The 1,123,015-nt window shown below is 46.1% G+C and overlaps 2 protein-coding genes across 2 annotated transcripts; both read right to left on the bottom strand.

Annotated features, from left to right (window-relative positions):
• Positions 1-301,477: 301,477 nt before the first annotated feature.
• Positions 301,478-357,833, bottom strand: ZNF281 (zinc finger protein 281). The gene is made up of 6 exons (XM_078645021.1): positions 357,053-357,833; positions 330,976-331,098; positions 320,701-320,827; positions 318,189-318,272; positions 317,263-317,381; positions 301,478-304,457 (listed from the first exon to the last, which is right to left on the bottom strand). Exons 1-6 carry the CDS (start codon positions 357,533-357,535, stop codon positions 302,811-302,813), a joined length of 2,583 nt encoding a protein of 860 aa, XP_078501147.1. The 5' UTR covers positions 357,536-357,833; the 3' UTR covers positions 301,478-302,810.
• A 192,176-nt stretch (positions 357,834-550,009) lies between these two features.
• LOC144755781 (uncharacterized) lies at positions 550,010-1,098,441 on the bottom strand. The gene is made up of 12 exons (XM_078645019.1): positions 1,097,770-1,098,441; positions 892,779-894,140; positions 891,227-891,307; positions 825,928-826,037; positions 791,504-791,562; positions 741,565-741,707; positions 733,081-733,209; positions 713,878-713,920; positions 654,162-654,199; positions 623,291-623,378; positions 614,596-614,761; positions 550,010-553,098 (listed from the first exon to the last, which is right to left on the bottom strand). The coding sequence occupies exons 1-12, from the start codon at positions 1,097,846-1,097,848 to the stop codon at positions 552,976-552,978; spliced, it is 2,421 nt and encodes an 806-aa protein (XP_078501145.1). The 5' UTR covers positions 1,097,849-1,098,441; the 3' UTR covers positions 550,010-552,975.
• Between the last annotated feature and the right edge of the window lie 24,574 nt (positions 1,098,442-1,123,015).

Here is a 1,123,015-nt window from a genome sequence, read left to right as displayed (position 1 = left end):
CAAGTCCCTTCGGCAGGACAGTGCTAAAGGTACATATTATTTGTCTGGTGGTGCTGTTTGGGGCACACTTTCACACATATATTAGTAAAGTATAATTCCACTTACAGGAGAGCACACTGCAAAGTGCAATGAATCAAAAATATCCTAGGCTCAGATTTACTATGATTTTGTGTCGATAGGCACCCTTTTACAATGGTGCAAGGGTGCCTGCGTTGCCACTAGGAAGCACACAGTGCACCAGCGCAAACAGAGATCAGAAATGCTCCACATCTTGGTAACTGGGGAAAATGTTTGATCTCCCCCTTTCACACAACACAGAGCTGCAAGTTCCCTTGTCGTGCATTGCATGAAATAGTAGTAAATGTGCCCCTGTGTGTCCAATTAAAGTTCTTCTTTATTCTTCATCAAATATCCAAAGGACACAGCAGCCAGTTTTATTCCTTTGTTCCTTTTAACACTATGGAACCTGCTTATTGCAAAAATCGTTATTGTTTGGAATGCGACTGACATCAGGCCAGAAACACAGTGATATTACAATCAATCAATCAATCATAGCATTTGTATAGCGCACTACTCACCCGGAGGGTCTCAAGGCGCTTTGGGGGGGGGGGGTCCGCTACTGCTCGAACAGCCAGGTCTTGAGATGCTTCCTGAAGGCGAGGTGGTCTTGGGTCAGGCGGAGGTGGGTCGGGAGGGAGTTCCAAGTCTTGGCGGCCAGGTGGGAGAAGGATCTTCCTCCTGTTGTGGCTCTTCGGATGCGGGGGACGGCGGCGAGGGCGTGGCTGGTTGATCGAAGGTGGCGTGTGGGAGTGTAGAAGTTGAGGCGGCTGTTGAGGTAACTCGGGCCTTGGTTGTGCAGGGCTTTGTGTGCGTGGGTGAGGAGGCGGAAGGTGATTCTCTTGTTGACCGGGAGCCAGTGCAGGTCTCTCAGGTGTCTGGAGATGTGGCTTCGTCTGGGGATGTCGAGGATGAGTCTTGCTGAGGCGTTCTGGATTCGCTGGAGTCTCTTCTGGAGCTTGGCGGTGGTTCCGGCGTAGAGGGCGTTGCCGTAGTCCAGACGGCTGGTGACGAGGGCCTGGGTGACCGTCTTCCTGGTCTCGGTGGGGATCCACCGGAAGATCTTACGTAGCATGCGCAGGATGTTGAAACAAGACGAGGAGACGGCGTTGACTTGTCTGGTTATGGAGAGGGAGGAGTCCAGGATGAAGCCCAGGTTGCGTGCGTGGTCTGTTGGTTTGGGTGCGGAGCCCAGGGCGGGTGGCCACCAGGAGTCGTCCCAGGCGGAGGGCGAGGAGCCCAGGATGAGAACTTCCGTCTTGTCTGAGTTCAGTTTCAGGCGGCTAGTCATCATCCATTCGGCTACGTGTTTCATCCCTTTGTGTAGGTCGGCTCTGGCGGTGGCGGGGTCGTTGGTCAGGGAGAGGATCAGCTGTGTGTCATCGGCGTAGGAGATGATGTTGAGGTTGTGTTGGCGTGCGATGGCCGCAAGGGGACTCATGTAGACATTGAAGAGGGTGGGGCTGAGCGAGGAGCCTTGAGGAACGCCGCAGATGACTTCGGTGGCCTCTGACCTGAACGGGCGTAGGCAGACTCTCTGTGTTCCTCCAGCGAGGAAGGAGATGATCCATTCCAGTGCCTTCTCCTGGATTCCGACGTTCCCGAGGCATTGCACTAGGGTGCGGTGGCAGACAGTGTCGAATGCCGCGGAGAGGTCTAGGAGGATGAGGGCCGCTGTTTCTCCGTTGTCAAGCAGGGCACGGATGTCATCGGTGGCAGCGATGAGGGCGGTCTCGGTGCTGTGGTTGGCCCTGAAGCCCGACTGTGAGGGGTCGAGGGATCCATTTGTCTCGAGGAAGGCGGCCAGCTGCTTGTTGACTGTCTTCTCAATGACTTTGGCTGGAAACGGGAGGAGCGAGATGGGGCGGTAGTTCTTGAGTTCGGTGGGGTCTGCTGTTGGTTTCTTTAGTAGAGCGCTGAGTTCGGCGTGCTTCCAGCTCTCAGGGAAGGTTGCGGTGTCGAAGGAGGCGTTGATGATGTCCCGTAGCTGGGGTGCGATGGCGGCGTCGGCTTTGTTGAAGACGTGGTGAGGGCAGGGGTCGGTTGGAGATCCGGAGTGGATGGAGTTCATTGTGCGGATGGTGTCTTTGGTGTTGATAGGGGTCCAGGCGCTGAGGGTGGTGGTGGGGGGCGTTGGTGCGGTCGTGGGGAGCGTTGGTTGTGTGCTGAAGCTGTTGTGTATGTCAGCGATCTTGTTGTGGAAGTAGGAGGTGAGGGAGTTGCAGAGGTCTTGTGATGGGGTGATGTCGTTGATTCCGGCGTTGGGGTTGGAGAGCTCTTTCACGATGTTGAAGAGTTCCTTGCTGTTGTGTGCGTTGTTGTCCAGTCTTTCCTTGAATGCTGTTTTCTTGGTGGCGTGAATCAGTTGATGGTGTTTTCGAGTGGCGAGCTTGAGGGTGGTCATGTTGTCCGGTGTTGGGTCTCTTCTCCATGCTTTCTCGAGAGCTCGGCAGTTCTTCTTGGAGCTCTTGAGTTCGTCGGTGAACCAGGATGCTTTCTTGCTGCTGGGTCTGCTGGGCGGGGTCCTCGGTGGGGCGAGGTCATCTGCGCATTTGCTGATCCACTTCGTGAGGTTGTCGGCGGCCTGGCTGGGGTTCGCGGAGCTGGCGGGAGGGTGCTGGTTCAGGGCTGCGGTGAGCTGGTCGGCCGTGATCTTATTCCAGCTTCTTCGTGCAACCTGTTGCTGGTGGTGGTGGATCGTGGTCCTTCTGAAGCTGAAGTGGACGCAGCTGTGGTCCGTCCAGTGGAGTCCGGTGGCGTGGCTGAAGGCGATGTCTTTGCTGGATGAGAAGACGGCATCGAGTGTGTGTCCGGCGAGGTGGGTGGGGGTGGTCACCAGCTTGTGACAGACTTCCCAAATTATGATGGTAAAGGAATCATAGGATGGATAACTGAATTTACCTTGGAGAAATACAAGTTATTTTTGCCCTGAAGCAGTTTCATAGTTTAAAAAAAAATAAAAGATGTTCTCTACTATGTGCTTTTGATATTTGTTAAAACAGAAAAAACATTTTAATTGTACACTTGAATTTCTGTCAGTCATTGTAGTTTGCAGTGTGCTCTCTTCTAATTGGATTTATGGATGTATTCTGCACGTTTGTAGTGATGCCAGTGGCAACTGAATACCAGAAGGAGGAGAACCTGTACATGAACTTATGAGAAGAACTAATGAGGGGTGTGCTGGGTTTTTGATTTGCCAGAGCTGCTTGCATTGTCTATTTATAATACTAAAGTATAGTGTCCCCGTAGCCAGCCCATGCTCCATCGCGGTTGGCCTGAATTTGTGACTTTGTCATGGTTCGGCACGGCCACAGCTGGTGCAATTTGCCCTAAAAACTTTACATTTCAATATCTCCAGCTTCACTGTTTTACTGTATCAAGTGTTGTACAAATACTTAAAGCATTGGCTCTAAAGCCCAACTGCTCGGTGCCAATCTACCAGGGGGTTGAGCACAGGTTAATTTGGGGTTTGCTTGTGACTTACCCTGACTAGGATTGTGATTGCTACTGACCAGGGGGTCACACCCAAGTCAACCAGCAACCCTATTCCTAACATTGGTGGCAGTGGTAGGATAAGACTTGTGCTTGTGCAGTACCAAACAGTGATTTGGTGTGCACTACCATCCCATATAAAAGACCAATTTGAGTTTTAAACTCTCCCACATAGGCATTTTTGTTTTTTCTAAATTCACCCTAACTCTACCTAACTGATTGTGTCTGTGGCGTCACCTGCAAAGATGGATTTTGAGCTTGCCAACCTGGAGGGTTACTGAAGGAAGCTGGCTCTGTATATACTATACCAAAGTAAGGTGCACAGAGTCCAGTGGGTCCCCAGAGGTATAGCAGAGGCTAAATTATGTAATAATGCGGATGAGCAGTTAGGCTTATCCAGATGGTGTGTTAAGCATTTATTGTACTCACTAATCAAGGACTGATTATACACACTCAGAGACAGAATCCAGATCAATTAGGTAAGTATAAAAAAGGTATACCTGTTTTCTTTTTAGAACCAAGCAGGAATTGGCACATGTAAGTAAAATACACTCTCAAATGCATGACTTTACAAGGAAATACAGTTGTGGTTTAATCTGCAATCGTTACAGGTTGGTATCGGTTCAAAAAGAAGGTTAAACTATGCAGAAATGTATTTTTGGAATACTTTTGGAATCATTTTGGACTACATCGACTACTCGGGCAGTATGCCTAGATACCACGCTGGGGATCTCACAATACAAGATAAGTAGGACTTCTTAAGGTTTGCAGTTTAGTTACTTTTTCTTTCATACAAAGTACAGTTCAACACAGAACATTTTCAGGAACAAAACTTGCAACAAGAGTTCCTATAGAAAAAGAGTGTTAGCGGTTTCTCAGGTAAGTAAACGACTTACGAGTGGGAGTTTTAGGGGTTAGGACCAAGGTTCCCCAAGGTCTAGGGAGGCACTACAATTGCACCACCACCAGGTGCAGAGTGCAGGAGCCCAACGTTTGCTAATTAGGCTAAGGGGGCCTTCGGTCAGAGACTGCTTACGAGCAGGCCACTCAGTTGTGGGAGCAAAGCTACTGGGGTTAAGGCCAGCACTGCAGGGGCCAACAATCAGCACAGGAGCAGCACCACCAGCGGCACAGGGGTGGCCATGTGCAGTGTGCCAAGGAGACATCGGGGACACCGTGAATTCTAATAAAGACCTCTAGCTCAGCAAAGAGGCTGCAGGCTCAGCCAGGCAGACTTCCTGAAGGAGAGCACTGGCTGGAGAGGTATGTTGGTATCTTGGGGGATGCCTGTACACTGTCTGTTGGGCCTCCCAAGGCAGTGCGGCTGATGGTGTAGGGGTGTCTTCTGGCATTGGGTTTTCTCATGAGCTCCGTTTGCAGTCGGGGAGACCCTTGAGGTTGAGGCTGCAAGCATTGTCCTGAAGCTTGAAGAAGGACGGGGATCACCAGATCCCAGGTCAGGATCACTGAGGAGCCCTCCTTGTAGTGTTTGGGACACTCGGGCCATGGGAGTCAGGTGCAGAGTGGTGCAGAACAGCGAGCCGCCTTGATTCTAGTCTTTGGATCTTTGTTGCACAAATCCAGTGCTCACGAGTGGCAGAGTCTGTAAGGTGAGTGCAGGGTAGGTCCTCCAGGCTCTCTGGGCTGCTGGCTGCTGGACACGCCAGTTTCTTCGCTGTAGACATGTCAGTGTTGGGACAGGCCTGTAGGGCTGGGGTCTAAGCAGCAGCTGCCCTCTTCTTCCTGGGTCAGCACGGCTCTTTGGTTTTCCTTCTTTCTTCCTTAAATCTGAGGAGGCAAGGTTCAGGATCGCCTCTAAATATTACATTTAAAGGCCTTATAGGGGTGTGAAGGTCGGCACTAATGGGTCCCTTTCTTGGGGTGAGTACACCCCCTATTATGCCACACTCCAGTGGGAGGGGGACACAAGCCTCTTCCTAATTGGTTGGGTCCTATCATCTATAAGATGGAAGTTACTGAGCTATGTTTTCCACTTTGCTTCCCCCACCTGAGGGGTGAGGTTGGCAAAGGTGGGAAAATCTCTCCTCCTAGCTCAGTTTTCCTGCTGAATCTCCCGCATAAAGTAGGGATGAGAACCGGTGGGAGCCAGTTGCTGGGAGCAGCAAATGGCAGGGACAATGTACAAATGTGGCAGGCCTTTAAAGCTTCCCCTTTCGTGGACCCAACCCATCCTGGGAGAGGAGGTGCGACACCTCTGTCCAGGATGGGCTTTGTCTCTGAATCCAGAGAGCGGAGGCTCTCTACCCACGGGTCCAGAAACCTGTCTGGTGGTGGCAAATGGCAGGCAGCCATTCAGGAACAACACCAGGGCTGGTCGTTTTTCAGGGGGCATCTCTAATATGCCCTCTGTGTGCGTTTTACATTAAATCCCACACTGGCATCAGTGTGGGTTTAATGTGCTGAGAAGTTTGCTTCCAAACTTCCCAGTTTTTAGTAAAGCAATTTTGGAGCTGTGGAGTTCGTAATTACCAACTCCCATACCATATACTCTTTATGGCTTTACTGCACTTACAATGTCTAAGAATTGACTTGGACACTATAGGGGTACAGGACTCATGCCACTGCACCCTCACCTGAGGGCTAGGCATCCTGCTAGAGGGGTGGTGTACCTAGGCTTCAGTCAGTGAGTTGTTGGCATGGGACACAGGGATGTGTGCCATGTCGACTCTTCACTTTTCTCTGCACCAAAACATGCACCCGTCAACGTCAGTGTTTGCGTGTTAAGGTACAGGGCCTCTAAGGGTGGCACATTAGGTGCTGCACCCTTAAAGGACTTCTCTGGTCACAGTATCTATGGCCAGAGATGTGCAAATTGTGGGTACAGTTTTGTGAAAGGACACAGGCCATGGGAACCTGATTGGCAGGGACCGGGGACACATCAAGTCAAGTGGCTGCCTCTCACAAAGCTGTTGCCACCTCCTGTGGTGAACCTGGCCTGAGCCAGGCTGAACTGTTTTGTGTGCCAGAGGAACTTCGTTTGTGGCAACTTCAAAGGAAAATGTGGCATAAATATTGGGGCCCTGACCCCAGAACTTTAGATTACTGCTGGACCAAGGAACCTGCCAGGAAGAAGAGCTGGAAGAGCTGCCAGGAGGAGTATTTCCTCTTTGATGTTGCTTTGTTGGTTTGGCCTGCAGTTGCTGCTTCTGTCTTGAGCAGAGAAAGGACTGGACTGTTAAACAAAAAATGTACTTCTTGATGTATGAAAAATCCAAGTCACAAATGGAAATGTCACATATACACAATAGCCACTGATGACAACCTTTTTAGATATATAGTAAATGCACACACATAAGGTGGTCGCATGAAGATATTTTTGACCCACTCGTACCAACCATTGAGCACCCTTTGGCAGTGGAAACCAGGCGTGGGGTTATTCTCAACATGAATAAATCCTAGGACCGCTTAGGACCGTGCAAGATATAAATGGTCAGATACTTTTCAACACTGAATTATGACTATAAGATTGTTCAAAATTATGTACCAAGTGTAATTATGATTTTATATAAGACTACAACAGGAAGGGAGCGCAATCGCACTTAACTTATATAGCGCTCGTGCTATACAGCCCTCACCTTGAGTGTAGTTTGTACTTAATAAACAAATGGACCAGTTCCAAAATGGCCGCTGTTATTAGGCGAGTCTAGAAGAGGTGACTAACTGAGGAGACACCGTTTTAGTGTACACATTATATAGATTAAGGACATCGTCTGTCCTACTAAACAGGGGTTGGTATATTATCTTATATTTTCCCTCAGTTGTTTTTTTCTAATTTAACCACTGAACCACACGTTTTTTTAATAAAATACAGTTTTTTTTAAATACAATTAACCACAAATGGACTACAAACTAAATATTAATTTTGTAGAATGTGCCCTTTTACGAAATACCCATAGTGAATATATAAACTAGGACTTTCCAATATGGAGAACTTTTGCCGACCACAAACATGATCAGCTACTGGGGACACGATCACGTGACCCACACGGGGGAAGATAGCGAGATGTCGGGAAACATGCCGGCACATTTGGAGTCTGGCGTGAGGCGGAGAAGTCGCGTATCTGCGGCATTTCTTTGAAAACGACAGGTAAAGACAACAAGAGGGTTTGTCCTAGTGTCACTGCGGTAGAGCGCGGAGGCGTTGTAGAAAATAGAAACCTTCTTAGGGGTCCCACTGATACTTGGTCCTTTTAAACCAACAAAGAAGAAATTGGCACAGAAGCTAAAATATAAAAGTAGCATCTTTATTAACCTCAAATGAGGGAGACTACGTCACACAGAAGCCTTAGCAACTGAATGAGGCAGTCTAAGGAGTGCAGAAAACAGAGGCCTTATATATGCTTAGGGTTACATAGTCAGCATAAGACCAAGGGGCAGTCCTGGCACATGTAAGCATGCATAATGACTAATATGGACATTCAAGATCTGCCTGCTCAACAAAGTGGGAGGAGCTAACAGTTGCTAATTCTGGTGAACACATCCTGACATTTACAGACAAGGAACAGTTGCAAGGACAGCTGCAAGTTCAACTGAGCATGTGCAAACGTGGAAGATGCTAAATATAGTTTGTTTCTGGGCAGATTACAAGAGCAGTCAACACTGAGGGAAGACAGAGCACATGGCGAGCACGTGGCAGCACATGGCAAACAAGATGGCTCCCAGAAATACAAAATGGCTTTCAGCTCATACTAACAAATACCTGCAATATTTAACAGATAGTCCTTTTAGCATGAGCTAAAGACATTCCTATGACCCAGTAGGATATCAGAAAATATTTGCACATTCATTTTCGTACATTTATCAATATCCTAATTCATTGCTAGGTGGGCATTTTCCATTCTAAACATTTCATTAAGCAGGATTTTAAGGTATAAGCAGGAATACAAAGGGAACAAAGCATCGGGTCATAATTAACATTCAGATTGCAGGAGAAAGTAATGACCACTATTACAAACAGAATTATCATTTTTCTGGTCCTAAGTAAAAGCAAATCCTAAAACCATCTAGTAAAAACATTTTCAGGGCTCCTATGCATTTCAGTGACTATTAATTTCAGTTTCAGAATAGCTAATAGCACATATCTAATAAAAACATTTTTAGTAAACTTTTACAGTGTTCCCTTTATGAGGGCTAGAACATCAATTATTTGGGACCAGGAGTAACATACAGAGCCATACGATTTAGAACAAAGAGCAGCAAAGGGCTGCTCCTCCTTAAAAATGGAACATCCAAAGGGGTACATTATTAACAAGAAAAAGAAGAAGTCCTTGGGGAAATTGAAGTCGCAGTACAACCAACCAGAGGGGAGTCTTCTCCCTGGGTCCGTTTGAGCCTCACATGCAGGCTCTTGTTTCCACGGTGGAGCTGCACAACTCGCAACTCAAGAATCACAGCCCAGTTTCAAGGAAAAAGTCTCTTCTTTCAGGATAGGTCAGTCACCCGCAGTGCAAATGCTCTTAGTGATCCTGTCCATTGTCTCAGGCAGTGCACCAGTTTTCTTCACTTCAATCTAACAGGCACCAGAGACACAGCACCTGTACCCTGAACTCAAGTCCTTCCCTAACTCATGTATTGGTCTGCTGATGCACTGCTCATTCGTTGGGGCCACACATTGCATCCAGTGTGCTCAGGTATCTCTTGACCAAGAAACAAAGAAGCAAACTTGTATTCACTTTAAGACCAGGATTCAGAGGCCTGATGCTAGGATCTCTGAAGCAATCCTTGTGTCAAAAGGGGTCACCTCAAGCAAAGCTTCCTCGCCATTCTGGTCGGTCTGTGACTCTCAGCTGGGCATCAAACTTAATCCACAATTTCTCCTTTCTGATGTGTGACCCCGTCTTTCGCCCAAGACAGTGGCAGGGGTGCACAATTTATCTCAGGGCTTCCGCCTTCACTGAGGTTCTAGTTGCCAGCAATGCCTGTGCTGGTTATCTTCACTTTGGCTTCAAGCTGGTCTGGTGCTGACGCTGACTCCCCAGGCTGAATCTGATGTCCGGGCCCCTTTGGCAATGGTTTTAAGACAGCAAATATCTATTGGTGGACAGAACAAAAGGTCTTTAGACAAGGCACAGAAACAGTCTATCAACAGAGAGGATAGTGTCAGAATACTTTCTAATCTTGGGACACCCCATATATTAGCAAGGCACCCAAAAACCACTTCCATCTATCTATGTGAGAGTAAAAAAAACAACATCCTGGACCTACTGGCAAGTGTAAAAGGAACTCTTTGATGAACTGACAAGAGTAATACATCACCCAATCCCAAGCAGCCAAGGAAGTCTGTGCTCATTTACTAAATTGTGAGGAAAAGAGAAAAACAACACAAACATACCCTAAATCCTTATATTGGTGTATTCCTGTATACCAATCTGAAAACCCTCAAAAAAAGAGGAAATGTTCTACACTTTTGCTCATAAACTTTACATTACTTGTATAGGACTGCAGACACTTCTAAAATGATTCTTCTTAATATAAGCACCTACATTGTATGCTTAGGACCATGCTCTCGTGTTATAGGAGCAACCAGAAAATCTAAAACTGCTAAGTTATCAGGGTTTCTTATCTATAAAACAATATTTCCTTCAAAAATGTCTGCTAAGGATCACATGGGCATCTTCCCTGCGTTCTACTTTTCATGATCCAAACTATGCAACATCAGCTCTAATAAGGACTGTCAGTTTATTCACACAGACTAGCTAATAAAAAAAAACTAGCAATGCCCTTGCAAAACTATGTAGCATGGAATAACATACAATAATGGTGTTATCACCTTAAGACTTGTAGAACAAAAACAACCCACATCTATTTCCCCTTAAAGATCAAAATAAGGGAACAACAATCTAGACTACTGATTCTGTCATAATTTCATCAAACAGGATGGGCAGTAACATAACATATATACTGATTCATGGTATTAATGCTAACAATGTTTAATATAGTATTACTGAATAGCCAATTAAATGTCTCATTGCTATTTCACAGACAGCTTAGACAGGCTAAAAAAAATGAGAAAAAGAGAGAGCAACTTACATATTACCCAGCCTTAATTTGTAGAGGAGCTAGCCTCCTTCCCCATTTTGATTTTTGACAGTAGGAAACCTGAAACAGGTTTCACTTCTGTCAACACTATCAACCCCTATTTGTAGCAACTGGCCATAAACAAAGTTATAGGAGGTACATAGTACTTTTGAGAGAACCAAAAAAACACATGAATACCCAAACCCCAATCCCTTTTAGCAAATGTACAAGTGAAACATGAGGGCACATGAAGTCAAATACATTTAATTGCCTCAGCTTTTAAGCATTAGTGCTGTATAAATATGGCAAAGCTCATCTGTTAATCAAAGTTCACATATACCATTATATCGTTTTCTATCATATGAGTACATAAAGTGCCTGCTTTTGCCAAAAAAGTAAAACTTCTCCTTCTCTCCCCTGTCGTCTTTCAAAAAGTTTGAGAGGTCAAAATGTCAAAGCAGACCTTCCTCTGGGAGCCATGCTAGGCCTCTAAATATAGAACTGACTTTTAACTCTGCCCAGCTGTCCTATTCTGTGTGCGAATGCAGCCCCATTCCCCTGTTTGTCAGTTTAGAGTTAAGAAAATAACTTCTGCTAATTTTTGATACATATTTTCAATTATAAGCAGTGTGCAGTATACTTGTCTAAGAATATAGAAGTCAGCTATTTGTATTATACCTACATGTATGCATTTACTGAGGCCTAAGGCAAGTTAAAAGCTGCTCTGAATGTAGAATTTCTTTTTAAATTAGTGAATTTTGCCCCGTTTCGACTTTGATATTTGGGGACTTAAAAATTAATATCCTATAATTATTTTGCATAATAGTCATCCTCAGAAGGTACTCTAGATAGCCCAGGAGTGAGAAATCAAAAATACATCATATATACTGTTATAAAAATGGGTTTATTACGCCTGCGCAGAGTGATATTTGATATGCAAATATCCTCACTATGCGGTACAACACAACTTAAATTTGATTTTAATGCTAGTAGGTCACAGTATGAGTATTAAGCTTTATAAATATAAAAAAAACAAATTTAAAAGCACTTATTTTTTAAATAATTTTTTAATAATTAATTTTTTTTAAATAAAACTAATCATTTTGATAATTCCACATAGGAAAAGCAAGCTTCATTCCTTGCCTATCATATTTAGACACATTCATTCATAAGCCTAAGCAAGCCTAACTTGAAACATGAAAAGTTTTGCACGGTGGCAGTCTATTTAAATCTGAGGCATTTCAATGCATGTTCTATAATATGTGTTTTAGTTCAACAACATCCAATTCACTCAGATGATGTGTTTGCCTGTTTATATCTAACACAATGTACCTAAGGAAAATGTTGTAACATTTTATAATTGTTTTTTTATTGCAAAAGCACACAATTTCGTTTTAGGCCTATTTTATTCCTATTCAATGTGAATTCTAATTTTATCTTTTAAGCATTAGCAGTTTGTACATGTGCATAGTTGCTTACTCTATAAATGTAATAGTAACATGTAGCTATTTAGCATATCATATGGTTAATTTCTGGATTTTTATTTAATTTTTATTTAATATTAATTAAATGACATTTTGCATAACAGACTGATGACAGCAAAAAAACAAACACAAACAAACACATTGAGCTCATTCCAGACATATACAGAAGGGGGGTCAAACACTCAGAACACATGATACAGCGCCCTTAAGTGCCATTATTTCACAAATAGCGCAATCGTTATTTACTTACAGAAGTATCACTAATGTGAAACCACAAACCACATAGACATTTAAACACATGATTAACCCGCAGATCAACACTTATGACAGAAACAAAGGACAGCCCACAGACTGTACTTAATCCAAACCATTTGTAAATACTAGTTGTAAATTATATTTACAAGAAGCGCTTCTCAATAGTTTTCCAAAAGACTGCAAAAAAAACAGCCCAACAGACTGTTTTATTTCCAAGAAGCCAAAATACACTCAATTCACTAGCTTTATCTGGCAGAACACCAAAAATTGCTCTGCATATCTCCTTTTAAAAGAGTGCGCAGAAAAGGATCCTTGTTTGTATTATTGTCATATTTTAATTCCCTGGGGATACAGAATCACCAAGGAAGAAATATGTTTTTATACCTAAATCTGTTTAGGTGTTCCCTCAGGGGATCCGGCTAATTCACTTCACATCTCACTATGGTACCTCCAAAAAGCAATACATTCTCCGATGTGTGCTTGAAACAGGCATGCCAAAAATATTGCAAAATATGCAAATATTATAATCATAGTAGCGCTTAAGGTACTCTTAGTACGTTGCGACGTTCAAACAAATTCAAACAGAGATTACCTACCTACATAAATTGCAATTTACATATTACATACATACAAATACAAATATTGGCCAATCATACTAATCCAAAGCCACAGTAAGCTTTACTAAACTACCTTACCAATCCAAGGCATCAAAAACAAAAAGCAAGTGTTGCAACAAAACAACCCTTACCAATCACTTGGTGTCCAAATTCTAACTGCCAAGTTCTGAATGACCTAACGGTTGTTTTTAGAATACTCACGCAAAAAAGGTTCTCACTCAGGAGTGACATCATATGGAGGATCACAATCAGGAAGATCAGAAATATACTGGGCTGCACAGACAGAGAATCCCCAGAATCTCCGTGCACAGAGTTCCTCCTTAGTAAAGCCCTGTCCTGTTCTCCACAGTAGATTTCTGTCTCCTGACAAGATCACTCCTTAGATAGTCACTTCTCTAAAGAGGTCCATGTTGGAGCGCCATTTGTAGAAAATAGAAACCTTTTTAGGGGTCCCACTGATACTTGGTCCTTTTAAACCAACAAAGAAGAAATTGGCACAGAGGCTGAAATATAAAAGTAACATCTTTATTAACCTCAAATGATGGAGACTACGTCACACTGTAGTGTAGTTCCTATTATCCCAATAGGCTCTGCGCATTGGAATAATACCTACAGCAGTAAAGGCCTAGGCCAGACGTTAACTAGGTCTACTACTGTCGATACTAGACTTAATTTTTGGGTTTGCCAGCTAAGCTCAGAGTTCGCTAGAAACTTTCTCGAATGTTCAGGAAAGAATTAACTCCCCTGATTAGACAAGAAGGGATTTAGTTTCTGACAACCATAGAACATGACAACTTTGCTCTCCCCTAATCAAGAGTCAATCTCGAGAGTCGTGTGAGCACAAGGCAATTATTTTACTCAGTCAGTACGTGCATTCTTAGTCTCATCAGAATGTAGAGAAAAGGAAGAGACGGGCGTGTTCAATAAAAAGATGTTATTTATTGATCAGTCTCTTTTCTCGTACAAGAGAAATGGATCGATATTATTGCAATACTTATAGTTAAGTAAAGTGCATACATTAAAAGCAATAGTATAAAATAATACTGTAAAAACATTGATATGGTTTCTGAGCCATATGATGTTTAAAATGATTAAAATATATTTACATACACATATACATTTGACTAAACGTACTCAACTGGTGTTTCTAGATACGCCTACCCTGTGTACCTGACCTAGGTCTAATGCGTGGGCGGGAATAGAAAGTTACAGTTTAAGTTAAGTTTGTTTTTGCCAAGTGAATAACTAAAGAATTCTCTGTGAGGGGTTATTCAGTTCTGTACCTGGAAGTTAGGATGAATGAGGAATGGTATCTCTTTCTCTGCTCTCGATATTCCAGGCTGCCTGCGAGGGCTGCCCAGAAACGCCGGTGCTGGGTCTCTCGGCTTGAGATAGCAGCGCGTCTCTCAGCGCGTCAGGAAGGCGGGGCTGCTGCCTGCGGGGTCTGCTTCTGCTCTCGGCTTCGGCAAGTATGGCTGCTCCGTCTTGTCACCACGCGTGTGTTTGCATAGGGCAAGGTCGGCAATATTTATACCTTAAAGGTGCCGAGATTGACGTAAGGATGGACATAGGTACGTCAATAAAGATGTCATACGACTTGCTCGTTAGCACATTCTTTTGCAAAGTTCTCTGTGAAATCAAAACAATGGCCGCACGGATTATCCAGGTTGTCATAGGTTTGATTTGTTATGAGAACGTCGTATGCCTTATCAGGGGCTGGAGGAATGTCGCTTGTCTAATTAGATCTCAAGCGTTATTACCTAATCAGATAACACGTTCCTGTGCCGTAGTGTGACTGCGTCAGATAACGGTATCTGCATCATGGGGGCTGTGATTGCCTCATGGGCTGACTGTTAGTTAACTAGCTAGGTAGTTTAACCAGAATAGGGTCAGGAATAGGGGGACTGATTCAGAACCTATAGAAATACACGACACCCACTCCACGCTAACTATGGTCATATCTACTAATCTATGCATAGTATAACATAGTACAACATACTATAGAGTATAGTGTATACCTTACCACCCCAAAATACATAAATGCATTTTGAAATTTTCAAATATACTGAAAAATTGCAGTCATATATATTGTATGCACTTAAGCTATGAATTAAATGCAAAAGTAAACACGCATTTTAATGCATTATTGCTTTTTGGTATATGAGAAATACACATGAAATGGCTCTTAATATGGCTATACAGAAAGGAAGTTCGAGACCATTTCATCACATAATAAAATATTTGTGAACATCCCAGCGGGCAGCTAAAGTCTATAAAGTCTATAAAGTATCTAAAAATAGAAATCTTAGTTCTCTAGGAATAGTTTCTTACTTTAAGCAGAAGATCAGTGTCCCGGGGAAAAAATATGTAGAAAAATATTTTAAGGGGCATGCTGAAAAAATTGCTGTCCGTGAACTGGATTGTAATTGTTCATGTGACTTTATTTTTAAAGTTGAAGGCCGAATTCAGGGAACGCCGTGTGCGAGTTTACTCAAAAGTCTCTATTTCTGTTCTGGAGAGAACATCATATCATTCAGGCTTTCGAAAAAACTATCAACAGCTTCATGGGAAAGTTCCACTAAGTCGGAAATAGGTGTAACCATGCATTCATGCGCATGATTGTCTCCATTGACATTCTGATTTGCATTGCTGACAGAAGGTCGTACCTGTTCAATGCTGCTTTCATCTTGAACTTCACTACTCTTCAATCGTAGTGGTGAAGATTCCAGGAATGCCGTCATCAGAATTGGCAGCCTTTGAGGGCAGCACAGTGCGTGAACCTTGGTAGGAACCAACAGTGTATCTGCATCCACCGGCGCATCCGATTGTAGCGTCAGACAGGTGTCTAACACGCATTCTTCTCCGCATAGCAGACATCTCAGTACAGGTAAAACACATCTTTGCCACATTGGTCGAAATGATAGAAACCAAGTCATGTTCAGGTCTCTAAGCCGGGATAGTCCCAGGATTTTTGATATCCGGTCCCAGTATCCAATGGCTAGGATCGTATCTTCCATTGTCGCGAGAGTTTGCTCTGTGACATGGGTTGCCATAACGAAAAATAAGGACTAATAATAGGATTCCAGCAATTAGTCCCAGTATCAGGGGAAGTCCGCCAAAAATCGAATGGATGAAATCTGGAAAAATACCCAGTATGGCTTTGAATGGTGTTAATGCCATCGAAAATACTGTCTTAAATACCCCTGAGATCCCATTGGTATCAAAAATATTTAAGATTTCGCTCAGGATTTCCGCGAAATGTACGGGGGAATTAGTTGATAATAATGTATGTATCTCTGCAGTCGTCCTTGCGACTTGTAGATCATACGTTTCTTTTGATGACGTGAGCCTTGTAGGCGTCTGAAGAAGCACTGTTTTCATTCTGCTTAAAGTATCTATTCGAATAGAAGTAATTTTCAAACTGGGCCATGCCCTCGCCTCCCTGTCTGGAAAGGAGCTGGGGAACAAAGAACGTCCACAGCACTTGACCTTCGCCGTCGTGGTGACGAGATAAGGAGTCCCGGGCATAAGACTACAACATTTGCGGTCTACAATAAGAATGTAACTCCCATTATAGAGTCTTTGAAAGAATGGTTCTATTTCAGTTGCAGGTGCGCCTTGCTGGTGACATGAAAGGTTGTACGAATTCCCTTCACAGGCTCCGTGCAAACTAATACCGTTACACAGAAGCGTGCCGCTTAGTGACATAGCACAATTGTTGCCACTAAGAAACACTTTCTGTCCTTTATTACTGACACATGCATGTGAATAGGGCAGGTTCCAAGTTGTTTTAAGGTACCCCTTTCCCAATTTCTCGTACATGCCAGCCTGTATATATTTTTGGCAGTATTGAAACCTGAAGGTTGAGATTGGAATATTTATGATTCCGTGGATTATCCATTCACTGACAGGTCGTTCTGACATTGTCATTGGTAATCTTTCTAGTTTTTCAATGCTCAAGATTGTATAATCAGCACCCTTTTGCGCCATACCGATTTGTCTATCAGTAAGGTTAAAGATTTGGAATAGTGACGTTGTGTTGATTAAACGCCAAGGCACATAGCCTGAACGCAGATTTTGTAACGTCCAGCCAAGCTGTACAATAGAACGCAATTGTGACTGACCATGTTGTAATAACAGTAAGTCTTGCGATAATATATCGATTGCTGAAGACACAATGCTGTCCAATGAAAAAATTCTGGAGGACAGAGTCATTAACCCATTGTCCACTACAGAAAGTGATTTTTCCAAATTAATACGGTCAATTTCACGTATTCTCTCTGCTGTTTCAATTTGAGTAACCTTCCAGGCCTCATTGTATGCTGCATATACAGAGGCTGCTATGAAACGTTTTTGACGCTGTTTGCGTGGTCCCATTATGAAATCACGCAAGTCAGCACCATCAGTAAGTAAAGTTAGGTGTTGCTTAATTTCAGGCAGTGTGGAAGTTTGTAGCCACTGAAGGCATAATTTGCCCACACTGTAGGTTGTTATTATCCCTGGGTGATGTCTTTGGGGATATCTAGGGTCTGGCCTGGTCATTCTAAAACCCTGTGTTTTATTCAGGAATCTATCTTGACAGTTATTTGTATCTGTGGGCCAGATCAACCATTGTTTCCAATCAGGATGTGTTCTGTTTTGGTTTAATATATGGTTTACGTCTATCTCTTCATCTGTATCAGAGTTATTGCTAAACATTATTGGCTTTGGAATAGACGGTTTATTTAAATCTTTGATTTTGGCTAAGCCAAGACAGGTGGTTTGTTGAACAGTGTCATTTAAAAATATCATTTGTTCTGGGATCATGCAGGCTCTAAACAAAGCTTCTATACCCTGTACTTGCCATTCTTTCGTACCCCAAACACTTTTCAAATCAACATTTTTGTCCCAATAATCAAATCCAAAAGTATTCATTTTTTCGAAGAATGAATCTGAATATATCAATTTTGTGTTGGTTATCATGGTTTTCATCCCTGTCTTGTTTGACAATTTATAATAAAATGTTTCAGCATTACTTAAGTTAAAACCTGAAAAGTATGAATATTTGTCATATACTGTTCTAGAGCTCCCTTTTGGAGGTGTAGCACAATGTTCCCATTGATTATAATTTAAAACATTTCTAGGTTGTGCAGATTTATGCAAAAAATGATTACCATAGTGGTTATAGCAATACATACTATCATAATTTGTAGAACCTTGCAAATAATCATGTTTTGTAAATTTAGCAGACATTACTAAGTCAGACATCATATTGTTTATGCTTTCGAAGTCCCAATCATCAGCAAATGAGTTTGGTTTTGCAAAGTCACTCAAGGAGATCTTGATTTGGTGTGGATATTTTAGGATCTCGACCGGACCATAAATTTCATAGTCAGTGATGTCCCAGGCTACCCCACCAGGTATTGGATTGGCTGTGAAGTTGGCTGAAGAAAGTTCTGGAGAAAGTTCTCTTTTCTCGACGTGTGAAGATGTGTGTGGTTTGAGGACCAAGTTGATGTTCTGGCTTGCTGTGTCCATTTTAGCATATTTTCCCTCAACGAAGCGTCCCAAAGTAAATACCATGATGAGCCAAAGTATGAGGATAAATGCACCAAAACCCACCCAAAATTCAATCCATGGAGAAACCAGATATGTTTCTTTCAGATGTTTCAAAAGTTCCTTAGTTTTGTCTTTAAAGGATTTTGATGATGGCTGTGTCTTTGATTCACTGAAGCCGTCAGAGGAATCCTCGAAGTTGATAAAGTAACCGGATGCAGTTCTGTCAATTGTTCCAATTGGTTCAGGTTTTTTGTTTCTTGCATTGTCACTTGGCACTTCAGTATAGATTGGTGTGTCTCTGCTAAATGTCTTTATTTGGGTTTTCAGAGGTCTGAGTTCTATTGCATTGTTGCATAGTCCTTCTTGTTCTTCTTTAGGCGTTTCGAATGTGATGAGCCTTTTTGTTAGGACCTCTGTACTGGTAGCAAACCTTGGTGTTCTGCTACTTATTGGGAGTCCACTTGGCCTACTGTTTGTTATCGGCCACATGTTGTGGTTTTACCAGGTCGATGGATACAACTCGCTTCTCCTTTTTACCAGCAAGTGGCGGTAGTACAACTGATCTTGTCCCGTTGACAGACAAGACAGGAACTGCTTTTCTGTAAGAAGGTCCAAATTCCTTCTTTACCGCGATCTTCTCCCTGACTAGATCCCCGACTTTTGGAATCCAGACAGGTCTTGCTGGGACAGGTGGTGATTCTTCAGTGGTCGTTGGCTGTTGTTTCAACTGTATGTTGCTCAGGTCTTTTCTTGTTTTGTTTAAGTCCTGCAAAATAGCCAAACGGTCTTTGACATCAAAGCTTTTTTCTTTAACCACTGAAGTTTGACTATCAAGGTCAGAGATCAACATCCTAGTTCCGAATAATAATTCGTACGGACTGAATCCCTTCAGAGAATTTCTTGGCAAGTTATTTAGACTACGTTGGACACTTATTAGATGTTTGACCCACCCAGCTCCCGAACCTAATATCCTTTCCATTATAGATTGCTTTCTGCCTTGGTTTTTTCTTTACACCATCCCGTACCCTCAGGAAGGAAGTGAGAAGATTCCCGCTGGACTGTGCTCATTTGGCCATGTTTCCCCCCCAGGCTGGATTGCCTGAGTTAAAACAATGGTCGAACGTAGCATGCTCTTAGCGTATATGCCATTTAGACTCGCAAATCTTGTATAATAGTCCGGACGTCAGCCGAGTGCTGGTGATCTACATTATAAGTGGAAACTAGCCTGTATATGTTAATCGCAAGCCATTCTTTTTGCTGATAATATTATCTGCCTTGATCCGACGAGGTATTAAACTGCTTCTCTCCCCACTGCGATCTCTGTTGCAGTTTGGGCAGTTTTTTACAAACATGGTGTAGTGCAGGCTCATGCCTGGCCACCAGTACCGTGATTGTAATTCTTCCAGAGAATCTTTTAATTTAAGGTGTCTGAGACCCTCGCCCATGTGTGCGTCTGCGATTAACAAGCTTCTCCTGTCCATGTTTGGAATCACTCTATCCCCCACTCCAGGGATTCGAGCAAAAGGAACGGAGTTTGCATCGATTATGTATGTATAATTGAGTGGATAGTTGATCGGTAACGCTGAGCAGTCGCCTTTTGATGACGTTTTTACTGCCAGCATTGTTTCACCGTCAATGTATTTTAATGTACGCTTTTTTCGATCCACGGGAGCCGGTTTAGTGGCTGCCGCTGCGGCTGTTTCAGCCAATGAATTCCCTACAACGTGAACGCCATCACGTTGATGACTCAGTGAGTGAGTCACGTGAGTCTTTGGTAGTTCTTTTTGTAAAAGAGCTATTTGTTCCCAGAGCAGTCTCTGCTTTATTGGTGCATCTGTGTCATCTTTGTAACCGTTCTGAATCCATGTCTGCAAATCCTTATTATATGCTTTGACGCAGTAATATGAATCTGACACTATAAGTGTCGGGAATTCGCGATCTGCATTATCTAGCGCCATTTTCAAAGCTATTATTTCAGTTTGTAGTTCTGAATTAGTTTCTACTGAGTGTGATTTTGTTAATAGAGGTCTTAGTTTACCTCCGCGCCACACTTCTTTTGTAATCTCACATGTGGGATTGTATGCATGTTCTCCCCAAACGGAGGGTTGAGCATGTCCGTCTGTATAGATTACACAGGCGTAATGTCGTAGAGGCAGAATGTCGATTGGCAGAGGATACGTCTTTTCATATTTTAGATTTTTTAATTCTTCTAGTTCTGGATCAAAGTAGTAGGATACTTTGTCCGTTGTGATTAAATTCACCCATTGTATCCATTCCGGATCCAATATTGTTGATGGTAAATTACACGGTGTTGTTAATGCCTCAAAGGCTGATTCAGCTGTTCTGACTGTGATATGTCTACCGTCAGCTATGTCTTTTTCTCTAGCTATTGCGGTTTGAACTGCTTGAACAATTTTTCCTTTGTTGCTGAATCTCTGTTCAGCTTCTGTGTACAGGTGTGATTTGAATGCAATTGGTACCTTTTCTCCTTCATTAGAAGTCAGGTATGTGAATCCGCATCTCCCTGGGATGACTCGAATCACAAGATTGCGTGTGTTATCACGTGTTTTTAATTTTGTTTTAATTAGCATGTCTGTTTGTAAGGATCTCAAAATTTCTGTGTGTGTTTGAGTCCAATTGGATCTTTTAAAGTCTGGTTTAATTAGATCATAAAGGGGTTTGACCCTTTCTGCGTAATTTGCAATGTATGTTCTTCCGAAATTTAGGAAGCCTAAAATTGACTGTAGGTTTTTTAGTGTTTTAGGAGCTTGGATTACGGCACATTTCTCTAGGAAATTGTCTGCCAGGCTTTTACCTTCACTTGATAACTCATATCCTAAGAATAGGACTGTCAGATGGGCAATTCTGGATTTTTTGAAGTTAAATTTGTAGCCCTCTGCAGCGAACCCAAGTATTATGGTGTTCACTCTTTTCAAGTGAGTCTCCAAGTCATCATCTGTTAAGTAAATGTCATCGACATAAGATAATGCTTCATCATCATATAGTTGTAGTAATTCTGTTACTCTCGCTGAGAATACCCCCGGGCTGTTCTTGTACCCCTGGGCTAACCGACAGAATTGCTTTTGAGTGCCATTTACTGAGAATGCAGTTAAATATCTGCTCTCTGGTGCTATGTTTTGACAAAAGAATCCATTGGAAATGTCCAAGGTTGTTTTGTACTTTTTGCGCACTATGTTATTCATTAGTGCAGCACTGTGTGAGTTTTGCACTGCAAAGGTTTTGCAACATGTGTTAAGGTGTCGGTAATCCAAAACTAGACGATATGAATTGTCTGGTTTGGAGACCGGAAACAAAGGATTGTTCATTTGTGAGGTGCAAGTTTCAATCACCCCCTGGTATTCTAGCTGATCTAGTATTTCATTTACTTGTTTTTTAGCTTCTTGCTTAATTGGGTACTGCCTTTGTGCAGTAGGTTGTGATTTTAACTGGATTTTGTGAGGAGGGGAGTCCTCATCCCATCCTACATGATTTTTATATAAAGCAGGTGCTAAGGCCACTGCCCACTTTCTAGCAAGTGTGTATTTTTTATGAATCGGGATTTGATTCGAGAAGGCAGGCATAATTACTTCTTCGCCATGAGGGCACTCCCTGACAAACTCTGGTGGCCAGTCTTTTTCAGCTAGAAGGATGTCATAACCCTTTGAGAGGTTATCCCAAAATAGTCCCCTTATTTTCCTAGTCTTATCTCCCTCTATACGTAATGTTATCTCGTATATCTTGTGGGGCTTGCTAACTCTGGTGTCTGCAGTTTCCACTTGAAGGTATTCATTCGTGTCCACTGTCTCCAGATGATTCATAAGGACTTTGCGAGCTATGCTCACCTCTGCTGCGCTGTCTAGCATTGTCTGAGCCCACTCTCCGTTTTTCAGTTGTGTCCTCAGTATTCTCGGCATTGTTAACTACCTTGATACTGGCTACCTTCTTTTTTGGAAATTGTAATTTCTTTTTTTATTGAGCGGGTTCCTTGTCTTTGGACTTGGCGTGCTCTTCTGATCGTCCTCTTCTTTCCGATTTCTGCGAGGAAGTCTGAAAAGATTGAGAGGGACGTGTATCAATATCTTGATATCTATCAGGTTTTTTAATATTATCCCTATTTCTAAGGTTATATCTATTCCCTGAGGGGTCACTCTGCGGTGACCTCTGTCTTCGGTTTGGAGATTTTTCTCTTCGCCTAGGAGACCTTCCTCGGGACTGGAATTTCTTTTCTTTAGGATTGGATTGTTTGTTTCCATCCCAGTTCTTTTTTGGTGAATTATTATTAAGAAATATTTTTTCTGGACTTGTAGTCAGTTGCGGTTTTACTGGTATTTCACCTAGACTATCTCTGCCTAGTTCTTCATAGGATTTTCCTATGATTCTGGCTATTTCAGCTGGTTGGTCTGCTATATCTGTCTCTTTTAACCTCTGGCGGATCGCCACGTTTGCTGCTTCACCTTTTATGTTGGCTAATAATATAGCCGAGACCTGCTTGAAGTCTTTTAGTAATTTCATACCAAGAGTTAAAGCTGGTTCTGGACCGTATTCATCTTGAATTTGTTTTAGCACATCTGGTATTACCGAAATGGATGGAACACCGTGCGTTTTTGTGTAGATTGAAGCAAAGACTGTACCCCAAGTGTCACAGTCCTCTATGTGTGGTGCGATTCCCATTGGGAGACATATAGTCAGAATCCTGTGTTTTTCTAGCGGGGTGGTGTCAGGAAACACCGCCTCTATTTGGGTGATTTTCTGTGCCAACCAGAATGGTATCTGTTCCCGTTTAGCTGGAACTTTACCTAGGCAGGATTGGATGTTCTGTGGTGTAATTTTATTTGTGTTCCCCTGGTGAGGGGTCAGCTGTGGAAGTTTAATCGCTGGCTGAATTGTTGAAGTCCGCATTACATACTGAACTAATTGTCTATGAATTTTTAGTAATTGTTTTAGCTGTATTAACAGCTCAGCTGCAGGCATCCTATCGATGTCTGGATGTGGTGTGTATCCGGCTAAGACCGGCCACGTTGCTCCTGGTCTACCTAAAGGACCGAGCCTTGTAATGTGATTGTTATGTATTAGGGCGCCATCAAATAAGAGCAAATGCTCTTGGAATTTGAGTGGTACTTCCACCTCCTCGAAAGGAGTATACTCATTAGGAGGTTCCTCTACTTTGTAATAGTGGAAGTACTTTGTTACAGCATTTGCTGCTGGAAAATGTATCCATGAATAGTATACCTCTGTCTGCCGATATTCGTGTGCCTCGATTACGAATATGACTGTGCCACCTCTAGGTGTCAGTCCATTTTCTATAAGTTTTAAGGTTATAGATTTCCTTTTGATGACCGGGATGAGTATTATATCCTGGTCTGCTGCTTGCATGGTAGCATCAGCATCTGCGAGTTCAGTAGCTAATCTAACTGTCTCTCTTTCTTCATCACTCTCTGTCATTTTACAGACAGGATGGTATTATGTTTATTTGCAGATCAGGTTTCTTTATGGAACAAAGATTAGATGCACAATATTTTGGAACTGTTTATCCTTCAACGTTGACTTGACCAAGAACCATACATAGGAGTTCCCTCCTGCGAGGTTTTGGAGGATATAATAACCTTTCACCCACTCCAGACGTCTTTGGAGTATTTGGGAAAAGGGGTCTGAGTGAGAAAGCACGACTGAGTTACTCTAAATGTCTTACGTTAGTTTTATCGCCCTTTCCAAACGCGTTGGGCGCCATGTAGTGTAGTTCCTATTATCCCAATAGGCTCTGCGCATTGGAATAATACCTACAGCAGTAAAGGCCTAGGCCAGACGTTAACTAGGTCTACTACTGTCGATACTAGACTTAATTTTTGGGTTTGCCAGCTAAGCTCAGAGTTCGCTAGAAACTTTCTCGAATGTTCAGGAAAGAATTAACTCCCCTGATTAGACAAGAAGGGATTTAGTTTCTGACAACCATAGAACATGACAACTTTGCTCTCCCCTAATCAAGAGTCAATCTCGAGAGTCGTGTGAGCACAAGGCAATTATTTTACTCAGTCAGTACGTGCATTCTTAGTCTCATCAGAATGTAGAGAAAAGGAAGAGACGGGCGTGTTCAATAAAAAGATGTTATTTATTGATCAGTCTCTTTTCTCGTACAAGAGAAATGGATCGATATTATTGCAATACTTATAGTTAAGTAAAGTGCATACATTAAAAGCAATAGTATAAAATAATACTGTAAAAACATTGATATGGTTTCTGAGCCATATGATGTTTAAAATGATTAAAATATATTTACATACACATATACATTTGACTAAACGTACTCAACTGGTGTTTCTAGATACGCCTACCCTGTGTACCTGACCTAGGTCTAATGCGTGGGCGGGAATAGAAAGTTACAGTTTAAGTTAAGTTTGTTTTTGCCAAGTGAATAACTAAAGAATTCTCTGTGAGGGGTTATTCAGTTCTGTACCTGGAAGTTAGGATGAATGAGGAATGGTATCTCTTTCTCTGCTCTCGATATTCCAGGCTGCCTGCGAGGGCTGCCCAGAAACGCCGGTGCTGGGTCTCTCGGCTTGAGATAGCAGCGCGTCTCTCAGCGCGTCAGGAAGGCGGGGCTGCTGCCTGCGGGGTCTGCTTCTGCTCTCGGCTTCGGCAAGTATGGCTGCTCCGTCTTGTCACCACGCGTGTGTTTGCATAGGGCAAGGTCGGCAATATTTATACCTTAAAGGTGCCGAGATTGACGTAAGGATGGACATAGGTACGTCAATAAAGATGTCATACGACTTGCTCGTTAGCACATTCTTTTGCAAAGTTCTCTGTGAAATCAAAACAATGGCCGCACGGATTATCCAGGTTGTCATAGGTTTGATTTGTTATGAGAACGTCGTATGCCTTATCAGGGGCTGGAGGAATGTCGCTTGTCTAATTAGATCTCAAGCGTTATTACCTAATCAGATAACACGTTCCTGTGCCGTAGTGTGACTGCGTCAGATAACGGTATCTGCATCATGGGGGCTGTGATTGCCTCATGGGCTGACTGTTAGTTAACTAGCTAGGTAGTTTAACCAGAATAGGGTCAGGAATAGGGGGACTGATTCAGAACCTATAGAAATACACGACAACACAGAAGCTTTAGCAACTGAATGAGGCAGTCTAATGAGTACAGAAAACAGAGGCATTATATATGCTTAGGGGTACATAGTCAGCATAAGACCAAGGGGCAGTCCTGGCACATGTAAGCATGCAAAATGACTAATATGGACATGCAAGATCTGCTTACTCAACAAATTGGGAGGAGCTAACAGTTGCTAATTCTGGTGAACACATCCTGACATTTACAGACTAGGAACAGTTGCAAGGACAGCTGAAAGCTCAACTGAGCATGTGCGAAGGTGGAAGATGCTAAATATAGTTTGTTTCTAGGCAGATTACAAGAGCAGTCAACACTGAGGGAGGACAGAGCACATGGCGAGCACGTGGCAGCATATTGCAAACAAGATGGCTGCCAGAAATACAAAATGGCTTTCAGCTCATGCTAACAAATCCATGCAATATTTAACAGCGTGGGTCTTTTGATTTTGCTAGCGGGCTGGTGTTAGATCAACAACCCCTTCCTTACACTAAAGCGAGACCGTTTGTTCTTGTGTATCTCCCTTTCAAAACAGAATTTTGGATACCTACATTGTGATTAAATGGATGTTTTTGTTGGTAAATTTGCCCAGCAGTCCATAATAGGATTTCCCCTCACGCCACAAGAATAGTGTGGCCTGGACTTATCGCCACACTTAAAGTAGATATTAAGCTGAACATTTAGAAGGCTGTTGTCTGCTGCACAGCTATTAGTTTTTATTCTTGGACAATACAGAGAATTATCCAGAGTGTAATTTTTACACTTGTGTTCCTCTTTGTCATGCTCTCTTCGCAGATATCAATAAAGTGATTTTTTTCAGGTTAGTAGGTCTAATAGTTATGTTATTAGCCCCACTGAGATTACTATTAGCGATCTCAATTCATGAAAATAAGGTGATGTTTTTAAGTTTGGTCAGTGGGTGACTTACTCTGGCTTTGCCAAAAAATGTTGGTGCCACGACTTATACAAGTTATAATTCCCATCATATAATGTACCATTTTCAAGTGCACTGTTCACTTTCTAAACACAACTAATGTATATGTATAACTATCTACACACCGTGTGAAGATTCGCAGAAAATTGATTTTGGAATGCCACTTTTTGCACTATATGCATGGACAAACACTAGAATGCAAGGTGCTAACATTTGATTAGTACCGCGTCACTTGGAATTCCCCTGGGAGCACATTTGTTTCGAGATTAACAAATGTTTGCAAATTATGAGTAATGTAAAACATCGTATCATTCTCTACCTAGACGTGAACAAGTCGCATGTACAACCATACAGAGGTGAGGAAACACGTGTTGGCTTGGGAACTGTTCACTCAAGGAAAACATGAACACCTATTAAAAAGAAAAGGAAAAAAGGAGAACATATGGATTGATTTTTTTTTGTTTTGTGTATCAATAAAATCCAAAAATACCTGTTGAATTTGACGTGTTTTTGGGTTTTTGTTTTATGATGTCTTGTTGCTTTTGCCATAGAACCTAGGGAGGCGGGTGGTTCTCTCTAACCCTAGAGCACCGTCACTAATAAGGCCTTGTTTTCTGAATATCTGGGGTCAATACCTATAGGTGCCTATAACCTATTACCTATACCACCGAACCTAACTAAACTATCATTGTTAGGGTTCTCTTTAATAATAAGAATTGTTTTCTACCCAAATGTACCCTTTTGGCAAGATTAGGATAATGAAAGACTGGGCACAAAAATATAGCTCTAACATATACATTGCAGTTTGCATGCAGCTCTTTGATGACAGCTAATAGCACAATGGTCTATATTAGGTTTTTTACTTATAAACGACAAGCAACAAAAGGACGTCTCTTGCAGAAGTAGTAACCCACTGATCTATTTACATTATATGCACTTTCACTTTGTTATCTGCATTGTACATGTTCTTAGTAGCAGTCATCTTAACCATCGGCACTACCTTAGGATGAGTCAAAACTTCCACTAGACAAACCTCTGGTCTCTTTCCAGGAAGACGATTAATCACCGGTGGTATATCGACATTTTATTTGATGCCTGAAAATTGCTGGAGGCCTGGAACGCAGCAGCAGGTGCTTTTAAAATGATAATATGCTTTCAAAAATTACCCCCCACCCCAAGTGAGGGCCCGGTGCGGTGGCACCGATTGCACCGCCCTAGAGCCGGCCCTGCATATACACTAGGGGAGGGTGGAACTCATGGAGTTTTGCTCCACGGAATTCCGTGGAGTTACATAAACAGTTGCAAAATTCCACAGAGGTCAGCCCAGCCCTAGTTTTAAACTTATTTATTGTTGCAGTGTTTAATAAATTAATATTTTAAAGTTCAAATTTTCTTTGCCATGATTTTGTAGAAAATTGAGTGTACTGCAAAACATTTTGGGAAAACTGTAATACTCAACATGAATCTTCGGATAACAACGCTGCGCCGGAGTCAGAAAATATGTGCATAGAATATGCATACATTCAAAATTGAGTGGGATTACTGCACGGCATGAAAATACTTAGTTAAAGTACATCTCTATATTTCAGTATTTAAAATAAATGTACTCCAAATATAATGGCATGACAACGTGGTGTAATTCATATGAAAACTAAGTTACTATTGGACTGAAAATTGTGAGTTAACTCCCCCTAATGAGCAGAATGCCGCATTGCACCATAGTTTACAGAATAATGAATTCAAGATCCTTTTTCTGTGTTTTTATTAGGACTCGCCTATGCAGCGCACAAGCGCTGCTTAGGAGCGACCTCTTGAAATCGCTCTGGGCTTTTGTGGAAACTCGTGCATGTTCTGTACTGTTTCCAATGGGCATGTGCGCCGTTTGCCTTGCGGGAGCGAGCAGCAGTGCCATCTGTTGGCAATTATCGCGCCTGCTGCTGTTCACTCCCGTAAGGTAAACGCTTGTCTTTCAGCGCTTGTTGATGTTATCTGAGGGGGCATGCCTGATGTCTTCAACCAGCGCTTGTTTAGGACTTGTGCCCTGCGCCTATGTATATGTCGGGCAGGGCATCAGGGTCGATTTCCAGCTGTGAAGAAAGCAGACCCACGATTTCGCGTTGTGAAGATCCCTCCCCGTCATTTCAGGGAAAGAGATTCCATGTCTAGTCTGTATTATGGTTATACTGGCCTCCTCGGCTTACTGTTTGGCTATGCAGTCACTTGATGGCGCTGTCGCAAACACGTTTGAAGTTGCTGTTCGAGGAAGTGAAGGCGACGTGGATGTGTGAGCGAAGATGAGAGAAGCGTTTGTTTCCCCTGTTAACACCCATCCACGGATGGGTGTAATGTCGTGATCCGCTGGAGAGGTCAGTAGGGGGACATCTGCCGGCTATTAGGGGCTGGATCAAGGTTTGCTCTCAATTGGCTGCACATGACATGTTTGTGTTCTTCTTCTCGTTTCTTTATCCGCTGCTGCGATCACATTATTCTAGCGTTTCACTGGTTGCGCTTTACTGTGTTGTGTCTGTCTCTGGTATCCCGAAATTCTGTGTGCCTGATACATGAGTCTGTGGTTGTCTTCTGAAGCCCCCCTGAATGCAGATTGTCAGGCTCTGTTGGAGACGGCGTCAGGGTGCGAGTAGCAGTGGTCCAGTGCTGTGTGATTGCTTTTGTTTTTGACAGACACCAAACCCTCAGGGCTTTTCTTCGTGTCTGCTTTGTTTCAGTTCCACATACCTACTGCTGGCCTGTGCATCCCTTCTGGGATAACTCTGTATTCCTGAGATAGGGCCAGTCAACAGTACACAATGGACTGGAGCAGGCAAGCTATGCTCTGGGCAAGCTGGACAGGTTGCTGGCTGAATGGAAGACATAGATGAATCGATAAATGAAACAAATGGCGAACAAGTTCATAGATGAATTAGCAGGTAGATTTAATTTATTTAACTGGGTGCCTGAGGTGAACAAGGGAGCTGTCACGTTCAGGATTCATGTTGCTTTGGAGGGTAGTGAGGCTGTGGTGGCTGAAACCTGGCACTGACGTCACTTGAGAGGACCACGTCACTATCCACCACACATGTGTTCACAGTATGACTTGAAAGTTGGCAGAGTGCTTGGATTTTAACTTGTGATTTTCTTAATGAATGTGCATTAGGGCTCCTCCTCCCCTGTTGACAGTGAGGTTCTTCATTATTTTCACAGATGGTGAATTTAGGCCTCCTTACTGTAAAAACGTATGCGGGAAAGGGATGGTAGGAGCAAGCAGCAGCCACAGGACATGCCCAGTTTCACTTTTAAGCAGCAGTTCATATTGAGGGCCCTGTTGCCAAGTAGCTTCAATGGTAGACAATGAATCTGAGCCTGAGGGAGAGGTAGTGACCTGCCCACTGCCCAGGATCACACATCTTGTTAAGAAGGGAAACATGGGAATAGAGCTGGATGCCTGCTCCCTCCCCTCCTCCCTTCGCTCTACTGTCATGTAACAAAACTCATAGTGAGAAAACTCAACATACATTTTCCAGTTAATTCCGGGTCTTCATGAGGCCAGCGAGTGACACCCCGGCCACATCTGAGAAAGTCGAGACACAAAATGCAAACCAAGGCACGGAATATCATGGAAATTCCAGGAATTCAGACAGGCACTGCACACCGAAAGCACAGTGAATGTGACATCAGAAAGAGGGCAGTGAACAGCCAAGCATGTGACCCATTATTCACTCAACTTCATTTCCACATTTAAATTATTTCATTAACCGCTATACTGCAATCATTTTGCCCATCAAAACGTTCCTGTGATTATGTTTGACACCATCCTGTTCTTTAACAAGTAGTACCACCTTTGATTAAATTGCTTAAGAGGTAGTGGTAGTCTTTTCTTCTTGTGCCATTTGTAGGTGTCTTTTTTCATGATCCATTCATCGGTAGGCCATTGGTGAACAGTATATTTAGAAAGTTAAGAACAAATATGGGTACTAGAAATGCATGCCTGTTGTGTTGGCCTCTGCTTAGGGAGTTCTTTATGTGATATTCATTCCTTGCGCTCCTGTGTGATACTTCAGATGATTTGGAGGCAGTCACAGTGCTGATGGCATACTTCGGGTTCGCATCAATAGTGACTTTAGGTGGTTCAACCTGTGTGGGTCCCATCAGAGGAAGGACAAGCTTTCAGATGCCTTTCATGCCTGACTATGCCACCCTGCCAACACTGCGACCTGTCTGATTGAGTATTGTTTCAATACCTGCCCCTGACGCTTCAGTGCTTCATAACCCTGCTACGTCCCAAGCTAACTTTGACCAGACATAATTTTATGTTGTCACTTTTTCAACCTACATCTGTGCACTTTTGTTTTGATTTATAATGTACGCATTACTGATGCTCTGCAGCTGTGACAGATTATGACGATTGTACTGCTTTGCTACGCTCATCTACTGTAAACTGTCTAGCCCTGCTTAATACAGGTCTACTGTTCCCTAATCCTCTTTCTACTCCTGAAGCTACCTGTACACTTGCTGACATTGTAACTTAGAAATACACTTTTTTTAATTCTGAACAAACTTCCTCATATTTTTATTAAATAGCACTGAACCCTTTCCTTGTGTGTGGCCATTCACCAGTGGCATGTGAAGTAACTGTGGATGTTGTAGTACCCAGGATAATGTGCTGCATGGTTAATTGCTTAAAAGGTCCCAAAAGGCAAGACCTATTGGCTATGCCAATGCTGTTTTTTTTATGTTGCAAAACCTAATGGGTCTAGAGATGGGTATGCACTGCCACATCCAAGCACAAAATGTATGCGTCTGAGTGTCTAGGTCTCACAGTTTGTGGTTTGTATGAGTGCATGTGTGAGAGGGTGAATAGGAAGTTATTTTATGCCTGTTTGTGCTTGCATTTGATTGTGTGTGCGCGTATACGCCTGTGAGATTGATGTAAGTACATACGAGACTGCTTGTGCAGAGTTTCAATGTCATTTTGTGTTTGGATGGTGTGCATTTGTGCATCTGAATGTCCGTGTTTACTTTGCGCTGATGTATGTTTGAGAGAGGATGTGTGGAAGAGAGTGGTGTTGCCTTTGTATGTGCTACTGTGAATGTATGTGTGCGCATGCCAGCAACAACAATGGGATGCACAAGATAACTTTAAAGGACCAGGTGGCTGAAAACATCCGCTCCCTGCACCGTCCGATTTGGGGGGCTGATCAGACAGGGAAAACTTTGAAAAATAGTGTATATAGCACAAAAAAGAGGGACACACCAAATCAAATCTCCAGAACCCACCAAAATATTCGCACGCAAGAGGTGGAGTAAAGTACTCGGATGAGAACGCGCGGTGGGTCCTTGGTAGCCTTTAATTCCTATGGAGGACACAAACCCCATCCACTCTGCAGGTTAGTGCTGAATAATTCCACCAGCGGGGAGGAGCGGTGGAATTCATTAGTAAATCCATGTTACAAGAAAAATGTGGAATTACTAAATTCCTCCAATTCCGCTGGTGGAATTCAAAATTCTGCCCTCCCCTAATATGCACCTGGATTATTCCATCTGTGAGTCGAACCTGCCAAGTGGTGCCATCCCAGTCCTGGACCCATGGAAGTGTGCCTAAGGTGCTCTGCCATATTGTGGAACTGGGAAATCTACTCATTTCCTCTACTGTCCGGCGGAACCCTGAGCAGAACCAAAGCATCTCAACTGCTAAGGGAGTTGTACTAATCGCAAGGACTTGCATCACTGCCACAGCCCACATCACCTTCGCCTTCTTTAAAAAAATATTCTGGTATTAGTTGGTTGTAAAAGAGAGAAATACCCAAAAGATACAAAATTCAGAGTACAACTTTGAGCGCCCATACCTACTACTATTGACTACTAAAGATAGAGGACCTCATTATGAGTGGCCCTAATAATTGATATATGTGAAGTAACTCCTGTCACCGCAAGTATCACAATTAGGGGTTTAGTGGCTAACACTGAACTTCTGGAGTTTTACCCCAACAAATAGTGGCAGACCAAACCTGCTGAAATTTATCAATGGAAAAATGCCTGAGAATTATGAAGACAGTCAGCTGGGTGTTTACCATTCTCTCTGTGACTTTGGCCGCGAAGGGGAGGAGAGAGATGGTTTGGTATTTTTTCAGGTCCGTAGGGTAAGCCATTGGGTAATTGAGGAGGGGTTTTACCTCTGCCTGTTTCCAGTCATCTGGGCAGATGCCTGATCTGAGGGAGGCGTTGATGGTTCGTCCTAGTTCGGGTGCAAAGACGGTGGAATATGTGTAGTGGGCAGGGGTCCGTTGGGGCTCCTGAGTGGGTTTTCTTCATGGCCACAGTGATGAGTTCGGCGGTAGCGGGATCCCAGGACCTTAGGGCCTTATTAAGACTTTGGAGGTCTTCAGCTGGGAACAAAACCACCGCATTCCCAGAAAGATCGCCAAGGCCATAGTGAGCCCTGCCACCAAATTACAAGTATAATCCTGGGCGGGCGGGTGGTGCTACAGCAGTCTCAGGGCAGCAGTATGTAAGGTTCATAGGAGAGCCTACACACCATAGTGCCACTGTGACAGCACTGACTGCTCATCCGTGCACAGTGTGGCATACACCATGTGGTGCATGCCAAACAGTCCATGCATGATCATGCACTTGTGGGAGGGCATGTCAAGTGTCCTCCAGCACCCACCCCTATGGGCAGTTTTGCCCAAGGGCCCTGTCAGAGGCCCCCTTCTTGCGCTTCTGCCAGCCTTTTCATGGCAGGATCAGCGCCATGAAAAGGCTTGTGGAAGGATCAGCACCACCTCCATTCCTCCCCACTTCACACACCACCAGCACTGCGGGATCCAGGATCCTGGTGATGCCTGTGGTGACGTAGCAGGCTGCTGGCAGTCTGACCATTGAAATTGTAATACGGCAGGTGGACTGAAGTGGTCGGACCATCACCCCGAGTGCAGCTGTTCCAGGACTGCCATACTCATGATAAGGCTCTAACTCTCACCCTTACACATCATAGAAGTGCAAATATCTATGTACACCAAATATTATATTCTCTGTGTGCCTTAATCCTATTAACATGTATGACTAATTTAAATGCATTTACTGAGATACGTTCACTGTAGAAACATAGGGCCTGTTAGACCTGGCACCATTGGCGTGGGTCTCCCTTCCATTTTTTGCTGTTGCCTCATGTTTTTTTCTGGTGTTAGATGCTTTGGGCACTGTGCCACTGCTGTCCAGTGCCACAATGTGAGTGCTCCCTACTGTAAAATGATGTATTGATTAGTGGTTCCATGATTGGATATTTGGTTTACTTGTCAGACCCTAGTACAGTGCACTGAGTGTGCCCAGGGCGTGTAAACCCAAATGCTGCTAGTGGACTTGCAGCACTGGTTTTGCCACCCACAGAAGCGGCCTTGTAAAATGTGTCTAAGGTCTGCCATTGCAGAGCCTGCATGCAGTCTCGCACTGTCATGCTGACTGGGCAAGTGCACCCATTTGTCAGTCCCTAAACCTTCCCTTTTCTTCATATTAGTCACCCCTATGGTAGGCCCAAGGGCAGGGTGCATTGTAAGTATAAGGTAGGACAAGCCCTGATGTGTGTGGCATGTCCTAATAGTGAATTACAGCCATTTTCATTTTTCACTATTGCAAGGCTACCTGTTCTCTATAGGCTAGAATGGGTGGCTGGATTGTTACATGTTTATGATCCCAGCAGACCCAAATTTAGTATGCCTGGACTCAGAGTAATAAAATACATATTTTAGTAAAGTTTATTTTAATATTCTATGTTTGCAAATACCACTTTTAGAAAGTAGGTATTTGCTTGCCTAACCATTTGAGCCCGCCTCTGCTAGGTTGTGTATTCCTTGTCTGGGTTTGTGTGTGACAGGACTGGGGAATTCCCGGAGACAGGCTGGGGCTGCCCGGTGGTGAATAGGGAGATCTGCATCTAAGATGGGAGGGAGGAGTTTCACCTGGGACCTGAATAGGGCTGGGCCTTCCCTCTACAATGCTGGCTCCACCCCTTGTGGTGTGTCTGATGTATCTGCCCTGCACACTGAAAGAAGAGAAGGAAGACTGTCAAACAAAGTGCTCCTGGACTGTACTTGCCTTCCACAATGCTGGTTCCACCTCCTGTGGGGCGTCTGATGTGCCTGCCCTGTGCTGTGAAAGGAAAGGAGAAGTCTGGTAAACAGAGTGCTTCAGAACTGTCTCGAACTGGGCACAGGCCCCTCTCCACTCAGAGAACAAAGGATTTTGGGGTATAAGTATTGGGACCCTGAGCCCATGAAATTAGATCATTTCTGGAACTGACACGACAAAACCTCTGCTGAGGAGAAGGAACCTGAAGAAACTGAAGTGCTGCTTGGGGGATTGGCCTGCAGGGGTTGCCTGAACTGCCTAGAGAGGAGGAAAGACTTTGTGGACTTTACCTTTATTTTCAACTTGTGAAAAAGATCTCCAAGGGCTTGGAAGAGAGCTTGCCCCCGGACCGAAGTCCCAGGACCAGTGTGTGAGAAGTTGGCCTGATATATAGTGCTCACTATTCTAGTGATCACTTTGTATCATACCAAACAACCCTTATTGATGATTGGTTGTAAGTCAACCTTATTAGACCAGCTATCCTAGTAGCGTGGACAAGAGCAGTCTTTAGGCTAAACTCTAGAGGGCGTGTTAAGCCAGCTGTTTTACCATCACATATACCCCTTGAACACCAAGTGAAAGGACACCACACAAGTTGTTATAAAAATATAGGATATTTATTAATAACAAGTCTACCCTGAACTCTTTATGAGTCAGGGAGCTAAGCACAATACAAAACTCTTACGAAAATACTATAAGTTGCACAATTTACACAAATGCCCAAGGGGCATGAAAAACCATATACTCTAAAAGTGGAATGCGAAATACTAGCAGGTAAGTAACACGATCCAGAGGCTTCAGGACCGCTAGGACTACCTTACTGAACCCTCAGGTTAGGAGCAGGAGGCCTAGGGAACCCGGGTGCACAGTGGGAACTCTTACGCGGGATGCGGGACAAAGTCTATGGATGCTAGCAGTTCTTAAAGTTACTGTTTCCGGACGAATCCGACTAGGTAGACTAAAAACGAAAAAGGATCTGGACACTAGGAGAGTGAACCTGTGCTGGAGCACCGAAATGCTCGAGTTACCTAGCCCAGGGGCTGCGGCTGCATAGGGTTCAAATGACGTCGGGAATCCTCGTTGTAGTCTATGGAGCCTGAAAGAAGATGTTGCTGGCAGGCGACCAGTGAAGAAGTTCGGTGTGATCCAAGGCTGGATCAGTGAAGGAGACGACCTGAAAGCAGAGGGGACTTAGTTCTTAATCACTAGCCGGTGATTATGTGGGCACCAGGATGGCACCGGATGAAGTCACCTCGACCAGGTGAGTGGGCGACGCTGGACTCTGCAGTCACACGGGCCAGGAGGCGTTGTCGGCGTCCAGGCTGGAGGTGCGAGCTGTCCCACGAGGCTGTCGGCTGTCGGCGATGCTGGACTCAAGATTTGAGCAACAAACCTTGGCAAAGGCAAGCCCACGCGGTGGAGTCAAGATGGCGTCTGGAGTGGACCAGGAGGGTCCAGGGCACTTCTTGTTGGGCAAGAAGCAAGGGCCAGTCTAGGGGACCTAGACCAGTGGTGAAAACGTCGTGGTACGCCGTCAAGAGGGTCACTAGCCAACGGGCAAGTGACCGGACAACGTGGCAAGCAGCAAAGAAGCAGAAGGCCCCCACGCAGACCTCGTGGATGCTGGGGGGCTGGACTTCGGTGTTGGAGCTGCTTAGGGTTAGGGCTTCTCAAACCCCAGTGCACTTACTCGAGGGTCTCTCGGGGGTCGTGCTGGTGAAGCGTCGTGCAGGTCTTGAAGATGGCCGGTCCCACGGGTCTCGTCACACCCACGAATCTCAGCTGGGCTGGATGATGTAGGTAGAGGTCAGAGATGGCAGGGAATCCGGGTCTCGTCGAGCTGGGCAGTCTTGATCCGGAGGATGGGCGTGCAGCAAACCGCAAGAGCTTCGGTGGTGCCTGCTGGTGCAGGGTGGCTACTCCTTAGCCACAAGGGAGAGTCTTCAGAGATGACAAGAGTTCCTTTCGTGGAAAGTAATTCAAGTTTCAAGATGATCTAATTTGGGAAGGGGGCCTGCTCCTATCTTTATCCAAAGAAAAGGGGCTGGCACGCGACTAGGTCCTGCCCTATGGGTGGGACCAGGAGGGGGGTGGTTACACCCCTCTCCTTTGTCCGGTCTCTCCCCAGCTCAGGGGCTGGGGTGCCCCAGGAACTGGCTTGAGCCGGCATATGCACAGTGAGCACCGGGGTGCCACTTGCAGTCACCTTCCTTTCAGCCCTGCCTACCTGGGATACACAAAATCCTGTCTGGGATGGTGCTAGCACCGCCCCTGACAGGAAACCCTTTGTCCAGGCCTCCGTTGCTGGAAGGACTCCCAGCAGCAGGAGGGCAGACTTGTGTCTCGGTGGCAGCATCCATTTTGTGGAGCTGAGGCTGTGTCTGACTTTAACCGGGGTTCACAGTTACATACATGTCGTGTCCCTCTAGAAGGGTGGAATGCTAACCCCGTCGCCAGAATTGGCGAGGGGTTAGTATTCCAATTCGTATGACACCTTACTCGACATGTTTTGATAATGCTATACCAAAGTTAGTATTTAACCGCGAGGATTATAATGCACTTAAGAGTATATGGTATAGCGTTATCATGGAACAGCTATTTGGACTTGGTTCCGCAAGCTGCAAACGGGCTTAGCTCATGCCAGAGCACCATCTCACATAATTCCAAGCACTCTGCCTTCAGGATCGATAAGGCCTGCCATAGGAGTGACTGACAGGAATATATGTGTCCATTTTAGGTTTAGATATAGGTATACTATATCTAAAGCAAAGGGTGATTACACCACCTTGCCCCAGCTGTCGTGCAGCCAGTTGTGTCTGTTTGGGTGGCCAGCCAGGGGTGGCATAATACATGCTTCAGCCCCTGGTAGGCCCTGGGTACACCTGTGCCCTGGATACCTACGGTATGCTGTACAGGGACTGATAAGGTGGCCCAGTACCAATTGGTAAAATGCTCCTAAGGTACATGGTTGTAATTTAGAGAGAGAACAGCTAGGCTGTGGGTCTGATTAGCAGGCCCACAGCCAGGGAAAGTCGTAAACCAGTGAAGCAAAAAGCAAAAATCTGGGGTGGCCATGGGATTGCAGACCCCACTCTCCTACACAGTGGACTTCCCCAGCCTTTATGAATTGCTGCTGGAAACAAGTGGCTACAGAGGCAGGGAGCTGTGACCGACTCTCACGACCGGTCTGGTGTCCTGTTGACACCGCACTGAGCAACGTCCGCCTCGAACAACGCAAGCTCTGCGCTCACCACCGCCGCCAACGAGCCGTGGCCTGCACCGCGACTGGAAGGACACCGCAACGTTCAATGCCTCGCTACACCGAATGGTCTGACCGACACATCACTACTGCTGACTTCGAGTCCTGTGACCGCACTGGAGTTGGGTACTGCCTCGCACGCTTTGTGACGCACCGCCCAATTCGCACCGCTGTCCGGACTGATCGACGCCAGCTCCCGAACTCCGGCTCGAACGCCGCACCGTAAAGCTGGAAGCACCGCAATGAGCAACGTCCACCCCGAACAACGCAAGCTCTGAGTTCACCGATGCCGTCAACGAGCCGTAGCCTGCACCCCGACGGAAGGCACACCGTGACCTGCAACGTTTTCTTTTTGTACACTGCCACGATCTCCGGAACTGGCTCGCACATCTGTGCCGGCCGCCCCAAGGAAAAGGTACTATGTTTGAGTCTGTCGACATTTGAGTGGGCCCGGACCGCTACGTTCTGCTGGATTTGTTAGACTCTGTTCTTTCAGCACGCTGTAGCCGGACAAGGCTACCGACTCGCACAGAACTTTGATTTACACCTTTTTAACCAGAACTCTTGAAGTTTAATAGTACTGTGGATTCTTTTTGTCATTTATTGGTCTTGTGATAATTCTATATAAAGTATACGTATTTTTTATATAAAACCTTGTGTGGTGTCCATTTGTAGTGTTGTCACTGGGTTACTGTATGTGGTCACAACTGCTTAACTTACATCGCCTCTAAAATAAGCCTTGACTGCTCACGCCATGCAACCTAGAGGGTCAGCAAGGGTTATTTTAAGAGGGTAATTCCCTTGCCCTGACTAGAAGAGAGGGTCCCTGCTTGTCACAAGTACCTACCTGTGCCAACCAGAGACCCCCGAGTCTAACAGGGCCCAATTCACAGAACGAACTTACTACAAAATACTAAACTTACTAACATTTTGGTATTCACAGAATGCACTTACTCGCACTTACTCATTGATGAGTAAGTGCCTTCTGTGAATACCAAAATGGTAGTAAGCTTAGGATTTTGTAGTAAATTAGTTCTGTGAATCGGGCCCCTGGAGAATTATAAACATGTGCACTAACATAACTTGAAAAATGTATTCTTCATTCACATTTTGCATTCACACTTCGTGTTATAATTGTATATGAACCATGCATTCTTTACTCATGTTTTGCAGTTTATTAAAGGTTAAACGTCAGCATGTATAACCATGAAATCGAAATATAGATTGAATGGTCAGTTAAAATTAGCCTGACTAAATGAAGGCCTTAATTTTGGAATGGATTTTGCTTGGAAAACGTGTTCTTTCTCTTGCAGATACTTTTTAAAGGCTTCGTCAGCTTGAGAAAAGGAGTTTTGTTGTCTGTATTAGATTCTTGATAGTAAGGCCTGAAAAGATGAATCTTGGCAAGAAGGTGGATACCCAATGAACAGATGAAGCCTCCTAATCATCGTGCATCAGGACCTAAGGGATGTTCAAGGTTAAATAAACTGTTCAAGTTCTGTGGGATGGGAAAATCTGGTAATGTTGCAATTGTGCAACGTTAGAGCATTGGTCCCTGGAGGGATGGGGAGAGATATGCCTGATTTTGGAGTTTCTGTATGTTTTAATTATTGTTGACACTGTTAGGAGTTAGAGCAGATTTCCTTGGACTTTGAGGGGTACAGACCTCTCTGCTTCCCTTATTCTTGCAAGTGAAAAGCTTTAGCCTAAACCCTTATTCCAATTCTAGGAGACTTTTACTGGAGTCTTCACGAGGCTGACACTTTTACACATTTCCAAACTCCTTTAGAACCCCATTCTAGAACCCATCCTTATTTTGAACCTAGAATCTCGAACTAGATGACTTTGGAGCTCATTCATATTTAGGAAGATATACTAGAGTTTCTTTATGGAACACCATTTTCAATTCCTTGAACTCTCTATTTTCGTGGCTGTGATTATTTCAGATCTTAATCTTATGAGATTGAACCTTCTGCATGATCTCAGTTTATCAACTGCAATTATTTATTTATTTATTCATTTATTGTAGAGTTTTGTATGGTGCTAGCCAGACCTGAAGGTATCGGAGCGCTTCACAGCATGGGTTAAAGCAACATATTTAGGCGGTCGTACACACATTGATTCAAGGCGTATTGGAAGTCCTGAGTGATTGAATATTTATTACAGGGAAGGAAGACACAGTAATGAGTACATGCAAAGAGGGGAAGAGGTATAAGTCTTGGTGAGGCAGTAATTCTGTACTGCAAAGTGCAGGTTTAGGCTTTTTGGCAGCAGTTATCCATTCGGGAGAGAACGGTTAAGGAAGTGGTCTTTGAGCTGTCTTTTGAATTGCAAGAAGGAGGGGGTAGTTCTGATATGAACTGGGATGGAGTTCCAGATTTTGGGGGCATTTCCAGAGAAGAATCGTGAAGCGTTATTTTGTTTGCGGATTTTCGGCAGGATGAGGAGTAGAGTGTTGGAGCTTCTGAGGCTTCTTGTCTGACGGGCCTTCTTGAGTTTGACGGCCAGGTAAGCTGCTTTCCCTGTGTGAAGGGCTTTGTGTGTGAGGCAGGCCGTTCTGAAATTGGCACGCATTTCAATTGGGAGCCATTTTAGCTATCTGAGTGAGGGCGAGATGTGATCAAACTTCTCCACTCCGGTGACCATTCTAGCTGCTGCGTTGAGTGTAGATCTGAGAGGGGGTAGGTGGGATTTTGTTGTACCTGTGAGGGAAGCATTCCCGTAGTCTAGTCTTGAAAGCACCAGGGATTGAGTGGTTTGTTTGAGGTCGTTAGTTGGGATGAAGGGTTTAATTTTGTTAAGAAGCTTCAGGTTAAGGAAGGCGCTCTTGGCGGTGTTCTTAATGTGTTTGGTCATGTCAAGTTTGGGGTCATGCGTGATTCCGAGCGATATTACGGAATCCGCCAGGGTGAGATTGATGTTTAGGGCGTCGATTGCTTTTAGCCATTCTGCAATTTGGGGGTTCTCCTCTTTGTTGGAGATGAGGAGGATTTCCATTTTGTCTTTATTGAGTTTAAAGTGGTTTTGTGATAGCCAGTGTTGGACTACTCTAAGAGTGTGTAACAAAGAAGGGGTAGAGAAATGAGATCAAGAGATGATCCTAAGGCTCAATTTACCATTCCAAGAAATTAGAATGGAAGGTCCAACATGAGTCGGAGCCCCAAATAGCAATGATAAACAAGAAGGGGACTCAGTTGTTCCTAGACGAAGAAAAATAGTAATACGGTCAAGAGGGGAGGAAAATTGATGGGGGGGTAGTGCTCAGTGGAGTGCTCCCCTGGGCATCCCATTAGTTGGAATGAATGGCCTCACACACTCTTGCGAGTGTCATGCTTCATCATCGGCCGTTGCTCCTCGTTGGGCAGGCGGTGCAATGTCCAACGGGCTCACCTCTAGGAGGGGCTCTTTATCGGAGATCTTTTTTCCAACAGCCTGTGGGTGAAGTGCAAGTGAGGGGCCAGGTAGGAAGTGGATAGTGTAGGTGGGTGTGTTAAAATATAGCAAGGGATACCGGAGAGCAATTTATTCTGGTGGTTCCCCTACTATAAGTAAAACCAGTGGGTGGCCTATGATCGCCAGAAAGTTAGGTTCTGTATCACGATCTAGGACTACACAGCGTTACGTGAGGTCGACATGTTTCTCGCTTCTGCGATTATGCTGCGATTCTTCAGGACCTTATTTAAATTCTACATCTATCACAACTGGAAGACCTGAAAGTGTCAACCTATAAACATCAATTTGTAACCGTTGTACTACCTGTGTATAACCGCTCTTGCCTATAGGTCAAGGAGTACAGGTGTCAACAGTACCCGGTAGGTGTGACTTCAAGGGAGAGAGCCAATAGGGGTTTAATGGTTCTCAGAGCCTCGGTCAGTGCTCTTTCGCCTACCCATCACTACCGGGATCCACTTCCTACCTGGCCCCTCACTTGCACTTCACCCACAGGCTGTTGGAAAAAAGATCTCCGATAAAGAGCCCCTCCTAGAGGTGAGCCCGTTGGACATTGCACCGCCTGCCCAACGAGGAGCAACGGCCGATGATGAAGCATGACACTCGCAAGAGTGTGTGAGGCCATTCATTCCAACTAATGGGATGCCCAGGGGAGCACTCCACTGAGCACTACCCCCCCATCAATTTTCCTCCCCTCTTGACCGTATTACTATTTTTCTTCGTCTAGGAACAACTGAGTCCCCTTCTTGTTTATCACTACTCTAAGAGTGTCGTTGAGTATGTGAATATCATCAACGGAGTATGTTTCAAGGTAGATCTGGGTGTCGTCCGCATAGAAGTGGAAGGGGATGTTCGACTTTTTGAGTATGGTGGTGAGGGGTTCCATGTAGATGTTGAACAGTTGAGGGGATAGAACTGATCTCTGGGGGACACCTCTGCTGATGGGGTGAAGGTCTGATGAAAAGCTTCTAATCTTTATTCTTTGGCTGCGGTTCTGGAAAAAGGAGGAGAACCACTTGAGGACCACCTCTTCTGCCCCTAACCTATCATGGAGTGTCTTGATGAGTAGGTTATGGTCTACCGTGTCAAAGTCAGCCGATAATCCAGGAGAATGAGTAGGGAGCAGTGGCCTTCATCGAGTGATTTGTGTAAGTCGCCGATGACATTGAGGATCGCTGTCTCTGTGCTCCAACCTTTTCTGAAGCATGATTGGGGGTGTCTAAGAGGATGGTGCTGTCTGTGTGTTGAGTCAATTTGAGGAGAATGCAATTTTCCAGGATTTTGGTTATGAGAGGAACATTGGAGACGGGTCTGAAGTTGTTCAAGTCGTTAGTGTCTAAACCCGATTTTCAGTAGAGGCGTGACTTGGCCGACTTTGAGGCAGTCCGGTATGACTCCAGTAGTAAGGGAGCTATTAATGATCTTGGTCCAGAGCGGGGCTAGGGAGAGATTGAGCTTTTTGGCTAAATGGGCTGGTATAAGATCGGAGACATGAAAGGAGGATTTGGTGATGGAGATCATTTTGGCTATCTCTGCTTCGGAGATGGGGTTGAAGACTCTCCAGTGTATTGGTGGGAGCTTTTGAATGGTAGGTCATGTCCCTAGGGACGCACTCTTGTATGGGGGACTGCGATTGACATCAAGGGAGAGCTCAATCTTTGAGATTTTGTCGTTGAAGAAGTTAGCGAAGTTCTCACACATGTCTTTGGCGACCAGAACTGAGGGTGCAGGAGGTTTGGGAGTTTGTTGGCGAATGAGCTTGAAGAGCTGCTTAGGCCCGTTTTAGCATTGTCTAAAGCGTTGCAAAAGAAAGAAGTCTTTTCATTCTTGATGTGTTTTTTGTACATCCCACGTATTGTTTTGTGTTGGTCTCAGAGGATTGGGGACGGTTTGTTCCGCCAGAGTCTTTCAGCGGCTCTTAGTTGCCTTCTTTTAGAGTTTATGTCTGTGTTAAACCAGGATCTAGATGGGGTGTTTCTGACTTTTTAATTTCAGAGGTGCTATTTCGTCTAGAATGTCAGTCATAGTTGAGTTGTAGTGGGCGGTGAGATCTGTTGTGGTAAGATCCTCTGTGGGGATGGGAAGGAGAAAGCTTATCCTGACTTCCAAGTCCGCCAGGGGGATCTGAGTTAGATTTCTCACCCATTGAGGGGGATCCTGCGTGGGGGGCTGGCCTAGGAGCACTTGGTTGATATTGAATAAGATGATGTGGTGGTCAGACCAGTCAACGGGCAGGATGTGGTCGATCGTGACTGAGTCAGGTTGGGCAATAATGGCATCAGGGGTTGATCCTCCATTGTGGGTTTCCTCTCCGCAGTGTTGGGTGAGGTTGTTGTTGTGTAGAAGCTCATTCAGGGTTTGGATCAGCAGGTTAGTTTCGTTATTCCAGTGAAGGTTGAGGTCACCTAGAATTAAGTTGGTGTTGTCACAAAGTGAGCAGTGGGCTTTCAGGTCGGATAAATGTTCTCTGAATGGGGGCGGTGTGGCCAGGCGGGTGGTAGAGGAGGTGGCAGAGTAGTGGTTTGTTATCTCTTGTCTTGATGTTAGCGGTTAGACATTCAAAGGTGTTGTAGTTGAAGATGTCGGTTTCCGTCTCAGAGATGCTGGTCTTTTGTATGATAGCTACACCCCTACCTCACTGGTCTTTTCTGTCTTTATTGATGATCGCAAAGCCTGGGGGTACAATTAAGTCCATGAATGGGGAGGAGTACTCATTAATCCAAGATTCGGTGATGAAGGTGATATCAATGTCATGAGTAAGGATGGTTTCTGCCAGCTCTGTTGCATGTTTGATAGCTGATCTGCAATTTATGAGCATATACTTGGTGGAAGACAGCCCATTTTTTAGTTTCTTCATTAAGGGTGCCCTGGGGATGATCGTGAGGAAGGATGGGGGTCTTGGGTCTCTGGGAGGGGAGTGGTCTCTTCTAAATCCTGTGATGACTTGGATCTTAGCTTTAGGGGAGAGAGAGGAAGCAGTGTCATACGAGGAGGCAAGCTCCATCGCTTCACTCGTGGACATTGTGGGTCTAGATCTTTTGGGTCTCTGAGTCTGGCTAGAGAGAGGGGTTGAGTTCAGATTGCACCCCTGCACTTTAGCGGATCTTTGATGCTTAGAGCTGGAGAAAGTCTGAGACGGATGCGGGCGCAGGTTGCACTCTCGAAGTGTATTGAGGTTCAGTAGGATATCTTGGAGGCCCAGGATTACAGTTTCTAGTTGGCTTTCTAATAGAGTGAGATGCTGAGTCGTCTTCCCAGGGGGGGACTGGGCAGGGTGGTCCCGGTAGGGGGAGAGCTTGTCCGAGTTGGGCTTTTTTATGGTGTCGGTGATGTCCATGTTACCACTGTGGGTAGCCATGGGAGGGGGAGGTGAGGAATCGCGCTGTGGTGTTGATGTTCTCTTGCGTGTGGGTGAAGGGAGGGTGCAGGGCTTTGTATCTAGTGGGATAGGGTCGGTGGTTACTGGTTGGGGGTGGCATTGTGAGGGGGAGGGGTAGGCAATGGACGATCTGGGGTTGGAGAACCTCCGAAGTATACTGGCTGGTATAAAGGTGGGGTAAGAACTGTGCGTGTTGGGAGCGAGGGGGAAGGGGTGGGGGCAGGTGTCGAGGGAAGGGAGGATGTTGTTATAGGCGCCAGGCATGGGATTGGAATCTGGAATCCCATTGCAGTTCGATGTGTCCAAGGCTAGGTAGTGAGTCAGTCGGGGGAGGCGAGCATGAGAGTGGGTGTTGCGTAGCGAGGGGAGGAGGGAGTCGAATGCCTCTAGGTTGTCGTTATTGGCTTGGATTAAGACTGTGCTGTTAGGGTAGATGGTCACTGAGGTGTTGCCGCTGCGCAAAGGGTGATTGGGGGATGAAAACATCAGTTTGCAGCTGTGGGGGGTGTTGGTGGTTTTGGAAATGTGGAGATGCGATCTGAGAATGGAGTTCTAATTTTCCGGTCTGTCCGTGTGGAAAATTAGATCCATTTTCAGCTGGCCTCTGGAGGAGCAGTGGTAAATGTCCGCACATAGTGTGTCTGGGTGTTGTTTGATAAATTTGTGTTTTAAGTTTCTTCTGGCTTTTGGGGAGAGGTTAGAGGGGAAAATGATGGCAAAGGAGTTCGGGCCATGAGGTTTGAGGAGGTTGAGAGCAGGGGAGCTAAAAGTGGTTGGTGTGGTAGAAGGCATTATGTCTGCTTGGGGGGTAGCTCCTTCGAGTTCAGCTCCACCTGTTTGGGTGTAAATAAGACAGGCTATTCTGTTCTGATCTGGGAGAATGAGTTCGGCAATTTGGAAGGACTGATTTGACTGTGAGGATGGGCTGGGGAGGCAGTTGAGTGCAGTCTAGGGATGGGCATCACGCTAGTGACAAGAGGCGGAGTTGGGATTGCAACGATTGAGTCAGTAGAAGCTAGGATTTAAATCCTCGGAAAGGGTAAGATGGGAGATGAGGGAGTAATGGGTGCTCAGTCACTGATTCAACATGGTTGTAGGGTCGATCTGGGAGATCTTGGGGAGGTTGCTTTGCAACAGGAATTATTGCGATCTCATGGAGGGGGTAGGGAGGAGAATTAAAGCTAAGAGGGGGTCATCATCCTGGGTACAGGAATCAGGAATATGGGGGGATAACGAATGCTGTGTTGCATGACTGTGCGGATTTGATATCGGGATCAGGGAGACACAATGGAGGGGTAGGAGGATGTGAAGGAGATTGATCAGTGTTATTAACCGAGTAGGCATAGGTTGAGAACTGCCATTTTAGGGTCAGGTATCGCAGTCACAGGACATGAAACTCTTTATCCAGGGACAGCGTTTCTAAAGGGACTGTTTCAGGAGCAAGGAACCAGTGAGTAGACCCTACCACTGGAGTTGCCTCGGGTACTCAACAGAATTGCCGAAATTGCTTGCTGGATGATGCGATTGGGCCGCCGCCATTGTGAGTCAGGCAGTAGATCCTCCGTGATAGCTGCCTGTTGACTTCTAATTGCGTCTGAGGCTGATGGGCAGCCGGAGTTTGCCAGGATACAGTGAGGTGCTGTGGGGGAAATGTGGATGGGCCAAGCGTGGCAGAAAGTGATCGTCAGATGGACGGCTTAAATTAATTGCTCAGCGATATGGAGGTTAATAGGAGCAGGGCTCCTCCATTTTGGAGACAGGCAGAGAATCCTATGTGATTGCTGTGCAATTGGAGCTACTGTCTGGAGCTGCTGGGCTTCCCAAGTTCCGAAAATTTGACAGGAGTCGGAGGGACGGTGAGCGGATGGAAAAGGCTCCAGTGGACGCGGTTACTCGGCGAATGTGGGGTTTAGTGGGAGGAGGAGGCCTCCATTTTTAGCTCAGGCAGTGCACTTGCAAGCCATGTGTCTCCCGTCAGAGATTCACCAGTTCTCACTTTAGGGATTATAGCTGAGTCTGGGGGCAGTTTGCACGGCCGGTGATGGCAGGTGTCTTAGGTTACAACGGCAGTATCGGGTGGAAATAACTCGGACCTGATGCTACGGAGTCAGCCGGCTGGTCAAACCCTTCTCCTGAGGAGGAAGCGTGGAGGGTATCAGCGGTGTCGGCGGAGGATCCGGAGCGCGGTTCCAAAATACCCATTTAGCAGCTTAAGAACAGGTGAGTCTTATTGGTCGAAGCTTTGAGGTGGAACGAGGGGGGTCCTAGGAATTGTATGAGATAGTGTTCCCGTACACTGGAGCTCGTTGTCATACCTCTGCCCCCGCGGCCAGCTTCCATGAGTTGTACCTTTTTAACATTCTTTTGATATTCATATTGGTTGGATTGATTGTTAATTTGAAATAAACTACTTAACTTTAATCATTGATTCCTGGTCTTCATTGTGTGGCCAAACGGCTTTCACAGAGAATTAACTGTTTTATTATTGCTAATTCCCTTATTGTCTCAGTCAACTTCGAAAGATCCATCAGACGTGAAATTTAAACTATGCTCCTGTGTGCTCTCACCACCAAGATCTGGAGAAAAAGCCTGGAACCCTCACGTGACATGCTTTAAATCACTTTGATAGATGTTAAAAGTGATGGGAGCAAGGACATGGCCTTGTCAGGGGTGGTGCTAGGTGTGGGGAGCATGGGCAGCTGTTCAGGACTCCGTGATTAGTAACACCAACATGGAGCCTCTTGTCATGCTCAGCAACACCAACATGAAGTCTCGCACCAGAGTCTCCCTTATCTAGGACGTGCACCTATGCTGCAGCACTGCAAAGCCACAGGGAGTGACTACTCTCTCCTGGGCCTCGCAGGCATGTGCATCTGACAGGAATAGAGGAAGGGGCCCTTTAAAAGGACAGGCAACCCTCACTCTTTCAGCCCTTGATGAGCTGTGAAAGAGATGCTTCTCAGTGTCTGCAACAGAAGGGTTCTGCACCTTTAACCTTTCTTACCACCTTTCAAGAGAAATATACCAGCCATTTGTTGCTGTTTTAAGACTCTGCAAAGACCGGGACAGACACTAAATAGGACTTAAAAGAAAATCCTGAATTAGTTTGTAACACAACTTTTCTGCCTTTGTTACTTCAATTATTTGTCAGGGATTGTTAAAACATTTAGAAATTTTTTCTGTTCATATTTGCTGTTTAAAGAATGTACAGATAAAGTCTAATAATACCGGCTTTAGGTGATTTGGCTTACTTTTCTACCGGCCGAAACATTTTCAATACCAGTGCTGCAGGTAGAAAAGCTGCCAGGTGGCAACCCTCAATAAATAACGTTACAATGCCAACAAATGCAACTCATACTTTTACAACGCAACTTTTACAACGTAAGTGAATTTACATCGCACATTTTTACAACACATACCAAAACAAAGAAAATATAGTATAATACATTGAATGATCCGTTACAATGCATATTACAACAGTGCACACTTTTACAATATAATATATATTTGTATAATAAACTCCTGTAGCAGGATGCAAGGAAAATATGGGTTTTGGGTGGGGAAGTGTATTAAAAAATGGATATTGGAAATTAATACATAGGTATTAAAAGTAATACTCGAGTGCTAAAATTAATACTCAAATACAAAAACAATCAATTATAAAATATTAATTAGATACATTTATTTAAAATATTGCTACAAAATATAATATTTTATTACACAATATTTAATAAAATTGCCACTTCTAAAAAAATAATACTCCCCCAATAATTCTTTTTCAATATTTGTACATTACTAAAATATATAAAACACATATAAAATAAATATCAAACTGAAAGTTACAATGAATAATTTATGTAGGATATTTTAACATAATATACATTTAACCAACATTCTAATAAATTTATGATATAAACACAAAACAAATAAACAAACATTAATGCATGTAATAAAACAAAACGAACTTCCATTAGTAAATCTTAAAAATCCACATGACAAAAACACTATAACACAACTTCTATCAACACAAAAAAGATAACTTCTGTTTTTAAATTACGAAAACAAAAGTCCTACAACTCTTTCAATGAAATTACTTTGACCCGGAAATACTCAAAAGGAATGTTATAACATACAAAAAAAATTACGAAAACTAACATAACAAAATAATTATTTACATTCTCACACCGTTAAAAAGACAAAGAAAAATTGTACACAAAACGTATTTTCAAATTACGTGCATCACAACAAATTGTATAAAAGAAGCCGACCCTCCATTTTAAAAACTGTAGTTACCTGATTACCAGAGATTGCACTCGTATTTCACTCCTGAGCATGAAAAACCTCAAAGCAAGCATTCTAAAACACAAAGTAAGTACAAACTCTAAAAAGGTTTAACTACTTAACAATTTCCAGATAAGCAAACAAACAAAAACAAAGTATATTAACTTTTTTCAGCTTATTTGAAAGCTTTCAAAATCCAACAAAACATTGCAAAATACTCTATTTTGGACATTATATATAAAGTAAGTGACAAAAACTATATATATATATTTTTTTTACCATGTTTAAATAAATGTATAATAATGGGTATATAAAAACAAAAATCTGAAATTAAAGTGTACTATTCTAAATAAAACATATTCTTGCTTAAAGCAAAGTGCAGGATAGTGAAACATTAAAACAACTAATCTTACTCCAAATACTGGTTCCGTCCTATAAAAAGCTACATAGTGGTGTATTTAAAATTACTATTCCAAATCCCTCTCAAAAAATGCAAATGAATGATAAGTTTAAAATTACTATTACAACTCCAAAATATACTATCCTTAGGAAAGAAGCAAGATAGTGATATGTTACAATTACTATTATGATACCATAATATGCTTGCCTCTGAAATGATGCAAAATATGAATAGTGCAGTATAGTGATATATTACAATTACTATTCCCACTTCAAAGGATGCTTTAAATCACAGAAAAGGTGGATAGTAAAGGGGTTAAAAATACTATTCCAAATCCAAAAGGTGCTTCATTCTGAAAAAGTACAGGATAGTGGTATGTTTAAGTCACTATTCCTACTCCAAACCGTGTATGTCTCCTATAAAATACTGGATAGTGGTTCATCTAAAATTACTATTCCAACCCCAAAACATGCTTATCTCAGGAAAAACGCTGGATAGTGGTGGGGTTTAAATTACTATTCCAACTCCAAAAGTTGCTTGCTTCAAGAAAGGTGCAGGATAGTGGTATGTTAAAATTACTATTCCTACTCCAAAGGGTGTTTGCCTCCTGTAAAATGCTGAATAGTGTTGTGCATAAAATTACTATTCCAACTCCAAAAGGTGCTTGCCTCAGAAAAAAGATGGATTGTGACGGGCTTTAAATTACTATTCCAACTCCAAAAGGTGCTTGCTTCAGCAAAGGTGCAGGATAGTGAGATGTTAAAATTACTATTCCTACTCCAAAGGGTGCTTAACTCCGAGACAAAGCTGGATAGTGGTGTGGTTTACCTTTATATTCCTACACTAAAACATGCACAACTCAATAATAATACTGAATAAAGATTAAGATACAACTATTATTTCTAATATAAAGGATTTCTAACTTTGTAAAAATACTGTTTATTGTTTAAAAATAAATTGCTACTACGACTAAAACATCAACTTACTCGGTAAAACATTATGTTGTATATTGAACTACATGAAAAATGTTTTCACAACTAAATATATTTATACTTATTTTTTTATATATCAACAGGTTTCTACTTCATCCAAAAACAAAATACCCAGAACATTTTCAAGAGAATACATATTGAAATATCCACAAAAAGTTGAGAAAAGCATATGGCAAGGTAATTTCCTTTTATATAAACAACAAAAAAGCAAATGAACAAATTAAACAGTATACAAACACAAATGAGACTAATTTAAAAACATCATCATAACAAATTATGAAAAATTTCCAAATATTTTTTCAGCTTTCAAAACTTTCGACGACCATTTAAAAGAAAAACATAACAAGGTGATTTACACGTCATTTAATTATTATATTAAAAATTGTACTTCTATTATTATAATTAAATAGTTTTTCTTCTTCCACAGAAAAAGACATAGAACAGTTAAATAGATAGTTTAAACTTGATTAAATAAATGTACACAAATAAGCACAAAAGTATTTCTGCAATGAAAAATGAAAAACTGTTTTCCAATCATGAAAGCTGAAACTGTTGTTCCTTAACCAAAATTATATTATTATATTTCAGACAAATAATTTAAAAATACTTTCAATATACTAACAATAAATATATTTCTCCTTTTTCAGAACACAACTCAACTAAAATTGACTCACAAAGTCAAGAAACAACTTAAACAATATTATAAAGGTAAGATTTCCGAAACAAAAACAAATTAGAAAATATTAACTATATTTCTCTCCCTAGGAAACTTTACAATAAACAATATATATATAATAAAATCCATAAAAATATTTCATTTCAGAAACATCAAATAAAATCAATACATTTAAAAAAGGAAAAAGAATCAAACCACAGCTAATTCAAAGGTAAGAAAAATTAAACTATTTTTCTATACAACAAAATCATGTTTTTTTCTCCCAATAAAGCAGGAATATTTATGTAATAAACCAACTAAGTTAGAAAAAGAACAAACATAAAACGTTGATCAGAACATGAAAATGCATGAATTGTAAACTACCAAATGTATTATATAAAATATACACTTATTTTCCCTATAAACAGGTATACACAAATAAATATTAAATATAATAACATTAAAAAAAAGTCTTCTCTTTTCAGAAAATATAATGACTACCCCATCCAAAGAAGCACAATACCTGACATCAAAAAGAGGGAACAAACTACTAAACCATAGTGGGTATGTTTATTGTAAGGAGAGGCTATACGAACCCAGGTGCCATTGGAGGAGTGTGCAATATTATTCAACCCATTGCATAGGCAGAGCGGTTACTCTTGGTGACACTGTTTTAAAAACCACAGAACATAACCACTCTGCCTCTGCAATGGAGCTTAAAGTTAGAGAAAGGATTAATGAAATAAAAGATATTGCATCCACCCCCAATGAAACCTGTGGTGCAGTTTTAAGGAAGGTATCCCAACACATTCCCCCACATGTTGCAAGTAGTATGCTCACCATACCAAATTTGCGAAGAATTATTCAACGTCAAAAACAGACAAGTAACTCACAAAGAGTCACTCCTCAAACCTACTCTGACATAATAATTCCACCTAAACTCTCTGTTACTTATTCTAATGAACCTTTCTTGTTGCATGACAACGAAAACCATCAAAAGAGAATAATAATCTTTAGCACACCCCATAACCTAGTAAGATTGAAAAACAGTGATATTTGGATGATGGATGGAATGTTTAAAAGCACACCCCATCCATTTACCCAAATATACACACATATATACATTACCAATACTGTAGTTCCCTTAATATACACTTTACTCCCTGATAAACAATCCTCAACATATACTGAATTATTATCAGTGATAAAATCCAAAACATCCAACAAAAGTCCTAGAAAAGTAATAATTGACTTTGAATTAACTGTGAATAATACAATAACAAAAACACACCCAGATACCCAAATTCAAGGATGTTTCTTTCACTTTTCTCAGGCTTATTGGCGTAAACTACAAAAAAACATCCTTAATTGAGGATTATATATCAGATAGCAAACTTCAGTTTGAACTTACAAACTAACTGCCCTTTGCTTTGTTCCTCCTGAAAGTGTAGACGAGTACTACACTTCAATTACAGAATCAGAATATTTTACAACAAATGAATAAAAATTGGCACCCATACTAAATTATTTTGAAGACACATGGATTAGCCATCTAAGCAGGTTGGGTCACAGGAGGAGACCACGTTTCCAAGTGGAGTGGTGGAACTGTTACTCGACCTGCTTAGAGGGAGGAGCAAAAACAAACAATGCCATAGAGGGATGGCACCACTCCTTCAACAAATCAATTTGCAACCTCATCCTAACTTCTATCCTTTGTTGGAAATTTTGAAGAAGGAGCAAAGTTTCCAAGAAATGAGAATGTTGCAATCGTTATCAGGTAGTCTGAACGCTCGTATTTCTACCAGAACTAAGGAAATGTCAGAAAGACTATTGGCCTTAGTTTAACAGTTTATGTTGACAGTGGCTTCCGACTACCTTGATAATCTAGCTCACATCCTACATTTCTAACACACAAAAAAATTGTACTTGTCTGTTTTGCCCTAAAACAACTCCCAGTAATTCAATTGATTTTTCCCCAAAAATATTTAAATTAATAATAAACGTTGGGTCTCCTTACCGTAAGATGTTTTCTTTCTTCAACTCTTAGACTGACATTCCATTCACTGCTTCACCAAGAGTCCTTTACTGTTTTTTATAATCCACAGTAAATAACAGAAAATCCATTTGAAAAATCCATAGTCCAATGAAAACGATGAAATATGCACACTAAAAACTGTGCATATAAAAATACTGTACCCAATAATGAAAACCCGAAAAATAAACATATGGCTTCAAAAAACACAACAAATTCCAACGTTGCAATCCAAATTCTGATCGAAATCCAATACCATTTCTAAATCCAAAAATCCAATATGAAGCGACCCAATTAAAAAAAAAAATCTTTTTTCTCTGAAAAAATGCAACAAATTCCAAAAATTCAATCTATCGAGCCCAAAAATCCTGTAGAAAAATACTGATAAACACATCCAAAAGATATAACTTTCACTAACATTGTAAAAACATGTAACCGTGAAAAAGATAAAAATATATTTTTCAATTTAAATCATGTGGCTAAACTAAACAAGCACACCTTTCAAAACACGTTTGTTTCATAAAGTGTTTAATATATATACCATTAACCACTTTATGAAACAAACAGTTTCTTTTAAAAAAGAGACCCGACGTGGTCCTTCTACTGCAACATATAATGGCAGAAATTGGGGGCCTATTAGGATGGCGGTCACATCCCATATATTTTACATTGCGGTGGGTGCTGCTTTAAGCAGCACCCGCCGCAACGTAAAATATGCATATGTAGCCTTGGCATGCACAACTTGGCAGGCACCGCGTGGTGCCTGCCACCCTGTGCATGCCAAAGCAGGGGGGTACCATAGGTACCCCCCATATGCACCCCCCAGCCCCCAACACCCTGGGGGCTCACAGCGGGCCCCCAAACACCAAAGACAACATGCTTTTCCACGGTGGAAAAGCCGCCGCGGAAAAGCATGTTTTCTGCCCCATCCTAATATGGCTGGCGATGTCTGATAGACACCGCCACCATATTAGAGCTTTTCCGCCAAGGTCGGAAGGCGACCGCGGTGGAAAAGCGGTGGACGCCGATGACCCCCCAGCCATCCTAATCTGGCGGGGGGTCTTTGAAGGCACCGCAGCGGTGAATCCGCATCCTCCGGGCCGGCGGTGGCTTCCGCCGGCCCAGAGGATGCGGATTCACCGCAATCCTAATCGGCCCCTTTGTTTTGTAAACCCACATCAAACCTACGTAAAACACATGTGTTACATCTATCTACCTCCCTCGACTCTCCTTACAATAAACATTACCACTACACTATGTATTTTAATAATGTAAATTTGTCTTACCTTAACACAGCTCTCCCTTGCTTCTGTACTCTCCAGCGACGATCTCCGTAATGATGAAACTCACGATAACGCGCCAACGTCATATCATTCTGTAAAGATGAACAAAGGACAATTTCTCCCATTTAAATCAATGGAAAAGCATGAGAAAGTTGGACATAGTAAAATAAAAAAATCTTTTTTTAATAAAATATCTATATTTGTACTGTATTTTTTTATATATTTTTTTATTTTTTCAATAATTATAAATATGAAAAATAATTGTTAAAATAGTTATAATTACATTACATGTGTTGTATTTGTTTATCCATTTTATTTATAGCCCCATAAATTTAAAATTGCTAAATAATTCTTTTTTTAATTACACATAGAAATGTAATATATTATATTTTTAAACATAAAGAATTATAAAATTAAATCTACTTTACATTAATATTTTTTTCCCATTAAATTATTATTTTTTTACAAATCTTTTTTATTATTAACAGTGCTCATACGACCATACAATACAATACCATAGCACATTGTGGAACAGTGCAGACATAATTTGGGAATTACACATCAGGGAAACACAAGTGTCTTTCATTAATACAAATTGACTACTCCTCCAAGAGGGCACCTGCCACTCTATATTTGCGCCCGGGCGCCCATATTTTCTTCTGTTTTTTCGTGCACCCCCTCCTTTTGCATACTGTTTCTTCCGTTCTTTGGCAAAAGTCGATGTCCCGCTGCCAATCCTCCCATAGAGGGGGCGCCCGCACCCCCCAGACCCTAGCAATATTCTGTTTCGCTACCCCTGCAGCCAGGGCCAGCCAAAGGTCCACATATGTCGACCAGTCATTTTCCCCTTTGATCAACAAGAGAAGCAACTTCGGGTCCATCGGGACTGGCATCCCCGCTACCCCAGACATTATATCCGTAACTTTCACCCAGAATGAACTGATCACCAGACACTCCCAAATGATATGGAAGAAGGAGCCCTCTTGTTGACAACCCCGCAGACAAGGCGCCAACTGAAACCTTCCCCATATATATAGGTGGGTGCGAGGATAGTATGTGCGATGGAGGATTTTGAGCTGTACAAGCCTAAACCTAGAGCTGATAGCGATCTCCCTGGCCCCTGGAGCGCATCCTGCCAGTCCTCCTCGTCGAGGCTCCCAAGGTCCCGGGCCGCTCTGACCCTGCTTAAGGGCCGGGTCGCTCCCCTGCCGCCAAACAGCACCACCTGTGTGCGGCCACCCTGCTGCTGCCGCTCTTAGTGTGGGTTCGATCCTCCTGTGCCCAGGATCACCGTTCTGACTGTGGTTTGATTTTCTGTTTTTCTCCCTCTTGCCTGTTTGTATTTTGTTATCAGTCTGCTCCTGTATTTTATGGTTTGTAGCCCACCTGCCCCCCCACCCCTCCCCTTTTGCTCTCTGTGACTCGCTGTTTCCCGCCGCTGTCCCCCGCGGCCACGCCACCCCACTCCCGCCTCCCAGCTGCTCCTCCCTCCCTCCACGTCTCATAAGGCGGCCGTTGCCCGACGGTAGGGGTGACCTCTGACCCTGCTTAAGGGCCGGGTCGCTCCCCTGCCGCCGAACAGCACCACCTGTGCACGGCCACCCCGCTGCTGCTGCTCTTAGTGTGGGTTCGATCCTCCTGTGCCCAGGATCACTGTTCTGACTGTGGTTTGATTTTCTGTTTTTCTCCCTTCTGCCTGTTTGTATTTTGTTTTCAGTCTGCTCCTGTATTTTACCGTTTGTAGCCCACCTGCCCCCACCCCCTCCTTTTGCTCTGTGACTCGTTGTTTCCCGCTGCTGTACCCCACCGGCACGCCCCCTTGCTGTCCCGCTCCCGCCTCCCAGCTGCTCCTCCCTCTACGCCTTATATGGCGGCCGCTGCCCGGACGTGCAGCGGGCACACCGCTTGCGTGCCGATGGCGCACCAAAGGCAAGCCCGTCTGCGCCCATCCGTGCCTGGACTGCGCCCAGCGCCAAAACACCTGGACCCCACACACACAACAACGTCAGAATCGGATACGACGCCAACACGCTCCACGCTCTCAACACCGCCCGAGACCACCGCTGCTTCCCGGCCGCCCCAGGCCTCCTGCCACACCTACAACTTCACTTGCGATAGACGAGCTTTTGGACCTGCTAAACACCACCGCCCCAGACGTTGCCTTCCTGACCAAGACCTAGTGGAACAACTCCTCGGCACCTGACATCACCATAGCCATCCTGGACGGCTACAAGATCTCCCGCAGAGACCGCACTAACGGGATGGGAGGAGGAATAGCCATCGTCCACAAGTCCACCCTCCAGGTCCACACCCTCGCAGACGACTCCCTCAACTCCACCGAACCACTTCACTTCCGGATCCACACGGACCCCAACACCACCCTCAGAGGGACACTCATCTACAGCCCCCCCGGAACCCAGGCTCAGTTCAGCAAGTCCACCGCCGACCTTGCCAGCACCCACGCACTCGCCTCCACAGACTACATCCTCCTCGGGGACTTGACCTTCCACCTCGAAAGCAAGACTACGCCAACTCCACCACCCTGATCGACAACCTCGGCCTCCGACAACTCGTCACCGAACCCACCCATGCCGCCGGCAACACGCTCAACCCCGTTTTCTCCACAAGCACCCACGTCACCTTCAACGACACCACCGAACTCCACTGGACTGACCACGATGCATCCACTTCACCTTCAAGAAACCAACCATGCACCACTGCACCCAACAGCTGCCTCGCCGCTGCTGGAGCAAAGTTACTGAAGACCAGCTGACCTCCACCCTCACCCAGAACCCACCCACCGACACAGACGCCGCCGCCCGAAACTTCAGACAGTGGATCAACGTCTGCGCCAACACCCTCGCCCCGATCAAGAAACCCTCCATCAACCACCACAGCAGGAAAGCCACCTGGTTCACCGAAGAACTCCAGATCTCCAAACGAACATGCCGGAAGCTGGAGAAGAAATGGCTCCACGACCGCGCACCAGACAGCCAAGCAGCCCACAAGGACGCCATCCGCAGACATCACCACCTCATCAGAACAGTCAAGAGATCGTCCTTCAAAGCCCGACTGGATAACAATGCACACAACAGCAAAGAACTTTTCAACATAGTGAAGGAACACTCCAACCCCAGCGCCAACACCAACGATATTCTGCCCTCGCAGGAGCTGTGCGACTTACTGGCCACCTTCTTCCACCGCAAGATCGCCGACATCCACGACAGCTTCAACTCCTCATCCGCCTGACCGCAACAGACCACACCCCGAACGCCACCTGAACCAACCAGCTGACCTCCTGGTCCCACGTCAACGACAAAGAGACACGCAAGGTCATGAACTCCATCCACTCAGGATCTCCATCAGACCCCTGCCCACACCATGTTTTCAACAAAGCTGACGCAACCATTGCACCTCATCTGCGAAAGATCATCAACATCTCCTTCGACACAGCGACATTCCCGGAAAGCTGGAAGCACGCCGAAATCAACGCCCTCCTCAAGAAACCCAAGGCGGACCCCAAAGACCTCAAGAACTTCCGCCCCATCTCCCTGCTCCCCTTCCCGGCGAAGGTCATCGAGAAAATCGCCAACATGCAGCTGACCCTCCACCTCGAGGACAACAGCATCCTAGACCCATCCCAGTCCGGATTCAGACACAACCACAGCACAGAGACTGCCCTTATTGCCGCCACTGACGACATCAGGCGCCAGCCAGACAACGGCGAAACCTCAGCCCTCATCCTCCTGGACCTGTCAGCTGCTTTCGACACGGTCTGCCACCACACACTAAGAACACGCCTCCAAGAATCCAGAAGAAGGCCCTGGACTGGACCACGTCCTTCCTCTCCGGCAGAACCCAGAGAGTCCGCCTCCCGCCCTTCTGATCCGAAGCCACCGACTTCATCTGCGGCGTACCCCAGGGCTCATCCCTCAGCCCAACCCTGTTCAATGTCTACTTGGCCCCCCTCGCACAAGTGGCCCGCCAGCACAACCTTAACATCATCTCCTATGCCGACGACACCCAGCTCATCCTCTCCCTCACCAAGGACCCACACACCGCCAAAACCAACCTCCACAAGGGAATGAAGGCCGTCGCCGAGTGGATGAGGAACAGCCGTCTGAAACTGAACTCGGACAAGACAGAGGTCCTCATCCTAGGTTCCACCCCCTCTGCATGGGACGACTCCTGGTGGCCGACCGCACTGGGAGCAGCTCCAACACCCACAAACCACGCACGCAACCTAGGATTCATCCTCGACTCCTCCCTCTCCATGTCGAAGCAGGTCAACGCCATCTCCTCCTCCTGCTACAACACCCTCCGCATGCTTCGCAGGATCTACGAGTGGATTCGGACTGAAACAAAAAGAACAGTGACCCAAGCCCTCGTCAGCAGCAGGCTAGACTACGGCAACGCACTCTACGCAGGAATCCCGGCCAAACACCTGCAACGACTACAACGCATTCAGAACGCCTCAGCCAGACTGATCCTCAACGTCCCCCGCCGCAGCCACATCTCCCCCCACCTCAGAGACCTGCATTGGCTCTCCATCAACAAGAGGATCACCTTCAAACTCCACACCCACGCACACAAAGCACTCCACAACACAGGACCAGCATACCTGAACGACAGACTCAACTTCTACACCCCCGCCGGCCAGCTCCGCTCCGCCATCCTCGCCCTTGCGCCGTCCCGCGCATCCAACGAACGACCTCCGGCTGCAGATCCTTCTCCTTCCTCGCTGCAAAAACCTGGAACACCCTCCCCACCCACCTACGGCAGACTCAGTACCTGCTCACCTTCAGAAGGCTCCTCAAGACCTAGCTCTTCGAGCAGTAGCAGCACCCCCCCCCCCCTCAGCGCCTTGAGACCCACACGGGTAAGTAGCGCGCTTTACAAATTCACTGATTGATTGATTGATTGAGACTAACCAAGGGATCGGGCATATTGTTTATTAGTTTCCGGTAAATTGTGGATGTGGGTTTCTCCGCAATGGGATCAAGTAACAAACGAACTTTCATCTGGGAGTACTCAGGGATTACTGTGCCACTTGGTATGTGGGAGCGTGGGGCATGCTGGAGGCGTATGTACTGATATCTCTGTGAGGTATGTAAGCTGTACTCCTTCTGGAGATATTACAAAGTACGGAAGGCATCCCCCTTCCAGACATCCCCCAAATAATCAATACCTATTTGCTGCCTTCCCTTAAACCCTGTTAAGGTCGCCACTTCACTCAACAGGTCCCCCTGCCAGAGTGGAGTTCTCCCGGTTTACTTGCCAGCCCAGCCCAGGAGCAATTCGCCTCCTGCCAGCGGTGGAAGACTACCCTAGTGTGGTCCAGCCATACATTCTGAGGTCTACGGGCATATAAGAGAGTTTCACAAGTGCCCCGTGGCATGGCCATTCTGTCAACCCTGTAGGCGGGTTCATCCCTTTCAGTGTACACCCAATCATTGACTATCTGCAACTGTGCCTCCGAGTAGTATAATTTAACATCAGGAACCACCAACCCCCGTCGTACATCCCCCTGTGTAATTTGTGTAGCGCTACCCTGGGGGACCGTCCGTCCCATAACAAGGTCCGCACCGCCTGTGAGATCCGTTTAAAGATACTTGTAGGTATTGGATATGGGGTGTTCTGCAGAACATACACTAGCCTCTGCAGCATGAGCATCTTAAACATAGCCGCCCCACCCATAAGAGAGAATGGGAGAGTGCGCCAGTCTGCCACATCGGCTTGCAGGCGAGTCAGCTGGGGCTCGAGATTCCTCTTGAAGAACTCCTGTCTATTACGCATTATATACACCCCAAAATACTTGAATCCCTCCAGGACCACCGGTGCAGAACACCTAGATAGGACTCGAGGGGGAGAACCCGACAAGGGGAAAATTACAGACTTCGACCAATTAATGGTATAGCCAGAGTAGCAACTGAACAACTTGAGTAAGTGAACTACTTGGGCAATCGAGTGGTATGGCCTTGCCAAATAGAGGATGATGTCATTGGCATATAGAGATATACACTCCTCCCATTCGTCCATTGCCGCTAGTCCCAATATCGAGGGTCCCTCCTGATCCAATGTGCCAAGGGCTCCAGTGCCAGGGCAAAGAGGAGAGAGGCCAGAGGGCACCCCTGCCTTGTCCACCTCTGCATGGAAAAGGCCCTACATACAGCCCCGTTAACCCGCACCCGAGCCGTCGGTCGATCATATAGGAGCCGAACCCAGCCACAGAAGATCGGTCCAAAGCCCAACCGCTGAAGTAACATAAACAAGTAGGGTCAGTCTATGCTGTTGAAGGCCATCGATGCGTCCAGTGCTATCAATGCCGTCTCTGTGTCCCCAACATCCTCAGTCATATACAGAACCCTATAGGGAAGCCAAAGGTTATGATGAGTACTTCTGCGGGACATAAAGCCGGAATGATCAACATGGACCAAGTCTGTAACCACCGATAGGATACAATCCGCCAGGACCTTGGCAAGAGCCTTCACTGCCACATTAAGCAAAGAGATTGGCCGGTATGAGGCACATTGGTCTGTTGGTTTCCCAGCCTTGTGGATCACCACAATCATGGCCTCTCTCTGGTCAGGGGGTAGGTACCCATGCTCACGCTCCTCCTTAAGCATCTCGAGCATAGGAGCTGCACAATCGAGGCGTGTCTTTTATAAATTTCGATTTGAAGCTCATTTGCACCAGATGCTTTGCCTGACTGCAGGGAGTTAAGCGACTTACTGAGCTCCTCTACCGTGACGTCCGCCTCCAGACATTCACACATCTCCTCAGTTAGCGTGGGGAGCGTGAAGTCCCTTAAGAAATCCTCGAAATCCTCCTCAGTTCTAGTGCATACAGGTGAGTACACTCTTTCAAAATGAGCCGCAAAGGCCTCTGCTATATCTGTGCTGGACGAGCATAGTTTGCCCACTTTGTCCCGTACCGCAGCTACCCACGAACGCTCCCCGTCACGGTGCTCCAACCACGCCAACAATTTTAGTGCCTTATCGCCCACATCGTAAATCCGGTGCTGCATGGCCAGTGCATAGGCATGGGCCTTGCTCTCTGCCAAGGCCCTAAGATCCTTTTGTTTCAGCTTTAGCCTATGGCAAAGATCCACGGAAGGGGTAGCAGCTGGGTCCCCCTCCAGCTGATGTATTTCACTCTCCAGGAGCAGAATCTGGAGTGACTCCTCTTTCTTTTGCGCCCCAATAGGTGACTGAGCCAGGCCCCTCAGCACCGTCTTGTATGCTTCCCATACGATAATCTGGGAATCCACTGACCCCTGGTTTTCCTTAAAATACAACTCGGACCCATCCCTAAGCTTGTCGCCAACTTCAGGGTCCCGGAGGCGCCATGGGTCTATTCTCGGAAAGACCGATCGGTTTACGACAGGGCCCCTAAAGTTGGTACAAACAGGGAAATGATCCGAGATCCCCTGATCCATATGTGTAGTGGTGCCAAATTCCCCCATCTGATCTGAACGAGTAAAGAAATGGTCGATCCTTGAGAAGGACCCATGCCTTGCCGAGTGAAATGTATATTGACTAAGTGTGGAGTTCTGTGCCCGCCACAGATCTCCCATCCCCATGGCAGTAACAAAGTCTGAAAGGCCCCTCTCCCCATGCCTACCTCTTGGGGCATTAGACCGGTTAATCTCTGGGCACATGACAGCATTAGTATTGCCACCAAGAAGTAGCGTTCCTGTAGGGAGGTTTATCAGAAACGCGCTCAGCTTGGGAAAGCACCCAGAATGGAGGCCAGGGGGTGTATAGCAAGAGAAAAACACCAATGTGAGTCCCTCCCATCTACCCCCCACTGTGGTGAAACAGGCCGCCTCATCCACCCAGGTGCCTGAAATAACAAAAGGTAGGGTATTATGTACTAAGATACCCACACCACGTGACCTAGATATGAACCCAGAGTGTATGACCATTTTGTAGTCGAACCGATCAAGGGCTTTACATCTATTCCCCTTCAGATGCGATTCCTGAAGAAGGACCACATCCAGGGAGTGCCTCTTTACATGTTGTAGCACCGATGTACGCTTGATTTTTTTGCCCAGCCTATTAACATTCCAGGTCCAAACCTTTACCATAGCTGAGTCACCCATGATATCAAAAACCCGTCCACCCCCTCGGAGGAACTACTGTCCCAGATGTGACCCCCAGAACAGTCCCCAGTGCGTGATGAATGTGATGGACTTGAGCAAACTCCCCATCCCCCCTATTCCCTCGGACCCCCTAAACCCAGCCCCCCAACACCCAAACACCCCCCTCTCTGCCGCCCTGCCAAGTGAGTCCCAAACCTCCCACCAAGAAAATTTGCAGAGTGCCTGTCGCCCTAATAACACAGCTAGAAACATTTATGAGGAAACGTAAGCTTACAGACATAAGGAAGAGGTACACAACTGTGTCGAATCATACACCCCCATACTATAAACGGCAAGTCAGCCCACATACAGTATTGCGCCCTCCCCCAGCCCAACCCAGAGTCCAATAAAGAACAGAGACTGTCCATGTCGCATACACTGTCCCATTCAAGGATCAGGCCAAGAGCCCCAGACCTTGAACCCCATCCACCGTGGAGCCAAACCACCCTCCATCCCACACCTCTAGACTCAAAGGCAAACTTTATGCAGGGCCTACCGCCTGACACAATGGTGCCAGAGTCATCTCAAAGTCACGCAGCCGTCTGCTGCTTGCTGCCACAGGTAGATCGCCCTTCACCCAGGTCCGCAGCTCGATCGCCCCAGTGCATTGCAGAGCCTGGGCGCCTCCCGTGCTGACCAACAGTTCGCCAGCCTTCTATCCAGTCACTGGCATCCGCCGGTGTATCGAAAAAGTAAGCCTTCTCTCCATCCAGGATTTTGAGTCTGGCGGGAAGGGCATCATGTACTTCACACCCTGGTCTCAAAGGGGCTTTTTCACCCCATCAAAGGAGCGCCGCTGTCGTTGAACCTGAGGCGTGAAATCCAGGAAGAAACGGATGGGGTGTTGTTGCGCTGAGTGTGTGCTGCCTGTAGTATGGCGTCTCTGTCTCTGAAATTAGGGATGCGGGAGATGATCGTGCGGGGTGGAGCCCCAGATTTGGGCTTACCTCCCAGGGCCCTGTGTGCCCACTCAACAGAAAAAAAAATTGACAGACTGTAAAGATATCTCCAGCACAAGAAATAGGTTGTTGGTAATCTTTATTGGTAGTAGAAAGGTAACAAGACCTCCAGCTACTTCTCCAGCTCCAATGTCTATCTGCCCACTTCAAAGAACAACATTCTATAACCTAGCAACAGCTTAACATTCTACTATCAGTAAATCCCCACATATCTCCCCCCTTACATAGAATATTGGTGGAAACATAACAAAGAAAAGATAATTTTCAGATTGCATGCGGAAACACTAAATATGAAAGAACTTAAAGAGCATGGCATTTAGAAACATTACCACAACTCCAAGCAGAGCCATCCGTTATGATGAGAACATTTTTCTTTACACTTTTTACTTGTATAGGTTGAGTAAACTTACTCTCTCCCTTAGTAACAATTCCTCCTCTTCTAACCACAACCCAATCCCCCTCTTTTATATCCGATTCCTTAACTCCCTTTCTTAGGTTGTAGTGACTTGTGGCAACTCTCTTTTGTTTCTTCACGCCATCTTCTACTGCAGCACGATCCACCCACACACATTCTTTATTCTTTAACCATCCTGGGACCTCTTTCACACCCAGCTCAGGCCCCTTTAGAGAAACAAACGGGGAAACCCCAGTTATAGAATTTGGTGTAACTCTATATGACCACACTAATTTTTTAGGTTCCTCGGACCATGCCAATCCATTCGCTAATGAAAGTTGAATATTGTCCATTAACAGACGGTTGATCCTTTCAACCAAACCATTAGCTTGCGGCCTAAACAAAGCAACTCTCTCATGATTAATTCCCATTTTACATAAAAAATCCTTCATTCTTCTAGAAAACAACTGAACCCCATTGTCTGACACTGTTTTCAGTATCCCTTCTTTCACGAACACTCTTCATGAAACCAATCACCTTTTCTGTTTCAATGCAATCAGTGGACTCCACTACAAACCATTTTGAATGATAATCCACATGAACCATCAAAAACTTGCTTAGAGATCCCAACTTGGAAATGGGACCAAGAAAGTCAATTGCTACCTTTTCCCATAGACGTTAGGGAAATTCCATACAAGCAAGAGGAGGTTGTCTAACAACCTTTGTTTTGTTACTCCTAGCACACGCATAACATTCCTTAACAAGTTCCTCAATATCATTGTCCATTTCTGGCCACCAGAATGATTGCCGAATTCGCCTCTTTGTCATATTCCTACCTAAATGTCCTTCGTGTGCTATATTCATAATCTTACTCCTCAATTTAGTCGGTGGTACCAATTTGTTCCTTCTCCAAAACTTTCCTTCATTTACACTCAACTCAGCCTCAACGTGATAAAAGCTTCTAAAACGAACATCATCACAATATTTCTTAGCCCATCCATCTGATACACAGCTCATGACATGATTCATCAACTCATCATCCGGCATAGCATTGTCCCATTCATCTTTATCAAACGCTTGTTCCTCATTGCATCTAATCACATCCACTCCGTCCTCTAGATCTTCCCTGGGAACATCCACTGGCATTCTAGATAAATAATCTGCTACCACATTTTTCAAATCTTTCATATATTCCATCTCAAAATTTTATTCAAGTATAGACAAAATCCACCTAGAAATTCTAGGGGTCACATTGCCTTCCAATCCTCTTCCACCTTTAAACAAGTGTACAAGTGGTTTGTGATCAGTGCGAACCCTGAATGGCAAACCCCAAAGAAAATATCAAAAATGCTTAATGCGGCGGAGGGAAAACTAACTGGAGCAAGATCAGACACGGCCCTCTTGATGAGCGCAATTCAAGTGTCTTGTGATGCCATACAAGAGTCTCGTGAGGCCCTGGGGAAAAAAATTGGAGAAGTGGGAGCGGGGGTGACGCTCCTGCGGCAGTACCTCCGCAACTTAGCTGGAAGAGTAACGGACGCGGAGACCAGGATTGGAGAGGCGGAAGATAATGTGCAGGAATTGAAAAAGGGCCTGGTGGAGCAACAAGCCTCACATAAACAACTTTTGTGGAAGGTGGATGACGCAGAAAATAGAGCGAGACGCAATAACCTCCGCTTCGTAGGCTTTAGAGAAGGACTGGAGGATGCAAACATGGCAGAGTTCCTCCACTCCTGGCTTCTCCGCACTTTCCCAAAAGACAAATTCTCCACTTGCTTCGTCATTGAGAGGGCGCATAGAGCACTGCTGGCGAGACCTCCGGAAGGGGCGCGACTGCGGCCGGTCATTGCCCGTTTCTTGAACTTTTTAGATCGAGATATGATCCTCCGGGAGGCTAGGAAGCTCGGGGACTTCCGGCACGAAAATGCACACATAATGATTTTCCCGAACTACAGCCAGGAGGTGCAGAAGCAACGGCGCTCCTTTGACTCGGTCAAAGCTAAGCTGAGAGCCCTCCAAATACAATACATGCTGTTATTCCCTGCAAAGCTGAAAGTGATATACAAGGAGAAAACCTATTTCTTTCAATCCCCGGAGGGAGCCTGGCAATGGCTGGAGGAACGCCCTCTTAATGGACGGCAGCCGATGGGGGAGCAGAGACCAGTGGGGCGGGACCGCCCTGGAGGAAGCCCACTAAGATCACCTAAGCCGCGGAGAATGGGACAGCGGCGTGTCCACCGCGACATAGTGACAACCCCATACCCCGTATCTGGAGAGCGGCGGGGGAGACGGAGAAGTACAGCCTCCCTGGAATCAATTCGCCAGACGGGCTCTCGGTTTCGATGCCTGGCGGAGAAGACTCGGTCGGAGGAGGAGGTCGACCCTGGCGATACCACGTCGGAGGGAGACGAGACGGAGGGGCGGAGTTTCTGGGGTGAACCAGTTGGGGGGTTGGGGAGGGGAGGGGGGAGCTCAGCCGGTAATAGACTGGGGAGGTCATGGTTCTGGTTATCTTTTTTAAGCATGTTGCAGAGGGAATGGTACACTACACCTGTGCATCCTACACCCGGACCCTACCGGGGCATGCCCTAACCCAGTTTGATGTCCCCTGAAGAGGCGGGCGGCCATGGGGGGGAGGCGCTAGATGCTGGACCTGTCAAAATTCTTACATGGAATATGAACGGCCTGGGCACTAAGATAAAACTGGGATTGGTGCTGGCCTTTGTCAAGAGGATGGCCCCGGACATAGTGCTACTCCAAGAAACACATCTGCGTGGGACAAGGTGTGGTTTTTTGGCTAGGGGGGCGTACAGGGTGTTAGCCCATGCGGGATACACAGCGGACTCCAGGGGGGTGGCCATCCTGGTTAGGAAATCTCCCCCCTTCACAGTCGCAGACACATGGATGGATACACAGGGTACATACGTTGGGGTAACGGGGACATGGAGGCGTCAAAAAATTACAGTCCTGTCTGTGTGCGCACCCCCTAGGCTACAGGCTAGAACTCTCACAGGGGTAGCGGATATTATTTTGAACACGCCGGACACTCTGCACGTGGTGGGTGGGGACTTTAATGATGTTGTGTATTCCCCTTTGGACAGGTCAGGGGTGTGATCGGACCCCCCCGCTGCAGTCCCCTCTAGCACGCTTTCTAGACACGGTGGGGCTAACGGACACATGGAGATGGCTCCATCCGGAGGCTAAGATGTACTCTTATTTCTCTGGGGTGCACAGAGTGTACTTCAGACTGGACTATGTCTTCCTACCCCGCCGAGTGTTGGATGTGGCCAACCAAGCAGAGTATCTGGCGCGAGGCATCTCGGACCACTCGCCGCTGTTGGTGACATTGGAAGCGAGACTAGGGGCGAGGGGTAAGAGCTGGAGACTGGCTGCCTGGTATCTCCAGAACAAAGACTTGTTGAGGGGATTTAGGGCGGATGTGAAGGTGTACCTGGCAGACAACCTGGAATCGGTACAATCTGGGGTGACGATCTGGGAGGCTTTGAAGGCTGTCATGCGTGATAGAATACAGAACAGGGTAGCGGAGGATAAGAGGAGACTGCAGGGGGACCTCTACGACCTTGAGGCACACATTTTAGAGCTTGAACGGCAACATGTCACGGAAGGGGGACCACGTTTACTATGACAAGTGCAGGATGCCCAACAGCAATACAAGGCCTTAACGAGTAATGACGCCAATACTCAGGCAAAGGCAACTTTGCACCGGCTATACGATATGGGGGACGAATCCGGGAAACTCTTGGCATGGCTGAGTCGTAGGGAACAGGAGGCGAGATGGGTAGAACAGGTGGTGGACGCAGAAGGCAGACCCAGTAGAACGGATGTGCAGATAGCGCAAACGTTCGCAGCTTATTATGAGCGGCTTTATGAGGCTAGAGACCTAGGTTCAACGGACGAGATTGGTCAATACTTGGACACAGTTGAGACCCCCAGTTTAGAAGTGGAAGCGGGGGGAGCTTGGAGGCAGAGATCGCAGTAGAGGAGGTGAGGGAGGCAATAGCTAAACTACGCCCGGGGAAATCTCCTGGGTCTAATGGGTTCCCCGCGGAATTCTTTAAAAAGACAGCAGACCTCCTTACTACTCATGTACTTGCCCTGTTCAATGGGGTGTTGGAGGAGGGAACGCTCCCTCCGGCTCTCCGTATGGCCACAATAGTGCCTATATATAAACAGGGTAAACCGCCAGGGGAGTGTGCATCATACCGCCCCATATCATTGTTGAACGTGGAGGTGAAACTCCTAAATACGATTCTGGCATTGCGCCTGAGAAAGGTGATAACAGAACTGATTCACCTGGATCAAAAGGGCTTCCTGCCAGATAGGGCAACTTGGCACAACTTGAGGAGAACACATAGCTGGTTGATGGAAGTAGGTGATCGTCAGGATCCCCATGTTTTTCTCTCCATAGACACTGAAAAGGCAATTGACGCTGTGCACTGGCCCTTTTTAGATGGAGTGTTGTTATAGTTTGGTTTCGGAAAAACACACTCTATTGCAGGGCTAGAGGGATGTTTAGAGACCAAGCCTAAGTGTTATCCCCCATAAGAAACAACAATCAACAACAAACTTAGGGGTCTAGTTAGGAATCCAAGAGTGATCCTCTACTCATAGTAACTTTGTCAATAGTACAAGGGTACAATGATAGTAACACTAACAAACCAGATCACAAGATGTGAAGAACCAGTAACGTAAGTCACCCCTGGTTGAGGATTCCCATCAAAGGTCTTGTATGAATCAATATTATCATTTGGTAATCCTTATCGGGTATTGTGTCTCTAGATCATTGAGACCAGCATACCCAGATAGCCAGATTCGGGGTAGCGACCCACAATCACTCGGTACTACCACATGATGTTGATGTGATGGGAAGTGCAGTGTAAAATAAAAATAAGTGGTGATCTAAAAAAGGATAGGGAGCTCAACCAGAAATAATTTTAATAATTGTTGGCCCCTTCCCTATTAAAAACAAGAACAGTGTAGTATCGTCATCGCAGTACACACAAATAGCTGCGAGGAGACCAACATGTTTCAGCCACTAAAGGTTAACTCCTCAGGCTTTCGTCAGGGTCTCTGTTCTGTAAATATACTACTGCTTATAAGTGAAAAAAGTGTGAAAAAAATGTATACAAAAAAACACACAAGTGAGAACCAGTAAAGGATATAGTGTTCCTTCAACTGTATCAACTCCTCTCTTCGGCACCTGGTTGGATAAATACTGTATAAGGAGGACAAACGTACAAGAAGATCACAATCAGCTACCCTGGTCCGTAGTAAACATAATGCAACTTATTTACTCACCCAGAGTGTCCGGGGAGTGGACCTCACTTCTTCCTGGACCTGGCTCAGGATATGTGAGACCCCGCTCTACAATAACAGAAACCGACTCCGTAAATATCAAAGACCGAGAGGTCAGACATTGATCTACTCTGGCTATGTGCATACTACGTAATCTAAGGTCTTCTGTGTATGGAGCTCATTAACAAACATCAAGAGATTCACTAGTACACCCTCTGTCCACTTCACTGTCAACTAAAGGCTAAACAAACAGTAGTACTCTAAACTACTTAAAGCCAGCAATCAGCTAGCAACATGAAAAAATGCCTGGTGTAAGGCTAATAAAAACGGTAGAACTATGTTCCTACCTGTCCGTCGTTGTCTCAAGCAGTGACTGAGTCAGGGGGAGGCACAGACACTCCTATAGTCTGACTACTTCACTGATCTGGTAAGGGAAAGCCACCCAATCGGTATCTGTGGAGGAGGGGCTGACCCAGTCGCCGCCTGTGCGAAAAAGGCTGTACAGATCTGCCTGGGTGACTTCTATAAAGCTGTCACCTTCAGTAATCACCACCGCTACAGTCAGGACTTGTTTCATGCCCGGTGTTTGCTAGAAATCGTTCCATGTCTCAATGCCGGCCTCGCGCTCGTAATCTCGCGAGACTCGCCGGTATGGAACTACAACGTGACGTCACGTCACCCGTTTGTGTAGTTTCTTCATATTCACTTCCGCCTATCGATATTTGCCGGGTTCCTTGGCAAAGAATAGCAACTCCTAGATGACGCAAGCCTGCGTCGATCGATAGTTATAACGGGATGTAGCCCGCCCACGCAATAAGACTGTCTCAACCAGTTCCCAAAATAAATACCGACCCTAGTCTAAGGTCAATTATTGCCGGGACTAGATAAGGTTTGTTGTTTATTTCTAAGACCCAACTAAAAAATACTGTTTGTACCGCCCCTCTCACAGGATGGTAGGGCTCAGATTAATAGCGAGCCTCGGGGCAATAAGAGTATCTGAAAGTTACCCTGACCTAAGATCATAGGGAATAGATAATTCTGCTTATATTCTTCAGACCAAAATCAAAAGTCCAATCTAAACAGCCATTACATGGTGGGCTTAGGATAATAGCGAGACTGCAGAAAACTAGTGTGCTTACCGAATGTGCATAGTGGAGATAATACTTCTATGTACAAGGTCCAGTCATGACCAATAATTAACTCTTTCAAGTATACATCACATGAATGACCCCACACTCACACCTGTATTTCAATTTATATCAAGACAAGGCGAACCACGGAATGTCATCGTTCAACCCTTGTCTGTCTGTCCCCAATTTGAACACCCACTTTTGTTCACGAATGAACAAGTATCTAGACACATCACTCACATGTGGTGGAATGTATGGTTTCTCTAAAACGTGCCACTTGAAGTCTGTTTCAGCATGATTATGTGTGATGAAGTGCTTAGTGAGTTTCGAGATGTCTTTCTTGCAGCGAAAAGTACTTTTATGCTCCTGCATCCTCACACGTACCTTCCTCGTGGTCATGCCCACATATCGTTCGTTGCACGTGCAAGTGATGAGGTAGATCAAATTGGTACTATTGCAGTTTGTAAACTGCCGCAGTTCCCATGGCCTATCTGTACCAATGTCCACACTAGTGATTTTAGTAGTTAGAGGGCAAATAGAGCAGCCTCCACACGGATGGTGACCTACCACCGGAGGGAGATCCCATAGCGTGCCTATCTCTCTCCTGGGTGTAACTTTAGGTCGAGTGTGTACCAGACGATCCCTCAAGTTTGTGGAGCGTTTGAAAGCAAAGAGTGGGAAGGCAATTTTTTCTTTACCACTGTTCAGAATTTTCCAATGTTTTTTGATCACTTTCTGAACATAGTTCGATTTAGTGTTGAATGTACTCACTAATGTTAATCGATCCAATGGTGGTTTCTCTACACATGGTTCAAGTAGAGCAGCACGATGGTTATTTGCTGCTCGTTTATATGAGCGCTGGACCAATTTTTTAGGGTAATGTCTCTCCCTCAACTGCTTGGATAGATCATCTGCATGGCGTTTAAAAGTTGCTGGGGTAGAGCAGTTCCGATGAACTCGAAGAAACTGTCCAAAGGGCAGATTATCCCTCAGTGACTTGGGGTGTTGACTTTCGTACAGGAGAAGGGAGTTCCTTGCCATCGGCTTTCTGTATAGTTCACTCTCCAAACCGCTCGTGGTGCTGTAAATCGAGAGGTCCAAGAATGGAAGTCTCTCTGATTCACTAGTCCCTCTCCACACCATCTGATGGTGTGGAGAGGGACTAGTGAATCAGTCCTACTGTTTCATCAATGGCTTAACAGTCAGAATAACTATCTCCGCTTTACTATTGAAATGAGCAAAGAGAGACTTCCATTCTTGGACCTCTCGATTTACAGCACCACGAGCGGTTTGGAGAGTGAACTATACAGAAAGCCGATGGCAAGGAACTCCCTTCTCCTGTACGAAAGTCAACACCCCAAGTCACTGAGGGATAATCTGCCCTTTGGACAGTTTCTTCGAGTTCATCGGAACTGCTCTACCCCAGCAACTTTTAAACGCCATGCAGATGATCTATCCAAGCAGTTGAGGGAGAGACATTACCCTAAAAAATTGGTCCAGCGCTCATATAAACGAGCAGCAAATAACCATCGTGCTGCTCTACTTGAACCATGTGTAGAGAAACCACCATTGGATCGATTAACATTAGTGAGTACATTCAACACTAAATCGAACTATGTTCAGAAAGTGATCAAAAAACATTGGAAAATTCTGAACAGTGGTAAAGAAAAAATTGCCTTCCCACTCTTTGCTTTCAAACGCTCCACAAACTTGAGGGATCGTCTGGTACACACTCGACCTAAAGTTACACCCAGGAGAGAGATAGGCACGCTATGGGATCTCCCTCCGGTGGTAGGTCACCATCCGTGTGGAGGCTGCTCTATTTGCCCTCTAACTACTAAAATCACTAGTGTGGACATTGGTACAGATAGGCCATGGGAACTGCGGCAGTTTACAAACTGCAATAGTACCAATTTGATCTACCTCATCACTTGCACGTGCAACGAACGATATGTGGGCATGACCACGAGGAAGGTACGTGTGAGGATGCAGGAGCATAAAAGTACTTTTCGCTGCAAGAAAGACATCTCGAAACTCACTAAGCACTTCATCACACATAATCATGCTGAAACAGACTTCAAGTGGCACGTTTTAGAGAAACCATACATTCCACCACATGTGAGTGATGTGTCTAGATACTTGTTCATTCGTGAACAAAAGTGGGTGTTCAAATTGGGGACAGACAGACAAGGGTTGAACGATGACATTCCGTGGTTCGCCTTGTCTTGATATAAATTGAAATACAGGTGTGAGTGTGGGGTCATTCATGTGATGTATACTTGAAAGAGTTAATTATTGGTCATGACTGGACCTTGTACATAGAAGTATTATCTCCACTATGCACATTCGGTAAGCACACTAGTTTTCTGCAGTCTCGCTATTATCCTAAGCCCACCATGTAATGGCTGTTTAGATTGGACTTTTGATTTTGGTCTGAAGAATATAAGCAGAATTATCTATTCCCTATGATCTTAGGTCAGGGTAATTTTCAGATACTCTTATTGCCCCGAGGCTCGCTATTAATCTGAGCCCTACCATCCTGTGAGAGGGGCGGTACAAACAGTATTTTTTAGTTGGGTCTTAGAAATAAACAACAAACCTTATCTAGTCCCGGCAATAATTGACCTTAGACTAGGGTCGGTATTTATTTTGGGAACTGGTTGAGACAGTCTTATTGCGTGGGCGGGCTACATCCCGTTATAACTATCGATCGACGCAGGCTTGCGTCATCTGGGAGTTGCTATTCTTTGCCAAGGAACCCGGCAAATATCGATAGGCGGAAGTGAATATGAAGAAACTACACAAACGGGTGACGTGACGTCACGTTGTAGTTCCATACCGGCGAGTCTCGCGAGATTACGAGCGCGAGGCCGGCATTGAGACATGGAACGATTTCTAGCAAACACCGGGCATGAAACAAGTCCTGACTGTAGCGGTGGTGATTACTGAAGGTGACAGCTTTATAGAAGTCACCCAGGCAGATCTGTACAGCCTTTTTCGCACAGGCGGCGACTGGGTCAGCCCCTCCTCCACAGATACCGATTGGGTGGCTTTCCCTTACCAGATCAGTGAAGTAGTCAGACTATAGGAGTGTCTGTGCCTCCCCCTGACTCAGTCACTGCTTGAGACAACGACGGACAGGTAGGAACATAGTTCTACCGTTTTTATTAGCCTTACACCAGGCATTTTTTCATGTTGCTAGCTGATTGCTGGCTTTAAGTAGTTTAGAGTACTACTGTTTGTTTAGCCTTTAGTTGACAGTGAAGTGGACAGAGGGTGTACTAGTGAATCTCTTGATGTTTGTTAATGAGCTCCATACACAGAAGACCTTAGATTACGTAGTATGCACATAGCCAGAGTAGATTAATGTCTGACCTCTCGGTCTTTGATATTTACGGAGTCAGTTTCTGTTATTGTAGAGCGGGGTCTCACATATCCTGAGCCAGGTCCAGGAAGAGGTGAGGTCCACTCCCCGGACACTCTGGGTGAGTAAATAAGTTGCTTAATTTTTGTGAAACAATGCATTATGTTTACTACGGACCAGGGTAGCTGATTGTGATCTTCTTGTACGTTTGTCCTCCTTATACAGTATTTATCCAACCAGGTGCCGAAGAGAGGAGTTGATACAGTTGAAGGAACACTATATCCTTTACTGGTTCTCACTTGTGTGTTTTTTTGTATAAATTTTTTTCACACTTTTTTCACTTATAAGCAGTAGTATATTTACAGAACAGAGACCCTGACGAAAGCCTGAGGAGTTAACCTTTAGTGGCTGAAACATGTTGGTCTCCTCGCAGCTATTTGTGTGTACTGCGATGACGATACTACACTGTTCTTGTTTTTAATAGGGAAGGGGCCAACAATTATTAAAATAATTTCTGGTTGAGCTCCCTATCCTTTTTTAGATCACCACTTATTTTTATTTTACACTGCACTTCCCATCACATCAACATCATGTGGTAGTACCGAGTGATTGTGGGTCGCTACCCCGAATCTGGCTATCTGGGTATGCTGGTCTCAATGATCTAGAGACACAATACCCGATAAGGATTACCAAATGATAATATTGATTCATACAAGACCTTTGATGGGAATCCTCAACCAGGGGTGACTTACGTTACTGGTTCTTCACATCTTGTGATCTGGTTTGTTAGTGTTACTATCATTGTACCCTTGTACTATTGACAAAGTTACTATGAGTAGAGGATCACTCTTGGATTCCTAACTAGACCCCTAAGTTTGTTGTTGATTATAGTTTGGTTTCGGCCCGAACGTTTGGAACTGGGTTGCCCTTCTATATATGGACCCGCGAGCGAGGGTCAAGGTTAATGGAGTGCTATCTGGGGACTCCCCTATAAGGAGAGGGACCCGTCAGGGATGCCCCCTGTCCCCGCTATTGTTCGCCCTCACCATAGAAGTAGTGGCATGCGAAATATGGCAAGATAGACAGATAACGGGCTTTAAAATTGACCAAAATGATGATTCCGAGGAGAAAATTTCGCTTTACGCGGATGACATCTTGTTGTATATCACAACTCCGGGGGTATCGATACCACGCTTGTTTAATTTGCTGGGCCACTATGGGTCACGCTCAGGCTATACTATAAATTGGCACAAGTCGGTCTTGTACAGCCCCGGAGGTGGGAGTTTGGGGTCGGCCCCACCAGCGGTGCTAAGAGTGACCGTACTATCTCATATACGAAAAATATTCAGCGAGTTCTCCCAAATGTTGAGGGGGACGCGCTTAGATGAAAGACCCTCCCCCTCACAAAACTAGGACGGGCGGCAATGTATAAAATGATCACCCTGCCAAGGTTCCTCTATGCATTGCCAAATGAGTACTTCCCCCCTGCCCCGACAGGTCTTTAAAGAGATAGACGAAGGGCTTAGAACGTTGCTTTGGTTGGGGAAACAGCCTAGGATAGCCCTGGAGACCTTACAGAGGAAACAATATAATGGGGGAATTTCCCTACCCAATATTGAGGCATACTACTGAGCAGAACATCTGGCACCAATAAATGATTGGCTACACGCCCCGGCTGATCACCCCTCTTATAGACTGGAAAGGAGGAAACTGGAACGTCGTACGTGTCTACACTACATATATGGTGGTAGGGGGAAAGAAGCGCTACTATTCGCCACGGGGGTGACTGTGGAGTTGTGGGCCAGGGCAACGAGACGGATAGGATGGCAGCACAAACCATCAAGACAAATCCCAATATGGCACTGTGCATGGCTACTACAAATCCCAATATGGCACTGTGCATGGCTACGGGAACTGCATAAACTGAGAGGGTTCAAAAGGTGGGACGACATAGGCATCTCGGTATTGGGTGACCTCCAGAAGCGGGGTGCTCTGAAGTCCTTCCAGATGCTAAGGGCAGAATACGGTTTGCATCCCACTCAGTTTTTGAAGTATGCGCAGGTACGCCATGCTTGGCAGGCGGAAGAGGCGCTTTCGGGCCCCTTGCCGGAGTATGCCCCACTAGAGGGTCGCCTGCTCCAGGACCAGGTTCCGGCCCAGTTAGTTTCTTTGACATACAAAACCTTGATTAACAATATGCCGGACGGACTAGTGAAACTAAGAAGTGTATGGGAATCAAACCTGGGGAGATGGATACGTTTGACTGGGAGACTGCCTTGATGCATCCCAGGAAAGTGGCGATAAAATCCCGACTCAGACTCATCCAATAAAAAATTCTCCATAGAGTTTACTACGATAGATATCGACTGCATAGGATGGGGAGGGCCAGTGATCCCAATTGTCTGCGGTGTGGGCATATCGAAGGAAACTTTTACTATACCATTTGGGAATGCGAGGTCCTCCGGAGCTACTGGGCCAAGGTACTGAGGGAACTTGGTGAAATACTTGAAACAACCCTCCCATTGGAGCCTAAACTGGTTTTACTGGGAATAATGAGTGAAGTGGATATGCCCCGACCTCATATAATTTTCCTAACACTGGCATTAGTGGTGGCCAAGAGGGATGTGGCTCGGGCCTCGGGTGTCCCGAACCCCCCGAGCCTGGACGAATGGAGGAGGGGTGTTGATATTTATATGGCAGCCGAAAGGGTTACCTATAAAGCTAGAGGTTGCCCGAAGACGTTTACTAGAGTGTGGAGGAACTGGCAACGATACCATGGCCTGGATGTGGGGCTTTGAGGAGGGGGTGACTGCCTTGCTTACAGCCCTGGCGTTCAGAGGAGGGACTTGGAAGCACCTATGTGTTTTAAAACGGCCGGCATGTTCATGTATACAGATGTAGTGATATGTATTGTGCAATGCTGGAGGTGGTGGGCGGTGGGTGGGGGGAGGTCAGGATACGGTGGGCACTTTTCTGTGACATGCTTGTTGTGTTTATATGGTTCAAAAATGCAAATAAAAATATTTAAAAAAAAAAAGAAAATGCTGAATGCCCCAACTACACGCTAGAGCTTCTCTCTCAATCACAGAATATGAGGTTTCTGCTCCCTGAAGTCTTCTAGACGCAAAACCGATAATTTTTTCCACTCCATCATGAACTCGAGACAATACAGCCCCACTTCCCACTGCACTAGCATCGGTAGTGACAAAAGTTTTAGCCTTGACATTGAAATGTCCAAGGGCAGGTGCATGTGAAATGCCACTCTTCACACAATTGAACGCTCTTTCACACACTTCATTCCACTCAAACGCAACTCCATTTTTCATTAATAACCTCAAAGGTTCCACTATTTCTGAGAACTCACTGATGAATTTAGAACAGTACTCGCAAGTCCTAGGAAGGGCTTCAACTGATCCTTGTTGAGAGGAGTTGGGGCATCAGTAATTGCCGAGACAATACTTTTCTTTGGTTTTATTCCTAACCCTGATATTTCGTGTCCTAAATAGGTCACACAATCTCTTTTGAGTTGACTTTTTTGTTTTATAGTCAACCCATGACTCTCCATACGTTTCAAAACTTCAGTTAAAATCTTATCGTGATGGTCACAATTCTTTCCTACAATTAGTACATCGTCTTGAAAACACAAGACATTGCTCATCAATAGACATTGCTCATCAATAGAATGAAGAAAAACTGACTAAATTCTAATGTAACCTGAAAGGAAAACAATGTTAAAGAAAATAATTAATTAAAATGATACATTACTGTCATGAAGAGTTCCTTGAAGTTCCTTGAAAAACCACCAGTATTATGAATTGATGATCCTTCTTTCAGAATACTTCGAAATTCACTTCAAAAACGTCAACTTGAAATTACAGTATGGAAAAGCATTCTTCAAATTTGCTGAGCATGTCGACGACGTTGTTATGGCAGCCGTCACGGTATAAAAACAGATCTTTTCAAATTCGCCGATCTCGTTTCAGTAGAAGTAGTATTGCGGTCTATTTTGTGAGGAAATTGATGTGACTGCCTCCCGACCAATCAAAATGGCTGCCTAGCACAGGTCGCGTCCTTGACCTCACGCACGGTGTGCACGCAGCGTCGCTTTTAGCAGGCAATTGGCCTCACGCACGTTGTACATGCAGCGTTGCTTTCAGCAGGCGTTTGGACACAGCATGTAGAGGGTTGCCAGGATACCGCGGGATTTGGAAGCTGCAAGTTTCGTTCGTTACGATTTTTACAAGATGCGGCGTAACGGTAAATACTTGATTTTCTTCAAACGTTTCCAACCTGCACACAAGTAGGAATTAAGGGGCACATTATGATGGAGGATTTTCCGCATCCTCCGGGCCGGCGGAAGCTACCACCGGCCTGGCGGATGCGGAAAATCCTCTGCGGACCCACCAAAGACCCGCAGAGGAGGCGGTCACATCCTAATTGGACAGGAGGGAACTCCGCAGGCCATGTAGAGGTTCCCTCCTCCTCTATGGTCGCGGACGGACTCAAGTCCGTCCGCGATCATAATGGGCCCCTTACTGCGATTCTAATAGTTCGCTTCACAACATATGAAGTTTGTTTCGTTTGTTTCCTTAGTTTTCTTCGTGCGCACAAGACTATTTTCTCATGATGCACGAGGTTCTCTTTTAAAGTGCACAAAACAAGTTATTTACACCGCAGTATGAGGAAGTTAGCACATCATTCCACAAAAGAGTGATTAAAAGTCAATGTATATCAAATCCAAAGGAAGAATTTATATGAGATCGATGTCCAAAACAAATGTAGAAGTAAAATTTCTTCTAGTTGCACGATAATTCTTTCAAGATAATGGTAGAATAAAATAAATGAATATCCATTAGATACAAAGTACATACCAGTGACGAAGTATCTTGTAATATTCTTGAAATTCTTGAAATTCTTGAAAACTTGAAATGTATACCAAATCCAGGTATCATCCAGGGGTGGAGGTTCTTGATGTCTTTCCCCTGCACAGACTGTGACCCTCGTCGCCAATGTAAAGATGTCTCCAGCACAAGAAATAGGTTGTTGGTAATCTTCATTGGTAGTACAAAGGTAACAAGACCTCCAGCTACTTCTCCAGCTCCAATGTCTATCTGGCCACTACAAAGAACAACATTCTATTTACCTAACAACAGCTTAACATTCTACTATGAGTAAATCCCCACACAGACGTTTAGGTTTTAGGTGATTTAGCATCAGATCTTCTACAAACCAGTCCGTCGATGGCCCCTCAGTCCTTCCGGCACGGCAACGATACGAATATTCTTTCATTGAGCCCGGCCTTCCTGGTACTCAAAGCGAACATGGATGTCGGCCGGATTCTTTGTGAGAGCGGCAACCTGTTCCTCCAGCCTCTTCATCTTCGACTGAAGGTCCCCAATTCTAGTTTCCGCAGCTGAGAACTTTTCTGACATCTTCCGGAAGTCTATTCACCCGTAAGAGATTCACTTCTTCTGTCACATAGTCCAGTTTAGGCTCCAAGGTACCACAGAAATCTCTAATAGCCCTTACGATATCTTTCAGAGAGAGGTCCGGGCCGCTGTCCTCTGGGTCATCGTGCTGGCCCCCGCACGTCACGCCTTCCTCCCGGTTCACAGCGACAGTATATTTATCGATCTGATTAGTTTGGCCCAGTGGCCTGTTGCGACCCATGGTGGACCAAGGAGAAGGATACAGCTGAGCACCAGCACTCCGGGGAGCCTCGCCAGGACCTGCACTCATGACGGATGTCCCCTTCTAACACTGTCTCAGGGCAACCTACTTATTACCAGGATCGGGTGGACTCGTCACTCACCATGGGCCGCATGAACACCGACCGCGCTCAAATCTGGGGATGTCCATTGAGCATACCAGAGCCAGAAGTCTGTTGCTTTACCTGCACCCTGCAGGAACTCGCACCAGCACGTGGGAGGCAGTCCCGAAAATGCAGTCCAGGCCACTGCAGAATGTAGCGCTTGTCTCTGTATGTTGGTTCTCAGGCCATATTCAGAGGGCTCGGTCACTCTTCCGGCACGTCTAGAGACGCACGCCCACAACCACCACCAAAGCCAGATCAATGGGGGAGGGGCCACTCACCAGTCCCACTGCCCTCGTGGCCTTGTGTATCCCAAGGCTCCCAGCCGGCACCACTAGCTGCCCGTGGCCCCAAAATGTCGTAGTCCAAACGGGGTAAAGCCTCCGGCCTCTCCAGGCTCCTCCTCACCTCCGCAGTAAATGATGGTGAATAGCGGCCACAGTAGCACCCGCTCGCCGCCCTGGCCGCCTGCTCTTCCCTTCGCCCTCTGGGCCTGTGTCACTGCAGGAATGCGACATGCCACCACTAAGGAGAGGCTTGCCAAACCCTGCCGACGTGCTTCAGACGAAACAGGGACAGAGGGCAGCCTCCGCTCACAGGTCCTGGGCAGGCGCTATTTTCTGTTGACGCAGGCTCTGGTCAGCGTACAATGTCACTACATTCATGGGCACCCAAAACTGCTGCCAGACACCGTGGCCGCGTCAGTGCACGGATTATGCCGGATTGCTAGGGGAAATCTCAGTCTGCTAGCGCAGCTCGCGAACTAAGCCACCATCTTCAGTGGCTTCAAGCCACGCCCCCCATTAAAAATGTAACCATCTTAATAATAAAATATTCCAATACCTATATTTTCATAACGAATTATATCATATTTAAAATATTTGTAAAAAATTATAACTAAACAAAAGTTGCTATTCATTTTTACCTGACAAATAACTACTTACAATTAATATTAATTCCTTAATATTAACTTTCCAAAAAGTATACCAAATCCATGAAATAATTATTAGCATTAGTTTCATAAATAAAAACTATTTAATAACCAAATTAATACCTGGGTATTCATCTTTTTCCTAAAATAACACTAATATTTTTTAACACATTTTACCTAATTATTAATAGGGTAGTCTTAATAGTAATACCCGAGTATTAATTTACCAAACTATGGGGGTCATTAGGATAGCGGGCGGAAAACCACCCCGACCGACATGGAGGCGGAAACCAACTGCCCACCTGCACCGCAGATACACCGGCGGCCACATTAGGATCAACCGCCACTAAAGACCGACCGCGGCGGTAGCGGGCCAAGCAAAGCCATCCGACGCGGGCGGTGATGGCCAAAAACCGACCGCGGCGGTCGGAAAAGCTGCGGAAAAGCAACAACCTGCTGCAAGGACAGCGGACACACTGCACGGAAAATTAGTATATCCCCGAGGGTGTCGCGGTCGGAATCGCTGTTACCGACCGCCGCGGACGTACACAGGAGTGAATGGGAGAAATAGCGGAAGAGCTGCAGCATAGCCACCACAGCAGACGGGACATGAAAAACATGGCGGACGATGCCAAAACACCGCAGTGATGCCAAACATTGCACAAATAAAAGTAGCCATGCCCCCCAAATACATAACACACATACAAATAAAACAAATAAATGCAAATAAAAATAAAACAGCACAGGACAACTCCCAAAACACACCTGACACCCAAATTCCAGTTGGACACACCCACGCAGCTAAGTATGAAGCCACCCCCTTCACTAACCACAATCCTTTGCAACACTGAAGAGAAGGCCATACACCACATCTAACAGGAGAGGCATAAGAGCACAGCACACACACACACATCCATCACTACCAGCACCACCACCATTACACCAGCACAAACAATCCCACAGCACATAACACACCTCACACCTCAACACCACACCCCTGCACCCACAAACACCTCACCTACCACACACCATGACATCACAAAAAATGCCCAAATTCACCAAGAGTGAGTTGACAGTCATGGTCAATGAGATTGTGAGAGTAGAGCCACAACTGTTTGGTAGCCTGGTCCAACAGACACCATTAGCCATGAGGACACAAATGTGGGAAAGGATAGTCCAAAGGGTAAATGCAGTAGGGACCACCCCAAGATCCAAGAAGGAGATCATGAAGCGTGGCATGATCTCAAGAGGGTTGTCAAGGAGAGGAGGAGTAAGAACTTTTACGCTGGCGAACGTGACTGGCAGTGGCCCTCCCATCCCACCGAAAACATTCACACCATGGGAGGAGAAGGTGCTTGCCATACTGCTTCCTGAGAGTCTCACAGGAGTAGCCGGGGGAGCGGAGGCTGGTAAGTACAAACAAATGCCAAACAACACACTGAGAAGTACTTCCTTGCAATACCTAAACACCATTTCACTGTCCACCCTCGCCCAACAGGTAACTAGCCATCTTGCTTAGGAGGCCAGTATGGGGGAGGGAGGGAGGCCTGCACTACCACTCCCAGCATGCCCCCTGGCCCACAGCTGAGCAGGATACAGGCCTCCCCCACCCAGGAGCAAGTGTCAGCCATTGCACTCTTCACCCTCACCTAACAGGTAGGTAGCTATCTTGCTTGTTATTTCTGTCTGTTGGAGGGAGGCCTGCACTACCACTCCCACCATGCTCCCTGGCCCACAGCTGAGCAGGATACAGGCCTCCCCCACCCAGGAGCAAGTGTCAGCCATTGCACAGTTCAACAAACAGACTTACAGGTAGGTAGGCATTTTGTATTGGAGCACGGTTTGGGTTTGGGAGGCCTGTATCACTACTCCCAGCATGTCCCGTGGCCCACACTCCAGCAGCATGGAGGCCTCCCCCAGCCAGGAGCATGTGTCAGCCATTGCACAGTTCAATAAACAGACTTACAGGTAGGTAGCCATATTGTATTGGAGCACTGTTTGGGTTTGGGAGGCCTGTATCACTACTCTCAGCATGTCCCCTGGCCTACACTCCAGCAGCATGGAGGCCTCCCCCACCCAGAAGCATGTGTCAGGCATTACACAGTTTAAGAAACAGACTTACAGGTAGGTAGCCATCTTGTATTGGAGCACTGTTTGGGTTTGGGAGGCCTGTATCACTACTCCCAGCATGTCCCCTGGCCCACACTTCAGCAGCATGGAGGCCTCCCCCACCCAGGAGCATGTGTCAGCCATTGCACAGTTCAACAAACAGACTTACAGGTAGGTAGCCATCTTGTATTGGAGCACTGTTTGGGTTTGGGAGGCCTGTATCACTACTCCCAGCATGTCCCCTGGCCCACACTCCAGCAGCATGGAGGCCTCCCCCACCCAGGAGCATGTGTCAGCCATTGCACTCTTCACCCTCACCTAACAGGTAGGTAGCTATCTTGCTTGTGATGTCTGTCTGTTGGAGGGAGGCCTGCACTACCACTCCCACCATGCCCCCTGGCCCACAGCTGAGCAGGGTACAGGCCTCCCCCACCCAGGAGCAAGTGTCAGCAATTGCACTCTTCACCCTCACCTAACAGGTAGGTAGCTATCTTAACTCTTCCTGATGTGTGTGTGTGTTGTAAATCTGCATCCCTAAACGCAACAACAATTGCATGCAATGCATTGACATTCAACATGTATGAGTAAATTATGTTCCTCTGCACCATGATATTACACACAATGTTGCATGAATTGTACTACTGGTGACTTCATAATTGTGTAGTGTACAGACAGTCGATGGTACGCAGATGATACAATGCTTGCACAGTGCCCAACACTGACCATTCCCCATCTACTCCACAGGTGATGAAGAACTCACTGCTGAGGATCACCCCAACGACCAGCAGAGCCAGTCTCCACCCCCAGCACATGGACTCTCAGATGTGGACTCCCAGGACAGTTTGGACGATGAGCTCCGGCCCGGCCTATCTGGTGTGCCACAGACCCAGAGGTCCCAGGCCCCCATCCTCCCCACCACCACGTCTGCTGCAACAACAGCACAGCAGACCCCTGCTGTCACGGCCTCTGCCTCCACCGCAGCCACCGCCACTAGTACCACCAGTGCCACCTGCAGCACCCTCCCTGTCCCAGGGGATGACCAGCCCACAGAAACAACTGTGGAGGGCAGGGAGAGAGTGCGTGGACCCACAGTGGGGAGACAAGAGGTCCGTGGCAGCAGAGCAGGTGGGAGGGCCAGGGTCACCACCAGACCTCGGAAGGAGTGGACACCATCCCTGGACCACTTCACCAGAGTTGTGCAGGCATACCAAGAGGTCCAGGGACAAAGTGGCCGGTCGGCTGAACTATTAAGGCGCTCATCCTGCTGATGAGGTCCATCGACAACCGCCTTGGACTGATGGTGGACCTCATGGGCCAGCAAGTGTTGTTGCAGAGGGACAGGCCTGTGTCCCAACCACCACCTCCGTCCCCTCCTGTTATGCCGTTGGATGACAGTGCACCATCCTCCCCTGCGCCAACAAAGAGGGGCGAGTCCTCTGACGCTGCTGGCCATTCAGCAGGCCCCCCACCGCCAAAAAGATCTAGGGGGCGTCCGAAGAAGAGCCTGGGAGTCTCCATAGGCAAAGCACCTGCCACACGCCAGTCACGGAGCCAGCTGTGATGACAACACTCTTCCTCACTGCATTAACTGTTTGTACTGTCTTTCCCCACATTTCCTTGGCAATGGCACCTGTCTGTTGGACTGGGTCACCACATCCATGTGGTGTCTACTCTTGCATCTCATCGAACAGGACTGTCAACTCACTGCTCATTCCCCACCTTCATGTAAATATTCCCGCACAATTCACATGTCCACTTTCAAAATAAAATACCTGACGCACCTGATTTTGTGCATTTTCTTTTTAGTGCAATATTTACAGTGTTGACAATGTCCATGATGTGTCCAAATGATGTACAGTGTGTAGGGCAGTATTCTTCTGTAGCACCTTGGGAGACACAACAGAACAACAGTCACTGGTCTCATTGTGGCATCACAGGCAGAACACTACACAAAAAATACACAAGACACAACAGGCATACTAGACAATGAGATGCAGGTGTGAACAAATGGAGTCCAACATACGTCCCCATATGGAACGTCAATGTCACATTTACCACACACAGGTGACTGAACGTGTGCCTGCCGGTTACATTCCTGCATAGCCCTTCACAACAACAGCAACCACACCAGACGTTGTACCTCGTCACTCACCTTCAAGTAAAGTAGTGGTCAATGAGCTGCTGGCGCAGGTCTACTCCTTCCTCCTCTCCACTGTCCTCATCACTGGACTCAGGTCCTTGAGCAGGTGGTGGCTTTGGTTCCTCACCATCTTCCAGGAGCAGGGGGACCCCCTTGTGGATGGCCAGGTTGTGCAGCATACAGCATGCCACAACGATCTTGCACACCTTCCCAGGCGAGTATGCCAGTGCATCTCCGGTCCTGTCAAGGCAGCGGAATCTTGACTTCAGCAGGCCAAAAGTCCGTTCGATTACCCGCCGGGTCCTGCCATGGGCCTCATTGTAGCGGATGTCAGCCGGGGTCCTGGGATTCCTGAGGGGGCTCAACAGCCATGGCCTACTGGGATATGCTGTGAATGACAGACACCCATTGCAATGTTGCACAGCCAGAGTGCATCAGGTAACACACAGCACGCCATATCAGTAGGCATACTCACTCACAATCCAAGCACGCTCGGGATCCAGATTCTCCATCATCTGTGGCACCATGCTGTTCCTCATGATGTACGAATTATGAGCCAAGCCAGGATACTTTGCACATACATGAGACATGGTCATGTCCGCAAGGCACACCACCTGCACATTGATGGAATGATAATGTTTGCGGTTCCTATAAATGTGCTCCGTTGCCTGTGGTGCCACCAGACCTACATGGGTGCAATCGATGGCACCAACAACATGTGGGATGCGCCCATGGGGATAGAAGTCCCCCTTCACAGCAGCCTATTCTCCTCCCCTAGGGAAATGGATGTAGCGATTCCGATACAGCATCATGGCTGCAAGAACATCCCTCAGCACCATGCTGAACATGGGCTGCGACATCCCTCCAGCGCTAGCCACGGTCTCCTGGAAGGAACCTGTCGCAAAAAAGTGGAGTGCTGCCTTCACCTTGTATGTGGGTGTGAATGCCGTTGGATAGTGACGGCGAGGCTGCAGGTGGGGCTCCAATAGATCACACAGGATCTTCAGTATTGGTCTATCCAGGCGGAATTTCCGTATTATTGCCTCATTCTCCATGTCCTCCAGCACTGTCAGGTGACGTAGGAGATTTGGCCTCCTCCTAGTTGAGATGTAAAATTGAAAATGTCAGTGACAACCATCATGAGATGGCCACAGCACATACCATCAATGATGTCATGGAAAAACATCGACTGCCTGAGAGATGCATGGCACACCAGGTTACATGGCTGGCCTTTGATACACACAGAGGGCACAACTCTCCACTGACAATACACACGTGCCACAAACACATCGGGGAATGTGAATGCGCACATACTGGAGAACACAATTCACATGTGCAGGCAAGGTGCTGCAACATCCGCCAATGTTTTGGAAATTACCATGTCTGTATCATACCCATCTGCTGTACCTGTGACCCCTCAATCCATCATGTAAACTCTGAACGTTTTCCTGATACTGTGATCATTGTGTTGATGGATGTGTGCAGTTGTGTGCATGAGCTGTTGTGAATGCACCAGTCTGATACGATACAATGCAGTGACACAAGCCTTGTCAAGGTCATCACTGACCCACAACAAATGGATTTGTACTACATCATGAACACCAGCTCAAGAATGTCAAGCATCATCAGCCATTAAATGCATAACTAACATGGCAGGGACCACAGACCAAAGTGTGTCACACTGAACGTTCGTCCACCTGTGGATGACATGGAAGTATGGCATTGTCTGTACAATGATGTGCCTTTCACCATGTTGCTGCTGTGTACTGATACAGTGTTCAGGATTGACATAGCCATTAATGGTTATGAAAATAGCGGTACCTACCGCCTGTCCCCGGCGGTGTGACGCCAGCACCACCCCCTTCACAAGTGCGCTAGCCATTGGCATATGGACATGTGTACATGGCGGTGGGCATGCTCCGCCGCATGCATCGCGGTACCTACCGCCTGTCCCCAGCGGTGTGACGCCAGCACCACCCCCTTCACAAGTGCGCTAGCCATTGGCATATGGACATGTGTACATGGCGGTGGGCATGTTCCGCCGCATGCATCGCAGTACCTGCCGCCTGTCCCCGGCGGTGTGACGCCAGCACCACCCCCTTCACAAGTGCGCTAGCCATTGGCATATGGACATGTGTACATGGCGGTGGGCTGGCGGAGGCGGTCATTGCATGCATTTGAATGATGCACCATCGCGGTAGCGCAACCCGGGCACCCGCGGTGCATCACCGCCATGGAGCATAGCCTACAGCCAATGGGAGCGATGATCGCGGTGGCATGATGCAGATTTGAAAGTCACGGAAGGTGTGCTCCGCCAACGCGGAGGCGGTCATTGGATACTTTTGAAAGAGGTAGACCTGGACAACCAATTGTTGCTGCTTTGCAGCTTCCAAACGACCCCAGGGGGCTATAAATCTGTGGGAGTGAGCCTCACATTTCCACTGCTCACAGAGCCTGCTGCCTGGGACCCTCTCCTGCTGCTGCCAGAAGTGCCTGCTTCCTGGGACCCTCTCCTGCTGCTGCCTGGGACCCTCTCCTGCTGCTGCCAGAAGTGCCTGCTGCCTGGGACCCTCTCCTGCTGCTGCCTGAAGAGCCTACTGTCTGGGACCCCTCACCACTCACTTCCACCACAGGTGTTACATGTCCACAGGGATGGCAAGGACAGAGAAGATCCGTGCAAGTCGATTCACAAGTGAGGAGCTGGAGGTCCTTGTGGACGAGGTGCTGGCACAGTACCCAAGGCTGTTTGGTGGTCCCAATGTAGTGGTAAGTCACCATGAAGGTAGATGGAGGGCAGGGGGGTGTCAGACGTGTAGTTGCGCAGCTGGAGTATATGCCTGGTGGTGTGGTGTTGTGTGAAACACTGACAGACAAGCTGTCTCCAGGGCAAGGGAGTGCATGTGTCACAATGTCACTCTTTAATATGCCTGGACTTGTGTGTGTGTGGTGTGTGTTACGTTGTCAGACATACAGAGCCAACGGTTGATAGCCAGGTAGGTGCCAGGACAGTATTTGCATGTGTGAATATTTCTGTGTGCACCTATAGTCTGAGTCAGTGTGACCCAGAGAGTAGATTCAGGGCCTGCCCACCAAAACGATTATACATCACCAGACTTACATGCACCTTGCTCCAGTTCCTTCACACTGAATAGTAGATATGCCCCAGCTATGCCCTGGATTACTGCAGACCTACACAACTCTGTCGATGCATATTGTGTTGAGGCATCATGCATTTGTGGGAATATCATGGAGCATATACGCCCCAATGTGTGCATGCAATCACAAATGTCTGGGCCATGCATAGTGCCCTTGTGAGGGGGCCCCCAGTTTTGGAGGGAGGGAGGTTACAATTAGTCATGAGTCTGTGTCTTGCTACTGTTCTGATAGATGTTGGTATCTGACATTGTGTAACTGTACATTTACCCTTATTTTCTCTCATACCTGCAGCTCAAGGTACCCAACCGTAAGGTCTTGTGGAGGGCCATTGCAGAAAAGGTGCGAGCCCTGGGGTTTCCAACAGACGACACACCCACTGTCACAAGAGATGGGACGACATCAGCCGGCTGGCAAAGCAAGTGGCAGAGATGACCTTGGGGTTGCTACCACACACAGGGTGTTTGGCACGGCGCAGCATGACTACACTGATGGGCCGCATCTTGGCAGTGACTCATCCAGACCTGGATGCACGTCTGAGGGAGCATCAGCAGCAAGGCAGGGGTGGTGAGTATCTGGGGAGGGTGACATTTGCTGGGAGTGGATGCATGTGTACAGGGCCTGTGGTACCGGAGACCCATGTGATATGCATGCGGTGCTGTGATGTGCTGTGTAATGTGAGTGGCTGCTGTGATGTGTCGTTCTATCAGGCATTGGCCCACCCTGGCCTTACTGAGCTGATAATCCCTGCTGTACTTTCGCAGTGCCAGATGGGTTAGGCTCCACATGGTCGTTCTTCATTGGGATAGTGTGGGGAATCCATAATGGGGTGAACTGCAGTGTCGACTTTGAGTGTGACTTCATGTATGCCTACTTTGCATGCACCAGATCGTTGAGGCCCACACATCAGACAACAATGTGCCCCAGGTTACCACATGGTGCTTGCTATGGCCTACTTGCCATTGTGGACTGTAATGACTTAATAGATGTGTGTGTGGTCCCCTCCTGTTCCGTTAAGGTCTGACATTGGTTATAAGTGTTGTATCCACATCATGTCCCAAGGGCAAGGCGAGTAGGGGGGGCACCATCTACGGGCAGGGAGGAGTGCTGTGTTGCATCAACATGGCTAATTCATGGTATTATTTGTGCGTTACAGGCACTGTTGTGGTCAATGTAGTGTGTTGCTGCACAGTGATTGCAGGGTGTGGCGGTTACCATGTAAATTTGGACATCTCCTATACTGCATTGCTTGTAATTCGTGTGACCAGATGATGACATTTACACAACCCTGTATCTCTCTCTCATGCAGATTCACAAGAGATTCACAAGAGACCACGGAGGAGCATGAGCCAGAAACTAGTGGTGGCGAGAGTAGCACCACAGCTGCAACGGAGGCCAGTGACACAGAGCCCACAAGTGCATCTTAGGGGGACAGAAGTATGCAGGAGGAATCTGTGCCAGAGACACAGAGTACCACATCATCAGATGCCAGCGGGTATGCATCCATGTTGGCAGGCACAGGGGATGGGGAGGCTCCATCATCATCTATCACCCAGCGGCCAGTGCCCAGCCTCCCATCCACTTCCTCTGGTGCTGCCCATATCCGTGTCACTACGAGGGGACGAGTCACATTCACACCTGGCACTGCTGCCCCTGCACCTGTTCCTCCTGCTGCCCTCAGTGCAGAGTCTGTTGAGCTCCTGCGCCAGCTTTGTGTGGGCCAGACCACCCTGCTTAATGCCTTCAGTGACCATGACAAGAAATTAGGCCAGGTGGTTGCATACATGGAGGGCATACACTCAGACGTGGGTGGGCTACACCGTACAGTCTAGGCGTTGTCATCCACAGTCACGTCAGCCCTTCAACAGGCACATGCTCCCATTGCAGCTCAGGTGCCTTTGTCCACCCCCAGTCAGTGGCCACATCAGATGACAGTGTGCACGCTTCGCCTGAGTCAACGAAAAGGTACAGCACCAGAAGCACACAACAGACACAACCCAAACACTCCCGCCCACAGACACCATCCCCACTGAAGAGCATGGCCACCCCAGAATGCACAGACAAGAGCCAGTCAGGGAAGGGCAAGGCCAGAAGAGCAATGAGGCAGCATCAGCCTCACATGCTGCAGAGGCATCACCAGCAATAGACTCTCCTGTCCGTCGTACATCACACAAACCTACCCATGCAATGTCTGTGCCCACTGAGTAGGTCCTGCATATCAGGGGTACACCTAGGAATAGCACAGGGACACATCCACCAAAAAACTCTACCCCAATTCCACGTCCATTGATGCAGGTGCAGGAGGGCAGTGTAGAGACCACCCCTGGCAAGAAAGGCAAAGAAGGGCAATGTAGGGGGTACACCTGGCAAGAAGGCAAAGGAGAGCAGTGTAGAGACCACCCCTGGCAAGAAGGCAAAGGAGGGCATGGTAGGGGGTACACCTGGCAGAGGGGAAGGTGGTCGAGAGATGTAGCCAGACCAAGCGTTCCGCGGGTTCCAGCACATCTCCAGAGGTAGTGCCAGTGTCTGCACCTGATGTGGGACAGTTGGGGGGTGTGCCTGTTGTGTCATCACCACTTCCCATCAACCCCAAAACAGGGAAGCCATTTCATATTCCCAAAAAGTTGAAGGGCATCCCACCAACCTCACCCACCCACACTGTGTCAGAGGTCTGCATGACTCCACCTCTACGTGCCACTATGCCACCTGGTCCACACAGCCCTCCAGCTTGCCAAGCCACTGTTAGCCCCACAGCACCTGGGGCTCTGTCACCACAGTCAAGTGGGCCTGCTGTCCCCGACACACAGCCAGGTACAAGTCCGCATGACAGCCAGGAGTTAGTTGACATCACCCTCATACGCCCGTGCATCTTACAGGTGTTCTAGTCCTGTACATTGTTAGGAACATGGGTGTGTTGCTGGCCCTGTTGCTCTGCTGTGCTGTACTCTCACCTGCCATGGACACTGGCCCTGTTGCTCTGCTGTGTTGGCCTCTCACCTGCCATGGACACTGGCCCTGTTGCTCTGCTGTGTTAGCCTCTCACCTGCCATGGACACTGGCCCTGTTGTTTTGCTGTGCTATCCCCTGCCATGGACACTGGCCCTGTTGCTCTGCTGTGCTGTACTCTCCCCTGTGCAGCCTCTCGTCTACTTGCTGTCTCACCTGCCATGGACACTGGCCCTGTTGCTCTGCTGTGTTGGCCTCTCCCCTGCCATGGACACTGGCCCTGTTGCTCTGCTGTGTTGGCCTCTCACCTGCCATGGACACTGGCCCTGTAGCTCTGCTGTGTTGGCCTCTCACCTGCCATGGACACTGGCCCTGTTGCTCTGCTGTGCTGTACTCTCCCCTGCCATGGACACTGGGCCTGTTGCTCTGCTGTGTTGGCCTCTCACCTGCCTTGGACACTGGCCCTGTTGCTCTACTGTGTTGGCCTCTCCCTGTGCTATGGACACTGGCCTTCCTGTTTGTGTTTCACCTGTGCATGGTATCTGGCATTTGTACATCATTTTGAGCCTTGCTGTTGACTACAATTGTTGTACCGCTACATCTGTGCAATCTGTGAATAAATACAGTTACTTCTGTTGTGTGTTTTGTCAGTGTCCTTGCTGATTAAAGTTCTGTTTCTGTTCGCATTTGATTGCCTGTGCACCATGCTCCAAGTATACCTTCAACATTGCAAGGCTCTTTGCAGGCATCATATTTTTGGACAGGGGTGACAGGGTCTTCAGGCCATTCTGACCCTGCAAATGTTGTCATGTGTGATGGCTATTTTACCTGCCATGCAGCCATCTTGTTAGTGATTTGCTACTGTTGCCTACACTGTTCACATGTCTGGTTGAGGGACACTGCCAGCACAGGATGTGATGCTGTGCAAAATGTTTAGGAGCTGGCTGGGATATGTCATGAAGTATGTGTGTGGTTTCCTTTCTGTGTGCCCAGCCTTGTATGTGTATGGTCATCTTGTGTTGGCACTTGGTCCTGGTACCATGGCCTACATGAGATGCGTGGTCTTGGGTGTAGCAGAGGTGTGCAGTGTGAAGGGTGTGAGTTTGTAGTGGATGTATGTGTGCCCCTGTATTGTGGGAGACGCACATCTGTCACCCAGGAGTTGCATTCCTGTTGTTTGTTTTGTCTTGACCTGTGTAGAGGATTGTATGAACTTGTGTGAGCTGTTTGTAGTGTACTGTGCTGTGTGTTGGTGTATCCATGATGTTGTGTGTGACTCCTCCTTGTTGTGTTTGTAAGTTTGAAGTGTGCAAAGTGTGTGACTTGCACATCAGTGTTGTGTTTGGTTGATCCACAATGTGTTTTGGTTGTTTTTGTGTAAACTGTGTGGCCCTGCTGCTCCACACTGGCATTGTGTTTGTCATGCATTGCAGGCACATGGTGGTTTTTCCACTCCTGTATGGCATGGTGTGTGTGGTTTTGGACCATCCACTATGTGTGCCACTTGTGCCTGGCCATTGTGGGTGTTCCCTCCCTCTATTTGTGTGTGGTACACCCCTTACATGTCTGCTACTGACATGCAGGCTGTTTCACTTTGATGTCAGCTGTCCCCTTGGTTTCCATGTGTGTGTGCCTCCACATAACTTCATTTGTGTGCTTGTGCTTTGGGTGCAGTTCTTGGGCCATGAGTGTTATTCCACTCTGGACATTGCCCCAATGGTTTATGTGTGCTGTCATTGTGCTATTGGTCATTCTGTAGTGGTCATGTGCACTTCAGCTGTGTGTGCTGGCCAGTGCTCTGGTGGAGGTGGCTGGGCTCTTGTATCCCAGAATGGTCCATGTGTAGTTGTTGTGTTGGATGTGTGGATGTTGGCTGTGGTATTGCTTCAGTTCCTGGGTGTGCTGTTGTATTTGTGCAGTGCTGATTTGTGGTGTGTGTGATGCGGCTGTGTCAATCATGTGTGTGTGTGTGGCTGTTATGCTTGTTTTGCACACACTGCTTGTTGTGCATGCAGTGCTGTGTGTATGTGGCCTTGGCATTGCCGGATGTGCATCCCCTGATGTCTTGTGGTGTTTGTTGATTGGGGTTTCATGTGCATCTGTGGTCGGTTTGATGTGGCAGTGTGTGTTTGTCCAGATGCATTTCTTGTGTGATTGGTGTTATGGTGTGTGTGTTTTGTTCCTGAGTGATGTTGTTGTGTACTCCTGTTGTGTCTGTGCTCCCATTGCTTTTCCCCAGTTGGGCTGACTGGGTATGTCTGTTTTTGTTGGAGTTCAGTATGTGTTCCTGTAGTGTTTGTGTGTTGTTCTTGTGCAGGCATTTGTTGAGGCATCCCTGTGTGTGTGTTGTGTTTGTGGCTACACCCAGGGTGTGTGTTTGTTTGTGTGTGTATGTGCTGGCAAGGATAGTGAGCCTTCAGTATGTGTGGCACTGGTGTTGTGTGTTCCTTGTCAGCCACTCCTGCAGTGATGGAGAAGTGTGGCTCAAATGGTTAGAGCGGCAGACCCTGATGCAGAGGTCTGGCCCGGGACCAGGGTTCAATACCCGCCTTGGCGGGTCTTGGGCTCAATTTCCTCGGACCTGATAATTCTCGCCTCGGTGCCTTTTCAAATCATGGGTCCCACTCTGCAACTCTGGGCAATAGCTTGCTTAATCTCCACAACGGCCCCAAAAGCGCTGGGATGGCTGGTTTCACCCTGGGGGTGCCCAGGAGTGGACACTCACAGGGAAAACCCGGAAGGGTTCCTAAGCGGTATACAGACAGCGCCGGGACGCTACCTCAGGGAAGTAGCTGTGCGCTCTATAAATACGGGTACATTTACATTTTATTTACATTTACTGTATCCCTGGTTGTGTGTTGTGTGGTGCAGAGGGTGCGCGTTGTGCTTGTTGTTGCGGTGCTTGTTGGTGTGCCTGGGTGGTGCACGGGATGGTTACCTGGCCTGTGACTTGTTGGGGTGTGTTGATGTGTGGTTGGGGTGGTGTGTCCCTATGGTGTTTGTGCCCTGCCCATGCCTTGGAGTGGCCCTGCCTTCTGCATAGTGCACATGTTTTGACCGCGGCGGTGACGTGACCCGGACCGGGACGTTGCTGCTGGTTGGCGGACGATGTGTGTTTCGGATGCAGAGGGGTGCCCGTGTGGATGTGTTGTGTCCCCCAACAGGGTGTCTGTGTGGTGCTTGGGCCCTGTGTCGGCTTGTGTGTTGTGTGTTGCATATGTGTAGTTGCGTACCTGCGGCGTCGTCCGCGGCGGCCCATCTGGCGGTAGTGTTGTAGCAGGTAAGCATGGGCGTAAAATCCGTTTCGCGGGCGAATTTGCGGATTTTTGACGATTTTACCCAATAATCCGCAAATTCGCAAGCTACGAATTATTTTTCTTGGTCGCGCTTGAAAAATACTATATCGCGCCCGCGGCGTTGACTCTGAGCCTGCCGAGTTGATTTCTCCCCTTTTTGCGTGTGCTGCGCCATTTTCGATCTTGCTGCGTGATCGCGCGAGAGTTTTTCGAATGCAATTACGTCATCGCAGCTTGCCATCTTGCACGGCGAGAGTTTGACAACGCAAGTACGTCAAATGCCCGCGACGGCGCGCAGCTGACTCCCGGCGCGGAGGTTTGAACAGCTGGCGTTCCCGAAATTGCAAAAATTGCAATTCTGCACAAGAAATCCACCGCAGGAAGCATAAACCTTGTGAAAATGATGATTTTGATCAGAATAACTTCTCAGATTGACATTTGGCAGCACTTTTTAGTGCAGGAGTCAATTATTTGGGGTGGGGTGGGAGGAAGGAAGTGCCCCAGAGTCTCCAACTTCCTGTTCCTGTCCAGCAGGCTCCTCCCAGTGCTTTGTGCATGTCCTGTTCACTTTTCATTTGGCTGTGTAGCTAGAAGGATTACTTTTTCTTGCTGCTGGTGGATTTTTGTATTTGAGGACTTTTTGGACTTTGGAGTTTGGATCACTTTTGGACTTGAGATTTTACAAGTAAGTTGGTGTTGTTTGTTTGGGGCATTGCAGTTGAGGCAACTCCAGTTCTAAAACTTTTTTTCACAACTTTAACAAAATATATATTGTGGTGGGTAGCTAGCCACAGTATCTAGCAGGCCCAGGGTTAGTCATGGGTGCATGATACAACTGTTTCTCTGATTTTTTTAAACTTAATTCTCATTTATGTCATGGAATTTTAGCTCACTGTTATATGTTGTTTTTTTAATTTTTGGGTGCCTGTAAAGCCTCACTAGCCAGTAGGGCCCAGTGGTAGCTAGTGAGTGGTGCATGGACCAAGTCTTTCTGTGGGGTGTCTTGAATGTAAACATCATTGAGGGCATGGATGGCATTGGATTGTGGTGATTTTTGTGTGTTTTTCGATTTTTTGGGGTGTTGATGGGGCATGGCCATGTGGGTGGGGGCCATTTTGAGGGCTGGTACAGGCAGGGCCTGGCCATGTGGTGGGGGTCAAGGGGCCATTTTGAAGCCAGGCAGTGTGCTTTGTGCCATAGGCCTGCATCCAACGTGCCTTGCTTTCATCCATTATGCCCAGGGTTACTCAGTGGTGCATGGGCCTAGTCTTTCTGTGGGGTGTCTTGAATGTAAACATCATTGAGAGGGCATGGATGGCATTGGATTGTGGTGATTTTTATGTGTTTTTCGATTTTTTGGGGTGTTGATGGGGCATGGCCATGTGGGTGGGGGCCATTTTGAGGGCTGGTACAGGCAGGGCCTGGCCATGTGGTGGGGGTCAAGGGGCCATTTTGAAGCCAGGCAGTGTGCTTTGTGCCATAGGCCTGCATCCAATGTGCCTTGCTTTCATCCATTATGCCCAGTGTTACTCAGTGGTGCATGGGCTTAGTCTTTCTGTAGGGTGTCTTGAATGTAAACATCATTGGGGGCATGGATGGCATTGGATTGTGGTGATTTTTGTGTGTTTTTCGATGTTTTTGGGGTGTTGTTGATGGGGCATGGCCATGTGGGTGGGGGCCATTTTGAGGGCTGGTACAGGCAGGGCCTGGCCATGTGGTGGGGGCCTAGGGGCCATTTTGAAGCCAGGCAGTGTGCTTTGTGCCATAGGCCTGCATCCAATGTGCCTTGCTTTCATCCATTATGCCCAGGGTTACTCAGTGTCAAGTCAAGTCAAAAGGTTTATTGCATAATTAATTAAAATCATTACAATTTCCACATATTAATGTTATGATACAAAAAAATGCTTACTAAAAAGATTAGACTCTTCCTTTGTTAAAATGATGTAACACAGTTTTTAAAAGGGGTTTCTTCCGGGGAAACTCCCACCGGCATTGGGAGGTCAAAGTGTTATTGCATGTTTGTGCAAGGATTACCAGTCATTGGGATCAGTGCAGCGTTAGTTAACCCACTTCTTTCACCCTGTCCTTGTTCCACAAGACTCAGGCATTTTTTCACTTCTGCCAGTAATTTTATTCCCCAGCATGCCAAGATAATTGAGCTCCCTCCCAACCAAGAAGTTACCGCTTGCCTGCAGGTGCGGATTTTTAACTCGTTGCAGATCTGTTTTAGTAAACGACGACGTTATTCCAGGAGAGCCGGACAGACGCACAAAAAGTGAGCTAGTGATTCAGTTTTGTAGCCACAAAGTCTGCAACTCTCGGTCTGGTGATTACCTTTCCAGGATGGTACTAAGTCCTTCGAAATGTGCATACCCATCCTATAGGCTGTAAAGGCTCTTTTTATGTGCACATTGAAGTCAGAGGTTAAGTATGCATGCGGTCGTCCAGCTTTGAAGGAGTTGATTATGGTCCAACCATGTCGCCGCTTGAGAAGTAACGCTTTGTCTTCTTGGAAAGATTTCATCCTTGCTGCCTTGTTGGCTAATCTACTTATGCTTGCTTTATCCGTCACAGACTCCCATGCTCCTTCCAGCCCCAGCTCTATTACGCAGGTTTTCAAATGTTTCCCCCAAGGGCACAGGGTTCCCTTCACTCCTTGATTTTTTATGGCTTCCCAGTTTAACCAATCCATTGAATCCGGATCTGCAGATCTTAACTTGTGACACAGTTTTATGAAGCCGCTCATGCTCCTATATTTCTGGTTTTGCAGACCGAATTCCAGCCTTACTTGCGGGGCTGAAGCACTCTTTGGAAGATTAAAAACTGCTTTATAGATTTTGGTTTGGAGCTCATTTAATAGGTCTATTTCCTTGCCACACCAGGTGACGAGACCGTAAGACAATGATGGTAAGATTTGTGCTGACATGACCTTCAAGAGGTGATTGTAGTTCGGGCAATTCATTTTTGTTTTTAGCAACCGGTATGCAAAGATTAGACTTTGGGCTTTTGCGCGTATTGCAGTTATGTGCTCCGTTTGTTTTGCTCCTTGGGATATTGATACTCTGAGGTATTTATTCGAACCTTGTTCGTTCACCTTCGTCCCGTTGAACGTCCATGTGTAACTAAGTTTTTTTGGGTCTACTAAACGGACCACTTTGGTTTTTTCTTTGTTTAAGTCCAGACCTTCTTGTCTTAAGTACACTGATAAGATGTTTAGTGCTCTTTGTAGACCAACTGGGGTTTTGCTCAGCAGGACTATGTCATCTGCGTATTGCAGACAGGGAATTCGCCGGTTTGCCAATGAAGGAGGGTGCACTTCATCTGTGTCCAGCACTATTGCGAGGTCAGAAAGGAAAAGGTTAAAAAGGGTGGGCGCTAAAACACAGCCTTGTTTTAGGCCTTGGTAGGTTGGTATGTTCTTAGTTGTGTAAGCTCCATTTCCCAATTTAACCTTTGCCCATGTATTTTTGTGCAAAACTTTTATTGCCTGTATTAATGTTGTTGGCGTCCCCCAAAGCTGCAATTTACCCCATAGACGATCTCGGTTAACTCTGTCGAAGGCAGATTTGATGTCAACAAAACAGGCGTATAATGGTGCGCCCTTTACTGCTGTTCTGTCCGTTAATAGTGACAGGCAAGTTAAGTTGGTAATTATCCCCATGTTCCGCCTAAATGCTGTCTGGAACCAGGGGATTCTGTGAGATTCCTCGATCCAGTCTTGCAGCTTTAGGAGGATACAAGAGGCGTAGAGTTTTGCTTCAACGTCTATCAGCGATATGAGTCTGTAATTTGTTGGGTTGCCATGGTCGCCATGTTTAAATATTGGATGTATCACATTTCCCTTCCATGATGCAGGTACATGTGTGTCATAATAGATTTGGTTAAACAGTGGCGTGTGGATTTCTGCCCAGAATTCCGGGTCATGTTTAAAGATGGCGTTGGGCAGTCCATTCGGGCCTGGTGCTCCTTCAGCCTTTAGCCTTGTGATGATTTTACAGAGTTCCCCTCTAGTTGTTAATTCTGGGACTGTCATCTCCTCTTTTGAGTAATCCTTTATCACCGGTCCTACTGTACCTGTGTTGTGAGTTCCCAACTGGCCATTCTCTACTGTATTTGTTACCCGTGTGTAGTTTGGGAGGCCCGCTGTTGTTATACTGTAAAGGGATTGCACATGTTGAGACCAAGAGTCAGCTCCTACTCCCGCTTCCTGGTAGAGTTTATGTCCTTTATTTAGGTCGTTAATGATGCCCCAAAATTCTCGACTGTTGGGGTGTTTTCCTGCACTTAGCAATCTATGCCATAGCTTCTCCTTGTAGGCAGATTTTGCGATGTTTAGAGACTTCCTATAAGTGCTTCTGGCTTCTGTCAGATCCCCTTTGTTGATTTGTAACCCAGTTTTTTTTGCCGCGCTAAAACTCGGATCGCGTTTGGTACCCTCCTTTTTTTTATTCTTAATTCGTTGGAAAACCAGGGCTCCTTTTTAAGGGCAGACTTACTTGGTACACCTGAAGTTGCTGGAAATTTGTAAAGAAGGTCCAGGACTAATAGCTCCCAATTTTTTACCAGATCCTCCTTTTTTTGCAGCCCTAACTCGGATTTGCGAGCTGTTGCGGCGAGCTGGATCTTTTCCAGCATTTCTCCTCGCCATTTTAGTTTCTTTAAATTAAATTTAGAGGCTTGGTGGAGCAGACTTGATATTTTTGGTGCCACGTTGAGCGCAGTGTTTAGGGAAGTTATTTGGGGGAAGTGGTCGCTTTCTGACCGTTGGACGATTTTAAAGGTCTCAATGTCTGGAATTAAGTCGTCACTTACCATTGTGTAGTCTATTGTTGAGTGGACCCTTCCACTCAGGTATGTAATACCTGCCGGCCTATCCCCCGTCGTGTTGCCGTTTAAAATCGTCAGACCCAGGACTTTTGGATCAAAGGCTAACCTGAGGCCTCCTTTGGGCTGTCGCATGATTCCTTTTGCCCTGTCTTTACCGATAAGATCACTGTTGAAGTCCCCTGAGATTAGTAGTGGACATCCTAGGTAGGTTTTTTGCATCGTTTTAATCAGCGACGTCAGGCACATTTTTTTTTTGTTGTAACTTCCGATCCGGGTGTATATAGACATTGAAAATTATGATTTGCCACTGTTTGGGCCCAGCTGACATGGATTCAGTGATTCTGGTCACTTGTACCCAGTTGAGGCCTACATCCAGTGTTTGTGATGACCAGTTGAATTTTTGAGTGATGTGAGTTGATAAACCACCCCGGGGGTGCCCAAAGTTTGAATGTCTTTCTGCCGGGATGTGGTGGGTCTTAAAGCCTGGTATAACACTTGGTGCTAATTTCCATGTCTCCTGGATCAGGATTATGTCATGGTTGGAGAAAAAGAATTGTGTTTCGTGGTCCAGCTCCATTTCTTGGAATTCATGTACGTTCCATGTGCATACTGAGATATTTGTTGAGATTATTTTGGCACTCTGCGTTTCCTCCCTCCTACATGGAGACAATAAGAAATGTTTCTCCGTGTTAGGGTCCCTTTTTACACAGGAACTTGGGACCCAGGACCAATCTGCTTTGTCCTGATCGTGCTGCCTCGTTGGTTGGTTGGAATCTATCGAGATAACCCCTTCCGCTACACTTGCAGTGGCTGGAGAGGTAGCACGTGCTCCTAATAGACAGGAGAACGGAGGACTTTTTTTCCGTTACCCTTTGATTCGTTGTAGGAGTTTATTTGTAGCGGAAATGGATATCTTGGGCTTGTGTTTCTTACAAGCGAGATTCCCCATGTTTCTAAGTGATCTTTTGTGGAGAATATCTTGTCAGCGATGGCTTTTGAGGCCCACGTTGTAACGGTGACTTCAGATTCTGTATGATGGAGGTTTCTTTTAAATTCAACTGTCAGAAGGTCCTGTGATGTTATCTCATTTAGCTCCTCTATTTCCTGGAATAATTTTAGCAGGTTGCCTCGGTTTAAGTAGTCCTGAGGCCCCTTTGATGGATATTCCGGGATAAATGTTAGATTGTGGAGTGTCGTTTCGGAATGATGAAGGATTTCTTTGGAATCATTAAGCTGTTGAGCCTTCGTAATTTCATTGAGTTTGGGGATTGTAGAGGTGGGGTCTCGCTCCCGGACCGTATTAGCTGACTATGTCAGATTAGTTGGATTTTGGTTTGGACCTGGGTTGTGATGCCCCTTTGAAAAAGAGTTTTGCCGAGTTTGTAGTAGGGCACAGGTGCGCTGCTTTTCCGAAACGATAACACACATGCGAGTAGGTACAGTTTTTAGCTGTGATCCTTGAGTTTCTCCTGACTTTTTATTTTGGGGGGATTCCGGTTTCTGGCCGCTGGGCTGTGTTCCAGTGGGCTTCGGACAGTTAATATCAGCCGGTTTTGACAGACCTTGTCCCCCTATGTAGTCTCCCGTGTTTTCTCTGGGCCTTATTTGCTCTGGGACGCCCTTTTCGGTGATCCGGGTAAAACCGGCGATTCCTTCCATGTGAATCTGGATGTTCTTTGGTACTGGTGTTTTTTCAATTGGGGCGCCAAGAGCTTCGGGTAGTACCAAGTTCATTGTGCTGTGTTGGTTAACAGATGTTATTGTTGCGCTCTGCCTAGGTTTGTCCTCCCTCGAGGGTATTAGGGACTCTCGATTCACTGGCATTTGCATTAGACCGACCTTGCTGTCTTGGGGCATGGTGGGAGAAACGGAATTGGAGTCCTAAGCGATGTTTGCGTTAAAGATCGGAAACAGCTTCCCTGGGTCTGAGGTTTGTTGCTGCTTATACTTTAATCTGGCTTTCCTGGCCTTTTTCTTTTGTCTCTTGGTTGTTGTTTTTTCATCCTTAGCGACAATTTTTTCTTCTTCAACTAAGATTTGGGGGGGCAATGCTGGTTCCTGGTCTTGTGCTGATCTTTCTAGCCCCACTTCCCTCGAGATGTATTCTAAGTCCTTTAAGTAGTTACTGGTTGAGAGCTCCTTTATGATTGACCTGTGGGGGGGGGGGGGTGATTTTTCCAGGGTAAGGTTTCTGATTTTTTCAACTGAATTGAGAGGGTGTCTTACCTCCCGCAAAATATGTCCATCAGAATTACAGGCAGACTTGCTAGTTTTTTAATTATTGAGCCACAACCGCAGCAAAGCTGTTGTTTATTAAACTCTGATTGGGCCTCTAGTTTCCCCTGATTTTTTAATAGTGAGGTAAGTGCGTCGATTTTTTAGTTTAAGCCCGCACTGTGGCCTGCCACTAGAGTGATAAGGTCGATTTGCACCTCCATTTTATTCGATTGAAGGTTCAGAACGTTTATGGCTTGATCTAAAGAGCTTAGTAATGTCTTGGTCCAGATAGTCGACTGATCTCCTTGAGTCTTATTTGTAACTTTTGTGTCAATGTCCATCGAGCTGCCTGAAGAGATGGTTATTGGTGCAGTTGGATTTATGTAAGGGTCGTTTATTGTCATATTGTCACTGTCATTTATGGTAAGGTTTTGCTGATTTCTTTTTTCTACTGGCCCTGGGGAGTAGACATCGCCAGACCTAGACTCGGGTGTAGATTTTTTGGACTTGGCTCAGATCGTAATGCTCTGCCTTGGGTTTCTAGGTACATTGATATCCTTTCTGTCAGTTCTTCCAATTCAGAATCGTTTGATAAAAACAATGGTTTGTGCCATGGATCACTATCGCACGGGGATTCAGCGTGTAAGTTGTCCTGACTTGTTGAACCCTCCTTGGGTCTTGTCGGACCTTTAGGATCATTTACTTCCACCACATTGGTAAGTGTTGTACTGTCAGTTGTTTTCCGGCTGCAGTCCTTTGAGGTGGCGTTCGTCAAGGTGTGGTTTTGAGCTTCTGAATGGTTGAATTCCCCTGCGTGGGGGTTTAGATGGTGTACTTGTGCGGTAATTGTCAGTGTGCTTCCCTTGGGTGAGGGACCCTTGGATTGTGTACAGGGATTTGGCCCGTCGCTCAAGCTTGACTTGTTTTTGTCCAGAGAGGGTAGAACGTTGATTGGGGAAATTGGGTTTGGTAAGTTGCTGGCTTCAGCTGTTGACGTGTAGATAGCTGCAATTGGATCTTTTAAATAGAAGAATTTTAGGAGCCCCGACTTTCTTGTGAATTTTGACGTTGATTCAGGGGTGGGCGCTGAGACCAACCTCTCCCTTTGGTCGACTTGAGCCCCCAAAGATGTGTCGGCTACGACTGACTTTGAATTTTTCGGGGGTTTCTTGTTTTCCACCGCTCGTCGAGTTCTCCCTGACCTCATTATCCTCCGGTTAGGGCTCTTAGCCCACTTCTCCGTTCGGCACGACTTTTTGTAGGTGAGTAAGCTTTGCGCTCGCACTTTGTCTTGATCTCCCTCTGCCTGCGTGTGTGCGCTGCGAGTACCCCCCTGCCCTGGCCCCGGCAGGTGTTTGCTGTCTGGATGCTGTCTGGATGCTTCTGTTTTAGTACACCGCAGTTTGGGGTGGGTCCGCTGTCCGCTGTCATCCGGGTCTGACTTCGGCATTGGCGTTGGCTCCGATGCTCTCTGTCCCCCCAGCTGTCCTCCCAGCTGTCCTCCCAGCGCCTTTCCTCAGCTTCTGACTACAGGGTACCGGATCGGCTTTTGGGCCCCCCCCTGGGTTTTTTTCAGGGGGCCAGGCGAACTGGGCAAGGCTCCCCTTCCACCTTCCGCTCGCGCCTGCCTCCGGCGTGTCAGCAACGGGGGCTGGCGTTGGGCTGGCGTTGGGCGCCCTTGTGGTAGCCTGCGCCTTGCAGGGGGTTTAGGACTCGTGGCTCGTGGTACGGATTCGACGATGATTTGGGAGGAGATGTCGGTGGAGTGGCGGCGACAGAGTGGAGACGGTGTTGATTGTTACCCCAGCACAGCCCAGTGCTGCGCCAACACCCGCTCACACCCGCAATCTCACCCGCCCTCCTCAACTCCTGGGCTCCTGCTCACCGTTTACTGGTGAGGGAAATGGCGTTTTCTGGCATTTTTTCTGGCGTTTTCTGGCGAATATGGCGAATAACGCGTTCCGTGACTCGCTGGCTCCCTCCTCTGGTCAACGGGTCAACGGGCCGCTCTGACCGCTCCCTCCGGGAACGGAACTCCACTGCCGCCGCCGAGACCCGGGAGACCCGGGAGCCGCTCCGAGAAAACCGCTGACGCGGGGCTGTTGCCACCAGGGGTTACAACGGAGCAGGCGAGCTGCACCGGTAGCACCGGTAGCACAGATGCAGGCTGCTGACTGCGGACTTCACGGATTACGAGCTACCAAAGCTTCCACCAAAGCGTCTCAGTGGTGCATGGGCCTAGTCCTTCTGTAGGGTGTCTTGAATGTAAACATCATTGAGAGGGCATGGATGGCATTGGAGTGTGGTGATTTTTATGTGTTTTTTGCTTTTTTGGGGTGTTGATGGGGCATGGCCATGTGGGTGGGGGCAATTTTGAGGGCTGGTACAGGCAGGGCCTGGCCATGTGGTGGGGGTCAAGGGGCCATTTTGAAGCCAGGCAGTGCGCTTTGTGCCATAGGCCTGCATCCAATGTGCCTTGCTTTCATCCATTATGCCCAGGGTTACTCAGTGGTGCATGGGCCTAGTCTTTCTGTCGGGTGTCTTGAATGTAAACATCATTGAGGGCATGGATGGCATTGGATTGTGGTGATGTTTGTGTGTTTTTTGGGGTGTTGATGGGGCATGGCCATGTGGGTGGGGGCCATTTTGAGGGCTGGTACAGGCAGGGCCTGGCCATGTGGTGGGGGTCAAGGGGCCATTTTGAAGCCAGGCAGTGTGCTTTGTGCCATAGGCCTGCATCCAATGTGCCTTGCTTTCATCCATTATGCCCAAGGTTACTCAGTGGTGCATGGGCCTAGTCTTTCTGTGGGGTGTCTTGAATATAAACATCATTGAGGGCATGGATGGCATTGGATTGTGGTGATTTTTGTGTTTTTTGACTTTTTGGGGTGTTTAACTGATGTTCCTCTGGCTTCCATTGCTTTTAGGTGCACAAGAGAACCACCAGTGCCAGGAAGAAGTCCTGCAGCGGTGTGTGCAGCACAACGTCACGTGACGTCACTTGTGGCCACAGACAAGACAACTCTGCAACTCGTGCAACTGCGGCCTCCTGTTCTGTGTTGACATCTGAAGAAGATGGCCCCAAAGAAAGGTGGCCGTAGCGCCTCAGCGAAAAAAGTTGCTAGTGCCACTGCCAGTAAGTAGGAGCAGAAGAAGCAAGTGGCACCACCTATCAAGGAGACTGGTGTGCCCACCGACACCTTTTTTGGGAAAAAAAAGTACGCCTGCAGCAGCAGCGGTGTCCGCCGGGGACCAATCTGGAAGCAGCACCTCCGCTTCATTGGGCTCAGTGCCACCACGCCAAGTTAGGTCCAAGACCATAAGTGCTGCTGCGGCAGCCACTTTGGTTGTTCAATCACCATCGACCAGTGATGTTGGCTCATCACAAGAAAGTACCATCCAATCAATGCCGGGTGTAACTCAGCTGACGAGTGTTCAACAACCACAGCCGCAACGATAACCACAAGTGCAACTAGTACAAGCGCAAGTACATGGGCAAGGAGAGGCGCAAGTACACGGGCAAGGAGAGGCGCAAGTACACAGGCAAGGAGAGGCGCAAGTACATGGGCAAGGAGAGGCGCAAGTACATGGACAAGGAGAGGCGCAAGTACATGGGCAAGGAGAGGCGCAAGTACATGGGCAAGGAGAGGCGCAAGTAGAGGTGCATGGAGAGGTGCCACTAGAGGTTCATGGAGCGGCACAACTGCCTACAACGCTTGTTCCTCCAGAAGTAGGGGCACATCAGGAAATTGATATTCAAGTGGAAGAATCATCTGAGGAAGCCACTCCTCCTGAGGATGATCCATTGTCTTCCAGATCCCCAGCAAGAAAAAGGTTAAGGAGGGGTGCTACTTCTACTACTACAAGTTCTTCTTCAAGACCCCTTCCTTCTGATGACCTTGATCATGATTGAAACCCAGCCATGCAGTCTGAGAGTGAGTCACGCCTTGAGCCGACAAAGGTAGTGAAGCCTAAAAGGAAGGTTCCCGCAAGGCTTCGACTTATGGTTGATGACGATGAACAAGAAGTGGTGCCTTCTGCTGCTGATGAAGAGTCTGACAATGACCCTGTCATCACAGACGTCACTCCAGCCACAGCGGGCATGCAGCAGACAAACATTTTAACCCTAGCCCGAATGGCTGCTGAGCGGGATGTGGGCGGCGTGGCACTGGTACCACCACCAACGCAGTTAACTACAACACCAACACGACATACAGCTTCCATATTTTCTCGTCAGAAGGGCCGGCAGGGACCTCCATCCAGCTCGACCTCCATTACCTCAAGTAGTGGTGCTGTAAGTGAACAACAGAAACGAATTCAGCCACGCCCATCCTCCACTTCATCTGGCATTGAAAGTCAAAGTAGCACCTCCACCACCAGCAGACATCTCCAGTCCCCAGTTTGGGACTTCTTTACTGTTAGCAAAAAGGCGGAAAACATGGTCGTTTGTTCGATTTGTAAAGTATCAGTTAGTCGGGGTAAGCTTGGTACCAACTATGGTACCGGAGGCCAGAGAGGTCATCTCAAAAAACACCACCGTATCCAGTGGTATAAGCACCTAAGTGACATCGAGGAAGCCAAAACAAAAACAAATCCAAATGTATCCCTTGATATTGCATCTGATGATGATGAGAGGCTGATCATGCAGGGGGGAAGTGAAGAAGCGACAGACATTTTTTCTGGTACACCCAGTACCCCTGGCAGCAGCACTGCAGTGGTAGCGCCCACACCCTCTACCCCTGCAACATGTATGAGGCACACTAAGAGTCTGGGACAGACACCAATGAAAAAAACTAAATCAATGAGCCTAACTGGTTTGAAGTCTGCATCATCATCATCATCATCACGTAAAACGGTCCAGCCCACCATTAGCAGCATGTTTTGGTCGGATGCGCCATTTGAACGCAACCACCCAACGGTGCGTCTGTATAGCGCAAAGCTGGCTAAAATGCTAGCGCTGGACCTTCTCCCTTTCTCTTTCGTGGAAGGGGTGGGTTTTCGTGAATTGGTGGCAACAGTCTGCCCTAAATGGAAGGTTCGTAGCCGGTCCTATTTTGCAAGGGTTGGTGTTGCAGCACTACATCAAGATGTGCTGGAGGTGATTGGCGCAGCTATTCTGAAGAGTGCTGTTCAAACTATCCACATGACAACAGACATGTGGACCAGTTGCCAAGCCCTTGATTACATGTGCATCACTGCACACTGGGTCTCTTTTGCAGGGGTTGAAAAACAGTTAAAACACAAAGATGTTGACACGGAGGAAGTTTTTCAAGCTACTCGCAAACATGCAACAGTAGGCATGTTTACCATGGAGAAATCTCACACTGCACCTAACCTTTTGGAGGAGTTTAACAGGAAGGTCAATGAATGGCTGCATCCAAGAAATCGCACAGTTGGTTATGTTTCCACGGATAATGGCAGTAATATAGTTAAGGCCATAGAGAACGGTGGCTATTTCAGAGTGCCGGGTTTGGTGCACAGTATAAACATCGTGGTGCAAGCCTTCTTGAAAACAGAAGCGCCAGTCGTCAAATTACTGACCATCTGCCGAAGAATCTGCACACATTTCAGCCATTCTTTTAAGGCCCGGAAGCAGCTGAGGAGCCTTCAATATGAACGTAAACTGCCAGTCAAAGGACTAATCCAGGAGGTGGCAACACGTTGGAACTCAACCTTTTACATGCTTGAGCATCTGTCTGAGAAGTGGGAGGTAATACATGAGTATGTCTTTAAACTGGGTTCTACTCACAAAGACATGAGGCTAGAGTTGGATGAATGGAAGCTAATTGCAAGCCTGACAGACATGCTTCGTCCTTTTGAGCTCTTCACGCGTAAAGTCAGCAGGGAGGACTGTTCTTTGAGCAAAGCTATCCCATTGTTGCGCATGCTAGAGCACCAACTGAAGGAGGTGTCTTCAACGTTCCGAAATGATGGTGAAAAGCGAGAAGCATATGATTTGGCGGAGAAGTTATTAAGGCGCCTACTTGACAATGAAAGGCTTAAAAACATACATACAGAACAACATTACATTTGTGCCACTATTCTTGACCCACGGTACAAAAAGGCAGTGGCTAGCAAAGCATTCATTCCTTTTGATGAAGCAGATGTTTCAAAGTACAAACATTGGCTAGCTGTGTCAGCCACTCGGTTCGAAAAAGACCGGCAGAACCTTCAAGGAGGCAGCACAAGTACAACTGAATCAGCAGGCCATCCGGCGTCAAGTTCCACTTCTCAATCCATGGCCGAAGGGAGTCACTTTCCCTCACAGCCGTTAACGACACCAGCAACCATGTCATCATCCTCACCTGCACCAGGCCGCAAACAAATATTGTCGGAAGGGGATTGGCTAACTCAGCAAGGGTTTGCTCGGTTCACTGGTGAAAAGGTCGCAGATGGTCTGTCATAATGAGAACCCATTGGGATATTGGTATACGAAAAGCTCTGTATGGCAGCTGATCACCAACCTGGCTCTAAATTATTTGTCTTGCCCACTCGCAAGTGTGTCTTCTGAACGTGTTTTCAGTGCTGCTGGTGCCATTGTTACTTCAAAAAGGACCCGCCTTTTGCCCAAAAATGTGGAGAGGTTAACAATAATCAAGATGAATCAGCACTTCATACCACCCGATTACAAAATACGTGAATGCACGCAGGAAGAAGAGGATACCGACTTAGGTGACGCCGACGGAAGTTCTTCTCGGTCACCAGACCTACTCCCGTCTCAATTCATAGACTTGGAGGACGAGCTCTGCTTCCCTGACACCGAGGCCTGAAAATTACTTCCTTTTTTCCGTACTTATTCACTTTTATTCCTGTGTGTCTTTCTTTGTTTTGCTACTTTTACTACAACAAAACTCTAATCACCTAATCACAATAAGTCCATCATCAGCACTGTCTTCATCTTATTTTCCTTATTGATTTGAAGGTGCCGCAGTCTGCATTCAGATGTTCACAAGTTCACAACTCAATCATGCTCCTCTATCATCCTCCTCCAGACTCCCCCTATTCATTTCCCTCAAGGCAGATGGATGGATTATGGAGAAAAAACAAACTTTGTCTTCGTAGACGAGTCCCCTCAAGTGGGACTGAAATAACTGACTGACTACATGCTTGCTGATTGTTGACAGACCTACTTCTGAAATTTTCAGGAGAGGCTGCCCTGTGGGCCCTCACTTTCCGAAGAAGATGCAGACAAAAAGTAGAACAGGTAATGAATAATGAGAAGATGGCATGCAGTGGAAAGCAATGGCTGTCTGTCTCTGTTGAAACCAATTGCTGTTTGTTTTTTGTGAACAGCGCAATTTGCCATGTTTTGAATATACCAGTATTGCAGGTTTTTGGGGGTTTCTTTGGGGGTGTTCTAGATTTGCGGTGCTAGGTCGGGGGGGTCTGGGAGCACTGCTGGCACAGTCTAATGTTGATTGCATTTGTTTTTCAGAAAATCCATGGTGGAAAGGGGAGTTAGGGCCTAGCTGCACAGCGCATTTGGACTGCATTCCAGGTTGGCCCGAAATTTGCTAAGTCTCACTTTTTAAGGTTTTGCTTTTTGGCTGTTTGGGGGTCTTCTACTTGTTTCCGCCTGGGTTGACGGGTCTGGGGGCATTACTGGGAAGGTCTAATACCGGATAAAAGTGGTTTGGAGAAAATCGGAGGTGAAAAAGTTTTTGCGTTTTTGCTCACTTGCTTGTCTTTGGGGTGCTGTTTGGGGGGGTTCCTGGTGTTTGGGGGTGGGTTTTGGGGTCTGAGAGAACTGCTGGCACAGTCTAATGTTGATTGCATTTGTTTTTCAGGAAATCCATGGTGGAAAACGGGAGTTATGGCCTAGCTGCACAGCGCGCTTGGAGTGATTTTGGAATGAGGCCTAAATATTTTTAAGTGTGAGTTTTTCCGTTTTTGCTTTTTGCCTGTTTGGGGGTCTTCTACTTTTTTTCGCCTGGTTTGACGGGTCTGGGGACATTGCTAGGAAGGTCTAAAACCGGATAAAAGTGTTTTGGATAAAATCCTTGGTGAAAAAGTTTTTCACTTTACAGAGTTTTCGCTCACTTTCGTGTTTTCGGGGGCCTGCTTGGGGGGTTCCTGGTGTTTGGGGGGGTTGGGGGGCTTGGAGCAATGCTGGGTATGGGTAGTTTTGATTGCAAGAGGTTTGAAGCAAATACATGGTGGCAAAGCGGAGTTAGGGCCTAGCTGCAGAGCGCACGCAGAGTGATTTTGGAATGAGGCCTAAATATTTCTAAGTGTGAGCTTTTCCGGTTTTGCTTTTTGGCTGTTTGGGGGTCTTCTACTTTTTTCGCCTGGGTTGACAGGTCTGGGGGCATTGCTAGGAAGGTCTAATACCAGATAAAAGTGTTTTGGATAAAATCCGTGGTGAAAAGGTTTTCACTTTACAGAGTTTTCGCTTACTTTAGTGTTTTCGGGGGCCTGCTTGGGGGGGTTCCTGGTGTTTGGGGGGGGTTTGGGGAGGCTTGGAGCAACGCTGGGTATGGGTAGTTTTGTTTGCAAGAGGTTTGAAGCAAATCCATGGTGGCAAAGGGGAGTTAGGGCCTAGCTGCAGAGGGCGCACGGAGTGATTTTGGAAATTTGCCTAAAAAGTCCCCATTTTTGTATTTTTGCTTTTTGGCTGTTTGGGGGTCTTCTACTTGCTTCCGCCTGGGTTGACGGGTCTGGGGGCATTGCTGGGAAGGTCTAATACCGGATAAAAGTGTTTTGGATAAAATACATGGTGACAAAGTTTTTCACTTTTTAGCGTTTTCGCTCACTTTTGTGTTTTCGGGGGCCTGTTTGGGGGGTTCCTGGTGTTTGGGGGTGGGTTTTGGGGTCTTGGAGCAACGCTGGGTATGGATACTTTAGATTGCAAGAGGTTTGAAGCAAATCCATGGTGGCAAAGGGGAGTTAGGGCCTAGCTGCAGAGCGCGCACGGAGTGATTTTGGAAATTTGCCTAAAAATTTCCAAGTCCCCATTTTTGTATTTTTGCTTTTTGGCTGTTTAGGGGTCTTCTACTTGTTACCGCCTGGGTTGACGGGTCTTGTACCGGATAAAAGTGTTTTGGATAAAATACGTGGTGAAAAAGTTTTTCACTTTACAGAGTTTTCGCTCACTTTTGTGTTTTCGGGGGCCTGCTTGGGGGTTCCTGGTGTTTGGGGGTGGGTTTTGGGGGCTTGGAGCAACGCTGTGTATGGGTAGTTTGATTGCAAGAGGTTTGAAGCAAATCCATGGTGGCAAAGGGGAGTTAGGGCCTAGCTGCAGAGCGCGCAAGGAGTGATTTTGGAAATGTGCCTAAAAATTTCAAAGTCCACATTTTTGTATTTTTGCTTTTTGGCTGTTTGGGGGTCTTCTACTTGTTTTCGCCTGGGTTGACAGGTCTGGGGGCATTGCTGGGAAGGTCTAATACCGGATAAAAGTGGTTTGGAGAAAATCGGAGGTGAAAAGGTTTTTGCGTTTTTGCTCACTTGCTTGTCTTTGGGGTGCTGTTTGGGGGGGTTCCTGGTGTTTGAGGTGGGTTTTGGGGTCTGGGAGCTCTGCTGGCACAGTCTAATGTTGATTGCATTTGTTTTTAAGGAAATCTATGTGGAAAAGTGGAGTTATGGCCTAGCTGCACAGCGCGTTTGGACAGAATTGAAAGAAGGCCGAAAATATTCTAAGTATGAGATTTTGCATGTTTGCTTTTTGCCTGTTTGGGGGTGTTCTGCTTTTTTGCGGGTGGATTGGCGGGTCTTGGGGCATTGCTGGGAAGGTCTAATACCGGATAAAAGTGGTTTGGAGAAAATCCATGCTGAAAAGCATTTTGACACTATTTTTAACTTAGGGTTAAAAAAGGTTAGGGTTAGCAGCAGTATTGCATGTGTTTGGGGGTGTTCTAGATTTTTGCAACTGGGTTCTGGGGTCTTAGAGCACTCGTGGGAATGTGTAATTTTGGTTGCAAGTGGTTTGATGAAAATCCATGGTGGGAAAGGGGGGATTTGGCCTAGTTAAAGAAAGTGTTTGTCACTATTCTTAACTTAGGGCTCGTTAGGGTTAGCAGTATTGTATTGCATGTGTTTGGGCGGGAGTTCTAGATTTTTACGACTGGGTGGGGTCTTGGAACACTTGTTGGAATGTCTTATTTTGATTGCAAGTGGTTTGAAGATAATCCATGGTGGGAGAGGGGGGTTTTGGGCATACTTTCTGAGTGCGTTTTGGCACGATTTGAAATTAGGCCTCTGCGAGGTAGCAGCAGTATTCTGCACGTTTTAGGGAGGGTAATGTGGGGTGTTCTAGATTTTGGGGATTGTCATCTCTGAAAGTGACAGTATAATTTTTGCACTACACAGCGTGCCTTATATCTTTTTTCTCCGAGGTGTCTTTAACACTTACTGTTGTGTTTTTCCATCATCAATTACAGGCAGGCTTTTACCCTGTGCCATTGATGTACTACTCAGGCTTACAATTAGCGATCCGCAAATCCGCATCAGGCAGGCAGTGGACAGTGTGTCTGGTCACTAAGATTGATCGACAGAGCATCCGATGGAATGAAGGAGTACCGCGAATAAGAGGAATGGCTGGATGCATCAACTTCACAAATTTAACTACAAAAAACAGTAACAGTATTCAAAATTCTCCTTATCTTTTAAATGATATTCTTGTGAACTTGAACTTACTTCTAAGAGTGTGACTCTGTGCGTTTGTTTGATCTCTGCTTCAAATTCATCCCTCCAGCTATTTGATACGTCTTTGCTATGTTTAACACTAATTTAATGTGCTAAGTGTTTATTCTCTCTGAGGGCAGAGAGGCAAGTGAAATTGCGTAATGACTGCAGCCTGTACTGTCAACTTGTTTCTTCGTAGTTACTAGTAAGTTGCAGTAAGTAGTAGTACTACTTTTCAGTAAGCTAATAACCATCCATTTAGTAAACAACTTCTGGCATACAGTAGTGCACTTCCTTTATGTCCCTTTAAAGATTTATCAATATCTTCAAATCCAAAGATTTGTTTCTCTTCATTTGTTGTTTGACTGTCCATGCTGTGTTTTTTTTCCTCTCTACCAAACTTTCCCAAAAAACCCCATTCCCATCCAATTTTCAAACCCTAACCCTCTTCCCCCGGGCCATGTGGTATTTCATTGAGGTGTGACTGACAACAACAATAAATTCCACACACTTGCTGGGGAGGATAAGGTCAAAGCAACCAGAAGTTCATCTGCGCCATCGTGGATTGATAAGAACATCCTCCTCCTACACGACGTGAACAATCAAATGCTTAATGCTTACCTTACGTTGGCACTGCTTAGGCTACAATTTTGGCACTGTTCTGTACCGTACTATCTATTGTACTGTTACTAATGCTACGCTCAGGCCACTCAATGTTTAATTTCCTCTTTTTGTCATATGGTGATACTGCCAGTGTGTACCACTACTGCTACCAGCACAACAATGATATTGCATCCATCGAAGATTCAAGTCAACAACCAACCTTAATCACCATTTGCAATGCAGCCAGCCCTGGAGCTACCCTGATTCTCAAACACAAATCACAGGTAAGATAAGCATATTGGAGAGGTAGTAGAATAATGGGCTAGGAGGACTAAGTTGGGAGGAGAGCAGAGACTGACCGTACTACTAGTAAAGTACAGTAGTTGGGCTACTAAATTTACTAACTCGGTTACTTGCATTTTGGCACATTTCAGGACTAGATGTTTCATTCATGCTGGTAAGTTTGAAGAAAACAAACGTCCAGTAACCACCGCCAACCTCCACACAAAATAATATATGAACGCGTATACTGTGTTTTTGTAAGAAAAATAATTATTAAAAAATATATATTCGTGTTGTTTTCAGCACAACAATAATAAAATACATTACCCGAACTCACACCCCTCCCGAACCCAACCAATGTCAAAAAGTCCAAAAGTCCCCTTTCCCAAACACCCAATTCCCCCCCCCCCAACAGTCTTTAAAAAAGTGGCAAGGGACAGTCACTTCCTCCGGTGGCGTAGTTTGGCAAGCTGTTGCTGCATGTCCTGCGGCTCTTTGCGGCGGTCCCGGAGCTGGCGCTAATGTTTTTCAGCCAACCGCTCCAGGTAGTCCACTCTTCTGCGTAGCCGGCGCAAACGAACCATCCAGGATCTGGGGGGGGTGCTGATGTTGTTGCTGCTGTGCGGCGGCGGCGGGAGGCTGTCGGGCCACGGCTCCGTTTTGCTGGAGGCTTCTGGATGGAGGACCCGGGGGTAGTGGAGGAGGATGTAGATGTTGACGTCTCCTCATGCTCCCGAGCCCACAACCGCCGATACTCGGCACAAATAGCCTCCAGCTACGGGCCCTGGCCCGGACAGCCATCTCCTTACGGGTGAGATTTTTTGGGAGTAGCATCTATGAAGAAAGAAAGGACAATACTGTAGCCAATAGTCTTTAACATAAAGTCAAAATAATTCAACGGAAGGTTGACACTCAGTAACACCAGCAAGTAGCAAACACAGTATAACATTTTGGCATGTATCTTTCCATCGTCTTTGTAAGCCTGTGACACTGAGTTTCAGGAATTCCACTAGCAGCATTATAGGTGGACTCACTACTACATACATAGTCAGAGAGTACTAAAAAAAAGGCCTTTTTTACTTTTTTTCTCTTGTTTTGCAAAATAAATTACTGGTACGTGAACTTGTGGTAGCCGCCATAATGGCAGCTCACTCAGCTTTCACCCAAGAAATACAGACACAGGCCATGATGATGCAGACTCGCAGTACTTTAAGCAGTACATGCAGGTGGGGATAGGAATGTCTTACTTTTCTATAGGGGTGGCACTGTGGTGCAGGCCTCAGCCAGACCCGCTAGTGCAAGGGGTTCGCCCTTCTGTGCATGAAGTCCTCAGACCCCAAAGGAAAAAGCTGGCACGGAAACTGGAAATACAAAACATAACGTTGATTACACCTCATGAGGTGGTGCTATAATTCAACCAGTACCCTTCGGTACTGCGAGAAGTAGCACAAAGGGCTACTGAACACATGGTTTATTTATACCCACACAGGGGCTCAAAAGAAGGCGGTACAAAGTATAAGAGCACATTTTATGTCCATACAAGGCAATATCGAGAAGCACAATCGATCAGTGGGAGGAGCTAACAATCTTGGGGTCTCGGCTATCACATTCCAATCTAGGGTTAATCACTAACAGATGCGGACCCTAACGGTCAGCGGCAAAACACAGAGATGCTATTAATAGCTTGTTGCCGGGCAGATTCAAAGGCCATGAGCAGAAAAGTAGGACAAAGCACATGGTCGACACGAGGCAATGCGTGGCAGACAAAATGGCTGCTGTGAATCCAAAATGGATGCCGCTAAATGTCAAGATAACGGTCAAACCCAAGATGTCTTTTGCTAACGCTCAACCTAATCGCTGTTAAATTACAACAGACGACCCTTTTAGTGTTAGCTAAAGACATATGCTCTTTTAGGGTAGTCTGTGCATTCATCTTGTATGTCTATGCACATTATACTGGTCACTTCTTTATCCAATGCTTGTTGTGCTTTCATGGCATTTTGTTAAGATGCTAATCAGGCAGTTATGCACATAGAACATAGTATTGGGCCACAGTGGATACACATGCAACAGGTGAAAATCACCGCAATTGCAATACATAGAACAGTCAGTAATTTACAACCCCAGGCGGAAACTAGAGCCCAAAACCATCCAGCAAAAGTCCAGGTACCATTTTTCTCATGAATATCGGCAGCTATTTTATGCAGTTTAAGAATTGCTTCATATACAGAAGGCGAGTTGTCGGGGATAAAGACACAGCAACTACTTCCGATGACTTTACATGCACCTCCTCTATCTGCTAACATAACGTCCAGAACCATCCGGTTCTGAAGAGTTACAATTCTGGCAATTTGCAATTCTTCAGTAATGTTTCCAAGAGCTACAGCAGTTTCATTAGTGACAGCCTCTACAACTCTAGTCAATCGTCGTATTTTCCTACTATTTAGTGCAGCACCCACAAAAGGAAACAGGCCTAAATTAAAATCAACATATTGCTGCAGACTAGTGTCTGTCTGGTCTACATCATCAATCCGTATTGTCCATTTATAGCAATTCATAGAAAAACAGGCAGTAATATGCCAGACCATCCTACAGGTAGTCTGTGATATCCATGACTTCCACATACTAGATATATGTTATGTGAAGCCAGGAAGGTACTCTCATTTATTCCATCCATATTTAATACAACAACACAATCACTAGTTCCGACTGGAATTCGTCCAGTACTTTGTACACAGAGGTCGGCCTTAGTTCGTGTTACAGTAATTACAGATTCATTGCTTGTGGTAGAGTCTCTTGTATGAGTGAAAACATAAGGCGTGGAAGCATTGTCCGGTCGATTTCTTCCCATTCCCATATAGTTCCATTCGCTTGGGGATACCCATGTTCATCTTGGTAACACTCTTTATTCAGACGGAAGAGAAGTCCACCTACTGCAGGTTTCTTGTTCGAAAAGAGAGGAGTGTACCAGGCTCGACAAGAACCATTATGCGAAAAAGGAAGTGGAATGAACGGTGTTCCACCTTTCTTCTGATGAGCTGGGAGCATACCACATATCCAGCAATTTGTAGTATTAGTGATACGGAAGAGTGAAATGTTGATGCTCTTCTGGAATCGGAGTAGTAGAAATTACAAAGACCTCACGAGCAGGAATCATCATTTCAACAGACCAAGTGATTACTGCTATAATTGTCAGAACAACAAAAACACCTAACACTCCTAAAATCTTTTTCTTAGTAGTTATCATAGTCACAAAGTAAATTTTTCTTTAAACAAAAAAAAGAGAAACAAAAATAGTCAATGAGCTCTTCACCCGTGGGTAGACGTTGGTTTCTTCACCACAGATCAAGACAGGTGTCACTACACTACGCAGGGCTGATACCCCTCCCTTGTCATGTTGGCATTCCGTTTCCACTACCCAGAGCGGTTGCTCAACCAGTCTCGCACAAAAAAAACCTGTAGATCACTTTCTCGATCTCAAATTATATCGCGTTGCTCCAGGGGTTGTCTGGTCCGGGAAGAACTCCGCAGATCCGTCAGGTGACACAGCAGGGCCTTTCTCCGTAGTCAGGATGTCTCGATGATCGGTCAGCACAGCAGGTTCCACCAAGGTCGACAATACCTTCCGACAGTGAGTGCTATGCACCCAGTTTCTTTTGTTAGTAACTCGAACTGCCGTTCTTGTGGCGAGGAGTACTTGTTCTGGTCCACGCCACCTCGGCTCCAGGCTGCTTGACCTCTCGAAAACTTTCACCATAACGAAGTCACCAGGACGGAGTTCATGGCCCTCACCTTGGGATTTTTCAGGGAGCGCTTCTCGAACCTGTTGATGAATGGAAACCAAGCTGTCAGTTAATTGTGCCAAATAGTCATTCATTAAAACACAAGGTACATCATACACAGAGCTTGGTTTCGGAATTCCCCAAATATTCATCGGGCGTCCAAATACCACTTCGTACGGGGTGAGACCCGTTCTAGAATGTGGTACCGATCTGATAGACAACAATGCCAATGGCAACGCATCTGGCCAAGTCAAATTTGTGGAAGCTTGGATTTTTGCAATTTTCAGCTTCAGAGTAGCGTTATACCTTTCCACCAATCCTGCTGATTGTGGATGGAACACAGCATGGAACTTCTGCTTGATTCCTAATCCCTTCAAAACGTACTTGATAACTTCCCTAACAAAATGAGGCCCGTTATCATTCCATAAGAGTCTGCAAACACCAAAACTCGGGAATAACTCCTTCAGTAGCACCTTAGCAGTAGTAATTGCAGTATTGTCTTTCGTAGGGTATGCTTCAATCCATTTACTGAAGGCACAAACGACCACTAGAACATACTTTAAATCATTACACCGCTCAAGCTGAATGTAGTCCATTTGCAGGACTTCAAAAGGTGCAGTTGGTGTGACAAAACCTCCAGAAGGAACTTGTGTCCCTTTTCCGGGATTATATTGCAAACAAATCAAGCAAGACTGTACTACTCTTCTAGCTGTGCTAGCAATCTCTGGATGCTCCCAAACTTGCATAAGCATTCTCGTTATTGCGGAAGCTCTAACATGTGCTAGCCCATGTGCCATCTGAACCATAGGTTGTACGAAAGCTACAGGCAGCTTCCATCGGTCCATCTGCTTGTTTCTCCAACAACCTACGTCATCTAATTCTCCCTCTTTAGACCACTGTTCACGTTCCTTATCAGAAGCTGTATTCTGTATCTCTCGCACTTCCTGCCTAGCATCGTGCCATCTTTCAGCTTGTGACTTCACTACATACATGGAAGTAGTGTTTCTCTGCATCGCAGTTTCACGTGCTACGTGGTCGACAAAGGCATTTCCCTGTCCAATTTTGTCTGTTACTTTCTTGTGTGCACTGCACTTCACTATGGCTATTTTCTTCGGATATGTCAATGCAGTCAAGAGATTATGCACTAATTCTCCATGCATTATCTGTATTCCATGAGATGTGAGAAAGCCTCTTTCCTTCCAGAGTAGGCCAAAATCATGCGCTACTCCAAAAGCATAGCAGCTATCTGTGTAAATGTTCACACACAAACCAGCACTGAGCTCACATGCTTGCGTCAAAGCTATCAATTCAGCTGCTTGAGCCGATTTCTGCAGTATGCGAGCTGTCTCCACTATTGTCTTAAGCGTGGTAATTGCATATGCGGCTGAAGTCGTACCATCTGGTAGCTTCAGACAGGACCCATCAACCCACAGTTCACCATCCACATCTGGAAGGGGCGTATCCTACAAATCAATGCGACCCTTTGTCTGTTCCTCAGTCAGAAAGATACAATCGTGCATTTCTTGTGACTGCGGTTGTGTCACCGGATATGGCAACAAAGTAGCTGGATTCAAAGTTGCACATCTCTTCAATGTAATGTGGGGGGCTAGCAACGTCAGTTTGTATCCTGTGAGAAGAGCGCTAGTTAAGTGCTGCGTCTTTGTCTTATTCAAAAGGGCATCAACAGCATGTGGTACTAGCACTAACAATTTGTGAGACAAAACTATTCCCTCACTCTGTCGAATTGACACAGCTGTTGCTGCAACTGAGCGAGAACACCCAGGTAATGCTCTAGCAACAGGATCAAGGACTGCCGAAAAATATGCACACGGGCGTTGCTTATCGCCGTGTAACTGAACCAACACTGACAATGCACATCCGTCTTTCTCGTGTAGGTAAAGTGTAAAAAGCTTTGTATAAACTGGTGTGCCTAACACTGGTGCTGAGCAAAGAGCTTGTTGTAACTGTCGAAAAGCACTTTCACATTCCTCTGTCCAGGGAAGGGGTACTGGGGTATCTTTCGTCAAAAGTGCTAACAAGGGCTTAACAATGTGTGAAAACCCTAGAATCCACTGTCTACAAAAGGAAGTAAGACCCAAAATTGCACGTACTCCTTTCTGTGTGGTGGGAACTTGCGTATCGAAAATGGCTTGTAAGCGATCTGGAGTCAATGCACGTCCCTCCTTAGACAAAAGGTGACCTAAGTAGTTTACCTTTGGTCTACAATATTGCAGTTTCTTTCGCGAGACTTTGTGATGATGGGAAGCAAGAAAAGAAAGCAAAGATAAAGTACATTTTTCACACTGTTCTGGGGTGTCAGCGGCCAGCAAGATGTCATCGACGTATTGTATGAGAGCCACACCCTCGGGCAATACAAAAGAATCAAGTTCCCTTTTTAATGCTTGACTGTAAATACTCGGACTCTCAGTATAGCCTTGAGGAACTCTTCAAAATCGGTACCATCGATTATTCAAAGTGAAACCGAACAAATATCGGCTGTCAGGATGAATAGGGATCGAAAAGAAAGCGTTCTTCAAGTCTATCACAGAGAATGTAGTAGCAGTTGGAGGAACCAAAGTAAGAAGTGTTGTGATGTCGGACACTACAGGATACTGTGGCACGACAATCTTGTTCACCTCCCTCAAATCAATGATGAATCGATAGACTCGTGTGTCAGTATCTCTTTTCAGGATCGGAAGAATCGGACTTTTGCAAACATTGTATGGAACTCCCTCAACAACCCCAACTCGGATCAAATCATGCACAATTCGTGTAAGTGCTTCTTCTCCCTCCTGTGAGATCCTGTATTGTGGCAAACGAGGTAACACAGCTCCCTCCTTGACGCTGATTGAACCGGAGGAATAACCATCTGACCCACATCAGTGTCTGAGATAGCCCACAGAGATTCAGGAAGTGAGGCTAGTGCAACATCTTCGCTAACAAGGCAAATCCTGTCAAGTTCAGAGTAATTATCATTTAAAAAGACTCGCACCCCTTCAGGAGAACATCCTATTGTGGCTCTAAAGCACTTCAACATATCAAGGCCCACAATATTGTCTGGTGTATTTGGGGAGAGCAAGAACGGACATGGAGCACTAAATTTATCAACATAGAATGGGAGCGGTTGTGACAATGGGCTAAGGGAAGGCGTTCCATCGAAACCGATCGAAGTAATAGTTGTGCCAGACAGGGGAGCCCTCGGAACCAATTGTTTAGATAGAGCGCTACGAGTAGCTCCTGTATCAACCAGAAACCGATCAGTAGAACCCAAAACATGTGCTGTAACATGGGGACCCGTCTGATCTACTGGAACTTCAACTGATTCCTTACCCCATCCTAGGCAATCCTATGCATGAGCAGAATCGTAAAGTTCAGGCTGGACATAGTCAGACATTTGATATTGATTTTGTCTATCAAAAGTGTTCTGACTATGCTGTGGGCGGACATTTGTATCGGATCGGGCGTGAGCATGCATATTTCCCCGAGGCCCTGAAGATCCTGAACCATTTCTCCCTTGGCCCCGCCCACGGGCATCCTGCTGGGGACGTAATAATGGGCAATTACGCATCCAATGGCCAAGCTGCTTACAATATGCACATTGATTGATAGATAAATTTGTACGAGTGTAAGGAGTATTGAGAGATGCTCATCCACCTCTATCATAGTTTCTATCAGGGCCCCTATCGTAACCTCTAGAAGGCGGACCATAAACTTGAGCCATCATGACTTTCGTTTTTAACTCTTTAGATTTCTTGTCCTCGTTCCCCTTCGCCTCCGCCTCCTGGCGCTCATAATATTGAGCCATTGTTAAAACAGAGGCCGGAGAGGAAGTAGTCCAAGTACTTTCACTGGCTTATAGACGGCTGGCTATTCCTGGTAACAGATTTGTGATGTATTTATCGACAAACAAATGCCTGCCGGTATCATCTGTTAAAGACTGGCCTCTAAAATCATGAAAAGCTTCCGCAAAACGTGTAAAGAAATCAGAAACCGATTCATCTGTCTTTTGTTTGCACGATGCTAGAACAGTCCAATCAATCTTTTTAGGGGGGATAATCGTTTTAAGTTTAGTCAAAATGGCTGCAGGAAGATCTAATATTAACCGATGCGGTTTTTTAGCGGGCTCTCTATCCACATCTAGCTGTTCCAAATCTTTCCATTCAGCACCAAAAGTAACACGGTCATCAATTTTACGAACAGCCCACCACATATCTGGAGGCAAAATTAAACAGAAAAACAAATCTATGTCACATAAGGTCATAGTACAGGAATTTAAAGCGCATTCGACTTCCTCATAAAAGGCGGCTGGATTTTTACGCGGATCAGGCAATGCTGTTTTAAGCGCCATTACATCTGCTCTATTCCAAGGAGTATACACCCAATTATAAATAAAACATCCTTTAGAATCACTCGAATTTTTATCGTCATTATCACCCGCTCCTTTAGGAGGACCATACAAGGGTGCGCCTTCCCGCATAGGTCTCATATCGGCAGATTTTGTCTCGAAGATGGGGGACTGCGGCTCTCTAGGCGGATTGGACTGTGGAACGCTGCCCGCAATCTTTTTCTGCTCCTGTAGGTGGCACGCCTCATTTCGTAATTTAATCAGTCGTCTAACTGCGTCGTCTACCTGGAAAGAAACAAAAGAACCATCACGTAATTGCTTACGATCAATCGCTATATCATTAGGTTCTAAAACTGGAGAGTATGTTCGAAACTTTTCTACAACTTCATCAGCAAATGTTGCAAGAAAATATAACTGCTCCCTTTCCGACCAATTCTTTATACCAGCTAAAAGTTCAGGAGCAGAATCAGTGTTACGTAATGCCAAACGAGCAGCTTGTCGAAGTTCGGCCGAGCGCGTAACAGTCAACATAGATCGAGTGTCCCGCGCCTTTCGTTGGTTCGAATCAGAGTCCTCGTCGCCTCCAGATGGAGCAGACGGAACGGCATACGGGGGTGGAGGTCGATCTAATAACAAAAAATCATCTGGTGGTTTATTAAGGACAGGCTAGAGAGGCTGACGGACAGGATATTGGCCAGATATCTGTAACCTTCGCTCTTTTTCCTCTCGCTCCTGTAATTCTTTCGCTTCTTTCTTTCTCAATTCCAGTGCTTTCTCATACAGTCTTTCGCTGTTCTTTTTCAATCAACGCTTGCTCACGTTTCTCTTGCTGTCGCACTTCTTTCTCCCACATTCGCAAACTTTCAAACATATCACGTCTAGACCTGCGCTCAAACAAACATCGCTCCACATACTCAACCTTTCGCGCATCAAACGACCCATGCAGTGGCCAACGTAACTCAGGATCCTTTTTGGTGTATTTATGCCACAACGTGCTGTACATTATGGCAGAAAGACCAAACTTTATATACATATCCCTATTAGGCGTCCCTTCTGGGGGAGCCGGCTGCGATTCCTCAAGTCGTAAGCTGGTACCCTTACAAAAGCAGCACAACCTTCGAAGTGCGCTAAAAACAGGCATGCCCCAAAAAAATTTGTGCAAAATATACACTATTTATACGGAAAGAGCGCTTAAGGTACCTTCTTAGTACGTTGCACTATACAAATCAAAAGTTGGAGAAAAATCTCCACATTGCCTGCCTATATGAGTTGCAACACATATATTTCCCACATGCAAATACAAATACACATACCAAGTAGACAAGTCTATTCCCAAATACAAATATGCCACAGTAAGCGTTCCTAAAGCTACCTTACCATACAAGGGCATCCAAAATCCAAAAACCTACAACAGGCGCCGCAAAACGGCTCTTACCAATCATAGGCTGTCCAGGTTCCAACTGCCAAGTTCTAAATTCGACCAAACAGTCACTGCACGGCAGACCAACAGAAAAGATCTCAGTCGAGGAACGGCGCCACCTGGATGGTCGGATCGGAAAGAAGGGAAAAATTGCCTTGGGTGCCAAGACTCGGGTCTCTTCTGGCAGCGATCGCGTCCTCAGCGAGGTTCCGAACCTTCATCACGACCAATCCTTCGGCCATCCGAGTCGTCGATGAGCCCCACGTGCCGGGCGCCAATTTGTGGTACAGGCCTCAGCCAGACCCGCTAGTGCAAAGGGTTCGCCCTTCTGTGCACGAAGTCCTCAGACCCCAAAGGAAAAAGTTGGCACGGAAACTGGAAATACAAAACATAACGTTTATTACACCTCATGAGGTGGTGCTATAATTCAACCAGTACCCTTCGGTACTGCGAGAAGTAGCACAAAGGGCTACTGAACACATGGTTTATTGATACCCACACAGGGGCTCAAAAGAAGGCGGTACAAAGTATAAGAGCACATTTTATGTCCATACAAGGCAATATCGAGAAACACAATCGATCAGTGGGAGGAGCTAACAATCTTGGGGTCTCGGCTATCACATTCCAATCTAGGGTTAATCACTGACAGATGCGGACCCTAACGGTCAGCGGCAAAACACAGAGATGCTATTAATAGCTTGTTGCCGGGCAGATTCAAAGGCCATGAGCAGAAAGGTAGGACAAAGCACATGGTCGACACGAGGCAATGTGTGGCAGACACAATGGCTGCCGTGAATCCAAAATGGATGCCGCTAAATGTCAAGATAACAGTCAAACCCAAGATGTCTATTGCTAACGCTCAACCTAATCGCTGTTAAATTACAACAGCACTGCCACTGGCCATACTTCATCCACTCAGCGTCTGCTCTACTACATCATACACCTCGGCTATCGACGAGGAGGATAAAGAAGATAACATCCAGGCTTCCAAAGTACATCTATGATTCTTCTTAATGTCTCAAATGTACCAAAATTTATTTTTGTCAACAACCAACTAACACCCTTGTTATAATATTTTGGAAACCGCCGTCTTCTTTCTTATGTTGAATTGCATTCAACAAAACCATTCTTTACAGTCATAAATATTAAGACTCGGGTGTCCTTCGTTTCACCCTTCTTTAACTTTTCGTTCTTCACATCCCTAAACTACATCTGATATGACTTGGCTTCACAATAAAAATTTTCCAGCTGAGTTGAAGTGAAATAGAGGGGGCCATTGGTTACCAGAGAAGTATCGCCGCTAATGCTATTAAAAGTCAAGGTTGACTGTCTTCTCCATGATAGCCCAAAAAGTAGTTCTAAATTAGTAAATGTTCTTGACAGTACAGTGTACTTATACTATTGTACTGTGTACTACTGTACAGTACATCATACACTCCTTCGCGAGCCTACTCAAAAAAATTTCAATAAGCAAGGAGTATAATAACTTACCCCCGTCCGCCGCCGCTGAGTCTTCCCCCCCAGCTCCTCCTGTTGGCGCTGCCATATCCAGAGTGGACCCCTCCGCACTGCTGGCCCCGGCACTGGTGGTCATCTGTGCAACATCAGATGTTGTGACATCTAGGAAAAACTTGTCATATTTTCAGATGCCATACACAACCCCCTATTTTGTCTCGTAATGGAAGAAAATATTACATAACACATTTTTGATTACTGGATTCAAAAAAAGTAACGGTTTTGGGGAGGGTGTTAACCTTTTATATGGTTATTCTATTAAATGCTACACTTCTTCTTATGACAACTGATGAGTGCTTGCTTAACGTGCACCATTTTTCTCATTACAGAAAGAAGATTCCATTGCCCTTCTGCCAGACGATTCACCAACTACTACTAAGTCATCACCAGCAGTACTTTAAGTACTTTAAAGAAGGTGGGGGCTCCCGCACAGTTATTCTAATAATTTCATGTGTCTGTTAACTATTATTAAGTTTGAGTCATACTAATTTCATTCATGGGAATGTTGTTTAAACTTTAACGTTATCTTCATCCATCAGAATACTACGCTATTAAAAATAAAGAAATAATGTTTTCATTTCTTAATTGAAAATAAAACTTTAAAACTAACAAACACTGTGTGGTTTTTGTTTACGAGTGAGTGAGCGGAAAGGTTTGAACTACTGCACTTGGCAGTCATGTTTCAGTGACTCAGATAGGCCGGGACTCGGAGGTAGTCTTCTTCTGTTCTTCTGGGTTGTAAAATCATTGGTCAGACATTGTAGATAGTGGGTCAGGGGATTGGGGGTTCAACTTCTGTTCGGACTGAGGTATGTCGAAAGTCGAACTGCACCTATCATCAACAATGTCCTATTCATCTTGTCCATACTTCTTTGTGTGCAGAATAGTCCCTGAAACACTAGCGGTATGGGATGTGCTCCTCTCAAATCAAAAAGGCAACTGCTACCTTTTACTTGGTGTAAACAATGACATTTTGTTTTTGGAAATTGTCAAAGCACTTACATTAAGAAGACTGGAATAGACAGCAAGGGCAACCCAGAGGACTGCACTCAGTGCCTAGAGCTATTGCTGTATCAGAGTTTTGTTTCACACCGTTTGCCGAATGGGCAAGCTTAGCTACCTACACAGACTGACTCATAATTGTAAATAGTAGTAGCACAGAGAGTGATGGTAGAGGCAGGATAAGAATGTAGAAAGTAGTCTACATTAGAAGAAGATCAAGGACTATTTTGTAAAACAGAATTATTAGGAACCAGTTTGTAATGAATAGGAGCTGTAAAAGTTAGGGAAGTATAAGTATTAATATAACAATAGAACAACTTACTGGGGCCAGCAGAAGAGCCTGCAAGGGACTGCTCCTGTCCACCTTCTGCCACCGGAGTCTCTGTCGCCGCCGGCGCCTTGCCCCTGGGAGGTCCTGGTGATCATGAAATAAAGAAACACAACATGGATGATTGCTTTTTTGGAAATATTTGATTTCTTTGTACTCAATCTAAAATTATGTCGGGGAAACAAATTAACATCAATTGCATCTGATGTGGTCAACTAGGAGGATAGTAGTACGGTATTGCAGGATTCGCAGACCGTCTAATAGGAAAGTTATGTAATTCACTAACTACATCAACAACAAAAAGGTTCTACTACGACTGCCATCACTCAGCAGCACAAGACGTCGCGTGACACACAGTCCGTCATCATGATTGCAGACCACTAACAAATGTCCTATAACAAGTAATAAATAATATACTCGACGTATCAATCCACCACTATCTCTTCAAAGTGGCAGCAGCAGGAGTACAAGGAAGGACTAGACTTGAGTCTACTGTCTCTAGCATTACGCAGTAATGCTCTCAAATGACTAAAAAGTTACAAACAAGTAAGCATAGTAGCAACGCCAATAACCAGGCGAGCACCTGCAATGACAGAAGCTATTTAAACATTAATTTACCTGTCATGTAATCGAATCAGCAGCATTCGTACTCTTCAGGAAAAATATATATTAGCAATATAACAGAGCAGAAGGAAAAAAAGTAGTTATTAAATAGCTACTTACCAAGGCCAGAGATCTCCACACCGAGCAGGTCGAGCATGTCATGCTCCCGGTCCATGATGTCACTCCACAGGTGCGTCACTTGCTGGTAGGTGCGCCGGATCCCAGACTCCTTATACATGCGCCGGCACACCTTCTCCCACAGCTGGTGATGCTCCCGGAGGCCGTAACCGGAAGCAATCCGCCCACCTGCTGCCACGGTCTTAGGGAGGTGGACTTGGACAAAAACCATCAAGGCGGCCACCTCCACCGCAGAGAAGATCTCCCTTGCCTGGACTTCCTCCCCCCTCAAACGCCCACAGGGGAGCCGGGTACGGGGTGCTGGGCCCTTCCCCTTGCCCTTGTCGCCTCCCTTAGCCATTGTCCTGGGCAGAAGAAGAAGGAAAGAAGAATAGGTGTGAAAAAAAATAAGAGAGAGAGCGAAAGAAATAAAGTAGGTAATAAAGTAACAAAAAGTTAAAAAACCCACAAAATATAGATGTAGGAAATTGAAGAAAGAGATAATAAGCAAAAAAACAAAAAAAAAAGTTCAGAAAAACATAGGATTACAAAGATGTAAGATGGATAGAGAGGTAGCATGCACAAAACCATAGCAGTGAATGAAAAACAAGATGGCCGCGCCAATAGAGGACCGCGTGGGTAAGTTCGCGCAAAAACGACCACGAACGCGTAATCGCGCGCCGCATACGACGCGAGCATGCAACGAGCGCCCGGAAACGGAAACACGTCACGCAAACAAGATGGCCGCGCCCATGCACGACCGCATGGGCAACCTCGGGGTCGGTGCGCTGCAAGCGGTCCGCGAATAAGCAAAAAACGCGCAAACACGCATAAAAAAGAAATCAGCAAATTCGCACGAATTTGCGATTGCAAGTTCGATTTCGCACGAATTAGCGCCCCACGAATCTCGCGAAATGGCAGAAAAACGAATTTTGGAAAAATGAAAGCACTTAGCAGGTGCAAAAGTTCAAGCTAATTTGTAACCATTCCCTGTAGTGCTTCCTGAGGGGCCCCTCCAGAGTTCAGTTGCATACTTGCAACTATTCTCTGACCCTGCTCTGACCCTCAAAGCAGGGTCAGAGAATAGTTACAAGTATGGCACAATGCTCCTGTATAAAAAATATCTGCAAAAGAAAGCACTTACAGCTAAGGAAGCAGGTGCCAGACTTGAAGCACAAATTCAGTGACACATTAACCAGCCCCAAATTAATTCATCTCAGTTGAGGCTGGGCAGGTGTGCTTTCCCCCCATAATCTACAGTGGTGAACAAGAGGGTGGTAGTGGTGAACCAGAGGGTGGCACTGGTGAACCAGAGGGGGACAGTGATGAACCAGAGGGGGACAGTGATGATCCAGAGGGTGGCAGTGGTGAACCAGAGGGTTCTGTGATGAACCAGAGGGTGGCAGTGGTGAGTGCTGAACCAGAGGGTGGCAGCAGGGGTGAACCAGAGGGTGGAATGGGTGAACCAGAGGGTGTCAGTGGTGAACCAGAGGGTGCTGTGATGAACCACAGGGTGGCAATGTTGAACCACAGGGTGCTGTGATGAACCGGACGGTGGCAGTGGTAAACCAGAGGGTGGCAGTGGTGAACCAGAGGGTGGCAGTGGTGAACCAGAGGGTGGCAGTGGTGAGTGCTGAACCTGAGGGTGGCAGGGGTGAACCAGAGGGTGCTGTGATGAACCAGAGGGTGGCAGTGGTGAACCAGAGGGTGGCAGTGGTGAACCAGAGGGTGGCAGTGGTGAACCAGAGGGTGGCAGTGGTGAACCAGAGGGTGGCAGTGGTGAACCAGAGGGTGGCAGTGGTGCACCAGAGGGTGGCAGTGGTACACCAGAGGGTGGCAGTGGTGAACCAGAGGGTGGCAGTGGTGAACCAGAGGATGGCAGTGGTGAACCAGAGGGTGGCAGTGATGAACCAGAGGGTGGAAGTGATGAACCAGAGGGTGGCAGTGGCGAACCAGAGGGTGGCAGTGGCGAACCAGAGGGTGGCAGTGGCGAACCAGAGGGTGGCAGTGGTGCACCAGAGGGTGGCAGTGGTGCACCAGAGGGTGGCAGTGGTGAACCAGAGGGTGGCAGTGATGAACAAGAGGGTGGCAGTGATGAACAAGAGGGTGGCAGTGGTGAACAAGAGGGTGGTAGTGTTGAACCAGAGGGTGACAGTGGTGAACCAGAGGGTGCTGTGATGAACCAGAGGGTGGCAGCAGGGGTGAACCAGAGGGTGGCAGCAGGGGTGAACCAGAGGGTGGCAGCAGGGGTGAACCAGAGGGTGGCAGCAGGGGTGAACCAGAGGGTGGCAGCAGGGGTGAACCAGAGGGTGGCAGCAGGGGTGAACCAGAGGGTGGCAGCAGGGGTGAACCAGAGGGTGGCAGTAGTGTGCTGAAACTGAGGGTGGCAGGGGTGAACCAGAGGGTGTCCGTGGTGAACCAGAGGGTTCTGTGATGACCCAGAGGGTGGCAGGGGTGAACCAGAGGGTGGCAGGGGTGAACCAGAGGGTGGAAGTGGTGAACCAGAGGGTGGAAGTGGTGAACCAGAGGGTGGCAGTGGTGAACCAGAGGGTGGCAGTGGTGAACCAGAGGGTGGCAGTGGTGAACCAGAGGGTGGCAGTGGTGAACCAGAGGGTGGCAGTGGTGAACCAGAGGGTGGCAGTGGTGAACCAGAGGGTGGCAGTGGTGAACCAGAGGGTGGCAGTGGTGAACCAGAGGGTGGAAGTGGTGAACCAGAGGGTGGAAGTGGTGAACCAGAGGGTGGTAGTGGTGAACCAGAGGGTGGCAGTGGTGCACCAGAGGGTGGCAGTGGTGAACCAGAGGGTGGCAGCGGTGAACCAGAGGGTGGCAGCGGTGAACCAGAGGGTGGCAGTCATGAACCAGAGGGTGGCAGTGATGATCCTGAGGGTGGCAGTGGTGAACCAGAGGGTGGCAGTGGTGAACCAGAGGGTGGCAGTGATGAACCAGAGGGTGGCAGTGATGAACCAGAGGGTGGCAGTGATGAACCAGAGGGTGGCAGTGTTGAACAAGAGGGTGGTAGTGGTGAACCAGAGGGTGCTGTGATGAACCAGAGGGTGGCAGTGGTGAGTTCTGAACCTGAGGGTGGCAGGGGTGAACCAGAGAGTGTCAGTCGTGAACCAGAGGGTGCTGTGATGAACCAAAGGGTGGCAGTGGTGACCCAGAGGGTGGCAGTGGTGAACCAGAGGGTGGCAGTGGCGAACCAGAGGGTGGCAGTGGCGAACCAGAGGGTGGCAGTGGCGAACCAGAGGGTGGCAGTGGCGAACCAGAGGGTGGCAGTGGCGAACCAGAGGGTGGCAGAGGCGAACCAGAGGGTGGCAGAGGCGAACCAGAGGGTGGCAGTGATGAACCAGAGGGTGGCAGTGGTGAACAAGAGGGTGGTAGTGGTGAACAAGGCGGTGACAGTGGTGAACCAGAGGGTGCTGTGATGAACCAGAGGGTGGCAGTGGTGAGTGCTGAACCAGAGGGTGGCAGCAGGGGTGAACCAGAGGGTGCTGTGATGAACCAGAGGGTGGCAGTAGTGAGTGCTGAACCTGAGGGTGGCAGGGGTGCACCAGAGGGTGTCAGTCGTGAACCAGAGGGTGCTGTGATGTACCAGAGGGTGGCAGTGGTGAACCAGAGGGTATCAGTGGTGAACCAGAGGGTGCTGTAAAGAACCAGAGGGTGGCAGTGGTGAACCAGAGGGTGGCAGTGGTGAACCAGAGGGTGGCAGTGGTGAACCAGAGGGTGGCAGTGGTGAACCAGAGGGTGGCAGTGGTGAACCAGAGGGTGGCAGTGATGACCAGAGGGTGGCACTGGTGAACCAGAGGGTGATGTGATGAACCAGAGGGTGGCAGTGATGAACCAGAGGGTGGCAGTGATGATCCAAAGGGTGGCAGTGGTGAACCAGAGGGTGGCAGTGGTGAACCAGAGGGTGGCAGTGGCGAACCAGAGGGTGGCAGTGGCGAACCAGAGGGTGGCAGTGGCGAACCAGAGGGTGGCAGTGGTGAACCAGAGGGTGGCAGTGGCGAACCAGAGGGTGGCAGTGATGAACCAGAGGGTGGCAGTGATGAACCAGAGGGTGGCAGTGGTGAACAAGAGGTTGGTAGTGGTGAACCAGACGGTGACAGTGTTGAACCAGAGGGTGCTGTGATGAACCAGAGGGTGGCAGTGGTGAGTGCTGAACCAGAGGGTGGCAGCAGGGGTGAACCAGAGGGTGCTGTGATGAACCAGAGGGTGCTGTGATGAACCAGAGGGTGGCAGTGGTGAGTGCTGAACCAGAGGGTGGCAGCAGGGGTGAACCAGAGGGTGCTGTGATGAACCAGAGGGTGGCAGTAGTGAGTGCGGAACCTGAGGCTGGCAGGGGTGAACCAGAGGGTGTCAGTCGTGAACCAGAGGGTGCTGTGATGAACCAGAGGGTGGCAGTGGTGAACCAGAGGGTATCAGTGGTGAACCAGAGGGTGCTGTGATGAACCAGAGGGTGGCAGTGGTAATCCAGAGGGTGACAGTGGTAATCCAGAGGGTGACAGTGATGAACCAGAGGGTGGCACTGGTGAACCAGAGGGTGGCAGTGGCGAACCAGAGGGTGGCAGTGGCGAACCAGAGGGTGGCAGTAATGAACCATAGGGTGGCAGGGATGAACCAGAGGGAGGCAGGGATGAACCAGAGGGTGGCAGTGGTGAACAAGAGGGTGGTAGTGTTGAACCAGAGGGTGACAGTGGTGAACCAGAGGGTGTTGTGATGAACCAGAGGGTGCTGTGATGAACCAGAGGGTGCTGTGATGAACCAGAGGGTGGCAGCAGGCGTGAACCAGAGGGTGCTGTGATGAACCAGAGGGTGGCAGTAGTGTGCTGAAACTGAGGGTGGCAGGGGTGAACCAGAGGGTGTCAGTGGTGAACCAGAGGGTGCTGTGATGACCCAGAGGGTGGCAGGGGTGAACCAGAGGGTGGAAGTGGTGAACCAGAGGGTGGCAGTGGTGAACCAGAGGGTGGCAGTGATGATCCTGAGGGTGCCAGTGGCGAACCAGAGGGTGGCAGTGATGAACCAGAGGGTGGCAGTGATGAACCAGAGGGTGGCAGTGATGAACCAGAGGGTGGCAGTGATGAACCAGAGGGTGGCAGTGATGAACCAGAGGGTGGCAGTGATGAACCAGAGGGTGGCAGTGGTGAACCAGAGGGTGGCAGTGGTGAACAAGAGGGTGGTAGTGGTGAACCAGAGAGTGACAGTGGTGAACCAGAGGGTGCTGTGATGAACCAGAAGGTGGCATTGGTGAGTTCTGAACCAGAGGGTGGCAGCAGGGGTGAACCAGAGGGTGCTGTGATGAACCAGAGGGTGTCAGTAGTGAGTGCTGAACCAGAGGGTGTCAGTCGTGAACCAGAGGGTGCTGTGATGAACCAGAGGGTGGCAGTGGTGAACCAGAGGGTGGCAGTGGTGAACCAGAGGGTGGCAGTGGTGAACCAGAGGGTGGCAGTGGCGAACCTGAGGGTGGCAGTGGCGAACCAGAGGGTGGCAGTGGCGAACCAGAGGGTGGCAGTGGCAAACCAGAGGGTGGCAGAGGCGAACCAGAGGGTGATGTGATGAACCAGAGGGTGGCAGTGGTGAGTGCTGAACCAGAGGGTGGCAGCAGGGGTGAACCAGAGGGTGCTGTGATGAACCAGAGGGTGGCAGTAGTGAGTGCTGAACCTGAGGGTGGCAGGGGTGAACCAGAGGGTGTCAGTCGTGAACCAGAGGGTGCTGTGATGAACCAGAGGGTGGCAGTGGTGAACCAGAGGGTATCAGTGGTGAACCAGAGGGTGCTGTAAAGAACCAGAGGGTGGCAGTGGTGAACCAGAGGGTGGCAGTGGTGAACCAGAGGGTGGCAGTGATGAACCAGAGGGTGTCACTGGTGAACCAGAGGGTGATGTGATGAACCAGAGGGTGGCAGTGATGAACCAGAGGGGGACAGTGATGATCCAGAGGGTGGCAGTGGTGAACCAGAGGGTGGCAGTGGTGAACCAGAGGGTGGCAGTGGCGAACCTGAGGGTGGCAGTGGCGAACCAGAGGGTGGCAGTGATGAACCAGAGGGTGGCAGTGATGAACAAGAGGGTGGTAGTGGTGAACCAGACGGTGACAGTGGTGAACCAGAGGGTGCTGTGATGAACCAGAGGGTGGCAGTGGTGAGTGCTGAACCAGAGGGTGGCAGCAGGGGTGAACCAGAGGGTGCTGTGATGAACCAGAGGGTGGCAGTAGTGAGTGTGGAACCTGAGGCTGGCAGGGGTGAACCAGAGGGTGTCAGTCGTGAACCAGAGGGTGCTGTGATGAACCAGAGGGTGGCAGTGGTGAACCAGAGTGTATCAGTGGTGAACCAGAGGGTGCTGTGATGAACCAGAGGGTGGCAGTGGTAATCCAGAGGGTGACAGTGGTGAACCAGAGGGTGGCAGTGATGAACCAGAGGGTGGCACTGGTGAACCAGAGGGTGATGTGATGAACCAGAGGGTGGCAGTGATGAACCAGAGGGGGACAGTGATGATCCAGAGGGTGGCAGTGGTGAACCAGAGGGTGCTGTGATGAACCAGAGGGTGGCAGTGGTGAGTGCTAACCCAGAGGATGGCAGCAGGGGTGAACCAGAAGGTGGAAGGGGTGAACCGGAGGGTGTCAGTGGTGAACCAGAGGGTGCTGTGAGGAACCAGAGGGTGGCAGTGTTGAACCACAGGGTGCTGTGATGAACCAGAGGGTGGCAGTGGTGAACCAGAGGGTGGCAGTGGTGAACCAGAGGGTGGCAGTGATGAACCAGAGGGTGGCAGTGATGAACCAGAGGGTGGCAGTGATGAACCAGAGGGTGGCAGTGATGAACCAGAGGGTGGCAGTGATGAACCAGAGTGTGGCAGTTATGATCCTGAGGGTGGCAGTAATGAACCAGAAGGTGGCAGTAATGAACCAGAAGGTGGCAGTGATGAACCACAGGGTGCTGTGATGAACCAGAGGGTGGCAGTGGTGAACCAGAGAGTGGCAGTGGTGAACCAGAGGGTGGCAGTGATGAACCAGAGGGTGGCAGTGATGATCCTGTGGGTGGCAGTGGCGAACCAGAGGGTGGCAGTGATGAACCAGAGTGTGGCAGTGATGAACCAGAGGGTGGCAGTGATGAACCAGAGGGTGGCAGTGATGAACCAGAGGGTGGCAGTGGTGAACAAGAGGGTGGAAGTGGTGAACCAGAGGGTGACAGTGGTGAAACAGAGGGTGCTGTGATGAACCAGAGGGTGGCGGTGGTGAGTGCTGAACCAGAGGCTGGCAGCAGCGGTGAACCAGAGGGTGCTGTGATGAACCAGAGGGTGGCAGTGGTGAGTGCTGAACCTGAGGGTGTCAGTGGTGAACCAGAGGGTGTCAGTGGTGAACCAAGGGGTGCTGTGATGAACCAGAGGGTGGAAGTGCTGAACCAGAGGGTGGCAGTGGCGAACCTGAGGGTGGCAGTGGCGAACCTGAGGGTGGCAGTAATGAACCAGAGGGTGGCAGGGATGAACCAGAGGGTGGCAGTGGTGAACCAGAGGGTGGCAGTGGCGAACCAGAGGGTGGCAGTGGCGAACCAGAGGGTGGCAGTGGCGAACCAGAGGGTGGCAGTGGCGAACCAGAGGGTGGCAGTGGCGAACCAGAGGGTGGCAGTGGCGAACCAGAGGGTGGCAGTGGCGAACCAGAGGGTGGCAGAGGCGAACCAGAGGGTGGCAGAGGTGAACCAGAGGGTGGCAGAGGCGAACCAGAGGGTGGCAGTGATGAACCAGAGGGTGACAGTGGTGAACCAGAGGGTGCTGTGATGAACCAGAGGGTGGCAGTGGTGAGTGCTGAACCAGAGGGTGGCAGCAGGGGTGAACCAGAGGGTGCTGTGATGAACGAACCAGAGGGTGGCAGTAGTGAGTGCTGAACCTGAGGGTGGCAGGGGTTAACCAGAGGGTGCTGTAATGAACCAGAGGGTGGCAGTGGTGAACCAGAGGGTGGCAGTGGTGAACCAGAGGGTGGCAGTGGTGAACCAGAGGGTGGCAGTGGTGAACCAGAGGGTGGCAGTGGTGAACCAGAGGGTGGCAGTGGTGAACCAGAGGGTGGCAGTGATGAACCAGAGGGTGGCAGTGATGAACCAGAGGGTGGCACTGGTGTACCAGAGGGTGATGTGATGAACCAGAGGGTGGCAGTGATGAACCAGAGGGGGACAGTGATGATCCAGAGGGTGGCAGTGGTGAACCAGAGGGTGGCAGTGGTGAACCAGAGGGTGGCAGTGGTGAACCAGAGGGTGGCAGTGGCGAACCAGAGGGTGGCAGTGATGAACCAGAGGGTGGCAGTGATGAACCAGAGGGTGGCAGTGGTGAACAAGAGGTTGGTAGTGGTGAACCAGACGGTGACAGTGGTGAACCAGAGAGTGCTGTGATGAACCAGAGGGTGGCAGTGGTGAGTGCTGAACCAGAGGGTGGCAGCAGGGGTGAACCAGAGGGTGCTGTGATGAACCAGAGGGTGGCAGTAGTGAGTGCGGAACCTGAGGCTGGCAGGGGTGAACCAGAGGGTTTCAGTCGTGAACCAGAGGGTGCTGTGATGAACCAGAGGGTGGCAGTGGTGAACCAGAGGGTATCAGTGGTGAACCAGAGGGTGGCACTGGTGAACCAGAGGGTGGCACTGGTGAACCAGAGGGTGGCAGTGATGAACCAGAGGGTGGCAGTGATGAACCAGAGGGTGGCAGTGATGAACCAGAGGGTGGCAGTGGCGAACCAGAGGGTGGCAGTGGCGAACCAGAGGGTGGCAGTGGCGAACCAGAGGGTGGCAGAGGCGAACCAGAGGGTGGCAGTGATGAACCAGAGGGTGGCAGTGGTGAACCAGAGGGTATCAGTGGTGAACCAGAGGGTGGCACTGGTGAACCAGAGGGTGGCACTGGTGAACCAGAGGGTGGCAGTGATGAACCAGAGGGTGGCAGTGATGAACCAGAGGGTGGCAGTGGCGAACCAGAGGGTGGCAGTAATGAACCAGAGGGTGGCAGTAATGAACCAGAGGGTGGCAGTAATGAACCAGAGGGTGGCAGGGATGAACCAGAGGGTGGCAGGGATGAACCAGAGGGTGGCAGGGATGAACCAGAGGGTGGCAGGGATGAACCAGAGGGTGGCAGGGATGAACCAGAGGGTGGCAGGGATGAACCAGAGGGTGGCAGGGATGAACCAGAGGGTGGCAGTGGTGAACAAGAGGGTGGTAGTGTTGAACCAGAGGGTGACAGTGGTGAACCAGAGGGTGTTGTGATGAACCAGAGGGTGGCAGTAATGAACCAGAAGGTGGCAGTGATGAACCACAGGGTGCTGTGATGAACCAGAGGGTGGCAGTGGTGAACCAGAGAGTGGCAGTGGTGAACCAGAGGGTGGCAGTGATGATCCTGTGGGTGGCAGTGGCGAACCAGAGGGTGGCAGTGATGAACCAGAGGGTGGCAGTGATGAACCAGAGGGTGGCAGTGATGAACCAGAGGGTGGCAGTGGTGAACAAGAGGGTGGTAGTGGTGAACCAGAGGGTGACAGTGGTGAACCAGAGGGTGCTGTGATGAACCAGAGGGTGCTGTGATGAACCAGAGGGTGGCGGTGGTGAGTGCTGAACCAGAGGCTGGCAGCAGGGGTGAACCAGAGGGTGCTGTGATGAACCAGAGGGTGGCAGTGGTGAGTGCTGAACCTGAGGGTGTCAGTGGTGAACCAGAGGGTGTCAGTGGTGAACCAGAGGGTGCTGTGATGAACCAGAGGGTGGAAGTGGTGAACCAGAGGGTGGCAGTGGTGAACCAGAGGGTGGCAGTGATGAACCAGAGGGTGGCAGTGATGAACCAGAGGGTGGCAGTAATGAACCAGAGGGTGGCAGGGATGAACCAGAGGGTGGCAGGGATGAACCAGAGGGTGGCAGTGGTGAACAAGAGGGTGGCAGTGGTGAACCAGAGGGTGACAGTGGTGAACCAGAGGGTGACAGTGGTGAACCAGAGGGTGCTGTGATGAACCAGAGGGTAGCAGTGGTGAGTGCTGAACCAGAGGGTGGCAGCAGGGGTGAACCAGAGGTTGCTGTGATGAACCAGAGGGTGGCAGTAGTGACTGCTGAAACTGAGGGTGGCAGGGGTGAACCAGAGGGTGGCAGGGGTGAACCAGAGGGTGTCAGTGGTGAACCAGAGGGTGTCAGTGGTGAACCAGAGGGTGGCAGTGGTGAACCAGAGGGTGGCAGTGGTGAACCAGAGGGTGGCAGTGGTGAACCAGAGGGTGGCAGTGGTGAACCAGAGCGTGGCAGTGATGAACCAGAGGGTGGCAGTGATGAACCAGAGGGTAGCAGTGATGAACCAGAGGGTGGCAGTGATGATCCTGATGGTGGCAGTAGCGAACCAGAGGGTGGCAGTAATGAACCAGAGGGTGGCAGTGATGAACCAGAGGGTGGCAGTGGTGAACAAGAGGGTGGTAGTGGTGAACCAGAAGGTGACAGTGGTGAACCAGAGGGTGCTGTGATGAACCAGAGGGTGGCAGTGGTGAGTGCTGAACCAGAGGGTGGCAGCAGGGGTGAACCAGAGGGTGCTGTGATGAACCAGAGGGTGGCAGTAGTGAGTGCTGAACCTGAGCGTGGCAGGGGTGAAACAGAGGGTGTCAGTGGTGAACCAGAAGGTGCTGTGATGTACCAGAGGGTGGCATTGGTGAACCAGAGGGTGGCAGTGGTGAACCAGAGGGTGGCAGTGGTGAACCAGAGGGTGGCAGTGGTGAACCAGAGGGTGGCAGTGATGAACAAGAGGGTGGCACTGGTGAACCAGAGGGTGATGTGATGAACCAGAGGGTGGCAGTGATGAACCAGAGGGGGACAGTGATGATCCAGAGGGTGGCAGTGATGATCCAGAGGGTGGCAGTGGTGAACCAGAGGGTGCTGTGATGAACCAGAGGGTGGCAGTGGTGAGTGCTGAACCAGAGGGTGGCAGCAGGGGTGAACCAGAGGGTGGAAGGGGTGAACCAGAGGGTGGCAGTGGTGAACCATAGGGTGGCAGTGGTGAACCAGAGGGTGGCAGTGGTGAACCAGAGGGTGGCAGTGGTGAACCAGAGGGTGGCAGTGGTGAACCAGAGGGTGGCAGTGGTGAACCAGAGGGTGGTAGTGGTGAACTAGAGGGTGGTAGTGGTGAACCAGAGGGTGACAGTGGTGAACCAGAGGGTGGCAGTGGTGAACCAGAGGGTGGCAGTGGTGAACCAGAGGGTGGCAGAGATGAACCAGAGGGTGGCAGTGATGAACCAGAGGGTGGCAGCGATGATCCTGAGGGTGGCAGTGGCAAACCTGAGGGTGGCAGGGATGAACCAGAGGGTGGCAGGGATGAACCAGAGGGTGGCAGGGATGAACCAGAGGGTGGCAGGGATGAACCAGAGGGTGGCAGTGGTGAACAAGAGGGTGGTAGAGGTGAACCAGAGGGTGGTAGTGGTGAACCAGAAGGTGACAGTGGTGAACCAGAGGGTGGCAGTGGTGAGTGCTGAACCAGAGGGTGGCAGCAGGGGTGAACCAGAGGGTGCTGTGATGAACCAGAGGGTGGCAGTAGTGAGTGCTGAACCTGAGCGTGGCAGTGGTGAACCAGAGGGTGCTGTGATGTACCAGAGGGTGGCAGTGGTGAACCAGAGGGTGGCAGTGGTGAACCAGAGGGTGGCAGTGGTGAACCAGAGGGTGGCAGTGGTGAACCAGAGGGTGGCAGTGGTGAACCAGAGGGTGGCAGTGATGAACCAGAGGGTGGCACTGGTGAACCAGAGGGTGATGTGATGAACCAGAGGGTGGCAGTGATGAACCAGAGGGGGACAGTGATGATCCAGAGGGTGGCAGTGGTGAACCAGAGGGTGCTGTGATGAACCAGAGGGTGGAAGTGGTGAGTGCTGAACCAGAGGGTGGCAGCAGGGGTGAACCAGCGGGTGGAAGGGGTGAACCAGAGGGTGGCAGTGGTGAACCAGAGGGTGGCAGTGGTGAACCAGAGGGTGGCAGTGGTGAACCAGAGGGTGGTAGTGGTGAACCAGAGGGTGGTAGTGGTGAACCAGAGGGTGACAGTGGTGAACCAGAGGGTGGCAGTGGTGAACCAGAGGGTGGCAGTGGTGAACCAGAGGGTGGCAGAGATGAACCAGAGGGTGGCAGTGATGAACCAGAGGGTGGCAGCGATGATCCTGAGGGTGGCAGTGGCAAACCTGAGGGTGGCAGGGATGAACCAGAGGGTGGCAGGGATGAACCAGATGGTGGCAGTGGTGAACCAGAGGGTGGCAGAGATGAACCAGAGGGTGGCAGTGATGAACCAGAGGGTGGCAGCGATGATCCTGAGGGTGGCAGTGGCAAACCTGAGGGTGGCAGGGATGAACCAGAGGGTGGCATGGATGAACCAGAGGGTGGCAGTGGTGAACAAGAGGGTGGTAGTGGTGAACCAGAGGGTGACAGTGGTGAACCAGAGGGTGCTGTGATGAACAAGAGGGTAGCAGTGGTGAGTGCTGAACCAGAGGGTGGCAGCAGGGGTGAACCAGAGGGTGCTGTGATGAACCAGAAGGTGGCAGTAGTGACTGATGAAACTGAGGGTGGCAGGGGTGAACCAGTGGGTGTCAGTGGTGAACCAGAGGGTGGCAGTGGTGAACCAGAGGGTGGCAGTGGTGAACCAGAGGGTGGCAGTGGTGAACCAGAGGGTGGCAGTGGTGAACCATAGGGTGGCAGTGGTGAACCAGAGGGTGGCAGTGATGAACCAGAGGGTGGCAGTGATGAACCAGAGGGTGGCAGTGGTGAACAAGAGGGTGGTAGTGGTGAACCAGAGGACAGTGGTGAACCAGAGGGTGCTGTGATGAACCAGAGGGTGGCAGTGGCTAGTCCTGAACCAGAGGGTGGCAGCAGGGGTGAACCAGAGGGTGCTGTGATGAACCAGAGGGTGGCAGTAGTGAGTGTTGAAACTGAGGGTGGCAGGGGTGAACAAGAGGGTGGCAGTGGTGAACCAGAGGGTGGCAGTGGTGAACCAGAGGGTGGCAGTGGTGAACCAGAGGGTGGCAGTGGTGAACCAGAGGGTGGCAGTGGTGAACCAGAGGGTGGCAGTGGTGAACCAGAGGGTGGCAGTGGTGAACCAGAGGGTGGCAGTGGTGAACCTGATGGTGGCAGTGGTGAACCAGAGGGCGCTATGATGAACCAGAGGGTGGCAGTGGTGAGTTATGGACCATAGGGTGGCAGCAGGGGTGAACCAGAGGGTGTCAGTGGTGAACCAGAGGGTGGCAGTGGTGAACCAGAGGGTGGCAGTGGTGAACCAGAGGGTGGCAGTGGTGAACCAGAAGGTGACAGTGGTGAACCAGAGGGTGGCAGTGGTGAACCAGAGGGTGGCAGTGGTGAACCAGAGGGTGGCAGTGATGATCCTGAGGGTGGCAGTGATGATCCTGAGGGTGGCAGTGGTGAACCAGAGGGTGGCAGTAATGAACCAGAGGGTGGCAGTGATGAACCAGAGGGTGGCAGTGATGAACCAGAGGGTGGCAGTGGTGAACAAGAGGGTGGTAGTGGTTAACCAGAGGGTGACAGTGGTGAACCCGAGGGTGCTGTGATGAACCAGAGGGTGGCAGTGGTGAGTGCTGAACCAGAGGGTGGCAGCAGGGGTGAACCAGAGGGTTCTGTAATGAACCAGAGGGTGGCAGTAGTGAGTGCTGAACCTGAGGGTGGCAGGGGTGAACCAGAGGCTGTCAGTGGTGAACCAGAGGCTGCTGTGATGAACCAGAGGGTGGCAGTGGTGAACCAGAGGGTGGCAGTGGTGAACCAGAGGGGGGCAGTGGTGAACCAGAGGGGGGCAGTGATGATCCAGAGGGTGGCAGTAATGAACCAGAGGGTGCTGTGGTGAACCAGAGGGTAGCAGTGGTGAGTGCTGAACCAGAGGGTGGCAGCAGGGGTGAACCAGAGGGTGGAAGGGGTGAACCAGAGGGTGGTAGTGGTGAACCAGAGGGTGGTAGTGGTGAACCAGAGGGTGACAGTGGTGAACCAGAGGGTGGCAGTGGTGAACCAGAGGGTGGCAGAGATGAACCAGAGGGTGGCAGTGATGAACCAGAGGGTGGCAGCGATGATCCTGAGGGTGGCAGTGGCAAACCTGAGGGTGGCAGGGATGAACCAGAGGGTGGCAGGGATGAACCAGAGGGTGGCAGTGGTGAACAAGAGGGTGGTAGTGGTGAACCAGAAGGTGACAGTGGTGAACCAGAGGGTGCTGTGATGAACCAGAGGGTGGCAGTGGTGAGTGCTGAACCAGAGGGCGGCAGCAGGGGTGAACCAGAGGGTGCTGTGATGAACCAGAGGGTGGTAGTAGTGAGTGCTGAACCTGAGCATGGCAGTGGTGAACCAGAGGGTGCTGTGATGTACCAGAGGGTGGCAGTGGTGAACCAGAGGGTGGCAGTGGTGAACCAGAGGGTGGCAGTGATGAACCAGAGGGTGGCACTGGTGAACCAGAGGGTGATGTGATGAACCAGAGGGTGGCAGTGATGAACCAGAGGGGGACAGTGATGATCCAGAGGGTGGCAGTGGTGAACCAGAGGGTGCTGTGATGAACCAGAGGGTGGCAGTGGTGAGTGCTGAACCAGAGGGTGGCAGCAGGGGTGAACCAGAGGGGGGAAGGGGTGAACCAGAGGGTGGCAGTGGTGAACCAGAGGGTGGCAGTGGTGAACCAGAGGGTGGCAGTGGTGAACCAGAGGGTGGCAGTGGTGAACCAGAGGGTGGCAGTGGTGAACCAGAGGGTGGCAGTGGTGAACCAGAGGGTGGTAGTGGTGAACCAGAGGGTGGTAGTGGTGAACCAGAGGGTGACAGTGGTGAACCAGAGGGTGGCAGTGGTGAACCAGAGGGTGGCAGTGGTGAACCAGAGGGTGGCAGAGATGAACCAGAGGGTGGCAGTGATGTACCAGAGGGTGGCAGCGATGATCCTGAGGGTGGCAGTGGCAAACCTGAGGGTGGCAGGGATGAACCATAGGGTGGCAGGGATGAACCAGAGGGTGGCAGTGGTGAACAAGAGGGTGGTAGTGGTGAACCAGAGGGTGACAGTGGTGAACCAGAGGGTGCTGTGATGAACAAGAGGGTAGCAGTGGTGAGTGCTGAACCAGAGGGTGGCAGCAGGGGTGAACCAGAGGGTGCTGTGATGAACCAGAAGGTGGCAGTAGTGACTGCTGAAACTGAGGGTGGCAGGGGTGAACCAGTGGGTGTCAGTGGTGAACCAGAGGGTGCTGTGATGAACCAGAGGGTGGCAGTGGTGAACCAGAGGGTGGCAGTGGTGAACCAGAGGGTGGCAGTGGTGAACCAGAGGGTGGCAGTGATGTTCCTGAGGGTGGCAGTGGTGAACCAGAGGGTGGCAGTGGTGAACCAGAGGGTGGCAGTGGTGAACCAGAGGGTGGCAGTGGTGAACCAGAGGGTGGCAGTGATGAACCAGAGGGTGGCAGTGGTGAACAAGAGGGTGGTAGTGGTGAACAAGAGGGTGGTAGTGGTGAACCAGAGGGTGACAGTGGTGAACCAGAGGGTGCTGTGATGAACCAGAGGGTGGCAGTGGTGAGTCCTGAACCAGAGGGTGGCAGCAGGGGTGAACCAGAGGGTGCTGTGATGAACCAGAGGGTGGCAGTAGTAAGTGTTGAAACTGAGGGTGGCAGAGGTGAACCAGAGGGTGGCAGTGGTGAACAAGAGGGTGGCAGTGGTGAACCAGAGGGTGGCAGTGGTGAACCAGAGGGTGGCAGTGGTGAACCTGAGGGTGGCAGTGGTGAACCAGAGGGTGGCAGTGGTGAACCAGAGGGTGGCAGTGGTGAACCAGAGGGTGGCAGTGGTGAACCAGAGGGTGGCAGTGGTGAACCTGATGGTGGCAGTGGTGAACCTGATGGTGGCAGTGGTGAACCAGAGGGCGCTATGATGAACCAGAGGGTGGCAGTGGTGAGTTATGGACTATAGGGTGGCAGCAGGGGTGAACCAGAGGGTGCTGTGATGAACCGGAAGGTGGCAGTAGTGAGTGCTGAACCTGAGGGTGGCAGGGGTGAACCAGAGGGTGGCAGTGGTGAACCAGAGGGTGGCAGTGGTGAACCAGAGGGTGGCAGTGGTGAACCAGAGGGTGGCAGTTGTGAACCAGAGGGTGGCAGTGGTGAACCAGAGGGTGGCAGTGGTGAACCAGAAGGTGACAGTGGTGAACCAGAGGGTGGCAGTGGTGAACCAGAGGGTGGCAGTGATGATCCTGAGGGTGGCAGTGATGATCCTGAGGGTGGCAGTGGTGAACAAGAGGGTGGTAGTGGTGAACCAGAGGGTGACAGTGGTGAACCCGAGGGTGCTGTGATGAACCAGAGGGTGGCAGCAGGGGTGAACCAGAGGGTTCTGTAATGAACCAGAGGGTGGCAGTAGTGAGTGCTGAACCTGAGGGTGGCAGGGGTGAACCAGAGGCTGTCAGTGGTGAACCAGAGGCTGCTGTGATGAACCAGAGGGTGGCAGTGGTGAACCAGAGGGGGGCAGTGATGATCCAGAGGGTGGCAGTAGTGAACCAGAGGGTGCTGTGGTGAACCAGAGGGTGGCAGTGGTGAGTGCTGAACCAGAGGGTGGCAGCAGGGGTGAACCAGAGGGTGGAAGGGGTGAACCAGAGTGGGTCAGTGGTGAACCAGAGGGTGCTGTGATTAACCAGAGGGTGGCAGTGTTGAACCAGAGGGTGGCAGTGTTGAACCACAGGGTGGCAGTGGTGAACCAGAGGGTGGCAGTGGTGAACCAGAGGGTGGCAGTGGTGAACCAGAGGGTGGCAGTGGTGAACCAGAGGGTGGCAGTGATGATCCTGAGGGTGGCAGTGATGATCCTGAGGGTGGCAGTGGCGAACCAGAGGGTGGCAGTAATGAACCAGAGGGTGGCAGTGATGAACCACAGGGTGCTGTGATGAACCAGAAGGTGGCAGTGGTGAACCAGAGGGTGGCAGTGGTGAACCAGAGGGTGGCAGTGGTGAACCAGAGGGTGGCAGTGGTGAACCAGAGGGTGGCACTCGTGAACCAGAGGGTGATGTGATGAACCAGAGGGTGGCAGTGATGAACCAGAGGGGGACAGTGATGATCCAGAGGGTGACAGTGGTGAACCAGAGGGTGCTGTGATGAACCAGAGGGTGGCAGTGGTGAGTGCTGAACCAGAGGGTGGCAGCAGGGGTGAACCAGAGGGTGGAAGGGGTGAACCAGAGGGTGTCAGTGGTGAACCAGAGGGTGCTGTGATGAACCAGAGGCTGGCAGTGTTGAACCAGAGGGTGGCAGTGTTGAACTAGAGGGTGGCAGTGGTGAACCAGAGGGTGCTGTGATGAACCAGAGGGTGGCAGTGATCAACCAGAGGGTGGCAGTGATGAACCAGAGGGTGCTGTGCCCATACACGACCGCATGGGTAACTTCGCCGTGCAAGCGGACCGCGAACATGCAAAAAGCCCCGCGAACACGCAAAAAGCCTCGCAAACACGCAAAAAACCAAAAATTCGCAATTTCGCGTGAATTATGGGGATCGCGAATTCGCTTTTGCACGATTTCGCGACCCGCGATTTCGCAGATTTCGCCCATGCTTAGTAGCAGGTACATCACCGGATGCATATGGAGGGCTGGGTCCATGGCGTTCATGACCGGGTCTCGTATTTCGCGCTCCGCTGTCGACCTACCGCCTGCTTAGGCTGGGTGGTGTCTCCGCTGCGGTGCGTCTGCTTGTTTGGGCCATCCTAATTTGTCGAGCGGGGCAGGCGTCATTCGGTACGGCGGAGAGTCTCGATTGGCTCCCGCCGCCGCGGTGGCGGGCGCACTTTGATGGCGATGCGCGTCGCTTTGCGGCGGACGGGAAATTACCTATGTTTCGCTATACTAATGTGGCGGACGTGAGTACCGCTGCTCGTGGGCGGAAAAAGCTGTTTTCCGCCCCACCACCACCGCGGTGGTGCCACCACCCGACATCCTAATGGACCCCTATATACTATTCCATTAAAAAATTATTCTTTTCAAAATCAAAATATTAACTATTTAATAACCATATTAATACCTAAATATTAATAACAAGTTCGTATTCATATTAATACCAGAGTAGTAATTTACCCAAAATTATACCTATGCCATTTATAAAAAAAGATTATTATTATAATCAGAAATATTAACTATTTAATAACAATATTAATAACTTAAAATTAAAAACATTCATAAATAAAAACATTCATAAAATAATATTTACTATATTTCAAAACATACATTCTCAAAAAGTAAACACTTACCATACAATACTTACGCATGCGGTGTGAAAGCATGCGTTGTACTTGTACATGCGTTGTGATGCCATGCGTTGTAAAATCATGCGATGTAAGTGTAGCTGCATTGTAATGGTTGCATTATAAAGGCATTGTGTTGTAATGCCTGCATTGTAAAGGATGTCTCCCGGCAACCCTAGATGCAAGTAGATTTGAATGAGTGAATGAAACTCATTTTTTGCAGTTTTATATAGGACAGACTCCGCCTGAAGGTGTTGGGGGACTTTACATGAGCACCGGTTACATTACACAAGGGCACATTCTTTTTTTAGGCAAATGAAGATTAACTGATTTACCCAGATACACAAGATATTAGGGTGATGACAAGACTAGAACCTGGTTCCCCAGTTCCAAAGTTGGCAGCTCCGGACATAACACCACATACTAATGAGAGGGAGGGTGGCAGGCAGGAGCCACATGTAAACGCTATATATTAACCACTGTACAGCATTTAGGTGACTATACAATGTGATTGGGCGCCTCTCTTCCAGGTAATGCTCAGTACATTGTTGTTTTTCCGCTGACTAGCAGTTTTTACATTGACTCAAAATACTCCAAATCTTTACAAAAAGGAGGCAGCTGAGCAATAAACAGAGCCACTTAAATTATGGGTCGGGGAGGACAAAATTATGCAGCAGGGTTCAGTAAATTATGCAGTAAGAAAAGCCAAATTACGTGGCATAATGCACTACATTTTATGATAGTATTACTTCCCTACATTGTCCTTTTTACACTTGTTAACACTGAAAGGTGACCAGTCAAGCTTTGCAAAGGATCTTCGACAGTGCAGCAACATGTGTTGCTGTGCTTTTAGTAAATTTTGCAAAATATAAGATAGAAACAATTTTTTGTTGGAATCTGCAGATTATGCAGCAGATGATGAATTATGTGCCAAATACTGCAAATCTAAAATCATGCACGCACAAAAAAGGCTGCATAATCACATAATTCAGTGGCCCTGGCAATAAATTCAGACAGCACTCAATTTTGCCAATTGGGAGGTCAGGATTAAAAACTGTGTATGCTGGTCTCCTATTTCCAACTAGTCCACTAGACCACAACTGGGGTGTCACTGATTCTGATCTATCACTCTGGTATGAGTCCAGCCCAGCCTAGAACATGGTGTTAATTTCCATCATAAAACTGAGATTAGATGTAAAAATATCTTAGCTTCATAGTTAAAATGTACCAGTTGGACCAGGTCATGTGGCAGTAGGTACTTACTCTACAGCATGTGCTGTATATATGTATATGGATATTTCAGTTTTAGAGAAGAAGGACCCTTCCTAAAATGACCCTGGAAAAAAAAAACCTTTGGAAGACAGAAGGTTGAAGAGCCACCCCCCGCCATGGATGACCGAGGAGATGCAGGGGGGTGACTCCTTCATTCCAATGGAGATTTCTTTGGGTGTCATTGATGCCCACAGGTCTGTGGAAGAATCTGGAGGTAGTACAGACACAGACAGTGAAGAAGAATAGAAGAACAGTGAGAACAGGAGCAACAGGAATTTTCCTTGATGCAGTCTCAGTACCAGTCGAAGTCAAAGTGTCCAGACAAGTGAAGAGTGATGTAGTTTCCGGGTTGGGTCTTGTCCCACGACGAATCTAAGGACCCACCCACAGGGGAGCAATTAAGTACCCTAAGGAAAGGGTTGGAACAACTCATGAGGCCCGCCCAGAGGGGCTGGATAAAGGGGAGGATACTCCCATGTCCTTTGTCCAGTTTTGCGCCAGAGCTGGAACCAAGGGTTCCTGAACTGGCTCAAACTGGAGTATGCAAGGAGGGCACCAAATGTGCCTTTCAAAGCAGCCTGGAGGCACTGGAAAGTGCCACTACCCCAGCCCAATATACTAAGTCCTGTCTCTGAAGTGGTCACACCTTCCTGTGACGGGAAACCTATTGTTCTACCGTCCCATGCTTGGCTCAGCAGTAGGAGGGCAGAAGTGTGTCTGTGGTTGGCAGCAGCACTAGCTTGCTTGCAGACCCTGAAAGGCTGCTACCGTGAGTAGAAGGGAGTCCCCTAAGGAGACCCCCAGTACATGGGATCATACTTCCAACACTGGAATCGATGTTGGGGTATGATTCCAACATGTTTGACACAAATCATGACTGGATTATTGCAGTATGTTTATGTCAATCTGCCTGAGCCGAGTGTAGACATCTACTACCGATTCCATTTTCGGTTGACGGTACGCCGCAACACAGCAACTTTATAAGCTTCATCCGGCTGCAAATGTTCTTTTTATCAGCGATTCTACTCGTGGAACACTATAATATAACATTGATCATCCTTACGCCATTCATTTTTGGGAAATAGATCAACGGTAGTAGATGTCTACACTCCGCTCAGGCAGAATGACATAAACATATTATTGACGCTGAGAAATTTTATACACTTACGTCTCGAACATTAAATATCAAGACTCGAGAAGGACATACAAAAGCTAATCGATAAGAAAAGGACACAGCGAATGAATATCTATGGGCTATGTTCCTAGGCCTTGCGCCACTCATCTTTAGCAGGACCTTTTAATTAATTTTCAACAAGGATACCACATACCAATTCCACAGGTATATCGTCTGCCTGCCATCTATATAAAGATACCATCTATGTGTTTTTTCTATCTCCCCTTATTAGAAACTTGTGGCTCCTGAAGAAGGCGTTTTCGCCGAAACGCGCGTCGAGTACTTTATCTTCAGCTTGGTTGTGGACACTTTCTAGTATCCAATAGTGTCTTTTTATTTATTTTAAATGTTGTAATTTGTGCTACTATATGTATTAATTGCATATATTTTTATACTTGTATTGTCATATAGTCTGAAGATTTTCAGTTGTCTATATGATTTTTATTATGTACATTAAAAACATGTTTGCTTTTTACAAATGATTATATATTTTTTTTCCCTTCTTACCTGTTCCTTCTGCATTTGGGTCTAGTTACTTGTTGTCTACGAATAGGACTGCCTAGGATTTTTTGCATATACTTTGTGTACCCTGCCCTAGGAGTCTTTTGTAATCACTACACAGGGGGTCCTTGTTTTTTCCACACTAGTGCCATGCCACCTGCCTCCCTTTCAAAGGTGTCATAGTAATGTTCCAGAGCTGTGAGGCGTGGGCGAGGCCCATCTTCCCCTGTGCCCCGCAGCAGGCTGTGGTAGGATACTCAAAGGAGAAGGCACCAGCCCATGAGCTTAGCCGCAGAGTGTTGCTGTGAGGCTCATTAGGGGCCTCTCTCAAGGGTGTAACTATCAGTAGTGCAGTAGGTGCACTGTCACCAGGGATCATGGTTGTTTAGGACCCAATGCACCCAGATTATGGCTGCGTTTTACTGTCCGACATCATTTTCTTGCATCAGTGCCTGTGTATACATTACTATGCCATTGGTCCCTTCTCCCATGCACTGCACAGCCATGATCCAGAGCTGCAAAACCTAGGAAACAGCCATCCTCCCCTAGGCCTACCAGCCATGATCCAGTGCTGGGAGACCCAAGGGAGACAGTCTGATATCCTGGGATTTGCAGCATTAGTCTACGGCTGTAATGCCGAGGGAACGAGGGCCCTCTGAAGAACTTAGCTATCAACAGAGCAACAAGTGCAGTGTGGCAGTGATCTCTTAGGGTTATGGGTCCAATGTGCTCAAACTTTGGCTGTTTTTTACTGTCCAGAAAAAAGCAATAAAAAAGTGATCGATGGAATGTTTGACTCAATCTCAGCTGGTAAATACTGTGGGCACATCCCAGTCTATTGTTATTTTGCACGCCATGCCATCTCAGTTTGGACCCAGCCTGTGCTGAATTTGGGCCCTCATCAAGAGGCCACTTTAGCTCGCACCATCCTTTACTCTGCCAGTGCTGCCACTGACAGTGCAAGCACATCTACCAATCATCCCAAAATCTGGTCACCTTACATATAAAGGAAGTGATTTTTTGCAAGCTCACACACTTTTTACGAAGTAAAGAAGCTCAAAATACAGCTGGAGTGTCTTGGCTTCAACTGGTCACTGCAAATCAAATTCTATATATTACGGAGGAACAAGAGATGCACATGTTGATAAATTAAAATGTTTTAAACAGAACAGTTTCTGGGAGAATGAAATCTGTAGCTAGTCAGCTAGTCTTGGGTTAGGGAGACCTTGACATCCAGAACAGCTAGGATATCCCACCCGTCAATTTTTTTAACCAACATTTAGACAGTTTACACAGTTTTACTGATCGAGTTTTTGTTCATTAAAATGCGCAATTAATCTAAGTAACAAGCGAGAATGCGGAGGGGCCTTCCTTCCGACAAACTCTCCTGTGGATACACTGCCTGGATGGAGATCTGAAGCATTAAAAAAGGCGGGGCTTAGAATGCCTAAACTAAATCAGCAGAAAGATAGGCAGTAGCCTGAGCCTTTGACATCAGTTTAGAGGACAATAATCACGAGTGTCTTCATACAGCCTCCAGGATCAGTGCACACAGCTACTCTTCGCTCTGATGAGGGATTGAGCTCAGCACTGCAGAGCACGCAAGTCTCACTCATGTCAAGTGAGACTGACATATTAGAAGGCCTGGTGGAACTCTCACCGCTGGCTCAGTGTAAGACTTGGCCACAGGGGTTTGAACCTGAAAACTAGAATGTGGCTCCATTCAAAGTTCTGCTGTCTGCACAGCATCTTATAGGAGATGTGGAGTTGTCAGGAACCCATTCCACCACAGGAGAGGAGCCCCTCGAGGGCCCTTGAGTTAAAGGAAAGGCCCACATTTGGCCCTCCAAAAGTGCTGTTCCGAAACTTTTGCATGGCATGAGATTATTTATTGCGTTTTTGCCGCTGTACATGCGTTTTGATTTGTGTTAGAATTTCAGTGGTGTCACTTCTCATCTTGTCAATGGTCAACGTTTTTGTGACCTTATTTTCTGTAATATCATCAAATAAGCCACTTTGTTCTCGCGCCTAAAAACATAAAATGTAAGACTTCCTGAACTGTGTTGGTCACATGCCTACCATTATAAAGTCTCCATGCAAACGTGTTGTCCATTAGAAGAAAAGGTTCGATAACACCCCCACCACGCGCGCAAACAAACACACACACCTAAAAGATGTATCCAGCGTCAGTGGTCTATGCGTTGGTCTGAAACAGAACCAAAACTGTTGCCATCTGAAGTCTAAAACAATTATTTTCTTCCATTATGGTTTTAGAGTTCTTACATAACAACTTGCAAGACAAGGGAAGTTAAAGTGGCCGGAGTACTCGACAGGAGCATGGGAGAAAAATTGGGGCTTATTTACAAGCCACTTGCGCCGCAGGGGCATCACTTTTAATATGGGGGAAAGTGACGTACTGGCGGCGCAAGATGCTTGTAAATAAGCCCCATTGTCTGCAAATGAGCTTGATTCATTATGCTCGGCTTCTTTGGCACTGCTTAGTTTGTTTTACCAGCCTGAGCCCAAATACTCCGAGATGCAGCTCTTATTTCTGACAGCTGATTATAGTGGTGAGATGTGGTCTCGCACCTGCACATGGCCGCCCACCCGGAGAAGCCGCTGTGCCTACTATGCCCAGCCCGGCTGGGCGTCCAATCTTCCCAAGACATGGCCTATGTCTGCAGCAGATCACTCTTAATGGTCCAGGAGGGACAGGGACACGTGCTCACACTTCAGTACAGTCAGTGATAGAAGTGGGCGGGGACGGAAGGGCACGGCGTGCCCCTACTTCTAAAAAATTGTTCAGTCCGTTCCCCTACTTCTTGCTTTCAAAAAAGCGTCCAGGGACGGCAAGAATAGTCCAACTTTAAAATGATAACTTTTTTCTTTCCGCTGCCAGGGGCTTCTCGCACTTCTCTGTTGAACTCCAGAGGCTGCAGCAGCCCCCGCCCCCCTGAGCTCGCACAGCCCGAGGGCAGGCCATTGTCATTCCGATTGAGGCAGATTAGCCCCTTTAGAATGACAATGCGCCCGCCCTGTGCCTTTAACATATCAAGTGCCCCTGAGATCGGAGTTGGTGATTAGAGAGGAGCTGTCCCCAAGCAGAGTACTGTGGGGAACTTGACACCTTTGTCAATGTTGTGCACGGAGTGAAGTGAACTGGGCAGGAGCAGTGACCACAGTGACCGAACAGAAGAGGCGACAGGAAAGGAGAGGTACTAGGGCAGGAGAGGTGTCAGGGCAGGAGAGGTGACGGGGCAGGGGAGGTGACGGGGCAGGGGAGGTGACGGGGCAGGGGAGGTGACGGGGCAGGGGAGGTGACGGGGCAGGAGAGGTGACGGGGCAGGAGAGGTGACGGGGCAGGAGAGGTGACGGGGCAGGGGAGGTGACGGGCAGGAGAGGTGACGGGGCAGGAGAGGTGACGGGGCAGGAGAGGTGACGGGGCAGGGGAGGTGACGGGGCACGGGAGGTGACGGGGCACGGGAGGTGACGAGGCAGGGGAGGTGACGGGGCAGGGGAGGTGACGGGGCAGGGGAGGTGACGGGGCAGGGGAGGTGACGGGGCATGAGCTAGAGCAGTAACCGGGCGTGAGCGGTAAAAGGACAGGAGCGGTGAAAGGACCAGGAGCGGTGAAAGGACCAGGAGCGGTGAAAGGACCAGGAGCGGAGAAAGGACCAGGAGCGGTGGAAGGACCAGGAGCGATGAACAGGACAGAAGCGGTGAACGGGGCAGGAGCAGTGAACGGGACAGGAGCAGGGAACAGGACAGGAGCAGGGAACAGGACAGGAGCAGGGAACAGGACAGGAGCAGGGAACGGGACAGGAGCAGGGAACGGGACAGGAGCAGGGAACGGGACAGGAGCAGGGAACGGGACAGGAGCAGGGAACGGGACAGGAGCAGGGAACGGGACAGGAGCAGGGAACGGGACAGGAGCAGGGAACGGGACAGGAGCAGTGAACGGGGCAGGAGCAGTGAACGGGGCAGGAGCAGTGAACGGGGCAGGAGCAGTGAACGGGGCTGGAGCAGTGACTGGGAGAGGTGATGGGGCAGGAGAGGTGATGGGGCAGGAGAGGTGACGGGGCAGGGGAGGTGACGGGGCAGGGGTGGTGACGTGGCATGAGCTAGAGCAGTAACCGGGCGTGAGCGGTGAAAGAACAGGAGCGGTGAAAAAAAAAGGGGCAGTGAATGGGGCAGGAGCGGTGAACAGGACAGGAGCAGTGAACGGGGCAGGAGCAGTGAACGGGGCAGGAGCAGTGAACGGGGCAGGAGCAGTGAACGGGGCAGGAGCAGTGAACGGGGCAGGAGCAGTGAACGGGGCAGGAGCAGTGAACGGGCAGGGGAGGTGACGGGGCAGGGGTGGTGACGGGGCAGGGGAGGTGACGGGGCAGGGGAGGTGACGAGGCTGGAGAAGGAGAAATGACAGGACAGGAGAAGGAGAAGTGATGGGACAGGAGAAGTGACGGGACAGGAGAAGTGACGGGAAAGGAGAAGGAGAAGTGACGGGACAGGAGAAGGAGAAATGACAGGACAGGAGAAGGAGAAGTGATGGGACAGGAGAAGTGACGGGACATGAGAAGTGACGGGACAGGAGAAGAAGTGACGGGGCAGGAGAAGTGACGGGGCAGGAGAGGTGAAGGGACAGGAGAAGTCAAGGGACAGGAGAAGTGAAGGGACAGGAGAAGGAGAAGTGAAGGGACAGGAGAAGGAAAAGTGAAGGGACCAGGAGAAGGAGAAGTGAAGGGACCAGGAGAAGGAGAAGTGAAGGGACCAGGAGAAGGAGAAGTGACGGGACAGTAGAAGGAGAAGTGACGGGACAGGAGAAGTGACGGGACAGGAGAAGAAGTGATGGGACAGGAGAAGTGACGGGACAGGAGAAGTGACGGGACAGGAGAAGGAGAAGTGACGGGGCAGGAGAAGTGACGGGGCAGGAGAAGTGACGGGGCAGGAGAAGTGACGGGGCAGGAGAAGTGACGGGGCAGGAGAAGTGAAGGGACAGGAGAAGGAGAAGTGAAGGGGACAGGAGAAGTGAAGGGGACAGGAGAAGTGACGGGTGCAGAAGCAGGGCCGGACTGGCTACTGGGCAGTTAGGAATGCTGCTGAGCTGGGGGGTGATTTTGATAATGGGGACCTGCGTGAGCTAAACGAAATTCGTTTTGCTTTCAGGATTTCGCAGCACACGCAGGTCTCCATGGACGAAATCCGCCTCCACTGCAGTAAAATCAGGCAGCAGATCGGCAGCATTCCTAACTGCCCGGTAGCCAGTCCGGCCCTGGACAGGAGAAGTGAAGGGACAGGAGAAGTGACGGGGGCAGGATAAGTGACGGGGGCAGGATAAGTGACGGGGGCAGGAGAAGTGACGGGGGCAGGAGAAGTGACGGGGGAGGAGCGGTGACGGGGGCAGGAGCGGTGACGGGGGCAGGAGCGGTGACGGGGGCAGGAGAAGGGAGGGGGCAGGAGAAGGGAGGGGGCAGGACTGTTCCTATTGGGTGCAGAATCTAGACTGATTTGCATATGGCTGGGTCCAAACTGGAATGGCATGGTGAGCAAAGAAACAATGGATTTAGGCCCAGATCTCTGTACTGGGGTGAATGTATGATATTGTTCTGCATTCAGTTGTTCTTTTTGCTATATTATGATTGAGCAGCTAGCTGGCGACATGACTATGAAGGAGCCTTTGTGGGTTTCCGTGAGTATAGATTCTCCTGAAGAGTTCCTTTCTCTTCTGAGCCCTGCATAACACGTGTACAGGAGGAGCCCTGTATTCATGACCTCAATGTTTGAGACAAAAAATAATCATGGATTTCTGAACATTGAGTAAAAGCATTAAGGTAACATGTTGTTCCTGGTTAGTGTTTGCTTTTTCCTGAATTAAACCTCAAACATGTTTATCCATTGTTTTAATTAAATAACGTTATAAGCTGTAACTGGTCAGTGAAATGCTAAACGTACTAACAATTGGTATGTTTTGCTATTTCTAGCCACGCCCCTGACTCCGCCCACTGATTCAATCTTCGGTTATTCCCGCCCCCTGATTCTCCACCCACAGTTCCCCTACATTTTTTCCCCACTTCGACCACTGAGTACAGTCATCTTTCTAACTGGCTGTTCTAAGACCCCAGTGGTAAGCATATTACTGTGTTCTGGTTTCTAGTTGACCCATCACGTGCTCGGGCTGCAGCAGCGGAGGCCTCACACAGGCTCAGCCAATCAGAATGGAGTTACATTGCTGGACTGCCGTCATTCATAGTGAGCAGCAGCAGGATTCTGTATTGCCCATCATGCAATGGCTGTGCTTTGCCCTTTGGGCAGCATCTCACAGGCTGAGCAACAGCGAGTGTATTGCTGCATAGTAAATATGCAACATAAACGGACTGTGGTGCACAAAACAGGCCGGGGTGCATGTCGCTGTGGTACGATTTACGCCCATACAATCGACACAGCAAGTGCTCGAAACTGGGCAAAGCAACAGACACTTGTGACACACTTGGGGACCATTTTTTTTAATGCGTGTGTCTCCTGACAGAGTCTCGTATGGCAGAGTCAAGGAAGGTCTTATTCCAAAAGTGGGCAGCTCCAAACTATGATGGCAAAAGGAAAGCAAACGGAGCTTGCCCAGGCCCGTTTGCTGCCCTCCATCAATTCAGCAATATGGTCTCAGAAGACAGCACTGCATGCACAGCACATGTTAGGTCACATGTAGTAGCCACCGATAATGTGCTGCCTTTGCAAGCAGTGTAGCTGTCCTGCTTGTACATTTGGGCATTTTAAATCTTTCTGGAATTTCCCTTTGTGCAAAAACAAAAGGCTAAACAGAAACTATTTAATTACATAGCATGTTTTCTGCCCTAAATTAATGCTTTTAGTGTCCTATGAGAACAACACCGGTTAATGCTATAGCAAATGAGATGTGTCTTTCAATTACGTTTTCTTTTCTGCATTCGGGAACATTCACAGTTTATGACTTTGTCAACTTGAAGTATTCAGAACATGTTTGCTGACTGGGAATGTGCATCTTTTTGTGGGGTCCCCTCTCTCCCTTGTTTTTATGGCCCCACTGCTGGCATTTCAAATCTGAGCATGGGACACCAGAACATGGGGAACAATTAGCTAAACCCAGCCGGATATTTTAATTTCTATATAAGACCTAAGTAAAATGGCAAGCAAATGCACAACTGGCAGAAAAATACAATGCCAACTGTGAGCTGCAGTGTACAGTTATACCATACTCATATGTGACCGTAAAAAAGTACTGCTTTCAGGCCTCTCATAGCAGCCCTGAAATGAAATCTAAGGAACGGTTTTTGACCTGTGTAAAAACATACTTTTGACATTAGCCAAGTCACTGATAAATTAGTGTAGAAGGCCTTGGTGCACAATATGCCTAATATTTAGTCTGGAATCTGGTATGTCTCTGGAGAGACAGTATACGAAAGCTCATTTTACCGAACAGACGGAAGTAGCTGTTATTATGGTAAAAGTCTACTTGTGAAAAATATGTTTATATTTTCATAAGTTAGGCTAGGAAAATCTAAGTTAACATCTGTACACCATTGTAATTTTTCAGTGGAAAACATAGTATTTTACTACATTTCTTGCAAACTTGGTTTCACAGAAATGTATTTATTTCTGCCTGGGTTGTATTTGATTCTGTTCTGCTGGGCTCTTTTGCCTCCAGTAAATTAATTACAGTCTCCATGAGCTGTGAAAACGTCCTTCTGGGAAAAGGCACTAGGCCTATCCCTTCCGAGTAATTACTGGCCACTTATCTGGACTATGGGAGATGGGAGTGGACAGACAGGAATCTTGTATGCCGTGTCTGAACCTTTGATTGTCTCATTCCAGGGCTGCAAATGTTTACTAGGTGTATTTTGTCGGTTTTCCTTTCATTAGTGTGTGGCTAAAAAGGACCCCGCCCTCTCTGTGACCATGTTGTTGGTAACACCTACACTTTAGGGTAAGGGACGTATGCTTTTCTAATTAGTGATAATGATCACGATAGTACCTAATATAGTAGTGACACCCAGGCTAGTGGCCTTAGCACTATAGATCATGAAGGACTCTTCTTTTTTATAATTTAGTGAAATTACATTAACTTTTAATTTTCAACTGTAGAGATCACAGGCTTCACCAAGACCTTAGACGTCCTGAGGCGAATTAAATACTATTGCTTATATGTACAACTGACATTTTTGAGTAATTAGTGTACCCCGTATCTTCTTGTACCTTCTCTATTTTAGGTGGCAAGGAAAAATTACTTAACCGCAGGCAGGTAATTATCGTAGGACCGTAATTAGGAATCCACCTCACAATAGCCTAATCAACTCTAAATTGGAATCACATCTAGGCTTTTCACATAGGGATCTGTATTCCCTGAAACTTGTGAAAGTGGGCAGAAACATGTTGGCAACGTTTTGGGTGTGAGGCTGTCGCAGGGATTCCGTTCTCATACAGAACTGTGCATAGAGACTTGGAACCTCAGTGAATTAGGGTGTGCCAAAACTCACCTTAGTACCCAAAATCCCCTACCAGACTAGCTACAGTGTCTCATTGGTTATTACAAATTCCCAATGTTTAGACAAACCAGAACATGGACTTAGTACACCTCAGGTAATGTGGAACACATGAACACTCTTTCGTTATACAATCATTTCAATCCAGAACAAGGAGTAAATGAGGACGCGTGCACATTTGAAATGTTTATTTTCTAATGCAGTGTTCTCAAGCACAGTATCTTAGCTACTACAAGCAAACATATTATAAAAAATAAAGTAATCAGCATAGTTACTAGTCCATATAATACAAAAGGTGAAAGCATGTTAAAATGCTAAAGCGAAGAAGGTTAAACAACACCTAATTCTCACCCTCCCTTACTAGTATATTATATTATATCTAAGAAGGTCTCTTTGGGTTTTAGCAGGGCGGCCCCATACCTCAGATCCTAGTGGTAAGGGATCACATCATTTTCCACCAGCTCTCTGCATGCGAAGCACCATCAAGTGTGTATGCTCTGTGCAAAGCAATATAAAACGCGCCTAAAGCCAGAATTTGGCCGCAGCTGCATGTATGTTATGTCTAGGAAGGTGCGAAGATCAGGCCTCACAACAACCACTGTGTCGAGATATCCTTGAAGGCTTCAGCACTCACTGTACAGACAGCTCACCAAGCAAAGCTGATATCAGAGTAACAACATATTATTCTCGTGTGAATCAAAACACTCTACTAGGCTCTAAGCTAAAGTAACAGTTATGTGTCGTGTGCAGAAGCAGTAGAAAGGTAAAATGGCGTTTAAACTTCTAATAAGCTCATGCTAACTTAACACAGCATTATAGATAAAGCACATCTATATGACAAGGCCTTGCACTCTAGTACCCAAACCTTCTTCGTTTTTAATCTTACTTAGTGTTCCACTAATAAAGGTAAATTCCACCAGGGAGTCTAAGGTATTTTTACGCTTTTCATCTGGATCCCCTGTTATATGGTGTTCCCCAGTAAGACTTATGCAAGAACTCCCTCCTAACTAGTCAGTCTTCAAGGAGGTCGAGTCCATCTGGGTGGCATTGTCCTACCATGGTGGGGAGAGGACTCCTATGATGAAGCATGACACTAATAAGCCTGTGAGATTTCCTCTTCCATTAAGGATGACTTTCCCATAAGCCAGTAATCTAATGTTTTAGCTCTGCAAAGTTTGCATCTGTACCAGAGCCCACAGTCTTGTTACTCAGAGTTTACTTCTTTGTGTATCTCTGTCACCGTACAACTATATTGTGATACATCTTTACAATGCCAGCCGTTCGGAACACAGCTGAACTTGGGAGTGACATGCTGGCATGCTTGAAAGTCTGAGGGAAGTCGCCTTCTCCTTGTAGCTTTGCTTTAGAAGTGCTCTCAAGTCCGCTTTCTGTGACCTCAAGGACAGAAAATGCTGAAGAGAGGAGTTTCTCTCTGGATGAACAGGCTTACCAGTTGGGGATGGACTGTGCAGGAGTCTGCTGAACTAAGTAGTTGAGCTTACACCCACCGCAGAGCTGAGGCATAAACCCCAAGAGCTTTCCCTGGCTGCTTGGGAGCTCTATGATTGACTAAGATGTTTTTCCGCATTTTCACAGGCGGTACTTAGTCAATATTTTACCCCCTGGAGAACAGGGACAAAATGCTGATGCTACATGGAAAAGGTGCTACCGTGGTGGGAATGATTTACAGGTTCATCCCACCATAAACTATTTGCTTACTTTGAGGAGAGGAGAATGTATCTGGCCTCGTGGAGCCCTATCCAGGTACAGCTTTCAGTTTGTCCTGATGGATTCTAAGGTCAAACAAGTGACTAAAACTTGGACTAGAAGACAGCCCCAAAGTTACTCTTAGTACGATTTGAGTTGTGTTATTTTGTGCATTGCTGTTATATCCTCTTACAAAGCTTCCAGCGGTGAACCGAGTAACTGGGGACTGCTCAGCCTGTGCAGGTTTTGTATTGCAGTGTCCTTGAAAGTTTTTTATGGAAATCAGATGTTTTCATAGTGTTATAGGGAATGTGAAGGAACCAGTTTGTGCTTCCACTCTATGCTCATATTGTGTCCTGGCCTGATGATAACATGGTGACTATATGAATAACTAGTCTAGCTAGCCTCATCTTTATTTGGCATTTTACCAGAGAGGTTTGCCTTGTTCTCTGGGAAGGAGCCATTCTGATAAATACTGTTTCTGCAAATGCCGTGATTTTGTGGCATTGTAAAGAACATATTTACCTTCCTTCCCCGCTCATAAACTTACTATGATCACACATAATCTGTTTTGTTTAGGATTTGTCTTTATTGGTTACAGTAGGAACATAGGCATTTATTGTCCTTGGATTACATGTTAAACCACCCTATTCTTCTTCAACTCTGCCACTTCCTCTCTTCTAGGCAGGGGCGGCTGGTGACATTTGAAAGTGGTGAGGCGTAAAATTTTAGTTGGAGTGTACCGCGGCGAGCAAGTGTAGTGAGCGAGGCATAACAACATAAGGGGGATTCGTGGAGTCCGTCCCCATCCCCGAGAAATGTTTGAAAAAAGAGTGGGCAAATGGTGCATTTCCAAGCAAATTTTAGAAAGCAAAGTTGTACTGTGCGCCCTTCCTGCCCGTATGAATGTCTATGTCTGGCCCAAAGTTGCAGCAGCAGGCTGCGCGAGGGCAGCGAGACAGGGACAATGCAACACGGTCATAAAAACAGGATGATTTTACACATGAGCGTTTTACCTCTGGAAATAAAGAAACGTCAAATACACATTGCATCCATCCTGTGCACATTGAAGCCACTGACTGTGAGGACGCTATTTTATCACACATATGCATGCGATGAGTGACTCGTCTCTAACTCTACAATCTTTACACAGAACATACAATGCTGAACAGCACTGTAGTACAGAGTGGCCGTCTGTAACGCAACTGGTGCTCATGTAAAGCATAATACACAGCAACAGGCCTGTCGCCCTAGACACTCTTACTTTGTTTTTAGTATGGCATGGATTGTAGTGATACAAAAAAAAAATTTATTACCACCAGCCAGTTTTTCTCTGGCTATTCACATCCATCCAGGTGTCAAAAGTTTGGTACACACACATTAAAAATCCAATCTGTCGTAATACCGCCACCCACCAAACAATACTTGTGGAAAAAGTGTGGAGAAGAGAGTGAGCCCCTCACGGAAGAACCGCCAATCGGGTTGTCTGACTAGCAATTGCCAGTATACCCAATTATCATCATCGGTGACTCACTCTCATAACAGTGGGAAATGAAGACAAACACCAGAAAAAGACCAACAACATATAACAGTGCTTCTTCTCAACATCAGCCCCACAATCTGCTGACTGTTCCTATCAAAGCAAGTCAACGTATTACCCTTGCTATGCTTGTGTGCACATATAACACAAAAAACACAGAAACCCCCAGTGAGAAAGAAACGTGAATCTCACACAATTAAAATAGAAGAGTTCACTGGCCACTGTGGGTTTATTCTGGGCTGTGAATCCTTCTAACTTAAAAATGACTCACACCATACACAGTCTCAGGTGGGTCATAGTCGCCGACATGTTTCGTTGCTCTTATTTTCTGCAACTTCTTCAGGGCAAATGGGGGTTACCCACTGCTATTGCCACTGTCTTTCAACACACACCTGTGATGGTAAAAACGACAGATTTGTGAAATAAAATGAGCCGAGGGTTCAAGACCCTCCCATGTTTGCTAATGAATTTAGTTTCAAAATGTAGTACAAGGTTGTGTTACTCAAAACAAGGCAACACGGCACATAATCACCTGGGGTTAGCGTCTTTCACGCATACCTGCTACCCCTTTTTTTTTTAAAAACAGTATGCCCGTGTCCTCAAAGATCATGTGTTGATTACGAGAACCCGCTACCGTCGGGTGTCCTGCACACAGAAACAAAGACAAGGACCGAATTCAGTTGGTGTGACACTACATAGTATACTGTCACACACTCAATCACCTCATTAGAACATAGAGGACTGTGATTAGATATAGGACACCAAATTCTCACAATGCGCCCTTCTCAGAAAAGACTCGTCAATAACCGCCCCTATTTCAACCAAATGCCTCCCCCATTCGACACTAGTTCAATCACCTTACCGATCGAGTGGGAAGGCTTACCCACGTTCGGTCACCGGCACTTCTAAATCTCAACCGCGCCCCGTCCCGGCTTCGGAAGCCGGATATCAGGAGACGCGTGATGACGTGTAAGACGTCGCGTAACACGTGACAGGGGTACGTCCCACGTGGCGGCCATCTTTCAGTGTGTTCCATATCCCTAACGGTGGGCAATGCGGGCTACTCATCACAGGTCTCACTTCTTAGCAGCGCAGAGCATTGCAACCCACCATTCAGAAACTGAAAAGGGAAGGAAATGGCAAACAAATCGGTATAATCTGGTGCCAATCTACCATGTCCTCACCGGAAACTCTTCCTAGAGGGACAAATAAGGTTTTTTACAATAAAAACGTCTACAATCTATGTGTGGGCATGTGTGTCAAAGGGATTGAATAGTGGCGAGAGATACACGTGGGGGGTTTAAACTATACTGTATGTGTTGTATAGTCGGGAGTTGGGGACCCAAGGCTACACTATCGGCTTGTGAGCTCATCGTTTGGTGATTTTATTCCATTCAATAAGATCATTCAACCCCTCACGATCAACCTGTTCCTGATAGATCCAGCGAGCTTCCTTTCTCGCCAAAATGTTCTCAACATTATGACTCTCACACATCACCCTCTCCAGTACAACCCACTCCAAATCCTTGGGATCATGTCCCATGTCATTAAAGTGTTGCACCAATCTCGTTGTCAATTTTTTTGCTCTGATGGTGCTAAGGTGTTCTTGAATGCGGACTTTAACCTTTCTGGACATAAGTCCAATGTAGTGCAGCCCACATTTGCATGTTAATCTGTAGATTACATTTACAGTATTGCAATTACTGAACCTGGTGAGATGCCAAATTCTGCCATTTCTCAGGGTCACTGCCTTCGTAGTCTTTGTTAAATTGCATACTGAACAGCTCGTACATGGGTGATGGCCAGGTGGTAGCCTATCTGTATATACAGGTTGTGAGGTCCGGGTGTGGACCAATTTATCCTTTAAATTTGTAGCTCTTTTAAAGGCAAACCGTGGGGGTGGCATCTTTCCCACATTCGTATCAAGAATTGACCAATGCTTCCTCACAATCTGCCTCAATTTGGTGGATAAAGGATCAAAAGTCGTTACCACCGGTATACACTCCTGTTTAGTTCTAACATGGCGTTCAAGGAGTGCTTCCCGAGGCGTATTCAATGCACGTTTACGTGCTTGCTTTACCACCTTCTTGGGATATGCCCTGGCGGCCAATTTCACAGCCAGTTCTTCCGATTGCTCCACAAATGACTCTGTAGTGGAGCAATTACGCCTGTAGCGCAAAAATTGCCCCACAGGAAGATTATCACGTAAGGCTCTTGGATGGAAGGAATTGTAGTGGAGCAAGGAGTTCTTGTCAGTTTTTTTGTGATGTACGGTCGTCACCAATTTGTGGTCAACTGCTGCGATATCAACATCCAGATAGACTGCTGTGGTTCTGTTGATAGACCAAGTGAATTTAAGGCAGTCATCTATCTGGTTGAGCCATGAAAGAAATTCCAGGAGGAGGTCCTCTGTACCTGTCCAGATACAGAGGACGTCATCAATATATCTCCTCCAAAGGGAGATATGTTCCCTAAAGGGGTTGTTGTTCCGATGGAGGACCACATTCACCTCAAACTGGCCCACATAAATGCAGGCCAGACTTGGGGCAAAAGTGGCCCCCATAGAAGTCCCAGACACTTGCAGGTATAGTTGGTTCCTATACTCAAAGAAGTTTTTAGTCAATGCAAGCTCAATGCACTGCGTGACAAACGTGATGGGCGTATCGTAGAACCACTCCAGTTCTCCCAGGGCCCGCGCTGCTGCCACCAGCGTGGCGTCCTGGGGATACTGGTGTAAAGTGACTCGATGCTCATGTAAAGCACTCTGATACCTTCGGAGTGCCACCGGCCGGGGCTCTTGTGTCACGATTCCTCCCCAGAATCAGCCTCCCCTGGTGACTTTAAAGGGCATGGCACCTGAGGAGGACTCCTGTGCATGAGCATTACCTCGGCGCCTGCCCTTGGCTCATGAGAGAGAGATTACCCTGCGCAGAGCCTGCCTTTGTTGTGAGATTACTGCCTGCAGATCCCGCCCTTGGATCAAGACAGATTACCTCCTGCAGAGTCCCCTTGTGTCAAAAGAATACCCCCCACAGAGCCTGCCCTTGTCTTGAGATTACCCCGTAGTAGAGCCCACATGTTTTACGATAGATTACCTCCGTAAAGCCTGCCCGTGCCCGGTGTCATGAGATTAACCCTGCAGTACCATCCCTTCAGTCGCGGCAGGCAAAACAGGAAGGAGGGGGGGGTCGAGGGTGAGTGACGGCTAAATCCATCAGGACTTCCAGAGATGGACGGATAGTGAACTCCCCGATACACTGCCCCACGGGAAGAGTGAAGAGTGCGGAACACTCAGTGAAATCATTAAGACTTTAATAATTAGAAGCTTGATATTTAGGACACCAACAGACACCGAATCATCCTCTCCAGACTCCCTCCCGCATCAAATTCCGCGGTGACATTTCCGTCATTGAAAGCAAAGCCAGCAGGGAAGGCCGCTCAAACCTGTCACAGAAGAGCGTTCTTAATCTAGTCTTGAAAACGAACTGCTTATAGGATACTCCCTCCCTCCACTGGCGTAATGCATAATAATAGGGCCCTAAACTTACCTTCCAAGTTCCTCTAGCGGCAGCCAGTTCCATGACAGCATCACGCGCCGCCTCAGCTCCTGCTGCTCCTGGCGCATTGTAGGCAGCCTCCCTCCTCCGGCTCCCCTAAACCAATCCCAATGCAGTGTTGGGACCACCCACGTGCGGCACCCAATAATGGATCTGCGTGTGGTGGACCGCAGTGGACCAGCCAATCCTAGCGCTGCATGCAGCGCCAGGATTGGCTAGGGGGCACAGGTAGTATTCGCCCCAATGCCCCATATTAGACTCGGGGGCTGGGGCTCTGGCTAGGCTGGCTGCTGTATGAAGCAGCACCCTTGAGTCCCAGGAAGGTTAATCTGCACGCATGCTCGGGCTGATCATAGCCCAAAAATGCACAAGCGCACTACTGCGGCACCTGAGTCTGGACTCAAGCTGCTGCAGCCCAGTCACCCCACCCCCTGGCTTCAGCGCAGAGCACACTGACTGATTGAGTCGGCCGACTCGGGCGTGAGGAGGATTAAGGAGCATTGGCAAATCCAATGCTATTTTTTGTGCTGCTTGCTTACTTACTGCTTAGCGTGCGTGGCGTGCGTCCATGTGGCTTAGTGGGGCTATGCCCCAACGCCCCAATGGACGCACGGCGCCTGCTTCTAGGGCTGATCGTAAGCCATCAGCTCATCTCGACAATCTGTGACTGCTCAGGGCTGTAGACAGCTGCGTGCGTGACTCCAGTTCATGGTTGCTCTGGTGGTGTGAGGTGCAGCCACGCCCGGGATGTTCAGGTCCAGATCAGTGAGGGCACATTTTTGCAGCAAGTAAGGAAGCATCAGGCAGGTCTTAACAGGTTGGTGGTAGATCATGGCTCTACCATCAGGATACACCATAGTCTTAGGTAGATCCACAGTTCGCAGGGGATGTCAGACTACTGCGAGTTGGAGTGTCTGCTTGCAGGAACCTCAGTATCTCGTGCCAGTGTGTGGGCATGGAAGTCCTCTTCTCCTCTGACTACCTCAGCAAGATATGGTGTTTATATACCCAAAGTGGTACCCTCATGGGTTCTACCTTACTATGTCATGTCAGTCTTAGGATGGCGAAAGGAATGACCCTTATACATAGTTATTATGCAGGAGATGATAGTCCTGCTGAGTTTCCAAGAATCCTCATGCATAATGGATTAGGCTAGTTTTCAGGAAAAACCCTACATCCTGTGAGCAGTACGGTAACTAGGTAAATGGTCAGTCCCAAGAATCGTTATGTAGTGTAATGGTAGGGGAGAATATAGGAGAAAGGTTAGGTGACTACCTGAGCCTATATTGGGGTACCTATATGAACATAACACCTCACCTCTGGGAATCTGGCTGTCAGGTAAGCACCAGCTCTGGTTGCACAGGAGACCTCTGATAGCTCCCACCTTTTGTCATGGAGAACTTGGAACTGGAACAACAAGTGGCTCAGTGGGATCCCCTTCCATACAGTCAAAGCAGACAGGAGATGTGGATCCACTGTTCGCACTTTCAGAACTGGTTTGAGGTGGTTCTCCTTTTAAGTGTCCTCTCCAGGCTGTTCTCCTAACACAGCTTTTGTGTAGAGTGATGCTCCTCACTGCAGAGTAGTCTCAAGCTTGAAGCACCCACAACACAGACACAAAGAGGTGTGATGTTTCTGCACCTAGCTGCCATCAGCTATCTAAATGATTGCTATCAGGGGAAGACCTGCACTTCAAAGTATGTACTTCCACCCTTCACACCCACCATATTCTGAACAGCAGTGCTTTAGGGTGACTAATCAGAATCTTCTTGCTCATCAAAACTCAAATCCTTACTTCAGTGCCTAGGTTTCCTCCCTCTAGAGTCAGGAATGCCAGCTATACACTTTCACTGTCTGAGAAAATAACATCACCCCCTTCTTGTGCAGCAAGTCAGACTTATGACATCCAAAATGAATCCCGCAGGCCTCCGTTAATCTGTCTCAAACAGACACACTATGCTTCTAGTCAGGGCCGGACTGGGAACCAAAACCGGCCCCGGCAAAGGTCTCGGCCGGCCCCCGGGGGGAGGTCTGAGCTCTTTGCCAGGGCCGGTTTTTGGCCGATTTTGTTGCAGGGCCGATTTTGCAGCTATGCTGCATAAACGGCCCTGTAACAAAACCGGCCCCCACCCTTGCGGCGCACCGGGGGATTGCCCGGTGCCCGCAACGGCCAGTCCGGGCCTGCTTCTAGCATGCAGGCCACATACACAACATTCACAACATACTCTTGAGGTTTTGGTGTTAGGAACTGGTTAGCACAAAGAATCAGAACTTTCCACTAGTGGAACAGTAGGTCTCCACATCAGTGACACAGATAAAAACTTCTGGTCACAACTACAGAGTCGCACAATGTGGGACACTTCTACCACGGCTTGTGACCTAAACCCAACACAAGGAGAGGAATCCATTGTGGGCTCAGTGAGGGCATGTCTGGTGAACCCCTTCAAGTTACAACAAAGGCCTAGACCTCTGCGCACACACACTATATTAGTGTGAGGCCAGGGCTTCAAGTGGGTTAAAAAAAACTAGGGGGTCTCGCAAAGGTGCTTGGCCGATGTAATTAAGGGAATGGCTTAAAATACGCAAACTAAAAATCTGTGTTTAGAATAGTGTGGCACCCGACTTGTATTTTGGTATTTCTGTCGCATCCAGATAAATGATATAACAAGTAAAATTACACTTTAAACAAGTCAGGGCTATTGGTTTTGTCAATGGTAGGTATTGTGCAAGATAAATAAGCAACAACTATGGATTCGTTGTATATAATATTGAAAATGCTTCAGTTCTGAAATGATGAGACTTAAAGAACTATACTGAGTCTCTTTGAAGTTACCTCTAAGGCAGTGAACGGGGGTACTCGTTACTTGTTGATTTTTTGTTCAACCTTGAGAACAAGAAAAGAACGGAGAGCCCGATAGTGATCCGTCTCAGCACCTGCCTTTTAGAACTGCCGGTTATGAGCACTGGCAGGACCCGGCCCGCTTACAGCCCTCTGTGAGACTATGGTCAAATATAAAAATCAGGAGGCCAAATACACACGGTTCCCCTTCATGGCAACTGGAGTACACCATGCAGGGACAGTCTCATGCCAGCGGGTTGCCATCTTTGACTCCTCTTCCCCGTCGTTCCTCGCTTGCATTTGGACAGCACCGGACATAATTCTTGACTTTGAAAAAAAGATGCATGGCTACTTGTCACATCACCAACTCACATTCTTACCCTTTTGGCATAATTCTACCCGAGGGACAGACAGCATCTAGGCCGTGCATGTATTGCTATATGGATTCTCTGCTTATCTCTAATGTTTTTGGAGTACTCAGCACTGTGCTGCCCTTCTGGTTAGGTTGCTGTTGTAATGCTGCTGATCGATTTAAGTCCTAATTACAATAATAATTGGCACATATACCACTTATACATCCTCTCACACTGCCTTGGGCGGTGACACACAACGCTTCCAGCATAGGAATGCATCAAATACAACACTTTACCAACCCACCCACCCCCCCATACGGTGTACCGTGCCACTACCCCGTCTGAAAATGCACTGCCCAGAGAGGAGTATAAAGCGCTGTATAAAATTAATAAATGCTACTGTACAATACAAAACGTTAGGCGGCTGTCCAGCTTTACCACCTATGTTGATAGAAAAAAAGGACACAAAACCTTTAAGCTGTCAGTTCACTGCGATTCCTATGTGATGCTGCCATCTAGTGGGGACACAGTCCAGTGCGTTACTTAATAATAGGAAAGCCTAAAGTAGATTAGTTAATTGTTTTGACTGATTAATCGCTTTGCAAACTACATTTTCTTTATCAGTCAGGCAGATCGCAATCTAAAGGAAGATATTCAAAACGGTACGGGCGCTTTACACTGTCATCATTTCTACCCACTTAAAATGGTTAAAAATTGAAACTAAGCCATGTTCACAGGCCTGCGGCCCAAGACCTCGCTCATACTGCAGCATCTCAGTAGAACCACCTGGAGGAGAAGGCCGAAGGAGGGGCTGTCAGAGCAAGGAAGGTGCCAGGGTCGTTCGCAGGAGGGGGACCTAGGGCTGCCAGTACAAGAGGCATTTTGGTGAATTATCGTTGTTATGACTGTGACCTTCTAAACCCATATCTCAAACTCATGAAGAGCATCCGTAACTGACCGAGAGATAAGAGCACGCACCACTGTGGTGAGCACAGCTCTCCAAACCTCCCCCAGCCACAGCCAGAGAGTAAAAAGACAGACCCTTATCTAACCTTCACCACTGCTAAAAGCCTCAGGTGATATAGCACTCTGCAAAATGTTGAGTGCCTCCCCCGCTACGATTTGCGATTATAAGGTGTATAATATGAGCAAATAAATCTATTGTATAGGTTGAATGAATGAATAACTTTATTGTGTGGTTACTTAAAACCATTACATTAAGACCAAGGTATAAAATTACAAAAGTTAAAACCACAAAATTTCTGTAGACAAGCGTTTGTGATAAGTTCCCAAAGTTCATAAGGACACACCCGGTCGGGGACCTGTGAGGGCCACCAGGTGTCCGCGATGAAGTCTCTATTCCTGCGTGGCCTTGGCAGCTATCAGCTCGAGCCGAGTCTGTTGTATAAATTTTTCGAATGAGGCCATCTGTTTTACTATGCTCAAGGTGTATAGATGATGGATTGCTTCCTTAGCTGTGCGTGTCCCGGCGTCCCTAAGAATGGGCCTAAGGTAGAGGGTGCGGGGTGCACGTAGGGCAGGGCAGCAAAATAGTAAGTCGGCCAATGACTCTCGTTTATAATTGCAGAGTCTGCAATCCCGAGCTCATGTGCCTGCATTTTCCGGGTGATATAGTTCTTTGAGCGGCAGGGGGTGCAGTCTGTAGGCAAGAATCTTGTGGAGAGCTGGGAGGCCCACGGCCTGCGTGAGATGGTTTCGAGGATTGTGCGCGGTATGTGGCAAGCATAGGGACTCATGGAAGGCTCTTTTCGTGAGGGACTCCAAGTCCATGTCCCGAGAGCATGCGCGCACTTGCTTTTTTATCGCGTGTTTGATGGTCGTGTAGTTGACAAGGTCTGGGTTCCACGACTCGATCGCCAGATTCAATTGCGTCATGGCTGCTTCGATGGTAGCTGACCAGGGGTTCCCTGGTTCAATGAAAATGTATTTCAGGACGGCCTTCAGTGTGTTATCGCGTGCCGCTGTTGTGAGGTAATAATATTTACTTAGGGCTGCCATCTCTTCCAGAGTTTGTTGATTAAGGGAGAATTCCAGACGGATTAGAGTGTTTCTTGTACATTTCGGTAGATGGTACAGACTCTTGTATGCCCCACAATGAATTTTTTCCAGCTCCTTATTCAGTTTGCCTGGGTACGCCTGTTGTGCGTAATTAAGGGCCGGCATTAACTTGGCCTTGAGGACTCTTTGGATGGCCGTTGCTGATGGACTGTGTATGAGGGCTTGTAGTTTACATAGGGCAAAGGTGATGGACTTACCTTTACCCTGTATTTTCTTTAAATGGGTACCGCACAACCCCGATTCTTGGAAGGAGACCCCTAAGTATATGTATTTCTGGATACTGTCCAAAGTTAAATGGCCGAGGCTCCATTTTGCTCTTTTTTTTGGGGGTAATGCCCAAAAATGACTATTTTTTATTTAGTCGGATTTGCTACCAGCCTGTTTTTGTTGTTATATATTGCCAGGGCGGTAAGTGCCTTTTGGAGTCCTATTTTTGTATGATCCAGAATTACGAGATCATCCGCGTACTGCATGAAATGTATTTTGGTTGCCCCGATCTTTGGCGTTGCTAGGGCAGCCCCCAGCAGGGCTGTCTCCATATCTGCTGTATATAGATTGAACAGTAGGGGCGCCAACACGCACCCTTGTTTTAAACCGCGATTCGTGTCTATCTTGTCAGTTGCCGAATCGTTTGAAAGTTTGATTCTTACCCAGGTGTTTTGGTACAGAGATTGTATCGCTCTTAACAGGGAGGGATCGATGTTCCAATGGACCAGCTTTCTCCATAAGATGGTGCGGTCTACTCCATCGAACGCAGCAGAATAGTCGATGAAGCAGGCGAACAAAGGGAGACTTTTGCGCCGCCGTGCTTGATTGACTAGGTAAGAGAGTGCTGTGATGTTGTCTACAGTCGAGGACCCTGGTCTAAAGCCAGTTTGACAGAATGGCAGGAGGTTTTCTTCGCTTGCCCAGTCTGTAAGGTCTTTCAAGATGGCGCTTGCGTAGGCTTTACCCTCGATGTCCAACAGGGCGATCATGCGGTAGTTTGTTGGGTCTGATTTGGTCCCTTTCTTATGAATTGGGCGCAGGAGCGAGCCTCGCCATGAGTCAGGCACAGCCCCCGACAGCCAGCAGTCAGAGAATAGGTGGGTCAAGCTTTCAGACCAGAATTCGATGTTTGATTTAAACAGGTGGCCTGGTAGACCATTGGGGCCTGGGGCGCCCTTTGCTCTGATTTTTTTAAATATTTTGGACACTAGAGCTTTTCCGGGAGGGGGTGTTATATTAGTAATTAAGGCCGGGTTCACTTTTTGTGGGGTCGTGTTGTGTGGCTGGATAGTTAGTCCTTCTTCCTTGTAAAGCGCTTTTACATGACAGACCCAGACAGATGCCTCAAGGGAGTTTTCTCGATGGTTTGTGCCTCGACCAAGATGACTAATGTAACTCCAGAACTCTTGTGATTTCCCCGGGCTCAACAGATCGAACATTTTCAGCCACTGAGCCTCGCAGTGATTACGCTTAGCAGCCCACACTTTTCTGGAGTGGCTCTTTGCGACCTCTTGCAGTTGGATTTTGTTTTTGGTTGTGCGGTTTTTACTGTAGGCTTTTCGTTTTTTGTTTAAATCCTTTGCACTGATTTTAATTTCTGCGTTGAATCCGAAGGCCGTCGGAGGGTACCAGTGGATTACCCTTGGTTTGTCCCCATCTCCCCTAAGTTCTGCCGCTAGGGTCGAGGTGATTCCATCCCATGTAGCTATTGTCTCCTGGTTGTGTTTGCGCGGGGGCCAGCCTGCCCACGTGTTTGCCCAGTTGTTAAAGGTTGCTGTGGCTACCTGTCCCCATTTTATTCTTCTGGGCAGCTTTATTAATTCTTGGCCGTCCGATGCCCCCACGCATGTGGGCTTATATCGTGATTGCACTAATAAGTTCATGGTGATTGTTAGGGCTGCGTGATCACTGTCATTGCGTTGGTGAACCGTGAAGTTTGTCATTTTGTCTTGCAGTTTATCGCTTAAGATGATGTAATCGGTCGTCGTTTGGTTGTTGTACGTGTGACTGATCAAGGCTCCCGGGGTATTCTTTAAGAGCAATGTGTGGGCCGTCGCCAGTTTGTAAGATTTTAAGAGTTCATTCAGTGCTTCGGACCCCCCGCGATGTTGATTTTGCTCAGTAGAAACCCCTATATTATGGATGTTAAAGTCACCGAGGATAATGCAGTCTAATGATGGATGGCCTAGCAGTAAAGTTTCTAATTGATTTGCGAGTGTGAGCGAGTTAGATGTGTTCTCCTACGAGTTATGATAGATGTTGATTAGTAGTATTGGTGAAATTCCGTTGATGGAGTGGGGGAATTTCAGAATGCCCGCCTGTAGGGTGTCTGGTTGATTATGCAATTCCATGAATTCTATGTTCAAGGCGTGTTTTATGTAGACGCAACTCCCCCCTGAAGGTCTTCCGAATATGTTGGTCTTTTTAGCCGCTTTACTGTATTCTGCATATCCTCTTAGCGAGAGTGGTTGGGTCAGCCAGGTTTCCTGTGTGCATATAATGTCTGCTTCCTCCAAGAATATCACCGCAGCTGGGCTTAGTAGCAGCTTTTTGAGGCCTGAGACGTTCCACGTTAATATTTTTAGGCTCTCGGTGAATTTCTCTTTTTTCTTTAGAGTTTTTTCTCGCTCGCTGACAGTATGTTGAGGTGTTCGGGCTAAGTTTGCGAGGCAAACTGTATTAGGAACTGGAATTTAGTGCAGACGACAGCCAGGACCAGTCGTCGCTTGAATGACCCCTAGTTATGCACAATCGTTGTGATCTTAATTGGGGTTCCATTGGTTGAGCTGTTGTTTATGCTACCTTTGCACCCCTGTAGGACGGACTCAATTTTTTGCCGATGGATGGAAGGAGCGTTTGTGAGTGTAGAGTCAACCACGCCCTGTACCTGATTGTCCGGCTTAGAGTGTAGAATCGATTTTTTTTAAATTGAGGGATATTTTTGAGTCGGTTTTGCCTTTATCTTTATACCCCAGCTTTCTAGTAGGGGTTGTTGGCTCCTCAGTGCCTCCGCCAGGTCTGGACTGATGAAAGTTAATTCCGTTGTTTCATTTATTGTATAGGTTAAACCATATCCTTTTATCTCATGCTTTTAATGTTTTTTATTAACTTCTAAATCAGGGACGTACTCCACATCCAAAAAGGTAAAAAAGTGAGCAAATAATAAAAGGATGAACAAGTGTGAATGTCAGCTTCGTGCAAGTTCACAGTTATTTACAAAAATAAATACAAATCCGATAGTTAACAGACACGTGGGCATATGACTGGGTTCCAGTGAGAAAGTCAGGTGATGATAGCAATGAATACTAAAACAACTAAACACTTTTGCGCTGAAAAGGAACTTTGCACCAAAAGTTGATGCAACTGCAGGAATAAACCGAATTGCCTAATAGCGTAAAACCCCGAATAATGCATGCAAAGCAGGTATAACGGAGAGGATCAGCACAAACAGGCCAAGAATCTCATGCACAGCCATACCAACTAAAGTCACATAAACCAGCACAACGTAGCATAGGTAGCATGGAATGCAGGGACGGCTCCTCCCTAATGGCGGAGAAGCGTCGCTCACCTTGTCAGTCAGTCATCGAAAAATAAAATGATAATAAAACAATGTTGTTTTATTTTTTTGTGACTGGGTATGGCATGTGTATAGGGCGGGGTGGGGTGCGACGGGCCATGCTAGGCAGGTGGTGAGCACTTAGAAGTGTGCATGTAAGTTTGGCCAGCCGTGCTAGGCAAGCCAAACAGCATGCTCACTTTTATTTCTCCAACGGCCGGGGTGGAGAAAAGCCGCAGGCTACAAGGCAGTGTCTGACCTGCAGAGCAGGTCACTCATACCAACCCTTGCGCCGCTCTCATAATATGAGAACAGCGTCTGAATTGGCTGGGCAACCTCTGCCTCCCCATAGCCTGCCGGGAGAGCCCTGAGGTGGCTATCTGAGGAAGCTGCGAAAGGTAAGCTTTTTAAAATTATTATTTTCTCCTCCCTTCCCTTTCCCTCCCCAGAACCTTCCATCCGACAACCTTCATATTGTGGCAGGCCGCCACGGGAGTGCTATCATCGAATAGAAACACTTGCAAACAACCAGTGGCGGCTGCCGACTACGAGAACTGGGGGAGGGGAGGGGGGGGGGGAGGGAGATGGAAATAGAGGGAAGGAAAAGTAAAAAAAAACACTTACCTGACTGCACTCTTTGCTCTGGTCCTGATTTTCTTCTTTCCTGCTGCATGGGCCCAGCCAACTCTCTTAACCAATCGTGGCACTGCTCTCATGCTGTAAGCATAGCCCCAGGACTGGATGGATCCGGCTGGCTGGATGCTCCTTCAGGCCCCGTAGGCCTGTGCTTGGTCTCCACCCAGCTGTCTAAGACAGCTAGGTGGATAGATTCAAAGTGCGCATTTCACTTTGACTGGCACGAGACTGCCAGCCAAAGTGACATGTACACTCCACAGCATTCAGCCAGCCACTGCTCTTGTCGTCTGCTGCCAATCTGTAGCAGAGAACATGCTCTCGATGTCTCTGGGCTCGGCGAAGGCTGGATGCTGCAGTGCAATGCTCCCTTGCCCAAGTGAAGAAACCACTGCTGCAAACAACACTGCTTGCTCTGCCTTGGCATCGTTGTTCACTAGACAAACATAGCATTATCTGCTTGGCTGGTGACATCATCGGCATGCGCTACATTGTAAATTCAACACAGTGCAGATTTTGGCAGTTCGAGCAACGCAGGAGATTTTCGACTGTGTTCATTCCACAAGACTAGGTAAATCTGACCCAGAGGCATAGATTAAGGGCTGGGGTGGGTGACGTTTTTGGGGTGTGACCCCATCCTCCCACCCCCCAAAAAAAAAAAAACACAGTTTTGGTTTGGTAGTTTGATCTGGAAGCCCTGAATTTATCGAGCCTGCTATGTCTGTTTTGGTTTTTCTGGTTATCCTGAATCCTCTAAGAGGTTTTCATTGTTCATTTTTGGATCAGTAACTTAAATATATTTAGGCCCAGATCCTTAAACATTTTGTATTAGGGTTTTGTAAATTGTTTGATGCAGACGGGCACAAAATCCTTTTTGACATTTACAAAGCCATGCAAAGGTCAATTTGCATGGCTTTATAAATGCCAAAAAGGATTTTGCCATAGCACTGCTATGTATTACTTTGCATCAGAGGGGCATCCCATGGGTGGTGCATGAATGTTTGCAAGGATCCACCCATAGATTTTGACACAAAGAGTTGTAGACAAGGGTATGCAACAAAATGTAGCCCCTGCCTAAAGCTGGCGTAACAAGAAGAAATATCTTTATTTCTCCTTGTTATTTCATCATTGTATGTGTGCTGCACGGGGAAAAGCCTCCAAAGATCGCTTTTGAGTACCACGCTCTGCACAAAAACGATCCTGACCTTAACAAAGACACTATTGCACCATGGCACAAGTATGCTTTTTTTTTTTTTTAAAAACCTTTATTTAGCAATAAAGAAAATACAATTACAGGCCTACAACCCCCTGGGCCGGCCAGTGCCATATCAGAAAAGCAGTATAGCATTACACAGCTCATCAGCCGACAACCAAGGGTCCGGCAGCAATGGTGCACTATATTGGTCAAATCTATAACGATAAGATACGGAAAGGTTTCATTTTTTTAAAACAAGCAAACAAAAACATCTAAGAAAAAGAGGAAAACAAGGCTGTATCCTAAATTGTTGTGTCTGTTCCATACGACACGGGGAGAGGCAATCAGAGGCAATATGGAAAAGCAGGAGAACCTCCAGGAGATAAAGGAGGGGGTGGGGAGAGGGGAGAGGGGGATCCAGAGCCAGAAACATATCAATAATGTGATACAGGAGGGAGCCGAAACGTAAAGTCAAGGGGAACAAGGAGTGTCAGGGGGATCAATAAAGGGGGGATCACATATCTCCCCACGGTATGAATTCCATTGGTCCCATATCCTACCCCATTTTTTGGGCCTGCCACGGGAGACATAAACAATCTTCTCTCTGAACATGCACCAGTCCATATTTTCTTCCCATTTGGAGACTGATGGTGCCCTCGGAGATCCCCACAACTGTGCAATGTCCCTTTTCGCAACCATGTTTCCCAGCGTAACCCACCGAGTCTGAGCAACAGTGCAATCATTCGGTTCCCATATATTCAATAAACAGCGCCTGGCTTCAGGTAGCAACTCAACATTCGTCACCCCACTCATCACCGCATGCACTCTAGTCCAGAAAGACACAACTTCCGGGCATTCCCATACGATGTGGAGGAAGGTAGCAATCATACCACAGCCACGTCGACACAGTCCATCCTCAGAAAAACCCATACGCATCAGTCGCGGATCCGTGACATAGACACGGTGCAGAATCTTCAGTTGAACGAGTCGCAAACGCGCCGGAATCGCGACCTCTTTGGGAGAGGATATCGCAGCCTGCCAATCCTCATCATCCAGTTCCAGGCCATCGTTAGTCCAGGTACCACGAAGCTGAACAAGCAAGTCTGATCGAGCATTGATAAGTTTTTTATAAATAAGGGAGATAGTGCTGTCTGGAATATGGCCGTCCAGCACCCTGTCTTCCAGGGGGGAGCTCTCCGGAATATCAGAACCGGCCGGAAAAACCGACCCAATGGCATGACGAACCTGGAGGTATCGAAAATATTCCGAGTCATTCAAACTGTATTCCTGTTTCAATTCAGCAAAGGTCTTGACTCTATTCTTAACCCAGAGGTCACCTACCTTGGTGATTCCAATGAAGTCCCACCTATCGAAACCCTTTGACGTCCACAATTCACCAAGCCTCTCCGCGGCAAACAGAGGGGTCGCCTTGGTCAGCTTATCTACCCATCCAGTAGCCTCGGTCGCGCTGCCCCACACCCGCACAGCCACTTCAGTGGGTCCCGTCAAATTCTTCCTAGCGCCCCAAGAGTAGAGAGCCCTGTAGTAATCTCCCCCGGGTAACAACCACCGGTCCATCTCGAATGCAGGATTCGGGACTGGACCGTACATGGCATGGTTCACAGCGCTCAGTTGAGATGGCCAGTAGTATCTTCGTATATCAGGTAACGCTATGCCCCCATCGTACCAGGGCAGCGTAAGCTTAGCCAACGCAATACGGGGTCGGCCAGCCCAAACTAGCTTTCTCTGGAGGCACTCGATTTCACGAAAGTAGCTAGCCGGCACTAGATCAAGTGTGTTTTGTACGGCATACAAAAAACGGGGGAGAGACATCATTTTGAACAGGGCCGCCCGTCCCAGGGGGGACAAGGGTAGACCACACCATGCAGCGACGTCTGACCGAAGCCGGGCGAGTGGAGGCAACAAGTTACGCTCATAGCGTATCACAGGGTCAAGTGAAATATAGACCCCCAAATACTTAAAGCTGTCACTAGAAACCGGGATCGGGCAGGCTCGGGGCAGAGAAAGAGGATCACCGGTCAGCGGGAAGATACACGACTTGGACCAATTGATAACCAACCCGGAGTTACGTCCAAAGGAACTCAAAACATCAAAGAGTACTCCTAGCGACTTACGGGGGACGTCAGGTACAATAAAATAACAACGGCATACAATGATATACGATCTTCGAAGTCGGGGGACCACCGAATACCCTTTAGGGAAGGCTCCCAACGGAGCCAGGCGGAGAGGGGCTCAAGCGCAAGTGCGAATAATAGCGGTGACAAAGGACATCCCTGCCGCGTGCCTCGCCCGAGAACAAATGGCTCCGAGGCTCTACCATTAACCACAACCTGCGCCAACGGCTGCTCATACAGGAGTTTAACCCATGCGATAAATTTCAGACCAAAACCGAATTTGGCAAGAGTAGCCCACAAATACGGCCACTCAACCGTATCAAAGGCCATCGAGGCATCGAGAGAAATCAAGATGGCCGGCTCGCTGAGAGACCCCGCCCTCGCGATGACGCCGTGAAGACGATGAAGATTGAGCGCAGTATTACGTTGGGGGATAAAACCAGAATGATCAGGGTGAACCAACTCGCTAATCACCGTGACCAGTCGGTTTGCCAAATGTTTTGCCAATATTTTGGGTTCAGCATTCAAAAGTGAGATCGAGCGATACGAAGAACAGCGCTCGCGGGGTTTGCCATCCTTATGGATAACCACAATAGAGGCCAGCCTCTGGTCCCTGGGAAGAAATCCAAGGTCTCGCGATGCCGCAAACATACGAAGCAGATACGGCGCAGTTTTATCCGGGCATAGCTTGTATAACTCAACCAGTATACCGTTGGGACCAGAGGCCTTCCCTGAGCGAAGGGAGCGTATAGCGAGCGCAACCTCATCAATGGAAAAATCAGCCTCCATTAACACCCCGTCCGACTCCGAGAGACTAGGCAACTCAAGATCACGAAGCAGCAAGTGCGAGTCCTCCTCCGGCATGCTCGAAACCGGCGCGTATACAACCCGAAAGTGCTGGGCAAACACCTCAACTATATCAACCGGGTCCACGACTCGCGTTCCATCAACTTTCTCAACTACAGGCACAACACGATTCATTCTGTCTCGCCTATCCAGCCAAGCAATCAACTTCCCCGCTTTATCACCCACATCATACAGACGCCCCTGCTGCACACGATTCATTGCCTCAGCCGAGTCAGTCACCAAGGCCCTGTAATCAGATTGCTTAAGAGCCAAGACATGCAATTTCTCGGGCGTAACCCCAGCTTCTAACCGTTCCTCCAATACGGCAATCTCAGACTCCAAGTTCACCACCTCCTCATTTTTGCGCCTCCTCTCGCCAGCAACCAAAGACAGGGTCTGACCACGGATCACAGTTTTATAAGCCTCCCATAGGGAGACCGGGGAGGACACCGATCCCTCATTTTCAGTAAAGTAAAAGTTCATACACTTGACCACCTCAGATCTGATTTTGGGGTTCTGAAAATGCCATGGATTGATCGAGGCAAGCCGACCCCCAGCCCCCAGATGTATATCGATGTGAAGCCATAGCGGGGAGTGATCCGAGATTCCTCTAGCCAAATGCTTGATTTCACGCACCGAGACCAACTGCACCACCGGCACGAGGATATAATCAAGTCTCGAGAGACTTCCATGGGCTCCCCAGTGGAAAGTATACTGAAGCCGGCCAGGGTGCAGTTGTCTCCAACAGTCCGCCAACCCAAAGGCGTCCAAGAATTTCCCTAGCCATAGCTGCGATGTAGGGAGGAGCCTGGGGGGGCTACGATCACTCTCCCCATTCACCACAGAATTAAAGTCTCCACCCACCACTAGCAAGCCATCGGGCAAACCCAGAATTACCTCACCCAAGTCGGGGAAGGTAGTAGACTGCAGGGCAGGCAGAACGTAAATAGACAGTATGGAAATCAACTTCCCTTCCCATCTCCCCATAACAGCTGCGTAACGGCCTCTATCGTCCAACACCATGTCATCTATCTCCAGGGGGAGGGAGTTCCTAACCAGGATACCAACCCCCCTCGATCCAGAGGTGAAGCCGGAATGAGCCACCAGACGGTAACCTCGCCTGTTCAGTGCATGACATGTATTGCCCACCAAGTGGGTCTCCTGGAGCAAGACCACATCCGGGGAACATCTCTTCAAGTATTGTAGCACAATCCCACGTTTTATCCTGTCCCCAAGACCATTAACATTCCAGCTCAACACCCTAAGTCCCCTACCCCCCATCCCAGAAGAGAACGGACCGCTCTCCCCACCTCGAAACAGCCACATGATAGCAAATGTAAAACAAAGCACAGCCTAGAAACAAACAAAGAGAAAAGAGCCCCCCCACCACCCCCAGTGAACCCATCAAACTCAAACCCCCCTCCCTGCACCCCTGCGGTAGACCTAAAAGCCACCCCAACTTGCAGTGTGCCTGTCGCCCCATTAAACTAACCTACACAAAGAGAGAAAAGTCCCCAGAGGAGGTAGATCCCCTAAACCCCCCCCACCCCCGGGCATTCACACCATAACAGAACATAGTCTCTGAGCCACTGCCATAGAATCAGGCTCGCCGATGTAGACTCACTGCTCCTGGTCCTCCAAACCTCCTTCAGCGCCTCTCGAGTTCTCTGGGCCCTCATGGCACGTCGATAAAGTGTCCAACCAGTCACTAACCACCTCGGGCGGTCAAAGAAGAACGCACGCTCTTCATGCTCAATATTCAGGCGGGCCGGGAAAAGCATAGCATATTTCAGTCCCAGTTCTCTGAGGCGCCTCTTCACGCCCGTGAAGCCCATTCGTTGTTTCTGGACTGCCTGTGTGAAGTCCGGGTAAAAACTGATCGATACGTTCTCAAATTTAGTGGGTCCATTCGTTCGTGAAGCTTGCAGGATAGCGTCTCTGTCACGGAAATTGAAAAGCCTGGCAATTATGGGCCGCGGAGCGGCTCCCAACTTCGGCTTACCACCCGGGACACGGTGAGCTCGCTCCACAGCAAAGAATTTACTTAGGCCTTTTGGTGCCAAATGTTTCAGCACAAGGTCCTCCACCAGGATATCAACAGGCAAATCAGCAGAGTTCTCCGGGACACCCACGATGCGAACGTTATTGCGTCTGGCCCGGCCCTCGAAATCTTCCAGCCGATTGGCGAACAGATCACAAGTAGTCCGAAGATTGCGGACTGTGGTCTGGAGATCCGAGACATCCGTGGCCAAACTAGCATTCTTGATATCAAGGGATTTGACACGCTCGTTGGTTTTCCCCAGGTCCGCTCTGAAGAGGGCGACATCGATCGCCACCGTATCTATCTTGGCCGCCAAGGTTTCATATTGCTGGCCCATGGTGGATTGGACACTCGCAATAGCGCCCATAATGTCCTTTAGAGTTGGCTCCTCACTTTCAGGAGTACCATCACCAGTTTCCTCCAGGGCACCACTCGACCCGCCCGGGGAGCCCCTAGGCCGAGTAAATCGATCGATGGTCTGAGATTGGGCGATCCCCCCTCGGGACGGGCCTCTAGCGGTGCGCCTCTCGATGACCGCCCTGCCCGCCATGACGGGCAATGAGCTCCAACAGGATCTGTAGGATTCAGCCAAAACGATCTCCGTCTCGGCAAGCTCGGAACGGCGAGAGGATAGGGACACAGCGCTGGCTGAAGGTTGGCAGCGAGAACAGAGCTGGAGGGCCGATGGGCGACTGGGCGTTCACAACAGCGACCAAAAACGAAACCAAAAGTACACCAGGGGCAGAGGGCGTGGCTCATCAGCCGTTGTTGTTAAATTGCCACCTGGGTACCACGGAGACTCAAGCCCCCGGCTGGCATACGATGTAGGCCTCGAATTCCAGAGTGCAGTAAGTCCGACATCCGGCGGCCAAATCGATTTTTGAAAAAGACGTGGACATCAGCAGGGCATCAATAAAAAGTACCCGTCGTCATAATCAGGATCATTCGCAGGATAATCGCGGGAGGCGGAAGGGTCTCGGGAGCCCTTAGCTCACGCGTCCATCTTGGAATCGCGCAAAGCTCCTCCCCCCCCCAAGTATGCCTTTGTTGACCCAAGGAAGCCCAAAGTGAACTAGCATGTGGAGAGGGTAGAAGTGCACCATTTCTTTAAAGATATGACAACGTTTTTTTTTCCCGTTATAAAAAAAATTATTACACTGTTAAGGCAATACACAGCATTGAAGCGCCTACAACCCGGAGGCCGGCAGCGAATAATATCAACAAACTTCAACTGTTACACAGCTTAAAGGCCGACAACCCGGGGGTTCGGCAGTGAAGCCAAATCTGCAATAAATCAACCAATAAGGAGCCTTACTGCAACAATGTTTAATAAACCCTTTTAAATACGAAACATATCAAACGTGTCTTGTTTGTGTCTATCTGTCCTATAAGTACGGTTCATCCAAAAAACAACAAAAAAAAACACCCTCCTCCCCAACCCTGTTCTGCGTACTCCTATCTAGCGTGTAACATACATTCAGTCCCTGTGCGTCAAATGTGTCCCGACGGATAGCCAATATCATCATCCTGCGTAACTTGTTGCACTTCCCAAGTCCAGCAAAATCTTCACAATATCCATACTACACACGCCTCCTCCACCCTATACAGCCCGGCCCCTGCTGCACATCCCAATCAGTCAATCGCCTCCAAACAATGATCCACTCCGCCTGCCTCCAGCCATGTCACATACGGCCCCCAGATATCTTCCGGGCTGGACCTAGCAGGCATCAGTTCCCAATAATGTGTCAATTGATCTTTGCAATAGGTGACAGAGTTCAGCCAACCCCTGATTGTAAGCGGCCTGGTCGTCTTCCAGTGAATTGCCACCTGACGCTTGGCCAAGAGGAACAGCATTGACACTAACCGACGATTCTCCCTGGGAAGCGCCTGAGTATGGCTCAACAGTGCCATCAGTGGCGTGAGCGCTATCTGTGCATTAATAATGTCGCCAATGTGATGGGCCACTACCACCCAATATCGAGATATTTGATTACATGACCATGCCAGATGTAGGAAGGTAGCATCTTGTTGACCACATCTCCAACATCTTGTTTCTCCCAGAAGGCCCATGCGGTGCAATTGCACCGGCGTGCGATAAACTCTATGTAAGAAATTAAAATGTATGAGCCTAAGCCGGTAATTTGGCGCTTGACACTCCAGCTGACAGCAACAGTAAGTCCATTGCTCTTCCGTGATTTGTATACCTGTGTCATTTTCCCAATCAGCCTTCGAGGTGTAAGTGGCAACGGGGGATGTCTTCTGTGTTTCAGTATATATACGTGTGATCAATTTCTTGGAAGACGGATTGGACAGAACGTTCTGTAATGCTGGGAGGGCCTGTGGTTCCTGGGGGAATTCTGTGTACCGCGCCCTGCATGCGGCTCTAAGTTGATAGAATAACAGTGTATCTGTTGCTGTGGGCGTCTGCTCCCCACATATGGTTTGTAGGGTCAAAAACGTGGCCTCTGGGAACAGGTCCCTACCTGTCACCAAACCGCGCGCTTCCGTCCTCAGAGTCGTGGCCCTATCCATTAGCGGTGTCAACAGCGGGTTGCCCCCCAGGGGCATGGATGGAGCATAAAGTTCCCTTACCCCTGCACATTTCGCAATTTTATGCCATGCTCATCTTGTTGCCTCTACCGTGTCTCTTTCCTCTTGTGGCCGCTTATAAGCCTGATACACTGCCGCATTAAGCGGGAGTGGGGCTGCTCTATCTATCTATCTCGACTGCCACGTGCGGTTGAAATGGTGTCGGGTGCTGCCAGAAATGTAAAAACTTTGCCTGAGCACTGTATGCATAGAGTTCGAAGTCCGGGGCGGCCAGACCACCCTGGACGAATGGCAGCGTCAGCAGATTCCAGGCGACACGCGGTTGTCTGCCGGCCCATACCAATTCAAGCACGGCCGTTCTGAGTCAACGAAAGAAATGCACATTAAGCGGCATGGGTATATTAACAAATAAATATAACAGTTTAGGCAAAATGACCATTTTGGTCATTGCTTTACGACCTTACAGCGACAGGGGGAGTCCCTTCCATCTCTGGACCTTTGTTTCAATCCAGTCTATAACCTTTCCGTGATTTGCCAGCCACAGGTCCTGCACGGTTCTACTGATTGTTATACCTAAATATCTTGTCTCCGACTCCACCCAGTCGATTGGGTATTCCGTCGAGAAACGTTTAGTCTCTGCAGTGAGTGCTAGTATTGTAGATTTGGGCCAGTTAATTTGTATCCCAGTGAGCCCCCCGTATCGTATGAGTTCCCTCATGATAACGTTAAAGTTGTCTTTGGGATCGGTCATATAAATAGTAATGTCATCAGCGTACATGGAAATTAAAAGGCCTCGGGACGTAAACCCTATGCTCCTGTGTGTGTGGTGCTGGCGTAGCCTTGCCGCCAGAGGCTCAGTCGCAATGGCAAAGAGCAAGGGCGATAAAGGACACCCCTGTCTCGTGCCACGGGTAATTTTAAAAGGATCCGACACCTGGCCATTTACACGAACCCTCGCCATTGGTTTGGAATATAGAATCTGAATTTGCTAGATAAAAGGCGGGCTCAGTCCCATACGGGCCAACATTTTAAACAGGAACTCCCACTCAAGTGAATCGAAGGCCTTAGTGGCGTCAAGCAGAGCGGCCACTGCCTGTACATGAGGGGCTAGGTAATGGAGGACCCCAAACAGTGTGCGTAAATTGTGGGACGTCGACCTCCCTAGTATGAACCCGGATTGGTCCGGGAGCACTATCTGCGGGAGCATTGGTTGAAGCCTGTTGGCAAACAATTTGGCATATATCTTGGCGTTCAGATTGATTAAAGACAGGGCTCTGTAGGAGTCAGGAGAAGTAGGGTCCTTACCTGGCTTGAGCAATGTTATTATCATGGCTTCACGGAGCGTGGGGGGCCGTTCGCCTGACTCCATCGCTTCATGGTATACCTGCATTAAATGAGGGGCCAGTATTTCAGCGTACTCTTTATAAAAAGCGGCCGTAAGGCCATCTGCACCTGGGGCTTTGTCCGGGGGCATGCTGCCAATCTCCTGTCGTACATCTTCCACGGTGATCGGCATATTCATGTAAACTCTGGCTCCATCATTAAACCAAGCCAGAGCCACCGTGTCTAGATAATCTACAATATCTGCATCCGATGGTCGCGTGGTGGAGGTGTATAGTTGCTGATAATAGTGGGATACAGTGGACAATCTCCCGTGGCGTCCTGGCAACCTCACCGTTATCTGATTTGAGTTCTGTGATGTAGTCGGCACCTCTAGGGACTCGCAATAGACCAGCTAGTTTCCTCCCGGCTCTGTCACCCTGTCCGTAACGTCTTGCCTGAGCACATTTAAGCAAATAGTTAGTCTCCCTTTCTGCCTCATCTTGAAATTCCGTCAATTTCGATCTGATTTTCGCTGTGGTGGCCGGGGATGGGCTAATTTGAAAGTTGCGCTCCAGGTCTCCTATTTCTTTCTCCAATCTGGCTAGCGTACCCCTGATATCACGTAATACCCCAGTCCTCAACGCTATGCAATTACCCCTGATGACCACCTTGAAAGCTTCCCAGAGCGTACCAGGCGAGTCTACCGAACCTTCATTAAGCGTAAAGTATTCTTCTATTTTGTCCCGCAAACCTTCTCTGAAAACCTGATCTAACAGTGCAGTAGACTGGAAACGCCAGGCAAAGGGCTGAATATATTGTTCAGGGATATGAAGTATGAGCACAGTGGGTGCGTGATCCGACAAGGTGAGAGGAGAGTGGGCCACGTCGAATACCTCATTATGAATATCTTTTGATACAAGCCAGTAGTCTATTCTTGACCACGAGCTCCTATGGTGAGTGATGCAGGTGCCCTCCCTGTCTGTGGGATGTAGTGCCCTCCAGGAATCCACCAGATGCAAATCTTGAATTATGTTGTTTAAGGTCAGCGCGGCCCTAGGGTGGTGGTCACAGGTCATTCCCTCTCTGTCTAATGTGGGGGATAAAACTACATTAAAATCCCCGCCCCATAGTATCGCCATGGGTCCCAGTGCTAGAATCCGGTGGTGAAGAGAATGGAAAAATCTGGATTATCAGAATTTGGGCCATAAACATTGACTAATAGTGTTGGGGTGTTGTAGAGCGTGCCCTGAACTAGAACATATCTGCCCTCACTATCCACTACTGTCTGTAGCGTCATCCACTGCGGCCCCCTACGTATAAGGACGGCCACCCCTCTGGAGTACGTCGAATGGCCAGACAGCTGTATCTCTCCCCATCTTTTATTCCTAAGAGTGCATGCTGCCGTGGTGGGCAAATGTGTTTCTTGAAGAAGGCAGATATCTAACTCATGCTTCAGCAAGTAGGCCTGGACGAGCCTCACCTTCCTGCGGTCATTGAGACCCCTTACATTCCAGGACATGCATTTAAGCGACTGTGTTCTAAACTCCTGTGGAGAAGGACCTAGGTTGCATTGGCTCTGGTCATGACCGAAAAACCATCCATCGGTGCCACAAGGGCAAAGGAACCACTCGGAACAAGAAGACACACCAAATGGATATATATCCACACAATATGAGGCAGAACAAGTACAAGGAAGAAAAAACAATACCCCCACACCCCCCTCCCACACCAACCCCCCAATCAGGTTGTGATATACCCTCCCAGAACCCTGCGAACTGCAAACAAAAATACCACAATAGAAAACGTGCGGGAATCATCCCGGTGGGGTACATGGGTCGGCTGGACAGACACCCCTGCACTTTTAGCAGGGTGGCCGGAAAGTTGGCGCAACATTCCAGTCTCCCAGCTTGACCACTCCAATTATACATCAATTTGCTTACGTCTACATTAAACTTGAACCTCAAATAAACGTAGTTCCGACGGTCTAGTGCCCCCCGGAACCCCACCCCTCCCGACGACAGCCCAAGCATGTTCAATTGCAAAGTACAGTACTTATCTACGCTCACAGGCCACCGGCTATCCCCGATCAGTCATTGTCACTGAGGTTGTAATCAGCTCTCCGTTCCTCCGCCGTGTCCTGTCGCCTGCGGTCTTTGGCCATCTGCTAAGCGTATGTGAGCGCCGCTTTGGCATCAGTGAAGAACGTTGGTCTCCCGGGCCCCTGCACCCTCAGCTTGGCCGGGTATATCAGTGAGTATTTAGTGCCTAGCTGCTGAAAACCTTTCTTGGCTGGGATGAATTCTCTCCTTGCAGCTTGCACCTGGAGTGTGAAGTCTGGATACAGTGCCAAGTTGTTTCCATCGTATTGAATGTCTTCTCTTTCCCTTGCCAGACGCAATATGGTGTCGCGGTCACGGTAGTTGAGGATCCGTGCAAGGACCGGGCGCGCCGGCGTCCCCGACCGCGGGCCCAGCTCACGATGTGCTCTTTCAACCAAGAACATGGTCGATAGTTGCTGCCCAAACAGATCCGACAACAGCTTCTCTACGTACTTCTCCATGTTCGGAATATTCGTAGTTTCCGCAATTCCGGTGATGCGTATGTTGTTGCGTCGTGACCTGGATTCCAAGTCCTCATTCTTCTGTTGAATAATGTGAAGGATTCCGTCCATGTTCTGTAGTTTTTTGTCTATCTCCGTCTGGCCCTCCTCTGTTTCAGTCACCCTTGTTTCGAGTACGCTCACTCGACCTTCCTGCTTGTCCATCCTCCGAGTTATCCCGTCCATTCTGGTGGCCAGGGTGTCCATTTTGGCGTTGATAGCTTGTAGACTGGATTTCAAGTCTTTAAACATTTCGCGAATGTCGTCTGGCGGCGGCTGAGATGCCGCAGTATCTACCGATTGGCCCTGTGAGGCAGTGTCTGCTTCAGTCCCCTTAGTGGACTACTTATCAAAGTTTAGCCGGGGTTGTCTGGTTTCCGGCTTCTCCATCTTCGGCGCCACTCTCCACAAGGTGCACGGGAGGTGCACGTGTCACCGGCTTGTCTGAAAAGTCGTCAAGGGGCATGGGCCTCCCCTCTATAATTGAACAGTGCAATCCACCGAATTTGGCGCTGGTAGCTTTGCCACTCCATAACTTCAGACTACGCCTGCAGCGCCACGCTCCCACAGGCTGACCACCCTCCTGGTCTGGCTATGCGCCGGCGTAAGTTGTCGCAGTTGGATAATACAGGTCCAAGATCTGCCCCCCCAGCACACCTACAGTTCGCAACTCGCTGCGGTAGGGTAGCGTTTCATCTGCCCGTGCTGTCCCACACCACACAAGGGGAGCTGGCCACACATCTGTGTTTAGTAGGCAATCCCCGGTTCCCTCAGGCCGCATGCATGGAACCCTCCAGAGCGCGGTCTCCGAGTCCCCCTGCTGCCAAGTAGAAGATAGTGTTCCCGCTATGGCTCCATCTCACGGGCTCCGACAGGAGTGGTGTGACCCCGGTTGTTTATGTGAATGTTCGTGGCGGGTTACACAGGTAAGTTGGGGAAACGGTGTCGGCGATTGCGAGCAGGCGATAGGGCCGTTGCGCATCTACACACAGGAAGCAGGCATCAGCAAATGAAACGTCCGATACACGGAAAACAGGCCTTAGCTGTTAGGTCCCTGGCTGCTGGGCTGAAAGTTGCGGCCCTCTGGCTGTGCAGGTTCTCACGTGGTCTGTGTAGCATGCGGGGGGCCAGAATATCGCCACGCGACCCCCCACTGACTGATGCGCCGCCTGATGGGGTCTCACCTCTCCGCACGCTGCTACCGATAGCCCTCCGATCGCCGTCCAAGGCAGATGGGCCTCAAGTGCCTCCGCTGCGTCACTCCAGGAGCCGACTCTCACTGCGGGTCCCTCCGCCGCCTCCAGAGCACCCGCGGGAGATGTACAGCACCAGTGGTCTTCTTTGTTGGGTGCCCGGACAGCTTCGCTCCACCCTCCGGCCGACCGTGGGGGCCGATCAGAACCGCCCCACCGCAGCCGCGAGCACGAACAGGCACCCGGGGGAGGCTCAAAATCGAGGCCCCGGCTCAACTCAGGGAGACAGGCCTCAGGGCTCAGAGGGGACCGGACCGTTCTCCCCCGCGTTAAAGTGCACCGCTGCCTCTGATGGTCCGGTTCTCGCCTAGCATCACCTCCGTTGGCAGTGTTATTTCGCTGGGAGCAGAGATCAGTGCCTCTGAGTCGGATAGATGACGGATTAATTTCCCGCCCGGCGGACCGCTTTAGAGTGCGGCCATTCCGCTTCGCAGCCAAGCCACGCCCCTCTGACACCGTTCTGATCTTTTCAGGTGTTTCAATGAAGCACAGCCACTTTTCTAAATATGCCCCTAAGTGACCGGTTTGCCAAAAAAGTAGCAAACCTGCACCCATAGCAGTACTTCTTGAATGGATGTAAATGTAATACTTTTTAGAATTCACAAACCTTGGCAGCAGTAGGCTTGGAAAGCTACACCAGTCTCAGGTTACAAGGCATACTACTGACAATCAAATACCCAAACAGTGATGGCAGAATGCTTGCAATAGTCTAACCACTGGCAATCCCTCAGGTTGCATATCATTGTTTTTCTGGTACTGTGCCACTCTCTATAGAGGGCCTGATTTAGGATTTAAAGGATGATGTAAAGGCAAACAGGGTTGCAGTGAACTTTACTGGCATTACCCATCCTACCAAATTTAGAGATGTCCGTCAAGCCAGCGGAGTTTGCTATACATTGGCAGGAACCACCATCATAGCAGTTCCTGTCAATGTAGGAAAAGTTGGACGGATGGGTCCATCAAACATGACTGCTGGCCATCGCACTTTTTTAAACTAATGACCCCAAAAACAATTTTTTCTCATGGCGTGGTAGTCATTTATCACTTTTTACTGTCCCTCACTATCAGAATATACCTAGAGGTGACGGAAAGTAACAACAAAAAAAAGAAAAGACATCTGACTGTCCACTCTAAATAGGGTGGAAGGTCGATGGCTTACTTCCAATGGCACCTACTCCGTTGAGCCTTTCATGGGCCATTAAAGGAAGTTTTACACTGAAAGAGTAAATTTGACTTTGTCAGCATGCAACTTCTGGTCTGTCCAACTCCATAATCGGGCAGGCAGACCTTTTGAATTTGGTGGCAAGAGACTCAGTCGCCAATTGAATAGAGTACCTGTCTGCCAAGATTTAAAACAGGCCAAGAGACCTACCAAATGCGAATCAATATTGACCCTGCTCCTCATGGGAGCAGTCTATCCCAAACCTTAGCGACCTCATTCAGTCACCCTGTGGCCTAATGGTTTTTAGTTTGAAATTCGAGATTTACAGCCCCCGAATCACGCTGACTAAGCTGTGCCCCTGATCTGAAGTATCTGCTTTACTTTTAGAAGGACCAAGGAGTCAGTCAGAGACCATATTTTCAAAAGTTCACTCCTTTTCTACATGGAACGAGGAGGGGGACAAACATGGTTTTGAGGTAATTTATTGCTCATATATCTTTATGTAACACTAAATGGTTCTTGTTATAAATAGGGGTCTCTAGTTGGCAATGGCTTGCACCTTTGTCCACATAGGGACCTTTGCTTCTAGTCAGAGAAAGGGGGATACACTCTTAAAATAATCCCTGCTCACCACCTTGGTAGCTTGGCACGAGCAGACAGGCTTATCTCAGAGGGAGTGTGTAAAGCATTTGTGAACCCATACAGTAACACAGTGAAAACACTACAAATGGGCACCACACCAGTTTAGAAAAATAAGTAATCTTTACCTGAACAAGACCAAACGGCAAAAATCCACAATACGGCGGACCTGTTCCTTACTGCAGCCCATGGGAGGCGATGCATAGCTTCCTTACAGGAGAGGAGGGGATGCGTCAGTTTCTTACTGCGTTCCGGTTACAATGCAACAAGATGGCGCCTCGATGCGATGCGACGATCGGGTGCGATGCGACAAAATGGTGGCTCGATGCGATGCAATGATCTGGATGATGCGTGGACGTTTGCAGCATGGAAGGTGCTGCGACAATCTTCTCAGCAATGCTTAGGGACTTGGTGTGGATGCGGCGCGCTTCTTCTCCGGGGGTCGGCAATGCATGGGGACCAGGTGCGGATGCAGTCCACGTCTTCACCGTGACTCGGCGATGCGTCGGAATTAGTGCGGTTGCATCGTTACATCGATCTTCCAGCTCCCAACAACAAACAGTCTCTAGAGTTCCTTAACAGCAGCAGGCACCTCTCTTTAGGTTAGAATACCCAGCAAGGAAATTCAGGGGAGCTGGTGGTGAAGTCATTGTGTCCCTGAGTCTTCAGACAGGAGGCAAGCTCAATTTCAAGCCCTTGGAGATCTTCCTCAAGAAGACAAAGCAAATAGCAGAGCCCTTTTTCCACTTTCCTTGGCAACAAGTAACCACTGCAGGCCAGCCCCAAACAAAACACAGCACAGGGGCAGAAATCCTCCTTCAGCTTCTCCGGTTTCTACTCCTTGGCAAAGGTTCCTCTTGATTTACCAAAAATGATCTAAAGTTCTGGGGTCCCCCCCCCCTTTTTATACACACAAATCTTATGTCTCTGAAGGCAGAGAGTGTCTGGGCCCAATTCACAGAACTAACTTAAGACAAAATCCTAAACTTACTAACATTTTGGTATCCACAGAAGGCACTTACTCATTTCGGTATTCACAGAAGTTAGGAGTCCTAACTTTAGGACTCCTAAATGCCTTCAGTGAATATCGAAAGTCTTAAAGTTAGGATTTTTCTCAGTTTAGGAGTCCTAAAGTTAGGAGTCCTAACTTTACTACTCCTAAACGGAGAAAAATCCTAACTTTAAGACTTTCCGTATTCACAGAAGGCATTTAGGAGTCCCAAAGTTAGGACTCCTAACTTCTGTGAATACCAACATGAGTAAGTACCTTCTGTGAATTCCAAAATGGTAGTAAGTTTAGGATTTTGTCTTAAGTTAGTTCTGTGAATCGAACCCAACGTACCCAGCCAAAACCAGTTCTGTCCTTACTGGTGCAGCTTCCTGGCAGGAGGTGGAGACAGCATTGTTGAAAGCACACCTGGCCCAGGCAGGTGAAAGGAAACCTCCTCCCCCTACTCTAAATTCAACACAGGTACCCTTCAGCCCAGCCCTGTCTCATCAGACTGCTGGAGCCACAGCCCTCTCCCAGCTCCAGTCACTCACATGCCAGACATGCAATAGACAAACCTAGCAAAGGCATACTGGATGGTTAGGCAAAAAAACACCTACTTTCAAAAAGTGGTATTTTCAAACACAGAATGTTAAAATCAACCACACTAAAAGAAGCACTTTAACATTCTGTATTCAGGCATACTAAACTTTATTTTCCTATCTTGTTCCCAGGGTCAGTTATGTTTATAAGATGTTATAACAAGTGCTCATTCTGGCCCATGGGAGCAGTTAGCCATGCAATAGTGAAAAACGAATTTGGCTGTATTTCACTATCAGGACATGCCACACATACCAGGGCATGTCCTACCTTTCACATACAATGCACCCTGCCCACAGGGGTACCATGTGCCTACCTTAGGAGTGACTAACATGCAGAAAAGAGAAGGTTTAGGGACTGGCAAGTGTGTGCACAAGTCGACACGGCAGTCCCAGACTGCACACAGACTCTGCAATGGCAGGCCTGAGCCACATTTTACAGGCTGTTTTTTCTGCGGGTGACACAAGCAGTGCTGCAAGCCCACCAGCAGCATTTGATTTACTAGCCCTGGGCACACATGGTGCACTGCACTAGGGACTGACAAGTAAATCAAATAACCAATCATGGAATCACCGATCCATAACAACAATTTACAATAGGGAGCACTTGCATTTTGGCACTGAACAGCAGTGGCAAAGTGCCCAAAGCATCTAGACCAGCAAAAACAGATGAGGAAACAGTAAAATTTGGAAGGGAGACTCACACCCATGATGCCAAGTCTAACAGTTCTGATTCGGGTATATATATATATATATACATATATACATATATACATATATATATATATATATATATATATATATTCAAAATCCAACAAGCGAGCAGCGCCCGCAACGCCCTTTCCCAGCCGCTTTACTGAAAGCGGTCCGTTACGAGGCAGGCAGCCTCTCCATGTTACATCCAAGCAGTGCTTCTCCACCTTGCCGACAACACCGCAGTAACGGACACAAAACAAGATTCTTTTTGCAGCAGACGAAGATTTATTCCATCATGGTCTTAGAAACAAGAATACACCCGACGCGTTTCAGTGCTGGCGCACCTTAGTCATGAATGTTTGATCTCATGCTGCATAGGTTTTTAAATAACACGTGACATTCAGTGTAAGTGAAAACAGACTCAACAACCACCTGATACAAAGTGTCTACGTAAAACTGAACATCTATTCAATCGAATAAATGAAAGAACACGTAATAAATAAGTGCAACAGTGTAAACATACGAAAAACCGCATTAACATTCTGCCTGCCGTTGTTTTTACTCGTGATGACATACTAGACAAAACTGAGATACATTCGTGCTAGTTGGCCTAATGCAATTGTCATAAGCCAGGCTTAAGGGGACCACTGTTTAAACAAAGTTTAACTAAACACTGTCAGGTTGCAAAACATCTCACTGGTGAATTTACTCACTTTACCATGATTTAAGGCCCAAGTGGGCGTGCAAAAGAACAGTTACCCCTCTGGCTCACTGATTCAATGACAGTTCATAAATGCAGCCCATGTGGGCTTATGCACGAAAATCATCTAGGGCCATCTTAAAACTACAGCAGCGTGCGTGGTAAATACACTGTGTTCGTGTCTTCAGCAAAATGCGGTTCACATCTAAAAAAACAAAAAATAACAACGTGTCATCTCTCTATCCGTGAAATATTAAAATAAAGTGCAGCTAAATCAAAAAACATTAAAATCATCATTTGCTCTAGAGTGTAAATTCCCCAAGCTTCCAGCACTATACCTACTACCCAAAATACATAAAGAGCCACTCAAGCCACCAGGGAGACCCATAGTGTCATCGAGAGGGAGTTTTTGGAAAACATGTCTAGATATGTAGATTTTTTCCTTCAAGGCTGGGTCCAAAAACTCCCCTCATTTGTGAAAGACACTGGCGATTTTCTGCGTTAACTTGAGAAAACAGAATGGAATGAGGAGTATTCCCTGTTGACTATGGATGTGTCAAGTCTGTATACTTGTATACCTAAGGAAAAAGGAGTAGAAGCATGCAGACATTTTTAGGAGAACAGGTCAGCCTCCTACACTGCCCACACAGAAATGCTGTTAGAAATGATAGCTGTTTGTCTCAAACAGAACTACTTCCTCTTCGACAACAAAATTCATCACCAAACTCTTGGCACTTCTATGGGGACCTGCTTTGCGCCATCTTTTGAAGGTCTCTATATGGGGTTATGGGAAGAGGAAGTAGTCAGTCAGCTTACACTTTTCAAAGAAAAAGTTCAGTTGTACATTAGGTATATTGATGATATCTTTTGTATATGGAGAGGGACGGAAGAGGAGGCCAAAGAGTTCGTACAAATACTCAATACCAACGGTTTCAATCTTCACCTGACCCACAAATGGTCCAAAACCACTATTGAGTTTCTGGACCTTAATGTATTCATTGAAAATGGCAGAATTGAGAGCTGTCTTTTTAGAAAGAGCACCGCAGGAAATAGTCTGCTGCGTGCTGATAGTTGCCACTCAAGTGCGCTCATCCAGAGTATTCCGCTGGGTGAGCTCCTGAGAGCGAAGCGCAACTGCAGCATAACGGTTAAATTTGAAACAGAATGCAAAGTTATGACTGAACGCTTTTTACAACGAGGGTACACTCGCAAAACTGTAAATAAAGCCTTGAAAGAAGTAGCACTGCGTTCCAGAGAATCGCTGCTGATTAATAAGATCTCAGCAGGCGAAGAAAGCAAAAAAAGCGACAATCAAAGTCTAAGATTTATAACAACATATAACAAACAAACACATGCGGTACGAAAATGCTTGAATAAATTTTGGCCGGTCCTCAGAACGGACAAAGATCTCATTGAGTGTATAGGACAGAACCCAAAGATCACGTACAAGAGAGCTAGATCTTTGAGAGATGCTCTCTGTAGAGCAGTAGAAACCAACAAAACAGGGATCCCAGGAGTTCAAGGTTTTTATACCTGCAGAAGCTGCAAAGCCTGCAAAAACAGCAGGAACAAGAAAGAATGCATCCTTTCCTCGGTGAGTAGTCCTATGTCATCAAAAAACACACCACATGCAATACTGATTATGCGGTGTACGCACTGTTCTGTCCCTGTGGCCTTGCCTATATAGGTAGCACAATTCACAAGGCCAAAATACGGATCCTAGTGCACTTACGTGCAATAAAGAACTTAGACAAAGCATATCCCATAGCTCGCCATTTTCACAGCCATCACAAACAGAACACTAACCTTCTCAGTTTTGCAGTCTTAGACTCGGTCAAGGCAGATGTAAGAGGAGGTAATAGACTGAAAGAACTCCGCAGACTTGAGTCTAAGCTGATTATACAGTATAGGACCCTTACCCCGCTAGGCCACAATCATGATGAGGAGCTAGCAGTCCATCTTGGGTAGTAGGAGTATCTTCAGTAAATGTATAACGAGGCCTTCTGTAGTTTTTCCAGAATTGTAAATTAGGCCGCAGAGCAAATGATGATTTTAATGTTTTTTGATTTAGCTGCACTTTATTTTAATATTTCACGGATAGAGATGACACGTTGTTATTTTTTGTTTTTTTAGATGTGAACCGCATTTTGCTGAAGACACGAACACAGTGTATTTACCACGCACGCTGCTGTAGTTTTAAGATGGCCCTAGATGATTTTCGTGCATAAGCCCACATGGGCTGCATTTATGAACTGTCATTGAATCAGTGAGCCAGAGGGGTAACTGTTCTTTTGCACGCCCACTTGGGCCTTAAATCATGGTAAAGTGAGTAAATTCACCAGTGAGAGGTTTTGCAACCTGACAGTGTTTAGTTAAACTTTGTTTAAACAGTGGTCCCCTTAAGCCTGGCTTATGACAATTGCATTAGGCCAACTAGCACGAATGTATCTCAGTTTTGTCTAGTATGTCATCACGAGTAAAAACAACGGCAGGCAGAATGTTAATGCGGTTTTTCGTATGTTTACACTGTTGCACTTATTTATTACGTGTTCATTCATTTATTCGATTGAATAGATGTTCAGTTTTACGTAGACACTTTGTATCAACAAGTTGTTGAGTCTGTTTTCACTTACACTGAATGTCACGTGTTATTTAAAAACCTATGCAGCATGAGATCAAACACTCATGACTAAGGTGCGCAAGCACTGAAACGCGTCGGGTGTATTCTTGCTTCTAAGACCATGATGGAATAAATCTTCGTCTGCTGCAAAAAGAATCTTGTTTTGTGTCCGTTACTGCGGTGTTGTCGGCAAGGTGGAGAAGCACTGCTTGGATGTGATATATATATATATATATATATATATATATATATATATATATATATATATATATAGATACATATATATATTGCTTTGTCTCTTCTCACAGCAATTCCTCATGGACGAAGTCACGGCACAGCAACAGGTTAGTTCACAGATATTTTTATTTACACACCATGTGCAAAATAAGTGCATCAAATAACGGCCTACGCGTTTCGACTACTCCTAGCCTTCTACTGGACCATAGAGTCCTCTGGTCTAGACCCCATTTTTAAAATGCTCGGTGCTAAGTACCCTTTTCCATTTCCTTGGTCATCTAGACCAACAACCCTGCACAGTTAATTATCGGAATACTCAAAGTTTCCACATCAATGTAAAGTACTCGGTTTGGTCAACCCTATCAAAACCAAATGATAATATATACATATTTACAATTTGCCAATTTCAGCATCCCAATTCTATTTACAAGTACGGTTACCAAAGTAGTTTGTGAATACATTGTGTATATATATATATATATATATATATATATATATATATATATATATATTTGTTAAGTGTTTTTCATTATGTATAGAAGAGACAGACTTCAAGAGAAAAAATGTGCATATATTTGTCATTGTGCATAGAACTGCAATGCTGGAAGAAAACTCTACAAACATTTTCAGCTTGGCTTAACTAGCTTATAGTGAATATTATCCCACAATGCAGCAACTGTTATTCCACTGTGCTCTGTCCGGACTGGTTACAGCAGCGGATATTGCAACCTTTACAAAGCGCAAAAACTGACCAATGTGCAAAGCTATGTGTCGAAAATGTGACACTTTGCAAACCATGTTCTTGATCAGTAGAGTGAACAGGGAGAAACAGGGACAGGGGAATCAAGCCCAGCCATTTCATTTGACACGACTAAAGCTTCCAAAAGGAGATTCATGGGCAGACCCATGTCCTTTCTACAACACAAGTACTCCGAGGGGGAGGACTCTGCTGTACCTTGTCTGTCCCTGGAGTGGCTCCATAAAATAACAAGCACCAGGCATTCATACAGCAGTGGAACACTAGAATTCTGAAACCCTAGAATTCTAAGGGGTGCTTTATCTACACAGCACTAACAGTGGAACGAAGGGGCTTCTTCAATACACAGAAAGGTTTGATGCTACGAGCATGAAAGAGAAAAAATATCCCCCCAGCTCTATCAGTTCTGAGCACAAGTAGGGGCAAGGAACAGCAAGAATACTAGGAAATGTTATGGTTTGAAGACTTAACTAGTCCATGCAAAATGCTAGTGCAAAACATTTGCAGAGAAAGTAGATTTGAGAGAACTAAATTGCAGAGAATATACTGGTCGAATCAAACAAACCAAATGGACACCATCGACAACCTTGCATTCAAGAAGATCCAGGAGAACAGCTAGAGGTACTTCAAGAAAGCAGGCGTCATGGTAACCTCGTAGATTCCAGATGGAAAAAAGATACAAACGCTCCTTCTCAGTAATGGCTCCCAGGATCTGGAATGCACTCCCTCCTGAAACCAGGCTTATCTCCTCCACTGCATTCTTCAAGAAAGAGGTGAAAACCATCCTTATGGCCAAGTTCACCTGAACTTTATAGGTGTTGGATAAGAGACTCTGCATCGTTTGGTACTTTGACCTCCTGACAGATTCTTGGCACTATATTTTTATTTGATTGTGACACTATTATGCTACTCTCCTACTACCGACCACTATATAATACACTTTAGTTTGCTGAATCACCCGCCTGATGCCCCCACCCCATGCTCTCTCTATCCTTAGAATTTGGTATAAGCCATCCCTACATCCAAAGTTTACCTGAACTCTATTGTAACGGGATCAATGACTTTGCGCCGTCTTATATTACTTGTTACCTGATTGTATATTGGTATGTTTTCTGTACACTATTGTTTTCCTATTATGTTATTGACTATTATACTGCTCCCATTATTTCTGTTCAGTCTTGTTGCCCCTACCCCTGTCTCTGTGAAGCGCTCTGATATCTGTAAAGATCTTGTTCGCGCTATATAAAACTTTGAATAAATAAATAAATAAATAAAATAAGAAGGTAGGGGTCACTGTGGCTAAGAGCATATATTTTGGTAAATACTGCGCCAAGTAGATTTAAGTGAAGACCACATGGTGTCTGACATGGCCAGTGCCCCTTAAGAAAGATCAAGTAGAAGACACTCTACAAAGACTAAGGGCCTGATTAAGAATTTGGCGGTTGGGATACTCCGTCAAAAACGAGACAGATATCCCACCCGCTGCATTACAAATGCCATTTGATCCTACAGTCCACCAAGTCATTATCCAGGCCTCCATTCTATCAAGGCCGGACTACGCCAGTTCACTTTACCTAGGGCCAAATAAGTCTGAGATCCTATGTTTGCATAGGGCACAAAATGCAGCTGCCAGGACCCCACTTGGTCTTCCTAGAGCCTGTCCCACAACCAACGCCACCCGCTGACTACATTAGCTGCCGGTGGTGAAACTCATTGAGTTTAAGTCTCTCTGCATCGCTCACAAAATCCTGAATCTCTACTCTCCGGATATTTGGTGAATCTTTTCTCACTCTACATACCCACCTGTCAACTATGACTGGGACACCCCTTAGCTGGGGCAGCTGTGCACTCTACAAAACTTATAACATAACATAATATAGGATATAGCACACTTAGAGAAACAGCCATTACAGCGCAGCTGTTTCCCCGCATATACTTAACCGCGCATGCACCGTTACCACGCACAGCCTTTACCACGCATGCCTTTACAATGAATTGCATTGTAAAGCTATGTGTAGCAAGGGTATGTGTGTGGAGTGTTGAGGAGTGTGGCTCACTGATTAGAGCGGCAGACCCTGATGCAGAGGTCTGGCCCGGGACCAGGGTTCAATTCCCGACGCGGCAGGGTCCTGAGCCCAAAAATGTCCACGGACTCGATAATTCTTGCCTCGGTGCCTATTCTAATCATGGGGTCCCACGCTGCAACTCTGGGCAATAGTTGCTTAATCTCCACTACGGCGGCCCACCCGCTGCGGGATGCCTGGATGTCACCCTGGGGATACCCAGTAGGGGCTATCTCACAGGGAAAAACCAGGACGGGTTCCCAAGGCAAGCGCCTTGAAGCCTTCGGGTGATACGTGCGCTATATAAGTCGCAATACATTTACAGAGTGGTCTATTGGCGTCATACGGACCCTTCTGCTTCTGCTGTACAACGCATATTGCATCTCAGAAGAGCTGCAGATGTGAAGTAGTGGAGAGGTAAGGAGGATTTAAATAAATATGTTTAAATGTATTTATTTATATGAATATAAAAAAGTTTGTTAAATGATTTTAAGGGCAGGGGAGGGGTAGATGTTAGATGGGCTGGGGGACGGGGAGGAGGGGTCCACTCATAGGGCTCAGGGGCAGAGTAGTTTGAAGAAGGGCCAGGGGTGGGAAGGAGGGGAGTCGGGCAGGGGCATTTGTTAGAAGGGTTTGGTGCGAGGGTCACGCAGGGTTAGAGGGGAGGAGAGGGATTTATTGCTATTTTTTAAAGAACGGGTGCACCAGGGACTGGACTTAGAGCAGGAGTCAGGAAAATCCTTTATCATGAATATGCCCTTAACATGCATACTTTTACAAAGAAATTCATTGTAAAGGTATTCATGGTAAAGGCATATTCGGGGTAAAGGGTATACGTGGCAATGGTATTCGCATGGTAACGCATGCTTTGTTAAAGCATGCGTTGCAACAGAATGCATCCTAACACATAGCCTTCATCAATTAGGAGGCCCCAGCGCCTAATCCCGCCCGGACAAACCTACTTTTGCAGAGTTTGCAAAACATTTGAGGCCCCCCAAGCAGAAGTTGGTAAAACCTCACCTGCAAAGACTGGGAGTACCTGGGCACGGAGCACTTTATGGAGTATTGGTTGTAATGTACAAGGTCATCCTTTTGGTATAATATGATGCTTTTAACAATGAGTTCCTTTTAATCTACATTGTTTTTTGCACCAGCTCCCCAAGCAGAAGTTAGTACAAATTCACCTGCAAATACCTGGGCAAGGATCACTTTACTGTATTATTGGTCATAATGCATCAGGTCATCTCTTTTTTTCTGTATAGTTTGATGCTTTTAACTATGAATTCCTATTAATCCACAATGTTTTTTAATAATAATTATTGTTTAATTCTCTCTGTGGCATTCTATAGTGATACAACTGTGCACTTATAATAGGGTGGACAGGATATCTGTCACGTTTATGTTGGAGTAGCCCATCTGTCAAACTATAAATCAGACACAAGGTTATTTCTCATGAAATAATGCAGTGACCTAAATCTAGGGACATTCAAGAATGCCAACTGTTAGGGTGTGTGAAATGGAATACAGCCACAACATACCCTTCTAAAATAATGGGTAGAGCCCTGAGGTGTTTTATCATTTGTAAACACAAGGGTCCATGTCAATCACATCAACAGGCTTAACAAGATTTTGCCCCGGCGCAGTTACGCAAACTGTCACAAAATGATGCAAAGTTTTGGAAGGGTATTTTTGTTCCTGTGCAAAGGTTATTTTGCACTGCATTTATATCTTTTGCGTATATAGCGATGTGTACTGTTTCCCGTCACTTTGCATCAAGGTGGCATTACATGGGTGTAAATAAGGCAGATAAACGCAAGCATCTATAGTTTTTTACGCAGAACTGGATCTATTAAGATAAGCATTTCATCACAAAATATTCTGTCATTGAGGTAGGTGTTAACTTGGAGAAATGCTCAAATTTTTCCAAACATTTAACATTTTGCATGTTTGCTACACTGTACAGCACACATCTAACATATGAAATGTATTAGAATTAGTCTAGGCACAGAATATTTACAAACCCTCTGCTGGACATCACAAACACACCAATGCACCATGGTGCACAGGCTGTGCGTGGCACTATGCAGCCTGTGTTTAAGTTGAGCCGGTGGGTTCTGGTGCTAGGCACCGGCACTTAATTATCAACACCGGTGCTTGTGACAGTCTGCCACAAGTTGGCGCTGTCTGGCTAATTTAGATATGACCACAACTTCAGTTAATTATTAATTCAATACACATTAACAATAAGTAATAGCTGTTGCCCCTGCCATTCTTAGGGCTTTGGGGGCCTGAAATAGTCTGAAATGTCACATTGTACGAGTGTGCTGGTTAGTAATTGTGTTGTTAATATCATTGGCAGCATAGCAGGGGCAATGTGTGGTGCAAGCTGCAGTGGCCTCCTGACGAGAGCCCTGGCACTCATTTGTTTTACAAATTAAGCATTGTATGTGCACCAGCACAGGAGATGCTGAAAGTCACTTTTAATTAATATTGCGTTGCACTGCTTTCTTCCCCTTTCTTGCTGTGCTGCGTTTTGATGCAGAAAACAAGAGACAGTAATTAAGTTCTTTAGATTGGAAAACAAGAAAACAAACAGAATTTGTCCATTATACGTAGAATGAGAATATTTTGCAAAACACAAAAAACATGTAGTATCCTTGACAAGTACATTGATCACTCAATGAAATACAATTTTTACTTTACATAGCTTCTAAATGACCATAAAAAAAGAGTTTTTTATCAATGTTTTAAAGTCTTATGAGGAGAGGATCAGGTCTCTCCTTATCCTTACAGTAAACTATAAATGGACAGCTCTTACTGCTGTCACTTTCAAGTAATGAAGTTCCTGGGTCCACACCAACTGATCTTCCTGGGCTGAGAGAGATCAAATGCTCCACACCAAGGCCATCCTGTCACCAGGCCTACTCCATTGCTCTGGTCTTGGAGCAGTTTATACACCTTTTTAAGGGCAAGCACTTACCTGGCAGCTGCTGGAAATCTTAGTCTCCTGGAGCATCAGGCAGGGAAAATGTAACCTTCTAAAAGTTATGTTTGCTAAATATTTATTAAATATAACTTAATCAATTATTTGTACTTTTAATAAATATGAAAAACAATCTGTGAATGATGTTTGTAGCCATTTCTTGTTAAAAGTTAAATTTGAAAGTTCATAATTTGTTCTTTGACATTTTTAGGATTCAACTACAGCCCTGCTAGGGAAAATATTTCTAGTCACTGGAGGAATATGCCAACTTTAATTTTGCACATGTTCCACACTTAAATGTCAGGCACCTTACCTTGTGGAAGACTACATGTACTTAGGGATGATTATTAATATTTTAAAGTAGCGTTTCCTACCTGTCATAAACGGACATTTTAATATGTTTGACAGCAGGTTCAAAGGCTGCTGCAGTCAGGCTGCACATGGTAGGCCTTAAGCCATATTTTATAGGCAAACCCTGTGGATGAAACAATAGATGCTGCAGACCACCGTTGGAATTTAACTTCCAGGCCCTGGGTGTATTTCCTATACAATATACTAGGGCCTTATAGGCAAGTAACAAGGTCCCATTGAAGCATTACCCTCCATATGCCCACCTTTTGGAAGCATCAAGCCTGTATTTGAATTGCACCAGAGGTTTGGAGTGGCTAGATGAAGGGAAGGGTTTTTAAGGAGGGTACAGCAGGGAGTGACACCTGAAAGTGATGGTGTCCTGAATAAGTGCTTGTTCAGATGGGTGTACTCCAGCATTCTTGCATTTAGGTGAATTATCTCATAAGTACAGTTTCTCTAATCTCTTTATCTATAAAATACGCTACACTAGGGGACTGATGGAACCAGAAACCATTCTTGAGAAAATCAACTGCAAACCTTTATCTTTTCATCAAGTCTTGACTCTGTGGAGTCACATTCAGCATCTTCTTTAGAGACGTGATACATATACCTTTTGAATGCAGTCCATAATTTCTACATATATGTGAACTAGCCTCTTCTTTTTTATTGATTTAACTGGGGAATAGCTGATCTTCATGGCCAAAAGTTTATCACCAAGATTATTAGTGTCACAAGTTCATTCAATAACCTTTGGGTCAGCACCTGACAGTTTCAGGTGTAAAGATGATTATAAAGATAATGCAGTGTAGGAACACTCCGTTGGAGTAACTAGGCGCTCTATAAGCTGTATAATGATAAGAAAAGTCTGCCTGCAGTGACGAGTGTTCAGATTATGCGCTTATCGTGTATCTCCAGGTTTCAGAATATTTCAAGAAGAAGAGCTTGCCGATCTGGGAGAAGGACTTGCTGTATGCTGCTCACTCTGGGCAGTCGAAATAGAAAGCGTGTGGTGAGGAACATGGCTTCTATATATAAGCAGGAAAACAAAATGGCACCTGAGATTTCGGCAAATCTTGGGAGATCTAGTCTCAGAACTCCTGTCACAAAAGTCCTCACTGGAAACGTTGTGGCACATAAAATACACCAGTTTGAAGCTGGGTCCTAGAGAATAAAAAAAAAAAGGTTAGTTGCATTTCATCATGCAGTGGCCAAATGAATGTTCCTATAAAAGAAAACAATCATGCCATAAGTGATGCCTGTTGGTGCACAATGTGTGGATGCTCCGTTATTATGTATCAGTTATTGACATGAACCCATCACCACACAGGGTTGTTGTTGGCACGATAATTATTCTTATTCCAAACATTTAGGGCAATAATGATAGCACAGTACATTATGTGCTGCCAAAACACTGCTTGTCGCAGTGCCACATTGCACCTTTGGCAAGACAGGCATCACAATACTATGTTTGGCAAACAGACATCACAGTAAAGCATGACACCTTGAGGATGTATATGGTCATGGCCAAGAGATGGACTTTCATATCACACTCAGGTGAACATGACCAGGCGATCATGACAAAAAGTTAAATATGTCAGTCAGGGGTTCGCCAATTTAACCATGTTTAAAGGGTGAGCACATATACTTTACTCCTGTTTAGCAGTTGTAAAGAGCACAGAATAAAAAAATAAGCAATAATATGATACATAAAAGGCATAAAAAGTCTGGGGTGACCATACAGAAAAGGCAAATTTACTACACACAATTTTGGGGAACATGACAGTCTGTTGCCTTGTATTTGTTTTGCACATGTTTGTCTCCACTACAATGGTGTCCTTGCTAGGGGTGCGCCGAGGACCATCAGAGATGGTGAGCTTGTCAGACTGATATGTAGAGGTGCACATCACAATGGATTTGTAGATGATGCAGTTGGTTTTGAAGATGGTGCTAGCTGGCAAGGACAGCCAGTGGAGTTCCATCAGGGTGGGGGGTGTTGTGGTCATATTTCTTCAGGACTTTGATGACGTGTACTGCTTCTTGGATCTATGATGCCCTCAAGTGGTTCCAGTAGGAAGTCTACAACACTGTGGAGCAGATCATTGCTGTCATTGAGATGTAAGAGTAGGAGGGTTAGAACAGCAGTTCTGAAGTCACTTTCTGAGAGAAATTGTTTCAGTTTCTTTAGTAGTCAGAGCTGGTACCAAGTCACCTTACTTTTCTTGGAGATGTGTTCCACGAGGCTGAGAAAAGTGTATATACTAAATCTTGACACTGGATAAAAGTAAGAGTTTTAATATATCTAGGTTCTTGTTATTGAGCCCTTTTTGACCAGATGTTGTTTGTTGTTCTTGGCAAATAGCAGGTCCTAGGCAAATAGCAGGAATGTTGTTTTGGTGGGGTAAAGCTTCAAGTAGGTGCTGGATATCCTGGTCAGGGTATGGTTCAAGCTGTGTTTGAGGTATGAAGAACAGTGGACCGTTAAATACAGTTGTGTGTCATTGAGGTATAGTTCAAATCTGTGACTACAGCCTCAAGGGGTTCCATGCAGATGTTGAAGGTGACAGGACCATGATGGAACTCTGTGCAACACTAAAGGTGATTAAGGATCTGGTGGGGCCTAAATGAATCCATTTCAACATACAGGCGTTGGTTGTATAAGTGGGAAGAGAACCAGTGAAGGGCATTTCCTATGACTCCCATTTGAGACTTCAGGGTATGTGGATGAGAGTGGGCTAGTCAACAGCATCAAGGGCAGCTGAGAGGTCTACTGATATCAGGTGGTCAGTGTCATACAAGGTTATGCAGTTATTAAAGGCCAGGCCCAATGGTGTTGTGAAGGGTGCTCCAAAAATTTACAAAAGTCATCAACATTTGACAAAAGATGCAGCATGCTATCTCATACGCCTACTGGCTTAAACACAACACATAACATTTTCTCAAACACACCTAATAGCTTTGAGATAATTACCACATCAATAAAAAATAAACATGACAAACAGTAATATTCTTATGTTATACCAGGTCGACAAAAAACTACTCCAAACTCACCACACATAAGGACAAACACTCTTAGTGCAACACAAAAGCTTATCTCTGTGAATAACTTGCTGATGAGTCTGCTTTTCCTGGGATCACCCATTTTCCTCCTTGAGAGATTTATGGCAGCAATTCTTTCTCTGTGCTAGGGAGATTAGAAGGGCTCAATGTGGCTCAAGATACCTCCTGTATCAAAAGCACAATAGGAGCTCATGGTGACAGCTCAGTTTCTCTAGGGTCCAAAGCAAGTCCGCTCCTTACTGGGCCTGTGAATGAGTCAGGGAGATGGTTCCTCTATTCCAGGAGACAGAGTCCACAAGAGACCAGGAATACAAGTTCAGACTGAGACCTCTGCACTCGAGACAAATGTTCATCAGCAGTTCTTGTCTGTGTTCCTCGGCCTGTTACTGTTCTTCATAGCTGTTGGACCTACTATTACTCACACTGAGTCTCTAGGAGGCTGTACTGCCCAATTGGCTGAACTAAAAGCTTTGATTCTCGCACTTGAACATACGAATCCCAAGTTCTCCACACTAATAGTGTATGATTTGTTTTACCTTGCACTATCATTTAATGATAATCTGCATATTTGGAGACAAAATGACTTTAAGGATTCCAGTGGTAGCACATTCAAGCATAAGATACTTTGGGTTAAGGTGGCAGATTTTAAGGATAGATTGCAACATACACATATAATTTGTCATGCCGCGCTGACTGCAACAGCAGCGCTTGCCGCCCTGCCCGCAGCCTCCTGTGCATGCCCCGCTTGCTGACACTCGTCAGCTGGCCAAGGCAGTGCTTGATTTCTTCCAAAGGGGGTGGTCCACGACAGGAACGCGCTTCGCGTTCTATCCCGGACACCCGCCTGACCTCCCTCGGTTTCCCTTCTGCCCCTCACTTACCTGCATTCCTGTGTTTGCGTCAGAGAGCAGGGCCGTCCTTGGCTTTCTTCTCCCAATGTCCTCAGTATTCTGTTCTTCTGGATTACCGATCCTCTTACAGGGCGTATGTGCAGCATCAGCGCTCCTTCGCCAGCCAGCCTTGTTGCTTTTCCTCACGGGCAGCTTTCCCTAACGCTGCTGTTCGTGTGCCTGCAAAAGACATATACACAAATATAAGTATTTAAAGAATCATAGTTCCCAGTTATGGTAGGATGAAATATGTCTAAGCATTTTTTTGAAACTGATATTGTGGAGCGTATTCTCTTCCATGATTCACTGCTGCTTCATCTCTTATGCCGCAAAATAAGAGAATGATATTTGTTACTTATTCTTAAATGACTTAGTTAAACTATCCTGACTTTTTGTGCAACATTTTCTTTCTTCTTTTTTATCCTGTCCAGTATGTATACATTTAATGGGTCTAATGAATCCAAATGGTGGTCTCCATTAAAGTTGGTATGTTTCACACTAATCATTGTTTAATGCTTAAATTCTGCAGTCCTAATTATTAATATGTATACTTTTACCTTTTACATATCACTGCATCAATTCCAAGTTCTAGTTGTTCATATCTACTTATACTACCAGCAGAACATTTAACAGGTAAAACAGGTATACTCCTACATTAGCCACACGTTCTATATAGCCCTCTCGCATTTCTAGGCTCATCCATACCATTTGTATCTTTACCCATTAGGAAACTTGTGACACACCACACCGGACGGACCATTGGATTCTACTCCTTTTCCCTTTCCTTGTTTTGTTTCCTCTTCCTCCCCACCTTCTCGTCTTTTGCTTTAACTTTGTTGGGCGAAGGCAGTGTGTGAGGGAAGTTGGGACCCAGCATCTGTTCCTTCCACTTCGCCGCTGCAGAAAACCCAGGTGAACCTAACAATCAATACATTAGATCAACAAGGTGAGGGAGCACACGCAGTAGGGAATTCTATGGCTAATGAGGCAGTCAAATCTGCAGTAGCCACATGTTAAATAGCTGCAGTAACGAGTTCTAAAAGACATGTTGATAATGACATATCGGCTGCCGTCCATGCTTCTCAGGCCTGCACCACTTTACCTAACGATTTTCCTTCCAAATATTCATATTCCTTCAATGAGCATCAGGTTCCTTATGTAACTTGGGGTTGGCGATCGTATGATACCCAACCTTGACCAAAAACAATCTTTAATAGTTGCCACACATGTGGGAGTGGCTGCCACTATTACCCTTTTGCAACAATATTATTGGTGGAAGGACTTATGCCAGCAAACCAAAAAATATGTTTCACGTTGTGATATCTGTCAACAAATTGAAGGTTCTTCTGTGTTTCATCCACTACAGATGCATTTGTTTATTTCAAATGAGCCTTTCGGCTGTGCTTATTTTGATCATTGCGGTCCATTAATTTCAGATACTGCTTTCAAGTATATTTTGGTTGCCTTTGATTCTTGCTCCAGGTTCCTCTGGATTTGGCTACAGCGCTCGGCTGATGCTCAAACTGTTATTAAAGATTTGCAAGTCTTTGTCATGACTTATGCCTGTCACACATTCCAGTCGGACCAAGGTCCGGGTTTCGCCTCTAAGGCGTACCGTGATTCAATGAAGTCCATGAGTGTGCAAGTGCATTATTGTTCTCTGTATAGGCCTTAGACCAATTCTGCTGTGGAGAGAACGAACCGTGATATAAAGCAATCCTTAACGTCTAGAGTATTAGGTACAGGGCGTGGTTGGTTGCATCATCTCTATGGGGTTCAACGAGCATTAAATATTCTTCCTAAAACATCTCTGTGTGGGTGGACTCTGTACGAAATGCTCTTTGGCATTAAGATGTATGTTCAGACTTTGATGGTCCAGAAGTTGTGGCGGCTGCCTTAACCTTCTACGTAGACATCCACTCTACTGTCTTAAAGGATCTACCAAAGTGCTGTGATGCCCTGGCTCGCACAAATTTGCCTGCATCTCTCTATTTCATCCCAGACACTCAAATTCCTGTTTCTTGTTGGCTTCCCAAAGTTGGGGACCTTGCTCGTGAAAATGTGGCCCTCAAGAAGGAATTCCTCAGTAAGTTGTGCATTGGGGTACGAGAAGCCCCAGCCTCGAGCACCATTTGCGCACCATTTGCAACAAAGCCTAGGCCCCCACACTCCGCGAGTGTCCCGTGGGCCCCGCCTTTGCATTTGAGCTTGACGCGTCTTCCTGGTTCCTTGCCTGTTGGCTAGTGAGCCCCCTGAAGACGCCATCTTGAATTTAACTTGCTATTCTGGTTGCTCCATGCTTGCTCCAGCTTCCCTGAAAAGGAGAAGCGCCACAGACCTTGCTGGTCTGCAACAGAGCCAATCTCCACATCCTGCATGGGTTGCAGTTGCCAAGGCTTGTTGGGTCGAATCCGGATACCGATGCCACAGTCTTCTAGATCCATCGTGGGACAGCTCGAATCCAGCTCCTGGTCATTGTCGATGCCTCCTGGACCTCGTGGCTGAAGAGACATACTCACCTTCCTCACCTTCAAGCACCCAACATCGCCTGGTTCCTTCCTGGTACCTTCCTGGTCACTGGCTATGTAAATTTAAAAACTGGCTAGTGACCCAAACTCTGTCCCCTCTGCTTTCAGGTTCTTCACATCTCCGATCGACCCTTGTACCCACCCGGACACTTTTCCTCTGGTCACCTGCAGCACTTCTTTGCAGCTCTCCATAGAAAACGACGACGAAACCCGACACGAAAAGACGCCTAGGCACCCAGCTTCCCTGGGTGAGGTAACACAAGTACTCCGGTGCTCCCGTGGGTCTTGACTCTCAAAGTGTCCTAGTTTAAAAGGGTTCCATCCTAGTCCATCCGGAAGTGTCCTTAAATTGTAACTTTGTATCTTTTACGATCTCCATTGAAAATCAATGGGAACCTGCGCCTGTGTTTAGACACTGCACGCGGCTCCCTTGGGTCTCCTACTTCCTAACCTTTGGTTGTTTAGTGTAGCCCCTGCGATTCTACAGGCCCTAGGCCTGCTTTCTAACTCTAACGTGGTACTTATACCACTTTCTCAGTATATGGTTTGTGAGGCCCCTAGGGCATACCGTATCCTGTGCAACTTATCGTATATTAACTGTGTGACTTGTATTGTATTTTTCCCTTTGATCTCATAAAGAGTGCAGAGGGGTTGTGTTTAGATTAAATACAGATATATTTGATATAAACCTGGTGTGGTGTCCTTTCATTTGGTATTCAAGGGATTATATATGGTAAAACAACTTGCTTAACTAGCCTACTGAAGTCTTAGCCTGAAGACTGCTGGTTCATGCTACCACTAGGCTAGCAACCACTATCAATAACGATCGATTAGACTGGTGCAAGGTGCCCACTAGAACTAGTGGACATCATATGCCATGCTAACTTCTCACAAGAGTGAACTCCGAGGTCTTTAGTAACGGACAATGGAACTCACTTTGTGTCAGATAGGAAGTGTACATTTTTGGAGACTCAGGATATCAAGCATTTGAAGGTGTATTCTCCAGCTTCCAATGGGCTGGTGGTACGGGGCAATAAAGTGCCTAAAGAAGGTATTCAAATGGCGCTGGCTGCTGGCCGTGCGGTAGGAACGTTTTTAGAAGAAAAAGTGTAGAATTACAATACTTCACAACACTGTACCACTGGAGTCACTCCCCTTGAGTTACTAAGGGGTAGAAAAGCAAACACTACTTTGTTACCATCATGGCTTGACAGTAGAATATCTGTTGGTGATAGCCCTAATTTTAAGAGTGTGGCAAGGTTGTCAAGGAAATGAAGAAAAGGTTTGACAGGAAAGGTTTTCTATGTGATTTGGGAATTGCTGTTGGTGACTGGGTTTTGTTTAAAAACCCATTCAAGGTTACAAAAGGCGAATCTGTATTTTCGGATCCTGTTTTGGTCTGTAAGGTTAGTAAAGGCATGGCATTTTTAGAAGGCAAAGGTTGATGGAACAAGAGGCAGTTAGTGAAGTTGATGAAGGATCAAGCAGAATTAATTAGAGACAAGAAAGTCTCATTGATTGAGCATGATCTTGAGTGGACAGATTGGTTACATGATCACAAGCAACCCAGGTACATGTGTGAGAATGTGAGCCCGTCGGTTGTTGGACCTCTTAGTGGTACTTTGGGTGGTGATTTAGATAATTCTGTTAGGCGGTGTCGTATTAGAAAAACCCCTGCCAAGTTCAAGGGTTTTGTTACATACTAATTTCTGTGGTTCTTTGGGGGCTGATTTATTTGCTGTAAGGGGAGAAGGTTATGTAGTCATGTCCTTTTTTTTGTGTATTGGGGGAGGTGATGTAGTGGGTTGCATTTCTCTATTTTGTTTGTGATGTGTTTCTTTGGCCTCACACTTAGAGTGTGCGTTTTCAGGGGTCCGATTGGCTCATGTCAGTTGCGGATCGAACCTCTGAAGGTGCGCTGCTCCTTGCTGTGGCTGAAGATTTGCCCAATAAACTTACTTGCTAATTGAAGAAGAACAGCATCTTCATGTTCATTAATCACTTACTACACTGCGGTGCAGTGCAAAATCCTCCGCCAAGCCTGATCAGTCAGCAGCAACGCAATATCTATATCCCAACACGTGCCAAGGTCCGGAAGATCCAGCCGGCTCCCCTCCAAGGAGAGCCATGTACAGCAGTGTGACTGCCTTCATCTGACCTGTGATGAGAAAAGGAAGGTGGAGACAATCATGGCATGCTCCAGTGGCTCCACTGCCCCCCAACTCCACTACTCACGAATCCTACATGCCAAAGCACCGTGCAACAAGAAAAGCCCCGCCGGAAGGTCATAAGGCTCTCAAAGGGTCAAGAAAGGACAGAATTCGGGGGGAGTGGCTAGAAGCCATCGGGAATGGCCACACTCTGAGGCGGCTTCGCTGCCCTCGCCGTCTTTCCTGATATTATCCGGCATTACACCAGTTGTTACCCCTTTGTTCTCGGGGGTACGGAACCTGGTGAAGCTTAAGCCATCAACTGCATGCAGCCCACTGCAGGGAGCACGCCAAAGATGAGCGGCTGTCAGCGCCATCGGGACTCCTGAGGATCATCATGGCTCTTCACCATACCTCGAAGCACTGAGGTGAGTGCGTGGGGCTGCGGCAGAAGCAGGAGTCTGTGGGGAGGCCCGGACTCCCTGACAGCTGGTCCCATGGCTGGCCGGCGGATGTAGCGGGGCTCGGGGGCCGTTCATACCTGCAGTGGAGAAGCCTAAAAGTTGGCGGTGGTGCTGGCATCACAACGCGGGAGAAAAATCGAGGCCCTGGCTCGGCGGCCTACTACATCGTGGCGCAGGAAGTGGGGGGCCCTCTCTGGTGGCGGTTTTCATCCGGTGAGGGGAGCTGCCGCCTCGTCAAATTGCACGATTGGGACACCGCACTATAGTGCAGCATGAGAGATCGGTGGTGCTGTTGGAGTGGGGGAAGCCACAGTAAATGCAAGGCTGGGGCATTGACTGTGCCTGGTGAGGGCCCCTCTGCAGTTATCAGAGGCCTAGAATAGACGCAAAGGGCACTCTTCTCATACGGGACAGCGAGGTGCATAGTGTATCATACCCTCGATCTGTGGGGGCCCACGGTGACTTGTGATCAAGGTGACTCAGCGCCCAGCACCCACCAGTACCCTATAATTACTCCTGCCCCCAACAAAACTGCATTTGCCCAGAAAGGACTATGGGGGCCTCATGATGGGGTTACAGGATCCCCCCTCTCACCTCACCATTCAAACTCGGCGATCCAGTGCGGGACGTGCCTGCTACTCACCCACCGGAGAACAGCTTCACTCACCCTGCCAGAAAACCTGACAGGCCGGCAGAGGAGGGAATTCCTCTCCCCCTGCGCAAGCGACGGGGAGTACTGGTATTGGGCCCTACATAACCAGGGGGAACATTGGCAATCTCTGCACAACAATGGCCACTGGCAAAGTATCTAAAATGCAGGCCCAAATTGGCTAAATTTCCCTGGGGCAAAACGGGTGAGGAGGCCGATGCCGCCACCAGGTGGGGGAACAAAAGACCCTCCGTCACAGGCCCCTTAATCTGGGGTGCACACCGTCAACATTGAGGTATCCCTTATTAGGGCCAACTTGCATAAAATGTAGGATAGAGTGAAAGACGTGGAGGAAGCTACTGGGACACTGATGTTGGACACGGCTCTCCTTAAGCAACAAGTGGCCCATCTCCACGATCAACAGGTGGAAATGGAAGGACTCCTCGACGACTATGAAGGGAGAGCACACAGAAATAACATACGCATCCTGGGAATCCCTGAATGGGCAGAAGGGCCGGCTGCAGACCTTTTCGTCGAGGACCTGGTGCTGACCAAGCTCCAACCGAAGCGCCTGTCACTTACTTTTTCATTGAACGCGCCCATCAGGATCCTGGGGTAACGCCAAAACCAGGAGCCCCTCCGAGACCAATTATAGTGCGAGTGTTCAATTTCCGCGACCGTGATGTTATACTTAAAACGGCACGCGCTTGCCCACCACTGACACTGGAGAATAGTGCAATCACTTTTTTCCTGGACTTCACCACGATAGTACAAGCTCAAAGACGCAGCTTTATTACAGTCAAGAAAGCTCCAAGAGATAAAGAAATAAGATACTCTGCTCTTTCCAGCAAAGCTCCGGGTCGAATCAGAGGGCAAAACATGGTTCTTCTCATCTCCGGAAGAGACTTGGGAACGGCTGGAGGGTTGGTGAAGAGTCAGAATATTGAATGGCAGTAGAAATGAAAGACACCGAGGCAGCAGACTGAACAATGGAGAGACACCTCGGGACGACCCAACTCAGACGGAGCTGCTCTCGGCCTCGAAGAGCTGACAAGGTGGGACGTTGCGTTCTCTAAACATTGCAGCCGGGGAGACCCCTGGGGCCCCTAGGCACAGGGTGAAACACCTGATGAGGTACTGGGGTATTCTTCATAGGGCCGTCGCTGATGAGATGGGATCCACCAATGCTAACCCAAGCGGGACTGCCAATAATATGTTGCTTAGATGGTTGAAGCTTGAGATGGGACTAGTATAGATCCACATGACCTAATGTGTAATATGTTTTAATCCTTCCTTAACGGCGAGTGTGGGAGGGTTGTACACCAAGCACCTCATATATGGGGGTGTGGGAGACAGGCATTCTGCCTTGTTGGGGGTGGGTAGTTTGAAATCTGCCGGCAAGGGGGCAGGGAGAGGGGTAGAGGGGGGAAGTTGGCAGGGTTCATTTGTTAGTTTTATTGTTAAATGTCATGATGCACAGTGTTGTACACTAGATTTGAGAAACTGTGTCCTTCCTCCATTGATGCGACATAGACGGCTGAGGGTCACGCAGTTCTCTGCAATATATGGCAAGCCTACGTCAGGGCAGACTGTTGCTTTTGCATTGAAGGAATCATTCACCCCTTCTGGTGACCTCAGCATGTACCCCGCTAGTCCTACTTACGATTCTGCATGGGTAGTATCATAATTACAAAATTGTCCATTTTGGCGTGGAATGTAAACGGATTGGGAGACAAAATAAAGCGGGGTGGTGTTGCAGTACCTCGAGACACAGGCGCCAGACTTAGTATTGCTACAAGAGACCCACCCTATAGGTAATAATTGCAAGACTCTCAGCAGGTGGGGTTATAACCTATTGGTACATGCGGGTTCACATCTGGTTCCAGGGGGACTGGTATCCTAGTATGAAAGGGCCTGGCTCTCACGCCCACTCATGTTTGGGCAGATCCGCAGGGATGATTCGCAGTGATGGGGGCCACCTGGGAAGGGCAACCGAATAACGTGGTGTCTGTATATCTCTCAGCAGTGCTGGGGAAGGAAGCACCTAGCGACTTAGGCAAGATCCTCATTGATCTCCCCGATGGTACCCTGTTACTGGGAGGTGATTTTAACCTGACCATGGACGATGCACTGGATAGGTTTCCCCGCCGGTCACAGCACTCAGATGATGGAGTTTGTTCAAGCCATGGGACTGACAGACATATGGCGTTCACTACAACCACACATGTCGTAATACACCTACTACTCTCACGCACATAATAGTATGTCCCGCATAGATCAGTTCCTCACGCACTCAGCGGACTTTGGCCATTTCCATAATCCCCACGGACTCACGATGAGGAACTCGGATCACTTCCCAGTGTGGATCGAGCATACCCTTTCCCAACAAAGGCAGCGTAGCTCTACAGTTATTAATCCGTGGCTTCTAACGATCCCAGACATAAGGGAGGAGCTCACCGAGCAGACAGACTGTTATTTTACTGACAATCTGGGTTCAGTCAACTTAGCACAGACCATTTGGGAAGCTTACAAAGTGGTACTGAAAGGGCATGCACTGGCGATAAAAATAGGCTATATGCGCCACCATAATGAGCAAATACTGTAGACAGAAAGTGAACTCCAACAGTTCGAGACGGAGCACAACTCCTCACCCAGCGAGGCCACTGCACACCGCTTAACTGTTACACAACTCGAGTATAAAGCACTGGTGCGAGAAAAAGCCCAGGCATGATTACTCTACCCACGCCACAGGGTGTACAAAATGGGAGATAGAGCGGGGAAAATGCTTGCCTAGCTTGAGAACAGGGAACAGGGAGAGTGGTGGGTACCTGAACTCTCCACCGGCGGGAACACACGGGTCTCCGACCGCCAAAAAATAGCAGTAGCATTCGCTGATTATCTGGAAACGGTATATACATCTCCCACTACCTATACGTCGGAGGACTCTCAACAGTTGTTGGTTGATATAACTCTGCACTCGCTGTCCGAGACTGAAAGAGCTAACATGGAAGCCGATATCACAGATGAAGCATTTGCAAAGTTATATTTAGTGTGCAATTATGGAAAGCAATGGGGCCCAACGGGTTTCCAATTGAGTTCCTAAAATCGATGGCTTTACGGATAGCACCCCATCTCAAAAACATGTATATAGAGAGCCTAGAGAAAGGAATTCTGCACGAAGATCAACGATTGGCCTCCATAGTGGTAATCCGTAAACCGGCGGATAGTTGCATTTCTTACAGGCCAATCTCTCAGAGGCCTAAAATGGGAGGTGGACACCGAGGACAGAATCTCGCTGTATGCCGAGGATATCCTGATTTACTTAGCATCCCCCTATGCTTCGATACATCGGTTACTGAATATATTCACAAACTTTGGCAAATACTCGGGATATGCTATTAACTGGGCTAAATCAGTGCTATTCGTCCTCCATGGGCCTGCACCCAGACTACCTAGGGGATGTGATGTTGAGATGACCTTTGAAGGATTCCAGTATTTGGGGATATTCATTACACCAGACCCTAAAACTTTTTATGACAAGAACTTAGTATGCCCCTTAAATAGATTATGTGATGATGTTAAACACTGTAGGTCGCTGCCACTATCACTAGTAGGTCGCTGCCACTATCACTAGTAGGTCGCGCGGCCCTATTTAAAATGCTGGCACAACCACGATTCCTTTACCTACTCTAGACATTATTGTGGGATGGCAGTACCGCAAATCGCTTTAGGGAAATTGACGAAAGGATGGTACGACTGGGGCACCGCACTCCCAGACATACGGCTTTATTACTGGGCTTCACAATTGGTAGCTGTCAATCATTGACTGTACAACATCCTGGCGAACCCAGCGTATCGACTAGAAAGATATCAGATGGGACGAGAGGGGTATCTTGGGGCCCTCTACACCAAGCCCTGAAAAGGGAGATATTTAGGCCCGATGACTTAAACGGTATCCATCTGGCATAGAGCAACCAAACGCCTGGGCTGGATGGGAAAGTTGATGAAAGCCACGCCCCTATGGTCCTCTCAACAACTGGGGCTGCCCTGTCACCATGTAGGGTTTGACAAATGGGACACCATCGGAATCTCCACCGTTGGCGATCTCCTACAGAAAGGCAAGATTCTTAAATTTGAAGACTTACAAATTAAATACAAACTGGAGCAAGGGGAGATATTTCGGTATCTACAGATTCGCCACGTGCTAAAAACCGGACTCCCAGACCTGACTGTACCAGACTCATCCCCGTTGGAGGATTGACTTTTATCAGAATCTATCCCTACCAAAATCATTTCCCCTATGTACTGTAAGCTATGCAACTATATGCCAGACCCCTTCCGCACTCTCAGGGACAGATGGCAGGCAGATTTGAGACAGATTGAAGATGATGACTGGCAAACCGCTTTGATGTCCTCAAGAGAGGCAGCCATAAATCATTGCTTTCGACTGATCCAACTAAAAGTTTTACACAGGACGTACCTGACCTGTTTGACCTTAGCTAAAATAGGAACACAACAGGATGCACTCTGTCCGCGCGGATGTAACCAAATGGCCACATTTTATCATAATACTGTGGGAGTGCTCCCAGATCCGACACCTATGGGAGAGGGCCACAGAGAAACTACACAATGCATTTTGGAAACAAATCACTCTATCACCTTTAATGGGGATTCTGAATTTGTGGAACGCAACCGACTTAAAAGACATAGAGCAACAACTAGCCACCCTGGGTTACATATTGGTGAAAAGGGCAATTGCAATGAAATGGGGGGCAGCAGACCATCCACTGATAATAAGCTGGGTGGCAGAAATGGACACATTTATAGTGGCTAACAAAGTGGTCTACAAATCTAGGGGCTTTCCTAAAAAGTGGGACAAAAAATGGGGTGCGTGGAATGCATATCGAGGAGAATTGAAGGGTGGAACTGGAAATGTCCAGAAAGGGGCCTCAGAACAGTAATGTTGGAATGACAAGCTGCGCACGGAATTGTTAATTTCTTAATTTCTTCTTTAACAGAATGTATATCGCTGCTATCCTGTAAGTGACAAATTTAATGTTAATAAAAGTAATATGAAAAAAAAGAAAAAAAAAAAAAGAAGGGACACAATTCACCTACAAAAAGATCCTGCAACACCGTGACCCAGGCTGCCATCCAGATGTGGAGACCAGCCCAACACCCTCATCACTCCCAATGCCGAGCTACTGAGAGTGGGAGTTTGCGTGTACATTGCATCATGCTACACGTCCTCAGAAGGCCCACACATTAGCTGTTGTCCGAATATGCACATTTAAGTACCGCACACTAGAGAAAGGGGAAGGTTGTAACAAAATTCTGGCATGTATCTCCCTAGTCGGGGAGCTACTCTCCGGTGTACCCACCGTATCCCACAGGTACAACCGCCAATGAGCCACCCATTGCAACTGCCCGGCTATATAATACAATTTCCGATTGAGGGCTGCTAAACTACCCTTCAGCACTGCTAGGTCTAATAAATAAACTTTCAGAGCACCACACGGCGTCATGATGTTCCCCATGTTAAGGATAACAAGAGACAATAGAGTTCCTGAAAGAACTTCCAGGGCAACTCAAACGGAATGGCTCCAAAAAAATAAATGAGACAGGGTAGGACAACCATCTTGGATACAACAGCCTTCCACGCACAGAAAGCGTTAACGTTGTCCAAAATGCAACTCACCGCCGAAGACCAACAAGTACAGCACCATAATTGCCATTGAACAGCAAATCCGGTGACAGATAGATAGAAACCCCCAAATATTGGATAATGTGCTTTTCTCACCTCAACCAGGCACGGCTGGTAGAGGTAAGAGAGGTGAAGCGGGGCGGGACTAAAATCAATAAATAAATAAAACCACTTACATTGCGCTAGCCGCATCAGGTAAGTGATTTTATTTATTTATTTTATTACCCTAATCCATCGTGTGTCGACTCCCTCCCCTCCTCCCCCATCGCCCTCGCCCCACTGCTATTACCTGTACCGGTAGCGCCTGACCGCAACTACGGAGCTGCAAGTGGAGGTCTGCACTCCACCACCTCCTCCCGAAGCAGAGCAATACAGGACTTACTCCAGTTAACCTTGAGCCCCGAATGGCAGCCATACATTGTCAATACCATCAAAACCCCTGTATGCAGTCGTCCTTTCCCCTCAAATACAGTAACATATTGTCTGTATATAAAGAAAGGAACGTACACTCCCCATTAAGGAGCAGACCACTGTAATGGGGGCCTAAACAAACCGTTCAAGCAAACAAATCCATGGTGACAGCAAACAATAAAGAGGATAGGGGACAACCCTGTCGGGGGCCCTGTTTCACACAAAATCTTCTGATAACAGATAGCAGGTGCAGGTGCTAGCCAATGGGTGAATAACTCAGCACACTCATCCATTATGGCAACATTACGAAGATTTTTCAAGATATAACTCATTTTTCTTTGCACTAACCTATACGAACAAATTATACACTCAATAGTGAGCAAACTACATTAAATCTCATGCACACAAACACCAAAAATTAAACACAATTGTTCCAAGTCCATGTAAAAGGGAGCAGTTTTAAAATGCATCACAATGCAGCAATAATGCTTGTGTGCACATGGCATAACATATCACACAACATCCAAGATAAAGCAACTGCCCCAATACCATCATGTGGCATGAGAACACCACCTACAAAGCAACACAATAAACATGTCCCTTCCATCTGTAAATACTTATAACCTGAACTAGCAAATCACAATCATCACATCAATAATAATAATAATAAAGTTTTTATTGCACAATTATTTAAAATCATTGCAATATGCAAGAATACAAAAAACGGTAGTAAAAACATTCGAGACTGTTAAAAACTAAAACAGTGAATGGGTAGGAAGGGAAAGTAAAAAGACAAGGAAAGTCAAAAATCGATTACTTGCCGGGAATTAAATTCAGGCATTGCACAGAGGGAAAAGTCATGGAATTAATTTCGGTAATGAATTTGACAAAGCGGGTCGCAATTTGAGGCGAATCCCCCCTCATGCATTCCTCGAGTGCTTCTTGGCATGTCCTGATACCTAGAAGGAGCCAAATTGGTCTCAGCCAGAATATTCTTTGTGGCCGCAATTGATGACAAATGCACAAAATGTGAATTAAGTTTTCCTCTCCCCGTTTGCAAAACCGACATTGGGAGGAGGCTCCTATCTTATATTCTTGCCCAAACTTGTATGCTTTCAGCGGAATTAGGCCAAATCGAAATCTCATTAGCTGGTGTTTAATATACGGTTTCATTGCTGATGCAAGATAGGATGGAAGGGTTTTCGGAGCGTATAATTTGGCGGCCCAGGTGCCATGAGAGAGCTTAAGCACCAGTTGTGTGTCCGATTGGTTTGAAAGGATTTTTGCTTGCTTGATTAAGAGATTTCCTTTCGTTTCGTTGGGCAGAGAAGAAGACCATATGTCCCCCGCTTCGAGCGATTTGAGGCAGAACGTTAGGTATTTATTCCATGATGTAGCGGGGTTGTTGAGGACCAGCCATATACAGCTCTTTAACGTATGAGAATTTGCTTGTTTCGCTTTTAATCAATACGTAACGAATCTTGCAGCTATAATCCAACGCATGGAGGATAGAGAGAATTCTTTCCGTATTTGGGCATGGGAAGTCGAATTTGGCAGTCGAAAGACCCGGCGGAAACATGATGATTGCGCTCTATCAAGCCAGTTATTCAGTTTGTCCTTGAAGATGATTGCTCCAAAGGCAATTGTGGGCAGAAATTTTGCATTAATCAATTTTATTAATGGGACAAAATCCTGAGAATGTAGGGCATTCTTTGTTCTCATAAAGACCCCCTCTAGACGGCGAGCCACTGACAGCATCTCAGTTGTATGCACCGAGCATCTACCTTTGTGGTCAATCCAGACGCCTAAATATTTATATGTAGGGACAGTCTCCAGTTGCTTCCCCTCTATGAACCACAGGAGCTTTTTTGTATTCGTAGGTGAGACTGCCATCGCCTTGGTTTTACCTACGTTTATCTCGAGCATATTGTTTTTACAATACTGGGCGAGAGAATTGAACAGCCATTGGAGGCCCACCTGAGTTTAGTCTAACAGAATCGTGTCATCCGCATACTGCAGAATTTGGATTTTGCTTTGGCCGATTCCTGGGGGGAAGGCTCTTGATCCGGTTAACCATTCGGGAAGGTCAGCAAGGTACAGATTGAAAAGTAGTGGTGCAAGAGTGCACCCTTGTTTAAGGCCTCTATTTGTGTAAATTTTATTAGAGGTGGTCCATTTTGATGTTACTCTGACCTTGACCCATGTGTCCGTATGAAGGGCTATTAGCGCATTTAGTAGTGCCCGCGGAATTCCCCATTTTGACAGTTTTTCCCATAATTTGGGGCGGCTAACACTGTCGAATGCTTTGCGGAAATCAATAAATCCCATGTACAGGGATTTGCCTTTTGCAGCTATGGTAGTCTCCATCAGATGGACTATCGAAATCAGATTGTCTTCGATGTGGGAGTCTTTTGGGAAGCCAGTTTGGCTGAAGGGGATTAGATTATTCGATTCCACCCATTTTGTAAGTTCTTTCAACAATATGCTTGCATAGGCTTTCCCGTCCACGTCGAGTAGAGCTATCATCCGATAGTTATCGGGATCAGAGCGCGAACCTTTTTTATGGAAAGGTACTAAGAGTGATCCTTGCCACGTATGCGGGATGGTACGTCCCAGTATTGCATCTTCAAATAGCGGAGTCAACAGCAAAGCCCATTTTTGTGCAGCGGCTTTAAAGACCTGCGTTGGGATTCCATTAGGGCCTGGAGCACCACCAGAGCGCATTTTCCTTATTACCGCAGCTATTTCTTCTGTTGCTATCTTGATAGGACAGGACGTGTCTTCCTCCTCAACTTGCTGGTCTAGTGTTAGTTGAACGCCCCTACTGCCAATTGGTACGCCCGATGTTGTATACAGCTCTTTGACATACTTCTCCCAATCAGCGGGGGAGATATTAGTTGCAGTCGGAGGTTTGGCAGCTTTGGATGCCTCATTCACCCAGTTCCAAAATTTCCTTTGATCCTTGGTTTTAATTATCTCGAAGGCTGCCGCCCAGTGAAGCTCTTCTTCCTGTCTTTGTAAGGCGAATCTGGCCTTCCTGTAGACTTTTCTAGCTGCTGATATATCGCTCTTCAGAAATTTGTGTTGGCTTTCGCTATACGTATAGGCTCGTTGCAACTTATTTAGTTAACTCTTTGAGAGAATTACAGCTTGTTTTTGCTCCAGCAAGGTAGTCGAAACCGGAAGCACCTGCGGAGGGCTACTTGTTATTTTTAATGCCAGCTGGTCTCTGAATTTACTCAGTCTTGTTTCCCAGGAGCGATCTGCCAGATAGTCAGCCCCATCGTGGCAATGTTCGGAAAGAAGATTATCAATCTCTGCTTCAAGTACCTCACAATTCTCCTCGGACCATCTCAGTTTTTTTACCTTCTGAAGGTTTGATTCCCGTCCAATCAGGGGAATTATTGGGCGATGTTGAGGCCAAAGGGCGATGTTACATACTAGGATGGCATGATCGCTCTCTACAGATGGCGTTACCGAGAACTGGCGCACCAGATGAAAGGCGAGAAGAGATATCCAGATGTAATCTAAAGTGGCCATGCGGAAAGGGGATATATGGGTATAAGCTGCAGGATTATCGGTGGGAAACCTTCCATTAAGAGCACGCAGACCAGATTGGTTTAGTTTTGTTGCAAGTCTCATTCCGCTAACTTCCTTCCGTTGGTATTGAGACTTTATCTCCGGAATTGCCCACTCTTCATTTCCTAGTGCTATTTGGAAGGATTGGGTTGGATCCAGGTCCATTAGGTTGCAGTTGAAGTCTCCCATTATCAACCACAAATCATTTGGGAATAGAGCTTCCAGATCCTCTATTATGGGAATCAAAGTATTTAAAGTTGCCTCCCGGCGAATTTTTACAGGATGTAGATAGATGCAACCGAGGATGATTTTTTGCCTTATTGTCCCCTTATCGTGGCTCTTGATCTCGATACTGAGAAAAATATAATCGCCCTTCCCATTATAGAGTGTCACTAATTTTGCGTCCAGTGTATTCTTTACAGCGATCAACACGCCCCCGGATGCATGGCCACCTACTGCAGAAGGAATAGCAAAGGATTCGACTGTAGTGAAATCTTCCCAGGTGGTATTCTCTAAGGCCCAAGTCTCTTGGATCGCAAAGATGTCGTTTAGCTCCTGGAGGTCCTTAATTGTGCTACACATTTTCTCTTTGGTTAGGCCCCTGATATTCCACGAGCAAATGTTTAAGCATCGAGCTGTGTCATACTTTGGTTTGCTTTCTGGCTGGCTTGCCTGTGTACTACCCTAAGGCCTTGGAAATCCAGGACCAATCATGAGATTTATTTAATTTAAATATGCACTTGCGTGGACCGCCTGCAGCTGTGGTAGTTACTTGAAGTGGGGTGTCCATCCAGGGTGCAGCTTTTAATTCCTGTCTTGGGCCCCGTAGCATCGGCTGTTGCTGCTGTCTTCTCCCTTCCACATTTAAGTCAGAGCCCGTATTGTTGGGCAACGGGGTTTCAAGGTTTTTTTTTTAAGAAGGTCGGGTAGTTGAGGGACGTATAGAAACTAACTCGAATGCCCCATGCACTCAGTTGTTTTGAGTTTTTAGCTAATATTGCCGCAGGCTCTGGATTAGTAAAAGTTACCAGAGTTGACTCATTTTTTTGGCCCCAAGCAGGGTCAATAAAAGCCACTGTTTCAATGTCTGCTGAGTTGATGTTTTCTAAGCCTGGCAAATTCTGGCAAAGTTTTAGAACATTTCCCCTGTTGAGGATGTCCCATTGACCCTGCGATTCGTATTCCGGATAGAGTAATACTTTTTTATGCTGTCGCTGTAGAAGGCTAGGTTCCTGAATATTAGTAGTAGCTTTATGCAGTTGTAGCCGATTGGGGCTACAAATAGGAGGATCTGTTTGGGGCTTTTCATTGACACAATGCTCTGAATTTTCTAGAACAGTTTGCTTTGAAGTCAAGGAGTGGGTACTTATTAACTGAGCGCTTGTAGCGGATTCTTGAGAGGAAGGTGTTTTATTATTAGGTCCGACCTCCTCTTGTGCGGCCCCTTTGTTGGTTTGACTTTCATCTTCTCTTAATGTTGGTGTTTCTGTGTTAGAGACTCTTTTTATTTGCCCCAGGCCTTCAGCAGTGGGCATGTTTATTCCGCTGGTAACAGCTGAAGAGTTTTTAATGGCAGGTTTAATGGGCTTTTCACTTTGAGTCGGATGATTGCTACAAGGCATTTTCATATTGCTGTTATGTTTAGGTGCTTTTTCCTCCTTTAGGTCTATTATTTTCTGTGTAGGATTTTGAATTGGTTTTGATTTTTCAACTATGCCTTTGTGGAGGTCCGTTGATTCGTCTAGCTCCTCCACCTGGTTTGACGAGAGATTCCTCCCATTTGTTCCGAGCCATTGTAATAGTGCCATGTTCTTTTTATTAGCTTTATTTAGTTTCTTCAGTTTTTTCTTATTTTTTCTCGACATCGTTGTTCCTTCCTTCAGGGCTTGCTTGGGCTCACTTAAAAGCATGGAAGAGTTTATTGTAGCAAGAGGTTGATCAGGAGGGAGACTTATTGCGGTATTTAATTGTTGCTGATCCTGGTTTGAGCTATTGTTATTATAACTGGGGCTAGCTAGGATGTTAAGAGTTGATCTAGATTTCAGTGGTGTTTCATGGATTTGGGGATTGGACACGGGGCTAGTTTTATGTTGAATTGAAGTGCATGCTTTCTGCGGTTTATTTTGTGGCCTTGTTCAATTAGCTCGGACATTATATCAGGCAGAGTCTCGAGTTTTTTTATCAGAGGCTCACAGATGCAATTGGTATGCGTATTTTTTAAATGTGGGGTGATGTTTGCTAGCAGTTCCTGGTTTAAGTGTGCTGCGAAGGTGTGATTTTCACCCACGTTATTTTGGACCCTTCGGATCAGTGAGTTTAACTGTTCAAGTTTTTTGTCAATGCCCATTATAGAATCTGCTAGGATTTGGAGGATAGCTATCTGCGTCTCGAGTTTATCGGCATGCATATGGGCAGCAATAGCCATAGAATTCAGGGCCTGATTAGTGGCTGCAAGCAGCATTTCAGCTTTAGATGTTCCTGGGCTTGCTTGAGGAGACCTTTGTATAGTATTTGCCGACTGGAAACTTTTTCCATTGGGGTGCTTGTAGGAAGGCGGCGAGTTGAGAAGTGAGTTTGTGGGATATTTTTGAGAGTTTTTATTAGAATCGTAGTTGAAACACTTGTCTTTGTCTTTATTTACAATTTTACTGTTGGTAGGGTTTGCAGACAAAACTTTGGGCAGTGCCTCAGGTGAATCGATATTGCTAAAGGGCATGAATTGGGGGTCTCCATTTGGAATTGGGGTAGATGTATGAGATAGGAAGAGAGGACTACATTTTTGGGTGTAGTCATTTGGCACGCCCTCTGTCATGTTTATAGTTTTTTCATGTGGTAGCACTTCTTGTTGAAATAGTATTTTTGGTGATTGATTCAAGGAGCAAGACGATGAAATCCAGATTATTGAATCGGTTGAATCGGCTGAGGAGGGAGCCGTTGTTTTAACATTGACTTTCTCTTTTCCCCGCTGGGCAGATGTAGTTTCTTTCTCATGGTCATTTGCGATGGCGAGGCTATTAGCATACGATGTAACAAAGACAACAGACGATGACGTGGGTGATAGTGCAGGTGATAACGCAAGTGGTGATTTAGTTATACTTGACTGCACCCAATGTTCGTCTGGGATAAGGGGGGGAATGGGTAATAATGGGGAAGAGAAGGGAAGGCTGTCCTGCACATTCACTAGTTTGGTGCCGGGGACTAAGGCAGTGGCTTGACGAACAGTTATTTCTGGGTAGAGAGACGTTAGGTTAGAAGGATCCGACAAGTTTATAAATTGCTGCTGTAGTTTCATGGTCTTATTGCGTGCTGATTGGGGTGTTGCGCTGTTTCCTTGGCCAATCTTGTAGAAATGATCTCCAATATCAGTCATTCCGCTAGTTTTCGCTTTTGATGTGTGCGGAAGGTGGGCCGTTAGCGCCGTTTGCGCAAAGCCTCTGCTGGGGTTGTTTTTGTCCTTTTTATCCTCGAGGATTCCCACTGGAGCGCTAAGAAGAATTTCTGAAGCCTCTTCCATTTGTTCCGCTTGCTTTGGGCAGAATCGAGATGGAGATTGGCGACTGCAACCTGTCGCCTGAGGATACAGCAGTTTTGATTTCTGGCGCTTGGCAGACTTGTGAGGACGGTGTGTTGGTTGCAGTAGAAGGGCGCTCCTAGTGCGCATTTTAGTCGGTGCGTGATTGAATTATATATAGGCGTCAGTCAGTCCAGCAGGATGGCTTCAAATGCGAGAGTTGGTGACAGCTTAAAACTTGACAGCTTAAAAAAATAAAATAAAAAAATAAAAAATTCAGGTTTAAGAGCAGGACCCCTCCGATTGGGGGGGGGTCAGGCGTTTCACCCAGCGGCTACTACCTTTATTAGAGAGTCAGCTAGAGAATACCAAAAGCTGATGCGAGAGTGAGCGGATCACACAGGGGGAGGCCACCGGCGAGATCAGACCTAGTCGGAACAGCCTGGCCTCCTACCCCTGGGCTCTTACTTTACAGCTGCCTCTAACGGCAGCTGAGCTCACTATCTCTCACCAGTGCACCAGCGCCCCAAGGAGACTTTTACCGGCGCGCAGCTTGTCAATGTGGTTAGCGGTCACAAGTCCCAAGTCGCAGGTGCAATTTTAAGTTTAAGTGCGTGGAGAAGTGCAGGTCGCCAATCTGTCAGGGTTCTTCGGCTCTTGGCTTGCAGGCTCTATCACCCTATCCTTGCATTGCTTTAGCTGGTTCAGTCAGCTGGTAGCGCGACTAACCTCTGTTAGCGGGCTCGGCACTTCCAGCGTTGCTTCCAGCGGTAGCGGTAGTGGGTGAAATGAGGGGGGAGCGCAGTGGCAACAGCGCTAGTACAGCCTGCAGTGCCTGTCCCCTTGATTATGGCTCCCCTTGATTATGGCTCCTCACAAAACGCTGAGACCCTAGTAATCCATAGTAATCCGTACTATACTGGGTCCCGCAGCCTCGGACAGTGACGGCAGCAAGCAGTAGTTGGGGCAGTAGTTAGAGTCCGCTTTTGCCGCTTTTGCCTTTCTTTTAGTACAATTGTTGCTTTTCTCCCGCTCCGCTTTCTCTCTCGCCCGGGGGGGACAGCAGCGGAAGCAGCAGCGGCCGCGTCCGGTGGTGGCTCTGTTTTTTCCCCGCTTTATCTAACGCCCGGGGGGCAGCAGGAGCAGCGGGAGCGGCAGCAGAGGCAGCAGCGAAAAGCAGCAGCGGGAGCAACAACGGCCGCGTCCGATGGCGGCGGCGGTTCTGGCGTTTCTGGCGTCCTCACAGATTCACGGCTCACAGGCGCCCTCTAGCTGGATCATCACATCACATCAAACTATATCCATTTAAGTGTCCCACAAATAGCACTTGCATCACACCTCCATACGGTTTGAACACCACACCATAGAAAAACCCCTGACAAAGACATTTTCCACAAGTATCCCATCACTGAAACACTGCTTGCAAATACCAGATAGGAATGTAACACACTAAAAATGCTTCTACCAAGTATCTAGAACATGTCCATTACAGACCACCATTCAACAAGCAATCACCCACCAAATTGACCATTACCAGAGGCCCATTATTAACCATCTTGCATCTCATGATCCATTGATTAACTCATCAAGCCAATGAATAGCCATGGTGTCCTTCAGTTCATTGTACAAGGAATTAGCCTCTTGGAGGTACAGGTTATGCACAAGACTTCCCTCCGAGGCCTGTGTGCCTTCATAAAAGGTTTATGAACCTGAAAACGCATCATCCACTTGTGATGAAGATACTTGGGTTTCAGTAGTGAGAACAGACAGCAGTTCCTATTTAGGTTTAAATCTGTTATACAAATTTCGAGAGAGGAAGCTTATACCCCTACATGTATGGTGATACTTAGGTGGTTGTTTTCTCCTAGTAGAGGTGTTGCTAGTGAGGTCCTGGTTCCCTGCGTGACATTCTCCTAAGGTGGTTAGGGTTGCGTAGTTGGTACTTACCTGTTACCAGTAGTTACTGGTTGTGTGCTCTATGTTTCATTTTTGTCCTACAGTGATTATTATTCTAAAATCTACAAGTGCATATTCCTGACAGTGGTCCCTGTGACCCTGTCCTGTACATATCCCCTGTAAATTCTGCCCGTGCCTCTTGGCACATTGTAAAGTGTGTGTTTTTATCTAATGTGTTTTCTGGATTCACCAGAAGGGTGGGATCCAGTGGTGGCAGCATAAATGTGTCCTGTGCATGAGTCCCCCGTCCCTGTCTTGGAGTAATGGTACCTGTGTCACGTGTGGTCAGGTTGAGAAATCAGGTGTGGTAGAAACTGCCTTACCAGTCTGGAGGGGGGCGTGTGTGGATGAATGGTGCGAGTTCTCTGGATGGAGAGCTTGTTAAATACTTGTGTACTCTTGTTTTGCTCAGATACCTAAGTTCCGTGTGTTAAACTTTTCCCAAGAACGTCTGCAGAAGTGGAGCCTGCTTTTGATTTCTGTGGTCTGTTTAGAGACAGAATTTTGGAGTTGGTAAGGTTCTGGGAGGAGGGAGACATAGGGGATGGAGTGATTCCAAAAGGAGTGGCTGAGGTATCTTCCAGCCCAGTGTGGTGGAAGAGGTTCAGTGTAGCCCAGCTAGGTCTCGGTGTGGGGGCTCACGTCCTGTCTCAGAGGAGAAGGAGTGGGTGGGACTGCGTGTCTCCAGGTGCCCGAAACCCAGTCTCAGGGCCTGGAATTTTTCTGAAGGGAACGTCAGGTCGGGGGCCTAGGCTGTACCAATAGGTCATTTGAGGAGGATCTCCCAGAGTGTTTGAAGAACGTAAAACATCAGTGAGCAGGGTTTCAGTAGTTCTGGTGTCTGGCAGTACCGCTCCAGTTGGGAGGGTGCAGAGGTCCAGATGGAGGGGTGCGAGGGGGATAGGTTCCCCTGTGAAAGAACCAGTGGGTCAGGGGCCAGCCAGAAGGGTTGTGTTGCCAAGCAGTGACCAGGGTGATGCCACTTCTGTCCTGAGTGACAGGCAGACTTGTACACGACACATTAGTTATGTGTCACCCTCAAGGAAGTCCTGGTGCGCCAGGCATATGACCAAGGGGTAAGTCCCTCGGTTGGGGAGCCAGTAGCAGGTGTTTCCGGATCTGGACGTAAGGGCAACTGTACGTAGTGTCCTGAAGTTACAAGAAGGAACTCCTGCCTGAAGAGAGGGAACAGGGTAAGCTGTATGGGGGATTGACCTGCAGTGGTTGCCTTGCTGCTAAAGGAGGAGAGAAAGTCTTAGATTTTTGTTTTCAACTTGTAGAAGTCCTGGTGCGCCAGGCATCTAACCAAAGGGTAGCGTCCCTAGGTTAGGGAGCCAGGTTCAGGTGTTTGCCTGTCCTGGACGGCAGGGCGACTGTAGCCAGTGTCCTGGCCGGTTTGTCTTCTAGGTGTACCCCTGTGAACACAGGTGGGGCTCATCTTAAGTGAAGAGACCCTGTGTTTACCAGAAGGGGTGGTACAGGCCTAGCAGGGATATTTAGGGTTCTTGGCTGAGTGTTGTGGTACTACCCTGAGAGCAGGTGGGGCATACCTTAAGTGGAGGGACCCTGTTCTACAGTGGGAGGGTGCAGAACTCTGGAAGGGGGTCAGAGGAAGTCTGACCCCTGTGCATCCGGTGAATTTGGATCCCAGGTGGTAGACCAGTGGAGGGAGAGAGTTCCTGAACTGGTGGGAGAATTGTGTTCTGGAGGGTGCTTCTCCTGGGAGAGTGCGCAACCCCAGAAGTAGAGGTAGAGTGGGGCATTCTTGCCTGTGACCTCTGGTCAGCCTGAGGGTGCGGACCCTAGGTTGAAGGATCAGTGGTAGTTTGGGACTACCCTGAGAAAGGGAGTGGAGAATGGCTAGTGTATGCCAGGGGTTACCACCCCCCACTCTGGATTGGCATGGACCAGTGGTATCTGGGTAGCCTAGGGCCTGGTCCTAGCCGTGGACAACTAAGGTGTACCAGTGGGGTAGCCTAGTTAGGCCTGTTTTTTTTTTAAAGTATGTGCTTGTCTTATGGATCAACGTGGCGTAGAACCGGAGGGTGTCCCTGCAGTGCGGGCCCACGTCCGTGTTCTATCGCCCAAAGCATTGGCCTGCCCTGCCCTGCGTTTTGGCTGGAAGGGGGTTGTGTTGGACTTGGCCCTTCTGGCAGGTTCACCCCTGAACTCTTTGCCTGGTATTATTAAATAATTATGGTGATTTCTGGTCTTTGCGCACTTTGACACTGTGGCGCAGTGTAAAGTACGTGCGCTCTGAGTGCGTGTGTGAGATTTGCCTGCCCTCCCATAGGAATGCATGGTGAATGTGTGTCCCCCTGGTAGTTACTGATGCGTGGGAAGTATAGGTGCGAGTTTGGTATGGGCAGACTCGTGTGATTGAATGCTGCGCAATGATGCGTGCAGCGTGTTGATGTCTAATATGGAAGTGCCACTTCTAGAAGTGTGCCTGTCTGTGCTGGCTTGTGATTGGCTGGAGCTGGCTGGTGTGCCAGGCTCCATGAGTCATGATGGGTCTGCCCCGGTGGTGAGTGTTGAGATTAGCATGTGTGATGTGAAGGAGTGGTGCACCTGGGACCTGAATAGGTCTGGGCTTTCCCCACACAATGCTAGCTCTGCCCCCTGTGGTGCGTCTAATGTCCCTAGCCTGGCCAGTGAAAGGAAAGGGTGGTTGAGCACATCACAGTGCTCCAAAACCAGCTGCGACTGGTTTTTCCCCCACCCTGCACCCTGAGACAAAGGAATTCACTGTATAAAAAGGGGCTGCGTCTCCTTACAAAATGTTCTTGTTTCCAACTCGAATCTACCAGGGGCATGCTGCTGCTGGGGCCCAGGGGAAGGCTTTCCTCCCTGGGCCCTGCCCAGCCCCTGGACTGCTGATGTCCTGGACTCCTGAAGGACTTTGTTGCTGACTTTTGGGCCACTAGCGCCTGGGAGCGCTTTCTTTTGGCCCCTAGCGCTGGAGAGCGCTTTATTTTACACTCGCGCCTGGGAGCGCTTGATTTTGCCCCTAAGCGCTTGGTAGCGCTTTTGTTCCACTTTCGAGGCTGCCCACGCCGCATATTGGCGGGTTGCTTCTGTTAGCTTGACCCCCAGCAAGTGCCCACCTCGCTTTATTATTGATTTTGAGGGAGCCTACCCCTCGTTGTATCACCGAGTTCACCGCCGCTGGCCCAGGACCCCTCGTGACGTCCATGCCGTGCTGGGATTGGCTGCCGGCCCAGGATACCCCCATGACGTCTTTCCCTGGGCTGCGCCCTGATTGGCTACCGGCCCGGGGAGATCCAGAAGTCCCGCCCCCGCCGCAGAGCGACAAGCAGGAAGTGGCGGGAGCCTACTCCGCACTCCTGCATGGCCCAAGTAAAGCTGCCGTCCCCCCCCCCCCGGGGCTCCCTAGAGCGAGGGAGAGCCCCGGAGACCGTGAGGAGGCCGCGATGCTGGAGAGTCCCGAGGAGCGGGAGCTCTCCAGCCCCAGCCGCCGCAAAGTCCCGGTGAGTGCTTAAAGGGAGAGGGGGGGGCGTCGGGGCACATTGCCGGTGCCCGCCCCTCCCGCCAGTGCGAGGCCCGGAGTGTTGGGAGGCCCGTGGGGCCTCACTTGAGTTCGAGTCCCCCAGCGAGGGACTCCAACGACCGGCCGCATTTGTTAAAGAGCCCAGAGAGGCTCCGGGGCATTGCTTTGTTTTCGAGCCCACGAGGGCTCCACGGGACATATTTTTGCTTAGAGTCCCCAGAGAGGTACTCCCCCTTCCAGGCGGCATTTCTTTGTTTTGCGATCCCAGAGAGGCTTGTGGGGGCATATTTGTTCCATTAGAGCCCAGAGAGGCTCAGGGGGCATTTGTTTACTTGGAGCCTGCGAGGCTCTCCTGAGGCCCCGTAATTTGTCTAAGCCCACGAGGGGCTCCTGGGGGCTTAGTGGTTACTTTAGAGCCTGCAAGGCTCCCACATCGTTTTGGCGCTATTGTTCATTTTAGGAGCCCAGAGGAGATTTCCAGCTGCCCAGCACTTAGTGGGCAGCTGCTACGTTTAGGCCCCCCTGACATTGGGACACAGGGTGTCCTAGCCCCCTGAGAGGCCAGTTGGCCTAGGGACAGCCACAGGTGGTCGCTTACGTAGTTTCTGCAAAGTATTCTGTGCTGCACCTCTGAATGCGTTTTTGATGCGTCATGTGCCTTGTTCTTACACCGCTGAATGTATGTCTATGCATCATGTGTTTTCCTTCCCTGCACCTCTGAATGTGTTTTGATGCACCATGTGCCTTGTTCTTACACCGCTGAATGTATGTTTATGCATCATGTGTTTTCCTTCCCTACACCTCTGAATATTGTGAAGCATCATGTGTAAAGTGTTCATGCTTGTACCCCTACATGTATGGTGATACTTAGGTGGTTGTTTTCTCCTAGTACAGGTGTTGCTAGTGAGGTCCTGGTTCCCTGCGTGACATTCTCCTAAGGTGGTTAGGGTTGCGTAGGTGGTACTTACCTGTTACCAGTAGTTACTGGTTGTGTGCTCTATGTTTCATTTTTGTCCTACAGTGATTATTATTCTAAAATCTACAAGTGCATATTCCTGACAGTGGTCCCTGTGGCCCTGTCCTGTACATATCCCCTGTAAATTCTGCCCGTGCCTGTTGGCACATTGTAAAGTGTGTGTTTTTATCTAATGTGTTTTGGTGTAATACAAAGGCTATTTTTATACATAACCTTGTGTGGAGTTCCTTTGTGGTGGGCCTTGGGTGTTGTTGCTGGGTGCGCGCGCAAACACTTAACTCAATTGCCTCTGAGTTTAGCCTTACTGCTCGTGTCACGTTACCAAGGGGGTGAGCAGGGGTTGTCTTGGCGTATAACTCCCTTGCCCTGACTAGCAGTGGTGGTTTCTGCCTGGCTTTGGCGCAAGCCTCAGCCAGCCGGAAATCCCATTTCTAACAAAGACATTACAGAATACCATGCCTACATCAACATATCGAAGGGACCCCCTCTATGAATACTTTCGGCCAGGGAAAAGAGAGGAAAAGCAATATCACAACAAAAGAGATTCCCTCACGGCCTTCTTATTTTCAATTATGACATGCAGTTCATGCTTTCAAACATAGTCCTTCAAAGTATATCAAAAACAATGGCTTTTTTCATTTGTCTTTATTTATTTTTTATCATTTACTGTTAGAAAAATACTTTTATATATATTTTTTATATTTTTTATTCTAAATTCATATTAGAAGCAGAATTTTAATTGATACATGAATATCATTTACATTTGTACATCTAAACCAATAAAAACATTTTTATACATGAGATTCCCTACAGAAAACACCAAATAACATTCTCACAAACTCAACACACAACCTCTAACATTCATTCAAAATTCACTCTTTATTCCGTGTCTAAGGAGTCACAGATCTTTATGTGAACTGTCACGCTAGGTCGACGCGTTTCGGTGGGTTAGGACCACCTTCCTCAGGACCTTTGACAGAACAAAGTTCTTCACAGCAGATTGTGCACTCTGTAAGGATATCCTAGCATAGATGCAGGGCGATGACTTCTGGAAAAAATCACCTTCAACGATGGGATAGGCAGAGCATCCTCAACAATAAATCGAAAGCATCTTGTCTTTTTTTAACTTTTAATTCCTATTTGGCTCTTCTCCTTAGTCAGTTAGTGTTAGTTGTCACCGAAGTCTTATATGCGATGTTATAGCGGTAACTTTTAATTCCTATTTGGCTCTTCTCCTTAGTCAGTTAGTGTTAGTTGTCACCGAAATCTTATATGCGATGTTATAGCGGTATCTCTATTCAGAGCGGGGACTGGGTTTCATCATTTTTTTCACAATTTAAAGTGCCTCCATTGGTGCCGAATCCGTGCTTCTTTAATCAAAGGATACCAGCTTCGCCCGATGACTCATCGGGCGAAGCTGGTATCCTTTGATTAAAGAAGCACGGATTCGGCACCAATGGAGGCACTTTAAATTGTGAAAAAAATTATACCATGCCTACATCTACTGGCTAGTGAGGGCCAAGAGCAAGTGAGGGAGAGAATATGTAGAGGGGACAGTGACAGAAGGGGTTAGGACCTTTGGGAGAAAGGGAAAGGGGTAGCTAACTCAGTGAGTAATGAAGGCCTCTTTCACTTAGTGAACCTATGCGGTTGCTTGTTTTGTTGTTTACAGGTGCAAGCAATGTGAGTCCTATACGTGGTCAATCAGTGATGTGGTCTGTAGGAAAAAGGCGTATTACTGATGTAATAGTAATATATTCCCTGGTTATTTTGATTAAAGTGATCAGCACTCACTATTTATTATTTTACAAAAATGCTTGTACATTCCAATACACGCAGGTCATGTCAGTTAGTTCTCTCAATTCCTTTGTAAGGAAGTGTAAGCATGGACTCCATGTTTTATCAAATTGGGGTAGTCTTTGTTTGGAAACCTGTTGATGTATTCAAGCCCAAAATATCCCACATTTTATTAAGCTAATCGGTGTTAGTTAGTATTTTGGTGGTGCTTCAGCAAGCCAATAGGCCCTGTTTGGCGCCACTTCATTTGATAGCCCGTCCTGTGCCAATTTCAGGGGAAGGTCATTAGGGAGACCTAATAGGATATATCTCGGGAACCTAGGAAGAGCTATACCATAGATTTAAGCAATGAAAGCAAGGACTTCGCTCCAGTATTAGTGTATTTTAGGGCAGTGCCAAAGAAGATGTGTCAGGGTCTCAACCTGGCCAAAACTTCTTCAACAACTTGCATCTTCCTCCCGTTTTCACTGAGCCATATGTCCTGGGGTGTAGTACCAATAATGCATCAGTTTGAGGAGTGTCTTTGCTGGAACTGCTGCCAGCCGATGGCTCTTTTCTGGAGGCCCGACCACTCTTTCAGGGTGAAGGGGCGTTTGCATTCCACGTCCCAATGCAGCTGCGCTGCTGATTCAGTAAAGGCTTGAGAAAAACATATATGTCAGTGAGTAAGTGTTTGGTTGAATGCCGAGTGATACGCGACTTTTCAAATGGTGCAAATGGCCTGCTAGTAGTGAGCATGCGTATTGAAGGCTGTGTGACCCAGAGTCGAAGAGCAGTGTATTGCCAGTGAGCGGTTGAGGGTAAGAAGTAATTATTTCGAATCTGGGGGACATCCATTAGCCCTGTATGGTTGAAGAAATCACCTATTCCTTTGTAGTTGGACTGCTGCCACTGTATATATTTGGAGCCCCCAGAAGCTTGAGGAAAATCGGGGTTTGGGGAGAGATGCAGGTAGACAGATTCTTTGGTAATTGCACCCTATCCCAGGTACCAATAGTAGCTTGAAGTACAGGAGAAATGAAAACCTCAGATGGTCGGTAGGGCTTGGGCAGCCAGGGCAGCTTCCAAATATGAAGGCTGGCAATTAACTGCTCAATGAAACACCAATGTTTTTCTGTAGTGGGTCTGTCCCATTCTACTAGGTAGCGGAGTTGCGCAGCCTGGCAATGTGTGAGTTGAGAGATCCCAAGGTCGCCTTCCACGGGAGACAAGTATTCTTGTCATTTGGCTATGCATGCTTTTTTACACGCCTATATGTAGTTGCTATAAGGTGCTGCAGTTTGCCCAGTACTTGTGGTCGAGGCTGTATGGGAAGAGTTTGCATAAAATACAATATTTTAGGCAGAATGGTCCTTTTGATCGCCCGTGGCGCCCCAACCAGGACAGAGTGTAGTTCTTCCAAGTCTGCAATTCTGTTTGTGCGTTCGAGAGAAGGATGCCATAGTTGCTTTCGGCAGTCTGTGTTGTTATGGGGTGGATATGTAGGCCCAAATACGCCACTCCCTTTGTACTCCATGGGAAGGGAAAGAGGCGTTTACGGGTAGCTTGGTCAGCTTGAGGAACCATAAGGTTGAGTATCTGTGATTTCTGAAGGTTGACTTTGAACCCAGAGGCCCTCCCAAATGCCCCTAGTTGATTCATTCATAAGTGCAGACAAGGAGCTGAGAGGATGTGTTAAAGCCCCAATTACATCATCCACATAAAGAGCTAGTTTTTGGTCCCTTCTTCCCATGGGAATACCCAATATTGTGGGGTTTCTGCAGATACGGTCTGCAAAGGGCTCCATAAAGAGGGCAAAAAGTAGCGTCGACGAAGGGGACCATTGCAGAGTGCCATGCGCAATATCGAAGGGCAAAGATGTTAGGCCAATAACTCAGGTGGTCGCTTGGGGCCTGTATCGCTACACCATATCCACTATCTAAACCGATGGCCAAGGCCCACCATTTGGATTACCAAATGCAGGTAAGGTCAGTGGACTAGGTTAAATGCCTTTTCAGTATCAACCATTAACAGGAGCGCAGGCACTTGTGAGCGCTGGGTTTTGTCCAAGAGGTGGCAGAGGCGTCGAGTGTTGTTCCTACAGTTCCTTTCAGGTATAAATCCCCCCCTGACCCGAGTCCACTAGATATTGCATAAAGCGGGGTAGGTGAGCCACTAACATGGAAGTGAAGATCTTGACATTGACATTCAATAGCAAGATTGGCCTAAATGATGAGCAGTACGCTGGATCTTTACCCGTTTTGGGCAGGACTGTGATAGTGGCAGCTAACATTCTGTCAGACAGAGAGCCTGTATCACTAAATGAATTGTACAGGCGGGTGAGAATGGGGGCAAATGAAGTCGCAAAAAGTTTATAGAAGTCAGGGGAATAGCCATTCTGCCCTGGGGCTTTGCTTAATAGTAAAACAGAAGGGTTTTCCCACTGGGGAGTATTGTAACCTGTTCCTAGATCAGGATTCAAACTCACAACCATAAATCACACCATTCATTTTGTGGAACTAAAAAACACTTACCAAGAAGGAACATATGCAAACAAGTTATAAAAAGGGTACAATTTATTAAAAATATTTCGGTTGCAAAATTTATCGACAAAATTATCAATTAAAAACATATATGGCACAAAGATACAAAAAAATATAAAAACACAGTCAGGGCCACCTAACGTGGACGTGGAGAAATTAATGTAGAAAGACACTACTATCTGTCTTTATCATTTCATTTCGGGCATCTAGTTTGTCAACAATGGAAGGAATGTTGTTCCTTTGAGCCAAGATTGTTGTTGGCAACGCCGAATATGAATTTAAGTTTTAGCGTCGACGCGTTTCGGAAGCTTCAACTTGATAAAGGCTTCCTTCCTCAGGACCAATTTATATTTCTATTCTCCACAACGTGAAAGAGTTAAACCTAATGCACAAAAAATATACAATACAATGCAACTGTTATACTGACATGTGATGTTGTATAAATTACATGCAGATCTTTTTACTGCGCTTTGTTTGCTGCTAATTTACCCCCTTAGTTTTTCCTTCCCCTTTCTGAAGATTTATTCAAGAATATTCATACTAATGCAAACTGTGCCACTGGCTCTAAAGGAGAGGTTTCTAATGGACCACAAAAACTAACAGTATACATTTTTCAACACAAAACTTAACAATATCTAAAAGGCCCTATATATTACACAGTGGTCTCCAATTACCTTTACTATTGCTAAACATATATGTTTTTAATTGATAATTTTGTCGATAAATTTTGCAACCGAAATATTTTTAATAAATTGTACCCTTTTTATAACTTGTTTGCATATGTTCCTTCTTGGTAAGTGTTTTTTAGTTCCACAAAATGAATGGTGTGATTTATGGTTGTGAGTTTGAATCCTGATCTAGGAACAGGTTACAATACTCCCCAGTGGGAAAACCCTTCTGTTTTACTTTATAGTACATTGGCGCTCCATTTCCCTCTGGGTAATCGAGAGCCCCTCTCTTCTTTTTTACACCGCTTTGCTTAATAGTACATGGGAGATTGCCACAAGCACTTCGTTCATTTGTATGTCTCTATCCAGGCGCAAGGCATGTTGTGACGCTAGGTGTTCTATGGGGACCTACTCTAAATAGGAGGAGGTGTCGTCCTCCTCTGCGAGGTCTTCAGCTGAGAACAGATTGGCATAGAAATGCTGAAAACCTTGAGCGATGTGTTAATGCTGGCAGAGGCGAGATCCCTGCGGGCCCTCTATTTCGGTAACTTGTTGTTTAGTAACCTGTGAGCAGCTCTGGTCCCTGCTAATCCTTGCTGATAATCAGGGTCACGTTGCCCAACCGAGCCTGACCTGGGCTCGTCTCCGCGAGTGGCACCGGGCCCACCTCTGTCCAGGCCAAGCGGCCCCCGTCTGCGTTCACCCCCCGGCCATCTTGGAAGATTGCCCCGCGGAGCTCTGGAAAACTGCTCCATCCAGGAAATCGAGTATGCGGTGTGCTATCATCCGCTAGGTGGTAGCCACAGTCTCAGGGGTCTCCTGTAAGCAAGAGGGGGTGAAAGGGAGCTCAGGGTGCCCTGCATCAGCAGCCACAGACACGACAGATGGCGGTCTCCAGTATTCCTCTACGGCCCGGTCACAATCTTGGACACACACCCTGAGCAGTTCCAGTTTAGACATGGTTTGAAAGGTAATGAGAGACCCTCTCAATATTGATGACTCATGGTGTATACCTCGCTGCACAATCCCACGATGAATGCTACAATAATGTCCCTTAATGATCTTGATGGTAAACCTATTGGTGGTAGGGACATCAATCTTGATGGACCCAGACACTGAACACTCTTTAGTTACACAGGGATTGTGGAACCAGTGGTATGATCTCCATTCTTTAGAACTCTTCTGAGATGGTGGTAGTAAACCAGGTCTATCAGCATGCTGAGGTATAGGCTCCCTTAGAATAATTTGATGGTCAAGACTGCTTCTGAATCAGAATAGGCTAGCTTTTAGATAGGTTATTAGCTTTCAATGTTTAGTGATTTACAAATTGAGGCTGACCCCTTTGCCACCACACATCACTAAAATGGATACAGTTTCAACAAGTGGTGCTCTGATCTGGTGGATCAGCCTCCTAATCCTCCATATGAGGATATATATTCCCTAGTTATTTTAAGTGATCAGCACTCACTACTTATTCTTTTACAAAAATGCTTGTACTTTCCAGTGAACTTGAATCAAAGGATGCACAGACTCTATTCAAATTTGTTTAAAATCTTTCTTCATAGTCCTTTATTCACATTCCTCTTTTATCATATGTTATCGATCAAAAGTAGCCAACGCGTTTCGTCTCTTCCTAAAGCCTTTTTCAGGGATTTTTTCTATATTCTCACCACTGTACATTTTTTTAACGAATTCTGGATATATCACTTACGAGATAAAGAAAGGGACTGAGATTTTGTTGCCAACATGGGCATGAAACGGATGTTTGGAAGATAGCTTTCAATGCTTTCCTGCACGTGTTCTGTCACAAGTATTAGACAGTAAACAAAGCATGCAACACTTTGTTAGAATGTGAACACCATAAAAAGGTAGGCATGAGTAATCTAAGAGAAAATGCACAAAATATAGTAACCCAAGTTTAAAAGCAGCATGGAAAAAAGCTTCATAAAAAAAGAACGCTATCGCTAACAACTTAAGAGTGCTCTGGAGCATGCATCTCTTTGCCTGGCTGAATGAATTATTATACATGTGTCCAACACACCAAGCTCCTATGGATCCATTCTGACTTGTACATTTGTAGCATAAAACATGCTGAGGTACTGGGGAGGTGCCTTGAAGGAAGGAGAGCAACTACAGATTATCAGAGAGTTTTCTTGCTCTGTTATCCCGCTCTCACTCCTAAATAGGATGTAACCCTACTGCAAATTTTAAAATGCTTGGAAGAGGAAAGACAGCATAAGTAAAAACCAGGCCTTAAGCAAACAATGTGCGCAGAATTTCAGAGCAAAAGGTGCATCTTTCTTTGAAAACGGATCCAAGGAGCTTCCCTAGCAAAAAGCACACAGCTAGCCATCTCTGCTGCCCCACAAATAACTGCAACGAACATGACTTACCTTCAGTAAGTATTCCTCACCTTGTGAATATTAGACAGGCACCAGACTGGATCTAGAAACTTTAAAAGCAGTGCTCCTGCGTGCCGGTAGGTGGTATCGAGCGGCTTGTGCGAACATCGTTCAACTTTGAAGTGACGAGCAGAGAGCTGCATAGAAGCACCAACTATGCACACTGAAGTCAGTTGCTTTCTTAGGCTTTCCGCCCTCAGACACAGAACATGTCTGCAGACTGGCATGGGCAGATCTGTAAAAGAGGAAATTGTATGATGGCAAAAAGAGCCCAGTGCAAAAACAGGGAGGTGTGAGGCTTGGTGAGGAATTTGCAATTAAAGTATCCACAGAAAGATTAGTAGCGAATGTCTGTAACTTGTTCTATTGATGGATACTTCTAGCCACAGACTCCTCAGCTTGTGAAAATGTACTATAGCAGTACCTTCCACAGCAGTGGTGTCACTATGGTTGGTGTCACCCGGTGTGGGTAACTCATGGTGTCACCCCCTCACGACTGGTGCACAACACATTTTCCATTACATATTTAGGTGTACTAACTTTCAAAGCATAGTAAATCGTAAATGATGACCTGACATAAGCATGCCAGAAAGCATGGAAATGTCACACATAAGCACTCATGCCATAAACCGTGGAAATGCCCTCAGGTCAGAAAGCATGGAAATGTCACACAAAGGCACCGTGGCCAGAAAGCATGGAAACGTCACACAAAGGCACACAGGCCAGAAAGCATGAAAATGTCAAACGAGGGCACCCAGGCAGTGGCGCTGGAACAATTTTCAGAGTGTTGTCCTAAATATTACCACTCTTCCCTTCACCTCACTCACGGTCTTACTTCTTTCTTACTACACCTCTCCTTCTCTACCTCTTTTTTTCTGTCCCTCTCTCATCTTTCTATGCCCCTTTCCCAGTATCAATCCACTCTCCCTTCCTCACCTACAACCATCTCTCTACTGCTCCTTCTCTTTATGAACTTTTATATCTCACCTCTTACTCTTTACCTCAACCACTCTCTAGCTTTGTTTCACTTTCAGATCTCTTTCACTACCTCACCTCTGTCTTTTTGCTTCACCTCTTTTCTCTCAACATCTCCTCTTTCTGCCCTTCAGCACTCAAATTCTACCTTTCTTTCTACCTCTCTACACCTGACTTATCATTCTACGCCTCACTTCACATTTTACCTCTTTCTTTTCCTCACCCTGATTTCTCTAGCTTGCACCCATTTATAGTTCTCGTACTGTAACTGCTCACATTATACCTGCCACTGCTTTCACTACTTCTCTCTGCCTCGAGTGCTCTCTTACTAATCTCTTTCTACTTTAGCTCTCTGTCTAACTCACCTCGCTTGTACCCTACTACCACTCCCTAAAGTTTCTTCACTATATTTCTTATTGTCTCTCCGTCTAACGGGCATCTCTAGAGGAGGGCTAGATAGGACAAACTGTGCAATAAAGGTGACCAAACTGCAGAGGTGGCTCCAAGTCCAAAGCACACGATTCTGCGTGCACCTGAAACGTCTGACAATCCTACAGTCTCTTTCCTTCAAACAGCTTTTTATATTCTCATCCACACATTCTGCTGTAAAGAGCAGCCGAAGACATGCAAATGACCTAGGTCCCAGACAAACTGCATCCTGCATTTTTATATTGAGAATTTCAACCATATAGTGCATTGCTACATACTGCAAAAATGAATCCTCAACAAAAAAACAGATCAATGCCATTAAGGGCATTGTACTTGCACACTGTACCCGGCGCCGGAGGCGTGGTTGCTCAGGGCAGGCCTGGCCTCAGACTCATCACTCAGTGGTTCACTTCACAGTTCACTTCATACATATGAAGTGAACTCAATCACTGAGTGAGGAGTCTAAGGCCTGCCCTGAGCAATCATGTTTCCTGCGCCGGGCACTGCGTGCAAGTACAATGCTGCGGGCCAGGACTAGGAGGCTGGAAGTGAAATTAAATGTGAGCTTAAAGAAGAAACATTTGTGGAATTACTGAATAATATCGGTTTGCTTCATATTCTTGCCATTTTGTAGCAATGTAATTAATAATTTCCACTAATGTAAAAGTCGCTTTATTTTTTCACCTTTTGAGAATGAAGGCGTTAGTTCAACTCTATTAGAATTCATACTTGTTCCCAGCATGCCTTACGCGTGTGTAGTGGCAGCAAGCATTTAACTGACTGAACAAACTAATGGTCATTCACAATAGAATAGATTTTTGCAACATGTCCAAAACAATATTACTGCTTAAATAAATGTCCCAGCAGTGAGAAAACACCACCATATCTGACGGGGTTGCAGTTTGTCTACTGGGAAGACCGTCACCTTTTCAAAGACAGCACATAATTAGTTATTTATCCCATCCTCCCAGTCCCTGAATCTGAAACATCTTTAAAAAACACACACACACCCACACACACCCACACACACACATATATATATATATATATATATATATATATATATATATATATAATATATTGAAAACTTCTCCTCCAACGAAAAGAAAAGGGCCACAGCAGGGGAACATTCGGAGGCCATTTTATTCACAATTAGGCGGATGCATTTCGGCTTCTGTTGAGCCTCGTCAGCGCCAGGTGAAAGCAGGAGCAATGAAGCAAGTCTGCGGTACACTGAAGATTTTAAAGTGTCCTGCCATTACCGCATTGGGTGATTGTTGCCGTTTCCGCCCCTCAACCAATACCAAGGTCCATCTGCTTCACATGGTAGAAGCAAGGATGAACTACCTTGCCCAGAATGCAATGTTGATTCCAGGTAAGTTCAGGTTAGGCAAGGATGGATTTCCGACATACTGGGCTCCGCAGTGTTGAATATATGCCGCTCTCTGCTTGTGAATGTCACCTCCTCCAGTCCCCAAGACCGCAACAACCACCGCCGAAGTACAGGAGTCCAATTTACGGGGGCTATAGTGAGAGTTCACCTAAGCCCAATGGGGAGCCGAGTGGCGCCCACACCGCTGATTTCTTCCTGGCTTGGAGGTGGTGGGACACAGCCATTCCAGCGACCTGGACAGACAAAAGTTCACCAAAGCAAACAAACCAGCAGGGCTGAATCCACTTTGTGTTGCGGGGGTCCTTCACAGCGCGTCACTGGCATTCGCGCACAATGTCTATTGAAAACTTCTCCTCCAACGAAAAGAAAAGGGCCACAGCAGGGGAACATTCGGAGGCCATTTTATTCACAATTAGGCGGATGCATTTCGGCTTCTGTTGAGCCTCGTCAGCGCCAGGTGAAAGCAGGAGCAATGAAGCAAGTCTGCGGTACACTGAAGATTTTAAAGTGTCCTGCCATTACCGCATTGGGTGATTGTTGCCGTTTCCGCCCCTCAACCAATACCAAGGTCCATCTGCTTCACATGGTAGAAGCAAGGATGAACTACCTTGCCCAGAATGCAATGTTGATTCCAGGTAAGTTCAGGTTAGGCAAGGATGGATTTCCGACATACTGGGCTCCGCAGTGTTGAATATATGCCGCTCTCTGCTTGTGAATGTCACCTCCTCCAGTCCCCAAGACCGCAACAACCACCGCCGAAGTACAGGAGTCCAATTTACGGGGGCTATAGTGAGAGTTCACCTAAGCCCAATGGGGAGCCGAGTGGCGCCCACACCGCTGATTTCTTCCTGGCTTGGAGGTGGTGGGACACAGCCATTCCAGCGACCTGGACAGACAAAAGTTCACCAAAGCAAACAAACCAGCAGGGCTGAATCAACTTTGTGTTGCGGGGGTCCTTCACAGCGCGTCACTGGCATTCGCGCACAATGTCTATAGAAAACTTCTCCTCCAACAAAAAGAAAAGGGCCACAGCAGGGGAACATTCGGAGGCCATTTTATTCACAATTAGGGGGATGCATTTCGGCTTCTGTTGAGCCTCGTCAGCGCCAGGTGAAAGCAGGAGCAATGAAGCAAGTCTGCGGTACACTGAAGATTTTAAAGTGTCCTGGCATTACCGCATTGGGTGATTGTTGCCGTTTCCGCCCCTCAACCAATACCAAGGTCCATCTGCTTCACATGGTAGAAGCAAGGATGAACTACCTTGCCCAGAATGCAATGTTGATTCCAGGTAAGTTCAGGTTAGGCAAGGATGGATTTCCGACATACTGGGCTCCGCAGTGTTGAATATATGCCGCTCTCTGCTTGTGAATGTCACCTCCTCCAGTCCCCAAGACCGCAACAACCACCGCCGAAGTACAGGAGTCCAATTTACGGGGGCTATAGTGAGAGTTCACCTAAGCCCAATGGGGAGCCGAGTGGCGCCCACACCGCTGATTTCTTCCTGGCTTGGAGGTGGTGGGACACAGCCATTCCAGCGACCTGGACAGACAAAAGTTCACCAAAGCAAACAAACCAGCAGGGCTGAATCCACTTTGTGTTGCGGGGGTCCTTCACAGCGCATCACTGGCATTCGCGCACAATGTCTATTGAAAACTTCTCCTCCAACGAAAAGAAAAGGGCCACAGCAGGGGAACATTCGGAGGCCATTTTATTCACAATTAGGCGGATGCATTTCGGCTTCTGTTGAGCCTCGTCAGCGCCAGGTGAAAGCAGGAGCAATGAAGCAAGTCTGCGGTACACTGAAGATTTTAAAGTGTCCTGCCATTACCGCATTGGGTGATTGTTGCTGTTTCCGCCCCTCAACCAATACCAAGGTCCATCTGCTGCACATGGTAGAAGCAAGGATGAACTACCTTGCCCAGAATGCAATGTTGATTCCAGGTAAGTTCAGGTTAGGCAAGGATGGATTTCCGACATACTGGGCTCCGCAGTGTTGAATATATGCCGCTCTCTGCTTGTGAATGTCACCTCCTCCAGTCCCCAAGACCGCAACAACCACCGCCGAAGTACAGGAGTCCAATTTACGGGGGCTATAGTGAGAGTTCACTGGACTTTGTTTTCATTCACTGTGCTGTTTCCTGCTGAATAAACACGGAGTATTTACCAACCTGCAAATGTGGCTCTTCCAAAAGGGGTGCTTTTTGTGTGTTTAATTGAAATACGGCCGATCCCGGTCGTGGAGGAGCCCTGCTACTGAAAGGTGGTCTCTGCTGCAGTCACTCGGCTAGCAGTGCAAAGGGCAGGAAGGTCGTGTGGCAGGTTTGAAATAACAGCGCCGAGTATGTGAGACATTTTCCAGGCCCACTAGGGTATTTTAATTGTGGAACATTGAACAATGCGAAGTAGCAGCTCACTGGAGAAATATCATTACACTACCTTTACCAGAAGGCTCTGGGTGAGCCAACGCCCACTGGGGCAGGTGCAAGGGATTTAAATTAGGCTGGTGCTTCACGCAGAGTTGTCAGAACAAGCCTCTGAGGAAATGCTAGAGCAGCATGAAACGCGTCAGGCTTACAGATTTCTCTGGACTTTGTTTTCATTCACTGTGCTGTTTCCTGCTGAATAAACACGGAGTATTTACCAACCTGCAAATGTGGCTCTTCCAAAAAGGGGTGCTTTTTGTGTGTTTAATATATATATATATATATATATGTATATATATATATATATATATATATATATATATATACCTACTGGCGGTCGCCAGTAGGTATATATAGTTAGGATTTTTTCTCTATGGGATTTTTGAAAATTCTATGTCTAATAACTTTGGCGTTTGTGGACGGAATTGGCTGACATTTTCAGGAAATGGAACATTTTGTTTCTGAGCAGCCACTGAAATTTTGGGGGGGGGTCGTCAAGGGGGGCCGAGAAAAAAGGGGGGTCCCAAAACGCGTTTTTCCCATGTTAATTTCCATAGGGCGGTTGGCCTCACTTTTAGCCCGAACGGCTGAATGGATTTGCACGAAACTTGGCAAAATTGTAGGGACTATTAGCCTGATGTGCCTTTGCTAGGTCTCAAGATATGTGCTCCAGTGGATTTTGAGAAATTAACGTTAAAAAAAAATATATATCTGTAAGCGCGCTCCGGGCAGCGCTCCGGTTCGCGTACTTGACGGGTAACGGAACTTCGCGAAGCGAAGCTGATTGGCTCTCCGGTGTCTGTCAACATTCTAAACAGTCTAGAGCGGCCGCCATCTTGTCTCTCGGTAGGATCGAGAGACAAGAGGAGGCCAAAACAAAGGGGGAAATGACCATAAGGGGGCATAGTAGATCCTCCTTGACCCCCTAGGTTTGATGTGGAGGCTTTAAAAGGGCCCCGCAAGGCAAAAAAAATAAAAAATAAAATAGTTTTTTTTTGCGTGGGGAGCGCCCGGTACGCGCACCGGGAAGCGGTCTGGGGAGCGTACTATAAGGAAAAAAGAATGATAGACTTTTCAAATATTGTATGTTAATTGATTGTTTTGTTGATTTTTGTTTAATTTCTTTATTTTTTAAGCAATTATTTATTATTGTGATTCAAAATTTAATAAAATGTCTAACATTTCACTGTCTGAAATGTCGTTATTTTCATTGAACATAGCTTGTAATGTTTGAGTGTGTAAAATGTCCTCATTTTCAAGGAGGACATCTACTGATTGCACACATTGCAGTAGTTCTTCGTCCCAAGTTTCATCCATAAAATTAATGTAATTTGGATCAATGATTTCTTCGTTGGTCTCTGGAAGGACAATTTCAAATGAAATTTTCTGTTCGCCTTCCATTTTGCCTGAAATTTGCATAAAAAAAATATATATTAGTAGAGATAGGGCACTGTTGGGATTAATTTTAGATAGGCAGTTTTTAACAGTGAATTTATCTTTGGGCAGTGTATAGTATCAGAGTGGAAGTAGGAATATAAAAAAGTGTATGTGATTTAAGGTAAATAAATTCATAATTATACAAGACAAGCCTAACTCCATCCATAACTATAACAGAGAAGTCTATCTAAATGTATAACTACTACAGAGGGATAGTATATAACTATCAGAAAAAATTTACCATATTAACTTAAAGTGCACAATATACTTCAGTTTTTAAAATAACAACTTACCTTTATAAAGAAGTTGAAGTAATTACTGAAAATCCTATTGAAATGTACACCAGGAAGTAGTAGTCAAAATGGCTGTGTTTCTCTCTCTTTTTTTATATATATTCAGGTACATAACCAATCAAATGTCAGGTAAAAAAAGTAGAAAATGAAAGTAACATTTTAATTGGTTGTCAATTCCAACACTTCAGATGTGTTTTGTGAAGTAATTTACCTCAGGGTATTTAGAGAGGTCTACAGGCTAAATAACTAAATGGAATTCCAACCAAATTAGTGAAAATGGTAGGGATTGGTATGTAGTATGAGCAATTCTATATTTGGTGAAAGTGTCTCCAGGGTTTCTTCTGTAAATTACTTTCCCACCTTTTTTAATGGAGCGCTTCCCGGTGAGCGCCCCGGTACGCGAACCTGCAGCGTTACGGGAGTCCACCATTTTGTGTTTCGGTCGAATTAAAATACAAGATGGAGGGCAAATAATGTTCAGAATGGGTAGAAGGGGGCACGGTAGACGTATCTTGACCCCCTAGGTTTTTTGAGGGTGGCTGAGGAGGCCCATATGTGCGGAAAAAAACATTTTTTTTGAAAATTTCGCGCGGTTAGCTTCCGGTTCGCGTACCGGGTAGCGCTCCGGAAGCGTACTTTGTTGAAAATTTTTGAAAAAAGTTAGAGTAAAATAATAATTGTGAGTGATCAGATGTAGGGTAGCTCTGAGAAGAGCTTTTGGGTTTATGGTACATTTAGGTACTTTTAAGTAGGTACCAATGCACAGTCTTAAATTCAAAATGAAAACTCTGTTGCCCTCATCTGAGAAGTGAACTCCATCACCTCTGTAGATATCTTGCATGTAGTAACGCAAGTTATTGTTGTACATGGAGCCCATTCCATGGTCTCTCATGTAAGCTGAAACAGATTTGTTTACATGCTTCCTCGACTTCTCAATTTGTGGACAAAATTGGTTCGACCACCTCCATTTCTGTCTTTGGCATATATTTGAATATACCAAGGCAGTTTGAGGAAAAAGTGCCATCAATTGCTCAAAGGTGTCCTTTAAAAGCATTTCCAGACCTACACCAGTCAAAGTGCCCAAGTCATTACCTCCACAGTGCACAATTAACAGGTCAGGTTTAGGCAAATGCATAAAGGTTTTCACCAATGGTATCAATTGGTGACATTTTAATCCTCTGTGGCCAAACCACTTAATTTCCACATCTTGTAAATTGAGATTAGGTAAATTTCTGTTCTCAGCATACCGTTGAGCCCAGTAGATGTAACTATGTCCAACAATCCAGACAGAAAACATGGTGAGAGAAGGTTCTGCTGCAGTCAGATGAAGTGTGGCAATGTAATGGCAGTTGGAAAAAAAAGAGTTTAAAATGAAAAAAACTGTGGAGTTTCTGTGTTAAGGAAGCAGTAGCAGTGATTGGTGGATTTTGATTGCTGAAAACAGAAAGTTAGGGTGCGTGGATGTGTTCTTTGAAAGATGTAATTTGAATGGTCAAGAAAAAATCATTTAATGAAAGATTGCACTGGATACGCAGGTGCACTGAGAGTTCAGAGTTCAATTGAAACATTGTTGTGTGAACTTGCAAACATCAGAGGTCTTTCAGGAGGTGGTTGCTATGCAAAAAAGGCAGAAAGGCCAGAGGGGGGAAGGGTGTTGATTTGAAAAAAGTGAGGGAAGAGTTTTGATTGGGTGACATGAGAGATATGTGTGATGAGTTACAGCATTTCTGTGCTTTTCATAGCTGCAGACTCTGGAGTGCATACCTTTTGCTCTGCTAAAGACAATTTGGTGTGTTTCTGAGACTGTTTTGAAACTCATAAAGTATTTGCTAAGGTGAGAAAAGATTCATTTAATTTAGATAGAGAATAGTATGGTTTTGGGAGAAAATTATGAAGAAAGTTGTGTATTTAAAATGTTGCTTGGTGTCAAGTGTTTTACAAATAGATTTTGCTTCTTTGTGTTACATAGCCATGTTAAAAGTGACACAAAAATGTTGCAAGGGCCTTAAAAAAACGATTTCATGTGTCTTAGGCCATTTTAAGTCATTTCTCGTTGAATGTAGATATATAATTCATTTAGATGATGTGTTTAAAAACGATTTTTTAAAACAATTAGGTTTCTTGATATGTACTGCTAGAGCTTCAAAGGTTGCTTGGGGCATATTTATAAGGCCTTTGAGTCTCTCTGATGTTATTTTTTCCATTTTAATTTAAGACCTTTCCCTTTGGTGCAAGGTCCTTGTAAATATGCCCCCATCTGTGCTTGGCAAATTTAGATTTTAATTCTTTGACTAACATAGCCATGTTAAAAGTGACACAAAAATGTTGCAAGGGTCTTAAAAAAAACGATTTCATGTGTCTTAGGCTATTTTAAGTAATTTCTCCTTGAATGTAGATATATAATTCATTTAGATGTGTTTAAAAACGATTTTTTAAAACAATTAGGTTTCTTGATATGTACTGCTAGAGCTTCATAGGTTGCTTGGGGCATATTTATAAGGCCTTTGAGTCTCTCTGATGTTATTTTTTCCATTTTAATTTAAGACCTTTCCCTTTGGTGCAAGGTCCTTGTAAATATGCCCCCATCTGTGCTTGGCAAATTTAGATTTTAATTCTTTGACTAACATAGCCATGTTAAAAGTGACACAAAAATGTTGCAAGGGCCTTACAAAAACTATTTCATGTGTCTTAGGCCATTTTAAGTCATTTCTCCTTGAATGTAGATATATAATTCATTTAGATGATGTGTTTAAAAACGATTTTTTAAAACAATTAGGTTTCTTGATATGTACTGCTAGAGCTTCATAGGTTGCTTGGGGCATATTTATAAGGCCTTTGAGTCTCTCTGATGTTATTTTTTCCATTTTAATTTAAGACCTTTCCCTTTGGTGCAAGGTCCTTGTAAATATGCCCACATCTGTGCTTGGCAAATTTAGATTTTAATTCTTTGACTAACATAGCCATGTCAAAAATGACCCAAAAATGTTGCAAGGGCCTTAAAAAAAACGCTTTCATGTGTCTTAGGCCTTTTTAAGTCATTTTATTTATGATAGGTGTGTGACTTTTTTTCGCCGCTGTGCGTCACTTTTGTGACGCAGCGGTGGTGCAAAAGATTTCCTAAGTGGTGACATATTTACAACTTGATGCATCTAGGCAGATGTGTCATGCTGTAAAGTCCCATGCCACATGAAACCGATGCAGCAGTGATGCAAAATATGCACCATATTGCAAGACAGGCCTCATTTCATCTCCAACAAGATAAGAAGCTGAATGTTTTGTAAATGTCAAAATTGTTGTATACACTGCTCAACTTCTGTGTACTCTTTGATATGCTAGAGTCCATCTGCACTATGAGATACCTAAGCAAAGGAAACACAGGTGATGTGATTGTGAAATGAGGAAAAGAAACTCCATATTTTTCAATTACATCACCTGTGTTTCCAAAATTTACAAATGACATTGTGCAGATGAGGTTTAGGTCTGTCCACGGACACAGAAGAGGTATGGCCTTTGTTCAAGAGTGAAGTGGATATGACTTACTTCATTGGTAGGTCTTCACATGTATTATCTCCTCTGTACTCTTCAACAAGTGTAAATCTCATCTGCAACCCTGAGTAGGCCTCACCTCAAACAAACCTCTGGATAGGCCACACCTTATCGTCATCCTGAATCAATCATTTAAAATGTTAGGGACAGATTTATGATAGGTGTGTGACTCTTTTGCGCCGCTGTGCGTCACTTTTGTGACGCAGCGGTGGTGCAAAAGATTTCCTATGTGGTGACATATTTACAACTTGATGCATCTAGGCAGATGTGTCATGCTGTAAAGTCCCGTGCCACATGAAATTGATGCAGCAGTGATCCAAACATGCACCATGTTGCAAGACAGGCCTCATTTCATCTCCAACAAGATAAGAAGCTGAATCTTCTGTAAATGTGAAAATTGTTGTATACACTGCTCAACTTATGTGTAGTCTTTGATATGCTAGAGTCCATCTGCACTATGAGATACCTAAGCAAAGGAAACACAGGTGATGTGATTGTGAAATGAGGAAAAGAAACTACATATTTTTCAATTACATCACATGTGTTTCCTAAGTTTACAAATGACATTGTGTAGATGAGGTTTAGGTCTGTCCATAGACACAGAAGAGGTCTGGCCTTTCTTGAAGAGTGAAGTGGACATAACTTACTTCATTGGTAGGCCTTCACATGTATTATCTCCTCTGTACTCTTCAACAAGCGTAAATTTCATCTGCAACCCTGAGTAGGCCTCACCTTAAACAAACCTCTGGATAGGCCACACCTTATCGTCATCCTGAATCAATCATTTAAAATGTTAGGGACAGATTTATGATAGGTGTATGCCTCTTTTGCGTCACTGTGCGTCACTGTTGTGACGCAGCGGCGGTGCAAAAGATTTGCTATGTGGTGACATATTTACAACTTGAAGCATCTAGGCAGATGTGTTATGCTGTAAAGGCCTGTGCCACAGGAAAGTTGCGTCAGGTTTCATATAGGTGTTTTGTTGCAGGGTGGGCATTCATTTGCATGAAAGCCCTGTAAAACTAACACAGTGAAATTTAGAAGATTTCACTGAGTCAGATTTATAGCATTGCTGAATCAAATCCTTACGCCTGTTTGAAACAGGCATAAGGAGTGAAGCACCATGCAATGTGTGGCTTCCTCCTGTGCATTGCAGTAGACATGTCGTGTTTACGACGTGATTCGTGCAATGTGCTGCTTTTGCGGCACAGATGCATCTGTGCTGTTTTTACTCAATGGTGCTCCACATTGTAAATGCGGCACACCATGGGTGGCAGAGCAGCGGTGCACGTTAACTGGTGCATCCCCGGGGATGCGCCAGTTAACATAAATCTGCCCCTTTACATTTAAGTATGAGCAGGGTAAAAAGAGTCGGTGGACATGGCTAAATAATAGCTGCAAAATGTTACTCTTGTTAAACAATTTTACTATTATAGTCTCTGACATTTGTGCCTTACTCTGCAACATCTCATTGTTGTTCTCTTTTTTTAAAGATAACAACAACATCAAGCATGAGTTATAATGAGGAATCAGTTGATCTTGATCTTATCGTTGAACTTGTGATTGAAACGTCAGTGGAAGTGGATCCCTTAGATGATTTAAATCCTGAGGATGAAGAAGACTATGATGAGGATGCTGATTTGTCAGAATTGTATGACATAGGTTGGGAAGCTGACCTGCTTGAGCCTATGGAACTATAAACTTTTATTTTTAAAAGTTAGAAGAAATTAAAAGTAAAAATGTAAAGGGTTTCATTTAAAATTAAACACACCTTCAAAAACAGGTTATGTGTAGTGTCTTCAATAAACTATTAAAATATGCTCATTAAATTAGATCAGATTCACATAAAAAACAGCACAGGTAAAATAAAGAAGAATTCCATTTCTTTTCTGCTATTTGTGTATTCTAAATTTGCCAAAGCACTAAAAAATATTCTATGTAAAAATGTCAAGTAGTGTGTTAAGTTTTTGAGGACTGTTATTGATTTACTGTTTGGTAATAGTGGTTAATAACATTTTTTATTATATTTTACCACAGATTCAACTGCAGATCATTTCAAAATTTGAGAATGCCAACCAAAGATAGAATTAAAAAGGCTGCAAAACGTCAAAGACAGCAGGTCCATTAAATAATGCAGCTGTCCTCTACAATAAAAAATCGTCAAGTCACCAAGAAAGCACCGGGTAAGACCACGAAAACATTCATAAGAAACATTTCTAGAAAAAAAAGTAGTACTACAGAAAATGTTTTTGTCCAGAAAAAGAGAAGCAATTTAAACGGAAAGGAAAGGCCAATCAAAAATGTTACTGCTAGAGCAAGAGATAACTCTGTGCATGATAGTAGAAGGAAACAACAGTTTAGGGACATTCGTAAACGAATGTTCCGCAACAGGATAATTGGCAATTTGCTAAAAAATATTAAGAAAGGTCAACAGAAAGTGGTTTTTTATAAGAGAAAAAAAAAAGTTGAGAAAGTTATTGATCAGGCGTTTGAAATTAAACGAAAGTTATTTATTTTGATAATCAATAGAATTAGGAAGCTAAACAAGGCAATTTATGATTTCAAAAGAAATAGTAGATGGAAGAGAACAGTTAATCGTAGTAATTTTTGTGAAATTTTTTCCGGAGAATGGATGCATAGTTCAAGTTGTGAGGCATTTTTCAATGAGGAGAGTTATTTCCAGGATAATGATTTGGTGCATGCAGTTGACACCAGCGGTCGGGCTTATGAGGTGAAAGATGGTTGTCCAGTTGAAAAAGAAAAACTTGTGACAACAGAGGCAGAGGATGTGTTAGGTAATGAGGTTTTAGGAAGACGTCCTAAGGGACCTGTGTACACCTGGAAGTGTAGTAGTATTTGCAGTGTGCGACAGGATTCTATCAATTTGCTTTGTGATTTTGTACGGACATTTAATAAGAAAAGTTTGAAGCAGAAAATGAAGTTGTTGCAAGAATTAGACCCTTGCAGAGTGAGAGAAGTGACAGGTTTGCATGGTCATTCACTGGCTTGTCTTTCCAGGAGAGTATGCCAGAGTGTTTTTCATCATTTCAGGATGCTAGCAGTGCATCATAATAAAGTGAGGAAATTAGTTAGAATGTTGTATTATGCTAAGAGTCCAGCAGTTATGCGCTGCTCTTTTGCATGGTTCTGAAATAGATGTGAAGAATATGTGTGAAGAAATTGAGTTTTGTTACTTTGGAAGTAAAGAGGAGAATGTTGAAATTGACCCAGAAGAAGAGGGTAATGTGGAAGATAGTGTACAGGTTTCCAGTACAGATAATTTTCAGAAGGAAATTGCCACGTTTCAGGTGAAATCGAGTGAGAGGCCTAGTTTCACTTGTGTGTGTTGTCGACGCACTTATTATAAGAATCAGACTAATTTAGTGGATTTATATGCAAAAAGTGAAAGGGAAAATAATAGTGAATGGAAGGATTTCGCTACATACTTGATGGTAGAAAATTGTTTTGATTTGGGATTGGATCAACGTGTGTGTACTTATTGTTGTAATAAATTAAATCAAAACCAGATGCCTGCTAGAGCGGTTCATAATAATCTGGAATTGGTTGAGATTCCTTCTGAATTGAAGGATTTAAATACTTATGAATCTATTTTGATTCAAAGTATCCATCCCTTTCAGGCTATTGTAAGAATGGAGCCAAAGACAGGGAAATTGCCTCCATCAGATTTACAGAGAGGATTAAAGGGAAGAGTTGTTTATTTGCCTCTAGATTTGAAGAAAAACATTAACACAATTGGAGTAGAAAAAGTGGAAGAGGAACCTCTGGTTATCTTAGTTAATGGGGTTCCGACAAAGAATAAGAAAATATGGCAAGATTTAGTGGATGTTAGGAAAGTCAAAAAGGCAACATTGTATTTGAAAAAAATATATAAGTACTATAAGAATGTATATGTTGCAGAAGAGGAAGTAAGTGAGGAAGAGGATAGCGATTTGTGTGCTGGTCAAATTGAGAAAGTAGAACCCTCTAAAAGTGAAGAAATATATGAACATTATAGTGTTCATCCTTTGCATTCCAAGGAAGTCATGGGGAATGCTATTGAGTTGTTTCAAATGAAACAAGCCAAAGGGAGTCCCATTAGTGTCTGGGAGGAAAGTTTGGAAGCTCGGTGTTTCCCACAGCTGTTTCCAACAGGTCAAGGAGGAAGATATGATGAGCGACCTCATCAAATTCCTGCTTCTGAATACCGGACTTTACGATTGTATGCAGAAGATGCTAGGTTTCGACAATGCATTCCCTATTTGTTTCATCTCCTGTTTGAAAGCGATCTGTCTGGACTGTCATATGCAGTGAACCACATCTTGAAAAGTGGTACACAGATGCAAAACATCTCGGCAAGTGACTTTATGGATAAAGTCAATGTCCAAGACAGTATTTTGGATTCTCACCTGATTAATCTCATGGCGTGCCAGCGTGGTCCTAATGAGTACTGGTACCGTCGTCATGGTGATTTAAAATGTATGCTGAGGAACTTAGGAACTCCCACATGGTTTCTCACTCTGAGCTGTGCCGAGTATGGCTGGGAAGACTTACTTGAATTTCTACGAGAGGCAAATGGAAACATCGAATTCAAGACACCCGGAGAACTGTGCTCTTTGGATCCAGTCAATGTATGCAGGTACTTCAATCATAGATTTGAAGCTATGATGTCTTTCATCATGAATAAGAAGAATCCACCTCTTGGAGAGGTGTTGGATTTCTTCTGGAGAAAGGAGTACCAAGCAAGAGGTGCTCCTCATATACATATGCTGCTGTGGATCAAGGATGCACCTAAATTTGGAACAGATCCAGAAGACTCAGTGATGAGTTTCATACAACAGTATTCTACGTGTGCTGTTCCAAACGCAAAGGAGAAGAAAAGCCTAAGAGAAAAAGTTCTACGTTTCCAAAGCCATCGTTGTGGATAGTACTGTCGTCGTAAATTCAGAAACAAGGACAAGTTCTACACCAAATGTCGTTTTGGCTTTCCACGACCGGTGATTTCTAAAGGAAGAGTAAACAGTTTAATGTCTTCGCTGCGACATAATGTGATGAAGAAATCACCTAAAAACACATACAATTTGAAGAGGAACGAAGAGTCCAAGTACATCAACGACTACAACCCAGTGATTTTGTCCATGTGGAATGCTAACATGGATATACAGTTTGTGGCTGATAACTGTATGGCTGTGGCTCGGTATGTGACATCTTACATCACCAAAAAAGAGAAGACAGAATTGAAGGATATGTGGGAGGACATTTCCCATGAAAAGAGCCTCAGTAAGAAGTTGTACAGTTTCAGTCTGAAGATGTTGTCGCATCGAGAAATCGGAGCTTACGAATGTTCTGACCGCTTGTCTTCAGCAAGTCTCTATGCCAAATCTAGGAGTATCGTTTGGGCGAGTCTTGGTCTTGCTGCAACGCGTAATCGAGTTCTGAAACCTGTGCGGGAAATTGAGTATTTGGCGGAAAAGGAGCCAAACAGTACCGACATTTTGAAGACCAACATGTTGGATACATATTATCCAAATCGAAGCAGTCACCTCGAGAATGTTTGTCTGTATGAGGTTCTACAAAATTATATATTCAAGAGGAACATCAAAGAAGATATTGATAAAGGAGTGTATGCTGTAATTGGAAGTGAGGGATGTCTGGTAAAGCAAAGAAAATGCCACTTGGTAAACCATCGAAAATTGAGTGGCGAATCTCCTGAAAAAAAGGAGTTTTTCTATTTAGCACTTTTGCAACTTTTCAAGCCTAGGCGTGCAGAAGAGGAACTGCTTGGAGATTTCCTCTGTTACGAAGACTCTTTCACTGCCGCCAAGGAGACCATAGAATGTCCTGCTTTTCCCAAATATGTAGAAATGTTGAATGCGGAAATCGAGCAGGAAGCAACGATTGCAGCCGAGATTGCCAGAGACAGTTCTCAGGACAGTCAGAGTTCTGTTTCATTGAGTCAGGATCCACTAGGAGGCCATGTTATTGAAAATGAAGCTGCCACTGCCATGAATGAAGTGGAAAGAGCCATGGCACATGCTCAGGAGGATGCGGTTAACTTAGTAGACTTGGAAAGACAACTCAACGTTGAGCAGAGGAAAATATATGACGAAGTTACCAAGCAAATTGATCACGGATTAAGTCATGAGAAGAAAGAGTGCTCATGTACGTCGTTGAAGCCTGTCCGACTGTACGTGAGTGGAGAAGCAGTAACTGGAAAGAGTTTCCTCATTATAGCAATCTCATGTCATTTGAAGGAAAGGACTGAGTCATCGCTGTCTTGTGTTGTCACCGCTCCAACTGGACTGGCAGCACATAACATTAAAGGTATTACTTTGCATCGTCTACTGATGCTGCCAGTGGAGCATGATAACAAATTACAATACCACAAGTTATCTGGAGATGCTTGTTGTGAAGTTTCAAGAGTCTTGAGGAAAATGAAACTTCTTATCATTGACGAAGTAAGCATGGTTTCCAATGTCATGCTTGCCTTTGTGCATTTGAGAATGCAAGAAGTTCTTAAAACAGAGTATGATGTGTTATTTGGTGGCAAACACATCATTGTTTTTGGAGATCTTCTGCAGCTGACACCAGTGAAAGGACAACCTGTGTTCAAAATGCTCACGCATGAAGATACCAGGAAGTGCCTAGGGAGCATTGGCAACGTCAATATATGGTTAAACTTCAATTATGCTGAACTGCATGAAAATATGCGTCAGGCGAAGGATGAAGTTTACAAGAATATTCTACAAGATGTTAGAATTGGAAAAGTGACCGAGCATGGGAAAGAAGCTTTACATGCACGATTACTGTCAAATTTATATCCAGAACAAGACGTTGTGCCTGAGAATATTTTTCAGAAAATTACTGAGAAGAAATCTGGAATATGTTTGATGCCAACTCTTGCAGAATGTGCCATCTTCAACAACAAAATGTTGCATTTAGAAAACCAAGAGATTGTGAAACTGGAAGCTATTGACAGAGTAGAGCATATGGGATCTACAATTATTTTGTCTGAGAATTTGAAAACAAAATTGGATTCATTAGAGAAGACTATATCTAAAACTGCAGGTTTCGAAAAGACTCTGAATGTGTGCTTAAATTGCCGTATAATTTTAATAAGGAATTTACCTGTTGAAAGAGGTCTGGTAAATGGATCAATGGGTAATGTTGTTGATTTTGTGAAATACAGAAATAGAGATGGAATTGAATTTTTAAAAATTAAATTTGATGGCATTGAGGAAGTACAGCTAATTGGTCGTTGCTCTGCTAGGTTTTTGCTTGTAAAAGACTTATATGTTCGCCGTAAACAGTTTCCTGTTTGCTTGGCATATGCGGTGACAATCGATAAATCGCAAGGTTTAAGTGTAGACAGTGCATTGGTGAATATTGGCAGTTCTGCGTTCAAGGAGGGTATGGCATATGTGGCATTGTCACGAGTTAGAACTTTATCGGGATTGTACTTGATTGAGTGTGATGTCACAAACATTTGTGCGGATCTAGATTGTGTTAAGGAATACAATAGGTTAAGAAGAGAGTATGCGCCACATTTGCCTCAATATCCTTTGTTTGAGAAACGTGTGGTAGGCCGGAAACGAAGAAATGTCACCAATACTATGGAGGTTGTAGCAAAAAGACGAAAAGTCGATGAACCTGAAATTATAAGCAGAAACAAAAAGGATTCTGTTGAAGATGTTGTTGGTTTTCAATTTGAAAACAGTTCTGGTGTCAACTGCTATGCTAATGTAGTGGTTAATGTTTTGTTTTCTCTAGAAAATGTAAAAGAAGAGATTGTGGTCAATTCTGATCAAAGATTTTGCAGTTTGTTAAATTCTGTGTTAGAGAAATGTAGCACTGATAAAACAAAAATAGAAAGTGTGTCTGAAATTCGAAATCTGTTAGACAGATGTTCAGGCCAAACACAATTCTCTCAAAATATTCAGCAAGATTGTCAGGAGTTTTTAATGTATATGCTTGATGTATTGCATGCTGAAGGTGTAGATGTAGATCACCTGTTTGGGCTTTCTTATCAATGGCAGCATGACTGCGAGAACTGTAGGGTATCAAGTACTACTAGTGTAGACTCAGAAAGATTTATATATTTAACTTTGCCAGACAGTAAATCAGTCTCCTTTAATAAGCTAGTAAAAGCAGCTGATCACAACATGGAGTGTAGCCAATGTAAATCTGAAATGATGTCAACATTATTTATACGGACATATGGCCAGTATGTCATTTTAATGTTCCAACGATGTAGGCCTGATGGAACAAAATTGACAACTTTAATAAAAAAATTTGTAGCTTCGCAGTTGTCAATATCAGGAAGGACTTTTGTAACTGCAGCAATTATATATCATGACGGTCCTTCAATAACATCAGGACATTACACAGCTTATTTAAAGTCTAGAAACGGCTGGTCATTCTGCAACGATTCTGTTTTAACTTTAAAAAAAAAATTGCCGTATGACCTTAAAAATTCTTACCTGGTGTTTTTAAAACCAAAATTTTAGGGAAAGAATCTCGGGATGTGCTCTGAGGAATTTCAAGAGGTTCTAATGGCTCCTACACGATTTGGCCTTGAGGATAAGTGTAGTACAGAGACAATAGTTCCTGGAAAAAAAGAAGATTTTCTTACAGAAAGTGGTGGGCACAGATTAGTTGAAGGACAACAGAGTATTTCCCAAAGCAAACGGTCTTCTTACCATAACACTTGACGTCATGGAAAAATAACTGCACTTTGAATGAGTTCAGAAAAACTGTTTCTTTTTATAAGCGAATTCAAGCAGCCAATCAAAACATGGAGTAGAGGGAATGTAAGTCTGCAAAGCTGTCTAAATTATTGGTCCAAACTTTTGATTATAATGTCATTTTAAAAATCCAATTATATAAATCTGATGAAAGTAAGTCTTCAACTTTAATTACAAATGTTGTGGCTACACAGTCGTTGATTTTAGGAAGAACATTTGTAACTGCAGCTATTATATTGCATGATGGTTATTTGACAAGATCCGCTTATTAGACAGGTTATTGAAAATGTAAAAAAATGTGCTGTTTCGGAAATTATTGCCATTTGACTACGATACAATGTTGCCTTTTTACTAAAAAATATTCTTACTTTCTGTTTTCAGAAAAGAGAATTTAGGGTAGGTAACTGGCGTATAATGATTCTATGGGGTTGATATAATTTTATCTACTGTTTTATATTGCTTTGTGATTAAAAGTGATGTAGAGAATTAAATAATTGTAGTAGTCATAGAGGTACTGTAAGTCTGCTTCATAGTAAGCAGTATCAGTGTCATAGGAAATGTAGAACATGAGTGAGCAAAAAGGGTAAGATATTACTAGTCTAGGATTGTGAAAGTGATATTGAACGTTTTCTTTCTGAAAGTTGCGGAAATACAAAATGACGGGATTTGCTTACAAGAATTCCAAGAGTTATAAATGGCTCTTACACGATTTGGCCTTGAGGAAACATGTGGTAGAGAGCGAGAAGTCATTTATTGTATGCAACATATTTTTCAAAACGATGGAGCTTTTCTTTCAGAAAGTGGCGGGCTGAAAAAACAGCACAACCGAGTGTAAGCTGTTCATAGGACATCCTTCGACGTCATGGAAAGTAAGTTACTTGTGAGGAGTTTTGATTTCTGATTGGTTATGTTATATGGGTTTTTTAAACACAATCATTTTGATTGTGTTTTTTTTCCCCGCTGTTATATGATGAATACCTTCAAGTCACTGTTTTTAGTGAAATTTGATACATTCTGAGAACAGCAAAAATAAACCATTTAACATGTATAGTTAATTCTGTACTGTTTGTATTTATGATGTACATTTAGAACTGTGTAGGAGGCATGGAGAAGGTGAGGCTTCTGTAAGTGTCAAAGTTGTTGCATTCAGTGCATACTCTTTCATATGCTGGACTACATCTGCATAATGAGATACCTAACCAAAGGAAACACAAGTGATGTGATTGTGAAATGAGCAAAAGAAATTGCATATTTTTCAAATACATTACCTGTGTTTCGTAACATTACGAATCAAATTGTGCAGATGAAGTTTAGGCCTCTCCAGGGAAACAGAGGAAGTTTGAACTTTATTGGTTGCCCTGCACATGTATTATCTCCTCTGTACTCTTCAACAAGGCTAAATTTGATCTGCAACCCTGAGTAGGCCTCACCTGAAACAAACGTCTGGATAGGACACACTTTATTGCCATCCTGAAACAATCATTTAAAATGTTAGGAACAGTTTTATGATGATTGTGCACCTCTTTTGCGCTGCGATTGCGTCACTTTTGTGAGACAACAGCAGTGCAAAAGATGCACCATGTTCCAAGATAGGCCTCAGTTCATCTGCATCAAGATACTGTTAGTTTAAAATGTATATCTTTAGGACTGTGTAGGGGGCCTGGAGAAGCAGAAGCTTATGTAAGTGTCAAAGTTGTTGAAAAACTGTTTGTCCTTCAATCTTTTCCCTTGTCTTTTCTAATTTTTAAATACATGTTTTAATATTTTTCAAATGTTTGTTCTCTCTTTCACAGATTGAAATTATAAAAATAACAAGTGACTAAGTTAACGACAATTATAAGGTAAATGTTTTGTACTCTTTTCGTTACATTTCTATCACATTTAACTACTATTAGTTCCACTGCTTCATTTCTTTAATCCTAACTTTCCTGCCTTTGCTACTTCCCTCATTCCTTTCTCTATTACTTACTTACTTACTCTACTCCTTCCACTCCTTTTCTCAGTCCCTCTCCTCATAGTTCCTCACTCTTGTTCACTCACTCCGTCTCTATTACTCTTAGTGTCTCTGACTGATCACTCTTTCACTACTTGTTCATTATGCTTTCTCTGTGTAGTTGAAGCACACTAAGGGGCATATTATGAACACAGCCAATAAAATTTTTGCTGCTTTTATCGGCAGAAAACTGCTGCAAAAGCGGCTGTAGCGGCAGTTTTCTGCTGCAAAAGCGGCTTTAGCGACACATTTCTGCCAATAAAAGCTGCGAAACTTTTATTGCCTATGTTGATAATATGCCCCTATGTTATTTACATTTCTTTGCTGTTTCAATTATTCCTTTTCTGTTACTTCTTCTTTTCTGCTTTCTGTTTTTTCTCTCTGTTATTCCACATGTTTTAATCTTATTTTGAACATTCACTCACATTCTCTAAGAAACTCTTCTTTGTTATTCTTCTACTCTCCTTTTTTTCTTTCACTTCCTTATCTATTTTCTTTTTCACAATTATACCCTCTTCCATCTTTTCTTCGGTAAATAAATCTATTAAACAGTATCTCTGGTTTAGTCCCTATAGCTGTCTTTGTTTTAACATTACTCTCGGTTTACTTCCCTTATACTTACTCTTCTTTTTTTTTTTAAATTTTTTTTTTGGTTCTCTCCCGGTTCGCGTACCGGCGAGCGAACCGGGAAGCGAACCAAAAGAAATAGAGCTTGCCAGAGTGCTAAACATTCTAGCAATTCTTTTTATAAAGGGGAGGTAGTTCTGAAAAGAACTTTTTTTTAATGTTTTTGTTGTTTTATATATATTTTTTTTTTTCTGAACATTTTTTTTTGTTGTATTTTTTGAACAGTTTTATGTTTTTTTTGGGGGGGAAACAACAAAAAACAGGCATTGGAAAGGGCTCAACAGGAGCAAAAAAAAATGTTTACTTTTTGGGGCGTTTAGAGCACTTGTGGTTTTCAAATGCTCTGTTTATTAAGTTAATGCTCATATTGGCACATGAGAGCAATGTACCACAATATAAACAGGTAATCTTCATATGGACAAAGTTGTCCTGAATGTTTGGCACGGTTTCCCGTGCCTCTGGCCCCGACAGAGATACCTGTGACGATGTCCTGGCCACAGGAGTTGGTGGATTGTCCTGAAGGTGACGCATCTCTGCCCGGCTGTAGTTTAGTGGATGCCACCTCAGCATGTGACGGTGCATAGTATAGTTGCCGTAACTATACTTCTTTTCTGTGCCTCTAGATAAGTCCTCTTTACATATCAGGCACGTCACATATCGAGCATTAACTTTTTTCTGTCCTTCAGGAAATGAAAAAAACTGCCAAATGAAACTAGTTTTATGATGAGATACCCGGGGCTCCTCTTGTAAAAACGGTGTTTCCTGTATCTCCTGTTCCTCTTCTTCATCCTCTTCCTCCTCTGTGTTGGTAATGAACTGTGGAGGTGGTCCTCTCTTCCTATGAGGAGGTGGTGGTGGTGGTGGGGGTGCACCAGCTGAAGCTACTAATGAAGCCATTGCTCAGTGATCACAAAGGGTCTTCCTCTCACAAAGAGTGAAGAAAGAAGGAGGGGTTTTCATCATTTTGGAAAAAAAAATAGGTCTAAACCAATGAAAAGTGTTATTTTTAGGTCACATGACCTAGCCTTACATCATTAGGAAACCAAAAGTGAAATGAACCAATGAAAAGTTTTATTAACAAGTCACATGACCTGTTACGCTTAAGTTACGCGCTGCGGAACGCACCCCGGATCGCTTCCGGGGAGCTGCGCTTCGCGCTCCGGAGCACTTCCGGGTGCGCTAACGCGTCGCGTCATAAGACGCATTACGCGGCAACGCGATACGTCGCGCTTTCGCGGCGCGCCCCGGATCGCTTCCGGGGAGCTGCGCTTCGCGCCGCGGTTCGCGTACCGGAGCACTTCCGGGTGCGCTAACGCGGCGCATCATAAGACGCATTACGCGACAACGCGATACGTCGTGCTTCCGCGACGCGTCGCGATGTTGATTTCTAACGCGGCAGTTGCGCAAACGGAACGTTTACTGGTTCGCGGACCGGGTCGCGGCACCATATTGAGCTAACGGGAAGCTTCCCGGTTCGCGAACCGGGAGCGCACAAAAAAAATAATTAAAAAAATTATTAATAAACATATAAAATATATTTTTTGATTTAAAGAAGAATACATTTTACAGCTATAGATATTAGCTTTTAAAAAACCAATGAAATTCACTGAAAAAACCATAGGTTATAGACCATATATAGTTAGGAATTAGCATTTACAAAACCTTGAAAATTCACTGAAAAAACCATAGGTTATAGACCATATATAGTTAGGAATTAGCATTTAAGAAACCTTTTTTTTACTCACACAAAACCATTGAAATTCCATATATAGTTAGTTGCACTAACTATATATCGCGCACCCGCAATCCACTGCTGATGATGTCACATATTACATCATTCATGACATGGTCAGTGACATCACTGATGACATCACTGATGACATCACTGATGACATCTCAAATGACATCACTGATAACATCTCAAATGACATCCCTGATGACATCACTGATGACATCTCAAATGACATCACTGATGACATCTCATTTGACATCAATGGTCACATCACTGATGATATCATTCATGTGAATCATTCATGTGACAATACAATGCATCTCCTCACACTTTAATATAACCTGTTACACCCAGTGTTAAATACAGAATATAATTTTTTAAACCATTGACACACCAATACTAGTTACTACATACGCACTCACTGATTCCTACGTCTACACACACATTCACTCATTCACCCATACAATCATTCATACATACAATCACTCATCTTTACAACACTATCATATGCACTCATACACCTATACAGACACTCACACTCTGCCACTGATCCATGGAGTTACTCACACACCTAGTCAGTCCTGTAAAGAATCAATCACACTTCCATTTTCTAATCTATACAGTTAAACATAGAGTACCTTACATTTTCAAACATATACTAACACATACTTACTCTCTTATACAATCATTGATACAAGAACACATTGATCTGCACAGAGTCAGACATCTCCCAGCCAGCCACACACACACTCAGTCTCCCATACAAATACTTGGACAATCAATCAATAACCCATATAGTTACTCATATAGCTACTGATCAACACATGCAGCACTTTACAGAACAACAGACATAATGATGCACAAATTAAGACAGTTTAGTCACTAACCCATGCACTCAGTGAGACACATTTAATCACTTACTCATTCATAAAGTCAGTCACGCACCTATTAAATCTTTTATTTAGGCACTTCTACATCTACTCATTTTTCAATATGTAAAACATATTTAAACTTTACAGAAACACACAGTCAATGGATGATGTCATCAGTGATGTCATTTGAGATGTCATCAGTGATGTCATCAGTGATGTCATCAGTGATGTCACTGACCATGTCATGAATGATGTAATATGTGACATCAGCAGTGGATTGCGGGTGCGCGATATATAGTTAGTGCAACTAACTATATATGGAATTTCAATGGTTTTGTGTGAGTAAAAAAAAGGTTTCTTAAATGCTAATTCCTAACTATATATGGTCTATAACCTATGGTTTTTTCAGTGAATTTTCAAGGTTTTGTAAATGCTAATTCCTAACTATATATGGTCTATAACCTATGGTTTTTTCAGTGAATATATATATATATATATATATATATATATACATACACACATATATGTTATGTTGTGTTAAGTTATACAGTTTATTAAGCGCACAGCTGCCCCATCAAAGGGGCGTCCCGGCACTAGTCCCAAGTGAAGAAACATAGCTGAAGTAGGGGAAAAGACGGAGAAACACTATTTCTTCGGAAACAGATACGTTTTAATGGCTTTTTCTGAATTGCAGTACATCCTTTATCTCTCGAACATGAGCAGGAAGTGAGTTCCAAAGCTTAGCCGCCAGGAACCGAAAGGAACGACCTCCTGCTCTACTGCGCTTAAACCGAGGAACAACCAACAGATTTTGTCCTACCGACCACAGAGGCCACGTGGGCACATACAGATTAAGCAATGGGCTCAGTAGTTTAGGAGTGGATAGTCTAATGATTTTAAAAGCAATACACAAAGTTTTAAACTGTAGCCGCTGAGCCACAGGAAGCCAGTGAAGTTTCCAGATAGTGGCCGATGTAGGACTAAAACGTAGCAAGCCTATCAATGCTCTAGCAGCAGAGTTTTGGATACGTTGAAGGCGGATAATTTCCGCCTTATTAGCACCAATAAGTAAAGAGCTGGCATAATCCAGCCTTGAAAGTACCGTCGACTGAACAATTAATTGTCTGGTGGCAGGGTCGAAGAATTTCAGAACTGGCTTAAGGCTGCGCAAAATGCCAAAACATGTGGCGGCAACCTTCTTCGTATGGGCAGAGAAACTGAGCTCTGAATGTAACCAGACTCCCAAATTCTTCACTTCATTCTTCGGTATCGGAGCTGTCCCCAGAGAAGATGGCCACCACTTGTCGCCCCACAGGCTCACATTCCTACCAACCAACAATACTTCCGTCTTAGCGCCATTTAATTGGAGACAGTTAGCCGTCATCCAATTAGCAACTGCTGCCACACCTGTTAGAATCGATTGTGGTCCATGGTAAAACCTTCCGTTAAGGCTACCACCAGCTGCGTGTCATCAGCATAGGAAACGATGTTAAGACCACATGTTTTATCGACCGCAGGCAGTGGTTGAACATAAAGATTGAACAGGGTGGGGCTTAAGGCTGAGCTCTGGGGAACACCCTGCTCAATCAAACGTGCCCCAGAAAGGAAGGGAGGAGTGGAGACACGGAATGTTCTACCGGTCAGAAACGAACAGAACCAAGCAAGAGCCCTAATTGTGATCCCAGCCTCTTCAAGACGGTGAAGAAGGATCTGGTGGGAGACAGTGTCAAAGGCGGCACTGAGGTTCAACAGGACCAGTGCCGCCATTTGACCATTGTCCATAGTGGAACGGAGGTGCTCAGTCACAGCCAGCAGCGCCGTCTCCGTGCTGTGGCCGGACCGAAACCCATGTTGGGTGTCATCCAGAATATCCCCAGCACTCAGAACGCTGGTAAGAACTGAGTTCACATGAGACTCTGCAATCTTCGCCGCCCAAGGTAGAAAAGATATGGGTCTGAAATTTTCTGGTTTTAGTGGATCTAAAGTGGTTTTTTATTAGAATAGGTGACACCCAGGCCGGCTTCCACCTAGCTGGGACAGTAGACGTAGCAAAAGAGTTATTGACAAGGTTCAATAGGGGAGGCAGGCAATGAAGGGACAGCTCTCGGAATTGGTCTGGTTTTAAAGGGTCTGCTGGGGAACCAGATTTAATCTGTCTAGTAAGCCTATCAAACTCTTCTCTAGATAGCTCGGGAATATTTGGCATCTTAGAAATTGAACCTGATACGGGACCAGGAACAGGGTTCTCTTGTGGCACCGGGTCAAAAGCTTGATAAATGCCCCGAATTATGTCCACAAAAAAGGTAGCCAATTCTTCACATAGGACAGCCGTGGTCGGGGTAGCATTATCCGATTTTTTCATATTGAGCTCATTAAGAATTTAAAAAATAACTTTGGCAGGGTTAGTGCTGGCTTTTATTTCAGAGGCATAGAATTCTGCTCGCACCTTACAAATAGCTTTATGGTAAGCCTTTAGCTCCTTCATATAGCTGATCTTTTTCTGTAAGGAATAATCCTTTTTCCAATCCCTCTCATGTCTCTTGCAGTGAGTCTTTAGGGCAGCCAAGGTATCATTGTACCAGGGATTGGTATCTTTTGAACGTCCTTTAACCCATCTTGCTGGAATAAGAATATCCAGCGCCCGGGTAAGCCAGGCGCAAAAGGAGTCATAGCCTGTTTCCATATCCGAAAAAGAATCTAAAGGGTCAAGATCCAGCAGAGCTTGAAACTCCTCCAGCCGAAATTTGTGCCAAAGTCTTTTGCATATAGCCCTTTGATTTTTACATGCAGGGGTAGTAGCAACACATACGGACAGCTCCACTAAAAAATGGTCTGTCCATGCTAACGGCTTAGGAGTGGCAGTTCTAGAAAGTTCTATATTAGTGAAGATGGGGTCCAGCACATGGCCTCCTATATGGGTAGAGCTTTTAACAAGTTGGAGAAGCTGAAAAGCCGCCAGGTCAGAAATAAGAGTACGTACATTCCGATCTTGATCAGAATCAAAATGAAAATTAAGGTCACCCAATATACTAAAATTGGCTGATCCCACCGCAAAAGCTTCCACCACTTCCAAAAGAGATGTATTAAAGCTCTGCATGGGTCCAGGGGGCCTATATATTAAAAGTCCAGAGAAGGTAAAATGGGTGTTAACAGAGATGCTGAAGTGTGCACATTCGCCCCCTTTTAAATCGATTTTCTCAAATGTGCATGTGTAACTAGATCTAGTGATTACGGCAATGCCGCCCCCTCTAGTAGTTCTGTTCACTAGCATATTCGAATATTTAGGGGGTAGCGCTAGATTGGGAATGGTTGTAAGATCATCCCTCATCCAAGTTTCGGTCATAAAAAGCATATCCGGGGCTTCATCAACTAAAAGGTCAAACACCTTCGCATGATGCCTCGGGAGTGACCTAACATTCAGCTGTAGTACTTTCAACCATTGCTGGGCAGAAGAATTAACACAGGCGCCTATCATAGTAGGAGCTAAAAGGGTAAATTGGGTACAGGGACAGGTTGCAGGACCACTCGACGGATCGAGCGGACCTAGGCATCCTGGAACCTTAGCAGGACGCAAGCCTAGCAGCTCCACTTTAGATTAGACTATATTACCTGGGGGATTAGGTCCAGCATCTCTGGCGGGAGGCGGCAGACTGGCGCGGACGGGCGCAGACGGGCTTGCCTTAGGCGCGCCGCCTGCGCGCCCGCTGCGCGGACGATATCCGATGCACATTTATAGGGCGTGAGGAGGGCGGGAGGAAGTAAAACAACTAGTCCGCAGTTCTGAATGACCCCCCCAAGATACAGTTTCTCTTTACTGCGGCATGTGATCAAATCACAGAACCATATTTTCATCTTGTGATTGACTGTCTCTTTCACTTTAAAATCTGGTTCCTCTCTTCTCTTTGTGGGCACTTCAAAGGCGCAGCATGAATGCTCTATTTTCTAACTGGTAACCCCATAACGCCAATTTTACCTCCAACAGATCAGAAACCCAAACGAGAAATGGCACAGCCAGTGTACCCAGAGAAGCAGGACCCCAACCGAGGGAATGACCAAAATAACAAATCACAAGTCAGCAGAAACACAAATCCACAGCCAAAAGCACAGGGACATAAAAGCTGCCAGGATGGACAATAAGGCAGCAGGATGAAGACCGGCCAGCAAAGCAGGCATATTTCAGCCAAAGCAGTTCACTTCATAGTATACGTATGAAGTGAACTGTGAAGTGAACCACCTGCAAGTGAAGGGACGAGTTCAAGGAAAGGCCTGCTCCCTGCCTTGAGCAATGAATCATGCAGGCCGGCCATGCGCAACTGCAAGCCCAATGCACAGCCCGGGTCAGGACTAGCCTAGAAGGCTCGAAGGGCGGGGCCGGACAGGGTCTTCTATTTATTTATGCGTTTTTATATAGCGCGGACTTTACCCAAAGGCGTCAGAGCGCTTCACAATAGGAACAGTAATGAAACATGAGGAGAAAATTACAAATGAACAAATTACAAAAGCAAACGTTAAGTTACAAGAGGCAAAAGTGACAATTGTGAGCAAACAAAATACATGAGGTAGCAAACGGTGCATTACATGAGGAAAAAGTGACGTGTGCAGGTTACAAGAGAAAACTAAGTACAATTAGAGGTATAATACTGCAATATATGGTAGACACTCAAGCACAAAACAAACGTTACGTAGGCAATGGTGGCACTTGTGCAAGTATCAAAAAAAGCAAACAAAATGCCATTACCGCAGTCCCCAGGCCTATCGTGACTGTCCAAGGAAGAAAGCTTTAGCCTGGTGCACTAGACCCGCCCGAAGAGGGTCGTGTTTTCGTTTGTGCGAATGTGCGCCCAAGAAAAAAGCATTGTTTGTACTGAGTCTGATTGTGTGCCACTGCACTGGCACATTTTTAACTTCTTAGTTCATTCATATTTAATTTATAAATAAATGATTCTCTCTCACCGACTGCCTCAGAGTCCGGAGCCAAGAAGTCAGTCCCAAATTTGAAGGGGAGACAGACCAGGACGACGCTCGCGATATCAAAGAAGATGGTGGTGTGATGTCGGTGTTAATTCTTTAGTCTAGCATGCACTCCCCTCCGCTGCAGTCTCGTCTCCTCCCTGGCGCATGACTGCCGCGATGCGTCACAGGAGCACAGCGCACGAGGGCTGTCCCAGGGCCGTCATTGGTAGCGCTAATGAGTGACCGCCCTGGGACCCACAAACTGCTGGGTACGCCGCGCATTCGCATCGCACCAGTGACCAGCATCATCACATGCATCGTGGCGACGTGCTGCTGGGCCTGCAGTGAGTGCACACACTCTCACTGCACTGACTGCAGTAGTAGTAGCAGTATTTTAATTTGTTGTAAGCAGGTGCGCAACTGCGCATCGTGGTGGCGTGAACTTGCGGCTTGACTTGTTGCACGCACTATAAATAAAAAAAAGCAGCACTGGCAGCAGAGGTGAGGGCGAGGCTGAGCCGAGGCTCAGGCTGCACTGCAGAGCCAGCCAGCCAGCGTAACTAACCAGATTGGTGTCACCCCAGATGCATCACTATAATATCTGTTTTTTTCAGTTAATTTTAAAGGTTTTTCAAATTCTATTTCAAAACTAGAACGTCTATGTAACTTATGATTTTTTAAGGTTTAAAATTTTATTTTCTATCTAAAATGGCTCTATAAGGGGTATTTTTATAAGCTTGTATTTTCTTGAGTGGATTAATAAGCGTATTTTTTTCTTTACATTTTTTATATTCACGACGACGTTGCGATCCACTTGGACACATCGTGAAAACAGAAAACAAAAGCAGACATTCAATGACCACCAACACATACATAACATTTTTACAAAAAAATCCATTATGAACATTGCCCTACACATATTACTATAAACATACTTCTTTCAAAGCTTTGTTAAATTCTTATTTTTCTACTAAGTTTCTTAAAAAAACATCTTTCAGACCTATTTTTTGTTTTTGCGGTCATTTGGGATGGCGCAATAACGCCGTTAACCACGACGATCGCACAGTTTCCATAAGGTGAAAAGACATATATGCACAACTTCAATAACTCATTCTCCAATAGATAGGTTTTGAAGATAATTCTTAATCATGTTCCTGTTCTTTTTAAAATTGATAACAACAGTAGCCAACGCGTTTTGTCCTGATGGACTTCTTCAGGGCTCTGTTTAAAAACTATTCTTGTTTTGGTCAATTTACATAAAAGAACTGATCCATTAGATCCTGTGGTGCAAATGAGTTTCCAAAGGGGAGCACGTACAATGTTGTCAAAACTCACTGGTATGTTTTGTCATGACATTTCTGGAGTTCAAGTTCTCTAGAACATAGATTTGTGTAGTGATGTGCGCCGAGACGAAAAAAATGGTAAAACAAAAGCAGACATTCAATGTCCACCAACATATCGAGAAATAATATGTAAATAAAAAAAATCAATTTTGAACATTGCACTATTTTCCATTTTCGCGGTTATTCGGAACGTCCCATTGTTGTTAAGCGAGACAATCATGACTTTTCCATAAAGTCTAAAATACATATATACACACATACAACAGTATTTTACATACAAGGGGTTTCTTACAGTATTCTCTAAACTCATGCTTTTCTAGGGAGTTTCTATAAAAACCATCTCTAAAAACCTATTTTATATTTTCGCTGTGACTCCGGAGATCGCGAAGACGTCAGTAATCACGATCCACATAGATCCGCGAAAATAAAAGCAGCAATTCAATAGCCACCACATTAAAAAACGATAACTATATAACCATCACAGTAGATAACTCACTATCTAAATAACGTTGATAGTCGCAATGTCCCCGCGACGGTACATGGTGGTCCGCGCTGGCGGTCCTGTTGTCGTGAATACCGGGCACGATATAAAAAAATTGGGACACATACCGGTCACTAACACCCCTATTTCAGACCATGAGGTCAGAGTATTTCCACTCTGACTCCTTATGTCGGCTTTCACACAAATTTTCAGCCCCGGGAACCGTTCCTGAGAGATGAAATAGCAGCTGCAACTTTCTGTTCAGGTTGCGTCAGCCAATCAGAGTATTCCCGTTGGTGCGTGCATTTGCGATTCATCGTTAAACAGTCGCAAAAATCAGTGGGAAGAGACATCACTATAATTTTAAACTTACATTTCTCAACAACTTCTGAACTGATTTACACCAAATAAGCAAAAGGCACTTCCTTGAACCAACATCTACCTTCCTGGTTTAAGTATGTTCCAGCAGTTCGGCTGTAGGCGTGGCAAAAGGTTCCTATGGGAATTAACATTACAAACGCAACCTTATTTCATGCCCCAAATTCTTGGACCCCACTGCACAACTCACCCTCAAAATTGCCATTACAATAGGACCCACCTTGACATTTTTTGGGGAAAATTTCATGAAGATGAGGTAAACAAAACCAAAGTTATAGCCAAGTCAAAAAATGCTTTTCCTCTGAAAACAGGGTCCTAAAAAACGAGTTACTTACCTGTACACTATGGTTTTCCAGTATTGATATCTTTCATAGATTCACATGCTTGTATCTTCCCCGTCGTCATGGTGGGAGTATCACGGTAAAAGAATAACCATAGCAGTAAAAGAAAAAACTGCATAGAAAACCCCTTAGGGAGGTATATATTTTGGTAGCTATCACCATCATTATGTGGTCCAAACACCAACTAATCAGCTGCCAGCCCTGAGATCACAATCCCTAGCAGAGCCACCATACCTCAGATTTCCAACCAGCCCAAGAGTGAGCCAAGGATGTATCTAGAGATGAAAAGTGGTCCATCCGCTAAAAAAACGGGGAGGCGGGCGGGTCGCATGTGAATCTATGAAAGATATCAATACTGGAGAATCATAGTGTACAGCTAAGTAACTAGTTTTTTCTCCAGTATTGAATCTTTCATAGATTTCCATGCTTGTATCAGAATAGTAAGCAGTGCATAACCCAGCAGTGTTTGTAGGATAGACCCCTTTTTGTAGGGCTCTGCATCCTATATTAGATAAGTATAGCGGGTTATGCTACTCCAAAGTTAAAACTATGCATATTGTGCTTGTCACCATGACAATATGAAAAATGAAAACCAACAATCGACAATGCATATAACAAACTTTCTGGTGAAAATATATAATATAAAGAATGAGAAGTACCTTAATGAAAGAGATCCCGTAGAACAGCTAGTCCAACTGCGATGTCCGCTTTCCACACTGTATCCAGACAATAATGCCTGGTAAACGTGTGCGCATTTGTCCATGTCGCCGCTCTGCAAATGTCCGGGAGCGACACTCCTGCGAACAATGCGGTGGATGTTGCCATTTTTCTTGTGGAATGAAAGTGAACCTTAACGCGCAAAGGCGTTCCTGCCTTCTCAGGACATCAAGTGATAACCGATGCTATCCATCTTGAAATGTAAAATCTGAGACATCTTCTGATGTCCAAAGTATGCAGATCTCTCTGCTACTGAAGACAGATTTTTTAAATATGTAGGCAATATAAATGGTTCGTTGAGATGAAAAATCGTAGGGCCCTTGGGAATAAATTTTGGATTTGTCCTTAGAATGACTCTGTCTGATTTGAATTGAAGAAATGGTTCAGAGACAGAGAACACTTGTATCACACTGACTCTTCTGGCGGAAGTGAGGGCGAGTAGTAATGCCACTTTCCAAGAGACGAACTGTAGCTCTGCCTTATGAATCGGTTCGAACGGCGGTTTCATGAGACAATACTACATTGAGCTGCCACGGAATGGATGGCTGCTTAATAGGTGGGAACACTCTGAAAAGTTCTTTTAGAAATTCCTTTATAATCCTATGTGACCAAAGTGATGGATGATTTAGCGCTCTCCGATACCTTGATATAGCTGCACGGTCAACTTTTTTTATCGAAGCATGGGATAACCCAGCTTTAGCTTCTAGGAAATGGGTTGTGCACCGCCTTTTTTTAAAATCCGTTTCAAACTGTGCTCTGGGGTATCACTCCCCTCCTGGAGTGTGTGTATTAAATCCTCTAGTAGCACGCCTATTACGTCATAGGTGTGTCACCCTAGGCACAAGTGTAAGCGAGCTGGAACATCCAGCTAATTTTCAACTGTATCAAATATTCAATCGTGCTCTTCAAACAAACGTTCAATTTTGCAAAGTTCAATTTATTCTTGTGAAAACATGTTTATCCACATCTTTCCTTTATCAATTCATATTAGGCGTTATTTAAATTCATTCCTTGTTCCAATGCATTTCCGTGCATAATGCACCTTCATCAGGGAAAGCCTGAAAATTAAACAAATAAAACACTCTTAAGTTGTGATATTCCTCACTCACTCATGCCTTAACTAATTTCATTTACGCGCCGTTTAAGTTCATTACGCGCCATTTCTATGAGCAATATAACCATCTGTAGAATGTTCATCATGTGTTTCTACCTGGGCTTCTGTAGCACTAAAATTCTTGCTCTTAGCCGCTATTAAGACGCTGCCTGTTTCCCTCGTATGTGTTTCGATGACCGTTATTCTGTCAGTTAACTATCTATCACTGCTACCTACAAAGGCTTGCTATGTCTTGTGCTCGCGCTCGGCTGACAGTTCTAACTGCTTCGTTTAAGTGGCTACGCCCAGCATTTGCGTCTCACCTTAATCCCAGGCTTTTGAATTTTAGTTTCTCTGCTACGCGAAGCCTTTTTCCGCTCCGCTCGCTACGGGGATGTTAATTCAAAAGCGCCTTCTCGCGCATGCGTGTGATGGGTGGTTCACGGCTTTTTTTATATGCTACTCGGAGCTAGCTTTATTAACGCTCTAAGCTGAACAGGCTCTATGGGAACACAGAATCTATTCTAGGCACTAGTGGGGAATCAATCTGCGAACCATGCTCTATGAGGAGCACTAAGTGCTCATGCATTAACCCATAATATATTCACAATATTACCAATAATGTTTGTCAGCTATGTTCAACAGATAAACCTACATGGCAATTATTACTCAATTCATTAAAGATAGCAAGTAAATTCAGTCTGTTCGTTTAACCCGTTCGGCTTAAGGCTGCACAAATGGTAAATCCAATAGTTCTCCCTCTTTAAAAGGTTTTTCTTGTTCAGGGGTCCTTCTTTTTTAGGAACAATTTCCAAAACGCAAGCCCTCAATTGGCTCACATTGTGCTGTTTATCCAAAAAGTGCGCTGCCACTGTAGATTTCAAGGAGCCCGTTCTAATGTTACTTTTATGTTCATTCAAGCGGGTCTTGAGTTTCCTTTCCGTGTGGCCTACATATACACATCCGCATGGGCATTTCAACAGATATACAATGTTTATTGTGTCGCATGTTGCATTGAGGTTTAAGGGAATTTTATATCCTTTCATCGGGTGGTTGACATTCGCACCCTTCATAATATTATGGCAATTGCCGCAGTTTAAACAAGGCACTGTACCTTTGAAGATATGTTTGTTAGTCTTTTGTTTAGGAGTTTTCAACAATTCACCCACATTTTTACCTCTTGTGAATGCGAACATCGGTTCCTTATTGAATATGCCTTTAAAATCCGGCTCCAGTTTGATTATCTGCCAATTTTTGAGGATTATCCTTTTAAAGTTAGCACTCACATTTGAATATTTGCTCACACTGGTGATCCGTTGTTCCTTGGATTTTGGTTTAACAGTTAGTAATTCGGTTCTCGTTTTTCTTTGTGCTCTCTCCCTTGATTTTTTAATGATCTCTTCAGGATAACCTCGAGATTCAAACCTTTTGGCCATTATGTTTAACTGTTGTTGACAAGTTTCGTCTTCAGATACCAACCTTTTGACCCTAAGAAATTGAGAGTAAGGTAAATGGGTTTTAAGTGATTGAGGATGGTGACTTTTGTAATGTAAGAGGTTATTTCTGTCGGTTGGTTTACGGTATAGGTTGGTGTTAAATCCTTTGCCAGCTCTTGTCACCTCTACATCCAGAAATTGTATGATGTTGTAACTCATGTTCGATGTAAATCCTATCCTGTCATTTTTAGAGTCCAGAATCTCTAGCTGTTGTTTTAAAGATTCCTCTGAGCCCTTCCATATTACAAAATGTCATCAATAAACCTCACATACATGAGGAGGTTTGTCGCCCATTCTTCATTATGGTAAATATGTTGTTCTTCGAACGCTGTCATAAACAGATTGGCATACGCCGGTGCGGCGCAATTACCCATCGAGGTACCATTTAGTTGCATGAACCATCTGTCGTTATAAGAGAAATAGCTGTTCAGTAATGTGAACTCCATGAGCTCCATTAGAAAAACCTGTAAATCTTGGGGGTATGTGCTTTGCAACAAAGCGCTTTCTACAGCTTCTAGGCCTTCTTTATGTGGTATCGAAGTATACAATGCTTTTACATCGATCGTGGCCATCACTATATCCTCTTCCACTACCACGTGTTGTAATTTCACCAAAAAATCTGTTGTATATTATATAGTATAATATATGATAGGCTCTTGTAAACCAAAGGCTGCAAGTGTTTATCTATGTATTTCCCCACTGGCTCGTGGATGCTCATTTTTGTTGAAACAATTGGACGACAAGGTGGTTTATACAAGTCTTTGTGTACCTTAGGTTTCCATGTACATTGCTGGACTCTTTGGGTTGTCCTGCGTGAGGTATTTTTTAGATTTTTCGCGAATTGTGCCATTTTCCACTGCTTTCCTGAGTATGACTTGTAAAGTCTTTCTAATTTCTTCCGTAGGGTTAGCTGGAATCTCCATGTATAAATTTGTGTCCTCTAGATGTTCTTTGACTGTGTTCTCGTAAAATTCTGTGTTAAGTATCACCATCGCTCCTCCCTTGTCTGCTTTCTGACGTATTATTTTCTCATTCCTTGCTATGCTTTCTATAACTCCAAACAGTTTTCAAACAGGTCTATGGTCTTATGAGAAATTGGTGGCATGTATGTGCTTGTTGTTTTCAATCCTCGCAACTCGTCTTCCGGCTTAGGTTCGGGATCTGTGACCACGTTCTGAAAAAAATTAAGGTGAGATTAAGGTGAGACGCAAATGCTGGGCGTAGCCACTTAAATGAAGCAGCTAGAACTGTCAGCCGAGCGCGAGCACAAGACATAGCAAGCCTTTGTAGGCAGCAGTGATAGATAGTTAACTGACAGAATAACGGTCATCGAAACACATACGAGGGAAACAGGCAGCGTCTTAATAGCGGCTAAGAGCAAGAATTTTAGTGCTACAGAAGCCCAGGTAGAAACACATGATGAACATTCTACAGATGGTTATATTGCACATAGAAATGGCGCGTAAATGAAATTAGTTAAGGCATGAGTGAGTGAGGAATATCACAACTTAAGAGTGTTTTATTTGTTTAATTTTCAGGCGTTCCTTGATGAAAGTGCATTATGCACCGAAATGCATTGGAACAAGGAATGAATTTAAATAACGCCTAATATGAATTGATAAAGGAAAGATACAAGAATAAATTGAACTTTGCAGAATTGAACGTTTGTTTGAATAACCCAGCTTTAGCCAGGTGAAGCAGGTATGGAGGAATTCATTCCAGCGAGGAGTGAAAAGGGTGCAGATGTTGATCAGAGCACCAATGGCAGTATCTTTTCCATTTTGCTGTGTAAGTTTTATTGGTAGATAGTGCTCGAGAGTTTGCTAATAAATCCTTGTAGTCCTGAGGGATGTCTAAGGAATAAAATTAATGTTCATGAGGTTCCAGGCTGACAAGTTCAAAGAGGATAGTTGCGGATAAAGAACTTGCCCTTCTTGTATCAATGGGAACAGTACTCTGGTATTTACCTACAGCTGAAGGAGTTCAGAGAACCAGAACTGCTTCGGCCGAGCTGGGGCTACTAGGATTACATGGCACGGTTCCGCTCTAATTTTCCATAGTATCCTTAGAATGAGAGGAAACGGGGAAAATGCGTATGCAAACATCGCCGTCCAACGAATGTGTAGCACATTTCCCCACAATCCCTTCTGAGGGAATCAGCTTGCAAAATGTTTGCATTTCTTGTTGTGCTGATTTGCAAATAGGTCCTGAGTTGGTGTACCCCATAATTTGAATGTCCTCAAGAGCGGAGTTTAGTTTAGCTCCCGTTTGTGACATATTGAAGCCGATCTGCTTAGACGGTCTGCTTGTGTTTTGTACTCCAGGAACATGCTGGACTTGCAGGGAAATACTGTGTTGAATCAGCCAGTTACAAATCTCTTGGGCTTGCGCTGAGATATTTTTTGACTTCGTTCCTCCTTGTTTCAGCAAGTAAAACATTGTTGTTTGTACTGTCTGTCTTGACTAAAACAGGTGAGTTTCGAATCCTGGGCAGGAAGGCTAGCAGTCCCAGAAACACCGCTCGTAACTCGAGCATGTTGATGTGCAATTGGGCTTCTTCTATTGACCAATAACCCTGTATTTCTAGTTCCTGAAGATGCGCTCCCCATCCGTTTAACGAGGCATCTGTTGTCATGACATAGTTCGGAGATAGGGGTTCGAACAGTAGACCTTTTGATAAATTGACCCTGATGCCCCACCATGACAGAGCTTTTTTGATTTGAGGATTGATTGTAACTCGATCCTCGAAGGATCCTTGGGCTTGTACCCATTGTTTTTAGAGTAGTTCTTGCAGTGGCGGCATGCGAAGTCGACAATTGGGGACTAATGGAATGCAGGAAGAAATCTTTCCCAGCAATGATTTGTAGATCTTCACTGAAGTGAACTTTTTTGCTTTTAATCGTGCTGTTAGTTCCATTATTTTTTGTGTGCGCTCTTCAGAGAGGTACGCTTATGCTTCCTGAGTTTGTAATTTGGCTCCTAGGAACTGGAGCGACTGCATTGGAACCAGGGAAGACTTCTCCATCTTGATTCGCAATCCTTATTTCTGGGATAAAATCATTCAGCATTCTAGGGCTTGACGCGCTTCCTTAAAAGATGCCCCTTTTATCAGCCAGTCGTCCAGATACGGATATATCTGGTAGCCTTGCTGTCTCAGATGCACTGCGACCTGCGCCATGCATTTTGTGAATACCCCTGGCGCGGATATGAGTCCGAAGGGTAACGCATTGAATTGATAGTGGTGCCCCACAACTGTGAATCGTAGATACTGCCTGTGATTGATATGAATTGGTATGTGAAAATAAGCATCTAAGAGATCTAATGATGCCATGTAATCTCCTCTGCGCAACATTAGGAGAATCTCTTGTAGTGACAGCATACGAAACAAGGTCTTGTTGATGCATTTGTTCAGGCCTCTCAGATCCATTACCTGCCTCCACTTGCGGACTGCTTCTTTCTTAGGAGGAAAAAATACGAGTAGAACAGTTTCCCTTGCTGTAGAGTTGGAACCTCCTCTTTAGTTCCTTTCACAATGAGAGCCAAGACTTCCGTCTTGAGAGCCGAGAGATGATTCTGGTTTCTGTGAATTGGAGGTTGCGCTATTTTTTTTGTATAAACTCTAGGGTGTGACCTTGATGTATGATGTCCAACACCCATCTGTCCGATGTTATTGACCGCCACTGATGAAAATAGTGAGAGAGGTAATGAATCTGATTGGGGCGTAACGTGGTGGACGGCGCCTGAAAAACATTACTGTCTCCTATTGGAGCCCTGTGCCTTTCATCTCGCAGCAGGCTTTCTCCCAGACTGCTGCTGATAAGAGGTGTTAGAGGAGCGAAATTGTTGATTACTGTTGTATTGACAATATCCTTGTTGATGAGGCTGATATCTGTTAGATTGAAAGGAATATCTCTGATTGAACCGACCTCTTGATCCTCTGCCACGAAAATTTTGAAAATTCCCTTGCTGCAAAAGAGCCTAAAGCTTTTGCAGTATCTGTGTCTGCTTTTATTCCTTGCAATGCTTCATCAATATGCTTTCCGAAGAGGTTCTCACCATCAAAAGGCATATCTATTATTTTTGCCTGCACTTGACGTTGAAGTGATACCGCTCTAGCCATTTGTCTTAATCCAATAGACGAAATGTCCATGGCTATGTAGATGGACTCGGAAGCAGCCCTAGCTCCATCTTGCAGAATTTCAGTCACCACCTCTTTCTTGTCGTCCGGAAGATGAACTAGAAGTGGAGCACATCTGTCGGTTGAAATGACTGACAAGCGCCAATGCATTTGTAGCTTTGATAGAGGCTGCTGCCAAAACTGCAAAGCGCTTCCCTGCGCCATCCATCTTCTTTTCCTCTTTGTCAGGAGGAGCTGACAATGTAGAGATCGGGTTCTTGGAGCAGCTCTGTGCTGCCTGCATAACTACTAATTTGGGTCGAGGGTGACCTAGCAGGCATGCTGGTGAAGTCTCGGGAGCTCAATACTTCTTGTTGATTCTGGGCACTGAAACTGCCACCGAGGCCGGGTTTTGCATAATCTTCAACCCTTCATTCCATATGTGATCAATGATTGGTGTTGTCTTTATCGATTTTCTGGAAGTTTCCTTAAAATCGTATAAAAAGCACTCATTCTCCATTACCAGCATCGGAAGCTTGAATCTTTTCAAAGCTTTCTCCATTAGATCATGAAAACCACCAATGTCTTTCGGTGGTGAGCTTGCCGGAGCTGGTGATGGACCTGGCGAAGGAATGACATATTGATCTCACACATCGACATCAGGGTCTCCTTGTATCAATTCTCCTTCCTCTGGCTGATCCTTTGGTTCCCTTTCCGCACAGTCATCCCTAATCGTTATTATTTTGGGGGTATGTACCGATTACACCTCGGTTAGAGGCGGAAGTACCGGAGTCTGAACTGCCTGCTGTGGTACAGTCGAGGTGTTGGCGACAGGAGTATTGGCATCTGGAAAACACCGATAATAGTCATTGATCATATGTCTCAAGTCGGAGACTCGGGAAAAAGGCATAGATATTGCATCTTCCCTGGTATTATCTTCCTCCTCATCATCATATTCATAGGCTTCTTGGAATGATTCGTACCTTTTGGAGCCTTGAACTGGCCGCATCATAAATGACAGTTCTTTCTGAACTTCCTGGAAGTCTTCGGTTGAGCTTCAAACCACAAGGTTGCTGTTCTTGTTTCTCATTGATGCTGCAAACTCCCAACTCCCTTATGGATTAGTCAGGTAACAAGGATTACTAACACTTGAGTACTCTGATTGCTCCACAAGGGAAAGGGGAAGTGGAGAGAGAAACAAACAAACAAAACACTGGTCCTTGTGGGATCCAATGATGCTTCTCTTGGTAAGTGTGCCGGGCCTTCTGGCGTCAAACTGGTGCTAAACAATATGCAAGAAGTAAGATCACTTACTCACTGAGCACTCACATGAGACATGTAAATCAATAAGCAGATTATGAGGACGTACCTACAGTTGCACAATCATCAGGCTCTTCGTGACTTGTGAAAGCCTTAAATAAAAGTATAGACCATGAATTCTGACAACATCAATACAAACAATAGGTCATTCCACTTGCAACTGGTTAATATGGTTAGTTTCTTTGGATTAAGTAACACATGCTAAACTCAGCATACCGGATGATTGTAGTCAGGATCGAAGAAAAGGGATTCTGATCTGCAAAATAAACCCCAAAAAAAAAGAAAACCCAAAGTACCCTAATGTTTGAGCAGCGAGCTTTACATGTGATCCCTAATGTCAAGTCGAATAGATCTGTACCGTTCTCTATTATCTTAACTCAGCACTTACAACAATGCTTCTAATTTTCAGTACAGTCATCACAATAATTCACAGCTCGATAAAACATTAAGCAACAACTTCAAAGTCTTGGTTGTGTCAATGGTTGTTTTCTTGTTCTCATCACAAGAAACATATGGCTCAATTGTTTGTACCAATGTTTGTTTGGTCTTTGCACGTATCACATTACAAAACTATATTGAAAAGAAAGCTTCTTTGCAGTAGGAGGTAAGGGTTAAACAGAATTGTCGTGGTAAAGAAAGGTTATTTTTCTACAGGAAGGACCGGGTTAATTAAGTCTTACTGCATGATCCACCGGAGATGACGCGCTGTCGGAAGGAAGCTGAAGAAGCCCAGCAATGACGGAGTCTGATGCACAGGAGGCTGATGAGCGGGAGGCCGATGAGCAGGTAAGTCGAGGAAATACTGGTTGCCCTGTAAAGGATACACGCGATGGTCTACATGGAGGTCGGAGCTTCTGCAAGAACCTCTTGGAGTCAGCTGCACTCGCAGTGAAGCTCTGATGAAGCGAAGCACCACCGCGTTTCTCAAGCAGCCTTTTATAGCTGAGGCTGCCAGACTGTTTGTGGCCCGCACGTGAAAGCCGAATGCCGGTAAACACGTGAGGGAAGTCAACAACGTGAGCGTAGGCAAAGGCAAGAGGACCAGCTATAACAAAGAAGCATAGGCAAAGGCAAGAGGCTTGCTGGGATTTGTGTAATGTGTCAACAGGCTAAACATAAGGACATAACACACAGGCACCGTGTTACTTGCTAAAAACATTCAAAGCAATTAGTTGAATACTTATGTACCCAAATAAAACATAATACCAAGTTGTAAGCTACTTATGATGTAGTGGCTGCATGTTTCCCCTTAACAGTTCTCTGCCCCAAAGGCCGCCGAACAGGTCGTGGTTTATCTGGAATGAGGGCATGGAACCTTCTAACCAACCGAGGGGCATGAACATTTACTTCTGGTTCCCAAGACCTTTCACATGAATCGTAACCCTTCCAGTCAATTAGGTAAAAAAGTCTTCCCTGAAAGCGTTTGGCGTCTAGTATTTTATTCACCTCGTATTCAATGTGATCCCCTACTATTACTGGTGGAGGCGGGTTATCAGGTCTGGTGGATGGGTCGAATGGTTTTAGGAGGGACACATGAAAAACCGGATGGATGGAATAAGTTTCTGGGAGTTGTAGTTTCATGGACACTGGATTTAAGGCTTTTTCTATGGGAAATGGTCCAAAGAACCGTGCTTTTAATTTTTTATGTCCTTCAATTTGGATGTTTTTAGTTGATAACCACACCAAGTCTCCTGGTTTATAAGACGGACTTGGCAATCTGTGTTTATCGACATTTTCCTTCATCCTGCTTTTGTTTTTAGCTAAGGCCTTCTTGACGTGTTCATGAAATACCTGTAGTCTAGCTATTCTTTCAGTGACTGCTGGCATATTATGTTCTTGTGTAGGGAATGTTTCTGGTAATGAATGTGGGTGTTGTCCAGTCATAAAATAAAATGGTGAACAGCCCAAAGCAGAGTGGATGGTGTTGTTATATGAAAACTCGACTAAGGGCAATGTTTCAACACAGTTTGACGACATTGTGCTTGTTAGACAGCGTAAACTTTGTTCTACTATCTGGTTTACCCTTTCGGTTTGGTCGTCAGTTTGAGGATGGAAGGCGGAGGATAAACCTAAGTCAGTTCCCAACTGATTGCTGAATTGTTTCCAGAATCTGGACACAAATTGTGGGCCCCTATCTGAGATAATTTTGCTGGGCACTCCATGCAGTTTCACTATATGTTGTAAAAATATGTTACTGAATGCTTCTGCTGATGGTACTTTAGTTAAGGGAATGAAATGTCTCATCTTAGACAGTAAATCCACTACCACCAAAATCGTGGTAAAACCATTTGATTTGGGTAGGTCCGTGATAAAGTCTATGCTAATTGTGTGCCATGGGTGTGGGGGTATGGCCATTGGTTGTAAATAACCTCTAGGGGCAGTATGTACCGATTTCTGAAGTGCGCAAACAGGACACGTGTTGACGTACTGCTGTACGTCTGAAAACATATTTGTCCACCAAAAGTGTCGTTGACATAACTCTAGGGTTTTGTTAATCCCTGGATGTGCTGCTGTACCTAGATCGTGATTCCATCTCAGGATTTGTTGGCGAAATTCTTCATTTGGAATAAACAATTTCTGTTTGTGGCAAAATAGACCATCATCTGTTGTGTTGTGTTTCTGGGATAATTAGTGTTCTTGACTTTAAACTGTTTTCTTACCAAGTCAAAAAACGTTTCAGACGTGGTTTCAGCGCCAACTTTTTCTGCTGGGATTATGCTTTTTGACTCTTTTTCTGGGTTATTTTGCTTTTCACACACTAACCGAGAGTGGGTGTCAGAGAGTAATTGTTTTGCTCCAGGGCGATATGTGATTATGAAATCAAACTCACTGAAGAATTGCAGCCAACGCATCTGTCTCGGAGTGAAAGCTTTCACCGTGGAATAAAACTGCAAATTCTTGTGATCCGAAAAGATTGTTACTGTGTGTTTAGCTCCCAGGAGATGGTGTCTCCATTCTTGGAAAACTGCTTTTATTGCTAGTAACTCCCGTTCTGCGAATGTGTAATTCTGTTCTGCTGGTAACAGTTTTCTTGAGAAAAAGGCTATGGGATGTAAATGCCCTGTTCTGTTATCTTTCTGCATCAAGACTCCTTCTATTGCAGTTTGTGAGGCGTCTGCTTCCACAAAAAAGGGACTATCTGGATCTGGATGGGTTAGTATAGGCGCCGACGTAAAAGCCTTTTTTAAGGTTGAAAAGGCTTGTTCAGCTTCCGAGGTCCAGAGGAATTTCTTCCCTTTTTGTAGTAGCGTGGTGATAGGTACTACGATTTCTGAAAATTTGGCTATAAAGCGTCGGTAGAAGTTTGCAAAGCCCAGGATACGCTGTACATCTTTGACTGATGTAGGAGAAGGCCATTTTAAAATTGCTTCTACCTTTTTGGGGTCCATAGTGATACCTTCTGGAGATAACCAATATCCCAGGAATTCCACTCTGGATGTATTAAACACACATTTTTCCAATTTTATAAACAGATCATTATCCCGGAGTTTTTGCAGGACTAGCCGAACATGTTTAGTGTGTTCCTCCAGGTTCCTTGAGTAGATCAAAATGTCTTCTATGTATACGATGATACAGATGTCCAAAAGGTCGTGCAACCTCTTTTATGAAATACTGAAAACGCTGCAGGAGCGTTGCACAGACCAAAGGGCATCACGGTGTATTCGAACAGGCCAAATTTAGTGCAGAAGGCAGTTTTCCATTTGCCGCCCTCTTTTATGCGAATTAGGTGGTAGGCTCTGCGTAAATCCAGTTTAGTGTATACACTGGAGCCTTTTACTTGATTAAGAAGGACGGGAATCAGGGGTAATGGGTACCTGGTCTTAATGGTCACCTTATTGACGGCGCGATAGTCAATACAAGCGCAAATCTCCTGTCTTCTTCGCTACAAAAAAAAGAGGCGACAACACCGGCGAGGTGGAATGTCGGATGAAACCTAGGTCTAACAACTCATCAAGATAGGTTCGTAGGTATTGGTTTTCAGGCTCAGTCAAAGCGTACATTCTACTGCATGGTAGTTTCGCTCCCGGAATGAGATCTATTCTACAATCGTAGATTCTATGGGGCGGTAACTTAGTTGCTTTGACTGGATCAAACACATCAGCAAAATCCTGATACTCACTTGGGAGTTCAGGATGGTCAGTGGTTAATGCAGCACAACAAAGAGGCATAATAGGATCTCTTGTGTCTTGGTAACAGTGTAATCTACAGTAAGCTGAATCTAGCGTTAATGTACGTTTAACTCAGTCTATGTTCGGATTATGAAGGTCCAGCCAAGGGATTCCAAGGATAACCCCAAAGGTCGGTGTATCTATTAAATCAAAAACAGCATATTCAGAATGACCATTGTCAGCAACAAGCAACAGCGGTGTTGTGTTGAATCGAATCAAACCAGAGGATAAGGCTGTACCATCAACAGCTCTAACTGGTTCCGGCTCTCTTTTGGGTATTTGAGTCAGCGGAAGCTTCCTAGCTAATTCCAGATCGAAGAAATTGCCTGTGGCTCCAGAATCAATAAGCACAGGGATACTATGTCTCTGCTGAGTGGATAGAATCAAGAGTAACCTTCCGTGAAGTGTTTGGGAACATGAGTCATTACACTGGTTGCATATCGTGAGACCTTATCAACCGACTTTCCCAAGGAATCGATCTCTACATTCCCTGAGATAACAGGTTTTCCGATTCCATTAAAGAATCGGTCGTACTAACTGATATGTTCTTTTTGACTGGTTTCTCAGGACAGTTTTGGGCAAAGTGCCTGGCTTTCCCACAGTACAAACAAAGGTTCCCTTTTCGTCGTCTTTCTTTTTCGTCATGAGATAAAGGTCCTTTAATTCCCCCTATCTGCATAGGCTCCACTATGGAGGTTTTAGTGTCAGGTTCCTTTCGTTCTGTTTTGAAATGGAGATTCCTAATGTCATTTCTTGGTCTTTCTCCCTTGCGTTCTCCTAACCTGTGATCTAATTTTACCACAAATTCTTGGAAGTCAGCGAAATTGTTGGGTAGTTCAACAATATGAGCCAGTGAATCCTTAATCTCATCTTTCAGACCTCGATAAAAGAGAGATATTCTTTTTCTGCTGGCCAATGTGTTTCTGCATGCAATCTATTGAAAGTCGTGATATATGTGATTAAATCTTTGGATCCCTGCCGTAAATTCAACAGTTCATTATCATAGGCTTGAAGGAAAACATGTTTGGCAAAAAGATTAGACATGGCTGTCTTAACCACTTGGCTGCTAAGGGTGTTGGTTGAGCTCCATTGACTTTCCATTGAAATCAATGGAAAGTCCATGACGAGTTACCCTTGTCATTAGCGCTGAAGGGGTTAAAGTCATTCAGATTATGCAAAAGAGGGTCATCATTATCAACTAGTGGCATTGCCCAATCAGCTGCTACTCCTCCTAGATATGAAATGATAAAGGACACCTTAGCTGTATCAGTGGTAAAGATCTGAGGTTTACATTAAAAATGCAAATGACATTGGCTCATGAAAGTATAAAACAGATTGGTATCTCCCGTAAACCTCTCTGGGGTTGCCAAGGGAACTGGAGTAGAGGTAACCACAGTGACCTGCACTGGTTGCTCTGCAGGTGCACCTACAGAAGACTGAGCGCGGAAAGCTCGAGCACCATATTTAGGGGGTGACAAAACAGGGAGTTCCAACTCAGAGGATACCCTCCAGGTAGTAAAACCAGTTTTGGTTCTATCTAATTCCTGACGCAATGACTGGTTTTCTAACCGTAAATCCTTCATTCAATTTCTGTACTAACAGGGTTAATTGGTTGACATCCATTCTAGGTATTCTTCCTAGTTTGTAGTACCAAAAAGAAACAGCAATTTTTGTATAGGCTTCGCTTTCTGTTGAGCTTCAAACCACGAGGTTGCTATTCTTGTTTCTCTTTGATGCTGCAAACTCCCTACTCCCTTATGGATTAGTCAGATAACAAGGATTACTAACACTTGAGTACTCTGATTGCTCCACAAGGGGAAGTGGAGAGAGAAACAAACAAAACACTGGTCCTTGTGGGATCCAATGATGCTTCTCTTGGTAAGTGTGTCGGGCCTTCTGGCGTCAAACTGGTGCTAAACAATATGCAAGAAGTAAGATCACTCACTCACTGAGCACTCACATGAGACATGTCAATCAATAAGCAGATTATGAGGACGTACCTACAGGTTCCTGGCCCTAGCGGACACTTGCACAATCATCAGGCTCTTCGTGACTTGTGAAAGCCTTAAATAAAAGTATAGACCATGAATTCTGACAACATCAATACAAACAATAGGTCATTCCACTTGCAACTGGTTAATATGGTTAGTTTCTTTGAATTAAGTAACACATGCTAAACTCATCATACCGGATGATTGTAGTCAGGATCGAAGAAAAGGGATTCTGATCTGCAAAATAAACCAAAAACAAACAAACACACAAACTACCCTAATGTTTGAGTAGCGAGGTTTACATGTGATCCCTAATGTCGAGTCGTATAGATCTGTACCGTTCTCTAGTATCTTAACTCAGCACTTAAAACAATGCTTCTAATTTTCAGTAGTCATCACAATAATTCACAGCTTGATAAAACATTAAGCAACAACTTCACAGTCTTGGTTGTGTCAATGGTTGTTTTCTTGTTCTCATCACAAGAAACATATGACTCAATTGTTTGTACCAATGTTTGTTTAGTCTGCACGTATCAAATTACAAAACGATATTGAAAAGAAGGCTTCTTTGCAGTAGGAGGTAAGGGTTAAACAGAATTGTTGTGGTAAAGAAAGGTTCTTTTTCTACAGGAAGGACAGGGTTAATTAAGTCTTACTGCATGATTCAGCGGAGATGACGCGCTGTCGGAAGGAAGCTGAAGAAGCCCAGCGATGACGGAGTCTGAAGCGCAGGAGGCTGTTGAGCAGGTAAGTCGAGGAAATACTGGTTGCCCTGTAAAGGATACACGCGATGGTCTACACAGAGGTCGGAGCTTCTGCAGGAACCTCTTGAGAAGGGCGGGGGCCGGGTACTTGATGGAGTCAGCTGCACTCGCGGTGAAGCTCTGATAAAGCGAAGCGCCACCGCGTTTCTCAAGCAGCCTTTTATAGCTGAGGCTGCCAGACTGTTCGTGGCCCGCACGGGAAACACGTGCGGGAAGTCAACAACGTGAGCGTAGGCAAAGGCAAGAGGACCAGCTATAACAAGGAAGCATAGGCAAAGGCAAGAGGCTTGCTGGGATTTGTGTCATGCGTCAACAGGCTAAACATAAGGACATAGCACACAGGCATTGTGTTACTTGCTAAAAACATTCAAAGCAATTAGTTGAATCCTTATGTACCCAAATAAAACATAATAACAAGGTGTAAGCTACTTATGATGTAGTGGCTGCATGTTTCCCCTGAACAGTCTTCTTCATCTGACTTCTGGCTTTTAATTTGGAGCTGCGAAGGGCTTAATGCTTCTCCATACGATACGGTCCCTCATCTTCTGACTCCTGTATATCCAGTAGTTTGGAAGGTGGAAGCAGTGATATCTTTGTCCAAGCCGTAAATTCTGTTGTTTTCTTGTCCGTTGACGGCGGAAATCTTTTTATTGTGATGGACCTTGTAATTGGAGACTTGAAAGTTGTCGTCGACGAGGATAGTACACTCACCGTCGACTGAGCCGTCTAAGGCAGGGGTACTCATAGTACGGCCCGCGGGCCGCCAGTGGCCGGCAAGCCTTCCTTGGCGGCCCGCAGATCTTTCCGACAACCTACCTGTGTTTTAAAAAAAAAAATTAAAGAGTGTCCGCAAACACTGAGGTTGCAGCAGCGCTCTATGCGGGTCGGGCGATTCCAGCGAAGGTCAGAGTGATGCACGGGCGCTAAGAAGAGGCGAAATACAACAAAGCCTCATTAACAAGTAAGTGGTCTTTTAAAGACCTGTGAAGTACTCTGGTGCGGCCGGCAAGCTGCCTCAGCCCCGGTTGACACATGCACGCAAGGTGAGGTGGCAGAGGGAGGGAGACAAAGTCAAAGGGAGGGGGGAGGAAGGGAGGGAGAGTCAGAGGGAGAGAGGGAGGGAGGGAGACAGAGTTACTAGTGAATGTGGGTCTGCAAAACTGCCCAGCAGCGCTGGCCGTGTTTATGCAAAGTTTATTTAAAGCACGTTATTGCTCAATGTGATTAGGGGGTCAAAAAGTAGTTTGTTGTGTCAGTGCTAAAGAGATTTCTTTTATTCTCTGCCATATGACTGCTGGTGAACAGCCCTGTCTGGCACTGAGTGAGGAAATACTCTTGGTGCATGTGTTAAATGCCTGACAGGTGACCAGGCGTGCTGAATGAATGAAAGAACACTAGGTCTTTTTAGATTAGAGTTGCTTCTAACCTCTGCTGTGCCAATGATTCCAGCAAGGAATTTATTTGAAAATGAGCATTTAGAGCCAATGTGATGCATGCCACCAGCATTACTATTAAGATTCTTACTTTTCTCACTGTTAGAGGCTGACATGTAGTAAATAAGAAACAACCATAGTCGCTCGGTTTAAGAGTAAACCTTTTCCTTAATTAAATTGAAAGTTGCATCCAGAAAATTCTGTATTTGCTAGGAATGTAGAAATGAATTTTTGACCATGGTATTAAAACGAAGATTGAGTAGCAAAGTTTTTGAGCCAGTAAAAGGCATTTTTGAGCTGGCTCTCCTACACCAGCCATCTAATTATGGACTTATGATATACATGAGCACTTTCAGAATGTAAATGTGCCGCAACCACTGCCAAACAATTTGTAAACATCCATGTAGTTGACATTATTCCGCAACGCAAGACTAAATTGGGAATATATTCGCTTGCCACAAAAGAAGATAAACCTGAGAAATGAATGCGCTGCAATGTGAAAATATGCATCATTTAAATCAGTGGTAGTCGTGAAGTCCCTCTCCTATCTCCTTCAATACAGGATCACTTCCTGAATGGCTATCATTTAGAAGTGTACTGTCTTTACATAAAGGTTTACTAGACAGAAGTCTATAAATGGAGACAGAGAGGGAGGGAGACAGAGCAGGAGGGAGACGGAGGGAGGGGGAGACAGAGGGGGGAGGGGGAGACAGAGGGGGGGAGGGGGAGACAGAGGGGGGGAGGGGGAGACAGAGGGGGGGAGGGGGAGACAGAGGGGGGAGGGCGAGAGAGGGAGGGAAACAGAGGGTGGGAGACAGGGAGGGAGACAGAGGGAGACAGAGGAAGGGAGAGAGAGGGAGACCGAGAGGGAGACAGAGGGAGGGAGACAGAGGGAAGGAGACAGAGAGAGGGAAGGAGACAGAGCGGGAAGACGACAGAGAGGGAAGGAGACAGAGAGAGGGAGACAGGGGGAGGTTGAAAGAGGGTGACAGAGAAAGGGGGGTTGACAGAGAGAGGGAGGGAGACAGAGAGAGGGAGGGAGGGAGGCAGAGGGAGGGACGGAGACCCAACAGGGGGAGGGAGAAAGAGGGAGGGAGGGAGACAGTCAGAGTGAGGGTGAGGGTGACAGAGGGTGTGAGAGAGCGGGAGAGAGAGAGGTGTGTGCGCGTGCGCGCCGGGTCAGGTGGCTCAGTGGACGAAGGCGTCTGCTGCAGAGACCTGTGTTCAACCTCATGGTAACAGTTTTTATTTTGCTCTAGACCCGCCCCCCTACCCCACCAGTGCGGCCCTTGGCCAAAAACCACACTGTACATTTGGCCCCCGAGAGAAAGTTTGTGAGTACCCATGGTCTAAGGTATCTTCGACGGTGTAGTCGATAGAATCGTCAGCGGTGTCGTCGACGGTGATGTCGTCGATAGTTTAGTCGTCGATGATGATGACGATGCAGTCATCGTCGAGATGGTCGTCGTCAAAGGCGTAGTCAACGCTGAGGTCGTCGACATCTTCGTCGGCGTCGACACTGAAGACACCTTGATCTTCATCAACGGGAGCGACGATGGCGCTCTCTCCACAGAAGACTTCTTAAGAGGTGTTTGAGGTAAAGACGTTGATGAGTCTTTGGCCTTTACCTTCTGTTTTCCTTCTTTTCACCTCAACTTTCTCCTCAGACAACTCCTTTTTATGTTTAGAAGAGGAGTGTCATTCAGAGCCCTCCTCAGAGTCAGAATCTGAGGCAGTCTTCTTAAGCCATAATCGCGCTTCTCTGTCCTTCAAGGTTTTCACGGAGAAAGTGCGACAGTACTTGCAATCCTTAGGAAGATGCTTAGGGTGAAAGCAATAAACGCATTCTTTGTGGGGGTCCTCAAGAGTATAATCTGGCCTTCCCACAAAACTTGCAAGATCAGAAAAGCTTCTTCTTAGAGCCTTCAGAGATGGTGAAGTAAGAGAAGAAACACAGTACCTCAAACCAAGAACTGTAAAAAAGGTCAAAAGTTTGCAAGTAACCAAGAACTGAGCAGAGCTCAGGGAGACTCCTCACACAACGGCGGTTTGAAATCTGAGGATGGTGGCTCTGCTGCAGAATGTGATCTCAGAGCTGGCAGCTGATTGGTTGGTGTCTGGACCACATAATGATGGTGATAGCTACCAAAATATATACTTCCCTGTGGGTTTTCTATGCAGTTTTTTTCTTTTACTGCTATGGTTATTCCAATACCGTGAGAGGACTACCATGACGACAGGGAAGATACAAGCATGCAATTCAATACTGGAGAACTATAACTACCTACTGGCAACCACCAGCACGTAATATATCTGTGTGTGTGTGTGTATATATATATATATATATAAATATATTCTCAATTAAGTTATAGTACGGAAAACTTTATTTATTCTTTCTATACAAACCCAACTTAAACTATACAAATTTTAGAAATTCTAAAGCTATAGTTCCAACTTAAATGGCGAATTTATGCATCACCTTCAATTTTCTACAAGTCGCGCAGCTCAGTACAGTCTTGTCACTCCCTGCAGAAATACAATTACTCCACCCAGACAGGAGGAATGCTGGCTACCGCACCATGTGGAAGCTGGCGGTGGAGGCCCTGCTCCCCGTGGTGGTTGGTTGGTGCCCCTATCAGGGCACGACCTATAATTAATGCATGCCCAGAGGGATGCGGTCCCAAGGGTTAAAATAGGCTTGGGGAGAGTAGCCGTGCAGCGCCGTTCCCCTTTGTTTTTTACATTTCATGGGGCCAAGGGGAATGGAGTCTTGAGGGCCTATTAAGGCTCGGGGAGGGGGCAACACACCTCCTCCCCATAGAATTTGGCAGCAGGGGATAGGGTCTCTGGGGCACGAGATTGTTTAGGTGGGGCCACACAACACTCTCCCCATTTTAATTGTATTTGGCCCGTGGATGGGTCCCCTTGGGCCTTTTAAGGCACAGGGAGGTGGCACGCAGCCACTTCCCCTTTTTATTGGAATTTGGGCCCGGGGTTGGGGTCACCGGGGCAAATTAATTAGGTTATAAGGCCTAGGATAATTCTCAAGGCCTAATAAGGCTCAGATAGGGCAGCTGCATGCCCCCCCGTCCATTTTATTTTTTTTACTGTTTTGGGCCCGAGGGCCTATTAAAGCTCAGGGAGAGGGGCGACCTGGTCTCCCTCACCTTTAAAATATCACATGGCCCTGAGAGTTGGGGTTCCCTTTTTATTGGCTATGGCCCCGGGGGATGGTGTCCCTGTGGCATGATAACTTTGGGGAGAGCTGTGCATGCCCCTGCCCCTTTTTTAGGTCTCGCCTCGTGTTGCAGCACGAATGTGCTGCCATCGCTTTGCGAGGCATGCAGTATAATATAATATAATTCCTAATATAGTGTGGAAGCTTTGTGAATTCTCCAACCATTCTCCAGCCCATCTTCTTCATTGGCTTAGGTTACAAATGCTGCCTTCCAATTCCTTTAAGCTTGTTAGTCCAGCCCGTCATTTGTATTCTTCCATGGCTATGGGCCTCCTCACCGCACAGACTACTTTCTTCCCATCCCTCCCTAACCCACCTCCCATGCCTTCTCGCCACCCCCCCCCTCCTTGTGCCTCTGTTGCTGCTGTCTCTGGGGGTAATTATGTGCCCCTTAAGACCTTGCTGGTGCCGTCATGCAGCCTGCCTGGCTTACATGCCTATCAACTCTCCAGGAGCACCGAGAGTGCTGCGCTTATCACCGCTGCCGGCCCGTGAACGAAGTGAAGTACTAAGGGCCGGTATTTTATCACCACCAACCCCCGTTCTCCGGTACTGCTGCTTGTTCACTTTTTAATCACCGCCGCTAATCGAGCTGCCTGCCCGAGGCGTGGTCCATGATTCGACAGGAGCTGCATTGCAGTGAACCGCGGGTTGGGAAGGCTCGTTTAAAAAGTGCGCCCGCATTTGGGCTCATGGAGAAGCGGGAGCCCACCCCGCATTTGCAAGCAATGAGAGGCGGGAGCCCACCCCGCATATCGTGAAGATCGGACGAGATCGTCCAGAACCACTGCTTCAAGAAATACTGGGACGGAGCTTACAGGCCAGCAGAGGAAGTTCCCATGTGCCAGTTGTATGCTGTTTTTGTTGGACTTTGTAATGTTTATACAGCACAAAAGGTTAAAACCCCTGCCGATGCCCCACCATAGGGTGGTTGTCAGTGTGTGATCCTCCTCCATCAGCAGCAGACAAGCAGCCAGCGGGCCCTCCCTGAAATCAGGCAGGGCTGCTCGGGCGGTTGCGTGCCTCTGGTTTTTTCCCGGCCTCGTTCGCTCTCTACTGTATTTTCTACTGTTGCTACTGCAGCGTTTGATGTGTAACATGGGACTAGACTTCTGCTCTGCCGCTGCCATTCCACGCGCAAGGGAAGACGCGCTGCGGAGCCTAAACCAGCTTTTATAGCGTAGACCCCTCCTCTGGTGCCAACCTGGGCCAGAGCTCCTAATCCCTTATCCCTTCACCCCTCTGACACCCAGAGCGGCCTCCAGTGTTGTCTCAGAGATATGTGGGTCCCGGAAACAAATTGGGCGGCCAGAGAGCAGAGCAGTCTCTTCTGAGCTCTCTACGAGACAAGGCGGCAACATGTGTGTAGTATGTATCCCCAGACGGCTTGACAGGAGACATAATGCTCTATGGAGTGTGGAGTACAAAAGGGGGTGGTGATGGACGGAGCATCTGAACCAATCAAACACTCACACCCAGTCAACAGATCTGGGTTTAATCCATCACCTTTCTTTAGCCCACTCTGCCACCCCAGTTCAGACATGGACATATGCAAGTCAGTCTGACCCTGTGCCTCATGGGAACAGTCCAGCCCGAACTGCCAAGCCATGCCTTCCCTGGACCGGAAACAAGCTTCCGAGGACCGGTTTCTGGCATTTCAGCCGTCTTCAGCCCGGCTTGCTTAAATCCAGTGGCAAAGTGAGCAAAGGACTCACGTCGGAAGCCATGTCTTCCCTGGACCGGATGCTTGATTCCGGTCTGAGAAAGACATGGCTTGGTAGTTCGGACTGGACTGTTCCCATGAGGCACAGGGTCAGAGCAGATTTGCATATAGCCAGTGTCTAACCCAGGGTGGTGTGGAGTGCAAAAAAACGATGGATTTAGGCCCAGATCTTTGTTGGGGTGAATGTATGACATTGTTCTACATTCTGTCCATCAACTGTGTTTTTTGCAATTTTCACCCCAAGTGGGCTGGGTATGCTCAGACGTGAGTCCCAGGCTCTCCAAACCACTGGAGTCAAGCTATCCAGGCTGATGAAGGCTGATAGCCAGAAACCGGTCCTTGGATGCTTGATTCCGGTCTGGGAAAGACATGGCTTGGTAGTTCGGACTTGACTGTTCCCATGAGGCACAGGGTCAGAGCTGATTTGCATATAGCCAGTGTCTAACCCAGGGTGGTGTGGAGTACAAAAAAACGATGGATTTAGGCCCAGATCTTTGTACTGGGGTGAATGTATGACATTGTTCTACATTCTGTCCATCAACTGTGTTTTTTGCAACTTCCAGAGTAGGATGGCAGACAGAACAGAATTTAGAGTGTCTGTGCAATTCAGCGGTGGCCTTTTGAAATGATTTTATCTTCAAAGGTCATGGTGGGTGTAACTACTGGGGACACTTTTAGGATTGGAACCATACTACGCTGGTTCAACGCTAGAACATCGACAGGCGGAATCATTGGGGCAAGAGGGACGGTAACTGGATTATCCACAGACGTGTGGTGGCCTGGGGCAGTTTGTGCTCCAGGAAGGGGACTATCACTTGGTGGATTTTGCCTCGATGTTGGTGGCATGCAGCTTATTGCCAACTGTCATGGGCCGGGTCCCTAAGCATTCTCCAACGGCCAGTTGGCAGGCCTCCTGTCCACGTGATCCAAGGGACAGAAAAGATTGCCCCATTTCCATAAGATTGCAAGAACCGCGCAGAGTGCGGCTGAAATGGTTGGAAGTGATCGTCAGTTGGGACAAGCACCGTCGCACAGTTACTACTTGTGTAACGATATATCTGTAAGAGACATTAGTTAGTGATAGATTCCTTACCTTCGAATATCCCCAGGCGTCAGACTGGATCTGGATTTTTTTTTGCGTAGCAGTACCCTTGCGCGTCGGTAGGCGTCGTCTGCGGCTCCGCATCCGTCGTCGTGGGTGCCGTGATGACGTTGGAGTACTTAGACGCCGCCTCCGCGTGCTGACGTCAGTTCTTAGACACAGCTTTTCAACGCCAGAAGCGCTGAGCCATGTTAAAAACCAACACTGGTGCCATTGAAAGTAGGGCCCTGAAAGGGAATAACCCTAACCCTAGATATCGGTTCGCAGAACGGGGAGGATGGGTGGGTCGGTAAGGAATCTATCGCTAACTAATGTCTCTTACAGATATATCGTTAGACAAGTAGTAACTTCTGCATCTGAAAGAGACACGTTAGTGATAGATTCCTTACCTTAGAATAGATACCCGGGCAATACCAACCCCGGTGGTGGGTCTGCGAACCAATAATCACACAAGAAAGTCCTGGAGGACAGAACGGCCAAAGAAGCCATCCCTCCGGACTTGGCTGTCCAGGCAGTAGTGTCTTGCAAACGTGTGCAGCGAGGCCCACGTAGCTGCCTGACAGATGTCTTGTAAGGGCACTCCCCGGCCCAGGGCAGTTGTAGTCGCCGTGGCTCGGGTGGAATGAGCCCGCAATCCAACAGGGGGCTCCTTTTTAACAAAGGAGTAACATGCCTGGATACACAAGATGATCCACCGGGAGATGGTCCTCTTGTGCACCGCTTTCACCTTCTTAGCGCCCACGTAACCAACAAAGAGTTGGTCATCCACCCAGAACTGGCGTGTGCGATCCAAATAGAATGAGAGCGCACGTTTCGGGTCCAGACGGTGGAGCCGCTCTTCCTCTTTAGAGGGATGCGGTGGTGGAAAGAAGGTGGCCAAGGTGATAGACTGCCCGATGTGGAAGGCCGTGACAACCTTGGGCAGGAAAGATGGCTTAGTACGCAACACAACCTTGTCCGGATGGACAGAAAGGAAAGGAGGAGTACAAGAAAGAGCCTGGAGCTCACTCACTCACTCACTCTCCTGGCAGAAGTGATGGCAACCAGGAAGGCAGTCTTCAATGTAAGAAGACGGAGAGGACAGTTGTGAAGTGGCTCAAAGGGAGCACACATCAGAAACGTAAGAACAAGGTTCAAGACCCACTGAGGCATCACAAACGGAACAGGGGGGGAATGTGTGTGTGATGCCCTTTAGAAATCGATTTACAATAGGGGACTTGAACAAAGAAGGTTGATTAGGCAGCCTCAGAAAGGCTGAAAGGGCAGAAAGATAGCCCTTGATAGTGCCCAGAGCAGAGCCCTGCTGGACAAGAGAAAGATGGAAGAGAAGAACCTTAGAAAGAGGGGCAGCAAGAGGATCCACAGCCTTTGCTGTGCACCATGCCACAAATCTGTTCCACCTGCAGGCGTATACCGACTTAGTGGAGGGACGCCTGGCTGCCAGAATGACATTACAGACTGCAGGAGCCAAGTCAAACAGCCTCAACTGTCGCCGCTCAATCTCCAAGCATGGAGGTGGAGACTGGACAGGTTCGGGTGGAGGACCGTCCCCTGCTGCTGCGACAGAAGGTCCTCCTGAAGAGGCAGACGAACCGGGGGATCGACTGACATACTGAGTAGCTCTGGATACCAGTACCTTCGTGCCCAGTCCGGAGCCACAAGGATGACTTGTGCCCGGTCGCGCTTGATCTTCAGCACTCTGGGCAGAAGTGGTATAGGCGGAAAGGTGTATAACAGACCGCAACTCCACACGCGACGAAAAGAGTCGCCGAGCGAGTGCCGCCTTGGAAATTCCAACGCGCAGAACTGATGACATTGCGCGTTCTCTTCAGTGGCAAATAGATCTAACCAAGGCTCTCCCCATTGCTGAAAGAGGCCTTGCGCCACGTCCGAGTTCAGACGCCATTCGTGATCCATCATGCACCGACAGCTGAGTTCGTCCGCCCTGGCGTTCAGAGAACCTGCCAGGTGTTGAACCACCAGGGTCACGCCCTGCTGTTCCAGCCACTGCCAGAGGCGCAGAGCTTCCTGGCAAAGGGTCCACGACCCCACCCCGCCCTGTTTGTTGCAGTACCACATGGCGGTGGTGTTGTCCGTGAACACCTGCACTACCCTACCCCGGACAGAGGGGAGGAATGCCTTCAGTGCTAGACGAATCGCCCGCAGCTCCAAAAGGTTGATATGGAGCTGGGACTCCGCCGAAGACCAGAGGCCTCTGATCTCCGCCTCTCCCATGTGGCCTCTCCAGCCCTGGAGAGACGCGTCCGTCACAACTATGTGCTCCGGCTGGGGAAGGGAGAGGGATCTGCCAGTGACCCAATCGCGGTCCGTGAGCCACCACTGCAGCTGTCTCGCAGTGCCCTCCGAGATCAGGACGTGGTCGGATAGGTTGCCCTGATGCTGGGCCCACTGAAACTTCAGGTCCCACTGCAGAGCCTGCATCCGCCACCTGGCGTGATGCACCAGTAGGATGCAGGAGGCCATCAGCCCCAGAAGCCGCAGCGTCAACCTGACCGAGACCCGGGATAAAGGCTGAAAGATCGGAATCAGAGCCTGAATATCCCGGACCCGCTGCTCGGGTGGATAAACCCGGAACTGCGCCGAGTCGAGAACCGCTCCGATGAAGAGGAGCTTCTGAGAGGAGCACAGGTGTGACTTTTGCACATTGATGGAGAACCCCAGCTGGTGCAGGAGATCTGCCGTAGTCTGGAGGTGACGGACGACTGTCTAGGGCGAGCCCGCCTTCAACAGCCAGTCGTCGGGGTAGGGGAAGACTAAAACCCCTAACCTGCGCAGATGAGCTGCGACCACCGCCATCACCTTTGTGAACACCCGTGGGGCGCTGGTAAGGCCGAAGGGGAGCACGGTATACTGAAAGTGCTCGCGGCCATCCGTGAACCGCAGGTAGCGCCGGTGGGCCGGCAGGATGGGGATGTGGAAATAAGCGTCCTGCAAGTCCAACGCTACCATCCAGTCTCCTGGGTCCAGGGCAGCTAAGGCCAGAGTCAGAGTCAGCATTTTGAACTTCTTCTTCCGGAGGAAGCCGTTGACGTTCCGTAGGTCCAAGATAGGGCGTAGGCCCCCTTTGCCCTTCTTGGGTACCAGAAAGTAGTGGGAGTAGCAACCACACCCTACTTCTGGCCCAGGAACGCGCTCGATGGCCCCCTTGGCCAAGAGGGCCGTAACTTCCTCCTGCAGAAGTCTCAAATGATCCCCCGATACATGGTGGGTCTGTGGTGGCATGGCTGGAGGAGTCGCCTCAAAGGGGAGGGAGTAGCCCCTTCGGACGATCTGCAGCACCCACCTGTCCGACGTGACAGTGCGCCAGTGGAGGTGGTGATGGCGAACCCTGCCCCTCACTGGCGTCACATGGGCCTGAAAGCACGGACTAGGAGGGTTTTGAGGCGGATGCTGCGGGGGAAGGTGTGGACTGACCTCGCCGTTGACCCCGACCGCCGCCACGGCGGTTTCCACAGCCGCCACCGCATTGGGTATTACCCTGCGGAGCGTGGCTAGCAGCACGTGTGGGTACACCCCTTCCGTGGCCGTGAAAGGCAGCCGATTGCTGGCGCGGGGCCGAGAGGCCCATGGACTTGGCCGTAGCCCTGGAGTCCTTAAAACGCTCAAGTGCATGGTCTGCCTTGTCGCCAAAAAGGCGACGGCCATCAAAAAGGCATGTCCATTAGTGTGTTTTGGACATCGGCTGAAAAGTTGGCGGACCTCAACCAGGCGTGACGTCTGACCGCCACTGTCGTTGCCATCGCTCTACCTAGTGAGTCGGTGGTATCCAGCCCACGCCGGATAGAATATTTGGCTGCATCCCGGCCCTCCACAAGGGCTTGGCCGAGTTTGACCCGTACCTCCAACGGACACTCTGGCAGCACTTCCGCAACCGTATCCCACAGAGAGTGGGTGTAGCGGCCCAAGAGGCAGGTGGTGTTGGAAGACCGCAGTCCCAGACTAAGAGAGGCGAAGATCTTTTTATCGTACTGCTCGTACCTCTTGGATTCCCTGTCCGGCAGAGCCGACGGGAATGCGGACTGGGAATTGGAGGCCTGGATGACCAGGCTCTCGGGGGTGGGGTGGGTGGACAGGAAACATGGGTCACCCGGAGCCGGTGTCTGGCCACGTTCCTATTAACGGGCGAACCCGTAGCGGGCTTGGACCAAGTGCCCAAAAGAACCTCGGACAAGGCCTCGTTAAACGGCAGCAGAGGCTCGGCTGAGCATGACTGCGGCTTAAGGACCTCTGTGAGGAGGTTAGTCCTCACGGCCGCGACGGGGAGCTCAAGGCCCAAGTCCTTGGCCGCCCTCATCAACATCACACTATAGGTCGCCCCCTCCTCCGTAGCCACGGTAGGAGGTGAGACAAAACCAGTGTCGGGCGAAGTGTCCAGACCACTGGCATCCCCAAGTTCACCTGTCCAGTCCTCTTGGGACTGACATTCACGTGTCAGAGGGTCCTCAGACCCTTCCAATACTCCTCATCGCCCATCACCTGATACTCAGGGTCAGAAAAAGATGGGGCCGGTTCATGGAAAATGAATTCTCCGAACTGCGTCTGATGCAGCGCCGCACCGGCGCCGGGGGCAACACCTGGGGGGTCGGCGCCGGAGAGGTTGTTAAGTCCGGAACCCGGATCGGGAACCGGATCCAGTGGGGCCCTGCGGCGCCAAAGCAACCGACGGCGTCGGGACCGAAGCTCCCGACCCGCTAGACCCCCCAGACGGGTCCGCTGGGCCCGAAGGCGCTGCGGAGCCCGTCTGAGGAGAGAGGGACCTCATGGCCATGAGGAACCGCTCGATCCCCCCCCCCCGGCGTCGCGTTAGGCCCAGGGACCGGAGGGTATGAGGCCGGACGCGGCGCCTGCGACGGAGCCGCGTGGGCGGTGTCACCAGAACCCCCAGTCGCGTCACGCGAGCATCGGGGGGAGTCGGAAGAGCGATGACGTCTCTTCGACTTCTTCTGCTTACCGGACGACTTCGACCCGGAGGAGTGAAGTCGACTCCCGGAGCTCCGATGGCTCCTCGACCTCCGTCCGGACCGGGACCGGGACCGTTCTCGGCGCAGGGCCGACTGCCGGAGTTCGAGCCGCTTACGGGACCGCTCCCGCCTAGCCTTCGAAGTCAGGGCCCGACAGTCGGAGCAGGTCTTGTCGTCGTGATCGAGGCAGTGGAGACACCGACGGCGAGAGTCGGTGACCCACATCAGTCGGTCGCAATCCTCACAGGGCTTGAAACCCGGCATCCCTACCGGCACCGCTCGGAGTCAAAGACTTCGAAAAAGGATGATCAAAAGATCAAAAAAGTTTAGTCAAAAAGTGACTACGGTACCACTTTTTCCGGCTCTGCGCTGCTGGCGCGGTAAAAAGAAGAACTGACGTCAGCACGCGGAGGCGGCGTCTAAGTACTCCGACGACGTCATCACGGCGCCGACGACGGACGTGGAGCCGCAGACGACGCCTACCGATGCGCAAGGGTACTGCTACGCAATACAAATTCCGGATCCAGTCTGACGCCTGGGGATATTCTAAGGTAAGGAATCTATCACTAACGTGTCTCTTTCAGATCTAACGTATGCAGTAATCACACTGTGCAGAGGAGTGTGCTCGTAATGATCAGCTGTCCACCTGGGGGGGCTGTCGTTTGCTGAGTCCCAGGTACCCAAGCTTGCAACCGGAAACCTGTGCTAGCTCGCACTTCGGTGGTGTTGTGGGAAGTTTGCTGAGTCCACAAGACACACGCTGGAAGCCTAGACCGTCTCTGACCTCCAGCTCCGGAGGATGACCGTGCCCGACATCGCAGCCTTAGTCCGAGGTCGCCAAGTCCCTCTCCCTAGACCTGCGCACAATGTACTCTGTTATTGAGAATATCGTGACTGGTCCAGAGGGGCTTAGTTGTCTCCTGGAGTCGCCGACGGACCCGGGTATAGAGGGTAGGCCGCGGGACTTCCCGGCTCGAGGAGCCCCTGTCCCCCTCGTCCACCTCCGGGGAGCAACGAAAGGGGGGGGGGGGTTAACATCAGAAAGCGAGCACGCTTCTTAAGACTTCTTTTCATGGCGTCGCTTACCGGAATCTGAAGGCGAAGACTCAAGAGTCCGAGGAGGAACTGCTCCGGTCCCACTAACGGCCCCTAGACCTGGAGCAGCGGTGAGAGGAGTACCGGACCTCCAACAACTTCCGCTGCCACTCCCGCAAGGCCTTCTGGGGCATGGCTCGACAGTCTCGGGAGTCATGATCGGTCTCCAGGCAGTAAAGGCACAAATCGTGGGGGTTCGCCACCGACATGTTAGGGCAGCACAACCCACAAGACTTAAAGCTGGACATCCCTACGTGTACCAGGAGACAAGGAGGGGAGACAAAAAGTGGTAAAAAATGACAGAGGTACGTGCTCAATCCGGATCTGCACTTTCGGCGCGAAAAAAAAAAGAACAAACTGACGTTAGCGTGCATGAGTGGCGCCCAAGTAGTCTCCGTGACGTCATCGAAGGGGTACTGCTAAGCAAAACTTTCCAGATCCAGTCTGTCACCTGGTGATTATTCTAAGATAAGGAATCTATCACTAACGTGTCTCTTTCAGATCCTCAAAATTATAGACTTTAGCCAATTTGCATAGTCCAGAGGATCCGGACATATCCTCGAATGTGGTTGCACAGCAGAGCCACAGCCAACAAGCAGAAGTACAATTAAAATACAATACCAGCACACAGAGTTTGAATGAAGCTACATGAGATACCTTAGTTTCTTTCAACAGGTACCAAGGTATCTATAAACTGAGAACTGGAGTGTAAAGGTACACAAAACCGCATTGGATGTCAGTTAACTAGCCACATCTGCCTTGTAAATTATCTCTGGGGAATCTCCGAGGTAGCTGTATTTATTGTTGCTAATCGCAATAAAGGTCTGTTTCATGGGACCATTTTTGCCTTATTACTAGCGTGCATGTCTAGGGCTTCATATAGGCATTGGAATTGTCGAGGTCTGTGAAAGCCACAAGCCCTGATTCATAAGTAACAAATTGGAATGTATCTGCCTATAGTAGAGTATGTGCTGAATAGTGTACAGTATATTCCAGCATAAAAATACAGTCCTCTCATGATGTTGTGTTTTCTCCAAATATGGCTGTAGAATGAGATTGCAGGATTTCTTATTTTATTTCATCCCACTTTCAGAACACAGTGCTTGCGGTTTGCAGCATATCAGTTAAGTGTGGGCCCACTGCCAGTCTTCCCAACTGCTGCATTGATATGTCTGCTCTCCTTGCTAGGAGGGCCGTACTCTGCATAAATACTCAACTACGAGCTATGTGAACTATCATCGAAACTAGACAAATGTTTCCTATTACACTCTGTGGGACATCCTTGAAACTCTGCTCTATGCAAATTCTTTGTGTCATACACCTGAGTGTCTTCAGTAGACATTAGAACATTGAGTGGTATTAAATTATCTTTTTGCGACAGAAAATTACAATTGTCTGTTTCCACATTTTAATACTAGGACCAGAGGTGGCCCCCTTGATTACTGAATGATAGGATGGCGTTACATCTGAAATGATTTCCAGGCTAGGTTTCTAAATGAGCCTAATCAATGGGATCCATCTAGAAATATTCAGGGCATCATTCTGTTGATAACTTTCTACCCAAACCTATTCTAAATCGACCTGTAAACCAATGGCAGAACCAGCTGCAGATCCTGGAAGGAAACTCGTGTCCAGCTCCTGTATGTGGTTTCCTTTTAATACATTGAGATAGGGTCAGAGGTCTTCCCGTTCTGTTACCCCAAAAGTCAAGTTTTTCTATGGTTCTGCATGCCAGTCTGAGCTTGCATTTATCTCTCCATAGTCTAGGCAACACTGAGGTATATTCTAAGCTGGCATACATCTACTAATCCACCTTCATTTTCTAAGACTTGCACAGATGAAACTTTTTCAATAGCTTGTGCTTTTCAGCGCAGAAGTTGGTCATGTCCTTTATACGGTGGAATTCCCCAGGCCCCGGCAGGTGCTTCTAGATAAAGAATCCTTTAAGGCTTACTCTCTCTTCAGTGTCGAACGTTGATCTAGGTAGTTTGTTCATTCCAGAAATACATTTGTCCTTGAACTGTAACTTCCTTTGAACATGATGCTTCATGCGCAGTGGAGTTGATACAGATTGTTTAGGTGTGTTCTTGGGCACAGGGGGTGGTATCAGTGGTGCAGGGTTTTGTGGCAGTTCTTGAGAAATATACTGTAGTTTATTGGACAGTCCATTCCTCTTTGTCCAAATCAAATTTTCTACACAGTTCCATAGCTATTCCTTAGTTGTCAGTTTCAGAGCCCTTATGACACTCTTTCATGAACGACTTCTGCAGTGACTCTGGGGACTCAATAGAGGCCTGTTGTGCAATAGTGACCCTAGCACCTGCTCCTACGGTGCCCAATTGTTTTTCTGCACCATATTTCTTTAAACGCTTAACACAGTGATTTGTCTTCCATTTCTGACCCTATATATAGATAAAGGACGTTAGCGCAGCAATCTGGAGAAAAAATGTGAGCAGTGCATTGCATGTATCATCCCCACATGAGTTACTCTTACACAATCAGTCTACTTTTATATTTGGGGGAAGTAAAGAAAAAAGACAGCGTCAAAAGCCATCTGCCAATCCTGGCTTCGGTTCCCAGTATTAAGAGGTCCAGAAGTGGTGGTCAGCTCTTCTCTTATAATGCCGCCAAACTCTGGAATTCCCTCCCTCTTCAGATACGAAAGGAACCCAGTCATATGGCCTTCCGTAAGGCTTTGAAAACATGGCTCTTCCCCCAAATAATCATGAAGTAGTTTCAGCTGCCCTGCTCAGCGCTGGGATGCCTCCGGGTAGCCATGCGCTTTACAAATGTTGTTTAATTTCATTTCGCTGTCCATGTACGTTGCCCTGCAACTGGTTACATGCAGTTGTTCGTACTTTGGTGCATAATGGTTTCTCCAAGTTTGCAGATTCTGAGTGCTAGGGAACAGTTCCAACCAGGGTGGCATTAAAAAAGTCTTTTTTATGTGGTCTGTGTCCATGTGCATAGTGGTTTTCAAGTGACTTGATCACAACATTCTATACATTAGTGAAACACTTCAAAGAAAAACAAGTTGAAATATTCCAAACTTAAAACTAGATGGCAAGAGTGCAGAACATGTGGTCTAAAAGGAAATGGCAAGTGTAGTTACTTACCAGTAGGAGTAGTTTTGCAGCTTAAAGAATTTTCTGGACCCACATGCTGTGCATTATTTGCCATCTAGTAATTGGGTCTGAAAACGTGTTTTTGGGGGTGGGCGTTGTTAACCACCATTCGTTGATAAGTTCATCCCTTGTGTGATGTCAGACCTTGACTCAGAAGACTTAGCATCCATGCCTTTTAGCGTTTATTACCTTTAGCAGTTTCTTCTCAGTATCCTTCACAATTTTCTTCGCCTCTTGGCTTTTTTCAGTCAGCTGCAGAGACTTTGATGACCGACTCCTTTCTCACGCAGGTATACCATCCTCTAAGTTTTCCTCTTTGTCACTTGATTAACCAAGATCTCTCAGGGATTTCTGTATCTTAGGAGTGCTAGCCATGGCACAGTGTTCCGCGCTGTACCTTAAGTGTTTTCAGTACAAACACAATGCAGGCATCGCAGTCTTCACATACCCAAACAGTGGTAAAAATAAAATATAAAGATTCCGACCAGGCACAGGAACTTCCTGCGTGTCATCTGATGTCACACAAGGGGTGGACTTACCACTAAATACTATTGCAGTGGACTGCTAGCCACAAAAAAAAGGAAAAATACACTTGTTTGCGGACTCAAACACTAGATGGCAGAATAATGTATAGCATGCGTATCTAGAAAAGGATTCATATTGCAAAAAGATCTATTATTTAAAAAGTGTGCTAGCGTCTTGCAACTCTGCAGGACCATTGAGTGTTTAGGAATTGCAATAAAGATGTTATTATGGAAATACATGATTCCAGGGTCTCCAACATATTCTGCTTTGCAAGCCTACTAGCAGGATTAAGGAACCAAGCACGCACTATATATATACACAAAAATGCAGTGCCTTTAAGTTCAACATGAAAATGTACTAAGAAAATCTATTTTTACTGTATCATCGGAACGCCTGCTCTATTGTATGAAATCCGAATTCAATGCTCTAAAGGAGACAGGTGAAAAAAAACAAGTAACGTTATTTACACACTTGTATCACTTAGGATGTACCACATGTCCTGCCCAACACAACATTTGACCAAAGACTATGAATGTTTTATTGTTCAAACAACCAAAATGAGTAAAATTTGTTTTTGAAACAGGTAAAGTGTGTAAAATATTTCCCTTAAAACTTTTATTATAACTTATTTACCAAAGTACTTTGCGTCATTGTAAAATATTGCATGGATGACTTTATAAAAAAATGAAAACCTGCACAACATTAATTTCAGTCATATTTGAATAGTGTTACAGTCTCTATTAATTGCATCATCAGTTCAGAATAAAAGGAGTCTCTTTTTGCACTTACTCGAACACATTGTGCCAACACAATGTGCTTAATTAAATCAAATGACCTTTTAAACAAAGTTTATTTTTAACACTTTCCCAACATTAAAGAAACGGAAGTACGGAATGTAAGCAGACTCCATGCTACAAATAGGCATCATCTTCAAAATTAATAGCAATGGCATCTATCAATACTTGACAATGGATTACTAGTTGAATAAGCACTATGGTAAAACACATACATGAACCAGCTAATGAGTTTTAAGTTGTCATTTCATTTCAAAGTAATAATTTTAAACACTGTTTTATAACAAAAGTGTAATACATTTGCACAATGCCAATTACTTTATTCAACAACAGTTGGATTGACGTCCCTGGCTTGTTTAGACAGTAACATGAGGTATATCAAAGTAAATCTGTACATACATTATTTGAACAAGTGTGCTACTAACATGTCAATATGCAGTATTAAAGCTATTTTTCTATCGCTGGATGTAGGATCCAATAGAATATAGCCTTTACATATGAACACTGGTGGTGCTTGGAAGACAAAAGAAAATTAATCAAGAGCCTTTAAATTTGTTAGGGTCTTAAGAGTACTTTAGTTATCCAGTGACTCTTAGCTCTTATAAATGTTACTTAAATAAGTATTCCATTCACCTACACATATGTAAATCCATTAAAGTGAAGATATTTAAGTAAATACCTTATTTTAATATCCATTCCTGAGAGTAAACAAATTGTGGTAAACCTTAATCCAAGGAACAAAGGGGAGCAAGCAGTACTTTTATTTTAGTTTGTGGGCTATTCCCTGGCAATCTACATGCACACCGTAGACTGCTTCACATTTATCAATAAAATGAAAAATGTCAGCCTTTTTATTAACCACTATCTTGATTAAAATTCATAATACAAATTGACCTAACATCACACTAATATTTTAACCTAACTAAATACAAAAATTGCATTGAAAGGGCATCAGTTACATTAATCTTAACACGATTGTGAAGAAATGTTCTAATGGCAGTGTCCTCAAATTAAAATTAACAATTATATTAAAAGACATTCAGCTCCGGGATTTTACCTGTAACTTTGGCTGGTTGATGTCTTTACTCTTGAATTACCCGACTCACTTACATCAGACAAGATATTTGTGTACCCTGAGAATTCAGCTACTGAAGTCCGTATTCGATGGTCTACGTCTGAGTTAGAGTTAGTGTTAAAGGCCAGTGGTACTCTATTGCCCGATTTAAACTGAGAACCAAATGCTTGTGCAAAGTTTTCAATCTGGTAAGTTTCTCTAGATCCAATGTTTTTCTGATGATCAATCTGGTTGTCCAACTCTGAGGAATTAAGATGAAAATTTGAAGATGATTCTAGATGTTTTTGTGGTTCCTTCTGATTGTTTAATTCCTGAGATGAGATTTGGTAGCCTGAAGATGTCTCCAAGTTTTTCTGTGGGTCTATCTGATCTGCAAGCTCTTGTGAAGGCGTCAACTGTTGATGCGTGGACTCCAAAGGTGATAAGGAAAAACTAGGCTGTGCGCCTACCAGCATTCCAAAATGAGACTTTGGCAAAGTCGAAGGTAGTACAGAAGCAATGGATTGGGTGAAACCACACTCTAGAGGGGATGTAGTGTATATCTGCTTGTCTGAAAACAAAGAATGATTAGACAAAGTTGAAGAAAGACTAACAAATTGTAAACCGTGTCCTAAAGGAAAACTAGTGCTATGGCTCGTTCGTTCTAAAGCTTGTTGGAGGTATTTGGAGTACTCATATAACATAGTTGCTTTATCATTTTGATTTGACTGAGAGTCTGAGCAAACATTTTCTTCTTGAACCAAATGTGAATGTTCTCCTGAGGGTGTTAAATCCACATGTTCACTTATAGTAAATGGAACCTCATTGTGACTTTCTGATTTGTGAGTGTAGTGGTCCAACAGAGACTGCAGCACTTCATCAGGAATTCCTGATTTGTCCTGGCAGGCCTTTATTTCAGTACTCAGAGTAGAAGAATCTATCAGCGCCAATGGGGTTTCACTGTCCATAACACCTGAAACTGCAGACTGAATGACCGACTGTTGGGAGACCATGTGTCCTACGTTTACAGAATAGGCACTATTACAATTTGCAGCTTGTAAATATCTTCTTTTCTTCAAAAACTGCATGGCGTCATCATAGTTGCTACTATTTTGGCCTTGTTTAGTATTTGCATTCTGAAGAAGACTGATACTTTCTTCCCCCGAACTCGTTGTCAGCTCAAGAGTACTACTGGGTTTTGTAGAATGTTTCTGCCTAACCATGTCTGGCATGCCAGACATCAAATTAAGTTCACTTTTTTCAGCATTTTTTCGATTTACTTTTTTGAAAACCAACTTTGGCACTCTTGCATGTGTTTCTTCTACACCCATTTCAACCAAGTCACTACTGGAAGACACTACAGGAATCTCAACTGCATAATTTTGCATGCTTGAATTCATTGGCAATTGTGGTTCATTCATTTTGATGCCAGATTTGTGTTCTTTGTTTTCAGTAGATTGACTTTTACATTTACTTTTTCTCCTTCCAGAAGAACTAGCATTTCCCTGAGATAACTCAAAGTTACCGGATAAATTGTCTATACTGTTCGATGATCCAGGTTCCATGTCTGATCCGGCTCCTCCTTTACATACGGTTTCACCACAAGTTCGCTTATGCTTCAGCAATCTATCTGTTCTTGAAAAATACTGATGACATAAACAGAACAGTTAAGTGTTTATATTGCATCATTGGATTTCCTTCACAAATGCATACATTAAAGTTTTCTAAAGCACTGACATTCTGACATGCAGATTACAAAAAACAAGCATTTGAAGGGTTACTATGCCCGTGCCTTTCAAAGGTATTTTCCCATGAATTGTGCTTTTAGTGCTTGTAATAACACATTCTCATGCCAGCTTCATGTTTTAATTGACTGATCAAGTCAACTGTTGTATAACAAAGGGAAACAAGATCCAATGCAAAGTCCTGTCATTATACCAGTGATCAAGGCCTATAAGTGGAAACTTGCTGTACCCGTATGATTGAGGGAGTGTTTCTAAAAGTGCAAGAAATTAGCTTGAAGTAAAAGGGAACTGTTGCAGAAAATACATTCTGATATACACATTTTTGGTATCTTTTGTGCACTAGCCAAAGTTTAGAATTCCAAATCCTGGACATTTTTTTTTTACATTAGAATACATTAATGTATTGTTATATATAGATATACAAATGCAAACCTACATAACAGACCGCTAAGGTAGCATATGTCAAGAGGATACTCTATATGCTATACACAATCTATCATCACCCTTTTAAGTTCAAATTTTACTTAAGTGAGAACTTGAAAGTATAGTTATCAAGGAGCACATGTTATGCAGCAAAAGTAGTTAATAATGTAATGTAATCAAATGCATGAAAGTTGAGTTAGCATATCTCTAAAAGCCTTTGAAGAATACTATATCAGTCAAGTGGCAGCCTGAACAAGGTTATCTGAAGTAGGGATGGATAACTTCTGTTCTCAGCCTAGGTTTCAGAAATCTGATGAAGCACGGCAGACTCAATGTGCTCTAGCTAAAAGGCAATTTGATGGTACTAGAACTTTCAACCATCAAGTTTATATACAGTGGAAAGAATCTTGAACAGAATCTATGAGTTCACTGGGATCTAATAGGAGGATTTAACCTTTAAAAATAAACTGATCTTTGGAGTAAAGGCAAGTTCTGTATCAAACAAATAACATCCCAATTTTCTTTTTACATTTCAGAGTGTGGTTGGAAGTGTACTCAAACTTAATACTCACCTACTCCATCATGGAGGAATTTGGAGCGATCTCACCCAATACTAAAATATCAGTTTCGGCATTATGTACGTAGAGGATGCTGCCAGACTATCTACTGACATTGCTCTTTTACAAACTATTGCCCTAAACTATGAGAGGAACCTGGTATGACTGCTCTGGATTTTCTGTGTGGCCTTTTAGAAGGTCTGGGGGCTTTAACTGTCTTCGTAGAATCAACACCACAAATTCCTTGATCAATGGAATACCATATTAGGCATTAACTCTTCTCCCTTATGGATTAACTTAGTCTTCTACTTATTTTGCAATGGCATTAAAGCCGATTTAGTACTACTGTGTGCATAAATTGTTGCTTGTCTTCTTTTATAAAGATGACATCTGTTTGTGTGGGTTCACCGTTGGATCGTACCTTTGACGTGCATACTAAATATATCTAGCAGAATATTTCATTGAAACTACATCAATCTTAGGGCATAGATTCGAGAGAAAGGCCACTGAGTTATGGATTCTTTCTTATGGTACCATGGTACCATGCTTGACTTTGTTCCTCTGTGCTTCAGGACCAGAGACTGGAAGACAGTCACAGTACTGCCGGTCTGTCCTTTCAGCAGCTGTCTTGTATATCTATTTCTCACTTCTATTTAGCTTGAGGTTCTCCTTATGATTGCTTCTTGGATTATTTATTGAAAAATTATAATACTATTTTGAAAAGTGATTTGGTGAAATGAGTTTGTGTTGGGTGGCACCTATCGTTTAGGCTCTGGAACAATGAGGCCCAGATGCCAGACAGTCCTGACTGAGATAGCCACCATGCCCTGACACCCCAAACAAAAGGTTCTACATCAAGTCAAATCCACTAAACCAAGTGAGAAATTGATCGCTGCGATTGAGGAATTTGGTGCTATTTTTAAAAGTTTGATTCAAGGATGAGAAACTGAAAAGAAAAAAAAGTCATGCGTATTTAAAGTGCAACACGAAGATATTTTTGTAAAATTCTCATCTTATTGGGAAGGCTAAAACTATTCACATTTTAAAACCACTGCCTGCTAAAGACCCTCTTAATGTGAGAATGCCAGCAGAGGCATTGCTCCACTTTTTTTTTTTTTTTTTTTTTTTTTTTAAACAGACTAACATTTTGAAATCCCCTCACTTCCAATGCTAGCTGTGAAGAGTGAGCCGCTGTCACATCGTATGCCAAAACATTTGTTCATTTGTTTCTAGCCATCACAAAACATGGGATAATAACGCAAATATCAAATTAGTCAGGAACGGAGGCGAGGCTTATGCTTTCTTTCTTCACTTTACTCTTTTACAACAGCCACTTTAAAACATCACAATTAACTACCTTTCCAAACAAAGCTATGGAAAGGATAATAAGTCAACAACCAATAGGAACACTGGCAGTACAATAATGGTCCTTTCTTTGTCACCATGCCTGCTTTCTTTGCAGCTCCGCACCCATGAGGTAAGTTCCTTTTTCTCGAGGGTTTGGGGTTTCAAGGCGATTTTATTGGTTTGATCAAATTTATTCTCTCCACGGTGATCACAGGGGTGCAGCTGGAACGCATTTCAGTGCTCATCACTCGTCGCTGTTTCTACATTCCTTGCAGGCTGTATTGTGGTGCAATACATCTGCCCACTAGAGGGCGGCCTCACTGCACCCATAGGGGTGCACCTAAGGCTTCTTTGACAACATGCGGCTCCATCTGAATCGAAGCTTCATGCCGCCTCGAGAGCCTTAGCCCATGGCACTGGGTGCCCCAGCAGGGTCTGTATTGGCTGTGTTAGCTCAGCCTCTCAAGTGTGGATGCCCTTGAGGGTCAGTATTGCCGATTTGGATACTCAAACCCATTGATTTTCTCAGAAGCCCCGGATGGAGTCTGTACTTTGGCAGCACAGTACAATACCTGCTCACACCGCTGGGACAGCGCATGTGCATAGCCTAGAGAAATAAGAGGGAGCAGTGGTACGCAGGCACAGACCAGAGCAAAAAGCTTTGTACCCAGCACCATACTTCAGCTTCCAGCTGGCAATTTAGGGAGGAGAAGTTCTGTGAGGAGTCAATATATAAACGGTCACCTTGGCCATCGTTCCTCTAGAACGTAAACTCCTTCAACTAGACTATTGTAATCCGGAACCCCTTATCTTGATAGGTCCTCCAACTCCTTACAATCCCTCGCAGCAGGTGGGAGTCCCTAAAAAAAACACCCTTGGAAGGTAGGGACCAAAACATAAACACGTCCAAGGCATGGAAATGGACACTTCCAATCACCTCACAAAGGCGTCTATTTCAGTGTCTGGCTTCCAAGAACCCTGAGCCCCAATCAAGTGGGTGATGCATCAGGAGAAGCTGCACCCAGACCAACCTCAATGCATAATTCCTCCCGGGAGGCAGACGATTCCCATGTGGATGATTCTCACAGGGATTCAGATGGAGTCCCGGGCACTTGAGGCCGTGGTATCAGTCTCCGGACGCTGAGGTTAATCCCCCCCACCTACTCCCCTATCAAATCTCATCACTCAGATACCTTTGATATGCTCGACCCAGATAACCTCTCCAGCAGACCAGGTAGCAATGCATGTTGCAGGCAGGTTGAGGAAACCCCTTGAAAAGGAAACCCTGGCTAGTGAAAGAGCAAAATGTCCTTACCCCTTGCATGAGGCCAAGGTGGCCTTAACCTTTAGAAATAGAAGCCAATACTGCTACACTCCTAGGGACATATAAACGAGATCCCGAAACTAAGGCATAGCTCGCTCATTATGGTCCTGCTATGATAAACTGCTAGACATTACAGGGCAGCCCCCAAAAACCCTTGATATGGCTTACGAAGCTTAACAATCTGGTTCCCTTATTTCCTCACACAATCTATCTTTTTGGGGACAACTGGCACTTCTCTTTTTAGGGAACGCCAGCTGTGCCCTGTACACTGAGCCCCGGAGAGCTCTTCTGATCAAGGTGGATCCCCAGTTGGGAGGCCTGACATCTTTGGAGTCGGGTCCTATTGCTCAGGGTGGTTTTACCCCCAAGAATTTCCCAGGGCTGGTAACGGCAGAGGGCGCTCAGCCAGCCACAAACTTGCAACATCGCACTCCAGGGGCCAGGTCTCTCGACGCCATCAGTGGCAAGACCAGACCAGGTTCAGAGTTCTACCCTTGCAGAAGACCATGCCACCGAGGAGGCAGAGGAGGATCGTGAGGAAATTCACTCTGAGATGGATCTAGTAAGTGTTCTCCATTCTTCTCAACTAAAATAGGGATAGCGCTTTGCTAAATTTGCAGACAATTGTGAACATCTCACGGAATCCACATCCATCAGGAAGACAACTGTCTCCAATCGCATGGAGGATCACTGGGAAATTTGTTACGTCGCAGTCCTTTTGCAAGAAGCTCAATGCCTCTTTTCAAAGGCATGGTCAGAGAGCACAACGAAAAGATACCTTTCTACCTGGTTGAAGTGGCTGGGCTGGTGCATCCAGAGAGACCTGGGTCCCGTATGGTCAGATGTTGTCCTAATCTAAGGGCTTGGCTTAAAGATCAGTGAATACCTTTTGCTTAACTATTTCAGCAGGGCATCCTTCGATCGAAAGTCCTCTACCTGGGGGGCATCCTTAACATGGTAATTGATGAGCGACATAAACCTTTCCGTTCCTTCAGGACCAAAGGATTCAGTGCTCTGGAATGTGAACAACATTCTTAACATGGAAAAGCAACAAATAACATTCTCAGAAAGAGCTTTATGGTAGCAACGCATGTTGCAGGCAGGTTGTTGTGCCTGAACTCATGCATAAGGGTATCTGTTGGCAGGCACTGGATACTACAGAAAGTATTTCCCCCAAATGGAGTCACTTTTTACGTGTTTAGTTGAATAAAGTGTAATTCACAGTCGATTTTTTTTAACCAGCATTTGATGATCGTCCCAAATTGTGTGGTGAGGTCCCAAAAGCATATGAAGCTATAACTAATCAGTTCAGACCCACAGGGGAGACAACTCCTCAGTGCATTGGAAAACCATTTCACGCAGTCTCATCCCCAACCACTGCAAGATGGGTTATGCAGGAGAAAGGTATGGACTGTTCCAAGTTTGGTGCACATTCTGATAGAGGTGCAATAGCTTTGAAACCTTTTGCTGTGGGGGCCCGTCTGGAGGACATTCTGAATGGGGCCGACTGGTCCTCAGTTTCTACCTTGAAGAATTCCTACTTCAAACCAGTAGCATCTTTAGGGGTCAACAAGCATAATCCTCACCTCACCTCTGGTTCTGACATAGAATAAAATAGCTTCCGTTACAGAAGGTTGCAATTCTATTAAGGACACTGAGGCAAGGATTATCCTACCCGCGCTTAGAACAGTTTCCACCCAAATTCGAGGGACAGAAGTACCTCTTCACGCAATGTTGGAAGAATAAGTAAGACTTTACATTTCATGCATTCAATCTGGATAATACAATCGTTACCTAATATTGTTAAAGTTTCAAGGTATGTCACGGCTAGGAATCGTTCACCATTATTTGGCTTAATGTATCTTATGAGAACTCTGTTACATGTAGGGTGTTATCTGTTCTCTTTAGGAAATGAGCTGACCAGATAGGAATACCACTCATGTGAAAACGGATTTCGGTCACGCGAAGAAAGAGGAGGCATGATGATAAATGAAGGCCTATTATTGGACTACTAGTATTCCTATTGGTTTTCGGTTTAATTTCATTTCCCAAAGTTTGATGGGATAGGTAGTTTATTGCGATATTTTAAAGTTGCTGCAGTAAAAAACAAACCTAAGAAAGAAGGCATAATCCTACCCTCGTGTCCTTAATAGAATTGAAACTTTCTGTTACGGAGCCCCGACATTATTTATTGCTTATTTTGGGCAGGGCAATATGAGGTTTCAGAGTTTATATTTAGCTCTTGGTAACTATCAACAGGGGTGTGGAATTCAATGAAATATCTACTTGTCCATGGGGCAGGTTGCTTCATAAATCTACTTGTCCTCTAACAAAATCCACTTTTCCCTTTTGTGCCATGTTATGCGGTGACAAATTACGGCAGCAATCTCATTATATAAGAGTTCTGATATAACCTCTCAAATTATGCCGGGGTTCGTAGTAGCGTTTGAATACTACCAATTCACTTATGTTGCTACGTTTCGGTCTACGTACTGGGGCTGAAGGTAGTGGTAAGTAATTCCAGGGTTAGTATGCCCTTTTGAGTCTGTGCAAACCTACTAACTGGCATATTTTAAGGGTTTTCACCAACTCTTCTATAATCTTTTCCCATATTGAGAAAGGTTGGAAATCTACTCCTGACTGTGGCAGAGGTAAAACTTCTTCCAGGGTTGGGAAAAAAGTGGTTGGAGGAAAAGTGAACTAGGAAACATTCAGATTTTTACATGAGCAAATCCACACATGCATATTTGCTCATGCTAAAATGCAGTTCACAAATATTTTCATGGAGTACTATTTCTTGGCCTTCTTCTGTAAATTCTTGTGAATTCATGGACACAGTATATATGCACTAAATGCAAGGATATATACCATGGATGCACTTTTGAGACTAATAATTAGGCCTCAAATTAGGCCTAGTGTTAATCGTGACCTTTTGTGTTTATTAAAATCCTCTCTCTGTAACAGCTGGCTTCACTGTGAGTGACACTATTCTGCTCTTTTCCAAGGAGCATATTGATACACAAAGTAGTTTTGTTCAATGCCAAAAACTGCTGTGGCAATGTGTGCTTTTTGGGACCAAAAACAACGTTTTGCTTTTGCTAACGCTTGTTAGAATGGTGAAATCCCAGCAGCTCCTCACACCGATATGGTTTTACAAAAACCATGCCTAAACAAGTCACGCATTGACAAAACCAAAATGCTGACCACCAATTTCAGACCTAATGGCTTTACCAATGCTTATTTATTTTTGTTTCACAATCGTATTTGCAATGATTTTCATTATGAATATTTTGGGAAATACTAGCATACATCAACATGTTACTAAATGAAGCTGCAAAGATATGGTACCTAAAATCTTACAGTAGTCTAGCAAACTAGTTTTCCTACTTGCATTTTTTTGTGAACATTTTATTTTTAAAGCAGAGAATTATCACTCTTGCTTTCACGCTCCTGCAAATATTTGCATATATAATCAGAGCATTCTGGGAGAATTATAAAAATACTCATATTACTAAACTTTGAAAACGTGTGTACACATTTACACTGGAACCACCGTCAGTAGTGCAGGCTGCGCTTACATTTACTTTTAGTGCTCACCCTGATAATAAAGGCTTGGCATTAATAAACCATTAATACAAATTTGGACAGCATTAACACATGGACACACATATTACCTTAATTGTAGACATGTGATACTGTAAACTGGCAGCCCATAGGGTTTGAGCTGTAGGGGGTTGGGCCTACTTGTCCCAAGGACAAAATACACATGAAAAATAGTTGCCCCTGACCTCAAACTATGTCCTGGGCATCGCACTATAGGAATTCCACACCTCTGAATCAATCTTAATTGCTTATCTTTATGCACGCTAAATTTACCTTAAACATTAAGTTATAAATGGAGGGGCGTGGCCTGATGGAGGAAAATGGCCTCTTGAGTCGGAGCTCAATCCTGTTGTCGCTGCATTCTCTTCTGTAGAAAGAGTGGACCACATCAGACTGCCGAAACACCGGGGAAGGGCACTAGAACCTGAAGGGGCTGAGGCTCGGGGCCCAAAAATCCATCTTGATGCTGCCAATACACCGCAATACCGACCCCTGCACGATCCCCCAGCGCCAACATGGCCGCTCTCATTCCCTGCAATACAACGTGGCCTATAATTAAGAATCCAGTGTGATCGCTGTAACCCAGGATACCAGGGCCCATCCTGCACTATCTACCAGCTCCGATCTGCACGAAACAAGAGGTTTTTGTCTGTGAATATTACAGTTTTAACACTGGCAACCGGGCACTGTGTGTGACTGGGCCATAGGTACAAGGAACTCCCCCAAACGTGCGCCACCATTACCACCGCTACAATCCTCACCCTGCCCTGGCTGTGCATACCAACAGGGAATTAAGCTTCACACCCACCATGAGTGCATGGCCATCAAGATGTCTGGGCCTGGTACGGGGCCTTTCCAACATAACTGTGGCCTGTGAATAATTTCAACCCTACCACTCTCCCTGAAAAGCAGTATACGCAACGATGAGTACATCGCACACTCACCAGGCAAGCAGCCCTTATGTTGCATCACTGGGGAGCTGATGCTCTGAATTCAGTCTCTGGGAAGGTCACCCCGCTCTATCAAATGAAGTGACTCCAAGTGTAACTCTAGTACTGAACGAGAGAGCAGATACTCGTTCAGGAGCAGAAGAATCCCTGCTCCCCACCCGCCTGCGCTCCAGTCATAGCCACCAGATTAATTCACCAGGTGAAACCACCGATAAAACCACCTTCAAGCACTGGGTCTTCAATTAATTCATTGTGACAACTAAGCCCTTTGACCTACAAGTGCCTAAGTAATTACCAGCAAGTATACTAAATACCAGCAAGTACAACAGTTAAGTTGAGCAGTCAACCTGGTAAGCCAAGTACAACAGTGTCTTAACATCAAGACACAAGTCTGTCAGTTGCGACAAATCTGTCCATCCCACCCGATAAACTATGTGTGGTAAGCCGTAACAGTAATCGCTGCCATATCCCTTTACAACAAACCGAGAACACAAATCCTCAGGATGGGTGAAAAAAGACTCCAAACCTGCAACGAATAGAACAAAATCAAAACCACCCACTCCAAATTCACCCATCAAAAGCAAAAAAAAACCTCAAGGACACGATGGACTCCATCCTCAAAAAACTTCAAAAAACTGAAGCTTGCCCAAACCACAAAGCTTAGGGTGCACATAATACAACAAGATGTTGCAGGCATGAGTTCTAACACTAAGCAGTCACTGAGAATCTGTTGGCAGATAAACAGAGATAAAACGACTTGAAATCAGACATCATTCAGAAAAGGGTACAACTCTATTATTATTATTATTTATTATTTGTATCTGGTGCACGAATAATCCCCAGAGGGATCTCTCGGCTTTCATAAACTAGAAAAAGTACCAGTGACAAACCAGGGACCCTATCACCTTCTAGGCCTGTGTACGCACTGAAGCACTGTTGTGCACTCGGTCAGCATGGTGTGAACAAATATTCATTTACCAGGCCCACTATTTATTAAGCAAGGCTCCTTTGTGTTGCACAGATTTTGTTCACAATAATTTGACTTACAAGAGATTCATGCCCGAGGCTACCTAACCCTACTAAATATGTAAATAAATACCTATATGAGAGCGCTAAAAGCCCCCTTCTGCCCAGGTGTCTTCAAATGCGTCTGCCCGACACAGAGCAGCAGGTGAGGCCAAAATGTTTTTGAACCCATTTCTCAGGGGAACAAATCAAGAAAAGGAAAGAGGGGTGAAGAGCAGTTGCTTGAAGTTATGGTTTTCAGCAAGTCAGGAGGAGCAAGACCGAGAGAAAGAGGGAATAAGAAGGGGGAGTGGGGGCAGCAGCGGAGCAGAAGTGAACTCTGTTTAACGAAAAGTGAAAAACAAAAGTAGCGCTTGACTGGCAAACTCTGTAAAGTGGCGCTAAAAAAGTGTATGATTGTGAATACCGCTTTTTGTATTTTGAACTTTTTTTTGTCTCTGTTCAAAGGCCGCACTTCGGAATAGAAAAATTTCAACTGAAGACGCCATTGTGCCAAAGTGTTTTTCTTTTTTGGATCCATATTACAGTGAAACAAATTGAGGAAAAAAAGGAGGGTAAGAGCCGCTTGTTGAAGTCAATCGTTTTTAGCAAGTAAACCGAGAAGCAAACCTAATGCTGCCCGATGTCCTCACTAGAAAATGTTATCAGGGCGCTCTGCTACTTTGGAACTGGAGATCGCGTAAAGCGTTCAAATACTTCCGGTCGGTTTCGAGTTGCAACTGCAAAACAAGCAGTTGCAGAAGAGCTTGTCCTTCCCGCAACAGCAGGTAGGAGAAAGTCTTTAGAAAATAGTCTTCAGAGACTGTAAATTGAACATACAGAGTAGCAAAACATGTAATAGGGGCAGTCCTCATGGGAGGTTACAATAGGAGAAATGAAGGTACTAAGCAAGGATTACTAAGCCTTTCCACGAATCAAAAGTCACCATTTACAAAGAAAAGTAACCGAAGTCAATTGAACAGATGGGCGGAAAAAGGGCGTAGTTTAAAGTTCATACCTGAATACAGCATGTCTCAAAGAGACAGGGCAAGCGCTGCCTAAGCTAGACCTAAGAACTTAAAGCAGCAAACTAGGCAAAAATATATGCATACCTAGTTTTGTTTTCTGCACTTGAGGCATCTGAAAATCCTGCAACCAATGCCAACTGACACATGTAAAATCATCTATAGCAGTGTGACAGTTTCCTAAAGGTGTGGCGATAATACATTTTCTATAAGTTAGTGTTAGAACAGTGGTTATTAACCTTTTGACTTATGAGGACCCCAGTTAATCATTACTGGTACCCAGTACACTGAGCATTACTGGAAAGCATGACCTCGGCTAAGCATTTATTTGAACCACAAAACAATAGACAAAAACATAAAGAAGCAAGCTTCAAAAACAAATGATTAAATATTGTATAAAATGCCCAAATATAATGACACATTTTAATGAGAATGTTGGAGCATTTCTAAAATTCAACTGACGCAACCCATCATCCGTACTAAGTTTGATGCATTAGCCCTGCTCCCATAAATAAACCTGAGGATAGTAACTTAATTTTTAGCTTCCAATTTCAAATACCTTCAACTTTATAGAATGTTTTAAAATGTTTACTTTTACATCTTGCATCTTTGTTTATATGCACTTTATCAATCTTAGTATTTCATTTTCTAGGCAGACTTGGACCATCTGAGAAGGTTTTGCAGACTCCAGGTTAAGAACAACTGCTCTAAAATATAAACTGTAAGCATTTCACTTCTTATGTTTAGAGTTCACACAATCCAAAGCAACTGCGTTGGCTGTTCTCCCACTTCCACCTTTAGAAGGCGCTCAGCCCTTTGCATGCACGCAAGACAAGAGTATAGGACATACTTTTGCACTAGAACCGATTACAAGCAAGTCTGAGATTTACGTTTGGGTTCCAACTTCCAAAAGTGCATGTACCATGAAAAATAATACAGGAGTTTATTTCACATTTATAATAAAAAGCATAAAACTAGTCAGCATCAGGGTTCAATAGCATAGTAATATAGTTCTTTCCTTAGCCACGAGTAAGTTACTTTCAGTAAAGTAACATAGCTGCAGATCATCAGGAGAATATGAGCATGTGGTTTTGAAGTCCCCAGCATTTTTTGTGGAACCTGGCATGCATTAGGTCATAATATACAACAGCATGTTGATCTCAACAAGAGAAAGAACAAACCCTCGACAAGTGTTGCAGCGAGCTAACTTTGTCTTATCATTATTAGGGTGCCTTGAAGATCTACCGTCACACTACTACTATTTTACATTGATTAAAATCTGCTGTCAACTTGTGTAGGAGGTCATCCATCTTCCTGTTCCTGGTATAATTTTTCAATGGCTAGGAATAGCGCTTTCACTGAAAGTTAAGGTGACCACACTTTCTGGCTCACAGCACAAGAATACAGAGTGACCAATGGGGGAGCAAACCAACCACTCTACGAGGTAGCCAAACTTTTGGGGGAATCCAATGAAATTCAAGTGCAACATACTCATACTGGAGTTTGGTCCCTCGGAAACAAACATCCCATAATGTTCTAAAAGTTCTGGTCTTATGATGAAGGCCGATATCCAATTCCAATGCGACGGACGGACAAACACCCCCCCCCATCCTGGGATTCACCCTAAAGCCCTTGTGTACACCTTATTCGCTTTGCACATAGCACTACTTAGGGAAAGATAGGTTCCAGTCAAAGTATATTGCATGAAATTACCAGACATAGCAAGTATTTGGAGGGCAACAAAAAAAGTTCTGTACATCACAACTCCAACCGTTTAATCATGCCATTGCCTGGGTCTGCGGAAAGTAGTCACAGCAGTCATCCATGTAACAATGAGTAATCCATTGGCCTTGATAACTACTTCTTGCATCATGGCAGCCATCTTGAAAGTATAAAACAATTTTCTATACTGTCAAGGTGGTCACCATATTGTGGCAAGCAGTCATGCTGAAAGTGTAAGCAATACTCATTCAAGCTGTCCGCTTGCCAATGTACATTTTTCCAATGTCTGCACTAATATAAACACATTGGCAAACCCAATAGTGGACATCACTGTGATCAAATGAAAGCTGTAAAACCAACATGTTACCATGACATTACAGTAATACAAACATGAGTGGTGATTAGAGAAAAGCCTTGGCTTTCTAAAAAATAAATAGGATGCCCTACCTAAACAAAAACAAAAACATATGCCTGTAATTGTCATGCCAGTAAATACATCAAAGGACATACAGACTCTGAATTGCAAACTACACATCAGGTTGCTTCTGCAATCTAGCAAAAGGACCACTTGGGCCCATCATCAAAAACCCAATGTGAACTTAATAAAACAATAAGTCCATATACAAAACACCATGGCATTGATGACCAGCCCATGCAACCAATGAAAAACAAAGGAAAATCCCCATGATGCCTTAGAAATGAATAATATAAGAAAGTAATTTGTAGCGAATGTCTATTTTTTTTCCTCACCTGTTGACAAGTATCACATTTATATGGCTTTTCTCCACTGTGTGTCCTCTTATGCCTCTCCATGTGATACTTCTGGATAAATTTCATATCACATTGATCACAACAAAAAGGCTTTTCCCCTTGAAAAGATAAGCATAAATGACTAATCATAAAACACTAGACAATAGTTAGTTAAAATTAATTAATATCACAATCCTACACAGGGTCATGTGGATAATGGGTGTGACCCGCAGATATTACTGCGACTGCAGGACATGGTAATAATTACTTCAAGCCATCCAAAAAGGTGAACTAAACTGTGAGCATTTCTTTTAGACATTGGGTGTGAAACTATCTACAAGAATAATTCATAATGGTGCGCAGGTCATTTCCTTATCAATACACATTAATTTAAGGGACTAAGCACCATGTACTTCCAGGGTTATTTGATTAGCGTAGACATTACAGTAACTATAAGTAGAGCACAAGGCGTAAAGACTGTACATGAAGATTTACTAACGAAATTAAATAGAAAACTGACTCTTGAAATTAAGTTAAAAACAGTTCACTAGTAAACAGTGAAATTCACGAGGCAAACATATTATCAACTTTGTTTGACACGCCGCCAATTAGCCATAGATAAGTTAAGCTACATCAAAACCATCAAGGTGGATAAAGAGGATCTGACTAAGTGGGTAGGACTGACAAAATGGTTATGCATATATTTTTTTTTTTAAGATCTAAGGACTACAACAAGTACAAATAAAACAAAAGGTATGGTCAAAGCACAAACACCCAACACATCGAAACTCTGGAGTGAACTGAATAAGAAACCCAAGAAACTATAAAGCTGCATGTCTGACTACTGAAAGAGGAGAAATAAGTAAATCTATAAAGCTAGGTGGAAGCTTTCATGGTTTTCAAAAATATTAATTATTGGTACTCACCACTATGTATTTTTTCATGTCGCTGAAGTAAATACTTCTGAATAAAACTCATGTTACATTGGCTGCACTGAAAAGGCCTTTCACCTAAAAAGAAGATGGTAAGGAATGAACTTCAAGAACAAATGGCACTGTAACCCATACACCCTCCCAGTAAGAGCTCTGTTAATTATTCCCTTAGGGAACAGGGCAAATCCCTAGCAATGACTCTGTAAAACTGCCACTCAATATTAAGCATCATCACGGTGCTACACAGACAAATCACATAAGTAAACAGTAAGATATCAAATGGTCCAACCTATGCTACTAAAGGAATGTGGAGCAATCTAAGAAAATTGTTGTTTACCCACAACATGCATTCTTGCCACCGATAAGAACGCATTTCTTTTCCATTCTAGGACAGAACTCTTCCCACCTTCCTAAACAACATCCAGCAGCAGTGACCTACTTCAACAAAAGTACCAACGAACTTCTTAACCACACTCTTCCTAACCACATAGCAAGAGCCGTACGTTTTTTGGGCAGTAATGGTGATCAGTGAGTAGATCTAGTGTGGACATTTTCCACCATCTCTTAGTGATCACTAGTCAATGGCTTTTTCCATAGTTTGTTCTGGGTTAAGCACTGAAAAGCCAAATTGCAACATCAATAGTCCACCAGAACAGAGCAGACATTACCGAAAAACACTTAATTCTGTGAAGCAAAGTTATTTCTTGGTATTTACCCTTATGCGATTGCCAAGTAATTGTGTGGATCAATAAAGGAGCGGAGAAGAGGAAACTGCTATCCTCTACTTGCAGAAAGAAGAATAGAATGGAAGTTTAGTAATCCACAAAATGAAGACATTCTCACAATTCCACAGCTCGTAATGTTATAAAGGGTGTAAAAATTTCACTCATGACTTTTAAACTAGCTCCCATATCATATTAAAGACCAGTCGAACTACACACAATTACAATTTCTGTTGTGATTTAAGTCTGGATGCTTTCACATCTAAAAGTAATTCCACCATATTACCAAAACTGTATGAGAGACTGCAGATGTCCACCCAAACATTTATTCTGAGCAATTATGAACAACTTTCAATGAAACATAATGGAAGGCAAGTCATTTCCCTTTGATATATAAGACTACAAAATCCAGCAGGCAAAGATGGCAGGTGATGGGATAAGGATGTTACTTTTTTGTAAACCTAGTTCTTCACCAATAGTATTGTTCCTGGGTTTATAAAATGTGTTAATCTCTCTACGCAGGTGGAGATCCCAGAACAACTTTAAAAAAATTATTGGTCATGTTTTCCATTCAAACTAAAAAACAAAACATGCCAAACACGAAATAGCCCCCCTATTTTTTTTATCAAAAATCCCCAACACAAGCGAAGCACTGACAATGCCAATACATCTTGGTTTCATTTGCTTGCGCAGACACCAACCACAGCCCATTAGAGTGAGACAAAGTTGCAAACTGCAGGAGTATGCTGTGAGGCCTATGGTTGTAAAGTAGACCAATACAAGCATTTGAGTGGAGGCGAAAAGATACATCCATACACCCAACTATGTTAGGCGAGATTATAACAGTCCATTGGGGTGAGCCAAAACATGATAAACAAGGGGACATTCATTTGACAGCTGCATTGTCAAACCCCATACCTAAAAACAGTACAAATAACTTAAAACGATAAATACACATGCAAAAAATAAATAAACAGGAAACGGTGCACCCATGATGCAAAATATCTACACACACTGCTCTATTAAGAATCTTGGACGTCTGTCTGCTTGAGTACTCTGCATGGAGACAGTTAGGTAGATCCTGAACCAATCCTGCTTTATTCCAAGCCATTTTTAACAAGTAACACCAAATTGTGTTCAAAAGGTTTCTCAGCAACAAATTCTCCTGGTTTGCCATCGATCTATGGCTAGAACTGTATTTTACAGCTGATAATATAACTCCACCACGAGATGCAGGTGGTGGATTCTAGCATATTCACCTTTCTATTGCCCTAGGGTGGACACGAGGGCCAGGAGTACTATGCAAGAACTATATTTACAAACTCAGTAGTTATCCAGCCATTCCGCACATTGATACAGACCTTCTGGAATAGAATAGGTCTATTCTGCTTATAAATCATACATCTCAAAAATGAACGTCACATGGGCAATGTAGCAAAAGGTAATTCTAAATAGTTTGGGTTAAGAAGCAGCTTAGGTTCTCTACAGTTCAAGACTTGGTCAGCCATAAGTCACAAAGACAGGGGTCTACAAACCAGTACCATCTAATTTTCATAAAGTTTGTTTGCTACATCTACAACTTTTTTTGCTACAAAGAAAGGTCATAGAATATAAATATGATTTAGATGCATTTCTGTGTAAAATCCCAAACAGTTTAAAAAGACCTGATGAAAAATGCAGGGCTTTAGGAAGAATATATTCAAAAATATCTGAGTTCAAAAATAACCCTATAGTTCACGCAGAAGGTTCTTCAACAATGACAATAAGAAAACAATAATTCCTACCAGTATGAATCAGCACATGTCTACGCAGATGATAGGAACTTCGAAAAGCAGCATTACAATGTTCACAGATATGAGGCTTCTGACTTGGGGATAAACTGGCACTTTCCACTTCTCCCAGTAAAGAAAGCTAAAAAAAAAAATGATTAAAGAAAGCTAGAGATACAGTAAATATGCTCATTTTTTCCTCAGATCATGAATACATCATCTATGAAAACAAGTTATTTACTTACCTGTAAGCTTAGATCTTGATCAGGAGTATCTTGACTAAATCTATATACACTGGATATGTCCACCCATGTGTAAGATGTCCGAATTATTAGTTAAAAAAATATCCTCCAAAACAAGAATTTTACATTTGTTTCAATAAATTATTAATTTACCAAGCATACAACCAAGCATACAACATTGGCACGGTGTAAACTTTAAAGGAGATCCCATCTGGGCACTTTATACTGCTTCTGAACCATCTGATCACAGTACATCAAAGGCACCCTTGCGATGTATACAAATGCAGTTTTTTCCATTGTGTTTTACGTGCATTTTTGCTCAGCCCATTCCAGCATCACTTAGTCTTTTAGTGTTTGTCCCTCCCCTGGAGCATGTACATTTTTAAATTTTAGTTGTAGCACTCCATAATAGTGCATGCGTTTGCAGGCTGTCTCACACTTCTGTCTTGGTCTGCGTGGTCGCTTGCACCCCCTCTCCCCCACCCCCACTGCCCCTTCATGTTTTATGAAAAGGGTTGTGAAGCTAAAGTCATGTAATTGACAATACTAAGGCTAATTCTAGTTTAAATAAAGTAATCCCATCATGCGAGGTTTATGGCAACCATGCTAGTCCATAATGTAACTTTGTGATTGTCAGGGTCAGGAACATTTACAGTCATTATGTGACCTCCGAGGAACCAGTGACACACCTAACGTAGCTCACTCTCTACTAACTCACAGGTACGATTTCACAACCCAAGACATTTTTGTGCCCCTGCCAAGTGGAGGTATAACAGGTGTGTACCCTTGAGACACAATTGCCTCTTATAACTTCCCAAATGATAGTTATAAGTGGTGGACACCACTCCTATTATTAATATTCCGAATGGCCCTAGTAATATGGAACTCAGGCGAAATTTGAGGAGGATAACCAATGAGTTATTAGCTCCCCTAATTCCCACCATGGCTATTTCTATGGATGAGGAAGTTGTATCAGCGGTTCGGAGGTTCGAAAACGCCACCTCTGCTGCCATGGATGAGCTAGCACCTGTCTCCTGGCGCTACACAGCCAGAAAAAGGCCGTCGGCCTCCTGGTATTCTGAGTCGTTAAGACTTTTAAGACAAGGCTGCAGAAAGCAGGAACGACTATGGAGGACTAGTTGGGCCACTCGGGATAGGGAAACCCATAAAGCTCTTTTGAGGGAATATAGGGCTGAGGTCATAAGAGCGAAGCAGGAATACTTCTCGAATCTCACTATCTCTCTTACCTCGCCGAAAGAGCTATTTAACATCGTGGATTCATTGACCACCTTGAAGATTCCCGACCCTGTTACTTGCACGCAACAGCTGTGTGACAATATCGCCCAATACTTCCATGTCAAAATTGCTGATATTGTTTCGGCCCTAGAGCTACAAATGGCCTCAACATCTGTTTCTACCTCTCAGGTCCCTCCCCTCCCAGTGTTTGTTAGATCTCCCAATCTTATCCCTGGGTCTAGCTTTCCTCCTCTTTCCCTGCAGGAACTGGATGTCCTCTTGGCTAAGACCAGGTCGGGTTCACCCCTTGATCCCTGTCCTCTCATTCTCCTTAAGCAATGTAAGGATATTCTTCTGCCCCCTTTACTCCAGATCATGAATAGGGTTATGAGGGATGGCATTTTTCCTTCCCAATGGAAGAACGCCGTTGTGAAACCCCTCTTGAAAAAGCCTACCTTGGACCCGGAGGTGCTTAAAAACTTCTGCCCCATTTCGTTGCTTCCAGCCCCAGCAAAGATGCTGGAAAGCCACCTTAACCAGCATCTTTCATCCTTTCTGGAAACCTCTGGTCTCTTGGATCACTCGCAGCACGGATTTCGAAAGGGTCATAGCACGGAATCGGCCCGGACTGTGGTGCTTGACAACATCCGCACCACAGTCGATAAGGGTGTGAGTACCCTGCTGATCCTGTTAGATCTCACAGCTGCGTTTGATACCCTGTCTCCCTCCGTCTTAACATCTCGACTGAGGGAGATAGGGGTGGAGGGGCCTGCTTTAAGCGTGTTGGCCTCCTTCTTGGACCAGAGGGAACAGAGAGTAAAGCTGGGGGAGTTCCTATCTCCATCCCTGCCGGTGAAGTGTGGGGTCCCACAGGGGTCGGCGTTAAGCCAGACCCTGTTTAACATCTATGTGACCCCCCTGGCCAGGCTTATTAGATCTTTTGGGATGGAGGTAGTGTCCTACGCCGATGACACTCAGATCCTGCTGTCTCTCGCCCAGCCTGTCAGCTCTTCTGCCTCCAAATTTAGACACTGTATGGAGGCAGTCGCGCAATGGATGATTGACAATTCATTGAGGCTAAATGGCGAAAAGACGGAGATCCTTGTGTTCGGCGAGAAGGAAGATTTCTGGTCACCGGAATGGTGGCCCGTATCCCTGGGGACTTGCCCGGTTCCAACCCTTGTGGCACGAAACCTGGGGGTCATGATCGATCCGGCCCTTGACATGGGTCATCAAGTCAATAGGACCATCTCCACTTGTTGGGGCATTATTAAGATCTTGTGTAAAATCAAGCACTATCTGTCCGTTCAAGCCAGGCAACAAACTGTGGTAGCACTGATAGGCTCTCGGCTTGATTATTGCAATGCCCTATACGCTGGAGTTAATAAATGCTTGTTGCAAAGACTTCAAACCGTGCAAAATGCCGCGGCGAAGTTTGTACTCTATCTACCCAGGAGGTCATCAGCAACTCTTGCCAGGAAATCCTTGCACTGGCTTCCAATTGATGCCAGGATTTCCTTTAAAGTCCTTTGTTTGGTTTATGGAGCCCTGAATAGAAAAGAGACTGGAGGAGTAAAAGATCTCTTGATTCCCTATGCCCCCTCTAGAAATCTTCGCTCGTCAAAGAAGCTTCTATCAGTCCCCCGAGTTCGAAGGGCCAAGTGGGGAGGTAGAGCTTTTTCCAGCCTTGCTCCTAGATGGTGGAATATTGTTCCCCAAGAAATTAGGACTCTGCCCTCAATACAAACTTTCAGAAAGGCCCTGAAGACATGGCTCTTTGTCAAAGCTTACCCCTAGTTCTTTGGTTTTGCCTTTTATGATTCTTTTTGTAGGCACCTTGACGCCTTCGGGCAAAGTATGCGCGTTATAAGTTTCATTTCATTTCATTTCAAATGTTACGGTGGACATTTAAACGGTACAACAATACTGCAAGCCGCACAGTGCAAAGTGCTGCTGATGCATGCTGCAAGCATGCATTGCTGATGGTTGGAAGGCAAATATGGTATGCAACAAATACTCCCTGGTGTCAATGAGGAGGCTAAAGAGCAGTACCCTGTTTCTGGTGGCATAATCAAAAAACTCCTCCCTTATCTTCCCATGAGCATGGCCAGAACTCTGGTCAGTGCATTAGTAATATCTCGCATTGATTACTGTAACGTGCTCTTAGTCAATGCTCAGGAAGGAGTCATAAAAAAACTACAGCTGGTGCAGAATGCTGCGGCCAGATTGATCACGGCGACCCCCAAGTATACCTCCATTTCCGGCACCATTGAACAGCTTCATTGGTTGCCAGTAAAGAAAAGAAATACATTTAAAGCACTCTGCATTGCGTATAAGGCAATTCACTCTCTAGGACCTGCTTTCTTAAAAGATGCATTCTGCCCTTACAATCCTGTTAGATCCCTCCGCTCTTCTACTGCCGGTCTCGTACAGGTCCCAAGGACTAAGAAAGTTTCTTGGGGCGACAGATCCTTTATAGTGACCACTACCAAACTCTGGAATAGTCTCCCAAGCCAAATCAAAGCCTGTACTTCCCTTCTCTCTTTCCGCAAACAGATAAAGACTTGGCTTTTCAAACAGTAATTATTTCATGGACAATCATAGTGGACACTCAGCGCCGAGACACCCTTGGGTATTTGTGCGCTTAACAAATTTCCAAAAATAAATAAATAAAATAAATAATGTGTTTAGGGGGGAGAAGTAACATTCATATCTATTTAAATATAACTAATAATATAACTAGTTTGTATATTATTTATACATCCATATAGCACATTCGTCATTAACCAGGCATTGCAGAGCTTCACGTGACATTGTTCAAAATTAACAAGAGAATTATGTAGTCTGAACTATCCTGCTGCTAGTTAAAAATTATATTTCAAGTAAGCCTTTGGAAAAATTATGCTGAGATTTGTTTAAACAAATATGGGTATCAGAAACACCCATATTGCGCAGGTACACCAAACAACCACCACCTACACCCACCACCACCCTTACCATCAGCTAATCCACCACTAGCCGCCAAACCACCACCACCACCACCCGAACCGCGACTACAAACTGCCAAACAACAATCACCTACACCCACCACCACTTTTATCAGCCAAGTTACCACCCGCCGCCAAATCGCAGTCAGCGGAACCAGTGACACAACTAACGCAGCTCACTGGCTCAACCTAGCCCTCCTACTATCCAAAAAATGCATAGCTGGAGGTGGTCTACAACTGACTGTAGCGGGCCCGCCTTCAACAGCCAGTCAAGGTGGGGGGTAACCGGTATCCCCAACCTCCAAACATGGGCAGAGGGCACTGCTGTCCAGATCAATGACAGACAGACCATGAGCCACAGGGAGCAATGTAAACGTATCCTCCCACAGGAAGTCATTGATAGGGTGAAAATCTAAAACGCGATGAAGACCTTCATTCTTCTTCAGTGTGAGAAAATAGCAACCGTAACAAACCGGTTTCAAAGGCCAGCACCCTCTTCATTGCCCCTGTTCAAGACACAAGTGTTCCTCCCAAATCAGAGCTGCTTTCAGAGGGAGTTATGGTGGGTTAGAGAAGCAGAATAGGATAACCCTGAAGGACCGATGGTCGGGCATAATGGACCGGCACTCTGTGAGACAATGTCGGATTCTACCTCCCACAGGGGGGAATGCCCCTCAGGGCAAAAGAAAGCAGTTTGTAGGCTTAAGCCACATGGGCAGTGGGCAGAGAAGTGCGCTGACCCTGAAGTACTGTCCTATGTCTGATCAATGTCTTCAGCCATAAAAGGACAGGGCTAGCTACTGCAGTTTTTGCAGGGCATATTACCCACTTCTGTTGGAGGTTCTAGTGGCAACATCTACCAAGCATCAAGCCTATTGGCATGCAGCAATCCATTTATAGTGTTATCGTAACGCTGGGGTAAATTGTACCACTGGCCATCTTTTCTTTTCAGGCTGTGGCAAACTCTGGTCAGATATCGAGCCAAAAAGACGGTGAAGCCTCTGAGGAAGATTCTGTGGTAGAGGAATTGTTTTGCCTGACTAAGAACGTACAGGCACTGGATGGCCTGGAGTGGGGTCATAGTGCGACCATGAGCAGGGCGAGTCCGATACAGATCAGATTGGGGTGTGGGAGGGGGGAATACACGCCAGAATCAGCAGGGAATCAATCTCTGGCACAGTTGGGACCAGTGTGAATGAAGATGTAATCAATGTAGGTCTTGGAGACGGGTTGGAAGTCCGCACAGAAGCAGGTACAGAGGCAGAACCGAGAGGATCAGATGGCGTACCTGTTTGCAGTAAGCAGACTGGAGGCCACTGTAGATCCTTGGGGCCCAAATGCGTGCCCGAGGGAAGCCAAAAATATGCAGCATTGCAGATCTTCTGGGAAATTAGGGCTGCCGCGAGACCAGTTGTGGAATCGGCTCCTCAATCTCTTAGGGTAGAGTGGGGGAGGGTCAAGTGCTGCATCTAATTACCAGACAACATGCCCATGAAAAAGACATGGCACACCAACAGTCATGAGAGCAGACCCGGTCAGTGACTTCTTACTGTGTTCTGCAACATACAGCTTTGCTTCACAGCCCCAGGTCGACTTTGGGTGCATGAGGGCACATTCTTTACATGTCTTGGAGTCGTGCCCAGACCCAAACACTAGAGGCATGCCTTGTACAGGTCTAACACTGGCATCTGTGACACAAAACAGAGGGCATGGTTTGAATCCTGTAGTCTATGGGGGTGGATCCACTGTAGAGGTGAGGTATCGACAAATGTTAGCAAGATTAGGCATACAGACTGTCACGTCATTCAATCAATCAACATCTGTAAACCGATGTACTTTCACCCCTAGGGATATTTTGGCGCTGAGGATGTAATGTAATGTATACTTGTAAAGCGCACTGTTACCTCGTTACGTGGTGTCCTGGCGCTGTATACCGCTGGGGAACCCGTCCTGGCTTTCCCTGTGAGAGGGCACCCCAAGGTGAAGCCAGGCATCCCCGGCGTTGCTGGGGCCGTTGTGTAGATTAAGCAAGCTATTGCGCAGAGTTGCAGAGTGGGACCCATGGTTAGCGTAGGCACCTAAGCGAGAATTATCGTGTCCGCGGACATTGACCCAAGACCCTGCCGCGTCGGGAATTGAACCCTGGTCCCGGGCCGACCTCTGCTTCAGGGTCTGCCGCTTCTAACCGGTGAGCCACACTTCTCCACCAGGATGCAGTATCTCCATCGAAAGGCCAGGTCTGGAGTCCCTTTCTACATTCAGCCAGGGACGGTGATGGTCAGAGGTGGAGGGGCAGGTCTTTCCAAGTCTTGACGGCAATGTAGAAGTAGCAGTCAACGATATGGCTGCGACAGATGTGGGGGCAAGGGTGAGTGAGGAGGAGGAGTCCAGGTGTTTGGAGGGTTGTTGGAATTTCAGTCAATGAAGTAGGATGATCCTTGATCGTGGAGGGCTTTGAAGGCTTGCGTGACAATCTTGAACTGGCATCTCTTGTGGATGGGGAGTCAGTGGAGGTTTCTGAAGTCGGGGTGATGTGTGACCATTTGGGAAGGTCCAGGATGAGTCTTGGTGCCATGTTCTGAATGGTATGGAGTCTTCTGTGGAACTGGGTAGAGATGCTGGTGTAGAGAGCTTTTCCATAGTTGAGGCGGTGATGAGGGCCCTCTGTGGCTATTGGGTTGGAGAATTCCTTGACTATTCGGTGATGGCTGCTTCCTTGCCGTGCTGATTGTAGTTTCTAAGGACTGATTTGTGAGCGACTGTGTCAGCCGGGTTCTTTGTGACCAGCCATCACTTCTCCAGTTGGTTGCAATTGCTCTTGGTGGTCCTGAGCTGGAGGGGAGGGGGGGGGGGGGCAACCAGTTGGCATGTTTTGAGGTTGTGTTGGTTTCAGTGGGGCTACTCTTAACGGAGTGGGTGATCCAGGTGGATAAGTTCTGGATGGCTTGGTTGAGGTCTGCGGAGACCTCCGGTTGGGTGGTGGTGAGGGCCTATGTCCACAGAATGTTGGCGACCCCGTTTCAACTACGGTATGAAGAGGTGTGATGCATAGTCTTGGGCGTCAGATGGTGAAGTGTACGACTGAGTTGTCAGTCCATGTGAGTTCTGTGTTGTGGCTGAACTTGATTGAGTTGCTGGAGGTGAAAGTGGGGATCGAGTTTGTATCTGCGGTCTGTGTGGATTCGGTGAGCAGTTGAGGAGTGCTGCCAAGGTTGTTCAGGTTCTCCATGAGGGCGACTGAGTTGGCAACGTTGGGGGTTGAGGTCACCGAGTAGGACCGGGGGAGCGATGAGATCGGAAATGGCATCGCAGAAAGTTGGTAGGGGTCCCAGTGGTTGGTAGGCGAGAGTGCCTCTGACTGTGGTCTTCAAGTCAGTCTGTAGTTGTAAGTTGATGTGTTCCTTAAGAGGAGTTGTGTCGTTGTTGGTAATGGTGCATCCGATGGTTTCCTTGAAAAATGGTGATGTTGCCTCCCCCCTTGTTTGTTGGTACGTTCTCTGTGTATCATTTTGTTGCCTTCGGTAGAAGCGATGGTGATATCGGGGTTGTACCACGTAGCGGTAATGAAGGCAACGTCAGTGAAGAGGGTGGTGATGGTGTCCCAGATTTCTGCGACGTGCTTGGCGTTGAGCAGGATACACTGGAGCGGTTCCAGGTTGTTCGTGGTCTTCTGGGCAGGAATGGCGCGGGATCCTTCATTGGTTGTCTTACAGAAGAAGTGGTAAGGTCTGCAGGTGAAGTACCCTTTGGTCGATTGTGGCGAGGATGTGAAGCAGTTGTTGTTGCATATACATTAGCATGAACATAAAGTATTAACCCATCTTCTAAAACCAAAGCATTACTGTATCAAGTCATAAAAAGGGCACTAAACCCTGCATTAGTCAGAGCTTCTTTCTCCTCAGTCACCCAGTTGAGAATGTATTTGAGAAATCCAGCTCAGGAGTTCCTAGGGTAGCTGGAGGTTAGTTGCCACAATTGTGTTAATAAGGGTCTTTCACCTTTGGCATCCCAACGCCTCCGTACCCCAGACTCTCAAACTGGGGACCAAGGAGCCCTTTTAACACTTGTCACTAAGATTAACTAGGTAAAGCAGTCAAAGGTCGACTAAGGGAGATGCTATGGGAAAGAAACCTAATTAAGGAAAGGCTTTGCAATGAAGATGATAGAGACTGGAATACCGTTAGAAATTATCAGCCATTTTGTTTACAAAGGGTTAATGATTGGTTCTGTACCACTTCCAGTAAGAGAGTAAACATACTTCTGCTACCTCAGTAAAATTGATCCTTTTTGTGAAAAATAATATACTGCTGATGTCAATGTTGTTACTTGTTCTTGGTTGGTTAGGGAAGCTATTACTGCATTAGTGTGATGCTTGCACTGCCACGGTCGGAGGAGGGAACACATATCACTGAAGAGTTGTTCTATCAGGACATTGTATGATGGTAAAATAAAGCCACGCTTTTTGGGGGCCTCAACCACATTTATTATTTACTAAAGGGGGGTGAGGGGGGGATTGCTCCACATAATGGTTGAATGGTTTCAATTCTCTTTAGTGGATAGATCTGGAGGAGGGTTGTTCAGAAACCCCCAGATTCATCTCATCTCGTATACCTATGGGATCCTAACTTATTCTAGAACACTACCACCCTGAAAAGAAGTCAACTGAGGAATCAACGCTGCAGCTTGGATGAAACCGAATTGACTGAACTAAAATAGACGTTTAGGTGCAGCAGAGACCTGGCTAATGGATTTCCGGGTAAGAAAGCTTTAATTCAATCTGCCTGGCAGTTCTTTAAGCAGGAGCTGGACTATAGAAATTAGGATCGATTGAGATCCAGTGATTCTCCCAATTAGACATTTAAAGCTTCATAATGCCCCAGAAATGGGCAGTTTCAATGTCCTGGCTTAGGTCTAGTCATATGATGTAAAGATATCTGTAGAAATTGCTAGTATTAAATGCCCCCGCCCCCTTTTTGATCTTCTGGCTATCTCCACCTCGATCAATTTGTCAAGATGCTTAGGTCTGTAACTGTGCACTACACATTCTTTCACCTTCTGTGACTAGAAGGTTGAATGGGGCAGTGTGGCACATCTTAAGCTATTCAAGAACTTTTGCCCGTACAATACGTCATACACATTCTAAAACAGTGAATGGCAGTCACCAAGCCTATTACAAATCTACTAGGTGTTTTCAAGTACAATTTTTATATAGATAGGTGATCAATCAAATGTTTTCTCTGCTGCATAAAGTCCAGCCATTAGCAGTGCCTCTAATATTGCTTTGTTTGCTAACTGGGACATAAGTAAAAGATCTTAAACCAAAAGATCAATCACTTCAGGTTATATGTACTTTGATAATCTTGACCTACCTATCCATCAAACAAATATCATGTGACACTATATATTAAAAAGACGTAACAATTTGAAGAATGTTTTCTTTAAAAAAATTCTGTTACACGTCAAGGGGAGAGGAGTTGGCCCAACGGCTAGGGCGGTCAACTTCGAGACTGGGGAACTGGGTTCGAGTCTCGGCAATGACCCTGAACATCCTGTGATTCGGAACAAATCACTTAATCTCCCCGTGCCTGTGAATGTGACATCATGTAATGCAACTGGTGCTACGTAAAGCGCTCTGATACCCGATTGGGGTCAAGTTCACGCTATATAAAACTGTTAAATAAAAGTCCATCAAATGTCAGCCCATTTCTTTTGTAAATTTATACAAGCTGCTTAAAGAGCTTCATTTGGTAAAACTGCAGAACGAAAAGGATAATAAATGAAAATCCTCACGAAAAATCTGAAGACAACCTAATTATAATTCTCACCTTTGAGGAATTGCTTTGTTTGCGCTTGGCTTTTACTTCCTGAGAGTCCGACCTTCGTACTTTTTTCACTGAAGTGCCAAGCTTCAGGTCAGCAACGTAACTTCGCTCAGTTCTGCTAAATAACTGTAAAAAGATATATTTGGTATTTTATAAACCTGGTGAAGTTCAAATGATCATTCACAACTTAACAAATGTGGCAGTTTTTAAAATGAGAATCTTACAAAAACAGGTCAGAAAAGGATGCATCAATAATCTGTCAACACTGGCAAATGACATTCTATCGGGTCAACTTGCAATCAGTAGTACAATTACATATCTCTGTAAATATTTAAGAATAAGTATCAGAACTTTCCAAAGAGCAGAACTAGTACCAAATACACTTTGGATCCAGGTACCAAGAAAAAGGTGGGGGTTATGAGAGATTAAACCAAAACTCAGAAGAAATTGGAAGAGTCTACCTTCATTCCATAAAGAAAAGAGACACGCTCCATACTGTGGTGCCCTCTGAATTACTCCCAACACAAACACTGAATTTAAGACGGGAGCAATCTGCTTACTATTTTGACAAAAAAAAGCTTCTTCCACATATTCATGTGCAAAACAATTATAGGCAGCAACCAGGATTTTACTTATTTTACCATGGCAGTCAAAAGGCAGAACATCTTGTAGAAATATATCTATAATAGATTTATACAGAGCCAACCTGTGTCTTTTCTGTTACTTTAGGGCACTAGACTGAGGTATGGAGAAATACAACATTTTGGCATGAGTTTTAGAGTTCAGAGGAATTCAGAATTAACAGTGACTGAAATTCCAATCATTACCCCTGTTCTTTATTGAATTTAGTTAAAAGTGTGCAAAGCTGTATTTTCAAATATTTCATGAACCACACATAGTTGGGATTTTCGCTCAAGTTTGGGGTTGTGTCAGAATATCAAGCACAAAAATGTTTTACACAGATTATCGAAGCCAGAATATTGACAACCAAAATATTTGGAAGTTAGAGCTACATACCTAGAAAAATATTCAGCAAATGTACATATGTTAAAGTACACTGCTATTTGATAAACCAAATGTTACAAAGTGCTAATAACAGTGCTTAACCCCATCGCTGCTTGCGTCGGCCAACGCGCACTCTCCCTCCGTAGTGCTGCGCAAGTCCGTTGACCGACGCGGCCCGCCACCTGCGCTAAACCGCCGCAGAATTGCGGCCGCGGTTAATTTAAAAGGTACATTTAAAAGTCTAAACAAAATCAGAAATTAAAACCTGTAATTTGTTGCTGTCTGTACATTAATCTAACAAACACCACTTCAAATGAGTTCTCAAACTGACACAAGCTTAAGTTCTGACGACATGGAATCTACTCAGTCAATAGCAGCACAACCGCCAGGTTAACCGGCACCCATAATTTATACGCAATCCCCCAACAAAGAGTAATCGACCCACCCTCTGATTTGTATTGGGGGTCCAAAGGGGTCAAAAACGAGATCAAGCACTCAAGCTCTCAGCATTATTATGAAGAGTAAGCACGCGTTTGATTCTGGGCATAGCCAGCCAAAAAAAGGCATAGTAATGCAACCATCAAATCAGTTTACGATGAGGTCAGGAGAAGAATGGCTGATCTGTTGAACAATATAGATAGGTTCTTTTTAACTCACTACACTAATCTGTATGCATCCTCCTCTACGATCTCCTCAAATGCAATTATCAAATATCTAGAGGCTATCAATCTCCCTTCTCTTAGTACAGAACAGCGGACTATAGTAGTGGCCCAAATTACACTCACTGAGATTCAGGATACCATCCAGGCTTGCCCTAATGGTAAAGCATGTGGAAATGACGGCCTGCCAGCTGAGATGTACAAAATCTTTATGGCTCAGATCGTAGTATTCTGGTTAGACTGTTAATGAAAAGAAATTAAATCCTGGGGTCATTTAGAGGCTGTAATCATCAGGCATTTTATCCAGTTGTTCTGAACTTATACTAACGACTGAAATGCGGACACAATTTCAGGCTATAAAATCCATTAGGTACGGGTGCATTTTCACTTCCCATGATCTCTCAGAATTTTATTAGCTCAACTATCTTCCCACTTTAGTCAATGCTCACAACCTACAGAGTCAGTCTTATCCTTAAACTATTATTGGGCAAGTAGCTTTAATTAAGATGATGAGCCTCCCACTCTTTCTTTTCATTTTTTTTCTAATATGAAGACCAATGTGCCCCATAGATTCTTTAGTGAGATCGATCAGATGTTGCACCATTTTATCTGGTCCGGAAAGAAGCCCCGTATCAAATTGGAAATTCTACAATTCTCTATTGAGGATGTAGGCTAGCTCTTCCCAATTTCGAAAAGAACTAATAGGCCTCGTTTTAGATTGGAGTCTTCCTGCAGTAAAACCACTGAACCTCTGATCATTTCAATCTTTAGCATATACGTTGGGAAATCGGAATGCAGCTTGCCCTTTTTTAAAAACAAATTCTAAGCTCCCACTACGTTTTCGATATGAGTTCCCTTTTCTTGTGCTTTCTAGGCACTCTCAAGTAAAGGATTGTGATCTTTTAAGTCTCCAGGTCTCAGGACTGGGGAAAAGCTGATGTCCTACGCATTAAGGAAGGGAAAGAAAAAAGCTGAAGCTGTGATGTCCTAGACTAGAGGCAGATACAAATGAGCAATCCGTCAATTTCCAGTTTCGTTTTTTTCATATCTCCAATTTCATCATTTCTTGCAAGGAATCCAGCCCCCGAGGGACTCTTTCCTCCACTAGTAATCAAGTATATTACATTAGTGAACAAAATGGAGTTGACAACTGGTATTGTATTTAAGTGCAACAACTGCAGTTTAAATTGGTACCGGGTTAAACAAGAATGAGCTCTCTACAGAGTGTAGGTTATAACTTTCTACCTGGAAACAATGTAATCAATAGAAACGATGCAATCAGTGGGCTCATAAAGCAATCAGAGGGGCGAACTTTAAAAGGATGGCTTTCCTTTCAAAAGGATGCTCTATTATACGCCATATCGCTTACATAAAATGTTTTCCTCAGTATTCGAGACGAGCTTTAGAGGTGGGCTTGACAGAGGAGACTGAATTTATGTATGCATGACCGGCCCAGTACAATTCGAGTTTACGAATTAGAGTTTCCACTGGTCTGGCACGAAACTCCAGGGTTCTTTAGCACCTGGTCCTCTGGGTGCCCTTTTTGGAGATTTGTAATTCCTAAAGCCCATCTCTATGGCAAAGACAGCTGCATTTGATAGCATCCTTAATGCAAAATCTCTCATTCTCCAAAAGTGGAAAACAGGGAAAGTTCCATCGTATAACTCCCGGGTTTACAAAATTTAACAGGTGAAAGCAAGGGGAAAACGATACACTTTAAGGGTAAGGGCGCTAATGAAATTTCAAAAAATTTGCGAAGGGGTGGGGGGGGGGGGCAGTAGTGTTCTATCCTATCATGGGTTTCATATGTTTGTTTTCTACAATCGTATCTCTTTGAATGAAGCTCGACTACAGGTGCATTAACTAGATAAGCCTTGTCCTTCAGACTAAATGTAACATTCATTTGTGCTTCTACCCGTTAAACTAAATTAAAAAAAATTGTATTAAAACAAAAGGACTTCTTCCTTCCATCGATCTAGACTGCAGAGAGTATGCTTTCTTTCTTCTCTATATTTTGTAAATTATTTGCAACATATTCTTGTGTGTGAGGAAAATCACAATACAAACCTTTTCTTTGACTCTCATAGCCCTGTAGCTTTGCCAAAAGTGCGCTGTGTTCATAACACCAAACGTACAGTGAAAAAACACAAGCCCCGATTTCTTTGTCTCCCTCCTCTATATTCGGAACAGTATAAGGAGAGAAATACACAAACTGGCCTCAAGGCATGTCCAAGACCCTTTTTTTAAACTATTTCAAAGAAAATCGAATATAAATGGTGAATAAACCAACAAACTTTTTAATGTTCTTTTGGTTTGGAATATCGCTCGGATACTCAACCTCCTAACTGGGAAACACAAAAATGGATCATTTAACACCTATAAACATGCAAAAGTTAATGAAAAGAATGATTACATTAAGTCTAACCCGTGACAATTGCTCGGGGTAGAATTACAACCTCGATCTTTTGCCCACCATGCCACCTCAGTTTATACCCAGCCATATGCAAATCAATCTTGACCCTGCTCCAATATAAACAGTTCAGCCCAAACTGCCATCCCGGTCCTTCCTGAATTGGAACACAAGTGATCCAAGGTCGGTTTTGCCCACATTGGCGCAGGTCAGTCAGGTGATGAGAAAGCAGGTGGAAACCAGATAATGTCTGTTTTGGATGGGTCCAGTTTAATTGATAAGATAGCCCTACACTGTGTTGAATGGCTACAATGCATTTTGAGGTGTGCCTGGAAGTGAGGAATGGAAGACGTTGGTATTAGTGGCATCGAGGTGATAGGAGAAGCCAAAGCAAGTGATAATTTAACCACACGTTGAAGTACAGAGGAGGAGGGGGTCACAGGAGGAGTCACACAGGACACCTACAGGCACAGGTGAGGGAGAAGATACAAAGGAGCACCATCAAAATGATAGATGATAAACATACATGATTTCTCTAGCCAACATTACCCGCTCTCACAATATGAACGCCCTTGCCATGCAGGTAATGTGCAATTCATTCTTTCCCTCACAGACTAGACACACAGTACCCAGATCAAGTTCAAGGCTTGCATGAATGAAAGCAACCACTGGTTGAGACCAACTGCCTAGAGCTAAACATACATTGGCAAGACTAAAATCTTAATCTTCGGGAAGAGCACAAAGAGCAGAGAAGGACACCCACCCCACCACCACCAAGAACTTCAGGATCATTATCAACAGCAAATTCGGTTTGGCCGTCCAAGTTCATGCCATCACTGCCTCTTGCTTTGATACCCTAAAGACGCTAAGGAAGGCTTTTCAAATGGTTCCCAATCAACACCCAGAAAACCGCCACGCACATCCTAGTCACAAGCTGTGAGAAGTTGGCCTGGCATATGCTGTCCAATATTCTAGTGGGCACCTTGCACCAGTCCAAACGACCCTTATTGATGGTAGGTTTAAAGACAACCTATATAGAAAGCTATCCTAGTGGTAGCTGTGGAGAGCAGCCTTCAGGCTAAGTCTTGAAGGAATGTAAAGCAACTTGTTTTACCAGTCTATAATCTCATGAATGACGAAATGAAAGGAGGACCACACCAGGTATATATATATAAAATATATGTATTTAATCTAAACACACTCCCCTAGTCTCTTTATGAGGCTAGAGGCAAAAGTACATCAAGTAAGAGCCTGTAGAACCGCTGGGGATACTAGGAACCACTCAAGTGACACAGGGGACCCAAGGGGGACACGTGTAATGTCTAAACACAGCCGCGAATCACCATTAACTTCTATAGGGAAAGTCGCGGTTGGAAAATTACAAGTTAAGGACACTTAGAAGAGGACTTGGAGCACACCGTTAGAACCAGGCAGTTCTAGAATCAATAGCCACTCTGGAGCATCGGAGTACACGAGTTACCTCACCCAGGGAAGCCGGGTGCATAGGTGTCTTTTGGCATTAGGTTCTGTCGTCATTTCCAATGGCGAGCAGCTGAATAGTGCTGCAGGCGACTAAGTCGAAAGTGTCCGGATGGATCCAAGCCTGGATCGAAGTCGAGAAGAACCTGAAAGCAGAGGGGACAGATGCTGTGTCACTAATCAATGACCAGGAAGGCGAGGAGAAGATGTCAACCAATTTCGGGTGAAGCTTGACTTTTCAACCACTATGTTCAGGAGGCGTCGAGGAGGACGATGAGCTGGATTAGAGCGGTCCCACAAAGGATGCCGAGGGCTGCGGTGTCGGTTTCCGGATTGGACCCAACAAGCCTTGGCAACAGCAACCCGCACAGAAAGCAAAGAGTGGCTTCGGTGCAGACCAGCAAGGTCTGAGGGACTCACCGTTTGGAGGAGAGTCAGGGCACGTCTGGAGCAACGAGGAAAGCCCAAGAAACAGAAGTTACCTTCGTGGGGACCCACCAGTCAAAGGACCTGGGATCGCGAAGGAGCCTCGAGTGGAAATGCTAGAAGTGGTCCCACAGAACACTGGTGGAGTGTAGGCCCACAATCTTCAGTGCAAATGTGCTTGGTGCTTGGACTACAAGTAGTCCAATGTACAACTTCGGGAAAGCTCGGGAAGTCGATGCACTAGCAAATGTGCGCGGTGTCCAGGGGTTCCAATTCCACGTCTCTCATGATGGCTGCGGGTTTCAGCTTTGCTGTGATCTCGTGTCGGCCTCGGAGATGTCTGGAAGTCTGGGTCTTGTGTCACAAATTCTTTGGGATCTGGCGGGTGCCTAGGAAATGCAGACCGGCAAGATGCTTCGTTGGTGCCTGTTTAAATAGGAGAGTCACTCCTTGACCCCAAGAGAGATTCTTCCGTCTTCTAGTCGAAATAGAATGTCGAAGTTCCATGATATATGTTGCAGAGTTTCGTCCAGGATAATCTAAAGTCCTAAGGACAGGATTCCTATACTTATACTAAGTTTAGGGGTTGGACTAACTCTATGGTCCCACCTATGGGAGGACCTGGGGAGGGGGTGGGTTCCTCCTTATCCCCTCTTCTTTTTAATTTATACCCGACTCCCCTTATCCGCTCCCTGCGAGGTAGCCACGTCACCGCGTTCAACTACACGGATGACATCCAGTTAGTTTTTAATATTGACTCCTCGGACCAGTCTATCGCCAATTTTCAGTCCACCCTTTGTCACATCAGTGACTGGATGGGGGTAAACCACCTCAAGCTTAGCCCCGAAAAGACAGAGTTGGTTCTTGTCGGGGGAGCTGCCAACCCATGGAAATCCATCTTTTGGCCTGCGAGGTTGGGCTCCCCCCCCCAGTCCAGTTGACTCAGCAAAAAGTCTGGGGGTTATCATCAGTAATGATCTTACAATGAAGCCCCAGATCAATGCTGTAGTCTCCTCCAGTTTTTTCCAGTTGCGGAAAATTCGAAAGATTGCCCATTTTCTGACCATTGAGGCCCTTACTGTAGTTCTGTTAGCTCTAGTCATCTCGAGGATAGACTACGCGAACTCTCTTTACGTTGGCCTCCCGGCCTACTTATTGAAGAGGCTGCAACTTGTTCAGAATCAGGCTGCTCGTCTTATTTTCCGTCAACCCAGGCACCAAAACGTTCGTCCTTTGTTAAAATCCCTTCACTGTCTTCCTGTGTTTCAGCGTTGTAATTTTAAACTTGGTTGCACTATTTTTAAGTCCCTCGCCGGAACCGGTCCGTCTTTTATTTCCTCGTTATTGCACCTTTACGCTCCTCCCCGTAACCTTCGTTCTTCTCACCTGGCTCTGCTCAAGGTTCCGGTTTTTAAACGAAAGAAACACGGTGGATTGAGATTCTCTTTTCTTGCTCCCTCCTTTTGGAACTCTCTCCCCCTGGACATAAGACTTGCTTCTCCCTATACCCGTTTTAGGTCCCTTCTAAAAACTCACTTGTTCTGTAATGCTTATGACTAACGCCTTTCGCCCTGTTGACTGTCTACCCCCCTCTGCTCGAGCGCCAAGAAACCGCTAGGTGTTAGTTGCGCTTTAAAAATATTTCTTACATTACATTACACCCTTTCCCCTTTGTCCAGTTTCACGCCAGAGCAGGGGCTGAGTGCTACAGCAACCGGTTTGAACTGGGATATGTGTTATGTTATTTGTAAAGCGCTCAGCTGCCCAAGCAAAGGGGTGTCCCGGCGCTAATCCTGAGCAAAAACAGAACTGAGAACAGGAAAAGAGACAAAGGATATTTTCAAGGAAATAAGTGAGTTTTGATGGCTTTCCTAAATTGAAACAACTCCTCCATTTCCCGAATATGGACTGGTAGAGTGTTCCATAGTTTTGCTGCTAAGAAACGGAAAGAACGTCCACCCGCTCTGCTTCGCTTGAACCGGGGGACCTCAACCAGGTTCTGGCCAGCTGATCGTAGAGCCCGCGTAGGCGCATACATGTTCAGCAATGGCCCCAGCATTTTAGGGGTAGACAGTTTTAAGATTTTAAATGAGATACATAAGGTCTTGAACTGTATCCGCTGAGCAACAGGAAGCCAGTGGAGTTTCCGAATAGTAGCGGAGGTAGAACTAAAGCGGGGCAGACCTACTAAGGCTCTAGCAGACACATTTTGAATGTGTTGCAGACTGGCAATTTCCGCTTTATTAGCACCTAGGAGCGGTGAAGGGGCATAGTCCAATCAGGACAACACCATAGATTGAACAATTAGTTGCCTAATAGCAGAATCAAAGAATTTCAGGACAGCTTTCAGACTGTGTAGTATGCCAAAACAGGTGGCGGCAACTTTTTTCGTTTGGGTGCCAAAGCTTAATGCTGAGTCTAACCAGACTCCCAAGTTTTTTACTTCTGTCTTAGGTGTAGGAGCTTTCCCCAGAGTAGAAGGCCACCAATGGTCTCCCCATAACTCCGTATTTCTGCCCACCAATAGCACCTCTGTCTTAGCGGCGTTAAGTTGTAAGCAGTTAGCTGTCATCCACTCTGCTACCGCGGCTAGACCTGCATTGAACTTTAGATGGTCCATGGTGATACCTTCCGATAGGGCGACCACTGGCTGCGTGTCGTCAGCGTACGACACGATGTTAAGGTCCCACGCTTTGGCGACAGCAGCCAGCGGCTGAACGTAAAGATTGAACAGGGTGGGGCTCAAAGCCGAGCCCTGAAGAACACCCTGCCCAATAGAGTACGCCCTGGAAAGGAAGGGAGGAGTGGAAACACAAAATGATCTGTCGGTCAGGAAAGACCTAAACCAGGCAAGAGCCATATCCGTGATCCCTGCCTCTTCAAGCCGATGGAGCAGGATCTGGTCGGAGACAGTGTCAAAAGCGGCACTGAGATCCAGTAGGATCAGTGCCGCCGTTTGGCCATGATCAAGAGTGGCCCGAAGATGCTCCGTCATAGCCAGGAGCGCCGTCTCCGTGCTATGACCGGCGCGAAACCCACGCTGAGTTTCATCCAGAGTGTCATTGGCATTTAGAACGTTAGTAAGAATAGAGTTTACATGGGCCTCGGCAATCTTCGCAGCCTAAGGAAGCAACGAAATTGGTCTGAAGTTTTCGGGCTTCAGGGGGTCTAAGGTGGATTTTTTAAGTATAGGAGAGACCCATGCCTGCTTCCACTTAACTGGCACAATGGCAGCCGAAAAGGAGGCGTTAATAAGGCTATGCAGCGGGGCGAGACAATACAGTGAAGAGTCTCTGAATTGGGCAGGCTTAAGGGGATCCGCCGGGGAGCCAGATTTAATAAGCTTAATTAGCTGATCGAACTTTTCCTCAGAGATTTCGGGAATAACCGATAGCTTCGAGGCAGAACTAAGTCTCGTTTCCGAACTATAGCAAGGCTGCGTCACAGGGGTAAAGGCTTGATAGATACCCCGGATCTTCTCCACAAACAAGGAGGCTATCTCTTCGCACTGAGCCGCCGAAGTAAAAATATTGTTAGCGGATTTTTTTGAGCTAAGTTCTTTAAGAATCTTAAAAATAACCTTAGCCGGATTAGGGCTAATTTTTATTTCGGTGGCATAGTACTCCGCCCGAGTCCTGCAGATGGCTTTATGGTATATCTTAAGTTCTTTTAGATAGCAGGTCTTTTTCTCAGTGGAATAATCTTTTCTCCAGTCGCGTTCGTATCTCTTACAGATCTTCTTGAGGCCCGCCAAAGTATCGTTGTACCAAGGATTGGCGTCCTGCATGCGACCTTTACCCCATGTTACTGGAATAAGTCTATCCAGTGCCTGGGTTAACCAAGTGCAGAAAGAGTCATAACCTGTTTCAATATCGGTAAAAGGGCCCAGAGGATCAGTTTCCAAAAGGGCATGAAAGTCCGCTAGGCGGAGCTTACGCCAGGGTCTTTTGTGCATGGCTCTTTGAGTTTTACACATGTTAGGGGTAGAGATACAAAAAGTCAGTTCAACTAAAAATTTGTCTGACCAAGCTATGGGTGTAGGGGTGGAGGTGCTGGATGACTCGATATTAGTAAAAATTGGATCCAACATATGGCCTCCAATGTGGGTAGGACCTTTAACTAATTGGAAGAGCTGGAAGGCGGCTAGATCAGCAATCAAAGTGCAAATCGTTGGATCGTGCTCCAGCTCAAAATGAAAATTAAGGTCGCCCAGAATGCTAAAATTAGCTGACCCCATGGCAAATGCTTCTACGATCTCCAGGAGAGAAATATTAAACCCGCACATAGGTCCAGGGGGCCTGTATATTAATAACCCTGAGAAGGCCCTTCAGGCCAAAGCGATATCCTACACTTACCGTAAATTGTGCAACAATATGCCAAACACTTTTCACCTCCTGCGAGATAAATGGCAGACTGACGTCGGTACCCTAGATGATGTAGACTGGCAGTCAGCATTGATGTCCCCACGCGAATCAGCCATCAATCATAGATTCAGATTAATACAGCTAAAAAATATTGCACAGAACATACATGTCTGGTCCCCTTCTAGCCAGAATAGGCCGACGCCCATCTGACCTCTGCCTCCGGCATTGTGGCCTAACAGGTACCTTCTATCATATACTGTGGGAATGCCCAGCGGTCCAAAACCTTTGGAATCGCGCCGCCCAGAAAATGATTAATGCTCTAGGGAAACCGGTCCCTCTGATCCCCAAATGTGCTCTTCTTAATGTATGGGACCCTACGGATTTAACTGCAATCGAACAGCGATGGGCGGCCCTAAGCTTCCTCTTATTGAAGCGTGAAATAGCCATGCAGTGGGGTTCACCACACAAACCGCTCTTGATTGGATGGGTATCTGCAATGGACGTGTGCATGCTGTCTGAAAAATCGGTTTACAAAACTAGGGGATGACCCGGAGCCTGGGACAAGAAATGGGGTCGATGGAATGCCTATAGGGGCGAATTGTGTACTTCCCCCATCAGCAGATATGGAAATGACCAGGCCTACCATCCCTCAGTGATTGCTGCTGTGCTGTACGTGCTCTATGACGAGATTACTGGCGGCGATTGTTTAGATAAACATTTCCTCTGCTTCGAACAATAACGTTTGTTTAAAAAAAGAAAAACCACAGACCTATAAACTATCCGGAACACGAATTTGACTACTCTGTGTACACCCTGCTTTCCCACGCCGCCGGACCTCCGGGATGTCGGCTGAAGGGCTGTGTTACTCTGCCAATGATACTAGGTGACTGTACATAACGCAGCCGGCCCATGAGGTTGTAGGCTCTATGCTGTGTCAATTCATGATTGTGCAATAAAGGTCTTTGGGGAAAAAAAAAATAAAAAAAAATAACCCTGAGAAGGTGAAGTGAGTGTTGACAGTGATGTTAAAATGTCCACATTCACCCCCTTTCAAGTTAATCTTCTCAAAAAGGCAGGAGTAGGCCAGTCTAGTAATCACAGCAATGCCGCCCCCTCTAGACGCCCTATTTATCAAAGTGATCGAATATTCAGGTGGAAGTGCTAAGTTTGAAATAGTCATCAGATCGTCACTCATCCATGTTTCCGTAAGGAAAAGGATATCCGGGGATTCATCCACTATGAGATCAAATATTTCCGCATGGTGCTTCGGTAACAATCTTACATTCAGCTGGAGCACCTTTAGTCGTTGCTGTGCAGGAGATGTACCAAGAGCTCCTATAGTAGTAGGAGTAGGGAGACAATTGATCACAAATACACGTTACCAGGCCACTCATGGGATCAAAGGGGACCAAACAACCCTGGAGCTTAGAGGGGCGCAGACTAAGCAACTTATCTCTTGAGTAGACTCCCTTTCCTGGTAGATCTACACCAGCATCTCTGGCGAGAGGCGCTGGACTGGCGCAGACGGGCTTGCCTTTGGCGCGCCACCGACGCGCCCGTCCGCTGCGCGGACGAGGTCCAATGCACATTTATGGGGCGTGGGGAGGACGGGAAGATGAACAACTGGTCCGCAACCCTCCGAGTTCCCCCAAGATGGCGGCTTGCCCCTCTCCAGTCCGGCGTCAGCAAGTAGTCTGCTGCGCGAGGACCAGGGATCGGGACGCAGTGGAGCTAGGGCAGATCAGCCCTCAGAACGCAATGCAGGTAGAAATGCGCTAGTGCACTTTACCGATTTAAAAATACAGCAATTTAAAATTTGAGGATTTCAACATACAGTCTCCCAGCTTCCGCCTCAGGAGCGTTTCAACACAGGATATGCACAGAGACACCAAGTGTGACCCCAGAACCGTCTGAAAAGCATTCTCTGAATGCACCCACCCAACCCCAATACACTAAAACCTGTTTGGGAGTTGGTTACACCTCCCTTTGACAGGAAACCTATTGTCCAGGCCTCCCCTGCCGGAGTTTCGCCCAGCAGCAGGAGGTCAGACCCACGTCTGTTGCATCCATTTTGTGTTGCCAGGGCTCCTTAAACCAATTACCGGTTAGACCAGTGTGTACATGTCTCTCCCTCTAGAAGGGTGGAATTCTACCCCGCAAGAACGGGGGGAAGCGGGGGGGAAGGATTCCAAAGTGTTATGACACCAGACACAACATGTTTTCATGCAGACATTCCAAAGTTAGCATTAACCACGAGGTTATAATGCACTTAAGAGTATATGGTCTGGCTGCATCACAGAATAGCTACAGAGAAGTGATTCTGAAAGCTGCAGAGGGCTCCTGCTCATGCATGGGCACCCTCTCACACAAAACCAAGCACTATGCCTTCAGGATTGTCAAGGCCTGCCATAGGAGTGACTTATAGGTTTATATGTGTCAGTGATATAAGGTAAATATAGGTAACCTATATCTTAGTGAGGGGTGCCTGCACTGCCTTACCCAGGCTGCGGTGCCATTTTGGAAGGCTTCCCAGGGGTGGCATAATACATGCTTCAGCCCCTGGTAGGCCTCTGGGGTACCTATGCCCTTAGTACCCAAGGTACCATATACTAGGTACTCACAAGGGTAACCCAGTAACCAATCTGGAGTGTACCTAATGTACATGCAATCAATTTAGAGAGGAAGCGGCTAGGGTCCTGGTTAGCAGGGCCACAGCCAGACTAAAGTCGAAAAACAGTGAAACACCAGCAAAAAGTGGGGGTAACCATAGTAAGCAGATCGTACTCTCCTACACAAAGCAAGCTGGACTACAGGAAAATCCTCTAACCCAGGATCACAAAAACTCACAAGGCTACAGACCATTCAGAACCCACAGTCTTCAATGGGGACAGTTCCCTCAGCAATCCATTTACCGATCGCGGACAGCAATTACCTGGGCGATTTTTGGAATACTTATCCCCTGACGGTGGTTCCTTTTTTCATGGTAATTGAAGAGACATTGACCCCATTGATTGATGTCTATACATAGGAGTTTCTCACTTCATTTAGAAAACAATCTGAGTGCACACCACAACTCTTGCTGGCGCTCACTTCGATCTTGATTCACTCCCACACCATTACATTTAATACCCACCACATGAGTACCGCTACACTTGGGTGCTTCCAAATAACATATATAAACAGAGGGGAGAGTAAGGGTGATTCGACCTGTAGGTCAAGTAGGAACTCCTGGTCCTCTTGGGTATATTAATTTAAACAAAAGAAGGAGTAACCACTAGGGGTACTTAATACCTGTATAATTATTACGGTAATATGGGTTGCATGCCCTGCGACCCAGTCCTTTGTCCTTTGAAGACCCCTCACTCACCAACCTAGTTGGTGACATGCTTCATCATCGGGGTCCCACCCGGACGGCCGAATGCCATCCAGGTGTGCTGCGACACCTGATTACAGTGGAGCGGGTTATTCGTTTTTATATGTGATAGGGGTAGAAAAAGTGAGTTTAAAAGTTGTCTCAACACTACCCACTCGAAGACTTTATTCTGGAGTGGTTGGACAACCGTTAAAAATATATATACAATAGTATTTACATGGGGCACCTTTGCCTTATTAGGTAGGCTGTGGTGTCAAAAGAGACGTGTTTAAAATGGAGGGAGGTCTACATGTTTCAGTCTACGTGTCATTATGGAGGTTTTCGTCAGGACCAGTGTAACTTAGGCTGGGTGGTCTACACACGCTAAGGTGTATCCAGACCTAGCCTAAAGTGTAGGTGAAATCACAAACAGGTGATTTCTAAAAAAGGTGTTGCTCTCTGGTTAGGTTGGATTAACAAGCATTTGCAATGCAATAGGTCTCGCATTAGGAAAGTTTGAGCTATTGGTATTGCAAATGACACTTTTTTTATTTATGTGTTGGTATTGAATCAGCCAATCAGCGGCCGCTCTGACCCCAGCAGAGGCTCTGTTTATCTGTCTGCACTTCACCTGTGTCCAAGAGATGACCTTTGAATCTACCGAGTAGACCTAAGCCTTATAATAGCCCTTACTGAGGTGTTTCCCTTTTCCTGATGTCAGGGCGAAGGGGAAGTCAGTGACAGCAAAGTAAACCAGTTTAAGCTATTGGCATTGTAAATGACAATGCCTTTCATTTAGGTTTAAAAAACGAAAACATAAATAAAAGACATTGTCATTTACAATGCCAATAAGTTAAACTTGCGTAAATGCGAGACTTACTGCATTCCAAATGCTTGTTTAGGACTTGTACCCTGGTATACACATAGGCAATTCAAACAGAGAGGTCTGATTCATGGCTCAGCAAGATGAACGCTCCTCACTGAAATTTGCAGATCACAAGATGAAATCTCAGCAAGGCCGCTTTGCCTGTTATCGTTCCGAGGCTGCAATACTGAGGCCTATTAAAGTTGCTAATATTAGCACCAGTTACCTCACTTTGAAACGGCAGTACAGAATCAAACGCCATAATATGTATAAAGATCACAATCAGTGCATGCACTCCAATCCACTCGTATGCAATCTTACTTGCAGTTCCTAAATTCCTACATGTGTTTTATGCCTCTGCTTCTTGGGGAGCCCCTGGAGACTGACAGCCTCGTTCCGCCTCACTGATGATGATCCCTCAGCCTTTGAGGAACGCACTCTCTCCATGGTCTCCAACTTGTGCTCTCCTACCCTCTTTTCAGACATCTTTCTAAGACCTAAGGTGGTTGCACCTAGTGCCTCTCCATGCGGGTGCAAACTTGTCCTCCCATCACTAGCTGTCAGAGCTCAGCGTTTCTCTTCAGAATACTGAAATCCTTCGGCTGATGCCACACTGGTACGTGATGGACTACTGTATGTGGGGCTCTGTTGAGAAGTGCTTTTACTCTGAAATGAAAAAAAAATACAGGAGCCCTTCTGCCCCATTAAACTAACAGGAACGCTGCCGAAAACGCTGCTCTCCTATTAAAAAAAACTGACCATGCTGAGAAGGCACACGGGTATGGTCCCTCCAAAAAGAAATGCACCCTGCTGAGAAGTGCCGGTACTGCCCCACAAAACTAGAGGGAAATGTGTACATTTGCAACAAATAAGGCACGGACAACATCATTTCCTTGTTGTTCATCTTGCACAAAATATCCCAGGAGAAGCTAAAAGTTTAGTATGAAATAAATAAACCCAGAAAGATATTTGCTTGGTAAATCTAGAACCTTTTGAATCATCAGCTAATTGGGTGCCATCTAATTAATGCAAGACGCGGAAAGAGTGATCGAGGGTAAGAGGGGAAATAAAGTGGTAAAAGAGAATAAGAGAAGAGAGAGAGAGCAAGGAGTAAGCCGACAAGAAATGAGTCCTTACCTGCCGCACAGTCTCAGAGGCCATGTCTGTGTCCAGGGGAAAGCAAAAGCACGACATGCATACGTTGAGGGAGCCGAGCCATATGCATGCACATCTTCTGTCCTGCGCGAGATGAGGGTGCCGATGCTGTTGAATATTGGACCAGTTCTTTGTTTTGGTCAGTGTAGTTCAGCACAAGATCTAATGAGCCCTCCACTTAGAGAGTGATTGTAATGCTCACTTGTAGTTTCTCTAGTAAGAAGGGGCTCATTTTCACACTCTGCATACTTGCAGCTGAAACGTATTTTTACCGTGTGCGGTTTCCTGTTCTTTCCACCTTTGGGTTTTGCAGCGGGTGCGGTTTTTAAATTCAAACCACTGATCCGAGATTCAGTGCTGCCGTAATTACTTTCTCTGTAAAAAATGGTTCTTGTGTGCCCTTGTTTATCTTTCTGATACTGAAGCCTTTGTTGTTTAAACAATGTACTAAATGGCAGGATTTCAGCCTGTAGGACTGGCTTGCAAAGCAGGCTTTAAAGCTGAGAGTTCAGCAAACAGAACAGAGCCTGAACAATTAATACTTTATTAAACCAGCCCTGCGCTACCATCAGCTTTTCGCCGGCCGTGGAGGAGTGGGAGGGCGGGGGCTGCCTGCGCATGCGCGCCACGCCTCAGTTAAGTTTCGTTTTCAGGTCGGAGCGCGAGCGCGATCCCGGAGAAGAGAAGTGCCGCATGAAGTCCCGGGTCCCAGGAGGGGGCCCGGGTGAAGACAAGCGTGGAGACTGCGGGCCCCCATGCCTATGGGGAGAGCTCCGCTTTTTGGAAGAGTGCCGGAGGACCTCGAGTGCTCTGCGGGGCTCCCTGAAGAGATGGTGCGACGAGTCCGTCTCCGGTGAGTTAAAGGGAGGGGAGGGAGGAGCTGTGTGCCGTGTGCCTGTATGTGTGCTGTGTGCCGTGTGCCTGTATGTGTGTGCCTGCGTGTGCATGCGCTCGCCTGTGTGTGTGTGTGTGTGTGCGTGCATGCAGAGGGGTGGGGGCTGCCTGTGTCTGTGTGTGAGGGCTGTGAGTTACTCTGCGCATGCGCAGATCAGACGCGCGCTCACGCGGTGAAAACTGTAAAGCGCGTGTCAGATTGGTGTCCTCAAAACGATATACGGGCAGCATTAGGTCTGAAGCAGACACCTCAATGCTCACGCATTGAGAGTACGTCTGCTCGACCTAAAAACTCGAAGCACGCTGATTTAGGGCTTCATGAGCTCCGCGACCCTGCTCGTACGTGCAGCCGCTATTTGCGGCTTCAAGAAATCTGGCAGTTTAGCCTAGCAGCGGTTCTGTCCGGAGCTCCGTGGGAGTACAGAACTGCTGCTAGGCTAAACTGCCAGATTTCTTGAAGCCACAAATAGCCGGAGAGCAACACCTTTTTCAGAAATCACCTGTTTGTGATTTCACCTACACTTTAGGCTAGGTCTGGATACACCTTAGCGTGTGTCACCACCCAGCCTAAGTTACACTGGTCCTGACGAAAACCTCCATAATGACACGTAGGCTGAAACATGTAGACCTCCCTCCATTTTAAACACGTCTCTTTTGACACCACAGCCTACCTAATAAGGCAAAGGTGCCCCATGTAAATACTATTGTATATATATTTTTAACGGTTGTCCAACCACTCCAGAATAAAGTCTTCGAGTGGGTAGTGTTGAGACAACTTTTAAACTCACTTTTTCTACCCCTATCACATATAAAAACGAATAACCCGCTCCACTGTAATCAGGTGTCGCAGCACACCTGGATGGCATTCGGCCGTCCGGGTGGGACCCCGATGATGAAGCATGTCACCAACTAGGTTGGTGAGTGAGGGGTCTTCAAAGGACAAAGGACTGTCCCATACTGGGTCGCAGGGCATGCAACCCATAATACCGTAATAATTATACAGGTATTAAGTACCCCTAGTGGTTACTCCTTTTGTTTAAATTTTTTTTTTGCTTCCAAATAACTCCCTTCGTCCTGATGACCCGTTATAATGAACTTTTTGGGTTTGAAGCGTAGACAAGCGACTAGTGGGCTGCTTTTAATTAGATTTGGGATGTGTTACCCTGTTTCAGAGTGCAATTTAACAACCAGTGTAACCACATTTACAAGTGTTCTATAGCACTTGAAACTCACCTCACTCTTGTTGCGCCATTGCACTGTTGGGAGCACCACATTACCGTAAAATGTCTAAATAGTGATGGTAAACTTTTTTTTTCTTAACAAAAAAATAATAAAAACGGACCTTTTTAGGGCTTGCGCCTTTGGTTGCACTACGCGGCAGTGCTCGCGCAGAGCGAGAGTCCTTTTGTGGAGGGTTCCAAGACGGACCCTGGAATCGCACACACTCGTGCAGGATTCCTTTTGGGCCACGGTATTGGCGTTTGCCTTTTTCAGAAAGACAGCACGCAATAGGCCATAGGCGGTTGCGTTGCTCCGCCCATGGCCTATTGGTGTCTGTTACCCGCACGCCGACATCTGTTTTTAATTAGCGTGCCCAGACACTGGCGCGATAATTGAAAACAGATTGCTCGCTGTAGCGCACGCGCGCACCACTCGCGGGCAGCTTACAAATCTGCTAGTTTTTACTTTATTATGAATAATTTTAGCTGCTCTCTTTTGGGGTATGCCATTAAATATGAAACTGTGTATGTTTTGTATTGCATATCGTATGCCTGTGTTTGACAGACTGACACAATACAGTATTCGGACTCTCCGAGGTGTGTATCCTGGGCGTGGGGATGCGGTCGGCCTTGTCTGATATATAATGCCTTTCAGATGCCACACTTCTCGTCTGCACTCTTTCCTCTTGTTAATGTTAGTCATGTTCTTGTGCCTCATGTAATGGATACGAACGTGCAACCCAGACAGGCAGTGAGATGAGATTTTAAACTTTGACATAGTTCTCTTTTGATGACAAACTTCCCTTCGAACAGTCGCCCCATCGCGTCTAGGTATTCCGAGGACAGGGTTGTAAAGAGGCCTGCACGTGGGCACAAGGGACCCTGAAAGGTTCCCACACTCACAGGACCAGGGGACCTTTATTTGAACGTTGTTATGGGGCTCTAAACAGACCCTACAATCAAACCCATTCCTGTGCAAGTCTCTCAACAAGAAAGGAAACTGTTTATCAGCTGGGTACATCGACTGAAGTCTGACTTCCTGAAAGAGCATCCATATTTTTTTTTAAGTGCAACCTCTGGTGCAGTTCTGTATTTCTGATTACCTGCGAGAGGCAGATTGGGATTGGACACTTCCCAAGCCAACGGAATGACTATCAGAGATGGGTAATAAAAAAAGCTTGTCCAACGCGCCTATACGCGATTCCGTGTGCGCTATAAAACGGATGTAATTACAAGGGGCAACACAAAGCTAACAAAAAATGGCGGGAGGGGGTATGTGTATGCTCCCTTACAAAGAGGAAGACGTAAAAACGCGAGAACTGTTAAACTGTAGGAGTATAACAAGGACTCTAAAGGGGGAGCTGTGCGTAAACTGCAAGTACCCGCATGTGTACTCGAGGCAGAAGGTCTCTGCTTGAGCTGGAGGCGAGGGTCCGGGCGCGCAGTGTCTGGCACTAAATAGGGACGGGGCAGGGGTGGGTCCGGCTCCCACAGGCCACCGAGTGGCAGCGCCCAGTTATCTTCTGCAGTCAGACCACCACCAGCCGAAGCTGGGATGTGTAAACGTCTGCGGATAACTTAAAACAGGTGGGCCAGAGCTGCGTTGCACAGAGACAGCGATAAGCAGCGAGGAACCGGAGGATAAAATCAATAAAAGAAAAAAAACACAGACAATTCTCTGTGAGGGCTGCGATGAATGGGAAAACTTAGAGCTACCTACTTGAAGTTTCTTGTGAAAGGGAGGGCAATGCAGAGGCAGTCAGGCATGAATCATTCTGTTTCCGGTGAGCGTCTTAACACAGCATTCAAGCTCACCCGTAAAGGTGCATTTCCATTATGTGTACTAATAATACTGTGTTTTAGTACCAACATACATACACATTCGGGGTGTGTAATTCTAATGTGTGCTTTCATACTCACACTCAGGAGTGTTATTCTAGTTTGCGCATTGCTTTATTCATGCATACATACACCCCGGTGTGCATTAATACATTCATGCACACTGTTGGGTAATCCCAGTACATTCACATGTTCAGGGTGTTCTATCCACGGAATGCATTTACACATGCACACAACTGGAGTGTATTATGCAAGTCTGCACATTCATTCATACGGCCCCTGCACACACAGAAGGGTACTTCAAATCTATACATACACACGTGCAATTTATTCCATACATACAGGATCGCGTGATGCAATTGCACTGTATAGGATTGTTAACCTATGCATAGCAACATGTGGTATACAGAGCTATGCTAATTTTACTGCAATATGAACAAGCACTGGCAAAAACCACAAGTTCAAGATGTATGTGGTACGATTTTTTCAAGCATGTGTAAGACACATTCAATGAATACAATAACAAGCATTTGCAATGCAATAGGTCTTGCATTTACTCAAGTTGTAGCTATTGACATTGCAAATAACAATGCCTTTTTTTGTTTTTGTTTTTAAAACAAATACAAGGCATTGTCATTTGTAATACCAATAGCTTAAACTCGCGCAAATGCGAGACCTATTGCATTGCAAATGCTTGTTTTTTGTTGTTGTTGCTAAAAAACAATCTTTTTGTGGTTTTATATGGTTGCCAAGGAAGTTGAGGCTGACAGCCCCCCCCCCTTTTAGGGACAATTGCTTTCTTTATAATCATTCCGAACTTGCCAACCAGAATCACTCAACCTTCCATGCTGCACTCACATCACCAAGAAGGAGCTTCACGGGCTACGTATTCACAAACCAGCACAATTCAAAATACTCTCCCACACCTGCAATGCACCACATAAAACTGGCACAGCATACCTCAACAACCGCATCCTATTCTACGAATACTTATATAGCGCAGGCACCCCATCCGCTTTCATATACCTTCCAGATGCTGACTACTTAAATCCCAGGCATACTGAAAACTACATCTGTCGATCAAGTCTTCATTGCTCCTAAAGCATGGAACGACCTGCAGCTACACAGAAGAGCCTCCTACCCACTCTATGAATTCTTTAACCCCTTCGATGCTCATGACGGAACGGTTCCGTCATGAGCGTCGGTTGGCCTGTGCTTATGACGGAACCGTTCAGTCATGAGCCCGTTGGCTCATTAGAACCTTCAGCACAGCGGGAGAATTCGCGCCGCGCTGATGGTGATAAGAAGCTGAAACAACATGGCTTTTCTAGTAGTCCCCTTAGGCCCTATGTTTGGCTAGACTCATACGTGCTCAGCGCCAGGATACCCTTCAGGGTTATGGTGCACTCCACAAATCTGCATAACATCGAACATTTCAGTGATAACTCTGGGATACCGAAATTAAAGTGGAAAGTAGAGTAGGGGAATCAATGGTATGAAAGCCTGCTGAAGTGCGAATGAATATAATCTTTTATCGAGCAACTTAGCCCAAGGGCATCAAGGCGCCTAAGTGTGGAAGTATAAGAATAAAAAGAGAGGCAACTATGATGGGCAAAAGTTAGAGCTATAAAAGCAGGAAATTAAGATTCAAATATGTAGTAAGGCAATTGATACAAATTACTAGAGATTTTGAGCACTGAAACAGAGGACAGCAATTAGCTGCTGTAGCGGAGTCAAAGAAATTGAGATTCTGAGCAGATGTATAGGTGCCTGTGTTAAATGAATGATTAAAGAGAAATGTCAAGTGTGGTGGGTCCCAAGATGAAAGGGTCAGTGATTTAATAGTTATGTTCTAGGTGTCGGATAGTGCACATAAAGGTTGCGCAGTGGGCTAATGTGCCAAAAGCAGGGATTTGCATTGTGATCTGAAATTCATATCCCAGAGGGTCCACTCATCCTTTCAAGTTCGATACAATTATTATCCTTGAGATTTGGTTTAATGAGTAACATCAATTAACTGTCAATAGTGCCAAGAGCTCTGTGGGGGATTACCATGCGTTTCACAAATACACCAGTGAAGCTAAATGGGTAGGAGAGCAAGAGATACGTGCTATGAAGACAGTTTTGATGTCTGAAGTCTTGGAGAAGAAACGTTTTCAGCCAAGATTGGAGTGTGATGGGTGTGTATGGAGAGGAAGGAGTAAGTCAATGGTAGTAAATGAGGAACAGCAGGGATGAAATTCAGAGACAACTAATATTATCATGGACTCCTTGAGATAGTTGCGGACATGGAGTTCGGAAGGGTCTAAAGGTCATTATGAATTTGATTTCTGAGTGAAGGTAGAGCATTTGGGGGCCTATGCACTTAGTAATGAAATTTTGGGGGAGTGCAAGGAATGGTACTGCTAGAGAGACAAAACTGTGACAGTATGGTCTGAGTAGTGAAGTGGTTTAAATGGTGCTTGTAGAGTAAATATGTGTTTACAAGACAATTTGAGCACGAGAGTTGCTAATATGTCAGACAAGTGAGTTTTTTAAAGTTTGGCACTATGCAAGATGCTTCGTTTTAATAACATTACATGGAAAATATACAGACTTTCAGCCAGCCCTCAGCATCCATTGGTCTGTTATGGAGTCATTCACATGTTTCTTCAACCTGCTACAGCTAACAGCATGGCGTGGTGAGTCAGCCCACTTCATCCACTGGCTAACTTCACTGTGAGAGGTGGCATTCTGCCCCTTCCCAAAGAGCACTCCCATACACAAAGCAATACCTTAAAGTGCCACGAATGACACAGAAGAAGGAAGGACCATAAGGTCTGCTCAATTTGAGAAGAGGGAACACTCAGGCAATAGAACGGATAATTAATGAGCCCTGAAGAAGTCCTTCACATAGGACAAAACACGTTGTATACTGTGAAGAGAAGAAAATAAAGATTCAAAGAATAAAGAATTGTGTGAACTACTTCACTTGGTGGAACTGATTTCTTGTGTGTAATGTGTGCGGATCAAATTATCTTTGTAAATGTCTGTTGTGGAGCGTTCTTTCACATCATAGGAAACAAAAAGGGTCCGGTTTCCTTTGATCAATACACCATATGTTAACAAAAACTCCCATAATATACATAAGTGCAGTATTATATCCTCCTTTTTTGTAAATCATTTTGTATTATAAAGTATATCTGGAGGGGTTATGCAGGGTGAATAGATAGGGTACACACTGAGTCCTATCACATGCTGCAAATGACTGGAAGGGACAAAGATCTTCGAGAGCCCACTAGGATATACTGCTGTGTCAGGAAAGGTGGTGAGGCTTTTCATGCTAATCTCAGTGTAGGAATGGAGTGTCTAGTTGACTGGTCATCAATGGTAATGCAAGATTCACACCGGCCAGAACATGATGAGGCAGAGGATGCTGTTAAACTAAGAACATTGTCCACAACTCACCCGACGGCAGCCTTAAATGTCTGGAGATTGTGCCTAATAAAGTTTAGTTGCGGCTGGAGTGAGACTGTTTAATCAACGATTTTTAAATGAAAGTGAAAATTGGAATCTTAGGCACAGAAGATGATTGTTTTGAGGAGGGCTGGGATTCAGCCCGTTTTATGGGGAATGGAAAGGAACCTACGAGTACAGCGGTGTGCAGTATGGTGGCATTGGGAGAGCCTATAGGGTTGCTGGCGGCAACTCTGGTGTGCCTTATTCTAGTTATTTTGCTAATTGAATATTCGTTAATGTCAGTGGATTTTGTACTGAATGTTTTAATGCTCTGTTTACAGCTCTGAAAAGTGTCTTGCTTTTGTTTTGACTCAACTGGCTACAGGTGAGTAAAATGTATCTTTTATGTTATGCTTAGGGTGCTGTGTTGAGTTCACTTATGAGTCTTCACTGCTCAGCCTCTGACTAGAGGTCCCAACATCACATGAATATCCAGTATCCGCTCGTCTGATGACTAGCGGGACTAACAAAAATTAGCGACTAGGAAACATAAGACAAGCAGAGGATGGCAGAGGGAAGCGAGACACTAGTGTGAGAGAAAAGAGCGTGAAAAGGAAGGAAATGGAAAAGCAAGAAGAAGAAAGATGGGAAGGAATAGGGGGTGAAATTAAGAGCATAATGAGAACAGTGATAGCATACTAAGAAATTGATTTCCTTTGGAAGCGATTTGACATTGATCTGGGGATATATGGGCGAGTAAGAATTGTGGAACACACTTGTTCGAGACACAGCTGATTAACAAAAATTAGGGACCATGAAAAAAGCAGCTCACAAGCAAAAAAGCAAGAGGTGTGTATATATGCAGGTCTTGCTATAGCTGGTATGGAACGACTGACGATTTGAAGAGCACCTATAGTATTTGCAAGTGTTAGAGTTACACAATGTACACCAATTTCTAAAACTCTTAGATCACACTAAAAAAGGTCTTCCAAAAATGTGGCGCTTGATGAATTCTGTAGAGATACAAGTCTATCATAGCAGATCTAATTGTGCAGGAGATAGTAGTACCGTGCTTCTGTGGCATTATTAGCAATGCTTATACATTCAACACAAGTGTTAAATGTTCTCCTTTACGAACGGGGAAATCAGGAAAGAATTACATTTTAAAAATGGTTCTTAACTTTGTTGCTGTCATAATGGTATCCAAAATTACATTATCCAGTTGGATTATGCAAAATTAGCTGTATGAAAATGATGACCATTGTAAAGGGGCACTGTCGAATTTGGATTGGCTCCCATCTAACAGTTGGACGTATTCCCAAAGTTCCAAGTGTTTTGGCGTATGTGGACGTGTACCTTTCTGAAGCACGAGTTGAAAAAGAACCCCTCGTGTATTTGGATGTGTTAGACAATGCTGAACAGAACACACTAGATAATTCATGAAATTTAGAAATGCTGAGTAACCACTGCCATTTAGAAAAAGCATTCCGGAATTCATGCCACCGTGCTTTGTGTGAGGGCTATTCAATTTCGTTGAAAGATATATTTAACTTCGATAGGCCAATTAACAAGAATGTTAAATCATTAATTATATACTCAATAGTAAGAGGGTGGATTTGTTGCATCTATAATTCAGGTAAACCTACGGTACCGGTTCAATCGATTGGGTTAAAAAGAAAAATTCTGCCAATACTTGTGCCGTTGTTGTAGGGCAACCACTATCCAGTCTGCTGCTAAGTTACCCCTATGTTAGCTAACAGTGTCAGTGTAATTTTGCAGTGACACTATAGTGTCCAGCGAGTGAAAACCAAATAAGTTGATGCTGTCAAAACTCTATACTTATTTACCAATCATTAAAATCCAAAAGCTGTCATGTAAACGAGAACCACTTTGCCATGTAAGCAGCAAGGAATAAAACCCCTTAGCTGCGGAGTCCATCTATTGTGCACTGATGACCTCCCAGACTGGAACAGACTGCTTCTCCCCTGGCATGCCGTTGGGCTGATAAATGGTTAGTCCTCTCCTGTACGGGGAAAGCCCAAAAAAATTAAGACAGTGGTTTATCTATAGTAAATGAGCAGCACATGTGTACACATTTACACCTCGAAGTCAAAAACAGCAAAGATGCGTTCTTTATAGCATTCGGTTACTGGTGAAGTGGAAGGTCTACGATCGAACACTTTTTGGTGACCTCAACATAATTTGTGAAAACAAGCTTTACCTCTTCCCCCGAATGGAGAAGCTGTGTACAATCAGGGTTTAGTATCCTATGTGGCTACCGTACTTGTACAAAACACATTCTAATCAGCACATGGCACTGTAAACTCCTCATGTCACGCAGGAGGGCAACAAAACAAACCAATAGTAAGCGCCGCAATGGCCAAAAAAAGCGGGTCAGGCCTGCATCTGACAATCACATAATGCCTGTTTCCATCAAAAATCTATTTTGAGCTTTAGGCTTTCAAAGTCAATAGGTACACCTGACGACACCGGCATTTCGCGTTCTTGACGTTTTCAGCATGGAAGAACGCAAGATGTTTAACAATGGACACAAAGCTGCTCGTTGAGAGCTCTTCTGAACGAGTTATAGCAGAGAGTTGCTTTATTTTTGTTACCTGACAGATTTGCTGGGACTGCGCTGATATGTTTAGGGCAGACAGATGCCCTCTCGATCCTCGTATTGAGCTACTCCCTATAATGTATATAATAAGTTGCGTAATTAATACCTACTGGTCCTGGTGTACTTGCTACAGAAGGAAGAGTCACTGTGCAGAATGAGGTGTTTTCCCTACAAAGACCGAGCTGACACTTGCAAAGGGGTGGGGGTAAGGAGCAAGAGTCATTATACTTTGCTACAGTGGAGGATTCGAAACAAAGCCTCGGTTATGAAAGGCATCTTAAAAAAGAAGTGTAAGCGTTCTTATTGCAGACTAGAGTCTGGAGCGTCCGCATCATCAAACATCAGTGGACTCACCTCCTTGTCCAAACTCAGATCTTGTGCCATGTTGTGGTTTCCCACCGTCACCTGCACGATGCCACCTTCCTCCACCTCCTCCTGCGGTGCCCCGCCGCTGAACAGCCGGTAGTGTTGCTCCTGCAAGCTCAGCTGTTCCCGGGCGCGCTGCTCCTGCTGCTCCTGGACCCGTTGCTCCCGAGCGCGCTGGTCCTCACGGGCCTGGGCAAGCTGCTCCCGGTGCTCGTGGGCCAGCTGCCGGGCCTGCTGCTCCTGCTCCCGGGCCAGCTGCTGGCGGAGCTGCTGCAGCCCGCCACCCGCGTCGCCCTCTTGCTTGATGTGCATATAGCCCCCAGGGGGGCTGCGGCGAGGCGGGGAACTGGGCTCCTTCTTCAGGGTCATCTCATCGCAAAGTAGAGCGGACCCCCCCGGGAGGCGGCCGAAGCTGGTGACCGGGGGTAGGTGGCTGAACATCAGCATGCCGGGGGGGAAGGCGGGCTCCATAGCCCGCGCTACCTTGGCCCCCCCTCACCTTGCTCCAGCCCCTAGCGTTGAGATGAGCAGACACAATGGGGCGCCTGGCGGGAGCGCGCTTCTGGGCCCTTGCGCACCATCCCGCGAACAGGTAACAGTCTGTGTGTGCGCTTCTTTCCCCGCGGACGCTCCTTGCCTTCGCGGGTGACGTGGGCCCGGTGCGCGCACACCTCCCTGAAGCCGCCACCGCACCGTTAGAACGACGCCCGGAGCCCCACAATAGAATTAACAATTCCTCCCACCGCGCATGTTCGGCGCGCTGCATGCCGGGACACTATCCGTTTAATCATAGGCATAGACGGCAGACTGTCCTAAATGTAATGGTTTTGGAAAACAGACAGTCTGGCATTCCGCTATATGCATCTGGCATAGATTGACCCAAGAGACATTTTTTTGAAGGCGGCTTTCTTACTTTTAAGATGGGGTATACCTGAAATTAAAGGAAAAGAAGGATACATATTTAAGAAATCAACAATTTAGACGTTCTACTCATTTTAACTAGTTAGTTTGCTCGGCGAGCGCTTTTTTTTTCTTGCAGTCGACTGCTTCGTAATTCAACTGAACCTTGCTTAGATTTTTTTTGAGATTGTAAAGTTTTTTTTGATATTTATAATGTAATTTCGTAAATTTTGCGTAAGATGTGATACACAGCCCGTAATTGTGATTCCAAATGGTGTAACGACGTCGGTACATTTTAGACTGAAATTGGGTCAGATAATAACGATGAGATAAATACAAGCGGAATCGAGAGGAATTTGACTAGACCGCATCTTGTCTGAGGCGGCCATGTCAGGTTGGGAAACATTTAGATTTTTTTTAGATTGCGTTTTTATCCTATTGGCATTTTGTTAGGGAAAGAATTGAGTGACGTCGATGATTAAGATAAACAAAAGATGGTCCTGAAGTCTCACATTCTCCTAGTGAGACGTTTACATTTAGATGCTATTATTGGGTTGAGCGCCAGTTCATAATAGGCTAAATGTCAAAAATGGTGAGAATGCCTCTGTTCAGAGCGATGTGTACAGAGCATCTCATTCTCCAGGGAGCTGCTCGGGGAGAGCCCTTTCACGGATGCCTTCATTTTAACTAGATAGCCGCTGTAGACACAGAGGGTTGACCATCTCTTCAACATCTAGTGAAGAGGCTAAATCTGACTTTTAGTAGGATTATCCAATTAAAGTGAATGGAGAACGATCAGTTGTTTGAGGGTGAGTTTTTTTTTTGGTATGTTTGAAAAGAGGGAGACTCCTGAGTGAAATCCATAGAGCTTTTTGTTTGTGGAAAAAAGTGTCACACGAACCAAATGAGGGTGATTTAAACAGGCACATACATGGCTGTAGCGGTCTAGCTGTTCGTTCCCTGAAGGTTGATTCCCGGAAGCACCTTCTAACTATGCAGGGCACAAGTCGTGAAAAAAGAAGTGGGGGGACGCTGTCACCGGAAGTGACGTCACGTCAGGAAGTGACATCACGAAAGGTGCAGAGGTCCTCGACACAGAGAGGCCAAAGAGTTAAGTCCAGCTGTTTGGCAGGGGGGATGGCGTCCCCCCGGTAAAATAAGTGGGGGACGCCGTCCACCCGCATGGTACCCCGACTCGAGCCCTATAACTATGTATCACTCTCTGGCCAGGCGTGGCCAGAGAGCATAAATAAAGGGGCCGGGTCTCTCGGGACTTCCGGCTCATACCACCATCCACGAGAGCCTGTCGTCATTATATGCGCCTGTTTTTCCTGTATAAGTTCACACCTAAATAGCCCAGTAAATATATGTGTACCCCTGACACCCCTACACTGGCGACGAAGGTGGGATGGCAGATCCCTGAAGAGCGCATTGAAGAATCGGCGCCTACCTGGACATGAGGAAGACCCTACCGAGTGGGAGCCCAGCGGTGAGGAAAATCGTGAGTGGCGGGGCGCCGTTGTCTATGAAAGCCCGGAGGTGAGCAGCGCCAGACACAGCCCCCGCTCCTGGCTGCCGCAGCATTAAAGTGATGGGTCAATATCACAACAGCTTAAACAACTAGAATATTTAACCAGGCGACAACTCAATCAGAAGATGCATGCATCAACTCTGGTGCAATACCACAAGGCAAAGCGCATCTCAAGAGGTTTAAGATTATCAATAAAACCAATGTTGTTTCGTTTCAATTCGAATACCAAATTCATGGATAAATGGTATAGCATTCTCAACAAATGCTCGTTGGATCTCATTTTGTTAATTATTGAGGAACTGTCCAAAACAATAAGGGATCAAGGATGGAAGATAATACCTGGCAAATTAATCTAGAAGGGCTTAATCAAAAACTGGAAAAATATAGTAAGGAACTTCAGGAAGGAAAACTTAGGAAATACAAACGTGATACGATCGACTACAAGTTGAATGAAGTATATACGTGGGCAGACATCTATGCCCGATGGCGATTTGATCAGAGAAAAACCACCACAACTGCTCATTCATCTGAAGAGAGTTTAGTCACAGATAAAGACACCTCAATCAGCAGAGGGCCAGTCCAGATGGGAGCTACAGCTCTCGCTACAAATATTGGTGCAGTAGAGTCTACATCAACCACAAGAAATGTGGCTTTTTTGTTACAGGACCAAAACCAAGGGCTCGCGCCATTACAACAACAAGGAGCAGTCGGAGGGACCACCCGACCCGGCGAGGAAAAGGCAGGAAGATCACTACGGAGTGGGAAGACAGTGGCCTCATAATTAATATATCAACGGTAGAACTTTCACACCAACAACTGAGGGTTCTAAACAAGGGACTGTCATTTGTACCGACCACTACACTCAATGAGATTGAGACAGAGGTAGCCCTCTATCGGTTTATGAGAACATTAAGACTGAGGCAATTTTTCACCAACATAGTACAATCCACTCAACAGAGTGCATCTGACAAGGACGGCCGATTTAAACCCAAGAGCACATACCAACCGCCAGTATCACATAAAATGTTAGATACTTTTGAAATAATGATCAAGAAAGACATTCAGGCATTGGACTTTAAGAAAATCAAACGTCGCAATCTCACAAAATCGAAGCTTCGCAACATTCAAGGAATAGCCAACAATTGGGAACTCACTATCCAACCAGCAGACAAAGGGGGTGCTATAGTTGTTATGGACACTTTCTTTTACAAACGAAAAGTGGATGATTATGTGATGGATACTGATTCATACCTATTATTGGACTCAGAACCCACTGTTCAATTACAACAATTACTAGGCCAACTGTTGCAGGATGCCGTAGATCAATCCTGGATAGACGACAACACCAAAGCATACTAGACAACAGCACACCCGAGGTGTCCTAAGTTGTATATGATTCCTAACGTTCCCAAAAGTTTGAACAACCCTCCAATTCAGGCCTATCATCTCGGGGTGTGGGTCAATTTTTGACACCTCGGACGATATTTGGATCACTTTCTAGGAGCGGTTTTATCTTACTACAATATCAATAGTGTGGACACATTAGTACCACACTATAAGACGCTTCTTTATACATATTACAAAATGGCGGCCATGAAATCGCCATCACTCAGGTATCATCTCATCTTTTGACCGAGTGCGTCATCGATGTTTAGTTTTAACAGCGTAAAAAACGTGCCGGCCGATGGCGGAACACAGGAAACTATTCCCGTGCACTTGGTTTACTGTTTGCGGCACATCGGAACCCCATTATCGGTAAGACAGGCCCCCCGGCAATGTGCCTCTTTCAATAATCACTACGTGAATTTACTAGCGCTTTTTAGTTAAAACTCTAAGAGATGTTCTCTGGCTTCTGTCTTTCAGGAGATTCTTGAATAAAAAATTCAAGGTACGTGGCAATGCCTGCTACTCGATACAACAAAGAATTAACATAGGCCATAACGTAGAGTGATTTGATATTCTTTCTGTTTTTAGCAGAGAGTCAGAATCGTGCACATTTCGAACAGGTATGTTGCGAGATTTTCATGAGTACAAACAGCAACAGTTTAACTGTTCGTATAATGGCATTTTTAACAGCGTACATCTTCCACATGCATTTTTTTCAGTTCTACAGCAACATTGACTGTGAACATTTAGGTAAGAAGTAGGATACTCTGGGAGAACTTGACAAACAATTTTAAGTTCCATAAATGTGGTATCTCATAAGGAACCTATGTTTTTCAATATTTTCATAGATTACAGATCGACACATCATTTCACACAGGTAGGAGATCCTAATATTTTCGAGTATTCAGACACATTAATTACAGATATAAACCATTGACCACCATGAGTAAGCAATACCACACTTTATTCATTTAGGGCCAGATGTAGGTAAAAAATATTTACCGATCCTTAATTACCGAATTTTACCGATTCGGTAAATAAGAATCGGTAAATAAGAAGGGGGGTATGTAGGAACATCCAGATGTTCCAATTACCGATTCGGTAAGAATCGGTAAATAAGAATCGGTAAATTTTGAATCGGTAATTACCGATCGGTATTTACCGATCGGTATGGCCAATGCATTCCTATGGGGCAAAAGTCCCATAGGAAAGCATTGGAAATACCGATCGGTAATTACCGATCGGTAAATACCGATCGGTAATTACCGATCGGTAAATACCGATCGGTATTTCCCGCGTCGGCCAGCAACCAAAAGTGAAACTCAACACAACAGCCAATCAGGTGCAACCACCCTCCCCCTTCCTGGCAGGAAGTGTGCACACAGGCAGCTGCAACTAATTAGAAGGTTCTGGAAAGGCAGTTGGAGCAGAGAGACTGGGAGCAGCAGCAGCAGCAGGCAGAGCTTGTGAATTGAGAACACTTTAAAATGGAAAGCAGCAGGGAAAGTGAGCAGGCAGAAAGGAAAAGGAAACTTAAGTTCAGTAGTACTGAATTACAGGTGCTTGTTGAGGAGGTGGTCAAGGTACACCACAGACTTTTTGGAAAACTGTCCCTCACTGTGGCAGAATCCACAAAAAGGAAAATATGGCTGGACATCCTAGATAAAGTGAATGCTGTGGGAGTGACCACCAGAGTGACAGAAGACTTAAAGAAGAGGTTCTATGACCTAAGGAGCCTCACAAAGAAAAAATTGGCTGATCGCCACAAACAGTCACAGAAAACAGGTGGAGGAAAGAACACAGCACCCCCACTCACCGAGCTTGAGGAGCTGGTAGCCACAACCCTGGAGTCTGAAAGTGTCCATGGACTGGGAGAAGTGGACAGCTCGGCTAAATCTGCAAAAACAAAAGGTAAGATGCATGCACAGCAATCCCCCTCCCACCCCCATCCATCCCTCACCCCTTGCAGCTCAGTTACCCCAGTCCCATGGTGTGTGTGCAAAACTGTAGCAATGCATCATGGTACATGTAGTCAGTCTTTGACAGAACATGTGACATAGCACTGTAACCAACAAGTAATTTAAATGTTTGCAGACAAAATGAAGGGCAAGCAGCATGTTCAAAGTGCAAATTGATATGTTTAATTGTAGTGGCTGTGACACATTAGCACCTAGCTGATATGTGCCCATATGTCCACAGGTCACACATCCAGAAGGCAGTCCGAGGAGGCAGAAGGCACGGCACCCCAGAGGGATGACAGTCAGGATCCAGGGCCCAGTGCATCCCAGGACACAGGGGTTCCGAGTGGGCAGCCACCCTCCCAAGCAACAGACATCAGTGAGGAAATGCATGGATCCCCAATTACCTCACAGTCACCACTATTGGTGTCATCACCAGAAATGCCTGCATCCCTTGAATTGGTAACACCTGTTGCACACCCTAGCAGGAGGCATGTTGTTTCCCCACTGCTGCAAATGGAGATAGGTGCTGAGGAAATGGTGGGTGTAGAGTCACATGACTTGTCTGAGGCTGACATCACTGCCACACTGCAGCCCGGCACAGAGCCTGTACCACCTACCACTAGAAGGCGCACAGTCCAAGTAAGGGGTGCAGGTGCACGTGGGGAGGGGTCCAGTGTCTTCCAAGGCCTGGAGGGATCGATGGTCAGGATACAGAGGATGCAGGGCAAGGGCATCATGGCCTGTCAGAGACAAATGAGAAACATGAACATTAACATTCAGGACATTGGCAAGGGCATACAAGAGCTTGTGGAGGTGAACAAGTGCATGGCAACAGGCATACAGCAACTGTGCACTAAACTTGACTCTGAAATTGCTGCAAGGCGCAGGGAAAAGCAGCGAGCACAGAGAGCAGAGAAATCACCGCCTGGCAACAGCCACATCCCTGCTATGCAGGCGTAGCATCAATAGCCAGGAAGTCCTGACTAATAATACCAACCAGTTAACAAGGGGCATAGCTGGAATGACTGGTGCGCTGGAGGCCCTACTCAATGCACAAAGTGCACGAAGTTCTGCTCTTGACGTGCCGGACAGTGAACCTAGCACCAGTAGGAGCAGCACAGCTAGCCCACATGGTGTTGAGCCAAGGAGGAGCAGCAGGCGACAGGGTGAGGCTATAGGCCAAACGCCCAGTGTACAGGCTGAGCCACAAACACCTGGCAGTGCAAAGCGTGGCCGAAAATGAATTTTTTTTACTATGGCCTACTGCCTGTGGACATTTGTTTATTTAGTTGTTAAAGTTACATTTGCACATTTGTGCCATTTAAACAAGCCTAGTGACAATATGCAACTATGGTGGGTGGGTTCAAGACCTGTCTGAGTGTGTTTGCTCACTGTGAGCATTGATGTCAAATGCTTACTGTTGCTCTTTTTTTCTTTACCATCTGTTTATGAAACCTAAATAAACAGAAGCTTGTGCTTTGACTATAGCTCAGTGTCTTCACTTACTCAGAAATAGTTGCGTGTAATCTCCTCACGTTTGTATCTGCCATCACTTGGTGTTGACACTCCTGCAGGATGTCTTTCAGGCACAGCATTGTCGTCGTCGTGATCCTCATAGTCACTTAACTCCACCTCAGTCCCCTTCTTAACAGCCAGATTGTGCAACATGGCACAGGCAGCAATGATCTTACAGCATGTGATGGGGGTATACTGCCTTGCACCTCCACTCTTGTGCAGGCATCTAAACCTGCTCTTCCAAATTCCAAATGTTCTCTCAACAACATTGCGTGTGCGCTTGTGTGCCCGGTTGTACCTCCTTTGGCTGGGTGTTGAGGGGTTGAGGTAGGGGGTCAGTATGAATGAGCGAAGGGCATATGCACTGTCTCCTGGAAAGAAAAGGGAATAATTTACTCACATGCATACATGTACTGCTAATTGCAATAGGTCTAATATGTGTTGCACACTGTGTCTTACCTAGGAGGTAGCCTTCACCAAATTCCCCTGCAGTCAGCCGTTCATAGATGCCACTGTTCTGAAATATATATGAATCATGGGTACTTCCCGGGAATTTTGCTACAAGGTCTGTGATGTAGTGCTTAGCATTGCAAATCACCTGCACGTTGATGGTGTGGGTTGATTTCCTATTGCGGTAAATGTATTCTGTGGCAGCAGGGGGACAAATGGGGATGTGTGTGCCATCAATGCATCCGATGATATGGGGAAATCCTGCCATCTGGTAGAAGTCCGATTTGGTTTGAACCAGTTCTGCATGGGTGGATGGAAAAGAAATGTAATGGTCCATCCTGTGCAACATGGCGTCAAGGAATCTGTGAAAAAACCTTGAGAGGCTGCTCTGGGTCACCCCTCCCACCACAGCAACCACGCTCTGGTAGCTCCCTGACGCCAGCAGGTGGATGCTGCACAGCACCTGTACATGTGCTGGTATTGCATGTGCCCTTGGGGTGGGGTGCTCCAACAGAGGTTTGAGGTCCCTGATGAGCTCCATGATGGTGTCTGGAGCCAACCTGTACCTTTGCACAATCTCTTCCTCTGTGAGCATGAACAGGGTCACCCTCTGCCTGTAGACCTGCTCCTGTCTCAGCCATTCCCTCTCTCCTTCCTCCTGTAGCCGTAGCCGTCTTGCAATTACATAGAATGCCGCCATTTTGCAAACAGAATTGCATTTTGGGTCCTTTTTTATAGGCTGTACCTGGTTAACACCTGATTTGAATCCATGGTAAATACCGACTCTTAAATACCGATTTGGGCCCAAAATCGGTATTTCAGAGCCTCCCTACATCTCAAACTTCAATTTTACCTATTTTTAATTACCGAATCGGTATTTTACCGATCGGTAAAGTTACCGATCGGTAACTTTGCCGATCGGTAACTTTACCGATCGGTAACTTTACCGATCGGTAACTTTACCGAATCGGGAAATTTACCGATTCGGCCTCTTTTCTGTCACCTACATGCCGATCTCCATATACCGGTCGGTAACGGCCGAATTCGGCCGTTTCCGACCGGTATTTGGCTACCTACATCTGGCCCTTAGTTATTTATTTATCTTTTCAGACTGGCCCCTGAAGAAGGTACCTGGCTGGTACCGAAATGCATTGGGCATCATAAATAAGTGTGATAAATTGATGTAGTACAATTTACATTGAAAAATATGCAAATGTATTATTTTCATTGTAATGATTTGTGAATCATGTAAGAAATGAAATGATTCAATGTAATTAACCCTTTTTTTAATTCGTTTGATTGTCATAAAGATAAAATAATGATAGATAAAGTATCAATGTATAAATTGAACAAATTGTGGTAAAGTTTTTTGTGAGTAAGAGTAGGTGTGATTATAACACCAAGTGAACAGTGCGTGACTGCACAAGTCTTCTAACTTGTTTAACCTCAGTTTAACTCTCAGGGGCTGACAACCCCATTCAGCCGCAGGACCAATAGAGACAAATACAAATTATTGTTTAAAAGTGAAAAGAGGAGTGCGCCCCGAAACCCAATACCTTTATCAAAGAAGCATTAAAGAGATACACACGCAGTGACCTGCAGAGATACGGCACGGCTAGAACCACCCCTGCACTCACCGCCAACAACCATGCGCATGCACAGAAGCTCACACGGTCGTTGCCGACGGCCCGACCAGCCTGAGTGAAAAGACTTGCAAGGCTGCAATGCGGAGAAACAGGGCATTTAAGGCTCCAGTAGTGAAGCGGAGAGCCGCATGAGCAGCGTGGTGTACGGAGGAGAGATCGGCATCTTCTCTTCCCCCCCCCCCCCCCCCACCCCTCTCTCCCGGGCAAGCGAAATCAAACAAGCATTGGCAAAGGCAACACCAGCTTGTAGATAAAGGAGGCAAATAAACAGCGTCAAGGTGACATACTTGGGGCTATATAAAGATAATAGAAAGAGGAGTTACACAACAGCGAGGGCGGTCCTTTCCCTCGAACAAAGGCAAGACAACAAAGCACTGGTAAAATCAACACAATCTGACAGCAAAGCGGCAAAAGAGACACAGACATGTGGCGCTACACCGGTGGTGAAAGCAAATAAACACTTAACATGTCGAACCCTGCGATGCAAGCGGCCCAGCAGCAAGCAGCCCTACCTGTGCAACAGCAAGCAGCCCTGCCTAAACCACAATATCCAGTGCACACCCAAATTGCTGCACTTCCACCATTTAGTGAATTGATCGACCCTGCTACCGCGTCACCAAGATGAAAGGTGTGGGTTAGACGCCTCAACAATTATTTCGTGGCTACGAGAGAGACAGACAGCACAGTCAAAAGATCGCTGTTTCTACAGTTCGCGGGAGACGAAATATACAAGCTATTCGAGCATCTTCCAAACACTGGCGCAGCCACTGACTATGACGCTGCAGTCAGAGCTCTCAATGCACATTTTGAACCCCAGCTCAACCCTCACTACGAGCGGTTCAAACTCAGACAAGCCAGACAAAGAGAAGGAGAGTCAATGGACGCATTTCATGCACGCCTCAGAGAACTAGCAAGCACCTGCACTGAGGATGACCAGACAAAAAAGGTGACAGCATAGCTCATCCAAGGTTGCCGCAACAAGATGTTGCGGACACTCATACTTCGACAACCCCGCAAAACTCTGGAAGAGATCTTAATTCTCACGCGCTCACACGAACTATCAGACATTCGAGCAACTGCAATGGAAACTGCGCTCAACCAAGAAACTGAACAACCAGTGAGTGTCAAGACGGAGCGAGCCAACGCCATTCGCACGTCATCCCGTGGTTGGCGAGGGAGGTGGCCCACCAGGACAGCACGACGGCCTCAGTGTGGCTACTGTGGGAGAGAAGAGCACCCCCCAGAAAGTTGCCCGGCGAAAGGAAAAACATGTTCCAAATGTGGCATCCCAAACCACTTTGCGAGTGTGTGTCGGGGAGGTTCACGAGGTATAGGCAACCCAGGGAGGAGAACGCTGACAGGAGCGGTCTTTGCTACTTTGTGTCGTTTGCAAGCGACCTAAAAAATAAGCAACGGCCGCAACCCAAATGCAACATTGAAAAAGATGGGTTTTCGGTAACGGGCCTAATTGACACAGGGGCAACCGTCAACGTGATGGGGTTGCAACACAACAAAAACCTAAACCCGAAGCCAATGTTTACCCCATCCAGAATCAGGATTCTTACATATGGAAGCCAGAAACCCCTTCCCCTAAAAGGGAAAATGACAGTTCAAGTAAAGTCCGAGACCCAAGAAGTAACAACAACATTTCACGTTGTTGACAGAGAGGCAGATATACTAGTTGGAAGCCACACCGCAGAAGATCTCAACTTGATCGTATTCGCAAATGCAGTGAAACTTCTCCAAACCAATGACATTCTGGATATGTTCCCACAATTGTTCAAAGGACTAGGAAATATCAAACGATCACCTGTGAAGTTGCATATTGATAAGGCAGTACAACCTGTTGCGTTAAGACATCGACGAATCCCCTTCCACCTCCGGCTGCTAGTAGAGCAAGAACTCCTGAAGCCGGAACAACAAGGAGTGATCGAGAAAGTAACAGGACCTAAGCCGTGGGTATCTCCCATGGTGATTGCCGAAAAACCCAAGCTGCCAGGGAAGATTCGTATCTGCATTGATATGAGGATGCCAAATCGAGCCATAAAATGAGAGAGGCACTTGACACCAACGGTGGACAATATCCTCGCTGATCTAAATGGATCACAATGGTTCTCGAAGTTGAATCTTAACGCTGGATATCACCAGCTAACACTAGCAGAGGAAAGCAGATATATTACCACATTTTCAACCCACCTTGGGCTTCGTCGGTACAAAAGATTAAACTTAGGAATATTGTCGGCAGCCGAAATATTTCAGAACGCAGTGAGAGAAATCCTGTTAGGCCTCCAAGGCTTCATCAACGTAAGCGACGATATTCTCATTCACTCGAAAACCCTTGAAGAACACCACCGGTGACTCCGAGCCACGCTCCAGCGGCAGGCAGAACATAACGTAACCCTTCACAAGGAGAAATGTCAATTCTTCTGCAAAACGATTGACTTCTTCGGGTACGTTTTCAGCTCAGAGGGTGTCAAAGTAGATTCCAGGAAGTCCCAAGCAATATAACTCACCCCTGCTCCAACCAATGCTTCGGAGGTAAGAAGCTTTCTAGGGATGGCAACATACTGCAGACGTTTCATCCCGAACTTAGCACCGAATGGTGTTCCATAATCTAGTGGCGTTGTAAGAAAAAGTACGGCCCCCGGAGTGAACTCTCTTAATTTTAGGTACAGATGCCAGGAAAAAGTTGGCTGATCAGAGGCATCTTAAAGGCTGGTAGAAAGCCGTGAGGGAATGATTGATTTTAGGACATATCCCCCAAAGGGTTTTATGTGCTATGCATAATGATTTAAACATAATACGTTCATTTATTGGTAACCAGTGCAGTGTTTTCAGCGCAGGCTTGGCAGAATGTGATTTGGGGGTATTGTGTGGCAGCCTAGCTGCACAATTCTGCACAACCTGCAGTTTCCTTGTTGTGGGCGTTGGGGTACCACGGTAGAGGGAGTTCCCGTAGTCCAGGTGGGAGAGCACCAGCGCCTTGACCATGACTCTTCGGGCAGGTACAGGGAGAAGTGGGAGAATTTTTCATATCAGTCTGATGATACCATGATGATAAACATGAGTAAACGAAATAAACAGCAGCATGGTACTGCAGAAAGAAAAACATAAGTATAGAGAATGTAATAGGAGAAAAACCCTAAACAATTGTCAATATCATAGTTCCATGTTGTCACTGGTGTAACTGGTGAGCGATAACTTACCCGACCCATTGCAGAAATAGTAGATAAAGACCTCACCAGGACTGTAACATCCACTGGCAAACAATACTCAAGTTGTTCGCCTTAATCCCGACATGGCCCTTTGTTAGCTTTCTTGAAAAAACAAAGGGCGAGAAACAGCATAGCAAAATCAGAAGGATCAGGAATGAGGCCACTATACCCTCGGTGACTACATTTCCAGCAGATGCCGAAGCCTTTACTCTCAGTGGATGAAGAGTGGATGTAGGCAGCCAACATGGCGGCATGTACTTGACGTCGTGCCGGATGGCTCTCAACGCGAACGTGCTCCCAAGACGTGCTTGAGAAGCATTAATACCCAGATGACTACACAGTCAATTTCACCGCAGCTACACGTGACTGCATCCAGAAGGTAAGTTCCACGCACAGCATTCAAAATTTAAACAGCAGCGAATCGGTTTAACCGGTCTCGCAGCCTCGCTGTGAAAACATTTGTTGTAAAAGTTACAAGATTAAAGGTACAAACTAACCCCGGCAAACAGTCAGAAAATCGAGGTTTTATTGTTGTCTTGCACTAATATCGAGTGCAAAATATCGGGATACAAAAATATTGACTGTCAAAATATTTTGGTAAAGAATATCGTGTCGAAGGTAATTAATATCATTTTTAACATCGAAGTCATTAATATCGTAAAAAAATATTGAAGTCATTAATATCATTTAAAAAAATTAAGTTGTTAAAATTATAGTTTTTAGTTAGTGTTATGTATTTTAGTATGTATTTTAAATGTATGTGTTAAATTTTTTTGTTTAAGTATTGCATTTGCTTTTTAATATATGTATACAATTTTTAAGAGTTATTCATGTTATTTTAAGTAAATTTTGTGTTTTAGTTCCGTAGCGGGTTGTGGGTTTATAGGGGAATAGGATGGGAAGTAATTTAATTATAATACATGTATTAATCATTTCTAGAAGTTATTAATTTTATTTTAATTACATTTTGCGTTTTAGTTCCAGAGAGGGTTGTGGGTTTATAGGGGAATAGGCTGGGACGTTTATTCCAAGGGCCAGTGAGAGCCCATGCTGTAGTTTACAGATCCCAGCTGCCCAGCAAGTATTTTTTATATTTTTATATATTTTTTTTATATTTTAAAGGTTTTATATAGCGCTGGCTAGACCCAGAGGTATCAGAGCGCTTTACATGAGCATCAGATCATAGTTACAGGTTACATCGTTACAAAGGTTACACAGATATTAGAGCATGGCAACATAGTTAGTTGTAAGGTCAAGATAAACAATAAGCACAAATACGTAAGGGGGAAAGCAGGTATGGGGAAAGATTCAGGGGAGGGGGAAGGAGCTGGGTAAGTAGACAGGTAATGAAGGCGGGAAAGAGGAGAGGAGGATGAAGGACACCGTATGGAAAGGGGAGGGGAAGGGCAACGGGGACACAAACCGGTAGACGAGTCAAAGCAACGTCCAAAGTCTAGTGAGCTGTGATCCCACGGGAAGTGGTATCACTTCCCTATCTCTGTTGTGGGAGGCTCCCTTTACGCAGTGGACTCTCTCAGAGGGGTCTCTGAGACTCCAAGGCCTACATACTGGATCCTTCTCCAAAAAGGGGAGAGGGAGGAGCACTAACAGTGACAGTCCCTGGGAGGGACAGTGTAGTGTAGTTCCTATATTCCCTTTAGGCTCTGCAGATTGGAATAATATATCCTATAGATTTATAGGCCCTGACACAGAAGTCAGCTCAAACTTAAAGCGGCTACGGTGCAACGCCGGCAATATTGACTCTGTAAGCTGCAAAGCGAAAACCCTCTTCAATGAAATTGCCAGCTCTTCAACCAAGGTGTCGGATGTCTGGCAAAACTTTATTCATGCCATCAGAGAGAAAATTGAAGAATTTATGCCTAAAAGCTCACGTCGAGGGAAGGGAAATTCAAATAAACCAACCTTAACAATGAAAACACAAAAACGACAAATAAATCAAAAACTGAGGCAATTGCGGAAGGATCAGACAAACCAGAGCCTACAAAGTGATCTACGGGCAGCAAAAAGCCAACTCAAACGGTTGAAATGGGAAAGGCAGAAACTAAGAAATGAAGACCTGTGGGTAAAACTCCTCTACGAAGGGAAACAGGAAAACAGCTCCAAGTTTTGGCAAATGGTCAAAAGACTACAGAACCCTGATCACTTAGGTCAAAACACAAATATTTCAGAGGAGGTATGGACAAATTACCTATCGACGCATTTTAATGACGTCACCATGGAGGACGTCGCTATATACAATTCTTGTTCAAAAGCCATAAGGTCAAAAACCGAAGGAAATTCGAACCGCACGGGCATAGAAACCGAGGGAAAGTGTGCCCACGGATCCACTAGCTCATTAATATGTGTTAAACCCAATATGGATGAAGGCCCTGCAAAGGCTATCGAGCTTGGCCCATCGTACGAAATCCTGCCAGTAGACATCAAACGAAAAATATCGAGGGGGCAACCCTCTGGGGCACCAGGGCCAAATGGCATACCACCGATATTGTATAAAACAGACGTGGAGTTCTGGAGTGAATTGTTGGCCCCAATATTTAATAATATTGAACACACTCAGACTCTCCCAGAGTCTTGGCACGGGTCAGTCATCAGCCCGATTTACAAACGCGGTAGCAAGAAGCATCCCAGCAGCTAGCGGCTCATTGCCCTACTAGACGTGGAGGCTAAATACTTCGCTGGAGTCATCTTGGAGGAACTAACTTCATGGGTATCCGAAAACTCAATTATCCCAATTAATCAAACGGGTTTCTCCAAAGGCCAAGGGACCACAACCAACAGCATGGCATTGTCCCTGCTGATGGAAGCAGCAAAAGAGATCAAGTCATCTTTATACCTCTCGTTTATCGACTATACCACGGCATTCGACCATGTGGACCGCAACAAACTATGGCAGAAACTGGACCACTGGGGAATACCAAAACGCCTCCTAGATGCGCTAATAATGCTCCATTCAAAAACCTGGATCACAATTACACTTGGGGTAGGCACACACCTATCGAACGCCATCAGGACAACAAAAGGGCTAGAACAGGGGTGCATATTAGCACCACTACTATTTAACCTTTTTCTAGCCGACCTACCTGGGGTCCTTGACAAATGCCCAAACCACGCACCCAAATTGGAGAAAATCGTCCTCCCTAACCTCCTGTTTGCGGACGACCTGGTGCTGATAAGTCGGACACCAACGGGCCTCCAGCACCTCTTGAACGTAACCCACACTTTTTCGGTAAAAAACTCCCTCCAAATTAACTTCAGTAAATCAAAGGTCATGGCCGTGAATCACAGGAAAACAAGCATTTACAATGCAATGGTCTCGGCATCATTAAAGGTAGAGCTATTGGCATTGCTCATGACATTTCTTTTTTTTTTCTTTAAATCATAAATAAATGGCATTGTCATTTACATTGCCAATACACAGCACTCTGCACTCAACAGCACACAGCACTCTGCACTCAACAGCACACAGCACTCGGCACTCAACAGCACACAGCACTCTGCACTCAACAGCACACACTACTCTGCACTCAACAGCACACACTACTCTGGACTCACTACTCTGCACTCACTACTCTGCACTCACTACTCTGCACTCTGCACTCACTACTCTGCACTCTGCACTCACTACTCTGCACTCACTACTCTGCACTCACTACTCTGCACTCTGCACTCACTACTCTGCACTCTGCACTCACTACTCTGCACTCTGCACTCACTACTCTGCACTCACTACTCTGCACTCTGCACTCACTACTCTGCACTCTGCACTCACTAATCTGCACTCTGCACTCACTACTCTGCACTCACTACTCTGCACTCACTACTCTGCACTCACTACTCTGCACTCTGCACTCACTGTGATGGAATTGTTGGATGAGTAAAAGGGTGGCTGGATGGACTGCATGAAAGGGTGGGAGGATGAACGAAAGAATGGATGTGTTGAAGGATTGATGGATGAGTGAAGCGGCAGATGGACAGATAGATGGATTGATGGATAGAATGAATGGGTGGATGGATGGACTGAGTGAAAGGGTGGATGATTGAAAGTATCGATGGATGGATGATTAAAAGGATTAGCGTAAAGATAGATGAGTGAAAGAATGGATGAGTGAGAGAGTCGATGGATGAATGAAAGGGAGGATGTATGGATGAAAGGCGGGATTTATTGACAAGTGAAAGAATGGATGGGTGAATGAAAGGATGGGTGAATGAGTGAAAGGGTGTTCGGAGGAATGGAAGAGTGAAAGGATGGAAGGCTGGGTGAAGGGTGGATGGATGAATGAGTGAAAGAACCAGGCAGCCCACACACACCCTCCATAGGCCACCTGAAGCGATCTAGAACCAGGCCCCCGCCACCTGAAGCGATCTAGAACCAGGCAGCACACAGGCTCCTACCCACCTGAAGCGATCCTGAACCAAGCTGACCCCCGCCCCCAAAGGCCAGCTGAAGCACACACACCTCCATAGGCCAACTGAAGCGATCTAGAAATAGGCAGGCCACAGGCCCCCGCCCACCTGAAGCGATCTAGAACCAGGCTGTCACAGACCCCCTCTTCCACCCTTGCCTATCCTTACTTATCCTCTTCTCCTTGTCTTGGCGCCACGAAGGTACCTGCTCATGGTTTTTGGCGCTTAATAATCCACTCACATAAATAAGTCCACATTTTCGATCTCGCCATTTTTTTGTTTAGAAAAAACACTAATTCACAGCAACAACGTCATCCCCGTTAAGAAAGTGTCTCAAACCCCTTGTTTTGTGCGGTAACAGCCGTCTGCCGAGCCATATTACAGCCAACAAACCTTCCAGGAATTATCAGGTAACTGGGTAAAAGCTAGACCGCCCTGTGTACTCTGGGCACTGATGGGGTCAGAGGTCATCTGAAGGGCGTTGGGGGTTCGTTGTTGGCACAGAAGGGCAGAGCAGGCATCCACACACTTTTCTGCAACAAAAGCAGTAAAATGAAGATATTGCCATCAGTCCGCATGCCAGGCTGTACCCGAGGGCATCGTCTGTGACCTTGTACCGTCCTGGTATCTCCCGCACGACCTCTGGGGGTGTGCAGGGCGTCTGGGAGGCAGTGAAAGCGGCGTGTAAACAGAGGCCCCGCCGTCTGACCCTGAACCCCAGACCCTGGAGGGGCTTCAGCGGCAGAGTTTGAGGCCGATAAACCCGCTCTGAAATCCCAGCGCCCAGACTAGGCCGCATCTTGTGATAGTGGGCGTACGACTTTGTCACTACTGCATATCAGATCTAGCTCGGCTCATGCGCCAAGAAGTGGACAGAATCCTCGAGGCGAGGACTCCAGGGCCGGACAAACGAGGTGGTACGAAGGAGGCCCATTCCAAGCAGGGGCAATGCCTGTGTTTCCGGCGCCCCAGAGCAAGGAAGCGCCCCGGCCGCTGGTTGTATCGTGAAATGCAACAATAACCAGGGTTTGCCTCTGGGCCCCGGTGCCACTGCACCTGCCGCACCTATGGGAGCCGGGCCTGGTGGCTCAGTGAGACTAATGCGTCCACTGGAGGGGCGTGGGTTCAATCCCGGCGGGTCCACTCAGCCTTTCATCCTTCGGAGGCCGATGAAATGAGTACCATCGAGTTGGGTAACAATAAAACATCTGTTAATCAGCGTCAAGATACCCTTCTGAATGAGCGTGCGATTTACAAAATACACATGTTACGTTAAAGGAAGCCGTGTCCATCCTTCCATGACGTACACGGTGCCAGCACGTCCTGCTGCTTGAACCTCGCCCCGTGCACAGCTGGCCTCAGAACAGGAGGAAACAGACATGAACATATCTGGGTTTCACAACACGACTGACGCAAATAAAAGTGCTGCTTTCGATGACCTCACGGTGATGAAAGGCGGAGCCAATCTTTGACGAGATTCCACCCTACAGGTCTGGTGGTTTAGAATGTCTCAGCTCACACCCTTTCCAGCTGTGCGGTCTCACTTCTAAGGCGTTTACCTGCCTGCCGGATTACACGGTGAACTACAAACCCCAGGGTGCACTGCGTCAAGTACGTCAGGCAGGGTTGGTCCGGTCTTAAGTCTTCAAATGTTGATCCCTTTTATTGAAATAATTGAAATAAAAGGCTTTGGAAACAGGAGGAGCTAAGTCTTTCATTCAGAGACATCTGCCACTATGTAATTACGTCACATTTAGAGTGATGGTCTTTAAATGTATGCCAGGTCACACAATCTTTATAGCCTGGTTTTCAGTCTATCCTTCTAGTCACCTCTTGTATCACCCTTCACGCCAGTGCTCCCAGACTGGAATGTTTCGAAACGGGAACTTCTGACAGACCGGACATCTTTAATCGCGTTGCATGCTGGTACTTGTAGTGTCACTCGACCCATTATTTCCCTATGCATAAAGGACTGCAGCTACCAGCATATGGTGACCTGAGCAGGTTTAGTAACTGTCACACCTGACAGGGGACACCTGGAGAGACCTAGGGCCACACAGACCCTCAACATGACAAAGTAAAATACAGCAGATACGACATGAAAAGAGCGAGTGTGAGGCTGGGGCAGTGGTTCCCAAACTTTTTTGACCCCTGGCTCCCTTGACCTATAGGCCATGGGTTGCGGCTCCCAAATTATGTTTTTTTTTTATTGGGGGTAGGGGGTTGTAAGCCTGGCCTTGTGAGTACTTATATTTTTCTCCCTGTAAATATTTGGGATTGAAACCGATGAACGTATAATGATTATATGGCTATATATATATATATATATATATATATATGTGGAGAAGTGTGGCTCACTGGTTAGAAGCGGCTGACCCTGAAGCAGAGGCCGGCCCGGGACCAGGGTTCAATTCCCGTCGTGGCAGGGTCTTGGGTCAATGTCCGCGGACTCGACAATTCTCGCCTCGGTGCCTAAGCTAACCATGGGTCCCACTCTGCAACTCTGGGCAATAGCTTGCTTAATCTCCACAACGGCCCTATCAGCGCCGGGGATGCCTGGCTTCACCTTGGGGGTGCCCAAGAGGGACCATCTCACAGGGAAAGCCAGGACGGGTTCCCCAGCGTTATACAGCGCCAGGACACTGTGTGATGGAGTAACAGTGCGCTTTACAAGTATACATTTACATTTACATTCCCTCTTGCCTGCAGCCCCCATATTGGCAGCAGTGTGCTCATTCATGAAAGTACAAAAAATATATATTGCATTTTAATTGCTAATAACACAGGATGAGATGAAGCCGCATGTATTTATAGTATCACAGCCTGCAGGCTCCGCGCACAGGGTAAAACAAGCCTGCGCCAAGGAAAGGGCTTCCACGCTGGTCTTTTCCTGCTGACTTATGAAACAGCGAGGCACCTTCCGCCACACGCACGCTATGCAAGTCAGCTGCCTGGACCGTGCTACGGACACTGCTGGACATGGCCCCTAAGTCGACCTTTGTGGAGTGCCTGTGGCTGATGCTGGCAGTGGCTTTCCTGCTGGTGCAACTGCTAATTTCCAGTATCAGCACTACCTACTTTCCTCGCACCCTGAACTCTCTTTGATGATGTCATTCATAGCGCAAGAGCGGGCGGGTGGGGCAGCGCTTCGCCTAGATGTGCCATTGTAACCAAAGAGGTGAGTGCACTGTACTGGAAAGTTCAGCCAGACTTGAGCCTTATGACATAAAGCAAAGTAACGCGATGCTAAAGGAAGGGATTCATGTAGTGGTTTCCAAACAGTTGTGAATAGTTTGCGGCGCCACTGGCTAGTTTAAACGGCCGCGGCGCACAGATAGGGAACCACTGGGCTGGGGGGTAAAGCCAGGGACAGCGGCACAACGTCACCCGACGACCCCTCTCCGGAGCGGGACGGAGGAGAGCTGCGGGCGGAGGGAGGGGGGGGAGCGCGACAGAGGAGAGCTGCGGGCGGAGGGAGGGGGGGGGGGTAGCCGGACAGAGGAGAGCTGCGGAGGGAGGGGGAGGGAGGGGGGAGCCGGACAGAGGAGAGCTGCGGACGGAGGGGGGGGGGGAGCCGGACAGAGGAGAGCTGCGGGCGGAGGGGGGACGAGCAGAGCAGCTCTGGAAACCACCACCGTCTTTCTCCGAGGCAAAGCAGAAATGCCTCGGATAAAGCATGGTAATTTTCGCATTCGGGGGCGTGTGTTTTGTTGTTCTGAGTGACGGGTGACGTCACTGGCGAAAGAACAGCAAATTGTACGCCCCCAAATCCGAAAAAGACGGAGCCTATTCGGAGGGACAGCTCTCTCCTCCAATGGCTGGCCTCCATTTAGGAAGCCAGCCAATGGGAGAGAGGCAAAAACAGAGGCGGGACCAATAGTCCACACTAAGCAACATTAAATCTCGGTACTTCTGGTTCTGCCTTCGGCAGACCGGATATTACCTCGACCTAAAAAGGAATCTCTGTTGGCATCTGAATGGAGAGCAGCTTGATCGGGTGACCTCTTATAAATATCTGGGAGTTATCCTGGACTCCAAAAACACGTCTAGGGCGCGACTTGACTCCTTACGAGGCAAGGCAACGACGATCTGCCTGGCATTAAAACCATTAAAGGCCAAACTACCTAATCTCACCTTTAAACCGCTCCTTGAAATCTTGCATGCAAAACTACAGCCTACTCTCACATATGGCAGCGAATCGCTCCACGGGAAGGATGCCGCATTACTGGACACAGTCATAGCCAACACATACAGGGCTCTTTTCAATCTTCCAAAATACGTCTCTCCAGCCCAAATTCGACTAGAGTTCGGCATCCTCAAACAAACCCTAGAAAGGCGGAGCGTGTGCATAGCCAGCTGGCACAAGATCCGCATAGCAAAGACGGGCTCCTTAAGTTCCAACGTATGGGAAGAGCTACTTCGGCACCGCAAATCCTCGCCCAGAGACTACCTATTTGAATCACTCCAAGCTCTTGGCCTGACCGACATCTGGGAAACATCAATAGACCTTTTGTCCCTAAAGAAAATTGCCAAAAAATCGGCGCGCATTGTCTCTGTGATCGAAGACAAGCATGATCTAGCAAACAGGGCACACGGCTGGATAACGTTGGGTGACTATGGAAAAATACAACCGCAAGCCTACCTTAAGATCGGTATGAAAAGGGAACTCAAAGAAAAGCTGCTAATAATTTGCCTAGGGGTGATCCCCATACTCCCCCACCTCCCACCCTAGGAAAAAAATAACTCTTCACAGCAGTGTCGCCTGTGTAAAACCGCCAAGGAGGACATTGTCCATGTAATCTGCATCTGTATTAGACTAAAGGACCTGAGGCATTACTTTTTACAACCATTCTTTAAACTACATGTCGTTCAGTCCTGCAGGCAGGCAGTCAAACTGTGTTTTAACACCAATAACACTAAATTTAACTGCCAGGTAGTGAGGTTCTTTGATTCGACAAAGAAAAGACTAAACAGTGCTTGACAAACATTACACGGTTCCGAGGATAAGCATGAACTGAACTCAATTAATTCTTCATTTTTAATCTAATTTAACTTGATATGCCTAAGTACACACGTCTTTTAAAATGTATATATTGGTGTTTTTACAATTTTGTAAAGGTTTTAATTAACCATGTACAAATAATAAACGTTACCTTACCTTACCTATAGATTAGACGAAGGTCCGAGGTCGACTAGGTCTCTATCGAATATATTAGACTTAATTGCGAGTGCCAGCTAGCTCAGAGGTCACTAGAAACTTTCTCGAATGAACAAGAAGGGTTTCGTTTCTGACAACCGCATAAACATGACAACTTTGTTTCCCAAGAATAAGAAATATATCTCTAGAGTCGCGGAAACAATAGATAGTTATTTCACTCAGTCAATCATGCATGCTTCGTTTCACCAGAGGTGCAGAGCAATAGAGAGATGGGCATTTTCAATAAAAAGTATTTATTGAACAGTCTTCTTTCTCATGCAGAGGAAATTAACTGCTACAATCGTAATACTGGTTGCAAACTACAATGCGTACAGTACGAAGAGTATTATAAAATAATACTGTAAAAGCATGATAAGGTTTCCAAGCCATAAAATACATAGAATACATACATTAATAAATAAAGACTAACAGCCAGATTCATCAAGCCGAAATCAGCTCGCAAAGGGCCAGATTCTGAGAATCTGGCCCTTTGCGAGCGCTATTTTTGCATTTGGGATTCATCATCCCAAATGCAAAAATCGCAATTATAGAAATCTCTAAATTGCGAATAATTGCATTTAAGGAATCTCAATTTGAGATTCCTTAAATGCAATTCATTAACCATTTTAAAATTGCGACTTCACAATCTGGGGCCGCTATTTAACGCGAAGTCTAACTACGTGGTAAATAGCGAAAACTTAGAAAAATGCACTTCAGTGCATTTTTCTAAGTTGTATGTTACACACACACATGTCCTTTGGACATGTATGTGCGCAACACCAGTGTACATTACCATTTCAGGGGTGCTACAGGGTGTCCTTTGGACACCCTGGCATCCTTGAATTCGCTTCCTTATTTGCGATTCGCTAATTGCTAATCGCAAATAAGGAATGACTCCCCATTCCTTCCTATGGGACTTTAGGCCCATAGGAATGAATGGGAAAGCCATTCCTTATTTGCGATTAGCAATTACCGAATCGCAAATAAGGAAGTAGTAGAAATCGCAAAAAATATTGCGATTTCTACATGCATCCCGTTTTGCGAGTCTTTAATAGTGATTCCTTAAAAATCGCTATTAAGGACTCGCAAAATGGGACGTTGATGAATCTATGGGTAAAAGTACTCAATTGGTGCTTCTAAAATATGCCTACCCCGGTGTACCTAACCTAGATCTAGTACAAGGGAACAAGTAAGTGAGGTGTAGCTTAGTTTCAGTATTCTTTGCCAAGAATCTATCGAAGAATTCTGTAAGGGTCTAGTCAGCTCCGTACCTTGGTTTTAGAATGAAGGAGGTCTGGTATCTCTCTCTCAGGACTCAATTTCCCAAAAACCCACAAGGGTAGCTTGGAAACACTGGAACTGGATTTCTCGGCAAGAGAAAAGACAGCGTCTCTCTCAGTGCGTCTGCTAGAGGGTCGGCTTCCTTTGGCACTTGCTGCAGCGAGATGCGTCGGGCAAGTAGATAGTCGAACTGCTCCAAACCACTGTGTGTTTGACTGGGCAAGTGTGGGCATATTTATACCTTGAAGGTGCCTAGTTTGACGTAAGGTTAGACATAATAACGTCATCAAAGACTCAGTTCTTTGAAAACTCCATGAGTTCTCGGATAAATCAATATTCAAGCAACGGGAAGTCCCTGACTGCTGAAGGCGGGTTTTTCCAAGAAATCGTTGTGGATTTTCAGAACTATGGAAGTAGCCATGCCGTATTTGGACTGCATAGGCTAAGTCTAAATATGGTTATGATTTCTATGCCTATATAAGGATAGGGTGATTTATACCTATACATGGGCACGAATCGGGAAAATTACACTAGGGTCCTAAATTCATATACAACTCCCAATCCACTTTATTATATTTAACATTACTAAATTATAAGCACTAAAACATATCTAAAGCATGTGTTTACAATCCCACCCAAAATACACAAAATGCATTTGAAAAGGTTGTACACGAAAAATGAGCATTTGTACAGTACGCATTTAAAAGCAATAGGCGTCATTCAAAACATGTTGGCAAAGCTAACTGAATGAATCATGTAATGACATTTATGAAATGGCTCTAAGTTACAGAATAAAAGGTCGAGACCATTCCGTAGCAGAAATAATATACTGTTTTGGTTTTGAGGACAAGGTCAAATATTGTCTCTAGGAAGTATTTAAAGAATTCATGTTCTATAAGAATAGTTCTACTTCAAGCAGATTACTTTGTGCCCCCCCAATCTATTTACGTTTTTTTGGGAATAAGTCAAAATTAGCCGTAGAAAAAATAGAGTTCCAAAGCTTTGGAAGGATTGTTATGTGAAGGCCAAATTTAGAGTTCATGGAACGCTGTGTGCAGATTTCAAAAGTTATTCTCTGTGTCAGGAGAAAACATCAAATCGTCTAGGCTGGCAAAGAAATTCTCTACCACAGTAGGTGAAAGCGGAACTACTTCATTAAGTAGATCAATTGTGCATAGAAGAGAAGCATCGCCGTCAGCGTCATCCGCATTAGCAATGTTCGCAGCAGATGGTACCTGTGTGCCTGTTGTTCCACGTACCTCACCATTAGCTGTAGTCGCTGGTGAGATCTCTATAAATGCCGTCATCAGGATTGGCAGCCGTTGGGGGCAACACGATGCATGAGCCGTTACCGGACCTAGCAAAGCGTCAACATCCATTAGCAGTGCTTTTGGAAGTGTAAGACAAACGTCCAACACGCATTCTTCTCCGCAAAGCAGGCATCGTAGAACAGGTAAGATGCAATCTTACCAGATTGGTCTGAACGAGAGAACCATGTGGTGTTCAGATCTCTTAAACGAGCCAAGCCAAGAATCTGTGTAATTCTGTCACGGTACCGCATGGCAAGGAGGGCGTCCTTCATGGTAGTCTGGGTATCGCTGGTGACTGGACTTGGCATATCGGAGCAGAAGGAACAAAAATAGAATTCCTGCTACGAGTCCCAAAAGAAGAGGCAGGCCGCCGAACACAGAGTGCACAAAATTTGGAAAAATGCCTAGGTCTGCTTGAAAGGGTGCTAACAGTCCCGAAAAAAATGTTTTATATACATGTACAATACCACTCGTATCAGACATGTTTAAGATTCGACCTAACATTTCTGCGAAATGTATTGGACAATTCGTTGATAATAGGACATGTAGCTCTGCAAAAGTGCTTGCAACTTGCAGATCATACGTTTCTCTGGACGAGGTCAGTGGCACAGTTTTTTTGCAAAAGAATGGCTTTCATTCTGCTTAAAGTATCTATTCGTATAGAAGAGATATTCAGTGAAGGCCATAACAGCGACTCCCCGTTTGTCTTTGTTTTAGGAAACAATACTTGCATACAACAAGTGACCCTGGCTGACACACTAACGAGATAGGCTTTACCTGGCATCATTCCACAACAGCTGTGATCACTCAACATTATGTAGCTACCATTGGATAGCTGCCTAAAAACTGGGTCTATCACCGAGACGCCTACGGGCATTTGATGCGCTTTATAAATGTCAAAAATAAAATAAATAAATAAAATAAATCACTGCTGCTGGAGAACCGTGCAAGTGGCAAGAAAGGTTATTCGAAGAACCCTCTCAGGCTCCGTGTAAATTAATACCTTGACATAAAAGTGTACCGTTTAGCGAGTTCTTACAATTTTTTCCACTAAGAAATACCTCCGTTCCCCCACCCCAACATTTGTGTGTGTATGGTAAATTCCAGGTCGACTTAACGTACTCTTTACCCAACCTTTCATACAGGCCCACTGGTATGTGTCTTAAGCAATACTGAAACTGGAAAATCATCACTGGTATCATGATGGTGCCATGTATTATCCATTCCACGATTGACTTCTCAGAAACACTTAATGGTAATCTTTCCAGTTTTTCTATGCTCAGCACCTTATAGTCTGCTCCTCTTTGTGCCAAAGAGATTTGTTTATCTGTAAGGTTAAAGACAGTAAACAATGACGTGGTGTTGATTAGACGCCATGGCACGTATCCTGAACGGAGATTTTGTAACAGCCAGCCTAGCAGCATTATAGAACATATTTGAGACTGGCCATGTTGTAACATTAGCAAGTCCTGTTCTATTATGTCAATGACAGATGATACAATGCTGTCCAAAGAATAAATTCTGTAGGACAGAGTCGTTAACCCATTGTCCACTACAGAGAGAGCTTTCTCTAAATTAATACGATCAATTTCTCGTATTCTTTCTGCAGTTTCCATTTGCGTGACTTTCCATGCTTCATTGTAAGCAGAGTATATACCGGCGTATATAAAATGTTTTTGATGTTGTTTACGAGGTCCAAGTAAGAAGTCTTGTAACTCAATGCCTTCTTTAAGTAAAGTTAAGTGTTGTTTAATTTCTGGAAGTGTGGATTTCTGTAGCCACTCAAGGCATAGTTTTCCTACACTGTATGTTGTAACTGTCCCTGGATGTTGTCTGTGAGAATATCTTGGGTCTGGCCTAGTTACTGTGAACCCATGTGTTCTGTTCAGGAATCTAACTTGACAGTTATTCGTGTCTGTGGGCCAGATTAACCATTTTTTCCAATCAGAATTAGTTCTGTTTTGTTGTCAAATCTGTTTTACGTCTACCTCCTCATCTGCAGTGCCATTACAGTCAGGTGTGGCTTTAGGTATGGCCGGTTTGTTTAAATCTTTCATCTTAGCTAAGCCAAGACAAGATAATTGTTGAACAGTGTTATTTAAAAACATTATTTGTTCTGGGGTAATGCAGGCTCTGAATAAGGCTTCTAAACCTTGCACCTGCCAATCTTTTGTGCCCCAGACAGTTTTTGTCCCAATGTTGTCTTTCCAAAAGTTAAAACCTAATGTAGACAGCTAAGCATAAAAGTTTGCAGAATAAATTTGTTTAGTATTAGTCAGCATGTTTTTCATTCCTGTCTTATTCATATTTTTGAAATAAAACGTTTCGGGATTCATGACATTAAAATCTGAGAAGTATGGAAACTTTTCATAAAATGTTTTTGAGCTGCCCTTTGGCGGTGTTGGACAATGTTCCCATTGATTATAAGTAAAAACATTTCCAGGGTTTGCAGATTTGTGCAAATAATGGTGACCATAATGATTAAAACAATACATTTGTTCATAATCCGATGAACCTTCTAAGTATTCATGTTTTGTGAATTTAGCTGACATTTCCAAATCTGTCATCATATTATTAACAGTTTCAAAGTCCCAATCATCAGAAAATGTGCTTGGTGAAACAAAGTCACTCAAAGAAACCTTAAACTGGTGTGGAATCTTCAACAGCTCCACCGGGCCATAAATGTCATAATCAGTTGTGTCCCATGCTATACCACCAGGTATAGGAACGGCTGTGATGTTCACTGATGACAGGTCTCTTCGTTCACGATGAGATGATTTGTGAGATTTCAGGAGCAAGTTGATATTCTTACTTGCTGTGTCCATTGTACTGTATTTTCCATCTATCATCTTTCCCAAACTTAAAACAAGAATGAGCCAAAGTAGGAGAAAAAGTACACCTAACACAATCCAAAATTCAACCCATGGTGAAACCAGATATATTTTTTCAAGTTGATGAAAGAGTTCTGTTATTTTTTCTTTGAAAGTTTTATTTGCTGGCGTAGTTTCAGGTTCACTGGGATCCTAAGAAAATGTATCAAAGTTGATGAAATAGCCAGAGGCAGTTCTGGCAATTGTTGGGATTGCATCCGGATTTTTCAGAATTGCTGGAGCTGTTTCTTCCTTTGTCATATTAGTATAGTCAGAGGCTATATCATTGTAGACAGGTGTTTCTTGACGAACTGGTATTTGGATCTCAAGAGGTACACGTTCCATTGCTTTGTTGCATAGTCCTTCTTTTCTTACTGCAGGCTTATCAAAGGTGATGAGTATTTCAGTTTGAACCTCTTGAATAGTAGCAATATTTGGTTGTCTGCTACATCTTGGGAGTCCACTGGGCCTACTACTTATTATCGGCCACATGGTGTGGTTTTACCAGCTCAATTGACACAGACCTGTTCTCCGTTTTTCCAGCAAGCGGCGGCAGAAACACTGTTCTTGATCCGTGGATTGCTAGTACAGGTACTGGTTTTCTGTAAGAAGGCCCAAATTCCTTCTTATCCGCGATTTTTTCTCTGACCAGATCCCCAATCTTTGGAATCCAGACAGGCCTTGCTGTGACAGGTGGTTTTTTCTTCAGTGGTCGTTGGCTTTTGTGTTGTGTTACTCAGACTTCTTGTTTCATTTAAGTCCTGTAAAATAGCCAAACGGTCTCTGATATCAAAGGATTTTTGTTCCACCACTGAAGTTTGACGATCAAGATCCTGGATGAGCATTCTAGTACCAAATAGTAATTCATATGGAGTGATTCCACCCAGAGAATTTCTTGGCAGATTATTAAGACTACGTTGGACATTTATTAGATGTTTGACTCACCCGTCACCCGAACCTAATACCCTAGCTGTTATAGATTGCTTTATGTCACGTTTTTTTCTTTCCACTACCGCATTTCCCTCAGGATGGAATGGACTTGAGTACCGCAATGCAACGCCCAAGCTGGCCATGGCCTCATTGTAAGCTCAAGAGCTAAACGCAGGACCCTGGTCAGAATGCAGCGTGCCAATTGCGTATGTGCCGATAAAGACTGGCAAATCTTTTATAACTGTTCGGGCGTCAGCCGAGCACTGAGGCCACATCCAAATGAATCTTTTCCTAATAGTTGTGGGACCGCATCCGTCCATAGTGACGTCTGACGTATAGAAAGTCTAATGCTGTCTAACAGTGGTGTCTGCACTGGACTGGCTACACTGTAGTCAGGTACCTGGTGGCTTTCAAAGCTATGATCTCTGTAACAGGTATCACAGTTAATTCCGAATTTGTAAACTTCGACGCTTATTCCCGGCCACCAGTACATCTCTTCTAATTCTATTAGAGATTTTAAGACCCCTTGATGTGTCAGACCCTCTGCCATATGTGCTTCGTGAACCAAAGCACCTCTCTGGTTCCTGTTTGGAATTACTCTATCCCCCACTCCAGGGATTCGAGCAAAAGGAATGGAGTTTGCATCAATTATGTATGTATATCCGAGTGGATAATTTAGAGGTAAAGCTGCATAGCTGCCTTTCATTGAGGCATTTACTGCTAGCATTGTTTCACCATCTATTTTTGTTTTTGAACGAGTGATTGCAGCTACGGAAGCCGTTTGCACAGCTGCCTTCGCGGCTTCATCAGCCAATGAATTCCCTGCAACGTGAACGCCATCACGCTGATGACTCAGTGTATGAATCACGTGAGTCTTTTGCAGTTCTTTCTGTAATAGAACTACTTGTTCCCAAAGCATTTTGTGCTTAATAGTGCCACCTTTTGCGACTTTGAAACAGTTTTAAAGCCAGTTCTGCAGATATTCATTGTAAGACTGGACGCAGTAATACGAATCGCACACTATGAGTGTGGGGAATTCGCGATCGGTATTTTCAAGCGCCATCTTGAAAACCTGTAGTTCAGCTCGCTGAGCTGTACAGTCTCCGAGTGATTGAGTTTTAGTGACCATAGGTCTAAATTTACCTTCGCGCCATCGACCTTTTACAATCGCGCACCCAGCACTATATGCTTGTTTACCCCCAATTGCGGGCTGTGCATATCCGTCTGCATAAATTATACATCCGTAATGTTCTAGAGGCAGAATCTCGGTTGGCAGAGGACATTCGTGTTCGTATTGTAGAAATTCTTGTGTTTTCAAGTAGGGGTCAAAAACTTATTCAAGCAAGAGAATTAACCCATTGTATCTATCTCGGATGTAAAGCCTTAGCATTTGGAACGCTTGCTTTTGTTACTGCCTCTTAGGCAGGAACAGGTGTAACAATCATTATGCATTTACCATGCACAAGAGCTCTCTCTTTTGCTACTGCAGTTTGAACCGCTGTCAGAATCTTTTCTGTTGAAGTAAATTTCATTTCAGCCTGTGTGTAGAAGTATGATTTGTAAGCTATTGGTACCTTTTCACCTTCATTAAAGGTTAGGTATGTGAATCCGCATCTCCCTGGGATGATTCGGATTACAAGATTGCGCACGTTGTCGCGTGTCTGTAACTGTGTTTTTGCTAACATGTCAGTTTGCACTGAATGCAAAATGTCTGTGTGTTTTTGAGTCCAATTAGTTGATTTGAAATCAGGTTTTTTTAGTTTGTAGAGAGGTTTAACCCTTTCTGCATAATTTAGAATATAAGTACTCCCAAAATTCAGGAAACCTAGAATTGACTGTAAGTTTTTCAGCGTTTTTGGAGGTTGGAGCAGCGCAAATTTCTCTAGAAAGTTTGTTGCCAGGCTTTTGCCTTCACTTGATAATTCGTAGCCTAAGAATAGGACGTTGAGGTGGGCAATTCGTGATTTCTTGAAATTGAATTTATACCCTTCAGAAGCAAACCCAAGTATTATGGTGTTCACTATTTTCAAGTGCACGTCCAAATCATCGTCTGTAAGATAGATGTCATCGACATAAGATAATGCCTCATCATCATATGTTTGTAGTAACTCTGTTACCCTGGCTGAAAATAAACCTGGACTATTCTTGATTCGCTGGGGGAGTCGGTAAAATTGTTGCTGTGTCCCCATTATTGAGAAAGCGGTCAAGTACCTACTTTCTGGTGCAATGTTTTGACAGAAGAAACCGTTAGAAATATCTAATGGGGTTTTATATTTTTTCCGCATGATGTTATTCATCTGTGCTGTACTGTGTGCATTTTGTACTGCAAAAGTTTTGCAACAAGAGTTTAAGGGGTCCATTAGGATGTCGGGCAGTGACGGGGCGGAAAAACAGCTTTTTCCACCCGCGGGCAGCGGTACTCACGTCCGCCACATTAGTATAGCGAAACATAGGTCATTTCCCGTCCGCCGCGGAGCAACGCGCACCGCCATCAAAGTGCACCCGTATGCGGCGGTGGGAGCCAATCGAGACTCTCCGCCGTGCCGAATGACGTCCGCCCAGCTCGACAAATTAGGATGGCCCAAACAAGCAGACGCACCGCAGCGGAGACACCGCCCAGCCTGAGCAGGCGGAAAGTCAACAGCGGAGCGCGATCGCCGAGACCCGCTAATGAACGCCATGGATCCAGCCCTCCATATGCATCCGGTGATGTACCTGCTACAACACTACTACCAGATGGGCCACCGCGGACGACGCCGCAGGTACGCAACTACACATATGCAGCACACAACACACATGCCGACACAGGGCCCAAGCACCACACAGACACCCTGCTAGGGGACACAACACATCCACACGGGCACCCACACATCACCCACCTGACAACAAGGCACCCCTCTGCATCCGGAACACACATTGTCTGCCAACCAGCACCAACGTCCTGGTCCCGGTCACGTCACCGCCGTGGTCAACACATGCGCACTTTGCAGAAGGCAGGGCCACTCCAAGGCATGGGCAGGGCACAAACACCATAGGGACACACCACCCCCAACCACACATCAACACAGCCCAACAAGTCACAGGCCAAGTGCCCATCCCGTGCACCACCCAGGCACAGCAACAAGCACTGCAACAACAAGCACAACGCACACCCTCTGCACCACACAACACACAACCAGGGACACAGTCACTGCAGGAGTGGCTGACAAGGAACACACAACACCAGTGCCACACACACACTGAAGGCTCACAATCCTTGCCAGCACATAGACACACAAACAAACACACACCCGGGGTGTAGCCACAAACACAACACACACACAGGGATGCCTCAACAAATGCCTGCACAAGAACAACACACAAACACTACAGGAACACATACTGAACTCCAACAGAAACAGACATACCCAGTCAGCCAAACTGGGGAAAAGCAATGGGAGCATAGACACAACAGGAGTACACAACAACATCACTCAGGAACAAAACACACACACCATAACACCAATCACACAAGAAATGCATCTGGACAAACACACACTGCCACATCTAACCGACCACAGATGCACATGAAACCCCAATCAACAAACACCACAAGACATCTGGGAATGCACATCAGGCAATGCCAAGACCACATACACACAGCACTGCATGCACAACAAGCAGTGTGTGCATAACAAGCACAACAGCCACACACACACATGATCGACACAACCGCATCACACACACCACAAATCAGCACTGCACAAATACAACAGCACACCCAGGAACTGAAGCAATACCACAGCCAACATCCACACATCCAACACAACAACTACACATGGACCATTCTGGGATACAAGAGCCCAGCCACCTCCACCAGAGCACTGGCCAGCACACACAGCTGAAGTGCACATGGCCACTACACAATGACCAATAGCACAAGGACAGCACACATAAACCATTGGGGCAATGTCCAGAGTGGAATAACACTCATGGCCCAAGAACTGCACCCAAAGCACAAGCCCACAAATGAAGTGATGTGAAGGCACACACACATGGAAACCAAGGGGACAGCTGACATCAAAGTGAAACAGCCTGCACATCAGTAGCAGACATGTAAGGGGTGTACCACACACAAATAGAGGGAAGGAACACCCACAATGGCCAGGCACAAGTGGCACACATAGTGGATGGTCCAAAACCACACACACTATGCCATACAGGAGTGGAAAAACCACCATGTGCCTGCAATGCATGACAAACACAATGCCAGTCTGGAGCAGCAGGGCCCCACAATTTACACAAAAACACCCAAAACACATTGAGGATCAACCAAACACAACACTGATGTGCAACTCACACACTTTGCACACTTCAATCTTACAAACACAACAAGGAGGAGTCACACACAACATCATGGATACACCAACACACAGCACAGTGCACTACAAACTGCTCACACAAGTGCATACAATCCTCTACACAGGTCAAGACAGAACAAACAACAGGAATACAACTCCTGGGTGACACATGTGTGTCCCCCACAATACAGGAGCACACATACACCAACTACAAACTCACACCCTTCACACTGCACACCTCTGCTACACCCAAGACCACACATCTCATGTAGGCCATGGTACCAGGACCAAGGGCCAACACAAGATGACCATACACATACATGGCTGGGCACACAGAAAGGAAACCACACACATACTTCATGACATATCCCAGCCAGCTCCTAAACATTTGCACATCATCACACCCTGTGCTGGCAGCGTCCCCCAACCAGACATGTGAACAGTGTAGGCAACAGTAGCAAATCACTAAAAAGATGGCTGCATGGCAGGTAAAATAGCCATCACACATGACAACATTTGCAGGCTCAGAATGGCCTGAAGACCCTGTCACCCCTGTCCAAAAATATGATGCCTGCAAACAGCCTTGCAATGTTGAAGTTATACTTGGAGCATGGTGGACAGGCAATCAAATGTGAACAGAAACAGAACTTTAATCAGCAAGGACACTGACAAAACACACAACAGAAGTAACTGTATTTATTCACAGATTGCACAGATGTAGCCGTACAACAATTGTAGAGAACAGCAAGGCTCATAATGATGTACAATTGCCAGATACCATGCACTGGTGAAACACAAACAGGAAGGCCAGTGTCCATAGCACATGTGAGAGGCAAACACAGCAGAGCAACAGGGCCAGTGTCCATGGCAGGGGAGAGTACAGCACAGCAGAGCAACAAGGCCAGTGTCCATGGCAGGTGAGACAGCAAGTACACAAGAGGCTGCACAGGGGAGAGTACAGCACAGCAGAGCAACAGGGCCAGTGTCCATGGCAGGTGAGAGGCCAACACAGCAGAGCAACAGGGCCAGTGTCCATGACAGGGGAGAGGCCAACACAGCAGAGCAACAGGGCCAGTGCCATGGCAGGGGAGAGGCCAACACAGCAGAGCAACAGGGCCAGTGTCCATGGCAGGGGAGAGTACAGCACAGCAGAGCAACAGGGCCAGTGTCCATGGCAGGTGAGAGGCCAACACAGCAGAGCAACAGGGCCAGTGTCCATGGCAGGTGATAGGCCAACACAGCAGAGCAACAGGGCCAGTGTCCATGGCACAGGTGAGAGACCAACACAGCAGATCAACAGGGCCAGTGTCCATGGCAGGTGAGACAGCAAGTAGACGAGAGGCTGCACAGGGGACAGTACAGCACAGCAGAGCAACAGGGCCAGTATCCATGGCAGGGGAGAGTACAGCACAGCAGAGCAACAGGTCTCTACACTGCCCTCCTCCACCTGCATCAATGGACGTGGAATTGGGGTAGATGTTTTTGGTGGATGTGTCCCTGTGCTCTTCCTAGGTGTACTCCTGATATGCAAGACCTCCTCAGTGGGCACAGACACTGCATGGGTAGGTTTGTGTGATGTACTACGAACAGGAGAGTCTATTGTTGTTGATGCCTCTGCAGCATGTGAGGCTGATGTCTGCCTCATTGCTCTTCTGGCCTTGCCCTTCCCTGACTGGCTCTTGTCTGTGCATTCTTGGGTGCCCATGCTCTTCAGTGGGGATGGTGTCTGTGGGCGGGAGTGTTTGGGTTGTGTCTGTTGTGTGCTTCTGGTGCTGTACCTTTTCGTTGACGCGGGCGAAGCGTGCACACTGTCATCTGATGTGGCCACTGACTGGGGGGTGGACAAAGGCACGTGAGCTGCAATAGGAGCATGTGCCTGTTGAAGGGCTGACGTGACTGTGGACGATAACGCCTGGACTATACGGTGTAGCCCACCCACGTCTGAGTGTTGCCCTCCATGTATGCAACCACCTGGCCTAATTTCTTGTCATGGTCACCGAAGGCATTGAGCAGGGCGGTCTGGCCCACACAAAGCTGGCGCAGGAGCTCAACACACTCTGCACTGAGGGCAGCAGGGGGAACAGGTGCAGGGGCAGCAGTGCCAGGTATGAATGTGACTCGTCCCCTCTTAGTGACACGGATACGGGCAGCACCAGAGTAAGTGGATGGGAGGCTGGGCACTGGCCGCTGGGTGGTAGATGATGATGCAGACTCCCCATCCCCTGTGCCTGCCAACCTGGATGCATCCCCGCTGGCATCTGATGATGCGGTACTCTGTGTCTCTGGCACAGATTCCTCCTGCATACTTCTGTCCCCCTCAGATGCGCTGGTCGGCTCTGTGTCACTGGCCTCCAGTGCAGCTGTAGTGCTGCTCTCGCCATCACTGGTTTCTGGCTCATGCTCCTCCGTGGTCCCTTGCAAATCTGCATGAGAGTGTGGAAAAGTAAATTTTGCCATGTTCTGTGTCACTACGTGTCACCCATCATACGTTATGTGTGCATGACCAATATGCATATGTTATTCCCCATGTCCGATTAAAGACGCAATTATAGTTGTGTCCACCTCTGGTATGTCATTTCCCAGTCCCCATGAGTAATATGAGTATCAGGCCTATGTAAAGTTATGTTGCCACGTTTCTCAGTGTGCACGTTATTTCATTATAAAGTCCCCGTTTCCAGGCCTCAACAGGGCCCGGACATCAGATTCAGCTTCAGCTCCTGTCTCCTGAGCCTCGCTGAGGAGCGATCCAGCCCCCACCTGTATCCTCGACCTTTCACTTACTTCCTGCCTCGCAGTGCCCGGTGCAGCTTGGCTCTGCCTCTGAGTCTGCCAAGACTATGTTATGATTCCAGCTATCAGTTTAGTCCTCCTTCTCTGCATTCCTAAGCTACTGAACTGCATCAATAGTTTCCGTCATTGTCTAGCCTATGCGGCTCCATGTTAAGAGAAATACTGTATTTAATGGTCATTTAATATTCTTCATCACGCACTACATGTAGAATAATGCATGCTCTAGTCTTAGAGTTCGTTAGCTTTTCCCCTCATGACTTCTAGTTTGTATCAACATGTTCCCTAAACATTAGATACCAGATAGGGTCTAGGTACATGTCGCTCCGACCCTCCAGACTTTAGTCTCTGCTCCTAGCACAGAGTTCACAGCCCCCAGCTTCTCCTAGTAACACGTCATTGTCAGTTTGCGCGCACCATTAGGTTAGAGGTCCCGGCTCCTTAGGTAGCCCCCTCCAATGTTTCCGCCCATTTCATGACATATTCTATTACGTTTGCATCACATGTCTATGTATACGCCCTGTTACACCTCCTTTGTACCGTTATCTTTCGCGACTGCTACACGTCACACCTTCTGCTCCACCCACTGCTACGCCTACTGCAATGTAATGCTATGTGTTTGCGTTATGTATATATGCTCATGTATTGTTATTAAAGGTTAGCGCGCTCATCCCAGACCCAGCCCCAGCAGCTGCTGGGCCCTGTCATCCTATTCCTATGCAGGTTGTCCTGTTCCTGTCCTTTATGCTGTAATAAACCTGAAAAACTCCTACTACCTCGAATTTTGACTCTTATTTATTGAGCTATCTGTTATTCATTCATTCATTCAAAAATAGATCCGGTATTATTTATTTATATACCACATAATGGCGCCCGAACAGGGACTTGCCCTTTCCCCACGCGTCGGTGAAGCCACGCCGACCCCCTGACCCTCTGCAGTCGTGACGGAACTCTTCGGCGCAGTGGCAGATATTTCTGCTCAAGTATCCCTCAGGCCCACGGAGGAGACGGAGGAGGCGGTCCAGCATCCAGACGAGACGGTGGAGGAACGCGGCGAGTCCCGACCAGAGCCCAAGCCAAGAGTCCAAGGTCCGAGGTATCCGGAGGTCCACCCGTAACTGAAGTCCGAGGTCCGAAGTTCGTCGTCCGTCGTCGTAGCAGTGCAGTCCAGTCCGAGGCCTTCCGTTCTTGCTGCCCGGTGAGTACCGTTACTGGGGTGGTATCTAGACAGGGTCAATCTAATTGACTCTGGTCTGTGGGTTGGTGGTACACAGTCCCACAAACGAAGTGTTCACTTCGGTGGATACGGGTCCTGACGTGTCTCTTTAAGAGACCGGTAAGTTTCGTGCTGTTTCAGCAGTGCATCTAGTTTCTGTTCTAGTCAGTTCTGTTCTCGAGAAATTTCAAGTATTTCCAGGTAGTATTCTGTTCGAACTGTTGTTTTAAATGTTTTTTTATGTATTTCAATGTCGTGGTATGAATGGGAAATAAGTATCGTGTTCATTGTGTATTGTATTATGTCCAGATTATAGTCCAGTCATGCCGCTCTTCTCAAAATTACGTCAGTTAAAAACTAGAAAGGGTCTGCTGGAAGCAGCAGTTCCCGTCCCGCCTAGGGACAGTCCAGGTCACTTTATGTATCAGAAACATGGCATAAGTGCCATATTGTATCTAGATTTATGGGTAGAGTATACCAAACAGTTAGAAGAAAAGTATAGATGGCCCGTATCAGGTACATGGGATGCCGAATGCATCATGCGAGTAGAAGAGGCATTATGGAAAAAGAAAGCCAGACAATCACAGAAAGATGCCATCGAGTTATGGCGCAAAGAAGCTCATAAGAGAACCGAAAAAGAAATCAGAAAGTCAGAATTAAGCAGAGAATCCTTAGAACGAGCCCAAGAAAAAGAATTAATCGAGATAGGTGAACAAGTCAAAGCCGAACAATCAGACAGACAGAGGCATGCCCTTATTAAGGGTATGTACCCTCTTCTTGCCGAGGGCTTGCCAAAAGCGACCCCAGAGGCATCCAGTAATTTTCCGCCACCATTAGTTCCGACCAAGCTACGTCACAAGCCGACCGCAGCTGATATTTTTATTTCGTCCTATCTGGACGACACAGTCCCTGAATATGCAAATCCTGTTCGCACTCCGCCCGTCCCTGTAAATCAGGTAATTCCTGCTCCCCCAGATACCGGGGTGCCCTTAAGAGCCCCCCCGGGTCAGCCCGCCATACAAGTCCAGCCCACGTTACAATTACCCACCCTGCCAGGACGAAAAGCATCAGTTGATGATTCTAGTTTAGGGGCCGCAGGAGGAGGTCTTCCTCAAACCCCGCCGCCATACAAGCGTTTATCAGCACTCGAATTACATGCTCAAGCATCACAGCGTACTCCTAAAAGTAATAAGTCTGTTGCAGAGATCAGGCAAACCCTTGGCGAATGTGTCTATGACCCAGTTCCAGGCGAGTTTAATATGGTTTTATATTCCGTACGCGTAAGGAGGGTGACCGAGTATCTAGTCACCCTACCAAATATGAAAGAAGATCTAGACAGGATATATCGTTTCATCCGTACAGGGGATGACCCACAAAGTATTAGTGATGCCATGTCTCAAAGGAAAGCCGAGATTCAGCGCATGATATTAAAGTTCTTAATTAATTGTCTAATAAGAGAACAAGATTACCCGTCTAAAGACCCGGAAGAAATGAAAACTCTAACAAAGTGGAGTGATAATATAGCCGAAGGAAAGCACAATACCATTAGTGCCATGGAAAGTATGTACAAGAAAATCCGTAGAGAGATAATAAAGATACATGAACAGCGTAAAGCAGCACAAGTAAGCGAGAAAGAAAGTATCTCTGATCCTGAAGAGGAAGAGGATGAGAATACCGCCAGAATAGCGTATGTAGGAAAACCTAGATTTCCAGATCGCCATTTACGTCTAGAACACAAGTCCATTTTCCATCATTCAGCACCAGAACAAGGTTCCCTAGAACAAGTATTTCAAGCTACCGATCACATTCTGAAATCACGAATCGGTTACAGTGAGTTAAGTACTATGCATGAACAGGAACTAGTCCGATCAGCAGTCAGATGGATTACTGATTCTACCACTTTTCCAGACGAAATAGTGGCACAAATGTTTCTGAAAATGCCCCCAGCCGAGCAGCGACTGGTGGGTATGTATATGATTCAGCACCTCATTACTCTGTATGAGGGTCAGCACTCTGATCCAGGCCCGTTACATGATATCCTGAACGAGTTACTCCAGTACAGATGGAGAGGTCTAGGTACCGATTTAATTAGTGTTATTCTAGAACAGCGCCACAAATATAGAACATTCTTGAACCCGCATTTTGTTCATGTCTCACCCCCAGAAAGTAAATCATTCTACATAGACAGACAGAATCCGTTACGAGAAGTCCACCCAGTCAGAGGGGCGGGTGGCGAAATGCAGCGAGTGTTTGTATACACTCCGATCACAAAGATGGAACTTCTAGAGATGAAGAAATTAATTCCCTGTCATGATAAAGATCCAGCAGGGTTCCATAGAGAATTAAAGGACATGCTCCGTATGGGAGAATACACATACCCGGATATAATTAAAATGTTAAAGGTTCTGTTGCCCGCAGGGGTGTATGAAAAGCTTAAAGAAAAAGAATGGGAGGTGGGAGAGAAAAAGATAGATTGGGCAGTCCTAGAAGCTGAAGATAAGATACGAGTACCAGGTACTGGTCTCGGAGAGAAATGTAAAGAATTACCAGAATTATTGATTCAAGTTTTACCCAGATTATTAACAACGAAAAAGGAAGACTGGGATGCAATCTCAGCCTGTAAACAGAAACAAGATGAAGATATTAGTGATTTTTATTCTAGGTTTGAAAAATGTTTCAGTATTAACAGTGGCCTCAAGACAAGTAGTGAGTCATATCCTCACCTTTTCGTTACTAAATTAGTCGAGAATTCAAGCCCACAAGTTAAAAACCGAGTTCTGAAAGTCGAAAGCACCTGGCAAGCAAATACTCCGTCCCAGATGCTCCAGATGCTCCAGTATCACCAGAATAGAATCAGAGAAGAACAAGAACACGAGAGAAAACGTATGAAAGACACGAAAATGAAAGTGCTAGTTGCACAATCTGTTCCTCAAGACAGTCAGAAGAGGGGTCCGAATCAAGTCAGTCATCCTGCAGCACCCGTTAAAGGGAACTGCAATTATTGTAAACAACCAGGTCATTTCATAAACGAGTGTACGATTCTGAAACATAACATAGCTACTGGTAAGACTAAAGAAAGACCACGTCCGCCTAGACAAGAACAAGTTTCACAGACTCCTCAGTCACAGAATGCACCACAGACAGTTACAGCACCGCAGCCTATTGCTGCAACACAGCATGTTACATCACAGATGTACCAGTATGCACAGTCTGAGTATCCAGAGTACCAGCCATATTCATGAAACAGCCTAGAGAGGGAGGTAGGCTTGCCTCTCATCGAGATACCTGTAGATCAAGAAGGTCCCTATGTTCACAGTCAAGTATTAGGGAAAGACAGAAAGTTTTTGATTGATACAGGGGCAAGTAGGACCACAATTAGTCATGCCGAAGTTCCAGGGGCTCCGCTCTCAGGCTCAAGAAATGTTTCCCTTGGATTTTCAGGAAAGCCTATCGTTAATGAGATTTCAAAGCCAGTCACTCTAGAAGTAGGTCCATTGTCCCGCACTACTGATCTGTTACTTACTAAGTCATGCCCAGAAAACCTATTAGGCATTAAAACACTGAAAGAGTTAGGTGCAGTTATATGTTGTTCCCCGGAGGGAATACGTCTGTTCCTACGTGACTTTAAGGGTCACTATGTATTACGAGATTTTGATCCCAGACTGTCTAAAGTTCCGCAGCATTTATGGGCGCAAGGTCCAACTGATGTAGGTTATATGCAAATCACACCCCATCGTGTGACCCTGAAACCAGGTGTAGTGTTACCACGAATCAGGCAGTATAGATTGCCACCTGAGGCTGTAGCAGCCTTATCCAAAATTATAGACGAGCTCATGGCTCAAGGAGTAGTTGTAGAAACTGACTCAAATGTATGCAATTCTCCGATCATTCCAGTTATGAAACGTACTGATCCAAATGCACCCCCAGTATATCGATTAGTGATTGATTTACGAGAGCTTAACAAATGTATTATTCCTCAGTACCCAGTTGTCCCAGATATCTCTTCCCTGTTAACTGCTATTGATTCCGAAGCCATGTTCTTCACTGTCATAGACCTCAAGAACGCATTTTTTAGTGTTCCGATTCATCCAGACAGCCAGTTTCTTTTCGGATTCTGTTTAAATGGAAGGAGCTATATGTTTACACGCGCTCCTCAAGGTTTCACAGAAAGTCCTAGTATTTACAGTCAAGCACTCAAGAGACAACTAGACAACATTCACATGCCAACTGACACTGCCCTGCTCCAGTATGTCGATGATCTATTGATCACAGCCCGTTCTGAACGTGACTGCGAGCGAGCGTCACTGACGGTTTTGTATTTCCTAGCCGAGATGGGGCACAAGGTGTCCCCTTCGAAGCTTCAATTCTGTGTCCAGCAAGTGGTTTACTTAGGACACTTACTGTCCAAGAGGGGTAGGCAGTTGACACCAGACCGCATCCAGTTGATAGCGAGTCTTCCCCAGCCCAGAACCCAGAAGGAGGTACGTGCCTTTATCGGCCTTACTTCTTATTGTAGACAATGGATTCCACAGTATGCATTTCTAGCCAAGCCACTGATACAGTTAACGACACAGGAGGCAGCCGTATCGACTGTCCTCCCTTGGACATCTGAACATACACTTAGTTTCAACGAGTTAAAGAAAGCTTTATGTCAAGCTCCAGTTCTAGCAACACCGAACTACAGTAAGCCTTTTACACTTTTCGTCACTGAACGCGAAGGTACAGCATTATCTGTTCTTACACAAGATCAAGCAGGACAATACAAGCCCTGTGCTTATTTTTCTAGTACATTAGATCCAGTCGCCCAGGCTCTGCCTGCGTGCCTCAAGTCAGTTGCAGCCACAGCACTAGCTATCAGACAAAGTGATTCCATAGTTTTAGGACACTCCCTGACAGTACACGTTCCACACTCCGTGGAAGTTCTTTTAAACCGAACACAAACACAGCACTTGACAATTGCACGTTTAACAGGTTATGAGTTGACACTGTTCCAGCCACACATAGAAATCAGACGCTGCAACGTTCTGAACCCTGCTACACTGTTACCATCAGTTAATTCAAATTCTGCCACACATGATTGCGTGGAAGTAGTCAACATTACGACAAAGCCAAGACAAGACCTGACAGACATTCCGTTACCAGATCCCGACCTGACACTTTATGTGGATGGTTCATGTATGAGGACTAGTACAGGAGATTTAGTTGCCGCGTATGCAGTGACTACTGACACTGAAGTTATTGAAACACACCGTATTGATACCCTGTCCGCTCAAGCAGCAGAGCTAGTTGCTCTGACACAAGCCTGCATACACGCCAAGAACCTGAAAGTTAATGTTTACACAGATTCACGTTACGCATTTGGAGTTGTACACGACTTTGGAGTGCTCTGGCAGGAGAGAGGTTTCATGACTTCTCATGGAACCAAGATTCAGCATGGTCTCCTTATTCAAGCTCTGTTAGATGCCATACATTTACCGACCTCCATTGCTATTATGAAATGCAAAGCACATACGAAAGTTACTGACATTATTTCCCAAGGTAATGATCTAGCAGATCGCACAGCCAAGCTTACAGCACAGACTCTAGACATTCAAGTTAATCCGACACAGACACATACTCCAGTTCCGACTACATGTATGACAGTTAAGGACCCCACCCAGGATGTTATAGATATCCAGTTACATGCTACTCCCGATGAAATGAAGAAATGGTCTGAACAAGGAGGGGTCCAGACAGATCAAGGATGGGTGACGAAGGGAAGAACCGCATGGTTTCTCCCCGACTCTATGGTTCAAGTCATTATTAATACCGCACATAGTCCAGCACATTTAGGAGAAAAAGCAATGTTAGACAGTATCCAGAACATTTGGTTCAACAAGCATTTACGAGCTGCAGCTAAGCAGAAAGTCCGTACCTGTATGATATGCTGTCAGTTTAATCCAGGTAAAAGTGTCCCGGTGGAACAAGGGGGTTTCCAGCCTCCTGACCACCCTTTTGAGGTCCTCCAGATGGATTATATTCAGATGGAGCGATGTCGAGGTTTCAAGTATGTCCTTGTAGTCGTATGCGCTTTGTCCAGATGGACAGAAGCATATCCAGTCCCAGATTACACAGCCGCGACCACTGCCAGGCAGTTGGTTCGTGAATTCTTCCCTCGATATGGACTCCCTAGAGTCGTATATTCTGATAACGGCCAACCATTCTCCTCAGAGTTAATGAAGCACGTTTCCCTGTTGTTAGGGTACCAGTGGAAGTTTCATTGTGTACGCCATCCTGAAGCAGCCGGTCTAGTCGAGAGACATAATCAGACTCTGAAAATTCGAATTGCTAAAATATGTAAAGACAAGGGTGTGGACTGGCTAGTAGCTCTGCCAGTCGCTTTGTTTTATATGCGCATGGTCGCACATTCCAGATCAGGTCTGTCCCCGTATGAGGTCGTTTTCGGCCGCCCCCCTAACATGTGGGGTACTCCTAGACCCCGAAGTATTACTGATGTTTCATGTAATATGCTGACAGATTACCTAGCTTCCTTGATGTCTGCCCTGAACTCATGTCGTTCACAGGTTGCCGCCACATTTCCAGACAATACCGAGGTGGCACCGCATGAAATCGTTCCAGGTTCGATGGTACTCGTGCGGAACTTCGACAGATCAAGTCCGCTGGAGCCACGTTGGAAGGAGCCCCGTCAGGTCCTCCTCACCACCCGTACAGCCGTGAAATTGGAAGGACGCCGCGGCTGGGTGCATCTTTCGCACGTCAAGAAATTCTACGGATTAAAACCGGTCTTCAAGAACATTTCCCAGGATATCAAGACTTGTCAAAACATTGTTCCTAAGGACTGTCCCGCAAATGACATTGATACAACCCCTCCCTTGGTAGAGAAAACTCCGCAGCAGGAGTATAAGCAAAAACTCCGGTCTAGTAAAATAAGTCAGTCAGTTTGATTGTATAAGTCCTCCCCTAGGTGAAACGGTTAGACTGTTTCTGACATGTATAAAATAGACCCCCATAGTGAGAGAGTTAGTCAAAACTCAAACCGATGTATCGTTTTTCTAAGTTTCATATTATTCATCAGCATTTTGATTTCCTGGACTAGTTACGCATTTTTCCTGTGTTTTCCAGTTCCTCATGTAAATAAGCATTCTAATGTTACAGTAGAGCACACGTTTAGTGATCTGCCTCCTCACGAATATTCATACCGCCTCGCTATGCGTAACAATACATTTATCCGCATGTTGCATTATTCACACCAGACCAGCAATGCCACTAATTGTTGGGTGTGTGGTCGACTCCCCCCTTTCCAGACGTCAAAGGGAGTTCTGCCACTTTTTCCTTATCCTTTTTCACATAATGGTTCGTGTGGAGCATGGTCCACGTTAACGTCATCCTCAACAGATATGTCTTTTCTTAACAGCACATGTTTTCCAGACAAGCAAGGTCTCCCCCACAGAACAGGTTTAGATCTAGAAAATGAAGTGTACAATTTAGGTAACTATTCTTCGAATTTTATGGTCCTGAATGTTCAGTCTGATACTACTCCAGACTCACCTGCTATTTCAGTATTACCAGTCAAAGGCGAATTATGTGTTCGTAGTTATGGTTCTGTACACGTAGGACATAGTGATTGTACTACTATTATCAAGTATAGTGACAGTGGGAAATCTATTTTTAAAGCTTCACGTCATTCTTATTTCGTTTGTGGTCAAACTGCATATGTTCGTCTGCCCCTCGATTGGGAGGGAACCTGTTACATTGCCTTCCTACTGCCACCTGTTTTTCTAGCACCACCTGACTACCATAGGAATTCCTACCTAGTACACACTAGACACAAGAGAAACCTCCCGATTGTCGATTATACTGAGACTGCTGCAGAGCAATTCATTGACATTGATAAAGGTGTTTTCCCTTATTTAGGCACAGTTGTAAATAGTAAGCTAATTCGTAGGTTAACAAGAACCCTTGAAGCAGTAGTAGATGAGACTGCCTCCGCTCTAGGTAACTTAACCGAAGAGCAATCCTTTATGAGAATTGTTGTGCTCCAGAATCGTCTCGTCCTTGACGTCATACTGGCCGATAGGGGCGGGGCCTGTAGAGTCCTCGGATCCAGTTGCTGCATTTTCATTCCAAATAACGCGCCGTCTGTTTATTCAGCTATAACCAGACTTCATAAAATTGCCCATCTGTTACACCAAGATCCAGGCACCTGGACATGGTCCGGTTGGTTCTGGAATACAATTTCTGCATGGGGATGGAAAGTCCTGTCTTTTCTAGGTATTGCAGTAGCGATCATATTCAGCTGCTGCCTCTGTATACAATGTGGCCCTGCGATTTGCGGCATGTGTGCTACCTCTTGTATTCCTAGTCCCAAGCCCCGTTCTAAATCTCGTTCCAAGACAATTCGAGATGAACAAATGGTACTGTATGAAACGATAGATGGTATCATGAATATTGATGTTTCCTGATGGAAACGTAGTGACAAGGAGGGAATGTGGAAAAGTAAATTTTGCCATGTTCTGTGTCACTACGTGTCACCCATCATACGTTATGTGTGCATGACCAATATGCATATGTTATTCCCCATGTCCGATTAAAGACGCAATTATAGTTGTGTCCACCTCTGGTATGTCATTTCCCAGTCCCCATGAGTAATATGAGTATCAGGCCTATGTAAAGTTATGTTGCCACGTTTCTCAGTGTGCACGTTATTTCATTATAAAGTCCCCGTTTCCAGGCCTCAACAGGGCCCGGACATCAGATTCAGCTTCAGCTCCTGTCTCCTGAGCCTCGCTGAGGAGCGATCCAGCCCCCACCTGTATCCTCGACCTTTCACTTACTTCCTGCCTCGCAGTGCCCGGTGCAGCTTGGCTCTGCCTCTGAGTCTGCCAAGACTATGTTATGATTCCAGCTATCAGTTTAGTCCTCCTTCTCTGCATTCCTAAGCTACTGAACTGCATCAATAGTTTCCGTCATTGTCTAGCCTATGCGGCTCCATGTTAAGAGAAATACTGTATTTAATGGTCATTTAATATTCTTCATCACGCACTACATGTAGAATAATGCATGCTCTAGTCTTAGAGTTCGTTAGCTTTTCCCCTCATGACTTCTAGTTTGTATCAACATGTTCCCTAAACATTAGATACCAGATAGGGTCTAGGTACATGTCGCTCCGACCCTCCAGACTTTAGTCTCTGCTCCTAGCACAGAGTTCATAGCCCCCAGCTTCTCCTAGTAACACGTCATTGTCAGTTTGCGCGCACCATTAGGTTAGAGGTCCCGGCTCCTTAGGTAGCCCCCTCCAATGTTTCCGCCCATTTCATGACATATTCTATTACGTTTGCATCACATGTCTATGTATACGCCCTGTTACACCTCCTTTGTACCGTTATCTTTCGCGACTGCTACACGTCACACCTTCTGCTCCACCCACTGCTACGCCTACTGCAATGTAATGCTATGTGTTTGCGTTATGTATATATGCTCATGTATTGTTATTAAAGGTTAGCGCGCTCATCCCAGACCCAGCCCCAGCAGCTGCTGGGCCCTGTCATCCTATTCCTATGCAGGTTGTCCTGTTCCTGTCCTTTATGCTGTAATAAACCTGAAAAACTCCTACTACCTCGAATTTTGACTCTTATTTATTGAGCTATCTGTTATTCATTCATTCATTCAAAAATAGATCCGGTATTATTTATTTATATACCACAAGAGAGAGATACAGGGTTGTGTAAGTGTCATCCTCTGGTCACACGAATTACAAGCAATGCAGTATAGGAGATGCCCATATGTACATGGTACCCGCCACACACTGCAATCACTGTGCAGCAACACACTACATAGACCACAACAGTGCCTGTAACATACAAATAATACCATGAATTAGCCATGTTGATTCAACACAGCACTCCTCCCTGCCCGTAGATGGAGTCCCTCCCCCCCACTCGCCCTGCCCTAGGGACATGATGTGGATACAACACTTATAACCAATTTCAGAGCTTCAGGGAACAGGAGGGGACAACACACACATCTATTAGGTCATTACAGTCCACAATGCCAAGTAGGCCATAGCAAGCACCATGTGGTAACCTGGGGCACATTGTTGTCTGATGTGTGGGCCTCAACGATCATGGTGCATGCAAAGGAGGCATACATGAAGTCACACTCAGAAAGTCAACACTGCAGTTCACCCCATTATGGATTCCCCACACTCTCCCAATGAAGAACGACCTTGTGGAGCCTAACCCATCTGGCAATGCGAAAGTACAGCAGGGATTATCAGCTCAGTAAGGCCAGGGTGAGCCAATGCCTGATAGAACGACACATCACAGCAGCCACTCACATTACACAGCACATCACAGCACCGCACGTACATCACATGGGTCTCCGGTGCCACAGGCCCTGTACACATGCATCCACTCCCAGCAAATGTCACCCTCCCAGATACTCACCACCCCTGCCTTGCTGCCGATGCTCCCACAGACGTGCATCCAGGTCTGGATGAGTCACTGCCAAGATGCCGCCCATCAGTGGAGTCATGCTGCGCCGTGCCAAACGCCCTGTGCGTGGTAGCATCCCCAAGGTCATCTCTGCCACTTGCTTTGCCAGCCGGCTGATGTCTTCCCGCTCTTGTGACAGTGGGTGCGTTATCTGTTGGAAACCCCCAGGGCTCGCACCTTTTCTGCAATGGCCCTCCACAAGGCCTTACTCTGGTGTACCTTGAGCTGCAGGTATGAGAGAAAAGAAGGGTAAATGTACAGTTACACAATGTCAGATACCAACATCTATCAGAACAGTAGCAAGACACAGACTCATGACTAATTGTAATCTCCCTCCCTCCAAAACTGGAGGCCCACTCACAAGGGCATTATGCATGGCCCAGACATTTGTGATTGCATGCACACATTGGGGCGTATATGCTCCATGATATTCCCACAAATGCATGATGCCTCAACACAATATGCATCGACAGAAGTGTGAAGGTCTGCAGTAATCCAGGGCATAGATGGGGCATATCTACTATTCAGTGTGAAGGAACTGGAGCAAGGAGCATGTAAATCTGGTGATGTATAATCGTTTTGTTGGGCAGGCCCTGAATCTACTCTCTGGGTCACACTGACTCAGACTACAGGTGCACACAGAAATTTTCACACATGCAAATACTGTCCTGGCACCTACATGGCTATCAACCATTGGTTCTGTATGTCTGACAACGTAACACACACCACACACACATACAAGTTCAGGCATATAAAAGAGTGACATTGTGACACACACACTCCCTTGCCCTGGAGACAGCTTGTATGTCAGTGTTTGACACCACACCACACCACCAGGCATATACTGCAGCTGCGCAACTACACGTCTGACACCCCCCTGCCCTCCAGCTACCTTCATGGTGACTTACCACTACATTGGGACCACCAAACAGCCTCGGGCACTGTGCCAGCACCTCGTCCACAAGGACCTCCAGCTCCTCACTTGTGAATGGACTGGCACGGATCTTCTCTGTCCTTGCCATCCCTGTGGACATGTAACACCTGTGGTGGAAGTGAGTGGTGAGGGGTCCCAGGCAGCAGGCTCTTCAGGCAGCAGCAGGAGAGGGTCCCAGGCAGCAGCAGGAGAGGGTCCCAGGCAGCAGGCTCTTCAGGCAGCAGCAGGAGAGGGTCCCAGGCAGCAGCAGGAGAGGGTATCAGGCAGCATCAGGAGAGGGTCCCAGGCAGCAGGCTCTTCAGGCAGCAGCAAGAGAGGTCCCAGGCAGCAGGCTCTTCAGGCAGCAGCAGGAGAGGGTCCCAGGCAGCAGCAGGAGAGGGTCCTAGGCAGCAGCAGGAGAGGTTCCCAGGCATCAGGCTCTTCAGGCAGCAGCAGGAGAGGGTCCCAGGCAGCAGCAGGAGAGGGTCCCAGGCAGCAGCAGGAAAGGGTCCCAGGCAGCAGGCTCTTCAGGCAGGAGAGTGTCCCAGGCAGCAGCAGGAGAGGGTCCCAGGCAGCAGCAGGAGAGGGTCACAGGCAGCAGGCTCTACAGGCAGCAGCAGGAGAGGGTCCCAGGCAGCAGGCTCTGTGAGCAGTGGAAATGTGAGGCTCACTCCCACAGATTTATAGGCCCCTGTGGTCGTTTGGAAGCTGCAAAGCAGCAGCAATTGGTTGTCCAGGTCTGCCTCTTTCAAAAGTATCCAATGACCGCCTCTGCGGTGGCGGAGCACACCTTCCGCCACTTTCAAATCTGCATCATGCCACAGCGATCATCGCTCCCATTGGCTGTAGGCAATGCTCCATGGCAGTGATGCACCGCGGCTGCCCGGGGTGCGCTACCGCTATGGTGCATCATTCAAATGCATGCAATGACCGCCTCTGCGCTGCCGGAGCATGCCCTCCGCCATGTACACATGTCCATATGCCAATGGTTACCGCACTTGTGAAGGGGGTGGTGCTGGCGTCACACCGCCGGGGACAGGCGGTAGGTACCGTGATGCATGCGGCGGAGCATGCCCACCGCCATGTCACATGTCCATATGCCAATGGCTACCGCACTTGTGAAGGGGGTGGTGCTGGTGTCACACCGCCGGGGACAGGCGGTAGGTACCGCGATGCATGCGGCGGAGCATGCCCACCGCCATGTACAAATGTCTATTTGCCAATAGCTACCGCACTTGTGAAGGGGGTGGTGCTGGCGTCACACCACCGGGGACAGGTGGTAGGTACCGCGATGCATGCGGCGGAGCATGCCCACCGCCATATACACATGTCCATATGCCAATGGCTACCGCACTTGTGAAGGGGGTGGTGCTGGCGTCACACCGCCGGGGACAGGCGGTAGGTACCGCGATGCATGCGGCGGAGCATGTCCACCGCCATGTACACATGTTCATATGCCAAGTGGTGCTAGCGTCACACCGCCGGGGACAGGCGGTAGGTACCGCGATGCATGCGGCGGAGCATGCCCACCGCCATGTACACATGTCCATATGCCAATGGCTACCGCACTTGTGAAGGGGGTGGTGCTGGCGTCACATCGCCGGGGACAGGTGGTAGGTACCGCGATGCATGCGGCGGAGCATGTCCACCGCCATGTACACATGTTCATATGCCAAGTGGTGCTGGCGTCACACCGCCGGGGACAGGCGGTAGGTACCGCGATGCATGCGGCAGAGCATGCCCACCGCCATGTACACATGTCTATAGGCCAATGGCTACCGCACTTGTGAAGGGGGTGGTGCTGGCGTCACACCATCGGGTCAGGCGGTAGGTACCGCGATGCATAGGGCGGAGCATGCCCACCGCCATGTACACATGTCCATATGCCAAGTGGTGCTGGCGTCACAGCGCCGGGGACAGGTGGTAGGTACCGCGATGTATGCGGCGGAGCATGCCCACCGCCATGTACACATGTCCAAATGCCAATGGCTAGCGCACTTGTGAAGGGGGTGGTGCTGGCGTCACACCGCCGGGGACAGGCGGTAGGTACCGCTATTTTCATAACCATTAATGGCTATGTCAATCCTGAACACTTTGTCAGTACACAGCAGCAACACGGTGAAGGACACATCATTGTACACACAATGCCATACTTCCATGTCATCCACAGGTGGACGCACGTTCAGTATGACACACTTTGGTCTGTGGTCCCTGCCATGTTAGTTATGCATTTGATGGCTGATGATGCTTGACACTCTTGAGTTGGTGTTCATGATGTAGTACAAATCCATTTGTTGTGGGTCAGTGATGACCTTGACAAGGCTTGTGTCACTGCATTGTATTGTATCAGACTGGTGCATTCACAACAGCTCATGCGCACAACTGAACATTTTCATGATACTGTGATCATTGTGTTGATGGATGTGTGCAGAGTTTACATGATGCATTGAGGTGTGACAGGTACAGCAGATGGGTATGATACAGACATGGTAATTTCCAAAACATTGGCGGATGTTGCAAGCACCTTGCATGCACATGTGAATTGTGTTCTCCAGTATGTGCGCATTCACATTCCTGATGTGTTTGTGGCACTTGTGTATTGTCAGTGGAGAGGTGTGCCCTCTGTGTGTATCAAAAGGCCAGCCATGTAACCTGGTGTGCCATGCATCTCTCAGGCAGTCAATGTTTTTCCATGACATCATTGATGGTATGTGCTGTGGCAATCTCATGCTGGTTGTCACTGGCATTTTTAATTTTACATCTCAACTAGGAGGAGACCAAATCTCCTACGTCACCTGACAGTGCTGGAGGACATGGAGAATGAGGCAATAATACGGAAATTCCGCCTGGATAGACCAATACTGAAGATCCTGTGTGATCTATTGGAGCCCCACCTGCAGCCTCGCCGTCACTATCCAACGGCATTCACACCCACATACAAGGTGATGGCCGCACTCCACTTTTTTGCGACAGGTTCCTTCCAGGAGACCGTGGCTAGCGCTAGAGGGATGTCGCAGCCCATGTTCAGCATGGTGCTGAGGGATGTTCTTGCTGCCATGATGCTGTATCGAAATCGCTACATACATTTCCCTAGGGGAGGAGAATTGGCTGCCGTGAAGGGGGACTTCTATCCCCTTGGGCGCATCCCACATATTGTTGGTGGCATCGATTGCACCCATGTAGGTCTGGAGGCACCACAGGCGAGGGAGCACATTTATAGGAACCGCAAACATTATCATTCCATCAATGTGCAGGTGGTGTGCCTTGCGGACATGACGTGTCTCATGTATGTGCGAAGTATCCTGGCTCGGCGCATGATTCGTACATAATGAGGAACAGCATGGTGCCACGGATGATGGAGAATCTGCATCCCGAGCGTGCTTGGATTGTAGGTGAGTATGCCTACTGATATGGCGTGCTGTGTGTTACCTGATGCACTCTGGCTGTGCAACATTGCAATGGGTGTTTGTCATTCACAGGTGACTCAGCATATGCCAGTAGGCCATGGCTGTTGAGCCCCCTCAGGAATCCCAGGACCCCGGCTGACATCCGCTACAATGGGGGAACAGTGTTTACAACGCAACTTTTACCATGCACTACCTTTACCACGCAACTTTTACAACGCAAATCGTTACAACGACTTGCGCTGGGGGGCGCTGTAGGATAGGGAATAGTTTAATTTACTATCCAAAACCTTCCCTACTATCCACGGGGACTGAAGTTGGAATAGTAAATTAAACTATTCACTATCCAGCGCCCCCCAACGCAAGTCGTTGTAACGACTTGCATTGTAAAAGTTTCGTGGTAAAGGCATGCGTTGTAAAAGCATGCGTAGTAACGACATACATCCCTACAATGAGGCCCATGGCAGGACCCGACGGGTAATCGAAGGGACTTTTGGCCTGCTGAAGTCAAGATTCCGCTGCCTTGACAGGACTGGAGGTGCACTGGCATACTCGCCTGGGAAGGTGTGCAAGATCGTTGGGTATGCTGTATGCTGCACATCCTGGCCATCCACAAGGGGGTCCCCCTGCTCCTGGACGATGGAGAGGAACCAAGGCCACCACCTGCTCAAGGACCCGAGTCCAGTGATGAGGACAGTGGAGAGGAGGAAGGAGTAAACCTGCGCCAGCAGCTCATTGACCGCTACTTCAGGGGTCTGCTGCGCTGTTGTTGCAGTAGACGTGGTGGTGGGGAGGATGGGGGCCTGGGACCTCTGGGTCTGTAGCACACCGAATGAGCCGGGCCGGAGCTCATCGTCCAAACTGTCCTGGGAGTCCACATCTGAGAGTCCATGTGCCAGGGGTGGAAACTGGCTCTGCTGGTCGTCGGAGTGGTCCTCAGCATTTAGTTCTTCATCACCTGTGGAGTAGATGGGGAATGGTCAGTGTTGGGCGCTGTGCAAGTATTGTATCATCTGTGAAACATCGACTGTCTGTACACTACACAATTAAGAAGTCACCAGTAGTACAATTCATGGCAACACTGTGTGTAATATCATAGTGCAGAGGAACATAATTTACTCATACATGTTGAATGTCAATGCATTGCATGCAATTGTTGTTGCGTTTAGGGATGCAGGTGTGCCACACACACAGACACATCAGGAAGAGTTAAGATAACTACCTACCTGTTAGGTGAGGGTGAACAGTGCCATGGCTGACACATGCTCCTGGGTAGGGGAGGCCTCCATGCTGCTCAGCTGTGGGACAGGGGGCATGGTGGGAGTGGTAGTGCAGGCCTCCCTCCCCCATACAGGCCTCTTAAGCAAAATGGCAACCTACCTGTTAGGTGAGGGGGTGAGGGTGAACAGTGGAATGGCTGACACATGCTCCTGGGTGGGGAGGCCTCCATGCTGCTCAGCTGTGGGACAGGGGGCATGGTGGGAGTGGTAGTGCAGGCCTCCCTCCCCCATACAGGCCTCCTAAGCAAGATGGCTACCTACCTGTTAGGTGAGGGTGAACAGTGCAATGGCTGACACATGCTCATGGGTGGGGGAGGCCTCCATGCTGCTCAGCTGTGGGACAGGGGGCCTGGTGGGAGTGGTAGGCCAGGCCTCCCTCCAACAGACAGACATAACAAGCAAGATAGCTACCTACCTGTTAGGTGAGGGTGAACAGTGCAATGGCTGACATGTTCCTTGGTGGGGGAGGCCTCCATGCTGCTCAGCTGTGGGACAGGGGGCATGGTGGGAGTGGTAGTGTAGGCCTCCCTCCCCCATACAGGCCTCCAAAGCAAGATGGCTAGCTACCTGTTAGGTGAGGGTGGACAGTGTAATGGTGTTTAGGTATTGCAAGGAAGTACTTTTCAGTGTGTTGTTTGGCATTTGTTTGTACTTACCAGCCTCCGCTCCCCCGGCTACTCCTGTGACACTCTCAGGTAGCAGTATGGCAAGCACCTTCTCCTCCCATGCTGTGAATGTTTTCGGTGGGATGGGAGGGCCACAGCCAGTCACGTTCGCCAGCGTCCAGTTCCTACTCCTCCTCTCCTTGACAACCCTCTTGAGATCATGCCACCGCTTCATGATCTCCTTCTTGGACCTTCGGGTGGTCCCTACTGCATTCACCCTTTGGACTATCCTTTCCCACATTTGTGTCCTCGTGGCTAATGGTGTCTGTTGGACCAGGCTACCAAACAGTTGTGATGTCATGGTGTGTGGTGGTTGAGGTGTTTGTAGGTGCAGAGGTGTGGTGTTGAGGTGTGAGGTGTGTTGTGTGCTGGGGGATTGTTTGTGCTGGTGTAATGGTGGTGGTGCTGGTAGTGGTGGATGTGTGTGTGTGCTGTGGTCTTTTGCCTCTCCTGTTAGATGTGGTGTATGGCCTTCTCTTCTGGAGTGTTGCAAAGGATTGTGGTTGGTGAAGGGGTGGCTTTATATTCAGTTGTGTGAGTGTGTCCAAGTTGAATTTGGGTGTCAGGTGTGTTTTGGAAGTGTCCTGTCCTGTTTTATTTTTATTTGCATGTATTTGTTATATTTGTATGTGTGTTATGTATTTGGGGGCCATGGCTACTTTTATTTGTGCAATGTTTGGCATCACTGCTGTGTTTTGGCATTGTCCTCCATGTTTTTCATGTCCCGTCCGCTGTGGTGGCTATGCTGCAGCTCTTCCGCTATTTCTCCCATTCACTCCTGTGTACGTCCACGGCGGTCGGTAACAGCGGTTCCGACCGCGACACCCTCGGGGATATCCTAATTTCCCGTGCGGTGTGTCCGCTGTCTTGCGGCGGGTTGTTGCTTTTCCGCAGCTTTTCCGACCGCCACGGTCGGTTTTTCGCCATCACCGCCCGCATCGGACGGCTTTGCTTGGCCCGCTACCGCCGCGGTCGGTCTTTAGTGGCGGTTGATCCTAATGTGGCCGCCGGTGTCTCTGCGGTGCAGGCGGGCGGTTGGTTTCCGCCTCCATGGCGGTCGGGGTGGTTTTCCGCCCGCTATCCTAATGACTTCCTAAGTGTCTGTAGTCCAAAACTAGACGATATGTATTGTCTGGTTTGGAGACAGGAAACAAAGGATTTTTCATGGATGAGGTGCATGTTTCAATCACCCCTTGGTATTCAAGTTGATCTAAGATCTCCCTGACCTGTTTTTTAGCTTCTTGCTTAACTCGATACTGCCTCTGTGCAGTAGGTAAATTTTTAACTCGATTTTAATGTGAGCAGAGTCCTCATCCCATCCTATGTGATTTTTGTATAATGCTGGAGCATGGGCTACAGCCCATTTTCTGGCATAGGTGTATTTTTGATTAATTGGAATGTGATTAGAGAAGGCTGGCATAATTATCTCTTCGCCATGTGGGCACTCCCTGACACATTCAGGTGGCCAGTCTTGTTCAGCTAGAAGAATATCATAACCCTTAGATAGCTTTTCCCAAAAGAGTGCTTTTATTTTTCTAGTTATGTCCCCCTCTATCCGAAGTGTTACTTCATATAACTTATGGGGTACACTAACCCTGGTGTCGGCAGTTTCAACTTGAATGCATTCATTCAAGTCCACTGTCTCCAGATGATCCTTTAGGATCTTGCGAGCTATGGTGACCTCTCCTGCGCTGTCGAGAATTGTCTGGGCCCACTCCCCGTTCTTGAGTTGTGTCCTGGGGATCCTCGGTATGTCTGATCTTTACACTTGCTACCTTCTTCTTGGTGAATTGAGTTTTCTTATTTTTTTGGAACGTGCTGTTCGTCTTTGGACTTCACTTGTTCTTCCTTTTGTTCTGATCATCCTCTTCTTTTGGATTTCTGCGAGGAAGTCTGAAAGGTATGAGAGGAACGTGTATCAGTATCTTGATATCTATCAGGTTTTCTCAAATTATCCCTATTTCTGAGGTTATACCTCTTTTCAGAGGGCTCCTTTTGAGGAGACCTACCTCTGGACTGAGAGCGTTTCTCTTTAGGAAGCGTCTGTTTAGTATTTTCCCATTTCTTTTTAGGAGTAGTGAGAATATTTTTAATGAAAATCTTTTCAGGATTTTCTGTTAGTTAGCGTTTTACTAGTTTCCCCCCCAAACTATCTCTTCCTAGTTCTTCATAGGATTTTTCAATAATTCTTGCAAGTTCATATGGTTGCTCTGTTATATCAGTTTATTTTAGTTTTTGGCGGATTGCCACGGATGCTGCTTCACCTTTGATGTTAGCTAATAGCATAGCCGAGACCCGTTTGAAATCTTTAGTAACTTCATACCAAGATTTAAGGCAGGTTCTGGTCCGTATTCATTTTGAATCTGTCTTAGGACGTCTGGTATTACCGCAATAGACGGAACACCATGTGTTTTTGTGTAGATTGAAACAAAGACTGTACCCCACGTGTCACAGTCCTCTAGGTGTGGTGCAATACCCATTGGTAAACAGATTGTCAGAATTCTGTGTTCCTCATGAGGTGTACTATCGGGTAATACTGCCTCAATTTGAGTAATTTTTTCAGCTAACCAGAACGGAATTTGTTCCCTTTTTGCGGGCAATTTACCAATGACTGATTATATAGTCTGGGATGTGATTTTGTTTGTTTTCCCCTGATGAGGGGTGTGCTGTGGAATCCTTACAGCAGGTTGGACTGTTAAAGTCCGCATTACATATTGAACCAACTGTCTATGTATTTTAATTAGCTGTTTTAGCTGAGCTAACAGTTCTGGACCTGTCATTTGTTCAATGTCAGGATGTGGTGTATAGATGGCTAGTACCGGCCATGTTGCTCCTGGTCTACCTAGTGGACCGAGCCTGGTAATGTGATTTTGATGTTGTAGGGCACCTCTAAACCAGAGCTGATGCTCTTGGTAAGTTAGTGGAATTTCAATGTCCTCGAAAGGAACATATTACATTAGAGGTTCCTCTACTTTGTAGTAGTGGAACTCGTGTGTTACTGGATTTGCTGCAGGAAACAGAATCCATGAATAGAATACCTCTGTCTGCCGATATTCATGTGTCTCTAAAACAAATATTACTTTCCCACCTCTCGATGATACTCCATTATTTATAAGCTTTATAGTGATTGTTTTCCTTATATTTACCGGGATGAATATAGCATCCGGGTCATTTTGTTGGAGACTTTGTGTCGTCTAAAACTGCCTGAGCTGCTGCTGCAGCTCTCTCCCTTTCGTCGTCACTCTCCGACATTTTGTTGACCGCAAGTTTGCAGTTCAAGTTTCAAGGAAACAAAGATAATGTGCACAATATTTTTGGAACACTGTATCCTTCAACATTGAACAAACCAAAAAACTAATACATAGGATGTTCGTCCTACTCAGTTATGGCAGATATTATATCCTTTAACCCACTCCATATGTCTATTGGAGTATTTCTATGGGAAAAAGGGGTCTGTGTGAAAAGCACGACTAAGTTACTCTAGTATCTAGCGTTAAATTATCGCCTTACCAAATGTTGGGCGCCATGTAGTGTAGTTCCTAAATTCCCAATAGGCTCTGCGCATTAGAATAATATATCCTATAGATTAGACGTAGGACTGAGGTCGACTAGGTCTCTATCGAATATATTAGACTTAATTGTGAGTGCCAGCTAGCTCAGAGGTCACTAGAAACTTTCTCGAATGAACAAGAAGGGATTAGTTTCTGACAACCGCATATACATGACAACTTTGTTTCCCAAGAATAAGAAATATATCTCTGGAGTCGCGGAAACAATAGATAGTTATTTCACCTAGTCAATCATGCATGCATCGTTTCACCAGAGGTGCAGAGCAATGGAGAGACGGGCGTTTTCAATAAAAAGTATTTATTGAACAGTCTTCTTTCTCATGCAGAGAAAATGAACTGCTACAATCGTAATACTGGTTGCAAAGTACAATGCGTACAGTACAAAGAGTATTATAAAATAATACTGTAAAAGCATGATAAGGTTTCTAAGCCATAAAATACATAGAATACATACATTAATAAATAAAGACTAAAAATACTCAACTGGTGCTTCTAAAATACGCCTACCCTGGTGTACCTAACCTAGGTCTTTTACAAGGGAAGAAGTAAGTGAGGTGTAGCTTAGTTTCAGTATTCTTTGCCAAGAATCTATCAAGGAAACTCTCTGAGGGTCTAGTCAGATCCGTACCTTGGTTTTAGAATGAAGGAGGTCTGGTATCTCTCTCTCAGGACTCGATTTCCCAACAACCCGCAATGGTAGATTGGAAAAACTGGAGCTGGATTTCTCGGCAAGAGAAAAGACAGCATCTCTCTCAGTGCATCTGCTGGAGGGCCGGCTTCCTTCGGCACTTGCTGCGGCGAGATGCGTCGGGCAAGTAGGTAGTCGAACTGCTCCAAGCCTCCATGTGTTTGACTGGGCAAGTGTGGGCATATTTATACCTTGAAGGTGCCTAGTTTGACGTAAGGTTGGACATAATAACGTCATCAAAGACTCAGTTCTTTGAAAACTCCATGAGTTCTTGGATAAATCAATATTCAAGCAAGGGGAAGTCCCTGACTGCTGAAGGCGGGTTTTTCCAAGAAATCGTTGTGGATTTTCGGAACTAGTGGCCCTTTTCGGAAGCAGTGGCAGCATTTAGGCCCTGTTATTGTTCTCAGCTGCCCAGCAAGTAGTGGGCAGCTGCAACATTTAGGTTTGCGCAGATGGCGCACCCCTGTCTGGCGAAGCCTTAGCAGCGCGCCCTGACATTCTGGACACATGGCATTTGTGCCCCTTCTTGGATGGCCAGTTGGCCAGGGGGGTTGGTATGTGGATAGGGCGCAAGGCCCTAATGTGATTTATGTGCTGAAGTGATTGTGGTGCTAGGAAATGTAATGCATTTAATATGTTTTACGCACCATGTTCTGATACCTCTAAACTGTGGTTTATGATTGTGAGGTTATTTTGCATTTCATGTGGTTATGCTAGTGAGGTTGTACTTAGGAGGTAGGGTCTAATGTGTTTAGATTAGTGAGTGATTGCATAATGTGTTCATGCAGGTGAGGTTGGCGCAGGATGTAATGCGTGCCTGAGGTGACTGTGCATAATGTAGTTTATGTTACAGCCAGAGGTGGAGTACAGTGATTACCAGTAGTTACTGGTTGTAGGTTTATGATCAATTTTTACTTGTACCAATTTCTGCTAAGTGTTGATCCTGACAGTGGCCCACGTGGCCCTGTCCTTTGTAAATAATCCCTTGTGAATATTGCCTGTGCCAGTTGGCACAATGTATATTGTGTGATTACTATCTGATGTGTTTTGAAAATACAAAAGTTATTTTTATATAACCTTGTGTGGAGTTCCTTTTGTAGTGTGCCTGGTATGTTGTTGCTGTGTGCGTGCGCAAATGCTTTACACATTGCCTCCGGGATAAGCCTGTCTGCTCGTGCCAAGCTACCAAGGGGGTGAGCAGGGGTTATCATTGGCGTGTAACTCCCTTGCCCTGACTAGAGTGGTGGTTTCTGCCTGGCTTTTGCGTAAGCCTTAGCCAACCAGAAATCCCAGTTCTAACAGTATTATTAATTGGTTGTTAATTATAATTAATTAATTGCTAATTATATTAATTGTGTCATTTTTTAGGAGTGGGTTGTGGGTTGATAGGGGAGTAGGGTGGAAAGTAATTTAATTGTAATACATTTTAAAGTATTTTTAATATAATATTTATTTAATGTTATTTTATAGTGTTAATTGTGTGAATTAATTTATTATTAATTGTTTTTATTTTGCTTGTTAATTGTTATCAATAAATTAATTAATTGTTAATCAATTATGTTAAATGTGTCATGTTTTACAACATTGGTGGTGTCAGTTATATGGGAATATGGTGGGAGGTAAATTATTTATAATTAATTAATTAATTGTTAATTAATGCTAATTAATTGATTAAATATTAAATATGCTAATTGAGGAATAATTTTGATGTGTGAGTTGTGGGGTTCCTAGTTGTAAATGTTGGGAAGAGTTTTAAAAAAAATTAATTAAGCATTTGTTGTTAATTGGTATTCATTTATTAAGGTAAAATTAGTTATGGAAATTGTGTAAATAATTTTAGGTGTGTGTGTTTTGGTGTTTATTGGGGTAGAGGGTGGAAAGTCATTTAGTTTAAATAAATTACTCATAAGTTGATCATTAATATTAATTTATTAATTGATACATATTTTTGGTAATTGTTTTTTTGTTTTTGTTTGGTGATTTAGGTTCAATAGCTGTAATTTTTGGTTTTATCCCCTCTGCTATCCAACACTTTCCCTGCTTTTGCAGTAACTGGAGTGGGAATAGTAATTTATTCCCCTCCGCTATCCAACACTTTCCCTTCTGTTGCACTTGCTGGAGTGGAATAGTAATTTTATCCCCTCCACTATCCAACACTTTCCGTACGGTTGCACTTTCTGGAGTGGGAATAGTAAATTATTTCCCTTCGCAATTCAACACTTTCCCTATTGTTGCACTTGCTGGAGTGGGAATAGTAATTTTCACCCCTACGCTATCCAACACTTTCTCTAACGTTGCATTAGCTGGAGTGGGAATAGTAATTTTTACCCCTCTGCTATTCAACATATTCCCTACTGTTGTACTCCCTAGAGTGGGAATAATAATTTATATGCCTCTGCTATCCAACACTTCACCTTATTGTTGCGCTCGCTGGAGTGGGAATAGTAATTTTTTTACCCTTTGCTATACAACACTTTCCCTACTGTTGCACTCATTGGAGTGGGAATAGTAAATTATTCCCCTCCGCTATCCAACACTTTCCCTACTGTTGCATTCATTGGAGTGGGAATAGTAAATTATTCCCCTCCGCTATCCAACACTTTCCCTACTGTTGCACTCCCTGTAGTGGGAATAGTAATTTTATCCCCAACGCTAGCCAACACTTCCCCTACTGTTGCAGTCATTGGAGTGGGAATAGGGCATTGTTCCCTCTGCTATCCAATACTTTCCCTACTGTTGCATTAATTGGAGTTGGAATAGTAAATTATTCCCCTCCACTATCCAACACTTTCCCTACTGTTGCATTCGCTGCAGTGAGAATAGTAAATTATTCCCCTCCACTATCCAACACTTTCCCTACTGTTGCTCTAGGTGGAGTGGGGGATAGTAATGTATTCACATAATGTAGTGTAAATGAATAAATATTTTAATAATATAATTTTATATATAAATATATATCTATCTAAATATTATATATGTTCCAGGTGTATGTATATATATATATGTATTTATAATTTTTTATATATTTCTAACATTTTATAATTTATTAGAATAATTATTTATTAATTATTATTATTATTATTAAGTAAATATGTATAAAACATTTTATATATTTATGTTTAATTAATTTTTACATTACATTTATTACTTATAATTGTTAACATTTTCGAATAATTCTAAATATTTTCTTTAAGTAAAAATTATTTAATTTATTTTACATGATTTTTTATACATTTAAAAAAAACAATATTTTTTACTTCGATATTTTTAACAACTATATATTTTTTTCGATATTTTAGTACTTACCGTTATGACGATAGGATGTCGAAATGTTCGACATCGATATTTATGTCTTGTTATTTTAGGAACACAATAGGTTGTCACTCGATATTTTGTCAGTGATTCACTAACCACAGTATCCAGTAGCAGCAGAACAAAAATAAAACCTCCCTCCATCAGCCGGTGCCAATGTCACACTTTCAAACGACTTGTGAATCTTGTAAAAATATAACACGCCATGAAGATTGCCTAAAAGAACATGCGACAGTCACATAGCTTATCTTACCACAGCGTAAATTGTAATGTTCCACCAACGATGGGCTAACATGCTATTAAAGACAGCAGGACTCAGGGACTCCTCTTACTTGTAGCTTAAGGTCGCAAAACTCACCAGGTAAGATCAGTTTGAGCTGTGCAGCGAAAACAGGAAGTACGCAGATGACAAGGCAGTTGTCCAAATCCACACAATGCTGGAGACACGATTTAACTTGTGACAGAGACAGAGCTGGACGTCCCAAATCATGATTGTAGCAGACCAGGAAAAATTCCAAGGAGAGTGTAGCTAGAATCAGTACAGATCCATCCCCCAGAAGAGCAGAAAGACACAGCAGGAACTGGCACGCCAGGTTGGGGCCAACCGATCTTAAGGTCACTGGTGGGGCTCAGGGCAGCCAGATTGCTGTTACACACTGCACGCTTTTGGGTCATTAGGATGGTCGGCGGACTTTGTCCGCCCGCCATCCTACTGTGAATGGGACGCTGGAATCTTTGCTCACCTGCCCTGAGGGGAACGGCTGCTGTTGTTGTTTCTTCTGCCCTCGCCTCGCCTTCATCTTGCTGTGCAGCGCGAGTGAGACGCCGTGAGGGGAACGGCCGTCGCGCTTGCACCGCCATTGTGCCTGCAGCCACCGGGGGTCAAGACTACACCTCCCAGGTGCCCCGGCGGCTGAGTCGCGTCCCTGACGCCACCTCTGCGCCCGGAGGCGCCTGAAAAGAGAGGAGCGCCGAGCGCTCTGAGGGACGCTGGAATCTTTGCTCACCTGCCGTGAGGGGAACGGCTGCTGTTGTTGTTTCTTCTGCCCTCGCCTCGCCTTCATCTTACTGTGCAGCGCGAGTGAGACGCCGTGAGGGGAACGGCCGTCGCGCTTGCACCGCCATTGTGCCTGCAGCCACCGGGGGTCAAGACTACACCTCCCAGGTGCCCCGGCGGCTGAGTCGCGTCCCTGATGCCACCTCTGCGCCCGGAGGCGCCTGAAAAGAGAGGAGCGCCGAGCGCTCTGAGGGACGCTGGAATCTTTGCTCACCTGCCGTGAGGGGAACGGCTGCTGTTGTTGTTTCTTCTGCCCTCGCCTCGCCTTCATCTTGCTGTGCAGCGCGAGTGAGACGCCGTGAGGGGAACGGCCGTCGCGCTTGCACCGCCATTGTGCCTGCAGCCACCAGGGGTCAAGACTACACCTCCCAGGTGCCCCGGCGGCTGAGTCGCGTCCCTGACGCCACCTCTGCGCCCGGAGGCGCCTGAAAAGAGAGGAACGCCTCTCGCCCCGCGAGTCGCGCGCGGGAGTGCCCAGGCTAAGCCCGGGCAAAGGGCGGGCCCTCAGAGGCCTGAAGAGACTGGGCTGGGTCCGAAGTCCTGGTCCAATTGCTGAGTAAGTAGCGACTCATCCACCATTATAGCCCTTCCACCCTTTTCATTTCACGATGGCTACAGCTGTTGCTTGCCCCGCAACTATTGGCATGGACAAAAATGGGGGCATGTTAAATCGAACTCTGGATGATTATTTTCCCAAAGTAGCCCCTGAGGGTAGTAAAGAACTATTACTAGCAGAGCGGCGGGCAGATCGTCGCCGTTCAATTGAACGTATTAAAAACAGGACATTGTCAGAGCCTATTATGTCTGTTACCTTGGTCAATGATTTGAATATCACACTGACAGACAATATATCACCGACTGCCAGTGTGCCCTTACTACTTAAGGAATGTTTAGCACCTGCCATTTCCCCTATGCAAACCCAGCCTGATTCACCTATTGTGGTACATGATCTCCCCAGTACACCTAATCCGCTCAAAACTATGATTTCACCTACAATCAGGCCGGGGAAGGTAGTAAGAGGCAAAGATCTGGGGCCACTGCCACACAAAATACATGGGCCCCCACCGTCCAAAAGGAGATGGAATAAATTGGATCCAAATAAGCCTAGATTAAGTCATACAGAATTTGGGAAGAAGTCCAAGTCTGTTATTAACATGACTACGGGAGAACATGTCAATAAACAAATATTAGGATCTGACTTAACCGCATGCGTGCGGCATGATTCCCCCCCGTACGCTGGATTTTGCGAAAGCGCATGTTACATGACGAGCTGGGCTCGTCATGAGCGTGCGAGGAGGCTACCTCATGACGAGCCCAGCTCGTCATGAGCGTCGAAGGGGTTAATCCCCCTCACACCTGTGATATCATCCTCCCAAACAGCTACAGAGTCTGATATAATCCATACTTCATTGGAAGAAGGACCGCATTCAGACTACCCGAAGACTCTTTTGGACAATATAGAACTGATTGTGCGCAGTTATATGTTGGCCATAGCTGAAAGACTTAAGGGAGTGGAACTAAGGCTGGGGAAAATAGAGGCGGACCTGACAGTTATTGGGAATTCTGTCAGGCCATTAGGGCCCTTGAAAGTATCACAACCTCATAAAGTCCCAACTCCGATACACACCCCCCTAACACACATAGTGGCTGCAACATCCTCCACTTCTACCGCTGATAACAACCAGAAAACAGCTATTCCAGTTGCTTCTAATCACTTGCCAACAGATGTATCATCCGCCAGTAAACCTCCCAATAAACCAAAACAGCTCAAAACATCTATGGGTAGACTAACTACAACACCCAACCATAACACTAATACTCTAATTAACACGCAAGTAAGGGAATTAAGTATCCCTACGAACAGACCCCCAAGATCGGAAGAGAACGAGATTAGCTATGAAAGAGGGGGACAGAGAAGGAGACCACCCACGGAACTCCCGCTGGAAGCTCTACCATATGTGGTGGTACTCACTGGTGTTCCTGAACTGTCAAGTGGTAAACGGGAGGGTTATCTTCAATTAAAAAATAAGATAATGCACTGGTTGTCATTGTATAGACCCAAAGCCAGTCATGTAAATGGAGAAATAGTCCATGTTCGTTGCTTATCATGGCTGGGAGGAAGAACAAAAGATATAGGGGGTGATATCGTTGTTGTAAACTTTAGGGACGAAAAAGCCGTTCAATACATTCTGAACTGGCCTTATGGCAATGAAAACAATTGTATTGTACCGCGCCCCTTGACCTATTTTTATCCGAGAGCTACAGTATTCCCCCCCCAACGCTTAACCAACAATATTCCCTTCACTAACCATTTCTTTAATATGGAGATGGCTAGGAATCCTGCCTACATGCATCAACCAGCCCCAACCCCTGCGATGCTTGGGTGGAATATTATTCCGACTAGCCATAACGTAGGAGAAAATGGAAACATGGCTCACAAGATACCATTTACTCCCTTAGAATTATTAAACAGGTTTGAGGTATTTGGTTGCATGGAGGAATGTGATTGAAGTTTAAAGAGTAGAGAGGATGTTGGGGGAGTTGAAAATGTCTCATGCTCTGTGGGGTATAATGAAGAACAAGGGACTAGTCGTCTAGAGTTAGGCTTACGTACTGTTGTAACATGCGATGTAGTTACCAGTAGTTTGCATGTTGTTTCACCTGCAGTGTCCTTTGAGATAAACGAGGGATCTCCCTTGCTCTTACTCGCTACAAACCAAAAAAGCAGAGATGATGTCAGGGGGGATGGAAATATTTCATGTACAGAGGGGTGTAATGAAAAACAAGCATTGGAAATGCAATAGGTCTCGCATTAGAAAAGTTGGAGTTATTGGTCTTGTAAATGACATATTTTATTTATTTGTTGGTTTTTAAAATTGCTAAATTGATGGCTTTGTCATTTACAATGCCAATAGTTATAACTTTCGCGAATGTGACACCTATAGCATTTGGAATGCAACATGTTTTGTATTTACGTGACTTAGATGGCAGCTCTGGTCGTTAGGCCACATCTCTAGAGAGCAGGAGAGTGCAGCAGGGGAGAGAAGCACAGCAATGCAATAGGTCTCGCATTAGGAAAGTTTGAGCTATTGGTATTGTAAAGGACACATTTTTTATTTATGTGCTTGTCTTGAAAATAGCGAAATTAATAGCTTTGTTATTTACAATGCCAATAGTTTTATCTTTCGCGAATGTGACACCTATTGTAACACAATATGTGTTGTGAGGGTGAGTGAGGGTGAGGGTGAGGGGTTGAGGGTGAGGGGTTGAGGGTGAGTGAGGGTGAGGGGTTGAGGGTGAGTGAGGGTGAGGGGTTGAGGGTGAGTGAGGGTGAGGGTGAGTGAGGGTGAGGGGTTGAGGGTGAGGGGTTGAGGGTGAGTGAGGGTGAGGGTGAGTGAGGGTGAGGGTGAGGGTGAGTGAGGGTGAGGGTGAGGGGTTGAGGGTGAGTGAGGGTGAGGGGTTGAGGGTGAGTGAGGGTGAGGGTGAGGGTGAGTGAGGGTGAGGGTGAGGGGTTGAGGGTGAGGGTGAGTGAGGGTGAGGGTGAGGGGTTGAGGGTGAGTGAGGGTGAGGGTGAGTGAGGGTGAGTGAGGGTGAGGGTGAGGGGTTGAGGGTGAGTGAGGGTGAGTGAGAGTGAGGGTGAGTGAGGGGTTGAGGGTGAGGGGTTGAGGGTGAGTGAGGGTGAGGGTGAGGGGTTGAGGGTGAGTGAGGGTGAGGGGTTGAGGGTGAGTGAGGGTGAGGGTGAGTGAGGGTGAGGGTGAGGGTGAGTGAGGGTGAGGGGTTGAGGGTGAGTGAGGGTGAGGGTGAGTGAGGGTGAGGGTGAGGGTGAGTGAGGGTGAGGGTGAGTGAGGGTGAGGGTGAGTGAGGGTGAGGGTGAGGGTGAGGGTGAGTGAGGGTGAGTGAGGGTGAGTGAGGGTGAGGGGTTGAGTGTGAGTGAGGGTGAGTGAGGGTGAGGGTGAGTGAGGGTGAGGGGTTGAGGGTGAGTGAGGGTGAGGGTGAGTGAGGGTGAGGGTGAGTGAGGGTGAGGGGTTGAGGGTGAGGGTGAGTGAGGGTGAGGGGTTGAGGGTGAGTGAGGGTGAGGGGTTGAGGGTGAGTGAGGGTGAGGGTGAGTGAGGGTGAGGGGTTGAGGGTGAGTGAGGATGAGGGTGAGTGAGGGTGAGGGGTTGAGGGTGAGTGAGGGTGAGTGAGGGTGAGGGTGAGTGAGGGTGAGGGTGAGGGGTTGAGGGTGAGTGAGGGTGAGTGAGGGTGAGTGAGGGGTTAAGGGTGAGGGGTTGAGGGTGAGTGAGGGTGAGGGTGAGGGGTTGAGGGTGAGGGGTTGAGGGTGAGTGAGGGTGAGGGTGAGGGTGAGGGTGGGTGAGGGTGAGTGAGGGTGAGGGGTTGAGGGTGAGTGAGGGTGAGTGAGGGTGAGGGGTTGAGGGTGAGTGAAGATGAGGGTGAGTGAGGGTGAGGGTGAGTGAGGGTGAGGGTGAGTGAGGGTGAGGGTGAGTGAGGGTGAGGGTGAGTGAGGGTGAGTGAGGGTGAGGGTGAGTGAGGGTGAGTGAGGGTGAGGGTGAGTGAGGGTGAGTGAGGGTGAGGGGTTGAGGGTGAGTGAGGGTGAGGGGTTGAGGGTGAGTGAGGGTGAGGGTGAGTGAGGGTGAGTGAGGGTGAGGGTGAATGAGGGTGAGTGAGGGTGAGGGGTTGAGGGTGAGTGAGGGTGAGGGTGAGTGAGGGTGAGGGTGAGTGAGGGTGAGGGGTTGAGGGTGAGTGAGGGTGAGGGTGAGTGAGGGTGAGGGTGAGGGGTTGAGGGTGAGTGAGGGTGAGGGTGAGGGTGAGTGAGGGTGAGGGTGAGTGAGGGTGAGGGTGAGGGGTTGAGGGTGAGTGAGGGTGAGGGTGAGTGAAGGTGAGGGTGAGCGAGGGTGAGGGTGAGTGAGGGTGAGTGAGGGTAAAGTAAAGTAAAGTCCACATTTGTAAAGCGCACAATCACCCGTAAGGGTCTCTAGGCGCTGGGGGGCCGTCGGGGAGATTAAGCGAGCTATTGCCCAGAGTCACATGGTAGGGTGAGGGTGAGGGGTTGAGGGTGAGTGAGGGTGAGGGGTTGAGGGTGAGTGAGGGTGAGGGTGAGTGAGGGTGAGGGTGAGGGTGAGTGAGGGTGAGGGGTTGAGGGTGAGTGAGGGTGAGGGTGAGTGAGGGTGAGGGTGAGTGAGGGTGAGGGTGAGTGAGGGTGAGGGTGAGTGAGGGTGAGGGTGAGGGTGAGTGAGGGTGAGGGTGAGTGAGGGTGAGGGTGAGTGAGGGTGAGTGAGGGTGAGGGGTTGAGGGTGAAGGTGAGTGAGGGTGAGGGTGAGGGTGAGTGAAGGTGAGGGGTTGAGGGTGAGTGAGGGTGAGGGGTTGAGGGTGAGTGAGGGTGAGGGTGAGTGAGGGTGAGGGGTTGAGGGTGAGGGGTTGAGGGTGAGTGAGGGTGAGGGTGAGGGTGAGGGTGAGTGAGGGTGAGGGTGAGGGGTTGAGGGTGAGTGAGGGTGAGGGGTTGAGGGTGAGTGAGGGTGAGGGTGAGGGTGAGTGAGGGTGAGGGTGAGGGGTTAAGGGTGAGTGAGGGTGAGGGTGAGGGTGAGTGAGGGTGAGGGGTTGAGGGTGAGTGAGGGTGAGGGTGAGTGAGGGTGAGGGTGAGTGAGGGTGAGGGTGAGGGGTTGAGGGTGAGTGAGGGTGAGTGAGAGTGAGGGTGAGTGAGGGGTTGAGGGTGAGTGAGGGTGAGGGGTTGAGGGTGAGTGAGGGTGAGGGGTTGAGGGTGAGGGTGAGTGAGGGTGAGGGTGAGGGTGAGTGAGGGTGAGTGAGGGGTTGAGGGTGAGTGAGGGTGAGGGGTTGAGGGTGAGTGAGGGTGAGGGGTTGAGGGTGAGTGAGGGTGAGTGAGAGTGAGGGTGAGTGAGGGGTTGAGGGTGAGTGAGGGTGAGGGTGAGGGGTTGAGGGTGAGTGAGGGTGAGGGGTTGAGGGTGAGTGAGGGTGAGGGTGGGTGAGGGTGAGTGAGGGTGAGGGGTTGAGGGTGAGTGAGGGTGAGTGAGGGTGAGGGGTTGAGGGTGAGTGAGGGTGAGGGTGAGTGAGGGTGAGGGTGAGTGAGGGTGAGGGTGAGTGAGGGTGAGGGTGAGTGAGGGTGAGGGTGAGTGAGGGTGAGTGAAGGTGAGGGTGAGGGTGAGGGTGAGGGTGAGTGAGGGTGAGGGTGAGTGAGGGTGAGTGAGGGTGAGGGGTTGAGGGTGAGTGAGGGTGAGGGGTTGAGGGTGAGTGAGGGTGAGGGTGAGTGAGGGTGAGGGTGAGTGAGGGTGAGGGTGAATGAGGGTGAGTGAGGGTGAGGGTGAGGGGTTGAGGGTGAGTGAGGGTGAGGGTGAGTGAGGGTGAGGGTGAGTGAGGGTGAGGGGTTGAGGGTGAGTGAGGGTGAGGGTGAGGGTGAGTGAGGGTGAGGGTGAGGGGTTGAGGGTGAGTGAGGGTGAGGGTGAGGGTGAGTGAAGGTGAGGGTGAGCGAGGGTGAGGGTGGGTGAGGATGAGTGAGGGTGAGTGTGAGGGGAGATGTATATGGGCATATAACGAGAAAGCGAAAGTGAAAGAACAGGTGATGTGGAGGACTCAGAGGTAATCAGAACGGAGCCGAACGCAGAGGAGATGGCTTCGAGCTCCAGTACAGGTAGAGAGAGGAATGACAAGGACACGAGGGCAGCTTGGGAAGGACTTCTGCTGATTACCTTCAAGTACCGTCTTCCACTGCCAAGTAAACTGCTCTTAGGACAGAAAGGGCAGAGGGGGAGCATTAAACAGAAGACAGGTATAGTGACTAAGCAAAGGGCAGGGCGACAAACAAGAATAATGATCATACGGATAGGGGTTCAAAGGCGGCAAGGATGAGGCTCATGAAATTACGCGTTGGCAATTTGGATAAATACATTAAATGATTACGTTAAACAGAGTAGGCTATAGCCAGAGAGAGGAGGCATGCACGGAAAGAAGTTAAGGCAAGAGGGAATCCAGGCCAGACTCTCCTGCTCTGGATTCATAATAGAGTGTGAAGAGGGTTATTAGATGACGTGCAATATTAGGATGTAAAACTGTTAACAAAAAAAACCTTTAGAAATAAACATTTTTACGCAATAAAGTGCTATAGTAGTTTGATGCACTAAAATCACACTAACGCTGCTATGATTGGTTCCTGGCAGTGCTCTTTGCAACCAGACTGGAGATGCATATGAAGCGGTACTGATTCTCACAAGAATGAAAACTGGTCTAATGAACAGACTATATGTTTACAGACTCATCTATGAAACAGCAACTTTGTTACCCACAAAAACATAACTAAAACAGACAATAGGTCCAGGTCATTGTTGAGATTGCACACAACAACTTAAGACACCGAAGGGGAGACACACGGCGGGCAGGGGAGGGGGCGGAGCGGGGAGAGCGGCATGAGGGTGTGAAGCAGCCGGGGCCTTTGAAGTGAAGCTAAGCTTCACTTCAAAGGTGTGGGAGGAGTGTGGCTTTGGGAACAGATGGCGATTTGGTGATGTGCACGCGCATTTTAGGTCAATGCGCTTGCGCATTGACCTAAAAGCGCACGGGCACAGCACCAAATCGCCGCAGTTAGTTAAACTTTGTTTAAAGCCCTATAGTCTCGCTTCTCTCAATGCGCATGCGCATTGATAGGTCACGAGACCTAAAAAGGAACTAGTTGTTCAAAGTTGGGTTCATGTTTCGTTGCAACAGGTGATGTAGTTAATAGTAGCTTGTCCACTGCTTCATTGGTAATGCCCCTTGGGTCAAATGGGGGAACCCCCTTGTTTTCATTTGTCTCATGGAATATAGCAGGGGTGCGAGCGAAATTATGTGACCCTGACTGGAACAAATATATGAACACCTTTGATATCTGTGTGTTACAGGAAACATGGGCCACAGTACAGTTGCACAGGGTTGGCTACAAATCCTATCAAATAGAGGCCGTGCCTTCATTAAGAGGTCGTGCATCTGGAGGTCTATTAATATGGATCAGCGTTGCCATCAAAATAGGTATAAAAACGCTCAACACCGACTCCCCAGATATTCTAGGGTTGGAAATAACCACTGCGGACAACAGGGTGATCTACCTCTTTAATGTGTACAACAGTCCCCACTCTTCCCATAAGGAATCACCATGTATAGGGAAGTTAGAATCACTTATGGATACATTAAAAATAGATGGAAGCGTTATCCTATGTGGGGATCTGAATTGTAATTTCGAACCAATTACAGGCATAGCCCAATTGTATGAAGATGAGGACAATGCCAACGGGATACCAGCCCTGAATGAAAACAGAACAGTTGTTGGCACTGCTCTGGCTCTTCAGATCACAAGGTTGTTAACTTCTCATGGCCTGAGAGCATGTAACGGGCGTATGCCATCTGATAGCCCGAAAGCCCCCACTTTTAAGAGGCGTGATTATGAGAGTAAACTAGACTATGTCATTGTCTCTTTTGACCTGTGGCCTTTTGCAGTAGACCTAAAGGTCAAAGAGAGATACGAAAGCGACCATTGCCCCTTAGAAACTAGTTTCCTTCAAAGTATGTTAAAGGGGCTGGGAGCTACAGAGGGAGGTCATAGCCTAGTACCTTTATCTACAACAGATAATATTATTCTTAGTAATAATCGCAGGGCGGTTAAATGGGCCTACATACTGGGAAGAGAGGATCTAATGGCTAACATCTACTGCACTTTTACAGATACCTTTGACTCATATTGTCCTCATAGTTGTGATTCTAAAGAATTTTTTAAATTGCACAAGTCGCTTTTTGGTAAATTATTAGAACTCCTTACAAAAAACCTAAAAAGGGTGTAGGTACGACTAATGCCAAATCCATAGGTAAACCTTGGTATAACAAGGAATGTCGTCTTGCCAAAACCGCACTGATTGATGCTGTTAAAGGGAAAGGTCCAATAGAAATTAGAGATAAAAGGAAGGCTTACAATAAAATAATATTAAGAGCGAAATCCTCTTGGGACGAGGAAATATGGCTCAGTATGCTAACAGCCGCCAGAAACAAAGACCAGAAACAATTTTGGGAACTTGCAGCTAAGGAGAATAAACGTGAGAAAGGCTCCAGGGAGGTCTATTTAGATGAGGACATATGGGTCAAGCATTTTACATCACTGTATGCAGCCAAAACTTTAATTGATGTGGCAACAGATGTATCCTCTGTTATATTACCAGCTAACACCCATCCTGTAGTTTTTGACTTGCAAGAAACAGAGACAGCAATTGCCATGATAAAAAAAGGGAAGGCGCCTGGGCTTGACAAAATCCCGGGCGATCTTTATCTGTATAACGTTGACGTGTGGGCACCCTACTTGAATCATCTATTTAATATAGTTGCGGCTAGTGGCCACATTCCGGACACATGGAATGGCGCAGAAATTATTACTATTTTTAAAAAAGGGGATCGTGGCGATCCTGCCAATTATCGCCCCATCAGTCTTTTAGACATAACACAGAAGATATATGCCAGACATATTTTAAATTGAATCAATTCATGGGTGGAGGAGGAGTCAGTTTTATCTAAATATCAGGCGGGATTTAGGAATAAAACAGGAACCATTGACCAGGTATTTAGATTATGCTGCTTGTATTGGAAATACGTTATTATCCGCAAAGGTCACCTGTATGTGACCTTCGTAGACCTACGAGCAGCATTCGACCTAATTCCTCGCGATTTACTCTGGAAAACTCTGAATAGGCAAGGACTACCAGGCGAATTGCTATCACTTGTAATGGGCTTGCATCAGGAGAATTATGCTAAGGTAAGGTGGGGCCCAAACGGGGAACTTACAGACCCAATCCCCATAAAAAGGGGAGTACGCCAGGGATGCGTACTGGCCCCCACACTTTTCTCCCTTTACGTAAACGATATAGCAGCCTATATGGAAAATTGTGACAATGACTCGCCCCGATTGGGGGGGGAACGTGTTGCGTCCCTCCTCTTCGCGGATGATACAATTTTAATCTCGCAAACGCCACGCGGCCTACAGATCCTACTAGATAGGTTCCAACAGTATTGTATTTCAAAAGGATTAGAAATTAATATAAAAAAAACAAAATACATGGCACTAAACCCGCATAAAACTTTTAAAAGGAATCTAATGTTAAACGGTCAGAAACTAGATTACGAGCACAGTTTCACATACCTGGGGGTCCTGCTAGACTCGACAATGGGATGGGGCCCACAACTAGAGAAATCAAAATTGGTGTTTAAACAAAATTGTTTTCCAATACTACAGAAATACAATAAAAGCGTGAATAAGGCAGTCACCCCAGCACTAGAGCTTTTTAGATACAAGGTCCAATCTGCTACATTGTATGGGGCGGAAATCTGGGGGCCAGTATGCAAGAAAACCTTTGAAATACTGGAGAATAAATTTATTAGGGGGCTTTTAAAAGTTCCCACTAATACCCCCTTGATTCCCTTATTCCTTGATCTAAACATCAAACACACAGATTATCATGTAATATTGAGACCAGTACTGTTGTGGGTCAGATTGTGGACAACCCATGAACTATCCGACTATAAAAATGGCTTGGAAGAACTCCTTGAGCTAGATAGTGACAGTAAAATTTACTGGTTTAAACATGTAAAATCTTGGTTGATTAAGCTCGGATTAACACACTTTTGGAACGAGCCCGAATGTTTAAATTCAGCCTCCAAGAAAATAGTCAAACTGTCCTTTTGGTCATATGTGAACCATGATTCAGTGTATACAAGAACACACGGTCCTCTTACAGAAAAATTCCTTATGGTAAAAAACGAGGTATCCTTTGAACAATTTTTTGATGAAATTCAGCCACCATTGGCCAAATCCTTGTATATAAAATTCAGATATGGAACGCTGAGGACAAAGGTAACTGAGAAAAGATGGGGGAAGACAGATAATGACTATTGCACCTTGTGCACTAACAACCAAAGGGAGGATATTTTTCATATATTGTTTTTCTGCCCTAGTTATGGTAGGGCAAGGAAAAGATGGATAGTTCCTTTGTGCCGCAATATTGGTTCCACTTCCCATAGGGAAGCTGGCAGGATCTTAAGTACGGATACTAGCCAAGTAATTGTGTTCGGAATCAGCAAATTCTTATTGGCCGTACATTTTATTAGACGGAAACTAACTATTGCATTTTAATCAAGAAAAACTGCCTATCCTGGACTTGTTTAAATTATGAATTATGCCTAGTTAGTTGTATTATCTTAAATTCCTGGCTGTTATAAACCAATTTAATGTTTTTTAATTTGTTTTTTTAACATTTTAAATATTTATTAAACTTCTGCGATAAATTCAAATTATAACTTGTGTGTCCAAATATGATGAAATGTAGTTCTTATAACAGGGTCCTAAAATTATAATGAATTGTAAGTTCGATTGTTGTTGTGAGTTGTACTATGTTATGCTTATATTTTACTGTTATCTTTTATGTTGCAATGCAACGAAATAAAGATTGAAATTGAAAATTGAAATTGAATGGGACCGCCCGCCATTGGTGCGGGGTCCCATTCGTGACATTAGGATGCGCCACCCACACTGGCGGGCGCATCCTGCATTCTTGCCATTGCGGTGGGCGGTGGCCCACCGCAGTGCCCACCGCAATGCCAAGAAGGCATGTTGTGCACTTCCATGCACAACGTGGCAGGCACCGCACGGTGCCTGCCATGTTGTGCATGGAACTGGAGGGTAACATAGGTACCCCCCAGAATTCCTGATGGCCGGCTATGGGCCCCCAATGGCGAAAACCCCCTGCCTATCTGTGGCGGCGTTGCCGCCACCGAAAGGCATGTCCCCGCTGCAATGCTAATATGGATGGCGGTGTCTCCCAGACACCGCCACCTTCTTAGCTGCTTTTCCACCTGGTCGACTCTTCGACCGGGCTGAAAACCGGCAGACGGTCTTTCCGTCCACTGGGGTACCCCGGCCATGGTAATGTGGCAGGGGAAATTCTAGGCGGGCGGAGGTTTTTAGCCAAATGGCAGCATGGGCAGCGACAAAAGCAGACAACAGGAATAATACAAATTGCATGACAGATTGCACAGGAAATGGGCATCAAAAGTAACAAACAGCAAGGCCATTGGCCATTACAAATTCCTAGCATGCACATGTGTGCATGACAGACTGCACAGGAGATGGGCATCAAAAGTAACAAACAGCAACGTCATTGGCAAGTACAAATTCCTAGTAGGTACATGTGTGCATGAGAGACTAAACAGGAAATGGGCATCAAAAGTAACAAGCAGCAAGGCCATTGGCCAGTCCATATTTCTAATCCGCACATGTGTGCAGGAGAAACTGCACAGGAAATGGGCATCAAAAGTAACAAACTGTAAGGCCAGCATACAGTTTGTTACTGATACAGCAATGCAAGCTATGCATAGGCACAGGATTGATAGGAAGTGTCAGAAGCCGGTCCCACATCTTTGTCAACTACCTTGACATGTGGATGCCACCAGCACAACACACATGCCTCATTGTCACACTCCCTGACTGTCAAACACAAGTAGGACCTTCACACATACACCTCATCAATCAATCAATCAATCATAACATTTGTATAGCGCACTACTCACCCGGAAGGGTCTCAAGGCGCTTGGGGGAAGGGGTCTGCTATTGCTCAAACAGCCAGGTCTTGAGTTGTCTCCTGAAGGCGAGATGGTCCTAGGTCAGCCGAAGGTGGATGGGGAGGGAGTTCCATGTCTTGGCCGCCAGGTAGGAGAAGGATCTGCCTCCGGCGGTGGCTCTTCGGATGCGTGGTACGGCGGCGAGGGCAAGGCTTGTAGGACGTAGCTGGCGGGTGGGCGTGTAGAAGGTCAGGCGGTCGTTGAGGTACTTGGGGCCCAGGTCGTGGAGAGATTTGTGTGCGTGGGTGAAGAGCCTGAACGTGATCCTCTTGCTGACGGGGAGCCAGTGCAGGTCCCTCAGGTGGCTGGAGATGTGGCTGCGTTGGGGGATGTCCAGGATGAGTCGGGCGGAGGCGTTCTGGATGCGTTGGAGTCTTTTCTGTAGCTTGGCTGTGGTTCCGGCATAGAGGGTGTTTCCGTAGTCCAGTCGGCTGGTGGCGAGTGCCTGGGTGACCGTCTTCCTGGTTTCGGTCGGGATCCATCGGAAGATCTTGCGGAGCATGCGTAGGGTGTTGAAGCATGATGAGGAGACGGCGTTGACTTGTCTGGTCATCGAGAGGGAGGAATCCAGGATGAAGCCCAGGTTGCATGCGTGGTCTGTTGACTGGGGAGTGGTGCCCAGGGCGGGGGGGCACCAGGAGTCATCCCAGGCGGAGGGCGATGGTCCCAGGATGAGGACTTCCGTCTTGCCTGAGTTCAGTTTCAGGCGGCTGTTCTTCATCCACTCGGCGACGTCTTTCATCCTTTCGCGTAGGCTGGTTCTGGCGATGTCGGGGTCTCTGGTGAGGGAGAGGATCAGCTGGGTGTCGTCGGCATAGGAGATGATGTTGAGGTTGTGTTGGCGTGCGATGGCTGCAAGAGGTCTCATGTAGACGTCGAAGAGGGTGGGGCTGAGTGATGATCCCTGCGGTACGCCGCAGATGACTTCGGTGGCCTCGGAGTCGAACTCTCTGTGTTCTTCCGGCGAGGAAAGAGATGATCCACTCCAGTGCCTTTTCTTGGATACCGATGTTGCTGAGGCGTTGAACTAGGGTGCGGTGGCAGACAGTGTCGAACGCTGCGGAGAGGTCCAGGAGGATGAGGGACGCTGTTTCCCCGTTGTCGAGCAGGGCTCGGATGTTGTCGGTGGCTGCGATGAGGGCGGTCTCTGTGCTGTGGTTGGCTCTGAAGCCGGACTGCGAGGGGTCGAGGGATCCGTTCGTCTCGAGGAAGGCGGCAAGTTGTCTGTTGACGGTCTTCTCGATGACTTTGGCAGGAAAAGGGAGGAGCGAGATGGGGCGGAAGTTCTTGAGGTCAGTGGGGTCCGCTGTTGGTTTCTTCAGTAGGGCGCTGAGCTCGGCATGCTTCCAGCTCTCCGGGAAGGTGGCGGTGTTGAAGGAGGTGTTGATGATGTTCCGGAGTTGGGGTGCGATGGTGGAGTCGGCTTTGTTGAAGACGTGGTGGGGGCAGGGGTCTGTTGGAGATCCGGAGTGGCTGGTGTTCATCGTGCGGCTGTGTCTTCGGTGGTCACCGTGGTCCAGTTGCGGAGGGTGGCGGTGGGGGGCGTTGGTTCGACAGTTGGGTGCGTGGATGGTGTATCGAAGCTGTTGTGGATGTCGGCGATCTTGCGGTGGAAGAACGAGGCGAGAGAGTCGCAGAGATCTTGTGAATGAGTAATGTCGTTGTTGCCGGTGGTGGGGTTGGAGAACTCCTTGACGATGCTGAAGAGTTCCTTGCTGTCGTGGGCGTTGTTGTCCAGTCGTTCCTTCAGTGATTTCTTCTTGGTGGTGCGGATAAGCTGGTGGTGATTGCGGGTGGCGTTCTTGAGGGTAGTCAAGTTGTCTGTGGTCCGGTCGAGGAGCCAGGCTTTCTAGAGGGTGCGGCAGTTCTTCTTGGAGTCCTTGAGTTCGTCGGTGATCCAGGAGGCTTTCTTGCTTCTGGGTCTGCTGGGAGGGTTCTTCAGTGGTGCGAGGTTGTTGGCGCAGGCGGTCAGCCACTGCGTGAAGTTGCGGGCTGCTTCCTTGGGGTCCGTTGTGCTGGCGGGTGGGTTCTGGCTGAGGGAGGTGGTGAGCTGCTCGGCGGTGATCTTGCTCCAGCTCCTGTGAGGAACCTGTTGCGGGTGGTGGTGGGTCGTGGTTCTTCAAAAGCTGAAGTGGACGCAGCTGTGGTCAGTCCAGTGAAGTCCGGTGGAGTGGCTGAAGGTGACGTGCTCGCTCGATGAGAAGACGGGATCAAGCGTGTGGCCGGCTTGAGTCCGAGGTTGGCGAGGTTGTCCAGCAGGGCGACGGTGTTGTGGTCCTTGTTGTTCTCCAGGTGGAAGTTGAGGTCCCCTAGGAGGATGTAGTCAGCGGAGGGGAGGGCGTGCGAGCTGATGAAGTCCGTAATGTCTTTGCTGAATTGTGTGCGTGGTCCCGGGGGTCTGTAGACGAGGGTGCCTCTGAGGGTCGTCTTTGGGTCGGTGTGTATCTGGAAGTGGAGGTGCTCGGCGGCGGAGAAGGTGTCGTTGGAGTAGGTCGTGATGCGGATGGTGTTCTTGTGTATGATGGCGATGCCTCCTCCAGTCTGGTTGACGCGGTCCCTCCAGGTGATCTTGTATCCGTCTGGGATGGCGATGGCGATGTCGGGGGCAGAGGAGGAGTTCATCCAGGTTTCTGTGAGGAAGGCGACGTCTGGTGAAGTTATGTCGAGCAGGTTCCAAAGTTCGATGGCGTGTCTGTGGATGGAGCGGGTGATGAGCAGGATGCACTTGAGGTGGGTCTTCGTAGTGGCGGGAGCCAGGGGTCCTGGCACTGGGCGCGGGCCAGGCGCGGACGGGCGCAGACGGGCTTGCCTTTGGCGCGCCTTTGGCGCACAATCGGCGCGTCCGCTGCGCGTGACCGCGGCGCGTCGTGCGGTCGCCATTTAAGGCTAACTGGGAGGGAGGACCAGCTGGGAGGCGGGAGCGGCGAGGACACGGAAAAAAGGGGGCGTGGCCGCGAGAACGGCACCGGGAAGCGGGGAGCGGGGCAGGCAGGCAGAACGGTAAATGCACAATACTACAACAACTTTACAACAAATTTACAGCAAGAATCACGAACAGCTGGGGAACAGTACAGTCAGGCAGTGGCATCAATACCAGCTAGGGAGGCAGGCAGAACGGCAAAAACGAGACTGCGGGCAGCAGCGAGGGGCACACACACAGCTGGGGGCCGTGCGGCGCGGGGGTGTAATGAGAACAGGTCACACTAGCCTGCGCTGCGCGGTCGCCCTTTAGGAACAAGTGGGAGGGAGGAGCAGCTGGGAGGCGGGAGCGGGGAGGACACGGAAAAAAGGGGGGCGTGGCCGCGAGAACGGCGGCGGGAAGCGGGGAGCGGGGCAGGCAGGCAGGCAGAACGGTAAATGCACAATACTACAACAACTTTACAACAAATTTACAGCAAGAATCACGAACAGCTGGGGAACAGTACAGTCAGGCAGTGGCAACAATACCAGCTAGGGAGGCAGGCAGAAAGGCAAAAACGAGACTGCGGGCAGCAGCGAGGGGCACACACACAGCTGGGGGCCGTGCGGTGCGGGGGTGTCCTGAGAACAGGTCACACTCGCCTGCGCCGCACGGTCGCCCTTTAAGGACAAGTGGGAGGGAGGAGCAGCTGGGAGGCGGGAGCAGGGAGGACACGGAAAAAAGGGGGCGTGGCCGCGAGAACGGCGGCGGGAAGCGGGGAGCGGGGCAGGCAGGCAGAACGGTAAATGCACAATACTACAACAACTTTACAACAAATTTACAGCAAGAATCACGAACAGCTGGGGAACAGTACAGTCAGGCAGTGGCAACAATACCAGCTAGGGAGGCAGGCAGAATGGCAAAAACGAGACTGCGGGTAGCAGCGAGGGGCACACACACAGCTGGGGGGCTGTGCGGCGCGGGGGTGTCCTGAGAACAGGTCACACTCGCCTGCGCCGCACGGTCGCCCTTTAAGGACAAGTGGGAGGGAGGAGCAGCTGGGAGGCGGGAGCGGGGAGGACATGGAAAAAAGGGGGCGTGGCCGCGAGAACGGCGGCGGGAAGCGGGGAGCGGGGCAGGCAGGCAGAACGGTAAATGCACAATACTACAACAACTTTACAACAAATTTACAGCAAGAATCACGAACAGCTGGGGAACAGTACAGTCAGGCAGTGGCAACAATACCAGCTAGGGAGGCAGGCAGAACGGCAAAAGCGAGACTGCGGGCAGCAGCGAGGGGCACACACACAGCTGGGGGGCCGTGCGGCGCGGGGGTGTCCTGAGAACAGGTCATCTCTCATCTATCCATCTCACACCTGCAAACACTCAACACCCGTGAGAAACACACATAAAGGTGCAAATAAGGTCCTGTGATTTCCCAGACAAACAATGACACAAGCTGGTGTGTATCTACAAATGTTAGACTCACACTCAGGGATGTCTGAACCAAAGCTGACCAAAAACCAATAGCCAAACACAAATCTCACAAACAACATCCAAAGAAGTCCAACAAGCTCAGCCATGTGCAGGCAAACAATGGATAGACAATCTGTTCTAGACAGAACAGGAATACACAACATTTTCAGACAGACACCATACCCCAACCCAAACAAAGATTGCATCATCAAATGCCAATCATGAACACTAACTGGGATCAATGCGACAAATCATCTAACACAGACATAGACACCACACCAGTTATCAATTGAGCATGGTGTCAATGTGTACCGCAAGCATGCACATGCACAATCCTGACAAGTGACAGGTCAAATATAGGAGGAATAGCACAATTGTGCACTCAAAAGAAGCTCATGAACAAGAATACAAAGTACAACATGTGACATTCACACAAGAAATGCACACTATAAATCCAACACACAGCAGAATGTATTATAAAGCACAAACTACTCTCACACAATGTCATGCAATTAGAACATCACACACACATGTATCTGTCAGTAGAAAGAGCCAACACAGCCCAAACACTGCATTCATCAACAACAAAAACACAACATATGCACACACCAATACATCACATAGTCAACTTAGCTGGACATCAGGGGGATGCACACCAGTCAAGTACTAGGCAACATACACTGACATCAGTGCATGCATAGTGAGCAGTGTGTGAACACCAACAAAACCAGTACCACACAAATCTGAGTGCTCCACCATGGATTTCCACAACACAAATCATCACAGCACACAGATCACATCACACTCAGGAAGTGTAGCAGTACCTCAGCAAACACATATACACCTTAGCCGTCACCCACAGCTGCACAACTCAGGAAAATCCAGATGCATACAACATGACTAGAGGACTATAATGAAGACTGAATAATGACTGGTTGCACATTTAGTTGTGCCTTCAACACCTTGAGGTAGTAGGTGTTTGGGGCGAAACTAGCACCCGTGTATGGTTACACAGTAGGACATCCATTTTCCTCACGCCTAATGATTGCTATATTACTGTTTGTTCAGTGAATGTGCAGATGTTTCCCTATGGGAACACTACTACCTGTATATTTGTTAAGTCATATGATTTAAGTGAGTTCCAGCACTTCAAATAAAAAAAAAAAAGGCTTTATTCGATTTTAAGTTTAAAATCATAAAAGCATACAGACATAAAATTCATTGCATTTTAAAATAAACCGCATATTGGCTTTAGATTACGCAGTTAAAGGATTAAAAGAAGACTTTAGCCCTCCATTTAAGCATAACAAGTTTTGGTAATAACATGCTTTACACAACCTTTAGGGAACATTAGAAATAACAGTGTTCTTAAAGATTTAGTAATTACAGTACATAAAACTGTTATACGATGGTTTGAAACAATTAAAAGCCACTGGGAAACTGCTGGTATTACTTAAATGGGTTCCTCTACCCACTGGGTTGTTGTCAATGCCCAGAGGTCTGGGGGAAAGCATGTAAGACATATTAGGGTAGAAGTCATGCAGGTTCCAGGTAGAAATAGGTCCATCGCCTTTTTGAGATAGCCATGTCTGCATATATGGCACAATGCATCTGCTCCAAAATCGTATCAGGATCAGATCGCCCCGATGTCTTTTTTGAGTGGTCCAAGCCAGCCCACCCTCCTGACGCTTATTATTCGACCATCAAGGTGGTAGGGCAGAGGGCTGTTTTTGGATAGCCAGAACTTGACCTTATTCATAAGGTCATGTTGTCTCTCGGCTTTACCTTGTGTTAATTCAGGGACTCCTGAAAGAACAGTTACAAAAGGCGTGGCTTCTGGAGGTAAGTGTATATGGGTGGTGCGCACATGTTTAGGGAGAATGTGACGCGCTGTTATCGGTTTCGGGGGGGGGTTTCGGAACAATTGGCATCAAGGAGGTGGGGGTTGGTAATTGAGTAAACACTGCTTCGTGAGATGTAGTCAATTTGGGCAGGTTTGAAGAAGCGATTGTCGGCGGGCAGTGGGATGTTGCAATATGAGTTGAAAGTTTCTGATGGGATTTAATTACGTTCTCCAACCCCGTCAGCCTCTCCCCCAGCGTAGTGATTTTATCTATCAGGGGGTGTATTAGGGATTTAACCAGTTGTTCGATCATCGTCAAAAGAGCCTCATGGGAGGATGATGATAAGTCGACCAAATTATCAACAGGTGGCGGAATAAAGGCCGACTTAATCGCAGGCGGTATTGGACTTAAAGATTGTTTATCTGGTTTTTGTGTTTTAGAAAAGAACCCATTTTCCTCGTCCCCATCGTGGTTCCTTTTGGCAGGTGTAACCCTGGGAGATATTACGCTGTAGATGTTGGTTTTGTGAGTTTCAGGGAAGGAATTCTGCTCCCTTGGACACATACTTTGCCTTACACAGACTATTTAAGTCATCCAACCAGGAAAGGCTAGATGGTGGAAGTGCAATTAAATCATCCCTGGGAGACCCAACCGCGGATTGACGAGGTACGTTTTTACCCACGTCTCCGAACAAGGGGAACAGTTGGCTGGTTGTGATAGGGGTGGTTTTGTCGAACATACCCCCGATTTGGGGCTTAGGCATAGTTAGAGGATTTACAAGTAAGAAATTTACCTCCAATATTAGTGACAGACAAACATGGGGGGTGGCCTGTCCCGTCCTTCTTTGTCCGATGAGGGCCGTAGAGGGCCCGCCCTTTGCCCGGGCTTAGCCCGGCTGCACCCGCGCGAGTCCCGCGACGCGGGGGAAGTGTCGCAGTTAAATGCGCCTCCGGGCGCCAAAGATCGCGTGTCGGTGGGCGTGACAATCACGCCAAGGATTATGGGGGCTGTGGTCCTCCCGCTCCGCGGCCGCTGATGGAGTGCTTTGCGGCAGCGGCGAGGTCCAGCTGTGACAGCAACAGGGTCTCTGGGCAGCAAATGTCCGCCCCCTCAGCCTGGGAAGCTGCAGTCGCCTCCAGGCAACATACGGGCCTGGCAAGTAAGTCCCCCGCTCTGCCGAGGAAGTGTCGCAGTTAAATGCGCCTCCGGGCGCCAAAGATCGCGTGTCGGTGGGCGTGACAATCACGCCAAGGATTATGGGGGCTGTGGTCCTCCCGCTCCGCGGCCGCTGATGGAGTGCTTTGCGGCGGCGGCGAGGTCCAGCTGTGACAGCAACAGGGTCTCTGGGCAGCAAATGTCCGCCCCCTCAGCCTGGGAAGCTGCAGTCGCCTCCAGGCAACATACGGGCCTGGCAAGTAAGTCCCCCCAGCACTTCATTTTCTCTGTATGCGTGATCTGAGTAAGGAGACTTACCAGAAGGAAATTAGTTGCGTTAAACAGGACAAAGCATGGCTAGTTTTGAGGAAGATAGGGACAAGGTGTTCAATGAATTTGTTTTCAGATAAAGGGATCCAGACAAAACAAACAATAGCTAAAGAAGACAAACCACAAGTACTAAAACAATTGTTTGTGAAATTGGAAAGACTCTGCAAATCGGAACTATCCAAATGGTGGGACTTAACTACTTTAAAGAAGCACATAGAGATCAAACAAATCCCTAGGGGGTTGCGGGTCATAATTTTCCCCACTTTTGAAGATTTGGACCCAGACCTACTTGGTGAGTGGGAACACTAGTTCATAGGAGGAATTTTGGTCCAGTCATTTTCCTAGCGTTTGAATTTAATGTCCATGCCTTGAAAAAGACGAAACACATGTCGGCAAATCGTGTGCTGGGAGTTTTTTATATTTTATATATTTAAATAAAGGACTGCTGAACAGTAAGAAGACTGACCTATCTGGATTTCTATTTTTGATTAATATTGTTGAGTTGTCTCTATTTTCGAGTAGAGGGTTACTTATACCCTGAGGAGTGATAAATATAATGAAGACTGAATAATGACTAATGGAGTGCTGCAAAAGCCCTAATTGTTGTGTTCTGACTGGAGGACTGTGCTGCCCAAAGATGTGCACTGCACATAAGCAACCATTACTGCAATCAAGAAGAAGAATATACAACATAACTAATTGGGAAACTGTCCTGAGTGGCTCATTGATCCTGTACACAGATCATCCTCCCACAGTACAGTGTCACACTATGAAGTGGTGGGGAAGGTCACACACTGGCAAGGCATGGGGTGGAAGATATGAAACTGTAGTGTTGTGTACATCAGTATTGGACAGGTGAGGAGAGTACAGAGCAAAAACCCATAGAGGAGTAACTCACAATGTGTAGGCATCAGAAGTACCTGTTGGGGATGCTATGACTCTTCATCCCACATATTATGCTTCTCCCATAAACGTGTCAAGTGACAGCAATGCATGATAAAACTCACAAATAATGTCAGTGTGGCTGGGCAGGTCAGCACAGTGAGCACAAACTTAAACAAGGGCTACGGCTGATCAATAAAACACGACACAGACTTTGCAGTGACACACTCTGCAAACTCACAACTGATAGCGATAACAAGTAGGTGTACCCCAGGAGTGCAAGGACACACTGATACACTGCACAGTGTTCAACCTACAACTCCTACATGTGCCCACAATCTGAAGCACATGTCTGACAATGTAAACAAAACAGGCACTCATTACCTGGATCATGCATGTGTGTAGTTGGCATGTCCAGGGGCACATACACCTCAACACTACTGACAATGACAGGCCAATCACACTGTATGACTACTCAACTGCACACATTCAAATGTACTCAAATACGTGGGGGCGGGTTTGCACCCCACTCCGGACGCACAGCGTTAGGAGCATAACAAAGATGCCAGAGGTTAATCCAATTTGTCAGTGTTATTTATTTTCATTTCGTCTTTCCATGTGTAACATTTATCATGGTTACTCAGTCACAAGTGGGAAGCACTATGTTAACATAAAATCCTTAACGCTTTAGACATGCCTTGACGAGCCTTGTTCTATAGCATGGAATGCTACATAGATTCTCCTTGATTAAGTCTTTTTCACCCAATGCATTTCGTGCCGTTCATGGCACTTCGTCAGGGGTTAAACTACAAATTTAAAAACACAATTATTAGGCTACATATTGAAATGATTTGTGTTCATCATATTTAACATCCTATGTACAACATATCAACAGTGAATGTTGATATGTTGTACCTCCTGTGGTGCGTCTGATGTCCTTGTCAAAAAAGTGCTCCAGGACTGACAAGAACTGGTTTGGACTAGGCAAAGGCCTCTCTGCCTTCAGAGAACAAAGGGAAAATATTGTGACCCAGACCCAAGAACTTTAGATCACTTCTGGGAATCATGACGAACCTTTGCTGAGATGAACCAGGAAGCTGAAGAAGGAGACTACCCCTGTGCTGTGTGTTTGGGGGTTGGCCTGCAGTGGTTGCTTCATTGCCAAAGAAAGGAGAAAAGGACCGAGTGTGCTTTTTTATCAGCTTGAAGAAGAATCTCGAAGGGCTTGAACTAGAGCTTGCCTCCTGCCTGAAGTCTCAGGGATACAATACTTCACCAAACCAGCTCTCCCCTGAATTCCCTTGCTGGGAATTGAAGTGCCTGCTGTTGTGCTAGGCCTTCTGAGAGACTGGGTGTCGCTGGGAGCTTGGAGTGCGACGCAACGACGAGAAGCGTGTCGCCGCCGCAGCAGCTGTCGTCGCATCGCCGAAGAAGCGAGCCGCCACTGCCGCTGTCATCATCGCATCGCCGAAGCCGGGTACATGACCGAAGAAGCGGGACGCCGCCACAGAGGTCACCGTCACATCACCGGAGAAGAACATCACAGTGCCTGTCTCGGCTCCAAAGATCATCGAGTCGCCGCTCGGCCGTCGGGCGTGCACGCATCTCACCAACGTTGTCGCATCGTAACCAAGACGCTATTTTGTCGCATTGCACCGGAGAAGAGTATCGCATCAAGGTGCCATCTTACGCATCATACCGGAGAGCAGTAAGAAACCGACGCATCACCTCCCCACACAGTAAGGAAGCGAGCATCAACTACCCTGCGCAGCAGTAAGAAACCGACGCATTCACTCCCTTGCGTGTAAGGAACCGACGCATCACTTTCCCTGCGACCCTTTTCTTTTCTTTGCGTTACGCATTCAAGGTACTGTTAGATTTGGGGGTCTCTGGTTGGCACAGGTAGGTACTTGTGACAAGAAGGGACCCTCTCCTCTAGTCAGGGAAAGGAGGCTTACACTTCTAAAATAACCCCTGCTCACCCTCAAGGTAGCGTGGCGAGAGCAGCCAAGGCTTTACTTCAGACGCATTGTAAGTTAAGCAGTTGTGACCACATACAGTAACCCAGTGACAACACTACAATTGCTCTTTTTAAGAGCCACAGCAGCTCTAACAAATTTTGCAAGAAAGTTGGGGAAGAGAGCACCCTTGGAAATAATAAAGATCTACAGAGCCAAATGTCTTTCTGTGGCTCTGTACGGGGCGGGTCTTTGGGGTTTCATTGCACTTGATAGCATACAGCGGGTAGAAAATACATTTCTCAGATATTTACTAGGAGTACCTGGTAGTACGGGTACTCTTGCCTGCCACATTGAGCTAGGTCTCTCATACATCACGGACCTAGCAAGAACTGAACCATTGTTACTGTGGCATCGGATTTGGACCTCAGAAAAGGCTATTTTTACCCAGCTCATTCTCTCTGACTGTTTGAAAATGGATGATGCAAAGAACTCAAGGTGGCTGCGATATGTAGCGAGATTCTTTCGTGACCTGGGTTGGGAGCACTACTATTCTAATCCCTCCCTAATTCGTGAGCTACCGAGAAAGGTCCTAAAAAAGAAATGTTTGGCCCACTTAGAGGCTCTGAGACTAACAAGCGAGATAACGAAACCATCTGTTACCCATGCCTTGCTTACACAAACGGAACCTTTAATACAACCATATCTCACTTATAACACCACGAGTTTTGAACGATATCTGTTGGTAAGGTTTAGAATGAACTTATTTCATAGATCGGTCGCATTTCCTATCAGAAACAACTGGGCAAAAGTACTCCCTCCTTGTCCATGTGATGGCCATTCGACACAGTCCACTTCCCATATTTTATTTTTTTGTACTTTTTATTATAACCTTAGGAAAAAATGGCTTATACCCATTCTAAGGAGTACCGGTTTTAGACAATATCGTCCAGCATTGCTGTTCCTACAATTATTACAGGGTGAGCGATTGGTCTTTCTAGTGGCAAACTTCCTTAAAGGTGTTGTTTCCCATCGCTTGACCAATGGGCCCCCTCTACAAATAACTGAAATCTGAACTTTAAAGATCTAACAAGTAATGCTTATGCATCTGAATTCAATTTGCAGGTTGCCAGTCGAATAACATTTTTAGCTTGTATATACTGTATTTTTAAATGTTTTATAAATGGTTAAATGATTGTATTTATTAATGATTATATGTATGTTTTTTCTTTTTTGTGTATGCTTTTATGATTTGCAACCAAAATCGAAATAAAGCAATATTGACTGACAACACTACAAAAGGACACCACACAGGTTTTATATAAAAAATAAGTCGACTTTATATAGAGTTACCACAAGACCATAAACAACAAAAATACACACTATGATTACTTTAAGATGGTGGATTTAAGCTTAGTTCAGTCCAGGTCTTAGATGCAACACTCTGCGTCAATGTACCTTAAGTTGCGTTGCGCTTCCACGACAAGTAATGATTCAAAAAGGGGGTGGTGATGGACAGAGTATCTGAATTAAGCAGAACACTCCTACCCAGTCAAAAGATCAGGGCTTGATCCATCACCGTTTTTTAGCTCACTGCACCATCCCAGTTCAGAACCTGGCTACATGCAAATTAGTCTGTCCCTGGCCCAGTGCATCATGGGAACAGGGCAGACCAAACTACCAAGCCAATTCTTTACTGGAAAGGAAACAAGCTTCCGGGGACCGGTTTCTGGCATTACAGCCGTCTTCGGCCCGGCTTGCTTGAATCCTGATGGTGCAGTGAGCAAGGGACTCACATCTGAGCATACCCTTCCACGCTTGTGGTGGCCAAAACGATTCAAAAAGGGGGGTGGTGATGGACAGAGTATCTGAATTAAGCAGAACACGCCTACCCAGTCAAAAGATCAGGGCTTGATCCATCACCGTTTTTTAGCTCACTGCACCATCCCAGTTCAGAACCTGGCTACATGCAAATTAGTCTGTCCCTGGCCCAGTGCATCATGGGAACAGGGCAGACCAAACTACCAAGCCAATTCTTTACTGGAAAGGAAACAAGCTTCCGGGGACCGGTTTCTGGCATTACAGCCGTCTTCGGCCCGGCAGGAGTCATGTAAACAAAGTGCTCCAGGACTGCACAGAACTGGTTTGGACTGTGTACAGGACCCTCTGCCTTTAAAGGACAAAGGATTTGCTAGTATAAATATTGGGGCCCAGACTCCAAGACTTCAGATCACTTCTTGGAATCAAGATGAACCTTTACTGAGGAGAAGAACCAGGAAGCTGAAGGAGGAGACTACCCCTTTGCTGTGTGTTTGGTTGGTTCATTGCCAAAGAAAGGAGAAAAAGACTGAGTGTGCTGTTTTTCAACTTGAAGAAGAATCTCCAAGGGCTTGAACTAGAGCTTGCCTCCTGCCTGAAGTCTCAGGGATACAAGACTTCACCAAACCAACTCCCCCCTGAATTCTCTTGCCGGAAATTGAAGTGCCTTGGGGGGTTGGCCTGCAGTGGTTGCTTCATTGCCAAAGAAAGGAGAAAAGGACTGAGTGTGCTTTTTTCAACTTGAAGAAGAATCTCCAGGGGCTTGAACTAGAGCTTGCCTTCTGCCTGAAGTCACAGGGATACAAGACTTCACCAGACCAGCTCCCCCTGAATTCCCTTGCGGGAAATTGAAGTACCTGCTGTTGTGCTGGGCCTTCTGAGAGACTGCGTGTCGCTGGGAGCTGGAAGCACGATGCAACAACAAGGAACGTGTCACCGCCGCAGCAGCTGTCGTCGCATCGCCGAAGAAGCGAGCCGCCACTGCCGCTGTCATCATCGCATTGCCGAAGCGCAGAACATCACTGGGGAAGTGGGACGCCGCCACAGAGGTCGCCGTCACATCACCGGAGAAGCGCGTCGCAGGGCCTGTCGCGGCTCCAAAGATCATCGAGTCGCCGCATGGCGGTCGGGCGTGCACGCATCGCACCAATGTTGTCGCATCATATCCAAGACGCCATTTTGTCACATCGCACCGGAGAAGAGTATCGCATCGAGGTGCCATCTTGTCGCATCGTACCAGAGAGTAGTAAGAAACTGACGCATCACCTCCCCACACAGTTAGGAAGCGAGCATCAGCTCCCCTGTGCAGCAGTAAGGAACCGACACATCCACTCCCCTGCGTGTAAGGAACCGACTCATCACCTTCCCTGCGACCCTTTTTTTTCTTTGCATTATGCATTCAAGGTACAATGAGAGTAAAGTGTTGCATTTACAACTTGAGCTATTCTATAACATTTTAGAGTCTATTTTTGAGTCCGGTATTGTGGATTTTTGTTGTTTGGTCTTGTGTTAAGTCTATATAAAAATACTTATTTTTATAATACAACGTGTATGGTGTCCATTTGTAGTGTTGTCACTGTATTACTGTATGTGTTCACAAATGCTTTACACACTGCCTCTGAGATAAGCCTGCCTGCTCGTTCCAAGCTACCAAGGGGGTGAGCAGGAGTTATTTTAGGAGTGTAGCCCCTTACCCTGACTAGACACAAGGGTCCCTATTTTGTCAAAGTTACCTACCTCTGCCAACTAGAGACCCCCAAATCTAACAGGGATCAAATGTAACAAACTGCAAGGCCATTGGCCAGTCCATAGTTCTACTCCGCACATGTGTGCATGAGAAACTGCACAGGAAATGTGTAACACCGTCCACTGCCATGTGAATCACCACAGCTCAGGGGCTGGTTGCTGGTTGATAGCTTTATTTCGATATGCAGGTATCATAAAAGCATTACACATAGGTATAAAACAGCACATCGTAAATACAAAAAGACTAATTCAAGTTAGGAACAATTTAAAAAAGAGGTACCAGTAATACAAAAAATAAATTAGTTAAAAGAAGAATTAAATTGAGATGGAAAGTCTCTTCAAGCGAATCAGCCAAGCCCATTTGAAAAATTTCGCAACGCCACAAACTATTGGGGAAGAAGTGTCTGATAGTAAAATGCGTAGCGCCACCATGTGCTGGCGGGTTCCTCTACAAAGAGGTTTAAGCCAACGATGTCTTGGGCGGGAATAATCTGGGCAATCAAAAAGGAAATGTGCCACCGTTTCACGCCTAGTGGAGCAGAGGGCACAATAGGGTGAAGCCTGCGCAGGCATGTTCCATCTTGAGAGTAGGTCTCCTAGGGGTAAAGTACCCACTCTAAATTTGATGTAAAGTGCCCGATCTGCAGGAATTGTGATCAAATCCAAATAGGGCTCGAAGGCAACCACGTCCCTAATTTTCAGATAGGCTGCGGTGGAATTGCAGTGACATGGGTTGCTGATCAGCTGGGCAGAGACCCACTCCCAGTATAGTTTTTTTAGGGTTACCTTTGGTGGAGCTGATTTTGTAGTCCAACAAGACCCCAACCCCAATTCCCCCAAAAGTTTTGTAGTGTCCCTTAACCACTTGATTTTGTGCCAACCACCCATTCCCATTACCTCTGACAGTCCATCCGCATAGGTTTTCAGTTCTGGGACCCTCCACAGACGTGCCCATAGAAGAAGGGGCCGAAGGCGAGCCTGGTCCATGATAGATTTACATCCCACATCCAGTAGTACCGGGACTGTTGGAGTACTGAGGGGAATGGTCAAAATATCCTTCAGAAATGTGTTCTCTGCCTTAGATAGAACCTCCAAATTTCCTAGGCCCCATAACTCCGCCCCGTATAATGATGCCGTGACAGCTCTGGCTTTATAAATGTCAATTACGGGGGCAACACATTGTTTTGATGAGTTACGATACTCCCTTAGCAGTGCTCCCCCCACCCTTTTGTGACTAAGGATAATTTTGTTAATGTGGGGTGACCAGCTCATAGTATCACTCATGCGAATTCCCAAATAATCGAATTCGGAAACTCTCTCAAGGGGGACAGAGTTCAGGACTGGGGGACGACCAAGTTTCCGTGGAGGGTGCATGATCAAATATTTCGTTTTCAGGGGCTACATATGGGCAGTCCAGGCACCTCTGTTGGGGAAATGGTGTGCGGAGGAGGACTTGGCTTAAATATTTGGCTTTAAGTTGAACTAGGAGGGGGATGATTGTCGGGGCCAGTTGGAGGACTGGACCTGGGAGAGGAAGAGGCATCCGTGGCTGTGGGAGCCTGAGGGCTGCTTGGACCGGGTGGAGTGGTAGCACGGGGAGGAGGAGACGTGCTGCGTGGAGGCACAGTGGTTGAGGGTGAATGTTGAGGGCTGGGATACAATAGCCCACTAGTGTCTTGGCCGGAGTTGGAAGTGAGGTGGGCACAACAGCCTTACTTTCCACCAAAGGTGTATCAGGTGCAGGTGGCTCTCCCCGTGGGGATTTGCTGGACCTGGTGGTACGCTTGGGGTGGCCTTGCCTCTTCCCCTGCATCCCCTGTTGTTGAAGTAAACTCGCCAATTTGCTCTCTTGTCCCTGCTTCAAAGGGGTGTGTGTTGGGCTTGGCCCTTTTCCCCTGAAATTTTTCGCTTTTCACCCCCCCGCCCCTGCCCCCCATGGTAGAGGAATGTAGAGGCCATGTGTGGTGTGAGATGCCATAATACATGACTTTCACGCTTCTGGAAGGTTCTAGCCCTTGCTGGTAGGTGGGAGGAGGGGTGGATATGTAGAGGAGCTGTGCCTCCATGTGCTCAGACTGAACGTGGACTTGATTGAGAGGGGACACTCTGCCAGGAGGTATCGCCGCAAGGGCCTGTGTGCTGGCCCCTGAGCCCATATGTACCCCTCTGCTGTTCACAGGGCCAGTGAGAGCCTTTGCTGAAGTGAAGACTGCTGTGTCAGGAGGAGTGCCACCTTATTGGAGATGGCTGCTTCTAGGAGCTGCTGTCCTGTACTGATGAGTGCCCACTGTCTGCTGATCTTGCCCAGCCTTGCCTGCCTGCTCTGCTGCCCTAGCACCTCGTGAGCGCTATACTGTGACTGCCTGTATTCCAAGGAGGTGAGGAGTGTGGGCACTACTTCCTTGCTAAAGGGATTTATGCAAATGTGATGTATCATCAATGCTTATCATTAAACCACTGCTAATGCGCATACTTAATGAGATGTTCACAGGTCTGTGCCTTTTGCAGATGTTCCGGCCTAATGCTCTATGTTAATAATAACGTCTTTATGCCTGAGGTGACGCCTCCTGGCCTGCAAGCATGTTTTCCCCCTAAGGCCTACATGGCTGGTTTGATGCCTAATGTATTGTTCACATTTTCCAGTCCACTGTGACGGTAGGCATAAGGTGTTGATGCATGCTTACTGCTATGATGTTTTTTTTCAGACCTGATGTTTTCACTCCAGGCCTCCTGCAAACGGCACTCATGCTAAGGAATGGTATACCTAATGTGTGTCCATGCTTTTAAGCTACTAAATACACCTCCTGCAAATGTTTAGGGCCTGTTGTCATGCTATGATGATGTGTATTCATGCCTAATGCTTTTCCCCTCAGGGTTGCCGTGCTGATCTTCGGTCTCATGGACTTATGCTGACGTACTGCATAACATGTTCTATGTCTGACCAGATGTGTTCATTTTAGGCTTCATGTTTATGCCCACAAGGACGTCTAGTGCATATGATGATGCCACTGTGCATGTTTAATGCTTTCATGCCACTTTATGAGGCTTCATGTTCCTGCTAATGATTTATGCCCACTAATCTGCATTGACGCCTGACCTAATGTGTTTATGCCCAAAGCTTCCTGTGTAGGTCCACTTGGTTTAGGCTACTGTGTTAAGGCTAATGCTTTTATGCTTAGGGCATTGTTGCTAAGTTTTATGCTGATGTGAAATTATGCTCACATGTTCCTGCCTGAGCTCATGTGGCTGATGTTACAGCAGTATTGCTGCCCTCATTATTTTACTAGTAAGTACTGTCTGGGGCACATTTAATCCTGTCGGTTTTACATTCATCTTTATACCTTGTGATGGTTCTGGCAGCAGCTCGATTGGCTCTGCCCTGTAAATAGTCCCCCGTGTAAAATGCTACCCAGTGCCGGTTGGCACATTGTCTATGCAACTGTGATTACGTTCTGATGTGTTCATTCTACAATTCACATACTGTTTTTTACCTAATCTGGTGTTGAGTCTCTTTTTTTAGTGTGCCTTGTGACACGCCTGTGTGTGCTGCGTGGATGCTTTACACATTTCCTCCAGAGTTTGGCCCGCCCGCTCTGCACCACGCTACCCGTTTCTAACAGTGGGAGTAGATGTTTTGGGTGAATCTGTCTTTGAAATGTGTTTGGGCTTGGTCGTGGCAGGCACTAGGTTCACAGCAGACAGGGCAAGTGTTTGTGCGTCTTTGGGAGCAGGTGTGCGGACGGGACTGTCCTTGCTTGGCGGTGATTTTTATGAATGTGATGTTGATGCCTACTTCTAAGCCTGATGCCCCATAGTGTCACTTGATGGGCTTTTGGTTTTATGCTCATGTGTGCCCATTTTGTGTTGTGGTGATGGTGTCTGTGGTCTGGTGAAATGAAATGAAATGAAATGAAATTAAATTAAATTAAATGAAAACCAATTTTATTAGGCGCTAACAGCTGCCCTGAGGCGTCCAAGCGCTAAGACTACAACCAATGCCTTCAGAGAAAAAGGAACAGGGAGGACCCTATTAATTAAAAAGGAACGTTTTGAGCTGTTTACGGAAGCTCAACAAGTTGGAGTCAGCTCTGAGATGGAGGGGTAGAGCGTTCCATAGTTTAGGGGCTTTATAAGCAAAAGATTGACCTCCAGCCCTTGCTCTATAAATCCTTGGAACTTGGGCTAAGAAGGCATGTGAGGAGCGGAGGGCTTTAGTGGGTTGATATGGTGATATCAGAGAGTGCACTGGTACACTGCGAGTGCTGCTGTTGTGTGCTGTGTGTGAAAGACTTGGTGCCTGAGGGCTCTGGCATGTAGGCACTCTCGTCAGGTGATGCCACTGGCAAAGTGGTTGCTGAAGGGACAGCAGCTGAACTGGGAGCTTGTGACTGCTGAATGGCTGCTGTCACTGTGGAGGAGAAAGACTGGGCAGTTCGGTGTATGCCACCCACATTGCTATGTTTCATATACGTACCCTAATATAGGCCTGGGTAACATCGTACCCCTTCACCTACATTACCTCCCCTACACTACACTGTAACAAGACTATTTAGGATTGAACCATTACCGAGTTCTAGTCCTGGGCACAGAAGGAGGGTTTCTCCCAAACAATAGAGTCCTACAACTCCATCAATAGACTCACACAGTATGAATGAATGTTCATAAGGGTTCTTAGAAACCAGGCTTGGGCTACACCACCTTCCTCCCTATATTTATGTACACAGTTCATCCCATACGTCATCCTCAAATCCAACAATGGCTAATACAAGCAACAAGGTACAATGGAGCCCTAGATACTTTCTGTATAAATATAGCACCACTTGCTAGTGTTACTCAGAGGGAACCGAGACTTCCAGGCCAACACACTGACCAGACACGCTGAGGCTCCTGCATGCAGATGCTCCAGCTGACTGTGGTCTGAACATCCCTCGTGGGGTGTCCAACTCCAGACCAAGAAGGGCTTCTACATTCTCACACATCAGGTAATGGGGTTCGACTAAATCCTAGAGGGGTTCTTGGCTTTACACCTATCCACATGCTAGGTACATGTAGGTACATCTAGATAGGCATCGTAGGAGTACGCATACTTTTATCATGCATTTTATATTCATGTATTTATTCATGCTTATTGCAAGATGATAGAACTGTATTATCCTTTTGTATTCACCCCAATCAAGCTGGGTTTCGGGCCTCACACTCCACTGAGTCTGCCCTCCTGTACACCGTGGAGACATTGAAGACCGCCATGGATCAAGGGAAGAAGGCCGTCCTTGTCTTGCTTGATCTATCGGCGGCCTTCGATACGGTGTCCCACTCAATACTGATCAGTCGTCTGGTAGCAGCAGGGATAGCGGGTACTGTGTTGGACTGGTTGAAGAACTTCCTTGACCACCGTAGACAGGTCACGGTGTTGGGAGAACACTGCTCCGAGGAAAAAATTATACTAACAGGGGTACCTCAGGGCTCCACTTTGAGCCCGGTACTGTTCAACCTATATATGACCCCCTTGATTGAGCTGATTTCGTCTTTTAACATCAGTACTATTTCTTACGCTGACGATACTCAGCTCATTCTGGTATTAGACAGGGAAAATGGAAAGGCAGAGGAAAATCTAAAAGACTGCCTCACCGCCACCTTTATTTGGATGCGTGAGAACCATCTCAAATGTAACACCGGGAAGACCGAAATCATTCCTTTCGGACCCCAAAATCCCTTTTCCCCTAGTCTTTGGTGGCCATTGGATGTGGAGTCCCCTCCAGATACCATTGCCACGGCCCGGAACCTAGGGATCAGGTTTGACAGTGCCCTATCTTTTAAACAGCAGGCAGGGGCAGTGGCTGGGTCTTGCTTCAACACCATCAGAGGACTTAGAAAGTTTTTTGACTTTCTGCCTCTGACGGCCAGGAAGACGGTGACAGTGGCACTTGTAACATCTCGTTTGGACTACTGTAACAGCCTATATGCAGGACTAAATCGATCTGTCCTGCATAGGCTGCAGGTTGTCCAAAATGCCGCTGCCCGTCTGGTCCTGAAATGGCCGAGGAGGTCATCTGCCTCGGCCGCTCTCAAGGCCCTACACTGGCTACCCATCCACAAACGCATACTGTTCAAAATCCTTGTGATTACCTTCAGAGCTTATCACCAACAAGGACCCAAATACTTTCTCCCTTGGTTTAAACGGTATGCACCTACACGCTCTCTCAGATCAGCCAATATGAATCTATTACAGATCCCCAAATTCAGACTCTCAACAAGAGGAGGCAAATCCCTCGCAACATTGGGTGCGAAAGCCTGGAATAAACTCCCACCCAATTTGCGCCTGATCCCCATTGAGAAAAACTTCCGCAAGGCTCTGAAAACTTGGATTTTCAACCTCTCAGATATGGTCTGTATGACATTGGTTTAGTCAGAGTGTGTTCAGTTTGGACAAGACGGATGTTGCGAGCTGACATTTCCGGCCTTCCATTTAGGCTACGGGCTTTAAGCGCCAAGATACTCCTTGGAGTGACAGCCGCGCTATACAAGTGCATAAACATAAACATAAACTGTACTGCTAATCAAACATCTCTGCTACTGTCTAATGGTTGTTGCAGCTCATATATTTTACACTAGAATAACAACTGTTCAATAAACCTTATTGAAATGCACAGACTGTTTATTCTGTGTATCTCTGACATAAACTAAATGAGCACAAGTGACTGAGCGAAAAGTAGTACATAGTTTCCATGATTCTGAGGAATCAGGGTTGTCATGTACTGAGGTTGCCATAAACTATTCTCTCCCCGATAAGAGAAGACATTAGTGGCACTGTGAGCTAGCTAAATGCAAACAGGCTAATATTTCTCGGTGGGGGTGTACGGAACCAGTCTGCCTCCAATCCCACAGTTTATGTTATCCAAACGCGCAGGTCCTGCATAGGTACTATAGGAACTACAGAACACGGTGCCCAACATTGGTTAGGTACTTATTTAACAGTAGAATCTGAATAGTTCAGCCGTGCTAATTCTCAGCGACCCCTACTCACAAACACCAGAGACGTCTGGAATGGGTGGGCACAAACTCCGCCACAGCTGAGTAAGCGAAATATCCTATGTATTGGCTACTGGTTAATCAAGCTTGAAGGACATAGTGTTCCTAAATTGTGTATAACACCTTATCTTAGTTCCCTTGAACAAACTTCTTTGTTTCAAAATGACTGAGGCTGAAAATAATGTAGTATTGGAGCGTCGCCTCTCAGAAGAAGATGAAGAGGTGGATGGAATTCTCATTCCTCCTAAATTCAGACTTACTATCACCCTGAAACTACTAGAACATGGTTTATCAGCAAGGGGTGACTTAGTAGCTTTTGTAATTGAGGCACACACGTCAAACAAAATAGAGGTATTCTATTTGTGGTTTACATTTCCAGAAGCAGATGCTAGAACACACACATTTCACTCTTATAATTTAGGAAGAACATTAAAACATGGCTTTTCAATCTATAGGGACTAACATCGCATGGAGAAAGCACATCATTTCAGCGCCAGGACACCTGCCCGGTAACAGTGCGCTTAATAAATGGTAAAAATAAATAAATAAATTATACAGAGGGAGATGTACTAGCTGAATATGGTCTTTACGAGGCCATAGAAGTTCCACTCCCATAACAGAAACATTTTTACTGGTTTAATGGTGCCAGCTCGGAGGAGACGGGGCAACATGGCCAAGAGGTCTACACACCACATCCTGACATTGATACAATGCCACAAACAGACTTACTCATACAACACAAAGATTTAATTAGAATCTACAGAAACCTGATGCAATACGTCATGAGGACTTTCCACGTCCAACCAACAACTGTTGCAACAAATTGGTACCAAATCACAGGGTACAGCAACTAAAATAACTCCCCAAATGTTACACGCAGTAATGGGCAAAATGGCCTCAAAATGTAAACAAATACCATTCTGGGTGGCTCAGAAAATAACTCAGCTCGAAGCAGTATTCTCAAATACCACCACATTTGAAAAACACAAAATGTTAACAATCTGCTTGCCCATGATGATACCACCACAGTTAGAGGATTGTACCACTTGGGGCAAAGTCTTTGCTACCATATATACCAGAACACATGGTATTCCTTCGTTAGCAGTAATACCTGATGTATTAAGACAAAGACAAAACTAGTACGGAGCAGAGCCTGCTCTGAACATAGGGATACATTTATCAAATAACTACGACAAGGTTTCAGCCATAATATTGGCTAATATTAAAGGGGAAGCAGCGCCAGTGGCAATCCGCCAATGCCTAAAGGAGTTTGGTCCGTTGGATCAACAACACGAACTGCCCAAAATAATCGAAACTGCGTCTGCAGAATTAGGCAGAGACAGTTTGGGTGGGAAAGCTTTAAAACCACAACTGATGGGCAGTCCTAAAAAGGACACTTCTAGGCAGACGCCATCTTCTTCTAAAAAGAAGTGGGATAATAAAAAACAACAAAACTTTACAGAAAAAAGGTCTCAATCCCAAGGTAGATCTCTTCCAAGGAAGCCCTCTAAAAAGAGGTATAATCTCCGGAATAGGGATAATATTAGGAAACCTGACAGGTATCAGGATACTGACACAGGTTCCTCTCGTTCCTTTCAGGGCTCGACCAAAACCTCAGAGAGAGAAGGACGGTCAGAACACAAAGAAGAACGTACGAAGTCCAGAGACAAGCAGCACGCCCAAGACTATACTTCCAAAAAAGAATCAATCAATCAATCAAACATAGCATTTATAAAGCGCACTGGTGACTTGTAGATTTTGCGGAGCATGCAGAGGGTGTTGAAGCAGGAGGAAGAGACGGCGTTGACCTGCTAGTCATGGAGAGGGTGGAGTCGAGAATGACCCCTAGGTTGGGTGCGTGGTCGGTGGGTGTTGGAGCTGTTCCCAGTGCGGTCGGCCCCCAGGAGTCGTCCCAGGCCGAGGGGGTGGATACGGGGATGAGGACCTCCAGCTTGCCTGAGTTCACCCAGAGAACAGTAGACCAAGCTCTTATCACCTCAAGACTGGACTACGGAAACGTTCTTTATCTCGGATCCAACAAGGCGGTGACTCGCAGGCTGCAGATGGTACAAAACTCTGCTGCAAGACTATTTTACAGGGTTCCAAGAGCTACTTCCATCTTTAACCATCTGCAGGACTTGCATTGGCTCAGGGTTGAGAACCGTATTAAGTTCAAAACCCTGAGCTACGTGTTTAAAATCAAAACAGGCACAGCTCGCGAGTCCTTACAATCTCTTGTCAGCCCCTACGTGCCTACCCGCTGCCTTCGCTCCTCCACTCAAGGGAATTTCTCTGTACCGAGAATCAAACCATCACGGATGGGAGGTAAATTGTTTGCCTACCTTGGCCCCTCGCCATGGAACTCACTTCCTTTAGCTATCCGTAACGAAACGGTCTATGCCCTTTTTTGCAAATCTTTGAAAATCTGGCTTTTTAACCAGTAATCTCACAAAGCTGCTTTACACTCTTTGGCCTGCTCCGGCGCCGGGAAACCCTTTTAATAATTTAATAAATAAATAAATATCTAATCTGCATAGATTACAGATTGTTCCTGTCATGTACAATGCTCTTAGCCAGTTGCAACTATTTATCCAGCAGCATAATCCACATAGGTCATGTTTTGATAAAACTCCAAGTCCCAGAATTCAAACTGATGACCATAAGGAAATGCTGGCTAAAGTATTACATGTGCCATGAGTCCCAGATGTGCTACTGCCCCTGTTCTCCAGACGTCATGCCACTCCCCATTCTGTTGGGACTTTGAGCACACCAACGTTAAATTGTAATTATTTATATATACTGAAAATCTCAGTTGCTAATGCATGACTGGAGGTTGTGTCTTGACACATCTTTAGTGCCCGTACTCTCAGTTATTTGCCACTAAAACAAACTACTGTTAAAATTACAAAGGAATTCAGATGATATTTGAGCATGTTATGAGTAAAATGGAGAGGTGTTGCTCTTATTGTACAGCCACACCTGCAAAGTGCCCCCCATGTTGAATGTGATGATTTTCGGCAAGTACAGGCTCTTTGGCCAATCTTTGCATTCTGGAACATGTCATTTTACTTTTACCATGAAACTGCTAAAGTAAGCACCGGTTTTCAGTAAAGAAACATGATGGGAACTTTTGGAGTCTATTGGCACATGCTTTTATATTTGTTAGCATGATCAATGGCAAACATTGCATTGTGTAGCTGAGCTGGGAGGGACTGTAAAGAAGAATGACCTCTATGGTTGAAAAACATTGTGGAACATATTAGTTTAAATTAATATTGCTTCGTTCAGGGTGGGGTTGGAGAGGTTTAAAAAACGTTACCTGTTTATCCATATAAAAATAAAATTTTAATAACTCATCTTCGTGATTGTGGTCTCAAGTGGCAAACCAAATTAATCTAATACCTACCAATATGGTTTACCAATGATTCAGCTGAATCAGTCAGACATAACGAGTTCCAAACAACAGAAAAAGTCAAAGGGCTCCTCTTCTCATGGACCCCCAAACGCATTTCATGGTGAGGTCGGATGGAAACTCTAAAGATGATGATCAAACCATTAGAAATGTTGTTACATCCTTGCTTCCTACCCTTCTTTCGCCATCCTTTTTTGCCACCATGGATAAAATAGCATCCGCTTTCTTATGGAATGGCAAAAGAGCTAGAATAGCCAATACATCCCTTAGACTAGATTTTGAACAAGGTGGTTGTAAACTACCAAACCGTCTTTCTGGCAGCCCAAGGTGCCCACGGGCTACTAGAGTGCTCCATCAACCGTCCTCGATGGCTAGATCTGGCCCGCTCATTGTGATACCCCTATTATATTGCCTCCATTTTCATCATGCCTAGTCATCCGGTCCCACTATCCCAGAATTTCTCAAATTATAATGCAAACTTTGGATGACTTTATAAGGCACAACCCCACTGATCCAACCTCTAGTTCATCCCAGGGATCAATACTTAAGTAAACGTACATATTAACCAATGGTACAACAACTCCCCAGTGATATCCCTGTATCTTCCAAATGTTTTAGTTACTAAAGTTTTTAGTTACTTAGGGGCATATGTATGAAACTATTTTGCGTTCGCAAATGCTGCGAATCGCAAAAAAACTGCGTTTGCAAATGCAAAATAGAGAAACGCGATGTACCAAACATTTCTGCATCGCAAATTAAGAAATCGCAATTTTTTGCAATTTCTTAATTTGCGAGGCAGTCTGCGATATGCAGGCTATGAAAATCGCAAATAGAGAAATCACAACTTAAGAATTGCTAAGAAATGTATTCAAAAATTGCTAATTATGAAAATTCGCAAATTTACAGTGCAAAATTACCACCAAGTGAATGTAGGTGGTAACCAAGTGCAAGCTATATAAATAGGCCCACAATGCAATAGGGACTTCTGCAATGGCAGCGCTATATGTGATAGCCAGAAGGCTGAGAATTCGGGCAGCAGTACAGAGGAGGAGGTGACAGGAATGGATGTTCAGAGTGCGCGTGACTCTGTTCCAGCAGACTGAGGAGGAGATCCATGAGAAGTACAGCCTGGACACAAAGACCATTTTAGACCTCATAGAGGAGCTGAAACCCTATCTGGAACACCCAACACGCAGGAAGAAAACCATTCCCACCCATGTGCAGGTCCTGTGCTCCCTGCACCTACTGGCCTCGGGGAGTTTTCAAGGGGTGATAGTAGTGGCAGGTGGGGTCTCACAGAGCTGCCTGTCGCGCTTCTTCCATGCATTCTTAGATGCAATGCTACATCACCTACAACATCACATACAATTCCCCAGCACACAACAGGCATTACAGCAAACAAAACTGGATTTTTACCAGATTGAACAATTCCCCCCCGTAATTGGCTGCATAGATGGGTCCCATGTGGCCCTCACACCCCCAGCAACCAATGAATATGTCTTCAGAAACCACAAATCATACCATTACCTGAATATACCGGTCATCTGCAATGCCAAACATATCATCAATGACATTGAAGCCAAATACACAAGCAGTACTCACGACTCCCTCATCTTTAGACATAGTGGGATACACAGATGTCTGAATGCTGGCGAGTTTGGTGAGGGCTACCTGCTAGGTAAATGCATGGCACACATCCCTACATACAGTACATATATGGGGGGTGGGACATTGACTCACCTCTTGTTTTCATCCCTGCAGGTGACAGTGTGTATGTAGTGCGGGACTTCATCCTGACCCCGTACCTAAATCCAGCCAATGCTAGGGAGCGGAGATACAACCGTGCACACAAATCTGCGCGCTGTGTGATAGAGCGGACGTTTGGGATCCTGAAGAGCCGTTTCCGCTCCCTGCATAAGAGCGGAGGAGCACTCCAATACAGCCCTGACATCTGCTGCAAGGTTGTGGCTACCTGTGCAATGCTCCACAACATAGCGATGAGAAAAGGCATCCCAATAGAACTGAGTGATACAGATACGTCAGACGATGATGGCACAGCTCCCCCTGGCAGACCAGCAGTTGGAGTCGGGACAGCTGCCGGACGGCAGAGATGGGCTAAGATCACACAGAACTACTTCTAGGTGAGTAATGATGACATGAGGCAAAATATATTTTGTAGCAGATCTGTATTTATTCACACCTAAACTGCAGGATGGAAGTTTGTCACACAGTCTGACCAACACAATGAGTGTCGCTGTCCTTAGCACATGTTAGCTCCACAGTGCAGGTAGTCAGGAAAGTTTTGAGTCCTGTAGGAATGGGTTGCCTCACCCATTTGCGTGAAACATTGTTCCAAATTCACTTCCTCCTTGGATAGACTGCTGCAGGATGTTCTGGGGGCTGATTGCACTCCCTTGGGTCCACAGGTGCTGCACCCTGTCTTCCACTGCGCCTTCTTGGATCTGGCACTGGTGGGGTGATACTGCTCCTACTGGATGTCTCCTCACTCTCCCCTGTGGCCATGATTGCTGTGCCACCTGCTTATTCCGTCTACAGTTGATCAACGGCAGTGGTGACCTGTGCAAGACCTTTTGCAACGTCGTGGGAGCAGTGGGACATCTCCACTTGCATGCTGACACTGCGATTTGTCAACTGGCTAGTGGCAGTGCACAGGTGGTTGTCCGCCTTGGTGTAGCTTTGCAAACATAGGTTTGAGCATTGGCTAGCCCTGTGTCTGGCTGCCTGGTCCCTGTTTAATGTTGCACAGACTTCACAGATGGCACCTCCCATGCCCATCATGCCCTTCCCCATGTAGCGCACGCTCTTGTTCATTCTGCATAGCTGTCTGAGGACCTCATTGATTTATGTTGCAGGCGCTGAATCTGCAACATGCTGACCTCCAGTCCTGCATACACTGTGTCTTCTTCGTCAGTGGTACAGCTGGTCCTGGGCCTTGACCTGCATCTGACTGCTCCAGACTCCCAATGTTGGGGTGTGTGCTGCTCACGCACCTGGGTGTCATGCTGCCCTGGCTCTGCCTGTCCATCCTCCTCCCCTGTGGACTGTTGTTCATCCTCTAGTGGTGGCAGTGGTGGCACAATGGTGCGCTTCCTACATGGTACAGGTGTTGCGTCTGAGTCTGAGTCCCCATGACCTGCCTGGTCATCCAAGTTTTCAGACTCCTCGCAGCCTGCGCTGTCTTCCTGTGTCCTGGCTTGTGCTGTGGATGGAAAGGGGAATATTTGATTTTGTGACTTTGTCTGCATTTCTCACTCAATAAAGTTTTCTGCATTTGTATTGGCTAACTGCTATCTCTTACTTTCCCCCTGTACATGAATTCACATACTGCATTAAGATTGCTAGGTCTCTTTGCCCCACTGTTATGCATCTGTCTCCATCTCCCATGATGCATTGTTGTGTGTGCTGGAAAAAGTAGACCGGAGTAACATGTGTAGTTTGTTTTTGGTGCATTCCTGACTATGTGAATGGGATGGTGAGGTGTGCAGCTGCATTTGGCATGCTTCTTACCTTGGCTGGTGGATGCAGGGTCAGAGCTGTCTATGTCAGCCACACCACTGATTCTCTCGGGCAGGAGGGTTGACTCAACCAACTCCTCATGGGGTGTTAAAGCGGTGGCAGTAGATGTTCCACCCCCGGTGTTGTTGGCCTCCGCCAGCCTGGCTGCCACCTTCTCCTTCGACCTTTGGGGCATGTCATACCAGTGTTTTCTTAACTCATCCACCATTCGCTGGGTCACACCTACTACATACACCTTTTCCTGGATGTCCAGCCAGATCCTCTTTTTCCTGGACTCAAGTTCCCGGAGTGCCTTCTTGCCAAATAAAAGTTCATGGCTGCACACCATCTCCTCAATGAGCACCTCCTGCTCCCTTTCACTGAATTTCTGTTTTCTTTTTCTTCCTGCACCCTCCTTGTCCTTCTGTTTGCCCTGGGACTCCATTGTAGCAGTTTCACTGATGTGCTCACTCCTCTGCCTCTCCTCACAGCCTCTGACTCTGCCTCAGGCAATCAGGTGCAGCAAATCACTCCCACTTCCTGGTTGTGATGTCATCAAGCTGCACCTGAATTGCAGATTCCCTAAAATTGCGATTTCTTAATTGCTAAATTCGCAAATGAGGAATCGAAAGTAGGTATTCTCAGAAATGTCTGCGTTTTTAAGGAATCGCAAACAGTTAATGACTTTTTATTTGCATCGCGATTAGCGATTCTCAAAATGCGACTCGCAAACAATTGCATTTTGAGAATCGCTAATCGAAGTTTTGACACATATGCCCCAAAATGTTTTTCACTAACACCCCCTAATACACAAGATTCCTATTCAAATAATATGGATGATTTTTGCAGTTGAATACTACAAATTGCAGTCTCTTTCTTGTTCTGCTTAAGCTAATTCAAGATGTTTCATATACTACTGCGTCTTTAACTTTTGCAATCTACAACGTTTAACCTGCATCTTAATTAGATTGTGTTACACTTCTCGCAAGGATGTTAACCCCTATGTTTATTATTCACAATGATACCATTTATACATTGTGCATCCCATCATTTATATTTAGATGATTTACTGCCTTATGTTTGTTAAAATTCAAGAAAGACTTTTTGGAAATAAAAACCAATAAATTCAATTGTTTTCACTGTTTGCAGGGTTAATGAATTATTTAACAGTGTTCTTTGGTTTATGCTATTAATTTTAACGAACCAGTAGAGATTCCCTTGTTTCAAAACTGGTTACCATCGTCCACGTCATAAGTAGATTTCCAAAATATGTCCAAGAACCTCTGCTAGCGTAGCTGTTGGTAGCCCTGTAGCATGCATGACTCTTTTAGCCAGTCCTAGCTTTTTAGCTAACAGCATAATTGATGTTGAAAATTATGAATCCATAAGAACATTTTAAAAAGTTAACTATGTGTCACTGTATAATTTTCCACTGCTAAAGTGTCATGACTGGATACTAAACTGATCTGGGTTGGATTCATAGTATGGAGTGATCCCCACACAACAGTCATGCGGGGTCAGCAGTTGAGACAATATTTCAGCTTTTAACAGGAATTAATGTGTGTAGGATGCCAGAGAGGTGGCATGTGAAAAGCTACCTTTGGCTCAAAGCTTAAAAGATAATTAGGGGGTATATAGGCTGCATTCGAATATGTGCACAGTGAAGAGTGTTCCATTGCCCTTGAGTTGTTCTCATTATTTGAAGTGATGCATATCTTCTGTCCCTGAATGGCACTAGCCTGCATATGTACTTGACATGTATGTAATGTTGTATTTCAAGTTGTGCTTGTCATCTATCACTCTATAGTTAATGGTGTTCCATCACCACCCACTATGGCCATTTGTGTAATTTATTTTGGTGCCCTAATTTAATTCTATGAGTTTGGTGATTTATGGCCTTATTAAGAGTATGGCAGTCCTATGACCGCCGTACTTGTGGTGGCGGTCTGACCACTGCGGGTATGCCCGCAGAATTTCGAGGGTGGTGGTCGGACCGCCACAGGACCGCTCCATCTGCCAGGGTCAAGGATCTTGAGGCAGTGGTGCAGCGGTAAGGCCCAAGAATATGTTAGTGGTGGAGCTGAGCACCGCTGAGCATATTCCGAGTTGCTTTTCCACCACCCCTTTCATAGCATTGATCCCGCCATGAAAAAGGTGGCAGAGATGCAAATATGGAGGCCTCAACAGGGCCCCCTGCCACTTCTGGGCTTAGGGGTGCATGCAGGGGAGGGCACATGTTGTGTCCCCCTGGAAATGGACCCCTGTTCCTGCACATTGTTGCTTGCATGACATGGTGCACGCCACACCGTACAGAAACGTGCTGCAGGCGCTATCATGGCGGTCTGCTGTTAAGGCTCTCCTATGAGCCTGACACAGCCATCGCCATGAGTATGGCAGCACCGCCCGCCCACCCAGGATTACACTCATAATCCAGCAGGTGGGTGGACTACGAGCTTCAGAGTGTTTAATCTCTGTGCAGTTCAAAGCTTGTAGCCCTTCCCTCCCATCTGCCCCTGTCCACCCTCTACCCTTTTAAGTGAGTCCACCACATTGCTTGTTGAAAATCCTCTGGCATTTCACCGCCTCTAATATTATTGATCAAGCTACAACTGTGCATCCTCCTGACTGTTATGTGGAGGATCTAACATACAACCAACTTTGAACGTTTTGCTGGTCAGTTTGCTGAGAATAATGACCAACAAAAGAGGCTTCACCTCAAATCTTCTAGGGGAACAAAAAAGGTGGTCTTTTTCACTGTGCAGAGTCATTGTTATTGAAAAGCAAATGGAGTTCTTTTGTCTGCTTGCAGACTTTAAAAGGTACAGATTCCATGTGTTCATTTCTCCAGAAAAAAGTACATTGGTAAATTGCTAACAAATCGGTTGCCAGGGTATGAATATTTCTTTATGTTATGTTATGTTATGTTACGAACTTTTGTAGTGCGCACAGCTGCCCCAGCTAAGGGGCGTCCTGGCGCATGGCAAGTAATAAGCAACACCTACAGGGAACATAACAGAGAAAGACAAGACAATTTAATCAAACAAAAAAGTTTTTAAAGCTTTACGAAAAGCCAAAAGATCAGAAAGCAGTCGCATGTCAACAGGGAGAGAGTTCCAGAGTTCAGCCGCTCTGACCCGAAAGAAGCGGCCACCCACCCGGCACAGCCTGTATCGGGGGATCACTGTGAGAGCTTGCCCCAAAGATCTTAAAGACCGGGCAGGCACATACCAGGATAGAAGGTTCACAAGAATTTGAGGGCTCCCACCCCTCAAAATCTTGAACGCCAGACATAGGACTTTAAACTGGATTCTTGACCTGATAGGCAGCCAATGTAGTGATCTCAAGGTGCCGGAAACGGAACAAGATCGGGGTAGGCCAACAATGGCTCTCGCCGTGGCATTCTGGACGCGTTGGAGGCGGGTAACCTCCGCCACATTGGCCCCTACCAGAAGCGAGCTGGCATAGTCCAGACGAGATAACACTGTGGACTGGACTATCAGCTGCCTGGTGCGATGGTCAAAGAACTTCAAGACGGGACACAGTGACCGTAGTATACCAAAGCAGCAGGCCGCAGTTCTCTTCGTATGGCCCACGAAGCTGAGGGAGGGATCCATCCAAACTCCAAGGTTCTTCAGCTCTGTGACCGGAATGGGGGTCGGCCCCAATTCCGCTGGCCACCATCTGTCTCCCCATAGTTCCGACCTCCTACCGACGATCATGATCTCAGTTTTCTTTGCGTTGAGCTGGAGACAGTTGTTCTTCATCCAGCACGCCACCGCCCTGAGTCCACTCTGAAACCTGGGGGCGTCCCGGTCCGCATCCCCGCTGATCGTAACCGCTAGCTGAGTGTCGTCAGCATATGAGACCATGGTCATGCCCCATTGCTTGACGACCTCAGCCAGCGGTCTCACGTAGAGATTGAACAACGTGGGACTCAGCGAGGAGCCTTGCGGCACCCCCTGTTTCAGAGGATGGAATTGGGACTGGAACGGTGGGGTGGAAACGCTAAAGAAACGATCGTCTAAGAAGGACCGGAACCACTGGAGGGCCAGACCACTCAGCCCAATCTCCTCCAGGCGATGCAATAAGATGGGATGCGAGACGGTGTCAAACGCGGCGCTCAGGTCTAATAACACGAGCGCCGCTGTCTGCCCCGCATCCAACACCATGCGAAGATGTTCAGCCATGGAGAGAAGGGCGGTCTCCGTGCTGTGCCCCGCACGGAACACGTTCTGAGTGAAATCCAAGATGTTAGCATGGATGAGGTGAGCTGAAAGAACTTTGTTGACATGGGCCTCCTAAACTTTGGTCGGCCACGGGAGCAAGGAGATAGGCCGGTAATTTTCAAGTTTCTCCGGATCCAGGGAGGGTTTCTTCAGAATGGGAGAAACTACCGCCCGCTTCCAGCTAGCGGGTACCGTGCCTGACTCCAACGAGATGTTAATCAAGGAGTGTACCACGGCCCGGCCCACAAACGATCGATCTCTAAAAAGAGTCGGTCTAAGCGGATCGGCGGGGGACCCTGATTTAACCTGCTGAGCCAGAAGGTCAAACCCCTCAGGTGTCAGTGGGGGCAGCATGTGCAAAGAGGTGTCTCCATAGATGTTAGTCGGAGACTCAACTGGTGGCTCTGTATTAGGAAATGTCTTATAGATGTTTTGGACCTTTTCCAAAAAAAACACAACCAGGGCCTCACAGTGATCCGTCGAGCCAATAGTCGGAGTACAGGCTCGCTTTGCTAGAAGATCCTTCATCACTTTAAAGATGGTTTTGGAGGGGTTGGAGCTGACAGCGAATTCAGCAGCGTAATACGCTGCCCGCGCTCGACAGACAGCCCGATGGTAAATTTTGACGGAGGCGAGATACAAAGCTTTTTTCCCGTTATTGTACGCCTTCCGCCAAGCCCTCTCCGCTCGCCTACCACTACCCTTGAGTGTTCGTAAGGCGCCATTGTACCACGGACTAGAGTCCATAGAGCTGATCTTACGAGCGGTGATTGGAATAAGGGCGTCCAGCGCCTTGGAGTTCCAGGAGCAAAACCTGTCGTAGCCTGAGTCAACAGCTACCAGAGGTTCTAAAGGCTCCACGGCGAGGACACGATGTAAGTCCTCTAGCCGTAATTTGCTCCAATGCCGTCTCGCGACCAGCTTCGCAGGGGGAATAGTAATCATTCCCGGCAGGGGGGTACAGATGGCAACCAAAGAGTGATCCGACCAGCCAAGGGGAGTGACGGCAGTAACCGAAGCGTCTGCCAGGTTTGTGAAAAATGGATCTAAAATATGGCCGCCTATATGAGTAGGCTGCCGAACCAGTTGCACAAGCTGAAGGGCCTCTAAGTCAGCAAGAAGACCACCAACCGTAGAGATGTTAGGGTGGTCAAAATGTAAATTAAGGTCTCCCAGGATGGAGAAATTAGGGCAGCCCACCGACAGAGAGCTAACCACATCGGGAAAGGCAGCTCTAAACGCCGCATCACTTCCAGGGGGGCGATAAACAACCATCCCCGAGAGCGAGAAATGTGGGGAGACCAGAATTTTAAACACCGCACTTTCACACCCCGCAATGGTCAGCCCTGACCAGCTACAAGTGAAGCTGGAACGCATGGCAAGAGCGATGCCCCCACCCCTAGTAGATCTATTGAGGGTAAAGACAGAAAAGTCAGAGGGGAATGCCAGATTAATAATTGCCGCATCGTCGTCCTTCATCCACGTCTCTGTAATGGCCACGATGTCCGGGGCCTCCTCCTGTATCAGGTCAAACACGGCCTGATGATGCCGCACCAGAGACCTGGCATTGAGACTAAAGATGCGAAGACCATGCTCCGGGCGGTTGCTGTGACGAGCAGCCGCAGGATTGTCCTGTATGATCGAAGTTGGACAATCCAACGTCCACCCACTGCAATCACAGTGGTAAGGGCCAACCAAAGGATGTACACAAGGAAGATTGCAGCTTACAGTCGAGCGTCCTATGTCCCGCAAAGTCTCGCTAGTATACACATACATGGCAGGAAGAGCAGCATCCACACTAGAATACAGCGGGTGCACACTGAGCCCTGCGCGCCCGGTGCGACCTTAGCGCGGACGGGCGCAGACGGGCAGGACTCAGGCACGACTCCGGCTAAGCGACGGCGTCCCACTGCGCGTTCCCAGTGCGCGGGAAAGGACGACTTTAAATAGGCGAGTCGAATGGCACCACGAGCGAAGAGACGCTCCAAGATGGCGCCCGTGCAAAAGCTACCCAGCCCAAGGCAAGATGGCGCCCACCGATCCAGCCCCAGACCCGCCAAACGGTGGTGCTTTAGCCTTTTATGTGCAGGTAGGAGGGCGAGGAGCAAAATACAGGTACAAGCGCCTAAAAACAAGGGACAACTCAAATAATAAAAAATCAGATACAAAAACAGGTAATTAAAAGGAGCGCGGCCGCTACGCGACCTGCAGGAAGCCAATTCCTTGACCAAGTGACTGTGTCTAAGTCCGCCTTAAATAGGCGAGTCGAATGGCACCACGAGCGAAGAGACGCTCCAAGATGGCGCCCGTGCAAAAGCTACCCAGCCCAAGGCAAGATGGCGCCCACTGATCCAGCCCCGGAACCCGGACCCGCCAAACGGCGGTGCTTTAGCCTTTTATGTGCAGGTAGGAGGGCGAGGAGCAAAATACAGGTACAAGCGCCTAAAAACAAGGGACAACTCAAATAATAAAAGATTTGTAAAGGTGCATCCACCTCTCCGTTGCAGAGGGACATTAAAACTAAAAATGGCTTCAAGGCAAACCTAGGGATTACCATTTGAGGTATGGTTTGAGGGGGAAATCTGTATTTTGGATGAGTCGGCCTGGGTGGCAAGTTTCACGGCCCTTCATCATCTCCTCTGCACATCAGAAACCACTTACCTAAGTCACATCCTCTAACCCATGCTAAAAGCAACCCTCTGAGATTACCAGACTCGTGCAATGCATGGGTCTTTTTTTTTTTTAGGTCTGTCTATGTTTACCAGCATCAGCAAGAAAAATAAAGACAGCTCCAGGGGCAGGTCCCACTTTAGCGACTGACCCCGTAGGCTAAAGTATTGTGCCCCTCCACACCCTTGTCATCATCCGCCCCTGGCAATACTCATTGCAGTGCATATGCAGGCTATACCATATCCATTAACTGTGGTGTAAATAAGGGCCCACCTACGATGCTTCAAAATGGAGCTGCATGGAGATAGTGAGGGGCGTAGGAGCCCGAGCAATTTCCTCAGCCAATTAAAAAACCGAATTGATGTGGGGCAGAACGGGTAGAGGAAGACAGGGGCATTGCCAGTTGGGCAGTGACTTTAGTTTTCCCCTGAGGCTGAACCTCATCATGCCAGTGCTCGCTAGGTGCTCTCTCTATTGCAGTATCAACATTTCTACGTATACATATCCTTACTTGTCGTTTGCTGCTTTTGCAGAAAGCTCTTCAGAATACTTGTTCCTCCGCACATTTAGGGCCTCATTGATGAGGCTCTAACAGCACTTTTGCGCCGCAGGCGCATCACTTTTTTGAAGTTCTGGTGCAATATAAGGTTACTTAAAGTCATGTTACGTGACTTTTCATGGCCTTATAAATATGTGGAAAAAAAAAAAAAAGAAAAACCAAAGATGGTGATGGACGGAGCGTTGACAATACAAACACTCACCCCCAGTCAACTGATCTGGGTTTAATCCATCACCGTTCTTTAGCTCACTCCGCCACCCCATTTCAGACATGGCCATATGCAAATCAGTCTGACCCTGTGCCTCATGGGAACAGTCCAGCCCGAAATGCCAAACCATGTCTTCCCTGGACCGGAATCAAGCTTCCCAGGACCGGTTTCTGGCATTACAGCTGTCTTCAGCCGGGCTTGCTTGACTCCAGTGGCAAAGTGAGCAAGGGACTCACGTTTTATCTTTTTTTTATTTATTTTTTTATTTTATTTATATAATTTATTTATATAATATTTAATATTCTCAAATTCTCTGTTACATTTTTCATACCAAATGAATTTAGAATTATTTTTAAGTAATTGGCGAATATTAAAAATTCTACTCGAAAAATCTTTCACAAATTTTGAATAAAATTCAACCAATCCAACAAAAGATCTCACTTCATCTTTGTTACTAGGATGTGGAGCACTCATATATATATATATATATATATATATATATATATATATATATAAGTGTAATCTAACTTAGGGCGAACAAAGAAAAACCAAAGGTGGTGATGGACGGAGCGTTGACAATACAAACACTCACCCCCAGTCAACTGATCTGGGTTTTATCCATCACCGTTATTTAGTTCACTCCTCAATTCTGGGTGTGAGTATTTGATTGGTTCTGATGCTCCGTCCAGCACCACACCCTTTTGTACCGCTTTTGGCCGCCATAAGTGTGGCAGGGTATGCTCAGACGTGATTACCTTGCTCACTTTGCCACTGAATTCAAGCAAGCCGGGCTGAAGACGGCTCGAATGCCAGAAACCGGTCCTCGGAAGCTTGTTTCCGGTCCAGGGAAGGCAAGGCTTGGCAGTTCGGGCTGGACTGTTCCCATGAGGCACAGGGTCAGACTGATTTGCATATAGCCATGTCTGAACTGGGGTGGCAGAGTGGGCTAAAGAACGGTGATGGATCAAACCCAGATCTTTTGACTGGGTGTGAGTGTTTGATTGGTTCTGATGCTCCGTCCATCACCACCCCCTTTTGTACCGCTTTTGGCCGCCATAAGTGTGGCAGGGTATGCTCAGACGTGAGTCCCTTGCTCACTTTGCCACTGGATTCAAGCAAGCCGTACTGAAGACGGCTGGGATGCCAGAAACCTGTCCTCGGAAGCTTGTTTCCGGTCCAGGGAAGGCATGGCTTGGCAGTTCGGGCTGGACTGTTCCCATGAGGCACAGGGTCAGACTGATTTGCATATAGCCATGTCTGAACTGGGGTGGCAGAGTAGGCTAAAGAACGGGGATGGATCAAACCCAGATCTTTTGACTGGGTGTGAGTGTTTGATTGGTTCTGATGCTCCGTCCATCACCACCCCCTTTTGTACCGCTTTTGGTCACCATAAGTGTGGCAGGGTATGCTCAGACGTGAGTCCCTTGCTCACTTTGCCACTGGATTCAAGCAAGCCGGGCTGAAGATGGCTGGAATGCCAGAAACCGGTCCTCGGAAGCTTGTTTCTGGTCCAGGGAAGGCATGGCTTGGCAGTTCGGGCTGGACTGTTCCCATGAGGCACAGGGTCAGACTGATTTGCATATAGCCATGTCTGAACTGGGGTGGCAGAGTGGGCTAAAGAACGGTGATGAATCAACCCCAGATCTTTGTACTGGGTGTGAGTGTTTGATTGGTTCTGATGCTCCGTCCATCACCACCCCCTTTTGTACCGCTTTTGTCCGCCATAAGTGTGGCAGGGTATGCTCAGACATGAGTCCCTTGCTCACTTTGCCACTGGATTCAAGCAAGCCGGGCTGAAGACGGCTGGAATGCCAGAAACCGGTCCTCGGAACCTTGTTTCCGGTCCAGGGAAGGCATGGCTTGGCAGTTCGGGCTGGACTGTTCCCATGAGGCACAGGGTCAGACTGATTTGCATATAGCCATGTCTGAACTGGGGTGGCAGAGTGGGCTAAAGAACGGTGATGGATCAAACCCAGATCTTTTGACTGGGTGTGAGTGTTTGATTGGTTCTGATGCTCTGTCCATCACCACCCCCTTTTGTACCGCTTTTGGCCGCCATAAGTGTGGCAGGGTATGCTCAGACGTGAGTCCCTTGCTCACTTTGCCACTGGATTCAAGCAAGCCGGCTGAAGACGGCTGGAATGCCAGAAACCGGTCCTCGGAAGCTTGTTTCCGGTCCAGGGAAGGCATGGCTTGGCAGTTCGGGCTGGACTGTTCCCATGAGGCACAGGGTCAGACTGATTTGCATATAGCCATGTCTGAACTGGGGTGGCAGAGTGGGCTAAAGAACGGTGATGGATCAAACCCAGATCTTTTGACTGGGTGTGAGTGTTTGATTGGTTCTGATGCTCCGTCCATCACCACCCCCTTTTGTACCGCTTTTGGCCGCCATAAGTGTGGCAGGGTATGCTCAGACGTGAGTCCCTTGCTCGCTTTGCCACTGGATTCAAGCAAGCCGGGCTGAAGACGGCTGGAATGCCAGAAACCGGTCCTCGGAAGCTTGTTTCCGGTCCAGGAAAGGCATGGCTTGGCAGTTCGGGCTGGACTGTTCCCATGAGGCACAGGGTCAGACTGATTTGCATATAGCCATGTCTGAACTGGGGTGGCAGAGTGGGCTAAAGAACGGTGATGGATCAAACCCAGATCTTTTGACTGGGTGTGAGTCTTTGATTGGTTCTGATGCTCCGTCCATCACCACCCCCTTTTGTACAGCTTTTGGCCGCCATAAGTGTGGCAGGGTATGCTCAGACGTGAGTCCCGTGCTCACTTTGCCACTGGATTCAAGCAAGCCGGGCTGAAGACGGCTGGAATGCCAGAAACCAATCCTCGGAAGCTTGTTTCCGGACCAGGGAAGGCATGGCTTGGCAGTTCGGGCTGGACTGTTCCCATGAGGCACAGGGTCAGACTGATTTGCATATAGCCATGTCTGAATTGGGGTGGCAGAGTGGGCTAAAGAACGGTGTTGGATCAAACCCAGATCTTTTGACTGGGTGTGAGTGTTTGATTGGTTCTGATGCTCCGTCCATCACCACCCCCTTTTGTACCGCTTTTGGCCGCCATAAGTGTGGCAGGGTATGCTCAGACGTGAGTCCCTTGCTCACTTTGCCACTGGATTCAAGCAAGCCGGGCTGAAGTCGGCTGGAATGCCAGAAACCGGTCCTCGGAAGCTTGTTTTCGGTCCAGGGAAGGCATGGCTTGGCAGTTCGGGCTGGACTGTTCCCATGAGGCACAGGGTCAGAATGATTTGCATATAGCCATGTCTGAACTGGGGTGGCAGAGTGGGCTAAAGAACGGTGATGGATCAAACCCAGATCTTTTGACTGGGTGTGAGTGTTTGATTGGTTCTGATGCTCCGTCCATCACCACCCCCTTTTGTACCGCTTTTGGCCGCCATAAGTGTGGCAGGGTATGCTCAGACGTGAGTCCCTTGCTCACTTTGCCACTGGATTCAAGTAAGCCGGGCTGAAGACGGCTGGAATGCCAGAAACCGGTCCTCGGAAGCTTGTTTCCAGTCCAGGGAAGGCATGGCTTGGCAGTTCGGGCTGGACTGCTCCCATGAGGCACAGGGTCAGACTGATTTGCATATAGCCATGTCTGAACTGGGGTGGCAGAGTGGGCTAAAGAACGGTGATGGATCAAACCCAGATCTTTTGACTGGGTGTGAGTGTTTGATTGGTTCTGATGCTCCGTCCATCACCACCCCCTTTTGTACCGCTTTTGGCCGCCATAAGTGTGGCAGGGTATGCTCAGACGTGAGTCCCTTGCTCACTTTGCCACTGGATTCAAGCAAGCCGGGCTGAAGACGGCTGGAATGCCAGAAAACGGTCCTCGGAAGCTTGTTTCCGGTCCAGGGAAGGCATGGCTTGGCAGTTCGGGCTGGACTGTTCCCATGAGGCACAGGGTCAGACTGATTTGCATATAGCCATGTCTGAACTGGGGTGGCAGAGTGGGCTAAAGAACGGTGATGGATCAAACCCGGATCTTTTGACTGGGTGTGAGTGTTTGATTGGTTCTGATGCTCCGTCCATCACCACCCCCTTTTATACTGCTTTTGTCTGCCATAAGTATAGCAGGGTGTGCTCAGACGTGAGTCCCTTGCTCACTTTGCCACTGGATTCAAGCAAGCCGGGCTGAAGACGGCTGGAATGCCAGAAACCGGTCCTCGGAAGCTTGTTTCCAGTCCAGGGAAGGCATGGCTTGGCAGTTCGGACTGGACTGTTCCCATGAGGCACAGGGTCAGACTGATTTGCATATAGCCATGTCTGCACTGGGGTGGCAGAGTGGGCTAAAGAACGGTGATGGATCAAACCCAGATCTTTTGACTGGGTGTGAGTGTTTGATTGGTTCTGATGTTCCGTCCATCACCACCCCCTTTTGTACCGCTTTTGGCCGCCATAAGTGTGGCAGGGTATGCTCAGACGTGAGTCCCTTGCTCACTTTGCCACTGGATTCAAGCAAGGCGGGCTGAAGACGGCTGGAATGCCAGAAACCTGTCCTCGGAAGCTTGTTTCCGGTCCAGGGAAGGCATGGCTTGGCAGTTCGGGCTGGACTGTTCCCATGAGGCACAGGGTCAGACTGATTTGCATATAGCCATGTCTGAACTGGGGTGGCAGAGTGGGCTAAAGAACGGTGATGGATCAAACCCAGATCTTTTGACTGGGTGTGAGTGTTTGATTGGTTCTGATGCTCCGTCCATCACCACCCCCTTTTGTACCGCTTTTGGCCACCATAAGTGTGGCAGGGTATGCTCAGACGTGAGTCCCTTGCTCACTTTGCCACTGGATTCAAGCAAGCCGGGCTGAAGATGGCTGGAATGCCAGAAACCGGTCCTCGGAAGCTTGTTTCCAGTCCAGGGAAGGCATGGCTTGGCAGTTCGGGCTGGACTGTTCCCATGAGGCACAGGGTCAGACTGATTTGCATATAGCCATGTCTGAACTGGGGTGGCAGAGTGGGCTAAAGAACGGTGATGAATCAACCCCAGATCTTTTGACTGGGTGTGAGTGTTTGATTGGTTCTGATGCTCCGTCCATCACCTCCCCCTTTTGTACTGCTTTTGTCCGCCATAAGTGTGGCAGGGTATGCTCAGACGTGAGTCCCTTGCTCACTTTGCCACTGGATTCAAGCAAGCCGGGCTGAAGACGGCTGGAATGCCAGAAACCGGTCCTCGGAAGCTTGTTTCCGGTGCAGGGAAGGCATGGCTTGGCAGTTCGGGCTGGACTGTTCCCATGAGGCACAGGGTCAGACTGATTTGCATATAGCCATGTCTGAACTATGGTGGCAAAGTGGGCTAAAGAACGGTGATTGATCAAACCCAGATCTTTTGACTGGGTGTGAGTGTTTGATTGGTTCTGATGCTCCGTCCATCACCACCCCCTTTTGTACCGCTTTTGGCCGCCATAAGTGTGGCAGGGTATGCTCAGACGTGAGTCCCTTGCTCACTTTGCCACTGGATTCAAGCAAGCCGGGCTGAAGTCGGCTGGAATGCCATAAACCGGTCCTCGGAAGCTTGTTTCCGGTCCAGGGAAGGCATGGCTTGGCAGTTCGGGCTGGACTGTTCCCATGAGGCACAGGGTCAGAATGATTTGCATATAGCCATGTCTGAACTGGGGTGGCAGAGTGGGCTAAAGAACGGTGATGGATCAAACCCAGATCTTTTGACTGGGTGTGAGTGTTTGATTGGTTCTGATGCTCCGTCCATCACCACCCCCTTTTGTACCGCTTTTGGCCGCAATAAGTGTGGCAGGGTATGCTCAGACGTGAGTCCCTTGCTCACTTTGCCACTGGATTCAAGTAAGCCGGGCTGAAGACGGCTGGAATGCCTGAAACCGGTCCTCGGAAGCTTGTTTCCAGTCCAGGGAAGGCATGGCTTGGCAGTTCGGGCTGGACTGCTCCCATGAGGCACAGGGTCAGACTGATTTGCATATAGCCATGTCTGAACTGGGGTGGCAGAGTGGGCTAAAGAACGGTGATGGATCAAACCCAGATCTTTTGACTGGGTGTGAGTGTTTGATTGGTTCTGATGCTCCGTCCATCACCACCCCCTTTTGTACCGCTTTTGGCCGCCATAAGTGTGGCAGGGTATGCTCAGACGTGAGTCCCTTGCTCACTTTGCCACTGGATTCAAGCAAGCCGGGCTGAAGTCGGCTGGAATGCCAGAAACCGGTCCTCGGAAGCTTGTTTTCGGTCCAGGGAAGGCATGGCTTGGCAGTTCGGGCTGGACTGTTCCCATGAGGCACAGGGTCAGACTGATTTGCATATAGCCATGTCTGAACTGGGGTGGCAGAGTGGGCTAAAGAACGGTGATGGATCAAACCCAGATCTTTTGACTGGGTGTGAGTGTTTGATTGGTTCTGATGCTCCGTCCATCACCACCCCCTTTTGTACCGCTTTTGGCCACCATAAGTGTGGCAGGGTATGCTCAGACGTGAGTCCCTTGCTCACTTTGCCACTGGATTCAAGCAAGCCGGGCTGAAGATGGCTGGAATGCCAGAAACCGGTCCTCGGAAGCTTGTTTCCAGTCCAGGGAAGGCATGGCTTGGCAGTTCGGGCTGGACTGTTCCCATGAGGCACAGGGTCAGACTGATTTGCATATAGCCATGTCTGAACTGGGGTGGCAGAGTGGGCTAAAGAACGGTGATGAATCAACCCCAGATCTTTTGACTGGGTGTGAGTGTTTGATTGGTTCTGATGCTCCGTCCATCACCTCCCCCTTTTGTACTGCTTTTGTCCGCCATAAGTGTGGCAGGGTATGCTCAGACGTGAGTCCCTTGCTCACTTTGCCACTGGATTCAAGCAAGCCGGGCTGAAGACGGCTGGAATGCCAGAAACCGGTCCTCGGAAGCTTGTTTCCGGTGCAGGGAAGGCATGGCTTGGCAGTTCGGGCTGGACTGTTCCCATGAGGCACAGGGTCAGACTGATTTGCATATAGCCATGTCTGAACTATGGTGGCAAAGTGGGCTAAAGAACGGTGATTGATCAAACCCAGATCTTTTGACTGGGTGTGAGTGTTTGATTGGTTCTGATGCTCCGTCCATCACCACCCCCTTTTGTACCGCTTTTGGCCGCCATAAGTGTGGCAGGGTATGCTCAGACGTGAGTCCCTTGCTCACTTTGCCACTGGATTCAAGCAAGCCGGGCTGAAGTCGGCTGGAATGCCATAAACCGGTCCTCGGAAGCTTGTTTCCGGTCCAGGGAAGGCATGGCGTGGCAGTTCGGGCTGGACTGTTCCCATGAGGCACAGGGTCAGAATGATTTGCATATAGCCATGTCTGAACTGGGGTGGCAGAGTGGGCTAAAGAACGGTGATGGATCAAACCCAGATCTTTTGACTGGGTGTGAGTGTTTGATTGGTTCTGATGCTCCGTCCATCACCACCCCCTTTTGTACCGCTTTTGGCCGCAATAAGTGTGGCAGGGTATGCTCAGATGTGAGTCCCTTGCTCACTTTGCCACTGGATTCAAGTAAGCCGGGCTGAAGACGGCTGGAATGCCTGAAACCGGTCCTCGGAAGCTTGTTTCCAGTCCAGGGAAGGCATGGCTTGGCAGTTCGGGCTGGACTGCTCCCATGAGGCACAGGGTCAGACTGATTTGCATATAGCCATGTCTGAACTGGGGTGGCAGAGTGGGCTAAAGAACGGTGATGGATCAAACCCAGATCTTTTGACTGGGTGTGAGTGTTTGATTGGTTCTGATGCTCCGTCCATCACCACCCCCTTTTGTACTGCTTTTGTCCGCCATAAGTATAGCAGGGTGTGCTTAGACGTGAGTCCCTTGCTCACTTTGCCACTGGATTCAAGCAAGCCGGGCTGAAGACGGCTGGAATGCCAGAAACCGGTCCTCGGAAGCTTGTTTCCGGTCCAGGGAAGGCATGGCTTGGCAGTTCGGGCTGGACTGTTCCCATTAGGCACAGGGTCAGACTGATTTGCATATAGCCATGTCTGCACTGGGGTGGCAGAGTGGGCTAAAGAACGGTGATGGATCAAACCCAGATCTTTTGACTGGTGTGAGTGTTTGATTGGTTCTGATGCTCCGTCCATCACCACCCCCTTTTGTACCGCTTTTGGCCGCCATAAGTGTGGCAGGGTATGCTCAGACGTGAGTCCCTTGCTCACTTTGCCACTGGATTCAAGCAAGGCGGGCTGAAGATGGCTGGAATGCCAGAAACCTGTCCTCGGAAGCTTGTTTCCGGTCCAGGGAAGGCATGGCTTGGCAGTTCGGGCTGGACTGTTCCCATGAGGCACAGGGTCAGACTGATTTGCATATAGCCATGTCTGAACTGGGGTGGCAGAGTGGGCTAAAGAACGGTGATGGATCAAACCCAGATCTTTTGACTGGGTGTGAGTGTTTGATTGGTTCTGATGCTCCGTCCATCACCACCCCCTTTTGTACCGCTTTTGGCCACCATAAGTGTGGCAGGGTATGCTCAGACGTGAGTCCCTTGCTCACTTTGCCACTGGATTCAAGCAAGCCGGGCTGAAGTCGGCTGGAATGCCAGAAACCAGTCCTCGGAAGCTTGTTTCCGGTCCAGGGAAGGCATGGCTTGGCAGTTCGGGCTGGACTGTTCCCATGAGGCACAGGGTCAGACTGATTTGCATATAGCCATGTCTGAACTGGGGTGGCAGAGTGGGCTAAAGAACGGTGATGGATCAAACCCAGATCTTTTGACTGGGTGTGAGTGTTTGATTGGTTCTGATGCTCCGTCCATCACCACCCCCTTTTGTACCGCTTTTGGCCACCATAAGTGTGGCAGGGTATGCTCAGACGTGAGTCCCTTGCTCACTTTGCCACTGGATTCAAGCAAGCCGGGCTGAAGACGGCTGGAATGCCAGAAACCAATCCTCGGAAGCTTGTTTCCGGACCAGGGAAGGCATGGCTTGGCAGTTCGGGCTGGACTGTTCCCATGAGGCACAGGGTCAGACTGATTTGCATATAGCCATGTCTGAATTGGGGTGGCAGAGTGGGCTAAAGAACGGTGTTGGATCAAACCCAGATCTTTTGACTGGGTGTGAGTGTTTGATTGGTTCTGATGCTCCGTCCATCACCACCCCCTTTTGTACCGCTTTTGGCCGCCATAAGTGTGGCAGGGTATGCTCAGACGTGAGTCCCTTGCTCACTTTGCCACTGGATTCAAGCAAGCCGGGCTGAAGTCGGCTGGAATGCCAGAAACCGGTCCTCGGAAGCTTGTTTTCGGTCCAGGGAAGGCATGGCTTGGCAGTTCGGGCTGGACTGTTCCCATGAGGCACAGGGTCAGAATGATTTGCATATAGCCATGTCTGAACTGGGGTGGCAGAGTGGGCTAAAGAACGGTGATGGATCAAACCCAGATCTTTTGACTGGGTGTGAGTGTTTGATTGGTTCTGATGCTCCGTCCATCACCACCCCCTTTTGTACCGCTTTTGGCCGCCATAAGTGTGGCAGGGTATGCTCAGACGTGAGTCCCTTGCTCACTTTGCCACTGGATTCAAGTAAGCCGGGCTGAAGACGGCTGGAATGCCAGAAACCGGTCCTCGGAAGCTTGTTTCCAGTCCAGGGAAGGCATGGCTTGGCAGTTCGGGCTGGACTGCTCCCATGAGGCACAGGGTCAGACTGATTTGCATATAGCCATGTCTGAACTGGGGTGGCAGAGTGGGCTAAAGAACGGTGATGGATCAAACCCAGATCTTTTGACTGGGTGTGAGTGTTTGATTGGTTCTGATGCTCCGTCCATCACCACCCCCTTTTGTACCGCTTTTGGCCGCCATAAGTGTGGCAGGGTATGCTCAGACGTGAGTCCCTTGCTCACTTTGCCACTGGATTCAAGCAAGCCGGGCTGAAGACGGCTGGAATGCCAGAAAACGGTCCTCGGAAGCTTGTTTCCGGTCCAGGGAAGGCATGGCTTGGCAGTTCGGGCTGGACTGTTCCCATGAGGCACAGGGTCAGACTGATTTGCATATAGCCATGTCTGAACTGGGGTGGCAGAGTGGGCTAAAGAACGGTGATGGATCAAACCCGGATCTTTTGACTGGGTGTGAGTGTTTGATTGGTTCTGATGCTCCGTCCATCACCACCCCCTTTTATACTGCTTTTGTCTGCCATAAGTATAGCAGGGTGTGCTCAGACGTGAGTCCCTTGCTCACTTTGCCACTGGATTCAAGCAAGCCGGGCTGAAGACGGCTGGAATGCCAGAAACCGGTCCTCGGAAGCTTGTTTCCAGTCCAGGGAAGGCATGGCTTGGCAGTTCGGACTGGACTGTTCCCATGAGGCACAGGGTCAGACTGATTTGCATATAGCCATGTCTGCACTGGGGTGGCAGAGTGGGCTAAAGAACGGTGATGGATCAAACCCAGATCTTTTGACTGGGTGTGAGTGTTTGATTGGTTCTGATGTTCCGTCCATCACCACCCCCTTTTGTACCGCTTTTGGCCGCCATAAGTGTGGCAGGGTATGCTCAGACGTGAGTCCCTTGCTCACTTTGCCACTGGATTCAAGCAAGGCGGGCTGAAGACGGCTGGAATGCCAGAAACCTGTCCTCGGAAGCTTGTTTCCGGTCCAGGGAAGGCATGGCTTGGCAGTTCGGGCTGGACTGTTCCCATGAGGCACAGGGTCAGACTGATTTGCATATAGCCATGTCTGAACTGGGGTGGCAGAGTGGGCTAAAGAACGGTGATGGATCAAACCCAGATCTTTTGACTGGGTGTGAGTGTTTGATTGGTTCTGATGCTCCGTCCATCACCACCCCCTTTTGTACCGCTTTTGGCCACCATAAGTGTGGCAGGGTATGCTCAGACGTGAGTCCCTTGCTCACTTTGCCACTGGATTCAAGCAAGCCGGGCTGAAGATGGCTGGAATGCCAGAAACCGGTCCTCGGAAGCTTGTTTCCAGTCCAGGGAAGGCATGGCTTGGCAGTTCGGGCTGGACTGTTCCCATGAGGCACAGGGTCAGACTGATTTGCATATAGCCATGTCTGAACTGGGGTGGCAGAGTGGGCTAAAGAACGGTGATGAATCAACCCCAGATCTTTTGACTGGGTGTGAGTGTTTGATTGGTTCTGATGCTCCGTCCATCACCTCCCCCTTTTGTACTGCTTTTGTCCGCCATAAGTGTGGCAGGGTATGCTCAGACGTGAGTCCCTTGCTCACTTTGCCACTGGATTCAAGCAAGCCGGGCTGAAGACGGCTGGAATGCCAGAAACCGGTCCTCGGAAGCTTGTTTCCGGTGCAGGGAAGGCATGGCTTGGCAGTTCGGGCTGGACTGTTCCCATGAGGCACAGGGTCAGACTGATTTGCATATAGCCATGTCTGAACTATGGTGGCAAAGTGGGCTAAAGAACGGTGATTGATCAAACCCAGATCTTTTGACTGGGTGTGAGTGTTTGATTGGTTCTGATGCTCCGTCCATCACCACCCCCTTTTGTACCGCTTTTGGCCGCCATAAGTGTGGCAGGGTATGCTCAGACGTGAGTCCCTTGCTCACTTTGCCACTGGATTCAAGCAAGCCGGGCTGAAGTCGGCTGGAATGCCATAAACCGGTCCTCGGAAGCTTGTTTCCGGTCCAGGGAAGGCATGGCTTGGCAGTTCGGGCTGGACTGTTCCCATGAGGCACAGGGTCAGAATGATTTGCATATAGCCATGTCTGAACTGGGGTGGCAGAGTGGGCTAAAGAACGGTGATGGATCAAACCCAGATCTTTTGACTGGGTGTGAGTGTTTGATTGGTTCTGATGCTCCGTCCATCACCACCCCCTTTTGTACCGCTTTTGGCCGCAATAAGTGTGGCAGGGTATGCTCAGACGTGAGTCCCTTGCTCACTTTGCCACTGGATTCAAGTAAGCCGGGCTGAAGACGGCTGGAATGCCTGAAACCGGTCCTCGGAAGCTTGTTTCCAGTCCAGGGAAGGCATGGCTTGGCAGTTCGGGCTGGACTGCTCCCATGAGGCACAGGGTCAGACTGATTTGCATATAGCCATGTCTGAACTGGGGTGGCAGAGTGGGCTAAAGAACGGTGATGGATCAAACCCAGATCTTTTGACTGGGTGTGAGTGTTTGATTGGTTCTGATGCTCCGTCCATCACCACCCCCTTTTGTACCGCTTTTGGCCGCCATAAGTGTGGCAGGGTATGCTCAGACGTGAGTCCCTTGCTCACTTTGCCACTGGATTCAAGCAAGCCGGGCTGAAGTCGGCTGGAATGCCAGAAACCGGTCCTCGGAAGCTTGTTTTCGGTCCAGGGAAGGCATGGCTTGGCAGTTCGGGCTGGACTGTTCCCATGAGGCACAGGGTCAGACTGATTTGCATATAGCCATGTCTGAACTGGGGTGGCAGAGTGGGCTAAAGAACGGTGATGGATCAAACCCAGATCTTTTGACTGGGTGTGAGTGTTTGATTGGTTCTGATGCTCCGTCCATCACCACCCCCTTTTGTACCGCTTTTGGCCACCATAAGTGTGGCAGGGTATGCTCAGACGTGAGTCCCTTGCTCACTTTGCCACTGGATTCAAGCAAGCCGGGCTGAAGATGGCTGGAATGCCAGAAACCGGTCCTCGGAAGCTTGTTTCCGGTCCAGGGAAGGCATGGCTTGGCAGTTCGGGCTGGACTGTTCCCATGAGGCACAGGGTCAGACTGATTTGCATATAGCCATGTCTGAACTGGGGTGGCAGAGTGGGCTAAAGAACGGTGATGGATCAAACCCAGATCTTTTGACTGGGTGTGAGTGTTTGATTGGTTCTGATGCTCCGTCCATCACCACCCCCTTTTGTACTGCTTTTGGCCACCATAAGTGTGGCAGGGTATGCTCAGACGTGAGTCCCTTGCTCACTTTGCCACTGGATTCAAGCAAGCCGGGCTGAAGATGGCTGGAATGCCAGAAACCAGTCCTCGGAAGCTTGTTTCCGGTCCAGGGAAGGCATGGCTTGGCAGTTCGGGCTGGACTGTTCCCATGAGGCACAGGGTCAGACTGATTTGCATATAGCCATGTCTGAACTGGGGTGGCAGAGTGGGCTAAAGAACGGTGATGAATCAACCCCAGATCTTTTGACTGGGTGTGAGTGTTTGATTGGTTCTGATGCTCCGTCCATCACCACCCCCTTTTGTACTGCTTTTGTCCGCCATAAGTGTGGCAGGGTATGCTCAGACGTGAGTCCCTTGCTCACTTTGCCACTGGATTCAAGCAAGCCGGGCTGAAGACGGCTGGAATGCCAGAAACCGGTCCTCGGAAGCTTGTTTCCGGTGCAGGGAAGGCATGGCTTGGCAGTTCGGGCTGGACTGTTCCCATGAGGCACAGGGTCAGACTGATTTGCATATAGCCATGTCTGAACTGGGGTGGCAAAGTGGGCTAAAGAACGGTGATGGATCAAACCCAGATCTTTTGACTGGGTGTGAGTGTTTGATTGGTTCTGATGCTCCGTCCATCACCACCCCCTTTTGTACCACTTTTGGCCACCATAAGTGTGGCAGGGTATGCTCAGACGTGAGTCCCTTGCTCACTTTGCCACTGGATTCAAGCAAGCCGGCTGAAGACGGCTGGAATGCCAGAAACCGGTCCTCGGAAGCTTGTTTCCGGTCCAGGGAAGGCATGGCTTGGCAGTTCGGGCTGGACTGTTCCCATGAGGCACAGGGTCAGACTGATTTGCATATAGCCATGTCTGAACTGGGGTGGCAGAGTGGGCTAAAGAACGGTGATGGATCAAACCCAGATCTTTTGACTGGGTGTGAGTGTTTGATTGGTTCTGATGCTCCGTCCATCACCACCCCCTTTTGTACCGCTTTTGGCCGCCATAAGTGTGGCAGGGTATGCTCAGACGTGAGTCCCTTGCTCACTTTGCCACTGGATTCAAGCAAGCCGGGCTGAAGACGGCTGGAATGCCTGAAACCGGTCCTCGGAAGCTTGTTTCCGGTCCAGGAAAGGCATGGCTTGGCAGTTCGGGCTGGACTGTTCCCATGAGGCACAGGGTCAGACTGATTTGCATATAGCCATGTCTGAACTGGGGTGGCAGAGTGGGCTAAAGAACGGTGATGGATCAAACCCAGATCTTTTGACTGGGTGTGAGTGTTTGATTGGTTCTGATGCTCCGTCCATCACCACCCCCTTTTGTACCGCTTTTGGCCGCCATAAGTGTGGCAGGGTATGCTCAGACGTGAGTCCCTTGCTCACTTTGCCACTGGATTAAAGCAAGCCGGGCTGAAGTCGGCTGGAATGCCAGAAACCGGTCCTCGGAAGCTTGTTTCCGGTCCAGGGAAGGCATGGCTTGGCAGTTCGGGCTGGACTGTTCCCATGAGGCACAGGGTCAGAATGATTTGCATATAGCCATGTCTGAACTGGGGTGGCAGAGTGGGCTAAAGAACGGTGATGGATCAAACCCAGATCTTTTGACTGGGTGTGAGTGTTTGATTGGTTCTGATGCTCCGTCCATCACCACCCCCTTTTGTACCGCTTTTGGCCGCCATAAGTGTGGCAGGGTATGCTCAAACGTGAGTCCCTTGCTCACTTTGCCACTGGATTCAAGTAAGCCGGGCTGAAGACGGCTGGAATGCCAGAAACCGGTCCTCAGAAGCTTGTTTCCAGTCCAGGGTAGGCATGGCTTGGCAGTTCGGGCTGGACTGCTCCCATGAGGCACAGGGTCAGACTGATTTGCATATAGCCATGTCTGAACTATGGTGGCAAAGTGGGCTAAAGAACGGTGATTGATCAAACCCAGATCTTTTGACTGGGTGTGAGTGTTTGATTGGTTCTGATGCTCCGTCCATCACCACCCCCTTTTGTACCGCTTTTGGCCGCCATAAGTGTGGCAGGGTATGCTCAGACGTGAGTCCCTTGCTCACTTTGCCACTGGATTCAAGCAAGCCGGGCTGAAGTCGGCTGGAATGCCATAAACCGGTCCTCGGAAGCTTGTTTCCGGTCCAGGGAAGGCATGGCTTGGCAGTTCGGGCTGGACTGTTCCCATGAGGCACAGGGTCAGAATGATTTGCATATAGCCATGTCTGAACTGGGGTGGCAGAGTGGGCTAAAGAACGGTGATGGATCAAACCCAGATCTTTTGACTGGGTGTGAGTGTTTGATTGGTTCTGATGCTCCGTCCATCACCACCCCCTTTTGTACCGCTTTTGGCCGCAATAAGTGTGGCAGGGTATGCTCAGACGTGAGTCCCTTGCTCACTTTGCCACTGGATTCAAGTAAGCCGGGCTGAAGACGGCTGGAATGCCTGAAACCGGTCCTCGGAAGCTTGTTTCCAGTCCAGGGAAGGCATGGCTTGGCAGTTCGGGCTGGACTGCTCCCATGAGGCACAGGGTCAGACTGATTTGCATATAGCCATGTCTGAACTGGGGTGGCAGAGTGGGCTAAAGAACGGTGATGGATCAAACCCAGATCTTTTGACTGGGTGTGAGTGTTTGATTGGTTCTGATGCTCCGTCCATCACCACCCCCTTTTGTACCGCTTTTGGCCGCCATAAGTGTGGCAGGGTATGCTCAGACGTGAGTCCCTTGCTCACTTTGCCACTGGATTCAAGCAAGCCGGGCTGAAGTCGGCTGGAATGCCAGAAACCGGTCCTCGGAAGCTTGTTTTCGGTCCAGGGAAGGCATGGCTTGGCAGTTCGGGCTGGACTGTTCCCATGAGGCACAGGGTCAGACTGATTTGCATATAGCCATGTCTGAACTGGGGTGGCAGAGTGGGCTAAAGAACGGTGATGGATCAAACCCAGATCTTTTGACTGGGTGTGAGTGTTTGATTGGTTCTGATGCTCCGTCCATCACCACCCCCTTTTGTACCGCTTTTGGCCACCATAAGTGTGGCAGGGTATGCTCAGACGTGAGTCCCTTGCTCACTTTGCCACTGGATTCAAGCAAGCCGGGCTGAAGATGGCTGGAATGCCAGAAACCGGTCCTCGGAAGCTTGTTTCCAGTCCAGGGAAGGCATGGCTTGGCAGTTCGGGCTGGACTGTTCCCATGAGGCACAGGGTCAGACTGATTTGCATATAGCCATGTCTGAACTGGGGTGGCAGAGTGGGCTAAAGAACGGTGATGAATCAACCCCAGATCTTTTGACTGGGTGTGAGTGTTTGATTGGTTCTGATGCTCCGTCCATCACCTCCCCCTTTTGTACTGCTTTTGTCCGCCATAAGTGTGGCAGGGTATGCTCAGACGTGAGTCCCTTGCTCACTTTGCCACTGGATTCAAGCAAGCCGGGCTGAAGACGGCTGGAATGCCAGAAACCGGTCCTCGGAAGCTTGTTTCCGGTGCAGGGAAGGCATGGCTTGGCAGTTCGGGCTGGACTGTTCCCATGAGGCACAGGGTCAGACTGATTTGCATATAGCCATGTCTGAACTATGGTGGCAAAGTGGGCTAAAGAACGGTGATTGATCAAACCCAGATCTTTTGACTGGGTGTGAGTGTTTGATTGGTTCTGATGCTCCGTCCATCACCACCCCCTTTTGTACCGCTTTTGGCCGCCATAAGTGTGGCAGGGTATGCTCAGACGTGAGTCCCTTGCTCACTTTGCCACTGGATTCAAGCAAGCCGGGCTGAAGTCGGCTGGAATGCCATAAACCGGTCCTCGGAAGCTTGTTTCCGGTCCAGGGAAGGCATGGCGTGGCAGTTCGGGCTGGACTGTTCCCATGAGGCACAGGGTCAGAATGATTTGCATATAGCCATGTCTGAACTGGGGTGGCAGAGTGGGCTAAAGAACGGTGATGGATCAAACCCAGATCTTTTGACTGGGTGTGAGTGTTTGATTGGTTCTGATGCTCCGTCCATCACCACCCCCTTTTGTACCGCTTTTGGCCGCAATAAGTGTGGCAGGGTATGCTCAGATGTGAGTCCCTTGCTCACTTTGCCACTGGATTCAAGTAAGCCGGGCTGAAGACGGCTGGAATGCCTGAAACCGGTCCTCGGAAGCTTGTTTCCAGTCCAGGGAAGGCATGGCTTGGCAGTTCGGGCTGGACTGCTCCCATGAGGCACAGGGTCAGACTGATTTGCATATAGCCATGTCTGAACTGGGGTGGCAGAGTGGGCTAAAGAACGGTGATGGATCAAACCCAGATCTTTTGACTGGGTGTGAGTGTTTGATTGGTTCTGATGCTCCGTCCATCACCACCCCCTTTTGTACTGCTTTTGTCCGCCATAAGTATAGCAGGGTGTGCTTAGACGTGAGTCCCTTGCTCACTTTGCCACTGGATTCAAGCAAGCCGGGCTGAAGACGGCTGGAATGCCAGAAACCGGTCCTCGGAAGCTTGTTTCCGGTCCAGGGAAGGCATGGCTTGGCAGTTCGGGCTGGACTGTTCCCATTAGGCACAGGGTCAGACTGATTTGCATATAGCCATGTCTGCACTGGGGTGGCAGAGTGGGCTAAAGAACGGTGATGGATCAAACCCAGATCTTTTGACTGGTGTGAGTGTTTGATTGGTTCTGATGCTCCGTCCATCACCACCCCCTTTTGTACCGCTTTTGGCCGCCATAAGTGTGGCAGGGTATGCTCAGACGTGAGTCCCTTGCTCACTTTGCCACTGGATTCAAGCAAGGCGGGCTGAAGATGGCTGGAATGCCAGAAACCTGTCCTCGGAAGCTTGTTTCCGGTCCAGGGAAGGCATGGCTTGGCAGTTCGGGCTGGACTGTTCCCATGAGGCACAGGGTCAGACTGATTTGCATATAGCCATGTCTGAACTGGGGTGGCAGAGTGGGCTAAAGAACGGTGATGGATCAAACCCAGATCTTTTGACTGGGTGTGAGTGTTTGATTGGTTCTGATGCTCCGTCCATCACCACCCCCTTTTGTACCGCTTTTGGCCACCATAAGTGTGGCAGGGTATGCTCAGACGTGAGTCCCTTGCTCACTTTGCCACTGGATTCAAGCAAGCCGGGCTGAAGTCGGCTGGAATGCCAGAAACCAGTCCTCGGAAGCTTGTTTCCGGTCCAGGGAAGGCATGGCTTGGCAGTTCGGGCTGGACTGTTCCCATGAGGCACAGGGTCAGACTGATTTGCATATAGCCATGTCTGAACTGGGGTGGCAGAGTGGGCTAAAGAACGGTGATGGATCAAACCCAGATCTTTTGACTGGGTGTGAGTGTTTGATTGGTTCTGATGCTCCGTCCATCACCACCCCCTTTTGTACCGCTTTTGGCCACCATAAGTGTGGCAGGGTATGCTCAGACGTGAGTCCCTTGCTCACTTTGCCACTGGATTCAAGCAAGCCGGGCTGAAGACGGCTGGAATGCCAGAAACCAATCCTCGGAAGCTTGTTTCCGGACCAGGGAAGGCATGGCTTGGCAGTTCGGGCTGGACTGTTCCCATGAGGCACAGGGTCAGACTGATTTGCATATAGCCATGTCTGAATTGGGGTGGCAGAGTGGGCTAAAGAACGGTGTTGGATCAAACCCAGATCTTTTGACTGGGTGTGAGTGTTTGATTGGTTCTGATGCTCCGTCCATCACCACCCCCTTTTGTACCGCTTTTGGCCGCCATAAGTGTGGCAGGGTATGCTCAGACGTGAGTCCCTTGCTCACTTTGCCACTGGATTCAAGCAAGCCGGGCTGAAGTCGGCTGGAATGCCAGAAACCGGTCCTCGGAAGCTTGTTTTCGGTCCAGGGAAGGCATGGCTTGGCAGTTCGGGCTGGACTGTTCCCATGAGGCACAGGGTCAGAATGATTTGCATATAGCCATGTCTGAACTGGGGTGGCAGAGTGGGCTAAAGAACGGTGATGGATCAAACCCAGATCTTTTGACTGGGTGTGAGTGTTTGATTGGTTCTGATGCTCCGTCCATCACCACCCCCTTTTGTACCGCTTTTGGCCGCCATAAGTGTGGCAGGGTATGCTCAGACGTGAGTCCCTTGCTCACTTTGCCACTGGATTCAAGTAAGCCGGGCTGAAGACGGCTGGAATGCCAGAAACCGGTCCTCGGAAGCTTGTTTCCAGTCCAGGGAAGGCATGGCTTGGCAGTTCGGGCTGGACTGCTCCCATGAGGCACAGGGTCAGACTGATTTGCATATAGCCATGTCTGAACTGGGGTGGCAGAGTGGGCTAAAGAACGGTGATGGATCAAACCCAGATCTTTTGACTGGGTGTGAGTGTTTGATTGGTTCTGATGCTCCGTCCATCACCACCCCCTTTTGTACCGCTTTTGGCCGCCATAAGTGTGGCAGGGTATGCTCAGACGTGAGTCCCTTGCTCACTTTGCCACTGGATTCAAGCAAGCCGGGCTGAAGACGGCTGGAATGCCAGAAAACGGTCCTCGGAAGCTTGTTTCCGGTCCAGGGAAGGCATGGCTTGGCAGTTCGGGCTGGACTGTTCCCATGAGGCACAGGGTCAGACTGATTTGCATATAGCCATGTCTGAACTGGGGTGGCAGAGTGGGCTAAAGAACGGTGATGGATCAAACCCGGATCTTTTGACTGGGTGTGAGTGTTTGATTGGTTCTGATGCTCCGTCCATCACCACCCCCTTTTATACTGCTTTTGTCTGCCATAAGTATAGCAGGGTGTGCTCAGACGTGAGTCCCTTGCTCACTTTGCCACTGGATTCAAGCAAGCCGGGCTGAAGACGGCTGGAATGCCAGAAACCGGTCCTCGGAAGCTTGTTTCCAGTCCAGGGAAGGCATGGCTTGGCAGTTCGGACTGGACTGTTCCCATGAGGCACAGGGTCAGACTGATTTGCATATAGCCATGTCTGCACTGGGGTGGCAGAGTGGGCTAAAGAACGGTGATGGATCAAACCCAGATCTTTTGACTGGGTGTGAGTGTTTGATTGGTTCTGATGTTCCGTCCATCACCACCCCCTTTTGTACCGCTTTTGGCCGCCATAAGTGTGGCAGGGTATGCTCAGACGTGAGTCCCTTGCTCACTTTGCCACTGGATTCAAGCAAGGCGGGCTGAAGACGGCTGGAATGCCAGAAACCTGTCCTCGGAAGCTTGTTTCCGGTCCAGGGAAGGCATGGCTTGGCAGTTCGGGCTGGACTGTTCCCATGAGGCACAGGGTCAGACTGATTTGCATATAGCCATGTCTGAACTGGGGTGGCAGAGTGGGCTAAAGAACGGTGATGGATCAAACCCAGATCTTTTGACTGGGTGTGAGTGTTTGATTGGTTCTGATGCTCCGTCCATCACCACCCCCTTTTGTACCGCTTTTGGCCACCATAAGTGTGGCAGGGTATGCTCAGATGTGAGTCCCTTGCTCACTTTGCCACTGGATTCAAGCAAGCCGGGCTGAAGATGGCTGGAATGCCAGAAACCGGTCCTCGGAAGCTTGTTTCCAGTCCAGGGAAGGCATGGCTTGGCAGTTCGGGCTGGACTGTTCCCATGAGGCACAGGGTCAGACTGATTTGCATATAGCCATGTCTGAACTGGGGTGGCAGAGTGGGCTAAAGAACGGTGATGAATCAACCCCAGATCTTTTGACTGGGTGTGAGTGTTTGATTGGTTCTGATGCTCCGTCCATCACCTCCCCCTTTTGTACTGCTTTTGTCCGCCATAAGTGTGGCAGGGTATGCTCAGACGTGAGTCCCTTGCTCACTTTGCCACTGGATTCAAGCAAGCCGGGCTGAAGACGGCTGGAATGCCAGAAACCGGTCCTCGGAAGCTTGTTTCCGGTGCAGGGAAGGCATGGCTTGGCAGTTCGGGCTGGACTGTTCCCATGAGGCACAGGGTCAGACTGATTTGCATATAGCCATGTCTGAACTATGGTGGCAAAGTGGGCTAAAGAACGGTGATTGATCAAACCCAGATCTTTTGACTGGGTGTGAGTGTTTGATTGGTTCTGATGCTCCGTCCATCACCACCCCCTTTTGTACCGCTTTTGGCCGCCATAAGTGTGGCAGGGTATGCTCAGACGTGAGTCCCTTGCTCACTTTGCCACTGGATTCAAGCAAGCCGGGCTGAAGTCGGCTGGAATGCCATAAACCGGTCCTCGGAAGCTTGTTTCCGGTCCAGGGAAGGCATGGCTTGGCAGTTCGGGCTGGACTGTTCCCATGAGGCACAGGGTCAGAATGATTTGCATATAGCCATGTCTGAACTGGGGTGGCAGAGTGGGCTAAAGAACGGTGATGGATCAAACCCAGATCTTTTGACTGGGTGTGAGTGTTTGATTGGTTCTGATGCTCCGTCCATCACCACCCCCTTTTGTACCGCTTTTGGCCGCAATAAGTGTGGCAGGGTATGCTCAGACGTGAGTCCCTTGCTCACTTTGCCACTGGATTCAAGTAAGCCGGGCTGAAGACGGCTGGAATGCCTGAAACCGGTCCTCGGAAGCTTGTTTCCAGTCCAGGGAAGGCATGGCTTGGCAGTTCGGGCTGGACTGCTCCCATGAGGCACAGGGTCAGACTGATTTGCATATAGCCATGTCTGAACTGGGGTGGCAGAGTGGGCTAAAGAACGGTGATGGATCAAACCCAGATCTTTTGACTGGGTGTGAGTGTTTGATTGGTTCTGATGCTCCGTCCATCACCACCCCCTTTTGTACCGCTTTTGGCCGCCATAAGTGTGGCAGGGTATGCTCAGACGTGAGTCCCTTGCTCACTTTGCCACTGGATTCAAGCAAGCCGGGCTGAAGTCGGCTGGAATGCCAGAAACCGGTCCTCGGAAGCTTGTTTTCGGTCCAGGGAAGGCATGGCTTGGCAGTTCGGGCTGGACTGTTCCCATGAGGCACAGGGTCAGACTGATTTGCATATAGCCATGTCTGAACTGGGGTGGCAGAGTGGGCTAAAGAACGGTGATGGATCAAACCCAGATCTTTTGACTGGGTGTGAGTGTTTGATTGGTTCTGATGCTCCGTCCATCACCACCCCCTTTTGTACCGCTTTTGGCCACCATAAGTGTGGCAGGGTATGCTCAGACGTGAGTCCCTTGCTCACTTTGCCACTGGATTCAAGCAAGCCGGGCTGAAGATGGCTGGAATGCCAGAAACCGGTCCTCGGAAGCTTGTTTCCGGTCCAGGGAAGGCATGGCTTGGCAGTTCGGGCTGGACTGTTCCCATGAGGCACAGGGTCAGACTGATTTGCATATAGCCATGTCTGAACTGGGGTGGCAGAGTGGGCTAAAGAACGGTGATGGATCAAACCCAGATCTTTTGACTGGGTGTGAGTGTTTGATTGGTTCTGATGCTCCGTCCATCACCACCCCCTTTTGTACTGCTTTTGGCCACCATAAGTGTGGCAGGGTATGCTCAGACGTGAGTCCCTTGCTCACTTTGCCACTGGATTCAAGCAAGCCGGGCTGAAGATGGCTGGAATGCCAGAAACCAGTCCTCGGAAGCTTGTTTCCGGTCCAGGGAAGGCATGGCTTGGCAGTTCGGGCTGGACTGTTCCCATGAGGCACAGGGTCAGACTGATTTGCATATAGCCATGTCTGAACTGGGGTGGCAGAGTGGGCTAAAGAACGGTGATGAATCAACCCCAGATCTTTTGACTGGGTGTGAGTGTTTGATTGGTTCTGATGCTCCGTCCATCACCACCCCCTTTTGTACTGCTTTTGTCCGCCATAAGTGTGGCAGGGTATGCTCAGACGTGAGTCCCTTGCTCACTTTGCCACTGGATTCAAGCAAGCCGGGCTGAAGACGGCTGGAATGCCAGAAACCGGTCCTCGGAAGCTTGTTTCCGGTGCAGGGAAGGCATGGCTTGGCAGTTCGGGCTGGACTGTTCCCATGAGGCACAGGGTCAGACTGATTTGCATATAGCCATGTCTGAACTGGGGTGGCAAAGTGGGCTAAAGAACGGTGATGGATCAAACCCAGATCTTTTGACTGGGTGTGAGTGTTTGATTGGTTCTGATGCTCCGTCCATCACCACCCCCTTTTGTACCACTTTTGGCCACCATAAGTGTGGCAGGGTATGCTCAGACGTGAGTCCCTTGCTCACTTTGCCACTGGATTCAAGCAAGCCGGCTGAAGACGGCTGGAATGCCAGAAACCGGTCCTCGGAAGCTTGTTTCCGGTCCAGGGAAGGCATGGCTTGGCAGTTCGGGCTGGACTGTTCCCATGAGGCACAGGGTCAGACTGATTTGCATATAGCCATGTCTGAACTGGGGTGGCAGAGTGGGCTAAAGAACGGTGATGGATCAAACCCAGATCTTTTGACTGGGTGTGAGTGTTTGATTGGTTCTGATGCTCCGTCCATCACCACCCCCTTTTGTACCGCTTTTGGCCGCCATAAGTGTGGCAGGGTATGCTCAGACGTGAGTCCCTTGCTCACTTTGCCACTGGATTCAAGCAAGCCGGGCTGAAGACGGCTGGAATGCCTGAAACCGGTCCTCGGAAGCTTGTTTCCGGTCCAGGAAAGGCATGGCTTGGCAGTTCGGGCTGGACTGTTCCCATGAGGCACAGGGTCAGACTGATTTGCATATAGCCATGTCTGAACTGGGGTGGCAGAGTGGGCTAAAGAACGGTGATGGATCAAACCCAGATCTTTTGACTGGGTGTGAGTGTTTGATTGGTTCTGATGCTCCGTCCATCACCACCCCCTTTTGTACCGCTTTTGGCCGCCATAAGTGTGGCAGGGTATGCTCAGACGTGAGTCCCTTGCTCACTTTGCCACTGGATTAAAGCAAGCCGGGCTGAAGTCGGCTGGAATGCCAGAAACCGGTCCTCGGAAGCTTGTTTCCGGTCCAGGGAAGGCATGGCTTGGCAGTTCGGGCTGGACTGTTCCCATGAGGCACAGGGTCAGAATGATTTGCATATAGCCATGTCTGAACTGGGGTGGCAGAGTGGGCTAAAGAACGGTGATGGATCAAACCCAGATCTTTTGACTGGGTGTGAGTGTTTGATTGGTTCTGATGCTCCGTCCATCACCACCCCCTTTTGTACCGCTTTTGGCCGCCATAAGTGTGGCAGGGTATGCTCAAACGTGAGTCCCTTGCTCACTTTGCCACTGGATTCAAGTAAGCCGGGCTGAAGACGGCTGGAATGCCAGAAACCGGTCCTCAGAAGCTTGTTTCCAGTCCAGGGTAGGCATGGCTTGGCAGTTCGGGCTGGACTGCTCCCATGAGGCACAGGGTCAGACTGATTTGCATATAGCCATGTCTGAACTGGGGTGGCAGAGTGGGCTAAAGAACGGTGATGGATCAAACCCAGATCTTTTGACTGGGTGTGAGTGTTTGATTGGTTCTGATGCTCCGTCCATCACCACCCCCTTTTGTACCGCTTTTGGCCGCCATAAGTGTGGCAGGGTATGCTCAGACGTGAGTCCCTTGCTCACTTTGCCACTGGATTCAAGCAAGCCGGGCTGAAGACGGCTGGAATGCCAGAAAACGGTCCTCGGAAGCTTGTTTCCGGTCCAGGGAAGGCATGGCTTGGCAGTTCGGGCTGGACTGTTCCCATGAGGCACAGGGTCAGACTGATTTGCATATAGCCATGTCTGAACTGGGGTGGCAGAGTGGGCTAAAGAACGGTGATGGATCAAACCCAGATCTTTTGACTGGGTGTGAGTGTTTGATTGGTTCTGATGCTCCGTCCATCACCACCCCCTTTTGTACTGCTTTTGTCCGCCATAAGTATAGCAGGGTGTGCTCAGACGTGAGTCCCTTGCTCACTTTGCCACTGGATTCAAGCAAGCCGGGCTGAAGACGGCTGGAATGCCAGAAACCGGTCCTCGGAAGCTTGTTTCCGGTCCAGGGAAGGCATGGCTTGGCAGTTCGGGCTGGACTGTTCCCATGAGGCACAGGGTCAGACTGATTTGCATATAGCCATGTCTGCACTAGGGTGGCAGAGTGGGCTAAAGAACGGTGATGGATCAAACCCAGATCTTTTGACTGGGTGTGAGTGTTTGATTGGTTCTGATGCTCCGTCCATCACCACCCCCTTTTGTACCGCTTTTGGCCGCCATAAGTGTGGCAGGGTATGCTCAGACGTGAGTCCCTTGCTCACTTTGCCACTGGATTCAAGCTAGGCGGGCTGAAGACGGCTGGAATGCCAGAAACCTGTCCTCGGAAGCTTGTTTCCGGTCCAGGGAAGGCATGGCTTGGCAGTTCGGGCTGGACTGTTCCCATGAGGCACAGGGTCAGACTGATTTGCATATAGCCATGTCTGAACTGGGGTGGCAGAGTGGGCTAAAGAACGGTGATGGATCAAACCCAGATCTTTTGACTGGGTGTGAGTGTTTGATTGGTTCTGATGCTCCGTCCATCACCACCCCCTTTTGTACCGCTTTTGGCCACCATAAGTGTGGCAGGGTATGCTCAGACGTGAGTCCCTTGCTCACTTTGCCACTGGATTCAAGCAAGCCGGGCTGAAGATGGCTGGAATGCCAGGAAACCGGTCCTCGGAAGCTTGTTTCCGGTCCAGGGAAGGCATGGCTTGGCAGTTCAGGCTGGACTGTTCCCATGAGGCACAGGGTCAGACTGATTTGCATATAGCCATGTCTGAACTGGGGTGGCAGAGTGGGCTAAAGAACGGTGATGAATCAACCCCAGATCTTTTGACTGGGTGTGAGTGTTTGATTGGTTCTGATGCTCCGTCCATCACCACCCCCTTTTGTACTGCTTTTGTCCGCCATAAGTGTGGCAGGGTATGCTCAGACGTGAGTCCCTTGCTCACTTTGCCACTGGATTCAAGCAAGCCGGGCTGAAGACGGCTGGAATGCCAGAAACCGGTCCTCGGAAGCTTGTTTCCGGTGCAGGGAAGGCATGGCTTGGCAGTTCGGGCTGGACTGTTCCCATGAGGCACAGGGTCAGACTGATTTGCATATAGCCATGTCTGAACTGGGGTGGCAAAGTGGGCTAAAGAACGGTGATGGATCAAACCCAGATCTTTTGACTGGGTGTGAGTGTTTGATTGGTTCTGATGCTCCGTCCATCACCACCCCCTTTTGTACCGCTTTTGGCCGCCATAAGTGTGGCAGGGTATGCTCAGACGTGAGTCCCTTGCTCACTTTGCCACTGGATTCAAGCAAGCCGGCTGAAGACGGCTGGAATGCCAGAAACCGGTCCTCAGAAGCTTGTTTCCGGTCCAGGGAAGGCATGGCTTGGCAGTTCGGGCTGGACTGTTCCCATGGGCACAGGGTCAGACTGATTTGCATATAGCCATGTCTGAACTGGGGTGGCAGAGTGGGCTAAAGAACGGTGATGGATCAAACCCAGATCTTTTGACTGGGTGTGAGTGTTTGATTGGTTCTGATGCTCTGTCCATCACCACCCCCTTTTGTACCGCTTTTGGCCGCCATAAGTGTGGCAGGGTATGCTCAGACGTGAGTCCCTTGCTCACTTTGCCACTGGATTCAAGCAAGCCGGGCTGAAGACGGCTGGAATGCCAGAAACTGGTCCTCGGAAGCTTGTTTCCGGTCCAGGAAAGGCATGGCTTGGCAGTTCGGGCTGGACTGTTCCCATGAGGCACAGGGTCAGACTGATTTGCATATAGCCATGTCTGAACTGGGGTGGCAGAGTGGGCTAAAGAACGGTGATGGATCAAACCCAGATCTTTTGACTGGGTGTGAGTGTTTGATTGGTTCTGATGCTCCGTCCATCACCACCCCCTTTTGTTCAGCTTTTCGCCGCCATAAGTGTGGCAGGGTATGCTCAGACGTGAGTCCCTTGCTCACTTTGCCACTGGATTCAAGCAAGCCGGGCTGAAGACGGCTGGAATGCCAGAAACCGGTCCTCGGAAGCTTGTTTCCGGACCAGGGAAGGCATGGCTTGGCAGTTCGGGCTGGACTGTTCCCATGAGGCACAGGGTCAGACTGATTTGCATATAGCCATGTCTGAATTGGGGTGGCAGAGTGGGCTGAAGAACGGTGTTGGATCAAACCCAGATCTTTTGACTGGGTGTGAGTGTTTGATTGGTTCTGATGCTCCGTCCATCACCACCCCCTTTTGTACCGCTTTTGGCCGCCATAAGTGTGGCAGGGTATGCTCAGACGTGAGTCCCTTGCTCACTTTGCCACTGGATTCAAGCAAGCCGGGCTGAAGACGGCTGGAATGCCAGAAACCGGTCCTCGGAAGCTTGTTTCCGGTCCAGGGAAAGCATGGCTTGGCAGTTCGGGCTGGACTGTTCCCATGAGGCACAGGGTCAGACTGATTTGCATATAGCCATGTCTGAACTGGGGTGGCAGAGTGGGCTAAAGAACGGTGATGGATCAAACCCAGATCTTTTGACTGGGTGTGAGTGTTTGATTGGATCTGATGCTCCGTCCATCACCACCCCCTTTTGTACCGCTTTTGGCCGCCATAAGTGTGGCAGGGTATGCTCAGGCGTGAGTCCCTTGCTCACTTTGCCACTGGATTCAAGCAAGCCGGGCTGAAGACGGCTGGAATGCCAGAAACCGGTGCTCGGAAGCTTGTTTCCGGTCCAGGGAAGGCATGGCTTGGCAGTTCGGGCTGGACAGTTCCCATGAGGCACAGGGTCAGACTGATTTGCATATAGCCATGTTTGAACTGGGGTGGCAGAGTGGGCTAAGGAACGGTGATGGATCAAACCCAGATCTTTTGACTGGGTGTGAGTGTTTGATTGGTTCTAATGCTCCGTCCATCACCACCCCCTTTTGTACCACTTATAAATATGTGCCCTTTCAAGCAGCAACATACATGGCTTTTTGACACCGCACCAGATTTATGAGAAATTGTAAGTCTGTGGCAGCACAAAAAACGTATGCCTCTTGGAGGCGTAAGAGAGGCACAATGAGGAGAAATATCTTTATTTCTCCTAGTTTTTCCTCTTTCTATGTGTACTGCATTCCGCAGCACACATAGAAAGAGGAAGAAGCCTCTTGGGATTGTTTTTGTGCAGAAAGGTATCCCTTCCTGCACAAAAACAATCATCTCCAAAGGTGCCTGCGCTAGCACCCGGCAGCCCATTGTGTGCCGGCGCAGGGGAAAAGAACAGGAATACGCCATATCGAATAGATAGGGCGCAATCCTGCCCTTTAGTTTTGCCGTATGGCATCGCAGCAGGAAGGCCTGATGCCAGAACCGGACTGGCTACCAGGCGTTTTGGCATGCTGCCGAGCAGGGGTCTGATTTCGTTGATCGGGACCTGCGTGTGCTGAACGAAATTCGTTTTGCTTTGTTAATTTCAAAGCACACGCAGGTCTCCATCAACGAAATTATCCCCCACCGCAGTGACATCAGCCCCCAGCTCGGCAGCATGCCAAAATGCCCGGTAACCAGTCCGTCCCTGCCTGCTGCGCTGCCCTACGGCAAAAAAAAAACGTAAATGAGGGCCCTAGATGCTTGTAACCACTCTGAGCCACCGAGAGTGAGGACATAGTCTGTGTGTGAAAGGAGACAAGCACGCACGGTCCTCAGGTTCTCTGGGTACCACCAGCACATTTAAGGACCCCCGTGCACTCTGCTCGGAGGGTCATGGCTGCTATTAGACACTGATCATGGGCGTAGGAAGTGTGGGGGACGCGGGGGATATATCCCCCCAGATTTTAAAGTGGGGGGGACACGGGGGACAAGCATGGGGGGACGAGGGGATAAAAGAATTTCCCCTGAATCGTCTGTTATTCACCGGGCCATTAGCGCGCGAAAGCGCTACCTAATGGCCCTGCTTTTACCTGCCAGGAGTCAAAGAGGCCACCCGCCCTCTGCCCTTTGTTATGCTGCAAGAAGGCTCGGCTTCCTAAGGGCAGAGAAGGAAAACATCTCTGTCTCTTTTCCTTCATGCCCAGAGAAGGCAAGCACAGTGTCAACTTCTCCTGATCTGCCACAGGCAGCGTCCCTCCTCCCCCTCTCTCTTTCTTTTTCCTGTATCTCGTCTGTCTCTGTCTCCCTCCTAGTTAAGTTCTGATTTCGAGACAGCTCTTATGTTCTCTCTCTTGCCTCTCCTTGTCTTTATTTGTTTCCTTGTGAAATGGATCCAAAATAGGAAGAACACTTTGGCTGGAAATGTCCTCATTTGCTGATCATTTTATAATTCCAAAGAAAAACCTCCGGACGGAGAGAAAACATTATTAAATACCTAAATAAAGCAATACAGAGTGGTCAGCAGAGAGGCAGATTGTTATTTACACCTACACACATTAGCACAACTTTACAGAGTTTGCCAGTGAAAGCGCTACTTTCTTTTTTTCTTCTTTCTTTGAACAACATTGTTTTTCCAGTGTGGGGAAGTGCTACATTCCTAAAGGGACAGCAATACCTGGTTGAGTGGAGTAGAAACATTTAATATGATCGTTTTCAACTGTTTTAATTATTTTAGCTTATAAAATGTGTACTGCGGCTCTTTGTTCGGGGATGCGGTGTTTTTAAACCAAACTGCTTACATTTTGAAAGGATGTAAGCAATGGACATTGAAACAGGTCCCTTCCTGCCTGGTCCTGTAGCCATGTCCTGCATTTTACAGAAAAAATCACTTACTGATTTCTGAATAATGAGTTTAAAACTGCTAAGGTAACCATGTTGTTCCTGAATACATTTCACATGCTTTGCTTACTCTTGCATTCCTTATGAGTGTTTGCTTTTTCCAGGGTGTTATTCGTTTTTTTCAGGCAGCATTTTATTGTTGTCTAGAGCATAATTTGAATTTAGTCGCAGCCCAATTGAGATGTAGCTGAAGGCAGTGCAAGTTTCTCTCAGTGGGGCAGTATAGTGTTCAGTGCGGGAGAGGATGTGGCACTCTGGCCAGAGCTGCTGAATTTGGAACTTGAGCACCATTTTCAGCCTTCATGACCAGTCCACCAGACTACACTCCTGACAGAGCTCATTCTGATGCTACACCTTAGAAGGCCTGATAGACCTTAGAAGCCCTGGTGTCTTAGCACCCACAGGTGGACCCTAATGGCAGCAAGTGTGAGTTAACCTTGAAGGCCTGTCCATCACAGTCCACCACAGTTCACCTCCAGTCTTGAGAGCAGGCATACAAAGAAGCACACCCGAGACACACCATCGACAGTGACTGTCACTGAGGTCACAAGATCCTTGAGGCCAGTCCACCGCACCCATTGGTACCTCCATTGGCCTTTTTCAGCAGTAGTGAGGCAACTCACCAGGGATTGGCAATGAAGGATTTGCATGCATACCAAACTTAGGGATCAGCAATGAAGGATTTGCATGCACACCAAACTTAGGGGGTGATTATAATGGAGGTGGGACCGCCACGTCACCCCATCAGTGGCGGTTCCACCACCATCAGTGACTGCATTACCGCCAGTCATATTACAATGGCGGGTGGTTCCCTGGCGGTCGGAAAGACCCCAGCCACCCATCAACTGGCGCCTTGAGCCCGTCAGTGTGGCGGAAGGGCTTGTGGTTCCTACAATGCTGGTGGTGCCTACCAGCCACCACAGTAGGGATTACTATACCCTTTACCCACCAGCCTATCCATGGCGGTTCACCCCACATGGAAAAGTTGGTGGAAAAGGACATTGGGGGCCCGTAGCAGGCCCCTGTCCCCCCAGCCCCCAGACATGGAACTGGGGGGGGGGGTATCTAAGATGCCCCCTACATATAACTGCACTATGTGGCAGGCACCTCATTGTGCCTGCCACGTAGTGCAGTGATATATGTAACATGTCCTTTTTAGGTCTCGCACCTGGCGATTACAGCGCAAAAGCGCTGTCTCGCCTGCGAGACCTATAGTCACTATAGTCTCTGCTTCCCAGGAGACAGGAGATGAACACGCGCAGCATGCGGGAATCGGATCAGGTCGCGCGCCTGAACATGCGCTCCGATTCCGGCATGCTGTTCACAGTCAACAATGGATCAGGACGAGCGCACGCACACACACACACACGCGCACACACACACAGACATACACATGCACACACACACAGACACACGCGCACACACAGACACGCACACACACACAGACACACGCGCACACACACACACACAGACACACACACACACACACACAGAGACACACGCGCACACATCTCTCCCTCCCCTCCATCCCCCTCCACTCACCGGGCTCTTTCCGCGTGTCCCTCTCTCCCTCAGCAGCGGGTCAGTCTCAGCAGCAGGCGGGACCCTCCACGAGCACGGGAGTCCCGCTAGCTCACACGCTGACTTCACAGGCACAGGAGCGCAGGGTAGGCGCCCATCTGCTTCCTGTCTTTTTGCGGCCTCGCCCCCATCCCAACACAGGTTGCCTTCCTTCCTGTCCAAGCCGGGCTGCAGCGGTAAGTTTCTCAATACCTGACTTGTTTGACTTGTTTATGAAGGTTAGTGGAGCGTAAAATTAAATAGAATTCATCCAAAGAAAACAGGCAATAGATACTTTAATTACGCTAACAAAATAGTCATCTGAAAGCCTTCTTGGCGAAGCACAGCGCTCTTCATGCCTTTTCTAATTAGTCGATAACTTATGGGAGCCATCTCTCCACTGGGATTGCCTTGTCTCCAGAATGTGTGCGGCCCAGTGCAGTGCATCGTGGTGGACATTTCTCTGAGTCAGACAGAGGCTTAATGTTAAACTGTGCTTATCTGAAACCACGCCTCCCCCACCCAAAGTAAGCATATCAACAAAAGATGGAGGAGTCTATACCCACTCCCACGTGCACTCTACCCCCAGTGGATTGATGTGTGAGTGTTGGAATCCGACAGATGGGTTGGGTAAAAGGCCCATCCTTACACAATCCGAGCTCATTCCCTTCACTAGCATCACCGTTTTATAGTTCATCGACAGCTGTGACTGGCACATACCGAGAAATGTGCAGGAGGGAAGGTTGAAATGTGTGCACGCTGAGGGAATACTGCCCCCCCCCCTTTGAAAAGCTGGTATGTGGGATGGAGTGGCCCACATACTTATTCAACACAATTCAACAAAATTCAGAAACTTAAGTGCACCTATGACTAATTTGTCCTTATTATTTTTGACATGACATTAAACAATATTTCACACAATAGGTCCACACAGATGCCTAAAAAGTCCAACATACTGCTTTGTGTCATTTTTCTTGTGATTTGTAGAGCCACGGTTTTATTCTTCAGATTTAAAAAGTTTGCATGTCATAATGTGTGGTGACAGCCAACACAGATGCCATTGAACACTCCACTTTCTCAAGGATACAGCATATGACAATTGGCTTCTCAATTGGAGATTGATTCCTGGATTGACATGGCTCGCCATTTATTACAAGGCACCCTTTATGTTTCAAACTGCGCTGTCAAAAGGGTTGTGATGGTGGGCGATTAACATGGTTGATTGTTCAGGCATATGGCTGTAATGTTCATCGGATTTTAAAGTAATCCCTAATGACAAGGCTTGCAAAAGGCAGTGTGACCACTGATTAGGTGTCGTGCGCGAACATTTTCAATGAATGAATCAGTGTCCAATAGGAAGACCATTAGTATTTTCTTTAGCCTTGGTAAAGTGGAACATATTCGGCGAAACACGGGTTGTCAGTTACCAACAAATGTGACAGAGGAATTGTTTTCATCTGAAGCTAAAGGCTGGAACACTGCAAATCATGAGAAAAGCATGCAAGACAACCTATTGTACTTTTTGTGTATCTGTTTGAAATTATTGCTTTTCATATTTATTGATGTCATACCAAATGTAATAAGGGCACATTTGGTATAGATACACATAACTTTGCTGAATTTTGTCAAAAAAGTGTGTCAGGAAGATATTTGACATTTGGTATGTAGGAGCAGCACATGGCCATCAAACTCAAACAAACCCACTAGCCCCATGAGCTAGCCAGGTTCTGAAAGGTTGCAAGTGATGGAGCAGCGTCATCCAAGCCCAAGCATTGCTCTGAGAGGCTGGTAGGATATTGTCAAAGTCAGTGCAACACCTGAAAGACGCTTATGAAATGAAGGCTAGTCAGTCACAAGCAACATGTGCCTCTGAAAGGCCTGTAACAGCCCAGTCTTTTGCTTGGATGACAGTAGAGATGGGGCACAGTTTTTTTTCTGGAAGGCTTGAAATCCCTCAAAAGTTTCAGTCATATATCAAGTTAAAGGAGGAGGACCTTTTCTACAGTTTGGTGGAACTGTAGTTATTTGCAATCTTGGACTCAATTAATCACATAGATCAGAGAAGGAGAGGAGAGAAGAGGACCTGAGAACTTAATCATACTTTCCTGGGTCAATTTAAAATTGCTTGCAAGAAAAACGTGAGGCATAGACTATAGGAAAGCAATGAAAGCGAAGCAGAGAATAGTATTAAGATGCAATGCTATTGTCTCTTTCAATGTCTTGGCAACATCACATTGAGAGCCGCTATCAACCAGATTTTTTAACACAGAAGTTCACTTTAGTCATGTGTATTAATTCATTGCTGTTTTTGAGCACATGCATGTTGGTAGCAGCGGAGTGCCTGTTGGCAGCCGCACAACGTACATGAAGATGCAGAGTCTTCAAGAGTGATCAAGAACCTGAAGATCTACTTCAGCATGTGTGGGGCGGGATTACTACCATATTGTGCACCCTGCGACACAAGGAAAAGACCCATTGGAGTGACTCACTGAAGTGCCGTGACTGGACCTGGACACGGCGCTATCCATCAATCTGTTGACTCAATAACTTCCAGCCGCCTTTAAGAGCTGCTTTGGCTGACTCATCAGTTCTAAGCAGCTACTTAGGCCTTCGCACAGAATCAAGGTGTTTGCAAGGCGCCATCTTTTTGAGCAGGTCCTTGTAGCATTGAGCCTGCTCCACAAAGTCATGGTCAGATCACCTCCATTCAGAACACAGAGCCTAGCAGCTGGGGGTCCTCGTAGTCATAGGTCTAATCTTTGCTTTCTGGGTCGTAGCTAAGCAGGAAATTTCAGATATTTCCCCTTTTCTCAATGCAAGTTTAAAGAGCTTCTTCAGCTGTCAATAGGTGCTCACTCTCCCTCATGGGTGGCAGTGTATATCTATACATGTGCGAAGCGGGTGTAGAACTAGTGCCCAATCACAAGGAAATGCACCCTGGAAATTTACCCTGGAAATTCAGATGGATGTCTGGTCACTTCAAAAGACAACTTCCTGGGCTTCTCCCACAGGACTTAGGAATGGAGAAGCTCGGCTCACATCAACAGGCGAGTGGAAGTGCATGCGTCATTACCATTTGCTCCATCTGTCTGGACTACTACACAGACCCGGTGACCACGCAGTGCGGTCAAAACTTCTTCCGGCCCTGCCTCGCCCGATGCTGGGCAGGAGTGGCCTCAAACTTCCCCTGCCACGAGTGCCGGAAGGCGTCACCCAAGGGTGCCCTGAGCTCCAACCGGCAGCTGGCCAACATTGTGCAGATCGCCAAGGACTTGTGCTAGCAGGTGGCGCAGATGAGGGTGGAGGGGGAGTGTACCAGGCACTGCGAGAAGCTGCGGCTCTTCTGTAGGAAGGAGCAGACAGCCATCTGTGTGGTGTGCAGAGAGGCCAAGGAGCACCGGTCCCACTAGGCGGTACACCTGGAAGAGGCGTCCCTGAAATGCAAGGTAAGAGAATATGCACCCAGCTCACGGTGTGCGACAGACACTTGCTCCATTCATCCATCCATATATCCACCCTCCATCGTCCATCCGCCCACCTGTCCATCCATCCATCTATCCACCCACCCAACTGTCCGCCCACCTGTCCATCCATCCACACACCATCCATTCATCCAACCAACCATTCATCCACCCATGTGTCAATCCTCCCATCCATTCACCCATCCATACACCCATCCATACACTAACCCACGCACCGGCCCACCTGTCCATCCATCCACCCACCATTCATTCATCCACCCACCCTTCCACGCATCCTCCCTTACGTCCACCCACCCATCCATCCATCCACCCACCCACCATCCATCCATCTACCTGTCCACCCATCCATCCAACCCCATCCACCCACCCTTCCTTCCTCCAACCCAAACACCCACCCACACATCCATCTTATTCCATTCGTCCACACATCATCACATTTCATCTATCCATCAGACACCCATTTATTCATAGCCAGCTCCATTCATCTATCCATCACCATATTGTATCAATTCATATATCACTATATTCCATCCATCAATCCCCACTCATCCACCCATTCATCCATCTTATTCCATTCGTCCACTTGTTTCATCTATCCGCCAGGCACCCATTCATCCATCGCCTTCTTACATTCATCCACCCATCACCCTAATGCATCCATTCATATATCACTTTATTCCGCCCATCCATCTCTCGGCCATTCATTCATCACCTTGTTTATCTTTGTTTCTAGTTGATATTATGTTCGCTGCCATTGTCCGATGATTCGTGTTTGCATGGTTCTTTAAATATTAGTTGCTGCAACTATCCCGTTAACTAGTACATCATTTATAGATCCTGGGAGGATGAAAAACGAAGTCAGTCTCTGGGTAACTGGCCAGTGACCTGCAGGTAGGACATAGATTTCTGTAGCAGCCACGTTACCCAATGGTACCTTATTTGTGTCTTCATGCTGCAAAGATTTCGCAGCTGATACTTCTATCTCTGTTTTTAGGCCTCACATACAGAAATTTGCTGTCTGCAGGCCAAAGCCCCTGTGGATCATACCAACAAGCATTTGCAATGCAATAGGTCTTGCATTATTAAAGTTTGAGCTATTAGTGTTGCATTATTATTAGCAATGCCAATAGCTCAAACTTTAATAATGGGAGACCTATTACATTGCAAATGCTTGTTTACATTGCGGCAGATGATGCAGCCAGCAGTACCTGCTGCAATGTAAAAGATAGGCACTTGCGAATGCCATAGTTGGGGTCGCATTGTAATGCCTATCGTGAGGCCGCCACCTTGAAGGCCAGCTGTCCCATTCCCCGATTCGATGGCGGACGGACTGAAGTCCGCCTGCCATCGTAGTCAGCCCCTAAGTTTGCAAACTTCATGGTCTCTGCTTCATGCACAAACACTAACATGTGCAGCCTGCTTTTGGGCCACTGGATTTATGCAGCAATGGAGGCCAAAAAGAAGTTACAGTGTTGACTAAATTATGCAACAATAAAAAGGGTGCAGCGTAATGCAGTGCATTTATGATACTTTATTATTTTTGACATATTTATACATACTAACACCCTCCGCAAAGCTTTTGCCTCATTAGTACCTGTGTAACATACAAATGCAGCAGTGGGAAAGGTGACTAGTCAACCTTTGCAAAGGGCCCTACACTTCACAGCAACATAAGTCACATTTCTCTTAGTAATTGTTGATCCGTTTGAGCTACAAAATTGTTTTGGGTCAAATCGTTAGATTATGCAGCAGATAATGTATTATGTTGCAAATATGATACAGCCATAGTTAAGTGGAAACATTTTTTCCACTTAACTTAATTTTGCCCCAGCATTGTAGTTGATCAATTTGCAAGTTCCCCAAACCCAAAAGTCGAGTTTGGGCACAATTTGCATTTTAAAAGCAGTCCTACAACACAGGGCTACTTTTAAACTGACTGCAGGCTTCAGCAGAGCACACATGCAAACGCAGAAAGGGCTGCTGGCCTCTAAACTGCCATGCCCTAATATATTCTAGGGACTTAAAGGTAGTTCTAATCTCCCTGCCCTATTATGAACTAGGGCCTTATAGGAGAGGTCATGCCAATCATAGGGGTACCCTAACCCCTAGTGCACGCTAGTGTATGTAGGTGTTTTCACAGTATCTTTAGATGTCTCTTTAGGAATAGCACTGGCCCTGTGCCTGTTCAGGCAGAGGCCAGGGTCAGGTACCACCAGTACCAGTCAGCAAAACGTTGGGGAGTGCACTAAAGAAGCACAAACTCAGAATTTACAACATAACACCGTGGTTGTGGGGTTCTCTTTAATAATCAGAATTGATTTCTATCCTAATGAGCCCATTTTCCAACAGTAGGATAAGGAAAGACTGGGGAAAAATAATAACGTTCTAATCTATACCTTCAAGTTTTCATGCAGTTCTTTGATGATGGTTAATAGCTCACTCTTCTATGTTAGGATTTTAACTTATAAACTGCAAATACCAAAATAATCTCTCAGACAAAAGCAGTAACTCACTGACCTATTTAAATGATATGCATTTTGTGATCTGTGTGGTACACGTTCTGTGCTGCAGGCATATTACCCCACTGTGGCTACCTTACCAATAGTCAAAACTTCCACTAGACAAACCTCCGATCTCTCTCAATAAAGGTTATTAATCACCAAAGTTATCACATTTTTATTGTTGCCTGAAAATTGCTGGAGACCCGGGTTGCAGCAACAGGTATTTTTCAACCCATAATGCACTTGCAAACACTACATCCCCACCCTAAGTCCGCGACCTTTGTTTGCTTGGTGCATGAAGATGCAAAATTCATATACATGTTTTTTTACATTTAGTCTGATTACTATATGAAATAACAAACAAGCATACATGCAAACTGTGACAACATGCCTGCTTTTCTCAAAATTTCACTTCGAAAGTATGCGATTGTATTTGTTTAACGGGCGGTGATTTGTATTGGGTCACTGGAAAGTCCACAAGGTTGTCCCTGTCCCCCCCAGAATTTTAGTGTCTCCTACGCCCCTGACACTGATGCTCGTCTTTTTCGGAAGTTGCAGCTCGTTTCCCATCACATTAGGGATTAAAGGATTCACTGTCCTGGTGGGTACTTTCCAGCCAAGTAACCCTACGGAGATGGGTGGGACATATCCGCGTTGAAAAAGAGGTAGTGTACGGCTAAATTAAAACTGCCGCCACAATCACATAAATCTAATCACTCGGCTGCTTGCATTTGCTCTGCTTTAGCGCCCTCATGCGTCACATTAGAGTAACTGCAGGCATGTAAACAAAACAAAAAAAATCAATGAATCAGGTAACCCTGTTTACTTTCTGTATCTACCGTAGCGTGTAGTACCCCTGAGAGGAAGGACAGTGTAAGGAGTACCCGGGTAACAAAGTGCAAGAAAGGGTGGGCAATAGCTTTCCCTTTTTACCGCCAATTGACATTAATCACTGGAGGGAGGGTTGGTCCTACATTTATTTATGCCAGTAATTCACGTCATTATTGGTTTAGGGAAATAACTCCACAATTATAATCACTATGGTCGACATTGCAAGTGGCGTGGAGAGATATTTCTGCAAAGGTTTCAGTGGTAATACCACTCCTCATGATTACAAGTGTTACTTGGTGTGGGCTCACCCTGTGGTATTAGCACGCCTGGCAAACCTTCCCCAGCTATTACCACTTGCTTTTCCTGTCTATAATTCCATCTGTCCAGAGCAGGTGAAAACCTGGCAGATTGCTACCGTGACAGTACAAGAACGAACTGGCCCACCCAGTGCTACCTTTCTGTATTCATGACTCTAGGCAAGTCCAACAACGGTCTGGAATCTGGGAAAATCATGGAGTAAGTAGCCCAGCACTACTAGATCCCCACAATTTATTCTTAATTTCAGGCCTCATAGTTGTAATCGCATCTAAGGCAGTGCTTTAAATGGGAAAAAAATAGTTCAAGTACTCATTTAAATGGGGTGAGTGGGCGAGGCTAGGGGCGGGGCTAAGAACAACAAATGCTGATACCTATTAACTTTAATACTAGTTGCAGCACATACAAAACTCATGCCAAATGCGTTTCTAGAAATAAAACAGGTTAATTCATTACACAATAACGACAGCCAAACGCAGTGATGTTTTAACATTTCCTTGTTATATAATATTTGCAGCTTCCATACTGTTATTTGCTGTTGCTTGGCACAACACAATATATTCTCAAGCGTGCACACACACACAGAAAAAATCAAGCAGACGTGCACACACAACACATTCCACACATTTCCTTTAATATACCTCCCAACAGTCAGTGTATCGTATCTCTTCCTTTCTCTCGCTTTTTTCCTGACACAAAAAAGCACTGCAAACAGACAAACATAAGCCACACAGAATTAAAGGATTAAAGCCAATTGCTCTCTTAATTGCACTGTCACCTGGCTGCCTCGATCCTGTGTTTGCAACACAGCAGGATGGTGAACACTGGAGTTATGCAAATGAGCCCCCGCTGAATAGTTCAGCGGGGGCTCAGCTCACCAGTCACGGCTACAGAAGTGCCTGGCTGTCAGAGACAGGTCACCAGCACAAGCAGCCAAAGCATCCACCATTTATGAGTACCGGTACTCTCCTCGGCAGTAGAGAAGTGCCGGTACTCAGAGTGCTAAAAATAAGAATTGCCGGTACTCAGTACCGGTGAGTACCGGCCCATTTAAAGCACTTATCTAAGGCCGTAATTATGACGTGGGTGGAATTTCATGAGGAGATTCCGAGGGGGCAGAATTACCTTTGCCGACTGGTATCTCCACATAGAATTCCAACTATTATAAATTAGATTGCTCACAAAAGGGAATAGTTATGCGGACACAGTATTACCATGAAGAATTCCAGACGATATTCCCAATTCTGAGGAGTTTAACATCTCTTTTACGTCCGGGTCCGAGTAGGTAGTAAATCGGAACTGTGCCTCCCCGCAGACCAGTGGTGGAGAGAGGGGGGCTAGGAGGATTAGGGTTGGAAAGGGTAGAATAGTTTATGCAGAGTTGAGCACTGCATGCTTCTATTTGCTAAATAAAAATTTGTCAGGGACCCGGGGACAAGACTTGGCTTCTGTTGCTGCCAAAGCCTCATGCAATATCACCAGCCAGAAACATTTCCGTTGGGTACAATCCTGCACCTGAGAAAACTGATTTCAGCAAAACCTAAGTCATTTGTAATTTGGCAGGGGGGTATCCCACCCGTCATTCTGCTTGACTCATAATACTACCTGGTAACGGCAATACTGAACCCAGTATTATCACCTCTTTTAAATGGCTTGTTCATCATGACACCCTACTTATCAGCTGTGAGTGAGATCAAAGTGTGTGTTCATTCACTTTTATTGCAGGCTGATGTACAAGACTCTCATATTTACATTACGCCCTTTAGATGGATGACATATCAGGGAAACATGGAGAAATGTATCTTTGAAGGAGGCCAGGGGCCCTTTGGAACAAATTCTTTAAACAATATGTCAATTGAAAAATACTGCAGTGTGAAAACCGCCTGGCAGATTGCTGCCCTGACAGCACTAGAACAAACGGGCACACTTTGTGTTACCTTTCTGTCTCATGACTCTAGGCAAGTCCAATACTTTTTTCTTAGGTCTCAAATATCCTTGGTCTTTAAAGTTTAACACCTCTCATTCTGGAATTTTCTCCCAGACAATTTTCAATTTCATTATTAGTGGGGAATGACAATTCAGGGTAAAAAAGAGACAATATGCTCAAATGAGATTTATCCCTCTTTCGTTGTTTTAGATAGGAGAAGAGCATAAGAAGCAGTGTGCTCGCTGCAAAGGCACAAAGACAATTTTTATCAGTGCAGACAGGCGGTGATAAAATGCCCACACTGGAGGTGAGAAGGGGTATTAGACCAGAGAGAAGCAGTGCTGGTGGAGGCACTGTGCTGCCTAGGCACTGTGGAGCCTAGGGTGAGGGGAACTTGGGAGGGCGTATGAGCAGAGAAGGTGAAAAGGCAAAACCTCCCCCACCCTCCTTAGCTTCAGGAAGCTATTAAAAACCTGGCTGTTTCCATATTAAAAATCTTGTAACTGTCATCACCTGATCACTTAAAGCGCCGAGACACCACCGGGTATTTGCGCGCTATAAAAAATGCCAAAACATAAACATAAACATGGTACAGTACAAAATTGCCCACCCTTTATACGTCACAAATACTTAACAGATACATGACATGAACATGCACTTGCCACGCTTCTTGTGTGGTTTAACAAATTAACATAAGCATTGCATTTTAAATCATTATTAAAGAGTGCATTCACTGTAGGATTAGAGAAGTTATTCACATTCTGTGTGCTACCATAATTAATTGAAATCTTGATGAAATAAACCAGCCTTACTTAGTAGCTAATGTACTTACTATAAAGAGAAAATTTGACTTTCCTAATGTGTGCTTTAATACCTTGAATGACATTCATAAGATTAGCAACAGACATAGAAAACAATAAAAGTTTATGTAATGTGTGCATTAATATTTCATATATTTGATTTAAATGTAGTTCTTAGCCATACTTACACATGATCACTTTAACTATTTACTGAATGTTACGTGCAATGTGAATCTAATACACTAGAACTTATTTTGTTCTTTTGTGTTTAAATGCATATTAAATGTGCACCACTGAGTTAATGCTTTAAGTTTTCTTCAGTAGGCCTGTATTTCATCATTCTGCATGAATTCTGTTTTCCATTTTCTGCTAACATTACATTTCTTGCAGGTATTCTCATACATTGTTAGTTTGAGAATAGATAGATTACTGTATGAGTGATAAAGGAGAGAGCCTGAGAAGATGACCTTGATGAAAGAACAGAAGGAACCAGAGCATCAACTGAAAGGTCTATTCCGCAATGTTGTGATCCAACCTGTGCACAAAAAGATGTTGCTCCCATGTTCAGTGTGATATATTTGGAAATTGTTGCAGCCTGCAACATGAGAAATGGCCACGAACAATGGACCCCTAAAGATGCGCACACATTGGATGTTACCTAGAGGACTTTGTGTATTATAATTTAGTGTGCACCCATTAACTATTCAGAAGATCCCTTTTGGCATCCCTTCAGAGACTTTTCCTGAATGCTTAGAGCATTTCCCCTGTACTTTGAGAGGTTTAGACCTCAATGCTTATTTTTATCTTTTCCTAGAGAGTGGTTTAGGCTAACACTATTTTCTTGATGTGATGCATAGGAGACTCTTGACAAAGCTTGTTAAATGCTGACGCCTTCCTGACTTATTTTTTTCTTGTCTGATTTTAATTTTCTTTATGAAACTTTCAGATTCAGAGACTCTTTAGATTTTTAGAACCATCCTTTGTAGGAAAACTTTCATAGGTATTCTAGATTCAATCATGCACACACAACAGAACTTGCAACTCTTCTCTGGGCACCAAATATTACTTTTGATCATTTGAATTTCTGTGTCTTAATTGCTTGTCTGCCTTATATGAGTCCGCCTTGATTTCTTCTGCAGGTTAGGACAGCCTTTGGCTATTTTGTACTTTTATAGCATGGTTTTAGGTGTGGTGTATTTTAACTTGATTTTGAATTTGTAATAAACCTTCTTAACCCTAGCTACGGATTCTTGTTCCTCATTGTGTAGCCAACTGGTAGGCACTGTTAATTAAAATTGACTGATGTCAATGTTAACTCCCATCACCTCTCAGTAGGAGAAAAATGATACATTAGAGTAACAATGGTAAGCAAGTGGGCCCAGCAAACGCTGTGGCAAATATGGTAGCATGTCAGATAGTTTCCCACTGACATGGGGGTGTTAGGGTGTCCCACCTGAAAATTGCCCAAGCCCAGTTCAAACCCCAGAAGCCAATGGTTTTGTTTTAGGATTGATGGAGTTGCACCGGATTGAAATTTACTTTTAGTAGTGATGGAGTATGTGTATTAATTGTGTTGTGCGTTGCAATTGCTTATGCTTAAATTGCAGTATTGTGCAGTGATTGTGTGGTGTTCTGAGGTGATAATTTAAGTTGATGTGTGAATGTGGCGCGTAATGAAGAGAGAAGTGGAATAGTTTATCTGGTTCGTCATCGTCTACGATCCTGGGATAAGAGACGAAAAGCCAAGTTTCAGTGAAGCAGACACTGGCTGTAGTCGTCTGCTGTGTTGTGGTGCTGATCGTGAGACGTTGTCAACAGCCTTATCGAGATAGGGACTTTATTTTGGGTAATTGTGGGACATGGTTGGTATGGCTGATCTCAGTGCACAGGGAAGAACTGTATCAATCCGAAAAGTGTTATTTCGAATTGCATCTTGTGTGGGTGAAAAATCTATAATTTCTTTAGCGAAGCAGACAAAATTAGTTGTTGAAATTGCTTCCATTGTGTTAGTGTAAATTGCTTAGGGAACACACATCTGAAAATTGTAAAGGAGGGTGACTTGCTTCAAGAAGTGAGATTGACTTCACAGTGTGCTGCACTGGTATATATCGGTTGGTGTAGTGCTGTGCTGGTATTGGCTGTATGCAAAATACAGAGCTCCATGAGAACAGTTGTGGGTGAAAAATCATTTCCTGATTTTAACGAAAAGTAGTTTGTGAATATCGCATATTTTGATTGAAAATTAAACTTTATAAAGCATTACAAAGCCTAGTGAAGGGAGATGTAACTGTGCCTGTTAGAAAGGGGAAAAGGCACCACCCGAAGGTATGCCAGATTATACTATAGCAGTGGTTCCCAAACTTTTCGACTCGTGGCTCCATTGCCCGTGGTTCCCCACTGTAACTTTTCTTGGAGGTGGGGTGGATGTAAGCCCAGCCTTGCGAGTACTTGCATTTTTTCCCTAAAAATAATTGCAATGAAGCAGATGAAGGTATTATCATATAAGCAGGGTGTTTCTTATTACTAAGGTGGCGTCTCCAATAAAATATTCCTAGTTACACTTCTTTGCCCATTTAGAGTAACATCTCAAACGTTTTTATCCCACTTACAGAGCTAGATAGTACCCTTATGCATGTAGGCCCCATTGCCAAAGTGTTTCTGCGCTTGAATAATATTTGCATGCACTTCTATTTCTACCCATGTCATACGTGCCAAAACACCTGTCTCAGCTGTGTGACTCATCCTTTTTTAAACCACATACAGCTTTATTTTTGTTGTCTCCTCACTAAAATTGCCTCCAACTCAATTCAAGTAAAATAAATTCCTGTGATTTCTTTTTTTTAAACGTCCCTCTTACTTGCTTCCAAATGTTACCATTATGCCATGAATGGTGTTTTACTTCCATGTGCTCAAGGACAGAGCAGGCCTGTCTGAAAATGTGTGTGTAATGAAAGAAATGTGTAGTGGAAGTATCTTTGATTCAAGTACAAATGCCAATACTTAATAATACTTAGTGTGTTTAATAGACAGGACAACTGTACCTTCCTAATAACTTAAATTGGTGTAAAATGCATTTGGAAAAAACTAAACTATTAACGAGTCTAACAAAATAAATCAGGCATCTTTCGCTTACTTTGGGAGTGTTGGAACGTGGGGATCCAGTTAAATATGGAATCGTCACCCTCGACATGCCTTCAATTAAGCACTAAGTTTATAGCTTTAGGCATGCCACTTACAAATCATCGACATAATGCGTTTAAGTCTAATTAGTTTAACTGAAGCCAACTGACCCTTCAACATTAAATGCATTGAAGTGCATGGTTCGTGGCTCCCCATGCTAGGTTTGACGGCTCCCCAGGGAGCCACAGTGCACAGTTTGGGAACCACTGTACTATGGTGAAAGATGTCGGCCTATATACGTGTTTGGCTCGAAGAATGTCATAAACTCACTGAGAAAGAGGATACATTGACAATTCCTCATAATGGGACATTTGAGAATTATTGACTGTTTAAGGAGGATGCTGTATGACATGAAACAGCCTCTCAGACTCACACAAAAAGCTTTTAATGTTTGAGAACTTACAATCCATTTTATACAAAGAGAGAGATTTCAAGGAAGAGTCAAGAAAGCCATACGCACTTGTGTGGATGCAAGATAGGATGCAGGCAGAAATTCTGGAGAACTGACATGATTGAGGGAGCTAGTTAATACTATGCACTAATGAATGAGGAAGAAGGGAAAGGTAAACGCAAGAAAAAGAAGGAAAAGACTAAAGACACAGAGAATAAAATTAAATGAAAAAGGAGTTTTAAAGCGCATGGCTACCCGGGAGCATCCCAGCGCTAGAGAATGTGTTAGTGGGAACGATGGAATTTACGGGAAGAACCAGGTTTTCAAAAGTTTGCGGAAGGGTAGAAGGTTACATTCAGTGAGGATGGCCAAGGGTAGGGAATTCCAGAGCTTGGGGGCGTTATAGGAGAAGAGGCAGCCCCCTGTGCGAGCCTTCTTAATTATGGGCGTGATGGCTAAATGTAGAAGGTCAGACCGAAGGTTTCTGTTGGCCTTATAAGGTCTGATAAGATCTTTTTGAATAGGGGGGCCCCTGCCATGGAGGATTTTATGAGTAGTGCACAGGGTTTTAAAATTGTTTCTCTCCTGTATTGGGAGCCAGTGAAGCGGTTTTAAAGCGGGCTTCGCTGAGCACCGATATTTCGTGCCTGTTAGAAGCCTGGCTGCTGAATTCTGGACGAGCTGGAGTTTGGCAATGACTGTTGTAGGCGCCCCCAGATGCAGGGCATTGCCATAATCCAGTCTGGATAGGATAAGCCCCTGGATAAGGAGTTTCCTGGACTCAGGGGGTAGGAGGGGAAAGATTTTTCAGGTAGTATGAAGCAGGCCATAGCAGGCCCCCGCAGTTTTCCTTGCTTGGGTGTTAAACATGAGGTCCTGGTCAAGCCATATTCCCAGGCTTTTTATGTCTTGTTTTGGGGTCGGTGCTGGTCCCATACAGGCTGGCCACATAGTCTCTGGTGAAAAGTAAGATTGATTGCCCAGTACCATAATCTCAGTTTTTTCGCTGTTAAGTTTGAGGTGGGAGCTGTTCGTCCAGCAGGTGATATCTTTGAGGCAGGAACGTAGGTCAGTAGGGGAGCGATCCCGCTGGTGCAGGGATACGACAAGCTGGGTATCGTCTGCGTAGGTCACCAGTCTAATACCATGAGGGGTAACTATTTTCTCCAGGGGGGACATGTACACATTGAAGAGTGTGGGGCTCAGAGATGAGCCCTGGGGGACGCCACAGTGCAGAGGATTAGCTTGGGATTTGGTGTTGCCCTCTAGGACTTGGAAGGTCCTGTTATGGAGGAAGGATTTCAGCCAGGACAGGGCCAACCCGGTGACTCCCACTCCCTTGAGCCGGTGGACCAGGGTATGATGGTTCACCGTGTCAAAGGCAGTGCTCAGATACAGGAGGATCACGCCACTGATCCTCCTGAGTCGAGGATCTTTCTGGCCTCTTCCACCACTGCTATCAGAGCGGTTTCAGTGCCCTGACCAGGGCGGAAGCCAGTGTGGGAGAAGTGAAGTAATTCACCGGATTCGAGGAAGGCCGAGAGCTGGCGATTAGCACATTTTTCTGCCACCTTACTGATTCCGGGCAGTAGGGAAATGGGACGGTAGTTACACAACTCAGTAGGATCAAGCTGAGTCTTTTTAGGGCGAGCTAGAGTTGCGCATGCGTAGCATGCGGTCTAGCTCGCCAACTATTGTATTCAGTTTCCTGGGAATCTGAAACAGGGCTCGGACACGCGCGGATTGCACCTCGTGGGCGCGCACGGCCGGCACATATCCTATCTCAGATTCCCAGGAAGTCAGCCATGCCGCCATGCAGTCGCGCGCGCACACATACACACAGCCACACTCACACACACACACACACACACCCATACACACACGCAGGCAGACACACTGCATACACACACGCTGCCCCCCCTTACCTCACCGGCTCTTTTTTTGTTGGAATCCCTGTTTTCTTGTGGGCTCCTTCTGCCCGGCTCCCAATGGATGGGCGGGCGGGCGGTCGGGCGGGGGCGATGCGGCCAGGGGCTCCAGTGCTGCTACGGCGGGCGGGCGGGGGCGACGCGGGCGGGGGCGACGCGGCCAAGGGCTCCAGTGCCGTCCATCGCCTCTTGTACGCCATCAGCAAGTGGAGAAGCGGCCAAGAACACTCTGCGCCTGCGCGAGAGTGCGTGCGCCCGCCTGACGTCACTTAGAGGCTGAATCTTACGGTAGGCAGTATCTTGCCAGTCCGGGCGCAGCAGACAGCTCAGCTCGCGTGCGCTCTGCTGCGGACACCGCCCTGGCCCTCAGGGACTTGGAGCAGCGAAACATTCCTTCCGAGGCCCGTGCTCAGAAAAGCTTTGTGCCTTGCGCAGGAGCAGAGTGGTCTGGACTGGATCTGGTACAGTTCGGGGACTCTGGTACAGAGCCACGGGCTTTGATTTCTGTTACGTACTAGAAGGCCCCAAAGAGATCACATCTCGCCCTCAAGCTGGCATTTGACGAGGACCCTCGTTGTACTCTTAATAATTAAATTGGTGTAAATGTCACATGCACATTTTCACTGCCGTTTTAAGACTGCTGTACGTTGCGCTTATTGTTTGACTCATTTCTCAGATATACTTGAGCCGAGCCTAGGCCTATTTCCAACCAGGGCAGAATATTTTCGTTTTTATAAACGGAGACATTAGCGCTCAGGAAATGCATCGCGTTTATACACATAGACGCATTTCCATTCTTTATTCATATGATTTAAGGGTTTTTGAAGTTCGGAACATGGGGAAAAGCACTGCATATGCAGTGCCACCACCTCAGGAGGACAGCACTGAAGTGAATAAGAAGAAAGAAGAGAGAATGATGTATTCATCCTTGCATGAGTTTGGTTTGAGGTTGTGCTGAGTAATAGTTGGGAATCTAGGCCCGAGTTTTGACATTTCCATTCTTGTCATTTTATCTAATTGCAAGTGTAGCTCTAAATACTTTTTTTTTACAGAAAAGTCCTCTAAGGTGCTCAGTGAATGGGAAGGAGACATTGTGCTCAGGGAGCGAGGACTTTTTTAGGGTCCCACTGGAGGCATGGTGGATTTTTCTCACTCGCCTTCCCTGCTGGAACTTTCTGGAAACCATTTTGCAGATGCTGTTTGATATATTCTGTCTAGCTGCTGATGCTTGTTCGTATTAAATCCCAACAGTTGGGCATACCTGGGGCACACTAGCTTTGTGTTGAAATGAATTATGATGGGCCCTCCAGCACTCGCACACGCAGACACACACACAGCTCTGACAACGAGCACGCACTCTTGCACATGCAGACACACACAGCTCTGACAACGCACACTCACTCTCGCACACGCAGACACACACACCGCTCTGACAACGCACACTCCCTCGCACACAAACACACACACACAGCTCTGACGAGCACGCACTCTCGCACAGAAACACACAGCTCTGACAACGCACATGCACTCGCACACAAACACACACACACACAGCTCTGACAACGCACACTCACTCTCGCACACAAACACACAGCTCTGACAACGCACACTCACTCTCGCACACAAACACACACACACAGCTCTGACAACGCACACTCACTCTCGCACACACAGACACACACCGCTCTGACAACGAGCATGCACTCTCACACAAAAACGCACACACACACAGCTCTGACAGCGCACACTCACTCACGCACACAAACACACACACCGCTCTGACAACGAGCACTCACTCTCGCACACAAACACACAGCTCTGACAACGCACTCTCTCGCACACAGACACACACACACAGCTCTGACAACGCACACTCTCTCGCACACAAACACACACAGCTCTGACAACGCACACTCACTCTCGCACACAAACACACACAGCTCTGACAACGCACACTCACTCGCACACAACACACACACATAGCTCTGACAACGCACACTCACTCTCGCACACAAACACACACACAGCTCTGACAACGAGCATGCACTCTCGCACACAAACACTCAGCTCTGACAACGCACACTCACTCTAGCACACACAGACACACACACAGCTCTGACAATGCACACTCACTCTCGCACACAAACATCTCTGACAACGCACACTCACTCTCGCACGCAAACACACACACACAGCTCGGACAACGCGCATGCACTCTTGCACACAAACACACACACAGCTCTGAGAACGCACACTCACTCTCGCACACACACACACACACACACACACACACAGCTCTGACAACGCACACTCACTCTCGCACACAAACACACACACACAGTTCTGACAACGCACTCCCTCTCGTACACACAAAGATGCGCTACCAACACACCTCAGTCTGTGACCCGCAGCGCCCCTCTTCCATCTGTCGTGATGCACATATACTGCTGTGCCGGAGCACATGGGAAACGTAACAAGCATTTGCAATGCAATAGGTCTCGCATTTGCGAGATTTTGACCTATTGGCATTGTATATGACAATGCCTTTAATTTATGGTTAAAAACATACGAGACCTATTGCATTGTAAATGCTTTTTTTTTAAAGCTAATTAACCTTCTTAATTGAATAATGGCTGTCTGTTGCACAATTCATGCCCTAACAAGCCTTTGTGTGGCACCATGGAGCGGGCCGAACAGCACTTTGTTTTAGCTCCTTACAGGAGCAGGTTGTGACAAGCGATGTCCACGCTTCTGCTTTGTAGCAAGGGATCGGTTTGTCTGACAACACACACTCCCTCTCGCACACGCAGACACACACACAGCTCTGACAACGCACACTGTCTCTTGCACACAAACACACACACAGCTCTGACAATGCGCACGCACTCTCGCACACACAAAGATGCGCAACCAACACGCCTCAGTCTGTGACCAGCAGCGCCCCTCTTCCATCAGCCGTGATGCACATATACTGCCGTGCCGGAGCACATGGGAAACGTAACAAGCATTTGCTATGCAATAGGTCTCGCATGTGCGAGATTTTGACCTATTGGCATTGTATATGACAATGCCTTTAATTTATGTTTAAAAACCTACGAGACCTATTGCATTGTAAATGCTTTTTAAAAAATCTAATTGACTTTTTAAATGTAATAATAGTTGTCTGTTGCACAATTCATGCCCTAACGAGCCTTCGTGTGGCTCCATGGAGCGGGCCGAACAGCACTTTCGTTTTAGCTCCTTACAGGAGCAGGTTGTGACAAGCGATTTCCACGCTTCTGCTTTGTAGCAAGGGATCGGTTTGTCCTGCAGGTATGAATGCAAGCCTTACAGCAAGACGTGAACTTCCTCTCCCCGCCAGCCACCCTTGCTAAATTTTGTCGGCAGGACTCGGACCCGCCTCTTATCTGTGCAGCATTCCTTGGTGAGTTACTGAGATGTGCTGCACAGATAAAATAAATACCTGTATTTATCATTCATGAGCAGGACACCGATTTGGGAGCAGTGGTGAAAGTATATAAAAGTTATGGCATCTGATCCTGAGAACAATGGGAGAGGAGTCAGTGAGTGTAGAAGCAGAGGCACACACGTAGCTAAAAAGAACAATTGTTAGCCTGTCACATGCAACTAACTGTATATTATAATGTGTAATGCACATACCTTAAATGATAAAAATGATTTGTTCAGCTGAGAAAGCTCAGTCGGTTAAAGCTATCACTTCAGACTTCTCTCTGAATAGTAAGAGGGTCAGTCATTTAAAACAATTTTTTTGATTTAGAGTTTTATATAGTGCAAACTAGTTCTGCAGGACAAGAGACTATGCCTGACCTGGTGGGTCATACTTCTGTATGTTCACAGGCTGGTAGTGTTGGGGTAAAGCTCTCGTTTTAGCTCTTCGGAGGTAACATTGTGGGACCAGTGCAAGATGTCTTTTTAAGTTAAGTTTGCAGTTTTGTCCTATCGCTGAAGGTTGGTAGGTTGGGGAAGTAGTGTCTGAGGCGTCCTTTAAACAAGCATTTGCAATGCAATAGGTCTCACTTTTGCTAAAGTTTAAGCTATTAGCATTGTAAATGACAATACCTTTTATTTATGTTTTAAAAACCAAAACATAAATAAAAGGCATTGCCATTTACAATGCCAAAAGCTCAAACTTGCGTAAATGCGAGACCTATTGCATTGCAAATGCTTGTTTAGAAGTGCTTTTACTATGGTCCTCTTCCAATTCGGGGGGACAGTGCCCTGTGATAGGGAGGTGTTGATCAATTTAGTCATTGGGGAAATGACGGTGGGTGCGACTAATTTTAAGATGTTTAGCAGGGCTGGGTCCAGCAGGGAGCCGCTTTTAATTGATTGAAGAATGGAAAGAAGTGTTTCCTCAGTGATGAGAGAGAACAATTCTAGGCTAAGGTCCTTGTGCTGATGTACAGATGGTGGGGGTTCTGGTGAGTGATCAGACTTATTGGGAGGGAGAAGTTTAAGGATATTCTGGATTTTGTCAGAAAAGAATTCCGCCAGTTCATTACAGCGGTGACTATTGGGGTCTAGGGGATGGGGGGGATCGCGAATTTTCAGGAGTCTTTTCACAATGCGAAAGGTTTCCCTGGACATGCTGGAGGAGGATCTGATTTTTTCTTCAAAGAAGGCAGCCTGGGTGGATTTGAGGGCCGTTTTGTAGGCTAAGATAGATTGCTTGTATTTTTTTATAGGTATCATATTCTTTCCTCCATGCTCTTTCTGATTTTTTGCATTGTTTTTTTAAGAGGCGAAGCTCCTTGGTAAACCAGGGGGATTTGGTCTTTCCACCTTGTTTAGAAGCAGTTTTCCTAGGGAGAACTATATCTAGTGAATTCTCAATCCACGCAGAGAACTTCATGTCTGCTATAGAAGGGTCGAGGTCAAGTGGGGGCAAGGAGAGTTCCAATTGTTGCCTCCACTCTTCCATAGATAATTTTGACCTGGGACGTTCGAGGGTGCTAGGAGCTGGTCTAGGGCGAGGATTGGCGGGGATGTGCCAGCTGAGTGGGACTAAAAAGTGATCAGACCAGGGCACGGGAACAGGCTCCAGTGCTTTGAGTTCGGAAAGGTTTGAGAAGATAGGGCCTAGGAGATGACCTTTCGTGTGGGTGTGTTGGCGGTTAATGAGATGAAGCTGGTACGCTGCGAGGTCGAGTGCTAATTCGCTAGCCACTTTATCTCAAGGATTGTCAAAGTGGAGATTCAAGTCTCTTAATATCGTAAAGTTGGGTAAAGTGCTGGCCAGGGATAGGGAGGTTTCCAGAAGTGCACTGCAGAATTGCCCTAGAGTTCCCGGGGACGGTATATGAGAATATAGCGCAGTACAGTGACAGCGATTCAAATGAAGATTTTATAACCAAATTATTGTTGAACCGTTCACCTCCATATAATGACACCCAAACTGGTGTAGTGAGTAATGTTCCATGAAGAAGAATTTTGACGTTCCTATGGCACCAGTAAATATGAATCCACATCCGATGGGAGAGAATTCTGGAATGACAGTTCCTTCAAATCCACATGATCTAAATACTCCAGATGTACTACCTAGTCCTGTCACTACTGCTCCAATAGTTCCTTTGTATAAGCCTGGAGTAGCACAAACTACTACACATACTTTGGCAGTTCCTACTGGAATGAATGCTATAGCTAGCAATTTAGTGAGCTCGATAATGAGACCCATTCCTCAGATTCCTATGGTTCTGAAAAAAGGGACTACTCCATGCGCCATAAGTGCAGATCCAACATTAAATCAGACAGAGTTTGATGTGACATGGAGATTTACTCAAAGATCATCACCATTTTTCATGCTCAAAACAAATGTATCTTTGAATGTGGACTACAGTACTCCTAGGGCAGAGGTGCCTATGAGAACATCTACTTCTGACACATCCTTTTTGAACACCACCTGGTGTAAGTAGTGGTACCTATATCAGAGAAACCATTATACATACCCCAGCAGAACAACCAGGTCTCAATGCCCGAGAACTTGATGATTGGTTCAAAGGTGTACACACTCCAACAGGTAGTAGAAATCCTGGAACCAATGCTCAGGTCCCACAGAGAGAAAGGGTAATGGATGTGGCTAGATTGAAGGTAGAATTAGAAGAAATGATAATTGGAGATCTTGATTTGTCAGAATTGAATGCGTCCCAGGATGATGAATACTTGTTCCTGTCTAAAGATACTTCCAGATGTGCAGGACAGGCTCATGAAAGGTTTTCTGAATTGGATCATAGACATGGAATTGAATTGCAGAAGTCCAAAGCAAAACAAAGAATTTACATGTTCAATTTTAGTGACAGAGATCTCTCAAACATGCGACCGCTAGGAATGAAATTACAGATCAAGGATTTAATTGCATATGTTCGAAAGTGGAGTAAATTAGATAAAGAATGTTACAGTGCAAATGCCGCTGTCTGAAACAGAGGAGGATGATGAGCATATAGAAAGGCTTCCCAAGTGATTGGTGGAGGGTATATAATTAAAGGATTAAAGCCATTTGCTTTCTTAATTGCACTGTCACCTGGCTATACAAAAGGGGATGATGGACGAAGCGTTTGAGCAAATCAAACACTCAACCCCAGTCAACTGATCTGGGTTTAATCCATCACCATTCTTTAGCCCACTCAGCCACCCCATTTCGGACATGGCTATATGCAAATCAGTCTGACCCTGTGCCTCATGGGAACAGTCCAGCCCGAACTGCCAAGCCATGTCTTCCATGGACCGGAAACAAGCATCCTGGGACCGGTTTCGGATTCATAATCCTCATCAGCCAGGCCATCTTGAATCCAGTGGCCAAGTGAGCAAGGGACTCACGTCTGAGCATACCCTGCCATGGCTGCCTTGATCCTGTGTTTGCAAAACAGCAGGATGGTAAACACCAGACGTTATGCAAATGAGCCCCCGCTGAATAGTTCAGCGGGGGCTCAGTTCACCAGTCACGGCTACAGAAGTGCCTGGCTGTCAGAGACAGGTCACCAGCACAAGCAGCCAATGCACTTACCATTTATGAGTACCAGTACTCTCCTCGGCAGTAGAGAAGTGCCGGTACTCAGAGTGCTAAAAATAAGAAGTGCCGGTACTCAGTACCGGTGAGTAGCGGCCCATTTAAAGCACTGATCCTAGGCCGTAATTATGACGTGGGTGGAATTTCATGAGGAGATTCCCAGGGGGCAGAATTACCTATGACGGCTGGTATCTCCACATAGAATTCCTACTATTATAAATTAGACTGCTCACAAAAGGGAATAGCTATGCGGACACAGTATTACCATGAAGAATTCAGGCGATATTCCCAATTCTGAGGAGTTTAACACTCTCTTTTACGACCTGGTCCGAGTAGGTAGTAAATCGGAACTGTGCCTCCCCGCAGACCAGTGGTGGAGAGAGGGGGGCTAGGAGGATTAGGGTTGGAAAGGGTAGAATAGTTTATGCAGAGTTGAGCACTGCATGCTTCTATTTGCTAAATAAAAATTTGTCAGGGACCCGGGGACAAGACTTGGCTTCTGTTGCTGCCAAAGCCTCATGCAATATCACCAGCCAGAAACATTTCCGTTGGGTAAAATCCTGCACCTGAGAAAACTGATTGCAGTAAAACCTAAGTCATTTGTAATTTGGCAGGGTGGTATCCCACCCGTCATTCTGCTTGACTCATAATACTACCTGGTAACGGCAATACTGAACCCAGTATTACCACCTCTTTTAAATGGCTTGTTCATCATGACACCCTACTTCTCAGCTGTGAGTGAGATCAAAGTGTGTGTTCATTCACTTTTATTGCAGGCTGATGTACAAGACTCTCATATTTACATTACGCCCTTTAGATGGATGACATATCAGGGAAACATGGAGAAATGTATCTTTGAAGGAGGCCAGGGGCCCTTTGGAACAAATTCTTTAAACAATATGTCAGTTGAAAAATACTGCAGTGTGAAAACCGCCTGGCAGATTGCTGCCCTGACAGCACTAGAACAAACTGGCCCACTTTGTGTTACCTTTCTGTCTCATGACTCTAGGCAAGTCCAATACTTTTTTCTTAGGTCTCAAAGATCCTTGGTCTTTAAAGTTTAACACCTCTCATTCTGGAATTTTCTCCCAGACAATTTTCACTTTCATTATTAGTGGGGAATGACAATTCAGGGTAAAAAAGAGACAATGTGCTCAAAGGAGATTTATCCCACTTTCGTTGTTTTAGATAGGAGAAGAGCATAAGAAGCAGGGTGCTTGCTGCAAAGGCACAAAGACAATTTTTCTCAGTGCAGACAGGCGGTGATAAAATGCCCACACTGGAGGTGAGAAGGGGTATTAGACCAGAGAGAAGCAGTGCTGGTGGAGGCACTGTGCTGCCTAGGCACTGTGGAGCTTAGGGTGAGGGGAAATTGGGATGGGGTAGGAGCAGAGAAGGTGAAAAGGCAGAACCTCCCCCACCCTCCTTAGCTTCAGGAAGCAATTAAAAAACTGGCTGTTTCCATATTAAAAATATTGTAACTGTCATCACCTGATCACTTAAAGCGCCGAGACACCACCGGGTATTTGCGCGCTATAAAAATTGCTAAAACATAAACATAAACATGGTACAGTACAAAATTGCCCACCCTTTATACGTCATAAATACTTAACAGATACATGACATGAACGTGCACTTGCCACGCGTCTTGTGTGGTTTAACAAATTAACTTAAGCATTGCATTTTAAATCATTATTAAAGAGTGCATTCACTGTAGGATTAGAGAAGTTATTCACGTTCTATGTTCTACCATGATTGATTGAGATGTATTAATTGAAATCTTGATGAAATAAACCAGCCTTACTTAGTAGCTAATGCACTTACTATAAAGAGACAATTTGACTTTTCTAATGTGTGCTTTAATACCTTGAATGACATTCATAAGATTAGCAACCGACATAGAAAACAATAAAAGTTTATGTAATGTGTGCATTAAAATTTCATATATTTGATTTAAATGTAGTTCTTAGCCATACTTACACATGATCGTTTTAAATATTTACTGAATGTTACGTGCAATGTGAATCTAATGCACTAGAACTTATTTTGTTCTTTTGTGTTTAAATGCATATTAAATGTGCACCACTGAGTTAATGCTTTAAGTTTTATTCAGTAGGCCTGTATGTCACCATTCTGCATGAATTCTGTTTTCCATTTTCTGCTAACATTACATTTCTTGCAGGTATTCTCATACATTGTTAGCTTGAGACTAGATAGATTACTACACGAGTGATAAAGGAGAGAGCCTGAGAGAGCCTGAGAGAGCCTGAGAAGATGACCTTGATGAAAGAACAGAACGAACCAGAGCATCAACTGAAAGGCATATTCAGCAATGTTGTGATCCAACGTGTGCACAAAAAGATGTTGGTCCCATGTTCAGTGTGATATGTTTGGAAATTGATGCAGCCTGCAACATGAGAAATTGCCACGAACAATGGACCTCTAATGATGCGCACAAAGGGGATGTTACCTAGAGGACTTTGGGCCCGATGTAGGTAAAAGTCATTTACCGATTTTAAAATACCGATTTTTACCAAATCGGTATTCTGAAATCGGAAAATGAGATGTAGAGAAAAAAAATCGGTAAAATACCGATTCGCTAAAAATCGGTAGCGTGTTTCGATACTTACCGAATCTGTAATTACCGAATCGGTAGATACCGAATCGGTAATGACAATACAAGCCTATGGGCCAAAAGGGCCATAGGAATGCATTGGAAAAACCGATTCGGCAAATACCGATTCAGTAAATACCGATTCGGTAAATACCGATTCGGTAAATACCGATTCGCTATTTGCCGAATCGGCAAGCAAGTAAAAGTGAAACCAATTCAAACAGCCAATGAGGTGGAACCACCCTCCCCCACCCTACCAGGGAGTGGCTACCCAGGCAGGTGCAACTCATCAGAACTTTCTGGAGTGGCAGCCAGAGCTGAGCAGTGAGAGGGAGCAGCAGAGAGAGTGGTAGCTCAAGTCAAAGTCAAAAGAAACTTTATTTCGATTGATTTTACAATCATAAAAGTACATTATAGAAAATATTTGCAACAATTTTATAAAAATTTTCATAAGTACAATATTGACTAGTACATAAGGAAAACATTAAATTAATCTTTAAAAAGAATCGTCTATACAATAATGCCATAATTGGCAGTTAGATATAAATTATATACATAGAAATTATGCACATAAAATTTACAATGCGGAAACCGCTAATTGAGATCGAATTTTCAGACATGCCTTTAAAAAGCAAGCTATACATTTTGCGACAAATTGGGTGTCTAAAAACTGTAGTGCCAAAAGAGCAGGTCTGCATCTTCTCAATCCTGTTTGTCGGAGGAGTGGGACCAGCCAGCGTTTATGCGGGGTCTCGTAGAAACTACAGAATAAAATTACGTGCAATGTAGACTGAGGAGTACAGTCATCACAGGGACATCTAATTAATTCACGTTGCCAATCTAAGGGCTCAGGAAACGAGACAAGACAATAAAAAGAATCAAAACGAAATCTTGTTAAAACATATCTGTCATAATTTGACAAATAAAAAGACAGATAAGGTTGTATGCCAGAGAAGGATTGAATCGCCATTAATTGGGTATTTGATTGTTTACCAATTTCTGAGCACATGCGAAGGTCTCTTAAATGGGTGACACATAGATTCTTCAAGGTCTTTCTGGGTATGTCCATTAGTGAGGGAGGATTGGTGAATAAAGCTAGACAGTTCAAATCATTCAGAAAATTAAAAACATAAAATAACCATGGAATCTTTTTCCAGTGGGTTAATGACAGACAGTCGGTTATTAGCGACCGGGAAAGCTGACATTGCTCTTTGGTCCATATACGGTGCCAAAGGAGGATCGGTTGGTATCTAATGGTGTCGGATAGATAATCCAAACCGAGCTCGATATGACTGCCGTAATTAGGAGCACTTCGAGGGAGAGCTAATACATATTTCAAGAAGTCGTTTTCGGTTACTTGGAGCTCTCCAGCAGGAGCATAGCCCCATACGCCCGCTCCATAAGTAGCCACACTTAAACATTTGGCTTGGTAGATTTTAAGTATCTCAGCAGGAGCGGGCTTGCCCAACTTCCTGGAAAAAGAAGTCAACGCTACTGTTGTGCGCTGAAACTGCATTTTTTTACTGGTGATGGCAGGTTTCCAGGAGATCTGATCATCGATAAGGATCCCCAAATAAGGGTATTTCCTGGCGTTTTCTAATCTAGTATTGTCAATATAGAGAGGTTTGCATTTCTGAGCTTTCTTGCCAATATGCATAACGAAAGTCTTGGATTTATTTACTTTTAAGCCAAGAGAAAGCATATATTGACAATACTTGTCCAGTTGGAATTGGAGCTGATTTGATGTTCTCGCTAGAATGACGGAATCGTCAGCATATAATAGTGCTGGGATTGGTCGGGTGTTAATGCAGGGGAGATCCTTGTTGTCTACCAGCATAGCTTGCTCCAGTCCATTTGTGTAGATGTTAAATAAGAATGGAGCAAGGACGCACCCCTGTCTGACGCCTTTTGCAATGCTGAATGAGTCCGATAGCTCTCCATTAATGCCATACCTCACACATGCTTTGGCATCCGTGTAGAGCTCTCGAAGAAATTTCAAAAGTGGAGGATCTACTCCCAAGAGTGGTAGCTGATTTTGCAGACAGTGGAAATGGCAAGCAGCTCAGAGAGCCAGAAGGCTGAGAGGAAGCGCAAAGTGAAGTTTAGCAGCATGGAGCTGCAAGTACTGGTGGAGGAGGTGGCGAGGGTCCACAGGCAGCTCTATGGGAGGCTGTCCCTCACAGTCCCAGAGTCTACCAAGAGGAAACTGTGGAGTGCTATAAGTGAGAGGGTCAATGCAGTTGGTGTGACCCCCAGGAGCCTGGAGGACCTCAAGAAGAGGTTTTATGACATCCGGAGCCTCACCAAGAGGAAATTGTCAGAGCTCCACAAGCAGGCAGGTCTGACTGGCGGAGGCAGGAACCCCGCGCCCCCCCTGACTGACCTGGAGGAACTGGTGGCCACGACCATCGAGACGGAGAGTGTGGTGGGAGTAGGGGACATGGACAGCTCAGCCAGAGCTACAGCAAAAGGTAAGAAGCATGCGCAGCATGACACACCCAACCAGACACCTCCCCTATAGCCTCAATGTACAGTCAAACCCCAGTCCAGTACTGCTAGCACCATACATGAGCAATGCATAATGGGAAATGTAGTCAGCTAATGTAGGAACATTTGTCAGTGCACATTAATCTGCAAGGCACTTGAAAAAAGAATCAGAGTAATGAAAGTGACTTGTGCAATGCTTTTATTTTAGTGACTGTAAGACATTTGCACTCAGTTCACAAATGCTTCTTTATACCTAGGGGCAACATCAGGCAGTACAGGCAGTGGAGCATCAGCTGCACAAGCGACAGCTTCAGCGACGGCGCAGAGTGTGGTGGCAGGGCCAAGCACCATGGATGCCTCGCAGGAGGAGGAGGACAGCAGTGCCATGGTCAATGAGGACGACCCTGTACATGCCCTCTTTTTTCCCCACTCCCCCCAACTATCACAACCCCCCCCATTGGTGTTCTCAGCTGAGAACTCCCCCTCACGGTCCCAGCCAGCACCTGCCACATCACCAGCCAGGAGGAGTATTGTGGCCCTATTGACAATCATGGAGGGAGCTGCGGGTCAGGCACCAGCACCCACACCAGCGACACCTGTAGCACAGCAGCCGACCCAGCACCAATCGCCGCCCACACACTCCCAGCAGTGCATGTCCATCAGGAGAGGGCACAGTGTTCCAAGGCCTTGAGGGGAGCATGGTGCGAATCCAGCGCCTGCAGGCCAAATCCATCCTGGCATGCCACCGCCAATTGCGTGCACACAACCTGCAAATGGTAGAAATGGCAAAGGGCTTTGGTGAGTTGGTGGCAAGCAACAAGGAGGTGGCACAAACAAACAGAGACATTGCCACAGGAATGGGACGCATGACAACCGCCATCACACAGCTTCGTGCCAAGATGGAACATAATGAGCACACAAGGCGCAGGGATGCCCGTGTCCAAAACAGGGCAATTAACCGGCTTGCCGCCGCAACGTCCCAGCTATGTCGCCGAGGGGTAAATTTGGAAGAGAGCCTGACACAACACACTGCGGAGGTGACCAGGGGCATGGCCAGGATCACCAGTGCCATGGAGGCCCTCATCATATCTAATACAGTGGTCAATCCTGCCCTGGACGTGGCCGAGGCTGGGGACAGCAGCAGCCGCAGCAGCCCGGCTAGCGCTGTGTCAGAGCCGCGCAGGAGCAGCAGGCGCTCCGCAGAGGCAGCAGGCCATGCTGAAGGGGGTGATCAGCATCCCAGTGGCACTGTGAAGCGCTTCAGAAAATGACTCTGCCAGTGTGGGTGAGGCAACCCGGGGCATTTCCAGTCCCCACATTCAATTTCATATTTTCACTTGTTGCACATCAGTGCTTGAACGTTCTTCCAACATTAAAACAATTTTTTTTCAGATCCATAGCCTGTGTGTTCATCTGTACTCACTCAGAAATAGTTGTCTGTTATTTCCTCCCGTCTGTATCTGCCATCACTTGGTGTTGACACTCCAGCAGGTTGGGTTTGTGGCACAGCAATGTCGTCGTCATGGTCCTCGTAGTCTGACAACTCTACCTCAGTGCCCTTCTTGACCGCAAGGTTGTGCAACATTGCACAGACAGCAATCATCTTGCAGCAGGTGATGGGGGTATACTGCCTTGCACCTCCACTCTTGTGCAAGCATCTGAACCTGCTTTTCCAGATGCCAAAGGTCCGTTCTACCACATTCCTTGTGCTTTTGTGGGCCCGGTTATACCTCCTTTGGCTGGGTGTTGAGGGGTTGAGGTAGGGGGTGAGTATGAATGAGCGGAGGGCATATGCACTGTCGCCTAGAAGAAAAAGGGGTAACGTTACTCACATGCATACATGTACTTCACACTGCTATTTTTGTTATGGGGGTCTGACAATGTGTCTCACCTAGGAGGTATCCTTCACCAAATTCACCTGCCGTCAGCCGTGCATGGATGCCGCTGCTTTGGAAGATGTAGGAGTCATGGGTACTCCCTGGGAATTTTGCAACCAGGTCTGTGATGACGCACTTAGCATTACAAATCACCTGCACATTTATGGTGTGCGTTGACTTCTGGTTACGGTATATGTATTCTGTGTAAGCAGGGGGGCAAATCGGAATGTGCGTGCCATCAATGCAGCCAATGATGTGGGGGAATCTTGCCATCTGGTAAAAGTCTGCTTTAGTTTGTACCAGTTCCGCATGGGTTGCAGGGAAGGAAATGTATTGGTCCATCCTCTGTATCATGGCGTCAAGGAATCTGTGGAAAAACCTTGACAGGCTGCTCTGGGTCACCCCTCCTGCCACAGTAACTACACTTTGACAGACGCAAGCAGGTGTAGGCTGCATAGCACCTGCACTTGTGTTGGGATTGCGTGTGCCCTTGGGGTGGGGTGGTCCAACAGTGGTTGGAGGTCCCTGATGAGGTCAGTGATGGTGTCTGGGTCCAACCTGTATCTCTGTAGGATCTCTGCTTCTGTGAGCATGCACAGGGTCACCCTCTAATCGGTAGACCTGCTCCTGTCTCAGCCATTCCCTCTCTCCTTCCTCATGTAGCCGTAGCCGCCTTGCAATGACATAAAATGCCGCCATAGTGCAAGAAGAATTGCATTTTGGGTCTGTTTTTATAGGTTGCACCTGGTTACCACCTGATTCCAATCCATGGTAAATACAGACTCTTAAATACCGATTTTTAGGCAAATTCGGTATTTCTGAGCTTACCTACATCTCACTCTTAATTTTTCATACTTCTTATTTACAGAAGCGGCATTTTACCGATTCGGTAACTTTACCGATTCGGTAGAATTACCGAATCGGTATATTTACCGATTCTGTATGTTGGCGAATCGGTAAAATTACCGAATCTGTGTTTTTTCCGAATCGGTATTTTACCGATTCGGTATAATTACCGATTCGGTATATTTACCGATTCTGTATGTTAGCGATTCGGTAAAATGACCGATTCTGTGTTTTTTACGAATCGGTATTTTAACGATTCGGTTTAATTAACGATTCGGTAATTTACCGATTATGACGGATTTCGGACTCCTACATCCCGATGGTTCGATTCCGCTCGTTACCGACCGACCTACATCGTGCCCTTTGTGTTTTATAATTTAGTGTGCACCCATTAACTTTTCAGAAGATCCCTTTTGGTATCCCTTCAGAGACTTTTCCTGAATGCTTATAGCATTTTCCCTGTACTTTAAGAGGTTTAGACCTCAATGCTTATTTTGATTTTTTCCTAGAGAGTGGTTTAGGCTAACACTATTTTCATGATCCATAGGAAACTCTTGACAAAGCTTGTTAAATGCTGACGCCTTCCTGACTTATTTTTTTCTTGTCTGATTTTAATTTTCTTGATGAAACTTTCAGATTCAGAGACTCTTTACATTTTTAGAACCATCCTTTGCAGGAAAACTTTCATAGGTATTCTAGATTCAATCATGCACAGACAACATAACTTGCAACTCTTCTCTGAGGACCAAATATTACTTTTGATCCTTTGAATTTCTGTGACTTAATTGCTTGTTTGCCTTATATGAGACCGCCTTGATTTCTTCTGGAGGTTAGGACAGCCTGTGGCTATTTTGTACTTGTATAGCATGGTAGTGGTTTATCTTAACTTGATTTTGAATTTGTAACAAACCTTCTCAACCCTAGCTACACATTCTTGTTCCTCATTGTGTAGCCAACTGGTTTGCACTGTTAATTAAAATTGATTGATGTCAATGTTAACTCCCATCACCTCTCAGTAGGAGAAACATGGTACATTAGAGTAACAATGGTAAGCAAGTGGGCCCAGCAAAAGCTGTGGCAAATATGGTAGCATGTCAGATAGTTTCCCACTGACATGGGGGTGTTAGGGTGTTGCATCTGAAAATTGCCCAAGCCCAGTTAAAACCCCAGAAGCCAATGGTTTTGTTGAAGGATTGATGGAGTTGCACCGCATTGAAAATTACTTGTAGTAGTGATGGAGTACGAGTATTAATTGTGTTGCGCGCTGCAATTGCTTATGCTTAAATTGCAGTATTGTGCAGTGATTGTGTGGTGTTCTGATGTGAAAATTCAAGTTGATGTGTGAATGTGGCACATAATGAAGAGAGAAGTGGAATAGTTTATCTGGTTCGTCATCGTCTACGATCCTGGGATAAGAGACGAAAAGCCAAGTTTCAGTGAAGCAGACACTGGCTGTAGTCGTCTGCTGTATTGTGTTGCTGATCGTGAGACGTTGTCAACAGCATTATTGAGATAGCGACTTTATTTTGTGTAATTGTGGGACATGGTTGGTATGGCTGATCTCAGTGCACAGGGAAGAACTGTATCAATCCGAAAAGTGTTATTTCGAATTGCATCTTGGGTGGGTGAAAAATCTATAATTTCTTTAGAGGAGCAGACAAAGTTAGTTGTTGAAATCGCTTGCTTTGTTTTAGTGTAAATTGCTTAGGGAGCACACATCTGAAAATTGTAAAGGAGGGTGAATTGCTTCAAGAAGTGAGATTGACTTCACAGTGTGCTGCACTGGTATATATCGGTTGGTGTAGTGCTGTGCTGGTATTGGTTGTATGCAAAATACAGAGCTCCCTGGGAACAGTTGAGGGTGATAAATCATTTCCTAATTTTAACGAAAAGTAGTTTGTGAATATCGCATCTTTTAATTGAAAATTAAACTTTTTAAAGCCTTACAAAGCCTTGTGAAGGGAGATGTGACTGTGCCTGTTAGAAAGGGGAAGAGGCACCACCCGAAGGTATGCCAGATCATACTATGGTAGTGGTTCCCAAACTTTTTCGACTCCTGGCTCCCTTGACCCATTGGCCATTGCCCGTGGTTCCCCACTGTAACTTTTCTTGGAGGTGGGGTGGTTGTAAGCCCAGCCTTGCGAGTACTTGCATTTTTATCCCTAAAAATAATTGCAATGAAGCAGATGAAGGTATTATAATCATATAAGCATGGTGTTTCTTATTACTAAGGTGGCGTCTCCAATACAATATTCCTAGTTACACTTCTTTGCCCATTTAGAGTAACTCCTCAAATGTTTTTATCCCACTTACAGAGCTAGATAGTACCCTTATACATGTAGGCCCTATTGCCAAAGTGTTTCCTGCGCTTGAATAATATTTGCATGCACTTCTATTTCTACCCAAGTCATACGTGCCAAAACACCTGTCTCAGCTGTGTGACTCATCCTTTTTTAAACCACATACAGCTTTATTTTTGCTGTCTCCTCACTAAAATTGCCTCCAAATCAATTCAAGTAAAATAAATTCCTGTGATTTCTTTTTTTTTAAACATCCCTCTTTCTTGCTTCCAAATGTTACCATTATGCCGTAAATGGTGTTTTACTTCCATGTGCTCAAGGACAGAACAGGCCTGCCTGGAAATATGTGTGTATCTATGATTCAAGTACAAATGTCAATACTTAATAATACTTAGTGTGTTTAATAGACAGGACAACTGTACTTTCCTAATAACTTAAATTGGTGTAAAATGCCTTAGGAAAAAACTAAACTATTCACGAGTCTAACAAAATAAATCAGGCATCTTCCGCTTACTTTGGGAGTTCTCGAACGTGGGGATCCAGTTAAATATGGAGGTTGTCACCCTCGAAATTCCTTAAATTAAGCACTAAGTCTACAGCTTTAGGCACGTCACTTACAAATCATCGACATAATGCGTTTAACTGAAGCCAACCGACCCGTCAACATTAAATGCATTAAAGTGCATGGTGCGTGGCTCCCCATGCTAGGTTTGACGGCTCCCCAGGGAGCCACAGTGCACAGTTTGGGAACCACTATACTATGGTGAAGGATGTGGGCCTATATACGTGTTTGGCTCGAAGAATGTCATAAACTCACTGAGAAAGAGGGTGCATTGACATTTTCTCATTATGGGACATTTGAGAATTATTGACTGTTTAAGGAGGATGATGTATGACATGAAACAACCTCTCAGACTCACACAAAAAGCTTTTAATGTTTGAGAACAAACAATCCATTTTATACAAAGAGAGAGATTACTAGATAGGATGCAGACAGAAATTCTGGAGAACTGACATGATTGAGGGAGCTAGTTAACACTATGCACTAATGAATGAGGAAGAAGGGAAAGGTAAACGCAAGAAAAAGAAGGAAGAGACTCAAGACACAGAGAATATAGCTGAGTACAGTGACAGCGATTCAAATGAGGACTTTATAACCAAATTATTGTTGAACCGTTCACCTTCATACAATGGCACCCAAACTGGTGTAGTGAGTAATGTTCCATGAGGAACAATTTTGACGTTCCTATGGCACCAGTAAATATGAATCCACATCTGATGGGAGAGAATTCTGGAATTACAACTCCTTCCAAATCACAATATCTAAATACTCCAGATGTACTGACTAGTCCTGTCACTACTGGTCCAATAGTTCCTTTGTATAAGCCTGGAGTAGCACAAACTACTACAAATACTTTGGCTGTTCCTACTGGAATGAATGCTATAGCTAGCAATTTAGTGAGCTCGATAATGAGACCCATTCCTCAGACTCCTATGGTTCTGAAAAAGGGACTACTCCATGTGCCATAAGTGCAGATCCAACATTAAATCAGGCAGAGTTTGATGTGACATGGAGATTTACTCAGAGATCATCACCCTTTTTCATGCTCAACACAAATGTACCTTTGAATGTGGACTACAGTACTCCTAGGGCAGAGGTGCCTATGAGAACATCAACTTCTGACACATCCCTTTTGAACACCACTGGTGTAAGTAGTGGTACCTGTATCGGAGAAACCATTCTACATACCCCAGCAGTACAACCAGGTCTCAATGCCCGAGAACTTGATGATTGGTTCAAAGGTGTACACACTCCAACAGGTAGTAGAAATCCTGGAACCAATGCTCAGGTCCCACAGAGAGAAAGGGTAATGAACGTGGCTAGATTGAAGGTAGAATTAGAAGAAATGATAATTGGGGCTCTTGATTTGTCACAATTGAATGCGTGCCAGGATGATGAATAATTGTTCCTGTGTAAAGATATTACCAGATGTGCAGGACAGGTTCATGAAAGGTTTTCTGAATTGGATAATATACATGGAATTGAATTGCAGAAGTCCAAAGCAAAACAAAGAATTTACAGGTTCAATTTTAGTGACAGAGATCTCGCAAACATGCGACCGCTAGGAATGAAATTACAGATCAAGGATTTAATTGCATATGTTCGAAAGTGGAGTAAATCAGATAAATGGTAAGGCAGATGGTCAAAGAAAAAGGAACTAAAGACTGTTACGGTGCAAATGCTGCTGTCTGGAACAGAGGAGGATGATGAGCATATACAAAGGCTTCCCAAGTGACTGGTGGAGGGTATATCCATATATAATGGAGCAGGACTGATCTTGCATCATTCACAAATGATTTTCCAAAATTGAGAGAGAACCCAGTGGAATGGTACAGACAGGTTGATCGGTTTGTAAAAATTTCAAATATTGTATGGAAAAATTTGGATGCTCTATTTCAAATTGTGGTTCCAGGTGACCTGTGATGTTGAATGCAAGGTTCACGTGGATTGTCTCAAGGTGAAGCAAATGAGACATCCTCAATCACATCCTACATCACCACTGTTAATGAAAAAGTATATTTACATGATTACCTTTTTGAAATTGAAAATCTCTCCTAAAGAGACTGAATGCATCAAGATTGACAAAAAAACGAGAATACAAAGAGTCAAAAAATTCCTATTATGAGAGACTGTTGGAGGCATTTACACAGTTCAGTGGGACAGAGTCTACTGAGGCAAAGGATACAGGATATTTTGTTTACAGGTTTGGGTATGGATTTAAACATAAGGTTAGTTCTATGATTCAGCAGCATTTGATTTGTTGGCAGAGTAAGCCCACTGACGAGATATTGAGATACACCAAGTACTGTAGCGACAAATTGGAGATGAAAGACAACAAATTGAAAAAAAAATTAAGGATAGCACAAATGAAAGCTGCAGAGAGATGTCAGAATCAACAGTTAGTGAGGAATACTGGTCCCATGCAGGGAGTTTGCTAACAGGGAGCTCCAATGATGCAAGGTGGTAATGGGTTTCAACAGCAAGGGTTTCAACCGGAAGGTAGAGGATGTGGTGTCTGGATTGATCCGTGCACAGTTGATAATGTGCAGAATATAAAGAAGACTAATCACTGTTCCATCTGCGCAGGTTAGGGCATTAGAAGTGTGAATGTCGTTTAAATACTGGTAACACAGTAAATACAAATCAGGTTCAGAATGGTCGATTTATGCATTCAGAAGGGAGTAATATGGTTCAGACACAGCAAGTACATAGACAGAGAGTTCATGTTCCCCACGCTCAGGTGATGTAGTTTCCACACACCCCAATGCCACATCAAAATGTAAATGCCCATTGATACAATGCAAGTCAGATCCCCAATGGAAATACCAATCCTTTTGTGAACCAGGGTATGGCTCAACAGTACTCTATGAGTCAAACAGATAATGATTTTGGCTCAGACCTGTCACAATGACAATGCCTAACAGAAGAGGAGGATTGCACACTTGCAGCTAGACCAGAGCAGTCCATACGTGGATGGTGAGTGAATGGGAATTCTGTCTCCTTCCTCATTGACACTAGTGCTCCACGCTCGACTGTGAGAACAGCAGAGGTTCCCAAACTACCAGTCCTTTGAGTAGAATAACCGATTTGTGGTGTGTAACTCGAGTCCTGTGAATCTGCTTGGTTGAGATCTCTTGTGCAAGCTGAATTGTTCCATTTACTCTACCCCAAACGGGATTGCATTTCAAAGTCATGATGAAAACATTGCCTTTGAACTTGTCAGACAGAGATCATACATTAGAATGTACACTATGTTGACGAAAGATGATTTGCCCCCAGAATTGACAGACACAATGTTACCTGGAGTCAGGGACTTTTCAGGTAAAGACAACAGACTTAGCAAAGGTGTTGAACCAGCCCGCATTACAGTGAAGCCAAATGCTGAGTACCCGAGAATCCCACATTATAATCTGACTTCTGAAACCATTGCTGGAATTTCTCCTGTGATTGACTCACTGATTGAGCAAGGCATTCTGGAAGAAATTATGTGGAGTCCCTGTAACTCACCCATCATTGGTTTGCAGAAACCCAACCGCAAGTACCGCATTGTGCAGGGTTTGAGATGGGTAAATTCAAATGTTGTTCCTTGTTGTCCTGTAGTACCAAACCCAGCTGTGATTTTATTTAAGATTTCATGTGAGGCTGTGTGGTTCTCTGTCATTGATTTGTGTCAAACCTTCTTTTCTGTGCCTTTGCATGAGGCTAGTCAGTTTCTCTTCGCTTTCCATTTCAGCAGACGTGTTTTGGCATGGTGCCAATTCACACAAGCATATACGGAGAGTCCCACAATCTTTAATCAGATACTCAAAAATAATTTGTAGTCATTGATGATGCCTTATTACTCAATTCTAGTGCAATACATTGACGACTTACTGGTGGGGTCAAACACCCAGGAGGTACGCAAATGAGACACTGTTGCTCTCCTGAACCACTTAGCCGAGAATGGGTATAAAGTGTCCCTGGCCAAGTATCAGTACTGTAAGAAAGAAATTCTGTATCCAGGACATCACATTGAGAAAGGAGCAAGGAAGGTGTCACAAGAGAGAATCTCGTAGATTCTGAAAATAAATTTGCCAAACACACAGAAAGAAGTCAAGATGTTTTTGGGAATGGTGGGCTGCTGTCAACAATGGATTCACAACTTTTCCCTGATGGCCAAGCCTTTACAGAGGCTGAAACACAGAGACATGTCAGATATGATACCATGGGATGACTGCTGCATGCGTACTTTCTCAGAGTTGAGAGAATGTCTCTGCCACACCCCGGTACTTTGAATGTCTAATTATAATAAATGTTTTGAATTGTTTTGCAGTGAGAGAAAGGGTTGGGTTCTCTCAGTGCTAACCCAGATGCATTGGAAAGCCCCCAGGCCCGTGGCATATTCTTCTGCCACACTTGACCCTGTAGCTGCCGCTTTGCCCAGCTGTCTCAAACTTGTGGCCCCCACAGGTGTCAGCATTGAGTAGTGCAAAAACATTGTTATGGGTCACTCCTTGACCGCTTTTGTTCCCCATTAAGTTGAGGTGTTGTTAACACGTACCAGAATCCAGTGCCTCACAAACAGTTGGCTTACCAAGTGTGAGCAAGTCATCCTTGGAGTCGAGAATGTGACATTAGGAAGACCTACTGTACTAAATTGTGTTACATTGTTGCCCATCCCTGAGAATGAAATTGTTGAAGGTGAAGTTGAGCATGACTGTCTTGATGTTACTGAAATATGCTCCAAGCCAAGACCTGACATACAAGATGTGCCTCCACCTGAATCGGATTATGAGCTGTTTGTTGATGGCTCCTGCTTACAGGATCATGATGGAAACTTGAGCGCTGCCAATGCATTCTGTACTGCATCAGGTGTTGTCGAAGCCTCCTGGCTTCAAGGAGTATTTTCAGCACAAGTGGCAGAATTGATTTTTCTTATTAGAGCATGCTGTGTTTCAGACCAGCTGAAAGTGACAATTTTCACTGATAGTCTGTATGGCTTTGATGTTGCTCATGACTTTAGACAGGTTATGGTCCCAACGTGGATTTATGATCTCTTTGGGGTCATCAATTCGCAATGGCAAAAGTGTAAGAAATCTTTTGCAAGCTTTACAGTTACTTGCCCAAATTGCTGTGGTTAACTGTGCCGCACATCCACATGGCACTGATTATGTGGCAGTGGCCAATAGGTAAACTGATGAGACCCCGAGATACTGTGCTCTGAATTCTTGCACATTTAATGGAAAATATGTCAATGGAAATTTGGATGCCACAGTTACAATCTGTTGTTGACCGGAGTTGCTACTTGGGAAGGTAGGAGGTTATAGGAAGAAGCGATTGAAGCAGAACAGCAAGTTTGGATTGCAGCAGGTCTTGTCAAAAGAAATGAGGATGACATTTGGGTTTCAGGAGATGAAAGACCTGTGTTGCCAGATAGTTGTTTTACCTCCGATGGCGCAACATTATCATGGACCAGCACGTGTAGGGAGAGGCCATGGTGCGCATGTTTAGGCAAATGTAGTTTAACCCCAGATTCAGATTTATGGCTGAAATTTTGTGTCACAGAAGTGTTGTGTGCCAACAGCAGAATGAAGGCAGAAGAACAGCAGTAACACAGAGTCACACAGGGAGATCAGGAGGTCCCTTCAACAGTTTGCAACTCAACTTTATAGAGATGCCTGTGTGCAATGGGTTGAGATATGTCCTAGTGATTGTGTGCATCTTTTCACAGTGGGTTGAAGCTTACCCGACCAGGAGAAATGATAGTCTCACAGTGGCTAAGTTGTTGATGGAGTTAATACCGCGTTTTGGTTTCCCAAGTTCATTGGATTTACAACGAGAAACTAATTTTAATATTGAAGTCCTGAAGATGTTATGTGTAGCACTATAAGTTGAACAGAGGCTGCACTGCAGTTACTGACCAGAGGCTTCTCAAATTGTGGAGCAAGTCAATAGCACTTTGAAATGCAGATTAGCTAAAGTGTGTGCCTCAACGTCTATGAAGTGGCCTGATGATTTTACCTTTTACTGATGAGTCTAAACAGTACTGCAGATTGGAGGGCTGTGATGGCGCCCCATGAAATCATTATGGGAAGGGCCATGAAACTGCCAGCTGTGCCTGCAAATGCGCTTGTGAACATTACAGATGTCATGAATCTTGATTACTGCAAAGGGCTGAATGGTGGGGTGCATTCTTTGTCTCACCAGATGGGAGAGGCTACAGACCCACCTCAACAGGAGCAGTGCCATGAAGTCGGTCCTGGTGACTGGGGTATGGTGAAGAAGCATATGCATAATTCATGCTTGGAGCTTCGGTAGAGTGGGCCGTATCAAGTGATATTGGTCACAACAACAGCTGGGAAGTGCGGAGGTCTCCTTAATTGGTTACACACCGCTCAGTCTCTGCAGTCTCTTGTCACTTTGAAGATATAACATCACCTGTTCTTGATGTTGAGGGAGCAGGTTAGTCAAGCTTTTGGGGACTCACAAGAAGCTGGGTCAGCGCTTGCTCAGCCTAAGACGGGTCTAACAGAGTCAATAGAGGAAGTTGGTTCAGAAAGGTCTCATCCTGTAATGTTGACAGTGCCAGATTCAGAAACCTGTGAAGGGCTTAGTACAGTTATCACATGAGTTGTACCTGGAAAGCAGTGGCCAGTTAGGCAGGAGAGAGGGAGACACGGTATGTCTGAAGTAAATGTACCACACACTATCCCAAAAGATACTGAAGTACTCGGCCTAAGTGGCAGTGAAGAAGAAAGGTCAACTGTAAGGAGATCAAAGAGAGATACTCTTCACCTGAATGGACTTACCCAGCATTCAATGATTGGGAGAGATAATTTTTCATCTTTTGCTATAACAATTTGTATCCAATTGCCTCATTGAACTGAGTTTGTGGCAGAACTTAATTTTGAAATTGCATTCCCACTAAACAGACTGAGCCACTTTATCCTGGAAGTGCTCATTAGTGAGTTTGAACTGCGCATTTATTTGAGACACACCTTAACGTATTTGCCCAAAGTACAAACAAGAGTACCAAGGCCCGAGTCTGCCAAAGGATTGTAAGGTTGTACACCTGAAGAACACGGAGAAGGGCGTAGGAAGTTTCACAAAGATCATTGTAAATATTTTACTAGAAGAAACATTTGAATTTTGCTTTACTGTTTGTGCAGGTGGAAACTAAGTGAAAGAACCGTGTTGCAATCTTCTAGTTAAACAGTCTGTCACCAAAGAACTCACGGAGCCTAACGCGAACACTAAGAAACAATGCATATGTGTATGAGTATTTGTAGTTGTGACCTTAGTGCTAATTGCATTGCTTTTCATTTTGAGTTTAACCAATGCTTCACAAATAAAAGGCTTAGATTTACACAACCCTCAAACACCACTTCCTATAGACAATAGTTTACCTGCAATAGATGAGAAAGACTTAAATGTAGATACTTCTAGAGGAGATTACTCATTGAATGTTTATTCAAAATTGCATCATGAGTAAGTTATTATTATGGATGCTAGGAATTGCTATGTTGGCATGCAATACCTGCATCAGTGCTAAGGGGATAACAGATCATCACCTTTCCTTGAGGTATGGAGTTACATGTAGCATACTGCTGACCCTGTTCTATGGGAAAGCACATTTTCAATATTTTCAGAAGTTCCTGTGCTGAAGCACTCGTATCAACAGCCTAATGCTAAAAAAACTGACAGTGGGAGATTTCTTTAGACACTAGACACTGCTTATACACATAGACATAATTTAACATGTTCCTTCATAGGTGTGGAAAAGAAATTAATTGATTCAGTAGCAGAGATAAGAGATATCTTGGCTAAAGCAACAAATCATTCAAAAGTGGCACAAAAGAATAAAGACGAAAGTGAGCACAGGTTAGTGGGAAACATAGCAGCATTAGCTTTAGATTGGCAACATAAAGGGAGATTATGGGTATTCATTAGAAAATCCACAACTGACACAAAATTTGTAGGGAACAGTGAATGTGATCATACCTTTGAAGTTCAAGGAAACTAGAGATTATATTTAGATGGAGCAGATTCTGTTCTTCGGGGAGTCTATTACATTTGTGGGAAGAATGGATTTTATAGGTTGCCCAAAAGATGGGATGGATCATGTTACATGGGGATAGCTGTTCCAAAGATTCATCACATGGAATAACTTGATGATTCAACAATGGAACAACACCTAAGGATAAAAATAGGTGGCAGTGCTAGTGAAATTGTAGGAGACATCTTTGGTGCCTTGATATTATCTCTAGGGTGATACTCAACTCACACAATATTAGAAAGTTTTCTACTGTAGTTGATAAATTGTCTACTAGTACAGCTGAAGGAATTTTAGTTATAGATACAGAAATGGTGATGATTAGATCCATGGTTTTGCAAAATCAACTTGCATTTGACTTCCTTCTCGCAAAAGCGGGCGGAGTCTGTCGGATGTTAAAGGTTCACCAATGTTGTACTTTTATATTCCAGACGAAAGTAAGGACTTGAAGAAATACATTAGCAACATTACTGATTTAAAGAAAGATTTGGGAGGGTTACTAGTCACAAGTTCTTGGGAAGCAATAGGAAATGGATTTTCTGCTATAGGCAGATAGGTTGGAAACCTAGGCTGTTAAATTGTTGGACAGTATTCATCAATGGGGATACCCAGTACCGTGCAGAACCTGGGGACTATTGCGTTAAACGTACAGTGGTTCTGCCACAACACACTTATCAAAATCACAAATTTCTTCAGATTTCTTATACAATGAATGTAAAAGGCACATAATTGTCTAAACACATGTCTTGCTTAAAAAGCACAAGCAAATTACGTTAATTTCAGTGTAACCAAAAAGTGTTATGAAGAAATCATGTTTATTTAGAGTACAGGATATATACACAAGGTCAAAGTGATAACAGGGAAGTGGGGTGTGAGATACATATATCACAACAGTTTACATATAGGTACAAAACATTATTTGCAACGTCACATTCAGGGGTAGATTGAGAACATATATTAAATCTCAAAGTGACCTAGAATTGCATTATTTTTGTTTTCGTCATTTCGGATTGTGATGCTTTTAGTTATACATCCACGTTTCGACCCTAGTATAAGTGCTAATTAAGAGCACCCAAACACGGGTCTTCCTCAGGACGAAGAGAGAAGGGTGTCTTGTACATAGCCTATTGAACATTAGATTCCAATAGCTGTAGAGGATGCTTATTATTGCTAACTCCTGTAGCTCGTGAACCTCTTCTTGGACAGGCACTCAAACCCTCTGTGGTCGTAAACGCATTGGCACATAAAGGTTGTCATAGAGATAGGTGCGTTGAATGAGCTGGGTGTCGTTGACGTAGGATACTATGCTGAGTCCATGCTGTCCGATGATGGAGGTGAGGGGGGCCATATAGATGTTCAAGAGCGTGGGACTTAGCCATTATCCTTGGAGTACTCCGCAGTTGATCTCTGTGGGTTCGGAGAGGAAGAGCGGGAGTCTGTTTCTTTGTGCTCTGCTGGTGAGGAAGGAGCAGAGCCAATTGAGGGAGGTTCCCTGTATGACAGCGTCATGGAGTCTGGCGGTAAGGGTGCAGTATTTTTTCCTTGTCTGATTTTAATTTCCATTATGGACATTTCTGATTTAGAAACTCTTTAGATTTTTAGAACCATCCTTAGCAGGAAAACCATCATAGGTAGTCTAAATTCATCATGCATTGACAACAGAACTTGCGACTCTTCTGAGCACCAAATATTAATTTTGATCATTTGAATTGCTGTGACTAAATTGCTTGTCTGCCTTATATTACTCCGCCTTAATTTCTTCTCTAGGTTAAGACTGCCTGTGGCTATTTTACACTTTAATAGCATGGTTTTAAGAGCTGTGTGCCATAACTTGATTTTGAATTTGTAATACACCTTCTTAATCATAGCTACCAATTCCTGGTCTTCATTGTGTCGCCAAATGGGTTGCACTGTTAATGGAATTTGATATAGCGCAAGGATGCTCCTCTGATAGTGACAGGTGTGCTGTATTCATTCATTGATGTCAATGTTAACTCCCATCACTTCTTAGTCGGAGTAAAAGGGTCCATTGGAGAACCGATGGTAAGCAAGTGGGCCTAAACATTTTTTTACTAGGCCAAACTGAGGAACAAAAATCAACACACATGCAGGAAGCAAAATACAAACAAATTAACCTGCGGTCACTAAAACCATGATTCTATTAGTTTACCACACAGCACAGTAATTATAACTTCAGGAGCAGCTGTGTATGCTTTCCAGATAATCTCGAGGTTATCGAAGGCACAAACATAAGTTCTAGTTCAATGGAACTCTTAGGGACCCTCTCTAAATCTAAGGAAGAGAGCAGCCAGTTGCAAACAAATGGATCTCTCTTAAAAGCTCTTTGTGGCGCTTTAGGCAGGCATTTCGTGGGAAAGGCCAGTTCAATTGATGCCCAGATTGTTTATTATTTCCATATGCACAGCACCACCTGTATCCCTGTGGGGCACGCTAAATGCCTTTTTTCAGAGCGCCTTTTGACAAATGCCTGAATATGCTGGTTGTCATTACCTACATTCTCATTTCAAGGAAATCTTTCAATCAGTTTTGGAGCTGCCCTTTACCATGTGAACCAGGAACCGTTGCCAGAGAGGGTCCTCAAGGTCTAGTATAAGGGACCTTTCTTTTCCGGGACCCGATCGTGATGCCATTGATTTTGGCAACAATTTGTGCTCACTAGCTGAAGAAGCAACATTCCTACAGATGACAGAAATCATTAAGAAATAATCATCCTTGGTGTACCCAAAACCCAAATAGTCAGAGATAGCACTTTCCACTCTCCTTCTTGCCCTGACCGATATACACTGTAAGACTTCGGCATTAATCACTGTGTTTCTCTTGAAGGAACTTCAAACCATCTCGCTCCCTCCCAGCACCAAATTCCTTCCAACATCCTACAGGGCTCTGCCATTATTTTATCCAATTTTACCTTTACATCTTCCTTGCTTGACCACCTTTTTAAGTCGAGCCTCGATCGACCTGTTGTATCCTCTTCTATGGGCTCTGGCCATTGGTTTTTTTCTTGTCCCAATCCGCAATGCTGGCCTTCTACTGGTCCATTCCTCTCAACTGTCCCTCCTTTGGGTGCCTGTTTCAACTGAGGCGATTTCACTAAGGAATTGTTTTTGTTCGCCATCTCCTCGCACAGCGTGCGATGGCCCCTCGTCACCCCTGGACATTAAAGCTCTGCAGAGCAACACCAAAGAAGCAATCACACTGGCTTGTTTTAAATGTTTACTTTTCGCCGTCGCTGCTGCTCGTCAGTGCTTGTTCTTTATTTCTTCCCCCTCCCCTGTCCCGCTGTCAGCTGCTCGCTCTAGTGCGATTTCTTTGCTTGCTTACCCCCGTTGTCAGGTTCCTCCTCATCATTGCTTGTTATTGTGCCACCTACTGCTTGTACCCACCCCCTTCCTCTGTTATTTGTCTTTTTATAGTTAAAGCATTTAGTGACTTGGAGGGACATTCTGGCATCCCGGCAGCCTCCATCACCCAAGAAAAGTCCTCGGCGGTAGGCTGGCGGGCACTTATTCATCAAACAATCTTCCCAAACAAAATGACCTTCGATTATACACAGAACCATGCGTACCACAGCCTCACACATGAACATTGATTCCTTTCTGCTTTCCCTCCACCCCTCCCCATCCTCAGATGTGTCCTGTCGATCAACCTGCAAGAATAACTGATCCTTATTTTCTAATCCTTACTTTCTTGCCAATGTGCCCTCTCCTGGACTTGCCATTATTAAGGCTGTATTATAAGGCACAGTTATTTTATGTGCAAATTCTGTTGCTGGTAAGCACTGGTACCACAGAGTGAGGTAATTCCCAGGAGCACTATTATAGCATCATGTCTAGATAGTGAGGTTAGCAAGAGGTCTAGCATTCGGTATCAAACATTGCACCCCGACTACCCAATGTTTAGCCACTTTCTAAACATTTCTGCTTGGGCAACCATCACATATTTTTCCAGGCTAAATGTGCCCAAGGAAGGAAGGAAACATGCAGAGGAAAGTATGAGGTTATAAGGCAAACAATTACAACGTATGCTTTTCCAACACTGTTTTTACATCGCAACTACCATTAATCGTATGATTTTACAACGCGTTCCATTACAACACATTTTTTAAAACTACCATTACAACGCATTCCATTCCATTACAATGCATACCATTACAACGCATACCATTACAATGCATAATACTTTTAGGGCAACAGTAGGGTAAGTGTTGGATAGTGTAGGGATAACAATTACTATTCCCAGTCCAGTGAGTATAACAGTAGGGTAAGTGTTGGATAGTGTAGGGGTAAAAATTACTATTCCCACTCCATTGAGTGCAACAGTAGGGAAAGTGTTGGATAGTGTAGGGGTAAAAATGACTATTCCCATCCACCCCAAAACCCATATGCACCCTAAAACTAAAAAATCTCCATTACTTACCTTATAATGCGTTGTAGTGACATGCGTTGTAATGGCATGCAATGTAAAGGCAGTTGCGTTGTAAAAGCAGTGCGATGTAATGACTGCGTTGAAATGGATGTTTCCCCATGCAGAGGTGTGCTGTGCACATCTCAGAACCACGATTTTTGTATAAACTTTTATTTTCACCCAAACTAAGGGGTCAATTAGGATGGCGGACGAACAAAGTCCGTCCGCCATCCTGTCGGAGGACCAGACCGTCCGCCACAGGGGCGGAGGTCCCGTGCCTCGAATTAGGATGCACCCGCCACAGTGGCGGGTGCATCCCGCATTTTTAACATTGCCGCAATGCTAAAAATGCATGTTGTGCATTTCAAAGCACAACATGACAGGCACCGCGCGGTGCCTGCCATGTTATATTTTGAAATGCAGGGGGGTACCATAGGCACCCTCCATGTGTACCCCCCACCCCTTCACCCTGGGGGCCCACAACGGGCCCCCAAAGCAAAGACGGTATGCCTTTTCGTGGCGGCATTGCCACCACGGAAAGGCATTGCCCACAGCACATCCTAATATGGTTGGCGGTGTCTGATAGACACAACGCCACCATATTAGACCTTTTCCGCCGCGGTCGCAAGGCGACCGCGGCCGAAAAGTGGCGGAAGGTCTTCCCGTCCACCGCGGTCCCCCCCGCCACTGTAATATGGCGGGGGGGGTGGGGGGGAATAGGTATCGGATGGGCACAGATGGCGGACGTATCGCCACCGCCTGCATGGCGGTGACGATCCGTCCGCCATCCTAATCGGCCCCATAGTTTTGTTGGTCACAGGCCTTACAGTGAACCTGCTTCAAACACATACTGAACACAAGAAACAATTTGGGGGACTGATGTCTACCCCTCCCAGGGGATACAGTGCCTCCCTGTAAATGCACTCCGCCACTCTGAGGCACAAGACTGTACATGGCTTCAGCCCCTTACGTCATTTTTGAGGGATATTTTAACTTTCGAAGGGCAAGAAGTATAATCCCCTAAACATACTATCCATACATACCCTACAGCCTCAACTCTCAAATTGGTCTTACCCCCCTCCCCCCAATTATGACAAAGGAAAACTGCCCAGCAACGCTTTCATCCAACTGCAATATCCCTTTGTCCAGTCATGCAATGCTTTACCTATAGTGTTCTGTGGTAATAGATCGTACGCTCTTCAGACATTTGTAATTGAGCAAGTACCTTAGGAATGATCACACAGGGTCAAAACGGGAACAGAAACAGACCGGGGACATATAAAAAAAACACACTGGTTCGCCTTTGCGGGTTGCAACTTTTTGCTCACATTGGCCACTTAGTATGGGGAGTAGACTCTGAAGGTAACAGGGTGATGAAGAGAGCACAACGCACAAGTCGGGGGGACGGGAAGCATCGCTGGTAATGTGCAGATTACGAATGAGGAAACAGAGCACACGAGTCTGAGGACATCGTACTGAAGAGGGGCCCAAATATGGACTGAAAAATGATAATTAAATATAAAGTCATGGAGGCAGTGTAGCTGACAAGGACAAGCTAGTAAGTTTTCACTGCCATAGAACCCTTATATTGGTTCATTCTTTTTCAGCAATTATACTTTTGTGAAGTTACATAAGAGCTGTCAGCTCCATACAAGGAAGGGGTCGTATTTCTGCAGACTGGAGAACTGCCACTGGACGAATCACACCAGCTCTTTACCATGGCAAAGATGCACATACATACTGCTCTGCCTCTGTACCTGTCTGCCTCATAGCACTTAACCAGTGTCCTCTTCAAACTTCACTAGGGTCGGACTGGCCTGTAGGCAAGGCTATTGGAATTATGCGGCAGAAGAGGCCCAAACAATGCAGCAGGGTTGAGTATATTAAGTGGCAAGAAAAGGCAAATTATGTAGCAAATGCAGCACATTTTGTAATAGTATTACTTAATTATTTTGACATTTAAGCCTGCAAAAGTATGTGCTAGCGCATTTATCTCGCTTGTAAGACACTGCGCTATACATAAAAGGGCTTGAAGCCCACCCGTGGCTTACCATTTCTGTTTTGCACATTACTCTTCTTTGCAGCTGTCTTCATTTGACACTGCAGCCGAAATGTCACTTCCAATGCTTGCTGTGGCACAGGGACCAAGAACAGATGAATTCAACTTAATCTGTGCCCGTCTACTGCGCCTAATGTGATTCAGGTATTATTTTTTACCCCCTCCAACTCTCCCCGTCTGATGCTCCCTTGATAACCCTTTTTAATGTCGAGCCTGTGATAGCACTCACTAGCACACGTTTCACTTGCGAGAAGCTGTTGTTAACACAAATGGTTTGGAGCCCACCTGTTGCTTACAATTTGTTGGCTTACATGGCACTCTTCTTTACAGCCTCATTACTGGTCACTGCAGCGCAAGCATCATTTCCATTCCTCTCTGTGGAGCAGGGACCAAGCACTGATTGATTCAACCTGATCAGTGCTCTTTTCCTGATGTGATTGAGGTACAATGTGGTTTTTTTTAACTTCTACTGCCCTGGAAACAGATGGACACAAACGTGCCCAGCAGGACAAACAAAATTGTAAAATTGCATTTGAGTTCACTTTCTATTATTTTGATCCAAATATTGTTTTGCTTTTGCTTGTGGGTGCTGTTCTCAAAAGATAATGATTATGTTGTTTTACATATTGCAAAGTGACATTGTTTCTTTCCTATGTGTAATTTTGTAATTATGCAGTGCACTACACCTCAATCCACCCCACTCCAATCGACATCAATCTACCCCGCACCAAATCACTCAATACAGTCCACTGCACTCAATCCGATCCACCCCAGACCAATCTGGTCCAACCCACTCACCTCAATCCACCTCACTCCAATCCTACCACCTCACTCCAATCCTACCACATGCCCGCTCCAATCCTACCACCTGCCTGCTCCAATCCTACCACCTGCATCACTCCAATCCTACCATCTGCCCTGCTCCAATCCTGCCACCTACCCTGCTCCAGTCCAATACAATCTGCCCCACTCCAGTTCCAAAACAATCTGCACTGCTCCATTCCAAAACAATCTGCCCCGCTCCAGTCGAAAACAATCAACCCTGCTCCAATCTGCCCCACTCTGCCCGCCACAGTCCAAAACAATCACCCCACTCCAGTCCAAAACAAACAGCTTGTTCCAATCTGCCCCACTCTGCCCGATCCAGTCCATAGCAATTGCCTTGCTCCAATTTGGCCCACTCTGCCCGCTCCAGTTCAAAATAATCTGCCCTGCTCCAATCTGCCCTGCTCCAGTCCCAAACAGTCGCCCCGCTCCAGTCTAAAACAATCTGCCGCACTCTGCCTTGTTCCAATCTGCCCCACTCTGCCCGCTCCAGTCCGAAACAATGTGCCCGCTCCAATCTGCCCCACTCTGCCCCATGCCAGTCCAAAACAATTTGCCCTGCTCCAATCTACCCCACTCTGCTTCACTCTAGTCCAAAGCTATCTGCCTTGCTCCAATTTGCCACACTCTGCCCCACTCCAATCTAAAACAATCTGCCTCACTCCAATCCTGCCCTACTCTGCCCGCTCCAGTCCAAAACAATCTCCTTGCTCCAGTCCCAAAAAAATGCTTGCTCCAATCTTCCCCACTCTTCCCTGCTCCAGTCCAAAACAATAGGCCCAGCTCCAACCTGCCCCACTTTGCCCTGCTCCAGTCCAAAACAATCTTCCCCGCTCCAGTCTGCCCCACCCGCCCGCTCCAGTTCAAAACATCCTACTCCGCTCTAATGTGCCCCGCTCCAGTCCAAAACAATCTGCCCCACTCCAATATGCCCCACTCTGCCCACTCCAATCCGAAACAATCTGCCGCTCCAGTCCAAAACAATCTGTCCGCTTCAATCTGCTCCACTCTACCGAGCTGCAGTCCAAAACAGTCTGCCTCACTCTGCCTGCTCACATCTGCCCCACTCTGCGCCGCTCCAATCTGTCCCACTCTGTCCCTCTCCAGTCCAAAACAATCTACCCTGTTCCAGCCTGCCCCACTCTGCCATGCTCCGCTTTACCCGCTTAGCTCTGCCTCGCCCCACCCCAATCTGCCCCATCCCAATCCACCCCACTCCAATCTGCCCCACTCCATTCGGCCCCACTCCAAAACAATCTGTCCCACTCCAAGACAATCTGCCCACTCCAATCTGCCCCAAACCAATACAAAACAATCTGCCCCACTCCAATCATCCCCAATCCAATCCAAAACAACCCAATCCAAAACAATCTGTCCAACTCCAACTCAAAACATTCTGTCCCACCCCAATCTGCCCCCTTCCAATCTGCCCCACGACACAATCCAAAACAATCTACCCCACTCCAATACACATAATTCAATCCACCTCACTCCATTCCAATTCACCCTCGCCAATCCAATCCAGCCCAATCCAACCTACTCCACTCCAATCCAATCCACCTCACCCCACTTCAATCTGTGCCAGTCCAGTCTGCCACATTCCAATTTAAAACAATCTGCCTCACTCCAATACAAAAGAATTTGCACCACTCCAATCTGGTTCTTTTAAATCTGCCTCACTCCAATGCAAAATAATCTGCCCCATTCCAATCCAAAACAATCTGTTCCAAAACAATATGCCCCACTCCAATCCAAAACAATCCACCTGCTCCAATCTGCCTAACTTCGGTCCAAAATAGTCTGCTCCACCCCAATCCAAAACACTCTGCCCCGATCGAATCCAATCCAAAACAATCTGCCCCACTTCACTCCAAAACAATCTGCCTTAATCTGATCTAAAACAATCTGCCCCACTCTAATCCAAAACATTCTGCCTCACTCCTTTCCGAAACAGTCTGCCCGGCTCCAATCCTAAACATTCTGCCCCACTCCAATCCAAAATAATCTGTCCCACTCCAATCCAAAACCATCCGCCCCTCTCCAATCTAAAACAATCTGCCCCACTCCAATCGAAAACAATCTGCCCCACTGCAATCCAAAACAATCCGCCCACCTCCAATCCAATCATCCAATCCACCTCACCCTAGTCCTATCACTTCAATCCAATGCACCCACCTCAATTCTATCTATTCCACTCCACTCCAATTCACCCCACTCAATCCACTTCACTCTACCACAATCTAATCCATCCCACTTTACTCCAATCCAATACACCCTACTACCTCAATCCTCTCCAACCCACTCCACCTTATTCCATCCTGCACCACTCCACTCTACTCCACAGCACCCCACAACTCTCTGCCAATGAACCATTGAACTCTACTCCCATCTACACAACTCTAAAACACTGTACTCCCCTCTACTCCACTCTACAACACTGTGCTCCAACAAATCCACTCTACTCCCCCACTCCATTCTATGACAATCTACTCCCCCACTCCACTCTACAACATCCCACACCACTAAACTTTAGCCATGCTGAACAGTAGGCACTCTGGTGGACAACACCACAAAAACACATTGTGAAAGCCGATAGCTCTTGTATAGGTGAGACCTATTGGCTTTGCAAATGCTTGTTTCTCTTACCTGCTACAGGTGCTACAGGTGGCCAAGCAATCCCCAGATCGTCACAAAGTTGAGAACCTCACCTGACTTGCATTACACATTACTAAGACGATGTTTTTTGCATTTGACAAAAACCATTGGGGGCTTTAGAACGCCCTGAAGCATGGACGCTCCTCGAAATGCAGATTTACGCTAGCTCAACGACACACCTTTTTCGGTTTTGCAGCTAAATAACTACAGGCCTCTGTAAGGTGCTCGCATAGCTTCCGGTGCGGTGGCACTATATCAGAATGGCTGCACACATAAATATATAAATGCGTGTGGGAATACAGTGGATATTGCATTTAAACAATAAAACTGAAATAAATAAATAGCAGACGTGTAAAGAAACCAGGCCAAGCCGTCGAAATATATGACAGCAATCTCATATTTATCTTACATTTCCTGTCAGAAGAACAGTTAACAAAAAGCAAAAGCCCCACTTACAACATTTCATTTGCTATCTCCCCTGTTCTCTGAAGCCTGTGTGATGTGTTACCTTCTAGGTAATCTCTGGCCCTGCAACACAGCTTCAGCAGGGCACATGAAGAGAAGGGCAGACAGCAAGACATTGAAGGCACTATCTCTCCAGGAGGGAAGTGGCATTTTGTTTTTAAATAAACATAGTAAAACGAAAAAAACAGGTAACAAAATTGAATATATTGTTTACCTAGTCGGAAGAAGACATACGCAATCAACAGAAAAAAATGAACTAGATAGGATTTGCATAACATGATTTTGAAGCGATAACAAAAGTGCAATCTAAGTTCTGCCCAGCACCAGTGTAATCACAGGAGACATTCTATTCCATCACGGATTCCAATCGTAGGTCATTCTAGAAGGGGATAGCGACATCTTTCTTCCTTTCAAAGCACACACAATCCTGTGCAGCCTGCAATTCTTCCCAGCAATGTATACATTAGCGGTATACTTAGCAACACATACTTCTTGCGCCCCTTGCTAGCTCTCCTGTTGCTCATCCCAGCTGTTTGGCCTGTTAGTGCTGGTTGCATGGCACTCCATCAAATCCTATCCTATGCCATACAGGTTATATCTCAGCACGTGCACATTTTGTCTAGTCCAGCCACCATTTATGGAGTAATTCCCATTGGCTGAGATGAATTCAAGTATCAATGAGTGCTCTGCTGCCTTTTGGCTAGGTTTGCGCTATACAAATACCACAAGCACACATACCAATCACATTGAAGACTGTGCCATGTGCATGTTGGAGCAGGTACATTGTTCATTTGCATATAAATGATCCCTAGCTGCAGTGGGACAGTGAGCAAAAAAAACAACGACAAAGGACTGGGATGTGGCCCACATTAATTACCGGTGGCTGAGATTGCCTCAAGTATTCTACTCATCACTCCTGTTGCATTTTTCTCAACCACAAGTTAAATTCAGATAATATTACCAGAAATGTCCAGATAATTACTTCCCGTTACATTCTTAATGACTGTCTTTTTTTTTTTTTATCATTCAGTTTTATAGGACATACATACGTACACATTACTTTTGTGGGAAAAGAACCGAGAGAAAATCAGTTGGTTTGAAAATATACTTTTACCTAAGGAGAACTATTGTGTATTTGAATATTTCTTCAGAAGAGTAAACGTGAAAGAAATACGCACACATGCATTCATTCGTTTTCTATTTTTCGCAGGTGGGTTAGAAGATGGCACACCTTTGCATCCACAAAAGTGCACATCAAACTCAGTTCCGGTCTCAATTCTGCACAGGCGAACGTCTGGTAGAGATGAGTCTGTGAAGGAGCTGAAGGAATTCAGTGAAAACTAAAGAACTATTGCAACTGGGTGGTTACAAGCTAGGAGCCTAGCAGAGAAGGCTCAGATTTTAAACCTTGTGAAACTGATCAAATGAGTTGATCATACAGACGAGTCATGTGGGGAGTACTAGCAACAGCTCTATAATCTCAAAGATGAAATGTATATTTTATATACATAGGTGAAGAGTGTTATAAAGCGCTGCATGTCACATTTCGGACTTCAGAACTGTATTTGAGTGTGAGGTTTGCACTTTGCGAATAGTCAAATACATAGGCGCTATTGGGTTGTTCGAGGCACACCCAACCATTATTTTCAAGGAACATGTTGATGTCGCTCTACATCTCCTTTCAGATGTTTTGAATACTGTAGGTACCGGATAAAGAGTCCAGTGGATGCTACAAGTACCCACTTAATGGAGAATTGTATAGGCAATGTCTGTACAATTTGTTGGAAGCCCTGTCGTTATAATGCCCCTCGTTTATAACACACTGTGCACCAGACACCCTTGCCAAGATAGCTCGGTTGGTTGGTTTACCTCGAATGATACTTCCTCATGAGGTCATTCCCTGCTAGAGGGGTTGAGTGCAGCTGGTTAGATTTGCTACCTTTTTTTGTTTCAAATAAAAAGTTACCAGTTTACGGCAGGTAGCCACTTTGACCACTGAAATTCTGGGCCTGTTGGCTTTAGTACATATGGACCACATAGTAGTTTAGACAGCTCTATACTGAAGTTCTCCCAATTTACAATGTGATAATTGCAAACTGGAAAAATATTCTCTTGATTATTCTCCTACTTTTTTGACAGATTTTTCATGTAACAAACAGGTTCTGTTTGATGAAATACTTGACAGGCGGAATCCTTTTAACCAGCCTGACAAGGTTCGGCAGATTATACATTAAGTGAGAGCTACTAATCCAAAGAAAGAGACAGAGGGAATACATGCTTTTTATCCTCACCCATGCTCTGCTAATGACCATTCTCTTACACCTGCTGTTTCCATTAGACATTTCTACAAAAGGTCTTTGCTAATGTATACATTAACATTTATTCCCAAAATAGTTTGTAAGAATGTAATTTTATGCTGGGAATGACATTGTTTCCAGAAAAGACCAAAGGTCTAGCAGTGGGGGTTACCTCTCTATTTAAAAATCATTGGTGGTACTGGAACTCTGAGGGACCCCAATAATGTGCTCATACCCAGGCTTACTTGGCCTTCTTAAAAAGAAGGCACAATGAAAAGAGATTAGCCAATGGCCTTTACACTGTTCGAGTGAATCTTTAAGAGTATAGACAATTACAAGTCAATCTAATACCAAGAAAACAAGTTTGAATTTGTGTCCAACAGTTTGTAAAAAACATATATTCCTTCTTTGGCTACAGCGGTGAATTCCACTTTTCAGTAGTTGATGCTGATAAGCCCGCACCGTGGCTCCGAGCTCCCTAATAGTTGATTAATATTAAGATTGCACATGGCCACGCTGCAACATTTATTCGTATCAGCCAAACCGAATCATACCAAAGCAAGGGCATAGGGCCCACTTTTTTCTATTTCTCCTCATCCACAAAATAAGGGTTTGTTTGGCCATGGCAGAGATACGAATATCGAGAGGGGTTCGTGTTGGAGAATGTCTTCAGATCCGCTTCCATTCGTGAATCTTCAGGATTGACCTAAGTGCAAAAAACACGGTTAGTATTAGGAAAAACAAGTCAAAGTAAATCACTGCTAAAATATGTGTTAGTTTTAAAGAACGTTAGGGATACGGATTTGCACAATGACACAGGAATTGTCCTGTGAACAGTGTAATAGTAACACCTGCCTCTTCACTCTTTTAGAAATAGCAGAAGTGTGGTATGAAGTGCTAAATAAAAACACAAGTTAGCATTGCGACCCAGGGTGAGGCTCCTGACAGTGCTTTCACAGGTTTACTTGGGTAAACAGCCTTCACAATGAAGCCATCACCCCGAATGCAATTACAACGCGTTGTAAAAACGCATACCATTACCCCGCAAGTCGAAATAACGACTTGCAGAGGGGGGAGAAGGTGGGGGATTTAAAATCCAATACCTTCCCTACTGTCAGCACAGACTGGAGTTGGAATAGTAAATTGGTGCACAGACATAATATCGACTCCAAAATATCGTTTGGACAGAATATCGAGTTTTAAATATTGTTTGGAGAAAATATCGACAGGACAGAATATCGACAGCCAAAATATCGTTTTTAAGGTAAGTGAAGTAATATCGACTGTAAATAATATAGAAAGTGAGAATATCCAAGTATATAATCTAGATAGTAAAAAATATCGTTTTTTAAATAATATGTAATTATTTATAGTGTTTTTATGTTATAATATGTGTGAAAAGTGTCATTTTATGTTATAATTATTTTTAATTAATGATTTTTTTTTAATTATTGTGTAATTTTATTCTGTAGCGGGTTGTGGGTTTATAGGGGAATAGGGTGGGAAGTAATTTAATTATAATTAATTAAATATGTAAATTTATTAATTGGTAGTAATAATTAATTAATTGGTAATTAAATAATATATGTTAATTATTAAAAATTTAATTGGTAATTAATTTAATTTATTAATTGCTAATTATGTAAATTAAAATAATGTATTTCCTGTAGCGGGTTGTGGGTTTATAGGGGAATAGGGTGGGAAGTAATTTAATTATTATTTATTAAATATGTAAATGTATTAATTGGTAGTAATATTTAATTAATTGGTAATTAAATAATATTTGTTAATTAATTTAAATGTAATTGGTAATTAATTTAATTTAATTGATTAATTGCTAATTATGTTAAATTAAAGGGGTATTTTTAGGGTTCAGGGTCAGTTTTTAGTTTTTGGGTAAAGGGGTATTTTTAGGGTTCAGGGTCAGTTTTTAGTTTTTGGGTAAAGGGGTATTTTTAGGGTTCAGGCCAGGGTCAGTTTTTAGTTTTTGGGTAAAGGGGTATTTTTAGGGTTCAGGTTCCGTTTTTAGTTTTTGGGTAAAGGGGTATTTTTAGGGTTCAGGGTCAGTTTTTAGTTTTTGGGTAAAGGGGTATTTTTAGGGTTCAGGGTCAGTTTTTAGTTTTTGGGTAAAGGGGTATTTTTAGGGTTCAGGGTCAGTTTTGGGTTTTTGGGTAAAGGGGTATTTTTAGGGTTCAGGGTCAGTTTTTAGTTTTTGGGTAAAGGGGTATTTTTAGGGTTCAGGGTCAGTTTTTAGTTTTTGGGTAAAGGGGTATTTTTAGGGTTCAGGGTCAGTTTTGGGTTTTTGGGTAAAGGGTTTTTTTAGGGTTCAGGGTCAGTTTTGGGTTTTTGGGGTACAGGGGTACAGTGTAAAAATAAAGTAAAATTAAATTTACATTAATTTAATTTAATGAAATTAAATTAAATTATATTTAAATAATTTTAAATAATTGAAATAAAAAAAATTATTATATACTTACCAATACTTACGTTGTAATGGTAGTGCGTTGTAAAAGTTGCGTTGTAACGTCATATATCCACTGTTGCACTCTTTGCAGTGGGAATAGTAATTTTTACTCTTTTGTATTTGTACGTTAATAATATTGGCTATTATTTAATTAAATTTTGTTACTATATATATATATGTTTTAAGAAATATGATTAAAAAAATATTATTTTTTTACTTTCATTAATTATTTAATTATTAAAAGTTATTTTAAGTATTGTTAATTATATTTTAGTAATTAATTTTTTATATTAATGTAATTAAACATTGTTTTTATTAAAGTCGATATTTTTTACAACTATATTTTTGTAAACGATATTTTGTACTCGATATTTTTGTACTTACCTGTTTGTACATACAAACTCGATATTTTGGTTGTAGATATTTTTTCCTCGATATTTTGGGTAGTTGATATTTTGGTAGTCGATATTATTTCAGTGATCCTAGTAAATTATACTATTCCAGCATCCAGCGCCCCCCCTCCCGGGGGTTGTAATTGCATGCAGAGTGAAGGCATGAGTGAAAAGGAGGCATATTCATGTACTTGGTATTCATGACGATAAAGCTATAGAGGCCATTATAAGTGTCCTCACAGTGACATTAAGTAATAATTGTGGAGCTGCAGAAGGCACATAGAAAGTTATTGTTAGAAATGGAGTCTCTAGTTGGCAATGGCTGGCAGCAATGTCCAAATAGGGACCCTTCTTCCTAAGTCAGGGCAAGTGGGCTACCCCCTTTAAAAACCTCTGCTCAACCTTGTGGTAACGTAGCACAAGCAGTTAGGCCTATCTCAGAGGCAGTGTGTGAAGCATTTATGACCATGCACAATATGGCAGTAACAACACCACAAAAGGACACAACTCAGGTAGGTATAGAAAATAAACTCAAGACTCTCAAATTTAACAAACTACAATGCACGAAAACCAGTAGGGACTCAAAAAGGCAATAACGTATTCAGCAGAACGTGACACTGACTGAGTTCAAGGCCGGCGCCTATGTGAACCGGTGCGCACCAGATACCTGCCGTTGGAAGGGGACACAGCATCCAGCTTCTCAAAGAAGCAGAGACAGTGACAGGTGGACTCCCAGCAACCACAAGTCTTGGCTGCAGGGGTCCGCAGCATGCAACCACAATGACTCGGGCACTCTGGGACAGGCGGGCTCTCAGTGGCAGCAGCATGTGGCTGCAACGGCCCGGGCTGGTGGTGGCGATGACTCTCGTCTTGCAGCTCCTTGGTGGGCTCACAGCGGCAGCAGCTCTCTTTTAGCTGCGGCGGCCCACGAGATGATAGCAACAATCCTTGACAATGGTGAACAAGATGCAGGCACTCAGCGGCAGCAGCTCTCTCTTAGCTGTGGCGGCCCACAGGACGAAGGGTGATCTCGACCAGGCTGGCACAACGGTGGGCACTCAGCGCTACAGATCTCTCTTAGCTGCAGTGGGTTGTATGGCATTACAACACAGGCTTTTACCCCGCATGCCATTACAACGCGGGATTACAACGAAATTCGTTACAACGACTTTCGCTGGAGGGCGCTGGATAGTGGAATAGTTTAATTTTCTATTCCAACTCCAGCCCACGTTGACAGTAGGGAAGGTGTTGGATAGAAAATTAAACTATTCCCTATCCAACAGCGCCCTCCAGCGAAAGTCGTTGTAACGACTTTTGTTGTAATCCCTGCGTTGTAATGGCAGTGCGGGGTAATCCCCGCGCTGTCATGACTGTTCCCCGCTGCAGTGGCCTACACAGATTCAGCGAAGGTTCCAAAGGTTCAAATTCAGGCGGGCTCTCAGGGCTAGTGGTGGCGATGACTCTCGTCTTGCAGCTCCGTTGTGGGATCACAGCGGCAGCAGCTCGATCTTAGCTGCGGCGGCCCATGAGACGATAGCGACAATCCTTAACAATGGTGAACAAGATGCGGGCACTCAGCGGCAGCAGCTCTCTCTTAGCTGCAGCGGCCCACAGGACAAACCACAATGATGCAAAGATGGCAAAAGTGCTGGTACTCAATGGCAGCAGCTCTCTCTCTTAGCTGCGGCGGCCTACAGGATGAATCACGATGATGCAAAGTTGACAAAGGTGCGGGCACTCAGCGGCAGCAGCTCTCATACTCGTGCAGGGTCCAACACACTCTGCGGGCCATTTATTGGACCCACTTTTTTCTAACCTTTCTCTCCTGACTGTCTACCCCTTCCCCGATGTGCTGGTCTGATCACTATTTAATAACGATGACACTCTCCGGGGTTGTGCCCGCAAGAAGGGTGTCTCAGAAGCTTTTACTTAGACGCCCCTGGCATAACTCAATATCGCTAAATTTCATGGCCTCCTCTCCACAACCTTGCCTAGCATTCCAGATTACTCAGACAATGCCGATAGATATCTGTTGGACTTGATTCTCTGCGCTCTGGACTCTCTTATCCCTGTAAAGTGGTCAAAAAGCTGTAACACCAAAGCCAGTCCCTGGTACAATGCTAAGCTCTCCTCCATGCCTAAAGAGTGCAAAAGGCCAGAGAGAGCCTGGAGAAGGGATTACGACCCAAACCTGAAGAGGTCCTATCAGGCAGTGATCAAGAAGTATCATAGGGCTATCCAGACGGAATGGCAAACCCACTATGCGGATGAGATCAGGAGTATTAACAACCCATCCAAAAGTATCTTTTCAATACTGAAAGAGTTTAATTCATCCACTGCCCTTAATACGACCCTGATATCGTCAGATGAGCAATGGGATGCTAGAGCCTCCATCTTTGTGGAGAAGGTGGAAAAGATCTATAAGTCCTTCCCCAGGCAGCGCTATGTCCTGCTCTCATGCCTAGACCCCCCACTTTGCACACTCTGGCCGCTTTTCCACCAATCTCCCAAGAGGAGAGGAGTTGTCCGTGCTATTTAGCAAGGTCAAGTTTGGCTCCCCACCGATCCTCTTAAGCCTGACCATTTTATGAAAATACTACCTGTGGTCATTACACCCTTGAGCCAGGTGATCAATCTATCTCTCTCTATGGCTGTTGTCCCCAGCTGATGGAAACAAGCTAGGGCATAGAAGGCTTAGCAGAGAGCCAATTGCTCTAGCTAAGTTTGCCCTACTTTGTGAACTATAGGGGGGCCAAAGAACCTGGTGGTCCTTTTATTTAAAAAAAAAACCAATCTCGACGCAGCCAAAGCAGAGAGTTTTTGCCCCATCTCCCTCCTGCCTTGGGTCTCCAAGATCTCTGAGGCCTACATCAATTCCATCTTGACGGGCTCTCTGGAGGAACATAACATACTGGACCCCTCATTATGGTTTCCGTCCTGGTCACAGCACGGAATCTGCTCTTCTAGCTGTGACCAAACACCTGAGATGGGCCCTAGAATAGGGTCGTATCACGGCACTGATCTTATTAGATCTTAGTGCCGCGTTCGACACTGTGTCCCACCAGAAACTTCTTAACCGTTTGGAGGAGTCGGGCATCGTGGATTCGGCCCTGGACTGGTTTGCCTCTTTTCTTTTGGCGAGGACTTTCCAGGAAGCAGCCCCCCCTTTTGTTTCTAGAGTCCATACTACCAAACAGGGGGTGCCAAAGGGCTCAGCCTTGAGCCCTACCCTCTTCAACTTGTATGTTCAACCGCTAGCTATGGTGGCTAAGAGCAAAGGGCTCACGGCAGTATCATATGCGGGTGATACACCATTGGTAGTCACACCCACTGACGACTTCACTTGGGACGCTGGTAAGTTCCGAAGTGATCTTGAGGCCATCGCGGAGTGGATGACTGCCAACTGTCTCGAGCTCAATGCGAGTCCGAGGTACTGCTGGCAGGGAAAGACTCTGAACTGTGGAGCGAGCACTGGTGGCCGGCCACTTTGGGGCTTGCACCTGCCCCAAACAGGTGGTAAAAAACCTGGGTGTCTGGGTCAACTCCGCCCTTAGCTTTCAGTCCGAAACCAAGAAGGTGGAGGGACCTGTTTTGGTATACTGCGGGGCTCAAACCGTTGTTGGGGTTTTTTGACCCCCCACCCATCAGGCAGGTTATTGTTCAGGCTTCGGTTCCGTTGAGACTAGATTATGCCAGCTCACTCTATCTGGGGTCTAACAAGTCTGAAATCGTTAGACTGCAAAGGGTCCAGAATGCTGCAGCCAGAACTCTCCTTGGTCTGCCTAGGACAGGCTCTGCATCAAGTGCTATTTGTCGGCTTCACTGGGTGCCTGTGACCAAACGTATAGACGTATAGATCGTTTAAAATCTTGAACTCTTCATCCCCTGGTATTCTGGCCAATCTGCTTGCACCACACACACCCTCCCGCCAACTTCGGTCGATGGGTCAGCATTTGGCGGCTATCCCTCGGGTGAGGAGGGTCCGTGCTGCGGGGCGTTCCTTCCGTATTCTGCCATCCAAACTTTGGAACCCGCTCCCAATTTCCATCTGCAGCTTGAAGAATTATTTGGCATTTCGTAAAGCAATCAAAACGTTCATCTTCCCTCCGTTGTAGGCCTTTTCTCTGTTAGAAGCTGTGCATTTTTTTGCCATCAGCACTGGGCGCCCCTTTGGTGGGGCAGCTGGGCGCTCTATAAGACCTCTTAACATAACATAACATAACATAACTCCGCACCCAATGCTAATTTCGTCCGACACCACACCGTTCTGACCAAACCTGATCCTAGCTTTCGTATTTGTATGTAATTATACCAGAATGCTTAGACAGGCTGCATCTAATCCCAGCTCTATTAGGACTTGCCACCCACAGCTGTGACCTGTTAATGAACCCTAGATAAAGTGGTACCTGTTTTACCACAGTGGTTTTGACAATAATTCAATTTAAATTCAGGCATTGTTCTATTGTGCCAATACCGGTACGGAAATCGTACTGGCATGCAAGATGGGTTGGTAGGAATGAGGTTTTGAGCTATCCCCTTTTTTGAAAATTGGAACAATGACTGAGTTTAACGAGCAGACAAATGGGTCAAGCTGTTAAAAACGTTAGTCAGGATTAAATTAGATCTACTGGAACACCACCAGGGCCAGGGGTTCCCCCCGAACTGTGCTCAATGGCCAAGGTAACTTCCTGTAAAGAGACAGTCACAGATGCAGACTGTGCCTGATCTTCAGCTGTCATGAGGTCATAGTTAGAGGCAAGGAACATTTGAGTGAAATGGGCCACCCACTTATATGGCAACTAGTACGTTTTATTTTCTGATCATGATATTGTATACTAGATACAGCTTCCCAAAAGGATTTACTGTCTTTTGAGCAGGCTGAATGCATGAGTGCCTCCTATTGTTTAACCACTTCCACGCTAATGACAAAGCCAGCTCGTCATGGGCGTTACCTATGGTGCGCTCATGACGAGCTGGCTTTGTCATGAACAAGCCTTTTTTCTACTTCTTCAGCGCACAGCGGGAAAACGCGGTAGCGCTGTAGGAGTTAATAATGATTTTCATTCCGCCCGCGCCCTGTCACAAATGTATATTGCTTCCGTATCTGAGCTACCACAATTGGATCTCTAGGTTTCTCAGCCAAAACTCTACGCAAAGAGCGATTTAAAAGGAACACTCATGATTGAACCATCAAGGGACTTTTGACAATGCTTTATTGGGTTTACAAAGGGACTGTCTGATCTTAATACATAATGCTACAAAAAAGCTTACTATTTCTCCTTGGTCAACCATCTCTGCCAAGCGTTCCATAACAAACTCAAGGCTATCTGTTATTTTTTCCCCCTAAAATAAAGGGGGATCCTGGATAGAACAATAAGTGCCAACTCGACTGGAATATGATCCCCAAAATTCGTGTTGATGACTGTGCTATGGTGCAGAAGGGGAGAAAGGCTGCAGATGACAAAGATATAATCAATCACTGAGTTACAATTTCTACCCCTAAAGGTTGATATATCCAAATGATTGCTTCCCGAAATTTCCATTGTGTTAAACATATCAGCGGAAGCACCATATCCTGCCAATCCTTGGCCTCTCAAATCTCCATCCACGCCCCGTCAGAAGCACTACACTAGCAAACAGTTGGCAATTTAGAAATAAGATCTTCACCCATACACAGGTATAATAGCTGTCCCTTATTAGTTAATCGGTCCACAAGAGAGGAAACATATTCAAATATCCCTGGGAATCTAGGCATATTTGAAAAGTATTTAATCTAAATTTTATTTAATATGAATACATTTTCCCCTTGCTTAAGACCCCTTGAAAGTCACTTCCTGGCACATTTAGAGCCTCTGCGCGACCACCACGCTGAAAGTTTATCCAGGTGGTTCAACCTCCTGATGCTTGCCCTGCACGAGAGGGAACAGCCGGTGTGCTGAGACAGAGGAATCCATCAACAGCTAGGGGGTTCACATGCATCAACAGGATGTCAAAAGATCTAATGAACAATTGCCAATTGGGCATTGCTAACTTGTTGCGAAGCCCTGCAATATTCCTGCTCATTATTCGAAGTGGTACAAAAGGGGGTGGTGATGGACGGAGCATCTGAACCAATCAAACACTCACACCCAGTCAAAAGATCTGGGTTTAACCCATCACCGTTCTTTGGCCCACTCTGCCACCCCAGTTCAGACATTATGGATCAAACCCATATCTTTTGACTGGGTGTGAGTGTTTGATTGGTTCAGATGCTCCGTCCATCACCACCCCCTTTTGTACCGCTTTGGCCGCCATAAGTGTGGCAAGGTATGCTCAGACGTGCGTCCCTTGCTCACTTTGCCACTGGATTCAAGCAAGCCGGGCTGAAGACGGCTGCAATGCCAGAAACCGGTCCTCGGAAGCTTGTTTCCGGTCCAGGGAAGGCATGGCTTGGCAGTTCGGGCTGGACTGTTCCCATGAGGCACAGGGTCAGACTGATTTGCATATAGCCATGTCTGAACTGGGGTGGCAGAGTGGGCTAAAGAACGGTAATGGATCAAACCCAGATCTTTTGACTGGGTGTGAGTGTTTGATTGGTTCAGATGCTCCATCCATCACCACCCCCTTTTGTACCGCATTATTCGAAGTGGGCGCTGACTTGATGCCGTAGAATTTGTTGGAAATGGAGATTTTACCATGATGTATGTATTTTCCAGCTCTTCCGGCACAAGAGTGTTATACAAGTCAGTGGGAGACTTGTTTTGGCCTGCTAAATGTGAAGAATACGAGAGTGGCAAGGTTATAGGGGCTTCACCTGGGGTTACCCTTGGCACATCCTGTCAGGCAATCTCTTTACAGTCTGACAAAGGGGCATATCTATTGGTGCAGACCAGGCGTTGTAAAGAATGGGACTGGTAAACAGGTAGAGCTTGTAAAAATAACCCTGAGGAAGAATAAGTGTTAGGTTTTGTAGATACCTTGCCATATCTCTACTCAATAGCCTTCTGACAGTGCTCAGGCACCTGAAGTTGAAGACGATACAGTTTCCAGAAATATCCTTTGGGGTAGAACCAAGACAACTAACCCACCTAGCCATTATAATGTCTTGCTCCTCTGCAATGTTAAAATTACTGTTTGCCCCAGCCAGTGAATGGCCCTATTTCGGGGGTGCTCCCATGACTCAATTTGATAATTATTCGTAGGGGGCATTATTAAAATATACAGAGAGAATACCAGGGGTAAATTCACGATGGTTGTGCTAGGCTTACTGACTTTGACCAAATTCTTCCTGTGTGCCAAAGGCACATGCTTAGCTGAAGTAGGAAGGGGATGATTGTGAATTAAGCAAGCAATGGTGTACCTCTTGCCTTGGTTCTGTGTTAGGGAGACAGAGACTAAACTGCCAGATGATCCACTGAGGTTGCATCGCTGGTGGGCCTACTTTGCTGCAGCTCCCACTGCATTTTTTCCCACAGCAGGTAATCGGATTCAGAGGCCCTGACATCAACCCACGTCCAATGAAATTGAGCCCTCTTCAGCTACAGCCAGCAGCCTTGCCTCACTGAGGAAACTTGACTTCCAGAAAAGAGACTAAGCCCAAAAGTGAAATCTTCAACTGGTCCATCGCTGAGAAGCATTTGATTTATTTGACAGCTTCCTGAGCATGAACTCTGGACTTTTTCTGCTCTGAAATGAGCTTTTTCACGTTTGACTGCTTCAGCAAGGCCTCGTCCATCACCAACCCATTGTCGACTAGCTTGTCTTCTGATCCAACCTGCAGTCTTCTCTGCTGAGGTCTCTACCTTGTTGAAAAATGTTTAGATCTTTTCCAAACGTGTAGATCTAAAAAAATTGTGAATAGATTTAGACCGAAACCAACAAAAGTACTCTTTCTGACTAAAGTTGTCCTGGACGCTAATTTCAGCAGAACTGCAAGTCGCAGGAGCCACAGGAGCTGGTGAAGGTGGAAGAGGGCCACACTCATCACACGCTATAAAGCGATCTACCATCTCCCACTATGCAGGAAGCTGATTTCAGTAGGATTGCAAGTCCCAGGAGCCACATGAAATGGTCTGCAGAGTTGAAGGAGGGGCCACACTTATCCTGTGCTATTAAGCACTCTACAGTCTCCCATCGCACAGGAGGATGATTTCAGGGGACTGCAAAGTCCCAGGAGCCACAGGAGCTGATCAGCAGAGGTAGAGGAGGGGCAGCACTGATCCCGAATGGTTTAGCGCTCGCCAGTCTGACTGTAGGAAAGACACAGCAGCCACCTTTGAACCTTCGAACACTAATTATGGACTACCATTATGGGGGTCTATTGACGCAGAAATTAGAATTGTGAAGGGAAGAAAATATGCTGCTAGGGGACTATCTCTAAATCCCTCAGTAAGCACCACAGGAAATAATAGTTGCCTCTTTGGTTTGGTATTCAATGCAGCTGTGGAGGAGAGAGGAAGATCTAATAACAATATCAGTAGGGGTGGAGGCACAAGCTACGGTAATGGCCATATTCATAACCGGTGTGAGGTGAAAAGTACAACACTTGAGAATATCGAATTAATTTCTGACCAACTCCACTCAGTCAAACTCACCCCTACCTAAAAGAAAACTGAAAAATGGGCATGCTCCCTTAAACGGAACACTTTGATAGAAGAAACTTCCAATCTGTCTTCTTTTAATAAACACCAGCAGTGCCTGGAGGCAGAAAGGCATGCCCTCATTAATCCCAACTGATATGGTTCCAATAGACTCCAGAGAGCAATGCCTTCGTCATTTACCTGGAGCAAGCCCCCCCCCCAATTTCAGCCAAATAAGCGTAAGAATTGGCTGGGCCTAAAATATAAGGTTTTTCACTGGATTAAGTTACCTCAGCTTGGCCACGTGGCCTATGCAATGAGATATTGCCAGGTAGTCACTGGTGATTGTGTTGTAATCAGTTTTAGGAGGCCTCAGTCAGTAGAACATGTACTTGCTCGTCTGAGTCACCTGGCAGGATCTGAAGACAGAATACGAGTTCAACAGTTGGGTTTTTTCTAAATGCCTGCACAAAACACTATGCAGGGGTGCAACAGAATCATCCAGGAAGGGGCGTTGTTGGACTTGACCCTTTTTTGCAGGGTTATACCCAAACGTTTTGCTTCTTCCTCCTATTTTTGCCTGACCTGTTTTTGTTGGCTTTAGGACTATGGGGACTTTACCACTGCTACTCAGTGTTAAAGTATACATGCTCTCTGTGTAAACTGTGAACACAATTAGTTATTCCTGATTGGCATATTTGATTTACTGGTGAGTCCTTATTAAAGTGCACGGAGTGTGCTAAGGCCTGTAAATCAAATACTAATAGTGGTCCTGCAGCACTGGTTGTGCCACCCACATGAATAGCCCTGAAAAGGTAGCTCAGACCTGCCACTGCAGTGTCTGTGCGCAGTTGTGAACTGCCATGTCAACCTGGCAAGTCCACCAACTGGCCAGGCCCTAACCTGACCTTTTCTGACATGTAATGCACCCCTATGGTAGGCCCAAGGTACCCCCATCGGCAGGGTGCACTTTCTGTGAAAGGTAGGACAGGTACTGGTGTGTGTGACATGGCCTGATAGTGAAATACTGCCACTACTCGTTTTTAAAGGCTATCTGTCCCATAGGATAGAATGTGAAATTTTTGGGAGCATCTTACAAGTATAACGTCCCTTTGAGAAACGATAGAGTCATAACGTTTAGGCTCTCTGAACTCAGAATTTACTAACACATCTTTTAGTAAAGATGGATTTTAAATTGTGTTTGAAAATGCCACTTTTAGAAAGTAGGCGTATTCTTGTTTAACCATTTTGTGTGCCTCTGCCTGTTTGTGGATTGACTGTCTAGTTTAGGAGTGACAGAGGCTGGGGATGTGCATTCACTGTAGACAGCCACTGGGGGGGTTGAGGTGTGCCTGGGCCTTCCTGGATGACTCCAAGCTGAGCTGAATAGACCTTGGCTGCATTTAGAGTGGTGGGAGGAGTTAATAAGGCCTGTCTCCCTTGCACAATGCTGTCTCCACCCCGTGTGGTCATTCTGCACCAGTAAGGACAGAACTGGTTTGGACTGGGCTCAGAGACCCTTGCACAGAGAGAACAAAGACAAAATGTGGTATAAGTAGTAGACCTTAAACCCCAGAACTTTAGATTACTTCTGGACTCAAGAAGAACCTTTGCCAAGGAGAAGAGGTGAAGAGTTGTGAGGAGGAGTACTGCTCCTTTGTTATGTGCTGTGTGGGGGTGGCCTGCAGTTGCTGTTTCTGCCAAGGAAAGGACAAAGACAGGAACTTTGCTGAGAACCTGCTTGAAGAAAAAATCTCCAAGGGCCTGTGTGTCCTGGCCTTTTCTGAAGTCTCAGGACACAAAGGCTTCACCCCAGCTTCCCTGAACTCTGTTGCTGAGAGTTCTGACCTGCCAGGAGGTGTCTATTGCAGTTGTGGACCTCTGGAGGCTGTCCCTTCTGCTGGGAGCTGGAAGAAAAGAAGAAATGAAGAAATTGACGCATCGATCTTCTTGCGGCTGATTTTCTGATGCAGCACCGCTGTGCGAGATGAATCTCCACGCATCACTGCACTGCTGCAGAACCGACACAGCGCCTGTTGTGGCTGCAAGAACCGATGCATCGAGGGATCACGGTTGAAGAAACCAACGCAGCGCCGCTCGACATTGCCGCATCGATCACCGACACATCCCGCACCTGTGTGGCAAGACTTCCCGGCGCATCACCCGCAGACCAGAACGACTTTGAGTTGAAGCATCACTTCTCCCTTCTGACTGGATTCGATGCATCACTTCTACTGCGTGCAGCAGAACTGTCACATCGCATCCCCAAGGTCTCAGGAACTGACGCGTCTCTTTTGATGCTTTCCAACTCTGGGGCTGCATCTACAGGAAGTTTTGTATGGACCCAGTTGCTTGAAAACTTTCAAAAGTCATATTCTTATTACATGTATGTTAGATTTTTGTCATTTTGGTCTTGTTCAATCTAAATAAAGATACTTTATTTTTCCTAAAGTAGTGTGGTGTCTATTTGTAGTGTTATCACAGTATTAATGTGCGTTTTGACTACAAATACTTTACACATTGCCTTTGGGATAAGCCTGTCTGCTTGTGCCAAGCTACCCAGGGGGTGAGCAGGGGTCATCTAAAATGTGTATCCCCCTTACCCTGACTAGAAACAAGGGCCCCTATATGGACAAAGGTACCTACCTCTGCCAACTAGAGAGCCCCATTTCTACCAGGCAACAATTGTGGATCAGAGATAGGCCGGTAATATTATTTTAAGCAATCGATTTTCCCCCTTGGCCAATCTCCAGGACATTGATGGACACTGCTCGTTGATCAAGACTCCTATTACGATCTTCCCTTTTATGGTCACGATCGGGCCCCTTTAATCACTTTAAAAGTAAAGTTAAGAAATTCAGACCACTTTGGGGACTTTAATTTGCTATCCTGCAATATTGCCAAGGGTGAACTCCAAATTGCTTAATGAAGACTGGTTAACATTCATAAAGGAGTTTGATATAACTTGTCTTCAAATGACTTGGTTCAATTGGTGACTTTTATGTAGACAGTTATCAGTCATACTGCAACCCTGCAATTTCATCATCTTCCAGCCAGCTCGTATTTTTGTTTAGCTCCCTTGCTTTAAAGTGAAGTTCCTGTGTACTACCTTGGTACCAACCGTTGATGCTGTCAGGCGCAGGGCTGTTGATTTATTGATCATGAAGTTTTATCATGATATTTTTGGTCAACATTGTTCTGAGTTGTAGTAGACATGTTTGATTACTTTGTTTCAAATTTGAATTAAAAAATTCGATCTTGTTGCAAGGTATGGTTGTGGGGCTGTAACTGTCTTGCATGTGTGTTTAGTGGAACCCCGCTATGTGGAGTAGCGGATATTGAGGGCCATGAGACTGCCCACTTTAAGCACACCAAGTACAAAGATGCATTAAACAGGATGATTCTCAATAAGGATCATATATTTGCCAGTTAGTGTGGTGCCGCCATTGCAAAGGTGCATCCAGCTTACACAGGGGAGGAAATGGTAGCATCATTGATTTTTTACTGATGTCGAAAGAGTTTAGATTCTTATTATCAGATTTTATAATTACTCAAAATTGTACCAGTGATCATAATCCTCTTGCATGGTATTTGAACATTGACCAGAACAGAGAGGGAAACCTTAAACGTGGCACCAATTGTTTTTTCTGCAGACAAGGGCTTGAGAAATAAATGGGATCCAGTGGAACCAACATAATTCACTGGGACTTTTGTGTCTGCATATATAGAAGCAGAAAAGAAGTGTTTGTCTATTGTCACTTCGGCGAGTATCATAATGAATAGTTTTGTTGCTAGTTGTCAATCAATTTCCCAATGAACAAAATGTAGGTCATCCATCCTTCTCTGCACCTTTGGTTCAATGCTGCCTGTTCTGAAGCCCATAAAGCCTTAAATAGTCTACCGAGAACTATGGAGAATATTAAGTCAGCTTGTAAGATCTAAAAAGACATGCTTAGGGCTACAAATTTACAATTTAAAAATTTAGGCTGGGCCGACTTACAAGCAGCAAGGAGCGCACAGGACCCTAGACTCTTTTGGGATGTAGATAATCATCTTTTATTCACCAAAGGGCCTCCTTCGAAAGTCGATTGTATAATTTCAGCAGACACAAGTTGCCCTTACTTTTTCAAGTGTTTAAAACTGATAGCCCTCCTTCGAAAGACTCAGGACATGGAGACACCTTAGTGTTTCATAGGGTGGCAGCTCTCCAGTTCAGTGATACTTTAGGGGTAAAGAAAATAGCTCTAGCAATTAAAAAGAGTCAACGCGGAAAGGCCAGAGGCTCGGATGGAGTCCTTGTGGATAAGAAGATATCAATTTTTGGGCATCCCTGCTTACTAACGTGTTCAGAGCTGTAATTACAGGCCCACTAATACCCACATGGAACAAAGCAATTATTGTTCCTATTTTTCAAAAGGGTGACAGAAACAATCTAGCTTGCAACCACCCAATATCCTTACTGGACTTCACGGTGAAATTTTGGGCAGGGTACTTCTTGCGAGGCTCAAAGAGTGGACTGCGACAAATTGCATCCTATCAGATGTTCAATATGGTTTTTGCCAGGGAACTGGCCTAGTAGAATGATGTTTAAATCTCTCTCTCCTGAATGGAAAGTACGTCCAAGTAAAGAAAAGTGCATTGCAGTTAGTTTTTATGGACCTTTTGAGCGCTTTTGATACACTGAATTGCATTCAAATTATGGTTAATTTAAAAAAATATTGGGGTTGAGAAGGCACTGGTCGCTTTATTACATTGTCTCCATTGGGGTACTATGGTTAAAATTTGGTGTGGATCAAGGGGGGAATGGACTATGCCCTTAAGCAGCAATCAGGGAGTACGACAAGATTGCATTTTAGCCAGGGGCATGGCCAACCATGGCAATATGGCAGAAGTTCGTAACACTGCTACTCTGGGAGACTTACGATCCAGACCCATCTGGGGCAGAACCTGGGGCAAGTCACCACCACACACCACAGGGTGAATGAAGGGCTGCAGAGAGAGAGTTGAGAGGGGCCAAGAGGCTCACAGAGCTCTTAGCCGCAGAGGACTGGCTCGGGGCCTGTAACCCGCAAAGGTGACCCAAAAGAGAGCTGCAGCCCCGGGGGAGTTTGCGCTGCCTATCCACTCCTGTGGACTCCCGGAAAGAGAAGGGAGTGGCCCGATTTGCCTGGCCCTTCCAGTGGTCGTGGTACTCAAAGTGAAAGAAGTGCAGCTCTGTGCTTCAGCAGTGGGTCTGGCAGCCTAGTTGAGTTGGGTCTGGATTCGTCAAGAAGACTCCACCTGGCTCTTCCCTGAATGGCCCCGACAGGCCTGTGGCCTTCCTGATGTACTTCCCCTATCCATCTGTGGGCTGCCTCTTGCTGACATCTGTAGGTGTGGCAAACCGGTGCTCGATGATGGCATGGGGTGCTGAGACTTCCCCCTACTAAAAGAGGTACCAGAACTGCAGGGAAGAGGCGTGAGAGCCAGGCACATTGTGGGAGCAGTCTTTGCCATGGAAGGGGCCCCCTTTTCCCCTCTCAGATCAGTGCATTTCTCATTCAATGGACTGCTTGTGCACCCCCAGGCAAAATGGGACACATGCATTGTGGCCTGGGGGGTGAGGCAGGGCAGGGGTACTGGTGACTCCAACCCTTTCAGTGGTAACATTGCAGGCCCTCACGCTGGGATTGCTGCCCCCTAGAGCCTGAACTGTGCATGTCCCCCCAGATGACCAAGTCTGCCTGAGGGTCCCCAACGGTCAGTGATCAAGTCACTTGCCAATAGAAGGAAGACATCCATTTCTGACCAGACCCCTCATTTCCTGTGCCTGTTACATGAGGGGAGAAAAGAGGAATACATTCGGTGCATGGGTCGGGGGCAGAGAAGCCCAACATCCAGGATGTCTGAACCGTGGAGGAGGTGGCAGGGAGCTGGTTCAGCTGCCATGTTACCGACAGGCTCCTTGGTGAGCCCAAAGATGCCAAGCTTGGCAAAATTCTAGCATCCATTGCCGACCCTAGACAGTATCCAGGGGGTCGAGTGGACGCTGTGGCGGTAGAGCTGGGCCTGCAATGTGGTGATCAACGGAAACTCACTGAACAAGTTGCACAGACCAAAATCGCCCTAAAAATACTTCAACTGGCTACAGTAGATCTCGACGGAAAGGTCAGGGACCTTGTAGCTAGAATCTATGTTTTCGAGAGTAGAGCAGAAGATGCTTTGGGAAGATCATGGCGCAATAATATACGCATTTTAGGCTTTCCAGAGGGAGTGAAAGGGACGGCCCCTGTTGCCTTCTTTGAGAACTGGTGTCCACGGCCGTGTCACCTGTGACCTGTAACCTTTCTTCTTGATGGAACGGGTCCAACTGGGTGTCGGCCAGGCAGCCTTGGTAGGCAAGCTGAGGAACTTTCAAAACAAGGAAACCATCCTGCAAGCAGCTTGGAATACAGGACCCATTACTTACGACAATGCACGCATACTCATCTTTCCAGACTACATGCTGGCAGTCCAGCAGTGCAGGGCTTTTTTCCTAGGGATGAAGAAGAAGCTGCGGTATACCAACCTCACTTACTCTCTGTTATTTCTTGCCAAACTGAAATTCATAGCAAATACCATTTGCTACTTCCTCAAGGAGCCCACAGAATGCCTGGAACTGAGTGTAGCAGCACTGCTAAGAGCCCTCAGAGATGGGAATGCCAGCGGCACACAGTAGACCAGCTACTCCCTGTGGTGGAAGGTGGTCCAGACGGCGTGGGGCTAGTGGGACTGTGACGACAGATGCACTCACTCCGATCCAGGCCCAAGAGGGGCCACCAACATGTGAGCAGGGAGGGGCTTCCACCCTGTGGATGACTCGAATGAGGCACAGTCAGAAACACTGTCAGGGGCATGATCTTATGCCTCAGAACATAGCACCCCCTTGACTGGCTCTCCTTCATTGCACCGCAAATGCCAGATGACACCGTTTACACTGGATGTGAGTGGGGTGCAGCTGCTTACACAATAGGGGGGCCGACGAAAGGGTGGCACTTGCCTGGAAAGACGTCACCTGTGGGGTAGCTTGTCCCCCTGATTTCCTGTCATACTCACACTGAATTAATGAAGGCATACATAGGTGGAATGCTAGATGAGGTATGCCCAGATGGCTTAACATATGCAGTCTTGGATGTGCCTAAGAGGGTCATACCCCGCTACGTTGTGTGACACCCCACCTACATGTGTTCTAGTCCTTGCTGGTGTGCCACCCCTCTTACTCTCCAGGGTCCTAGCTACACATGATAGTGAGATGCATGGAGGTTTCCGCAGGTGGGACAGTACGTTACTTGTTTGGACAATTAGATGTTACTCTGCGGCCCTGGGATTGGGAGTTGGGAGTTTCATTCATTGATTTTACTGAGTCATATGCCAAACACAGCTGTTACCTTACACATAGCGTGCCCTCACACCAGAGTGCCTCATGGCCACAACCACCTTTTCCCTGTTCCCCCACACCACATGGACTGGGACATGGATAGAATACAGTTCTTAAAATTGAATCGGTGGATGGGTACAGAACGAGAGTGCCATGCAGTTTACCAATATGTCAGGAGGAAGGGTGCTCAGACAGTCTTCCTCCAGGAGATACATATCTCCAAGGGTAGGATCTTCACCTCCAGTAGTGCAGGAGAGGCACTTAGTCAGGCTATGCCAAGGTAAACAGTCATATGGATAAGGCTCTCAGTACCCTTCAAGAGCACAATGGTGAAATTAGACTCCGATGGACGTTATGCTTTCATAGTTTTCATAGAGGGGAAACTAGATGGTAAGGATGTCTTGAATGTAGAGCAACAGAAGTTTCTAGCACACCTCACCACTTTGTTGACAAGATGGTCCCATCTCCCCAGGCTCCTTGGAGGAGACTTCAACTGTATCCTAGACCCACAGATGGACTGCTCATACCCCCCACTACCCAACTCCCTTGTAGTTGGTGCAGCATCCTACCTCTCTCAATGGCAGACACATTGGTCCATGGACGACAGTTGGTGCACATTGCATCGCGAGAGTAGGGAATATTCTTATTACTCGCTACCACATCAGATGCACGTACATCTAGAAAGGATTATTTGCAGCTACACCATTTAACTGAGTGTCAGCAGGGCAGAATATTTGGGTAAAACCCTGTCAGACTACATGCTGCTACTTCTAAATATAACATGGGGAGTGCCACTTCCCCTGTGCCGACATGGTGCTTACAGCTCATGGCACTGGAAGGCCCTGTATTTTGTGAGTCAACTAACAAATCCTTGTTGAACTACATTACAGACAACTGAGGGGTCTGCCGCCACAGACTAGTGGAGTGAGAGGCACTAAAGATCCTTACTCGGTCAATGCCTGCTTATGGTGGTGGGCGCGAGAAATGCCATCCACCACGTACTGACACAAGTGGAGACTGCGCTGGAAGCTCTTGAAAAGATGTGAGTGATGGCCCCTCCATTATCGAGCAGAGAGAAAGGCATGCCAGCCTGATAGAGTCCCTACGATGTGTTGACTATAAGGCCTATCAGGCTAGAGTGCATGCTGAGTGGGACAAGACAGGCAATTTATTGGCTTGGCTACTGAGGAGTGAGATGACCACTATCCCAGCAACTGTGATACGCATCTCCCCGACAACACTTCCAATAGTCAGGAAGAAATACACGAGGTGTTTGGCACCTATTATCTTGCGCTGTATAATCTGCCCCTGTAAGACTGTCTGGTCCAGATTCTGGTCCAGATTCGTGATTTCTTGGGCAGAGTAACGTAGTCCACTGTGGAGGCGGAAAACTGAGAGATTCTAAATACCCCCTTTAATGGAACAGGAACTTCGAGGTGTCATGCGTAGCTCCCCTACGTGTAAAACCTCGGAATTAGTTAGGCTTGCTATCAAGCTTTAAAATGCTTACAAGGTGCCATTGACCCCTAAGCTGCTGGAGTTCTACACTGCAACCCTTGCCACGGGACGGCTACCCCCGACGCACCGTGAGGCATTACGACTCTCACTCCTTAAGCCAGGGTGGGACCCCTGAGATAGCTTCCTATAGGCAACTGTCCATGCTGCGCAGTGCCTTTAAGATATTGAGTAAGACAATAGCCATGCAGCTTCTTGAGCACCTATCAGACTTAGTCAATTGAGATCAAACTGGGTTTATATCGACCAGATATACAACACTTAACATCCACAGACTACACAGGATACTGGAGGATGCTCTGAGTCGTAGGCCTTTTGCGGCCTGTGTAGTTTTAGACCTAGGAAAAGCATGTGACACTTTAGACTGGGATACATGTTCATGACTCTGGGCGCATTGGCCATAGGCGCTATAACATCTTCTATGACTCCTTTACACAGATATTACAGCAAGGGTTAAAATTGGGCAACGAATATCGGTCCCCTTCCTTGTTAGCAGAGGCCTGCATCTGGGCTGCCCTCTCTCCCCCATACTCTTTGCCCTGTTGATGGTGCTTCTAGTATAGCGGCTTTGGCAGGTAGGCATGATGGGGCATACTAATAGCAGATATGACCAACGTAGTCTCCTTTTATGCCGATGGTGTTCTAATCTATGTCAAGGATATCAGATCAGGCATTGCTGAGATAGGAACCATCCTAGATGCCTTTAGATCTAACTCAGGACTAGGAATTAACTGTATGAAGACCTGCTTGTCCCCGATCCATTCGAATTGCTCCCCACAACATGTTGTGGTGTGCTCCCATGTCCTTCGATGGGAGCCCTGCCGCTTTCGCTATTTGGGCATTAATGGTTACCATGTGGCCCGGCATCTCATAGACGGAAGCCTCATGAGGACGATGGCATCCCTCCATCTCCAAAATGTCTTTTATGTTCCCTCCAACTGTTGGTGCAGGGCAGAGTGGCTCTCTCAAAGATGGTGATGCTCTTGTGTCTACTGTACCTTTTTGTGAACTTACCAGTGACCTTCTCCCATAGTACATTCTATGCCTTGCACTCAATACTTGGAGGTTTCATCTGGAATAAGGGAAGTTGAAGGGTAGCCCTGGCCAAACTGCAGCTCCCTGTCTAGAGGCGCAGGCTCGGTGCCCCGAACTTTGAGCATTACTACCTGCCAAGCTACAGTGGCCCACCTGCTGGCTTCAGGCGGAGTTGGGACGGGTTCCTGGTAGAAGAGCACAGCACCCTGTTGCGTGCATTATTTCTCCCTAGGGCGGCACTCCCCTCACCTGCTAGTGGTCTGCTCTGCGTGACATATGACAGTTTTGGAAGAGCCCTGCACCTCATGCCAGATGTGCCTCAGTATGCCCCTAGGGTTCACTTGAGGTCTATGTGGGCACTCATGGAGCAGATCGGCTGGGAGGGACTGGAACTTTGGGACTCGGCCGGCATAACCACTCTGGGCGATCTGTTCCAGGATGGAGCCCTTGTCCCCTTTGAACGGTTTGTGTGCAATACAGGCCTCCCGATGGGCCACACTCTAGCCTATAGGTGGCTAGTGGGAGAAATGGAGAGATTGTGGGGTATAGTGGATTCGGAACCTGACCCACACCCGCTGGCACAATGCACACGATGGGTAACAACTGTACATTGATTACCTTGCTGACCAGGATCCTCTGGAAACTCTCAGGTGGGCTTAGGAGTTGGACATTGGCTGCGCTTTAACCCAGCAAGAGTGGAATAGAGCAGTGCTGTACCCACGGAGGATTTCCCGTGATGCCCGCTTCCACTACATACAATGTAACATTCTGCACCGGGCGTACTTCACCCCAGCCATACTTCACAAAATCTATTTGGAGGTTTCAGCGGACTGCCTATGTTCTGGAGCTGTCTGATAGGAATGTATGATGGAATTCCACTTGCAATTTTTACGCATGCCTTATGAACTCAGTCTTTTGAACAAATGCGTTTTTGGCACGATTTTGTTTTGCATGCAAGTTGTTTTAACGACTTGCCTTAGGGGGGTGCTGGATATTGGAATAGTTCAATTTACTATTCCAACTCCATTCTGCACAACAGTAGGGAAGGTGTTGGACTTTAATTCCAACACCACTCCACCATTGCGTCCCCTAAAGTGAGTCGCTGTGACAACTTGCATGCAGAACAAATGCATGCTAAAGACACATTTGTTCTGTTACCGGCGCTGTGAAGGCACAGCATGATTCTGGCTTCTTCCTAAAGGACGTTTCCCGTCCGACAGCCCAAAGTCTTTGGTCAGAGGTCACGAACACCCTTGCCAGAATCACTGTCCTCCCTAACCTCAATTGAGCGGCTAGCAGCATATTAGACCTTTACTACGCTGAAGGGCGGGCTGGGGGGGGGGGAACACATTGCTTATTTGACCTGGCATTGCTAATGGCGCATAGATTAATTGCTAGGCACTAGAAGTCGAGGACGGTGCTCAGTGTAAGGCACTGGCAGGCAGCAACTCTTAAATGGGGAAGGGCTGCAGCCACATCAGTCTCACTACAAGAGTTGCACGGGCTGTGGAGGCGACCCATCACGGCGGACTGGGATGATCGGCTGATTGCTCTGCAGGGACCGCCGGACAGTTCCCCCACCATGGACTGATTAATCACATGTTGCAATAGCCTGCGGGCCAATTTGAAGAGTGCAGACCTCTTCCCTCCTACCCCACTTCCCACCCAATTTCCTTCCTCCCTGCGTGGACAGAGTGCAGCGGTAACATACCTTCTGCCATTTACGGTTAGTCCAATGGGTCTCACCGCGCTACTAGGGACCTCAGTCTGAATGCCACAATATAAGTTACACGTTTTCCTTAAAACGTCCAGACTCGGACTTGCTCACAGTTAGTATGGTTGTTGAATTCGTAGACCATGTTCTTCCTTGTCGCCATGAATGTTTGTTCATAGATATGGGACTTACAGCCTGATTCATGTACGGGCCGTTTTGCGTGTCCCTAATAGCGATTCATAGCGACTCGCTATAGAGGAAACGCAAAACGGCATTCATGTACTTTTCGGGGAAAAAATAGCGACTCGCACGCGGGCGCTAAAGCCGTTAGCGACCAACTAAAAACGCAGAAAAATCGCTATTCCCGGCTACCTGCGATCGTGATTGCGAGTCGCAATCCCGTGTGATCGGGATTGCGAGTCGCAATCCCGTGCGATCGGGATTGCGAGTCGCATTCTCGCGCGATCGGGAAAACGGGAAGACGCATTCCGAGCACCGTGATGACATCACATCCAGGAAGCAGGCAGTTCCCACCCCCAAACACCACAGTGACGCTATCCTACGAGTGAGCACGTCGGAAAGCAGACGCCTAACCAGCGATAGCGACTCCAGAAACGCCTGAAATAGCGACCGCCATGTCTGAGGAACCTGTCCCTGGCCCCAGCAACAGCGCAGGACGAAAGCGCAAGCTCAAGTTCTCAGAGCAGGAGCTCGAGAACCTAATTGAAGGGGTGGTGGCCAACCATGACCGGCTCTTTGGTACCAACTCCAGAAAGGTCCCAGAGCAGGACAAGCGGAGGATCTGGCTGGGTATAGCCGCCAGTGTGAACTCGGTGGGTGTGGCCGATAGGTCCTTGGAGGAGCTAAAGAAGCGCTGGTACGACCTCCGAGGTCGTGCCAAGGAGAGGGTGGCGGAGCGCCTTGGTGAGGCATCGGGCACTGGAGGTGGTGGACCGACAGTCCCACCCAACACACCCCTGGAGGACCAGGTTGAGAACACCTTGGAGAGGGAGGCGTGCGTTGGCGTGACCCCTCTGGACTCCTCCCGCCCCACCCAAGACACCCAAGGTAAGTGGCATGCGACTGCGACCCTGTCCCCTATGACCGTCCCTGACCAAATAGGCTCACTCATTGGCCCTTAGTCATGCCTATGTTGCATCAGGAAATGCCCTGAAGCATTGTGGGAGATGTAGTATGTCCACAATGTAGTAGTACCACAATGCAGCCAGAAAGGTTCCAAAGTACGCAAATCCACAGCCATCCAGGGAATGTCACCCAGCATGCATGTAACATCTGCACGTCTGACAGTCACATGCAACTAATGAGTATCCACTTACCCTCACAGGTGGCGCAGATAGCAGCGACAGCGAGAGGCTGCAGATTGATGAGGAGGCCCAGGAGGAGGACTCACAACCCGAAACACAGGCACAAGCCCCTGCCGCTGCACCAACACCAGCAGCCAGGCCCCCCACCATACCTGCTCCTGCATCTGCCGCTGCACCAACACCAGCAGCCAGGCCCCCCACCGTTGTGGCCCCTGCAACTAGCATCCCACCGGCAGCCAAGGCCAGGCCCCCCACCGTAGCTGCATCTGGATCTGCCGCACCACCCGCAGCCAAGGCCAGGCCCCCCACCGTACCTGCTCCTGCATCTGCCGGCCCACCGGCAGCCAGAGCCAGGCACCCCACCAATGTGCCTCCAGTTCCTGCCGCACCAGCAACACCTGCTGCGACACCACCTGCAGCTCGTGCAACGAGATCTGGGCCTGCGACAGCGGCAACACAGCGGCCGATCAGCAGGAGGGGCAATGGGCATCTCCATGCCTGTATGAGCGTCGAGCGGCGCATGCTCAGAATCCACCAGCGCCAGTCGCAGCAGCAAGGAGCCATCCAGCTCCAGCTGCACAAAATTGGCCGCAATGTGGCGGGAGTTGGAGACAGGATGGACCGCATGACGGCGGCCATGTGCCGCATGACAGCAGCCATGGAGGATAACACTGCTGCGCTCATCAAGCACTGCAGTGTAGCAAGCAGGCGCCACCACCAGCTAATGAGCCGGCTGTCGTCCTATAGTAGGTCGAATTATGTGGCAGCAAATGCCACCACCCAGTTGTCGCGGCGCTCTCTCACCCAGCAGCACCAACTGGTCCAGTGCTGCGAGGACATAACACGGGTCCTGGAGCACCTAACCACCGCCGTGACGGCACTTCACACACCTGTGCTACCGGCCACTGTAGGGGGAGACGATGCCAGTGAGGGTGCCTCCAGCGTGAGCAGCCAATCTGCCACGCAGGTCCCGCCACCTAGGCGCAGCACCAGGGCAACGCCTGGTACAGCTGCCCAGGATGAGGATGAGCCTCACAGGCGCCTGGGCATTACGCGCCGGAGGCGCCTTTGACACTGTCTGAGGGACACTGCCACAGGCTGACGCTAAGCCTGCCAAGAACCTTCTTCACACTGCAGTATGCAGGAATACTGTAATTTGTAAATAGTTGAAACCATAACCTTTTTCTTGTGAATGAAACAAATACATTTATTTTGCTGCACACATTAGCCTTGTGTAATCATTACATTTTGCATGCAATTGTGATATGTGGGTTGGGTGAAGAGGGTGGGCTAGAAATTGTTCGCTGTGATGTGGTTGCGACGTCTGTGGCCTTCAGCTGGGTTCTCCCCGCGTGCATGGTGCGCATGTGCTGGTGGCCGGTCGTCCCCCTCAGATTCACTGCCTGAGATGTCAACAGGTATCCGGCGCTTGGTTGCAATGTTATGAAGCATTGCACAGACAGCCACAATGCGGCAGCACGCTGCAGGACTGTAATACATCGCCCCACCTGTCTTGTGCAGAATACGGAACCTGCTCTTGAGCAGGCCAAATGTCCTTTCTATACAGTTCCTTGTCCGGATGTGCGCAACATTGTAGCGCCGTTGCTGTGGTGTGGCAGGGTTGAGGTAAGGGGTCAGGAGGTATTCCCGTAGGGCGTAGCCACTGTCACCTGAATGAGAGGAGCAGATGTTGATTGCCTGTGCAGCGCAGTTACTTCATAGCAATGTGACATTGTCGACAAAGTGTACTTACCAAGTAGGTGTCCTTCCCCAAACTCTCCCCTGAGCAGTCGTGTGTGGAGTCCGCTGTGCCTGAAGATAAAGGAGTCATGGGTACTCCCTGGGTACTGGGCCACAATGTCAGTGATGATGGTCTTGGCATTGCAGACCATCTGTATGTTGAGGGAGTGGTAGGACTTCCTGTTGCGGTACATATACTCCGTGGCAGCTGGTGGGCAGATGGCGACGTGGGTACAGTCTATGCAGCCGAGGACATGGGGAAAATGGGCGACATTGTAAAATTGTAGTTTTGTCAGGTCCAATTCCTGTTGGCTCGTGGGAAATGTGATGTGGCGGTGGAGCTGGCTGAGCATGGCGTCAACAAAAGTGTGGAGGCAGCGTGACATGGTGGGCTGGGATATCCCCCCAGCAGCGGCTACTATGCCCTGGAAACTGCCGGAGGCCAGGAGGTGCAGGCTGCACAATACCTGCACATGTGTGGGCACAGAATTGTTTCGCCTTGTTGGGTGCTGCATGATGGGGTCGAGTTCTTGTATCAGCCAGGTGATCATTTCCCCATTCAGCCTGTATTTAGCATAAATCTGTTCTCTGGTTTGGCCCAGCAAGGTGACCCGCTGCCGGTAAATCCTTTCCTGCCTCATGCGTCTCCTCCGTGCTGCTCGCTGTAGCCTTCGCCGCCTCACCACCATGTACATCCCTGGCATTGTGGAACGCCTAATGCTGCTGCTGAATGTCCTTATGTGTGATTGGTCAGGCCTGGACCTGTTGGTGATTGGCCAACAGTTTTTCAAATTTTACTTAATCATGGCTTTTATGGTTACCACCTGCTTTGAGTTGTCCTTAAATTGCGCCGCGCAAACGTGCGAATTTGCGCTTTTTCGCTATTGTATATTTTTCATGAATGCCGATTGAGACAATATTGCGTTTCGCTATTCATTTCGCAGATTCCGTGGTTGGTCGCTATTTCCGTATCGCTAATGCTCGACTACCCAGAGTCTGCGACTATTATAGCGTAATCGCTATTTAAATCGCTATTCTGTGTTTGCGAATTCGCTATTTCGTACTTGAATGCCGATTCCGTGTTTTGCACCCGCAATTGCATTTTCGCAGCCATTGCGGGCGCTATTTCGCTTCATGAATCAGGCTGTTAGTGACAAAATGCCCTGAATATTGTTGTCTACATGTATCTATGGAATACTATGCTCACTCTACACCCAAAAATAAAAATCTAATAAAGATGGTTTAAAAAACAAAAGAAATTTGCATTTTAGCCACAGTTTTATTTTTTAAGTTTAACCCCTTCGACGCTGATGACGAGCTGGGCTCGTCATGAGGTAGCCTCCTCGCACGCTCATGACGAGCCCAGCTCGTCACGTAAAGTGCGCTTTTAAAAAAGTCAGCGTACGAGCGGAATTCCGCCCGCACGCATGCGGTTAAAGAGCTTTATGGCAGTTTGTAAACATAGTAAGACATCAATACAGAGTGAATAAATTACAATGAAAAGACAAGCATTAATACAGTATCATATTTTCAAAAGGAGTCCTGTAACAGGAAGTAAAACTATACAAAGGAAAATATGCTTTTGTTTTAACATTTTAATAGAAAAGAGGAAAAAGAAAAGGGGACAGAAAGGAAAAGAAAATAAAAGATAGAGGGCGAAAAAATAAGGAGTAGCAAAAAGAAAACATGTCGAGGTAATATCTAAAACATCTGTAGGAATTAAAAAATGAACAGATAGTGAGGAGACAAAAAAAGTTACTTTAAATGAAGGCAAAAGTATTCAAGGGACATGCTTAGAAAGGTATGCAGTAAGAGGTGACCATAATACATCTTTTTGAATCAATAAAGGCATGGAAGTGGCGAATGCACGATCAAGCCTATGGTGATGACATAACAAGTTCCACCAAGCCTGATATGAAATTTTGGAGGTATCTTTCCAATTCGTTGTGATAATTTGAAGGTAGATGGCTATAAAAAGCCAAAACTACACAATGGAATTAGCACCCATCATTTGGAAAATAACATCATAGTTCTTTGTAGCATAACAAGTCCATGAAGAATAATAGAAGAAGCACAATCGCAACACTTTTGGGCCACAAGAGGTACTAGGTGCAGGTTTCTTGCCTCAACCCTCTGTGTGTTTTGTTGGCTATAAAAAGCCACAGGTTTATTTTTAATCTACATAAAATGTAAGATGGGTATTTATTACTAAAAAGGCCTGATGTCCCAAGGGTGGTCAACCGTTACATGCCCACGCTTTTATATGCGGATGGCGCTGTCCTTATAGTGAGGACTGCAAACGTCCTATGGTCTGATAGATGCCTTTTGCAAGTTTGGGGCCTCATTGGAATTAAAGGTAAATCATTTGAAGTCCTTTACCATTATCTGCGTGTGTAAAGGTATAACAACGAAAGTTCATTGAATAGATAGTGCATCTGTTGCCAAAGTAAACAGTTTTAATTATTTAAGAATTCCTTGTGACTCACAACATACATTTGGCCCCCTGTTGATGCTGAGATCCCAACAATTTTCAAGAACGATTCAACCACTATTTCGCTTTGCATCAAAATTGGGGCATGGGCCCGCAAGGGTGATGCAAAATCTATTTACGTCCAAATGCATTTCGGTAGCTACGTATGGGGCATGTGTTTGGGGTTATTCCAACTTTTAGATTCTTCAAAGTTTACTAAATAGATTCCTCCGTAGGTTGTTAGAGGTTTCTGCAGGGACAGTCACCTATTTTTGTCATTCTGAGGTAGGATTGACTTATTTGGAGGATTTTAACAGCACTGGCCCCTCTTCTGTTATGGCTTAAGATTTGGCAAAACCCAGAGGCAGGTCTCACAAAAATAATCTTAAAAGATTGTATGGAATTGGATAATATGGTAAATATCACCTGATTAACTTATGTCAAGGGCGCTTTTACAAGTATGGGGGTACCAGAGGATTTTATCAACCCAGACTCATCTGGGGTTTACTGCAAAAGCCCAGAATTGGCGCCTTTTTCTGAACAGCATCAGTATGAACCCCGAACAAAGGGTCTTCAATTGCATTCAATGGCAAATTATGTTGGATTATCTCCCAAATAAGATCTGAAATGTTATCTAACCTATGTAGAAAACCCTCAGTACAAACTGTATCTAACCTGTTTATGCCTTGGATTATTACATTTTCTCTTAGCCTTTCCCTGTAAATCTTCAGCAACAGGCATCTCATAACCAACCAATTCGCTATCTAGGGGTAGGAGTAACAAACCAATACGAAGAATTTTATAGACTGAATTATGAATCAATGTTGAGCAAAATCAAGGATTTGTTGGATAGATGGACATTTCTCCCTCTTACATTGATAGGACATGTAGCATTGATCAAGATGTCTATCTCACCTTTGTTGATTTTTCTTTTTTCTAATATCCCAAATAAAAATAACAGGGCATATTTTAAAGAACTAGACACACTTTTTAGGGGATTTATTTGGAATAAAAAAAGCTCCTAGAGTTAAAGTCCCAACACTTCAATTTGATATGTCACGGCGGATTGGCGTTACCCAATATGTATTCTTATTAAGAAGCAGCCCTTTTAGGTAGAACAGTGGGGATCTTACATGCTGCAGGAACACAGGACAATTTTTTTAATCAAATAGATTGTGCAGAAGGAGGGGTTTGAGTTACCGGTTTTCTTAAAGACTGCTAGGCTCCCAAAAAAGGCAAGATACAAGGTTCTTCAGGAATACTCTACCCGACTTCAAACATTTTATGTCGTAAGGGGACAATCCTCAGGCCATAGATGTCTGCAATTAGACGAATGCCAGGCCTTGGGGTTGCAAATTCCTAAAAATCATACGCGGTACTGGTATATGAACAGATTTAAAGAATTAGGACATTTTATGGTAGGAAGCGGTACTATCTCCTGGCAGCAAATCCAAGGAAGATGTGGAGATCGTTGGAAGCTTTTTTATTTTGGATATCTGCAGATTGTGTACTTTTTAAAAAACATCAATATACCAACGCACTACATCTCTTTACCAACAACGATGGCTCTTTATAAGACAAGAATGATTGGGATAGGAAATTGGTATAGGCTACTAAGGAGTCAAATGGAATGTCTCTTGATGAACAATTTTCTCGGGAAGATTTCCTTGACAACTCAGTGTACTTTTCCAGAAACAGAATGGCAGTTGATCTCAAAATTAGGGAACTCAGCCTTAAAAGCTGCAAACTACAAGAGAATGTCATTTTTAGCTAGCTGTATGGCATACTATACCCTGAGAGCTCCTTTAAAGATGTATCCGGAGGTGGAAGATTGTGGTTTTCGATGTAAGCAGTTTGGGAGCAGAGATTGGCTCGATGTGTTTTTTTTAACTGCCCTGGGATAAAATTATTTTGGGAACAAGTGTTTGATGGCAGTGGGCTAAATATACAGATAAAACCCGATGTAGGTGTAGCACTCTATGGGCTTAGCACCCAAAGGCAATGCCATCTTTTGAGAAAAAGTGCTGATGTATTTATGACTATTAAGTCTCTAGTTGCTTGCGCCTTACTATAAGGAACAAGGTGGATAAGGAAAGAAAGGAGAAATGTTTAGTTAAGGATCCTCAAGGAGAGGATATCTTTAGTCTGGAGCTAATAAGACATCCTAGGAGCGCTGAATGGTGGCCTTTCCAACATGTTGCAGAGTTTATTAAGCTTTGGATTAGAAGGCCATTGGAGAAAGAAGTCAGGGCAGTCATGAGAGCAGAATGTTCACGTCCTATGGTATAATAAAATGATCCGAAGTCAAAGGTTTAAGAAAGCATATGCTAGCAGGGTTGGGGACCTTAACAGATTTGCAGCTTCTTGGCAATTTATGTCAAGGATCTAGAACTATAAGTCAGGACTCTCTCCTAAACAACAAATATTATTTTCTTTAAAATACACACAAGCGCTTGATAGGATATAATCGTACAGATTCGATAGCTGCTTAATTCCTCATCTCTGCACTTTAAGTATCATATATTCATTGTTTGTACTTATGCACATTCACAGTTTTTAGATATACTTAGGACTAGATGCAATATTGAAACTATAATGATGAAAAACATTGTATCGCATTTCGTAACTCAATCACAGGTTCATATATCTTATATCTTATAACTGTGGTGAAGCCATAAAGATACTATGCGTAAGGAAGGCTTGATAAATGAATTGATTGCTTATTTTTATCGCATTGTAAATCCAACTGGCTTATTTTATTTTGTATACATATTCTGCTATTTTATAGAAATGGGATAAGTCTCTCGTTTAACCTGGAACAACCATATCGAATTTGATGTATCTATCTTATGTCCTTATTTTAATAAGAAGAAAAAAACATTTGCTCCTAGGCATCCTCAACAGGGAGCATGGTTTAAAAACCTACTGAATTGTCCTTGCGATTACTGTTCCCAACAAAGCACATTATACCTCTGCTCTGTTTATCAGTCTTGGCGTATACACTTATTAGCTCCAGTTTTGCGCCCTGAATTGTGCAAGAAGGGCATGTTACACCTACAGCAGTTAGGCTAAGCAGATGTCAGTTGCGCCTCTATCACTTTAATTAGATGCTTCTTATTATAATAACAATATATTCTTAAATAGACTATTGTTTAGTGTTTGTCACGTCACTTATTATTTAGTATGATATAGTACTGGCTGACTGTTTTATTTGACTTTTGGCTGTTTAACTATGAAGTATGGATTCTTCGATTTTAATGAGAAAATTACAATTGTAATCATTGGATATAATTGCTGAATGCACTGTGTACTTGAAATATGTTGTGATGTACTTTTATGCCATTGTTGCATCGTTCATGTCAAATTTAAAGTAGTCTGTTCAGCGGTTCTAGCAACTGGTATGAGCAAAAATACCCATGGAAGCTTAAATGGGAAAACACATCTTTTCAACCCCCCTCTTAACATGTTTTCCTCTATACGGATGTGAACAAAGATTAGCATGCCAGACCTTAGATGATTAGGCCAAGCGGCTGCAGACTGTAATATGCAATTAACATTGTTGAATGGAGTGAGGGAGCCATATGGTACGAGAGGAGAAACCTCAAGTGGGTTAGGATGCCCCATCTCACACTCAATATTGGCAATAAAAATCATATTAGACTCTGCGTATATTTAAATGAAACCAGGATTCAAGGGGTTACATTTGTGCGATAAGGTAAAATTATATTGAAGAGGCATTGTGACTGAGGAGAACTGTTTCCTCATGTAAAATTATTTTTCTATGTAATCTCTAAAGAAGTAGTGGCTTTCTAATTTCAACTTTTCTGTTTTGTGGTAATAAACTTGAATTTGACTTTTGCATGTAATAATGTGTGGACATGCCTTTAGTAGAACAGTTTCTCTAAAAAACGTGCTACTGACCACATTTATTTTCACTGCCATGGAATAAATACATGTCTATATTCCTCATTAACATCTATACTGTAAAAATGAAGCTCTCCTGGCACGATGAGTCTGTAGTTAATATATTTTACTCAATATCCTGAAGAAAAATGCTGACACGTTTGGGAAGATCAGTCTTTTTAGGTCTAACCTAAACAGCACTCGAGCTGTTAGATGATCTGTTGCCTGTACTTTGTGGAGTCTGACTTGTCCCACGCTTTTGGCTTTTGCATGTGTCATTTAAAAATCATAGCCTGCAAATGGCTAGTGGTGGGTGCATGTCCCACATTTTCTGAGAAGTTCACTCCCATAGATTATTGCCACAGGTACGAGTAGCAACGCGCTCGCAGTCCCTACGTGAAATGTTGACATAGGAATGCAACCTAGGAATGCAACCTATGTCGCAATTATAGTTTAATGGCGCGGGTGCCGCGATTGCTTAGAGGTTTCATGCGCAGCTCTACTCTGGCATACACAATGCTGCGGTTTGCCGTATTTACATGAACATTTTTTTTATAAAGCACACTCATGCCACACTTTCAGTTTAATGGAGCAGGTGTCACGATTGCTTAGAGGTGTCATGCGCCTCCCTTCTCTGGCATGCATAATGCCGCTGTTCGCCGTAGTTACATTAACACATTTTTGAGCCTCAAATCCGGTCTCAGGAATGGCGCTTTCTTTCACAAGCGTTTGTTCTGTGAACCTCCCCGCTGTCAGTTCCTAGAGGTGAGGCTCCCCTGATGTTGTAATTCTTTTCCTATTTAACAGTAATTGATATCTGAATGGACTAGTCATTTGACAACCAGACTTAGATGTGGAGTCCTCTGAGTTGTGCACTCTGCTGCCCGCTGGAATGTTGAGTCCTGGGTATGCTTGGGAAGCTCCACTCGAAGGTCATTCGTTTTCAGCCTGAAGTCTGCATTGTTTCCTTGTCCCGTTATTGACGTCCAGTGGGCTTTTGGTGATGGAGAAGAGGCAATTGACCACTCTGATAACCGAACCGACCTACAGTCTTTTACAGCATTTAGAGAGGCGGGCTAAACGGAAATAAACAAATATAGCCAACATCATGGATTCACATGCTTGTAAGCTACGGGGCGCACAGTGGGTCAATTTCTGCTTCAGGAAAGAATCCATTGCCGCCCTTTCCTTGGCCTCAATCCCCGTGTAGCCGCCCTCCTGCTCAGCATCCATGCCCCCCCTGAACAGCATCCATGCCCCTCCTTAGTGAGTGCCAACAGTGGTGCTCCGAGAATGGCATCCTAGAAGCGGCAGGGGGCGCTGGCGCTCCTCGTGGTACTCTGTTTGTGTCAGTCAAGAAGAGGATGTTCTTTGCGAGTGGGGAGCGTGGCTTGCTGCTTGTTGCCTGGCTACCGGATGATGCCTGATAACAGTGCACCTATTTTGCAGCGCTGCAAACCCCATTTAGGAGTGCTTCCTGGTGTAAACCCTTGTTCCCCACCCCTAGCAGCCTCTGTACCGCAGGTCCCATCATGCATGGTGGTATCCGCCATTGGCGCTGGCCAGTATATAGGAGAGGGTTAACCCACATAATTCCTATTTATGCAGACTTTATCTCAGAACATCACCAACTGAAAACGTAATACAGCCAGTGGCGGCTCCTTCGCGACAGCGGAGGAGCTTCGCCCCACTGCTTTATGCAGTATTAAAAAAGGAAAAATAAAATGGTAATAACTCGAGGTAATTTTCTTTTTTCCCATTGCTGCATCTTTGTTGGGCGGGGCTGCTCTCAGAGCATGGGGAGGAGTGTTTTGCACCCCCTATAAGAGCATGAGTGATTAGCTGTCCCTATCGGGCGGGCCAAACAGTCATGCGCACATAGCATGTTTTCCATGCAGGCTGCATTACAGCTTGCGTGGAGAACATTCCCACCCCTCCAGCCCCTGGCCGAGCGCCTTGTCACGGCACTCAGACCAATTACAATGCTGCATTGCAGCAATGTGATTGGTTGAGGGGAGCGTGGCAGCCCTGGTGCTTCTTGCTTCCCCCAAGAAGCCAAGAAGAAGACCCAGGAGAGGCGGCCGGCCAGCCAGCCGGCCGCCCAGGAGGTAAGTGTTTTTTTTTACCTGATTGCTGCCCCCCACACACACACACACACCCCTTCCTCCCCCCTCCCCCCCCCCCACCCGGCCCACTGCTGCTTTCAGGTACCAGCCATCAATGAATATAGGACCCCCTCTTTCTGCCTTGAAACTCATTATGTTCATGAACTCAGGACTCTCACGTGACTGGTTGGTTGTATGAGCGAGATATACTCTGACCTTACAAGCAGGCCAACAGAAGAGGATCAAATTGCGCGGTACAATTGACTAAATCATGTGGGAAGGAAAGCCTGATTATGTGCCAAATCTGGTTACAGTATTTTGACTTTTTTACATGTTAATAGCATAGTCTGGGCAAACTTCATCAGAAACAGTTTAACACTGAAATGCAGAAAGAGGCAATTGAAAGATATCAATTCAAGGTTTGCAAACGGCCTTCCAATAGGACCCGGATCCCCCAGCATGCTCCCCGCTCCCTCCTTATAACCTGACAACCCACATGAGAATCAACAACAGAGATTTGTGTGGGTGTAAAACGGCCATGTTTAATATTTTGACATTTCATAAACATGACAAGGCATTTCAAAATTCATTACATACAGTTATCAACACAATTTTATTCTTGACTTCCTGATCTTCTTCCGCCAGATTAAGATTCTAATCCTCCAGCACTAAGGGGGCTTCCGGCTCCCCTCTTCCATGCCGTGCATCCACGCGAGGTGGAACCCACCTGCGCCCCATGAGGAGTGGGCCCCCAACCTCTGATCCTTGTCCGCCTTCTCCAGGGGCCCCCCCTCCGACCACCAGGCTGACCAGGAACCCAGGAGGCTCGCAACCTGTCGCCCTAGCCTCCCGAGTCGGGGCCCTATTTCACAGCGGAGAGCTTACCGTCTCCCCCCTCAGTGCTGGCCTAGGGAGTACGCAAGGTGGACTCCCGTCCATTCCGTCGGTCAATTGTACTGTTCCAAGGTCTTTCTACCGCAACACGCCCCTCCAATCCCCTGAGCTAAAGGGACGGGTGGGTGGGAGTTTAAAACTATACAAGGGGCTGTAGGAGGTGGACGCTTCTGGGAGGCCGCCACCGATCCGGTGCAACAGAGGAAGGAGAGGCCGGGATCCCTGCCCCTAGAACCTAAATAGGTCGCCAAGCTCCGCCCTCTGTCACACCGGAAGTGCGTCCTCCTGCCCCGGAAGTGTTAAGCGGCCGGTCGCCCATTGGGGCAGACCGGCCGCCCCTATCTAAATAAGGTAGGGGCGGGGGCAGGGGGGCCGGGTCCTAAGTGCACGCTTGCCGATGCTCTGCTCGCGCTTGGCATAGGACCCGGATCCCCCAGCATGCTCACCGCTCCCTCCTTATAACCTGACAACCCACATGAGAATCAACAACAGAGATTTGTGTGGGTGTAAAACGGCCATGTTTAATATTTTGACATTTCATAAACATGACAAGGCATTTCAAAATTCATTACATACAGTTATCAACACAATTTTATTCTTGACTTCCTGATCTTCTTCCGCCAGATTAAGATTCTAATCCTCCAGCACTAAGGGGGCTTCCGGCTCCCCTCTTCCATGCCGTGCATCCACGCGAGGTGGAACCCACCTGCGCCCCATGAGGAGTGGGCCCCCAACCTCTGATCCTTGTCTGCCTTCTCCAGGGGCCCCCCTCCGACCACCAGGCTGACCAGGAACCCAGGAGGCTCGTAACCTGTCGCCCTAGCCTCCCCAACCGGGGCCCTATTTCACAGCGGAGAGCTTACCGTCTCCCCCCTCAGTGCTGGCCTAGGGAGTACGCAAGGCGGACTCCCGTCCATTCCGTCGGTCAATTGTACTGTTCCAAGGTCTTTCTACCACCACAAAGGTGATCCGGGCCCACAGGTCCGTCACCTTCCCCACCTGCGCTCTGCATGAAAGACCCTAATCCTCTAACCCAGCTCTATGGACCGATGCCTGATAACTGCACTCCATCATTGCGATACATCACCTCACCGGAAAATCCATTTGGTGCGGAATGTGACACCAGCGGCCCTTCACTCAGCCCAACCTGGCCAACTCCAACCTTGTGATACCTCGCCTCACCGGAGACTGGAGACCATTCGGGTAGAATGTTACACAAGCGGCCCTACGCTGAGCACGACTTGGGCAATTCCTTCTTGAGCTGCCTCACCGAGACATTCCAGGCTCTCGACTTCTTCCCGGGGCCGCCCGCCCCGACACAGGAACCCTGCTCCCTTCAGGCCTACCGGCCATACCACTCGCCACTGCCATTCGCGCCTCGCAGCCTGTCGCAAGAACGAGTGCCCCGTGCCCACACCACCTTCGCAGGCACACTACTGAACAGGAGAGAAATAGAAAAGTCAAGTATGGTCATTGGCAAAACATTAGCATTTCTGACACAACTATTGTGGCCAAATGGGTCTCATGCAACCGTTGGACGACCAGCGCCCAACCTATTCTATTGTGCTGTCTGGTAAGCCTGCCTCTGCAGTTAGCGTTGCCCTACCTATCCTGCCCGAGAGGGCCGGGTATCCCAACACGCTCAGTCCCAGTCCCGCTAATGCCAATCTAAACGGCTTGCTTTGGTACTGCTACAAACAGTCGACAGACTACAAGTACAACCCCAGGCCTGTCCCACTCCTGCTGCGCGCCAGGGAAACTGTTCTATACATTCATATGGAAACGGACAGCCCGTTTTATTCTGTGTATTCCTGCGACTAACTAAGTGAGCACGAGTGACTGAGAGACAGGTAGTGTATAGTTTCCATGCTCTTGGGGGTCAGGGCTGTCCTGCTCCGGGGATGCTAGGAACTAGGCGGAGATTCAAGTGACCCTGTGCGCTCGCTGATCCAGATAGCCTAATGTATACAGAAGGGGGGGGGGCAAGGAGGCTGTCTGCCTACAAAACCTAGTCTATGATATCCCAACCTGACGGACCAGTATAGGGTATATGGGAACTACACGCCAATTGAAGGCGGGGTCCTATGTTATCAGACAAGGCGACAAGACCAGTGAAATCTCGCTACTTCTTATTTACCCGAATCTGGCCTGCTTCCCAGGATGATAATTGACATGGGGGGGGATCTAGGAGTGAATTAATAACGCAGTTTATCATATGGTTCCACTCCTGAATTAGCAGTACCCTGAACCGTATGTACACGATAAGCAAACCATAAGCCACTGAGACTACTATGCAAGGTACACACATGGCGCTATCCCCATTTGTCTCAAGTACTAGCAATAAACCTCTTTACTCGATGGTAAGGGAGCACTCCTGCCCTATTTAGATCACACAGAGCTGAACTTCAACTCTTGCACGTTCTGCCCCTACTGATCCCTTTGTTTGCTAATAAATACCCACTGACAACCAGTAAAGACTTGCCCCCTCACGACAGTCTGTTCCCATTACGTTCCTCTCTGGTCTTATTGTGGAGCTGCAAACCATATGCACTTACCAAACCAAACCCAGCCATCGGGAGCAAGATGTGAACAAACAATGGCCCTTAATTATATCCAGGTTAGATTACCGAACTTCTCCTACATGCAGACACAAAGGTCACCGTAATTCAGTCTAGGTCCATTAAAATTGCTAAAACCACAATTTTCGAAGAGATAAAATTTGTCACTCTTTGCCTTGTAACACCTACGTCTCCAAGAGCCACTCCCCAGATGACATCGTTCACGATACATAGTTTAGAATGATTGTCAATAATGGACATTTTTGCATTCACCGCTGGATGAAAACATTTCGGTTGCCCAACTAAAGAAAAGTAACGCAGTAAATTATGACTCCATACATTCATGTCTTTTTCTCCTTTATAGGAGAGTGATGCTTACTAGGGAGTGTTTACACTGGCATGTGGCAGCGATGGCCTTTCTAGTCCGTAATGCACCTTGCGGTGGCCCCCTGCGCAGTACCGTGGTCCCTGGCACTTGTTTATTTACCAATTAAGCAAATCAGGAAATTCAAAGAGACCAGTTTATGTACCCAAGTATCAGACTTAACTCTGTACACAGTGTACCCCAATTTTAATAACGGTTCATCCTTCCGAACTTAGAAATTTTTGGTTAAAGCATGTAAGTAATGCAGTAGATGGTGGATTATGTGCCAAGTGTGGGAAGTTCACGTTTCTTTAGAAAAAAGGAGTGAAATTATACTGTCCTTGCGAACCTGGGTACATGAAACGCCCTGACTCTGAGACAGGAAATCACACTGCATTCAGACACGAACATAGGCACTGATACAAGAACTCTGTGACAAGTGACCCCATCACAGCACACACAAAGAAAACAGGGCCCCGCAACCCCGACACCTGTTCACACGGACGGCACACTTACTTTTAAATAAAAACGTCTCTCGAATACATTCCGATGCCAGGGCACGCAAGTGCCAATTGTCTGCGCGCCTCCTTTCAATGCAGCGCCAAGAAAAGACCCCGATAATTTGACTCAAAATTGCAGCCACCCCTGTCATAATAAAATCTAAAGAGGGGCGGGGGAGGTGTCTGCTCACAGCGGCACATTAGCTAAGGAGAGGCTAGTAATCAAAGCGCTATCGAATAAATGCTACATTAACACTTAACAGAGCCCGCGGCCACTTAGAGACGCACCGCACTGCTGAAAAAAGGCCACAATTGCACACCAGTTTTGCTACAAGAACGCAGCACTGATGTGCCTCCAGTCCAGATAATAAAGAAAAAATAACCCGAAACTTGTTAGAACTATTTAGACTATTTAAATAACAAAAACGTGACAAACTAATTCTGCTTCGAAAAATGGACCCGGGTTCCACATTTGGGAAGTTGAATACATGTATTTAATTCTCTTTTTATTGCTGCGTTTTCCTCTGGTGCAAACGTAACGCGCAACACTCCACATCATACAAAAAGAAAAAACCTGCAAATCCATTTTCACGTTTTTGTTGTATAAGTGATGGACGTGACATTTGGTCTGATTTGGAGTGTGTTGGTGTGGTACTCTGCCGCAAACGCGAGAGACATCATGGCCGCCTTATTACGTGTGCAACAGATCATATTACATGTTTGTGATGTAGTGCCTGTCCAAACTCTACCCAGGCTCTCCGTCTTTTTTAATGCATTGCGGCCTAAGCAAACGCCAACAGCCTGATTCACAAAGGCGCTTTCAATAGCACAGGCACGTTTTCTGCTGAAAAATCTAGGATTCAGGAACTGTGACACAGAAGTCGTAAATTAATTTACTCCCTTGTAATATTACTCATTATTAGAGTAAAATTCCACATTTGCAAGTGCCACACACTGGGAGAGGAGGGAGCAGTTCACACAGTGCAGGCACCATTTTTGGAAGGCCCAAAGATGACAGGCTGAGTAGGCCCCACCGAATCCCCGCTACGCATGCACACACAAATAATTACCTACGGCATGATTCTCCACCATAAGAAACGTGGACACTCACGATAATAAAGTAACCCAGTGCAGGTGCCATTTTGGAAGGCCAAAAGATGAAAGGCTGAGTAGGCCCCACAGAATCTCTGCTACGCATGCACACACAAGTATTCACCTACGGCATGATTCTCAACGATAAGAAACGTGAACACTCACGAAAATAAATTAACCCAGAGCAGGAGCTCCTTTTGTTAGGCCAAAAGATGAAAGGCTGAGTAGGCCCCACAGAATCTCTGCTACGCGTAAGAAAAACGTAAAGAAAAAGAAATAGAACAATGACCTCGGGGTCAGGCGCTTCCTGGCTGTTAATGGGAGCTTGGAAGGTTGAACCCTCGGGCCTTTTCACCAAGACAACTACCAGGAAACGGTCTCCAAAGTTCCCCATGTGGTCAGTGTACCGCACATGGTTATTCCATATAGTGCTTCTTTATGACAACCTGATGCAATTCTAAATTGTGCACTTAACCAGAATTACTCGCATGGGAATAACATAACCAACGAACACGCGCTGGGTCAGAAAGAAATCCAAAGCGGAAGGCAGATGGAAGGTATCAGGGTCTCTCAGTGAGAAAGCTGTATACCGAACATTAGTTAACCCCTGTTCCACGCTGAATACACCTAGTGCGCACTTTATCACACAGTACACGGGAAACATTACAAAACAGATTCATGTAATAGAGAGCATTCCCCGCACCCCTCAGCCTGCCCACGTCGACCAAGAAGGAGCCTGCAGACCCAGGAGCCCTGCCGGCAGCCGCAGACCACAGGAGCAGACTCACTATTATCGCCCGCCCCGGACACCACTGCCGCAATCCGCGGCCGCATACAGGCCCCCGGCACACCCGACTCCTTACCTGGCGAGATGGACGGCTGCAACCCAACGCGCTTCTCCTCCTCGTTGCCTCCCACCACGCGCTCGCTGTGCTGAACCTCCGGCATCCCCCTCTTAACTCCGGACGAGGAAAAGTTTAAAACTATACAAGGGGCTGTAGGAGGTGGACGCTTCTGGGAGGCCGCCACCGATCCCGTGCAACAGAGGAAGGAGAGGCCGGGATCCCTGCCCCTAGAACCTAAATAGGTCGCCAAGCTCCGTCACACCGGCAGTGCGTCCTCCTGCCCCGGAAGTGTTAAGCGGCCGGTCGCCCATTGGGGCACACCGGCCGCCCCTATCTAAATAAGGTAGGGGCGGGGGCCGGGGGGCCGGGTCCTAAGTGCGCGCTTGCCGATGCTCTGCTCGCGCTTGGCATAGGACCCGGATCCCCCAGCATGCTCCCCGCTCCCTCCTTATAACCTGACAACCCACATGAGAATCAACAACAGAGATTTGTGTGTGTGGAAAACGGCCATGTTTAATATTTTGACATTTCATAAACATGACAAGGCATTTCAAAATTCATTACATACAGTTATCAACACAATTTTATTCTTGACTTCCTGATCTTCTTCCGCCAGATTAAGATTCTAATCCTCCAGCAATAAGGGGGCTTCCAGCTCCCCTCTTCCATGCCGTGCATCCACGCGAGGTGGAACCCACCTGCGCCCCATGAGGAGTGGGCCCCCAACCTCTGATCCTTGTCCGCCTTCTCCAGGGGCCCCCCTCCGACCACCAGGCTGACCAGGAACCCAGGAGGCTCGTAACCTGTCGCCCTAGCCTCCCCAGCCGGGGCCCTATTTCACAGCGGAGAGCTTACCGTCTCCCCCCTCAGTGCTGGCCTAGGGAGTACGCAAGGCGGACTCCCGTCCATTCCGTCGGTCAATTGTACTGTTCCAAGGTCTTTCTACCGCCACAAAGGTGATCCGGGCCCACAGGTCCGTCACCTTCCCCACCTGCGCTCTGCATGAAAGACCCTAATCCTCTAACCCAGCTCTATGGACCGATGCCTGATAACTGCACTCCATCATTGCAATACATCACCTCACCGGAAAATCCATTTGGTGCGGAATGTGACACCAGCGGCCCTTCACTGAGCCCAACCTGGCCAACTCCAACCTTGTGATACCTCGCCTCACCGGAGACTGGAGACCATTCGGGTAGAATGTTACACAAGCGGCCCTACGCTGAGCACGACTTGAGCAATTCCTTCTTGAGCCGCCTCACCGAGACATTCCAGGCTCTCGACTTCTTCCCGGGGCCGCCCGCCCCGACACAGGAACCCTGTTCCCTTCAGGCCTACCGGCCATACCACTCGCCACTGCCATAGTCGCCTCGCAGCCTGTCGCATGAACGAGTGCCCCGTGCCCACACCACCTTCGCAGGCACACTACTGAACAGGAGAGAAATAGAAAAGTCAAGTATGGTCATTGGAAAATCATTAGCATTTCTGACACAACTATTGTGGCCAAATGGGTCTCATGCAACCGTTGGACGACCAGCGCCCAACCTATTCTATTGTGCTGTCTGGTAAGCCTGCCTCTGCAGTTAGCGTTGCCCTACCTATCCTGCCCGAGAGGGCCGGGTATCCCAACACGCTCAGTCCCAGTCCCGCTAATGCCAATCTAAACGGCTTGCTTTGGTACTGCTACAAACAGTCGACAGACTACAAGTACAACCCCAGGCCTGTCCCACTCCTGCTGCGCGCCAGGGAAACTGTTCTATACATTCATATGGAAACGGACAGCCCGTTTTATTCTGTGTATTCCTGCGACTAACTAAGTGAGCACGAGTGACTGAGAGACAGGTAGTGTATAGTTTCCATGCTCTTGGGGGTCAGGGCTGTCCTGCTCCGGGGATGCTAGGAACTAGGCGGAGATTCAAGTGACCCTATGCGCTCGCTGATCCAGATAGCCTAATGTCTACAGAAGGGGGGGGGCAAGGAGGCTGTCTGCCTACAAAACCTAGTCTATGATATCCCAACCTGACGGACCAGTATAGGGTATATGGGAACTACACGCCAATTGAAGGCGGGGTCCTATGTTATCAGACAAGGCGACAAGACCAGTGAAATCTCGCTACTTCTTATTTACCCGAATCTGGCCTGCTTCCCAGGATGATAATTGACATGGGGGGGGGATCTAGGAGTGAATTAATAATGCAGTTTATCATATGGTTCCACTCCTGAATTAGCAGTACCCTGAACCGTATGTACACGATAAGCAAACCATAAGCCACTGAGACTACTATGCAAGGTACACACATGGCGCTATCCCCATTTGTCTCAAGTACTAGCAATAAACCTCTTTACTCGATGGTAAGGGAGCACTCCTGCCCTATTTAGATCACACAGAGCTGAACTTCAACTCTTGCACGTTCTGCCCCTACTGATCCCTTTGTTTGCTAATAAATACCCACTGACAACCAGTAAAGACTTGCCCCCTCACGACAGTCTGTTCCCATTACGTTCCTCTCTGGTCTTATTGTGGAGCTGCAAACCATATGCACTTACCAAACCAAACCAAGCCATCGGGAGCAAGATGTGAACAAACAATGGCCCTTAATTATATCCAGGTTAGATTACCGAACTTCTCCTACATGCAGACACAAAGGTCACCGTAATTTAGTCTAGGTCCATTAAAATTGCTAAAACCACAATTTTCGAAGAGATACAATTTGTCACTCTTTGCCTTGTAACACCTACGTCTCCAAGAGCCACTCCCCAGATGACATCGTTCACGATACATAGTTCAGAATGATTGTCAATAATGGACATTTTTGCATTCACCGCTGGATGAAAACATTTCGGTTGCCCAACTAAAGAAAAGTAACGTAGTACATACATTCATGTCTTTTTCTCCTTTATAGGAGAGTGATGCTTACTAGGGAGTGTTTACACTGGCATGTGGCAGCGATGGCCTTTCTAGTCCGTAATGCACCTTGCGGTGGCCCCCTGCGCAGTACCGTGGTCCCTGGCACTTGTTTATTTACCAATTAAGCAAATCAGGAAATTCAAAGAGACCAGTTTATGTACCCAAGTATCAGACTTAACTCTGTACGCAGTGTACCCCAATTTTAATAACGGTTCATCCTTCCGAACTTAGAAATTTTTGGTTAAAGCATGTAAGTAATGCAGTAGATGGTGGATTATGTGCCAAGTGTGGGAAGTTCACGTTTCTTTAGAAAAAAGGAGTGAAATTATACTGTCCTTGCGAACCTGGGTATATGAAACGCCCTGACTCTGAGACAGGAAATCACACTGCATTCAGACACGAACATAGGCACTGATACAAGAACTCTGTGACAAGTGACCCCATCACAGCACACACAAAGAAAACAGGGCCCCGCGACCCCGACACCTGTTCACACGGACGGCACACTTACTTTTAAATAAAAACGTCTCTCGAATACATTCCGATGCCAGGGCACGCAAGTGCCAATTGTCTGCGCGCCTCCTTTCAATGCAGCGCCAAGAAAAGACCCCGATAATTTGACTCAAAATTGCAGCCACCCCTGTCATAATAAAACCTAAAGAGGGGCGGGGGAGGTGTCTGCTCACAGCGGCACATTAGCTAAGGAGAGGCTAGTAATCAAAGCGCTATCGAATAAATGCTACATTAACACTTAACAGAGCCCGCGGCCACTTAGAGACGCACCGCACTGCTGAAAAAAGGCCACAATTGCACACCAGTTTTGCTACAAGAACGCAGCACTGATGTGCCTCCAGTCCAGATAATAAAGAAAAAATAACCCGAAACTTGTTAGAACTATTTAGACTATTTAAATAACAAAAACGTGACAAACTAATTCTGCTTCGAAAAATGGACCCGTGTTCCACATTTGGGAAGTTGAATACATGTATTTAATTCTCTTTTTATTGCTGCGTTTTCCTCAGGTGCAAACGTAACGCGCAACACTCCACATCATACAAAAAGAAAAAACCTGCAAATCCATTTTCACGTTTTTGTTGTATAAGTGATGGACGTGACATTTGGTCTGATTTGGAGTGTGTTGGTGTGGTACTCTGCCGCAAACGCGAGAGACATCATGGCCGCCTTATTACGTGTGCAACAGATCATATTACATGTTTGTGATGTAGTGCCTGTCCAAACTCTACCCAGGCTCTCTGTCTTTTTTAATGCATTGCGGCCTAAGCAAACGCCAACAGCCTGATTCACAAAGGCGCTTTCAATAGCACAGGCACGTTTTCTGCTGAAAAATCTAGGATTCAGGAACTGTGACCCAGAAGTCGTAAATTCATTTACTCCCTTGTAATATTACTCATTATTAGAGTAAAATTCCACATTTGCAAGTGCCACACACTGGGAGAGGAGGGAGCAGTTCACACAGTGCAGGCGCCATTTTTGGAAGGCCCAAAGATGACAGGCTGAGTAGGCCCCACCGAATCCCCGCTACGCATGCACACACAAATAATTACCTACGGCATGATTCTCCACCATAAGAAACGTGGACACTCACGATAATAAAGTAACCCAGTGCAGGCGCCATTTTGGAAGGCCAAAAGATGAAAGGCCGAGTAGGCCCCACCGAATCCCTGCTACGCATGCACACACAAATAATTACCTACGGCATGATTCTCCACAGTAAGAAACGTGGACACTCACGATAATAAAGTAACCCAGTGAAGGCGCCATTTTGGAAGGCCAAAAGATGAAAGGCTGAGTAGGCCCCACAGAATCTCTGCTACGCATGCACACACAAGTATTCACCTATGGCATGATTCTGAACGATAAGAAACGTGAACACTCACGAAAATAAATTAACCCAGAGCAGGAGCTCCTTTTGTAAGGCCAAAAGATGAAAGGCTGAGTAGGCCCCACAGAATCTCTGCTACGCGTAAGAAAAACGTAAAGAAAAAGAAATAGAACAATGACCTCGGGGTCAGGCGCTTCCTGGCTGTTAATGGGAGCTTGGAAGGTTGAACCCTCGGGCCTTTTCACCAAGACAACTACCAGGAAACGGTCTCCAAAGTTCCCCATGTGGTCAGTGTACCGCACATGGTTATTCCATATAGTGCTTCTTTATGCCAACCTGATGCAATTCTAAATTGTGCACTTAACGAGAATTACTCGCATGGGAATAACATAACCAACGAACACTCGCTGGGTCAGAAAGAAGTCCAAAGCGGAAGGCAGATGGAAGGTATCGGGGTCTCTCAGTGAGAAAGCTGTATACCGAACATTAGTTAACCCCTGTTCCACGCTGAATACAACTAGTGCGCACTTTATCACACAGTACACGCGAATCATTACAAAACAGATTCATGTAATAGGGAGCATTCCCCGCACCCCTCAGCCCGCCCACATCGACCAAGAAGGAGCCTGCAGACCCAGGAGCCCTGCCGGCAGCTGCAGACCACAGGAGCAGACTCACTATTATCGCCCGCCCCGGACACCACTCCCGAAATCCGCGGCCGCATACAGGCCCCCGGCACACCCGACTCCTTACCTGGCGAGATGGACGGCTGCAACCCGACGCGCTTCTCCTCCTCGTTGCCTCCCACCACGCGCTCGCTGTGCTGAAACCTCCGGCATCCCCCTCTTAACTCCGGACGAGGAAAAGTTTAAAACTATACAAGGGGCTGTAGGAGGTGGACGCTTCTGGGAGGCCGCCACCGATCCGGTGCAACAGAGGAAGGAGAGGCCGGGATCCCTGCCCCTAGAACCTAAATAGGTCGCCAAGCTCCGCCCTCTGTCACACCGGCAGTGCGTCCTCCTGCCCCGGAAGTGTTAAGCGACCGGTCGCCCATTGGGGCAGACCGGCCGCCCCTATCTAAATAAGGTAGGGGCGGGGGCCGGGGGGCCGGGTCCTAAGTGCGCGCTTGCCGATGCTCTGCTCGCGCTTGGCATGAGCGGCAAGTGTCACTGCAGATAAATCTCAACACTTGGTAGGAGCAGTTTCGTGTCAGGATTTTCATAAATAGTCCACAACATTTTTAAAGTGGATATGTTGCATTGCATCTGTCTTTGTTAATAATATTTACCCCGCACTAATTGCTAACGCACTATCTGCGAATCACAAAATTGCCCTGATGCACGTGTGATCTGCTGCAGGCTGGAACCACTCGTTTTGGGAACCATGTTTTCAACCCTCTCATCGTGTTTATATAACCCCTCCTGCCCATTGCTACTTTCAATACCCCTCATCCTACCAACGTTGCTTTTAATTCTTTAGCTCTTCAATCCCTGGTGGCACAGCACCCAGGATAATGTGCTGCATGGCTAAACACTCAAGAAGGTCCCAAAGGTGAGACTTATTGGCTATGCCAATGTTTGTTTTCAGCTGCTAACATTGTGTACGTGCACCAATACCTTTCTACTTCCATCTGTATACATTCTTCGTTCATCACCCGGTTAAATTACAAAAACACGCTACTTTTACAAATCCATTGGGGCCTTTAATGTGAAGATTATGTTTGAAGGAATCTCTCCCACTCGTCAGATTGTCTGCTTTACTCGCCCAAATGTGCCTTTCCTCGTAGTTTGATACCGGGCAGAACCCTGGTTTGTATTTAAACATTAATTCCGTGTACTACACTGAACCTTTATTTTTATACTACAACTCAAAGATAATTCTGTTCTAGGCCTATCCTGCCCTCTAGTGGGCATAATATTACACTGTACCATTATAAAGCATTCTGGCCATCCAGCGGGTTTCACGCTATTGGTTATTGGTGACTTAAAAGCTCGCACTCCATTGGGCTTGCACACTTTAATCATTTAATGTATGTATTTATCTCAGTAGTGTAGGCGCCCCTTGCTGTGCAATAGCATATTCCTCCTTCGTTTTTATCCACCCGATTCCATCAATCAAGGTATATTTAGAAAGCTATCCTGGTTGGGTCAAAGTGGAAACTTTGATGGTATTTCAAGTATGTATTTGGCTCCTGTAGTCTCACTTCCCCACTCTGGTTATCCCCTTTCAGACTGACCACACTATCAGTGGCCAGTACTGCATTAACGCTGGACCGTCCGCCCTGCTGAAGTCTATGACCGTGTGTGCCACAGGGCGGATTTGAAAGTCATTTGTTATGCTTCGAAAGGGCTCTAAGCTTGTTTTAAAAAAAAATTATATACAATAATCTCAATATATATCAGATGAGAGGAGATTTTTTTCTGCTATGCTAAGGATTTATTAAGCATGACAAATACCCAAAGGACTTCCTGGCCCTGAACCACATTCAAGCATGCACAGCAAAAACTTGATTTTTCACTTGAATTTAGGTATCAAACGATCAACTTCTTATTCATGTTGTAGTAGTGTTGGGCCCTAGGCCCACATGGTGGAAGAACTGCGACACACACACCAGATGTATAGTGGGTTAGTGAGCCACGTGCACGTGCGCTCGGCTCCTTTTATTAACTGTGTCACGTGATGTCGTGACATCAGTGGTGGGTGGGTGTTCAGTGTAGGCATACATGGTTAACCCTTAACAGTGTCAGCTAGGACACTACATTCCTCCCAAACTTTAATAAAAATGAAGGAAGGGCAAAAGTCCGAGCCTGTGGGAGGAAGTACATAAATATACAGTAATTACAAATTTACAGTGAGTCTCTTCAGCTGCTTGCTTGATGACGGTGATGGAAATTGCTGCTGAGACTTTATTTCTTCTTGGCTCGACGTCCTGGTTCTCGGTGGGCGTGTTCTTCTTTGCTTGCGCCGTGGACGTGTGGTGGTCAGTCCACGGAGATCTTGCTTTTGAGGATGACGTCAAACAGGATGACCAGAAGTTAGACTTGGATGGGGTTGTCTTCAGCTGGTCCGTCGGTTTCTTCACTGTAGGCAGCTTGGCTTCACTTTTCAAAGGGTGGAGTGTTCGAAGGACATTCTTCTAACTAGGACGCCTCTCTCGCGGGTGTTCTCCTGCCACGAGATATCACCGGAGGCCCTTTTACCAGGTTTCCACTGGGCCGGGTATTATTCCACAGCGTTGCTCCAACTCCACAGTCTGCGTGTGAATGGAGGAGTCGATGGGTTACTACCTCACAAAGTCCATAGCTCCACCTGAAGGGTAGTTGTTGTCTCTTGCCTTTGCGCACAAGTTCCTCATCTTCCTGGGACGTGCAGGTTAGACGGCGATGGACTCATCTCTCGTGTTGGGACCCTCTGCCACCGGTGTCCCTGAGGCCTTTGCCCCTTGGATCTCCACGGGCTGGTGTGGATTGGTCAGTTCTCCTTGTTCAGGACATCTGAGCTCCCTCAGCTTCCAGACTTCCGCTCAATCCCAAAGGTGGGTGTTGCCAATGGTCCGGCCTGTGCTCTCCTACCGTCCACGGGTCGTCGGGGTCTTGTGAATAGGTGCCTGTTCTGTTCTTGGTGCTATCAGTGTTCTCCAGGACGTGCGGGTCCCTGTACACGATGTTGTAGTGTGTCACCTCTTCTTCTTCTTGTAGGTGTGTGGACTTGTTACACCTCTCTTCACCTTTTCCAGAAGTTGTTGATGATGGCGTCGTGCCACATGACTTCTTACTTCAGTTCTCTTCTTCAAGGCATCGTGCCACTCTTCTCCTTTTCATGACACAGTGCGGTCACCTTTCTTCCTTCGTCTTGCTGACCAGGCTTCTTCAAGCAGCGTGCACTCCGCCTGTTTCCATCTGGTCTTGTCCTGTCTTTAGGACACTGTCTTCTCTCCACTCTTCGGTGACTGGACCGGTCATTACGATCTTCTCTATTGCTTCCTGTTACTTCTAGTTTCTCTGTTGGTGTTGCGTCCGTCTCTCCGGGTCTTCTGATCTCTCGGTACACGGACGTCTTCTGGCAGGACATATTCATCCTGACTTGGCAGAATTTCTTCTTTCATTTCTGTCGATCATTTTGGGTGATCGGCTTTTGTTTGGGCGCCCCTCTGGCTTGTCGGATCATCCTTTTCTTGGGCGATCTTCTTTGCTACCAGATGGGGTGGACAGCTTGCTCTTCGTGAGTCTTCTTGCTATCCGCGACCGTTGGGATCGCTATTGGTTCTGCTGCAGTGCTTTTGCGTTGGCGCAGTTTCTCCTGCGCTCTTCGTGTGCTCTGCTTTTCCGGAGGGTTGACTTCACCTCTCCTTGGACCTTCTCCGGTGGATGCACTTCTCGTGCTCGCTTCCGGGGAGGCTCTTTAGCTTCTCGGGGCGTTCACCTTGCTTGGTTGTTTCGCCTCCTTTTGGCTGCGGGGTAACTTTGCGTTACTCTTCCAGTGCACGTCAGTGTGCAGTGTAGTGGCAAGTTCTTGCTTCACTTGGTACCGTTGTGATACATCTTCAGTGTAGCTTTGTTCCTTGCGGTTCATTAGATTCTTTGGCGTTGTCGCTCTTCCACTTGCGTGTCGCACTTTTCTTCTTCACACTTGGGTACTTGCCTCGCACGTCTTCTGGTGCTTTGGGTGTGGCTTCCTTGCTTTCAGGCGCTGTCTTGTACTGTCCGCGTCCGGGGTACACTTGCGCTCTTCCAGTTGGTTGCCTGTGAAACTTGCTGCTTGCGGTAGACGTCTTGACTCTTCCTCTCCGTCCAGCGTGAGGGTGTCTTCTGCGATTGCGGTGATCACCTGTGGCCACAGGCGTCACTTCTGCCGCGGTGTTGGGTCTCCGTCTTGATCCGCGTCGCTGCAGGCTTGCTCTTCCTGTAGGCTGTCCCTTGTGCTGTCTTGTGCTTGTTTCCTTTGTGGGTGCTTCTTGTGGTGCTATTCTTCCCAGTGTCCACTAGATGGCAGTGTGGGCTGAATTTCTTTCGGCAGCTGCTTGCCTCCTCATGGTGACTTTCCTTCCCATGTTGTTTGGGCTTGCTGAACTTGCCATGGAGTGTGCAGGGGGAGAGGCTGGAGTTACTGCTGGCTGCAGGTAAGTCTCAGCTAATTATGCTGTTTAGCTTGGTGGCAGTAGGGCAGAAAAACACTTCGAGGGAGCTGCAGAGGGAGGAGGGATCTCATCCGTGGCCAGCAACATGCATTGCTGCCTTTGCAGTTCGTTCCATTTTGAAGGTGCTGGCAGTTTGCAGATTTACATTTTTTTCCTACCGGGGCCAAACCGGCAGCCATGCAGTGCTTATTCCTCCCTGCCTGCGGTAGCTTCACCTAGTCCTCGCGCAGGCAGGGGGGGGCTGGCTTGTCCTGCTCGCGGTCTCCCGGTGTGTGTCTTCTGACCGGCTACAGGCTGCAAGCAGTCTTTTCCCCGCCCGCGGCAGCTCTTCTCTTTAGTTGCTGCGCAGGGTGGGGAACGCTGGTGCCTCTTTTGCCCGACGGGCGGCCACTCGTCCCCGCATGTGCTCACTTTCTTTTGCAGCCCCTCTCCCACCGCGGCAGCCTCACTCAGCTGAGTGTACGGAGGGGGGGGGGCTGTGGCCGTGCTCGCACTTATGCGGCACTGAGTTCCTTCTTCCTGCGGGTAGGCCATACTTGCCGGGACAGTGCCTCGCAGCTCTTCACACGCTGCAGGCGCTCGCGCTGTTTTGTAATAGCGGGTAGGCTCCGCTTTACTTTCAGAGGCGGACACCATTTGGTTTTCAGCGGGTAGGCTCCGCTTTCAGTCTCGCAGCGGGTAGGCTCCGCTTTTCTTTCTGGGACCGGCAGCCCTCCCGGGCAGTCTCTTCACCCCGCCGCCGCACTTCACTCACTCTGTGCGGCGGGGGAAACGCTGGAAGCAGGCCGCGGGTGAGCTCCGCGAGTCATGCTTTGTTACGGGCCTGATTGTGATTCTCCTTTCACCCTCGCCGCGGCCGCCTCCCACTACTCATGCGGCGCGGCGGGGGGGGGGGCGGTAGATGCTGCCAGCAGGCCGCGGGTGGGCTCCACTGGCGCTGCTTTCTTTAATGTTCGCTGTGGGGCACCGTGGCCACGCGGGTAGGGTCCGCTGGCGTCCTGCAGCGCCCAGCAGCTCTGCACACGCTGCGGGCGGTTTTCTTCACCCCGCCGCCGCACTCTTGACAGGATGCGCGGCGGGGACCCTGCAGGCAGGCCGCGGGTGAGCTCCGCTGGTCTGCCTTTATTTACAGTTCATTTTCGGCTGCTTCGCGCCCGGCAGGGCGCCTGACCATGCGGGTGGGCACCGCTTATGTTCGATCACAGGGGGGATCGCTCCTGGCATACGCGACCCCCCAGGGGCATTCACAGTCCCCGGGCTCACCTCCGGCCTACGGGCCTGTCTTCTCCTGCGGCCGTGGCGAGTGGGCTCCGCCCGGTCAGCACTCCTCGCAGGGGGCACAGTCGCGGCCGGTGCAGGTGGGCTCTGTCCGGTTCGCTTTTCATCGGTGACTCGGCCCGGGTCACAGCAGTCGCCCCACGGGCCTCTCGGCGGCGCCGCCTCACCAGGGGGTGCCCTCACACGGGCAGCATTTCCTCCCCTTTCGCAGTGGCTGCGTCGCGTGGAGTTCGAAAACACTCCCTCGTCGCCATTGTAGTAGTCGTGGGCCCTAGGCCCACATGCTCATAGTAATTGCGACACAGACACCATAGGCATAGTGGGTTAGTGAGCCACGTGCACGTGCGCTCGGCTCCTTTTATTAACTGTGTCACGTGATGTCGTGACATCAGTGGTGGGTGGGTGTTCAGTGTAGGCATACATGGTTAACCCTTAACAGTGTCAGCTAGGACACTACACATGTACATTTTTCTCACGTCTGCACGGCGTACAGCTGTGATATCTTCGAAGGCCTTTCTGTAGCGAACATACCCTGTCCGTCGTTTTACGTTTGAAGTGACTTTGGGTTATCTGAAAGGTTATACCAGGATAATTGCCAATTTAATCGCAAATGTCAGGGCCCCCTTGGTAATATTGCAACATTTCGGAACGGTATGTTGAATTACTCTAGCTCCACCCGTCAGTACCTACTAATGCAGGCATGAGGCCCCTATTCACCCAAGGCACCCCACCCTAAGAATCTCACTTTTTTCCACGAACACTACCCTCTTTAACTAGTAAAAGGGATGAGGACCACATGGTGTCCTGGTGTATTAAGCCCCTAATTACCCTTTTTCTTCCCTAAGGTGTGAGGTAAGGATCGTAACTACTGGGATGAGGAATGTGGAAGCGGAGGAATGAAGATTACTGGTAAGTAATCCAAGCATTACCTTCCTCGCCACATTACTCATCCTATTGTTTACTGTTTAAGACATTCCGAAGCAACTGTGTCCAAAAGCAGGACTGGATTCATGCAGAACATGCATCTAATTGATTAGACATGAATTATGTGAACAATTCCTCATATGTTCCTTGAAATTAAGACTTTCAGACCAGATTGTAGCGTGGAACTTCAGAAACCCAACCTGTATTGATTTACAAACACGCTAGGCCTTGCCCAAGTTGCTGAAGCAGAAATGTCGGTAAAAGATGCCCCAACCCATTCCGCCAAAGAATTAGTAGTTTGAACTGATCCTGGATGCATGGAGCAAGAAGTTATGATAAAAACTGAAATCACCTCTTTGATCCAAGTTGCTCATTGGTGGAAAGAGTTCGCACTCCTATTAGCTGGACCAACATGCACCACAATTTACAAACAGGGAGTAACGTTTCCTGAAGTCAGCAGGCCTAGACAGGTAGCTCTGGACTGCCCTTACAACATCCAGGCCTAGATGTATCAAGCCTTTTGCGATTCGTTAAGGCCGAAATTCGCAGAATTTCGGCCTTAACGAATCGCAAACGGACATTTTGCATCTTTTGGGATGTATTAGAAATTAGCAAAATAAGGAATCGCAAAAAATTGCGATTCCTTATTTTGCTTAAGCATTTAAGGAATCGCAATTTTGCGATTCCTTAAATGCCATGTATGAAATTTTTTTACATTGCGAATTCAGGTTAAGGAATCGCAAGTTAACACCAATTTGAGGTTTGTGTTAATTTGCGATATCCTTTCAAAAACCAAAATATGACAATTTTGAAGGTGGCATTTGACACACATACATGCCCATAGGGCATGTATGTGTGCCATATGCACACACATGTAAGTTTCAGGGGTACAGCAGGGTGTCCATGAGACACCCCTGCACCCTTGAAATAATTCTCAAATTGCGATTAGCAAATTGCGAATTCGCAATTTGAGAATTACTTCACAATCATTCCTAAGGGCCTCCTGGCCCATAGGAATGCATGGGAAATTATTCCTTATTAGCGATTCGCTAAAAATCGCTATTTAAGATTCGCAAAATGGAATCTTGATACATCTAGGCCCCAATTCCTAAAGCAACCCTTCTTTCTCTGCACCAGGAATGGATCCAAAAGCTGGCAGAACACTCTCCTGTGATCTGTGAAACACCAAACTGACCTTTGGTACAAACTTTGGTCGCAACCTCAAAATAGGGTGACCAACCGTCCGTAAATTTATCGGACATTCCGTAATTTCGGCCGTCTGTCCGATGTCCGTGAAGGAATCTTTAAAGGACGCCATTTGTCCGTCATTTTAACAGGGCACCGGTTGCCCCACCCTAAAGCCGGCACAGCTTGCACCCACCTCCCTTCTTCACTCCGATGCTGCACCAAAGCTCCTCAGATACTCAGCAGCATTGGAGAGGCACAGCGGGATGGCAACCCTCACACCTCCAGCCCTTGATGACCTGTTAAGAGGTGCTTCGAAGGTGACTGAGAGGGAGGGGCTGCAGGTTCAGGAGCAGCGACATCTATTCACATGCAAACAGCCCTGAATGTGTCAATTCTCTGCTATTTAGAGGGGGCCTCACACATTCCATTTCTACCCAGGGCCCCAAACATCCGAGACTCGGCCAGATTACACCCCTGATTACACCGAGGCAGCACGTGGTTCTCTTCACAGAGCGTAATTACTGTCACTAAATTGTAAGCAAACCTCGGTTCTTCAAACATACAGTCTATAATGTAAGAAAATAAAGAAATGGCACAATCGCACCCACACTGATTAACAAAGTATGGAGGACAATCAGTTCAATCACTTCTCTTAGAGTATCTCCTGTAAGTACTGTACATCACAGTGGGGGATGGCATTTTGGACAGAGAGCCTGTCTTCTCGTTGTCTTGTGCAGGAGGGGGCGAGGAGCCCAAGATGATACTAGAATACTGCATGCCCACCCCTGTGCCCACCCTGGTGGATCCTGTTCCCTCTCCTGTGATGGCTCCTGTCCCCCCATGTGGTGGCTCCAGTCCACCCCCCGCCTGTGATGGCTCCTGTCCCCCCATGTTGTGGCTCCAGTCCACCCCCACCTGTGATGGCTCTTGTCCCCCCCCTGTGGTGGATCCTGTCTCCGCCCTGGGTGGCTTCTGTCCCAGTACTGGAACGGCCCCTGCAGAGAGGGTGAAGTTCTTGATGGGCCTCTTCTTAAAAGGGCTCAGCTCAAAATTAATATGGAAAGGTGGGCGAGTAAGTAAGTGAAGGGATGGGTGAATGGCTGGATGAATTAGTGAAAGGGTGAATGGATGAATGGATGAATGAAATATTGAATAAATGGATATTGAGAGGGGATGGATGGATGGATTGATGAGTGAGGGGAAGGATGGAAAGAAAATGTAAATAGCTGGATGTATGGGTGGAAGGGTAGCTGGATGATAGATGAGGGGAAAGATGGATGAGGGGAAGGATGAAGGATGGATGGATGGATGGAGGGGAAAGATGGATGGATGGATAGAGGGGAAGGATGGATGGATGAGGAGAAGGATGGATGGATGGATGGATGAGGGGAAGGATACATGGATGGATGGATGGGAAGGATGGATGATGGATGAAAGGAAGGATGGATGAGGGGAAGGATGGATGGATGAGGGGAAGGAAGGATGGATGGATGAGGGGATGGATGGATGAGGGGAAGGAAGGAAGGATGGATGGGTGAGGGGATGGATGGATGGATGAGGGGATGGATGGATGGATGATGAGGGGGTGGGTGAAAGGATGGATGGATGGATGATGAGGGAATGGATGGATGATGAGGGGGTGGGTGAAAGGATGGATGGATGATGAGGGGAAGGATGGATGGATGATGAGTGGGTGGGTAGAAGGATGGATGGATGGATGATGAGGGAAAAGGATGGATAGATGATGATGGATGGATGGATGGATGATGAGGGGAAGGATGGATGGATGATGAGGGGAAGGACGGACGGATGGATGAATGGATGGATGATGGGTGGGTGAAAGGATGGATAGAGAGTCGGTGGGTGAAAGGATGGATGGATGGATGAGTGGGTGGGTGGATAGTGGATGGGTGAAAGGATGGATCAGTGGATTGGATGGTGGGTGGGTGAAAGGATGGATGGGTGGGTGGGTGGATGGTGGGTGGGTGGGTGGATGGTTGGGTGGTCGATGGGTGGGTAGGTGGATGAGTGAAATGATGGATGGATTGCTGGATTGATAAGTGCAAGGGTGAATGAATGGACGTATGAGTGAAAGGGTGGATGTAAGGATGGATGAGTGAGTGAAAGGGAGGGTAGATGGACAAAAGGATGAATAGATGTGTGAAGGAGTGAAATGATAGATGGATGAGTGATAGGGTCAATGGATGGATTCATGAGTGGATGAGTAGATGGATGGATGGGTGGATTGATGGATGGAAGGAAGGATGGCTAAGTGAAAGAGTCGATGGAGAGAGAAAGGGAGGATGGATGGATCACTAAAATAGTGGATGGGTGGAAGGATTAGTAAGTGAAAGGATGGCTGGATTGGTGAAAGGGTAAATGGCTGAATGGATGAGAGAATGGATGGATGGGATGAAGAGTGGATGGATAAGTGTACAGATGGATAGGGTGAAAAGGTGGATGGATGGATAATGGAGGATGAGTGAAAAGATGGATATGGGGATGGATGAAGGGATGGATGAGTGAAATGATAGATGGAAGGATACATGATGGATAGGTTTGCAAATGGTTGAATATGTTTGGAAATGGCTGGGCTTACTTATATACTATTGCGCGACCTCTGATGTGTCTGTAAAACGTACCTATTGTCCTGAAGTTTTGTCCTGAATTTTGGTCTCCTGTCCTGAATTTGTGTCCTGAATTTTGACCCTTTGTCCTGAATTTTTACACTCACCGTCCTGAATTTGCACCAATGCCAGTTGGTCACCCTACCTCAAAACCATGTGATCATCAGTAATCCTAAAACAAGGATGGTTACACATCAATGCAGATCATTATCCCAAACATCTAGTCATAACTATAGATATCAGAAGTACTACGTCGACCGTCTCCAAAGGGGCTTTCTAAAAAGCATTCAAAACTAATACAAGATCCCAACCAGGAAACATATTTCCCACCTTAAGCCTCAAGTGCTCAAAACCCTTGAATAGTCTTGTGACCCAACTCTCACATTCCGCGAGGGAACCCCAAGCTTTGGTAGATCCCCGTTGTACTTTCTTGGCGGAGATCAAAAAACCTTTTTTGAAACCATTGTGTAGAACTTTCAGGATGCCTTCTGGAGGAAACAGACTAGGAGAACAATTGCTTCATATACATCAGCATGAAAACGAGGCCCATTAATGATTATGCACTTTACAAGTAGATTCGGTTCTTAAGGATTGGGTAGATTTAGCAAGCCCCTGCCTTTCAACCTCCAAACCTCAAATGCTGCAGCAATGTTAGGGGTAACAGACAAGGAAGAACTGAGTGATGAAGTTCTAGAGGGAGAAACCACGCCTACTCTACCAACAATTCCTCTAGAAGAGGAAAACATTTTCTCCTAAACTAGTGTGGCCATATTAGAATCACCATTGCTGCTTTCCTACACATTTTCTGAGGAATCAGAGAAAACGTGGGACTGCATATAGTAGAGTTCTTCTTGGCCACTGGCATCACCACAACAGTCTCCTGAACTTCGAACCTGCGAAAAAACAGGTAGGACAGCACTCGTTATCCTCTGGTTTTAGGAAGAGGGAAATACCCTGCTCAGGGTGTTGACCCCTTGCTGTTCCTTCCCCAGATATGGATTGGCCATAGAGATAGTAGTTTCTGTTTTTTCCCAACCCACATATTTCAGAACCATCTGACTGACAGACATGTTGGTTCGGATAAGACATGGTTACCACATTGCCTGTTGTGATGACTAGATTTGTGCCTTCAATCTCTCTATGAAAAACGTGAAGGGCTTCCCAGACTGTGAACACTTCTATCCACTTGGAGGAGGGAGAGTGTTCTTTCCTGCATGGAACACACACCCTGAGCTGTTCTTCCACCCAAAACTGCTCTACAACCCCGACCTGGCATCTTTGGTTATCACCACTGGAATACTAGGGATATAGAATCCCTGTCGTCGAAATTCTAAAGATTCACCACTATTGAAGCTGTTCTCTCCTTTTAAATTGGAATCATGAACTCAAAATTATATGGTGCATTCTGGCTCCCAATGCTATATTTTTTTTACGGAGTTTTATATAGCGCAAACTTGACCCGAAGGTGCCGGGTATCAGAGCGCTTTTCATAGCACCAGTTGCCTTACATGAGGACACAATCATTTTTGGTAGGCACGGGGAGATTAAGTGATTTCTTCAGACTCACAGGGTGTTCAACGTCAGTGCCGAGGCTCAAACCCAATTACGAGGTCGAGAGCCCTAGCTGTTTAGGCCAGCTCCTCTCCTCTCCTATGGTGCAGATCAGTTCAGTGTACATATTCATATATGTATGCAGATCTGCAGAGTGTAATATGCTGTGAGCCCCTTCGCTGTGGGGGTAATTCCCCCGCTGTGCTGGGGGGCAGGGGGGCGTGCACAGCGCCCGCATGCTCATGGCGAGCTCAGCTCGTCATGAGGCACGGCGCTCCTGTGCTCATGACAAGCTGAGCTCGTCACAGGTGCACCGGCTCCCGTGGAACGCTCAGCACAGCAGGGGAATTCTCCCCGCACCTGAGCGTTCCACGGCTCATGACGGGCTCATCTCGTCATGAGCACCGGAGCACCGCATGGTAAAAGCTAGGATTATTGACCCAAACTGAGGTCTTTTAAGTCTATTAGCTGTTATTCCCCTGATAATTTGTTTACATGAAATACAAACGAGTACAGACCTGACCATACTTTATCTTCGGTTTTGATAGCATTGCCCTTTTCTCCAGCAACATCAACACATTTTCTTGCTAGTTCTCCTGACTGTAACTTTTTTTTTCTGAAACTCCTTGACCTGATGCTGGCTGTCCATCCAAATTGTCACAGGTCGAAATGCCGTTGAATTCAAGGTTAAATGGAATAATTCTGAATGAATTTCTTATGGTTGATGCTTATCAATGAAATTAAACAAATCAAGGCAAGTGTTGTTTTAAGCCATTGCCCTTTCTATTTTACACACGTCTTTACTGTCCTCGTCTAACCTTTATACGTTGGTTGATCTCTTGGGCACTAGGCATGGCCAAGATGCCTTCAATGTTCTGCATATATAACAGTTGAATGGCTTAGTGTTACCTCTAATAGGTCCTTATAATGTTTTAATTGCATTGTTATACATTGTCATCTGAATCATTTATTGAATAATAAATTGTGATTCATAATTTCAACTATGCCACAAGCAACCACTGTTTTGCATTTTGATTTAGTGCCCTGGTCATTTGGCACCCTCGTCCGTTACTGCACATAATGGTGACATCTTCTGATGGCCTCTTGAGAACCTTTTGGAATTCAAACTGATCCCTGACATTTGCAGTGTCTACGAAATCTTCAGTGCAGGAACAGTTGCCAAGCTAGATCGCCATTTTTGTTTGCACGGTATGATTTCACTTGGGTCCTCAACTTCGAGAGGGAGGAGAGCTTATGGGACTTTCTGTGGTGTTTAATGATATACAAATTAGCTTTACGATCCCAGATACCCTTCTGGGTAATGGCACACTCCTCACATGACTTGGAAATGTTGCTCTAACTAAAACACCAAACACACTAACACACTTCATGGGGATCTGTCACAGGCAAATGCTTGCGACAGTCTCTACTAGCTTTATACTAGGTAGTTTTAGGTGGGGACAGGCCCCCCAGCACACTGCAAAGGAATACAGAAAAAAAACTGATGAGAAAAGGGTAGGAGCTGGCTCCGAATCTGCATATGAAGACACAGAAAGAAAGAAATCACGTCACAGCACTTGGCTGGCGCTATATGCGTCCCCAGTCATCATGTCCAGAGCACAACCTAGTTGATGCAGATTGATGCAGAGCCGCACAAAGTCCCCTACCGGCTTACAAGGGCTATGCAGAAAAATATTCTGGATGCAGTCTGGTGCTTGGGGATGTTCTAATGGTGAGTAACCTGCAGTTAGAAGTATAAATCAGAAACCATTGTTTGTCAGATAGGGCAACTGCTAAGGGAAATTGCGGTCGAAGGGGTGTCGCTGTGCAATGAAGCATGCTGACCGGATAGGACCCACAATATGTCTGCTCCACCATATGGAGTGCCTATGATTATACCTCGGTTCTGTCAACAAATTGCCCCTGAAGGGAGGATGGAACAGGGGAAATACAAAATTTTGTGTACCCCCTTCGAAGTTAATGACCTCATAACTTTAATAATATTAATTGTGTGAAGCATGTAAACTAATCAACAAATGCACCTTTTTATTTTGACACTACACGTGGGAAAACTGCTATTTGCAAAAATCTAATTTATTAATGAAATGTGAATCGAACTAACATAGGTTTGTGATTACGTAGAAATAAAGAGTAAATTGCATGTATTTGTGTCTGTAGTAGAATTATATTGTGGTATAAAATGCAGATGGTAAGTAAGATCGCTTTAAATGTTGCTTTTGATAGGTAATACCTAATAAGGGTAATTAGAATCGTGGGCGGTAAACAGAAGGGCATATTTTCTATATCTAATTTCTATTATGTTTACTTTCATACTAGTTCCCATTCGGGCCTGATCGGCCTTCTCTGAAAATGGCTGATGTTAAATGCGATGGCACACAGAAAATAAAGATGGCCCCCGCGCATGAGCAGATTGAATGTTCAGTCACGAGTGCATGGCCTATGCCAGGAGTGAGAGATGTCAAGGCCAGACTGGCCTGCAACAGGAGGTGTGCCAAAGAGACTATTCTAAAAAGCATGGGAACAGATATAGAAACTGAGTTCCAGAGGATGAAAATTTCATGACTTCAAGAGAATGTTACAAATAGTGTAATAAAGTGTAAATGTGAATATTTTATGAAGTCATATGAAACCTTAGAATGAGGAAGGACTTTGCAAACTGGAGCAAGGAGGACATGAGGTGACCATCACCACCCCTCCAATGGACCAATCCGAAGTGGATGTAGCCGCTAAAAGTTTCAATTTTCGGTATAGAAAGTTTGTGAAAGGGTATAAAAGAGCGTGTGCTTATGACGAGGTATGGCTTTTATTTTTCGCACCTTTGCTCAGCAAGACATGCTGTCAGTTGAGACGATTTTCTTTCATGGTGCAAGAGACTTTGAACATTTTGGACTTTGAACTCTGATGGGGAAAAGGAACGAGACCGTCGCGGGAATTCTATCTCTGGAGGGATGCGTCCGAGGAGGTTAGAGGGACAGACAGTCAGCTTGAGAACACATCCTGTGATCTGCGGTTCATGTTCTGGTGAACCATTTTCATCATCGCCCTATGGCCAAGGGGTAATGAGTATTTTCCGTATTCTAATTTCCTGTGCTTACATGTATTGAAATAATGCTTAAAATTGAATATGTCTAATAAAATGTACGCAATTTAAATTTTCTCTTGAAATGAATATAGATAAAATCTTATGAATTTTAAACTCGAGTCTGTGGTTATTAGAATAAAAAGGCATGACAAAGAAATGTTGAAGTTTTTAATCTGTGATTGAGCAGGACTTAATTGCCATCAACTGATTCCTACTAGTTGGTCCATCGACCAAATAGCAGAGTACCTCGATGTTTTTGGAACTGACAATTATGAAATTTCAATGTATATAATGTATATAGTTATTGTATAAGATAATCTTATGTCTTGCAGCTCGTTCACTCATCACTGATTCAGGAACTGTGGGAGAGTGTGTGTGTTTCATGGTGTTATGGGCCCCACCAATGAGTAAATAATAAGAGTGTTTTCCTGGATTAGTGATATATTGGAAGGGTTTTATGTTAGAGCCGCCGCAACAGGAGATGGAGATCATTTTGGCAGAATAAGTTCAGTTTTATGCACATGACCTCCCGGCTTGGCCAAAATACCAAGATCTTTCTTACATTCCATTGTATTACTTTCGGTAAAGAACACTCTTTTACATGACGAATGTGGCTACACGTGCAAATGTTAGGCTATTTCCAATCTTTCAAAAGAAAATAGAGACAAATGCAAACTTCTGTGGAGTTTAAAACCCAATCTTGCATAGCTCCAATGGCACGGTTACAGCCCTCTCAACTCATATACTGAGGAATTACAATGTTTTAAAGCTTACTGTAGTTCCATTGCTCATTTCATTGTCCACAAGGACGTTCTTACTGCCGTAGTCCAGCTGTGCTGAATCCAGATTCATAGTCACTCTAGGGATTTTTGGAACGTCTTTCTTTGGCCACATCAAGTAGGTTTCATGCTCATAGGATTCCTTTGGCACTGCCTTTGACCTGCAAAAATTACATGAAGTGAATTTCTTTTTTCTTTTTTTGTAATCCTCATTGAATGATGGGTCACAGTCTGCTCTATGAGGATGGTTATTATAGCAATTCACTAAAATGAGCAACCTCTGTCACAAGACATGCCTCTTGGCAACAATCTTCTCTCCATTTTCTGTCACGCATGATGCGTGGCCAGATTTTAAATTTGGAAGGATTCTAGTTAATCTATTTGTGCCCCCATATCTTATGTCTGAGTCAAATTTCTCCAGGTTTGCTTTTTACCTACCAAACAGCAACAGCTAACTCATGTATCCTTTTCCCTCACAGTATTCGCATATTTCTGCTTTGTGACTGGGAGAAATCTCGAAAGTAATATTTTACTGATAATTATAACTAATGATGAACACTTTTGAGATAATATATTATAAATACATGTAAATGTGTTTTGTTACTTGCAACTACCAAGCGAGTTAAAAAGCTTTCTGGCCTTTTCATTTGTTGTTAGGAGCTAATACCCAATACTGTAATTTTCTCTTGCCTTTTCTTAATCAAAATTAACTAGTAGCTTTAGTCAAATAAAATTCCCCTCTTTCGATTTATTGTCTATCCTAGGCAGTATGAAGACTGATTTGTTGCCCCTTGAGCTCTATTCGAGGTCTGTTTTCCAAATCTCGTAGAGGATTACACCGGTCCTTCTCCTCCATGCTAAATAACAAAAAACACTACATTTCATGTACAGTAGCTCTTTACGTTTGCACTATTTTAGTACCCTTGGTGTACCCTGGAGAAAAATTGAGAATGTCATAGATTAAAAGTCCTATAATTTAGGATTTTGACTTTTTCGACATTCGCAAAAATCCACAGCACTACTCATGATAATCTATGCAAGTGATATAAATTCACAAGTATTCATTCTCCACTAATAATCAGGAATAAATTTAGCAGATATGTTAATTTTCACATTTAAAATGTTTCCATCGCCTGGAGAATATTTTCCGGGTGAGGAAAACAGTTTGTAGCTTGACAAAATCTACGTCAGAGTTACATTTACATGTTTTTTTTAAGTTATTCACTGAACACCATGCTGTACAAACCAGTAGGATGAAATGTGAATAAACAAAAGGGGTCTATTCACAAATTTAAGTTTATGGATGAAAAAACTTTTACCTAACCTGCCAGGAAATCACAAAGGGATTTCTGGTAGGAGTAAAGGCATTTGCTACTGCGGATTTCTCTGCCATGAGTGTGGAGAAATAGGTGTGGGAAGGGCCTTCCAGGACATGGTTTGCCTTGGAAGTGTTGGTAACACTCACTAACATGCACATTTGAGGATTTTCTCAAACTTTGATCCATCTCCTTTCTTCCTTAGAAGTGGTTGGAGATTGGGCAGAAGAATGGATTAAACTCAGATAGCGGGTGTAGGGAAAGAGCTTCCTTTAGTGGTAAAAATGTTTCCCCATGGAGAAAAGTGTGTTTGCACCGCCCATTCTCCAGGACCCAGATTTAGTAACAGTTTGCGCCAGGTTTGTGTTACTTTTGTAATGCAAACCCATTTACACCAAAAACATAATCCTGGTGTAAGCGGAGAGCAAGCTGTAAAACTCTCCACAATTTACCAACTTTGCATGAGTGCTGCACTGTACAGCACACATATTATGTGTGAAAAGTAACAAAGCTTAGCTTTTGTACTGGAAGTGTCCCTTTCTTATACAAAGCCTACGCTTGATAGAACGCACACACCCTTGCACCATGCTGCAAGGGTGTGTGCGTTGGTGCATGGCAGCTTCAAGTATGCCAGTGCAGGGAGAGAGGAAAACAGCGCGAATCTTACTAAACGTGGTGCTGTTCTGGCCTCTCCCTTTCACACAGTGCAGCACAGTAGCTTTGGTTGCTGCGCCTAGGTGTGTGAAAAGTTAGTAAATCTGTGCCGCAAATGTAGGATATGTAGAAATCCTAAGTGGGAATAGGAAGACCATGGGAATAGTCACTTAACATTCCAGTGGTACATCCAAAAACCTGTGCCTGATTCGAAGATCCATTTAAGGGTGACTATGTCTGCAAAACCGATTTCATGAACGAGTATTTGGGGATTATGCCCACAGACTAGTTGTTTGCTTAACTTTTTATCTACTGTGTGCAGAACATTTTTTTTATCAGGACCATTCATTTTAACACAGTAAGAAGAACATTAAAAAAAAAACTTGCCATTGGTGCACTGACTCTACTTAATACGAACTCCTTGTCAGAAATGTTTTCAGGCAAGGGCAAAGTGGGCTCTGGCCCAGGGTCCCAGACTTTTAAGGGGGGGCGATAGATCTGTCTCTGTTCTTCTCACAGTCCTGCCCTGAGGACCTTGAATTATTTTTAAACATAGATTGTTTTAAAAAATCATTTTCGTGTATGCCAATGTGTGGGACTCTATTTCAGACATGTACAGAAATGTTGTGTTTATCTTTTTCAACACCATGAAACATCCATTAAAAAGTTCATTTAATGAGAAATTGTAGTGGGTCGCAGAGATTATTTACAGTAATATTAGTGAGCTGCTCCAATATTACAATACTGAAAACACACATCACTGTCCCTGAATGGTAAATGAAAACACATTTAGAATTTGGACGAGTGTTCCTGTGCAGTGTTAGTGACCTGGCCAAAGAGGGCATGCAAGAGCTGAAATTGTATCATAAATTTAAAACTGTTCCGAATGGGGACTACAAAATATGCTTGGCCCAGGACCCCCAAAATCCTTAAGCTGTTCCTGCTCCTCGTCATGTATTACTAGTACGTCATTCACAATTATAAGTAATTTATCTAAACTTCAAATGAGTTTTGAAAGGTGACCGATTCCTAACAATTTCTGTCAATATTGTAAATTTCCCATAATAGAATATATGCGATTCGGCCAGGGCATTTGGATGGTATTCAAAAGCAGTACACACAATTAATATTTACAAATGTTGAGGCTACCATATTTCTAAATATTATAGAACAATCTGTGCGAAACATAGAGGTGCAGATTTAATAATTTTTCACGTACTAGGCAATAGGGAAAACACAACCCAGAGCCATATCTAATAGGACTGTCGTGCTGCTGCTGTCACCCCATGCGCTCCAATAAGGCTGTTTGCATGCTGCACAGCCTCTCGGCAGATGAAAGTGTGCTGTCTAGCATAGGATCTGTACCGAAAGACACCCTTCCATTACAAATTCCTGTGCCTTGAAAAACTTAGAAGGATCATGTGCATTGGATGCATCCTATGCATGTAAGCACACATGTAATATGGTTTTTTTTTGAGGGGGGGACATTAACATATTCCTCTTATTTACATCTGCTTTAAGTAAACATTAGCATTTTTTGCTAATCTCAGTCTGGCTATTTTAGAAGATAGCGCTTTCCGCCCAAACCTATGGGTGTTGTAGTGTTGTGGGGTCAGGGCCAACAACAGAGGGACACAGACACACGGAGTTGCATTAGTGGCCAGCAACGTACTCAAGCCACGCCCAGAGCCCTGGGCTATTTATTAACATACGTGCGCACGGCCCGCGCAGGCGCTGGGCCAGCTGACTGTCATTACGTTCTCGGGGTCACCGGTGGCTATCCCCCTACAGTGTGTGCTGGTTGGATGAGCCCGTCCTGCGGGCAACATTACATTCCTCCTTTGCCCAAAATACAAAAACATGATAAACAGCTCATGTATGCAAACTTTTCAACTAAACATTTCTCAGTCTCTGTGATTTCAACTTATGGAGCAGTCTTACTTGGTTTGCCCAGGAGGGTCGTCTCGCCAGTTCACCACAGCTGGCAGCGGGCAACAAAATCTTGGTACCTCTGGGATGGTCTCGGATGGGGCCGCAGGTTGTACCGGCTCTGACTGTCCCTGGCCGGAGGGGTCTGTAACAGGTCTTCCGAGCTGGCCGCCTCGTGGTCTCTTGGTTGCTGCTCGCACTGGGCTGCGACGAAAATTCCGGCTCTGGGGTGGTTAGGCTGCTCCTGCCGCTCTGGGTTGGGCGAGGGCCGTAACCTTCTCTTTCTTCCGACAAGTCTCTGGGACTTCCATTGTCGGGCTCGTCCGGTGTTGAGAGTTCTTCGAGGCTATCCAGCGGGACTTTCTTGAAAAACGAGACGTTCCTTGTGACTTTCTCTCCTCCTCGTGAGGCGGTGACCATGGTGCCTATGACTCCGGTCACGGTCCATGGAGTAACCTCAAAAGGCATCCGGAACTTGCCGCCTGGGTGGCGATCTCGCACCAGCACCCGGTCACCGACAGCAAGGGGGCTATCCTGGGCTCTCCTCCTTCGGGACGCGTCTTGGTTGGTCTTGGTTCTTCGCTCCATTGATTGGTTTGGAGGGGTCGGAGACGCTGCCCATGCAGGGTGGTGCAGGATGGTGTCCGTCATGGTTCTTCCGAAACAGAGGCGGATCGGGGGAATGCCTGTAGTGCAGTGGGGAGTTAGCCGATACTCCCGGATGAACTGATAGAGCGCCAGTTCTAGGGCTTGGCCGTCGGCAAGAGCTATCTGGATTGTCTTGTTTAGCGTGCGCATCAGCCGTTCCACTTCCCCGTTTGCTTGAGGCCACCTGGGGGTTACTCGGCGGTGCTTGATCCGGTGGGATATCAGGTATTCAGACAGTTCCGTACTGGTAAAGGGTGGGCCATTGTCTGTGCGTAGCTCGCCAAAGAGGCCATTGTGGCTATTATTTTCTCCAGTTTGGGTATGACTTCCGAAGCTGCAGTGGAAGTCAGAATTTCCACTTTCGGGTAGCGTGAGAGATCATCCTCGACCACCAACATGTATTTTCCACCTGGGAGGCTGCCGAAGTCGGCGCTGGCTCGTTCCCATGGGGATGACAGGCCATCTTCTGTGATCACTGGCGCCGGACGGTTCGGAAGGCTAGTCGCTAGACACGCCTGGCACCGTTGAAGAATGTCCTCCACTTGCCGGTCCAAACCTGGGAACCAGACTTTGCAGCAAAGCCGTTTTTTTGACTTTACAATGCCCTGGTGCACTCCATGTGCCAGGAAGGCCGCTTGCTGGGTCAGGCGCTCAGGCAGCACAAGACGTGGACCTCTCAAGAGGCAGCCTCCTGCTGAAACTGACAACTCATTTCGCACTTGATATAGCGCCTTTAGCGTGGCCTGCGCTTCTGGGGTGCGGAACGAGGTTGGGCTTTGAAGGGGGTTCCAGTCTCCTGAGGCAAGGGCCTGGATTGCGATCTGGAGACAGTCGTCGTCTTTCGTGGCTCCTATTACTTCATCCAGGGAAATCGGGAGGGGTTGAGACCTCTCAATGATCATACTGACGAACTCTTCTGTGGCCGTAGCTTCGGCTGCTTCCGGCTCTGTGAGGGGACGAGCGTGTCGAGACAAGAAGTCGGACGGGTTCCGAGTGCCTGGGCGGTACTCAACAGTAAACTGGAATTCTTGAAGTTGTAGTACCCACTTCTCTATCCGAGGTGGAGGACTTGATGATGATCCTTGGAACAGAGGGATGAGGGGCTTGTGATCTGTGATCACCACAAAGGGGTGTCCGTTCAGGTAGATGTGGAAGTGGCGGCACCCCCATAGGATCGCGATGGCCTCCTTTTCGATTTGCGAGTAGCGCTGCTCTGTAGGTGTGAGGGTTCTGCTTGCGTAGGCGACGGGGCCCATTCGCCGCAGGCTTGCTGTTGAGCTAGAACAGCCCCAAGACCTGTTGGGCTGGCATCTACCACCAGTTGCGACTCATGCCGGGGGTCAAAGTACGCCAGGGTTGTGTCTGCGGAGAGTGCGGTTTTAGTTTTCCGGAATGCCTCCTCCTCCGGTGCTGCTTCCCACACCCAGTAGCTGGTGGTGTTGGTGAGGTCACAGAGGGGTCCGGTCAGGCCCGACAAGTTTTTGATGAAACGCCCGCAGTACGTGACCATGCCCAGGAAGCTGTGGACACCAGTCACTGACGTTGGAGCGGGGGCGTCTTGAATGTCCTTCACCTTGTCCTGGTCTGGGCCTATCCCTTGGTCGGAGAACCGGTATCCAAAAAAACTGATGTCCCTGCGTAGGAACTCACATTTCTCATGGTGGAGGGTCTTTTAGACACCCGATCCCATCGAATAGGTTAGTGTAGCCTTGCAGCAGGTGGTCAAGGTCATTGGCCCGGACTGTGAGGGCGAAGTGGATCAGACTGAGTTCTTGCGCCATATTACAACGCAGCAGGAATCCTGAGCCCTCTTGTGAAACGTACACTTTGGCACATTGGCTGGCAGCATCATGGGAGAGCTCGGCCTGGAACACTCCGCACAGCCGAAGTGGATGCCTGGTGCCATAGGCGTAGACCTGCACTCGGGTGGGGCGAAGCGTCGGAGGGTTCGGCAAGGCTCTGTATACGCTGGCAGCCATGAGGTTGATGGTGGCCCCCGTGTCGATTAGTGCAGCCACTGCCTGGTCCTGCACATTGACGGTGCACATCGGCGCTGCAGGTTGCGCAGCTGAGAGGGTGTTCAGCATTCTGACCACATGGACGGTGGCTGTGTCGGCTTCATCGTTGTTCATGTCACTGCTGGCAGAACTGCTGGGAGTCAGTTCCACTGCTCGCACTCTCCGTGGTGGGCCGTTTTGCTTCCTCCTCGGCACTGACCGGCACACTTTTGAGAAGTGGTTCACTTTCCCGCACGTGCTGCAGGTTTTGCTTTGCGCTGGGCAGGCTCCATCATGGGGTGTGGGGCCGCCACACCATCCGCAAGGGCGGCCGCGTGAAGATTGGGCGGACCTGGATTACGATTGCCTGGAGGATTTTGGGCGCGTCTCTGCTGAGTCGGCCTGAATAGCGCACACCGGTTCCGTCTTGACAGAGGTGGCAGGTTCAGGGTCAATATGCGCAGCTCTGGCCTTCGACAGTTCTTTGGAGCGTCCGAGTGTCAAGATATCCATCATTGGCATGTTGTTCTCCTGCAGAACATGTTCTTATAGATTCGAGGAACTTCATCGTCTTCATCCGGGAGGGTGCACGTGCCCCTGAGCTCCTTCAACCTTGCGTAGAACACATCCACCGATTCTTCCGGAAGCTGGAGGCTTGACGGAGCAAGAACCGCTCATAGTCGGGGCTGGCGAACGGCTCAAATTACGCGGTAATGGCGTCGCGCATTGAGGCGTAGTTTCTGGGTGGACCACCTTCTCTGACTCTCTTCGGGCGTGTCAGGCTTATGCTGGTGGCCGGGTGTGAAGGTAGGGGGCGGGACCCAAGAGGAGGTCCACGGGTGGCAGCCAGCGGAAGTTGCGACCGTCAGGCGGCGTGGCAGGTGAATTTGGTGGGAGTACACAGCGGCTGGGGCGCCTCGTGGAGCGCGTGGCAGTATCAGTGGGCGCCCTGCAGGAGAGGAACAGGGCACTAATGTGGCAGCTGAGCCAGAGGTGAGGCAGGCTAGGCCCACTGCAGTGCTAGCATACAGGCACAGTCTATGATGTACTCCACTGGCTGGTGGCAGGCCAGGGCGTGCAGAGTGCTGATCAAAGTTCGCAATATCGTCCCTCAGAGCCCCTGAGGCAGCGTGGGGCACATGCGGCGTGTACTTGCAGCGCCTGATCACTTGTGTGCTAAATCGCACTCACCGGGAGCTCCGGGGCCAGGCACAGGGCCGGAAAACAGCGTGGCGTACTGCCGGGCACGCGTGCATGTGCGGCCGGCGTGCAGATCGTCGGACTCGGGGCGGGGCGGGCCGTCCACGGCCGAGTGCCGGTGCGGGGAAAGGAGCAGGCAGGACATGGCGTAGGAGCCGTAAGGAGCAAACCAGGTGTATGGAGGCACACGCGCCTACAATGCTGAGCGCGGTCTCCCCAGCGGCGTGCAGCACGTGGGGGAAGGCGCTGCTGGATCGGAGCAGGCTGACCGGGATTCACGGTGGAGGTGCTCCCGCGACGATCGTACTGGAGGTAGGCGCGGGGTCCGTGGATGAGGTGCGGCGGGGTGGCGCGACCACCTCATCGCCAGTGTAGTGTTGTGGGGTCAGGACCAACAACAGAGGGACACAGACACACGGAGTTGCAATAGTGGCCAGCAACATACTCAAGCCACGCCCAGAGCCCTGGGCTATTTATTAACATACATATGCACGGCCCGCGCAGGTGCTGGGCCAGCTCACTGTCATTATGTTCTCAGGGTCACCGGTGGCTGTTCCCCTACAGTGTGTGCTGGTTGGATGAGCCCGTCCTGCGGGCAACATTACAGGTGTCTGCAGGGAGCGACCCCAGAAACGCCCACTTGACACAATGCACAAACAGCAGCAAAACGTAGGTTTTACTCTGCGAAAAGCACCTTTTGTAATGGATAGTAAATGCCATGTGTCGCTTTGTGCGACTTTGCAGCGCTTTGCTGCTGCACCTAGCCTTTGTAAATCTGAGCTTTGATTTCCGGCCAGTTGATGTGCTGTAGCAACCTGTGTTGCTTTGAATCCCAGCTCCAGGATGTCTGAATTTCACGCCCCAAGAATCTAATGAGCACTCGCATTTAAAACAACCTTTCAAGGGAACTCAGAAGATGTTGATTAAAAATACCAAAACAACTTACCGATTACATGCAATCAAAAGGGAAATCAGCAGAATGAGCAACACACTGCCAAGTACACATGAAATCACCACAACAGCTAGCAGAGAACCTGGAATATAAAATTAAAAAAAGTTTCTTAGATAAACATAAGACAACGTTTAGATGTTCATAAGTTAGCATCCAGAAAGTATTGCTCTAGTTAAATGTAAAATAATAATAATAATGTCTTACATTGGCGCATGAAATTGTATTTTTTAGGAGCTGAAGTTAGAGATGAAACTGGTATAGAAGCACAGTTCTACCGAGAAGATGTAGTAGGCAGGTGGGGCACGTGTTGTACAGTGCTAGTTATTTAACCACATTTCGAAATTCCTTTTGCTAGTAGAATTACTTTGGATAGGAATTTTAAAGAATTACCGTGATACTTCAAAGAGCACTACCACAGTAAAAGATAGGAATCAAATTGTTACCTACTCTTGTAAACGACCTGTAGGGGTATTTTTAGGCTGTGCCCAATATTCAGCACTTTATTGTACTTCACTTAGATCTGTGCTAGGCCCGGATGACATTTTGCATACATCTTGATTATTGAGTTTTCCTTTTGGATTACTGTACTTTTTTATTTTTCTTATGTTTTTTTCCATACTTTTCACACAGGAGAGACTGGTTAGAGATTATACTATTTGGACTTTTGTATGTATGGGCTTACCCTGCTTACAGTTTTTTTGCAGATAGTCACCCAAGCCAGTTTGCATAATACGCATAATTTTAATGAAAATAATAATACATTTTTCCCTTGGAAAAAGTACACCTACCCCTAGTTTGAACTATGCAAGCGGTACATACATACATGTTTATTTAGCAACAAATTACCAACTTTTTAAGCAATGTTTCTCTGTCGCTTTTCACTTTGTGGCAAGTGGCTCTGAGAAGAAAGTTAAGGTAAAAAGACATTCTGCCATCTTAGATCAATCCATTTCGGAAGGAAACTTGAAAAAAATGCAACCAGCCAGGAAGAGGTGGGATACCAGTAAAGTTTGCATGATACACGCACACGGGAAGTGGAGGACCCTTATGAAAACTCAATGGAGAAGAACCACTAAATTGCCCTCCATAAGACTAGTAATCTGACTGGGGAAAACTGAATATGGCTCAAGAGGACCAAAAAGTGCAGAGACTCTTCAAAAATGTGCAGACCCAGCAAGGACCGAAATATAATGATGATCATCATAATCTTCATCACTAAAATATAAAAACCAGGTGAGATAGTACAAGGTGAGTCCTAGCTAGGATCAATGGTTCGAGCCAGTTTTGAAAACACAGCAGTTATGACAACTGGAAACTGATTTACTATCTAAGCAGTAAGTTAGGGTAGTACAAATGCTGAGACTAGAGTACAACGTCTGGCCTGGATCAGTAGAGAAATCAGGCTTGGAAGAAGACAGTTAAGAAAGCAAGTTTCCACCTCCCTAAATCTGGAAACATGCAGAAGTCAACTCCTATCAAAGAAACCATTGGCAGGCCCTAGCAAACTTAAAAACTACTGATCAATCGCTCTGTTCCCGTTCCCAGTCAAATAATTAGAAACAACTATCAAGCAAACACTCTCCTCACATTTGGAAAGAACCTCCCACTCAACTCCTGCCAATCTGGATTCCGCAGCAATCAAAGCACTGAGATAACGGCATTGCAATATTTCATGAAAGAAAGCATGTCTTGTGTCGTGTGTATGATACTTCCTACATGTCAGGATCTATTTTGAAACAACACTCATTATGATAATATGTGTGTGTAATCAATTTACAACCGGATTCCAATTTGGGAGCGACTCATACAAATTGAATGTTTTATAAAAAGCAAGACATTTCCAATTTATTGTTGAGCCCTAAGGGCATCAAAGTCTGTATTTTTTTAATCAAAAGACTTCCCTCTTGAGGAGGGTTTTTGAATTGTCAGTATCCGGAGATCGTGGGACTTGTTCAATTATTTGGAATTCGATTTGAGCAATTGAATGCCGTTGTTCTACCCAATGGGCTGCCAAACTCGAGGTGGTGCTTTTGTTACAAATTCTGCTTTTGTGCTCGGATAACCGAATCTTCATCTTCCTCTCCGTTTTGCCCACGTACAGAAGCCCACATGGGCATTTGATCATGTAAACAAAGTGCTCAGAATTACAGTTGGTACTACTTCGCAGTTTAATTTTAGCCCCTGTCCTTGGGTGTAGTAAAGTATCTCCTGGGATTACATTGTTGCAGTTCTTGCGATTCCAACATTTGCTTGTACCTCTTCCTGGTGATGCAGATTCAGTTGATGCTAAGTCTTTCTTCATAGAAAGCAGTTCTTTCAGATGTTGTGCTCGAGTAAAGGCGAACAGAGGTTTTTCTTGGAATAAAACTCCAAAATCAGTTTCTGTCTCTAGAATCTCCCAACGTTTAGAAATTATCCGTTTAATATCTTGTGATGCTGTGGAATATTTTGAAATGAACACCATTCGCTTATTGGGTTTCTTCTGTTTCTTGACCAGTAATTTCTGCCTTGGTATCACTTTAACTTTCTCCAATTAAATGTCTAAAAGTTTTTCAGGATATCCCCTGCTCATGTAATTTAGTTTTTGTACTTGAAAGGTTTCTTCGCAAACTTTATCATTGGATGAAATTCGTTTTGCTCTGAAAAACTGTGAAATTGGTAATTTGTTTATCAATGATGGAGGATGAAAACTACTATACAACAGAGCATTGTTTTTGTCTGTGGGTTTTTTAAACACTCTAGTTGAAATGTGCCCAGCTTCTAATTCAATCCATATGTCAAGAAAAGATAATGATGTTTTGTTGATGTGATATGTAAATTGAATTCTAGGATCTACTAATTTCAAAGTTTGAATGTTTGACATCAACGAGGACTCAGAATTCTTCCAGATTAGGAAAATATCATCTATAAACCTACGGAAAAAGACCAAACCTTCTTTCCACACCTCATCTGATAGTATGTAGTCGTTCTCAATTTTAGCCATGAACGTATTCGCGTAGGCAGGTGCTCCTGGAAAACCCATGGAGGTTCAATTCAGCTGTATGTAGTATCTACCATCCCGTGTGAAGTAGCTGTTTTGGAGACAAAACTCCAATAGCTGTATGATGAAACGTTTGGGTGCTTCAGAATTTTCTTCTCGCAACAGTGCCCATTCGACAGCTTCCAATCCATTGGCATGGGGAATCGATGTGTATAGTGCGACCACATCTATGGTGCACAGGATCCAATCTTCTGAACCTGCTTCTTGGATGCAATGTAAACTGCGCAAAAAATCACTTCTTAAAACGCCATATATATTGTTGTGTTTGAGACACGTTCTGTACCTTTTTGACTGTAAAATTCTGAATCCATCATCACTAACCCTCCTACTTAGTCAGCCTTTTGGAATGTGATTAATGAATTTTGAGCTACTTCACGTGGGATGGTAGATAATACATACAGCTGAATGGAACCTCCATGGGTTTTCCAGGAGCACCTGCCTACGCGAATACGTTCATGGCTAAATTTGAGAACGACTACATACTATCAGATGAGGTGTGGAAAGAAGGTTTGGTCTTTTTCCGTAGGTTTATAGATGATATTTTCCTAATCTGGAAGAATTCTGAGTCCTCGTTGATGTCAAACATTCAAACTTTGAAATTAGTAGATCCTAGAATTCAATTTACATATCACATCAACAAAACATCATTATCTTTTCTTGACGTAAGGATTGAATTAGAAGCTGGGCACATTTCAACTAATTGAACAAGTCCCACGATCTCCGGGTACTGACAATTCAAAAACCCTCCTCAAGAGGGAAGTCTTTTGGATTAAAAAATTACAGACTTTGATGCCCTTAGGGCTCAACGATAATTTGGAAATGTCTTGCTTTTTATAAAACATTCAATTTGTATGAGTCGCTCCCAAATTGGAATCCGGTTGTAAATTGATTACACACACATATTATCATAATCAGTGTTGTTTAAAAATAGATCCTGACATGTAGGAAGTATCATACATACGACACAAGACATGCTTTCTTTCATGAAATATTGCAATGCAGTGATTCACAATTTGGTTTACAAGAGGATGTTGCAATGTTTATGTAAAAATTCACACATGCGGTGATTAATTGTGTGGGTGTGGATGACATTCACCGTATATAATTTTAACGTTTATCTTTTTCTTTTTGTTTTGATTTTTCAATAGAGAACTTTATTTATGTTTCTTGAGCATCGCGTTCCGCTGCAGTATGAGGTGTCGAAGGTAGTCTTTTCACTATGTTCGTGCTGCGTGACACATCATCGTGTAACATAGTGTATAGGAGCGTCGGGATGTTGTTTTCCTTAAGGCGGGTAGTCGGCTTAATCTATGGATTACGGAAGGTTACGTGAGGTGAGTGTATATAGTGGTTTAGATCGAGACTTGTGTGTCAGCCAGGAACGGTATCTAATGGGCGTTTTTGTCGAATCGTAGTACTTCGAGACTCCTTGATGCGAGTGCGGTAGGAATCCTGTTATCCCCGCGGACATTATCGACATCGGCAGTTGAGGTGAGTGAAAGAGTTGAATCGAACTGCTGTAGATTTATGCTCACACAAAGCCAGTATTAATGCTTCTGACTTTGAACTTTTTAGGGTGGTGTAGTGTGATCACGCTATTTGTGATTCGGACTGTGGTTGGAAAAGACCAGGAATTTCCAGACCGTGAATTACATCTTTAGGTGAGGTTCATTGTGTTCAGGTCTTGACTATGATCTCTTATGAAGTGAGGAATGTATTGAGTGTGGAATTCTGTTTCATCACAGGGTTCGACACGTTGAATCACTATTCTAGATTAGGATTGATTTTGTCCATTTTAAGGTCAGTTTACTAGTCAGTGTTGCATATTAACTTCTCGTCACTGAACAGGAGAGGTTGTGATACTTCATTGTCTCATCCACAGAATCGCTAGTTAGGCAGTCGCAGCATTCGACGCATATACTGAAAGTTCACGTATGTGGAATCACTTGGTAGGTCACAGTGAATTAGTTTGGTGTATTTTCAGTTTAGGTATTTCTTTTGGAGGCATTGTTCTAATATGTTGTCATTTGACAGATTAACTGAAAAGAATTTCGTCCAGTACTTCGTTAGTGACGTTGTTATTTTCTACACTTTAGACACAGGTGGTGAAGGTAGCACCATTGACACTGTCATGAATATGTGTGTTTGTAATTAAAATTTTTGACTGAAATCCTTTGAACATTGTTTGAAAATGTTTCCTTGTTTTGTTTTTTCCAACAGAAAACCCCTGAAGAAGGGACCGAGTGTCCCGAAATGCATTGGGTTATATTTTATTTGGAAATGTATAATTTGGAATATTAATGTATTGTCATGTTAAGATTTGGTCTATGATTTTTGAAATGTTTGTGAATACACAATGAAAATGAGTTGATGTTTTCTCAAAAAAATGGTTATGCCAAGTAAAATGTTTAAATGACTTGAACATTAGTCTTATATTGTTGGTGCGTGTTGGAGTCCCAGCCGCCGTTTTTGGGGTTGGGCCACTTTCATTGTTTGATACATATGCTGAGCAGGCATAATTCCAACACTGCATACATACCTTGTAAACACTAGATTAGTGTAGTACCAGAGTGCGCTTCCTCACCTACATTCACCTGTGTTGAGCATCAGGCAGTTGTCCTTCATCCAGTTGGCTACGTCTGGCATGCAGTTATGGAAGTTGGTGTTGGTGGTATCTTCGAAGAGGGGAGGATACGTTTTGTGTCATTGGTGTAGGATATGATGTTGAGTCCTTGGGTTTTGGCGATACTGACCAGAGGTGTTGAAGAGGGTTTTGCTGAGCGAAGATCCTTGAGGTACTCCACAGATGATTTCCTTGGGTTCGCAGGTGAAGGGAGGGAAGCCAGACATTTTGTGTGCTTCTGCTGAGGAAAGAGGCGATGCAACTGAGAGTTGCTGCGCAGCCTTGTAATGAGTGTGTGGTGTGAGACCGTGTCCAAGGCTGCTAAGAGGTCTAGAAGAATCGGAGCCGCAGCATATCCTCTGTCGAGTAGGGCTTGGATGTCGTTGGTGGCCGTTATCTCAGTGCTTTGATTGCTGCGGAATCCAGATTGGCAGGAGTTGAGTGGGAGGTTCCTTCCAAATGTGAGGAGAGTGTTTGCTTGATAGTTTTTTTCTAATTAATTGACTGGGAACGGGAACAGAGCGATCGATCAGTAGTTGTTGAGTTTGCTAGGGCCTGCCAATGGTTTCTTTGATAGGAGTTGACTCATGCATGTTTCCAGATTTCGGGAGGTGGAAATTTGCTTCCTTAACTGTCTTCTTCCAAGCCTGATTTCTCTACTGATCCAGGCCAGACTTTGTACTCTAGTCTCAGCATTTGTACTACCCTAACTTCCTGCTTAGATAGTAAATCAGTTTCCAGTTGTCATAACTGCTGTGTTTTCAAAACTGGCTCGAACTATTGATCCTAGCTAGGACTCACCTTGAACTATCTCACCTGGTTTTTATATGTTAGTGATGAAGATTATGATGATCATCATTATATTTCGGTCCCTGCTGGGTCTGCACATTTTCTGAAGAGTCTCTGCACTTTTTGGTCCTCTTGAGCCATATTCAGTTTTCCCCAGTCAGATCACTAGTCTTATGGAGGGCAATTTAGTGGTTCTTCTCCATTGAGTTCTCATAAGGGTCCTCCACTTCCCGTGTGCGTGTATCATGCAAACTTTACTGGTATCCCACCTCTTCCTGGCTGGTTGCATTTATTTCAAGTTTCCTTCCGAAATGGATTGATCTAAGATGGCAGAATGTCTTTTTACCTTAACTTTTTTCTCAGAGCCACTTGACACAAAGTGAAAAGCAACAGAGAAACATTGCCTAAAAAGTTGTTAATTTGTTGCTAAATAAACATGTATGTATGTACCGCTTGCATAATTCAAACTAGGGGTAGGTGTACTTTTTTCCAAGGGAAATATGTATTATTATTTTCATTAAAAGTATGCGTATTATGCAAACTGGCTTGGACCTCCTTTATGCTACACTTAAGCAGATGCAGGGGGAAGCTAGAGTGGAGAGTAAAAGATCTAAGCAAGCCAATAAGAAAATTCAAAATTCTCTAAGCAAGATGAACAAATTGTATGCGGAGATGGCGGGAAGGGTCACAGAAGTGGAGGAGAGGACAGGAAAATTGGAAGATGAGGTGACACGTTGGCAAGAGTTTAGAGAGGCCCAGGAGAAGACGAAAGAAGACATGCAATGGAAACTTGAGGATTTTGAAAACAGACAGAGGCGCAATAACATTAGACTCTTGGGCATCCCGGAGGGGCAGAGGGGCAAGATCCCCGGTCCTTTGTAGTCACACTTTTTAAGGAGGCATTTCCGGAGATTGTGAAAATGAATTGGGATGTAGAGGTCCAGCGGGCACATAGGTATCCTCTAACACAGAAGATGTCTTACGGCGCCGCACAGAGAAATAGGCCTAGAGCCATTTTGGTGTTTGTGGGGAACTTCCTTGCCAGGCAGGACATCATGGATAGTGCTAAACCTCAGGATCGTCGAACCTTTAAAGAAATAACTTTCTTCGCACGCCCGGATTTCTGCCACGTCACCGTGGAAAGGAGGTGGAGGTTAAGGCAGATGATTGACCCTTTCCAAAAACTAGGATGCGAGGCATATCTGTTATTCCCTGCAAGGCTTAAAATGTTATTAGACGGACAGACAAGGATGTTTTTCTCAGAGGTCAAGGCACAGGCTTTCCTGGATGAGCTGAAGGAGAAAAGGAGTCGCGGAGGAAGTCGGACCGGTGTACAAGTTCCATGATAAAACTAGAAACTATGATGCATAGCCAAAGTCATGCTATGTCATGCTATGCAGGGAAACAGACTGCGATTTCAGATTGAGATTGATGTTTTTTTCTTTTTCTTTTGTTTTCAATAGGGTAGAACGGCACTGTTTAAAATGTAAGGGAGATTTAGTAGGGAGGGAGAGGGACGCGACACTCTAGGGGCTAGGAAGCAGTCACACATAGGTCAGGACTGACCTATTTGCCTGTAAAGGGGTGGGGTGAAGGGGAGGGGACCCGGTGGGGTACAGGACATGGGGTAAGCGGAGGACAGTGCTGGGTCAGGGACATTGAAGTAAATTGGAGATCTATTCAAGTAGTTGTAGTATGTGGAGTGAGGAAGGGAATGCCAGCAAGATCAAAAATTTGTATAAATGGGCACTAACATTAAGATTTTGTCGCTAAATGTGTGCAGACTCAATGACAGGAATAAAAGACAGAAGGTCGCAATGTTGCTAAAGAACACATGCGCAGATTTTATATTTCTGCAGGAGACTCACATAGAGGGAACTAAGTCCTTCCTACTGGAGCAATTAGGGTTTTGGTTGTTAGTTTATTCAAGGGTGCTAAGAACAGGGGGGTGGCCATCTTAACTAGATTGTATGATATTCAGATAAGGAAAATATTAGAGGACCAATGGGGAAGATGGGCATTGATTGAATGTAGGATTGGGGAGGAGTGGGTCACACTGGGCTCGATCTATGGTTCGACTGAGGATGATCCAGAATTGTTTGACTTTCTGGATACAGAATTGGCCACATGGGCGCAGAAGGTCATACTTGCAGGAGATTTTAACATCAATGGGGCAACAGGGCTAGGAATGAACATTAAGTGGCAATATCAAGGCAGGAAAAAGGGGCTAGGGGCGCTTCCTCATGCCCTTCTTATCTCTTATTCATCTGAGGATTTAACAGCCATACAGGGCCATTGGTCGTTGCCCGATTCCATCATTAGCCACATCTCCTCTCTTGGCCTTGCTCCTCCATCCCCCCATTTCCCTTCCTCTCATCTGACCCCCTCGACGCAGTTCTTTCCTGATTCTGGCTCCTTATCTTCCTCCCCTCCTATGTCTATCATCCTGCTCAACACCAGGTCAGCGGTCAGACACCATCAGGAGCTGGTTGTGCTGCTCGACTCTCACAAGCCTGGCATGCTATTTTTAACCGAAACCTGGTTCTGTGAGTCCTCTTTGCCCCCTCTTCTGGCTGCTCTCACCCCCTCCTATGTGGCTCTCCGTGCAGACCGCCCGGCGGGCAAGACAGGGGGTGGCGTGGCTCTCATTGCCCGGTCAGAGTATAATTTCCAACTTCTTCCCTCCCCTCTTATTACTCCCACTGAGCATCTTGTGGTCCGCTCTCTTACTTTTTCTCCCCCGCTCACTTGTTTATTAATGTACCGTCCGCCCCAGTTCTCCCACCTGTTCATGCCAGCCCTTCAGGACTTATTGGCCACCTTGGCGGTCAATTATGCCTCAGTCCTAGTGTTAGGGGACTTTAATTATTGGCCCACGGACCCCCTTGAGTGTACTTCCTCAAAGCAGTTTACAGAATCACTTCAATCCCTGAATTTTGTTTCTCACATACAAGTTCCCACGCACATACACGGACATGTACTAGACCAGGTTTGGTCTCTTAATATTTCCGTTTCTTCTATGTCCGTGTCCCCATGTCCCTGGTCAGATCACGCTCTAATCTCCTTCTCCCTCCACCTTAACCCTGTAGCAAAGGTCTCACTTGCCAAAAACACCTGGGCGCGGAATTGGAACCGTGTCGACCTCCCTCTGTTATCATCTTCCCTCCTGAACTCTTCACCTAACCTGGTGGGCTTATCTTCCTCATCTCAAGCCACCTCCATTAACACCTGGCTTGCTGGAGGCTGTGACTCGGTAGCCCCCTTACGTCGGATCTCAACTAGACGGCCTAAGGAATCAAATCGGTGGTTCAGTGAAGATCTGAAGGAAAAAAAGCTGACCCTTCGGCAGGCTGAGAGGCAATGGAGAAGGGACTATTGTCCTTTACTGAAAACCCACTATACCACACTATTAGGTTACTATAAAAGAGCCATACTAGGTGCCAAAACTGCCTACTTCTCAGCAAAAATATTGGTGGCGGAGAATAAACCCAGGGAGATTTTTACAATTATTCACGACCTAGCCTTCTCTGACAGGGCTACACTTAAACCTCCCCCTACCCAGTCCTTGTGTGATTCTTTGAATTCTTATTTTCTGGAAAAAATTATTAACATCAAAGTCAATATTCCACCCCCCCTCCCTTGCTTTTGTTGAACCCTTTCCCCCGACTGCCCAGTGCTGCCTTTCTTCGATCCCCCCTCTCACCGAAGAAGTTTTCTTGGCTATACTCCCTAAAGTAAAGTCAGGCTCTCCGGCGGACATCTGCCCGGCCCGTATTCTTCAACAGATTTATTCTGTCTGCACTAAGCCCCCGATTACTTTTCTTAACAGTTCCCTTGCCCAGGGGGTTGTGATCCCAGCACTTAAATCTGCCACAATAGTGCCTATCCTGAAGAAGCCTGGTGCGGATCCTTCCGCCCCAGTTAATTATCGCCCTATTTCACTGTTGCCCCGTAACATCGGTACTCAGCGCCCATGTAGCAGTGAATGGGGGCCTAGCGTCTCGCCAGGCAGGCTTCCGGCCTAGGCACTCCACCGAGTCCGTTGTGGTGTCGGTCCTGGACAACCTCAGGGAGGGCATGGACCAAAACAAACACCAGGCCCTGGTGCTCCTCGATCTCTCCGCCGCTTTTGACACGGTGGACCATTCCATCTTGCTTTCACGTGTCAGAGCGGCGGGAATCGGGGGCTCGGCCTTGGTCTGGCTATCGTCCTTCCTGAGGGACCGCACCCAGGCGGTCCGGTTGGGGGATTTCTCGGCCACCCCACTTAAGGTCACATGTGGTGTTCCCCAGGGTTCTTCTCTTTCTCCTCTTTTGTTTAATCTTTATATCTATCCCTTAATCTTCGCGCTCCAGCAGCTGGAGGTCACCGTTTATAATTATGCGGATGACCTCCAGCTCATCTTTCACCTATCTTCTTCTTCCCATTCTATTTCCAACTTTCAGACTACTATGATTTTTATTAGGGACTGGATGAACCACAACCATTTGAAGTTGAACCCGGATAAAACTGAGTTGGTTCTCACGGGTGGTTCTTCCAGTCCCTGGAACTCTTTATTTTGGCCTTCTTCCTTTGGTCCCCCTCCCACTCCCTCTCCCTCAGTCAAGACTTTAGGCATCAAAATTAACAATCATCTTACCCCCCACTTACAAATTAGCTCTGTTGTTTCTTCCTGTTTTCTTACCCTTCGCACTATTCGTGCTGTTTCTCGTTTCTTTTCTCCCCTGGCACTCAAACTGATCATGTCCGCCATGGTGATCTCCCGGCTGGATTATGTTAACGCCCTGTACAACGGCATTCCGGCATACAGCCTACGGAAGCTCCAACTGGTCCAAACCAGGCGACCCGATTAGTGTACGGCCTTCCCCGCTCTCACCACTCGTGAGAGCCAGTGGAGCGCCTTTATTGAAGGCGCTCCACTGGCTGCCTGTCAGGGAGCGATCCCTTTTCAAAACAGGTTGTATGGTCTTTCAGGTGCGCCAGGGCCTAGCTCCCGCCTTCATTGACTCTTTGATAAGGGAGTATATCCCCGCTAGAGAGTTTCGTTCATCATCTCAATCACTTCTGCAGGTACCTCGCTACAAGCGCAAAAAGTGGGGAGGAGCCAACTTCTCATTTTTGGCACCCTCTTTTTGGAACTCCCTCCCCGACCACCTACGGTTGGCCAAGCACTATCCTCTTTTCCGTAAAGACCTTAAAACTTTCCTATTCAATCAGGCTTTCCCTCTGTAAATTGTCCTCATATTTTTCCTTCTTTGTACCAGCTCTACTGCGTCTCCTCTGCTATTTTAGCCTCCATAGCGCCAAGAAACCGCATGGTGAATATAGCGCTTTATAAATATTTTAAATTCAAATTCAAATTCAAATTCAAATTCAAAAAGAGGGTTTGTAGGGCAATTTTAAGTATGGCTACTAATAACTCACTAGTGGATGTATCGGAGAAACAAAAACCAAACGACCCGGGCTTTACATACTATTCGGCTCCACACAAAAAATGTGTTAGATTAGACTATTTTTTCCACCTCGGGCTCATTCTTAACCAATTTACAGATTGAGAGGCTTCCACGTATCGTGTCGGACCATAACCCATTAATTATGACAATTAAAGATGGGGGGCTTAGGAGGCAGGAAAGGTCTTGGACGTTTGAAAGGAAGCTCCTTGTGGATAAAAACTATGTCACTCACATGCATACCTGGATAAAGTGGTTCTGGGAAATCAACAGGGGGAGTACTACGGCCGGGAACGCATGGGACGCCTTTAAGGCGGGGATTCGCGGCGAAACGCTTAGCTTTAGCCTAGCCAAACAAAACAAGCATTAGAAATGCAATCGGGCTCGGATTTATTTGAGTTTGAGCTAATGGCATTGTAAATGCCAATGTCTTTTTGCCATGTGTTATGGAGTGTGTGCATGTGGTGTGTAGTGGAAGTATGTTGGTTGAATTGTAATTTTACCAATGGTGGCATGCTGTGCTTTATATGAATATGTTTAAAAGTAAAGTGTACCATACTGCGATTGCTTGGTGGAAAAGTGCACTGCCGGCTGGAGGTGTGTGTGCCTGGTGGAAGGGTGCACTGACGGCTGGTGGGTGTGTGCTTGGTAAAAGCGTGCACAGATGGATGATGGTTGTTGGTGTTTGTGCATAGTGAAAGCATTCATTGACGGCTGGGGGTGTGTTGTTGTGTGTGTTGTTTTCTGTGTGCTGGTGAGTGTGTGGTGGTGAGTCTGTGGGGGTGAGCCTGGGGAGTGAGTGTGGTGGTGAGTGTGTTGTGTTGAGTGGTGACAAGTGTGTGGTGTTGAGAGACTGAGGTGTGTGGTTTGTGTGTGCGTTATGTGTGTGTGGTGTATGTGTGTGTGGTGTTTTCTGCACACTCACACACTGCCCCTACACATTCACACACTGCTCACCCGCACACTCCCAATGTCACCCTGCATAGTCACACACTGTTTACCCTGCACACTCATTCTGCACACTCACACAATGTGCACCCTGACACACTGTCTCTGCAGTCACTCTGCACTCACTGTCACTCTGCACTCACTGTCACTCTGCACTCACTGTCACTCTGCACTCACTGTCACTCTGCTGTCACTCTGCACTCACTGTCACTCTGCTGTCACTCTGCACTCACTGTCACTCTGCACTCACTGTCACTCTGCACTCACTGTCACTCTGCACTCACTGTCACTCTGCACTCACTGTCACTCTGCACTCACTCTGCACTCACTCTACAGTCACTCTGCACTCACTGTCACTCTGCACTCTACAGTCACTCTGCACTCTACAGTCACTCTGCACTCACTGTCACTCTGCACTCTACCGTCACTCTGCACTCACTGTCACTCTGCACTCACTGTCACTCTGCACTCACTGTCACTCTGCACTCACTGTCACTCTGCACTCACTCTGCACTCACTGTCACTCTGCACTCACTCTGCACTCACTCTACAGTCACTCTGCACTCACTGTCACTCTGCACTCACTGTCACTCTGCACTCACTGTCACTCTGCTGTCACTCTGCACTCACTGTCACTCTGCTGTCACTCTGCACTCACTGTCACTCTGCACTCACTGTCACTCTACTGTCACTCTGCACTCACTGTCACTCTGCACTCACTGTCACTCTGCTGTCACTCTGCACTCACTGTCACTCTGCACTCACTGTCACTCTGCTGTCACTCTGCACTCACTGTCACTCTGCACTCACTGTCACTCTGCACTCACCGCCACTCTGCACCGCCACTCTGCACCGCCACTCTGCACCCCCACTATGCACTCTGCACCGCCACTCTGCACCCCCACTCTGCACCGCCACTCTGCACTCTGCACCGCCACTCTGCACCGCCACTCTGCACCGCCACTCTGCACCGCCACTCTGCACCGCCACTCTGCACCGCCACTCTGCACTCTGCACTGCCACTCTGCACCGCCACTCTGCACCGCCGCACTGCCACTCTGCACCGCCACTCTGCACCACCACTCTGCACCACCACTCTGCACCGCCACTCTGCACCGCCACTCTGCACCACCACTCTGCACCGCCACTCTGCACCGCCACTCTGCACCACTGCACCAACTCTGCACTGCACCGCCACTCTGCACCGCCACTCTGCACCGCCACTCTGCACCACTGCACCGCCACTCTGCACTGCACCGCCACTCTGCACCGCCACTCTGCACCGCCACTCTGCACCGCCACTCTGCACCGCCACGCTGCACCGCCACTCTTCACCGCCACTCTGCACCGCCACTCTGCACCACCGCACCGCCACTCTGCACCGCCACTCTGCACCACCACTCTGCACCGCCACTCTGCACCACCACTCTGCACCGCCACTCTGCACCGCCACTCTGCACTCTGCACCGCCACTCTGCACCGCCACTCGGCACCGCCACTCTGCACCGCCACTCTGCACCGCCACTCTGCACCGCCACTCTGCACCGCCACTCTGCACCCCCACTCTGCACCGCCACTCTGCACCCCCACTCTGCACCGCCACTCTGCACCGCCACTCTGCACTCTTCACCGCCACTCTGCACCGCCACTCTGCACCGCCACTCTGCACCGCCACTCTGCACCGCCACTCTGCACTGCCACTCTGCACTGCCACTCTGCACCGCCACTCTGCACTCTTCACCGCCACTCTACACCGCCACTCTGCACTGCCACTCTGCACCGCCACTCTACACCGCCACTCTGCACTGCCACTCTGCACCGCCACTCTGCACCGCCACTCTGCACCGCCACTCTGCACCGCCACTCTGCACCTCCACTCTGCACCGCCACTCTGCACTGCCACTCTGCACCGCCACTCTGCACCGCCACTCTGCACCGCCACTATGCACCACCACTCTGCACCGCCACTCTGCACCGCCACTCTGCACTCTGCACCGCCACTCTGCACCGCCACTCTGCACCGCCACTCTGCACTGCCACTCTGCACCACCGCACCGCCACTCTGCACTGCCACTCTGCACCGCCACTCTGCAACACCACTCTGCACCGCCACTCTGCACTCTGCACCGCCACTCTGCACCGCCGCACTGCCACTCTGCACCGCCACTCTGCACCACCACTCTGCACTCTGCACCGCCACTCTGCACCCCCACTCTGCACCGCCACTCTGCACCGCCACTCTGCACTCTGCACCGCCACTCTGCACCACCACTCTGCACCGCCACTCTGCACCGCCACTCTGCACTCTGCACCGCCACTCTGCACCGCCACTCTGTGCTCTACACCGCCACTCTGCACCGCCACTCTGCACCGCCACTCTGCACCGCCACTCTGCACCACCGCACCGCCACTCTGCACTGCCACTCTGCACCGCCACTCTGCACCGCCACTCTGCACCGCCACTCTGCACCGCCACTCTGCACCGCCACTCTGCACCGCCGCACTGCCACTCTGCACCGCCACTCTGCACCGCCACTCTGCACCGCCACTCTGCACCACCACTCTGCACTCTGCACCGCCACTCTACACCACCACTCTGCACCGCCGCACCGCCACTCTGCACCGCCACTCTGCACCGCCACTCTGCACCCCCACTCTGCACTCTGCACCGCCACTCTGCACCCCCACTCAGCACCGCCACTCTGCACCGCCACTCTGCACTCTGCACCGCCACTCTGCACCGCCACTCTGCACCGCCACTCTGCACCGCCACTCTGCACTGCCACTCTGCACTGCCACTCTGCACTGCCACTCTGCACCGCCACTCTGCAGCGCCACTCTGCACCGCCACTTTGCACCGCCACTCTGCACCGCCACTCTGCACCGCCACTCTGCACCGCCACTCTGCACCGCCACTCTGCACTGCCACTCTGCACTGCCACTCTGCACCACCGCACCGCCACTCGGCACTGCCACTCTGCACCGCCACTCTGCACCGCCACTCTGCACCGCCACTCTGCACTCTGCACCGCCACTCTGCACCGCCGCACCGCCACTCTGCACCCCCACTCTGCACCCCCACTCTGCACCGCCACTCTGCACCGCCACTCTGCACTCTGCACCGCCACTCTGCACCGCCACTCTGCACCGCCACTCTGCACCGCCACTCTGCACCGCCACTCTGCACTCTGCACCGCCACTTTGCACCGCCACTCTGCACTCTACACCGCCACTCTGCACCGCCACTCTGCACCGCCACTCTGCACCGCCACTCTGCACTGCCACTCTGCACCGCCACTCTGCACCGCCACTCTGCACCGCCACTCTGCACCGCCACTATGCACCACCACTCTGCACCGCCACTCTGCACCGCCACTCTGCACCGCCACTCTGCACCGCCACTCTGCACTGCCACTCTGCACCACCGCACCGCCACTCTGCACTGCCACTCTGCACCGCCACTCTGCACCGCCACTCTGCACCGCCACTCTGCACCACCACTCTGCACTCTGCACCGCCACTCTGCACCGCCGCACTGCCACTCTGCACCGCCACTCTGCACCGCCACTCTGCACCACCACTCTGCACTCTGCACCGCCACTCTGCACTCTGCACTGCCACTCTGCACCGCCACTCTGCACTGCCACTCTGCACTGCCACTCTGCACTGCCACTCTGCACCGCCACTCTGCACCGCCACTCTGCACCGCCACTCTGCACTCTGCACCGCCACTCTGCACTCTACACTGCCATTCTGCACCGCCACTCTGCACCGCCACTCTGCACCGCCACTCTGCACCGCCACTCTGCACCACCACTCTGCACCGCCACTCTGCACCGCCACTCTGCACCGCCACTCTGCACCGCCACTCTGCACCGCCACTCTGCACTGCCACTGTGCACCGCCACTGTGCACCGCCACTCTGCACCGCCACTATGCACCGCCACTCTGCACCGCCACTCTGCACCGCCACTCTGCACTCTGCACCGCCACTCTACACCGCCACTCTGCACCGCCACTCTGCACCGCCACTCTGCACTCTGCACCGCCACTCTGAACCGCCACTCTGCGCTCTACACCGCCACTCTGCACCGCCACTCTGCACCGCCACTCTGCACCACCACTCTGCACCGCCACTCTGCACCACCGCACCGCCACTCTGCACTGCCACTCTGCACCACCACTCTGCACCGCCACTCTGCACCGCCACTCTGCACCGCCACTCTGCACCGCCACTCTGCACCGCCGCACTGCCACTCTGCACCGCCACTCTGCACCGCCACTCTGCACCGCCACTCTGCACCGCCACTCTGCACCGCCACTCTACACCGCCACTCTGCACCGCCGCACCGCCACTCTGCACCGCCACTCTGCACCGCCACTCTGCACCCCCACTCTGCACTCTGCACCGCCACTCTGCACCCCCACTCTGCACCGCCACTCTGCACCGCCACTCTGCACTCTGCACCGCCACTCTGCACCGCCACTCTGCACCGCCACTCTGCACCGCCACTCTGCACTGCCACTCTGCACTGCCACTCTGCACTGCCACTCTGCACCGCCACTCTGCAGAGCCACTCTGCACCGCCACTCTGCACCGCCACTCTGCACCGCCACTCTGCACCGCCACTCTGCACCGCCACTCTGCACTGCCACTCTGCACTGCCACTCTGCACCACCGCACCGCCACTCTGCACTGCCACTCTGCACCGCCACTCTGCACCGCCACTCTGCACCGCCACTCTGCACTCTGCACCGCCACTCTGCACCGCCGCACTGCCACTCTGCACCGCCACGCTGCACCGCCACTCTGCACCGCCACTCTGCACCGCCACTCTGCACCCCCACTCTGCACCGCCACTCTGCACCGCCACTCTGCACTCTGCACCGCCACTCTGCACCGCCACTCTGCACCGCCACTCTGCACCGCCACTCTGCACCGCCACTCTGCACTCTGCACCGCCACTCTGCACCGCCACTCTGCACCGTACACCGCCACTCTGCACCGCCACTCTGCACCGCCACTCTGCACCGCCACTCTGCACTGCCACTCTGCACCGCCACTCTGCACCGCCACTCTGCACCGCCACTCTGCACCGCCACTATGCACCACCACTCTGCACCGCCACTCTGCACTGCCACTCTGCACCGCCACTCTGCACCGCCACTCTGCACTGCCACTCTGCACCACCGCACCGCCACTCTGCACTGCCACTCTGCACCGCCACTCTGCACCGCCACTCTGCACCGCCACTCTGCACCGCCACTCTGCACTCTGCACCGCCGCACTGCCACTCTGCACCGCCACTCTGCACCACCACTCTGCACTCTGAACCGCCACTCTGCACTCTGCACTGCCACTCTGCACCGCCACTCTGCACTGCCACTCTGCACTGCCACTCTGCACCGCCACTCTGCACCGCCACTCTGCACCGCCACTCTGCACTCTGCACCGCCACTCTGCACTCTACACTGCCACTCTGCACCGCCACTCTGCACCGCCACTCTGCACCGCCACTCTGCACCGCCACTCTGCACCGCCACTCTGCACCGCCACTCTGCACTGCCACTCTGCACCACCACTCTGCACCGCCACTCTGCACCGCCACTATGCACCACCACTCTGCACCGCCACTCTGCACCGCCACTCTGCACTCTGCACCGCCACTCTGCACCGCCACTCTGCACTGCCACTCTGCACCACCGCACCGCCACTCTGCACTGCCACTCTGCACCGCCGCTCTGCACCGCCACTCTGCACCACCACTCTGCACTCTGCACCGCCACTCTGCACCGCCGCACTGCCACTCTGCACCGCCACTCTGCACCGCCACTCTGCACCGCCACTCTGCACCGCCACTCTGCACCACCACTCTGCACTCTGCACCGCCACTCTGCACTCTGCACTGCCACTCTGCACCGCCACTCTGCACCGCCGCACTGCCACTCTGCACCGCCACTCTGCACTGCCACTCTGCACCGCCACTCTGCACCCCCACTCTGCACCACCACTCTGCACCGCCACTCTGCACTCTGCACCGCCACTCTGCACCGCCACTCTGCACCGCCACTCTCCACCGCCACTCTGCACCGCCACTCTGCACCGCCACTCTGCACTCTGCACCGCCACTCTGCACTGCCACTCTGCACTCTACACCGCCACTCTGCACCGCCACTCTGCACCGCCACTCTGCACCGCCACTCTGCACTGCCACTCTGCACCGCCACTCTGCACCGCCACTCTGCACCGCCACTCTGCACCGCCACTATGCACCACCACTCTGCACCGCCACTCTGCACCGCCACTCTGCACTCTGCACCGCCACTCTGCACCGCCACTCTGCACTGCCACTCTGCACCACCGCACCGCCACTCTGCACTGCCACTCTGCACCGCCACTCTGCACCGCCACTCTGCACCGCCACTCTGCACCGCCACTCTGCACTCTGCACCGCCACTCTGCACCGCCGCACTGCCACTCTGCACCGCCACTCTGCACCGCCACTCTGCACCACCACTCTGCACTCTGCACCGCCACTCTGCACTCTGCACTGCCACTCTGCACCGCCACTCTGCACTGCCACTCTGCACTGCCACTCTGCACTGCCACTCTGCACCGCCACTCTGCACCGCCACTCTGCACCGCCACTCTGCACTCTGCACCGCCAATCTGCACTCTACACCGCCACTCTGCACCGCCACTCTGCACCGCCACTCTGCACCGCCACTCTGCACCGCCACTCTGCACCGCCACTCTGCACCGCCACTCTGCACCGCCACTCTGCACCGCCACTATGCACCACCACTCTGCACCGCCACTCTGCACCGCCACTCTGCACTCTGCACCGCCACTCTGCACCGCCACTCTGCACTGCCACTCTGCACCACCGCACCGCCACTCTGCACTGCCACTCTGCACCGCCACTCTGCACCGCCACTCTGCACCGCCACTCTGCACCGCCACTCTGCACTCTGCACCGCCACTCTGCACCGCCGCACTGCCACTCTGCACCGCCACTCTGCACCGCCACTCTGCACCACCACTCTGCACTCTGCACCGCCACTCTGCACTCTGCACTGCCACTCTGCACCGCCACTCTGCACTGCCACTCTGCACTGCCACTCTGCACTGCCACTCTGCACCGCCACTCTGCACCGCCACTCTGCACCGCCACTCTGCACTCTGCACCGCCAATCTGCACTCTACACCGCCACTCTGCACCGCCACTCTGCACCGCCACTCTGCACCGCCACTCTGCACCACCACTCTGCACCGCCACTCTGCACTGCCACTCTGCACCGCCACTCTGCACTGCCACTCTGCACCGCCACTCTGCACCGCCACTATGCACCACCACTCTGCACCGCCACTCTGCACCGCCACTCTGCACTCTGCACCGCCACTCTGCACCGCCACTCTGCACCGCCACTCTGCACTGCCACTCTGCACCACCGCACCGCCACTCTGCACTGCCACTCTGCACCGCCACTCTGCACCGCCACTCTGCACTCTGCACCGCCGCACTGCCACTCTGCACCGCCACTCTGCACCGCCACTCTGCACCGCCACTCTGCACCACCACTCTGCACTCTGCACCGCCACTCTGCACCGCAACTCTGCACTCTGCACTGCCACTCTGCACCGCCACTCTGCACCGCCGCACTGCCACTCTGCACCGCCACTCTGCACCGCCACTCTGCAACACCACTCTGCACTCTGCACCGCCACTCTGCACCGCCACTCTGCACTCTGCACCACCACTCTGCACCGCACTCTGCACCGCCACTCTACACCGCCACTCTGCACCACCGCACTGCCACTCTGCACCACCACTCTGCACCGCCACTCTGCACCGCCACTCTGCACCGCCATGAAATTCGCACTCTTTACCTCTTACTGAACTCGCCACCCGTTGAAATAAGTTGAATGTTCAATATCATCCGAAATTGCACTTTCCCACTTATTTTTATCGCACATCAGTGCTCTAAAACAAACTCGCTTTACATTCCGTGTTCAAACAAGGAGGTGCAAGGTAGCTGAAAACTGTAAACGTTTTATTCCAAACAAACATTTTTAATTTCGGTAAAAGCATTTCAGCTATTCAAACATTGAAATTAGCCGAGTAAACTTGAATGGACTGCCGTGCGCGAAAGGTAAATGTTAAACGCGCGCATAATACATGCAATGCTATGGTGAACGCGCTCGCACCATCTGGATTGCATTACACGGGCACTCTGACAGCTCCTAATTAAGATTAATCACTCTGCCGTGCTCGTTCTCGCACACAATATGCCACATCGGGCACGCGTAAATTACTCACAGCCTATCACATCAACGCTACAAAATACCCAGCACAGCGAAGACGAATCACTAGGCAGATGCCAGAAAACACTAAGGAATGTGTCTGGAATGTGTCTGGCCAGAGCCCTAGAGATACTTTTTTTTTCTCTTTAACATTAGGAGCTCGAAACTCCACCCACTTCGTGGGCGTAGGCCGAGCCCTAAAAAGGAGAGGATGGTGTCAGAGCAAATAAATTTGGCCGTGATGAATGCAGAGCAGAGGTTGGCACAGGCCATCATAGATTGGCAACCTACTGACCAACTAGTATTAGAGGTTATGTTGGCTAAAACAGCGTGGGAGGAAAAAATTGCTATAAAGGTGGCCAAAATCTTCACTATGCAAAGAGAGAAATGTTATGAATACAGCGAAAGGGTGGGCCACACACTTGCATTAAGAACAAGAGAGAGGATAGCCAGGGGGGAAATCAAAGAGATAAAAGATGGTGGAGGCAATCTGGTCACCGGAGCGAAAGAAATTATGGAAGTCTTTAGGCAGTTTTACTACAGGCTATATAAAGAAGAACTGGATAGCACGTCAGAGGGAATTCACAGATATCTGCGGGATGTACCTAGCAAGGTGATAACAGAGGAAGATAGGGATTTGTTGGATGCCCCCTTAGAGGGAGAGGAAATCATGGATGCCATGCTGAGTTTACCGGCAGGTAAAGCCGCCGGGCCGGGTCAGATACCAGGGGAATTTTATAAAGTATTCTTTGAGACAATAAAATTGGACTTAATCAGGACAATCATTGAGGCACAGAGAGGATCATCTATACCAGCTAGCTGGGCGGGGGCAGACATTATAATAATACTTAAAAAAGGGAAACCACCAGCTGAGCCAGGTTCCTACCGCCCAATAACTTTCATAAATTCAGATGTCAAAATCTTTTCAAAGCATTGGCGACAAGATTATCTAGGGTCATAGAAGGTCTGGTGAGCAGGAACCAACATGGGTTTATCCCACACAGGGGCACCACTCAGCACATTAGAAAGGTAATCACACTATTCGATGCACAGGGGGACTCACAGGGGAGTGTGGGGGACCAATGGCAATACTGCTACTGGACGCCGAAAAGGCCTTCGATCGGGTGTCTTGGGAGTTCTTGTGGGCAATACTGAGGAAAGCGGGGTGCGGGGAAAGCTTTGTGAGAGCCGTGCAGTCTTTATACAGGGTCCCCACAGCGTGCATAAGGGTGAATGCGGGTCATCTGCCCCCATCGAAATCTCCCGCGGCACAAGGCAGGGCTGCCCGTGCTCATCATTATTGTTTGCTATGTACATAGACCCATTGATTCATAAACTGGAGCAAAACAATCAGATACAGCCAATGGTAACTAAGGTAGGGCTTTGTAAAGTCCTCGCATATGCCGATGACGTGGCAGTTATTACACCTTCACCCACAGAGGCCATCAGGGCAATAGAGGTAGAAGCAGAACAATTTGGATGGATAGCAGGGTATGCTCTGAACAAGGCCAAAACACAAATTATTCAAAATGCACAAACAGGTTGCACAGACCCACGGGTGGTTTCAGAGGGGGTATATTTGGGGGTGACTATCACAGCAGACCTTGTTAGGCTGGTAGAGATAAACATTAGCCCGGTGATAAAGAAAGCAAAGGGTGACCTTGACAGGGTGAATAACCTGCACATGTCCATAGTAGGGCGAGTACATTTTATTAAAATGAATCTCTTGCCAAAGTTTTTATATCTATTTAGATCAATCCCTCTTTTCTTCAATTCTCTTTGGTTTGCCACAATGGAACAAATGTTCAATCGCTTTATCTGGTCACAAGGTAAAACGAGAAGAGGGTTGAGATTCATGTCATTGCTAAGGGACCGGGGAGGATGAGCAATGCCGGACTTGAAGTTATACTACTGGGCAGCGGCATTGCGCCAGATGACAAGTCTTTTGGGTGGGGCAGAAATGGAAGCAGAAGCACATACTGGGTCTACAGAAATTTATGGATTGGTTTTAGGAGGGGAAATGGAGAATGCTTTCCTGAAGTACACGGAGCGGAGTTATTTAAAAAAACAAGATTTAAAACAGTTGATGCCGCATATCGGATCTGGACAGCGTTCAAAAAGAGTTTTGGCCTGGGAAGATTTAACGCACATACTAGACTAGTTAAAAATCCCACAATGCCACAGGAAATTTTCGTGGATGCAACTTTTACGGAGTGGGGTCGACTAGGTGTAAATAAGATCGGAGACCTGATAGGGCCGGTAGGAATGCGTCAATTCTCAGAACTTCAAGGGGTATTTGGTATCAGCTCAAGGAGTTTCTTTAAGTATTAGCAGGCTAGAAGCTTTCTATCCAGTAAGACAGGAGGCGCTCGAGGATTCGAGATTAATGCAATATTGAAGATCAGAGAGGAGGCACAGGAATGTACAATTAAAAGGCTCTATGTGGAACGTATTCGGAATAGGGAAGATGACTTCAACAAGTTTGAATTAAAATGGATGAACAGATTAGGGGTACCTCAGGGGATGTTTGAGAAGTCATTACAGCTAGGACAAGATATTCTCCGCTCAACAGTTCTACAAGCTCAGCATTTTAAAACACTGTACATGCTTTACTACACGCCGGCTAAAATTGCACAATGGGGGGCACTCAGGGGATAACATGTTCACGCTGTGACAGCTTAGAAGGGGATATATTACACATGTTTGCTACGTGCCCTAGTCTGCTTCCTTTGATAGGAGCTATTAAGGCATTCCTGGATAGGTCTTTAAACCTGGAAATTAAGGTAACACCTGATGTGATTCTGTTAGGGGTAATGAATGGGGTGTCCCAGCACAAGTATGAATATTTTCTGTTTATAGCTATGGCTGTATATCGCTTATGTATTGCTACCGCTTGGTGGGATAGAAATCCACCTACTGTGCAGCAATGGACAGCTAGGTTGTTAAATAGCTATAATCTAGAAAAAACAATATATGCAAGAAAGGGGAAAAAGGGAAGAGTGTTGGGGCTACGAATATGGTACCCAATCACGGACTGGAAGGAGGGGATTGAGCACATGGGACTCCAGGGCCACCCCAATCTTCCTCCACCCTCTATAGGGTTGGTTTAGTCAGCATAATTTAATTAATATATGCGTTTTCTTTGTTTTCTTTTATCTCTGTATTCTTTTTTATTTTTATTTTTTCTGATACCAAGTAGAAGTGGGATGTATATGTCTAATCCTGACTCAAGGTTATGTCAAAATGTCCTGTTGGGGTGGGGGGGAGTGGGTAAAAAACTGTTGTAAAAACTTTCAATAAAAAAAAAGAATCACTATTCTAGATTAGGATTGATTGGGGCCATTTAAAGGTCAGTTTACTAGTCAGTGTTGCATATTAACTCATCGTCACTGAACAGGAGAGGTTGTGATACTTCATTGTCTCATCCACAGAATCGCTAGTGAGGCAGTCGCAGCATTCGACACATATACTGAAAGTCTACGTATGTGGAATCACTTGGTAGGTCACAGTGAATTAGTTTGGTGTATTTTCAGTTTAGATATTTCTTTTGGAGGCATTGTTCTAATATGTTGTCATTTGACAGATTAACTGAAAATAATTTCGTCCAGTACTTCGTTAGTGACGTTGTTATTTTCTACACTCTAGTCACAGGTGGTGAAGGTAGCACCATTAACACTGTCATGAATATGTGTGTTTGTAATTAACATTTTTGACTGACATCCTTTGTACATTGTTTGAAAATGTTTCCTTGTTTTGTTTTTTCCAACAGCAAACCCCTGAAGAAGGGACCGAGTGTCCCGAAATGCATTGGGTTATATTTTATTTGGAAATGTATAATTTGGAATATTAATGTATTGTCATGTTAAGATTTGGTCTATGATTTTTGAAATATTGGTGAATACATAATGAAAATGAGTTGATGTTTTCTCAAAAAAATGGTTATGCCAAGTAAAATGTTTAAATGACTTGAACATTAGTCTTATATTGTTGGTGCGTGTTGGAGTCCCAGCCGCCATTTTTGGGGTTGGGCCACTTTCATTGATGCTCAACACAGACAAAACAGAGGGACTGATTTTGGGTAACAAAAGCTACCCATGGGATGCTTCCTGGTGGTCCTCAGAACTCGGACCTACTCCTACCCCCACTGACCACGCTAGGAACCTAGGCATCATTCTGGACAAAAAGCGCACTGGACAACTTTGGTCAATTTCATCTCTTCCTCCTGCTTCAGTATCCTCTGCATGCTTCATAAGATATTTAAATGGCTACCCCAAAGCTCAAGGTGTGCCATCACCCAGACCCTCATCTCCAGCCAACTGGACTACGGCAATGTTCTCTACACAGGGGTCATAGCTCACCTCCTCTGACAACTAGAGACCATACAGAACACCGCAGTCAGACTCATCGTGGTTCTCCATAGAAGCACCCACATCACCCCCTACCTCAGGGAACTCCATTGGCTCCATGTACAGAAAGGTTGCCAGTTCAAGCTCCTGGCCCATGCATAAAAGGCCCTACACAACTGTGAACCTATCAAACATATCAATATTGGAGCATTCTCGCATGTAAAGCACCATGTAATATTATGGCTCATTAATATAGTTCTTGCCAACAGTCAACACAAGATAGTCCCTGTTTTTTGCTCCTCAAATGAGTAATACAAAACTCATGGGAAGTGGTGAATAGTTCCTTTATTCAGTCTTGAGCCATCATATAGAATTCTAGATGATTTAGCCATATGTAATACAGATGACTCAGCTGACAGGTGTTTCGTTCAACACTGGACTTTCTCAAGGCTAATTGTAACATAGACTCTGGAATATGCATATCAAATTCAAGGGGTGGGACCAATTTATTAGTTAATCCGACATAGTTGAAGATCTGCTAATTGTTTGACGAGGTGGGGCGAACACAGCAACTGGGCTGCCAGTATGGTATTCCATAGGACTTACCAAGGTCCAAGATATGCACAGGACTTATTGAGGTCTGGAGTAATGGTTTCAATTTACAGTATAAGGAAAATATTTTGCGAAAAAAATAGACATTCATTTTGTGCAGATTCCCTAATGGAGGGGGGAGACTGGTGATACATAGCATAAACTATGTATCAAAACAAGGACTATCTTGCGTTCACTGTGGACAGGAAATATATTAATGAGCCATAATATTACATGGTGCTATGTATGTATGTATGTATTTAATGCTTGTTAAGCGCGGCTGTCACCCAGAAGGGTATCCTGGCGCTGAGACCATATCCAATCAACAAAAATAGGCTACATTACTCTAGGAAACAGATGGGTTTTAAGATCGCTCTTAAACGTGAGCAAATCATGGCTACTTCTCAAAGCCAGAGGTAAAGTATTCCATAGTGTGGCAGCCGTAAAACTAAAAGCGCGGCCGCCCATCCTCACTTTGTTTATCCTGGGAATCCTCACCAGGAACGCAGAGGAGGATCTTAAAGGTCTGGCTGCTTGATACCAGGAAAAAAGATTTTGAAGTGGTATCGGTCCTAGTCTGTGCAGAGCCCTAAACACAAGACAGAGAGCTTTAAAAGCAATCCTCTGCTGGACCGGTAGCCAGTGAAGGTCAGCTACAGCTGTCGATGAAGAGGCGGACCGTGGTCAAGACAAAGCCAGTTTAGCGGCCATATTCTGAATCCTTTGCAACTTTAGGATCAAGGTCTTGGGAGCTCCCAGAAGTAGTGCGTTGCAGTAGTCTAGCCTACTGAGGATGGAACTACGCACTACCTCGGCTCTGGCTCCTCGGGGAAGGATTGGCAGAATTTTACGTAGGGCGCGAAGCAGACCCACACATGTCGCTGTCGTCCTATTTACAGATGCATCGAGCTGCAAATTGGGTTCAAACAGAACTCCTAAATTGCGAGCCGATTTTGCAGCTTCCACCGAACCCGGGATGGAAGTCGGCCAGAACTCATCCGGTAGTACGCGTGGAAGACGGTCTGAAGAACAGTGGAGCACCTCCGTTTTTGATCCATTAAATTGGAGTGAGTTGACTCGCAGCCAGGCTGCTGTAGCCGACATACAACGGTGAAAAGTGTCCCTCGATATTATCTCTGATCCTTCAAATGAAAAGATCAACTGAGTGTCATCGGCATAATTGATGACAGATATGCCGAATGACTTTATCAGTTCAACCAGAGGTCAGAGATATAAATTAAAAAGGATCGGGCTAATCGCCGACCCTTGAGGGACTCCTTGATTCACCAGTCGTGTGGATGATCGAAATTGCTCTAATATTTTACATGTTTAATGGGTTTATCAGTGGTTCCCATAGTCTTTTATGTACCCCGTTTAGGTTCATCGTGGCAACAGATGTCCAATATTGTGTGGCACCAATACTTGACCAAATAGGACAATACTTTGATGGAGCAAGGTGGCAAAACAAAATTTTGTGTACCCCTTGTGAAATCAATGTTCCATAACGTTAACGTTTACTAATGATGTGTTGTGTTGAAATAACCAACAATAGTATAAGATGCACACAAATGCACACGTGGGAATACTAAATTTGCCTGCATGAAGCAATATAATTAACTAATTTGTATTGTTATTGTGATGTGAACTAATGCACAGCTTGAATATAAATAAACGCAATATGAATGTGCTTATTGCACACATTATTGTGCTAGAAAGTAATCGGATATGTAAGTATGAAACGCATTTATGTGGCTTACTTGCTAGGTAACAACTATTAGGGAAACATTAGTACGGTGGGAGGTAAACAGAAGGGCTTTAGTTCCATATTTAACATGAATTTGTGTTTGTTTCTATGATAGCTCCAAAAGTGGCCTCTGAGGCCTAGTGAAAACATGGCTGCTCTGCTAAACTGCGAGCAAGTGCTGGACTGCGCATGCGCACCCAAAGCCTGCAAGAGAGAGTGAACTGCTTGTGCTCAGATGGGAAGTTCAAGGCTACTGTGCCCTGGAAGTCAGGATGGTTGCCAAAACATGAACACTCGGGTGTTCTGCACGTGGGAAGTAAGTTACAAGTCAAGGAAGTGACCAGGCCAAAGACTGTCCTAAACAATACCCTTTTATTAAATTGCTGATTCAACGTGAATATGAGGTTGTAATGGTGAGGAGATGCTCACCCATGCCAAATTTGTCCAATCAGAACCCGAGTTAGGGATGTTAGATACTTTTTAGATAGATTAAGTTAGGAAATTAGTGTATAAAAACCCCTGATTTTGCTTAGAGAATGTCGCTCTTTCGATTTCATCTCGAAGTGCTGTCGGATTGCAGATCGATTCCTGGATGTAAGATACTTTGATTTATTTCTTGTTTGCTTTGCAGGACTGAAGGATAAGATTAGGGTGTTAGTTAGGGATGTTAGGAGAGAATGAATTTGGAACTATCTATTCTTTGCTGAACTTTTAACTGATTTCTAAATAAATGACTATTTTCTGAGCTCTAAATAAAAATGATCATTCTGAAATAAAGTTTAAGATTTGACTGAGTAAAGAATTAATTAATGCCTAAAATATCAGACATATTAAAGTTTTGCTTTTAATAAAATTAGGAAAATGGAATATTAAAGGTGGTCTTATAATTTTTCCTACGCCTGATTTTCTTTCTAGCAGATCCATTGCCACTATAGTGGTGTGTCTGAATAAAATTCATGTTTGTTAAAACCATAGTAAATCGTATAAAACTATAAGTGTAAATAATAACTGGTTAAATAGGTTTAGACACTCCGCCAAATGTTACAGCATTACTACTTTGGGTTTCACCAATCCTTGAAGTCGAATTAAGTGAACAGAGTAAATGTGCAGTGTTATGGGCCCCACTGACGAATGTACGTGTGTTTGGAGGTTTCAGGGAAATGGTGATGCTGATTAGAAATGATTTTTGGAGTTCCGCTGTAGCAACTTCACATGTGTGGATGGGCAACACTGGAACCACAGTTGCCTAGCTCTTCTATGTACAACTGTGAACCCGCCTACTTGAACCACCACCTAACCTTCCATCAGCCCACCAGACACTTCAACTCTGTGTCCCTTTCTCTAACACTCACCCCTGCATCCGACATAGCAGATGTGGAGGTTGCTTCTTCTCCTACCTAGCAGCGATGACATGGAATGAGCTACCCTTTAATTTATGGACCTCTCCATCTCTTCCAGAGTTCTGAAAGTCCCTGAAGACCTGGCTGTTTGGCTAATCAACATGGACCCTGCCAGCGCCTTGATACCCTCATGGGTCACAAGTAGAGCTCTACAAATCTACGGATTGACTGAAAGGCAGGCTTTGTTTCCAGGATTCACTTGTTAACAGCTTGAAGAAAAGGAAGAGGTGACCAAGGAGAACAGAAAGGGTAAGGAAGTGTTTGGGGAAGGTGATTGTGACAGCAAAATTTGTTGAAGACAATGCGGACTTTAGGAATCACCTTAAAATGGGTCAAACTATCTCGGATGAGGAGCTAAATTATTTATGTCTGGAAGATGTCTCCTACTATTTTGGGAGTTTCAGTCCACCCATTTACTGATGGTATAATATGGAGGCCTGCAAAGGTACTTGAGAAATCTAGTAAGGCCGGCCTCATGTTTCCTCCCCAGGCAAAAGAAATAAAATCACACCTAGTTGTTCTGGTATGTACACTCTGTACACCTCATAGTGTCTGTCTCACTGGTCTTGGCCATACAATAGAGCGTACTTTGATGTAGTCCCACAGAATGCTTTAAATTAATTTTAAGTGAAAGGTTTGCAATAAACCTTTAGTAATAAAAAGCAACACAATCACTAAATCTTCATTCATAAGTTTCATGTGCATATGTCCTCAGATTATAATTTCTCTGAGACTTCAATGAGACAGAACCACAGAGTTGTGGATGGGCCTGTTTGTCAGAATATTGACTACAAGTGTTGCTAAAAATATCATAGCAAACATATCCACAACTAAAATATTGACACGGTAATCACATATCGGTAGGCATAACTTTACTATTCCTAATTTCACATCTGTGTACATTAAAGATGTGAGTGCTATACAAGGAGGCCAACCAGGTATATCTCCAGAGAGTGGAAGATCAAAGGATGAGTCTATCTCAGTGGTTGGAAGTTCTGATGTTTCTGCATTAAGGGGGTGGGCGTGGGGAAGGCACTGATCTGTGTGGAGGTATGGCATACAGTAGAAATCAATGAAGTCTCGTAGACAGCTCTTGTAAATGGTATTTTATTCTTCAAGTTACATCTTAGTAAGTTCCAATGTAAGCCTTAATATAAGCCCCACCAGGAGCAGCCTCCTGACTGCTCAGCCCATCTTCTCCAACAGCTCCACCTTCAAGTATAAACATCCATAACATTCCAAATGACATCATATAGCTAGAGCATCAGGCAGAGAACCAGGGCCAGGGAGATGCATTACATAAGAAGCAGATTACTACACATACACAGTCAGCATCCAAACGCAGTGACTAACTATTCATAATATCTATCCAACATGCCCATTTTTACAAGCCTTAGTAAAGAGAAATGCTTTAGAGGCCAACAGTAACCTTGACCTGTTATTTGAAGTTTGAGTTCTTCTGCTGCTGGCAATTAATCATCAACTAGTAGATGGTAAATGACATTCTAAGTTAGAAGTAATAGATACAAAGTTATTGAATATCAATAGACATGCAGAGGTACATATATCATGTGCAATAATGATAAAATGAAACATAAATGCATGGTTTAGAAACAGCTACTACTTACTATCATCACAATTGAATCCTGCGTATCCAAATGGGCATCTGAAAATATAAAATATCATTGTGTAAATGCAGTTAATAATACATTTATATACTTGAAAAATAATAACACAATTTAGTAGCATCAATTAGAGCCAAACAATTACTACCCTGCTTACTCAGTGTTCTGCCGAGAATCTGAAAAGGCATCAGTCCAGTTCAGGAGGTCATCTTCTTCTTGGTGAAAAAAGTCAGCAACGTGCATTAAACCGCTTGCAAGTAGTAGAGCCCTCCATAGAAGGATAACATCCCACTTTAGAGATTGAGGCAGATTTCTATTTTGGGGACCTGTTTCCATTTTTTCAAAATCCAGTTGAAATATTTAAATCATTTTTTGTCTTTAACACCTCACTAGTACTTAGAATGTTTGTCCCATTATATAAACATGAAATTCCTCATACTTATCTAGGGTTTTGTTATTAGTTTATCCAGCAATTTTTAGCCATAGAATCAGAAATGTGAATTTATTCCACAGTAGTGTTAAAAACTGAAACATGTAACCCAATACATTCAACAGAATGCATAAAAGTTCATCTAATAAAACCTCACAAAACAGCAAAGGTTGCATCTGTAAGTGGTGTACTTGGTTCAGCCCACAACTAGCTGCCCAAAAGAAATACTGTAAAAAGCTTGAGAGGAGCTGGAGGAAAACATATGCCTCTTATCTTAAATCAGCATATAAAGAAGCTATACAGCAATAAATATCACAATGACATTAGGAAAGCACAAGCAGTCTTTTTTGAAGAAAGGATTGAGAAGTCCTCCAATTCTTCGGTGGAGCTGTTCAAGATTGTAAAATATCTTGCTATAGTTGAATCAGGCACTAACACCCCCAACCTACAACATAGCAACCTTTTTCAAGAGTAAAGTGAAAAACATCTACAACTCACCTCACTCAAATATAGGCCAGACCTTTGAAGCAACAAAAGACTCTACAGACATGCTGGAACTCCTTTCAGGCTCAAAGCAGTTCAACCCTACCCTTTCCCCGGCTCTGCGTACCTTTCCTATGCTGAGCAAAGAACGGGCTGGTTTACTTTTCAGTAACATCAAATCAGGGTCTTCAATAGATCCCGCCCCACCTCTTATCCTCACTCAAGGGGGTGATTCCATCCTGGCCAAACTTACCAGTCTCATCTACCTATCTCTCGAGAATGGCCAGGTACCCAAAGAATGGAAGCAAATTCCTGGGTTTGGCTCCAAACTGCCTAAGGCAATAAAGAGCAGCCAGGCCTAGGTGTAATCTGCATTTGTCAGTTGCAAGGCAGGCATCCCTTAGAAGTCAGGAAGGGGGTGGGGAAGTCCTGAGGCTACTCTTCAAAGCTCTGGAGGGCTGAATACAACCGTCAGAACATCCTGCACAGAGTGCAGCACCTGCTCCACATCCAAGGCCCTTTTGTCTTCATCTCTAAAAACAATACACAAAACAACATAGGATATTAATTCACAGAAAGGTGACCTTGGACACTGGGTTAAAGGCAATTTGGTTTAGGCAGAAAAAATGCCAACTGTCTAAAAGTGCCATTTCAAGCATAGAAATTTAAAACCATGCTTTACTATTAAACAGGATTTTAAATTACAATTCATGTGAGTGGAAGAAGCATCTCTGTATCGGGCCCTAAACTTTAGTCATCACTTACTACATGTAATAAGGTAACATAGTGATAGCCTATGGAAGAGATGACCTTACAACAGTAAAAAACAACTTTAGGAGTTTTTCACTGCCAGGAAGTGTAAAACACTCAAGATTTGTCCCATGCCTTTCTGGGGACATGGCCTGAGCCCTTGCCAATGTCCAAACAGATTTGCAAAATTTACATCAGAAGTATCAGGTCCTGAATCCGGAACTGCAAAGGTGCCAGTCAAGGACTACCCTCTGGCCTGGGAATTCGGGAGCAATACCTAAATCCATCCCTACCTTTCTGCAACCCACCAGATTCGTGAATACCAGCCCCATACCGCAAGGAGGGACCCTTGGTATGACAGGCAGGTCACTGCATGCATTTACCAGGTGTTTCTGTAGCCTGTTACATTAAGTGTAAATAAAAACAGGGGAAATGCGGGGAGGATGCAGCCCTGTTGTACGCCCCTTTCAAGTTTAAAGGGTGCTGTGGTTTCTCCAGTGGGGCTGTATTCAATATGTTGATACACCCCCAAATAAATCATAACAATGCCTAGTTTTCACCTATTCACATGGATGAACGTTGAGCTAAGGTTCATAAATGTCAGAGAGAAATTGCCCTGCTTGGCTTTTGTGTATTTGTTGATCAAAAGATAAAGCTTAAGACATTGCTTGATATTGCCCAACCCTGCATGGAATCCAAACTGTAAGTCAGTGAGGATGTGGTTTTCCTGGGGGTATGTCTCTAATCGGTCCAGTAAGATTCTACCCGCAAGCCTCACTATAGAGTCAATAAGCGAAATAGGATGATAGCACTTAGGCTCCCTTTTAACACCCTTTTTAAAAATTAGCACAATAAAGGAGCGAGACCAGAAGCATGGTGGGACACATTTGATATCATAACGTGTGCATTTGTAAAGGAACACGTTTACTGCAGAGGCTATTTTGGTGCTAAATAACAGATGTTTATTGTTAACCAACAAAACTTACTTTATCAACCTCAGAAGGATGAAGGCCTGACTGGTCCCGCTGGGATTTGAACATGTGATCAAGAGGTCAAACACAAGCCCCTACAGTGGGCAGATTAGTCCACTAAGCCACCAGATCCGGCTATTTTATAGCACCTCTCAATTTATTAGTTATCAGAAGGGCTCAGAGAGGGTCATTGTCCATAAGTAAATCAATCCATACCCATCTGAGCTCGGGACCTTTCCATTAGGGCATCTTTTCAAACTTTCCACCACTTCAGAGATCTCCAAATCTAGGTTTACAGTTTTACCCTCATATAAGTGCCTTCTCAGCCGGAGATCTTGTTATATGAAGATGATAACGAATAAACCTCTGTGAAGTGGGTCATCCATCCACCCATTGGAATCCCAATGACAACACCAGAGGCTGGCTTAAATCCACGCGACGAAGAGTACCGCTGAGACCTGCAGCATGTGACACTGAATACTGCAGCACAGCTCATTGGTTCCGGACTATATTGATTATTAGTTCGTTGCTCCTGGAGGGGTGGGCTTGAATCCTCACTGTAAAGCGCTTCACCGAGACCCGCATTGAGGGAAGCGCCCAAGCGCTCACCCGGCCTAGGGAGCGCTTTTTGCTGTAAGTAAATTTCTGTCATATCCTACACATGTTTTTTTTTTTTATTCTTTTTATTTGCAAAATACAGTGAACAAAAATGGTCAGTAAATTTTGCACATTAGAGTCATTATAACACCAGTAACATACATTGACAGGGTGATAAATAGTTTCAATTGGATTAGCTTTGTATAACATGGTCAGTCTATAGTCCCTATGTCAATCCTACACATGTTAATCACGGGTAAAAGGAAAGTTAGTTAATTAAAAGGTGTAAGAACAATGTAGCTATACCTATGTTGTCAATAACAAACTATTTAACGTCTGTTATAGGGGGCAATTAATAAGAAAGCGGGCTAGTAGAGGAAAGATCAGTGCATGGTAGATTACAGACCCACCCATTATTTACTTCTACAGGCCAAATAAAGAGATTTTTCAAACCAGTACCCAGCCTGCCTCAAATCTGATAAAGGGGAGAACACAACATCACCAGATCAAATATAATGTTGAAACAAGGAACTGCTGCACAACCATTGAATCACTGGAAGAAACTGGCTGACTTTCGAGATTAGCTGGTTCATTTGCCACCACCATATGGTGAACATGAGACATTAGATAAATTAAAACTCGTTTGATACTGTCAGTACATCGCTTTTCGCCTTGGGCGCCCCCTTCAGTAGGGGTCTATGACTACTTTCTTGGAATGTCGCTGGAAGTAGTTGTAAATTATCCAACTCTGACTGGCTGGTATTTATCAACACATTTAATAATCTATTGCCAAGAAACCTTGATGATTGCCCTGCTCCCATTGGTCAGCAGTGACCTCCTGCTTGTCCCAGAGAACTTGGAATAAGTATCTGGGAGGGGCAGAGCCTCTCAGATCTGCTGCTTGAAACTTAAGTAAGCAAGAAGTTGCCATGCTGAGAAGTTGGGGTGCAAAGTTCTAAGGCATGTCCTCTGAAGACTGCACCAGCTGAAACTACAGCCCTGTGGATTACCTTGCTGCAAAAGAACTAAAGAGTGGACTACCTGCAGGCTACAGATTAACAGAGCTCACCTGGACCATCACCACCAAGGATCCTCAGCCTGGAGAACACTAGTGGATTTGTAAGGTTTTTGTCCAAGTGGATTGTGGGAACTGAAGTCCTCAACTTTCAAGGACCATCTTGGAGCTTCAGACCCTTGGAGTGAGTTTGAAACACTTTGGGACCCCTTGAAGAACTTCAGGTAGAGGTTCAAGAAGTTTGGAGAACTTTGGAGCAACTTTGAAAAAAAACGCCCCATAGAGGGAACGACTCAACCTGGCCAGCCAAACCGCCTGGCTTCAACTGCAAGCGGGCGAAGCCATCCAGGTTTGTCCCTCTAAAAGCTCCATAGGTCCAATTTCCAGGGTTTGACCGGGAGTAGAAGAATTCCAAGGTGGGCGAACCCTCACCGAATCCGGCCTGGTTAAGAGCATCGAGGGATCCCGCAAGAAGAAGCTCTGTAAAAGTTTCTAAGTCTGAACGAAGAAAAGGTGACAGGGAGCAACCGCGGAGGTCAAGCCACCTGCCTTCAACCAAGTGTCGGCCTGGATCCTGGGTTTGCCTAGCTGAAAGGCTCCCAAGGTCGGACTTCCATAAATTTGACTGGGTGCTCATCGCAAGGCTATCCGGCGAACCCTCGCCGAATCCGGACTGTCTGAGAGCTTCGAGGGACCCCGAGAAGAAAAGCTCCGGAAAAGTTTCAAAGTCCAAAGGTAAAATCTGTGACCGGGACCTACTGCGAGTGGTAGCCGCTCAGGGCTCCATCGCGGTCACCCTGAAACTTTGACTTTGAGCCGGTCTATCGCGACCAGATATCCCAATAATGTGCTATATGTTTCTAAGTGCTATATAATGCTAAATCTTTGAAAATTCATATCTCCGGTTCCCTACATTGGCTTTTTATCGTTTTAGTGTCCTTTTAAAGATTACAATATTACCTATTTTTATAAATTGGAATGGATTTTTATTATGTGTTGTGTCTTAATTTTTACTGAATTGGTATTTGTTGGACTTGGCCCGCAGGGCTGGTTCACCCCTGAACTTTTTGCCTTATGTGTGACCCTGTGTCAGTGATTTTTGGGTCTCTGCGCACTTTCCCCTGGGTCCCAGAGTGAAAGTGCGTGCGTGTAGTATGGCTGGCCTGCCCTCCCATAGGAATGCATGGGGAATGTGTGTGTCCCTGGTAGTTCCTGATGCGTGGGGAGTGCAGGCTCGAGTTTAGTATGTCTGAACTCGTGAGAGTGAATGCTGCAAGATGGTGTCTGCGGCATGTATGTGTCTAGAAGGGAAGTACTACTTCTGGACATTGAGATATGTGTGCAGTGAGGGTGCTGGAGCGTGATTGGCTGGAGCTGGCTGGCATGCCAGGCTCCAGGAAGTCTGGATGGGTCTGCCCGGTGGTGAGTGGGAGATTAGCATGAGTGATGTGTGGGAGGAGTGTACCTGTGTCCTGGATGGGCTGGGTTTTCCCCACACAATGCTGGCTCCGCCCCCCTGTGGTGTGTCTAACGACCCTAGCCTCCCCAGTGAAAGAAATGGGTGGTTGGGCCATCAAGAGGGCTCCAAAGCCAGCTGAAACTGGTTTTCCCCCCACCCTGCACCTTGAAACAAAGGATTTGGTACTATAAGAAGGGGCTGTGTCCCCTTGGAAAATGTTCTGCTTTTGGATCCTGCCAGAGGGGGCTGTTGCTGCTGCTGGGGCCAGGAGGACCGCCACTTGGACTGTCTCCCTGCCTGGAGACCCAGTGTGCTGGCGCTGGCCCAGCCTTGCCCCCCTGCCTGCCTCCAGCCCCTGCTGGAGCCTTGTCCTGTCCTCCAGTGCTGGGGAGCACTGAGGACTCCTTGCCTGCAGCCTGAGAGCGCTGCTCTCTGCCCTTCAGCGCTGTGAGCGCTGAAATCGCCTGCCTAGCGCTTGAAAGCGCTTGATTTTGGCCATAGCGCTGTGAGCGCTGTATTCTGTCCTGGAGGTGCTTGGAAGCGCCTGCCCTTCGTTACTAGCGCTGCTAGCGCTGGGTGTGCACAGCCGGTGCCCACCCGGCATCTGACTGCCCTGTGTGGCGAGTTAGCGGCGCGGGTGCCACCCCGCTCATTGCCGCTTTGTTTTGCCCGTGAATTTGTGAATCACGAGGGAGCCCACTCCTCGGATAACCTGGGAGCCCGCCTGCCTGCCTAAAAGCGAGCCGCCGCGCTGCCCGCGGCGACCCGGAAGTGGTAAGAGGCCCGGCCAATCCCAGCGCGGCCCAGGAAAGGCCGACCGGAAGTCCCGCCTCCTCAGCCGAGCCGGGAAGAGAGAAGCTGCCGGCCGGGTCCCCTAGGCTCCCCGAGTGGAGAGGAGAGCCCCGGGACGAGGGGAAAGGAGCCCCGCCGCGAGAGGAGCCGCCCTGCAGCCCAGAGCCGGTGAGTGTTGCCAGAAGCGAAGGGAGGGGCGCCGGGACACGTTGTCGGTGTCCGCCCCCCCCGCCCCCTCAGCAGCGCGACCTCGCGCCCTTGTGTTTAGAGCCAGAGAGGCTCTTAGGGGGCATTTCTGGGCAATTCGAGTCCCCAAGAGGGGGACTCACCACAGAAGCACCCCCACGTGTTAGAGGGTCCCCCGGGAGGGGCCCCCACAGCCCAGCGAGGCTGCACCTGTGTTGTTGGAGCCCAGAGAGGGGTCCAAGGTGGCATTTGTTTGTTGGCGCCACGAGGCTCCAGGCGCTAATTGTTGAGGAGCCCAGAGAGGCTCCTGGGAGCCATTTGTTCTTTGAGCCAAGAGAGGCTCTGAGGGTACCATTCCCTCGTGTTGGAGCCCAGAGAGGCTCCAACCCTTTTGCGTTGCGAGCCCCAGAGAGGCTCCTGGGGCCCAGTGGTTCTGGAAGGAAGCGCCTGAGAGAGGCTCAGGGCGCCATTTCTTGTCCAGGAGCCCAGTGAGGCCCCACAGTGCCATAGTGGTGGTTCTTGAGCCCAGAGAGGCTCCAACTTTGCCCTAACTTTCCCTGCACCAGTTGCCCAGCACTTTGTGGGCAACTGCGACGTTTAGGCCCTGACATTGGGACACAGGGACTGTCACAGGTGGTGACTGATCTAAGTTTTGCGCAATGTTATTGCTACACCTCTGAATGTTAATGCATCATGTGTTTTGTCTTTACACCCCTACAGGTATTGTGACATGTAGGTGGTTGTTTTTCTCCCTAGTACAGGTGGTGCTAGTGAGGTCCTGTTACCAGTGATTACTGGTTGTGTGCTCTATTTTTATATTGTGTGCTACAGTGATTTTTACTTTCTACAAGTTCTAAAAGTGCTGATACCCCTGACAGTGGTCCAAGTGGCCCTGTCCTGTGCAATATCCCTTGTAAATTCCGCCCGTGCCTGTTGGCACAGTGTAACAAGATGTGTGTTTTATCTGATGTATATTTATTATAATACAAAGGCTATTTTTATATAACCTTGTGTGGAGTTTTCCTTTGTGGTGGGCCTTTGGTTGTTGTTGCTGGGGTGCATGCGCAAATACTTAACTTACATCGCCTCCAAGTTTAGCCTTGCTGCTCGCGCCACGTTACCTAGAGGGTGAGGAGGGGTTATCTTGGCGTGTAACTCCCTTGCCCTGACTTGGGAGTGGTGGTCTCTGACTGACTTTGGCGAAAGCCCTGGCCAGCCGGGGATCCCATTTCCAACATTGGTGGCAGCGGTGGGATAAGGATTTGTGTTTGCGTTGTACCTTAGTAGCGGCTGGCTGCACCACAAGGCTCTGCATTTTAGATAACCACATTTGGGGATTGTTGTTTTTGGTAAAATTCCATTGTTTCTTCTCCTGAAGAGTGTCATTTTATAATTGTGTTCAGTGCATTTGTCCCCCGCCCTGCTTCCAGAGTTTGGTACCTGTGTCACTTTTGGTCAGGTTGAGAAGTCAGGGGTGGTAGAAACTGCCTTACCGATCCGAGGGGAGGGTGTGTGTGGATGAATGGTGTGTTTCCCTGGACGCATGAGTGAGTTCTTTTTTTAAGGAGAGTGTGGAAGTTTTGGAATTGTGTACTCCTACTTCAGATTGCTAGATCCCTTGTGTTGCACGTGTCTGTGAGCATCCTGTCAAGATGGAATCTCCTTTTAACCTTTGTGGCCTGTTTAAGTACAGTGTGCATGAGTTGGTACGGTTATGTAAGGAAAGAGACATCCCAGTGAGTGAGTCAGACACCCAGTCCAAGCTTAGGGATAACCTGATCCTGTGGCAGAAGAGTGACTGGGAGCGTGAGCACAGTGAGAGGGAGAGGGCCCGGGCCGCACACCATGAGGGTGGTGGGTCTGAGGGGAGCCCTGAAGAGTCTGATGTGGAGAGTGAGTGTGACAGTGGATGGGCGCCAGCAGAGAGTGAGTACCCCCTAGATAGGGAGTCCCTTGCTGGGTCCAGTGTCAGATGTAGCACCCCATCCCTTTCCCTGTCCCCAGAGGAGTGGGTGGATAGGAGAGAGGAGAGGGAGCACCAGCTGGCCATGGAGAAGCTCCGGTTAGAGTATGCCAGAGTACTGGCGCAGCTGGGTGTGAATGAGCGGACTGCAGAGGCTGAGAGGGCCTTGGCCAGGGAGAAGATAGCCCTAGAGTGTAGGTTATCCCCTGACCGCAGTCATAATTTTCTGGATCCCCCAGGGAGGGTTGAGTCCAGTGGTGGCAGCTATTTAAATCTAAGTCTAGAAAGTCCCAGTTCCCAGAGTATGGTTCCTGTTTCCCCAGAAGAGGAGTTAAGGGTGAAATTCAGGGGCAGTAGGAAGCTGCCTCACCAGTCGTGGGAGAAGTTTGAGGATGAATGTCATGGAGCACTGTGGGCTTGGGTAGAGGTTCACACTGACTCTGATTTTGAAGTCTTGTTTGATCTTATTGTCAAAGAGCAGGTGCTCAGTGGTTGTTCGCCAGAGTTGCGCCAACACCTGTTGCAAGTTGGATTTACTGATCCAGAGTTACTTGCTGAGGAAGCAGACCGCTGGGAAAGGGCCAGAGGTTCTGGAGAGTCATTGGTGAGTGACTCCGAAAGTAGTGGGTCAGGGATCTTCCAGCCCAGCGTGGTGGAAGAGGCTCAGTGTAGCCCAGCTAGGTCCCAGTATAGTGAGAATGGTGTAGGGGCTGACTGCCTGGCTCAGTGGAGCAGGAGTCAGTGGGTGGCTGAGAGCCCCCAGAGGCCCGAAGCCCTGTCTCAGAGCCTGGGTGGTTTCTTGAGGGAACACCAGGTTGGGGACCTAGGCTGTCCTGTTAGCCCATTTGAGGAGGATCTCCTAGTGAGTAGAGGACCTGGAGCGTCTGTAACCAGAGCTCCTGTGGTTCTAGAGGCTGGCAGTACCGCTCCGCTAGGGAGGGTACAGGAGTCCAGCGTGAGGAGTGATTGGGGGATGAGTTTCCCAGTGGATGCACCAGTGGACCAGAGACTAGCCAGTTGGGCTAGATCTTCTTGGAGGGACCCGGGTGGTGCCACTTCTGGTCTGGGGGATCGTCACGCACTGTCAGGTGGACAGAGGGCGGGAGATCTGCGCCAGACAGACAGTCACACAACAGATGTGTCATTTGTTAGCCTCAGGGGGATTGTGGGTGAGTCCCAAGAAGTCCTGGAGTGCCAGGCAATTGTTCCACCAAAGGTTTTAGACCGGAGGTTGGATGGCCAGGTTCAGGATCAGCCTGACCTGAAGGGTAGGACGACTGTAACCAGTGTCCTGACCGGTTCTTCCTCCAGAGGAACTTCTCCAGGTGGGAGAGGGCAGACCTCTGGAAGGGGGTGCAGAGGGTGGGAGAGCCCACCTCTGACCCCGGTGCAACCTGAGGGGTTAAACCCTAGGTTGGAATGGCGTTCTAGGTGTCCCCCTCGCACGGGGAGGAGGAACCCTAAAAGAAGAGGAAAGGGGAGGAGAGCCTTCCCTGAGGCTCCTGGTCCACCTGAGGGTGTAGACCCTAGGCTGGAGAACCAGTGGCAGTCTAGCCCTGTCTTGCAGACAGGAGGAGTGGAGAGTGGCTACTATGTGCCAGGGGTTACTACCCCCCACTTCGTGAGTAGGCAGGAACCAGTGGCACCTGGGTGGCCTCTGGCCTGGTCCTGGCCGCGGACAGCTGAGGAGTACCAGTGGGGTAGCCCAGCTGGTCCTTACAGTAGCTTTAGAAGGAACCCTAGGGGTTCACCGTGGCATAGAACAGGAGGGTGTCCCGGCAGTGGCGGGCCTGCGTCCGTGTTCTATCGCCCCAAGCAGGGAAGTCCATCACGGTGGTGATTGTTCTCCCCTGCGTTTTGGCTGGAAGGGGGTTGTGTTGGACTTGGCCCGCAGGGCTGGTTCACCCCTGAACTTTTTGCCTTATGTGTGACCCTGTGTCAGTGATTTTTGGGTCTCTGCGCACTTTCCCCTGGGTCCCAGAGTGAAAGTGCGTGCGTGTAGTATGGCTGGCCTGCCCTCCCATAGGAATGCATGGGGAATGTGTGTGTCCCTGGTAGTTCCTGATGCGTGGGGAGTGCAGGCTCGAGTTTAGTATGTCTGAACTCGTGAGAGTGAATGCTGCAAGATGGTGTCTGCGGCATGTATGTGTCTAGAAGGGAAGTACTACTTCTGGACATTGAGATATGTGTGCAGTGAGGGTGCTGGAGCGTGATTGGCTGGAGCTGGCTGGCATGCCAGGCTCCAGGAAGTCTGGATGGGTCTGCCCGGTGGTGAGTGGGAGATTAGCATGAGTGATGTGTGGGAGGAGTGTACCTGTGTCCTGGATGGGCTGGGTTTTCCCCACACAATGCTGGCTCCGCCCCCCTGTGGTGTGTCTAACGACCCTAGCCTCCCCAGTGAAAGAAATGGGTGGTTGGGCCATCAAGAGGGCTCCAAAGCCAGCTGAAACTGGTTTTCCCCCCACCCTGCACCTTGAAACAAAGGATTTGGTACTATAAGAAGGGGCTGTGTCCCCTTGGAAAATGTTCTGCTTTTGGATCCTGCCAGAGGGGGCTGTTGCTGCTGCTGGGGCCAGGAGGACCGCCACTTGGACTGTCTCCCTGCCTGGAGACCCAGTGTGCTGGCGCTGGCCCAGCCTTGCCCCCCTGCCTGCCTCCAGCCCCTGCTGGAGCCTTGTCCTGTCCTCCAGTGCTGGGGAGCACTGAGGACTCCTTGCCTGCAGCCTGAGAGCGCTGCTCTCTGCCCTTCAGCGCTGTGAGCGCTGAAATCGCCTGCCTAGCGCTTGAAAGCGCTTGATTTTGGCCATAGCGCTGTGAGCGCTGTATTCTGTCCTGGAGGTGCTTGGAAGCGCCTGCCCTTCGTTACTAGCGCTGCTAGCGCTGGGTGTGCACAGCCGGTGCCCACCCGGCATCTGACTGCCCTGTGTGGCGAGTTAGCGGCGCGGGTGCCACCCCGCTCATTGCCGCTTTGTTTTGCCCGTGAATTTGTGAATCACGAGGGAGCCCACTCCTCGGATCACCTGGGAGCCCACCTGCCTGCCTAAAAGCGAGCCGCCGCGCTGCCCGCGGCGACCCGGAAGTGGTAAGAGGCCCGGCCAATCCCAGCGCGGCCCAGGAAAGGCCGACCGGAAGTCCCGCCTCCTCAGCCGAGCCGGGAAGAGAGAAGCTGCCGGCCGGGTCCCCGAGGCTCCCCGAGTGGAGAGGAGAGCCCCGGGACGAGGGGAAAGGAGCCCCGCCGCGAGAGGAGCCGCCCTGCAGCCCAGAGCCGGTGAGTGTTGCCAGAAGCGAAGGGAGGGGCGCCGGGACACGTTGTCGGTGTCCGCCCCCCCCCGCCCCCTCAGCAGCGCGACCTCGCGCCCTTGTGTTTAGAGCCAGAGAGGCTCTTAGGGGGCATTTCTGGGCAATTCGAGTCCCCAAGAGGGGGACTCACCACAGAAGCACCCCCACGTGTTAGAGGGTCCCCCGGGAGGGGCCCCCACAGCCCAGCGAGGCTGCACCTGTGTTGTTGGAGCCCAGAGAGGGGTCCAAGGTGGCATTTGTTTGTTGGCGCCACGAGGCTCCAGGCGCTAATTGTTGAGGAGCCCAGAGAGGCTCCTGGGAGCCATTTGTTCTTTGAGCCAAGAGAGGCTCTGAGGGTACCATTCCCTCGTGTTGGAGCCCAGAGAGGCTCCAACCCTTTTGCGTTGCGAGCCCCAGAGAGGCTCCTGGGGCCCAGTGGTTCTGGAAGGAAGCGCCTGAGAGAGGCTCAGGGCGCCATTTCTTGTCCAGGAGCCCAGTGAGGCCCCACAGTGCCATAGTGGTGGTTCTTGAGCCCAGAGAGGCTCCAACTTTGCCCTAACTTTCCCTGCACCAGTTGCCCAGCACTTTGTGGGCAACTGCGACGTTTAGGCCCTGACATTGGGACACAGGGACTGTCACAGGTGGTGACTGATCTAAGTTTTGCGCAATGTTATTGCTACACCTCTGAATGTTAATGCATCATGTGTTTTGTCTTTACACCCCTACAGGTATTGTGACATGTAGGTGGTTGTTTTTCTCCCTAGTACAGGTGGTGCTAGTGAGGTCCTGTTACCAGTGATTACTGGTTGTGTGCTCTATTTTTATATTGTGTGCTACAGTGATTTTTACTTTCTACAAGTTCTAAAAGTGCTGATACCCCTGACAGTGGTCCAAGTGGCCCTGTCCTGTGCAATATCCCTTGTAAATTCCGCCCGTGCCTGTTGGCACAGTGTAACAAGATGTGTGTTTTATCTGATGTATATTTATTATAATACAAAGGCTATTTTTATATAACCTTGTGTGGAGTTTTCCTTTGTGGTGGGCCTTTGGTTGTTGTTGCTGGGGTGCATGCGCAAATACTTAACTTACATCGCCTCCAAGTTTAGCCTTGCTGCTCGCGCCACGTTACCTAGAGGGTGAGGAGGGGTTATCTTGGCGTGTAACTCCCTTGCCCTGACTTGGGAGTGGTGGTCTCTGACTGACTTTGGCGAAAGCCCTGGCCAGCCGGGGATCCCATTTCCAACAGTATTTTTACATTTTTTACATACCTGTCTTTGAAGTTAAGCCTGCCTGCTCCCAGCCAAGCTACCAAGGGTTGAGCATAGGAATACTTTTCTAAGACCTATGCTTGTTCCTATCAGGTGTAAGTGGCCTTATTGCCAGTGGCAGACCTACATTTGCCCCTACCAAAAATCCACTTTTCAACAGTCTGTAAGCACTATCGCAATTCGTGCTTTCACTTTCCAAACAGCCCGGGACAATCGCAGCCGCTTCTTTGAAACGAAATACATCTTTCATTTACAAGAGTTTGAGCTATTGGCATTGTGAATGGCAATACCTTTTATTTATGCATTAATTATCAAAACAAAAGAATAAAATGCATTGTTATTTACAATGCCAATAGCTTAAACTCTTGCAAATGCCAGACCTATTGCATTGCATATGCTTGTTTTATCTTTCTGTCACAGTGGAAGTCCTTCCTCTTCTTGGCCGACTGCAAGCCCGACAACTTAGATGGAGATCTGCTGGCCACTGCCAGCCACCGGTCCTGTGTTCATAGCCATTTGTGTATGGAGGGGTACAAATTGCAACCTGCCTAATTCATATTCACTTTGCGTTTTGCGACCTCCTGAGTAGGTTAATTTGCAATGGGACCTCTTTGTGCGTAAATTAAGGCGCAAACTGGACACCTGTGCACAAACCTGTCAGTGTGCAGTTCGCACATACTGGTTGATCAGATCAGGGCCGGCTCTAGGGCGGTGTGAGCGGTGCAACCGCACCGGGCGTTAACTTGGGGTGGGGGCGTCATTTTTTAAAATGTGTATCATCATTTTAAAAGCACCTGGTGCCTCATTCCAGGCCTCCAGCAACTTTCACACATCAATTAACATGTCAAGAGAAATATTGTGTTTCATCTTCCTGGAAAGAGACCAGAGGTTTGTGTAGTGGAAATTTTGACTCATCCTAAGGTAGCGCAGACGGTTAAAATGCCTGCTGCTAAGAAAGTGTACCATGCAGATAACGAAGTGCATATATTGTAAATAGGTCAGTGGGTTACTACTTCTGTAGAGAGCTCCTTTTGTTACTTGTTTTTAAGTCAAAATCCTAATATAGAACCTTCAGCTATTAACTGTGACCCTAGAGCTGCTGAAAACAGCAAGGTATATATTAGAGCTATATGTTTTTGGGCCTATTATCCTATTCTTCTTATTTGAGTAGAAAGCAATTCTTATTATGAAAGAGAAGCCTTAAGAATGATGTTGTTTTTTAAAATCTGAATATGTGCCTTTCCTGAATAAGAACGTTAACTATATTGCCTACAGTATCGATTACTTGCCACTCCCACACTACACCTTGTAGTACTGTCGGTGTTACATTTCCTATACACTGATTTACACACATAGGATTGTCTCGGCGCAATGTGTGTGTGGTATAAAGCGCTCTGACACCTTTCACTGGTATGAGTGGTGCTATAAAACTAAATGAATCTGAGAGACAGTGGTTATGGAGACTTGCGAGGCACTGTTAAAGGGTGCTAGGGAGGGAATCCGTGGCAGAGGTGGTCATTGGGGGGGGGGAGGGGGCAACAAACATTGTCGCACAGGTCGCCACCAGCGCTAAAGCCGGGCCAGGATCAGATGTTAGTAACGCGTTCTCGAAGTTAGTGAATAAGGCTGCAATTACGGTAAACAAATGAGGGAATACATTGACCACGCACTTTTACCATTCGACTTGCCCTCTAAGCCCTTTAAAATATTGAGAATAGAAGGGAAAGTACAAGGTCCTAGGGGGTCAAGGTTAACTGTGGGATTGAAAATACCAGACAGGCCAGGGTCAGAGGCGGGTGCGTTCCCGGGTGATAACGTCACATGTTTGACTTGCCTATCATGTGACAGACTTCCCAAGCACAGGCACCGTTTAACTCGGCCCGAAAGTATTCACATTTCACAGTAGGTTAACTCGCTTCTACTAAGGCACTGTTACATTTAACATGGTCGTTAATAAAAAACGCAGCAAAACGCAGCAAGCATGTCGCCGAGGGCGGCCTGACATTAAGCACGCGGTGCAGTCTTCCGTGTCAGGTACATCAGTCACCGGCTCTGGGAACACTGTGATTCTGTGAACAAACCTAGCATTAGTAAACCCTGCCCCAGCTGTTGCCCCTGGAAACCAATGAAAGCCAGGGGGAAACCTTGGTTGCAGGCGAGAAATTTGCAAAAGGCTGTTCAGAAAATATAGTTTGCAGCACTGACTGAAAAACTCCAGTTAGTATGACTTTTTTTTAGTCAATTGAGTAAAGAAAACTGGTTAGTACCAGGCATAGGAAAAAGAGAAATGCATTTATTTTGGGGGGATGTGCTTGGATGTATATTACGACTGTACGAAACAGAAAAAAAATATTTTCTCACTGACAACACACTGGTTCAGGAACCACAATGTCACTTCATATGACAGTATCAGAGGAATATATGACGTTACAACGAATTCCGTTGCAACGCATGCCTTTACCACGCATGCGTTACAATGGAATTCGTTTACCACGCATTACATTTACCACAATTACTAACGTGGTGACGTCATACGTCGTTAAGAGAAAGCGGAAGTTTAATTTCCGTTTTCTCTTAAACGACGCTGATAACCGACGTGACTTCAGGTGAGTTTCTTTTTTGGGGGGGAGACCCCCCCAAGCCCCCCTTTTTTTACTTTTTACCTTTACCACATATACCTTTACTACAAACCTCGTAGTAAAGGTATGCGTGGTAAAGGCTTTCGTGTTAACCACGCATGCGTTGTACTGCATGCGTGGTTAACGACTTCGTTGTAAAGGCTTCGTTGTAATGGCCGTTTCCCGTATCAGAGGCGCAACTAGAGCCAAATGTCGGGAGGGGCTGATAAGAAGTTCGGGAGGGGCGTGGGGGGGGGCTCATTCTTCCAGCCATAGGCAGAGTGGAGATGCAGGGGCTCTAAGAAGGGGTGAAAAAAACAAAGCCTCGTTAACAAGTGAATGGTCTTTTAAAGACCTGTTAAGTACTCGAACGCACCGTTGGCAGCTCAAAAACGGTGTGTGTGCCCGGCAGGCCCGGTTCTAGGGAGGGGGGGGGCAGGCCCACCCACACATGAGCCTGGCCCACCCAAACAGGAGTCTTGGCCCCCAGTGAGGGCTTGAAGGCAGGCGCGCAATGGCATTGGGGTCAAAGGGCTGTCTGTGTGTGTGTTTTTTTTCACCCTTTCATCTCCACATGGCAAAGACGACAGATCCTTTTTTTTGTTAACAGTAACCTTTGCCTACTGTTCTGCTGCGTAGAAATTTCTTTTTCTATGCAGTGCAGGAGAAAAAAAGTTAGTTTATTCCTATTCACCTTTCTTGCCCCCTGCAGCTGCTTATCCCATCAGGCTGTGACACAAAGTTTGACTAATGGAGTAGTAGGTAAGAGAATGTGTTACTATATGTTTTTCTTTTTAAAATCTGCACAGGCCCAAGCAGGACACATACTTCCTGTGCTTCATTTAAACAGTTTTTTATCATTATCATGGCCGATGCCGGACAACAATAAGACAATACAAAACTCCCAGATAACACTGCTGATTAATGATCCTGCTGGAGAGCAATAATTTTTCTGTTAGTAGTTTTTAAGTGCAGATGTACTGTATTTTATGTGGATAGCTCAGTGGGTCACTGAGTTTGTCATAGAGATCCTTGTGTTACTTGCAGTTCAGAAGTTACAATCCTAACATAGGACAGTGACTGTCACCAAAGAGCTACTTACAAACATGAATGGTATAGTTAGAACTTCGCTTTTTTTGTTTTGTGATATAGTTAAAACTTCCTCAGTCTTTCATTATTCTAATATTGGTAAAATGAGTATGTTTGGGCAGACATACATTTTTATCAGTAAAGCTGACCCCATGGAATACTCTTTAAATCCTAAGGTTGGGTTTCCACAGACCAAACCCTCTTAAAATATACTGCCCACCAGTATGGATGACACGTGATTCCTACACCTTGTAATCCTCATTGGCTTATGTGACATTCCCTGTAGACTGATTAGCATACTTGTATGATTCATTGTATCTGTATAATGTGTGCGTGGTGTAATGTAAATGTATTGTAAATGTAATTTGTACTTGTAAAGCGCACTAATACCCATGGGTGTCCTGGCGCTGTAACGCATACCGCTGTGGAACCCTTCCTGGCTTTTCCCTGTGAAATGTCCACTCCTGGGCACCCCCAAGGTGAAGCCAGGCATCCCAGCATTGTTGAGGCCGTTGTGGAGATTAAGCAAGCTATTGCCCAGAGTTGCAGAGTGGGACCCATGATTAGAATAGGCACCGAGGCGAGAATTATCAGGTCCGAGGAAATTGAGCCCAAGACCCGCCGAGGCGGGAATTGAACCCTGGTCCCGGGCCAGACCTCTGCATCAGGGTCTGCCGCTCTAACCATTGAGCCATACTTCTCCAAAGTAAAGTACTGACACACACTACACTGATATGAGTAGCGTTATACAACAAATGAAATGCATATGAGAGAGGGGCTACGTAAAGATGAGGGGCACTGTTGGAGGGTGGCAGTGAGGGAATCCGAGGAGGAGGTAGTGAGACGGGCTACAGAGCGATGAGGGGCACTGGTGGAGCGTGGCAGTGAGGGAATCTGAGGAAGAGGTCATGGGGTGGAGGGGGAGCTAGGGAGAGATGAGGGCCACTGGTCGAGGATGGTAGTGAGGGAGTCTGAGGAGAAGGTCATGAGGGGGAGGGGCTACAGAGAAATGAGGTGCACTTGTGGAGGGTGGCAGTGAGGGAGTCTGAGGAGGAGGTCATGAGTGGGAGGGGCTACAGAGAGATGAGGGGCACCAGTGGAGGTCAATAGGGGGGCCCATGGAGGGACGAGGGGCCTTGTTGGAAGGTGGTATTAAAGGTAATTACTGAGAACGAGGTCAGTGGTGGGGCGCCAAAAAGGACTTTCGCGCCAGCGCTAAAGTCGGCCCTGGCATGGACTTTTTGTTTTTGTTTATTTAATTAGCAGTCGGGTCATAAGGGCTACTGTGGAACATACTTTAAAGTGTGTGCTAATTATATTTACTGCTATATTCATTGTTTTAAGTTTGAAGGTGATTTTACTAATGTTTTTACTGGGAAAAATGAACGTGGAGCCCGATGGTGCCTGATATGGTGCTGGGGCCCAAGGTCAGCTGTGCGATAAGGTGCACTGGAGAGGAGTAGTGGATAATCAAGCCTGTAAGGGAAGTGCGTTGCAGAGTCCGGGGTAGGTGGAGGTAGTAATGAAGAGGGATTCTCCCTGAAGGCTCGCACAGCAGGAGCCCTTGAAGTGTCACTTGCCTGATACTCCCACGTCAGAAACCTCCTCTTCCCATCAAAGGAACATTACATGGAAAAAACACTTTTTGAGAGTGATAATATTTAGAAAGAGATTTGGAAAACAGTGCGTTTTACTGGGCCTTGTAAGACTAATATGAGATAAAGGAGGGCCACCCAAATGCACCCTTGACCCACCCAAATAAAAATTCCTTGAGCTGGGCCTGGTGCCCGGTAAACTGTCTCAGCCCGGGCTGACTCACACAACGTGGGGGAGGGAGAGGGGTACACATGACGAGGGGGGTCACGCCTTGACTGTATGCTTTGGAGGAAGCCACGCTTTTGTGAGTCGTGGTCGGAGGGGCTGGAACTGCCTATGGTTTGTTTGTGAGGGAGGATGAAAGAGTGAGAAATATACATGTCACATGACGTCGGGCGCATGCGCAAAAGGAATGTTAGTTAATTCTCTCGCTGCATGGGAAGAAGATGGCCATGACACAAGCTCCTTTTGTAGCAGAGGAGGCAAGGCAAAAAGGGGTAATCGGTTCAGGGCAGTGCTCAGGACGTTAATATTTTAAAAGACTCAGGGATATACCTCCTAAACTGATATGGGCTAAATATGCAGACTTGCAAGGTGGATTCAGTGAAGAGGCGACACTTTACACTGTACTAAGTTCACATCCAAGTATAGTTTCAAATGGTTCTTTTCAGAATTAACTTAATTCAGTGACGCAAAAAAGTAGGGAACAAAAATCGAACTGCACTTCACTGACACACACACATTTCTTAAGACACATAACATAGATCTTTACGAATTGCTGCAAAGTATTGCAACCTTATTTTTAACTAAAATTATTAAACGAATTTAGTTGCTGGTTCACTAGGCTATAATACTTATTAAAGGTCTTAAGTTACACCATGCTGCTGGTATTACTATAATTAGGGGACAACATAGGCAACAATGCTGCACTCCTTAAAAACAAAATGCACTCATGAAAAATTAAATATATTTAACCCTCCAAACATGCTTCATATTAAGCTTGGCTGATGTTTGTCTTTGTACATAAAACCTCTACTTAAATAACAAGCCAAGTTCAAGGTCCTGTTAGGAGCTCGAGCCCATAATGAGCTGAGATTTTCAGGAGGCTTCTGCATCCCTCTACCTGGGATGTAGTGTTCAGGTCCCAGCTGCCCACTGTGGACCACTGTGGAATTTGAGAACAAAGTTCGAGTCTGTGTTTTTGGGCAAATCACTTATATTCCCCATGTCTATAAACAATGCATGTGACCTTGTGTATTGTAATTGGTGCTTATGTAAAGTGCTACAATACCGTTAGGCTGGCTGATTTGTGCAGAGTGAACCCAAAAACCAAGGATAAATCACGGCTTAGTCATAGTCATAAGGTATTATTAAGGGCACATATCACCCGAGGGTCTCAGAGCGCTAGCAAACTCTGGTAAAAGGCAAGAGAGACGACTGACAGAAGGAGGAAGGTGGTAAAAAAAGCCACGTTTTTAGCCTTCTACAGAACTGTTTGTGGTCCGAAAACATTGGAACCTGCAATGGGAGTTCATTCCAAAAAGCAGTAGCCAAATGAGAAAAGGATCTACTGCCTCTGTAAGACTTGGAGTCTTGTATAAAGCTCTTCATTAATGGAAGCTATCAGGGCATTTCCGTGGTCAAGCCGACTTATAATTAGACCCTGGACAAGCGTTTTCCTTGATTATACTGGAATCCATTGAAAGATGTTAAGTAGGCTACGCATTAGTCTGTAGCAAGTACTCATTATATGGTTTATGTGGGCTTTCATGGACAGCTTATTGTTGATCATTACTCCAAGGTTACGTACCATGGGTTTGAGAGATGGACAGGGGCCAAGGTTCTGAGACCATGAGTTGTTCAACCAGCGGCTTCCCTGATTAAATTGTGTGATTTTAGGCATATATTTATTTCCACTCAAACTCCTTTTTCCTCAATATCGTGTATGAAAGCACTTTTGAATATGTGAGTTCAGACTACAAGTTGTACTTTTAATAAGTTCTTCTCAGTGCAGTGCTATAATGCGCCCTATTAATGTCAAAGCTTCCGTATATTAAAGAATTTCTTTTTTCCAACTTTAAAGAGACTTCAAAATATTTTACGTGGTTTTCGTATGATTTAAATAACCCATAAATTTAGGGTTCGGCTGGGGCATGGGCTCCAAGATCTGAGCCAAACACTTGGCTCGGCTCTGGGTCAGCTCTCCTTGTTAAATTGTTGGTTCGCCCGCCTCTAAGTGAAACTGTGCCTTGGTGTTCCTGTAGCCTACCTTTGTTTTGGATGTTTACTTTTTCCATCAGATACTTGCATGATATAAATGAATTTATGTATTTAAAAGTAGAGTAAATGAGTGACAACTCATAACATATTCAGTGATGTTAGGTTGAAGAAGCACCGCTATCATGCTCACACGAGAATGGCTTGGATATAATCTTACTGGGGTCTAATGCACATGTAAGCTGTGAATTGCACTTTATTTTAAATAGCCATCTAATGAATGATGTTTCAATATGTCTCTAAACCCATGCAAATATCATCATACAAAAGAATATTCTGGAATGCTTGCTGCTGGTGTTTGCGTGTGTTGTACTGGCTTCAGAGAATTGATATTTTCTCTTCTCCGGATGGCCTCTTTGAGGTATAATAATTGAAGGCGATACAAACAAAGTAAGTTTCCTCTTTTTTTCCTCACAATTGTTTCCAGAGTAGCATTTTCCAGTCGTGCAACTCTTCATAAATTGGATGCCACAGACAAAGCGAGTTTGGTTTTCTTCAACAAATAGATTGCTGTGCGCCTCTTGCAAACTCCGCCGTCACGGGTCAGAAGTCATAAAGGAGTGTTTGCTCAAATAATGACATCGACACCAGAGTGCACTATTTAAAAAATCAGAAGGGAGGGAAAGATTGGTAGCAAATGGATTCTTTCCCAGACAGGGAAACTGATTGAACGAGGCATGTAAAAAAAGCAAGCATTAGAAATGCAATAGGTCTCGGATGTATTTGAGTTAGAGCTAATGGCATTGTAAATGGCAATGTCTTTTAGCCATGTGTTATGGAGTGTATGCATGTGGTGTGTAGTGGAATTATGTGGGTTGGATTGGAATTGTAGCAATGGTGGCATGCTGCGCTTTAGATGAATGTTTAAAAGTAAAGTGCACCATACTGCGATTGCTACAATAGTTAATTGTGGATGCGTTAACAATTGATGTGTGCACTGATGGCTGGTGATGTGTGTGCCTGTAGAAATTGTGCACTGATGGCTGGTGGTGTGTGTGCTTGGTGGAAGCGTGCACTGCTGGCTGGAGGTGTGTGTGCTTGGTGGAAGCGTGCACTGATGTCTGGTGTTGTGTGCCTGGTGGAAGCCTTCACTGACAGCTGATGGTGTTTGTGCCCGGTGAAAGCGTGCATTGACGGCTGGTGTTGTTTGTGCCTGGTGAAAGCGTGCATTGATGGCTGGTGGTGTTTGTGCCCGGTGAAAGTGTGCAGTGACGGCTGGTGGTGTGTGTGTGTGGTTGTGTGTGTGGTTGCGTGTGTGGTGGTTAGTGTGTGGTGGTGAGTGTGTGGTGGTGAGTGTGTGGTGGTGAGTGTGTGGTGGTGAGTGTGTGGTGTGTGTGTGTGGTGGTGAGAGTGGTGAGTGTGGTCTTATGTGTGTGGTCTTATGTGTGTGGTCTTATGGGTGTGGTCTTTTCCTGCGCACTCACTCTTACTCTGCAGTAATTCTGCACTCAGTCTGCAGTTATTCTGCACTCACTCTCATTCTGCACTCATTCTGCACTCACTCACACTCTGCACTCATTCTGCACTCACTCACACTCTGCTCTCACTCTGCTCTCACTCTGCACTCACTCTGCACTCACTCTGCATTCACTATGCACTCAGTCTCACTCTGCACTCATTCTGCACTCACTCTCACTCTGCAGCACTCACTCTGCAGCACTCACACTCTGCACTCACTCTGCACTCACTCTGCTCTCACTCTGCTCTCACTCTGCTCTCACTCTGCACTCATTCTGCATTCAATATGCACTCAGTCTCACTCTGCACTCATTCTGCACTCACTCTCACTCTGCAGCACTCACTCTGCAGCACTCACTCTGCAGCACTCACTCACACTCTGCAGCACTCACTCACACTCTGCAGCACTTACACTCTGCAGCACTCACACTCTGCAGCACTCACACTCTGCAGCACTCACTCACACTCTGCAGCACTCACTCACACTCTGCAGCACTAACTCACACTCTGCACACACTCTGCACTCACTCTGACTCTGCAGCACTCACTCACACTCTGCAGCACTCATTCACACTCTGCAGCACTCAACTCACTCACACTCTGCAGCACTCAACTCACTCACACTCTGCAGCACTCACTCACACTCTGCAGCACTCACTCACACTCTGCAGCACTCAACTCACTCACACTCTGCAGCACTCAACTCACTCACACTCTGCAGCACTCACTCACACTCTGCAGCACTCACACTCTGCAGCACTCACTCACACGCTGTCCTCAACACGCTACCCTCAACACGCTCTGACCCTGCCCTAGCCCAGCGCCCCTCTGTGTCTGCAAGAACCATGCCCTGGGAGCAGACTGACCCTGCCCCAGCCCAGCGTAGACACAGAGAAGAGGCTGACAGGGAGAGCTCTGTGTTCTGCGCTGCTGCGTAGGCTGTACGGTGCCTCCTCTCTAAAACCCGTGTTGCGTGACGCTTGACGTAAGTGCCCTAGTTTTATTGTACCCGGCACCAACTTTCCTGTTGCTAGTCCAGGTCTACAAAGGCTACGAGCACCGTGTATATCTGCCCATTTGTATTTTACGTACGTTACACTTTTTTTCATTAGAGAAGTTGTGTTTCACAGACATCGTGATAGTGGCCAGGTGTTCGTATATTATACTTGTTATGAAGAAGTAGACTTTCTGCAATGCGTTCGATCCCGCTATACCCCGTAACAGATGCAGGCAGTGTTAACAGTTTTAGAAGTTTCATGTGTTTACTTGTTACCCCCCACCCCCCAGCTGATTCAAAGTTGTCATTTATTCCCTTTCGCTGTGACGTCAGACGTTGACAGTACATGGAGCAGATGATGGCTTCGAGTGACGTGCATACAGGGTGAAGCTGCATTACAATATATAACGGCTAGGAAAAGCTCACAACAAGAGACAAGACACAAAACATATATATATGTGACTGGTCTCACATTTGTTAAAAAGACGCGACTCGAGGGTTTGTAGAATGAGTAGTGCCCAACAACACAATGGGGATTAGAATACATACAACCAATGATGTACCGTACGTAAGAAATACAAGTAGATGTGCGACCTAACTAGGTGCAAGATCTTTACCGGCACCTGGTTCTGAGGATTAAAACCTGTTAACGACTACAGTGGGAAGGCACACGTACCGTAAACAAGCTATATTTATACGTACGAAGTATTAGTATAGATATTGTTTTTTATATCTGCACATGCCTTCATTTGGTTCTGTGGGTTACTTTATTCAGCATATACTACTGTAAACGTAATATCAATAATACGGGCCTTATCAACATCACAAGGGTGAAACGTCATGCCAGTCCCGCTGGATTCGGGGCATTGGTGCCACAATTGCATTAACCCACTACGCCACCTTACCACGAGGGTTGCAGCGTTGAGCTGAGCGGCTTATGGCACACAATGAAATGGGGAATGCAGTAGTGGAATTATGGTGGATACTTTCAGTACAGTGAATGAGCCTGTCTGTGGGAGCAAGAGGCGAGAGAGCGAGCGAGAGAGCCTACCCTCTTCCATAACAAAGAAAACAAGGGAAGCCTCTGTGTGGGCATAACACTCTCCCAGCATTAACCCACTCCTACCCAGCAAGAAGGGGAGGATGGGCAAAGCTGAGGCGAAAACACAGAAGAAAAGTATTACAGGCTGGGGCATTCTCTCCTGCACTCCAGATGTGATGGAAAGTCGCGCAGCAGCAGTCAGCTCTGGATGGAATTATTCCCGGGAGCTCATCGCCTCTTCCTCCACTCTGCCACTTGCTTTCACTTTGTGCTTAAGGGCAGCGGTCCGGTCGGGAGTTCCCTGTAACTGAGTTTCGCCCTCTCTCTCTCTCGTCTTCCCAACCTGGCCGCTGTGTTTATTTCGCTGCCTTTCAGTCAGAGGGCAGGGAAAGGGGCCGTCCCAGCAGCCTGACTTCACGGGAGCGCCTCTTCGGATTACACTGATCTCCAAGGCTGCACCAAACTGGCCCAAACACAAGCAGGTCCGCTCACCAGGCGCGCATGCAGGACTGCGGGCAAAATACACCCACAGGAGGCTTACGCAGGGTTGAGAGGCCGCGCCTTCTTTTTTACAGAATCCTAATATTCATGTGTTTCTCATAATGCCACCGGACGGAAATCTGCTCAAGGAAGCTTTACTTTGAAGGGGAATATTCGTCGAAAAATGCACGAAATAAAAAAAAAACCTCGGCCTCGAGCGCTCGCCCCACTGCAGGCATATGTTTTCAATTATCTCGGCTGTGACGCCGAGATAATTGAAGATATATGCCCTTCTGCTTCGCGTGTCCGCATGGAAAATGCACTAGGCGGAGCAACTCTAACGCCTATGGCCTATTGCGTGCTGCCTTGTAAAAACACAGGCATGCGAGGCCCAATTGCCATGCAGCTGCCATAAATAACGAGCAAAAATCACAAGCTTTTCTGGAATTCGTAGGTTAGATTTTCGAAGCACTCAGAAAAGGACTCTTAAGCCACGCCCACTCCGTGGGACGTAGGCCGAGCCCTAAAAAGCAGGAACGTCCACAAAAACCATGAAAAGAAAGAAAGTATATTTAAGGGAGCATGAGGGAGAGGGGAGACTTCAGGGTGGGGGTGAAGAGGACTGAGGAACAGAGACGAGAGTGGACATACGCGAGACACTTTACTTTCAGTTTCTTTCCTCTGAAAATGTTAGGAATAGCTGAGTGTTTGGCTTGGTTTCACTTGAGTCATAAATCTTCGACAACGCCCGGGCCTCTGTGGCGGTGGACAGGAGGAGGAATGCATTCCCTCATAAGACAAGCGTGCGATGGGAGGCAGAGGGGAGACAAACCATGCGCGTGCACATCGCCTGTCCGCGCGTGCCACCTCCTGTCTCCCTTCGCGCACCAAAGCCACAGCAATAGAGTCTCGGTAGCGAAGCAGCTCCGCTGCATTCACTACGAGACCTAAATAAAAGGTGCTGTCTTTGGGGGAGTACATATTGCGTTCCTTTACACTTACTAGAGTCTGCTATAGCAGTCCTTTATGGTGCTTGCAGCTCAAGTTGTGTTCCCCGCTCAGGGGCTTTTGCCGGAGTGCGGAACGCAGTTTGCGGGTTTGAGTCGGCCATTGAGCATGCAAGGCTCATTGATCACTATTTCTGACATTACCCGTGGGTGTGCGATGCACGAGGGTGATGAAGGCGTGCACAGGGGTTTCATCTCCATTTAGGAGGTTAATGAATTAATTGGCTTCAGATGGGCACCCAATTTAAGTTAGGTTACAGCTTCTAGCGCAATCTTACTGGTGACAACGAACCTGTAGCTGGCACATCGTCTGCCAGTCTCGTGGAGGAGGAACAGGTTTCACAACTCTCACATTCAGACCTCTAGGTTATGATTGACGAGGAAGTTGCATTACCTCAACCACTTCTGCAACAAAACAAAAACCCTGGCTGAGGATGAGGAGAATAGGTCTTCAGGTGGCCCCTTTTGAGCCTTTAGAGCGGGCATCCTTGGCCTGACTTGTGGCTAAAGTGCAGTTCCTGGTGGCCATCACCTCGGCTAGGAGGCTTGGTGATTTTTCATCTTTGCTTATCACCTCTCCTTACCTGAAGTTTTTCCCTGACAAGGTGATTTTAAGACCTGACCCTAGATTTCGTCCCAAGGTGCAATCTGTTTTTCATTTATCACAGGAAATCATACTTCAAATTTTTCTGTCTAAAGACGAAATTCCATCTACAATGGATGTGCGCAGGGTTCTATTAGTGCATTTGGAGTGTACGAGATATTTTCGGTCTTCTCAGGCCTTGTTTGTGCCCTACAGTTCTGTCTATAAAGAGGAGAAAGCATCAGGTACAACTATCAGTATGTGGGTCAAGCAGGCAATTACACAAGCCTATTCTTCCATGAATATGGTACTGCCTGAAGGTGTTGTGACTAGATCTACCAGAGCAGTGGCTGCTTCCTGGGCTGAGGCAGGTGGGGTTTCACTCAAAGAGATATGTAGAGCAGCTACTTGGGCCAGTCATAATACCTTTTTGTCCCAATACAAGTTGTATTTGTTCTCATGTTCTTCAGACAATTTTGGTAAGATGGTTTTACAAACAGCAATGAGTTCATTGTTGTTCTTCCACTGTTTGCGCCCTATCTTAGAAGACCTCCCACAACTAAGACGTACAAATTACTTTTTCTTTTTCTCCTTCTTGTACCACGGCGAACCACACCAGGTAATAAAGTACAAGAAATGTAACATGGCGTAATCATTGGACCTTTCCTTGATAAATAACTTTTGAATGGCCTACCCTCCCTCTTACTCAAACCACTTCACTACTGGAGCCCAAAACTTGTATCTTTTCCTTTCCGATTCATTCATATCTAATTTAATAGTGTGTTTAATAGAATGTATCCAATCTGTAACCAATGGTGTAAGGCTACTTATGAGTTCATTGTTGTCAATAAATTGATATGTGATTCTGATGCATGTAATTGTGTAATATTGGTTTTGTACTTGGGTACATCCTCACACATTTTGACTATGACAAGGAGGACTCCTGCGGGGGGTAAGGAATTATTTATTTACTGGTGATCTTCATTACCCTTAGGGAGCCCCATTCCTCATAGTACCCACCCGCCCTTCCGGGACACAATTCTATGTGCTTGAGACAACTTGAAGAGGAAGGGGAGGGGATTTATTTAAAAAAATAAAAGCTTAGCGCTTAGCGAAGCAGGTCTGTCGGGAGGCAGGATTGACTCACGCGTCTTAACTATGACGAGAAGGACTCCCTAAGGTTAATGAAGATCACTGGTAAGTAATGCATTAACGTTTTTGAGCTATATGTTTTATCAGTAAACCTGCATATTAGGGCACATTTTGTGGCCATCTAAATGGAAAATGGGCTGTCTGTAAAAACCACTGCGCTATCACACCATGCTTGTGCTCCAAAGTGAAACACCAGCTACATTCCACTCCCTTACTGCTCTCTTGCTGAATGGACGTGACTCGTTTGCTATACTTGTTCTTTGTGTGACGCCTGGATTTTTCACAATCTCTTTTTGACGTAAGTGATGTAACGCTGATACCAGCACCCCTACTCTGAAAATTGATCCAGAACCAAGAAGGGCAAGTTCTTGGAGAAGGCACCTAGCTGACAGAAGGTAGCAAAGAGGCATCAGAGGAAGGTTTAGTTACTTGGAGCACTTTTACAGTGTAAATCCTTTACTCTACCCGCGAGAATTAACGTTTGTGCACTCACTGTTGAAAAACTCCAGAGGTGTTGGTGGGTTTTGCTCCTTTCCCCTAAGAAATGTTTGGAAAAATAGAGTCAATTGAGTAACTGTATAAATTACTCAATCTCCTGGATAAACAGCCTTGGGTTTATAGTCCTTTTTTGAAGGTAAATGCAAATTGTGGATCCTCCCGATTCTGCCTGCCTATTTTCTAATTTGTGCATCCTGTTACTTCCCCTGGTCCTTATTCAGAAGCTATCTGGGCTTTTAAGCTACGACATTCTGTCGTAGGTGACCAGTCAGAATCTAACACCCTAAAAGAATGTGAGTTGGCCTTTTTGCTATCAACCCTTTGCAAGAACTATTTCCTGTATTTCGTTAAATCCTGAGTTCCTAAGTATCCTTCTATGTCCCATATATTTGTTTACTGCCCTATTAATTTGAGTGTGTTGATCTCATCCCTTAGTTCCAGTATATAGGAGAGCTATTGGAATTGATTTTATTTCATACAGATGAGCTTGCCTCCTGACACCAGCACTCCCATGAAGAAGCGCTGCTCCCATGTATTCTTTGTGCTGATGACAGTTTGTTGTGATAGTTGCTACTTGCATATTCTTCTTCTTTGTGGTGCTTGGCACATGGCAGAAAGCTGATTCCTATTCTAGAGTTCCAGTGCACATGGAATGTAATTGAAGGAGCACTGTTTAATAAATCACTTGTTTTTCCAGTCCCTTAACAGGATAACAGCAAGTTACCTGTAAAGCGATGCTGCTGCTTTCTCCTGTGGATTTCAGTATCTGTATTTCTGAATTTTCTTAGGTCCTGTGACCTGAGAAAAGTGGGTGACATTGAAGTCCAGACTGACAAGGGTGGTTGGGGTAATGGAGCACCATTCCCTCAGTGATGCTGCATTCAGGGCTAGATGGTCTGATCTGTTAGTTTGGTCCCCGAGTCAACCCAGCCTTGATGGTATTCCAACAGCCTCCAGTCTTCTGCAGGAGGACTGTCTGTTTGACACCTAGCAGTCAGGCCCAGTAGCATGTTGACAATGACAAATGCTCTTCATGCATCAAACATCCTTTAGTTCCAGGAACCTCTAACAAGCTACCGTGAGATCCTGTGTTGTTAGCTGGTGTTGGAAAATGGCCCTCCCTGAAGGGCCACCCCAAACATTCTGCCTTCCTCTTTTTCTGACCTTGTTTTTGTTGGCTTGAGGACTCTGAGCACTTTACCACTGTTGTGCTAATGTGCATAAGCTCGCTCCTCTAAACATGGTGACATTGAGTTATCCAGGGGCGTAACACAGGCCCACGCAGCCCCCGCGGTGCGGGGGGGGGGGCTAGCTCCAAGGGGCCCCCTCGGCACTGCACTGTGGTCGGAGAGCTCCTGATTGAGCCCGGAGGGGGCCCCTCCAAGTAAAGTGCAGGGAGGCCCCCTCATTTTTCGTTACGCCAGTGGAGTTATCCACAATTGACATATTTAATTTATCTATAAGTCCCTATTAGGATGCACTACATGAGCCCAGGGACGGTAAATTAAATGTTATTAATGGGCCTGCAGCACTGAGTGTGCCACCTACACAAGTAGCCCTTAAAACATGTCTCAGGGCTGCCACCACAAAGCCTGTGTGTTTATTTTGCCCTGCCATGTCAACTGCGGTACACAAGGGGGTGGTGATGGACGGAGCATCTGAACCAATCAAACACTCACACCCAGTCAACAGATCTGGGATTAATCCATCACCGTTCTTTAGCCCACTCTGCCACCCCAGTTCAGACATGCAAATCAGTCTGACCCTGTTGACTGGGTGTGAGTGTTTGAGCCTGGCTGAAGACGGCTGAAATGCCAGAAACCATCACCGTTCTTTAGCCCACTCTGCCACCCCAGTTCAGACATGCAAATCAGTCTGACCCTGTTGACTGGGTGTGAGTGTTTGAGCCTTGCTGAAGACGGCTGAAATGCCAGAAACTGGTCCTAGGATTCTTGTTTCCGGTCCAGGGAAAGCATGGCTTGGCAGTTCAGGAAGGACTGTTCCCATGAGGGACAGGGTCAGACTGATTTGCATATGGCCATGTCTGAACTGGGGTGGCAGAGTGGGCTAAAGAACGGTGATGGAATAAACCCAGATCTGTTGACTGGGTGTGAGTGTTTGATTGGTTCAGATGCTCCGTCCATCACCACCCCCTTTTGTACCGCTTTGTTCGCCAAAGGTTGGCAGGGTATGCTCAGACGTTGAGTCCCTTGCTCACTTTGTCACTGGATTCAAGCAAGCCTGGCTGAAGACGGCTGAAATGCCAGAAACCGGTCCTAGGAAGCTTGTTTCCAGTCCAGTTAAGGCATGGCTTGCCAGTTCGGGCTGGACTGTTCCCATGAGGCAGAGGGTCAGACTTATTTGCATATGGCCATGTCTGAACTGGGGTGGCAGAGTGGGCTAAAGAACGGTGATGGAATAAACCCAGATCTGTTGACTGGGTGTGAGTGTTTGATTGGTTCAGATGCTCCGTCCATCACCACCCCCTTTTGTACAGCTTTGTTCGCCATAAGTTGGCAGGGTATGCTCAGGCGTTGAGTCCTTTGCTCACTTTGCCACTGGATTCAAGCAAGCCTGGCTGAAGACGGCTGAAATGTCAGAAACCGGTCCTAGGAAGCTTGGTTCCGGTCCAGGGAAGGCATGGCTTGGCAGTTTGGGCAGGACTGTTCCCATGAGGCACTGGGTCAGACTGATTTGCATATGGCCATGTCTGAACTGGGGTGGCAGAGTGGGCTAAAGAACGGTGATGGATTAAACCCAGATGTGTTGACTGGGTGTGAGTGTTTGATTGGTTCAGATGCTCCGTCCATCACCACCCCCTTTTGTACCGCTTTTTTTGCCAAAAGTTGGCAGGGTATGCTCAGACGTTGAGTCCCTTGCTCACTTTGTCACTAGATTCAAGCAAGCCTGGCTGAAGACGACTGAAATGCCAGAAACCGGTCCTAGGAAGCTTGGTTCCGGTCCAGTTAAGGCATGGCTTGGCAGTTCGGGCTGGACTGTTCCCATGAGGCACAGGGTCAGACTGATTTGCATATGGCCATGTCTGAACTGGGGTGGCAGAGTGGGCTAAAGAACGGTGATGGATTAAACCCAGATCTGTTGACTGGGTGTGAGTGTTTGATTGGTTCAGATGCTCCGTTCATCACCACCCCCTTTTGTACCGCTTTGTTCGCCATAAGTTGGCAGGGTATGCTCAGACGTTGAGTCCCTTGCTCACTTTGCCACTGGATTCAAGCAAGCCGAGCTGAAGACGGCTGAAATGCCAGAAACCGGTCCTAGGTAGCTTGGTTCCGGTCCAGGGAAGGCATGGCTTGGCAGTTCGTTCTGGACTGTTCCCATGAGTGTTAAGTTGTAGCGGGGTTAGCCCTTAAAACTACTCGACCTGGGTCACATCATTAGTACATTAGCGAGATGGTCGATGTAGTGATTGAGTGTTAGAACTCAGTTGAACAGTAGACCATGAAGTGATTCAAATTATTTGCATCAAAACCATGAATTTAATTCATTCAATCAAGTCATCAGTACATGCTCTTAGAATTCAGAATATTCATGTACATTTGTGCGATTTCTGCATAGTTTCATTATATACAGTGTGATTTCTGCATAGATTCATTATATACAGTATAATACAATGCTCTCGGTGCAGAGGAGAAGGAGGATTTGAAGGGAATTGGGGGTGGTTGGATCAGTGAGGGACAGGGTAAAGGTGATGGACACCTCTAGGACACCCCCGCGCCGCACGGCCACCAGCTGTTGCGTGTGCCTCCTCTCCTTGTGCCTCGCTGACCCGGCTTCGCCGCGTGACCACGCCCCCTGCCACCGAGCGGCGTGGTCTGTGCTTGCTTCCTGCCCTGTGTACCTGTCTCTGTTTATGTCAATGTGATTTGTAAGCTTCTCTGTAGAATTGTATTTTTGCCCCATCTGTGCCTTTTTTTGCCTTCCTTTCTGCCGCCCCCGTCGCATCCCTCCCCGCTCCCCGCTTCCCGCCATCACCGCTAACCCCGTCCCTTTTCTTTCTGTACCCTCCCCGCTCCCGCCTCCCAGCTGCTCCGCCCACCCGCGCACTTGGCCATATATGGCGACCGTGCGAACGCACAGCGTTGACGCGCAGCGGGCGCGCCGATTGTGCGCCGAAGGCGCGCCAAAGGTAAGCCCGTTTGCGCCCGTCCGCGCCTGGACCGCGCCCAGTGCCAGGACCCCTGGCCCCCACTGACGGAAGCCGACCCGACGAACCTACAGCGCCGCTGAACTCATCGCACTCAACACCGGCGGCATCCCGGGATGTCATCGAGCCACCCCGAAGCACACCCACGGACCCTTCAGCTGCCACGCCTGCAAGTTCACCTGCATCCGGACCTTCCCTGAACCCGCCAAGCCGAACACCAGCAGCAACCACCTCAAGTGCATCCTGCTCAACACCCGCTCCGTCCACAGACACGCCATCGAACTCTGGAACCTCCTGGACACCACAGCCCCTGACATCGCCTTCCTCACGGAGACCTGGATGAACGCCTCCTCAGCGCCCGACATCGCCATCGCCATCCCAGAGGGCTACAAGATCACCCGGAGGGACCGCACCGCCAACCAGATGGGAGGAGGCATCGCCATCATCCACAGAGACACCATCCGCATCACGACCAACACCGACGACACCCTTACCACCGCCGAACACCTGCACTTCCAGATCCACACCGACCCGAAGACCACCCTCAGAGGCACCCTGATCTACCGACCCCCGGGTCCACGCACACGATTCAGCGAGGACATCGCTGACTTCATCAGCCCGCATGCCCTCCCCTCCGCCGACTACATCCTCCTGGGGGACCACAACTTCCACCTGGAGAACAACAGCGACCGCAACACCATCACCCTGCTCGACAACCTCGCCAACCTCGGACTCAAGCAGCTGGTGTCCACCCCCACCCACCTCGCCGGACACACACTCGACGCCGTCTTCTCATCCAGCAAAGACATCGCCTTCAGCCACGCAACAGGACTCCACTGGACGGACCACAGCTGCGTCCACTTCACCTTCAAAAGAACAACGATCCACCACCACCAGCAACAAGTTGCCCGAAGAAGCTGGAACAAGATCACAGCCGACCAGCTCACCGCCTCCCTGAGCCAGCACCCTCCTGCCGGCTCAGCGAACCCCAGCCAGGCCGCCGACAACCTCACGAAATGGATCAGCAACTGCGCGGATGAACTCGCCCCACTGAGGACCCCGCCCAGCAGACCCGGCAGCAGAAAAACCCCATGGTTCACCGACGAACTCAAGAGCTCCAAGAAGAACTGCCGAGCCCTCGAGAAAGTATGGAGAAGGGAACCAACAATGGACAACATGACCACCCTCAAGCTCGCCACCCGGAAACACCACCAACTGATCCGGGCCACCAAGAAAAATACATACAAGGACCGGCTGGACAACAACGCACACAACTGCAAGGAACTCTTCAACATCGTGAAAGAGCTCTCCAACCCCAACGCCGGAAACAACGACATCACCCCGTCGCAAGACCTCTGCAACTCCCTCGCGTCCTACTTCCACAACAAGATCGCGGACATACACAACAGCTTCAGCACCCAACCAACGCACGCCACAACCGCAGCAACTCCACCCACCACCACCCTCCGCGCCTGGACTCCGATCAGCACCGAAGACACCATCCGCACAATGAACTCCGTCCACTCCGGATCTCCGACCGACCCCTGCCCTCACCACGTCTTCAACAAGGCCGACGCTGTCATCGCACCCCACCTGCGGGCCATTATCGACACCTCCTTCGACACCGCCACCTTCCCGGAGAGCTGGAAGCACGCAGAACTCAGCGCTCTACTCAAGAAACCTACAGCGGACCCCACCGAACTCAAGAATTACCGTCCCATCTCGCTCCTCCCGTTCCCGGCCAAAGTCATCGAAAAGACCGTCAACAAACAGCTGGCCGCCTTCCTCGAGACGAATGGATCCCTCGACCCCTCACAGTCTGGCTTCCGAGCCAACCACAGCACCGAGACCGCCCTCATCGCTGCCACCGATGACATCCGAACCCTGATGGACAACGGAGAAACAGCGGCCCTCATCCTCCTGGACCTCTCCGCGGCATTCGACACTGTCTGCCACCGCACCCTAGTGCAGCGCCTCGGCAACATCGGAATCCAGGAGAAGGCACTGGAATGGATCACCTCCTTCCTCGACGGAAGAACACAGAGAGTCCGCCTACCACCGTACAAATCAGAGGCCACCGAAGTCATCTGCGGCGTCCCTCAAGGATCCTCGTTGAGTCCCACCCTCTTCAACGTCTACATGAGCCCCCTCGCGGCCATCGCACGCCAACACAACCTCAACATAATCTCCTACGCCGACGACACCCAGCTGATCCTCTCCCTGACCAACGACCCGCCACCGCCAGAGCCAACCTGCACGAAGGGATGAGAGATGTAGCCGAGTGGATGACGACCAGCCGCCTGAAGCTGAACTCAGACAAGACGGAGGTCCTCATCCTGGGCTCCTCGCCCTCCGCCTGGGACGACTCCTGGTGGCCCCTCGCCCTGGGCACCGCACCCAAACCGACGGATCACGCACGCAACCTGGGCTTCATCCTGGACTCCTCCCTCTCCATGACCAGACAAGTCAACGCCGTCTCCTCGTCATGCTTCAACATCCTACGCATGCTACGGAAGATCTTCTGGTGGATCCCCACTGAGACCAGGAAGACTGTCACCCAGGCCCTCGTCACCAGCCGACTGGACTACGGCAACGCCCTCTACGCCGGAACCACCACCAAGCTCCAGAAGAGACTCCAACGGATCCAGAACGCCTCAGCCAGACTCATCCTCGACATCCCACGAAACAGCCACATCTCCGGACATCTGAGAGACCTGCACTGGCTCCCCGTCAACAAAAGAATCACCTTCCGTCTCCTCACCCACGCACACAAAGCCCTACACGACCAAGGCCCGAGCTACCTCAACAACCGAATCAACTTCTACGCTCCCAAGCGCCACCTCAGATCAACCAGCCACGCCCTCGCCGCCGTCCCCCGCATCCGAAGAGCGACAACAGGAGGAAGGTCCTTCTCCTACCTGGCCGCCAAGACCTGGAACTCCCTCCCGACCGACCTGCGCCTGACCCAAGACCACCTCTCCTTCAGGAAGAAGCTCAAGACCTGGCTGTTCGAGCAGTGACGGCACCCCCCCCCCCTCCTAGCGCCTTGAGACCCTACGGGTGAGTAGTGCGCTCTATAAATGCCTTGATTGATTGATTGATTGATGTGATATAAACACAATTCAATTATGTACAAGGGAACCTTTACAGCCTAGTTTAGGTCTATAGTTCCCTTTACAGAACATTACACATAGGGCAACATTGTTTTTTTCTGTCCCCTCTTTTCTTGTTGTTACTCTCTTCTCTCTGTTCTCTTTTGCTCTCTTTTCCCTCTTTTCTCTTTTCCTTGCCCTCTTCTCTCTGCCGCTGCTGCTCATGCGGCCCCTCCCCCTTCAGCATTTCCTTCCCACTCTAACATCCCAAATGACCGTCCTCCCCGACCCCGACTTAATGGCAGCCGCTGCGCGCCAAGAAGAGTTAGATCACTGACTTGGTCAGTGTGACTGCACTCCCCCACCCAGCTCCACCAGTAAGTGCTGCCTTCTGAACCCCTGAGCGCTCTCTTCTCGTAAGTGTTTGAGGCCCTCCTCCACCCGCAGGCTGTCTGCGCCTCATCCCTGGTGGTCCAGTGGATGAACACCCTGCTCTTCTGCTTTATTGCCTCTCTTGGTTTTTTCTGTGCCCTCTTTTTTCCTTTTTGCTCTTTCTGTTCACTTTTGTTTTTTTTCCCTCTTTTCTCTTTTCCTTGCCCTCTTCTCTCTCTGCTGCTGCCCCAGGGGCCCCTCCCACCATCAGCGTGTCCTTCTCGCCTCGCAGCTGACCGCCCTTCCTCGATCCCTACTTAATAGCAGTCCATTTGCGCCCTTCCGTGACCCAACAGCGCACAGCGCCAGAGACCCTGTTCCTCCAAACCGCATCCGCTACGACTCCAGCACCATCCATGCTCTCCACCCCAGATGCAGCAACAACTGCCAGCTTTCAATGCTGAGCAACAACCAAGGCCTGATCCCCTGACGAGACTGCCGCTGCACCTTCACCCACAGCCGGACCCCAGCAGCAGCCCCCAGCCTACTGGACATCACTGCTCAGAAACCACTCAACTGCATCCTCCTCAACGTGCGCTCCCTACACAATCACGCCATAGAAATCTGAGACCGTAAAACCCACTTGCCTGACATTGCCTTCCTCACAGAAACCTGGACCAATGCCAACTTCACGCCCAAAATTGTCGCCGCCATTCCTGATTGATACAAGATCCTGCGAAAAGACCGCCCCACCCGTCCAGGAGGAGGCATTGCCATCATTCACAAAAGCTCCCTCCCCATGACAACCACCGGCCCGGATGGCACCACGACCCTCGTGGAGCATCTCCAGTTCCAGACCAACCCTAAAACGACTCTCCGCGGAACCCACATCTACAGGCCACCCATCACCCGCGCTCCTTTCACTGACACTTTCGCCGACCTCATCGCACCCCAAGCCCTCACCTCCACAGACTACATCCTACTCAGCGACCTAAACTTCCACTTGGACAACCTCGATGACCCCAACACCACCGCACTCCTAGAGAACCTTGCCAACATAGGACTGAAGCAACTAGTCACCGCCCGACACAAACAGTGGGACACACACTCGACTCCCGTTTTCACAGAAGGAAACAGCATTTCCTAGAGCCACACCATGGACCTCCTTTGGACTGACCACCACTGCATCCACTTCTTTAGAAAACCTACCATATACAAGCACGCCCACTGCCTCGCCCTACGAAGCTGGAACAAAGTCACCTAAGAACAGCTCACCTACGCCCTCACCAGCACTCCACCTTCGACGACACCAGATGCTAACACCGTGGCAGGCAACCTTCACTGCTGGATCACGAACTGGGCCGACACACTCGCCCCCCTCAAGAAAGCTACAGTACCACACAGCAAGAAAGCAAGCTGGCTCACCCCTGCATTCCAAGAATCCAAGCGCTCCTGCAGATGACTCAAAAAGACATGGAGGAACAGCAAAACTCCAGAAACATGCACCGCCTACAGAACAGCCACCACAGCACACCACCAGCTCATCAAATCCACAAAGAAGAACTTCCTCCAGATTCCGCAGAAACAACAGCACCAAGACTGCCCTCCTTGCAGCCACCAACAACATCCTTGACCAGGGCCAAACGGCTGCCCTCCTGGACCTCTTTGACACCATCTCTCATCGCTGTCATCCGTGGAAAGGGCCTCGTCTGGATATGTTGATTTCTCACAGGCAGACCCCAGCAAGTTAGACTCCTGCCCTCTCGGAACCAACAGAGACCAGAGGTGGAAAGCCACAGGGATCCTCCCTCAGCCCCTATCCTCTTCAACATCTACATGGCCCCCTTGCAACCATCATCAGAAACCACGGGCTCAACATCATCTTCTATGCTGACGACTCGCAGCTCATCCTCTCACTCATCAAAGAACCCAGCATTACTAAGGCACAACTTCCAGGAAGGGATGAAAGCCGTCGCCACCTGGATGCCAGAAACTCAACTGGGAGAAAACACAAGTCCTCATTCTTGGCTCCACCCCCTCCGCATGGGACGACACCTGGTGGCCACGCGCAAAACCTTGGCATCATACTAGTCTCATCGCTCATGATGACCCGCCAGATCAACATCCCATCCTCTGCCTGTTTCAACACCCTCCACATACTCCGAAAAATGTTCAGCTGGATCCCATCAGAATCCAGAAAAACGGACATGCATGCCCTCACCATCAGCAGATTGGACAAGGGCAATTCTTTCTACACCAGAATCAACAAGAAACTCCATCGCAAGCTCCACCCCGTCCAGAACGCCGCAGCCAGACTGGTCCTAGACAGCCCCTGTCACAACCACATCACCCAACACCTCAGCGATCTCCACTGGCTCCATCGAAAGAAGAAAAACCTTCAAGCTCCTCATTCATGCATACAATGCTATCCACAACATCGGACCAGCATACCTAAACAACCGCCTCTCGTTCCACGGACCCAAGAGAAAACTCTCTCTGGCCACCATCCCATGCTTCTACAAGACCAGAATGGGCAGAAAGTACTTTTACCTCGCAACCAAGACCTCCCCCCCTAAATGCGTAGTGTCCTGTCCCCATACAAAGGGTTGCATATTACCCTGTAGTGAGTCTGGAGCCAGAGCTTGAAAGGTAGGACCTCTGTACACTCCAAAGCCTCTCTTTGAAGCCACTACCACTTCAGACACTTCTGGACCTGTAAAGAAACTCTTCCAGGAAGGACTGCTATACTGCTACAAGGACTGCCACTCTGCTGGACTTCTGCTCTGGAAGAACAGATTTTCTGCTGTGTTTCCCTACTGCCTGCTACCCTCTGCCCCTGCTGAGGGAAAACTGGACTTGTGATTGAACCCAGAGTGATCTCCAAGAGCATGCTGGCTTGCCTTCTGTTTTGTGACTCGGGATACCAAATTCTCACCTCCTGCTTCTGCGCCAGGTCCATTGGAAGTGGATCCAGGTGCTTGCCCCATTGGAACCGACGTATCCTCTGCTTGGTCAAGCAGAATCTACGCACCACATCTGTTGTGGAAACAGAACCGATGCATCACACTCTGAACCAGGCCATTGCCTCCAGAACCGACGCATCGGAACCAACACATTGCTGCTTCTGCATTCAGAGACAATAAAACATCCCCTCAACAGCATGGAAAATCCCGGTGCATCAGCTGTGTACCCAACACATTTCGGCTTTGGCGTTTCATCTTTGGAACTGGCGCATTGCCATCATTTCGTGGAGAAAATCGATGCATCACCGCAGCTGCGGGATTGACACCGACACATCCCTCGGCAGCACCCCACATCTTGCTGTTGCGACCAGGATTAAGGTACTTTGTTCAGCAAGCCTTATGTGGCGCCTGTATCTGACCTGCGCTCCATCGTGGCCGGACTGAACTCTTGACTTTGCCCCTGTCCACCACGACCAGATAACCCTCATAGGTGCTTAATGCATCTAAGCGCTATTTTTACATTTAGTATTTAAACATTCATATCTCAACTTCTACACATTGGATTTATGTGATTTTGGTTTTGTTCTGTTTATAATATCATAATCTTTTTTTCTAAACTGGTGTGGAGTCTTTTTGTGGTGTTTTCACTGTGTTACTCTTTGAAGTGTTGCACAAACACTTTACACATTGCCTCTTATGTTAAGCCTTCCAGCTCTGTGCCCAGCTACCAGACGGTGAGCACAGGTTAATTTATAGTGTGCATCTGACTTACCCTGACTAGAGTTGTGATTCCTGCTTTGGCAGGGTGCATATCTCTGCCAAACAGGAACCCAATTTCTAACATAGGTGATCAGCTGTGAGGATAGGACTTGTGTTTGTGCAGTGCCATACTTAGGGCCTGATTATGAAGTGAGTCGGAAAGCCTCTGACCACAGGTTGGAGGATTTCCGACTCACATCATAGGTTTAACTTTCGACCGCCACATTATAAAACCAGCAGTCAGAAGAGAAATTGGCCGGTCGTTCCGGCTAGATGAGCCCGTCGGCCAGTTGTAGGCCCCACCGTAATCCCCAAGGACGGCGTTTCTGCAGTCGGGATCATGATGTCGGTTTCTGAGAGGCTTTCCATGTCAGGATATCCGACATGAGGGTGGGAGTTGTCACTTCCACCAGGTTAAGGTGAATGCGGTCCCAGTCACTGCTCTGAGGGATACCAGGGCTAGCAAGACCATGGTTGTGGAAAGGCTAGTCTCCCCAGAGTAGTACACCAGCCAGGTGTGTAGGGTGGCTCAGGCCCAAAGGCGGGACTTGATTTGCCCCACAGCCCTGCTGTCCCTAGAGTGGGAGGGGGAGGTGACCCAGAGGAGGGTCATAGTTAGTCTGCAGATGCCCATGTATTCTGGGGAATGAGTTGCCCTTTGTGTCAGAAGAACTGGGAGGGGCGGCTACCGCAGGCATTCTGACAGTTTAATTTTCTGGGAGTACCACTGCCAAACAGGGGGCACAGAAGCCCAGATGGAGGGGCAGGGGGAGGAAGGACTCACCACTGACTCCTGTTTGGCCTAAGAGTACAAAACCAGGCCTGAAGGACCAGTTTCAGGAAACCACCCCTATACTGGTGGTAGGTGGAGTGGAAAAAGAGTGCAGGACACCTGGAACTACTGCCTCCCACTCTGAGATGCCAGGGGCCTGGCTCTTGACACTGACAGTGGTCCGTGGCCTTTGTTGGTAGATGTCTTTAAGGACAGAGTTTTCCTTGGGTTGGTGACAGAAGTCAGACCCAAGGGGTGGAATTGGCGACATCAATTTGTTGACCATGGTGGTAGTGTCAACATACTGGGATGCCTCTGTGAGCAAGTTAAGGTTAGGTGCTGCAGAAATGGGGTCCACAGGTAAGGAGAAGGATTCCCCATGGGTTAGTTCAGTGGCCCCAGAGAATAAAGACAGAGGGATCCTTGAGGCAAAGAAATGGCAAGTGCCCTGGCAGTAGAGGGCTATTTTCCATGTTATATCACCCTAAGAAGGGAAATCCATCAAGGTATTGATTAGTCTACCCTGACTTTAGGCTGGAGGGGGCTCATGTTGAAAAATGGCCCTCTATGAAGGGTCATCCCAAACCTTTTGCCTTCCTCCTCCTTTTTCTGACCTTGTTTTTGTTGACTTTAGGACTTGAGCACTTTACCACTGCTAACCAGTGATAAAGTGCATGTGCTCTCTCCTCTAAACATGGTAAAATGGGCTTATCCACAATTGACATATTTAACGTATTTAGAAGTCCAGAGTTGAATGCATTACATGTTCCTAGGGCCTGTAAATTAAATGCTACCAGTGGGCCTGCAGCACTGATTGTGCCACCCACACAAGTAGCCCTTTAAACATGTCTCTGGGCTGCCACTGCCAAACCTGTGTGTATATTTTGCACTGCCATGTCAACTTGGCTTTAAACCTCCCCAGCCAAGCCTTAAATCCCCCTTGTATTATATATAAGTCACTCCTAAGGTAGGCCCTACGTACTGTGAGATCCTGTGTTGTTAACTGGTTTTGTAAAATGGCACTCTCTGAAGGGCACCCCAAACATTCTACCTCCTCTTTTTCTGGCCTTGTTTTTGTTGGTTTGAGGACTCTGAGCACTTTACCACTGCTAACCAGTGCTAAAGTGAATGCACTCTCTCCTATAAACATGGTAACATTGACTATCCACAATTGTCATTTTTTATTTATCTATAAGTCCCTAGAAGAGTTCAATACGTGTGCCTAGGGCCTGTAAATAAAATGCTACTAAAAATAGGCCTGCAGCACTGATTGTGCCACCCACACAAGTAGCCCTTTAAATATGTGAGACCTGCCACTGCAGAGCCTGTGTGTTCAGTTTACACTGCCATGTTGACTTGGAATTAAAAACCCCTTGCTAAGCCTTAAACTTGCTAAGCCTTAAACTCCAATTTTATCACTTATAAGACACCCTTAAGGTAAGGCCTAGGTAGCCCAAATGGCAGGGTGCTGTGTGAGTAAAAGGTAGGACCTGTACTTTTGAGTTTTGCATTTCCTACTAGTGCAAAACACCTAAATTAGTTATTCCTTACTGTGAGGCCTACCCCTCTCATAGGTTAACATTGGGTATTCCTTATTACACTTATAAGCTGTAATTCCTGATTGAGGAGGAGTAGCTCAGTCATGTTTTATCATTGGAATGGTAATGTTAAATCCTCGTTGCTGGCAAAGTTGGATTTAACATTACTATTTTAGAAATGTCACTTTTAGAAAGATGTAATGTAAAAGCATTCAGTGCAATTGCATCATTGTTAATATTCTTAGTGTGCAAAAGGGTATCACCCTCTTGTCTGGGTGTAAAGAAAAACGGAATTCCTGAACTGTGCCAGTCTGGCGTTGTGTTTCCCTCTGCACACCTGCTGTGTCCCCTTATGGGTTACATCTCTTTTGAATTTTTGGAGTGCTCAATTCTTTCAAACCAAATTGTGTTAAAGGTCCAAATTCATTTATTTGCATTTTGTTCACATTCTTTTAGTTGCTCTTGAAAATAATCACACCAAAATAATGATCTCCAGTTACACACAATGTTCCCTCTAATTATTTTCCTCTGTGTGCGGCAAAATAAGGTCTCTGCGCTGCAGCCAAGGCTATGTACGCCAAGAACCTGACCGCGCGTGTAGACCAGTGCTTTGAGTGGGATGAAAAAACGTGTGAATCTTTTGAAGGGGCGTAACCGATGCAATTAAGGGTGTGGCTTAAACGTAATTAAGCTAAAAATAGGTGCATCATATAGTGTGCCACCCGACTGATATTGTGCTGCTTCTGTCATTGCATCCAGATATAATAATACAAGTAACATTACACCTACAAGAAGCCAAGACTATTGGCTTAGTCAATGTTTTTTTTTTTTGCATCAAGTTGTATATAATATTGAAAATGCTTCCACTCTTGTGGTTGAGGTTGTGGCTTAATGCTCGAGCTGTCGACTTAGGAGATGGGTTTTGAGTCTCGAGTCAGCTTAACATCCTGTGATTCTGGGCAAATCAATTAATCTCCCCATGCATACAAAAAAAGTATAATAATAAATCATGTAAAGCGCTCCAATACTTTTGGGTTGAGTTCACACTACATAAAAACTTGCTGCATTTCTTTTCAAATGCGGGGTAGAAACCATAACAGATGGAGAAAGAATGAGGAAAATAGAGGGAAAGAGAAAGGGAGAGCAGAAAGGAAGAATGAAATATAGGACTATGAAAAGAAGGAAGAAACCGCAACAAGAAAGAGAGGTCAATAAAAGGATGGATGTAAAGGTGCAAGGTTTGAGAGATGGAAGAGTAAAGTTATATTTGCATGGGTGGGTGCACGTAAGAATAGATTGAAGGATGAATGTTTGAATAGATGGACGGAAACCTGGATGGAAGGGTGAAAGGATGGGTGATTGATAAAAGGTGGGTGAAATAGTGGATGGATGGATGGGTGGGTGGGTGGATGGATGGGTGGATGGATGGATGAATGGATAGATGGATGGATGGAATGGTAAAGGAAGGATGGATGGATTAAATAAAAAGACAGACGGGTGGGAGCATAAATAAACAGAGGAAATGGACGCTGAATGGGCTGTTCCCTCTTTTTGTGTCGGGTGCCTATAACGCCATGCGTCAGGGAGGTAATTAGCAGTGATCAGGTCCACCAGCGATTTGTGTGATGTCGTGTAATGTTGTTTCGTGGCATGTGATCTATCCATGTGTGGTTCCACTATGGCATTAAAGTCCCCTCCCCACAGCACATGTGTGGAGCCTTTAGCCTGTATCTTACCGCAGAGTACGGACATGACTTGCTGATCGTCCACATTGGGGCTATAGTAGTTTGCTATTGTGATGTCGTGCAATGCCAATCTAACCCATAGTAAGCTGGTCTGTGGGCCTCTACTCTTCCTAATTTGCTCTCTCCCCATTTACTCAGCGCAGCGAATTTTACTATTTTAGGGGATTTAAACATTCATTTTGATGATCCTATTGTCCTGCTAGTGTATCCTTAATTTCTGATTTAGCCGCTATGAATTGTGTACTGATTAACTCAGGACCAACTCATACAGCAGGTCATTTAATGGACCCACTTTTTTCTAATCTACCTTGTCTGCAATGTATGTCGACCCTTCCTGTCATCTGGCCTGACCATTTTATAGTTACTTGTCAATCAATTTTTACCCAATCTGAGGGAGAAATTTAAGTCTAGAAACTGGAGTAAACTTGATATGGATCATTTCAATCATCATTTAATGGAACCTATGCCCTCTATTAATCATACTTCAATGACTGACTTAGGGACTATCATGAACTGGATTTCTAACTCAGTGGACATTTGCATAACTCTGTCTTCTCAGAAGGTGAAAAACCATCGCCCACTGGCCCCATGGTATTCATCAACTTTACAAAAAGTGAAAAGTAAGTGTAAAGCTATGGAAAGACTCTGGAGAAAAGACTATGCCTCAGAATCCAAAGTAATATATAAATAATTAATCAGAGATTATCATTCTCTTTGTAGTATTGCTCGGGCAGAGTACGTCAGTACCACTATTAGGAATGCTCGAAACTGTCCTAAAGTCCTGTTTAAGTTAGTTAAGGAACTGTCTGGCATGGCCTATCAAACTCCACAATTTACTTTATCAGACTTACAATGTGAGGAGCTTGCTATATTTTTTCTTGATAAAATGGAACAGATTTACTCCAGATTAAATGTCCCTGAAGTTTCCACTCCACAACAACACATGGTCACTACTGTTTTATTAAATTCTGATATTCAGTCAGTGACTCAGGTTGAGAATAGTGTGATTAAACTTGAACACTGGACACTGTTTGACACGATTTCTCTAAATAGTGTCTTAAAAAGTGTTAAATCAGGTTCTCCCCGGGATATCCTGCCCATTTCTATACTACAAAAAATGCACCCTTCCTTTCTAGATCAGATTAGGGAACTTCTTAATGCCTCCCTATGTGAAGCCCTGATTCCTCCTGAATGGAAGCATGCGATGGTTCTTCCATTGTTAAAAAACCCCAATGCTGATCCAGCTCAGCTTTCCAACTTTCGCCCTATTTCCCTGCTCCTGTTTTTTTCCAAGCTATTGGAGAAACATGTGAACTCGCAACTAACTCACTATGTGGAGTCCCATAAGCTCTTACACCCATCTCAATCAGGGTTTAGAGAAGGGTACTCGACTGAAACCATACTTTTGGGAGTGAGTGAAATGCTGCGCAGCCATTTGGATGATGGTGACACCGCGGCGCTCATATTGTTAGACCTGAGCGCTGCTTTTGATACGGTGTCCCACACTGTGCTTTTGCAAACACTTAGATCCATTGGCGTGACGGGAGCTGCTTTGGAATGGATTGCTAACTTTCTGTCCGGTTGTACATTTCAGGTTTCTTTCTCAGGGGCAGTTTCAAAGGTCTATGCTTCACCTTATGGGGTGCTACAGGGCTCGATTCTCAGCCCTTTATTGTTTAACAATTATGTGAAACCATTAGCTGAGATTGCGGAGGAGGCAGGGTTGTCAATTTATTCCTATGCTGACGACACCCAAATTGTCTTCTCCCTTTCTGCTAAAGGAGCCTTTGGACCCTCTTGTCTCCAAGTCGTGTTGAGTAAAATTATGCAGTGGATGCAAGTCAATTCGCTTAAGCTTAATGGAGAAAAGACTGAGGTGCTTATTCTGGGGAAAAATAAAGAACTTTGGGGCCCCCAACATTGGCCTCCTGAATTGGGTGTTACCCCTTAGCCTACTAAACAAGCCCGCAATTTGGGTTTTGTAATTGATGAACAGCTTTTTATGAGGCCTCAAGCCATAAAGGTAGCTGTAACTTGTTTCGCCATTCTTAGATGGCTCAAAAAGATTCTATGGATGCTACCGGAGTCGACTAAAAGAACTGTCATCAAGGCTTTGATTACTTCTTGCCTGGATTACGGCAACATCCTGTTTCTTGGAGCTAATAAGGAGGTGATTCATAAACTACAAATTGTTCAAAATGCTGCTGCCCGACTGTTCTGCCAAATTCCCAAATTCTCATCTGTGTCTAGTTCTTTACGCGACCTCCACTGGTTGAAAATGGAGAATCACATTACATTTAAGACCCTAACCTATATATACAAGATTAAAATGGGTAAGGCCCCCCAATATTTGAAATCTATTGTCCAACTATACGTTCCTCCTCCTTCTCTTCATTCAGCTAGTCAGACAAAATTTGTGGTCCCTAGATAGGCGGTCGTTCTTTTTCTTACTTAGGGCCTACTTTGTGGAACTATCTCCCTCTGTCTTTAAGAAATGAGCCTAGATTTGTGCACTTTCGTGGGATGTTGAAGACCTGGCTCTTTAATCAATAGGCCCTCTTCCATTTTGATCTGACCTAAGCAGGCGGCGCCGGGAAACCTTTGGGTAGCTGAGCGCCTTATAAAATTAAATAACATAACAAATAACATAAGCAATACCTGCCTTGCTGGTCCACCTCTGTCCCTCCCAGCAAAAAGGCCATGGGGCGCTTAACGAGGATGGCCACCCCCCTGGAATACGATAAATAGGATGAAAAACAGCGGTGTGTGGCCCATAGTGCTGCAAAAAGGGGCTCAGCTGCAGGGTCCAGATGTGTCTCCTGCAGCAGGGCAATATCTATGTGGTGTCTCTCCAGATAGCTAATGGTCTGTCTTTTCTTCCTCGGATTGTTTAACCCTCAGACATTCCACGACAGGACAGATATACTAGTGGGTGATGTCATGTTATCTGGGTTGCCTATCTTGGTGTCTCTGTTTGAGATACTATCAATGATGTTATAGTGTGTGCTAGGACTGACATCATCTTCACTGACATTGAAAGGCAGAAATCCTCCCCTCCCACACCGGCAACCCCAACTTGTCAGGCATTAGTTCCCTCCCTCGTCTAGTTTAAATGTCTAACAGAAAACTTTACCGGGGATCTCCCTTTTGGGGCCTTCTCTAGGGGCCCGCGACCTGCCATCTCCCCTCCGCTTTCCCGTCTACTTAGTACTTGGTCCTTACGACCCCGTAACCGTCGTGGAAGGAGGGTGAGTGGCCAGGCAAGCACATTGTAATTCTCATGGGTTCAGTCTTATTTCCTCTGGTGGCACATCCGATTTCCCAGCTGTTAAAAGTCACGGCCTCACCTGTCAATCTGTCCCTTCAGTAATTGGCATATTGTTCTGTTCGGAGTTGAGGTGGGCGACATGGATCTAGATCGCACCCTGGCAGTCGTCTCTGTTGACGCAACTCTACGGTGCCGCTTAAGGTACTCCTCAGCTTGCTGCGGAGTCTGAAAATTATGTTGTTTGCCCTGGTACGTGATTCAGAGTTTGGCTGGATAGAGCATCACGTATGTGATGCCCTGTGCTTGGAGCTTCTTCTTTACTCCAGCTAACCTGCGCCTCTCATCCTGCACACTCTGTGTGAAATCGGGGTAGAAGGCAAGCCTGGTGTTCTCGTATTGGACTTGCCCCTTCTCTCTTGCCAGGCGCAGGGTTGCATCACGGTCTCGATAATTCAAGAAACGCACAATTACAGGTCGTGGTGGTGCCCCTGGAGGCGGGCGCGCTGCTAGGGACCTGTGTGCTCTTTCTATTATAAGATGAGCTGAAAAAGACTCCCTGCCGAAGAGATCGATCAGCAGCTATGAAGTCCTCCATTCGGCCTGTGTTGGTGGACTCTGCCAGGCCCAAAATATGCACGTTATTCCTTCGAGACCGGGTCTCTAGCTCTTCGTTTTTTTTCAGCGATGATTTTAAGAAGCTTGTCAATTTGTAGAATCTGCTCCTTGGTCCCAGAGGCCCCGTCTTCCAGGTCCGAAACACGCGTCTCCGCCTCTTTAATCCTCCGGTCGTGCTGATCCAGCTTGTGTACTACTGAGTCAAATCTGACATTCATTGTGTCCATCTTTGCATCTATTGAGGTTAAGCTGGTCTTCATACTCAGCAAGAGCGTCTTCCAGTCCTCCTCCTGGCCCTCTGCGGCATCCGAATCTGCGTTATCTGCTGCATTTGTTTTGGGCGCTTTGCGTGCCTCGAATGGGATCTTTGGCTGTTTCATGTCTGTTCTGCCCATGGTGTTGCCGGAGTATCTTCTGGGCCGATGCTCATGCAGACGGTATGCAGCATTTGATAGCATGGAGGCCCCTTTATGCTTGGTGGAACCCCGCGTCCACCACTGCGCTTTCACCACCCAGTTTATAGCAGGCTGTAAGTGTCAGTCCGCCCCAAGGGCAACATCTGAAGCCGCCAGCACAGTCACCCCTCACGCAGTTCAAATGGCTCCCTCCTGCTCAGCTCTCTGCCATAGGTCGTCTGGGCTATACGGGTCTCCCGCCCACAGTGGACATAATGGCGTTCCTTGCGGGGCAATGCGCGCCTCGCCATGGGCCCTTCGAAGTAGTACTGTCCACCAACCTGGGCGAGCGCCGATCCACTTTCTTTGTCCCTCACTAGGGGTCCATGTGCATTCACCTGCCGATTTACTCCTGTACTGGGACTGGGTGTGTGCTTGTGCGTCCGCAGATAATCTCCGGCGCTTCTCTCCTCCTACACCGATCTGGCCGCCATCTTAGACACACTTAGGCTGGGAGCTACATGCTTCTATATCCTCCCCAGCGTTTGAGACAAGTACAGTCAAATTATTTTTATTTGGGGGGGGTTCTCTCTGGGGACCTGCTGTCCTGTCCCGAGCGGTACACCCATGCCTTGTGTCTGAATGGGCACTTATTTGTTCATGTGTGAGCGTCAGTGCTTCCCTTCGTTCACAACTCTCTGTCTGCCATTTTAAGCCCACACCAGCCGAAGCGCCACCCGCGTTTCAAAACTGTCTGCTTTCTAAATGCGGGCAGCGGGTCTGTCGCTTGCCCTACTGTATGCGCCTCACCGTGTGCTTTTGAGTGCTGTCTCTACTAGGTGGAGAAAGTCCATCCACCACCGTGCTGCTCCTCTGCAGCTCCGCCGCTCCAGGTTGGCCCGTGCTCACTCCCGAAGCTGCGGTCTCGTGCTGATTCCGATGCCGCACACCCACCTCCAAGTACAAGGGCAGTCCCAGGTGCCATGATGTTAGGCTCCGTATCTGAGCCCGCCAGAGTCCTGTGCAGACCACTCTTCTCCCGCACACTCCTCTGCTGAGTCGCCACCAACTTCACTTCATTTAAAGTCAAAGAGACATCTCAGGATGGGACTGCTGTATATTCATCTCGCCCGACTGGCGAGGGCCTCACTAGTGTGTGGCCATCTTCGCAGCGCGCCACCTAGTGCCCCCACAAGCCATTTCATTTTTGTTCACGTATCTGTTTTTCCTCGCTTCTTAACTTGAATTTCTAAACAAAAATATCAATTTGTAATATCCAACTATTCACAAATTTAAAAAAATCCAACTTGCAAGCGTGAATGGCTCACTTTAGGAGCGCACGGAATTCACAGAAGGTGACCTTGCACTCAAAATTAATTTGATCATGCGCAATACTATCACATGATGAAGTAACCCCCATTCCACTCTGGGAAGGGGAACGGAAAACCCCAATAATGCTTTGTGGAGCCATTGGCCAAACACACCGTCATTTCCCTCTGCACCATGGTTTTGCTGTGTGCAAATGTGACTGCAGAAATGGCTCTTAAAGGTCGCAATTGCACCATCACAAATGTTGTCAAGCCACACGAGGTCGTAAATGTTTGGACTTGTGGATTTACTCATTTTTATGAGGGTCCAGTGTATTCTTATATTTTACTCTAATATAATCCCTTTCTCGTGCAGCTAACACGTTTTCTAAACATTCAAGAATGGCTTATAGCTATCTTTTGCCTTGTCTTTGCTGCATGTCTTTTCTCAAAAGAGAGAGACAGCGGGTTGATTGTGGACATTTGTGATAGTATTCCTGTTAATCGCAGCGCCCATTATGCGCTGCAATTAACAGGAATACTTTCACAAATGCCTACAATCAGCCCGCAGCCTCTCTCTATTGAGAAAAGGCATGCATCAAGTCCAAAAGCAAGATGTGGGCTATACAGGGCGTGCCTTTGGACTTGCTGCATTTTTAATGGGTCCCATCTGCGGGCTGATTGTGGGTCTTTGTGAAAGGATTCCTGTTAATTGCAGCACTGTCATGCCTTGCAATTAACATAAATATGTTCACAACGGCCCACAATCAGCACCCAGCTGCGCTGTATTTAGAAAATAAATTAAGTAAGTCCGAAAGCACGATGTGTAAAGCACAAGTCGCGCTTTTGGACTTGATGCATGTCTTTTCTCACTAGAGAGAGGCTGCGGGCTGATTGTGGGCATTTTATAAAGTATTCCTGTGAATTGCAGCGCATAACGGGTGCTGTGATTAACAGGAATCCTTTCAGAAAGGCCTCAGGCAACCGGGAAATTGCTGTTTTTCGCCGCTTGCGATTTAAAAGCGGGCGCGGCACAAACGTATGCGCTCTTCGCACGGGACACTGGGCGCTCGGTGCCTTAAAAGGTGCGCAGGTGTGCGCCTTACTGGGAACACTGGTTACACATGGTTCAATCTGAACAATTTTTCATGTAATGATCCTCAATGCATTTCGGACCTATTTGGACCTTCATCAGGAGTCAATATTCTAAGAAACAGAAGAGAGTAAAGTGGGTGAATTTATCTTTCCAACCAGCCATAAATTATAATGCCAATGACCTGTCAAGTAAAAGATGTTCAGTTCTTCCAGATGTTCTTGATGTAAGTAACAGTAAAACAGAATCTTATCTTGCACTCAATCCAACAGTCAGAATGCTTATGAAGGCATCTCACCAGATAAGGTAATGTGTGGATCTGTAATGAATGTATTACCATGTTATATATATGAGTAATGATGTCCAAAATATATGGTGCCCACATATTGTGACAAGTGTAGTGACAGTGAGTCCATCACCAAAAAAATCAGTGCAAAAAGGAAGTGCTATGCTTAATACTGCATCATAATACCTCTTTTCGCCAGTATATCGTAATAGTAAGCAACCATGCACAATATGAGGTAAAATTAAAGCAGTGCCCTAATCGTTTTACAGTTGTTTTTTGTCAGTATGTAGCGCAAATTTGTTCAAGATCACAACATGCTAAATTATAATCCAAACCTTTGTTCACTTGACTTGTTATATTTATTAAAAAATCCAGAATTCACTTTCAATAGTGAAATACTACACTAATTCTACATATATCAGTGATAACTTCAACCATATTCAAACATATGTGGGAAACATGTAGTAATGAATACTCTGCAAGATATTTACCCTGGGCTTGCAGATCAAGTAAATTGAAACATCCCCAATGTGTTGTTTGGCGTATCCCATGCGTGCCATGCTGGTTAATGCTCACTATAAACCCTGCAAGGTAAACACCAAAAGCGGCCAACTTGTGAAGGATCTGTACTCAGATCGCTCTAGTTAATATGTACTTGAACACGTCCAAATCTTAAATTCTCATGAAATTATAACTGGTTACAGCACAATGTGACTATCGAAAAGTGTACGCCAATCCCACAAAAAATAGTGAACATGTATATTCCCTCTCTGTGCATGTAACATGTATGGATTGTGTGATAGTGTGTCATTGAAACTCTCTTCTAAATATTGACTGCTGAATGTGTATAAATTCCACTGTGTTGTAAAAATATTTATGTGGAAATGGTCATGGTTTAAACATGATCATGTCAAAGAACAATACTGGGTCAGTAATGTGAATCATTTAACCAAATGTTATATCATTCTAAGTCAAGAGTGAGATCAGTAAGTCAAAGAATTATAACAAACAGTCAATACATCATGAATATACGGATCCCGTATATATTTCCCAAACCATGAGTTCATGGATCATTAAAGAAAACACATGAATTCCATTCTGTCATTCATTCCGGTTGGTATCGTAGAGTTCAATCTTTTTATCCAATACAATTTTCTCCTGAGTAATCTTCCTGTTATCCACGTCTTCCCTGATGGGTACTTGTTCTAGTATGGTAAAGCTTAGCTGACTGATGTTCTGTCCTGATGAATTAAAATGTGTAGCTAGCATATATTTCAGATTTTTAGGTTTCACCTGCACAGCGCTTACACCGTGCTTGTGAAATCTATTGTATTTGATATATCTTAAAAGGGACTTACATCCCACCTTCACTTCTTATTGGTCCGTGTGCTTGCCAGTTTACTATTGGTTGTAGCCTGGTCTCTCTTCTATGTTTCACTTATCAGTTTCCCATGACCTAACTACTCATTCCCTTCAGCTTTGGTGGGTGGTACTTTTTTTTCTTTTGGTTAATGCTGCATACCGTTTACTTTTTACATTTTCTTATCTTTCCTGGCTGCATGCGTTTAGAGCATGCTTGTTTGTTTTTGTCGTTTGTCTCGTCCTATGTAAATACATTTATTTACCAATCTTGTCTCTGACATCTTGCAACTACTTATGTTATGCATTTTATTTAATATTGCTGGGGCAGCAGCATGTTATGCGTCTTGTTTCTCTATTTATGCCTCAGATGCTTTTGAACTACTTTTCTTGTTTATGGTATTACACATTCTTTGAAATTATTGTTGTGCCAGCAGCACACACTTTATGTGTGTTTGCTGTCTGCATATTCAGCTTTTTTTAAATACATTTCTCCTTGAGATGCCTTAAAACTAATTTTGTTTTTGCTATTATGCATTCTTTGAAATATTGTTGTGCCAGCAGCACACATTTTATGTGTGTTTGCTGTCTATATATTCAGCTTTTATTAATACATTTCTACTTCCGATGCCTTGAAACAAATTTGTTTTTGCATTTATTTACCAATCTTGTCTCTGCCTTGCAACAACTTAAGTTGTTTTATGGTACATGCATTTTGTTACATATTGTTGTGGCAGAAGCACACATTTTATGCATGTTTTTTCACTATTTATGCCTCCGATGCCTTTGAACTACTTTTCTCATTTTTAGTATTATGCATTCTTTGAAATAGTGTTGTGCACTCAGCATGCATTTTGGAATGAAATGGATCGGAATATAAGTAAAAAATGTGGATAGGTAGTTGAAACATGAATTCTCACTATTATTCCCTATACCTAGCAGCAAAACTTGTAGTCGAAATAAAATGTTAATGCCATGCAACTACTGTTCCATTCTTTTTCAGTAATTTTCTGGTGAGGGCATTTGAGACTGAATTTGTTTATTAATTTTATATAGTGCAAACTCTGGTTTGAGTTGCTTGTGGTGGTAAGCCATTACTATAGTACATACAAGTTCATGATTGACGATAGCACCTACTCTGACCCATAGAAAAATTCCCAGGGCTAAACCTTTGCATCACTTCCTGTTGCTGTAATGCAGGGGGTCTTTCAAGATGGCCGTCCCTGGTGCCATTATGTAGAGTGTAAGAAAATGGGGTATTATGTAGTGAGGCTGGTTAACACTATCACAGTACCTCAAAGATGGTCCTTGGAGTTACAATAATAAATCCATAGCTCAGTCCTGGTAGTATGGCAAAGAGCAGTCAAGCTTTAATAGAGGCACATGTGTTAAATATTTCAGAGACGATAAGTAATTGACATGACTCGATAGAAATCTGATACCAATTCATAGAAAAATAAAGCAGATTTTTATATTAATTTAGACACCCAAATGAAGACATTCGGATAAGTTATGAATTTTATAACGAAAATTAAATCAGTGCAAATCTATACTGCAGAACTTTAGCATTGTGGTCAGGGGTAAAAAGCACTAGTGCCAATCGGTCACTTCACTAGTGCCAATCGTCACTTGTAGGTTGAGTTGCGTGGAACCCAAAGGAGGTTAAGTAATGTGGGTAGCAGGAGCAGGCCACAGCAGTTTATTGAATTTTACTTGCCGCGTAGGGCCCAGGGACAGACATGCTCTGTCTGTCCCTGGTGCTGAAGCGGGAGCTGCGGGGAGTTGGTTTTACCGATGACACAGCGCTGGTGATGAAATGGTACAAAAAGTTGACAACTGGGCCACTGAGGTGATCGGTTGAAGGTGCTGTGGGGTTCCCTTGGGTTGTGGCGTTGAGTGAAGGTATGGGTGCTGGACTGGCCACCAACAAACCCTGGCAGTGGTAAGGTCAGCGAGAAGTTGTTTTGAGGTCTGGGGGCAAACGGTAGCCACCTGAAACTTGCTGGAGGTCAGCACTACATTTCCCATTATGCACTAGACCATCTGTTGTTGGGCGACCCCTCAAAGGGCGCGATGGCCAGCGATTCATTGGTTGCGGGACATTGTCCGGACTAGAAGGAACTAGTGCCTCTAGTCCAAGGGAGTCTGGAGTTACTTTTGGCTCTCAAAGAGGTCCCTTTGTCTGGTGGAGCTGGTCTTTGATCTGGGACGAGTTGCAATCGCGTTGGTGCAGGATGGTTGCCACAAGCGCAGAGTATCACATCTTTGTTTTGTGTAGGTCCTGCAGTTCCAGGCTCTGGTCTCTTCTTTGCCATCTGTTGCAGTTCGAATCAGAATTGAGGTTCTGGTGCCAGGGATGCCCCTTAAATCCTAGAATTAGGGGCATTAGGGCTGTGGGTGCCAGTAGCCAATGGGCTACTAGCTCCAGCTGCTAATCCGCCCCTGAGGTAGCCATATCCAGGGGTGTGTGTCTCCTTGCTACCTGGAACCCACTTTTAAAAATGGTAGAAACCTTATTTGGTTGTACAGGTCAGGTAGCCCACCCTTGGGGTGTGGCTAGCCTTCTAGGGGTGTACACTTTCTGACTACATAATTTTTCTGCCTGCCCAGGTGCAAATATGCCTGGGGGCATGGGGATGGTTGTTTCCTGCTTTGGGTTGCATATCAAAAGCTGAGTAAGCTTTGATGTGCCACTTCACTAGCCATCCTGTCAGGGAGGGACGTGTCACCTTCTTCTGGCTGGGGGTCAGATTCCTCTTTTGGTAGCAGCAGTTGCGGACTGTCATCCAGAGCACAGGAAAGGCTAGGGCAAACAGGGGCGGACAACCTCTAAGGTGCCACATCGTCTCTGACATTAAAACCATGTCAGGGGTGATTAGGCATATTGTTTGATGCCAGCCCTTGTTATACTCTAGCCTGCTGATCATTTATAGTAGCCGTTAAACCAGCACTTATAAGTCCATACCTTTAATATAATGTACCTTGCCTTCTAGGCTCAGGAGGCCTACCTTAGGGGTGTCTGGCATATATTAAAAGTAGTGTTTTGACCTTGACAACTCATGGTGTGGACTAAGACGATTTCGAGCAGTTTGCACTGGTCATGTCGTCTACAAACACAGAACTATGTAATCTATTTACATGGGTCACTCAGGGTGACACAAACAGTGCTGCAGGCCCTGGTGACCCCTTCAACTCCCATGCCCTGAGTACTCCTGGTACCATTTATAAGGGACTTATAGGGGTGGATTAAAGTACTTTGCAATTGAAGTTACCAATTCACATATATCAGTTTTATGGAGAGAGCACTGGCACTGGGACCTGGTTAGCAGCTTCTAGTGCCTTTTCAGAGTCGAAAACCAGAATCTAGTAGTTCAAATGGGGCAACAAGTGGGTGGAGACCTGCTAAAAGCCTGCTATCTTACATGGACCTCAATTACCACGCAGAGAATGTCCTATTGATATGTGGGAACAAACCTTGAAAACCAACCCTTGCTGGTTTTGAGACCAGGTCCCTTCCTGTTGTAGGTGAAGACAAATTGACTGGGAACAGACTATCATCATAGTCCTTCCCTGCAATACAACTATGTTTTCTATCAATATCCCAAATGTTTACATCCCAGCCTGGTCTTTTTGATGCTGCTTATCTATAGTCCTTCAAGACTAGGTATTGCACATCTCATCAAAGAGATAACTAATGCCACTGGAGAAAGGAAAGCATAGCAAAAACGTATTTAATTACTTTCCGGGCTTTCAGGTAGAGAAAGGCCAGTTCTCATAAAATCCTCTTTGCTGCATATTTAACAAAAATGTAAGTTTACATCTGAATTAGATCTCCCTCCGCAAGAGTGAACAGATCATTTTCAAAGTTATTTTCCAGCCTGACTTATGGAAATTATGACTTGAATAACAAGAGGGCTTTTACTGCAGGCAAGAGCCTGAAAAGCTTAAAGAAGTGAAACAGAGCTTTTGCATGCTGCTACTACAGGGATATACCAATATTCCTCTTTGGTACTTCCCATTTTTCACATAGCGCACCCTGTCAAAAGTGCAATGGATTAAACTCTCTAAAAGGGCTTTAAGCTGAGTCTGCTTTGTGTGAGGGGTTGTTGCACGGGACTTTGGTTGGAGCTGTTTCTCAACTGGAGAGGGGCGGGCCTCTGGTGTGGTTGTTATTAATTACAGTAGTAGTAGTAGTACTGGTAATACATTGATAGTTCTTTAAAAATCATTAATCTCTCTGCTTTTACTTACCACCAGTTATGCCTTATTTGCTATATGGAACTATAATTCTGTAAGTGCTGCTTTAACTTTATGGAACTGTTGACATTTACTGATATTTAATGGGATCTTATTGGGGAATTGGATAGGTATTTTCAGATTTGGTTACAGGCTTATGTCTTATGTGGCAATATGCCTATTTCTTATAAAAATATTTAAACGTAACTTCTCCCTAGCCTCCCTCTACCCTGACCCTGAATTCCAGTGCTATCAGCCTTTCCCCCATTCCCACCCTCACCAGCCTAAAATTCAGGATACACTCTGAAGTCTAATGACATGGATATGTTACAAATTCACATACCATCACATAACCTGATATAGCATATCAACTCAATCTTTCTTATTCAGATTCCCTACTAGTGCCAGCTCCGCTGCAATAGTTCTCCTGTCCAGCTTGCCTTCAGTCTGCTACCCTCTGCTGCCTGCTGCTTGCTTGCCTGCCCTCTGTTTATCCCTCTTCTTTGCCGTTTTGCCTTTTCTGCTAGTTTTTCTGCACACCGTTTTTCCTTTTTTACTTGTTTGTCTGCTATGTTTTGCTTTTTCTGATTGTTTCTTTGCCCTCTGTTTTGCCTTTTGTACTCATTTTTCTGCCCTCTGTTGCCCTCTTCTGCTCTGTTTTGCCTTTCTGCAAATGTTTCTGCCCTCCTTTGCCTTTTCTGCTTGTTTATCTTCCCATGTTTTACCTTTTTCTGCTGGTTTCTTCCCTCTTCCCACTGTTTCCCTTCTCCTGAAGATTCCCTCCTCCTCCCCCTACCCTGGACCTACGTAATGGAGGCCACAGCATGACACTATTGAGCACGTCCTCGTGCCAGCTCTCCCGCAACAGTTCTCCGGCAGGGGCATAACACCGGCCCCCGCATCCCCTGCAGTGCGGGGGAGGGCCCCAGCTGCAAGGGGCCCCCTCAGCACAATACTTGGGTCTGAGCATCCGGTACACTTAAATGCTAGTCAGAGGTGAAGCATACCCATTTGTTGGACTAGATTCTTATTATAGTTAGGGAAACAATGTAGGCTAGTATTTCAAAGTGCTTCTCGTGCGTGAACTAAAAGGAGGCTCTATGAAATAACTATTTGCCTAGGATCACAAAGTTTTGTGAAGCTGGGAAACCGGGATTGATCCCAGATTTTTCTGTTTCACACTCTACAATTCAGCCGCTAGACAGGTATATTATCTGACTTCAAAAGTTAATTAACGCTTTACCCTTAGCACTTGGAGGATGAGATTATAGCATGGGTGACAAGTGGAATCTACATTTTCTGCAGTTTTATATAGTGCAAATCTTGCCCAACGACATATATGCGTGATTCACATTCACAGAACGAAGGGATATTTGCCAGGAAAAACAGAATTCTGAGTTAAGGACTGGATTCAAACTTGACAGATCAATGTTAAATGATCGGGACAACAGCTGTACCCACTAAGAGACATCACAGTGGCTTGCCCACGTCTACACAGTAGGCCTTGTTTGTGTTGGAATTTTTAGTTTCTTGAAAAGTGCAGAACTGTCCTTTTCGAGCTCGGACAGTTCTGAAAATAACATGCACGTTCAAAACCTTCTTTTAGTCAAGCTCTGCAGACTCCTTCAGATCAGAAAAAATTATTTCGCACAATAAACATAATACAACGTACTTTAATTTGCATGATAATATGAGGGGGGAGGGGCCGATTAGAGAAGTGGTGTAGCTACACTGGTTGAGCTCAGAGGGAGTGTTCCTCTATAGTCTGTGGTGGCTGCAGTGGCAGAGCGAGTGGCTCAGTCTGGCACGGTGAGTGGAGGCTGGCAGGGCAGAGATCATGGTAGGGAGGGGTAGCAAAGCAAAATGCTTGATTCAAGGGGAGCCAACTTGCTTGCTTTTCTGGGCCACTGGTAAAATCCTGCTGCGGGGTTGTTTTCTTCAATTCCTGCCAGTACACAACACAGCTGACAGTAAACGCCCTTGCTTCTCTCTTGGGTCCACGTAGTCTGGACTCATGCAGTCTGGATAAAGCAATAGTAAAAGCCCACTACATGCTCCAACATGGTTGCTCCTTCCGTAGGCCCCAACTCGCCTATCCCAATGGCCAATAGCAGTTGCAGAGATAAGTGACACACCGATCTTTCATTGTTTCTATAGAACAGCCGCGTCCCTGGAAATTTACTGTAATGGCACCGCTCCAGACACTCCCTGGGCCATTGTAAGCAACATCCAAAAGATAATCTGTACCAAGAAATGAACACCCACCACTACCGCTGCTATTTTATCACAGGCCAAGCTTATGCTTGTAGGGCGAGCAAGACCTCGCCCAGCCAACACACATTGTAGCATAGTGGCCATCAAACGTTTTAATCCTGCACACCCCCCAGTAAAGAAATGAAATTCCCTCTCAGATTTGTCACAATTATTCTATTAAATGGGCAATGTTTAAATTTGTCTTGACTTATTTAAACACAAGACATAATCAAATTATTCTACCTTTTTGCGAGATAGGATATAAATGGCAAAAGAAGCTAGTGATCGCCCATTTCAGAGCGGCTGAGTGCAGCTAATTTTTCCCCACCGCCTAAACAAAGCACTGCTTTCAGCATTATTCTTCTTTTGGCCAGAACCTTCCTCCCTCCCCGGATCACTTGAGTACCTGTCCCCAGTTTGAAGAAGCCTGATGTAAGAGCATCACAAGCTATTTGTTCAACCCCTCATCCCAGTGGCATGACATAAGCCCCTGCAGCTACCGCTCAGCACAGTCCCCTTGCCTGAGAGCTCCTGATTGAGCCTGGAGGGGGCTCCAATAGGTACCTTGCAGGGGTGCCCCCTCAATTTACGTTATGCCACTGTTCTCTGGGCCATCTTGCCTGCAGTCCCCTGCCCTCTGCTGCCTGTCTACCCGCTGCCCTCTGTTTGTGCCTCCGCCTCTAGTCGTTTCTTGCCCTGTTTTGCCTTTTTCTGCCCTTTGTTTTGCCTTTTTCTGCTCTCTGTTTTGCCTTTCTGCTTGTCTGTTTGTCCTCTGTTTTGCCCTCTTCTGCTCTGTATTTCCTTTTTCTACTCCTTTTTCTGCCCTCTGTTTTGCCTTTTTCTGCTTGTTTTCTGGCCCTTGTTTGGCCTTTTCTGCTGGTTTTTCTGCCCTCTGTTTTGTCCTCTTCTGCTCAGTTTTACCTGTTCTGCTTATTTTCTGCTTGTTTTTCTGCCCTTTGCTTTGCCTTTTCTGCTCGCTCGCTTTTCAGCCCTATTTGCCTTTTTCTGCTCGTTTCTTCCCTCTTCCCGCGGTTTCCTCAAGACCTGGCTTTTCGACAGAGACCTCGCGCCGCAGTACCCAGATCCCCCAGGGGTGACTGTGCCAGGCTCTACAAATGCTGATTGGTTGATGATTGATTATTTTATTTGTCCTGATACAGATCATCCTTAGTAATTTAGGCAAAACTTCCAACCTACTAAACAAAGCTACCATTTAGCCTGGCACAGAACGTTGAATAGTTGCCAAAGGACAGAATGTTTTCTGCCCATATTGAGCCAACCCCAGCTTTGTTTGTTTCAAATGTATCACTTCCTAGTGTGAGAGTAACTAGTAACAAATGCATCTTAACCAGATTGCAAAAGACTTTTTCTTTTTAAGTCACATTAATTTTTTCAATAAAAAATTTGACTCGTTTAAATTTGAGTCACACAAGAAATTTTAATTTCCACCCCAAAAACATAAATATTCTTCATTAAATGCCAATAGATTGATCTATTGGGATTTCACTTACTTCACACAGGTGTTGTTCTCCAGCTTATAGCCACTTGTACAAGCTGAAAAAAATGAAAAACAAAAGTCAGCAGATAAAAATAAACACTCAATATGTCTCATCCAGGCCTATCAGAAGCTTTTGTGATGCCCGGGGCACAAATGTCATACTGGGCCCCTTTCTGCTTTTCTGGCACCAAGAGCACCTTGTGCAAAATAAAATCATGGTCTAGTGATACATTTCGAGGCAGCTGATGTAGATGACACAATATAGTTGTGGATTACCTTAACTGCCTCACGAATATATCACAAAAGGAGGGTGTGTCTGCTTTTGATATATATATAAATACATTTAGGAGAAGTGGCACCCATCACTGAAAAGAGTGGGGAGGACAGATCTGGCTCCTTCCTCCTTGTAATCGAGCCACTGTCATGAAAAAAGCCCTTCCAATTTATATCCTCTATATTTATTTTCAGGGTACCTACCAACGATGTTGGGCTTGGAGTTAATGGAGCAGAACCCTACCATCTCATGATTCTGCTCCATCCATAGTACACCCGGTACATAATTATTTTAGGGTAGGAAGGACCAGCGGCGGTGCATCCTTGAGGGTGTTGGGCCTCCAATAAATGTAATAAACATACACAAAATTCAGAGATAATAAGTGCTTCTAATCTGCAGGCATATAACTGATTGCGCTCACACAGAGCGCTCCTGGCTGAAGGCAGGACCTGGGGAAGCCCAGCCATGGGGATGAGGCTTGAAACTGCAACAATATTGCAGGCAGTCACCCGTTGCAGTAGGCACAGCACCATGCATGTTGGGTTGGCCAGCTGCCTCCGGCCAGCTTGACATGCGCACTAGGACTCTCTCAGTATCGACAACGGCGCACTTTAGTGAGCCAGGGATTGACTCAAAGCCACAGCCCCATCTCAGTAATGAGTGGTGATGTTCCCTGCCTCAGCCAATCCTGGCGCAGCTGCAACAGCAAGAGCAGCTGCCAGGAATTACTTAGACTGAGAAGTGGCAGGGCAGGCGCGGCTGTTAGTTACCAGGGATCTCTGGCGTGAGGCAGGGCAGGGGCCAAAAGGCTGTTTCTTGTGCACTTTGTGGCTGCTTGGGTGCCGTAGTTCAGTTTGTGACGCAGCTCACATCCGGCACCATGCCACCAAAGAAGGAGTGACCTTGCTGTCAAGAAACCCTTTGGGAGACCCGCCACCAAAGCAGAACCAGCACCAGCAGCAAAACTCCAGGGAACACCCAGACTGACCTTTCAAAGTGTGAAAAGGCACTGTGGAAGAACATTACCGCAAAAAGTTCGGACGTGATGCAGAAGTTGAACTGTATGGTAAATCTATCCTTCTACGGAGAGTATGTATCAAACAAAAAGAAGCCATGTTTGAAGAAGCCTGCTGTAAGAGCATCACAAGCTATTCGTTCAACCCCTCATCCCAGTGGCATGACATAAGCCCCTGCAGCTACCGCTCAGCACAGTCCCCTTGCCTGAGAGCTCCTGATTGAACCCGGAGGGGGCCCCTCTAGGTACCTCTAGGGGGCCCCCTCAAATTTGCTTTACAGTGCACCATTTCCCACTTTTTTTCCTCCCAAATTTTCTTTGGAAGAGAACCGTCAAGCACCCTTTATGTTGGTTCTGCTTGCGCGCTGCACAAGCTCGCAATGGAACACTCATACACAACTTTAACGCTTCACCACTTTGAAATGTCACCAGCTGCCACTGAGAAGGGCATCCAGATAGTGTCATCTCTCCACATATTTGGTACTCCAAATATACCATTTACCTTGAAAATGAGATTGGCACTACAGATAAATGAGCAAAGCATGTTTGATGAAAGGAAGTATTATGAACCATCTCAAGTTGTACATAGTGTCATTGACAGTGAACAAAACCTCAAAATGTTTGTGCATTTGTGTGAACTTTCATGTAGATTGCTTAGAAAAGTGAACATCTATGCAAACGTTAAAACAATTGCATTTCCCATGATAATTTCTACTCTCTGCTACATTAGCAACTGCTGGATGTCTTTACGTCAAACTAGGCACGAAAGGAAATATTGATCCGTTTTTAGCTCTTCGATTAGTCAAAATCTTTTCAGTAGCCTTTGACAATTTGAAGAATCAAACAATTAGATATATGACAGTTGGGTTTGTGAAATGGTTAATGAGTCAAAATATTAACCAGGTATTTTATTGACTGGCAAGTGCTGTTCCTCCCTCAGTTATTTCCTGCTATGAAAATATGATGTGGCCATGCGCTGACAGAGGAAGTTATAAATGCCATCAGGAGACCGGAGTAAGCAAGGGGGAAAAGAGGGTTTAGTTCATCTACCATTAACATGGGCACAGTATATTGGGGTAAATTAATACTTTAATTTCTCTCTGCATTTTGTGTTTTCACCCAAAAAATTGGGGGATATGAACTTAAGTCAGTCCCTGAGTCTATATTTTGACTATACCTGTTGCACAATGAGAACCCCAAAGTATAACATTATTTTCTCCTTCTAAATCCATGTACATGTGCAGCACATTAAGATCAGCAATGAGGGTCCACCCCAAAGCAACCTTGCCCAAAGTCGAAGTACAAGTTTTGAGACACAGATTTAGCTACAGAGTTTTAGTTATTGAGCAGAAAAGAACAAGTTAGATACCTTGGGTACCTCTTTCATATGGTCATTTTATATAATAGCATATTTCTTACCAGGTGTCATACTGGATCTTGAACTTTTTTCAGCAATTGCTCCTGAGCGCTGATAGGTAGTGCCATCGGATTTCACAGCGGGCTTCACTGCCTCCGGAACTGATGGCAAGGTGCTGTATCTAGGCGCCACCCCTGCATGCTAACGTCAGTTTTCCTCTGAAACACAACTGCACTCAGATGTGCATTGGCCATGATAGATTGCAAGTGTGAATGTGTAGAATCTAACTTGGGACCTATTAGAACTCTAGGTGTCTACTCCACAGAACAGGAGGAGGGAAAACTGTGAGGAATTTGTAGTTTGACAGAGTATCTACTAGACTAGAAAGAATGATACTGAAGTTAAGTAACTTAATCTTCTGATGGATATTTCAAACCACAGATTTTGAATAGATGTTAAAGCAGTACCTCACAAAAGGTGGAAGGTCTGAGGAGTAAGTCCTACAGGACTTTGAGGGCAAAGGAATGAATTTCAAGACAGTGATGCCTGGTGAAGGTGTGTAGGATGCCTATGTAGCAGTCTTGCAGATGCCCAACATCGGAACACCACTTCACCAAAGCCATTGGGGCAGCCTTGACCCTCAAAGAATGACCCCAAATCCCTCAGAAGGCTCCTTTCTGGCAAGTGCATACCACGTTTCTATGCACTGGACAAGGTTCTGGAGCTGTCTTTCCCTTCTTAGCCCCAGCTAAGCAATACAAAGCTAGTCATACACTTCAGTGCTCATTTGTGTGCTCAGTGTCTTTTTGGGTCTAACAGGTGAATCCTCTTCTATTTAGAAGGGTGTGGCAGAGTGTAAAGGGTATGGAGAGTGATCAATTGTCTTATTTGGAAGGACAAAACTATCATTATAAGAAAGGAAGCAGAGGTTTGCAGCACCTATTTGTCCAAGAAGAAGTTTATATATGGAGGTTGCACTGACAGCACCAACAGCTCACTGACACAGCACGCAAAAGTAACTACAATAAGAAATAGTGTTTGATGTTTGGCAATTACAGTGATCAACTGTGCATAAGGTTGGAGGTGGCGCACATGTAAATATAAAGACCAAATTAAAATCCCACTGAGGCATCAGAAAGGGCACAGGAGTAAACATATATGTGAGCCGTTTAAGATACCGGAATGGTACTGTGGGCAGAATTAATCTCCTAGGGAGCCTTGAGGCAGAAACTCCAGCATGCAGTAATTGCAACTGTTTATGTTCTCTGTGACTGTATGATAAAATATCCAGGGCAAAAGTATTGTGGCAAACATATTGAGGATCATAGTATTGAGAAGATAAGTGCATTTAGGTAAGTATAGATAAACTATTCTTAACATCTATGTAATATATATATATATATATATAGATACATATTATAGTATATGTATCTATCTATATATATATATATCTGTATATATTAAATAGGTAAACATCGCTGTGTGTGTATGCATATATATATATACATTTATCTGGGTGCATGAGTGGGTGTGTAAGTGTCTGTATGGCTGGATGTGTAAGTGAGTGTATGCATGAGTGGCTGTATTGGTGAGTTAGTGGGTGTGTGAGCGGCAGTACTGAGTGAGTGGATGTGTGAATGGCTCTATGGATGAGTGATTGGTTCTGAGTACTGGTATGGGTCTGGGAATGGGTACGTGAAAGGTTGTGTGGGAGTGGGTGCATGAGAGGTTCTATGGGGTATGTGAGATGTTCTGTGGAAGATGTCATCACTTATGTCATTTGAGATTTCATCAGTGATGCCACTGACTATATCACAAGTGATGTAATATGTGAGGTCATGAGCAGTGCATTGTGGAGACGTAAATTATAGTTAGCTCAGGTAACTATAACAGCAGAATTTCACTGGTTTTATACGAGTGAAATCTGAGCATAACTATCATGTCCCTATAACCTTTGTTTTTATCAGTGAATATGTAAGTTTTTAATGTTATTTCCTACCTGTAACCTTTGAGTGAGTGCATGAGTGTCTGAGTGAGTGTTTGAGGGAATGTGTGAGTGGATTTGGGAGTGCCTCTATGAGCGGGTCAGTCAGTCTGTACAGGACTGCATGAGTGTCTGAGTGGATCTGTGAGTAGGTGTGTGAGTGGATCTGTGAGTCAGGCGTTAGTCTCTGAGTAGATCTGTGAGTCAGTGTGAGAATATGAGTGATTCTGTAAGTGGGTGCATGAGTGTTTGACTTGGTCTGTGAGTTGGTGCATGAGTGTCTGAGTGGGTTCTGTTCGTTCTCTGCTTGTTTTCAGCTTTTTTCTGCTCACTTCTGACCTTTATGTTGCCTCTTTCTTGTTTCTGACCTTTATTTAGCCTCTTTATGCTTGTTTCTGACTCTCCTATGCCTCTTTCAAATCGTTGCAGGCCTCTATTTTGCCTCTTTATGCTGGTTTCTGACCCTTATTTTGCCTCTTTATGCTTGTTTCTGACTCTCCTATGCCTCTTTCAAATCGTTGCAGGCCTCTATTTTGCCTCTTTATGCTTGTTTCTGACTCTCCTATGCCTCTTTCAAATCGTTGCAGGCCTCTATTTTGCCTCTTTATGCTGGTTTCTGACCTTTATTTAGCCTCTTTATGCTTGTTTCTGACTCTCCTATGCCTCTTTCAAATCGTTGCAGGCCTCTATTTTGCCTCTTTATGCTGGTTTCTGACCCTTATTTTGCCTCTTTCTGCTCCTTTCTGATCTTTATCTTGCCTCTTTCTGCTCGTTGCTGGCCTTTTATTTGCTTCCTTCAGCCTATTTCTGGCTCTATTTTGCCTCTTTCTCCTCATTTCTGACCTTTATTTTCCCTCTTCCTCCTTCACCTTTATTTTGCCTCTTTCTCCTCGTTTCTGACTTCTATTTTGCTTCTTTCTGCTCGTTGCTGGCCTTTATTTTGCCTCTTTCTGCTCCTTGCTGACCTTTATTCTGTCTTTTGCTGCTAGTTTCTGACCTTATTCTGCCTCTTTCTGCTCATTTCTCGCCTTTATCTGGCATCTTGCTGCTCGTTAATGACATTTATCCAGCCTCTTTCTGCTCATTTCTGACTTTTATTCTGCCTCTTTCTGCTCCCTTCTGACCTTTATTCTACCTCTTGCTGTTCATTGCTGACCTTTATTTTGCCTCTTACTGCTCGTTTCTCACCTTTATTTTGCCTCTTTCTACTCGTTTCTGAGCTTTATTCTGCCTCTTGCTGCTCATTTCGACTTTTAATCTGCCTCTTTCTGCTCATTTCTCAACTCTATCAACTATATCTTGACGCTTTCTGCTAGTTGCTGACATTTATTGTTCTTCTTTTTTCTCATTTCTGACTTTTATTCTGCCCATTTATTTTGCCTCTTTCTGCTCTTTTCACCGGGACCATGGGGGAGCCTCAAGGCCCCTGTGGTCGCAGCCAGCTGCCCATCTCCTGCGGGAGCCGACATTACTGCTGCATGGAGGAAGCTGCTGGAAAGGCAGCTCTCTCCATGCAGGAGCAGTTGTTTTATTACTTTCCCTGTCCTCATGTTTGCGGGCAGAGAAAGGAATGAAAGCTCCGCTGCCAGCTGGTGGGAGCATTTTCTCATATCCCGCCCGCTGGAAGCAGAGTGTTTGCTTTAGCTTGGAGGGAGCGATCAGGGTGTGGCATTCCCCAGGGCCATGTATGGCTCCAGGAGCCATGTGGCCCCCTTTCTTTTTATTAAGCAAGAAAGCCCCAGGGAGGTGGTGGACCCTGCGGCGCTGGTGCGCACACACCCCCTGCACCATATTCACATAAGTCCTGGGGAGGTGGTGGTCTGCGCATCCCCTCACCCAGCACCATATAGACATAACCCTCAGTGAGATGGTGGTCCCCGGAGACCAGGGGGTCCGTGTGGAACCTGTTACATAATTAAATTAAAGCCCCGGGGAGGTAGGGTCCCTGTGGTGGGTGTATAAACAAAAACAAATTTGGATTAACAAAAACATTTTGTATTTCATTAAAGTTCTCAACAACTACTGAACAGATTTACACCACATAACTGAAAGTGTGGTCTGCAAACCAAAATCTACCTTCCTGTCAAATTTGGTGTAATTCCATCCAACAGTTCATGGAAAGCCTCCTCCAGAGCTGCAGTGCTTTCCTGTACAGCACCCATGACCCCACCTTTTCCTGCTTGTTGCAATACCACATGGCAGTTGTGCTGTCAATCAAGACCAGAACCAGCTTCCCCTTGATGGGGGGGGGGGGGGGGGTAAGAAGGTCTTCAGAGCCAGCCAAATGAGATGAAAAACCTGAAGGCTGATGGTGTGCTTCTGCTCCACTGGGGACAAAGGGCCCCTAATCTTCACATCTCCCAGGTGAACACCCAGCACAGTGGAGTTTCATCCATCACTACTGTGAGCTCTGGATAGGTGTAATTAACAGATAAAAAAATGTCTGTATGTTGTTGGTAACTTCAAGTATATTTATTGAGGGTTGAAGTTACATGTAAGAAAGTACATAGAAAGCGAGCCCCAAAAGGAGAAGCCTGTATGCCGCTCAACCCATAGACCAACTGACTCAAACAATTCCAACATTCTAACTTCCAACATTCTCACACATGCACACATCCTGTCTGAGCAGCATACTTCATCTCCCTTCTTTACAATACGAAGGGAGAAACTCTAAAGAGGTATAACAAAAGTCACATTAAAGAAATTAAGCGAAAACATGGCAAGATTTGATAAAGTAGAAAAGTGCATGTAAAATGATAGAAAACGCAAAGAGAAAGTGGTAAGTGAGAAGGTACGATAAGTAAGACAGGAGGCACGAAAGACGATTCAATCACCCAACAACCAACAAACTCGCACAACAAAAACAAGATGCGACTCAGGTACGAAGATCACGAAAGCTAGCCGGGCCGACACGAAGGAAGTACAAGATTACGATCAAGATAATGAAGAAGAAAACAAGGTAAGCAAAACGCACAACATGACACAATAAAAACAATTTGCGAGTACAGATGTGGGGTGATCACATTAAATAGATGTGGGGATGCACCACATAGGACAGATGTGGGGACGCACCACATAAAACAGTAGATCATGCCCATAAGATGTGAATGTACCACATTAAACAAGGTAAGTAAAAAGTAGATGTGGGAACGCCACATAACACGATACAATAATATGCGCACGAGATGTGGAAGTACCACATAAAACAATGTAAATGCAATATTTGAAATTGCGCATAAGATGTGGCAGTACCACATGAAACAATGTAAATGCAATAAGTAAAATGCACTTAAGATGGGGTAGTACCACATGAAGACAACTTGAAATAATTCTTTTCCTAGTTGAGGTGTAGTGGTGGTAGATGACTGCTAGGTGACACTGTTACATAGACAATAGTGCAAATGCTTTATTCACGGTCTTCATGTTTTGACGATAAAGATTGTACTTCTACCGGGAGCATGGGGTTTAGTGTAGTAACAAGAGTACTTGAAGGAATCTGCAGGACCAATCCAATGTCCAGGTAGGGAGAAGAGTGCTGATGCTAGAGAAGTTGCGACGGACACTGAGCGGGTAACATGTTCAGTAAAACTTTATTGAAAATAATGACATTGTGGTTGGGTGTGTACATAGAATGCTGGTGTGAAGACTGCAAGTGACCTGAAGAATCACGTCAAAATCAAAATGGCGGCACGTAGGACGATGTAGGGCAGGGTGGTTCATGGCAGAAGGATGCTCCAAAGATTGCTAAACAGCTGTGGTGATGCTAAGAGAAGTCGTCACAGAAGACGGAACGGCGGGCACGGGTTAGCACTGCAGAGGCTGTGATAATGCATGCTGTAGACAGCTAGTGCCATGTTTAAAAGAGGCATGGTAGTTTTAATGTTGGTAGCGGTTGAAGCGCCGTAGAACAGAGGCGAGTTGTGGGAATGCAAATAAAATGTTTAAGTACTCACAGTTAATGACCCAAAACGCGGGCGTCCTCCCCTTTACAAACACAAACATTAGTTTAAAGGGCTGCAGACGGGCGGCCACGGGGAAGAGGAGATATATCATGGCCAAAGTTGTTGGAGGCATTGACACAGAGGACTCTTAACACACGTTGTAGTCTGATGCTCCTGATTACGCAAAGAGCAAAATAATACCAAGGCAGATCACAGCAGGCATCGATCGGGAAGCTGACGCTCAGGTTACTCGCAGTGTAGACACGTTCTGTGCCTCAAAAGCAAAGACGGGTACTCATAACCCAGTAGTCTGTAGAACACGTCACAGTGGCAGTGGATTCAGTAGTTCTATGGGGTTACCTTGCAATAATGAGGTGACATTAAGGAGAAACAAGCAGGCAGGTCTCCAAGGGCAGCAGCGGGACGAAGCAAGGCAGGCAGGCAGTAGAGAGGAAAACCAAGCAGGGACTGGCACGCTGGTGTTGACGACGACTGGTGGGAGGTCACTGGTGGGGCTCTCGGTGCCAGTAAGCTTGAGCTGCTTTTCAGAGGATTTCCTTTATCTGGAAGTTCTTTATCTTGAAGTTTTTTGAGGGTAGCGGTGCAGGTTCATTTCAATCGACGCCAATTGTAATGAAAAGATAAAAGAATGTCCGTTTGTTGTTGGTAACTTCAAGTATATTTATTGAAGGTTGAACTTACAAATAAGAAAGTACATAGAAAGCGAGCCCCACCAGGAGCAGCCGGTATACCAACTGACCAACTGACTCAAACCATTCCACCATTCTAACTTCCAACATTCTAACACAGCAGCATACTTCAGTAGGGCAGAGAAAAGGGACTGCCGCTGGTCATGTTGATGTCCAACAGCCACCACCGAAGGATCTGGGCTGCAGTTAGAGATTCCAATGTAGAGCACTCATGAGCTAACAGGCACAGAGACAAGCAAGATGCACAAGGCCAAGAGGTCAAGAAGCATTAATACTGTCTATGCCGGAACCCATGAGTGAGAACGAGACATCAACATCATAATCTGAGTGTATTAGACTCACTGTGGGGGTGGAAAGGCCTCGATCACCATTGTGTCCAAGATTGCCTTGTGAAGGGAATTGAAAACCCCAGGGATGAAAGAAGTCTGCATTTCTGTGACTGACTGTCATAAGCCCACTTTCACCTGTGAAGATGAGCCGCAGCCACTACCATCAAAGCCATAAGCAATTGAGGTGCTGAAGTGAGGCCAAACGGCAGGAAGGAAAACTGAAAAATCCTTAACCATACCATAAACTTAAGGAAGCATCTGTAGGACTGCAGAATGAAATCATGAAAGTATGCACCCTACAAGTGAATGGACACTATCCAGTCCCCTGGATCCAGGGCGGAAAGAACATAGGCCAAAATCAACATACTGCACTTGTGTTTCGAAACGAAAGGGTTCAAAGTTGAAGGGCTCGTATTGGTTTGAGTCTTACACCAAAAATGATCAGAAGTAATACTCTCCACCACTGTTCCCACTAAGCTGCGCGCGTGTGCGCGCGGCCACGATGGTCACCCGGAGCACGCAGTGTCCAGGAGTTAGTGCGCACACCCCTACCAGACTGTTCGCCCTGCTGCTTTTAAAACGTGAGCAGCGCGAAATCCAGGCGGGAGGAAGAGTAAGAGACGCAAAGCCCATTGTGCTAAAAGTGCTTCAGACTTCAGCTTCAGCCCCCCCACCGCCCCTCTCCCCCCTCCCCTCATGTGTGGACACCCCAGGCTGACACAGCTTCACGGTCACCCAAAAGCCGCACCCAAGTACTTCGCAGGTCTTTAAAAGACCATTAGCACATTAATGAGCTTTGTCGTTTTTTCACACCTTCTTAGCCCTTGCATTTCCACACTTCCTACTAGCACAAAGGGAGAAAGCACAAACATGCAAAGAGTCTGATAAATTGCAAGAAGTATCTGGCAGTGAATTAAAGAGGCCGACATTAAATTGCACAGGCAGAGGACTTCAAAGTCAGAGCTTCGGGCACGGCATTCTTCGTGCAACACTAGTTTTCTATGTGACGGCTGTGGCTAAGGTTAGGTACTTATTGTGCTGCTGTGTTTATCTTTTTGTGTGTTTCTCTCTAGGTGTTTTCCCATGTATGCATTTTGTTTGTGTGTATTTGAGGGAATCTATTTGCTTTGCCTGCAACTGTGCGGATCTGTACGTTTGTGACCGTATGTGTGTTCATTGTGTGACAGTTTGTGTTTTTGGTGCAGCATTATATTAGTGCTCTGTGATGAGTGCCACATTGTATGAAATCTAAATAGACCAATCGTCGTCAATATTTACCATTATGTCAAATCAAGGCCACTCGATAAATGAGAGGGAGTGATTGAAGAATATTATGAATCCATACCTCGAAGTCAAAGAAAGCCAGCGTCAGAAATATTCATTTATGTATTCACGGAGCACATGTTTACCCCAGGCTATGTTGTAGCTGAAGAACACATGTTCACTGCTATACAACTCAATTGTTCTTATTAACGACCTCATGTGCGGATGAGTGAACATGCCAGGAATTGAACCTCTGGTCAGGGAGTCAAACACACACCTCTATGGTGAATGCATAAATCCACTGAGATTTCAAACCTGGCCAAGAGGCTGTTACAGGATACATTCCATTCAAGCCTGAATTAAGATTATTATTTTATGACTCTTCTGTTAAGTGAAGTATCCAACAAGCTTTATTGAACTGGTCATAAAAATGAACAGGCGAGAGCCAGGCAGGTCGGCTTCCACTCCAGGACACCGCTAAAGACTCAATGTCCTGGACTGGAACACAGTGTGGAATGCAAACGTGCATTCCGTGACACGCTCCCTGCCACACTGTGGTACATAAAATGATACATAACACATCCCCCCTCTGTACAACACAAAGAAGAGTAAATAAATTAAAGAAAATATGGAACTTAAAACAATAACATAAAGAAAGAATAATCACATTACATTTTCCTTCAACCATCACGGAAGAACCCTTTTTCTTTTTCCTCAGTCACCAACAACCTTATCCACAACAACTGGTTCTATCCTACTTAAATGCACCTCCTCATTCATTCCAGATTGCACCTCCTCCGAAGCAACTGCTGCTTCCAAAAAACATTGGCTCCCCACCACTCTCTCATCAACAACCTCCTTTTCTTTTCTTTTCTGTATTTCGGGTCTCTTATTTAGGGCGACAGGCACGCTGCTGGGGGGGTAGGCCGTAGCCTTCTGCAGGGGTGCAGGGTTGGGGGTTGGGGGATGGGCTTGTTATTTTGTTCTCTCTTTGTTTCTATGGCCCTTTGTCCCTTTCCTTTTTCAATGTCGTCGTCTTCCATGTCTCCTATAGTGTGGTTCGCCTTGAGGGGTGGGACTAGCTCGCCATGATTGCTCTGTGTTTATCGCATCTATCCTGACTCTTATGCTCCCTCCCCCGTCACTCCCAATATGTGTGCATTACTGGCGTAAAACTTTTTGCTTTTACTTAGCTGTAATAGGGGCGTGTGTGACTGTGCGACATTGATTTTCCCTTTCTTTTTTTGTTATTGCAAAATGAACCGTCTCAGATCCTTATTATTGCATGGTGACTTAAATATATGTTATATCATGGATGCTACTCAGCCTTCGAACTCCGGACTGCTGTATATTTTTGCACTCTATTCCTCTTTGCCCGATCTGAAATAGCGGCCGGCCGGATTGGTTGTAGGCCCATGTTTGTATTTCCGTGCCACATCAATAAAGGTTCTTTAAAAAAACCAACAAAAAAAAAAACAACCTCCTTTTCTGGAATAAGGTCAGAAGCCAGACTAGACTGAGCAGCACTCCGAACAAAGAAATCTTCCACCCACTCTACATCCTTCAACCCATTGGCACGCAAAATTGCTCCTCGCATGACACCACAATTTTGTCCAGATCCCAAGGCAATATTTTTGAGATTCCAAACTCAGCCATCATCCAACCGCACAGCATTACGCAGAAGCTCCACGACTTCTTGTGGTGCTCCAAACTGACTCTCACCCTTAGGAATCTTACCAGCTTTCCTCACTCGAACCCAAACCCATTCACCAACCTTTACTTGCATGTCCTTCACACCATGACTTTTATCATAATAAACCTTGCTTTTATTGTGCACCTCGTTCAATCTATTTTTATCCTCTGCCGCTGACCACTGCTCCACCATACCATCAGAAAGCTAAACAGGAGTGAACTTACATCTGGGTTTCCTACCTCTCATCAGCACAAAAGGAGATAAACCAGTAGAATCATGAGTAGTCACCCTATATGCCCAAATAGCCTTTTGCAACTCCAGTTTACAATCCTTCTGCTTACACATAGATGCCTTTGGATATTTAGTTTCCGTGGGCGATAATGATCTTGATGCAAACAAAATAGTTTTTTCACAACCATCAACACATTTCTGCGATAGAACCGCACCCAAAACCCTCGTCACTAACATCAATCATCAAGTAGCATTCCAAAGTTGGGGACGCAAATTGTTAAGGAACTTGCAGCCTGATTCATCAATCTCCCGTTTTGTGAGCCCCTAATAGCGATTCATAAGGAATCGCTATTAAGGACTTGCAAAACGGGATTCATGTAGGAATTGCTAAATAAATAGCGATTCCTACACAATCCTTATTTGCGATTAGCAAATTGCTAATCGAAAATAAGGAATAACTCCCCATTCATTCCTATCAGCCTTTAGGCCCATAGGAATGAATGGGGAGTTATTCCTTATTTGCGATTAGCAATTTGCTAATCGCAAATAAGGATGCGATTTCAAGGGTGCTAGGGGTGTCCAAAGGACACCCTGTAGCACCCCTGAAATGTAATTTACATTGGTGTTGCGCACACACATGTCCGAAGGACATGTATGTGTGCAACATGCAGCTTAGAAAAATGCATTTAAAAGCATTTTTCTAAGTTTTCGCTATTTACCACGAGGTTTGACCTCGCGGTAAATAGCGGCCCGAAATTGCGAATTCGCAATTTAAAAATGGTTCATGAATTGCATTTAAGGAATCTCAAATAGAGATTCCTTAAATGTAATTCCTCGCAATTTAGCGAATTCGCTATTACCGATTTTTGCATTTGGGATGATGAATCCCAAATGCAAAAATTGCACTCGCAAAAGGCAAGATTCTGAGAATCTTGGCCTTTGCGAGTGCAATTTAGCTTGATGAATCAGGCTGTATGTACTCTGTAATGTCTCCAACAAGCTTTATTGACCAAGTCATAAAAAGGAACAGCCGAGAGCCAGGCAGGTCGGCTTCCTCTCCAAGACACCGCTAAAGACTCAGGGCCAGATGTAGGTAACTTCAATTCACCGACTCATAAATACCGAATTTTACCGATTCGGTATTTATGAATCGGTAAATTTGAAGGTGGGAGATGTAGGTAATTTTTAAATTTGATTTACCGAATCGGTAACATTCGGTATTTACCGATTCGGTAAATACCGAATCGGTATTGCCCATTGATTCCTATGGGCTGTGAAGCCCATAGGAATCAATGGGAAATACCGATTCAGTATTTACCGAATTGGTAAATACCGAATCCTGCATGGGTGCAGGGGGTGTCACTTTGACACCCTCTAGCACCCCAAATACAAGCATGTGTGACATGTGGCACACATACATGCCCTAAGGGCATGTCTGTGTGTCACATGGCACAGGTGTGCATGCACAGATGTGCATGCACACCTGAATTCGGTATTTTACCACACAATAGGATTGTGTGGTAAAATACCGACTCTTAAGGGCCTGTGGCACTCTTAGGAGTGTCACCTACATGTGGATTTACCGAATCGGTAATATTACTGATTCTGTATTTTACATATTCGGTAAATTTACCGTTTCTGTAAAATGATGGCCCCTACATGTCAAACACCAAATACCGGTCGGTAACAGCCGAAATCGGCCGTTACCGACCAGTATTTGCTCTCCTACATCTGGCCCTCAATGTCCTGGACTGGAACACCGTGATGGAATGCAACCATGCATACCATGACACGCTCCCTGCCACCCTCCGGTACATAATATAATACATAACATCCACCCACACACATTCTTATTCACTGACACTCCCACTGATTATCTCAAATCACTTTACTCACCCATTCACTGTTGGGTTTTTATTTATCAAGAGGCTTTACGGAGGACTGCATGCTTTATTTAGTCTCTTTATGTTGCTCTCCGCTACACACTAATCTTCCCTCATTCACCTACTCACTTATTTTCATTCACATACTCACCCACCTGCATTCAACAATTCACTCACACTCACCCAGAAGTTGTTACGATGACTTGCTGTAGGGGACTTGTTTTTTGACTGGTGACAAACTATCTCTGACGGGATCCACACATTACTCTGTAGCTTGCAGGTCTAATTGTAAATATGTTATGTAATTTTGTATATATGTGATCTTGTATAGGTTCCCAACATTCCCCACCCTATGAACAGTCCTTGAGCTGAGGATCTTCAGCAAAATCGTATTTTGATATCACTATTCGAGTCCTGTGCTTTTCTAAACCCAAAGTGTACTCCCCTGTGTAACCAATTCATGTCATTGTGTGTGTATCTAAATTGAAAACCTGCCTTAAGACATTTCATGCGGCACTACATGTGTGGAATTGCACTCTCTTTTAACTTTTTTAAGCAAAGATTTGGAGTGATATTTGGCGCTGCAACCACATATGCAGTCTGGTTCCCGGCGCACATAGCCTCAGTTGCAGTGCACAGAGACCTTATACTGCCGCACACAGAGGAAAAAAAATTAGAGGGAACATTGCTCTCCACCCTTCTCTGCCTCAGTGACTTTTTCTATGGCTCCTTTGGCCAGCAAAGACTTAATTTTCTGGACAAGAGTGGAGGCATGATCTGCTGATGTCTGACTAAACACAGGTGGAAGAGGATGGGGAACGGATGTAAAAGGAAAGACGTAACCATGAAGAACAATCTACAGCACACACTGGTCTGCGATAACTGCATGCCAGCTGGGCAGATACAAACAAATTCTTCCCCCTACCATTCAAGCATGGACATGAGAGGGGAAATCAAAGCACTGTGCCACATCAGCTCTTAAAACATACTTAGCAGTGTCCTCTTAGTCTTGAACGGTTTGAGCAAAAGCGTTTCTAAATTCATCAGGAATAGTTGGCAAAATCGTGTTAGCCATATTCCAAACTACGTGTATATCATCCTAGTTAGATGGTGTCCAGGGACTTCAAAGCCAAACTGGGTGAGGAAAAGACTCATTTCTTGAATGCGTCAATGCTCTTTGACTCCCCTTCAGGCAGCTCAGTAGGGAATGAAAACCTAAACAACAAGGCACTAAGTAATGAGATGATAGCTTGGAAGATTCAGGTCCGCAGGGGCAGGACTATGATGCCTATCCAGTAAGGATTATGAATTAGCAAGCCCAGGTTATAAAATGTCCATCACTTAATTGCATTTTAGTCTCTATTGCTAGTACTTCTGCTGTTCAGCGGTCTACTATTTCAAAAGTAGCACTCTCCTCTATGGACAGCACCGATGGGGACTCCAACTCCGTCTTTGGAGAAGCAACTAGGCTACTGGCATTCTGTACATTTAAATATAGCTCAACATTAGTGTAGAGAGGAGTCAGTAATCAATTATCCACCGCCTCATTATCATCATAATCATCATGCAGGACATTTTACAAGCCTTGACTGGCATCAAAACAAGGTGTCCAGCCTACAGTTGGATTGGAGTCAGGGGAGATGCTGGAATGTGCAAAGAAGACTCAGCAACCACAAGCTGAGTCTAGTGAGTCTGATACAGATAACACCCCAGTCACAGCTCCAGCAACCAACTCCAGATTCAACTGCCACTACACTACCCAGAACTCCTCTTCAAAACACACAAAGGGTTGGAATCCTGGTGGGTTTCAAACGCTAATGCAACTCAAGTATCTATGCTCCTAAAGGCACAATGAGTAAGGATATGGAAGCAACAGACCATACTAAAACAACAACAAAATAGAGAGTGCCAAAAATGAACATCCCCAAAAGACTGCAAACAAATGAATACACAACAAACCCATCTCAGAACACCATATAAAAATGATATGCTAAAACATAACACAGATAACATTGCCCTTCAACTGTACAGTACAATTTAAATGACATAGCCTACCATCCTCAACCTTTACGGCATTGTGAAATAGTTTAGGGACCACAAAAAGAACCAAGAAACTTGGATTTACCTTTTGCAGCACATGAAAGACTTGCAATCTTCTCTTCCCAGAGTGATCCTCAGCAAGTTGCAAACTTCTAGGATGATGTCCCATCACTGCTTGTGAAGCTCTGAGCACTGAGTGAAAGTTCCATCTACATCTAACACTTTCTTTCCAGGCACGAGTTCTCCATTCCAGGCTTCGGCCCTGGAACTGGTTCTTGGAAGTTCCACCATTTTATCAGATATAGCCTTTGTCTTACAGATGTTAACAGGATGGAGTTGTAAGTTAGGGAGGCTCTCTCCCATAGCAAATACTGGCAGAATGTAAGGTGTAGCCTTCACATTCATCCACCTATTGGTCACTACACTACCCACCTCTGGGGGTAATGTGGTAACGGATAGGTGGGCACTGGCTGAAGAGGTCAGCCCTATGTTACAAAAGAGAGAGTCCTCTGACTCCAGTCCTAACACCTCCAATCTAAACTATAGCCAGACTTCCAGTTTGGAACAAAAAGTCATTCCTCAGCAGCCCACAATATGATATGATATGGAGGGGCGCTCACATATTGTGCACTGAAATTCAGATGCTGTTGACATTGAGACATTCTCAGACTTCAGTGCATGTGGCTTTGGCTGTGCATTGTTTCTATGTACATCCTTCACATGAGGCTTCTGGAAGTGCATAGACTGGCCTCAAAGTGTAACAATAACGGTGTTTCGCTAGAAGGAAATTGACTCTACAAACTGCCCAACAACAAACACTACGATTTGTTTTTTTAATGGAATCAATAACAGCATGAAGAAGCAATATGTACTTTGTTTGCTTAATTTGGTATGACAAGCACAATAACACTTTAATTAGTCAATCTTCCCCTTGCCCTGCAGACTTTTGTGGGCAGGGACTAAAAGGGACCTTTACCTCCAAATGTAAGGACAACAGCAGTGCAGCTGTTAGCTGGCCCAGCCATCTTCCAGCCTCAAAAAATGGCTAGAAAAGGAGGACTTGGACAAATGACAGCTGCCCTAGGGCCGTATACCAGCAAGTGCAGGGTGCAACAGGTGCCTACATCCGCTACTTGCACTCCCAGGGCTTTAGTATTATGAGAGGAGTCACAGATGCTTGTGTAGACCCTCTATAATGTAGAACACAATAATGTTATCACATAGGGGCGCTCCTTCATTTGAATAGGGGCATGGCCCCAAGCAAAACCAGAAACCTTTGCTTTTGCACCAGTGCCATCTTACATGTGAGAGGAGAGGCACAGGAGCTGTTGGTAGATGCACTGACTGTGCGCCAGGTAGAAGTATGCCCTTCGGTGATGCCCCTCGGAAGGGAAGAAAGGGTATCCCAGGGATCCCATGCATACCCTGTAGGCATGTGGCGTGAATCACTGCGCCCACCTGCAGGGGATCTCTGCCCAGATTTCAAATGAAGCCTGATGCCATCTTCACCGCCAAAGACAGCTCAGCAGCTTAAAACAGTTTTTTTTTTGTTTTTTTGACGACGGAGTTTGCCTAAGTGAAGTCCAATGTTTTACATTCAAAAGCACTTGTTAGAAACATCTTAGGTCTCTGAAAATACATACAGCGAGCAACAGTAAATTTGTAACAATTTTGCAGTTAAGCTATTCATCAGCTAAGGTATGTATATAACACAATGTTATTACTGCCCCATCACCATCAGTGGAGCCTTGTATGGAAGGTGGCTAATCAAGGTGTATTTATTTCACGCACCTTTTTTGACAAAAATGTTTTCTAAATATGTTTATGGACAGCATTCATCGATTTTATAAGGCTAAATCTTAATTTTGCTCTTACTGCGTTTTAGCAACAATCTACAATTTCTTATAAATTATATAATTATTTATAAAGGTATCTTAAAATGAAAATGATTTACCTTGATTCTTGTAGTTGCATAAAATGGCAATCCATTTGAAGCAGGCCTGAGTACATGGCCCATTTAGTGAAGTCCAAACCTACATGGAGCACCGTTGCTAGCACCTTAGTTATCATAGATGGCTGATGACATGCCAGCATTGGTCTACGGAGGGTTGATAGAGAAGTATCTTTTTTTGGACCCTCCGCAACTACGTCCACCCCGCTGGCCAATGTTTTGGCAAACTAATTCAGCGTGGGATAAACAAAGGTTGTGGAATATTAAAATGAGTGTGCCAAAAAGAGCCAAGGTTCCCGACTGTCAAACTCTGCGTTCCATTTTGCATAACATGCCTTAAAAATAATTTATGATTTTATTAACTTTTTTTGCTACTTTAGTTTATATATTTAAAGTTCTATTCGATAGTCCCCATTTATTCTCTCCTACAAAAAAAATCCTTCCTATTGGTAAGCCAGGGCAGGAGAAACATGCAGGATATAGTTTTCCACTCAGCAAACATTTAAACAATTTGTGGCTAAGCATTCAACTCCTTGAAGCTTTACCTGTACAACTGCGCTCTGAAGGAAAGGGTTTAAATAAGCCTTCTTTACAATTGCAAGAAAAGGTTCCATTTTTCGATTGGCAGACGGTAGTTGAGGCGTCGCACATGTTTATTGAGCAGAGATCTTGTTCTAGAAAGTAAATAAACAAAGAGATGTATAGATGGCATTTAAATCCGTGATTGCGTCTAGGCAGTAAATTAACATTCACTCTTTAAAGTACAAGAACACTGATCAAACCATCATACAGTGCTTGGTTTCCATTCGCCTACTTTTATAGTTACACAAAGAGTGATACAAACGAGTAATTTGCCTGAAATATTATTACTTAAAAAAGATTTAGCTCTGCTGTTCATTCTAATTTTAGGTCCTGACAGTCTGTCTGTCTGGCTGTCAACATGCCTAGCTATCTGACTGTTTGTCTATCTACCTGTCAACCTGCCTTTCTGTGTTTCTATCTACCTGCCTGTGAGTATCTATCTCTCTACCTTCCAACCTATCTATCTATTTACAAAAGCAATATTAAACTGCATTAACAAACAGAAGGCAACCAACAGCAGATCAAATGGCTTTTTTATAAGTCTGTTGTTATTCAACATCTTTTGATCTTGCAAAAAAAATATTTGTTTAACATAGTTATAGGGCTTTTCAACCAGACGTCATCCATTAGCCTGTAGTGTCATTCATATTTTCCTTCCACCCACTCCAGCTCGCATCTGGAGGCAATGAGTCAGTCCCCTTCAGCCATTGACTAACTTCACTGTTGGCACTCCAGAAGGGATTTACAGCACCTTCAGAAGGAGACAGAAACTGAGAACGCTGGATGTACCCTGTGAGCAACATGAAAAGCCGGTAGAAAGTGTCCTGCTTTCTCATCAAACTCTAAACACAAAGGCAACATCAAAGTAACAAAGTAAAGAAATACTAACCTTAGCACTTAAGGGAACTACCTTGTGTGCAGATGTGCTTCTTGTGAAATAGCAAAGTGCAGTCACTGAAAGTGAAGTTATCAAGTAGCTGAAGTGGCCTTGCATCATGCTGTATGCTGAACTGGGCAGAAGCAAAGCATGAACGACAAACCAAGAGACTAATTTGGTGCCACAAAATACTATAATTATTAGACCCCCCGGATTTTACACCCTTGGATGGTAAATCTTTCAGCAAAAAAAGCTGAATTTGCGAGCCCAAACACCAAAATAAGCATTTTTGCAGCAGGCAGAACAAAATCTTCACTGGCAAAGACGTAAAAGTTATCTACCTAACGAGAGGGCATTGGTAGCCACAAAAACTCAAACTTCCCATGCTCTGAGGCTTTCCCACAAAATCCAACAGCTTCAGCGAGACATTGTCCAGTGGCTATCCGATTTCAAGAGGACTTTGGGAGATAAAGCCTCATATTTGACCTGCTGGAGGATTCAGACTTCCTTGTCAGATACTGAGGGAAATTCTTTGCCTGGGTCAAACCTGCTTGGTGCCTCTGACCCACGCTCTATCACGGTTGGCATAAAATCATACCCTAGGTCATGGTCAAGCATGAACAGTGACTTCTGATTGATGTTTTACATTTTCTTGGCACTTTTGCCCTAAAACTTTAAAAAAAATCCCCTTAACCTGTTTTGATGAGCCCTCTGTCATTTGGTTCATTAACTATTTCTCTATGTTTAAAAATAGGTTTTAATATTTTATTGTGTTGTGCACTTTATTTCAAAATTGTTGCATGCAAACGGCAAGGCAGTAAAAAGTAATTTTGTTGTACTAAATGTGTGAATTGTGCGTATTAGTACAATTCTAAATAACATGAGTAATTGGACCACATGTATTTTTACTGTCCCACACACGCGCGCACACACCCCCACCTACCCACCCACCACCACCAACATCAACACCCCCTCAACCGCCCCATGTTAGTGAAAATAATAGGACCAAAATCATGTAGCATTTACAGTAACTATACTATTAAACACTAGGGGCCATATGTAGGTAGCCCAATACCGGTCGGTAACGGCCGAAATTACCGAATTTCGGCCGTTACTGAACGGTATTTAGGGTTTGAGATGTAGGAGGCAGGTCTAAGGTTTCGGTAATTACCGATTCCTTAAGGAATTGGTAAAATACCGATTCCTTATTTGAAGGAATCTGTAAATACCGAATCCAAAAAGCTATGTAGGAGGCACTCAAGTGAGTGCCTTCTTGCATTCAGGATTCGTTATTTACCACACTCAACAATGGTCATTCAATTTCAATCTTTATTCGGTTAAAAACCTTATAAGATACAATACATTTAAAAAGATACAAACAAATGCAAAGTCACAGTTAGATTTGAGGACAGATAGCAGCACGTGATTCTTGTAACAGGAAAAAAAGTATATACATGTCTCAAAGATGTTTTTGAAATGGAAGACAATTCATTGCAGTCGGCTTGTCTCATCTAGCGGGATCACTTACTAAATATAAAAACAATGGAATAATTACAGTTTAAAAGAAGCACCAGGATCACTAAAAACAAGCAGTACTTTAACATGTAATGCAAAACCAGTTCTATTTTCCTCTGTACTTAACTTGCGGATACTATTCTAGCCAGCAATAATCCATGTGAGGGTAAATAGGATTAGGTTTTAAAACCTTTTCTCTTTCTAATCAGGGCTACACATAAGAGGAAACGGCTCAAGCTAAACACTATTGGTTGTGAGGTATCACCCTTGAATACTCTAAGCCCAACCTCAACTTGGCGAAAGCCTAACAGTTTGCATATAGGCTTTAACAATTTTTTCCTTGCGCTAGAATAAGCAGGGCATATAAATAATACATGGGATTCATCCTCTTTCAACCCCATTTCACAGAACTCACATAAATTGGAGTCAATATTCCCGTTTGCACTCTTATTACAATGCCATTTGGCTGTCATGACCCTCGTTTGTAAAATGCCATACCTGAATTTTAGATATAGACTCTTGGCAAACGGGGGATACATTTCATCCATAAAGGGCTCCAATTGCATAGTCATTTTTATTTCAAAAAATTTTGAGGTCAAAGTTCCTATGTTGGGTTTGGTTAACACTGAATTATTTATAAATTCCCAATACCTTTGTTTCAGGAGTTTTTTTGAAGAATTGGTTAGCGATTCAGGGTCAAACCAAAAATTACTCAGGCCCAATTTCCCAAACCATTTTTCGATATACACTAACCATGGCAAGTAGGTAGTATTTTTTATGGCCATTATCTCCCTCAATGCTTCTCTATAATCCACCAGCTCCTCTGTGGACCACAAACGAACCCAATAGAGAAGCGGGCGAAGGGAGGCATAGTCATCAGTGCGTCGGAAATTTAGGTCCCACAATGCGGGAGTCAATGGTGTGGAGCCCGGTACACCTAAGAGCTGTCTAACGAAGGAGTTCTCGCGTACTAGAAAAGTATCCTTCAATGCATAACCCCAAAGGTCCGCCCCGTAGAGACAAGATGATTGTGCTTTGCCTTTGAACAGTTCAATGGCCGGAGAGACAGCTTTAAAATGACTGTTCCTATATTTTTTTACAATTGGAAACTGATTTTGGGTCAGCCTCAATTTAGCATTTTCGAGTTGTGTTTTCCATGTTAATTTACTATCTAAAATGATACCAAGGTATTTAAAATTGGGGACTTCTTCAATAATTTCATCATTTATTTTAAAAACCTTGTTAAAACCCTTATGGGGATTAATTGTCATGACCTTTGTTTTTGAGGAATTAATTTCCAATTTCCTGTCATGGCAATACAAATTAAATTTATTTAAAAGATTCTGAAGTCCTCTAGGTGTCTGAGAGATTAAAATCGTGTCATCTGCAAATAACAATGCCGGAACGGCTTCACCACACAATTTGGGAGAGTCATGCTCGCAGCCCAAAAGGGTGTCAGGGATATCGTTAACATAAAGGGAGAATAGGGTAGGTGCCAGAACGCACCCTTGCCTAACCCCTTTAGATATATTTATTTTCCCACTAAGCTCCCCATTTGGTCCCCATCTGACTTGTGCATAGTTGTTCTCATGCAGTCTAATTAATAGCTGTAGAATGTTTCCGAGGACGCCCATGTTATTTAGTGTCCTCCATAGGTCTGCCCTAGGGACCATATCAAAGGCTGCTTTCAGGTCGACGAAGGCCACATATATGTGGGAGCTCCTTATCATAGTGTATTTCCAGACTAAACATAAAAATCTAAAAACCTGGTCCACTGTGCTTATTTTAGATCTAAAACCAGCCTGGTACCTCGTAAAAATGGAGTGATCATCGATCCATGAGGCAAGTCGGCTAAGAACTTGACGGGCGAAGATTTTTTGCAACACGTCAATCAAGCTGATAGGACGATAGTGTTCAGGGTTCGACCTATCACCTTTTTTGAATAGTGTTACAATCTCCGCCCCCTTCCATGTTTCAGGGACAAGGGCACCACTAGCAATTTCGTTGGATAGTAGATTAATGTAGGGAGCCCAGATATAGTCCTCGTGCTTCCAGAGGTCCCCTGGTATTCTATCCGGTCCGGGGGCCTTTCCTGGCTTAACAGCTTTAATTGCTGAAATCGTTTCATTCAGAGTGAATACAAGAGGGGGTTCTTGTAGTGCCATCTCTAAAGACGTATTGGTCTGGTCTTCGCTATCACCTGAATCGGCACTAGCATATAGTAGTGAAAAATGCCTAACCCAAGTACTCTCTTCGAGAAATCTATCTTTAGTGTCTATTTCCCCTTTGGTGCCACTGGCAATAAGGCTCCAGAAGGAGGTCTGGTCCTTGCGCTTACAAGCATCTAACAGGTCAGACCATACCCTCTCGTCCCATTCTTTTTTGGCCAAAAGTAGACATCTTTTGTACTGGGCTCTTTTGGTTTTAACATTATCTGATATGTTTCCCCTGACTGCAGTAATTAGCTCCGTTTTGGCTCTCCGGCATTCTTGGTTATACCAAGAATTACCCGTTGTTTTACATTTGTGGGAGGTGTTTGATCTTTTTACCACTCTAGTCAAGATCTCACTAAGCTGGCCAATTAAATGGTCATGGGATTCTATCAAGCAAGGGTTATGGTTTCCAGACCTATTCTCCGTCAAGGGGGACATGTGTCTGACAAAGACATGGTAGATCTGGCTAACAATGTTTGCATTTCCTAGGACTGCTGGCCATTTTAGGGACCTGCGATTGTTTGCTTCTAGAGGCCCTTGTGGTAGGAAATTTTGTCTGACTTTCTTATTGATAGAATTGGTAAACAGGTTCTGCATAGAAAGAGTCAAAGGGTAATGGTCACTCTCCATGCGAACATCCACCTTCAGGTCCACTACCCTAGGCCATAGGTGTTTAGAAATCATGAGGTAATCTAAATGGCTAGAGCAATCCCCTCTAATAAATGTTGGATTACTAGGGCAGTCTGAAGGCAGTCGCCCATTACATGCACGCAGCCCATGCTCAAATGTTAAGCTCAGTAATTGTAGGGCACTCACAGTGCAGGCTACTTTATATGTAGTGTCAACCAAGGGTATATTATTGGCGCTATCCTCGTCTTTATAGATGTCTTCGAGACCTAGTATCGGCTCGAAACTTCTATTAAGGTCGCCACCTACAATTACCGTTGCATTCTGGTCTAACCCTGCCATGATGTTACCTAGGTGGGTTATGACTGGCGATTCTTTGCGTGCTTGATGGGGTCTGTTATAGACATTGATCACATAGATGATCTGTCCCTTAGGCTTCCTTAGTTCGATCATCAGGAGGTCAGGGTTGTTACTTTCTATCTGCTTGTAGCTTGTCCCCCCTGTAATTTTTACCCAAATTGTTAAACCACCAGATGGTCTACCTCCATTAGTATTTATTGCAGGAATAAAAAAAGACCTATAATCAACCTTAAAGTGATTCTCTAACCCCCAGGTTCCCTGGAACAGGATGAGATCCCCGTTATCAAGATATTGATGCCAATCTGGATCGGATAGATTTTTTCTCAGCCCTGCAATATTCCAACAAATTATTTTGTCTATTTCTAGGATTTCATGGTTTGCCTGTACATGGGGTTGTCTGATAATCTCAGGGGAATCACTATCCAATGTTCGAATCACGTCATTTTGTATAGTGGAACGGTCGGATATCGATTCTCCCGTGCAAACCAATGCATTTTTGTTGGGCTCAGCTTCGGGGTTATGCCTAGTAGTTGTATCCCCTTCTTCAATAGAATGTCCACAGACCATGAGTCAATCGCAGTCGTTAAGGCCAGCCAAAACCCCAAACCTATTGGCGGTACTAACTCCACAGTTGTATGACGGAGCTACAAACCCCCATCCATTTATAGCTGGGTTCCATCTGGACACTGGGGTATTAGGGTAAGGCAAGTTCAGCTGGTCACCTAGCCATCCTCCTACGTAATTGTCATTTCGTGTTGGCGCATACATATTAACATGATTGTACAAACCCCGTCTGTTCACCATGTTCCAATTTGGCCCTTGGGTAGTCAAACAGGGCGTTTTTTGATGGTCGCCTAGCCATGCACCAACCCTATTGCTGGAATCCATATGCATCTGTCCCCCACCCCATCTTTTGTTTCTTGCCATCCATGGTGACTTCAGAGCATTTTGTTTTGATACTTTTTTCAAATCGTTATAGAAGAATTCCAATGTAAGGGGGATTATGGTGCCACTTCTTCGTTGGGGTGGTAGAATGTTCGGCAAAATATTCAAAAGCGTGGCTGAATTATGGAAATTTAGCACAACACAGTCTCCCTTCCATTTTTTGGAATTGTTCCCAATCCAACTATCTCTCCTTGCCGTTTTGACTTCATCAGCTAACTGCTGTTGTCACCCCTGTGCCATCCTCATGTTGTTGGAGAGCCAATGTAATGCCTTGCTTGTTAGAGATGAAGTTGATTCTGTGTGGTCAGGTGATAGAGTGGGGACATTTGCTAATACTAAAATCAGAGGCGCAGCTTCTAGTGCAAATTGTGAAGAATCACTCTCAAGGCTATAGGGGGCTAGTGCAAGCGGTGGGTCTATAGGTACCTCTTTTTCTGGTTCTTGGATGGTAGGACCATTTTGTGGATTCTCAGGGGGAGTAGTCTCTATTGGAGGTGCGTCTGATTCTATCCCACCCATATTGTGTATCTCTTGGCAGACCAGCTGTTTTGTAACACTCTTTGAGACAATACCTATTGCGTCAGCTAATGTGTCTTGAGTACCTCCCAATTGTTTTATTACTGCAGTAAGTTTATCAATTTTGCTGATCAGAGGCTTGATAAGTGTCTGAATTTTTACCTCTAACAGCTCTGAAATTTTGGACAGTAGAGCTTCATCCAGTAGCTCCCTAGTATTTTCCTCATACTCCCGGCATTTATTTTTAGGTTTTGGTGATGGGGTAGGTTTATTCTTCCCTGGCCTTCCCCCCCCCGCGATTTTTTTGCATTTTTCGGCACGCTCTAACTACCCTAGTTGCCCTCTTTACAGACGGTGCTTCTTCCATCACATTGTCAGTATGTATGTCCACATCAGTGTCCGTGTGAATCTCCATGTCGGCCCCATTAGTACCACTTATGTCCATACTTGCATTGCCTGTAGAGTCAGTTTCACCAGTAAAGATAATAGCGTCTTGTTGTATAGCATCGATTGTTTGTGGGGTAGCAGAGGGGCTCATAGCGGGGAGGGTAGGAGACTGGTATAGGCCCAATGATTGTCTACGATCACTATTTATCTTGCTTACCACCTGGACGAGATAGCTGTCCATGGTGTTCTTAGGTCTATCCGGTGCCTTCGGAATGTTCTTTTTAGACATGATTGTGAAGCAATTAGATTCTTTCTTATGTCTGTAGAAAGGTAAAAGTAAAAGGACACTTGAAATAAGAAGATCTTACTTCGATAGCAGAACTGGTGGCGATTTTGTCTTCTTCCTTTTTAGGTGCTGTATTGCAGATGTGTAGACTTTTCTGGGCACATTCCATGCAAAGCCAGGCCGTAATAGATGTTAAGGGGGTGGCCTAGCCTCCTCTGGCCTCTGAGGGCCACAGAGGGCCCGCCCTTTGCCCGGGCTTCGCCCCGGGCGCTCCCGCGACGCGGGGGTGACGCGCTCTTATGCGCCGCCTGGCGCGATGTCAGCGCCGTCTTCCGCTGCGGAGCAGGCCGGGAAACGTAGTCCTGTGCCCCCCTCCGCTCGGCGGCCGCTTCAGGATGATAAGTGCGGCTGCGGGAGTGGGACCAAGTACCAACAGGCTCCGGGCTCCAGGAAACAAGATCTGCAGCGTTGGCGAGGTAGGCTCTCGCTGTCTAGGGGTCCTGATTCCTTGGGGAGAGTCTTTGGGTATAAACAGCATCACTCACTGTACATTAGACAGCCCCCTGTGCCTATACTATATGCAACATTATAAACAAAAAAAGTACATAACTTCCCACATCTAGAGTAAGCACGCATTTACATTCATTGATGGATTTGGCAGTCTACTTTGTGACGCGTTACAAGGATAATTATTAGTGAGTGACAAAACCTTCGAACATACCACTATAGCTATCCGCTTTACTCAGGGGCCAACAATCAACGCATTGATCAATATATGTTTGAAATGCCTTTTTGATGTCTGTGCTTGTCACGTCCGTAGAATGCTGGAAAATATTCTCTATTGCAGCAATGACGCTCCCTTCCCTGAAAAAGACAAGAAATGTCTTCAAATATACTGTCTTCATACTCAGGGAAAAAGAACAAGTGAAAACAACAAGCAACAGATAAAAAAAGCATAATAGCCGATTAACCTCTTGTGTGAACCGGTGGCGCCGTTCACTGGCGTAGTGATGGCGGAGCGTTCACCTGCGGGCATCCCAAACGCTAAGACACAATCTGCACGTGCCCGTTTCAATGGTGGCGTCGGTCTTTCTATTCATCGTCCTTTATTCTCCTTCATGAATTTAGCCTGTATCCTCCTTGAAATCTTGCACCCCTCAAAATAAGAATTTGCCTATTTCAAGACTCTACTGTTTGTTGCATTTCAGCTCTGTCCTTACTTTTCTTTTTAGTTTGTCTCTGGACCTTCATTTCATTGTTATCAGTCACATCACACGGTTCTAACCATCTCATGTCAGCTTTTACCTAAACTATAAAGACCATATGTGGGTTTGGATCAGATTTTATCAAAGATCAAAACCCCCTCTGCAGTATTCTCTGATCTCTTTGCATAATGTATACTTCAGTCCTAAAAATGTGGTGAAATAATTAGCCGCTGTCAAAGCCATTAATGTTTGACCAAAAAGACCTGTAAACAAACCACGTACCAAAGAGCCAACAAAACAGGTGTGTCTCGTCTGGCAAGTATATTGTCAACAACTCAAGATGTATTCGTTCAGGTAAAGAACAAAGCCACGCACATCGGCTGCACTCACCTCTATTGACAAAATTGTTCATGTGCTAGACCTGGCTCGTAGGCCTTTAAAAGAATATTTGTAATTTTGGCTCTCCTTCAACTGTGAATGCATCTGTCATGCTGACCATTGAACAACGGTTTAGTTTAGTTTATTTAAATAATTGTGAGGTTACTTAAAACAATTGCGATAAGAGTTATACGATATAAATACACATTTACATAGTAAAATAAGATGAATATTTCTAAAAATAGAATCTTTAAAATTCAATTTAAAATGTATCAAATGGTAAAAAGCGAGTGGAAGCCACAGCTTTAAGGCTGGAAGTGCTACTGTACAAGACAGTTGTTGATCAGGTGCGATAATGTCACTTAAAAGGAGAAACTGATAGTAGATTAAACTCAGAAGCGTTACAGTTCATTAGTTTTCTTTAAGGGGATTTAGTTCAAAAGTGGACAGGTCTGCCCCTGATAATGCCTTGGAAAATAATATGTTGTTCCTAAAAGATGATATGGCAATTAAGTAGTAAATTATATTGGCTGCACTGAACAGATTACGTTTTCTGTAATCTTTGCTCCACCTTTAACAAAAATTCGACAAAACGGTAATTTAACTGGGGATCACCCGGATCGAAACAGGCTAGAATTGCCTGTCTTCTTGTTCGAATTCCTCTTTGGTTAAAAGCCTTAATTAATAATTGCTTTCTTTCTGCCTGTACAATGTTACAGGAACAAACCAAATGCAGCAAATCTTCCATATGCTCTTTACGGTAGTAGCCCCAGATGGTACTTTAAGAACTGCTGCTTGATAAAAGCTGTGTAACATGTGGCAAAATAATCGTGAGGGGCAATAGTCTTATAATTATTTAATGTCATCCACCCGTGTGCCCTTTTTGCTAATATGGCTTTATGGCTTTATCCTCTATGACAGATTGAATTTTAAGTGACTTTTTAACGAAACGCTTAAAGGCCTGTTGGTAATTGGAGTGGTACAGAGTCTTGCAGGTACGCTTCTGCTGGTGATGCGTTGCAATGCTGTAGTTCGTCCCATAACATTTGATTCAGTGAATTGGGTTTGGCTTTCCTGATCTTATTCCAGCGTATTATATATTCACCACGTCTAGCAAGAGACTGCTTGAGCAACCTAAATTCTAACCTTATCTGTGTCAGGGAGGTGTACCTTGGCAGAGAGAATATAATCCTGCCCTCTTAATCCCTCACTTCCGTATGAAAGTAAAAAAAAAAAATCAAGAAGTAGAAATATAAGAAATCAGCCACAAGTAACCCCTCTGAAAATGAACCGAAGAAAAGACACATTTCAAGGACCTTGGCACACCACTTCATAAAGGGTCAGCTGTTCGGTGCCAAGAGACGTCTCCGCCTAATCGCAGGTGAGCAACCTGTAAAGTCTGTGAATGGGCCCTAGGCCCTCATGCATTACATTACACAACCCTACCCTGCGCTGCCTGTCTCATGTGTGAGGATGCACTCAGTCTGCATTGCCGTTGTTGGGTAGTGCGGAAATGTGATCCTCCTGCTGCGATGTCATCCTTGCTCTGATGATGTGACAGAATCTCCTTTGGTGTTAGCAGAGAGCGCGTCCTACGTCACACGTCATGACCATCCAGCTTTCCCCTGTGTTGCCCTGGTTACCAGCATCAGGCTGGAGAAGAGAGTCAGCACGTTGTGTTGTGTGCGTCTCTTGCTTCCCTGGAAGTCATGGCTACGAGAATGTCAGTTTACTGAGACGCCGCACGTTCCATGAAGACTCCATAAGAGTCACTTCTTAATTAAAGAATCTGGTGAGCCAACAAACTATTGAACTCAATGCCGACCCGGAGCAAGCGCAAATGAAAAGGGGGGGGCCCTTGGCCCCCCCGCCCGCATGGCGGCGCGGCGACCGCCTCCCCCCCTTAGTGCCTCTCGGTGGTGGGGCGGGCCCTCGTGGGCCCGGCCCACCACCGATTGGCCGGCGGCCTCCCTGACCCGGATACCAGGGTAGGATGTCCGGGTCAGGGGGGGTGTGCTGCTGGAGGGGCTGGGCAGGGGGCGTCGACCCCCGCCCGACCCCTTGGGAATAAAGAGGCGGGGAGCGCCCGGGAGACCCCCTTGTCCCTGGACGCTCCCCCACAGCGTGTTGTGCCCCGCGCTCGGGGCTTCTTTGTTTTGTTAAATTTTCTCGATTTGTTTTGCAGGCTTCACGATCCGGGAGCTGGTTCCAGGGCTGCCGAGTTACACGCGCTTCGTGGCAGCATCGCGAGCGGAGTTCTCGATTTGTTTTGCAGGCTTCACGATCCGGGAGCTGGTTCCGGGGCTGCCGCGCTTCGTGGCAGCATCGCGAGCGGAGTCCATCCGAGGCACCGCGCTGGAGCTGAGGTCGCCGTGACACGGAGCGGCTGGGGAGCGGGTCGGAGAGCAATTTATTAGTCGGTCCGAGAAGAGGTATTTTGCGGGGGTGGGCGCCGCATCGGGGACCTGTGAGCCAGCCGGTAGTTTAGTTTAGAAGAGACCGGCGCTTGGGTACACACGCGGACCCGGGCGGTATCGGCGGTGTAACAATTCCTTTGTTTTGGGCAGTACGAGGGATTTCCCGCCTTCACAGCGGCGCGGGAAGGATTACCCCATTTGCGCTTTGTTTTTCTCCGCGCTCAGTGTCACAATCGGGCTGGGTTTGGTGCAGTTTACACGGGGAGGAAGCGAAGCAGGGTCGACCAGGGCAGGACCTGGATGGGAGACCCTTAATGAAAGTGGGCAATTTTTTTTGTAAATCTGTGAATCGACATTACAAAGAAGGGGTTATTTGTTGTATCATAACTGTTCTTGACTTAAGTGAGTGTTATTGTGTAATTTGATGATCCAACGAATTTGGGGGCATATTACCAACCAATAGAGATCATTTTTGTCTCTAACTTGTTTAGAGACAAAAATTATCGCCGCACATCGGCGATTTTTATCGCAGATAAACCTTGCTATTAGCAAGGTTTATCGCAAATGCGATAAAAAACGGCCGCAATGCATGAATATCGCTGAAAAGTCAGCGATATTCATGCATTATCGAGCAAATGCTCTTAGCCATGTTATCCACCTCCCATTGGTTAACATGGCTAAGAACTGCTCAGGGCAGGTGTTAGCTTTTGGAGATATTCGCGCTTAGCGCGAATATCTCCAAAAGTTGGTAATAGGAGATAGCGATGTTAGCGACTGTTTCCAGTCGCTAACATCTTGGCACGCCCACTTTGCATGTCATTAGTGATAAATATCACTGACATGCAAAGCGGGGCCCAAGATGGTTGCTATCTCCTATTAGCTGTCGCTAACTGGTGTTAGCGACAGCTTGGTAATAGGGAGATAATTTTATCTCCGCTTTCTTGGCTTTTAAAGCCAAAAAAGCGGAGATAAACCCCCTTGATAATATGCCCCTTGGTGTTTTTGAAATCACAAAAAAGTTAACAGGTGGGGTTCAAGCCTCCAATAATTTCAATCTTGGTGTTCATAAATCTGCTCCTGCCTTATATTGCACGGTATTGATACAATCTTCTATTCCAGGCATTTAACGACATTATTGGTGCAATTCGCTCACAGAAGGGGACATAAGACGTCGTTGCTGATCCAATACCGGCTGGGTGCACGCAGGATTTAGCGGTAAGAGGAGAGCGGGGGGCTAGCATCTCATTGCTCCTGGTAGCCGCCGGGTGGGTCTACACTAGGTTTACTCACCCCTGACATAACCGGACAAGCCGGTGGTGTTGCGGTTGCCGTTGCATGGTGCTGAAAGCCCCCTGGAGATCCTCCATCTGGTAAAGGTACACAAGTTTGCCCAGTTGTGACACTAGGAGAGTAGGCAGCTGTTTTTGTTTTTAACATGCCAGGATTGCGGGGTGGTAAAGGAGGGTCCAAGATGGAGGTTATGATGCGGGCCATGATGCGGGAAATGGGCGAAATTAATAAACGGCTGGGGAAGGTTGATGAATTGGAGGCCCGGATTAATGAGAGGTTTGATGATTCTCCTGGCCCATCGGGTAGGCCTATTCGCCAGAGGGCGGCACCATTGCCAAGGGGGGATTTTGTTACCCCGCCTAAGAAGTCTAAGCCCAAGAAACCCAGGTATACTGCCCCTGCCTCTGGGCCGGTTGTTCCGGTACCTATCACACCTTTAGCGGTCGTCCCAGCCCCTATTACACCAACGCCTGTAATTCCAGCTACCGCGGCACCGGCTCCTGCCATACCGCCGGGGCCCCGACCTGCGGGGCCTGCCCCCTCACCGGTGGCCCCGATCCCGGTTACAGGCTTGCCGCAACCAGCACCCGCCTTGCCTAATACGCCAGTACCACTGGGCATACCCCCAGTGGCACCTGCTGTCCCAGCAGGTAACCTAGATACAATGCCCCCTGAATTGGTGTCTCAGATAACGGCTTTGATGCCGTGGCTACAGAAGGGGGGGCTTTTCCGACTTCTTCAGATCATGCGGCAGAGGCGGCAAGGTTCGTGGAAAAGATTAGATCGGCAGCAGTGGCCGACAGTGTTGCAGTGCCCTCATCTTCTTCCCTCGCAGGTTCCAGTCTCGCCCAGCCGAATGGAGCTAGTGGGCAGTCGGCCCAGGTGCCCGCAAATGGTAAGGAGGTGGCTCTGCCTCTCTTGGGGGATGGTTCTATACCTTCCAGGAGTGAGAATTTAGCACAGCATGTGTCACAGACTGTGAAGGAGATGATTTGGGCAGATAAATATGTGTATATTTTTTCATTGTTACTGGATAATAGGGAAATGGAGCATGCAAAGACACTGAAAGAGTGGATGCATCCAAGTGAATGGAGGGCACAGTGTTCTAGATTTAGGGTGGAGGAAACGCTGCTCAACTGGATTAGGGCTTTCGCAGTATTCACGGCTATCAAGGCCGAACGACCTCCTAATGTCCAGGCGCCATTGGCATGCTACCAGAGCAGGATTGTGGGATGGAGTGAACAGTACTCTGGGGATGCGTGGAAAGGGTACGATGTAAATTTCAGGAAAGCATTAGAATTTAATCCATCATTGGCATGGGATACGGTTGACTCAATGTCATGGCATAAGCAGTTCTCAGATAACGCACCCCCCCCTCAGTCCGCCAGTGCGGTCAGGGTGTTCTCCGCGAGACCCCAACAGCCCTTTCGGTCCCCCCAAGCGAGTGAGATACCCGGGAAGTTTAGGGCCGGCGGGTCAGAGAAAAAAGGGGTGTGCTGGGACTTTAATAGGCGCACCTGCACAAGGGCCCCGGGCACCTGTAAGTTTAGACATGCATGTTCGTCCTGTGGTCACCCCTCACACCCAGAAACATCCTGCAGGTCCAAGCACGGGAACACGGGTCAGAGGGGAAGGGGAAAGCCAGTGTAACACAAACCAGTTGGGTACCCCCACGCCGGTAGATGTGTTAGCAATGATCCCATGGTTAAATAGATACCCGGACCACACAACGGCCACCTTACTCCAGGAAGGTTTCTCCCAAGGCTTTAGGATTCTGGCGGGGGGATACACAGGCAGCACACACTGCAAGAACCAATTATCAGTGAAATACAACCCAGCGGTGGTGGCAGCAAAAATTGAAAAGGAATTATCTCTAGGCAGGATAGCTGGCCCTTTCAGCGAGGTGCCTGTCCCCAATTTTGTGTGTTCACCACTAGGAGTAGTTCCCAAAAAAGAGAATGGTCAGTTCAGACTGATCCACAACCTGTCAGCGCCTAGAGGCGCATCATTGAATGATGCCATTGAGGAGGGGATTTGTAGTGTTAAGTACGCCTCTTTCGACCAGGCGGTTAACTTGTTGCATGCCATGGGGCCGGGGGCGATGATGGCAAAGTCAGACATTGAATCAGCTTTCCGTCTCCTCCCGGTTCACCCGGCTGATCATCATCTCCTAGGTTTTACGTTTGGGGACAAGTTTTACATGGATAAATGCATGCCCATGGGCTGTTCTATATCATGTGCATACTTTGAGATGTTTAGCTCTTTTCTAGAATGGGTCATGAGACAGGCGACGGGCCACCAGCAGGTCATGCATTACTTAGATGATTTTCTTTTCTTGGGTACGGCGGGCTCTCAGGAGTGTGCTTGGGCATTGCAGGAATTTTGCGTGCTCATGCGGGCTTTTGGGGTCCCGCTTGCGCCAGGGAAGACTGTTGGCCAGGCCACCTGCTTGGAATTTCTTGGCATTGAGATTGATTCAGTGGAGGGATGTTTCAGATTGCCCAGGGACAAAGTGGACAAATTCAGAACAGCGCTACGTCAATGCTTACGCAAAGACAAGGTTTCCTTGCAACAATTACAGGAAGTGGTGGGGCAACTGAACTTCGCGCTACGGGTCATCCCTATGGCACGCCCTACGCTCCATTGCCCAAGCAATGAAAGGACTACGGGAGAAACATCACCGCACTAGGCTGTCGTCTGAGATTCGCCAGGATATGCTGATATGGATGGCATTCCTGGAGGATTTCAATGGCAGGGTAGTGTGGCCCGGTCCTCCCGCAACATCAGCAGAGTTGGGTCTATGGACAGACGCTGCTGGTAGTGTGGGCTTTGGCGCCATCCTGGGGAACAGGTGGGTCGCCCAGCGTTGGCCGGAAGTATGGAGAACATGGGGTCTGACCACTAACATTGGCTTCCTGGAACTCTTCCCAATATGGGTGGCATTGAAGGTCTGGCCCGAACACTTATGTAATCAATCAGTGGTGTTTTGGTCAGACAACATGACAGTAGTGGAATGTATAAACCAACAGGGGGCACGATGTCCTTTCATACTGCGCCTGATAAAAGAGATTGTGTTGCAGTGCCTAAAATGGAATGTAGTTTTCAAGGCCAAGCATGTCCCTGGCATTCTCAATAATGCAGCTGACTCCCTCTCTCGCTTTAAAATGCAGGTTTTCAGGGAACATCTTCCTACAGCAGACCCCTCGCCAGCGCACTTCCCAGCAGTACTTTGACAGATTGGTGCCCCAGATTACAGGACCTCGTGGTTGCTAGCTTAGCCCCCAGGACCAAGACGGCTTACGAAGGGGCGTTTTTGTCTTACTGTGCTTTCTTGGGTCAGCAGTGGGAGGTGCTATGGGCGCAGGAGGACGGCTTTGCGGCCTATTTAGAATGGATGCATAAGGAAGGACGTTCAGTAGCAGCTGCGAACAGGCATAGGGCGGCGGTTTCCTTCTTTGCTCAAACTAGGGGCATGCGAGATCCTACTAACACCTTTATGGTGCGCAAGGCCTTGAGGGGTTGGCGCCGTTTACAAGGTCACCAAGCAGATAAGAGAAGGCCCATCGGGCTAGCATGGCTGACGGCTTTACTGGTCGCACTGGACAGTGTCTGTAGCTCGGAGTGGGAGGTACTTCTTTTCAAAGCTGCATTTTCCTTGGCATTCTATGGGGCACTGAGAATTAGCGAGTTAGTGGCAGGGTCCAAGACTGATCTACAGGGCGGCATACAAGGGGCTTGTGTAAGGATCAAGGAGGACACCATGTGGGTGACCATTCAGAAATCAAAGACTGACCAGGAGTCACGGGGTCACACCATAGTGCTCCACCGGGCCCTTGCCAATCCTTGCTGCCCAGTGGGGCATGTGGAAGTGTTCCATGGGCGGCGGGGGGGCGCGGCGGGAGGTGCACTGTTGTGTCACGCCGACGGTACGCCCTTGACTAGGTACCAGTTCAGGAGGGTATCAATCCTACAGACAAGCAGGTCTTGATCCCAAAGAATTTGGCACTCACTCCTTTAGAATTGGGGCAGCAACTGAGGCAGTGGCAAGGGGCCTCCCAGTGGAGAAGGTGAAGAAAATTGGGAGATGGTCCTCAGAATGTTACAAACGATATGTGCGGATTGACATGTTGTGACAAGATGGTACTCACGCCTGGTTTGTTTCCGTTTTCTTGCAGTTTCTCAGACCTGTTACGCAGGGGAAGAACTTGCCGTCGGGCAGCAACGACCTACATCATCGCGGACCAACCATCGGGATCAAAACAGGAAAATGGCTTGGATTGTGGGTCACTCCTATGTGAGACGGGCCGAATGTGTTTTTCTTTCAGGAGACCGTAAGAAAAGGGCTGCGCAACAGGGGTTTGACATCTCGTTCTTCGGGAGAGGGGGTTTATGTCTCAACCAGTTTAGGGACTTCTTCCAGGGGCTATTAGCGCGACGGCACGTCCCCCCGTCAGTGGTGATACTTCACCTGGGGGAGAATGATTTGGCCAAACTGGGGAGGCGCATTCTGATTGAAGAGATTATCTCAACTGCGGGGTGGATGGCCAGGACCTGCCCGGGTTGCATGGTAGTATGGTCACAACTCATACCTCGATGGCAGTGGCGAGGGGGGGATTCGGCCAGGGCGTTGAATCACTCGGTAAAGAGGATCAACACACAGTTGGACAAGCTGTTTCGAGCCCCCCTGTTGCAGACGATTCCACATGGGTGTATCTGGGGCGAACAGTACTACCTGGGGGATGGAGTTCACTTGAATGAGGCGGGGAATGTCTTGTGGTCTGACAATCTCTGGGCCTGGTTGGAGGGATTTGCCAAACAAGCGCGCTCCTGAATTGGGTCTAGATGGGGGGAGGCCAGATCGTCGGTTAACAATGCTGGCCTGTGGCGGTAAGGTCATGACCGGTGAGCACCTAATTTTAAGGTCTGAGGGGGCGGGCATCATCCTATGGAGGTTCCCGCCCAGGGGGAGGGGCCATTGGCCACTCCTAGAACTCCAGGGGCAAGGTAATTGATGCTTCAAAGGGGCGCGGGTCGGAGTAGTCACGCTTTCCGTAGGCTGGTAGCCACCCCGCGCGCGCATACTCATGACGTCACCGGATGGCGCAGATTAAGGGCCCTCCTTTAGTGGGTAAATGGAGTTCACGGCGTAGACCGGGGAATTACCGGGCCCGGCTGCGCATGCGCACATCTCTAGGTGAGGCACAGCTTGTAGGACCTGACACCGGTTAGCGACCTTGCCATATGGCCAGAAATGTACAGAAATCAAGATGAGGATGTTAGATTCGGTTAGGAAACAACATGTATTAGAGTTTTTGTTAAGGTTAGCCTCTCAAACTTGTTGACGATATTGTATCTAATGTCCTGCTGATTTTTGTATAAATTGTTGACCATGCAATTAAAACCTTTTTTAATTTCATATCTTAATAAATACGACCGGGGGACTAGCCCCCGCCTTCCAAAGATAACCAGGCCTCATGTTCATGTTTCTGGGTGTTGGGTGTCGGATGGGGGGGGGGCGGCAGCCAGTTGCTGACCATGTCTGAATTTGCAGGTAAGCCAACGCCTGCGGTGAACAAACTCGAGCCTCACCTTCGAAGGGATGCGTTTTGGTTAAACTGGTAACTGAGCGGAGATGAATAAAAACAACAGACATCACTCTAATAAATAGAATGTTACAAGCCACATGTTCAACGAAAGGACCACCAGTTTCACAGTGTGAATAATCACGAGTGGCACAACATTACAATACAAGTGACAGTGTGAAATACTGCCACAACACAAGAGTGAAACGGCAGTAAGTAAACTGCGATGTGTTTTAATTATGGTACACCAGGGAACATTATTTGATGTTCACTCATCCATTATTGCAAGCATGTTTAAGGAAACGTAACCTATGTGACAGTACTAAATCCATGACAAGAGTGCCACTTAGTGGATTTTTGTAATCACAACAGTCAATCGGGAATAGCCAAGTATCGGGAATAGGCAAGTAAAAAAATAAGCTGTCACTTAGGGCCCGATGTAGGTCGCCAATTACCGGTCGGTAACAGACGATTTCGGCCGTTACCGACCGGTATTTGGGAAATGGCATGTAGGTAGCATTTTATTTACAGAATCGGTATATTTACCGATTCGGTAAATTTACCGATTCTGTAAAATACCGAATCGGTAAATATACCGAATCGGTAAATACAGATGTAGGTGGCACTGGAAACAGTGCCACAGGCCATTACCGATTCATTATTTACCATGTAATACTATTACATGGTAAATAACGAATTCCAGTGTACATGCACATCTGTGCATGTACACCTGTGCCATGTGGCACACAGACATGCCCTAAGGGCATGTATATGTGTCACATGGCACACAAGCCAGTAACAGGGGTGCAACAGGGTGTCAAAGTGACACCCTGTCCCCCTTGTAAATTCGGTAATTACCGAATCCGTATTTACCGATTCGGTAATTGACATTGATTCCAATGGGCCTCAGCCCATAGGAATCAAGGTCAATTACCAAATCGGTAAATACCGATTCGGTAATTACCGAATTTTACCGATTCTGTAATGAATTTGGTAAAATTACCTAAATCCCGATTGCCAGTTCTTAAATACCGAATCGGTATGATTCGGTATTTAAGAATCGGTAATCTGGGATTACCTACATCGGGCCCTTAGTATCTACGAGTTGAAAGCCATAACCCATTTGGTTATCTTCCCGCTGCAACCTTGTGACGCATTCTTAGGAACTTTAAAAAATGCATGCCTGAACAAGCTTAACTGCATATGGTAATAAAGCACCAAAGTGAGCACAGAAACAGTCATACCGGCAGACGGTGGATGAAGTCAGAAGGCAACCCGTTACTTTATCACAATGCCCATGCTGTCTATTTACCACTTGATCAAAGAACTAGAGATACAGACACTTCCAGCAGCAAAGCCCATCGCCATTATAAACACGTCACTTACAACTACAACTCAAAATTACTCCCAGTTACAGTGACTGGGAACCCAGAAGAAAGGGAGCATAAGACCCTTGAAATAAAACAGCTGTCGAGTTACATTATTTAGAGAGTCTGTGGAACAAAAGCAGAAACTGGACTTTGAGTCTAGACTTGAGAAAAAATAACACACAATCGGAAGTGTCAATAGCCCAGAAGCGGGTAAGAGCACCATGAACAGGAACAAGTGCCCCACAACTAGCACCTGCTCGACACAGAGAGCCTAAGAGCAGGGCAAAGAGTTCAATTATTTGAAAGCGAGCCCATAAGCGGGCGCTGGACCCAAACCAGGGACAAATGTGCTACAACTGGAAACTAGTCCTAACCACGACTGAGAAGCAAGACAGAGACAGTGGTCTCAGAATTTGTAGATGACAAATGCCTTGAAATCAGTAGGACACACAGCTCCCAGAACCAGCTGAGGACTAAGGTCCCAAAACTAGAAGAGGACACAAGGAGTGGATAAAGTTCGTCCAAGAGGGCACAAAGGTCGTCCCAGGGCAAGGAGTGGACAATGGGCGTCCAAGAAGGGACAAAGGTCGTCTCAGAACAAGGAGTGGACAATGGTCATCCTAGAGGGGACAAAGGTCGTCCCAGAACAAGGAGTGGACAAAGCTCGTCCAAGAGGGAACAAATGTCATCCCAGATTTAGGAATGTCCAGAACCGGGACGAAGGTGCTGCGACGGGGTCTCTGAGCCCACATTATTGAGACAAATTGTCCAGTATCAGAAATTGAAAGAAAACTTTAAAAAAAAAAAGAAACACAAAACAAAATCTAAAACAAAGTCTCTCAACCAGAGCTAAAGACACTAAAACGAAGTAAGAAGCAAAGATCCGGTTAGAGGGAACCAGAACCATACCGGGACATCTAGTTAAATATTTTTATATGCTTCAACAACATTGATTGCTGATCAAATTTCTAAGCAAAAACATTGTAGCATCAATTGAACCTTTATCTTCAACTTGGAGCGTAAAACAGGTTGAAGAAAGTGAACTGTCTCTGTATGTTTTTGCTGGTCAAGGTCAGATAGGAGAAAGTGGACTGACTTTTCCTGTTTTTGTCTGTTTAAGGGTAATAGGTAGTGGTGATACCTATTAGTTGTTTTTGGGTGATGTGTCTCACCTCACATTTCACTCTTAACACTCTTTGCCTCTTAACGCTCGTTTGCTTTCTCTATCTTAAACATAGATCTAGACGTGGTCCTTTGTTTTCATTTCTATTATAAAGGAGGAGGATATGTTTCACATTTCTAGATAAAGGAGGAGGATGTGTAGTAAACATGTGCCCCTACCAACATGGCCACCTGTGGTCATTAGACCTTCCTCTATCTTCCCACCTACTAAGCCTCCCAGAATGTCTGTGTACATTCTATGTTGTACTTGAATGTTCCACACTTGTCAGTTGATGGTCTGGTCAGCGGGCGAGGTGTAGTGCTCTGCTGTAACTTAATAAACCTTTCCTGTAACTTAACCAGAAGCATCTTGTGATCCATCTACATTTATTCACAACACAGGCTTGTCACCAGTACCCTGGCTGTGTAGGTTTAAACTACAAATTCAACCTGTACAAATAACTCCTTTTGAGAGACCTAAACCATCCTTTTAAATATTTACAAGTCACCTTTATGTCGGCCTTCCTGCTCATTAAGGCAGGCTGCATGATATTTAATATCAGGACATGTAAACGTTAGAGGTTAAACATGCCCTTACAGTGAAAAGGCTCAAATGGCTATTTTCACTGTAGTAGGCTTAGCTGTTCCATAGGAAAGCATTGGCATACAATATTAAGTTTAATAAATGTTAACCTCACCTAGGAAACTACAAGAGAAATATTTCAAGGACTCTTTTAATAGTAAAACAAAATCCAACTTAATGGTTAAATCAATTGTGTCTACCTCTTACAAAAAAGGGACTTTAGAAAAGATATCCTTTGCCTGCCCAGAGACTCTGGACACCTTTGTGTAAGCACTCAACTGTCACCTGGCAACTTGGTGGCTACTCTGTAGTGAGGTATGAACTGCTCCCAGGACAGTGTCCTTCACAATGACAGGATGTTCAAGTTCAAGTTCAAGTTCAGCATTTATATAGCGCACTACTCACCCAGAGGGTCTCAAGGCGCTTGGGGAGGGGGTGCTTTTACTTATCGAATATCCAAGTTTTTAGTTGCTTTCTGAAGGAGAGGTGGTTCTGATTAAGGCAGAGGTGGGTGGGGAGAGAATTCCAGGTCTTGGCCGCTAAGTAGGAGAAGGATCTGCCACCCATGGTGGATCTATGGATGCGCGGAATTGCTGCGAGGGCTTGATTGGACGATCGTATTTATTATTTTATTTTATCAATTTATAGGGCGCAACAGCTACCCAAGAAGGGTTTCCCGGCGCCTAGACACAGCTGGAAAAAAAGGACAGAAAGGAGGGAAACTGTGTGAGGTGGTTATTGTTCGTACAGCCAGGTCTTTACAAGCTTTCTAAATCTACAGTAGTTTTCTTCCTTCCGGATGCCTGGAGGAAGCGTGTTCCACAGGGAGGGTCCAAGATAGGCAAAAGATCTGCCCCCTGATCTTGCCCGTTTAAACCTAGGTATACAGAAGCATGCTGCTGTCTGGGACCGGAGGTTTCTCTTTGGCGTGTAGAGGCAGGCAAGGGATTGGAGGTATTTTGGAGCTACTCCTGTTTTTATTTTGAACATGTAGTTCAAGGCCTTGAAGCGAACTCTGCTCTCTATCCTGAGCCAGTGAAGATCCCGACGATGGTTCGAGACTCCAGCGTTCTTAGGAATCTTACATAGGAGTCTGACCGCAGCGTTTTGCGCTACTTGCAGTCGTCCAATGACAGATTTATTTGCGCCTATAGGATCGTAGTTGGCGGGTGGGGGTGTAGAAGGACAGTCGCGTGTTGAGGCATTCGGGTCCTAGGTTGTAGAGGGCTTTGTGTGCGTGGGTGAGGAGACGAAACGTTATTCTCTTGTTGACGGGGAGCCAGTGGAGGTCTTTCAGGTGACCGGAAATGTGAGCTTGACGAGGGATATCCAGTATGAGTCTGGCTGAGGCGTTTTGGATGCGTTGGAGTTTTTTCTGTAGTTTGGCTGTAGATCCGGCGTAGAGGGTGTTTCCGTAGTCCAGTCGGCTTGTGACCAGTGCGTGGGTGACCGTCTTTCTTGTTTCGGTGGGGATCCAACGGAAGACTTTTTTGGGCATGCGTAGGATGTTGAAGCAGGATGATGAGACGGCGTTGGCTTGTCTGGTCATCGAGAGGGAGGAGTCCAGGATGAAGCCCAGGTTACGTGCGTGATCCGTAGGAGTGGGTGCGGTTCCCAGGGCCGGTGGCCACCAAGAGTCGTCCCAGGCAGAGGGGGATGAACCTAAGATGAGGACTTCTGTTTTGTCCGAGTTCAGTTTTAGACGGCTGTTCTTCATCCATTCGGCTACTTCTTTCATTCCTTCGTGTAAGTTGGTTTTGGCGGTGTTTGTGTCTTTGGTGAGAGAGAGGATCAGCTGGGTGTCGTCTGCGTAGGAGATGATGTTGAGGTTGTATTGGCGCGCGATGGATGCGAGGGGGCTCATGTATACGTTGAAGAGGGTGGGACTGAGTGATGATACTTGTGGTACGCCGCAGATGACTTCGGTGGCCTCTGATCTGAAAGGGGGAAGGCGGACTCTCTGGGTTCTTCCAGCGAGGAACGAGATGATCCAGTCCAATGCTTTTCCTTGTATTCCGACGTTGCTGAGGCGTTGTATGAGGGTGCTATGACAGACTGTGTCGAAGGCTGCAGAGAGGTCAAGTAGGATGAGGGCGGCTGTTTCTCCGTTGTCCAGTAGAGTACGAATGTCGTCTGTTTCTCAATGACTTTGGCAGGGAATGGGAGGAGCGAGATGGGGCGGTAGTTCTTAAGTTCAGTGGGGTCTGCTGAGGGTTTCTTCAGAAGGGTGCTGAGTTCGGCATGTTTCCAGCTCTCCGGGAAGGTGGCGGAGTTGAAGGAACAGTTGATGACATCGCGGAGATGGGGTGCGATGATCGAGTCAGCTTTGTTGAAAATGTGGTGGGGACATGGGTCGGTTGGCGATCCTGAGTGAATGGAGTTCATGAGGCGGATGGTGTCTTCGGTGGTGATTGGGTTCCAGGCGTATAGGTTGTTGGAGTGCGGTTTTGGTTCGGGGTGGGTGAAGAGGGTTGGTCTTCGGACTGGATTTTGAAGCTGTTATGCATGTCGGCGATTTTGTTGTGGAAGAATGCGGATAGAGAGTCGCAGAGGTCTTGGGAGGGAGTGATGTCATTGGTGCCGGCGGTGGGGTTGGTGAATTCTTTGAAGATGTTGAATAGTTCCTTGCTGTTTTGGGCGTTGTTGTCGAGTCGATCCTTGAAAGCTGATTTCTTGGTGGATCGGATGAGTTGGTGGTGTTTGCGGGTGGCGTTCTTGAAGGAGGCCAGGTTGTCAGTGGTTGGGTTTTTTCTCCAGGCTTTCTCGGGGGTACGACAGAGCTTCTTGGAATTCTTAAGGTCGTCGTTGAACCAGGGGGCTTTTTTGCTACCCTGCTTGATTTGGTGGTTTTTCAAGGGTGCTAGTTCGTTGGCGCAGTGGGTGATCCAATGTGTGATGTTGGTGGCTGCTTGGTTTGGGTCCGATGATTTGACAGGAGGGTTTTGGTGAAGCGATGTGAGGAGCTGGTCAGTGGTAATTTTGTTCCAGTTTCTTCAGGGAATAGGTTGTGGGGGGTTGTGGGTCGTGGTCTTTTTGTAGTTGAAGTGAACGCAGCTGTGGTCCGTCCAATGGAGAGCTGTGGTGTGGTCGAAGGAGATGTGCTTGCTGGAGGTGAAGATAGGGTCGAGCGTGTGTCCGGCAAGGTGGGTGGGGGTGTCAACAAGTTGTTTGAGTCCGAGATTGGTCAGGTTGTCCAGAAGGTTGGTGATATTGCTGTCGTTTTTCTTTTCCAGGTGAAAGTTGAGGTCTCCCAGTAGGATGTAGTTCTCGGAGGGGAGGGCATGTGGGCTGATGAAGTCAGTGATGTCTTCGCTGAATTGTGTACGGGGTCCTGGTAGTCTGTAGATGAGGGTGCCTCTGAGTGTGGTCTTGGGGTCGGTGTGGATCTGGAAGTGAAGGTGTTCGGCGGTAGCGAGGATATCGTCGGAGTTGGTCGTGATGCGGATGGTGTTTTTATGGACGATGGCAATGCCTCCTCCTGTTTGGTTGGTACGGTCCTTTTGGATGATCTTGTAGCCGTTTGGGATGGCTATGGCGATGACGGGCGCTGATGAGGCGTTCATCCATCATTCTGTAAGGAAGGCGACGTCCGGAGATGTGGTGTCGAGAAGGTTCCAGAGTTCAATGGCGTGTTTGTGGATCGAGCGGGTGTTGAGCAGGATGCACTTCAGATGGTTGTTGTCGGGGCTCTGTTTGGGCTTTGTGGATTTGGTGCGGGTCGTGATGCAGTCGAACTTGCAGGAGTGGCAGGTGAAGGGTCCATGGGTGTGTCCTGGGGTGGCTGCGTAGCAGTTTGGGAGTCGGCCAGGGTTAAGGGCTGATAGGGTTGTGGCGTCGTATGTTATGCGGGTGGAGTAGGAATTGCGGGGACCAGGGGGTCTGGCGCTGGGCGCGGTCCAGGCGCGGACGGGCATAGACGGGCTTACCTTTGGCGCGCCTTCAGCGCGCATGGGGCGCGCCCGCTGCGCGTGAACGCTGCGCGCAATAGCATCTGTCATAAGTGGATAGTGGAGGGGGGAGGGGCGAGGGAGGAGCAGCTGGGAGGCGGGAGCGGGGTGGAGAGGACGGGCTCCGAGTCACAACAACAACAAAATGGCTGCAAAAGCGAAACCGGAACAGGTTGGGGCACAGATAGGAGTTACGCTGTGGGCAGAGGCACAGGCACAATCAGGCGGTATGAATTAATATCAATCATTCAATGCGAGCGCAACGCTATAAACTGGCTACACACTCTAGAGGCAAAGCGGCCAATTAACTCAATGGTAAATGTAACTAGAGAGGCAATGCGATTTAAATACAGCAAAGCAATGCGAGCAGCACAATGGCAGATGTAAATAAAGAGGCAATGCGAGCAACGCAGGCACCAGATCGATTTAAATTCAGCAAAGCAGAGCGAGCAGTACAACGATACCCAGGAGAGACCAGGGGCCGTGGGGAGCGACCGCTTCTGATGGAATCAGGACGGATGGCCTGGGGGTGTCTCCTGCCACTGGCAGATGTAGCCCCCACCTGGCCCAGCCTTTCCTTTTGTCCTTCTAGTCAGCCAGGCACCAAACCCAGTGGGAGGGAGTGCTGGTCGAGAACTGTTTAGAGTGATCACTGGGGTGGGCTTGTCACATCAGATTGTCAAATCCAGCTTGATTCTCATATCCTGCTTTACAGGTTTGCTGGGGCTTACCTGTAACATTTGAGGTACACTTTAAAGGAGGGAAACAGAATGCCACGTTGTGTGTATCCAGTATCTGGTTGCTGAAAGACCTGTTTTGATTTTACCAGACTTTGTCTCCTAGTTTGTTGGGGATGCAGGCCTGCCTAAAACTAGATTTTAGTGCTAGATGCGGAAGCTAAGATTAACATGGTACACGCCTACACTCCCAGCCCTCAGAGCACAAGTTGAAGACTTTGGGCATCTTGAAAATGCCCAAAGTGGGTAGGGTTGGCCTCAGGAACTTTAACTGCATTGGTTAGTGTCTACAAGGGGTCATTCCCACCCACTGGCGTATGCCAGGCATAAATGTGGCACTTCCACTTCAGAATGCTCCTGGACCTGTGAAATATCAGAAGAAGACTGAACCTGCTGTCTGAAATATGAGAAAAGCCTAGAAGATTGGACTCCTCTTATACCTGGAACAAAGAGGTGGTCTTTTCCTGCAACTGCCCAGTTGACCTGTGGCAACGGGACCTAAACTGTGTCCTGCTGTTTGGCCTTTGCCTGACACCCTATTGATCTCTTAGTGCCTCCACTGAGTTCCTGGTGGGCATTAAAAGGGTACTCCTTTGGTGGATTGAGATTTAAAGGACTAAAGTCAGAAGGTGAAATCTTTGATCTGGATGAACCTGGTAGGTGTATCTGACCCGCACTCCATTGCGTTCAGAGTCAATTTCATGCCTAGGTCTTGTTCTACCACGACAAATGACTATCAATGGCATTTTGTGCTAATTGGTGCTATTTCTACCTAAAACTTAAAAAATGCATGCCTCCGGTTGCACTTATTGGATTTTCAGCAATTTGGTGTCATTTTGTGTATATAATTTTACTCTATTTTTCTAATTTGTTTTGGAATGTTTGTTGTTGTGCATGTCAACTTTATTACTGCTTTAGTAGTGCATAAATACTCTACACAGAGTGCCTTTAATGTCTGCTCTGTACCACAGCTACCAGAGCTCAGGAAAATTTGGTGACTTAAAGAGTTCACCCTGACAAGTATTGTGAGTAATGCTGGAGGTGGGTGCTTCTCCCCCTCAATGAATAACTCATTGTTTTTTTTATAATAACCCACTACAAATATGTTGCAGGCCTATAGTAAACAAGTGTTTTTTTCGGGCTGTCTCTCTGCTAGGCGACCTATGGAAAGAGATGGCTGGCAATGGTGTTGAAAAGTCAATATTATCAGACCTATTTGCAGCCTCTGACACTGTTGAACATCCATGGTTACTGTAATGCTTGTAATAGACTATCATAATTTGAATTAAAGAAATTTGGCACACTTTAGCCCACTAATAGTTAACTCACTGAAAAAACAAGTGGGATTGGTTGTTCTTCATGTGTGTGCCTTTTCATCACTGCTTCTAAATTACTACATATGATCCTTGATTAAACAATAGCAGCTTAACACAGTCAAATCTTTCAAGGAAGACACTAAGGGATGTATTTGGGTACACTAAATAGGGTGGATAGGACATCCACTGTGCACTAACACACTGCATTTTACATTAATTTGATTCTGTTAATGATCCATTTGTTGAATGCTGTAGAATTTCCTGAAATTAAGCATAACAAAGTTATATATTCTTTGGATCCAACAGGATTCCTCCTTATGAACCGCAGACCTACGCATTCATGATCCCGCCCTAGTTTCCCACAATAGAGTTAGGAAGCTGGTCTGTTGATGATCTCTACTTGAAAACTCTTTCTTCCATTTCAGACAAATAGATGCTTTCTAGATTACCACTTGTTTCCATGCATGGTACTAGGGAGGAATACCTTCATTTCTGCTTCTCTCAGGTACAGCAAAAATGCCAACTTTTTCCATATCACTGTATATTGTCTCTAGTAAATACAAAATGAGGCAACTAAGGGTTTATGTAGTATGAGAAGGATATCCATGGTTCAAAGTCCTTCCACTGGTTGCTGGTTTCCAACAGATGAGAGATTAAAGCTGTTGGTCCAGTATCATAGAGTTTACTGGGTTATAGGTCCTTTATTTCTATTATATTCACAAACAGGTAGAGGCATGTGGAGATCATTTTGGAAGCTTACCCGCATGACACACTGACACATTGCCAGATCATCTGCCAGTCAGCCCAGAGAGGTGCTCCATGCTCCAAGCCCCCTAGCTCCAAACTAACAACCAGAGCAGCAAGCCAGCTGTGGGGGCCATGGGTGAAGGAGTGCGGCATGGAAGGCCGAAGCAGAGAAAAGTGACACATGGTCCACCTGAGTTACTGCTCCACCACCATTACTGCACAGCCCTACATCCTGGAACCTTGGAAGCAGCGGTGGTGTCTGTGCCATGGGCAAGCCTAGTTTGGGGGGGACATCCTGCACACCCCCTGGCTGGGTAATACCGTACCTGCATCATTCGGCTTTCCACTCCCAACTAGGACCTGACCAGTGGCAGAAGTCAGTGGGAAGTTCATGGGAGCAGGGGAGGTAAAGTAGTGCTGGTGGGTCTGCGAACAGGTTGGTTGGCCGGTGGAGTGGAGCCAGGTGTTGTGGGAGCAGTGCAGTCTGACCAGATGCAGTCGGCTGGTAGTCCCAGTGTGGCTTGAGGTTATGGAGTGAGAAAGAGCCTGCAGAGGGTGCTTTTGCACGTCAGACCACCGGAGGAGTTGGTGTGGGCCACTCAGGCATTTAGGTCACCTAGTGCATCTTGATCTGGCCACTTTCCCAAAGCACATAAGGACTCAAGAAGACAAGGACCTAGAAACAAGACGTAAGGCGCAAGCCATAAAGTTACATGCTGAGAAGATCCCTGAGGCAAACGCTGAATCCTAGAAATGACAGGCATGTGTCGGACAAGCAATATATTAAGATACACCAAAGTTACATCAAGCCAACCTGTTGGTGTAGCATCAAAGGGGCTAGAAAAAGATCTGTGAAATGCTGGTTACATGACACCCATCATCGCTCACCCAACACTGTGGCTAGCACCTTTCACCTAGCCCAGCACATTCTGGCCAGTGAACCTAAAGAGTTTATCATCTAGAACTAAGGTATCACTAATTAAATTCAACCTAACTGTAAACTTAAACATAGTAAACTACCCCAAAAAATAATTAACTGTTGCAGCTCCTTCATTGCACCCCCCAAGGGTGTTTAGACCAACATTTGCCAATTACCACCATCAATCATTATCAATATTTTAAAAACTTGTACGTACTACAACAGCTCAAGGCCAACTGGATTAGACTGTAATTTTACCCACTACGAACACTGGTTGAGTGACCCCCTCAACCATCCAAACCTAGCCAGAGACTTGACAACAGATCTAAAACCAGAGACTGCAAACAAGAACTTACCAAACTGAAGGAGCTTCTCAAATTAGCAGGAAACAACCTAAATGAAACAAGGGACAAGAAATTGCCTGGGGTCCTATCATCTCTTCACTGGTTAATATTCTGTCTGCCCAGACGTCCCCACTTGTCGACCCCCTTAGCAGTCAGGAGGCTCAGCTAAACACATTGGCACATCCCCAGGGCCATCAGGGATCCCCATCACCATTATTGCTACTCGACCCACGAAGTAAAAGTAAATTTTGCCATGTTCTGTGTCCCTACGTGTCCTCCATCTTATGTTATGTGTGCATGATTAATATGCATATGTATTCCCCATGTTCGATTAAAGACGCAATTACAGTTGTGTCCATCTCTAGTATGCCAGTTTCCAGTTCTCGTGAATACTACGAATATTAGGCCTATGTAAAGTTACGTTGCCACGTTTCTCAGTGTGCACGTTATTTCATTGTAAAGTCCCCGTTTTCTAGGCCTCAAATGGGCCCGGACACCAGATTCAGCTTCTGTCTCCTGAACCCTCGCTGAGGAGCGATACAGCCCCCACCTGTATCCTCGACCCTTCACTTACTTCCTGCCTCACAGTGCCCGGCTCAGCCTGGCTCTGCCTCTGAGTCTGCCAAGAGTATGTTATGATTCTAGTTATCAGTCCAGCCCTCCTTCTCTGCATTCCTAAGCTACTGAATCGCATCAATAGTTTCCGTCATCGTCTAGCCTTTACGTCTCCATGTAAGAGAAATACTGTATTTATGGTCATTTAATATTCCTCAACACGCACTACATGTAGAATAATGCATGCTCCAGTCTTAGAGTCTGTTAGCCTTTCCCCTCCTGACTTTTAGTTTATATCAACATGTTCTCTAAACATCAGATACTAGATATTGTTTAGGCACATGTCGCCCTGACTCTCCAGACTTCAGTCTCTGCTCCTAGCACAGAGTTCATAGCCCCCAGCTTCTCCTAGTAACACGTCATTGTCAGTTTGCGCGCACCATTAGGTTAGAGGTCCCGGCTCCTTAGGTAGCCCCCTCCATGTTTCCGCCCCATTTATGACATACTCTGTTACGTTTACATCACATGTCTATGTATACGCCTCCTGTTACACCTACTTTCACCCTTATCTTTCGCGACTGCTATTGACCACACCCACTGCTCCGCCTATTGTATTCACTGTAATGCAACTGTTTTAGTATATATGCTTGTGTACTGTTATTAAAGTTAGCGCGCTCATCCCAGATCCAGCCCCGGCAGCTGCCGGGCCCTGTCATCCTATTCCTGTGCAGGTTGTCCTGTTCCTGTCCTTTATGCTGTATTAAACCTGCAAACTCCTACTACCTCGAATCTTGACTCTTATTTATTGAGCTATCTGTTATTCATTTATCCATTCAAAAATAGAGGTATTATTTATTTATTTACCACATAATGGCGCCCGAATAGTGACTTGCCCTTTCCCCACGCGCCGGTGAAGCCACGCCGGCCCCCTGACCCTCTGCAGCCGTGACGGAACCATACCGTGCACCGGCAGATATTTCTGCTTCAAGTATCCCTCAGGCCCACGGAGGAGACGGAGGTGGCGGTCCAGCATCCAGACGAGGCGGTGGAGGAACGCGGCGAGTCCCGACCAGAGCCCAAGCCGAGAGTCCAAGGTCCGAGGTATCCGGAGGCCCACCCGTAACAGAAGTCCGAAGTTCGTCCGTCCGGCGTCGAAGCAGTCCAGTCCAGTCCGAGGCCTTCCGTTCTTGCTGCCCGGTGAGTACCATTGCTGGGGTAGTATCTAGACAGGGTCAATCTAATTGACTCTGGTCCGTGGGTTGGTGGTACACAGACCCACAACGAAGTGTCCACTTTGGTGGATGCGGGTCCTAACGTGTCTCTTTATGAGACCGGTGAGTTTCGTACTGTTTTAGCAGTACATCTAGTTTCTGTTCTAGTCAGTTCTGTTTCTCGAGAAAATTCATGTATTCTGTTTTCAGTATTCCAGGTAGTATTCTGTTCGAACTGTTATTTTAAATGTTTTTCATGTATTGTAATGTCGTGGTATGAATGTGGAGTAATTATCGTGTTCATTGTGTATTGTAATTGCGTATTGTGTCTAGGTTACAGTTCAGTCATGCCCTTATTTTCTAAACTACGTCAGTTAAAAACCAGAAAAGGTCTGCTAGAAGCAGCAGTTCCTGTCCCGCCTAGGGACAGTCCAGGTCATTTTATGTATCAAAAGCATGGCATAAGTGCCATATTATATCTAGATTTATGGGTGGAGTACACCAAGGAATTAGAAGAAAAGTATAGATGGCCCGTATCGGGTACATGGGATGCCGAGTGCATCATGCGAGTAGAAGAAACATTATGGAAAAAGAAAGCCAGACAGTCACAGAAAGATGCCATCGAGTTATGGCGTAAAGAATCTCATAAGAGAACCGAAAAAGAAATCAGAAAGTCAGAATTAAGTAGAGAATCTTTAGAACGAGCCCAAGAAAGGGAATTAATCGAGATAGGTGAACGAGTCAAAACCGAACAGTCAGACAGACAGAGGCATGCCCTTATTAAGGGTATGTATCCTCTTCTTGCCGAGGGCTTGCCAAAAGCGACCCCGGAGGCATCCAGTAATTTTCCGCCACCATTAGTTCCGATCAAGCTACGTCACAAACCGACCGCAGCTGATATTTTTATTTCGTCCTATTTGGACGACACAGTCCCGGAATATGCAAATCCTGTTCCGCCAGCTCCTGTAAATAATGTAAATCCTGCTCCTCCAGTCACCGGAGTACCTGTTACGGTACCCCCGGTCCAGCCTACATTACAATTTCCCACTCTGCCAGCACGACGAGTATCAGTCGACGATTCCGGTTTAGGGGCCGCAGGAGGAGGTCCTCCTGGTACCCCGCCACCACACCAACGTAGAACGTTGGCCGAGTTACATGAATGTGCGTTACAGCGTACGCCCAAATATAAGTCCGTTGCAGATATCCGACGAGCTCTCACTGAATGCCGCTATGATCCAGTTGCAGGTGATGATAGTACAGTTATATATTCCATCCGTGTAAGACGGGTGACCGGGTATTTGGACACCCTACCGGATATGAAAGGAGATCTAGACAGAATATATCGTTTCATCCGTACAGGGGATGATCCAGAAAGTATTGGCGAAGCTATGTCTCAAAGGAAAGCTGAGATCCAGCTCATGATATTAAAGTTTCTGATTAATTGTCTAATAAGAGAACAAGATTATCCGACTAAAGATCCGGCCGAAATGAGAATCCTGACAAGGTGGAGTGATAATATAGCCGAGGGTAAGCACAGAACCATCAGTAGTATAGAGAGTATGTACAAGAAAATCCGTAAAGAAATAATAAGGTTACACGAGAAACGCAAAGAAGCACTAGTAAACGAGAAAGAAAATGACTCTTCTACTGAAGAGGTAGACGACGAGAATCCCATTAGAATAGCGTATGTAGGTAGAACTAGACTTTCCGACCGACATTCACGTCTAGATTACAAGAAAACTGTTCCTCATCCAGCACCAGAGCAAGGTTCTCTAGAACAAGTATTTCAAGCTACCGATCACATACTGAAATCACGAATCGGTTACAGTGAGTTAAGTACTATGCATGAACAAGAACTAGCCCGATCAGCAGTCCGATGGATTACTGATTCTACCACTTTTCCAGACGAAATAGTGGCACAAATGTTTCTGAAACTGCCTCCAGCCGAGCAACGACTGGTGGGTATGTATATGATCCAGCACCTCATTACTCTGTATGAGGGTCAACATTCTGATCCAGGTCCGTTACACGATGTCCTGAACGAGTTACTCCAGTATAGATGGAAAGGTCTAGGTACCGATTTAATTAGTGTTATTCTAGAACAGCGCCACAAATATAGAACGTTTTTGAACCCGCATTTTGTTCATGTCTCACCCCCAGAAAGTAAACCCTTTTACATAGATAGACAGAATCCGTTACGAGAAGTACACCCAGTCAGGACAGCAGATGGTGAAATGCAACGAGTGTTTGTTTACACCCCGATTACAAAGATGGAACTCTTAGAGATGAAGAAATTAATTCCCTGTCATGACAAAGATCCAGCAGGGTTCCACCGAGAATTAAAAGACATGCTCCGTATGGGAGAATACACGTATCCAGATATTATTAAAATGTTAAAAGTCCTGTTGCCCGCAGGGGTATACGAGAAACTCAAGGAAAAAGAATGGGAGGTGGGAGAGAAAAAGATCGATTGGACAGTTCTCGAAGCTGAAGATAAGATACGAGTACCAGGTACCGGTCTTGGAGAGAAATGTAAAGAATTACCAGAACTGTTGATACAAGTTTTGCCAAGATTATTAGCCACTAAAAAGGAAGACTGGGATGCAATCTCAGCCTGTAAACAGAAACAAGACGAAGACACTAGTGATTTTTATTCTAGATTCGAGAAATGCTTTAGTATTAACAGTGGCCTCAAGACAAGTAGCGAGTCATACCCTCATCTTTTTGTTACTAAATTAGTCGAGAATTCAAGTCCACAAGTTAAGAACCGAGTTTTGAAAGTCGAAAGTACCTGGCAAGCTAATACCCCGTCCCAAATGTTACAGATGCTTCAATATCACCAGAATAGAATCAGAGAAGAGCAAGATCATGAAAGAAAACGTATGAAAGACACGAAAATGAAAGTACTAGTTGCACAATCTGTTCCTCAAGACAGTCAGAAGAGGGGTACAAATCAAGCCAGTCATCCTGCAGTTCCCGTTAAAGGGACCTGCAATTATTGTAAACAGCCAGGTCATTATATAAACGAGTGTGCAGTTCTGAAACACAATATAGCTACTGGTAAAACTAAAGAAAGACCACGTCCGCCTAGACAAGAACAAGTTTCACAGACTTCTCAGCCACAGAATGTACAACAGACAGTTCCAGCACCGCAGCCTATTGCTGCAACACAGCATGTTACACAGCAGATGTACCAGTATGCACAGTCCGAGTATCCAGAGTATCAGCCATATTCATGAAACAGCCTAGAGAGGGAGGTAGGCTTGCCTCTCATCGAGATACCTGTAGATCAAGAGGGTCCCTATGTTCATAGTCAAGTACTAGGGAAAGACAGAAAGTTTTTGATTGATACAGGGGCAAGTAGGACGACCATCAGTCACGCCGAAGTTCCAGGGGCTCCGCTCTCAGGCTCTAGAAATGTTTCCCTTGGTTTTTCAGGAAAGCCTATTGTAAACGAGATATCTAAGCCAGTTATTCTAGAAGTAGGTCCATTGTCCCGCACTACTGATCTGTTACTTACGAAGTCATGTCCAGAAAATCTGTTAGGTATTAAAACACTGAAAGAATTAGGTGCAGTTATTTGCTGCTCCCCAGAGGGAATACGATTGTTCTTACGTGACTTCAAGGGTCACTATGTATTACGAGATTTTGATCCGAGATTGTCTAATGTTCCGCAGCATCTATGGGCACAAGGTCCAACTGATGTTGGCTTCATGCAAATCACACCCCATCGTGTGACTCTCAAACCAGGTGTAGTGTTACCACGAATCAGACAGTACAGATTGCCACCTGAGGCTGTAGCAGCCTTATCCAAAATTATTGACGAGCTCATCGCTCAAGGAGTAGTTGTAGAAACTGACTCCAATGTATGTAATTCTCCGATCATTCCAGTCATGAAACGTACTGATCCAAATGCACCCCCAGTATATCGATTAGTGATTGACCTCCGAGAGCTCAACAAATGTATTATTCCCCAGTACCCAGTTGTCCCAGATATCTCTTCCCTATTGACAGCCATTGATTCTGAAGCCACATTTTTTACAGTCATAGACCTCAAGAACGCATTTTTCAGTGTCCCCATTCATCCAGACAGCCAGTTTCTTTTCGGATTTTGTTTAAATGGAAGGAGCTATATGTTCACACGAGCTCCTCAAGGTTTCACAGAAAGTCCTAGTATTTACAGTCAAGCACTTAAGAGACAACTAGACAATATTCACATGCCAACTGACACTGCCCTGCTCCAGTATGTCGATGATCTACTGATCACAGCCCGTTCTGAACGTGCTTGCGAGCGAGCATCCCTTACAGTCTTGTATTTCCTTGCCGAGATGGGGCACAAGGTGTCCCCTTCGAAGCTTCAATTCTGTGTCCAGCAAGTGATCTATTTAGGCCACTTACTGTCCAAGAGGGGTAGGCAGTTGACACCTGACCGTATCCAGTTAATAGCGAGTCTTCCTCAGCCCAAGACCCAGAAGGAGGTACGTGCTTTTATCGGCCTTACTTCTTATTGCAGACAATGGATTCCTCAGTATGCATTTCTAGCCAAGCCACTGATACAGTTAACGACACAGGAGGCAGCCGTATCGACTGTCCTCCCTTGGACATCTGAACATACACTTAGTTTCAATGAGTTAAAGAAAGCTCTATGCCAAGCTCCAGTTCTCGCTACACCGAACTACAGTAAGCCTTTTACACTTTTCGTCACTGAACGTGACGGTACAGCATTATCTGTTCTCACACAAGATCAAGCAGGACAATATAAGCCCTGTGCTTATTTTTCGAGCACACTAGATCCTGTAGCCCAGGCGCTGCCTGCGTGCCTCAAGTCAGTTGCAGCCACAGCACTAGCTATCAGACAGAGTGATTCCATAGTGTTAGGGCATTCCTTGACAGTACAAGTTCCACACTCTGTGGAAGTTCTTTTAAACCGAACACAGACTCAGCACTTGACAATTGCACGTTTAACAGGTTATGAATTGACACTGTTCCAGCCACACATAGAAATCAGACGCTGCAATGTTCTAAATCCTGCTACACTGTTACCATCAGTTACTTCAAATCCTGCCACACACGACTGTGTGGAAGTAGTTAACATTATGACAAAGCCAAGACAAGATCTGACAGACATTCCATTACCAGATCCCGACCTGACACTTTATGTGGATGGTTCATGTATGAGAACAAGTACAGGAGAATTAGTAGCCGCGTATGCAGTGACTACAGACACTGAAGTTATAGAAACACACCGTATTGACACCCTGTCTGCTCAAGCAGCAGAGCTAGTTGCTCTGACTCAAGCCTGCATACACGCTAAGAACCTGAAAGTTAATGTTTACACAGATTCACGTTACGCATTTGGAGTCGTACACGACTTTGGAGTGCTCTGGCAGGAGAGAGGTTTCATGACTTCTCATGGAACCAAGATTCAGCATGGTCTCCTTATTCAAGCTCTGTTAGATGCCATACACTTACCGACATCTATTGCTATTATGAAATGCAAAGCACATACGAAAGTTACTGACATTATTTCCCAAGGTAATGATCTAGCAGATCGCACAGCCAAGCTTACAGCTCAGACACCAGACATTCCAGTTAATCCGACACAGACACATACTTCAGATCTGACTACCTGTATGACAGTTAAGGACCCCACTCAAGATGTCATAGATATCCAGTTACATGCTACTCCCGATGAAATCAAGAAATGGTCCGAACAAGGAGGGGTCCAGACAGATCAGGGATGGGTGACGAAGGGAAAAGCCACATGGTTTCTCCCCGACTCTATGGTTCAAGTCATTATCAATACCGCACATAGTCCAGCACATTTAGGAGAAAAAGCTATGTTAGATAGTATCCAGAACATCTGGTTCAACAAGCATTTACGAGCTGCAGCCAAGCAGAAAGTCCGTACCTGTATGATATGTTGCCAGTTTAATCCAGGTAAAAGTGTCCCGGTGGAACAAGGTGGATTCCAGCCCCCTGACCACCCTTTTGAAGTCCTCCAAATGGATTATATTCAGATGGAGCGATGTCGAGGTTTCAAGTATGTCCTCGTAGTTGTATGCGCTTTGTCCAGGTGGACAGAGGCATATCCAGTCCCAGATTACACAGCCACGACCACTGCCAAGCAGTTGGTTCGTGAATTCTTCCCCCGCTACGGACTCCCTAGAGTCGTATATTCTGATAACGGCCAACCATTCTCATCCGAGTTTATGAAACATATTTCCCTGTTGTTAGGGTACCAGTGGAAGTTTCATTGTGTACGCCATCCTGAAGCAGCCGGTCTCGTAGAGAGACATAATCAGACCCTGAAAATTCGAATTGCAAAAGTATGTAAAGAGAAAGGTGTAGACTGGCTAGTAGCTCTGCCAGTTGCTTTGTTTTATATGCGCATGGTCGCACATTCCAGATCAGGTCTGTCCCCGTATGAGGTCGTATTCGGCCGCCCCCCTAACATGTGGGGTACACCTAGACCTCGAAGTATTACCGATGTTTCAAGTAATATGCTGACAGATTACCTAGCTTCCTTGATGTCTGCCCTCAACTCTTGTCGTTCACAGGTTGCTGCCGCATTTCCAGACAATACCGAGGTGGCACCGCATGAAATCGTTCCCGGATGCATGGTTCTTGTGAGGAACTTTGATCGTTCAAGTCCGCTGGAGCCTCGCTGGAAAGAACCCAAACAGGTCCTCCTGGCCACCCGTACTGCCGTCAAGCTGGAAGGCAGGAAGGGCTGGGTCCATTTGTCACATGTGAAAAGATTTTTTGGATTGAAGTCTGTTACCAAGAACATTTCCGAGGATTTGAAAGACTGCCAAAGTACTATTCTTAAAGACTGTCCCGCAAAAGACTATGATACGAATCCCTCCCTGTTAGAGAAAACTCCGCAGCAGGAGTATAAGAAGAAATTAAGGTCTAGTAAAATAAGTCAGCCAGTTTGATTGTCTAAGTCCTCCCCTAGGTGAAACGGTTAGACCGGTTTCTGACATGTATATAATAGACCCCCACAGAGAGAGAGTTAGTGAGAACTCTAAAAGTTGCACTATTATTTTATGTTTTCTGCTATATTTTAGCCTTATGATTTCCTGCACATGTTATGCATTTTACTTGTATTTTCCAGCTCCTCATGTAAATAAGTCTTCTATTGCTACAGTAGAGCACACGTTTAGTGATCTGCCTCCTCATGAACTTTCATATCGTCTTGCTATGCGTAATAATTCTTTTATCCGCATGTTACATTATTCACACCAGACCAGCAATGCCACTAATTGTTGGGTGTGTGGTCGACTCCCCCCTTTCCAGACACCGAAGGGAGTTCTGCCACTCTTTCCTTATCCATTTTCACATAATGGTTCGTGTGGAGCATGGTCCACGTTAACGTCATCCTCAACAGATATGTCTTTTCTTAATAGTACATGTTTCCCAGGCAAGCAAGGTCTTCCCCACAGAACAGGGTTAGATCTAGAAAATGAAGTTTATAATTTGGGTAATTATTCTTCGAATTTCATGGTCCTGAATGTTCAGTCTGATTCTACTCCCGACTTACCTGCTATGTCAGTATTACCAGTCAAAGGTGAATTATGTGTCCGAAATAATGGTTCCGTACATGTAGGACGTAGTGATTGTACTACTATTATCAAGTATAGTGACAGTAGGAAATCTATTTTCAAAGCTTCACGTCATTCCTATTTTGTTTGTGGTCAAACCGCATATGTTCGTCTGCCCCTCGATTGGGAGGGAACCTGTTACATTGCCTTCCTACTGCCACCAGTTTTTCTAGCCCCACCTGACTATCATAGGAATTCCCACCTAGTACATACTAGACACAAGAGAGATCTCCCGATTGTCGATTATACTGAAACTGCTCTAGAACAATACATAGATATCAATAAGTGGAGAAGCGTGGCTCAGTGGTTAGAGGCGGCAGACCCGGAAGCTGAGATCGGCCGTGGACCAGGGTTCGATTCCCCGCCTCGGCGGGTCTCGGGCTCAAAATTCCACAGACTCGACAATTCTCGCTCCAGTGCCTACTCGACTCACGGGGTCACACTCTGCGACTCTGGGCAATAGCTTGCTTAATCTCCACTATGGCCCCTCGCGGCGGGATGCCTGGCTTTCACCTTGTGGATACACTGCCGGGGTATCTCACAGGGGAATACCAGGACGGGTTCCCTAAGCAAGCGCCTTGATACCTTCGGGTGATACGTGCGCTATATAAGTCGCAATACGCAATACAATAAAGGTGTCTTCCCCTACTTAGGTACTGTCGTGAATAGTAAACTGATACGTAGATTAACCAGAACCCTTGAAGCAGTAGTGATTGAGACTACTTCTGCTCTAGGTAACTTAACCGAAGAACAATCCTTTATGAGAATTGTCGTGCTCCAGAATCGTCTCGTCCTTGACGTCATACTGGCCGATAGGGGCGGGGCCTGTAGAGTCATCGGATCTAGTTGCTGCATTTTCATTCCTAATAACGCACCGTCTGTTTATTCAGCTATAACCAGACTCCATAATATTGCCCATATGTTACACCAAAATCCAGGCACCTGGACATGGTCCGGTTGGTTCTGGAATATAATTTCCGCCTGGGGATGGAAAGTATTGTCTTTTCTAGGTATTGCAGTAGCGATCATATTCAGTTGCTGCCTCTGTTTACAATGTGGCCCCGCGATTTGCGGCATTTGTGCTACCTCTTGTATTCCTAGTCCCAAGTCCTGTTCTAAATCCCGTTCCAAGAAAATTCGAGATGAGCAAATGATACTGTATGAAATGATAGATGGTATCATGAATATTGATGTTTCCTGATGGAAACGTAGTGACAAGGAGGGAATGTGGAAAAGTAAATTTTGCCATGTTCTGTGTCCCTACGTGTCCTCCATCTTATGTTATGTGTGCATGATTAATATGCATATGTATTCCCCATGTTCGATTAAAGACGCAATTACAGTTGTGTCCATCTCTAGTATGCCAGTTTCCAGTTCTCGTGAATACTACGAATATTAGGCCTATGTAAAGTTACGTTGCCACGTTTCTCAGTGTGCACGTTATTTCATTGTAAAGTCCCCGTTTTCTAGGCCTCAAATGGGCCCGGACACCAGATTCAGCTTCGGTCTCCTGAACCCTCGCTGAGGAGCGATACAGCCCCCACCTGTATCCTCGACCCTTCACTTACTTCCTGCCTCACAGTGCCCGGCTCAGCCTGGCTCTGCCTCTGAGTCTGCCAAGAGTATGTTATGATTCTAGTTATCAGTCCAGCTCTCCTTCTCTGCATTCCTAAGCTACTGAATCGCATCAATAGTTTCCGTCATCGTCTAGCCTTTACGTCTCCATGTAAGAGAAATACTGTATTTATGGTCATTTAATATTCCTCAACACGCACTACATGTAGAATAATGCATGCTCCAGTCTTAGAGTCTGTTAGCCTTTCCCCTCCTGACTTTTAGTTTATATCAACATGTTCTCTAAACATCAGATACTAGATATTGTTTAGGCACATGTCGCCCTGACTCTCCAGACTTCAGTCTCTGCTCCTAGCACAGAGTTCATAGCCCCCAGCTTCTCCTAGTAACACGTCATTGTCAGTTTGCGCGCACCATTAGGTTAGAGGTCCCGGCTCCTTAGGTAGCCCCCTCCATGTTTCCGCCCCATTTATGACATACTCTGTTACGTTTACATCACATGTCTATGTATACGCCTCCTGTTACACCTACTTTCACCCTTATCTTTCGCGACTGCTATTGACCACACCCACTGCTCCGCCTATTGTATTCACTGTAATGCAACTGTTTTAGTATATATGCTTGTGTACTGTTATTAAAGTTAGCGCGCTCATCCCAGATCCAGCCCCGGCAGCTGCCGGGCCCTGTCATCCTATTCCTGTGCAGGTTGTCCTGTTCCTGTCCTTTATGCTGTATTAAACCTGCAAACTCCTACTACCTCGAATCTTGACTCTTATTTATTGAGCTATCTGTTATTCATTTATCCATTCAAAAATAGAGGTATTATTTATTTATTTACCACATAAAGGCAAACGATCTGCACTCCAGTAAAATCATTAATAATTTCATAAAACGTACCTACAATCAGAATAACTATGTGACCGAGCACTTGGAACCTGCAAGGTACGGTAGCATACATCTGATTCGGCTCACAGAACCACCATTTCCACCAAGAGACACCAGGAAGCACCAAGGATATGAAAGTCATTGATGAAACTCAACCGATGGCACAGCTGCCTCAAGGCACAGTGGATGCAGAAGGAAACCCTAACCCCACCAGTCCACCCACAAATGAAGACGCAAATATAACAAATGCAAATCCACGCAATTTCAGAAGAGCTATTAGTCTTGCTTTCTGGCACATCTGTCTACTCATCAAAAGATGAAGAACCCATGTCCCGAGCCAAAGGTACTTTATCATATAGGGGCAGATGTACCACCGGTGTTTGCGGTCACAAACGAGAATTTGGTCCATTTGGGACCGCAAAATAGGTAATTCCCAAATACAGATTATGTTTTGCGAGTCGCTAACCTATTAGCGACTCGCAAAATATGGTTTGCGACTCGCTATTAGGAAGGGGCATGATCAGGGCGTCTCTTCCTAATAGTGAGTCACAATCAATCAATCAATCAATCATAACATTTGTAGAGCGCACTACTCACCCGTGAGGGTCTCAGGCACTGATGGGGGAGGGGTTCTGCTACTCGAATAGCCAGGTTTTGAGAAGTCTCCTGAAGGTTAGTAGGTCCTGGGTCAGCTGTAGGAGGATGGGGAGGGTGAATGATCTGCCGCCGGTGGTTGCTCTTCGGATGCGGGGGACGGTGCCGAGGGCGAGGTCGGTGGAGCAGAGCTGTCGGTTCGGGGTGTAGAAGGTGAGTCGTCTGTTGAGGTATGCCGGTCCGGTGTTGTAGAGCGCCTTGTGTGCATGGGTCAGGAGCTTGAAGGTGATCCTCTTGTTGACAGGGAGCCAGTGCAGGTCTCTCAGGTGGGCGATGAGGTGGCTGTGGTGGTGGATTTTGAGGACGAGGCACGCAGAGGCGTTCTGTATGCGTTGGAGTCCTTTCTGGAGTTTGGCTGTCATTCCTGCGTAGAGGGCGTTGCCCTGGTCCAGTCTGCTGCTGACGAGGGACTGGGTGACTGTTCTTCTTGTTTCGGTGGGGATCCACCTGTAGATCTTGCAGAGGGTGTTGAAGTTGACTTGCTTGGTTTTGGAGAGTGTAGAGTCGAGGATGAACCCCAAGTTGCGTGTGTGGTCGATGGGAGTCGGTGCTGCTTCCAGTGCCGTCGGCCACCAGGAGGCGTCCCAGGCTGAGGGGGTGGAACCGAGGATGAGGACCTCTGTCTTGTCCGAGTTCAGTTTCAGATGGCTGTTCTTCACCCACTCGGCGACGGCTTTCATTTCTTCGTGGAGGTTGGCTTTGGCAGTGAGGGGGTCCTTGGTGAGGGAAAGGATCAGCTGGGTGTCGTCGGCATAGGAGATGATGTTGAGGTTGTGCAGTCAGGCGACGTGGCGAGCGGTGCCATGTAGATGTTGAACAATGTCAGGTTGAGGGAGGATCCTTGGGGTGCGCTGCAGGTGATCTTGGAGGCTCCGGATCGGAAGGGGGGATGCGGATGCTCTGGGTTCTGCCGGAGAGGAAGGAGGTGATCCATTCCAGGGCCTTGTCTCGGATCCCTGCGTTGTGGAGGCATGTGTGTAGGGTGTGGTGGCAGAAAGTGTCGAGGGCGGCTGATAGGTCCAGGAGGATGAGGGCGCTGTTTCGCCGTTGTCCAGCAGGGTTCTGATGTCATCGGTGGCGGCGATGAGGGCAGTTTCGATACTGTGGTTGCTGCGGAACCCAGACTGGGACGGATACAGGATGTTGTTCTCTTCGAGGTAGCGGGTCAGCTGTCTGTTGACGGTCTTCTCGATTACCTTCACCGGGAATGGGAGTAGCAAGATGGGCCGGAAGTTCTTGAGGTCCTTCGGATCTGCCTTGAGTTTCTTCAGTAGGGCGTTGATCTCGGCATGCTTCCAGCTCTCCAGGAAGGTCACGGTCTCGAAGGAGATATTGATGGTCTTGCGGAGATGTGGTGCGATGGTGGCGCTGGCTTTGTTGAAGATGTGGTGTGGCCATGGGTCAGATGGAGAGCCGGAGTGGATAGTGTTAATGATTTTGATGGCGTCATCGTCGTTTATGTTGGCCCAGGTGAGTAGGGGATCGATGTGGGTGGTGGCCGCGGGGTCTGAGGTGTCGGTGATTACCGGGGCGGTCAGGTTGTTGATGCTGTCATGGATGTCTGTGATCTTGCGATGGAAGAAGGTGGCAAGGGAGTCACACAGATCTTGTGATGGTGGGATGTCGTTGGTGTTGGAGATGGGGTTGGAGAGTTCTTTCATGATGTTGAAGAGCTCTTTGCTGTTGTGTGCGTTGTTGTCCAGTAGGTCCTTGAAGGAGGCTCTTTTGGCAGACCTGATGAGGTGATGGTGTCTGCGGATGGCGTTCTTGTGGGCTATGTAGCTGTCTGGTGTCTGTTCGCGGTGCCATTTCTTCTCTAGTGTATGGCAGGTTAGCTTGAAGGCCTGGAGGTCTGCGGTGAACCAGCTGGCTTTACTGTTGGTGTGTCTGTTGGAGGCTTTCTAGATCAGGGCGAGAGTGTTGGCGCGGTTGTCGATCCAATTTCTGAGGTTGCGGGCGGCTGTGTCGCGTCAGAGGGGTCAGCGGGAGGGCTTTGGGCAAGGGTGGTGTTTAGCTGGTCTTCGGTGATTTTGCTCCAGCTGCGGCAGGGGATCTGTTGAGTGCGCTGGTGCATAGTGGATTTCTGGAAGGTGAAGTGGATGCAATGATGGTAGGTCCAGTGGAGTTCGGTGGTGTGGCTGAAAGTGACGTGGGGGCTTGCGGAGAAGATGGGGTCGAGCATGTGGCCGGCGGAGTGGGTGGGCATTGTGACGAGCTGTCTGAGTCCAAGGTTGGCGAGGTTGTCAATCAGGGTAGAGGAGTTGGTGTCGTTGTTGTTCTTGAGATGGAAGTTTAGGTCTCTGAGAAAGATGTAATTTGTGGAGGCCAGGGTGTGCGTGCTGAAGAAGTCGGCGTGTGAGTCGCTGAACTGAGGCCGGGGCCAGGGGGTCAGTAGACGAGAGTAATTCTGAGGGTGATGTTGGAATCGGTGTGGATCTGGAAGTTCAGGTGTTTGGTGGTGCTGAGGGTGTCGTCGATGCTGGTTGAGATATTGAGGGTGTTCTTGTGGATGATGGCGATTCCCCCTCCTACTCCGTTGGTGTGGTCCCTGTGGGTGATCTTGTAGCCATTCGGGATGGCTATGGTGATGTCTGGTGCCGAGGATGCGTTCATCCAGGTCTCGGTCAGTAGGCGGCGTCCGGGGAGGATGTGTCCAGCAGGTTCCAGAGTTCGACGGTGTGTTTCCGTGCGGAGCAGGTGTTAAGTAGAATGCATCGGAGGTGGTTGCGTCCTGTCACGGTGGGCGGTTTGGCGGCATGAAGGCTGGTGAAGCTGCTGCTCCGGCATGAGAAGGGTCGGGGCGGCCAGGAAGCAGGTGTGTGATCGTACAGTGTTGAGTGTGAAGAGGGTGCTGGCATCATAGCTGTGACGGGTGTCTTGGTGTTCGTGGGGCCAGGGGGTCTGGAGCTGGGCGCGGTTCAGGAGTGGACGGGCGCAGAGGGGCTTGCCTTAGGCGCGCCTTCGGCGCACCAGCGGCACGGCCGCCATATACAGGGAGGTGGGAGGGTGGAGCAGCTGGGAGGCGGGAGCGGGGCGGCGAATGGGTGAGCAGGGGGCGGGGCCGCAGTACCTGCCTACCAAGGCAAAAGAGCCTCGAACCTGTGGCAGCGGTGGTGAGAGCAGCAGGGACACACACTGGTGGAGCTGTGTGGTGAGGGGGAGCGACCTGCCTGAAGACAGGGTCAAGGGTCACACACCAAAGTATGATTGTTTTGCAACCGCATTTGTGGTCGCAAAACACTCGCAGTTTAACACCCTTTTCAAAAGGGTAGTAAGCCACTCGCAAATCGGTGTAGAAATATTTTTTTAGAGGAGGCAGTGGTTCCAGGGACCACTGCCTGCCCTTAAAAGAGAAAACTGAACATTTTCATTTTTCTTTTTTAAATGCAGCCCGTTTTCCTTTAGGAAAAATGGGCTGCATTTAAAAAAAACTGCTTTATTTAAAAAGCAGTCATAGACATGGTGGTCTGCTGACCCCAGCAGACCACCATCCCTTTGAGTACTAGCCATTTCCAATGGGGCCACAAATTGTGCTTGCCTCATGAATATTGATGAGGCATGCAATTTGCGACCCCATTGGGATGTCTGAGACACTGTTGTACATTGTATTTTGCGAGTTGCAATTTGAGGCAATTTGCGACTCGCAAAATGCAAGTATCGTACATCTGGCCCCTAGTCATCTAGAATCTTCAGACTTGGAGGACTCCTTCAACCGAACAGAGGACATAGTCAGAATGGATACATGTTGTTCTTACACCATGCGTGGGGGATTACATATATATCAACTCATTAAATAGCACTGTTAATGATCTTCTTAACAAAAGATGGACTGAAGGGAGCCCGAGGTGCAACAAACCATCACCACAACACGAAATGCCAGACACCCCTTCAGCTCAGCCAATCTTGGCAATCATAAGAACTATATGTATGACACCGGAAATCACAACAAGGACCCTGAGCCAGCAAGCCTGCAAATTGGACAAACAGTGACAGTGCAGAAAAGAGTGTTCTTGGTAGCACTAATTTGAAAAAGAGGCCGTCAAACTACCAGGCACTGCGCCAACACTTTGCAGCCATCCTTTGCAATTGCACCATAATCATAGAGAAACTAGGGGAGGTGCCGACTGTCATTCAATCCATAGTAGATTGCAAAAGGTCCTTGCTATCCAAATTCAGTTGCACAAGTCTTAGCAGAATAAAACATGCATCATCTGAAATTAAATGCCCAGAAAACAGAATTCATGTTAATTGCACCCCCAAGGAGCCACCCGGAAGTAAAGGAATGGACCAAATTGGTGACTGCGCTTAACTGCACACCAACCCTAGTTAACTCAGCGAAATCATTAGGAATCATATTAGATGAGAACCTCGACATGAAAGCCCACATTAATTCAATGGCGAAAAGTGCCCGCTTCCATCTGAGCTACTTAAGAAAATTAAAACCATTCATCTCAGAGGCAGACTTGAAATTGGCTATACAGTCCCTAGTCATATCCAGGATCGAATATGGCTGCTCTACACTAACTGGTCTACCTAAAACATCTACAGCACCACTAAAAGCCTGTCTCAATGCTGCGGCAAGACTTATCACGGGATCGAGGAAATTTGATCATATATCTCCTCACCTGAAAGCACTAAACTGGCTACCCTTTGAGGCCAGAATACAAATGAAGACAGCATGTATTACTCACAAAGCGGTGCACTATAACACACCAGGATACCTAAGCAAGAAAATAAAGCTATCAGGAGGAAACAGACCAACGAGAAGCGCCAAGGAGCTGCTGCTGAGGCCGGCCTTTTTTCGAAAGAAAAAGACCTATGATCGAGCATTCACTGAAGCTGCCCCAGAGTTTGGAACTCACTCCCTCCAAGCATTAGGAAGATCCAAAATATTGCAACATTCAAACGGGAATTGAAAAGCCATATGATGAGTAAATACTTGGCATAGGGAAGCCGACGGATCGCTGATAAGAACTACTACACCAGCTGAAGAGTGGTCCCTCTTCATGAATACTAACATTGTCAAGGGACTGACACCACTCGCAAGCCTCGGCTGTACCCTGATCGATACCACAATGTGAACCAATTGATGTTTTCATAGCCAAACTATATAACCTCTACCTCACCTTATCTACTGATATGGATCGCGTTATAAGCTAGGCCTTTATCACCTTCTATTACTAATTACTCTTATGTTTTGGAATATACCTATTTGGGCACCCTTATAGCCACAGCCTCTTTCACCTCATATCTGTTGGTTTTTAGAATTGATATTGAGAAGTGATATTTGACTGCCAATATGTAACCTACAGTGATGTTATGTGATGTAATGTGCTGAGATGGCTCAATTCGCTCCTAAGCAATAGAACTCATTGATTCCGGGTTAATCAAGGAATCGCAATAGGTTGTTTTTCATAGCCAAACTATATAACTTCTACCTCACCTTATCAATTGATATTGATTGTGTTATAAGCTAGGCCTTCTCACCTTTTATTACTAATTGCACATGTGTTTGGAATATATTTATTCAGGCATCCCTTATAGCCACAACTTTTTCTACTTTATATCTGTGGTTGTTGGAATTGATATCTGACTGTCAATGTGTAACCTACCGCGATGTAATGTGATGTAGTGTGCTGAGATGGTTAATCCATTCCTAAGCAACAGTACTCAATGAGTCCGGGTTAACCAAGTAATCTCAACCCCTTGTCCTCATGCAATTGGGGTCTTGCAAGGTCCACCTTATCTACTGATATGGATCGTGTTTATGAACTAGGCCTTTCTCACCTTTTATTACTAACTGCACATGTGTTTGAATAGATTTATTTAGGCACCCCTTATAGCCATAGCGCCTTTTACCTTATATCTGTTTGTTTTTACATTGGATATTGGACTGTCAATGTGTAACCTACCTTGATGTTAAGCGCTCTGATACCCACGGGTCTTGTTCGCGCTATACAAAACTCTATAATAAAATAATAATAAATAAAATCTTCAGTGCACACAGCCTGTCATATGTGCAATAGTGACAACAGGCATAACTGGTGCACCACTTGAGACCGCTATGTTGCACTTGAATCCCTGGAAAACATTTAGAGCAGTGTCTGCCTCATGATCAAAAGGAACAAGAACTGTGCAAAAAATGTAAAATCAAAAACCTATCAGACTTCATAAATGCCATAAAATTGCACCATAGAAAAATCCTCCAATGAGGTCATAACCGCAGCTGACGAAGAATGTCCTAGAAACAACTACTGATTCTGAAGCCAGATCATCATCAGTTATAGGAGAACCTGGAAATTATCTAAAAAAGGCTGCCCCTAAACTTTCCATCTCATCTCAGGCTTGTTGTTTTTTATAAGAGCTGTGTAATGCATACTCACGGGCAAAGATTGTGTTGACTGGCAAAATCCGACTCCAAATCACCGGAAATTCTTTAAAAAAAATAAAACATTAAATACACATAACAGGAATTCCATGACGGAACTCTCTCACTCTATATATATATATATATATATTCCCGGGTAGGGCATGCATTCCCCCATTTGAAGTCATGCAGGGAAAGTAATAGTCTATTCACAGCCACCATCGACTATAGATGAGCCAATAAACAGGCTACGAATCTTTCAACCTAAAGTCATCGAGTCCTTCCTTGGAGAAGAGCAGACACTACTGCACCCACAGAACACGACCTCCTGACATGTCCCACTTGAGAACCTACTATAGGTGTCCAACAACAAATCTTGGCCATACTCACACAGCACAACAGCCTAATCTCTCCAATATAGTGGCTAGAGCAGACCCATGCATTTACTCCAATGCAATGGCCAGCGAGAAACATCATGTTGGCATCTTTAAGAGAAAAGTTGTCGGTTGCAACTGACCTGGATCTACAATCAACGCCAAGGCAATGAAGAAAAGAGAATCCCTGCCACAATACTATTTGCTCCCAAATATCGTTCGAGGGGGACCCATGATATCTTAAACAGGAGCAACCTCCTTATACCTTCACTCCATGACCCTGCTAACTACATGCCAATTTTCCGGGTAGATGCTGCAGAAAGACCTTTGGGAAAATGGTGTTTATTAACCTGCAGGACTAGGTCAAAGAAAATGGAATCTGGTCTGAATTCCAAGTTGGGTTCTGGAAGGGAGTGGGGACAGTAAATCAGGCTATGAGGCTCTACCCCATATGTTTAAAGAAAACAGTGATTATGAAGTTCCCTTTAGAATTAAAATCAGTGTTTGACTCAGTGGACAGGCCACCTTTATAGACCACCTTAAAATCACAGAGTATCCCTGGGAAATGATACATCTCCCCTTCTAAACCTATACCAGAGGAACACAGCAAGGTTTTGCTATGGCATGAGAGTAGAGTGCACACCTGAGATATACATCGATCAAGCAGTGCGACAAGGCTGTGAGCTTGTGCCCTTGCTTCTCAATCTCTTCATAAGCAACGTGAGCAAAATACTCTTGGACTGGACCTCGATGTGACCCAAATTCGGAGGAAATAAGTTCCCCGAGAAAATGTTTGTGGCACCTGCATCTTCACAGCTTCAAGAGATACTGATCCAATACAAAACTAATCATCAATACCAAACAAAATTTAAGATACATAGACTGCCAAGAAATCAGAAATCAACCTTTAAAATCTATGCAGCGAATATGGTAAGCGTCAAAAGCTTCAATTATCTGGGCATAAGATTTGCCAAAAAGTTGTCTTGGGAAGCACAACCATCCAAGAGAGCCATTAATCAGCCAAAGCACTGGTGCAATTATCTGCCCCACCACCAACTTTGGCAGTAGCCAGTAGCACCTACAAAGACAAAGCAATACTGGCTGGCACCTATGGGGCTGGAATATGTAGCAATTAAACAGCCAGGAACATGCAAGTGGTGGAGAATAAATTCCTGCGGCTGATGTTACATCTAGGCCCCGGGACACCGAAAGAGGCTCTAAAGGCCGAACTGGAGATCTTGAGTATAGAATTGTTCATTTCCATCATGCCTATTCAATACTGGGCCAAAGTGAGAACCAACAGGTGCCTGACCAACTACAAAGCAGCTCTCCTTGATATTCTTGCAAATCAATGCCTGACAAAGCTGCCCTGGCTGGACCATGTCGATATGACCCTAAAAAAAACTTGATGCACTGACTTCTGGGATAACCCAAGACCATCAAGATGCCTCATTGGGCTAAATCAAAGCTAAGCGGGCACTGATGGGGGTCATCTACTACAGTCGTAATTGTCATAAAATCCACAATCACTTATGAACCATATCTAAGTATTTTATTTGCAGAGGGCTAATTAATTATTTACCTGAAATTTAGACTCAATACTTTTCTAGTGCTGACTTACACCAAAAATAGTCAAATAAAACAGTCAGCACAGAACAATGCATTTGCAAGGGTGGAGGCCAAGAGTCTGTCTTGCACTTTATGTTTTTATGCTCACACACCCTGGGGTGCGGAGGCAGATCCTCCAGCCACTGTTTTAGCCCATTACATAAGGAGGTGCAGCAAGGCCTCTGCCTCTGGACTGACTCGGAACCCTTGTTTAACAAGCATTGGCATAGCCAATAGGTCTCGGTTTTGGGACCTTATAAGTATTTACTTATGCAGCACAATATCCTTGGTGCAACAACAACTGTTGCATGGCTAAACACTTATAAGGTCCCAAAAGCGAGACCTATTGGCTATGCCAATGCTTGTCCTCAATTGGTGCTGTGCTTCTGTGTAGGTGAGCAGAATTTGTGTTGCTTTTTTGTGCAAAATATAATTTTACAATGACGTTTCTCTTGCCTATCAGCCAACCTGATTCATCACCTTTTTGTGCCGATTGCCAAGGGTTCCCTCTGGACTCTGTTCATTTTCACATGTTTTTTATTTATATTCCATGACCCCTTTGGTGATAGAATCCGAAATCAGTTGGACTATTACAGAAGTGCTCAGTGGGAGAAGAGAGAGAGAGGGAGCCATAATGCCTCCAAGAAAACAGAAGCAGAACCGCTATGGGATAATGTGTTATTATTGTGGCCCTTGATCCTGCAAGTTACTTGGTGGGCGTGCTCTGCTGCCCCGAAAAACCCCTTCCGGGTAAAAAAAATGCCTATTTTTGCAGAAGATGAGAGTCTAGAAAAACCCTTTAGCTCGGTCTAGATTTCAATGAATTAGTTGCTTTCATGTCGACCAACTTTGGAGATGCTGCCTAACAAGGATAGCAATTACATCGTCTCATCTCCAGAATAAAAAGGCTCAACACTTGTGAATTTTGTTGATTATGAGCAGAAATAATTAAGCGAAAACCGACGCAAGAGTAAAATGTATACGTTAAACCTTTGTGCCTTGCAAATCTTAAAATTAATGAAACCCAAGCAGCCGGTGCTGTGGCAGATATGTAGGAGGTGAAAAAAACGTAGTGTGCAACTCTTCCTTTCAAATCCTAATGAAAAACACACCGAGTTTCCAGTACTGTCTTTCTAGTCAGCCCCCTGCTGAGATGAAAGGTCAGAAAAGAGAGAGCGGGAAGGGATGGGGAGAGACGAGGGGAAGCTGCAATTTTACCAAGAAGACACATTTAATCCAAGCAGGCCTCTGCCTGATATTTTGAAGTGATTATTTTCCCTCAATGCCAGATGTTAGCAGCCATCATAAAGGAAGCGGGGACATAATCCATTTATAAACAAATATAGAAGGATACCTTTCCCCTTCCACACACGAACGAGCCTCCTCCAACTATATAATGATTTACCCAATTTGCCTGAAAAGTCCAGGCCTTCTGAGAAGGTTCTTAAGTGGCGATCTCCTGCTGCCCCCTGGCGGGCAGCGTGAACAGCAGTAAAAGGTACCAGAGCGATCTTGCTGTTTACAAATGAGACATTACAGCTTTAGCTAGCTACTGCATACGTCTAAAATGCTTAGGAACTCCTTGATTTGTACCGCACCATAGAGGTCGTGACTTAGAAAAAGGTCTACTGCAACGTGTAAAGATGTTTTTCTTCTTATATTGGTATTTATTGTCTTCGACAGCTCTCAATGTTGTGAACTTCAGCAGTGTTATCTGCGGTGAACAGCGAAAGGGCACGCACGCTCATAATGAATAAAGATAAAAACTAGTGATGTGGGCGCAACCGCACGAAAAAGTAAAATTGAAGTGCGGGCACGAGCGGGAGTTACAGCACGGATAAGTGAAAGTGAAGTGCGGGCGCAAATGGGAGTTGTGAGCGCGCGCGCAAAAGTGAAAGATATAGCGCGTGCTTGTGCGTGTAACAGTAAGCTGGTGGCTGCCTTTGGTAGCACTTGAAAATCCCGCTTACTAAATGTCTCGCCAGAGCAGCACATGTGCTGGCTCTAGCGAGACCTAAAAAGGTGACTCTTTTTCAGCTTCTGGGCATAGACATTGACTAGATCCAACTGCCAGTGAAGACTATATGGTCCAATTGGAAACAGTTGGTTAATTCTTCTTAAGCTTTCCCCCTTTTATATTTGCACTACAATAATATAATATTTTTAAACTTTGCTCGAACTGCTCTATTTATGTGTCCTCTGGGCTGAAACAGAAAAAATAAAAATAATAATAAATAAATATTCAAATAGATTCCAGAAGAATGTATTATGGTGTTTCTTGCATTCCTTTGACAGTATATAACTCAAACCTTAATAGATCCTATATTGGTGGCTCATCCTTCTAGATTCAGTCTTCTCAGATTTGGAACTTCCTTCTATTTTACTGCATAAAGGAACAATATCATCTTAAGTTCACAAATGCACCAACAACTGCTATGTAGAATATGCTTAACACTGTGTCAGTCATTTCTTTTATGCCACTTTCTACAGAATTGCAAAACTTTGTCTAAGAAGGTTAAAGGAAAATAACAGATCATGGCATGACTTGGCATAACATAACATGATCTGACCTGGCTTTAGAGATCTTCAACTGTATGTTTACACCTAGTTTTGCAGCAGATAACTGAGTGGGATTTGGAAGATTCACAAAGAATCACCCCATGAGTAAGTGCACGCCTGCAGTAGATTCCCAGGAGTATGCCAATTCATAAAAAATATGTATGTACATTTTCCGTAAAGTAGAAATGTCACTTGCATAAATCATGTGGAATAGCGCATTTGCACATAATGAACCACTTCAGAAGCCACTTTCTGTTTGTCCTCGTTGGCAAGGCACTGACTCCTGCCTTTCACAGGTATAACTTTGCATGTGTTTCCATGGTGGAATCTATTTGCAAGAGTATTGTGAATCCCCACGGCTGTGACTCTGTGTGTTAATATTTACTGGTGGTGGAACCTGAATTCATGACAGAACAAAATCGACCTTCCTGGAGTATTTTTACATGTTCGGTAGTGCAATTTAGAATCATAAATTCCCACAGTTCCTTCTATGAATTAAGATGCGTGCGGAAAAGTTTGTAAATAGGGCCCCTAAAGCCATAGGCATACATTTGATTTGACTTATGATACCCTGTACATACATATATTAGACTAGTATTTAGGAAGTTTTCGTTAGATGACATTGAATTATTCTGGAATATTTTCGCAAATTTGGCTACGTCCTGTAGAACGCTCTCGATTTCAGGCACTCTTAATGCCACTTCTATCAATACTTAATGGAAATCAGAGGGCAAAGGCATCAGGATATCCGGTAAATAGGACCAAATGTAATAATTGAATGCACCCGTTTTCAGTTCCTGAAGGGCATCCTTTGCCACCCACTACTGGCTCCATGAAAAGCACTGCGCCCTTCATCATACTATGACACCCTAGAAGTGTTGTGTTAACCATGCAATGAAAGGCCCCTTTAGTAGTCCATGTGCAGATTGAAGAAACATTCTTTTTACCAACCTGACCTTAAATGAGGCCAGGGGTCTTAACATTACTAAAGAGCCAATGAAGAGTCTGTAACTTATTAAATATGTCATGACCATTGTCGGCTTCAAGGGAGTTCTACAAGTTCGATTAGGGATATCAAGTTAACCGAGCCTACGTAGCATTATATACAAGGGTTAAATCTGTTCCTACATAATTTGCAGAAGTCAAATCGCTGTAGAAGTACATACTTTATGATGCATCTGCTTCAGCAGCCGGCGATTGATTGGACAGATATAAACAAATATTGATCCCTAAAGTGAGCTTGTTTATAGTTGGTTGGCCACAGCATAAACTAGGTTTGCTGCAGGACGGGTGCTCTAGGTGTCCATGGAGGGCTCAGCCCCTTATTTCCCTGTACGGCAGGCGACTAAGAAAGTATGCGATTAATCATCATTAATCATCAATCTCGATGAAATATACGGTGGGATAAAATGCAAAAATTGCTTATTTAGCCAGTGGGGAAGGAACTTCCAACAGGCAGATGATAGAAGGATAGCAGAGATGTTTACTAAGAGTGCATTTGATCTTCAGAAGCAAGGAGTGGAGTAGCCTACATAAAATGTGTAGGATCCCTGACAGACACCCTTCTGGAAGGCTGGAAAGTACAATGCTAAGTCGCAAGTTATTAATGCAGAGTCGTCACTGGTCTGACTCAATTTATTTGAGCCTGTCTCTGCATGCTTGATATACGACTTTATACCCATGGCTTTTCAAGTTCACTTGCCTGTTACAAAATATTCCACACAGACCACTGCCTCTGAAATTTTAGTCAGCAAACTGGAACGTGAATAATTCTGCATAACTGACATCTTACACCCTATGCTCCTAGACATCCAAACAAGGGTAGACATACTTCAACTGGATGACATTGGAAATAGCCCCAACTGGTATTCCTCTGTTGTGCCACCTTGCCTTCTCAAATGTTTATTGTAAAGCTAGCATTAAAGGTGATCACCTCAGGAATTTTCTGAATCAGAGATATTGTGGCTCTTCTTTTCGACTAGGAATAGACATGGTTGGGAAAGGTCAGGATGATGCATGTTTACCCTTTTTGACTGTCCCGTTACAGCTGGGTTTGGGTCTCCTCAAGGCTCCTGGGCACCCACTTTGCCCTTGAGGAGTGCTCTGATACAGGTCACTTCCGTTAGCAGAGCGTTGCCCCTCTTCTTTAGTTCAGATCCTGACAGCTGCAGTCTAGCTTCTCATGCAGACAGGCAGGGTGTGTATCTAGGTGACATCCCTATGATGTCAGGGGTAGAATGTAGATCACATCTTCAAGATGTCAGGAGTGGAATGTAGATGACATCTTCATGATGTCAGGGGTGGAATGTTGATCTGAGGTGAGGAAGTCTTGAGGAGAGGAGAGAGGCAGTTAATCTGTATGGTTGGTTGAGATTGTTACTCTGTACTTGACGTATCGTACAATAAACCTCCTCCTTGGATTCAACCTGTCTGTGTTTTCAACTTCAAACAGGGATTCCTCCGCGCCATATATCAAGGAGCTGGGAGATTCTAGAAGCTTTCCCATACTTAGGATCGCTGTGGAGACAAAGTGGCCACGTTTTTCACAGCGTCGCTAATCTGTCTCAATGCGAACTGGCATCCTGCTTAGTACCTGTTACACACAGAATTGGACGTCCTGCTGCTGCCTGATTTTCACAAATGCAATCACGTAGGAGCATTTGTTTGTTTGGCGTGAGGTGAGCGTTCTTCGTCAACTTGTTTTTCTCACGAATACTCAGTTATTCTGGACTTAGCAGGCAGGAAGTTCTTCGTCTTGACTGTACCATGTTTTCATACTATCACCACAAACAAATAAGGACTAGGTGGCTACATTTCTTATTTTAGTTCATTGTTTTCCTTTTTCTTACTTACACATTTTTTTTCTTGCATATTTGTTGCCTGTCATGATGTTTTCTTTCACTCTTTTATGCACGTTTGTTTTAGCTTCTAGTCTTCGATTGGCAGAATTGAGAAGTAGACATATTGTGATTACCGATGTGCATAATATTTGTAGTGCCAATATACTTTAAAGTATGATTGGTTTGCCATCTTCTGGCATATTTTGGCACTGCAATACATAACTTTTAACATGCATTTCTTAGTTTACACTCGAGTACTTCAGTTTTCTATCTGTGAGATTATTTCTTGTTATATTTACATTGATTGTTTTATACAATATCTGTTGACACTCGGGTACTTAGATCGAGTACCGGCGACATAATTCCTTTTCAGGTTGTAATGATTATTATATGCTTTATCTGATGTGCATTATATTTACTATGCATTCTGTTATTCTTCACGCTACACTAGTTTCTGTGCATTTTTTGTTATTCTACGTGTTCTATCTAGTGCACAGTGTAATTCTGGTTTTTCTGAGTTGCTCGTTTGCTGAAGGGTGAGTGTATCCCTTATATTCTTGTAGGGTGAGTGTATCCCGGATTCTTCCTTGTCGGTGAGTGTACCCCACCTTTTGTTGTGTAATTCTGGTATTCTTGAATTCTATTGCCTGTGGGTGAATGTATCCCATTCATTGTTTTCTGTGATGGGTGAGTGTATCCCGCTTTGTTTTCTTTCTAGTGCATTTTTTGTACCATCCTACTGTGACATTCATTCATCACGTACATACTTTCTTTCCATATGTTGTGTGTTTGGTGTCCTGCCATGCTTACTGTGCTGGTCCACTATTTGCTGTACGGCGGATGTTATTCACTCTTCATAGGGAGCCGGAGATGTCTGGCGTTCTAATTTTGTACGTGTTGTTCATATTCTGAGGCCTCTTATCTTCTTTTATTTCTGTTATGTTTCTTATTTCTGTGTAATTCTATTTTATTTTTGTTGTTCTCTCTTTGCGAGAAAGGGGGTGGTGCGTGTGCTTTCTCATGTTGTATTATTGTTGCATTTGGTGTTATTTCGCACCTCTCTTTTAATGCCATTGTTTATTATATGCTTCGCATTTTCCTTCCCTACGCCACAGTTTATTTGGCGTTTTGGATCTGTTCTTTATTCATTTTATTCATTCTTTTAGGTGTAAAGGAAGAGGATATGTTGTGAGGTTATTTCATTCCCTTCTTCTTTCTTTACCCCTTTCCTGCTGTTCAGCCTAGTGGTGTGTGGAATGTGATGGCATTTTATGACTGCATAGAATGTTGGGTGCATGAGGTTAGGCAATTGGTATCAGCAGGCTGAGCAGTAAGGATTTACTGCTCCTGGTGGGGCGTACTTTATGCTTAATTACCATCTTGGCTCTACCTTAAGCTTCTTGTAACTTTACTACAAATAAAGATATACTTGGAACCTACAACTTGACACCCTGAAGATTCTTACTTTGCAACAATATTCCGTACCAGACGGTATTCTTTAATAATGAATCACAATCCTAGACATTCATCAAACTACCAGCCAACGTGTTTCACTCTTGTCAAGAAAGGCTTCTAAATAGCTATTAGGTGTTAACAATTTAAAATAAAATCTCAGATTTCTGTCCAAAAGCGCATCTTTTGCTGAAGAGTCAACAGTCCAATTAAGATGCCTGTGTAGCTGCAACGTTAAATGACGTCATAAGCATATGCCGGGTGGAGCCATTATCAATCCACCTTCAGTGGCTAGGCCTGGCCTCATGGAAGGCTGCCCACTTTTCAAAAGACCAAGTGCTCATTTAATCATGGGGAAGTATAGATCCTGGTCTAGTGTTCCAATTTTGAGGGCTCTCTTCTGTGACCAACTTAGGGTTTCTCACATGGACGTGGAATAGACATATCTGGGGAGATATATCACAGGGAAATGTTGTTGTCACAAGCAGGAATTGGGTGGGTAGGTGCCACTCTAAGAAGCTGAAGCTCTGCTACCACAAAGGCATCTGATGGACTACCTCTCCCACCCATCAGGTACAGCAGGTTTTGGGGAGGGGACAAGAATGTGTCCTTGCAGGCGGCAATGTCAAATTGTCTGCAGAAAACATGCAATTGGAATCCTTTGGACTCCAGAAGTCGCCAGATGGAACAACACTACTACACATGATATCGTCATACATGTTTCAGACATGATGAGCTTCAAGCAAGCTCACAATTGGAGACTTACCATTACTGTTATTTGTTCAAAACAGTATCTTCTAATAAGGCTTAAATAATTTTGCCTGAAAAGGTGGGGTGAGTTCACATTTCAAGCAGCCAATGTAGTTGAAACAGCTCTTGCTATTACTCTTAAGAATAAGAGTGTAAAGTGCACAAAACGTAAGCATACTGTTTAGAAAAAACAGTTTTATGAGAAAGAATTATATTTGTTAACTTACGTCAATTTTGTTACAGTTGATGCAATGTAGCCATTTTTGTTCTTCAGAATATTTTCACACTAAAAAGATTAGAAAAAAAAGAGTTGCAGTATAAAATCAAACAAGTGTTAACTTCTCAATTTTGTAAAGTATCTGCCTGACTATTGCTGATGGGCCTGTCAGCCTGTGACTACAGCAGCGGTTATTAGTCAAGGTTTTTCACATGCAAACATGGTGCCCCCACGCTGCTTTTTTGATGGCTAACCACACCTTTGATAATAAATCAAACAAAGAGGCACGCCACTAACACAGACAAAAGCTATATTAAACCCCAAAACAAACTAAGTCCACTCGATGCATTCAGAAAACACTGCCCGATACAAAATCAATAGATGAGGGCAAGGAACCAAATGAATAAATGCAAATCCCAGGCCTTTCTCCTACCTTCATTAAGATGCACATACTTATGCAATGTTTGGTCAGGTCTTTAAACCTGGGATGAAGATGAACCTCTAGCTATTGGAATGACTGGGGCAAGGCCCCACTATAAAGAATGGGTAATCCGCACGTCCAAAGTGACTGGTGGGCGAACTGCCCTTGCTGTCCATTTTTCCATACGCACTACCCATATAGGGCATCGGAGCGACAACGGCGAGTGGTATAGCTGGGTGGTTTATGATGATGGCGCGTCAAGGTGCATGCAGTGCTGCTTCATTGGCTCGTAGGCAACGATCACTCTTGAGAAATAGCAGAGCTATCTGCTGCTACCCCTGCTAAGCAGACAATGCCTCTAAATAACGAAAATGTTCCAGAGCATCCTAACCGTTACATTCATCCAAACCCCTTTTCATCACTCTACTTGCAACTGATCATCAATATGACGCTCTCCCAGAAGCCGCTTATTTTATTTAGTTCTAAGCTTCCATTAGTCCTTATCACCAACAACTGAGGGAACGCCTTCCTCATCTGCCTCGGCGCCAGCACCCTGCACGCACTCAACACCGGCCGAAACCACACCTGCTTCCAAGCCGCCCCGAAACGGACTCACGGACCTTTCTCCTGCCACACCTGCAGCTTCGCCTGTGACAGAACCACCAAACCCCCAAGGACTGGGCCCAACCACCTCCGCTGCATACTACTCAACACCCACTTCGCACGCACACACGCCATCGAGCTCTGGGATCTGCTCGAGACCTCCGCCCCAGACGTGGCCTTCCTGATCGAGACCTGGTGGAACGACTCCTCGGCGCTCGACATCGCCATAGCCATCCCGGACAGCTACAAGATCACCCGCAGGGATTGCGCCAACGGAACTGAAGGAGGAATAGCCATCGTCCACAAGTCCACCCTCAAGGTCGCCACCTATGCAGACGACACCCTCAACACCGCCGAACACCTGCACTTCCGGATCCACACCGACCCCAGCACAACCCTTAGAGGAACTCTCATCTACAGACCCCCCGGACCCTGAGCTCAATTCAGCGACTCCATCGCCGACCTCGCCAGCACCTACACACTCGCCTCCACGGACTACATCCTCCTCGGGGACCTGAATTTCCACTTCAAGAACAACAAGGACGCCAACTCCGCTACCCTAATCGACAACCTCGCCAACCTAGGCCTCAGACAACTCGTCACTGCACCCATCCATGCCGCTGGCCACACGCTGGACCCCGTCTTCTCCACAGGAACCCACGTCGCCTTCGACCACACCACCGAACTCCACTGGACCGACCACCGCTGCATCCATTTCACCTTCAATAAACCAACCACGCACCACCGCACCCAACAGCTACCTCGCCGCTGCTGGAGCAAAGTTACCGAAGACCAGCTGATCACCACCCTCGCCCAAAACCCACCCACCGACCCCACAAACCCAGACACCGCAGCTCGCAACCTCAGACAGTGGATCGACCACTGCGCCAACACCCTCTCCCCACTCAAGAAACCCTCCAACAACCACGCCAGCAAGAGAGCCACCTGGTTCACCGACGAGCTGCAGACCTCCAAATGCGCATGCCGGAAACTGGAGAAGATATGGCTCTACGAACGCACACTGGACAACCACGCAGCCCACAAGGACGCCACCCGCAGACATCACCACCTCATCAGATTAGCCAAGAGATCCTCCTTCAAAGACCGCATGGATAACAACGCACACAACAGCAAAGAGCTCTTCAGCATCGTAACCCCAGCGCCAACACCAACGACATACCGCCCTCACAAGATCTGTGCAACTCACAAGCCATTTTCTTCCACCGCAAGATCGCTTACATCCAAGACAGATTCAACACCATGACCGCCACGACTATGCCAGACCCCACCTCCCCTGTGAACGCCACCAGCGCCAACCGCCTGACCTCCTGGTCCAACGTCAACGATGACGAGACACGCAAGGTCATGAACTCCATCCACTCAGGCTCTCCGTCAGACCCGTGCCCACACCATGTATTCAACAAAGAAGACGCTGCCATCGCACCCCAACTACGGAAGGTCATCAACATCTCCTTCGAAAAAACGACATTCCCGGAAAGCTGGAAACACGCCGAAATCAACGCCCTCCTCAAGAAGCCCAAGGCGGAACCCAAGGACCTCAAGAACTTCCGGCCCATCTCCCTGCTCCCTTTCCCAGCGAAGGTCATCGAGAAAATCGTCAACATGTAACTGGCCGCCACCTGGAAGACAACAACATCTTGGACCCGTCCCAGTCCGGGTTCAGACGAAAACACAGCACCGAGACAGCCCTCATCGCCGCCACAGACGACATCAGGCCCCAACTAGACAATGGCGAAACATCAGCCCTCATCCTCCTGGACCTGTCAGCCGCCTTTGACACGGTCTGCCATCGCACTCTAAAGACACGCCTCCTAGAAGTCGGAATCCAAGAGAAGGCCCTTGACTGGACCACATCCTTCCTCTCCAGCAGAACCAAGAGCGTCTGCCTCCCGCCCTTCCGATCCGAGGCCACCGACATCATCTGCGGCGTCCCCCAGGGCTCATCCCTCAGCCCGACGCTGTTCAATGTCTACATGGCCCCCCTTGCACAAGTGGCCTGCCAACACTACCTCAACATCATCTCCTACGCCGACGACACCCAGCTCATCCTCTCCCTCACCAAGGACCCGCACACCGCCAAAACCAACCTCCACGAGGGAATGAAGGCCGTCGCCCACTGAATGAGGAACAGCTGTCTGAAGGTGAACTCGGACAAGACAGAGGTACTCATCCTCAAACCCACCCCCTCAGCCTGGGACGACTCCTGGTGGCCGACCACAATGGGAACAGCACCAACACCCACCCACCATGCACACAACCTAGGATTCATCCTCGACTCCTCCCTCTCCATATCTAAACAGGTCAACGCCGTCTCCTCCTCCTGCTACAACACCCTCCGCATGCTCCGCAGGATCTACAACTGGATCCTGACCGAAAGAAGAACGGTGACACAGGCCCTCGTCAGCAGCAGACTGGACTACGGCAACGCACTCTATGCAGGAATCCCAGCCAAACACCTACGATGACTACAACGCATCCAAAACACCTCCGCCCGACTGATCGTCAACATCCCCCGCCACATCACCCCCCACCTAAAAGACCTACACTGGCTCCCAGTCGACAAGAGGATCACCTTCAAGCTCCTCACCCACGCACACAAAGCACTCCACAACGCCGGACCAGCCTATCTGAACAGCTGACTCAGCTTCAACACCTCCACCCGCCATCTCCGCCCCGCCAGCCTTGCCCTCGCCACTGTCCCCCGCATCCAATGAACAATCTCTGGTGGCAGATCCTTCTCCTACCTCGCCGCCAAGACCTGGAACACCCTCCCTACCCACCTACGGCAGACGCAAGACCTACTCGCCTTCAGAAGACTCCTCAAGACCTGGCTCTTCGAGTAGTAGCGGCAACCCCTCCCCTCAGCGCCTTCAGACCCTCACAGGTAAGTAGCGCGCTTTACAAGTACTCTGATTGATTGATTGATCAGCATTGGTGGGTCGATTTATTTTTTAAGTCTTGTAACTTTCTGCTTTTTCGTCATGCAACTGTGTTATATAACTCAATTTATCACCCAGAGAGATTAAGTGATTTAGCCAGAATCACAGGATGTTGCACCGCCAAGATTTGAACCAGGATCCCCAGCTCTCGAGTCGCTGCACCACATCCTCTCCACTCGTGTGGCACTTTTTTGGGGGGGTTAATGTTGTCCCTGCGTTTACATTGTGTTCCAAGCATTGCTTTCTGCCCTAAGCAAATACCTCCTCCCCTACCTCTACCCACCTGCGGCCGGCATGGCTTGCGGGTGGTAGGGGGCTTGTGTGGGGGCCACGAACGGGTTTGCGGGGGGGATGTTGCAGTGGGTGTCACACAGGTGGGAGTAGGGGTTGGAATAAAAAAATGAAAACTTACCTTGAGTCCAGGTCTTGTGTCTTCTCTGCTCCTGCTCTCCTGCCTCCGACAGGAACAGGAAGAAGTGCCGTCAGGCTACCTCCCTTAAGCTAATCACAATGCTGCAATGCAGCGTTGCAAGTGGTCTGAGCGCCGTGACTCAGCACTCAGGCCTGGGGGGGTGGGCATGTTCTCAATGCAGGCTGTATTGCAGCCTGCATTGGAAAACAGCTAAGTGCGCATAACTCTTTTGGGTGGTCCGAGAGGGCCAATCGAACAGTCACTGCACAATTAGGAGTGGGCACAGAGCAGAGCAGCACCGACCACCCGACTGCAGCACAAACGGACCATAAAATTATAATAACTAAGTTATTATCATTTTATGTTTCTAAAGTTGGCACTGCTGTGAACCAGTGGGGCAATGCTCTTCTGCCATAGTGGAGGAGCCACCACTATCTCTTCCACAGGAGCAGCAGCTTGTTTCACTTTTTAAAATTCACTCTTATAGAGTGCGTGTCTCTGTAGACTGTCTCCCTCTCCCTGCCCTCCTCCCGCTCTTACTACTTCCTCCTGTTGCTACCTGGTAAGGTATTCTTCATATAAATAAGAGCTAAGGAACAATATCTTCTCAATCCAGTTTAAGCGTTCACATTGTGCAGAAAAACAAGTCCAGTTCCTAACACCATGCAACTACCTGATTGGCCAGCTTCCAGGCAACAGTGATGTGCCCAAGGGCTTTAAACAAAGTTCAATCTCTATCGAGTGACGATTGACCCGTAGGAGCATGCTGCTCGGAAAATAACCATGATCGGATCTTAAAGCTCAGACTCCCCCAGCTCAAAATTAAACAAAAACCCCTATCCGAATAAAAATTAGATTTTTTTTCTTTTTAAATGAAAACCCACTGTTTTTTAAATGAAACCCCACGGTTTTTGTTGTTGTTGTTGAAATCCTCGATGGGCAGGCTTCATTTTCTCTAAGAAATCCTGGAGTTTGGGCTACAATTGTAAAGTGGTTACGGTTCGGATTAGTTCACCGAACGTAACCTAAAAAATATGTTTGTGTTCTGGCCACATTTGTACTTAACGGTTGCATGAACAGTTAAGTAATTGTGCAACACAGACACTTAGGGCGAGCAGGTAATCAAAGGAAGTCATGAGTCAATGCACAACATCCATGAAAATAGTATGCCTTTGTAGTGAGTAAAATGTCACTAAATCACACTGACACAAGCTTGATATTAAGAAACATACTGTAGGGAGCAGCTAATCCTACCACAGAAATATACTCTTTTATAAAAAGACTTCAGTATATATTATCTGCATTTAGTTGCTCTAGTGCCAGGCCAGAAATACGGACGTGTCCTTAGCAGCGCCAGTTAGAAATGTAATTTCCAGTAGATTTTGGGGCCTTGCTCGACCACTTCTTTTGCAGATGCGTTTTATGCATGTGAGGTTAGCATGAGCAGTGAGTTGTACAAAAGAAAATATTTTACGATGCAAACAACCTTTATTATGCAAATGAATTTCCATATCCTACTGGCAAGTAGCAGCGATGCTTAGCAGGACAGAGTTAAGTTGCGAATTGGCTGCCCTTACTCCAATCGTATTTGCAATGCAGCGTTGCAAGTGGTCTGAGCGCCGTGACTCAGCACTTAGCCCGGGGCTCGAGGGGTGGGCATGTTCTCAATGCAGGCTGTATTGCAGCCTGCATGGAAACCAGCGAAGTGCGCATGACTCTTTTGGGTGGCCCGAGAGGGCCAACCGAACAGTCACTGCGCAATTAGGAGTGGGCACAGAGCAGAGCAGCACTGACCACCCGCCTGCAGCACAAACGGACTATAAAATTATAATAACTAAGTTATTATCATTTTATGTTTCTAAAGTTGGCACTGCTGTGATCCAGTGGGGCAATGCTCTTCTGCCATAGTGGAGGAGCCGCCACTATCTCTTCCACAGGTGCAGCAGCTTGTTTCACTTTTTAACATTCACTCTTATAGAGTGTGTGTCTCTGTAGACTGTCTCCCTCTCCCTGCCCTCCTCCCGCTGTTACTACTTCCTCCTGTTACTACCTGGTAAGGCATTCTTCATATAAATAAGAGCTAAGGAACAATGGGCCAGATGTAGGTAGCCAAATACCGGTCGGTAACGGCCGATTTCGGCCGTTACCGACCGGTATTTGGCTTTTGAGATGTAGGGGGCATCTGATTTACAGAATCAGTAAATTTGCCGATTCGGTAAATATACAGAATCGGTAAAATACTGAATCGATAAATTTACCGATTCTGTAAATCAAGATGTAGGTGGCACTTCACAGAGTGCCACAGGCCCTTTAGGAGTCGGTATTTACCACCCAATCCTATTCGGTGGTAAAATACAGATTTCAGGTGTACATGCACATCTGTGCATGTACACCTATGCCATGTGACACACAGGCATGCCCTTAGGGCATGTATGTGTGCCACATGGCACGCAAGCCTGCACTTGGGGTGCTACAGGGTGTCAAAGTGACACCCCGTTCCCCCTGCCAGAATCGGTAAATACCGAATCTTCCAGATTTGGTAATTGTGTTTTAAAAATTACCTACATCTGCCTCCTTCTAATTTACCGATTCATAAATACCGAATCGGTAAAATTCGGTATTTATGAGTCGGAAAATTAGAATTACCTACATCTGGGCCAATATCTTCTCAATCCAGTTTAAGCGTTCACATTGTGCAGAAAAACAAATCCAGTTCCTAACACCATACAACTACCTGATTGGCCAGCTTCCAGGCAACAGTGATGTGCCCAAGGGCTTTGATTTTTTTTTCTTTTTAAATAAAAACCCACTGTTTTTTAAATGAAAACCCACTGTTTTTTTGTTGTTGTTGTTGAAATCCTCGATGGACAGGCTTCAATTTCTCTAAGAAAGCCTGGAGTTTGGGCTACAATTGTAAAGTGGTTACCTTTCGGATTAGTTCACCGAACGTAACCTAAAAAATATGTTTGTGTTGGGGGGGCGTGGCTTGCGCGCCGCTACGAGATGGCGGATCGCGCTTGAGCTCGGGAATCACAGCGGCTGTCGAGACGATTTTGGGCTCCCGTTTCCAGCCGTTCTTCAGTCCCGAACCTGGAATATTGCCTCGGAATGTATCGTGAACGTTTTGCTGCACGTTCCAACAGCTGAAGAAGGCAAAAACTGATGTTTTCCTCGTTTGGCAGTCTCGCTATTGGAATTGCTGCGAGCGGACGCCATTTTGTTTTGGCGGTGGCGACGCTCGTGTTTCCTCTCACAAGCGCAATGCAATGGGGCGCTTCTCCTGTTTGAAGTCGACATGAGGTGATATTTTCTATTTTTTATATATTGTTGATTCTTCGAAAGTGTTTCACAGCTCGCAGGCGCAGAATTAAGCTTTCTGGCTTCTATGGATTCCTGACTGACATTTCTTACCTCCCTCTGCTCTCTTTTTATGCTATACTACCTCATCTGGAGTGTTTGCGCTACGTAACCTGATCTAGAGGTTACTTCTCAATAGAAAGACACTGTTTTTCTGCGCTCCCGTGGTAACTTACATACTTTTTCAAGTGCCTCACTGTTTCTATCCGCCATTTTGTGCTCTAAATGTCACGGCCATAGTCTGAGCTTTTTGGTCATACTGTGTTCACTACCAGTGGGACTTGGAGAGGTGTCATTTGTGTCACATTTGGCCTCTTTTTTGCTTTGTCCCTCTACGCATTCCTACTCTGGTGCATTTTTGGTGTGTTTACTGGGTCCTGCTCCTATGGCAGACACCATGGGCCCTTCCCCCACTACTAAAGACTCTAAAGGGACTCTAAAAAGATCTAAACAACAGTCCCCCACTCCTGAGTCTTCTCAGAAGGATGCTAATACCACTTTAGATGCTATTTTGGCGCGCCTCAATGCTGTACATGATATTGCGCAATCTACCAAAACTAATACCGATTTATTGCAAGTTGAGGTTGCAGCTATCAGGAGTGACTTTAAGGCATTATCTCTCAGAGTTACAACTGCAGAATCCCGTATCAGTGTGGTGGAGGATAATGCACATCAACATTCGAGGGCTCTTCACCAGATGGAACGCTCAATGGCGGCTTTGCGAAGAGACCTCACAGAGCAAGAGGATCGTAATCGGAGGAGTAATTTACGTATTTTTGGTCTTCCTGAAGATACGGAACAATCAGCCTCCTCAATGATTGATTTTCTATCCAAATGGCTTCCTTCTACCTTACAAATTTATTTTCAGAGAGACTTTGAAATTGAAAGAGCCCATCAAGTTCCTACGTTCAAACCCAAATCTTCCACACATCCGAGGGCGGTAATTTTTAAACTACTGCGTCATCAGCATTCGGAACAAATTTTGGCTCATATGAGGAAGGTTAAATCGGTGACTTGTGAAGGACATCGGATTGCTATCTCACAGGATTTTGCTAGGGACACTGTAATTCGAAGGAAAGGTTTTCTTAATCTGCGCAAACTTCTTTTGGACATGAACATTCCCTTTTCTTTTGCTGGTCCTTCCAAGTTTCGTATCACTTTTAAGGGTCGATATCGTATTTTTGACAAACCTTCTGATCTTTCTTTCTTTTTGGATAGCTTCCTTTTCTTAAGCACAGATGGATTCTTCGCCTGCTCCTGGTCCTTCGTCTCCTACTGCTGGCTCTTCTGGCACTTGATTCTCTTTATGTTTCTCCTTTTGTGTAGCTTCTTACATGTTTCTGTCTGCAATATGTAACTGTTTCAATGATGCGTGTTGCTTTTGGCTCATCTCACCCTTTCGGGTGTCTTGTTATTCGTATTTCCCTCATCATGGCTACCTGTGTTTTTCTTCGTAGCCTATTGGTTTCTTTGTTCTCCCTGACGTTTTGGTCTCTTCTTCTTTGTATAATATTTAATCTGCGTTAGTTGCTCTTTTTGTATCCTTAGTTCTTATTCTTTTATTTTAGTGTTATTTTATGGCGGTTCTGTGTCATTGTCTTTGACATTAGCTGTATCTGGTGTTCTTTTCTTTTTTTTTTTGTCGTTATACTTTTTGTCAGGATTTTTCATCACCTCATCTTCCCCTCGCGTGGTATTATCCCGCTTCGTATTATCTTGTTGTTTTTCCTTCCCTGCATTGTCCCTCGCCTTATCTGTTGTTGTTGATGTTGTTGTTGTTTTGATCTTCATTCCACTTATTCTGGTTTTTTCGTATATACTTCTTTCTTATACACCACAATTCTTCCTTCTTCGTTCTGATGTACTGTTTCTTGTAATATTTCTGCTTCAATATTGTTACATGGTTACAAGGTCTATTCCTACTATCTTTGTATTATGAACAGCGTTCGCTTGAAGGACTCTCTGTTCCACATGTTGAAAGTACTTCGTATGTTGTTGATCCCTTTCTTCTTGTCTCTATTGATCATATGTTGATTTAGATCTTTTTGTTTTGTGCCTACGATGTACGATCAGTTTACACTCGGTTCAATAATTTATAAGCTCATTGTACCCTCTATCTAAATGTTTCATTATACGTTTCTTTTTCCTGCACTTTTGATGAATTTCTATTTATTGTTATTTCTGGCTCATATTCATTCATGATGCTTTCTATTACAGTATTTATTACGCATTATTCTGTCTGTTGATATGTTTGCTTCCTTCACTGGTGGTTTATATTTTATGTATATTGTTCATTATTTTTTTTTCTTCTCCTCTCAGGATTTATATTGCCAATTCTGGCTCATAGTTTTGCATTATATTTCTTTCTTATAGACTTTCTTAAACGATAACTCTGCATATTTTGTACTTATGGTTCATATACAGGGTACTTGTTATTTCTTTTCATTTAGTTGTCTGTTTGCTTTTTAGATCGCCTTTTTTTGTTTTTGATGATTGCTTGCTCATATATTTTCATGATGTTTTTATTTTACTCTGTATTGCGCCTTTGTTTTCCTATTTTTCTCTAGTTCACAGACCTCTTAAGACCTTCACACTTATCCCGCTCTCTATTTTCCATGGCTCTGCTTCTTTTATTACCCTTTTTGCCTATCACCTACTTTTCTGGATATTATTAGGTTGTTACTTTTAATTTGATTATTGCCTGTTTCCCGGCAGTCTGCTTGCTTCCCGCATCCATGTCTCCCCTGGTATGAGTTTGGTCCTCTCTAGACCTTCCCTGGTGGATCTCTTTCCTTTGCTTTTTCTATTCTTTTCTGGTACTTCTCTTTCTCCTCTTCTTTTCCTCTTCTTCTCTTCATTCCCTTTCTTTCCCTTTTTCCTTCTGGATCCTCGTGTAGTGCTCTCTTTTGGTATAGAGCATTGTTGGTCCTTGGTATGTGTTTTGTTTGACGTCTTACTCCCTCTACCATACGTCTTACTCGGTTTTTATTTCTATGTTAACCTATGTCTGGTTTGAATGTAGTTTCCCTTAATGTTAAGGGATTAAACCATCCGGTTAAGAGGGCTAAGGTTCTTCATTATTGTAAATCTCTCTCTTCGGATTTAGTGTTCTTACAAGAAACAAAGGTCTCCTATAAAGAAGCGTTGTTATTACGGAAAGAATGGGTTCTTGATGTGATGTGTTCGGATGCCCTTGGCAAGAAGAATGGGGTCATAACTCTAATTTCCAAAAAATCTGGGTTATCAGTCATTTCTGTTGAGCATGATTCTGTGGGCCGTTGGTTGTTATTTCGATTGTCTAATGGTTCTGCTGATCTTTATGTTTTGAACATTTATGCCCCAAATGCTGATGATCCTTCTTTTTGGCAAAAGATCACTAAACATTTAGCTCTTACTCCACATAATGGTAATTTGATTGTTGGTGGTGACTTTAATTTACCACTTGATCCAGTGTTGGATAGAAATTCGGCTTTCTCTTTCCGCCCTCCTAGATCTCCTAAACAATTGTTGAATATGTGCTCTTCTGCAAATCTTCAAGATATTTTGCGCCTCCATAATCCGACAGGTAGCAATTTTTCCTCCTTACCCCCCCCCTCTTTCTAGCTTTTCCCGTATTGACTATCTCCTAGTGCATTCGTCTTTAGTACAGCACTCATCTTCTCCATACATTCATCCTATTCTTATCTCTGATCATGCGGCTTTTTCTTTTTCTCTCCTAAATCTCGCTCCTAAGAGTAAACCTTCCTCTTGGAGACTTAATACGGAAGTTCTCTATGATAATGGCCAAGTTCATACACAATGAGATTGACCATTTCTTTTCTGATAATGAAGGCTCAGTTAGTTCTCCGGTGGTCTTATGGGACGCTTTTAAGTGTACTCTCCGAGGACACATTATTAATGTTATGGCGAAATGAAACGCTGACATCAAAAGGGAACTTGCGGAGTTAGCAGATAGTATTAAACAACAGGAGCTTATTTTTCAACGTACTAATGATACACAATTGTTGCACTCCATCAAAAATTTGAAATATTCCTACAACACTATCATTACCAAAAGAGCTCATATTGGGGTTCAGGCCCAGAAATCCAAACGGTTACTCCTGAAGAATCAGGCTGGTAAGATTGTAGCTGCAACTTTGAAATTTCAGGAGTCTAACTTTAAATCCTCTCAAATTTCTTCTATTACTTATAGGTCTCTCTATACCCCCACTAATCAATCACCATTTGAAGCTTGCCAGGAATTTTAAAAACTATTCCTCTACAATCTGTCTCTTCTGCAGATGGAGAGAAATTAGATGGCCCCATCACATCTGCTGAAATTATGCATGCTATCAAGTCAACCCTGTCTGCCAAAGCTCCTGGGCCGGATGGTTTTCCCATTATGTTTTATAAGACCTTCCTCCCTTCTATGGTTCCTCGTCTTAAAGCTGTTTTCGATGTCTTTATTCATGAGGGCGCGGTTTCTGGTACTGCGGCAGATGCCACTATTGTCGTACTTCCGAAAGACGGCAAAGATATCTCAGACGCTAAAAACTTTCGCCCTATTTACCTTCTTAATATGGAGGCTAAAATCTTTGCTAAGATTCTTGCCAAGCGGTTAGAATCTTATATTCCATCTTTAGTTCATTCATCTCAGACGGGTTTCGTGAACGGTAGACTTGCTAGAGACAATATCCGTACTTTCTGTCATATTCTCGGTACAGCTCAACGGTCTACCCTTCCAGCGGCGGCTCTCGCCTTAGATGCCGAAAAGGCTTTTGATAAGGTTTCTTGGCCTTTTCTCCATGCTGTTCTTCGTGCCCATAATCTTGGTGACTCTTTTGTCAACATGGTTATGTCCTTATATGCCCAACCGAGAGCTAATATCCGTGTCAATGGGGCTACTTCTGAGTTTTTTTAGTCTCCGTCAAGGTACCAGTCAAGGCTGCCCTCTATCCCCGCTTTTGTTTTTATTAGCTATTGATCCTCTTCTTAGACTCATTGATCTACATCCTGATATCAAGGGGTTTACTTTTGGTCCGCATCGCATAAAAACAGCGGCTTATGCAGATGATGTTCTTATTTTTTCGGATGATATTGTTTCAGCTCTTCCCGCGCTTACAGATATTATTGCTCGTTTTTCTACGGTCTCTGGTTATACGCTTAACAGAGACAAGACTGAGATGTTTCCCCTGAATGCTTATTGTTTTCCTGCACATATGGGTACCGCTGGCTTTAAGTGGCAATCTAAACATCTCAAATATCTAGGGATTTGGTTTTGTGGTACGCTCTATGATACGGTGGCACATAATGAGGCGCAAACTCTTCTCAAAGTTCGTCAACTTTTAGATACTTGGGCCTAGATGTAGGTAAATGTGAATTACCGATTCATAAATACCGAATTTTACCGATTCGGTATTCATGAATTGGTAATTCAAATGTAGGTAGAAATTCGGTAACAAATACCGAATCGGTATGATTCGGTATTTATCGATTCTGTAATTACAGAAACGGTATTTGCCATTGATTCCTATGGGCCTTGAAGCCCATAGGATTCAATGGCAGTTGCCGATTCGGTAATTACCGAATCGGTAAAAATACCGAATTTACAAGGGGGACAGTGTGTCACTTTGACACCCTGTTTCACCCCTGTAACTGGCTTGTGCGCCATGTGGCACACAGACATGCCCTTAGGGCATGTCTGTGTGCCACATGGCACAGGTGTACCTGCACAGATGTGCATGTACACAAGAATTCGTTATTTACCATGCAATTGTATTATATGGTAAATAATGAATTCTAAAGGCCCTGTAGCACTGTTAGAAGTGGTACCTACATAGGAAAATACAGATTCGGTAATTTTACCGATCGGTAAATTTACCGAATCTGTAACATTTACCGATTCTGTAATTTTACAGAATCGGTAATTTTACCGATTTGGTAAAATTACTGATTCGGTAAAATTACAGAATCTGTATGTTTTCAGTGCCCCTACATACCAATGTCAAAATACCGGTCGGAAACAGACGAAAATCGGTATTTTCGGCCGATTCCGACCGGTATTTTGACACATACATCTGGCCCTTGGTCCCCTAAACACATTTCTTGGTGGGGTCGTATCCAAACTCTTAAAATGATGGTTACTCCTATTATTAACTTTGTTTCCTCTATGATTCCGGTGAAATTGTCCTCTTCTTTTTTTCGTGAGATTGACTCCATTACTTCTAAGTTTCTTTGGAGTGATAAGAGGGCTAGAATTGCATATAAGTATTTGAGGAAACCTTATGAGATGGGTGGTTGTAATTTTCCTGATTGGGAAAGATACCAGACTGCTTTTTTGGCTTCCCAAGGTGCTTTGTGGTTTTCCTCGTCTCCTGTACACACGCCTTCCTGGGTGTTTATTGAGCAACGTCTCTCATTTCCCTTACCACTTTCCTCCTTTTTAACCACATCCACTTTATCTATTCCTTTTTCACGCTCCATTATCTTAGATACTATTGCAGCGATTAAGTCTGTGCATAAGAAAGTGGCTACCCCGATCCATAAATCGAGGTGGTCCTCTTTATGGCGTAATCCTAGATTAAAATTTGTTATTGATCCTGCGTTGATCCCTTACTGGTCCTCTAATGGAGTAACTTTAGTTTGTCATCTATATGACTCCAATAATGATCCATTGCCCTTTTCCTCTTTAGCTCAACAGTTCTCGCTCTCCAATTTGGACTTCTATACCTTTCTAAAAATCAAAGTAGCTCTTGCTAAAGTACGCCTGGAGCCCAATTCTCCTACTGTTATGTTATTTTCCTTGTGGCTTCGATCTGGTCATGTGGCTTCAAAGATCTATACATTTCTGTCTTCCACTTCCCCTGCCTTATATACTGTTACCCAACAAAAGTGGTAACATCATTTTGATAAGGATCTTACCGACCATATTTCGCCAGACACCTGGCAGCTGATTGGCAAATTTTCTCTCCGTGATAAGATCGCCCCTTCTTTAACCCAATCTAAAAAAAATTCTCTCGACCTTCTCCATTGGACTCCTGTGCGTTTCCATTTGTTACACTTGAAGGACGATGATCTCTGTTGGAGCTGTGGTCTGGCTACTGGCGATTATCTGCATATGTTTTTTACCTGCTCTCTTTTACAACCCTTCTGGGATCTCATAAATAAACATCTCATATTAATTTTTAATACTGATTTTCAGCTTTCTTCCCCATGATCCTCTTGGGCCCTTTATCTTCCCGAGTGCCCTTGCCTTTGGATACCTTAGATTTGCAATTGCTTGATCTTTTACTGACAGTTGCCGTTAAGGTAATCCTTATGGAATGGAAGTCTTTTTCTTCCGTGTCATTTCATACAGGGTGGGCATGGGTTTCTTTTTTGCGCAGCGCGCACATTTCTGTCGATGTGGCTCATCTTACTCTACGATTTCTAGTAATGTTTGGAAAGCTCTGGACGCTTATATGGATTTGGCTTCGAAGGGTTTGGTTGCCCAGTATCCTTTTGTGTCCTCTACTTGATTGCTGTTTGTTATTTGTGTAGTGTGTGTTTGTAGTACTGCAGTGGATCCTTCCCTTCCCTTCCCTTTCTCTTTTTTCCTTCTTCTTGCTACCTCTTTTTCTACTTTTTCTTCCTCTGTCTTCTTTTCCTTTTTTTCTCTCTTTCTACTTCTCCCATTCATAATAGTGATACTGTTTACGGATATTTTGGTTCATTGATATTCCCCTTATGAGTTTCTTATATTTTACCTCTATATTGGTTGCGGGAATTATTTGTATTTGATTCAATCATAAGTACTATGTCTATGGATTTCGATTGTATCACTATGTATTGTATTTATCTACTTCTTATACTTTTTAAACTTAATAAACTTATTGAACACAAAAAAAAATACGTTTGTGTTTTGGCCACATTTGTACTTAACGGTTGCATGAACAGTTAAGTAATTGTGCAACACAGACACTTAGGGCGAGCAGGTAATCAAAGGAAGTCATGAGTCAATGCACAAAATCCATGAAAATAGTATGCCTTTGTAGTGAGTAAAATGTCACTACATCACACTGAGACAAGCTTGATATTAAGAAACATACTGTAGGGAGCTGCTAATCCTACCACAGAAATATCCCCTTTTGTAAAAAGACTTCAGTATATATTATCTGCATTTAGTTACTCTAGGGCCAGGCCAGCAATGCAGACGTGTCCTTAGCAGCGCCAGTTAGAAATGTAATTTCCATTAGATTTTGGGGCCTCGTTCGACCACTTCTTTTGCAGATGCGTTTTATGCATGTGAGGTTAGCATGAGCAGTCAATTGTACAAAAGAAAACTATTTTACTATGCAAACAACCTTTAGTATGCAAATGAATTTCCATATCCTACTGGCAAGTAGCAGCGATGCTTAGCAGGACAGAGTTAAGTTGCAAACTGGCTGCCCTTACTCCAATCGTATTTGCAGGAGAGATAACTCGGTGACCTGAGCATCCAACTGGAGATAGGGTCCACTCAGGTGTTCATCTTTCCCAGGTCAACATCATGAGAATCATTCAGATGGGTAATATTAACATTATTACTATGCGGCCGTTCAGCACTGTTCGCGCTGGGTGCTTATTGCATCCCTTTGATAAATATGGTGTGATCTGTGACAAAATTACAGTCCGTCTGATATTTGCTAGTAAATCTGTAATTTACACAATAAATCACTTGGAATTCTGTTCAGACGCGCTGAGATGTACAAAGTTATTGCCTTTCATTTGGCAGTTGATGTGCAGAGTGTTAATTGCTTGAGTGTATGCAATGGCTCCAATAATCCGCATTCAACCTGTACTGTATTGACTCTCCTTTTCATATATAACATCATCTGTCCCGATGACGCATCCTTCATTGAAGGGACGCGTTCTACAATAAATCTGTGCTTGAAAGCACGGGGCGGAGCTAATGAATATGAAACCCCCTTAAAATAAACCTGTCATGCTACATTTATTTGGTGCCATGAGACTTCCCCACTCAATCTGACCTGCCTGACACCTTTAAAAAGCCAGCTTTGGCCATGAAAGATTTATTGGGTTTGTCAGTGTTTTTATGCATGGTGAAATGCAGAGACCCCACTGCTGTGGAACATTGATGAAAGCAGAGCTTTAAGTAGGCCGGGTCCCTCGTTTTCTCTGACCAGGTAGTGTTTTAGAACAGACATTGAAATGGGGCCCTATCGCGCCCTATATTAACAACTCTACTTGGAAAACACTGACGATTTCTGAGCAATTAGTGTAATAAATAATAATTTAATCCATGTCAGTGATGTACTTCCAGTTTTACATGATTTCACACGTTTTACTGAACCTTGCACTCCATTAGAGTGTTCGGTATTACCGGGATGTTTTTTTTTTAACGCAGCATATTGCTCTTATATAGTGCATGCTTTGAAATGAGTCACCGCCAGATGTTTATAACGTAAATGTAAATCCGCATTTGTGCTGTGAAACTGTCAACACTGGTAGCGTCTCAGCGCTATTCATTTCTTTCCTTTAAGCCACAATGCACGGCAGCCAGCGCTGCGGTGCAACGTGTTTCAAAAACATTGGCAAAGCCAATAGATCTCGAAGAGGCGAAACCTATTGGGTTTGCACATGCTTGTTTCAGTAGCTTCCCTTTCCTTTGCTGCCAGAATAGATGCGTGTTAAGGCGATAGGATGGGGTGATCCGAGAACACACCAGTGACGCATTAGTCTGCTCCTGGGCAAAGGTAGTAAGCGCTACGTATTCTTAGTGCTAGGGGCGCCCACCAGAATAGACCCCTGTGAGGAAAATAAATCAGTTTCACTCTGGAGCTGAAAGGCAAAGAAGGGCATTTGCATTATGGCCTGGTACTACCTATACCCCCTCCACCCTTATCAAGACCTACATAACATCAAGAACAAGAGTTTCTCTGTAAAAGGGGGTTTTAGATAACCCCCGGCCGTATTAATTAACAAAACAATTAATAATAACAATATTTACAAAAATTACGCAGAAAACATACAATTGAAATTGATTACATTGATAGATACAGATGTCAGATGGCTAACCTTAAATTAACTCTAATACAAGTTATTCCTATTCGAATCTAAACATATCATTAACAATCATAATGGCATTACTTTTCTGCGTATCCATATTTGGGCCTACGGCAAGATCAATAACTGGTGTCAGATCCTTATCAATTAAGCACGCCCTCCAGCCGGAGTGCGCATGTGCAGAGGACCCGTTCACCGTGAGGTTACTTCTCCCCCCGGTTACCCGAGTACTCTCTGTATACTATCTCCATAAGGGGCCCTTGCAGTTCTGCGCCCTTTACTGGCGCCATTGTGCATGTGCGGGGTGGCCAACCAGCCAAGGAAAAGCATGAATCTCCACTCCCCCGCATCAATCCAGCCAAAAAGGCTGTAACTGCACCTGGAGTTCTAGGAGGGACACTTGTCCCTCCTCCTTGGGCAACCCTATTCAAGAATGGTGCCGCCCTCTAAGGACCTTAAATTTACTGCTCACTAATCATGACCTTACCGCCTGAGCAAGGAATCGCACTAAAGTACGGCAATATTTTACCACAAAAATGGGGAAAAACATGATACTGAAACATAGCACAACCTAAAATTGGGAACAAAATCATACATTTATACAACTTCTGCTTTAAGGGGTGGTGGGTGGGGGAATTAAATAGCAGCCTCCTAGCGAGGCTGGTTTGCTGGGGCACGCAGATGGCAAAGAGGAAGATTCCTCTGCTCCCCAGCCTTTTATGCACAATTTCCACCAGACCGGTTCAAACCGGCCTGGTGCTGACCACTTGCGTGACCCGGAAGTGTTTCTTTTCACTTCCGGGTCATGACCCATGACCCTATGACCACTCATGTTGGGGGCGCCTGTCGCATCACTGCTGTGTGCAACAGGCACGCCCCCCCAAGTCGGCAGGGGCCGGCAGGACCGCCATATTCTTGGTGTGCCCGATGCCGGCCCTGCCTTTTTTAGGAAGGGGCTTTCTTTATGTTTTCAACGTGGGTGTTGCTGTCCCTGCATCTGCAAATGCTAATCCCACTAGAGGAATTCGTTTTAATCCAGCCCGGTCAGTTCCTGAAGCATTTATCCCCGGAGGAAGCCAGAGGGCATCTCCTTAGGGTAGCCGTGTTTAAAAACACAAACAAAACCCAATTAACATTTGGCGTGGGGAGCTTTGACTACCCGAGCCTCGTGTGTCAGTAGTTTTACTGACGTTAGCTCAAAGTGGTGCCTGGCGGCTCACGGCCGAGAACCAGTTCGGAAATTGCCATTTTGTTTTTGGAAGAAAATTAATCTGGCGTAGGGTGAGGGGCAGTTTTATTAAGAACATGGGGGCATATTATCAAGAAGGGCGCTAAAATTATCACCGCTTTAGCGGCAGGAATCTTCCAATAAAGCGGCGATAATGGGCTTGATAATATGCCCTTGAGAATTCCCATTGAAGCCCATGTTCACACCAGGGGGTCGATTCCGATCCGGTAAAATCCCCGTCCGTACGATTCGTATCTGGAGCCGTTTCCGTACGACTCGTACGGACGCCGTACGACCGGACGATTCCGATCCCGATCGTCCGACCCGGGCGCGATTCGTACGGTACACGTCGATTCGTACGGAAAAGCGCCCGATCACCTACACACCGTACGGCGCATACCCCCATGATCACAGGGGTACGCGCCGTACCCCTGTGATCATGCGGGGTACGTGCCGTACACCCAGCGTACATGGGGTACGTGCCGTACACCCACCGTACATGGGGTACGGTGCGTACCCCATGTACGCTGGGTGTACGGCACGTACCCCGCATGATCACAGGGGTACGGCGCGTACCCCTGTGATCATGGGTGGTACGTGCCGTACCCGGGGGGGGGGGCATTTCGTACCTGTTTCGGCGCGAACTCTGCGTTTACGACTGTTTTCGGCTTCCGTAGGAAAAGGGTCGTACGGTGCGTACCCGACACGAATCGTACTTGCTGGGTCGTAAAAACCAGCCGCGAACCGTAGTGATGTCACGTACAGCGGGTTCCGAGTGAGACTCGTACGGAGATTTGAGTCGTACGGAGTCCTGTACGACTCGTACGGAGTTCGGCTCCTGGTACGAATCGTACTTCGTCGTACGTACGGGGCGTTTACGGGTACGATTCTTACGGGGAAAAAACGCTCCGTACGACGATTCGGAGCGCATTTTACCGGATCGGAATCGACCTACAGATTTAAAGCCGTTTCGTGATAATATGCCCCTTCCGCTTTTGCCTAAATTGTGAAAGTGTACTGCCACAATTTATGTATTTTACGACCATCTCCGAAAGCACACTTTGGCACATAAAAAAGGATTGGTTGAGGTTGCTGCAAAAGAAAGGATCAACAGTATTTTATGCAGTATATATTCGGAGTGGAAAAGGTCACTCCATCGTGTTTCTTTCCCACTCTTTGAAATGAGCAGTGTTCTGCAGCAGTCATTTACTCACACGGTTCAAATTTTATTTTATGCAAAAAAAAAAAATAGAGGCAACAGAGTTAACAAATTAAGAAGTTTCTGTAGGGAATGTTTATAAACTCAAATAGCGCTATTTCAAAAAGCTGGACATCTGGGATTTATATTTGGTAAGGTAGGGCTGGATAAAGTCCATCTAAGTGCCCGGATTCGCTAATAGTGTCCATCACTTTGTGGCCTAGGCTACGGTGCAGTTCAAATGTGGGGTATTTGCGATATGTCTTGAAGGGACAAAATGACGGAATCAGGTTTATAGGTAATCCAGAGGACCAGTCGTTGTCTTAACAGTTGCTTGATGGGGACGAAGACCGGAGCAAGACCATACACAGGAAATGAAATCAGCATGGCAGGGTACTAGCACCGCGCTGGCGCCAATCTAGATAACAGCCATATACTGCTAACAGGCAACCCACGGCTACTTAAGAACATTGCCACAGTACATACTGTAGGCTTGTGCTGTTTAACTGTACTCACAAAGCTGAAGAAACAAAATTGGACACCCTATTAGAGGTATTTAGTCATCTGCTGACATTTCAGGATACATTCCACCATATTGTTTTGGGCATTTGTTTAAAAGCTAAACGTGCGGAGACTATTAGTGACAGAGTGAAGCTGTAGGGGTCTAAATTCATTTTATTTATTTATTTTGAAAGTTTTATATAGCGCGAACAAGATCTTTGCAGATATCAGAGCGCTTTACAAGTACAAGGGGATGATAGAGTAGTAGTTGAGGTAGTTAGGTACAAGGTGCATAGTTACATAGGTAGGTCAAAATACAAGAGGTAGGTCACAGGTGAGGTAGTGTCGGTACAAGGTGCATAGTCAGTTGCGCCAATAGTATAAAAGTACAAAAATAAGGAACATATACTTGTTTAAGCGTGCTTAAAATGCTTTTGGAGATAGCATAAAGGCATAGTTGAGGTAGGTGTGTGCAGGGTGTATAGTCACACAGGTGCATCAGTAGTACAAGAGTAGGGATAGTTGAGGTGGTGTAGGTAGAGTGTGCAAAGTCAAACAGGTGCGTCAAACAATATAAAAATATACAAAGAGGGAACGTATACAATCAAATAAGTCGATAATACAAGTAATACAAATAGACCAAGGGGTCAGGCAGGTAGTACAGAGCGGATTCATGAGAAATACAGAATAATAGATCATGTGTATTTAACCATGAGGATCGCTTTTACTTCTTTCTTAAAAAGTTTGTTGGAGGAGATGAGCCTGGTTTCAGTAGGGAGTGAGTTCCAGATCCTGGGTGCCATTCCTGAAAAGGAGCGTTTATAGATTTTTTCCTTCCGAAATCTTCGAGGCTTCAGCAGAAGATTGTTTGTGCTTCTAGTAGTTCTAGAGCCACCAGAAATTGTCAGCTTTTGAGTGAGGTAGGCGGGTGAGTTCATGTGTACAGCTTTGTGCGTCATGCAGGCGATTTTCAGATGTATTCTGGCTTCAAAAGGTAGCCAGTTCAGGGATTTAAAGTCAGGGGAAATATGCGAGTGTTTTTTTGAGCTGTGATGAGTCTCGCTGCAGCGTTAAGGGACGCTCTTAGAGGTGCCGTTGTAGTTAGGGGGAGCCCGCAGAGGGCGGTGCTACCGTATTCTATGTGCGGGATGACTATAGATTGTACTGCAGTTTGGAAGTCTTTGGCTGGAAGGAAGGGTTTAAGTTTTCTCAAGGTATTGATTTGGAAGTTCGCTCCTTTGGTTGCCTTGCTGATGTGCTGCTGCATGTTGAGATTGGCGTCAAGTGTTATGCCTAAAGATTTTGCTGAGTCTACTATGGTAGGTTGTACATTTAGAGCCGTTAAGTGCTTAAGCCATGTTTGAGACGTAGAGATTTTTCCGGGAGGTGAGATCAGGAGGAACTCAGTCTTCAGCGCATTGAGTTTGAGGTGATTCTCGGCAAGCCAGGATTGGGTGTTTCTGATCGTGGTGTTCAGAAGCATGATGTCCTTGGGAGATTGTATTTTTAGATAAAGTTGGGTGTCGTCGGCATACATGTGAAAGTGAACATTGGATGTTTGTAGCAAAGTAGTGAGAGGTTCCATAACTAGGTTGAACAGTGTTGGGGAGAGGGAGGATCCTTGAGGGACGCCTAGCGATACAGGTACCGGAGAGGACATCAGGTTGTTGCTTTTGAATCTTTGTGAGCGGTTGTGTAGAAAGGAGGTGAACCACTTGAGAACAGTCCCAGATATGCCCATTCTTGTGTTTAATAGTTCGAGTAGGTTCTCATGTTTAACTGTGCCGAATGCTGAGGAGAGATCAAGAAGGATGAGGAGGCAGGTATTGTTTTGGTCTAGGATTTGGAGGGCGTCGTCAACTATGTGAGTCATGGCAGTTTCGGTACTTTGCCCTGCTCGGAAGCCTGATTGATGAGCGTTGAGGAGATCAAACTTATCTATGTGTTTAGTCAGTTGTAGCTGTACGCATTTTTCCAGCAGTTTAGCGAGAGTGGGAATATTTGTAATAGGGCGGTAATTGTTTAGATCAGTGGGGTCTGCTGTTGGTTTTTTCAGTAGCGGTGTGACTTGTCCGACTTTGAGGGCGTTAGGGATGGATCCTTGTTGAAGAGAGCTATTGATAATCTTAGTCCAGAGTGGGAGAAGCAAAGGGGTAAAGTCTTTTACAGCGTTAGCAGGAAGGGGGTCAGTGAGGTGATTGGATGGTTTCAGAGTGCTGAGCAATCTGCCAATTTCTTCTTCGGAGTAGGTGCCAAAGGAAGACCATGTAGCATTGTTCTTTGGTTCAGACGCTGCTGTGTGTTGGGGGTTGGAGTAAAGGATTGCGTCATTGAGGAGATCACTTCTTATGTTGTCGTTTTTTTGGTTAAAGAAAGCAGAGAAGTCTTCACAAGAAGGTGTAACGCCCAAGGTGCTGAGTGTCTGGGGTTGTTCTTTGGATTGTGTTCTGATTAGCTCAAACAATTTTCTTGGGCGGTTTTTGCTTGGGCGAGCTGGAGGCTTAAGAAATCTCTTTTTGAGCGTTTTATTTTCCTGAAGTAGGCGTTTCTCTGTTTCTTCAGGGTTTTTAGGTGCAGTGCAGAGGGGGCTGACCTCCAGGTGCGGTCTGCCATTCGCATGGCCCGTCTATCAACATTGAGGCTCTCGTCATACCATGGGTTGGAGATCTTGTTAGTGCAGTACCCTCAACACTTATGGATGGCATGAGAGTGACTCCTTAAAGTTGGGTCCCAGAACCTGAAACCTCACCCTTGTGACAGAAGTGTCTTTCACAATGGGTAAGGCAAGGCTAATGTAGAGCCCAAACAACTTTAAGGAGTAGGTAGCCCCCAACGTGTCTGGTTGCAGGACATCAAGTTCAACCTCCTACAAAAAATCAAGAAGGAAGCATAGATCATAAGTACCTAGCAGCATTACTAAAGCAACTGGCTCTACTGCTGGGAATTCAAATACCCAGTACTGAATATCTGCTCAGGCTGCCCACTTTCCTGAGTCAAGGTTGCTGGTTAGCTCGCTAAGCAAGCTGGAGTATAAAATACTCTGCAACAGTGATGGAATCCGAAGCGAGAGGCAAGACACTTGTCATGGTCCCGATGAATCTGGGGAGCAGCGCAAGTGCGGCATGGAAAATCTAGTATGGATGATAGGCGGCTCCCCAAAGTTCGGGGGCACAAAACAAACAGACATATCGGCAGGTTGCATCCCTTGCTGAACTGGCCTAGCTCACAGGCATGCTACTCATCAACCAACATCTGACCATCCAATAAGAAGGGGGGGGGGCAGTGATATCGCACATAGGACGTGAGCTGTACCCTAAGGCAAGAATGAATGAGTGGTAGGAGGGGGCAAATGCTAGAAGCAGTATGTGCAGTGCTAATGTAGAGCTGGTGGTCCTTTGCCACGGCACTGGTGCTTAGTTAACACTAGCACCTACGACAGCCTGCTACAAGGTGGCTCTAATGCCAATGGAGAGATGAGTAGAACAGTTGTTTAGTAATCCACTATACATTAAAGGACTCATTTCTGCTATTCTTAAGGTGTTGTGGACTTGGAATAGTCTGAATTGTCACACTTGGAGGAGTGCATGGTGCTCAGGGGTAATGGTACTGTTAGTGGCAGGGCTTGGAGGGAGCCGTGTTACTGATAATACCCCACAGAATGGAGTTAAGTATGGCATCCACAAACAGCAACCACTGCTTAGGATCACAGGCACATATTAAGGATAGGACCACAATATTCCCAGTGGGGTGCATCGGAGGGGTTCCGTGAAGGGGCTACAACTGAGGCCTCAAGAGTTAGGCAATTCAGTGTCGGAACGTGTTGCCATATAATTGTGGGCTTACCGCACAGGTCACAGAACCTATAATATGCACAACCTGTATCTACCCAACAATGACAAAAAGGTCAGCACACTGCACCAGGGGCCTCATTTATGAAGGCCTTGCGCCACTGGTACGTCACTTTTTCCCATTTTAAAAGTAACGCACCGGCGGCGCAAGACCTTCATATATAAGGCCCCAGGTATTTTCTAAAGTGTCAACTGAGCACCCCTGAGTCAACGATGGCAATAATGAAACACAGCACAGATAGTATTATGAAGAAGCCTGCACCAGGCAAGGCTAACAATGGCAAGAAGGCAGAAAAGCATAGTTGACCACAAGTCAATCCTTAGGAAACTCATGGGGTCTGATATGGGTCTTTTCAAAGGACAAGACGAAAAACTCTCTATCTCAGATGGGTACGGCGATCCTGGTGATCACCAAATTCAGATACCCCCCCTCCGGTTGTACCTCGGGGATTACACAGGGAAAGGGTTGACGTATTCCTCCCGAACACTGCTGAAGAGAGGCCAGACGCATTTCTAGCACACCTAGGGGGAAATGATCTGGCAAACCTCTAGAGAAAGGATTTAAGAGGGGTGATAGCATCCGATTTATTAGCAGTCGCAAGGCGGGTCAGCCCAGTAGACCTTATAAGGTCTGTGGCACAACCCTGCATGAACGAGGAAGCATGAGACCATGTGGCGCAGGAGAGTGCTAGAAAAGAAAAGTCTGACCCAGCATATCAGAAGGTAGACAGGGTTCACCGGAATGGGGGTTGAGTATGGTAATGTTCTTACTTAACTTATGGATGGCAATGCAACAGTTAGGCTTCTCCTAAACGAGTGTGGAAAGGGGGAGCTGCCTGTGGTTAGCATGGTGGAGACAGCGCACTTAGACAGCCAAGAAAGAACAATAGCCTAGGAAGAAGAGCCACTCAAACAGTGTCCTTGGGATGCCTTACGGCAGGGATACTGGGAGCAGGTGAGTGGCCAGCAAAGGGTCAGCAGCAGGCGGACATGGAACTTGCAGCCTGGGGAAGGCCTGACGGTAACCCACTCAGGCAAGGGAAGTTTAGAGGATGTGAACGCTGGATACCTGCTGAAGGGCTGTAAATCAGGGGGCTGTGTTGGAAGTGCTGTAATAGTTATTGTGGACCAGTAAATCAGACTGTTGATAAAGATGACAGATGTGATGAAGTATTAAAATCATGGAGAGCACAATTGGACATTAAAATGTGGGGGCAGATTTATGAAGGCCTTGCGCCGTCGGTGCGTCATTTTTAACATGGGAAAAAGTGACGCACCGGCGGCGCAAGGCCTTCATAAATCTGCCCAGTGGTGTTTATGTTCCATGTGTGTGAATAAACTGCGGCTGTTATGCACCAGCAGTGATTCAACTCGTGTTTATTGGGAAGTGATAAAAAGGGTGCACGAGAAAGGCCGTGAAAAACTGGTGGTCACTAGCACACCTGGGAGAGGTTATAGTATAGAATATCTTTCATCTCCTCTATTTAATGTTTTTTGTCTCAAATTAAGAAGGGTTGGGGATTGGCAATGTGCCACTTCATTTTTGAAGTGTAAGAGCATCGCAACTGCTCGGGGGAAGATATAGTTTCTGTAGTGAGGTCCATCATGGAGTTAAGGAATACACGCAGCTGAGGAGCAGCTTTATATATGTTCTCTACACTCCTGGCTTAATGGAACTTGCTTTTACTGGATTATGATATTCATTGTAATTGTGGTTTAGAACACACTCATTGAATTGGGAAAATACTTGTTTGTTGTCTCAACAATGCTTTTATGAAGAAATCCTATTCCTCTTCCACTTGCATGGGCAATCAGTGCAGAAAAGCTGAATTTTCAGTCAGATGTGACGTTTTAAACAGTTTTAAATCTTTACTTTGGATTTTTTTTTTGAGACTCTTCAGTTATACTTTTACTTCTTGTCTTGTCTGATCTACTATGCTCCTTCTTTTACCTATCCCATTTTGTTATCCATTTATAACCTACAGCTACTCTGTGCACAAAAGATTGTTAAACATTCGCTCGTTTTTCTTATCCCTGTATTTGTTAAGCGCTCTGATATCCGCAAGGATCTTGTTCGCGCTATATAAAACTTTCAAAATAAATAAATAAATAAAATAAATACTCATCATCAGCGAAGACAACCATGTTTTACCCACCTAGTATTTCTCCAGTTCTCTTTCCTGTTCTTCTTCAGAATCTTTCTGCTGTGGGACAGAAAGGCAATACTGTGTAGTGTCGAGTAATGCAGTGGAACCTAATACCCTTGATTGACTTTTCTTTTGTATACTTGTACCTTTTAAGCCCTTTTGAAGTGACTTTCTCAAATGTTATCATTCTTTACTTCACTGGATGTCGCAAAGGTAAAGGAATGTCTGGCTGAGTATCTCATGTCTATCAATGTCCCCTGCGAGTGGTCCTCATCCATGCCATTGTTGTATAATATGACCAAACTTTACACCTCATTTGGTGAATGATTTTTTCACATCAATTTACTTGGCACACCAAACACTTAGACTGGTCATGCTCCCACTGTAAACATGTTGCAGACCTTATTTTGGTCAGAACCGGGAAATTTGGCATTACAAGAGGGACAGAACAGAATAGGATCTTTGTAGCTGCACCCTGTACATCACAAGGTGCAATACTTTAATAACGAGAAGAAAATACTTAATGTAATGTGAGCACTAAAACTAAATATAGACATACAAATCGCACATTATAATGCTAGTTAAATCTTCACAGTGAGATAAAATCTCAGAGGAAAAGTGTATGTATATTGTCCTTTGTAACACTACTGACATTGTTTGCTCTTAGCTAGATCTTGTTATTTATGTGTTTATGATTTTTTTTTTATAAAGTGCTTGCATACCACGATCACTAGCCAAAACGTGTACCCACCTATTTCATGGACGGTCAGTTACATAGGCAAGAGAAGAACACATACAATATGCAATAAGAAGTATCAAAAATACCGATGCCTCTAACAAATAGAAGGGTGAATGTCAGCAATGCAGTCCCCCCCCCCCCCCAACACCTGACAGAAATTTCGGGAATCTGGTACATTACATAATCGACCACCTCGCGCATATCCTGGGCCATATCCAGAAAATAATGTTCAACACAATAAGAGTGTTTAGTAAAGTGCAGGTTTGTGAGTGGGTGTGCTGAAATGACAGATATATAAACCACTATTTCCTAGATAAAATATGCCAAAATTGTTTTTACTAGGATGCTTTGTTTTACACATGACATTTATTGATAACACCACCAACATAAATGTGACAGGTGTGCCTGTTTTTCGCCACAGACGGTCAATCTGTGGATGGATTTTTGCTACTGCCATCCTCAGGTTGTGCTCCACATCCAGGGGCAGATCTACAAGGCACTTCCGAAGCAAAGGGATGCTACATATTTACAAGAATATGACGCATCTCTGTGCTTCCCCTTGCGCTGGCGCACAAACTGCAGCCATGCGCTGGTGCAGGCACCCTTGCACCATGGTGCAAGGATGCCTGCATCGTGGGAAGATTGTTTTTGTGCAGGAAGGGGCACCTGGGGATTTACTGCGTGCCTACTCATCTGACTGTGGTCTTATGATTTCGGCCCTCTTGAATGCCATCTTGGAGGGTGGCCCGATCCCAGAGTCCTGGAGAGCGGCAGTGGTGGTCCCCATTTATAAAAAGGGTAGTAGAGACATCCCAGGGAATTATAGGCCAATAAGCCTGATTGACTCTACACAAAAAGTAGCCGAAAAAGTCATTCTGGGGAGAATCCTTCAATGGGTGGATGAGAACCAAGCTTTATCGGTCTTCCAAGCAGGTTTCCGCTCAGGAACAGGCACAATTGAGCAGGTCTTTAGGTTAACACTCCTGTACTGGAAGGTGGTGGAACTGGGCAAGGGCAGTCTCTATTTGGCCTTCATCGATTTGAAGACTGCCTTTGACCTAGTTCCCAGGGAGGAACACTGGAGGGTTCTCCACGGACTGGGTTTGCCCCCGTACATTTTGTCTCTCCTCATCAAACTTCACACGAACAACTTTGCCCAGGTTCGTTGGGGGAGAAACGGCGAAACAACAGATAGGATCCCGGTCTGTAGGGGTGTCAGACAGGGTTGCGTCCTAGCGCCCACACTCTTTTCTTTATATGTAAATGGTGTGGTGGAGCATCTGCTTCAGGAACCTGCGGACGCACCCAGCCTGGGGGGTGTGCGGATCCCAACATTGTTGTTCGCGGACGACACTCTCCTTATTTCAAAGACCCCCCAGGGGCTTCAGAAGTTGTTGACCCGTTTTCAGGACTTTTGCGCATCCAGAGGGCTGGTGATAAACGTAGAAAAAACGAAATATTTGATACTACGCCCACCAAGGAAACTAGGTCGTCCTCCCACTTTGAACTCGGTCCCTCTGGAGAAAGTGTCCGAATTTGATTATTTGGGTCTACGTTTGAATGACAAAATGAGTTGGTCTTCCCACATCGACAAGATGGTTCTCTGCCACAAAAGGGTAGGGGGTGCCTTACTTAAGGAATATCATGCATCCTCCAGATCCTCAGTGGCGCCTGCAATTGAGATCTACAAGGCAAGGGGGGTTACTTCTGCCCTGTATGGCGCGGAGCTATGGGGTCATTGCAATTTGGATTCTCTATCCAAGGCTGAAAATAAACTTCTGAAGGACCTCCTAGCGTTCCCCTTGAGCACCCCCACAGTCCCGGTGCTATTGGACTTGGGCTGCAGAAGTATCAAAGACCATGCCCGTCTTCGCCCATTTCTCTTATGGTCCCGTATATGGAGGGTCCCGGAACTAAAATCCTATGCCGATGGCTTATCAGAAGTAATGAGCATGGGGGGCTGGAACAAGATCAAGTGGCTGAGGGACACAAAAAACCTCTTGGTGGAACTGGGCCTAGGAGATTGCTGGACCACAAAATTTGCTCCTCCCAAGGCAGTCCTTAAAAAACTATACTGGGACTGGGTCTCTTGCCAACTAATTGGGAATCCACATCACTGCAATTCGACTACAGCGTTCCTCATAATAAAGGATGTGGCACTATACAAACCCTACATGGACTTAATTACTATGCCAATGGATAGGGTCCTTTATTTCAAGTTTAGAGTTGGTACTCTACCGTTAGGAGTAACTGTATCTAAGTGGAAGTCCCATGCTCATATATCCCCCTTTTGCGCATGCTGCCCAGCCAGGCCCGAAACGGTGGCACATGTACTTTTTGAGTGCCCAGACTATATCCACCCAAGGACATACTGGTTGAAACCCCTTTTCAAACGTCTGGGAACATGTATCCATTCGGTGGCTCTCCGTATTTTACTGACTGATACCTCCCCTCTTATAGTCTGTGGTGTCTCCAAATTTTTAAAACGTTTCTGGTTGATTCGTTGCAATAGATTGTCCATTTCGGTTTAATCCTTTTTTAGCTAATTTATTCCAGGGCGACCCCTATAATTTTATCTTCTTAAAATGTATAACATACCTGTAGTTTTTTGTAATGTTGTTTTTATAATGTATGTTATGCTTGTAAGATGTCTTTGCATATCGAATAAAGCTCTCAACCAACCAACCAACCAACCAACATAAACAATCACTACAGGCATTTCCCTCTTTCAATGCAGGCTGTAGAATGCAGCACACATTGAGAGAGCGAGTTGCGCCTCGCTAAGCAACCTAGCATAGCATTCAGATGCATTTCCAGATTTACGATTCCTTGTAAATCTAGAGCTGTGTCTTGTTCCATGGGTGTTGCGTGGGAACACCCACAGCAATACCCATGAAACAACCCTTCAACAGAAAGTGCTGCGTGTGAAGGGGCTGTATTTACAAGGAGAGGAAAAGCCACGCAGGGTGGCTTTTCCTGTCCTTGTAAATATGGAGGATCCCCCTGCGCCACCAGTACGTCACGAAAAGTGACGTACTCGTGGCGCAGGGCGCTTGTAAATCTACCCCTAGTCTTTAATACCGCAAGTGCTGATAACCCTATCTCACATAAATAGGACGAGCTGAAAGGCAAAAGAGTTTTGATAGCAGTTTCTCTCAAAACTGAATATTCTGCACTCATTTTCAGCCAAAACAGGGACTGTAAGGGGGACAGTGTTGTCAGATTTTTCGAGCACTCCCTAGCTCAGAGCTCGTACATGAGAAACAAATCTTCTCTAGAAATCATTAACAAACGTTTTAGGCAGCATTATAATGGGATAATTGCCCACCAACCTGTTATGGACCCGAAGACAGAGTTGGAAGTCCACGGAGATTGGGCGTTGAACGAACACCTAATTGAGAATTCCTTAGTAGTACGATAAGTTGCTTGCCTGAAGCAGTTGGGGTTCAGGACACGTCAAGCTTAAGTTTAAAAAATAGAATTAATAATAAATGAATGATGTCTTTTTTACTTCAGAGCAATGTTGTTTGACAGACTTTGTGGTGGCAGGGACATGTTAAGGATTTTGGGTGCCCTGGGCCAAAACTATATTGGGGGCTCCTGTTCAGAACAGCTTTGAGTCTAAATGATTTACTTTCAGCTCTTCCTTACCCTCTTTAGCCAGGCTACAAACGGTGCACAGGCACTATGGTTGAAATTCTAAAAGCGTTTACATCTAATATTCATAGATAGTGATGTGTGTTTTCACTGTTGTAACAAAGCAGCAGCCCACTAATTGTACCGTTAGACTTTGAGTCTAAATGATTTACTTTCAGCTCTGCCTTACCCTCTTTAGCCAGGCTACTAACGGTGCACAGGCACTATGGTTGAAATTCTAAAAGCGTTTACATCTAATATTCATAGATAGTGATGTGTGTTTTCACTGTTGTAACAAAGCAGCATCCCACTAATTTTACAGCGAATACTATCTGTGACATCCTCCAAATTCTCATATGTGAGGACCCGCTTGGATCTAAAATAAACTCTTTTATGGTTGTTGCTTGAAACAAACATTTCTCTGCAAATAGTAATAGACTCCTTACATCAATCACATTAAAAAGAAATAAAACAAAACGGTATTTACAAGAATCTGTTTAGGAATTATTCCAGGCCATCATGGCAAAAACAGAGCTGTCTATCAAGGGGCCCCCTGGAACGCTGGATTGCAGTGCATGTAAATGTGTCCTTTTGTAGTTTGGGATGATAATCTTGATGGGACACGACATGCCCATACTTGTGTACAGGGGCGCAACTAGACCAAAACTTCAGGTGGGGTTTAACAATCCCAGCCAGGGCTGGCCCAAGCACTTGTTGCGCACAGTGCAATAGTCTTTTTTGGTGCCCCCTCCCACATTTCCTATTTCTCCATGAATTCCCTCGCTACCACTCATCAACGATGCACCTCATCTCTCTTCATATTGTTATAGCGCTACTCATTGTTTACTCACACTCAGTTCTGTGATCTGCATGGTACACATTCTATGGAGCAGGCACATTAACCCTCTATGCTGTGTGAGTGGCAGGAGTGCTCATGTGAGTGCACGGCGACAGTTTGCGAGTAGGGTAAGAGGAGTGACTGCAGGGTGAGCGAGGTGACCATATGAATTTGGGTGCAGATATAAATGCAGAGTGGGGCGAATGAATGTATGGTTAGTGGTGGGCTTATTTGAGTGAGATTGCAGATTGAGCAGTGAGGGGGACAGGTGAGTGAAGTGTCACTTGAGCGCAGGTTGAGTAGTGTGCCCGTGTGATTGCAGGGTGAGGTGCAGGGTGAACAGTGCAAGTGCATTGTGAGTGTAGAGTGATCACTGTGAATGCAGGGTAAGTGGGTGAATGGTGTGAGTGCATGGGGATCGGTGTGAGTGCAGGGTAAGCGTGAAAGTGAAGGGCGAGAATGAGGAGCGAGTAGAGTTGTCTGAATGCAAGGTGCATTCCCCGACACTTGAAGTAACTCAGAATGTTATTGACGGCAGCGTAGGGTTTCAAAAGTGTTGAACTATTGCTAATATGGCAGTAACCAGGGATCAGGTTGGAGGAAAAAAATAATGTGGTGATCCTGCAACAAACTCCCAGTCTTCTGCCCGCGGCTGCCGGCACCTCCCCACACTACACACGGTGAGCGCGGGTGCTCTCGGAGACCCCCAGCACTTCAGCGAGCCTCGCTTAGCCACTCGCGGTGCAGGAGATCGGAGCAGAGTTGGCGGCTGGCGATGTGCTTCTTGAGGGGTGAGCGCAGCGCTGGATGCATGGGGTCTCCACTGTCTGCTGTCACGCACCGCGGGATGGTGGACGGTGAGCGGGGGCACTGCTAATCACCCTGGCGTTCCCCCAGATGTTCTGGTATTGACGGTGGGGGGCTCTCCGGGTCAGTTGCACGCTTGCTGAGCACAAGATGGCGGAGTGCTCCTCGGCAGCGCATGCTGTTTAACTGTGGCTCTGGCATCCTTCCTCGTTCATGGATGATTAAGTTCCATATCAATTGATAACTTACATGTCAGTGCATAGTATTCACATAAATTGGAGGTCTTCTAATCTTATCTCTGAAACATCTCTACATTGGGGTGAATCTACATAGGCAGACGTAGGAAATTAGGGAACATTTTGAAAAATATATCTGTTGTTCCATTTTCATGAATCATTTATAGGATTTGCATACAGATATTTAGACTTGCATTACGTAAGTCTGACTTACACATGGAAAAAGCTTTTTATCACAATCAATGTCTGCTTCTTGTTCAGTGCAGCCCTAGAAAGAATTTCATAACTCTAGGGGGTCGATTCCGATCCGGTAAAATGCGCTCCGAATCGTCGTACGGAGCGTTTTTTCCCCGTACGAATCGTACCCGTAAACGTCCCGTACGTACGACGAAGTACGATCCGTACCAGGAGCCGAACTCCGTACGAGTCGTACAGGACTCCGTATGACTCAAATCTCCGTACGAGTCTCACTCGGAACCCGCTGTACACGACATCACTACTGTTCGCGGCTGGTTTTTACGACCCAGCAAGTACGATTCGTGTCGGGTACGCACCGTACGACCCTTTTCCTACGGGAGCCGAAAACAGTCGTAAACGCAGAGTTCGCGCCGAAACAGGTACGGAACGCCCCCCCCCGGGTACGGCACGTACCCCCCATGATCGCAGGGGTACGCGCCGTATCCCTGTGATCATGCGGGGTACGTGCCGTACACCCAGCGTACATGGGGTAAGCACCGTACCCCATATACGGTGGGTGTACGGCACGTACCCCATGTACGCTGGGTGTACGGCGCGTACCCCGCATGATCACAGGGGTACGGCGCGTACCCCTGCGATCATGGGGGGTACGCGCCGTACGGTGTGTAGGTGATCGTGCGCTTTTCCGTACGAATCAACGTGTACCGTACGAATCGCGCCCAGGTCGGACGATCGGGATCGGAATCGTCCGGTCGTACGGCGTCCGTACGAGTCATACGGAAACGGCTCCGGATACGAATCGTACGGATGGGGATTTTACCGGATCGGAATCGACCCCCTGGTGTAGTCCTGCATCTGAACATCACTATTGGTTTACTGTATACTATTTAAAGAAACCCATTCCTGTATTTATATGAAAGTAGACAGGGCTCAATTAAAACAGAACCACACATCTGGGTAAATGACTACTTAAAATTGTTCTGATTCACCACCTCATGGATTCTGGCCTGTCTTATAAACACCTAATTTTATTCAGTCATTATCCTGATGACCAGTCAACACAAATATAACCACATCATCCCCTCACTCATGTACTTTAATTGGCTCTATCTCAAACCTCTCTGCAACATCTATTATACCATTGAAGCCAGTAAAACAGATTGCCAAAACAGATTAACTGACCAACCAATGCTCCTTCTCTGGCCACACTCATATTCTCAGCAGTCTGAACCTGCCGGTATTGGAGCTCATCAAAGTGTTTCTAAATAAAGAGGATACTTACACTTTTTTCAATCCCAGTTGAGACATTGAGGAAAGCGAAGGATTGTTGATTAGCCATGTCTGGTGTGTAAATCAGCGTTTTTAGATGCAACTCTCCAGGGACGATTTTTACTGCAAATGAAAGGTTATAGTTCAATTCATAAATCTGTTTGAATGTTGTACAGTTTAAAATTGCTTTGCTATTTGTAATATACTGTGTTAGAAATTCAGACAAATTTAGACAAAATCTTGCAGTGTTCTTCGTTAAAGAGATTTCTTCAATAACTCTTAACAATAGGTTCGTTAGAAGGAGATCTTCTTTACAAATTTATACCAGCCTTAACATCAATCTTTAGTCCAGCATGTACTAAAATGATGAGTTTTGGTATGCATGCCCTTTCCCTTAGATCTATGAATGCATTTCATTGTGTGTTTAGTGCCATCTGGTCCTATGTAACCGGCTTGTGGGAGAAATGGGTGTCTCTCATATGAATGTTTCCATGTAGGGGTCAGTGTACGTACTGGTAAGCCTACAAGGAAGGGTGGCATTTTACTAGATATCCCCCAAATTGATATTACATTTCTTTTTCTGCCTCATGATGAATTAACTATTTTTAGGTTGAGCCTAGCAGCGCCCATGCGCTTCTCTGCAAGCGTGCTTGTATCTACTTGGAGAGGCTAAGACCACACCCACCACTTTCCATTTGTTCCGTCATGTGCCTCCCTAATTTGATTCATTTTAATACGTGAAACATTGCTCTTTGTCCCGCCTTTGGGTGTGTTTTTACATTTGTGGCAACTGCCCCTGTTACATGTCCACCTTACTTTAGGATTTATTTGTTGTTTGCTCAGCGCACTTTTTATTTAATTGAATGGTCCTGCACCATTTATTGGTTGCCTGCAGCAGCTCTTGTGATCCCCTTTGCATTTTTCCCGTCTGTCCATTCCGCCCCCATCGCTTTTCTTTGTGAACACTCCACACAAGTAATGGAGTGACCATGCATTGGTCATCTCCCCAGTGCTCTCATCATTGTCTTCGCATCAGAGAGTGCCTGCAAGCCAAAACATTTTTTGCAGCATGCCTTTCTCTTGTTCTCCTTGCTGTACTCTTCTTGGGGCATATTATCAAGGGGATTTATCTCCGCTTTTTTGGCTTTAAAAGCCAAAAAAGCGGAGATAAATTTATCTCCCTATTACCTAGCTGTCGCTAACACCAATTAGCGACAGCTAGTAGGAGATAGCGACCATCTTGGGCCCCACTTTGCATGTCAGTGATATTTATCACTAATGACATGCAAAGTGGGCGTGCCAAGATGTTAGCGACTGGAAACAGTCGCTAACATCGCTATCTCCTATTACCAACTTTTGGAGATATTCGCGCTAAGCGCGAATATCTCCAAAAGCTAACACCTGCCCTGAGCAGTTCTTAGCCATGTTATCCAATGGGAGGTGGATAACATGGCTAAGAGCATTAGCTCGGTAATGCATGAATATCGCCGACTTTTCAGCGATATTCATGCATTGCGGCCGTTTTTTATCGCATTTGCGATAAACCTTGGTATTACCAAGGTTTATCTGCGATAAAAATCGCCGCAGCTCAGCGGTAAAATTTTGTCTCTAACCAAGCAATAGCAATAATTATCGCTATTGCTTGGTAATATGCCCCCTTGTTTTTATCAGCTCAGCACCAGTTTCATGATGTCTGCACATGAAAGGCTGGTAAGATCTAAGTAGAAAACACTCATATCTTTCAGGATTTTCTTTTTTTACTTATAGGTTGTTATGATAAAACAAACTGCTTCTCCAAGTCTGTACTTAAAACAAAAACCTTCAGCCTTGTAACCTGCAGCGGTTGCCTATCTCATCATTAACCTATGGCAACCACCTTAAATGTCTATTGGCTACAGGAACGGGGCCTGCTGAGTGAAGGACTTGCTCATTAGGTCCCATACACATGAATCATTTTTTTTTTTTAATGCAACTGCAACAAAAAATGTAGGTTCACATTCCTCATCAGAGGAACCGTACAGAGTGGTAGATTGTAGCAGTGTGTTTCTTGAACAAAAGATGGTGTCACAAGCCACCTGTTTGCATCCCAGATGATTTGAATGGGGCAGCAACACTAGTTCCCAAATCCTCCTGAGACTTGCCCTTAGTTTAAAGGAGGAGACACTGCTCCAGTGGCAAATCCCAGGGGGAAGGGGGTTGGGATGGAGAGAGTGTGTGAGTCAAAGATGTTGTGGCTCATCTACTCAACAGCAACACTGCAGCAGGCATTCACACCAGTCTCATGAATGGTACTGGCAGATTTGCTACCTATAAACAAATGAATAATAAGGCTTTAGTAAATGTCATGTAAATGTCATGGTACTTATAGAGCACACTGTCACCAGACGGTCACCTTGCGGTCACCTTGCGGTGTTGCCTATTCGGCTTCCTGGCACTGATACTCATACCGCTGTGGAACCCCTCCTGGCTTTCCCTTTGAAGTGTCCACTCCTGGGCCCCCCCAGGGTGAAGCCAGGCATCCTTAGTGCTGTTGGGGCCGGTGTGGAGGCTAAGCAAGCTATTGCCCAGAGTTGCAGCGTGGGGCCCGTGATTACAATAGGCACTGAGGCGAGAATTAACAAGTTCCGAGGAAATTGAGCCCGAGACCCCGCCGAGGCGGGAATCGAACCCTGGTCCCTGCCCAGAACTCTGCATCAGGGTCTGTTGCTCTAACCATTGAGCCACACTCCTCCGTATTAACTCTATCTCTTAAGGTATCACCTCACGAAAGCTTTTCAAATCTCAACCAAACTTTAGTTTTGTTGTTGTTTTGTTTTCGTATAGATTTTTTGTTGAGGCTCCTTTATCAAAAATTTTGAAACTGTAGTGAGTATGATTTCAGCATCAAACCCACAACCCAATTTGGATGGAGTTAGCTTAGCCTAAGTCCTCTCTGGCAGAGCCCTGCCAAAAGTATGTACAAGTTGAACAAAAACACTGATTACCTTTGTTTGCAGCACAATGTTGCAACTGAACTCAGCGTGAAGTAAACTCAAGCCTGGTAATATGTCTCTTCTTTTCTTCTAGTTCTTTTTTCCATCCAGGTGCGAGACTAATACAGGACATTCTTTGCGGTGAGGTTGAAGTGGGAGAAACAAGGGATCTGGCAAGACAGAGTCCTCAAAGCCAGGAAACAGGTAAGTGGCTGGCAAAGAGGCTAAGCGAAGGGGAGGTGTGTACACACTCTTTAAATAATACTGCTTTAAAACATTAATAAAGGTCACAATCAAATTGTTTGTAACAAGGAACAGGTGCAGATTATTAACTTGATGAGGCTGCCTTCTAGAAGGTGCTTTAGAATGTTCACAAAGGTCGCGTTATAATTGCTTATAGAAAGGAACAGGTATAGATGCTTAATTTGATGACGCTGTCTTTTAGAAGGTGTTTTAGAATGCTCACAGAAGGTCGCTTTCTAATTGGTTATAACGAGGAACTAGTGCAGATGATTAATTTGATGAGGCTGTCTTATGGAAAGTTCACATTGAAGTCATCTATGCCGGTGGCTTGATGCTTCTTCTGGTGGAGTTTCTGGATGTTTCCGTGGCGCTTCAAACCTGGCCTTGCATATGCATGGTAAAGCATTTGTTAAAGCTATTAAGTATATTCAAACAAACCAGGGAACACCGGCTAGATATTATTAACAGCATGTAATATGGTCAAAAGTCAAGGTACAGGATGTTTGTTCATTCAAAAGTGTTGGGAAAAATGATATGAGTCATGCCGATATATTGTGATAGTCAAGAGAGGTGATCTGTGGCAGGAATCCTGAAAGATGGGCCCTGTACACTGTTCCCTGTAAGGGGTTACCGTGCATGTGCACATACATCTGTCTCCCCGAGCGCGTAGTGCTGTGTGTAAAGTGCGCACACACAGCACATCCCAGGAGAGTGTTTGCACGGCCGGTTTTAAAATGCTCCTGAACTTGCTGCATTTCTTTTCTAAATTATGGGCCTTTTGAAAGCATTTACGTTAAATGCAGCTTATGACGGGTGCTGTGAATAACATAAATACTTTCTGAAATGCCCAAAATCAGTCCAGCAACCGCACTCTATCCAGAAAAGGAATACAGCAAGTCTACAAACACGAGGTGTGCTTTCAGAATCATCTGAAAGCACACGTTCATGCTTCTAAACTTGATGCATTTCTTTTCTAAATAGAGCGTGGCTGCGGGTCTGAATGTATGCCTTTTGTAAGTATTTATTTTAAATGCAACCCATGACGGGCACTGTGATTAACATAAATACTTTTTCAAAGGCCCACAATCAACCCCGCAGCCGCACTGTAATAAAAGAAATGCATCCAGTTTAAAAGCACGACGTGTGACTTCAGATGATCCTGAAGGCACACGTTGTGTTTGTAGACTTGCTGCATTTAGTTTCTTAATGAAGCGCGGCTGTGGGCTGATTGTGGGCCTTTTGAAAGAACTGATGTCAATCACAGCGCCCGTCATGGGCTGCATTTACCATAAATACTTTCAAAAGGCCCACAATCAGCCCGCAGCCGCTCTCTATTTAGAAAAGAAATGCAGAAAGTTTAAAAGCATGAACATGTGCTTTCAGATAATTCTGAAAGCACACCTCGTGTTTGTCACCAGTCCTAGAAATAGAAGGAAGTTTCTTTAGTTTTTTCTTTAGGCACATTACTTGCTTCCCTCTGTAAGGCAAAGCGCGGAGATACCCCTTTGGGGGTTTATTCATGCGCTATAGAAGCATATAAAATAAAATAAATAAAATAGGAGCCCACAAATAGAGGGGGTGAAGTTAGGAAGATCAGAGTGATCAGGAGATAAGTTACAAGAAGGCGAGTTTATGACAGAGCTTTAAGTAGGCCGGGTTCTGCCGGTGCTCAGTACCAGCAGCTCTAAAAAGAAGGTGCTGAGAGGGGCCCCTATTGGGCTCTCCATTTTTGCCTGAACCTCAGGGTGGAAAAAAAATCTTAAGTCTGCATCAGTTCACTGCTTGTGATGTAACTTTTATTCTTTTGCAGTTTTATATAGTGTGAACTCAACCCAAAAGTTTAGGAGCACTGTACATGATTTATTATTATTATTATTTTTTTTTTTGCTATACATGGGGAGATTAATTGATTTGCCTGGAATCACAGGATGTTAAGCTGACACGAGACTCAAAACCCACCTCCTAAATCGGCAGCTCGAGCATTAAGCCACAACCTCTATCACAAGAGCGGAAGCTTTTTCAATTTTATATGCAACAAGCAACCATTGATAAAGCCAATAGTCCTGGTTTCTTGTAGGTGTAATGTTACTTGTATTATATATCTGGATGCAACGACATTAGCAGCAAAATATCAGTTGGGTGGAACAATATGTGACACACAGTCGTTATCATGCAAATGTATCGGTAATAACTAATATATTGTTTTTGCAGCAGTATTGGAATGAGCAGTCAATTTATCTACAGGAAGTCAATTGGTTTGGGTAATACTGTTGAATTAGTTTGTCAAATTATAAACTGTGATTTTAATGTTATAAAAGTATGTGCTCAATCAATCAGGATAAAAGGTGTAAACTTTTACAAAGCCTCCATACTGAGACACTATTTCTTTTCATAAATCAGAGGTTTCGCCTAGACTTGCATTTCTTAACATGAGACCCGGCAAAGTATATGCATTGCTTGCTCTCCAGGGACATATAAGCTTCCAGTGTATTGTGTAAGGTATTTACTTATATGTGTCTGTTTTATATAGTACAAACATGTTGTCATCAACTGTTCAAAGATTTTTAAAGCACTGTAAACCTACAGACAACAGAAACATCTTCAACTCAGCTCCAACAAACTTCAGCACTGCATCACTTCAGCACCAGGGCATCAAACCTCATTGGGAAAACCAATAGCTCCAGCTAAACACTTAGGGGCCTATTATCAAGAACGGCGTTAAAATTATCGCTGGTGTAGCAGCAGAAAACTGCAGCTAAAGCAGCGATAATGTGCTTGATAATATGCCCTGGAGAATTCCAAAAGAAGCTCCTGTTCACACCAGAACATGGACTACTATTCGAATTCTCAAGGGCATATTATCAAGCCCATTATCACTGTTTTAGCGGCCGCTAAACCGGCGATAACTTTTAACGCTGTTCTTGATAATATGCCCCTTAGAAGGTACAAAAGGCAAGACCTATTGGCTTTGTCAATGCTTGTTTGGCATGATGCAACAAAGCTGGAGATGGCAAAATTCCAACTTATATATGCGAACGAAAACAGCAATTGGAACATTAAAAACACGCACGTTAAATTAAATTTCTGAAGCATGTTGGCTTTCTTGATCTCAGCCAAGGGGACGTTTGTGAACCTGATACTTGATCAAGTAAAAAAATTGCCACATTCACCGTGAGGAAACTGCAATATCAATACAGCATAGCACTGTATTAACGCCCCACTACGGGATAATGTAGTTGGAAGAAGAGAAACCTGTATTATCAATCAATCAATCAATCAATCATATCATTTGTAAAGTGCACTACTCACCCATGAGGGTCTCAAGGCGCTGGGGAGGGGAATGCTGCTACTGCTTGAAAAGCCAGGTCTTGAGGAGTTTTCTGAAGGTCAGCAGGTCTTGGGTCTGCCATAGGTGGATGGGGAGGGTGTTCCAGGTCTTGGCGGCAAGGTGGGAGAACGATCTGCCGCCGGAGGTCGCTCTCCGGAAGCGGGGGACTGTGGCGAGGTCGGTGGAGCGGAGCTGGTGGGTGGGGGTGTAGAAGCTGAGTCGTCTGTTGAGGTACGTTGGTCCGGTGTTGTGGAGTGCCTTGTGTGCGTGGGTGAGGAGCTTGAAGGTTATCCTCTTGTTTACTGGGAGCCAGTGCAAGTCTCTCAGGTGGGGTGTGATGTGGCTACGGCGAGGGATGTTGAGGATCAGGCGTGCAGAGGCGTTCTGGATGAGTTGGAGCCGTCTCAGGAGTTTGGCCGAGGCTGCTGCGTATAGGGCATTTCCGTAGTCCAACCTGCTGCTGACAAGGGCCTGGGTGACCGTTCTTCTAATTTCAGTGGCGATCTACTTGTAGATCATGCGGAGGGTGTTGAAGCAGGAGGAGGAGACGGCGTTTACCTGTTTAGTCATGGAGAGGGTGAAGTCGAGGATGACCACTAGGTTGCGTGCATGGTCGATCGGTGTTGGAGCGGTTCCCAGTGCGATCGTCACCAGGAGTCGGCCCAGGTCGAAGGGGTGGATCCGAGGATGAAGACCTTCGTCTTGTCCGAGTTCATCTTCAGTCGGCTGTTCCTCATCCATTCAGCGATGGCCTTCATTCCTTCGTGAAGGTTGGTTTTGGCGGTCTTTGGTGAGGGATAGGATCAGCTGGGTGTCATCGGCGTAGGAGATGATGTTGAGGTCGTGCGGACGGGTGACGTGGGCGAGCTATGCCATGTAGATGTTAAACAGAGTTGGGCTGAGGTATGAGCCCTGGGGTACGCCGCAGATGATCTCGGTGGCTTCGGAGCGGAAGGGGGGAAGGCGGATGCTCTGTGTTCTGCCGGAGAGGAAGGAGGTGGTCCAGTCCAGGGCCTTTTCTTGGATCCCGGCGTTGTGGAGGCGTGTTCGTAGTGTGTGGTGGCAGACTGTGTCGAAGGCGGCTGACAGGTTCAGGAGGATGAGGGCCGCTGTTTCTCCGTTATCTAGCAGGGACTTGATGTCATCGGTGGCGGCGATAAGGGTAGTCTCAGTGCTGTGGTTGCTGCGGAAACCGGACTTGGAGGGGTCCAGGATGTTGTTCTCCTCGAGGTAGCGGGTCAGTTGTTCGTTGATGGTCTTCTCGATGACCTTTGCCGGGAACATGAGAAGGGAGATGGGACGGACGTTCTTGAGGTCCTTGGGGTCCGACTTGGGTTTCCTGAATAAGGCGTTGATCTCAGTGTGCTTCCAGCTCTCTGGGAAGGTTGCTGTCTCGAACGAGGTGTTTATGACTTTCCGGAGATGGGGTGCGATGGATGTGCTGGCTTTGTTGAAGATGTGGTGTGGGCATGGGTCTGAAGGAGATCCGGAGTGGATGGCGTTCATGATCGTGATGGTGTCGTCGTCGTTGATGTTGGTCCACGAGAGCAGGCGGTTGGTGCAGATGGTGGACGTGGGGGAAGAGGTCTCAGTGGTTGTCGGGGTGGTCGTGGCGTTGAAGCTGTCATTGATGTCTGCGATCTTGCGGTGGAAGAAGGTGGCCAGCGAGTCGCACAGGTCTTGCAAGGGTGGGATGTAGTGTGTGTTGGAGCTGGGGTTGGAGAGTTCCTTCACGATGTTGAAGAGCTCTTTGTTGTTGTGCGTGTTGTTGTCTAGGCGGTCTTTGAAGGAGGCCCTTTTGGTGGATCTGATGAGGTGATGGTTCTGCGGGTGGCGTTCTTGTGGACTGCTTGGCTGTCCGGTGTTTTTCACAGAGCCAGATCTTCTCTAGCTTTCTGCAGGTTTGCTTGGAGGCCCGGAGGTCTTCAGTGAACCAGCTGGCTTTCTTGTTGGTGTGACTGTTGGAGGGTTTCTTGATCAAGGCGAGGGTGTTGGCGCAGTCGTTGAACCACTGTCTGAGGTTGCGGGCGGCGGTGTCGGGGTTAGTGGGTTTGGCAGGTGGGCTCTGGGCGAGGGTGGTGGTTAGCTGGTCTTCAGTGACTTTGATCTAGCAGCGGCGTGGCATTTGTTGGGTGCGGTGGTGCATGGTGGGATTCTTGAAGGTGAAGTGGATGCAGCGATGGTCGGTCCAGTGGAGTTCGGTGGTGTGGTTGAAGGAGACGTGGGGGCTTGCGGAGAAGATGGGGTCAAGCGTGTGACCGGCGGAATGGGTGGGTGTTGTGATGAGTTGTCTGAGTCCGAGGTTGGCTAATTTGTTGATCAGGGTGGTGGAGTTGGTGTCGTTGTTGTTCTCAAGGTGGAAGTTCAGGTCCCCAAGGAGTATGTAGACCATGGAGGTGAGGGCGTGTGTGCTGACGAAGTCGGCGATGGAGACACTGAACTGTGGTCAGGGTCCGAGGGGTCTTTAGATGAGGGTTTCTCTAAGGGTGGTGTTGGGGTCGGTGTGGATCTGGAAATGCAGGTGTTCGGCGGGGATGAGGGTGTCGTCGGTGTTGGTCGAGTCTCTGATAGTGTTCCTGTGGACAATGGCGATTCCTCCTCCTGTTCCGTTGGTTCGGTCCCTGCGGGTGATCTTGTACCCTTTTGGGACGGCTATGGCTATTACTTCATGGTTGGGGTTTAGTGTTGCAACTTTAATCTGGAAGCTGAATACAAACATACTTGCCAATCCTACTGATTTAGTTGGTTGGCCGCTACTTTTATTGCAGTCTTACTGCTTTATCCCAACCATTTCACTGCCTAATAAGGCCCAAGCAGGGCAGTATTACATCTCCTGTCCGTGGAATTTGAAAACATGAAAGCAACCACCAGCCTGGGAAAACCGAGGCTGCCCGAGACTCCTAAAAGCTAAGGAGCTGTGTTTCACAGAGTGTTCCGCAATGACAGGCCACAAGGAGGGACTAGGTATTGGACTGCCTTCAAGCTCTGGAACACGCTGTGACAGGACAGCAAGACTTCTGAGTGCAGTTTGTCAAGCTTTCTTTAACTTGACAAGTAGGTGATCGGGGTCAGTGGTTCCACATTTGCGCCACCACAGGGCAGGATTGCAGCTGCTATACAAGAAGTGCTAGCAGTGCAGACACAGCCTGGATCAGTTGCTGCAGTCAAGATCGGGCTGGGGAACCATAAGCAGCACTGGAAAAAGTGCAAACCAGCCCCAATCACTTTATCTCCGTAGGCAATCTCTTTACATCCACCAATTCTCTTTCCCTCTCCTACTCTTGTCACTCTCTTCTTCCTCTCTGGTCAATTCCTCTCTACCTCTCCCCCCTCTATCTTAAAGCCTCCCCGCACCGGCTACAATTAACCTCGGGTAGCTGTGGAAGTGACAGAGGAAACAGGAGTGACCCTGGGCTTTTAAAAATGGCCTCCCAGGGCTAGAACAAACCGACGAAGTGCCCGGTGGAATAAAAGGCCTGTCTGGGCCTGCTGCAGTTCAGCATTAGCCAGTGCACTTACAGGTTCACTGTGCACGTGTTCACGATGCGTATCAAATAGTTCTGCCATATCTGCATATCTTCCATTTACAGTTTCTAATCATAGTGGCCATCAAGAGGTGGACAATGCAGGGAGAAAGGCGGCCTAAGTCTCACTGTTCAGCTGTTAAGTCTCACTGTTCAAATTGCTGAGGTGTAACAAAAATGGCACAGCAGCTCAGCAGTTAGGGTGACTGTTAGTAAATGATGCAGATGGTTTAGAAGATGGTGCTGGATTGGGGGGAGGTGATCATATTTTTCCAGGCCCTGAAAGAGATGGGCAGGGTGTATATGCCCTTAAGAAGGAGAGGGGGCAAATGGTAAAGGCCATTGAGAAGAGCATTACCACTATTCAGATGCATCCACATGAAGGCTTGAATAGCACTTATGAAGCCACTTTCTGGAAGAAACGGTTTCACCATCTTCAGAAGAAAGAGCTCTGCCAACCTGGAAGCAATCACCTGGTGTCAAGATGTATTAACGTGGATGATGGTGGGAATACAGTGTTTCCTGGCTTAGAAGTTTGAGCTGGACTAGTCCTATTGGAGCAGGAATAAAACTAATTTAAACATGGCTTGTCTCTGTCTAGAGTGCTGCAGTGGGTGAAAAAACAATGGTTGGGGAATTGTTCCTGCACAATTGTCAGTTGCTAAGATTAATTCAAATAGTCTTTCCATCACCTTGTTGTATGTTTCAAGAGCTGTCCTAATTGCATCAGGAATGCCACGACGTGCTTCATGTGTTCACTGTTCCACAGGACTCAAGCTACACCTCACTGATGATGCCTAAATAGTGCAAAACTGGTCTGGGGCTGCTTGTGCTGCCATTTGGAGGTGACCTGGCCTCGCATTTTGGGCGGAGTGTTCATGTTGGAGCAAGACTATAACTGATTTGCACGTGGTGGTCTCTGTCTAGGGTAGTATAATCGGTAAAAAATGATGGACTGGAATGGGGCCTGTGTGATCATCAGTGGCTGAAAATAATTAAAGTATTCTTGAAGCTATCTTATGGTTTCTTGCAGGAGCAGAGTAAGAGTTAGGCACTACAGTTGCAAGATGTCTCGGGTAATTAGTCATGAGGTTGAATCCTGTCAAGGCCTCGGGTAATAGAAACCTCTGTTATTTATAGTATTTACACACAAAACGTGATATGAATTGTTATTTAAATATAAGTTCTTATAGCAGCAGGATGTGACAATTTAACCTAGTGCTCACTATCTTAATTTTGTCTCTCAGCAGCTCTAGAATCCACCATGCTTCAAAACCCCAGGGATACACAACAATTTCTCAATTTCCCTTTCCACTTAATGATGATGATGATGATGATGATGATGGTGATGATGATGATTACGCACTTGTATAGCGCACGACTACCCGTAGGCATCTCGGCGCTTGTGCGAATACCACCGAGGAACCCTTCCTGGCCATTCCCTGTGAAGAGCCCACTCCTGGGCACCCCCAAGGTAAAGTCAGGCATCCTCAGCATTGTTGAGGCCATTGTAGAGATTAAGCAAGCTATTGCCCAGAGGTGCAGAGTGGGACTTATGATGAGAATAGGCACCGAGGTGAGAATTATCAGGTCCGAGGAAATTGAACCCGAGACCCGCCGAGGCAGGAATTGAACCCTGGTCCCGGCCAGACTACTGCATCAGGGTCTGCCGCTCTAACCATTGAGCCACACTTCTCTACAATCCACTCACTGTGGTACACTGCTAGGTCAATACTCGTGTCCAGGGTCCGGTGTCCTAAGGGATAGCTTACTGGCGCTGGAAGACTGTGCTAGCTCTTCAAAAGTTTACATTTGTTTTCCACCAGATTAGCATGGATAGGTGTGGACCAGTGGAATAACACTAGCCCCCGCGGTGTGTGGGGGGGGGGGCTGAGCTCCACAGGCCTCCTCCTGCATTGTGCATAGTTGGTGGCCCCCTGGCCTGGGAGCTCCTGACTGGGTCCAGAGTGTGGGGTGTCCCCTCCATGTACTTTGCAGGGGGTGCCCCTCAGATTTTTCAGGAATTTGCAGAATGTGAGCACATATTCCTAAATCGAGAAGCAAATGTTGAGGTAGGAGGTAGCCAAATCTAGGGAGCCAATGCGCACCTGTCCAATAATCAGCTGTAAATATTGATAAAACACACCCATGGCCGCTTTCTGCCTGTGCTAGGTGCAGGTCTCTTAAGGTCTTATCTATGTGGCCGTCTGGTAACCATTGGCGTTTCTGCAAAGCTATCCTTCACCACTTCTGGACCTGTCTCATTAAAACATCAACACATTCATGGATGGTAGACGGGTACCTTGATTCAGGCAGATATCCATTTCTGAGGATTCACAGAATATTGTGAGAGTACAGGTGGAACTTTCCACAAATTTCAGTTATCCATGTGCATTCACCATACACTCTGCGTACGCCAGGGAATCGTGGCAGATAATCTCCTCAACTAAGCATAGGGTAAATGTGGGGATATAATGTTTTCACTGTTTTTTCTCTTTAGGGGAAACCATTTTTTCCAGCGTAGAAACCTATTTGCCCATATCTCCTTGAAATATGACAGTACTACCCTTCTTGTCCCATCCTGCCAGGGCAATTCCACCTGAGATTTACAAACTGGTAAAGGAACTTCCAAAGTTCCCCATTACCAATCAAACGTACTACCTAGTGGTTGATCATACAACATATCTTTGGCCAGAAGGAGATTTACTCCACTGAAAATCAACAAACTAACAAACTGACTTACTCCAGCAGCTGGCAGTACCTGCTGATTCTGAGCACCTGAATCAGTAAATTTACATCTGCACTGGACTATTTTGAGCTTGTTAGTATAGTTGAAAAACACAAAATAATATATGAATCAGGCTCCAAACTGCATCAGTTTTCTAGCTTCCACTTGACCTTTACTCAGTAAACACAGCCTTAGATTGCAATTGCATTTATATAGCGCTTACTTCTCTTGAAAAGGCGTCGAATCTCTTTCCAGCAAGGAGCACACTACTCTGAAACCCAAAAAGGATTACTGGTGAATGAGTATAGAGAAATAAGAAATTAGTTTGAGTGGTGGACATGTGAGTCTGTTAGTTGGATTGAAAAGGACAGTGGAGGGATAGAAGAGGGAAGGATCTATAAAGTGTTTATTTGACGATCATAGCAGCAGGAGGAGGTCTGGGATGAGTGGATGTTATTCCGGTGGTGAGTAGGCGCCGTATAAGTCATAAGAAATCGTAATATAGGAGAAGCTCTCACCACGAGTTCCCCCTGGGCTTCTTGGCGCTCGTTGTAAGCAATTCCATGAATACCCAAACTGCGGGTGAGGTTCAAATGTCTAAATTAGCCTGGTATAACAAAAATTGGTGCCAAGCGAATACATCTTTTGAGGACTCCCCGCCTGTTCATATTTCAGCTTTGTGTGAGGTATGTGGTGATACTGAGAGGTCCACACAGACGCACAGGGAATGCTCCACATGTTTAGGTCGCGCTGGAGTACAATGCGAAGCATTGTCCAGCTCGACAACTATAGTTGCCCGTCTCCTGGGAATCTGAGACAGGGTTCGGGCACGCGCGCCGATTGGTGTATGGGGACGCGCACGTCCAGGCCGGCGCTGTGCCCATCCCCTGCCTCAGATTCCCTGAGGTCCGCAAACACAGCCACACTCATGCATGCGTGCACACACACACACACACATACATCCACGCAGGCACATCAGGACGCACTTACACAGAAACACAGCCCCACATATAGACACGCACAGCTAACAGACACAGTCACACATATACATACACACGCACAGCTACACACGCGCACACGCACAGCTACACCCACACACACGCACAATCCCCCCCCCTCACCGGGCTCTTTTCTTGTATTAAGAAAGGCAAGAAGTTCCGCCCCTGCATCCGTGGCCTGAAGTTACTAAATGCTGCTGGCATGGCACCTAGCCCCGCCACTCAGTGTGGATAGTGGCTGCTACTCCCAGACGCTGCGTGGGGTGGAGTCAACCACAGTCTGGGTCTGCCACTGCTTCTTTCCTTATCGCTTTTGAGACAGCGTGCGACTGTGCGACCATCAGGCGCGCATGCGCCATCTTCGGGACACGTCTATTCCTTGCGCAAGCCTGTTGAGGCACACGTTGCTCAGTACCCCAGTGCGCATGTGCAGTGTGCGTGAGCTCGCCCATTGTGCAGCCTCCTGTAGCACTTTGCGTGCCGGCGCGCGTTCAATCGTTTTTTGCCTGACTTGTGGTCTGGTGGAGCCTTCCCTCGTCGCATAAATTGTGCTCCTTGTGATCGCCGCCGGCATTAGTTCTGTAGCACCAGCAGCGAGGTAATGGGCCGAACCTCGGTAGTGAACGGCAGGGTGGTGGTATTGCCTGTTTATGTTGAACTCGCAACATTGGTCTGAGGATGTCACCTGGCACCTCGGGACCCACGGAACTGAAGACATTGTGAGACTAGACTGAGATCATGGCGGATCGAGGCCGAAGGGATGCGAAAGTGAAGGCATAAATCACAGAGCGTCATGTGTAGATGCATGGGGAACTGGTGCAGCAGCAGGACGCCGCTGCGGCTCGGAGAGGTTGCATAGCGAGGGTAGTTTAAGCAAGTGGGTTCTAAGCTCTTCAGAAGTGCAGAATACGTTTTTACCCTGCTGCAGCACCGCTCCACACTACTCAAAATGAATACACCATCTGTGTGCGGGTGCAGAGGTGTCAGTGGCCCAGCATCGGCCATTGCAACCAGCCACCTGATGAGATCATGAAAGCAACATGGGTGTCACTGCTAGAGCTTTGGACCTACTACCCGTCACATATTATCATTACTCTAGTAGTAAAAGCCTTAGTTTTCAATGTGAAAGGTGGAGCACAGTCATTACTTATTTTATTCACCCAGATGTCTCCTGCAGCCTCCTACCTGTCTGGCATCGTTTGTGATTTGGCTGCCCGTTTATTTTTTGGGATACTGTATTGTAGCCCGTCCTGTTGAGCTTGCTGACCCATAAGCACCTGGGAATATTGGTGAGGCTGTTGTCTTGTTTGTTAATAGATTTCAGTGACGGAGCAGGAGCTTAAGCAAAACCTAAAAATTGAGTTAATCTTCCGGAGTGCTGGAGCACATTACAGGCTTTGGCCATGCTAAAGCTGAAAGTCCGGCCTCCTTTGATGACACAGTCTTACGACAGAGAAAACTGACAGAGTAGTAGGGGATAATGTGAGAATTGTTTTTGGATGTATCTTAGTTCTTAACAATGCAAGGCATGGTGGCAGATGCAGAGTGGTTTGAAAAGGTAACTTTTCTGAATGTTAAGTTTTCCTTTCTCTTGTTTACTAAGCGACTACAATCGTTTCATTACCTCTACGTCCCTCGTCCTCGACCCAGTCATCACTCATGAGGTATTCCACAGACAGGAAACAAAACAGGAAACGCTTTTAGGCTCCACCCCCCTCATGCCAGGTGCTATATCACACCTCACCACCAGAAGCACATCCTGTTTTGTTTCCTGTCGGTGGATTACTTGATGGGAGATGCTGGGGTGAGTGCTGGGCACATACCTGCTTCGCTGCGTCCTGTGGATCCTCCTCTGCTGGGCTTTGGGGGCTCCCGTGGACTGTCGTGGGATTCTTGAAGTGGGGTCTGCTGGTCTTCCCTGTCTTCTCCTGGATTCCGGTAACCTGTGCTGCTTGGCTCCTTGGGTTTCCTGGTGCTTCGCTGGATTCACGGTGAGTGCGGGGGTGTTTGCGCTGGGCCGATTATTGGGCGCGCTTCTCCCCGTGGCTCTGGATTCTTGATGTCAGCGTGGCTCTCGCGCCCTCCCTTTAAGGGTGGGGGCGCGGGTGTCGGCCTCGGTGCGCGCTTCCGTGCTGGAGGGCGCTTCCGGGCTGGTGGACGCTTCTCGGGTTGCTGCCGCTTTGATCGGGCGCCTGGGTGGACTCCGGGCGCTGCGATTTTGATGCGCTCCCGCCGGTCGGGTGGGGGCACGGGTCTCGGCTTCCCTCTGTCCCCGCCTGGCTATTGATGGGTTTGTTGGCCTGGACGCCTGGGTGGGCTCCAAACGATTCAGAAAAGGGGGGCTCCATGCGCTCCTGTTTTCGGCATCATCTGTGTCCTGGGCCTGCGCTACTCTTACGCCGAGGATCTCGGCTTGGCCCCGCCCCTCCTGGGTGTTCCCGGTTCGGCCTGTCTTCGGATTGGTCGCTGGTGGGGCTTGACTTTTTGGGGATTTTTTTATTGGTTGATTCATCCCCTGCTACCTCTTGTGCCTTTTTGGTCTGATTGGTCTGGCTGGCGTGCACTATTTTTGTGCCCTCTGGGGGATGTTTCTACCTGTGGTTACCTGCTTCTTTGCCTTGTGCTTTGTTTCAGTGTGTGGAGTTGAGATGGGGAAGCATCATCATAAGAGGAAGTGTTCTTCTCCTGTGCCTCTCTCTTCTCCTGCTTCCAGTGGGGACTCCTCTCCTCCTCCTGTGAAGCGTGCCAGGCGGGATGATGATCGTATTAAGCGCCTTATTCTGGAGACTCTTTCTGACATTAAGGCGTCCAAGTCGGCTGCTGCTGGTTCTACTGCACTTTATTCGGATATTTCATCCTCGGCTGAATCTGATGAATCTTCTCTGACCACTGTTGACCTTCAGGGAAAGTACATTTCGAGGGATCTCTTGCCTGACATCCTTTCTCATGTGAGAGTTAACATGGGGTTCCCGGATGATTCTGCACCCAGTACATCTCAAGATTCGCTCCTGCCGCAGTTTAGGAAGCCTGTTGCCTCTTCCTTGCCGGTGCATCCCTTTGTCTCTGATGTCCTGATGAAGGAGTGGAAGGACCCTGATCATATTGCCATGCCGAGGTTTATGGCAAAGCTTTATCCTTTACAGGATATGGCGGACTCTTTGCCTGACTCTGTTCCTGTGGACTCTGTTGTGGCCAGTCTGGTGGGTCGTCCTTCTATGGCCGTTGATAACATTTTGAAGGACGGTGTCGAAAAGAAGGTGGATTCTGCCCTGAAGAAATCTTATGCCGCTTCTCATCTGGCTATTCGTTCTGGCATTTATGGGGCGTATGTTGCCCAGTCTTTGCTGTCAGATTTCAAGTCCCTTTTTTCTAACATGCAAGAGGGTGCCGGTTGTCCGGAATTGCTGGAGTCCATGGAGCGCCAGGCGGAGTTTCTGTCGGACATCGCGTTTGATTCTGTGAGGGCTTCTGCTATGTCCTGTGGCTCGTCTATTGCTGCCCGTCATAACCTGTTGCTGCGGGATTGGAAGACGGGCGCGGCCCAGCGTTCCATGGCTTTGAAGCTGCCCTTCACTGGTGGGCGTCTGTTTGACGACTCACTGATAGAAAAGCTACACAAAGTCTTCAAGGAGCACAAGCATTCTTTATCTTTTCGTGACCATCCGACCTGGGGGGGTCCCTCCTTCTCGGGTGCCAGGACTTTCCGCCAGCCTTCCAGGTTTCAGCAGTCCTCCTTTCGGAATCAACGTGACACTGGGCGTTCTTTCCCCCGGAAATTTCAAAAGAAGTCCCAGAGGGGTGACGGGTCTGGTCCGCAGCGTTCCTGACTGGGCCGCCCTTGGGGACGTTCTCGCTGGTGGTCCGCCTCTGGTTGGTGGGAGACTTCGCAGGTTCCTTCCTGCTTGGCGCCTGACGACCTCGGACAGATGGGTGCTGGATGTCTTGTTGAGGGGCTACCGGATCGGATTCTTGTCCCCCCCTTCCCCCTCCGGGGTGGTGGTGACCCCTTCTCCTCGGGATGCTTCCCGCCGTCTGGCCTCGTTGGACGGGGTTCATTCTTTGGTCAGCAAGCTGGCGGTTGTCCCGGTTCCCCTGGCGGAGCAGGGGTTGGGCGTTTACTCCATCATCTTCGTGGTGCCGAAGATCACGGGGGTTTCCGAGTGGTCATCAACCTTCGGGGTCTGAACTTGTTCGTGCGGAAAATCCCGTTCAAGATGGAGACCCTCCAGAAGGTTATTCCGTTGATCCAGTCGGGTTGGGTGTTCTCCACGCTCGACCTCCAAGATGCGTATCTACACGTCCCGGTGGCTGTGACGGATGAGCGTTTCCTGCGATTCTGCCTGGAGTGTCGGCACTGGCAGTTCTGCGTCCTCCCCTTTGGTCTTCGGTCCACCCCCCGGGTGTTCACCAAGGTGGTGGCTCCCTTGGTGGCCCATCTCCATCTCCTGGGGGTGCCTGTGTTCCCGTATTTGGACGACTGGATGGTTCAGGCTCCGTCCCTGGAGGTCATGTCTCACCACCTTCGCTTGACCATGTCTACGCTCAGAGACCACGGGTTTTTGATCAACTTGCCCAAATGTCACCTGGAGCCTGCGACCCGTAGGACCTTCATCGGCGCCGTGTTCGATTCTGTGTTGGGCAGGGTGTTCCTGCCGGACGCCCGGATTCGTCGCCTGCAGTCCTTGCTGAGGAAGTTGTTGTCACAAGCCTCGGCTCCCCTCCTTCAGTGGCTGGAGGTTCAGGGCCACATGGCTGCTTCTGTTTTCACCGTGCCCTGGCGCCAGGGTTCATCTGTGGCCTCTGCTGTGGCATGTGCAGCGGTGGGACCCCTTTCCTGTCCTGGATTTTGCGGTTCCTGTTCCTGTGTCTCTGGATGTTGTGTCTGCTCTCCAGTGGTGGCTGGACCCCTCCCACCTTTCCGTGGGGATGTTGTTTCGTCTCCCTCCTCCTCTGGTTGTGACAACAGATGCCAGCGCCTCAGGCTGGGGCGCGACTCTGGCCCGTTGGGTGGTGCAGGCGCGTTGGCTCCCGTCGGAGTCTCGCAGGTCATCCAACTGGAGGGAGTTGTCTGCAGTGGAGAGAGCGCTTCGCTATTTCCATCTTCGTCTGGAGGGTTGCCATGTCTTGGTACGATCGGACAACACGGTGACTGTGGCCACCAGGGGGGGACCCGCAGTTCATCCCTGAATCTGGTAGCCTGTTCCATCTCGGCTTGGGCGGAACTTCATCTTCTGTCCCTGTCTGCTCAACACATTCGGGGTGTGGACAATGTGGTGGCGGACTCACTGAGCCGGAGGTTTCCCTCGTCTCTGTCCCTGTGTCTGGCTCCCAGGACTTTTCGGTTGCTTTGCCTGAGGTACGGGACTCCGGCTCTGGACTTGTTTGCCTCGGGGTCCAATGCCCTGGTGCCCCTGTTCTGCTCCAGGTCTCCGGAGGTGGGCGCATGGGGGGTGGATGCCATGTCTCTCCTTTGGCCTCCTTGGCTTCTCTATGCCTTTCCTCCCTTTCCTTTGATTCCTGCGTTTCTGCTGAAGGTTCAGCGGGAGGGGGCTCAGGTGGTGGCAGTGCTGCCTCACCGGCCGAGGAGGTCCTGGTTTCCTCTGCTGCTGGACCTGGCGGTGGGGCCTCCTTGGCTTCTGCCCCGGCACCCCTCTCCTCTGAGGTCTCCGTCCCTCTTTCTGGTTCCCCTCACCTTGGCGGTTTGGAGGTTGAACGGTTGTCTCTTGGGGCACGTGGTCTGCCCGACCACTTGATTTCGGTGCTGCAGGCTTCTCGTAGGAAGTCTACCTTGTCTTCCTCTTCAAAGCACTGGTCTTCTTTTTCGGGGTGGTGTTCCTCCTCTGGTCTGTCACCTTCCTCTTGCCTTTTGTCTTCTGTTCTTCAGTTTTTTCTGGATGGATTTCCGAAGCGCTTTGCTTTGTCTACCTTGCGAGGCCAATGGGCTGCTATCCGTGCCTTCCGGGACCCGGATTCCTTTCTTCCTTCTGATGGCTTGTTGGTTTCTCGCCTTTTTCTGAGTTTCTCTCTCTCTTCTCCTTCTGTTCGCCCTTTGGTGCCCCCTTGGGATCTCTCCTTGGTATTGGGTGTTTTGCAGTCTTCCCCTTTTGAACCTTTGGAGTCTGTGGACCTTAAGTTTCTGTCCTACAAGGTGGCTTTTCTGGTGGCTATTACGTCTGTGAGGCGGCTGGGGGAGCTTACAGCCTTGCGTTGTTCCCCCCAGTTTTTGCGTTTTCTGGATGACGCTGTGGTGCTCTCTTTGGACCCTGGTTTTGTCCCCAAGATCCGCTCCCGTTTCCATTCCTCTCAGGAGCTGGTTCTTCCTTCTTTGTGTCCTTCTCCTTCTTCTCCTTCTGAGCTGTTGCTTCATTCTTTGGACCTGAGGCGTGCCTTGTCCGTTTGTGTGGCTCGTTCTGGGGAGTTTCGTTCTTCTGACTCTCTCTTTGTCACTTTTGGTTTGGCTGGTAAGGGTAAGCCTGCTTCCAAGCTCATCTTGGGTCATTGGATTATGGCTGTCATCTCTCTTGCCTATCGTGATGCTGGTTTGCCTTGTCCGGCGGGTGTTCAGGCGTGTTCCACTCGGGGCGTGTCTGCTTCCTGGGCTGCTTACCATGGTGTGTCTCTTGATAAGATTTGTCGTGCTGGGACCTGGGCGTCCGAGTCCACATTTGTGAGGCACTACAGATTGAATTGTGCCCTGTCTGACCGGACCAATTTTGGTCGTGGGGTGTTGCAAGCTGTGGGGGTTCCCCCTCCACTCTGAGTTCTGTTTGTGTATTAAACTTTTTTCACTTGCTGCACTCCTTTGTGTCTGGTCTGTGTTTTGCTGTGTTTGGGTTGCCAAAGGCCTGTTTGGGCGTTGCTTTGGTATGCCTCATGAGTGATGACTGGGTCGAGGACGAGGGACGTAGAGGTAATGCTATGATTACGTATGGTAATCCCCATTACTCTTAGTCCTACTCGTCCTCGACCCAGTCATACTTCCCGCCCTCCCTCCCTGTCCAGGCCTTTGTTGCTTGGTGTGTCAGGATGTGCTTCTGGTGGTTAGGTGTGATATAGCACCTGGCAGGAGGGGGGGTGGAGCCTAAAAGTGTTTCCTGTTTTGTTTCCTGTCTGTGGAATACCTCATGAGTGATGACTGGGTCGAGGACGAGTAGGACTAAGAGTAATGGGGATTACCATACGTAATCATAGCATTCCACATCGTGTTGATAGTCTATTACAAAGTATGTGCATGCTTTTTCATTTTGACTAATTTATTGGTGCTGTGAAGCCATTTATAAGTCTGTCTCTCTCTCTCCTAAATGCTTTAAGGTAAAATGCAGTACTTTCTTTTCCTTCTAGTTCGCAAACAATATATGGGGGGGGGGGGACCCACACAGTTGTGTACATACCGTAAAAAGCGATTTCTCCCACCCCCCACCCTCCCCACCAAATCAATGTAACTAGTTTGTTTACAAACCATAAAATACAGGAAAAACACACCAAATGTGGTTTATTAGCTTCACCTAAATTATTTGCAGCTGGAAATTTAGGGGTATAGCACTTTGGGATATATTACCTGTGTTTATGGCCACTTCAATAAAGAAAATGCTATAGGTGTCACATTTGCGAAAGTTGTAGCTATTAGCATTGTAAATGACAAAGCTATTAATTTCGCTATTTTCAAAACCAACACATAAATAACAAATTTATCATTTACAATATCAATAGCTCAAACTTTCCTAATGCGAGACCTATTGCATTGCAAATGCTTGTTTTCTATTGAGGGAAACTGCACATATCTGCTCACGGTCTATCACGTTTTTAGTGAATACAGCGAACAGATTTATTGTCTTTTGAGCACACCGAGTGTAATGTCAAATAAATTCCAGTCACCTGACGGTATATCTTGATGAAAACAAGGCTAATCCGAGTAAAGTAGGCGCTGAAAGATCTCCTCAGCAAAGCCCGGAGGCCCTCTTAGAGGAACTCGGGGCAGGCGGCGCCATGTTTCTGAGACTGGCGCGACTGGGACACAACAGGTCAATTCACCAAACCAAACTATTCGTTTCAAACGGACGAATTATGTTCACATCAATGGGAAGTAGCGCCGCCATGGTAACAATAGATGTAAACGGCAGAGGTAATCAGTAACCAGCCAGCTGGCAAACATTAACACGGGTTGTTCCACAGAGGCAGTGCTAACGTCTCAGTCAATAGTTAATCCAGACGAAAACACTCATTTATCACACTTCAGTCAAATATTTGCATGACGTTCGTTGCCCTGCTTGATTGATCCTTCACAGAGTAATTAGTTAAAAGGAAACTGGTATATAAAAGGACTTTGGGGTGGGGTGGTGGACGACGACATTGATTTTAATAGAGCGCTCATGCTGTCAGACACCAGCTTCAGTGCGCTTTCCCTGGTGGAGATAGGGATAGAGGAGTGTGGAGATGGAAAGGGGTATAAGATGGATATATAGAAAGGTAATCACTTTCAGGTCAGGTCCAATGTCCGTCACAACCCCAGCCTCAGAGATCTACAATGTCTGCTTGCATTCACTAGGCTTCTAACCCCTGTATCTCCACTCGACCAAATTTGGTGGTAAAGAACAAATCCTTTTATTTCTCCGTGCCCCACTTCATGTACCAGCCTAATTTCACTGCGAAGAGAAGACAAAATTACTTGTTTTATATAGCGCTTCAAATTGTTTGCCGTTTCTAAGAGCTGTAAATTAAGAGTTACTATGACCCAACTCGATGAATATCAATCATGCTAAGCACAGGTAAGAAACAGCAGGTTCAGACCTGGATATTTACATTATGGTGGCAGATCTGCGACTGCCCACACGTGACTTGTTGAAACAAAAAACACTGGGGCATATTTACAAGTCCTTACCCCCAACACAATGCACTTTTCAACATCACCTTTAGTGACGTTGTGGTGGCAATAGGGGCCTCGCCTTATTTGCAAGGCAGCTTTAAGCCACTTAACATGGCTTAACGCTGCCTTGTAAATAAGGTACCCTTTTACGCTGTATTTAGCATGAAAGGGAAAGGCAATGGGTGTTGCTGTGGATGTTCCACCGCAACATTCATTGATTTTGACGCTGCCTCCTATTTACAAGGGCAGCGCCAAAATTAAGACCAGGGAAAACCTTATCTTAAACAGGCAAATTGAGGAGAAATGCTTGATTTCGCCTCGTTGTTGCGTTTTCCATGCGTGCTGCCTTCTACAGCACATATAGAAACAGCAAAAAACCTATGATTGTTTATGTGCAGGAAGGTCCCCCTTCCTGCACATAAATGCCATTTTACAATTTCTATGTGTGCTGCATTAAGCAGCACACAGAAGTTACAACATGACATTTAAAGATCGTTTATGTGCAGGAAGGGGGAACTTCCTGAACATAAACAATCTTCCCCTCAACACAGGCACCCTTGCACTATGGTGCAAGGGAGCAAGGGTGCCTGCGTTGGTACTAGGCAGCTAAAGAAACACAGGGCTGCAACCACATTCTAGTCAATATGGTGCAGCTCTGCTTGTCTGAAGTGACGAAGCGTTTCCTTAGCCTTCTTGGCTTAACAACACGCTTCGCCACTTTATTGTAAATATGCCCCACAATGTTATAGGATCTAGGAAAATGTGCTGAAACCATTTATCAGATGTAAGCGAACATAAATGGGCAGAGTAGAACCAACAAAGGGACATTCTTATTTCATGAACGTCAACCATTCTGATAAGGTGGTAATAATACAAAGTACATAAGCACATACCAAAACAAAGTATGAAAACTCAATGGAAAGGACTATAGGGTACAGAGCATGCGCTTGCGCTATTTTGACTCCTATATCCTTTGACTTCAATTTGGAAACGATGAAGGTCTGAGAGCAGAGTGCCTGGGTTTGGTAAAGCAGTGACTTGAAGACTTCATCAAGCAAGGCCAGCATTATGCCAGAGGCAGAGCACCATCATTCCACGGATACCCACAATGTGCGGAAAACCATCATTATGACAGGTCCAACACTATTTCAAGAGCAAGTGCCATTATGCCACTGGGTTCCACCATATGCCAGGAAGTACCACTATTTTAACAGGGCCAGCATTGTGTCATAGGGCAACATCATGGTAGGAGTGAGTTCAGAATGCCAATAAATATCACATTATGCAGAGAATCATCACCATAATTTCAGGGTCAATATTACATCGGAGAGTGCTGCTTCATGCCATGAATGTGCAAGATCTGCAAACGATTACCACCAAAATATCAGGGCCAACATTATAGTGTGGTATGCACAATCATGTCATGGATGACCACAATATACCAAGAATTTCCGCCATTATGGCATAAATGCTCACCATTGAGGCAGAGGCAGGTCCCACCACATCAGAGATGGATCCAGTGCGCATGTGAAAGATGGAGGAAGTTGACTCCATGCCTCTGGTGGTCTCAAATCTAGGGGTGAGCATGATACTGCCAGAATGATTTAGACCATGCCCACCCACACACTCTCTCCCCTCTCTCTTAGGCACAAATGCACAAACTCACATATACACACCCAAGGTCTCCAGAGCAACCATATATGTTTGTATATCTATCATTCTCCACGACTTCTGTTCTTACTAATGGCATGCCCTTGTCCCTGCATGTGGCCTGCAACATGTTCCTCTGTTTCCAGTTCTGTTCCTTTTTCGAGAGCCGGCATGGGTGGCAGTGGGACATTTCCACAGCTCATCATCAGCCCCGGGTAGCTGTGAATCTCGAGGAGCATGGCCAACAGCTGAATGTGCTTGTGGTATGGGTATTTGCTAAGCACTAATCAACACCAGTCACTCAGTCAAAATTAGTTGGTTTAGACCTTGGTTGATTTAAACAAGCATTAGAAATGCAATCGGGCTCGGATTTATTTGAGTTTGAGCTAACGGCATTGTAAATGCCAATGTCTTTTTGCCATGTGTTATGGAGTGTGTGCATGTGGTGTGTAGTGGAATTATGTGGGTTAGATTGTAATTTTACCAATGGTTGCATGCTGTGCTTTAGATGAATATGTTTAAAAGTAAAGTGTATCATACAGCGATTGCTACAATAGTTAATTGTGGATGCGTTAACAATTGATGCGTGGACTGATGGCTGTTGGTGTGTGTGTTTGGTGGAAGAGTGCACTGGCGCCTGGAGGTGTGTGTGCCTGGTGGAAGGGTGCACTGACGGCTGGTGGGTGTGTGTTTGGTAAAAGCGTGCAGAGATGGCTGATGGTGTGTGTTTGGTGAAAGCGTGCACCGACGGTTGCTGCTGAGTGCGCCTTGTAAAAGCATGCACTGACGGCTGCCTGGTGTTGTACGCCTGATGGTGTTTGTGTTTGGTGAAAAAGTGCATTGATGCCTGGTGGTGTTTGGCCCTGGTGAAAGCATGTACTGACGGCTGGTGTTGTTGTGTGTGTGGTTGTGTTTGTAGTGGTGAGTCTGTGGGGGTGAGTCTGTGGGGGTGAGTGGTGATGAGTGTGGTGTGTATGAGTGGTGATGAGTGTGGTGTGTATGTGTGGTATGTGTGTGTCGTGTATGTGTGTGTGGTGTGTATATGGTGTGTGTGTGGTGTGTGTGTGTGTGTGGTATGTGTGTGTGTGGTATGTGTGTGTGGTGTATGTGTGTGTATGGTGTGTGTGTCTTCTTGTGTGTGGTGGTATGTATGTGTGTGGTGGACTTACTTTGAGTGTTTGTTTCCTGCACACTCACACACTGCCCCTACACATTCACACACTGCTGACACTGCACACTCACACTGTTCACCCTGCATAGTCACACAATGTTCATCCTGCAGACTCATCTTGCACACTCACACAATGTGCACCATGCACACTTACACACTGTTCACACTACTCACACTCTGCAATCAGTGTCACTCTGCTGTCACTCTGCAATCAGTGTCACTCTGCTGTCACTCTGCAATCAGTGTCACTCTGCTGTCACTCTGCAATCAGTGTCACTCTGCAATCAGTGTCACTCTAGTGTCACTCTGCAATCAGTGTCACTCTAGTGTCACTCTGCAATCAGTGTCACTCTAGTGTCACTCTGCAATCAGTGTCACTCTAGTGTCACTCTGCAATCAGTGTCACTCTAGTGTCACTCTGCAATCAGTGTCACTCTGCAATCAGTGTCACTCTGCTGTCACTCTGCAATCAGTGTCACTCTGCTGTCACTCTGCAATCAGTGTCACTCTAGTGTCACTCTGCAATCAGTGTCACTCTAGTGTCACTCTGCAATCAGTGTCACTCTAGTGTCACTCTGCAATCTGTGTCACTCTGCAATCAGTGTCACTCTAGTGTCACTCTGCAATCAGTGTCACTCTGCAATCAGTGTCACTCTGCTGTCACTCTGCAATCAGTGTCACTCTGCTGTCACTCTGCAATCAGTGTCACTCTGCAATCACTGTCACTCTGCACTCACTGTCACTCTGCACTCACTGTCACTCTGCACTCACTGTCACTCTGCACTCAGTGTCACTCACTGTCACTCTGCACTCACTGTCACTCTGCACTCACTGTCACTCTGCCCTCACTGTCACTCTGCCCTCACTGTCACTCAGCCCTCACTGTCACTCAGCCCTCACTGTCACTCTGCACTCAGTCTGCAGTCACTGTCACTCTGCACTCAGTTTGCAGTCACTGTCACTCTGCTCTCACTGTCAATTGCTGTCACTCTGCACTCACTGTCACTTGCTGTCACTCTCCATTCACTGTCACTTGCTGTCACTCTGCATTCACTGTCACTTGCTGTCACTTTGCATTCATTGTCACTTGCTGTCACTCTGCACTCACTGTCAAAAGCCCTCCTACCCCAAATAAAGATCAAAAACTGATTTTAACAGTGGGTCAAATATGTGCAGCAGTGGCGTTCAGCATTTGTCCATAAGCCGGATTCATGGAAGTTTGTTAGTTTAACTGATAACCAGGTAAAAGAGTTCGATTCTGATCAATTGCATATAAAATCATTTTACCTTTGTTGCCTTAAAATCTGGCGCGGTTTTGCCTCTTGGGCCTACTTTGGACACCCATGTTTAGAACGTGCTGCACAACTCGCACTCGTCGTGCACGGCTCGAAATTAAAATTAGGAACATAGAATAATAAGCCCAGAGGCCATGCCCACTACTCTAGTTAAATCAACTTCTCGGTTTGGCACAAATGGCCATCTTTGCCTCCTTGCAAGGCATAAACTTAAGAATGTAAATGCTGCGTTTATGTAAATTTGTTTTTTTCTTCAACATTACTAATCCTTTCCCAGCCTTCACAAATAAATACGTCTAAAATGCCGTGGAATTATGTTGGTTTTAAGTACATTGTATGAGAGCAGGAGTTGTTCGTGTAGGTATTATAAATACAGAGCTGGGTGCCTGCCAGAACGTGTTGAAAAAGAACAGCTGAATTTAACCCTCAAACTGCCTGGATTGCGCCCAGAATAAGACAGTTCTGTATTTCAAAGGCATCTGAAAGTTATTAATGCTCCTCCCTTCCAATAACACCATGGTGTGGATGGCTTCCAACTTGGTTATGGGGGGGGTAGGGGCGGGGCACTTGGTATTTTCTCTTTGATGGTACGCAGAAACTGGTGGTTCTGTCTTTCGAGAGTGACCTGAGGCGCCCTTTTCAAAGTGAAGCTGGACTGCGCGTGCAGTAAATGGGGAATGTATACAGAATACCGGCCTGCTTCAAGGCGCTACAATAAAATGCCGCTGCCTGGAGGGAGGGTGGGGAGTCTCGCGGCGGCGGTTGCTCTCATCTGCGGGTGTGACAGCGGGTGGACAGGGGGCGGGTGGTCGGTGGAGGGCAGCGCCCAACTTTTGGCGGGAGAGGCTCAAGCGAGGGCGCTATACTCACCCTCAGGGGGGGAGGTCTAGGGCCCCTCGGCAGCCTTATCCTATAGACATATGTACTGGGCCCTGGAAGCTCCTATATGAGGATGGCGAGGGGCTTCGAGGCGCTTAAACGTAGTCACTCGCGCATCCCACCATCAACGGGGCTCCTACTTCGTGGCGTCGAGGACGCATGGCGAGCCTCTGGTAGCCTCGGCCACACGTTGTGATCTTGGGCAAACCCCCGTCCGTTTATTTCAATTTGTAAAGGTGCGGAGAGAGCTTTAAAACCCCCCAGGATGCAAACTCGGGCCACAACATGACAAAATGTCTTCGCTTTCACATTGTCACGCAGCCGTGCTTTGTGTTCGCCGGTGCCCTTTGAGGTTTAAACGCACCCAGCCCAAATTAGGCGCTTTGTGTTTGTTTTTGGCTTTATACACGACGAGAAAACTTTAATTGTGCCCGAAGGCTGAGGTGCAGCTGCTCTGTTTGACACCAGTCAGTCAAAACTCTCACCCATTGGAAAAGAGGTAGGTGCTTGTGGGCTCAGTGCGCCTCAGACCACACAGTGGAGCCGCTGTACTCCGTGCCTTCAGCCGCTGCCACCTCTCATTGAGTACGTGACCTTTGCCCTCCTCGAATCTACACGACCCGCAGTCACTACATTCCTGACAGACATTCAGTCAAGGATTTGTAGTGGCACCACTCACCGGTGAGGATTTCTACGCGCTGACACAGTGTAGATGGAAATTGGTGAACGTGCACCACGCGTCATCAGCTACTCACAGTTTCACTAATATCTGCCAGTAGGGAGTGCAGCTGCGCTGTTCACCAGCGGCGTGGTCAGCTCCAGTCACAAGCGACAGAACGAATGAACAAACCATGCCAACTAACCACCAGGTGATTGTACGCCACGGAGCACACGAGGGGGCAGCTGCGCTGGTCGCCACAGCTGTAGCAAAGTTTCACTATTGCACAGTTCACGAGGGCGCAGTCTCACTAGTACCCAGCTCACGAGGGGGCAGCTGCGCTGTTCTGTCGCCATCAACTGCACCAAAGTAACGTCTGTATTTCGATAGCGCCCAGAAGCAGGAGGGTTGTCGTTCGATACTGGTGCTTTTCGTTTGCATGGCAAGTGGTAGGCAGGGTGGGCCGAGCTTCGCCGATACCGATGAGGGAGGGGGGCGTGGGCCCCCGTGTCTTGCTGTCTCAGCGCCGGATGAGTGAGGCTAATGAAGCCCTTTCCCGGCCTGGCATGCAGCAGCAGCGCGCGGAGCGCTGCTGAATGGTGAACGCGCCCGGCCATCTGGATTCACTTACGGAGGCACCCTGACAGCTCCTAATTATAATTAATGTACTTCTTTGCGCGAGCACGCACGAAAAATGCCCAACATGGCGTCCGAAAACTACATTTACCCTATCACTTCAAGCCTATTAAAACGACACCACAACGAAGACGAATCACTGGCCAGATGACAGAACACGCTAAGGAATGTGTGGAATTTGTCTCGCCAAAGCCCTAGGAGATACTTTTTTTTTCTCTTCTTTAACATTAGGATCTCGAAACTACTCCCACTTACGTGGGCGGAGGCCTCGCCCTAAAAAGGAGAGAAAATACAATAAATGTATGTACATTTTATTAAGCAAAAAATATCACACAATAAATTCCTAAAGAAATATTTGCCAAAACGCTCTAAAAATGATTTTAAACTCCTTTTCATCAATAACAATTAAAAACCTACCAAGAAGTCATGAGCGGCTCCTCCCCTAGGGCGGTGGAGCATTGCCCCACTGCTCTCTCGCAGAAAGCAGTAACATAAAATGTTAATAACTACCATTTTATGTTTCTGCTTCTCACACTGCGAGAAAGCAGAAGGGTTTGGTTGATAGCAGCCTGGTGGGCGGGGCTGCTCTGCGAGCAGGGCTTGGCAGGGCAGGAGTGATGTGCCCAGTCCTGAGTGAGCATGACTGGTTTGGTCGGCCTTCTGGAGTGCAATCTACATGGAGAAAATGGCCTCTACGTAAGCCCCTGCCTGGGCTTTGTCCCCACCAATCACAACACTGCCATTGCACCGGAAAGTATAGGTGTCACATTATTTCAGCTTAATGGGGTCTTAACAATTTGATTAACCAGTTTTAGACAAACCACAAAGCTGAGAGTGGCCTAAAGGCTTGCACAGCAACCCAATTTGGGTAAAGATAATAAGATAAAATAGGTTTATAAAGCACTCGATTGCCATGGCGTCGTGGTGCTGAGGAGTGTGAGAAGGAGGTTACTCTATTAGTCCTATAACTTATTTGGGAGGGAACAGCCATATTTTAAGCAGTTTCCTAAACAGCTGTCTGTTCGGCTGCAGCCTCATAGCCATTAACATCTTGTTCCACAAGGTAGCTGCACAATGGGATAGACTCCAACCTCCCCATCTAGCTCTACGGATTTTAGAGATTTGTACAAGACCTGCATTAGTGGATCTGAGTTTCTCGGGCGTGGGAGGTACCAAACAAACAGTTTTGGTATGTCCCCAGCACCATCTCTGTAGAGTGCCTTATGGGCCAGGCAGAGGGCCTTAAATTCCACTCACTGCTGAATAGGAAGCCAATGCAATGATCTTATACCAGCGGGGGTAGAATGACCTTTAGGGATGTTTAATAGTAATTGAGCCGCTGCATTTTGTAGGGACTTCAATTTAGTCAGTTGGGCCTTATCAATTCCTAGATAGAGTGCTTTGCAGTAATCTATTTTGGAAAAAACTAGAGCTATCAACACAGTTTTCCTGAGCTCCTGAGGGATAAAAGGAAAACTCTTAAGCAAAGGTCTTCAATAAGAAGAAGCATGAGGACGTTAGGCGGTTTATCTGGACAGCAAATTTTTGTTGGTTGTCAAAGATCACTCCTAAATTCCTTGCCTTAAGGGTCAGACATGGACACTCACCCGCCTCTGTAGGCCACCACGATTGTTTCCACAGGGTATGGCCCCTGCCAAACTCCATTACCTCCGTTTTCTCAGTGTTGATTTTAAGGAAATTCAGCTCATGATTTCTGACAGACAGATATGGAAGCTGATGGCAGTCGCATCAGGATTTTTACATATAGATACAATAAGCTGAGAGTCATCAGCATATGAGACCAAAGTAAAACCATGGTCTCTGATGATTCTGGCTAGTGGGGTAACATAGATGTTGAATAGAGTCGGTGATAGGGCTGATCCCTGCGGCACCCCGCATGGGAGATGGAATGTGTCAGATTGCAGATTGTCCCAGTGTATACTCTGCTCCCTACATGCTAGAAAGGAGGCGAGGAGGGCCAGGGCCGTCCTCTTAATCCCCTCAGCCTTCAGCCGCCGCACTAACACCGTGTGGTTCACTGTGTCAAATGTCTGCGAATCTCCTCTGTTGCAATTATCAGAGCTGACTCTGTAGAATGGCACGTTCGAAAGCTGTGCTGACTGGAGTCCAATATATTATTGGGGTCCGGATATTGAGTTAACTCACTGTGCACCGATTTTTCAAGAAGTTTTGCTGCTATCGGCAGACAGGAGATTGGTCGATAATTTTTTACCTCAGTCGGGTCCAGGGCAGGCTTTTTGAGGCTTTTTGAGGATCGGCCTGATACATTTGTTTTCCAAATACAAGGAAAAATGCCAGACTCAACTACTTTATTTAAGAGGGGGTTAGTTAGGAGCTAATCATTTCTGCACAATGGCGGGGGGACAAGGATCATTGGGTGATCTTGACTTAGTAGTTAAAAGAAAGTTATTCACTTTCTCGTGCGTAAGGGTCATAATACTTGTTAGTTGACTCTGAGTGGTAAACTACTCAACAGGCCGCCTATTAGGTATGACCTCAGCATGAGCTGTGTGGAGGAGTTCATCATAAAAAAATTGCACCTTTGTTTGAAAAAAGTTGGCCAGCTTATTACAGAAGGCTTGGTTAGGCCTGAACTGATTAGCCTGCTGCAACTTAGAAAGGGCAAGGACTGACTTAAAAAGCTCCTTAGAGGATTTTTAGCCTTCCCAATTTTTGTTGAAAAGTAGTCCATTTTGGCTTTAATAACCTCCTTGTATTGTTCCAAGGCTTGGTTATATGGCACTTTGTGCTCCTCACTATAGTCGGATCTCCAAATTCGTTCGGCTTTCCTGTATTTAGATTTTATGCTTTTAAGGCCTGGTCCATACCAAGGCGATGTCACCTGGTGACTTCTTGTTCTGATGGTTCTTTGTAGAGCTACCTTATTGACCGCTACTCTTAGCCAGTTATCAAACTGGAAAGCTGCATCATTATTATCCATGGCATTTGCAGGAGGACATTTGTCAAGGGACAGTACTAATTCGTTTCTCTGTATTTTGTGCCAGGATTGAGTTTTTACATAAGGTGGCTCGTTTAAAATGGGCCGATTGGGCTGTGTTAGTTTAAATTGAAAATGCACAGCCTTGTGGTCGGTCCAGTGTAAAGAGAAGATTTTAACCAAAGTAATGTCAGGCTTTTTAGTAAATATTCCATCAAGTGTGTGGCCAGCCAAGTGAGTAGAATCCGACACGATTTGAGTTAGGCCATGAGCAGCCAGGTTATCGAGTAACCTATTTGTATCTGGGTTATTGTTTAGTTCCAGGTGAAAATTAAAATCACTGACAACCGGAAATATAGGGGATTCTAAGCAGGATTCGAGAAAGGTCAACAGAGCCTGGGTGAAAACTGCTCTGGGTCTGGGAGGGCGATATAGGAGCAAGCCTTGAAAGGTAAGAAATATTATTTATTTTAAAAGTAAATGCCATAGCCTCAGCAGGAAGCTAGAAATTGATTCTACTCTGACCTTTAAGTGAGAGCGATATATTGTTTCGATGCCGCCTCCTCTACTCCCTACCCTGTCTTGGCCAGTCACAGAATAACCTGCCGGAAGCGCAATGGTCCAGTCGGGGTCAGATGCCTGATTTGTCCAAGTCTCAGTCAAAAATACTATGTCAGGTTTCAAAATCTGTAACATATATTCGAACTGATACTTATGTTTTACTAGTGAACGGATGTTAAGCAGTATACACTGCAGAGCTTGTTCCTGACTGGGCCTGGTGGGCGATCCCAGTGTTCCAGAGCTTGCTGATAAAGTGTCATTGCCATTGGAAAATCCTAATGGAATACCATGCTCTTCCTCTGATCTACAGGCCGCCATCTGTGGTGCAGCAAGAGCATCCTTATTGATGGTCAGTTCAGTCTGAACATGAAGTCATAACCACACTTTCCCAAATGGCAGAAAACATCGGGAGTACTGCACTCACCTCTCTTAAGCTCCAACAGTAAGCTTGAGTATGAATGTGGGAAAAAACGGGCAGGGGTTCTGGTGCTGGGCGCGCTCTGGGCGCCAACGGGTGCAGATGAGCTTGCACTCGGCACGCCGCCGGCGTGGTCGCGCCAGCGTGTCTTTTTATAGGCAGGGAGTTAAAACTCTAGAGCGCTGACCCCTTTGTACGGCGGGCCCTCTCTTACTGACGGGCACCACAGGCTCCGATAAAATGATTACAATACATAAGTTGATTACAGAGTTACTATTAAAACCATTGAATAAAGTGCCAAGTGCAATCGCAGCAAAACAGTAAGCAGACACGTGATCATTAAAACAAACAGCACACCTCGTAACACACGCTGCACAGTTGCGCCAGCGTGTCTTTTTATAGGCAGTGAGTGAAAAGGGTGTGTCTATATTGAGACTGGGCTCAAAAGTGTATCTCCAATTGTCCTGATAAAAACGGTACCCCACGTGTGTGGCTGACCCTAATACCTGCAGCTCAAAATGCCCCTAGAACAAAACATTGAGTAATCAACATCAGGGGTAGCAATGGTATAAGGGCCAAGGCTGGACAGCCATTCAGGGAAACCTACCAAATCAATGCATTCCTGAAAACTAGACACCATTGGGGAGGCAGGGTGGTCTTCCTTGTATTAAAATCAAGAACATTTATGACAACTTCGATGAAGACAACCAACACACTGAACCCTCACCAGCCACCCGACACCCTGAAGCCAATGATTGACAACTGGACAGCCCTCACCACCAAAGACACACTGAATACAATGGAGTCAATCCACTCTGGGGCCTCCACGGACCCCTGCCGCCAGCACCATTGCACCCATGCTCCGCCACACCATCAACCGCTCCCTGACGGACGCCTCATTCCCCGACGACTGGAAATACACTAAGATCAACCCCCTCCTGAAGAAGCCCTCGTTGGACCCCACCGACCTCAAGAACTACAGACCCATCTCCCTGCTCCCGTTCCCAGCAAAAGTCATTGAGAAAAGTCATCAACAGCCAACTCGCCACCTTCATCGAAGAGCAAAACATCCTCAACTCCTCTCAATCTGGCTTCAGAAAAAATCACAGCACAGTAACTGCCCACCTCGTAGCAAAAGACGACCTCCACTCCCTACTGGACAGAGGAAAAACTGTAGCCCTCATCCTCCTCGACCTCTTAGTGGCGTTTGACACAGTCTCTCACCACACCATAATATGCAGACTCCACTACGCAGGGATGCAGGACAAGGCCCTCGACTGGATCCACTCCTTCCTCTCTGGCAGAACACAGCGGGTCAGACTCCCCCATTTCCTCTCGGACCCTACACCAACCACCTGCGGAGTCCCTCAGGGGTCCTCCCTCAGCCCCACGGTCTTAAACGTCTACATGGCTCCACTCGCACCCATCGTCAGAACCTACGGATTCAACATTGTGCCATACGCAGACGACTCGCAACTCATCCTCTCCTTATCCAACTAACCCAACACCGCCAGACACAACATTCAAGAAGGTGTGGAAGCCATCGCCAAATGGATGAAAAGCTGCTGCCTACAACTCAACACCGACAAAACAGAAGTACTCATCATGGGCCCAAATCCCGACGTCTGGAACAACACCTGGTGCCTCCCCCGCCCTCGGAAGCCCACTCACCCCACGGACCACACACGCAACCTTGGAATCATCCTGGACTCCGAGCTCAAAATGAACCGCCAGGTCAACTCCGTCGCATCCTCCTGCTTCCACACCCTCCGCCTCCTACGTAAGACCTTCAAATGGATCCCCTTGAGCATAGAAAGACCATCACTCATGACCTCGTCACCAGCAGACTGGACTACGGCAACGGACTCTAGGCCGGAATAAACAAAAACCTCACCCGCAAGCGACAAAACACCCAGAACGCATGACTGGAGCTCAACCTTCCAGGACACTGCCTCATCTCCCAGCACCTGTGCACACTCCACTGGCTCCCATCAAGGCTAGAATCACCTTCAAGATTCTCATCCATGCACACAAGGCCCTCCACGACACTGGACCAGCATACCTGAACAGCCGACTCAAATTCCATGCACCCCAAAGGACCCTACGGTCAGCCCAGCTCTCCTACGCCATGGTCCCCCCACACCAGAAAGACCGGATCTGGAGGCCGCTCTTTCTCCTTCCTTACGGCTAGAGCCTGGAACGCCCGTCCGCTCCACCTCAGGCAGACAACATCGCTCCCCATCTTCGCAAGAAACCTCAGAACCTGGCTCTTCGACAGACCCCCTCATTGATGGACTGGAACCTGCACCCGCCCACTGAACTCCCCCAGCGCCTTCAGACCCTTATGGGTGAGTAGCCGCGCTCAACAAACACCTGATTGATTGATTGATGGATCCTATGATGGTTTATTATGCAAAATGCCCTGCAAACCTCAAACTTTGCCTTAAATCACATATCTTTTTTGCATCTCTGTGACAGAAACCTTCAGAATTTTCTGGAATCCACAAAATTCCTAGTAGCCAGTATTCTCCCAAGTTATCCAGCAAGTATATAACTAGAGTGTCATCCCACAATACATTTTTAGCATTCAGGAAGCTGTAGATATCAGATCCTTGATAGGAAAATAGACATTTGATAGGTGTGATTTGACACATAGAAACTTTTAGTGGACTGCTTCTGCCCAATTGATACTACCTGCAGTTTACTGCAGATAACACGTTATTCTGCTCACTGAGTTGTAGACTGACAGCCACTAGTAGCTGCCACCTATGTAAGAAATCCCTTTCCCTTGATTCATAAATTGACAGCCACGTAGCGTCAAATCTCGTAATGCTTCCACTAAAAGGAATGCTGAAACTGCTGCATATTAGGACTTTAATTAAGAATGATTTGAATGTTCTCCTTATCCTGTCCCACGGGGCACTGCATTATTACAGAAGAAGGCATAGACTCTTCTGCGCCCTCTTCTGTAAAATAGGTGCTAACTTCAGGGGCGTGCTCTTATTATCATAGGAGTGTGGCCCCATGCTGAGGAGGGAAACACTTTGCCTGTGAGCTTGTGCCCTACTATGGGCATGGGCACAGAGGCAAAGAGGCCATCAGGAGGTGCTTTTACTGCATGCCACAAAGAGGTGGTGCACAGTCAGTGCGCCCCCTGACGAACTCCTCCAAGGGCAGAATGGTGTCCCGTGGAGCCCCCAGGGATACCCCTGAAGGTGGGAGTAGCCACTCACTACACCCATCTGAGAGGGATCTCTGTCCCCTCTTTGACGTGAAGCTGGATATCTCCTACAGAGAGGAGCATGAACCACCTGATCAGTCAGCAGGTCAGTCGTTCACTAATGCACTGTCCCCAGTGCAGCGCTGCAGCGTGAGTTTGAGACTGCCCTGTGGGCAGCAGATTACCTGTAATGAGGCATACTGTCCACGTTTGTGCTGATGCACCTGTTTAGAGGTTCGTAAGTGGCGCAAATAGGGGCAGTGGGCCCTGTGTATAATACGGGCCCAGATGGCAGCTGTGGCGATGTCTTGGATATTGTCCCACTGCATTATCCACAAATGCCCCATACCATGGTATTGACGCTATACGGTTTGCCAATGCTGGAGCCTTTTAAACTCTACTGGCATTGGCAAAGCCAACAGCAATTACCAGCCATGTAAAAAAATAGAAAATAATGCCAACATTGTTTTCTATACTTTCAAAAAGGTCACATTAATGTACCTGGCAGATGTAACGACGCAACATTTGCTGTGTTACAGCAACACAGCAGCAATCTTGAAAATAGATCAAATCTATGAACATAATCAAAAAAGCATGAAAACACATTAAATCAAAATACTATGGAATTAATTCCTGCAATATTTATGCAGCCTCCTTTACCTGACAATGTGCTAAAGTGAGTATTTGATTGGATGGTCCTAATTTAAAGTTTTTGAAAATAGTAAAGTGCTTACTTTGTGTCGCTGGTTGCAGAGGGTTTCACATGACACTCGTTTTTTGTGACTGCAACACAATTTGACTCAGAGCAGAGAGAAATGCAAGAAAACAGAGACAGAGAAAGAGCTCAAAGATTAAAAAGAACTCCTAGAGTCTGCTAGTTATCCCTGATATGAAGGAAAACTGTGAGAGATTATCAGAGTTTTAGGATAAAATGTATACTATAGCGCTCATGTTATGTTGTGTGAATTTGAAAAAAAAAGCTAATCACCCATGATGGTGTCCAGGTGCTGAGTAGGGCAGGCCTGAGGGGGGAGGAGGAGATCATGCCTGTTTTCTCTGTAAGAGCCATGTCTTGAGGTTCCTTTGGAAGTCCATGAGGGAGGGGGAGGATCTGAGGTGTTTTGGGAGGTCATTCCAGGTCTTGGCTGTTAGGTATGAGAAGGAGCCCCCTCCATTTCTGGTCTTCTTGATGCGAGGAAGGTGTGCTCGTGCCTGTGACACAGATTGAAGGTTTCTGATGAATTTGGAGAAATTGAGGCGGTGGTTGAGGTAAGCTGGAAAAGTGTTGTAGGGAGCTTTGTAGGTGTGAGTGAGTAGCTTGAACTCACATCTTTACTGGACTGGGAGCCAGTGGAGATTGTTGAAGTGCGGAGAGATATGGTTATTTCACAGGATGTTCAGGATGAGTCTGGTGACGACATCCTTGATGTTTTGAGTTGGCGTAGGCCATGTACTGCGATTCCGTTGTAGAGGACATTTCCGTAATCAAGTCTAATTGAGATAAGAGACCGGGTTACCATTTGTCTGGTTGCAGGGTGCCATCAAGGGCGACATATGGTAATCCTTAAAATAAGCATCACAAGCAGCCCTGTCTAGTATTATGACAGCTCTAGCATTACCTTCTCATTTTACAGAACTGATCCCAGCTAAGTTTGTGAAGAACATCCCAGACTCCCTCATCCAGTACCTCACAACAGTTTTCGGTACCTCCCTGCTTCAAGGCACAGTCCCAGATAATATGAAAATCAGCTAAGTAAGTCCATTTCCCAAAAAACAGGGGCAGATCCTAATGAACTGAACAACTTCCAACCTGTATCCAATATCCCCTTCCTCTCCAAAGTTTTGAAGAGTTGTGTCTTAAAACATTTTAACCATTTTCTCAAACATTAAAATCATCTTAATTACTTTCAACCAGGCTTCAGACCTGGCCAGAGCACAGAGACCACTGAGCTGTATGCAGTGTATGGCATGGAGTGCAATTTTCCATGAACTCTAAAAAGACCTAATCCTTACTAGAACTCTGCCGCTTGGGACTCATGGGATCATTGGCCATCTGAAAGTTCTGTGCCACTTTCATGGTTACTACTGTGATCATACACGATTCCACGGCCCCGGAGTATGTCTTAGTTTTAGTATGGTTTAGGTCTTTTTAGTGTTCATGGAAAATTTCCACTTCTTGAATCTGTCAGTTTTATACCCTTTACCGCTAAAAGATTGCGCACTTAATGAATTCATTGTGGGTATGTAGTATTTCTCTCAAGAGGTATTGACTTTCTGTAGATTAGGTTAACACATGGTCCTGAGGAATTGCCACAGATACGTTGAGACTATAATAGGTAAGAAGTATGTCGACCGTATATAAGATTATAGGGAACATTGGTCTCCCAGCTATTCCCTTATGATTTTAACCCTGCACATGACCCCAGAAATTAACTAAATTTGTAGGGGGATCCCTCGTTCATTTTAGCTGTTCTGGGGCCGAATTGAGGAGGTAAGCCCGATGATGAAGCATGCACACTAGAGTGGGTGAGGGCTCCTGGTCCATACAGTGACCACTTCCCATGACCCAGTTTGTCATGGATAACCGGTTAGGATCCCTGACAATTATATAAATATACTGGAAATAGACTGTTGGGTTAGAATGTTAGTGCAGTTTTCTACGTGGAACTCGGGGAGAATGTGGGGTGCAGGGGTTCTGTGTGCGGCAGTTACTGCTGGCTGAACTTGAATAAAGAAGTCTCTTTACCTGTGTTCTGACTTCTCTTCAGTGGCAACGATTGGTGGTTTGATCATATGCGACAACCTCCTGTGTCTTTGCTATGCCTTGCCTGTGGCCAGTGTTCGCCGCACTCGCAGAAAGAGTGAGTGTGTTCCTGAAGTGGCACAGCGACTTCTGAAGAGGTACAGCAACTCCTGAGGTATCACAGCACAAGGGCGCTCGTGGACTGCGGCGGTGAGGCAGTGTTTTATTTGTTTTTGGCTGGGCCCGCCAGTTACCTCTTGTGAGTGAAGAGGTTGAATCTGAGCACTGTGAACATCCCAAGGGTCATTTGGTGCATGCTCAGTCGCCATTTTTGTTTGGACGAATCTTGAGGGAATCAGGCTTTGAGGGAACCAAGCTCCAATTTCCCTAGAAACACACGTACGTGTGTTTAATGTAACAGCCATCTTGGGTGAGGATGAATCACCCATTTTGGCTGCATCATCAGTGACAGGCACACCAATAAGATTCCTCTGCCTGTTTGGTGTATATTTTTCATTCTCTCTTAAGTGCAACTTTGAGTAAAACATCATTATTTTGTTAGAACTTCTTATTTACTGTTTCTCACAACAACATTACTAGATATATGATATATTTATATATTTACTTATATCTTACCATTGGACTTAGTCCATGGAGAGAATCGTGGCACCAGCACCTTTTCTTCAAATACCAGGTACTCCTCCATTGAACTGGCAACAATGGAAAGAATATTTTGAAGCCTACTTAGAGGCAATTGATGGTGACACCTTCCCTTCTAAGAAAAAAAAGGCACGCTTGGTTTAAAATCTAGGTACTGAAGGTCGTAATATTTTTAAAACATTAACCTTGGAGATTGTAAGTGTTTTCACATTGGGTGGAGAGGACGGTGATTCTTCAACGGCCATTGATGAACAGAAACATGCAACTATAGAGAGTTCAAGGATGAAATCATCAGAGATCAATTGATAGAAAGAACTAAGAATAGGAAAATCCAAGAGAAACATTTAGAAACTGAACATCCTGATCTTGAGTCTGCATTAAAAATTGCGAGAGGTATCGAACATTCACAGACTTGCATGAAGGAAATGAATGAAGGTGCCAAAACCGGGGAGGTAAAACACCATAACACTAAGTCCGGCGCTAGGCAATCCAACAAATAAACCAATTCAAGTTTTTCCCGAAATGTCGAAAACCATTCTCCCAAACCCAGGAGTGAGAAAACAGAGAACAACTAAAACGCATGTTTCCGCTGTGGGAGCAGATCCCATCTGGGTAATGCCAGATATTGTTCGGCATTGAATCAAATGTGTTTCAAGTGTGGAAAGAGAGGCCATTTTGCACGAGTGTGCAAAGCAAACATTACTCAGCGATTTGCTTCACAGTCGATCAAGAACAATGGTAAGATTTTGACGACTCTGGCAACGAGAACAATACTCTTTTAATGTTATCCTCAATGGACCAAAGAGAAAGCACCGTGGTAGAGCTATCATCCATCTCAGGTTTAAGGAAAAGGAAACCCCCATCTTGCATTATTTCTGTGAACATGAAGGACATACAATTCTTGGCCAATTCGGGTTCTCCTTTTACTTTGCTTAATGAAAAAGGCTTTAGAGCAATTGAGAATACTGTTGGACATGAATCTCACACCTAAATATTTGCCTATATGGGCAAAAGAGTAGAAGTTGTGGGAAAATGTGATACTAATTTGCGTTTTGATGGTAAACATGCTATCGGACCTGTATACATTGTTAAGTAGGGTAGTAACTTGTTGGGTTGGAATGAACAAGGTGAAATTGGAATCATTTTAGAACCTAATCATCCCGACATGGTACTGTCTAAACAAAATGTTGACATGTCCAGAACTAGTCCTCTTGTAGGTGTTTCTAACTCCATTGTGGTTAACCAAATTGGGGTCGAGGAATGGGCCAAGTGTTATCCTGATGTCTTTTGTGAACGGCTAGGTAAGCTGAAGGGCTTTCAGCACCACTTTTTTTTAAAAACACAATGCTAAAGCTGTAGCTCATAAGGTGCGTAAGGTAACCTTAAGTTGTGAATTAAAAATGGAATTGGACAAATTGTGTTCTGCAGGAAAAATTGAACGCATTGAAGGTTCTGAATGGTTGGCACCCATTGTACTTGCACGCAAGGCTGACAAGTCAATGAGACTTTGTGTGGATCTCAGGGACCTCAATTGTAATATCCGGGTGGATCGGCAACAGTTACCTAACATAAATGAACTGTTGTCTACCTTAGGCAGGCCAAATATTTGACTTCTCTTGATGTATCTTCAGCGTAGCATTAAATCGAGTTGAGCAGGGACTCCAGGCATCTCATGTCATTTGTCACACCTGAGGGCATGTTTCGCTATATCCGAATGCCATTCGGATTCGCTTCACCACCCGCTGTGTTCTAGCGGTTGATGAGTAATCTACTCAATGACATCAAAAGAGTCACGTTCTTCTAAGATGACATCCTAATTTTTGCAGAATCTTTGGCAGAACATGATAGTCGAGTGAGGACATTTCTTGACATCATCAAGGGTAGCGGGATGACTCTTAAAAAAGAAGAAAAAAGAAGAAATCAAATTTTCTGACTATTTGGGTCATCATGTATAAAGGAATGGAATTGAACCCAGAGTTAAAATTCTAGATGCAATTCAGTGTGCACTTGAACCCCAGAACAAGGATCAGCTCCATTCATTTCTTGGGCTGGTGGAGTACTACCCCAAATTTGTTAAGAATTTTTCAGACAGAACAAGAAAGTTACGCAACCTCCTTGAGAAGAATGTTAAGTATGTGTGGGATGATGATTGCGAGAGGGATTTTGAATGTTTTAAAAACGAAATTGTTAGTGCTGGTCCTCTAAAAATGTTTGATATCAATGACCCATGCATCATAACCACTGATACCAGTAATGTGGGTCTGGGGGCAGTGCTCATGCAGAGAAGGCAGATGGAACAGAAGAGACTATTGCATTTGCATCTAGGTCGCATCATGAAGCAGACTCTTTTTACTCCATGATTAAAAAAGAATCCTTGGCCATGTGGTGGGGTGTTCAATATTTCAAGAATTTGTGTGGGGGAAAGAATTTGTTTTAAGTACTGACCACAAACCCCTTTTGGATCTGTTCACCACCAAGGGCGGCGGAAGAGCGACCCCGCACATCGCCGAGTAGTAATAAAGAATGCAGGGTTATCAATATAGATTGGTATATGTGCCTGGTGCAAAAAAAGTTTGTTGCTGATTGCTTTTCCAGGTTGCCCTTAGTAGACAATAATGGAGTTCAAGAGGATATTGATGACTTGGAGATTGTGTGTATGGTGAGTGCAATCAGTGTTGGCAACTAAAGGAGCGCTATCTGAACAAGAATGGTTAGATGCAGCATCTAATGACCAAACCCTACAAGAGGTAGTGAAGTGTATAGTGAACGGTTGGCCACTCCTTAGGATACTCTTAAATCATTTGTCCCTTTCAGGATAGTAGAGGAAGAATTGTCCATTGTGGGGGCATTCTTCACAGGAGTGGGCAGTTGGTTGTCCCGGAGTGTCTTCGGGAAAAAATGTTGGTCTTCGCCCATGAAGGTCTTCCTGGGATCCGAGACATGAAAAGAAGGATAAGGGAGGATTTCTGGTGGCCTGGCATTGATAGGGCAATTGAACATTGCGTGAGAAATTGTTGTATGTGTGTCCTCAGTGACAAGTCGCAAGTGGCTTGCCCGTCACCTGTAAATCCTATTGTGGTGATGAATACGCCTTGGAGTACGGTGGCGTTTGATGTGGCTGGTCCATTTGGTGTTGGTGTTAGTACTCCCAAGTATGCGTTGATCATGATAGACTATATGTCTAAGTGGCCTGAGGTGAAATTTGTGAACAGCATTAATTCGGACACCATCATCAAGTTTTTCAAGGAGGGATTTCCTGAAGAATTGGTAACTGACAATGGAACCCAGTTAACATTGAGGCCAAATGAATAGTTTTCTTGCTGATTCTGGTGTGAAGCACGTTTTAACTTCTCTTTAGCATCCCCGCAGCAATGGTCTTGTGGAGAGGGTTAATTGTTTCATCAAAGACCAATTGCAGCTTGCACTCATCAATCAGTTATATTGGAAAGAAAGAAGTGGTGAATGACATGTTGTGGGCCATGAGAACTACTCCTCTCATAAGCACAAGGATGTCTCCTTTCACCTTGTTAAGGGGTAGAGTTGCAGAGACTAAGCAAAATAAGGAGTGAATGGAAAGGAAAACTGTGGATGCGACAAATGGCATGGTAGCGGATGTGAGGTCTGCTGCTCAGGAGAAGAATGGTTCCATGAATAAACAACATTGTGTCCCAACCGTCCAAGTTGGTGACTGTGTTAGAATTAAGACACCTGGTTTTGTTCAGAAGGGTTGGTCAAGTTTTTCTGCACTGGTACATGTGAAGGAGGTGAGGGATCATGTTGTAGTTTTAACAAATGGCAAGACATGGAACAAGTGTTTTATTTGTGTTGTCCCCAGATCGAAAGCTGAGTATGTTGAGAGGAAGATGGGATGGCATGTTGTTTCTGGCAGAGTCATGGCACATCCTACAAGATCTGTTCTGTCCAGGTGTAGTGCTGTTTTGAGAGCATTTGACAGGGAGGGGGTTCTTCCTTTGAGAGCATCTGTCAGGACACGCGTACACGCCACAAGTTTTGCGATTATGAAATGTCTTGACCTATTTCATTTTTTTTTTGCCTTTGTTTCACATGAATAAGTTCACTGTTTAGTTCCTTTGTTTCTTTTGTTCATTTAGTGTATAGTACATATTTATTTTGTCATTCCGTTTGTAGGAAAGGGGGTGTGTTGAGTTAGAATGTTGGTGGAGATCCCTGTGTGGAACTCAGAGAGAATGTGGGGGTGCGCGGAGTTCTGTGAACGGCAGTTACTGTACTTGAATAAAGAAGTTTCCTTACCTGTGTCCTGACTTCTCTTCATAGACATTGCGATTACAGCAAGTCTTGGGATTTATATGGGTGCATTGTTGGCAGATACCATAGAGGAGAATAAGGCCACATACATACCTTGCTCATGCTTACACGAAGCACACATTCAGGCCATGACACAAGTTGTATGATTTTTTTTTCATTAGCCTTTCCAACGGTAAATAAATAAGCAACATTGGGCTAGATGTGGGTGATCCGAAAATACCGATTCTAAAATACCGAATTTTACCGATTCGGTATTTCAGAATCGGTATTTGGGTTGTAGATAATATTTTGGTAAAAAATACCGAATCGGTAAGATTCGTTATTTACCGAATCGGTAATTACCAATTTGGTATTTGCAATTCATTCCTATGGGCCTGGAGGCCCATAGGAATGAATGTCAATTACCGAATCGGTAAAAGTCAAGGGTAGCAGGGTGTCACTTTGACACCCTGTTGCACCCCTGATTAGTGCTTGTGTGCCATGTGGCACACATACAAGCACATGTACGTCTGTCACATGGCACAGGTGTAAATGCAAATATTTGCATTTACATAGGAATTCGTTATTTACCACCAACTAATAGTTGGTGGTAAATAACGGATCCTTAAAGCCCTGTAGCACTGTTTACAGTGCTACCTACATTTCAAAATACAGATTCGGTAATTTTACCGATTCGGTAAATTTACCGATTCGGTAAAATTACCGAATCTGTATTATTTAATGCCCTACATCTCAGTATCCAAATACCGGTCGGTAACGGCCGAAAATCGGTATTTTCGGTCGTTACCGACTGGTATTTGGATACCTACATCTGGCCCATTGTTCTTTCTGCTCTATGGACATTTAAGTTAAATGCAATACCATGCTAATTGTTTTCAGTGATGCTGATGACTGACTCTAACATAAATTCCTAGAAATCTGTGCACTTATAAATAATATAAGACACCTTCACAAGTTTACATAATAGAATCTATATAGAACAAAGTCCATTTATAGGAACACAAAGAGACCATGGTTTACTGAGTAGCTTATAACCTGAAGCAAAAACTACATAAAGGATTATATCAAAAACTCGATATGCTTGTGATACTTAACATGCTGGTGTATTTGAGAATAAAAAATATCTATTTTAAGGAGTGGTACTCTTTTTCTTTCTCTTTTGAAGTGTTGATGCAGCTAAGCACGCCTGCTGGCGCCTGTGCACACTGGGCATAGAAACAGTGATTGTTTCCAAGAAACCTTCCTTTATTTAAGACCAATGAAAACTGATACTAAGCTGCTTCCAATATTATGTTCCCTTGGTTTTATACAGCAAGCTCACTTAAAGCGATATTATGTGATTCCAGCAGATATGAAAAGAGGAAAATGTGTCATAGCTAACTGATATAGTTCTGTTTGGATAGATGCACAGCTATTTAGTTTAGTCAACTGGTGATCTATGGTATGTACTTTGGTGGTGCACAACAAGGAGGCGTCGAGTGTCCTACGACGTCGCAACTATAACCAAAAATTGTGGGGCTAGAGAACCTCTAGTTCCATCCCTCAGTTGGCACACACATTCACGATGTTCCTTTCGTAAAAGAAAACTACTTCCATTCAAAGTTCATTTCACATCTTGTGCGTTTATTTAATGTTCATTGGTGTTGTATATATTTCAGTTATTTCTTTTTCAAATTCAAACAATTCCATTTATAAATCGGGCATGGTTATTCTCCACATATCCAATGCATTTCGAGCATTATTAGCATGCTCTTCATCAGGGAAATAGACTCTAGGAGCAATAATATGTACAGGTAGTTATTAACGGTAATTAAATGAACCTTAGAAAAACAATCATAAAAAACAATCATCCATGTGTTAGTTTGCTTCAGTTTCAAAAACATGTATCAAAATTCACAACCTATTTAGCTCTACAATACTTTACATGCGTAATGTATAATAACGTGGGTTTACTGTTAACTTAAAAGATGTGAGAAAAAATAATGATGAAAAATGAAAAAGTGCGTTTGCACGCAGTAACTATGCTTACATGCCCTTCGTGATGTGTTCTCCTGAAAATCTGCAGGGAACGGATGAAGTAAAAAAACACTGTGTAAGTGCCTGTGTTTAGCGCGGTAATCCGCAAAAACTCTCTCTTAGCTTGTGTAATGGTTAACACTGACCTGTTTGGTAACGGGTAAAGCTTATCCGAAAATCTCTTCCAAGGACGCCGGTAAAGCTGTAGCTTCCCGCCTTCCTTCTATTCAAACCTATGGGTGTCACGTGGTTTGGCCGGTGAAATGAAAATAAACAACAGACTCAGAGGTTTTAGGTTAAAGTCAAAGTCTGACTGATAGTTGACTCGTATCTATGTGTAAAGTATTAAATGTTTCAACGTTGGGGCTGGAAAGCAAAAATAATCAAAGGGTTGCTATTTAGAGTAAAAATAAAAATAAAAATAAAAATAAAAATATGAAAGGCCAGTGAGACTAAAAACTGTGAAAGTGGACGGATCGTGATATTGAACCTGGTACATGTGGAATGATGTGGTGATTGTTCAACACTGTGCGCTACGGTGATGCTAAGGCTACAATCAACTACCTAGAGGTACATGTTCATGCATAGTATCAGGGTGAGGGTATGCCCAATAGCGACAAAATCAGTGCAAAGAGCAAATTGTTTATAGATAACATGAAAATTCGATTCTTTCGTTGATCCCCATCGGGTTTTGCGTGGACAATTTATGGATCCAATAATTTTCACGTCTCAAGAGGAATTTGTTGTTGTCTCTACCTTCATGTTTTTGGACTGTCTCAAGTACAATGTATTTCATTTGAGAAACATTGTGTTGGTATTCTGTGAAATGCGCCGACAGTGCTGATTTCATGTTTTTGAGTCTGATGTTGGACTTGTGTTCTGTGAGGCGTACCTTGATTCGGCGCTCAGTTTTACCTACGTACATTTTTCCGCAGGGGCACTTTATACCATATATTAAGTTGTTGGTGTCGCATGTTGCGTTTACTCTAAGCTTGATAGCATTACCTTGAGTTGGATGGTTCACAGTATTGCCCTTGATAACATTGTTGCAGTGTCCGCAATTTAAACATGGTCTTGTCCCTGTATACCTTATGTTTTCTTTTGGTTTATTTTGTAACATTTCGCCCAGGTTTTTCGCTCTGGTGTATGCAAAAAGGGGTGGTTGACTGAAAGCATTTCCAAAATCTGGTTCTAGATTGAGAATTGACCAATGTTTTAATATGCTCTGCTTAAAATGTTTGCTGGTAGTAGAATATTTTGAAACCACTACTATCCGTGGTTGTTCAGGTTTTTTGGTTGGTGTTAACAGTTTCGTTCTGTCAGTATTCTCTATTCTCTTTCTCGTGTCTTGTATCAAAGATGTCGGGTAGCCTCTCTGGTGAAATTTGTTAGACATTTCATCGAGTCTGGTTTCCAGTGTTTTTTCATCTAGTGCAATTCTCTTAACTCTCGCCATTTGGGAATATGGTAGATTGCGTATTAGGCTTGGTTCATGGAAGCTAGAATGTAGCAACATGTTATTTCTGTCTGTTGGTTTCACGTACAGGTCGGTGATGTATCCCTTTGGTGTTACCGTTATTTTGACATCTAGAAAATTCACCGATGTGTCTGAGATATCCCATGTGAGTTGGATTCTTTGGTCGATGGTATTAAATGTTGTGAGTGCCGTTTTCAATTTTTCTTCCGTGTCTGTCCATATGATGAAAAAGTCATCTATGTAGCGTAGTATTAGTCTCAAATGATCTGTCCATTCTGTCAATTTTTATTTTTATTTTTATTTTTACTCTAAATAGCAACCCTTTGATTATTTTTGCTTTCCAGCCCCAACGTTGAAACATTTAATACTTTACACATAGATACGAGTCAACTATCAGTCAGACTTTGACTTTAACCTAAAACCTCTGAGTCTGTTGTTTATTTTCATTTCACCGGCCAAACCACGTGACACCCATAGGTTTGAATAGAAGGAAGGCGGGAAGCTACAGCTTTACCGGCGTCCTTGGAAGAGATTTTCGGATAAGCTTTACCCGTTACCAAACAGGTCAGTGTTAACCATTACACAAGCTAAGAGAGAGTTTTTGCGGATTACCGCGCTAAACACAGGCACTTACACAGTGTTTTTTTATTTCATCCGTTCCCTGCAGATTTTCAGGAGAACACATCACGAAGGGCATGTAAGCATAGTTACTGCGTGCAAACGCACTTTTTCATTTTTCATCATTATTTTTTCTCACATCTTTTAAGTTAACAGTAAACCCACGTTATTATACATTACGCATGTAAAGTATTGTAGAGCTAAATAGGTTGTGAATTTTGATACATGTTTTTGAAACTGAAGCAAACTAACACATGGATGATTGTTTTTTATGATTGTTTTTCTAAGGTTCATTTAATTACCGTTAATAACTACCTGTACATATTATTGCTCCTAGAGTCTATTTCCCTGATGAAGAGCATGCTAATAATGCTCGAAATGCATTGGATATGTGGAGAATAACCATGCCCGATTTATAAATGGAATTGTTTGAATTTGAAAAAGAAATAACTGAAATATATACAACACCAATGAACATTAAATAAACGCACAAGATGTGAAATGAACTTTGAATGGAAGTAGTTTTCTTTTACGAAAGGAACATCGTGAATGTGTGTGCCAACTGAGGGATGGAACTAGAGGTTCTCTAGCCCCACAATTTTTGGTCATAGCTAACTGGCCAGGCCACTTTTCCACTTGTAAAAATGACGAGTGAAAAAAGTGACACGATTTCCCCCCCACCCCTAGACTTGTATCATTTCTGAAGGCCAACTCTGGCTTAATAAATGCATCACCTTTAGTGATTCATCCATATCTAGATCCCACTTTTGTAAACTGTATCCAGTTTTGTAGTCAACCTGTGGTTGAAAGAGTCCATTTCTGAGGACCACCTCTGAGGCTTATCGTTCAGTCCTATGTCCGTTACAGGCGGCCACCTCTGGCGTGTTATGCCCAGCTCTATGCTATGGACGACTGCACCCTGTGCAGAAGGCATCTTATGAAATACTGAATCCAGTATTGGATGCCATTTGGCATATTGTGTTTGTTTCTCGAGGTCACCTCTTGTTTGGTTTTGAAGGTCACCTCTTGTTTGGTTCTGGAGGTCACCGCTTGTTTGGTTCTGGAGGTCACCGCTTGTTTGGTTCTGGAGGTCAGCTCTTATTCGGTTCAGGAGTTCACCTCTTCTTTGGTTCTGGAGGTCGGCTCGTGTTTGGTTCTGGAGGTCACCTCTTGTTTGGTTCTGGAGGTCAGTTCGTATTTGGTTCTGGAGGTCAGCTCTCACACTCCCTGCTTAGGACTGACATTTCATTTTAAGTGCTGTGTCCAGTTTGGGAGGCCTCACCTGGAGTATTTTGTCATGTGCCTGAAGCCCCATCTTCAAGGCCGTGCCAACTTCTCTGCTTCTCACCTAGCGCCTGCTTGTTATTAATTTCTGGGGGCTTCATCTGGGATATTGGATTGGGCCCTGTACGCCACAGTTGGAGTGTGGTGGGAAAGAATATTAATGTTTTTTGACACAACAGAGCGGTTTGTTAGTGCATGCAGTTCTGAGGATGGATATGTGGCTGAACAGATGGGTGACTGGGTGTTTGGAGGGATATGGATGGATGAATTTGCCCATAACTGAATAGATGGCTGAGTGGTAATCAGTGGGTGAAAATGGGGGTGAGTGAGTAAATGGATTGGTGAATGTGCAGACAGATGGATAGGCGGATATGTAAGGAAATGAATGGGTGAGTTAGTAGATGTGTAGATGAATGTACACATCAATAAGAAATTACAGGGATAAATGAGGTGGGATAGTCTGCAGTGGTGAATGGATGAGCAAGCAGTCAAGTATGACTGGATGGATGGATTTGTGAGTTAATGGATGAGTGAAATAATGGATATATATGAATAGATAGACAAGTGTTTATGTGGCTGAGCGAATGAATGACGGGATGAGTTTGTGAATGGGTGTACACAGGCATAACTGAATGGACAGCGCCAAGACACCAAGCTGGTGGCGCATGGATGATATACAAATGGTGTCAGTCAGTCATTGGTTTTTTTTCAAAATCTTTTTATTGAGATTTTTAAATAGCAGAATAGGCGTTGTGTATTATTTTCATGTGTCATCACTGGGGTGGGGCCCCATCGCTTAATACATTTACTGCCCTTTGACTCCAAACCCGATACAACGAGCACTACATTAAACAAGCTACCCTCCTCATGGCCATCGGGACCTTCACTGGACTCCTCGCCCAGTCCTCTGTAGGGCCGCCACCGCAACCATATTTTTTCCCATTTGCGTGGACACCCCCTGCCCAAATATTTCTTTTCATTTCACCGGACAGTTGTTATGTAAAAGTGGGCACAAAAGGCCATGCAGAAAACTTGTAACAAAGAAATTAAAAGGATCAATCAAGATACAGCATACTGTGGAGTTGATAAAACAAGAAGAGACGCAGAGTACAGTACACACAAAGAAACCATATGTATAGTCCAGGCACTTATAACAGGACAGCGCATTTAACAAACAATTACCGGATCATAACATCATTACCGCCATTAGTTATCAAACAATTAACCCTACATACAATCGGTAGTGCCCTAAAGTAAAAATCAAAACATAAACACAAAACATCATACCCCCCTTCCCTAGCCTCCCCGTGCTCAGATCCTATTACTCCGTGGCAATGTATATAGGTTCCTGTCCTCCACTGGTGTGCAAAGTGTAGTGCCAGCGGTCGTCACTTATCTGTGTTATAACGATAGTTGCTGTTTACACCCAGATGCACGCTGTGGGATCGGAGGTGCGCGCCGCCGGCTCAAGCATTATCCACGGAGCATGCACCACAAGATGGGGCGTGCTCAGCGTCAGGTAAATACTTCATATGGGCGCCCATATTTGTCATTGGCTTTGTGTCATTGTCCTTCAAAAATGCTGGCTTTTGATTGATTTCGAGGCTTGTTAGTCCCACCTTGGTACCAACGTGTCTCCATTCGTTAACGCCCATAAGGACTGGACCTTTTACTTGGCTTGTTACACGGTGGGCTGTATCTGGTGGGTCAGCACTATTTTGATAATGGACACTGATGGGGACAATGGCATCTGCAGCGCTACGCGCTCTAAATTGCATGCTTTTTACTTTAATGAGCGCAGCGCCCACTTTAGGGACAATGTGCTCACTTTATTTATTTATTTATATTTAACATGTTTAGCGCGGCGTCCACTCCTGGGACAGCGCGATCTGTTTCATTTTTTTCTTTTTTTAACTTTCATAATGAACGCAGTGCCCGCTTTAGGGACACCGCGCTCGGTTCCTTTATTTTTTTTTAACTTTAACACTGAGCGCGGCGTCCATTTCAAAGACACGAAGCTCAGTGTTAAAGTTATTTTTAATCTTTCATGTTGAGTGCGGCGTCCGCTTCAGGGACACCATGCTCTGTTTGTTTATTTCTTTTTTTTAACTTTAAAACTGAACACGGCGCCCGCTTCAGGGACACTTCGCTCTGTTTCTTCTTTTTTTTTTACTTTAACACTGAGCTTGGTGCGAGCTTCAGGGACACAGCGCTCTGTTTCTTTTTAGGATGGCGGACGGACGCACCCGAGGTGGAGGGACCGTCCGCAGGGGCAGCGGCGGTCCCTCCATACCAATTAGGATGTGACTGCCACCCTGGCGGTCACATCTCGTATCTTTAACCTTGTGGCAGGTGCTGCTTGAAGCAGCACCTGCCGCAAGGTTAAAAATGCATGCTTTGCATTTACATGCACAAAGCGGCAGGCACCGCGCGGTGCCTGCCGCTTTGTGCATGCAAATGCAGGGGTGTACCATAGGTAGCCCCCATGTGCACCCCACACCCCCCAACACCCTGGGGGCCCGCAAGGGCCCCCCAGAAGCTATTGTCCACATGCTTTTCCACGGTGGTAAATCCGCCGCGGAAAAGCATGTTTACAAACCCATCGTAATTTGGCTGGCGGTGTCTTGCAGACACCGCCACCAAATTGCGGCCAACACCCCGCGGATCAGCGGCGGACGGACCTGCCGTCCGCCGCTGATCCCACCGCCATCATAATCTGGCGGTGGGTGTTTTGAAAGTCCGCAGCGGTGATTCTGCATCCTCCGGGCCGGCGGTGGCTTCCACCGGCCCGCAGGATGCGGAATCACCGCAATCATAATCGACCCCTGAGTGTGGTGCCCGCTTCAGGGACACCACGCTCTGCCTCCTTTTTTTTTTTTACTTTAATAGTGAGCGCGGCGCCGACTTAACAGACACATATCTGCAATAGGTATCGCTTTTGCAAAAGTTTAGACTATTGATATTGTAAATGACAATGACTTTTAATATTATAAAAGTCATTGCCATTCACAATGCCAATAGCTCAAAATCAAGTAATTGTGAAATCTATTGCATTGTAAATGCTTGTTTCTCTATGCAGATTACTCCGAGTAAGATGGTACTTGTTCGGGGAAATCTCGCCACAATGGCAAATATCTCTGAAGTTGGAATCCGAAACCTGTCACAAACACGGTGGGATTCAGACTGGGCTCGCTAGTCTTCTGCAGACTCACTAGGGCTAGCTAGCGTGCATTCTAGCTTCCTTCATACAACCTATGTGTATATAAGCAGATAGGCTGGGCTTCATGTCCTTTCTCTCTTGGCAATTTAAAACTACTCATCAGCAGGGGGTTCTTGTTCTCTCAAATTCCTCTTGGGTTAAATAGGTGTCCGAGATATCCTCGTGATGTCGATGTATCAGGATTAATACGCTTCTATTACATACTCCACTACAACAAGTCTCTTAGAGCAGCGCATGCGCTCTGACTCCAGGCTCGACCTAAGAAGGTCGGGGGAGTAGGGCGGACATGCGGTTGCGGTTCTAACATGCACTAACACCGCAATGCCGTGTTATTCCCCATTCTGGCATTTAAACATCGGAAGGGGCTCTCAAACTATTTAGGGTAAAGCAGGAAGCAAGCAGTAATGGTATTTCCCCGGGCGGTCTTTGCACCCCGAAAATTAGCAGGACAACAATGTACCCTCAGGAAGGCAGATAACATAATTACACTTTAGTGTTTCGAATTTGATCAGACTAATCTTCTAAGGCCCTCATTATTAGATTGATGGGGTTTGGTGTGGGAAATTGGAAATTCGGAAAACGCAAGCTGCATGTAAAAGGACCTGGTATTTCTAGTTTTATGCTGTTAATTCCCATTGGGGGAAGAACCCCGCTGATGTTTTTCGGCGGCTCAGAGCTGGTGCAGTCTTAGCAACTCCCATGAAGGTATTTTCTGCTCCTCCCATACTGCTGCAGAGGGCAGCCTTTAGTTAGGCAGTGCTCCGCTTTCTGCCCCTCCCACTGCAGCAGTGATAACAGGTCCGGTGTAGCCCACCCAGAATTATCATGTCCAGAGACGCTTGTGATTGCAGGTGGTGTAATTCCACTGGGCGTAAACGGAGCTGGGGAGTTTTGCTCCACTCGTCCATGACCATAAATGGAGCAGCAGAGAGCATGTGAGTGAGCTTTAGATACTTATGACTGCCAGCTCACAATGGGTTTGAGCTAGAGGTTAGGCATGTGCACCCTACGCGTTTTATATACCCAAAACAAGGACTTCAGTCGATTAATTATGAACAAAGCAGGTGGAGATGGACATAAACATGAATCTAGACCCATTTATAGAAAACGCTATTTCAGTTACATCAAATTATTTAAGAAAGAAATACAAAGAAAAGTCCAACATAAACGGCTTGATGGGTGCTAACTTGCCAATAATTTTGGGTTAATCATTTCTGTGCAAGACTGTAAAGCAGACTGTGAAGGTCTGGTACAGGAAACCCTTAACATATCTCTGATCTTCAGGGTGAAGGAGAGCTGCCTCCATCATAGGAAGCATAAGTGGGGGGAGGGGCGGAATAACCTCCAGTGACATCTCTTCACGATTTAGCACTATCTCCAGATAGCTTAAGGATTTTCCATACTTAATCAATTCTCCATCAGGACCTAACACATTATCATTGCCTAGCTGACATCTGGAGGACAGTAATTCCAATGGGACAAGAACAAATGAAAACGGGAGGTGGGACAGGACGCATGTGTGTTAAAAATAGACTTGGTGGGGAAAATCGAAGAGCACAACAAGCATAGGCAAATATCAACATGCCTGGCTTTAAAAGAATGTTGTATGGTAGTATGAAGAATTACAAGTAAATAGGATGGAAATCTTCAAATGAATCTTCAAGCCATTGATCTGCCCCAGAAAGGTTTTCACCCGACGCACACTAAGGGGCATCTCCTAGATCACATTTTCAGCAATCTGGACAGCTTAAGGGTCGAGACACCTATACCACTGCCCTGGACCGACCACTACTTAGTACCCTTCATATGGTCCACAAGTACCCCCCCAATTTCACAAAACAATAACAGACATTGGGGAAGAAAATGGGTTTCGCTGCCCTTTTCCAAGTGGAAATCAGCTCTTACCGAACATCCACCTTCGAAGGTGACGAACCCCAGCATAGCCACCACTGATTTTGACAATTGGATTCTTAATACCCTTGATCAGGTTCTCCCGAAGGAATCCTTGCACTCCCCAAAACGACCTAAAGTAGCCTCGTGGTACTCCTCTGCCCTGAGAACTATGAAACAATTGTGCCGTAAACTGGAGAGAGCTTGGAGGCTAGAATACTCGCAACCCAAGAAAGCAGAGTATAGAGCCGCTATCAAGCTATATAAAAATGAATTGAAAGCCGCACAAATCCAATTCTATGACTCTAAAATCAACCTAGCTGCAAACTCCCCCAAAGAAATGTTCAAAATTGCCAAGTCACTAATCTCTCCTCCCCCTGAGTGTCTGTCTTCGGTCGGTGCGCAGGCCCGATGTAACAAGCTAGCCACCGACTTCTCTCAGAAGATTCAGGCTATTTACTCCTCTTTTTCCACTGGTGGAAGGGATCTGGACACCACCGCCGTCATCAAGTTGGACCCCTTAGCTTCCTGTTCGCTTGAGGAGTTCCCTCTTTTAAATTCCATCTCATTGGATAAAATAATCCCTAAAGTCATCTCGGGATCTCCCAATGACCCAGCACCCCCGCAGACCCTTTTCAAAGTAATTGATGCCATTCGTCCTGTCATCTTAGATGTTCTTAACTCCTCTATCACCTCCAGCTCTGGTCCAGCCCCGTGGAAATGTGCGATGGTTAAGGCCCTTTTAAAGAAGCCTACCTTAGACCAGAACAACTTGGCCAATTTTCGCCCAATCTCCTTACTCCCCTGGATGAGCAAGCTGTTGGAGAGGCACATTAACAACATCTTAGTAGATTATCTAGAATCTAACAATCTGCTATGTGCCTCCCAGACGGGATTCCGCCCTCAACACGGAACCGAAACTGCTTTACTAGCAGTAACGGAAGAAACAAGATCTGTGCTGGACCGGGGAGGGAAAGCAGCCATTATATTATTAGATCTCAGCGCCGCGTTCGACACGGTCAACCATGCCACATTATTACATCGTCTAAAGGGCATGGGCGTGTCGGGCGCGGCCCTGGAATGGCTGACCTCCTTCCTGGACGAGCGCTTCTTCCAGGTGTTTGAGGGCGAGGTAGTCTCCTCTAAGCAACCACTCAGCTGTGGGGTCCCTCAGGGCTCTGCCCTAAGCCCCATGCTTTTTAATGTCTACATGAGTCCTCTAGCAGGGATAGGTCATCCCTTTGGTGTGCGTATTGTCACCTACGCGGACGACACCCAACTGGTGGTCTCTTTGGACCACACGGAGGGATCGTCCAACACCTTGGGTACCTGTCTAGAGGCTGTAGCCAAGTGGATGCAATCTTCTTGTCTCAGACTTAATGGGGAGAAGACAGAGATTACGCTGCTGGGCAACCTCGCACCGACCACTCTGGCTTCCATCTGGCCCGCCTGTCTTGGCTCTCCTCCTCCCCCTAAACCTCACATAAAGAATCTTGGAGTCTGGCTCGACAAAGCATTAGACTTCTCTGTACAGGCCACCAGAACGGCATCCACCTGTGTCGGACTAATGAGAATGCTCCGGAAGGTGCTCCCTCTGCTTCTTTTCCAGGTGAGGAGAATCATGGTTCAGGCCTTGATACTCTCCCGCCTGGATTATGGAAATGCGTTATACCTAGGAGCCCCGGCAGCAGTGACCAACAGACTCCAAGTTACTCAAAACTGCGCTGCCCGACTACTGTTCAACATTCCTCGTTGGCAGTCAGCCAAGAAGGCCCTAAAAGAACTTCACTGGCTCCCAGTAGCTGCTAGAATACACTTTAAGGCGATGTGCATTGTACATAAAGCCTTTCATCGAACAGGTCCTGCCATCTTGCTCCCTTTGGTTGTACCCTATACTCCTTCGAGAACCCTTCGCTCCAGTGCACTGCATCTAGCCACCACAACCAAAATCAATAAAGCTCGCTGGGGCGGCCGCTCATTCTCGCACATTGCGGCGAGAATGTGGAATTCTCTCCCGCCGAATCTCAGGGAGAATAATAACCGGATGGCTTTCAGGAAAGCTTTGAAAAGGCACCTGTTTGCAAAAGCGTGTTAACCCACCCTGGCCCTCGCCATAGTAATCAGTTAAAGCGCTGCAAGGCCTCCGGGTAGATACGAGCTATATAAATATAATTTTTCATTTCATTTCAAATGAATATCTACTTGTGTGGAAGTAAAGAACTGTAGAATTATTGCCTGAATCCAAAAGTCCAGGTGACAGTTGCACTGCCAAACCAGACCTAAACATCATTGTGGGTTAATGACTGCCCTCTTCCCATCTGTGCTGCTGCCAGAGAAAAACATCATAAATTATCCAGTTATCTAAGACACTTTAACCGCATTCCAATGTCATGTGTGTGCCTCTGAAAGTTCAAGCTTACACTGTTGGAAAAATAAAGCAATGATCACAGCTGCCTGCAGGGCAAGCACTTTTTTGAGGAAGCACAAAACATGTGCCCAAAATAAACATGTACTCCTAGTCACCAATATGTGGAACTGAGTCAAAGTCCCCCTCTAGTAATGCTCACATAATTGTCTTGCAACAGCTGTGCTGTCAAGCCATACAAAAGGCACGTGAGGGTGCGAGATCTAGGTGACAGGTGAAACATGAATTAATGCAAGCAGAATTTCCAAATAATCTTTGAGTTAGGAGGCTAATAAGGCTGACAGTGGAGCAATGTACATTTCATGAAACACGAGGAAGTTTAGAAATAAACTGATACAGAATGTATCTATAACCAGAAAGTCAACAATGAGGGACCGAGTGGAACAGAAAGAAACATAAAAACTCAAAGTAGAAATACATTTGCTAATGCAATTACTATGTGGAAATAAAAAAGTAAACTCACTGGGCAGATAAATGGCAATACATTATTACATACAGTTATACGCTGCAGGCAAAGGCAAGAGTAATACAAATATATTTATAAATATATAATATTCAGGACAAATAAAAACAGATTACCAACGTCTGAACAAATATAACAGCAGGTGCTAAGTGCACTACCCTCTCCACATTGCCACACTAGTATGTTGGAAAATATTTAGTTGCATCATCTAAATAGTATTCAGAATTTTTTTTATCAGCTGTGATCAATCAATTCTTCTGATACATGTTATTCCTGATTTTTGATTATTTAGGATGTGATGTATTTTCATATTATTTCAGATTTTCGAGAACTTAAAGTATGTCATATTTCCCCAGATTTACACTTTCATACTACCCTATCATTCTAGGCTGATCTTTTGTTTCAACCACCGCACAGCTCCCTTTCACACCCTGAAACTAGATTCCCATTTATGTATTAATACACAATTAAAGAATCCAAATTTACCAAAGTGAACTCCACACATGCTTGAGTAATCTGTCAGATGTAGGCATCAGTGCACCTGCACTTTCCAGTCCCTCCTCTTACCTTATTTAACTATTCTACATAGCATACTAGGACATGATTACATAGAATAGATCGGTGTCTGGAAATTTTACACATGTAGAATTTTGCACCTTTGTATGCACTAATTCGCTGTCACAAACTCAGAGTTGTGGACAGATGAACCAACCAACTACAGGAAAATCTCATTTGTGCACTTGGCAGTCTGCCCAAATACCATTATGCATCCATACGCTCTCACAAATATTGTGCAAATTGCCAAACAGTAGCACAGTGTGTGTAGTCTGTCCTCTGGTGCTCCTGCTTAACACAATAAACCACCTAGGCTTTGCGATTTCTTCGTTCTTATACACACACCCTCCCTCGGAGGCAGGATGTTCTCACTCAGTTTCTCCTACCTACATCATCCTTTCTCCAAAGACCCAGTTTCCATTTCCTTCCTCTCCCTAGTAGATTTACTCTGAGCTTACATTATTGACTGCTGCTGTAGTATCTGCTATTGTGTGGGCTTGCCCTGCTAAGTGGTCACCCCTGTTGAGGTATAATTTATATGCATCTCCTCTTCAATGGAACCCCAAATCACTCCATGTTCTGTAAATTAGCCGCGGACTCCATTCTCCATACTCTCTCTCAGAATTCAGCCTTGGGCTTGTTTCAATAGCAAATGAATGAAGAATATTTTTTCATTTCTGAAGTTGCCCTTTCTGCTAACGCCTTGATTGCTTATCAGTACTCTTCATTACTTCTAGTCTGGATGTCCCCTCCCAATTCATTACTTATGAGGTGGGACCACCTCTCGAAACAGAAAAAAAGGGGAAATGCTGAAAGGTGACCCTTCCCCATAGGCAATAGCCTATAAGAGTACACACTGCCCAGCATTCCTCCTGAAATATCAAGCATACTCCAACATCTGAAGGTCTCAGTAATCGGGAGGGCCGTAATGAATGGGACGAGGACATCCGAACTAGGAGTAATGAAGATTATTGTTAAGTATTTAAAGCATTACCTCTACGCCCTCCTGTCCCCACCCCATTCATTACTTATAAGGAATACCAAAGCAGTCCCAGCAAGACCTTCAGTCTCCAGAAGCCCAAACATAATGGACACAATCAAACCAAAATGCTGCAAATACAAAAAGTTTAATAAAGAAGAACAGATGTGGAAACCAACAGAAGAAAATCAGGGCAAGGCTGAATCCAGAACACCCAGCCCAACATTCTTATGATCATGCATAACAATTTGCCTGCGAAACTGGTGAATAAAAGTATTTGGACTAGCCAGAGTAGCTGCACAGCAAATCTCAGCAATGGACACACCACTTGCCTTAGCCCAGAAAGATGAAAAACTCCTAGTGGACCTTCCTTGAATGCCAAACTGTGGAGCGTGGGGTCCCTGAAACAGAATAAGCCAGGAAAATGGCCTGTTTGAACCATTTGATAATGGAAACCAGAGAAGCCTTCTCACCCTTACAAGATGACCCAAAGGAAACAAAAAGTGAGTCTGATTTACGAAAGGAGGCAGTCCTATCCAAATAGACTTGCAAAGCCTGTTTCACATTCAAAAGATGCCACCTAAACTCCTGAGATGACCCAGGCATGTCCAAAGGAGTTAGCAAAACCACCTCTTGATTCCGGTGGAAAGCAGAAGCCACCTTTGGCACAAAAGAGGGATCTAAATGAAGCACCACCCCATCCGCAAAAAAGAGAGAAATGGTTCTCTTGCCATAAGAGCACCAACCTCCCAATCCTCTTGGTTGAAGTGATAGCTACCAGAGAAACCAGTTTCAGGGTAACAAACTTAACAGCTGTCTAGTCAAGTGGCTCAAAGAGAGCAGAGATCAAGGCCCTAAGGACCAATGGAAGATCTCACAGAGGAAAAAGGGGTTTAATCATAGGTCTAGCATGAGGAAAACCCTTCAACAATCAGGACACCAAAGCGTCAGATTCTTCCAGTTTGCCCCACGGAGCCTAAAAAGCCCTGATAGATGCCCATTAGGCCTGCAAAGTACACACCAACAACAGTTCCTCATGCCCATCCCATAGGAACTGTAGCACATTCAGAAAGGAACAAGCAACCGGAGAGACAGAATGAGCCATACACCAAGAGTGGAAATTTGCTAATGGTGCCCATACGAATGCAAAGTGGAAGGACCTGATTGAATTCTATACTGCTTCAGCTCACTGATCTGCCAATCTTTGCCCCATCCACCCCCTCCTTTCAACTTCCAAGCTGACAGTTGTAGCCCCTGGGAAAGACCTCTGGATGGGAACCTAAGAGGGAAGGCCAAAGAGGAAGTAACCAATGATTCTGAAGGGCCAATGATCTGAGAATTAGTAGCTATAACCTCTTAGGCCAGAGGAGAACCACTAAGATCATTACCCTGTCCTCCCTCTGGAGTTTGGACCGAAGTCTGGGAATCAAGGGAAAGGAGGGAATGCACCCCCTTTGAGCAAAACCCCATAGATGGGCATTGGACCGGAAGGAAAATTGATCCAGAGAAGTGACCCCAGACCTCCGACAGATTTCTCTGAACATGGACACCTTCAGAGACAACTCATGGGGGGGTGGGGGGGGGAATGCAACTGAGAGAGTTGGCAAGCATATTGTCCCATCCCCTTGATGTGGACAGCTGAAATGGAAAGAAGACTGATCTTCACCCAGCTCATCAATTGCCTCTAAATTCAGGGACTGAGACCTACTGCCCCTCTGGTTGTTCCGTTAAGTCACAGTCACTGTATTGTCCGACCTGACCATCACATGCTGCACCAATTGAACATCCTGAAGATGCAACAGAGTTTACCTGACTGCTATCCGCTCTCTCTAGTTGGATGATCTCTGGCCCTCCACCACAGACTAATGTGATTGAGCAGAGGACAGACCCAGAGTTGCCACCCACCCGAAGGAGCTAGCATCCATTGTCAGAACCACCGGGAGAGTCTAGCTGCAGCTCTATCCCTCCGGATAATGAATCCGGCCGAAGCCACCAAGCTGGGGATAGGGGAACCAAAATGTCGAAGTCCTCTGAAAATGGAGCTCAGAAGGCATGAAAGTGACTTCACAAGGGGTGAAGATGGAACCTGACTCAATGGACTGTTAAGACTGAGGCTTCCATATGGCCCTGGAGGCGCAGCCACTGACGAACAGAGAGGGACTGACTCAGAATAGCCTGGGACACTAGGCCCCATAGTCTTGGCTCTAGCCTCTGGAAGGAACACTCTGTTCCAGTCTGTCCTGAACTAAGTCCTCATTAATATTCTTGCCTGAGCAGGCTGTAGTTGACATTTTGCCCAACTGAACAGGAGTATGTGTTCCTGGATTTACTTCAGCACTGACTCCAAGATCTGCAGAAGCAAATTGTCCAGGTATAGACAGAGATAGACCCCCTGGAGATGCAGAGTGGCCACAAGAGGAGTCGACTTCAGACCTAAAGGCTGGATATTGAACTGATACGAATGTTGTTGACAGAACCAAAGATACTGGTGGTGCCCTGGGTGGATCAGCACATGGTAGCTGGGAACCTGTAGATCCAAGGTGATCATCCAATGACCCGTGCAAACCAAAGGACTAATTCTTTGTAGTGCCTCCATTTTGAATGGGATGGTGCCTTGTTCAGGCACTTGATGTCCAAAACCATCTGAAATCTGCCCGTGATCTTCTGAACCAGGAAAATGAAGGAGTAGAAGCCCTGGCCTTTGGACAACAGGAGAAGCTCTGAAATTTTTCCTCTTACAAAAGAGCTACCATTTCCTCTTAAATCATCAGCCTCTTCTCCTTTCGAGACGGCCAAGGGTTGGACGGACTCCTGAATCCGGGGAAGGGACATGAACTCTATCCGGTGACCTGATCGGGTTATTTGGAGCCCTCACGAGTTTGAAGTAGATTTGATCCTTGCCTTCAGGAAAAACCTTAGCCTGCCTCGGACCACACCCATCAAACCATCTCCTAGATAGTCAGGAGCGCTGTTTCTTTGGAGACTTAGGCTTTCCCTTTCTGCTCCTCCATAGATGCTGGCTGCTCCTCCTCTGCAAAAGAGGAAATATCAGCAGAACCTTCCCAAGAACATGCCTGGCAGGAGCTTTGGCAACATTAAGTTCAATCAGAGTTTCCTTAATAAGCGTCCAAAGTCGATCATCCTCCCACTCCTTAGACACTCGTTTTGGGTAAGAGAGGATGAGGAATCACTGCGGGAGAACCCGACATGCCTCCCATTGTAGGAGTGCTTCCCCATGGTAATTTTAGTAATAATCTCCAAGCGTGGCAGGCAAAAACACTTTATCCAGTAAACACAAAACAGCTATGTTGTCCTTCCTGAATATGCAGCTTCAAATACTCTTCTCTCTGCCGTTACTAGAATTGATGCCACCTCCACTGCGCATGGGCACTCACCCCGGGGACCTCGCATGCTCAGATAATGACCCAGAAGAAGCAGCTGAAAAATAATGGAATGGAACCTACTTTTGAAAAGCAGCTGAATCCAAACCAATTCTTGATGGTAACTCCTCATGGCGCCTAATCCCTGAAGAGGCCACCAACGGGTAAGAAATTATCCTAAACTGGATCCATTATCTACATCTCGCAGATACATGAAAAAAAGATCTGGAGGAAGGATGGGTAGAGTCATGCCTTTGGGGGAGGGTTATCTTTCAGCATTTTCCTGTTCTTTTTTTCTGTTTCGAGAGGTGGGTCCATCTCATAAGTAATGAATGGGACGGGGACAGGAGTACATACAGGTAATTGCACATTTTTCAACATTCACAAAATCTACACAGTACTCACCGCTACTAGATTTAGAATCTGAATAAAACGTTTGCTTTAAAGAAGCCAACCTACAACAGCTCTCATCTTGCTCCTCCCCTCTACATCTACCTCTACCCCTTCAAAATAGCATTCATTTTTTTGCCATAATACATAATTCATCCGTTCTTGATACAGCTTTGTCTGACTCCAAAAGAGGTCAAATATTCTGTCTCACAGGTTATCACATAATCCCATACAAGCCTCTCATTTATAGGTAAGGGCATCCTTGCTCTCTATCTCCAATCCCTCTACATTATGCAGACAAGCTTCGACAAATCTTCCACAATCACGAGTCCCTTAAAGCCTCAAGACCTCTACATATATTTTTCATTAAGGAGTTTTGTAATGCTTTGCATGTAGCCAGTGAAGGGAGGGAAGGGGAAAATCGTCAATGCAGGTGAAGAATGCATACAATCAGGTCAGGTGGGTCTCTGTAACATATGTTCTGCTCTCATGGCCTATAGTGGCTCATGTAATTAAAAAAAGTCCCCGACCTGACTACTCACCATCGATTACATAAAATAGACAGAGATCATAATGATATAGGAAACTACCCCTAGGCCCTGTTTTTCCGATGGATTTGTTTTTCTGGACCCATGTATGTAATGTGTAAAATATCACTTCCTTTACCTCAACTACGAACCCAATGACAGCAGGGCTGTCCTGACAGTCTCAGGACACTAGGCTGGTACTGGGAGAGGAAAAATATTATTATCGTGGTGTAAGGTAAATGTAGAAATTGAGGTTGTCCTATTCAGTAACATATATAATCTGTTTGAGATTGCTGAATGATACTTTTTAACATCTACAAACCAGAAACATGTCTCAGTTAACAAAACTACCATACTGTAGGCTAGGCAGTCTACTTCAGTGTTCTTCAATATGACCAGGCCGAACTAAGCTCTGAATTCAAAACTTTTGAAATATGGAAGATGGTAATGCAAATCTTCAAGCCAACAGCTAATTTGGCTATATAGGAACACATACATCTGACGATAGATATGAAATATCTGTTTACCTTCTTCAAATATGGGAGTCTGAAGTTTGAGGGCCTGATTTCAAAGATGGTTGCAGTGGAAGCTCTGTAAAAAATTTGAAGCTGCTTTCTCCTGGACTCCAGCGGATTAGCTGCTCATTTTCCAGACTGTATATGGGAAACATCCTGCTAGAAGGGACACCTCCATCGCCGCACCTCCACTGGATCCACACAGGGCATAAAGCTAACTCCACGGAACATGGTGGTGTTCAGCACCCTAGCTACAGTAGCATATTCACCACGTTTGCAGAGTGAGTACTGAGAAAGACTGGTCTGGGAATGGTGGAGGGCTTGCATGAGAAGGTGAACATTGCATTGTTATTCTTACACTCATGATGGGACACATCGCCCAGCATATATTTAGGGAAACAAGATTTGTTGCCACTGGAAATGACGTATAGTGCAGCGGAAAATTCACTCTGCCCATATAAGGTGGCAGCAATGCCACCGAGGGGCTTCTTCCACATCACTGATATCCACTTAAAAGATACACTCAAGAAGCTGTGGTATTTCGACAGCCAGTATGGTGAAGGATCTAGATACGCCACACAGGAGGAGAAAAGTTCTGCTAACAAAGTTCTTGATAAGACCTTCAATATACTTCAAATACAGCTAACACATGGCAACCCTGAGCAGCTGAAGTTAATAGATGTGTTGCAAGGTCTGCCAGCTCAAAGGATCTCTTGGATAAAAAACATGAAGAGAGGATGAAACTGCTAAGCTTTAACTACTTCTGTTAGGGACCTGCTATAATGCTTTTTTTTCCATATATTTTCCACCGTTAAGGATGTCTCCAGAGGTCTGTGGGTGCTTGTCCGTTGGTTTCGTAGGACATGAGGAACACATTTGTTCCTTTAGAGCGATAATCTCTGGAATACAGCTCTTTTCATGTTAATATTTCCTCTGCCTTTTTTACCTTTTGAAGAAGACCTTTGGGAAAGCAAATTTAAACAGTAATTACGTCTATGGAAAGGTGTCGTGGCGAATTCAAGATTGCACCGCACGGCATACCCCGACTAATGACATGAAAGGATTTGTCTAATAGTTCTCCTACACAGTGACCTCTCTGCAAGCTCAAGACTTGATAAAGGCAAGCACAGGAGTCCTTTAAAGAAATACCAGCAAACCTGTCCAAACAGTGCACTTTAATTTTACTGCTGTTCAAGTTTTGTGACCAATTTTTCTCCTAATTTGGAGTCAGTCAGGCCTGACTCTGCAATAGATTGTGTGAAACAGCTGGCCAGTTGGGTTGACCTATTGAAGAAGTAGCTCCTGCAGGTTATTTTGGAGTCTGAGGGAGTATAGGACTCCATGGGGACTAACGCCTGAGGAGACTTCCCGTTTAGCTTAAAACGCTGGAATTTTGGATGTACTGGAATCTGTTTAGAAGGGACAACTGGTGTGCTGTGTACTGGATGGTGAAGATTGGGCCATCGGCCAATACCTAAATTATTCCTGTTTCCATGAGGTGTGAGAAGGGACAAAAACCCTGAAACAGAGAATGTCTGTGGACACTGGGAAGAATTAAAAGTTAACTAATGTTCAGGGAAAACTTTTCAGAATAGATTCTAATGAAGGAATATCCCTCTGGTTAAATCCCTCCACACAGTTAGCAAGAAGTTACATTTTATTTGAGGCACTTTCATGCCCTAAGGTAGGCAATTTTACCTGAGTATAATCCACAGATAGAAGATACAGGCATGTATTACGGTATTTAAATAACTTCAATAAAAAAATAAAGACTGATTACCTGTAACACAGCTGTAACTGGAAATTCCTGGAACACAGTAGCTGAAAGGAGGACATTGTACATTCCTGCAGTAATTCGAACCTACGACCGAAAAAGAAATCTACTTAACCATACATCACATATTTGAACATTCCAAAAATACCTGCTTCTTCTAAGATGGATGTAGTATTTTGGGACATTCATTGGAGAATTTTTTTAAGATGTCGGGGTTTCATAAATGTACCATCCAGGCAGCATCAGGGCGCTTGATTGTCCCATAGAAAAGAGCACATAAAGTTGTTGGGTGATTGAAATTCAGATAGATGCAATGGGGGACAGATGATCGACATTATCTGATATATCCCTGTCACCACCGCTATCACCCACTATTGATATGGCTCAAACCACATTTACTGACTACATAAGCATTTGGGGAGACCTGCAAACAAAAGACAAGGAGAGAGTAATGGAGCGAACGAGTGACAGAGAATGAGGTATGAGCATTGTGAATGCAATTATCGGTCCAATATGCTTTTGTTTTGACAGCAGAGCTATCATTATGATAGTTATCATGAGTGAAGCAGATGAAGTAGTGGAAAGACCATAGGTAGAGAGGTCAACTGAACATCAATCAACAACTTTTATTACTTCCAAACCAAGGATTAGCCAAGCCCTCATGTTGCCCAGCTTCGTGTGTAAGGAGCCCATTCGGTCCAGGTGTTGCATGATGGGATTGGTAGCCCTATTTAACACATAATATGTGTGTTCTTCTTGGTTTCAGCTGGAAGTGCAATGAGGTAACCCGGTTTGAGTCTGGGCTGTAGAGGCTCGAGGTTTAAGTCTAAACAGAAGCAATATGCACATGAGTGCTACAAAGAAGTCCTGAAATATTCTCCTTCACATCCTTCAATGTATGGGTTTTAAACCTCTAAATAACTTCAGCCCATTCTACGCGTCTGTGATCTATTTAAACCAATCCCTTTCAAAATGAAAGCATACTTGGTGCCAAGAGGCAGTAGAAATGTTATGATTGGAGTCATACATACACTTCAACCATAACATCCATTGTGAGGCTGCCAATGCTGTAGCCCTTCCAGCATTCTCCTAGACTGAGGGCTCTGAAAGACGTGGGGCCAGAATGCCGGTGCTAGAATATTGTCAATATGAATATTGTCTCCTGAATGTCTCCTGAAATATTGTCCCATTCGACTTAATAACAGAATATCTACACCGGATGGGAAGGTATATTTAGAATACAACCTTTCTAGACAATTAGTGAGTCTACAATATGAGGAGATGCAACCCTCTGAAGTAACCGTGGTATTCACTTTTGGTATAACTAAAAGAAATTAGGGACACACACGCACAAACAAACAATGTGAACATCATTTTCACACAGGGCTCCTGGTAATAATTCCATAACAACTGTCCTGTGTGCATTGTTACTAATTGTGATATTCATTGAAATACACAACAAGTACTTTAGATTACTCATATCTAAAGAACATTGATATTCTGTTTGACATCTTCAACAATCAAACGAAACTGAAAACGACATCAATACATTTCTTACCTGTGGTAGTTGTTGCTTCTGCAACACCAGCGGCTGAAGTGCTAATCTTGGAGCTATTGATGTAGTCAACCGTTGAGGTGGATAACGTTGGACCCAGTGACACATATCTCGTGGTGGACCAGTTCCTTTCCCCTGTTGTCTCATTTGTAGATAACGTAGATAATACACCAGTTTGTGCACCTAATGTGCTGGTTGTTCCAGAAACAGATGAACTCGTTACTACACCAGCAGATGTGCTATTCTGGACCGTTGCGGATGGCAAGGTTGCATTTGTTAACATGGTGGGATGTACTGTGCTATTTGCAATATTTTCTGTGCTCTCTGTTTGTTTTGTGACAGTCTCAGTAGATGATGACATTAAGGGAATGTGGGTGAAGTTGGTGTTTGTTGTACTTGTTGGTAGGTCTGTGGTATTTCCATTTATTGAAATAGATGACACCTGCGTTGTTCTGTTTGTGACTGCTATCGATGATGTATGTTCTGTGTTATTTACAGATGGAGGTGTTGTGACATTTGCAGATGACGAGGAAGAAACAAAAGCAGACGAACTGTGAGTGGTTGGGTGTAGTGATACAGCAGTTGATTCTGTCCCGGATGTATGGTTGATTGGAAGGGGTGTGGTGGTGGGTTTATATTGCAGTGTTGATTCTGTTTTGGATGATTGATTGGCTGTAATGGGTTCAGTGGTGGTTCTATTAAACCTATCTGATGTATGCTCAATTGTTGATTGTGTGCTTGCTGAAAGACTGTTGTTCTGGAGTGTAGTGATGGGATGTTCCGACATATCAGGTGTATGCTGTGTTGCTGGCTGTGTGGTCTCTGAATTATTGTTATTTACGGCTGCAGTGCTGTTGAGTCGTCCCACCATGTCTGATGTATGCTGCACTGCTGTTGTTGGTTCTTTTCCAACTGTATGAGTGTAGTTTGAAGTAGGTTCTTTTGTACTTAATGTATCTTTGTTCTGTGTGTTGCCGCGTGTCAATGATGCTGTAACTCCCAGAGTTCCATTCACATCTTTTTGGCTTGTTTCCAAGACAGTAGAAGCTGCAGTGCTGTTGATTCTTCCCGCCATGTCTGATGTATGCTGCACTGCTGTTGGTGGTTCTATTTTAACTGTATGAGTGTAGTTTGAAGCAGGTTCTGTTGTACTTAATGTATCTTTGTTCTGTGTGTTGCCGCGTGTCAGTGATGCTGTAACTCCCAGAGTTTCATTCACATATTTTTGGCTTGTTGTTTCCAAGACAGTAGAAGTCACAACATTTTCAGATGGTCTTCCGGTAGGAAATGATGAAGTGCTTTCTCTGCTGGGCACCTGTCCTGACACTGGCTTTGTATTCGAAGCAGGCACAATTGTTGATGTATCTATAAAAGAGGGATGTCAAGAAAAGTAGGTGATGATGGTAGATTAATCAAAATGCAAATCAAAACACAAAACTGATAACGATTTTGAAAATCTTATTTTGAATACTAGTCTTCATAGGAACGTACAGAAAACTAACCTTGAAATGTGACACTTTTAATGTTGTGTTATGACTATCGAAAGTAAGATAAATGAAAATAGCCAACTATCTAAACCATAAATTAACTACAATAGAGGGGCTACTCATTCTACAGTGCACATGCAGGAATTCCACAGTTAGCGTTTGATGTAAAGTTAGACTGCAATGAGAAACTATATTGGTGGATAGTCCATTCACATCCAACTTTACACCACACCCTTAATAGTCATGGGATGAATTTGCATCCAGAGGATCTGTACCAGAGGTCATTTACATATGCATTGGTAATACTGAACACTTGACAAGATATGGTTTCAAGGCACAGTTAGGGAATGCTCTTGCTCTAACAAATGAGTTATTCTTTAGATAGGGTTGCAATAGCATACACCATGTTGTAGCTGCTCTCAGTCTAAACCATGTGGGTAACCTTCCTCGGTTGAGTACCTACTCTGCTATGCTGCAACCTAATAAGGTCAACTCATAAACACGCTCATAGGGGGATTTAATTATTCATGTTTTCATGTAATACGCTGCATATTATGGTGCCCCTGAAGAAGGTAATAGAGCCTGGATTAGAGTGTGTTAAACTCCTTCACTACACTTTTTCCTTACATATAAATGGCACTGATTGACAGTGCTTGTTAAACGGGCAGTGGGGAAAAGAATTGAGGACACCAGAAAAAAGAAGGCAACACATAAAACAGCAAAACAAAATTCATAGAACTGACGCACTTTCAACGAAAGATTCATGAGCTAACCTAGACATCAGAAACAGTATATGGCCCACAGATACGTATGGGTCAATGCAGCTTATGCCCAAGGTCAACTCCAGGAACACCATACTGCCCCAGAATCCTGAAGCATGCATGAATCCCTTATTCATTTTGTTTAGCTTCCTCCAACTAGCACTAGATACCAGATGCTGCTACCCAATTGTGTTGAGAAATCTCACCAGGAGGCATTGTAGTGCCTGATAATTCCGCAAGGGGACGCAAATTCTTTCTTGCCCACGGCTGCACACAAGAAAAAACTCCACCACGCTGCGGTTGGCACAGTTTTGCCAGAACTCTGCATTCCAAGGGGAATGGGGAGTGGGCAAAACCCTACAAACTCAGCCGGCAGAGCCAAATTTTTCACCAACCCCTAATCCTAATGCGTATTTTCGACTCACTCTGTTGTCAGTTTTGCATTACTGGCAATTAATTAGTTAGGGGAAGGAATTGTGTGATTATGTAACTTTCTGTCCTTTTTTGGGATTTTATGTAAAGACTACCTAATGAATAGAAATATGCTGATGAGTTCTGAAACAACTTGGGGCCAGATGTACAAACCAGTCTTCTGGTTCCAAACGCTTTGATTTGGAGTTTGTGACAGAAAAACGCTTTTAGCAATGTGCTAAATCTGTTGCAGGAATCGTTAAACTCTTTACCAAATCCTAAAATAGAGTTATAAATGGATAAGAAATTATCCATTTGTGACAGAAAAACTACTTATAGCAATGTACTAAATCCATTTCAGGAATCATTCAACTTTTTGCCGAATCCTAAAATAGGTTTAGAAATGGATACAAATCACTATTAGGAAAGGGTGTGTTGTAGGCCTCCTTTCCAAATAGTGATTCCTATCCATATATATCTATGGTTTAGGACCAAAATAGCAATCATAGATCACTGAAAAGGTACTGACCCACATCACATGTTGGGTTGGTAACTCATTCATAAAAGGGAATGAGTCCCATGGGAACACGTTGCCCCTAATACATGTTTACAATATTTGATTGGAGGCAGGCACTGCAAACTCTAAAGCAAACAAAAAAAAATACAAAATGAATAAATGAACTTTTCATTTTAGACGCAGCCCAGTTTCCTTTAAGAAAAAGAGGCTCCATTTTTTTTTTTAACTTTATTGAAAAGCGATCACAGACATGGTGGCCTGCTGACCCCATCAGGCCACCATCCCTGTGATGGCATCCAATTGTAGTGAGCGCAAATTTACAACATACCTCATTAAAATTAATGAGGTAGGTCGGATTCCGACCCACTACTATTAAGATGTGCGTCTTCAGTGTTCCTCCTGGGGTAGAGAACAAAGTAAAGCAGGATAGAGTAAAGCAATCTAGGGTAATCAAAGACTTTAAAGCAACTACCTCTCTGGATATTCCTTCTTTATGGAATAACAATTGGGGTGTAGTGTTTCATGTCATACGTTATTAGAAAATGGTAAATAGTAAATAGAATATTTGCAGAATAACTTTCAACACAATATATAATGTTCATATCTAAAGTACTAACATTTTACAAGAATAGGAAGGAAAATACCCCAATATGAACTAAGACTTAATCAAATATAAATATTCATAGAGCTCAAGAGCAGTTCAAAAAATTAGCTTCTGCATCACACACTTATTTATTCATGGAAGATAGCTCGGATTTTAGCTACACAATCAGACTAATTACTGAATTTGCGGGGTGTGATATTCCACATTCTGCATCTAAATTTTTTATGTTTGTTTTAGAATGCCATTCCGAAATCTTTAAAGGATTCGGTCAAAAATTGGACAACCATGTCCTTTGTAAAATGTCGTTTTGTTCTCGAAGAGGTTTATTAACAACAAATTGATACCTGCCTTACTGAAGGATGTTATTTGCATTTCTGATATAAAGTAATCACTGCTGTAAACTGTGGAAAGGATGGACTGGCGGATGATGAAACAGGCTCAATAATGGCAAACCTGAAAGATAATTAACAAGCACTTGAGCGACCTTTGACCCTGTCACCAGGTAGGTCGCCCCCCTAGCCACCGCGTGTTCCTCCCCGTGCTGTGCTGCTGCGCTCTGACCAGCCATCCTACGAGCCTGTTCCTGTAACCTGTGGTGTTGTTATTCTTTCGTTTTTGCCATGGTAAACTTGTGCTTGTAATTCCGTCGTTTTCCCCTCATTACCCTATGCCTTTTGTAACTTGCTTATTTTCGTCGTTCTCCCCTCGTCCCCCTTTGCCTTTTGTAACTTGCTTATTTTCATCGTTCTGCCCTTGTCCCCCTTTGCCTTTTGTAACTTGCTTATTTTCACTGTACCCCTCACTCCCCCTTTGCCTTCTGTGCCCTCCCGCTTCCCGCCTCGCCCTCTGCTTCCCGCCGCTGCACCCTGCGGCCCTGCCCCCCCCGCCGTTCCCATTCGCCACCCCACTCCCGCCTCCCAGCTGCTCCTCCCTCCCTCAGCCCCTCATATGGAGGCCGCACGGCAGATGCGCAGCGGGCGCGCGCAGCGGGCGCGCCGATTGTGCGCCGAAGGCACGCCAAAGGCAAGCCCGTCTGCGCCCTTCCGCGCCTGGACCGCGCCCAGTGCCAGGACCCCTGGCCCCCGTCGATGCCAGCCCACACGACAGACCTACGATGCCGCCACGATAAACGCACTCAAACCCGACTTGAATCCCGCCTGCTACCGCGCCACCCCGAAACGCACCCATGGACCCTTCACCTGCCAAGCCTGCCAGTTCACCTGCCTACGGACCTCCACCGCACCCGAAAGGCCAGGCACCAGCAATAACCACCTCAAGTGCATCCTGCTCAACACCCGCTCCGTCCACAGACACGCTGTCGAACTCTGGAACCGCTTTGATACAACAGCACCAGACGTCGCCTTCCTCACGGAAACCTGGATGAACACGTCCTCAGCGCCCAACATCGCCATAGCCATCCCAGACGGCTACAAGATCATCCGGAGGGACCGCGTCAACCAGACCGGAGGAGGCATCGCCATCGTCCACAGGAACACCATCCGCATCACGATCAACTCCGACTACACCCTCACCGCCGCCGAGGACCTCCACTTCCAGATACACACCGACCCCAAGACCACCCTCAGAGGCACCCTCATCTACAGACCCCTGGGACCACGGACACAATTCAGCGAAGCCATCGCAGACTTCATCAGCCCACATGCCCTCACCTCCTCTGACTACATCCTCCTAGGGGACCTCAACTTTCACCTGGAGAACAACAAGGACAGCAACACCACCACCCTGCTGGACAACCTCGCCAACCTCGGACTCAAGCAACTGGTTAACACCCCCACCCACTACGCCGGCCACACGCTTGACCCCATCTTCTCCTCCAGCAAGCACATCTCCTTCAGCCACTCCACCGGACTTCATTGGACTGATCACAGCTGCGTCCACTTCAGCTTCAGGAGAACCACGACCCATCACCACCCGCAACAAGTTCCCCGCAGGAGCTGGAACAAGATCACCGCCGACCAGCTCACCACCGCCCTCAGCCAGAACCCTCCCGCCAGCACAACGGACCCCAACGAAGCAGCCCGCATCTTCACTCAGTGGCTCACCAACTGCGCCGACGACCTCGCACCACTGAAGAACCCTCCCAGCAGACCCGGCAACAGGAAAGCCTCGTGGTTCACCGACAAACTTAAAACATCCAAGAAAAACTGCTGCACCCTTGAAAAAGTCTGGCGCCTCGACCAGAATACAGAAAACATGACTACCCTCAAGAACGCCACCAGCACACACCACCAGCTGATCCGCACCACCAAAAGGACAACTTTCAAAGAACGACTGCACAACAACACCCACAACAGCAAGGAACTCTTCAGCATCGTCAAAGAGCTCTCCAACCCCAGCGCCGGAAACAACAACATCACTCCCTCGCAAGATCTCTGCGACTCACTCGCCTCCTTCTTCCACCACAAGATCGCCGACATACACAACAGCTTCGGCGCACCGACCACGCACCCCACCACCGAACCAACGCCCCACCACCACCCTCTGCGCCTGGACCCCGGTCAGCACCGAAGACACCACCCGCACGATGAACACCATCCACTCCGGATCCCCAACCGACCCCTGCCCCCACCACGTCTTCAACAAGGCCGACTCCGTCATCGCACCCCAACTCCGGGACATCATCAACATCTCCTTCAACACTGCCACCTTTCCGGAGAGCTGGAAGCATGCCGAGCTCAGCGCCCTCCTGAAGAAACCGGCAGCGGACCCCACCGACCTCAAGAACTTCCGCCCCATCTCACTCCTCCCTTTTCCTGCCAAAGTCATCGAGAAGACCGTCAACAAACAGCTCGCCGCCTTCCTCGAGATGTACGGATCCCTCGACCCCTCACAGTCCGGTTTCCGGCCAACCACAGCACTGAGACCGCCCTCATCGCAGCTACCGACGACATCAGATCCCTGCTCGACAGCGGGGAAACAGCTGCCCTCATCCTTCTGGACCTCTCTGCAGCGTTCGATACTGTCTGCCACCGCACCCTAATACAGCGCCTCAGCAACATCGGAATCCAAGAGAAGGCACTGGAGTGGGTCATCTCATTCCTCGCCGGAAGAACCCAAAGAGTCCGCCTCCCCCCGTTCAGATCCGAGGCCACCGAAGTCATCTGCGGCGTACCACAAGGATTCTCACTCAGCCCCACCCTCTTCAACGTCTACATGAGCCCCCTCACAGCCATCGCACGCCAACACAACCTTAACATTATCTCCTACGCCGACGACACCCAGCTGATCTTCTCCCTCACCAACGACCCCACCACCGCCAGAGCCAACCTACACGAAGGAATGAAAGACGTCGCCGAATGGATGAAGAACAGCCACCTGAAACTGAACTCAGACAAAACGGAAGTCCTCATCCTGGGATCTTCCCCCTCCGCCTGGGACGACTCCTGGTGGCCCCCTGCCCTGGGCACCACCCCCAAGCCAACGGACCACGCACGAAACCTGGGCTTCATCCTGGACTCCTCCCTCTCGATGACCAGACAAGTCAACGCCGTCTCGTCATCCTGCTTCAACACCCTGCGCATGCTCCGTAAGATCTTCCGATGGATCCCCACTAAAACCAGGAAAACGGTCACCCAGGCATGCGTCACCAGCCGACTGGACTAAGGGAACACCCTCTACGCGGGAACCACTGCCAAACTACAGAAAAGACTCCAGCGCATACAGAACACCTCTGCACGACTCATCCTGGACATCCCCCACCACAACCACATCTCCGTCCACCTGAGAGACCTACACTGGCTCCCCGTCAGCAAGAGGATCACGTTCAGACTCCTCACCCACGCACACAAGGCTCTCCACGACCTGGGTCCCAAGTACCTCAACAACCGCCTCACTTTCTACGCGCCCACCCGCCAGCTGCGATCGACCAGCCTCGCCCTCGCCACAGTACCCCGCATTCGCAGAGCCACCGCCGGAGGAAGATCCTTCTCCTACGTGGCGGCCAAGACATGGAACTCCCTCCCCAACCACCTACGGATGACCCACGACTATGTCTCCTTCAGGAAGCAACTCAAGACCTGGCTTTTCAAGCAGTAAGGGATCCCTCCCTCCCAGCGCCTTGAGACCCTCCCGGGTGAGTAGCGCGCTATATAAATTGTTTGATGGATTGATTGATTGATTGATTCAATAGGTCTCGCAATTGGGAGATTTTCAGCTATTGGCATTGTAAATGACAATGCTTTTTATTTATATGTTTAAAAACCTGCTTTAATACAAGGCATTGTCAGTTACAATACCAATGGGTCAAAGTTTAAAAAAAAGCGAGACCTATTGCATTGCAAATGAGTAAAAGAAAGCATATCACCGAGTATCGCCACCACGAGTGTATAAACAAATTACAGAGCTTAGTAAAACAAAACCTCTAGAGTGTAAAAACAAGGACGGGAATCCACAGTTGCGCAAAAGCAAGTAGTTTAAACACATCATAAGGAGTATTAAGACCTTAAGGTGTAGTAAGACCTTTTTAAAGTGGAATACAGAAACATTAGAATTCCCAATTTCCCAATGTGAACATATAAAATAAAATACATGAGCTAGTAAATATGTCTGTTAATCATACAAAATTATCACAGAGCGTAATGAAACCCTTGTAAAGCATAGCCCAAACATTTGGAGCTCCAGTATGAACATATGAAAAAGATCACAGGGCGTAGTGAAAACAACTGCAAAGTGATACAAAGACACTGAAGGCTCTCTCTGTATCACCAACATGTGTGATAAGCAAAATCCCAGAGAGAAGACCTAAAAGTGATCGCCGCACCAAAGAATGTATGCCTCAACGTGAGATTTGCTGATGAGTGAGAGATGTTATAGGGATTATTGGGCCTGTGTGAGATGCTGAGAATGGGAGTTTAGTTTATCATCTGTACAAAAACCGCTCTTGGCAAAGTCAATATATCTCGCCTTTGCCCCTATCGACGTTCTAAGATTGTAAGCCCTGCCGTGCAGCATCCCTATTTGCTATAATGCATACCTAGCTCAAAAGAATAGAGTAATTTGCCTAGAACACTGTATCACAGCAGGAGCACCTCAAATATGAGATGCGGTACATAGAAGAGTTTGGTGTGGCAGGTGGAGGTGAGATATGCAGGGCTTTGAGTGGGGCAGGTCCCTTGGGGCTCAAACCTGGCAGTAAATGAAAACGGACTTTGAAACTAGTCCCTATCAGACCCAATGTTCAGTGGCATAGCTAAGGGGGGAGTGGGCGCTATTTTGGGGGTGGCGGCGAGAGCAAGGTAAGTTTTACTGGGTGGCAAACTCAGGGATCGCCCGGGTGGCAAACACTCTAGCTACACCACTGCCTATGTTCATGTCCTTAACTTTACAGGTAAAACACTGATCGATTTAAGAATAATGACTGTAAAAACAGCTAAGGTATTCAGGGTCAGACTGAACATAGAACAGGAGTAGTAAAACTATAACACATATCCCTCCATGTGTCTGTCTGTCCAACTGTCTGCCTGTACACAGACACACCCACCCGTTTCCTCAAACAAAGACAGACACTGCGGCGGACTCCAGGACTGCCCTGTCCACAATTTACCAATCGGTTATCGATCTGTCTTGTCAGAATCATGTAGCGAGTCTTCCCTATTTGTACCTAACTGTCTTACTACTGCTTTCATTAAACTGTACTATTCATATCTGTCCTGGCAGAGTCTTGAAGTGAGCGTGCCCTCTTTGTACCCAGCTGTGCTATCACTTGCATGTAGTTTGTAAGTAACTGTCCTATTAGTATCATGCAGTTAACCCGCCCTATTTTTATCTGTACTATCAGTATGGCACAGTGAGCGGTCCATATTTGTACCTATCTATCCTGTTAGTGCCATATGGTAGTGGTCTGCCCTCTTAGTATTATGTGATACTTGTAGTTAACTGTCCTATAACTGTTTTGGTTAGCATGTCCTATTAGCACCTCACAGTCCTATTAGAGTCATTTAGTTAGCACACTGTATTTGTATGTAACTGTCCTATTAGAATCAAGATCTTGGAGTGTTCTAAATAGAGCATGTAGTTACCTGCTCTGCTCACTGCCCCACGCCGTCGATTTGTTTTATTTACCATGTGTGTGCCTATCCCTGTTTCAGGAGTGTGTGCGGCGCCCCCACAAGCATTTACCCAGCCCAGCCAGTACAGGTCCCATGGGCGTTCTTTGTTTCTATATATTCCATAAAGTTAAAAGGATTTACTTTGGTTCCCGCCATTTGCAATTGATAAATAAAGAACCCAGAACGGGTAACTGTGTAATATTGTAATGTGAAGTTGTAGGACTTTTTTGGCTTCTATGGGCCTGTGTTATGGTCCAATGTGTCGGGTTTTACTGTTGATTTCCTGATAATAAAACAGACATTACTGGCAGGAAGCTGAAGCTCAGCAGTGGTTCATGCCTGGCGAACACTTATTCAGCGCCTCTACGCAAGGTCAAAACTGCCCAATTTCTAAACATTGCCGCTTTTCTTTGTCATTTTCTACATCACCAGTAGGGGGCACTTTTATTTTTGTTCCAGGGACTATTTTCTTTCCCAGTTCGCCCCTGTGTGTCTCTCTGTAATGTGCGTGTCCACATATATTCACTCATGCTCCATCTCTTGGACGCGAGCATGTGTGTGTGTGTATAGATCGTGAGCGACAGACAAATATATATGCTCAAATAAGTATGGATTTGTTGTGTGTGTGTTTATATATAGATATATATGTCACACACATCCTCGTAAGAGACAGTGAGAAAGGACGTGTGAGCATGTATGGTTTCTGTGTCTATGCTCTGGCCTTGGAGATGTAAGTGTTTACTTACGCATCTCTCCCTTCGTGATTCTCTCCTCCGTCGTCCTGCCTCCCAGTCTGCCTCGACTGACCTCATTTAATCAATCAATCAATCAATCAATCATACTACTTGTATAGTGCGCTACTCACCCGGAAGGGTCTCAAGGCGCTTGGGGGAAGGGGGCCGCTACTGCTCGAACAGCCAGGTCTTGAGTTGTCTCCTGAAGGCGAGGTGGTCCTGGGTCGTCCGAAGGTGGATGGGGAGGGAGTTCCATGTCTTGGCCTCCAGGTATGAGAAGGATCTGCCTCCGGCGGTGACTCTTCGGATGCGTGGTACGGCAGCGAGGGCGAGGCTGGCGGACCGTAGCTGGCGGGTGGGCGTGTGGAAGGTCAGGCGGTCGTTGAGGTACTTGGGGCCCAGGTCGTGGAGAGACTTGTGTGCGTGGGTGAGGAGCCTGAACGTGATCCTCTTGTTGACGGGGAGCCAGTGCAAGTTCCTCAGGTGGCCGGAGATGTGGCTGCGTCGAGGGATGTTCAGGATGAGTCGGGCGGAGGCGTTCTGGATGCGTTGTAGTTATTTCTGTAGCTTGGCTGTGGTTCCGGCGTAGAGGGTGTTTCCGTAGTCCATCCGGCTGGTGATGAGGGCTTGGGTGACCGTCTTCCTGGTTTCGATCGGGATCCATCGGAAGATCTTGCGGAGCATGCGGAGGGTGTGAAAGCATGAGGAGGAGACAGCGTTGACTTGTCTGGTCATTGAGAGGGAGGAGTCCAGGATGAAGCCCAGGTTGCGTGCAAGGTCTGTCGGCTTGGGGGCGTTGCCCAGGGCTGGGGGCCACCAGGAGTCGTCCCAGGCGGAGGGTGATGGTCCAAGGATGAGAACTTCCGTCTTGTCTGAGTTCAGTTTCAAGCGGCTGTTCTTCATCCACTCGGCGACGTTTTTCATCCCTTCGTGGAGGCTGGCTCTGGTGGTGTCGGGGTCTCTGGTGAGGGAGAGGATCAGCTGGGTGTCGTCGGCGTAGGAGATGATGTTGAGGTTGTGTTGGCGTGCGATGGCTGCGAGAGGTCTCATGTAGACGTTGAAGAGGGTGGGGCTGAGTGATGATCCTTGCGGGACGCTGCAGATGACTTCGATGGCCTCGGAACGAAACGGGGGGTGGCGGACTCTTTGTGTTCTTCCAGCGAGGAACGAGATGATCCACTTCAATGTTTTCTCTTGGATGCCGGTGTTGCTGAGGCGTTGGACTAGGGTGCGGTGGCAGACCGTGTCAAACGCGGCGGAGAGGTCCAGGAGGATGAGTGCCGCTGTTTCCCCGTTGTCGAGAAGGGCTCGGATGTCGTCGGTGGCTGCGATGAGGGCGGTCTCGGTGCTGTGGTTGGCTCTGAAGCCAGACTGCGAGGGGTCGAGGGATCCATTCGTCTCGAGGAAGGCGGCAAGCTGTCTGTTGGCGATCTTCTCAATGACTTTGGCAGGAAAAGGGAGGAGCGAGATGGGGCGATAGTTTTTGAGGCCGGTGGGGTCCGCTGTGGGTTTCTTCAGCAGGGCGCTGAGTTAGGCATGCTTCCAGTTCTCCGGGAAGGTGGCGGTGTCGAAGGAGGTGTTGATGACGTCTCGGAGTTGGGGTGCGATCGTGGAGTCGGCCTTGTTGAAGACGTGGTGGGGACAGGGGTCAGTCGGAGATCCGGAGTGGATGGTGTTCATCGTGCGGGCTGTGTCTTCGGTGGTCACTGTGGTCCAGTTGCAGAGGGTGGCGGTGGGGTGCGTTGGTCCAGCGGTTGGGTGCGAGGGAGGTGCGCCGAAGCTGTTGTGGATGTCGGCAATCTTGCGGTGGAAAAAAGAGGCGAGGGAGTCGCAGAGATCTTGTGACGGAGTGATGTTGTTGTTGCCGGTGCTGGGGTTGGAGAACTCCTTGACGATGCTGAAGAGTTCCTTTCTGTCGTGGGCATTGTTGTCCAGTCGATCCTTCAGTGATTTCTTCTTGGTGGTGCGGATGAGCTGGTGGTGCTTGCGGGTCGCGTGTTTGAGGGCGGTCATGTTGCCAGTGGTCCGGTCGAGGAGCCAGGCTTTCTCGAGGGTGCGGCAGTTCTTCTTGGAGTCCTTGAGTTTGTCGGTGAACCAGGGGGCCTTCTTGCTTCTGGGTCTGCTGGGAGGGTTCTTCAGTGGTGCCAGGTCGTCGGCGCAGGCGGTCAGCCACTGTGTGAAATTGCGGGCTGCTTTGTTGGGGTCCGGTGTGCTGGCAGGTGGGTTCCGGCTGAGGGAGGTGGTGAGCTGGTCGGCGGTGATCTTGCTCCAACTTCTGTGAGGAACCTGTTGCGGGTGGTGGTGGGTAGTGGTTTTTCTGAAGCTGAAGTGGACGCAGCTGTGGTCGGTCCAGTGAAGTCCGGTGGAGTGGCTTAAGGCGATGTGCTTGCTGGCTGAGAAGATGGGGTCAAGCGTTTGGCCGGCGTAGTGGGTGGGGGTGTTGACCAGTTGATTGAGTCCGAGGTTGTCGAGGTTGTCCAGCAGGTCGGCGGTGTTGCGGTCCTTGATGTTCTCCAGGTGGAAGTTGAGGTCCCCTAGGAGGATGTAGTCGGCGGAGGGGAGGGCGTGAGGGCTGATGAAGTCCGTGATGTCTTCGCTGAATTGTGTGCGTGGGCCCGGGGGTCTGTAGATGAGGGTGCCTCTGAGGGTCATCTTTGGGTCGGTGTGAATCTGGAAGTGGAGGTGTTCTGCGGCGGTGACGGTGTCGTCGGCTTCGCTCGTGATGCGGATGGTGTTCTTGTGGACGATGGCGATGCCTCCTCCGGTCTGGTTGAGGCGGTCCCTCCTGATGATCTTGTATCCATCCGGGATGGCGATGTCGGGGGCTGAGGAGGCATTCATCCATGTTTCCGTGAGGAACGCGACGTCTGGTGATGTGGTGTTGAGCAGGTTCCAAAGTTCGACGGCGTGTCTGTGGACGGAGCGGGTGTTGAGCAGGATGCACTTGAGGTGGTTGCTGGGGTTCGGCTTGGCGGGCGCGGTGCATGTTCGGAGGCAGGTGAACTTGCAGGTTGAGCAGGTGAAGGGTCCGTGGAAGCGTTTCGGGGCGGCCCGGCAGCAGGCGGGGTTCCGGCCGGTATTGAGTGCGTTGAGGGCGGCGGCGTCGTAGGTATGTCGGGTCGTCTTACGTCGGTGGGGTCCAGGGGTCCTGGCGCTGGGCGCGGTCCAGGCGCGGACGGGCGCAGCCGGGCTTACCTTTGGCGCGCCTTCGGCGCACAATCGGCGCGCCCGCTGCGCGTGACCGCTGCGCGTCCGCGTGGTCGCCATTTATGGCGAAGTGGGAGGGAGGGAGGAGCAGCTGGGAGGCGGGAGCGGGGAGGGCACAGAAGGAAAAAGGGGCGTGGCCGCGAGCGCGGCGGCGGGAAGCGGGGAGCGAGGCGTACAACACAGCACTGGGGGAACAAAAAATGCAGATGCGGATAACAAGATGGAAAAAAAGATTAAAACAGCACAGATGGGAAAGAACTGGAGTTAAACGGCACAAATGGGGAAAAATAAACAGACAGACTGAATAATACGGCACAAATGGGAAAAAGAGAGATAGTACACGCTGATACTGCGAGGGCCGGGATCAGCGAGGCAGAGGGTCGGGGTCAGAGAGGCAGGCTCTGCGAGCAGCAGTGGGTTGAGGAGCACACGCAGCATCTGGTGGCCCTGCGGCGCGGGGGTGTCCTGAGACAGGTCACCCCCGCGTTAGTGAAGTACCCCCACTAGGCCCCCACCAGACCCCTTCTAAAGTCGCCCAAGCCAGGTTTGCATAAGTCGCGGGGCTTGTAAAACATGAAATCGAGAGGCACCTCTTTTATCAGATAGCTCCCAGAAGCTTGTCTATCCTTTATTGGGTACTAGGTGTCTGTTTTAAGAGATCCCACAAAAGCTGGTAAAAAGGGAATTTGAGTTTGCCATTAAGAAAAAGTGAAAAAAAGGAAACTGATTATGGGGAATAGATTCATATTAGGAACTTCGCATCAGAGAATATTACGAATGGTCGATTGGAATCACACCTTGTACCGGCATGTGTGAAAGCGCCAAGAGGTTATATACTTTGTTTTTAGCACTCTATAAGAGCTTTCATGAAACCGAAACGTAATAAATGAGCACTGGTTTGCGGTGGTGGGACACGACGCAAGCCTCTCAGAGAACGGGGGCTCGAGCGTGAGGCAAGGACACAACGTGAGGAGACGCAGTGCGCATGTGCTGCAACGCTGGGCAAGTGGGCAGGGTCTAAGGGAGACAGGACGGTCACCAACCTCACTTCCAAAGAAACCCGACAGAAAACCAACAACAATAGATCTCGCAAGCGAGCAATGCATGCGCTGCAATGCAGGCAAGACCTAAAAACGACAGACAGTGAAAAAAAGGAAACTGATTATGGGGAATAGATTCATATTAGGAACTTCGCATCAGAGAATATTACGAATGGTCGATTGGAATCACACCTTGTACCGGCATGTGTGAAAGCGCCAAGAGGTTATATACTTTGTTTTTAGCACTCTATAAGAGCTTTCATGAAACCGAAACGTAATAAATGAGCACTGGTTTGCGGTGGTGGGACACGACGCAAGCCTCTCAGAGAACGGGGGCTCGAGCGTGAGGCAAGGACACAACGTGAGGAGACGCAGTGCGCATGTGCTGCAACGCTGGGCAAGTGGGCAGGGTCTAAGGGAGACAGGACGGTCACCAACCTCACTTCCAAAGAAACCCGACAGAAAACCAACAACAATAGATCTCGCAAGCGAGCAGTGCATGCGCTGCAATGCAGGCAAGACCTAAAAACGACAGACAGAGGAGGACAGCATGCCATGTGGGTTGAGAGGGAAAACACATGCGAAGAATGGGCATTAATACTAGAGTGTAGGACTATAAATGAAGGAAAAATACGTAGGATGCATTTTGAGTACTTTAACATGAGCGAAGGCTTGAAATTAAACAGTTATCACCATGTAGGCTGGTGGGTAGCGTGATAATTTGATGAATTGTGAATAAACATTTGAACTCTAGGAAAAGTTCAAAAGTACTACAATTACTAGATGAATACGATGGGAATGCTTTTAACTTCCAAGCTCAAATGTAAATGGATCAACTATAATGTGTTTATTCAATGAGTGTTATTTTATGTAACTAAATGTTTGAGACTTAAGGTTATATCATGTTCTAGTGACAAAAGTGTAGAACTATTGCTTTGTTATGAGAGAGAAACTAGCTGATAGTTTCATCTTTCAATGGCCTAAATGTAGATGACACCTGAGTTATGGTTGCCATAGAAATGGAGTTGGTCACTTACACTGCGCCTTATGCTTTAGGGAGACTATTTCATGTATTACCTAGTTTAATTGTGCATAAATTAACTCACTAAGGGGGTCGAAGGCAGAGTCAGCCGCTATGCAGTGAGAAGCGGCTTGTCCGAGCCTTGCGGCTGCCCTGGGGGGTTCCTCCTTGATAGGGCAGCTAGCCCTCCTCCTCCGGAGGAGGATCAGAGGAGACAGACTCGATTGGGGAGCACGGCGGGCCACACCAGATGGAGCAGACCATGGCCTGACCACTGTCCCTGAGGTGGGACCTGCAGTAGCACTGAGCAACCAAAATGGCGGCTGCTCTTGATTTCGGACTGTACATTCTTAAAGAGCTGCCTGAACATCAAATGAAAGCACTGCTGGCCGAGGGGTTCACCTACCTGCTCCTATCGCATTGGAACATTCCATAGCAAGTGACAACCCGGCTCTGGAGAGGAGAGCCATCAGAAGTGCACTGGAGCAGCCTGACTCCTACCGACACTTCTGCAGTGAAAATCAGCAGTGCTTCACTGCGTATCGGCTGCCTTAATCGCCACCTTCTGGTGCCGGCCATCGCCCTGGGACTACACAGCACACAGCTGGAGGTAGGTATAACCCCTCCCCAGCCCCCAGGCCCAGGAGCATGCAGCACAACTACTTGGGGGGTGGTACATTGCACAGTGGACTGTATTTGCTGCTGTTGCCCCGTCCCAACACTACTAGCTACTAAGCGGGCCTCCGTGATGAACCGGATGTATCCAGGATTGGAGATCACCTAAAGCAGTACCCTCTCAAGTTCCTCCACACCTACTAGTCCTGCGGTCATTGCCCAGTTGGCAGCTCAGTGGGTGCCTACCTCTGTGAGAACAGTAGAAAAATTCAGGGACACAGTTTGTTGCAGTCAGCTCCAGAGAACCCTACACAGCACCCTACCCTTGTAACTACACTACTCTTCTATGCAGCACTGTGTTGCGTTGTTGGGCATAGTTCCCACAGGATACCTGGGACTGCCGCCTTTGGGAGCATCTTTGCTAGTTCACTCTCCCCCCGCAACCAATGCTTATATGCTCCATATTGCACCATGTAGTACACATACAGGGCGAGGGAGAGCTCCCCACTACTATCTGTGCCACCGAGCTGAACCACTCATCCACAACCTTCTTGTTGAATCGTACCACCGGACGGGAGTACACTGGCATCTCCTCTAATGAAAAGTCCGGCTCCGGATCGGAGAGTGGCCCTAGATCTGATTCTAGTATCATTCCCAACACGTCACCCCTGGCACCGCTGATGACATTATATGAGGTTTGTCCTGCTCCGCTGCAGTTCTTAATTTGTAAAATATGAAGTGCAGGTGCTCACATCTTTTAGTAGTGTGCAAAAATCAAATTGCCTCTGACACCATAAATTAAACAGACATGTCTTCCCATATGGTTTTTTAATTAACGTTGGGATATAAGCATTTATATTTTTATCATTTTTCTTATTCCAAATGCAAAACAAACATACCCATCATTGGGCAAGCTAGACCCAAACTTAATAATTCTTGTCAATATGTACAATTTGAACATTGAAAAAATTATTTGTTTCCAAGGAACAATTTGTCCAACAATTATATACAGTGCAACAACTTAAATATATAGTGCTTTGTACATTCAAAAAAGTGCATCAAACAAACACAAATTCTTCAAAGGTACGTAACCAAAAAACAGTCCTATTGTCTTCTAGACGGGAGCATGGGCAGAATACTCTATTTTACTGTCCTCAAGCTTATACTACTTTTTTTGCGAGGGGAGAGGTCCCAAAGGATTCTTAGGACACGAGAGTAGACCCTAGATTAGGGGCTGTTTTAGTCCAATTTTGGGACCTGATTTCAACTCGGTGCACCTGGGAACCTCTCTCAAAGGGGGCCAACGCGTTTCGACCTTCTGTGTGGCACTTCTTTTAGTGAAGGTCTTCGTCAGGGAAGGTGGATGTTCAAAACAGAACTTGTGTACCGTGAAGCTTTTCAGTGGGCCCACATGGGGTCCGAAGGTGGAATCCTTATTCTTCTTATCTCGTATTATCGCGGTCCATTTTCTAGCCTAGAGTAAAGCAGCGTCCTCCCTCAGGTCTCATGGGGTAACAATTCATGCGGTGCGGCGGACTCCGGGCGTCCCGTATTTCTTTTACTAGCGCGTCTCTCCTGATGATTTTTTCCAGTCCACCGAGCTGAACCACTCATCCACAAACTTCTTGTTGAATCGTACCACCGGACGGGAGTGCAATGGCATCTCCTCCAATGAAAAGTCCGGCTCCGGATCGGAGAGTGGCCCTAGATCTGATTCTAATATCATTCCCAACACGTCACCCCTGGCACCGCTGATGACATTATATGAGGTTTGTCCTGCTCCGCTGCAGTTCTTAATTTGTAGAATATGAAGTGCAGGTGCTCACATCTTTTAGTAGGCCACACCCACTTCCCCGGCTCCACCCACAACCTCTAGTGGCTCCACCCACTTCCTTTATTTGCCCTCCCACATCCACAAGGCTAAACACATTAGAACTACCTCCTCACTTGTTGAGTTTCGCAAGAAGCTGAACACCTAGTTCTTCACATAAGCACATCGAAGAACGCACACCTACACACCTGCCTAAGGGCCTAGATGCCCTCTCGGGTGATTAGTGCCTATACGAATCAATATAACATAACATATTTTAACATTTGAGAAGCCTATGACAACAACTTAAAAGTGAACTCAAATGAGAACATGTGTGTAAATCTCAAAATGTACCATTAGTAGGGTCATTTGAGGGCCTGAGGCAGCTTTATAAACTAAAGAGAATGTGCTTGTACTGTGCTGTTTAAAAGAAAGGAAGGGATGATGGAAGGAAGGAATACGTTAAAGAAGACAGCAGCAAATGCAAGCAGGAAAGTGAGTACTGGAGTGAGGAATTAAATGAGTAATGGATGAAAGGAGGAGGAAATACGAAAGGAATGTGAAAGGAAGACATGAAGAGATAGAAAAAAGAAGGGAGAAATGAAGTGGACGATGTGTGATGGATGAATAAAAAGAAGAAAAGAAATGAGGAAGAAAAGCAGAAGGAAGGGTTGAAGATAAGAAAAGAAGAAATTACAGAAGGGATGAAGTAAGGATCAGGAAAAAAAGAACGTAAGGAATGAAAGAATGAAGAAATGCACCAAGGGAGGGAGGATAGGGAATGAATGAGGGTGTAAGGAAGCAAGAATGGAAAGAGGAAAGGAGGCATGGCTGGAGGTGCCGAGGAAGAGAACAAGGAAAGAAAAAGATGGCACAAAGGAAAGAAAGGAGGTCAGGGGAATGGATATGTGTATGAAAGGTACTGGGTCAAAGAAGGACAGAGGGAATAATGGCTGGGTAGTATTGCAAAGAGATTGAAAAACAAAAGATTAAAATACATATATGTGTCTTCAACACACCATTTATGTTTGTAAAGCACATATTCACAAGAGGGGGCCTTGACATTGAATACAAATGTTGTTATCCAACTCAATGACACTAATTATATCCACCTCAGAAAGAAACACGCATTTGCAATGCAATAGGTCTCGCATTTACGCAGGTTTGAGCTACTGACATTGCAAATGACAATGCCTTTTATTTTTGTTTTCATTTTTAAAACATAAATAAAATGCATTGCCAATTTAAAATGTCAGTGGCTTAAACTTGTGTAAATGCGAGACCCATTGCATTGCAAATGCTTGCTTTAATATTTAAAAATACAATAACAGACGTGGTCAGTTGGTGGCACCATCAATAAGCTAGCAAACTCACTAAAATAATTAAGAGTATCTTTTACATGAAGTAGGTATAAATAAAGTCTGTATAATATGTTAAAAGCTGGGCAAACAAGGATTTCCGAGCTTCAGATAGTCTGGCATCCAATATGTGATTTAAGGCAGAAAGGCTTCCCCTATATCACAGAGTGGTTACCAAGGATGTTGGGGTTACCATATAATAACATGAGATAGATCTTCATATTGTATAATATGCATCAACTGTTTTTACGTTAAGTGGACAAGGAAATCAATGCAATGCTAGGCTTGGTTTTGATCAACTGTTAAGTGTGAGTAAATATTATTATTATTACAATTGTATTATATTTTGAGTATATATATATACATATATATATATATATATATATATATATATATATATATATATATATATATATATATATATATATATATATATATATATATATATATATATTACCTACTGGCGATAGCCATTAGGTATATATAGTTAGGATTTTTTTCCTATGGGATTTTTGAAAATTCTATGTCGAATAACTTTGGCGTTTGAGGACAGAATTGGCTGAAATTTTCAGGAAAATGGAACATTTTGTTTCTGAGCAGCCCCTGATAATTTGGGGGGGTTTCGTCAAGGGGGGGCCGAGAAAAAAGGGGGGTCCCAAAACGTGTTTTTCCCATGCAATTTTCCATAGGGCGGTTGGCCTCACTTTTAGCCCGAACGGCTGAATGGATTTACACCAAACTTGGCAAAATTGTAGGGACTGGTAGCCCGATGTGCCTTTGCTATGTCTCAAGATATAGGCTCCAGTGGTTTTTACGAAAATTAACTTTGAAAAATATATATTGGGCTACATTGGGCTATATATATGTTGGAGCCCAAATGTAGCCCAATGTAGCCCAATGTAGCCCAATGTAGCCCAAAGATGGCCACCAGAGACAAAAAAAAACAAATGTAGCCCAAATATCAGCCAGATGTAGCCCAACTATAGCCCAATGACAGAATGTCCCAGAGTGTTCTAAAGAACAACTAGAGTGCTAACAGTCCTACTTATTACAAAGGTATGGCACACCTGAAGCCATCTTGATTGGAATAAAGTGGTAACTCTTAAAACATTTAATTTAAAAAGGAACAAAATGAGGGGGTTCATTTTGCCATAGAAAGTATGATTAGCGAATATATGATGAAATCCCGCATACCATCAGTCCGCAAAAAAAATCCTGCATGTACTATTAGGCCGCAAATTAAAATAACGAAAACTTTTAGAACGAATATGCCTTTAGCATACACTAAACAACTAAACTACCCTAAACCCTAAAACAATACCCCCAGCATGACCCTACACTACACAAACAGTACAACACTACCCTAAACCCTAAAACACTACCCCCAGCATGACCCTACACTACACAAACACTACAACACTACCCTAAACCCTAAAACACTACCCCCAGCATGACCCTACACTACGCAAACACTACAACACTACCCTAAACCCTAAAACACTACACCCCAGCATGACCCTACACTACGCAAACACTACAACACTACCCTAAACCCTAAAACACTACCCCCAGCATGACCCTACACTACACAAACACTACAACACAACCCTAAAGCCTAAAACACTACCCCCAGCATGACCCTACACTACACAAACACTACAACACTACCCTAAACCCTAAAACACTACCCCCAGCATGACCCTACACTACACAAACACTACAACACAACCCTAAACCCTAAAACACTACACCCCAGCATGACCCTACACTACGCAAACACTACAACACTACCCTAAACCCCAAAACACTACCCCCAGCATGACCCTACACTACGCAAACACTACAACACTACGCAAAACCCTAAAACACTACACCCCAGCATGACCCTACACTACGCAAACACTACAACACTACCCTAAACCCTAAAACACTACCCCCAGTATGACCCTACACTACACAAACACTACAACACTACCCTAAACCCTAAAACACTACCCCCAGCATGACCCTACACTACGCAAACACTACAACACTACCCTAAACCCTAAAACACTACCCCCAGCATGACCCTACACTACGCAAACACTACAACACTACCCAAAACCCTAAAACACTACACCCCAGCATGACCCTACACTACGCAAACACTACAACACTACCCTAAACCCTAAAACACTACCCCCAGCATTACCCTACACTACGCAAACACTACAACACTACCCTAAACCCTAAAACACTACCCACAGCATGACCCTACACTACGCAAACACTACAACACTACCCAAAACCCTAAAACACTACACCCCAGCATGACCCTACACTACGCAAACACTACAACACTACCCAAAACCCTAAAACACTACACCCCAGCATGACCCTACACTACGCAAACAGTACAACACTACCCTAAACCCTAAAACACTACCCCCAGCATGACCCTACACTACGCAAACACTACAACACTACCCTAAAACACTACCCCCAGCATGACCCTACACTACGCAAACACTACAACACTACCCTAAACCCTAAAACACTACCCCCAGCATGACCCTACACTACGCAAACACTACAACACTACCCAAAACCCTAAAACACTACACCCCAGCATGACCCTACACTACGCAAACACTACAACACTACCCTAAACCCTAAAACACTACCCCCAGCATGACCCTACACTACGCAAACACTACAACACTACCCTAAACCCTAAAACACTACCCCCAGCATGACCCTACACTACGCAAACACTACAACACTACCCTAAACCCTAAAACACTACCCCCAGCATGACCCTACACTACGCAAACACTACAACACTACCCTAAACCCTAAAACACTACACCCCAGCATGACCCTACACTACGCAAACACTACAACACTACCCTAAACCCTAAAACACTACCCCCAGCATGACCCTACACTACGCAAACACTACAACACTACCCTAAACCCTAAAACACTACACCCAGCATGACCCTACACTACGCAAACACTACAACACTACCCTAAACCCTAAAACACTACCCCCCAGCATGACCCTACACTACGCAAACACTACAACACTACCCTAAACCCTAAAACACTACCCCCAGCATGACCCTACACTACGCAAACACTACAACACTACCCAAAACCCTAAAACACTACCCCCAGCATGACCCTACACTACGCAAACACTACAACACTACCCTACACCCTAAAACACTACCCCCAGCATGACCCTACACTACGCAAACACTACAACACTACCCTAAACCCTAAAACACTAGCCCCAGCATGACCCTACACTACGCAAACACTACAACACAACCCTAAACCCTAAAACACTACCCCCAGCATGACCCTACACTAAACAACCACCACAACTCTACACTACACTAACACAACACTACACTACACAACACTACACTACACAATCACTAACCCACGAAAAAATTAACACAAACCCACTTACCTCTCTCGTCATCGTGGTTTTCACAACGCAAATGCATTTACCATACATGCCTTTAAAACGTAATTCTTTGTAAAGGCATGCGCGATAAATGCACATGCGTTTTGAAAAAATGCGGGATAATGGTATGCGAGGTCAATGACCTTGCGGGATAATGGTAAGCGGACTGAAAGTCTGCGGGATAAAAACATGCGGGAAAATGGCTGCAAACCATGATTAGCAGCAGACTTCCCTGGTGAGCACTAGCTTTACTACAGTGATCTAATGAGCAACTAGAGTGCTAACATTCAGAATTTATGGCAAATGTGTGACACATCTGAATGCCTTCTTGATAGAACCAAAGTAAACAAGCATTGAAAATGCAATAGATCTCGCCCTCGTTTAAGTTAAAGCCATTCTGTTTGTAATGAGGTGGCTTTTTAGCTTTGCTTTTATTAGTGTTTTTAAAACTTTCATGTAAATAACATGCATATGTATGCATATATGTATATGTATGCATGCATTTATATTTATATAGATATGCAGATTATATATGTTTATATATGTATATTACCTACTGGCGATAGCCAGTGGGTATATATAGTTAGGATTTTTTCTCTATGGGATTTCTGAAACTTCTATGTCTAATAACTTTGGCGTTTGTGGACGGAATTGGCTGAAATTTTTAGGAAAATGGCACATTTTGTTTCTGGGGGGGTTTCGTCAAGGGGGGGCCGAGAAAAAAAGGGGGGTCCCAAAACGCGTTTTTCCCATTCATTTTTCCATAGGGCGGTTGGACTCACTTTTAGCTCGAACGGCTGAATAGATTTACATGAAACTTGGCAAAATTGTAGATATGGTTTGCCCGACGTGCCTTTGCTATGTCTCAATATATGTGCTCCAGTGGATTTTGAGAAATTAACGTTTAAAAAAATATATATATCTGTGACAGCGCTCCGGTTAGCGCCCCGGTTCGCGTACTTGACGCGTAACGGAACTTCGCGAAGTGAAGCTGATTGGCTCTCCGGTGTCTGTCAACATTCTAAACAGTCCGGAGCGGCCGCCATCTTGTCTCTCGGTAGGATCGAGAGACAAGATGTGGTGAAAAACGAAGGGGGAAATGAAGGAAAGGGGGCAAGGTAGACCCTTCCTGACCCCCTAGGATTGATGAGGGGGATATTAAAGTCCCCCGCGATTTTTCGCGGTAGAGGCGCTTCCCGGTACGCGAACCGGGCAGCTAACCGGCAGCGTAACGGGAGTCCGCCATCTTGTGTTTTTGGAGCGTCCGGTTCGCGTACCGGGTAGCGTCCCGGTAAGCGTAACAAGGGGAAAACCAAGAGAAACAGTAAAAAAAAATGAAGGGAATAGATTTCCAGCAAACTTGGCAAAATTGTAGGGACTGTTTGTTTGATGTGCCTTTGCAAGGCCTCAAGATATGTGCACGTGTGGATTTTGTCTAATTAAGGTTAAAAAAAATATATATATCTGTAAGCGTGCTCCGGCACGCTTACGTTACGGGTTTTGTTTGCGCTGCAGAGCCGATACGTCACGGTTATGCGACGCGTCATGAGGCGTCTCACGTGGCTACGTGATACGTCACGTAATAAAGAATATATTTTACAGCTATAGATATTAGCTTTTAAAAAACCAATGAAATTCACTGAAAAAACCATAGGTTATAGACCATATATAGTTAGGAATTTGCATTTACAAAACCTTGAAAATTCACTGAAAAAACCATAGGTTAGAGACCATATATAGTTAGCTGGACATTTTATTGACATAAAACCAATGAAATTCCATATATAGTTAGTTGCACTAACTATATATCGCGCACCCGCAATCCACTGCTGTTGATGTCACATATTACATCATTCATGACATGGTCAGTGACATCACTGATGACATCACTGATGACATCTCAAATGACATCACTGATGACATCACTGATGACATCTCAAATGACATCACTGATGACATCATGACACACAAATACCAGTTACTACATACGCACTCACTGATTCCTACGTCTACACACACATTCACTCATTCACCCATACAACCACTCATACATACAGTCACTCATAATTACAACACTATCATATGCACTCATACACCTATGCAGACACTCACACACTGCCACTCATCCATGGAGTTACTCACACACCTAGTCAGTCCTGTAAAGAATCAATCACACTTCCATTTCCTCATCTATACAGTTAAACACAGAACACCATACTTCAGTGACATCACTGATGACATCACTGATGACATCTCAAATGACATCACTGATGACATCTCAAATGACATCACTGATGACATCATGACACACCAATACCAGTTACTACATACGCACTCACTGATTCCTACGTCTACACACACATTCACTCATTCACCCATACAATCACTCATACATACAGTCACTCATTATTACAACACTATCATATGCACTCATACACCTAGTCAGTCCTGTGAAGAATCAATCACACTTCGATTTCCTCATCTATACAGTTAAACACAGAACGCCATACTTTTTCACACATATACTAACACATACTTACTCTCTTATACAATCACTGATACAAGTACACATTGATATGCACAGAGTCACACACCTCCCAGCCAGCCACACACACACTCAGTCTTCCATACATCCACTCATTCTTCAATATGTAAAACATATTTAAACTTTACAAAAACACACAGACACTAGATGATGTCATCAGTGATGTCATTTGAGATGTCATCAGTGATGTCATCAGTGATGTCATTTGAGATGTCATCAGTTATGTCATCAGTGATGTCACTGACCATGTCATGAATGATGTAATATGTGACATCATCAGCAGTGGATTGCGGGTGCGCGATATATATTTAGTGCAACTAACTATATATGGAATTTCATTGGTTTTATGTCAATAAAATGTCCAGCTAACTATATATGGTCTCTAACCTATGGTTTTTTCAGTGAATTTTCAAGGTTTTGTAAATGCAAATTCCTAACTATATATGGTCTATAACCTATGGTTTTTTCAGTGAATATATATATATATATTACCTACTGGCGGTCGCCAGTAGGTATATATAGTTAGGATTTTTTCTCTATGGGATTTTTGAAAATTCTATGTCTAATAACTTTGGCGTTTGTGGACGAAATTGGCTGAAATTTTCAGGAAAATGGCACATTTTGTTTCTGAGCAGCCCTTGAAAATTTGGGGGGGGTTCGTCAAGGGGGGGCCGAGAAAAAAGGGGGGTCCCAAAACGTGTTTTTAACATTGAGTTTTCCATAGGGCGGTTGGCCTCACTTTTAGCCCGAACGGCTAAATGGATTTGCACGAAACTTGGCAAAATTGTAGGGACTGGTAGCCCGATGTGCCTTTTGTAGGTCTCAATATATGTGCTCCAGTGGATTTTGAGAAATTAACGTTTAAAAAAAGATATATATCTGTAACAGCGGACCTGGCAGCGTCCCAGGACGCGTACTTTACGCGCAACGGAGCTTTGTGAAGCGAAGCTGATTGGTTCTCCGGCGTCTGTCAACATTCCAAAAAGTCCGTAGCGGCCGCCATCTTGTCTCTCGGTAGGATCGAGAGACAAGAGGAGGTCAAAACAAAGGGGGAAATAACTATAAGGGGGCATAGTAGATCCTCGCTGACCCCCTAGGTTTGATCTGGAGGTTTTAAAAGGGCCCCGCGGGGCAAAAAAAAATAATAATAATAATAATCGAACGGCTGAATGGATTTGCACGAAACTTGGCAAAATATTAGGGACTGGTAGCCCGATGTGCCTTTGCTAGGTCTCAATATATGTGCTCCAGTGGATTTTGAGAAATTAACGTTCAAAAAAAGATATATATCTGTAACAGCGCTCCGCTTCGCGTAACGGAGGTTTGCGAAGCTGATTGGTCATTCTGTCACTGGGCTATAGTTGGGCTACATCTGGCTGATATTTGGGCTACATTTGTTTTTTTGTGTGTCTGGCGGCCATCTTTGGGCTACATTGGGCTACATTGGGCTTCATTGGGCTACATTGGGCTACATTTGGGCTCCAACACATATATAGGCCAATGTAGCCCAATATATATTTTTCAAAGTTATTTTTCGTAAAAACCACTGGAGCATATATCTTGAGACATAGCAAAGGCACATCGGGCTACCAGTCCCTTTAATTTTGCCAAGTTTCGTGGAAATCCATTCAGCCGTTCGAGCTAAAAGTGAGTCCAACCGCCCTATGGAAATGAAGGAAATGAATGGGTAATTTGTAATTAGCAAATAGCTAATCGCAAACTAGGAATGGTAAAGAATCGCTATTTATTCCTTAAAGTTCGCTATTTAGGAAATGCAAAAAACTTTGATGATACATATGGCGGTTCATCTCTAACAAGATAAGAAGCATAGGGATACATTTATGATGACTGGCGCATCACCAGGGATGTGTTAGTCATTCTGTGCCGCTGTTCCGTCACCTATGGTGTGCTGCATTTACAATGCGGCGCATCATGGGGCAAAAACAGCACAGATGCGTGATGTATCTGTGCCGTAAAGGTGGCGCATTGCTGGAGTTGTATCGCAAGTGTGATGAAGCTCCAGCAAGGGTCGGGGGTGCCCCTGTCGCAGGGTTTCTGTTCTCACACAGAACTGTGGACAGAGGATTGGAACCTCGGCGAATTAGGGTGTCCCAAAACTCACGTTAGTAATCAAAAACTCCTTAGCAAGCTAGGTACAGTGTCACATTGGATATAACAAACTCTCAATGTTTAGACAAACCAGAATATGAACTTATAGTACCTCAGGATACGTGGAACTCATGAACAGTCGGTCGTTATATATTTCTTAGAAACCAGAACATGGAGTTAAGAAGAACACATGTGTATTTGAAATGTTTATTTACTAATGCCGTCTTCTCAGGCGTAGTATCTTAGATAATACAAGTACACATATTATCAGTAGCAAAATTACCAGCATAGTTACTAGTACATAAAAAGCGAATGGTGATAGTATGTTAACATGCTGTAAATGAATAAGAGTTAGCAACACTTATAAGCAGCCGCGGGCCGTGGAGGGAGTTACGGTGAGGCAGGGAGGCGGGGAGGGGGAGAAGCAGGGTGGAGAATACAAGTACACATATTATCAGTAGCAAAATTACCAGCATAGTTACTAGTACATAAAAAGCGAATGGTGACAGTATGTTAACATGCTGTAAATGAATAAGAGTTAGCAACACTTATAAGCAGCCGCGGGCCGTGGAGGGAGTTACGGTGGGGCAGGGAGGCGGGGAGGGGGAGGGGCAAGGTAGAGAGGGCTCCACCCTGCTTCTCCCCCTCCCCGCCTCCCTGCCTCACCGTAACTCCCTCCACGGCCCGCGGCTGCTTATATCTCACCCTCCCTAATACACATATTATATTATTTGCTAAGAAGGTCTCTTTGTGTTGGTTTAGGGCGTGCCCATACTTTAGTGTCTTAGATTTGAAGGAATCACATCAGCATACACCAGCTCTCTCTTCATGTGAACCGCATCAACTGTTGTGTATGTGTGTTCGGCAAAGCAATATAAAACCCGCCTCATGCCCAGAATTGGCAGAAGTTGCACTTATGTTATGAGTATGAAGTCGTGGAGATCAGACCTCATAACAATTCTGTATCGTGTTGTTCTTGAAACTTTAGCACTCGCTGTACAGATATAGTTTAACAAGCAAAGCAGATAGTAGAGCAATAACATATTATTCTCATGTAAACCACGATGAACTACTAGGTGGAAAGCTAAAGCAACAACTAAGTGTCGTGTGCAGAAGTTGCAAAAAAGGAAAAATGGCGTTTAAACCGGTAATGAGCCCATGCTAACTTAACACGGTGTAAAGATATCCAGGACCTAGATGACACCTCCCCATGATCCGGAAACGAACTGAATAAGATAATAGAAGTGCCATCTCATGAGAGCAGATTGCAAGTTTATATGTGGACGGTCCGCAAGGTAAAGCATTAAAAACTAGGAAAATTTAATGCTAAAGAAAAATAAAACAGCCAAGTACTTTATCGAGTCTTAAGCCAATAGGCAAGGTAAATAATAAAAACTTGACGAATAAGTCAATGAATTGTCAATGAAATGCTAGTACTCAGCATATCAAACATGAAAAAGGTCTATGACATAACTGTGTATGCAAAATAAGCTGCAACAGCCTCCAATAGGAAGTCACCGTCTTCATCCGAAAACAGTTCAGCCATCCAATTTAAAAGCGGAAAAGAACATACGTGCTCTCCCAGCACCGGATCCTCTATCACCATCAGAGGACAGCTTGGTGGGTTTTCAAGAAAGCTCTGTTCCAAGAAAGACTGTGCTGCCGCCAGTAAATTCCAGGGACCAAGTAGTCCATGCATCAATGCCACAGCCATAATCCTTTCGCCAGGACAAACCAACTCGTGAGTAATGATAGGAGTCATCAGCTGATTAAAGTCGACGTCAGGAGAAACCGGTCCGCAGAGACACAAATCAATGGCCCAATCGAAATCACAGGTCAGGCAGTGAAATACAGGCTGGACACAGGTGAAGTAGGAGAATCGAAAAGATAATCCATATGCCGTGCTTAATATCGCCAACGGCATTGTGCCATAATATTCTAGCATGCGATTGCGGAACAGTGTCAGCAGCTGCAGGGTGGGAGGTTGCATAGGAGGGACATCCATATTTAAAAATGTAAAAAAGCACAAGAGCGTCCGCTGGTAATGCAAGTAAAAATGCCAATCCACGAACCAGAGTGGAGAAAATAGAATGAAAGGAAGCAGGGATGACTCCAAAGATTTTCTCAAATGAAGTCACGAGACCACTGGTAACAACTTTAAAAAAGTGCGCCAGGGTCTTTGTGGAGGATGCGTTAAAGATAGTCGGAACCATCTTGCTGAAATTGAAAGGCAAATCTGAATTGAAAAGGGTCTGCACCTCTGTACGGGTGTTCGCTATGTGAAGCACGAAAGTTTCACGGGCCGAACTCAAGGCCACCTCTCTCTGAGACAAAAGAGCTCTTATTCTTGCCATGCCGTTGAAATCTGTCCCAAGGTTGGTATTTGTGGCCAGATTGAAAACTCCCTATGTTCATGTGTGGGAGGAAATAGAACATTTCTGCAGCAAATAACCCGTTCACTTACTGTTACGATAAAAGGAATACTTTTAATTAACTCAGAACAATCTTCATTATTGAGCATCAAATAACTACCATTTTCCAACAACTTGAACGTGGGGATGATAGCAGGAACTGGCGTGCCTTGCAACACGCAAGCCATATTTGGTCGGTGTTTGTTGCATGAACCGTGTAACTGTATGTGCCTACACATTAGTGAATGATCTGGCGTCTCAGTGCATTCCTCTCCATTCAGATAAACTTCTTGATCATCTTTGAAACATCTGTATGTGTATGGAAGCGACCAGACCTCATGAAGAAAAGCACTACCTAAAGGTTCATAACGACCTATTGGTATATATTTCATACAATTTGAAAACTTATATAAAGCAAAAGGCAGCGTTATTAAACCGTGGATAAGGCACGTTGCCAAAAAACCCGCAATCCTCTGCTGATGATGTCACTGAGCATGTCATGAATGATGTAATATGTGACATCATCAGCAGTGGATTACGGGTAATAGTATCTCTAGTTTACTCCCCTATAGCTGTCTTTCTTTTAACATAAGTGTCTGTTTCCTTCCCTTATACTTACTGTTTTTGGTTCGCTTCTGGTTCGCGTACCGGCGAGCGAACTGGGAAGCGAACTAAGAGAAATAGAGGTTGGCACAGTTCCAAATATTGTACCAATTTTTTAATAACGGGGAGGTAGTTCTGAAAAGAACTTTATTTTTATTGTTTTTGTTGTTTTATATTTTTTTTTTTTTTTTTCGGAAAATTGTTTTACTTTTTTTGAATTTTTCTGAACAGTTTTATATTTTTGGGGGTTTTTCTTGGAGGGGGCAATGAAAACGATTCATTGTAAAGGGCTCAACAGGAGCAACAAAACAAAAAAAGAAGTATTTATTATTTTGGGCGTTTCGTACAAACTTGCATATGATAGTCAATAGCTCTGTTGATCAGAGTGATGCTTCTTTCTCCGTAGCAAATGAATCCATCGCAAAATACGCAGATGTGTTTTACTTCACCAAATCTCATTTGTATATTTGGCACCATCTCCCTGCCCTCTGGTCCCGTTACTTCCGGTACAACAGATCTTCTGGCCATAATAGGGAGATTATCTAGGTCGTTCCGAAACTGTGCAGCACTGTAGTTGTTAGGATGCCACCTAGTCATATGGCGATGCATTGTGTAGTTTCCGAAGCTGTATTTTTTGTCGGTCCCTCTGGACAGTCTATCTTGACATATAAGGCAAGTTACGTATCTTGCATTTACTTTTTTCTGACCTTTGGGAATTTTAAAAAATTGCCAAATGAAGTTTTCTTTCCGGTGAGACGTCCTGGGCTGCTCAGGCAAAAACTGCCTCTCTTCGTGCTCGTCGTCCTGTTCCTCTTCTTCCTCTTCTTGTTGAATTATAACTTGAGCAGGTGGTCCACTCTTCCTTGGATGTGGTGGAGGTGGTGGGGAAGCACCAGCTGAAGCTACTAAAGAAGCCATTGCTCAGTGATCACAAAGGGTCTTTCTCTCACAATGATGAAAGTCAGAGTGAGGAAAGAAGGAGGGATTTTCATCATTTGGGAAAAACAAGAGTTCTCAACCAATCAAAAGTGTTCATTTTAGATTATATGACCTAGTCTTACATCATTAGGAAACCAAAAGTGAAATGAACCAATGAAAAGTGTTATTACCAAGTCACATGACTTGCTGTGTTTACGTTAAGCGCTTTGCAGGGCCTCCCGGTTTGCTTCCAGAAACCTGCGCTTTGCGACTCGCTTCGCGTACCAGTTCGCTAACGTAGCACGTCATATGACGTATCACGCGAGAACGTGAAACGTCATGCGGACGGGAGGCGTCACGATGTTGTTTTCTAACGCGGCACTTGCGGTAAAGAAACGTTTACCGGCTCGCGGTCTATTTCGCGGCATCAAGGTCAGCTAATGGGAAGCTTCCCGATTCGCGAAGCGGGAACGAAGAAAAAAAAATATTTAAAAAAAAAAATTATTCATAAACATATAAAATATATTTTTGGATTTAAAGAAGAATACATTTTACAGCTACAGATATTAGCTGTTAAAAAACCAATGAAATTCACAGAAAAAACCATAGGTTATAGACCATATATAGTTAGGAATTAGCATTTACAAAACCTTGAAAATTCACTGAAAAAACCATAGGTTATAGACCATATATAGTTAGGAATTAGCATTTAGAAAACCTTATTTTACTCACACAAAACCATTGAAATTCCATATATAGTTAGTTGCACTAACTATATATCGCGCACCCGCAATCCACTGCTGATGATGTCACATATTACATCATTCATGACATGGTCAGTGACATCACTGATGACATCACTGATGACATCTCAAATGACATCACTGATGACATCATCTAGTGTCTGTGTGTTTTTGTAAAGTTTAAATACGTTTTACATATTGAAGAATGAGTGGATGTATGGAAGACTGAGTGTGTGTGTGGCTGGCTGGGAGGTGTGTGACTCTGTGCATATCAATGTGTACTTGTATCAGTGATTGTATAAGAGAGTAAGTATGTGTTAGTATATGTGTGAAAAGTATGGTGTTCTGTGTTTAACTATAGATGAGGAAATCGAAGTGTGATTGATTCTTCACAGGACTGACTAGGTGTATGAGTGCATATGATAGTGTTCTAATAATAACTGACTGTATGTATGAGTAATTGTATGGGTGAATGAGTGAATGTGTGTGTAGACGTACGAATCAGTGAGTGCGTATGTAGTAACTGGTATTGGTGTGTCATGATGTCATCAGTGATGTCATTTGAGATGTCATCAGTGATGTCATTTCAGATGTCATTAGTGATGTCATCAGTGATGTCACTGAAGTATGGTGTTCTGTGTTTAACTGTATAGATGAAGAAATGGAAGTGTGATTGATTTTTTTACAGGACTGACTTGGTGTGTGAGTAACTCCATGGATGAGTGGCAGTGTGTGACTGTCTGCATAGGTGTATGAGTGCATATGATAGTGTTGTAATAATGAGTGACTGTATGTATGAGTGATTGTATGGGTGAATGAGTGTGTAGACGTAGGAATCAGTGAGTGCGTATGTAGTAACTGGTATTGGTGTGTCATGATGTCATCAGTGATGTCATTTGAGATGTCATCAGTGATGTCATCAGTGATGTCATTTGAGATGTCATCAGTGATGTCATCAGTGATGTCACTGACCATGTCATGAATGATGTAATATGTGACATCATCAGCAGTGGATTGCGGGTGCGCGATATATAGTTAGTGCAACTAACTATATATGGAATTTCAATGGTTTTGTGTGAGTAAAATAAGGTTTTCTAAATGCTAATTCCTAACTATATATGGTCTATAACCTATGGTTTTTTCAGTGAATATATATATGGATACAATCCTGTATTCATTCCTTTCAGAAAGAGTATATATATATACATACATATATATCTATATATATCTTGGAGGTGTTGTATCACGTTTGAATAAATCACTGCGAGAAAACCAAGAAGTGTGCCGCGATATTCTTTTTTGTATTGGATATATATATATATATATATAGATATATATATAGATATATATATATACAATCCTGTATTCATTCCTTTCAGAAAGCAGGCACCGACTCCGTGGGATTCTTAATCAAGGGTATTTATTGACAAGAAAAAACGACCAGACGCGTTTCGGCAGACAAGTCAGCCTTGCTCACTACATCTATATATATATATATATATATATCTTACTAAGTAAAATACCTATGTGGTTTTGATTGCGAATTACCATTATTTTGGATTCTGTACATTTAGATCAGTTTTTTTGACTTGCTTACTAAGATTTTGTATTGTTTGCAAAACATGAAAGAAGTGCCTAAAAACAGTGGGCGAAGTTCCCTATGACTTATTATATAAGGTCACACGTCTGCAAAGAGAAGTCAGGTTACAAACTATTTTTCAAGGTACAGACATTTGCACGCATCTGAAAACATCCCTACAGAGGAAATTAGTGAATCTCAATCCTCAGCAGTCTAAGAACTCATATGCCTCTGACAGAAACAGCAAAACATGTCTGCAGCAGACTCCAGATAAACAGTACCTAGGATCTCAATTACAATATTTAAGAAAGTTGCCTTCATTGGCCGAACTTCAAAAGCAGTGGCCTCTCCTACACAAGGCAAAATAATTACACATTTCAGTAAAAAGCATACTACGGACGGCCTCTAAGCGGCGACAGGCTACATTAATGAAGGCACTGGGGGCTACTTTTCGTGAGCTGACTGTGAGCGCAGGAACCTGTTTCTGATCAGACCATGGGGTTTGCACATTCCTGATGAACGCAAAGGGAAATCAAGGACGCCTGCAGGGAGCAAACAGGGCAGTAACAAGGAAGAGAGGGATGGGGTGCAAACATGGAGCACAGGCTGCAAATGAAAACAAGCAGCTCAAGAGGAGTGGTGGGGACGGGCACAGGAATAAAGCTGCCACCCTGTGTGCTGCTGCTCGCTCCCGCAAGCAAAATGCTGTGGGAGTGAACCTTTGCAAAAGAGGTGCGACATGCACCTGCCTTTAGCTATTTGCAGGCTGCGATAACGAAATGACACAGCAACAACCAACCCAATGTGTGGGGGGAGTCAGACCCACTCAAAGTAATTTAGAGTGCTTACAAGAAGCCTCGCAAAGCAGCACTTGCGCGCTGGCTCAGGCTCGACCTAAAAAGGCTGAGTGGTCACACCAAGATTTAAATGTATGATCAGGGTGAGCTCACCAATGTTGAGGGAGCTGTCACTGCACTGGCGGGGTTTGGGTGCCATTCTGACATGAGATTTAACTGGGACAAATCCACTGCCTTTCCATTATATATTTCACTCGCACTGAGAAATTGGGACAGCCATACACTGGGAACGATCACGTTCCAATATCTTGGGATCAGGGCCACCCATACTGAAGTGGAGCTGATTGGGGCCAACATTAGGGCGATGCTTGCTGCTCTGCGTAGCTCTACTCAGTTTTGGTTCACTTTCTCATTGTCCGTAATAGGAAGGCTCGCTTTGTCAAATTACTGTCTTGGCTCCTCTACTACTTTGCTTCCCTGCCAGTACACCTCACTAAACCCTTTTCAAAGATGTGAATATTCTACACACAAAGCTCATGGTAAGCCATCGTATTGCCCTGAGTAAAATGCGTCTCCCTACAGACGAGGTGGGCCTCGTGCCACCTGATACGGAGCTCTATTATCTCATGTCTCAATTGAAATGGGCAGCGCTCTGGCGGCACATTCTCTGGAGGGACAGTGCCCAGCCACTGCATTTTGCCTCTAAACGGGGTGTCTTGACGGCCATTCTCCTCACACCGCGACCACATTTTTATGCAGGGGCAAAGGGTCCCATATTGATTGCATTGGCCCAAGCGCTCCAAAGCACAAAGACTAAGCTTCCCTATGCCAAAGACGTTCCAATATCAACACTACCTCATCTCTTGAACACGGGAGACTGGACTAGGTTGCAAGACTGGGAACAAAGGGGCATGTCAAATATAGGGGACTGGTTTTCCAATGGCTATGACTTCCAGGACCTGATAGCTGAGTACGATACCTCCCCACACCAATTCTTTTTATATGGTGCACCGGCAGTGGCTATTATACAAACGTAGGTTGCCATGGGACCAGACCCCTCTGAGCACAATTGTTAAAAAAGTATCTGCACTATGTCCTGCCAGATTCCTGCAATCACACTTATATCCTGATCTCTGATTTCTTAAGCTAAGCATGATCTCACACCCTGTGGGACTGCTGGATTGCTTACATAAGTTGAGACCTGTTGAACAGGGACTGGGACAAAGTTCTATGCTATACCACTCGCACCTTTCACAATGCCTGCTTCAAATTAATCCAATAATATTACTAGTATATTTGAGCCCTAAACAACTTATCAGGATATTCCGTGGGCTCCAGACAGCACGTCCCAGATGCCGACTCAGGGCACGAAAAATCATAAAAATGTTACTAGACCTGCAGGTCTATTAACTTGAATAATCTACCCAACCTAACTGTAATGTACTTGACCCGTGAACTGGTCTCAAATTGTGTGATCCTAGGCAAATATCTTGCCTATGCAGCTGCCTTTTTCTTTATTATCACATAAGATGGCACCTTCAAATATGCAAGTTCACTATTTTTGCTGTGCAAAAAAACTTTTTATTTACTAAACTAAATGTTTGCTCCATGTATAACAAGAATTGAGCCCATACATATGGTACACATTACCCGTGGCTTGCCTCTTTGGACCAGACCTACGATCGTTTTTTGTGGGCACAATCAGGAAATCGTCCCGTTTGCGACCGCTAATAGGGTGGTGGTATGTACAAACGCTATTTTGCGAATAGGTGACTTGCAAAATAATGTTTGCGAGTAGCTGTTAGGAAGGGGCGTGCCGAGGGCGTTTTTTCCTAGTAGCGAGTTAGAATGGCATGTACCATTGTTTTGGTCGCAAAACACTCGAAGTTTACCATCTACCCTTTGTGAATGGGTCCAAAAATAGTTTTAAAAGCAGGCAATGGTTCCACTGGTTGCCCTTAAAAAATAAAATGAAAAATGTTGATTTTTTTAAAATTCATCCCGCTTTCCTCTAAGGAAAACAGGCTGCATTTGAAAAAAAAAGTTGCTTTATTGAAAAATGAAACATAGACATGGGGTTCTGTCCCCGGCAGGCCACCATCCGTGTTTTTGCAGGCCATTCCCAATGGGTTGCAAATTGCGACCGGCCTCATCAATATTAATGAGGCAGGTCCTTTGAAAACCATTTGAGAATCGCAAACAGTGTATCAGACAGTGTTGTCCAATCCATTTTGCAAGTCGCAGATTGTGAGTCACACAACATCGCAATTTGCGACTAGCAAAATAGAATGTTGTATATATGCCCATTAATTCACTAATATCACCGTCATCTAGGCAGGAGCAGTAATAATTACCAGTTCATGTTTAAAAACTCACTTTTCATAAATATATTACTAAACCATTAAGTGGTAGTGCACTGCCATTTATAGATATCATATTTCGCATTTAAATGGTCACAAAAAGTTCCCACTAACATGTAGTTTCACTGATAATAGCGCATAAACAATGTTTGGAAATTGGATTTCAGCAAAAATATTTTAAATTTGCACATCACCAAGTAGAGTGTTCTAATTTGCTTTGTGCCTATAAAAAAAAATTCACAGCATGATTACAAAAATGTGTCTTCGTAACTAATGAAATATATTCGGTTCACTTAGCTAATTCAGTGTTGTATTAGAAAAAAGCCTGACATCTTACAGCCTTTCATTTCCCATGCATTGCACAGTTCAATTGTAACACAGTTCACTTTTCAAAGTTCTCTAACTTTAGTCACAGAAAAATAAATGAAGAAAGACAAACTGACTTTTGACCTCTGACTCTGAAAGCCTGCAAATGTGACAAGATTACAAGATTTAAAGGCATCTTTACTGCTCCTTCACTTTGTGAGCAATAAAGATGCCTTTAAATCTTGTTATCTTGTCACATTTGATCCACTTTCAGAGACAGGAGTCAAAAGTCACTCCCTCAGAAGTTAGAGGATTTTCATCTTGCCAGAAAGGGTGAGTGGTCCCTAAAAATCGCTCATCCATCCTGATTTAATCTTGCTAGACAATGTGAGTGTGCGAGTGGATTTTTCAAGCCCTGCAACTGGGTGATGCTGATTTCTACCACATGGTATGGGACTGTCTGTCCCTCGTCAATGTTGTCAAACGTTACAACCAAGACAAAGGCACCGTCTGTCTATTGAGGATCATTTTCCAACCCCCATGCCAGAATTATCACCTCCAAGTTTGAGGACCGCGCTTTTGTCCTGGCACACCAACACATCTCTGTCAGGACCCTTTATACAGGGATGGGGCAGAACCTGTCCAAATGTGTGGAATGTGAGAGTGTCATTATGAAACCGGGACCTCCGAGGGGTCGACGCAGTCCTGACCAGGCACAAGCGTAGGACCTTATATTACGAGAGAGCCCATTTATAGCTGCAGACAGTCTCCGATTCCCTCTCCAGACGAAGTCTCTACAGACGAGGCTTGAGCCAATATTTATCAGACCTTGTTCCCTAGCCACATACACATGACATTGTGCTTCACAGTACACCAGCAGAGATCATGTGTATTTTGCTTCTTTTCCCGCCACCGCACAGCCTCCCTCCCAGTTTTATTATCCCCCTACTGTTGACTACAAATATGCCCTGGTGACGCAGCAGCCTGTTTGTTCATTATCTTGAGTTTCCTGCCCGTCAACCCCTCTCCTGCAATTATTCATTTATATTGGTGGGACTCAATCATATTCCTTATGTATGTGACTGGAATAGATGCCATTACCTGTACGTATGCATGTCACCTAAGTTGATATATATATCATTTTACAGTGTAATTATCAGATGCCCTGAAATGTGCCAAGATTGAAACTGCACTCCCATGAATCTAATTAAATCTAATTCTGAATACCTCAAGAAAAACGTCCAACTGATCACTAAAGCATAGTAGCGCAATAACAGATATCCATCTAGGAAGTATTTGACCAAAAATCCATCAGGTAATAGACATAGGAGTTATTTTTTAATTGACCTTCCACCATAATCTGTTTGTTAGGGACACGGCTTCCAATATGTTAACATCATCAATACATCAAGTAGCAGTGAAACTAATGACTTTTGATTGGGGTTCAGAATTTAATTTGGAGAGAGAAATTCAAATTAAAGAGTATTAAAAAGTTCATATGCAATATTAAAAAGTCACAAAAGCTTTATAATTAAATTTGCACTTTAATAGGAACAGTGGTTAGGAAACAGAAGAAACTTATTAGCTATATATGGATAAATATTCCCATCTGGGACAAACTCAAGGGAATAGATTTTCTATTAAATGAACGCCCTAAATTTATGATTGAGGAACAATTCCTATGTAAAATAAATACGTCCGGCAAAATAATAAATAGCTTATGTTACTGAAAATTGTAGAACAGGAATAATATTGATTTATTTTCACCATAGAAAAAAATATATTGCTCTAAACTGTACATGGACATTTTACAAGCCTCACATATGGAGACTGGAATATACTTAGAACAGGTAGAACTCTTTGGAAAATATAAAGATATCAAAGGAGAACTGATAATCCAGACATTTTACAAACTGAGATTTTGGATGTCATTGAGATGATTAATAGTTGTTTATTTTATAAAGCATTAAAATTAAACATTTAGGGCCCTATTACAAGTCAGCCACTACACTGGTGGTCTGACAGCCCGATTGCGACCTGAGCAGTTTGACCACCCTGGGACCACCAGCCCTGCAGAGTGGCGACAGCGGCCAGAGGCCGCAATATGCTTGGCGGCACAGCCACGGTCCCGCTAAGCATGGTACGAGTTTCCTCTCTGCCAGGGTTTTCATGGCAGTTCCACCACCATGAAAACCCTGGCAGAGAGGAAACAAATGACCCTGTGACTCAAACATATGTGGATGTACACAACGGGGCATTATATGCCCTCCTGTGTGCATGCACATAGGTTCCTGTATGGCATCGACTTTAAAAGTCCATGCCTTGCAGGAACCTTGTAGAGCGTTCCCAATGCGGGACCACCCCCTTTAAAAGAGGTACCGACATGGGAACGCCACGCAGTTCGCCTGCCAGGTGAAGGGGCGACCTTTGGTGGGGTGATGGCATGGCGGTTTGAACCGCTGCGCTACCGCTCTGCTGAAAAGTTGTAATTGGCCCTAAGTCTATGGCTTAAGGCCCAGATGGACAACTAGCTAAATTTTATCATGCATTAGTATGGAATTGATCGCAATGATTGTTATATTTTTTAAGGCCATTTTGTAAGGTCAAGTGTTACATCAATCTTGGTGAAATACACATGACACTTTTGCTTAAGGATAAGCCATAACATTAAATCTGATCTTCCTCTCATCAATTATTGAATGTAGACAAAGTCTTTTAAAGATCTAAGAAAATATGCAGAGTAGAGTTATCCAATATATAATACCTTCACGTCAACAATGTTTTTAGCATGTAGGGACCCATTCTCACAGAAATGGCTTATGTGCACACTTCTTGAATTAACACAGACACAGGCATTATCTCTAGTGATATAGCATTGAGCACAACAGGCATTTGAAAGGGTAAATTGATCTTTTCTATGGCTGTTTTAATAAAGAAACACATTAACAAAGGCTTTCTGAGCATTATTAAACTATTATACTTGGATGTCCAAGGAAAGTGTCAGGAAAAGGTTAACTAGATTTCTGAACATTATAAGAGGAACCTGGTATGAGCATTTATTTATTTATGTATTTATAAAGTTTTATATAGCGCAAACAAGATCACAAAGGATATCGGAGCACTTTACAAAAAGATGGAACGAAGTTAATAAATACAGTAACAACATCAGCATCCTTCTGATCTATACTTTAGACCATTTTCCTAAAGCACCTAGCTGCATGAGTGCACCACTATATTGAAATTCAAAGTATCAGGCATAATGACTGCATTGTTACACTATGGCTATGTACTGTAGGTGCATGAAATTAGTTAAGCATATTTTCAAACAAGAGATAGTCACATTTTTAACATTGTCTGTCTAAAAAGAGGACAGATACAATGCCACAGCCTCTCTGGAAGGTTAATTACATGAATAATATTTGTATAAAATGTTTCTATCTTCTGATAAAAAAGTAATTGACAATACTGTTACATTTTTCTAAACAGGCTATGATTCATTAAATGAGAGATACAAAAAGTGGAAGAAGTAACTCTGATTTGTACTAATTAGATTAGTTATAAAGTAATCTGAATATCCACTCATGAATTTGTCTTCAAAGGTGGGGTGAGTGGTTGCTGATGGAAATGAAGCTGTAGTATTAGTCATCATTATTGAAATATAAACAAAATTAAGCAAACCCTGATTTTAAAATTGATACAATCATTAGACTCCATAGCTCTTTAGACTCTGCAACTGTCTTTGACCTATAGAAATCAACTCCAATTGCCATATCATCAGAGTGACCATAGCTGAAATATGACACATATGTTTCAGGAAACCTTTTATCTAACCATTTAAGTGAAACCAAGCAAAGCAAGTGTAACAACATATACTTTATTGTAGATGCAGGTCAAGGTATACCAGATGTCCCACTCGATCAAGATTGCATCCCTGTTCCTGACCCCTCGCACTGCTGACCAACCTGGTAGAGACAAAGTCTATGGCATCCTCACATTTTATATTAACACACACCTACAGAAATAGCAGGGGGACACGCACACCCAACACCACCACCCCCATCACTGCTGCTACAGCCTCCACTATGACAGCACTACAAATGACCGTAAATCACACACCTATCTCCTGTAGATGTAATCAACAAATATTACCAGAGGTCAGGAGATGCAACAAGATGCTTTACCTCAAGCAAACACTAGAAAGAACCAGGATGTAGCTGAATTTACACTAGGACACAATCCCAGCAGGCAAACAGTAGTGCACATAAAAAGCAAGCTGTGATGAGCTTTTCATCACAAATTTCGAAAAATTGCAGACATGACAAAGAGCCCTTAGAATTTGCAGAGATCTTTTTTTGTTGTTTTTTTATTATATTTTTATTTTTTCGCACATGAGACAATCACAAAAGATACAAACAACAGATACCTTATTACATACATTTTCGTATACATTTAATTTTCGAGGAGGAGAATATTGCAAAAAAAAAGAAGAAAGAATAATGAGGAAAATATTGAGTAATAGGCAGTGAAAACAAATAAAGGAATATTTGATAAATTAGTCCTGATTCATACCGTGCTAAATAGAATTACGTTTCTGTAGTGCCTTAAGTCCTCTAACCTTAGCCAGAGCTTTTTCTCGTTCAAAGATTTCAATAAAGATGCTCCACCACTCCATTACAGTGCACGGCTTTGGAGAGATCCATGCACGAGCAATAGCCAGTCTAGCTGTAACTATCACAATAGCTATTAGTGCCCCCTTTGCTCGATTAGGATTATCACTGTAACCCATCATTATCTCTCTGGTGGTGAGGGCCACATCCAATCCAAGCCGATTTCTTGAACCAGACATTACCTCCTGCCAGAAGGCCACTAACACAGGGCACATAGCAAACATATGGGCAATATTAACATCAAATTCCCCACATTTAGGACAATTCTTCCTATTACTTAAGTACTGAGACGTTGTTTGTCCCCATTTAGCAACCTTATCAGGTGTATAGTACAACATGCATATAGTTTTAAATTGTTGGAGTCTTAGATTGATAGACCATACTGCGTCTTTGACTGTAAAGATCCGATCTTTCCTGGCTAAATAGTCGGTACACAGCGCAGATTAGTTTTCCCTGAAAAGGTTTATGAAGAAAAGCCAATTATTGATGGGGTTCCAACATCTTAAGCCCTTGTGATTTTACAAAATAATCCCGAAATTGAAAATACATGTAGTAGTGTTTGCGTGGTATGAGAAAAGAATCTTAAAAGTCTTGGAAAGTACGAAAGCCATCACCATCATAGAAATCCGCTTGTTTATCTGCCCCAAGACTGGTCCACTGTTTAGCAATACTATCCTGGAATATATCTGTCATAGTATATATGTATTCCGCAATAATGTTAATCAGACATAAGAAATAATCAAAATGTGATCATCCAAACTTTGATCAAATATATTCTCATATCCAAATAAATATACATATATCCATGTATATCACAACACAAGACATTCCATGGGTCCATAAATGAAAATCAGTGACATAACAAAACATCACATCCTCACCCAGCGATTAGTTGATCATAATGCCATAGGGAAGCTCTGGCTGGATTCATTTTTTTCTCAGTGACAGAAAACATCATTCTGTACCTCACCAGTACAAAATTAGCATGTGACTTTGAACATTGTAGCCTTTGATTGTTACCATTTACTTAAATCATCAACTAAAGATCATAAGAAGGACTTCAGTTCAGTTCAGTAATTCTTTATTCGATGATTAGAAACACATCATAAAAGTACAAATATATATACAAGATTAAAAAATAATTAAATTTACATTACATTACGTAACTTCAGAAGATAGTCAAACATCTAAACCACCACCTCATGAGAAACAGCAACAACTCTACAATAACAATGAAAACATTTAAGTATCCGAGTCAAACCCCAGTCATCAATCATCTAAACCACCACTTCATGAGGAGCAGCAACATTTATGACAAAAAAGTTTAAGGATCTCATTCAAACTCCAGTTGCTATCATTCCAGATGCTACCTCCGGGCACCTCACCAGATGACAACAACCAACATTAGGGAAGAACGGAGAGTCAAAGAGACCTAAAAAAACAAGTAGGACATATACGAAAGGAACATCGAACTTCACCCCTACAGAGCAAAGACGTGCAAGGACCCCCAAATGTAGTTGACCACTGGGACACAAGAACCACTCATCGCCTCCTTCAATAAGTCCATCACTCGCACACCTCACCCAGCATACTGAAAGACTCAAAGAATCGAACTCTTCTTATTCGAAAACACAGGGGAAAAAACACTACAGTGACGACAACCATCCAGTGCACGGGCGCTTAAAGCAACATACAATAAGTTGCTCACCACTTCCACAAAACACAAGTTGCAAAAATCACTCACCAGGATCAAGCCATAGAGATGGTAATCCAACTGAGGCAAACGTTACAAACTCCTTAAAATACGACTTGCTCAGCAAACACAATCAGGCAACCCACTAGAATGCCCAGCTGAGCAAGCTGGAACACAAAATTGAAAACCTAATTAATGGAGTAAACATAGCATATTCGATCATCAAAGAAACCTCACTAGCCTGCCAAGAGATTAAGACAATCACACAAGACACAGTTACCACTATAGTTAACAAACTTTCACTTCTAATAATAACTTTGGCCATCCATTTTTCATTCCAAGAGATCATAGAACCTTCTATCCACAAAGACATTGAATTCTTGCTTCTATACTTCAACAACTCCTCACCTCCATTCAATAAACAAGTCTTCAACATACAGGCCATGGATTGCAAGAAAAGGCAGAATCCTTGGGAAAAAAGACACAACACAAAACATGAGAACCTAATTGAAATACCTAGGGAACTAAATCCCAATCCCTCGTCCCTCTCAAATCTGGCAACTAAATGCATGTTACTAAACTGCAGATCAGCAATCAAACATGCTAAAGACATTTCCGATACTATTCTCCACCATGAATTGGATATTCTTTTCCTGACAGAAACCTGGCTAAATCAATGGTCTGCACCCATGCTTGACTTACTCTACCTCCAAGCAACACCATCCAACACCTCGACTGACAACATCAACCGGGAGGCGGGATTGTAATCATTCACTAGAACTCACATCAGGCCAACACCTTCCCTGTAGACAATCTCACATTCTGTGAGTACATGGGTGCAGAAATCTATACAGCAGGGAAATCATTAGCCAAAGTACACCTCCTTTATCACCCTCCAGGAGGCAACCAGCCATTCATTGAACAGATAATGGAAACAATTACAATATATTCCATGCTAGACCCCAATTCAATTTTTCTTAGGGATTTTAATCTTCACTGGAATGACGAGGATGATACACAGGTCTCTACCCTTAAACAATTCCTAGATGATCAAAACTTAACCCAATCTTCCACAAGCCCAGCACACAACAAAGGTTCAACACTAGACCTAATCATATCCAGAGAAGGGGCATTGTCAATAGACTTAATAATACCCATCCACTGGTCTCATCATTACCCAATATTATTCCACCTAATCACGCACACACAGACCACCAAAGGGCAAATAACCAAACAAAAGTACTGGGTCAGAGACACTAAAAACATGGCTAACAAGAAACTGACAGAATTGTGCAAGGCAAACCTCATCCCTCCAGCAACAAAACAGACTGTGTTCGAATTAGCGGAACACTACAATTGAACAGTATCAAATATAATGGGGGCAGTAGTACCCCTGAGACTCAAGAAACAAAGATTCAAACGTTCCTAACCTTGGTACACTGAAAGCATAAATGAAGAAAACAGAAGTCTTAGACAGGCAGAGCGAAGATTGAGACAGGAACCCTCAACATTACTGCTGAGCAAACTATGCGAACGACGAAACAGCTACAAAAAAAAAACGTATCTGGGTAGCCAAAGCATCATACTTCAGTACTTTAGGACCCAACTAAACAATGCAAGGAATCACCCAAGACGACGGTTTGAAATTGTCAACCAACAAACGGGGGCAAAAAATGTAACCAAGCTCAGTAATAACACAGTGGAAAAATGTGTAGAGTTCTCTTAATTTTTCAATGAAAAGATCTCAGAAATCGAAAAGGATATTGCAACTGAGAATCACAGTTCACAAGACAATATAGTCATTTCATCAACTTTTATTCGATTATAAAATTTTGTATAATCATAAAAAGTACAATTTTAAGAAACACAGTGAAAATACATATTCAATAGCATATTAACACAAAATGTTAAAAAGCGATTTTACGACGTATTGATATTACTATTTTTAAAAAGATCGCTATCAACTTCGCTTCATACGGGGATTTCGGCAATTGAAGGCAAACTAGTGCTGGATACGATTGTCTGAGTCCACTTGAACGGAGGAGGGGCAGGATCCATTTTTTCCTTGCTGAACTGTAATACTTGCAGAACAGGATGACATGTATCGTTGATTGTTTAGAAGCTCCATCGCAGGGGCATCGCATCAAGTTTCTGGACCAGTTCTTCATTTCAGGAAAAGAGACTATACGGAAGAAAAGATCAAACCGTAGTCTCGTCAATAAGAACTTTTCATAGTTTGAGAGAAAATACGTCAAGTAGGGCTGAATAAATTTCTGAATTTGCAATGTGCAAATTTTTTCATTTTGCGTTTTTACTATCTCGACTTGGTTGCGAATCTCTCTTAGGTGGCCCATGCATAGTTCCTTCAACTGTTTCTTTGAAATGTCTTCAATTGAAGGAGGTTCTAGGAAGTATTGCTCGCGATCTAGGTCTTGGAAGAAATTATGGATATAGTTAAGCCACGGTATTTTCCTCCAGTGCGCTAAGCCAAGACATTCGGTAATGAGGGAGCGTGTTATGTGACTTTCGGGGTTACACCATATGCGGTGCCAGAGTATGAGAGGCTGGCATCTTATGGTGTCGGTCATGTATTCCACACCCAGCTCCCGATGTGTGGCCAAAATCGGGGAGCTTTGAGGGAGAGCTAGGATGTATTTAAAAAACGCATTCTCCGTGATCTGGAGTTTATCAACACAGCCGTAGCCCCAGATACCTGCTCCATATGTCGCCACGCTGTGGCATTTCGCGTAGTATATGGTTAGCAGTTCCGCTGGGGCTGGTTTGCCTAGTTTCCTAGAGAAAGCGCTTAGTGATGATACTGCTCTGCGGAAGTTGAGGTTTCTGGCTTCAATTGCCTTGTTCCAGGTCATTGTGTCTTCCATTAGTATGCCCAAATATGGGTATACCGATGTTCTTTCCAACCTGGTGTTACTTATGAAGATGGACTTTGAGGCTCCACGTTTTGGTCCAATAGACATTGTAAAGGTTTTTTTAATGTTTACTTTTAGACCCAGGGAGTCCATGAATGACACATATTTATTCAACTGCCGCTGAAGTTGGTTGGGAGTCCGAGCCAGAATAACCGAGTCGTCGGCGTACAGGAGGATGGGTATCGGGCGCTGCGCTATCTGTGGGAGATCCTGGCTCCCTTCCAGCATAGCCTGTTCAAGGCCGTTGGTATATAGATTAAACAGGAAGGGAGCCAGTACACAGCCTTGCAATATAGTCAATGATCGCCATCTTGTCAATGACCCTACGTGTCAGTAGATGGACCACCCTTCCAAGACCAAAATCAAGCTACCTGAAGTGACTTCAAAACAATAACAGAGGAAGAGGTCCATACGGTCTTAGTGTCTATTAAACCAACTTCACATTTCAATGATCCTATCCCCTCCACAACACTAAAGGAATTAAGTCACCTCTTCTCACCTATACTAACGAAGATTGTAAACCATCACTTAAACAGGGCAGTATCCTAGAAGGCCTGAAGGCTGGTCAAGTAACACCCTTCCTGAAAAAAGTTTTTGTTGAGCCTACAATCCTGAGCAACTTGCGTCCGGTGTCAAATATCCCCTTTCTAGCACAATTGCTGGAAAAATGTGTGCACAACCAACTGAGCCAGCACATTGACCAACTCAACCTACTCAACCAATTTCAATCAGGATTTAGAACAGGACAAAGCACTGAATCAGCCATTGAGCACATAATGGACGACACCCTTAAGATACTGGACAACAACGACTCGTGCCAACTCATCCTCCTAGACCTCTAATCGGCGTTTGACACAGTCAACCACAACATCCTACTAAAAGTACTAGAAAACAGAATAGGGATATCTGGGATAATGCTTTCTCGGTTTGCTTCATTCTTACAGAATCATTAACAACGCATCAAACTAGGCAACTCATTCTCTGACTCCTCTCCAGTGAGGTGTGGGGTCCCCCAAGGGTCAACCATTTCTCCCATGCTCTTTAACCTATATATGGAACCACTAACTGAAATCCTAAATCAATCGAACATTGAACACCACATGTACACAGATGACACACAACTATACTAAAAGATATCCTCCCTAGATGACGTCATTCAACTAAATAACACTCTAGTGAAAACTCAGTCCTGGCTCTCTCAAAACAACCCTAAGCTGAACTCTTTGAAAACCAAATTCCTTCTTTTCTCCCCACAAAACAGCTCCACACGTGTCCGAGATTGGCTCAAGCACCTAGATGCACTCAATTGCAAACCTACGATCATTGACTCCACGAAATCCCTTGGAATAATACTGTCTAAACATGAGAGCTCACATCAGTGCTACCACACACAGTGCAGCATTCAAGCTCAGATTACTGAAGAAATTTAAACCATTTCTACCACCTTCAGACTTAAAACAAGCAGTACAATCACTTGTGGTCTCCAGAATAGAATACGACACGGCGACCCTGTCAGGTCTAACCAAAGCCAGAACAGCTCCACTCAAAACGACTCCTAATACTGCGGCAAGACTGGTAACAGGAATTTGATGCTTTGACCACATCACCGCATCACATAGGTATCTAGACTGACTTCCCCTTGGAGGCAAGAACGCAACTGAAAATTGCCTGCCTCACACACAAAGCACTACATTTTAAGGAACCAAGTTACCTGGCAGAAAAGATTATAATTTTCGGTGGCAGCCGCTACCTAAGAAGTGCTAACACTCTCAGGCTGAAACCGCCTAGATTCAGAAAACAAAAAACGTACACACGCTCCTTCTCTGGGGCAGCGCAAAGAATCTGGAACTCCTTGCCACCCATCGTGCGTACAAACCCATTGACAAACTTTTTTTAAAAAGGGGTGAAAAAGATCCTAATGAATAGATTCCTTGCATAGACTCTCGAGAGGTCCACCCCAGGGCGCAATGGACGTCGCAATGGCAGCAATCTCGAGTTTGGTCAGAAGCAAGTCGTTTAAAAGATAACCAGCGAAAACACTGCTCCCCTGGGTACCAGGATCTGAATAGTTCAGGGCAGTAGCAAATACCCACCACAAAGATGCTAGATCAATGTAGACTAATGGAATATTAATAGAAAGACAGTCGATTAATGTGATATCTGCTGCAACAGCCTATTGTGGCTCTCTACTTTTGATGTACCTGTCTATACCTATCGTTTTGTTCATTCAACCCTATGTACAATGCTCTGATACCCTGTGTGCGCTTTATAGAGCACTCTATATAAAATAAAATAAAATAAATCAAGGTATTACTCAAACTGTGGAAGTCTCACAAATCAATGTAGATGAGTGGGCCATATTTGACTGCCTCCAAATGAATGGTTTAACTTTTTTTTAAATAAATATATCTCTTTCAGAAGCTAAATCTTGTATCTTGTGAAACCACATAATAGCCATCTATTCCAGGCTACAAGCTTTGGTGAGAAACATTGTAAGCATCTTGGACACATTTAGACTTTAACTGACCAGGTACCCAAAGTCAGTGGTGAATCCTCCTTAATGGTTGAGGAGCGCCGCTCCACTGAGTCAGCGAAAAATAAAATGATAATAAAACAATATTATAATTTTTTTTCTGCTGACTGACTAAGCCAGGGAGTCTTAAGCTGGGCCAGGCCCTGCCGGGAGAAGGCAGGGAGGAGGAGGAGTAGTAGGTGCACTGTAAAGTGCACATGTCGTTTTGGAGGGGACATGCACACTTAGGTTTCTCCAACCCAGCAGTGTTGCATAGCCGGGTTAGAGAAACAACACAGTCTCCCAGGCACTGTCTGAGAGACAAACCAGGCCACACAGAACAATCTTGGTGCTGCTCTCATGCTATTGAGAGCAGCCCTGCGATTGGGTGGAGAGCCTGTGCTGGTATCCCATGGACTGGTGGGACACCATCAGGAGCAGGAAAGAAGAGAGAAGCACCAAGGTGGCTGCCAGCAGTAGCAGCTGGACAGGTAAGTTAAAAAAAAAATGTTTCATTATTTGCCTAATGCCCGTCCCCCCACCTCATCCCCCACTTGAGTTTTGTGGTGACCGCCGCTGACCAGAGTTGTTCAAACCTAGTTTTTCCACGAATGCAGATGGTCTGTACACTCGCAGTGGATACAGGAAGTGGCAGCTCTTGTGTCAGTGCATCTATACTCTGAAGAAAATAATTTATCTGGAGAAGCTTACACTCTCTTCCTGGGGACAAAAGAATAAGGTTTACAACCATCTATATAGTTTATTGAGGATCTCATTTTTCTATCAATCTAATTACAGTGCCTTATGTCACCATGAGCACACACGGTGAGAAAGTTTAGGAGTCTAGATAATCACTTTGATGAAGAAACACAGAACAGGCAGCCAAGCATTTCCTGTTTAGGCTGCAGTGCTTTAGAACAACTTACATTCGCCCTGCTCACTTTGCCACTGGATTCAAGCTAGCCTGGCTGATGAGGGGTATTATCCCGAAACCGGTTCCAGGATGCTTGTTTCCGGTCCAGGGAAGGCCTGGCTTGACAGTTCAGGCTGGACTGTTCCCTTGAGTAACAGGGCCTAGATTTGTTTGTACATGGCTGGGTCTGAACTTTGGTGGCAAACAGAGCTAAAGAACGATGATAGGTTCAACCCAGATCTGTGACTGGGGGTGACTGTCTGAAAAGTGTGAGCGCTCCATCCATCGTCTCCTTGTGTTTGCTTTGTTCACCTGAAATTCAGGACATGCTGTGAAAACCTTGCCATTTCTAGTGTATGTCTGACTGAGACAGTTTTGAACCACTTGAATAGTCTGCGCTCTTTCAAGAGACCAAGGACAAAAACATTTAGAAAAATGTTATACTGAATACTAAAACATCCTAGCACACAACTGACATCAGTATTTACAATCAAACAGCCCATCTCCCATAGAAAGTGTGCTAAAAAATCGGACTCATTTAAGATGGGATAGTCTGGCAGACATGTTGACAAGGTTGGCAAATTGGCACCGATATTTAACAATGCCCAAATGGAAACAAAAGTGCTGAATGTTGCATTTATGTTCCATTTATGAATTGCAGACGACTACAAAGAACAAGTTAGGGGGAGGACAGACTGATTATGGTCAATGCCCTGACCTTAGCAATGTGAGAGTAAGACAGCATAATGATAGGAATTTAAGCCAAGCGCCCCTCTGAGGAGATGGCAGCAGATATGCACACTAGCAATACTGGATTCTGGAAACCTTCGGACACTGGAGGCATCTACAATGGTTCACTGAACGTCAGTACACAAAGTTCCTCATTACAAGTAATCTGATATCCAGGCCAATATTTAGCACACATTAGGAAATTAAAGACCAGTGGGTGGAAATTCATCAGGTGCAATAGACAGCATCCAATTATGAGGCTGTCCCTGATAATAAGGAATAATATCCAGTTTTGCTGCATACCGCACCAAATTCCCCAAGTCCCAGTAATTACCAGGCATTTCCCCTCCAATAGATTTTGGCAGGGTTGACCTGCTGAAATGTATCTGGGGGAAACTGCAGGAGGGCAGTGTTAGCGGCCAAACTCATATTGAACTTCACTTACAGAAATTATCCAAGCCACTCATTAAGAAGGCCAAAGTATTAAACACATAGGAAGACTGCATGTGTCAACAGGGCAGGCACCAATATATACACCTGACGGATTTTCCGCTGCATCCTTTCTCCATCCCCAAAGACAGCTTAATCTTGTGTCAATCTCTCTGTGACAGAAGAATAACACATAGCATACTCAAGCATGAGCATGGCCATTACTCCATTATGAAACACTGTAGCATACAAGTAACTTGTTCATTGCTGTGGCAGTTTCAATCGTCTCATGTCATAGTTTCTATGTACATTTTGTACTAATGTAATCTGGAACAGAAATAATGTGTCAGAACCCTACAATAATTAAAGACTAGGTGAATCTGGCATTTTAACTGCTCACTGGATTAAACCAAGGCCTTGTCTTACTAAATATTATGAGTTTGGTTGTTCATTGACTTCAGTAGTTGTTCAATCTCTGAAGTTTTACATTAATTTGGATATGGCAAGAGGCAACCTTGAGTTTTATCTTCAGGTTTGCTTTTATGTTCTGCTTGTCGAAGAGGCTTCCTTGACAATTTCGATTTAGGTATAAAGTAGAAGGAATTGAATGAGAATTTTTCTTCTCTATGACACCATCTGTAGTTTTATGCATTTGTTTAGAGGAATGAGATTCAACACAGCAGTCGCTACATCCAGAGCAAACCCTTTGGAAGTTAGAAGATCCACCGTAAAATCCTGTTTAGCATGTTTGCAGGACACCAATTGATGGATAGCAAGGGGTGAGAGGTGTGTATTGTCCATTTTAGGTCACTGCACTGGAAATACGCCAGAATTCAGAAGGCCATATTGATCACAAAAGTAATCACATGATGTATTAGCCATGACTTAGAGAGCACAGGAGCCAATCACTGGTCTAAAGATGAATCAAAGGCAGCCAAACAACACTACACATGCAAGATCAGACTGGCAAAAGGGTTTATCTGCAGGGCAACATTTAATTGAGGGATCGTGTCATTTTTCACAGTCACAAGTACCAACAACACCACCAATGAGATTCACAAGATACACTCTTAGATGAGCACAATTCGGATTCAATGTTTTAATACCGATGTCAGAAATTACACTTCTACTCAGTTCAGTTCATAAAACTTTATTTCGATTCACTGGAAGAATCATAAAAGTGTACAACAGGAGTTACAAATGGTTTTCAAATCTATAGGTTCAGATTATTAACATACAATACATTTCAGCCACATTTCAACACACTACCCAAAAATAATTTCAATCCATATATAAAAAAGGTTAACAAAATTCATAAAAATCCAAAAGGACAAGATGTGCAGTAATAAAGTGCATTATGCAGTTTAAAAATTTGGGTATCACAAAAATAAGCCAGTTCAACCTTTCACGCTATCCAGCTTATTTTGCCCTAAACTCTTTAAATAAATGTTTTCTCAGTATTCCCACTAAAGCAACCAAATTTCTTTAAAACAAGATCATATTTTCAATGTCGTTTCCTGATAATAAGTGCTAATCTGATAAAACTAAGCATGGCACTGCATATAGCAGCAGTATGCAACGATCTTAAATACTCATATCCTTCTTTGTAATTGCATGGTCCAATATCCATTAAAATAGGTTTGATAAACCGGTTTCTCGGTTTTTTAGAAAAAGAGCAAAAAAGAGTGCATTGTTGAGATTTGTTATCACATGGGCAGTGGGGCAGCCTCTCACACAAACCCCCTTGCTTCGGAAAAGCAAATAAAAAAATGCAATACATTAAGTCGAAATCTCGTTAAATAGAAACGCCATTGTGTATGTGCAGTAAATGATAAATAAAATTGATGCTGCAATTTACCGAAGTGATACATTATTTGTTCGTAATTTTTTAACAAGCCCAAGGTATTACGGTAAGGGTTCTTAATTACCATCTTTGTCTCCTGCTCAATAAATTCTGGGTTATTATAAATATGTCCTAAGCCGATTTTGTGGAAAGTTTCCTTCACATATGACAACCAAGGGATTTGCATAGCAAAATCAAGCTTTATACAATCTTTCAGAATATCTTTCGAAAGCTGCAGATCCTCAGATAGCCACATTTTCCTCCATAAAAGTAATGGGGAAACATGAATGGTATCACTCACAAATTCTATACCCATCTCTGAATGGCAAAAAGTGTTTGGTGAGCTAATTGGGATTGACAAGAGATGCTTTAAAAACTTGTTTTCTATCACTTGTATTTGGGTGCATTTATGTGTCCCCCATACCCCTGCCCCATAAGTGGTGACAGGCAAACATTTAGCGTTATACAAGGTCTTCAGTTCGGCAATTGGCTTTTGACCCAGTTTACTTGAAAAACGTAAAAGGGCCTCCATAGATCGCGTGGTCTTCTGTACTCGAGACGTTATTAGTGAATCCCAGCTCAAATTTTTATTAAAGAGGTTACCCAAGTAGTTGAAGTTTACAACTTTTTCAATGATCAAGTTATCTACAACAAACCTACGGCCTTTTGTCCCTCTAGGACCACAAACCATTACAAAGGACTTTGTAAAATTGACCCTAAGGTCTAGTTCCTGCATAAAACCATTAAAAGCGTTCAGACAAGTTTGCATACTGTTTGCAGTGAGGGTCATTAGCACAGTGTCATCTGCATACGATAACAAAGGTATTTGTTTACCATTTACTTTAGGGAAGTCTGAACAATTCTCCAACAAAAACCTTTCTAAACCATTTGTATAAACTAAAAACAAAAAAGGGGCCAAAATACAGCCCTGGCGTACACCTTCAGTCGATGGAATGGATTTTGTCTTTTCACCCCCGGGCCGTATCTAATGGTGACAGCAGTAGCAGCGTGTAATCTGCGCCGCAAGGTAACCAAAGGCTCCTCAAACCCCATTGCCTCCATCATCCGCCATAGCTTATCCCTGCATACAGTGTCAAATGCACTTGATAAGTCCATGAAGGCCAGGTGTATAGAAACACCCCTGGCCTTCATGTACTTACCCATAATTAGGGCCAAATTAAGGCACTGCTCCCTTGTCCCCTTTCCTCTCCTGAACCCGTACTGTGAATCCACAATAAGGCCAGATGAGTCTGCCCATGTCTCCAGGCGAGCTAGTATAACCCTCCCCATCAGCTTACAAGAAGCATCTATCAGCGAAATTGGCCTGTAGCAGCACGGGTCACGTTTATCACCTTTTTTAAATATTGGTACAACTACCGCCTCTTTCCATGATAAAGGGATACGCCCGACCACAATCGCCTTAAAAACATTAAGTAATAATGGTGCCCATGCATCAAGATTAATTTTAAAAAGATCCAATGGCACTGCATCTGGACTTGGGGCTTTCAACGAAATACCTTTCCTCAAAGCCTCCTCGAATTCAGGGAGGGAAAGTGAAAGACTAAGTAATGAGGCTGTTTCATGGTTAAAGTCCGAGTGTCCCTCACTGTTAGTTGCCAAACAAACACCCTTTGGGTTAAAAAATGTTGCATAGTGGGCCTCCCAAACTTCCCCCGTTATATGGGTGATCATATTTCTTTTTTCTTCGCTATTTAGGAATGGTCGATTTATTACCTCCCAAAAAAGCCTACTGTCTTTCAAATCTGAGGCTTTCCCAAGATCATCCCATGCCTTCTTTTTTAACCCCTTCGACGCTGATGACGAGCTGGGCTCGTCATGAGGTAGCCTCCTCGCACGCTCATGACGAGCCCAGCTCGTCACGTAACATGCGCTTTTGAAAAAGTCAGCGTACGAGCGGAATTCCGCCCGCACGCATGCGGTTAATTCTAATTTCCGTTTATTAACCGTATCCTTGTAAATTTTTCTTACGCTCTTGACCAGTTCCCTATTCCGGGGGACTTGACGCAATGCCTTTTTTAATAATGTTTGTGCTGCGGAGCATTCAGTATCAAACCATTTATACTCCCTTGGTTCTCCTTTCCCTTCCGGTTTGAGGAGGTACGTTGCCACACTTCCGCAGAGAGCTTCAAAGTTCTGATTTATTGTTTCGGGCTCACAGGTGGACGTAAGACAAGTGTCTATCTCCAGGCGATTTTCATTAAAAATCTCCTCCTCCAACTTTCTCGCATCAACCCTATCCCATTTTAAAGTTAGACCTTGATTTTGACTATATTTCATTAATTGTTCAGAGGACTCATTCCTCCCAATTATAGGGCACAACTTCAAAACAAGGGGATTGTGATCACTAGCGGGGTTTACTTCTATTTTAAATTCATCAACGAAATGAGTGTACCTACTAGGAACCATAGCACAGTCAATTACACTCATTTGACCCCCCGTCCCTTGAAAAGTTGGTATCGGCAAGGAAAAAGTAGAGGATGACATTTCCAGAATGCAAAGATCGTTTGTCACGATGATATTGTTCAGTGCTTCTCCTTGTAATGAATGCTTAAAATGGGCTCATTTATATCAACCAGGCCACAGGCCCCAGTCCCACTAAATTTGCATAAAGAACAATTAAAGTCCCCTACCCGCATAATAAATGAGGTAGATAAGCTTTCAGTCACCTTAATTATCTCCAACTGTAATTTATCAATAACAGAAGTGGTTTGAGAGTCAAAGATGTTATAATACCAGTTAATCAAAATCAAAGGGACTGGGAACACATTTTCAATCAAAAGCAGTTGATACCAAGGAGAGTCCACTAGTTTAAGTGTTTTCACAGCATTATATTTTACAGAAACAGCGGTCATTAATCCTCCTTTTGCCCTTCCAGCCAATGAGGGTTCGGCGTGCACGTTAAAGGATTGGTATCCGTCCAGGTCTTGATCATTTCTGCTCCAGGTTTCTTGGAGACAGATTATGTCAAAACCTTCTATATATTTTATCCAAGCCTCGTCCTGCAACCTTCGGGAAAGCCCTGCTATATTCCATGAAATGAGACGGAAAACACATCCATCTGATTGATTCCTTAAAAGTACTGGGTGTATACTTCCTACACATAATGTTGTCCTTTCCCCCATTTGAATAGAAAATCCCCTATCCCGATCATCATCCAAATCTATACTCAAAGACTCTGTATTGTAAGTGATATGGGATGACTGTATGAATTTGTCTTCTGCTATGGGGTTGCTGGCTAGGGCATCTATCTGCTTAGCTTTGTTATTTAATACTACTCCCACCGTATCTTTATCATTACTTGGCGTTACTTGGCCAACCTCCAGGCCACACCCAACCATATCCATACCAGGCACTTTATGACATACAGAAACCACCACAGAAGAAACACATGGGTCTGTGTCACTACCAACAACCATTTCAGCCGCCGCTATTCCTTCCACTGTGCAAACCATCGCCCGCCTAGACGACCTTCCAGAAGGTACCCTACCCGATGTCTTAATTATAGTATTCCCATTAGTACTATTCGGGAGTCAATCCACCCCCTCAAAACCCGCGAGTGACTCGAATCGTTTCTCTGGGGGAGATACTGCACTGCCCAGTCAGGTGGATTTTCACTATAAGGTCTCCCCCTACAGTGACTGTATAACGGGTGAGATACACCATGATTCACACAGGGATAAAAATAGTTTAGGCCTAAGGATTGAATATCTCTCGCTCTACCAAACCTTGGTTCTCGAAGAATATGATCGACTACCCATGGGTCTCTGAAATTCACAATGACACAGTCACCTTCAAGATCCTTTATGGTACGACCCACCCAACTTACCCTTCTAACATTTAGAATCTCTGATTTAGAGCATGGAGGGAGTGTTCTATTTTTATCAAGCCAATGAATGACTTTATTTTTCAACTCCCTATGTGATTCTAATTGCTCAGACCTAATCCCCGGGACGCCCGTCAGTATAATCGTATATGGTGTGGATTTGGGGGGAAGGTTTACACAGGGCAGCCGCTTTGAAGAAACCTCATTGCCCAGTGATGTATGCCCTTTTAGCTGTCTATCCGCTGATTTTTCATGCGGAATGGGCTTGGATCTGGCGACCACACCCGCCCCCGTACCCCTATCTCCAGTAGAGCATGGAGGGTTACTCACTACAGAGTTCTTCTCTACACGTAATTGGGGGGTCTGGTTTGTGGGTCCTGCAACGGTGGCTGATTGAACAACCTAATAGAGTTGCTAGACCTTGGGGCTAGGGGAGCAGGAGCTATGACACTTTGGCCCTCTATGCCCTTTACTAGCATATCCAATGAACATGTGTTCACAGTTACTAGCCTTTCTAGTTGGTGAAGTTTAGAGCCAATTATTTTCGTTCTTTCCAATAGGGGTAACATCAATGATTTAACAAGTTTTTCCATTTTGCATAAAAAACCCTCATTTATACTGCATTGGATAGGTGATTGGATTAGGTCAGGGATTGCCATAGTCGTGCTGGGGGACTGGACTGGAAATAGTGGTGCTCGATTTGAATTTTGTATTTTTGGTATTTTTGCAGAGCCGCCCTTCCCATGGCCACCCCCTCTTTTCCTTTTGCTTGTTTTTGATGTATATATATGATTTTTATTAGCTATTAGCGCATGATTTTGAGTTTTTGGAGAGGGTCTATGTGGCGAGGGAGGTTTGGAAGCACTATGACTCAAGCCACTTAATGTAATACTGGTTGAGCTTGAGCTTGAGCTTAAGGGAGAACAAGGTACCGGATTGTCAAGCCCCACCAACAATAAACTAGTGTTTGGACTCGGGACGACTAAAGGGTCTGTTGGTCTATGTTGTTCAGGGGTGACAGCTGACCCAATGATACCTAGAGATGAGCGCTTCCCTGTTAAGAGGTCAATAGACAAGCGCTTCTCCGTAAGGGCTACTTCTTTTTCCAAAACCACGGTTGCCCGTTTAATAAATTGGTCACAGGTACCAGTGGCCACCCACCCTTAGTAGTGAGAGTCACATTTCTTCCCTTCCCTGATCGTAAGGCCATTTCAGTAGAACACCAGATGGCAATAAGAAATATAAATATAGGCTGATAATAGGCACAAGATAATTTAAAACTGAGAAGTACAAATATAACCCTTCTATGCCAGCAAGAAAAGTCTACGAGATACCACAGAATAGGGGGTAGCCCAGCCCGGCCTCAATCGGCCTCGGACGACCACAGATGGCCCGCCCTTGTCCCGGGCTTCGCCTGGCTGGTCCCGCGCGCGTCCTGCGATGCGGGATGAGGAGGCTGGCTTTAAACCCCTGTGGAGGGCGTGGCGGGAGGGTGTCTCCTAGCTCAGATGTCTTGTGGGCAATGTGGTCCAATCTCTCTGCTTGCCGCAAGTAGCCCCCAGCTGCGAACGTTTCCCGCGTAGCGGGAAACGCGAGAAGTGGTTCGCTGATGCCGCTGTAGTGAGGGGGAGCGTGACTCTGCTCCGTGTCGTGGCCCCCGCAGCCTTCAAAGGTAATCCGCTGGTCCGTGGAAAGGTTTCTCGCGATGCGGGATGAGGAGGCTGGCTTTAACCCCCTGTGGAGGGTGTGGCAGGAGGGTGTCTCCTAGCCCAGATGTCTTGTGGGCAATGTGGTCCAATCTCCCTGCTTGCCGCAAGTAGCCCCCAGCTGCGAGCATTTCCCGCGTAGCGGGAAACGCGAGAAGTGGTTCGCTGATGCCGCTGTAGTGAGGGAGAGCGTGACTCTGCTCCGTGTCGTGGCCCACGCAGCCTTCAAAGGTAATCCGCTGGTCCCTGGTACACTTCTACTCTATTGGTTATTGATGGTGCAGACAAGTTAAGGAGTTTCCCCCCTCTTACACCCAGTGTAGTTGGACCGTGGGGAGGATTACAGCTCAAAAACTCAACGGCAAAAAATGAACAAATCCACATCGATTGACTGAGGAACTAGTAATTTGTAACAAAGTAAAAGCAGCTCAAAATAAGTCCATCGAGCAGCCACCGTACCCCAGCATTCTGTCTGAGGCTCATGGTACACCGTGTGACACTGTGTGGTACGCCACAAGTGGGTTGCATACCACAGTGTGCACTTGACAGCCTCTAACACAGCAGAAGCAGACCAGAGTAAATGAGACATATGTTTTTTTAAAAGAATCAAAACAACATTTGTTTGAGGTAAAGCCTTCACACTGAGATGAGTAGATCCCTGGTCTATGAATCTTTCTACTGCCTTTGGTCCTGTGATAGAATTGTGCAACTTTTAAAAAGGAGGAACTACGTTATATGAACGTTCTTTTACACCTCTATTTTAAAGTCATTTACAAATACTGGGAGCATCAAATGTATAGTTTTAAATGGAATACATGGTTTTACCTTGACAAATAGGCCATTAAATCATAGACACAGTAACACAGAATAGAAAGTGATACATAACGCATTAGGTTGCGACATTAATAAACATATTTTCTGCAAGAAAAATAAAGTGCTTAATGAGAAACACTCAACGTTTAAGGAATTGTTTTCAGGAGCTTTATATTTGCTAGTTTAAATTCTGGAGCGTAAATCCAACTGGCTAGAATGGACTAGCAGTGTGACAGCAGCAGGCGTGAATATTATTTTTTTTAAAGTTCTGATGTTTTTGGGGGTTTTAAAGGGTAACTGGTCATGGATCACAGTACAAACACCCAGCAGCTATGAATATATGATGGTCTTTTCCTAAGGTACGTAAAAACCGCCTCAGTCGGAGTCCATCCCAGCAGCCAATGAATCAGCCAGGTCATGGTTCACTCTGGGCGCCACTGGAACGTCAAGGAAGTTGCGAATGTTAATACTGAGATCCAGCCAAAGCAGCAGGTCTTTTCTGACTATTTGGTATATTGCTTGTATCCTGACTTACACCTGTAGACAGAAGCTTTTTAAGAGTGACCGTAGCTTTTTTTCTAATTATTAAAATCTACTTTCATTTAAAAATAGAAAATGTACATAGAAATTTAATATAAACTTAGAACTTGGACAATATCTTACATATCTGAAACATAAGTAGTTGTAAACGTTCCAAAACGAATTAACTTTCAAGCTAATATTTATATTTGATTGATTTACTAGCTTCAGTGGATCAAGACAGTTAAACTGTAGTAGGTATTTGTCTGACAGGATAACCAGCCTAAGATGGCAATTCCACGGACAACTTAATTGATGTCATTTTGCACAAGACGAATTATGGTTTCAATAGCATTTTAACATAATTCGGATAGCCTATTCTGTTTTGGGGGCTCATCCACTTTGAAACATTGTACTTGATTCAACCGAAACAATGTATTATTCACTGTATCCAGTACAATCTTTTGAAACATTGTATTTGATTACATTCAATCATTGTGAATGTACAGCAAACTCTTTGAATTTAAATGCTAGAACAACCCCTGTCACTGGTAAATAACGTGCAAATTTCATCAGAAAAATATTTTGGGCTTAGTATTTGTGCTCTCACAAACAACTGAAGAGTCCATTGTGTTTCATAGCCCCACTTCCCCTATACAGGCATTCTCAATTTAAGTCAAGTACCTTACTTAGCATTTGCTCCCTCAGAGAACTGGGGTAACAAAGCGGAAAACTCATGCTGTCTTTCCATTGCAACTTTTTGTGATCTTAACCGTTATCAAAGTGAAAATTCCAAATTGATTGTACTGCACCAATACGTTACAGCTCTTGCCATTCATTGATTTATAACTGTTGTTTTTTATGCAGACATCAGATCCACTCATCTTGATATTCCTTAGTGAGAAGTTGTGTTTTAAGCTATTTTTTGTAGTCCTGGTGAATGCCTGGAAACTGGAGAAGCAACCAAACAGTGGAGAATGTTTTATTTTATTGCACAAATGCCTTTATCAGTCATCTGTATGTGATCGGACTATTGGGACCTAAGTAAATTCTGTAATAGCGGAAAATGCAACTGTATCCTTGAAGAAGGCATAAATATGTTCTAAGAGCAGAAGCTTTCTTGACGAGATAGCCATGATACATTTCTTGCTTCCATGCCACTGTTCATAGACTGCCTCCTGTCTGTATGCATTCGCCTCAATAGCCAGTAAGTATTCTTTGAATTTGATGAAATGCACCGGTGTGGGCAGAACAGCTAACATCCTGCCTAATCTTCTCAGAGCCTTCTCCTGTGGCACCCCTAAATCAAAGTTCTTATCCTTTTTCAGAAGTATTTGTTCGCTTATGTTAGACCTGGCACCCTTGCCGTGGTTTGCCCTGACTTTGGGCTTTCTGTCCTTCTGTTTGCTAACTTCATTTTTGCTGGCTTTAGGATTCTGGGCACTTTACCACTGCTAACCAGTGCTAACGTGCATATGATCTGTACTCAAAACATAGTAACATTGGCTTATCCACAGTTGGCATATTTAATTTACTCATAACTCCCCTGCTGAGTGCACCATATCGGCTTCTGGCCTGTAAATTAAATGCTACTAGTGGGCCTGCAGCACTGATTTTGTCACCTGCTTCAGTAACCCTTAAACATGGCTCAGGCCTCCCGCTGCAGAGCTTGTGTGCACAGTTTTAAACTGCCATTTCGACCTGGCAAATTAACTTAATTGCCAAGCCAAACCCTTCCCTTTTATTACATATAAGTCACCCCTCAGGTAGGCCTCAGGCAGCCTTTTGGACAGGTTGCAATGTATTTAATAGGTAGGACATGCACTTTTGAGTTTTACATGTTCTGGTAGTGAAAAACTGCTAAATTCGTTTTTCACTACTGCAAAGCCTATCTCTCCCATAGGTTAACATTGGGATTACCTTAAAACATCTTTAATGGCGTAATTTTTTACTGAAAAAGATAAAGATTTGGAGTTTGGTGACTCTGGACTTCCAATTTAAAATCACAACTAATGGTGAAGTCGGATTTTATATTGTAAGTCTTAAAATGCCACTTTTAGAAAGTCAGCCACTTCACACAAGCAAACCATACCAAGAAAGATTTTAAATGGACTGTATTGTGCATAATAAAATAAGCCCCCAGAGGAGGAGACGTTGAAGCACAGCTGCAGCAGAACAAGACATACTTGATTTTGAAATTTAACAATGCAATCACAGGTTTAAATGAAATTTCTGAAATCTCCAGAACCTAATTATGTGTGCTCTATTTTAAAACTTAGCATACTTGTCTTCGAAATGCAAAAGCAATATGCAATAATTTGCTAGTTTGACCAGTGGATTGACAAAGTTTGAACCACAAGGCCCAGGATACATCTAGATCATATGTCGGAAATCTTCAAAACATAATTGCTGGCGCTCCATTAAAAACACCTTAGAGGAGGCTATGGAACCCAGTTTACATGCCTTTGAAACACGAAGCATAGTGTAATAATTCACAAGTTAGACCAGTGGATGGACAAAGTATGAACTACGAGGCCCAGGATTTATCTGGATGTTCCGCGAGCTCGCTAATTGAAAACCGGAAGTCACAAACATATGAGTAGGTAGAGTTCCTTGCTGCAGTGAATACCTGACCGGTTGGAGCCGAACGCAGGTGTTAAAGATATGAAGCAGATATACGCTCTGCATCCAAAGTGAGTGAGCGCAACAGCCGAGTGAACTAATTTAAACCCCCAAGTCTGCAGCTGATACAATTGTAACATACGCTTTCTGTTATAGATAACAGAAATCAAGTCCTCGTGTACAACTCAAATGTAAGTTCCGCGATTGCTCTAACGTTAATCCAAATGTGAAATGGACACAAACACTGACTCGCTTTTGGTCTTAACATTCTCAGGTTAATAATCTAAAAAGATTGCATCATAAATCCGAGGCTGCCATTAAAGATTCTCCCCAAGTATACGAAGAAAGTAAGTCTATTGACTTTGGTGTTTGTTTTTAATACCAGTGGCTAATTGAATGTTTATTGTTTGTGTTTCAGACGGATGATCGGCAACACAAGCGATACGGCACTTCGATTAATGAAAAGATGCTTGCAGCAAGTACTGTGCTTGTCTGAAATTTAGATCAGTCATGAAGCATTAAGAGAAGGAAGGGCGCAATTAAGGAAAATTCATTTTTTTGTTTTCTTTTATAGATTCTGCCCAGTTCTAGCCCTGAAGAAAATCCCAAAAATCGTACTGGGATTTGAACTGTGTTGGCACGCATTACCATTGGGCAAACAAGTGCATAAAATATAGCTAGCCTGACAGGGGATTATTTCAAAATATGTAGGCTTGAACACTAGTTCCCTTTGGTCAGCAATCCCTGAATGTTTTGCTAATATATTATGAACCTTGAGGAGGGTTGCTTTGTGAATTTGACTGGTTGAACATTTGCATTCTTTGTCATTTGTGCTTTTATTGTCATTTGAAAATCATTTGTTTGATTATGTTGATTTTTTTGTGTTAGTTTGTTTTATTTATTTATTTATTTTATGCCATTTGTAAAGCGCGCAAATACCCTTACGGGTGTCTCGGCGCTAGCGTTTCAGAACTTTCTCTTGTGACGAAAATGGTAGTTTATGCTGAGAACAACCAAATTTTAAGTTTCTTTCTGAAATTCAGAAGCGTGGGAGCGGTTTTAATATGGAATGGTAACGTGTTCCAAAGTTTGGCTGTCGATATGGTGAAACATCTGTCTCCCCAGTTAGACTTTCTTGTGCGTGGAACTTTCAGCAGGTGGGCTGACGAAGAGCGTAAGGTTCTTAAATGCTCAGGCGGGGAGAAAGCTTTTTTTAGGAATAGTGGGCCTGGATTATTGATGGCCTTATAGGCTATGCATAAAGCTTTGAATTTAATCCGACTCCTAACAGGGAGCCAGTGCAACTGTCTAATATAGGGGGAAGTGGATGTGAATTTGGGGAGGTTTAGTAGAATCCTGGCTGCGGCATTTTGCACCGTCTGTAATCTATTGAGGACCTTTTCTTGGGCGTTCAGTAGGAGGGAGTTGCAATAGTCTGTTCTTGAGAACACCAGTGTGCTGATTAAAGTTTTACCCGCAGATGGGGGAAGGTATGGAAGTAGTTTTTTAATCCTTTTTAGAATAAAAAAGGCTGAAGATACCACCGAGTTGGCATGTTGGAGAAAGGTCATCTTGTTGTCAAATATGACTCCCAAGTTACGTACTTTAACTACCGGTTGGGGAGGTGCTCCCATCTGAGGTGGCCACCACTGGGGGGACCAGATGGGTTGCAAGCTCCCGAATGGCATCACCTCTGTCTTGTCAGAGTTTAATTTCAAGCAGTTAGATGACATCCAGGAACTTATTGCCAGCATTCCCTCTTGGAAATTTGCCGCGACTGAAGTACCGTCTTTGTATACCGATAACACCAGTTGGGTGTCATCAGCATAGGTTGTTAGGGCAATTCCGTAGGATTTTATGACCCTCGCCAAGTACGAGACATAAATATTGAAAAGCGTCGGACTTGGCGAGGAGCCCTGTGGTACTCCGCAGGGGAGGAAAAAGGTCTGGGAGGTGTAATTGCCCATCTTAACTGTCTGAGGACGGTTAGCCAAGAACGAGACAAGGAGTTCTTTGGCTTTGCTTTTTATTCCTAATGCCGAGACACGGTCGATCAAAGTAACATGATCGACCGTGTCGAAAGCTGCGGAGAGATCCAGAAGTATTAAAACCGCCGATCCTCCCTTGTCCATTGTAGTCCTTATCTCGTCTGCTGCTTTGAGCAGCGCTGTCTCCGTTCCGTGACCTTGTCTGAACCCAAATTGGGTGTCATCCAATAGGTTATTGTCGTTAATGAATTTCGAAAGTTGCGTGTTCATGATTTTTTCGAAAATCTTTGCTGGGAAGGGGAGACAGGCAATAGGTCTATAGCTGGCGGGAAGAAGAGGGTCCAAGGAGGGCTTTTTTAAAAGTGGCTTAAAAATAGCCTCCTTCCAAACAGATGGATATATGCCTGTTAGGAACATTGCATTACAGATTGTGGTTAGGGCAGGAGCAATAGCTTCCGGGATGCGATTCATGATCGCGGGCGGACACGGGTCAAGAGGAGAACCCGATTTAGTGCAGGCCACAAGATGTTGAATATGTTCCTGGGTGGTCGGTTCGAAAGCTGCGAAGTTTGGTACGTTGTTGATAGGGGGTACCTTAGGGAAAGGAGAAGGAGAGGAGTTGGAGAAGGTCGAAAAGATCGAACTAACTTTCTCCTCAAAGAATTTGGCCAAAGAATCTGAAAGAGCCTGAGATCCTTCTAAACGTGGGGCGGGGGGGGTTGGACAAATGAGTAACAAGCTGAAATAGTTCTCCTACCGAGTTTTTCGCATGGTTGATTTGAGATGTGTAGTACAGACTTTTTTCTAAGGCAATGTGCTTTTTATAGTTGGAGAGACATTTTTATAAATCATTTTATCTGCAGGGCTAAAATTGCGGCGCCACTGCCTTTCCAGGTTCCTGCAATATTGTCTCTGTATTCGTAAGGGTTCCGTGAACCACTGTGCTGAGGGGAGTTTTCTCCTGCGGTGAGAGGTTTTGATCGGAGCTAATTTGTTACAGGCTGTGTTTAGATTGCTCAGATAGTTGGAGGACGCTAATGCAGGATCCTGTTCATTTGGGGTGGTGCTATCGTACATCAACTCTGCTAGCTGGTCAAGGTTGATATGTTTCCAATCTCTGAAAGAGACTGGAGTCGGAGATGTGGCAGGAAGTTTGGTGGAATTAATGTTGATAGAGAAGCAAACAGCTGCATGATCCGTCCAGATTAGGGCAATTACCTTGGTGACTGAAATATTCGGGTTGTTAGTGAATAGCCCATCTAAGGTATGACCCACTTGATGGGTGGGTTCTTTTACCATTTGCAGAAGACCGGCTGCTTCTAGGTCGTTAATTAGGAGTGATGTGTCCGGATCGTTGAGAGCTTCAAGGTGAAAATTGAAATCTCCCAATAATGTAAAATGTGGGGATCCTACCGAAGCCTCAATTAAATTGCCTAAGTTCATAAGAAACTTCGATCTAGACCCGGGGGGGCGGTAGATTAGGATACCCTTGAATGATGTTTTGCCTGAGAGGCCAATGGTGAAAAGAAACGCCTCACACTCAGGGTATTTTAAATCTGCCATTGTGAGTTTAAAGTGGTCTTTATAGATGATAGCTATACCTCCGCCCTTTTTTTTTAGATCTATCCAGTCTACATACACAGTAATTTGTTGGAGTAGCTGCACTAAAATCTGGGCCGGAGGATTCGTCAGTCCATGTCTCCGTAATGAATAGAAGATCCAGTTTATGTGTATCGATAAAATCGGATATTTCTACTTTGTGTTTGGGAAGAGATCGCGCATTTATTAGTGCTGCTAACACTTGCCGCGGGGCAGTCGAGGGGGGGGTAGGGATATCCTCTGTGCACATCGGACATTTGTGCGGGCATATGATGGGGTTTGTGTGTTCAAGTTGTGGTGGGGCATGAGGCGTATTTGTCGCATGCCTAAGGTTCAGGAGTTGGGAGAATGTATAAGTGCATCTTGCCATATTCGGGCTCAGGCGTGGCACCGATGTAACAGGGAGGGTGGCCCTGGGCCCGTCCTCGGCGCGGACGAGCGCAGACGAGCGCGCCTTATGCGCGCCTTCGGCGCGCATTCGTCGCGCCCGCTGCGCTCGTCCACTGCGCTTCCGATACCTGAGCATAATTTATGACACCGGAAGGGTGACGTGGCGGGGGGACGTGGCCAGCGTGGGTGGGCGTGTCCGCTGCTGGGAATGGCGGCGTTGTCCGAGCAACACTCTACCGCGGCAGCCTTCCCTCGGCTGGGCGGGTGTCAGAGAGCGAAGAGACAATGGCCGTGGGTAAGTTCAGTTTAAAAAACAAATTATCACACAAAGTTTAAAAACACATAAGAACTCCCGGCTTTTCGCCTCAGGAGTGAGTTCGCAGAACACTGCGCTAGCAGTCAGCGCACGTTCTTATAGTGTGGCGGGGGGCGTGGCCAGCGTGGGTGGGCGTGTCCGCTGCTGGGAATGGCGGCGTTGTCCGAGCAACACTCTACCGCGGCAGCCTTCCCTCGGCTGGGCGGGTGTCAGAGAGCGAAGAGACAATGGCCGTGGGTAAGTTCAGTTTAAAAAACAAATTATCACACAAAGTTTAAAAACACATAAGAACTCCCGGCTTTTCGCCTCAGGAGTGAGTTCGCAGAACACTGCGCTAGCAGTCAGCGCGCGTTCTTATAGTGTGGCGGGGGGGCGTGGCCAGCGTGGGTGGGCGTGTCCGCTGCTGGGAATGGCGGCGTTGTCCGAGCAACACTCTACCGCGGCAGCCTTCCCTCGGCTGGGCGGGTGTCAGAGAGCGAAGAGACAATGGCCGTGGGTAAGTTCAGTTTAAAAAACAAATTATCACACAAAGTTTAAAAACACATAGGAACTCCCGGCTTTTCGCCTCAGGAGTGAGTTTGCATATATATCTATGTGATCAAGAAGTGCTATCTGTGTTTGAATTAATTATCTGAAAATTTCTTTAAAATTGTTTAAAGAAATAACATACTAAATTATGTAGACCAAGTCATCTTGCAGTTTGGTCTAAGTCTGCTGAAGTGAAACAGCAGTCAAAACTGTCAGCTAGATTACTTTGTTAGTTGTATTTACTGGCCCATTCTAGTTCGGTGTTTCCGGCCAACCCCTTTTTGTACAAAAAACTTTTAGAAAGTTGGCATTTTCTTACTTTAGACATGCTGTGCCTCTGCCACTCTCTAAATACACGTCTGGGTTGGATGACTGCTGGGCTTTGTGCATTACCGCTATACAGTCACACAAAGGGAGCTGGATTGTGACATTAGCATCCTGATGGCCCATAACCAGGCTGATGGGCCTTCCCAAGGAAGATTGGGAAGAAGGAGCTGATACTTGCACCTGAATAGGGCTGTGCCTGTCCCCACACAAAGAGGTGCATAACCCCCAGGAGTGAGTCTGGAGCCAGGACAGGAAAGGCAAGGACCTTGTGATTTCAAAGGCCTCTTTGAAGTCTCCCCCACTTCAAAGGCACATTTGGATGTAAGTACTAGACCCCTGACACCACCATATCAGAACTTTGCTGGAACCAAGGACATTCTGCCTGGAGGAAGAGCGGCTGTGCTTTTGGAGGGACTGCCACTTTGTTTACTGCATTGCTGTGTTGGCATGCTGCATGCTGATTGTTGTGCTCTAGGAGAGACTGACACTTTGCTACCTGCTCTGACGTATTGGTCTGCTGCCTGCTGCTTTTTGCCTGGAAGTGAGAGGGTCTGTGCCTGCTCTCTACATCCTTGAACCCAAGTTTCTCCAAGGGCTTGCTGGTTTGCCTCCTGATCTCTGAAGTCTCAGGGTCACAAAAGACTTCTTGCAACGCTGCTGGTTCTGCTCCACTCTGCCAATTAGGAAGTCCTACCCTACCCTGAGGTGCCCCCTACAGTCCTGGGCCTCAGAAGTGGGTTCTGCTGTTGTTTTCTGCAAAACTTGGTGCAGTGACGCCTTTGCACTGATCAGAACCGATGCAGTGCTGATTCGACAACGATGTGAGTCTTGACTGCGAGGCTCGATGACGAAGTAGCTCCGGTCCGAAGATGCCGCTGTGAGAATCAACTTTGACGCAGCGCTGATCCTTTGACACCAACTGCGAGGCTCGACTTTTATGCATCGCACCGACTGCTTGAAGAGGAACCGACGCATCGAGTCTTCAACGCCGACGTTTGCTTCATCTGAGGTACTTTTTCAGCTGGCCCTGCGTGTGTTCTGTTGCTGGCCAGCCCACCATCGCTGTCTGCCTAAACTTTAGACTTACCCAGGGCAAGCATGACCTCATGTATCCGTTTAGCTTATTGACTTCTAAGGACTCTTTTTGGATTTAATCTTTAAAAATTTATAACTTGAGTTCTACTTATTAGATTTTTGTTGTTTTGGTCTTGTTGTACTCAGATACATATTCTCCTTTTTTGTGAACTGCTGGAGAGTCCTTTTGTGGTGTTTACACTGTGTTACTGTAGTTTAAGTGTTGCACAAATACTTTACACATTGCCTCTTAAATTAAACCTGAGTGCTCTGTGCCAAGCTACCAGAAGGTGAGCACAGTTTAATTTAGGTTGTGTATCTTACTTACCCTGACTAGGACTGTAGCTCCAACTTGGACAGGGTTTATACTCTGCCAACCAGAAACCTCAATTTATAACAGCGCAGCATGTTTTTCTGAAAACTGTCAGACAAGTCTTGAGTAATATTTCAAGAATTACATGAATTACAGCCTATGTTCTCTGTTTTTAGGAGATGGTTCCTCCTAACCACAATAGCGCTTGTTTTTTTTACCCTCAGCTCATTTAGACTGTGGTTGATAGTCTGTGAAACCATTATGTTCCACTAATAATACGTGCCATACTTAAAATTCTCCACTGTGTCATTGTTTTCACTTTTACAAATACTGTCTCCCAGAATGTTTTTAATTATACGCAAAATAAAATATAAATATCCTGGTGTGCTCAGAGTTTTCTTCCAAATACCTAGGGTATTTTATTGGCTTATTCCTGGCATCCTGTGCTGTTCTGCAGGCAATCGTGTGTGGAGGAGACTGCCAGTAAGGGGGTTCCGATGAGGAGAGTCACCTGCAATTGCAACGGTAGAAACTTTTAGCCTGATTAAGGGTTTGGTGTGCAGAGTAAAGGCAGACAGGGTGGCAGACTACTTTACAACTGCCACCCTGCCTTTAATCTAGCCACCAAATTTAGAGGAGTCTGCATGACTCACAGAAATCTGTGTACATCAGCAGGAACAGATGTTGTGGTGGTTCCTGTCAATGTAGGAAAGGTTTGATAGATGGCTCCATCAAACATAATGGCTGGCTGTCAAACTTTTTGAAAGTTTTGGATTGTTTTAGTGGAGGAAGGTTTCCCTTCCTGCACAAAACAACCTGCCTATAACACAGGAACCACTGTGCTATTGTGCAAGGGAGCCCTCATTGGTGCTAAGTAGCCAAGTGCGCCAGCAGAGGGAGTGAGCCAAAGAGACGCCTATCTTAGTAGATATGGAGCTATTCAGCTCTCTCCCATTCGCCCAATGCAGCACAACATCTTGTCTTACTGCACTGTGTTCCATGAAGTCTAAATAAATTTGTCCCATAATTTTAAAATAACCATGTTTTAGTTGGTCATAAAAAAGAGCAAATGCTTTGTTTCGTGAATAATCAAATAAAGTTTGTTCCAAATGCTAGCAGCCAAGAGAAGGCATGCTAACTGCTCCTGAATGAGCAATGTGAGGGACATGAGCCCAAAAGAGGCAGGCTTTGCATTGGTTACAGGATGGATGATAAAACAGAAGCTTGCTGTTAGGATAGGCAGGCCAAGTCTTGTGTAAGGCTCTGTGTGTATGACGGGAGTCTTGACTAAAGCTTGTTTGTGTATTAGAAGCCAGTGCAAGTCAATGAGATACTTTGAAATGTCAAACAAGTTGGGAAATTTAGAACTAGACGGGCCATAGTTTGAATTACCTGAAGATGAGCAATTAGATGTTGGGAAATGCCTGGTAAAAGGAAATTGCCATCGCCTAGTTGACAGATGGACAAACTATGCACTATGGACTGCCTGGCTGAAATATAGAGCCATAACACTTTATGCAGCAGTTTGATCACAGTGAAATTTGAGGGAGAAGTTGTGGTTAACCTGGGCAGCCAAATAGCAGGCTTTGCTAATGCTAGAAATTGGGGTCTCTTGTTGGCAATGGTTTGCACATTTGTCCTAGTAGGGACCCTTGCCTCAGGACAGGGTAAGAGAGTTACGCTGTTAAACAACCCCTGCTCACCCCCTTGGCAGCTTGGCACGAGAAGAAAGGCTTATCTCAGAGTCAGTGTGTGAAGCATTTGTGAACACATACAGTAATACAGTGAAAACACAACAAATGGACACCACGCAGTTTAGAACAATAAGTAATCTTTATCTAAACCAAACAAGACCAAAATGAAAAAAATCCAACATACAGTTATCCAGGTATAACTTGCTACAGAGGAGGTGATGTGTCGGTTCCTTACTGCTACGCAGGGGAGGTGATGTGTCGGTTCCTTACTGAAGAGGAGGTGATGCATCGGTTTCTTACTGTACAGGGAGGTGATGCGTTGGTTTCTAACTGCGGCCCCAGCGTTGTTATAGACTTGGCCCCTTGGTGCGATGCATGTGGATTAGGGGCTGCATTGATTGTTGATGTGGGTGATCTCTCCAGCTGCGACCCCACAATGTGTTAGTTCTTGCAGTCACACAGCAGGGCCCATGTCGGAGTCAGTGCGGTGATCTCGGACTTTGGAGATCAGTGCATAAGACTCGGCGTGAGGTGATTTCTCCAGCCGCTGGCAGGTGCTGTGTCGGTTTCTACAGCGGTACGGCGGCGGTGCATGGAAATTCTTCCCGCATCGGGAACAGGTGCAGATGCATCCCGCTTCATTAGTTGCTTCTCTTTTCTCAGTTCCCAGAAGCAGGAACAACCTCCAGAGGCCCAACACAGGAACAGGCCCCTATTGGCAGGTCAGAACTCCCAGCAAGGAAGTGAAGGGGAGGTGGTGGTGAAGTCTTTGTGTCCCTGAGACTTCAGAACAGGGGGAAAGCTCTACTTCAAGCCCTTGGAGAGCTTCTTCTAGCTGGATACACTCACAGTTCTTCTCCTTGGCAGAAACAGCTACTGGAGGCCAACCCCAGGCAGCACACAGCAAAGGGGCAACACTTCTCCTTCAGATTTCCCAGCTTTTCCCCTTGGCAGAGGTACCTCTTGAGTCCAGAAGTATTCTAAATTTCTGGGGTCTAGGCCCCAATAATTATACTCAATTTCACTTTGTTCTCTTGTGGCAGAGAGACTCTGTGCTCAGCCCAAACCAGTTCTGCCGTCTTTGGCCCAGCTTCCTGGCAGGAGGTGGAGACGGCATTGTGTAAGGCAGACCAGGCCTATTTAGGTGCAGGGAAATCTCCTCCCACTACTCTAAATGCAGCCCAGGTCTATTCAGGCAAGGACACAGCTCAACTCCCCTCCCCCAGTGGCTGTCTGAGAGAATGCACATCCCCAGCCCCTGTCACTCCAAAGCCAGACAGTCAATCCACAAACCAGCAGAGGTACCCAGGATGGCTAAGCAAGAAAATATCCACTTTCTAAAAGTGGTATTACTATTATCAAACACAGAATATAAAAGTCATCTTTACTAAAATATGTTTTTTCATATTCTGAGTTCAGGCATTCTAAACTCCAACTTCCTACCTGATCCCAATGGGAAGTTATACTTATAAGATTTTACAAATAAACTCCCAAGCTATCCTATGGGACAGATAGCCTTTCCATAGTGAAAAATGAAATACACTGTATTTCACTATCAGGATAAGTCACACAAACCAGTACTTGTCCTACCTTTCACATACACTCCACCCTGCCCACAGGGGTACCTTGGGCCTACTTTAGGCATGACTCACATGTAATAAAAGGGAAGATTAGGGCCTGGCATGTGGACGCACTTGCCAAGTCAATATGGCAGTAGAAACTGAAGGCAGACACTGCAGTGGCAGGTCTTAGACCATTTTAAAAAACTGGTTTAGTGGGTGGCACAATCAGTGCTGCAGGTACACTAGCCCTGGGCACACACAGTGCATGGTACTAGGGGCTTAAAAGTAAGTCAAACAAGCCAATCCTGGAAACATCAATCCATTATAACAATTTCCACAGAGAGCATATGCACTTTAGCACTGATCAGCAGTGGTAAAGTGCCCAGAGTCCTAAAACCAACAAAAACAGGGTAAAAAACAGGAGGCCAAAAAGCAAAATGTCTGGGGGTAAACCTGCTGAAAAAAGCCAGGTCTAACATCTAAGAATAGTGCCTAGGTTTCTTATCAGATATTACCCCCTCTGGAGCACTACTCAAGTTGTTTGGTCACGAGTTAGAGGATCTGATAACACTGTCTTACCGAACATGAGTACCTATGTCTTGTCACTGTTCAGTTTGAAACAGTTAGCTGACATCCATTTGGACACATCTGACTTGCAAGAGTGGAATTTAAAGTGGGCTTCTATTAGATTGTTAGAGATGGACACTGTTATTTGGGTATAGTCAGGAGATGACACCAAATCCCTAAGGTGGAAAATGTCTCGTACCTCGCCGCCAAGACCTGGAACACACTGCCTTCCACCTCAGACAATCCCCGTCACTGACCCAATTCAGGTAGGATCTCAAGACCTGGCTCTTCGACTAAACCCTGAGCCCAGATGGATCAGTAGCCCCCCCCTTCAGACCCTTACGGGTGAGTAGCAGTGCAATATAAACCCCTGATTGATTAATTGAATAATATTTCTAATCTGGTCCACAAAATAGTTTGAAATGGACAAACAGATTTCCAAAGTGGTTGTGTGAGATTTTTAATTACAGACAGGCTTGCATAAAGACTTGGATGAAATTAGATTAGTGAAAAAGGTGCAGCGTGAGAGTCGGAGTAAGCAATAATAATTTTGGGTGGCTGATTAGTAGGCCTTCTTGTCAGTTTAATTAAATTTCATTATATTATATAGATGGTCTTGAGCTCTGCAATGCCTTTTGAGTGCTCTTAAAATATCAGTGTACCAAGCAGTTGATCGTTCTTTTCCTAATGGGCTGATGGCTATTTATGGGGTGCAACTTGATCAGGCAAATTCAAAATCTAAGTATTGAAATTTCCAGCAGTAAAATTATTATCTAGACTAGAGTTTAACAGATTAGGAGCAAGAGTGTTGAGAAATCAGTCCTATGAGAAAGAGTTCAAACATCTTCTGGGTATTGTGGTATAAATTAATATAACATGTAGGCTGATCAGAGATGGGCAATAAGCATAGACAAACTGCTCTTCACACACCTCATCTCTCTTGCATTTGTAGTAGCTTTGCTGTTTTTCTATCTAAAGTTAGCACCATAGCCTTATGTTTGACAGTTCCTTCACTTTTTCTTTGACAAAAGAACCCTAACCCTCTTACTGGTGTATGATCAGCCAGCCCAACATTAAGTTCAAATGGTGTTAGCACCAGATGTTCTCACTGCCTGCCATTCTTGCCATATCCAGAACAACTATTAGAACTAGCTTAACTCCCAAATTTAGCAGGGGCAGTTCCTCCGCTATCGTGGAGGAGTGTCGCCCCACTGCCCACAGAGGCAAACAAAAAATACATTGATATTAATGCAGATCACTTTATTTTTCGCCCTGTGGCTAAATCTTGGGGTGGTACCACAGCACTGCAGCAGGGGAGGAGGAATGATGGGCCCTGCTGTCAGTGTGCATGATGGTTTGGCCCACCATCTTAGGACAGCCAAACCGTCTTGCGCAGTGACATCTCTCCGGCCCAGCTTTGTTGTGGGGTGGAGAGATCAGTAGGCTTAGGCTCCCAGCTCCTGATGGAGCCCAAAAAAAGCCTGCTCCACCAAATGCAGACACTGCTTTAATGGTGAGAGCTGCATCAGAATTGGCTGCAGGGGAAGCTGGGAGTTAAGTGTGTACCCAGAGTGGAAGACCGGCATCAGAAGACTGGCAGGTAAGGTTTTTTTTATTGTTTCAGCCCCTCGCCCTGCCCCCTTCCCCCACGCTGCTGCACCACATTTCCCTTACACCAGCCACTACTGAAATTTAGAGCACTTCTTTTAGACTGATGTTCCCTTTTTCCTTCACTTTGCTACAAACATTTTTTGCCTTATGTATTGCACAATAGCTCACAACCGCAGCACTCTCTTTGGACTCTTCTCCTTTGCCAGAGAATCTACTCATGTCACTGAGTGCTCAAAGATCTATGAAACAGCCAATGCCTGGCGTAACCGCGGTTTACCTCTTACTCATAGCCTCACTTTCACTACTCTGCCGTAACCATGCATCATAGGTGTGTCACACAGTGTTGATTCACAAAACATCTCAAATTCCATGCAGGTCATAGTTCACTCACCATACCCAAATACTGTTCTTCGGTCTCGTTAGGCAATTGTTGTATGGAGCAGAGTTGCTAATGCACCCTCACTTACTATATCTTTGGATTTTCTAGTATGCTATTTGCATCATCAAGTGGAAGCAATGCTTCGCTTAGTTACTGCCCTTGGTAAGTGCTAGACAAGGCACTGTTCATGATTTTCAAGTCCTTGCATATCTCAGCTATTAACTCCTTCTAATGGATCACCTTGAGGCAGGCATCAAATTGTATCTATTCACCGTACATTGCTTTATCACTGATTCCCTGGAATTGGTATCAAATGAATAGTAGGTTTATTTGGGTCGACAATATTTTCTCAACAGAGGGAAGCACTGACTCATATAATGGTCGGTCAATGGTACTGTAGTTATTTCATCCTGTGCCAAGCTTGTGTTATTTTGAATCACTCGTGCTTTATTTGGCCAATGGATTCCATGAAATGCGATTGGCATCCTACAACATAAAGTATTACTGTACACGTTGGCATCCAAAATCCACAAAAAACAAGGATACGCAAGCCAAAAGATTTGGCTTTTTGTTAGGGAAGTGACTGGTAAAAGCTGAGCAACTTTCAGTGTGTTGCCCGAGGCAGTCCTAGAAAGAAAACACCAGCATGACGCAGCATGTTGGGCTTCAACAATGAAGCTGAGAATAGGGCACCTTTGTTGAACTGACTGCCTTTACCGTGTTATGCTGATCCATCAAAGAAGAGTGCACCATGAATAGGAGTCCGAAGAGGAAGGTGAGTTATAAGTAATGAATTAAAAGGCACAGCTAGCAGATACTTTTGACAAAGGGATAGTATTTGCATTGCATCTTTAAGCATATGTGCATAGACACATTTAATTTGTGAAAAAAGAGTTTTATACATGCAACAATATGGTAATCTGACAGCAAAGAATTAGGAAAGATCGTATGAGTACTAGCGAGTGGCACAGTGGTCCATGACAGGTTGAGGAATGCAAGTAGCCCGCACTTTATAAAGAAAAAAAGCCCAAACTGAGCAAATAAAATGTTTATTGTCTGCAAAATACATCATGTAACCCACACTGACTCTGGTGCTGTATTTGAAGTCTAGCAACAGCTCTGCTTGATGCCGCACCAGAACACCCTAATGGGAACACCAGTCGACAATTGAATCATTCTCCAAACTCCATGGGTTTGATGGAAAGTTCATTGAAGCACCAGGAAAGCATGAAAAAACACATGAAAGCCAATGGATGAAGGGACCTGGCTCAAAGCCCAAACTCTTGTCGGTTCTTGTCGTATACGTACCTTGAGATAACTTTCGCCATCTGCTGAGAGCTCATGCCATCACACACCACCCAATATGCACATACACAACATACATGTATAGATATAAATATAGATGCAGTAAGGGGCTTTAGGGCACCCTGTTTCAAGCATTGGCTATTATGGGTCAGCTGGCATTAGACATTGTCTGGGTTGATACCAACACCTTCAGTGCTGGAATCAGCCCACAGCTTTTGCGGATGTGAGCTGCTTAGAATAAACGAGTTCACACATTGGATTGTTATTAATATTTGCCTTAGTATGTTCTTCATTTTGGGGGGAAAGGACCAGTCCCACACAGTCCCTCCCCCTTGTCCTACCCACAAGCCAGTTGAAACATATTTTTAGGAGTGTTTCTCTGCCCAGCTTCAAGATTTTTTTTCAGTATTTCCAGGTACCCAACAGCTGTAAACAGCTACTGGACTGTGAGATAGATTTTTAAGTTCCCCACTACCTACTTGAAGAGAGTGTTGATGACGTGCTAATGATTCCCTAGTTATTGCTCCTCCCAATCCGCCTCCCAACATGGCTTAGTACACCCAAACACAGTGGGGCTCGACAAGGAGCGTCCAAGTGCCGGCTTGTGGTCAGGAGAAGGCTCTGACGGGAGCTCACTTTCTTGCTCTGCCCTCTGCAGTTTCACATACCTTGGCCCTGTGTTGCACCAAGGTGCAGTCTGGCATGGGCAGGTCCACCAGTGTATGTCCGTCCACCCCAAAAATTTCACAGACCATCCGTAATTAGGACTTCACGTCTGTTGTCCGTGAGGATCCCTTTTACAGATGCCTTTTGTCTGTAATTTTGGGCCTTGCAGGGAGCAGCGCTGTTCCCCTGTGAAAGGGCCTCAGCTCCCTGATGGGGCCGCCTAGCACTTATCCCTGAGCACAAGAGAAGCCCCATCCCAACTATTGTCTTTCTGTACGCCAGCTGGTTGCGACTTACAGAATGACAATGGGCCAGTCTGAGCTTATACAGCATGTGGTGGCCTCCTCCTGCAGCAGTCTAGGGCAGGGCATTCTGTTAGGGTTAGATGGAAGAAATGTACAAAGCAAATGTACAAAGTTAAAAAGAAGAGGTTATAGGTCTTACACAGTCTCATCACTTCGGAGCTGAAGCATTTTTATTATTATATAAAATGAAGCCATAGTTGCTGCTTTTTTATTTATTTTATGCAGCTAATATCCATTGACAAAGCCAATAGGCATGGCTTGTTGTAGGTCTAATATTACTGGATGCAATGATAGAAACAGCAAAATACCAGTTGGGCGACACATTTTGCTCAGCACATATTTTTAGCTGAGGTGTTTAAAGCCACACCCTTAATTACATCAGACACGCCCCTTGGAGAGACCCCAGTTTTTTCATCCTACTTAAAGCCCTGGAAACAACACCATGTCACAGTCACCTCACGTCCTGGCACTGTGCATCATGCATGACACTTGATTTCCAAGTTTTCAAATTGCCTATGTGCAGGGGCAAAGTGAACCCTCCCCCACCCCATCCCTTGCTTTAGGAGCTACAGCGAGTGTGAATTTCTTGATGGGCCTTTTCTGTTCGCAACTGGTTGGGTGGATAAGTGAATGCTGGATGGAAGGATGGGTGGCCTAATACCGTTGGAAGAGGCTTATCTATCATTTGATTGGCTAAGTGAAAGGAAAATAGATAGAGAAAGGGAGGATGGATGGATGGATGAGTGAAAGCATGGATGAGTGATTGACAGAATGGATGGGCGAATGGGTGCATGGATGAGTGAAAAGAAGAATGCAAAGATGGATGAGTGAAAGAATACATCCATGAGTGAAAGGGAATGTGAGAGCTGGAAGAAAGGATGGATGGATGGCTGAGTGAAAGGGTGAATGGGTGGACGGATGAGTGACTGGGTGGATGGATGAGTAATTGAAGGATGGATGAGTAAATGGATGGATGAATGATTGACAGAATGGATGGGCGTATGGGTGCATGGATGAGTAAAAAAAAGAATGTAAAGATGTACAAGTGAAAGAATGTATACATGAGTGAAAGAGCGGGTGGAGAGCTGGAAGAAAGGATGGATGGATGAGTGAAAGGGTGTATGGGTGGACGGATGAGTGACTGGGTGGATAGATGAGTAAGTCAAAGGATGGCTGGATGGCTGAAAGGGTAAATGGTTGGATGGATGAGTGACAGGGGGGCTTGGGTGAAAGGGTAAATGGTTAGATGGACGAGTGAATGGATGGATGGGTGGAAGAGTGGATGGATGAGTGAAAGAATGGATTGGAATAAAGGCTGGATGAATGATGGATGAGTGAAATGATTGATGGAAGGATAGATTATGGATGGGTTTGCAAATGTTTGAAAAGGTTTGGATATGGATGGGCACACAGACGGAAGGACAGAATGAATGGTGAAAGACTGAATGGTGGATAAAATAATTAAGTGATGACAGAATGTAAATTTTAAATGGTGGATATCAGGGGTTTGCTGGAAGGATGAATGGCTAGATCCTTGGACAAGAGAGCTCTTCTGAGGTGGGTGGGTGATGACTTGCTTTGCTTTCTTGGTGCCATAAGAGCCTTAGTTTAAAGTGGGAGGTATTTAAATGTTCTGGCTACTCCCTTGCATATGTGTTACTATTCTGTATTTGCGGTGTGGGATCTATACATCATGCATATATGACATTTTGAGTGACACATAACTGCTCCTTGAATGTTATACTAGTAATTGTAAATGTTTGCATGTTTTGTTTTAGGTGTAAGGTTTTAAGAAGAGCCTCATACTGCCATGAGCTGTGCTTGAGATGCATATTGTGTTTGTAGCAATAGGCAAGTCATCAAAAATAAACTATGGAATAGTGGATTGACAGTGCATTCTTTGAGAAAGCTGCAGGGAAAAGCCCCTTTGTGACTTCGGTCAGCTTGTGCAACTCTATGCGAAGCGCCCATAAGAAAAGTCAGATTTCATATTTTAAGTTCTACTTGCTGAAACACCCATAATGTGTTCCCTATAGTAGGTTCATCACAGCAATCCTCCCTTTAGTTCACATATGTGTTCCGCTTTACATTTCACAATGGCACTCATATATGAGATGCTAGTAACAAAGTCTACCCCAGCAGATCTTTCTGACCACTTCTTTCACCAAACATGCCTGGTCAGGACCATGAGTTGTAAACAAAATATCAGACTGGACAACTCAGTGAAGTAACCATATAAATAGATTGAGTGGAGAGGTATGGTGCAGCGGCCAGGGCAGCTGACTTCGGAGCACAGGATTCACGGTTCAATCCCCGGCTCTGGCAGCAGCTTAGCTCAGCACTATGTAACACTGGGCAATAGTTCACTTAATTTCCACAACTACCCCTAGTGCCTTGATACCTGAAAGGGTGAGTAGTTCACGCTTTACAAATACGGATTATTATTATAAGAAATACCACAAAAAAACTTGCACAATTGTCTCAACCTAATATAAAACTTATTTTGACTTGCAGTTAAGTGGTTGTCTATTTACTTACTTTTATACTATCGTGCAACTTCCTCTGATAGGTCTGTAAAACGTACCTTTTGTCGCAAAGTTTTGTCCTGAATATTGACCTTCTGTCCTGAATTTGTGTCCTGAATTTTGAAGCTCTGTCCTGAATTTTTATACTTACCGTCCTGAATTTGCACCCATGCCTGTTTTGTCAACTAATGTGTGGGTCAGTGTGCCCATACTCACTGCAGAATTGCAGTGCGGTGTGATCAGTAACTGCTGATAACCATTTAAAGCAATATCTCACATACCAAAAGCGCTTAGACTGCTTGGCAAGGGTAAGTCAGGGACCCCTGAAAGGTAAGCAGCGTGTAATGTCACATGGTATCCACAGTACTTCTCCTCTCTTCAGTACTTCCTCAAAGTATTCGGATCTGCACGCGACCGTTTTTTTCTCACTGCCTGCAAACATGTACATGGTCGCTCCAATGTGCCTCTGTAGCTGAGTGCTCCACTGAGCAGGTAAAGATTTGCATCCTTCACACACACACACTCACACACAGTGGCAGCTCACAGAGTTAACGCTGTGGGACGATGAGGAGGGGCGGGTGGGGCTGGGTGGAGGGGTGGAGGAGTCTATCATACGACAGCAGATATTTATTAATTTACGTTTAGCTTTGCCGTCGTATGCCTGACTCAACTATCCCCCACCCACCCCACCCCGCCCCTCCTCATCGCCGACAGTGTTACCTTTGCGAGCTGCCATTGCAACACATACACATATATATCAGCCCTCCCCCCCTGCACAGGCCACTCTGTACATGCATATGCACTCATTGACATCACAGTATGCAACATAGAACCACTTGGTTTTTATTCTGATTAGTTTACCCTAAGTTCTTGGCACATCTTTTTTTGTTTGTTTTTAGCAGGAGCTTTGTATCGCTGGAACTGGACCCGCAGGTATTAGAGCACCGGTTGAGAAAGTTGAGAAACAGACGGACACATTCGGGCAGGAGAGATTTAGGGGCATATCAGCAAGGGCCGGCAATAATTATCGCTAAGCCCAATTAGCGCTAGGATAATTATCGCTGGCCAACTCTGAATTTTATCGCGAAGATAGCGTGCTATCAGCAACACTTATCTCCAAAACAATAAGCCCCCATTATCCTTCCTGCATCCCCAGCTCCACTAACATACACCCATCCTCCACTTTGATCTCTCCGCCTACCAACAACGCCCACACTCACGCCCACACTCATACCACCAACCTCCTCCCCACCTCATCCACACCCAACCTGCCCAAACACGCTCCCCCTCCTAATACCATCTCATACACTAACATAACGGAGTCCTGCACCAACACCAGCCCACTACCCCACCTGCACGACATCTCCCTGGTCAGTCATCCACCTTCGACATCCACCCCCACCTCCATCACCCACCCCACATTGGACTTGATTATGGCCACCCTCATCCAGATCAAAGGAGACATACACAGCATCAAAGAACTACTCTCCACACACCCCATACACCCCTCACTCACCTCCACCTCCACCCCAAACATGTCCCCTACCCTACCGGTTGACACTCTCACTCAGCACTCCACACACCGGACTTCAATGCCTGTTCGTAATCGCAACAACTGCCCCCGTCGCCCCTGCAACCTCTCACCCACCTCCACCTCCCCTCCCAACGTGTCCCCCACCTCTTTGGTTAACTCTCTCACTCAACACTCCCCACACTGGACTTCAATCCCTGCTAGCAATCACAACAACCGCCCTCGTCGCCCCTGCAACCCTCTTTCGGACCTCGACACACTCACTCTCCTCCGTGCGTATGACCCAACCCCCCAAAATCACACATCCACCACACACCTCACCATTCCCACGATACACTCAAATGCCCTCAGACCCCCCACACTAAACAGCAGAATCTCCGACCTCAATAACCTTAGAAAAGTCCCTCTCTCTCTTGAACCCTCTACCGCCCTCAACACACCCCGTCTCAAATGCACTCTCCTTAACTGCAGATCGGCCTCGAAACATTCCGCCGCCATCGCTGATCTCCTCTTATCGCTGGACCTTGACCTAATCATTGTGACTGAAACATGGCTAACTGAAGCCTCATCACCTATAATGGACATTCTGGTTCCACCTAATTACCACATAATTAGACTTGACAGGCCAGGCCTGGAATCGCATGCATCCACAGGAACAACCTCTCCGTTCTGAAAGGCAAGTCCACCTCCATATCATCCCCAACATCCTGTGAATACATCTGCCTCGACATTATCAGTGGGGACAAACCGATATGCTCTCTACACTGCATTTACCACCCACCCAGAGACAACCTCACCTTTTCTCAACAAATCATGGATATGATCTCAACCAACTCCGGACGGCAGCTCACCCAAATATACCTTGGCGACTTCAACCTCCACTGGAACTATCGCAATGACGCGGTGGTAAATAGTCTTAAAAGTTTCCTCAATGCCCTTGACCTCACCCAAATATGCAACAGCCCGACCCACGAGAAAGGCTCTATCCTCGACCTTATCATCTCCAAAGAGGACTCTATCCAACTCGAGTCTATCCAACCTTGTGACTGGTCAGATCATCATATTGTCACATTCTTCATCAATGTAAAAGTTAAATCTAACCCGGCTCAATCCTCCAAGCCCAAAGTCTGGAAAAGAGACCTGAAAAAACTCAACCCAAGCTCTCTGCCTCCTAACAGCTGCAATCTCCTACTACCACCGCCCGGCGTTAAGGACGTTCAATCACTGACTGACCACTACCTCAATGCTATGACCTCAATAATAAATGAGGCGGCACCTATGCAGTTAAAAAGAGTCTCAACTAAAATGTCCAACCCATGGTATGACGGAAGTCTCAATGAGGATAGACGAGACATGCGAATGGCAGAACGCACCTGGAGATCAGCTCCCTCTGCACTGCACCTAAAAACTCTGAAGAAAAAGAGAAACGCCTGAAGGACTGTGCTAATTAAGCCCAGCGGTGCCAGGGAACAACACCTATAACCTTCGTGGGATACCTGATTCGGCGCACAAGTGACAGAGACACGGGAGACTTCCTTCGGCGTCAGAGATCAGAGTTTATTACTGCAGGGAGGCAAAAGTCGCTAGAAGTACAACAGCGTGTAGGTTCTACGAGTCTGCTTCAATTGCATATGTGAGTCGCTCTCTTTTATATAAGATTTCGCCATTGCATAACATGTGAACAAACGGTTACAACCCAGTTCCCACAATAAACCAATAAAAGGGTCGCTTTCATGCTTTCAGAACCCCGGAACATAATCACAGTAACATTACCAGTTCCCAACTGTAAAGGCACATTTTCCCATCATGAGGCACATTCCACTTGGGTTGTAAATGAGCAAGAGTAAAGAGACAAGAACAGCTGCTAGGAAGTCAGGCACACCTAAAGAAAAGAGTGTGGGGGTAATATTGGAAACATGATCATAGGATCAAAGAGCTTGATCCCAGCACATGCACGGCTGAAACAATAGGCCGGTACGGCAAGATTACCCTCAAGCTGAGCCATTTGCCTCTGCAGTGTCATTCCTCCGGTCATAAAGACGCATGAAAGGAATATGCGTCTTCCGTATGGCTTGGGAACTAACAGGTCACGATGCGGACAGTTGCCTGTTCACTGACTACGTGAGGGCAAGAAACAAAATGGATGCCGTATCTAAAATGGAACCCAAGGGTTCAGATGTAGAAACACGTAAATAAGGCGAATCAAGTCAGGTAGTGTAGTGAAAACGCGTACATTTACCGAACTCGCCATTTACGGTTCATAGATACCAAACTCGTCCATATTCGGCAATGCCCAAACCACCGTAACGATTTTCACGGAACCTCAGACGCTCCTTTTGCCCTCATGTAGGCAAGCACTAGTCGAAATTAGAGTCGATCTCGATATTCATCAGATCATTCAGGTGTTGCTGGAACATTATTCTATCCATCAATGCCTCTCTGGAAACAGATGGCCTTCTTATACACGTTGTAGCACAAAGGCCACATAAGGCAGGACCACACTGTACACAAAGACAACACGTGAACAGGAACGTCACAACAACCCCTATAATCATCAGAATCTTCCAACCCCAGGTCGACATTAGGCCCCAAAACCATCCTAGAAGCGTCCAATCTCCCTCGTCCACGTGTATGGACTCCGAGATTTTGTGCAACTTGGAGATGGCTTGATAAACCGTTGGAGCGTTATCAGGTATGAATATGAAGCAGCTCGAATGGATGACCTTACACACACCTCCTCTATCTGCTAGAACAATGTCTAGAACCATACGGTTCTGTAACGTCATAAGCCTATCCGCTTGTAGCTCTGCTGTCAAATTACCAAGGGCACTTGCGGTTATGTTAGCAGTTGACTCTACTACACGAGTTAACTGTCTCAGATTTCTGCTATTGACCATAGGGCCCCAAAACGGTAGGAAACCCTTGAAGAAGTCTCCTGCTTCTTGACCGGAAGTATCCTCTTTACTAATGACACCTCTCACAACTCTGGTTTTGTGATAGTCGGCGGCAACAGTGAAAGTCGGGGGCAAGAGATTTGCAATATAGCAGGTACCTGAGAAGTCGTGTGGTAACCACGTATATGCTCGATCATAACATACAAAATAGGTACCCTTGGCAGTTAAGAAGACAGGGGAAGAGAGCATCGGTAGAACGTAAGTATCCGCACAAGCGCTCTTCCCAAGCCGGGCTCTTGGATTTCGGCCATGACCTTGCAGACAAAAGTGGCCTAGGTGAGGTACAATCCAGATTGGAGATGAGCTTTTAAGCTGCCTATCACCCACTGATATACTATACTCAGCCTCACTAAGGTACTTGTAGGCCTGCACTTCCTCCTCTGGGATAAGTGAAGGATCAAAAATGTCTCTATTTAGATCAGCAATCGCTGTCGCCAAGGACTTATGGTATGGGCCAGGACCAAAACTTGCTGAGCGTGGCTCTCGGTGGGGGTAGGAATCTAGTGCACTATGGAACATGATTTGGAATGCCCGAGCTGACCCTTGGGGACTGTACGGAAGAACAAAATACGGAATACCCCTGTCCATGGTATGTGGCATTAGCCCACACACCCAACAATTTGTAGTATTTACCACCAACTGATGCTGATGCAAAAGTTGCACAAAAGAATTGTTTCTAAATTCCGCACGTCTGACTTGCTCATGTTGGGGCAGTATGTGAAAAGAATGTGGAGAAACAGTAGAGACGAAATTGAGATCATGAGAAGGAGAGGTAGGTAAGGCAGAAACCAAAAACCAAAGTATACTCCACCCACCAGCAGCATAGAAACAGTTAGGAACAACATGAAAACCTGTAGCAAGAAACATTTTGTACGCAACACCTTATCTAATGCAGATCTTTGCGCCGACATTTTCTCTCTTTCCGACAGCTTAGAAAATTTCATCCTCTAACGACCGTCCGCGACGTTCTTGACGCACTCTGTTCTGTGTAGCGATTATCAATTCCCAGGAGTTCCCAGAAATTGACAAAAGAAACCGACCTAGTGTCGATAACTGCTAAACAGAAGAAAGTACCCGCACGGCCCTACGGCCAACCCGGATGATAGGTTCTAGATAAATTGAACATTCAATTTACTATAAAGTTCTTGGCTGCACGGAAAAGGGAAAAAGGTACATCATATAAAATGTCCACAATATTCAGGGTAAATGTGGAATCCAAAAATAACAAAAAATTATTTTATTAGTCTTTTGTGCGTGGGCGAAGAAAGTATCGGCTGCTCCCAGGGCGTGTCTGATCTTCAAACAGTGAATTGGATGGCAAATGAGTGTTCGATTGTTCAGACAATTGTTCAGCACTTGAAGTTTTCAAGGTTGATGGAAAGGAAATTGGTTGAGGGGAATCAACAAGGGTGTCAGATATGGGCTGAGCTTCGCTAAACGGGACAAAGCGTAGTGGAGCGTCGGTCTCGGACGAGGAAAAACCCTTTTTTATCCAAGTATCCGCCGGCAAAGGAAGCGGGACTTTCTTGGTGTGGGTGGCATGTACCCAATGCTTCCGTCCCTCCAGCCGAACCGCCGTCCTTGTTGCCAGTAGCACCTGGAAGGGTCCCACAAACCTCGGCTCAAGGTTTCGTTTTCGTCCGAAGTTACGGGTGAGGACCCAGTCCCCTGGTTGCAGCCGATGACCAGGACCCTCTGTTTGTGACGGCAGAGCCTCAAAGACCTGTTGATGAATCAAACTCAATTTAGCAGTCAGATCATGGAGATAATCAATCAGCATGGGATATTCAATTCTACCAAATTCTTTAGGCCTCGGGACTCCCCAAATATTAGCAGGACGGCCGAACACAATCTCATATGGGCTAAGCCCTACTCGAGAGTGCACAGTTGCCCTGGTCGATAAGAGAGCTAGAGGCAAAGCATCTGGCCATGATAAACCAGTTGTTGCCTGAATTTTTGCAAGTTTCAGTTTCAGGGTGCCATTGTATCCTTCCACCAAACCCGCTGACTGAGGATGATTAGCACTATGAAATTTCTGTACTATACCTAAACCACGACACACACTCTTCATCACACTTCCCACAAACTCACTTCCGTTGTCCGACCATACAATCCGAGGCATGCCGTATCTGGGGAAATACTCTTTGAGCAGAATTTTTGCTGTGGATAGGGCAGTATTATCCTTAAGGGGGTAAGCCTCAATCCATCTGGAGAACGCACATACTACAACCAAAACATACTTCAAATTGTTGCATCTCTCCATATGGATGAAGTCCAACTGGATAACTTCGAAAGGGTATTTAGGAGAGGCAAAATGACCAGGTGGAGTGGGAGTGCCCTTTCCGGGATTATACATCAAACACACCATACAATTCTTAACCACTCTCACTGCACATTTAGTAATACCATCATTCTTCCATACAGGAGACAACAACTTGCATATGCCTTTTGCGCTTATGTGTGCTGTACCATGAGCCATTGTAACAACAGCGAGCACATATGCATCCGGTAACATCCATCTCTGTTTTTCTGACAACTCAACCCAACATCCATTCTCATCCAACTTCCCCGTGCTCTCTTTCCATTTAGTCTTTTCCGTCTCAGTGGCCTCATTCTGTATTCCCTTCACACTCTCAACTGTGTCTTCACACATACTAGTCTCCGTTGGCCATCTCACTGAACTCGTAACATACATCCGATTTGTCAGATCTTTAGCTGTCTCCTTAGCAATCTCGTCTGCAAATGCATTACCACGACCAACATCATCCGTCACTTTCCGATGCGCACTACATTTGATTATTGCCACCTGCTTAGGCAATGTAAGTGCATCTAGAAGGTCCTTCACAAGCTGTCCATGCTGAATCTTTGTACCATGCGAGGTTAAGAATCCTCTTTCTCTCCACAATCGCCCAAAACTGTGCGCCACACCAAAAGCATACTGGCTGTCGGTAAACACATTCACCCGTTTTCCTCTGGACAACACACACGCTCTCGTCAAGGCGATCAGCTCAGCAGCCTGAGCCGAATTCTGACTCAATCTTGCAGTTTCTACAACCGTACTCAATGTCACTACAGCATACGCGGTCGTCACATCACCATTCGGCAACTTAAAACAGGAACCATCCACATACAAAGTACCATCGGGATCTACGAATGGAGTATCTTTCAGGTCAATACGACCCTTTGTTTCCTCCTCAGTTCTCAGATAACAGTCATGTGGTGCTTCACCACTTGACTCCATGTTGATCGGCAACAATGTTGCTGGGTTCAACACATTACACCGTTTTATGCGTATGTGACTAGCCAGTAACGTCAACTCATACCCAGACAACCTTGCGCTCGTCAAATGTTGAGTTTTCGTTCGGTTCAAGAGAGTGTCAACTGCATGCGGAACCATCACCGTAAGCATATTATCCATGACCAGACCTGCGGACTGTCGAATGGACGCCGCGGCTGCCGCTGTTGCTCTTAAACAACTCGGCAAAGCTCTAGCTACTGGGTCTAAGGTCGAAGAAAAATATGGGCATGGGCGCTATTTGTCACCAAATTGTTGCGCCAAAACACTCAACGCACAACCATCCCTCTCGTGAACGTACAGTGTAAACGGCTTACTGTAATCAGGAGTACCTAACACAGGAGCCGAACACAACGCATCACGTAATTCAGAGAAACTTTTCTGACACTCTTCAGTCCATGGCAAAAGAGTCGGAACATCCTTGCACGTGAGAGCTAACAATGGTTTCGCCAATAGTGAAAAATTTGGGATCCATTGTCTGCAGTATGACGTAATACCTAGAAAGGCACGTACATCTCTCTGAGTTTTAGGCACAGTCATTCGAGAAATCGCTGCAATTCTCTCTGGGGTCAACCTTCTCCCTTCTTTTGAAAATAAGTGACCTAAGTAGGTTACTTCTTGGCAACAATATTGCAGCTTGGAAGGTGACACCTTGTGATGTAAGTCATGTAGATAGCGCAATAGTGATACTGTAGCCGTTTTGCAAATAGCCTCCGTATCAGCTGCCACTAATAGGTCGTCAACGTATTGAATCAAAGCCGCACCCGTCGGTAACACAAATGCATCCAGTTGACTTTTAAGTGCCTGGCTATAGATCGACGGACTTTCACAATAGCCTTGTGGTGCGCGTTTTAGTCTGAAACTGCGACCACCTAATGAAAATCCGAATAGGTCTCTGCTTTCCTCAGCGATCGGGATACTAAAGAAAGCATTCTTTAGGTCGATCACCGTGAACCAGGAGGCAGAAGCTGGAATCAGAGTCAGCAAAGCGGTGATATCAGGGACCACGGGAAATTGTGGAATCACGATTTTATTCACCTCTCTCAAATAGATTATGAAACGGTACACAGGAGGTTTAGATGGATCAGTGCGTTTTAAAATTGGTAGTACAGGACTATTACACACATTTCCTCGAGTTTCTTCAACGACATCCTTTTTGATCAGGTCGTGTACAATCGCTAATAGCGCCCGTTCTCCCTCAATGGAGATACGATACTGTGGTATACGTGGCAGTCGCACATTTGGTTTCAGCTTGATCATATAAGGTGGGATGTCCAAGAGACCCACGTCATTGGGACCTGTGGCCCATAGAGACGCAGGAAGGGAGCTCAATTCCGGTGGGAATTTATCGATCGACAAGTACATAGGAGAGATTACTCTCTGACCTAATGTAAGCTCCACTCCTTCAGGGGAGCAATACAAAGTCGCATATAACCGTTTTAACAAATCCAAACCCAAAAGATTCTCACCACAACCAGTAGATAGAATCAATGGAGCCTCTAGCTCATGAGGGCCAATCATAAGTGGCAAAGGGCTGGAAACAGGATTGCTAACAGGGGCGCCAGAGAATCCAACGGAAACATTTGTTAAGCCAGACAAAGGTGCGCCAGGGAGTTTCGAATGCATGATGGAACTTTTCGTCGCACCAGTGTCTAACAGAAAAGGCTCAACTACGCCAGAAGTAGCTACTGCGACGTAAGGCCCACTCTGATCAACCGGAACTGATACTACTCCCTCTCTTTGTCGGTGGCTGTCCTAGTAATGATCGTTTGCAACAGTCTCATGTTCAACGTAGTAATCGTCCACATGATATTGTGTAGATCTAACTGACCCCGCATTTCGCTGGTCAAAACAATTATTCGTATCTGATGAATTCTGAGGGCGATCATTCTGATTGTGAATGGTACCGCGGCCTCTACCTCGAGATGCCTGCTGAGGACCACCACGGCTTCCTCGTGACGATACACCATTAAGACGGTCATGCAAAGCGGGACAGTCGTATTTTATGTGACCCTCCCTTCTACAATACGCACACTGATTATACCCAAGTGTAGATCTATAGTCAGAGGAGTCAGAACGTGGCTGTGTTCTGGAGGACTGTGATTGTGGTCTATATTGCTGTTGCGACTCATTTTGATTCGAACGTGGAGGATACGCTTGCTGCAACAAAACCTTCGTTTTGAGCTCTTTCGTTTTCTTATCTACACGATCACTTTCTTCTTTCTCCCTATTCTCATAATATTGAGCCGTTGCTAATATCTGTGCAGTGGTTGAGACAGCCCATGCACTTTCAGAATTTTTCAATTTGTTGCATAGTTCAGGCAACAAATTTAATACGAATTTATCGACAAATAAACGTTGGCCTCCCTCAGTGCCCATATCCTGACCGCTATGATCGACAAATGCCTCTTCGAACCTAGTGAAGAAATCGGAGACACTCTCGTCCTTCTTTTGCTTACAAGCTGATAATTTATCCCAGTTCACTCTCATCGCCGGCATAAGCGTTTTCATGAGCGTAATTATTTTCTGAGGCAGTTCCAAAATTAACTGCTCAGGTTTAGCCCCACCAACTTGTAGTCCATCAGCCGCTATTAATGCAGCCCAATCACCACCTAACTCATTCGCATGATTTTCCTGACGAATTCTCGCCCAAACCGGCTGTGGTACTACATTACCGAACAGCATGTCGATGTCGGCAAGGTTCATAATGGTAGCATCTACCAATTGGGACAACTCCTTATAATAACCCGCCGGATTCTTGCGTGGATCAGGCAAGGACTGTTTGACCTGCAAGACTTCTGATCGCTTCCATGGGAGGTGTCCCCAAACTCTTTGGAAATGTGGCAAAACTGGGGGATTGGCAGCAGGAGCACCTGGCATCCATACTGGCGGAACCTCTCTCATAGGATACTGACCAGGAGCCGCTTTCCAATTCTCAGAGTCGTCATCAAACGACACTCGAGAAGGCACTGTCGACCTATGGGCTAACAATCACTCTAAGGCACGTCGTACATCTCCACCTACAATCATACCATTCGAAAATTGACTTTGAAGTTCAATCATATCGGGCGGTACGGTATCTAAATCATCATTATACCATTGCTCCCTCAAAAAATTACACATTTCTTCGAACACGAATCTCTGTGTAGGCTCATTAAACTGAGAAAACGTGTCGAAGACCACACGTGGAGGGTAATTAACAGGATGTCTTATCCACCTATGTGTCATTGTCACTAACGTCTCTCTCTCCCTTCCACCAGGGATTTTACTTCGTCTCTGAGAAGTTTCAGAAACGCTGGGTGGTAGTATCGATCCAGATAGTGGTGAATAGAGCGTAGCAACAGTATTAGGGATACGGGTACGAGCAGAAGGAGAAGAAGGAAAAAGAACAGGAGCGACAATATTAGAAGTGAACGTAGGAACAGTAGAGACAGACGAGACAGTAGAAGTAGCAGAAACTAGCGGTTGAGGAGGTACAGGCAAAGGTGCAGTAGGAATAGGAACAGGTGGTGGGACAAACGCAGCATTAACAACGGGCTGACCAGCAGCCGCCGGAACAACAGGAGGGACAACAGGAGGAACGACAGGCGGGACTACTGGAGGAACTACAGGGGCTGTAGCACCCTGTGCATAAGGAGGTGGCGATTTCATCAAATACGCTAACAGGGGATCCTCCTTCGAATCCTCTTCTTTCTTATCAAAACTAGCTGGTAAAACCGGATAGCATTTGTCTATCCTCATATGATGTAGTCTAGTGGAAACTTCTATTTCTTTCTCTTCTTTATCTCGCTGACATTGCTGTACAACTTGCATTATCGGAACAAAACCTTCTCTTCGATCCTTTTTAAGCTGTTTGATTTCTTTCTGCTTGGCCTCTTTACGCCACAACCGAAAAGAATCAAACATAGCTGGCCTAGCTTTCTTTTTAAATAATTTAGCTTCAAGATTATCTAAAATCGTAAGTTCAAAACTTCCATGCGGTGGCCAACTAAGGACACCATCTTTTTTCGTGTAACGGACCCAATATTTATTATAAATAATAGGACCCACACCATGTCGACTATAGAGCTCATATGTCGGAGTTCCAACTGGAGGTATCGGACACGAGTCCTCCAACCGGGAATCCTTGTTGCAACATTTAAGAAAACCAAGAAATCCGCTATGGCTAGGCATCGTGCACACTAACCTAGTATCAAACTTCAAGGGTTACCGAAGCACTAATTCTTCGTGGAAGACAAAACCCTCGGTTTTTGGCAATTGCAATTGTCAAATAACAACTAAGGACCAACAACTAAGAACCACAAATGCAATGGAACCATGCATACAACAAAGCTTAAAAAAGCTCGACAACAACTAAGGACTGGGAGCGACCCACAAATACTTAACTGAGAACTTCAATGGCGTCACCAGGAAGGCCCGTCTATCGTCTCGCCGTACGAAAGGTCTACGCCGGGCGTCAAAAACAGGTCGACAGTCAGGGCATCGGTCCGTCGCAGCCGTCAGGAGGTGGGAATCTTCGCGGGAAAAATCTTCGGACCACTTATTTCGACAACGGGATCGATGAAGCGGGGTGCACCTTTTCCTCGGAGATTTCACACGAAGTTCCTCACAATCGTCAGGCTTTGGACCGATACCGCCGATGTCGCCCCACGTTGGGCGCCAACTGAAGGACTGTGCTAATTAAGCCCAGCGGTGCCAGGGAACAACACCTATAACCTTCGTGGGATACCTGATTCGGCGCACAAGTGACAGAGACACGGGAGACTTCCTTCGGCATCAGAGATCAGAGTTTATTACTGAAGGGAGGCAAAAGTCGCTAGAAGTACAACAGCGTGTAGGTTCTACGAGTCTGCTTCAATTGCATATGTGAGTCCCTCTCTTTTATATAAGATTTCGCCATTGCATAACATGTGAACAAACGGTTACAACCCAGTTCCCACAATAAACCAATAAAAGGGTCGCTTTCATGCTTTCAGAACCCCGGAACATAATCACAGTAACATTACCAGTTCCCAACTGTAAAGGCACATTTTCCCATCATGAGGCACATTCCACTTGGGTTGTAAATGAGCAAGAGTAAAGAGACAAGAACAGCTGCTAGGAAGTCAGGCACACCTAAAGAAAAGAGTGTGGGGGTAATATTGGAAACATGATCATAGGATCAAAGAGCTTGATCCCAGCACATGCAGGGCTGAAACAATAGGCCGGTACGGCAAGATTACCCTCAAGCTGAGCCATTTGCCTCTGCAGTGTCATTCCTCCGGTCATAAAGACGCATGAAAGGAATATGCGTCTTCCGTATGGCTTGGGAACTAACAGGTCACGATGCGGACAGTTGCCTGTTCACTGACTACGTGAGGGCAAGAAACAAAATGGATGCCGTATCTAAAATGGAACCCAAGGGTTCAGATGTAGAAACACGTAAATAAGGCGAATCAAGTCAGGTAGTGTAGTGAAAACGCGTACATTTACCGAACTCGCCATTTACGGTTCATAGATACCAAACTCGTCCATATTCGGCAATGCCCAAACCACCGTAACGATTTTCACGGAACCTCACGCCTATTTCAGGAAAATAAAACGCTCAAAACTAGACTTCTTCAGCCTCCAGCTCGACCAAGCAAAAAACCGTCCGAGAAAACTGTTTGAGCTAATCAAAACACAATCCAAGGAACAACCCCAACCACTCAGCACTGTGCGCGAAGCTCCCTCCTGCGAAGACTTCTCCGCTTTCTTTATCCAAAAAACTGACAACATAAAGAGCGATCTCCTCACGGACGCAAGCCTCTACTCCAAACCTCACTGCATAGCACCCATTGAACCAAAAAACAATGCTACATGGTCATCCTTTGGCACATACTCTGAAGAGGAAATTGGCAAACTGCTCAGCACCTTGAAACCATCCAATCACCTCACAGATCCCCTTCCTGCTAACGCTGTAAAAGACTTTGCCCCTTTGCTTCTCCCACTCTGGACTAGAATTATCAAAGGCTCACTTCAACAAGGAACCATACCTGACTCCCTCAAAGTTGGACAAGTCACACCTTTACTAAAGAAACCTACAGCCGACCCCTCTGATCTGAACAATTACCGTCCCATCACTAATATCCCCACTCTCGCCAAACTGCTGGAAAAATGCGTACAACTACAATTGACTAAACACATTGAACAATTTGATCTCCTCAATCCTCATCAATCAGGCTTCCGAGCAGGACACAGTACAGAAACTGCTATGACTCACATAATTGACGACGCACTTCAAATGCTAGACCAAAACGACACCTGCCTCCTCGTCCTTCTTGATCTCTCTTCAGCATTCGACACCGTTAAACATGAGAACTTACTCGAACTACTAAGCACTAGAATGGGTTTATCTGGAACTGTTCTCAAGTGGTTCACTTCCTTTCTCCACAACAGGTCGCAGAAATTCAAGAGCAACAACCTGATGTCCTCGCCAATACCTGTAACGCTGGGCGTCCCCCAAGGATCCTCACTATCCCCAACTCTGTTCAACCTAGTGATGGAACCTCTCACCACCTTGCTACAAGCATCCAACTTACACTTTCACATGTACGCCGATGACACCCAACTATATCTCAAATTACAATCCCCCAAAGACATTTTGCTCCTGAACTCAACGATCAGAAGCACCCAATCCTGGCTGGCCGATAATCATCTCAAACTCAATGCTCTGAAAACAGAGTTCCTTCTGATCTCACCTCCAGCGAAGATCTCCACCACTCAAAGTTGGCTCAAACACCTAACTGCACTCAATGTCCACCCCACCATCGTGGATTCAGCAAAATCTCTAGGCATAACCCTTGACACCAATCTCAACATGCAGCAACACATCAACAAGGCAACTAAGGGAGCGAATTTCCAAATCAATACCCTGAGGAAACTTAAACCATTCCTCCCAGCCAATGACTTCCAAACCGCAGTACAAGCACTAGTCATCCCTCGAATAGAATATGGCAGCGTCGCCCTCTGCGGACTCCCGCTAACTACTACCGCACCCCTAAGAGCTTCTCTAAACGCTGCAGCGAGGCTCATAACTGGGTCAAAAAAGCACTCTCATATTTCCCCTGACTTGAAATCCCTGAACTGGCTGCCTTTTGAAGCCAGAATACATCTGAAAATCGCCTGCATGACTCACAAGGCGGTACACCTGAACTCTCCCGGCTACCTCACTCAGAAGTTGACAATCTCTGGCGGCGCTAGAAACACTAAAGGCACAAACAATCTTCTGCTGAAACCACGAAGATTCCGGAAGGAAAAAACATATAAACACTCCTTCTCAGGAATGGCACCCAGAATCTGGAACTCACTCCCCCCCGAAACTAGGCTCATCTCTTCTTGTTCTGTCCTTTGAATTCGTCATTGATTTTCCTTATGATATTGTGTTGAGTTGTATTATAAATTGTTAGAAGAAAAGGTTTTTTGCTTTCTTCCCTCTGTTTTTATCATTTGTAATATGGTACCACCATATTTTTTAAATTTGTGACTGTCTATGTTTTTAAGAATAATAAATTTATATCAGCCTTTTTATATACGTATTGGTTTGTTTTATAGTGTTTAAATGTTCAAATATCCAAAATTAACATGTGGGCTTAACGAATAAACTGTGCCAAGGGAAACACTCTATTCCACTTCATCTCTTCCACTACACTCTTTAAGAAAGAAGTAAATTCAAATTCAAATTCAAATTGACTTTATATCGGATATATTGCAATCCATAAAAGTACACACAATAAACAATTCATAATAAAACATCACAGTGATCACAAAGTCAATCTTAAATTACATACAACTCAAATGTATCATAAAAAAGAGTGCATTGACAGAATCAGAATAAAAAATGCAAGCAAGGTCCATATACAGAATATACGAAATAAAGTGCGATAGTGCCATAAACTGCAATTAATGCACATTTACTCATCCAAACAATTTCTTAGTCTCATGGTCATTTTTAAAAATTCTAACACCTGGAGGACACTGTCAGGATGCAGCAACTGTAAGTACATAAGGGCGGGTCTAATTTGGTTAAAATTTAATTTCTTTAAAAGAGTAACCAGATACCGCTTTCGGGGATATTCATAAAATGTACATAAAAATATAAAATGCAGCATATCCTGTGGAGACTTCCCGTCGCAGCCACAGGGAGCTGCAGGTTTCTTAAAAATGTCTGACTTGGGTCTAATTAAAAGCTGATGAAAGATGTTAAACCTGAAACGGGTCAGCAAAAATTTTTCATGGGTGGAGAAGGAGCATGTTAGATACAATTCCATTGAATTACAAGTACTCAACATAATATACATTCTAACATTAGGTTTCAAGAGCTCTACTTCATCTCTTACAGCATTACGGTTCATGAAAAAAGCTCTCTTAATTGCAGCAACATCACCCTTAACTATATCCCCCGGGTTATCAAACAGGTTCAGGCGGCCAAGCTTCAAAAATTGGGACTTCAAATATTTAAGCCAGGGTACACGCATTGCATGGTCAAGCGATAAGAGATCCTCCACTATCAGGTGGGTCAGAGGGATTGCATCACTTAACCATAGTTTTACCCAGCACAACAACGGTTTCAGTCCAACAATGTCCGATAAATGCAAACAGCCAAGTTCTTCATGAGCAGCTAAATTCGGTGTGCTCCCAGGGACACACAACAGACGCTTTAAAAATTTATTTTCAACTATTTGAAGTTGGTCATTGTTTGTGTAGCCCCATATCTCGCTTCCGTATACTGCAGTGGCTATGGATTTAGCGTTATATAGTTTCATCATAGCCACAATTGGCTTTTTCCCCAATTTAGAGGCAAAGTTGAAGATAGAAGCATTTACCCTGGACATTTCCCCCTTCTTCTTGGCCAAATGTGGGGCCCAGCACATCTTCGTATCAAATAAAACACCCAGGTAGGAAAACGACTGGGTGATGGGTATCGGAACATCATTCAGTTTAAAATTGAACTTCTTCTTAGGTTGACGGCCAACATGCATTATAAAAGATTTTGAATTGTTGACCGTAAGGTCCCTATCAGACATAAATTTATTAAAACCATTCAAGAGTGCCTGAAGACCTAATTCTGTTCGTGAAATTTAGACCGCATCATCGCCATATAAAAGCAGAGGAATACCCCTCGCACCCGCCCTAGGACAATCAGATTTTATCTCCTGTAATTAAGCCTCCAAGTCATTTATATAAAAATTAAAAAGGTAAGGGGCCATAATGCACCCCTGACGTACACCTTTATTAATTGAAAAACAGCCCGTGGTTTCCCCAGTCGAAGAATACCTCACGTTGGCTCTTGTTTCATTATGCAGATCCGCAAGGAACTCCACAATACCCCCATCTATTCCCTTGTCCTTCATGGTCCTCCACAGCCTCCCCCTGTTAACGCAGTCAAAGGCTGAGGAGAGATCCATGAAGGCAAGATGAATTGCTCCCTTCTGAACGACAGTATATTTATTCAGAATAAGGAACAGATTGAGACACTGCGTTATGGTTGAGCGCCCCTCACAGAAGCCATATTGAGAGATTGTCAAAATGTGGTTCTCATTCGACCAACTTATTAGGCGTTGAAGTATAACTCTCCCCATGATCTTAACCATTGAATCAATTAGGGATATGGGTCGATAGCAAAGTGCACTTCCCCTATCTCCCTTCTTGAATACAGGGACTATAGTTGATAGTCCCCAAGATTCTGGACAACCCACAGTGGCCGCAGCATTAAATACGGCGACCAGAATGGGAGCCCAAAAAACTGGATCAGACTTGTAAAGATCAGGGGGTATTCCGTCAGGCCCTGGCGCTTTATTAGCAGTGAGGCCCATTATGGCTGCCAAAACCTCACTTTCGTAAAAGATAATAGGGCTAACCCTGTCACAGGGGGCATCAGTCATAGATCCAGCATTTTCAGAATAATATAAACTTTTAAAGTGGCCTTCCCATTCCTCTTTGGTTATACAGCAAGTAATTCCGTCACCAGGGTCCTCGGTCAAGAAAGGTTTCTTAACCAAAGCCCAGAATTTGGTGCTGCTATTCAAAGTAGAGGGGTCAAGCAATTCCTCCCACGCCTCTTTCTTCAGTAGCTCCTTACGGGAGATAGTAATAGCCTTATATTCCTTTCTACAAAGTTTTACAACCTCCCGATCCCTCGGGGAAGCTGACAAAGCAAGCCTCAGCTTGCGAGCAGCTACAGTGCAATCATGGCTAAACCATCTTGGTCCTACTTTTGTGTGGGTTTTATTAGGAACAGATAGGAACGCTGACACCTTCTCCGCTATGTTTTGATAAGCCTCTAGAACCAATTTAGGTTCACCTCCCCGTTAATACAAACGTCAATGTCCTCTGCACACCCTTCAGAGATGTTTTTATAGAGTGCATCCGCAGAGTCAATTGACCATTTTAACCGCCTCCTCCCATCTGTTGTGCCCAGACTTCCTTGGACAGTATTTTTAAGACAAATTTTCCCCCATGGGCAGTTCAGACAGATTGTAACAGGATTATGGTCACTAAATTCACTAGGGAGGATACAAAAAGAATCTAAAAAAGTTTGCATAGTCCTCGAGACTAGTATATGGTCAATGAAGGTACCCCTACCATGTCCCTTAAAAGTAGGGATATCAAAACAGTATGAAGGGTCCTTTAAAGACATAGCCAAAGAGAGGTCAAGGTCATTCATTAAGTCATTACACATTTCCCCCTCTAAGGTGTGCTCCATATGCAGACAATCTGCACGCGCACAGATCATTTCTGGTAAACACTTGTGCAATGGATCGACACATGGATGCAGATTAAAATCCCCCAAAATCATGAGGTTATGGCCCACTTTTTCCATAAAATTAGAGACCAAGGAATTAAGAACATGGATATGTTTCGGACCTGCACTATCAAGAGCAGCATTGTAAAAATTCACCAGTCCCACAAGAACATTACCACCAGATAGAATTAGTCCCATGACCCCTGCGTGCTAAGCTTCCAATCTCCGTACTTCACACGGTATCAGTATGGAGAAGTAAAAGCTATCCTCATGGCAAAATACACCTGAACTGTTAATTAGGTCTCCTTAAGAATAGGCACTGATCTGTATTACTTGTTTGACCCCGCTGCATATTTGCAATACTTGTATTATTGATTTACTGATTACATGATTGGCTTTGCCCTCACTTATTTGTACTGTATGCTCCTCTGACTTAATTGTTTTGACTATGTTCCCTCATGTACCCCTTCTGTGTAAAGCGCTCTGGTATCTGCAAAGATCTTGTCCGCGCTATATAAAACTTTCAAAATAAATAAATAAAATTCAGAGCTCCAGCTGCCAACTGTGCGATTATCGCTGGAAATCCAGCGATAATCGCACAACTTTTGGCGATAGCTTGCTTATAGGGCTACACATACTTAGCCATGATATCCACCTTCCATAGGATATTATGGCTGAGTCAGTTTCAAAGCAGGCGTAAGGAAAATAGCGATAACAGAGGTTATCACTACTTTTCTTGTCGCTATGCTTCTTTGGGTGAGGCTTGATAATAGGAGAAATGTCGCTTAGCGACATTTATCCAGTTATCCTGGGGAGGAACGCCCACTTTGCATCTCATTAGAGATGCAAAGCTGGGCGTTAAGGGAAAGGGCGATGAAGCATGGATTCACGCGTTAGTGTGTCGTGGCTAATAGGGCATTAAAATCATCACCACTTTTTGTCCAAAAACGGACACTACAGCGGCGAAAATTTTAACTCCGATCCTTGCTGATATGCCCCTACGTGATTTGCCCGGAATCACAGGATGTTGAGCATCCCCGCCGTCACTCGAACCCGGTTCCCCAGCTTCAAGATCGGAAGCTCTAGCCGTTAGGCCACATCCTCTGTTTTCCTTAGAAAAAGAAAGGGTGAAACATGCATATGATAAATGCTCTCCAAAATGAGGGGAAATGCACTCCTCTGACAATGCTAAAATCTCAATGTTTGGGAAAAAGCAGTGTGGCATTCATCACCGCACACTAACCAGGCTCATCCCACACGCTGTTGCACGCACTGACCCCAACACAGCCTCCTGCTAACACACATACACAGGCACGCACACATGCACGCGCTCGCGCGCACTCACGCACACTGCTGCTGATTGTGCTGTAACCACGCCGTGCTCCTGAAGCCTTCACTGCTCCGCTTGTTAGTGAAAGTTGACAAACGCATTTCCCCTGTCTGAAGTCCGAATAACTGGCTTCCTCATAACCAACGAGGCAGTTTTCATTTCAAACTGGAATTATCAGGATTCAAACACTTTTCAGACTTTGTCATCGTCATAACATCTTTATTTGGTTAAACAAAAGAAGCCATAAACGACCAAAACAGTCTTAAGACTTACTCCAGGAAAGTAGAGTAATGATTTCCTCTGATGAATATTCTGTTTTAGTACTGCGTTTATTGGCTGGAATCAATCAAAGATCGTTTCGTGTGTAGATCAGTTACACGCGGAAAAGGCGAAGTAACGAGGACGCGTAAACAGTAAATACAGTGTACAAGAGTTTATTTCACATGAATACATATTGTTGCGGCGCAGTTCTCTACTGCAATAAGCATTGTGGCAAAAGGTGAAAATAAACAAATAAGAATGGGGCAAGAATGTGGCATAGCTGGTTTGAAGGCAGTTGAACTTTCATTTTTTTGTAACTAAATATTCCCCTGTGAGTAATTTGCTGGCTTGTTCGTGTGCACGCCCTATTCTGTTGTCTTTTGTATTTTCTATTGTCACTTTCCAGGAGAAAAAGTTGGCAGCAGGCCGGGAGAGATGGTCCCTTATAGAGAGGGGGTTATTGAAAAGGTACTGACACCCTTTGGGAAAAAGTTGAAACTTGACCTGCTTTGAGAGTGAGACCAGCAGAGCTACATTTCTTAGCAGAGCTTCAAAAGAGCGAAATTTGAGCCGGGAATTGCACTCAATATAAGTGTTGTACTGCAATGACTATAACACACTGGAATGTACTGTATGTAATTTAGTAGTGCAAGATGAACTGTATAGCATGACTACATCATTTATAGAAACTAAGAATGCACCAGTAAGTGATTTGCGGGTCTGATGGCGTGCATGCTCTATTCTGAGTTTGTTTGGATAATATTTTTCTTTTATCCTTAAACCTGCTATAAATAATTAACAACTTGTGCCTAACACCATCATACATCAGTCCGCAAACACCAGCTCCAGTCCTACATATTGGGGACAGAAGCATTCAGAATAATAAAATACTGGCACACGTCCTTGAGCACAACATTTCACTTGTGTGTTTTCCAAGAGGAGAGCAACATTTTGTCTCTTTGTTCACATCAACTATCCAGACTTCTAATGTTCGGAGCTATAATCACTTTTGATCCAAAATTTCCTATAAAGTCTTTCTAATTGTTGTTAATCAATCTCTAAACGCTGGGGCTTTTTTTTCAAACAAAATTCTTTATTTGTCACCAGCTCCCAAACATTTCTTTTGGCAGACCCATCCAACGTGTTCCATCCCTTATAGGGACTTCATCAGGGCATTTACATTGTTTCATATCCATTATGATATTCTTTCTGGATTCATAATTTCCAATTTATTAAAATCACGTCTGTCTGCTGGGGTTTTCACTCTAAATAAAAAAAAAGAATGAAGTTACAATGCACTCATGGTGCAGTGATTCATTTATTTAAAAATAAGTGCTGGTGCCATATTTTTCCTGAATTTTCCATTGCCTACTTGGACTACTGGTTCTCATAAGAGTGAAGTCTGTGTAAATTGCACAACACCTGGTGAGGATCTTCGGAATCCTGATTGCTGTAACACAGTCTTCCAAGTTCTCTCACACACACACATATATATATATATATATATATATATATATATACACACACACGTACACATAAGCAGCAGAGACTTTTTAACTTCTTCGACGCTGATGACGGAACCGCTCCGTCATCAGCCGCGGTGGCGCTGTGCTGATGACGGAGCGGTTCCGTCATGGCCCGCCCGACGCGCCTGCGCGGCTCTGATTTTGCGCCTGCGTGGCGCGGCGCGTTCTATTGAGCGGGCTGGGCCATGACGGAACTGCTCCGTCATCAGCACAGCTCACCCGAGGCTGGTGACGGAGCGGTTCCGTCACCAGCGTGTGAGCGCCGAGCGCCCCCCCCCGGCCCCCTTAGCGCTGCGGCGGAATAGCCGCCGCAGCGAAGGTGTTAAGGCATGGCAAAGAGGGTTCTGGCCCAGGACCCCAGCTTCTCTGGAGTCCCCCTGATAGACTCTGTTCTGCAGAGAGTCTTGTATTGATGACCTTGAATAATTCTTAAACCGATTGCTTTAAATACTGTCTTCCTTTAATGTGTTTTTAATGTGGATGATGTGTGAGAGTCTATTACAGACATTTTGCAGAGAAATGTGTTTGTTTTATACAACATCCATAAAAGGTTTCTTTAAGATTACAATAGGACCTCATAGATGAGAAATGGGAAGGTCTCACAGAGATTATTCGCAGTAATATTAGTGAGCTGCTGCTGTGGTACAATTTGAAAACACACGTCGCTATCCCTGAATTTTAGATTCAAACCCATTCAGACTCTGGATCATTCTGCCTGTGCCCTGGTTAAAGAGGGATGAAAGAACTGAAATTGAATTATACATTCAAAGCTGTGGAACAGGGCCCCCAAAATACATTTGGCCCAGAGCCCCCAAAATCTGTTTTAGAGGTCACTGATAAGTAGCACTTCACCCCGTGTGCTGCTGTCGCGCACGGCTGCTTCCCTGGTTGAAAGGTGGGCTCAGTCTGGTTCAGAAATACCAGAGCTCAGCGGCTATCGGTGCTCTGCGTTCGGCCCGGGAGCAGAGTTTTGTTTTGTAATTGGAAAACGTGGGTGATAATCATCCAAGAACGGAGAAGCTTAGTGGTGGGAAAGACACAATAAACTAAACACAAGCCCCCCTCAGACACTCGCAAGATCGCCACTGCCCCCTCCCTCTCCCCCCAATGGATTAAACGAGCCTCAAGACACACAACAGGGAGTCATTAAGGTCAGAATGGGGCATAACTAGGCCATGAATGTCTCACAGAAATCAGACAATGGGGTCACGCGCTGGCCACTAATGCCCTCCAAGTGGCTTCATTGGTGCACGTGGGTCACACACTTCCTCATCCCGCGTGCTGTCGGAGAGCAAACACTGCGGCGTGCATGCAGAACAAGCAAGATCGAGCCAGCTCTGCCGCACACGGGGCACCCGGATGAAGGGAAACAGCTGAACACTTGACAATGCGCATTATGCCAATGATTGGGCTTAAAATGGGTGGGAAGCTCACCCAAAACAGGTGCACTACTAGCCCAAATATTCATGATAATGATGAACACCTACACTGCATCACTGGCTCTCTGACGGACTTGTCAAACCGTAACACACAACAGACCCAAATGTGTTTCTGCCACAGTGTAGATCTTCAGGCCGGAGTCCATCAGTGCTCTTGGCCTCTGCCGCAGCCACATCCGGTCATCCCCCAGCGCAGGAAGTAAAGTTGTCTTCCTATTGGTTTCCTCGTTCTCATCCATATTAATGGAGCTGGTAGACCATATGTATTCTCCTACAACGAACACAAAACTTGGAAATGACCCTTTGCTCTCAGGCACCTTCCTATTCCCTGAACATAAATCATGGACAAAGAGGTGGCCCTTCTTGATCTTTTTTATTATAGAACATCAGGACACAAACTCTGCTGGTATTGATATAGAAGAAAAAAATATGGTCCAGGAATCCTAGAACTGGACACAAATCCCATATATTTTTCGGAGGAAAATGTGCTCAAGGCTCTGGACCTCTCCAGCCTCTAAAGAACATACGTAAAGAAGGGGTTGCGAGCATGTATTCCTCCTTTCCCAACCTCCTTTCCCAATATTGTAGTTCACTCCCATCAATGGGTATATTTCGCTAGAAGATAGCACAGTACCAATTGGTTTAAGTGAGCAGAAGTCTTTTTATTGATGTTTTTCACTGGATTTCATCCATTTCCACTCATTTTTTCAGATAATCATTGTGAGGTTTTTCTTTGGAAACAAAAAAGTAGAACAGCCGACATGTGTTTCGCCCTGTATAGCGAGTAAGGCCAGGGCTTTCTCAAGGCTATTTCTTGGGTTTTTCTGGCAGCAAGATATCACGATTAATTAACTCATTTCACATAGTGTGGTTAGCATCGTCAGCAGTCAAACAAATTTAAAGAAACAGTCATCATCAGTTCACCGGTCACCTGGTAAATCCAGCGATGGATTTACCCGGTGTCAGCTGTTCTGCTTCACGTAGGGGAAGCTTCAAAGGCTTGCCGCTTTTGTGAGCTTCCCCCGGCCAATTGCTACTTTCAGCAACTGGTCCCCACTGGTTCTGACCCCCACCTTGGGTGAGAGAACTGGCAGGAAAAACAAGTGAGAAAGAGAGGTGTGCCCACCTCTGCCAACTCCACCCCTCAGGTGGGGGAGGCGAGGTGAAGCACAACTCGCAGTCCACGCCATCTTGAAGATGGGAGGACTCAGCCAACCAAGGACAGGCTCATGCCCCTCTCCCACTGGAGGGTGGCATAATAAGGGGTGTCCCCACCCCAGGGAGGGGACCCATTTGTCCCGGCGCTTTACCTACCTGTAGCACCACTAAATCTAGTATTTAGTGCCACCCCTGAACCTTGCTTTCTCAGATCTAGACAAGAAACTAGAAGAAGAGAAGAAGAAGGACCGAACAGCCGTGCAGCAGCTAACAAGAAGAAGACGCCCACTGACTTGGCCCCAGCCCTACCGGCCTGTCTCCCCCTCTAACCTGCTCCTGCAAAATCCCGGTGTGTCCTTCAGCCAGCAACCTCAAAAACCCCGGAGGACCTGCCTGCCTTCACTTCCAAAGACTGCTTCTCCTGTGAACACTGGATTTGTTCAACTGCAACTTCTGACAGCAGCCGGAAACCGCGAATCCACCCAGCTCTGCACCTGCCATCTACGGCCCGAGCTCGAGTGGACAAATACCACGAGGAGGTCACCCCGGCAATCCTGAACCGAGATCCAGTGACCCCTGACCTGCCTCAAGCCTCCAGCCAATGCCTGCAGCCTAAATCCAGAAGGACCCCCTAACTGCGACCAGGAGCTGGTAAGAAGATCCGACCCCAAAAGGCACCACTGCACCCGATGCCCCACGGCCTTGTGTGCCCAAACCGACGGTGCCTAACCAACCCTTAACTTCCCAACTTACCTCTTAAAGTGGTGGTCGCACCCAGAAGTCCTTCGTCTCCCTGCCGGCAGTGCTTTTGCAAACCGTAGGTTCTCCATTGGAAACAACAGGGCATCCGACCTTGAAACAGCACCCTGCACCCGGCCGCCCTAGTGCAGCTGAGGTTGCACCTTTGGTGCTAATCTGTTTCCCTATTTACCCTGAGCTAAAGTCCAGGAGCTTTGCTCCCACAATCCAGTGGCCTGCTTGCCAGCAGCCACCAACCGGAGACCCCCTATCCTCCATTGGATAACATTGGGCCTCAACACTAGTGCCTCTGAAGGTGTAACAAGAGTGCATCCTTGACCCTGGGGGAACCCTTGTTCTAATCCCAGAACCTCAACTCCAAATACCGATTACTTACCTGAAAAACGATAACCATATTTTCCTCTATAGGATAACATTGACTGTTTTTCCTTAAAAAGTGTAGTTTTGAAACCTAAAGAAATTCTTTAAAAATTGTACGATTTAACAAAAACGCTTTTACTCACCTGTTTACAGGAAATGTCCCAGTGCTGCATCCAGGCATACAGCACTGAGTGAGAAAAGAAATTCAAAAGTAACTTACCTGCTATTTTACTGAAAATCCCATTGAAGTCTACGTACTGTATTTACAAGTGATTGCGTTTCTCTGCAACAATACTGTGATTCAGATGGGGCGTGGCTTGGGCGCCGATGGCGGAGGCGGCGTGAGCGGCTAGCTCCGTGCCCGATCCCCGCATTAATCCTGATAAAACGCTGCTGGCACAGCTGCGGTGGTAGATTCGTCGACCGGAACACCTGGGGCAGCCGGCTGGTTCCGTGGGCTGAACTGGGAAGGCTTTGTTGGACCCGATAACGGCGACTGGAATTGAGGACTGGTCTGTCGTGTATTAAACAATATGGCGGCGAGGAGATGCCGACGGGATTGAGCTGCGGAGACCTGGGCATTTCCGGTGGGTGCGCCTCCGGAGAGTAACCGAGGGACTGGTGTGAGCCTGGAGTCATCGCCCCTTCTGAGAGGTACGCCCTTGTCTGTGGCAGTAGCGATTGGCCCTCGACTCGGGGAGCGGTCATCCTGCAAGGAGCCTACTTAGTGGCACCCGGCAACGAGAGGAAGACGGACCGGAGCGGCCTGCGGCGCTAACAAGATGCGGTGAGGCTCCCCTGGTGGACTGGAGTTGGGATACGGCCCGGGCAGTAAATAAGTGCCTCACTCGCCTGCGGGTTTGGGAGGCTCAGTGCGGGCGGGGGACGCTGAGGAGGAGCTGCAGCAGACATTGCCGATAACGAGCCCCCTTGGCGGAGTGCACCGGGAACCCCCGTGGAATCTCCGGAGTTGTGAGGAGGAGCGAGCGCTGCACACTGCCTGCACGGACGGCTGGAGGGAAGGTGGGCTGCAGGATTGCTGTGGGGGCCCCGCGAAGGTGAAGACAGCGGAGGTTGCACGGCACTAGGGTGGCGAGAGTTGAGCGGACCTGCTGAGGCTGCACTGTCGGGGATTGTGGGGCTAGCGGCGAAGCGCCTGATCAGCGGAAGGGGTCCTCGAGTTGCCCAACGGAGAACGGCGAGGTGTGCAAGGATTGAGACGGGCCTGCTTGGAACTACCCACTCTGGGGCACGAACAACAGGGCTCATTGGCTGGGGATCGGCTCTTGCCCAGCAGGTGGTGGAGACGGAGGAGGGCACCTTGGGGCAGAGCTGTTACCCGCATGGGTGATTTGCAGAAGGGGTGCAATGGAGGTGAGCCGGTCATATGTGGTTTCTGGAACCCGGAGGTGAGGCGACGAGCGGCCATATTGAGCTGTTGAGCAGAGTGAGTGCCTGCGTAGCGGCGGCCTAGGGGGTGGCCGAATACACCGGAGGAGTCCCTGCGTGTGCTGGGAAGCAGTCGGTGTGCGGAATATCGCCTATCGGTGGGGTACTGGACCCACCGAGCATTCGCGGAAAGTGCGGATCGCGGACTGCGGAAGTTGACGCCGGGACTGAAACTTCTGCGGGCTGTTGCCCTGCTCTTCCTCCTACCCCTCCTGAGAGCGGAACAGTCGACGACTAGCTGGTGGTGGCCGGTGGCCTGGTATTACCCTGGTGATAAGCTTCGTTGATATGAAGCCCAAAGGGAAAACGGAGGAGGCGGCAGTGCCGGATGGTGCCAAAAGTGGAGATGCGGACGCGGAGGCCACGCTGGCGGAAAAGAGACTGGCTGACCGTTTGGATAAAATCCTGGAAGCCATTGCAGCGATAAAAGACTCCCTACATCAGGATATATCGCAAGTAGCCGCCGGACTGGGGCTCCTGAGAGCGGACCATGCGAAGTCGGTGGACAGGGTCAAGGATACCGAGTCCACCATACTGGAGCTGAAACCGGCGGTGGTAACGGTGGAACGCAAGCGGGAAGATGCACTGCAACGTTTGTCGAGCCTGGAAAGGCGAGCGGAGGACTCCGAAAGTCGTAATCGACGCAATAATGTAAGGGTGGTGGGTCTGCCCGAGAAAATTGAAGGAACGGACATGGTGGCATACCTGGAGGAGTGGTTCAAGTCACGGGGAGCGCAAGAGGGCTTGTCATCCTTCTTTACCCTGGAAAGGGCGCACAGAGTGCCGGCCAGGCCGCCCTCGCTGGGTCGCCCCCCTCGTCCTGTGGTGGCCAGGGTGCTTCATTACAAAGACCGGGACTTACTAATCCAGAATGCACGGGCGAACGGGCCCTTTAAAGTAGAGAACTGCTCGGTAACAATATTTCCGGACTATACTCATGACATTCAGAGACGCAGAGCCTCCTACCTAGCAGTTAAAAAAGAGCTTAGAGAGGAAGGAATGCAATACTCGCTGTTATTCCCTGCAAAGTTAAGAATCATCGTGGATGGAGTGACGCAGTTTTTCCTAACACCGGATGAAGCATGGTCTTGGCTCGAATCATATAGAGTGGGAATGGATCGCAGGACTCAGGGGACCAGTACACAATATAAACAACCAAGAATGCGCCAGTCACAGTGGATCCGCAACAGAGGAAAAACTAAAAAAGCATCCCAAGCCACGCAGTTAGCGACGGACAAACAGGGCGAGCTGCTGGCCACCGCTGCAATTACCGGATCGCAGATGGAGACCTCGAATAGAGGCACAGACTCTGACGAAGACAAGCATCATTCGGGGCCTGAGTTCTCGGACACGGATAGTATTAAAGGCCCAGACATAACGCCCAGGCTGGCTGATGACTTGTGATTTCCGCCAACACCACAAGGGTAAATACTGTTGTACTTGAGAGGAACCTGCTGGGTTGGTTGGAGACCTTCCTGAATGTTTGGCTGTACCATAAAATATGGGGATTGCGGGCTAGGGGCTGGGATGCGGCCCGCCTTGTGTCGGGCCTACGCCACCTCCCTGTAGCCCTTAAGGCGACCTGTGGTGGTGACTACAGGGTAGTAGTGTGTGGTTGTTGTGGAGGTTTGGATGGGGACTGATAATGTGTTATTGGGTCCTGTTCTGGGGGGGAGGGGGATGGGTGTTGTTTTACAAAGTGTTGGGGTAAGGTTTATAGCTCTTGGTGTGGGCTGGCAACGGTGGAGAGAGGAGAGTTCGATGTGCCTTCTCAATGGGGACAATACCTGAACTGAAATGTATTACCTGGAACGTCCGTGGATTGCATACTATGTCCAGACGCCATAAGGTGCACGCTTATTTGGTGAGGCGGGGGATCCATATAGCATTGCTGCAAGAGACCCACCTGACTACGCAAGAATGTACGGCGTTACAGCGGAGATGGAGGGGCCAAGTGTTTGGTACCACATACTCGGCGTTTGCTAGGGGGGCCATGGTGTGGGTGAGAGCGGGGACCCCTTTCCAGGTAACAAACACTGTGGTGGACCCGGAGGGCAGATATGTGGCGGTGGAGGGGAGACTGTGGGGAAGAGAAGTGGTGCTCTGTAGTGTTTATGCCCCGAACACGGAACAGCCCCGGTTTCTAGATAAATTATCTGGTTCGCTGGCACATGCTCTGGCTGGTACGGTGATAATGGGACGGGACTTCAACTCCATAAATGACGTACTGCTCGACAGATCACATCCCCCACTGGTTGATTCCCTGGTCCGTAGAACAGCAAGATTAAGGGCGGAATGGCAGGAGAAATGGGGGCTACTAGATATTTGGAGAGGACACCTCCAAGACGATAGGGACTATTCCTTCTTCTCGGCACTACATGAGCTACATGTTAGGATTGACACGATCCTCTGCAGTCGGGAGCTGACCCCCTTGGCGATCCGTTCAGAGTACTTGACCAGGACGTTGTCGGATCATAACCCTCAGGTGGTGGCGTTCCAGTGGCAGCAAGAGAGAACTGCGATACCCACTTGGCGGTTGCGACCGGACACCCTGGAGGATCTGATTTTTAGCACCAGATTACAGGAGGGGATTGATCACTATTTTGAGGTGAATGAGGGTACAGCAACGTCCAGAGGAGTGGAGTGGGATGCCTTCAAAGTAGTGATGAGAGGGCTCTGTATTAGCAGTCATGCGGGGGAGCGGAAGGTGGTGCTGGCTGATGTAGCAAAAGCAGAAGAGGGCTTGAGGGAACTGGAAGTACACAGACCAGAGCAGCCGGGATTGCAGGGATGATTAATGGAGGCCAGAGAGCGTGTGGCAGCGGAAACTGAGAGGTTGCGGTGTTTTGACTATAGGCAGTACACGGTGAAAGTCCATGCGGAAGGGGATAAGGTGGAGACGCTTTTGGCAAAATTGGCGACGCCAGTATCAGGAGGGTGTCCGATTTTGAATCTTACGACAGACACAGGGGAAGTGATATGTTCCCAATCGGGAATCCTTTCCTGTTTCTTGAGCTATTATACGACACTGTATTGTAGTCAACTGGAGGCTGGGGAAGTAGAGATACTGGAATACTTACAGGGGACCCCGCTGCCACAACTGGAGAAAGATGACGCAGAGGGGTTAGAGGGGAAAATACGATTGGAGGAAGTACGGGGAGCAATCAAGCGGATGGCTAGGAACAAGACGCCAGGGGTAAATGGGCTTCCGATAGAATTTTATGCAAAATATGTGGACGTCCTAGCCCCGCGATTAGTGGAGGTCTATAATGAGGCTGCGGAGAGGGGCCACTTACTGCAATCTATGAGAGAAGCACTAGTGATCCCCCTTCTGAAAACCAGGAGGGAAGGTAGTGACGTAACTTCATATAGGCCATTATCAATGCTGACAGTCGACTATAAAATCTTGAGCAAAATATTGGCTACAAGGCTATTGCCCCATATGACTACCTTGGTACACGTTGATCAGGCAGGGTTTATTCCGACACAGAATACCTCGATTAATGTCCGCCGACTGGTACGTGTGCTGGAATGTGGACTGGAGGATGACATGTTCCCGGCTGTATTGTCGGTGGACATGGAGAAGGCATTTGACAGCCTAGAGTGGATCTACTTAGATAAGGTGTTAGAGAAGTTTGGAATTGGTGAGCGATTCAGGAGATGGACGGCCATTTTATATTCATTAGCGACGACCAGGGTGAGATTGGGGCCTGTTATCTCAGCGCAATATCCAGTGCAAAGGGGCACGAGACAGGGCTGTTCGCTTTCGCCTTTACTGTTCGCACTGGCCATTGAACCTCTAGCGGCCCGGGCCAGAACGGGGGGGCCCTATGGTGGCATTCTGTGTAGTGGGAGACCACATCATATCTCGCTGTATGCGGATGATCTGCTCCTGTTCCTGGAGGACACGACTGTGGCACTAGAAGGAGCGGTATCCCTGCTGACAGACTTTGGGGCACTTTTTGGCCTCAGGGTTAACTGGAGTAAGACATGTGTATTCCCTCTGAGGGCCGACATGCAGCAACCGCCGCTGCCCACTGGACTGGTATGGGAGAGGTCATGTTTCACCTACCTGGGGGTCCGAATCTATCATGACACGGAATCCATGTTGGAAGGGAATGTTATGTTATGTTATGTTATGGGGGGGTTTTGTATAGCGCTCAGATACTCCAAAGGAGTGTCCCGGCGCTTTCAGACCAACAGGTCAGCAGCTAACACATAACACAACAGATAAAAAGAATCAGTAAGAGAAGTAGAAACACCAGACTAAAGACCAAACAACCAAGTTTTAAGTCCCTTCCTAAAGGCAAGCAGATTGGCGGTGCTGCGGAGTGACAGGGGGAGAGTGTTCCAGAGCTGGGGAGCAAGACGTTTGAAGGAGCGTCCACCAGTCCGAGCCTTCTTCACCACTGGAACCACCGCAAGAGAGAGAGTTTCTGATCTCAGAACCCTGGTGGGTTTATAGAAGGCTAGCCTTTTCTGAATATAGGTCGCTCCAGTAGAATAGAGCGCCTTGTGGGCCAAAGTGAGGGCCTTGAAAGCAATTCGCTTTCTGACAGGGAGCCAGTGCAAGGTGGATAAAAGATCAGAGGCACTGGCCCGACGGGGGAGACCATAAATGGCGCGGGCGGCCGAATTCTGGACTACCTGAAGACGCTGCATCAGGTAGTCAGGCAAACCCAGGTAAAGAACGTTGGAATAGTCCAGCCTCGATCCTATGAGGGCATGGACGGTAATCTTACGATGGTCAAGAGAGAGCAGAGGGAGAAACCTCCGCAACATCCTAAGCAAGCCAAAGCAGACGCCCACAAGGCCAAGAACTTGGGCTTTCATGGTCAGGCCATTATCAATTTTAACCCCCAGGTTTTTCGCCACGGTGGAGGAAGATGCCGGTGGAAACATGTCATGCGGCCACCATTCCTGCCAGCTCGGGTCGGATTGGCAGCCGAAAAAGAGCACCTCAGATTTTCCAGGGTTACACTTAAGACTATGACCCTGAAACCATTCAAATACAGCTCCTAGGCAGCCACAGATACTGTCTCCATCAAACTCAGCCCCCTTTGCACACGTGAAAAGGAGCTGAGTATCGTCGGCGTATGATATTATCTGGGCCCCAAAAGACTCAGCCAGCACCGCCAAAGGGGTCAGAAAGATATTAAAAAGTATCGGGCTCAACACGGAGCCCTGCGGTACTCCAACCCCCAGCGGCGGCACTTCGGCTGAGTGGGGGGGGGCCCAAACCACCTGCCGGCGACCAGTCAGGTAAGATTGAAACCACCTCAACACCGTCCCACGCAGACCTATCTCATACAGTCTGCGGAGAAGACCTTCATGAGGGACGGTGTCGAATGCCGCCGACAGGTCAAGCATGACCAACATGGCCCTGCCCCCTGAGTCCAGCACCTCCTTGATAGCCTCGCTGACTTCAAGAAGCGCCGTTTCAGTGCTAAAGTTGGTACGGAAGCCAGACTGAGAGGCATGAAGCAGGCCGTGTGACTCAAGGAAGGCAGAAAGGACCCCATGGACATGCTTCTCGACGATTTTAGCAAAAGCAGGTAGGAGAGAGATCGGGCGATAGTTCGCATGAAGGTCAGGGTCGAGTCCCGGTTTTTTGAGAAGCGGAACAACCCTCGCCTCTTTCCAAATACCGGGAACAACGCCACTGGTCAAAGAACAATTCAGCACAGGATTCACAAGTGGATTGACCACCTCCGCCATCCTTGCCAAAAACCTGGCAGGACACGGGTCAGCAGGTGAACCGGATTTAAGCTGAGAAAGCAAATCATGCGACGCAATAATAGATAGAGGTGGAAATTCCGATAGAGTGTACTCGGAATCTTCCACCAAATTCCCATGGATCTCCTGGCACATCCTAGCCCAGATGACAGGGTTTGGGAAAGAGTCCTGGATCAGCTTGATCTTGTCATGAAAGAAGCTGGCCAGTGCGGTCACCCACGGTTCCGAGAACTCGTGCTGAGATGCAATAGCTTTGGGCGACATAAACTCCTTCACGATAGCGAAGATCTCCTTACAGGAGCTAGAGGCTGACTCTATTCGAGCCGCGAAATAATGCCGTTTTTCTCGCCGAATGTCAGCATGATAGGCTTTAATAGCTAACTTGTAATCAGTCTTAGCCACATCCTCGTACCTATGGCGCCACCGTCTTTCCGCACTCTTACAGGTACGTCTGGACGAAGCCAGGGCCTCAGTAAACCAGGGTGCAGATGACCGCCTAGGAATTTTACGAGGAGAGGATTCGGGAGCAAGTTCATTTAGGCGCTCCCTGATCCAATCTTGCAACTGAACAAGGTCAGACTCCAGGTTTCCAGACAGCCGGCAGGGATAATCAAGGCAGGCCTGTCCCAAATCTTCAAGAGAGACCTTATGATAGGCTCGACGGGACTGCCCCGCTGGACAAGTGGCGGCACACACGGGCTTACCAACCCCGACAATCTGAAAAGATATCAGAAAGTGATCTGACCAGAGCACAGGGATTGGGAGGGCCATGATGAGAGGCAGAGTGGAAAACACCTGGTCAAGAGTATGACCTCTATTATGAGTTGGTACAGCCAAGTGGGGGATAAGGCCAAGAGGGGCGGTGACTTCCAAGAGTCTAATCGTGTCACCCTCATCTCCTTGATCCATATGGATGTTAAAATCCCCCAAGACCAGACAATGTTTACCCTTCAAACAAAGTTCCATGGCCCTTGCCTGCAGATCCTCATAAAAAGAACCAAGGGGCCCCGGGGGGCGATAAACCAGAAGCCCCAGAAAGGATTGGTGGGCAGAAAGAGTCATGGAGAAAGCTAGGGCCTCACAGCCCGGGATGGGCTCTATCGGGACTACAGCGCAGGTGGCCGATCTCCTAACCACAATCGCCACACCACCAGGCCGCTGTATCAGGGCTCTGAGGGGCTGTATGGCGTTCTGGGCTACGCTGCCTCTATCGGTACTGGGGAGAGTGGCATTGTTGAAGATGGTGGCTCTGCCTCGCCTCCTGTATTATTTTCATGCCCTCCCGCTCTGGATACCCCCAAGGTTCTTCCGTGACCTGAGGACGCTCACGATAGATTTTATATGGGGGCATGGGAGGAGACGGGTTGCGCTTGACACACTATTGAGACCAAAATTCGATGGAGGACTGGCTGCCCCCAATTTTGAACTCTACTATTTAGCAGCGCAGCTACAGATCCTCACGCAGAACGTTGCAAGGGAGTTCAGGGGTCCGGAGGAAGTCCGCGGGATGGGAACCCAGAGGCATGTACTTTCTTATATTGTTATGCAACAGAAGCTAGAGGTAAAGGAGTTGACATCGGAAGAAAAAACCCTGAGGTTGTGCTGGAACAGGAGTCAGCGCAGGGCAGGTGTACTCCATCCGTATGCGCCTGAAATCCCCTTGGGCATGCTGACGGCGCTACCACATGGGGGGGATTGGTCAAGATTAATGGACTGGGAGGAGTAGGGGCTTCACATGGTAGGAGACCTATATGCTGAAGGGGAGTTGTTGTCCTTCCCGGCGCTACAGGACCAATTCGGACTCCCGATGGCAGCTTCCTGTTGCACCTGGCTGTGGTATCCGCCATGAAGAAGTACTGGAAATCAGGGCAGTTAGAACCCAAGACCACGATGGCCTGTCAATATGTGGTGATGGCGGCGGGAACCTTCAAAGCGGTTACCTGTCTGCAGACTCGCTTGCTGCAGGAGGGTCTGATACCATTGGAGGCACTTAAGCAGAAATGGGAAGTGAGTGTGGGGAAGCCCATACCGGATGTGACTTGGGCCCAAATACTGAAAAGGACGTGGAAAGGGAGCAGGAATGCGTTTTTCCAACAGGTGCACTTTTTTGTGTTGCACAGGGCCTACCTCACTCCAGGGAAAATGAAGAAATATTTCCATGCACGGGATGCAGCTTTCCCCCGATGTTTGATGCCTGGGGTGGAGCTGGAGCACATGTTATGGGAATGTCCCAAGTTGGGACGCTACTGGGCGGAGATAGGGGAATTGCTGAATGAAGCTACGTACAGACAGATGAAATACGACATCGCGACCTGTCTGCTGCTTTGGTTCCCCCATAGGAGGAAGACTAAGATATCCAGTAAATGTATTGACCTGGGACTAATGTTAGCGCAAAGGGAGATAACCTGGCACTGGAAATCGAAGGAGGGCCCCTCAAATAGGAGATGGGCGAGTGAGATGTGCAAATGGGCCAGTAGTGAAGGAGTGCTTAGACATAGGCAGGCAACCCGCACAGCTAATGAAAAGTGCTTGGATATGGCGAGAGCGTGGGAAGACATGGTACAGACGTTTAAAAACAGCCTAGAGACTGAAGATGAGTGAGTTTGTAGGGTTCTGAATGGAGATTCCGGGAAATACACTGTATATGGAATATAGACGAGACAACCTCATCGTTGGTTCAGATATGTAGATTAGCGAGGCCCACACCAGTTGCAGTTCAGTGGGGGGTGGGATAGGGGGGGGCAGGGACGAAATGCGGCTGTAAGTGATCTTGGTAGAGGGGGGCTACGTGAGCAGTCAACAGGCACAGGAGGGAGGTATCGACATGCCGAACTGAGCCCACTTGGGGGGTTTTGGTACCCCAATACATCTGTGAGTTAGTCAGGAGGTTGCAGACGGAGGGTGAGGTATAGAATCGGGGTGTACTTGGACCTACAAGGAGACCGGCAGCGCGGATTGTCCACAGTTTTGGAGTTGGGGGGGAGATAATATTCAAAAGCAGATATTAGATTCTTGACCGACTGCAGATCCTGATATCCCCTGTGCCATTGCCAGGGGTGAGTTTTACCGGTTGCTGCGCCGCCCAGCCTCTGGGATGTGGGCTCTAAGGCTGTGTAATGATTACTGGTGGGGACTGTATGGCTGGGAGGATGGGCAATCACATCGGTCTGTACGGTTGTATGTTTTATATTTTATGTCTGCAATAAAAACTATTAAAAAAAAAAAAAACAATACTGTGATTCAAACCAAAGTGCATTTACAATTGCAATACAACTGTGTAATATTCAGCATTTATTACTGTAAAGTATGTATTGCTTACCTGTGCCAGGCTTGCTTGGTTCTAGAAATAAAATACCTAAAAGAATATTTTTATACAAAAACAATTGGTCTGAAGTTCAGTCTTTGAGTGTGTGAATTTCATTTGCTGACTGAGCGTGTGCAACAAATGCTTAATACTGTCCTCTGATACTGCCTTACTGCTCGACCACACTACCACAAATAGAGAGTAAGGTTGTATCTAATTTTACCTCTGCCTACCTTTGGGGTTCCACTGGACTCTGCACACTATATCTCACTTTGGTATAGTATATACAGAGCCAGCTTCCTACATGTAGCAAATATGCAATGATGATATCGAACTACCTAGCACATATCTGATTATGATACTGAACAGCATACCATATATGTGATCAAGATACTGGAGAGCATAGCACGTATGCGATGATGATACTGAAAAGCATAGCACAAATGTGATGATACTAAACAGTGAAGTACATATGTGATGACACTAATCAGCGTTGCACATATGTGATGATGATACTGAGCAGTGAAGTGCATATGTGATGATGATACTGAACAGCTTAGCACATAGGTGATGATAATACTGAAGAGAACAGCACATATGTGATGATGATACTGAACAGCGTTGCACATGTGATGATGATACTGAACAGCGTTACGCATAAGTGATGATGATACTGAACAGTGTAGCAGATATGTGATAAAGGTACTGAACAACATAGCACATATGTTCACGGCTCTGATCTTCGTGAGGTTCTAATATATTTCAGACCAAACCTGAACTTTCATGAACACTCAGTGCAAGAAGAGGAGGACGTTTATGCACAGTACCAGAACCAAGGACCGGACTGTTTGCTTTGCATTCCAAAGTTAGGAAGCTCCTTAACAAAGAATGGAAGGGCATTCAGAAGACCACTTTTCTATGCTTTTTGGCCTGCAAATGTCCTGTGTAAAGTTTCCAAGGTGAATTTCTGGCATTAGTAAAAGTAGAATCACTTATGGTGGATCTGATGTCTCAGGGGTCAATTATATGAGAGGATGAAACCCCTTCTGGTGCAGTGGATAAAAAAACGAAAGTAGCAGTAAAGGGAGTGTATGCTGCATTTAACTTTGCAATAAGAGCTTGTTCTTACTCAACATACAACGCTACAACGCAGAGCCATAGCCCAAGGACTTTCAAAATCTTGCAGTGGAAATTCAGGAGGTAGCACATTGTTCCATGAGGTTATCCAAAATGCATTTTGGGCCAAATTGGTGTTTGGTGGCCAGGGTACTCTGTCAAAAATGTGTTCCCATCAGGTCTGTCAACGGAAAGCTTCCTACAACAGCCCTACAGAATAGGACCTGATAGAAGAAGAACATTACACTGCCTGCCCTATTTAGGATGGACAGTGAAATGCATTTTTTTCAGTTCATCACCACCACAAAAACCTGACATTGAGGGAGAGAAAACACAATAATGGCCCCATACCTTGTTAGAAAACTCATAGGGTGTGTGAGTCATAAATTATTTAGTTTTTTCAGAAACAAAATTCTGCTTTGAGATTTTCTTTTTGAAAAACAAAATCTTTGAATGAATGAATGAAATTGTATTTTGTACAGCGCATCCTACCCTAAGGCCTCGTAGCGCTTGTAGATTGCTTGAGATTCGCAGAGTGATTTAAGGGACATTGCGGAAAAGGTGGGTCTCAGGAGCCTGCGAAAAGCCAGAATGTTGGGTTCGCTGTGCAGAAGGGAGGGCAGGGAATTCCATAGATTTGATGCATTCAGAGAAAAGGAGCAGCCACCCCACTTGGCCCGACGGATTTTCCTGGTGGTAGCGAGAAAGTCTGAGCTAGACCGGAGGTTTCTTGAGGGTTTGTACGGTGTAATAAGGGGCGGTGTGATGGGTAGACCTGTTTTCCACAAGGCTCTATTGACCAGACACAGGGATTTGAACTGGATTCTGGCCCGGATGGGGAGCCAGTGCAGCGTCCTCAGGACGGGTTTAGTCGAGTGTCTCCAGGGAATTTGGAGCAAAAGGCGTGCTGCGCTGTTCTGGGACACCTGGAGTTTTTGAAGGGTTGACTGTGGGGCACCCAGGTACAGTGCGTTCCCATAGTCAAGGCATGACAACATTAGGGCCTGTACCATGATCCTTCTGGCATTGAAAGGAAGCAGGGGCAGAACTTTCCTGAGCATCCTAAGCAGGCCATAGCAGATAGCTGCTAGCATCGAGGCCTGGTGGCCGAAACCCAGGGAGCTGTCAAGCCATATGCCTAAGCTCTTAATCTGCTGTTTAGGAATGGGCATTGGATTCAGACAGGTCGGCCATAGCTGTGATGATAGGGGTGATAGAGGTTTTCCTAAAAACATAAGCTCGGTATTATCGCTTTTAGTTTTAGATGGGAGAGTTTCATCCAGTCGGCTACAGCCTCTAGGCAGCTGCCGAGGGAGCATGATGAGCCCTCTGGGTGGTTCAGGGATACCACCAGTTGGGTGTCGTCAGCGTAGGTAATTATTTGTATTCCAAAAGGCAAAACTACTTCTGCTAGTGGTGCCATGTACGTATTAAAAAGTGTGGGGCTCAAGGAGGAGCCCTGGGGTACCCCACAACCGAGCGGCCAGCAGTCAGAGAAGGCATTGCCTTCGAACACCTGAAAGACCCTGTCTTTAAGGAATGATTGGAGCCAGGACCTCAGTTAGTCACTCCTAGACTTTCCAGCCGGCTCAGCAGGATCCTGTGGTCCACAGTGTCGAAAGCGGCACTGAGGTCCAACAGGATGATAGCTGCTGAGCCACCCTGGTCCACAAGTCTTCGGGCTTCTTCAGTTACGGCCAGGAGGGCCGTTTCTGTCCCTAGTCGTGGCCGGAAACCTGTTTGAGATATGTGGAGTAGGTTGTTGAGTTCTAGATATTGAACTAGGAACGAGTTTATGTGTTTCTCTGTTATCTTACTTAGCCAGGGGAGGAGGGATATGGGTCGGTAATTTGACAGGTTAGAGGGATCCAGGTTAGGTTTTTTTCAGCAGGGCCTTTACCTGGGCGCGTTTCCAAGCGAGAGGGACTGTGCTAGCAGAGATGGAGACATTTATAGTGGCCAGGATGACAGGGCTTATTATAGCGGCGACTAAAGAAAAGAAACGAGGAGGGGCGGGGTCGAGTGGAGAACCCGAGGTCACTTTGGGTATGATTGCTTTCAAGGAGTCCTCATCTAATAAGGGGAACTCTACCAGGGAACAACGGTGAGAGGGGGGAGGGCTCCTAGAGTCGGTCTCTCCAAATGCGTCCTGGGATGGAGGAAAGGAGCAGGCAATGAGTTCTATTTTTTGGTAAAAGAATTCTGCGATATTGTTGCATCTATGGAGTGCATCTTCCTGATTGGGGATTTTTTAGGGTATAGTAATCAGGGATTTGGCTATCCAGAAAATCTCTTCGGGGGAGGTTGCCGCAGCGCAAATCTTTTCTTCATAGAAGGAGGCTTGTGCAATTTTTATTTCTTCCCTATATTTCCTTATTGCCTCTCGGTAGCTTGATTTGCTTTCTTCTGTGGTATTCAATCTCCAACTCCTTTCTAGCTTCCTACAGTTTTGTTTGAGCTCTTTTAATTTTATGAAAAACCACGGTGCAGGCCTCCGGTTCAAACTTTTATGGGTAGATCTTATGGGGACTAGCGTGTCTTAAGAATTTTTAATCCAGAGGTTGAAGTTGGTATTGGCTCTCTCTGGGTCTTGGCTAGGGGGTGGTAGGGTATTCTCTAGAAGGTTGGACCACTGACTAGCGGAGAGGTTCGACCATTTCCTGTTGTGTGTCTTTGAGTTGTTCGAAGGGGAAGTGCTGACTGGGATGGTCCAGGTGATTGGGATTAGAGCGTGGTCGGTCCAAGGGAGGGGTCAGGAGTGTCACTCTGGAGAAGCCGTGAGTAACTAAACACGGCGTCCAGAAGATGCCCTTTTATGTGAGTAGAAGCGGAACCTTGCAGGGTGATTTGTAGGGCTGATAAATTGGATAAGAGTTTGTTAGCCATGTTATCAGCGGGGTATTCGAAGTGAATATTGAGATCACCTAGGATCGTGTAGTTGGATGGGGAAAGTGCTGAATTGGCAGCCAAAGTAGGGAGTACATTCATAAATTGGCAGGTGGTCCTGGGGGGCGATAGAGCAGCAGGCCAGAAAACATGTTAGTGGGCGAGAGTTTTAATGAAAAATTCATATTTTCGCAGTCCGGGAGGTCCTCTGTGGAGGATCGGCATTGGAACTGGTCCTTGTAGATTATCGCTAACCCTCCCCTCTGCCAGTTTTGTGATCCGCTCTTAGGATTAGGTAACCTGGGGGGATAGTTTATATGACAATTGGGTCTGACTCGGCCTGGAGCCAAGTTTCAGTAAGAAATAATGCGTCTGGGCTTAGGTCTTCTAATAACATTTGAAGTTCAGTTGTATGTTTGACCATAGAGCGGCAATTCATTAGATAAAATTTTAGGGGAGGGCCAGGGGACTGGGGGACTTCCTTTACTGTTTGGAACGTGAAATGGCAATGGGAGCAGCCGATGGATCCGGTTGCGGTGTCTATTGAGTGCAAGCATTTTAGGTCCATGGTGCCTACCAGGCTCCGTAGTGTCAGAGCACTGTAGGTGAGGATATCTCTCGGCAAATTGCCAGGGGTTGTGGCCCTTGGGCCCGGTCGGGCGCAGACGGGCTTCCCTTTGGCGCGTCGGCGGCGCTCCCACTGCGCGCGGTCGTGCCATCCCAATTTTTGAGTGCTGGGGCGGGAAAAAGGCTAGAGCGCTCACCTTGGCCCACTCAAGATGGCGGCCGTCCGGGTGAGTGCCTAATCGCCTTTCCCTCCCTTCAGGTGTTTTAACCACATGAAAACGAGCACCTCGATTTATCGGCTAGTATTCCTCAAATATGAAGCCCAAAGCCACCACCCAACAATATATTAAAAATATTATAAAAGTCGATCTAAAATTCATCCAAATAGCAGCAATCTATATCTGTGCAACATGTAGCAAATAACGGAGCAGTCTCATGGGCAATCAAGCAGGCTCCCGGCTCACGCCTCAGGAGCAATCAACCTTTGGAAAAGGTTAGTGAACGGACATCAAAAGTGACAGCGGATGCCCACCAAAATTGTTTTACATTGAAAGGAATTGCCATGGCAGTGGTTCCTTTCAATTTACAGAAACAACACCTGGGTCGATGGCCATCTCTAAATTTGTCGGTCGGTAGTCCATCACAGTGGCAAAGAAAATGTCCTCTGTCACCGTGACGGTTGGCATATTGCCCATTAAACCTTAAATTCGGCCCATTGTCTGATATTTCTTTTAATGGCTTCAGTGACAGCTTCAGGTACATCCACATCAGCAAGAAGATACATATGATGTTTTCCTGAAGAATGTATGATGTTACAACGCATACATTTACAATGCATGCCTTTACAACGCAGTTTTTATATCGCAACATCCTTTACAACACATACATTTACATTGCATACCACTACAAAAAAATTTTAAAACTACATTTACAACGCATTCCAGTACATCGCATTATACCTTTACAACGCATACCATTACAATGCATACCATTACATTGCATTGTATGCATGTGTTGGATAGTGTAGGGGTAAAAATTACTATTCTAACTCCAGGTGGTGCAACAGTAGGGTAAGTGTTGGATAGTGTGGGTGTAAAAATTACTATTCTAACTCCAGGGGGGGCAACAGTAGGGTAAGTGTTGGATAGTGTAGGGGTAAAAATTACTATTCTAACTCCAGGGGGTGCAACAGTAGGCCGGTAGTGTTGGATAGTGTAGGGGTACTATGCGTTGTAATAGTATGCGTTGTAATGACATGCGATGTAATGCCTGCGTTGTAGTGACATGCGTTGTAGTGATATGCAATGTAATGGATGTGTTGTAGTGACTTGCGTTGTAAAGGGTGTTGCGATGTAATGACTGCGTTGTAAATGTAGTGCGATGTAATGACTGCGTTGTAAAGGTATTTCCCATTCCTGAAAAGCTGATACAGCACACAAATTGTTGTTAAGCCATCTGCTGTTTACAGGGGCAGAACTATATGGGGCTCAGCTTGAGGGTCTGGTCAAAAAGTCGGCTGTGGACAGAATGCTGATCGTACCTGCTAGATCTTCAACAGGGGCCACTGGTTTAAAGCGCAAATAAACTTGAGCCATGCTTAGCCGTCTTCAAAGATTTTTGTCCAGAACTTTCAAGGAAGGGGAATGACCATGAAGTCCCTTCTTCACAATCAAGAACAAATCAGTTGGCTTCTGCTGCTCAAAAGTCATGACTATGCAGGTCATGAAGGAGTCAGATTCAGATGCCTGGGTCCTTGGTATAGTGGCAGAGGATTACTAAATAGAATGCCAGACAGCAGATGAGTATTACATCCTAATTCCAGCACCAGAAGAATCACTCAAAGAAGCCAGCAACTCTTCAAGGGTCCAGGATCTATTAGAGAAAACTTCAATTTTTCCCATTCCAGAAGCAGAGAAGTAGAAGGGGCGTTAAAAAATTATATCTACAGCGAGACATCGCACATCAGTGGAAGGCTACCTCCCCTCGACAATGGGTGGATGTAAGAAGGCCCTGGAATATTGCATGGGGGTGGAGATAGCGGGCTTCCCAGTTCGGGCGTGCCACTAGAAACACAGAAAAATATGGTCCAGAAGGGCGATTTACCGAGGAATAGAGTAACTGCCTCTGCTGAACATAGGCCCTGTGTAGAATGGCTCCCTTATGAGATTCCAGTCCCTGAACAGCTTAGACATTTTACTAACGTTACTGGTGGCCAACTATGTCCTAACTAAATCAGTTCCTTGAGGTTTAACATGCTCTGTGCCATGTTATGTTGTGTAGCCTGCATGTTATGCAGGGGTTCCAGTTTTTTCACAAATGCATGTACCCTGGATGTATCCGATGTTTCACATGTTCACTGCAGGCAATGGCTCATTATGTACCTTGAAAATGCAATAAAATATGTTTACAAATATATATATACATATATATCTACAGTACAGGCTCTTCAAGATGGAGACTTTGCAGTCACTTCTTCCATTGATTTGTCCGGGAGACTTCTTGGGATCCCTAGGCCTACTGAATGATTATCTACATGTTACTATTCATCTGGATTACCAAAAGTATCTTTGCTTTTGTATTTGGGGTCACCCTTACTAGTTCAGAGGAATATACGACGTTATCCCGCATACTTTCATCCCGCATACCATTACTCTGCATTTTTCACAACGAAAATGCAATTGCTCCGCAATACCATTATCCTGCATATATATATTACATATATATTTTGTATATATTTAATTTATATTTATATATAAAAAAACGAAACCCACCCTGAACCGCAAAAATACCCCAGCACCCCACAACCCTAACACACCCTGAACCCCAAAATTACCCCTGCACCCCAAAACCTTAAACGCACCCTGAACCCTAAAAATTCCCCTACACCCCAAAACCTAAACGCACCCTCAACCCCAAAATTTCCCCTGCACCCCAAATCCTAAATGCACCCTGAACCCCAAAAGTACCCCAAAACCTTAAAGGCACACTGAACCCTAAAAATTCCCCCAACACCCCAACACCCCAAAACCTAAACGCACCCTGAACCCCAAAATTACCCCTGCATCCCAAAACCTAAACACACCCTAAACCCTCAAAATACCCCTGCACCTAAATCCTTAAACGCAACCTGAACCCTAAAATTACCCCTAAACCTAAAAACCCTAACCCACCCTGACCCCTAAATTTACCCCTGCACCCCAAAACCTAAATGCACCCTGAACCTCAAAAATACCCAAGCACCCCTAAACCTAAACACACCCTGAACCCCAATAATACCCCTGCACCCCAAAATGTTAAACACACCCTGAACCCTCAAAATACCCCCTACACCCCAAACCCTAACACACCCTGATCCCTAAAAATACCCAAGCACCCCTAAACCTAAACGCACCCTGAACCCCCAAAATACCTCTGCACCCCAAAACCTTAAATGCACCCTGAACCCCAAAAATACCCTTGCACCCTAAAACCTTAAATGCACCCTGAACCCTAAAAATACCCCTTGCACCCCAAAAACCTGACCTACCCTGACCCCTAAAATTACCCTAGCACCCCAAAACATTAAACGCACCCTGAACCCTAAAAATACCCCCTACACCCCAAAACCCTGACCCACCCTAACTCCTTAAATTACCCTAGCACCCCAAAACCTTAAACGCACCCTGAACCCTAGAAATACCCCATACACCCCAAAAGCCTGACCCACCTTGAACCCTAAAAATACCCCAGTACCGCAAAACCAAAACACACCCTGAATCCTAAAATTACACCATAGACCCCAAAACCTTAACCCACCCTGACCCCTAACATTACCCCAGCACTCCAAAACCTAAACCCACCCTAAAAATACCCCAACACCCCAAAACCCTAAAATTACCCCTGAACCCCATAAAATATACCCCTGCACCCCAAACCCTATACTTACCTTATACTTGCATTTAAAAAACATATGCTTTTACCATTCATGCATTTACAATGAATTTCGTTGGTTAAAGCATATAAAACGTAATGTAATGCGTTGTAATGGCATTGAGGAGTCATGATATTTGCATTGTCAAGGTATGCGGGTTGATGGTATGTGGGATAAAAGATTTGTGGTAATGGTTATTTCCCAGGTTCAGAGTGCTTCCATTTGGACTTTTGTCTGTCTCCAAAAGTATTCACCAAAATCCTGGCATCATTGGTGGATAATTTGCTTGAAAAAGTTCAGCTTTTCGCTTACCAAGGTGACTTGATAATAAACTTCTCTTCTTTTTCAAAGAGTCTGGAACATCTTAAAAAGGTTTACAATCTCTGCAGTCATGAGGTTCTTATTAATTACAAGGCATCCAAATTACAGCCTTCACAGACACTTCAAAACCAAGGCAAATTTAAGGACAGTCATGGGCAAAGTGTTTCTTCCCAGTCAAAGGGCACTGAGGCCAAGGCTGTCTGGCTTGCTGGAAAAGAACAGTGCTGCAGGAAATGGCAATGTGTTCAGGGGGAGGTGGCATCCTGTCTAGCTAATGTACAAGGATCCTTTCTGCACCAACATCCTGTGATTCAGCATCTCTTAACACTTTAGAGCTCATGGTCACAGGATTATTAGAGGTGGCTTTCACAGAACTGTCAGGTATTGGATTGATGGTTGGATATGGTCAATCGGGACAAGGGGTTAGGTTCGAATCCACCAACTCCAAGAGTAATAACAAGAAATTCCACCAACAGAGCACGGTGGCAGCGTTGGATTAGCAAGCAATTCAGAATTTGTGGACTCGAGCAGAGTCTCAGATGTACTCAAATTTGAAACAGCTCATTGCAGTCTTTGGAGCCCTTCAGGCTTTACTTCCTTTCTTTTGGGGTCAGATGTAAGGGTTTGCAGGATCAATCAAAAGGCCCAAACTTGAAGTGTGGCTAAAGTGTTCCAAACTTTGCTCTGTTAGCTGAGGAGATGGGTTACTGTGTAGAGTCCAACCTCTTTTCTCAGTAAGCGATTCTTTTTACGGGAAAGGAAAATGAGCAAGTGGACCATCCAAACAGGGAGTCTCAGTCCTCTAATTTTTCAAGAGATAGTCCAGAGATTTGACCTCCCATTTCTAGACTGTTTTGAAACAAAACAGAATGCCTTACTTTCTCTGTTCTGTTCTTCGATTCCCTCTCAGAAGGATTTGGTGAGGATGCTTTTTAACAAAAATATTCTTTAGCCCAAGGGATCGCTGTAAGCTTTTCCTCCTAATCGTCTTTTCCCATGGTTCTCAAAAAGATCAAAGAGAAGGGGACTCAGGTAATTTTGGTAACCCCTTTTGGCCAAGGAGCTATTAGTAGCCTTTACTTCTGAACCTAGCAGAAACTAGTCTATTGAATTTTCCATTTGTTCCATCCTCTCTTCAAGTTCCTCTACAGCTGGACTTTCCTCTACTGAAGCTCCAGTGGGGGGGTTGGAAATTGGGAGAAAAAGTTTAAAAGAGCAAGGATATTCAGAAGTATTCTCAACACTGCAACAGACAAGAAGGTTATCCAATTTAAAAATCTATCCCAGACATTGAAAGAGTTTTGAGCATTGGCGTATAATAACAGATGTATTGTCTTCTTCCTATACTCCAATGATGGGCCACGATTTCTCATAGATATTTTTTAATGGGCTTAGTAGTCTCTACACAGCACGGTCAGTGAGCTGATTTAAAGGATTTTGAGGTGAAGATGATGCTTCTAGAAAGTTAAACAAATGTCAACAGGGGGCCAGTAATTCATTATCCAGTTCTCTTTGGTACTTGCTGTAAGTATTGAGGACCTTACAGGATGCATCCTTTCACCCCCTTCAATCAACTTCTCTCAAATCTTTAACAATCAAAATTCTTTTCTTAGTGGCAATAACTCCTAGTTATTTTTGGGAGGAATTAGAGCTTTGTTAGTGCAAAAGCCATAGACATAGTTTTTCCAGATAAGGCTGTTTTATGATGAAATCTGACCTTTTTACCAACGGTAGTTTCTTCTTTTCATTTAGCAGAAGACATAGTTCTTCCTGCATTTTTTTCATTCACCATCTTTGGAGGATGCATTTGTTGGATGTGCACAGACCTCCTTCAATCTGTGTCCAGCATTTCTGAAGAATCCAAAGAGACTTCATCAAAGGACATATGTAACAATGCAGCTTGGTCTTTTTCTAAAACCTTTGTTTTTCATTACAGGTCGCCTTTGTGGGGCTTGTTTTTACATCCTTCAAAACAGGGATACTGTCAGCAGTCAATAATTGAAACAGTTATTTATGTTATTACATTAGTAAGAAAAAGACTGGGGGGTATATTCACAAGAGCGAGTGATAACTACCGCAAGAGTAGCGTAAAACAACTTTCAACATCGCAGCCTATCGTGGGAAAACAACATTGTGACAACGTGGAATTCACAACACGGCGGTAGCATGCGATAGTCAGCCGAAACCGCTGCCAATGTTAGCGATACAACCACCTCGATGGAGACAAAAACACAAACCACAACACCAAAAAACCTGCAATGGGCCAAAGCGCGATGAGGAAATCAGCGATAAGCAGCGCCAGGCCTGCAACACACACCAGGCAGGAGGGAAAAATCACCATAAAAGTAGAAAAACACCCAAACACAAACTGACCAACATCCTAGCACCATGGAGACAGCCGGAGCAGGCGCAGTGGACGAGCGCAACCCCACAAGCACTCCAGACGACTAGCCTGGGACCTTGGGGACAGAGAAGGGCAAGGACAAGATGAAGAGGAAGACGAAGTTCAGTCCGGAGGCAAACAGGATCATAGTCACGGAGGTGATGGAACACCATCAACAACTGTTCGTCACCTCCAACGTGTCACTGGGCACCAAAAATGGGAGATGGCGGGACATCGTGGACAAGGTGAATGCCGTCGGTGAGCACAAGAGGACAATGGACGAGGTCAAGAGTCGATGGAATGATATCAAGCAGCGGACCAAGGAGAAACACTCCGCCAACCAGAAGGCAGCAACGCAGACTGGAGGTTGGGGCCAGCGCCATAGCTCGTGCTGGATGACATGGAGGAGCTGGTGTCAACAGTCATCAGTGTGGAGACTGTGGACGGAGTTGGGGGAGCGGACACTGCTCGACACGACACAACACAACCACAACAGGGTGAGTGACCACCAGATACTGGGGGTACGGGAGGAGATGGGCACAATGGCACACATGCACAATCAAGCAGAGCTCAGTGCACACCCACAATGACTCTGGGTCCTCGCCCAGATCCACAGACTATCACAATGTACAATGCCATGCTATCTGAATGTCAACATGTACCATGCGGCTGCATACATGTGGACACATTGTAATACACCATCTCCCCTTCACATCGCAGGGGCACCGTCAACACCTCCTGCAGAGCAGTCCCAGCCACTCTTCACTGATGACGAGGATGACAACACCAGCATTGACACCCAAACCATCCAAGACATCATTGACCTCATCCGCCGCTCACCTCCAGGATCAGGGCAGGCCAGCTACATCGAGGAGACCCCACCCACTACCCAAAGCACCCAGCAGGAGGCACCCACAGCCCCAGCACTCCCCCAAGACCCCCAGGAACAACAGATGGCCTTCCAAAGCCGTGCGCTGGAGTGCCAGAGGGAGATCTCAGAGCAGGTGTGGTTAGGCTTTGGCATTATGGCAACCAAACTTGACCCCCATCCTTGGGTGTGTAGGCCCGCTCCATGGTCTCCAACGAGACCTGACTGACATCGCTGGAGTCATGCCACGGAGAGAAGAACACCTGTCCGTTCAGGGTGGCTCCAGCGAAACCAGCCCTGAGCTGGCACACATGCGGAGGCTCATGGAGGACATGGCGCAGATGGAAGCGGAAAGGATGGCAGCCACCGCTGCACATCAGCGAAATGTAGCTGGGATCTACCATGCTCTGCAGATCCTCATCATGGCATTGCTGCCACAAGGCATGGCGATTATGAATGCTGCTGCCCCCACACCATCCATGTCTCCGCCCTCTGGTGTGTCTATGCCTCCCAGTGCGGCAGGCCTAACCACTCCAGCACCTGATGTGTCAGTGGCACACAGTGCGGCCGACAATCCACCTCCGGCCCCTGATGTGTCAGTGGCACACAGTGCCACAGCCGGAACTGCTCTACGCTCAGCCTCAGCCCGTCTGGTGATTGTTCCTAAATACAACAAAGTCAGGACGGGGGGCAGATCTTTCAGAGTCGCAGCGGCTAAACTGTGGAACAGTCTGCCTCCTGATATCCGTCAAACTTCACAGCTCCTCCCTTTCAGGAAACGCATCAAGACGTGGTTATTCCCTTAGAAAAACCCCTTCTTCCCTTGCTCCTCGCCGTCTGTTCCCCTGAGTTTTAGAGTATTCGCCAGCGCCAGGAAACCTGCAAGGTGTCAGCCGCGCTTTACAAATGTTTAAAATAAATAAATAATAAATACTGCAACACCCACAGGTGGCCCAGAGCACACATCCGGGGACGAGGACGTGGATGTGCCTGTGATCAGAAGGACTCAGTAGCATTCATTTCTGCCATCTGACCTGTTTCTGCTTGGTCCCGCACATGGCCTCATGATCTTCCACTGACCCCTGTTTCACTCAGATGCACTCACCTTGGACAGCGACATCGACTGCCACATCCTGTTTGATAACCAAAGACACGGCGACCAGACTGCGGACTGAACCCTTACTCTTCCGCATAACTTGTCATCCCCGGATGGACTCTGGCTGGCCCTCCACAGGCCCATATTGTGTAGTGTGCTCGGCATTGCCCTGTACCGCTCCATCTGCAGAACTGCACTAGATGTGCAATAAACATCCAGTGACACACTGCTGTGTCATGTCTTTCATCATTCATGTATGTATGTGTGGATGAATGAAGGGACAGTGATTTCCATAGCGTCAATGATGCTCATCCTGTGGGATGCCAGCCAGAGGGTGCTACATAGCAATTTGTGTAACGGTACCCGTGGACACCGCAACAGGGACACACGCATCAGCCACTTCCTTGTCCGGACATGGACTGAACCACGCCCAGTGCCCACAAGTCATTCCTGCAAGCCCTGCACTGTTCCGGCGTACGGCAGGCCAGACCACTTCGCTAACGCTCTGAGGGGGGGCCTCATTGCTACCCATCGCAGGCGTACTCGCTGGTGGTGTGCAGGTCACTGGTCTAGTTGTCAGAATGTCACAGCCACTCCCTGAGGGCAGGTTTACATGCACACCACACCCATCCGGCACAGGCATCACAGGCCATGTGACCCCGCAAATATAAGGGGACGACGACGTCACATACCCCTCTGCCGGTGGGGACTGGATGACGGACCCGAGGCCTGAGGCAGGCACGGGCCTACCACCATGTGGCGCTGACTGGAGTTGAACAGGGTATGTGGCACATGCTGCATTGCGGCCGGCACGGGCACCCCACCACAGGACTGTGACTTTGGGTGCACTGAGTCATTAGCACCTTAAGATGCTGAGTGGGTGTGCAGCCTGCGATGATTCCCCGTCCCAGCGGTCCGGACTGCTCGGGATTTCTGTGCCTTGCTGGACCACAGTGTAGGCCGAGCCAGCGGGCTGCTCGGGCTGTGTGGGCCTACCCCCACGTGGCCTCGCTTCTGGGGTCACAGAGTTAGTGGCACCCATTGGGCTGAGTGCGTTTGCAGCCTGCGAAAGTGCCGGGTGCCCTGGTATGTCCTATGCCATGGAGTAATCGGACCCAGCACCAGATGTGAGACCTGGTGGCCTGCGCAGTGTGGCTGCATGGTGTGGAGGGTACCATTTACGCAGGCACGGGCTTGAGGCTTGCAGCGGCACTTGGTGGGACATCCTGTCTACACGCCAGTGGCGGAAGTTGAGCAGTGAGGCCGGGTGAGGCCCGGGTGTGCATGGGCGGGCATGCTCCAATGTGCGGCGGGAGGGGCTGGGGTGCCTCTGCCTGGGTGTGCATGTGCGGGGAGGCGATTTTGTCTTGCGCAAGTGTGTGTACTGTGCCAGTCATGTATCTGGACTCTATTTCAGATGACGGCTCTGACTCTTATGTGTGACCTGGTGTACTGCTATACATACCGGCAAGTGGTTGGAGACACAATGGTGGCAGCAGGTGAGCAGTGTGGCCTGGGTGAGCAGGGGCGGCACTCTCTCTCTCTTCCCCTCTCTTCTTCTCTCTTCTTCTCTCGCTCTCCCCCACTCTTCTTCTCTCTCTCTCTCCCCTCTCTTCTTCTCTCTCGCTCTCCCTCTCTCTTCTTCTCTCTCTCCCCCTCTCTTCTTCTCTCTCTCTCCTTCACTCTCCCTCTGTCCTTTGATTTGCGCAGGACACACCTTCTCATCATGTTTTTTGTCTTGCAGGCTGTGACCTATGGATTGTGTCGAGGGGAGCTGCCATGTGCCTTCATTTAATTTCTGTGTTAATTTCAATAACGTTTCATTGTTTGCTTCAAAAGTGAATGTGTGATGCTCATTTCTGTGACAACACATGCATGTCACTAGTTGTGATTGTGTGACATCAGGTGGAATATTTCGTACATGTTTAGGTGTAGCTGATGTGGCATGTCTTTGGTTTGGGGGTGCCAAGGAGGGGTGGTCCTGGGGCTGGTGTTGGTTGGTGTTGTGGCCCTCTTGGGTGTCCGTGTTGCATGTTCAGTTGCTCCCTGGCATCTGTTTGTCTTTAGGTGTGGCTGTGAGCTGGGATCCCTTTTGTGGTGCAGGCTGTGGTCCGACTTTTTTACACCAGGCCAGAGCAGGTGTTAATTTCCTGCTACTAACGCGCCATATTGCGTGTTTTGTGTTCTTATCGCAGATCTGGCTGGTCGCTGTGAATGTTGAGGTGTGGTGTTTTCGCAGCTTTTTGCATGGGAACGCCTACTCTGCATCTCATTACCGATAGTTGCGGAGGTCCTCAGTTAACACCAGTTTGTGAATGGGGAGGTGCATTTATCACAACTTTGGCTGCGATAAACTGATGTTAATTCTGCGATAGCTCCTTGTGAATAGGCCCCTGGGTGTTGAATGTAACGAGTATAAACAAGATAGCTGTATATAAATTGTCAATTAAGTACATACTTATTAGGAGGTACTAGGACGAGAAGGACAAGAAGAGGATCTAATGCTTAGATTGTTTACAAGTGATTTACATCACTCTGAGTTGTAGTCTTCTCATCGCAGTTCTACGTACCCATCTGCCCTGCACACAGAATATGGATATATGACTACTAGAAAAACTGAAGAATGGAATGAATAATATATATTTGTGCCAGTTTGATTACAACAGGAAGAGTCATTCATCCCTCATTCGTGATATGGGAGTTGGGAGGTGCATGAGATAGGGGACCACCTACAAGTGTACGCTTTAGGAGAGTGCAAATGTTTTATGCGTCACAGCTATATCCTCATTAGTACGGACTGTGGCTGGGAAGACGATGACTTGGAGCATTCATGGTGAGTGATGCCATGCACAAATGCTGATATGAGAATGCCAGTGTAAAGCATGGATCAGCAGTAGCTGAACCTAGGTGGACTTCCCTTCTTTTGGGAGAATGATACAGTGATGATGGTCACATACCATCCTGGTGCCGCCGGGACGTTCACAGTGAGTGGCAGCACAACATCAGGGTGGTCTTCTAATGATCGCAACCAGGACAGGTGGAGGGTTGGGAGCATTTTTCATCAGAGGAATATCATGCATAGGAAGAGTGCATTGTTGCTGTTTATGATGTAAATGTTCTTTTAGTATTATAGACTTGCATTAGTCCCGTCTGTAATCTGCACACTTTGTGCCTGTGATGGAAGCGCTTTCATTGCTCCTGTGCATGCTGTGTGCGTGAGTGAAGTCTGCACTAATGTTGCCAGTGTTGTAACTGTTCTGTAAGTGTAAGGGATACATACATTGCTGTAACGAATCTATTTCTTATCTTTTATGTATGTGAGGGATGTGTAGACTGCAGCTGTATTGCTGTGTCTGCTCCAAGTCTGAGAAGGCATGCACAACTGCCTGTGCTAAGCTTGTTCTGTCAGTGTAGTTTACATGAAGCATACACAACTATTACATGGACTGCGCCTCTTCCGTTAGTGTCATCAAAGAGTTCCATGCCTTTGCCTGTGCGGTGCTATAAATGAGGGAACAAGGGGACCATTAACTGGTGCTGCCTGCATTATATGTGGTCTGTGTCATGGTGCTAAGTATGCACTACTGATGTCTATGCTCTATCTGTTCTGCTTGAGTGAGAGATGCTTGCACTATTGCTACCTGTCTGCCTTGATATTACGCTGTTTGTGCTGTACCTGTTGCCTCAGAGTAAGAGAAGTGTGCAGTTTAGGTCTTCGTGCTGTTTGTGTTCTGTTTACGGTTGATATATACGGCTCCAGCATGATCTGCTCTAGTACTGCAACTTTTGGGCAATCTGACTTTACTGAACTTGCTGTGTGCCTATGAGTGAATTTATGGAAATGGCAAGAAAGTTTCTGGAGACAGCATTAGTGTATTTTCAGTAAATGGCAAGAGACTGCCTCAAGAAAAAAAACACGTTTACCAAAAGTGAAATGCCAGTATTTGTGGTTGAATGAAGGTAATTAAAAACACTGCCACATAATTGGATTTAATGTACTGGAAAAGGCAAACTGATACTTGGTAATACATTCAGTATATTTCCTGAGAATGAAAAGCTGATACAATAGGGGAAATTACATGCAATTTATGAAAAATCAAAAGCGTATATTTTAGTGATGGCGTACTCCTTGTTTTGTGTATTGAGTTTAAGGATTATATGGTTTTGGTACGCATATTCATTGTGTTTATTGTCGAAGGTTATGAAGTTTACTGATAGCTAATTCTCATATTGTAGCTACCCCTGACGAAGGGCGAATCGCCCACAATGCATTGGGTAAGGAGGCGCATTGTTACCTGGGCTGAAGAGTGGGTTCTAACATGCCGTAGGATAAGGCCTGGATGGGCATTTCTTCTGCATTTAAGTTGTGAATCACACTACCTCCATAGTGAATGTAAGAATAATGTGGAATAAACATGAATATTATTAATTACTATGGTCCACTGGACTTGATGTTGATTGATATTACAACTCATGTATAAGCGGATGTGCGGCTTGAAGCTGGACGTGACGGTGCAGCAGCTTAAGTTTGGATAAAAGCACAAAGCGCCACTTGCAGTTATCTGGCCCTGTGAGACTAGGTGAAAGTCAGAAGTTCAGGCTGATCATGATGGAGCACAAGGTGGATACAGCAACCAGGTTAGTCCAGCGGAAAGAGTTACCTTCACAGTTTAACATGACGAGTTCCGTTCTCAGTGAATAGGGCCACAAGCAGCAGGAAGAGTGCTGTTGTTAGTCATTGATGTAGGTGATGAGCATGTCACGGACGGCCTTCGCTGTAGCATGAAGATCCTGTTGGGTGCCGCAGACATTGCTGAAATTTTGTGTTGGCGGTCACTGCGAGCTGTCAATGCTGTAGAGCAAAGTGCAGATGTCGGGCTGCCCGGAGTCATTGTCGGACACTGTTGTGCGAAAAGTCTGGTTTGCTGGAACTACGCATTGGCGGGCAGTGCTGGCGGCAAGATCATGTTTGTGAAGAGCCCAAAACTTCAGGAGAGCTCTACAGAACAAGGGTCCAGGACCTGAGGGGCACCACTTGGAGGACACAAACCGACTCTGCCATAGGCTAGAGTAGGCTCACGAAGGTCGAGTTGCAGGTCCAGGCAGCAGGTCAGCTAAGCAGTTGCAGGGAACTTCTGGAGATTTTTATGTCCCTGTTGCTCAAATCAGGAGGTCAGCTGGCACAACTTCGGAGTCTCTTCAGCCCGGTATGAAGGATGTAGGTCCAGTCTTCCTTCTGAGCAAGCAGGACAGCATGCACCAGTGCAGTAGAGAAGCAGGACAGCAGAGTAGCAGCCATTTCTTGCAGCAAAGAACAATAAACAAACAGGAGTAAACCCGTTAACCCAGTTGAGACCGGGTAGAAATTGCAACAAAAATATTGTCTCAACAGGAATATCACGTTGGAGGACAGTTCAAAGCGAGAGTAAATCACATAGCACGGGGAAAAAAACAAAGGAGACCAACGGATAGTACAACGGTTGTTATTTGCATATAGAAGCACCTAGATACAACTAAATTACAGTAACCGTAACAACCAGATGTGTACTAGCAGTGTATAAGTGAGTGAACGGCGCAGTGACACATGTGATTATAAAAACAACATGGAGCGACGCAAAGTGAAAGGAACTTCGTGAAGGTTAAAACAAAAGTATTTACAATTACAAACAAAAATTCATTATTTGTAAGTGGCCATTAGGAGGCCGCAAATGGCGTTGAAGGGTCGATGGCATTTCAACCTCTATGACTTGAGGTCATCATCAGGACGATGGTTACACAAGTTAGGTATAGTGCTCTGTCAGACAAGGAGGTAGGTTCCACGTCTGGAATCCATGTGGCAGCATCTTAGGAGGACAATCAAACTTTAGGAACTAATCAAGAAGGAGGTCCAACTTCGGTTGTGACCAACGAGCAGGGTGAAAATCCATGATCGCGGTGGGGCACGGAATGCGGCCAAGAAATGTAATCCACTCTAGGAAGACGAGAAAGCCGGCAGGATCGGAGACAGCCCAACCCTGCCGGATTTCTCATTTTCTCATCACCATTTTCTGTGATTTGAGCGATTGATAGAATACATAGATCTTGTGTTTCAATTTAAAAAAAATCAATGTTATAGTATATTGTTGAGTGCCGGGGTACGTCTGTCTGTCTAAAATAGAGCAACACAATCTTTTCGGAGAACCTTGCATCAACACCCATGGTAGTGGGGTGTTTCTGTTACCCTGATTGGCACCTAAATTAATTATTTTTCATACTTGGAATTTGCCAACACTCTGCCCACCTTTACACTTCTTTGTTCTTCTGATATGCGACTGTCTGTGCCACCACTACCCGCTATCTATTTTATAAAGTAGGGAAGGTATTTGCTTGGTAGCTGTGAGTAGAGTTGGAAAGCAAACATGTTCCTACACATATCTAGGAGGAACATAGGGGCATATGTACAAGGGGATAGTGCCACTGGAATGTCACTTTTTTTTAAAGTTCCGATGGTGCAATACACTGCACCATATTTACAAAGCAGCGTTAAGCCACTTTCAATGGCTCAGCGCTACTTTGTAAATATGGTACCATTAGACACAAAGGGGCAGATTTACAAGCCCCTTGTGCCGCTTTTGCATCACACTTTTCTCATGTTAAAAGTGACCTAATAGTGGCGCAAGGGGCTTGTAAATATGGCCCAAAATCAGGGGCGTGCAAGGGGTGTTGCTGTGGGTGTTCCACTGCAACACCCATTACTTTTTGACGATGCCCCAGAAATACAAGGATGTGTAAATCTGAGGCAGTGCCAAAAAAATAACACCATGGGAAAGCAGGTGCTAGAGTGGCGCAATGAGGAGAAATACTTTTATTTCTCCTTGTTTTTGCTTCATCTATGTGTGCTGCATCCTGCAGCACAGATAGAAAGAACAACATGCTATAAATTATAGTTTTTGTGCAGGAAGGTATCTCTTGGACTACAGCTCTGGATGCATGTTCCACCAAAGCAAGGTTTCTAGAGGAAAGGGAATTAAAAATGAGAAAGTCCAGTCGGACTACAGCCCTGGGTGCGGGTCCCACCAAAGCAAGGATTCTAGAGGGAAGGAAATTAAAAATGATAAAGTCCAGTTGGACTACAGCCCTGGGTACGGGTCCCCCGAGAGCAAGAATTCTAGAGGAAAGACAATTAAAATTTAGAATGTTCAGTTGGACCACAGCCCTGCCATTAACCAGCTGAGCAACCTAGTGCAGGCAGTATTTTAAGGTGACTATAAGTCTCTCTTAGAATGTTAGGGACACAGTGGCAATCCTAACAATATTTCGTTTATGAATGATGCACTCAAAGATAGCACTAAGAAATGGGGACATGGAGAATAAAACATTTCTTTTCAAGGCTTCAGTATAGTGCATAACATATGTATGGTAACCACACAGAATACAAAAATAAAAGAAGTTAGGCATGTAACAGTCAAGGGAACTAAGATAAATGCTTCTAACATTATTCACGATTTTCAGGTATCCTAACACCCTCATGCTTCTCTTAAATGCGATGCTGAATCTCAGTTATAGCATTAAATAGAAAAACACCTATGTTTCGAGATTCAGAGGATAGATTGCACAGCATGCCTTCTGAATAGCTGGGTTCTGGTATTCCTTATCAGACCTTATCCACAGAAACAGGATATGTGCTCAAATTGAAGGACGACTTCAGCACAGCTTCAGCAATCAACTCATTGGCTGAGAGCAGGGGACTCGAGCAATTTGGCATGACCTATGGAGGTAGCTCTGGCATGAAGCCCTCTCCTAATCAATAGTCAAGTCCTGGGAATTGTATACCAATTAAACACTTTATCTCATATTTTCTAAACAAAACATGTTTTGGAGGCAGTAAGCCTACTGTCAGAATAAACTAACATGGTGCGAAAAGTATCAGCCCAATCAACATGTTAATATTCATCATCCATTTTGTACACATTAAGCTTACACTGCAAAATGTCATATGATAATGGCATATTGTAATGGCTGCACCCATTATTATAAACAAAAACATGTCAGCCTACAGGGTTGTCGGCCATGCCATGACAATATCAGCATTGTGTATGTGCTCCAAGAACTTCACACTTTCTATTAACAATAAAGAGAAGCTGACGGCAAGCATAAAATGAAAACAGATTAACAGAGTTAGCAATGTCGCTCTGTTCACAACAGTGGAGGAAAGGACACAAATGCTAATCCATCTATCCTCAATACAGTGGGATCCACAAAACCAAGAAACAGCAAAACAGGCTGGTGCAATTCCCTCCATGGGAAAATGGGGAACAAGGTTAGGAAGGACATGGTGCAGATAGTTTTTAGATCCCCTACAGACAGGGGTATAGATCCCTTACAGACAAGGGTATAGATAGCATAGGCAAGGTTCTCATTAAATCACTGCCCTGCTCTGATGATGGCATCTTTCGATCCTCCTAATATAGGACAGATATCCCAGGTAATTAGATCATTGAAGTCTGGAGCACCCACAGACCCTGCCCCCCAAAAATATTTCAGATGGTACCTAATAGCATCAGTAAGCAACTCAGCATACTTTTTAAAGAAATTATTAGCTTGGGTATCTTCCCTGACGCGTGGAAAACGGTCTCAATTCTGTCTCTGTTAAAAAAAAACAATCTGGATACCAGCGACACTAGCAATTGTAGAACTATTGCAAGGATTCCTTTCCCTGCTAAGGTCTTATAAAAAAATCCTTAACACCCAATTAACAACCTTTATTTCCTCGGCAGACCCATTAGTTCCCACACAACATGGTTTCCAACAGGGGCACAGCACGGAAGCTTCCCTGGTTAAGGCAGCAGAGGAGCTCCAAGAAATACTGGATTCTGCTGCAAAAGCCGCCCTGATACTCCTGGATCTATCAGCGGCTTTTGACACTGGTAACCATAAGATCCTAATCAGAAGGCTTCTAGAGGCAGGAGTTAAGGACACTGCCCTTAATCTGATCAAATCATATCTGAACAATAGCTCTCAATATGTTCAGATTGGTGATTTACACTCAGAGCAGTTTACGCTTCCATTTGGGGTACCGCAGTGCTCCTCATTGAGTCCACCATTGTTCAACTTGTATGTGACCCCCCTTGGCTGATTTTATTAGGCAGTTTGGCTTTTCGTTGGTCTCCTACGTGGACAACACTCAAATAGTGGTGTCCATTTCAAGCAATTTGGATGAAACTGTGGACAGTTTTAGCCAATGCATGTCCCGCGTAGACCAATGGATGAGTGCAAACTGCCTAAAGCTTAACAGAGGAAAACCAGAGGTTCTCCTGTTGGGCTCCGACACATCTTATTGGTCGCAGAACTGGTGGCTTCCCAGTATGGAAGTCCTTCCAGTCCCAGTCAATAAAGTGAGGAATCTGGGTATAATTATTTAGGATAAATTAACTTTTCATCATCAGATTAATAAGGTTTCATCAGTGATCTTCCTGACGCTCCAGACAATCAGGAAAATTCACACTTTTATCCCCCTAAATGCATTAAAAACACTGGTAACTGTTCTAGCCTTGGCCACACTCAATTACGGAAATGCATTGTATGTGGACCTTCAAAAACAGTATTCGCTCAAACTCCAGCGGGCACAGAACACAGCCGCCAGACTGCTGTTAGACATTCCCAAATGACATACAATTGATGGACGAAATGCTGAACAAATCAAAGCATTCACCCCAGTCAAGAGATCTGGGTTAAATCCATAATTATTTTGCTCACCATACCACCCCAGTTTAGACCTGGTCATATACAAATCAGCCTTGACCTTGTACCTCGTGGGAACAGTCCAGCCCGAACTGCCAAGCCAGGTCCTCCCTGGACCGGAAACAAGCATCCTAGGACCGGTTTCGGGCTTTCAGCTCTCATCAGCCAGGATAGCTTGATTCCAGTGGCACAGTGAGCCCGAGGCCCATGTTTGGGCATTCCCGGTGCACTTAGGGTGAGAAAGCAAAAGACACACAATTGATGGATGGAATGATGAACAAATCAAAGCATTCACCCCAAGTCAAGAGATCTGGGTTAAATCCATTATTCTTTTGCTCACCATGCCACCCCAGTTTAGACCTGCCCATATGCAAATCAGCCTTGACCCTGTGCCTCATGGGAACAGTCCAGCCCAAACTGCCAAGCCAGGTCCTCCCTGGACCGGAATCAAGCATTCTAGGACCGATTTCGGGGTTTCACCACTCTTCAGCTCGGATAGCTTGATTCCAGTGGCACAGTGAGCCCAGGACCCACGTCTGGGCATACCTGGCGCACTTAGGGCGAGAAAAAAAAAGACACACAATTGATGGATCGAATACAGAGTAAATCAAAACATTCACCCCCAGTCAAGAGATCTGGGTTAAATCCATCATTCTTTTGGTCACCATGGCACCCCAGTTAAGACCTGGCCATCTGCAGATCAGTCTCGACCCTGTGCCTCATGGGAACAGTCCAGACTGAACTGCCAAGCCAGGTCCTTCCTGGACCAGAAACAAGCATCCTAGGACTGGTTTCATGGTTTCACCCCTCTTCATCCAGGATAGCTTGATTCCAGTGGCACAGTGAGCCCAGGACTCACGTCTGAACTCCGTGCAAATCGAGGTAATTCTTTTTGGCAATAAACCTTATTTTTGTAACCCAGCGTGCTGTCCTAAGGAGTTAGGAACCCTTTCCATCCCGGTCCAAAATGAGAAAAATCTGGATGTAACCATTGATGACAAACTGAACTTTAACAAGCATATCTGTTCCGTCGTCTGCTCCAACTTCAATATGTTTAGAATTATCCAGCAGATTCTCCCTTTCATCCCTCTGACTTCCAGAAATACAGTAATTTCTTTACTAATTATTTTGAAATTGGACTACTGTAACGGACTGTATGTCAACCTCCAGAAACAGTACAAAAGGAAACTACAGGGCATTCAAAACGCGGCAGCAAGACGTATTCTTTATCTGCCCAAGTTACATCCTGTCTCAGCATCTATCAAGGAGCTCCATTGGCTCTCAGTAGATAACCGTATCAAATTCAAAGCACTGTGCCTTACCTACAAGGCCTTACATGACTCAGGGTCCAGCTACCATAAACATTCCTTCTCCTGGTACACACCCAATCGAGATTTACGGTAAAAAAATATGTTGAGGATCTCTTGCCCCAAATTCAAGAGACTTAAAAGGGGGAGTCATTTGCTTCTCTTCCGAAACCCCGGCACTCTGGAACACTCTGCCTATACATATCAAAGTGGCTCCCACTCTATGGAGTTTTAGGAAACTGTTAAAAACCTGACCTTTCAATGCCTACACATTTCCTGTTACTGCCCCACTGAATGCCCAACCTAGCGCCAAGACAATCACGGGTATTTCTGCACTTTAAAAGTTTTATAACATAACATAACCCTGAGGTGCCCGGCCAGAACTGTGCGCAAGAGTCAGTATTGGAACATAGAATGCTGAGGCCACTGTTCGATGTGCATGGCAGAGCTGTGAGTGATGACCCAACATGAGCTGCAGCGGTTGTTAAGCTTTGAGCTACATCAGCAGAGATATTTGTAGATACCATCACAGTTACAGTTCCCTATTTGGGAAATTTGGCAAAGCTATGTTTACAACACAGCTGTAACACACAGGATTGATGGGCATCAGCTGAGCCACATGTGTGTATCAGTGCAAGAATAGAAAGTGGCAATGCTGCTCAGCATTTACGGGCTCTGGCAGACCTGTCTGTGGACTGTCGATACAAGAGCAGCAGGGGCTGTTTTAGCATAGCAGAGCTGTGTCTTGACTCCCTGGTACAGAATATCAGATGCCCCTGCATCTTGGCATTGAGGGCCTTGGCAGAGCTGAGCCCTGCATTGAAAGAGAAGAGATGCTGCAAGTCTGGAATTTGATGGTTACGTAACACCGACTCAAACTGACTCTTCCATAAGCTCAGTCGGGTTAGTAACTCCTCTATATTTAAGAAACACCTTTTATTTATGCGTTTTGGTATAGCGCAGACTTTATCCAAAGGCGTCAGAGCGCTACACAATAGGAACAATGATACATGAGGAGAAAATTACAAGTGAACAAATTACAAAAGGAAGCGTTAAGTTACATGAGGCAAAAGGGACAATTGTGAGCAAACAAAATACATGAGGTAGCAAACGGTGCAATACAGGAGGAAAAAGTGACATGTGTGCAGGTTACAAGAGAAAACAAAGTACAATTAGAGGTATAATACTGTAATATATGGCAGACACTCAAGCACAAGAACACGCGTTACGTAGGCAATGGTGGCACTTGTGCAAATATCTAAAGCAAACCAAACGTGAGAGGTAGCAAACAGTGTGTTACAAGAGAAAAGTGGCGTGTGCATGTTACAAAAGAGTACAAAACACAGGTACAAGGATAATACTGCAATGTATGGCAAACACTCCAACCACAAGAACACACTGGGAAGGCACTTCCATAGTTATGGAGAATAGAATTTTCAATAATGGGAGTTCTTCCTTCAGATAGTAGAGAGGGCGTGAATTACATTTGGAGGTGTCTTTGGAGGAGGAGAACTTTGAGGTCCATTTTGAAGGCCTGGGAGGAGGTGGTGGTCCGGAGCTGAGGCTGAAGTGAGTTCCAGATTCTCACTGCGTTGCCTGAAAAGGATTGGGCCATCGATCTTTCCTTCTTGAAAGTGGGAGGTTCAAGCAGTAAATTTTCCGCATTACGAGATGGTCTAGAGCCTCCAGAGAGTTTCAGTTTATTCGCCAGGTAGCGAGGAGGGGAGTGCAAGGCTTTGTGGGTGATACAGGCAGTCTTGTAGATAGCTCTAGCCTCGATGGGAAGCCAGCGGAGGGTGGATAACATCGGTGTGATGTGGTCGCTTCTTTTGGCCCCATAAATGAAACGAGCTGCTGAATGGAGAACAGATTTAAGGGGGGACAGGTGGGATTTGGGGAGGCCAGTAAGAAGAGAATTGCATTAGTCCAGTCTGGAGAGGACCAGCGATTGCACCAGTGTTTTAAGGTCTTGTTCCGGGGAAAAGCGTTGAATTCCCCAAAGAAGGCGCAGTTGGTATCAAGTAGACTTTGCAATGGAATTGATGTGGGATATTAGATTGAGTTTTTTGTCGAGTATGACACCAAGGGATTTTACGCTGTCGACAATGATGGGTTTATTGTTAAGTAGATTCATCTGATCCATCCATGATTGAACCAGAGAAGGAGAAAGTGAGGAGGAGAGGAGGAGGAATTCAGTTTTGAAGGGATTCAGAATCAGTTACATCCAGTTTTGAATTGAGTCGAGAGTAGAGCTTAGGATGGCGAGATCGTGAGTGGAGACAACCTTGAGGTAGATTTGAGTGTCATCTGCATAGAGATGATAGTGGATCCTGGATTTACGTAGGAGATTTCCCAGTGGTTCTAAATAGAGATTGAACAATGTGGGTGCAGGTAAAGAGCCTTGAGGAACACCTTGACCTACCGCCAAAGGAGATGAAAGACTGTTCGCTATTTTGATCATTTGGGATCTATCGGAGAGGAAGGAAGCAAACCATTTAAGCACAGTGCCCTCCATGCCCATTCTCTGTTGCAGAGTGTTGAGGTGAGTGTTGTGATTGACCGTGTCAAAGGCTGCAGAAAGGTCAAGGAAAATTAAAAGACAGGACCCCCCGAATCGAGTATCCTCATCGCGTCATCCACCACTTGCAGTAGGGCTGTTTCAGTGCTGCAGTTTTGGATGAAGCCGGACTGACAATTGTCAAAAAGATCATTGTCCCTGATATGACGAGAGAGTTTTTTTGCTACACATCTTTCTGTGATCTTCGCAAGAAAGGGTAGGCTAGTGATGGGGCGGAAGTTGTTGAGGTCATTCGCATCAGCAGTGGGTTTTTTAAGCAGAGGGGTGACCTGCCCAGTTTTGAAGGAGACAGGAAGGGAGCCTTGACAGAGGGAGAGGTTGACCAGAGTGGTCCAATAGGAAAGAGAATGGGTATAGAAGGCAATTTCACTGGGGATGGGGTCCAAAGAATGGTTGGAGGGCTTTGTTTTGAGGATGCAATTGAGAAGGGCATCTTCAGAGATGGGGTCAAAGTTCTGCCAAATGGCTAAGGATTTGCGCTCCTCTGGAGGGGTAGGATGAGCGACCTGATCCACAAGGGATTTCACTTTTTCGTCAAAGACTATAGCAATATCCGCTGCTTTCTTTGTAGAATCCTCCAACTTGGAGGTTGGGGGAGAGCAGTTAGGAATCTTAATGAGATCGAATGGTTTTTAGTGTCTATTTTTGGCTGAGTCAAGGAGGGTTCTGAAGTGCGATGCTTTCCCAAGGAAGATGTGCTTGTGGTACTTGGATCTTGCTGAACGAAGCGTGGCCAAATTATCGGTGGAGGGCACGTGCCTCCATTGTTTCTCCAGGAATCATAGCTGCTTCCTATCTTCATAGAGGGATTTGTTGAACCAAGGTGCTGAGGGAGTGGGCCTTATCTTTTTGCTTTGGAGAGGAGCGACGTTGTTGATTTCGACTGCAAGGACTGTGAGGCATTGGGAGGTGACTTCATCAACATCTAGGTTCGGGTCTAGCCTTGGAAGTGATAACAAAGCTGATTCACAGAGGGAACCAACATCAATATTTTTAGCATCACAGAACCAGGAGGTAGCACTCTTAGGTTGGCCAAGAGTTATAGAGTGTGATTGGTGAAGAGAGAATGGGATGAGGAGGTGGTCTAACCAGTCTACATGAATAGGGGAAGTAATAGAAAGCATGCCTGCTTTAGAAATAACAAGGTCCAGGATTGAGCCCTTAGAGTGTGTTGATTCTGTGCAGTGTTGGATAAGATCATTTGCAGAGAGGAAGGTGGCCAGCGAGTTCGCAGAAGATTCTTGCGGTAAGCCCCAGTGGAGATTGAAGTCACCCACGAAGGTCTGATAGTCACTTTGCGAGTATTGGTCGCTGATGAAGTCAGTGAGTTCCTCCATAAATGCAGGGCCACTACAAGGCAGGCGGTAAATGACATGGAATCTGAGGGGTGATCGGTGGTGCAATTGAAGCTCAAGAGAAAGACATTCAAAAGTGTGGAAGGAGCTGATAGGAAAAGCCTTAAGTTGAAGGGAGTTTCTAAAGATGACTGCAACATCTCCCCCAACGTTGTCAATTCTGTCATTCCTAAATATAGAATAGCCTGTGGGCAAAAGGAGATCAAACATAGAGTGAGAGGTATCGTTGAACCAGGTCTCTGTGAGGAAGAGCATGTCAATATTGTGAAGGGTGATGGTATCGGAGATTTCAAGTTTGTGTTTTACTGCAGATCTGCAGTTGTGGAGCAGATAGCGCAGCTCTGTAAAGACTGTTTTGGTGACGGGGACACTTGGGCTCTGAAGGGGGATTGAGATATTGTACTTGGGGGTGTATGGGGGTGCTCAGGAGGGTTTAGGTGGATGCTTGGTTCTGACAGAGGAGATGGCCGGAATAGTGTAGATAGTAGGGTTACTAGGAGATGCAGGTTGAAGAAGGGTGGCGTTCAAGGGCTTGTGTGAGTTAACGAAGTTTGCAGACGATAGGTTGAGCTTGGCTATAATGGGGTGAGGGGGCGAGGTGCATCTCGTGGGAAGGTGAGGGTTTTCCAAAGGAGTGAAGGTGTATGGAAAGGTGGAAATCTTGGAGCTTAAAAGTGAAATGGCAGCTACAGGCTGGGAGATGGAGGTGATAAGAGAGCCTAGCTTGTTTTCCAGAGGGAGTAAGGCAGAGCACGGAAGGTTGGGTGGCTCGATGGAAACAGAAGGGGGTGGAATTGGTGGTGGAAGGCAGGGAGAGGTGGGGGGACGGGAGGAGAGTTGGGGTATAGGGTTCAAAAGTGGGGAAAGGTGGAGGTTCAGAGCGGGAGTTGGTGAATCAGAGGTGAAGGGAGAGTTGTCTTTGTTGGTGTTGCAAGAAGTAAAGGAATTAAGGACATATTTAGGGGAGATGGGTGCGGATCAAGGCGGTAGGGTAGAAGGAGAGGGGAGGACTGTGTGGAGTCATGGGAATGTAGGAGGTTTGGGAGGAAAAGAGGGGAGGTGGTTGAAGAGGTCCTGTCAGCTAGAAGGGGTGGCTGTGAGGGAACGGGCATCTGGCAGAGTGAGGGGGGTTGGGAGACAGGGAAGTTGAAGAAGGGAAGTTGAAGAAAGGAAGTGGTTCTGCTGGGCCCTAGGGAGGGAAATGGAAAGGGTTACCAAAGGGGGAAAGGGGGTAGCACTGCATTGCTAGAGGAGTGGGAGGAAGGGGGGAGATGCAATGGGTGAGGGGGTAGAGAAGAGGGGGGAGGGAGGAATAAGGTGAGCGTAGGGAAAGTTAACTGGTGGAGAGGTTGGAGGAGAGATGGACTAAAAAGGGGGATGGCAGGTAGGAATATGGGGGAGGAGAAGAGATTGGAGTACCAAGATGGTGCAGATTGGATGAGGAGCGTATTAGCTAGAGGTAAAGCTGAAGTGATGATGGGGGGGCAGACTGTGGGGGGGAGGAATAAGAGAGGATGGCACAGGGGAGGGAAGAGGGCCTCTCGAGGGTGCAGCCTATTGGAGTGTGGGGGGGTCAGGGGAGGAGAAAGGGAGTAATGGGTGGAGCTAGAAGAAGAGTCAAGGGATAACCCAGTCGCAGAGGAGGAGAGTAGGGAGGGGAAGAGGTGGGCAAAGAGCGAGAGACAGGTGTCTTTGCCTTGGATCATGACAGTACCGTTGTTATAGAGTGAGATAGTGAGGTAGCCGTTGAAACTCGCAGAGGAGGACATTTTTAGTTGTTTCCCATGAGGGATAGAGGAGGAGGAGGTGACAGTAAGGGAATTATATAAGCTGGTGGACCAAGAGGGGGTGTCGTGAGTGAAGAAAATGAAATCGTTTTTGAGCCTCCCAAAACAACCATTGTAAAATTGATCAACAAAAAGGGAATCTGGGAAACGTTCAACAGTGTTATGCTTCAATCTTTTACTGTAGCTTTAGTCTGGTCGGGAGGATAAATGATTTTGTAGCAATTAATTCCAGCCTTAACTCGAGTGGTGGCCATGTTGGGAAAATGAGGCGGAGTGGGTTAGGGGGATATGAGAAGGATGTTACTAGGAAAGCGGTGGTGAGGAGAAGTAAAAGGACATTAAGGGGGCGCATATTCCAGACGTTGGGTGAACAAAATCTGACTAGCAAAATCCAAATATGCCTGACAACCTCGTCATCATAAGACCACCTTTAGAGGTACTCAGAACAGGGTGTGTAAATCATACTACATGAAAAACATTTCCTAGCACCACATATACGTACAAGGGCCTGGTGCCCTACAAACCTTGCAATCTCCCTGGCCAACTGGCCATCTCAGAGGGGTACTCAAATGCTCTGAATCCATAATGTCAAGGCTACTGCCAAGGCAGCGGGAGTCCTAACTCAATCAGAACTGTCCCCATGGATAAAGTGGCCTAAACGGTGCAGCTGGCACTACTTGCTGCACAGCTGTTAATGGGCTAAACGGTGCAGCTGGCACTACTTGCTGCGCAGCTGTAAAAGGCCTAAATGGTGCAGCTGGCACTATTTGCTGCGCAGCTGTAAAAGGCCTAAACAATGCAGCTGGCACTACTTGCTGCACAGCTGTTAATGGCCTAAACGGTGCAGCTGGCACTACTTGCTGCGCAACTGTAAAAGGCCTAAATGGTACAGCTGGCACTACTTGCTGCGCAGCTGTAAAAGGCCTAAATGGTGCAGCTGGCACTACTTGCTGAGTAGCTGTAGATGCGGCCACTCAATTTGCCCTTTAAATAGATAGGTAGAAACGTAATGTTTTATCAGTGGCACATGGATGATGTTAGGAGGAGAATTCCTGATCTAGATATGTGGGATACTGTCACTTTGTCCATTCCAAGACGGCCCCCAAATGCATAGGGTGGAACCAGCCCATTTCACTCTCTATGCACAGCCGAGCATAGAGACCAGGGAGGAGGGGGCATCACTCTTCAGTTTCTTTGCCCAAAGGACAAGATGGATGCCCAAAAGCAAAGAATATAGATGAACAAAATGGGTGACGTCCCTCAATGTATACACCAGAGCTAGGGAACACCAGACCATGCACGTGATACTTAAATTTGCCCACAAACACAGAGGTTAACATGCGTTAATACAAGCCTACACCATTCCGTAGTGGTGACTCCTGCCTAACAGCTATCACGCCTCCACCACCAGGATCGTGTCTTCAAGGGAAGGCACCATTCATCAGTGCGTCTGGCAACATGCACACTGAGCATTTTGTGTTAGTCACCTCACTCGTGAATGACTGACTGTAACCGGGCCGCCATCTTAATGTCAGGCATGCCCTGCATCTATCGGTGAAAGGGCAAATCCCACTAACTTTCCAAAAACGGGATACAGCCTACTAATGTCGCCGCGCCTCACTTGTGGGAAGTTCTGTGGGTCGCCAGCTGTCCTTCGTCGCGCTGTGTCCCTAAGCAGGGATCCAAGCCAAAGAGGCCGACCGCAGCTCCTCCTTCCTCCTTGCTAATCTCGCAGCCTGGTCCTCAGGGTCTGTATCACTAGAGGGTGCTGCTCCCTGTACTGTATTTGCCAGTGTGTGTGTGTGTGCCAGAGAAGCGTGCACCGCTTTTTGTGCTGTACAGTCCTACTGTTTTGGATGTGGCACTCGCACTATTGCTGGCAGTAGTTTTCAGCGTTAAAGAAGAGTTTTCACTGATACTGCTTTATGTACCGCAAATGAAAAAGATGTGGACAACTTTAGAACTGGGGATCCACGTTCCGGCATCGTCTCAACATCCGGTGATTCTGGGCAAATAACTTAATCTCCCTGTGTCTAGAAAAACTAATCTGACTTTGTGTAATGTAACTTGTGCTCTTGTACAGCACTACAATGCCCCTAGGCTGAGTTTGCACTGTATACAACAAAAAAAACGAAAATCATGAGGTACGGCTTAGGTGTATTAGGTACGCCAATGTTTGTTTCGCCCAGAGTGCTGCGGGCGTAAAGGCTGACGAGCATACAGGAAATTGCTCGGCTCCTATGTCAGGCCCAGCGAATGGTGTATGGGGGGGGCATGGGGTTGGGAAGGAGTCAGTTAGTCACTTATCAACCATGTCTGTTAATTAGGTTGATGAAGGCCAGTCGAGCTGGCTCAGGTTCATCTAGAAACTGGCCTGGGAAGTTTGTCACCAACCAGATGCAGTGCAGAGACAGCAGTGAGTGCAGGAGAGATAATTAAACATCTTACTTGTTGCACTGTTGAAATTTGCACGCTTGAATAACTGTTGAACATATGGGGTAATCTTTAAAATGTTTCTAAATACTTCAAGACTATACGTTCAGAATTGCTTTCTATACCTTCTTTCATTCCATCAAAATTCTTCATTAAAATTATTTTAAAAAATGCTCTATTTGCTGCTATTTTTTTCAAACTTTTCTCAGGGATAAGACCACTTCTAACTGCCCTTATGTTAGTCGGGCTCGCTCCCTTGTTACGTAAAATTCATCCCCAACTTTTACGCCCCCCACTTTGCAATGTCACCAGCCTCCACTGCTATATAGCCTCTAATATACTAAGATCCTCCCCTGCTGAGGTGCTTAAGCAGTCTCATTAAAAGTAGAGCAGTCCATGCTGTGTAAATCAGCAAATACTTAACCAACACATTGTGAGACCATTAGTTCTAAATGAGCATGTATACCAACCCTCTTGAAAAGTGCAGTCATTTTTCAGTCTGCAAAGTGCAGTTTGGCTCTGGAAGAGCACCATCAATGCCTAGGGTATTATGGGTGTTTTAAAACGTTGTTCTTAATTCCTCTCCCTCTTCCTGCACCCTCTGTTACTCATTGTGGTCTTTGTGGCTGGTGGGCACTGTAGGTTAGTGGACTGTAAGTAAATATATAAGGTCTGCATGATTTGCATTCTCGGACCTCCAGAACACTCCTGGAATGTACAACTGCTGAGGTGATAGAAGAGAATCATTCAAGGGTTTGCGTGACTCTAGTACAGCACCTGCTGCACCCCCAAAAGCAGCCAGTAAAGTGTGATGTCTTCCACCTCTCTGACACTGACCTAATGCAGCACTGCTTCTCTCATCCATTTGGATTCATACAAATCTACTCTTTTTGCAGGTAGTGGAATGAATTGGATGGGTGCAGTATACCTAGTCACGAGCTTGCATTCAGTCACTCGAGTGAATGAAATTCGCATTGCCGCTGTATCTATTGCACCCATCTTGTCTGTGTATGAGAAAAGCATGCCTTGCGGCTGCACATGGCAGACCTGTTTTGTGTGCGAGGGAAGCATGCACTACTACCTGTCCTGTGGGATGCCAAATAATGTAGTCAGAATATCTTTTGACATGAATAATGTCTCCTAAATTTATTTTCCAAAAATATCACCCCATTGTAGTTAATAATTGGACATCTACACCCAATGGGATGATATTTTTGAAAGCAATATTTTGTACAGAATATAGAAGTTAAACAATGTTCCTGTACACAGCATTCTGACACACAACCGCTTGTCCTGTACCTTTTTTTTTAAGTGGAAGGGAAACATGCACTGCTTCTGCTTTCCCATACATTTGTTTGACTATCAGTGAAATTTGCACTAACACTGCATGTGCTGTACATGTTATGTGTGTGGGTGAAGCTTATTGTTAAAAAAATATCACACAAAAATATAGTTTACTACAATATTGTGATCCTATACTTATGATGCTAAGCAGAAAAATATATACAAAAATATAATTGACATTAATATCATCCAAAAATATACATGAATAATAATTCTTAATATGAATAGAGTTCAAAGTAGTAAATGTAAAATATTTAAAATAAAATGCATTAAATAGAATGTAAAATAAATACATTCTACTATTTAATACTATATATAAATATATACTCACATAAGCACACAAACACATATATATGTATTTATTTTTATAGAAACAGATATATATATATATATTGTAACATGATTAATAAAAGCATTTATTTTACATTATGTTATTTTTTTATATTTTAAATGTATTACTATGAAATAAATAAAATATATTAATTTAAAACCCCAAGAACACATTTACTAAAACATTAAAATACGTTTTAAAATAAAAACAAATAGTATAAAATATAAAAAAATGCAAACAATTAATGCTATAAAATATTAAATATACTGTTTCTACTCTAGTTTATGCAACATTAGGGACAGTGTCGGGCTTCAGAGAGGTTAGATTTACTAGTCCTACTCCAGTCACCGCAACAGTAGGGACAGTGTTGTACTTCTGAAGGGAAAAATTTACTATTCTCACTCCAGTTCGTACAACAGTATGGAAAAGCAATGGACATAGGAAGAGTGAAATTTACTATTTGCACTCCGGTCTAAACAACAGTAGGGAAAGTACTGGACTTCAGAGGAGGTACATTTACTATTTCCTCTCCAAACAGGGTAACTTTAGGGAAAGAGTTGGACTTCAGAGAGGTAAAATGTACTATTCCCACTCCAAACAGTGCAACAGTAGGGAAAGAGTAGTACTTCGAAGGGGTCAAATTAACTATTCCCACCACAGTCTGTACAACAGTAGGGTAAGTGTTGGACTTAAGATGGGCTAAATGTATTATTCCCACTCCAAACTGCGCTACAGTAAGGAAAGTGTTGATCTTCGGAGGGGTAAAATTTACTACTCCCACTCCAAACTGTACCACAGAAGAGAAAGCTTTTTAGTTGGGAGGCGTTAAATGTACTGTTCCCATTCAAAACAACAGAAGAGTAAGGAAAGTGTTGGACTTTGGAGGGTCTAAATTTACTATTCTTACGCCAAACAGTGCAACAGTAGGGAAAGCCTTGAACTGTGATGAGCTTAATTTTACGATTCTTACTGCAGTGTAATCAAGAATAGGGTAATTACTTCAGTTTAGACAAATGACATATATACGTAACACCATGTATGGTGAAAACATTTTTAAATTCTTTTTATAAAAATGATAAATTACCATAAAAGAAGAAACACACACGCACACACATGCACCCATGCACACACACACGTTTCTATTCAAAAAGTTGTTTTTTTTGCCAATATCTTTGGCGCTGTTTGACGAATCTTGGCAACATTTTCAAAACTAATGGGGCGCACCGGTCAGCTTATGTCTTGAAAGTTTTGGGGTGATTCGTCAAGCGAGGGCCGAGAAAAAAGGGGGGTCCCAAAACACGTTTTCCCCATGTTAACTTCCATAGGAAACTTTAAACATGGCTACAGCCAGAACTGCCAAAAACCAGGAAGAGTTGGCAGCTATCTTATGACTCGGTAACCAAGTCACAAAAAAAAGGTTAATGAAAAGTAAGAAACAAGAAAAGGGGGCAGGGTAGAAACCCTGTGACCCTTCAGGCCTGCTCAGGGGGTCCCTAAAGGAGCCCCAGGCCCAAAAAAAGCATTTTAAAAAAAATATTTTGGCTGAATTTGCGCTTGGTGGGCCAATGCAGCCGGAATAATTTAAAAAATGAAGTGCGGTCTGCTGCGTTCATTTAATAATAAGCTCCCGGGTGGGCCAGGTCCCAGGGGCAATTCTAAATTAAAGTGTGGGGGCTCCCACAGCCCCGAGGACCACCACCTCCCTGGGGCTTCAATATTTATGCACCTGAGGAACTCAGGACACAAGTGGACTTCATCCCCCGAGCAGCAGTGTGCCAAGAGGTGCATTGCAGAGTGGTGTAAAAAGGGGACGTGGCCTCGGACCACTCTTAGCAATCCAGCTGTGTGGCACTTATTGGAGGCACCTGATGGGCTAGTTGGCCCCCAGGGACCCTCAGTAATCAAGGGGACTTCAATCCCCATCTAAGAGCGTGCCAGCGAGCGCGTTTGCAGAGTTGTGGGCAAAGGGGGCGTGGCCTGTTATGAGAGCTTAGCAATCCTGCTGCGTGGTACTTACTGGAGGTAATAGGAGGGGTAGTTGCCCCCCAAGGATGTCCTTGTGGGCCAAGTACCCCTCTTGTTACCTCCAGTGAGTCCCACACAGTAGAATTGCTAAGACATCTTCGGAGGCCATGCCCCCTTTTTTCCCCCACTCTGCAAATGTGCCTCCTGGCAGACTACGGGATGGGGGATGAAGTCCACTTCACTCCTGAGGGACTTTGGGGGCCAAGAAGCCCTTCTGGTACCTCTTGTAAATCGGACGCAGTGAAATTCCTGAGCGCTGGTCGGAGGCCCAGCACCCTTTCTCCACCACTCTGCAAACGCTACTACTAGTTAAAGAAGTGTTTGCAATGTAATAGGTTTCACATGTGTGAGAGTTTGAGCTATTGGCATTGTAAATTTAAAAGTGTTTTACTAATGTTTTTTGGAGTGGAGTGGATGTACGTTGTGTGTAGTGGAATTATGTGGTATGTTGTGCAGTGAAATTATGTGGATAGAAAGTATGTGGTATTTGGTGTACAGGAATTATGTAGAGTGGGATTATGTTTTATGGAGAGTAATTATGCGGTATGGTAGTTTGTGTTGAGGAGTGATAACCTCAGGTTTAGTCTTCCTCGTTTCCATAGAAGCTCAACTATGAACTCAGTGAGACAAAAAAAGAAGGAATCACTGAGGAGCACTTGTGGACCTAGTCAGAGGTATGAGCAGGGCCACTGGAATTATGCGACTGTTTGGCTGCACCTACTTTCGCACAATTATACATTTTTTGCATTAGCCACATAATTCATCATCTGCTCCCTAATCTGCAGATTTGGACAAAAAAAGCAGAGTTTCTAGCTCAAACGGCTCAAACGTTACCAAATATGCAATAACAAGTGATACAGTGTGGTGGAAGGGCCTTTGCAAACCTAGAATGGTCACCTGTTACTTTTTGCTAAATGTGGGTGTTAAATTGGTACTAATGGTGTGCAAGCCACTCTTGCTTCCTTCTCCACCTCTCTTGCTTCTTTCTGCATTTCTGTTGCTTCTTTCTGCACATTTCTTTCTTTTTCTACACTTATCTTGCCTCTCTGCGAATCTCTTCTACTTTCTGCACCTCTCTTTCCTCTTTCTGTACCCCTTTTCCCTCTTTCTGCACCTCTCATGCCTTTTTCTGTATCCCTCTTATTTCTTTCTGCACTAATTTTGCCTCTTTCTTCACCTCTGTTACTTCTTTCTGTACTTCTCTTCCTTCTTTCTGCAGATCTCTTGCCTCTTTCTGCACCTCACTTGCCTCTTTCAGCACCTCTGTTGGTTCTTTCTGCACTGCCCTTGCTTCTTTCTGCACCTCACTTGCCTCCTTCTGCACTTCTTTTGCTTTTTTCTACACCTCTTTTGCTTCTTTTAGCAATTCTCTTGCCTTTTTCTGCCCTTCTCTCCCTTCTTTTAGCACCCTTCTGCCTCTTTCTGTACCTCTCTTGCCTTTTTGTGCACTTCTCCTACATCTTTCTGCACCACTCTTGCCTCTTTTTGCACCTCTGTTGGTTTTTCTGCACTGCTCCTGCTTCTTTTTGCACCTCACTTGCCTCTTTCTGCACTTCTCTTGCTTCTTTCTAAACCTCTGTTGCTTCTTTCAGCAATTCTCTTGCCTCTTTCTGCACTTCTCTTGCTTGTTTCTGCACCTCTCTTGCATCTTTCTGCCCCTCTGATGCTTCTTTCTGTACTTCACTTGCTTCTTTCTACACCTATCTTGCCTCTTTTGGCATCTCTGTTGCTTCTTTCTGTACCCCTCCTGCCTCTTTCTGCACCCCTCGTCCCTATTTGTGCAACTCTCTTGCCTCTTTCTACACCTCTCTTCCCTCTTTCTGCAGCACTCGTGCCTCCTTTTGCACCTCTGTTGCTTCGTTCTGCACTTCTCTTGATTCTTTCTGCACTGCTCTTGGCTCTTTCTGCATCCCTCTTGCTTCCTTTTGCACCTGTTGCTTCTTTCTGTACTTATGTTGCTTCTTTCTGCACTTCTCTTGCCTCTTTCTGCACCCTTTGTGCCTCTTTCAGCACCTCCGTTGCTTCTTTATGCACTTCTCGTCCTTCTTTATGCACACTTGTGCCTCCTTTTGCACCTCTGTTCCTTCTTTTTGTATTTCTTGGTTCTTTCTACATCCCTCTTGCCCCTTTGAGCACCTCTTTTGCGTCTTTCTGCACTTCTCTCTCCTCTTTTCGCACCCCGCTTGTCTCTTTCTGCATCTCTGTTGCTTCTTTCTTTACTTCTTTTGCCTCTTTCTGCACCTCTCTTGCTTCTTTCCGCACCTCACTTGCCTCTTTCAGCACCTCTGTTGGCTTTTTTCTGCAGAACTCTTGCCTCTTTCTGCACCTTACTTGCGTCTTTCAGCACCTCTGTTGCTTTTTTCTGCAGATCTCTTGCCCCTTTCTGCGCCCCTCTTTTCTCTTTCTGCACAACTCTTGCCTCTTTCTGCACCTCTATTCCCTGTTTCTGTAACTTTCCTGCCTGTTTCTGCACCTCACTTGCCTCTTTCAGCACCTGTTGCTTTTTTCTGCAGTTCTCTTGCCTGTTTCTGCACCTCACTTGCCTCTTTCAGCACCTCTGTTGCTTTTTTCTGCAGACCTCTTGACTCTTTCTGCACCCCTCTTTTCTCTTTCCGCACCGGTCCTGCCTCTTTCTGCACCTCTGTTCCCTGTTTCTACACCTTTCGTGCCTGGTTATGCACCTCTTTTGCTTCTTTCTGCACCTCTGAGTTATAGGTACTTTTAATCCCCCTGCCCTATTATGTACTAGGGCCTCACTCCCTCTACCCAGTGTGTGCAACAAAACAATAAAACATAAACCCATAAAAAAACCTTTAGAACTTCTCATTCCCCCAACCCCCCTCCCCACACTTCCACCCCAGAAGTATCTGTCGCCCCAACATAAGCCCAGAAACAGAACATACATTACGGAAATATGCGTTGGACCTTCTCCTACAAAGGATCAATAAACAGTAGATCCGGGGGAGGCCCCAGGAAGAACTTTCAGCAGAAATCCAGCCACCCCCAGCAGCAGAACAAGAAAGAGCAAGCCAGAGGGGGGGATCAATTCCTCAGGGCCCAGAAGAGGCAGTCTCACACAGGCTGCTCGGTCTCCGCACCAGGGCTGGTTTTGTGGTGCACAAACTGAGGACCCTCCTCAGTCCCTGATGAGTCAGGCAATTCTATGAGGCGTCTTGTACACTCTCGGGAGCAAAGGGCCCTTCTAGCTACCGGCAGTCTGGATCGTCAAGACAGAAGAGGTCCCTGGTCCTCCTGACAAAATGGTGGTGGTTCATGTTGGCGGAGCTGGCAGCGCTCAGCAGCCCACTTCCAGGTCTCCTCATTGGGGATCATAAAGAAACGAGTGCGAGAGTCACAAATCACTTTTAGTTTGGCCAGGTAAATCAGCATACAGGGCAGAGGAAGATCTTTCCATTCGGCCTGAACTGCATTGAAAGATTTGTGCTGAGACTAAACCAATTTAGTATAGTGCAGAAAAATCATGATGCGACTCAAGTCAAAATAGACGGCCTCTTCTTTGTGTGCCTCCCAAAGGATCATATCTCTATTCTGATGATTAAGGATCCATGCAATCATGGGTCTGGAGGTGGGGTGGTTGCAGGAGGTGGACCCTGGGATAGGGCCCTGTGGCCCTCTATGACAAACCAAGGTGAGAGAGCACCATCTGGGATCCAGGATTTGAGGCAGGCATCGAGGAAGTGCTATGGGCACGTGGCTTCGGCCCCCTCAGGTAAACCCACAAAGCAGAGGTCATTGCGACACGATCTGTTTTCGACATCTTTGGCTCTGGCTTCAAGGGTACATGAGGTGGTGGTAAACCTAGCCACCAACTTCTTAAGATTAGCGACCTCATCCTCTAAGTCTGAGATTCGATCGTGGGACACTCTACCAGCAATGTTTTGAAGGTCTAAGCGCAAGGGCACCACATCCATCCCCATCTCTATGATAATTGCCTCCAACGTTTCCTGGGAGGTCTGGAAGGTTTGAAGGATGGTCAACACATAGGTAGTTTCCGCAGAGTCAGTGGGTGGTCTGGGGTAGTCCACCACCGGTGTTGTCCTTGACCATAGCGATGGCAATCTTGTCAGGCACCACGCTACCGGAGCACTCCAGGGGTCTACAATTTGAAATGGGTGGGTTAGTGGCTGCCCAATCCCACCTGTTTGGTCCCCCGCCAGGGGAGGCCCTACCATACAAGGAGGGGGTAGGGAAGTAAGGAATGAAGTCCAACTCCACTCCCCCCAACTGCAGCGCATCACCCATAGGGCCGACAAAGACTCAAAAGGATCAAGATGAGGGTGGAGGGGCATCTGCCCACACTACCCCAGGCAAGGAGGCAGTTTGTTCTTTGGGGGGCCAGTTGGCCTGCTTGCTCCCCAATTACAGCAGGACAATATGAGCAGACGGGCTTCCACGTAGCAGGGTCTGGGCAAAGCCGGTGGGAAGTGTGTTGCAGGCAATGTGGGAGGGAGGGGCACCCCACTACTTGCACCCCCACAAAACTTCCCAGCCGCTCAATCCCTCAGAATCTCAGGGGCAGCCACACCAAGGTGGGGGCCGCAGGGCAGATGACCTAAAAGGGGTGTAATACGGCAGGCAACCCATCCCGTAATAAGGCCTTGTCGCAGACAGGACCAATTCAGTGTGGGACTCCACCACCCCAGTCCCTGCAAGGTCCAATGCTGCAGTTCACCTGCACTGCTGAGGCAAGGAGGGTAGCTGTATTTCAGGGGTGCCGCTTGGCCCCCGATTACGGCGGGGCAGAGCGAGTAGCCAGGGCTTCCCTCGGTGCAGAGTCTGGGCAGAGGCCAATCACAGGTTGGTTGCAGGTAAGATGGAGGAGGGGAAACCCCACTACAGGCAACCCCCATGAAGCTCCCTGGACCCAAGGGTCCAAGAACCAGCCTCGGTGAGCCCAACATACCGGAGTGGGGCCTCGGGGCAGGGGTCAAAGCAGCAGGCCTCAAAAGGGTCGTCATCCGTAGTCTGGCCCAATCTGGTGCAGGAGTCCACCCATCTCAGTTTATCAAGATCCTGGCACTGCCAATGGGCCCCAACTTCAGAGAGACCTCGAGAATCCAGCCACATCACTGGCCACTGCAAGCACCCACTACCAATCAGCCGCCATTTTGAGGCCATTTCTCTCCGCTGCCGCCACCTTGAGCAGTGCAAGAGGCACATCCGGGACCAAAAGTCCACTCGGTAGACACCCGATGAGCTGCAGGAGTCCAGATAGGGCGTAGGATGGCCGCAGTGGGTGGCTGGGTAGTCTGGCTGGTGGAGAAGGTCCAGAGCGTTATTAGAATGTATTAGCCTTGTTAGCCTCCCTGGCCACATCACAGAATCAAGAGTTTTTCTGTTTTAGAGAATGAAAAAAATCCCAGTGCCAGAAAAAAGAAAAAAAATGAAAACTGTCTTCAGTATACCTAATTATTGTTTAATCTGTGGGCACCTTGATTGGTTTAAAAATGCTACAAGTGGATTGGGACTATAAGAACTATACCACCTAACTAGGTCTACATGTTTGAGTCATCTACTCGGACCCCAGAGAATCAGCACTTTTTTTCAGGAACAATTATTTTTTAAGTGACTTTGGCTAATAAAGGGAAATACTTATGTGTTAAGCCTGTAATCCCAACAATTCTATCAATGAATGCTTAGTTTTGAACATCATGAATTCACACAAAACATTTTCTATCTCTCAAAGAGAGCACACATTGTGGGATACTAGACGAGGACGCATCCAATAAATAGGCCAAAATCATAAATACCTTGATGACCTGGTCTTCTTGCAGCTTGTTTATCAATCAATACATCAGAATAGTGACAGGTGTTACCTTCTGTCCACTCTAACAGCAACAATGATAACTGCTAAATAGACACTACAATCATGGATGGGACATGCCTTCACTGTCCTAAAGTTAAGACCATAATCGAACTAAAGCAATGATTCAACATAAAGGCAGTCCCTCACAGGAAATAGTAGAAATCTTATGGAGTAGTTCATGCACTGAAGACCAGTGAGCATATTTCGTTGTGTTTTCCTTCACGCGCCCCCTCCTCTTTCCCTCTCTAAGTCTTGGTCTACCTCCCCTGCTCCTTTTCTCTCTCCCCTGAATCTTTCCTCCTTGCCTGATTTTTTTCTCACATCTATGTTTTTTAACGAATGTAACTTCGCTCCAGTAACTCATGTAACTTGTAACTATGCTCTGAAACAATGTTCGTCCTCATGTAAAGCGCTCTGATACCTCCGGGTCTAGCCAGCGCAATATACAACTTTTCAAATAAATATGCTCTCCACATCGGAAAACTCAAACACTGAACATTTTAAAGGGTTATATTGAGTTTAGCATCACTGCTACCAGCCCACTAAGGTATGAGCATTTCTCTGGCAGGGAATTATTGCTAAACATATTTTCCCTGAAGCAGTGCCAGCCGTTTCAGCAAAAATATAATGCAGGTTGCACCCCCTTGCATGTTTTTTTGTTTCTTCCACCTTTAAACCCTTTTGGTGTCTCCACCTTAAATGAATGAATTACACCCTTCTCATTCGATACAGACTTACTCTGGAAGAATTTCAAGGAGCTCTCCTACTAAAATATTGTGGTGGAAAAAACAAGCAAAATAGAAGCAATTTCAGCTTCCTGCAGATGATAAAGTTATACACAAGGCCATGGTTACAAATAGCTGTGTAAAAAGGAAGAAGGCATTTCTCTCTTATATTTCAGAAGTAGAAAATTCCACCAGACTCTGTAAACTCTTCGAGCTCTGCAAGAATCTGTTAAACTCCCAGAAGGTATGCCTTTCCTTCTTCCCCTCTAGCATCAAAGTGAGAAGAAGATGCTTTTCTTCTTTCATTAAATTGTTGCAATCCAGGCAATCAGCCTACATGAATGACGGGCTTGGAGTTATAACATGAAATGAAATTAAATTAACTGAGGATTTATAAAGCGCAACAATCACCACGGGGTATCTAGGCACTAGGCGGACAGACAGGCGAAGAGGAACTGGAAAAAAGTATGTTATTTGCGGAGGAGCCTGGTTTTTAGATGTTTCCTAAAGTCCAGCAGATTTGTCTTGGTTTTAGGTTCTGTTGGGAGAGAGTTCAGACGATGAAGTCTCTCCCACCCCAATTGGCTTTTTTAAATCTAGGGATTATAAGATTACTGCTGCTGGATTAGCGTAGAGGACAGGAAGGAATGTAGCATTGAAAATGCTGAATCAATTAGCCTGGGCCAACAGCTTATTGAGCGCTGAAGGCAATACAGAGTGCCTTAAATTGAATACGTTTGTCAATGGGGGCCAGTGCAGATGAATCAATGCTTGGGAAGCTGATTTATGTTTTGGGATGCCCCTTAGAAGCTGTGCCACGGCATTCTGCAATGTTTGTAGCTTTTGAAGAAAACGCTTTCAAATGTTGATGAAGAAGCGTAGCCATAGTCTACTTTAGAGGAAATAAGAGTAGTGACTACCTTCTTTTGTAGACTTGCTGGGATACATGTCAAAACTTTCTTTAGAGTTTTCAGGATGAAAAAGCATGAAGAGGTGATATGGTGTATCTGTCCTTCAAAGGATAGGTTGGTGTCAATAATTGTCCCAAGATGTTTTGCTTTGTTACTTGGGTAGGCAGAGTCCACAATTCCTGGGGCCACCAGTTGTTGGAAAAGAAAGATGGATTGTTACTGAATAGCATGATCTCAGTCTTTGAGGAGTTTAGTTTCAAACAATTTCTTCTCATCTAATTCCAGATGTGTAGCATACAATCGTGGAACTGAGCTGCCGTATCCCCAGGGTTGTCTGTGATGGATACAACAATTTGTGTATCATCCATATAAGAGACCAGGGAGAAGCCAAATGATCTGATCAGGTCTGCAAGTGGGGTCACATAAAGGTTGAACAAAGTGGGGCTTAGAGATGAGCCCTGGGGGACTCCACGGGGAAAGGAAAGGATGGTGAAGTAAATCACCAAGCGAGACAGTCTGGATACGGTCTTCCAAAAAGGAAGAGATTAATTTAAGAGCATTGCCTTTGATCCCTATTGTTTCAAGGCGTTCAATTAGGAGAGCGTGGTTGACCGTATGAAATGTGGCTGACAGATCCAATAGGATCAGAGCCGCATTCCCTCCGTTGTCGATAGTTTGCCTGATTTCTTCTGTGGCGGCAATCAGTTTTTCAACAAGTTTAGCAGGGAATGGTAAAAGAGCGATTGGTCAGTAGTTCTTAGGGTCATCCCTATCTAGATGGGCCTTTTTCAATAATGGCAGAATAGATCCCACCTTCCAGTCTTTTGGATTATATCCTACTTTTAATGAGTTATTAAAGATGGTCGTGAGGGGAGTGGCTATCACTCTCGGGACCAGATGAGTAGTTCTGGCAGGACGAGGGTCTGATGGAGAGCCTGATTTGATCTGAGCGGGTGTCATTAGTGTCTGTTCAACTGCCATAGGCCCAAAGAGGGTTACTGTGGGGAAAATATAGACTTCCTTAGGAGATCTGCAGTTTGAGTCCTTGGTTCGATGACAGTCTCGAAAAGAGTCGTAGACAGATTTAACTTTATCTTGAAAATTAAGTGCTAACCTGTTACAAAATTGTTGATTTGCGTTTAGGTTCTTAGAGTCTGGAAATGTTGATAATGTTTTCACTGTAGCGAAAAGTTCTTTAGAAGAGTGTATAGCTCCTTTTATTTTGGCTACAAAGTATTGCTTTTTCACTGAAAGAAACTTTTTTTTGTAGCTCGACAGCTTGATTTTATAAGACTCTTAAATCTGTTGGCTGATCTGTACTCAAGTCTCCATTTACTTTCAGCTCTCCTACATTCCTGTTTTTGCTGTTTAAGGTCCTTGTTGAACCAAGGATCGGAGGGATTAGACTTATGGCTTTGGGCTTTTTTTGCTGGGGCTAGTTTATTTAAAGGTGTATCTAGCCATTGATGGTAGTTGCAGGCTGATATATCTAGATCAGAGCAGATCAGAGAAGTTGAATGGATGAGGGATGCATTAAGCTGCCCAGCATAAATGGTACTCCACCGATGCTTCATAATGCTCCCAGATTGTGGGCGAGCTGATTCCGCTTTGGATAGCCCATTTAATTCAAACATGACTGCCTTATGGTCTGACCATGTAAATGGAATGGAGGATAGCCAGTGGAGCTGAGGGTTGTCTGTGAAGATACCATCGAACAGGTGACCAGCTATGTACAATGGACACTGGACAATTTGTATTCGACCTGCACCAGCCATATGAACCAGTAGGATTGTGGAATCTGAGTCCAGAGAATTTTATAAATTAAAATGAAAATCCGCTAAAATAGTGAAGTATGAAGTGTCCACTTTATATTCTATAAGATTGCCAATAGTTTGCATATAGGCAGTTATGGAGCCTGGTGTTCAGTAGACGAGAAGTCTGTTAAAAGAATAGTGGCTGTTTACATCAATTTTAAAATAAATAGCTTCGCAAAGCGACACATTGGAGAGGGTATTAAAAATGGTTTTGAAATGTTCTCTAAATATGAGTGCAATACCTCCACCCATTTTTAGGGGCGGCCGGTTCTGTATATCCTGAAACCTGCAGATATTGCTCCTAGTCAGTCTGGGTCAGATGTTGAGTCTGCCAAAGTCTCAGTAATAAAAGATAGGTTGATGCGCTGACTTTCTATGAAGTCTGCAAATTCTAAAGCATGCTTGACAAGTGATCTGGCATTAATGAGTGTGCTGCTGTAGCTAGATTTCTGCGTTTTTGGAGTTGTCTTTGCTGAATGTGTGGGGGAGGGGCCTATAGTGTAGGTTAGTTAAGAGAAGTTACAAGTTGGGCATTTAATACCATTATTGTCACCGAGAGGGGCCAAATGTGGGTCAGTGCAGTGCTCACGTGAGGTATTGAATGTTAACAGGGTATCCCTGGAATAACTAAGTTGGTCCTTGATCTTTAGGGCCAAATTGACAGGTGCGCTGGCACTGAGCGTGGCCTAAGCGCTGACAGGTGCAGATGGGCTTGCCTTTGGCCTGCCTTTTGCGCGCAAGCGGCCGGCCCGCTGTGTGCTCAGACCTGCATCCGTTTTTTTGTAAGCACCCTGGAGCAGAAGTTGGAAAAGGCTGAACCGTCAGCCTCGCAAGATGGCGGCCAGCGGAAGTGCAGAACAGCAGGAAAGGAAACTGATTCTCTCCACACAAAAGGAAACTGTGGAGGACCAGAGAGTCAGTAGAAAAGTTTGAAAGGCCAGGATCCCAAGTTTGTGGGCAATAAGACGGGAAGAGGTCGGCCCTCAATTGGAACGTTAAAAATCAGGTAATGTCAATCTAATCTTCCTAAAATCTGATCCCATCCAGGAAACACAAGTTCCAAAGTTCATCAAACAATTACATCATACAAAGATTTCATGTTTAGCCCTTCCTGTCCTGGGTCCAATCATGAGCAACCTTATAAACCTCTCTCTATACATTGACATCATCTCTCAGAATCTCAAATGTGCGACAAATGTACAATCATCAATCAATCAATCAGTAGATTGGTAGAGCACTTCTGGTCAACCATGAGGGTATCCAGGCGCCGACAGAGTCCAGTTGATCAGCCGAATAGCCAGGTTTTTTAGTGACTTTTGTAACTCTCAAAAAAACATGGGGAGGTCCAGAGGTGAAAAGGTAGCTTATTCATTGTCTTCACTGCTAGGTAGGAGAAGGATAGACCTCTGCATATGCTACATCAGAATCGGGGATAATGGTTAGAGAAAGGGAAATGGAGCAGAGGTGACTGGTGGACTGATGTAAGTTTAGGCAGTGATTTAAGTAGGCAGGTCCGCAGCATTCTGTATGGTTTGTAGTCATCGGAGGAGGAGAGCTGCTATCCCGGAAAAGAGAGTGTTACCATTGTCCAGTCAGCTGGAGATGGTGGCTTGGGTAATGGTGCATCTTGAACTTTTGGGGTAGCCATCTGAATATGTTATGAAGCATGCAGAGGTTGAAGAAGCAGGAGGAGTAGACAGAATTGACCTGAGTTGTCATGGTTAGCTTGTTGTCCAGAATTGTGCCTAGGTTCCTAGTGTGGTCAGTGGGTTAGAAGTATATCCAAGTTATGAGGCCCACCAGGATGCATCCCACGGGGAGCTTATGTTTAAGAAGATCGGTACATCTGTCTTGTCTGTGTTAAACTTTACGCAATTGTTCTTCATCCAGTTGGCGATGTCTGTCATGCAGTTGTGGAAGTTGGTCTTGGTGTTGGTAGTGGTGGTGTCTTCGACGAGGGAGATGATGAATTATGTGTTTTTGGCTTAGGATATGATGTTGAGTCCATGGTTTTGACGATGCTGGTCAGAGGTGTCATATAAGTGTTTAAGAGGGTGGGGCTGAGCGAGGATCCATGGGGTACTCCACAGATGATCTCCTTGGGGGAAGGCAGACTTTGAGTGCTCTTTCGGTGAGGAAAGAGGCAATCCATCACCTACTAAATAAACTAAAACAGGCCATGAGAATCTGGTCAATTATAGGCCTTGGTTAGTGGTACTCTGAAATAATATAAGTACATAAACAGCTGTCACCTCTCAACACTTCTTGTACCTTGAATAAAGTGACCTATACAGAGAAAGCTAGAAAGATTTCTTTCAATGTTAGGCAGGAAGAAACTACTGTTCAAAATGTAATAAAATATCTCCGGGCTCCCCATGATGTGGGCCATCTATACATGCTCACATTACGTTAAGTTTTTGATACTATGTGACAATACAAACTGTTGGCCACCTAATAAAGGTGATGTCATTCAGAGGAACATTCCCATCTAACTTGATTAAACTTTTTAATATAAAACAAACTCGCCAAACTAATCAAGGCCACATTCATTAACTGTGGCATTCTCCATGGGTCTCCATTCTTATTAATCTTTATACACAACATGTCCCTACTGGTTCCAGTCATTGAAGCCTACATCTTTGACTTGCTCAAGAATGCAACACTCCATTCAACCCTAACTTACAGAAGTTAACTCACTGTTGGAAACCAGATTGTTAAATTTAGGAGTGGAGGAGTGTGGCTCACTGATTAGAGCGGCAGACCCTGATGCAGAGGTCTGGCCCAGGACCAGGGTTCCATTCTCGACGCGGCAGGGTCCTGAGCCCAAAATGTCCATGGACTCCATAATTCTCGCCTCGGTGCCTATTCTAATCATGGGGTCCCACGCTGCAACTCTGGGCAATAGTTGCTTAATCTCCACTACGGCGGCCCACCCGCTGCGGGATGCCTGGCTTTCACCCTGGGGATACCCAGTAGGGGTTATCTCACAGGGAAAAGCCAGGACGGGTTCCCAAGGCAAGCGCCTTGATGCCTTCGGGTGATACGTGCGCTATATAAGTCGCAATACATACAGGAGTGAGAGTAAGGCCACTGTCTTAATGTAAGGTGTGGCTCAGCTTACACAAGGTCAAAACAACTTGGGCCTGATTTATATCTTGGTGGATGGGTTACTGCATCACAACGGTTATAGATATCCCATCTGTCATAATATAAATCCAATTATATCCTATAGGATTTATATTACGGCAGCTGAGAAATCCGTCACCGTTGTAGCGGAGTAGACAAGAAATTCGTCACCGTTGTGACAAGAAATCCGTCACCTTTGTGACGGAGTAACCTGTCTGCCAAGATCTAAATCAGTCCCTTAGTTTTCAAGTAAGTCAGCAGGGTTCTGTGAGGAATACAGTACCACTGACAGTTCTTTCTTTCTCAGAGAAAATTGTTAAGCTATACACGAACAGCAAAAACAACAGTTGATGGACAGAATGCAGAACAATGTCATACATTTACCCCAGTACAGAGATATGGGCATAAATCCATCTTTTTTTTGCACTCCACACAACCCCAGTTCAGACATGGCCATATGCAAATCAGCCTTGACCCTGTGCCTCATGGGAATAGTCCAGCCCGAACTGCCAAGCCATGTCTTTCCTGGACCGGAATCAAGCATCCTAGGACCGGTTACCTGGCTATCAGCCTTCTTCAGCCAGGATAGCTTGACTCCAGTCGTGTGGAGAGCATGGGACTCACGTCTGAGCATACCCATCCCACTCGGGGTGACAAATGCAAAAACAACAGTTGATGGACAGAATGCAGAACAATGTCATACATTCACCCGAGTACAGAGATCCATCGTTTTTTTGCACTCCACACCACCCCAGTTCAGACATGGCCATATGCAAACAGCAACACAAAAACAACTTAAACAGAAGAAACATCCCAGACAAACTAACTACACAGAGAAAAAAAAATGGTGTTTGAAGTGAAAAAAAATGAGATGAAACTGATGTAGAGCCACGAGTTATGAAAACATGAATTGGTATGCTTATAAAATCAGAGAAAGTCTTTCTAGTAAAAATGAACACGGCAATGGGTGTAGTTCTCCCCAAAAACTAGCCACTAGAGGGCAGCAGTGCATCCACTTTTGGCACTGAAAGAAAGTAGCTGAAGCTTAAATGTTCAGATATGCAAATCTGTTTTCCAAACACCAATTTGTGGTTTAAATTTTCAAGAATTGCCCACAATTGCTTCCCTGGTGTTAACAAGGTCCCCAACCCTCCAGGAAAGGTTTCTTAGACACCAAGTCATGTGCAAGTGACAAATACTTTTTTCCACTATCTCATGCCACATGTAAAACTCCAATTACTCTAGCTTTTCTAAAAAATAAGGAATTGTAAAGTCCAGTACAATGGTCTTCTAATTTGTTCTCAGGTAGCTCTATGTAAGAGAGTGTGGGAAGTCATTTTATATAGTTAACCCAATTCGTCCATGTCACTGGGGTGAATCACATCAGAATTCCTCTCTGTGTTTATTCACTCCTCCCAAAGCTAACCTCCACTGGCCTCCCAAGGACACAGGCACATGTTTCCCCATTGCTGGAGGAGGAGCTGTGAGATCTCTCCCCTTCAAAAAAAACAAATGTCAGTAATTTCTCATAATAGGTGGCTGACAAAAAAGAATAGTAGTGACAGGTAGGAAGGCTCTTGCAGTGTGAATGAGCACCTCATTCAGGGGAGGTATGTGGGTAAAGGAAACCAGTTAATCAGTGGGCTCAGCTATAGTAAAGGGATTAAGCCGCAAGAACCAACTGGTTTTTGAAATGGCCGAAAAAAAGCAACTATATAACTTACCATTGGAAGCTATATAATTAAAAAACATGTTGATTAACAATTTTTATTTCCCTTAATTAGTTAGACTCCTTGAGAATTACTTTCCTACCCAGCTTCTAAATAAGGGGTTTGGAACAAGTTTAACAATGTGCAACTAGTTCGAGCCTCACTTGTAAGTGTGGGCACAATTTATATTTTGATTTTAAGCACTATGCATCTTGCCCAACCTTCACAATCACAATGATAGCTGATTTACTTAATGTTAAATGTTGCATTCCAGTTTCAAACAATGGACTCACCACTCAGTCGCTCACATTAAATATGCAAGCCTAAAGTTTTAGCAGCTTGCACTACGTGCCATTTATAAACGTGTCTGATATCTCAATTAAATAGCAACATGTTTTTCAGGTTTTAACGAAAGACAAATGGAGTTTGGGTCTGTATGTCACTACCAAACACCCTAATAGTCAAAAAGTCAGCTATCAAGAGTCCAAAACTCTCTTGGAGGAAACACAGCCAAAAGATATAAGCCTTACACTCATTCCGAAAACAAAAACTGTACATAACTAAATACCGATATAAAACCTCCAACAAATAACTCCTGACTGCTGTATTTGCTCCTGCCATTCAGAGAACTGTACGAGTCAAACAGTACTCAAGCAAACTCACTTTTCCAGCCACAGCACAGGATGAAATTACAACTTTTCCCTATTCTTTCATAATCAGTGAAGGCAGTCTGCACGGGCAACCTGACACAATGTTGTGTAGCTCAGCTTGCCCACATACCTTCCTTTTATTGTTAGGACAACACAAACATTCAGATGCACATAAACATACTAAAGGAGCACAAATAAATTAATTCAATCAACTTCAAATTAAATACAGAGCTAACAACGATTAACACATTTCTAGTGACTGGGATAATCAACAAGAATTGCCCCTTCCTTTTGGGACACCAATGAATCGCCTGACGAGTGGCATCTGATTCTTCGATAGAACACCTTTGAATTACAAACACCTATCACTGATCAATCATAGGTGTCTGCGGCTGAATGCAAGTGCAAGCAGCAGGCTGTCCACCAGTCATCAAGCAATGGGAACTGAAAGAGGCATATGGAACTGGAACCATACGGTTATGGCTCCTTCTGCATACAACCCATTGCGTCTATAATATCAATACTTCTAGAAAAGTATTTTGTATATTACCTGAAATTGACAGAGGCCTTGGTAGAGATACTTAATTACACCATATATTGATTTCAAACTGAAACATTCATATACAGTAAGACTGAGCGATGATGGTCTTCAATGTTTACATCATTTACATAATCTTTATATGGAAGGAAAACTTATTAAACCAACTTTAACTAATAAATGTTTGACAAGTGGCACACATTTCTAATTTACAAGTGCGTAATTTACAAATGCCTCAAAATCAGCACATACCACTAGAAATGCTTGGATTATGCATGCCTCTAAATTATTAATTTGAACAATTTCACTGTTTTCTTTCATTGGACTTCCAGTAAATTGTTTCTCAGGAATATCTTCCTTTCCTGTATCCGTATTCTAATTCGCCCATTTTTGTACTATTTGGAGCTCTTACTGCAGCTTGAACCAACGAGGCCCATGGTGGATGTAAAGATACAGGGAGACCCAGTTTCAGTATTGAGTGTGCAATGGAGCCCTGCAGGAAAATTTGTAGCACTGTGTTCATGAATGTAGAACAATTCTGCAGCGCCAACTCTACAAAGAATTGTATGATGATAATGTCATTGGCGTGGTTGTGTAAAAAAGGCTAGCTTGCCACAATTCTGAGCATCCAGCACAAAGGTGCAGCGCAGGTGTCTAGCGTAGAACTTGTGCTCAAGTTACACAAGCAAGTACACATTCTTACATGATTACAAGCGGCATAGGGTAAGCCCCATAAAATGTGTACTTTTACTTAAATAACACGTTACAAGTGAAAAAAATCACCTGATATTCCAGCTGCCCACAACATGCGCCGGGATTCATTTGGAGTTAAGATTTGATGCAAAGCTAAGGTGCACGATTTTATTTGTTTTGTTTTGCATCAACTCCTATGGCTGCATGCATAGTGTACAGTTTTGCATATCATTCTATGAAAATCAGAATGGAGGCTTGACAGGATTCAGATTTACACTTTCTTTGCATTCTGTCTGGAGATCACCTGGGGTCAAGCTTTCACATTCTGGAATGCTGTCACCTGAAAAGAATACTCAGAGACAAATTCTGGTATTAAAATTTCAAGTAACCATTTAAACTAAACTACATTTACCAGGATGCTATGGGGTGAACTGTGCTAGGAGGTGAAGCAGTGAGTTCCCATCCCCCTCCTTTTTTAAAAGGCTCCGATGCAGGTTAGTGCTGTCAACCTCTAGACACATATGTGGATATTATCCTTCATCAGTAGACATAAATTACGAGCGCGAGCTGCATGCTGATTGGCTGTGAACTGTCTGTCAACACTCAAAACCAGGAAGTGTTGGTGGCCATCTTGTGCCTCGCTAGAACCGAGTCACAAAAAAACAGCAAAGCAAAGTTGAGAAATAAGGGAAGGGGGTAGGCTACAAACATTCTGACCCTCTAGGCTTGCTCAGGGGGCCGTACAAGGATGTTTAGGCTCTATTTTTTATTTTTATTTTTTAAAGGAAAATCGCGGCGTACGTGTATGGAAATACGTAAAATTACGAGCAAGAGCTGCATGCTGATTGGTTGTCAATACTCCAAAACAGGAAATGTTGGCAGCCATCTTGTTTGCCGCGAGAGCCGAGTCACATGAAAACAGTAAAACAAAGTTGAGAAATAAGGAAAGGGGGCAGGGTAGAAACATTCTGACCCTATAGTCTTGGTCAGGGGGATGGTACATGGATCTTTAGTCTCAATTTGTATTTGAAACAAAATAAACAAGCATTTGCAATGCAATAGGTCTCGCATTAGGCAAAGTTTGAGCTTTTAGTATTGTAAATGGCATTGGCTATTTTTTTTTGCAGTAGTTACGTTTTGTTTTTATAAAAAGGGACATATAAACCCAATACAAGGTAGGTCACTTTTTTCCGAAATGCTGAATACATGTTCAGTTTTTTTCCCACTCAAATATGCCAGAAGAAGCCATAAGATGTAATTCGAACAAAGAATGTCACTAGAGCGTACAGTTAGGTGATGTGTATTTTTTAAGAATATTTTTGAGACGCACCTTAAGTTCAAATGCAAACTGAACACATAACTATTTGCGGTAACATCCACCCAAGTAAAAAATCCAGTACACATGTACATGTGGGGGGGTGGGTGTAAGTGTCAGAGTGTGAGCAAAAAAAAGCATATACCATTTTAGATAGTTTCTCCAGTTGCAGGAGTCCTAGGCATATCAGTGTTATTAAATAACCAGTTTTCAAAAAGATGATTATCTGGGAAAAACAACATTTCCTTAAAACGGCAAAGACTGCCTTGATGGAGTTTGGTTGAGTAAAAAAAATGCGGCAGTGCTGCTGGGCTAAAATTACAGTTATTTTGTTTTAGTTTTGTCGTTTAATTACTGCCCATGTTTGGGAGCATTAAGATGAAGTTACTGGATTTTTTGGATATGCCTAGGACTCCTGCAAGGAGCAGAGTACATTTCCCTCAAATGTTACTTTGTACGCATTAAAAACCATACATGTGTATTGAACTGCATGTGTATATAATGGGTTTGCCTAGATCACTTTGTCTTCATGCGACATCTTAATTCCAGGTATATTATTCGTTGTCTGGTTTTCATATGCCAACCACAACATTTTCCCCAAACATCGGTACAGCAGCATTGGGATTTACTTATGTTTTGTGACAGTAGGGCACAACTGGAGAAACTATCTAAAATGGTATATGCTTTTTTTTGCTCACACTCTGACACTTACACACACCCACCCCCCCACGTGGCTAGTGATTTTCATGCAAATTCAAAGTAAATCTAGTCCTGATGGACCAACGCTTAACACTTATGATATACCTGGTCCTTCAGCTTGAAAAGAAATTGGGTTTAAAGGAGAGGAACCCTCAAGAAGCACAGAAGATGAGAAAGAAACTGATTTAGCAATGCAAGCATGCACACAAAATACAACTAAAAGCGACCACCAGATTAATTTGGCTTATCTACAGCATTTATATAGGGCACACTAAAATACCAGTTTAGGAACATGATTAAGATATTTAAAAACGCAAACATAAAAACGCGTTGCGACTTAGGGCCGCAAAAAACACTTAAGTGTGGCTCACATCGCTAATCTGTGTGTTGAAAGTCTGCGCTATATAAAAATGCATAAATACATACATAAATAAATACCGCCTTCGGGTAAAGTCTGCGCTATATAAAAATGCCAAATTAAATAAATAAATAAATACATACCGCAAAACATCCTCGTTACAGGCAGGCCGGGGGCGGTACTGCGGGACACCTCTGTGACGTCTTTCCCGGGCCGCGCTCTGATTGGCTGCTGGCCCGGGACCTGACGTGCAACCAGGACGAGGAGCCGGCAGCAGGAAGTGGCGTGAGCATTGCGGCCCCGGGGCTCCCGTGACCAGGAAGGAGCCCTGGATACTGTTTCCCTTAAAGTCCCGGTCCCGAGATGGGGGACCGGGTGAAGACCCGCGGGGCGAAGCGGGCGCACTGAGGAGGCGGGGCTCCCATGTGGAGAGAGAGTCCCGCGTGATGTGGGGAGAGCCTGCAGCTGCGGAGGAAGGGAAGGAGCCTGGAGACCCGGGGAGCGCCTGCCAGACACCGGTGAGTGGAGCCGGGAGGAGAGGGGCTGGTGTGTGTGGAGGGGTCTCTGTGTATGCGTGTAGGTGCGGCGGCGACGGGGGGTGTGTGTGCCTGTGTATGGATGTGTATGTGCGCATGCGTGAGTGGCGGTGTGGCTGTGTATGTGCGCATGCGTGAGTGGCGGTGCGCGTGCAGGCAGTGAAATGCAAGCAAAGCTCGTACACCTTCTCGTCCTTCCTTCCCTCGAGACAGCTAACTATACGTCTCCGACCCTGGACGCATCCTTTGGATGCTCATTCCAGAGCGAGACCTAAAAACAAGATGTTGAGCTGACCCCAAAATGCGGACTTTGTTCCCCAGCACTAAAGTCAGCGGCTTTGGCTATTATGCCACATCCTCTACTTCAATTTCCATAACAGTAAATTGTAAACATATTTTTAAAATAAGTAAATACATTTAATAAATGCACCAAAGCAAGCCAAAAAAACTAAAGCCGCTCCATTTTGTCGAAAGATGTTTTAGATTATCACAAAGGGTAAGCTAATTGTACTATATTCACCCTTTTTTATCAGAAAACGAAGGGAGCCAAGAAGTCTGGGCGAGTATGATAAGTTTGAATAGTTTCTGGAAGTGTTGGGAAAGGAGACAGCCACGGCATAATAAAGTGCAAATTAGGCTCGTAGCAAACATTGTTATCTTTACTGCAGTGGCATATGTGGAACACACTTGTGCACCTATGCATCTAGCGCCGGAAAAGCAGAGTACAGCCCGCAGCGCTAGGAAGGCCTGTTTTGTACGCATGCAAAGCAGCAGCCATGGGAACTTCAAGGTCGATAAGCCGCCCTGCTGCTATCTGGGAGCCCGAGTCACCCTGTATCACACCAGCGCGATTAGGGGGAGTCGGGGCGGAATACAACCGGACTAAGATTTTAACATCCAGCGGTAAGGCCCCTGCAGCTGTCCCTCTGCACATGCCCCCGCAGCAACCTACCCGTGACACCCCACGCGCTGCAGAAAAATTGCTAACTGCAAACCTCGCCACTTGTGCACCTTCTCTCGGTGTCCTGCGAGGAGCGTCCTGCCAGCAGTGTCCTGAAGGAGCTAAATAAGACACTGCGTGCCCGTCTCTCCCTTCAGCGGGGAAAAGCGAGCTCGCAACGCCTCCTGGAGCAGCCCCCAGGACAATGGCCATGCCCCGACCACCTGTTTGCACCGCCAGCATTATAAGGCACAGCCCGCCGTCCTGAAAACGCGGCTGTGGCCTGTGTGTGCTCATGGAACGCTTACCGTTCATTGTGCATTGTCCCGAATGAGGTCTAGAAGGGAGCCTCCCGGCACTGCGCACCTCCGTTTTCCCAAAGAAACCTCCAGGAACAGAGTGTGGCCTGCTGTTTTCGGCGGAGAGAATCACGGTATTCTCAGAGACTATCGGCTAGCGGTGGTCTCACGACACTGCATCCTCGCCAGCAACTGAAGGAAAGTGCTGCGCTCCGCCACAATCCCGTCTGAGAGAACGCAGCGCCAATGGACATGGTGACATGGCAGAGTTGTTTGGCTCTTTCCATGAAGATTAAAATAACAGAGGGGCAAGAAATGGGCCTAGTATTAGGCATCTGCGCCGCTCTAGCTCTGTACAGGAATGTTATAAGGCTGCCATGAAAGTGAATATGTGCGCTAAAACAGAACAACAAGAAGCCGTGAGCGTGCACACTCCCGAACTTCCGGTTTTGGGATGTGCACGCTCACGGCTGTCGTGGGGCGGGACTTCCGTCTTTACGAGAAGCCCGCGCCCACGGAGTGGATGGCCAGAGGACCGGTGGCAGCTGAGGCCGCTGATGCGGTAAGTGGGGCATAGTGGGGGGCGCGGTGTGTGTGTGTCTGTGTGACTGTGTGTGTGTGTGTGTGTGTGTGTGTGTGCGTGTGTGTGTGCGTGTGTGTGTGCGTGCGTCTGTCTGCGCGTCTGTCTGTGTGTGTGTCTGTGTGTATGCCTGTGCCTGCAAGGCATTATGGGCTGCGCCGCATATTAAATGAGCGGCCTCCGGGAAGAGCCACGCTGCCGCTTCGCCGCTTCCTGGGCCATAGATGGGGGGTCTCTGTGTGTAGGTGCGGCGGCGACGGGGGTGTGTGTGCCTGTGTATGGATGTGTATGTGCGCATGCGTGAGTGGCGGTGTGGCTGTGTATGTGCGCATGCGTGAATGGCGGTGCGCGTGCAGGCAGTGAAATACAAGACAAGCAAAGCTCGTACACCTTCTCGTCCGTCCTTCCCTCGAGACAGCTAACTATACGTCTCCAACCCTGGACGCATCCTTTGGATGCTCATTCCAGGGCGAGACCTAAAAATGGCGGGGTACTCGTGCAGTACTTGTAGACGGTGGAAAAGGTAAAAAAAAACTAGAAGTCCGTTTTGTTTATTAGGTCCCGGGGGGGCAAATTACGGGGGCAATTTTTAGAGCTATATTTCTATGACAGTATGTAAAACTTTCAGTTTTTTTTTCCTGCATCAGTTGTACTCTCTACGCCTGCGCAGCCTTGTTTGCAAGTGCACTTTTTTTTCTTTTTCTTCAAGTTCGCCAAGCAAACCTCTCCTGATTTTAGATATTCAATTTGCCGCTTTCTTTTCCCGGGTCATGTGTGTCATCCAGTGCTATACTTTTGTAATATATTAATAAACATATTGTATGTATATATATTTGAAATGCAGTGTTGAGGCGCCAAACGTTGATTACATACTCCTTCCAACCGCCATTTTAGTAGTTTTTCTCCGTTATTTTTATTATACCTGTTACTTTCATTTTACCCTGCGCATATTTTCTCTGTGATCGATGAGATTTCGTGCCACAGATACCACGGTGTTTGTCCTTGGTCTCCGATCTTATCAGACTTGGTCACACGTATAGCTAGAAACTAATTTGAAGGACATAAGGCACAGGCATTACAACACGTGTTGGTCAACAAAAAAACATTATTAAGATTATGCATTTATCATGTGTGGTAAATGCATACTAGTTGTAAAAGCATGTGTGGAAAAGCGATATGCGTGCTAATGGTTTTGTGGTGACGATCACGTGTGCTTATGAACCGGGTCTGGGCGTGGTGGAGTCTAGGGTACCAGCCGGAGGGGCACGCAGCTGCACTCATACAATATAAAAGTAATATAGGATTTTTAAAACTTAAAAAAAATTATTCCATAATTATCCTAGATTAAGTCTTCTGTTAGTATGTACATTAAATAAATGAATATATGTTTTTAAACAATTAAATACATTCATGTCTTTTTTGTACGGGGTGCCGTACATGACGTCACACGGAAGCTTTGATGCGACGTGTAACGTCAAAGGGTATTCGTAGCGTATGCTGAGAATGATTAGCAGTACAAACTATGTGTGATCACTCTCTCACTGTCAAATCAGAGCACAGGGCGCGCTATGAGAATGGTTAGAAGTGCTGACTCATTGGAGATCCAATTCAGGTGTGTGGCTTATCCACAGTATCATAACATTAGTTTTTTAACCTGGTTAAGTTTGAGGTTTGCATGAAATACTATGCTATAGGCAGATTTGGATGTTTAGGGAGCGCATATCTGCATGAAGCTTGGTTATTACCATGTACATATAGGTGTCTGAGGGAGGGAAAAGAAGTCTATTTGAATGGCGAGGATTGCACAATAGTACCAGATCACTACTTAATTTGTAGACACATACAATTGCATGGCTCTTGTATACAAGATGTGCCTAATTTGGACTGAGTTTTGAAAGGTAGTCCGACACCTGCTATCATAACAACGTTATTTACTTTGAAATAATGGAGATTGTTGTGCAATGTTAGCAGGCATCGCTTACATGATTACGGTAACTGAGCGTGTGGTTTGATTAAAAAAAAGTTGTGTTAACTCCTCTGCATGGGAAGCTGGATGTTTCCATCTGGCTGTCGATTTCGACCTTGAAAGCAGAGTCACCCAAATGAGTCGTATAAGAGCGCTATTGTCTCAAAAAGAGGATCCCCGTGTGACAGCAAAAGCGACCTACCTAGGGGTATGTATCTCCTCTAAACTCGATACAGTGGTCAAATTAAACTGCAGCCCCCTGCTAGATAAAATGCAGAAAGATCTTCACTGTTTGAATAACTTGCACCTATCTTTGATTGGCTGTGTAAATGCACTAAAAATGGTTTACTTCCCTAAATTGCTCTATATGTTCAGAGCAATTAATCTGGAAATTTCTGAATATTGGTTTAAACTGATGGAGCGTACATTCTCTAGTTTTATTTGGTCTTATTCACAACCTCGAAGAGCCTACAAGCTCTTGACTCTCCCTAAAGAAAAAGGAGGCTTAGCCCTTCCTAACCTTAAGCTATATTATTGGGCTTGTATGCTTTCATATAATCATAAACTCTTCTTTCTATTAGATGATCATGAGACAGTCTCAGGGGAAGACCAACCATCGATCCACCAGCTGGTATTAGGTAATAAGAGCAAAGGCTATCTGTGGCGATTTCTCTATGATAGCTACCACAAAAAGGTCCGCCTAAAAACCTTGTTGGGAGGATTTAAAGCATGGAAAGCTTTGAGGAAATTACTGGGTATAGGACGACTCTCGCTTTACTCTCCTCTAAGCAACAATCCGGCCCTCCCTGAAATATTCAGAGGTGCCTGTATTGATAGATGGAATATGGCAGGAATTACACATTTTGGATGTCTTATTTCAAATGTAGGGTTACACTCTTTTGAAACCTTGAGGGAAATATATCACTTGGAGTGGAGGGATTTTTTTAAATATCTGCAAATCAGAGACTTTTTAACACGAAGGATTAGGGAAAATACCCCATTTGATAAAATTCCGACAGCAGAAACCTTAAAAAGAACCAAAAAATTCACAATTGGCGAGATATATTCTCACATGCTATCCCTCCTTCCGAACAATCTTGAGAAAACAGCACAGAAGTGGCAGGGGAAATTAGCAATCAGCATAGAAGAATTTAATTATTCATATGATTTATCCCAAACTATCCTTATGTCAACTACACTGCAAACACAGTTTTATAAAACCTGCTTTTTTATGTATTATACCCCTGATAGAATTGCCAAATGGGGGAGTGGGAGGGGTACATGTTGTTTTAGATGTACTTTATCTAATGCAGACAGCATACATATATTTTCCTCCTGTGCAAACCTATTCTCCTTAAAATTGAACATTGAACGGTTTCTAACTGATGTCCTAAAAACAGGAATAACCCTTTCCAATGAAATGATTTTGCTTAGGGCGACTAGTCTCGCAGAACCATCCCCTGGACACGAATTAGTATTTATCGCAATGGCGGTCTTAAGAATCTGTGTCGCCTCCGCCTGGCTAGACCCTAACCCACCATCTTTTCAACAGTGGTTCTCTAGATTGTTAGCTATATTTAACTTAGAAATGGCTATATATAAAAGAAAAGGCAGAAGACTGAGGGCCCGGGGATTAAAATTCTGGAATCCCTTAATTGAGTGGTCTCAATCCCAAGGTAATTCTCTGTAACATAGGCCATAACCAGCGTGATCTAGGGACTGCCAAAATGTAATTTGTTATGGTTGTAAATTTTTGGAAATTAATAATTATTTAGATGCTGTTTGTATCTACCCAAATAGACTGGACATGTTTTGGCTGGTTGATTAACCTATTTACCTATTTAGCCATTAATGTATGATTTATGAATTCATCTAAAATTCCTAATTTCTCTGTGTTTGTATGTGAAATATTCTTGTTGAACTTGTCTGACTTGGGGGGGGGGGAGAGAGGGGTTTGTAAATTTGGAAAAAAAAACAATAAAGATACTTAAAAAAAAAAAGAGGTCGCTTTTATATCTGGTACAGAAACATTTGTCCTTCATATAGCAAACACCCGCACAGAAGTGCATGATTTATTAAATACAGACCTGCTCTTGAATTTTGGGGAGTTAATTTAGAGTGGCCTTGTGACTTCTGTAGAAAGTATATTTGGTGTCTTTTTGGGATTTTTTATTCGATTTTTTCCAGCATCTTTGGTGGTTTGCGCTTAATACTCGCATTAGTTGCCGGTGTGCTTTTATTATTTGTTTACATAAATATGGATGCACATCCTGCAGCAGACGATAATATGTCCCGGCTGTTGCTGCTTCGCAACGGAATGATTAGTTACTATGGAGCGCTGCCTCTTGCAACGTTGAGTGCAGTTTATGGATTATCAGTTTGATTCTCCTTTTTCACATGCGTTCAACCTGTCTACCATTGCCTGAGCTGTGATTTCGACTGGGCCCTGGATTTGTGTCTCTGCAGTACGGTGTCTCCCAACGCGGATTATGACCAGCTGATGAGCCCCTTACTGGTTCATGACGTGCTCTGTTCTGGCGGCGGGATTATGGCCTTAGCAGCGACACATGGAATAATGGGACGTTGGAATGTTTTTGCAGCTGCGCTTGAGTTCTTGGCACGCAGTTACATTGAAGATGACCCGAGTTTTCCTCCGATAGTGATAGAGGCTCCGGTCATTGAGGAACATGTATGTTCATTCCCACTATTGAATTGGATGGCTGAAATGTTTTCAGATGAGAACAATGACTCCCTGTTGGAGGCTGTTGCTACATACTGTGCTTACACGCTGTTGGATTAAGACTCTTTGATTTTTGTACGTATTCTTTATTATTTATTTACTGCTTTCTATCAAAGAGCGAATAACTTTTTTTTGGAAATGTGAACTTGACTCTGCTTTTTAGGCTTGGACTCTGCGTTCCTAATTCGCCCACGTTTATATCACGTGCTTTGATCAAGAAAGGGTGCCGTGGGGCTGAGCGTTGCACTCACACCCTGTTAAGTTAGAATGGGTTTATTAGAAGCTTATATGCTATTTTTGCTTTCCTGCTCTGCTTTGCACACGACACGTACTTGTGATATTGAGAAGGCTGAGTATTTTGCTTTATATGAGAATAATTTGGTATGCTAGATTTGTAAACTGCCTCGCTAGTTTTGTGTGTATAGTGAGAGCATGGAACATCAAGGTTATCTTGAATACTGTGTCTGTTATTCAGAATGATCCTCGCACGTTCGAGCCATAATACATATGGAGCTGTGGCCACCTCGGATACTTGCGCGTTTCATAATCCATTGTGGAGACAAAGTTACACACAGTTGGAGAACATTCGTATCTTGACACTTTGTGGAGCACTGGATGTGATCCACTACTGCTGAGTATCAGAGGTATGGGTCTGCCCATGTAATCCTATGAGACTTTCTGTAGTTATAAACTAATCTGCTAGGTAGGGAGGGTGAAATGTAGGTATATTTTAAATCTGTTTACCTTTAGCATTATAGGATGCTTTTTCCGTTTGTATTTCATAGAATAGTAACAATGCTGACAACCTTGTTTCTGATAATATGTTTGGTTGTATTTTCTAAGGTACTGTGCTTGAGATTATGGCGTTAGAAATAAACATTTCAAAGTTGCACGTGTCTTTATTTACATCTTGTTTTGGACTGGTGTAAGACTATATTGAAAGAGTGTTTTTGTTATCCACTTTACTTCATGTAATCTAAGTCGCATGTTCTGGGTTGACTAGTCATTGGTGTTTTTGCTCTAGGGCGAAGAACCAATGAGTCACTGTTTGCTAGTTTGGTAGGGGGTTTGTGTAGTAAGGTGGGTTTTGGAACACCGTAATTCACTGAGGTCCTAAGTCTTTATGCACAGTTCTGAGTATGAGCAGAATTCCTGGAACAGTAGTTACAACAAAAAGGCTCGATAAAGGGCTTGTACTTTGAATATGAATATAAAATAGAAGAATAGTTAATAATCACAGCTAAGGAATGCAGCAATTAGATGTGTGTATGTGTGGATGATGTCACATATTACATAGCAGTGCATTGCGGGCGCGCAAGTTATAGTTAGCTGAACTAACTATAACGGGGGAATTTCAATGGTTTTGTATGAGAGAAATGTCCAGCTAACTATAACGTGGGTGAAACCTATGGTTTTTTCAGTGAATTTCTAAGGTTTTTTAAATGCTCATTCCTAACTATAACGTGGCTGAAACCTATGGTTTTTTCAGTGAATATATATAAATATACATATATATATACATACATATACATAAATATATATATATATATATTACCTACTGGCGGTCGCCAGTAGGTATATATAGTTAGGATTTTTTCTCTATGGGTTTTTTGAAAATTCTATGTCTAATAACTTTGGCGTTTGTGGACGGAATTGGCTGAAATTTTCAGCAAAATTGAACATTTTGTTTCTGAGCAGCCACTGGAAATTTGGGGGGAGTTGGTCCAGGGGGGGCCGAGAAAAAAGGGGGGTGCCAAAACGTGTTTTTAACATTGAGTTTTCCATAGGGCGGTTAGCCTCACTTTTAGCCCGAACGGCTGAATGGATTTGCACGAAACTTGGCAAAATTGTAGGGACTGGTAGCCCGATGTGCCTTTTGTAGGTCTCAATATATGTGCTGCAGTGGATTTTGAGAAAATAACGTTCAAAAAAAGATATATATCTGTAAGCGCGGACCAGGCAGCGCCCCGGTACGCGTACTTGACGCGTAACGGAACTTCGCGTAGCGAAGTTGATTGGCTCTCCGGTGTCTGTCAACATTCTAAACAGTCCGGAGCGGCCGCCATCTTGTCTCTCGGTAGGATCGAGTGACAAGAGGAGGACAAAACAAAGGGGGAAATGACCATAAGGGGGCATAGTAGATCCTCCCTGACCCCCTAGGTTTGATGTGGAGGCTTTAAAGGGGCCCCGCTAAGCAAAAAAAAAAAAATTTTTTTTGTTTTTTTTCGTGGTTAGCGCCCGGTACGCGAACCGGGAAGCGTTCTGGGGAGCGTATCACAATGAAAAATGAATGATAGACTTTTCAAATGCTGTATGTTAATTGATTGTTGGTTTTGTTGATTTTTTTTTTTTTTTTTTTTTTTAAGCTTTTTTTATTGTGTTTCATAATTTATTAAACTTTCTAACATTTCATTGTCAAAAAATCCACTGCTGTTGATGTTACTGACCATGTCATGAATGATGTAATATGTGACATCATCAGCAGTGGATTGTAGGTAACAGTATCCTTAGTTTACTCCCTAGAGCTGTCTTTCTTTTAACATAACTGTCTGTTTGCTTACCTTATACTTACTGTTCTTTTTTTAAAAAAATATTTTTTTTGGTTAGCTTCCGGTACGCGTACCGGGTAGCGCTCCGGGAGCGAACTAAGAGAAATAGAGGTTGGCAGAGTTCCAAATATTCTATCAATTTTTTTATAATGGGGAGTTAGTTCTGAAAAGAACTTTTTTTTTAATGTTTTTGTTGTTTTATATTTTTTTTAGTATTTTTTGAACATTTTTTTACTTTTTTTGTATTTTCTGAACGTTTTTAAATTTTTTTTGGTTTTTTTGGGGGGGGGGGGAAACAAAAACGATCCATTATGAAGGGCTCAACAGGAGCAAAAAAAAAAAAAAGAATTTATTTTTTGGTGCGTTTCGTACAAACATTAATATGATTTTGAATTGCTCGCAAAATCAAAGTGATGCTACTTTCTCTGTAGCAGATGAAAGTGCCACATTCCACGCACACTTGCTTTACGTGCCCAAACAACATTTGGATGTTTGCGATCATCTCCCTCGCCTCTGGTCCCGACACCTCTGGAACCACCGATCTTCTTGCCATTGGGAGGGGATTTTGTTGTTCGTCACGTAGCTGGGCAGCACTATAATTATTTGGGTGCCACCTACTCATATGCCGATGCATAGTATGATTGCCATAACTGTATTTTTTATCAGTGCCCCTTGACAATCTATCACCGCATATGCGGCAAAACACGTAACGTGCATTCACTTTCTTTTGCCCCTCAGGAATTCTGTAGAATTGCCAGATGTAATTCTCCTTTCGATTGTACCTCCTGGGCTCCTCTGGCAAAAACTCATGCTCTTCCTCCTCTTCCTCCTCTTCCTGTTCTTCCTCTTCTTGCAAAATTACTTCTGCAGGTGGTCCTCTCTTTCTTGGATTTGGTGGAGGTGGTGGGCTAGCACCAGCTGAAGCTACTAATGAAGCCATCTCAAAGTCTCAATAAAGGGTCTTTCTCTCACCAAGATGAAAGTCAGAGTGATGAAAGAAGGAGGGGTTTTCATCATTTGGGAAAAACAAAAGTTCTAAACCAATGAAAAGTGTCCATTTTAGATCACATGACCTTGTATTACATCATTAGGAAACCAAAAGTGAAATGAACCAATGAAAAGTGTTATTACCGAGTCACATGACCTGCTATGTTTACGTTACGCTGTCGGCGCCGCGCCGCGGATCGCTTCCGGTTCGCGTACCGCTGCGCTTCCGGGTACGCGAACGTAGCACGTAATATGACGTATTACGCGAGAACGCGAAACGTCATGCTGACGCGAAGCGTCACGATGTTGTTTTGTAACGCGAGAGGTGCGCAAAAGGAACGTTTACCAGTTCGCGTACCGGGTCGCGCCTCCGGATTGAGCTAACGGGAAGCTAACCGGTACGCGTACTGGGAGCGAAACAAAAAAAAATAAAAAAAAAATTGTATAAAAAACATGTAAAAAATATTTTTCTTTTTAAAGAATAATACATTGTAAAGGTTTTGATATTAGCTATTAAAAAACCAATGAAATTCACTGAAAAAACCATAGGTTATAGACCATATATAGTTAGGAATTAGCATTTACAAAACCTTAAAAATTCACTGACAAAAACCATAGGTTATACACCATATATAGTTAGGAATTAGCATTTAAAAAACCTTATTTTACTCACACAAAACCAATGAAATTCCATATATAGTTAGTTGTACTAACTATATATCACGCACCCGCAATCCACTGCTGATGATGTCACATATTACATCATTCATGACATGGTCAGTGACATCACTGATGACATCACTGATGACATCTCAAATGACATCACTGATGACATCACTGATGACAAAATCCAGTGACTGTATTTTTCTGTAAAGTTAAAATATGTCTTACATATTTATGAATGAGTCGCTGTATAAGTGTCTGGACGAAGGATTTAGTAGGTGCATGACTGAATGTATGAGTGAGTGATTAAATGTGTCTCACTGAGTGCATGGGTTAGTGACTAAACTGTCTTAATTTGTGCATCATTATGTCTGTTGTTCTGTAAACTGCTGCATGTGTTGATCAGTAGCTATATGAGTAACTATATAGGTTATTGATTGGTTGCACAAGCATTTGTATGGGAGACTGAGTGTGTGTGTGGGTGGCTGGGAAGTGTATGACTCTGTGCATAGATGTATGGATTCAAAAGTGCATGTTGGAAACAGCTGTATGGGCGGTTGACTGTGTGCATGACTGTATTGGTGAGTGAATAGATATCTCAGTGCTACATGTCAATTTAAGTACATATGTAAAATACAGTACATGTGAGAGTTGACATATATAAATAACTGTGCATAAGAGCCAGTGAATGTGTGAGTGGCTGTATGGATCATTGTGAACTTGTATCCAGGATTGTATAAGTGAGTAAATATGTTTTAGTATATGTTTGAATAAGTAAGGTGTGTTTAACTGTATAGTTAAGGAAACGGAGGTGTGATTGATTGTTTGCATGACTGTCTAGGTGTGTGTGTAACTTCATGGATGAGTGACAATCTGTGAGTCTGTGTTTACACTGAGTGTATCTAAGGTTATATTAGAGTCTGAAGAGGTTCATCGTATTATCACATGAATGATTTTATCAGTGATGTCATCAGTAATGTCATTTGAGATGTCATCAGTGATGTCATCAGTGATGTCATTTGAGATGTCATCAGTGATGTCATCAGTGATGTCACTGACCATGTCATGAATGATGTAATATGTGACATCATCAGCAGTGGATTGCGGGTGCGTGATATATAGTTAGTACAACTAACTATATATGGAATTTCATTGGTTTTGTGTGAGTAAAATAAGGTTTTTTAAATGCTAATTCCTAACTATATATGGTGTATAACCTATGGTTTTTGTCAGTGAATATATATATATATATATATATTACCTACTGGCGATAGCCAGTAGGTATATATAGTTAGGATTTTTTTCCTATGGGATTTTTGAAAATTCTATGTCGAATAACTTTGGCGTTTGAGGACATAATTGGCTGAAATTTTCAGGAAAATGGAACATTTTGTTTCTGAGCAGCCCCTGAAAATTTGGGGGGGTTTCGTCAAGGGGGGGCCGAGAAAAAAGGGGGGTCCCAAAACGTGTTTTTCCCATGCAATTTTCCATAGGGCGGTTGGCCTCACTTTTAGCCTGAACGGCTGAATGGATTTACACCAAACTTGGCAAAATTGTAGGGACTGGTAGCCCGATGTGCCTTTGCTATGTCTCAAGATATAGGCTCCAGTGGTTTTTACGAAAATTAACTTTGAAAAATATATATTGGGCTACATTGGGCTATATATATGTTGGAGCCCAAATGTAGCCCAATGTAGCCCAATGTAGCCCAATGTAGCCCAATGTAGCCCAAAGATGGCCACCAGAGACAAAAAAAACAAATGTAGCCCAAATATCAGCCAGATGTAGCCCAACTATAGCCCAATGACAAAATGTCCCAGAGTGTTCTAAAGAACAACTAGAGTGCTAACAGTCCTACTTATTACAAAGGTATGGCACATCTGAAGCCATCTCGATTGGAATAAAGTGGTAACTCTTAAAACATTTAATTTAAAAAGGAACAAAATGAGGGGGTTCATTTTGCCATAGAAAGTATGATTAGCGAATATATGACGAAATCCCGCATACCATCAGTCCGCAAAAAAAATCCTGCATGTATATTAGGCCGCAAATTAAAATAACGAAAACTTTTAGAACGAATATGCCTTTAGCATACACTAAACAACTAAACTACCCTAAACCCTAAAACACTACCCCCAGCATGACCCTACACTACACAAACAGTACAACACTACCCTAAACCCTAAAACACTACCCCCAGCATGACCCTACACTACACAAACACTACAACACTACCCTAAACCCTAAAACACTACCCCCAGCATGACCCTACACTACGCAAACACTACAACACTACCCAAAACCCTAAAACACTACACCCCAGCATGACCCTACACTACGCAAACACTACAACACTACCCTAAACCCTAAAACACTACCCCCAGCATGACCCTACACTACGCAAACACTACAACACAACCCTAAACCCTAAAACACTACCCCCAGCATGACCCTACACTACGCAAACACTACAACACAACCCTAAACCCTAAAACACTACCCCCAGCATGACCCTACACGACGCAAACACTACAACACTACCCTAAACCCTAAAACACTACCCCCAGCATGACCCTACACTACGCAAACACTACAACACTACCCAAAACCCTAAAACACTACACCCCAGCATGACCCTACACTACGCAAACACTACAACACTACCCTAAACCCTAAAACACTACCCCCAGCATGACCCTACACTACGCAAACACTACAACACTACTCAAAACCCTAAAACACTACACCCCAGCATGACCCTACACTACGCAAACACTACAACACTACCCTAAACCCTAAAACACTACCCCCAGCATGACCCTACACTACGCAAACACTACAACACTACCCTAAACCCTAAAACACTACCCCCAGCATGACCCTACACTACGCAAACACTACAACACTACCCTAAACCCTAAAACACTACCCCCAGCATGACCCTACACTACGCAAACACTACAACACTACCCAAAACCCTAAAACACTACCCCCAGCATGACCCTACACTACGCAAACACTACAACACTACCCAAAACCCTAAAACACTACCCCCAGCATGACCCTACACTACGCAAACACTACAACACTACCCAAAACCCTAAAACACTACCCCCAGCATGACCCTACACTACGCAAACACTACAACACTACCCAAAACCCTAAAACACTACCCCCAGCATGACCCTACACTACGCAAACACTACAACACTACCCAAAACCCTAAAACACTACACCCCAGCATGACCCTACACTACGCAAACACTACAACACTACCCAAAACCCTAAAACACTACACCCCAGCATGACCCTACACTACGCAAACACTACAACACTACCCAAAACCCTAAAACACTACCCCCAGCATGACCCTACACTACGCAAACACTACAACACTACCCAAAACCCTAAAACACTACCCCCAGCATGACCCTACACTACGCAAACACTACAACACTACCCTAAACCCTAAAACACTACACCCCAGCATGACCCTACACTACGCAAACACTACAACACTACCCAAAACCCTAAAACACTACCCCCAGCATGACCCTACACTACGCAAACACTACAACACTATCCTAAACCCTAAAACACTACGCCCAGCATGACCCTACACTACACAAACACTACAACACTACCCTAAACCCTAAAACACTAGCCCCAGCATGACCCTACACTACGCAAACACTACAACACAACCCTAAACCCTAAAACACTACCCCCAGCATGACCCTACACTACGCAAACACTACAACACTACCCTAAAACACTACCCCCAGCATGACCCTACACTACGCAAACACTACAACACAACCCTAAAACACTACCCCCAGCATGACCCTACACTAAACAACCACCACAACTCTACACTACACTAACACAACACTACACTACACAACACTACACTACACTACACAATCCCTAACCCACGAAAAAATTAACACAAACCCACTTACCTCTCTCGTCATCGTGGTTTTCACAACGCAAATGCATTTACCATACATGCCTTTAAAACGTAATTCTTTGTAAAGGCATGCGCGATAAATGCACATGCGTTTTGAAAAAATGCGGGATAATGGTATGCGAGGTCAATGACCTTGCGGGATAATGGTATGCGGACTGAAAGTCTGCGGGATAAAAAATGCGGGAAAATGGCTGCAAACCATGATTAGCAGCAGACTTCCCTGGTGAGCACTAGCTTTGCTACAGTGATCTAATGAGCAACTAGAGTGCTAACATTCAGAATTTATGGCAAATGTGTGACACATCTGAATGCCTTCTTGATAGAACCAAAGTAAACAAGCATTGAAAATGCAATCGATCTCGCCCTCGTTTAAGTTAAAGCCATTCTGTTTGTAATGAGGTGGCTTTTTAGCTTTGCTTTTATTAGTGTTTTTAAAACTTTCATGTAAATAACATGCATATGTATGCATATATGTATATGTATGCATGCATTTATATTTATATAGATATGCAGATTATATATGTTTATATATGTATATTACCTACTGGCGATAGCCAGTGGGTATATATAGTTAGGATTTTTTCTCTATGGGATTTCTGAAAATTCTATGTCTAATAACTTTGGCGTTTGTGGACGGAAATTTTCAGGAAAATGGCACATTTTGTTTCTGAGCAGCCCCTGAAAATTTGGGGGGGTTTCGTCAAGGGGGGGCCGAGAAAAAAGGGGGGTCCCAAAACGCGTTTTTCCCATTCATTTTTCCATAGGGCGGTTGGACTCACTTTTAGCTCGAACGGCTGAATAGATTTACATGAAACTTGGCAAAATTGTAGATATGGTTTGCCCGACGTGCCTTTGCTATGTCTCAATATATGTGCTCCAGTGGATTTTGAGAAATTAACGTTTAAAAATATATATATATCTGTGACAGCGCTCCGGTTAGCGCCCCGGTTCGCGTACCTGACGCGTAACGGAACTTCGCGAAGCTGATTGGCTCTCCGGTGTCTGTCAACATTCTAAACAGTCCGGAGCGGCCGCCATCTTGTCTCTCGGTACGATCGAGAGACAAGATGTGGTGAAAAACGAAGGGGGAAATGAAGGAAAGGGGGCAAGGTAGACCACTCCTGACCCCCTAGGATTGATGAGGGGGATATTAAAGTGCCCCGCGGGGCAAAAAATAAAAAAACATTTTTTTTTGCGATTTTACGCCGTAGAGGCGCGTCCCGGTACGCGAACCGGGCAGCTCACCGGGCAGCTAACCGGGCAGCTAACCGGCAGCGTAGCTGTCAACATTGTAAACAGTCCGGAGTGGCCGCCATCTTGTCTCTCGGTAGGTTCGAGAGACAAGATGTGGTGAAAAAAGAAGGGGAAATGAAGGAAAGGGGGCAAGGTAAACCCCTCCTGACCCCCTAGGATTGATGAGGGGGATATTAAAGTCCCCCGCGATTTTTCGCGGTAGAGGCGCTTCCCGGTACGCGAACCGGGCAGCTAACCGGCAGCGTAACGGGAGTCCGCCATCTTGTGTTTTTGGAGCGTCGGGTTCGCGTACCGGGTAGCGTCCCGGTAAGCGTAACAAGGGGAAAACCAAGAGAAACAGTAAAAAAAAAATTAAGGGAATAGATTTCCAGCAAACTTGGCAAAATTGTAGGGACTGTTTGTTTGATGTGCCTTTGCAAGGCCTCAAGATATGTGCACATGTGGATTTTGTCTAAGGTTAAAAAAAATATATATATCTGTAAGCGTGCTCCGGCACGCTTACGTTACAGGTTTTGTTTGCGCTGCAGAGCCGATACGTCACGGTTATGCGACGCCTCATGAGGCGTCTCACGTGGCTACGTGATACGTCACGTAATAAAGAATATATTTTACAGCTATAGATATTAGCTTTTAAAAAACCAATGAAATTCACTGAAAAAACCATAGGTTATAGACCATATATAGTTAGGAATTTGCATTTACAAAACTTCGAAAATTCACTGAAAAACCATAGGTTAGAGACCATATATAGTTAGCTGGACATTTTATTGACATAAAACCAAGGAAATTCCATATATAGTTAGTTGCACTAACTATATATCGCGCACCCGCAATCCACTGCTGATGATGTCACATATTACATCATTTATGACATGGTCAGTGACATCACTGATGACATCACTGATGACATCTCAAATGACATCACTGATGACATCATGACACACCAATACCAGTTACTACATACGCACTCACTGATTCCTACGTCTACACACACATTCACTCATTCACCCATACAATCACTCATACATACAGTCACTCATTATTACAACACTATCATATGCACTCATACACCTATGCAGACACTCACACACTGCCACTCATCCATGGAGTTACTCACACACCTAGTGAGTCCTGTAAAGAATCAATCACACTTCCATTTCCTCATCTATACAGTTAAACACAGAACACCATACTTCAGTGACATCACTGATGACATCACTGATGACATCTCAAATGACATCACTGATGACATCTCAAATGACATCACTGATGACATCATGACACACCAATACCAGTTACTACATACGCACTCACTGATTCCTACGTCTACACACACATTCACTCATTCACCCATACAATCACTCATACATACAGTCACTCATTATTACAACACTATCATATGCACTCATACACCCAGTCAGTCCTGTGAAGAATCAATCACACTTCAATTTCCTCATCTATACAGTTAAACACAGAACACCATACTTTTCACACATATACTAACACATACTTACTCTCTTATACAATCACTGATACAAGTACACATTGATATGCACAGAGTCACACACCTCCCAGCCAGCCACACACACACTCAGTCTTCCATACATCCACTCATTCTTCAATATGTAAAACATATTTAAACTTTACAAAAACACACAGACACTAGATGATGTCATCAGTGATGTCATTTGAGATGTCATCAGTGATGTCATCAGTGATGTCATTTGAGATGTCATCAGTGATGTCATCAGTGATGTCACTGACCATGTCATGAATGATGTAATATGTGACATCATCAGCAGTGGATTGCGGGTGCGCGATATATAGTTAGTGCAACTAACTATATATGGAATTTCCTTGGTTTTATGTCAATAAAATGTCCAGCTAACTATATATGGTCTCTAACCTATGTTTTTTTCAGTGAATATATATATATATATATATGATATTAAGTTGGTGAGCAACTCACACCTCACCAATTCCTCTAATTCCCGAGCATAGGACCCCATCTGCGAGCAGTATAAGACTAGACAATGGCAGGATCAATTTCTTCTGAATTAAACACACCGCACTGTGATGACAGTAAACCCAAGGACCAGGTCTGCGCCGTTAACTGGATGCGGTGTGGGGTTGGGGGCTGAATTCTAGGTGTTAACAACGGGAGGTACCGTGGAAGTCGGCTCGAACACATAATGCTTTGTGTCAGGTTACGGAGTCTGCCGCACTAATAGGAAAAGACAGCCCGTCAATTCCTTTCACTGCCTCGCTCAGGAAAGCAAACCCCCTATTCGAAGGTGCCCTCGTCCTTCCCTAAGCACCATCGCGCTCATCTCTCTGGGCCTCTGCAGCACAATGGCACACCTTCCAACTCCCGTATACCTCGATTGGCCTGGTCGGGCTCCTTTGTTCTCTCCACAGGCAGGGGGGGTGTTGCTCGGTCGTTCTGCCCTTTCCGGTACCACTAGTCTTCCGTCGCCAGAAACAGCCAATCACCGACCGCAGGGTCTGGAATGTTGTGGTGTAATCATGAAAAGAGGACAGAGGCTAAAATAATGGACACGAAAAACAGACTTTTTGGACTGCCGCAGCACTTCTTCTAGTGCTTACAGGTCTCAAGTCGGTGTGCTGGCGAAGTGTTCACAATAGTCCAACCGATAAAGAGTGCACATCTACTTAGCTAGTAGCATATAATTGACTCGTGGAAGAGTCGCGTACTAGCAGTAGTATTATTACACTCAATGTATTAAAAAATCATTATATGTGTGTTTGTTGTGAAATTAAAAAAGTAACACACACACGAGGCAAACGTTGTTTCTTTGATATTTGTATGTCGAATGCGAAATTGCTCGACGAAGATCTGGAAGCCTTTGCAATTCTATAGTACCGACAATCTATAACTTCGTCATGGAGTTCTTTTTTCCATATACATTGTGGCTCCGGTAGTCCTTCAACGGACTGTAACATATATCGTAATAAATAACTTTGACTCATGGCAAAGATAGTAGCCTTTCACCATTATGAGGTTAGGGCTGCGGCGGTGAAAACGGGGCAGATGAGGGGTAGGCTCCCTCTAAATCCGTGGTCAAGCAGAAATAGCTCGGAGAAACGCCCCGTCATTTTCAGACTGGGGGGGCGTGTTTTTCTTTCTCTCCTCTTCCCATTGGCTGGAATGTACAATTCCAGCCAATGGGAAGAGGAGAGAAAGAAACTAAAAAACACACCCCTCAATCCGAAAAAGACGGGGCTTAAATGGAAAGACAAACATCTTCTCCAATGGTTGGCCTCCGTTTAGGAAGCCAGCCAATGGAGAAGAGGGGCGGGTTTAAGCCCCATACTCTAAAACATAAAATCTCGCCAGCGAGACTGCGCAAGCGCAGCCTACGCAGGCCGAGACCTAAAAATTGGGATGTTTTGCACATTTCGGCAACACCTCTGACTGCCCACTGATCTGATCCTTGGGTTATCCCTGTCTTCGGAGTCTCCGCCCATAGTTCCCCAACTTTTTTTTGCCCACTTCGACCAATGTGATAGAACAAAAACTGGAGGCAAAGCAACTGAAGCTTCTAACTCCCAGAATGCAGGAATTATATAAATTGAAACCCAGAACAGGAAACATGCCTTCAGATGGCCAACTGCCAATCCTCCCTGTATGAATACCCCTGCCCAGCACATGCAGACTGCACCAGAGCCAGATTGGCATTAGCATTGCTACCCTCAGCCATTGATGGATGGGAGGAAAGAGGAAATCTTGCCATAGGATGCACACGACACAATAAGTGACACAGACAATTCTTTGTGGATGAAATGGTGTTGCAAGTGTATCAATTACACAGGTTCTGTTAGCTGTTACTATGGTAACCCTCTTGGGACACACTGCCCATCCTAGCTAGCAGGGGAGCAATACTAAGATGCAGTCCCCTCATGGCACCATGAAGGCGACGTGGTAATCTGCATTTAGTAAGCAAAATCTTTGTTTGCCTTTAGGCCATCCTACCTGTGCCCTGGACTAGCATTTCCAACCACTATTTAACATGACACTAAAATCGAAGGCATTTTTGACTTAATGAAGAAATGAACATGTGTCATCTGATGATTTGTCGTTTCTTCGTTGCAGAGCTGGCACTGATTGGCTTTGCGTTTGACTTTCATGCCCTCTGGTGTCTGATCGTGGACTTCATTCATGCGGCCATTCTGGCTCCAATGTTCTGGCTCCCTGAGTTTGCTGAGGGCTAGATAGTAAAACATTTTTAAATAGCAGTTTTATATACTGCGGACTTGACCCGATGGTATTGTGGGGATTTACAAGAGCACCGGTTACCATATGAAAACCCTGCGCAGGATATGCTGCTCACGCTGCCGCCTCCAAGCCCGTCATTAGCGGTCACTATGCCCTGGCTAGTTTCCAGCTAAGGAGGTGGGGGGCAGGAACACTGTCACATACGGGAGCTGGGTAGGGACCAACGTGAAAGCTTTCGGTGCTTACCGTATGGGCTTTCTCCACTAGATACTGCAACATGAGAATAATTCAATAATTCAATTCAATATGAAAAGGAAAATGCTGCAGCTCACTGGTGCTGCTTTTCTCTGCTAAAATTCAGACGTAGAAATGCGGAGTCTGCCTCACCCTTGGATGGCATGGTGAGTAAGTACCTAGTCAGAGGCCTGATGGAGCCCTGTTACTGACCTACGCTCCTCTTCAAAGAACTTGCTGGTGGTACCTCGCTTCCGTAGGAATAAATGGGGCGGCAGGGCCTTTTCTTCAATCGCCCCTAAGGTATGGAACACTCTGCCTTGTGAAATTAAATCTCAGTCCTCCGCTCTGCTTTTTCGAAAAGCATTGAAAACTTGGCTGTTTGCAAGGGCGTACCCGTAGTTACTGTTTATTTGCTTTTATGGTTTTGCTGTTAGGCGCCTTGATGCCTTCGGGCTTAGTCGCGCATTACAAGATTCCTTTCATTTCATTAATTTCATTTCATTTCATTTCATTACTGGAGCTCAAGAGCCTGGAAACAAGCATTGGCCGTGCAGCCGTAAAAGTTACCGCGGCCGTGCGGCTGTGAAAGGGATCGCGACGCTGCAGCTTACTGGTGCTGCTTTTCTCTGCTAAAATTCAGACATAGAAATGCGGAGTCTGCCCCACCCTTGGATGGCATGGTGAGTAAGTTCCTAGTCAGAGTCCTGATGGATCCCTGTTACTGGAGCTCAAGAGCCAGGAAACAAGTATTGGCCGCTAAAGTAACGCGGCAAGCTTGAGGACACACAGAAAACGCGTGGTCGCATTTTGAAATGTCCACTCACTAAAAGTCTCACCAGAGCAGCGAATGCGCTGGCTCAGGCGAGACCTAAAAACCCCACACCAAATGCAATAAATTATTTGATACCGAAACAACAAAACTCCAATCAGTTAAACTGGAGATATGCAATTTCAAGATTTAAGGTAAAAATAGTGCCTAAAAGCACAAAGCACCACATGTTGTTCTCTGGTTTATGCAAGACCGGGTGAAAGGCACAATTTCAGGCTGACCACGATTGAGCTCGGGCAAGATATAGCTATCAGGTTAATCCTGCTGCAAGAGTTGCCTTCTAAATTCCAAGACAAAGAGTTAAGTTCGCGGTGCAGTGGGCAGCAAGTCGCAGGGTGGGCATTGCAGATTGTCGTCACTGTGGCACAAAGAGAAGGCCGGGCATTACAGAAGGTCATCGCTGAAGAGCAAAGATCCTATTGGACGTTGTGGACAGTTGTTGCTGGAGATTCACGTTGGCAACTACCACAAGCTGTCGATGTTGTAGTGAGAAGTGCAGTTTTCTCGTTGACGGTCAGTACTAGCTGCAAGAACTTTTGGGAACAGGCTCATACGTGGTAGTGAAGAGCCCAAAACTTAAAGATTTCTCAACTTTCTTGATAGAGAAGCTCATCTGAAGCCACACCAAGGGTGCAGGACCTGAGGTGCACCTTTTGGGGATCAAGAACTCACTCGAGAAGAGGCCAGAAGGGTTCAGGCAGGTTCAGTTGCTGGTCAAGGCAACAGATCAGCTGGGCAGATGCAGGTAGGCTTCTCGAGCTTGTGATGTCCTTGTAGCTCAGACAGGAGGTCAATCAGCTGACCCTTCCAGTCACTTCAGGCTATGATGAAGGGTGCAGAGATAGTCTTCCTTATCAGCAAGAATTGCAGTAGAGTAGCAGGACACCTGTCCTTTGGTAGCATCCACAGATCCAGAGGTGTACTGAAGATGTGGGTCTGAGGGTCCACTATACTTCAGCTTTGCAGTTGGAGAAGTTTCTGGAGGTTTCCACCCACAGAGATGCTTGAAATTTCCTGCCTCCCTCCTCTGGCCCCAGCTTACCTGGGGACACAAAATAGTAGTGTCAAACCCTTTGTGAGTGTGCGGAGGCAGACGGCTTGTGATGTACAAGTGTGGTAGTGAACAGCTCCACCCCTATCAAGTTAGAGATGGCCCATCCTGCCATCACCTATTTCCCCTCTGTCTCGCTGTCTGGGAGCAAAACACAAAGACCAACTGCCAGCTACATCCAGTCATGTGGCCTAGGAAGCAGGCTGCAGGAATCAAATAGTTGGGGGTAAGAAAATGCTAACTTTCTAAACAGGGCATTTTCAGAATTGTGACTTTATATATAACTTTACCATTAAAGAAGGTTTTAAACTACAATTCATTAGAAACCAAACTTGACATTCCTACTTGCTCCGAATTGAAGGTTATTAAGGTAAACCTGTGCTATCCTCCGAGAAAGGAGGGCCTTGCAGTAGTGAAAAACAAATGTAAGGGTTTTTCACTACCAGGACATATAAAATGTAAAAGTACATGTCCAACCTTTTAACTGCACAGCCCCCTGCCCAAAGGGTTGTTGAGGGCCTACCTTAGGGGTTGCTTATATGTATTAGAATTGAAGGTTTAGGTTTGGCAAAGGTTTTTTCTGCCTGGTCGAATTGTCACTACTAAAACTGCACACACAGGTTGTAGTGGCAGGACTGAGACATATTTTAAAATGCCAAACAAGTGGGTGACACAATAAGTGCTGCAAGCCCACTGTCAGCATTTAATTTTCATGCCCTTATTGCATGCAGTACCACTTTACTAGGGACTTACAAAATATGTCAATTAGGTGCTACCATATTTTAGGGAAAGAGCACAAATACGTTAGTTAGCATTTGGTAAAGTGTGCCGAGTCCTTAGGACAGTAAAAATAAAGCTAGCAAATACAGGAGGATGGAAGGCAAAATGTTGGGGTAGAACCACATCAAGGATGCCTCGTCCAACAACAATAAACTATGGAGTCTTTGTATCCATCATTGAAGTATGCTTCCATTGAACGTTCATGTATTCCATCACTAGTATGAAACAACTGAAACACTATAGAAGAAAAGGGATGACAGGTTTCTTAATAACCTGACAGTTGAGAAATCGTTTTAGGTGTCCTTGTCATTAGTGAGTGAAATACTTCATTCATTATTTTAAATAGCCTACAGTTCATTGTCCAGCTGGTGTTGAGAGTACAAGTTAGAGGAGTGTCAACATTCATTTCATCCTTTTTGCATGATAACATTCTGTACCAATCATCCAGAAATGGAACTGTACAGTTGAACACCTCTGAATAATGAGCTCACAACATGTTTCCCTAAAGGTTTTCCCGTAATAAACCAACCATTGAACTGATATATCTCAAGGGAAACAGGATTCCTTCTGGGAAATTCCTTAAGTTAAAGACTTTGTTATGTTTTTAACAGGACATACCTTAATCATCTAATGATTTTTCCCATTAAATATTCAGTGATAGGTTTTGTTTCTGTTCGCCAACTGCCTCACTACAGTGCAATGGCTTCCCCTTCTCTCCTCAAGCAGGGTTAAGAAATGCATACCACTCACTCCACAGAAAGCATGGAACAAGGCAAGCTCTGCATTATTCACTGTCTTGCTTGACAGGTGGAAGATCCAAGAATAAGTTAAAGATTCACCTCCGAAGCAGTTTGCAACTACACTCCAGTCTACTGGTACTGGTACAACTCCTGTAGATTGTAACAATTAAGACAACACACACACACACACAAGGACCTCCATAAGATGGTACTACAGTATATTTATGTGCCCTCCATGTATTTTCCACATCCTGTCAAAGGGGATATCTACATAACTCTCTAAATTAGCCATGTCTAAGTCCATGTAGATTTTTTAGATAAATGCCCAAAAAGGAATTTAAAAGGGAATTATTTACAAAGTTACTGTGTATTCTTGTAAATTCAGCAAGGATCTGGCCCTCTTGTATAATCACTGAATGCCTCTGTCCTGATTGTGCTGATTCGTATCAACCCATGTTAGTTAAACAATGATTAGTGTGCGGTACGATTAAGCGCTATGACTGACCTGCCTATTTCTGTTAAAGGTATCATAGCAGATAAATAGCATTAGTAATAGAGTCTGATAGTACATGATTAACAGGAGTTAAAAACGTGGACTACCACAAGCTAGTAGAGTGCGATTCAAATAAGCGAATAAATCAAGTAAAATAAATGAAACATATGAGATATAAATGATTTTGAATAAAAAACAAAAAGGAAGAGGAACATGACCTTATTTAAAAAAAATGCGAACAAAAGTATAAGTCAACTGAGATTCATAGGTATATTCTTTTAAAGCTTACAGACCACAAGAGCAGAAAGAAGGAAAAAAACATACAGAAAAAAACAAATATATAACAGAGGAAAGAAAAGTTCACTATACTAAAGAACATCAGCCAATAATTAAAGAAATTAGCTTTATGTATTCAATGAGTGAATTTGCAGGTAAGCTTATAGGTTACTCTATGAGTATTGACAAATACATAGAGGAATGAATAAATAAGATTTTTTTTTTAAACAAATTATCTGTCCCCTGTAGGCGATAAGATCGTTTTAACACCGGGTTTTTATTAGAGGAACACTTTGTAAATAACTGTTGAAATTAAAAAGGTGACCATTAAGAAACAATATAAATTGAAGGAATTCTTTATTTGAATGTAAGTGCTATTAGAAACACTGTTGAATAAACATAAAGGGGGGAATAAAAGCATAATTAAAGAGGCTTCCAACATTATAGTAATATAAGGGAACTGAGGTATGACTAATTAGGAGAAAGTGAAAAAGTCCATAATAATCAAGAGGTACGTCATTTTCAATTAAGGAAAAGCATGCTGCGTACCGACTAGAAAAATTACAATAAGAATGATAAAGAATAGTTTGTACATCCATTGAAGAAATCATTGTTTAACCTCTATCGCTTACGGCCCTAGTTGAAATTAAATGTGAATATTGAGATGGTAAATATGATGGTATAATGGAGTTGATGTGTATGTGAAAGGGAAGCTGGCGAGTGTATATTAGATGTAATAGTAAATATGGTGAGAAAAGTAACATTGAACATGGTGATGTAACTATGACTATCCTTGTCTGACTCTTATATTTGAATTATGTTTCTTATTTTTTACTTTTTAGACATATTCGTTGTTTTTAAAACTTTGTCCTGAAGAATGTGGGGTAAACCAGCAGCACACCACCGAAATGCTGCGTCAACAGCTTGTGATATATAATTTGAGTATTTGTGTAATTTGATTTTGTGCTCATGAATATATTGTGATATTGCTTCTGATTTACTCATGGAACAAAAAGCAATGAAATGTTTATGATTTGATGAAACTTGGTTTATACATAAATTTAGAAAACAGCTGTAAGGGTGTTCATATAACATGAGAGCTGGTATTTAAAACAATATGATGTTTTTAGATTATGAATTGGGCTTGATAGTATCCAATTCGATGACATTTTAGATTGTTTGTGAGATACTACTGCAGTATGATATTTTATGTACCAAGGATTGTATCATTATAATAAACGACAGATATGTTTACATCACACAGGTGTCATTGTATGGCTGATTGAATGGAAAATCGTTGTATGAGTTTTTCCCTTTAAAGGAGTGAGTAAATTGGTGTGTCAGTACGTGTGTGCTATGCAAGAGGGATTCATTACTGTTGAGCTGTAGCATTTCCTTGTTCCACTACTTCAATCCTGGTCTATTCTAAATGCAACTCTGAATCTGTTGTATATATGCAAAGATTGTACCAGAACTTGGGAGCATCAACAGGAAGACAGTGTGGTTCCGGTACAGTCAGGCATGGTGTTGTAGGATGCTGTGCTCAGGGTGTGGTTGGGTGTATTCATGATCTGTACTGGGCCGGGTTTCCGTAGTAATGATCACCCAGGGCAGTGCTCTGCAATCAGTGTGGAGAGTCAGAGTTTTGCACTGGGCAAGAGATGTTAAACCTGGGCTTCTACTTCCAGTGTTAAGCTGATGACGTATTGCAGGAAAGGGGTATAGATTAAGTTTATAAACTGCTCTTTCAAAGAAGGTGATCTACTCATGAACCTCTGCCCACGGCCAGGGAACTCTAAGAAAAAATGTAGAGTTTTTATCTTTAACATTAGTTCTTGTTTTAATCATGTATTGAGACATTTACAAGTGATGGATGCATTGTGATGCATCTGTTCCCTTATTTTCTACTGTGTTCATTGCCTTCTAAACACTATTTTTGTCTGTGGATTTTCCTGTTTACGGTTGGAATTTCCTTTGGATCCCCTGCTGAATGTTTTACCTGGATCTCTCCTCGTATTTGATTTCAGTTAGAGATTGGTGCCTTGCTATTTACTTTTGCGTCAATCTTCATCTTCAATCAAGAACAACAAGATTGCAAAGGTTTCTTGCCTTTTACTTTTTTACTCCTAATTCGGAACTTCTAAAGGAGACACCTCATAACTTTCACACACATTTCTCTGAGCACCATGGCTAGAGGGAGTCAGACTTTCCTAGGGCAATCTACAGCAAAACTTTAGAGACCTTGTCAGCATCCAGTCCTCCACACATATAAAAAGGCAAACGTAAGTAAAAGCCATGTGTTCAAAGCTGAAAAACCACATAGAGAATAATTTAACTTAAATTTTTTCTTTTTTTTAAAGAAGTACTAATATCACCAATTTATGTAATCCTGAAAGTATATTTTTATTCTTATTGTGGAGACCTAGATATTTAGATAATTGCTTCATAGGAAGAGGAGTGTATTAACCAACCTAGAAATAAGGACATGATCTTCAATTTCAAGTTTAATTAATGGTCTAAGTTGTGAAAAGTCGTAGGATGAATCACTGCATCAAAGCCTAAATATGTTTCTCCCACATATGTCCTGCTTGTGGGTCATCTGCATTAAAGCAGTAAATCAATGCAGAATTCTATGCTCAATTGTTCATCATATAACTATGATAGTGGAAGGAGTGTTAGGGCATTTGTTACTCATACTTACTAGATCACTTCTTGGGGAATCAGTCATAAGAAAGCTCAGCACAAAGGAAGCTTGATTCGTACATCTGTTCAACCCCAAACCTACTAAAATTAATTTATCAGTATCAAGAACATTTTAAAGCATTAACACTAAATAGTCAATAAACAGGGAAGACCTCCTTCATATTACTTTTGTAAAGCTACGGCTAACTTCTGGAGAGTTAGAACTCACCAGTGCCAACAGGAAAACTGGCAGACTATAGGCATCAATGTTAAGACTTGAATTTGGGAATATTTAATTACCTCCTCTTACCTCCCTTGATTCATGTGAGAAAGTGGATTATTAGTTGGGGTGGTCGTAAGACCCCACCAAGTAATAATGTCACTATTCTATATCAGGTCCTACCAGGCTACTTTAATTTAAACCTCAGCTTGGTCGTCAATACCTCTGGCACAGAGTAGTCAGGCAAACTCAATGGAACAAGTCTAAAGCATTTATCATTATCAGTACAGTGTGTAAGTTGAAAACACAACACAATAAAAATCCCATTTGAATTTATAAAAATTGTATATTTTTTACTGAGCAGATTGATAGACACGAAAACAACAAATATTGGATCAAGAGAACTGGAAATATGACTTTTAGGAGAGTTAGAGTTTTCAAAAGCCAAAAAGCGCAAAGCACCAACCATGGGTATCTGGTTGCTATAGACTGTGCCAAAGTAAAAAGTTATGGTCAATTGCGACGGAACATGGTTCGGAATCAAGGACCTGGTTAGTCCCAGAGAAAAGTTTACCTTTTGACTTAGGGCCTGATTTAGATTTCGGCAGACGGGTTACTCTGTCACAACAGGGACGGATGCCCCGTCCGCCATAATACAAATCCCATAGGGTATTATGGGATTTATATTTCGGCGGATGGGATATCCATCACCTTTGTGATGGAGTAATCTGCTTGCCAAAATCTAAATCAGGCCCTGATTCTATGTTCTGGAGGATTTTTCTCATCAGTGGGTCAGGGTGCTGCTCTGCGTTGGCCCCAGTGAAATCCTCCATGTTGGGACTTAGAAAGTTTTCTGGAAGTCAAGTTGCATTCAGCAGGGCAAACCAGCAAGTTGAATCCGACCTGTGATGTGATAAACGTGGCAACGGTTTAGTGATAGTCCCATGGGCACCTCTGGTGCACTCTTGAGGGGGACAGTCTACACGCTAACACCAGCCACGGGTCCAGGACCTTTTGGGCTCCACTTGATGAGCTGGACACGCAAACCCCAGTTGGAACTGTCAGCTGATTTATTTTTTGTTGCAGGTATCTTGCAGCTTTTGCATTCCAGGAGCTTAACAGAAGGCTAACCAACAGGCCCTTGGAGTCCACTCTTGCGTGCTGAGTTCAAGTGAAAGCAGGTCCAGCCCTTGCAGTTTCTCTCTTCGGCTAAAACTGCAGGCTCAGTCTGTCTTCCGAGTTCCTCTCCTTTGGTTCAGCAGATGTGGTCCTTTTACATTTTCCATAGGTCCTGCAGTGTTCTGAGGAAGCCAGCTAGGGATGCCACTTTTATGCCTGGCACTAACTTGTTAGGGGGGGTGACTCCCTAACTGTTAGAAGGGGCAATCTCCGAGGGCCAGGTTGTGCTCACCCAGACACCCCAAGATCCACCTCTCCCACAGAACTTGCCGAGTCTTGATTGTGAGGTCCTCGCCGGGGAGGCCTTTGGGTTTGGGATCGTACACACTGAGCTCACACCACACTACGAACAGACACCACACCGTTGGGTTTTAGGAACAAGTTCTTTATATAAGCAAATAATGAAGGAAGCACTCTTATGTACACAGTGGCAACAGGACCACCAAGTCTCTGAGGATTCGGGAAGGGGGAAGCGGGACAGTCTTTTAGTCTCTGGGTCAGTATGAGGCGTACCCCACGCACAGCTCTCAATCCTCGAGCCGGGGGTTACGGGATGGTGGTCGTAGTGGCTGCCTCACCTTCGTCGAGTCGGCCTGGTCGTGATGGTGGTCTCGATGGTCCAGCCGGACCAGAGTACTCCTCGAGCCGCGACGAGGTCAGCAGGGCTTGATCTGGAGAAGTTCGTGAGAGCCACGACAGCGTCAGCAGGGCTCGGATGGTCTTAGAGGTCGGGCCGCGACAGCGTCAGCAGGGCTCCGATGGTCTTAGAGGTCGAGCCGCGACAGCGTCAGCAGGGCTCCGGTGGTCTTAGAGGTCGAGCCGCGACAGCGTCAGCAGGGCTCCGGTGGTTCAGTTCCTCAAGGCGAAGAAGGAGCCGCGACAGCGTCAGCAGGGCTCCGATGGTCTTAGAGGTCGAGCCGCGACAGCGTCAGCAGGGCTCCGGTGGTCTTAGAGGTCGAGCCGCGACAGCGTCAGCAGGGCTCCGGTGGTTCAGTTCCTCAAGGCGAAGAAGGAGCCGCAACAGCGTCAGCAGGGCTCAGAGGTTCCGGGTGAGTCTTCTTAGGGTCAGCCGCGATCAGATCAGCAGGCTTTAGGTCCAAGATACAACTGCCCGCCAGTTGTCAGGCGGGCCCAGTTATAGTCCTTCTACTCTTTGATCTCCGGACCCTCGCAGGCAGAGGTCTCCGGCCCTGGGGGCTGGTCGTCGGCGAGGTCCGGCGGTTGGCTCTTTGATCCCTTTGAAAGATGGGTCCGGGAATTCCCAGACGCCCAGCGGGTCTGGAGCCAGCCCTCGGGGAGGCCAGAGGGGTGGTCCCAACTGGCCCACAGGGGAGGGCCAAAGGTGTGACAGAAACCAGCCCCTCAGGGGAGGCCGGAGGTGCCATCGAAACTCCCTGGCTTATCTCACTCGGGGAGCCCTTTACCCCCCAGCCGGGACTGGCGCGCCTTTGGAGTCTGGGCTTCGCTGGGGCCGGGGTCACGCTAGGCCTAGGGAGACAGGGATGTCGGGAAGGGAAGATGGCGTCTGGGCCTTGGGGGGCATGCATGGTTAGGCGCTCGGAGCCGGGCGAGGAGCGGGAAAGGCAGGCCTGGTCAAGGGTCTCGGGGGATCTAGGCGTCACAGGGTAGGACGACCAGGCTCGGGTTGCAGGCTATACTAACGGGGTGGCTGCGCAGGGGACTCGGGGTACAGGCCTACGCTCACAGGGTGTGGAGGGACAGAGGTGAACCACGCCACGAGGCCGGGTCCAACACTAACAAATAGAGAAAAAGCTCCCAGGGGCAATCCTACCCACTTCAACATAATTTCCTGGGGGTTTGGCACTAAAAACTCCCAAAGTGTCCTGCTCCACCAAAATATAACATGACAGAATCTTTCTTTCCTTGGTCAGAACTATGTTTCCCCCCACTGGGATTAGTGCTGCTCTGGCTACTTAGACAAAGGCAAGGACAGGCCTAGGTGTGGGTTACAACTACCTGTGACAGAGTCTGTCCCACTGAAGCGTGCACAGTTGGAATAGTCCTGTCAGGAAGTGGGTACATTTCCTCCCAGTTAAGGGCATTTTGTTACATTTCCTGAAAGCAATTCACACCGCCCAGCTGGCTGCCAGGTAACAGTTGTGGATTATCACAGTATGGGCTATTAGAGACTTTAGGAAGGAAAATGCCAACTTTCTAAAAGTCAGGAAAAAGAGGGATTAGGCCAAAGGGGGCAAGGCACAGGCAGGGCTGTATTATAACTTGTTAAAGAGAAATGTGCCTGTGTCTCGCATTTTTAAAGCTAATTGTCTTTGCTAAATAGCCAAACCCATTGATTTCAGTTTGAACCAGTGTATTCATTTTCACCTTTTTATTATCACTATTTTTTATTCTTAATTATTTCTTTCAATCTGAAAAAGACATATGTTGTGTCATATCAATACATCCTTGTTCTTAAAACAATTTAGTAAACATACTTAAATAAGACATAAATGTGCAATACAACATATATCACAAACACTTTTTACATGAAAAACATTTTAACAAAAAAGACATCCAGTACATATATCGCTATTGGTGATATGCTTTTGATTATGATCCTTAAGACTCTTTAATGTCTATATTCGATATCCAATCTTATACAGGGCAAGTTGTTTTTCTGTGAAAAACTGGATATTTTGCTCTCTAATCACAAATTAAATTATTCAGTAGTCCTCTGTATATTTATCTGCCTAGATAAATATACAGAGGACTACTGAATAATTCTTGGGATTGGTCTGGTTGGAGTTCCTATAAGGGAGACAAGAAATCTTCGATCTACTTTCACCAAAAGAAAGTCCAGCCAAAGAAATCTGGAAAGAAGTCTGAGACCGCAGTCAAGGAGGCACATCCAAGCAGAGCTCCTATGGCCAGTGTAGAGGGAGGAAGAATTCAGAAATTCCTGCCCAGTTGGGAAAGAGATTTAACGGCGAGATGGGTATTGAACATTGTCAGGAATGGATGTCAAACAGACTTCAACTCCTTTACTCGGATTTGGGAGTCATCCCTGCTCCCCTCCACTCAGAATGTCTCCCAGAAAACTGTTGTTCTCTGGGAAGGAGTTTTCCCATTACTAAAGAAAGGAGACATCATACCAGCCGCGGCCCGTGGAGGGAGTTGCGGTGGGGCACAAAGGCGGGGCGGGGGAGGGGCAGGGTGGGGGGTGCTAAAATCTGGAAGATGGATAATTGGAGGTAAGTAAACAATTTAATGTATAAAACGAATTTCGTAATGTGCCTTGCATTGCAAAATGCGATGCAGAGCGCGTTACGAAATTCGTTTTATTTATTAAATTGTTTACTTACCTCCAATTATCCATCTTCCGGATTTTAGCACAACCCACCCTGCCCCTCCCCCGCCCCGCCTTTGTGCCCCACCGCAACTCCCTCCACGGGCCGTGGCTGCATCATACCCATCCATCCAGGAGAGAAAAGAGGAGCATATTTCATCTTGTTCTTAGTTGAGAAATGGTCTGGGAGTTGTCAACAGTTGTAGATCTAAACGGATGGGCGTGTGTGGTTCATTTCAAAAGGGAGACCTTACAGAAAATAATCTCAATACTCAAACACTAAGCCTTTTGGACTACACTAGAGTTGCAGGATGACTATCTCCATATTCCCTTCCATTCAGAACATCAAAATCTCCTGAGATTTGTGGACGATCATATACAGTTCCAGTTTAGGGTGCAAATTTTAAATTTATGACTCTAATCCTTTTTGCCATGTGGGCTACTCCTTCCACATACATCAGCCACTACACAATAGCACAAGGAACATAACTGAATGTAATGGTGGGCTCCAAGGTACTCTCTTCTATGAAGTAATAGAGGGGGATGACTTTGATTCAAATGTAATTTTTTTGACTGCATGAATTACTTAAGTGATCTTGTTTTTTTAGCTTAGTAATAAACATAGCAATAAATTAAGTGAGTGAGGGACAAGGAGGAAATGTCTTCAATTACTTACTGGTTATTGGATCAAGTGAGGAAGCAGGACTAATAATGCAATTACCAGTAAGTAACTCTAGACAATATTGATAATGATATTGCTAACTAAGACCGGTATTGCTCTATTTTATTTTAAAGATTTTATATAGCGGTAGATAGACCCAGAGGTATCAGAACGCATTACAGAATCAATAGCCAGGCAATAGTCATTGGTTCAAGGTTACATACAATTATAAAATAAGGAAAGTGAAAGTCTAAGGAGGAACACACATTAATATATACAAAGAAACAATTGTAGGGACATGAAGGATGGAAATACGGATATGTGGTCCAAACAATTAACAATTTAGGGACCATAAAGAGCTGGCTAGGATGGATTCTGCGGTATCAGATCGCTGTACAGAATCAAGAGCAAGGTAATAATCATAGGTTCGAGATTAAATAAAATATAAGATAGGGGAAGTAAAAGTCTACAGAGGAGCACACATTAATGTGTACATAGAAACAATTATAAGGCCATGGAAATTACTGAAATGATGTCAAAACAAAAACAAATTAGGGACCCTGGAGTGAAGGACAACAAGAACAATAAAGGTGTACACAAGGAAAGAAAGGCCAACAGATCAACCGAGGTATGAACTGATCACAAGAGCCTAATAGAAATCAGGTTCAGTTTGATTTATGGGCTCCAGTATTCATTGAGGAGATGGCGTTTCAGGTCTCCTTTCAAAGCCTGGGCAAGAGGGGTTGTAGCGATGGCCCCTAGGGAGGGAGCTCCATATGCTGGGAGCATTACCTGGAAATGAGTGATTCTGGATAGTTTTCTTTTTAGTTTAGATGTTAGTTTTTTAGTATTAGCCCTAAAGTCAACTAACCAGTCTCAACAGGACTCACTCACTAAAAGTAAACGAAAAATAGTGTGCCATCCTTAATTTTGATTGACTAACCATTTCAAAGCGGTGTGTTGAGCGCTACCTAATTGTAACTTCAGCGGGAGAGTATATCTTGAGTTGTCAGCGAGCTTGCCTGGGCCTGGCGGTGGAGAACAGTAAACAATGAGCCATGGAACATGCAAGGATTTCTGGTAACCCACACTTGTTACTCTCCATTGGAGCATATAATACTACCTCGTGCACATGAATGCCAACAAAACCCTCTACACAGGAGCTCACAAAAAAACACCCCGAAGTTCCACCTGCAAGCAAACTTACTTGATTTTACCACCGAACTTTTAGGTCTAACTTTTTACTCTTCACAATAAAAATCGCGTATCCGAGAACGATTTGGCGAGACCCTCCCTTCTCAAGGTGAGGAACAAATTCTACAAGTAAATAGTCTTCACTCAATCGCTAGTACACCTGCGCCTTACAGGTAGAAGCGACCCCCTTCCTTTAAGCATCGAAATTTCGCCACCATTTTCCCCCATCGAGCATGCCCCGTTGGTTTAACCCAGAGCCATCCCTCACAAGATTCACCTCCATCCTGAGCGCTCCTAATCACGGTTGCCATGAAAACCCGCGAGTGACTCACTCTGAAATTCCATGAACGTGAGATAAAAAATGTGCGCGCACCCACACATCAGCTAAACACAATTTAGCTTCACAGTTACAAGGGCAAGCGGTTGGCGTGATAGCGATGGCAGCTAAACACACACAGCAGCTTTTCCCTTTCCAAATGAAAGCAGGACATACGATCCCAGGGCGGGGGGGGTGGATGATGGGCATGCATGCGCTTACCTTGCCCGGCTGTCCCGGTGCCACACAGCAGCAGCAAGAGCAGATACAACGAGAGCGGGGGGTTCCCACGCCCTTCCATCCCCGCTGCGGTCTGCTGTCCCTCTCTCCTTTCCAGGCTTTGCTCGTAATCCGAATTCCGGGCTTTTTAACACTTTCCGCTGAACCAGCTCTGAAATAAAGGTGCAGAACCCCTCAGCACCGGCGCGGTGACTCCGGAGCACAGAGGGCCGCCCAATAAAAAAGATCTCCACAGCGGAAACCCTCGCCCAGGCAGTAGTGGGTGAGAGGAAGGGCCGAGCCGCCCCGCCGCACTCTCTCCACAACCTGCAGTTTCGAAACTTCACAACTCTGCTCTGCTCCCCGGGGAATGTCCTGGCTGGGCAGCGCGGCCCCGGGGCACGGCGGCAGGGGATCGGCAAACACGACACAGGCACTTTATTCTTTAAATAAACAAAACAGGTAGATTATGCCGTGAGCTCACTCAAGTGCGGACCTTTCCGCCTGACCTCCCCCGAGAGGCTGAGAAAGGGAAGTTGGAAGGCTTAGCCGCCCTCCGCGTGGGCTACAGTATCTCGGAGGAACATACTTAACCAGTATCGCTATCGGAGGTATTTGGCCCAGCAAATGATTGGTTTGCGGTTTCGACGTCGTGTGACTGCGTTTATTGAAACTGAGAGCTGGTGGTGCTGAAGTCACACTTCGGGCACCTGGGAAGACGATAAAGCACAGCAAAAGTTTATCTGAAGCTGAGGAAAAACAATAAATCTATCTTTCTTAGTTCATGTGACCCAGATGTCAACAGGGAAACTGTTACATTTGTGTCGAATAACAAATGGGCAAAACTACATTGTTTCAAAATGGACACATTCCTATTCATCTAGCATTTGTCAAACAATGAAACTTGCACAACTGATCCGCACCAGTGAGCCAAATGCCGAGTGCCCAAAATGTTTCCTCCTTAACCGTTGAGATGATTTACCTGCCTTACCTGGCAACAGGTGGCACAGGCGCAACTTTTAGTTAAGCAGGATCTTTGAGGAGCTATTAAACCATATTTTAGCCCATAATCAGTACATCCTTCATGGCGCTATGGTATGACTTCAGGCTCCACCCGGTGTGCTGATGTTCAGAGAGGTTTCAAGGCAGGGGCAAAGTGGGCTTTGGCCCAGGGACCCAGCCTTTCTGGGGGCCCTTCATAGAGCCAGCTCTGCTATGCAGAGTCTTGCACGAATGACCGTGAAGATTTCTTAACCGGATTGTTTTAAATACCGTTTCTTTTAATTTATTTTTAATGTGGGTGATTTGTGAGTCTATTACAGACATTTCGCAGAGAAATGTGTTTATGTTTCAGTCAACATCCACACAAAAGTTTATTATAGATCAAAACAGGACCTCACATAAAGAAATGGGTGGGTGTCCCAAAGATTATTGGCAGTAATATTAGTGTGCTGCTGCTGTGTTACAATATTGAAAACACGTCACTATCCCAGGATATGAGGTGTAAACACATTTATAATCCAGACGTGTGTTCCTGTCACTGTCAATGACCTGGCCAAAGAAGGCATGAACGAGCTGAAATTGGATCATAAATTCAAAGCTGTTCTGAACAGGGGGTCCCTAAAATACGTTTGGTTCGGGGCCCCCAAAATCCTTAAGATGTCCCTACTGATGCTCTGGCACATGGGTAAGTGTCGTTTACAACGCAGTGTTTACACCGCACGACCTTTACCACGCTGCCATTACAACGCAAGTCATTACTACGACTTGCGCTGGATGGCGCTGTTGGTTAAGGAATATTGTAATTTTCTATTCCAACACCTTCCCTGCTGTTACGTGGGCTGGAGTTGGAATAGGAAATTATAATAATCCTCAATCCGCGCCCTCCAACTCAAGTCGTTGTAACGACTTGCGTTGTAAAAACTTTGTTGTCAAGTACTGCGATCATTTTGATCGGGTTGTACTGACATACATCCGGCACATGACTATGGAAGAGTCATTCTGAGAATGACAGCCACTGTCACATTCATGTTGTAAATCAGAAGGATGATAGTTAGCCGCTCCATGCGTTTCTAACTTCCTGGAGTTGCTCGAAGTAGCCTAGAAAATGTAGGCCGCATTTAGCCAAACTGCAGTCCTCTTGCCCCGCTTAACTCAAAGATCTCTCCCTTTATTTAGATTTAGAGGAAGCCGTGGGTTTACAGTGGTGCAGCCTGCATTGAGTCCGGTGGTGTAATCCACACCATGTGTGCCACAGGCCCATGAAGTCAGGGTGATGGTGACCTGACCTACTAAGGGCGGACGACCCTCACTCTCTGACCACCAAGCGAGACATGGAAGTCGCAGTTATGGAAAAAGCACAATGGGCTCCATGTGCAGGGAAAGAACTCCATGTACAGCAAGAGCATATTTTTGTTTTTGTGAAATAACCCCCACTTTGGGAGTTTGTTTCTTGAAACCAAAACTTTGCTCACTAGGAACATCAAACATGGTGCCCACTCATCAAAGCTTCAGTATCTTCACCAGAGCCGAGACCCTGCAAACCATAGCACAACATAACCTAACACTGCACAAAACAGCACACCACAACCTTCGGAATTGTGTGATTCTGCAACTGCGACATTTAATGCATAATTATGGATTTGCCTAATTTAACACATAATCCATCATCTGCTGCACAATATGCAGATATTAACCAAAAACAAAAAAAGTATCCACCTCAAACAGATCAAAAGTTACTAAAATGTTGTATGTGCACAATGAAAGGCTCTTTCCGAAAGTGACTAGTCATCTTTCTTTTGCTTAAACAACAGGTACTGTGCACACGTATGATAAGTCAGTATCAGGTGATACAATGTGTTTAGACAAAGAGAAGCATGAATAACTTCGATAAATTCAAAATAGTCTGTAAATTAGTCCAGTGTAGATCTTTAATTCTTTGTCTTGTATAAACAAACGCCAGCCGACACGTGTTTCATCAACAGGGTGGATACCTGTGACTCATCAGGGCTGTGTGTGGAGTGAAAAGAAATCATCGGTTGGTGACAACAAACGTATATTGAGAAAGTATGGATGGACGTCAGCAAGGGTAAACACTGACTGTCGCGCCGCCCGGCAGATAAGTGGTTCTGCTGCGGGTTGTCCTGGTAAATCGTAGAAATGCTCCTGTCACCAACCCACGGCTTCCTCTAACTCTAAATAAAGGGAGAGATCTTTGAGTTAAGCGGGGCAAGAGGACTGCAGTTTGGCTAAATGTGGCCTATATTTTCTAGGCTACTTCGAGCAACTCCAGGAAGTTAGAAACGCATGGAGCGGCTAACTATCATCCTTCTGATTTACAACATGAATGTGACAGTGGCTGTCATTCTCAGAATGACTCTTCCATAGTCATGTGCCTGATGTATGTCAGTACAACGCGATCAAAATGATCGCGGTACTTGACAACGCAGTTTTTACAACGCAAGTCGTTACAACGACTTGAGTTGGAGGGCGCGGATTGAGGATTATTATAATTTTCTATTCCAACTCCATCCCACGTAACAGCAGGGAAGGTGTTGGAATAGAAAATTACAATATTCCTTAACCAACAGAGCCATCCAGCGCAAGTCGTAGTAATGACTTGCATTGTAATGGCAGCGTGGTAAAGGTTGTGCGGTGTAAACACTGCGTTGTAAACGACGCTTACCCATGTGCCAGAGCATCAGTAGGGACATCTTAAGGATTTTGGGGACCCCGGACCAAACGTATTTTAGGGACCCCCTGTTCAGAACAGCTTTGAATTTATGATCCAATTTCAGCTCGTTCATGCCTTCTTTGGCCAGGTCATTGACAGTGACAGGAACACACGTCTGGATTATAAATGTGTTTACACCTCATATTCTGGGATAGTGACGTGTTTTCAATATTGTAACACAGCAGCAGCACACTAATATTACTGCCAATAATCTTTGGGACACCCACCCATTTCTTTATGTGAGGTCCTGTTTTGATCTATAATAAACTTTTTTGTGGATGTTGACTGAAACATAAACACATTCATGCTTCTTTGTCTAAACACATTGTATCACCTGATACTGACTTATCATACGTGTGCACAGTACCTGTTGTTTATTTTGTACAAGTGTCCAGGCATCCCTGTGCCTGTTCACCTTTGAGAGGCTTTACTCTCTATACTGTTTGCACCGTTCTAACTTGTCCTATATTCTATCCATCATCACCACTCTTGCCTGCACTGTGTGAGCGCCTTACACTGTACTATTGAAACCTACAGCGCAATTCCCATCTTTCTTTTGCTTATTGCTGCATTCAGATTTTACTCGGATACAAATGAGGTGAAATCTTTTCTGATACAATGTTAACAGGAGTAAAAATGCCAACATTATGAAATACCAATATCACAAAGTGGGCGGCATTATGCAGCATAATTACATTTTTCTTGCTGCATAATTTAGGGAAGCCGTGCTACATATTCTGGTCCTCCTCTGCTACATAATTTCAGCGACCCTATCTGTAACATAATACAGCATAGCATATCTGACATATAACGTTATGTAATCTAACTTAATGCAGCATAACCCGGCATAACACATCATAACATAATGTAACATCCTAAAACTGTAAAACACAACATAACACACTGGAACATCACAGAACATAACCTAACACTCCCTACTTAAACACAGCATAGTACAGCGCTCCATAACAGCACAACACTGCACAATGCAACACAACACACACTAACATAACATCACATCATAGCATGACACAAAAAGCACAATGCATCAAAGCATAATATAACATTAGGCAGTACGACACAGCATTATACATGACATGTAACATAACACAGCAGGACACAGCATAACATATACTAACATAACACAGCTTATCACTGTATGATACATCTTAACACACCCTAATAAAACTCGCAGTAGCACAGCATGACACAACATACCAAAGCACAACATAACACAGTCTAGCACTAGACAATACTACGATAAAAAAATAACATATCACACCATGCCACAATGTAACACAACACACCTAACATAACACATGAAGTATAGCATAACAAGCGAGCCCATGCTGCTAACCGTTGGTTCACCTCTGAGCTTAAGGAGAAGAAACTGGCCGCACGTAGAGCTGAGCGTGCATGGAGAAGAGACTATTGTCCTGTCAAAAAAATCACTTATCTCTCTGTGCTCAAAGCATATAAGCAAGGCATCCTCGACGCCAAGACCCTGTTTTATTCTAACAGGATACTGGCAGCAGAATCCCAAACTAAAGAGATCTTCGCTACGGTACACGAGCTTGCCTCATCTAATAGAGTCACGGCCTCGATCCCCCCTTCCCAATCGCTCTGCGACTCACTCAACGATTTTTTCGTTGACAGGGTCGCAAAGATCAAGGCCAACATCCCCCTTCCTTCCCCTACCTTCACCAATCCCTCCCCACCTGCTGCCACTTCCAAACTTACTTCCATTCCCCCCCTCACCGAGGTCACGCTTCTTCCCCTGCTTCACAAGATAAAGTCAGGCTCCCCCCTAGACTTTGCCCCGGCTCATATTTTGAGAGAAATCTTCCTAAACTGTCCTTCCCCCTCCCTCACTCTCCTGAATGATTCACTCAGCAATGGCGTGGTCCCCACCGCTCACAAATTCGCGGCTGTCATTCCCATCCTTAAAAAGTCCGGTGCCGACCCTTCATCCCCCTCTAATTACCGTCCTATCTCCCTTCTGCCCTACTTGGGCAAGGTTCTAGAAACCCATGTTACCAGCACCCTGAGCACCTACGTGGAAGCTAATCACTGCCTCTCCCCCCGGCAGGCGGGTTTTCGCCCCCTCCATTCTACGGAGAAGGTGGTGACCTCAGTGATGGACTGCCTACGCGAGGGCATTGATACCAACCTTCCGCAGGCCCTCATTCTTTTAGACCTGTCCGCCGCTTTTGACACGGTGGACCACTCCATCCTCCTTACCCGTGTCAGGGCGGCGGGCATAGAGGGCCTGGCCCTCGCTTGGCTTGAGTCCTTCCTGAGTGATAGGGCTCAGGCGGTCCATCTAGCTGGTTTCACTGCTGCCCCTCGTGGGGTCGTATGTGGAGTCCCCCAAGGTTCCTCACTTTCTGCCTTTTTGTTTAATTTATACATCTACCCCCTTATTTTTTTGTTACAGCAGCTGGAGGTCACGGTGTTTAACTACGCCGATGACCTCCAGCTTATCTTTAACCTCTCCCATTCTTCCTCCTCATCCCTGAACGTCCAATCCGTCATGTTGTTCATTCAGGATTGGATGAACTGCAACCACCTCAAACTCAATCCGGACAAAACGGAACTAGTCCTGACCGGAGGTGGTTGCAGTCCCTGGTCTTCTTCCCACTGGCCCCCCTCACTTGGTGTCCCTCCGATCCCGGTCCCTAAGGTCAAAACCCTTGGTATTTTTTTGAATTCCTCACTTTCTGTTCACTCCCAGGTCAACTCAGTTGTTTCTTCCAGTTTTTTTTCCCTTAGAACCATTAGGAAGATCTCCCGCTTCTTCTCTCTACCCGCTCTAAAGATCATAGTGATGGCTATGGTGCTTTCGTGCCTTGATTACGGCAACATCATCTACAACGGCGCCCCAGCCTATGCCATTCGCCGTCTGCAGCTAGTGCAGAACCAGGCTGCCCGCCTGATTCATGGCCTGCCTAAATTCCATCGCGTCACTCCTTTATTGCAGGCCCTGCACTGGCTGCTGGTGAAAGAACGAGCCTTGTTCAAGCTTGGCTGTACCACCTTTCAGGCCAGAGTGGGCACCGCTCCGGAGTTCATCTGCTCCGCCATCATGCCCTATACGCCGGGCAGAGAGCTTCGTTCCTCTCATCAGGCCTTGTTAACTATCCCTCGTTTCAGAAAGAAAAAGGCAGGCGGAACAAAATTCGCAGTTCTCGCTCCTGCGTTCTGGAACTCCCTCCCGACGGAACTCCGTGGGACACCCTCCTACACTGAGTTCCGGAAAGGTCTAAAAACCCTGCTCTTTTCTCGAGCTTATAATGCTTAGTCTCCCCTCTGCTCTTGTTGGCCTTCCTACTATTCAAAAGCGCCAAGAAACCGCGTGGTAAAAGTGCGCTATAGAAATATTTTTAAATTCAAATTCAAATAACACACCATAACATAGCATAATTCAGCTTGACACAACACACCTAAAAATAAAATAGCATCGCACTTCATGACAGAACATAGCACACCATGGCATGCAGTAGGAATTGCATGACACACCATTGCATATTACAGCATAGCACAGCACAACCCAACAAATCATGCCTTGACATAATTCAGCATAGGCCAGCATGACACGCCATGGCAAAACACACCATAGTATAGCAAAGCAAGACACTGCACAACACAACATAATACAGCATATAGCACATCATAGAGCAGCATGAAATAACACACCATAACAGCATAGAATTACATATCACAGTTTAGCCTGCCCAAACACAGCAGGGCATAGCACTGCATAAGTGGGACAAAGAGCTGCATAACATAGTAAAGAAAAGAACAACATTACAACTAAAGCATACCCGCTCTCACTGTTGATTAAGGGTTTCACTGCATAGGCATCTCCTGAAAAGCACGTGTTTGAATCACGGGGGTCTGTTCACCTTTTCCCTCCCATAGGTGAAAGAACAAGGATTAGTGAGTTGGGTGGTAACTTATCAAGAGTGTCTAAAGGCAGGGTCACTGCCATGCGAGGAGAAGTAACATGTTGCTGGCTCACTCCGCTATTACTTGGTGCGCATTTGATGCTTATAAGGACAACAAATCCCCTACAGGTGTCTCCTTAGGTGGACAGTCGCATAGTGAACTTTAGATAACTAAAATGAATCTTGTGTCTAAATGGTGATGCTTGTGCAAAGATATTCCACAATGTCAAACAGTAGCAGAACACTTAAAACAACAAATTAATAGCTGGGAGTGCTGAAAAAACAGGGCTCAATTTGCACCCAAATGACTTCCCGTATTTTTGTTTATGTTTAGGAGTTCTAAAAATGTACTCACATGTTTCACCAACTTTAACTGCAGTGCTAACAATGAGTGCAGACATCATTAGTTACAAGTGAGACTTACTAGCTTTGCCAATGCTTGCTTTTAATCTGCAAGCTAGAAGCCTTCCCCTGCTCTCAACTCCTTCCCAAAACGTTTGATCAGTCCTCCGAACACATTTGCATTTTTCGTCCAAAGCTATTGGTTAATTTCATACTTACATATTTTAGTTGCTTTCCATGTCATATCAGAGTCAACTTGTACTTTCATTCTAAAGCCAAAGATTTTCGCCTACAGCATTTAGATTATTTTTACTCAGTCTCCCTCTCTTATCTGACTCATATCTAAACAGTGCTCCCATGAAAACCTTAAGACTAGCCCATACTCAAGACCCAGTGTCTGCATTGCCTGAGTTAACATTAACAAACGTAATGTGAGCCCTGCACTTTGGCTCCAAATCCTCCAACTTCTAAGAACCTTTAACTCAATCTACAGAAGAAAGTTGGGCCTGGAGATACCTCAAATTGTGCCAGATCACATCAATTAATGGTATGAAATTTAAATGAGAGTATTGACCTTGAAGTACTGTTGTCTGTCAGAATAAAATCTGCCCCTGAGTAAGACTTTTGAATTGAAAAATTAATGCATAATCGAGTGTGAGGTTTATGAGTCTACAGACACCTGTCAGACCTGGATTATTGTAGAGGTTCTGAAGAACTTGCTTATCATTTGTACATTGCTTAGGGACATTCACTATCTCACCAAGTGCTATAAATCTCTTCCAACTATGGCATTTTCACATTGCACACTTTTAGCCCAGTCTGTACTTGATATAAGATAAAAGCAGTGAGCTAAAGTTTGACCAGTGTCATTGCCATCTTTTTTATTGCCTTGACCAATACCAACATTCCTTCTCCATCAGAAGGAAACTTTAGAATTCAAACTCTCAAAGTCTTGTGAAAGACAAAGACGACTCTGCATGTCTGACAGTTGTGTTGTTCAAGGCCAGGCCATTCTCGACAAAAGTTTTTCGTATCATTTTCCATAAAATGAGCATTCACAAGAAATGCCCGGGGTGGAATGGAAGTTTAGATTTATTAACTCTTTGCGCTGGTGCAAAGTCACAAAAAGTGACACAAAGTGACTCTGAGTGTTGGTTAGTATAATACAGGCAATAAAAGAACGAACATTGTGATTAACTATAACAAAAGTGCCTGACAGTGGAACCCTACACAAGGCAGCACCTAAATCGCTATCCATCCATTATTTGAACCTCATATATACTCATGAGGATATATGTGCACACCGTATCACACCCACTGTCACAATGTTATTCCAACGTAACTCTACGATTTTTAAAAAATAAAAGCACAGGTGCACCACTTCTAAATCAACATGAGAAGACAATTATACAGTCTAATCTCGAACTACAATATTATTCCAACATTTCCTTTATTCCAATATCAAAATGAGAGAATTATAAATACAAAGTCAAAAGCATCACTTGAAAGCGGCATAGCTGACGCCTTTCGTCCATGAAGCGGACTTCTTTAGGGCTGTAGATGCCAAAACATATAAACATACATATAAATACATATAACTAGACATAATATTTCATTATTTACAAACAAATAAAGCAATTATTAAAAACACATAAGAACTCTTTTTATGGACCAAGACAAACATGGTGACTCAACAGGCAAGAGTGTAGATCCAATCACAAGGTGTCCTAGACAGCAGAGGTTCAGTCATAAGAATCCAAATGGTGGCTGTCCACAGCGGAATCTACTGAATGATTTATGCAAAAGATATATAAGGGGAGCATATAATCAATAACAGTATTCCCAACAAAAAAGGATAAATAATACAGAAAATGATCTGTATTGCAAAAGTACTCACTCGGTTAAGTGCCAAACTGCTCAATTCAAAGAACATAGTTGGAAGCAATACGTATCTGCTTGAAGGCACTTCCTCCCAAAGTTGAAAACTGTCAATCTTAATCGATGGTGTTCTATGAAATGAGTAAAGCCCGCTATTATGCACAGAAACAATAATGACAAGCAGCAACAAAATAAAAATGAAGAAGAACATCAAAACCTAATTCGGCATAGAAAACCTTTTAAAAGTTAAATCGCATTTTAAGTAAAGTTCGGCTGGTATGGTAAGCTTACAAGGGGCCCTAAACAATAAAAGTAGATGGGCAGTAATAATCTATCAAAACGGACATCACCCTTTCATACTTACACGGGGAGTGCAAAGCTATCAATCACACCCAATCATGTGCCCCATATATGTGAGGGACAGAGAATCATCATTATTTTGGCCCGCAGTCTGTAAAAGAGAAACGATAAATGGAATGACATAAGAACCGAATCCATAATACAACACGATATCCTGCTCTTTGTGGTCCGATCCAACCCCCAGCATTGCTTAATAGAATACGACTTTTTCAATACAAAATCACAACAACTAGTATAACGAAGCATGTAATTTTGCATGTAATTTTAATAGTGTGCCTACCGGGTGCGAGTCGCCCCCCCATAAAAGACATGAAACAGGTTGTTGTCGTTCACCGCGTAGTCTTTTTATTGAAACTCCAAGCAGCGTCATTAATCCTTTATTCATCTTGATTAAGGTTTAAGGTAAATCTTTAAAATTACTTGCTTATCAACACAACAGCATTAAAGAATCTCCAAGTTATAGATTGCCATTATATTTTCGCCCGCTCTCCAAGGGGCCTTTTTGCTTGTCCTTCGGGCTGTGCCAGCAGGCCACAACCAAGATAGCCTGCTCTCCTTAAGTTGACCGCCCTCCGGTCAACAGAGCCGCAGGTAAATAATCTGCCACTACTTGTGACAAACATACCGGGGTATACCCCCTCCAATGTTTATACCAGGGTATACCCCCTCCAATGTTTATAAACCGACACCCCATCATCACGGGTAGGGCAGGAGTGGTCAGGACCACCAGCAGGTCAGTCCCCCCTCTCCCGCCAGCCCAGAGTCCTACAATGACTGCTTGCCCTTTCCATGGGCAGCCAGTCCATACCAAAAGGGGAAGTCCACACCCTTTTCTTGCCTGGGACCCCGCCATTCGTAGTCTTTTTATTAAAACTTCAAGCAGTGTCATTAATAAGCATGGGCGCAAAATCCGTTCCGCTCGCGGATTTTGCGAATTTTCGGTAAATTCGCGATCCGCGAACTCCTGCGAATTTACGGAAAATTCGCAAATCCGCGAGCGGCGGATCCGGGGGCAAAAGTTGAAGCCTGGCCTGTTGTAACTATTTTACAGGTGCTCGATTTTATCTATTAGAGCTTCCTGTTGAAGCTAATTTAGTAACTATTTTAGGATGGCGCTGGCAGCTTGCCGGCGCATCGTAAAATAGTTACAACAGGCCAGGCTGGTGTGCTTTCTGCTGGATAGAGGCCTTTGTATCCTTGACTTTCACGAGCGCAATCCCTTTGCTGTTCCTGTGACCAGGAGGGTCTGTCTCTTCATCTACTGCTCTGATCGCTCAAATGCAGTGACTCATTCATCAGCCCAAAAACAATCGTGCTCGTCATCGAGGCTGGGCAGGTGTGCCTTCTTCCCAAATCTACCGTCGAAAATCAGCTGTGATGCTGGATAGAGGCCTTTGCATCCTTGACACACAAGAGGCATGTGCACTCGCATGGAAGCCCTGCCCACACACTCGCGGTGTGCACCGTCTTCCCGCCATTGACCCACTACGATGGACAGCTCACCGAAGGGACCCCTGCGCCCCTCGGGGCGATTGCATAGTAACACACACATGGTCGCTTGAACTAGTTGAAGCTCAAATGCAGTGACTCATTCATCAGCCCAAAAACAATCGTGCTCGTCATCGAGGCTGGGCAGGTGTGCCTTCTTCCCAAATCTACCGTCGAAAATCAGCTGTGATGCTGGATAGAGGCCTTTGCATCCTTGACACACAAGAGGCATGTGCACTCGCATGGAAGCCCCGCCCCAAATCCGCGGATCCGCAAATCCGCAAAATCCGCCGATTTTGCGGATCCACGATCCGCAAATCCGCTAATCCGCGAATCGTGGATCGGCAAAATCCGCCCATGCTTAGTAATCCTTTATTCATCTTGATTATGGTTTAAGGTAAATCTTTAAAATTACTTGCTTATCAACACAACAGCATTAAATAATCTCCAAGTTATAGATTGCCATTATATTTTCGCCCCGCTCTCCAAGGGGCCTTTTTGCTTGTCCTTCGGGCTGTGCCAGCAGGCCACAACCAAGATAGCCTGCTCTCCTTAAGTTGACCGCCCTCCGGTCAACAGAGCCGCAGGTAAATATTCTGCCACTACTTGTGACAAACATACCGGGGTATACCCCCTCCAATGTTTATACCGGGGTATACCCCCTCCAATGTTTATAAACCGACACCCCGTCATCACGGGTAGGGCAGGAGTGGTCAGGACCACCAGCAGGTCAGTCCCCCCTCTCCCGCCAGCCCAGAGTCCCACAATGACTGCTTGCCCTTTCCATGGGCAGCCAGTCCATACCAAAAGGGGAAGTCCACACCCGTTTCTTGCCTGGGACCCCGTCACAGGGCGAGTAGCTTACTGGCGCGCTCGCCCTCTCCCCGACCTACCAGCCTTCGCTGCTGGGTGCCACCTCCGCACCACTCCCTGTTCATGTATGAATTCACAGCTGATGGCACGCAGGGCCTCCCATCGGTAACGTAGAAGGTAGACAGTTAATAGATTAACTTCTAGGCTGACTGCAATTACTTGCAGTGACATGCATTCCTTGTCAAGCTACTTGGCAGTAATGGTCCTCTGATGAAATACACATAGATGATTGCCAGCTTGGGGAGCATCTGGAGATTCTATGTTCTTGAAGGCTACTTTACTCCATTGTCACTATGATGCCAGACAATGCGACGCCCGAGGAAAGATGATGCCGAGAATGAATAATATGAAGCATTCCCCGCGGCTGACGGAGCCTAATCTTAGCTAATGGAGTATTGCAGTAAATGTAACATATGACCCTTAGTAACTGCGGGCGGTCACATTAAGAACGTCTCCATATGTAGATGAATGCAAACTTCACATCCTTACAATGGGAAATGTGAACGCCTTAACCATGAACCTATAAACTGCTCTGATAAAATGGCAAATTAACTCCAATTAGTCATAATAATAACATACCGAATATATCTGTTTTCTAATTAAATGTAATTGGTCTCCATTGATTGTCAACTTTCACATGTTTTGTTCGTCGAATGGGTGAGCCAGTGAGTGTGAAAGGGGGTCACCGAGAAAGATTCACAGTCATGTGAGATGGACGTTTCCAGAAGTGCACATTTGTTTAGGCAGGAAAATGGCATCTTATTAAAAGTCACGCTTACTCATTAAAGTGCCACTTACAATACCACTTAAACGACTGGGAAACGAATTAACCATTTCTACCCAGAAATGAGATTATCAGTAATTAAGACTAAGGTAACCTAGTGCTAGTCTATTGGTAAATGGGCCATGAAACAATGATGTCAGCGACCTTTTGCGCTTTTCACCGTCAGGACATGTAGAACATAATCACATATGTCCTATGTTTGAAGCACCAAGCCCCCTGCCCTATTAGTGTTTAAGGCCTGCCTTATGGGTGATTTAGAGGCGTTAAAAGGGGACCTATATGCTAGGCAAAAAAGGTTTATTTTGCTGGGGATAATTACCCGGTTACAAAAGCACTACAGGTTGCAGTGCAGGCTTGAGACTGTTTTACTATGCTACCTCATGGGGTGGCACAGTGAGTGCTGCGGCCCACTTGTAGTATATCGTACACAGGCCCTGGGTTCATGTTGGACACCTAACAGGGGCTAATTGGTGTAGAAAATGAGACAGTTGCGTGTATGTCTAATATTTCTATTTACAAGAGGAAGAGCACGAACCTTTACAGCGTATTAATTGTCCTCATGCCAACAAATATGATTTCAGCAAAATAGGGAAGTGGCGTCAAAAGATTTAGAGGCATACCTCGCTAGGGATGTCCGATCTACCAGAATAACGTAATGAATTGCGATACCTAACATGAAGCTGGGGAACAATCAGTTCACTTCGCTTGTTAAGTAATCATTTACCAATTTATAATGAATGGGATAGTCATGGGCCTATGGGTACTTAATGTGCATTGGTACATTGCTAGTTTTGTAACGCAACTATAATGATGGCAGTTATTCACATTATTTGAAATATTGAGAAAGGTCTACAGCTATTTCACGGAATATTTCCCGCTAATGGAATCCCTTGGATTTGAGTCCCTCCAGGAAGGGCTACCCGTGCAAAAGCATCAGGGCACGATATAAGAACATAATCTGATTTGTAAAGGAGACATTTCATATATACATTTTTGAAATATGAAATTTGCATAGGGAGAAAATGTAAATCAACCTGCAATACCTACAATGTTGCCGAAATGAGTGTCAACACAATGCCTATATTTGCTTCAAAGACTAGCTTTTGGGGCAGACGATGTGTTGTCCCACCGTTTGATATCCTCTCCCCCTTACCGGGCACTAGCCAGCAAGTGAGGGTCCCGATCCACATTGTATGCATCATTCGCAAATTAAAACATTGAATAAAAGGATTATACCACAGTAAAACTCCTCATATTACGATGGTGAAATGCAAAATACAACACAAAAGCACAGAAACAATGAACGCATTATCACCACAGGAAAGAGGCTTTTTAGAAAAGAGGAACCAGGTGTTGCTTTGGCAGCCCTGACTATATTAAGCCATGAACAATTTATGACAGCTGAGAGGTGAGCCTGCATTGCTGGACTGGGATAAATCGGAGCCTTTTCTTTCATGCGCATACTAGTCTTCCCTTCTGGGTCTCAGGATGCTGATGGAAGGTGCACGTGGTCCATCGATCTGGACTGTCATGGACTTGCAGCATACATGAATAACACCTACTGCTTAAGTCTCTGTTTTAAGTAAGCGGATCTCTTGTGCAGTGCTTAGGGTTGAACAAAACTATGTTCCCCTCACCATAAAAGTGATCAGTTTAGTCCTACCGGTCGGACCATCAAAACCGCAATGCTACATTTCACATTGCGCAAGTTCTGTTTGTCAACCTTTCTATACCTATAACTAGTTATGGGCGAAATTTGCGTATTCGCGTTCCGCGAATTCGTGCGAAAACGAACTCGCAATCCGCAAAATCCGCGAATTCGTGCGAATTTGTGGATTTTTGATTTTTTGCACGTTCGCGGGTTTTTTACGTGTTCGCGGGGTTTTGCGTGTTCGCGGGGATTTTTGCATGTTCGCGGGGCTTTTTGCGTATTCGCGGGCCGCTTGCATGGCGAAGTTACCCATGCAGTCGTGTATGTGCACAGCACCCTCTGGTTCACCACTGCCACCCTCTGGTTCATCACTGCCACCCTCTGGTTCACCCCTGCCACCCTCTGGTTCACCACTGCCACCCTCTGGCTCACCACTGCCACCCTCTGGTTCACCCCTGCCACCCTCTGGTTCACCACTGCCACCCTCTGGTTCAGCACTGCCACCCTCTGGTTCAGCACTGCCACCCTCTGGTTCAACACTGTCACCCTCTGGTTCACCACTGCCACCCTCTGGTTCACGACTGCCACCCTCTGGTTCATCACAGCACCTCTGGTTCACCACTGCCACCCTCTGGTTAACCACTGTCACCCTAAGGTTCAGCACTGCCACCCTCTGGTTCACCACTGCACCCTCTGGTTCACCCCTGCCACCCTCTGGTTCACCACTGCCATCCTCTGGTTCATCACAGCACCCTCTGGTTCAGCACTGTCACCCTCTGGTTCACCACTGCCACCCTCTGGTTCACGACTGCCACCCTCTGGTTCATCACAGCACCTCTGGTTCACCAATGCCACCCTCTGGTTAACCACTGTCGGCCTCTGGTTCAGCACTGCCACCCTCTGTTTTACCACTGCCATTCTCTGGTTCACCACTGCCACACTCTGGTTCACCCATGCCACCCTCTGGTTCCCCACTGCCACCCTCTGGTTCACCTCTGCCACCCTCTGGTTCACCCCTGCCACCCTCTGGTTCACCACTGCCATCCTCTGGTTCAGCACTGCCACCCTCTGATTCACCCCTGCCACCCTCTGGTTCACCACTGCCACCCTCTGGTTCACCACTGCCACCCTCTGGTTCACCACTGCCACCCTCTGGTTCACCCCTGCCACCCTCTGGTTCAGCACTGTCACCCTCTGGTTCACCACTGCCACCCTCTGGTTCACGACTGCCACCCTCTGGTTCATCACAGCACCTCTGGTTCACCACTGCCACCCTCTGGTTAACCACTGTCACCCTCTGGTTCAGCACTGCCACCCTCTGGTTCACCACTGCCACCCTCTGATTCACCCCTGCCATCCTCTGGTTCACCTCAGCCACCCTCTGGTTCATCACAGCACCCTCTGGTTCACCCCTGCCACCCTCTGGTTCAGCACTCTCACCCTCTGGTTCACCACTGCCACCCTCTGGTTCACGACTGCCACCCTCTGGTTCATCACAGCACCTCTGGTTCACCACTGCCACCCTCTGGTTAACCACTGTCACCCTCTGGTTCAGCACTGCCACCCTCTGGTTCACCACTGTCACCCTCTGGTTCAGCACTGCCACCCTCTGGTTCACCACTGCTATTCTCTGGTTCACCACTGCCACCCTCTGATTCACCCATGCCACCCTCTGGTTCCCCACTGCCACCCTCTGGTTCACCCCTGCCACACTCTGGTTCACCCCTGCCACCCTCTGGTTCACCACTGCCACCCTCTGGTTCATCACAGCACCCTCTGGTTCACCCCTGCCACCCTCTGGTTGAGCACTGTCACCCTCTGGTTCACCACTGCCACTCTCTGGCTCATCACAGCACCTCTGGTTCACCACTGCCACACTCTGGGTAATCACTGTCACCCTCTGGTTCAGCACTGCCACCCTCTGGTTCACCACTGCCACCTTCTGGTTCACAACTGCCACCCTCTGGCTCATCACAGCACCTCTGGTTCACCACTGCCACATTCTGGTTAACCACTGTCACCCTCTGGCTCAGCACTGCCACCCTCTGGTTCACCACTGCCACTCTCTGGTTCACCACTACCACCCTCTGGTTCACCCATGCCACCCTCTGGTTCCCCACTGCCACCCTCTGGTTCACCCCTGCCACCATTTGTTTCATCACTGCCACCCTCTGGTTCATCCCTGCCACCCTCTGGTTCAGCACTGCCACCCTCTAGTTCAGCACTGTCACCCTCTGATTCACCCCTGCCACCCACTGGTTCACCCCTGCCACCCTCTGGTTCAGCACTGCCACCCTCTGGTTCAGCATTGTCACCCTCTGGTTTACCCCTGCCACCTTCTGGTTCATCACTGTCACCCTCTGGTCCATCACTGCCACCCTCTGGTTCACCACTGCCACCCTCTACCGAGACCTTTTGTGACGCAGCGGCAGCACAAAAGATGCGCCATGGTGCTGGGTATTAACAACGTGACGCATCTCTCTGTGAGATGCGTCACGTTGTAAAGCCCTGCGCCATCAGGAGGCGTTCCGACTCAGCCTCCTAAAAGTGGCTGAGTGAAATCTACAAGATTTCACTCAGTCACTTTTAGGCCAATGCTGCGTCAAAACCCTTCGCCTGCTTGAAGCAGGCGCAAGGCTTGATGCAGCATTGGGGAGATAGGGCACCCCCAGAGCATTGCTGGAGCTGCGTAGCAAGTGCGACGCAGCTCCAGCAATGCGCTGCTTTTACGGCACAGATGCGTGACGCATCTGTGCCGTTTTTGCCACATGGTGCGCCGCATTGTAAATGCGGCGCACCATGGGTGGCGGAGCTGCGGCGTACAATAACTGGCGCATCCGTGGGGATGCGCCAGTTATTGTAAATCTGCCCCTATACATTTAGCCAACGAGGGAGCACTTACTGATTAGACAGTAGAAAGTACTCCAGTTGAGTAGAGGTATTGCACAAAAAGGTGGCATCTTCGTGGACAAACATGCAGGGCGGGATTCATTGTGCCCCCTGTTAGACTTTTTTTTTGTTCCCTTCTGCCCTCTGTTATTTCCTTGTTTTTGTACCCTTCTGCCCTCTGTTAGACTCGTTTTTTGTGCCCTTCTGCCCTCTGTTAGACTCGTTTTTGTGCCTTTCTGCCCCGTTAGACTCGTTTTTTGTGCCCTTCTGCCCTCTGTTAGACTCGTTTTTCCCTTGTTTTTCTGCCCTTCTGTCCTCTGTTAGACTGGTTTTTTGTGCCTTTCTGCCCTCTGTTAGACTCGTTTTTCCCTCGTCTTTCTGCCCTTCTGCCCTTTGTTAGACTGCTTTTTGTGCCTTTCTGCCCTCTGCATCACCAGATCATCACTCAGCGCTACCCCAGCATCACTCAGCTCCACCACATTATCACTCAGCACCACCACATTAACACTCAGCACCACCACAGCACCACTCAGCAGCACCACAGCATCACTCAGCACCACCACAGCATCACTCAGCACCACTCAGCACCACCACAACATCACTCAGCACCACCACAGCATCACTCAGCACCACCACATCATCACTCAGCGCCACCACAGCATCACTCAGCGCCACCACAGCATCACTCAGCGCCACCACATTATCACTCAGCACCACCACAGCACCACTCAGCACCACCACAGCATCACTCAGCACTACCACAGCATCACTCAGCACCACCACAGCACCAATCAGCACCACCACAGCACCACTCAGTGCCACCACAGCACCACTCAGTGCCACCACAGCATCACTCAGCACCACCACAGCATCACTCAGCACCACCACATTATCACTCAGCACCACCACAGCACCTCTCAGTAGCACCACAGCATCACTCAGCACCACCCCAGCATCACTCAGCACCATCCCAGTATCACTCAGCACCACCACAGCACCACTCAGCATTACCACAGCACCACTCAGCACCACCACGGCACCACTCAGCAGCACCCCAGCATCAATCTGCGCAACCATTCAACAACAACTGGTTCAAATATGTTCTCTCAATGTTTCAAACTTTATTACAAATGTCACAAAAAGATGTTAATATTTCACTTCTGTTCTTGGATTTTCGTCACAATAAAATACACTGAACATAATCTTCACAAAAGTTATTTACAAACGTTTAAGCTATTGCCATTATAAATTAAAATCACTTTTATTTAAGTATTAATTATTTAAAAATTAAAAGCCATTGTAATTTGTAATATCAATACAGCTAAGTCACGTAAATACAAAACATGCGAGACCTATTGCATTGCAAATGCTTGTTTGTACTTTGTCATCTACGAGATCTTTGCAATGTTTCAAAAAAGAGAAAGAGAGAGAGATAGAGAGAGGAAGCAAGAGAGAGAGTGAAAGAAAGAAAGAAAGAACGAAAGAAAGAAAGAAAAAAGAAAGAAAAGAGAGAAAGAAAGAAAGATAGAGACAGACAGAGAAAGAGCAAGAAAGTGAAAGTGAAAGGGAGAGTGGGAAAGAGAGGGAGAGAAAGAGAAGGAGAGAATAAGAGAGAGAGGGGGGAGAAAGAAAGAAAGAAAGAAAGAAAGAAAGAAAGAAAGAAAGAAAAAAACAGGGAGAGAGAGAATGAGAGAGAAAGAAAGAGAGAGACAGCGAAAGAGCAAGAAAGTGAAAGAGAGAGAGAAAGAGAGAGAGAGACATGGAAAGAGAGAGAGAAAGAGAGAAAGACACACAGAGAGGGAGAGAGAGAGAGAGGATGAGAGAGAGAAAGAGAGAGAGAAAGAGGGAGAGGAGAGAGAAAGAAAGAGAGAGAAAGAGAGAGCGAGAAAGAGAGGATGTGAGAGAGAGAAAGAAAGAGAGGGAGATAGAGAGAAAGAGAGAGAGAACAACGGAGAAAGAAAGAGATAAGCAGAGAAAGAGGAAGAACTTGAAAGAGAGAGAGAAAGAGATAAATAGAGCAAGAAAGGAGAGGAAGAGAGAGATAGATAGAGAAAAAGAGAGAGAAAAAGAGGGAAAGAGAGAACGAGAGAAAGAAAGAGAGGCCGGATCTCTGAAGGGCCAGATTCCTGAGTTGCCCCTACATACACCTTTTTAATTTTAGCAAAATGCATATGAAAATTGTGCTGTAAAGGTCTCTTTTAGTTTAACCCCTCCTGACAACTCAAAATGGGTGTATTTGCCATCCTCTCCCTTCTTCCTGTTTTTTTATATCTGTAAGTGCTTCCTGATGAGGTTTAATTCCTGGGACAGGTGCCTTGTTGTCTACTTGTAACTATTCTCTGACCCTGCTTCAAGGGTCAGAGCAGGGTCAGAGAATAGTTGCAAGTAGGCAACGAGGCGCCAGGAAGCACTTAGCAGCAGGTGCCCAAGTTGAAGTTAATTTCTTTGTAACCCTTTTGTAAAAGGTTACAAAGAAATTAGGTTCAACTTTTGCACCTGCTGCTGTAACCCTGGCTTGGCTGAAAATTCGTCCCCGCTGATTCGCGGATTTTACCGCGATTTCGCGAGATTCGCGGATCGCCTAATTGCGGAAAATCCGCAAATTCGCCCGCGAAACGGATTTTACGCCCGCCCTTACCTATAACCAAAGAATGTTCTCGCGGTGTGTGCTGTACATCAGAGACGCATTTTCCAGACCACGTTCACGAGGGCCCCCACCACAAAGAGCCATATATTTCATCCTGGCAGGAGTTGTGCGTGTTTCAGTGTTTGCATATGTCCCCTTTGGTCTGCAGCAACAGGGGGCACTTTTACAACTCGTTATGCCTGGGGAGGTATGCATAAAAAACGTGCAGAGAAGCCCCCCTCCAGCCCCACGACATACTGAAGCCATTACAGCACTAAGGTGCATTGTTGCATCTTTGGCCCCCAAACAAACAGCATTAACGCTTTTGAAGTTCCCATGCCAAACGATATATATCCGGCTGCCGTCTCACTTTATTCCAGTGTTTCTGCCTCCCAAGTGTGTATGTTAAGTAAACATTCATATAAAATGTAATTGGAGCACGAAGTTCAGCAAAGGTAAAGCGTCTGCTGTATAAATGTCACCAACCCCGCTGTCTGTCTGAGTGTAAACCAGTGTATATTGTACATATAGTACTGAAGATACATGTGCAGGGATGAATAGGGACATGCCTGTGATTTACACACAGCAAAGGTAAAGCGTCTGCTGTATAAATGTCACCAACCCCGCTGTCTGTCTGAGTGTAAACCAGTGTATATTGTACATATAGTACTGAAGGTACATGTGCAGGGATGAACAGGGACATGCCTGTGATTTACACACAGACTTCAAAACCTCCGAAGTGATAAATATGACTGCATACGACGCAAATCACACTATACCCTGGCGTGGTGTGGGTATTGATAAGACAACTCGGAATGCCACACCGTACAATATGTGTGCAGAATAACCAGGGGCCTAGCTGCATATTACATCTACCAAACAGCACGTTGTAATGATAAACAAGAGGATGGCTCCACATGTAGGCAGATTGGACAGACTTAATGATGCGCGCAGTGATCAAAGTGGGGCATTTCTGAGTAAAACACGGAAAGTCCCTGTTGTTTTTAGGATGACTGTGCTTCTGGGGCATTGTTTTTGAGTCCTGCACATTTCTTAAGCAACTCATTGCGTCCATCTGTATTAGTCAACTGTCTTTGAGTGGGCGGAAACTAAACCACGGCACCCACAATGCATCGTTCTGCTAAATTGATGGTCCGAATGGGAAACAAGGTGTCCCGGGACATGGAGATCTATAGTGACACCACCCGTAATACACATTCCATAGGCGCACCATGATCTATTTCCCCACACCGGGAGAACGGCAGGCATAATGAGCAGGGTCACCCAATTATGGCCCCAACACTTTTCATAACACTGCTACTAATGGGAATCATTTAAATGCAATTATTAAAATGCAGGTTACCTGGTGATACAGGTCATCACGCAGATAGCGGGTTGCTTAGTTTCTTTACTTCAAATATAGGTTAATATAGGTAGACGCCTGTCTATGGCCCACTACGAGGCTCGTGACTTTCCTGCTCAGCTTCGCAGTCTAATACCCTGGCAACAGTGAACGGGGAAGGAGGGTTCCACTCTGTGACATCATAACCATGCACAAGATCGTACAATACTCGAGTGCTCAAAGACAGAAATTCCAACAGCAGCGATAACCTCTGCCATAGAACTCGTTCATTAAACGTGAATCACGGCGCTAAAACTCAGAGACAGTATTATTAACTGATAACCATAGACAGTACGGACATAAATGGTTACTGACAATACTCGCCCCTCTAACACACACATGTTTGATATCACCTACAAACTGTATAGATGACGGAGACCCCCGGAACATGACCGTAAGTAATTAGGCAGGCCCGCGTGAGAGATAGACAAAGAAAATAAGTAGAGCGCAATTATAAAGATGTGATGCAACAAAGAAAATAACTGGAGCACTAACCCCTCGAATTAGCTGGCCCACTAAGATAGCTGCTGGACGTGCACTGCCACAGTGATATTTCGAAGTTGAAGAATTTTTATTTTTTATTTTTATTTTTTTAAAGAAAGGATGCGGCACGATAAAAGAACGATATTCTGTGAGAAGGGCGCATATGCAGTGTTCCACATATAACCTACAAGCATCCGCATGGTCGCGTAAATTAATTGCAAAGGTCCGTGCGTTTCAATCCTGGCCGGAAATGCCCGCTTACCAGTACATACCCATAGTGCCCTGACCACGAGGCTTCCGCCATTGCGTGCCACGCAGTGGATTTCTTCCACGTTCGTACGCGTACTTTACCGTGCTAGGCTCCTGCTTCGGGCCTGGAAACTCTCCACGGCTGCATTCCTTTCAGCGGCGGTTTTCCTCGACGAAAAGAAAATAGAAAATCGTTTAGGCTATGAATCTCGCTCTACTGCGATAGATTACAGCTAGCATGGAACTGGTTGTATGGGGTGCCTAGCAATGTACTGAAAAAACCCTTTTCTATACAGTAGACTTTGCTACAAGGCAAACAAACGGCTGAGGCAAAAATAAAAACATGATTTGGAAAAGGGGCATTTTTTATTGGCAACTTTGTGAACAGTAACATTAAGTTCTAAAATAAGTGAGATGCCGTAGTACATGAAGTAAGAACTTCAGCAAAGCTACCCTAACGCAGATAGAGCAATCAGCGACACAGACATCTCGTAACACTCACCTAAATGACTACGCTGTGAGGCCCTCTCCTTTCCTCCACGTGCAGTACCCAGCTACGGCCGTAATTCTTTTGCTGGTCTGCTGCCGCCGGAGCTGTTGGGAGAGGACAATGAGGGTTAGTTCAGCCTCCCCCGAGGCTTTTGTACCCTCGGGGGAGGGAAGGTCGGCCCTGCCTTCCTGATGACGTGTGCTGGCTCTTCCCTGCCCTTGTTACCGCCTTGAAGCCGTCCCTGCTGGCTCCCGCCCGCGGATGCCACTAAGGGCGCCACGGCACTAGGATCGGGTGGCACCGTTCAGTATTGTAAGTTTGTAACGCGTGCCGGGAGCAAGAAAGGCATCCACTAGCTCGTCAAACCTGCAATACGTGCCAGACTACAGGGTAAAAAGTTAGAAACAGTGGGTTCCGTTGGGGCCCCTCTATTTTAAACCTTGAACTATAAATCAAACCATATACACGTAGAGAGGCGCAACTTCAAGAAAGTTTAAATGAGTTAAAACGCGTGCTGTCTACAACCCGACTTACATAGTTAATGTCATAAGGGTCATATTTAATAATTATTACCTTCCATCTTAAAAGTCAGATAAAAGACCCGCCAACAAACCGTAATTCCTTCTTAGTTACGAGTAGAGTTGCCCCCTTTCCCTACTTACCAGAGAAGCGCTATCAGGCAAATTTTTTCAGTAATCATCAAAGTAGTAGGCAATATAGCCGATGAACAGACACAGAAAGTAAAGCCTGCCGTGTTTGAAAGACGATTTAAATACTCGCGATAATAGGCAAAAAGAAATAGCCACAGCTGGGAGTCATCTTGATCGGCGCACGTATTAAAAGCGCCGCTCCAAGCTGTCGGCCATCTGGGACTAGTCTGAAAAGCTCGGACCGCATATCCTCAATCAAGCAACGAGGTACAGAAAACGGTAATCAGGGTTTATGGATTATTTGAAAAAGAAAAAAACAACATAAAAACGAATATAATTGCAATATTTAAGTATTTAAACAGAACCTATTAAAGAAGACTATCAAATACAAGAAATGAATTGACGCCCCGATAGATGATGCCCTACACGAACTGGTCCATAAATCCCAGTAATATTATCAAAAAAAGGGAAAAAAAACAAAAAAACAAGTGGTCCTACTGTATGAACCGACCTATGTAGAGTCTATCCACAACTTGATTGAGTCCCTGTTATTTAATGCAATGAAAAAAATAGAGGGATGTGAGCTCTTGTTTGGCGGCCATCTTAGTACTATAGAAACAAATAACCAAACAGGAATGCTAGCAAATCCACCAAGTCATAGGCAGTTTTACTTTTAATCCTAGTCCACAGTGGACAATAGCAATTGGGTACTAACTGCTCAAGAGTTGAAAGTCGCCACCTTTGTATGTGAATATAAAGGCAATCAACAGGGGATACAAATAGCAGGAATGAAAAGAAAATAGTTATATGTGAGAATGGTGACCTCAAGATAAGTGGGTCACCAAAGAGTGCATATAGTGATATGAAAAATAGTAATGGTGGCATTCCAAACAGTATTAAAAAAAGTCGTATTCACAATTTAAAATACAAAGTTAGTGAAAACACTTTTCAGAAAAAAATGCTCACTAATATTGTAAAACCCTGGGAAAATCAGTTCAGCACAACAGCAGTATTACATGCATATCAACTTTACACAGATAATAATATCAAATGTCAAGCTCCAGTCAGGTAAACATGAATGGGATTTCAACACAAAAAAGTGTGTATTACCCTTATCCCTAAACTAATTATTTCGATGAGTCCACATGGGGTGCTCAAGGGGACAACTACTGGAAGCTTAACTTGTTAATGCAAACGATAAAATGGATTCAGTTTATTGTATGTCTGGTAACCCATAGGCAAACTGCAACATACAATTGGGAAGGGGCCATGTTTTCACAAAAAAATAGTGCATCTCATCATCACTATTGTGCCCCAATTTCACACAACATAATTTACCTATCCACCTAGATTCATTCTTCCTCAGGGCTAATTCCCTATTACCTCCTCTTAGGTGGGCTGGAG

Source organism: Lissotriton helveticus, chromosome 5_1, assembly GCF_964261635.1.
Source record: "Lissotriton helveticus chromosome 5_1, aLisHel1.1, whole genome shotgun sequence".
NCBI classification, from domain to species: domain Eukaryota; kingdom Metazoa; phylum Chordata; class Amphibia; order Caudata; family Salamandridae; genus Lissotriton; species Lissotriton helveticus.
This window is presented reverse-complemented; position numbering and strand designations above follow the sequence as displayed.

Bases quoted from the DNA above. Each gene is read 5' to 3' on its own strand.
- ZNF281 (XM_078645021.1), bottom strand. From the start codon at position 357,535: ATGGAGCCCGCCTTCCCCCCCGGCATGCTGATGTTCAGCCACCTACCC. The intron at 331,099-357,052 runs GTGAGTCCACTG...ATCTTTTTACAG, and splicing joins ATCTGAGTTTGGACAAGGAG to TTATTTAGCAGAACTGAGCG. The intron at 317,382-318,188 runs GTGAGTACCAAT...TATCTTTTCAAG, and splicing joins ACATGAAAAAATACATAGTG to GGGAAAAGCCTTTTTGTTGT.
- LOC144755781 (XM_078645019.1), bottom strand. From the start codon at position 1,097,848: ATGGAAGGGCGTGGGAACCCCCCGCTCTCGTTGTATCTGCTCTTGCTG. The intron at 894,141-1,097,769 runs GTAAGCGCATGC...CCTCTTTTATAG, and splicing joins CACCGGGACAGCCGGGCAAG to ATACATCAACAATTGTGCCT. The intron at 623,379-654,161 runs GTAAGTAGTAGC...TTTATATTCCAG, and splicing joins AGGATTCAATTGTGATGATA to GTTCTCTGCTAGCTGTTGTG.